Here is a 1,153,433-nt window from a genome sequence, read left to right as displayed (position 1 = left end):
CTGACTGTGTTTTGTGACGTCAGATGCACAGAACAAACCTAAACTCGGCAGCCAACATAAATGACGCGCACTTTAGTTCTTGTTTTACACTTGGTACAATGTTCAGGATAATTTCCAACCATGGTATAGCTGTTCGTCACATTTGGATATGACTACCATGATTGGGAGCTCAGTGAGTTCTTACACCTAATTCACAATTGTAATTATGTTCACCTTGGCACTTACTGCTTCAAACACTTGGCTGTTCATTAAGAAGACAAATACATTAGACAGTTCATGGAGCCTTGGCTCTCATAATGTTGTTAAATAACTATAATGTCTACTTGCGAAAGCATTGTGAGTACCAGTTGAGATACAGTTCATTTAGTAATACTCAAACTATATGAACTTCCTGTTCACAATGATCACTTTGTCTTTCATTATGCACTGTAATGGAGATCCCAAATGTCAGTCACTAAGCTCCACAATTTTCTGTTTTGGGAAATTTTTGCACAAAGGTCCCTGTGAGTTGTGTATCATGGGGAGAGAGTCAAATCTTCCATTCAAAATTAGTGAAAGGTATTCTAAAAACATTTTGGACTTGCCCACTGCCCCTCTACACCTTCCATCTGCTTCATGTATTTCCCCCTTCTCCCCCATCTTTGTCCATTTTCCCCTCCCTGTCGTTCTGCCCATCTCCTCTTCTAAAACTGGATTATATCACAGAACTTAGTGTGGAAATGAAATTTGAAATCTCAGCAATAAAGCTGTTGGTAAACAAAGTGCCCCTGATTGTTATAGGTCTGTACAGATCTCCTAGTAGTATTGTGGACAATTTCTCACAAAACATGGAAAAAATGATAGAAATTGTATGTAATAAGTATAAAAACATAGGTATTGTTATAGCTAGCGATTTTAATATAGATTCCATAAAGTACACTAAAGATTATGAAAATGTAAATGATATTCTGTGTAACTATAATTTGTCAGACAGGGTTAATGGGCCAACCAGACTAACTAAAGACTCCTCTAGCTGTATAGATCACTTTTACACCAACTTAGATAACTGCAGAGTTGACATAATAAACCTTCACCTCTCTGATTATCTTTGCCAGACAATGGAAATACTGAATATGTACGATTCACAAAGTACATATGAGACAATTGAAATAAGATATACAAATGAAAAATGATTAGAGAAGGTGGGGTTTGCACTACAGTATGAGACATGGAATGACATATATTGTGCAGAAAATGTTGCAGACAAATGGAATAACTTTTATAACACTTTCTTTTCCCATTTCAATGTAACATGTCCAGTTACTTTTAAAAAGAAATATACTCAAAGTAGTATAAGACTTCCTTCAGAAGTAAAATCGCTAAAGAAGAAAATGTTTATTACTTGGAAAATATATAAAGAGTTCCAGGACACATCAACTTGAGACAACTACCAAACATGTCGAAAAGCCTATAAACAAGCACTGATGTATACACAAAGGAAACTATACAGCAAAAAATTGCTACCTCAAATAGCATAAGAAAATCAGTATGGAACAGTGTAAATGAGAGAATCAGCAGAAAACCAAAGCCTAGTGTCAACAATATTCAACTAACGACTGATAATGTAAATATATATGATCAGCAATGTTTTTAATACCCACTTTATAAATTCAGGTAACGTGCGTGTGACCTCTGACACTGATGACTATAGAACTCCTTACCAGGTACAAAAATCAGTGTTTATGTATGAAACAGATACAACTGAAGTAGAGGGAATAATAAATAAAATGCAAAACAGATTCTCTTCAGGATGGGATGAAATTTCCTCCATTATATTAAAACGATGAAAACATTCACTCATACCTGTTCTGGTCCACCTCTTCAATGAAAGTTTGAATAAAGATGTGTTTCCATCTGAATTAAAATATACAATAGTCAAGCCATTGCACAAGAAAGGTAGTATCGACAAAGTTGAAAACTACCGACCATTAACTTAATTCCAATCCTAAGCAAAGTATTAGAAAAGATTTATTCACTACGGTTAGAAAACTTTCTTGTCAAAGAAAAAGTGCTACAAAAAACCCAACATGCTTTTAGGAAAGGCTATTCAACATCATCTGCCATATATGATGTAGTACATACGATACTTATGAAATTAGATGAAAAAGAAGGGGTGGCATGTTTGTTCCTAGATTTATCGCACGCATTTGACACAGTATCTCATGAGCTGCTACTTGATAAACTGGAAACTAATGGTATTAGAGGAATAGCCAAAAGTCTCATACAGTCATACCTACGAGATATATATCAGGCCACACAAGTCACACACAAAGTGGGCAATGTTATGAAGAAGTACACCTCCAGTCCAGCTATAGTAAAGTATGGTGTGCCCCAAGGGCCAGTTCTGGGTCCTTTATTGTTCATACTATATGTTAATGATCTGCCCACAGAACACAACAGCAAGATACTTAACTGTGTGGATGACATAACTGTTGTTAACTGGGGAACCAACGAGAATGATTTGGCCCAAAATTGTGCTGATGTCTTATTTGGATTGAAGAACTACTTCCAAAACAATCACTTAAGTTTAAATATCAATAAAACTAATCTAATGGAATTTCAAATACACCACAAGCAAGATGAAATGCAATGGAGTGTTGTGTCTGATGACGGTTCAGAAATAAAATTGAAAGATAAAACTTCCTTGCTTGGCATAATGTTGGATCAGCATCTCTCTTGGGAGCGCCACATCAATTTCTTATGACAAAAACTTAGCAAATCAATTTATGCAATGTGGACAATGTTACAATTTCTTAAATATGAGCAAATGAGTATAATCTACTATGCTTTAGTTTAGTGTATCCATACCTAAAAAAAATGGCTCTGAGCACTATGGGACTTAACTTCTAAGGTCATCAGTCCCCTAGAACTTAGAACTACTTAAACCTAACTAACCTAAGGACATCACACACATCCATGCCCAAGGCAGGATTCGAACCTGCGACCGTAGTGGTCGCGCGGTTCCAGACTGTAGCGCCTAGAGCCGCTCGACCACCCCGGCCGGTGTCCATACCTCACATATGGAATTGAAGTATGGGGATGTGCTGCTGCCAAACATGTAAATAGGGTGTTCATCCTTCAAAAAAAGGCAGTTAGGATCATGTGTAAGTTTAGATATAATGAGTCTTGCAAAGCAATTTTTAAAATTAAGAAACTAATAACACTCCCATCACTATATATTTATAAAACTGTTCAGCTGATGCTAAAATACAAGCAGTACAATTATCTAAATAGAGAAGTGCACATGTACAATACTAGGAGGGACAATTATTATCATCTGGAAAGAAATAATACAAAAAGTGCAGATAAGAGCCCCTATTACATGGGGATCAAATTTTACAACAAACTTCCAAAAAAATTAAAAAGCTTAAACGGAAGCTGCCTTGAAATTGCCTTGAAGGAGTTCCTCAGCAATAAGTGTTTTTATAGTATTAAGGAATTCCTCTCAGAGGAGTAGAATACTTCCATTTGTATAAAAAGTATTTACATGTACAAAAAAAAATAGCAACATAATTTTTTATCTGTTAGACCTATTGTATATAATTGTTTCCCACAATGTTATAAGGGGAAATGATCAATATGTAAACTATCCAAAACAAATCCTTGTATTTGTCCATGGAGAATAAAAGTAAATAAAACTGAAAAAAAATTAGTGTGGGCTAATGGAGACAGCATATTCTATTGGTGAAAATCATTTTTTTCTCACATTTATTGATGACTAGCTTTTTCCTTGCAACTTCACCCACATATGTACTCAACACATATGTTCATATGTATTTGAGACATATATTGAACATACCTCCTCCTTCCCCTCTCTTTGTCACTTTCCTCCAGCCCCTTCCCTGATTATATCTTCCACCTTCTTCCCTCTGACCATATCCACCTCCTCTCTTTGTTTCCATCTCCACCTCCCTCTTCTTCCTTTTCCATGTGCCCACTGCCCCTCTACACCTTCCATCTGCCTCATGTATTTCCCTCTTCTCCACCATCTTTGTCCATTTCCTCCTCGCTGCCATTCTGCCCATCCCCTCTTCTGTCCATGTCAACCTGCCCCAATGATGCCCATTGGCATATGTAGCCCCTGCTATACTGACAGTTCAATAAAGCAGGATGACACTTCTCTCATAACACATATATCATGCAGGGCTGGCTACATATCATGGGCTTGTAACTATCTTATTTACCCCTGACGTATAAGTCACTATGCAAACCAGGTTGATCAAGCAGGCCAATACTACTCCAACAGAACACACCTGTCTTGTGGAGCAGCCTACATGTTGAGGCCTGGAAAATGATTTACTGTCCCTTACATGTAGGCTGCCCTGAAAGGCAGGGTGATTTGACAGGCTGACACTGTTCCCACACAACATGCATGTTGTGCAAGGTAACCTACATGCCAGAGGCTGGGAAAAACACTTTTTTGTCAGGATCTCTGTTGCTAGTAGAGCTAGGATGTTATAAACTCCACAGCACTGATACTCATAAGGCCTGCTGTTTCTGTGGCAAATTTGGTTGAAATCTATCCAAGGATTTAGGAGGAGATTCTGGATGTAGCATGAGACAATTAAACATCTCAAAAATGATGCATCTTATGAAAAAAACGTTCGAGTTAAAAAGTTAATATTAATAAAGGGGAATCTGTCTGTGCTACAAATGGTCACCACCTCAAAACCTGCCTGTGTGAGTGGCATCAATTTCATATTTTTAAATAGGAACCCTCTACTTTTATTTTGTATTCAGATTCTATGCCAAAAAATATGTACAGTTTACTCAAACTATTATTTACCATTTGTGGTATCTGGCCTTGTAATTGATAAATAAAAAGTGTACCTGCTTTTGCAATAAAGAAGTGCCTTGTAAATCTTTGTGTTTTAAGTGTTGATATTTATGATCAAAATTTACTTTAGTGCTGCAAATTTGATTGCACAGTACAGTATGGTTAGCTGTTTCAGTGTTTGGTTAGAAACTGCATTTAGATTGCTCCAGGTACAATAACATGTATGTAATAGTTTTCTGTTCCCATAAGGATGCTTAATATCAGTGTGGCCCCTTGCCCCTCACCATTGGGGTACTTAATTTTGGTGAGTATCCATGGCAGGTGTGTCTGTCAATATCACTCCATGGACATTTTACTTTCTTACAGTGGTTGTGGTTTGTATTCTGCTGGTAGCCACACAGCAGGCAGCACAAAACTTATGGTGACCGGATGCAAACACACACTGAAAACAGTCACCCTGATGGCAGGGTTCAAGGGTGACCACCAAAATCAAGCATTCTGATGGTTTCAGGATTCGCTAAGATCAACCGCGAGGGGAACAGAATACTACATTACCATATAAGTAGCTTATTTTCCAGAAATGTCACTGTCTAGCCATATTCTTTGTACTGTACAATCACATTTACTACATTCAAGTGACATCTGAACATTAATATCAATCGTTAGAATACAAAACTTTATATTTAAACCATAAATGAAATGTAGAATCAAATGCATCCATTCTTAATTGTAAAAACAGGCACACCAGATATTCATCAATTACAGCATCATCTACCACGAATGGGAAACAATAGTTTGAATAAACCCTATGTATTTTTTTGGTGTAGAATCCAAACATGCAATAAAAAAGGGGTTCTCATTTGAAAATATAGAGCTGACCCTGCCCACATGAGGGGAGGGGAGAGGGGGGGGGGGGGGGGTCAGCAGGTAGCCAGTTGCAGCACAGACAAATGTCCCTTTTATTAATATAAACTTTTCACCTAGAATTTTTTTTAATGATGCAGGACTTTTGAGATATTTGTCTGTCTCAAGTTAAAACAAACACCCTATGTGTGACAGGCTTACAATGATACAAGTTTGCCTGTTTGTTGAAGGAACAGGCTGAGGTCACACAGATATTCAGAAACTTACAAAGTTATGGTGAAAAAGTGCACATGCAGAAGTATGAAGAAGTTGTGGTCTGACAATGGAAAGCAATATGCCAATGATGAACTAAAAACATACCTGAATTTTGAAGGTATCATCCACCAGCTACAGTATGATACAGTTCACAACAAAATGGTGTTGCTGAAAGAGCAAATCAAACATTCATTGAAAAAGCACATACCATGATGTTTGATGCCAACTTATCAACGGACTACCGGGCAGAAGCTGTTTCTACAGTTCCATACCTATCAAATTGTCCTTCATACACCATGCTTGAGGATGAAGAGCCACATGAGTTTTGTTATATAAGGAAGCCTTCTTTATCACACTTAATAATTTATGGGTGCAGTGCAATGGGTCACATTCCAAAACGACATTGTAAGCAGTTGGACAAGAAGTCACAGAAGCTGACATTTGTAGTATACTGCCAAGCAACAAAAAGTTATTGATTCATTGACAGGAAGACTTAACAGATAACTGTCAGCAGGGATGCAAATTTCCTGGATGATGAGAATTTTCTGAGTTCAAAGACAAAGGAACTTAAGATCACCAATGTCTCAAGATTGGAACAAGAAATAGTTCTTCAAGACATCAACACTTCACATATGGAAGAAGAAATTAAATCAGCAGAGAGTGATAAGACAGACTTTTATGGTTTTGAGAATAATCCAGAGGAAACTGAAGCTCAAGATGAACATGAAAATCAAAACACGGATTCTACAGGAGGTTACACCTCAAAGATCAAGTGGAGAACCAAACCAAAGAAATGGTCTGACAATTTTACTTAAGGAAGGACTTAAATGAAGACATGGTTGTCAAAGAGGCCTTGGAAGGGATGAATAATGATCTGTATTGAATGCTTTCTCAGAAATTTATTTTGAACTGTTAGCTTAGCAGCCCAATCAAATTATAAATCATTGCAAAAGCATATTTAGCAAATACAAATCATCATGCTGGATTCAGGGATTAGTGACCATGAGGTTGTTGTAACAAGGCTGAACACTGTAACATTTAAACCCACCAAAAATAAGTACAAAGTACAGCAACCTAAAAAACAATCACATAAAAAGTTTCTTAAGTCTTTCTAAGAGACAGCCTTCACTCCTTCCAATCTGAATATATAAGGATAGACCATATGTGGTTCAAGAGAAGTAGTATCAACTGCAATTGAGAGATGTATAGAAAATAAAGTAATAATAAATGTTACTGATTCCCTAATGCAAAATCCCCAAGGTTGGTGAAGTTTTAGTGGAACTCAAAAATTAGTTTGAACTTCAGTGCAAGATGCTTCTAATTCTTTCCATAATAAAACACGGTCTCAAAATATAACAGAAAACTGAGAGACATACTGGTTATATGTAAAGTATACCAATGGCAAGACGAAATCAATACCTTCACTACATGATACCGTAACAATGGTGGCATCAATGAAGGCAATGTCATTAAAGCAGAGTTTCTGAACACAGTTTTCTGAAACTCCTCCACCAAAGAAGACAAAGTAAATATTCCAGAATTCGAATCTAGAACAACTGTCAACGTAAATAACTTAGAAGTAGATATCCTCAGTGTAACAAAGCAGCTCAAATCACTTAATAAATGCAAGGCCTCCAGTCCAGATTGCATACCAGTCAGTTTCCTTTCAGTACACTGATACAATAGCTCTGTATTTAGCAATCATATACAACCACTCACTCATCAAAAGATGTGTACCTAAAGACTGGAAAGTTGCGCAAGTCACACCAATGCCAAAGAAAGGAAATATAAATAATTTGCTGAATTACAAACCCAAACTACTAACAAAGAGCTGCAGTAGCACTTTGGAATGTATACTATACTGTGTTTGAACATTATGAATTACTTCAGACAAAACAATTTATTGACAAATAGTCAGCACAGATTCAGAAAATAAAATTCTTGTGTAACACGAATAGCTCTTTATTCTCAAGAATTTATTCCACATTTGCATGGATTTGTGATTTCCTGTCACAAAGATCACAGGTCATAGAAACTGATGGAAAGTCACCAAGTAAGATAGAAGTAAAATCTGGTATTCCCCAAGGAAGTGCTATGGGCCCTCTGCTGTTCCTGTTCTACATAAATGATGTAGGAGAAAATCTGAGTGGCCCTATTAGACTGTTCTGTGCAGCCCTATTAGATTGTTTGCAGATGATGGTATTGTATACCATCCTGTAAAATCACCAGATGATCAAAATCAATTGTAAAATGATTTAGGCAAGGTATATGTGTGATGTAAAAAGAGGCAACAAACTCTAAATACACTTATGAATAACTTGAATTTGAATAATCACATAGGTAACATTGTCAGGAAAGCAAACCACATGATTTATTGGCAGAACATTTGGAAAGTGCAACAGTTCCGCTAAAGAGACTGCTTACACCACAGCTGTCTGCCCTTTCCTGGAATATTGCTGCAAGGTGTGGCATATGCATCAGATGGAAATGAAGGAGCACATCAAAAAAGTTCATAGAAGGACAGCTCATTTTGTATTATCATGAAATAGGGGAGAGAGAGCCACAGAAATGATAAGTGAATTGGGGTGGCAATCATTAAAACAAATGTGTTTTTCATTGTGTCAGGATCTTCTCATGAAATTTCCCACTTAAATAGGGAGAAATAATCATCATAATAAAATAAGAGAAATCAGAACTTGCACAGAAATATTTAAGCACTCATTTTTCCCATGTGCCATTCAAGAATGGAACAGTAGAAAAATAGTTTGAAGGTAGTTCAATGAACTCTCTACCAGACACTTAATTGCAAATTGCAGAGTAATCATGTAGATGTAGATGTAGAAACATATTTTGTGTTGCTATGCCATGTCTTAGGAGGGAAAAAAATTTTCTAAAAATCTTTTTATTAAAGTCCTCTTAAATAATGTAAGAACCAGTGGAACTGTCTTGTCCTGACTCTTGCCCATTACCTTTTAAGGACTTGACTTGTTCCCAATGTAATGATTTGAAACATCATATTTAGATCAGACAAGAGGCATAAACAATTATTATAGTAATTAACAACAATATTAGAAAAAAGACAGATTGCTACTCATCATAAAGATGACCTTTTAAGTTGCAGACAGGCACAACAAAGAGATTGTTACACATTATAGCTTTTGGCAAATGCCTCCTTCGGCAAAGAAAACACACACACCCATGCACACAAGCCAAAGCCAGCACACCTCATACACACACGACCACAACCATCCACCATTCTGAATGGAATTATAGCAGGTAGTATTTATTGTCACTTTTACATTTCCAAAGTGAAACGCCTTTGGAAACAGCATATAAAATATATGTTGATCAAATTTTTCTTACGCTCTTTGGCCACAATTTCTTAGGAAATTGTACGTATTGTGACTTTTTTTCCCAACAAGTAGAATGAAATGCCTGTGCTATCCTATTCTTTTCATTATTAGTTCATTACAATCTATGATGTATGACATTTGTTATAGAGTAGAGTGAGAATTACAATTTAGAGTACCACTATCACCTTCCAGTGTAGTCCACCTAAAGACAACAAACTATTTATGCAGCAGAAATGAGCAACAAGACGGTGTCCAGGCTGATGTCCTGTTCATTGACTTCTGTAAGGAATTTGATGCAGTACTGCACTGTCATTTAGTGAAAAAAATGAGAGCTTTCACAGTTCTGAACTAGATTTTTGAGTAGGTTCATGACTTCCTAACAGACAGACTCAACACATTCTTCTTAATGGAACAAAGTCAATAGATGTCAATACAACCAGCTGTCATCCACCACACCAACATAGAGGAGTTTTGTGGACTCTGATGAAAAGAGCTTACGCCATTGCTGACGAGGAACATTTGAAGAGAAGAACGTGATCATTTGAAGATTGTTTTTAAACACAATGGATATACAGAACAACAAAAATGCTGTGCTCTTCAGTTTGGTCCATCACGTGAGCCAACGGAGGATACTTTTGAAGCTGTTGCTTATTTACCCTTTGTGGGAAGTATATCATCCAAAATTTCAAGAATTTTAAGAAAATATAATATTAAAAGTGTTTTTACGCTGGTGGCCAAGACTAGAGACCTTCTTGGCTCAGTTAAAGATAATTTGGGCTTGAGGAGGCCCGGGCTTTATGAAATTCTGTGTCACTGTGGAAAGAAGTATATTGGTCAAACTATTTGAACTATTCAGGACCAGTGCGTGGAACATCATCGGCACACTCGGTTGTTCCAGCCTGAGAAGTTGGCAGTGGCGGAACATTGGCTTAACGAAGGACACAGGATGATCTATGACAAGACACAATTGATCTCTCCTGCTTCTCACTATTGGGAATGTGTTCTTAAAGAATTCATTGAAATTAGATTATCCAGTAATATTATTAACAGGGATAATGGTTTTCCTCTAAGTAAGATATGGAATCTGATTTTGTCCGGCATTAAACAACAATGGTCTTCTTTTCGATCATTGGATTCTTCCAACTAGTGCTGTTGCGATTTATTGTTTCTGCCGTCTTCTCCCACCGGAGCGCTGCATGTCTACTTGCCGCCAGGAGACACTGCCCATCATCTCATGCATGCGCAGTGCTCTGTTTGTGGTGTATAAAGGTTTCCGTCATTGTGGCTGGAATTCAGTTTCGGTGAGGCAGTGCACTAGCATTAACTCACCTGAAGATGGCGGCCAACTGGTCCACCGAAATATTGTGTCTGGATGATGACATGATCCAGCTGCAAACCTGTGAAGAATATCAATTTTGGGACTACTCCAAGGGTGTGTTATGGTGTCATTACTGTTTCCAGTATTTATGAAACTGATCTCGTGGATAATACTTCATGAGGTTGTTGACAATGACACTTTTGTCTATAAGAAGATTGCAATGCCAGAAGACTAGTGAAATGCAGAAAGAACCTCAAAGGATCAGCTATTGTGCAGAGACTGGTAATTGAAACTGTAATGTTACAGACTTTTTACTATGTGGTCCATGATTTTAATGTAGTAACTTATACAATGTCATGAACAGTGTAACTTTATGTATGTACTGTAAATACTTTATTATTATTATCTGACCTTGTAAAGACATGTAAAACCTTATCGCACTTAAAAATATATTATTTTTAAGTTAAAATTTTATCTCTGTAGAACCAACATGAAATTATTCCTGTTAAAACGGACATTTAATTATAAATTCCAATAAATTAAGGCAAGACATTCTGGATAGTAAAACAAAAGATGTTGACTTGTGTCCAGATAGACATGTAAGAGAATTACCACAAACTTTATGACATCAGAACAAACTCAAAGCTACCAATTTTATTAAATTAGTTGCCTGTTTGAAAGAAATGGCCAAAGACAGTATTGCAAAATCAGTGTGCAACAATATTATGAAAACAAAAGTTGCTACTCACCATATAATGGAGATGCTGAGTTGCAGATAGGCAGCCGGCCGCTGTGGCCAAGCGGTTCTAGGCACTTCATTCGAGAACCACACTGCTGCTACTGTCACAGGTTCGAATCCTGCCTCGGGCATGGATGTGTGTGATGTCCTTCGGTTAGTTAGGTTTACCTAGTTCTAAGTCTAGGGAACTGATGAACTCAGGTCTTAAGTCCCTTGGTGCTTAGAGCCATTTGAACCAGCAGAGAGGCACAACAAAAAGACTGTCACAAATAAGCTTTTGGCCAACAGAGCCTTTGTGAAAAATTGACAACAGACACACAAACACACTCAAGCAAACGCAACTCACACACACGACTGCAGTCTCTGGCAGCTGAAGCCACAGTATGTGGCTGGTAGTGCGAATGACGTATGCCTATATAAAAATGAGCTTAAAGAACCTGCTCAGATATTTAAGAGAATCATAACTAGGATTTTAAAAAATCAAAATGTTTTATAATAGGCTTAACTCAGAGGCATGATCTAATGGACTGATCATGTGTAAACAAGAAAATCCAGAAAGCCAACAGGATCCACCAAAAAATCTGTGGAGCTAACAATAATGCTTTTTTTCCCTTGATAAAACTGATTTGGAAAGAATATGCTTCACAAAGCTTGAAATGGACTTAAATGTGAAAAACAAATCCTATTTATGTAAATAACCTGGAGAGATAATGAAAACTTATCTTCGTAAACAGTGGTACAGAGCCAAAACCATTTGTTGTTGTTGTGGTCTTCAGTCCTGAGACTGGTTTGATGCAGCTCTCCATACTACTCTATCCTGTGCAAGCTTCTTCATCTCCCAAAACCATTATAGACAACAAAAGATCCAGATAGGAGAGGTTGCCCTCAAGAATGAAAGTAGCTGGTTACTGAAGATAAGCCTGTGCTCCTACCTGTAGATGTTGTAGAAACAGCAGTTGAAACTGGAACAACTTTGATAATATTGACAATGGAGAAGGCAGTATCATTATACTAAATAGCATCAGCAGCTACTGCAACAGCCAAAACAATAAGAAATGTGAAATCAGTAGCAGCAGAAGATTCAAGGTGCAATGAAGTGGGCAAAAGGGAAATAGTGTCCCCTTTTACATTGTTGATGACCCAGAAGAAACTGTAGTAATGGAAGCAGTAACTTTTCACACGTATAGATGAAATTGACAACTACAGCAGCAGAAGAACATGGATTTTTTTAGGAAGAAGGAATAAGAAGTGCCCAAGTTAATTATTTAACAGTGTCTCAGCAGACTGTTCAATCAATAAGGAACAATGTGCAGCAGTCAGAAACTGAACTGGGAGTTATTAGACAGCTTGATTCTCTGTACTACCCTACAATGCATGATGGTTCACATTCTTTATTTCTTCATTTGTTGTCCTCAGTGTCAAGGTACTGTGTCATGATACTGGCTGGAAAGTGGGTTGTAGAAGTACAACACTGCCTGCTTTAAATAATGTAGCCAACAGGTCCACAGTTGTGTTTCACAGTAGTTTACTTTCTCTGTTCACAACTCCCCAATAATACATTGTTATATTTGGCCAGTGCACTATTTTTTAACTTTCCATAGGCCTCATGAATAGTTTTTAGGCAAACCTCCACATATTGCTACAATAGTTTACTACTGAACATCTACAAGCAGTAAAAACCTAACCACAACGTTCACAGTTTTGAAGAATAGAAAGATATGTATGGAGCAGGCACTGTCATTGTTTTAACACACAGCCTAATTATGTAACACTTATTTCACAGTTAAGTTGAAGCATTGTTGTTGTTCTACCCAACACAGGTTTCTCGTCTGAAAATCCTCCGTGGACTGACTGCCTCTAGACCAAAAATTGGGCCCTTATATATCCTCACAATAATAGGTACTGAGACTACACATTGTTCAAAGTTAAATATACAGAAATTACAATTAAAACTTAGCTCATTTGATTAACTGAATACATCAAAAAATTGGTTCTTTTTAACAGTTTCTTCTACTACAAGAGCTAGGCTGAATTATTTGTTTAAATCATTTGGTGTCTCTGGAGCACAGTGCCCTATCTTTGTGACTTTTGTTTCATTGGATTGCTTTGTTTTAGTGTTCACTTTTTGGTGCATGACTTGTACTACTGGCATGTTTGTGATGTACCAGTGATTAATAAATGCGTATTTGATACATAGCATGTGTTATCTCCAACCGATCCTACTTGATAACCACAGTGGTGACCCCGACACCGTCATTGTCCCATTGTGAGTTATTTTTTGCTTGCTTTCATCATTTATGAACTTTGTGTGCCAACCCACCTTGTTTCTGCCACAATGGATCTACCAGTGTCTTTCGGTGCAAGTGTAACGGGCCTCATTAACTATGCTTGTAGCCTCGAGTGGACAAACTAATTCAGATGTGGTTAAAAGTGAACAATTATTTATGCCTGGCCATGATGGCGGCCACCTAACCTTACCTGGCACAATATGGGCACTGCCTAGAATGGCAGCACAACAACCACCACATCACAGACAGTGCATGCCACCTAATGACAACATGGATGACCTTCCAGTTAAAGACATTCTGATTTATCCTTCATCTATGTCACTACCTTTGGGATGGTTTGAGGTGCCAATGAAGTTCCAGAACAGTGAATCAAACATTTCTATGCCTGGGGTAGCACATTCTACTATGCATAGTGTCACAGCACCCCCCACCGACACCATCTCGGCAACGCCGGTCGCCTCGGCCGCACCAGCTTCCGCGCCCATTGCACCATGGTTGCATCACAACTGACTTCCACTCACTTTCATAATGGCACTGGCCATTCCACCCGTGCTGGTTACTGGGTCAGCCACCCCGTGGCTTCAACGTGACCGCCTCCCACCCGCTGTTGCAACGGCACTGGCCGTTACATCACAGGCTGTGTTCTTTGTCGGGCTTGAAGATTTGACACACCATGTTGACTTATACACCCACTCCCTCCGCACCATGTGCTGCATGTGGCCAATGCCCCATGCAGACCTCAGGTGATGCACCATTCATTTCTGATGTCAGAGGCATCCTGCTCTGCTCGCACCGACCTCTGTCTGCCAGTGCTACCTCAACATGTGTTACCTGGCAGGATTCCTAAGGTACCTGCTTTGCAAAAAGATAATCCAAAGACTCAGTTCACCTTAGTGGATCATCCACGGCATTTCAGATGACAATGCCTGTTTTGCCTGCCTGGTGAGCCACCTCCACGCTAATACAGACCTCATCAGTGACTTGCTTCTCTCACCACTTGCCCCGCAGAAATATCCCACGGCAAAAGCACTGCTCATCGAGCACCTTTCTTGCCCTCTGGTGGAGGCTGTCCACCACATTTTCACAATGAGCACCTCGACAACCACACCACTTTGCAGCTTTGGCGGCGCCTACGTGCATTAATTGACAATCAAGCATTACCCGATGCCACACTTTGGATGTTGTGGATGGTCAAGAAGCCTTCGGATCTGCAACTTTATTTATTTATTTATTTATTTATTGTTCTGTGGGACCAAATTAAGGAGAAGTCTCCATGGTCATGGAACGAGTCAATACATTAAATTATAACACGATATTAGAAACAGATAAAATGAAATATAAAAAAACATATTCAGATGACAAGTCGTAAGTTTAAATAAAGAAAATCAACAATGTAACACTGGAATTTGCTTAATTTTTTAGCTCTTCCCGGAGCTCCTCGACAGAATATAAGGAGTGAGCCATGAGGAAACTCTTCAGTTTAGACTTAAAGGAGTTTGAGCTACTGCTAAGATTTTTGAGTTCTTGTGGTAGCTTATTGAAAATGGATGCAGCAGAATACTGCACTCCTTTCTGCACAGGAGTCAAGGAAGTGCATTCCACATGCAGATTGGATTTCTACCTAGTATTGACTGAGTGAAAGCTGCTAACTCTTGGGAATAGGCTAATATTGCTAACAACAAATGACTTTAAAGAAAATATATACTGTGAGGGCAATGTCAGAATTCCCAGACTATTGCATAGGGGTCGACAAGAGGTTCCCGAACTTACTTCACATTTAGCTCGAACAGGCCGTTTTTGAGCCAAAAATACCTTTTTTGAATCAGAAGAATTACCCCAAACAATAATACCATATGACATAAGCGTATGAAAATATGCAAAGTAGACTACTTTTCGTGTTGAAGTGTCACTTATTTCAGATACTGTTCTAATGATAAATAAAGCAGCATTTAGTTTCTGAACAAGATCCTGGACTTGGGCTTTCCACAACAGCTTACTATCTATCTGAATGCCTAGGAACTAGAACTGTTCCATCTCGCTTATAATATGCCCATTCTGTATGATCAAAATATCGGTTCTTGTTGAATTGTGAGTTAGAAACTGTAAAAACTGAGTCTTACTGTGATTTAGCATCAAATTATTTTCCACAAGCCACGAACTTATTTCATGAATTACATTATTTGTTACTGTTTCAATATTACACACAAGATCCTTCACTATCAAGTTGGTGTCATCAGCAAACAGAAATATTTTTGAATCACCTGTAATACTAGAAGGCATATCATTTATATAAATAAGAAACAGCAGTGGCCCCAGCACCGACCCTTGGGGAATGCCCCACTGAACAGTGCCCCATTGGGACTGAACATCACTACCACTCTCAGTATTGTGGAGAATTACCTTCTGCTTTCTGTTCTTAAAGTAAGAGGTGAACCAATTGTAAGCTACTCCCCCTACTCCATAATGGTCCAACTTCTGCAGTAATATTTTGTGGTCAACACAGTCAAAAGCCTTCGTTAAATCAAAGAAAACACCTAGCGTTCGCAACCTTTTATTTAATCCATCCAAAACCTCACAGAGAAAAGAGAATATAGCATTTTCAGTTGTTAAACCATTTCTAAAACCAAACTGAACATTTGACAGCAAATTATGTGAATTTAAATGCTCCAGTAACCTTGTATATACAACCTTCTCGATAACTTTAGCAAACACTGATGGCATAGAAATAGGTCTATAATTGTCAATATTATCCTTGTCTCCATTTTTACAAAGTGGCTTCACTACCGAGTACTTTAATCGGTAAGGAAACCGACCACCCCTAAAGGAAAAGTTACAGATATGGCTAAGTACTGGGCTAACATACATAGAACAATACTTCAGTATTCTGCTAGATACCCCTTCATATCCATGAGAGTTCTTGGTGTTTAGTGATTTAATTATTAACTCAATCTCCCTCTTGTCAGTATCATGGAGGAACATTTCAGGTAACAGTCTCGGAACACTTGTTTCTAAGAGCGCTATATGATTCCCTGTTGGGACTAAGTTTCTATTTAGTCCACTTGCTATATTCAGAAAGTGATTATTAAATACTGTACATATAAGCGACTTATCAGTAACACGGACATTCCTACTACGCACTGATTCTATATCCTCGACCTGTCTCTGCAGACTAGCCACTTCCTTTACGACTGACCATATGGTTTTAATTTTATCCTGAGACTTAGCTATTCTATCTGCATACCACATACTTTTTGCCTTCCTAATAACATTTTTAAGCACCTTACAATATTGTTTGTAATGGGCTGCTGCATTTAGATTCTGACTGTTTCTAACGTTTTGATATAATTGCCACTTTGTTCAACAAGAAATTCTTATCCCTCTAGTCAGCCACTCAGGCTGCCTGTTTGTGCTAGTACCCTGTTTAGAATGTTCTAACGGAAAGCAACTTTCAAAGAGCACAAGAAAAGTCTTGAGAAAATCATTATATTTATCGTCTACTGTATCAGCGCTATAAACATCTTGCCACTCTCGTTCCTTGATAAGGTTTACAAAGGTCTCTACAGCAACTGGATCAGCTTTCCTAAACAGCTGATGACTATATTTAACATGTGTTGCAGCATAAAAATCTTTTAAAGTTAAAATTTGTGCATCATGATCTGAAAGGCCATTCACCTTTTTGCTAACAGAATGCCCTTCTAGTAATGAGGAATGAACAAAAATGTTGTCTATGGTTGTTCTACTGTTCCCTTGCACTCTCGTTGGAAAGAATACGGTTTGCATAAGATTATATGAATTAAGGAGGTCTACCAGCATCCTCTTCCTTGCACAATCACTTATACAATTAATATTGAAGTCACCACATATAACTAACTTTTTGTATTTCCTATAAAGTGAACCAAGAACCTCCTTTAGCTTTAGCAAAAATGAAACTTCCTGGCAGATTAAAACTGTGTGCCCGACCGAGACTCGAACCGAGTTCGAGTCTCGGTCGGGCACACAGTTTTAATCTGCCAGGAAGTTTCATATCAGCGCACACTCCGCTGCAGAGTAAAAGTCTCATTCTTTAGCAAAAATGTTGTGAAATCGGAGTCTGAAGATCTATAAATAACAACAGTTAGAAGTTTAGCTCCATTAAATTTAACCACACCTGCACAACATTCAAACACCTTTTCAGTGCAGTACTTTGAAACATCAATTGACTCAAATGGGATGCCGTTTTTCACATACATGGCTATTCCCCCACACCGCAAAGAGCTCCTCGAAAAGCTGCCAGCCAACCTGTATCCTGTCTCCTTATTTAAGAACTGTTCAGATATACCAATAATTTCAGAGTCAACATCTATAGGCAATTCACTAACTTTATCTCTAATACCTTGTATATTTTGATGAAATATACTAATTCCCTCATTACTCGGATACCTAAGCTTTGTCAAAAGTGGTTCCTTTGTTAGAGAGACCTCCCTTAAGGAGGAAGACCTATCAACTGACTTCAGCCTAAAAAAGGTGCAGCTCTAACACCCACTACTGCAGGAATTTTCCCATGAGTGATCCCACCAACCCCACCTATGCTGTCACCTATAAGCTTTGCTAACCTCCCCTTCCCATACCTGTTGAGGTGCAGGCCATGTCTAGTGACATCTACTGTCTCATGTTGCCAACCCACTAGAGGTTAGTTTATGCATGGCGGATCAGGCTAATGCTATCATTCTTCACCAACGCCACCTGTCATGAATGACAATTCCATCACCCTCAGTTGACTCACCTATCTTTGTGACTCTTGTTTCTTTGGACTGCTTTGTTCTAGTGTTCACTTTTCGATGCATGAGTTGTACTACTGCCATGTTTGTGATGTATCAGCGATTAATAAATGCGCATTCGATACTTAGTGTGTGTTATCTCAAACCGATCCTACATGATAAACACAAACAAATATAGTCACGCAAACAATACTTTCGACAAAACTGAAAATTACTTGGAAATTAATTAAGGGCTGTCTTTGTTAACATGTTTTTGAATAGAGCCAAATAGACCTTTAAGAATACTATTAGTTGTTCCTTTAAATGTTTATACTTAGTACAGAATTTATATTTGTTTATATGTCAACAATAAAATTTAATTTATGAAACAATTACTGATTTCACCCCCTAACAAAAGATACTAATGAGGCATAATTGCAATAAATTAGAAAATCAATTACATACATAAAACTAAGCACAAAATTAGATCTGGTGTTATATTCAGTAAAACTGAGGGTCAAACTTTCCCTTTCATGAAAATGCAGATTATATTCATGTATGCTAATGGTAATTAATTCAAAAATGAAAAAATGAATTTTAAGGAGGCAGATGGCAAAACAAGAGGGGAATTAAAAATATACCAGCTTCCTTCATCACAAATGGCACAAAGGAACTAAAATTGAGTACATACATAGTTTTACCTACTTATGAATCAGTATCTACTGTCTTGTTGTTGCTGTGGTCTTCAGTCCAAAGACTGGTTTGCTGCAGTTCTTCATGCTACTCTGTCCCATCCAAGCCTCTTCATCACTGAATAACTGCTGCAACCATCATAGTTCTGAATTTGCTTAATGCATTCACCTCTTGGTCTCTCTCTATAATTTTTACCCCCACATGCTTCCCTCCAATACTAAATTGGTGATCCCTTGACGCCTCAGAATCTGTCCTATCAAACAAGCCCTTCCTTGGGTCAAGTTGTACCACAGATTCCTTGTCTCCCCAAGTCTATTCAGTACTTCCTCATTAGTTATGTGGGTTACCTATCTAATCTTCAGCATTCTTCTGTAGCACTACATTTTGAAACCTTCTATTCTCTTTTTATGTAAACTGTGTATTGTACATGTGTCACTCATGAACATAGCTACACTCCAGAAAAATACCTTCAGGAAAGACTTCCCATCACTTAAATCTATATTTGATGTTAACAAATTCCTCTTCTTCAGAAATGCTTTTCTTGCCATTGCCAGCCTACATTTTATATCTTCTCTACTTCGACCATCATCAGTTATTTAGCAAAGCTAATCTGCTACTTTAAGTGCCTCATTTGCTAACCAGAGTCCCTCAGCATCACCCTACTGAATCTGACTACATTCCATTACACTCATTTTGCTTTTGTTGATGTTCATCTTATACCCTCCTTTCAAATGCTGTTCAACTGCTCTTTCAAGTCCTTTGCTGTCTCTTACAGAATTACAATGTCACAGGCAAACTACAGAATTTTTATTTCTTCTCGCTGATCTTAAATTTCTACTCCAATTTTTTCTTTGGTTTCCTTTACTGCTTGTTCAGTGTACATATTGAATAAGATCATGGATAGGCTACAACCCTGTCTCACTCCTTTTTCAAGCACTGCCTCCCTTTCATGCCACTCAACTCTCATGATTGCCATCTGGCTTCTGTACAAGTTGTATAAAATCTTTTGCTCCCAGTATTTTACTCCTGCTACCTTCAGAGAGTATTCTAGTCAACATTGTTGAAAGCTTTCTCTAAATCTACAAATTCTATAAATGTATGTTTGCCTTTTTTAATTTATCTTCTAAGACAAGTTATAGGGCTAGTATTGCTTTCCATGTTCCTACATTTCTCCAGAACCCAAACTGATCATCCCCAAGGTCATCTTCCATTCTTCCGTAAAGAATTCGTGTCAGTATTTTGCAACCATGAATTATTAAACTGATAAATAAGTAATTTTCACACCTGTCAACAACTGATTTCTTTGGAATTGGAATTACTACATGTCTGACGGCATTTCACCTGTTTCATACATCTTGCACACCAGATGGAAGACTGTTGTCATGGCTGGCTCTTCCAGGGCAATTATTAGTTCTGATGGAATATCGTCTGCTTCCAGAGCCTTGTTTTGACTTTAACTTTCAGAGCTTCATCAAATTCTTTTTGCAGTATCATATCTCCCCCCTCATCTTCATCTACATTCACTTCCCTTTCTATAATATTGCTTTCAAGTTCATCTCTCTTGTACAGACCCTCGACATACTCCTTTCAGCTTTTCCTTCTTTGCTTGGGACTGATTTACTGTCTGAGCTCTTGATATTCATACAGCTGCTTCTCTTTTCCCTGAAGGCCACATTAATTTTCTTGTAGATGTTATCTACCTTTCTCCTCATTATATATGCTTCTATGTCCTTATATTTGTCCTCTAGCCATTCCTGCTTAGTCATTTTGCACTTCCCGTCAGTCTCATTTTTTAGACATTTGTAGTCCCTTTTGCCTGCTTCATTTGCTACATTTTTAAATTTTCTCCTTCCATCAATTAAATTCAATACCTCTTGTGTTATCCTAGGATTTCTACTAGGCCTTGTCTTTTTACCTACTTGATCCTCTGCTGCCTTCACTATTTCATCTCTTAAAGCTACCCATTTCTCTTCTACAATATTTCTTTTCCCTGTTCTAGTCAACCATTGCCTAGTGATTGCTCTGAAGCTCTCAACAACATCTGGTTGTTTCTACTTATCCAGGTCCCATCTCCTTAATTAACTATCTTTTTCCAATTTCTTCACTTTTAATCTATAGTTAATAACCAATAAATTGTGGTCAGAGTTCACATTTGCCCCTGGAAATGTCTTACAATTTAAAATTTGGTTCCTAAATCTCTATCTATCCATTATGTAATCAATCTGAAACTTTACGGTACCTCCAGGTCTCTTCCACATATGATGATTCTTAAACAAATTGTTGAATTATGGCCTGTGCAAAATTCTGTCAAGTGGTTTCCTCTTTCATTTCTTTCCCCCAATCCATATTCACCTACTATTTTTCCATATCTTCCTCTTGCTACTATTAAATTCCAGTCACTCATCACAATTAAATTTTCATTTCCTTTAGCTGTCTGAATAATTTCTTTTATATCATTATACATTTCTTCAGTCTCTTCATCACCTGTGGAGCTAGTTGGCATGTAAACTCGTACTATTGAGGTAGGTGTAGGCTTTGCGTCTATCTTGGGTATGATAATGCACTCATTATGTAGTTCATAGCAGCTTACCCACATTCTTTTTTATTAAACCCACTCCTGCATTACCACTTTGTATTTATAAACCTGTATTCACCTGACCAGAAGTCCTGCTCCCCCTGCCACCAAACTTCAATAATTCCCACTATACCTAAATTCAGCCTGTCCATTTCCCTTTTTAAATTTTTAACCTGCCTGCCAAATTAAGAGGTCTAACATTTCATGCTCTGATCTGATGATGACATTCTTCTGAATAATCCCACCTGGAAATCTGAATGGGGGTTCTATTTTCCCTCCGGAATATATTACCAAACACAATGCTATCATCATTTAACCATACAATAAAGCTGCATGTCCTCAGGAAAAATTATGGCTGTAGTTTCCCTTTGCTTTCAGCCATTCTATAGCAGAACATTAAAGAGATGGGGAGGCTCATATATTTACATTAGGTGAGGACTTCAGTTCATACTTAGAAGCAATATGATATCTTTGGGGGAACAAGTACACCTTGAGTTATCAGTGGTAGTGTTAAAAGAGCAAGATACTACTAAGAAAACTTATTATGCTATCATTATATAGTTCTCCTAACAGTGATGTCAATATCATTTTCACAAAATTATTGCAAGTGCAAGACATGGTGCATACTCCTAAATGACCTATTCTTATATGTGGAGATTTAAATAGTAATATTCTCCTGAGATCCCATGTCCATTAAAATGAACATGTAGTTTTTTGGTTGTTATTTTGGAGGTATAAGTTTTTGATAAGCACAGTCCACTGTCCAAGAAAGCAGTGTGTTTGATGCTTGCATCTGTTGGAGCTTGGCCATACTAAATGAACAACTGAGCTTCTGTGTTAGTATCTCTGCTGATGGTCAACAGGGCAGGTGAATGTGTATGGTTCATTGGTATAGTGTCTCTGCTTTGCTTTAAGTGAAACTTGTAGGAATTTGGAAGAAAGCCGCCATGGACAGTTGCATAAGCTACTCATGGCCTGTAAGTGCAATGTGTTGAGATCTAGGTTATAGAAATATGTATGCAAAACCATTTTGGGATGAGCTAGCTGTGCTATGGGAAACCTGCACAATGCAGTGGTAATAGCTGGAGTAGGCAAAACAGACTCACCACATCAGGGCAAGAGCCGTGTCATGAGTTATTTGAAAGGTGCCAGATAATAGACCATCAAAAGTGGCATTACCATGATGCCAGGGCTTTGATAGACAATGAGACAACTGGGTGCCAGCAACTCCAGGAGTAAGAAATAGTGTGTTAGCAGTGAGTGTAAACTACTTTAATCAAGGGTGTATGGGGCATGTGCAGAGGCAGTGCTTCCCAGCCATGGAACAATAGGGGTGGTATGAACCATCAGCATATTATGGGAATAGCAAAAGTTGTTAGTCTGGGAGATAATAAGCTCTTGTTAAACTCAAGAAGGAACACCAAAACTTTCAGAAGGCATTCCCACTAAAACAAAATCAAGGAAATATGAATGCAGAGCCATATTGGGCCATAGTGGGTATAGTAGATGGGAAAAATAAGTTTTTGTTAGACATGGGACACATGTGTCTGTGACCTCGAGTGACTTAGTGGGTAGGAGGCAGTGAACTGCCCCTCTCCCCCACTCTACAATTTGTGTGGGGTGGGTAATAATGAACGTGGCCACTGGCATCAATATGGTGAATTTACAATTAGAGGCAACCAAGCTTATGTATAGAGTGGAGGTGGTGTCTCATGTGAGGGCTACAGCATGATCTTGGGGTTAGATTTTCTGCATCGGTACTGTGCCTTAATTGACCTCTGACAACTTGTCGTGGTATTTAATGGGAAGACATTATGGCTAGCAGAAGCTGCCATCAATGTTGATCTGTCACAAGCAGCATCTGTCATAGTAGGCAATCCAGTTAAACTGCAAGCAATGTCATTAAAGCTTCATTCAAATGACTGTGAGTTAAATGGCACCAGGAAGTCACTGTGGATGAATGGGGACCCTGACTTACTAGTTGGTATGTTGTGTACAGTGGAACTGCTGGAGGTTAGTGATGTATTGGACACAGTTTAATGAAATGAAGTATTGTACACGTACAGGAAAAGGATGGAGGTGAGGTAATATTCACCAATGTGGATAATTTTGGCACCAAGGAGGTTAAGCTGTTAAACAGGATTTCAGTAGCAGCATTAGAAATTCCAGAAGAGGAAGATTGATGCACAAAAGGTGTAAGCTATGAAATCATGCAGGATGCCACTAATACTGCATTGTATGAGAAGGTTAAGCATTTGAGGTGAACACAGAATGCATAGGTTGAAGAACTACTGTAAGAGTTTCAAGATTTGTTCTTTCCATTGGGGCTATTGCCTGTAACACCTGTGACACAACGCAGTATTCCTATAGGGAACAAAGCACTGGTGTACTGGAAACTGAACAGAATACCATGGTTCCTGCAGCCAATTTTAGAAGAATTTATCAATCAGCAGTTAGCCAACAGCATAATAGCAGAGAGTAGTGGCCCATGGGGGGCAACATTCATAATCGTACCAACAAAGTCTTCCAGATGGTTCAAGAAAGACTACTGTAATTGGAACTGTCAGATAATCACAAATGCTTACCCCACTCTAAACATCATAGAAACAGTTGACGATCTTGTGCAGTGCCAGGATTTCTCAATGACTGATTTGAAGAATGGCAGAACAGCGTTGGAGGTGATTCCACCCAACTGACCAAAGACTGCATTTTTGGTACCTTGGGGTCACTATCAGTACAGAAGGCTGCTATTTGCTTTGAAAAATGCACCAGCATTTGTTAGATGAAGTGTTGAAGGGATTAAAACCTCATCAGTGTTTAGTGTATTTGGATGACATAATTGTGTTTTCAAGAGATATGCAAGAATATAGGCAGTGGCTGAGAGAAGTATTCATGAAATTTCGGATTGTACATTTAACACTGAATATTGGAAAGTGTCAGTTTGGATTGGGAGAAGGGATTATTTAGTCACGTAATTAGTAAGGACATTGTGAGGACTGATCTGAAGTTAATACAGGCAGCACAAGATTTTCCAATACCAGGAACAAGCAAAGAATTACAATCTTTCCTGGGACTTGTGAATTATTATAGGAAGTTCATGAAAGGATCTGCAGATATCACATGATTTCTTACACAATTGCTGAGAAAGGGCATCAAATTTGTATGGTTGGAGGTGTGTCAGAAAGCATTTGATGAAGGAAGTATTTATGTTGAGTCAGTTACTGGTGTTCCCAGATCTTCAGAAGGAATTTATATTATCACGCAATGTGTTTTGAGCCAGGAGGCTAGTGGAGAAGAACAGCCCTATTGCTTTTGCATCGAAACAATTGAACAGAGCCATGTGAAATTATTTCACTATGGAGAGGAAGATGCTTAGTCTGGTGTACAGAATAAAGTACTTCCAGTATTACCTTTATGGGAGACAGTTTAAAGCATCGACCAATAATGCTGCTCTGAAGTGGTTACTAGGACTGAAGGACCAGTCCAGTAGACAGATGAGATGAGCATTATAGCTCATTGAATTTGAGTATGAAATAATCTACAAACTGGGGAAAAACATGGAAATGCAAATGCATTAAGCAGGAAGGTAGTGGCGATAGAGGAACTAGGTCATGACCTTGCTGAGGGACAAGCAGCACAGAGTACTGATCCAGAATGTAAACAGCAGCAGTTCAGCATGTGTCATGGTTGTTATGTAAGGGGACAAGAATGGGACCATGATTGATCATACTAGCAAAGCTAAGGGAAGAGGTGCTTAAAGAGATGCATGATCACTTTTTGTCTGCCCAGGGAGGATACAGAGCAAAAAAACTGGAGGGCATCAGAGAAGTACTGGTAAAAAGAAAGGAAAAGTGATGTCAATCAATATGTTTGGGATTGTGTTCATTGTGTGCAATGTGCAAATTTAAGTAAAAAATAAGCACTGACGCAGATGTTTCCAGAAGCTGTGGAACTATTTCAGTTTATTCGGATGGATGTGATAGGGTCGTTTTAACCCTGCAGTGCAATTGTCCACTACAGTGGATGATTCTTAATGTCACATCTTTGGCATTTTTAATCAGTCTTGAGGCTGTAACTGCACGCAAGGCACAGCACTCTGTAGGGAGTATCCACTAGAGCAGATTACGTGTATTTGCATCTTCAGGACTGATTAAAAACACCAAAGAAGCGATCATTAACAGCTGTCCACTGTAGTGGGCAACTGCACCACAGGGTTAACCAAATTCCAGCAGTAAATCAACTTGTGCTGACTGTAATAGACCATTTCTCTCATTACATCTAGTGGTGCCGATGCCAGACCAGCAGGCAGTTACAGTCACACAAATGTTGGCGAAAAGATGGATGCTGAAGTTCGGCATACCAGAGACAATAATAATTAAACAAGGGAAGGACATCATGTCAGACCTGATGAAGGAGCTGTGTTAGTTGTTGAGGGTGAAGAAATTAAGAACTAGTCCACTTCATCCTCAGTCAGTTGGAGGGATGAGGCAGGTACATCAAACAATCAGGAGGTTGCTCCCACCACAATGCCTGGGATATACATTTATCTTTTGTGGTGTGTGCGTATTATTCAAAAATACACACCAGTAGAGGGTTTTCACCATTTTAGGTAGTGTATGGTAAAGAAATGTCATTGCCATTCAGTATGGTTAAAGGGAGCAGGAATAGAGAGTGAGTCCAAGAATTCAAGATCTGTGAGAGAAGTTTGGAAGAGGATCCAAAAAGCAAACACCGAATCACTGAAGAGGCAAGAGGAGGCAGTGAAGTGCATGGAAGCTTTACCTCAATAGCAAGTGAGCCAATGGGTGATGTGGTCAAGTCCATATACTCCAAAATGGAAACAAAAGGTTTGTGACATGATACCACAGCCCATACCAAGTGATTGAGATCATGTCACAGAAGGGAGAGACAAGGAATGGGAGATTAGTTTCAGTAAAAAAGTAGGGAGCATATTTTGGTCTGTGAGGCCCTTGCTATTGTGGCACTTCTAAATTCCAAATTTTGAGATCCCTACAGTCTGCCCTAGCAGACAACTCTATCCACACAGTCACACTTGGACTTTCTTCAAAGAGCCCATGTGTGATAGGCAACTGCTGACACGAGTTCCTCCCCCCCCCCCCCCCCCCACAACCACCTCCACCACCACCACCACCACCACCACCACCACCACCACAAGCCAAAACAGATGCTTCTGCTGGATTTTCCCTAGCTATAGATGACACCATTCTCATGTGTGTGTATGTGTGCCGAGCGGTAGTAACAGTGGCTACACGAGTGCGTTATTTGCTACTCAATGAATGTGCAGTATTTTCTAATGAGGACCTGGGTGCTGTATGAAGACTTATAACTGCTGCAACCCGATGGCTTCCCAATGGCAGTGCATGGACATATTTTGCTGAGTCACCCTTGAATTGCATTTTTCAGATAACTTTCAGGCACCTCATTTACCAAACACAGTGGCATACCTGCTAGCACTGCTCGAATGTACAGCTGCCTATTTTAATCACAGACTTTGTCATTGTGCGTCCCTCCCTCCAATATCGGGGACAGTAAATTCTGCACGTAGTGATATAATTTTGCCATGCAAATTATTAACTGATTCTTGTCTATGCCTAACAACCATGTGCACCCTGCTTGCTCACTTTCTGGACTCACAGAATTTTGATTTCACCCTCCACATACATCAGCACCACCTGGTCATAGTACTCGCTTAGATCAAGACTGTGTTTCTTGCATTCTACACAGGTCAGAAGTTAAAACATGTGTCAATGGTTTGAATTTCTGTACCATGACTGGAGAAACTAAGAACTGTACCAACATGGATCTGAACTGTAATAAACAAACTGCTAAACAATTTTATAAGTATTTTTCAACAGCATGTAGTTTGTGGATAAATAAATAATCATGTGGCTGAAATTCTAACTTGTGTAGTATTCTAAAATATGTGTTCCATTCCACTGCACCCCCACCTACTCTCCCTTTTAAATTCAGTAGCAATGCACACTGTGCAGTGAGTACTGATAGCACAGAACTCATACCCACACTGGTGACCCGAATTCTCGAATTTTCCGTAGAGTGTGTCCTTCCATTAGAGTGCCCCTTGTATACCTCTGTGCCACACCGTGTCTGCATGAGCACCAAACATCCAATCCTTGTCTTCCCCCGTCCTCATATGTCCAGCTACACTTATTACCGAGATGCAGCATGTCATGGGGAATGGTCCCACAGACCAAACCTCTGGAACCTCATCCACAGTGGAGAGCATTCCCTCTAATCACAGTCATGCAAATATCCTTCCAATCCTCAATCACAGAGACCTGCCTTTAATCAGTCCCTCATGCAATTAGCCCAACTCATGAGCACTGCTGTGCCACTGGCACAGCCCCAGCACCATCCAGTCATCTGGGTATAACTTCCACCCACTTTGCCACTTTCAATGCTGTGACCCATGCCTATGGTCTGCTTCTGCTGAGGAAATCTTAATCAGATCTGGAATCATGAGTGACAGAATGAAATTCACCCTTATCATAGCACAGCTTGACCCAAGGTCATGGTGGTCATGACATTATCACCAACCCCCCACCCTCTGGCAGCTAAAATAACATGAAAAAGTGCCTAATCATGCTCTTAGGCTCATCAGAAATGCAGCACTCCTGGACCTTGTTTTCATTGAATAACTGACTTGAGACCCAACCAGCTCCTGCAGCACCTCCACACCTTAGCTGAACCCTGTGTCTTGCCGAACAAATTCCTCTTCCACAACTGGAGTTCTTGCATGCCTGCGGCCGTCTGTACTGCATTCACCAAGCAAGAACATACAGACACTGATGCAGCCACCATGATAGCAGATAGGGTGTTCCAATCCTCAACATACTGGCAGTTCTTCTTACTTGCCTCCCATCACACTGACCACCCCCCACCCCCCCCCCCCCCCCCCACCACCATGCAACAAGTCTCCCAGCTGCTCCAAAGCAAAGCCGAGGAGGATGCCACCACCTGTGCCTCAGGACATGCAATCCAATTTAGCGTACATCACAGTGCACTTGAGCAGTGAGTTGTCCAACTCAACTGCCACCCTTGCATGCTCACACCCTTCTGCCTCCAACTCTCCCCCCCCCCCCCCCTCCCCTTGTCACTACCCTTCGCAGCTGAGACCATTATCCAAATGGTTTGCGCAACTACCAGTGTGCACAGCTGCACAGGTGTGACAACCTCCACCCCTTCCCCAACCCATCTGGTGAGCAGGCAATGAGCTCTTGGCAGTGATGCAGCAAACTGCCAACCACAGTGCTCATGGCACCCAAACATGGTTGCTGCACCCAGTTGCTCTACAATTTGAGGCGTAGCTTCTCAACATCATCCCTTTTGAGATGGGAGATCTGTGAACAGAAGTGCAGTGTGAGTCACACGCAAGACAGGTGGCAGCAATTGGCTCCATTGTATGTAGTTCTACACCGTATGATAGAGACCTTATGGTCGCTGTGGGAGAAGCAGTTAAAATACTGTTAATTTTATTTATTTAATTTTGTAATTGTTTATTAATTGCTATTATCATTGTAATTAGTTATGAGAGTGAATGGTGATGTGAATGTGAAGTACTTTTTTATGCATAGTTTTTATACTATACATCACTGAAGTAATCAGTCACATGAAGAGTTTCAAGGCAGATGTTTGTATTAGTCATTCATACTGGGGACTTTATTATAAACTATTTAGTCAGTTTATGGTACTGGGGAAAAGAGAATATGATTTCAGAAAAATAGTTTTGTTTAAAGGGAATTAATTTTATATTTGTGGGTTTTCAAAATTTATTTATGTTAATTAGCTTTTCTGATTCAGAGACCAAATTTTGATTGGTTCTATATATCATGCAGGATTGAGTGGGCTTGGTGCTGCTTTCTGACTGGCTGCGATGTTGCTCTGCCAATCAGAAATTAGCGTATTTGTGTGTATTTTGGGAACTAGAACCTTCCTTGGCATGGAGAGATGAGTGGAGTCAGGGCTTGGATCTCATAGTGATCAGACGTATTGATATGTGCTCTAGCGAAAATTATTAATATTGTGATATTTCAGTACTAAAGTGTTTGTGCAGTGCTATAAAGAGTAGAAGACAATTGATTTAAAGCAAAGTGTAGAATTCAGAACATTTGGTGACATTTAAATAATTCATTACTATGTGGCGTGTTGCTTACTTGGGAACTTGAACATTTTATTCCGTGAAACGAATACCACCAATATTTGAGAGAGAGAGAGAGAGAGAGAATGAATGAGAGAGAGAGAGAGAGAGAGAGAGAAGAAGAAGAATAAGAAGAAGAAGAAAAGAAAAAAACAATCTGTTTTAAGCTGTCAGTTTAGGAGTACCATAAACTGGCTACAATCATGAATGAGGTGCGCATGTGAACTTTTCAGACTGTGTACAGTTTAGAGTAAGGCTTGGTAGCAATGTGTATGCAAGCTTATTGTAATAGAGTGAAATATTATGCAAACAAATACTTTCATTTAACTGTTTCCTTCCACTGCCAAAACAATTTTAGTCTGACTTGAAGATTATGGCATGTACAGCTGTTTTTTCTATAGCTTTTTCCGGCTGAGAAATGTAAGCTGGTATCCACAAGGAGGCATGTTTTTTTAAGAAGAAATTAGATTAGATTAAATTAGATTAATACTAGTTCCATGGATCATGAATACGATATTTCGTAATGATGTGGAACGAGTCAAATTTTCCAATACATTACATAATTAAGTTAATTTAACAACATAATTAAGTTAATATAACAACTTTTTATTTTATTTTATTTTTAAATTTTTATGATTTTTTGTTTTGTTTTTTTTTTCTTAATTTATATCTAAAAATTCCTCTATGAAGTAGAAGGAGTTGTCATTCACAAATTCTTTTAATTTCTTCTTAAATACTTTTTGGTTATCTGTCAGACTTTTGATACTATTTGGTAAGTGACCAAAGACTTTAGTGGCAGTATAATTCACCTCTTTCTGTGCCAAAGTTAGATTTAATCTTGAATAGTGAAGATCATCATTTCTCCTAGTATTGTAGTTATGCACACTGCTATTACTTTTGAATTGGGTTTGGTTGTTAATAACAAATTTCATAAGAGAGTATATATACTGAGAAGCTACTATAAATATCCCTAGATCCTTAAATAAATGTCTGCAGGATGATCTTGGGTGGACTCCAGCTATTATTCTGATTACACGCTTTTGTGCAATAAATACTTTATTCCTCAGTGATGAATTAACCCAAAATATGATGCCATATGCAAGCAATGAGTGAAAATAGGCATAGTAAGCTAATTTACTAAAATGTTTATCACCAAAATTTGCAATGACCCTTATTGCATAAGTAGCTGAACTCAAACGCTTCAGCAGATCATCAATGTGTTTCTTCCAATTTAATCTCTCATCAATGGACACACCTAAAAATTTTGAATATTCTACCTTAGCTATATGCTTCTGATTAAGGTCTATATTTATTAATGGCATCATACCATTTACTGTACAGAACTGTATGTACTGTGTCTTATCAAAATTCAGTGAGAGTCCGTTTACAAGGAACCACTCAATAATTTTCTGAAAGACATTATTGACAATTTCATCAGTTAATTCTTGTTTGTCAGGTGTGATTACTATACTTGTATCATCAGCAAAGAGAACTAACTTTGCCTGTTCACGAATATAGAATGGCAAGTCATTAATATATATTAAGAACAACAAAGGACCCAAACTGACCCTTGTGGAACCCCATTCTTGATAGTTCCCCAGTTTGAGGAATGTGCTGATCTTTGCATATTATGAGAAGTGCTTATTTCAACTTTCTGCACTCTTCCAGTTAGGTACGAATTAAACCATTTGTGCACTGTCCCACTCATGCCACAATACTTGAGCTTGTCTAGCAGAATTTCATGATTTACACAATCAAAAGCCTTTGAGAGATCACAAAAAATCCCAATGGGTGGTGTTTGGTTATTCAGATCATTCAAAATTTGATTGGTGAAAGCATATATGGCATTTTCTATTGAAAAACCTTTCTGGAAATCAAACTGACATTTTGTTAGTACTTCATTTTTACAGATATGTGAAGCTACTCTTGAATACATGACTTTCTCAAAAATTTTGGATAAAGCTGTTAGAAGGGACCACCAGGTGACTGGAACTTAAAAAATCATGTTGTGTGACAAAAAATGGTGCATCTCAGCTCAGGAAGTATAAAAAGCTGTAGAGAACAGAACCGTGGTTGAGAATAAACGTGAAAACAAACAGTGTCAAACAGTAATCGAAAGACAGGATAGAGCAGTGTGTGACAAAGTGAAACAGCAGAACACTGCAACGAGAATTCTAATACTATGGTGGGAAGAAGAAGGACATCACAGATATGACATAAGAACCATTGTGGAGTTAGCAGATGGAACGATGGATGCAGCAGCAGCCAATATTTCAACAACTGCATTGATCGGATTGGTGGTAGATGGCAATCAAGAATAGGATAGCTGGAGGCAGAGGATGGACCCACAGCTCCAGTGCGCTGAGACTATAGGTGACAAATGGAGATATGTTAAGTTTAGTTCATCTGTTGTTTGCTTGTGTCAAAATACTTTTTAAAATGGAAGGGGATGATAATTCTGTAGTTGTGTAGGAAGAGAATGGATTCAGTTTGATGAACATTCCAGTCAGACAAGCACTACAGGGCAGAGAAATGTGGGTGAATTAGAAATTAATGATGTTTCAGTTTCCAATTTATAACACTTATCTCCACTAGTAGGAGAGAAACAGGGACAATATGTTTCAACAGATGTATGTAGGGGAGAAAGTACCAGCTCTTTTAAAAATAGATTGAGTGATTTTAGTGAATCTGATTTATTTGACATGAGCCAGGGTGACATAAATGAACAGGAGGCAAGAGAGGCAATGCCAAACTTGATATGTTGCAAGTAAACCAAACTGTACAGAAAAGTGTAAAGATGTTAACAGCATTAATGCTTAGCATCAACAAAGCAAATATAAATTTAGCTAGCAAGCTTAAGCAGCAGTCTGGTACTTTGCTTAGCATCAATGAAGCAAATAAAAATGTAGCTAATGAAATTAATCAGCAGTCTGATACTATAACTGGTTTAGCTGGTGAGCTTTAAAAGTTCAAAGTTGAAATTGATACTAAGTTTAAAAAAACAGGCTGTTGCTCTAAAGGAAATGTGGTGAAATGAGTTGAAGGTTTTTGATGAAAAGGTAGAAGTTAAAGTTTCTTGAGTTGAGGAAAACTGTAAGAAATTCTCAGATAATCTAAGAAGGAATTAAGAGAGACTACACAAATGGTAGCTAATGAAAGCAAGCAAAGAGAGGGTGAGATTCAAGAAAATGTTCAGATAGTAGGGCACAAAGCAGCTAGAGTGCTAGGTATATGTGAAAGTGAGCATACAATTTTGATTAGTAAAATCAATGAAGAAATTGAAAATTGTTTAAAAGCTGTAAAGGTTGTGTCATGGAAGAAGTATAAACTAAAATGGGTCAATTGACTAGTCAGGTGGGGGCACTAGCAAATGAGTTTTGTGATCATAACAACAGACAAACTAAAGTAGAACATAACAACTCCACTTAAGTACATGCTAATGGATCGCAGTCTCCAGTATATGACAATACTGATGTCCAAAATGAACAACACAGGGGAGAGCAAGCAGGAGAGAGCATTAAAGATGTTGCCATTTGCAGGACAGGAATGCTAGTTTAAAATGGCTAGAAAATCCTTTTGTGATGTGTAATGAAGAAGTGACTAAATTAGAAAGTAATAATGTGGGTAGCACAAATGAGGCAAATAACATCAAAATATGTGTATTTAATGGTGGCTTGGTGATGTTTTGAATAGGAACAGGCAAACACTGCAGCAATGAGGACTTGATATGTGTGTGTACAGATAATGGCACAGGTGCAAATCAATAGGGAAATGTGTGCAATGTTACATACAGATGAGGAATCTTTCCATGAAGAAGGAGAGAGCACAGGTAGTAAATAATTGCAGAATTTAGATGAGAGAAATGTTGTGGATATGATAATGAGAATTTGTTTTTAGTATGGGCAGAGGTGCACATTGAGGATGACCATAGTGGGGGTCAGTTAAGTAATGGTTTGGAGAAGGTTCAGGAAGAGACAGGGGATGGGCCAAGGTGTTTTAATCTGTCATTATGGGATGGACTGCCTGCTACTACAAGGACAAATAGTGAAAATAATTTTTCAAATATCTATATAATCTCTAGCCATGGGGAAGGTTTTGAGAGAAGGGAGGTTGTACGCAATTTGCTAGATGAATCTAAGTATTGCAGAAAAATGTAATACATGGTTGAGTATAATGAATATGGCACTGAGGAAAGGGGAATTGATCCAGAAGAGTTTCTGATTGGAAGAGGTATTTACACTAACAGTAGAAGTAAAATGAGGTAGGGGGCCTCCTGACTTTGGTAGGCACACCACTTGGCGAGCGCTGCCTTCCATAGCTGGTTGTGTCCATTCTTATTTTCTAGTCCACTCTATCTTAACTCTTTCCTATCCAGATTCTCTTCCCACTGTGCTCACCAATTTTTGTTTTACTCTTTTCTATCTAGGGTCTATCACATTGTATGTGACCATAGCTTCTGTAAATGAGGTGATTCAGCAGTTCTACCCTTAAAACATCTGCCACGTTGTGCATTAACAAAAATTCTTGTAAATCAGAGCAAGAAATACTGTTGTAGCATATTTTATATGCTGGGGGTTCAATGTTCTGTATGAAAGTTGAATTGGAAGTAATAACATTGTGGTGTTCATTCTGGATGGTAAATTAGAGTCAACTTTGGAGTTTCTTACAATGAATGTGTGCTGTGGTGATTGGAGGCTAATGATGGGAAAAAGTAACAATATTGAAGGAAGCAAAGTGGAGTCTGCTTCAGTGAAAGTCTGTGGTTATTTAGTAAAGGCAGTATGGCCTGAAGCTGGTTTTTGTAGGTAGCAATGCCCAAAAAGGGGTACTTACTACAATCAAGAGTTGGAAGTTTGGAACGAACAGTCAGTGGTTCCTCTGTCACATGTTGTAGTTGAAATAATAAGACCCAAAAGGAAGCTAACTTTAATAATAGAGGTTCATGTGGAGGAAAAAGGTGTTAATGTTGTTGTGATACCTGGAGACATAAGAGATGAAGTATAGCAACATTCTGTTGCATGTGATATGAATGTAAGGGTTGAGTAGGCACATTTATTTTGTTAAACCATGTGAAAGTAAGATAGAGAGAGAATTGAACTCTAGTAATTGGATAGCCAAGGAAAAATAAATTCAGAAATGGGCCCTTGAACATAGTGAGTATTGTAATGCTGAAGGTATTTGGCAGATGAAAGAAGTTGGGGTAAATATCTCAGAGGGATTGCTCTCTTTGCAGTGCTAGGTAAATGACAATTACCAGCTACTTGAGTTATTGACAGTATTATTACAGTTTCTTTTCGTGTTGTCAGTCTTCCTGTTCTGTCATTTTAGACTTTGGTCACCCATCTTTAACTTTTTTCACTTCTGTAGTTGAGTTGAAGCAGCCAGGGTTATTATCATGGTTGGTTAGTTGGATGGTTTGGAGAAGGAGACCAGACAGCGTGGTCATCGGTCTCGTCGGACTAGGGAAGGATGGGGAAGGAAGTTGGCCGAGCCCTTTCAGAGGAACCATCCTGGCATTTGCCTGGAGTGATTTAGGGAAATCACGGAAAACCTAAATCAGGATGGCCGGACACGGGATTGAACCGTCGTCCTCCCAAATGCGAGTCCAGTGTCTATCCACTGCGCGTTATTATCATGTTTAAGGTATTGAACAGAGAGACATGTTTAATTGTGGAAGGAAGGGATAGTATAATTTGAAGTGCTTACAGGATGTAGTTGTGAAAATTATGTGATTAATGATGATTTAAGTTAATGTGGTGGTAGTGAGAGGTGTTACGCTGATTAAAATGGTTAGTGGACATATTAAGTGATTTCCAGCATGGTTTCAGAAGAGGTCAAAGTACCACATCAGCAGGAGTACAATTTGTCCATAATGTACTTGAAAAAATAAATGAAAAATCCCAAGTAGCAGGAGTATTCCTGGACCTCTCAAGGGCTTTTGACAGATTACATCATGACGTGCTCTTATCAAAAATTGCAAAGATTGGTGTCACTGCAAAACTCAGGCAATTGCTAGAAACATATTTAAAGCATAGACAACAGTGCACAGAGATTATGTACTCTAATGCAGAAATACTGGAGGGGACAAGGCCAAGTATAAGAAATATACTGTTTGGTGTTCCTCAGGGCTCTATTTTAGGTCCAGTCCTATTCGTATGCTATGTAAATGATTTCCCAAGTTTTCTTGACAATAAGCAATTGATCACCATTGAAAATTTTAATCAATCAATCATCAGTCAGTTCCTTTTATTTGACTGAAGACAACATTGCTGTTGCATAAAACATTGCCAAGTACAAGTTATTTCTTTGTGGACAACAGAATATAATGTTACATATAACTTACATAAATTTTAGTTTATACTTGTATAAGTTATTTCTTTGTGGGCAACAGAATACAATGTTACATATTAAACTTACAAAAATTTCAATTTACACTTTTATATTACCCAATTTATAATATACGTAATTTAGTTCACATTATAGTTAAATCATTTATAGTATTACATAAAAATTCCTGAGCATTACAAAAAGCCTTCGTTTTTAGTCATGATTCCATCACCATTTTAAATTTATTGTGTGGCAGTTCTTTAATACTGTGTGGTATTTTGTTCAGAAACACCTTGCCAATGTGTGTAAAATTGTTTTTGGTCTTGGATAGTCTAGTCCAGGGGACATGTATCAAGTTTCTGTTCCTGGTGTCATAAGTATGGACATTAGCCCTAGTATCATATATAAGCGCATTTTCTTTGGCATAGGAGAGTATGTACAAGCTGGGAACAGTAAGTATTTTGTATTTGGTGAAGTATTCTTTGCAGGAATTTGTTTTGTAAACCAAAAATGCAACTTACTACTTTCTTCTGGAAACCAAGTGGTCCAAACAGACAAAATACTGTGAGTAATGATATTCTACCAAAAACCTGCATAGACTGTAAGTTCTTGTGTTTATGGATAGATGATTGACTTTCATGGACGCAGCAAGCTGATTATGTCTGTAAAAAAAAAAAAAAATAACACCCAGTCTGTATGTATTAAGAACATTATCACCTTACCTTAATGCTGAAACCCCAAGGACTGTATATTATGGATCGTGTATCCTTTCTTGTTTTATGGAATAGTGTTTTGGGGTGGGACACGCCAAACTAATATAAAAAAGAGTTTTCATACTGCAGAAACGAGCCTTTAGGATCATAGCACAAGTAAAACCAAGAACTTCTTGCAAACCCCTATTCATTAGACAAAATATTGTCACAGTTTATGCCATGTATATACTAGAAACTACAATGCTAGTGAAAGAAGACACTAAGATCACAAAAAGAATCATGAATATTCACAAATATGAAACAAGGCATAGAAAAGATTTTCATATGGTTAACAGAAGATTAACTTTAAGAGCTAAAAGCCCCTATGTCAAAGGAGCTGTTTTGAATAACTTGTTACCAAATGAAGTTAAGATATTGACAGGAGATACTTTTAAAAAGTGAGTCAAACACTGGATTATCCAAAAATTCCCTTATAACTCGGATTTATCATGTAATAAGAAATAATGTAAACTAAAATAAATTGTAATTGTAAAAACTATATTTATAATCAGTCAAAAATGCACATGCATGTAAAATTATGTGTAAGGAGCAATAAATTGAATTGAATTGAGTACGTAAAATGTACTGAGGATGACATGTGAAGAAACATATTAATAAATAGGGACTAATGAGGAATAAGGTGTTTTGTTGCACCCAGAGGTGTGTGATAATTATGAAAAACCGATAATGACAGAGTAAGATGACATGTTGCAAGGACATGACATGTTGTTCTGATGGGAAATGGTTAACAAATTTTTGTCGTATGGAGAAATACGAGATGTGACTAATTCAAACAAACTAAGAAATATGATACAGTAGAGTTTTACTGGGAATACTCACTAGTTATTCTAATATGACTAAAATCAAGTGTGTGAGGGAAAGACTGAAAGAAAGTGATATGAAGAATTTTGTAAATAATTTCAAGATTCTGGATGTAATTCTTCCTGTATTGGGGCAAATAATTTTACTGTGAGGATTCTGAAAGGCACTGTAGGCTACCTGCAATACATCCAACTGAATATATAAACTGTGTAGACGAAGTAGTAACAAGTGGTATTATGTTGTAAAACTTGGTAAAAGAATGATTTGTGCTAGTTTTCTTTTTTTAAAAATAATTTCCAATCCTAGTTAAGTAAAATTTACTGAGTTAGTTAAGTAAATCTAGAAAATGCTTTCATTAGCAACCTGCTTTACTAAAGTCACAGTTTGATTCTCACTGAGAGGTAATAATTTTTCAAGTGCTTTATATTAGTACCACTTGAGTATACCAGATGAAGAATATTGTCTCTTAATTTACTTCTGATGAGGAAAATATTGAAAATAATTAAAAATGTTGTTACAAACCAGAGAAGGAAAGTTGCTACTCACCATATAGCGGAGGTGCTGAGTCGTGATAGGCACAACAAAACGATTCACCTTTGTTAGTCACTGTCCTCACCCATCTTGTCCCCTCCCTGTTCCCATACCAGCACCATCCAGCCATCATTTCACTGCCACACTCAGTCTTTTAATTTCTTTTTGTTTCTCTCCTTTCCGCTACTTACCCCCTCCCCCCTCCGCACCTTCTCTCCTGCCCTACGTCTAAACTGCAACACTTCACTGTCCACCGCTCCCACCATACTATCCCTCCCCCTCCCCACCCCAGCCTCCTCCTTCCCCCCACCCAGTCGCCACTCCCATCATGCACTGGTGCTGTTGCTCGCAGTGTGGTTTCAGTTCTCTGAGACTGCAGACGTGTGTGTGTGTGTGTGTGTGTGTGTGTGTGTGTGTGTGTGTGTGTGTGTGTGAATCTTTTGTTGTGCCTATCGCGACTCAGCATCTCTGCTATATGGTGAGTATCAACTTTCCTTCTCTGGTATTGTTACATTCCATCCTGGATTTCCCATTGTTTAAAAATGTTGTTAGTTATATAAATAAAAAGAAAAATTTTAAGAAAAATATTAATTACAATATTTATCTTCCAGAAAGTTGTCGTGTAAAGTTGTAGTCTTAGACGAAACTCTGTTTTCAGGGACTATGGACTTCTAATTAAATCCTGAAATATGTTGGAAGTGACGCTGAAGTGTCATGGACATCACACAAATAAGGTGCCGTAACAATGTGAGATACATAATTCATAATGTAGCATGACAATAGAGAAGTACCGACTATAAACTAGGATTAACCTACAAACAATACATGGATGCACTATAAAGCAAAAAGTGCAGGAAAAATTTAAAGACTGAATTTCATTATTTAACCAAAATACTGTAAACAATAGGACCTGTGGTCTAGGGGTAACGTCTTTGATTCATAATCAAAACGTCTTCAGTCCCGATTTCGATCCCCGCCACTGCCAAAACTTTGATAAATAATCAGCATTGGCGGCCGAAGACTTCCGGCATAAGAAGTCAGCCTCATTCTGCCAACGGCCTTGTCAAAGAGGGCGGACGAGCGGATAGAGGTTCAGGGCACTCTCTTGTCCTAGGGGTGGGAAATTGCCCCTAAAGGCGGAAGAATCAGCAATGATCAACGACATGAGGATGCAGAGGGCAATGGAAACCACTGCATTAAAGACACGTAACATGTATCCACAGGACATGTGGCCTATAATTGAAGAAGTATCATGATGATCTCTCCATTGGCAAAAGATTCCGGAATAGTCCCCCACTCAGATCTCTGGGAGGGGACTGCCAAGGGGGAGGTTACCATGAGAAAAAGATTGAATAATCAACGAAAGGATAACTTTCTACGAGTCGGGGCGTGGAATGTCAGAAGCTTGAACGTGGTACGGAAACGAGAAAATCTGAAAAGGGAAATGCAAAGGCTCGATCTAGATATAGTAGGGGTCAGTGAAGTGAAGTGGAAGGAAGACAAGGATTTCTGGTCAGATGAGTATCGGGTAATATCAACAGCAGCAGAAAATGGTATAACAGGTGTAGGATTCGTTATGAATAGGAAGGTAGGGCAGAGGGTGTGTTACTGTGAACAGTTCAGTGACCGGGTTGTTCTAATCAGAATCGACAGCAGACCAACACTGACAATGATAGTTCAGGTATACATGCCGATGTCGCAAGCTGAAGATGAACAGATAGAGAAAGTGTATGAGGATATTGAAAGGGTAATGCAGTATGTAAAGGGGGACGAAAATGTAATAGTCATGGGCGACTGGAATGCAGTTGTAGGGGAAGGAGTAGAAGAAAAGGTTACAGGAGAATATGGGCTTGGGACAAGGAATGAAAGAGGAGAAAGACTAATTGAGTTCTGTAACAAGTTTCAGCTAGTAATAGCGAATACCATGTTCAAGAATCACAAGAGGAGGAGGTATACTTGGAAAAGGCTGGGAGATACGGGAAGATTTCAATTAGATTACATCATGGTCAGACAGAGATTCTGAAATCAGATACTGGATTCTAAAGCGTACCCAGGAGCAGATATAGACTCAGATCACAATATAGTAGTGATGAAGAGTAGGCTGAAGTTCAAGACATTGGTCAGGAAGAATCAATACGCAAAGAAGTGGGATACAGAAGTACTAAGGAATGACGAGATATGTTTGAAGTTCTCTAACGCTATAGATACAGCAATAAGGAATAGCGCAGTAGGCAGTACAGTTGATGAGGAATGGACGTCTCTAAAAAGGGCCATCACAGAAGTTGGGAAGGAAAACATAGGTACAAAGAAGGTAGCTGCGAAGAAACCATGGGTAACAGAAGAAATACTTCGGGTGATTGATGAAAGGAGGAAGTACAAACATGTTCCGGGAAAATCAGGAATACAGAAATACAAGTCGCTGAGGAATGAAATAAATAGGAAGTGCAGGGAAGCTAAGACGAAATGGCTGCAGGAAAAATGTGAAGACATCGAAAAAGATGTCGGAAGGACATTAAGAGTGCAACGGGAATTCCACTGTTAAATGCAGAGGCGAGAGCAGATAGGTGGAAAGAATACATTGAAAGCCTCTATGAGGGTGAAGATTTATCTGATGTGATAGAAGAAGAAACAGGACTCGATTTAGAAGAGATAGGGGATCCAGTATTAGAATCGGAATTTAAAAGAGCTTTGGAGGACTTACGGTCAAATAAGGCAGAAGGGATAGATAACATTCCATCAGAATTTCTAAAATAATTGGAGGAAGTGGCAACAAAATGACTATTCACGTTGGTGTGTAGAATATATGAGTCTGGCGATATACCATCTGACATTCGGAAAGGCATCATCCACACAATTCCGAAGACAGCAAGAGCTGACAAGTGTGAGAATTATCGCACAATCAACTTAACAGCTCATGCATCGAAGCTGCTTACAAGAATAATATACAGAAGAATGGAAAAGAAAATTGAGAATGCGCTAGGTGACGATCAGTTTGGCTTTAGGAAAAGTAAAGGGACGAGAGAGGCAATTCTGACGTTATGGCTAATAATGGAAGCAAGGCTAAAGAAAAATCATGACACTTTCATAGGATTTGTCGACCTGGAAAAAGCGTTCGACAATATAAAATGGTGCAAGCTGTTCGAGATTCTGAAAAAAGTAGGGGTAAGCTATAGGGAGAGACGGGTCATATACAATATGTACGACAACCAAGAGGGAATAATAAGAGTGGACAATCAAGAACGAAGTGCTCATATTAAGAAGGGTGTAAGACAAGGCTGTAGCCTTTCGCCCCTACTCTTCAATCTGTACATCGAGGAAGCAATGATGGAAATAAAAGAAAGGTTCAGGAGTGGAATTAAAATACAAGGTGAAAGGATATCAATGATATGATTCGCTGATGACATTGCTATCCTGAGTGAAAGTGAAGAAGAATTAAATGGTCTGCTGAACGGAATGAACAGTCTAATGAGTACACAGTATGGTTTGAGAGTAAATCGGAGAAAGACGAAGGTAATAAGAAGTAGTAGAAATGAGAACAGTGAGAAACTTAACATCAGGATTGATGGTCACGAAGTCAATGAAGTTAAGGAATTCTGCTACCTAGGCTGTAAAATAACCAATGACGGACGGAGTAAGGAGGACATCAAAAGCAGACTCGCTATGGCAAAAAAGGCATTTCTGGCCAAGAGAAGTCTACTAATATCAAATACCGGCCTTAATTTGAGGAAGAAATTTCTGAGGATGTATGTCTGGAGTACAGCATTGTATGGTAGTGAAACATGGACTGTGGGAAAACCGGAACGGAAGACAATCGAAGCATTTGAGATGTGGTGCTCTAGACAAATGTTGAAAATTAGGTGGACTGATAAGGTAAGGAATGAGGAGGTTCTACGCAGAATTGGAGAGGAAAGAAATATGTGGAACACACTGATAAGGAGAAGGGACAGGATGATAGGACATCTGCTAAGACATGAGGGAATGACTTCCATGGTACTAGAGGGAGCTGTAGAGGGCAAAAACTGTAGAGGAAGACAGAGATTGGAATACATCAAGCAAATAATTGAGGACGTAGGTTGCAAGTGCTACTCTGAGATGAAGAGGTTAGCACAGGAAAGGAATTTGTGGCAGGCCACATCAAACCAGTCAGCAGACTGATGACCAAAAAAAAAAACTGTAACCAAGAACATAAGTTAATTTGTTGTTTTGAAAAAGAATTTGTACAAAAAAAACTAAGCTGATGTACTTGATGTTGATGTACCAAAAAAAAGCAACATAATTTTTTGTCTGTAGGCCTATTGTATATAATTGTTTCCTACAATGTTATAAGGGAAATGATCAATATGTAAGCTATCCAAAACAAATCCTTGTATTTGTCCATGGAGAATAAATAAATAAAGTAATATAATTTTGTAAACTCAAAGGTTATATTAGTTTTAGAACTACCAAGTCTGAAGTAACAGAAATGTAATTTACTATCTTTTGATTTTGGAATAGGCCCAATGTTTGAATTTAATTATCCAAAACTTTTACTTTCAAACTTTTTCAAAATTAAAGGACGTGTAAGGCATAGTGCCTCTACAGTGTCCCTATTGAGATGGGAGATCTGTGAACATGTGCACAGTGTGAATCAAGCACCAGCCATATGGCATCAGATGGCTCAAGTGTATGTAGTTTCTATGCAATATTATAGAGACCACTAGCTGACAGTCACTGTTTTAGAGGCAGTCAAAGTACTGTCAGTTTTATTTCCAATTTTGTTTGTTTGAATTTGTAATTGTTTATTAAGTACTACTATTATTATGTTCACTTATGAGAGTGAATATGAAATACTGTTTTATGTAAAGTTTTTATGCTATGCATTGAACTATATGGTCACATGAAGAGTGTTTGAGAATCACATGTATATTAGTCATCTGTACTGGGGGATTTACGTACCACAGACTTGGGATTGTCTACACTGAAGAAGTTTGATTATTTTGTATGTCACCCTTTGCTTGTGACACATCTGTGTACTTGACAAAAGTTAAGTACTGTAATTTTCTTTTTGTAAAAGAACTCATTAATATGATTTGTTTGAATGTTCGTCAAGTGGGCTGAGTATGCATGCTTCCTAGACTCTACAAATGGTTCAAATGGCTCTGAGCACTATGGGACTTAACTGCTGTGGTCATCAGTCCCCTAGAGCTTAGAACTACTTAAACCTAACTAACCTAAGGACATCACACACATCCATGCCCGAGGCATGATTCGAACCTGCGACTGTAGCGGTTGCGCAGTTCCAGACTGTAGCGCCTAGAACCGCTCGACCACTCCGGCAGGGGACACTACAGCTGGGGCTTGTATCTCAGAGTGATCAAACATACTGATATGCACTCTGCTGAAAATTATTAATAGTGTGATATTTCAGTGCTAAAATTTTTGAGAAGATCTGTAAAAAGTGGAAGAAAATTCAATTTAACGCACAGTGTATAGTGTGATATTTCACTATTAAAATTTTTGGGAAGATCTGTAAAAAGTGGAAGAGAATTCGATTTAATGCACAGTGTAAAATTTCAGAACATTTAGTGATATTTAAATCATTAATTACTATGTGGCATGTTGCTTATTTGTGAACTTGGACATTTTTTCTGTGAGACTGATACTTGCAACATTTTAGTGAGGAATTTTAAAAGAAACAATCCATTTGTAAACTTTAAGTGTAGGATTACCATAAACTGGCTATGGTTATGAATGAGATGTGCGTGTGAACTTTTCAGACTGTGTACAGTTTAGAATAAGGCTCAGTAGTGACATTTCATAGTTGTTATAACATTACAACAATTAGCACTATAATTGACTATAGTATGAAAGGTGGTGACTAGAAAAAAATTTAAAATCAAGTGCACATTACACTACAAAACAATACTTTAAGTCATAACTGTCTGAAACTGGTTGAACTTGAAAGATGTAGGTCTCTTTCCCATTTGCAAAACAGCAAAAGCTGAAGATGCACAGTAGTATAAATTTACTAATCAAGATGTTATGAAAAATGAATAGAGTCACCATTACATAGCTTAATTACTACTATAATCAAAATTAAGAGGATGGAAATTATATCAAATCATTGCCCCCCCCCCCTTTCTCTACTCAACTCTGAGCACTATTCTCATTCAATCAGAAAATTACATCCTCGCAAAATGCTACAAAATAGTTGACCTGTCAGAATATTCACATCAGCCTAGCACCACAGTTATTAGTTAATCAGCAAACTTATTGTTCTTTGTTCCAGCATTACCACTCCAAGCTCATAATTCCTCAGAACACTAATAGAAGTTTTCAGCTAACCTATAGATCCTATAATGCAGCATTATATGACTTGTATCTCACTAAAGTATTGCTCTTTCTGTTAAGATCTCATTCCCAGCTGTAGTGCCATGAACCACACAATATCAACAGTATCCAATGTTGCCTTACAGATACAACACATTTGTTTGTATACAGTTATCTTTTGCATTAATTATGTCTGTCAGCACCATTATTTCACTTACATTTCTTAGCTTGTTAACTAGTGGAGTGCATTCTCAAAAAATATCCCTACTGCAGAGACAGGCTCCCTAACCATTAATACCCTAACATTATTCATTACTTTATTATTTCATTATTGTTTCATTATCTAATAAATAAACAGCTGCTCAGCTTATTTACTGCAGAATTGATTCTACTGAAAAACACTCCAAGCTACAGATCCTTATGCCAAGGCAAACATAACCTTCATTACTGATCAGACAAAATTATCACTCATAGAAACTATTATCTCACTGTATTCCATCAAATTACTTTAAAAAAATGGTTTAAAATGGCTCTGAGCACTATGGGACTTAACATCTGAGGTCATCAGTCCCCTAGAACTTAGAACTAATTAAACCAAACTAACCTAAGGACATCACACACATCCATGCCCGAGGCAGGATTCGAATCTGCGGCCGTAGTAGTCGCGTGGTTCTGGACTGAAGCGCCTAGAACCACTTGGCCACAACGACCAGCATCAAATTACTTAATATTCTAGCCTGATATACATACAAACCCTGCTTATTCTTTCCACACACGTTACTCCAGGCAACTTTGTTTAGAGTTGTAATTCCTTAATGTTAGAAATGGCTGTACCACGACACACTTCTGTGGGTAGAAGTTACCTCAATATGCTGGACTGCTCTGAACACAATAACTTCTACTAGACCACAATTAATATTAAGACCTCATATTTAAGATGGTTTTTAATGCATATTGCCTCTGCTTCTGCATCAATGAGCTGATTACTCCAGATGTTAATTATCCTCCACATATGCTGACACCTTTCATTTTCTGTTTACCTTTCCTCATTGTTTGACAGAAATTCTTTAACCATGGTACCACTTTACTTTCTTCCATCCTCTTATGACTGCATTACTTATCATTAACACAACATAACATATACATACAACACTGGAGAAACTTTTTCTACAATATTTCTATACTAAAGGATTCAACTGCACCAAATCACATGAAAGTCAAAGACAGACTGTTCCTGATTCACTTATAAACTACAGATAGGACAGGAGAAGAGTTTGACTGCCTCAGAAAACATGAAAACTGAGACAGACAGCTGGGGTAAGCATTATCACCACATAATGAATCCAACACAGAATGTTGAACCCCCTACTTACTTGTAGGTCTTACTTCTGGTTCAATGCACACTCCATTCTCCAAACATAATCAAAAATTTCTTTATCTCATCATTTACTTTGATAGATTTTTCTTTGGTTTTGACAAGGACAAGGTCACCTATTCTGAAACTAGTCAGATTCACTCCTTTGTCATGCCTTCTCTTCCTTCCTGCTGCTTTCCTTCTTATCATCTCTTTAGCCAATCTGATCTTTTCATTCTGTGCTACTTCACTTACCTGAGGGAAGTCCACTTCTTCTCTGATGATGTTGCTGGGTCTCTCACTGAACATAAGCTCACATGGGGCATATCCTGTTGATTCATTCCATAAGTTGTTGATAACGTTTTCAAAATGCCTAATATGACCCACCCAAGCAGTGTATTTCTTACTACCTACAATAAGTCCTGCACTGTCTGTCAATCTCCTTCATAACCCTTTTACTCATTTTACCTTGTGGAAAATAGGTAGAAATCTTTGTGTGTTTGATGTTATGTATTGCCATACAGTGTTCAAACCTCTCTCAAACAAATTGTGGATCACCATCAGACAAAAGTGATTTCAGTACCCCTACACTGCAGAAGTAATCAAATGTCAGCTTCTCAATTATAGTACTAGTATTTTCCTTCTTAACTGGCTACAGTTTTCCATATTTTGAGAATGAGTCTAAGACAATGGAAGTATATTTACAACCTCCTGTGGTTTCAGGCAACTCTCCTAGAAAGTCAATTGCTATAAGCTCTTTAGGCTCACGAGGAAGGACAGAATGCATTAAGCCTTTTGATGGCACCCCAGCTGTCTTTACTCTCTGACATTTATCACACCTTTCTAGCCTCTGCTTAACCCTTCTCCACAAGTCATTAAATATTACTATCCCCTGTAGCTTAGCTACTATTTTACTGGTCCCATAATGACCATAACTCTCATGCAAGTAGTCAATAAATTTATCAACATGTTGGTCAGGAAAGCATACATTTCAGTCCTGATCATTCAAATTTTTCCTCCTAAACAACAACCCTTTATGTATAATACAATATTGTTTCACCTTTGGCATGTTGTCTGAATTGTAATACTGCTTAACCAACCTTAAATTTGGATCCTCATTCTGCTACCTTCTCATCTGCTTGCAAATCCTCCTAATAAGCTTATCATCCTTCACTCCCTGCAAATAAAACAACCTTACTTGTTCTTCATGGATTTCACTACTTTCAGTATCCTTCTTCCCTGCTGGCATCCTAGATAATGCATCAGCCACAATATTGTCTTTTCCTTTTTACATACCTTACCTCAAAATCAGATTGTTGCAAATACAAAGCGCACCTACTTAACCTGGTGCATTTCAGCCTGCACTTCTGAAGGTAACTCAAAGCCTTATGATCTGAATACACGATGGTCTTATGTCCAGGCAAATAGTAGTACTCAAACTTTTGAAATCCAAAAATAATTGCTAAAGCCTCTAATTCTGAAATGTAGAAGTTATTTTCATGTGGCTGTAATGTTCTCCTAGCAATAGTTTTGTGTTCACCCCACATCTCATTATGTACTAATTGGAAAATTTCTACCCCCAAGCCACAAAAACTTGTATCAGTACTCATACAGAAAGGCCGTGAAAAATTTGGATGTCTTAACATCTTACTATTTACTAATTCTTTTTTCAAACTCTGAAATGCCTCTTCACACTCCTCTGTCCAATTCCACACCACATTCTTTTTCAACAAATTACCAAGGTAAGGATGGTTAAATGACTGATCTGACATGAACTATCAGTAGAAGCCAAACAAGCCAAACATAGCTTTAAGATCCTTCTTGTTCTTTGGGGGTGGGAAATCCACAATAGCAGCAAGCCTTCCTTGTTAATCCTGTGGGCCAAAACTGAAATTTCCCTCATTACAAATTCAGAGTTACTTAATTTTACTTTAATGCCTCCTCTATGCATAGCTCTCAGTACTTCATTCATAATCTTACAGCTCTTGAACCATTCTGCACACACTACTAGGATATCATCTACATATACCATTATTTCATTGGTTAATATCTCACCTAGCACCTCGTCAATAGCTCTGTTAAACACACACAGAGAAGTTCAGACCAAATGGTACCACACAGAATTGGTAACATTTACCTTCATGTAAAAATGCTGTACATGGCCTAGATTCCTTGGCCAAACTGATATTCCAATAGCCACAAGTCACATCAAAAGAAATCAGAAATTTACATCCATGGAACTTTTGCAAAATTTCAGCTATGTTAGCTGGTCTGTCACTCTCCTGTATTACAATTGCATTCAACTTCCTGGCATCCAGAACCAACCTGACACCACCGTTCTTCTTCTTTACCACCACAAGTGGGTCATTATACCTGCTGGTTGACGTTTCAATAATCCCCCGTGAGCCCATGTTTTGAATTTCTTTCCTCATCACTCCCTTTTTTGAAAATGGAATAATATAAGGTTTCTTGAAAAATGGTTCAAATCTTTAAACTTTAATTTACATTCAAAAAATTTTACCAAACCTGGCCTGTCTGAACATGCCTTACATTTGCTCAGGAAAATACCTTTTAATTGGTCCCTTTGACTATTAGTAATACCTTCAATATTCTCAACTCTCTTTATGATCTCCAACCTCACTCCTCCTCCTCCTCTTCTTCCTCAGTAACCTGCTACGTGGTCAAAACTCTTAATGACAAATCTAATTCAGTTTCCATACACTTGTCCATATTTCCCAAAATGTTACTTTTTACCTACTTCCATTACACTTAAAACTAAACTTAGCACTAGCAAAATCAATATTTACACATTGTTTTCACAAGAAATTAGTCTCAAATATTACATCAATGCTAAGATTTTGAATTACCAAGAAATTGCACTCCAACAGCTGTCCTGCCAATTCCACAGTTAATAGTACCTCTTGTTTCACACTCTTTGAGAACTTACCAGTATCACCAATAATTTTATTCCTGAAACATGCGGTACTACTATACCCTCTGTATTCTTAATAGATTCAAAAAATGCCAGTGAAATACCATTCGCATCACTACCACTGTCCAGTAAACACTTAACATGCCTACCTTAGTGGCATCTCTGATACAAAGTGACAGTCCTTTGACTATGCTCTTTGGTTTTGTCTTCTTGTCTTTGAGTTCTAGCACTAAATTTGACAGCCACCTTTCTGTGTTTGCTCTATTAAGTGATGAAATAAATGTCATTTCGATCCTAAAAGTGTGTTATTACAGTTAAACACCACATAAAACCCACAGTGGTGACCCCGACATCAACATCGTGTATTTGGGATTTAGTTTGTGCTTATTTTCATTGTTAACGAACTTCATGTGCTGGTCCACATTGTCTTCAGAACAACGCATCTACCAGTGTTGTTTCGTGCTAGTGCCATGCACCCTTTTAACTGTGCTTGCGTATATACAAGGTTTCCTAGTGTACATCTGGTTAAAAGTGAATAATTACCTCTCCTCTTCCATACCAGTGGCCACTTAACCATTACTGGCCCAACATGGCCCCTGACAAATTCTACTATGCCTGCCACCCAGACAGTGCATGCCACTTAGCGACATTGTGAACTATAATCGTGTGAAGGACGTTGTGTTTCACCTGTCAGCAATGCAGTTGCATTCAGATTGGGTTGACGTGCTGATGAAGTTCAAGGACTATACTTCAAACGTTCATGCTCAGGTGGTTGCACATTCTTACATGCCTGACATCATTGTAACCCCCCCCCCTCCCCCACTATGCAAGCCATCTCGGCGACGCCAGTCACCTCGTCCGCGTCAGTTTCCGCAACCATCGCTCTGTGGTCACGTCAAGTTCACCTACTGCCTGCTCTCATAATGGCACCAGCTGTTTCTTCTGTGCTGGTTTCAGGATCAGTCAAACCTTGGCTGCATTGCAAGCGCTTTGCAACTGCCTTGCAACAGCACCGGCCGTTACACCCACGCCGCGCCTGCTTCTAGGCCTGCAGTTGGGAAACATTGTGCCACCGGTTGCAACGGCTCACTCCATATCATGTGCTGCTTGCGGCCACCCCCCTACACAGACCTCGGGCAACGCATCGTCCACTGCTACTGCACACCTGGCGTCGGGGGCTCCCTCAACTGCTGACAATGATCTTTGTCTGCCTGTGCTGCATCAACATGTGCTACCCAGTGGATTTCCTAAGCTGCCTGCATTTCAAAAAGACAACCTTAAGACTTGGTTTGCACTGGTGGACCATCTACTGGATATCCAGGGGATCTTGGATGATGATGCACATTTCGTCTGCCTGGTGAGCCACCTCCACGCCCATCCTGACCTAATCAGTGATCTGCTAATCTCACCACCCACCTCACCCAAGTATGTGATGGTAAAAACTTGACTTATCGAACGCCTTTCTTGCCCTCCAGAAGAGGCTATCCACCACATCATCCATGATGAGCACCTCAATGGCCACACACCTTCACAGCTTTGGTGGTGCTGTCATGCATGAATTACTGATCAAACTCTACTAGACACCACACTTTGGACTTTGTGGTTGGTCAAACTACTGTGGACCTAAAACCCCACCTGCTATCTCAAGTCACTGGCCCTCTTGAGGTTCACCTATGCATGGCCAATCATTCGTCACCAATACCGACTGTCACAGACAACATCCCCGTCGCCATCAGTTGCCAAGCCTGCGCCTTCAGTTCCACACTTTGCGCCGACAGAGAGACCTGTGCGCTCGCCTCAGCACCTTAGCTGCATGTCAGGAGCTGCCACCTAGCAGCCTACAGGAGGTACTGCCTGCAGCCCCCCAACAGCTGCCAACCTCACCCAAGCAGCAACCCAATTGGATTCCTGCCCCAATGCAGTCAGCTGCACTGTACTGGTTCCACACTACTTACGGGAATGCCGCATACAACTGTCGCGCGCCTTGTGCATTTCCCAACCAAGACCGGTGGCCACACTTAGGCACCACGTCCTGCCACGATTCTTCATGGTGCCTACTGCCCAATTCTGCACAACTTGCTCTGGCAGCGCGATGTCTCTATGTCACCAATTTGTCATCAGGCATTCGCTTTCTCATTGACACCAGCACCGACATCATCATTATCCCAGTCAAGCACATGGGCAACATGCTTTCTCCTGCTAACCTCGATTTTATGGCTGTGTTTTTGTACCTCTTCCATCATTTTCTCTATTTCAGCCAATTTTGAATCTACCTTTTTATTTACTTTTACCAGTTTTTCCTCTATCACTACTGCACACCTGGTTTCTACCTCCAATTCAAAATCATTTTTAATCTAATCTATTTGGTTCACAAGTTTAACCCTGTTTTCAACACAACATTTCCTGGCAGCTTTGACTTCATCTTTACACTGTTTTTCAGTAGCCTCCACCTTCCTACTCTTGTCATCACAAAGCTTTTTTCCCTCTTCCACGCTTTTGCTACTCATCAATGTTAATTTCTCATTAGTGTTATGTATTACTGCGTTTATCTTTTCATCACAATCTTTAGCTACTGCCTCAACCTTCTTATTTAATTCTGAAAGATTGGAGCAGACTACCTGAATCTTCTTTTTATTTTCTTTCTATCAGTTCACCCTTTAAACTAACCATGTCAGTTCTAATGCTGTCAGTTTTCTTTTCCTCTCTGCTAATGTCTTCTTTCATACTACTAATGTTATTTTCAATCCTACTAATGTCTTCTTTCATACTACTTTCCACACTATTCATGTCGTCTTCCGTACTCATATTACTCAAACTACTCATAATTTGCATTAACATTGCTTCCGATTTTCCATCTGCCATAAACTTTAGCCCTTGCTGATTTTCGCTACTATGTTCCTCCCCCTTAACTTTAACGATTTCATCCACTTCACTCTTTACAATAGGACTTTCTTCCCCATCTTTCAAAGTACATTCATGTCTGATTTATAACTACAACCGTCTACAGAACCATTCCCACTTAGGTCTTCTTGTTCACTTAAAAACTTAACCTCTACAGCTTTGTTCTTAGTCACACAGTCTTGTTTGTTAAAGTCACTCATTATGTATCACTTAATACAAAACAGCTTTTGCTATGAAATTACCTTTTTTCATTCACTCTTCTTTTGCTGCTCTCCTGTTGTGTTTGTCAAATTGGTCCAACATCTGCACGGCTGTGGCAAGTTGTAATTCTCTCGGCGAGGCGTCTTGTTTATCTTGGTCATCTGTGTCCACCTGTGTGCTGATTGGCTGCTCCCATACTCAGTGGCTGCTACCATAGAACCTTCTCGCTGATTGACTGCTGCACCTTCTTCCTTATGAAACCCCAGTGCTGAATGGCTGTACCATCTCTTCCAATTAAAACAGTACTGTAAACCACTCGAGTTCACACTTCACTGTGAAATTTCATGAGTCCTAGTTTATTGTGCCCACATACAATATTTCTCACACCGAGGCACCATATGTTGTTGTTCGCCTACTTTGTTTCCTCATTTTTTGTCCTCAGTGTTGACGTACTGGCTGAAAAACTAGAGGGTGTCTTCTGTAAATGATGTAGCTGACAGGTGCATTTCACAGTAGTTTACTTTCACAGTTTACAACCAAGATATAATACACAGTTATATGTGGCCAGTGCACTATTGTTTAACTTTCAATAAGCCTCATTAATAGGTTGCAGGTAAACATCCACATACTGCTACAATAGTTTCCTGTTGAACATCTATGAACAGTAAAAACCTAACCACAACAGTCACAGCTCTTGAAGAATAGATGGATGGAGCAGACACTGTCATTGTTTTTACACATGTCCTAACTGTGTAACACTTATTTCACAGTTAAGCACTGTTGTTGTTCTAGCCAACAAAGGTCTCTCGTCTGAAACTCAGTTGTGGGCTGACTGTCTCATGACCAAAAATCGGGCCCTTCTATATCCTCACAATAATAGGTACTGAAACTACACATTGTTCAAAGTTAAAAAATTTTACAGAAATTACAATTAAAATTAACTCATTAAATTAACTGAATACATTGAAAAATTGGTTCTTTTTAACATTTTCTTCTACTACAAGAGTTAAGCCAAATTATTTGTTTATATCATGAAATTAACAAATATGGTTATTTAAACAACACTTTTGACAAAACTGTTAATTACCTTGGAATTAATTAAGGGCTAGCTTTGCTAACATGTTTTTGAATAGAGCCAAGTAGATACTTTAAGATACTAGCATTTCATCTTCCAAATGTATACAATTATAATAGAATTTATATTTGTTTGTATGTCAATAACTGATTTCACCCTATAACAAAAGATTTACCTAGGAATAGTTGAAATAAATTAGAAAATCAATTACATAAATAAAACTAAGCACAAAATTAGATCTGGTGTTATGTACTTTAAAACTAAGGGCCAACCTTTCTCTTTTATGGAAATGCAGATAATATTCACGTATGTTAATGGTAATTAGTTAAAATTGAAAAAAACTAATTTAAGCAGGCAGATGGCAAAACAAGAGGGGAAGTAAAAATACCCCATCTTGCTTCGTCACAATGTGTCAATTATTAGAATTTCTACATGTAAACTGAAGGGGGATCACTGCCATCAGCTGCAGTCAGACATTAAGCGGAGTCAATGGCAATGAGCAAAAGTGTGTACTGGACTGCGATTTGAACCCAGGATCTCCTGCTTACTACGCAGGTGTGGTAATTACTGCACCATCCCGGACACAGCGTTATCGCAACTGCACGGACTATCTTGGTATGCCTCTCAGCTGATCCACACTCCCGTCGAGCACCACCACCTATTCGCAGTTCCTCTCCATTATACTCCTGTTCACTACTTAGAGATTCCCACAGGAGGTCAGACATATTTTTGCACTCACACTGAAGAAAGTGGATCCATTGCCCAGCCAGGCTTATCAATTATCTGAATGCATGGTGTCTTTCCCTTCGAAAGAATGGACACCATGCAGATCCCGCAGCTATATTTACATATAGTATTTCACAGCTGCAGGATCTGCATGGTGTCTGTTCTTTCAAAGGAACAGACACCATGCATTCACATATTTGAATTTCTGTCTGGAACTTAATTTTTTACCATGACTGGAGAAACTAAGAACTGTACAAACATGAATCTGAACTGTAATAAACAGACTGCTAAACAATTCTGTAAGTAGTTTGCAATAGCATGTAGTTTGTGAATAAATAATCATGTGGCTGAAATTCTAACTCTGTGTACTTTTCTGAAATATGCATTCCATCCCACTGCATTGCTGCTTACTTTACCTTTTAAATTTAGTGGCAATGCATGCTGAGCAGTGAGCATTGACAGCACAGAATGCATACCCACAGCATATTTCAAGGACAAAATCATCTAAACAAGAATCTGTGGAAGTATTAGTGTTGTCACCACACAAGGACAAACCATAAGAAAGAATATTGTTATTTTTTGAACAAAGACATTGAGAGAAAATCATATTCAGTTTCGAAATCATTAAAGAAGATCTTGTCACTCAAGAAAACAAGAAACAAGGCATAAATGATGACAATGCATTTATTGAATATGAATGTAACGAAGAAAAGATTTCATAATAAGCCAATGAGAAAGAAGATATGGTCATGGGTGTTGATAGTGCATGTACAGGATATATGTCTTATGAAGTGGACAAATTAACAAAAATGAAAGATTATGGAGTATGACAGTGTTGTGAAAGTTGCCAAACAAAGTGGATCAATGAAAATAGCAGCAACAGACAACTTAGTAGGTGATACCTGTGTTCTCAAAGATGTCATACATGTTAGTCAACTGAGTAGAAATCTGATGTCTGTGAATACTATCACTGAAAAAGATTGTTTAGTTGTCTTTACTAAACATTGTGTTCAAATCCATAAAGATAAAATTTTCATTTTAAATGGACACAAAATGGGAAATGGATTATACAAAGAACATTAAATTAGGAACGCATTCACTACTGATACAAGAAGAAAACCAAGAACGGCACGAGAAGCTAGGTTGTCTAGGCATAAGCTGTACTTCAAAGATCAAGAGTAGGTGTGAGAGGGTTTCTAATAGTTTATGCTCAGCAGAAAAATTGTGTGAAGCTTGTGTGAGAGTAAGCTAGCAAGAAGGTCATTTTCTAATGTGAGAGAAAGAGCAACAAGACCACATGAAGTAATACATGCTGATATATGTGGAGAGATAGAACCCCCAATATTTAATGGACACAAATACTACATGACAGTATTAGATGATTTCACTCACTTTTGTACAACTTATTTTTTAAGTCAGTGGCTGCAAGATTCATAAGAAAATATATGTTAGAAAGTGTACATCAGTTCAATCTGAAAGTGTCAAAAATGATATGCGATAAAGGTTGTGAATACACCAGCCATGTTAAGAATTGATGCAAAGGAAAATGAATTGTGTTAGATAATAATGTTTCTTATAGCTTCAACTAAAGCAGAGAAACTAAATCTGACAATAATGAACAAGGCAGGAGCTATGCTATTCAGTAACAAACTGAAGAAAGAGCAATGGGAAAGTCAGTGCTCTCAGCTCCATATTTGATCAATAGGTGCCCAATTATCAGTCAAAGTGGCACACTTGCAGAAAAGAGGTTTGGGAAAAGACCAGACCTGGCACGACTTCGAATTTTTGAATCAAGAGTTTTTGTCAAAAACCTAGGCTACTTGGAGAAACTAGATGAAAGAAGAAATCCATGCATTTTTGTTGGTTATGCTCCAAATGGCTACAGAATGATTGATGCAGAAAGAAGAAATATTGATGTTCCAAGAGACATTGAATTTGAATGGAGAGTGACAAACACAACTCTACAGAAAAATCTTGTTATTTGTGAACTAGCAAATGACACTAACAATCCAAAAATGAAATTCAAGATCAAGAAAATGAAGGAGAAGCATATCAAGAAGTAAAAGCATGTAATGAAGACACAAGCAACTACAGTCTTAGGGATAGAAGCAATTTGAAGAAATCTTTAAAATATGATGATTATTGAACTGCATTACTTACATATGAGGACTGTATTAATGGTCCAAACAAATAAAACTGGTTAAAAGCAATAGAAGAAACATCTTGAACAGAATGAAACATGCAAGTTGGTCAACCCAGAGGCGGCAAAAGGGAAAGAAATATTAACAAGCAAAGAGATCTTTAAAATCAAAGATGATGTTTGATATAAGGCCAGACAGGTTGTCAGAGGTTGTCAATGAGAAAAGAGTATAGATTATAAGGAATTATTCAGTCCATGAAATTACCATCCATCTGCACTCCAGCCCATTCCTGCTGCCCACATTCCCTCACTGTATTCTCTAAGATGACATTGAACAGAACACATGAGAGAGCAGCCTCTTGTCTGAGAGCTGTCTCGGTCTCAAATGTTTCTAATGTGGCTCATCAGAAACGCACTGCAGCCTTTGACATACCCATAAAAGTCTGCACCATTCTCATTTCCTTCTCAGTATTCTGAAGTCACGCAGTGCATTGTATAGGCTACTCCTATGGATGCTGTTGTATGCATGCTAAAAATTGACAAACAGGCTGTAGATGTCTTTATCATGTTCCCAGAGTTTTTCAGAGTTTGTCTTAGAGTGAAAATTCCCAATCAATTAAGTCAAAAGCCAGCTTGATATTCTGAATGTTGTTCTCTGTGAATTGTTGCAATTTTTTAGAACAACAATAGACAGCACCTTTTAGGTTATATTCAGCAAACTGACATCTTTGTAGTTACCACATTCTTTTTTGCTTCCATTCTTGTATATCAACCATATTATGGCCCATTTTCATTCTTATGGCGATGTATCTTTCTTCCTTATCAGCTGGATTAGTTTACATATCTCCAAGTGCAAGCTTTCCCCTCCCTCCTTGATTAATTCTCCTGTTATTCTCTCCTCGTCTGGGACTTCCCTGTTTCTGAGTTTTTGATTGCAATCTTCACATCTTATTCCATCCATCTCATTTGAGTCTCAGTGATTCAAGCATTCTGAGAAGTATTTTTCCATCTTTCTACAATTATTTCCCTGTCATTTACCAAGTTATTCATATCTCTAACGAAAAAGGTCAGGCTCTGAAGTCCACATTTCTGAAATTTGAAGTACTGGAAAAAATTCTTGAATTCATGTTATGGCTCTAAAAACCAGTTACCCATATTATCTTCTCTGCTCTCTGGGTTCACTTTGTCTCCCTTCTGATGCTGAAAATATGTTTCCTTTTCTGCTCATTCTGCCTGGCAGCCAGCCACTTCTCCCTCACCTTCCTTTACCTTGCTGTAGCTTTCTGGCATGTCTCATTAACCATTTTCTCTTCTTCATTCTTTTCTTTCATCCTATGCTATACTTAATACCATGGTCTTTATTTCTTTCCACTTTCCCTCCACCTTCTCTCTTGTTTCCAGGGCTTCTAGGACTTCAAAACGGTTTCTGGTTTCTATAGTGTACTGTTCTTGAGTTGCACTTTCCCAACGTTCAAAGCAGGTTCTAGAGTCTCCATCTCCATCTTATCCACACAGGTTAACATCAATTTTAGCTCTAACACTACAAGGAAGTGGCCCAATGTGCAGTTGGCTCCTCTGTACAACTTGACATCCACAACTGTATGGCACTAGTGCTAGTCCACCAAAATGTGATCTATCTGGTTGGCAGTTGATCCCTTGTGTATTCTCATGTGTTTGTAGAAGTGGAACCTACTCACATTTTGTATGAGATAGCTAGGTTGATCACTGTCTGCGAATTCTCATTGGTGGTGTTGCTCAAACTGTGCCTCTCATAGGGCACAAACATAGATAAGTGTGATGTCTGACATTTGATTTCTAAGTACAATGTAGGATATTCTTTTGTTAACAGTTTTAAATTATTTAACCAAATTTGCTACTTAATCATGTACCATAAAAGCCAGTGTCAAATTCATGCCTATCTACACATCCACCATAAAATAGTACGTACCCATCTTTTTTTGTGAGAACCCTTAACCAGCCATCTTGTCGCTTGTATTACTAGCAAGTCCAGTTTATATTGCTAAATTTCTGAGACCATAGTCTAGATAGTTCCTCACCTATATAGGCTTTGAACACTCCGGGATCCAAAATTAAAATTTCCAAATCATAGACCATTTTTCCTTTGCACTGTTCAGCTTCCATTGCATCCATTCATGTCCAAGGCTAGTTTCTGTTTTGTAATAAAATGCTTTTTAAGGGATTGAGGTGTTAGCCCAATGCCCAGCATCCCTCCTTTATCTGATCTGGGACCAGCAGTGACAATTGCAAGCCAACTGACCCCAGATGGATTAAAATTGTATAGTATTTTCTCCAAGGAGATAATGTGGATAGCAAAATAGAGGACTAAGATACATTTATTTAAAAAGACTGTCAAAGCATACCTTTTAAATATCACATACTACATAATTAATTACTACTTAGTGAACTCAGATGAGAAGATACTGACTTAATTTTTCAGGCAGCCAGGATGGAAGACACTGAGATGTAACAAAGACGTGGTAGCTTGGCTATAGTCCTAAAGTTGTTTGCAGGATAACATTAGGAACATGTGTACAAACACAACAAAAAAAAAAAAAAGTTTTGAAATTCAGATGTATAAAAGCCGCAACTTTTTGATCACACTTCTTATGTTGGGTTCAAATTAAATTTACAAACCTACATATGATTCATTTCCCTCATACTTCCCTATGCTAGCTCTAAAAGTTGTTCCTTTTCATTCTTATGCTTCTCAGGCTCCAATCAAACATACAAGAAATGAGTGCTCTCTCCAATCCCTGATGGAGTATAAACTGTACTGTTCTGTTTGTTTGTTTTGACTGTGTTTCTTCTACCCTACAGCTCTTCCTTTCATAAAAATCATCACTCAGTAGATCTAATGAAAATATGGGAAATCAATGGGATCAGGCAGATGATGGTCTGATCAAAAATGTAAAACACATGCTGGCTAAGAATAACTTTTATCTAAGAAGCTGCATCTTATCTTTACATATTTTGTTACAGGTGACAGAACGCTGAACATAGTAGTCACACTAGTGTGAGAAGTGTGATCCAAGGACTGTACTGAATAAATATTGGGTCACTATTAGACACAAAAGACTGTTGTTTGATGGTGGAATCTGATTCTATAAGCAGAATATATTTTAAATTTTCTTTATAATCAAACCATAACTTACAACATAGGAAAAGTATAAGCAAATTACTACTGGGTATAACATTGGATTACACTGGTTTAGGGGGCTAAAAATGGAGATTCCCTGTGACAGGAATTTTCTGTATAAAATGTCCTCCTCAAATTTTATGGAAGGACCACTGTTATTGTTCAAAGGATTTCACAGGCCTGTTTTTTTTTCCTTTCTTTTTTTGCTCAGTCTGACACAGGGGAGTCTTGACAGTGTATCTGACTGCTGTGCAGAGGACCCAAGTTCAATTCCTGCTACTGGCATGAATTTTTCCTTCTATGTGCACTGAGCTTTGTGATGCCAATTGAGGACTTACTCAAATGATAAGTAGTGGCTCCTTGGTCTGGGAAACTGACTGAGGCCAGGTGAGCAGTTTGTTGACCACATGCCCCTCCACACAACATTCAAATAATGGTATGACACCACGGCTGGTCAGCACTAAATGGCCCACCAGGACCAGTAAGTGGAGATGAAGTAAAGGAGGTGATATCTATGTTCTGCACACATAGGTGGTGGATGTCCAACAACCAGTCAGCATCCTGTTGCCTAAGGCAATGTTTTCTTTTTTCCTTGACAAAGGACTCTACTTCTCCCATGGTTGTTCAGTCACACAGATACAGTTAGCGAAAATTGAACTACTGCCCAGAGCATGCACATGGCCTATTGTCTAACAATTACTGTGTTGGTAGGTCATAACTAGCCTCCTTTTTTCTGTTGACTTGTAAGTTTTTATGGCTTGAATCCATAGCTGCATGGCATCTTGGAGCTTGATCAAGTACTCACAATCTGGCAGGAACAAGAAGCTGTTTTAAGCTGTCTGTATGCTGCGCTAATAACCATAATCAACTTCACTCCGATTGTCTATAATAAATTGTATGCACTCTGAATATGTTTGAAACTGTAATAACATAAACCATTTAATGTATTTTATAGACCAGGATTCTCATGTAAACATAATAATATATATATAGGCCATAATGATATTTGTAGTTAATAATTACAGTGAATGTACAATTAACTGTGAAGTTCACAACTGTAATATTAACAGTAAAAATAATTTTCATATACATTTTATGTTCCCATCTGGGAAATCAGCATACATTAAAAAATACAGCAAAAGTTTATATTACTAGAAGTTAACAGGATATTTCGACTTGTAACATCAACTCTAGCTAACAGTTTAATTGTGCCAGTATACATATAGCTGACAGCTTTCTCTGACATCATCACATCCACATAAATTTTTCACATGAATAAATAAATGAAAACAGAACTAAATGCTGTAAGAGTAAGGGCAATAACCTTATTTTGATGTTTCTGCTTATCTAGTAATGTGTACAAAAAATAATCGGAAAGTAAATCACATGAAAAATAAGGAAAGGAAGAAAGATCAAGATTTATTGCTGCATTATTAATAACATCATCGAAGATGCAGGATAAGCTCAGGTTGGAGAAGAAAATCAGCCACTTCCTTTCAAATGAACCATTCCAGAATTTTGTGTGGGCAATCTATAGCTGAATGGGTGAACAGGGATTTGAACCATCATGTACCAAATTGTGAGGCCAATGTTTTAACACAGAGCCACCTTCTTTGGTCTCTTAATTATCAGTATAAGTTAATTAGCCCTGGTCATAATTGGCTGTTTTTACATTTTACAGAAGTTGGCTGCATGGGCTGCTTCTACCTGGTAATACACAGTGTAACTGGTTCCAGATTGTTCTTCATCATGGAATTCATGGATATTGATGTGTGCACAAGAGTCACATTCGTATAGAACAACTGGCTCATTGCTGAACTACATGGGATACCTTATCTGAGTTACCACTCCCCAGTTCCACTTTACTGCTCTCGAGAAGCCTGTTATGTGATGTTCTGCCACCTTATTAAGTTTACCCAAATAAAATTTATCACTTTCAACTGCCTTTAACATTAACTCTCCTGAGACAAATAATTGTAAACAATAGGGTTGCCAGTCCCACTGCAAAATGTTGACTCCATGAGACAAGGTAATTTTACCAACTGTGATGCATCATGCCCTTCTGACTGCTAATTTCCAGAATAAACACACAATAATAAATCAAGTTAAGTGAACAACTCGTCCCTTCATTCTGCTATACTCAAATTTAACACAATCGGCTTGAATGCAGCGACAGCAGAAAACATGTGAAAACACTTTAAAGCAACTGTAGACTAAATACTAATGAAAACACATTAATACAAAGTGAGATAGAAGCTTTTCTATTGCTTTTAAATTCACAGTAACACTATTAGGGTAGTGCCTAGCAATCCCTATCTTAAAACAAGTAGTTGTTCAAACTTTGCTAGTCTCAGTAAAACCCTTAAGACACCTCTAGTCCTTCGAATGAACAGAATTACTTACTTCCACCAGTAAATAAACTACAGGAAGCTTCCCATGTCACATAACTAGTCCTACTTGTTACTGGATAAGCCTTGGTAGCTGCGCAATTTTGACGTCTCAGCTCCTGGAAGTGCTGCTGTAGGACTTATCCTTAAAATGAATAGCCAGGAGCTTCTTCTTTTTTTATTTTTTTAAAAAAAGTTCACGACTGGAAGTTTGCCAATGTGTTTAAGATCCTAGTGATGATTACCAAGTATGGACATACGCGGAGCTTAATAGTTCTTATCTCATTACAAAGTAAGAGGGCTCACACTACAGACGAAGTGATCAAAAGTTGCTTCACATGCTATTAATAGAAAAAGTCACAGAAACATTACTGTAGCCACAAATGATTCGAAACACCTATTTTGATGTCTATTGCTCAGAATTATAAAATGTGTTCTCTCAGGTTGGATCAAATGAATGGAGAGGTAATACAAATAGCTCCAAAGGCTAGACTAAAATAAAATAAAAAAATTAAAACGAGTATCATACAAAATGTTGTTGACATTTAACATCTGGCATCCCAAAACACTCCACTTCAGCAGGACCACAACCTACAAGGAACCTGGTGCCTGAGCACTACTACTGTGCGATGAGGGACTACCGGAGCAGCAAAACACCAGGTTAGTGATACAGAAACCAGAGAAGTACGGCAGAGTCGCTTCCTTCTTGCTACAATGCCACAGAGGGCATTGTAGAGAGACGAGGTGGTAGCTAGAAGGGAGGTTTTTGTCCTTACAGGGCTGAGGTATGAGTATGACGGTGGCTTCATGCCAGCATCCAGGAAGTGTGCCTTCTGCCCACATGTGGTCGTACGTGTTAAACAGAAAGTACTTGCCTGCTAGAGAAAGGTTCTGCAACATCTGAATGTGGATGGCGTCTGGCCCTGGGGTGGAGGATAGGGATAAGCTGAGAGCATGATCAAGCTCCCACCCAGTAAAGGCAGCAGTGTGGCACACACGATTCGGAGAAGAGAAGGGTATCGTCCAAGCCTCCTCTGCTCATTTCTGATGGAGGAAGGCAGTATGACAGTGAGAAGAGCTCAAAACTTCTGCAAAATGGCAGCCCAAGGTGTTGGAGATAGCAACAGGGTCCACGATGACATCGTCTGCTACTATCAGGCTCGAAATTTGGGAATGGATCTTGGTCCCAGAAAGCGGTCAGAAGTTGTCCCACACAACAGAGGAAATGGGTGGAACTGTTGAAAGAACTAGTGAATGAAATCCAGGTAGCTCATTTGGTATCCCAAAGAATGTGATGACACTTTGCATGCATTTGTTCATAATGAATGCAGTTTGCCAGTCTAGGGTGGTGGTTAAAAACATGGGGAGCACATCTCTGTGCTCGAACTGCTTTGCGGTATGCCTCAGTCCACCAAGGGACTGGGACATGACGTGATAAAGAGGAAGTGTGAGGAATGGAATGTTCTGCAGCATTAAGGATAATGTTTGTGAGCTATTCCACCTGGTCATCACAAATGGGGAAATCTTGTTCTTCAAAGGTCAGCAGGAAAGAGTAAAGCTAAGCTGCCAGTCAGCAATTGTAAGCTGCCAATTGGTCATGCATGTGAATAGGGTAGGAGTCAGAAAATGGATAGCATGTGGGAAGTGCTCACTCGAGTAGGTGTCAGGAAGAACAGACCACTCAAGACGATGGGCAAGCTAGGCATTGCAGATGGATAGGTCCAAATGAGAATAGGTGTGCGAGGAGTTGGAAAGGAAAGTGGGTGCTCCAGTGCTAAGGCAGAAGAGGTTAAGTTGGTTTGAGGAAGTCCAGCAGGGATACGACTTCCTCAAATCCTGCCCTGAAATGAGATCCATCCTTCATGAAATCCTCCCCACTCCACCAAGAGTGTCTTTCCGCCATTCACCTAACCTTCGTAACCTCTTAGTTCATCCCTATGAAATCCCCAAACCACCTTCCCTACCCTCTGGCTCCTACCCTTGTAACTGCCCCCGGTGTAAAACCTGTCCCATGCACCCTCCCACCACCACCTACTCCAGTCCTGTAACCCGGAAGGTGTACACGATCAAAGGCAGAGCCACATGTGAAAGCACCCACGTGATTTACCAACTGACCTGCCTACACTGTGACGCATTCTATGTGGGAATGACCAGCAACAAACTGTCCATTCGCATGAATGGACACAGGCAGACAGTGTTTGTTGGTAATGAGGATCACCCTGTGGCTAAACATGCCTTGGTGCACGGCCAGCACATCTTGGCACAGTGTTACACCATCTGGGTTATCTGGATACTTCCCACTAACACCAACCTATCCGAACTCCGGAGATGGGAATTTGCTCTTCAATATATCCTCTCTTCCCGTTATCCACCAGGCCTCAATCTCCGCTAATTTCAAGTTGCCGCCACTCATACCTCACCTGTCATTCGACAACATCTTTGCCTCTGCACTTCCGCCTCGATTGGCATCTCTGCCCAAACTCATTGCCTTTACAATTGTCTGCTTATGTCTGTGTATGTGCGGATGGATATGAGTGTGTGTGCGAGTGTATAACTGTCCTTTTTTCCCCCTAAGGTAAGTCTTTCCGCTCCCGGGATTGGAATGACTCCTTACCCTCTCCCTTAAAACCCACATCCTTTCGTCTTTCCCTCTCCTTCCCTCTTTCCTGATGAGGCAACAGTTTGTTGTGATATATATATATAATATTATATTATATTATATTAAAAACAGTTTAAACTTTGCATGTAATTCCTCTACTTCCTTTACACTGTAACTAAATGGAGTCCATTCATTGTGTAAGTGCACTACTAAAAACTTTTTATCTGCTTTCTCTTGTACGAATACTCTCCTAGCCTTCTTGGTGGATTTATGAGCTTTAGTAACAATTGTCACTACGATGAGATCATGGTCACTAATCTCAGTCCCTATACTCATGCTGTTGATAAGGCCAAACCTGCAACTTCCTGGCAGATTAAAACTGGGTGCTGAACTGAGACTCAAACTCAGGGCCTTTGCTTACACAGGAAAGTGCTCTACCGACTGAGCCACCCAATCACATCTCACGGTCCATCCTCACTGCTTTACTTCTAACAGTACCTCATGCTCTACCTTCCAAACTTCAGAGAAGTTCTCCTGTGGACTTACAAGACTAACATCTCTCAAAGACAGGAAATTGTGGAGACATGGTGCTATCCACACAATGGTTGATGCTTCCAGAATTTCATTCCAGTCATGACTGTTTGTAGCTACAAGATCTAAAATATTTCCATTGCCTGTGGGCTGCCTCATTACTTCTTAAAGGCAGTTTTCAGAAAACATGTTCAAAGGTACTTCACAAGAGGGTCTGTCCATACTACCACCAATGAATCCATAACCCTCCAAGTCTCTACTCAGTAGATTAAATCAAAGAATTGAAAATCCAGGATGGAATGTAACAATATTATGAAAAGTATAGATGCTGCTCATCATATGCTGAGTCGCAGATAAGACTGTCTCAAAATGAGCTTTTGGCCAACAAGCACTTTCTGGAAGAAAGACAACAAAAATGCACACAAACGCGCACGCGACCAGTCTCTGACAGCTGAAACCTGACTACGAGCAGCAGCACATGATGGGAGAGGCAACTAGATGAGGGTAATGAGGAGGTTGGGGTGGGGAGGGGGAGGGATAGCAGGGTAGGGGTGGAGTACACTGAAACACTGCTAGTGGGAGCATGTAGGGATGAGGCATAGAAAGGGTAGGGCAGTTTCGTGCAGTTGGGAGGTTAGATGGAGGGCAGGAGACAGAGTGGGGTAGCAAAAAAAAAAAAAAAAAGAAAAGAAAAGTTAAAAGACCGACTGTGTTGGTGGAATAGAGAGCTGTATAGTGCTGGTATGGGAATGGGGAAGGAGCTAAATGGGTAAGGACAATGAATAACGTAGGTTGAGGACAGGAGGGTTCGGGAACTTCGGATACATTGCAGGGAGGATTCTCACCTGTACAGTCCAGAAAAGCTGGCATTGGTGGGAAGGATCCAGATGGCACAGGCTGTGAAGCAGTCATTGAAGTGAAGAACATTGTGCTGGGTGGCATCCTCAGCTATAGGTGGTACAGTTGTTTCTTGGCCACAGTTGTCAGTGGCCATTCATGTGGACAGACAGCTTGTTGGTTGTCATGCCCACATAGAATGCAGCACAGTGGTTGCAGCTATGCTTGTAGATCACATGGCTGGTTTCACAGGAAGCCCTGCCTTTGATGGGACAGGTGATGTTTGTGACCAGACTGGAGTAGGTGGTGGTGGGACAATGTATGGGATGGTCTTGCATCTAGATCTATTACAGGAGTATGAACTATGAAGCAAGGGTTTGGGAGAAGGGTTTTTGTATGGATGGATGAGGATACTGTGCATGTTCAGTGGGTGGCGGAATATCAATGTTGGAGGGGTGGGAAGGATAGTAGGTAGGACATTTCTCATTTCAGGGCACGATGAGAGGTAGCTGAAACCCTGGCAGAGAACGTATTTTAGTTGCTGCAGTCCTGAGTGATACTGAGTCACGAGGGAAATGCTGCTCTGTGGACAGATGGTGGGACTTTGGGAGGTGGTGGGTGACTGGAAAGATAAGGCACAGGGGATCTGTTTTTGTCACGGCTGGGAGGGTAACTACAGTCTGTAAAGACTCCGTGAGACCTTCAGTATATTTCAAGACGGACCGCTCGTCACTGCAGATGCGACAGCCATTGGTGGCAAGGCTGTATGGAAGGAACTACTTGGTATGGAATGGATGGCAGCTTTCGAAGTGGAGGTATTGCTGGTGGTTGGTGGGTTTGATATGGATGGAGGTACTGATTTAGCCATCTTCGAGGTGGAGGACAACGTCGAGGAAGGTGGCTTGTTGGGTTGAGTACGACCAGGTGAAGCAAATGGGGGAGAAGGTGTTGAGGTTCTGGGAGAATGTGGACAGGGTGTCTTCACCCTTGATCCAGATTACAAAGATGTGAGACCAAGAAGTCCTTTCCATACAGCATAGCCACCCATGGCCATAGCATCTGCAGTGATGAGCAGTCTGTCTAGAAATATACTGAGGGTCTCACTGAGGCCTTCACAGACTGTAATTACCCTCCCAAACTTGTACATAAACACATCTTCTATGCCTTATCTTTCCAGTCACCCACCACCTCCCGAAGTCCCACCACTGAGCCACAGAAGAGTATTCCCCTCATGACTCAGTACCATCCAGGACTGCTGCAACCGAATTACATTCTCTGCCAGGGTTTCAGCTACCTCTTGTCATGCCCTGAAATGAGAAATGTTGTACCCACTATCCTTCCCACCCCTCCCACAGTGGTATCCTGCTGCCCACCCCTCGCCCATCCCTACACAAACACTGCTCCCAACCCCATGCCTCATGGCCCATATCCGCTATAGTAGACCTAGATGCAAGCCCTGTCCCATACATACCCCCCCCCCACCACCTACTCCAGTCCAGTAACAAACATCACCTATCCCATCAAAGGCAGGGCTACCTGTGAAACCAGTCATGTAATCACAAGCTGAGCTGCAACCACTGTGTTGCATTCTATGTGAGTGTGACAACCAACAAGCTGTATGTAAGCATGAAGGTCCACTGACAAACTGGTCAAGAGACAGCTGGACCACCCCATTGCTGCGCACACCGCCTGACAACGTTCTTCATTTCAATGACTGCTTCACAGCTTGTGCCATCTGGATTCTTCCCACGGACACAAGCTATTCTGAATTGGGGAACACTCCCTGCAGTACATCTTATGTCCCTGTAACCCTCCTGGCCTCAAACTATGTTAGTCATTCTCCTTACCCATCTAGCCCCTTCCCTGTTCCCATTCCAGCACTACTCAGCTGTCTATTCCGCCAGCACACTGTCTTTTTACTTCTCTCCTTTCCTGTTAACCCCCTCTCCCTCCCTCTGTCTAACCTTCCGACTTGCCTTACACTCTCTCCACCTCGTCCCTGCACACTCCCACTAGTAACACTTCACCGCCACTCACCCCTATCCTGCTATCCCTCCCCCTCCTTGCCTCAGTGTCCTCCTAACCCCTATCTGGTTGCCGCTCCCAGCATCTGCTGCTGCCCGTAGTCTGGCTTCAGCTGCCAGAGATGTGGTCATGTGTGTAGTGTATGAGTTGTGTTTGCATATTTGTATTGGTGTGTGTTTTGTTTTTTGTCTTTCTTCGACAAAGGCCTTGTTGGGCGAAAGCTCATTTTGTGGAATAACTTTTGTTGTGCCTATCAGCAACTCAGCATCTCCACTATATGCCAAGTAGATTAAAGTTGCATCCAATTAATATTGCAAGAGCTAGGTATATTCCACTACTTAATTCTCTCTGGAACAGTGATAACCTATGTTAACCACTTATTTTAAGACACCTGGTAGCTGAATTATGCAGCTGTTCTTGTTCTGAGTCACACAGTTAACTGAGGGAGTTCTTGCTCTATGGTATGCCATTGGATATTACGCATTTCACTTTCCTTTGTTGGTACTTTACAATTAGTTTGTTGGCTAGAAGCTGTTTTGCCCGGCTTAGTTGGTGTAAGTTTCGAAGATCAAATTTGGCATGTATATACTCCTTTTATTTTCAAGTAAGCAGCTTCATAGTTCATGACAATGAGCTTCAACACAATAGTTAGGTGAAACAAGTTTACTTACTTCATAATTTTGTTACTTTAATCTAGGTGTAGTGTTGCTACCCACTATACATCTGGGAAAAATTTTTCATCTAGTATGGGCAGGTGTCTTACTGATGAAATTTGATTACTCCTTTTCAAGGACCTTCCATCAATGTTGTTTCAGGACTCTGATAGTGACAATGGTTATGAACCCAACTGTGATAATAATATATTATGTTCATACGAAAATAGCAGTTATTTGGATGATAATTTACTGAAAAGTAATTGTCACTTGTGCAATAGTAAACAACCCGCCAAGGCTAAAAATCCACCAAACGTTATTTCCTTAGCCTCTGAATCAATTTCTCTGTCCATGCCTGGATGTTTTAGACCACCACTGGATATAGTAACAGCAACTGTGGCAATTTGTTCTTCACACATACAACCAAACACACCAGTTCATTCTGTCATCTTCACCTGACCTGCAAGTGTAACTATTGTTCAGAATGATGCTCCAATATGGAATCAGAATTTGAAAGTTGAAGCATTGCCTAATTTTGTGGAAAAATTGGTGCTACAGCTTCTTTGAGAGAGATGTCATATCTGTCATCACATAAAATATTTTGTGATTTTTTTAGTGATGAAATGGTGAAACATGTAACATTTCATGTCCATCTGTATATCACACAAAAAGGAAAGCCTTTCATCCCAACAACTGGAGGTGGGATAAGTTTTCTTAGATATCAATTTATTTAAGAGTGTCAAAAAATTAGTTACCAAGTTATTGAGATTATTGGTCTTCATCTCCAGATTTAAATGAATCATATATATGTGAATTGATGATCATAAAACAATTCAGTTTTCTCGAGTCATATCCACTCAAATGGCAATCTGATGATACATAAAAGATGACAGACCAATTTTGACAAGCTTAATAGAATAAAGTCACTTATTGAAATGTTGAATAAAAGGTTTGCAGAATGTTATCAGTCTCATCAAAAAGTAGCAACTGACAAGTCAATGGCAAAATTTAAAGGCAGAAGCTCAATAAAGCAGTAAATTAAGAACAAGTCTGTGAAAACAGACTAAAAAATATGGATGCTCTGTGATGAATCTGTATATAATTTGAAGTTCCAAATTTATACTGGGAAAGTGGCTAAAGATAGGCCAGAAATGGGACAGGGTGCACAGGTAGTGACAGATTTAAGAAAAGAACTTTACGGTAAAAAGCATATTGATTTCATGTTCAGTTTCTTCTTCGCATCTTATAACCTCTTTGTCCTACTAAAAGCCCAGAAAATGTTTGCAATTAGAAATGTAAACCCTACATGTAAATTGGTCCCAAAACTACAGGAAGATAAAAGGATGAAACAGGAGGACTTTGACAGCAGTCAGCAATCATGGTGTAGCATTTTGCAAGCGAGTTGACAAACGAACTGTGAACCTGATCTCCACTGTGGAGTATCCAATTGACACCACAAGTGAAGATAGGTAGGCAAAAGACAAATCCAGTATTACAGTGGCATGCCCTCATTAGAGACGGTGGTTACTGGTGAAACAACCCCTTTTCATTTTACTGCTGTTTTTCATCTCCAATTTAACCTGACAGTTACAGCCACTCAAAATAACCAGTTTCTGATACACCTCAGTTTTGGTTTTTTATTGCTATTATTTCCTGAAATAAACACAGACTTTGAACAAAGCCTGAAAAATTCTATGATGAAAGAGCAGGAGATCTCTAATGATATGGGGTTGCGACTGTGGCAGAAATCAGTCCCATTGTCTCCCTCAGAGATGGTGAAAGTGAAGGAGACAAGTGTGGCAATGGTGTGTGCAAAAGATCACAGTTGACGACTTCCCTGCTGAGTCACTTTTGGGTGGTCACAATTTTTCGCCCTGAACACGTACAAAACTAAGGATTCAGTTATCATCCAAAATTTATAGCATGTCAATAAAATTAGCATATTGGTACAGGGTGTTTATAAATTAGTTACACAGAAGTAATCTTTAATTGTGAAACAGGAAAATAACTTACAGAAATGTTTGGTACATCACTGAATGCAGTATATCTCCAAGTTATATTTGCAAATGTTCAATGTAGCTACCTTTTGCAACATGACAAATGTCCCATCTTTAATAATTTTCCTGTCAAAGCCATTGCAGCAAGTCTTGATGTATGGTAGCAACTGCTTGCATTATCCATTCTTGCAGCTTATCGTTTCCTGCAAGCGGAGGAACTGACACATTTGTCTTTAATGTAATCCCATACACTGAAGTCCCTTGGGATTAAATCAGATGATCGTGGTTGCCAGGATATTGTTGCAACTCATCCAGTCCAAGTTGGTATATTCCTACGAAGACACATGGTAACTTCACAATGATAATGCATTGGCATGTCATCTTACTGGAAAATAAATTCTGTGCCCATATCCTGTTGTAACTGAAGCATTACATAACTTTCAAGGATGTTCAGATATGATATGCCTGTTACAATTTAACTGCTGCATCAGTGACTGTTGGTCAACCCTGACTTGATGTCCTGTGTTGCACAGCCAATTCAGTGAAATAATTGTACCAACCAATAAGGGCTTGTCTTTGAGATGGTGGCTTACAATATTTAGTCCTGAATTGTCCCTGAAGTATAGTAGTGGATACAGACTCATGAAACCATAAACACAGTGCACGGTCTGCACTAATATACGACTGCACAATGACTGTAGGAACAGCTCTATCGTGAATGTCACCTAGAGGGAAGTCAGGTAGTAACATCATTAGGTGGGAATTAAACTTGAAGATATAATGCACTCAGTGCTGTATCAAACATTTCTGTAAGTTATTTATCCTTTTTACAATTAAAAATTAATTTGTAGAGCAAATGCATAAACCCCCTGTATATCAATCAAATTTACCTTCTCTTTCAAGGTACATAATGTACATTTTCTCCTTAAACGAAGTCTCAAGTTTATTAATCTTAAAGCAAAAGGAGCATTGTACCTACTTCACTGCTACCGCATCTCACGAAGTACGTCCAACTAGGGGTGGTGGCATTCAGCACTACAACTAATGTCTGCAGATGACAGCGAGAAACTATTGTACGCACCAGATCGAGGCAAGGCTTGCTAATTGCAAGTATATGCATGCCATCTAACAGGTCACGCCACACGCCAACAGGTGCAGTATGAACAATGGAAATTTTGCAAATGAGCAATACCTGTTTTTTTAAAAAAAACATTCATTTAAAAATGAAAAATTTTAGCACTGTTGTTATGACAAACTGGTGTGCCACTTCTTTTACCCAGTCATTTGCAAAAATATATACGCTCATTTGCTGCAACAACATCTTAACTCAAAAAAGACAAATTTTGAGTCAATAGTACAAGTGCAATGCCAGTCAACTGTACTTTCAATTGGCTATGACAGTATTGCTGAAAGGTAAGAGCACTTCCTATCTGTTTCTTTGCAAAGCATAATGCCTTATTTAAAGATATGACACTTGGCTAAACTTTGGAATGAGTTCTGTTTGTCTTATTTTACGTTATGACATTATTTCAGAAAAGAAATACTTTCACTGCAGTACTGTTTTGTTTCAATATGCTGTTACAAATAACAGGAATTCATTTTGTAACAATTGGTTTTAGAATCATGTGCTGTTTCAATACTCTTACACTAAGTTGTCATCAATAATACCATTTTACTTTGAATTATCTATATTTATGTCAGCATTGTTGTAATAACTTACCATAACTTAATATTTTATGACCATGAAATGGGCTTGGACAATTATTACACATCAGTGAGATAGTTTATTCGACAGTATAATTTTATTTCCAGTCACAGAATCATACAATCAGATAGTCGATGAACAAAATTGGTACTAATGGCTCACAAGAAACAAGTAGGAAATGTGGAGGAATGGCAGGTAAAATGTACCTCATCAGCTCTTTCTGCAGATCTGAATACCAATTCTGTATCTAGTGAAGAACTTTCAGAAGAAAGAGATATGTTGTTAATTACTTCTTTTTTTCTCCCCCACAAAAATATATCCCTCATCTTTTGATTTTGTAACAATGAGTTCTGCACTCTAATACCACATCTTTAATTTTCGAGGGATTATGTTGGCTGTTGCCACCAAGTCAGCTGCAAACATAGAGGTTAGGAGTAATTCTGCTGGAAGTTCATCTGTCAGAACGAGGTCCGATTTTTCCTCAAGTTCATGTTCATTTTCTGAAGATGAAGATGATGATGATGATGATGATGATGTTACTGAAGCCACATATGTGCCAACCAACGTTATCAGTGAGAGTGACAGTAACAGTAACAGTGCAGCTAATTCGAACAGAGAGAACTGTGTTTCTAACATCACTGAAATAGAAACTCCGATAATATTAATGAGTCCAGCAAAGAAAAGAATTAAGTTAAAAAAGAATGAGCACACCTAGATAAGGAATGTTAATAAGAAGTTAAGAAACAGCAGAAGGGCATGCAAAACGCACACCACAGGAAAAAAAAATCTGAAACGAGAGGAAAATGGAACCTCTGTGTATGGAAAAGTGTAAGTGGAAATGTTCTGTGATGTTTACAGAAGAGAAACAGATACAAATGTTTTACTTCCTATTGGTCATTGAGTGATGTACACAAACAACGACAGTATATTCACAATAATACGGAGCCCATTCAGCCAAAATATTGGTATGTGCATGTTGGTGGTACAAGGAAGCAAAGGAATGATGATATCACCTTCTGTTTCCATCTGAATGATCAGTAAGTCACAGTGCGCAAATAGTTTTTCAAGAACACATTAAGTACGAATGATCACCCCATTAGAACAGTACAGGAAAAATGAATGTTCTGAGAAAAACAAGGCAAACACAGGAAAGTTGAAGAAGATTTATAGGAGGGTGTTACTAACTTTATCGATAAAATTCCAAAAATCGAAAGTCACAATAATCTGGCCAACACCAGTAAACTTTTTATTGATGGAAGCAAAATGATTGCAGACATTCAGAGACTACAGAGCTGACTGCAAAGAAAAAATTATCCCATTTGTCAACTATGTAATGTTTTAACAGATATTGCAGAAAATTTTAACATTTCATTTTTATACCCCAAAGAAGACATATGAAATGTGCTGTGCCTATGATAATACTGAGGGGGATGAAAATGAGAAGAGAATATTATGATCAGCATGTATTGGAGAAAGAAATGTGCAGAACGGAAAAGTACAATAAGGAGGAATCGAATGCTGCTGTAGTGGCATATGACTAACAAGCAGTTATGCAAATTCCCAAGGGTGATGTCTCAGTTTTTCATTACAAGTCTAAATTAAATGTATTTAATTTTACAATTTACGATCTCAAGACTAATGAATGTGAATGGGTTGAATCCATAAGACACAGAGGAATTAATGAATTGGGCTCCTGCATTCTTGATTTTTGAATAGAAGAGCTGATTCACGCAATTGAGACTTCATTTTTTATTCTGATAATTGTGTGGGCCAGCAAAAAGATAAGTTCATGGTTGCTTTTTACCTCTATGCTATATCTCATCTCAACATAAAAAGCGTAACCCATAAATACCTTAACAAAGGCCACATGCAAAAAGAGGGAGATTCTGCGCACTAGTTAATTGACCACCAAGTGAAACAACAGCTGAAGGGCAGCCCAATGTACTTGCCAGAGTCATTCATTGCTGCTATCTGTGGTGCTAAAAAAACTGGGAAATTATCCAATGTTACGGAACTGCACTCTGAAGATTTTTTTGGATATTAAAGCTTTAGCGATTGAAATGGGGCCTCTGAATATGTCACAGGTGAAAATAGCGACAGAGTGGAAGGCGAATCACCAACTACACTTTTCTTCAAAAGTCATATGAGGATGAGAACTTCAATGTGATAAATATTATCACCAGAACGAAAAAGAGGGTGGACCATATTACACTGACATGAGGTTTTCATACAAAACCTCAAACAGCAACCAACAAGAATCAAGACCTGCTTGAATTAACCCAGAAAAACCACATCCCTAAATTTTATGCACCATTCTATGAGCAGCTATAAATTATATTTATGTGTTTCAATTAATTTTTGTACAATTTGTTTAAATAAATAAAGTATGCTATGAATGTGATAATTACTATTTTCAAATACTAACAAAGAGATAGAGGGGCTGGCCAGTACTTACCTCAGCTCAGTGCAGCCGATAGATACACATAAAACAGAACTGAAAATTTACATTCCTAGCTTTCGGAACTTTGTTCCTTCATCAGGGAGGAGAGAGGGGAAAAAAGTGAAGAAGGGAAAGTGGATTCAGTTACTCACAACCCAGGTTATGAAGCAGCAGGGAAAGGTAAACAGGGAGGGTAGCAAGGATGGAGGCATGGTTGTCAGAGGGAAGCCAAAGATATTCTACTGTAAGTACTGTGCCAGCTTCAAACCAAAGAGGATGCATACAGAAGTAAAGAGGTATATAGTACAAAGATAAACACAACTATGTAGGATGAAAAGATGCGTGAATGGCATGAACGGACACAGACGAACTGTCCGCCTAGGAGATGCCCAATACCCAGTAGCGGAGCATGCCCTCCAGCATAATTCTAGGGACCTAGGAACCTGCTACACCGTATGTGCCATTTGGCTTCTCCCACCCAACACCAGTCCCTCTGAACTGTGGAGATGGGAACTTGCACTCCAACACATCCTTTCATCCCGCCATCCCCCTGGACTGAACCTACGTTAAACAACCTCACTCCCGTTCACTCTTCAGTCTTCTCCTCTTTCCCTTTCCTCTTAGCCATTCACGCATCTTTTCATCCTACATAGTTGTGTTTATCTTTGTACTATATACCTCTTTACTTCTGTATGCATCCTCTTTGGTTTGAAGCTGGCACAGTACTTACAGTAGAATATCTTTGGCTTCCCTCTGACAACCATGCCTCCATCCTTGCTACCCTCCCTGTTTACCTTTCCCTGCTGCTTCATAACCTGGGTTGTGAGTAACTGAATCCACTTTCCCTTCTTCCCTTTTTTCCCCTCTCTCCTCCCTGATGAAGGAACAAAGTTCCGAAAGCTAGGAATGTAAATTTTCAGTTCTGTTTTATGTGTATCTATCGGCTGTACTGAGCTGAGGTAAGTACTGGCCAGCCCCTCTATCTCTTTGTTAGTATTTGTTTCACATCTTATATGAGATTTTCCATTAATCATTTAAATTACTATTTTCATCCCTTTTTCTTTTCAACATGTTTTTATTGACATTTGCGATAAAAACTAATACTGCCATAAGAGCAAATTTGTGTTAGACATTGGGTAATTACACTTTTTGTCATCAACAGTAACATCACAACTCCACTTACATAAAGCAAAAAAAAACTGATTTTAGCAGCAACAGTGTCATAAGTGAAAGTGAACAGTTTGAAAAAATTATGGATAATTGTGTAGTATATATCTCAGCTTGTAATTTCCATCCACATCATAACAAGATGTTACTTTAGATTGTAGCAATTTGTTGTTTCATATTATAATTTCAAAAAATTACATATGTTTCTAAACTTCAAAGGCGTATGCTGAAAAACCATGATTTTTCAAGTTATGACACTATTGTAGCAAATGAGCAATACGTTATTATGGAGATCAAACAAATGCCAAAAAATGCCAGATATTTAAAAATAAAATACTATCCTTAGTTCCTGTGTGTTGAGTGAGCATACAAGGAGCACGAATTGCGTTGACAATTCTGATTGCCTAAAAGGAGGCTGTGGCCATGATCGTAAAACTAAATGACTATTTGCAAAAGCAATTATCCACAGCAGTGGAGCAAGTCAGAAATGGAAGAGCGTATCATATTTTACAGACTATAAGACCCATTTTTTTCCTTTAAAAATTGCCTCCAAAATTAATGTAAAAATGTCCAATGTTTTAGTTTAAAACTGCCACCAGTCTTAAAAATGGCCACATATTCAATGCTACAGGAAACCTGTCTATCTGGCAACACTGGATTCAACTGGCAGCAGCAGTGCACCAATGTGTTGAACATAGTTTGCAGTAATTCACAAGTTGCTAAAATTGTCTCCCTCACACCCCACCATCATATACCCAGAACACTGTCTAGTCTATGCTGTGTCATTGCAGTCAATGGTGCCAGTGAACTTGAATTGAAATTGATTTGTGTTATCAGTAACAGTGTGGTTCATGGTGTGGGTTCCTGTAGTCATGTCCTAGTTCATGAACCACGGGCAACGTATGAGTGGCTAAGTAAGTGGTCCCGACAGTCGGGATACCAGTTACTTTGGAATAAGGCTGGGCATCTCGGACATATCCTGAGTCGTGGTCACCTTTGTGCTCATACGGCAAAGACTACCAAATCCACCGGTTAGTCCCTCACCCGTTAGGGGTAAAACCCAATGGGACTCGGGGCAAGTAAGGCTAGTAACCTGCTTCCCTGGTACTTTAAATATGATGCTGGCAACAATCAGAGCAAAATGCCTCGGACCTTTGGAGGTGACGGAGTCCCACCTCTAACTGACAAACCAGGGACTCCTAAGATATGACTTGGCAAACAAATGGTAATGAGATGGGGAGCTATTAATATCAATGGGGGCTACTCTGGGAAGAAGGTAGAGCTGGCAGAGGCTGCAAGTAAGATGGGGCTGGACGTTTTAGCTGTTAGTGACATTCGGGTAAGGGGTGAGAAAGAAGAGGTAGTGGGAGAATACAAGGTCTACCTGTCAGGAGTCAAAGCAGGAATAGCACAATGGGGTGTAGGGCTTTACATCAGGAAAGAAATGGAACCCAGCGTAGTTGCAATAAGGTATGTAAATGAACGACTGATGTGGATAGATCTGACAGTGTCTAGCAAGAAAATTAGGATTGTGTCAGTATATTCGCATTGTGAAGGGACAGATCAAGATAAGATGGATAGTTTTTATGAGGCACTCAGTGATGTAGTTGTTAGAGTAAAGGACAAGGACAATGTTCTGCTCATGGGTGATTTTAACGCCAGGATTGGAAATCGAACAGAAGGGTATGAAAAAGTTATGGGTAAATTTGGAGAGGATATGGAGGCCAACAGGAACGGGAAACAACTCTTGGATTTCTGTGCCAGTATGGGCTTAGTAATCACAAACTCCTTTTTTAAACATAAGAACATTCATCGTTATACTTGGGAAGGCAGGGGAACCAGATCTGTCATTGACTATATAATAACAGATCAGGAATTCAGGAAGGCTGTGAGGGACACACGTGTATTCACGGGATTCTTTGATGACACTGATCATTATTTAATCTGCAGTGAAATTGGGATTGTGAGGCCGAAAGTGCAGGAGGTCAGGTCCATATGTACGAGGATAAGAGTGGAGAAACTTCAGGATAAGGAAATCAGGCACAAGTACATAACAGCGATCTCAGAAAGGTACCAGTTAGTTGAGTGTAGTCAATTACAGTCATTGGAAAAGGAATGGACAAGGTACAGGGACACAGTACTAGAAGTGGCTAAAGAATGTCTTGGAACAGTAGTGTGTAAAAGTAGGATGAAGCAAACAGCTTGGTGGAATGATACAGTCAAGGCAGCCTGTAAAAGGAAAAAGAAGGCGTATCAAAAATGGTTACATACCAGAACCCAGGTAGACAGAGAAAGTTATGTTGAAGAAAGAAACAAAGCCAAACAGATAATTGCAGCATCCAAGAAGAAATCGTGGAAAGACTTTGGAAACAGGTTGGAGACTATGGGTTAAGCTGCTGGAAAACCATTCTGGAGTGTAATTAGCAGTCTTCGAAAGGGAGGTAAGAAGGAAATGACAAGTATTTTGGACAGGTCAGGAAAACTGCTGGTGAAACCTGTGGATGCCTTGGGCAGATAGAGGGAATATTTTGAAGAGTTGCTCAATGTAGGTGAAAATGCAATCAGTAATGTTTCAGATTTCGAGGTAGAATGGGATAGGAATGATGATGGAAATAGGATCACATTTGAGGAAGTGGAAAAAATGGTCAATAGATTGCAGTGCAATAAAGCGGCTGGGGTGGATGAAATTAAGTCGGAACTCATCAAATACAGTGGAATGTCAGGTCTTAAATGGCTACACAGGATAATTGAAATGGCCTGGGAGTCGGGACAGGTTCCATCAGACTGGACAAAAGCAGTAATCACACCAATCTTTAAACATGGAAACAGAAAAGATTGTAACAACTACAGAGGTATCTCTTTAATCAGTGTTGTGGGTAAAATCTTCTCAGGTATTGTTGAAAGGAAAGTGCGAGTATTAGTTGAGGACCAATTGGATGAAAATCAGTGTGGGTTTAGGCCTCTTAGAGGCTGTCAGGACCAGATCTTTAGCTTACGGCAAATAATGGAGAAGTGTTATGAGTGGAACAGGGAATTGTACCTATGCTTCATAGATCTAGAAAAGGCATATGACCGGGTTCCTAGGAGGGAGTTATTGTCTGTTCTACAAGATTATGGAATAGAAGGCAAACTTTTGCAAGCAATTAAAGGTCTTTACATGGATAGTCGGGCAGCAGTTAAGAGTTGACGGTAAATTGAGTTCATGGTTCAGAGTAGTTTCAGGGGTAAGACAAGGCTGCAACCTGTCTCCACTGTTGTTCATATTATTTATGGATCATATGTTGAAAACAATAGACTGGCTGGGTGAGATTAAGATATATGAACACAAAATAAGCAGTCTTGCATATGCGGATGACTTAGTTGTGATGGCAGATTCGACTGAAAGTTTGCAAAGTAATATTTCAGAGCTAGATCAGAAATGTAAGGACTATGGTATGAAGATTAGCATCTCCAAAACGAAAGTAATGTCAGTGGGAAAGAGATATAGACAGATTGAGTGCCAAATAGGAGGAACAAAGTTAGAACAGGTGGACAGTTTCAAGTACTTAGGATGCATATTCTCACAGGATGGCATCATAGTGAAAGAACTGGAAGCGAGGTGTAGCAAAGCTAATGCAGTGAGCGCTCAGCTACGATCTACTCTCTTCTGCAAGAAGGAAGTCAGTACCAAGACTAAGTTATCTGTGCACCGTTCAATCTTTCGACCAACTTTGTTGTATGGGAGCGAAAGCTGGGTGGATTCAGGTTACCTTATCAACAAGGTTGAGGTTATGGATATGAAAGTAGCTAGGATGATTGCAGGTACTAGTAGATGGGAACAATGGCAGGAGGGTGTCCACAATGAGGAAATCAAAGAAAAACTGGGAATGAACTCTATAGATGTAGCAGTCAGGGCGAACAGGCTTAAATGGTGGGGTCATGTTACACGCATGGGAGAAGCAAGGTTACCCAAGAGACTCATGGGTTCGGCAGTAGAGGGTAGGAGGAGTCGGAGCAGACCGAGGAGAAGGTACCTGGATTCGGTTAAGAATGATTTTGAAGTAATAGGTTTAACATCAGAAGAGGCACCAATGTTAGCACTGAATAGGGGATCATGGAGGAACTGTATAAGGGGGGCTATGCTCCAGACTGAACGCTGAAAGGCATAATCAGTCTTAGATGATGATGATGATGATGATGATGATGATGATGATGATGATGATGATGATGATGATGATGATGATCAGTATCAGTACAATACATAATTCAGTAGCTGGTTTTGTAATGGAAAAGATGAAAGGTATTCATATGATGAAGAGGACGATGATGATAATGATGATGAGGAGGAGGAGGAGGAGGAGGAGGTGGTGGTTGTTCAGATGATAATGTCCAGGGATTTTAAAGGTCAGTTCGGGTTTATAAACTAAGAAAGTTTTTTAGCTTGGCTTTGTGATTTTATAATAAAAATGGTGTTTTTTTTTAATTGCTTTAAAATTAATGTGTGTTTTGTAGTCCACAGCATCATAGTCTGTAAAATACAGTAATTCTTAGTTAACATATGTCATATGTGGATAAATAAATCAGATTGGAAGGTAGCACATATCAGCCAAAATAGGGTACATCTAGAAGCTGTGCAGTATGCAGCACACATGCTGTTCCTTTTAGAACATTGTGGATGTGTTCAACATGTAATGTGCCTCTTTGTCCAAGAAAAGGCAAAACTTGCTTTCAGATATTTCATTCTCAATAATGATGTACATGTCAGCTGGTTGGGTATATAATTTCCTGAGAAATCTGTTTCATTTTACCTCTGAAAAATCTGTCGACGAACAAAAAATTAACGAGTATTATGGGTCATGGTTAACAGAGGTAACCACAATTTATTGGCTGTAATTAAAAAAGTAAGCAAAATATTGTGAAATTGTATTAAAATAAAATGTTTTATTTGTTAAGAAGTTTCATAATTTTTTCTTAAAAAAAAAAAGAAAAAAACTGCTCCTACCCCTCAAAAAGTTAGAAACCCCTGTGACCTGGCCAGCTGAAAGCTACTGGGCATGTGAAGCTTAAGTCACATGGTCTGTGAGTAGTTTTGTTATCTTTGTTACTGTTAAAAACATTACTGACAAGCATTCTACTAACAGCAGTATTCGTAATCATGGAACAAAAGCCATAGGTATTTTAGATTATACAACTCTTATTGAATCCAGATAATGATAGATGTGGGAAACCCAGCAGTATCATGATAGGATCCAAAGAAATCCCTTCCGCAGGCGAGTATCAAAATCCTAGTGGTTAACTGCTGAAGCATTCGTAATGAAGTGCCAGAGATTGAAGCAATCCTGAAAAGCACTGAATTTTGCTTAATATTGAGCACAGAGAGCTGGTTAAAACCTAGTGTTTAAGTAGTGAGATCTCTGGAGAAAATTTAAGTTATATACCAGAACAAAGTGGAATCAAGTCGGGTGATGCTGAGGGAATTAGATTAGGAAATGAGACACTTAAAGTAGTAAAGGAGTTTTGCTATTTGCGGAGCAAAATAACTGATGATGGTTGAAGTAGAGAGGATATAAAATGTAGACTGGCAATGGCAAGGAAAGCGTTTCTGAAGAAGAGAAATTTGTTAACATCGAGTATAAATTTAAGTGCCAGGAAATCGTTTCTGAAAGTATGTGTATGGAGTGTAGCCATGCATGGAAGTGAAACATGGACGATAACTAGTTTGGACAAAAAGAGAATAGAAGCTTTCGAAATGTGGTGCTACAGAAGAATGCTGAAGATTAGATGGGTAGATCATATAACTAATGAGGAGGTATTGAATAGGATTGGGGAGAAGAGAAGTTTGTGGCACAACTTGACTAGAAGAAGGGATCGGTTGGTTGGACATGTTCTGAGGCATCAAGGAATCACCAGTTTGGTATTGGAGGGCAGCATGGAGGGAGACCAAGAGATGAATGCACTAAACAGATACAGAAGGATGTAGGTTGCAGCAGGTACTGGGAGATGAAGAAACTTGCACAGTATAGAGTAGCATGGAGAGCTGCACCAACCCAGTCTCAGGACTGAAGACGACAACGACAACAACAACCAGAACAATTGGGAAACAGGAAACGTATATGATGCATTTGTCACAGTAGATAAGAAACTCAAATCTACGGGACAGAAATTGAAGCCACATATGGGATTATATGGGCAAGACTACATCAAGATTCTCCTCCTGATGTAACGGAAAACTTTAGAGGAAACCTCAATTTATTTGTAGGTGAGTTCCCTAATCATACTACAAAGTTAGCCAGTGAAATGGGAAGATTTAAATAAGTAACTCATTCTTTAAGAAAATTTACTTTTTTAATTTAATGGTTATAAATATAAAGTACAAAGGCAGCCATTTACTATACAATAAGCGAAAAAATTATTTTTTGAATATAACACTCGCCAAATGTCCTCCATTGGAATCTATGCATTTCTGCAGCCAGGCCTGGAAGTTTCCCATGACACTTTGCAGCATATTGACTGGTATTCCTTCAATTTCATCCCGAATTCGTTGTTTTAGGGCTGGGATAGTTCTGGGTGGATTGTTCTGAAAAACTCTTGTTTTTAAGTAACCCCACAGAAAAAAGTGACAGGTTGTCAAATTTGGAGAGCGAGGAGGCGAAGGGATATCCACGTTTCGGGAAATGACGCCACCTGGAAACAAAGCATTCACAGCATCATGGCAACTCTTGCAGTGTGGCTTGTTGCCCCACCTTGTTGGAACATTGTGTGTTCATTCACTGGAAAACGGGCAAGTTCTGGCATAAGAAAGTTCTGAATCATTGCGACGTAACACACGGAGTTAACAGTCACAGCACTTCCATTGATATCCTCGAAGAAAAATGGGCCTATGATTCCTCTTGCCGACATTGCGAAACCAAACCGTCACTTTTTGAGCATGAAGAGGCATTTTGTGAAGTGCGCCAGGGTTTTCCTCTGACCAGTATCTAAGTTTTGTTTATTAACAAAACCAGAAAGGTGGAAATGTGCCTCATCGCTCATCCACAAGTGGTTTACTTGGTCAAAATTGTAATCATTTCTGATAGTCACTTGGTTTGAGAGATTGCACAATCTGTATTTTGTATGGGTGAATATGTAAATCTTGACGAAGAATCCTTCTCACCGAAGTGTTACTTATTCCAAGACGTAGAGCATGTTGTTTGGCAGATCGGCGTGGACTTCTGAGCATTGCCTGTTGAACAGCAGCGATGTTTTGAGGGGTTCGAGTGGTTTTTGCACTCCCACCTCATTTTTAAGACGTTGATCCAGTTTGTTCAAGGTTGTTTACCCATGAACTAATTGCGTTATCCAAAGGAACAAGCCTGTTGCGTGGTACGTTGAAAAGCACTTCGCATTTTCGCCAAACTCTCACCATTCATATAATACACTCTAACCGCGTAGCCGCAATGTTCACCTGTCCAACAATTCATCGCAACTAAATGGCGGGAGATGCAGGTAGAATGGAGCCGGCCACCATTACCCGCACCACTCACATTCCAGCTGTCAAGGCCATCTCCAATCTGCCCGTTTCACTGGCTAACCCTGTATAATCACTGGAAGAGACTTTAAATAACCCAAAAATCAACTGGAATGGTTTGTTAGTGATGGGCGTGATAAGACATCCTATGAAATGTTACTAAATGCCTTCTCTGAAAATTACCTAGAACAGATGATTCAGAACCCCACCCCGGATGGAAATATATTAGATCCAATGGGAACAAACAGACCTGACCTCTTTGAGGAAGTGCACATTGAAACAGGTATCAGTAACCATGAGACAGTTATAGCAACAATGAATACCGAAACAAAAGGGCAACTAAACAAGCAGAAAGATTTGTTATGTCCAGGAAACTAGACAGAGATACAGTAGTGTCATACCTCAAAGAAGAACTATAAACTTCTAGCTCAAGACAGGAGCACATAGAGGAACTATGGCTCAAGTTTAAAAGAATAGTTGACTATGCACTGGTTGACATCTACCCACCAGGACATTTCGTAAGGGGAGAGATCCTCAAAGGTAGACAGTCACCGTAAAGAAACACAAACTACTGCATAATACGTATAAAACAGAGCACAGGACTACACTAAGAGAGATGTTGAATGAAATGCATTTGGCAGTTAAGAAAGCAATGCATGAAGCCTTCAGTGTCTACCGTAGCAGAATGCTGTCATCAAATGACCTTTCACACAACCGCCAAAAGAAATCCAGATCACATGTATAGGGTGATAGTGGCAGCAAAGTTGGTGTCCAGTCATTTGTGGATGAGATGGGAACTGAAGCTGAAAGTATCAATGGAAAAGCTGAAATGCATAGATTTGTTTTCAAATGTTCCTTTACACAGGAAAACCCAGAAGTGTTGCCTCAATTTAATTCTTGTATCACTAAAAAGATAAGTGAAATACATATTAATGTAAAAAAGATATAATCATTAAAACTGAACAAAGCCCCCAGGCCTGATGGAATTCCTATCAGATTTTACACCCAATTCATGGCTGAGTTTGCCTCTCTGTTAACGATAATCTGTCGTAGATCCGACAAACAAAATTCTGCACACAGTAGCTGGAAGAAGGCACAGCTCACACCTGTCTACAAGCAGGAAAGCAGGGTGATCCACAAAACTACTGTCCAATATCCTTTACATCTAGCAGTCATAGAATCTCAGAACATATCCTGACTCATAAACATAATGATGTATTTCAAACAGAACAACCTCCTCCATGCCAACCAGTATGGATTTCAAAAAAACAGATCATGTGAAACCAAACTCTCACTCCTCTAACGTGACATCCTCAGATTCAGAAGTAAATTCTAAGCAACTAAGCCACATTACAAAACCAGTAGTAAATGGGCTATCTGACCACGACATGCAACACTTAACATTAAATTTTGAAAATTGTCGGGGTAAACCATCTATCAGAACTGAGTACAGAAGGCCAATAAAACAGTCAAAAACTGAGAAATTTAGGATTGCTCAAAGAAAATAATTGGTTGGATGTTTACAGCATTCAAGACACAAATGGAAAATACAAAACATCCATTAATAAAGTTAGCATCTTATCTAAAAATTGTTTTCCCCTGAAGGTAACTGAAATTAAGCAGAAGTCTAATAAGAAACCATGGATCACACAAGGGATAAAGATATCATGTGAGACAAAAAGTAAACTCGTATCTGATAGGGACACCTTTGATACTAGCATTATAGCTCATTACAAAAATTACTGCAAAATATTGAAGAAGGTTATCCAGAAATTTAGACATCTGCATTATGAGAAGAAGATAAATACATCCAGCAATAAAATAAAAACAATATGGGATATAGTTAAGTCAGAGACAGGTAGGACCAGAAATGAGGAAGAACAAATAGCTGTAAAAATAAATGAAACCCAGGTAACAAACGCATGTTGTGTTGCAAACCATTTAAAGAAGTATTTTGTCTCTGTTACTGATAGCATGGGGTTGTCAGGTTCGGTAAATAATGCAATGGAATATCTGAGACCAGTGCACACATGCAATCTCAGTAAAATGGGATTGACACGTACATCTACATCCATACTCCGCAAGCCACCTGACGGTGTGTGGCGGAGGGTACTTTGAGTACCTCTATCGTTTCTCCCTTCTATTCCAGTCTCGTATTGTTCATGGAAAGAAAGATTGTCGGTATGCCTCTGTGTGGGCTCTAATCTCTCCGACTTTATCCTCATGGTCTCTTTGCGAGATATACGTAGGAGGGAGCAATATACTGCTTGACTCCTCGGTGAAGGTATGTTCTCGAAACTTCAACAAAAGCCCGTACCAAGCTTCTGAGCGTCTCTCCTGCAGAGTCTTCCACTGGAGTTTACCTATCATCTCCGTAATGCTTTCGCGATTACTAAATGATCCTGTAACGAAGCGCGCTGCTCTCCGTTGGATCTTCTCTATCTCTTCTATCAACCCTATCTGGTATGGATCCCACACTAGTGAGCAATATTCAAGCAGTGGGCGAACAAGTGTACTGTAACCTACTTCCTTTGTTTTCGGACTGCATTTCCTTAGGATTTTTCCAATGAATCTCAGTTTGGCATCTGCTCTACCGAAGATCAACTTTATATGATAATTACATTTAAAAGCACTCCTAATGCCTACTCCCAGATAATTTATGGAATTAACTGCTACCAGTTGCTGACCTGCTACATTGTAGCTAAATGATAAAGGATCTTTCTTTCTATGTATTCGCAGCACATTACACTTGTCTACACTGAGATTCAATTGCCATTCCATGCACCATTCGTCAATTCGTTGCAGATCCTCCTGCAGTTCAGTACAAATTTCCACTGTTACAACCTCTCGATATACCACAGCATCATGCGCAAAAAGCCTCAGTGAACTTCCGATGTTATCCACAGGGTCATTTATGTATATTGCATAGCAACGGTCCTACGACACTCCTCTGCGGCACACCTGAAATCACTCTTACTTCGGAAGACTTCTCTCCACTGAGAATGACATGCTGCATTCTGTTATCTAGGAACTCTTCAATCCAATCACACAATTGGTCTGATAGTCGATATGCTCTTACTTTGTTCATTAAACGACTGTGGGGAAATATATCGAACGCCTTGCAGAAGTCAAGAAACAAGGCATCTACCTGCGAACCCGTGTCTATGGCCCTCTGAGTCTCGTGCACGAATAGCGCGAGCTGGGTTTCACACGATCGTCTTTTTTGAAATCCACGCTGATTCCTACAGAGTAGATTTCTAGTCTCCATAAAAGTCATTATACTTGAACATAATAAGTGTTCCAAAATTCTACAACTGTTCGACGTTAGAGATATAGGTCCATAGTTCTGCACATCTGTTCGACGCCCCTTCTTGAAAGCAAGGATGACCTGTGCCGTTTTCCAATCCTTTGGAATGCTACGCTCTGCTAGATACCTACGGTACACTGCTGCAAGAAGGGGGGCAAGTTCCTTCGCGTACTCTGTGTAATATCAAACTGGTATCCCATTAGGTCCAGCGGCCTTTCCGCTTTTGAGCGATTTTAATTGTTTCTCTATCCCTCTGTCATCTATTTTGATATCTACCATTTTTTTCATCTGTGCGAGAATCTAGAGAAGGAACTACAGTGCAGTCTTCCTCTGTGAAACAGATTTGGAAAAAGACATTTAGTATTTCAGCCTTTAGCCTGTCATACTCTGTTTCAGTACCATTTTGGTCACAGAGTGTATGGACATTTTGTTTTTATCCACCTACCGCTTTGACATAAGACTTCACTTCACGTAATTTCTGTTTTTCTGCAAGGCTTTGGCTATGCTTATGTTTGCTGTGAAGTTCCCTTTGCTTCTGCAGCAGTTTTCTAACTCTGTTGTTGTACCACGGTAGCTCTTTTCCATCTCTTATGATCTTGCTTGGTACATACTCATCTAATGCATATTGTATGATGGTTTTGAACTCTGTCCACTGATCCTCAACACTATCTGTACCTGAGACAAAACTTTTGTGTTGAGCCATCAAGTACTCTGAAATCTGCTTTTTGTCACTTTTGCTAAACAGAAAAATCATCCTACCTTTTTTAATATTTCTATTTACGGCTGAAATCATCGATGCAGTAACTGCTTTATGATCACTGATTCCCTGTTCCGTGTTAACTGTTTCTAATAGTTCGGGTCTGTTTGTCACCAGAAGGTCTAATATGTTATCACCACAAATCGGTTCTCTGTTTAACAGCTCAAGATAGTTTTCAGATAATACACTTACAAAAATTTCACTGGATTCTTTGTTCCTGCCACCCATTATAAATGTTTGAGCCTCCCAGTCTATATCTGGCAAATTAAAATCTCCACCCAGAACTATAACATGGTCGGGGAAATCTACTCTAAATATTTTCCAAATTTTCCTTCAGGTGCTCTGCCACAACAGCTGCTGAGCCAGGAGGCCTATAGAGACATCCAATTACCACGTTTGAGCCTGCTTTAACTGTGACTTTCACCCAAATTATTTCATATTTTGGATCTCCGTCAATTTCCTTCGATACTATTGCACTTTTTATCGCTATAAACACGCCTCCCCCTTCACTGTCCAGCCTGTCTCTGCGGTGTACATTCCAATCTGAATTTAGAATTTCATTAGTGTTTACATATGGTTTAAGCCAACTTTCTGTCCCTAGTATTGTGTGGGCATTGTGACCATTTATTAACACTTTCGCTGCGGCATCGGTGCAGGTGCGCAACTCTCCAGTGCGGCCCGGTAACGCTCTGAAAGAGCAGGTGCCGCTCGGAGCCGACGCTCCTAAGACACCTGAGTTACAGGCCGACGTCAAGACCTTGTAAGGTCTGTAGGATCATGCCCTATACTGACTTAATGATGACGCCTGCACTTAGATGTTTCCATTTACAGATCCTAGATCCCTCTTTTGTATTTTCGCTCAGCAATATGTTGACTGCGTTATCGTTCGTTTCGTCACCTACAAGTTGCAAAAAATCGTCTTTTACCAATAATCTGAAGAAATCCATAGGAGAATTGCCAGCAGGGTGAATTTGGAGAGCTTCTTCCTTCGTAAATGGGTAATACTGCATATTATGTCGTTCTTTATGCCAGGACTCACCTGGATTATCTCCGTGTGACAGGTCGGGCTCTTTTCCGTCGTCGATTTCCACACAATCGTCGTGATTCGTATCATCAGATTCGGAACTGTCACGAAACAGATTCGAAAGCTGTGCTTCCACGCTATCATCACTCTGCAATTCTTCTGCAGCCTCTAAACGACAATCTCCGTGGTGTGCCTCGTCCTCACTACACAGAAAATCACTGTCGTCTAGTACACTAAGTAACTATTCCTCTGTCAATTTGACACTTTTTCTGCTCCTTTTCACATTGGAAAGTCCAGGTGTTGGTTCACTATCCACCATTACCAACAATATACGTTCGATAACTGACCACACAAAAGTTTACACGCTTTGATGCTAGCTTAGACGCTGCAACTAGACAGAGTAATCCGACAGTGAGCGCGGACGCTTACAAGCGTCAGCCGCACTGGCTCGTGGCTTGTCGTGACGCTTATAAGAGTCAGCCGCAGCGAAAGTGTTAAAGAAAGCAGTTCTGGGAACTTTCTATAGATGCTCCTACAGTTTACTATTACCGCATTAATATTGTTATTTCCTGTTGCGTTTTGCCTACTACTACCTTGTCGTATCTTAGGAGGTGTCTTGTCGGACCTAGGGAGGGAATTCTCTAACCTAAAAAACCCACATATGCACTCCACACATACTCCACTACCCTTGTAGCCGCTTCCTGTGTGTAGTGCACGCCTGACCTATTCAGGGGGACCCTCCGTATCTCTACCCAATAGCGGAGGTTGGGAAATTCGCACCCCGGATCTCCGCAGAATCATCTGAGCCTCTGGTTTAGGCCTTCCACTCGGCTTCACACCAGAGGACCGCGATCGGTTCTGGGAACAATACTACAAACAGTTAGCTCATATTCCACCCCACAAGCGAGGCTTTCCGCCTTTACCAACTCCGCCAACCGCCTGTATGAACCGAGGATGACCTCTGAACCCAGACGGCAGGAGTCATTGGTGCCGACATGAGCAACAATTTGCTGTCGGGTGCACCCAGTGCTCTCTATCGCCGTCGGCAGGGACACCTCCACATCTCGGACAAGACCCCCTAGCAAGCAGACAGAGTGAACACTGGCCTTCTTCCCCGACCTTTCCGCTATCTCCCTAAGGGGCTCCATCACCCGCCTAACGTAGGAGCTCCCAATCACTAAAAAACTCCTACCCCCGTGTGCCTGCTCGGACCTTGCTGAAGGAGCGGCCACATGTCCACTCACACACTGAGCGGGCGATGCCAAACGGCCAGCCTCCACATTGACCCTCCACCTCGTGCGCCACGAACGCCGCTGAACCCGCCACTCCCCTTGGGCAGAGGATGGCCCACCCGCAGACAGAGTGAACACTGGTCTTCTTCCCCGACACCCGGGGTGTACCATGCGACGCACCAGACTCCCCACTGCCGCTACACTCTGAGGCAGCAGCCTGAAGACGGCTGACCGCGGCCATCAGCTGATTGCGAATAGTGGCCAGCTCCTCCTGCATCCGTACACAACAGTCACACACCCTATCCATCCTAAGAAATCAATTTACTGTAGAGAGTTAATCAACTTTTAACTAGACTGCTATTTCACTAAAGGCGGCTGATAGCTGACTAAACTGTGGTTACTAGACACTTCTCGTTGATAACAATGAAAATAAGCATTACCCACCTCTGGACTGTATTCAAAACAGACACTAGCAGTACTGGCACTACAGCTGACTAAAGGGACTCTCTCTGACTGTATTCAAAACAAACACAAAATCTATGGAACACTATTACTAGTAATCGAAAATTAAAGCTTATTAAAAGCAAAAACACATGGAAGAAGAAGTGACAAGTAAGAAAAACACAGTTAATACTTAAATTAATGTAGCTCGCTGCACAGCAGATGTGAAGCAGACGGCAGTTACTTCACCCAAAGAAATAGAATCCATCATAAAGTCCTTGAAATCAAAGCATTCTAGTGGTTATGATAACATATCAACAAAGTTAATAAAAGAGTGTCCATGTGAGCTTAGTCATATCTTAAGTTATTTGTGTAATCAATCACTTGTCACAGTAACATTCCTGGACTGGCTTAAATATGCTGAAGTTATACCTCTCCACAAGAAAGGGGACAAAGAAATGCCATCAAATTACCGACCAATCTCACTTTTGCTAGCTTTTTCAAAAATCTTTGATAAGGTTATGTTCAAGCATCTACTTAAGCACCTTAGTGAAAATAACATACTGTCAAAGTCACAGTTTGGGTTTCTTAAGGGTTCTGATATTGAGAAAGCTATTTACACTTACAGCAAAAATGTCCTTAATTCATTGGACAACAAATTAGAGGCAAGTGGCACATTCTGTGACCCGTCAAAGGCGTTTGACTGTGTGAATCACAGCATTCTTTTAAGTAAATTAAAATATTATGGCTTCAATGGTAGTGCTGCAAAGTGGTTTCAGTCATATCTTACTAATAGAAAACAAAGGGTGTCATTACATAACACTTCAACAGTAGGCAATCAGACATCATCTGACTGGGAAGAAATTACATGTGGTGTTCCTAAGGTTCCATACTGTTTCTTGTGCATATCAATGACCTGTCATCTTTACATTACCAGATGCCAAGTTTGTCTTATTTGCAGATGATACAAACATTGAAATAAATAGTAAATCAAATATAAATTTAGAAAGGGCAGCAAATCAAATTTTTACTGACATTAATAAGTAGTTCATAGCCAAGTGAAAAGACCCACTATATGTAGTTCAGAACTTCCAAGAGATTTCCTTCTGGTGTGTGTAAAATATGATGACATGGAAATAGGAGAAGTTGAGAGTGTAAAATTCTTAACATTACAACTTGATAATAAACTCAGTTGGGAGCAACATACTAACGAACTACTAAAGCTCCTAAACAAGTCTGTGTTTGCAATGCGAATGATGTCAGACATAGATGTAAATATAAAAAAAACTGGCATATTTTGCTTATTTTCACTCCATTATGTCCTGTGGTATCATATTTTGGGGTAACTCCACAAACAGAGAAAAAATTTTTAGAGTACAGAAGCGTATAATAAGAGTAATTAGTAGTGTAAATCCAAGAACATCATGTCAAAACCTATTCAAAGAATTGGGCATATTAACCACAGCTTCTCAGTATATTTTTTCCTTAATGAAGTTTGTTGTAAATAATACATCTCTTTTTCCAACTAACAGTATCAATACTAGGAATAAGAACAATATACATAAAGATTTAAGATCACTTACTCTTGCCCAGAAAGGAGTCCAGTATTCGGCAACGCATATTTTCAATAAGTTACCAGCAACCATTAAGAGTTTAGGTTCAGACAAGGTACAATTTAAACATAATTTAAAAGAATTTTTGGCTGTCAACTCCTTTTCCATCCATGAGTTTCTCAACAAGTGCAGTAGACCATTTTAATGAAAATTTATTATACTTTAATTTTTGACAATACTTGGTTGTAACAGCCAAGTAACTACCTACTGTGTGATTAGCAACTTGCTTTATATGTTCAAAACATAAAATTGTGCACTTCAAAAAATGAAAAAACCTTGTACCCTATGAATATAATATTAGTGAGTCACAGATGGAATCTGTAGTAATACAAATACTTGGGTGTAACACTTCAGAGAGACATTACCTATGCTCATTCGTGGGCAAAGCACATCTCAGACTTTAGTTTATTGGTAGAATACTAGGGAAATGCAATCATTCTATAAAGGAGGTTGCTTACAAATGATTCATATGATGCATCCTGGAATATCGCTCAGGTGTGGGGGACTCCTACAAAAGAAGATTAGTAGGGGATATTGAACCAATACAGAGAAGGGTGACACAAATGGTCACAGGTTTGGCTGATTCTTAGGAGAGTGTCATTGAGGTTTACCAGCACTGAACTGGCAGTGTCCGATTCCACCCCTCTGCTTGGACCCATGACGTCACAAATATGGAGCAAACGACCATACACCACAACTCCAATATGGCGCCTATGACGTCATCATGTAAACATAACACCACACACACACACACACACACACACACACACACGTTCCACAAAAAACCTAATGACACCAATGGGACAAGCATGGGAAATTGGGAGTTTTTGAGTGGGGACAAAGTAAATATAAACAAATAAACAAATTTAGACACACACCCCCATACCAAACCACACAAAACGACGGAAAAAAACGACGACAACACAAGACGCCCCAAATTCCACTCAACACAATATCCTCTAGAACTGGACACTTCCTTTGACCTATATAGCTCAACAGCAGCTCCCGATCCCACAAATTGGAATCGAACACTTCCCTTAACCTATATAGCTCAACAGCAGTACCGATACCGGACCTCGCACAGCGACAACCACAAATTGGAATCTAACACTTCCCTTGACCTGTATAGCTCAACAGCAACTCTCGATACGAAACACCCACAGCCACAACCACACACTGTAATGGAACACTTCCCTCGACCCCAACACACAACAAATACACTAACAACAAGAAAAATAAAAACTTACAACAACAAAGTTCCGGCGCTGCAACCTGGGTCGGCCACCACAACCACGCACGCTCAAATATATCACAAACCAACGAAAAAATACACAACCAAAAGAAAGACCCAACCCACCCACACCCCACACCCCCAACCCAACCTCCCCCCCTCACCCCAAAACAAAATACCCATAAACAAAAACCAAACACAAAATAAAAAAATTTCAATCACACACTACAACTCAACAAAATCTGCAACAAAATAGATCCTCCATAACTAAATCACAACCCCCCCCCCCCCCCACAAACAGTACCAACAACTACCCCCCCTCCCCCCGAGCTGCAGCCACTTACTCACCCACTCACTCACCAATCCACCCACCCTAACTAACCACCTTCAGCCTGTACATCTTACTAATAGCCCTTAAAAAAAAATAGCCCTCAGGGACGCTCTTCCGCCAACAGTACTCATCTAAATGTGAATGAAGGTTGGAAGAGCGCCTCTTCCTCCTCCCAAGAACTGACTTAACGGCCCCCCCACACCCCCTCTATAATATTCGTACAAGCCCCCGTCTCATAATTTTTAAACTCTAAACTATGGTTAACAACTAAACGATTGTACCCTCTCTCTCACCCAACCCCCTATAAGAAGAAAAAGCATCTGAATCTACAGTGGAACCCAGTTCTATGCACTCCTCAATTAACCCCACTAATTCTGCCTTAGAATACCCCCCTCCCCCCCCCAACCCTGAAGATACATTCCGAACACCCAGCCCTCCACACCCAGAGACCAACCACAGACTTACCCCTGCCATACTTCCTTTTCTCAAATTGCGACTCATCCACCTCCACCACAACCCCAGGCCCACCCAACTTACCCCTGTACTTAATAAACTCTGAACATACTCCACGACAAAACGAAAACCAGTCAAGCACACTCCTCCCACTCACACCAGTATCATGCGCGCAAAAACTACATGAGGATCTATAACAAAAGTAATACGTCATCAATATAATTTCGCGCATGCCCAACCTAGACTTCTCAAACCAGGAACTGCGACGTATCGAGCGCCACCAGCCATCCTGGTCCGAGACACCGAGCCTTTGGCCAATCTCATTTCATGCCCACAAACAGAGCACTTGACCACCTCTGCTACCAAACCAAACAACTGCAAAAATTTAATCAGCTCCAACAGAGTCGCACCCATCATTCCTTTCAAGCAAATACTATTGATTTTATCCTTCATATCCATACCCAACAAAAACAGCAACAAACTAATTTACTCCAATTAACACACGACATACAGCGAACAGCACTACAATAACTTCCACACAAAACCACTAAATCGTTAACTCACTGAAACCAATTCCGCTCGAAACACAGCCAAAACGCGAACCAGCCACCATAACCAGTAAGACCAAACCGAACTCATTACACCACACAACACGAAACCCTTAAACACACCACCAGAGGGCACCAAGAACGCAACACAATGACACCTACAAACACACCACACTCACAATCCAAACTCCACGCCGTCATGACTTCACACATCACAACAGCCTTACCTCAAGAGTCAAAGCTGACAGGTGGGATCGGACGCTTTGGTCGACCCGAAGGAAACTATCCCGAGAAAGTCTACTGTTGAAGTTTGAAGAACAAGCTTCAAACGATGAATCTGAATATACTACAACCCCCTACATATTGCTTCTACAGGGATTGTGAGGGTAAAATAAGTTACTGCATGCACGGACGCATTTAAACAATTGTTTTTCCCACATTCCAATGTGAATGGAACTATAATAACTAGCATAACGGGACATACCATTTCGTCTACACTTCACAGTTGTTTGCACAGTACAGATGTGGATGTAGAGACCAAACCCAAGTTATTTTTACAGGGGAAAAATGAACAAAAAATATGAAACACTATCTTCTCTCCGGAAAAAAATTGGACAATAAATTGCCTAAGGATATTAAAGGGAAAACTAAAAGATATATATGGCTGTTAAATTAATATATACTACACAGTAAAGGATTAATTGGAGATCACTATACAGGGATTGTTACAAAATTAACACACATTAATAAGAAACACCGCTGACAAGCTACAGCACACAATGAAAATACAACAGATTTTACACTAGTACATCATACCCACCATCCAGGATACATAAATATTAACCTCCTTCCATTTTCATGAGCTGAACTTCTTGTCTGCACAGAGAACGACACTCACTCAGTTCTCTTCAGTTAGCTGTACCATCATACATGTGATAGAGAAAGACAGAGAGAGGACTGGATTGTTTAGTCTGCTCAAACTCATCACAGAAATCTGTAGCTTAGCTTGAGGTCTAGGTTGCACTGGAAGTTGACAGTTTGGTTGTAACTGGTCTCAAACCACACAAAAATGATGTTTCACAACACATCTAATATTAACTTATTAAATTTTGAGAAAATCAGAAAACAAATTAAGTGCTTCATAACACATAACTCCTCACTTTTCTAAGTAGATCTTACTCCTAATATGTACCTTTTCAAAATTCCTCTTAACAATTTGAAATTGAAATAAATTAATGTGGAGAGGGTTCATGTCAATAGGAATATTTGATAATGAGGCTTCGATAAATGATGTAATGTTAATGATTGCTGTGATGTTCAGATTTTGGGGTGCACCTGTTTCAGTTTTGTGACAGTTGGCATAGCCAACAAATTGGGGAAGGAGGCCGTTGTGGAGACAGATTGATCGCAGGTCTAGGTTGCACTGGAAGTTGATAGTTTGGTTGTGACTGATGAAACCAACAGACATGAAACTGTGAAACCTGATTATGATGAAAAGCTGCTCCGCAGCTTAGTCAATTCGAAAATACCACCATTAGTAACAACATGGTTTATGATGTTTGGCATGTTTCCTACATCGCTGGCCAAACCTACTGATTCATATATCGAGCATTCCTCTTTAACCAGAAGTTCAGCTGTATCATGACACCACTAAACTTTTTTGCTTTATATGATAGCAGTTTACACAATACCAGACAAGGAAAGCCTTGTAGAAGAGTGGCATTATTTTAAAAAATCCAAACGAATGGGTATTCATACACAAACAAAAGAAACAAGTAGGCATTTTGGCCAAAAATCTAGTTGCCTTTTAAAGAGACATCAAGACCAAGAAAGAAAAGGGAAATGACTTCTTTCAGATCTCTAATGGTTCCATCTGTAGAAAAATCACCAGACTCTTATAGGACAGCATCCAATCCATTTCACTTCTATAAACAAAAACAAATGAGCTGTTTTCTATGGCCGAATATAATGTTGTCATTGAAACCTAGGGATACATCACACCCCACGCCAATGAATCACACTAGTGAGACAGACAATCAGAACAGTGTAAGACGATATGTGCAAGGAAACCTAAATGTAAGAGCCAAGCAAACTGACTGTCGTAATGTGCTCCTTGGAGCACAATCAAGAAATAAGATGCAAGAAAATCTGTCGTCTGGAATTCAAGTTACAAGGATATCATAATTAGTAACTTACAATATGAATTATGAAGATTAGATGGGTAGATCACATAACTAATGAGGAAGTATTGAATAGGATTGGGGAGAAGAGAAGTTTGTGGTACAACTTGACCAGAAGAAGGGATCGGTGGGTAGGACATGTTCTGAGGCATCAAGGGATCACCAATTTAGTATTGGAGGGCAGCGTGGAGGGTAAAAATCGTAGAGGGAGACCAAGAGATGAATACACTAAGCAGATTCAGAAGGATGTAGGTTGCAGTAGGTACTGGGAGATGAAAAAGCTTGCACAGGATAGAGTAGCATGGAGAGCTGCATCAAACCAGTCTCAGGACTGAAGACCACAACAGCAACAACAATATGAATTATAGCAAAATGTGTAACAGTGATGGAAGTTTCCTTTTTATCAAAACCTGTGAGCAGTACTCAAATCAGTAAGTTAGCAACCTCATTTAGAAAACTGAGGGGATGCAGACATGCAGGAAAAAGCAACCATGGATAAAAGGGAACAGGGAGAACTGGAATCTGACAGTCAAAAACACCTTCCAACACAATAACTGAAGTACATGTAGTGACCACAGTTAAACACTACCCTTTGAGATACAGATTTGCTGAAGCTGACCATGTTGGTCAATATAATACGAGTTCAAAAATGGAATCATCTTTTCTGTGAAACTAATACATATCATTAGAGAATCATGTAAAACTGTGCAATAATGGTTTGCTACTCACCTCTCTGCGTTCAGCTATCATGCACCTCCAAAACTCCCAGAACAATTCGTGTTACTTATAACAGCCTTTCAGAAAGCAACTAATACCTACTTTACATCATAATTCAGGTTCCACACTTCTATCTCTCACACACACACACACACACACACACACACGTCCAAACATAATTCTCGTTACATACTCTGTGTGTGTGTGTGTGTGTGTGTATATATATAATATATATATATATATATATATATATATATATATATATATATATGTTGGAGCTACTACTTACACTGTATTAATAAGTAAATGAACCTCTTAACACAACAAAAGACTACGAAAAGGTAGAACAGCAAGAGAGTGAAAAGGGGGAGGCAATATGGCACTGTTCTAGGCACTAGTGTCAGTACTTAAACCGTGGAGAGAAAAGAAGAGAACATATCTACTGCCAAGGCCAAATTTACAAAACACATGAATTTAAGGAAACACAGCTTTATTTGTTTCTTTATAAACAATGTAATGCACCAATCTCCAACAAACACACATTAGTTGCACTGGATCTCCACTTAGTCCATTCTCGTCTTCAGCTGCTTCACGGTGACTTTGTTTTTTTCAATGATGTACACAACTGCTCCCCATCCGGAAATTGCATCTCTGTCAACAGCATTCAACAGTGCTTGCGATATGGCTTCGAAGAGCTCATCCGGACCTAGGTCTGGTCGCCACAGAGCTTCACACATTCCATAGAGTTGTTCAGTACAAGTTCCGCCGACTACAAAATCTTCTGGGATATTTTGGCAACCTATGAGGTCCATGTTACAAACAAATGGCTCAAACGTTTTAGGATCTAAACCCGCAATTACGGGTTCGACAAAGAAAGGTCCAAATCTTTTCTCATAAAGTAAATTCGAAACCATTGCTGCAAATGTTTTAGGGTGGATATTCCTGTTTTCTTTCAGCTCGTAGAGGTTAAGGCGAAACTTCAGTTTCTGATGCACGGTTTGCGTGTCGGAAGCTAAACCTGGCAAAGCCATATATAAATGTGGTCCCATTTCAAATATCTTCTTGAAGTCGGTTGACACTGTCTGGGCTTGAATTCCAAATCTTTTATCAGATGCTATAGCTACACAGTCTTTACCTTTCATTGCGATAATCGCCCCACCGTTATAGGCAAGTACAGACATTTCGGCGGAACTGACTGTAATAAAGAACGACACAATTAATAAGACACTATACAATCAAAATACAACGTTATGTTACAAAAATGTCTCATTTACCGACCTCAAATGACACAAACAGGCTCCAACACGAGAAACAAACAACTTGTATATATTCACTTGCAATGCTGCAGTTTCATCCAGAGTGTATACTGTATACATATTCGATGTTGCAAAGATCATACGTAGCAGAGACTCCAGTTTGACAGCCATTAAATTGCAATGACGGATAATTTTTTTAAAATTAATTTCAAATTCCTCGCATCCATGTTGCGAATTTATCCCTCAGATGTACAACAGTTACGTAAATATACGTTCAGAACAATAATCAGTTTAGCTAACGACAGGAAATCTGCTCCGAAAATTCTCACTATATCCTCTGTTTCTTTTCGGGTGAAGAGAACTGAACACAGTTTATAATAACTTTATATTTACTGCAAGCAATTCAATCGCTAAACTTTCTAAATTTAAAATAAAAATACAATTGAATCATTGATAACAACAGCGATCACTGCTAATTCTTTCCTTTGTCCTTCAACACACATTAAAAAATCAGTCACTCTTTGTAGGTTTCGCAAACAATTAGTTTACTGGTAGATCACTATTTAGCTACTACATGACAAATTTAGTCTCACGTATCGTATCGGGCACACGAAGAAAGTCTGGGCTATAATATTTCCATCTCCGCTTTTCGACTCGATAATCAGTAGCTGGAGCATGGATAATTGCAATGGATAATCGTCGTTTGCGAAAACACAGATATAGTTCTGTGGTCCAGTGATATATTTTGTATGTGACGCGGACTTTTCAAGAACAGAGTCGCGCGTTTACTGCCTAGCTTGTTTCTGTGAGCGGCCGCTAGGTGGCAGCGCCTTCTCTCTGTTGCCATATAAAACTACTTTGTTTCGGCCACGAGAGTGTCAGTTTGAAATGGGAAAGTGCTGTAAGTAAAGAAAACGTATGTCCAGTGAAATATACGTGAGCATAAAATAACGCAAAGCGAAAGACTGACATAATGCAGGCATTCTGCAGTGCTGAAGCGTCTTAGACATGCAGGTAAAGCTTTCTTGCTGTTCTTTTTGAGTCACAGGTTTCCTCCGACAAGTAGCTTGCTCAGCTGTTGGCGTGGTTGTAAACAACGTGGTGTTTGAGGCTACTGTAAACAAACGTATAATGTTCCTTAGAGTTTTATATCAGTGCTGTACGTCTTGGAACTGTTAAATTAATCTCGTTTATTATTACCTAGTCTGTAATTACTGGTGTGTAGTCACAAGAAACAGCAAATTTTTTGCATGGCGCAAGGATTAGTTTTTGAATAAGTAAAATTTTTTCGCTACTTCCTTAAATATTGTTAAACAATATATTTGTGATAATGGTGCATATCTCTTTGCAGATAATGAAAACTTCGAGACGGACGAAAGAATTAAGAGAAGATTAATTTTCTATCTGCAAGAAGTGGAGTGAATTGTGTTTGTGAAGTGAATTTTATTGCCGACTCCGTTGTGTGTTTATACTGTAATTCTCACGTATCGTGAATGCAAAATGGCAGGAGAAATTGATACGAAGTTGTACGTAGTGGAATATTTAGGAAGCACTCAAATAGACAAACGATTTTCAAGACCTATGGTGCGATGGGTTATTGCAGAAATCAAGAAACGCGGTTTCTCCGAAAAGGTAAGGTACAGTTCTACTGGACAGGGAGGGAGCTTTTGATATTTTCTGTGGATTACATGTTATAACATGGAAAATTTTTACCATGTACTCAGTGGCAATCGGTTTTATTTTCTTAAATATGAAATGGATGTTTACTCGATGCGAACGCACATGTCGATGGAAGAAAAACACTGTCATATCATATAGCCCATCTTATATCTAAGCGTTTGCCGAAAATCCCGAAGATGGTTCTCGAATGTTTTTCTTTTTCTTAATAAAATTATTCTTGTCAAGGTTGAAAACCAAAAGCAACTGCCAGCAGTTTGTCGTCGCTTTGCAATGAAATTCTGTGATTAAGATACGGGAAAGGTGGCGCTACGGCACATCATCGTTTGTGTTAGCTAAGTGTTTCATGATTTTTTAAGGGTATGACATCACAGTCCGGAAATACGTGTACGAATTATCTAGAATTTTTTATTTTATTATTTCTTTCATAAACACAGAGCTACATATCAGTAATCACTGTTAACAATGTGTCCATGGTATCAAACTGGAGGACTTACGCGATGGAGCGAACACAAATCTACGGCTTGCTGCGATAATTTAGTTCTTTAATTGTTCGTTTGGCACACAAATGTTTAACTTGACATTGAATTCTTGCTCTAGCAATGGATAGCTCGATTTAGGTTTTGAATGATTTTCAATTTATGCCACACTGACGAAATTCCATTGGTCGCTAGTCACCATGCGTTTTTCTCGTAGTGTTGATGACATTTTTATTGATGTTGCCTTGTTTTTGGTAAACATGCGTTTGATCTTTTCTTTTTCGATGGGTATTAATGTCGGCAACGGACCGGTGCACAGTCAGCTGTAGCGCGGCGGCTGGAGCCGTTGTGACCCTGGGTTACGCAAGGTCGAACTCCCACAGTTGCTTGTTGAGCACCCAGAGGCGACAGGATTGGTTGGTATGTACAATGACGGCGAGCTTAAAGATCTCTCCGAAATCTGAGGTGGTTCCGTCGGCGTACTACGTGCGAGAAGTATATAACCCCGTCTCATTCATTCCGAATTTTTTACCGGAGCATCCCGTCATTGGCGCCGAAGTCTTGTTCTAGCAGCAACGATTAAAGATAGTAACAAAGGAAGAAATAGAGGCTGTTCGTCTCTAAAATTGAGAATCATTGTTCACAGAAGCGATGCATTGCTGTTTCTTAGTATTCCTCTTTTCTCCTATTGAAAGAATGTTATGTTCAAACTAACACGATTCCCATATGTTTCCAGGTCTCCTAATACTCCTTCGACCCACTGCCTTGTAGTTTCAAACTGTTTTTGGCATTCTATTTCCCATGCTCTTTATTTCCGTGGTTTTTGATTTTATCATCGGTACAATGATACTAATCTGTACAAGCTTTCCTGACTAAATTTTTTCTTACTAGGATAATGAATATCCTTTGATGCAAGGGATCTCTTCTCTATCTGGTTTTCGTTCTTTTTGGCATTAAGTTTTGCTTTCATAAAATAGGTAGTCGTACAGCCATAACCATAGTCTGTCATGCTTTTATTTTCAGATTTCATTTAGTTGTTTAGGTAATAGCTTGTAATCTACAAAGTTTGTTCTAGAATTGCATTACTTTATATCAGTGGATTGTCAGAGCAGATCTTACTCGGGCTATTTTTCGTTGTATACATGTAAGGTTGTAATGCAAAACAGTCTGGAAAGAAATGGCATTTAGTTGAAGTGTATAAAAACACTAAAATTAATAATGAAAACTTTGACACATTGTTCGTCCGTTCACTCGAAAGTATTCTTTGACATACTGATTGGAAGTTGTAGTAACTGTTGACGCATTCAGCTGTATTTGTTTTCTGTAATTTGACAGTGATGGTACGTAGCGGTAAAATGGTGTTATTAGTCAGTCTCTCTTATCTAGACATTTGCATGGCGACTAAACAAAAAATACTGTAAACAAAATTTATGCAAACATTTTGTTATTATGTGTCAGTTCCACGTTAAATAATGTGCACATCCTTAAAAAAAACTGATCCTGTCTAACATACGTGACCACTAGAGTTGGATACCAACGGACGCACGCATTCTCCAGCAAGAGAGTATTGCACTTGCTAAACTTAAGTTAGCGTATTCTCCCCGAATTATTGAATAAGCAATATATTGCGGATACGAAAATAGCTTGGTAAATGGTCGCTTGGTGCAGCGAGTCGAAATTGACCCTCAACATAAACAAATGCAACGTACAGCGCATAGATAGACAAAAAATCCTATTATTGTATTATACGACTGCAGATCAATTACTGAAAATCGTTACTTCGATAAAATATGAAGTAAGCGTATGGAGCGATTTAAAATGAAACGGCCACATAAAACTAATTGCAGGTAAGACAGACGCTACTGGGATTCATCGGAAGAAACTCACAGGAAATAGTCCAGGAAGTAATTACAAAAACCCTGGTCCGACCAGTACTTGAATATTGCTCGTCAGTGTGGGATCCATCCGAGGTAGGATTGAAGAAACTGAAAAGATCCAAAGAAGAGCAGCGCGTTTTGTTACGGTTTCGTTTAGTAAGCACGAAAACGTCACGGAGATAAGCAACTATTGTCTTCAGTGGTAGGCGCCGCAGGAGAGGCGTTCTGCACGACTGTTAAAAGTTCCGACAGGCTTCGTTTCCAGAAGAGTCAACATAAATATTTCTTCCTCCTTCGTATATCTCCCAAAAAGCACATGAAGATAAAATCAGAGAGATTAAAGCCCACACGAAGGCTTACCTGTAAGCTTTCTTCCCGCGAACCACACGCGATTGGAACAGGAAATGGGAAGTGACTTTGGTAGACCACACACCGGAGTATAGATATAGAGGGTACCATCAGTCTACATCTATACTCTGCAAATCGTCTGCGGAGGGCAGTTTCTGTGCCACTGATACCCCTTCGCGAGTAAATTACTGTCCACAAACCTCCGTGTGAGCTCAAATTTCCCAGTTGTGTCGTCTAGGTAAGTTTAAGAGATCTTCATGGGCAGAAGTAAGGCATTACCTGACTGTTCTTGGACTGTGTGCTTTCGGGATTTTAATAGTAAACATCACCGTGAGGCACAGTGCCTCTCTTGGAGGTTCTGGAATTTTGTTGAAAAAAAAAATAGAACACCAATTGAAATTATTATGGTCGCACAGACATGCCAGTAATTTCACCGTCGGAGTCAATATTAAGTTGTCATGTGGAAGAGACCGAACAAATTGACACAAACGAAACAAAGAAATCAGTTTTAATTTATTCGCAGACACAATCATAAAGGGCAGACCGTCGGTCAAGTTAGACAAGAATGGAGTACGAAAACTGACGCAGTATTCCTGAAAAAAGTCGCATTTACTCAAAACTCTACAGATAAATCACAGAATACTTTTTTAACTGTTGCAGGCAGTTGGCTCTTTGAACTACCGAAGTAACATGGTACTAGCCGTCTATAAACCAACGACCTTCGCGGAGGAAAAGAAAAAAAAAATTTCTTGGAGGCTACCAGGAACAACAAAACCTTCCCTCCAAGAACTTGCGATGGCACTGAAAGCGAAATGCACAATCGTAAAGCGCAAGCCGCAAGCGCGGCCGATTTCAAATTCATGGAATGTATTCGCAGCTGAGATTACGGAGAACCAGCAGCTGTATAATTGAATGCCAATGAAAATTTGTGCCGGTCAGGGATTAGAACCCGGATTTCCCGCTATAAGCAAGCGGTCGTCTTAACAGCTTTGGTTATCGGTGCGACTTACGGCTAGACCAAAAATTCCATATGTCGTCGTCCGTATCACAACCTGCATTCGTACTTTACGCATAGTCCCGTAGGAAGTCGCTGCCTGGCGTCGACATATAAATATGATACTGCAGGGCCTGTGTTCTTAACAACACACTGCATCCAACAACCAATACATATCATGTAGTTCATAACGGCTGTAGTCACCACAGGGCCTGCATGTCTGCATCTACATTTATACTCCGCAAGCCATCCAACGGTGTGTGGCGGAGGGCGCTTTACGTGCCACTGTCATTACCTCACTTTCATGTTCCAGTCGCGTATCGTTCGCGGGAAGAACGACTGCCGAAAAGCCTCCGTGCGCGCTCGAATCTCTCCAATTTTACATTCGTTATCTCCTCGGGAGGTGTAAGTAGGGAGAAGCAATATATTAGATACCTCATCCAGAAACGCACCCTCTCGAAACCTGGACAGCAAGCTACACCGCGATGCAGGGCGCCTCTCGTGCAGTGTCTGCCACTTGAGTTTGCTAAACATCTCCATAACGCTATCACGCTTACCAGAAAACCCTGTGACGAAACGCGCCGCTCTTCTTTGGATCTCCTCTGTCAACCCGACCTGGTACGGATCCCACACTGACGAGCAATACTCAAGTATAGGTCGAACGAGTCTTTTGTAAGCCACCTCCTTTGTTGATGGACTAAATTTTCTATAAAAGGAATGAAAGGGAAAGGAAAATTTGGGATTGCAGAATAAATATTCAGAAAGGGTTGTAACATGTACACGAGAACTTTGTATATAAAACTGGATACACAAGCTGTGACATGGTCGCGAATGGAATAGCGATCCGAAAATGTAGAATAAATTTCTTTTGTTTCATGCCTATGGTCACAATCTCCATCCCTCCTCGAATTTTGAATACAGCGTCTTTATTATGTACAGAATTCTCACACACCATAGATAACAATCAATTCTCCGGGATGTTTCTTGTGTTAGCCATGTGCCATGACACGTCTCAAACCAAAGGTGGAAATCGTAGAGTTCTGCCCCCTCTCTTCCCCCCCCCCCCCCCTCCGTTCCCCCTGGTTTGATTCCAGCAGAAGTTCAGAGGTTGGACCGCGAATGAATGAAAACGTGTCGCCTCGCCGGATGAATAACACTGGTAGAGTACAGGTACGTCGTCATGGTGACCGGCTGCTGGATACATGCACCGTGTAGCGGACGCAGGTCGGTGGGGGCAGCAAAGGATGGGCGAAAAGTCCCCATACCCTCTGTTATGGAATGCTAATTTACTGTATTTGTTTTAGCACTAGTGCTTACTTAAGTATTAAGCGTCCAATGTATTGGTATGCTCTCCATCATGCCGTAAACACTTTTCCGTACGCCTCCATGTTGTTCTTGAAATATTTTTGAGTATGTCCAGCGTTGCTACAGAAGAATGCTGAAGATTAGATGGGTAGATCACATAACTAATGAGGTATTGAATAGAATTGGGGAGAAGAGGAGTTTGTGGCACAACTTGAAAAGAAGGGACCGGTTGGTAGGAGATGTTCTGAGGCATCAAGGGATCACAAATTTAGCATTGGAGGGCAGCGTGGAGGGTAGAAATCGTAGGAGACCAAGAGATGAATACACTAAGCAGATTCAGAAGGATGTAGGCTGCAGTAGGTACTGGGAGATGAAGAAGCTTGCACAGGATAGAGTAGCATGGAGAGCTGCATCAAACCAGTCTCAGGACTGAAGACAACAACAACAACAACAACAACAACAACAACATGTCCAGCGTTGTAGTGCGAAATGTATGCTCAACAGCATTGCGCAGTTCTTCCTTCTGATAAACCACTATTTATCGACCGCCCTGAATTTAGTTCATTTAGGAGCTCGTGCACTGCAAGTAACGCAGCGCTCCGCCTTGCTGCAATCATACGCGTTCTGCTAGGCCCGTCTCCTCAAGCTGGGAACCACGTCTGTAACACGTCTAAATAATTTGCGTCATTCACAGTCCCTTGAAAAAAGTACGGTCGAAGATGATATGTCATCGCTGCCCATATTATTACGTGAGGCGGGTTCCTTTCTAGCTCCTCCGCGTAATAACGATTGTCTTGGCCCAAATGACAATATTTCTAGCGAGTGAGCTGCGGTTAATGGCACATTGATCTGAAAATACAACCTTGGCCCTTCAATGCGTTTTGAAACTAAGTTAGCAAAGCACGCCATGATGAAACGCGCACATTCTGGTCTGTCCCGCAACTCTTTAATGAACGTCGGTCGTAAAGGGCTGACCTTAAAATCTTTTTTTCATGTGATTTCGAACTATTGTTCTCTGTACACCCAGTTCCGAAGTACGTTTACGCGTCGACTTCATAGGAGACTGTTCAGTCGAAGCAGATATTCCGCCACACGTTTCTTCTCCCGGTCTTCAACACTGCCAAAAGCACGAAGCACGTCTCTCCCTAACGAGAAATGTCGTCTTTCCTGGAATACTCCCATAATCTCTCACTGTCTGCCCTGTACGTTGTCGTTCGTGCACCCTCACACTTAGCACTAAGCGCTTCTCAATACTGTAACTATGACCTGTCACATCGGCCGTGGCTGCGAAAATACGTAAACATGAATCCCATACGTAAACATGTATCCCAGCAATTGAGTGCAACAATTGCTAAGAAGTAACATAGCTGCAAACCTGCATAATAACATTTGATCTTAAACAGCGGTTCCAGGAGTACGGGCATTTCACGCTTACTCTGTACGATGTTATAGGGGACATAACACCTTTACTCCACAGGACCGGTGGTAATAATGGAAGTGACCCCTGACAGCTGCGGACTGCGAGAACAATATTATGGACAACCGGCATCCATTCGCGCTTGAAGTCTTCCTCGACGGCGGCGGCAATGACGACGGGGATGTGCGAAGTATCATTTAACAGAAAAAAATTTCTTCAAATTAAAACCTATGTTTAATACTAATACACTTCATTTGTCTAGGAATGCCCTCTTTGTTTGTGCTGTTCTGCTTTTTATGTCCTCCTTGCTTCGTCCGTTGTTGTTTTGCTTCCAAGACAGCAGAATTCCTTCAATTCGGCTACTTTGTGGTCCCCAATTAACATAAGCTTGTCGCTGATCTCCTTTGTGGCACTCCTCATTACTTTAGGCTCTCTAGGTTTCCGTACATCAATCGGGAAAAACGGAACGTATAGCAGCAAAATGCGTGAATACTTTGTGAAAAGTTGCGGCCATTTATAATGCGCTAAAAAACAGATATCAGTCTTGACCGCCATGTTTATTAATTTCATACTGCCTTACGCTCTTCGGCCTTGCGTCGTTCTCACATGCTTTACAAGAGAAATACATGAAAGAGTATCAGTGAAAAACATTCATGAACTACATGAAATGCATGTAGCAAAAAAAAATCGAACAAGAAAAGCAGCACACTGGACTCGCATTCGGGAGGACGACGGTTCAATCCCGCGTCCGGCCATCCTGATTTAGGTTTTCCGTGATTTCCATATTCGCTCCAGGCAAATGCTGGGATGGTTCCCTGTCCTTCCCTAATCCGATGAGACCGATGACCTCGCTGTTTGGTCTCTTCCCCCAAAAAACCAACCAACCAAGAAAAGTGGAACTCACACACACACACACACACACACACACACACACACACACACACACACACACACAGGACTGCAGCTTCTTTTCACCAGCCAGAAGTCTTTTTTTGTGCCTATCTGAGTCGCGTTGTTGCCTCTGGATCACGGGGTCCCGGGTTCGATTCTCGGCCGGTTTGAAGATTTCCTCTGCCCGGGGACTGGGTGTTTGTGTTGTCCTAATCATTTAATCATAATCATTCATTCATGAAAGTCTCTAAATTGGACTTTGTAGAGATTGGGACTTTGTACGGGCGCTGATGACCGCGCAGTTTAGCTCCCCACAAACCCATCATCTCCGCTATATAGTGAGTAGCAACTTTCCTTTCCGTAATATAGTTACAAAATATCTGCAAAACGTTCTTAGGTAGAACGGAACAGAATTTGTCAAACAAGGATACAAAGTATCTGGACTACGTTGCATGATGGCTTCTGAGTGCAAACTGACTCATTGTACATTCGAAGTATTAGGTGAAGAAGCCGCCACAACGCATGCTCTACAGAGTTTCTGAAAATTATGTGTTTTGAAAAACAGACGTACTGATACAACTCACTGATACAGTCTAGCAGATACGTCTGTTACATCATAGGATCGCTTTGCTGTCCGTCTGTTCGTTTGTCCCGACTTTTAAGCCTCTTTTTCTCAGGTATGGGTAGGCGAATTAAACTGAAATTTGTCTCATACTGTTGTCTACGGTCCTTTAGCGTTGTAAAACACATGAGCTTCTCAACTCCGTCAAAAGATCCGGGTATTTACGTCACATTTGTGATATTCACAAATTCAGTCATCCCGTTGACCTGGAATCGTGAAATTTGCAAGAAGCAAGGTGTCACAGTAAAAGTGAGGGGGGAAAAGTCCGATAATTGTTAAATTGTGATAATATCACATGAAAAATATATTTGTGCCATTATAATTTAAATTGCACTCGTCATTCGTCAGAAGCATAATAGGAAAACATCACTACATGAAAACATAAAAATATAAGTTGTCTTGTTTTAGTAAGCAAATAAAACATTCATTAAATCTTCCCTCTGCATATACATAAACTTATCTCCCCTGAACGCTCCTTTTAGTATATCCAGGCTAGTCTCAGGAAGTTTTGTAGAGATTTTGATCAGTCTTGAAATTCTTCGGACCGATATATTGCAAGTATCGAAAAGGCAGAAATCATAGAGATTCTCGAGCCCCGGGACGGATGAACTGTCTCTATCTGCATAATTCAGTTTGCACTGAACCATCAGCGCGCGGGTTCTGCTCGCGCTTAACCAATTTTATTTTTATTTTTATTTTTATTTTGTTCGCCCTTAATTTTGATCCCACTTCTTAACTTACATTTACAATGCAATAAATTTGCTCCACCTGAACTTTGCATTGCTGTCGGTCATTCCATAATCTACCATAACATCGGAATCTTGACCTCCACGTAACTTTTTGGGACTTCATTATTAAGGAGGTTGTGGTCACGGCCGGTTAATTATGATGACTGTTTCTGCCCGCATAAATCCGCAAGGCGTAGCTATCTCGTCAGTTGGTTCACTTACAAGGAAACTCAATACAGCTGCATCAGTGAATAACTCTGTTGAACGCCGCGGATTTCGTAGCTGAATGTTGCAAAATGCAACATTTTCGCGTTCATTGTTAGTATCTGTGGTCACAGACGGCTTACTGCAGACGGCGAAAATAAACGCCAGGCACTGCAGCTGTACTAGAACGACTTAACCGGAAGGAGCGCAGTCGAAATATATCTACAGGAAGTTGATTGCATGCGGCTTCACGCCATGACATCCCGCAAACTGCTCAATATGTAGGGAATGTAGCAAAAAACTTAATAGTATTGTGCGTTGTTAGCAAAGTTCCGCTTTCGCCTGTGACGACCATTTTGCTCTGCCGAGCGGATCGTATCAATGCGGTTTTCCTCTTGAGCAATTCTACCCGGGAGCTCACAAGTTCAGTCTTTGGTAAGGCTCATTTGAAAGTGTTAACTATTATGACAGGGAAAATATTAACTGTTAATGGCCCGTCCGACAGAAAGTGAGTGTCCGGGAGACGCAGGGATCAATCTTCCATGGGATGTATGTGCTACACTCCACATAATTGACGTCGTGAACATCCAACAAATGTTCAAAACAAACTACTAACTTGCACCATGAACGCTGAATGGAAAATGGAGCTCCACAATGATCACAAAGGTTCGTACCGCCAAGATGGAAGGCGAAATTCGTGGGAGTTATAAACGCAGGACGTTCACCTAGGTGTTGTTGTTGTGGTCTTCAGTCCTCAGACTGGTTTGATGCAGCTCTCCATGCTACTCTATCCTGTCCAAGCTTCATCTCCCAGTACCTACTGCAACCTACATCCTTCTGAATCTGCTTAGTGTATTCATCTCTTGGTCTCCCTCTACGATTTTTACCCTCCACGCTACCCTCTAATACTAAATTGGTGATCACTTGATGCCTCAGAACATGTCCTACCAACCGATCCCTTCTTCTGCTCAAGTTGTGCCACAAACTTCTCTTCTCCCCAATCCTATTCAATACTTCCTCATTAGTTTTGTGATCCACCCATCTAATCTTCAGCATTCTTCTGTAGCACCACATTTCGAAAGCTTCTATTCTCTTCCTGTCCAAACTATTTATCGTCCATGTTTCACTTCCATACGTGGCTACACTCCATACAAATACTTTCATAAATGACTTCCTGACAGTGAAATCTATACTCGATGTTAACAAATTTCTCTTCTTCACAAATGCTTTCCTTGCCATTGCCAGTCTACATTTTATATCCTCTCTACTTCGACCATCATCACTCCTAAAGACTGCATACGCCATCGTATTGGTTAAATGGTGCTGAAAACCGATGGATCATGATGGCAAGCAATCTAATACGAAACAGTTTATCGTGAAACTGGCTACCTTCAAGGCGCAGCTGTAGGTAGTGCGATATCTTTTGAAGGGACACAAAAAACATACATCCAGAGGCTGAATTTGTCGAGTGTTTCCATTAGATACGAACTTAAATGTCTCCCACTTTTCAGAAAGGATAGTTTGCTTTAAAGGAGAAGGATTTATTTTTTTTTATACGTACGCGTACCAGGAAATCGCTATCTTCGAGATAGCGATGAAGTGGGAATTTTCCGATACGACCATTTCACGAGTAAACCGTGAATATCAGGAATCCGGTAAAACATCAAATCTCAGACATCGCTGCGGCCGGAAAAACATCGTGCAAGAGCGGGACCGTCGAGAACTGAAGAAAATCGTTCAACGTGACAGAAGTGCAACTCTTCCGCAAACTGCTGCGCATTTCAGTGCTGGGCCATCGACAAGTGTCAGCGTGCGAACCATTCAACGAAAAATCATCGATATGGACTTTCAGAGCCGAAAGCCCACCGTGTACCCTTGATGACTGCACGACACAAAGCTTTGTCCTCGCCTGGGGCCGTCAGCACCGACATTGGACTGTTGATGACCGGAAACTTGTTACCTGGTCAGATGAATCTCGTTTCAAATTGTATTGATTGGATGGACGTGTACTGGTATGGAGACAACCTCATGAATCCATGGACCCTGCACGTCAGCAGGAGACTGTTCAAGCTGATGGAGGCTGTGTAATGGTGTGGGACATGTGCAGTTACTGTGATGGGGGGGGGGGGGGGGGGGGCTGGTACGTCTAAATACGACTCTGACAGGTGACGCGTACGTAAGCATCCTGTCTGATCACCTGCATCCATTCGTGTCCATTGTGCATTCCGACGGACTTGGGCAATTCCAGCAGGATAATGGGACATCCCATATGTCCAGAATTGCTGCAGAGTCTCTCCAGCAACACACTTCTGAGTTTAAGCACTTCCGCTGGGCACCAAACTCCAGAGACATAAACATTATTGAGCATATCCGGGATGCCTTGCGGCGTGCTGTTCAGAAAAGATTTTCACCACCTCGTACTCTTACGGATTTATGGACAGCCCTGCAGGATTCATGGTGTAAAATCCTTCCAGCACTACTTCAGACATTAGTCGAGCCCATGTGACGTCATGTTGCGGCACTTCTGCTTTCTTGCGGGGGGCCCTACACGATATTAGACAGGTGTTACAATTTCTTTGGCTTCTTCATTGTATTTAACAACATGGCCTTCTACAGGTGCGACGCTTCCACCAGGGGTGAAACTTGTAAACCCTGAAGATTGCGCTTTCACTATGAAATTACATATGGTTAAGTAAAAAACCGGAAGCCAATTGAAGTGCTTCTATTCATCAGATGTATATGTTGGTTAAATTCTCTGGCTGATGGCAAGTTTTCGAAATACAAAGTTTACGTACCATATAAAAAAAAGTAATAATAATACCGGGAATTAAATTAACGATCCATAAATGACGTAGGCCACATAGTTGCGATTTGGTTATAATAATAGTTATTCAGAAAGCAAACTAATAGCGAAAGTGGTCGTATTTAGAGTTACTGTTACACTCGAGCGCATATCCATTTGAGACAGTTCGATCATTCACAATCTCATCGCGAAATACAGGTTATCTACGCGGAAAGTTGATGTTCACACCAGGCGCGCGGCTGCTCACCCCTCAGAGACTAAGTCCCGCGATACCACACAACGCGAAAATTTCTAAGTTGTTTCACTTTCTAGCTGCGACCGACTGTCTGCTTTCGCGTCTCAATGCGAACTGTGCCCTTTGGTGTCTCCAGCCGAACTGTCCCTCTGCCCGTCTCCGGCCGCGTTTCCCGCGCGCCGAACATCCTCGCTCAAATGACTAGGGCAGTTCCCTTTCCTGAAGCCGTCCATCTGATTGGCTACAGCTTATTGTACATTATTTTACATTTTAACATATTTAAATAATCATAGCTTGACCACTTTCACGTTCTACATAAAGTAACAATAAAATCCATTGTCAAATTCTTTTACATAAAACCAATACAATTTCCTTCTTAACTTTGAATGTCGCGGCCAGTACCCTTGCTCCAATGTGCTTCCTGATAAATAAATAAAGAACAAAACTAACTTTATAACAAATATTCTATTACCTAATGGTTCAATAAGGTGTCACGCTGTCATCGTTCAGTGAGTTTTGTGTGGAGGAAATGACGATCTGATGCTTAACTGAAAATACTGGTAATTTAAATTTGCTATATCTTTTACACAAATAAAGTTACAGAGTTGATATTTACAACGTTTGTGATATTAATGATGCTTTTGTATATGAAATATCGATTGTCAAGATCGACCAAAGCGTTCTGATTTTAGCTTTCAGGTCTTTGTTACAAAAACTTGTTAATTTCACTTTAACAGTAAATCCTAAACTATTATAAATATATCAATATTCAAGTTTTATTGGGATCACCATGAAAATTTATGGAGGATGGCAGATTAAAATTACTGTGGCCTCATTCCCTGCATTACTACAGAATTAAATAGTTTCCATAAATGTTGCCTTTTATGGCCGATCTTAGGTCCGCCATATTCAACACTGCTACGTCTCCTTGGCCACAAACGGCTTCTTCTGGGTTTCCCTATGACGTGGGTTCTCGCCTGTCTCACTGGCACACTACAGGGCTCAGCCTCAATAGACAACAGACGCCTGTGAATTTCCTCATCTCGTGGCGAATCTGCGCCTTTTGTGGCACACGGTTCTCGACGACAGGGTTCGTTTCACGATTCCAGTAGACTGACTGTTTCGGCCATATATTTAAATGAGAGCGCAGTGTTCGTTAACTCACACAACACTACACACATGTTGATGACACTGTGAGAAGTTGATATGATGTACCGTAGTAACTGCAGCCAGAAATCGGCCAGATGGAGTATGCGGACCAAATGCACACATCTCCAGGACTAGCAACATTGTAAGTCGTAAATAAGGCCAAACGATAATTTAACATCACTAAATTTGTGCTACAAGTTCTTTCTAATCTGAAAAGCAATAGAAAAGTGACATAACATATTTGTAACCACTACGTAATACATTTGTGTATATAAAAACAAACATGTATTAGAGGTCACTGAAGATGCTTCATGGATGAAAGAAGCGAAGCGAGTATGGCAAAAAAACTTTTTCTTTTAGTATCAATGACGGAACGTATCTCCATGAACTCCTAATTCTTATTTTTTATTCGCTTCCTGAACTGTTAAGCGTCGACCGTCCACTTCCGGTCTGGAAAGAAGGAGAGGGGTAATAACTGAAGTTACGCTGTTAAGGCGATCCGGAGCCATGTCTGGACAGCTCACACGGTAAAACGTCGTCCATGAGAGTCAAGCGGCCCAGGTTAGACCATCGGAGCGCCATTGCTATTGCACAGGAGGGACTGTGGTGTACCCGAAAATAAGTAGAGGCCACGTTGTCAGTTCAAAACTGAAGTAGAAGATGCCCTGTGCAAAATGAACAACGGCATTAGTGGGAGAAAGAGGGCAAGACAGCCTTAAACTGTAGATACTGAATATGCAGAGAAGTAGAAAGTAGGGCTCGTATCAAAGCCAGTTCCGCAAAAGGTTGTTCATCAGGACAATGTTGGACATTGGCCAGTTAAGCCTGAAAGTCATCAGTTATCTGCCAGACGTGTAATGTTAATTTGTGTATCGAGAAGAAGAGAAATGTTTGCTGGAGTTCCATACAGAATAAAAACTGTGACGGTCAAAAGTTTCAAATTCTCAAATATTTTCATATGCCACGAAAGTGCGTCATTATTCACAAGCCAAAATTTGATTTGTATTTTTTAATGCCTGACGTTACAAATGTGTATTTGTGTATTATGTACCTCTTTATCCTTTATGTGTTTAATACAGGTTACACAATTCTAGAGATTGTAGAGGGGACTTACTAGATAAAGTTTCACATAGGAACCCATGTCCGGAAACTTCTTCCGACGACGCTAGGGGGCATCAAAGTTATAGGCGCCGGCGCCTGTAAATGTCTGTATATACAGGGTGACTCCGGGATGGAGTTATCGACTTCCTAAGGCGATGGAGAAGGATGAATGCGTCAATTTGAGGCAAGGGTTCCTGTACCGGAAACGAATGAGTCGAAAGTTGTAAGTGAAAACCCTATTGATAGTGGAATTCATGTACTTGTACTGTTGTTAGTAAGATTGTAGGGTAGGCACTTTCAGAGGTGGTAGTATTGACGAAAACAAGAAAAAATGTCTACTGAACATGGGCGCTATAATGCATACCATAAGAGTTACGGGCACTTGTTCAGTACATGGGATGAATTTTACGCTAGAGAAGTTGGAAAAACTGCTTATAGCTCCTCAGGTATGCGTTTTAGATTGCATGTTTACTGAACGTTTTCTGAAACTTGTCTACCTTACAGTCTTACCAACAATCGTACCAGTACAAGTATTCCATAGTTTATAGGCATCAAAACGATTTTCGCTTACAACCTTTGCCTCGTTCCTTTTCTGGTACCCTTACCTCAAATTGATACACTTATCCTTCTCTATCGTCCTAGAAAGTTTGTAACATAATTACGTAGTCGCCCTGTATATATACATACATTTCCAGACGCCGGCGCTTGTAACTTTGACGCTCTGTAGCGTCGGATGACATTTCCGTACATGGCATCCTAGTAAAACTTGATCTACTAAGTCCCCTCTGCAAACTATAGAAGTGTGTAACACCAATTGTGGAGCACCCTATATATAATATATGATACCATTAAGTAACACAAATATAGAATTTAGGATGTTTTGTCGTTTTTGCTTTGTAATTGTGGCCATAGAGGGGTAAATGAACTATGCTTCTATGTGTTTGAACTCGTGTGTAAATTGCCAGTTGAGTTAATTATCTGTAAATTGACTCATCACGAAGTAACATGCAAGTAAAGCACGGACCCCAGGAACTGAGGGTGTGAACTGTGGCACTGTCTGGCTGAAACAAAGCGTAACGTAGCCAGCCTCCAGATACAGTGACTGCAGGTTGCCACCGTCTGTATGTAGAGCTTACTGTTGCTAGATTACGAAAGAATGTGAAAATGATTAGCCTACTCGTGCAGCTAAGATTTTTCGTAGCGCATATGCGTGAATTCTTTGCATTGCGTGTTTATAAAGATTGAACATTTCTCAGTCGACCGAAACCAACGTTAAAGTTATTCCCCATCTGGTGTTACAGATGGTACAAACCACGGACATATATCTACAGTGTTCCATTTGTCTCCAGAGAACAACTCACGAGCAGCACAAATTCTACGCGGATGAATAATTATAACGTAGTGTAACACCGTGTGGGCACTAGCAACAGAGAGGAAAGACTGATAATTTAGGGTCGCAAACACTTCATAGTAGTCAAAGAATAGACAGCTTACACGTCGATGAGCCGTTCTGGTGTCGGCACTTCGGGTCGACAATTTTTGTTGCGTCTGTAACATTTATTGTGATCTGGAACTTGTTGTCCGGCCGCTTAATGTCGCACTTGGTTGATGCACTTTTCGGTGAGCGAATTCTGAGTGTCGGGTTAACTTGGACATCTAATACGGTGCGCACCAATAATTATTCTGTGCTGTAAAGTGTAAACCGTTTCCGCCTTAATCAAACGAGGATCATACTTGCTAGAAAAGAGGAAATTTCACCATAAGGCTGTCACGTTTTTAACCCGATGCACAATTTTATCCCGAGGCTTGTTGTTGACAAAACATGTTTAGGGGTGTGTAACCTACTCACTATATTTGTTTCTGTATGAAATTTAGCGAAACTTTACCTCCCGCTCGTTAAAGTCTGTGTGTTACCAAAACTATATACAGACAACTGTTGGCCAAGTTAAACTCATATGTTAAAGTTTGATTAAACAGTTTGTAATTTGACCTGTAACTGGTCTAAATACAACTTGTCTGTATGTTAAATGCGCAGTTGTAGCAAAACAATTATCTGGCCCTAATTAAAATTTCCACTTACCACGCGTCTTGACAACATTGTTGCAGATTTCTGGAAAACACAACAGCAGACAGCAAGCAAGCAGCGACTAAGCTAGGTTTATGTTTCTAAATAAAATTTCCAACTGTTGCATGCCACGTGTGGTAATGCGTAACGATAAACAGTGGGATTGGGAAATGATACTACAAGGCAACGATTTTAGAATGAAGTAATTATATATATTAAAATTCGCGTGCTCTTCACACATAACATAGGTCTGAACAGTTCTATGCTTAACAATGTTCAATGATTTAAATAGGGTACAATGATTTTTATAGAAATTTTCTGTTAACAAACAGCTTAATCAGTTAATATGTTACTGCATTACTCAAGGAAGTGTGACGGTCTTTCTCTCAGCTCTGTGCAAGTGAACAAAGTTAACTAGCTCCCAATAATCATTCCTACAAATGACGTGCGCAGTGCTGCAGTCTTACCTCACACTTCTTCTTTTCAAAAAGGAAATAACATTATTCAAAATTTATATTCTCTTCGCTTAGTAATATAAACATCATTCATCCTTGCTGTCCTTTACAATCAATCTTTCTTCATCTAACAGGTATAAACACAGCACTACTAAATAGGTCAATGATTAACAGCAACGTGACTCTCTCTCTCTCTCTCTCTCTCTCTCTCTCTCTCTCTCTCTCTATATATATATATATATATATATATATATATATATATATATATATATATATGACAAGCACGTCGATAACATTCAAAAATCAGAATGACATGTCCACCTTACAGATAGACATTTCTTCTAGATGAACTTATTCATGTATATAAGCCGTCAAGAAATACACATCGCCAACCAGGCTACTGAACTCGCAAAGCGTCCGTTCCTCTCTGCAGATTTATCCTTGGATGCTATCCCTTCAGACGTTCTCATTGGTCTAGCGTCATATCTTCTTGTTGTCTTCTCTGGTGTCGATCTAGAATACAGTAAAAAAGTTATATTAGTTAGCTGGGATTAATGATCTTCGTCTCTCAGCAAGCGTAGGTTGCACTCTCGAAAACACGTATGTCAGTCACACCGGGAAAACCTCTCGCATCACAGCATCCATTTTTCCTTTTTCTTTCAGGCATTTCTCTATATTTAGTAGGACTGAAATTCTGTCCTAGAATCCAAACCTGTAAATCGGATTCAGTGCCAGAAATGAAACTGTCACTGAACAAACAACAGACCGCTATGACTAGCCTTACGCGATCGGATAATTAAGTGACGAGGATGCCCAGACAAGAAAGTAATGGGAGAGTATTCTGTTACAGGACCGCCTTATGACCGAGGGGAGTAGCCCGGGCTCGGAACGAATCTTCGCGCCAGATTAAGAACGAGAGGTCCGGGAGATGTCCAGTTTATGCGTGTGCGTGGTTCGTAGGCGGTTTTCCACGGCCGTTTACGTGAATCCTGCGGTACACCTCGTAGACCGCTTGTCTTCGCGTAAGATCAGTGACGTTGTCATCTGGGCTTTCTGCAGCGACGATGGATTTACTTTATAAAAAAAAAATTAAAAAAATGAGGAAACGAGACCTACAGCATTTAGTCTGCGTAACCTTAAGTCGTGTAGTCTCTTCGGTGAGTCAAAATTCCTTGCCACGAATTGGTCTGTCTCTAAATAATTGAACACTTCTAGTAATCGGCGCTTTGTTTCAGGTTTCTGGTCGACACAAACAAATCACCTCTCATTTGATGCAAGCCACATTGTCGTCATATTTCTTTAAGGGGTGCTGGCCAACGGGACAAGTGGAGGCGTGCTGCAGTATCGGATGTCTGGCAAACTGTCAACGTAGCTTTCTGGCTGACCACTACTTTACGACTGAAATGATACGCAGAATCCTCCAACAGCGTCTACTTGAACTTGGGAAGGAATGTACGATTAGCACTTGTCAATAAAGGGCTCATAAGAAACGGATATGTGAAATTCGCACCCAGTTTTGCTGGAAGCTATCTGCTAAAGGGCAGAGCCTAACTGCGCCCCCGGGAGTTGTCATCCACCGGAAACCATCGCTGTGCTGCACAGCCTGCCCGCAATCGGGAAGTCCTAGTCCACTCAAGTGAATGACAGCTTGCCTAGTCACTGTTAGTGTCAGTCTAACTTCCCGAGTGTTCAGCTCGTTCGCCTTGTGCCTCTGTGTGCTTATACGTTAGATATGGAACTGTCAACATCTACCCACGGTAAACCATGTGCCCACTATAATGGTTATTCGTACATCGTAAAGAGAGCCGAAGCAGATGGGACTGTGATAAGACGCTGTTTGAAACAGAACAACGTATTGCCGAGGATTGCTTAAAACCAAAGACTGTATCGTGCTTAGTTCAAACGAGCATCAATGTGTGGAACCGGAATCAGGCGAAGAAGAGTTCACGAGAGGAAGAGACTTCGATTTCTAAAATACATACCGAAGAGTTAGGCGACTTGCACAATCGAGGGTATGATTTTGTTACCGAAATGCCAGAACAGCAAGCAATGAAGAGGATATGCACCGGGCCAAATCACACGGTAATCAGAAGGAGCCAGAAACACAAGAAGTTGATCTTCAAGCAGAGATACTAACTGTGAATGACGGCAGCAGTTTTTTCTTAAGTGATGACAGCGTGACAGCTTTGGAGATAGGATCGTAGTTTTTAGCGGAAAAGCAGGAAAAAGGCTTTAAAGACTAAACGAGACTTTTTATGGATGCGACCTTGAAATGCTGTACCAAACAGTTTTCACAAATATATGCTATTCATGCAGACTTCGGTAGTTCAAAGTACGAAACAACCATCTATCCGGTGTATTTTGCATCCTTGCCAAACAAAAGAAAAGAAACACATATCCATCTTTTCCGCGGTGTTTTGGATAATTTAACAGAATGGAAACCTAATGATGTCACCGTTGATTTCGAATCAGCTGTGATTTCTGCGCTAAAAGTTATGATCCAGTCGGTTCAGCTGCATGGCTTCCATTTCCATATGAAGAAATCTCTCTGGAGGAAAGTGCAAAACTTGGTACTTACTTGCGAATACAGAGAAAACGAAGTAGTAAGGCTGCAAATTAGCATGTGTGCTGCTCTGGCGTTCTTTCGACCTGGAGATGCCTGCGATGGTTCGCTCGTGATACATTCACAAGCACCCGATATCGCCAAGCTCTCTGTTTTTCGACTATTTTGTAGATAGATGGTTAGAAAATGACGAAAACCCGACCAGACTTTGGAACTGCTACAGATGGCGTCATCGTACCACCAACTGTGTATAAGGTTGGCGCAACAAAATTAATAATCTCGGAAAATCGAATCCTAAAATTAAAGACGTGATAGAGTGTATGAAGACAGAAGCAGAGAACTCTGCATGTGCATTAATGAGGTCAGAAATAAGTTTGGAAGGCAAACGAAAGAAAACAACTTATAGGAACCCTGATGAAAAACTGGAAAAAATAGTAGAAAAGTATGAAGAGAATGGTGAATCAGGGTTTGTTTGAAAGCAGTCTCTTACGTCCAAAAATTTGAATGAAGCCGTATGTTAGTGCTGAACGAGATATATGAAAAGAATGCACAAAATGTAAGTACTCACAGTACCTTACAAATTTAAAAATAAAATATAAAATTTAAAATATTAAATACAAAATAAAAAATATAAAAATTCAAAAAACCGATTTTAAACACGCCTAAATGACAGATTGCTCTTGCCATTTAACCAGTCCAAAGCCGGGATAAAGTGTGGTGGGAGGCTGTTTGTTGCGAATAGTTCATAGACACAACATTATCACTTTCTATAAGAAACTACGTTTCATGTATGGAGTACCATGATTGACTGTTCACATTTTTTTGTTTTCTCTCTGATGCAATCACAAAATTTTCTCATATGCCCTCTATCGGCCAACATCATCCACCTCCAGAAACAATCTAAAACATATATATAAAATTACAAACATATAATTTAAAAATCATATCTCCTCTACTTCTCAAAAGCATACTTTAAAATAAACATGAAATAAAGTATGGCCCATAACAACGGATGTGATATCATGTTGTTGTTGTTGTTGTTGTGGTCTTCAGTCCTGAGACTGGTTTGATGCAGCTCTCCATGCTACTCTATCCTGTGCAAGCTTTTTCATCTCCCAGTACCTACTGCAACCTACATCCTTCTGAATCTGCTTAGTGTATTCATCTCTTGGTCTCCCTCTACGATTTTTACCCTCCACGCTGCCCTCCAATACTAAATTGGTGATCCCTTGATGCCTCAGAACATGTCCTACCAACCGATCCCTTCTTCTGGTCAAGTTGTGCCACAAACTTCTCTTCTCCCCAATCCTATTCAATACTTCCTCATTAGTTATGTGATCTACCCATCTAATCTTCAGCATTCTTCTGTAGCACCATATTTCGAAAGCTTCTATTCTCTTCTTGTCCAAACTATTTATCGTCCATGTTTCACTTCCATACATGGCTACACTCCATACGAATACTTTCAGAAATGACTTCCTGACACTTAAATCTATACTCAATGTAAACAAATTTCTCTTCTTCAGAAACGCTTTCCTTGCCATTGCCAGCCTACATTTTATATCCCCTCTACTTCGACCATCATCAGTTATTTTGCTCCCCAAATAGCAAAACTCCTTTACTACTTTAAGTGCTTCATTTCCTAATCTAATTCCCTCAGCATCACCTGACTTAATTAGACTACATTCCATTATCCTTGTTTTGCTTTTGTTGATGTTCATCTTATATCCTCCTTTCAAGACACTGTCCATTCCATTCAACTGCTCTTCCAAGTCCTTTGCTGTCTCTGACAGAATTACAATGTCATCGGCGAACCTCAAAGTTTTTATTTCTTCTCCATGAATTTTAATACCTACTCCGAATTTTTCTTTTGTTTCCTTTACTGCTTGCTCAATATACAGATTGAACAACATCGGGGAGAGGCTACAACCCTGTCTTACTCCCTTCCCAACCACTGCTTCCCTTTCATGTCCCTCGACTCTTATAACTGCCATCTGGTTTCTGTACAAATTGTAAATAGCCTTTCGCTCCCTGTATTTTACCCCTGCCACCTTTAGAATTTGAAAGAGAGTATTCCAGTCAACATTGTCAAAAGCTTTCTCTAAGTCTACAAATGCTAGAAACGTAGGTTTGCATTTCCTTAATCTTTCTTCTAAGATAAGTCGTAAGGTCAGTATTGCCTCACGTGTTCCAGTGTTTCTACGGAATCCAAACTGATCTTCCCCGAGGTTGGCTTCTACTAGTTTTTCCATTCGTCTGTAAAGAATTCGTGTTAGTATTTTGCAGCTGTGACTTATTAAGCTGATAGTTCGGTAATTTTCACATCTGTCAACACCTGCCTTCTTTGGGATTGGAATTATTATATTCTTCTTGAAGTCTGAGGGTATTTCGCCTGTTCCATACATCTTGCTCACCAGATGGTAGAGTTTTGTCAGGACTGGCTCTCCCACGGCCGTCAGTAGTTCCAATGGAATATTGTCTACTCCGGGGGCCTTGTTTCGACTCAGGTCTTTCAGTGCTCTGTCAAACTCTTCACGCAGTATCATATCTCCCATTTCATCTTCATCTACATCCTCTTCCATTTTCATTATATTGTCCTCAAGTACATCGCCCTTGTATAGACCCTCTATATACTCCTTCCACCTTTCTGCTTTCCCTTCTTTGCTTAGAACTGGGTTTCCATCTGAGCTCTTGATATTCATACAAGTCGTTCTCTTATCTCCAAAGGTCTCTTTAATTTTCCTGTAGGCGGTATCTATCTTACCCCTAGTGAGATAGGCCTCTACATCCTTACATTTGTCCTCTAGCCATCCCTGCTTAGCCATTTTGCACTTCCTGTCGATCTCATTTTTGAGACGTTTGTATTCCCTTTTGCCTGTTTCACTTACTGCATTTTTATATTTTCTCCTTTCATCAATTAAATTCAATATTTCTTCTGTTACCCTAGGATTTCTACTAGCCCTCGTCTTTTTACCTACTTGATCCTCTGCTGCCTTCACTACTTCATCCCTCAAAGCTACCCATTCTTCTTCTACTGTATTTATTTCCCCCATTCCTGTCAATTGCTCCCTTATGCTCTCCCTGAATCTCTGTACAACCTCTGGTTCTTTTAGTTTATCCAGGTCCCATCTCCTTAAATTCCCACCTTTTTGCAGTTTCTTCAGTTTTAATCTACAGGTCATAACCAATAGATTGTGGTCAGAGTCCACATCTGCCCCTGGAAATGTCTTACAAATTAAAACCTGGTTCCTAAATCTCTGTCTTACCATTATATAATCTATCTGATACCTTTTAGTATCTCCAGGGTTCTTCCATGTATACAACCTTCTTTCATGATTCTTAAACGAAGTGTTAGTTATGATTATGTTGTGCTCTGTGCAAAATTCGACCAGGCGGCTTCCTCTTTCATTTCTGTCCCCCAATCCGTATTCACCTACTATGTTTCCTTCTCTCCCTTTTCCTACACTCGAATTCCAGTCACCCATGACTATTAAATTTTCGTCTCCCTTCACAATCTGAATAATTTCTTTTATTTCATCGTACATTTCTTCAATTTCTTCGTCATCTGCAGAGCTAGTTGGCATATAAACTTGTACTGCTGTAGTAGGCGTGGGCTTCGTATCTATCTTGGCCACAATAATGCGTTCACTATGCTGTTTGTAGTAGCTTACCCGCATTCCTATTTTCCTATTCATTATTAAACCTACTCCTGCATTACCCCTGTTTGATTTTGTGTTTATAACCCTGTAGTCACCTGACCAGAAGTCTTGTTCCTCCTGCCACCGAACTTCACTAATTCCCACTATATCTAACTTCAACCTATCCATTTCCCTTTTTAAATTTTCTAACCTACCTGCCCGATTAAGGGATCTGACATTCCACGCTCCGATCCGTAGAACGCCAGTTTTCTTTCTCCTGATAACGACATCCTCTTGAGTAGTCCCCGCCCGGAGATCCGAATGGGGGACTTATCTGTAATATAAATTACATAATATGCTTGTCGCATAATGTGCCAACATGAAGGTGCCCTGCACAAGGGCTTTGCGTATGTACCGCTAAGTGTGACGTGAGAAGCCGTGTACAGCTAATTTCACCTATATTCGTGCCTAAACCTGGACTTTTAGTTAGTGTGACAACGCTTCTTAGATGCATTACATGTACCATATGCTGATCCACGGCTGCGGACCATATTTTACTTTATTTTAAAGTATTCTTTGTGAAATAGAAGCGGTTATATCTTTAAATTCTGTGTTTGTAAATTGGTTTTTTATTTTCAATTGTAGTCTCTGAAGATACAGTACTAAGTAAAAATCATCCAGCAGAAAAAAATGATCACTTCTCATAAGAAGTAATGTGCCACTACGAATCTTTTCGATCATCACTAGTCCCCTTTCCTATACACCACGTAAAAGTACGTTTACACGGACTGTAAAAATTGGCTATTGCTGACAATATAGGCCAGCAGTGTTGTCTGGCAATATCACGGCCACACGAATTGCAGCCAAATGTACGGCAATATTTGCCGGCCACTGTTGCCCGGCAATGCTTGCGGCATAACATTTCCGGAACACATATGTTTACATGAGCCACGCCTTGGCAGCGTAATGAACAAGAGCAAGGACGTGGATGTGAGTGAAACTCTCCTATATTTTGCATGGGGGCTTAATTAAATAAAATTGATTGAAAATATATTTAGATTTTTTTGTTTTATGTCCGATTACGCAGTGTCTCGTAATCGGTTGGCCCTGACTAGTATTATTACGCTATCTGACTGCAACAAACAATGTAAGAAAATTTTCGTAAACACAGTTAATTAATTAAGTCCCCAGCAACTATAAAATCTACGAAACCAATAAGCACAAAAGTAACTGTTCTGTATGTGGGAGTGTGACTCAACGTCCACATCTGGCACGGTTCTTCTCCAACAAGACAAGAATTTTCAAATACCAACTATACTGACGTGACAAAAGAAATTTAGAAAACTATAATTACGCAAGAAAACCACAATTCACTCTAATACAAGAACACAAGCCAGATGCTTTGTTGACTGAACCTGTAGTGACGCATTATTTCAGATACACAAATAATAAAAGAACATTGTGGTTTTTACCTTCATATATATTGACGAAATGCACACAATAACATCTGCTATCTCTCCCATCAAATAACTGGATAAAACATTGAACAAACACTCCTTACTACAACATCTCGCTCCAACTTCACGACAACCACGAGCTCTGCCCACGCGCACACTGCTACGAGCTCTCGACAAACACTGATTGCTATGAGTTCTTAACACACATTGACCTCTACGAGCTCTCCACAAGCACATCTGCTATGAACTCTCGACAACCACTGACTCTACGAGCTAGCACTGCGCTACGAACTCTTAACAAGCACTGTCCTCTACGAGCTGTCGACAGGCACTGACTTCTACGAGTTCTTAACACACACTGTCCTCTACGAGCTCTCGACAGGCACTGACTTCTACGATCTCTTCACAAGCACTGTGGAGGCGGCTTAATAGTACTCTTTGGCGCAATCTCTGGCGCAGTGGCACAGTGTAGCCACCTTTCAATTTGCATTCTACAAGGAAAAAAATTAGCAAGAGCAAAAGAAATAGGGCATCATGGATGCGTTCTTTTTTTAAAGTAGGCGAACTGCTTCCGAAACTTTAGCTTGGTAACTGATACTGGGAACGGCCGGCCAGTGTGGCCGAGCGGTTCTAGGCGCTTCAGTCTGGAACCGCGCGACTGCTACGGTCGCAGGTTCGATTCCTGCCTCGGACATGGATGTGTGTGATGTCCTTAGGTTAGTTAGGTGTAATTAGTTCTAAGTTCTAGGCGACTGATGACCTCAGATGTTAAGTCCCATAGTACTCGGAGCCATTTGAACCAATTTTTGAACCTGATACTGGGAAGACGCCTTTTCTGGAATGCTGAATTATGATTTCGAATACATCATTTAAAAGTAATTCGTCCGAGAATTGCTAAAACCAATACTACTATTATCTGTTATGTACGGGTTGCAACCGTTCAGTTTTCGGCTAGTGGGGGTTGATGCAGAGGTCTGATACTCTTCTTTCAAGAGCTGAAAAAAATACATTTTTAAAAGTTTATACAAGAGCTGCTAGTCAGTCAGTGTTGGCTGACAAGTTTCGAGGCTTTACCTATTTTCAGATGCCACCTGTTACAGAGAATAAAATTTGTAAGGAGTCGATGCGTCGAATGTGAGTAATAAATGTATCCTATCAGTAATAGTATGGTTCATATGGTAACTACCTACGTATTTTGTATTTAGGATGTGTTTGATGTGGACAGTTCTATTTATGTCATAATACTTACATGTATCTCAGATCTGCGTTAAAATATGTCGCAATTGTAGTTACACCTTACTGTATTATGTTAACATATATTTGCCGTAATTGCCGTACCTTCATTACCCAGCATGATGTGAGTCACGTGTCAACGATATTTTATATACAATGAAGAAGTTCCTCAATGAACTCCAATCCACTCTGTGCGTCACGCTGGCTTACTTATCGTAAATATTATCGCAATTTTGACAGATATTGATGTCTTATATGATCTTTGATGTATTCAATTTGCTTCGCGACTGTATGAAGGTCAATGACTATATCCAGAGAGACAGTGCACAATCACGTCACAGTTGTACAATAAATATTTCATTTTCTTTCAGCACTGTTTAAAAGTAAACATATTGTTTAATTTGTATATCAATGAAATCTACATACAATAGTATTCCGCTGTTATAATTCTCACTGTATAAATTGCGATTGATACGCTGGTTAAGATACTCTTGAAGATTTATAGTCGCGTATTTGAAGATTAATACATGGTGGAGTGCCTTTCGTGTGCTGATTAGGTGCTATGGAAATTTTCTATGATTTTTCTGCTGCGCGATTCTGTTTGTCGATTTAACAGTTGTTCTGGGAGCTTAGTGGTGTGAATGTAGATTTGTACAGGTATTTCTTCTAGCATGTCCATCAATTGGCCTTTGAAGACGTCTGTAAAGTAGTGAAATTTCTCTCGAAATTTTCAATGGAGTGTGTATTATGCAGAAAATTGAAAGGTTATTTTTGCTTCTGTTTGTATGTCCTGTATATCTCGTTTTAAGGGGAACTGGAGTTCGGGTTGCATATCTACGCCTGTCTTTCATCGCGTGTTACTCTTGATCCGTAATGCGAAGGAAGTTGCGCATTTGTACCAACACTGAATGACATTAACTATAGCTGTGGAAGGAAAGCTACGTACTTACCCGTTATAGTCTAAGAAATACGACAGTCTGTATAATAGACGGTTCACTTTGGAGGAATTCGGTAGACATAGCGCAAATCATTGTGAAGATATATGTACCTAATGACCTGAAAATGTAGTTTCGAGAAAATGAGAAAAGATTGTTCTCAGTGTTTTCGACTCACCGTATGCCTCTTTCAGAACATTCCAGCAGCATTATTCTTGCTGGCCAGCTGCTTCTTCATCCCCTGTAGACTTTTTCAGGAGTCGTTTCCTTACTCTTGACGGTTAGTGCTGACTTTCGCAACCCTTTCAGCTTCAGTTACTTGCTTTGGCATTCAACACAGCTATCATATGATTTCCTGGTTCGATGCCTCAATTGTCCATTAGTTTTGTCTTGCTAATTACACCACCACTGAAACAGATGACAGCATCCATTATACCTGATTACCGTCAATCGAAGAAACACTGTTTTAGGTACTCTTTGCTGCACGCAGCTGTTAAGTCTCATTACGGTTTGGTGTATGGCCATGTAGACATTTGCTAAATAATTTTGTATCTGCAAGGTCACTGTGTATTGGCTTTATTGTTTCCATCACTGTGGCAGGCAAGAAATGTTTATGGTGATATTCCTTGCCTGTCGCATGAGCGTGGCTGGTACGCATACATTTGTTCAAAGAGCGTTTAAGACCAAATCAACAGCTGAAAAGTAGATCAAAAATACATTTTTCGAAACTGGAGAAATTTGCCTTTCAGAAGGTGGCAAAAATGTCATTTCACGTCCAGGTCCCCTTAAACGTCAGTTTGTCCAACGTAGGCTTTATTACATCCGTTCCATTCGATTTTTAACTGCCAGAATAGTTATATCGTCATGTTTTGGCTACTTCATAAATGATGTTGGTGCCGAGTGCGTTTCTGTCAAAATTGCGATAATTACTGCTATAAATAAGCCAGCGTAATCCAATGAGAACAAATTCTCCACTGTATATAAAATATCGTTGTCACGTGGACCACATCATGCTGCGTAATGAAAGTACCACTGAGAGAGAGAGAGAGAGAGAGAGAGAGAGAGAGAGAGAGAGAGAGAGAGAGAGAGAGCGCACATAATATTAACATAATACGGTACAATAAGGTGTAAATACAATTGTGACATCTTCGAACGCAGATTTGAGATACATTCAAGTTTGGTAATATAAACAGAACTGTCCACACCAAACATCCTAAATACAAAGTACGTAAATAGTTACCGTACGAACCATATCGTACATGATACCTTTATTTTCTACAATCAATGCATCCACCCGTAACAGATTTTGTTCTGTGTAACAAGTGGCTTGTGAAAATGGGTGAAGTCCGCAACTAATCAACCAACACTAAATAATTAATTAGTAACTTTGATGTAAATGTTTAAAAATGCCTATTGTTCCACATTTTTGAGCTGCCAGAAGCGACGCAGTGAAAAATTTTACATCTTTAAGGTTCATTTCTCTTCCATATGCTTCTTTGTACAAGTTATTTGCAATGCTTTGGTGGAAGAGCTCAAAGAATTTATTAAAGTATAGACCAGAGGTTACCACAGTTACAGAGCATGCAAAGAAATGTATACAACCATCGCAATAAAATAACAAGTTGGCAAATTGATGCCCATTTAAAACGCGTAATGAAGCTTCAAAAACGTTCAGGCGTCTTAATAACGGATGTAGAATAGAATTTCTGTTCAGCACTACAAATATAAAACGATAGCATTGTGAACGTCCTCTTTGAGAATTCACTCTTCTTATACATTACTTTCTGTTTCTTTCGCTCTTGTTGTTGATATTTTTATCACGTTCATTGATTTCTCGTTGGTTGTCTCGTTTACCCAATTCTATATATCTGTAGCTGCTTCTTTATTCTTGGAGCAGTGTTTCGTGTCATTCATTAGACGAACCTAATCGTCAAGAACAAAATAATGCTGTTTCACGTGACTTGACACAGCAGCACTGTCGGCTGAGGAAGAAGAATCGAGGCGGAAAGTGAAAGGGAGACACATACAGACAAGAACTGAGACGGATGTGGCGTGGGCTTTGCACCAATGTTGCTGGCAACACTATTGCGGCCACACATTGCCGTAAAATAAGGTCTTCGGCTCTCCTACCTACCGAGCTGCGATTCTACCTGCCGGGCGGAGATCGGACGCAGAGATTAAAGGACTTTTCCTCGACCTTTTCTGGGTGTGAATTTCAGGACACGTAAGAAACATGCCCGTATGTACTACACCGAGTGATGGCGGAAAAGTTGTGTACCGGAAAGAAAGGAGAGGGGCAGACCATAGCGGTGGGTGTGGCGCTCTCTTCGGGACCACGGAGGCGCGGGGCATTGTCTCCTCATTACAATAACCGCCTTAACCCTGCCCACCTTCCCTGTTGCTTGTGAAAGTCGCAACGCCTTGTTGGTAGGAAGCGAACAGTGTCACACCGTTGTACACTTCTCGTACTTGGGCTGTCTGCAGAAAACCCGGTTTGGTCAGAGCGTGGGCTCCCGTCTCCCCTGCCAGATACACACACGTACCCCTCCATCATGGTGCAACCATAAACTTTGAAGTGTACTGTGCTACCCACAGGAAACTGAAGAAACAACTTCAGCCTGCTCGTCGCCACAAAAGCGCAAACGAACTTCTCCGTGACAACACAAGGCCTCACACAAGTCTGCGACCCGAGACGAGCAGAGAAAACTTCATGGGAGTGTTGTTCTTCATCCAACCTACAGCCCGGATCTCGTACATTCCGACTTTCGTCCGTTCGGTCCAGTGATCGATGCACTTCGCAGGAAACAGTACGTGAATGATAGAGAGGTTATTGATGCAGCAGGCTGTTAGCTCGACGTCGACTAGTAGAGTGGTACTATGCGGTTATACAGGCCCTCCGAGTAAGGTGGCGTAAGGCCTCCCATTGAAGGGAGATTGCGTTGAAAAACAGGGTTTTGTAACCAAAAGAATCTGGAATAATATGGTGTACTGGAATCCTAAATAAAACCAACCTGCTTTCAGAAAAAAAATGTATTGCCTTATTTATTGAACGCCCCTGGCAACAAGAGGGAAAAGAAATTTGATAAGGTACATATAAAGAAAGGATTGACTTACAAAGTAACCTAAGACGGATATGTAGAAGGTTGAAGAGGTATCTATGGAGAAACAGATTTCACATCCAGGACGATCTGCTGGACAGCAACAGTAAGGAGGAGGTGACGGACCTCCACTATAACACAATAATGATTATTTTTCTCTGGTTTCTCTGCTCTCCCACTTTTTCCAACCTCTGCCATGTCAACATCTCGAAAACCTCCACGTTTCTGCACTTTTTTGCTCATTGTCCGCATTTCAATACGGTGTAAAAACCAGTAGCCCCATTACGAGGTTCGAATCCTGCCTCGGGCATGGATCTGTGTGATGTCCTTAGGTTAGATACGTTCAAGTAGTTAAAGTTCTAGGGGACTGATGACCTCAGATGTTAAGTCCCATAGTGCTCAGAGCCATTTGAACCCATTACGAGGATGGTTTGACAAGTCTGGTAACAGCAAGAAAATGTTTTTTTCGTAAACATTTCTCCTTATTTCTCGATATAGTCTCCTTTGAGGGATATACAATTGCTCCAGTGGTCCTACAGCCCCCTCATAAAAATATATTCTTCTTGACTGCAGCTGTCACTTCCTCATTTGATGAAAACTTTCCCAGCAAACGAAAGTTTCTAAGTTACGGAACAGGAAGAAGTCACTTGGGGCCAAGTTTGGTGAACAGAGTGGACGAGGAACCAATTCAAAGCACAATTCATGCTCTTTCGCCATTGTTATCGCTGGTACGTGCAACGGTGGATTATCGTGGTGAACGAGCATTTTTCGTGTGCCAATATTGGTCTTTTTTCAGCCAACGCTACTCTAAGACGATCCAACAATGAAGCATAATAGTCCAGTTATGCTTTTTTATAAGTAATCTGAGGATTATCCCAAAAAACAGTGGCCATCACCTTACCAGCTGACAAAATGGTGTTTGCCTCCTCCAGTGCAGCTGCACCAGCCTTTGTCAGTTGTTTTGCCTTTTTCACTCTCGTGTGTAATAATGGGTCCTTGTTTCATCACCAGTCACAAGTAGGCGCAAAACGTTTTGCGAATTACGATTAAACGTCGCCAGACGTGTTGAAATGTTGTGCCAGATGTACTTTTGGTCGACTGTGAGCAATCGTGGCATCCATAGCCGATTCTCCGTGCAGGATATTATGTATTCGCCCAGATGCCATGCCTACAGTCTCGGCAGTCTCAAAAAATTTTTGTTCAGCGGTGTTGGATTGCCATATCGTGGATTTCGTAGATTCTGTTCTTTGTTGTGACCTCAGTTGGACGGCCGGAGCCCGATTCGTCTTCGGTGCTGGTCCGACCACCTTTCAATTCATTAATCCAAAAGTAAATGGTCTCCAGCGATGGTGCAGAGTCCTCGTGAACTTCAACCATTTGCCTTGATTTGTGCGGCAGTTCAACCGCTCAAATGAAGATGTTAATTAACAGCATGAGACTCTGTTTTCAGTCGCAGTCGACACACTGACCAGTTCAGAAGGCTGTACATTGTTGAAGTTACTTACATGATCCTTGGAATAGCCAAGCTTACCAATCACGAAGGCGCAACACAAATGTTCAGTCTTTCATGTAAATTTACCAGACTTATCAAATCACCCTCGCATTTTCACAAAGAGTTTGCTACGATCTTTGGATTTACAGTTGTGGAAACACAGTAAGTGCGAAAGAACACACTCAGATATTAAATTTATTTTAGATGTTATTTGTTACTAATTACACGCTAAAGAAACACCTGATAGCTTGTCTTTCCAGGCAGGTCACCAAACTTAAAATGTTCAAATGGCTCTGAGCACTATGGGACTCAACATCTGAGGTCATCAGTCCCCTAGAACTTAGAACTACTTAAACCTAACTAACCTAAGGACATCACACACATCCATGCCCGAGGCAGGATTCGAACCTGCGACCGTAGCAGCGCGCGATTCCGGGCTGAAGCGCCTAGAACCGCTCGGCCACCGCGGCCGGCCAACCTTAAAATATTCGTTTCATATGGCACAGCGACTGTAACATTACTACCTCCTGTGGTAGTAAAACGGAGCATCAGCGTTAATTGACACTAAAATCATTGCTGGGAAATAGGCTGAAGACTCAATTACGACTCTCCTTAAGCATTAAATGACGGTGGACAGTACTTGTAGCTATACGAATGGGTGGTAGGTGCGCTAAGGAAGTTGTTTTGTGTATTGGAAGAGGTACACGAAAGGCCGAGGTAACGATTTAATGGAAAAAAAGGGATGGCTCACACTAGAAGAGGAGGAGTAGCAGAATGTAGCTGGAGGCTGTAATGAATGGTAATAGTTTAAGTTGGGTCTTTATCCAGCAGTGGATGCCGCATGGTTATTGTTGTTTAAGTGGTGTGAGGGTGATGACTGATATGGGGAAAAATCATGCTGGGACCACTTGCGGTAAAGACATCTAATCTACATCCATACTCCGCAAGCCACCTGACGGTCTGTGGCGGAGGGTACTTTGAGTACCTCTATCGGTTCTTCCTTCTATTCCAGTCTCTTATTGTTCGTGGAAGGAAAGATTGTCGGTATGCCTCTGTGTGGGCTCTAATATCTCTGATTTTAGCCTCATGGTCTCTTCGCGAGATAAACGTAGGAAGGAGCAATGTACTGCTTGACTCCTCGGTGAAGGTATATTTTCGAAACTTCAACGAAAGCCCGTACCGAGCTACTGAGCGTATCTCTTGCAGAGTGTTCCACTGGAGTTTATCTATCATCTCCGTAACGCTTTCGCGATTACTAAATGATCCTGTAATGAAGCGCGCTGCTCTCCGTTGAATCTTCTCTATCTCTTCTATCAACCCTATCTGGTACAGATCCCACACTGGTGAGCAGTATTCAAGCAGTGGGCGAACAAGTGTACTGTAACTTACTTCCTTTGTTTTCGGACTGCATTTCCTTAGGCTTCTTCCAATGAATCTGTCTGGCATCTGCTTTACCGACAATTAATTTTGTATGGTCATTCCATTTTAAATCACTCCTAATGCGTACTCCCAGATAATTTATGGAATTAACTACTTCCAGTTGCTGACCTGCTATATTGTAGCTGAATGATAAAGGATCTTTCTTTCTATGTATTCGCAGCACATTACATTTGTCTACATTGAGATTCAATTGCCATTCCCTGCACCATGCGTCAATTCGTTGCAGATCCTCCTGCATTTCAGTACAATTTTCCATTGTTACAACCTCTCGATATACTGCAGCATCATCCGCTAAAAGCCGCAGTGCACTTCCGATGTTATCCACAAGGTCATTTATGTATACTGTGAATAGCAACGGTCCTACGACACTCCCCTGCGGCACACCTGAAATCACTTTCACTTCGGAAGACTTCTCTCCATTGAGAATGACATATTGCGTTCTGTTGTCTAGGAACTCTTCAATCCAATCACACAATTGGTCTGGCAGTCCATATGCTCTTACTTTGTTCATTAAACGACTGTGAGGAAATATATCGAACGCCTTGCGGAAGTCAAGAAACACGGCATCTACCTGTGAACCCATGTCTATGGCCCTCTGAGTCTCGTGGACGAATAACGCAAGCTGGGTTTCACACGATCGTCTTTTTCGAAACCCATGCTGATTCCTATAGAGTAGATTTCTAATCTCCAGAAAGTCATTATACTCTAACATAATACGTGTTCCAAAATTCTACAACTGATGGACGTTCGTAGTAGTATGCCATACCGGTGCCGAGTCTGGAGTTCCACGCTGGCGCTACTAAGTTCTGATAAGGTAGATGAAAAAGGTATAGAAATAAGTAAAGCACTCTTACAACCAATGACGAAAACATGTTAGCAAAACTTGCACAGATTTAATTCCGGAATAATTAAGTTCACCAGTAAAGTTTCTGAAATAGAATAGTGTATCTGTACAAACTAACCAGCGTAATTAAATAGAAATTCTATCTACAAGTCCTTCTAAAACTAATATCCCTCCACTATACAGTTACTCAGAAACGTAAATCTTTAATTGCATTTTGGGAAAACCTAGTAACAATAGCTAGCAACATCTTTTATTATGGGACTGTAAAAGAAAGCTGATCGAAACAATTTTAGCCAGTCTGCGGTGAGTAGTGAAAGACTGAGATCTGTGTCCAGAAATAATGGGTAATGTACACATAATTTCAAAACTTAAGAAAACTTTTCCTCGTTGATCGCCTCCACAGAAAGTTTATCGTTTAGTACATTTTCGCTGTTCATGCAGTAAATCTGCAGCAACAAGCATGACGTTTTAATTTTACTTCTTTACTGCTAATTGTATTTGCAACACTTTTTGCAGACTGTATCCGGATATACTACTGCACGTACTTGGAAAATGATGCCCTTCGGATGACACCTAGTTGTGGAAATATGACGCTTTATACTGGAATACTCTCTTGGGAATTCTCAAGATACACTGAGCGAAATGCTATTTACAACTTCTATATTAGCCAGACGGTTGTTCTGAGAGCCTCTAGGGGCATGAAAGGGAAGCAGTGGTTGAGAAGCGAGTGAGATGGGGTTGTACAATGAGTAAGCAGTAAACAAAACAAAAGATAAATTTGGAGAAGGAATCAAACTTCATGGAGAAAAAACAAAAAACTTAGAGGTTTGCCAACATAGTAATTCTGTCAGAGACAGCAAAGAACTTGAAAAAGCAGTCGAATGGAGCAAGTAAGATGAACCCCATCAAAATCAAAACAGGGATAATGGAGTGTAGTCGAATTAAATCAGGCGGTGCTCATAAAATTACAGTAGGAAACGAGACACTTAAAAAATAGTAGATGGGTTTTATTATTTGTACAACAAAATAACTGATGGCGGAAGTAGAGAGGATATAAAATGTAGACTGGTAATGACAGAAACATTTGTGGAGAGAAATTTAACATAGAGTACAGATTTAAGTGATACGAAGTCTTTTCTGAAGATATAGGGTGGAGCAGAAAAAACGCATGTTTTTTGAACCGCTAGTACACAGCGACGAGAGGGGGTATTGACCTTGAATGAATGGAGGGGGTATTGACCTTGAATGAATGTTGGCCAACTGCCCATACAGTCCAGTTTCAGTCGCTATGGAGCGTTGGAGCGTAGACCATCATGTGTTCGTTGTCGAGCAGTACTTTAGAAACATTGATTCCGTAGTCACAGTGCAACGTCTTTTCCGTCAAAATTTTAGAGTTGGACGTCGAGGTGCAGTGCCTGTTCGAAATACTGTACTCTGATGGGTTGCAGTGTTCAGAAGTACTGGATCTGTGATGAAAAAGAATCCACCTGGTCTTCCCCATTCAGTACGTACTCCAGAAGATGTAGACCGAGTGTGAACGGCAGTTCTTGCTAGTCCGAAACGATCGCCTAGACGACAGGCTGTAGGGCTGGGTATGTCACGTTGTTCGCTTCACCGCATCTTACATGATGATCTTGAGTTTCACCCATACAAGATAATGATCGTCCAGCAGCTTAGTGAAGGGGATTTTGTGCAGCGCAGAGAGTTTTGTCGCATACTGGACGACAATTTTATGGAAGATGCAGATGCTACAGTCTTCACGAGTGGAATCACTTTTTCATGTAGACGGTAACGTCAGTGTTCAAAATTGTCGGTATTGGGCGCCGGAGAACCCACACGAATTACACCAAAGACCTCTCCACGATTTAAAGGTAACGGTGTGGTGCTGCATTTCAAAGATGGGGGATTGTTGGACCCTCTTTTTTAAAAGGAAGGAACTGAAGTTACTGTGACATCAGCACGTTACGTTAAAATGTTAAACAACTTTCTTCGTCCAGAACTTGAAAGGCGTCAAGTGAACATGAGAGCAGGACGATGCCACAGATCACACGGCGAGAGCATCCATGGAAGTGGTTCGACAGATGTTCCCAGGACATGCTATTTCGAGATATGGTGATGTTTACTGGCCCCCTCGCTCACCCGATTTGTCGATATGGGACTTCTTTTTGCCGGGATATTTAAAATCAAAAGTCTACATGAACAAGCTTCGCACAATCGATGACCTGAAGAATTCCACCGTCAGGAAATTGAAACTATGCCGAATGAAATGTTGGAGAGAGGGCCATGCGTAACTTTCGGGAGAGAGTCCATATTTGTATCCAGCAAGAAGGACGTTTTCTCCAAAACATTTTTCGAACCTAATTGTATGTATATTTCAAAACTGCATTAAAAAATCCATCACTCAGTGCTTGTTTTTATTATTTTTATCAAACCGTGTCCAAGTCATTCAATAGTGAAAATCATCCGTTTCCTCTGCTCCACCCTGTATTCGTCTGGACTGTAGCAATGTATGGATATGAAACATGGATGATGAACAGTTCAGACAAAAATAACAGAGAGAGTTTTGAAATGTGGTGCTACAGAAGAATGCTGAGGATTGGATGGGTAGATGAGGAGGTACTGAATAAAACTGGATCGAAAAACTTCTGGCGCAGCCTGACTATAAGAAGGGATCGGTTTGCAGGACACATCGTGAGACGTCAGGGGATCACCAATTTAATACTTCAGTGAAGTGTGGGGGTGTAAAAATCGTAGAGGGAGACGAAGAGATTAGTACAGTAAGCAGATTCAGAAGAACGTAGGTTGCAGTAATTATTCGGAGCCGGCCTAGTGGCCGAGCCGTTCTAGGCGCTACAGTCTGGAACCGCGCGACCGCTACGGTCGCAGATTCGGATCCGTTCTAAGTTCTAGGGGACTGATGACCTCAGAAGTTAAGTCCCATAGTGCTCAGAGCCATTTTCGAGTTATTCGGAGATGAAGAGGCTTGCACGGGATAGAGTAGTATGGAGAGAGAGAGAGAGCTCCATCAAACCAGCCATCGGACTGAAAATCACAACAGAAACATCAGATTGGTGCTCCATTGCACAACAACTTTTCATACTCAGTACTTACAATACAGGCATGAGACAAGCCAGTTTCAGTCTTAGTGCGTATATCACTATGTGGGGTTTCCCAGCTTGTCTCTCCACTTTCGTGCAGATATGTGCGTTCTCATTTTTAACAGACATACATATGGCCTCAGCAACAGGCTGTGTTAGGCAGTCGTTCTAATAAAACAGTTTTCTCCGGAAATGTTCAGTCTTATCACTCTTGCTGGCAGGTCTGTCGAGGGAATTTCGCAGGAAACAGCCGAGTGGACACATTTCTTGCCTCAAGCTGCAGTGCCGGTGAAATATCTTCAAGAGGACAAATTCAGACAGGCTACTACGACGAAATGGCCCGAGATAACGGGCTCCCATCCTGTCAGCGGAAATGTCAGATATAACAGGCGGCCTGTGTGTGTGCTCGCAGTTTCCCCGGTGACCTCTCGACAAGACAGTAGCAGTGGCCAGAAATCTGAATACGGGCTCCCTTATTCATCTACGACGAGGTTCATCCGTCGGTGCGTGATATTCTCTACTGTGCGTGCGTCAACTTCCAAAGATAAAGGTGTTCGAGGAAATAGAGATATGTAGCAAACAAAAGGCTTTATGAAATTGTCACATCCCGTTCACAGGTGCAGTTAATTTGTGGGTGGATTAGAGGAACTTCCGCGTGTTGATAACTAGCTATAACAAGTACTGATTTGACAAAATGATCTTACTGTGGGTGAAACCTTTACGACCTTAAATTTGAGCCACATCAAGTGCAGCTAACAAGGGGAGGCCGCCAATTGTGAAATTTAGATTCGATTCATACTGCGCATAATAAAAGCTCATTGCCAGAGGTGTAATGTGGCAAAGCACCAAGATGCACTTCTCAGCCGTTGTCGAGAAAATCGACAGTTAAAAGAAACTGTTGCAGTGAAATACTCTACGATTAATCGTTTTACACAGCGTCGTGGCGCAGCGGTAAGCGCTCTGGTTTGTAATCCGAAGGTCGCCGGGTCGAATCTCGCACCATGCAACTTTCTTTTTTTTTAGTATTTGTTTTTTCTAATTCAAATGTGTGTACACACACGCACGCGCACCGCACACATAAATTCCCGGCAATCAGTTGGAACAATTACGCATATAATAAGTTGCTGAACGTCGTTTGTCGTGGAAAAACTGGCGACTTCGAACATCATTATGTTTTCCGCAAACAAAGTTGTATTTCACAAATGTTATTAATTGTCTTCATAATGTTAACCACGTATAGTTAACGGAAGGCGTAGAAACGATATTCCGAAACGAATACATATAGCGTAAGTCAAACGTTCGAATTAGAATAGAGACCCACGAACACAAATTCGCTGTGGCAGGTATGAAATATAAACTCCGTTACTCGCTCGTTACACTTGAAGGACAGATGTTGAATGGGCCGAAACGAGCCGCCCCATAACAGCGTAGTTGCCTGCTAACTTCGAAAGAAGGTAGATGCGGTCCCTAGCGCAACTTATAACATCGTCGAAAATCAGTGCGGGCGGGACAGCTTTGGTACACCCTGTTACGGAAAAATGGAGGCGGTACAATTGGAGAGCGTTCCGCCTTCACCAACATGCATAAGCAATTCATTAATAGTGTGTGTATATATATATATATATATATATATATATATATATATATATATATATATATATATTTGAATTACAAAAAACTAATAATAAAAAAAATTGCATGGCGCGAGATTCGATCCGGCGACCTTCGGATTACACACCAGAGCGCTTACCGCTGCGCCACGACGCTGTGAAACGTTACTAATCGTAGAGAGTATTTCACCGCAACGGTTTCTTTTAACTGTCGATTTTCTCGACAACGGCTGAGAAGTGCATCTTGGTGCTTTGCCACATTACACCTCTGGCCATGAGCTTTTATTATGCGCAGTATGAATCGAATCTGAATTTCACAATTGGCGGCCTCCTCTTGTAAGTAATGAAACTTCCGAAATTTGCTCCGCATAGTTAAAAAATTGTATCCGAACAGTCTGGTTGAAAACGAGGCAGCGAGTGCACATCGGTGTTGTTCGCAGCTCCTGAAGACGATAACGACCTGGTCATCCCGGCATATCAACATCAGTTGTAGTTTATTAGTAAAGCGAATATACTCCTTAAATTAGTCCGCAATAAGGGCGACCATATGCGAATAAAATAACAGTACCAGTTCCATTTGTATTTTCGAGTACACAGATGCATACGACACACTTGGCCTTGGTGTCCGAAACCGATCGTTGTGATTGAAAAATAACAGTGCAGCTAGTGCTGCTGTCTTCTTCCAAGTAATTACTGCAGTTGCGGACCTTGTGCCACGGAGTTCCACAAGTTCGACAAGAAATCGTAACTTTCTAATGGGGCGGTTTGAAAAGTTCTCGGAATCACCACGTGAGGTCAGCGCTAGCGCAATGAGTTGTTCACGGACTGTTGCCTGTAAACACGTGCCACGTCAATGTTCTTGGAAGAGAGCTGTTGTTGTTCCCGCGTAGTGATTTGCGAAGATGGAAAAGAAATTCGAGCAGTGCTTAAGTACTTCGTAAAGAAAGATATGAAAGCAAAGGACATTAATGCCGATTCCCAGAATACGCTGGGGCACTGTGCTCCTTCATATTCAACTGTTGCCAAGTAATAAGCACTCCGTCTTCAGGCCACGAGTGGCGTACCGGGACCATCCGACCGCCGTGTCATCCTCAAAGGAGGATGCGGATAGGAGGGGCGTGAGGTCAGCACACCGCTCTCCCGGTCGTTATTATGGTATTCTTGACCGAAGCCGCTACTATTTGGTCGAGTAGCTCCTCAACTGGCATCTCGAGGCTGAGTGCACCTTGAAAAATGGCAACAGCGCATGGCGACATGGATGGTCACCCATCCAAGTGCCAACCACGCCCGACAGCGCTTAACTTCAGTGATCTCACGGCAACCGGTGCAGCAACTGCGGCAAGGCCGTTAGTGGACAAATGAATTTAAATTCGGTCGCGAGAGCTTAGATGAAGATCCGCGCAGTGGTCGGTTCAAGATGTGTCACTACTCCAGAAATCTAGTCGCAGGTGATGCTTCAGAAACGACCAGCTTTGCTAAAGAAGCGGCGATACTTTCTGCGTAACCTACCCATCATTGTGCACGACAATGCGCGGGCGCATACAGCGCAAGCTGTGGCTGCTCTCTACGGTCGATGGGACTGGGAAGCACTACACCATCCACCATACTCCTCAGGCTTAAGTCCTTCTGACTTTGATTTTATTCCGAAGATTAAAGAACCACTTCGTGGCATTCGCTTCAGAACTGTTCCAGAGATTCGACAGGCAGTAGACCGCTCCATTCGCACCATCAACAGAACAAGCTCTGCTAACGGTATACTACATCTTCCACATCGCTGGCAACGGGCTCTACACAACGCTGGTGACTACTTTGAAGGACAGTAACAGGTGCAAGCATGTAACTGTTTTGTATCGGGGCCGGCCGATGTGGCCGAGCGGTTTTAGGCTCTTCAGTCTGGAACCGCGTGACCGCTACGGTCGCAGGTCCGAATCCTGCCTCGGGCATGGATGTTCAAATGGCTCTGAGCACTATGGGACTTAACATCTTAGGTCATCAGTCCCCTAGAACTCAGAACTACTTAAAACCTAACTAACCTAAGGACATCACACATATCCATGCCCGAGGCAGGATTCGAACCTGCGACCGTAGCCGGGCATGGATGTGTGTGATGTCCTTACGTTAGTTAGGTTTAAGTAGTTCTGAGTTCTAGGGGACTGATGACCTCAAATGTTAAGTCCCATAGTGCTCAGAGCCATTTGAAACTTTTTTTTTGTATCGGTTGTGAATAAATAGTTGCCACTATTTAAGTTCCAACCTACGTATATTACTAGAGCAGACTTCTCTCTGGCCTACCACAGGGTGTGTAGTAGAAATGATTGCAACCCTGTCCAGTTTTTCTGACAAAGTGAGAGTATCATAACAAAATACATTTCACTTTACTGGTGATAGTCAAATTATACACAGATTTACAAATCATTTGATATACCGCAGAGGTCGATCCGGTTAATATTCAGGAGGTCGATTACATTAATCGTCAATTAAACCCCGTCAAACTAATTTTCCCCTGCAGTCGGATACCACCATAGGCTTGTCTAAACAGAGGATTGTGATTCCATGGGGGTTGGGGGGGGGGGGGGGGGGCGCAAGTCGTTTTCCGAGCCTTGATTTAAATTTCCTAACGATTTGCAATATAGCGAATAGACACAAGTGTTCGAGCCGTTGTTTTGAATTACAAACCACCTCTTCTTTTTGGCGGAGGGACACCAATCTGTCCCTGCCCTTTCGACGAGTTGCCTCCACTGCAAGAAACCCAACTTCGGAACCGTGAGACCATGTCTTGTAGGCCAGAACAAAATTTCACCGTCATTCAAATTGAGTTTCTGCGGGCTCGTGTTTCTGCCGGCGGACGCTTACTGGGTCGGCAACAAAACTGACTGAAGACGCCCTCTCGTCCTCAATTGTTTGCAACGGTGAGTTAGAGTAGGCCGTGGAGTTCAGCAGCGCAGAAGTTGCCGCCATTTGTACGTCCTTGAGCATGCTTACTGTTCTCAGTAGCAGCCATGGACCTTAAAAGTCCGGTTAGTACTGTTTTGCATCAAAGTTAACGCAACAGCGATTATTTGGGTGGTTAACCTCCAGAGATGCAACGGTTTGCTTTTCGATCGGTAGGCGTTACAAAGCTAACCACGGTTGTACTGCCCCTGCCTGGGCTTCAGTTTATTCTTTCTCGTGATTATTAATCATTGCAGTGTATGTTTCAGTGTGCTCATTCTATCTCTCTGATAAAGGGCTGGGCGATTTAACAGAATGCTCGTTTATATTTCAAGATGTTTTCTTTGTCAGGTGTTTGCGATTGCTATGTGTGTAGTATGCGATGGTTTAATCGCAGCAGGTTACCTCGCATTTCCATTTGTGTGGTTATAGAAATATATGCAAGATTTTAATAGATCTGTCCGATTTTGGTAAATATTTTTGGAATACAGTGATCAATAGATTATTATATTTTGACTAAAGTTCAGTCTTGATCACACCATTTATGTTTCAATGATATAGGTAACCAGTTTCGGTTATTTTTACATAACCATCATCAGAAGTTAACTTCATAGCAGCTGAGGAGAGCTCCGCCTACCATCCTAAGGGAGCCATGGGTCTGATGATGGTTATGTAAAAATAACCGAAACCGGTTACCTATATCATTGAAACATAAATGGTGTGGTCAAGACTGAACTTTAGTCAAAATATGAAGATCTGTCCGACTTCTGCTCTGTAGAATTCTCCTGTTGCCTCTCACAACCCTTGAATTAATAATCAAAAACCCTTGATTACTAATTAAAGGCGACGGCCAAAAAAGACAGAAGATAAACAGGTGAGATCAAACGTACCAGGTAACTGGGAATCTGAAGCCGAGCGGCCATTTTAATTTCTATCACCCGTATCGCCAGTCTAGTTCTGCCACAAGAGAACAGACGGATGCTGCATCTACAGTATCAACTTGAAAGATAGTTATCATTATTCGTAAAATTTAAATTAGTTGTCCTCACTTTGATAAATTATATATCTCGCAGTTAGCTGGTTATACGTTGGCTTCGTCGTCTTCTTCAGGGTGTGATTGTTGTTTCGAAGTTTTTCTTCCTTTTTTTAAAAAAGATATAAGAAGGAAATCGGGTCATTAACTGTTAAGTAATGAATTCTTTTACTTCAGCTTCTGTGTTATATGAACACTCAAACAACTGGTTCACAACAGTCATTCAACTTCCACGGAATATAGTTTCCCGAGCTGCGACATGGTCGCGAAAAAACAGCAACCCGAATATAGCATAAACTTCCTTTACTTTACGTCTATGGTCACAAATTTTTTGTCATCTGACTATCGGTTTCGGTCTGTAATGACCGTCTTCATATCTGTTTTATAAAAACATGTCCTAATGTAGTGGAGCATAGGTTTTTATAAAACAGATTTCAAGATGGTCATTATAGAACGAAACCGGTAGTCTGATGACAAAAAATTTGTGACCATAGACGTAAAGTAAAGGAAATTTTTATAGAAAATATCTGACTTTCCATCGTGTCTTCCCGCCAAGCTAGAGAGATGAGATTGCGGTTGTAGCCAAAGAATCTAGTCATATACGATGGCGGCAGTGAAAACATTTAAATTGACTTTACAAGTATTTTTTACGTACGGTGGTGGAAGTCAGTGTAAAGGCAGGGATGAAACGAAAGTAATATACATGTCTGAAGCACACATGAATCGAATTTCTTATGAAAGGAGTAGATACATAAGACATACTTCATAAACAATCATGGCGAAATTACATTGTTTCTTTCATAACACGACTAACAAAATGTGCTTAAATTTCCTGGGAGGAAATTGATGGTAAAGGCACTCTCTGTCCTGTTGTGTTATTGCGTTGTTAGTGCTTTCTCCAACATCTGTTTTTCTAATTACGTCAAACATTCTCTTCGTCATTGAGTTTGTTATGGTTTTTCTGCGAAATTGTCGCCTACTCTTCTAGTATTGCTCTTCTCAGCTTACACGAGGCCTCAAATTCCCTTCCATTGCGATAAACACGCCTTGCAAGTATTACCCAAAGGTTTTGCATGGAGCTCAAATTCAGGTTACGTGCAGGCCAGGGCAAGATATCGATATCTTTTATCTCCAAACACATTTTTCTGTTGTGTAGAAACCTGCACAGATGCATTATCTTCTTGAAACATTAGCCTTTCGTCCCCTAGCTCGTCATATATTCTACTCCATTCTTTCTCCAGCATCTCTGTATACACAGTAGAGCTCATTCTATAATTGACCCAAGCAATGCATGATTTACCTCTGTTGAAGAATGCTGTTCAAATCATAACGCTTGCACCGCCGAAATTTCTGCTCATTCTTACATGATGTTCTGTTCTCGGATCGTACCTATCATATTGAAATCCATCCGGACCACCTAAAGAAAACTTGCGCTCTCATCACCGAAGATCAATTTATCTCATTCTCAAGCCCATGACGTATGTTTTCAGCAAACTCCTGCCTAGCCTGTTTATGTTTGGGTTTTAGAGCAGGTTTCTGCAACCGTTTCTTGAATGCAAGATGTTTTCATTTGACAAAATTTGTCGTACACGTCTGGCAGTTACTGGCAACCGTGAATCTCCAACAAGCTGAGAAGAATAAGAGGTTGTGGCCCTTGTCTTGCGCAGAAGTGATCATTTCGATGCCTCGGACAGTTTTCAACCTCACCCGTATTTTCCGTTCTGTCCCTATCGTGCGCCCAGTCTGACGGAATTATCAATCACCGTCCTAGAACATATCGACTTCTGGGCGATTTGACGATTAGAGAATCCCATTCCCTTGTGCACGCCGAGTTTTACTTTTTCATCGCGTGACAGCTGTATTGCGCATGGCGTTATCACATTCGTGGTTTGTGTACAAAACATGCAGCGCGGCTAATGTTGTCTGTCTGTTAACGTGTTGTAAAGGCACGTACGCAAACACTAACGCGGCACATAGTCGACTGCCTTTATACGGAGTTCCATCTGAGTCGCTGATGTCTTGTTATACGCTGTAGTGCTGACGTCAAATGCGATGCTGTTTAACTGCACTGCTCGTTACACTGGATCTCATGCTATTGCATATACACTGTTGTGACGTCTCGTTTTCTCTTGGCTCGATGGTGATGGTTGTCCCAGTCGAGATAACGTCGATCACAACGCCAATGTGTAAATATTTAAAAACAAACTCCTCGCGCGGTTTGGTTATTTTCCAGATACTGTCTCTCAAAACTGATATCAACGTCTCGATGGAGCAGCACGCCGGAGTGTATGCGACGCCCGTGCTTGTAATAAAAGCAATGGTGTTAGATGCCTATCGATCTTCTCCACTTATAAATATAGCGACTGCACCACTTGATAACGGGATCACTCCCTAGATCTGAAACGATAACCAAAAGTCCTTTGGGTGTTCGTGACAGACTTTTCAGTTTACGCGAACTTGCTGACTGTAGTTCTTATGCCCGGTTTGAGAATGGGTATTCAAACGTTGAAAATATGTCATGAATCATCAATCAATCACCCAAACCGATGTCACATCATGATTTTTGCGAGGTTATCGAGTTGTTAATTATTATTCCGTCGTCAAGGCGTCGCTACGTCGCGTGTTCAACAACTACATGACGTAATTCCAGAGATAACATACCCTTGAGCAATGTTTAGAATGCGTCGTATTTCGGTGTAAACTTATTGCTGTTAGCAGTTAAATTGTCACTAAATCACTTTTCACTTTTATATTATCCGAAGAATCAGTTAATTCCACAAATACACTTTAAATGTCCATGAAATGATGTATGCGACATGAAGAATTAAAGTTGAATTAAAGTTTATTGTTCTTCGCAATTATTTGTCCCTACACTGAGCGCACACAGCGATTTTTCGTTCAGGGAATTGCGTCCGTTAGCGTCAGCAATTCTGTCTTTGACGATAGCTTCTGACAACACGGAACATTTGTAAGTTTTTCGTGATTGCGTTTATCTGTTGCCTACTCAAGTCTAATAATTGAGTGTATGTCGGCGATCAGTCTCTTTCTGTGTCCTGTGCTGTTCGTGACTATTAAGTATCACGAAGGCTAAGTCCCATCACAAATCAGCAATCACACAGAGTTATTTTTCTGTCACATATATCAACTATCGCGTTATCTGTCTAAACGGTAAGGATGATTTTGCTTCAGACTTCTGATTAATACTAGCAACCGTAAAACTTTTAAACTTCAGATCGGTTTTAAAACAATCTAGTAGCGCTTAACATGCATTGCAAGAGTAAAAGAGTGAAGTTAACATCTCCATTGCCGAGTTACATTGTAGTCACAGAGAACTTACAGCTCGATGCGGCTATAACTTTCTTCTAGGATAAATGTTATCTTTGGTCACTTTATGGTCTGGGCTTTAACTTTCGTAAATAATAATTTTCTGAATTCTTTGTTTAAAGTTTCTGTTCCGCATCATATGGTATTCTTTCATGCAGTCCTTTCTTTATGACAAGCATTAGTGTTTACATAACATTCTTGTTAATCAAACTGTCAACAGTGTAAATTTTGTTGTCAATATCTGTCAGCACTGTCAGGATGACTGGTTTTTCTATTTCTTTTTGCAACAAAAGGGGTTCTATAATTGGGGGGTGTTACACTATTCGCAACTGTTCCAACCGATATGGTTCAAATGGCTCTATGCACTATGGGACTTAACATCTGAGGTCATCAGTCCCCTAGAACTTAGTACTACTTAAACCTAACGAACCTAAGAACATCACACACACCCATACCCGAGGCAGCATTCCAACCTGCGACCGCAGCAGCAGCGCGGTTCCGGACTGAAGTGCCTAGAACCGCTCGGTCACAGGGGGCGGCCAACCGATATGCCCTCCCATCTTCATTATCCCGGTGCTAGCCGACGCATGAGTACGTCTGTCTTCAGTTTTCTTCGCAGGAGTGGTTTGTCCTCTGTTTTATGTCATTGAATTTTCCTCTGGAACCGTAGTCCCTCAGCGTAGGCGCTGGTTATGGACGCCTTGGTTAAAAAATGGTTCAAATGGCTCTGAGCACTATGGGACTTAACATCTATGGTCATCAGTCCCCTAGAACTTAGAACTACTTAAACCTAACTAACCTAAGGACATCACACAACACCCAGTCATCACGAGGCAGAGAAAATCCCTGACCCCGCCGGGAATCGAACCCGGGAACCCGGGCGTGGGAAGCGAGAACGCTACCGCACGACCACGAGCTGCGGACTGGACGCCTTGGCCTTGCCTCCATACGGCCAGGCCATTATCCCTACTTTCGTCTGGTCTGTTGTGCTGTTTTGTTCCCCCTTTTCCTGTGTCTTCCTCCCTCATGTTGTCCTCGTTGTGTCGTGATGATGATGCGGTTTGGGTGTCTAGACGGGTCGATGATAAGGCTAGTGCCCCACTCCCGGTAGATTTTCTGGGGGACCCGTGGTCTCCCCGTTTCCTTCCACCCCCTCCTGTTCTTTCCTCTTCCTGCTACCCTGACGTTCTGTTTGTTCGCCCATTATACCTCCCCCTTGACTGGAGTGTGGTGTTTGTGTTGTTCCTCCCTTAACTTCTGCCGTCTTACATCATAGGACCAATAACCTCACTGGTCCCCTCCCCCCTCCCCCTTACGAATCAATCAGCCAACCAATTATTCCAACCGACGGTGTTAATTTTCCTATAAACATCCATGAGTTTATGCTGGTTTCCGCTACTCTATATTTTAACAAAATTTTGTGAAAACGTCATTGTCAACAACTCTAACATGCACATAGTTATGTTTCCTGCTAATTAATCTCAAAATTACTCTGTTCATATTGAATGAAAGCAGTAGTTCATAAAGTACATATAGTTTACGCAGGCATGAATTTATACACAGTGGCTGTTGCTTATAAATGAAGTGATCGATATTCCCCGGAATCGAAAAGTTCATAATGTACATTAGGCTTGTTTGCATCGCATGCTACATGTGGTGTTGTGAAGCGAATTCATAAGTACATTGAAATCGGAGGTGGAATGTGTGAAAACAAATTTTGAAGTTAATCATGTGGTTAACACCTTCTGTGAGTATTTGTTTGGTTTACATACTAAAAGTTGTGTCTTTGTAACCGATGAGATTTGGGCACACGTTGGGTGGAATTTTTAATTCGCATGGCCCATATTGCCACCCGCATTTAGCGTCCTTCCTGAACCACCCTGCATGCGGTGCGATACAAAGACGAGCACTGCTTGAGAGACGTCTGTGTCTACGTGCAGTGAGTGTGAGCTGTCTGGCGTCCACGGTGGCCGCGCCTTCCAGCCCGCTTGCACAACAAGTGAAAGTCTCCTTACCGCACCGCAGCGCGGCGTGCAGCGGCGAACCGATTGGCCGGCAGTTGCACGCCAGCGCGACCCTGAGTGCGCGCCTGGGGACATGACCAGCATTGCCAACATCTCCGAGTGCATCCAAAGTGCAGAGATGTGCCCGAGTACGATTCGAACGGCGTCAGGAGTTTACTTCACAGCTCGACAAATCTCACGCTCTGCTCGAGCTTCTAACTGCCCCGCGAATGAGAAGACTTCTCTGGGTACACTCTTTAACAAAGAGTCTTCATATTAGTGACGTACTAAGGATTTTAATAACAAAAATAACGGTGAAACACTGACTATAACATCGACTAGAGTGTATGTCATACATTCTCATCAGTCCGCAGCTCGTGGTCTAGTGGCAAGCATTGCTACCTCTCGATCATGGGATTCCGGCTTCGATTCCCGGCCGGGTTGGGGATTTTTCTCTGCCCAAGGACAGAGTGTTTGTGTTTCCCTCATCATTCCATTATCATTCGTGAAGGGGGCTGGATTGGGAATTCGTACGGGCCCTGATGACCTCACAGTTGAGCGCCCCACAAACCAAAAAACATTGTCTGATCAAAAGTATTTGGACGCCTGTTAGCGGACATCAATATGGAATGTGTTGACCCTTCGCCTTTATATCGGCTTCAACTCTAATTGGGGGACACTTTCGGTGAGGTGTGTGAATGTCTGAGGACGAATCACACCCGTTCTTCTTAAAGAGCCGAAACCAGAGAAGGTAATCGTGCAGGACGGTGAGGTCTCGAGCTAAGTCGACATTCAAACTCATCTCAAAGGTGATTTCGTAGACTTTCCCGGCGTAATAACTTCTGATATTCTTCACGGGTTTGCTGCCGGATCATGTCGTCGTCCAGACACAGTGGACCAGCTGGCCGCCATCTTCAGATGAGTTAATGCTAGTGCACTGCCTCGCCGGAACTGAATTCCAGCCACAACGACGGAAGCCTATATACACCATGAACAGAGCACCGCGCATGCGTGAAATGATGGACAGCGCCTCCTGGCGGCAAGTAGACACGCAGCGCGCCGGTGGGAGAAGACGGCAGAAACGATAAATCGCAACAGCACTAGTTGGAAGAATCCAATGATCGAAAAAAGGACCGTGTTGTTTAATGTCGGACAAAATCGGATTCCATATCTTACTTCCCTTTATCCCTGTTAATAATGTTACTGCATAATCTAATTTCAATGGATTTTTAATAACACATATAGCGAGAAGCAGGAGAGATCAATTGTGTCTTGTCATACATCATCCTGTGTCCTTCGTTAAGGCAATGTTTTAAGAAAATATAATGGTTCAGATGGCTTTGAGCACTATGGAACTTAACATCCGAGGTCATCAGTCCCCTAGAACTTAGAACTACTTAAACCTAACTAACCTAAGGACATCACACACATCCATGCCCGAGGTAGGATTCGAACCTGCGACCGTAGCGGTCGTGCGGTTCCAGACTGAAGCGCCTAGAACCGCTCGGCCACACCAGCCGGCCGAAAATATTAAGTGTTTTTACGCCGGTGGTCAAGACTAGAGCCCTTCTTGGCTCAGTTGAAGATAATTTGGGCTTGAGGAGGCCCGGGGTTTATGAAATTCCGTGTCACTGTGGAAAGAAGTATATTGGTCAAACTATTCGAACTATTCAGGACCGATGCGTGGAACATCATCGGCACACTCGGTTGTTCCAGCCTGAGAAGTCGGCAGTGGCGGAACATTGCCTTAACGAAGGACACAGGATGATATATGACAAGACACAATTGATCTCTCCTGCTTCTCGCTATTGGGAATGTGTTCCTAAAAAATCAATTGAAATTAGATTATCCAGTAATTTTATTAACAGGGATAAAGGTTTTCCTCTAAGTAAGATATGGAATCCGACTTTGTCCGACATTAAACAACAACGGTCTTCTTTACGGTCATTGGATTCTTCCAGCTAGTGCTGTTGCGATTTATCGTTTCTGCCGTCTTCTCTCACCGGCACGCTGAGTGTCTACTTGCCGCCGGGAGGCGCTGCCCATCATCTCGCGCACGCGCGGTGCTCTGTTCGTGTTGTGTATAGGCTTCCGTCGTTGTGGCTGGAATTCAGTTCCGGCGAGGCAGTGCACTAGCATTAACTCACCTGAAGATGGCGGCCAGCTGATCCGCCGAAATATTGCCTGGACGACGACATGATCCGGCAGCAAACCCGTGGAGAATATCATCTCAAAGGTATTCCGTTGGGTTCAGGTTGACACACTGCACAGACCTGACCGTTTCAGTAATGTAGTTTTTTTTTTTTTTAATGCGTTGCCATGCTGATGGAAACAGTCATCATCTCCCCTGCAGTACACGATGCTGTAAATTGTGTTCACATCATTTCGAAGTTAGGGTTTTGTTAGGCGGTGTAAGGGTACCACACTCAAACCACGAACCCTACACGCTTCCCCCGGTACAGAACACCGTCTCCAGCGTACTTCACTGATGGCGCTGTGGCACCATGCATGATGGCAGTTCACGTTCGCCAAACTCAAACCCTTCCATCGCACTGTCACAGGGAACAGCGCGATTGGTCACTACAGTCCACTGGCGCCGCTCTTTGTTTTGTCCACACTGCCGCCCACTGTCATGACAACGGCCAGTAGAAGACGTCCCAGTCACGTGACGCGCGCAAGAGTGCTTTTTTTCTCTCTCTCTCTCGAACACAACAGATTTCGTTTAAGTCTGTGGCCCATGGGACTGTTCCACCTTTGCAACTGTTGTTCGCATTTTTCTATTTATTCATTTAGTCTTTCTGTTTCAAGCAACTTAGTCGATTTCAGCATCTTTGTGATGGACACGAGATGAAACGATTGGGATCACACAATCACGGAGTCCCCAACAGTTAAATATTGTAAGCTGAACAGGAATCTGTCCCAGAGGCAGCGATTTAGAGGCAGAGACACCATGCCACTAGACTACGAGCTTCCTCTAACGACGTAGTGTAGCGAGCTATTTTATTGCAGCAGGTACAAGTGTTGCTGTTAAATACAGGGTGTCCCACGTAAAACCGGTACGCTTCACGCCCGAGATTCAGGTAACAATGAACTAACTAAAAAGAAACAGGTAATAACAAATTTAAAAAAAAAAACATGTGGTTACCTGTTCATAAGAGATGCTGGAAGTGCTGGCCGTGGGCATGCGGGCATCGCTGATTCGTGTGATCTAAACAGCAAAACGCTGTAATTCTGCAAGTGTGATCTTCTTAATTTCTCTAGTAATGTGCCATTTAAGACAGTGCATTGTGCAAGGATTGTCAGCATACACTTCGCTTTTTAGTGTGTCCCTTAAGCAAAAACCACACGGTTTTTAAGTCCAGGGGGCCAGAGCCGTCTACTGGCAAGTCTGTCTTCAGAGAACGCGTTGATGATGTGGGCCATAATTTGGTTGGCTGTCTGAGCGGTTACTCCATCTTGTTGGAATACTGCATACACCTTCTCTTCATTTGTTAAAAAAATGGTTCAAATGGCTCTAAGCACTATGGGACTTGACAGCTGAGGTTCTCAGTCCCCTAGAACTTAAAACTACTTAAACCTAACTAAACTAAAGACATCACACACTTCCATGCTCGAGGCAGGATTCGAACCTGAGACTGTAGCAGCAGCGCGGTTCCAGACTGAAGCGCCTAGAACCGTTTAGCCACCGCGGCCCGGTGCATTTGTTAACTGTGTATGGAAATAGTCAAAGATCTCTAGACATCTGGCACTTTTTACAGTGCAAGTGAAAAATATGGTGGCAAATATACTCGTGCTGCATGACACGCACCGCACACGTATCTTCCGAGTGGTGAGCTCCTTAATGCAGAATATGTGGCTTTTCCTGCGACCATTATTTACACAACCTGAAAAATGAAGCCAAGCCTCATTTGACAGGAAGTAAAGTAAGGACTCCAAGTAACCATTAGCAGTTTATGTTATCAGTCAGTTACAATAATGAACTCTTCTTTTCCTCGTTCCCAGATTTCAACTCGTGCACGACACTCACACGATAGACATTTAATTTCATATTCTTTAGTACAGGATGACACGGTGTACGAGATACACCAACCTGCTGCAGTAACGTCCGTACAATCTTGGGAGGGCTTGTTCCAATGTCCGTGCGAATTCTGACCATAGTTTCACGGGTCTTCACCATCGGTCGCCTATTCCTCCTGCACGTTCTGAACGGATCCTACATCCCTCCATTTCTTGTACTGATCTTGAATAGTGTTGGTCGTGGGGAGTTTCTACCAGCATACTTCACTTGAATTACTTCTTTACATTCCTTCATAGAAACTGTAAGTAACATGCCACAATACCAGTTCGCTCGTCTAATGCAAACTGCGTCATTTCTGTAACAACTCAACAATAAGAGCTTCTCGCAGCAATTGACTCACGAGCTCACAGTTGCACGCAACTTTCCTATAAAATGCAGTGTAGCCAACTTTCGAGATCGTGTAGCCACTTCACAAGCAATTCCACTAGATGATTCACCGCTACGTGAGGCGTACCAGTTGTATGTGGGTCACCCTGTACTTCCTTTCAGATACTACCATCAGCTATTATCTAATGAAATAGTGTCGTGTGACCAGGCCATTCTTTTCCCATCATCTAGGATCCAACAGATGTGGTCAAGAGCCCAGGAGGGGCGCCACAAGCAATATCGTACTGTTAGCAAAGACACTCGCGTCGATTGTCTGCTGCTACAGACTATTAACGCCAAATTTCGCCGTACGTTCCACACTGATTTTTGCGGTTATTTCACGCATTGTTGCATGTCTGTTATCACTGATAACCCTACCAAACGCCGCGACTCTCGTCCGTTAAGTGAAGGCCGTCGATCACTGTGCTGTCCTTTGTGAGAGCCAGTGCCTGAAATTGGTATTCTCAGAGCCAGTGCCTGAAATTGGTATTCTCAGCACACTCTTGCAACTGTGCATCTCGGAATATGGAATTCCTTAATGATTCCCGACATGGAATGTCCCACGTTTGTAGCCCCGATTACCATTCCGCGTTCAAAGTCTGTTAATCCTCGTCATGCGGCCATAATCACGTCGGAAACCTTTCCACATGAATCACCTGAGTACAAATGACTGATTCGACAATGCACTGCCCTTCCATATCTTGTGCGCACGATACTGCCGCCATCTACATATGTGCGTATCGCTATCACAGGACTTCCCTCACCTCAGTGTAATCTTTTTCGCGCTCTGTTGGCCTTGTTACTTGGACAAGCCTACAGCCGGCACGTTACTACATCTGCATTACTACCAAGGCTTTCGTCTTTGTTCGGTTGGATCGGCTATTAAAATCAAACCGATAATCGCTTTTTATGCAGGACATGTACATTAAAGTAGAAACATAAGATGGTATACATACTCTGCACGTCTACATCAACCGACGTGTGAGCCAAATATAATAGGATTGAGATAGTAATGAGACGCTAGGGTTGGCGAAAGCGGAATCCTTTGGCGTCGTATTTCGCTCGGAGATCGTCACAATACTCAACAGATCTTATTTCCATACATGAGTGGGCCTGCTGCAGGTGACAGAGTCACGCACTTAACAGTAGTTTGCCAACCTCATATGCTATTCCTGCTTCAGCTCCAAATGGGACACACACACACACACACACACACACACTTAATTGCCCAGCTGTTGCGCAACCACCGTGGGATCCGTCATTAGCATCAACGTACTCGACCTCCACGTAAATTTGTCCTAATAGCAACAGACGCCTGTGGTGCTCCTTAAAGTCCTTTGTCTTCCGTGAGAACGGAAGTCTTCGTGCTTGTCTACTGGAGAGCCGTGTTTGTTGGCTGGTCTGAAGACAGAGATTTTCTCATGTGCAACGTTCTTCGCCTATTATTACGCACTGGGTTTTTCGTAAACACTGGTTATCTTCTTCATAAATACGAGGGGACTTCAAAAAAGTATGTTAGATATTATTCTGAAAGGCCAAGGGAATTTCACTAAATGATGTGCTACATTTCATTCTGACACAGATACATGACACTACTTTTCGACGTAGCAAACAACGGTCGAAACATTCTAAATCGCTCGACTAAAGGAATCGGGTGATTTGTCACAGTCATTCGAGAACCGCTGTGTGAACGCTGTTATCGTTGGAACATGTGTGACTGCTGCGAATCAGTTCCTCGGCTGCCTGGACATCATCGCCTGCGGTGGATGTCAATGGCCCTTCTTGCTTATCAGAGCTGTATGCAATTCAGACGTATCGCCCTGAAGAACCGTAATGTCCGGCTTATTTGAACTATGGAGTACGTTTCCATTTGCTTCGCTATTTCCCTCGCACACTATGATGTGTCTACAGCAGACACAAAACGTGTTCTCTCTCCTAACGACACGCCACTCCCCTTGCCCAATAGTCGTAGGCTGGGACGACATGTGCAACTCGCTATTTGAAGTTCCGTCCTACCCTGTATTACTCCGGCTGGCCGGGGTACCCGAGCGGTTCTAGGCGCTACGGTGTGGAACGGTGCGACCGCTACGGTCGCAGTTTCGAATTCTGCCTCTGGCATGGATGTGTGTGATGTCCTTAGGTTAGTTAGGTTCAATTAGTTCTAAGTTCTAGGGTACTGATGACCTTAGAAGTTGTCTCATAGTGCTCAGAGCCATTTGAACCATTTTTGTATTACTCCATTAGGCAATTACACTGAGGTGGGTGACGAGTCATGGGTTAGCGACACGGATATACACACATCCCGGTAGTATAGCCTACACAAGGCACAAAAGGGCAGTGCACTGGCGGTGCATCCATTTGCACAACTGGCGATTAATGTGGAAAGTTTCCTGACGTAATTATGGCCGCTCGACCGGAGTTAACAGACTTTAAATGCGGAATGGTAGTAGGAGCTAGGCGGGTGGGACATTCCATTCCGGAAATAGTTAACGAATTCAATATTCCTAGATCCGAAGCGTCAAGAGTGTGCCGAGAATACCAAATTTCAGGAAGTACCTCAGCCTGGGCAACGCAGTGGCGGATGGCCTTCTCTTACCGACCGAGAGCAGCGGCGTTTGCGTAAAGGTGTCAGTGGTAACAAACAAGCAACACTGTGTCTAATAGCCGGCCGAAGTGGCCGTGCGGTTAAAGGCGCTGCAGTCTGGAACCACAAGACCGCTAGGGTCGCAGGTTCGAATCCTGCCTCGGGCATGGATGTTTGTGATGTCCTTAGGTTAGGTAGGTTTAAGTAGTTCTAAGTTCTAGGGGACTAATGACCTCAGCAGTTGAGTCCCATAGTGCTCAGAGCCATTTGAACCAACTGTGTCTAATAACCGCATAAATCGATGTGGGACGTACGACGAACGCATCCGTGCGGCGAAATTTGGCGGCTTGCAGTGCCTCTCCTGGGCTCGTGACCATATCGGTTGGACCCTAGACGACTGGTAAAACGTGGCCTAGTCGGATAGTCCCGATTTCAGTGGGTAAGAGCTGTAGTGTGTGGCGCAGACCGAACGAAGCCATGGACCAAAGTTGTCATCACGGCATTGTGCAAGCTGGTGGTGGCTCCATAATGGTGTGGTCTGTATTTACATGGAATGAAGTGGGTCCTCTGGTCCAACTGGACCGATCATTGACTGATCTTTGAAGGCTGCTTCGGGACCATTTGCAGCCATTCACGGACTTAGTGTTCCCAAACAACAATGCAGTACTTACTGATGGCATGATTCCCATCAAACATTTATGGTACGTAATCGAGAGATCATTCGTGCAGAATATCCTACACCGCCAACACTTTCGCAATGTGGAGGCAGCATGGCTTAATATTTCTGCTGGTTACTTACGACGACTTGTTCAGCCCATGCCATGTCGAGTTGCAACACTTTGCCGGGAAAAAGGAGATCCGACTCGATATTAGGAGGTAGCCCGTGAGTTTTGTCACCCCAGTTATATCCTGGTCCTGTAGATTCTGCAGTACCGATTCAGCCAAACCCATGGCACTCTTCCTAAATCTGTAGTTCAGTACTGCAAACAAAAGTAAATCGGTTTCTCTACAGAACAATACGAGAAAACTTGAGAAATTATAGAAGAGATATTCCGTTAATTATTATTTTGTTTTTATTCTAATTTACTTCGGGTAGGCTGCCCACATCGTGGAAATGCTAGGTTCGTCGTAGGGAAGATAGAAGTAGTGTCATACTTTAACAGTGCGCATTTGAAGCACAACACTAACCGACCGTCGGCCGGAGTGGCCGAGCGCCTCTAGGCGCTACAGTCTGAGCACTATGGGACTCAACTTCTGAGGTCATCAGTCGCCTAGACTTAGAACTACTTAAACCTAACTAACCTAAGGACGTCACACACATCCATGCCCGAGGCAGGATTCGAACCTGCGACCGTAGCTGTCTCGCGGTTCCAGACTGTAGCGCCTAGAACCGCATGGCCACTCCGGCCGGCTAATTCATCATATTAAAATTCTAACAAGGGAAGAGGGAAACTCCACATCGCACCGCCTCCCCCTCTCCCTTAGAATTAGTGGTAATATGGCCCAGGGCATAGCCCGTAAAAAGCTGAACACAGATCAAGCCTGAAAACAGGAAGAAGAAGGTACATTGAACTATGAAAAAAAAAGCAAAATAGAATCAGTGAACGGTCCAAGCTCGACACCGAGGGAAGTGTAAGAGCCATGGTCACATGTTGAAGCGATCACGGTGTTGGACTGCAAAGTGGACGAGCCTTGTCTAAAACTCCCTCATACCATTTGTTTATTTCGCAAAATTATGAACTGTCTGTCCGGTCACTGAAATGTTTGTTCTCTTTCTGTAGTCCTGGCAGTTGTCATACTATACGTTGGTTATACCATATGGAGTCATGTGGTAAGAAAACATTACCGTCGCAAGTAAATAGGATGAGTAGTGAGAGCAGACGAGATACCACATAGACATCTCACAGAAATGAAAACGACAAATAAACGGGTGTTAACTACGTTACAACAAAGGAATTAGTCAGAACTTCTAAAACGGGACACAGCACTAGAAACGTAAGTTTTGATTGAGTACAGGAAAAACTGTGTGATTCCTAAACTGTTGCGTTCATTTGTTGCAGCTTATGTGACAAACTACTTTGTTTTCATCATTTCCTTGAGCGTGATCACCTAAACTGAGCGAGGACGCATATCTGACTCACTCACCAGACGTACAACTTAAGTGCGTCGGTAAGAGATTCCTATCGTATGACATACGTACCGTCACATCAGACGTGTTTTCCGGTAGAGGACCTGGTTGACTGCTCCCCTTGTCTTCAAACGTTTGCGCTTCCCATTCGAAAGTCACTTCCTCTCGGCTGCTTATGTCCCCTCCTAACACCTCGCTGTTGCAAACAGACGGTACACCACTATGCAGACACAAATTTGAATACAGCGAAAAAAAGAAAAGAAATTGCTACGAGGGAGGTTTGAACGCGGCACGCCTGCTTTGAATACCTACACCGTGACCACTTAACCAGGACGCTGTGGCTGTTCCAGACGGTTCTGTGTTGCACTTGTTGTGCTTGGACCGTTAACTATTTCTGTTTGTTTTTTCTCTACACTGTTCAGTAATATACGCGCAAACAAAGTTGACACTAGGCGCGGTGGATGATAGGAGCGACTGTAAATGGAAAATGCCTTTACAGTCGCTCCCATCAGCCACCGCGCCGATTGTCAACTTTGTTTGCGCGGATACCATACCACCTTCCTGTTATCATGCTTGATCTGTATTCAGGGCCCTCTTACCACTAAATCTGAGGAGGAGGGGGGCGGGGTGGAGGGGCGATGGGATTTTCCCTTGTAAGGTAGGCGATGTCGAAATGGTTGATTAAAATTGTGAGAGCGTTAGTCTGCTGGGCGACTCAAAGTGATGACTGAGGATTCTTTATTACTCTGTAGGAAAACGCATAACAATTTAAAAGAGGCTACATTTTAGCTGTAAGGTCGATACGCGAATTGTTTGAATCGAGAATCCGTGGTCTGGATGTCCTGTTTTCATGAAGTAACAGGATCTCGCGGATACACGGTTTAGGATCCAAACAGTGGATTTTTTTGCAGCATATCAGCAGGAACTGTCTTCCCTTGCCGAATTGTGCACTGCAAAAGTGCACACAATTCTTCGGCCTATAGACCCGGACGTCTTCACCGGTGTTGGCTTCGCATCATCGGCAAGTTGCAGATTGGTGTGGTGCCGGTATTCCTTCGGTCACACTTACGGAGTCGCAACCACGTACTGTCCGCAGTTACGATGCTGAACGTACTTCATACCTTCCAGAATTAAATGCTGACTTAAGGCAAGGTTTACTATCTTTGGCCCGAAGAAGCATGTTCCTTGAGAGTTTTTTCTCGCGGTGTGTTACAGATATCAATGTCAAATTTGGCCAAATGTTTATTGATATTTCCTCTACAAACTGGAATTTTTTCTACCGGAAATGTCGAAGATCAAAGGCGGAAATTTCGTCGGAACGAAACAAAATTTCGATGTAGACCTCCACGCGCGGTTAGTCACAGGTCAGCCGGTTCGTCTGAAATCAAAATTGAGTTGACGCTAGCGAAGTATATGATTCTTTCGGAGTTGTACCTCGTTTAAGTTATTTGGACCAAAGGAAACAAAATGGCGGGCATTGGGAAAAATAGGGTTTTTTCATCAATTTTTCAACTTCGTCGGCCAAGTAAAAATATTTATAGTTGGTGGATCGGAATAAGTGGTACAACTCGTAGACAATTTAGTTAGCTTCGTCGGAAACAAAGAATCATGCCAATCGGTTCAGTAGATTTAAAGTTACCATATCGCACGATAAAAAAAATAGCGTTTGAAGTTTTGACTACATATAAATGCAATATTATGCAATTTACCTTCAATTTGTTATTCCGGGTTCGTAAACTAGTCCTTCCAGCCTTTTTCGGCCGCTTGAATCCGGTAGTCGTCCGAATGCTTGGCGAACTGCGTCGAATAGAGTCCCAGGATGACGTCCATCGTTGTCATGGTCTTCAGAATTGCTGAAGACCCTTCGTTGAAGCTGCTCACTGCCAGGAAAGTCACAATCTCCACAGTCTTCGCACCAGAATGCAAATGCTTGGGGGCTAACTTCCAGACACACACGTGTTCAAACTTTCATTTGAATTTTATGTGTTTCCTCCCAAGCACCGGTACAATAACTCGTCCTCAGAAAGGAAAAAAAAAACTGTTGCGTGAAAAAGGCCGATTGTAGGAAGGTGCATTTTTTTGTTCAAGCGCGAATGACAAACATTTCCGTTCCGTATTCGGAAAAACCGTTTCAGGGGTGGATTCGACACGCTTTTATGGATCCAAAAATACAATTTAAAAAATCTATTTTTTGAACCAAAAGATAGTAAACCTCCCCTTAAGGTGAAATGTTGAGCTCCATGTTTCTGGATTAAACGGTTTGCTATCTGCCGACTAACCGACTTCCTGGTGTGAAGACGCTTTTGTAAAACCCAGTCTTGAGAGAATTCTGGCTGTGTTTGTATTGATCTACGGTCAACAAATTGTGAATGAATCACTGCAGCGGGCTTTTTCTACGCGAAAGGCGATTTCTGCGTCAACTGCCGTTACTTCAGCCCCAGAGCCGTCTTTTATCTTCAGAGATCTTTCCTGTTCAATTTGTTGAGCCATTGAAATCGTGTGGTCATATAGCTTGAAAAACCGCAAAATGGAGAGGGAAAGCAGACAAGGCGCTGCCTTCCACTCCAGTCGATTTTGGAAACGTGGAAAAACATAAGTGTGAAAATTCTCCCCTTTCAACACTGACATGAATGATACCAACTCGTGCTAAGCCGTATTTGGTCGCGTCTCCATAGCTTCCAACAGCTGAATGTTACTGAAACATGCACGGTGCATCTGACTGGATACTGCTGTAGCTTACCTTTCTGGAACATGCCACAGTAGATACAGCCATTGTCAAAATTTTGAGTTTTTTTCCGTCTGTCGTGGAACTTATTCCTCCTTGCTGGGCTTTCTCAACCAGCCAAAAGTCTGCTCTGCAAACCACTTGCCATCAAACGCGGGTACAGAGAGTATAAACTCGTAAATAGATTTCCAGTAAACAAAATTTGCCTCCTCCGAACTTTATTTTATTGAAGACCACCTGTTTCAGGAGATAAACCTTCCATCTCGAGGCATTTGACGATGGAAAATTATAACCACATGGCATACTATGGATTAGCATGTGGTGTCACTGCCAAGTAACATAGCTCGATGAAACTTGAACCATACATAGAAAGGGGTGCTACAGTATAATACACAAGGTAACTGAAAGAAATGCCCGATGAGACTAACAAAGAAGGCACTTTCTTTCGAAAGCAATAAACACAGTGAATTAACCGCGATTAATGATGGTCTTCTCAACATTACAAAAGACGGAACGTGATTCTTAATAGGATGTGTGCTCACAACGGGCGGCTCCCTTGCTGGACACAATGTTGGTGAGTTCTTGTGGCAGGACGTCCCATTCCTTCATCAGCTGGACGGTAGTTGCTGCATTTGGCTCTGCAGACATACGTCTCCCCAAAAGATCTGCGATTTAAGTCGGGGAAACGATCAAGTCATGGGCGAATGCACCTCTGAAAATACGCACTTGGGGAAGGAGTCCAGTGTTAGGATCACGTTGACTGGTGAATGTACCGTGTTCAAAGATTCGGAGGTCAACACACCCATGCAACAGTATACCTCTACCACACCACGACACCTGGACCACCGAAACGATCATGTTCGTCAAGGCTGGACGAAGTCTCACGGTGGGTGGTAGGAACACTTAATGCACTCTGGAACACCGTCGAGTATGATCTACTTGGTGTCTTCTGTTGTGGTACAGGAGAAGTATGATGCTGCATGGGCGTACTGACCTCCAAATCGTTGAACACCGAACACCCACACGTCAACGTTACATTGACACTGTACTCATTCGACTAGGGCGTCTTCTCAGGGATGCATTCGGCCACAAGAAAGTAGCAACATCAGAAGACTCGTACGTACTCCAGGAGGACCTGCAGAGGATTAATGCATGGTGCGACAGCTGGCAGCTTTCCCTAAACGTAGATAAATGAAATATAATGCGCATACATAGGGGCAGAAATCCATTCCAGTACGATTATGCCATAGGTGGTAAATCATTGGAAGCGGTAACGACCGTAAAATACTTAGAAGTTACTATCCGGAGCGATCTGAAGTGGAATGATCACATAAAACAAATAGTGGGAAAAGCAGGCGCCAGGTTGAGATTCATAGGAAGAATTCTAAGAAAATGTGACTCATCGACGAAAGAAGTAGCTTACAAAACGCTTGTTCGTCCGATTCTTGAGTATTGCTCATCAGTATGGGACCCTTACCAGGTTGGATTAATAGAAGAGATAGACATGATCCAGCGAAAAGCAGCGCGATTCGTCATGGGGACATTTAGTCAGCGCGAGAGCGTTACGGAGATGCTGAACAAGCTCCAGTGGCGGACACTTCAAGAAAGGCGTTACGTAATACGGAGAGGTTTATTATCGAAATTACGAGAGAGCACATTCCGGGAAGAGATGGGCAACATATTACTACCGCCCACATATATCTCGCGTAATGATCACAACGAAAAGATCCAAGAAATTAGAGCAAATACGGAGACTTACAAGCAGTCGTTCTTCCCACGCACAATTCGTGAATGGAACAGGGAAGGGGGGATCAGATAGTGGTACAATAAGTACCCTCCGCCACACACCGTAAGGTGGCTCGCGGAGTATAGATGTAGATGACTTAATTTTTATTGGTGACAATTCGCGACCGCATTGAACACCGCAGGTGGAGGACCTTTTCGGAATAAGAGGACATCTCTGCACATGGACTGGCCTGCTCGTTCCCCCGACTTGAATCGCATCGCGCATATGTGGGACGCGTTGGTGAGACGCATCGCAGCACGTCCACGTGCTCCAGTGAGCATCCAGCAGTTGTCAATCGTGCTGGTGGAGAGATGGAACGCTCTGCCACGAGAACTCCTCACCAACCTCGCGGCCACTCAGCAGAGCGTGCATTGCAGTCAGTGGCGATCACACACGGTATTAAGGACCACGGTCCGCGTTTTGTAATGCCCAGGGCATCATCATAAGTCGCTGTGAATTCAGTGTAATTGTCTTCAGTAAAAGTGTCATATCTGTTCGTCACTTTGCATTCTTGTTTCAGTTGCCTTCTTTACTGTTCTGTAGCAGTTGTTTCTGTGTGTGGTCCAAGTCTCATCGAGCTGTATTACTCGGCAGTAGCACAAGTTACTTTCGTGCTTAACTCTTGCACACTACTCAATATGCGCCATTACTGTTGCATTGGGTACTGCGCGTGTTATTGTTAGGAAACAGAATGGTTTAACTGCTGAAAAAGTTAAATTTATTAACAAGAAAATTAACAAGAGTATGGTAGCTGATCTGTCAGTTAAAAGAACGGAAGAAATTCAGTTTGTTATTGAGTCTCTCTAAAATACACGGATTCGATTGTGGACAATGTACACACCTTTGTTCTTACGAAAAAAAAGCGTGACACAGTACCATAATCTTTTCTGGTATCACTGGCCACCGTATGCCATGTTGCTGTGGTTTTCACTTGTAAAGTTCCTGAACGGGGAAGTTCAGTCTCCCAAAACGAGTAGCATTTAATAAACGAAAGTGTGATTACAAGTCACGGGTCACCACTGGATAAGTTAATCTGAAATTTACAGGATCATTTAAAAGAAAAGGACGTACTCTGCCTTCATAAATAACTACGCGAAGACGTAGTAATGCATACGCGTAATGTAATACTCTATAATCTTCCCCTTTTTAGTTCCTCTATATTCTTCCTTCTCTTATCCTCGTATACCTCTTCTCTTTCTTTTAACTTAGCTCTTGTTGTAGCTGTACTTCAAGTATGGCGGAAGCAAGATGAGTGGGGAGTGGCAATACTTGGCGATTTAAACTGACAGCTTTCTACTGTACATGCCGTAACTCAAAAGCCTCGGCGGACTATGTGTTGTATGTATGTTCATATTCGTACTGCTGCTTTAATCTTTATTGTTGTTGTTGTTGTTGTTGTTGTTGTGGTCTTCAGTCCTGAGACTGGTTTGATGCAGCTTTCCATGCTACCCTATCCCGTTCAAGTTTCATCATCTCCCAGTACCTACTCCAACCTGCATCCTTCTGAATCTGCTTATTGTATTCATCTCTTGGTCTCCATCTACGATTTTTACCCTCCACGCTGCCCTCCATGCTAAATTTGTGATCCCTTGATGCCTCAGAACATGTCCTACCAATCGGTCTGTTCTTCTCTTCAAGTTGTGCCACAAACTCCTCTTCTCCCCAATTCTATTCAATACCTCCTCATTAGTTATGTGATCTACCCTTATTATGTTACGAAATTGTAATAATTACCTTAATCAAGGTGCTGTCCAACCTCCTGATTAAGTCCGGCTTGACTCTTAGAATACCAATTGAACTGATAGCACAGCGCATATTGCAGTTTTCCCAACACACTGTGAAACGATTCACCTTACGAACACTGTACTGACAAACATAAATAATGTAATAAATGAAAACTACTGTATAGCTTATGCTCTACACGGCTAATTTATTGCATTAACAGGTTTTCGGCTTAAAAGGCCATCTTTCTGATCTAGCTCTGAAATATTACTTTGCAAACTTTCAATCTCATCTGTCATCACAACTAAGTCATCCGCATATGCAAGACTGCTTATTTTGTGTTCACATATCTTAATCTCACCCAGCCAGTCTATTGGTTTCAACATATGATCATAAGTAATATGAACAACAGTGGAGACAGGTTGCAACCTTGTCTTACGGGGGTAAGACAAGGTTGCAACCTGTCTCCACTGTTGTTCATATTATTTATGGATCATATATTGAAACCAATAGACTGGCTGGGTGAGATTAAGATATGTGAACACAAAATAAGCAGTCTTGCATATGCGGATGACTTAGTTGTGATGGCAGATTAGATTGAAAGTTCGCAAGCTAGATCAGAAATGTAAGGACTATGGTATGAAGATTAGCATCTCCAAAACGAAAGTAAGGTCAGTGGGAAAGAAATGTAAACGGATTGAGTGCCAAATAGGAGGAACGAAGTTAGAACAGGTGGACGGTTTCAAGTACTTAGGATGCATATTCTCACAGGACGGCAACATAGTGAAAGAACTGGAAGCGAGGTGTAGCAAAGCTAATGCAGTGAGCGCTCAGCTACGATCTACTCTCTTCTGCAAGAAGGAAGTCAGTACCAAGGCTAAGTTATCTGTGCACCGTTCAATCTTTCGACCAACTTTGTTGTATTGGAGCGAAAGCTGGGTGGATTCAGGTTACCTTATCAACAAGGTTGAGGTTACGGATATGAAAGTAGCTAGGATGATTGCAGGTACTAGTAGATGGGAACAATGGCAGGAGGGTGTCCACAATGAGGAAATCAAAGAAAAACTGGGAATGAACTCTATAGATGTAGCAGTCAGGGCGAACAGGCTTAGATGGTGGGGTCATGTTACACGCATGGGAGAAGCAAGGTTACCCAAGAGACTCATGGGTTCAGCAGCAGAGGGTAGGAGGAGTCGGGACAGACCAAGGATACGGTACCTAGATTCGGTTAAGAATGATTTTGAAGTAATAGGTTTAACATCAGAAGAGGCACCAATGTTAGCATTGAATAGGGGATCATGGAGGAATTTTATAAGGGGGCTATGCTCCAGACTGAACGCTGAAAGGCATAATCAGTCTTAGAAATAGCAATGTCTGTAAACAACACTGGAAAAGATGTTAGATATCTAGATTGAGGTGCGCACATACACAGTTTGGTTGTACTGCAAAGGTGAAAAGTTGAACAACAGATACAAACAGAGGAAGTAAAAGGGGAAAAACGTTTACACTACACTAAAAATGTGCCTATATAACAGTTTATATTAAATAAACAAGCCAAATAAAATAAAATTATTACTTGATGAGACAACTTCGAGAGGTATTAAAAACGGTGATAAAGAAACCATTAAATAAAAAGAATTGATAGTTAAGTACAGAATACAGGGTGAGTCAAAAAAGGCTTTACAAATTTGAAATGATATATAAATTTATTGAGAACTTACAGAACCAGCAGATGTAATTTTGTAGCCCCCAACCTCAAATTTCACATAAGTGTTAACTTGGTTCGATGTGACTACCATTTGTCATGTGGCAATCATTCCACTGCAATCAATTCTTCCCCACAGTCGTTGCACCAAATCGAGCGTAACTTGTGCAACGGCAGCGTAGTTTCCATTCTTCAGGTCGGCTAGATTGTCTGGTAGGGGAGGAACGTACACCTGGTCTTTGATGAAACCCTCAGAGAAAGAAATCCTGTGGTGTCGAGTCTGGGGAGCGAGGTGGCCATGCGACTGGCCCTTCATCGCCAGACCACAGGCCTGGGAAGCGATTATCCAGGAAACCTCTAACTCTGGTGAGGAAATGAGGTGGTTCACAGTCTTGCTGGTAGTAAACTATCCCCTCTCGGTCACATTCATCGATATGTGGAATCAAAACTTCTTCAAAAGAAATGGCTCCAAGCTCTACGGGACTTAACATCTGAGGACATCACACACACATCCATGCCCGAGGCAGGATTCGAACTTGAGACCGTAGTAGCAGCGCGGTTCAGGATTGAAGCGCCTAGAACCGCGGCTGGCCAAAAGTTTTTCAAGCGTATCCACATACACAATACGAGGACAAATATGTCCATGAAGAAGAAAGGGCCGCACACTTTCAGTTTGCAATGAACAACCCGTCTCAACAAAGTTCTTGTACCAAGAGTAAATTGTAGGCCTGCATGGTGGTTTTTTAGCGTATTCGGTGCCACACTTACGCCGAACAGTTGTTGCAGAGTTGGTTTCATGAAACCAAAACACACAGCGAGCACTGTGTGGACCAATTATAACTGTGTACTACGCTGGCGCTCATGGTGGCAGAATTCGGTACTGATAAACTATGTTGTTGTTGTTGTTGTGGTCTTCAGTCCTGAGACTGGTTTGATGCAGCTTTCCATGCTACCCTATCCCGTTCAAGTTTCTTCATCTCCCAGTACCTACTGCAACCTACATCCTTCTGAATCTGCTTAGTGTATTCATCTCTAGGTCTCCCTCTACGATTTTTACCCTCCACGCTACCATCCAATGCTAAATTTGTGATCCTTGATGCCTCAGAACATGTCCTACCAACCGGTCTCTTCTTCTCGTCAAGTTGTGCCACAAGCTCCTCTTCTCCCCAATTCTATTCAATACCTCCTCATTAGTTATGTGATCAACCCATCTAATCTTCAGCAGTCTTCTGTAGCACCACATTTCAAAAACTTTTATTCTCTTCCTGTCCAAACTATTTATCGTCCATGTTTCACTTCCATACATGGCTACACTACATCGAAATACTTCCAGAAACGACTCCCTGACACTTAAATCAATACTCGATGTTAACAAATTTCTCTTCTTCAGAAACGCTTTCTTTGCCATTGCCAGTCTACATTTTGTATCCTCTCTACTTCGACCATCATCAGTTATTTTGCTCCCCAAATAGCAAAGCTCCTGTACTACTTTAAGTGCCTCATTTCCTAATCTTATACCCTCAGCATCACCCGACTTAATTCAACTACATTCCGTTATCCTAGTTTTTCTTTTGTTGATGTTCATCTTGTATCCTTCTTTCAAGACACTGTCCATTCCGTTCAACTGCTCTTCCAAGCCCTTTGCTGTCTCTGACAGAATTACAATGTCATCGGCGAACCTCAAAAGTTTTTATTTCTTGTCCCTGGATTTTAATACCTACTCCGAACTTTTCTTTTGTTTCCTTTACTGCTTGCTCAATATACAGATTGAATAACATCGGGGATAGGCTACAACCCTGTCTCACTCCCTTTCCAACCACTGCTTCCCTTTCATACCCCTCGACTCTTATAACTGCCATCTGGTTTCTGTACAAATTGTAAATAGGCTTTCGCTCCCTGTATTTTACTCCTGCCACCTTCAGAATTTGAAAGAGAGTATTCCAATCAACATTGTCAAAAGCTTTCTCTAAGTCTACAAATGCTAGAAACGTAGGTTTGCCTTCCCTTAATCTTTCTTTTAAGATAAGTCGTAAGGTCAGTATTCCCCCCTGCGGGTCCGGGGATTAGAATAGGCCCGCGGTATTCCTGCCTGTCGTAAGAGGCGACTAAAAGGAGTCCCTCCCCCTCACGGGGGTAGTTAGCGCCTGCGTCCGGAGACGGACGGTTCCACGACCTATAATCGTGGTCTTTTTGGTTTTTCACTTCTCGTTTCTTCCTTCCTTTTGTTGGTTCCTTTCTTTGCTCTTCTCCACCTCACTGTCTTCCTTACTCTTTCCCTTGACTTCTCCTTGCCTTCTCATTGCCTTTTTCTCCTTGCCTTCTCATTGCCTTTTTCTCCTTGCCTTCTCATTGCCTTTTTCTCCTTGCCTTCTCATTGCCTTTTTCTCCTTGCCTTCTCATTGCCTTTTTCTCCTTGCCTTCTCATTGCCTTCTTCTCCTTGCCTTCTCTGGTCTCCGCCTCGGCGTTTGAGACAGTCTGTCCTCTTTCTCTCTCTCTCTCTCTCTTCTTTTTCCTCTTCTTCCTTCCTCCCTGTGCGTGCCTGAAGGCCGACCCACGCGTTCGCACGCGTAGCCGGTGACGGGGTAACGCGTAAGTCCCCGCCCTGGGTAGACATGTAAGGCACGCGCGTACCCCCTGGTAAAGGCCAGGCCCGGGGAGGGGTGATTGCCTGAGCTGATACCTTCTGACCATGCCGATTGGTCCCTCCGTCTGTTTCTCGGGAGGTGTGACCTGAGGTGTAAACATTCACCTAAGGCGGGAGTGCCCTCTGAGAGGGTCCCCACAAGGAAGGAGCGCGCCATCGGAGACGCTGGCAATCATGGGGGATTCCTCCGCAATGGATTCTACTCCATCGCTTTCGACTTCGACCCACAAACGGAAACGTGACCAGCCAACAGTGACAAAAGTACTACCGCCTGTCCCACAGTTCCTCGTAGTTTCTCGATCTGAGGACGGAAAGGATTTTTCCTCTGTCAACCCTTTCGTTATCCAGAAGGGCGTAGATGCCATAGCCGGATCTGTCAAATCTTGTACCAGGTTGCGTAACGGTACCTTATTACTAGAAACTGAGAGCGCCTTTCAGGCACAAAAACTGCTTCGGGCCACACTCCTGTACACGTTCCCTGTCCGGGTGGAGGCTCACCGAACTTTGAATTCGTCTCGTGGTGTAGTCTATAGTAGCTCTCTCGACGGATCGACTGACGAGGAGCTTCAATCTTTCCTCGCTGAGCAGGGCGTGACGGCTGTCCATCGGGTCATGAAAAAGGTCAACAATGACCTTGTACCGACCCGGACACTTTTCTTAACCTTCGATAGTGTTAAGCTGCCATCGCGCATCAAGGCGGGCTACGAGGTTATTTCTGTTCGCCCCTGTGTCCCGACACCTACGCGCTGCTACCAGTGTCAGCGTTTCAATCACACTCGACAGTCTTGCTCCAATGCGGCTAAATGTGTCACTTGTGGCAGGGATGCCCATGAGGGTGACTGTCCACCTCCGTCTCCTCGTTGTGTGAACTGTCAGGGTGACCATGCCGCATCCTCCCGCGACTGTCCTGTCTATAAGGAAGAACGCTGTATCCAGGAAATTCGAGTCAAAGAGAAAGTGTCCACCTCGGCTGCTCGCAAGCTATTGGCTAGTAGGAAGCCCACGCTGCTCCCAGCGGGGAAATACAGCACTGTCCTCGCCTCTCCTCGGACTACCCGGGAGGTAGCAACCCAGACATGCGATCTGACCTTCAGCACCACGGTCGTCCGTTCGGCCAGTGCTAAGATCGCGCGGTCGACGTCTCCTCTTCCTCCCATCACCCCACAGACACCAGCCACTTCCTCAGCTTCTGCTCAGTCGAAGACCCCGAAGTCAGATGCACGGGCCTTCAAGAAGGAACCATCCCGTGCAGACTTCCTCCGTCCCTCGACCTCCCAGCCTTCGACCGGTACTTCCACCAAACGTCCTTCTAAAAAGGCGCATAGGAAGCACAGTTCTCCTTCTCCGCCGCGGCGCCTTTCTTCTCCTGCGCCACCCAGCGGTTGCCGCCCCAGGCCGTCATCCGTTTCGCCTGGCCGCACCGCTGGTAGCCGAACATCTGGCCGTTCACCGGCGGAGGAAGCTCCCCCTCCCGGCCATCCTCCCGAGATGGCCGATGACCCTATAGACCCCATGGACGATGACTGTCCGCCTCCTGCTAGCGGCGGCAGTGCTCGCTCGAAGCCAGGCCCTAAGCGGCCTTCGAGGTGACCCCTTCTCTCATCTTCCTTTTCTTACGATGGCACTTATTAACTGGAATATTCGCAGCATTCGCTCCAACCGAGAGGACTTGAAGTTGCTGCTCCGCTTGCATCGTCCGCTCGTCGTAGCCCTCCAGGAAACGAAGCTACGCCCATGCGATCAAATTGCCTTGGCACACTACACCTCTGTGCGTTTTGACCTACCCCCTGTGGTAGGTATCCCGGCTCATGGAGGGGTTATGTTGCTGGTCCGGGATGATATTTACTACGATCCCATCACGTTGCACACCGGCCTGCAGGCAGTTGCCATCCGCATTACTCTCCCCACTTTTACGTTTTCCTTTTGTACCGTTTACGCTCCATCGTCATCTGCCGTTACCACGGCAGACATGACGCAACTTATTGCTCAGCTTCCTGCACCATTTTTGTTAACTGGAGACTTCAATGCCCACCATCCTCTTTGGGGCTCTCCAACATCCTGCCCGAGGGGCTCCTTGTTAGCAGACCTTTTCAACCAGCTCAATCTTGTCTGCCTCAATACTGGCGCCCCTACTTCTCTTTCGGACACATCTCATACCTATTCCCATTTAGACCTCTCTATATGTACTCCCCAACTTGCACGCCGGTTTGAGTGGTATGCACTTGCTGATACATATTCGAGCGACCACTTCCCGTGTGTTATCCATCTCCTGCAGCATACTCCCTCTCCGTGCTCCTCTCGTTGGACCATCTCCAAGGCAGACTGGGGGCTCTTCTCTTCCAGGGCGACCTTTCCGCATCAAACCTTCACAAGCTGCGATCGTCAGGTCGCACACCTCACGGAAGTCATTCTCGCTGCTGCTGAATATTCCATCCCTCACCCTACTTCTTCTCCACGTCGCGTACCGGTCCCCTGGTGGACCGCAGCATGTAGAGACGCTTTACGTGCTCGTCGACGTGCTTTACGCACCTTTAAACGCCACCCTACAGTGGCGAATTGTATTAATTATAAACGATTACGTGCTCAGTGTCGTCGTATTATTAAAGAAAGCAAGAAAGCCAGCTGGGCTGCTTTCACAAGCACCTTCAACAGTTCTACTCCTTCTTCTGTTGTCTGGGGTAGCCTGCGCCGGCTATCTGGCACTAAGGTCCACTCCCCAGTTTCTGGCTTGAAGGTCGCGAATGAAGTCCTTGTGGCCCCTGAGGCTGTCTCAAATGCCTTCGGCCGCTTTTTCGCCGAGGTTTCGAGCTCCGCTCATTACCACCCTGCCTTCCTCCCCCGCAAACAGGCAGAGGAGGCTAGGCCACCTGACTTCCGCTCCTCGAATTGTGAAAGTTATAATGCCCCATTCACCATGCGGGAACTCGAAGCCGCACTTGGCCGATCACGGTCCTCCGCTCCAGGGCCTGATTCTATTCGTATTCAGATGCTGAAGAACCTTTCTCCTGCGGGTAAAGGTTTTCTTCTTCGTACATACAATCGCATCTGGATTGAGGGACATGTTCCTGCATGCTGGCGCGAGTCTATTGTTGTCCCGATTCCTAAGCCGGGGAAGGACAAGCACTTGCCTTCCAGTTATCGACCTATCTCGCTTACCAGCTGTGTCTGTAAAGTGATGGAGCGAATGGTTAACTCTCGATTGGTTTGGCTGCTCGAGTCTCGACGCCTACTTACCAATGTACAATGTGGATTTCGAAGGCGCCGCTCTGCTGTTGACCATCTGGTTACCTTGTCGACCTTCATTATGAATAACTTCTTGCGGAAGCGCCCGACCGCGGCTGTGTTCTTTGATTTGGAGAAGGCTTACGACACCTGTTGGAGGGCGGGCATTCTCCGCACCATGCATACATGGGGCTTTCGCGGTCGCCTCCCTCTTTTTATTCGTTCCTTTTTAATGGATCGACAGTTTCGGGTACGTGTGGGTTCTGTCCTGTCCGACACCTTTCGCCAGGAGAATGGGGTGCCACAGGGCTCAGTTTTGAGCGTCGCTCTCTTCGCCATCGCGATCAATCCAATAATGGATTGCCTCCCAGCTGATGTATCAGGCTCCCTTTTCGTGGACGATTTTACCATCTATTGCAGCGCGCAGTGTCCACGTGTCCTGGAGCGCTGTCTTCAGCGTTCTCTTGACCGCCTTTACTCCTGGAGTGTCGCCACTGGCTTCCGTTTTTCTGCCGAGAAGACGGTCTGTATTAACTTCTGGCGCTACAAAGAGTTTCTCCCACCGTCCTTACGACTCGGTCCCGTTGCTCTCCCACTCGTGGAGACAATCAAATTTTTAGGCCTTACCTTTGACAGGAAACTTAGCTGGTCTCCACATGTGTCATATTTGGCCGCCCGTTGTACCCGTTCTTTAAATGTCCTCCGTGTTCTCAGTGGTATGTCGTGGGGAGCGGATCGAACCGTCCTACTTCGTCTATATCGGTCGATCGTCCGCTCCAAGCTGGATTATGGGAGCTTCGTATACTCCTCTGCACGGCCATCCATCTTACGCCGCCTCAACTCCATACAACATCGGGGTTTACGACTTGCGATCGGAGCATTTTATACCAGTCCCATAGAGAGTCTTCATGCTGACGCTGGCGAATTGCCACTCACCTACCGGCGCGATATACTGCTTTGTCGGTATGCCTGTCGGCTACTGTCAATGCCCGACCATCCGTCTTATCGTTCCTTTTTTGACGACTCTCTTGACCTTCAATACGGGTTGTATGTCTCTGCCTTGCTACCCCCTGGAGTTCGCTTTCGTCGCCTCCTTCAACACCTTCATTTTTCACTCCCTGCAACCTTTCGAGTGGGCGAGAGCCGCACGCCACCTTGGCTCCAGGCTCAGGTCCGCGTTCACCTCGACCTCAGCTCGCTCCCAAAAGAGGTCACGCCCGGTTCGGTCTACCACTCCCGTTTTTTGGAACTTCGTTCGAAGTTCAACAACATGACGTTCATTTATACAGATGGCTCTAAGACCAATGACGGGGTCGGGTGTTCCTTTATTGTCGGGGCACAAAATTTCCAATACCGGCTCCATGGCCATTGTTCGGTCTTCACAGCTGAGCTCTTTGCCCTCTACCAGGCTGTTCTTTACATCTGCCGCCACCGACATTCTGCTTATGTCATCTGCTCAGATTCCCTGAGCGCCATCGAGAGCCTCAGTGATCCGTACCCGGTTCACCCTTTCGTACACCGGATCCAACGCTCTCTTCAGCAGCTGGTGGACGTCGGTACGCCGGTTAGCTTTATGTGGGTTCCTGGCCATGTCGGTATCCCTGGGAACGAAGCTGCAGATGCCGCGGCCAAGGCTGCGGTCCTCCAGCCTCGGACAGCTTCTTGTTGTGTCCCTTCTTCCGATTTTAGCAGGGTCATTTGTCGGCGCGTTGTGTCGCTGTGGCATGCCGATTGGGCTGCACTTACCGACAACAAGCTTCGGGCCTTAAAACCTCTTCCCGTGGCTTGGACGTCCTCCTCACGCCCTTCTCGGCGGGAGGAGGTCGTTTTAGCAAGGTTAAGAATTGGACACTGCCGGTTCAGCCATCGCCATCTGCTGACGGCTGCGCCGGCGCCGTTCTGCCCATGTGGGCACTTGCTGACGGTTAGGCACATTTTAATGTCCTGTCCAGATCTTAACACACTGCGCCTCGATCTTAACCTGCCTAATACTTTAGATGCCATTTTAGCGGATGACCCACGAGCAGCTGCTCGTGTTCTTTGTTTTATCAATTTGACAAACCTCGCTAAGGACATTTGATGGTGTTTTTTAATCCTATGCCTGTCAGTCTGTCTTTTATTGTTTTCCCTTTTAGTTGTTGTCAACTTGTGCCTCGCGGTGCATTCTTAGAGTAGTCAGGGCGCTAATGACCATTGAAGTTGTGCGCCCGAAAACCACAAAAAAAAAAAAAAAAAAAAAAAAAAAAAAAAAAAAAAAAAACAAATAAAGGTCAGTATTGCCTCACGTGTTCCAACATTTCTACGGAATCCAAACTGATCTTCCCCGAGGTCTGCTTCTATCAGTTTTTCCATTCGTCTGTAAAGAATTCGCGTTAGTATTTTGCAGCTGTGGCTTATTAAACTGATTGTTCAGTAATTTTCACATCTGTCAACACCTGCCTTCTTTGGGATTGGAATTATTATATTCTTCTTGAAGTCTGAGGGTATTTCGCCTGTCTCATACATCTTGCTCACCAGATGGTAGAGTTTTGTCAGGACCGGCTCTCCCAAGGTTGTTAGTAGTTCTAATGGAATGTTGTCTACTCCCGGGGCCTTGTTTCGACTCAGGTCTTTCAGTGCTCTGTCGAACTCTTCACGCAGTATCATATCTCCCATTTCATCTTCGTCTACATCCTCTTCCATTTCCATAATATTGTCTTCAAGTACATCGCCCTTGTAAAGACCCTCTATATACTCCTTCCACCTTTCTGCTTTCCCTTCTTTGCTTAGAACTGGGTTTCCATCAAAGCTCTTAATATTCATACAAGTGATTCTCTTTTTTCCAAAGGTCTCTTTAATTTTCCTGTTGGCAGTAACTATCTTACCCCTAGTGAGATAAGCCTCTACATCCTTACATTTGTCCTCTAGCCATCCCTGCTTAGCCATTTTGCACTTCCTGTCGATATTATTTTTGAGACATTTGTATTCCTTTTTGTCTGCTTCATTTACTGCATTTTTATATTTTCTCCTTTCATCAATTAAATTCAATATTTCTTCTGTTACCCAAGGGTTTCTACTAGCCCTCGTCTTTTTACCTATTTGATCCTCTGCTGCCTTCACTATTTCATTCCTCAAAGCTACCCATTCTTCTTTTAATGTATTTCTTTCCCCCATTCCTGTCAATTGTTCCCTTATGCCCTCCCTGAAACTCTGTACAACCTCTGGTTCTTTCAGTTTATCCAGGTCCCATCTCCTTAAATTCCCACCTTTTTGCAGTTTCTTCAGTTTTAATCTACAGGTCATAACCAATAGATTGTGGTCAGAGTCCATATCTGCCCCTGGAAATGTCTTAGAATTTAAAACCTGGTTCCTAAATCTCTGTCTTACCATTATATAATCTATCTGATACCTTTTAGTATCTGCAGAGTTCTTCTATGTATACAACCTTCTTTCATGATTCTTGAACCAAGTTTTAGCTATGATTAAGTTATGCTCTGTGCAAAATTCTACCAGGCGGCTTCCTCTTTCATTTCTTAGCCCCAATCCATATGCACCTACTATGTTTCCTTCTCTCCCTTTTCCTGCTGACCAATTCCAGTCACCCATGACTATTAAATTTTCGTCTGCCTTCACTACCCGAATAATTTCTTTTATCTCATCATACATTTCATCAATTTCTTCGTCATCTGCAGAGCTAGTTGACTACTACGTGAATCAAATTTGAGGTTGTGTGCTACAAAAGATATCTACCGATTCTGTAAGTTATCTCAATAAATTTCTATATTATTAGTTTTTGAGAACACGTGTCTCTGTAGTACAGCGGTTTGTTTATTTAAAATTGAATACGAACTGTCACAACCGCAATAAATATATTTTTTGTATAAGGTTACATGTTTCGGTCCGTTATAGACCATCAGCAGACCCGCAACATGATGTAGATGGCGGCTGCGAACGGAGCAGGCGTTAAGTCTCCACGAACGCTAACTGCGGTTTATATTCAGTTTTAAATTCCTGTATCATTCCAAAGTTGTAAAGTGACTGTTGAATCATCTTGTATATGGAGTAAACGGGCAATCTCAATAAAATAAATCAATACAGAAAAATTGAGGCATAGGAACAGAGAGTTTTGCATTTCTTCACACGCTGTCTGTTATTTCTTATTCCCCCATTTTCCTGTATTCATTGTTTTATTTTATTGAGATTGCCTTTGTACTCCCTATATTCTGTAGTTACCACTGTTAATTCTTTTAGTTGGTTTCTTTATCATTTCCCGTGCTTAATACCTCTTGAAATTGTCCTTTTTTTTTAGTATAATGTTAATGTTTTTTCCTGTTTCCTCCCTTTATGTTTATCCGTTGTTCAACGATTTACCTTCTAATTTGCAGTATTACTACACCGTCGAAGATGTCATTTACTGTGTGTTTGTGCCTCAATCTAGGTATGTAACACCTTTCCCAATGTTGTTTACAAACATTGTAATATCTTAGGCAATAAAGACGGCCGTGTAGGCTGAAAACCGGTTCAAGCAACAATTAATGCTATAGAATACAAGTGATATGGTGCTTCTAGTTTATGTTGTTGTTCCGTCAAGAACCGAGGGAAGAATGAGTTAATGATAAATAATATAATTCACTCGGAGTGATTACATTTTTTTCCAACCAGTCACGGGGAGCGCAGAAGTTGTGTTTTTGTGCTGGGCCTCAGACTTGCGGAAAGCGAGCGTAGCCTCAGCTGGTGAAGGGCTGCTTTTACGTAATAGCCTAGTGCAAACGCAGCCGTGTTTAAGTAGGCTGGTCCAATATTTTCATACGACGTGCACGTTATGCGCGTCGCGGCACTTTCCCCACTTCGTTTTAGCGATAACGTCCCACCGCACCGTCAAAGCGTCCTCTGACGACGTGCAGGAACGCTAGACTGGCTTTTGTGACTGAGAGGGTGCTGCTTCAACCCCGCCAGCGAAATAGGCCACCGCTATGTTGAAGGGGCAGCGCCCACCCGTAGCACCGTACAATTTCGATGTGTCAAGTGAAAGTGGTTATTCTAATGCCATTTCGTCAAAGACATGATTGGAGACCGTTGCTGTTAAACGAAATAAACTGTTGATGGTGCATAGCAACCAGCCACAAATTGGTTTTAGTTTACTTTATTTAAAAATTACCGCTACCGGTTCGAATTCACATACTTCATCATCAGATGACTTTCACGCCTTCTTCAAAACAAATAATATATTGGTTTGTTGGTGAGCTGCCCTAGGATAAACAGTAATTCACAGTTGTCAACGTGTAATATATATATGGTCGCGCTACAGATTCGTTAGAATATAACTTACGTGAAATATCCATCCGGAGAATTCCCTTTAGCAGTTTTCTTCCAACGAAACATATTCACCAAGACGTTCGTATTTTCACCAACACTTACGTTGATTTGCGTTATAAAACACTGTCGTTTGGACATAAAACGAATTTGCAACGTGCACCACATGTTTTGGGCTCACAACATATTAAACAGCGTTCGCAACACAGAACACCAATATAGTAGAAGTGCAAAGACCACGTTATTATACGGAAACACAGAACGACACCAGCGCTACTTGTGGCCTTGCTGTGAACTTCAAAACGAAAAAATATGGCGCGAAAATCTCTTATTTTATTTCTAAATATGCGAATTAGATTACAATATTTTTCGTTTAATCTTTGAATGTGGGCCGCATAGTGCAGTAATAAAGGTTTTTGAGATCTTGCAAAGTTATATATAAAAGAAATCTCAATCAAAAAACAAACATTAACTACTCGTAGCTGCAGTTTACATTGTGAAAATTTTAGTAAATTACGTCACCTTTTGACTGTGAAATTTTTTTGAAAAAATCAATATTGCGATTTTGGCCGTGTGGCCATTATCATGTGGAAATAAACGAGCTTTAGCACATGTCAGACTAAACAATCATCTGACATTGCATGCATATATAAATGATTTTTACGTTTCCACATATCCTACAGCACATTATGTCCACTCGCATAATCGAAAGCGGAATAGTAGGTTACACAAATAAATAACTACACAGCTAATGGATTTACAAAAAAATCTGTTCTACAAACCAAGGATGTACTGTTCAGTCTACAAAATCCGATTTATTATTTTTTCTGTTGATTGTTATTTATGGATATTCAGTCATCTAAAATTGAACTTCTGCACAGTTCAAATAAATTTATGAAACACACAAAATACTACTTTACATCAACTGAAAAATAGGGAGCAGAGCAGGTAGACACTCCATGAATGTAGCCAAAATGTTTTTGCCAATGAGACATACGAAGAAAATGAACTGCAACACTACTTTTTTTTCTTTTTTTCCCCAACTTGGCTGTTATTTTGGCAACACCTATCATGTTTAAATAATGAAGGAAGACGCTGGTACAACATTTATTTTTAACATTTTTATTTATTTACGTCCTCTTTGAAAACTTTGTTTGATACACTACTGAAAATTAACACAAATTCCCCTTGACAGCACTTTATTCATTATACTTTTAGAATCCAATCATCACATCTAGAAAGTGTTAAGTTATATTCCTGCTGAATTACCAGTTTTTGTCATTGAACTTCTTTTTAAGTTGTTGCATACACAATTTCGTCTTGTTTGTAAAATTTTCTTTCACATACTTGTATATTATAAATGGAATACTTGTCTTCAGAAGTCTCTCTTCAATGTCATGTTTATTACAAATTGTTGTATGAGAGAACAAATGTTTTTTTTTTAAATTACCATGTAGTCTTGTTGTATGACCATTACTATTTAGATACTCATACAGATGATCATAGAGTGCCCTTAGGAAAATCATGACTCTTTCACTTGCATATTTCAAATGAGAATGCTTCTCATTATTCTCTTTAAATGGGGTAAACAAATGATTTTCAGTCACAACAGAGGAGTAGAGACTGGTATTACATGTTTCACAATCATCTGGTACATCTATGGCTTTTAGTACATAGCCGGCTACATAGGCTAAGGATCGTTGATCTTCTACAGACTCGATGATACCACCTGAGTAAGAATAAATTTGCTCAGGTGTATCAGTGTCACTCATCACACATTCACTTAAATGTTCACTCCTACCACTAGCTGCCAAAAAGTGACACAAACTGCTCAAGGGAGTGTAATCATCATTTTCACAGTTACTTACTCATGGCTTTGAAAGGCAAAGTCATATGATTGACAACACAAGTCTTCAGAGCTTGTACAAACTGAAAACAAGTTGGGTTTGTATTAGCAATACCATGTTGTCTTATACAACAAAAGAAATTTTCTAAAGCATCTTGATTGAACGCCTTTAAATTTAAGTACTTAAAGCCAACCACTTTCAAGGTCTTCCACGAGAAAATAATAGGCTGTAATGTAATCTGCCAACCTTTTATGAAGCTAAACATATTAGTCTTGTTTCTTCCCGTTTTTAAATCTCTTATTTGCCAGCTGCCTATTTCCCTCAATATGCTATACAACATCTCTAAATGTGGCGAATTTTCTGATAAAGCACACCTAAATTGTTTTCCATCCCTGGGATATTGCTCATTACTGTTGAGTGAATCAAAGAGATTATCTACCTTTTCCACAAACTCAGCTGTGTGTATAGCTTCAGATGGTAATGTGTGAGTAGAAACATATGTTTCAATTGCAGCTGCAACAGTATGGCTCATTTGTGCAGCAGCAACTTTTACCTTCATTTTGACATGGGAATCAGAAAAGTTAAAGTGTTGTGCTTTTAATTTGGGTAGAGTTTTGAATCGTTTTTTTTTTTTTTTTTTTTTTAAATCCAAAATGAACACTGTACTGATGTACTCAAACTTTGCTGCTTTGTGAGGTTCAAATTGAATTTTATTATCTATCAAAGCATTTCTAGTGTTTTTGAGCAGATGTGGTACATCATAAATGGTAACAATTGGTTGATTATTGACGACAAAGTGAAATATACTGGGCTTTAACAAATTTGCTTCACACAGTTGCTTAAGGGCCTTTTGGTTTGTTGCATTCTGGTCACATACAGTACAAACCACTTTGAACCCAGTATTCTGTAGTTCACTTATGATGTGAACAATGAGTGATTTCAAATGGGTGTAGTGGAAAGTGGTTGCGGTAAAGTAATATGCTAGAACTTGTTTCCAAGTTCTGTGAATGCCTTTCAGCATAAAAACCAATGCTTGACTAGCAGCTACAGGTGAACGTCCTAAATGACCCAAGTCCTGATACCCATAGGTTAGCTGTTTGTGTGCATCATAGTACATACCATCATCCAGAGACATTTCATCAAAAAGTAGAGCACAGTTCTTGACATTTTCATGCATATTACTTACTTCCCTTGCTAAAAAGTTTAATAAAGCTGGATTAAGTCCTGTATCAAATGGTATGTGGGAAAGCACTCCCTTGAGCAGCCTGACAGATGGAAGGAAGAAGTATGCGGCCAAATGCCTGTACAACCGGGGACTATGCTTATAAATAGATAAAGCAAATGCCTTATCTTGTATAGACCACCATACTGTTATGGGCTGCACATTGGCATTTCTTAACTGACTGTTAATAAAAGTTTGTCACATCATTCAACTCTTCTTCAATTAACTGAAATTTCCTATCATCATACAACTCTTTTAGAATTTTCAATTTATTCCTCTCATTCTGTAGCTGTTTTTTCAGTTTACACACTCTGGAAACTGTAATTCTATGCAGTTTATACATTTTGTGTTTTCTTGGAGTTAAATCACGTTTAGAAACGCCAGATCCCATTACACCTCGACTACTTTCAACATCATAAACAGGTGAGGATAAAAAGCTGTACTCACCATCATCTGTGCTCTGTAAAGGGGGACTGCTTCGTTGTATTACTGTAGATTTTGCATTGTGACCTGTCTCGTGCACACTTATATTTGCACCCGATGTGGTGTAACCGCCGCCGCCACCACCGCCACCACCACCACCACCACCACCACCACCACCACCACCAGTGTAACACAGATGGGTGGAGGGAGGGTGATACAACACCAATTCCATGTGCTTTGGTATAACAACAGGATTTAGCCTGTGTCTAGTAAAGTTCACAAAATCTGCTTCATAAAAATGATCCTCACACACTTAATAACTACAGTTGACACCTTCATCTATATTACAGATCAATTTCCACTTCTTTAAAGTCTCACTTTTTGATGCAGCTGGAAATTTATAGAAATGTCTATACTTGTGTTTGGAATTTGTTTTTACATGATAACTACTCCTGCATCCGGGAAACTCGCACGAGTATTTCCATTTCAATCTCAAACTGGATTCTTCTCATCCTGTATGATCCATCCTCATGTGTCTGAAATGTTATTCAAACCAAAAATTAGGAACGACAAAAAAAGATCAGGTATGGTTTACATTGATTAAAGTTAAAGAAAACTCAATGTGAAATTAATTTCACTATCAAAAATCATATTAGCTTATGTCTAAATGCAGCTATCCTGTACTGAAGTATTGATAACTGTTATCATGGCTTGTAATCTGATGTGGTATTGCTACAAAATAGTGGAAAAAACGAAACAAATTCTCATTTCTACTACGGATATGCATATCACTCTATATATAACTGCGTGAGTGTAGTTGCACTATATTCTATATTCAACACTACTTCGTTAAACAGTGCTATCAGGCAGTAGAAACACTGCTTGTTGTACCATTTCAGTATATTTCAGCATCTAGATACCATGGTACATACCAAATTCAACTTACATTATCAGTAACAGTTACAGCTGTAAATCTGTATTACATTGTGTTGAGCGTTAAAGTACGAGAAGATTTCTACTGCATTGGATATTGCCACAATAATACGTGTAAATGTCCAACTGCTTGAAGGACCTGCTTTGTGACTTCCAAACAAATGTCTTATTATGTGAGAACACAACCTTTGTCGATACAACAGCAACAAATACTTTTTACCTGGATAGACTGTTATGTACTGTACAGAATATTTACTGTCGAAAACGGGAAATAGAACACACTCGAGGCATTACGAATCAATTGTAACACGTCCAATATTTGGTATGTAGTAAACGGCACAAGAAATGGTACTTATGTCACTAAGAGTACTTCGTGGCAAAAAGGAAGATGAATCAAAGCCAGAACTATATTCCATTACAGGATTCGGAAAGTTGAATTCTAACTATGTCAAAAGCTGATAGCATGGGATTCTTTATGACATACAAGGAAATATGAACAGAAATAAGAAATATATTTACCCTTTAAGTAAACTGAGCAACGGAAATTGTATTTCTTTGCAGGAACAAATATACAAGAGTCCACAGAACGTAATGTGATGATACAGCCTCGTGTTCTATATGAAACAACAGTAAAAAAGTAAATACTGAATCATCACACCATCAAATATTACGAATGCATCCAAAAATTAAGCAGAATAATAGCAACATACTTACACTGAAATTTAAACGAAAAATCACGATCACGTTGCTACGATACCAAAACAATTACGGAAGACTACGTCATCCAATAGGAACACGAGACTGTAAATTGCTAAACTTGCAGCGCTCCAAGTGGCCTGGGACCAAACCAACGTCGTGTTACCGGAAATCCCTATATCCCTATATGAGTTCCCCCCCCCCCCCCCCCCCCCCGGTTTACAAAGTACAAGAGTGTCAAAGATACTGCGATAAAGATACGGAATTTTTGGGAAAGAAAGCGTAAATTGTCGTTAAATTCAAAAAGTATTCTACATTAAATGTAGGGCATTAAATACAGACAAATAGAATAAATAAATGGTATTGTGGGAATGAGAGCTTTACAAACCTATACAACGATAGACAAACACATGTAGACAAGAAAGTATGTGGAAAACTTATTTGCTGTTGGACATACTTTCTTGTCCACATTTGAGTCTCTGTCGTTGTGTAAAATAAGTTTGTAACGCTGTAATTCACAAAATCCCATTTGTCTATATCTACCCATATTTAATGCCCTACATCTAAAATGAAATATATTTTGTCTGTTTAACACAGCCGTAACTTATGTATCCTTCCCAAAAATGTCATATCTGTCTGTCGTAGCATCTTTGACACCCATGTACTTTGTAAACGCTCAATTTGTTTTCATATGTTGTGAACCAAAACATGTGGAGCACACTGGAAATTCGTTATATGACCAAACGAAAGTGTTTTATAATGGAGACAAACGTACGTGTTGGTGAAAATACGAACATCTTTGCGAATATGTTTCGTTGGAAGAAAACTGCAAAAACTAATGCTGCAGATGGACATTTCACGTAAGTTGCATTCTAGCACAAATCTCTGGCGCAACCATCTTCGTTACACGTTTATAACTCTGAACTATTGTTTATCCTAAGGCAACGTAACAGCACACCAATGTATTATTTGTTTTGATGAAAGTTTGAAAGTTGTTTGACGATCAATTCTGTGCATTCTAAACCGGTAACGCTACTTCCTCAATAAAGTAATTAATTTCTGGCTGCTTGCTGTACACCACCAAAAATTTATGGTGATTATTCTTCTTTCCTTCATCCTCTTCTTGGTCCTTTCTCTCTCGTCCATTTTTATCCCCATATTTCTGTCTCAGCACTCCAGTACTCCAAATGAGGCATATGTTGATAGGTGATGTAACCGACGCGGCTGGAATATATATGACCGTACAGAATGGGAAGAGTGCTGATGTTTTACGACTGTTAGCCTTTCTTACTTACCTGCAGCTTCAGCATAGACTGCTTCTTCCTCCGTAGCATCGTCATTGCAGCTACGATCAAATTTTACTTCCAGTATAGCGTCAGACACGCGGGAACTGAGTGGATGCTATAATACTAAATATTGTGACACGGTTCTAATAAAATTTTCTCTACATAATGAGTTCCATAATTCCTATTACAGGTTTCTGGCGGGTATAGAAGGGACTTGAAAGGGGAGAGTGTGACCTGTGGGTCACCGATTTTGATAAAGTGTTGCAACGACATTGTATATTCGAAAAGAGAGGGACGCATTTCGGATGTTTGCTAGACACTCGCTAATATTTGAAATAATAGACGTCAAAGTTGGTGAAGCAAAATCGTATTTTCAGTGTTACACATCGAAAGATTGTTTTTAGACTTTTTTTTAGTAATACAACATGGAGCCCAAAGTTAATAATGTTAGAGTTAACATTTTTATATAAAATGCATGTTTGACCATCAGCTGGGTTTACTCAAACCCAGATATCGACCGGTTTCATTGACAGACTGTCGTCACGGATTAGGGTTAAAACAGTTTAAGCCACATCAAATGTCATTACTTAAATAATGGGCACGTCTCGTGTGCTGAGCATGCCATGAATTTCAGTATACAACACAGCATTTTTAGAAGCAAACATACTATTTGATTATTTGAGTAATGACAAAAGTGATGCTGGCCGGGGTAGCCGAGCGGTTCTAGGCGCTACAGTCTGGAACCGCGCGACCGCTACGGTCGCAGGTTCGAATCCTTTATCGGGCATGGATGTGTGTGATGTCCTTGGGTTAGTTAGGTTTAAGTAGTTCTAAGTTGTAGGGGACTGATGACCTCAGAAGTTGAGTCCCATAGTGCTCAGAGCCATTTGAACCATTATTTTTTTTCTTTTTTGTTTTCGAGCTGTAGCTAGGGTACCTGCCAGTCAGTGTGTCCAGCAGAGCGACGTCGGCGGTCGAGGATCGAGGCATTAGCCAACCAAACTGCTAGGCCGTGTTCGACTCTTGGTCGTGACATTTTTCCATTCAATGTTTTTCCGGTGTATCTTATTATCGGAATGGTTTTCTTTGCCCTTTTTGAAGAAAAACATCGGGAGTCGTTATTAATAATCAAATAAGTATACTTTATAATGTAATGAGTTATTTTCATTGTGATACATGACGCGCTAAATAGGACTTACGTAGATGGTGCGCAACTGACCTAGACCGTGGAAGTGGAATCACCGAAAAGTACCTCTCATCGTGAACCGTGTGAAGTTTGCTTTTTCCGACAGGTAAAGAATTTCGTCGGATGATTTCAAAAACATAAGACGCCACAGCAGAGGTAAGAATTACAATAAAAGATGGATGCTATGAAAGGTCCTCAACCAATAGGCCACGCCTTCTTTCAAGATGTGCTTTTCTACGCTGGCTACGCACCCAAATTGATATCTGATAGATCTGTTTTTAGCAACGTGAATCAGGTGTTCTCCACTAAAAGTGTACCAGAAAACATATCAGCGCGTCAGGATTTCGTTTGTGTGTTGTGCATGGTACGAGAAATATCTACGTTTTGCCTGTTTCTATGATACGTTTCACCCAACGAATTGCCAGAACGCTCGTGTGTAGACGGTGAATCAGAATTACGCAGTAATATACTTTAGGTGAATTTTTGTACTATGTATCAGGATGAAAATAGCTTTCACTTATTTGATTATTAGTGACACCTCCAGATGTTTTACTTCAAAAAACGCAAAGAAAAGTATTCAGATTATCAGAATATTATCAGATACACCGAAAAAAACATCGAATGACAAATGCCAGCGGTTTGGTAGTCCAATGCCGTGACCGCTCGACCGCCGACCTGATGGATGCACTGAATTACGAATATCAAAGATACACCATGAAACCACAAAAATGTTAATGACCCCATATTATAATAAAAGATGTTAGTCTAAAAACAATCTGTCGATGTACACATTGCAAATATGATTTTCATTCGTCAACTTTGACTTTGGTTTTTTCAAAAACTAGAGTGTGTAGCAAAAATCCGACACAAGTGTGTGTCTTTATTTTCAGTACAGAACGTCCGCGCAGAACTTGATCAGAATCGGTGACCCACATGTCAGAAGGGGGGGGGGGGGGGGAAGGGACTTGTGCAATTCTTAGACAACGACCAATAAATCAAGTGCAACACCATCCGGATTGAAATAAAGTAACATGCATCAGCAACACAGTCCTATGCCTCGCGAATTACACTATGTGATCAAAAGTATTCGGACACCACCAAAACATACGTTTTTCAAATTAGGTTCATTGTTCTGCCACCTACTGCAAGGGCCTCCATATCAACGACCTCAGTAGTCATCAGACATCATGAGAGAGCAGAATGGAGCGCTCCGCGGAACACACGGACTTCGAACGTGGTGAGGTGATTGGGTGTCACTTGTGTCATACGTATGTACGCGAGATTTCCACACTCCTAAACATTCCTAGGTCCACCCTTTCCGATGTGATGCTGAAGTGGAAACGCGAAGGGCACGTACAGCACAAAAACGTACAGGCAGATCTAGTCTGTTGAGACCGCCGACAGTTGAAGAGGGTCGTAATGTATAATAGGCGCACATCCATCCAGACGCTAACAGAGGAATTCCAAACTCCATCGGGATCCAGTACAAGTACTATTACGGTTAGGCGGGAGGTGAGAAAACTTGGATTTCGTGGTCGAGCGGTTGCTCAGATGCCACACATCAGGCCACTAAATGCCAAACGGCGGTTCGCTTGGTGTAAGGAGCGTAAACATTGGACGATTGAACAGTGGAGAAACCTAGTGTGGAGTGACGAATCACGGTACACAATGTGGCGATCCGATGGCAGGGTGTGGGTATGGCGGATGCCCGGTGAACGTCTTCTGTCAGCGCGTGTAGTGCAAACAGTAAAATTCGGAAGCGACGGTGTTTGGTGTGGTCGTGTTTTTCATGGAGGGGGCTTGCACCCCTGTTGTTTCGCATGGCACGATCACATCACAGCACAGGTATACATTGATGTTTTAAGCACCTTGCTTCCCACTGTTGAAGAGCAGTTCGGGGATGGCAACTGCATCTTTCACCCGACCGAGCACCTGTTCATAATGCACGGTCTGTGGCGGAGTGGCTACATGACAATAACATCACTGTAATGTAATGGCCTGCACAGAGTACTGACCTGAGTCCTATAGAACACCATTGGGATGTTTTGGAACGCCGACTTCGTGCCAGGCCTCACCGACCGACATCGACACCTCTCCTCAGTGCAGCACTCCGTGAAGAATGGGCTGCCATTCCTCAAGAAACCATCAAGCACGTAACTGAACGTATGCCTGCGAGAGTGGAAGCTGTCATCGAGGCTATGGGTGGGCTAACACCATATTGAATTCGAGTATTACCGATGGAGGGCACCACGAACTTGGAAGTCATTTTCAGCCTGGTGTTACATTTCAGATGTGTTACGACCCGTGGCTCTACCCTTCATTCGATCCCTCCGAAACCCTACATTTCAGCAGGATAATGCACGACCGCATGTTGCAGGTCCTGTACGGGCCTTTCTGGATATAGAAACTATTAGACTGCTGCCCTGGCCAGCACATTCTCCAGATCTCTCACCAACTGAAAACGTCTGGTCAATGGTGGCCGAGCAACAATACGCCAGTCACTACTCTTGATGAACTGTGGTATCGCGTTGAAACTGTATGGGCAGCTGTACCCGTCATCCAAACTCTGTTTGACTCAATGCCCAGGCGTATCAAGGCCGTTATTACGGCCAGAGGTGGTTGTTCTGGGTACTGATTTCTAAGGATCTGTGCACCCAAATTGCTTGAAAATGTAATAATATGTCAGTTCTAGTATAATAATTTGTCCAATGAATACCCGTTTATCATCTGCATTTCTTCTTAGTGTAGCAATTTTAATGGCCAGTAGTGTATTATTATTATTATTATTATTATTATTATTATTATTATTATTATTATTATTTTGCACGCTCTGCAGTACCTGTACTGGCTTGAGAAATGTGGTCTGCTCAAAACTACATTTCAGTCCGCATATTCTACCTGTTCCACCCATCACCGGTGCATGAGTAGTGTCTTCTACACTGAGGTGACATGTCATGGGATAGTGATTCGCACGTTTGCAGATGGCGGTAGTATCGCGTACACATGGTATAAAAGGACACTGCATTGGCGGATCTGCCATTTGTACTCAGGTGCCCGGGTTCCGGGGATCGATTCCCGGCGGGGTCAGGGATTTTCTCTGCCTCGTGATGACTGGGTGTTGTGTGATGTCCTTAGGTTAGTTAGGTTTAAGTAGTTCTAAGTTCTAGGGGGCTGCTGACCATGGATGTTAAGTCCCATAGTGCTCAGAGCCATTTGAACCATTTTTTTACTCAGGTGATTAATGTGGAATGGTTTCTGACGTAATTATGACCGCTCGACGGGAATTAACAGACTTCCAACGCGGAACTGTAGTTCGAGCTAGATGCATGGGACATTCTGTTTCGGCAGTCGACAGGGGATTCAGTATTCCGAGATCCACAGTCTCAAGAGTGTGCCGAGAATGCAAAATTTCAAGCCTTACCTCTCACCACGGACGACGCAGCGTCGGACAACCTTCACTTAACGACCGAGAACAGCGGCGTTTGTGTAGATTTGCCAGTGCTAAAAGACAGCCGCGCGGGATTAGCCGAGCGGTCTAATGCGCTACAGTCATCGACTGTGCGGCTGGTCCCGGCGGAGGTTAGAGTCCTGCCTCGGGCATGGGTGTTTGTGTTTATGCTTAGGATAATTTAGGTTAAGTAGTGTGTAAGCTTAGGGACTGATGACCTTAGCAGTCAAGTCCCATAAGATTTCACACTTATTTGAACATTTTGCTAAAAGACGAGCAACAATGCGTGAAATAAACGCATAACTCGATGTGCGACGTATGAGGAGCGTACCCGTTAGGACAGAGCGGCGAAATTTTGCGTTAATGGACTATGGCAGAAGACTTCTGACGCGACTGCTTTTGATAACACCACGACACTGCAGTGGCTCTCCAGATCTCGTGGCCATATCAGTTGGACCCTAGACGGCTGGAAAACCGTGGCCAGGTCAGAATGAGTCCAGATTTCAGCTGGTAAGAGCTGATGGTAGGGTTACAGTGTGGCGCAGACCCCACGAAGCCATGGCCCTATGTTTTCAATAAGGCACTGTGCAATTTGGTTGTGTCTCCGTAATGGTGTGGGCTGTGTTTACATGGACTGGAGAATGGACTTGGTCCTCTGGCCCAAGTGAACCGATGATTGACATCAAATGGTTATATTCGGCTACTTGGAGACCATCTGCAGCTATTCAGGAACTTCATGATCCCAAATGAAGATGCGTCATTGCACTGGGCCACAGTTGTTGACGATTGGTTTGAAGAACGTTCTAGACAATTATAGTGATCACCCGACATGAATCCTGGCGCGTATTTGATATGTAAGCGAGTGGTCAGGTCGTGCAGAAAATCCTGCGCCTGCAATATTTTCGCAACTATCGACGGCTGTAGAGGCAGCACACCTTAATATTTCTGCAGGGGACTTCCAAAGACTGTGTGAGTCCATGGCACGTCGACCTGCTGCACTGCGACGGTCAAAACGAGATCCGACACGATATTAGGAGGTATCACATGACTTCTGTCACCCCAGTAAATTGCTCAGAGCCTACTCAATCAGCTCTCGATCTTCCCAGTAGAGGGTGGAATTTATCATATCTAGAGGATGCCTGTCCCAGAAAGATTATTTCACAAAGAGGACAATGTGGCCAGACGTGGTTCATTGCAGTGCTGCTAGTCAACAGTTTTATGGCGAGTCGATCATCAGATCACTGCTTTCAGAAAACGCGGTCAGCTTTGCCTTCAGCTGAGGCCGGCTCATTCGCGGCAGAGGCGCACACATTCGACACTCACTAGCGCTCCTTGAATTTGGTGGGTGCTGTACGAGGAAAACTTTCTTGTGACTCCGTGATAGTTTCACGACCAAGTTTCTGCAGTCCATTTGCGGCAGCAAGTCATTTGCCGGTTATAGCTGAAAGCGTGTTCCGTCACAAGTGTAATGAAAGTACGGTGCCGTTACTGAGGGAAACGTAATGACTAGCCCCAGAAGGCTCTTGGTGTGCAACTAAAGCATACATTACAGCCGAGATTATACGGTGCAGTTACAGAGCCGATACAATTAGCAGTTAGCTGCATAAGGACTGAGGTGCTGTTTGCGTCCATATTACTGCAAAGTAATCTGGTTTGCCTCGTAACCGAATCCTTTCTTAGAGGGCTTTCAGCAACGTTTCTTGGTTTTATACGTGGTGACGCAGGGAACAGCGTTTAAACCTATAGGTGCCTTCAGTCAACTTAGTTATTTAATCTACCAAAAATGATATCCTATAAATCACTCAATGTTTTTATTGTTGTTGTTATTTTTGCTGCTGTCTTCACTCCGATGACTGGTTTGATGCAGCTCTCCATGCAAGTGTATCCTATGCAAGGCTGTTCGTCTCTCAACAACTACTGCAACCTACATCCATGTCAACCTGCTTACTAAATTCAGGCCTCGCTCTGGCTCTCTAGTTCTTAGCAGAAGCCCCCCCCCCCCCCCCAACAAACACACACACACACACACACACACACACACACACACACACACACACACACACTTTTCCCGGCATCAATAAACTGAAAATTCCTTGATGTGTCAGGCTGTGTTCTCTGCAAAACGTAAAGGTTTTATTTCTTCTCCATGAACTCTAAATCCCTTCCCAAATTGCTCCTTCTTTCCTTTATTACTTCCTCAATGTACAAATTAAAATTGGGGTTAGGGTACAACTATGTCTCATCCCATTCTCTACTACTACTGCTAGTACTACTTCTACTTTTTGGCTTTCATGCCCTTCGACTCATATGTACAACCTGGTTTCTGTTGAAGCTGTGAATGGCCGGCCTTTCGCTTCCTTTATGTTGTCTTTCCCACGTTCAGAATTTCAAAGAATATATTCGAACACAGTCAAAAGCATTCGGGTTAGAAAATGAAATATATATCTCAAGAAGCTATTTTCAGTGAGAGATAGCGTCACCTTGAGCCTCCCAGGGGCCTTGGTCAGAAGAAGAGTCTAGCACTGGTCAGAAGAAGAGTCAAGCACCATCATACGTGTTTGCTGCGGTAACTTGGTCTGCCTGCCGTCATAGTCCTGAGCAAGATATGCAGGGCGATACAGGTGCCCCTACCGCTGTCGTTTTATGCAGCCTGCAGTGTTGAGGTGGCATTCATAAACCACGGGAGAGGTTTTCATACGCTCTCGCTCGCTACTGGCCAGCTGTTACTCCTATAAAAAAAATGAGCAGGACCCTTTCCTAGGAAATGTAAAGTAGTTAAATTCTGTGCTGGGATACGGTTTCTCTGGAGGCCACTGTTTCAGAGTTATCAAAAAAGTACCAAAGTTACCTTCAAACGCACCTCTACCCCACAGCCATGACTCATCAGTAAAGATTTCTAGTATATCCTTCGTGGCACTCCCTCCTGCGACTGTACAAAAACTTCCATCTACGTGAACTATCCCCGATATCCGACCGTTCTTGATCTCTACTGATTGCGCTACTGGGGCATCAGCATAATCAGCTACTTTGTTATTATTACTGTAAACGAGCCCGTGAGAGTGACGAACAGGAAACGACCTTTGTAAGCGCTACGCTAATAGTAATTACGTTGACAGTTCCATCCAGTCTTAACCCTTACAACCACAGGCCCTTCGCAGTCAGAAGGCCTGAGGAATACAACGATGTATTTATTTATTGTGTGCTATTAAAATTCGCAATATTGTTAGGTAAAATTTACACGGAAATCAAATTTACAGTTTGTAAGTGCTCGACTAAGTAGAAAGGCCAGTCAATAAACACCAAAAGAAGGTCGAATGTCGGAAATAATTCGTGCATCCACAAATTGTTTTACAGTTCTAGGAGGGAGTGCTACGAACAGCATTGTAGAAATCCTGACCAGTGGGGCTAAGTTAGTTTATGTTAGATTAAGCAGTGTGTAAGCCTAGGGACCGATGACCTCAGCAGTTTCGTCCCACAGGAACTTACGACCACCACCATATCCCAGTACAAAATTTCACTACATTAAATTTCCTACAGAAAAGATCCTGTTCATTTTTTCTGTAGTGTTTGACACGTAGCGGGCGAGAGAATGGGAAATTCCCACGCCTGCTTTATGAAGGCCAGCTATAACATTGCGGGTTGCATAAAACGACAGCGGTAGAGGCAACTAAATCATCCTGTGCATGAAGGCGAACAGAGTTAAAAAGTTTTTTTCTCAAAACACAAGTTCATTATTTCTAACACCTCGAAACCACACACACTCAATATGGAAGTGACAGTTCTTTCACACAAACCTGTCCATTACCAAAGATAGCTCTTTAGCTTTCCATTCATATCGATAAAAGGTTCCCTCTCCTAGATTCTCTGGCCTCGATGGCAAAGTTCAGTTGTAAATGTTCACGCTGTGCTCAACGTACGAATTTATGACCGTTACTTACCGAAAAGTCATATTATTCCAATAAAATATCTCTGTTCACAATAACTCGCGATGCTTCACACTTCTCAATATAATTTGCGTCAGCGTAAAGCTATGTCTTCACCGAAGTAAACATTTATCTATAATTCTCGCTGTCCTCGTTCCGCCGGCCGCGTTGGTCTAGCGGTTCTAGGCGCTCAGTCCGGAACCGCGCCACTGCTACGGTCGCAGGTTCGAATCCTGCCTCGGGCATGGATGTGTGTGATGTCCTTAGGTTAGTTAGGTTTACGTAGTTCTAAGTTCTAGGGGACTGATGGCCACAGATGTTAAGTCCCACAGTGCTCAGAGCCATTTGTCCTCGTTCCATTTCCCGCATGCCGGGCGTATAGTGTGAACACAAATTGCTAACCAACGCTTCCAATACGACTTCAAACTTCCACTGTTGTTCCATGAAACACTCTGATACCTAGTCCCATCGGTACAGCTGTATCTCGGGTAAAATCACTTTGGATTTCGGAGAAGTGTAGGAACACGCGAGGCAGTACTGACCCTATGACTCACTTTAGAGGATAAGTTAAGGAAATGTCAACCTGCATATATAGCATTTGTAGACTTAGAGAAATGTTTCGACAATGTTGACTGAATACTCTATTCGAAATTCTGAAGGTGTCAGAGGCCTATTCACAACTAGTACAGAACCCAGAAGGCAGTTATAAGAGCTGAGGGGCGTGAAAAGGAGGCAGGGGTTGGAAAGGGAGTGAGGTGGGGATGAAGCCTATTCCCGATATTATTCAGTATATAAATTGAACAAGCAATAGAGGAAACCAAAGAGAAATTTGAAAGAGGAATTACAGTTCAGGGAGAACAAATAAAATCGTTGAGGTTTTGTGATGACATAATAATTCTGTTAGCGACAGTAAAGGACTTGGAACAGCAGTTGAACGGAATGGACAGTGTCTTGAAATGAGGATACATGATTAATATCAATAAAAGCAAAAGAAGGATAATGGAAGGTAGTTGAATTAAATCAGTTGATACTAAGGAATCAGATTAGGAAAGGAGACACGTAACGTATTTAATGAGTTTTGCTGTTTCGGCGGCAAAATAACTGTAGTAGAGAGGATGTAAAATGGACTGGCAATGGCATGAAAAGCATTTCTGAGGAAGAGAAATTTGTTAACATCAAATTTAGTTTTAGCTGATAGGAAGTATTTTCTGAATGTATTTGTCTGGATTGTAGCCATGTATGGAAGTGAAACATGGACGATAAACAGTTTGAATAAAAAAGAGCATAGAAGCTTTCGAAATGTGGTGCTACAGAAGAATGCTGAAGGTTAGATAGGTACACCACGTAACTAATGAGGATGTACTGAATAGAACTGGAAGACCAAAAATTTGTGGCACAGTTTGACCAAAAGAAGGGATCGGTTGATATGACACATTCTGAGACATGTAGGGATCACCTGTTTAGTATGGGAGGGTAATGTATTGGAGGGAAGTGTGCTGGGTGAAAATAGTTGAGGGAGACCAACAGATCAATACAGTTAGCACTTTCAGAAAGATATAGGTTGCAGTAGTTACTCAGATATGAAGAGGCTCACACAGGATGGAGTAGTATCGAGAGCGACATCAAACCAGTCTTCGGTCTGAAGGCGACAACCACAACAACAACAACAACGAGCGCTAAAATGAGGTCTCTAGTTGTGAGGAATCAGAAGTTTACGAGCGTAGAAATCATCTTGTGCCAGAACAGTGATAATACTTGAATCGTGTTAACGTTCCAGTGTGCATAACTGCTGTAAAAATCAGGCTTGGCTTTACTTTGTGGTCGTATTGCTATAATATGACTCCTTGCAGCACACAAGTTACATAGACACCCCCGACCTGTGTAAAACATCGTACTGCAATACAAATGTTGCTTTCGTTAAAATCAGACGGGCACATTTCTTCAGGAACTAACAATTATTAACGTGTAGTAGTGCAGCATTTATCCCCTCCGTGTTATTTAGCGTTTAAAATATAACTGTAGGAGATTGTAATATTTTGTCACTGTAGCATGATGACGAGCACTATAAAAGACGAACTTACTTGAACAACTTAATATAGTGAGATCGCTGAATGACAAGACATATGAGCGTGCTTATATTATCTGTGAACTGCTAGTAATATTTGTACGATACAAGAAGAACTAAAAACCGAATGTTGCAGTAGTTGGTCAGATTTCGCACATACTGAATTTGTGCGTACGGTATTTTTCAGTGAATTATAACAAGGATTCAAATAAGACCTACAGAAATTCTTCGGAAGAGCTGAAGTAGTCAAGATAAGATGGCCTCATCTGGGCAAAGGTGAGTTTTTGAATTACGTGCGAAATGTAGTGTTGGACAACACAAATCTCCAAGAAATAAGGTTGTTACATTTGATGAAGATTTTACCACCGATGATCAGCAAAATTTACGCAGATTGTGAAAAGTACTATAGACTCTGGATTGTGCTGATGACGGAGGGTTGTATTCAACTGTTTCTCCAATGCTGATTACAGTAAGACAGTAACAGTGTTAGGGTTCGCATTTACTCCCAACAACCTATTCGTTAGCAGTGCACATGACACCCTAGGCTGCTGTAACAAATTGGAATTTACTCCTTGTGCGAAAATTGCTGATAATTCCGTGTTCAGCCTTCACACTTCTCACTCTGTAATCTTTAACAATATTTTGAGAGTTCTTAATCAATAAGCGATGTAACTGCAGAATGCTTGGCTTGTTTCTCGCCCAAGTGCGATGTCGTTGGTTCATCTCCTCTACAGCTAGTCGTAACTCACTTGTGACCGAATTTGGCAACATGAGATCTCAGTTCCTGTGACATCGCGCGAAACACTTTCAGTAATGTTCGCTTAAACCATTCCAGAGTGGCACGGTATGCTCAGATATGAGGAAAATCACCCGCCGCCACTATTCCGCTTAGGCTGCCGAGAAGGGCATCATCCATGCCTGCCGAAAATCCCGCTGAATCTCTGAACGACTCAGTAGTCTGCCGCACTGCAGTAGTTTAAGCTCGTGATAGGAGTCCCCGGACTGAAGTACTGATCGAATAATTATTCGTTTGACACCACATCCATCAGGGCTCCGAAAACATACATACACACATACTCACGAAGGTGCCTGCGTTTCCGACCTGTGCTTACGGGGCAAATTTCGCTCCATTTGATGTCCCACCCTTTGCTTAACTATTTTTAGTCAAAACTACGATAGCTACTTCATCGTATGTGGCAGAGGTTTCTACCCTATTATTATCCTCCACCCTCACCCCCTCCTTCCCCATGCCTTTCCTGTTCTATTCATGGACGTTGCTGGGAAGAAAGACTGTCGCTAAGCCTCCATATAAACATGAATTTCTCAGATATTCTCGTTGTTGTGGTTTCGGAGACGTATGTAGGAGGAAGTAATATGACGCTCAACTCTTCTTGGAACATATGCTCTCGCAATTTAAACTGTGAACCTCTGTGTTGTACAGTGCTCCTTCTTCTAGTGTCTTTGTTGGGTATTCGCTATCTCTTCCATTAATCGAAATTGGTAATGATCCCAGACTGGCGAGAAATAATAAAGATCTGATCTAAGTGTGTTGCAAGCTCCTAGGAGCAGCGGAAAGTGTTCTGCAACCAGCGAGCATAGGAGAACAGTGTGCATACAAAGACTGCCATACAGCAAGATAGAAGTAAACTAAAACTCGCTTATTACGAAACAAGACTGCGGTCGCAACAAAATAAAACGAAATTCCATACCTTTCTCCAACACACAACAAAAATAGTCTAACACCAATAAATTTCACGTACGCCTATAACTGAGTTCTGCGGAACGTCACCCAGGTTTGTTGGCTTATTTTTTAATTAAGCCAAATAAAATAAACAATGGCTGTTGCTGATGCTGTTTTACCACTTATCTTCGGGTACTGAAATGGAGAAAAATCTTCAATCGGTTTTAGACTTCGGTAATATAAGAAAGAGTTTTTTATTTCCACCTTTTCTTATTATTATGATCTAGTCTTGTACTTCATACTACAAAATTTTTAGGAAATTATTTGTCGTTGTTAGTGATTTCTTTGACCAGATTCTGTAGTTGATATAATTTTTTCCTGTAAACTCAATCCAAAAATTTAAGTAATAGTTGCAGGACCCCACTCACTTTCTGGACCCTGCTTACACCAGTGAATCTTCAAAAAGCATGTTGTTAATAAAAGTAAAAAATACGAAAATTCTGTTTATTTTCAATTTTTTTATGGGTATAAAATACTACTCCTCCTCCCGTTGGTTGTTCTTGTGATCGAAAGTCCAAAAACTAATGTGATGCAGGTCTCCGCGCTATTTATCCTGCGCAAGTCTTCTCCCTCTGCAATTTTTATCCCCGACCCGTCCTTCCAGTATTAAATTGGTAATCCCTTAATGTCTCGTAATGGGTTCTACCAGCCGATTCCTTCTTCTAGTCAGGTTGCGCCACAAATTTCTTTCCTCTCCAAATCTGTTCAGTCCCTGCTCATTAGTTACGTGATCTACCCATCTGATATTCAGCATAAGCTGTTTGCCTTCCATGACTCACTTCCATACATGGCTACACTCCAAACAAATAATTTCAGAAAATACTTCCTAACACTTAAGTCCATATTCAGTGTTAACAAATTTCTGTTGATCAGAAACACTTTCCCCGCGATTGCCAGTATATGTTTCACATCCTTCCTACTTCGGCCATCATCAGTTATTTTGCTGCCCAAATAGCAAAACCTGTGTACTACTTTAAGCGTTTCATTTCCTAATGTAATTCCCTAAGCATTACCTGCTTTAATTCGACTGCATTTCATTAACCTTATTTTGCTTTTATTGATGTTCATCTTATATCCTCCTTCGAAGACTCTGTCCATTCCGCTCAAGTGCTCTTCAGAGCCCTTTGCTGTCTCTGACCGAATTATAGTGTCGTCGGCAAACGTCAAAGTTTTTATTTCTTCTCCCTGGACTTCAATTGCTACTCCAGATTTTTCATTGATTTCGTTCACTGCTTGCTCAGTATACAGATTGAATAAAATCGGAGATGGGCTACAACCCTGTCTCTGCTTCCCTTTCACATCCTTGAACTCGTAGCTGCAGTATGGTTCCTGTATAAGTTGTGAATAGCCCTTCGCTCCCTGTAATGTACCCCTACTGGCTTTAGAATTTCAAAAAGAGTATTCCGGTCAACACTGTCAAAATCTTTTTCTAAATCCACTACATCTACATCTACATTTATACTCCGCAAGCCACCCAACGGTGTGTGGCGGAGGGCACTTCACGTGCCACTGTCATTACCTCTCTTTCCTGTTCCAGTCGCGTATGGTTCGCGGGAAGAGCGACTGTCTGAAAGCCTCCGTGCGCGCTCTAATGTCTCTAATTTAACATTCGTGATCTCCTCGGGAGGTATAAGTAGGGGGAAGCAATATATTCCATACCTTATCCAGAAACGCACCCTCTCGAAACCTGGCGAGCAAGCTACACCGCGATGCCGAGCGCCTCTCTTGCAGAGTCTGCCACTTGAGTTTGTTAAACATCTCTGTAACGCTATTACGCTTACCAAATAACCCTGTGACGAAACGCGCCGCTCTTCTATGGATCTTCTCTATCTCCTCCGTCAACCCTATCTGGTACGGATCCCACACTGATGAGCAATACTCAAGTATAGGTCGAACGAGTGTTTTGTAAGCCACCTCCTTTGTTGATGGACTACATTTTCTAAGGACTCTCCCAACGAATCTCAACCTGGTACGCGCCTTACCAACAATTAATTTTATATGATTATTCCACTTCAAATCGTTCCGCACGCATACTCCCAGATATTTTACAGAAGTAACTGCTACCAGTGTTTGTTCTACTATCATATAATCATACAATAAAGGATCCTTCTTTCTATGTATTCGCAATACATTACATTTGTCTATGTTTAGGGTCAGTTGCCACTCCCTGCACCAAGTGCCTTTCCGCTGCAGATCTTCCTGCATTTCGCTACAATTTTCTAATGCTGCAACTTCTCTGTATACTACAGCATCATCCGCGAAAAGCCGCATGGAACTTCCGACACTATCTACTAGGTCATTTATATATATTGTGAAAAGCAATGTCCCCATAACACTCCCCTGTGGCACGCCAGAGGTTACTTTAACGTCTGTAGACGTCTCTCCATTGAGAACAACATGCTGTGTTCTGTTTGCTAAAAACTCTTCAATCCAGCCACACAGCTGGTCTGATATTCCGTAGGCTCTTACTTTGTTTATCAGGCGACAGTGCGGAACTGTATCGAACGCCTTCCGGAACTCAAGAAAAATGGCATCTACCTGGGAGCCTGTATCTAATATTTTCTGGGTCTCATGAACAAATAAAGCGAGTTGGGTCTCACACGATCGCTGTTTCCGGAATCCGTGTTGATTCCTACATAGTAGATTCTGGGTTTCCAAAAACGAGATGATACTCGAGCAAAAAACGTGTTCTAAAATTCTACAACAGATCTACGTCAGAGATATAGGTCTATAGTTTTGCGCATCTGCTCGACGACCCTTCTTGAAGACTGGGACTACCTGTGCTCTTTTCCAATCATTTGGAACCTTCCGTTCCTCTAGAGACTTGCGGTACACGGCTGTTAGAAGGGGGGCAAGTTCTTTCGCGTAATCTGTGTAGAATCGAATTTGTATCCCGTCAGGTCCAGTGGACTTTCCTCTGTTGAGTGATTCCAGGTGCTTTTCTATTCCTTGGACACTTATTTCGATGTCAGCCGTTTTTTCGTTTGAGCGAGGATTTAGAGAAGGAACTGCAGTGCGGTCTTCCTCTGTGAAACAGCTTTGGAAAAAGGTGTTTAGTATTTCAGTTTTACGCGTGTCATCCTCTGTTTCAATGCCATCATCATCCCGGAGTGTCTGGATATGCTGTTTCGAGCCACTTACTGATTTAACGTAAGACCAGAACTTCCTAGGATTTTACGTCAAGTCGGTACATAGAATTTTACTTTCGAATTCACTGAACGCTTCACGCATACCCCCCCTTACGCTAACTTTGACATCGTTTAGCTTCTGTTTGTCTGAGAGGTTTTGGCTGCGTTTAAACTTGGAGTGAAGCTCTCTTTGCTTTCGCAGTACTTTCCTAACTTTGTTGTTGTACCACGGTGGGTTTTTCCCGTCCCTCACAGTTTTACTCGGCACGTACCTGTCCAAAACACATTTTACGATTGCCTTGGACTTTTTCCATAAAGACTCAACATTGTCAGTGTCGGAACAGAAATTTTCGTTTTGATCTGTTAGGTAGTCTGAAATCTGCCTTCTATTACTCTTGCTAAACAGATAAACCTTCCTCCCTTTTTTTTATATTCCTATTAACTTCCATATTCAGGGATGCTACAACGGCCTTATGATCACTGATTCCCTGTTCTGCGCTTACAGAGTCGAAAAGTTCGGGTCTGTTTGTTATCAGTAGGTCCAAGATGTTATCTCCACGAGTCGGTTCTCTGTTTAATTGCTCGAGGTAATTTTCGGATAGTGCACTCAGTATAATGTCACTCGATGCTCTGTCCCTACCACCCGTCGTAAACATCTGAGTGTCCCAGTCTATATCTGGTAAATTGAAACCTCCACCTAAGACTATAACATGCTGAGAAAATTTATGTGAAATGTATTCCAAACTTTCTCTCAGTTGTTCTGCCACTAATGCTGCTGAGTCGGGAGGTCGGTAAAAGGAGCCAATTATTAACCTAGCTCGGTTGTTGAGTGTAACCTCCACCCATAATAATTCACAGGAACTATCCACTTTTACTTCACTACAGGATAAACTACTACTAACAGCGACGAAAACGCCACCACCGGTTGCATGCAATCTATCCTATCTAAACACCGTCTGCACCTTTGTAAAAATTTCGGCAGAATTTATCTCGGCTTCAGCCAGCTTTATGTACCTATAACGATTTCAGCTTCGGTGCTTTCTATCAGCGCTTGAAGTTCCGGTACTTTACCAACGCAGCTTCGACAGTTTACAATTACAATACCGATTGCTGCTTGGTCCCCGCATGTCCTGACTTTGCCCCGCACCCGTTGAGGCTGTTGCCCTTTCTGTACTTGCCCAAGGCCATCTAACCTAAAAAACCGCCCAGCCCACGCCACACAACCCCTGCTACCCGTGTAGCCGCTTGCTGCGTGTAGTGGACTCCTGACCTATCCAGCGGAACCCGAAACCCCACCACCCTATGGCGCAAGTCGAGGAATCTGCAGCCCACACGGTCGCAGAACCGTCTCAGCCTCTGGTACAGAGCCGAGTGGAGGGTCTGAATCAAAGGTCCGCAGTCAATCCTGTCAACGATGCTGCAGATGGTGAGCTCTGCTTTCATCCCGCTAGCGAGACTGGCAGTCTTCACCATATCAGATAGCCGCCGGAAGCCAGAGAGGATTTCCTCCGATCCATAGCGACACACATCATTGGTGCCGAAATGAGCGACCACCTGCAGATGGGTGCACCCTGTACCCTTCATGGCATCCGGAAGGACCCTTTCCACATCTGGAATGACTCCCCCCGGTATGCACACGGAGTGCACATTGGTTTTCTTCCCCTCTCTTCCTGCCATATCCCTAAGGGGTCCCATTACGCGCCTGACGTTGGAGCTCCCAACTACCAGTAAGCCCACCCTCTGCGACCGCCCGGATCTTGCAGACTGAGTGGCAACCTCTGGAACAGGACAAGCAGCCATGTCAGGACGACGATCAGTATCAGCCTGAGACAGAGCCTGAAACTGGTTCGTCAGACAAACTGGAGAGGCCTTCCGTTCAGCCCTCCGGAATGTCTTTCGCCCCCTGCCACACCTTGAGACGACCTCCCACTAATGTTTGAAACATAGTTTTGTCTTTCCTTGAAGTATCTTCTCATTTAAGTCGTAGGATTAGTACTGCCTCGCGTGTGGCAACATTTCTTCCGAGATTGGCTTCTACCAGTTTTTCCATTCTGCTTATGTAAAGAATTGGTGCTAGTATTTTGCAATCATGACTTACTAAACTGATAGTTCAGTGATATTTACGCCTGTCAGCACCTGCTTTTGTGGAATAGGAATCAACTCTCATTGGTAGTACACGTTATTGGATAGGCGTGCTAAGATTAAAGTCCGATACTAGTGCTGTTGACGAGACGACAATACTGGCGGGTGGTTCAAAAAGAGCGCCGGTCTTGATATATCAAAGTAACAAGTTCATTTTTACAAAAAAACACAAACAAAATACATAAAGTTTATCCATCCTCCCGGTTTCATGTATGAAAAATATGAGGCATATGACCTCTCTACCGCGCTGGCGTGCAAGAATCTGTCCATGAAATTCACAATGACCGCACGACACGTTTCCACATTCGATTAGCTCACAACTCATCGAATTTCCTCCTCCAAATCATGGATGCTTCTGGGTGTACTGGCGTACAACACTGATTTAAGATGACCCCAGAGGAAAAAAGCACAAGGACTTAAGTCACATGACCTTGGTGACCATTGATTATCAGCTCTGCGCGAAATGAGGCGATCCGGGAATCGTTCATGGAGCAAACGAATTGTTTCGCGGGAAGTATGGCAGGTACTATCATGCCGCTGTAACCATAACTCTCAGATGTCGAGTCCATCCAAATGAGGCCACAAACTGCCTTATCGTCGTACCGTATCGGTTATCGTTTACTGTCACAGCTTGTCCTGCCTCATTAAAATAAAAAAAAAAAGCCGATGACGCCGTCCGGCCAAAATCCGCATCATACTGCAACTCCTTGTGGGTGCGTTTCCCTTCCTTGTCTCATGCAAGGTTTTTCTGACCCCCCACCCAGGTACGGCAGCTCTCCTCATTCACAAAGCGATTTAAGTGGAGATGTGGTTCATCACTGAAGATGATACCGTCCGTAAAGCTGTCGCCGTCTTGTCGTCCTCTGAGAACTCTGTCAAAAAACTATTGTCACTTCTGGTGATCAGTCTCTTAGAGCTGCTGCGCCAACTGAATTTAACAGGGGTAGTAGTGGAGATCATACCGGAGAATTTCCCGTACTGAAGAAAAACTTGAGGCGAATTGACGGGAACGGTGTCGAATTGATTTCCCTGGGCTAACAGCCACACTGTCACGAACCATCTTAATGTTCTGCTCACTCTGACCAGAACAACGACGCCAAGGGTTTTAAGTGTTCATTGTTGAGCTCGGCTCAAAGAAGTTTTTCTTTTCAGGGTTGGCACACCCAAGTGAACTGCTCCATGGTTAGGCCGGCATTACGCTATCAAATTTCTTTGTCAAAGTTGATATGTCAAATATTTTTGTCGAAGAAGTTTGATGGTGTAATAGGGCACTTTGTCAAATCTCGTCTGTCGCCAAATAAATTCGATCAAATCTAGGGCCCTGGTGTAGACTTGATCATAAAAGCCGCTGTTCACTGCAATGTGACATGTTACCACGTGGAGCTGCAGCGTCCTGTCATCTGTAGTGTGTTTATAAACATGGCCGGTAAATACAATTGGTGTGTACCGAAAACTAAAAAATTAATGGAGATGTATGAAGCTGATGAGGCGCTTTACAACGTGAGGCACCCTGAATACAGAAATAGATTAAGAAGATTGGAGACCTAACCCAACTCTCTCCTGTAGCAAGAAATCAGAGTGTTACAGTGGGCCTGTCTTCTGCAGATATATTTATTTATTTATTTAACCTGATCAGATTAGGGCCATCAGGCCCTCTCTTACATCAGACCAGTGTTCCACACATGCAGCATTTCACACATCAGAGTTACATCATGACCATAGTTTAAATGAGAAAATTAGCTTACTCTAGTGACAATATGAATAAAGAGTAGTGACTAAGACCTAATAAAGTAAATGCTGGCAGTATTTTTGCAACAGGTGCTATACATACAGATTATGATAAAAGCAATGAAATGAAATGAAATGTCTTGTGGCTAGGGCCTCCCGTCGGGTAGACCGTTCGCCTGGTGCAGGTCTTTCGAGTTGACGCCATTTCGGCGACCTGCGCGTCGATGGGGATGAAATGATGATGATTAGGACAACACAACACCCAGTCCCTGAGCGGAGAAAATCTCCGACTCAGCCGGGAATCGAACCCGGGACCTTAGGATTGACATTCCGTCGCGCTGACCATTCAGCTACCGGGGCCGGACATAAAAGCAATAATAATAACAGTAAAAAAAATCAAATAATAATGACAAACATGAGAAGGATTGGAAATAGTAATGAAGGTTTGTGCAGATGTACATAATATCTTGGTGTGTAAAGTAGATGCAGAAGGTGACTGAGCGATGCAATGGAACGGAGAGGATTTTATTATAATGGGAACGTGTGTTTCTGTCATGTTGTTCCGACATGAGCGTTAGGGACTAGGAGAGATATGAGGGACAGTGTACATTTATAAGGCAGTAGATGAGACAGAGTGTATGGAAATCTCTGCGTTTGTCTGCACGCAGCCAGGACAATTTTGCATATGCTGGTGAAATGTGATCAAAAAGTCGAACGTCACAGATATATCGGACGCAGGCATTCATGACCAGTTCTAGACGTCGGGAATTTTCCTGAGAGAGGCCTTGTAGGATAATATCGCTGTAGTCGATGATTGGGAGTATAAGCGTTTGTACTAATTTCTTTTTCAGATCGAAAGGGAAGAGTTTTTTATATTTTTGTAGGACTTGAAGGGATGCTGATGCTTTTTTGCACACTGCAATTACGTGCTCTGTCCAATTTAGATTTTCATCTATTATTACTCCCAAACTCTTTGCTGAGGGAGAGAAGTTAATATTTGTTCCATTTAGGATAAGAGGTGGTACGGATTCCCGATGTTTTGGGCTAATGAGCTTAGATTGACCAACAAGTACCGCTTGGGTTTTAGATGGGTTTAGTTTTAGACCTATGTCCTGTGCCCATTTTGACAGTGCATCTAGGTCAGTTGAAATTTTCAATAGCTTTCTTGAGATTGCTTGGTTTCGCACTTAGATACAACTGAAGGTCATCAGCATACATATGGTATTTGCAGTAGGTCAGAACCGATGACACATCATTGACATACAGAGAGAAGAGTATAGGACCTAATACTGAGCCTTGGGGAACGCCTGACGCTACCTGCCGCCATTGTGATTTTATGTTCCCTGACAGGACGCGTTGCTGACGAGACGTCATGTATGAACGAAACCATTGCACTGCACTTGGTGAGAAATGTAGACCGCTAAGTTTGGCCAGTAAGATGCCGAAGTCGACAGTATCAAATGCTTTGCTGAAATCTAAGAAGCAAATCATAGTAGCTTCTTGTCTGTCCATGGCAAGTTTCAGGTCATCTGTCACCTTTATCAGAGCGGATGTTGTGCTTCGATGTTTACGGAAACCTGATTGGTATTCGTCTAGTAGGTTGTTAGTAGTTAGGTAGTTGGTGAGCTGGTCATGAACTATATATTCTAAGGCCTTTGATAGTGCAGGAAGAAGGCAGATGGGGCGGTAGTCGGAGGGTGCTGTGGCGATGTCCTTTTTAGGAAGTGGCTTAATTTGTCCCAGTTTCCAGGCCTCAGGGAAAATACTTGTGATTAATGAATCGTTGAAAATGTCTGTTATAGAGGGCAGTAGTTGGTCAATAATAAGTTTTACCATCTGATAGTGATACCATCATGCCCAGTAGATGCTGATCTAATCCGCATTATCGCTTTCTTGACAGTACTGCAAGTGACGTGCTGTAGATAGAATTTTTATTCGCTACAGTCGTTCATCCCCATGAAGTAATCAATGATTCTGTTGTTTTTTTTTTAGTTCATCAGTCAGCCAAGGTGCAGGTTGCCTTTTTGCTTTTCTGGTCTTTATTGGAGCATTTTTCATATAATTCAGTAATTTTGTTACTGAAATCCTGGAGTTTGTCGTTTATGTCCATGAGGGGAGTAGAGGTCGTCCCCCAAACTACTTCTTGTGCCTCAGTTTCGAGTTCAGGCAAATTTATGCGTTTGAAGTCTCGGTATGTAGACAGCTTTTGTTTCTTCCTAGGACATTCTAGTGAATACGTCATGGAAGTGGTGTCATGGGCAGACATGCCAGGCGCAGATATTTGAGAGGGAGCGGATTATTCTGTTCGAAGATCTCGTTGCGAATATATCTATGAAAGTGTGACTGGTAGTTGTGTGATGAGTAGGTGCCAGCTGAAGTAGCGTCATATTTGAGGAAGAAAGCATCCTCTTAAATTTCCCAGTGGAAGGACTATTGCACAGAAAATTGATGTTAGTGTCACCTGCTATAATTACATGTTCATATGACGATTCGAGACTAGAGAGGGCAGTTTCGAAGCAGGAGAACCCACCTACTTTAGGAGGTTTGTAAAGGACACATATTAAGCACTTTCTGTTGATCTCTATGAACATATATTCCACTTGTTTATCTACATTGTTGTCGGATGTGTGCAGTACTGTAGGTGACAAATCGGAGCGTATGTACGCCCCTACTCCGCCCCTCGTCTGTTGCATCTGTCGTGCCTGGGAAAGATATAGCCATCTAGGTTTACGGAAGTTGTAGGAATACTTGGTTTGAGCCAAGTCTCTGACAAAAGTATTACGTGTATGTCAGCAGTTTGAAATATATATTTGAACTCGTCGAAGTGAGCTGGCAGAGACTGGACATATGCATGTGCAGTATGCAGCTTGGTGCGTTCGGGTGTTGATTGCCCGAGGAGGCTGCCGACCGATGTTTGCGGGTCGTGGTTGGCGGTGACAAGAGGGTCTGGCATGAGGAATGCGGAAGGTTTTGTAGAACCTGGCGACTTACGATCCACTCTATGACTTCTGTCAATGTCACTCAGTCACTTGCACGCCTAGCTTTTCTTGGACAAGGTTTATCACAAGTTCATCTGTGTTCTCTCTGCTGCTCTCTGGAATGCCGAACAGTTTGAGATTATTGCGTCTCTGATATTGTTCGAGCTCGTCCGTCTTCTCGATCAATTTCTGTTCGAGCAGTCGTGCTTTCTCCTCACTTGCTTTTAACGATGCGTCCAGAGCACGGATCTCGCTCGCATTCGCCTCCAGAGTTTTCTGGATTTTGTCCGTCACTGCTGCAGTGACAGCATCAGTGATGGTTTGAACAACGAGCCCGAGCGTCTCCTCGGCCTGCAGCGAGGCACTCACCTCAGCCTTCACGAGTGCGCCGATGTCAGCGATGCCGCCGCAGCTCCCGGTGTAGACTCCACGCCTGCGCTGTCGCCGGCCTGGCCGTTGGCTGCACTGCGCGTTGTTCGGCGATTTTCCATTTTAAGTGCGGTTCCGTGTAATTGGTGCTCAGTATGTGATGTAAAATACGACACTCGGCAGTAGATATACGGCTTTAGTATATGCAGACTAGCCTAACTGCTTAAAACACCTCCAGATTTCACGTAAACTTGCGAGCCAAGTTAACGCACGTCACTCACTCTCCGCCATGTAGCACTTCTTAAGTGAGTATTGTGCTTTGTGATACGACGAGACATTTCACTGAGCAAATACTGAAATGTATGCTCATCCATTCTTAAGTAATTTATGTACGACTTGACGTCCTCCACTACAAGCTCACGGAACTAATTTTGTTGAATGCTTTTATCGTCTCTTCGTAAAACTCACGGCTTCACCCAGTTACGTTTCCTTTTTTTTCCTCCGCTTCTATTTCACATGTGCATACATTGCAATTGTGGTACGTGGAACTGCTGCGGTTAATAACAAGTTGTTGTTGTCAGCCCCCTTGAACTTGGGCGAAAATTATGATGACAGTGTAATACCCCTTTTTAGCGCCACGTCAAAGATCTTTGTCAAATGAATTTGACGAATATTTCATCATATCTTTGACAAAGAAATTTGATAGTGTAATACCGGCCTTACACACTAATGCGCGCCAGCCGTGGTGGCCGAGTGGTTCCAGGCGCTACAGTCTGGAACCGCGCTACCGATACGGTCGCAGGTTCGAATCCTGCCTCGGGCATGGATGTATGTGATGTCCTTAGGTTAGTAAGGTTTAAGTAGTTCTAAGTTCTAGGCGACTGATGACCTCAGAGTTAAGTCCCATAGTGCTCAGCCATTTGAACCACTAATGCGAGAATTCAAACTGAGTCACCAATCGGAATGTTTCATCTACATCTACATGATTACTATGCAATTCACATTTAAGTGCTTGGCAGAGGGTTCATCGAACCACAATATCTCCCCACCATTCCACTCCCGAACAGCGCGCGGGAAAAACGAACACCTAAACCTTTCTGTTCGAGCTCTGATTTCTCTTATTGTATTTTTATGATCATTCCTACCTATGTAGGTTGGGCTCAACAAAATATTTTCGTATTCGGAAGAGAAATTTGGCGACTAAAATTTCGTAAATAGATCTCGCCGCGACGAAAAACTCATTGCTTTAATGACTTCCATCCCAACTCGCGTATCATATCTGCCACACTCTCTCCCCTATTACGTGGTAACACAAAACGAGCTGCCTTTTTTGCACCCTTTCGATGTCCTCCGTCAATCCCACCTGGTAAGGATCCCACACCGCGCAGCAATATTCTAACAAAGGACGAACGAATGTAGTGTAAGCTGTCTCTTTAGTGGACTTGTTGCATCTTCTAAGTGTCCTGCCAATGAAACGCAATCTTTGGCTCGCCTTCCCCACAATATTATCTATGTGGTCTTTCCAGCTGAAGTTGTTCGTAATTTTAACCCCCAGGTACTTAGTTGAATTGACAGTCTTGAGAATTGTACTATTTATCGAGTAATCAAATTCCAACGGATTTCTTTTGGAACTCATGTGGATCACCTCACACTTTTCGTTATTTAGCGTCGACTGCCAGCTGCCACAACATACAGCAATCTTTTTCTAAATCGCTTTGCAACTGATACTGGTGTTCGGATGACTTTACTAGACGGTAAATTACAGCATCATCTGCGAACAACCTAAGAGAACTGCTCAGATTGTCACCCAGGTCATTTATATAGATTAGGAACAGCAGAGGCCCCAGGTCGCTTCCCTGGGGAACACCTGATATCACTTCAGTTTTACTGGATGATTTGCCGTCTATTACTACGAACTGAAAATAACCGAACTATCAGTTTAATAACTCATGGCTGCAAAATACTAACGCGAATTCTTTACAGACGAATGGAAAAACTAGTAGAAGCCGACCTCGGGAAAGATCAGTTTGGATTCCGTAGAAATATTGGAACACGTGAGGCAATACTGACCCTACGACTTATCTTGGAAACTAGATTAAGGAAAGGCAAACCTACGTTTCTAGCATTTGTAGACTTAGAGAAAGCTTTTGACAATGTTGACTGGAATACCCTTTCACATTCTGAAGGTGGCAGGGGTAAAATGCAGGGAACGAAAGGCTATTTACAATTTGTACAGAAACCAGATGGCAGTTATAAGAACTGAGGGGCATGAAAGGGAAGCAGTGGTTGGGAAGGGAGTGAGTCAGGGTTGTAGTCTCTCGCCGATGTTATTCAATCTGTATATTGAGCAAGCAGTGAAGGAAACAAAAGAAAAATTCGGAGTAGGTATTAAAATCCATGGAGAAGAAATAAAAACCTTGAGGTTCGCCGATGACATTGTAATTCTGTCAGAGACAGCAAAGGACTTGGAAGAGCAGTTGAACGGAATGGACAGTGTCTTGGAAGGAGGATATAAGATGAACATCAACAAAAGCAAAACGAGGATAATGGAATGCAGTTGAATTAAGTCGCGAGATGCTGAGGGGATTAGATTAGGAAATGAGACACATAAAGTAGTAAAGGAGTTTTGCTATTTGGGGAGCAAAATATCTGATGATGGTCGAAGTAGAGAGGATATAAAATGTAGACTGGCAATGGCAAGGAAAGCGTTTCTGAAGAAGAGAAATTTGTTAACATCGAGTATTGATTTAAGTGTCAGGGAGTCATTTCTGAAAGTATTTGTATGGAGTGTTGCCATGTATGGAAGTGAAACATGGACGATAAATAGTTTGGACAAGAAGAGAATAGAAGCTTTCGAAATGTGGTGCTACAGAAGAATGCTGAAGATTAGATGGGTAGATCACGTAACTAATGAGGAGGTATTGAATAGGATTGGTGAGAAGAGAAGTTTGTGGCACAACTTGACTAGAAGAAGGGATCGGTTGGTAGGACATGTTCTGAGGCATCAAGGGATCACCAATTTAGCATTGGAGGGCAGCGTGGAGGGTAAAAATCGTAGAGATGAATACACCAAGCAGATTCAGAAGGATGTAGGTTGCAGTAGGTACTGGGAGATGAAGAAGGTTGCACAGGATAGAGTAGCATGGAGAGCTGCATCAAACCAGTCTCAGGACTGAAGACCACAACAACTACGAACTGCGACCTTCCTGACAGGAAATCACGAATCCAGTCTCACAACTGAGACGATACCCCAGAGCTTGATTAGAAGTCGCTTGTGAGGAACGGTGTCAAAAGCCTTCCGGAAATCCAGAAATACGGAATCAACCTAAGATCCCCTGTCGATAGAGGCCATTACTTCGTGCGAATAAAGAGCTAGCTGCGTTGCACAAGAACGATGTTTCCTGAAACCATGCTGATTACGTATCAATAGATCGTTCCCTTCGAGGTGATTCATAATGTTTGAATACAGTATATGCTCCAAAACCTTTCTGCAAACCGACGTCAATACATAACGAATCGAAAGAATGTCACCAACCGGCAAACAAAAGTTCACCAACCGTTTCAAAACCGGCGCTCTTTCTGAACCACCCTTAAGATTACACGACAGAAAAGAGAAAATCAGGTAGTGAAGGAAGCGGAAGTAAAAACAGACGAAAAGGAAGTTACTCAAAATGTGCGAGAAAAATCACGCGACTGTTGTATGGAGAACGTCACTAGTTGTGGTATCGGTCTTTTCAGAGTGTGTGTGTGTGTGTGTGTGTGTGTGTGTGTGAGCGCGCGCTCCGCCACTGTGCGACGCCGCCGCCGCCGCCGGCGCGCCGCCCCACGCCTGGGATACCGTAGCGCCAGGCCCGGGACGCTAACGGCGACCGCAAACAGGCGCGGCACGCGGCGTTAGCTGGCTGCCGCCACACCTCAGACCTTGGCCGTGTTTAGCGACGCTGCTGCAGCCGCTGGCCGCGACACGGCGGTCGCACGTGCCGCGCTCGTAATATAAACACCCAGCATAGCAGAAGCGCGGGGCAGAAGCGCTAGCCAACAGGTCGCCGCGCGACCTGGCACGTGTCCGTCTCTTGACGGATTTCCAACAGAGCGCGCTGCCAGACGGATGCTATCGCGACTATTGTTAAGCAGCCGCGCATCCAAGGTTCCGTACTGGGGAAACAAAATTTTTTTCTCTCCCTCCCTGCCTACCTCCCTCCACTACACATTCCTACGATTTTAATATTAGTAGCAATAAAAACACTGACTCAAAAAAAAATTGCAACGCCAGAAAATAATTAGTGTAGAGTAATGAAATTTCGGGAATACGTTTGTCTAGGTAACATTCACTACTGGCCATTAAAATTGCTACACCACGAAGATGACGTGCTACAGACGCGAAATTTAACCGACAGGAAGAAGATGCTGTGATATGCAAATGATTAGCTTTTCAGAGCATTCCCACAAGACTGGCGCCGGTGGCGACGCCTACAACGTGCTGACGTGAGGAAAGGTTCCAACCGATTTCTCATACACAAACAGCAGTTGACCGGCGTTGCTTGGTGAAACGTTGTTGTGAGGCCTCGTGTAAGGAGGAGAAATGCGTACCATCACGTTTCCTACTTTGATAAAGGTCGGATTGTAGCCTATCGCGATTGCGGTTTATCGTATCGCGACATTGCTGCTCGCGTTGGTCGAGATCCGATAACTGTTAGCAGAACATGGAATCGGTGGGTTCGGGAGGGTAATACGGAACGCCGTGCTGGATCCCGACAGCCTCGTACCACTAGCAGTCGAGATGACAGGCATCTTATCCGCATGGCTGTAACGGATCGTGCAGCGACGTCTCGATCCCTGAGTCAACAGATGGGGACGTTTGCAAGACAACAGCCATCTGCACGAACAGTTCGACGACGTTTCCAGCAGCATGGACTATCAGCTCGGAGACCATGGCTGCGGTTACCCGTGACGCTGCATCACAGACAGGAGTACCTGCGATGGTGTACCCAACGACGAACGTGGGTGCACTAATGGTAAAACGTCATTTTTTCGGATGAATCCAGGTTTTGTTTACAGCATCATGATGGTCGCATCCGCATTTGACGACATCGCTGTGAATGCATATTTGAAGCGTGTATTCGTCATCGCCGTACTGGCGTATCACCCAGCGTGATGGTGTGGGGTGCCATTGGTTACACGTCTCGGTCACCTCTTGTTCGCATTGACGGCACTTTGAACAGTGGACGTTACATTTCAGATGGGTTACGACCCGTGGCTCTACCCTTCATTCGATCCCTGCGTAGCCCTACATTTCAGCAGGATAATGGACGACTGCATGTTGCAGGTCCTGTACGGGTCTTTTTGGATACAGAAAATGTTCGATTGCTGTCCTGGCCAGCACATTCTCCAGATCTCTCACCAATTGAAGACGTCTGGTCAATGGTGGCCGAGCAACTGGCTCGTCACAATACGCCAATCACTACCCTTCATGAATTGTGGTATCGTGTTGAAGCTACATGGACTACTGTACCTGTACACGCCATCCAAGCTCTGTTTGACTCAATGCCCAGGCGTATCAAGCCCATTATTACGGCCAGAGGTGGTTGTTCTGGGTACTCATTTCTCAGACTCTATGCACCCAAATTGCTTGAAAACGTAATCACATGTCAGTTCTAGTATAATATATTTGTCCAATGAATACACGTTTATCATCTGCATTTCTTCTTGGTGTAGCAATTTTAATGACCAGTAGTGTATTTAAGTGATGAACATTCCAAGATCACAGCTTTAACCTAAGCACGACAAACCCACTGCAGTTGTCAACTGCTTGTACGTTAATAACCGCCAGAATACTGAATGCACGCAGGCAAACGTGTATTCATTGTGTAGTGCAGGTGCTGAATGTCAGTTTGTGGGATAGAGTTCTATGGTTGTTGCACTTCGTCGGTCAATGAACGGACTGTTAATGGTATTTGTGGATGACTCTGGAAATGTTGTCCGACAGTGTCCCATATGTGCTAGATCGGAGACAGATATGGTAGTCTAGCAGGCCAAGGCAATATTAGACACCCTTCAGCGCATGTTGAGTTACAACGGCGGAGCCGTGATCTATTTTCAAAGAATATTCTTAAGAATTTATTTAATTTACTAGCGATTCATCAAGAACATTAACACATTTAATCACACTATGTAAGCATGGAAGTAGTTGCCAGGGAGTAACTGATGAAATCGTAACCAAATTCCTTTTAACAAATGGGAATTTTACTCACTTTAATAGCGCCTAAAAGCATTTTTTAAAAGAAACAGATTAAAAATTATAATCAGAAAGCACCCTGTAAATATCAAAGTTACAATTTATTCAGAGGCAGAAAGAAACAAGTTTTGACTGTATGAGCTCTCGGGCAGAGAACCTTGCCGCTCCCTTTTGACACGGCCGTAGTTACGACCGGTCACAACAGTCTCTGAAACACTACACTGGTGCAAATCTGCAACACACCAGATTACTTTAAACTAAGAGTTTTAACAATTTACGCAAGCACACAAACTATGCACCCCCCCCCCCCCCGTAGGTGGGATGGAAACGGTACAAAACACTAACAATTAAAATATTAACTTTGCCAGCGATGGTGCAACTTTATTTTAACTTCTAAGAAAAGTCTTACGGTAAAACGGTGGCAACTTTACATGCTAAAATGGTCATTTAAACAAAATCCCATGAAATTCAATCTTATATAAAATTCTACACGGTTGGCCAAACAATAGTTCAGATGCTCTACAGTACACAGGTACCGCCTCTCCAGATCATAGGCAATAATATCAAAGTTTCCAAAGATCAAAATATATTTCAGGTATTAGGTCGTTACACTCCAAGCAATAAATTCGTTAAAATACCAAATCCGACAAACATGACAGAGGCAGCTACTAACGTATGGCAGATTGATAGGGAGATTACCAAACAACCCGAACCGGAGGTTGCTCTAACCCACCCCTACTCCACAAGGGAAAAACGGACCACCCAATTTACAAACAACCATCTTCCAGCGGGTGGGCAAGCGGAGAAGAATGGTGGGACGACCCCAAAGCAAAACGGCTGGTGACCTCACCAAGAAAACAAGTAGAATTTAACAAGAGTAAATCAAACAACATATCACCAATCACTAAACTTCTAATAAACTGCGATTTCTCTAGAGGACCTGGCGCAGCACCCCAAATCGCTCTCCCGAACCGTCCGCTGCCAGCCGCTTCAACGGACGCAGGAAGGCGCGCCGATCTCCCGTCTCACGGCGTTGCAGCTCGCACCGGCCAGACCGATGTCGTGGGTTGACTCCTGTTGCTCTTGTGTCGACCGCGAAGTCACTAACCCTCGCTATACGGCGCGGCCCACTGGACTCACGTGGCGGCCTCACATGCGCCGACGCTCAAGACGGACAAGTCATCTTGTGTCTCAGTGCGCGACCGACCAACCAATCGATCCAACCGCCAATGACCATTCCTCGAGCAGACTGGCGGCCTAACGCGCAGTCTCAGATGCAGGAACTAAGCTCCGACCGGGCGACCACTCGCTGTGTTCTCTTACTGGCGGAGTGGAAAGACTATCATTTTGCCGGCTTTAAAGGTTGATCCGAATGACAGACATACTAGCACTCCGAACAGCAGACGCACTAACTGCCTAACAAATGCGGACGAGGGACAGACTAGCAAGCTGGGGGACGAGAGACTGACAGACTGGCGAGCTCATAGCGTCCTTTAAATACACGTGAACAGGCAACCTTTCCAGTTTCCCACCAAAGGGAGACACCAAAGCTGCGATTGCCACAGCGGCGCCACCGCCAGAAACGGAGGGCGACTGCTTTCACACTACGCGCTGCGGCGCGCTCTTCAAAACAGAAATTTTTACCACGGGTCAGTGGACGAGCGTTATCTTGTTAGGAACCAACCCCCAACCCCCCTGGAATGCTGTTAACGAATGAGAGCTCAACAGGTCGAATCACCACACTGCCGTGCAAAGTTGCAGTCATGGTGCGTGGGATACTCAAGAGAGTGCTCTTTCCGTCATACGATATTGCATTCCAGACCATAACTTCAGGTGCAGGTCCAGTGTGTAAAGCGCGCCCACAGGTTCGTTTCACGCCCTCAATTGGCATCCTTCTAACCAACATACGGCCATCACTGACACTGAGGCAGAACCGGCTTTCATCACAAGATACAACGTACCTTCGCCCTGCCCTCCAATGAGCTCTCGCTTGACACCACAGATGTCGCACATGGCGGCGGCTTGGGGTCAGTGGAATACACGCTATAGGGCATCTAGCGCGCAGCAGTCCTTCATATTACGGATTTGTAACAGTTCATTCTCAGACTGTGGTGCCAACAACTGCTGCAGCTGCAGTACGATGCGGCAGAGCCGTACGCCGAACAGGATGGTCTTCCCTCTCGGTAGCGTCGCATGGCCGTCCGGAGCCCGGTCTTCCTGCGACCTTACTTTCTCGTGACCGCTGCTACCAGCGATCGTGTACAGTGGATGTTCCTGTCAAGTCTTCGTGCAGCATCGCAGAAGGAGCTTGCAGCTTCTCGTAGCGCTGTTACACGACCTCGTTCAAACTCAGTGAGCTCTTGATAATGGCGGCGTCGTTGTCTTAGACATTTTTCAGTAACATCAACTGACTACGTTCAGTCTCGAACGTAGCTAACGCTCACGACTTTCTTTTCCCTTTGTCATTTCATCTTTCCCCCCCCCCCCCCCCCCATATGGGTGGGAGATGGGTCGTTAGCTGATGCAAGTCGACGCTCTTCAGCCACACAGGAGTAAAAAAATTAAAACATATTATAAAATTGGGCACGGTGGTTGACAAAATGAACGTTTGAAATAATAAGAAGACGTAAATTCAGTTGCGTAATGTAAAATGTGAAAGGCGGTTTTGTTTACTAATTAAAATATTGACAATGATGAGGGACAGTTAACATAAGTCAAAAGTTAAAAGTCGGTGTGTTGAATCAATAAGGCATAATGAGTGAAGTGACGTAGGCCTAAACCGAGCGAGGTGGCGCAGTGGCTAGCACACTGGACTCACATTCGGGAGGACGACGGTTCAATCCCGCGTCCGGCCATCCTGATTTAGGTTTTCCGTGATTTCCCTAGATCGCTCCAGGCAAATGCCGGGATGGTTCCTTTGAAAGGACACAGCCGACTTCCTTCCCTAATCCGAAGAGACCGATGACCTCGCTGTCTGGTCTCCATCCGCAAACAACCCAACGTGGGCCTAATCTGCCAGGAAGAGGGATATCACGAGAACGTAGCAGTGCGTAAAAGGGTATTAGTGCCGGCCGGTGTGGCCTAGCGGTTCTAGGCGCTTCAGTCTGGAACCGCGCGACCGCTACGGTCGCAGGTTCGAATCCTGCCTCAGGCATGGATGTGTGTGATGTCCTTAGGTTAGTTAGGTTTAAGTAGTTCTAAGTTCTAGGGGACTCATGACCTCAGATGTTGAGTCCCATAGTGCTCAGAGCCATTTGAACCATTTTTGAAGGGTATTAGTGTCGGCGGGTGTTTGGAGGAGGAATTCGGGAGAGTGAAGAGGAATGCCATTCCAGACCAACCCTTAGGAAGTGCATGGAAAGGGAGGGGAGCCCTGACTGGGGGAAGTGGGGTGGATTTGTTTAGGTCTGGTAGGAAGGGACGGAGTTGGTGATCGGGTAGGGGAAGGCGATTACAGTTTCCTTGGGAGAAGATTTGGAGTAGCGTTTGGGGAATGTGGTGGTAGAGGCAGGCAGAGTACCAGGATCAGTGATCATTGAGCAGTGGGAGAACTAGGGGGTGAGTTGCGTCGAGTTTACTGTTAATTTAAGATATTCGGGGGTGGTAAGGATAGAAGAGGTGCGAGCGGAGCTTTATAAGTTGGTAGAGGATGCGGCTGGAGGTGCGTGACTTTAGAGGACCTGTCGGGCGTGATAAAAGGAGGGAGGAGCCGAAATCCGTGCCACATTTGCACAACAGAGGATGGGCCGGACCAGGGCTTTACAAATGTGGAGATCTGTGGAAGCGTTCAATCCTCGTGTTCGGTCTGTTGCTAGTTTTAGTCTATCGTGGGCTTCTGTTGAGCGGTCAGTATATGGGGCTTCCATGACAGTCGGCGATCAAGTGTTAGAGATATTTTAGCGCTCTAGTTAACTGGATAGGACGGTCTTAAGTTAGAGGGGTAGAAGTCGTGGGGACGGAAGCTGCGAGTGATTCGGCCAATAATTATTGCCTGCGATTTGGTAGGTAGGCAGTCTCAGGTTGCACCAGGAGGTGATCTGGGTGAGATGGAGCTGGATCGTTGGGATACGCTGACAACCTTCACAGCTTGTATTCAAAGTCAGCCTGACTGCATACTCATAGTGGCGCCACTAGCGCCAAATTTCAGTAGACGTAATCTTTTGGCTGTAGAAACACGCATACCAACTTTAGTTTACTCCGAACATCTTGTTCTTGCTATTCTGCTTTCTTTCCGTCGGTGTAGTTTCAATACCCGAGATACCGCCAAAGTTTTTTTTTTTTTCGGGAAGCACTTATCTGTTACGTGAGAAGTGTCAGAACTGTTATTCCCCTTCCAGACATTGCCAATTGTGTACCCTCGCGTCCATTGCAAGATCGCTGGAATTCAGCTAAAAAAGAACGGAGTTCACTGGCAGGAAACAGAGGGTGTTATTAGGAAAGAGACACATATCAAGCTATCAGGCATCATCCAACTGGGAACTTATTACATGTGGCGTCCCACAAGGTTCCATTTTAGTGCCCGTACCTTTTCTTGTGTATAACAATGACCTTTCATCAGTAACATTACCAGATGCCAAGTTCATTTTGTTTGCCGATGATACAAACATTGCAATAAATAGCAAATAAAGTGTAGTCTTAGAAAGATCAGGTAATAAAATATTTGTGGACATTAATCACTGGTTCCTAGCCAATTCTTTGTCACTAAACTTCGAAAAAACACAATACATGCAGCTCAGAACTTGCAAAGGGTGTCCCACGAATATATGCCTAACATATGATGACAAACAAATAGAAGAAGTGGACAGTGTTAAATTCTTGGGATTACAGCTTGATAATAAATTCAACTGGGAAAAGCACACCAGTGAACTGAACTGCTGAAGCGTCTTAACAAATCTCTATTTCCAATGCGAATTGTGTCAGACATAGGGGATATAAAAATGAAAAAGCTGGCATACTATGCTTACCTTCATTCCATAATGTCATATGGGATTATTTTTTGGGGTAATTCATCAAGCCAAGCTAAAATTTTCCGGGCACAAAAACGTGCAGTAAGAGTTACATGTGGAGTGAACTCAAGAACATCCTGCAGAAGCCTGTTTAGCGAACTAGGGATACTAACTACTGCTTCCCAGTATATTTATTCTTTAATGAAATTTGTCATTAAAAATATATCCCTTTTTTCAAACCAACACCTCGATTCATGGAATCAATACTGGAAATAAGAATAATCTTCACAAGGGTTTAAAGTCACTTAGTCTTGTACAAAAAGGTGTGCATTATTCAGGAACACACATTTTCAATAACTTGCAAGCACCCATAAAAAGCTTAACTTCTGCACCATTTCAGTGCAGTAATGTGTTAATTGTAAATAAGTATTACAGTAGTTGTATTACACGTTTATTACCTTATAAATAAATTTAAAAAAACTTTATTTTAAATTCAGTGCATTAGTATTTGTAAAATGATTCTTTCATATAGTATTCATTAAAAAATGACGATCATTCCACTTGGAACCTGTGGAATGGTACATTAGCTTATTTGTTTGAGTTCTAAATATTTGTCATGTATTATTGTTTTTCTGACGTGTTCTACATCCTGGAGGACCTCCTCACTACGGATCAATTGGAAAGAAAGTAAATCTACAGTGGGCTGAATCTCAAACAGAGTATTCTACCGCTAGATGTGCCTGCCGTTATGGTCTGGGCTTGTGGTTTCATGCAGCTCTAATTTTAGTCAATTCTGTCCATCTCTGCATAAGTACGCAAACCTACATCAACTTCAACCAGATTACTGCACTCATGCCTTGGTCTCCGTCGACTTCATTTACCTTCCACACTTATCTCTATAAGCAAAGCGACTGTTCCTTCTTAAACCTCAGGACTTCTCCAATGAACCGATTTCTTCTTATAGTCAAGTTTTGCCATACCTTTTTTCTTCCCAGTTTGTTGACCCCCAATTAGCAGTTACGTTTAACCATCTAATCTTGAGCTTTCTTCTGTATCACCATATTTGAAAACCTTCTAGTCCCTTCTTCTATGAACTGCTTACCGTCCAAGTTTCACTTCCATACATTGCTGCCCTCCAGAAAAATACCTTCACAAAAAGCTTTTGTAACACTTAGTTATATTAGATGTTAGAATACTGTTCGTTTTCAGAAGAGTTTTTCTTGTTATTGCCACTCTGCATTTTGTATCATCTGTGCTTCAGTCTTACTACCTAAATCGCAAAATTGTTCTACTACCTTGCGTTTGATTTCCTTATCTGATTCTACCAGCATCACATGGCTTCATTTCACTACAGTCCATTACCCTGATCTTCACCTTTTCTCTTTGCAAGACACTGTCAATTCCTTCAGTTCAAATTCTTTGATGCCACCCTCTGTCACACACAATTACGATGTCATCGGCAAACCTCAAAGTTTTAAGTCCTTCGCCCTGAACTTGAAATTATTTTCCAAATTCCTACTTATTTTCTTTTATTGCGTATACAGACCAAATGACTACGGGGTTAGGTTACACCAGTGTGGCCGAGCGGTTCTAGGCGCTACAGTCTGGAACCGCGCGACCGTTACGGTCGCAGGTTCGAATCCTGCCTCGGGCATGGATGTGTGTGATGTCCTTAGGTTAGTTAGGTTTAAGTAGTTCTAAGTTCTAGGGGACTTATGACCTCAGAAGTTAAGTCCCATAGTGCTCAGAGCCATTTGAACCATTTACACCAGTGTCTAACGCCCTACTCAACCTACTGCCTGCCTTTGATTTTCCTTCGCACTTAAGAGTGGAGTTTGCTTTCTGTACTAGTCGTAGATAACCTTTTGGTCTCTGTAATTTATCATTGTAACCTTCAGAATTGCACTGAGTGGTTTTCATTCAACGTTGTCTAAGGTATTCGGGCTGGAGAATGAAATTCACATCGCAGTTCGTTAGTTCCAGTGAGAGAGCTCCGCCCTATCTTCCTTCTCCTGGGAGTCGTGGTCACAACAGCGCGGTCTGGCGCCGCTGTGCGTGTGTGCGCCGCGTTAAGTCGCCGTAATCCTGGCGCGTTAATCTCGCCAACTTTTCGGAGCCCATCACGCTGCGAGCTGCAGCCCTAAATAAAGCGGACGGGCGCTCTCCGGCGCAGCCTGGTGTGAAATTGCGCTGTCCGCCGACAGGCGGCTCTGCGGGGCGCCCCTGGACGCTTATTGGCTGCCGGGGCCTCCACCGGCGGCGGACCTCATCAGGCGCGCCGCGTGGCGACCAAAACACACACACACACACACACACACACACACACACTACTTGTGCAGAGAGGTGACAGCGTGGAACCGCGTTTACGCAACTACTAGACACCACCACCACCACAACAACAACAAACAATCGGCGCCAGCTACTGCCTCTAGGATTCCAATCCGGACTTTCCAATACGGCTTCGATCAAATGTAATTACTAACGTGAGCGACAACGTGCTCCACTACGCACGTGTTAAATTAAACTCGGTGTTTCAGAAGATATGGTCAATAATTCACAAACTAAAAGTACAGGCCAAATGTAGCTAAAAGGCTACAATAAAAAATGGATCCGCAGATCAACCGTTGCCGAGGTATCGCATTAATTCGAGTTGGGAACCAACTGTAAACGCCGCTTTGAAACCGCGGTATTTACGTTGGTCGAGGTCTGGGTTCGACTATGTTAGTTTACGCATGCGCAGGTACTTCCTTTCCCCCTCCGTACACTGTGCCGTACCGGCCCCACAGTCAGTTACGAAGGTGGAGCAACATGGACAGAGGTTACACCAGTGAAGAGCACGCTGACATGCGCTTTATGTACGGTAAAGCGAATGGCGGTGCCTTTGAGGCTGCGCAATTGTATGAAGAAGCTATTCCTCTCTGCAGGCAGCCCGACAGGCTTACATTTAGCCGGTTACGTAGCGCCTTAGATAAACTGGGAGTTTCGCACACCATGTACGAAAAGGTCGATCGAGATCCATAACACCCGAGGTTGAGGAAAGGGTGTCACGCATAGTACACGAACGACCGAATACTTCAACGAGGAGGATGGCTACCCGAGGGCGTGTCCTGAGTCGTAGCTGTGTGTGGCGGATTTTACATCGGCAAGTACTCTAGCCATATCATCTCCAGCGAATGCAAGCCCTCAGCAATACAGAGTTACCTCCTAGAGAGAATTTCTGCCAATGGGTGGAACAACAGTGTATCCTGAATACCCTGTTTTTAACCAGTATTCTGTTCACGGATGGGGGTGGATTTACCCGTGACGGCATTTTTAATTACCATTGCTGTCACATTTGGACCAATATCAACCCTAATGCAACATCAGCGGCGTTATTCGTTGAGCGTCTGGGCACAACTGCCCCGAGACCGTATAATTGGACCACACTTCCTACCACAGAGACTAACAGGACAGCAGTACATGTGGTTTCTGCAGACTGTACGTCCAGATGTATATGATGATGTCCCACTGAACCAACGCCTGAACACCTGGTTCATGCATGACAGTGCTCCAGCTAATTGTCTAGAGCGCCGGCTTCTAACTCGGACGTATGGTCAACATTGGATAGGTAAAGGAGGGCCTGTTCCGTGGTCTCCAAGGTCTCCGAATTTAAATCCCAAGGGTTTCTGTGTGTGGGGTCATGTCAGAAACCTGGTCTACGCTACCGAGGTCAACTCACCTCAGCAATATTGCGGACTGAAACAGCCATCCAGCATTTACACAATTCTCCAGGACTGCCTGGGAGGATTCGCAAGGCACTTCAAAGACGAGTTCAGTGTTGCATTCAGACGCATTGTCAACATTTCGAACAACTAATTTAACGTGTAGAGATGTCATGTGTGCCTAGACACCGATGAACCGCAACAGATAATGATGATGATGATGATGATGATGTTTGGTTTGTGAGGCGCTCAACTGCGCGGTTATCACCACCCGCACAATCTCCCGACCTTTTATCAATCCAATCTCGCCACTTTCATGAGTGATGATTAAATGATAACGCAAATACCCAGTCATCTCGAGGCAGGTGAAAATCTCTGACCCCGCCGGGAATCGAACTCGGGACCCCGCGCTCGGAACCGCAACGGAAAATGTGTTGTCGAGATACAACGGTTGATTTGTGGACCCATGTTTATTAGAGCTATTTAGCTACTTTTGGCCTGTACTTTCCATGTGTGAATTACTGGCAATCACTTCAGAAATACCCAGTACAGTTAGTCTAGCTGATGGAAAATTAACCTATTACGTAGCCTGTACATTACTATGTGAATTTAAATTGAGATTTTATTACAGAAGATATCGCGGATCGCCATCCGAGTTGATGTACCACTTAATTACCCGGAATATTTCCTTGGGAAGAAAAAAAAAGCCGGCCGGTGTGGCTGTGCGGTTACAGGCGCTTCAGTCTGGAACCGCGTGACCGCTACGGGCGCAGGTTCGAATCCTGCCTCGGGCATGGATGTGTGTGATGTCCTTAGGTTAGTTAGGTTAGTTAGGTTTAATTAGTTCTAAGTTCTAGGCGACTGATGACCTCAGAAGTTAAGTCGCATAGTGCTCAGAGCCATTTGAACCATTTGAAGAAAAAAAATTTAGTGAATAGTCCTCAATTCAGGAAAAATTAATGAAATTTTGATTACGTTGACGATTTTTTTATATTCTGTAGGAGAATCGGCTTAAGAAATGCTCTTAAATATACTAACAAATCATACAAGTATGAACTAAGCTGGCCCGGAAGAGCCTCGATAGGGAATTTGCTACCTCTCTTCAGGAACCACACGTTTGTCTGGATTCTCAACAGATACCCCTCCGTTGTGGTTGCACCTACGGTACGGCTGTCTGTATCGCTGAGGCACGCAAGCCTCCCCACCAACGGCAAGTTCCATGGTTCATGGCGGGGAAGTTCAGCATAGGATAATCAATAAACAGAGCTGCGGGTTCGCGTCTCAATTCATCCAGATTTTTTTTTTAGTTTGCTCCTAATAGGTTGTGAGGCTTGCTTATTAACTTGTGCATTCTGTAATATTCGATGTTATGTAAATAAAAGTGCGCTCTCTCTAGGAGAGTGTTTCTTAGATTGGTTTTATCAGCAAGAGAGGTCACACTGTGTGCTGTAAGAAATTATGCTACTGAATAGAAACAGCGATTAAATAAGAATGGCCGGCCGCTGTGGCCGAGCGGCTGCTACGATCGCAGGTTCGATTCCTGCCTTACGTTAGTTAGGTTTACGTAGTTCGAAGTCTAGGGGACTGATGACCTCAGATGTTAAGTCCCATAGTGCTCAGAGCCATTTGAACAAAATAGGAATGACCTTAGGGTTTTACTAAAAAGTGAGAATGATGATTAATATTAATATTATGTGGAAGACTATTGTAAATTAATATCTACATCTACATGATTACTCTGCAATTCACATTTAAGTGCTTGGCAGAGTGTTCATCGAACCACAATCATACTATCTCTCTACCATTCCACTCCCGAACAGCGCGCGGGAAAAACGAACACCTAAACCATTCTATTCGAGCTCTGATTTCTCTTATTTTATTTTTATGATCATTCCTACCTATGTAGGTTGGGCTCAACAAAATATTTTTGCATTCGGAAGAGAAAGTTGGTGACTGAAATTTCGTAAATGGATCTCGCCGCGACGAAAAAATCTTTGCTTTAATGACTTCCATCCCAACTCTCGTATCATATCTGCCACACTCTCTCCCCTATTACGTGATAATACAAAATGGGCTGCCCTTTTTTGCACCCTTTCGATGTCCTTCGTCAATCCCACCTAGTAAGGATCCCACACCGCGCAGCAATATTCTAACAAAGGACGAACGAATGTAGTGTAAGCTGTCTCTTTAGTGGACTTGTTGCACCTTCTAAGTGTCCTGCCAATGAAACGCAACCTTTGGCTCGCCTTCCCCACAATATTATCTATGTGGTCTTTCCAACTGAAGTTGTTCGTAATTTTAACACCCAGGTATTTAGTTGAATTGACATCCTTGAGAATTGTCCTATTTATCGAGTAATCAAATTCCAACGGATTTCTTTTGGAACTTGTGTGGATCACCTCACACTTTTCGTTATTTAGCGTCAACTGCCACCTGCCACACCATACAGCAATCTTTTCTAAATCGCTTTGCAACTGATGCTGGTGTTCGGATGACCTTACTAGACGGTAAATTACAGCATCATCTGCGAACAATCTAAGAGAACTGCTCAGATTGTCACCCAGGTCATTTAGATAGATGAGGAACAGCAGAGGTCCCAGGACGCTTCCCTGGGGAACACCTGATATCTCTTCAATTTTACTCGATATCGCACTATTTGCAATGGAACTAATGTCCTTACTGACTGTACGTGGAACTGTCTTTATTAACTTACGCCATGGATTGTGAAGTTTTTGTTTATGCATGTCACTGACAGAACAGCGTGACTCGCTTACAGAAAAGAGAGGAAATGTGCGTTTTAACAGAGCTGACATAGGAGTTTTACGCCGGTCCATCTCATGAACTAATAGTGTGATTTACGAGCCAGATACAGCCGACAACTGCCGCTGGATCGTGATGCGATGTCGTTTACCACGTCGAGACTGGAGTATTTGGGAGGCGTGATAACCGCTGCTGCCCCCGACTGGTACGTGTAAGCAGTCATTGATGCAACGGCCATGATGTGAACCCTCTCCACTCCACGCAGAGCTCCGGAGAGATTACCCGAGCACATCGCCTTCGACGTGAACGAGAGCGCTCTTATAATTGCCTTTTCCGTCCGGGTCGTTTTTCCCGTCTTACAGGCTATGCCGCATGCACAACACGCATCGTTCCTGAGCGTTCTGCAGCACGGTGAAGTCGGCACCCCGAACGTCAGTGTTCACGTTCGAATTCACAGTCCGTGTGTCGACTGCTTTACTGTAAACACTATACAGTGCAGGCGCAAGGGGTAACCGGCCGCTTCCTTGCCTGCATGTTCGACATTTGATCTTGGCCTATGTTTCATTGTCTATTGCGAGCGTTCCCTTGAGCTTTCTTCATCTAATCTAAGCCGAAATCGAACTGCCGCTCCCTGAGCATGCCAGTCAAGAATCCTTGCATTTCGTTCCATGTATAGCTGGAAAACGGAGGCCACCAAATATGAGTATAACGTAAGAGAAAATACTGTACTATTCTGTGCCTACATGAATCTGTTGCGTCGCATCTACCAGATGTTTGGAGAAGGAAAGAAATTACTTGTTTCAAAACTCCTGTAAATGGTTCAAATGGCTCTGAGCACTATGGAACTGAACATCTATGGTCAATAGTCCCCTAGAACTTCGAACTACGTAAACCTAACTAACCTAAGGACAGCACACAACACCCAGTCATCACGAAAGTACTGTAAACAACGACGACAGATTTGGTGTATCATTTAAAAACTCTAGTGTGACCAGGATATTGACTGGCTGATAAGAAAATTCGTTCTTCTTGAAACGTCAAACCGCCATGCCATTAATAATTACTGTATCGATTTCGAACGGATAAGAAGAAAAGCCCAAAAGAAGTCTGCACCGTATTTTAAAATGAAGTATCTGCTGCCGTAAGCGGCGCAGCTACAGAGGTGCGTCGTACAGCGATAGCAAAGACCTTCCCGCCACTTGTGATCACATCTTTAGGGTCCCTGGCCATGTGGGTATCCCAGGTAATGAGCTCGCTGATCGTTTGGCTGGGGGAGCAGTCACTTACCCCCGTTTTCTGTAACCCCTCCTGCAGCAGATTTACGGCTTCACATCAAATCCCACTTCGCACAACCATGGGCCAACTCTTGGGAGGCTACCTCCCTGTCTAATAAACTTTGTGCGATTAAGGTGACACGAGGCCCGTGGCGTTCTTCCTTTCGCCTCTCCCGGAAGAACTCGACCACACTGTGTCGTCTCCGCATTGGCCATACCAGGTTGACCCATGGTTTTCTTTTGCGTGATGAGCCACCCCCACTATGTGGTTGTGGAGCCTTCCAGTCAGTAGCCCACATTTTGGTTGAATGCCCCCTTCTTTTGGCTCTGCGTGCTAAGTACAGACTCCCCCGCACTTTACCTTTGATGTTGGCTGACGATTCCCGGATGGTCGAACTTGTTCTCGGTTTCCTCCGGGAAAGTGGTTTTTATGCTCAGTTTTAAGGATTTTACTGTCTCTCTGGTGTTGGGGCAGGGGGGTGAGCGTTGGGGCATCTCCCACTGTTAGCCGTGTTTGGAGATTCCCGACTCCCCTCGCTGGCCGAGATCCTCTTTTCTTCCCCTTTTACTCTGTTTTTATCACTTTTTAGGATTGGTTAGTCTCCTTTCCCCATACGCACTTCTACATTCTAGCAGTTTCACGCTTATAAGTCGCAGGTGGTCTTGCCCCTACTGCTTCCGAGGTGGGAAATTTCCTGCATCAAGCATAGCGTTGGGTTCGCTCTCTTGCTGACTTACCTCATCTTGTTTTTACCATTGACGACATGACTGCACTTTTAAGGTTTTTTAGCCTTTTCCCTTTTATCGTTCTGACTTTCCTGAGACGTCACACTATCGGAATGTACCACATGTGAAACAAGGGACTGATGACCTTGCTGTTTAGTCCCTTTCTACCCCAATCAACCAACCAACCAACCAACCTGTGGTCACTCGTTGTCAGTCCGCACATCTTCCACCTGTTAAAACCTACCTGCCCTGTAGTCGTTCTAACGCTGCACACCAACTGACGGAGCAAGGTGACGCAGTGTTTAGCACACTAGACTCGCATTCGGGAGGACGACGGTTCAAACCCGCGTCCGGCCATCGTGACCCAGATTTTCCGTGATTTCGCTAAATAGCTTCAGGCAAATGCCGGGATGATTCCTTTGAAAGGGCACGGCCGACTTCCTTCCCGATCCTTCCATAATCCGATGGGACCGAAGACACCTCTGTTTAGTCACTTCAACAGATGTTGTTAACTTATCTTTGTGTTAACAAAAACAATTCAGGAAGAGTTTCTTACACGATCAAACAAGTAACGCGCCACTCTGGTACAAACGCATTTTATTTTCGAGGCCCTGCGTCTCCGATTAATTCGGCATATATTAGCAGCAATAGACACAAAGATAAAATAACGACGCGCCAGAATCACGGAGCCTTTACTGTAGCCGTTCATTCTTATGAATAATAATCTCCCCTTAAATGTACCTCGTTTCACTACTCCAGTCCGAGAAAGAAAACTGCTGCCACGTGGGGCTCTGTAAATTAAACGCTAGGATAGTCCTGAATCCGTATCGCACTAACACGCGCCATACTGTCCAAGACGATAAGAAATGACACCCACAATCGCGACCAAAAGGGCCATCGGCGACTGTTTAACACAACACTGAGAAACTTCACAGCAAGATAATAAGCACCATCCTGTTTACCATCAGGAAAGTGACAGATGACGCAATGACGCGACATCAACTTTGTTCATCTTAGTGACCAACATCTAAGGTAGTAGGTATGATCAGAATGAAAAATATAACTTTGAAACAGCAATTAGTCACTTCCTGCGCGACTGTTCATATTACGTCTCTGGAAACATTAAATAAACTACAAACATCTTAACTGCATCACTGAGATGGAATTGCGATCTGCAACAGGTCCGTCTTTAGTCAACACGCGTCGTGTTCTGCCTCCAGTAGTGGCTGGCAACTCCTCCTAACAACGTTTTCGTCTATTGTGACGTCACAATTTTCATATTACTCTGCTAAACAGTAATTACTACCGTGCCATCTGTCTAGTGATACTGTTTGAAATTGTTCTGCGTTCGTGTTATCTCCTGCAAAAGGAATTTTTCTGGATGGACTACTTTTACGTCTCCCACCCTTCGTCGATTGAGAAGAGTCAAACCGGTTGTTGCTAAGGGGCGTGTGCCCCGCTAAAATATGGACTTACTTTAGTTTTCTGCAGCAGTATGCGAGCGCCACAATCGTCCAAACGCTTCGCTCCGGCCCTGTCACGGATGAGTTGCATTTTCACCTGGCGCTCGCCAACCTGCACGCTACAGTGATCGGACGCGGTCGTAAGGCATTCCAGCGAATTCTGGTGCGTTCACTCAAAATTCAAACCTCTATTGATCCAAATTTTGGATTAATTTGGTGTTTGCAGCAAGCATTTCTAAATGAATGAGAGCACATAGTTAGAAGAAATTCCACCATAAATTCCTTTCCTAAACATTTTACTCTATTACGTAACGTGAGCGTTAGTAAATGATCGTGGTGTCAGTGAAATAACAGATGCCTCCCACATCTGGTGCTTGATTTTACATCTGCCTTACTCATAGATTCTCATCTGCAAATCAGTCCCATGAGTGTCAGTAGAAATAGACATGTTAGGTGTTCTTAATCTATACAGTCTATCCCACAGGGAATGGTCAAAATGCAGGGATATGACAGGAACGGTGATTGGAAGCAAGAAAGTCGAGTATATGGACTCTAAAATGCCTACCTTATCCGTCGCAATAGGAAGGCGAGGGGGAAGGGTACTTCAAAAATGGCTCTGAGCACTATGGGACTGGGGTCATCAGTCCTCTAGGGCTTCGAACTACTTAAACTTATCTAACCTAAGAACATCACACACATCCATGCCCGAGGCAGGATTCGAACCTGCGACCGTAGCGGTCGCGCGGTTCCAGACTGTAGCGCCTAGAACCGCTCGGCCACCCCGGCCGGCGAAGGGTACTTCATGCCCATATTTTGGAACTATGTGGTTATTTACTTTAATTTTAAAATTTTGAAAAATTTCTTTTTAGTGATTTGCTATAACAGATTTTGTAATCGTTTTAAATTCTTCAGTAAAACTTAATCCAAACTGGTAGAAGCCGACCTCGGAGAAGATCAGTTTGGATTTCGTAGAAATATTGGAACACGTGAGGCATTACTGACCTTACGACTTATCTTAGAAGAAAGATTAAGGAAAGGCAAACCTACGTTTCTAGTATTTGTAGACCTAGAGAAAGCTTTTGACAATGTTGACTGGAATACTCTCTTTCAAATTCTAAAGGTGGCAGGGGTAAAATACAGGGAGCGTTTGGCTGTTTACAATTTGTACAGAAACCAGATGGCAGTTGTAAGAGTCGAGGGGCATGAAAAGGAAACAGCGGTTGAGAAGGGAGTGAGACAGGGTTGTAGCCTGTCCCCGATGCTATTCAATCTGTATATTGAGCAAGCAGTAAAGGAAACAAAAGAAAAATTCGGAGTAGGTATTAAAATCCTTGGAGAAGAAATAAAAACCTTGAGGTTCGCCGATGACATTGTAATTCTGTCAGAGACAGCAAAGGACTTGGAAGAGCAGTTGAACGGAATGGACAGTGTCTTGAAAGGAGGATATAAGATAAACATCAACAAAAGCAAAACGAAGATAATGGAATGTGGTCGAATTAAATCGGGTGATGCTGCCGGAATTAGATTAGGAAATGAGACGCTTAAAGTAGTAAAGGAGTTCTGCTATCTGAGGAGCAAAATAACTGATGATGGTCGAAGTAGAGAGGATATAAAATGTAGACTGGCAATGGCAAGGAAAGCGTTTCTGAAGAAGAGAAATTTGTTAACATCGAGTATTGATTTAAGTGTCAGGGAGTCGTTTCTGAAAGTATTTGTATGGAGAGTAGCCATGTGCGGAAGTGAAACGCGAACGATAAATAGTTTAGACAAGAAGAGAATAGAAGCTTTCGAAATGTGGTGCTACAGTAGAATGCTGAAGATTAGATGGGTATATCACATAACTAATGAGGAGGTATTGAATAGAATTGGGGAGAAGAGAAGTTTGTGGCACAACTTGACTAGAAGAAGGGATCGGTTGGTAGGACATGTTCTGAGGCATCAAGGGATCACCAATTTAGTATTGAAGGGCAGCGTGGAGGGTAAAAGTCGTAGAGGGGGACCAACAGATGAATACACTAAGCAGATTCAGAAGGATGTAGGTTGCAGTAAGTACTGGGAAATGAAGAAGCTTGCACAGGATAGGGTAGCATGGAGAGCTGCATCTCTTCAGTAAAACTTAATCCAAATATTTATGTACTAGCACTGAATGTGACTTTTCACAACAAACGCTTCATTCATATTTTGGGTTCATGACGCTTCTTACACATTTGTATATCTTTAAAAAGTATGTTTTGATTAAAAGTCAACAAAAAGCAACGAAATTTATATTTCTTTAAACAATTTTTGCGGTGGTCATAAAGTACCCCGTCCCCTCAGCGTCCATATTACGGAAAATGCGTTGGTATTGATGCGATTGTGCTAAAGGATATTCTCATCTTCTAGACCCTACTTCCACATCAGTACCTATTTAAGAATATGTCGGTAATAAAAATTAAGAGCAGTTAACAATATTTGTTTATTTTTTGGTCGTGGGTATATACTACCCCCCTTCCCCACCTTACTCTCGTAGTAAACGTAACCGAAAATGCGTAGGTGTAGCTAGGGTTAAGATCTATGAGCACTTCTTCATCTTAGATAGTCTGAAAGAAATACCTGATACTGTAAGTTCTTTGCATCGTATATTTTGGGAAGAGGTAGTATGGACCAAACACAATCAAAACAACAAACGGGCACAACGGCGACACTGCGGAAAAGCGGAAGAAACACACAAGGCATATCACTTAGCAACATCAACTAAGCGAGCAGAAGCCGTCACGTCGTTGTAACAGCACAGCTTGATTTCGTACCATAGAACAAACGTTTCACAAGAACACCTGTCAGCCAGCTGACATGGCCTAGAAGCAACAAGCTGAATTCCTGAAAGCCATTCTCGCGAAATACAGCGCCGCTGAGGACGGCTGATTAGCCCAAAAAAGTAGGCCGCATTCGGTCAACGCCGGCCCGACATAACGTCACTGCCTCAAATTAGCAGTAATAAACACTCAGTCTTCCTGGCCTTTGTGTCAACCTTTGCGTTGCAGTAAAGCAGCTAAGGAGCCGAGCCTTTGATGTGCTGCCATCGTTCGCCTCCAAGACTGCTGCTACCTATCTCGTCTGCCAGATTCTGAGCTGCTGACGTCGCAGCCACTGACGAGAAGGCTTAAAAGAGTTCCACCCTTCTACTAACAGCTTGCAGAGCCGAACTGATATTGCCTGACGCACTCTACACCTGTCGCAGTATTTGGGAGGCGCGCTAATCGCTGCTGCTGTCACCTGTAAGCGGTCACAGACATCCCCGGCCAACCTTGGTTGAAGGCCTATGCTGTGGGCCATTTCCACACCTTGCAAAGCTGCTACGAGATTACCCAAGCGCATCCCCTTCGACGAGGGCGAGAGTGCTCGGGTAATTTGGAGTTTCCGTCTGGGTCGCCCCGCCTGTGTTATGGGCTGCAGCGTTCGACCTCCGAGGCCTGGTACCTGCCGAATGTCGGACATTTGCCACACTTGCCCCTTCGCCAGGTAGCTTGAGTATAGTCTGGCTGTAAACTCAGGAGCGAGCAGCGCTTTTGGTGGGGGGAGTGGCCTTTCCCGGAAGAACGCTGCCACCGGCCTACAGGGGCACCTAAAATCTGTTGCCCGTTATCTGTCTAGCAGTACAGATCGGCGTTCAGTCATATACGTCGTTTCTGTTCGTGGGATCTTAGCTGCCAGTGCCACTGAGTTAACTCTGCATACTTACTGATGTACTTCGATATCCGGGAGTGATGGATAATCGTCTAGCATTGCAAGAAAATGTGCAGAATACAACGAAGAGGAGGTATTTGGGGAGTAATGAGCTTTCGATCGTCTCTAGTGTTATTACAGGGTGTATTTAAGAGGCGACCCAAAAAGAACTGTTGGCTAATATTACCAGTTCCAATCAAAGGGCTGCAATTTATGCAAACGTCAGCCTCACCTAATAGGACGCATACGTAAGGAATGGAAAAATAAGCCGCATGGTTTACTGGAATCGCCACGAAGGAAAACCAATAGTTTTGGGAGGAAACCCATCGTTATAGACACTTTCAAAATCACGTAAATCCTTTGATGCTTATGGAACACTAAATCTCTATCTCGGTCACTATTCACCTGATTCTAAGACATATTGCGTAAAACATTTGCGCAATAGCTAATCTAAACACTGCTGAAATTTCCTGCGAAACATGTACGCCGATTTTGGACTTCTAAGCAAAAAGCTTGACATGCGAGGTGCGTTCACATACTAATTTTTATTTTTTGGTAAGAACTTTATTTGTTAATCTACAGCAATGTTATCCTCTTCAAAATATTCCCCATTACATACTATACACTTATGCTAGTGCTTTTTCCAATTCCCGAAACACTTTAGGAACTGTTTCTTCGAGATGGTATGTAGGCCTCTTAACTGTGCATTTTTAATCTCATCCATGCTTGTAAAACCGCTGTCCTTTAAGGTCTGCTTTGAAATGTTTATACCACTTGTCTGCCCTTGGTTTACTCATAACAGGCTCACCAAAAGCAATGTTTACCATTTCTACAAATTCATACACTTTATTCGATTCTTATAACAAAATTTAATACAAATTCTCTAATTTATTTTTACAGAAGACAAATAATCGTTGATGCTACGAAAACACATGTAACCTTTCTGACAGCTGACACCAGAGTAAATACCCAATATGCATAACATTGAACACACACTTTTGAGGCATGTTTACGAAGACAGTGATAAAAAAGTAGTGCAAATCGGACTGATACAACACACTAAATTATAAATTTCTGCTTACTTTTTAAACACTCTTTGTGTTTTGAAAGAATTGTTAAGTTTCAAAGAAAAGTTCTACCTTTTAGTAGAAACACAAAATAAGAACAAGCCTTAAATTCTACAGACTGATTGCATTATATGGGGTTCGTTTTACGAATAGCAATAGAGGAACATACATCCACATGAACAGGCATTTGGTTCTATGTTTGTAGTAGAATCCTGACTTCCGTTCTTATGTTATTATTTACTCTATAATGTTGCGTTTCGGAAGAAGATATCGTTTTTTGTATTCCTTATGGTCTTAATGCATTTGTCTAAAAATAAACGCAGCCGAGACGTATATGTACATGGCTTCGCCACAGATTTGAAACGCGCGCCGCGGCAGGGCCGGTACTACGTTGTGAAACAGCCCGTAGAAGCGCCCTGTGACGTAGTTGGGTTGGCAGAGTGGGGACTCGCTCGCTCGCTCGCTCGCTCGCTCCCTCTTCAGTTTACCGACAGACTAAAGCGATCCCTCAGGTAAGAGACGCCCTTCCTGGTACTACTTCTGTCCGCTTTCAAACCGCCGTCTCCACGTCTTACTCGATACAACAAGTACGCAAGGGACCTTATTCTTCGACATCTTGGCGAAATACAGAGCTTCTTTTCCGAAAACGAAATATTTATAACTTTTGGGAAAATAAATTCCGACGATTATGTCGGTATGTAATTAGTTTTTCCAAGTATAAATATAGATCCCTCCGTCTGTACGGTAGCTTCCTTTCACGCTTACTGATTGCGATAGAAACAGTCCATCGCCATGGGAGCAACAAGAAAGGAACGATGTAAAGAGAATGCGAATGTACGCTAATCATTTCTTTTTTATCACTGCATTTGTGCCTACTTTAATTACTACAACTGCATTCCCAAAAGACAACAAGGAAAGAAGAAATGGGTATGTGAATGTTCGAAAAGAAGAACGACATACTCCATATTAATTTACTCTCTAAAATCTGATATCCCTTGCGACGAGACATTAGTTAATACAGTGTAGCGGGACAATGTTCAAAACATGACTGAAAGTACGTTCATAAACAGAGATAAGAACATCTATGATTGACATGTCATCTAAATTCGACGTACAGTTTTAAAACGTTAGAAATAAGGAAATGAAGTAATACAGAATGCTATGCTTGTAACGTACGTTGTTGTTCTACATTGTCTAGCTCTGTTATTTACAGGGTCACAGAGAAAGCATACTAGGTTTGGGAGGGAAAAGGCGTAACTGTAATGATCTCCACAACAACAGAAACAAGAACCACAACTTAAGGAAAAATAATGTAATGTGTGTTCCAGCTGACAAGCGACATTGAAGCAGGTAGTTCCTGTGACTTAGTATGGGCAGAGTTCATATTAGACAACCGGAATAATAACTGCCTCCTTTTACCGACCCCTGGTCTCAGATGAAACAGTTGCTGAACATTTCAAAGAAAACTCGAGTCTCATCGCAAATAGGTACCCTACTCATACAATTATAGTTAGCAGTGACTTGAATCTACCTTCCGTATGTTGACAAAAATACATTTTGATACCCTATTGTAGATAGGAAACAACTTCCGTAATTGTTCTAAATGCTTTTTTAAAATTATTTTGGACAATTAGTTCACGAGGCCATTCAAATTGAAAATGATTACGGAAACACTCGTGACCTCTTAGCCAAAAATAATCCTGAGCATCACGACGGATACACGGATTAGTGAATACACAGTCGTAGCGAGGCTCAATTCCCTAACAGAGAAATTTAACAAAACTAAACGCGAAATATATCTGTTTACTAAAAGCAACTGAAAATTCGGTTGACGTCTTTCTAAGAGACAGTCTCCAATCCCTCCAAACTATGTAAGTCAAGACCATATGTGGCTTAAGTTCAAATAAATAGTATCAACAGCACTCGAGAGATTCGTACCAAATAAATTAATAACAGTCGGAACTGATTCCCCATGGTACACGAAACACGACAGAAGACTGCTGCAGGAGCACCGAAAAAGGCACGTATAATTTAGACGAGCGCAAAATCTCCAAAATTGGCGAAGTTTTACTACTGAGGCTCAAAATTTGATGCGGATTTCAATGCGAGATGCATTTAATAGTTTCCACAACGAAACTCTCTCTAGAAATGTTGCGGAAAATCCAAAGAGATTCTGGTTCTATGTTAAGTAAATCAGCGGAAAGGCTCAGTATGTACCTTTACTGCGCGACAGCGATGAGGAGGAGGAGGAGGAGGAGGAGGAGGAGGAGGAGGAGACAAGGGACCCAATCCTTCGGAGCAGGTAAAATCGCGCCAAATGTCCGCACACCACCTGCCCGTCACCGTGATCACGTGAGCCCGACGTCCAGGGTGACATCCGCCACAGTTCGCTGAGACAGCATAAGAACTGTCGAGGCCGCGTTGCTACACCGCCGCTACCCTGGGCGCCGATATAGAACAGAATATACGATTGTAGACTTAGGTGTAATAAATTCTTGTTCCGCTAATGTTACGTCGTTATCAGCCAGCGCACCGGCTTGTTTGCTCCACCGCACTCCACGTTCCGTCATCCGACAACAGCAGAAGTCTCAACCCAGGACACTACACGTCTTAGATTGTTACAGATGATGTAGTCGTTTAGCATCTGTTAGTCATCAAAGGATCAAAACTAATTACACCAGGGATATGCAAGGGGGCGAAAATGTTAATTGATCCTTAACAATAAAACACGTGAGGTCCTCCACAAGAATACTAAAAAAAATCTTTCTGCCGTTTTTATGTACTTTCATTATCCATACGTCCAAATGCTACATGGGCAGCACATAATCTATTCTCGACATCTTTTCCAGATGGGCAGTTCGATGACAGTATGCTTCCCAGGTAGAGGAAATGGTCCACTTGTTCCAAGGGTGTATCATATATGGATATGCTGAAATCTGGAACGGAGGAGCCAGGAGTTGGCTGCGCCATCACCTTTGTCTTTGGAATATTGATGGAGAGACCAAATCGTTCGTACGCCCTGCTGAAGGAATCAACTGACAGCTGCAACTCTGCAGGTGAATGAGCTGGAGAAGCATTGTCAGCATACTGCAGCTCTGTCACACGAGTGGTACTGGTGAACCTTTTTGAATGGAGTCTGGACTGATTAAGTAATCCTTCATCGAACCTGTACTTCAGTTCTATTCCTGCATTGTTTACGGATGTCTCGTAAAGCATAGCTTCCAGATACAATGCAAATACGCATCCTTGTTTAAGCCCTCTTGTTATTGGGAATTCACCAGTTGTTTCATTCTGGCGGAGGACCTGTCCAGTCATATCATCGTGGAGAGCTTCAATCAAGTCAACAAAATGTTCAGGGCAGCCGAAGCGTTTTAAGACCATCCACATGGCTACTCTGGGAACTGTATCAAAGGGCTTTTCTAGATCGCAGAAAACAAGTAGTAAAGGCTTTTGCTGTTCTCTGCATTTCTCCTATAGTTGTCGTGGACAGAAAATCATGTCAATTGTCTCTCGTGAAGGTCGAAACCCGCATTGAGACTCAGGTAGTACAGTCTCTGAAAGTGTCTGGAGGCGATTTAAAAGGATTCTTGAAAAAATTTTGACAGTGACAGAGAGTAGAGATATTCCCCGGTAGTTACCACAGACGCTTCTGTCGCCCTTCTTGAAGATGGTGACAATTGTGGCGTTCTTAAAGTCAGCTGCTACCTTGCGGGTTTCCCACGTTAATAGAATGAGTGAGAAGAGTCTAGTTTTTAGAGGCAAGCGTCTCTTCCTGAATAAAGACCTAACACTGTACACCAAACTGATGGTGTACAAAGCTGTAGTCATTTCCACCCTGCTATATGGTTGCGACACCTGGACATTTTATTGCTGTGATCTGAAGAAACTAGAACGCTTCAACCAACAGAAGCTAAGATATATCATGAACCTGAAATGAGATGACTTCACGTCCAACACGGCTGTTCTTGAGAACGAAAAATGTATAGCATGGAAGCTGTTATCATTGGGCATCAACTCAGATGGGTCGGACATGTCCAGCGGATGAAAAATGACAGACTTCCACGCCAAATGCTGTACAGTGAAGTGAGCACAGGTAAAAGGCCACGAGGCGCCCCTCTCAAACGTTATAAGGATCAGTACAAGAAAAATCTGAAAAACTTGAACATAGATCCGAGTAACTGGTCCACAATAGCAGAAGAACGAAGTCGCTGGCACTCAGTTACCTCAAATGCTCTTCAAAACTTTGAGCTGGAACGTCGAAGAATGGAGAATGACAAACGCCGGGGACGTAAACTCCTCCAGGCTCAGCCACGTCCTCCACCTTTCATCAGCTTTAATGTCTGTGGCCGCCTGTTCCACGGTAGGATTGGATTGCTAAGCTATCAACGACACTTCCACGCCTGAAACGTGACAAAGGAAATCTCAGGAGAGAAATGAAAACTCGGATACGAGTATCAGACGACGACGACGACGACGATCCATACGTCTACACTACTATTATAAGTGGAGAAGTAACTCTGTCTGTAACGCTTGCACGACTAAAATTCTGAACCGATTGTATTGAATTTGTTATGGAGATGGCTCCAACGCTGAGGAGAAAGAACATAGACTACTTTAGAAAGTGTGTGGAACAATATGTTTATTGAAGTGGTGGTAAGTTCCTGTGGGACAAAACTGCTGAGGTCATCGGTCCCTGGGCTTACACACTACTTAACCTAACGTAAACTAACTTACGCTAAGGACAACACACGCACACACCCATGCCCGTGGGAGGACTCGAACCTCCAACGGGGAGAGTCTCGCGAACCGTGACAGGACGTCTCAGACCTCGCGGCTACCCCGCGCGACATGTTTATTGACTTGATGAATACAACGCGAAATCATCATCATCATCAACATCATCATCAGCCAATTCAATCATTAGGTGATGTGGCCTCTTCGAGTCGTGGATTCAGGTAGGCTTTCAGCAGTCTTCTCCAAGTGGGACGGTCTTGGGCAGTTCTCTGCCAGGTGTTACCAGCGATCTTCTTGATGTATTTGTCCCATGTGTCTGGTGGTCTTCCTCTAGGCCTCCGGTGCTCTCTCGGACTCCACTCCAGTACTAGCGTCGTCCATCTGTTGTCTTTTCTTCTTGCGAGGTGGCCAGCCCACTGCCATTTCAAGGAACCTACTCTCTCTAAGATGTCATTAACCTTCGTCACAGACCGGATGTCATCTGCCCTTTTCCTGTCCTTTCTTGTACAGCCCAGCATTGATCTCTCCATGGCTCTCTGTGCTGTCGTAAGTTTCCCTTTTGTAAATGAGTTCAGTGTCCATGTCTCGCAGCCATACGCCATCACAGGAAGAATGCATTGATCAAATACTGCTTTCTTTAGATTTACTGGCATTTTTGATCTGAATGCTTTTGAATTCTTCCCAAATGCTTGCCAGCCAAGCTTGATGCGTCGATAGATTTCTGGCCTTATGTCTCCCTTCATATTTATAATCTGGCCAAGGTAGATATATTCACTGACCTCTTCTAGTAGACTGTCCTTGACTTTCACATCTCCAGCTGGGACCCATTTGTTGGATATTACTTTTGTTTTGGAAAGGTTCATGTTCAAGCCAACCAGCTGACATTCCGATGCAAGATCTGTAACTAAGTTTTGGAGCTCTGCGAAGTCTTTGGCCAGTAAGGCAATATCATCAGCAAATCTCAAGTTGGTAAGCCTTCTTCTATTAATTCTAATTCCCTTACCTTCCCAGCTCAGCTTTGACATAGCCATTTCCAATACAGCAGAGAACAGTTTTGGGGAGATGGGATCGCCTTGCTTGACACCCCTCATGATGCGGAATTCTTGAGTTGATTCGCCGATGTTAACATAAGCTGAAGAATTCTCGTAGATTTTCCTGAGCACTTCAATGTATGCTGCTCCCACTCCTTGCTCACTCAAAGCTTGGAGGACAGCTACATGGCTAACGGAGTCAAATGCCTTTTCAAAGTCAACAAAGGCAATGCAGAGAGGCAGTTGGTATTCATTCGCTCTGCTTATCACTTCACTAACGGTCAGAATGTGGCCAACGCGAAATATGGAACAATAATTACTCTTCGAAAAAGCTATATCCTGTTTGACTTTCGAAGTTTGTTATATTTGTGATAATGTTTATATTGTTTTATTTGGTATGTGCAACACGAATCAACGTAATGAGTAGAATGCTTATACAATCATCTACGTATTTAATCCGTACTTCCATACTAATTTCAGTCACAAGCAATTACATTATGGCCGCTGAGCGCCACATGTTTCATGTAGCTTCTAAGATGCATAATGACGCACGTTAGCTGTTGGTGGTCTTGTGCTGAGCGCTTTTGACCTTCGAACGTGGGATCCCAGGTTCAGTTTATGGCAGGGTGAAATTTTTTCAGCTCGCGCTTGGGTGTGTGTATTGTCTTCATCATAATTTTACCATCATCGAAGCGCAAGTTGCCGAAGTGGCGTAAAATAAAAAAACTTTCACCGAGCGCCTGAACTTCCCCTAGAGGGGTCGCCCGGTCACTTTACTGATTCGCGAGCGCAGCCGAGCGTAACGGCTACTCACTTATGAAACATAGCACCTATGCATTAATGGAACTTGGAACAAAAAAATTATTGCTGGCACTCGAAACCAGTTAGTTTCCTGGTCTGACACAATGCTGACGTGAAGCCGCCGCACGAATGTTATATTGAGGATACTCGGCCTAGTATTCAGTCGTGTGATCATTGCCACAACACGAGGATGGTAGGTTATAACTCAGGTAGTCTGTAATACTTACGTCTATCGGGATAAGAGGATTGTTTTACCTAATTTCCTTGTTCTTAGCACTTGCAAGTGGGATAATGATGTCGCGAAACTTGTTCATCTACATCTACGTTATTACTCTGCTATTCACAATAAAGTGCCTGGCAGAGGGTTCAGTGAACCACCTTCAAGCTGTCTCTCTACCGTTCCACTCTCTAAAGGCACGCGGGAAAAACGAGCACTTAAATTTTTCCGTGCGAGCCCTGATTTCTCTTATTTTATAGTGATGATCATTTCTCCCTGTGTAGGTGGGCGCCAAGAGAATGTTTTCGCAATCGGAGGAGAAAACCGGTGATTGAAATTTCAAGAGAAGAACCCGTCGCAACGAAAAACGCCTTTGTTTTAATGATTGCCACTCCAATTCACGTATCATGTCTGTGACACTGTCTCCCCTATTTCGCGATAATACAAAACGAGCTGCCCTTCTTTGTACTTTTTGGATGTCATCCGTCAGTCCCACCAGATGCGGATCCCACACCGCACAGCAGTACTCCAGAATAGGGCGGACAACCATAGTGTAAGCAGTCTCTTTGGTAGACCTGTTGCACCTTCTAAGTGTTCTGCCAATGAATCGCAGTCTCTGGTTTGCTCTGCCCACAACAGTATCTATGTGATCGTTCAAATGTAGGTTATTTGTAATTGTAATCCATAAGTATTTAGTTGAATTTACAGCTCTCATATTTGTGTGACTTATAGCGTAATCGAAATTTAGCTGATTTCTTTTAGTACTAATGTGAATAACTTCACACTTTTCCTTGCTCAGGGTCAATAGCCACTTTTCACTCCATACAGATATCTTATCTAAATCATTTTGCAAGTCGTTTTGATCATCTGATTACTTTACAAGACGGTAAATGACAGCACCATCTGCAAACAATTGTTGTGCCAATAATCACCCGATCGACAATTGGGCTGAATATCCTTAATATTACGTAGAACGCTCTTGGCAAGTTATTTATTTTCTAATTTGTCTCATTATTTTTTGCAGTGATGAAATGGGTAGCATAATTCTGTGGTCTCAGAATACTTCCTCCCTTTTGAATACATAAACGTTACGTACAAAAGACTTCGACTGTCCCCTGATTCGTCTGAAAAATGTGAGATTTCACATTTAGAATACTTTCCATTTCTACTTCTACATTTGGAAAGTGAGATAAATTAACATTTTGCACTAAATATGTGTAATAAGTTTGTTGCATGCCTTGTTCTCAATTGCGGCAAATTAATGTAATAACGAACATCCCTTTGTGTTTTACACAGCCTCCAAACCTGAAAAATGGTTTCATTGGTAGCTCCAAACAAGTAGAAGTACGTAGCTGCCCTGTTATTTCTCCTGGCAATCCCATCTGACTGTCTTTGTTCGCAACTTCGGTCGAGACATTTACGTGGTGATAGATTTTCTATCCTACTCAGTTCAGGAAACTAATTTGCCAAATGAAAATGCTTAACGCAGACAAATTTCAATCACAAAAAATCGTCTTGAGTGTTAGCTTAGCAGTGAGCAACAGTGAAGGCTTGGATGCATAGAGGCAAGAATTAAATTAAACTGTATCACCCGTTGTAATTCAACAGGTATTATCCATTTTGGACCATAGCGAACCGATAATAGTTACGCTTAGGCTTTATAGAATTATTTGGTAACTTACTCTGAAGTGTTCTAACAAACCGACTAAAATATTTCGATGACAAACTAAATTTAAAGTCGATACTACACCAGTTTCATCGATAATCATCTCAGGAGAACTCTTGTAGATATTAGTTGCTATGAGACAAACAGAACGTGGCAGGTTGACTTCTACTGTGGCGAGTCAGCACATTTCATTCCAGGCAGTGCATGCCTGGTATGTTGGCATCAAGTAATTTGTGGCTTGAATGCTACGTGTGTGGTATACCGGCATCTCGGAATTTGGCAGAGCGCTAACAGACGCGATAATTTCTATTTGGTATTATTGTCGCAAACCTAGCTGCTAAACCTCATGTGACGCACTTCGTTAAATGCTCGAAGGCCGCGATAAACTTTCAATACACGATATGGATAATGTTGATGACCTGCTATGGCCATCATTGTGAGAACGTAATAATTCCTGTACCAAACAGGGCAGTTGCTATCAGGTTTGAATACTATCGAACCATAAGTTTAGCGAGTCATGATTGTAAAATATTGACGCCAACTATTTACAGAAGAATGGCGAAAACTGGTTGAAGCCGATATCGGAAAAGATCAATCTGAGTTTCAGAGAAAAGTAGGAACGCGTGAGGTAATACTGACCTATTTCAAATCTTAGAAGACTGGTTGAAGAAAGACAAATCCAAGTTTGTAGAATTTGTAGATTTAGAGAAAGCTCTTGACAACGTTGACTGGACTACATTGTCAGAGGTTTTGAACGTAGGAGGGATACAGTGCAGGGAACGACAGGTTCTTTACAACTTGTACAAAAACCAGGCTGCAGCTACAAGTCCAAGGATATGAAAGGGACCCAGTAGTTTTCAAGTGAGTGAGATGAGATTGTAGCCAACCGTCCATGTTGTTCAATTCGTCATTTAGCACGGAAAAATCTGGCAAGGTAATTAAAGTTCAGGATGGAAAAAACGCAAGGTTTGCTGATGAGCTTGTAATTCTGTCAAAGACGGGAAAGTGCCTGAGAGAGCAGTTAAACGAAATGGATGGGTCTTGAAAAACAGGTTATGTGATGAACATCAACAAAGGTAAAACAAGGATAATGAAATGTAGTCAAATTAAATCAAGCGATGCTGAGGGAATTGGATTAGGAAGTGAGACACTAAAAGTAGTAGATGAGGTTTGCTATTTGATCAGCAAAACAACTGATTATGGCCGACGTAGAGACTACATAAAATGGAGACTTGTTACAGCAAGGAAAGCATTTCTGAATAAAAAATTTGTTACTATCTAATAAAAATTTTTGTATTAGGAAGTGTTTTCTGAACGTACTTGTCTGGACTATATCCTTGTATGCAAGTAAATCGTAGGCATAAGGAGGTCAGAAAAGAAGAGAAGAGAAGCTTCTGAAATGAGTTGCTACAGAAGAATGTTGTAGATGGGATGGGTAGATTATGGAACTGATTATCAGGTACTGAATGAATCTGGGAGAAAAAGAAATTTTTGCTACAAGTTGATTAAAAGAAGGATTGGGTGATAGGAAACATCCTGACGCATCAAGGGGTAGTTGCTATGGCAATGGAGGGAAGTGTGAGGAGGAGGGAATAAATATGTAGGAGACCTAGGGATGAATACACTAAGGATGTTCAAATGGATGTGTGTTGCAGTTATTGCAGTAGTTATTCGGAGACGAAGGGGCTTGCACAATATAGAGTGGCATGGAGAGCTGCATCCAACCAGTCCTAGAACTGAAGACCACGCAAATAAATAACTCCAGTCAGAGGGGTGTGTGAGTGCGTGTGTGTGTGTGGGGGGGGGGGGGGGGGGCGGCCGGCCGGCCGATGTGGCCGTGCGGTTCTAGGCGCTTCAGTCTGGAACCGCGTGACCGCTACGGTCGCAGGTTCGAATCCTGCCTCGGGCATGGATGTGTGTGATGTCCTTAGGTTAGCTAAGTTTAAGTAGTTCTAAGTTCTAGGGGACTGATGACCACAGATATTAAGTCCCATAGTGCTCAGAGCCATTTGAACCATTTTGTGTGCGTGTTTGTTTGTGTGTGTGTGTGTGTGTGTGTGTGTGTGTGTGTGTGTGTGTCTGGCACACAGTGAGTAGTAAGTTCCAGTGCTCTGTCATCGGCGTTGCTGTTTAGATTGCGGTGGGCCTGCATGTGACGCGCCGCTTCCCTTTGTCGTGTGGAGAGCTGATAAGCCGCGTATCGCTGTCTGCGGTTAGTCACACCTCCCTGGAGCGTCCTAGCTTCTCTTCAGATCCTGGTCTACTGGCCTTTGCTACAATGACAGTCATTTCTAGATAATTATGAGTGAAGCGAAACAGTTTTGCTGTACACACTTATCTTCATAAATCAATGCTCCGTAGGGATCACCATTTCGACACAGTTGCGATGCTTGAATATTATCATTGATTCTGTCAGCAGCCATCACAACTAGTCATTAACCTGTAATTTGCGCTGACGAAGGTCATTTTGTGCGGAATTCTCCATAGGAAAACCGATGCTAGACTTGGTTTTGAAGCCTCTCTTCCCTCCTTTTCTTAACGTATAATATTCGTGTCTTGTAATTGGTACTTACTCACTTTCCTCATTGCTTCCTAAGTGCTACGTCATAGTTATTAACGTGCCTCACTTGACACTTAACACATGTAAGAAAATATTGAAGCAGTCAGTTTAAACTACCGGAGCGAAACGTAGCGGATAAAACTACAGATACACCATAGGGATCTACACTGAAGTGCCGAAGAGACTGGTACAGGCATGCGTATTCAAATACAGAGATATGTAAACAGGCAGAATACGGCGCTGCGGTCGGCAACGTCTATATAAGACAACAAGTGCCTGGCGCAGTTGTTAGATCGGTTACTTCTGCTACGTGGTCGGAGCACGAGCGATGGGACACAGCATCTCCGAGATGCGAAGAAGTGGAGACTTTCCCGTACGACCATTTCATGAGGGTAGCGTGAATATCAGGACTCCGGTAAAACATCAAATGTCCGACATCGGTGCGGCCAGGAAAAGATTGTGCAGGAACGGGACCAGCGACGACTGAACAGAATTGTTCAACTTGACAGAAGTGCAACCCTTTAGCAAATTGCTGCAGATTTCAGTTCTGGACCATCAACAAGTGACAGCGTGCGAACCATTCAACGAAACATCATCGATATCGGCTTTCGGAGCTGAAGGCCCACTCGTGTACCCTTGATGACTGCACAACACAAAGCTTTACTCCTCGCCTGGCCCCGTCAACACCGGCATTGGACTGTTGATGACTGCAAACATATTGCCTGGTAGGACGAGTCTCGTTTTAAATTGTATCGAGTGGATGGACGTGTACAGGTATGGAGAAAACCTCCTGAATCCATGGACCCTGCACGTCAACAGGGTACTTTTCAAGCTGGTGGAGGTTCTGTAATGGTGTGGGGCGTGTACAGTTACTGTGATGGGGGGCCCTGGTACGCCTAGATACGACTCTGACAGGTGACGCATACATAAGTGATACTGAACCCCTCATAGTCTACACTATGTGATCAAAAGTATCCGGACACCTAGATGAAAATGACTTAAAAGCTCGTGGCGCCCTCCATCGATAATATTGGAATTCAGTATGGTGTTGGTCCACCCTTAGCCTTGATGACTGCTTCCACTCTCGCAGGCATATGTCCAATCAGGTGCTTGAAGGTTTCTTGGGGAATGGCAGCCCATTCTTCACGGAGTGATGTACTGAGGAGAGGTATCGATGTCGGTCGGTAAGGTCTGGCACGCAGTCGGCATTCCAAAACATTCCAAAGGTGTTCTGTTGGATTCGGGTAAGGACTCTGTCCAGGCCAGTCCATTACAGTGATATTTTTGTCGTGTAACCACTCCGCCAAAGGCCGTGCGTTGTGAACAGGTGCTCGATCGCGTTGAAAGATGCAATCGCCACCCCCGAATTGCTTTTCAACAGTGGGAAGAAAGAAGGTGCTTAAATCATCAATGTAGGCCTGTGCTGTGATAGTGCCACGCAAAACTACAAGGGGTGCAAGCCTCCTCCATGAAAAGCACAACACCGTAGCATCACTGACTCCGAATTTTATTGTTGGTGCTACACACACTGGCAGATGACGTTCACCGGCTATTCGCCACACTCACACCCTACCCTCGGATCGCCAGGTTGTGTAACGTGATTCGTCACTCCAGACAACGTTTTCCCACTGTTCAATCGTCCAATGTTTACGCTCCTTACACCAAGCGAGGCGTCGTTTGGCATTTACTGGCGTGATGTGTAGCTTATGAGCAGGCGCTCGACCATGGAATCAAAGTTTTCTCACCTCCCGCCTAACTGTCATAGTACTTGCAGTGTATCCTCATGCAGTTCGGAATTCCTATGTGATTGCCTAGATGGATGTCTGCTTATTACACATAGCTACCCTCTTCAACTGTCGGCAGTCTGTCAGTCAACAGACGAGGTCGGCCTGTACGCTTTTGTGCTGTACGTGCCCTGTCATGTTTCCACTTCACTATCACATCGGGAACAGTGGACCTAAGGACGTTAGAGAGTGTGAAAATTTCGTGTACAGACATAAGACACAAGATACACCCAATCACCTGATCACATTCAAAGTCCGCGAGTTCCGCAGAACGCCCCATTCTGCACTCTCACGACGTCTAATGACTACTCAGGTCGCTGATATGGAGTACCTGGCAGTAGGTGGCAGAACAATGCACCTAATATGAAAAACATATGTTTTTGTGAGTGTCTGGATACTTCTGATCATATAGTGTAGATATGACTGACAGGTGACACGTATGAAAGCATCCTGTCTGATCACCTGCATCCATTCACGTCCATTGTTCATTCCGACGAACTTGGGCAATTCCAGCAGGATAATGCGACATGCCACACGTCCAGAATTGCTACAGAGTTACTCCAGGAACACACTTCTGAGTTTAAACACTTCCGATGGCCACCAGACTCCCCAGACGTGAACATTATTGAGCATATCTGGGATGCCTTGCAACGTGCTGTTCAGAAGAGATCCCGATACCCTCGTACTCTTACGGATTTGCGGACAACCCTGCAGGATTTATGGTGTGAATTCCCTCCAGCACTACTTCAGACATAAGTTGAGTCCATGCGACTTCGTGTTGCGGCACTTCTCCGTTTCGTCGGGGCCCTAAGCGATATTAGGCAGGTGCACCAGTTTCTTTGGCTCTTCAGCGTACATAGGTCCTCTTTTGTTCATGTTATATACACATTATGCATCATATATCCCTGGAGCATAAATAACACTATCCTGTGTCGATCCAAGTATTTAGTAATGCCTACTTAATACATTACAGCATCTGAAATACATATAAAATTTTCTTGTCAGTGACTATAGCCCGCGTCACCTCCTACGGCGCTTCCGCGCATAGAGGCGAAGCGGAAAGGTAGCGTGGAGAGATAAGAGTTGCGCATGCGCGGTAGCAGAGAGCGGGCAAACAAAAGTCAAAGTTTCCGAACTGCATTGTGCGGACAATAATCAGGCTCGTTTGCCTACGGTAAATAGTATTATACTTTCAGATCTATGAGGGGAACAATAATTATTAAAACCAATTTCGTTCAGTCGTCATGCTCTACAGATTTACTCTGTGTGTCGTTGGGAGGCGAGAACAGCTAACACAACTTTTTGAAGACCTAAAGTACAAAACTGCTTGCAATAATTACCATTTATTGCGATTTGAACTGCATTATAAGTAAAAATTTGATACACAACAAAATTAACTTCAAGCACAAACCGAAATCATTATGTTTGCTTGACAACTGCTTCTGCTTAATAGAATTTTTAAAGGTAGGTGTTTGTGGGGGGGAGGGGGGCGGGCTGGGGAGGGGCGGGGGATGTGTTTGACGATAGTTACGTATAATCACAGCGTGTAAAAAAGGAATTAGTGGTAGAAAAGATTAATGTAAAAGACTATCGTAAAAATGGTCAGTAAGTTGTCATATTTTTCGTCGTTAACGGGCATTATGAGTGTAAACTAACACGTTCGATATTACAGTGACAGACTGCATTTATAATCCAATGAACAAGCAAACAATTAACCATCATATGCGAATAACTCCAGGGATTCTGGCCGATAACATCGAAAACAATCGATATCTCGACAAGTAACAGTTCTCTTATTTTAAGGTCTTATCCAATTTGTGTCTTGAAAATGACACCATGGTGGGAGAAGCTTAACTTCTCCTTAGGCATTATGTTGAGCATTATAGTCTGCGTAATTAAAAGGATACAAAGTCCTAATCAAAACGGCTAGGAAGTTGTCATTATTATGTACGCAACTGATATGTTGACAAACACATTTTTTAAACCACGAGTTCTTAAAACTAAGAAATATTATTACTTTGTTCCGAAGTCTACATCGTAATGCCATCGTCATTTCTATTTGAGTCTCTTTCCGAACAATCTGATTGATATAAACGTTGAACCTATCATCGTAAATTTACAATCATCACTTCTTTGTCAAATTCTTCTTTCTGAAGCTGTTCAGCATGCCACATAGACTGCGTCCACGCTACAGGTGGTATGTTGTCTGATACCTCATTGTGCATTGCCTCATGCACAAGTGATTCACTGCATGTTATCTTGAATGTTTTTTTTTTCTCCCACATAGCCTTAAAACACTTTGCCCAAATTAATTCCATGGGGTTACAATTGACAGTGACACGTGGGTAGATGCAAAACTGTGTGACCCCATTCACGTGCAAGGAAGTCAAGTTTGTACATTCTGTCACGTGACTTGTACAGTATAAATTAACGAGCTGCAGGAGATCGGCACGAGTCTGGTTTATACGGTACTTAATATTTTTATATTTGAGCTGGGGAAAAAAGATTCACTTTTCTGGTGTATGTACTTAATGTTTTCTCTATAGCGGTTGAATTATCATTGGCAATGACCGACTTCGAAGCAAGGTATGACAAGAATTGTGAATTACGTCACGAAACTGACAGCGTTCATTGGCAAATGGTAATCACTGCTGTTTTTCTTACACGTAATTACAAGTTTATTCTCAGAAATAAAACCAGAAGAAGAGTCAGCATGCAGAATAATTATCCGAGAACCTGTCCCTATGAGAACTTTAAAACCGCCATCACACATTTTCCAGCAGATTTTCTTGGAATGATTCTAATTGACCCATGTTTCATTAAATTAATACACTGTTGAACTACCTCCTCCTCTCGTATCCTGAATGTTTGCATGGGATTCAGTTCGTGCTGCACCTATGTTACTTCTGTGAACTAAAAACTCTCTTCTTAATATACCTGGAACCAACGTCTTTTAAAATTCTTTACCTTGGCGAAGCGCTTACTATTGAAGCCTGCATAACTGTAACTCGTTTTTGTTACGTCGGGGATTCATCATTCACATGGAGCACTTCAATACATCGTTGTTAAAACGATCTATTTGTGTTACAGGTTCCTTGCGATTTCGATGCTGTCCAGGCGACACGAAACCAACTGTTTCTATGGCACCTACACCTGTGACACTTTCGTTTACAATTCTCTTTACAGTTCTCTTTCCGACACCACATGGTTCTGGAGTCCGTTCTTGTGTTTTACAATGTCAACAGTAGGATACCTGTTTTTAAATTCACGTTTGAAAAAGTTGTAAATGAGGTAAATAATCCGCCTCGCCTACTTGTGAAACACTTCATATTTATTGCCGTCACCTGACTTTCCTTTAATCGCGCTTAGACATTTACAAGATATACATTCACAGCTATAGTGCTGCAAGACCAAAAAAAAATGATAGTTGAATGAATAATTCGGCTGTCGCGAAGTAAGGCAATGGTGCATCATGTAGGAGTGAGATTCTCGCTCTTTAGCTGTAACTCTCTGCCAGCCGCTCGGAAAGTCAGTGAACATTATTGGCTGCCAGTGGCTAGTGCAGGGGGATGCGCAGAACGACTAAAAATCGGCCCGCCTTCTTACATAACACGAACTTTAGTACTGTACAAAACCATATCATACGATTAGAAATAACGCGAAGGGTAAATGATTAAGTGAAACAAAACACTGAATTTTTTGCTGTTTATATTGATAGAAACCAGAACTGGAAGTCACGAGTTTCAGTTCATCTTAAACGCCAAAGCTCCGTGACTGTGCTATTACGGATAACAGCAGATTTTGGAGATGACAGTATGAAAAAGTGTACTGGCTTTTCGTGTTTTCATTCACCTATTGGGAGAGGGCGGGGGGAGATGCGAAAACGTCGTCGTCCAAAGTAAAAGTAAAAACTATTGAATCAATCATAGTCTTGTTACCACTTCGTACTCAGTACCTACTACCTACAGCGTACTAACCAGAAAGAGTACAGGTTGTATGAGATTTATACATGTTATGTTGCTGTCAGGCAGATAACGTGCAACTCCAAGTCAGTATTTTCTGTGTTACCATTTTCGAGGTTTATTGAGTGCCGGGTAACACGAGGAAAAACATCGCCAATTGAAGGTGTAGCTTTTAACATTCGGAGATTTGGCATTTTCAGTTGCAAGGAGAACAGCAGCGAACTGCGAAATAGTTCTGAGATTTCGTGACGAATGACTCTTGGTACACTTCATACCAGTTGCTAGCCATCGTACCTTCTGGCTCCTTTCAGACTAATAATGAACTGTGCGACGAGTTACCATTCGAATTTCGATTTGCGAATCTGCTTTTTAATACTTGGGGTAGCTGCCCTGTTATCCCCTCACTGTTATGCCTTTGACACGGACGAGGGACAGGTACTTCGGAGCACTAGATGTATTAAATTACTCTAGACTACAAACAAGTGTTCTGTCAGGTGTGAAACGGTTTTCACTTGTACCCCACTAATTTGATGGGCAGTAATCTACTGGGTCTGGTGACCGTGCCCTTCGATCATCTGCAGCGTTTAGCACCATTATTGTCATGCGGCAGCGACGATATTCTTGTGGAGGGATGCAGGTCGATATGTATGATACTGGAGTAATCCACTCCTCAACAGAGCCTAACGTTCCCTCCTCCCCCTGCCCCCCCCCCCCTTCCCACCCTAAGAACCGCAAGGATAAGTGCAGCGCGTAGTAGGCGTTCCTCTTTGATGACGGTCTCAATGACGTAGCAGCCAGTTAGATTGGGCTGACTACGCAGTTCGTTCACACTGCTTCATAGCCCACTCAGGGCGTGCCGCACTACTTCAAAGTTCCACCACCAGCTAAGAGAGCGCTAGTTGCGAAGGCATGGCCTGAAATTGCTCTTCCGGCCGCTGTGATACTGCCCTCTCTCGAAGAGTGGCGAACTGTTACCTCACATCTGGATTAGGATGATTGCAACTTAACCCCTTTCAGACCTGAATTTTTTCTGGAGGAAGGAAATTTTTTTCTTTATGTGGTAATGCTCTAGTGGATTTTTAACTATTTTTAGATGCAAGATTTATACAAAAATATGTATCCATTTTCAAAACATACTTTGTACCCTTGGCCTCATTTTATAGTTTAAAATAACTAATTGCGAAACATTCTCTATCGTAATAATCAGCAAAATGATCGTTCAATAATTACCATGCAAAACAACAGTAACGAAATTCAATTACACAGTGGAATATAGCGAACCAACCACGTCCGTATATTACGGCGGTCACGAGCTGCTGAGCACTGCTACATAGACCTACTGATATTTTCATAGTGATGCCCAACAGTTGGCAGCACTTGCGGATGACGAAAATGTTGAACATTTTCAAATGTGTACCTCGGGTTCCTATTGGCAAAAAATACTTCTATTGTAGTTGAGACACAGTAAAAGTTAATGTACGCAATTGTAGTCGAAGTGTCTGAAAGGGTTAATAAGCCTTTTGAGACTGTCAAAGACATTAGTATGTAAAGTAATCAGTATTACAGTTTGACATTGCCGTTTGTCAGCAACAGTATACAATTTGCAATCTTAGGAATTAAACAGCAAACCGGTTGCAAAGAACTCTGTGGTATAATTGACCTAGGTTTTGACACCTACTAAGGGTGTCTTCATCAGAATGAAATACTGAGGAATAGTAAAATTACGTTGCGAGAAAGCAATTGTCAGAATTGAGAACAGCTGTGCTCAACTTTAATATAAAATACACTCCTGGAAATTGAAATAAGAACACCGTGAATTCATTGTCCCAGGAGGGGGAAACTTTATTGACACATTCCTGGGGTCAGATACATCACATGATCACACTGACAGAACCACAGGCACATAGACACAGGCAACAGAGCATGCACAATGTCGGCACTAGTACAGTGTATATCCACATTTCGCAGCAATGCAGGCTGCTATTCTCCCATGGAGACGATCGTAGAGATGCTGGATGTAGTCCTGTGGAACGGCTTGCCATGCCATTTCCACCTGGCGCCTCAGTTGGACCAGCGTTCGTGCTGGACGTGCAGACCGCGTGAGACGACGCTTCATCCAGTCCCAAACATGCTCAATGGGGGACAGATCCGGATATCTTGCTGGCCAGGGTAGTTGACTTACACCTTCTGGAGCACGTTGGGTGGCACGGGATACATGCGGACGTGCATTGTCCTGTTGGAACAGCAAGTTCCCTTGCCGGTCTAGGAATGGTAGAACGATGGGTTCGATGACGGTTTGGATGTACCGTGCACTATTCAGTGTCCCCTCGACGATCACCAGTGGTGTACGGCCAGTGTAGGAGATCGCTCCCCACACCATGATGCCGGGTGTTGGCCCTGTGTGCCTCGGTCGTATGCAGTCCTGATTGTGGCGCTCACCTGCACGGCGCCAAACACGCATACGACCATCATTGGCACCAAGGCAGAAGCGACTCTCATCGCTGAAGACGACACGTCTCCATTCGTCCCTCCATTCACGCCTGTCGCGACACCACTGGAGGCGGGCTGCACGATGTTGGGGCGTGAGCGGAAGACGGCCTAACGGTGTGCGGGACCGTAGCCCAGCTTCATGGAGACGGTTGCGAATGGTCCTCGCCGATACCCCAGGAGCAACAGTGTCCCTAATTTGCTGGGAAGTGGCGGTGCGGTCCCCTACGGCACTGCGTAGGATCCTACGGTCTTGGCGTGCATCCGTGCGTCGCTGCGGTCCGGTCCCAGGTCGACGGGCACGTGCACCTTCCGCCGACCACTGGCGACAACATCGATGTACTGTGGAGACCTCACGCCCCACGTGTTGAGCAATTCGGCGGTACGTCCACCCGGCCTCCCGCATGCCCACTATACGCCCTCGCTCAAAGTCCGTCAGCTGCACATACGGTTCACGTCCACGCTGTCGCGGCATGCTACCAGTGTTAAAGACTGCGATGGAGCTCCGTATGCCACGGCAAACTGGCTGACACTGACGGCGGCGGTGCACAAATGCTGCGCAGCTAGCGCCATTCGACGGCCAACACCGCGGTTCCTGGTGTGTCCGCTGTGCCGTGCGTGTGATCATTGCTTGTACAGCCCTCTCGCAGTGTCCGGAGCAAGTATGGTGGGTCTGACACACCGGTGTCAATGTGTTCTTTTTTCCAGTTCCAGGAGTGTACGTTTCAGCCTTGTCGCGTATGCCTAGCTAGAGGTAACATCTGACTGCTGTTCCTAGCTAGGCATTCGTGACAAGGCTGAAACGTATTTTATTTTAGACTTGAGCATAGCTGTTCTCAATTCTGACCATTGCCTTCTCACAATGTAATTGTACTATTCAAAAATGGCTCTGAGCACAATGGGACTTAACCTCTAACGTCATCGGTCCCCTAGAACTTAGAACTACTTAAACCTAACTAACCTAAGGGCATCACACACATCCATGCCCGAGGCAGGATTCGAACCTGCGACGGTAGCGGTCGCACGGTTCCGTACTGTAGCGCCTAGAACCGCTCGGCCACTCCGGCCGGCAATTGTACTATTCCCCTAAATTTCATTCTGATGCACACACCTTTAGTAGGTGTCGAAACCTACGTCAATTGTATCAAACAGTTATTTGTAACCGACTGGCTGATAGTTCCAATGTTTTTAATCAATATTAACTATACGCTCTCCCGCCGGAGGTTCGAGTCCTCCCTCGGGCACATATATATATATATGTGTGTGTGTGTGTGTGTGTGTGTGTGTGTGTGTGTGTGTGTGTGTGGCTCTTAGCATAAGTTAGTTTCAGTTAGTTTAAGTAGTGTGTAAGTCTAGGGACCGATGACCTAAGCAGTTTGCTCCCTTAGGAATTCACACACATTTGATCATTTTTGAACTATAATTTATTAGTGATTTTTGTCTTTGTTGCGAGAGCGGACGAGAATTTCGGGCAGTGATGACGCTCGGTGTAATTGTATTGTCCATAAAATTTGCCTGTCATAATTGCTATTAATGCAAAAGTTTGTAATTTTCGTTGTTATTTGATTAGTCAAATTGAAGATACGCAATGCGTGTTTATTGAAAGTTGTGGTTTCAGAAACAAATCCTACTTTAACAAAGATGGCAAGTATAAGTTTTTATTCATAACCAGTTGTGGATAAATTAATTAGCTACCTTCAGAACTGTAATAAAGAGAAAATTGCATCCAAGAAAATAATATTGTATAAACTCTTCAGATAAAATAGTTGTATCACAAAGTACACACTACAGTTACTTCTTTGTTTAGTGTACATCACCAATTTGCGGTACACATCGTAATAAGTTTGTCGAAACTACATTGCTTGTTATACACGGTGAGTCAGAAAGAACACCCACTTTCGGTTGTCTGTTGTGACTGCGGGTGCGCCCAGCAGGTAGTCGCTGGCACGCTACCAGGATTGAAAGAGAGAGATAAATTCAGTTACGATGCGGAAGTGGAGTGTGCAAGACAGTGTGCATGTGGTAGAGCTTTACATTAAAACTGAGTCAGTAGCGCGATCCAACGAGCTCTCGCAGATTAAACCAACGTAGACATGTCCCGGATGGCTATACCATACTGCGTTGGGTAGTTACGTGGCGTAAGGAAGTGTCCGTCCATGATAACGTATCTCCTGGGCGTCCACGAAATGTGTAGACACGGGAAAACCTCGACCGTGTACAGGCATCAATTCACCCGATCTGACGCCAACAGATTTCTTCCTTTGGGGAGATTATAAGTCCAGAGTGTTCGGAAGTTGCCCTGCAAACCTCCAGACACTGACACCCAACGTCCGCAGAGAAGAAGCCGGCATTTCTGTTGCTATACTGGAGAACACTGTGCGCAGCAGCTTCATAGCGCATCTACAGGACTGCTCCGATACAGGCGCTGTTCATCTGAGTGATGTAATCTTTAAGAAGTGAGTGCTGTATACCACATGTAACTCCAAAGATCCACAAACACGCTTGCATTTGTAAAACGTGAAGTCCTGTTGTAACACCGAAAATGCAGGAAGCATGGCACCTGCTACCGATATATAAAATTTTGTTTGAATTGTATGTAAATATTTGTAATTTAAATGCTTTCTTTTAATAAGTAAGGACATTGCTTCACTGTATGTGTTCATTTAGGTGAACGTCTGTTGACGTTTCATGGTATTTATCTGTGTTTTACTGCGAAACTTATAAGCTCTGGGAAAAAAGCCAAAGGAATTGTTATTTGCATCGACTAGCAACGATAATAGCAGTGCTTGCGCATTGTAAAATCTTTGGGTAGGGAGTTGCGGAGAGAGCGAGAGACGGGTTCCAGCGCCTGTAGTGTGCGGAAGTGTGGTGTTAACGCTCTCGCAGTAGTGTACCATTTCGGCGGCATCATGTACGCGCGCCGGCCTGATGACTAGTAGCAGGAGGAAGGACAGTGGACGGGAGGAAGAGGCTGTATTAATTACGATTACCCGTTCCTGTAATTAGCCGTGCTCCACTAGATGCTACCGTCTTCAACAGCAGCAACAGTTCCAGCAACACAGATTCGTCGTCGGCTCCGAGTTTCGTCGCACGCACAGCACTGAAGTAAGACTGGTCATTGGTAGAAAGTATTAACGGCTAACCCAGCAACACAACTGAATGTGATTTGATTAATGAACTTTATCTAAATAATAATCAGTTAAATTCAGGGCGATTGTGTCCTCATTGCCCCCAGACATTGTTACCAAGCAGCGTCCTTGTTCCTTTTTTTCCTTAGATTCTCAAACTTTGGTTGCATATATCACTGGAAAAAATCCAAATCTAAAGAAAATGCACAAATTAAGAGTGCGGAAGTTTTATTTGTTTTACATATAACTTGGAGCACATGGCTGTTTGGTTTGGTACGTATTCTAGTATTTAATTCTGTTCAAGTCAGTAAAAAAGTCTCAGTTGTTCAGACAATAAAATGAAATCCAATTTGAAAATTAGGTAACTGCAAAGTAAAAAGTGCTTGCCTTTCTCTAAATTTCTTTGATGACGTTATGTTGAGGTCTCTGAAAGTCATTGTTCACGTAAAGAAGTTCTATACTAACATACCGTTTAAGTGGATATTTTCAAATCATTACTCGATTTCCTTTTTCAGAATTTAATGACAAACTTAACGTAAAAGTGACTTCTCAGTTTTCTTTATCATTACATACTCAAAATTAGTGTCAAAAAACGTGACAACCTTCAGTTGCAACGTCAGTGTTTAATAATAAATGTTTTTCTTTCCTATCATCTTGTATAGGAATTTGGATGTAAATCGCCCTAGTGGGCTGGCGACAGTAATTATTTCCTTTTCGTTCATTAGTGTAACTTTTGGATTCATGATCAGTGGTTCCCCTTTTCAGTCCAGTGTTGTTCGTGAGTGAATGCACAAAATAACTTCATTTTTCCAAATTGTAGCCCTCTTCGGTTTCATTACTTTTTTTATTTTTAGTAGACTTTTCTATCAGGAAGATAGGTTGTACACTCTCCCCCTACTTACCGGCATTACTTCTTCGAGAAAGATAGCCTTATCCAATTAGAAAAATTCCATTAGGTATACACTCGCTCCACAGTCATATTTTACATCGCATGCAGGATAGGCCGATTAGCAAGGGCGAGGTTACACTGTGTTAATAAAAATTTCGCAAACAGTTGGAAAGGGACGTTCTTTCCGGATCACCCTGTACTGCCCGATGGAACAACGATGAAACCAATCTAAAATACCTATTAATATCATGCTATATACGGTCAAGTCACACTAGAAGTAGAGGGTATATAAAGCGTGTGAGGGGGGGTCACGGAAAATTGTGCAGTTGTTGTCGTAATGCGGAAACAGAACGATTTATCTGACGTCCAAAAGGCCATGATCGGTGGCTTTCGAGCCAAGGATGGTAGCATTTCGGAAAGGCCTAATTTTGTAAACTGTTCGCGCGCCACTGTGGTTACTCTATACCGTGCATGGGAAAATGGCGCTTTCCAAAACCGGCGCCGAGGCAACTGTGGTGTGCGCCACGAAGCATGGATGAAAGGGGGTGAACGACAGCTGCAGAGATACGCGTGGGCGAATAGACGTGTAGCTACTGAGCAGCTGACCGCCAGGGGCTGCCAACGATGTCTCCTCAACGACTGTTCAGCGAACGTTGCTGCGTACTGGCCAAGTGGCGCCTGGTTCATGCTCCCATGTTGACTGCTGTTCAGCCGCGACGGCAGTTGGAATCTGCGCGCCAGTACCTTGACTGGACGTCCACTGAGTGACGACAGGTAGCCTTTTCAGATGAATAACATTTTATCCTCCATTGGACAGGTGATCATTGGCGTGTATGGCGTGAAACATCTGAAAGCAATAGATCAACACAACTAAGTACCTATCCTTGCGGACCATGTCCACCCCTAAATGCAGTTTGTTTTTCCTCGGCACTATGGCATTTGCCAGCAGGACAATGCAACATCTCACACAGCTCGTAGTGTTGGTGCGTGTTTTGAAGAGCACCATGGTGAGTCTAGTGCACTCCCTTGCACGCCAAATCCGGCAGGTTTAAACACGATCGAGAACCAGCTACACACGCCATGGATTCCCAACCTAGGAACCTGGCGCAGTTGCCCACGACAATCGACATGGCTCTGTATCCCTGTTGGTGCCTTCCAGAACCTCACTGACTCTCTTCGTGCACGTCTCGTTGCGGTCCGCACTGCAAAAGGTAGTTATTCAGGCTTATGACAAGTGGTTACATTAATGTGACAGAACAGCGGTGGTATAGTGCATGAAGACACCACAAAAGGACTAAAGTTGAGACTACAGTTTGTACTTAGGTCGGGATCGTTGCGTCCCATTTGTAATCAGAAAATTAAGCATTATCCACATGTACATTGTAAGACAATAAGTGATACGCTATGTTATTCTGAAGATGTAACACCAGAACAAGATCATAATGCTGGCTGTGTAAATCTATTACTAAGTAAGCTCCACATGCGAATGTAAACATTATAGGTTGCTCATGACACAAGGTATCTGTGAACAACGAAGTGCCTGCATCGTAGTAGGCAGAAGACTAACCAATGACCGACGTCCAAATGGCTCCAGCAGTCTCTTCTGAACGAAAGAATTACTCCAACGCGGAGAGATGTTTGGGAACCAAGTTTCCTGGAGGGCAATGCAGAAAGCAGGAGAAACGTGTAAGAGACGTCGTAGCTCAGCCTGGTGGCGAAAAAGTGGCTACTGAATGTTTGCTTCGTCGTATACGCAGTGGGAGGAATGTAGGGCGAAGACACAAGGAGAGAAATACTCTCTACAGAACTTAGTTCGCTCTACGACCGATGGAGGTTCGTTTATGGCCAAAAAGTCATTATCCTTTGTGGAACACTATAACGATATGTTTACGTAATGTGTATATATAAACATACAGTTATAAATGTCCCCGTTCGTAGTCGCTAATTATAACAATATGTTTACTTTTGTGCTGTAACATATAGCTATAATCAGCGGTGGAAATATATTTGCGAAGGCCGACCGTGTGCGGTTGTTTTTTGTTGGATCGTCTGATCAGTCGGAAGTTGCATTGCAGAGGAGAGTAAATGCCTATTCAAAATATAATTATTTTGGATAGCTCAACATGAATTTCCTAAGGGACCGTAGTTTATTATGCATTTACCAGTAGAATACGGCGCGGAGAAAATATTTCGCCGCATGCAACTTCCGTCCGATTTCGACGAAAGAATTCGTGGCTGTGAACTCTCTATTTGGCAGAAACGTAAAGAAAATTAAATAACTTCATGAAGGAGTGAGACATAGATTCTATACTAAATAAATAGTCCATACACCAGTTCCATTTAACTCTGAATTTATGGCAATTAATAGATCAACTTTCACTGCAATGAAGGATTTAACATGGATGCCGTTTTGACTGGCACTTCTCTTCTCGTAATGAAAATAATTCCTCTGACGTATTCACATACACGTCGCACAATAAATCTACTCCTATGCAGTATTGCACTTTTACTTTACACTAAAATAATATTATTTTTTACAATAATAATACGGCGGCAAGACATACGCGTCCGACACAAGTTACAAGAGACAAGAGAAGAAAAAAAATGTGTAACTGTTCATCGAGAATATCTCGTACATGAAAAGAATGTGTAAAAGTGTTCTTCTGTCCGTTTTTCGCTCCGCGGCTTTCAAAGTCAGTAACTCACTGCATCTCTGACGGCTCTTCGACAATAAACAAGTTACGTCACAGGTGGTTCACCTTTTACATTCTCGCAACATTATTTGCTAATTGTAGCTGTTGCCGAGCGACTGCTCGATTAGTGAATGATTTAAAATGATATGGCAATCACATAATGTTACAACAGCTAGAGGACTGGTTTGCGGAAGTAGCAGCGATTTCGAAAATTTAAGTGTTTCAGTTCTGAGGCGAATGCTTCGTTTAGGGTAATATTTTGACAGGCATGCTTCGAATCGTTTTAGTCTGACGCTATGCTGAGTTGGTAAGTTTCTCATATTTTTAATGTAAGTCCAATGTTTAAGTTTATCGATTATGGATATTCTAGAACCTGTGTCTGTCAGTTGAATGTAGGGCGGCGCGGTCTGAGGCCAGTTTGGTCCCATAGGCCCTTGCCACAAATTTCCAATTTTTCAGTTGAATGTAAATACATAAAACTGCAACTAGCCACTTTTTGAATAGTTATTTATTATTCCAGGAAACGGTTTTCGCACCTTTTGTGGTTCATCTTCAGATGGGTTTCTGGATGTTACATCACTATTTCTAGCATAATGCCGGGCCTGTGGCTAAAGGATGGAAGATGCTTTAATGTATCGCCATGACTATTGTTTATCTGTCGATACGGAATACAAGATTTAGTTCTATACTTACGGCGACAGGATGGCGGCATTTTTCGTTAGTGTCCATCTATCTGCCTCCATTTTGATGGTCAGTTGGGACATCACTTCACACACTTCTACACAGTCTGTATTTATTTACACTGCGACAGCGAAACTTTCCCAGCATCCAGCATGTGCTATACAACTGTTGCTTGTAACTTTCGCTGTGTAAATGAATACAGACTGTGTAGAAGTGTGTGAAGTGATGTACCAACTGGCCATCAAAATGGAAGCAGATACTAACGAAAAAAGCCGCACATCCTGTCGCAGGAAGTGTAGAACTAAATCTTGAATCCGTATCGACAGATAAACGATAGTCATGGCGATACATTAAAGCGTGTTCCATCTTCGTGGCACAGAAATGATAGAAATAGTGACCAAACATCCAGAAACTCATGTGAAGATGAACCTGAAAAGGTGTGGAAACCGGTTCATGGAATAATAAATAACGATTCAAAAAATTGGCAGGTTTCAGTTTTATGTATTTACAAGTCTAAGGTTTGTTTGGTCTCGCGGAAACCTCCCTGTCGTTGGTTGTCATCAGACACTTGGGACAGATTCTAGCGAGCGACTTCAGTACCTGTCCTTTGACAGAGCAGCTTCAGCAGCGACTTTCCCCATTAGTGCATGGAGGGTCAAGCGGTAAGCTATTCTGCAGCCCTGACGAAAAACTATGGTTCTCCGTCAGTCTCAAGATTATTATTTCATTCACTACGCGCTCCGACGGTGAAACAACCATCATGTGAGAAAGACATCTTTCCCACAACTGTTTTCAGTGGCAATAATTGACGGTTCTTGCAGTAGCTTGTAAGATGACTACGAAGCTTCGTTGCGTCTTGCACTGGTAGCACATAGGTTAAGTACCCATATCATACGTAGACGTGACGTAGCGAAAAGTTTAAGGTGCCTGCTGAATCTGACGTGGAGTATTACATATCCATTCCTCCGTACATCTACTGGCACAGTGATTTGGTTGTTGCAGAGAAAATTATACATTTCATAGACATCGTGACTCGATACACAAGGAGAGTCGCTTTTTTTTTTTTCCTCACGACTGTATTCACCTGCAGCTGTTCCATGTAGCTCGTTGTTTGTGCGTGTAATAATTTTCGCTGCCGTTTAGCGAGAACATGAAATGCGGTGTGACGCCACGTGACTCACTGTACGACTGACTGCGCCGTTGGTATTGTCCGCAGTGCAGCGCAGCTCGCAGGTCCCATGGCGGTCCCTCCCTCCGCCGCCTTGCCGCCGGATTGCTTTCACTCTGGCAGCAGACCCGCTTGCATGCCAGCCCCCTGGCATTTCATTGCTTCCTCCACTAAAGGTCGACGTTGTTCTCGACCGCTCGCCGCGAGCCTCCAAACCTCTAAATGGCTCTGAGCACTATGGGACTTAACTTCTGAGGTCATCTGTCCCCTAGACTTAGAACTACTTAAACCTAACTAACCTAAGGACAGCACACACATCCATGCCCGAGGTAGGATTCGAACCCGCGACCTCTAAACCTCTCGTCACACTTCAGCTGAATGCGTTGCGCAAGGTAGCGAGTCTGTCGTCTGCCTGTACTAACCAACGAGTGTGTGTCGTCCGCCCCGTAGTGGTCCACAGAGACCACTGTGTGCCTGTCAGAATTAGTAAATCTTTTATGACGTAATCCGTTTCAGAGCTCACCGTAGACACGCGGGGAATCTAACAAACAGTGGGCGGAGATGAAGAAGTACATTCCATCTTCCGAGAGTTCTGAAATCTTTCAACACTGTACCACATCGTCGACTGATAACCGACAACATGCAGATTTCACATTCCTAGATTTCCGAAAAGCGCTTGACACAGTACCTCGGTTCAGGCTGTTAACGGAGGTACGAGCATACAGAATAAGTTCACAGATATGTGAGTGGTCGAAGACTTCTTAGGTAACAGAACGCAGCACGTTGTCCTCGATGGCGACTGTTCATCATAGACCAATGGTAACTTCAGGGGTGTCCCAAGGAAGTATGATAGGACTCTTATTATTTTCTGCGAACGTGAATGATCTGGCGATCAGGGTGGGCAGTAATTTGTGGCTGTTTGCTGATGATGCTGTGGTGTACGGGACGATGTCGAAGTTAAGTAACTGTAGGAAGGTACAATATGACTTAGACAAAATTTCTAGTTGGTGTGATGAATGGCAGCTGGTTCTAAATGTAGCAAAAAGTAAGTTAATACGGATGAGAATAAAAAATGTTAGGGGCAGCGTTGGTAGAGTTCTGCTTGACACAGCCACGTCGTTTAAATACGTGGGTGTAACGTCGCAAAGCGACGAGCATGTGAGGATTGTGGTGCATCTACATCTACATCTACATCTACATGGCTACTCTGCATACCACACTTGAGTGCGTGGCAGAGGGTTCATCGAAACACCATCACATCAATTCTCCATTAATCCACTATCGAACAACGCGGAAAAAACGATCACCTATATCTTTCTGTGCGAACTCTAATTTCCCTTATTCTTTTATGATGCTCGTTTCTCCCCACGTACGTCGGCGTCAACAAAATATTTTGCGTTCGGAAAGTTGATGATGGAAGTCCCGTGAGAAGGCACCGCCGAAACGAAAAACGCGTCTCTTGTAATGATTCCCACCCCAGAACCTGTATCACATCCGTGGCACTCACTCCCCTATTTATCGGTAATACAGAAAGTGCAGCCGCTCTTTGAACCTTCTCGATGTACTCCGTTAATTTTTTCTGATAAGGATCCCACACCGCGCAGCATGACTGCAAAAGAGGACGGGAAAGCGTGGTGTAGGCAGTCTGTTCAGTAGACCTTTTTACATCTTCTAAGTGTTCTGTCAATAAAACTCAATCTTTGCTTCGCCTTCCCCACAATATTTTCTACGTGTTCTTGTCAATTTAATTTGTTTGTAATTGTAATTCCTAGGTATTTAGTTGAATTTACGGTCTTCAGATTTGATTGATTTATCGTGTAACCGAAGTTCAACGGGTTCCATTTAGCACTCATGTCGATGACCACACACTTTTCATTATTTAGGATCAGTTACCAATAGTCGCACCATGCAGGTACCTTACCTAAATAGTTTTGCAATTGGTTTTGATCTTCTGATGTTAGTAGACGATAAAGGACAGCAACATCTGGAAAAACTTAAGACGGCTGCTCGGATTGTCTCCTAAATCATTTATACAGATAAGGCACAGCAAGGGGCTGTAACACTACCTTGGAGAACGTCAGAAACCACTTCTGTTTTACTGATCTTTCGCCGACCGAGCGGTTGTATACGTTTGTTAAATATGGCGCTATTGCATCAGTATACTCTGGAAGGAACGTAATTGCCGTACAGTATGGACTGGAAGACTTGATTATATTAAATGGTTTAAGTTCCCTCACTACTCCGAGGATATCTACTTCTACGTTACTCACGTTGTCAGCTGTTCTTGATTCGAATTCTGGAATGTTTACTTCGTCTTCTTTGGTGTAGGAATTTCGGAAGGCTGTGTTTAGTAACTCTGCTTTGGCAGCACTGTCTTCGGTAGTATTTCGATTGCTATCACGCAGTTTTTTTCCTTTATTGCTGTTTTAACACCTTACATAAGGTGGGCTGGCAGCAGCATATTACGCTGCTCTTCGGCCTCAAGTTGTACCATGAAAATGCAAAGGAGACACGGATGATACAATACAAAGCGGTAGGCAAAAATACCGTAGACACAGAAACAAAGAACACGAAGCCGTTCACACTCGACGAAAAAACACTAAAAACTGGCGGCACGGCGCACAAACATTGACGACTTCGACGGCACAGGTGAACGTAGGAGCGTGACGGCGAAGAACACTAAACACAAACACGATGGCACACACACGAGAAACTGATGGCGATGATCTCCGGGCTACTACGCAGAGAAGGCACTGGTTGTGTCTTGCCGCTAACATACTTCACATACAACCAGAATCTCTTTGGATTATTTGCCAGGATTCGACTCGGACTAACCGCTCGAAATAATTTTCAGAGAATGATTTTAGCACAATTTCGGATGATGTTTTATGCGTACCTTCGGATTTAAACATGTATTTTCGGCAACATATCAAAGGTAATTTGACATCACCACAGTATAATTGTGAGTCGGTTATAATGCTTACAGTGCCGTCTATTGCCACATTTTGTAACTATTTTTCTTCTGCCATACGTTTTCCCCCTCCTACGGTAATATTCCGTTACAATTTAACGTCATTCTGACCTGTGGTGTTATTTCTACAGCGTTTTGAAAATTTAACTTTAATTATAATCACTCTGTAGTACACTTTCGCTGCAAGATAAACTACTTCTAACAGCAACGAACACTCCACCGCCAACTGTATTTAGCCTATCCCTTCGTTAAAATTTCGGTTTAAGTTATCTCCGGCTTTGGCCAGCTTTCAGTGCCTATAACGATTTGAGTATCAGTGTTTTCTATTAGCGCTTGTAGCTCTGGTACTTCCTCAGCACAGCGCCGACAATTTAGACGTGTTACACCAATGGTTTCTAGATCTACGTTCTTCCTGTGCTCGACCTGTACCTTTGAGACGGAAGCCCTTTTTGTGTTTCTCCAAGAACCTCTAGGCTTAAAAACAAGAAACAAAAAAGCCGCCCACTCCGAGCCACACAGTTCCCGCTACCCGTGCAGCCGCCTCCTGCGTGTAATGGACTCCTGACCTATTTAGCGGAACCCGAAACCCCACCATTCTACGGCTCAAGTCGAGAAATCTGCAGCCCACATGGTTGGAGAACCGTCTGAGCTTCTGATTCAGACCCTTCACTCTGCTCTGTACCGGCTGTCCACAATCGGTCCTGTCGACTATCCTTGTTAGGAAATCGTGAAACGTCACACATCTGTTACATCCCTGTTACTGCTGTTGCTCGGCTGGCGGTTGCTGCATTTAGGTAGGGAAGGCGAATGGTGGACTTCTGTTTTTTGGGAGAATTTTGGGGAAGCGTGCTTCATCTATAAAAGAGACCACATATAGGGCGCTAGTGCTACGTACTCTTGAGTACTGGTCGAGTGTTTGGGATCCGCATCAGGTCGGATTAAAGGAAGACATTCAAAGGTGGGCTGCTAGATTTGTTAATGGTGGGATCGAACAATACGCAAGTGTTATGGAGGTGATTTGGGAACTCACATGGGAATCGTTGGATAAAGGGCGTCGTTGTTTTCGCAAAACACTGTTCAGAAAATTTAGAGAACCGGTATTTGAGCCTGATTGCAGAACGATTCTACTACCGCCAACGCATATTTCGTGTAAGGAGCTGGAAGAAAAGAAACGAGAAATTAGGGCTCTTACAGAGGCTTATAGACAATGTTTTCTCCTCACTTTGTCTGCGAGAAGAGCAGGGAAATAATCGACTAGTAATGGTACAGGGTAGCCTCTGCCACACAGCGTATGTTGGCTTACGGAGTATGTATGTAGAATAGGACCTTATGAAGTGTATTCACACGTACTCGACTTATCCGATGGTTGTGTGACTAATGGAACTATGTACGTTGTACTGCACTGCGAATCGTCAACACAAACTAAAGTAGCATTGTACGTGCCCCAGCGAAGCGTAATCGGACATACGAGGGCTATCCAGAAAGTAAGTTCCGATCGTCCGCGAAATGGTCACTACTGTAAAAACAATTTTTTTTTCAACAGCTAGCCACAACTCCCAGCTAATTATCTGAATAATCGCCGCTCCGACTTAGACATTTGTCGTAGGGTTGTACCAATTTTCAATACCGTTGTCATAGAAGGCAGCTGCCAGTGCTTTCCGCTAATTCTCTACGCAAGTCTACAGCTCGTTGTATGTACCAAAATGTTGTCTTCATAGTCAGCGGTTCGTGCGACCAGAGATGAATCTCAGGGGGTCAGTTGCGGTCTGTATTGTGGGTGATCAAACACTTCCCACTGAAAACGCTGTAGGAGGATCTTCATTGCCCCTGCAGAGTGCAGCTGAGAACTGTCATGAAGACGGAACGGCGTGACAGTGGTGTTACGTGGGCTGCACAGCTTCAGGTTAAACTTCTCACCAGGCCCTCGTACTTGGCGGGACACACTATTTTTGAGGTACATTTAAGCGCTCACTGCGCGCTCAGAACTGAAAAGAGCGATGTGACGCGATCGACGGGCGTTCTACAGACACTGCCAAACATACACTCAGTCGCAAAAGTATTCGGACAGTAGGAAGTTTCACAATGAGTACTCGAGAAACACTGAATATGAAACCCAAACATATTTATTAGCAATATATATGCGTAACGACATTAATTACAAAAGAATTACTGTATTATTTCGTTTCCAAAACATGAATAACAGAAAAATTAACAACAAAAATGAAACATCCTGCACACCCTGCTGCTACAGAAGTATTCGGACACTGTCCAATAAATGTTCATAAGTTGTACGACGAAAATGTCAATACCTTGTGGGTCCACCTTTCATTTTCAATACCTCCTCCAATCTACTAGGCATACTTTCCACGAATTTCTTCGTGAAGTCTGGTCCTATATTTGCCCATTCTTGGCGCAGTTTCTCTTTCAAGGTCTCCTTCGTATAGATGTTGTTCGCGCGGAGGGTCCGTTCCAATTTATCCCACAAATGTTCGATTGGGCTAAGGTCTGGTGATAGGGGAGTGGGGTGCAATACTTTCGGGCAATTGAAGAGCAACCACATTTGTACAATATGCGCGGTATGCTTGGGATCTTTATCCTGATAAAAATGAAAGTTGTTCGCTCGTGCACTCTGCTTCAAATGTCCTCGCAGTATATTCAAATACGCTTCCTTGTTCATCGTATCATCAATGAACACTAAATCACCCACATCATTGCCGGACATGCATCCCCACACCATGATGCTCCCACCTCCAAACTTTATTGTTGGTTTGAGGTTCCTGGGATTCAGCTGTTCATTGGTATTTCGCCACACGTTTGCCTTTCCGTCGCTTTGCCATAATGTAAATTTACATTCGTCCTAAAATATCACCCGATTCAAATGGTTCAAATGGCTCTGAGCACTATGGGACTTAACATCTATAGTCATCAGTCCCCTAGAACTTAGAACTACTTAAACCTAACTAACCTAAGGACATCACACAACACCCAGTCATCACGAGGCAGAGAAAATTCCTGACCCCGCCGGGAATCAAACCCGGGAACCCGGGCGTGTATCACCCGATTCCACCAAGCCTGATCGTATTCGGCGTATTCCCTCGCAAACTGCATACGTTTCTTCTGGTTCACTGCATTTATGAATGGCTTTCGCCGTGCCACTCGACCATGGTACTGCGATCGTCGTAGTACTCTCCGCGCGGTTTCGGGATGAACTTTTATACCAAGGTCTCCCACCACCTCACTTGCAATTCGTGTGGCAGATATTTTCGGATTCTGTTGTATCTTTCGCACAATCACACGTTCATCTCTCTGTGGAAATGTCCGTGGCCGTCCTGTACTGCAACGGAATTCCAATCGGTCTTCTTTCTCGAACCGTTTAACAATGTCGTGAACTGTACTTTTTTTCTTGTTCACTATTGCGACAATTTCCCTTCAGGTTTTCCCTTTCGCATGATAATAAACGACAAGTTCCCTTTGCTAGAGCGTAGAACACTTCCCTCTGCGTCCCATCGTCGACCTGCACAGGCTCGCGATACGTGTTTACAAATCATCGCTATCGTCTCGCGGAAATGTCGCACACACTGCAGTCGCTTCACCCTCTGTGCGTCTCTGAATGAACTTTTCTCTCACGTTGTCCGCCTTTGTCCGAATACTTTTGTTGCACCTTCCCATGCCGTTTTCAGGAAATATTACGTAACGGACACATGTCCAACAACAATTCTTCGTATTTGATGCGTGTTTCACGTTGCGACATCGTACCCAGAGTCCCAAATACATTACAAAGTGCAATTTCTGTATTTGTTCATGCGGCAAACTGCAAAATTATGCGCCGTTACGTGCTGACTGAGTGTATATGTGCAAAGCTTCATCGGATTTTTACAGTGGTTTCCATTTCGCGACCGATCGGAACTTACTCTCTGGATAGCTCTCGTATATTGTTTATCGGATGTGGCTAACAGCATTACCGCATTGTTTGCTGACGTTGGTGTTCGAAAGTATCGTCTTTCGACGGCGGTGAGGAACTGGAGAAAGATTTGTATATAAGATTTCCACCTGACGAAATTTACAATATAATGCCCAGTCATTGTATTTCCAAGAAGGCTCACACTATTAATTAATTAGGAAGCCCCGAAATGGGTGGCAGAAGCTGTGTTATTGTAGGTAATCCGAGGATAAGGAACCAAAAGGAAGTACTCATTCAATAAGAAAAAGACCAAATTCACGGAATCAAGGAACAATGTGATGATCGAAACGTCGAACTTCGAACACTGAGGGGCAGGGAGAGAGATTTTCTCGTGGCGGTACTCGCCAGTGCAACGTGGAATATTACCTCGGCGAAGGCGCGGCGGCTGGGGTAGTCGGGATGCGGTCGCAACTGCGAGTCCACGTCGTAATTCGTCGTGCGTTGCGAGCTACGAGACTGTTTACCGTTGTACTCCACAGACCGGCAGCGGTCCTGCCGAATTTGAGGCCTCGTGCTCTCGGGTGAACTACAACAACATGGCGCCTAAGCTGTAGGTCCACGTGGTCCGGAGTCGGACTGTACTGACCGCGGAAGACACGTGTTGCCTGTAGATCAGTCACCAAATTGTGAGCGGCCGCTGGGGTTGGACGCTGGTTACAATCCCAGCGCTCAAAGACAACAGTCGACTGTCTTGGGGGGGGGGGGGAATATGATTAGATTTTTTACAGCCAACCTAACAGAGTTCATTTTCACAGCATTTAGGAATGCGAAGCAGCCCTGTTAGGTTGCCAGGGACTCACGCTTTCTAACTGCTGAAGGCATCTCTCTGATACACACTTGCGTGCGAGGCACTGTTCAATGTACCACAAACACTTTTTTTTCACGTCATCTTGGCGAATACTGCTAACTTACTAATGAAATGGAATAACGATCCGCAGACTTTATGGATAAAATCTCTCTCTGCCTAGATATATCATCATTATCCATGTATTAGGTGTCTTGTTCCTCGCACCACAAACAAAACCAGTAACAGAAATTAAACGCCCCTTAACGAATTCAAGTTCCTACGTTATTTATGGCCTCGAACGCTTCCTACGGTTTAATTATTTAATGAAGTCCACCATCTGTAAAGAGGATAGCTTTACAAGTAATGGGAAGGTCGGAGAAAGGGTTAAAGACTTTGAAAGAGGCCGTAAAACTCTACATTTGTGGTAGCAGACCCAGTAGCCAGACCGATGAAATCGTGTAACAAGTGGGCCAGCAACTACGATCTGATCGACGATTTACGTTTAGTGCTCTGGCACGCAGATCTCCTCGTGCTGGACTATTGACACTGTCTCGGGTATCGCAAATAGTGTGCAAAACGGAAGGAAAATTATTACCCTTCGATACAAAGACAAAAGAATGTCGAGCAGATCAACAAAGTAGACACTAGTTGTTTTTCCAATTTCCGACGAGACGCGGTTAGCCTAAACCGATACACGATCAAATTGTGGTGCTACCCAACTTCGCCAGTACCGAAAAACTTAGCCATCGTCCGACTTTAGTCGAATAGTGATGGTTACTGTTTCTTGGGATAAAAACGGCGTTCTCTCGTTTTACTCTATGGCACTTAGGTCAACAATTACACTCGGGCAATGGAGACGGGCCATTCTTACATTGTCACCCTCCACGAGCACTCGAGTCGGCACACCGCTGCCGTATCGAGGGCAAGATTCAACATAGCCGTTAGGAACCTTTCGACCAACCAACTCTTAATTTCCATCCCCGCACCCAGTGACTATTATTTCTCGTTGCACTTTAGGCAGTTCCTTTTTCTTTTGGTATTGACCAACAAGGATCACGAAACAAGTGCAATTACTCTTCTTTCTTTGCTGCTGTTTCCCATTTTTCCAGTCTCCTACATTTTCTCCTCATGTCGTCTTTTCCTTCCTTTTGTCCATATTGTTCCCGATTTCTTATTCCTTTTGCTCTGAAAGCCTTCCAAATTTATTATTTTTGTTTCTGTTATTTTCGAGACGATTTTTTTTCCCTAGCTCTTTGTTCATTTCTGTAATACATGCTGCTGGCTGTTTATTCCTCCAGAAATACATGAATATTTGTTTCGTTAGCCTGTTCTAATTCGTTCGGTACAGGTATCCAAAAAAGATTAATCTTCGCTTAGCTATTACTTCTTATATTTTTCTATATTTTTGTAGATCTCAAAAATGTGTGTGAAATCTTATGGGACTTAACTGCTAAGGTCATCAGCCCCTAAGCTTACACACTACTTAACCTAAATTATCCTAAGGACAAACACACACACCCATGCTCGCGGGAGGACTCGATCCTCTGTCGGGACCAGCCGCACAGTCCACGACTGCAGCGCCCAGACCGCTCGGATAATCCCGCGCGGTTTTGTAGATCTCCTCATTACTTCTCATTTTGAAAACATATGTAATTGGTACTGCACCCATTATTTTTCAAATAATCCGACTTTCAAGAACATCTATTCTGTCTAGTTCATGGTGCATCGTTAGGCATTCAAAGCATGCAAATATTCTGATCGTGTAGTCTTTTGCTTTTCTAGATATGCGTTTCTTGTTCTAATATTTTTTGTCAGACAATGTGCTGTTTCCATTTTGAGAACTCTTACATTTGTTGCAGTTTTTTCTAGTCCATTCTGTTGTAGAGTTTCTCAATGTTATTTAAATTTACTTACTCTATTTTACCTATATGTTTTTCTCTGAATTTTATTACATTTTTTATATTTGGCATGCATTTTGTTTGTTTTATTTGTTTCAGCCAGAATTTTAAGACCAGTTCTATGTGCTAGTTTTGCATGTGCTATATTTGAAAAACTGCTTTGTTCAGATTTTCTAAAAGTATTGAAAAATCGTCTGCAAAAGTTATGCAGTGTACCTTAATTCCATTTGTTTTCTTCCCTGAGTTGTTGGTTCAATTTTGTGATTTTTGTAGCGCCAAGTTCCAGATCCTTACAATTTTTCCTTGAACGCATTTAAACTGTAAAGATGATAACCATTCGCTTGTCTAACGCCTGTTGTTACTTCAGTTGTTTGACACAATTCTCCCATAAATTTAACTTTATACATCGCACTTGTTTGATTTTGACGAATCATGTTTCCGAATTTTGCTTCAACACCAAACCCTGTAATGATTTTATCTATTATTTCTATGTCTCTGAATCAGTTCATTTCTTGAAGTCGATAAATGATACTGTTATAGGTTTGCTAGTTAACTTCCTGTGGCATATTATTGATTTTAGAAATCTATTCTGTGCAGTATTTTCCCTTTCAAAAACCACCTTAACGTTCTCCTAGTTATTTGTCCTACAGTCGAGTCACAGTCCCCGTTTTCTGCTTTGTAGGTGTTGAAACGGACGAGTTAAAAAGAGAAAAAAAATCATTGTTGGTCAACCGTAAAATGTAAACATGTGTCCTCGCGGAATTTTATTTAGCTCTTTTTGAGCTCTAGAATCTGTTACTAAGTAACCTGATGTAGCTTTTAGGTATTACGTAGCGTATATCAAGGGACCGCGCTGTCGGAAAACATTATAATTTATCTGATGAAATCTAAACGGCTGAACGGGCTTTGATGGAACATAGCTTAAAACCATCCCAATTAAACCAGCTTCCAAATCAAAAAAGTGCATAAAAATTGGACCTGTCATTTGGGAGTTACGATGCCACGGACAGATACAAAGACACAGATAAATACGTTAAACTTAACCCCCCCCCCCTCTGTTAGCGTCGGGGGTTAAAGACACACGCGTCAGTGGATAGGGCAGCTGTCCAAGTTCGTAACTCACATTACAGGTGCTCAGTAGGGGCACCGTTTGTGACGAGACAAACATCAGTTCGTCATTGAAGTCACTGACACGAAACACCCGGGAAGGGGAGACAGTAATCTGTTCGCAGGGTAGCCTGTCGGCAGGCGCGAACGAATTGGATGCGGCGATACGCAGTGGATCATTTGCCTGCACTGCCGTAACGTGGCCCTAACTCTGGAGGTCTGTGTTACAGAAGCGCCTCGGCTGACGCGTGCTGGCTAACATACAAAGTGCCAATGGCCTCAAAAATTTCAGGCAGAGAACACTTCTGACGGTGACCTTGCACGGTTTGTTAGGTACTAGCTGGCGTTACGAAACTTCCTGGCAGATTGAAGCTGTGTACCGGACCGGGACACGAATGCGGAACCTTGCCTTTCGCACACGGTTTTGATCTGCCAGGAAGTACCATAACTACGTGCACACCGTGCAGAGTTAAAGGTATTATTGAAACTGACGTTGTTTTATAATACTATGAAGCCAAGTAGCGTCTAAAAGGAAACGCTGTCGAGTGCCATTGAAGGAAGAGCAGGGTTTGAGCGGCCTGTCGACGACGAGGTCATTAAAGAGAGAGAGAGAGAGAGAGAGAGAGAGAGAGAGAGAGAGAGAATTGCATTTGGCTAGAATGGAGAAGCAAATGGGCCGTGACCGCCACGGCATTCATCTCAGAAAAAGTTCGGAAAATACCGGCAGGAGGCCGTGAGTTGGATACACAACGGCGGTGTGAAATGTCTGCCGCTGATTTAAAAGGTTGCTGTGACCTGTAAGAGACGTTACACGATTATTGCACGATTTGTAATACATTTTGCGCTATATTGGTTGGCAAATCAGTGCTAAGAAACTGTTTTGTGCTGTCATACTTGCAGCTTTGATGATGATGATGATGATGATGTTTGGTTTGTGGGGCGCTCAATGACGCGGTTATCAGCGCTCGTACAAATTCGCAATCTTGTCACAGTCCAGTCTCGCAGTTTTCTCGGATTGTGATGAAATGATGCGGACAACACAAACACCCAGTCCGCCGCGGGAGAAAATCGCCGACCCGGCCGGGAATGGAACCCTGGACCTCGTGATTCAGAGGCAGCGTACCGTGTTGCCGTTTGCTCTGAGCAACTACTTAATTCGCATGTCACTGTGTTTTGAGGACAAGAAAATGTGAGCGTACAATAATTACTTTACTTTGCCGTCTTTGTAGTGGAAAAAAATGCTTTGTATGTAGACGTCCCGCCAGTCCACTATTTGTGTGTGTTTTCTTTTCGAATATATATTTGACTAACAAGTGAAATTTCAGTAAATGGAAAAATACCTTCTCTTGAGTAATGTAAAACTTGGCATACAATTTCTCAGGTAACGTGAAGTAGTCCCATACTCAGGTAATGAGCGCAAGGGAACAGCTGCAGAAAACCTTCACTGCCGTTCACGGCAAGATTCTAGTGTAGATCGTTTGCCGTTGCGCCCCTCCTACCTGTAATGAAGTGTCCAGTGTGTATGTCTGTCGTGTGGATCTCTGTGATGAGTGATTGCATCGTGTAGCGTTAGGTTTGTCTTGTCACGGATGAAGGGAAACCAGGTGCCGACTCATGGCGTACTCCTCTCGAATAACACCAAGAGGGCAGCCGATGATACCGTCCCACCCCGCCATCACCATCAACAGTGTCGCATGTCCTCACGTGGTGAGGCATGGATTTAATCCATGGCGTTGGCACAAGACTGGTGGTAAGTAACTTGGCGCTACCGCCTCTCTTCCCTTTGCCACCGGCCTAATACTGACAGTGAAATCTGCGAACTCGGTTACGTAGGCTGATCTTAAGTAACGTAGTAACGCAGATTTTTTAAAATAATATTTCGCAGCTTAAACTGTATGTCTAATATTAGGTCACAACATAATTTTCCTTGAATACGGAAGGACATACTGCAGCTCAGTACTTCATGCGATATCCCTTCTGTTTTATAGCAGTTTCAAGTCAGTTTCAATATTTTCGACGATTTTTGCTGTTTACTCAGGTCCCTATTTCTTTTCAGATCTTCCTTGGAACTGATTGTAGTTCTTTCGGCCCTTGTGTTGACTTCGTCCCATAAATTATCTACAGGATTCAGCTGTGTAGCCAGAGGCAGTGTCTCAAGGATTTTGGGGCAGTTACAAAGACGCCGTTCTCTCGAAAGACGCAATGCGTCCTTCGGATTATTATTTGGAAAACAAACTGAATGTACTCCTAAAACCTAACTTTTCTGCTCTCCCGTCGAAACTTTTCTTCACGATGTTGATATACATCTCTGTTTAACGTCCTGTCAATGAAAAAAATTTTCTTTGACAATAAATGATGAAACACACCCCATACGAAATCTCTCTTCACGCTGTGGTTTACAGTAGGTTGCTTATGTCCAACCTGCAACTCCTCAATTGCCTTTCGCCAGATCTTAGTCCTTCAGTCTGTCCAAAAGAAGTTGAATTTGGTCTTAACAGCAAATATAACATCATTCCACCACTCGGACCACACGCTAACCGGGTTCTTTACGAACTGGAACATTTTTCCTCGGCTCACTTTCCTTCATCTACAGTTTTTTTTTTTTGCCACTGTTACGTTGTATCCTCCTCCTCCTCCTCCTCCTCCTCCTCCTGCAATAACTCTTAGCACGGTTGATTCACATATTTGGTATAACTTCCTTTCGGCAGCTGGATTCCTGTTGTAGATTCCTGATCGATGGTTACTTTTAATCTTTCATATGGTTAATTCTCTCTAAGTTTGATTAAGCTTCTCCTCTTTCTGAGGATCAAATTCTATGCGTTCCTGTTCAGACTGTATTGTAATATTCCCAATTGTACTTTCAGATATACTTAGAAAAGTAGCAATATCTCCATGACTGCGATGCTTAGCACAGTAAAAGATGATTGGTTGTCACTGTTCGAATGCCGTTTTTGTTCAGATGCGTCCCATTGCTAAGCCCAAATTCAACTTCTTTTGGACAGTCAACGCGGCGGGAGCAAAAAATAACAAATAAGTGGCTGAAGCGCCAAAAAAAAAAAAAAAAAAAAAAAAAAAAACAACTAGTATAGGAATGCGTTTTCAAATACAGATATATGTAAACAGGCAGAATATGTCGCTGCGTTCGGCAACGCCTATATATAGGACAACACGTGTCTGGCGCAGTTAGATCGGTTACTGCTGCTACAATGGCAGGTTATCAACATTCAAGGGAGTTTGAACGTGGTATTATAGTCGGCGCACGAGCGATGGGACACAGCGTCTCCCAGGTAGCGATGAAGTGGGGGTTTTCCCGTACGACCATTTCACGAGTGTACCGTAAATACCAGGAAGCTGGTAAAACATCAAATCTCCGACGTCGCTGCGGCCGAAAAAAGATCGTGCAAGAATAGGACCAACGACGACTGAAGAGGATCGTTCAGCACGACAGATGTGCAACCCTTCCGCAAATTTCTACAGATTTCAATGCTGGGCCATCAACATGTGTCAGCGTACGAACCATTCAACGAAATACCATCAATATGGGCTTTCGGAGCTGAAGGCCCACTCGTGTACCCTTGCTGACAGCACAACACAAAGCTTTACGCCTCACCTGGGCCCGTTAACACTGACATTGGACTGTTGGTGACTGGAAATATGTTGCCTGGTCGGACGAGTGTCGTTTCAAATTGTATCGAGCGAATGGACGTGTAAGGGTATGGAGAAACCTCATGAATCCATGGAGCCTGCATGTCAGTAGGGTGCTGTTCAAGCTGGTGGAGGCTCCGTAATGGTGTAGGGCGTGTGCAATTGGAGTGATACAGGACCCGTCATACCTGTAGATAACGACTCTGACAAGTGATACGTACGTAAGCATCCTGTCTGATCACCTGCATCCATTCATGTCCATTGTGCATCCAGACGGACTTGGACAATTCCAGCAGGACAATGCGACATCCCAGACAGAATTGCTACAGAGTGGCTCCAGAAACACTCATCTCAGTTTAAACACTTCCGCTGGCCACCAAACAGCCCAGACATGAACATTATTGAGCATATCTGGGATGCCTTTCAACTTACTGTTCGGTAGTAATCTCCATAACTTCGTACTCTTACTGGTTTATGGACAGCTCTGCAGGATCGTGGTGTGAGTTCCTTCAGCACTTCCTCAGACATTAGTCGAGTCCACGCCACGTCGTGTTGCGACACTTCTGCGTTCTCGCGGGGACCATACACGCTATTAGACAGGTGTACCAGCTTCTTTGGCTCTTCAGCGCACAAGGGAACCAAAGTCGTGCACTTACGTTGCCGAATATTAAATGTTCATCGTTTTATGACCTCTAAAATTTATTTTCAAAAAAAATATTTATTTACATTATACAATGATTCAGAGGCATCGTTGTTTAAGAGCTGTTTCACTAGTGATACATTTTTGTCTGTTTTTGATACATAATAATTCAATGTACATCGAAAACTATGATAGACACTGCCTGACCAATGTCAGTCACAGCGATTCTTTAGAGAAATGCTCTGCCGGCCGTGTGGCCGAGCGGTTCTAGGCGCTTCAGTCTGGAACCGCGCAACCGCTACGGTCGCAGGTTTGAATCCTGCCTCGGGCATGGATGTGTGTGATGTCCTTAGGTTAGTTAGGTTTAAGTAGTTCTTAGTTCTAGGGGACTGATGACCTCCGCTGTTAAGTCCCATAGTGCGCAGAGCGATTTGATTTTTTTTTTCTCTTACTTTTGAATGTATTCCTCTTACAGATCAGCACACTTTGTTGAACTTTTTTCCAGTGGGTGGACGGCATCTGCTAAATGTTATCCCGGAGAGTCAGGAGCGAATACCCCCTGTTGTCAGGCACTGCGACTCTTCCAAGCCAGTTTCGGGAGACCGAGTGCTAATCCGTTCCTATTTCATCGTAGGCTTGCCGTCTGTTAGCCTTCCGCGCCTGTACTGAAACTAGCTATAGTAAAAGTTAGTTTTATTATTGCTTCGTTCGTGACGAAATATCGCCTTCAGCTGTTCTTGCAGTCACGCTGAATTTGGCGTATATTGATTAAGTAAAGGGATCAACGGCCGCGCCGGAACTTGGCCCTTGAAAGTGAGGGCGCAGACGCGTAATAAGCTCTCACCAGCTCTGGATGAGTTTCCTGCGGGTGGATCTCCGGTGGCAAAGCGAGCGAAGCGGCACGTGTTTCAGGTCATTAGCGCTAACAAGCTGAGTGCCTTCGCAAGCTCTCACCGAGGAGGCGTGGTTCACTGCCGTGAGCTGTCACCGGGCTGCGAACTCTCGCTTTAGCTTGGGGCCGTCGCGGAACCAGGGCGACGAGAAGCGTTAGTCTGAAGAAATACTCCGTACGTATCATAATCTAGACGTACTGCAAATCAGTCCCCCGCTGCAGTTTTTCTGCCGTATATGAAGGCTAACCTTAGGCACTTCTGTAGGGATTATGATACGGTTTTCACTAATACAGGGTGTTTGCGTAAGAGGGTGCAAAAATTTAACAGGACATACAGGATGCTCCACGAAACAGTTCGAGGCAGGAAAGCTGGGTCGGAGAAACCAGCTTAATGATATACTTGTAATAGGAATGAAATCACGTTACTGTGTACTTTTTTATTTATATTAGTTACGTTAACTGCAAATACCATCACTGACACGGTGAATGTACCATTTGTACTGTATCTTACAAAATGTGCTGAAACTGACGGCCATCAACCACAAGCATGACATCGGTGAACAAGATTCTGACGCACCCTGACAAATATGCCCGGTATGTTTCCAACTCGTCACAGGCAGCTACAAGACTGACAACTACTTCCATCTCGTCATACACAAGTGACTTCAGATATCCCCATAGTAAATAATCAAGGGCACCTGAGTCAGTTGACATCGCAGGGCATGGAATAGGGCCTGCCCTTACAATCCAGTGACCCGGAAGTACTGTATAGATAATACTTCATCGTATTGCACTGTAAGTCTCTGAATATCACTGAGTAATGAATGGCTCTGCCATTGATTTATAACACGTTCTATCGTGGGACGATGTAAACACGATACAATAGAGCCACCTCATGAACAAGTAAACAAAACCTGCATCATGACTTCCTCGTAATCAGGCTCGTCTTCCTTGTTCCCTCGCAGGAAATAAAGGATATACATGGAAGTAAACAGCACAGTTCTTGTAAACTTGTTCACATGTTAGTTGTAAACAAACCGGAAAACAGTATTCTAGACAAAGCGGTAGACAAGTTTACTTATATCTCCTTAAGCTGGCTTCTGTGACCCCTTCCCAACCTCAGATTGTTCTGTGGAGCATTCTCTCTCCTGTTACATTTTTGTACCCTCTTACGGAAAAACCCTGTATATACTGAATCAAGATGAAATTTACTGTATAGAATATAGTACCGCTGCACAAAGCAAGTCGTCCACCCGTACGAAGCCGAGACCAGTCGCTGATACAGTCAAAGAGAAAAAAAGAAGCACCACGAAGGAATTATCCGATTGGGACGGAAATCGGTAGGTGTGATGTGCACGTACAGACAAACAGTCATAGAAGTATTGCTTGATTTATTTAAGGAAACAGAGATACACAAATTGAGCAAGTCACTAAAGCGTTGGTTGACCTCTAGTTCTTAAGTAAGCAGTTATTCTGCTCGACATTCGCTGACAGAGTTATCGGATGTCCTCCTGGTGGATATCGTGCCAAATTCTGTCCAATTGGCGCTTTACATCGTCAAAATCTCGAGCTGGTCAGAGGGCCCTGCCCAAAATGTTAGAAACGTTTTCAGTTGGAGAGAGATCCGGCGATCTTGCTGGTCAAAGTAGGGATTGGCCAGCTCGAAGGCAAGCGTCTCCTGCCACGCCTACTTGATACCGACTCCAAACACTGGACTGCGGAACTGATCACACTGGCGCCTTCGGTGCGACGTCCGTTACAGATGCTATGCATTTTCCAGATAAAATCTCTTCCAACAGGTCCAGGTCTTCCACTCACCTTTATAGTGACCCTGTGTGATCGTCATTTTATTTCGCTCCTGTTGAAAAATCGTCATCCAGCATAACCGCACTGTGTTTCCAAATATGAAACAGGCTCGAGTGATTTGTTGAACAGACACTCAGTCTGTAAAATAATAGCATAGCTACCATTCGGAAATGAGATGCAGAGTCGTGTGCCTTGCGCAGATCCAGGAAGACAGAGTCTAAAAAGTACACTGCTTATACTCTGTGAAGGTACACCAAGCATCGTCCAGTTTTGAATTCAGTATGTGCTCTAACGTGTTACAAACGGATGTAAGTCAGCCATATTCTTTTGTTATTCTGTACATCCTTTCATATAACTCTTTCTCATTTTTCAGTCTCTTCTTGCATCCTTTTCTATTTGCTCGGGCAAGTTTTTCGATATAGATATTCTAGATAAACAGGAGTTATGAAAGGGGCTAATTGCACAGCATATTGAATGTGGACTGTAATAGGAATTTCGCCTGGCTCGGACATCTTGTTCACTGTCAGGAAGGTGTCGTCAAACAGATGCACAGAACTGTAGGCCTATTATCTCTGACGTCGGTCAGTTTCAGAATTTTGGAACTCGTTTATGGTCGCGTATTCTGGCATTTCTGGAGGTCAAAAATCTCCTCTGTCAGAACGAACATGGGTTCCGAAAACAGCGATGGTGTGAAACCCAGCTCGCTCTGTTTGTCCACGAAAGCCTGAAAGTATCAGATGCATGCGTCCAGGTAGATCGTGTGTTGCTGGATTTCCTGAAGTCATTCGATACAGTTCCCACTGCCGTCTAATGAACAAAAGCGAGCGCAGCGAATATCAACCCATCTGTTTGACTGGACCGAAAAATTCCTATCAAACAGGACACATCATCTCATTCTGAACGGAGAGAAGTCTTCAGACATAAAAAACATTGCTCGTCAAGTATGAGAAAGGACAGATAGGGCAAATACAGAAGATCCAAAGAAGAACGGCGCGTTTCATTAGAGTTGCATTTAGTAAGCACGAAAGCGTCTCAGAGACGATCAACCAACTCCAGTGGCAGATGCTGCAAGAGAGGCATTCTGCATCGCGGCGTGGTTTAGTGTTAAAGTTATGAGGAAATACTTTTCTAGAAGAGTCAACAAACATATTGCTTCTTCCTGCGGATGTCTCGCGAAAAGACCGTGGAGATAAAGTTTGGTATAAAAAGTACGCTCGGCTACAAACGGCAAGGTGCCAAGTAGAGTATAGAGGGCGATTTTTACCACCGGGTACAAACTGCAGGGATTGACTAGTAAGAGGATACGGAACAAATATGGTCTAATGAACTTACGTCCGGAAATGCACGGTTTCCATGCTAGAGACCATTTATTCACCCATACATTGTTACATGGACTGCGCTCTAATACGCGCTGGATCACGCAGCCACAGTTACAGTATGTGTTGATAATGGTTTCCATGTGCCCCAACGCATGCCTGTACGCGCCGTAGCATGTCCAGTCTCACACGTTCCCATCGGCCAGGCTGCATCCGGAGAGGATCAAAGGCGGCATGAATGCGCTGCTCCAGCGTCTCCACCCCTGGAATGGGCTCTGTATACACGATACTTTTGAGATGGTTCCATAACCAGAAATCGCACTGGTTGAGATCCACTGAACGAGCAGGCCATTAACTGGACCCCTTCGTCCGATTCTTCGACCAGGAAAGACACAACTGAGATCGGTCCGGACGCTAATGGCGAAGTGGGCTGGAGAACCATCGTGTAGCAGTCAGATAACCCTTCGAATCATCAATGGCGCTTCTTCCAGAAGGGGAGTCAGTCATGGCAAGAATCGCCGATATTTCCGGCCTCTTAGACGACGTGGAATGGTCCCAAAAACGGTCGCCACCTATCCCGGCCCACACATTCCGACTGCACCGATGCTGACGATCCGCTGTCACCATACAGTGGGGGGTTCTGCATACTATCCCTCAGATGGTTTATGAAAGTTGGAGATACCACACTGCGTAAAGGTGGCTCCATCTGTGAACTGGATGGTTGACACCAATCACGGAATCGCGGTTGCCTATTGGAGAAACCAGTGACGGAACTGTTCCCGATATGCAAAGTCTGTCGCTACTAAGCCCTGCACACGCTGCAAGCGATAAGAGTAGTGACAATTGTAATGGAGTATGTTCCAGACGGTCGTCTGGCTTATCCTGTACTGGCGAGCCAACTGCATGGTACCGACACGGCGGTCGCCTTCCACAGTATTAATCGCATTTTTCTCCAAGTCCTTGTGTCCGAACATTTCGGGTACGTCCTTCATGTTTTCCTTCTTCCTGAAACGACCCTGTCTCAGACAAATGGCGAAACACTGCTGCAAAAATTGAATGCTGTTGTTGTTGTTGTCGGCGGGGATAGGTCCCTGATACAACCTCGCTGCCCGCCGCGCGTTGCCATTTGCCTTTCTGTAAGAAAACAGCAAGTCGGCAAGCTCTCGATTCGAATGCGGAACCATTGTGTACAACGCTGTATCACATACACTAGAAGGTGAGTCAGCAAGAGAAGTGAATCGGACACATCATCAGCAGAGGGCGCTAGGGCATGACGTATGAGTAACAGTACCACCCTCTAGGAGGAAACCTTGCATAGCGTAACTGGCTGCATGGTACACCAATAATAGACCGCAGTCTTGAAATTGGTTCAAATGGGTCTGAGCACTATGGGACTTAACATCTGTGGTCATCAGTTCCCTAGAACTTAGAACTACTTAAACCTAACTAACCTAAGGACATCACACACATCCATGCCCGAGGCAGGATTCGAACTTGCGACCGTAGCAGTCGCGCGGTTCCAGACTGAAGCGCCTAGAACCGCTCAGCCACACCGGCCGGCGACCGCAGTCTATGTAATGAAGTATGACTGAATAAATGGTCTCTAACATGGAAACCATGGATTTCCGGACATAAGACCTCTTTGTTTCGTATCCTCTTATCGATCAGTCCTTACAGTTCGTACGCGGTGGAAGAAAATCACACTGTAGATGTAGAAACAGATGTAGATGCACTTGCCTTCAGTATAGCGTGTCTCTGGTAACAAGTTACGGGAGACGTCAACACAAAGTGTAGCACAATACATCTCCTTCTGCTCCATACTAGTGGATCAGTCGTGTAATTCGTCCTTTCGAAAGTACTTGCTTAGCTCTGTTGCTGAGAACGATTCTGCCAAGTGGGTCGGTTTAAGCATGCCCGTTCGGTGTTACCGTTGAGGAGATAGGGAGGGGGGGAGTGAGTGAGGTGGGGAGGAGACGAGGTCACAGCGCCATTGCACAACGTGGTCCGCGCTCTGGAATCCCGCGGCCGCAGGTACGGAGATGTGCCAAGCAAGGCGAGGCCGTTACAGAACTGCTCGCAAAAGTCGCCACAGCAAAACTCGAGAGAACAAACGCTACCCAAAAACCAGAATTATGTACAAGGATTTTATGTCTCAATGAAGGTTTACATAATCTCCGAAGACCGCCAACATACCGTAACTCCTACTGCCAGGATAAAAAAAAAAAATGGTCTGCACATAGCGTTCTGTTTTCCGACAAAAAAAATCACCGGATCAGAGCAATTAGCAAAAAACTGCATTCGTGATACTTCTGAGACGCATACTAATGGCTCCAAAGCAACAGGTATTGGCAGAGTGGGTTGCTCATTCTTGTGTCCCAGCATAGGTTACAAGAAATTGATTTCGCTTCGAAGTGAAACTTCTAATTTTTTTCAAAGCCCCAGCTACACTTACAGCTTTTTAATGACTTGTAGAACCTCGCATTAAGAAAAATTGACTTTAACGGGCTGTAGAACCTTACTCAAGGATAAAGAGCAACTGGCCCCTATCATGAAAACTATTGGACTGGTGCTGCACATAATGAAAGTCACCAAGAAAATCGAAAATCTCTGGGCGTAAGTAAAATTTGTTAATGAAGGGACATGTTAATAATGAAATAGTCGATAACTTGGTGGAGACCGCCGACCAAAACGACACATTTAAGTAGGTCTTATTACCCCCATCAGATTTGAAGGCACCAGTGGTAAGACGAATATCGTTGATCGATACGCAGTATAGGAAATATTATGAACAAATACAGCCAAACATTGCCTCAAAGCCCTGGTTCCACGCAATTAAGGCGAATAAAGAGTATAAAAGTTCCATAATTCACATGAGACTTAACCGTTGATCATTCCCCAGCTGTCTTCGCCGAATACACATTCGAGATAATCCCTCTTTTAAATGTCATGGAGCAACAGTAGGAGGTACCAATCACATCTTTTTCTAATGTAAATTGTATGCAAACCAGCAAATTGATTCCATACAACAGTTGATCACATCTCATCAACCACTTAAAACGATCAGTTGGCCGAGTTGCAGGTTGCCTATACAGCGGCTTGCAGGGGTAACAGCAGTCTGATTCTGAAGTATTTAGTGTAATTACTGCACGCGTTAAAAATTTAAAATGCTGTCATAATCTGCTCATTAAGAGATAAAAATCTGGTGTTACAAACACAATGAACCAAAAGCTGTGAGGACGGGGCGAGAGTCGTGCTTGGGTAGCTCAGATGGTAGAGCACTTGCCTGCGAAAGGCAATGGTCCCGAGTTCGAGTCTCGGCCCGGCACTCAGTTTTAATCTGCCAGGAAGTTTCATATCAGCGCAAACTCCGCTGCAGAGTGAACATCTCATTCTACAATGAACCAAGTATTAAAGTTGTGAACTATGTACACAGTATGTTTCGAGGTAGTGTAGCTCCTGAGGTACAAAATTAACCTAACAATATTTGTCCAGTGTTTGTAAATGAGAGCACTTAGCGACTTTCAACAGATTTTACATGTAGTTTAAAATCTTTTCGAAATTTTTCATCGCTGACACATCCCATAAAATAACGAAAGCAAAAATATTTATCGCTTACCAAACATTCATTTTCCATGTTGTAAAACTTCAGCATCAGGAACAGCGCTGTAATTTATTACTTCTTTACTACTAATTCTGTTCTCAACACTTGTGCAGACATTATTGCGTATGCCACTCAATGCACCATTAAAAATATATCGTTGCATGACTCCTAGTTCATGAAAAGTAATGTGATAAACGCTGAGATTCGTGAAAAACTAGTTTTTCTTAAAGCGATTTCTCACTTTCAGCATTTGCCAAAAACGTCTTAAATAGATATATAAAGTCGTTAAAAAATTTTAGGCTTACTACTTTCGGTTTTGGCTTTTTCGTTAGTCCGTGGGTGGGTAACATGAAATTAATAAAAGCGACTTAATTAGGAATTTACGTCTAATATTTAACACGTTGACTCGTTCGTAATCAGACGTTTAGAGCTGTTTTATGCACTGGAGGCAGCGGTTCTAAAGGATCGGTGTTGATGAGGTTACTGGTTAACAACTATTGTAGCAGCTTTTCCTCATCAAAATAATATATTAATTTCAAAACTAATGAACTTTTGATGTAACTGTAACCTCACCTCGTAAAACCCTAGATAATTCCTAAAATACTGAGAGATGGCTGTATAATAAATCACAACACATCCCTCAGCGAAGCACGCTGCAGTAGAGCTGACAGGGATTTTGGAGACGATGCGCTGTACTCAGAGAAGCTGGCGATGTTTAGCAAGCAGTCCGACTCGTAGGGTACATCACTAGTAGTCGTGCCGTTATCCCAACTGATAACTCTTGTACACCTGCAACGGTACCTCGTTACGTCACGATTCGATGTTTTAGCAGGAAGTACTTCTGGTACCACTATTAATGCCCTCCATCCTCCTTCCATTCGTGCGAAGCATAACTTCATAAGAGCTCCGTGTCAACTATAATCTCTCTGATCTTGCCGCCGAACTACTTCCGCGAGGTCTACAGGGGACGGAGCAATGTGTTGCCCGACTCTAACTTGAACATACGCCACTGAAATTTTACTAGTAACCTGTTCAGTGATACACGCCTCTCTTTTAGCGTCAGCTCTCGCGCGTACTTAACGAACCCGCGGCAAATCGCGGCCCTCTTCAGTGGATCTTCTCTGCCAGTCTTACCTGCTAAGCGCCAAGGCTGACGAGCGATAATCAAGAACCGGTCGAATGAGAATTTTGTAAGCTACCATTTTAATGGCTGCGTTACACTTCCTTACCATTCTTTCAATGAGTCTCAGCGCGAAATCTGTTACGGTGTGGTCTTTCGACTGTAGGTCACCCCTAACGATTACGCAAACGTGTTTTACTGTTGCTAGTACTCCAAGTACAAAATGTGAACAGTACCGAACTCTAAGCCAAATATCACATGCATCAAAAGTTCTCATAAAAATATTTCTGAAGAGAATTAAAAAGAAGATGGAAGATATGTTTAGTGATGATCAGTTTGGCTTCAGAAGAGGATTGAGAACAAGAGAGACGATTCTGGCACTGAGACTCGTTATCGAAAAGCAATTGCCTTTGTAGACATGGAAAAGGCCTTTGATAACGTTATCTGGCAAGAGATGTTCAGAGTGCTGAGGAAAAGTGGAATAAAGTACAAAGACATCCGTGTGGTACTCAGCTTCTATAAGAATGAGGTGGCAGTGATTAGGAACTGTCACCATGAACAAGAAGCAAATATTAGAAAAGGGGTAAGGCAAGGATGTGCTCTCTCTCTCTCTCTCTCTCTCTCTCTCTCTCTCTCTCTCTCTCTCTCTCTCTCTTTCCTCTTATATTCAATGCTTACATGGAGGAAGTTATAGACCAAGTTCGAGAAACTACTGAGGTGGGGATCAAAATTAATGGGCAGAAGATAGACATGCTACGTTATCCAGTTGATATTGCTATAGTCACGGAGATAGATCTAGCCGAAGTCCTCAGAACAATGGAAAAACTTCTGTGCAATCAGTATGAAATGAGAATAAACAAAAAAAGACTAAAGTGATGGTATGCTGTACAGGAGCAGACTATGAACATGGAAGAGGAGTTGGAAGTGGTAGAAGAATTTCCTTACCTGGGAAGCAAAATCACAAGAGATGGTAGAAGACGGAAAGAAATTGCGACCAGAATACAAAAGGGCAAAATTGCATTTAATCGGAGAAGGAAATTAGTCACCATCAACAACATCAGTCTGAAAATAAGGAAACGTATCATGAAAGGTTTCGTTTGGAGTGTGGCCCTATACGGATGTGAAACTTGGACAATTGGAAGAGAAGAGAGAAGACGGCTAGAGGCCCTGGAGATGTGGTGCTATAGAAGGGTGATGAAGATCAGCTGGAGAGACAAAGTAACAAATGAAGAGGTGCTTAGAAGGGTACAGGAAACCAGATCTCTGTGGAGGCACATCCAAACAAGAAGAGACAAACTTTTAGGGCACATCTTACGACAGAATGACGTTGGATGTAAGACATACGTGGAAATGAGGAGGAAGGCAGACAGCAGAGAGGAATGGCGCTCTGCTGCAAACCAGCCTCAGGGTTGAACACTAAAAGAAGGAAGAAGAATATTCCAAGTGATGACAATAGAGTGACTGGACTATAAGAGTTCTTATCGCCTATTTATTCAGAGGGCATTCCATTTATTCATTGAGTCTTCGAACTTGTAAACTTCAGATGGATGCATGATTGCGTAGATTAAAAAAAAAAAAATCTGTGTCATTGCCAGCAGTGAAACCAAGAAAGAACTCGGTCTGTGTGCAGATACTCGATCACGAGTGTAAGAAATTTTCACTTTTGTATGTCAGCAATTTGAACTTTATAGTTTTCGAAAGATAAAATTACCATTATAAAAGGCATAGAGGTATAGAATGTTTGGAAGAACGCAGGACAACTGAAAAAGGGGGAAGAGGATAGGTCAGCTGTTGTGGAAGATGCATGCAGTCGAGAGACAATCAGATTACGTTTGGTAAAGATTCACGTCTCCGGCTGCCACAGGCGAATACACACTGATGGAAAAAAAAATCGCAAAGCGGAAAGTAATTACTGCAGAGTAATCAAATTTCGAGAATACATTTGTCTAAGTAACATATTTTAGTGATCAAGATTGCAAGAGCACAGGTTAATGTAAGCGCTAGATAAGCCATTGCAAATGTGCAATGCTGGTGCATTAATAACCTGTGTGACTGCCAGAATGTTCAGTGAAAGCATGCAGGTGTGCAAAGAATGTGTTGCACAGGTACATGATGTCAGGTTGTGGGATGGAGTTCCACGCCTGTCGCAGTTGGTCAGTACAGGTACGGTTAATGGTGTTTGTGGGTGACGCTGGAGTTGTCAAATGGTTCAAATGGCTCTGAGCACGATGGGACTTAACATCTGAGGTCATCAGTCCCCTAGATCTTAGAACTACTTAAACCTAACTAACCTAAGGACATCACACACATCCATGCCCGAGGCAGGATTCGAACCTGCGACCGTAGCGGTCGCGCTGTTCCAGACTGAAGTGCCTAGAACCGCTCGGCCACACCGGCCGGCTGGAGTTGTCGTCCGATGATGTCCCATATACAGGGTGATTCAAAAAGAATACCACAACTTTAAAAATGTGTATTTAATGAAAGAAACATAATATAACCTTCTGTTATACATCATTACAAAGAGTATTTAAAAAGGTTTTTTTTTTCACTCAAAAACAAGTTCAGAGATGTTCAATATGGCCCCCTCCAGACACACGAGCAATATCAAACCGATACTCCAACTCGTTCCACACTCTCTGTATCATATCAGGCGTAACAGTTTGGATAGCTGCTGTTATTTCTCGTTTCAAATCATCAATGGTGGCTGGGAGAGGTGGCCGAAACACCATATCCTTAACATACCCCCATAAGAAAAAATCGCAGGGGGTAAGATCAGGGCTTCTTGGAGGCCAGTGATGAAGTGCTTTTGTCACGGACTGTCTGGCCGCCGATCCATCGCCTCGGGTAGTTGACGTTCAGGTAGTTACGGACAGATAAGTGCCAATGTGGTGGCGCTCCATCCTGCTGAAATATGAATTGTTGTGCTTCTTGTTCGAGCTGAGGGAACAGCTAATTCTCTAACATCTCCAGATACTGTAGTCCAGTTACAGTAGCACCTTCGAAGAAAAAGGGACCAAAAACTGTATTGGCTGAAATGGCGAACAAATGTACAACTAAATGAAACTTTATAGCTCCCCTAATTCGCCGACAGATAGTGCTTAGCTCTGCGTTTTGTCGTTGCAGAGTTTTAAATTCCTAAAGTTGTGGTATTCTTTTTGAATCACCCTGTATACTCGACTGCAGACAGAGCGGCTGATCCACCAGGCCAAGACAACATGTCGACACACTGCGGAGCATGTGGGTTGCGTCATCCGTATGTGGGCGAGAGTTATCCTGTTGGAAAACGACCCCTGGAATGCTGTCGATGAATGGCGGCACAGCAAGTCGAATCAACAGACTGACGTACAAATTTGCAGTCAGGGTGCTTGGAGTAACCGCGAGGGTGCTCCTGCTGTCGTACGAAATCGCACCCTAGACCTTACCTGCAGGTGTAGGTCCAGTGTCTCTAGCACGGGCACAGGGTGGTTGCAGGCTCTCAGCTGGCCGCCTCGTAACCAACACGAGGCCATCTCTGGCAGCGAGGCAGAACCAGCTTTCATGAGAAAGCTCAATAGACCTCCACCCTGTCCTCCAGTGAGCTCTCGCTTGACACCACTGAAGTTGCAAGTGGCCATAGCTTGGGGTCAGTGGAACGGACGCTACAGATGCGGTGTGATACGCCAGAGCCATACGCTGAACACGGTGGTCCTCCCCCTCGGTAGTGCCACGTGGCAGTCCGGAGTCCGGTCTTTCTGCGACCGTACATTCTCGCCACCACCGGTGCCAGCAGTCATGCACAGTGCAGTATCGCGGAAGGTACACCCACGTTCTCATAGCCCCGTTACATGACCCCTTTCAAACTCAGTGAGGTGTTAATAATGTGTTTGTCGCCGTAAAGGTACTCTTGACTAACATCAACTCGTCACGTCCAATCTCACAGGTAACTAACGCTTGCGACCGTCACAGCGTGTATTTAAAGCAAATCTGATTTGCATCCTCATAGTGCCGATACTAGCGCCGCTCTTACGCGACTGACACAAAATTTGAATAGACATCTTTCAGATGTAGAAACATCCCTACGAACTTCTTTCGCTTATGTCTCACAACTCCTCCTTGGAACAGCGTTTTTTTGTTGCGTCTGTGTATATGCTTCACGATAGCGATCAGTCGCACGACAATCGCGAGGAGAAGGATGTGAATGAGCCTAAATGGTAGCAGGATTCCTATGCTGAAAATGATGTGTTCCAGTTTTCCATAGTGGTGCGATAGCAATAGCAGATAGCAACAAGTGGCAATGGCCGATATTACGCTAGAAGATTTTTTGAAAACGTGTGACGTAACGCCTCTGCGCCAGAGCAGGCGGGAAAGACCTTTCTGTGCAGTCAGTAGCCAGCCAGGTGTGAACTGAGCGTGCATAGGAGTTCGAAGACGGCTTGAAGATGTTCTCCAAAGGTGGGGACGAAACGTTGGATTTCTCCAAAAAAATTCATTCAACTGTGGCATAATAACCCGAAATTTTTCCGGCCGTGAAAGTTTACACGTTTCAGATACCTCCAGTGTGCTGTAATACCTACCGAGCGTAAGGCGTTAATTTTTCAAAATTATTTTTTCGCTATAACATGAGATGATTGTCACCTTTATTGATTTTGATACCGTTGATATCAGTACTAAATTAATGGATTTTCACCATATGCGTTTAATGCTATTAGCATAAAGCATTGACGGTGGTAGCATTTCGTCGAAACTGTTGAAGTAGTTTAGTGTCAATAAAACGAAAAACTTTTTTGATAAAAGATTAGTGTTCTAGTAGATGCATAAACATCATCAGAACGCTCAAACTGAAGGAAGGACAGCAGTCTGTTGCGAAATCCGTATTTGATTCCAGACCTAGATTTCGACTATAGCATAGTCGTCATCGGTGCATTGCGAAAGAGTCAAATAGGTCCCTTAGTCTGAGAGCATAAAGTATGAAAAATGACACTAGCTATGTAAAAGCTAGTGTCATTTTGTCGTAAGTTATAGTCTAAATCTAGATCTGCAATAAATAACGAATTTTGCTACTGAATACTGTCCTTCCGTCAATTTTATGAAAATGAGGCAGATGGGAAAAAAACTGCTCACTATTTGAAAAGTAATCACCTTAACTTTTAATACATTTATCTCATTGTGAGAAAAGACGGTCAGTGTCTACATGGAAAAATGTTTGCACTTGCCTACGAAACTATAATCGCACCCAGGCAAGCAAATCGACGGCTACGAATGTCTTTATCCAGGGCTTCAAAAATATGGAAATCGCATGCAGATGTATCGGGACTGTATGGCTGGTGTGTGAGGGTTTCGCACTGAAACTTCTGCTGCATTCTGCCCGCCCACATGTCGCCAAGGTTGTCCAGCGTGCGCTACATGCAGTCCCAGTGAAACGAAATGAAAGAAGGATCGTATGGCATTGATGGCTGGAAGTCCCCAGGTCAGGAAATTTGGCCGCCGGGTTGCAAGTCTTATTAGTTGACGCCATACTGGGCGATTTGCGTGTCAATGATGATGATGATGATGATGATGATGATGATGATGAAATAATGAAGAGGACAACGTAACACAGAGTTCCCGAGCGGAGAAAATCTCCGACACTGCCGGGAATCGAAGCCCGGCCCGTTGCATGGTAGTCAGATCCGCTGACTACTCAGCTAAAGCGGCGGAAAGTCCTGACTTTCTTCTCATATTTTTGGAGGCCTGAAGAAAGACACTCGTGACCATCATTTTTCTTCGGGCGAAGAGGTGCATGGCTGGTTTAATACATTTTTATTGGTTAGTTAATCAAAAATATTTTTATTTATTATTATAAATAAATATTCTTCGTGTGTGCTTTTAACTTAATTATTGGTTTAGTTACTGGTTTTAGTTGGTTTAGCTTAGTTCCTTATTTCCTTTTATCTTTAATTTCCTGAAAACCGGGAAAATATGAATGTTTCTTTTTAAGTACCACAGGACAGCAAGAGATGTATTCCGCAGCGGCGATCTCGCGGAAATTCCTTGCCGTTATCTGCTTCATCTGAAATCTCTAAAACCTTTACTCGCTGCGCAGATCGTTCGGCACAACTGTGTGCTGTGTTGTTTGATGAGTCGAGATGATAGGTCCAACAATTTAGCAAGTTGAAGTGTATTAATTCGGAGATAATTTCTCGACGAATTCTGACCGTGGCAAATGTAGGTTCGCACTATCGTCCCAAACTTCACCTCCGAGTGATCTACATCTCGTAATACGTGCACCGTGATAATTAACTAACTTCGATATGGAGATATACTCACCTTGAATACTTAATGTTAGTAATTGGTTTTTATTTTGTGCATAAAACTATTTGGACATTTATTAATACCGTAATGGCGTCTCACAACAATACAATCTCTCTCCTTGTCTCTCACGTCCGATCTCTCCATTTTCTTCACAAAGAATCCATAAAACAAAATCTTTGGTTCCGTAACACTCAAGAGATGCGTTCGCAGTACGGAACGTCCGATTCTCGCTATGATGGCACCACACAAATAAAGATTGTTGGACTGTTTCATTGGAATATTTTTCTACTACACTCCTGGAAATTGAAATAAGAACACCGTGAATTCATTGTCCCAGGAAGGGGAAACTTTATTGACACATTCCTGGGGTCAGATACATCACATGATCACACTGACAGAACCACAGGCACATAGACACAGGCAACAGAGCATGCACAATGTCGGCACTAGTACAGTGTATATCCACCTTTCGCAGCAATGCAGGCTGCTATTCTCCCATGGAGACGATCGTAGAGATGCTGGATGTAGTCCTGTGGAACGGCTTGCCATGCCATTTCCACCTGGCGCCTCAGTTGGACCAGCGTTCGTGCTGGACGTGCAGACCGCGAGAGACGACGCTTCATCCAGTCCCAAACATGCTCAATGGGGGACAGATCCGGAGATCTTGCTGGCCAGGGTAGTTGACTTACACCTTCTAGAGCACGTTGGGTGGCACGGGATACATGCGGACGTGCATTGTCCTGTTGGAACAGCAAGTTCCCTTGCCGGTCTAGGAATGGTAGAACGATGGGTTCGATGACGGTTTGGATGTACCGTGCACTATTCAGTGCCCCCTCGACGATCACCAGTGGTGTACGGCCAGTGTAGGAGATCGCTCCCCACACCATGATGCCGGGTGTTGGCCCTGTGTGCCTCGGTCGTATGCAGTCCTGATTGTGGCGCTCACCTGCACGGCGCCAAACACGCATACGACCATCATTGGCACCAAGGCAGAAGCGACTCTCATCGCTGAAGACGACACGTCTCCATTCGTCCCTCCATTCACGCCTGTCGCGACACCACTGGAGGCGGGCTGCACGATGTTGGGGCGTGAGCGGAAGACGGCCTAACGGTGTGCGGGACCGTAGCCCAGCTTCATGGAGACGGTTGCGGATGGTCCTCGCCGATACCCCAGGAGCAACAGTGTCCCTAATTTGCTGGGAAGTGGCGGTGCGGTCCCCTACGGCACTGCGTAGGATCCTACGGTCTTGGCGTGCATCCGTGCGTCGCTGCGGTCCGGTCCCAGGTCGACGGGCACGTGCACCTTCCGCCGACCACTGGCGACAGCATCGATGTACTGTGGAAACCTCACGCCCCACGTGTTGAGCAATTCGGCGGTACGTCCACCCGGCCTCCCGCATGCCCACTGTACGCCCTCGCTCAAAGTCCGTTAACTGCACGTACGGTTCACGTCCACGCTGTCGCGGCATGCTACCAGTGTTGAAGACTGCGATGGAGCTCCGTATACCACGGCAAACTGGCTGACACTGACGGCGGCGGTGCACAAATGCTGCGCAGCTAGCGCCATTCGACGGCCAACACCGCGGTTCCTGGTGTGTCCGCTGTGGCGTGCGTGTGATCATTGCTTGTACAGCCCTCTCGCAGTGTCCGGAGCAGGTATGGTGGGTCTGACACACCGGTGTCAATGTGTTCTTTTTTCCATTTCCGGGAGTGTATATTTTCCACAGAAGAACTTATTACTGTGGCGCTTTAAACAGATACAGATTTACCCAGTGAGAATTATTAGAAACTGGAGACGTATGAACCGCTGACCTCAAGGTGCAACAAAGAAATCATAAACAGCCGTGAGGACGGGTCGTGAGTCGTGCCTGGGTAGCTCAGAGCACTTGCCCGCGAAAGGCAAAGGTCCTGAGTTAGAGACACGGTCCGGCATACAGTTTTAATCTGCCAGGAAGTTTCATATCAGGGCACACTCCGCTGCAGAGTGAAAATCTCATTCTTGAAAGAAATCATATTTGCAAGGAACTGACTGCATGGTTAGTTAACTAGAATTCCACATTGCTCTTGCTATTTCTCCTTTTTCTATTCTATGAAACCTCTGTTAGCGCTATTATTAATGCTGATCATAATGATATTTACGCTTTTTTTTCAGGTACGTCTCGAGAAAATCTGGATTAATGTGAAATTTGGGAGTTCGGAATGGACGAAGTTTCGCTCTGTCGGCGGCTATCTTGTGTAAGTATGATTAAAATTCTCTGGATGCGGCACTCTCCTGCGAAATTTATTGGTCGTAACTTCAACCTCTACTCGCGCCTTTACCATTGGTCGTTTCGAGGTTTCTGGTATATGGAACAGAACGAGGTACTGTCTGCGCGCCAATCTGCTGGACTAATCTCTACCGCTCACTACTATCAAAGACGATTTCCTGCGTAAAGCATCCAGAGTAAGGCTAGTTAAAAAATGGTTGCAGAACTAACGGTCGACGGTTTTTTTGTGATAGAAGCAGCCACATTCTCAGGAGAGAACTTTCCATGATACCAACCAGTCGTCTTTGAATTTTGTTTCTTTTAAATACAACACATCTTTCCTCCTTGTATGTTTTGAAATATGGAAGCCACTGTGAATATCACGAAAACTACGTGGTAAGTCGGCCCTAAATAGTACGTGCTGTGTTACGGACCTGAAAGTAATCTTAAATGAAAACACTTTCATTCTAAGAAATCCGCCCAAACGGTCTTCAGATCCCATCTAAATAATGATTTTAAAGGACCATCGGCTTTTTCTGAATCAAAATTAGTGAAAGCTCTTTCCTGCTTAAAGGTTATTTTTCTCAGACTTCTTGGCCTTTCCACAGGTACGATGATAAAAAAGTTTACGTAATTTCGTCGTAATTGCGTTGTGAAATTGCTGTTTCAGGCAAGACTTGGGTCGTTCTACAGCCAGAGAGAACTGACGAAGACGTTTTCGTGTTCACAAAAAACCCGACAAATTAGCTTAGCGTGTTAAAAATCATAGATTTAGCACACATGTTTTCACCATACTGTTTCAAATGGCCTTGGTATAGAGAAATAATTCTATTGCATGCTGCTTCCGGTAATACGCCACCAATCTCGTTCGTCGTCTCGTCACATAAGCTGAACGGCAGTGGAATGAGTCTCGCGTGGTTTTATAGAGCAGTGCTGGAAACCTTAAAATAACCGGTCGGCCGGGGTGGCCGAGCGGTTCTAGGCGCTTCAGTCTGGAACTGCGCGACCGCTACGGTCGCAGGTTCGAATCCTGCCTCGGGCATGGATGTGTGTGATGTCCTTAGGTTAGTCAGGTTTGAGTAGTTCGAAGTTCTTGGGGACTAATGACCTCAGAAGTTAAGTCCCATAGTGCTCAGAGCGATTTGAACCATTTGATAAAAGTCTAATGTTTGTTTGGTCTAGAGGGTGATCTCCCTGTCGTTGGTTGTCATCAGACACTTGGGACAGATCGTAGCGAGCGACGTTAGCACCTGTCCTTCGACAGAGCCGCTTCAGCTGCGACTTTCCCCATTAGTGCATGGTGGGTCAAGCGGTAAGCTATTTCGCAGCCCTGACGTGTGTTACATACGAAAAATTTTGGTTCTCAGTCAGTCTCAAGATTATAATTTCATTCACTACACGCTCCGACGGTGAAACAACCTCATGTGAGAGACATCTTTTCCACACCCGTTTTCAGCGGCAATAAGTGACTGTTCTTGCAGTAGCTTGTGAGATGACTACGAAGCTTCGTTACGTCTTGCACTGGTAGCACGTAACTTAAGTACACATATCATCTGTAGACGTGACGTAGCGAAAAGTTTAAAGTGCCTGCTGAATATGACGTGGAGTATCACATATCCTTTCCACTGTGCATCTACTAACACAATGATTTGGTTGTGTTGCAGAGAAAATTATACATTTCGTAGATGTCGTGACTCGGCACACAAGGAGAGTCCTTTCTTTTACCTTACGACTGTATTCACCTGCGGCTCAGGCTGGTAACTCTGTGTTTGTGCGTGTAATAATCTCCGCTACCGTTTAGCGAGAACATGAAATGCGGCGTGACGCCACGTGATTCACTGTGCGACTGACTGCGCCGTTGGTATTGTCCGCAGCGCGGCTCGCTGGTCTCACGGCGGCCCCTCACGGAAAAAAAAAATCGCATTGGAGTTGTGCGACATAAACGAAAGTTGGAAACGTGTTCCGACACGTCACGGGTGATGTCTCTTCGGACTTCGCGTCAGTCGGCTAGAGTGGCGCTAGTAGCATCACTATGAAGATTAGCGTCAAATACAACTGTCATGAGCGTTAGTTACATTTCAGACTGGACGTGGTAAGTTGTTGATAGCCGCGGACTTTATGGCGATATAGACGCTATTATCAACACATCTTTGCGTATGAATGAGGTAGTGTAACAGGGCTATGAGAACGTGGGTGTGTCTTCTGCAATACTGCAGAAAGACTTGGCAGGGATGTAGCCACTGTGCACGATTGCTTACAGCGGTAGTGATGCGCATTACTGTCGCGAGAAGACCGGGCTCCAAGCGGCCACGTGGCACTGCCGAGAGGGAACACACTCATGTTGCGTATGGTTCTGGCGCATCGTACTCCATCTGCAGCAGCAATTCGAGCTGCAGTTGGCACCACAGTGACAGAACGAATTGCTAGAAATCGATTACTTCAAGGATGGCTATGAGCGAGACGCCCTGTTGCGTGCATTCCACTGACTCCAAACCACCACCATTTGCGACTTCAGTGGTGTCAAGCGAGAGCTCATTGGAGGAGAGGATGAGGGTCTGTTGTGTTTTCTGAAGCAAGCTGTTTGTGCCCCGGTGTCAGTGATGGCCGTGTGTTGGTTAGGAGGCCAGTTGGTGGCCTGCAACGAACCTGTCCGCCTGCTAGACACACCGGATCTACACCCACAGTTATGCTTCGAGGTACGATTTCGTATGACAGTAGGAGCACTCTCGTGGTTATCCAGCGCATCCTGACTGCAAATTTGTACGTCAGTTTGGTGATTCTCCCTTTTACGGTGCTATTCATGAACAGCATTCCAGGGGATGTTTTCCAATGGGATAACACTCGCCAACATACCGATGTTGTAACCCAACATGCTCTGCAGAGTGTCGCCTGGTTGCCTTGGCCTGCTCGATCACCAGATCTGTCTCCAGTCGAGCACATATGGGACATCAACGGACGACAACTCCAGCGTCACCCACAAACGCCATTAACCGTCCTTGTATAGACGGACCAAGTGCAACCAACACACATGGAACTCCATCCCTGTACAACACACTGCGGTTCATGAACGTACCAGCATTTCACATTTGCAATGATTTATCTCGCGCATACAGTAACCTGTTATCTTGAAATGTTAGTCACTTGAATACGTTACCCAGAGGAATGCATTCCCGAAATTTCAGTACTCTACAGTAATTATTTTTTGGTGTTGCAATTTTTTTTCCGTCTGTGTAGATAGAGTAATAAAAAAAAAATGGTTCAGATGGCTCTGAGCACTATGGGACTTAACATCTGTGGTCATCAGTCCCCTAGAACTTAGAACTACTTAAACCTAACTAATTTAAGGACATCACACACATCCATGCCCGAGGCAGGATTCGAACCTGCGACCGTAGCGGTCACGCGGTTCCAGACTGAAGCGCCTAGAACCGCACGGCCACACCGGCCCGCGGAGTAATACAGCGAATTACTCTGGAATACAATATGTAGGCACTCTGTGGTATTTAGTCTTACGACGGGTGGAGCCATTTACAAAATTTCTACCGGAGAAATGGCTCATAAACAGACGAACCGACCCTTGCAATGTTGCTTATATGTGAAAATTCTGAATTGCATCGTGGTTCGGAGTGACATTTGACTACATTTCCTCCTGTGTGGAGGAAATGTAGTCAAGAGTAGTTCAAGAGTGGGAAGATGACGAGTCTATAGCACCTCTGCAGCACCATGGTTAGTGGAGCACTGTGTTATTGATGTAAAACCAGAATTCTGAGGACAGATTTATCTTACTATAATGTTTGTGGTGTCGTCGGAAGGGCAGTACTGCTTTGCGCGCACGTGATGTGGAGTGCTAGAATAACAACAAACCCAACGGCTGTATTTGAATCCAACATCGTTTCTTTTTAACACCAAATGGTGTCATCTTGAGGCTCCAACTGTAAACTGCCACCCACAACCCTTTTCAGGCGCACTGAACAGAATCGTGTGCAGCGGGGCCAAATTAACTGGATTCCGTGCGTGGCAATAACAAGCCCAGCATGGTCAGACGAAAAACCTGTAAATCTGGCTAGTACTTGGGAGCATCGGCGACGTACGCCATTTCTGTTTTGATTGCCAGTTGTTATTACCATGTACTGTATCGGGCTCATTTGGTCTCGCTGCATGTGGCTCTGTCCATTGCACATTTGGTGTGGAAACTGGTGACATGTGTTAAAAAGAATGAACGACGTTGGATTCAAATACACCTCTTAGTTTTATTATCATTATTAAAGTCATTTGTGTCCGGTTGCTGATGTGGAGCAGATGTTATTACCGAAGAGTTGGTGAACCACGTTTTGCCACTCTTCAGGAAGAGCTGTGTGCGGCAGTGCAACAGTCGAAGGCGGTGTGGCCTGACAAGCGAATCTTGCAGTCAGTTATAGTTCGCTACCTCTTACAATGACCAGTTTCAAGATGACGTAGCTTCTGAAAAATGACAAATTTGTAAATCTGATTGGTTATTCTATTAGGAACACAACGAATGTAGGTTGTGGACAGTTGGGAATGTGGGTCTCACGGGGAGCGTGCCCTGCAGTCGAGCTATCCTCTCTGCCCTTGGTGGCTCAGATGGATAGAGCGTCTGCCATCTAAGCAGGAGATCCTGGGTTCGAGTCCTGGTCGGGGAAAACATATTCAGCTGTCCCCGTTGATGTACCGGGTGATCAAAGAGTCAGTATAAACTTGAAAACTGAATAAATCACTGAATAATGTAGATAGAGAGGTACAAATTGACACACTTGCATGGAATGACATGGGGTTTTATTAGAACAAAAAAAAAAAAAATACATAAGTTCAAAAAATGTCCGACAGATGGCGCTTCATCTGATCAGAATAGCAGTAATTAGTATAACAAAGTAAGACAAAGCAAAGATGATTTTCTTTACAGGAAATGCTCAATATGTCCACCATCATTCCGCAACAATAGCTGTAGTCGAGGAATAATGTTGTGAAAAGCACTGTAAAGCATGTCCGGAGTTATGGTGAGGCATTGGCTTCGGATGTTGTCTTTCAGCATCCCTAGAGATGTCGGTTGATCACGATCCACTTGCGACTTCAGGTAACCCCAAAGCCAATAATCGCACGGACTGAGCTCTGGGGACCTGGGAGGCCAAGATGACGAAGGTGGCGGCTGAGTACACGATCATCATCAAACGACATGTGCAAGAGATCTTTCACGCGTCTAGCAATATGGGGTGGAGCGCGTGGTTCTAATAAAACCCCATGTCATTCCAAGCATGTGTGTCAAATTTTACCTCTCTATCTACATTATTTCGTGGTTTATTAAGTTTTCAGATTTATACTTACTTTTTGATCACCCGGTATATCAACAATACCTGTCGGCACTAAGGGTTTCGATATAATTATCATTTTATATGCAGGCGTCTCCACAACGGTATTTGAGGAGGCTGAAGCTCGTGGTCTATCCTGCTTGTGTGCTTTCGAGGGCTCCGTGTGAACGCATCTCGCATACGCTCGACATTTTTATCAAACGTGAGTGTCCAGCCAGTGCTCTTTGCTTTGCACATGCAAATCATAAATCACCTTGTGCAAAAGCGGCTTGTTGCTGAATCGATGGCGGAATGCACGTCGCACTTGAGCGCTAAGTCTTCGCGCAAATTCCAACGCACAAAACGATTTCTCTTTTGATGTAGTCGCTATTTTTCTACTAACAAGCAGCGCAGCTGTGTCAAAACGTTGGACCTTCCTCTATCCAGTGACATGGCAATGTGTTTCTGTCTTACATAAGTTGTCTGTAATGAACAACTGACATCTGTTGTTTCTTTTTGAATCACAAGGTACAGCGCATCAGCGCTACACCTGTGCGATAGTCTCACTAAATTCAATTCTGCATAGTCTATGCGTTTTCATTCACATCGGTTTGCAAAATGGTTCACTACTGGTCCATTCTAAAGTATTAGAGCTGGTTCTCTGAAGAGGCCTTTTGTCTTCAGCCTTTTTCTTTTCCAAAAGTCTGTTGGATTACAGTGACCTTTACACTAAACCTGACCACGCAGCGTCTTATAGATTTGCGTTTGTCAAGTGTCTTTAGACTTGGCGGCCGAAAATGCAACAGGTGTTAAAACAAGGAGTAGCGAATGCAGACTTAGTGACGTCAGAGGTGTTCAGATGCTAGTTGAATAAGACGTTTACCACCTACCACGGTAGTTATAATTGTACGAGGTACGGGAGGCTTCTCGTCCACAGGTGCTGTGCCAATTACTCTCGTCAGCGCCTCCGCTTCTGGACCCACGGGATCGCTAACTGGCCTAACTAGCGAGACGGCGAGGATCTAGCAGGCCACTACTTTCGGCTGTCATATCACACGCTACCATTACGACGACCTGGTCGCAGTGAGCTGTTTATTTCTATGGGCGAGGGTAACGAGTAATTTATGAACTGACACAGGGGTACGGAACTTTCAAAATGTGTGAAACGTCATCTAACGGCGAGGAAACTGCCCGCGAATGTTCCGAGGCAGTGGTGGCCGGTGGTAATGTGTTAATGTGCTACAGAACATTGTAAATATCGCACTAGAATTATGCCTTTTCTCTTCGAATGCGAGGCGGAAATCGCACTGAAATTACGCCAATCCTCTTCGAATGCGTGCTGGTATGCAGAAAAAAAAAAAAAACACGAAAACGTATTTTGTAGCGCTCTTTCTGCAACAGCTAGAAACAAGTGTCGGCGGGTGAAATGAAGGTCAGCCGTGCTACGATCAGCTCGGGGAATGGACGCAGCTTTCTGTTTTCGACTGAGCATGCTCTGATGTGACGTCATCGATGCAGGCACTGAGAGTGCTACGTCGCTCACAGCATCAGGTTAGTATTTCTCGTTGAAAATTACTGTATTCTCCAAACAATTTCTGAAAATGATACGCTAAAGAGTCCCTTTTCCAATAGGTCTTTTGAGGAGAAAGTGAGAGTTGCAGAGCTATGTTGACCTACTGCAAGTTTAAATCCGAAAAGGTGAGCATGTGGCAGTGGACACTCTGAATTGGCTCAAACGGTGCGAGTAGAAGGATATTCCGTCTGAGTGTGCCACAGGAAAAGGTAAAACGTTCTCTAAAGATTTACGAATAGTGTGTGAAGGATTTCCTAGCAATACTTAACGTAGAGGCGCAATGGTGCAAGTGCAGCGACTGGCAGTTCGTCGGTTTGGGTTCGATTCTTGCTACACTCATATTCAGAAGAAAAAAAAAAAAACAGAACTCCTTGAACGACTAGAGAGGACGTTCGTATTGACAGGAAACGTACGTCACAGTTGTACAGAAATCATTAGCATTTGAACCATGCCGACCCACGGGTGCTATGTTCTGTTTGCTAGGAATTCTGCTGTCCTGTCACACAACTCAGCTAATCTGCCGTACGGTCCTGTTTCGTTCATTAGGTGACAGTGCGGAAGTGCATCGAACGCCTTCCCGAAGTCAAGCAACATGTCGTGGATCTAGACGCCGGTCTCTACTACCTTCTCGGTCCCGTGAACAAAGCAAGCGGGCTGGGCTACACACGTTGTTACCTGTGGAATGCGTGTTGATTCCTACAGAGAAGATTTTTCTGTGTCCAGGAAGGTCATGATACGCAAGCATGAATCGCCATCGAGCAAGGTGGTGCACTGGTTAGCACACTGGACTCGCATTCGGAAGGAGGACGGATGAAACCCGCGCCCGGCCTCCCTGATTTAGGTTTTCCTTGATTTCCCTAAATCGCTTCAGGCAAATGCTGGGATGGTTCCCTAATCCGATGGGACGGATGACCCCCCACTGGATCAACCAACCAACCAACCAGCCATGAATCGCCTTCTAATATTCTACATTAGTCTAAAGTCAACGCTATGGGTCTACTGCTGTGGGCGTCTGTAGGACGGTCATTGTTGAAAACGGGGATGAGGTGCGCGTTTTTCCACTCAGTAGCAACTCTTGGATCGTAGAGCATATTGATTCTACAATCACAGACATATCCCATCAGGTGCAGTGGCCGTTCCTCTGTTGAGGGATTTGGGTTGTGTGTCTCTTCAGCGGCCACTTGCTTCAACGACAAGTTGAAAAAGAAGTGAGAAGGAGAGATAAGGTGATAGGATACGTGTACGATAAAACCTCTCCCTCAAAAACGTTTCTCTCCTTCATACCTCGTGTGTTTTACCACAGATGACGTGTCGGTGATCTCATTTATACTAAGACCGCAGTACACGCGAAGTGCCCATTTGCTTCCACCGCCCTGAGTGGAATGCATAAGTTCTAATAAATGTTGACCAACCTGCAGTCTTCTACAGTTGATGTCCCATGCGCAGAAACCAACACATAGGTCGTGAATCCGTAATCTTGAAGCTGTAAGAAACGCTTGACGAGGAACTCTTATTTTAGGAATAATGAAATTTCCAATCAGTTTGTTTATGCGTGATGGCACTCGCTTTTTACTAGCAGAAGACAACAGAGTGCACAAATGATTCCTATTTTTCAGCAAATTAGTGAACTGCATATTTCCGTAATTAGTATTTGGAAGTTTGTGGTAAGTTCCTACGTGACCAAATTGCTAAGGTCATCGGTCCCTAGGCTTACACACTACTTAAACTAACTTACGCTAAGGGCGACACACACACAGACACACACACACACACACACACACACACACACACACCCATGCCCCGAAGGGAGGACTCGAACCTCCAACGGAAGGGGGGGGGGGGGGGCAACCGCGCGAACGGTGGCAAGCCGCCTTAGACCGCACGGGTACCCCGCGCGGCCGTAATTAGTATCACACTGTTGTCAACTATATGTCCAAATAACCATACATTGCAAATAAAGTATTAACTAATAATGACCGCTGCAGACAACATGTCTGTTCTCCGATACTGCCGAAACAGCTCTATTCACGAACTAGACATTGAAAATTAAGTCTTAACTGATGCCGTTGCGGGCAACAGGTCCGTACTCCGAGACTGCCGAACCAGCTATATTACAGCCGAACCTCTTCGCCCGCCGTTCAGTTTAGGCTCGATCCGAAGATCTCTGCCTTTTCGTTTCGCAGTTGTTTATTATTCTGCTGGTTACTAATGCTTGTGAAGTAATGGAATGACAGCACGCTATTGAGAGATACTTTAAACATGACATGCAAGTAATATGCTGATTAGTTTGTCTAATATTAATGACAGATTACCATTTTGGCGCTCAGCTTCCGAACGCAGCAGCCAAGGACCGTAATTCAGGCAGTCTTTCTCAGGATATCTGTACCGAACAAACCATCTGTCATCGGCACCTCACACCACATTGCGTCATCTTGCCACAGCTGCCTTCTCAACTGCTCCAAAAAGAGCTTCTTGTAGCCGAATATGATGGCTGCAAAGCCAGAATTATCACACTTCGATGTGTGTCCGTGCGACGTATGGAATGAGTTGATCCATTACGGTCTTCCTCAGTGGCGCTGTATTCGTCAAACATTGTTCCTTGCGGCTACTGTTTCAATGCAAGCAAGTTTTGGAATACGTGTCGTTGCTTGTTAGAGGAGACAGTGTCGCAGAACTCTCACGGCAGTTATGCGGGGCGGATGCGATTTAAATGCGAGACATTCTGCGGCCGCTTGCCCCGCATTCCAGCCAGATTGGGGGGGTCGTGACGGACAGGACGAGGTGGGATTCCAGCCGTCTACCCGCAACCCACGCAGGCGCCCGCCGAACCTGTTTGCTGCGGAGCAGACGGCAAGGCGCGCCGTGGCGTTGTGCAACGCCCACTACCGAGACTGAAAGTGCCCCCCCCCCCCCCTCCCCGCCCCGCCAACGCGGCAACGACACGGCGGGAGGAGGAGGAGGAGGAGGAGGAGGAGGCGTGTGGCGGGGAACCCCTCTCCGCCGTCCTCGCTATAAGCCCGTTCCAAGCGTCACCTGTCCTACACCTCACGCAGATAGCGTACACACACAATTTTCCTCAAATTTGCAACCTCGCTGTCCAGTAGATACCACGAAGCGTATTCTAAAAGCAACAGTCATTCCTTATATATATATACAGGATATTGGCATCTGTTCTTTCGGACATTTCCGAAAGAACAGATACCATCAGTAACCATGCATCTCGTTAGAATGACTTTACTATGAAATTACAACCCTTAGCTGCTTACAGACGTTGACATACGTCAACGGGGACAGATGAAAATGTGTGCCCCGACCGGAACTCGAACCCGGGATCTCCTGCTGACATGGCGGACGCTCTATCCATCTTTTTTCTTCGTTGATCCATTCGCTCAGTTTTTTTATTACAGAAGGTAGCGAACCCTATAACCGAGCACGCTGAGCTACCGTACCAGCAGCCATCTGAGCCACCGAGGACACAGAGGATAGTGCCACTGCAGGGATTTATCTCTGGCACGCCTCCAGCGAGACTCACATTCTCAACGTATTGTCCCGCACTACATTCGTAGTGCCCCCGCCCGTTATACTCATTACTCGCGGCGCGTTGCCGATTCCCGTATATATATATATATATATATATATATATATATATATATATATATATATATATATATATATATATAATCTTACGGGAATCGGCAACGCGCCGCGAGTAATGAGTATAATGGGCGGCGGCACTACGAATGTAGTGCGGGACAATACGTTGAGAATGTGAGTCTCGCTGGAGGCGTGCCAGAGATAAATCCCTGCAGTGGCACTATCCTCTGTGTCCTCGGTGGCTCAGATGGATAGAGCATCTGCCATGTAAGCAGGAGATCCCGGGTTCGAGTCCCGGTCGGGGCACACATTTTCATCTGTCCCCGTTGACATACGTCAACGTCTGTAAGCAGCTAAGGGTTGTAATTTCATAGTAAAGCCATTCCTTATGCTTTCTTTCTTGTTAGTTATCTTTCTTCTGACTGGTTAGATTAGATTAGATTAGATTAGTACTTGGTCCATGGACCGTGAATACGACACTTCGTAATTATGTGGAACGTGTCACGTTAATAAAAGGTGTCTATGCAAGATATTACATTACACAAAATATTACATGACACTGAATATTTTTAATTTTTTTGTGGGGTTGGGGAAATTACCCGCTTATTATATCCAGAAATTCATCTAATGAGTAGAAGGAGTTGCCATTAAGAAATTCTTTTAATTTCCTTTTAAATGCTATATGGCTATCTGTCAGACTTTTGAAGCTATTAGGTAAGTGACCAAAGACTTTCGTGGCAGCATAATTTACCCCTTTCTGAGCCAAAATTAGATTTAACCTTGAGTAGTGAAGATCATCCTTTCTCCTAGTGTTGTAGCCATGTACACTGCTATTACTTTTGAATTCGTTCGGATTGTTAATAACAAATTTCATAAGTGAATATATATATATTGTGAGGCTACAGTGAAGATCTCTAGCTCTTTAAATAAGTGTCTGCAGGATGATCTTGGATGAGCTCCAGCAGTTATTCTGATTACACGCTTTTGTGCAATGAACACTCTTTTACTCAATGATGAGTTGCCCCAGTTTATGATGCCATACGAAAGTAGAGAATGGAAATAGGCGTGGTAAGCTAATTTACTGAGATGTGTATCGCCAATATTTGCAATGACCCTAATAGCATAAATAGCTGAACTCAAACGTTTCAGCAGATCTTCATTGTGGTTTTTCTTGTTCAACCCCTCATCAATGCATACACCTAGAAATTTTGAATATTCTACCTTAGTTACCGATTTCTGATCGAAGTCTATATTTATTAATGGTGTCATTCCATTTACAGTGTGGAACTGTATGTACTGTGTTTTTTCAAAGTTTAATGAGAGCCCATTTGCAGAGAACCACTTAATGATTTTCTGAAAAACATCGTTTACAATTTCACCAGTTAATTCTTGTCTGTTGGGTGTGATAGCTACACTTGTATCATCGGCAAAAAGTACCTGCTTTGCATCTTCGTGAATATAGAATGGCAAGTCATTAATATATATTAAGATCAGAAGAGGACCCAAGACCGATCCTTGCTGCACCCCATTCTTCATTGTTCCCCAGTTTGAGAAATCACCAGTTTTTTGCATATTATGTGAACTGCTTATTTCAACTTCGTGCACTCTTCCAGTTAGGTATGATTTAAACTATTTGAGCGCAGCCCCATTCATACCACAGTACTTGAGCGTATCTGGAAGTATTCCACAATTTACACAGTCAAAAGCCTTTGAGAGGTCACAAAAAATCCCAATGGGTGACTTACGGTTACTCAGAGCATTTAAAATTTCATTAGTGAAAGTATATACAGCATTTTCCGTTGAAAAACCTTTCCGTAAACCAAACTGACATTTTGTTAAAACTTTATTTTTACAAAGGTGTGAAGCTACTCTACAATACATTACTTTTTCAAGAATTTTGGATAAGGCGGTCAGAAGAGAGATTGGGCGGTAGTTGTTGACATCAGACGTATCCCCCTTTTTTATGCAGTGGTTTAACAATGTCATACTTCAGTCTATCTGGGAAAATACCCTGCTTCAGAGAGCTATTACATATGTGGCTAAGAATCCCACTTATCTCTTGGGAACAAGCTGGAAATGCCGTCAATTCCACGTGAGATTTTATTCTTGAGAGAGTTTATTATCTTCTTAATTCCAGAAGGAGAGATGGGTGGAATTTAAGTTGTACCAAATTGTGTGGATAAGGCCTCTTCCATTAACTGCCTTGCTTCTTCTAATGAACATTTAGATCCTATTTTCTCTACAACATTTAAAAAATGATTATTCAAAATGTTTTCGACTTCCAGCTTGTTGTTTGTCAAGTTTCCATTCGTTTTGATGGTAATGCCGTTATCCTATATTCTTGATTGCCCTGTCTCCATTGTAATAATATTCCAAATTGTTTTGATTTTGTTATCAGAGGTATTAATCTCGGACATGATGGACATGCTTCTAGTTTGATGCGGCCCTCCACAAATTCCTCTCCTCTGCCAACCTGTTCATCTCAGAGTAGCACTTGCAACCTACGTCCTCAATTATCTGCTGGATGTATTCCAATCTCTGTCTTCCTCTGAAGTTTTTGCCCTCTATAGCTCCCTCTAGTACCACGGAAGTCGTTCCCTGGTGTCTTAGCAGATGTCCTATCATTCTGACCCTTTCCCATGTCATAGTTTTCAACATATTCCTCTCCGATTATGCGCAGAACCTCTTCATTCTTCACCTTATCAGTCCACCTAATTTTCAACATTCGTCTGTAGCACCACTTCTCAAATACTTCGATTCTCTTCTGTTCCGGTTTTCCCACGGTCCATGTTTCGCTACCATATAATGCTGTGCTCCAAACGTACATTCTCAGAAATTTTTTCCTCAAATTAAGGCTTGTGTTTAGTATTAGTCGACTTATCTTGGCCAGGAATGCCCATTTTTTGGCAGTGCTAGTCTGCTTTTGACGTCCTCCTTGCTCCGTCCGTTATTGATTATTTTGCTACCTAGGTATTTGAAGTACTTAACTTCATATACTTCGTCACCGTCAGTCCTGATGTTGCTTCCCGCTGTTCTCAATTCTACTGCTTCTCATTACTTTCGTCTTTCTTAGATTTACCCTCAATCCTTATTCTTATTTATCTTAAAAAGCCCCGTAGCGACGTAGATGTCGCTGAGATAAGTAATTTAATACAAAACACACGAGACTGGAAATGTCGCGAGTCACCCCAAAAGCGGATGACAGATTTAGAACTTGTGAGGAGACGTCCAAAATACGGAGGGTATTTTCGAGCGCGTACATTTAGGAAGTTTTTACTCATTTACGTGTCACGCAGTACTGTAGGTTTTTGTTCTGCTGTACTTTCCAGTAAACCAGCGGAGACCGCGAGACCAGTGGATAAAATAGAATTCATACCTCTGTGTCAACACACAACCGTCTAACGCAGTAAAAATAAAACTGCCTGCCAGGCGCAACACTCGAAGCCTGAGCAGCGCGCGCTGAAGTTGCGCACCTACCGATACGCTCGGAGCCACACCGACGTGAGTACTTGGGTTGGGTTGAGAAGATCAGCTGCGACGTACTGATAGGCTCTACCGCTACACGTGCGGCGCGGTACGTCACCTGGAGACGTCACATGTCCAACACTGATCATCCGCTTTTGATCTATTTCCCGACATTTGCGGCCCTATGTGTCATACATTAAATTATTTGTCTCAGCGTCATCTACGTCGCTTCAGAAGTTCTTAACAAATAATAACTGTCACCCTGTATTTACAAGCTGGCAGCTCAGAACAATCTGCTCAACTGAAGCGTCATCTATTGATTGTTTACAGAGTCGCAGAAGTCGCCGTTTTAATTCAGTAATGCAGTGATTGGATGAACTCACGTACTGTAATTTTATGCTTGTTTGCAAGCGGATCTACAGCTGTCTGAATTCGTCAGGAGGTGTGGCTATGTCGTGAGACAACGGTAATGAGTGACGGAAAGGTCAGACAGCCGGCGCTGGGGCTTAAAAAGTGCAATATGGAGAGCGAAGAGGCTGTCCCAGTCTCCAGACTGGTGAAATCTTGCTAAAAGTGCACCACTAAATTCCTCGTATTAAGAATCAGCATCTATAATCATACAATCCTCATTCATCGTAGCCTCTCTCCTCTATTCCTTGCTTGTCACGTACGATGGGGGTCTAGTTTAGACTTGCAAAAAAATGGTGCAAATGGCTCTGAGCACTATGGGACTTAACATCTGAGGTCATCTGCCCCCTAGTCTTAGAACTACTTAAACGTAACTAACCTAAGGATATCAGACACAACCACGCCCGAGGCAGGATTCGAACCTGCAACCGTAGCAGCAGCGCGGTTCCGAACTGAAGCGCCTAGAACCGCTCGGTCACAGCTGCCGGCGTTTAGGCATGTTCAGCGCACGTACGTCACGCATTCTCCGACAGCCAATGAGCGTTCAGTAGTGTTCTGGGCGCTTCGCAGTGAATGCCGTAGCTAGTGAGAGCATTAAACGTGATCGTAGCGAGTTGTTTACTGCATTTTTGTACGTAGCGCAACTGTCGCTTGGAATCGTCAACAATGCAATCCTCGTCCGTGCCTCGGCATGCGCGAACCGACATCGTTGGTGGATCGGACTATAGCAGGCTGACAAATGCGTCCGCTTCTATGAGGCATTTCCCAATATTGTTCGTGTTTTGTTTGCCGCTGCAGTAAGCAGGTGCTGCCAGCAACTGGGACGCCATTGTTCACGAGCAACACACTCTGGTCCCCATTCATTGCCGACCGGCCGTCAATGGCGTCATTTGTGCGCAGTATGGCGTCAGCACACTGCTTCCAGACCCTAGAGGGGCTACCCCTCCCTCAAGTACGCCCTCGACCAACATCACGAGGCTTAATCCACGCCGCTACAGTCAGCGCACCAAGGCTGCGCTCACTGTGGCTCCCATATCGGTGGATTCCGCCGCCGACCGACATCGGCCGGAGACAGCCAATCTCTTCAAATCACTACGCCGACACGTGCGCGGTCGACACTATAGCCGATCTTATCTCCCGAACTTACTGTCTTCGGACGAGACTCGGTGAAATTCAAATCAATTCGTTTTCTTTGGTGAAATCTGCCGACCTTCTCGCACATGAAATATGGTGCATAAGAAACTGATAAGTTTGGTCCAAGAAATAGTGAGTTTTGATTTTGTAGCTTCCAGAGGATGAAACCATTATAGTTTGGAATCTATGGACTGAAATGGCAGGTTTATTCAAAACCTCAAATAGACAAAAATTTTATTGGAAATTTTAGGCATAGATTGTGACCTCAAAAAAGAATTTGTTCAAGTGAAGAGGGCGGCGTGTCTTATATCCTTATAGCTACTACTCTACGGGATCTTTTTTGTGGCAGGTTGTCATTAATCGTTTACACATTATTACTGCTTACTGGCGTTTTATGCCAGTAGGGTAGTGATTCTGTTAATATGAAGTGGTTGGCAAACGTGCTGTTCGGTATGTATTTCCACTTTTAAGTGCTTTAGGTTTTCAGAATATCTCATGCTGCGCTTCATGTTTGTCTTTAACTCGTGTGCTAAATGACAGTCATTGAAGGGTAATTGGCGTACGTCTGCACAACTTTAAATAAATACAGCGAAACATTGTGTTTATAACTTGCTTTTCAAGGTCACCACGAATTATCTCGAGTAATTACAGAACGTTTCTTCCGTTTTCTCATATATTCGTAAAACTTGTGTGGTTATTCCTATAACTGACTACAGAGTGAATAGTACTCGCCACGTTCTTTACGAGAGAGGAAAGCTCATTCTCGGGCATTCAACGTCTCCTTAATAACAGAAGGCGCAATGCAGCACTCGTATCCAAGCTATCGAAGCACAGAGGTGTCCTCGTACCCACCCCACCCTATGAGGTTAAAAGTTGACCTACTTCATGCGAAGAATAGATTCCAGCCTAACCTAACGTAGCCTCCTTGACGCTGCCAAAAACTGACGAACAGATCTGACACACTTGACCACGCTGTCGGCCGATGTTATCGGGCGACCTCTGGCGACGGTGTCTGACGACCGTTGTCGTTGCCACTGTGAACACAGCATAAGGCATAATAGCTCGAAGTACCGCGCACTGAACCCGGTTCCTGGGAGCGGCAGTGAAACGTACTGACCGGTCAGCTGTAGAGGCAGACCGTACCATCCCCTTTCAAAATGTCTTGACGTGTTTCGATACTTCAAGAGAAGAATTACAAACGCAGATAGTAACAATAAAAGTAACGACATTCTGGATATAATGTCAGATGCAGCCGGTGAACATGCAAAGTACGGGAAGGCGCCAGGAAATGGTGTTTCAGTGGAAATTGTTAAAGCTCAGGGAAACTTTGTAGCAAATAACGTGCAAAATCATTCACAGAATGTTTGTAACTCCTCAGAATTTGAGAACGCTGCAGTTTTTCTTCGTATCGAGAAATGGAACAGGAAAGACATACAAGAATTGTAAACTTATCCGTAATATACAAGATGTTAACTAAAATTGTCGTTAAATGCACAGAAGAAAACCCGCTTGGTTTTAAGTACACAAAACAACAACCTGGCTTTAGAAACAGATATAAGACAATGATCACTTCAAAGTGGTGAACAGAAGTATACACCGGTTTAGCCACGTTAATGTGACCAGTGCCTAAATTCGACGTCAAAATGCACTAATCACTATCGAGCGAGGTGGCGCAGTGATTAGCAGACTGAACTCGCATTCGGGAGGACGGCTGTTGAAACGCGCGTCCGGCCACCCCGATTTAGCTTTTCCGTGTTCCCTAAATCGTGCAAATTCCGGGATGGCTCCTTTGAAAAGGCATGGCCGACTTCCTCCCTCATCCTTCCGTAATCCGACAGAACTGATGACCTCGCTGTTTGGTCCCCTCCCTCAAATCAACGAGCCAATAATCACTCAAGAGACGATAAATGGCAGCACTAACAGTGGAGAGCATGCAAAGCGTGTTGGGGGTGGGGGGAGGGGGGGGGGGAGAGGAAAAGTGCAAAGAGTGCAGTCGTTCTCGTATTGCGGAAACGGAGCGATTTCTCTGACGTCCAAAAGGGCACGATCATAGGCTTTTGGGTCAATGGTAGAAGCATATTCGAAAGGGCTAAGTTTGTTAACAGTTCGCATGCTGCTGTGGTAACAGTGTACCGTGCATGGCGAAATGCCGGCGTCCAAAACCGCCGCCGAGGGTTCTGTGGTGGACCAGGGTTGGACGACGGCTGCGGACATGTTTTGTGTACGGGTGAGTAGACATGCGACTGTTCACCAACTGACGGCCCAGATGAACCAAGGGCTACGAACAGCGTCGTTTTAACTACAGTTGAGCGAATGTTGCTTCATATTGGCCTCTGCAGCAGGCGCCTGCTTCGTGCACCCGTGATAACTGTTATTCGTCGGCGATGAAGGCTGGAGTTTGTACACCAATACCGCAAATGGACGCCATCTAGGTGGCATTTTCCGATAAATCGTGTTCTGTGCTGCGTCGGACGGATTGTTGTTGGCGTGCACGGCGTGAAATGTCTCAAAGAAAACGCCCTGGGAAAACGCTATAGTCTGGGGCATGTTTGCGAGGTATAACCTGGATGATCTCATCATTCCGGAAGACACAGCGGATCAACACTAGTGTGTATCTATCCTTGGGGACCAAGTCCATACCTGCATCCAACTCGTTTTTTCTCGACACGATAGCATCTACGACCAGGACAATGCAATGTTTAACGAAGCGCGCAGTTGTACGTACGTGTTCGAAGAGCACCGGGAAGAGTTTACCGTCCTCGCCTGGCCACTGACTTCCTAGTTTTAATCCCAATCCAGAATGAGTGACATAACCTTGATCGGGCGCTACGCGCTATGGGTCCTCAGCGGAGAAATCCACCGCAGCTATCGACGGGCGGCCGCTGTGGCCAATCGGTTCTAGGCGCTTCAGTCCGGAACCGCACTGCTGCTACGGTCGCAGGTTCGAATCCTGCATCGGGCAAGGATATGTGTGATGTCCTTATGTTAGTTACGTTTAAGTAGTTCTAAGTCTAAGAGACTGATGACCTCAGATGTTACGTCCCATAGTGCTCAGAGCCATTTGAAGCAAACAAGGGAGCAGTTATTAGATGAATGAGGCAATATGCTGTTGCACTCCAGTGGAAGGGTTTGGGTTTGTCAACTGTGTGAGTAGCGTTACCTGCCATCATGTGTAGTGCCGAGAGTGAACTAACTAGAGGGAGGAGTTGTTACGATATCAAAAACTGTGTGAAGTCTTATAGGACTTAACTGCTAAGGTCATAAGTCCCTAAGCCTACACAGTACTTAACCTAAATTATCCTAAGAACAAACACACCCCCATGCCCGAGGGAGGACTCGAACCTCCGCCGGGACCAGCCGCACAGTCCACGACTGCAGCGCCCTAGACCGTACGGCTAAGCCCGCGCGGCATGTATATAAGGGGTGCTTTTCGTGATTAGGGTGCGGTCCCCTTATTGCACCTAAGAAAACGCTAAATGCGGAAGGATGTTCATATTGTGCAACGTTGTGTACTGTAGAGGAACTATTCGGAGACGGTGATTGTTTCTACCAGCATGACAATGCACCATGTCATAAAGCAGCATCTGTGAGGCCATGGTCTGTGTACAGTAACATTACTGAGATGGACAGGCCTGCCCGGAGTGCCGACTGAGCGGATGAGTTAGAACGTGCACTTAGTTATAGACAGCAGCGGTCATCATCACTACCTTCTCTGACTTCGGCTCTAGAGGAAGAATGAATTGTCTTACCTCCGCATACATTGAGACACCGCATTGAAAACGTGTCCAGCAGAATCCAAGCCGTCTTAAAAGCGTAGGGTGGGCACACCCTATATTAATATCAGGACAGTGTATGTATGGCGTAAGCAAGTGTTAAAATACGACTGAAAGCGTGGAGCGCGCAGCCGTAGCCTGCGGTAAGTGCCCTCGCCTCGGCGTGGCACCGTCTTGGTGACGCCACGCGGTCTGCCTGTCGAGTGTGTGGGGCTCTGTATCCCGTCGACAAGTGCGCTGGTCGTCGACCCGTCGGAGACACTGGGGTATACGCCACCTGCTGCCGCTGCTCCCCTTCAGTAGGCTGGCAGGCGCTTGCAGGGCTGTCGCAGTTCTGGCAACCGCCCAGAGAAAACAGCGCGACTGGCAGGCAGTCGCCCGCGACGGCTCTCCTGCCGTGGGACCGGCGACGAGTCCCCTGGCTCTGCTACTGCGATAAGCTGCGCTCCACGTAGTTATCACGTCGTGTCATCCCGGCGTGAGTGCCGACTACTGCGGCAAGCGTGCATCACACAACAGCACTTTAGTCATTGTTTTCATAGGCTTAGATTAGATACGTAACGAGGTGAGTAACGTGGCTACCAGGGATTTTCCCGTGGCTCACATTTCGTGCTTCTCATAGCGACAGTCGGTTCATAGTGCACTGAGACTTACGATCATGGTGTCTCAGTCTATTCCAACCAAGCCCTGTAGACGATCATAGCCATAGATTTGAGAAAAATAGTTGAATACAGGGTGTATAAAAACATGTCAGAAACTTTGGGGCTTTGTTCTTGAGATCAAAACGTGACAAAAACTTCATACGGGCATGGGTCCGAAAAACCTTCGTTAGGGACACATGAAAGGATTTATTATTCAAGCCACAGAAATAATACATTTACCAAACACATATACATTTCCAAAAATTGCTCGAATTGGCCAGGTCTTGCTCCGATGTATACGCTATGCGTCCTTGCGTCCTTTCCATGTATTGCTCTTCGTTGTAAAAAAATCCTCGTGTGTTCCTTATTAGATCAAATGAATCTTCGATACGCTTCTTCACAACTAGGACATTGGGTAAAGGAGGTGAATACGCCAGTGATTTTAAATTCTCTCAAAGGAGACAATCCATTGCATTCAAATCTGGTGATCCAACAGGACATGTAGTGGATTCTCTTCGGCTAATCCGCCAAATCGGAAACTGGTTGTCGAGGTACGGGCGAAATGTCGATGTAAACTGAAGTGGTGCACCATTGTGTATCAACTGCAAGGTGGCGTCCTATCTGGGCTACGCAAGGCCCACATTATCCGCCAATTTGCATTCATATTACTGAATTCAGGATTGCTATGACAGACAGCACATTTCGGAGATCAAGTTAAGCGTTCCGCACGCTTTATTACACTACTGGCCATTAAAATTGCTACACCACGAAGATGACGTGCTACAGACGCGACATTTAACCGACAGGAAGATGATGCTATGATATGCAAATGATCAGTTTTTCAGAGCATTCACACAAGGCTGGTGCCGGTGGCGACATCTAAAACGTGCTGACATGAGGAGTTTCCAACCGATTTCTCATACACAAACAGCAGTTGACCGGCCTTGCCTGGTGAAACTTTGTTGTGATGCCTCGTGTAAGGAGGAGAAATGCGTACCATCACGTTTCCGACTTCGATAAAGGACGGATTGTAGCCTATCGCGACTGCGGTTTGTCGTATCGCGACATTGCTGCTCGCGTTGGTCGAGATCTAATGACTGTTTGCAGAATATGGAATCGGTGGGTGCAGGAGGGTAATACGGAACCCCGTGCTGGATCTCAACGGCCTCGTATCACTAGCAGTCGAGATGACAGGCATCTTATCCGCATGGCTGTAACGGATCGTGCAGCCACGTCTCGATCCCTGAGTCAACAGATGGGGACGTTTGCAAGACAACAACCATCTGCACGTAGCAGTTCGACGACGTTTGCAGCAGCATTGACTATCAGCTCGGGGACCATGGCTGCGGTTACCCTTGACGCTCCATCACAGACAAGAGCGCCTGCAGTTGTGTACTCAGCGACGAACCTGGGTGCACGAACGGCAAAACGTCATTTTTTCGGATGAATCCAGGTTCTGTTTACAGCATCATGATGGTTGCATCCGTGTTTGGCGACATCGCAGTGAACGCGCATTGGAAGCGTGTATTCGTCATCGCCATACTGGCGTATCACCCGGCGTGACGGTATGAGGTGCCATTGTTTACACGTCTCGGTCACCTCTTGTTCGCACTGACGGCACTTTGAACAGTGGACGTTACATTTCAGATGTGTTACGACCCGTGGCTCTACCCTTCATTCGATCCCTGCGAAACCCTACATTTCAGCAGGATAATGCACGACCGCATGTTGCAGGTCCTGTACGGGCCTTTCTGGATACAGAAAATGTTCGACAGCTGTCCTGTCCAGCACATTGTCCAGATCTCTCACCAATTGAAAACGTCTGCTCAAAGGTGAACGAGCAACTAGCTCGTCACAATACGCCTTGATGAACTGTGGTATCGCGTTGAAGCTGCGTGACCAGCTGTACCTGTCCACGCCATCTTAGCTCTGTTTGACTTAATGCCCAGGCATATCAAGGCCGTTATTACGGCCAGAGGTGGTTGTTCTGGATACTGATTTCTCGGGATCTATGCACCCAAACTGCGTGAAAATGTAATCACATGTCAGTTCCAGTAAAATATATTTGTCCAATGAATACCCGTTTATCATCTGCATTTCTTCTTGGTGTGGCAATTTTAATGGCCATTTCGCTTCGTCTCTTTTCTATTTGTTTTGTTTTATTATTATTATTCGCGTAACAATTAATGTATGAGATAAAATATGTTACTACGAAAAGAGACCCGAAATAACTTTTAGTGATGCTGTGCTATGCCTTTCTTTGGATCATTAATTTTCAACAAAACAAAATATATTATGTTCCTATTGTTCTGGATCTGGCTTTCTATTAAAAGAACATTTTTTCGTTACTGTAACTCGCCATAAAGTTCAACATATCTTCCTTACTTTATAGTTATTGAAAAGGTTAATGAAAATTACTTCGTTATCAATACTGATGTTACAGTACGCAATGATTGTTCAACATCATAATTTTGCAGTGGATTTTTGTTAACAGTAAAACAACAATAAGTACCACGACCTACATGAGACTATTATCGGAGAAAAAAAGATGTTTTTACTATAAGGTTGCCAGACCAGAACTACGCACAGCAAGATTTCTTTTATGTTATGAAAGCAAATTATCTTTTTGCACTGTTAGTAATATATCAGCAGCCCGCATCAACCTGTAAAACACATCATAAAATCTGCTGCTCTGCTCTGCAACTCCAAAAGCTGAAAGAAATAATTTTACTTCACTATTACCGGCCCGCTTCTTTTCGGTATGATAGATTTCATTTAATGCAATTTGAATGCGCCGCGGCAACGACTCGTTCGTTCGTAGCGCAGCTCTGCACCACGAATAATATTTAAATAACTGAAAATGTCTTAAAAGGATGGGATAAAATACCAGGCAAGCTTATTACAAATCATAATGCAAGGTTTCACTAAGTAACTCTATTCAAAACATTTAAACAATTTGATTAATTACACACCTTTCCAAAACCTTACTCAATGGCGTCCCTCTTACTAACTTGACAAAAGAATGCTACGCTAGCGTACAATATAACGTCACAGGCTATCCTACTCACGTAACTCCAAGAAGACGACAGAGAAATTAATGTTCGTTCTGTATTATTTATACTAGTCACATATTATCATTTTTGTTTGATATTTATCGTCTGTGGCGGTTTCAGTACTCGCCGACACAGATATTATCTAAAATAAATAATTAAAAAGAAGTACATAATTTTATACAAGAACAAAACATGATACACAATGTTTTCTCTTTATTACATAATATGCCTTTTGCTAAGAGACGTTACAGCCAGTAGTGTATAACTATCCTAGGTCTAGTATAATGCACAATGAACACAAGCTGCAGTGCAGTAAAAACCACGTACTATGAAGAACTTTTCCGTGCCAGCGTTCTGTGCCGGAAACCACTGCAAGTGGGCTCAGTGCTGAGCAGTCGCGGGGGAGGCTTTGTACTAGCCACACAGAGGGCCTTCCAAGTCGGCATCCTGTGCAGAAGCGTCCCTTTGATCTCACCCTAGACCGGGCGCCCGTACCAGACAATGGCGGCGTCGTCGCCGGAGCAGCAGAGGGACCTTCCCTGAATTTTGAAAAGGGCGGTGTCGTGCTCGGGCGAGTGACCTCACGCTATGGGCGCCACCCAAAAGCAACGCTAACTGGACAGCCGCTGGACGCCCAGAAAGCGAGCGGCAGTGGCGGTGATTGTTACTACTGGACGGACCCTGGCGCAGAGCGCGAAGTCCGTCTGATGGTTACAGAAATTAAGAACTCGCGATTTGGTTTCGAAGAGAAGCGGTCGCTTTTGCTCGCTGCGTGCGACGGACTTATAGTGAAGTCCTGTATTTCGTCCGGCAGCACATACACTAGTTTTGCACATACGCGATTGCCTGGGGCAGTCACAGCTACATCAAAAAGCTGTTCCACACGAAGAGGGCGCCACCTGCTGTGGTTTCGACGTTGCAGGGCAAGTAACGGTAGCCGTACTCAAATCGCTCTTGCCGGGATAGGCACAGGAGGGCTAGTTATGGGCCCTATGGGTTCAAAGTGTAGCTTTCGTCTGCATGTCAATAACCTTCGAGTTGACAGGTAAATGAACTAGAAGCTCGTGCGCTATGTCAGTGATAGGAGAGGTACCAATCCGTATTGAAAACTGAAAACAATAGTACTTTTGTGTCAGTTGTCTATTTTATTTACGCACAGTTTGCCATAACTAATCAGGAGGTATCACCCCGTCATGCATATAAAATGGCTCTGAGCATTATGGAACTGAGGTCATCAGGCCCCTAGAACTTAGAACTACTTAAGCCTAACTGTCCTAAGGACATCACACACATCCATGCGCGAGGCAGGATTCGAACCTGCGACAGTACCGGTCGCGCGGTTCCAGAATTAAGCGCCTAGAACCGCTCGGTCACAACGGCCGGCGTCATGCATATAAAACCGTAGAAGTAATAAAAATTTCATTCAATCACCACAATATGTCTGGCGTCCAGGAAAAAATTATCTGCAGTCCTCTCAACCCAGTCATTCTTTTGGGGGTTTATTTTTTGTCTTCCTATAAAACTGATTCTTATTATATGTGCGGTGTACGCCCTCACCTGGCATGAGTCTTTAACAGCGGCAAGGGAATAAAAGTCAGATATTGCTTGTAGGAGTCATGCCAGCGGGATTCTTTGTAGAATTGAGAGTTAGCATAATGCACGATCTGCATACCGCCTCACTGTGAGATATACCCGGAGGACGCCTCCCACAATCAGATGCGTTGCATGACGCCTAGAGGTGCAGAATCAAGTAAATGTGGCACCTCCTGTCTGAAAAACTGGTGCGTTTGTCCAGTAAGACGCTGCAGAAATAAGTGGCGCCCAATGGGATGCTGATGGATGATTCCATCCTAAACGTCGAGACTGAAGCTCTGTTAACATCTGTCTTGTTGCACATCAAGACGGTTTTCATAAGCCCAGACGTGATTGTTGTTATAATTGAAGATCCCATCACGTGAAAATCGAGCCTCGTCAGTCAGTCAGTAAGGTATGTGGTAAGAAAGGCAGGAACACAGGATGCTGCTCTAACATGAGTCGACGCAATGTTATTCTTGGCTGAAAGTCTGCCTCTTTAATCCTTGCATCCGTTTAATATGGTACAGGTACAGAAGATTTTGACGCAGAACGTGCCACGAAGTCATAACATTAACGCCTTCTCCTCTAGCAGTCCTCCTTGTACTATTTGAGAACGTTTCATCCACAGTACGAAGAACCCGTTCTTCAAGCTCGGACTACAGTACATCGCTTGGTCTCACTCCATCTGCAACTGTCTTCTCAAACGACCCCGACTCTCGCAAATGTTAGCAGAATCGTACAAACTTCCTGCACAAGTTGACTGCCTCTTGAGGTGACGTTCAGCATGAGGCTGAAGTGCAACGTCTGCGTTCCCATCTGCTAGGCCGCACGTGAACTGTGTATCCGTCGTTTCAGATGTTGCGTTCATCGTTACGACGTGTTGTGATGGAAACAAACGACAAATCACGCAAAACAAAACAATCACTATGACCAACCGTAAGCAAGAAAGTGAATTTTAGGCAAGTTACAGATCCTGGAGTCACTAGAAGTTTCGGGCCGTGTTGATATGAACTTCCTGTAATATTATACGGTCAAGATTAAAGCTCATGGCACGTTTTCATTCACCATGTAAGTCAGGCGCTGCGAGGTCTCCAGTGACAGATGTGACCGAGACACCTGTTGATATTTCATAACGAACAAATGCCTTCCTGCCGCAATAAGCACGTCTACAGTGATGAAATTTCCGTACGCCTTGCCCGTCTCCGATCTCCACAAACGATTCTCTGCAAACTGTAGTGCCGGAAGAAACTAACTTTGTTTCTCCCCATTTCATTTGTTGCACTTTCCTGGTGCTCGTTCGAGATGTGGTGCCGCAGGACTTGCGGACTCTACGTCCTGTTGTTCGCGAGACAATGTCGTTGTTACAGGATAGTGCGGTGATGTCCGTGACTGCTAAACAACGAATGTCATCATTCGACTGTGGCGAGAGGTCTTGGACCGCAGCCAGTGCGATTGCCGGGTATTTTAGGGATTGTTTTTCATACCTATTGACATAAACTCGTTGGCATTCCTAAACCGAAGTAGAAACAGATGAGGAACTGTTTGGTAGTGTGTTGGCTGGTTGTCTCATTGTACAACATGCAACAGGAATAGTTGATTGGGGTTAGCTTGGGGGGGAGGTTACCAAACAGCGAGGTATCGGTCCCATCGGATTAGGGAAGGATGGGAAAGGAAGTCGGCCGTGCCCTTTCAAAGGAACCGTCCCGCCATTTGGCTGAAGCGATGTAGGGAAATCACAGAAAATCTGAATCGGGATGGCTGGAAGCGGGTTTGAACCGTCATCCTCACGAATGCGAGTCCAGTGTGCTAGCCAATGCGCCACCTCGCTCGGTCAGGAGTAGTTCAGAGAGAATTCATCATTCTGAAGAAATGCCATCATGCGTAGTACGAAAAAATGACATTAATTTCTGATTAAGTGCCAGACCTCAAAGTACTCAGCTTGACCCTCTCTTCCACATCTATAATTAGACTCTTAAAAGTTTGCGGCAAAGTCTTTTATGGAGATTTGAGAGGAGCGGAGATTACAATAAACTTTCAAGTTTACTTAATTTGTCATGGTGAGATGGCTCCAGTTCTTATTGTCTGGGGGTATGATTCTTGAAGCTGAAAATCTAACATCCAGGTCCTCACGGGTCATTTGAACTAAATTAATTTGAAGATTGTTGTTGCAGAAATGTATATTATATGTACGTAAATATATTTTCCACTGACTTTCTTTCATTTTAGTATATCATACATTACTTTGATTTTTCACAATAACAAAGCCGAAATTACATTGTTCGCAGCTATTAGAGAAAAATACGTCCGATCACATCAGACGCAAGCTTACGCCTCTCTCACTTTGCGGGAATAACAATTTTGCGAATGTTTTACAGTTTTTCTTAACAAATGAATTTCCAGTAGTTTTCGTTACATTATTAATTTAGATTGTTATTTCATAAGTAAATCCGGAAATAATCATAGTAAACAGTACAGGATAGCGTAATTAATAATAAAAATTTTAAGTGTCCAAGTAATTCGTAATTTCAAATGTTTCAAAAAAAATTAACTGTACATTCAGAACTAGTACATATCGATTATAACCTTGAAACTAAAATATTTTTTAAAGTAATTCCTTTTCATAAATTTTAGCTTGAAATATAACATACTGTGTATAAAATTATTAGGAAGTTTTCAGAAAAGCAACTGATAATACTGACCTGTCCAAAATTTGAAAAATAATAGTGGTATAGACAAATACTGTTGAGGAAAAGTATGCTAGAGGAGGATGTCCCGTTGCATAGCGCTGTGAACTACTTCTTCAGTGCCGCGGGGGATTAGCCGAGCGGTCTATGGCGCTGCAGTCGTGGACTGTGCGGCTGGTCCCGGCGGTGGTTCGAGTCCTCCCTCGGGCATGGGTGTGTGTGTTTGTCCTTAGGATAATTTAGGTTAAGTAGTGTGTAATCTTAGAGGCTGATGACCTTAGCAGTTAAGTCCTATAAGTTTTTACACACCTTTGAACATTGTTTTACTTCTTCAGTCAATAATTCAAGCTTCTGAAACTGACAAATGTGCAGTCGCAGTGTTATTTCCCTGCACTTAAAGACTGTTCTCGAATGTTTCTACAGCTAATTACTCAATAAACTTTTAGGAGTTACTTTTTACAGCGGAAGAAAGACACGGAGGAGAAATTGTTGCCCTTTATCCTGGTTTGCTGTTCAGAGGCGAGTTAAATGCGCTTGACACACGTGCCTTTCACTGGCGACACTATTACGGTCAGTTCGTACCGCTTCTAATTTTAGGTTTCTAAGGAATACTTAGTCCGCAGTCAACATGGGATTCTGTGTTGTAAAATCAGATTTTCTCAGAAAAATAGATAATGTTACGGCTTCCTGTAATAATTTCGAATACTCCAGTGACTTTTGTGACAAAATGAAAGAATATTAATTCACTGAGAATTGGTTTTTCGCCCGAGTAGCCGAGCGCCCTAAAACACACTGTTCCGGGACCTGACGAGGGGTGAGGCGCGTCTGCACCCGGAGCGAATCCGTCTGGCGGATTAACTACGAGGGTCGACATGCCAGCCAGCCTGGAAGTGGTTTTTAGGCGGTTTCCCACATCCCACTATGTGAATACTGTGCTGACACGTCCCATCTCGGTTACACGCTGCACAAACATTTGGGAAACCTTGTGACATTTCCGCATGGGATGAAACTAGACGCGGACGTATGGGGCTCACAAATACCGTCCTTGGGGAAAGGGAGGGAGGGGGGGGGGGTAAATGGTGGCGTCAAGAAGAGGGTCCGGACATCAAATACAACTAAGAGTGCCAAATCCGAGATAACATGCTGCCGACACCCTGGAGACGCAGGACAAGGCCGCGAAGACAGAGACGGAGAGCTGCTTTATCAGAACAGCGGATTTGTCAACATAACTGTTTGCACTGTGAGTTAGTGAGTTTGCTCGAACTTACTATCTTGTTTTGGTTTTTTTGCAAACAGCACCGCATTACGTTAGACTTGACACCTTTCGTGTATCTCGTATTTGCAGAGGTCGGTTTTCGCACTGCTGATGTGTTGATACTCAAACTTTATAGTACCTGGAAAGATGCTCCATAGTGCGCACCTTCCCTAGGCTGCAAATTTGTAGAAACTCAACGCCGTGTTGTTTATCTGGGCCTCGTGTAACCACTGAACTTCGTGTTTGATGGAACATAATGTGAAATGAGTCACCAGCTGCGTATTCTCCTAAATAAGAGTGTTGGAGCGGAGGAGTAAGAGAAGGGCGGGAAAGCTACCGTTCTGTATCGCCTGAGCCTATGACGTTCCGCGATTAAGGAACAGTGTGTGGGAACTGGGGTCGCCTGGGACACGATCAGGGTATGACCCACCATCCCCTCAGCCCCATCGTGTAATCTACAAACTAATAAATTTGTTTGACGCTTACTTTTGGTATTCCTTCATTTTTGTTTGTGTGTATGACCATCGACATTAAGAAGCAATTACGGAAATACGGTTCCGCACCTTCGATTGCTAGATACGTGTAAGTTTATACCGTTGAAAGAAACACATTGGCAAATCATCAGGGTTGCCCCTCCCGAACAACCCACGCATCTCACTAAATGCAACTGCAGACCATCTACATCAAGATCTCGCTGTCTGAATAACCAATGTACTTCCATGATATTCTTTACTGACGGCTGTTTAATTCTTCACCCTTGTATATGTTCTTTTCTTTAATAGTCGGCCATGGTTTGTGTTCTTCTGGTTTATTTTGTTTGTCTAATATTATTTATGAACGTTTAGGTAGGCGAAGACTCTTAATTAATAAGTAAAAATGCACATGTGAGCTTCAATTGACGCCACTGCTTAATTGTTGTTGGCACTATTTCTGAATACGGAGACGAGGTTTCCTTCTTTATTCCCTGTCTTCTGTTGTATTGTTTTGTTGAAGGTGGTAGTTTTCCACATTATCTTCAACCTCCTACAAACCTCAGAGCTGGTCTGGTTTCTCGATAGCTATTTGTGTCATATTTATATCACTTTTTTTCATACAGCTGATATACTAATGATTTATGTATTCGCAGTAGGATTCTGTTTCATGAATAGCTGTAGTCATAGGTGTCAGTTGAGGTTGGTATTGAACTGGCACCTGTCAACTTGATGCTAGTGTTGGTAAATAACGCGTCTTTAAGATCTGCACTGATCATATGGTGATACGCAATTTCTTTCCACATTGTACGCCTATGCTGTTTTAGCGATCGCTCGCTCTACACCGTACTTTGTGTACTGTGCCGCTAACCTGATTTCACTCCATAGTGTATCTGGATTGTTCTTTCGGTGGTATAAATAGCCTCTTCTCACATTTCTTTTTTTGGTGTTAGGAAGAGCATATTTTGATGAAAAAAAATGCTTGCATAGATTACGAGAGGGACCCAAAAAAAGGAAAAAAAAGGGGGATAACATTGCCGTGGGCGGAGCTTGTGTAATAACGCATTTCTCGCATTAGGCGTGTATAGTGCCGGTTCAGTGCCGCCTTTGTTTTCGACCTCGCTTGTTCTGTTCATCCGCAGTGATAGTTTCTGATAGCGTTTTTTTTTTGTCCTTGTTTCGTTTTTTATGGTGGCAAGTTTAACTGGACAACGTGCAGCTATGAAATTTTTTTTTCTAATCGGTAAAAATGCTGCTGAGACTGTTTTAATGTTGAAAAAGGCTTACAAAGATGACGCTATGGGAAAAACTCGAGTGTAAGAGTAGTTTTCTCGATTTAAAAATGTCGACATGTCGATTGATGACGAACCTCGTTCTGGACGTCCATCAGCTGTCCGAATCGACAAAAATTTTGAAAAAATTGGAGAACTTGTGCTCACATATGGTCGACAGACAATTGATCAACTGTCAGAGATTAGTGGGTTATTTTTGAGCTCGGATGAGTTGCTGCCAAGTTTGTTCCTCAGGTTCTGACTGACAATCAAAATGAACGTCGAGTCGACACATGTCGTGCTTTGAAACAACAGCTTGAAACTGATAGAGATTGTCTGTCAAAGGTCATTACTGGTGATGAGTCATTGTGCTATGTTTAGGACCCCTAACTAAGCCAACAGTTAAACCTATGAAAGACGTCATCGTCATCCCGTCCAAAACAAAAAAAAGGTCAAGTCAAATCAAACACAAAGACAATACTGATTTGCTTTTTTGATGCCAAGGGCGTAGTTCATTCAGAGTTTGTTCCCCCAGGTCAAACCGTCAATCAAACCTCTTATTTGGAAGTTTTAAGAAGATTGCGCAACACCGTCGTCAAAAAAGACCAGATTTGTGCCAGAGAGCAGACTGGCTGGTTATTCCACCACGACAACGCACCTGCACACACAGCCATCTCTGTTAGACAGCTTAACAGCTTTTGGCTAAAAATGGCGTGGTTCCGCTGCCCTATGCACCTTGCTCGCTGGACGTGGATCTGTCCGACTTTTTGTTATTTCCACGCATGAAAAGAGACATGAAAGGACGCCGATTTAACAACATTGATGTAGTCGAGAAAAAAACGAGAGACGAGCTCTCAGTCATTTCTAAAGTTGACTACAAAAAGTTTTTCGAACCGTGGAGGCACCCGCGCGACAAATGTACTAGTTGTAATGGAAGTATTTTGAAGGATATAGGGTTGTGTTGTAAACAGTTTGAAAATATGTAGCTTTTAAAAAATAATTCCACGTTTCTTGGGTACTCCCTCCTATAGTGAGGAACGAATTTTCCTTTTTTCTAAACTGCTCATCTTCGAACTGAAATATCATTAGTAGAAACCATCTAAGACACGACGTCCGTGGGTTTTGGAGTGACGTCTCGTATCACACCTACATTTGCAGCACAGTTGGTACGATTATCATCCTTGGGTTTGAGTAGCACTAAAAGTAGCCGTGTTTGGAGGAAAGATAACACGACTGTTTTCTGGCTGTTTCTGAAAAACAATTCTCGGTTCACTTGAGAAACATGGGCATAAGAATAAACTTTCAGAAGAAGCCATGCTACAAGAAGACTATCAGTGAGGTTGCTGCTGGCAGCTTAGTCGACGGAAATCGTACGATATCTAGTAGTACAGGATAATTTATGATCCCTGATAACTTTATCCAGCAGACCACACTGTATTAAGTCGGTTTACGAAAGCAGGAGTGACATGTGCCGTTAACGTCGCTAATACGTTGTGTGCAATTGAATATCAAATAATATTATTTATATTGTTGACGTCTTGGACGCATTAAACAGTGTTACCTGTTATCTAAAGTTGGTACCGGCCAGAAAGGAGTCGATTTGTATCGATTCACGAAGCTAAGTTACTTCTCGGTTAATGCGAATTTATTGACCGTGATCGTGCGAGTAACAACAAATTTTTGTTAAGGCGAGCGTTTCCGAGGAGAATTACCGTTTAGGGGGCAGAAGTGTACACCGGGTTATGCTAAAGGGCAGCTCATTCCGCTTCGTCTCCGCTCTGCGCATTTCAATTCGGAATAATGAATGTAAAACAGCGCAATTACAACTGCACACGTAAAGCACGAAACGAAAAGGCGTACCACAAAACTCGAATACTCAAGATAAAACTCTATAAAATAATTAACACGTTCGCCAGTCGAAATGGACGATATCTGCTGCCTACCTAAACGGTAATGAAAACACCAGTGATCATGTATCTGTTTACGGCACGTGTGGCAACAGAAGGTACACACACACACACACACACACACACACACACACACACACACACACATTCTCAACAACCCAACACAGTACAAAGTAATAATGAGGAAACGTTAGTATTCACTTTCAGTCGTTAATAAAATCACAATTAAGAAATTGAAATTAGTAAGTTACACACGTCACTGAAAAATGGTCGTTCAAAATGTTCACATGTGTGTGAAATCTTATCGGACTTAACTGCTAAGGTCTCCGGTCCCTAAGCTTACACACTACTTAACCTAAATTATCCTAAGGACACCACACACACACACACACACACACACACACACACACGCCCGAGGGAGGACTCGAACCTCCGCCGGGACCAGCCGCCCCAGACCGCTCGGCTAAACCCGCGCGGCAGAATGGTTGACTCGTAAAATTTGTTGTAATAACCACGTAACCGGACAGAAACTTTTACTTACATGCACATAGCTAAACACGTAGGAATAGCCGGTCGCTGTGGCCGAGCGCTTCTAGGCGCTTCAGTCCGGAACGGTGCGACTGCTACGGTCGCAGGTTCGAATCCTGCCTCGCGCATGGATGTATGTGATGTCCTTAGGTTAGTTAGGTTTACGTAGTTCTAAGTTCTAGGGGACTGATGACCTCAGATGTTAAGTCCCATGGTGCTCAGAGCCATTTTGAACGTAGGAATATTATAAGTAATTTGAAAACCACTCCAATGAATAAACAACAATTGAACTTCAACGCATTTGCAACACCGAAATATAAACGAATCACACACACACACACACACACACACACACACACACACACACACACACACAAGAACACTTCGAAAATTACCATAAATTGAAATATGCAAATTTAATGCGATGTTTTATATCAGTTTTAATTATCCAGTAATACTTTGATTATAGTTAATTTAGTTTAGCTTACTTCTCATTTACATTTCGAGAATTAACTTTGCCTGTTATTATTATTATTACTATTTTAAGTATTATTGTTATTGTTGAATGGTACTGAACAGACCAGTTAACTTACTGAATCGTCTTTGATAATGACCCTCAGTTAGACTTTCAACAAGGGAATAACCGGCATTTTTAATCTTTCTTACTAACGTTCTTTTAGTCTTAAGCGATAACAGTCGGATATTTAGTAGCACGAAACGATTAGATCGCTGTGTAGGTGACACGGACGTAGAATAAAAAATAGATTTGGGATTCGAAGGTTTTACATTTAGTGCTGAAATAAATTTCATATAAAGTCACTGGGTAACGCGTCGCAATATTTCAAAACGTGAACGGAAAATAAAATGATCTTACACTTCGTCGTAGATGTTGAGACGACGTTTTCGGCCGTCGTCCACAACGCTTCTGTTTCTCCATATATAGCGGGCACATTTTGATTCGCATTGGCCAGTTGTGTGGCAGAATGTTGATGTTACCAGAGCCTCGTGCATCTACCCAGATCTGTCATGCCCCTGTGGCCAGATTTTTCACTATACACGCAACTCCAGCGTCCAGTCACACTCTGCCTTAATGATGTTACAGAAATGATTTACACAGGTGTACAGTATTTCCATAGTGTACCAAAGACATAGTCCACTTTCAGTTAACACATTAGATTTTTAGATTTGCAGAAAAAATAATCAAATAATATTTACAGTATACTAGTTCGGTAAAAATTTTAGGTAGCACATGTGTGTTGTTGTATCACAAAGTCAATCGTCTCGCAGTCTCCTTAGATTATACAGGGTGTACCATTTATCTTGACCACCCTAAATAACTGTTTGTCCAGATGCAAATTACAAAATGTTTCGAGCAAATGTTCTTTAGCCGTCAGGGGACATCAATCAGCACGATAGCCTTCGTTGTAGCTTTGTTTTTTACAAAGATATGAACAGCGGTATGACTTTTTTAAATGGCACCTTGTATTTTTTATTCGGTACTTTATTTCCTCTCCTAAAGATCTATTCAAAAATGTATCACAGTGTACCATTCACTGAAACAGAACAACAACATTGAGCCCGGGATCACGAACTCGTCCACTTGCTGGAGTTGTCAGAAAACAAATGAAAACCAAGTAAAGGCGTAACACAAAATTGACTTTCACTCTCCTGTACCATTGCCCAGGAGTAGAACATTCAAAGTGGTGACCCTGGACACCGATACACTGGTGCACTCGTTGAATGAAAGAATTATTTACTGCTTCCAATGTTGCACACTGAAGAGAATTACAAGCAAGCACGATACGTTTCTGCATGTCATCTGGAGTTGTTGGAATATCGCGATAGACAACGTCTTTGGTGCATCACCAAAGAAAAAGGTGCAGAGGATTTAAATCAGGAGACCTAGTAACTGTTTCTCCTCGATCAATCCATCTGGCAGGATACCTTCGGTTCAGTACACAACGTGCACGTAAGGCTATATGTGCTGGACATCCATCGTGTTCATACCACATAAGCATTCTGGTTCTTAGCGGCACTTCATCCAGAAGAGGAGGAAGAATTCGTCTGAGGAAGTTGGCATACGCTGTGCCGTTTAGATTACCATTGATGAAATAATGGCCAGTAATTGTAGTACCAAGCATCCCACACCAGACGTTAACTCTCCATTGACGCTGATGTTCCACCTGTCTAAGCCATCGTGGGTTGTCGCTGGACCAATAATGGATGTTCCTTGTATTTACCTGTCCTTCATTTGAGAAGGAACATCCATCGATAAATAGAACATCGGAGAAGAAGTTCGGGTTGGCGAAGATTTGCTGCTTTGCCCACTGACAGAACTGTACACGATTCTGGAAATCATTCCCGTGCAGTTCTTGATTTAGGTATACATGGTAAGGATGGGACCGGTGACGTGTAAGATACGATGTACACTGGTTTTAGGAATGCCAATCTCGTGTTCAAGCTGTCGTTTGCCCACGTGTGGATTCATAGCAACGAAAGCGAGAACAGTAACTTCGGCAGCTGCGCGAGTGCTACGACGATTGTGTTGTCGTGGGTTGAAACTTCCCGTTTCCTGAAGCGTCGCAACAAGACGAGAAAACATCCGTCGGGAAGGTGGGTTCTTGTCAGGATATCGCTCTCTGTACAGTTCCGTTGCCTGCGTAGCATTTCGCCTACCTTCAACAACCATAGAAGAAACGTTATGTCGATGCAGTTTGTAGGAAGGACAGCCTTTACTGTATGTCTACTCTACACAACAGTATTTAAAAGGACTAAACTACTGTACTAAATGTACCCGTACGTAAGAAAACAGTATTGCAATTACTGTTCTGCTAACTTACATTCCCCATAGATTATTAGCATTTCTACCTTCTCTTCGTTGGTGTACATTCTACTCACACAACTCTTCAACTGACGATGGTTGACAGAATGACGGGCTGTGCATTCTACTTATGTTTCCATTTGTCCTCTGTCAACGTCAGCACGTGGATGTGTTCCATCACCCTTAGTGCATGCACTAAGCGCTGGGAGCATCATCGTCGTTGTTGTATTACGTAATTAATAACGTTGTGTTTCAGTGAATGGTACACTGTGATACATTTTTGAATAGGTCTTTAGGAGAGGAAATGAAGTACCGAATAAAAAATACAGGGTGCCATTAAAAAAGTCATATCGCTGTTCATATCTTTGTAAAAAAAAAAAAACTATAACGAAGGAAATCATGATGATTGATGACCCCCTGACGACCAAAGAACATTTGCTTGAACAATTTTGTAATTTGCATCTGGACAAACAGTTATTTAGGGTGGTCAAGATAAATGGGACACCATGTATAGTAAGTACTCACGGAATATTTATATTGGAAGTGCTTTTCCTTAATTTTTCGATTACTTTAATAAAAAAACCATCTGGTTGCAGATGACAGGCCAGTCATTTGTTGAAGCTTGTACACAACCTTACCGGCTAACTATTGAAATAAGAAACAAAAATATCGGAACACACAAGTAAAAATTTTGGTTCTAATGTTTCAGTCGTCACTGCATCGTAAAAGTAAGGACCTAGTGATGATCGGTGCTCGTGCTGAAACGTGTACGGGGTGAAATAAACTTAGAACAACTTGTGTTTTGAAGAAGCTGATGGAACAGAGTCATATAAAGCAAATATAATGGCTGAATTTTTGTAAGTTCTTTAAACCCGTCTGCATAACGTAGTTGCAAGGAAGCACATTGCCCAGTACAGCAAGAAGTGTGGAAACTGATTGCGTTTGCTCTGGACTGGGTCGCTTCCATTTTCCTCACTACCCAGCAGCGTTTTGGCATCACGGCACACTTTCAAATAGGCGTAGTAAATGCGAAGGCATGTCTCACTTTACTTTCCGATTGGTGCGTACGGCGCGCCGGAAAATAATTTTGTAAGCAGGCGTTTCTTTGAGGGCATGTGGACTTCACACATCAGAAATCATAAATACTAGACTAAACGCCCTAGCGGAATGTCTGTCAACGACTAGAAGTGAACAGCTAAGCTGCTCTGCCGTAGGCAGCATGTTACGAGCACTGCACTTGGAAGGCAGACCAGCTAGAATACCAGATAAAACTGCCGTTGCGCGGAACCGAGGTATACTGAATTATAAAAATGTATTTAAGATAGAAAAAGTTACACCAAGTAAAAAGAGGCACTATATTTATGGAAGGCAACTACTTACTGTGATAAGAATTTATTTTGTTAATACTGCGTTTTAGCTTTTTTGAGAACAAAAGTCACAGTTAAGTAACATGTACACTCCCAGAAACTTTAATTTCATGTTGAGTGGTAATAAATATAAAGCACAATTTAGTCCTGTTTGGAAGCGTGCAGAAATTTGTAGATCTTCACTAATTTCCCGGTACTTTCTCTTCTAAACTGAACTCTAAGACAGAATAAAAAAAAAAAAACAACGGACCACAAAGGAATTACCTGACTCGGACGGAAATCGGTAGTTGTGAAGTACATGTACAGACAAACAAATGATCACAATTTCAGAACAATTGGATAATTCATTCAAGATAAAAAAGAAATTAAATAATGTATGTTTGCAATGGTTGCAGTGCAAGAAATGAAGCTTTTTCCCAAAAGCAACAAATTCTGTTGGTAAGTTTCCTTTCTTTGTATTTTTCAGCTCCATTATCTTCAACCATTTGTTTGAATGGATCTGCGTTATGATTGTATCAGAAAACATAGTGACTGGACAATAATCAGACTCGGCAATCCTAAAAGATGTAATACGTGCAATCCACTTTGACTGCATCTCCATGAGCCAGTTTTCTGCACTTGTTTATTGTTCAGCAGTTAATGTTCTCTCTCTCTCTCTCTCTCTCTCTCTCTCTCTATCTATCTATCTTGAGTGTAACATATTAGCAAGATACTGAAAGGTTTATAGTGCCTGTTCCTTTCGTTTTTTTTGTTTTTGTTTTTTTTTCATTCTTGTCGGGTTCCATATCACGACTTTTTAAAATTTTGGTTTCTTAAGTAGCATGTGTAAATTGTGACATTCATTTGCGGACATTTTGTTTGTAGAAACTATGCTGTATGTTGCCACTTTCATGTTTATTATTAAGATCAGGCACTGCCAGTACAGCCTCAGTAGGCCAAGCTTGAAAATGAACCTGTAAGGTTCTAGTCGCCTAATATAAATACTGCAACTGTTGACAGAATCGTTAGTAAAAGCTTCATCTCAGCTACTCTCTTTCAGCACAAAAAAGCGCGAATATGTGCGAATGCCAAAATTTTTGGTGAGGAAGGCGAAATCAGGAGTGACGCAGCAGGTCTCCACTTCTGTGTGAGAGTCTTTTAAAGAGGAATATATTCGTCTTTTTTGCTCTCAGACAGGACCAGTTTTCCGCTGGTTCCCCTCTTTTTCCCTGCTGCAGCAGAGTGTGGTGCTTATATAAAACATATTTTGCAGGTCAGTTAAGTTAACAGTTCATTTATATACTTCAACATATCTATATACTTTGACACACACAAACAACAAATGAGTAGGCATAATATAAGGTTACACACACAATCGTTTGCTCTACATTTTTTTCTGGATACTTTACCCATCAATCGCTGTTCATCACAAATATATAGCTTAAGATTTGATCTAAAGAGAACATCTACATCTACAAAGATACTGCGCTAATCACACTTAAGTGCCTGGCAGAGGGTTCATCGAACCATCTTCGCAGTAATTCTCTATTATTCCAATACCGAACAGTGCGCAGAAAAAACGAAACCTATATCTTCGCGAGCTCTGATTTCCTTTATTCTTTTATGATGATAGTTTCTCCTTATGTAGGTCGGCGTCAACGAAATATTTTTCACATTTGGAGGAGAAAGTTGGTGATTGAAATTTAGTGAGAAGAATCCGCCGCAACGAAAAAGTCTTTGTTTCAATGATGTCCATCACAAATACTGTATCATGCCATTGACAATCTCCCTACCGTAGTTCGCGATAATACAAAACGCGCTGCTATTCTTCGAACGTTTTAGACGTACTCCGTTAATCCTGTCTGTTGAGTGTCCCTCACCGCGCAGCAGTATTCCCAAAGAGGATGGACAAGCGTAGCGTAGGCAGTCTCTTCAGTAGATCTGTTACATTTTCTGAGTGTTCTGCCAATAAAACGAAGTCTTTAGTTCGCGTTCCCCACGACATTTTCTGTCTGTTCTTTCCAATTTAAGTTATTCGTTATTGTAATTCCTAGGTATTTAGTTGAATTTACGGCCTTTAGACTTCACAGATTTATCGTGTAACCGAAGTTTAACAGATTACTTTTTGCACTCATGTGGATGACCTCACCCTTTTCATTTTTAGTCAATTGCCGATTTTCGCACCATGCAGATATGTTTTCTAAATCGTTTTGCAATTTGTAGAAGTGTTGTTAGAAATATTTTACTGAATTTGCCATCTTCGGAGTTTTACATAATTTTTGGCAGCTACTTTAAGTTCTTTTCAGCCCATTCTTTGTCGCTGCATTACTACTTTGGGTATACTTCTATAGATGTGAAGTCACGGTTGTACAGAGACGGCGCGTTTTAAAGTCGGTGGTGAAAAATGGCCAGTAAAGACATAGTTTGGTGATCTCACGTACCTTGCGAAGACCCCAGAACCTTTGCCACGTGTTCACTAAGTTCAATCAAACTAGATTTACGCCTCAGACCGGATATTACGTGCGTAAACTTTAAACCTCTGGATCTCGGCAACGGATGACGATAACGAAAAAAGTTTGGACTTCCTCCGAGAAGAAAATCTTAAGAACGTATAGTAACAATTTCGATGATTTGTCATGGATAGGAACAATAGAAGTGGAATAGAAGTGGCCATGCCCACAATTGGTACTTTTCGCACCCAAAAATATGGTTTTTCGGGGTTTCCTCAGGAAAAGCCCGTGAACAAATGCTGGTTTCATAAGCCGCCTAAGGCAAAACGAGCCAACCGATTTACACAATTTGCCATAGCTGGAGGAAGGGTGTAATGTTTAAATCTTGACCCTGTACTGTAGCATAGCTACAATACGGGGTGACCTGTACTGTAGCATAGCCGCAATACAGGGTGAAAAGTATTTAAACCGACAACCTCTGGGAGGTTGTAGGGGACATTAAAACAAATATTTTTCCCTAAAGTAATTTTTTCCTATGAGGAGTATTTAAACCGGTAGATGAAGATTTCTCTGGCGGCAAATTACTTAAAACAACAAATACTTTTCCATTTTTTTATGACCAAGAGACAAAAAAAATGGTTGGCTCTGAGCACTATGGGACTCAACTGCTGAGGTCATTAGTCCCCTAGAACTTAGAACTAGTTAAACCTAACTAACCTAAGGACATCACAAACATCCATGCCCGAGGCAGGATTCGAACCTGCGACCGTAGCGGTCTTGCGGTTCCAGACTGCAGCGCCTTTAACCGCACGGCCACTTCGGCCGGCACCAAGAGACAACAACTAGGTAGCAGATACGGCCCAATTAAACAGTCCCCAACAACACCGACCCACACATTAACGAAGAACCGCACTTGATGAGCGCTAGTAACTGTAGCATGTGGGTTATCCTCATGTTGACGACTCCATCACCCCCGAACGTTGCTTCATCGGTAAACAACACAGAGGATGGAAATGTAGGATGCATTTCACACTGTTCCAGGTACCACTGCGAAAACTGTGCTCTGGGTGGATAATCAACTGGTTCCAGGTTGTGGACACGCTGTAAGTGAAATGAATGTAACAATTGCCCGCGAAGGACAGTTCTTACATTCGTTCTGATTCGTCCCCATGTTACGTGCAATTGCGCGACTGCTGATTGAAGGATCCCGCTCCACATGCTGCAAGACAGCTTCCTCTACTTGCAGCGTTCTTACCATGCGACGGCGTCCCTATCCAGGTAATCTGCTAAATGACCCGGTCTCACGCAGACGTTGGTACACCGCACAAAAGGTCGTATGATGCGGGATACGGCGATTAGGATATTGTTGTTGATAAACCCGCTGTGCAGCTCGTCCGTTGCGGTGCGCTTCGTAGTACACGAACCATATCAGTGTACTCACTCCAGGTGTATCCATTAGTAAACAGAGACAATGCACTACTGCACTGGTGGACAGCAGTTGCCTACAACTGAAGAGCGTAATACGCCCTCTAACAACTGAAGATCGTAATACGGCCTCTAACAACTGAAGAGCATAATACGGCCTCCACCGGTTTAAATAATCCTCATAGGAAAAAATGGCATTAGGGAAAAATATTTGTTTTGATGTCCCCTACAACCTCCTAGAGTTTGTCGGTTTAAATACTTTTCGCCCTGTATTTTCTAGACAAAGATCTATCTAAAACTCATGACCGCTTGTCTGTGATCATTAGATATCCCTCCTGATAAACCGTGTTTTGCGCCCGGCTTTTTGGATCATAGTGGTAAGGTGCATTGTCATGCAGGGACGGATTACACTGAGGATGACATTACAGTTAAGTTGTGTAGTAACGCATAGCACACCGTAATTGTTTTCGCTGCAGTTACTAAATTGCGCTAGGGAGACGCTGGGAAAGGTCACGTCCGAATTTTTCCGTCATCTGTGAGAAAGAACCACCTAGTTTTAAAGAATAACAATAACAGCACAGAAGCAGAAAATTACGCTAGAAACGCTGGTTGGACGGCCGCCCATGAGCGATTCGGTATCTGAATGTGTCGCGACTCTGGTGCGGACCGGTATTCACACGCGCAAACGTAACTTTCGTTTTCCCGGCTGTGGAACAAAAGCGGTGGTGACCTTGACAGGACACACAGCGTGTCCCGGAAGTGGGCGGTCACCTTGCCGTATCGCCGAGGCCGCACTCTGCTCTAGATTGTGTCGGAACGCGGGTGCATTCCACGCTGTGTGTCGCGGAAAACGCGTCGTTTCGCGTACGTCGCGTCGCGCGGGCGAAGAACTCATCCGTAACTGCCTCGTACGCCGAAAAACATTTGATGGTGAAGGTGTCCTACAGTCTGAACATCACATGCATATCAACTGTCGTACAAACACTGACTTCAAAACCAAATGGAAGCTTGTATTCTCAAACTTTCGTGCGGTGCGGGCCCTGATCAACACAACTTCCTTCACGTAAAACATGTCGTATAATGAAATATTTGATACACTTTGTGACGACCACACTAACGAAAAAGGGCGAGGGAATCTTGTTAAAGGCAGCAGGACATCGCGCACAGTATTCAGCTTCGAGAAAATAACAGTATCCTCTACGTCTTGTGAGGTCTGACTGTGTGTGTGTGTGTGTGGGGGGGGGGGGGGCGTTCTGGTGTACTTCGCATACCTTTGGCGGAAAACTTCATCACTTTTAACGCAGTTTTATTTCTTCTGCGGCAGTCGGAATGTATAGGATGGTTACAATTACACTTTCCCCATGAAAGGTGTGTGGCCATAGGACAGTGAAACTTTGTGGAGACGTTTTTATGGCCATTCGGAAGAAAAATAACGAATAAATCATTGAAAGAAGCACATTTTAATTTAATTTCGACATGAGAGGGCAACATTTGTTAATTGCGTACCATGTTAACGTTCCGAGTTTCAAATTTTGCTCATTGGGACGATCATCTGCATCGACGACATCGTGGAAGCATACTAGAGATTGCCCGATTGCTGCCAGAAACATCTCACGCGGGATGTTGGCTACCCGCCTCACTACGCCCATCTTCAGCCTCCAAAGTGTGCTAGTGTCCCAGTGACAAAACCTGTCCTTCAGGTTACCCCACAGCCAGAAATCACACGGGCTCAAATCTGATGGACTTAGTAGTCACGCAGTTTCGAAAGATTGCCCAATGATTTGGTTTTGCCCAGTGATTTGGTTTTGTCCAAATGTGTTACGGAGTAATTGAGTGAGCTCACGAGCAATGTCAGGCGAAGGTCCTTAGTACAACAGTTGAGTCCAAAGCACGTCTTTCCCGTGGAGCGGAGATCACGTGTTAGTGAAGCGGATCACAGTAACGTGTGCCGTTCACGCTGCGTGTCCTTGGGCCTCCGCGTCCAAATTCTCCCTACGTCGCCTTAACCGTACCGACGCTACTAACACCGCAAATCCTGAAGCCCGTAGTCTGAACATCATTCCTATAAAGTTGGATAACGAAAGGCGAACAGTTTTTCGTCGAAACTGGCTCAAGTTTAATTATAACCACCCAGTAAACTAAGCTGGCAGCTAGTTACGGATGCTCCGTTCTCCAGTTGTAGCAGCTAAATTTATTAAAAGAGTAAGACGTCTGTGTTCATCACTGGTAAACCTGTTAAATCGCGCGATTTTACACGTGTGTGTGTGTGTGTGTGTGTGTGTGTGTGTGTGTGTGTGTGTGTGTGTGCGCGCGTGCGTGCGTGCGCGCTGTGTAGTGTCGTATCATGTTTGTGTTGGAGGAGATGGAGGATGATGGTGATGGTGATGGTGGTGATGATGAGAGGAGGCAGAAGGCGAAATCCGGTGCGGCCACGCAGACCAGTCTTCACGAAAATCACAAAAATGGCCACCGAGCATAACGTTTCCATCCGATTGGACGGAAACGGTTTAATTTCGGCCGGAAAGGCATTCTGGTGCCTCCCAGAGAAACAAGTCGGCACCGGGGATTAAAATAGAACACCTGTATTAAATCCAGTTGTAATAAATTTCAGTGAGTAGAAGATAAATGGCTCTCAAAAGCATTTACTAAACATCTAACTTCGTGTCTCATTTGTACACGAACTCGATAGACCAGCAATACGTTTGAATGGTATTTCCGCCATTTGAGTGTACAAACTTCTTTATTTTACATTACTGTTATGGTTTCAACCTTAAGACATTATCTACATCTACATCTACATCATACTCCGCAAGCCACCTAATGGTGTGTGGCGGAGGGTACTTTCGGTACCACTATTTGATCCCTCCAACCCTGTTCGAAGAAAGATTGACGGTAAACCTCTGTATTGGCTCTAATTTCTAGAATTTTCCTCTCGTGGTCAATACGCGAGATGCATGCAGGAGGGAAGGAACATGTTGTCTGACTCCTCCTGAAAAGTGCTGTTCCGAAATTTCAATAGTAAATCTCTTCGTGATACACAACGCCTCTATTGTAACGTCTGCCAGTGGAGTTCTTTTACCATCTCCATAACGCTCTCTCGCCAGCTAAACGATCCCGTGACGAAACGCGCCGCTCTTCGTTGGATCTTCTCTATCTCTTCTATCAGTCCTACCTGATAGGGATCCCAGATAAATGAACAATACTCAAGAATCGGGCGAACAAGCGCCTTATAAGCCACTTATTTCGTGGATGAGTTACATTTTCTTAAGATTCTTCCGATGAATCTGAGTCTGGTGTCTGCTTTTCCCACTATCTGTTTTATATAGTCATTCCCTTTAAGGTCGATCTGGATAGTTACGCCTAGATATTTTATAGCAGACACTGTCTCCAGCTGTTTGTCAACAATATTGAAGCTGTACAGTAGTAGATTTCTTTTCCTATGTATGCGCAATATGTTACTTTTTTTTACGTTCAACTGCCAGAGCCTGCACCAATCATCAATTCTTTCGGGTCGTTCCGCAAATTCTTACTATCTTCTGGCGTTGTTTTTTTGGTACAGATAACTGCATCTGCGAATACCCTTAAAGGGCATCCAACGCTTTCTACTAGATCATTTATATATATATTGTAAACAGCAACGGTCCTATCACACTTCCCTGTGGATTCCCCATATTACCCTTGTATCTGTCGATTTTGTTCCGCTAAGAGCGACGTGTTGAGTTCTATCTGCAAGAAAGTCTTGACTCCAATCGCAGGTCTGCTGCGATACTCCGAAGCTCTTATTTTTTTCATTAAATGGCAATGCGGGAAGGTGTCAAATGTCGTACCGAAGTCAAGTAACACGGCGTCAACTCGAGCGCCGTGGATATCATGGAGGAAAAGAGCAAGCCGAGTTTCTCAGGATCTCTGTTTGCGGAATCCATGTTGATCTTTATGCTGGTGATGTTCATTTTCCAAGAACTTCATAATTCTTGAGCATAAAACATGTTCCATAATTCTTCAACAGATTGACGTCAACGATGTAGGTCTATAATTGTGTAAATCTGTCTTACGGCCTTTCTTAAAAACTGGAATGACCTGCGCTTTTTCCAGTCGTTAGGTACCTTTCGTTGCTCAAGTGACCTACGATAAATTATTGCTAGAAGGAGAGCAAATTCTTTCGCATAATCTTTATAGAATCTTATACGTATCTCATCTGGCCCTGAAGCCTTTAGACTAGTAACTGATTGTAGCTGCTTTTCAGTTGTGCGAGCGGTTATCTCAGTATCTGCCATTTCGACGTTCGTACGACGATTGAAAGGACGGACAGTGTTACGATCTTCCGCGGTGAAACAACTTCGGGAGACCGAATTCTGTATTTCTGCCTTCTGTCTGTTATGTTCTGTTTCGGTGCCGGTGTGGTCGCTGAGAGAATGAATAGGTGATCTCGTAGGGTTTTTACTCAGCTCGGTTGACAACGTCTTACTCTCAAAATAATTGAACGCTACTCTCATTGCTCTCCTTACGCTCATTTTCGCTTCGTTCAGTTTGTGTCCGTCGACTAGGTTTTTACTGCTCTTGAATCTGAGATGAAGTGCTCTTTGTTTACGTAGCGCTTTTGTAACACGGCTATTAAACCGTGGTGGATCTTTCCAATCCCTGAAGACCTAAAAAAGTACAAAAATGCTCGATGTAATTAGACTGTAAGTGAAATCAACGTGAAGATGTGTTCAAGAGGGGACCCATTGTGTAGATAAATACAAAATCACGGAAATCTGTGGCAGACAGGTAGTAAACATGTTTTCCAGTCATTAAAACAATTGAGCTACAGAATGAAAAAATGGTTCAAATGGCTCTGAGCACTATGGGACTTAACATCCGTGGTCATCAGTCCCCTAGAACTTAGAACTACTGAAACGTAACTAACCTAAGGACATCACACACATCCATGCCCGAGGCAGGATTCGAACCTGCGACCGTAGCAGTCGCGCGGTTCCGGACTCAGCGTCTAGAACCGCTAGACCACCGCGGTCGGCTGGGCCGACATCGTAGGTGACAATCTCATTGGGCCATATCTTCTACCTGGCTTCCTGAATGGTCACCTGTACTTGAGGTTCGTGCAGAAAGTTCTGTCTGAGTTGGAGGAGGTACCTTTGGCTGTACGTGAGAGGATGTGGCTACAACATGACGCTGCACTGCCTCACTTCAGCGTGGGTGTCTGCAACCATCTGAGTGCTGCATTTCCTGGTCGCAGGAATGGAAGAGGAGGTGCTGTTCCATGGTGTGCGAGGTCACCTGACCTGAACCCCCTTGATTATTTGCGATGGGGATATCTAAAGTCACTGGTTTACGAGGCCGTGGTGGATATGGAGAGGGAATTATTTGCCAGGATTGTAATTGCCTGTGATGTGATTCGAAACACTCCAGGGATATTTGTCAGGGCGCGTCAGAATCTTGTTCGCCGATGTCACGCTTGCATTGACGTTGATGGCCGTCATTTTGAGCACATTTTGTAAGATACAGTACCAATGGTACGTTCATTGTTTCAGTGATGGCATTTGCAGTTACTTGTAACTAATGTAAATAAAAAAGTACACAGTAATGTGATTTTATTCCCATTATCTGCATAAGCTGGCTTCTCCGACCCCAGGTTCCCTACCTCAAATGGTTCAGTGGAGCATCCTCTATGGCTCGTTAAATTTTTGCACGCTCTGACGGAAATACCCTGTAAATATAAGTAGCATATTTTCAGACCATGTCCTTTTTTCAGAGAAGGTTTTCTTGCTATCACGAGTGTTCTTCGCCTTTGTCACCATCGGTTATTTCGAGAAGCGCACCTTACCAAAGCGGGAAAACGGTTTGGTGTAGATGATGTCTCGATTTGGTAAGGCTAGCATTGACAAATGTCGATGATGAGACCATTGGTCGGTATTCATCTGCCATTGACGCCGATGCGGTATCTGGATGTGCGGATGAAGGCGAAGCAGACGCAATACGCTCAAGAGCTCTTTTCCCTTAACAAAGGCCCACAGTGTGAGCTGTATTAAAATCGGAACCGCCGAAGCTCGCAAATCCGGAGAGAGCGTTGTGGCGATCGAAGAGGAGAGGGGAGAGAGAGAGAGAGAGAGAGAGAGAGAGAGAGAGAGAGAGAGAGAGAGCGTTTATAAGACTGCGGTGGACGGCTGAGTCACGGAGGATGGTGCGGGCCGTGACTCAGGCTCAAAACAGCCGGCGTGCCTTCCGCGACCGCCGCTGGACAGAAGAGGACGGAAATGAGCTCCGTGTACTGGGCTCTACACCCGCCAGTGCGTCCTGTGACGTCATGTCCGAATTCGCCGTCTCCGCGTACCCGTCGACCCGACTCGTGAATCTCTGCAGCAGCCGAGTCGTCACGTCACCTGAGTCTGATGTCGGGTACAGTTGGTAGACGTGACGTGTCAACAAGGAGAGCGAGTACACGATGTCTCAAGCACAACTGCGGACTCGCGGCGTTCCCGCCACATACGCAACTATTCTGAAAGAAATTTCCGCCATTAAGTCGTATACAGTATTACTATTCGTTTGTTTCACACAATCATGTTTTCGGCTTTATATCCATTCTAAACTGCAACTTGAAATGTCACAAAATGTCCGTCACGCTTAAATGACAGAAGCAAGCTGTATACCAGTGTAACGACTGACAGATGCGAAATGAACATTATTCTGTTCATACATATCTATGTATAAAATCAGATTCACGGGAGAAATTTCTGAGTCGTTTGATGCAAAGACTGGTATTGGACGTGGAGATGCACTCAAACCATTACTGTTTAACTGTGTTTTGGAGGAAGTAATTACAGAATGGCGAGAGCAAAAGTAGAGTCAAAATATAGATCAGTCGATCAGGTTAGGTAGAAGTAATATTAGAGTAGATTGCAGATGATCTGGCAATTCTAACTTGGGATGTTACCACAGCTCAAAAGAAATTGAAATTCTTAAAGTAGTTGCAGAAAAGTAGGACTACAAATATCATTCGAAAAAACGGAATATATGACGTGCAACAGACAAGCACCAAGTTTTTGAACACGAAATATGGAAAAATTAAAAGGGTTTCTCAGTTCAAATATTTGGTGGAAATCTTACAAGAAAACGGTCTGGAAATTGCAGCAACGAAGATCGCTGTAAAAAAATGGCAACTGCATTCAGATTAACACAAAATATTTATGATAAGAAAAAAATGTTCAAATGTGTGTGAAATCTTATGAGACTTAACAGCTAAGGTCATCAGTCCCTAAGCTTACACACTACTTAACCTAAATTATCGTAAGGACAAACACACACCCATGCCCGAGGGAGGACTCGAACCTCCGCCGGGACCAGCCGCACAGCCCATGACTGCAGCGCCCAAGACCGCTCGGCTAATCCCGCGCGGCTTGTGATAAGAATATCTCTTTCTAAATTCAGTAAAATTAGGCATTACAGCACTGTAATCAAACTTGAATGTCTTTATGGAGCAGAAACTTTAATTTTAAATAGAAAGAGGGGTAATGATGAAATTCAAAAGAAAGAAAGATTATTAGGAAAATATTGGGTCCCAAAATTACTGATGGGGGAAGTTACAGGCTGAGAAACATTAAGGAAATACACTAATACACAGACATACATGGTGGCATGACAAAACGAAGACTTAAATTTTATAGGCACATTAAAAGAATGGCACCCACTAGGTTGACAAAACAAATAGTAGAATTCTACGGAAACAGAAAAAAATGGTTCAAATGGCTCTGAGCGCTATGGGACTCAATTTCTGAGGTCATTAGTCCCCTAGAACTTAGAACTACACTCCTGGAAATTGAAATAAGAACACCGTGAATTCATTGTCCCAGGAAGGGGAAACTTTATTGACACATTCCTGGGGTCAGATACATCACATGATCACACTGACAGAACCACAGGCACATAGACACAGGCAACAGAGCATGCACAATGTCGGCACTAGTACAGTGTATATCCACCTTTCGCAGCAATGCAGGCTGCTATTCTCCTATGGAGACGATCGTAGAGATGCTGGATGTAGTCCTGTGGAACGGCTTGCCATGTCATTTCCACCTGGCGCCCCAGTTGGACCAGCGTTCGTGCTGGACGTGCAGACCGCGTGAGACGACGCTTCATCCAGTCCCAAACATGCTCAATGGGGGACAGATCCGGAGATCTTGCTGGCCAGGGTAGTTGACTTACACCTTCTAGAGCACGTTGGGTGGCACGGGATACATGCGGGCGTGCATTGTCCTGTTGGAACAGCAAGTTCCCTTGCCGGTCTAGGAATGGTAGAACGATGGGTTCGATGACGGTTTGGATGTACCGTGCACTATTCAGTGTCCCATCAACGATCACCAGTGGTGTACGGCCAGTGTAGAAGATCGCTCCCCACACCATGATGCCGGGTGTTGGCCCTGTGTGCCTCGGTCGTATGCAGTCCTGATTGTGGCGCTCACCTGCACGGCGCCAAACACGCATACGACCATCATTAGCACCAAGGCAGAAGCGACTCTCATCGCTGAAGACGACACGTCTCCATTCGTCCCTCCATTCACGCCTGTCGCGACACCACTGGAGGCGGGCTGCACGATGTTGGGGCGTGAGCGGAAGACGGCCTAACGGTGTGCGGGACCGTAGCCCAGCTTCATGGAGACGGTTGCGAATGGTCCTCCCCGATACCCCAGGAGCGACAGTGTCCCTAATTTGCTGGGAAGTGGCGGTGCGGTCCCCTACGGCACTGCGTAGGATCCTACGGTCTTGGCGTGCATCCGTGCGTCGCTGCGGTCCGGTCCCAGGTCGACGGGTACGTGCACCTTCCGCCGACCACTGGCGACAACATCGATGTACTGTGGAGACCTCACGCCCCACGTGTTGAGCAATTCGGCGGTACGTCCACCCGGCCTCCCGCATGCCCACTATACGCCCTCGCTCAAAGTCCGTCAACTGCACATACGGTTCACGTCCACGCTGTCGCGGCATGCTACCAGTGTTAAAGACTGCGATGGAGCTCCGTATGCCACGGCAAACTGGCTGACACTGACGGCGGCGGTGCATAAATACTGCGCAGCTGGCGCCATTCGACGGCCAACACCGCGGTTCCTGGTGTGTCCGCTGTGCCGTGCGTGTGATCATTGCTTGTACAGCCCTCTCGCAGTGTCCGGAGCAAGTATGGTGGGTCTGACACACCGGTGTCAATGTGTTCTTTTTTCCATTTCCAGGAGTGTAGTTAAACCTACCTAACCTAAGGACATCACACACATCCATGCCCGAGGCAGGATTCGAACCTGCGACCGTAGCGGTCGCCCGGTTCCAGACTGTAGCGCCTAGAACCGCACGGCCACTCCGGCCGGCCGGAAACAGAAGTAAGGCCAAAATTGTGGCAATTAAACGGATGGCTGCGAGTACGGAGGATCTTAAAATAGCCTGTATAGCTCAGGCAGACCTTACAGATAGAAAATGATTTAGAGAAAAGAAATTTGATTGGAAAATTGGTCAGAGGGTAATTAGAAAACGGACTGGAAGACTGTGGTCTGATGAAAGACTTCATTCTGAAAGGATGAAACAAAGTGGGACACAAAGGAAGGCCAACAATCAAAAGGGACAATGATTCTATCTCGCTTGTTCCATTGGGCCCATACGTGAATAATAATAAATACCTTTATATCGATAAAACTTTCCCGAAGACTGCTGTAAATTTATTTGAATATTTAATAACGTATTCACTGAATTCTGACATTTACGTTGACACATACACACTTTTGGGGCGTTAGCGAATCTGTGACGACGGTACCAGAAAACATGACGTTAGGTTGAAGAGCAATCTGTAAATGGTGATTGTTAAAATAAATTTCGGAAATGAATGATAAGCGACGCAATTCGCTGTTAGTCCATAAACGGAAATTTCCATCACCAAATGAATACAGAAATACAACACTGACATTGCTCTTCTGTGCCCAGTTTTAGTCTGACGCAGATGCTCTCCCATGGTGGAAGTGGAATAAACAACAGTACAATCAGATTGTATTGCATTGGACGAAATTTGTATGTATTTCGTCTGAAGCGTGGACTTCAGCATGAGACTGCACGCTATTGCGGTTGTACGCTTTTCCGTCTTAGGCCCTCCACAGTCTCACGAAACACAGCTTCGTTAAAGGCTATCTGATCCCGACAGTCGGTCATTTCTCCTTGTCAGCAGCAAGATCGGCTACTCGTCTTCCGTCCTAACAATAGGCTTTAGGCCTTGTACACACTTATACACGAAGTCGAGCGATTTTGGTTTCTAGAACAGTGTGTATAGACAATCGAGCGATTTTGTGTAAAACAACTGAAGGACATTTCTTGTCTATAGACACAATTTTGGAAAAAAAAAAAATCACTCCGCGACCGCTACGGTCGCAGGTTCGAATCCTGCCTCGGGCATGGATGTGTGTGATGTCCTTAGGTTAGTTAGGTTTAAGTAGTTCTAAGTTATAGGGGACTGATGACATTGGTTGTCAAGTCCCATAGTGCTCAGAGCCATTTTTTTGGAAAAAAAATCACAGAACTTTTGACTCCCATTTGAAGTGGGAGACATGAGACAATTCTTAGACAACGTTGCTTGACTTTTCGCAGCATAGACGTGTTCGTGGACATGGTCTCAGTTATTCTCTTTGCGACACACGCAAAGCTTCATCGGTTTTTTTATTAGTTTTCATTTTCTTTTCGTTAAACATCACTTATCAAGATGCAAGATGTGGGCATCGGAGAAAAAGAGGCAGGTTATCGAAGGCCTGCCCAAAAAATACTGAGTACCAGTGAGCGATGTTGAAAAAAACATTTTGTCTTTTACTTTCAGAGTCGAAAGTATATTATATCCGAAATGAGGCCCCTCCACAAACAGTTGATGTTTCCACCAGGGTCACCTCTTTCGATTTCTTTCACTATCGTTGCACAAGCTGCGATACCAAGGTCAGCCATAATTATTAAACATCGAGGAAGAAGGAATTAAAGTGCGTACATTACACAAAGTATGTAGACTACCTATGTACATTGTCTAGCTACAGGTTTAGAGACAACCCTTCTACAATGGCCATAGGCAATTGCTCGATTTTCAATACAAGAACTCCTGCACTCTCTAGTAAGAGGGAACGGGTCGACGAGTATGAAGCGTCATACTCGCCGAACTACAGCGGGCACGAAGTATGCAACCCGCGGCATGAGAGCCGTACTCGGCCCGTTTGTGACCTCAACCGCACGTTCGCCAGCTGGGCCTGGCTCTGCCAGCGACTGAGCGGCCGCTGTGCACCGCCGTTCACGTGGACCGGAAGTGGTGCACGAGCACCGCACTGACGAACGCTCAGAACGCGTGTAGCCTCAGCCTAAGCGATTAACGAGTCACCACGGGAGGCCATCTGGAAACGTATCCTCAATCGGCTATCCGAGCTGCCATTGCGTTGCGCTGTAACCCCACGCGGATCAGCGTCCGGAACCCAAGCGTTCGTGGCGATGTGTCGTACGCGATTAACACTACGGTGAAAAAGTCATGGAATACCTCCTTTTGCCCGGCATACGACAGCAACTAGTCGTGCCATAGAGTCAACAAGTCATTGGATTCCCCTGCAGAAGTATTAAGCCATGCTGCCGCTACAGCCGTCCGTAATTGCGAAAGTGTTGCCGGTGCCATTCGAACAAATGATTTACTCACATAGATCGCCCAACATGAATCCCACCGAACATCTATGGGGCATAATCGAGAGGTCAGATCGTGCACAAAATCTTGCACCGGCAACACTTTCGCAATTGTGGACGGGTGTAGAGGCAGCATGACTTCCTAATATTTCTGCAGGGAACTTCCAAAGGCTTGTCGAGTCTGTGTGACATCGAGTTGCTCCTCTTCGCAGGGCAAAATGTGATCCGATATTAGGAGGCATCACATGATTTTAGGCACCTCAATGTATTTATTTGTTTGTGTTTCAGTTTTACAAGGATACTGTACGTGTCATTGTATTTTGTTTTGATAACCAAAAAACACGCAATTCGCTCATAAAGGTATTCACGTGCTTACAGTTCTAGTTTGAGAAGGATGGGCCGGCCGGGGTGGCCAAGCGGTTAAAGGCGCTACAGTCTGGAACCGCGTGACCGCTACGGTCGCAGGTTCGAATCCTGCCTCGGGCATGGATGTGTGTGATGTCCTTAGGTTAGTTAGGTTTAAGTAGTTCTAAGTTCTAGGGGACTGATGACCTCAGATGTTAAGTCCCATAGTGCTCAGAGCCATTTATTTATTTATTTTTTGGCGTCGTGCCGGTCAACGACTTAGTCGTTCATGTTAACATGTGGTACTTACTCCTGACAAATAATATGAAATTAAGTAAGACGATTCTGATGCAAATATTCGATGAGTAATAGAGGAATGCCATTTAAAACTTTTGTTACACTTATGCATCACAAATAATTTAAACGAGTTGTGCAAAAGAGTAATAAAGTGAACACGTAGGCAATTACGGTAAAAAAGCAAAAAAATTCAGAATGAAATCACACTTTGACATTAAATCAGACTTCACATTTAGCGTCTCATGAAAGAACATCTACAAGTTTCGCTTATAACGCAAGAGAATAATTTCACTTATATTACTACGTGTTTTGTTTTCTTGTATGCGTTCGACCTGCAATGTCCTCCGTCAAGGATCCCTGGGTTTGTCTACATAACTCCTTTGCCGTAAGTTACGTCGGTATCAGCAGATGGACAACAGAAAAGATTGGGTGAAAGGTCAAATGTGTCCTAAGTCAATGGCTGTGTTGTTCATATTCGCGTCGAAAATCGCGGATGCAACCTCGACGCGGCAGGGAAGAGGGAAAACCGAACAGGTGTAAAAAGAGTTACCTTCGGTGCAGCTCGTTAAGCGAAGGGGCAGGGAGAAGCGGAAATTAATGCCTGGTTGGGAATTCACTGTGACTAGTACGCAAGCCGCCGTAACGGCCGCTGCGTTGAGCCGACGCAATATCCGGCAGACATTAGCCGAAGCTGGCCTCTTTAATCGAATATCTAATTATGGCGAGTAATACAACATAACGGCGGTAAGCAGATTACGAAAATTAATTACTCGGGCCTATTACCGTTATCGTGCGTTCATTAGGAAATTGTTGTGGCTGTATACACTCGGCAGACAGTGCGTTTCACGCAGAAAATACCTTAGCCGGCAATGAGTTTTCGAACAGAGGCTTTAGTGCACTAACGGAAACAAAATCGCAACAAAAAATAATTGATGTAGAGTAATGAAATTCCGCGAAAACATTTGTGTAGGTAACGTATTTAAGAAATTAATATTGTAAGCGCGACATCAGCCATTGCAGATGTGAAATGCTGCTACATTAATAGCCGGTGTAAGCATCAGAATGTTGAATACAGGCGTGCAAACGTGCATAGTGTGCTGTACAGGTGCTGGATGTCAGTTTCTCGGATGGACTTTCATGCTCGTTGCACTTGGTTGGTCAATACGGAGACGTTTAATGTTGTTTGTGGATGACGCTGGAGTTGACGTCCGATGGAACTGATGTTGCGTATGTGGTGGACTGGAAACAGACCTGGTGATCGAACAGGTCAAGGCGACATGTCGACACTCTGCAGAGTACGTTGAGCTACAAAAGCGGTATGCGGCCGAGCGTTATCCTGCTGGAAAACACCCCACTACTATGCTGTTCATGCAGCAACACAGATCGAATCCCCGGAATGACGCACAGATTTTCAGTCAAATGGCTGTGAGCAGTATGCGACTTAACTTCTGAGGTCATCAGTCGCTTAGAACTTAGAACTACTTAAACCTAAGTAAGCTAAGGACATTACACATATCCATGCCCGAGGCAGGATTCGAACCTGCGACCGTAGCGGTCGCTCGGCTCCAGACTGTAGCGCCTAGAACCGCACGGCCACTCCAGCCGGCCTTTTCAGTCAGGGTGCATGGCATAACCAGGAGAGTGCTCGTGTTGTCATACGAAATCGTACCTCTGACTGTAACCTCAGGTGTAGTTCCAATGTGTCTAACACGTAGACAGCTTGTTTGCAGGCCCTCAATTGGCCTGCGTCTAACCGACGCACGGCCGTCACTGGCAACGAGGCAGAACCAACTTTCAACAGAAAACACAAGACACCTCCACCTTGCCCTCCAATGAGCTCTCGCTTGACACCACTGAAGTCGCAAATTGCAGTGGAATGCACGCTACAGGGCGTCTGGCTCGGAGCTGTCCATGAAGTAACCGATCTGGAATAGTTCTTTATGTTACTGCGGTGCCAACTGCTGCTCAGATTGCTGCTGCAGATGCATTACGATGCACCAGAGCCATGCGCCGAACACGATGGTCTTTCCTCTCGATAGATCCACGTGGCCGTCCAGAAACCGGTCTTCTTGCGATCGTACTTTCTCGTAGCCGCCACTGCCAGCAATCATGTACAATTGCTACATTCCTGCCAAATCTTTCTGCAATATTGCAGGACAAACATCCAAGTTGCCGTAGCCCTATTACACGTTTAAACTCAATGAGGTGTTGATAATGGCGTCTGTGTCGCCGTAAAGGCGTTCTTGAGTAACGTCAACTCACCACGTATACTCTCGAAGGTAACTAATGCTCACGACCGTTACAGCGCGTATTTAATGCAAACTTGATTTGCATGGGACTGGCGCGAAATTGGAATAGACATCGTCTTTCAGATGCAGAAACATGCAGACCAACTTTCATGTATGTCGTACACCTCTTTCTTGGCGCTGCGATTTTTTCCGTCCGTGTTTTAAAGCACTTGCCGATAAGATGTCCACGGTAACTATAATTAAGCTCTGTTTACTTTATTCCAGGGTAGGCGGGTTTTTGAAAGTGGCGTGTGTTGCATAAAACCTATGGGTAGGGGCAGCTCAGTCACCTTGTGCAATACGACTTTAATTTTGTGTTGCGGCATTCAAATAATGTACATGGTTGTATGGGCAATGGCCGACCGCTGTGGCCGAGCGGTTCTTGTCGCTTCAGTCTGAAACCGCGCGACCGCTTCGGTCGCAGGTTCGAATCCTGCCTCGAGCAGGGATGTGTGTGATGTCCTTAGGTTAGTTAGGTTTAAGTAGTTCTAAGTTCTAGGGGACTGTTGACCTCAGATGTTAAGTCCCATAGTGCTCAGAGCCATTTGAACCATTTTTATGGGCAATTGCCCGAATCCATTAGGAATAAAATGAACAAGTGAAAAGGCAGATCATACTGCAGATAGCGAAACAGCCTATGTTATATCTGCAATCCCAGCTTCATAAAAACCATTACATTATCGTAATCTATAACCTTTACACTATGTCGAGACGCAGTGTATCAGTATTGCCTTCTTTCACATGACCACACACTATAGTTAAGAAATGGCCGACATCTTCGTGCTGCAAACCAGTGTGAAGGGCATGGATAAGGATACTTTCTATTCAACCTAATATTTTCTTCCATTAGCGTGTGAATTACAGAAAGAGTGACTGTTGAAATACCTGGGGAAGCGCTGTTATACGGGGTGTCCAGAAAGCCTCTCCGCAATGTCGTATGACTGTTAGCAGCGCGTGCCGTATGATTGTTCGCCTGCCTGGGTTCCTTCCCTTCAACTGGACTCCTTCAACATTCAAAAAGTCCTGCCGCAGTGCCGTATGGTTGTTAGCTGGCTATTTTCAACAAGATGGTGCAACCGCGCATACAGCTCGCGTTTCAATTTCACTGCTTGCTGATGTTTTTGGCGATCGTATAATTTCACAGGAACTTTGGCCTTCACGATCGCCTGTCCTAACACCGCCTGACTTTTTCTTCTGGGGTGCAGCGAAAGCAACTGTGTATAAAAACCGTCCAAAATCCATCGATGAATTGAAAACTGCAATATCCACTTTCACTGCTTCTGTTACAGAAGAAATGTTACAGCTTGTGTTTGGAAACATGATTAGACGAATTGAATTGTGTATTCAACAACAGGGGGGACACTTTCAACATTTAATGTAAGAATTTGTAAGTAAAAATGAATATTCAGTAAATTAATAACTTGTATTTCACTGAGTTTCATTTCGGTATATTCACTGCGGCATACGACACGCGCGGCTAACAATCATACGGCACTGCGGAGAGACTTTTTAAACACCCCGTATTAGTCGATGTTGTCTTCGCTGTCCATACGGGAATGATAAGTAGGGGTTTTACTATATTCTTATATTAGTCCCTCCTAGTGGTTCAATAAATTTTTTAAGTAGGCTTCTGCGGGATACTTGGCATCTATCTCGAGCCTCAACCAGTTCAGGTTCAGATTCTTTCAGCGTCTTCGAGGCATTCTGCCGTCGGTCAAACCTGTGACCATAGGTGCTGCCCTTCTCTCTATATGTTCTATAACCAGACACTTGAGCAATATTGGTTTGGCCGTGATATCATGCTGAAGAAGTGGATGCTTCGTGTGTGACCGAATTCTACGAATTCGATTGCAGCACGCTTTTCTATGCGCCGACAGTGTTACGTTACACACTGCTGTGTTTGACGCTACAGTTGTCGGGTACCCTAGCGGCAGAGGGCTGCGAATATGTTGACGTGAAGAACAAAGATGTAGAATATTAATAACATTTGTTTTAATAATAAAGCTTATAAATTCGGAGGCATTACTTTTCAGCACGTTCTCGTAGTTAGCAAGTAGGCCATAATTGCTAACTGTAGTTGCTCACTGATTGTCATGGAATTCGTTTTTGTATGGTTTCAAGCTTTTAAACATCGTAGTTGAGTATCTGCTTTAAGTTGGAAGTAGCTGTCAAGACTAAGGTTACGTTGGGAGATACCACGTTGTTGGCGAATGCTTTATTTCGAATTCACAGCAAATACTAACTACTAAATAAAGAAAAAATATTGAGAGAGAGAGAGAGAATCCAGTCTCTATAGGGAAGCATTGTAGAGACGTTCACAGGGGTTAGGTAAACTAAAGCATCAAGCAATAAATTTGATTTCTGAGAAGACGGTGCGAAGGGGGTTTCTCCATATACGAGTGGGCAGACGTATGTATCGGTTTAGGCGCCAGGGCGAGTGTGTTTTTAAACGCGATTTCTGTTGCAACGCTGCCTCTGAGTACAAAATTCTTTGATTTCCTCGCATAGTTTAACGAGCAGCCAATCAGATGGGCGCTACAAGTGAACACTTGATACATTACGCCGGCAAAGCCAGTCACGCAGCAGTGTTACGGAATGGCAATACGTATTCCGTGGCTCTGAAGTTTGCAGTCTGGCAACTGTAGCATTACGGTTGGTACTGAAGCACGAGCCAAAGACGCTGCACGGTGGTGGCAGAGTAACAGCGTACGGGATTCTCTGTTAGTTTTGCACTATACGAGTAGGTCCAAACCAGTGATTTGTTTTCATTTTAATATTATTTATTTGTTTATTTTGTTTTTCGTAAATGGTGCGCTTCGTGCAGTGGTAGCGAAGAGTTTAATGTGCGCTACTTGCGAGAGGGTTTTTCATGTCTGACCATCAGAGCATCAATTACTGTACGCTGCCGCGTCACAACCACAGTGAAGTCCAAATCCGAAGGCAGGGTCGTCAGTGAAGAAGAACACTTTTAGAACTGAAAGCACGTTTATTTCTGACAGCACGTTACTGAGACCCGCAGCGATGCTAAGCACTACGCTATACCGAATGCGCCACAGCTGACGGATTATTCGCCGTGCGAAGGCAAGCGTCAGTCCTCCGCGGGAGGTCTGTAACGACTGCACAGATGGTGAGGTATGGAAGTCTCGCAATCAGTTTGCGTACGTAGAGTTGCCCACAACCTTTTGGTGCCGGACCATTTACGCATTAGGTGACCCAAAAGTTGCGTCAGATGCACGAAACACAGAAATTTCCATACTATTTACTTGTAGTGGCTTCAGTCCCGTTCCGCGTTTATCAGTGGACAGTACAGAGACCGGCATGGGGGAAGTGCGCGCTAGCATGTTCCTCCATGCGACTTTTGTGGTTCTATGAGTGACATATGGACATAGTAATTCCAGTTAAATCTCAACAAAGTACAGGCTGGACCGCAGTCTGTCAACTAATGTGGGCAACTGGGAGGGAATATCCTTTCACTATCGAATTACTCCGTCACAATTATATGTGCTGAAGTCAGAGTATTTGGGAGTAACTGTGTGCAGAGATATGACATGGAACGATGAGACTAGTTACAGCTAAAGCAAGTGGCTGGCTACTGTTCACTTGTTGGATACTAGGAAACTATAGTTCGCGTGCAAATGAGTGCATAGAAATGAGTTGTTTTGCCCATACTTGAATGTTGCTCGGGGGACGAATGTCGAACAAATGGCTCATATGGAGCGTATACAAAGAAAGAGGTCCGCGAACGGTCGCAGGCTTGTGCTACTCGCTAGCGTCTGTAGCAGGTACGTTTAAAAAAAATCTTAATTGCCAGACATTCGAAGAAAAAACTGGGTACGCTTTATGAGGGCTAGGTGAGAAAACTCCTAGAGTCATCTCTCAGGGCAGAAGACACAAATATTCTTCGGCTATAAAGATTTTACAATACCAGGCAGAAAAAAATTAAGGATTTAATTGACACTGAAAGGGCAAAAAATTGCAACGATCGACAGATGGGATTCATTGCTCAGTAGATCAAGAAGCACTTCGTGCTAAATTTGAGGGCATGCACCGCGTGAAGAAATTGTCTGTATGAATAGTAAAATATCTGAAATTGCACACATTGTTGTGCTGTCAATTGCAACAGTTTTCGACAGAAGTGCGCGAAGGATATGGAGAGTTTATGTAGTACTAAAAAGTACGTTGATTAAGTCAAGGGGCACGTCCAGAATGATTCTTCGGTTTAAAACTCGCAACTGTAGAATGTATGAAGGAAAAAGGAGTACGGGAACGAAAATTAGAACATCCGGAATGCGTTGCAGACCTCGCATTTTAAGTGGACGTGAAGGCACACTGCCCACAGTTTGTATCATATTGAGAAGTGAGAGCCGGCTGCTGTGGCCGAGTGGTTCTAGGCGCTTCAGTCCGGAACCGCGCTGCTGCTACGGTCGCAGGTTCGAATCCAGCCTCGGGCATGGATGTGTGTGATGTCCTTAGGTTAGTTAGGTTTAAGTAGTTCTAAGTTCTAGGGGACTGATGACCTCAGATGTTAAGTTCCATGGTGCTTAGAGCCATTTGAACCATATTTTGGGAAGTGAGAAACAATTTCTCTCGGATTTGATGGGTATGCATGTGAAAAGAAAATTGCGTTATGGAAGGGACACGTTCTGTCAAATATAGTCCACTTCCCGAAGGTCACTGCCGTTAAAGAGAACGGGAGGTTCTAAGAATTCATTGTGGCCTTGAATGAATTACAATGATAGTTTCGTGAACGCTTTAAGGGCACTGGCAGCGCTAATCTGTTCCCGAGACCGTTTGCTGTTTCAGGTGAAAGTGCCCCCATTGCATGTGCTTGTGCAGGTGTAAGTGATTAATTAGCAAGGTAATTCCCGTTGTAATGACAAACCCCTCTACGTTAAATGTGTCAGTTTTCATTACTTGCCTCACATGGAGTTTACATGTCTCCATAACGAGGATGCAAAAGTGCTACAATATTTTGATCGACATATTTGTGCGATTACCGCTTTTCGATTATGAAATTAAATAACTCAAGAGTATGTGGCAAAATGAGTGCGGAAATCTGTGAAATTGTCTACGTCGATCCGTATGCCGACTGTCTGCACTAGATAAAACTTGTACGAGATGGTACCCCACAAGAAAAAGCCGGAATAACATTGCCGTGGGCTGAGTTTGCATAGCACGCATTTCTGCCGCTGGGTGTGTATCGCACAACTCACTGCCAGTTCAATGCCGCCTTTGATGTCGATCCGGCTTGTTCTGTTCATCTGCAGTAACTGTTTTTGCTAGCGCTGTTTTGTTCTTGTTTCGTTTTTTATTGGTGGCTAGTTTGAATGAGCAACGTGCAGCTGTGAAATTTTGTTCTCTAATCGGTAAAAATGATGCTGAAACTGTTTTAATATTGGAAACAGCTCACCAAAGTGACGCTGTGGTAACAACTCAAGTACCCGAGTGATATGCTCGATTTGTTCAAATGCGTGTGAAGTCCTAAGGGACCAAACTGCTGAGGTCATCGGTCTCTAGACTTACACACTACTTAAAATAACTTATGCTAAGAACACCACACACCACACACACACACACACACACACACACACACACACACACACACACACCCATGCCCGAGGGAGGACTCGAACCTCCGGCGGGAGGGGCCGCAAAATCAGTGACATGGCGCATCTACCCACGCGGCCACTCCGCGCGGCTATGCTCGATTTAAAAATGTCGACATGTCGTTTGGTGACGAATCGACGAAAATGTTGAAAAAATTTGAGCGTTTGTGCTCACAGAGCGTCGACAGACAACTGATCTACTATCAGAGATTAGTGAGTTATCTTGGAGCTCGGTTCAGCGAATTTTAACGGAAGATTTGGAATGGAAAGCATTGCTGCCAGATCTGTTCCTCGGGTTCTGACTGACAATCAAAAGGAACGTCGAGCTGAATCATCTCTTGCTTTGTGACAAGAGCTTGAAACTGATCCAGATATTCTGTCAAAGGTCATTTACTGGTTATGAGTCATGGTGCTATCTTTACGACGCTGAAACAAGGCAACAGTCAAGCCAACCGAAGCCATCATCGTCACTCCGTCCAAAAAGATGCCGTCAAGTCAAATCAAACATCCAAAGACTGGTTATTTCCTTTTTTGATGTCAAGGGCGTAGTTCAAAGTCTGTTTCCCCCATGTCAGACCGTCCATCAAATCTTTTACTTGCAAGTTTTAAGAAGATTGCCCAACAGTGTTCGTCAAAAGAGACCCGATTTGTGGCTGACAGGAGACTGGTTCTTCCACTACGACAACGCACCTGCAGCACACAGCCATCTGTGTTAGGCAGTTTTTGGCTGAAAATGGCGTGGTTCCGCTGTCCGACGCACCTTACCCACCTGAACTTGCTCCGTGCGACTTTTTCTTAATTTCACGCATGAAAAGGGCATCAAAGGACACCGATTTGACAACAGTGAAGAAGTCAAGAAAAATAAGTGATAGGAGCTGTAAGCCATTTATAAAACTGACTACAAAAAATCTTTCGATCAGTGGAAGCAGAGGTGGGGCAAATGAATTAGTTGTAAGTAAAGGAGAGTATTTTGAAGGGATAAGGTTCTTCTGTAAAAAAAGTTTGAAAATATATAGCGTTTGAAAAATAATTCCAGTTTTTTGGATTCCCCCTCGTATGTCTTTAGCGCGCGAAAAATAATTAAACAATATTGAAAATTTGTTTTGTTTCAGATCTGCGTTGTTGAGGAATGTGAAACATAAAACAGAGTAGTATGCATCGCGTCCGCAGTTTCGCCTCTTTCGCCTCCTCGCGCTCAGACAGTTGTGTGGGAGTGGGCTGACCGCTGTGGCACTGGCGCCAGGGCGCGGTCCGCGAGCCGCCGACTTCGCCGCCCCTGCTGTAGATGCTGGTAGCAGCGGTGCTCGATGTGAAGCCTCCTAGCCTTAGGTAGCTCCCCTGATGAGAGAGGGACGCTGCTGATGCGATGTCTCGCTCTGTAATTCCGGATGCGGCGTGGCTTCCCCGTTGACGCTACGCAGAGCCTCCAGCTAGCCAAACTGCCAGACCCACGATGATCGTTGAAGGAACGGCACGTCACGACAGGCTACATTGGCGCGTTCTTCGTGTCGCGTTATAGCGTGGCCTGCATCCGGCACCGCCCGCCGCTATTGGAGAACAGGTGGGCCTGATTAGCACACAAGGCGAAGGCGAAGGCGACGGCTGCTGCACTAAGGCGCCGCTCTCTGCAGCGCACACACTCACACATAACAGCTCCAGGGGCACCTTCAGGCGTGACCGCCATGCGCGATGCCAGACACCTGCCGACGGTCTCTTTCCCTCCCTAACTCCCCTCCCTCCCACCCCTCCCTCCTTCTGCGAAATCCGTGGCCATTGTTGAGCCCGGCGCTGCCCTGCAGACTTACTAATAGAGGCTTTAGGCCTTCCTCAACGCGGCAGAACTATACGCACACAAGTGTAGAACAATCTTCCCACTCGCGATGGAGGTACGAGTGAAGTTCAGTCACTAATGCAACACGTTTTCTTTCTCGGCCACTTTCGGTTCGGAATTTGTTGTGAAATTTCGTGGAATATTACCGCTTCAGCCCCTGTAGTTTCATACATTTCCGATAGCTGGCGGCGATACAAGTAGCCTTGAAAATGGCGTTTGTAACGGAGGTGCATTCCAAGCAGAGATCTGTCATTGCCTTTCTTTTGGCGGAAAACCAGAGCATCGCAGATATTCATAGCCGCTTCCAGAACACCTGCAGAGCTGACGGTGAACAAAAGCTTGTTGAGTCGTTGGGCGAGGCGTCTGCATCATCGCAACAAGGTCGCGCAAACCTGTCCGATCTCCCGCGTGCAGACCTGCCGCTCTCAGCTGTGTCTCCCGCAATGTTGGAACGTGCGGACACTCTCATTTGACTTTTTGTACGTCTGGAATGTGAGGTCTCAGGGACTACGACCGTTCATTTACGTAAGGAAATGAAATACGTACAGCCGTCCTTGTGATGGTGTACTGGAGCACCGAAGCTGGTAGCCATACAATGAATGACATCATAAAGAGGTGATGCAAACAAACTTCTCCTCCCATGACAACTCAAGCCCTCAAACAAATCTACTCACGCGATAGGAACACACACTACTCCATTGGACTCTTCCTCGCCCACTTAGCAGCCATGGACTCACATCTTACGATTTCTGTCTGTTCGGCCCAATGAAGAATGCACTCCGTGTACGTGGATGATGGGGAGGTTATTGATGCAGCAAGACGCTAGCTCCGACGTCAATCAGTGGGGTGGTACCGTGCGATCATACAGGTTGTCCCAATAAGGTTTCGTAAGGCCGTGGCATTGAGATTATGTTGAAAAATACACTACTCGCCATTCAAATTGCTACACCACGAAGATAACGTGCTACAGACGCGAAACTTAACCGACAGGAAGAAGATGCTGTGATATGCAAATGATTAGCTTTTCAGAGCATTCACGCAAGGTTGGCGCCGGTGGCGACACCTACAACGTGTTGACACGAGGAAAGTTTCCATCCGATTTCTCATACACAAACAGCAGTTGACCGGGATTGCTTGGTGAAACGTTGTTGTGATGCCTCCTGTAAGAAGGAGAAATGCGTACCATCACGTTTCCGACTTTAATAAAAGTCGGATTGTAGCCTATCGCGATTGCGGTTTATCGTATCGCGATATTGTTGCTCGCGTTGGTCGAGATCCAATGAGTGTTAGCTGAATATGGAATCGGTGGGTTCAAGAGGGTAATAAGGAACGTCATGCTGGATCCCAGCGGCCTCGTATCACTAGCAGTCAAGATGACAGGCATCTTATCCGCATGGCTGTAACGAATCGTGCAGCCACGTCTCGATCCCTGAGTCAACAGATGGGGACGTTTGCAAGACAACAACCATCTGCACGAACAGTTCGACGACGTTTGCAGCAGCATGGAGTATCAGCTCGGAGATCATTGCTGCAGTTACCCTTGACGCTGCATCACAGACAGGAGCGCCTGCGATGGTGTACTCAACGTCGAACCTGGGTGCACGAACGGCAAAACGTCATCACAGACAGGAGCGCCTGCGATGGTGTACTCAACGTCGAACCTGGGTGCACGAACGGCAAAACGTCATTTTTTCGGATGAATCCAGGTTCTGTTTACAAAATCATGATAGTCGCATCCGTGTTTGGCGACATCGCGGCGAACACACATTGGAAGCGTGTATTCGTCATCGCCATACTGACGTATCACCCGGCGTGATGGTATGGGGTGCCATTGGTTACACGTCTCGGTCATTGACGGCGCTTTGAACAGTGGACGTTATATTTCTGATGTGTTACGACCCGTGGCTCTACCCTTCATTCGATCCCTGCGAAACACTACATTTCAGCGGGATAATGCACGACCGCATGTTGCAGGTCCTGTATTGGCCTTTCTGGATACAGAAAATGTTCGACTGCTGCCCTGGCCTGCACATTCTCCAGATCTCTCACCAATTGAAAACGTCTGGTCAATGGTGGACGAGCAACTGGCTCGTCACAATACGCCAGTCACTACTCTTGATGAACTGTGGCATCGTGTTGAAGCTGCATGGGCAGCTGTACCCGTACACGCCATCCAAGCTCTGTTTCGCTCAATGGCCAGGCGTATCAAGGCCGTTATTACGGCCAGAGGTGGTTGTTCTGGGTGCTGATTTCTCAGGATCTATGCACCCAAATTGCTCGAAAATATAATCACATGTCAGTTCTAGCATAATATATTTGTCCAATGAATACCCGTTTATCATCTCCATTTCTTCTTGGTGTAGCAATTTTAATGTCCAGTAGTGTAGGATTCTGTAGCCAAAAGAGTGAGGAAGAATATGGTGTTTTGCAATCCCGAACAATACTGACCTGCTTTCAGAAAACAGTCTTGCACTGTTCATTGAGCACCCATCGTAGCTTACAAAACACTCGTTCGACCTCTGCTTCCATACTTGTGGTCAATCTGGGATCCGTAGCAGATATGATCGGCAGAAGAAATGGAGAAGATCGAAACAAGAATAGCGCGTTTCCTTAGAGGTTCATTTAGTAAGCGCGAAAGTATCGCTCAGATTCTGAGCCAACTCCAGTGGCAGACGTTGGAAGAAAAGTGTTATGCTTCACGATATACTTCTCTGCTAAAATTTCGACAGTATAGGTTCCTAGAAGAATCAACCAATATATTGCTTCCTATATATCTCTCGAAAGGACGATGAAGGTAAAGTCTGAGATACTTGAGTCACAGGCAGGCTTCACTTCGTTGGTGGTGGTGGTGGTGGTGGTGTGTGAGTTGCCGCCGTTTTGTCGTACGTGTGTCGTCGTCCACCATTTTGGAAGCAGTCATTTGTAGACTGTCAGTTACGGTTGTAATGTTTCACAGCAGAGCACTAGTGCCGATTTCAGTAACGGCAATTATGCAAATATGCTGTTTGCACCGCGGCCAACTGGCGTTACGATTTCATAGATTCCAAAGCAGTAAGCTTTGTCACGCTGGCCCTCTTTACGGCCGGTCGCGGTGGTCTAGCGGTTCTAGGCGCTCAGTCCGGAGCCGCGCGACTGCTACGGTCGCAGGTTCGAATCCTGCCTCGGGCATGGATGTGTGTGATGTCCTTAGGTTAGTTAGGTTTAAGTAGTTCTAAGTTCTAGGGGACTGATGACCTCAGATGTTAAGTCCCATAGTGCTCAGAGCCCTCTTTACGTATCGTTATGTGATTCCTGACAGCTGACAACTTCTTTTCGTGATTTTTCACTTCCCTGAAGTCGTCACAGCTTTTACGACTATCAGTCTCTCTAGAGATTGGAAGAATTATAGCTGTTTCTCAGATGCTTCTCAATGTCTTTCCACCTATTTCTCTTCTCCTAAGCGAGACGACAGCTCGCCTCATAATCCAGTATTGTGCATTAGGTACGTTCCATTCTATGTGACAAGACTAGCTCTCAGTGTATTTTGCCTTCAGTATATTTCATTAATTTCCGGTTCACTGTCTTTACTGATCTATAGTTTTTCCCCTCTCCCTTTCCTTAATGAATTTATAAATACAGGCAATAGGAACACTTGCTGTAGCGGACGAAGTTTGATGTCCGCTCAGTCCAGGCAACAGAAAGTTCACAGGGTTCTTATCTGCTGATGGGGATACAATGACAGGCAAGAAATCGTATTTCCATCCAAGCAATCGGTTAGCCGAGCTGTCTAACGCATTGCTTTCCGGGCGGGAAGCCATGCCGGTCCCCGACACGAATTCGCCCGGCGGTTTAGTGTCGAGGTCCGGTGTGCCGGGCAGTCTGTGGATGGTTTATAAGGCGGTTTTCCATCTGCCTCGGCGAATGCAGGCTGGTTCCCCTAATTCCGCCTCAGTTATACTATGTCGGCGATTGCTGCGCAAGCAGTTTCTCCACGTACGCGTACACCATAATTACTCTACCACGCAAACATTGGGGTTACCCTCGTCTGGGTTGAGACGTTCCCGGGGGAGGAGGGGCGGGGGGGGGGGGGGGACACTGGGGGCGAACCGCACAGTAACCCTGGGTTCGGTGTGGCGGCTGTGGGGTGAGTGGACTGCTGAAGCCTGTTGTGGGGTTGTGTACCACTGAGGGCTACGGCGGGGACGAAGCCTCTCCGTCGTTTCTAGGTCTCCAGTTCCATACAATACAATACAAAAGCGCCAGTATGAGCTACAGCATATTTAAAAACTATTTGAAGGCAAGAGGCCCATTGTGTGTCGCCTGAAGCGCTATGTTCACAGTGGTTTATCAGGTGCGTTCCTCTATTTGACGTTGAGTTATAAGAGAGGTAAAGTTAGTGAGTATACGAGGTGAAGAAAAATTCGTGCACTAGGACTTCACAGAGCGGTTCCTTAAATACTGGCAATACAAAAATGTCTCTCACAAAATTTCGTCCTGCACATATTTCGGGAAGTAAATGGACGTCAAAGATTAGCAGTCTGGCAATACTGTAATCACATGTACGGTAACTATCTCCGTCAACAGTTAGGGAAGTGCTGTGCAGTTGGTGCGGTGGAAAGCCTGATAGCCTTTTGGTTAGAATGCAGGAGGTCGAGGGTTCGATTCTGGGTCGAGGATTATTTGTTTTTATTTGCTAAAAGTACTCTGCATGGGACGCTATCTGGAGTCTTAATCGTCAGCCAGAGAGTACAGTGGGTCTTCTACAAAATATGGAGGTATAATCGTTGTCATTGCTCCGCTTTTACAGAAGCCTTTTGCACTTCGTGTATGCGAATTGTTTCGCGCCAGTGCGTCTTTTAGATTCCACACTTGTTTCCTGTGTAGCCTCCCCCAATGGCCCCATCGAAATTATTTGCAAAGCACGTTGCGAGCGCTACTGGTGACGTAAGACCATAATGAAATGTAGTGGACCTGAACGTGACAAAGAATAAGAGTTCGTATTAATCGATGGGACCACTGCGTGAGGGCACACACAAAACAAGTTTGGAATCTAGTAGATGCAGTTGTGCGAAACAATTCGTTTTCACGACGTGCAAAAGCTTTATTTGAAAGCTGACAAGTGAAAGCGATTGTATTTCCATTTCCGTGTTCATATGACGTAACTGCAAATGTTTTGTAGAAACCCACTGTAATTGCCGTATGACGATTAAGACGCCAGGTACCGTACCACGCAGACTACTTTTAGCAAATAAATCAAATGAGCCTCTAACCAGAATCGAACCTTCGGCCTCCTGCATGCTAACCCAAAACGTTATCCACTACTCAGCACTGTGGCTGTAATGTGACAGAGATAGTTACTGTACACGTGATTACAGTGTTGCCAGATCGCACATGTTTAACGTCCATTTACTGCCCGAAATATGCGCAGGACGAAATTTTGTGAGAGACATGTTTGTATTGCTAGTATGTAAGGAATCGCGCTGCGAAGTCAGAGCGCACAGAATTTTTCTTCACTCTGTATGTCTTACCTCTAATACATATATACAGTTGGCCACGTTATTTCAGGAAAAAGTTTCTCTTGAAGTGATCATGTGGTTTTGTCATGTAGGCAGCGTGTGTGTGTTCCACTTTTTAGCCACTTACTTTAATCTGAAACCAAACCTTTATATTTCTATGTCTTATATGTTTCTACGGGGTACTTTCTTTTCTCCTGGTGAGAAAGTGTGCTGAAGTCACTAAAATATGGCGTCTTTTTCTACTTTGTCTTAGACGTCTCAGCAGTGAACAGTTTCATTATATAAAACTGTTACAACGGATGGCAGTGGGGCCAAGTGTCTTTTTACCTTTACCTTTACCTTTACCCTTACCCTTACCCCTACACTTGCTCTTGCAAGCCAGCTTTCACTTGGATGAAGGGTAAAGAGAGGGAAGAGAGATATTCTCACCAAACCTAACCCGTAGCTAGTGCAGTTACTGACCGTGTACGTCTACAAGCGATAGGAGAATGTCTTCCAGTAAAAGCACAAGGAAGTTTGCTTCCCTTGGAAAAATTCCCTCACGTTAATTTTTGAGTAAAGAAATCACGTTGACGCATGCAACTGCTTAGTCTCTTTTTGTTACGAATTCCATTCTTTTTATTATTAAAATGATTCCACGGGATAGGCCTCACAGAAAACGTTTGTGAAATGATAGATATTCTTACAAATTACTAATTATGACTCACTCACTACACATTCGATGAAAAGCCCACAACGTTTTACATAAATATAGGATGCATAAATTAATTAGGCCCAACAAAGGCTAATGACAGTCGCGTTGTAAACAGTGAAATTCGCGTCCTTCAGGGAATCGAGGACCACCTGGTCGCATAGCGGCTTTACTACTCGGTGTCACTGGAAGTCAGACACCTTATGCAGATGACGTAATGTTTGGTACGTCACAAGCTTCCAGAACTGTGTAGCTGAATTAAAATCGAAAACCGAAAATGGTTCGCATGACCTACGTCACGACCATTGTATTAGAGAGTGCATACAACCAAGTATCTCAGTATGCTAAATTAAGTACGACTAAATGTTGTTTGCTTCGGATAGTTCAACAATAAACTCCGTTGCTAATAACGGAGAAAATTTCTGTCGCAGCAGCTGGAATACCACGTACTAGGCACGCACTTTCTTCCAGACGGGAACATCAATTTCCTGTCTCTGTTTACTGTCTGGGAATCCCGGACGGGTTAAACGAGAAGCAGACGTAATATAAATAGCCCGACCAGTCTCGCTTTTCATCTTCTATTTGCTCTCTGACCCTAATACCGAGACAGTCGACGAGCGGAAATGAACCTCTAGTCTAATGTCTCACAACTGTAGGCCAGCTTCCAATGATCTGGATCGCCATCGCGTGCGATGGCTGGCATCCCTTAAAAATTTGTGTAACGTCAAACTAATTATCTCCTGTATACGTGAAAAATAATTGGGGGAACTCCCTCAAGCAGCGTTATTTAATGAAACGCGTGAACAAGCTCTACCATTCCCCTCCGTTCTGATGAGAAGTAGCTGAGCAAACCAACTGTATTGCAGCCGACTCATTTACAATTTAGTGTTCACAAAGCGTAAGGAGTTTGGTGGAGCCTAGATAATCTACTGAAAATAGATGGAAGTGTCCAGAATATGGCATAAATAAGAAATGAAACAAAATATCTATTTGTTACTCTTCAAGCTTTCCCGGCGGATATGTCGTAAATAGTCTTCGCGGGTTTGACGCCAGATGACGTTTTGAAAATTCCACATTATTTCCTCGGAGCAACTGTTAGACATCTTCGGCAAGCTGAACCTTGCTGTCTGCGAGGTACGACTGACGGTAACCGCGCGTCCACGCCGCTGTATATAGAACACGAGCGAGAAGAATGCGCAGGCGCGGAAATCACGCGTGCGCAATGATTTGTAGACACACGGCGCCATGCTCAAACGCCCTCTGCCGGAAATCGCAGGGCGGCTCTCCTGCGCGTGCGCTGTACGCTGTGTGTACTAACAGTGCGGCCAGACGTCACTCGCTGAGAAACCGTACTGGACCAATGTTACGACGGGTCTGTTAACGAAAGATCTTGATTTTCCCTCCGTGATTTAATGGCAGTCAATGCAGGGTTCCAGGCTGTGCTCAGTTGAAATCCCGCATCACTGTTGATGACATTATCGGCTGTGCGGATATGTACTGCTTCCTTAATGACGCAATCCCAGAAAGATAATGCCGGGGATGAAGCTTCCGTCTTTTCATAAATCATGCGAGGTCCTGTATTCAGTGTTCTGCATTTTCTGACTTTTCTGGCTGGCGTAGGCGTGTACAAGGTATGACGCTGATGTTCATAGCAGCTTGTACTTTGGTTGTGGCCTATATATGCCGCTCCACACTGACAAGGAATCCTATACACAGCACGTTTCCCCAGACCAAGATCATCCTTAACCGGCCCCAGGAGGTACCTCAGTTTTGTAGATGGACGGGAAACACAATTAATGCGTTATCTTCCGAGTACTCTTCCGATTCTTGACTACACGGCAGCAAACTATGGCAAGAAGGCCAAAGTGGTAGGTCTCTTCGTATCTTCATTCTGCTCCATGGGCTGAACACGCTTTTGCCTGAATGTGTGACATTTTCTGTCTCTCACGATAATCGTTTTGTCGGAACACTGTCTTAGTGTCGTATCTCCTTTCGGGATCAAATACCACACACGCTCTATGAACTAACGTAGGTAATGTACTACGGCAATGTGCCGAGTGATGGCAGCTAGTCGCCTGCAGTTATAGATCTATAAGCGTTGACTTGCGGTAGACGCTGTGTCCCAAGGTTCCATATGCTTTTACCTTCGCACCAAAACATCAAGAAAAGGTTCAACCACCTGAAGACATCGGACAGTTGCTCCGGTGAATGCAACAGATGATAATTAGGTGGCGAAATGTTTAGGCGTCAATTATGTATAGCATGGTCTCCACGCTATTTGTACTGTCGTAAGTATTAAAAATTTGCAAGCACAAATTTTGACGTGTGTCTGTATGAGGGTTAGTAATCTGCATGGGGCTATGAGAAATTATTTTATACTTTTTAGTGCCATTTGAAAACGTATTATATTAAAAACTTGTTTTTGTTTAAGTAATTCTTTTAGCAAACTGCCTATTAGCTTCTGTCTCGGGTTCTTCGGCCGACGTTAATGTTCGGCCGAAGAACCCGAGACAGAAGCCAATAGGCAATTTGTCAACAAGTGGCACGAAAGCCTTAACAATTTTGTAATTCTTCTAGCCCTAGTGGCGTGAGACCAAGTCTACAGAAAGGGCGGTGCGCATCGCTCAGAGGCTGACGCTGGCGGATTTCGCGGCAAGGCACCGGGCGGTGGTGGCCAGAGTTCGGCGGGCGGACTGGCCGTTTTAGGCCGGCTGTGTCTCCGTGTCGGCGCACGTCCTCTTCCGGGAACACGCGGGGCCGACCGCCACTCAGTTCTCACACAGCTAAGAGCTTCCGAGAAGACTGCAGCCCAATCTGGAGCCGTCCCCAACGATCTCTCTCGCTGCTCGTAGCCGGTCATTGTTCCAACGACTCTTCTGCTTTTTCTCTGTGTGTACACGCACGGAAAATTCGGAACACCAAGATGTCCATTAAAGTTTTGCGACCGTATCGCGTAAGAGTGGCGCTAGTACAGTTAGTATGAGGATGCAAATCAGGTGTGCTTTAAGTACGTGCTGTAACGGTCGTCGCCGGCCGCGGTGGCCGAGCGGTTCGAGGTGCTTCAGTCCGGAACCGCGCGACTGCTACGGTCACAGGTTCGGATCCTGGCTCTGGCATGGATGTGTGTGGTGTCCTTAGGTTAGTTAGGTTTAAGTAGTTCTAAGTTCTAGGGGACTGATGACCTCAGATGTTAAGTTCTATAGTGCTCAGAGCCATTTGAACCTTTTTTTAACGGTCGTCAGCTTTAGTTACCTTTGAGACAGGGCGTGGGAAGGTGATGTTAGTGAAGAATGCGGCAAAGACACCATTATCAACGCCCCACTGAATTTAAACGGGGTCGTGTAACAGGGCTACGAAAGGTGGAAGTTCATTCTGCGATGCTGCACAAAGACTCGACAAGTATGTAGCCACTGTACATGATTGCTGGCAGTGGTCATAAGAATGTACCGTTGGAAGAAGTCCGGGCGCCGGACGGCGACGTGGCACTACCGAGAGGAAAGGCCATCGTGTTCGGCGTATGGCTCTGGCGCCTCGTACTGTTCTGTAGCAGCAATGTGAGCAGCAGTTGGCACCACACTGACAGAAAGAAGTGTTACAAAAAGATTAGTTCAAGGACAGCTCCGAGGCAGACGCCCTATAGCGTGCATTCCTGTGACCCCAAACAACCGTCATTTACGGCTTAATGGGTGCAAAGCTAGAGCTCATTGGAGAGTACGGTTTTGTTTGTGTTTTCTGATGAAAGCTGGTTGTGCCTCTGTGCCAGCGATGGCCCAGTTGAGGGCCTGCTAGATACGCTGTCTGTGTGCTAGACACACTGAACCTACACCTGGAGTTTTTCTCTTGGATGCGATTTAGTATGACAGCAGGAGCACTCTCGTGGTTATCCCACGCACCCTGACTGAAAAATTTGTACGTCAGCCTCGCGATTCGACCTGTTGTGCTGCTATTTGCGAACAGCATTCTACACCGTTTTCCAACAGGATAACGCTCGCCCACATACTGTGTTGCAGCATAACATGCTTTACAGAGTGTCGACATGTTGCATTGGTCTGCTCGCTCAGCAGACCTGTCTCCAGTCGAGTACATATGGGTCAGCACCGGACGACTACTCCAGCGTCATCCACAAACAACATTAAATGTCCCAGTATTGGCCAAGTGCGACAGGCATGGAACACCATGCTACAAAGTGGCATGCAGCACCCGCACAGCACAATGCACGTACGCCTGCATGCCTGCATTCAACATTCTGGCTGTTACATCGGTCATTAATGTACCAGATTTCGCATGTGCATTGGCTTACCTTGCACTAAAATTAACCTGCGATCTTGCAATGTCTATCACTTAAATATGTTATATAGACAAATGTATTCCCGAATTTTCATTACTCTACATTAATTTTTTTTGTATGTACGAAGGTATTTCGGAAAGTAAAGATACACCGTACGCCAGAGGAACAGAAGAGTTTTGCCGAGCAAGTCGGCAACACTGGTGTTAACCTTGAACCGTTAGCTTTCTCCTCGCGGTCGTTCGGCAGTTAAACGTTGCTTCTGGTTGGAGTTGGTCGTGTTTAAAATGGCAGCGCCGATTCAGAATCCCGCCAAATGCCAAGTGCGCTCCGTCATACGTTTTCTTCATGCAAAAGGTCAGCGACCAGCGGATATTCACAAAGAAATTGTTTCTGTTTATAGGAACATTATGAATCGACAAAATGTAACGACATGGTGTCGTCATTTCTCTGAAGGTAGGACCGATGTTCATGACGAACAAAGAACAGGTCGGCCATCTGTGACCTCTGATGCCATTCTTCGGAGAACGGAGGACGCAATTCATGCGAATAGACGTCTCACATTGAAAGAATTGCTTCAGATCATACCGGACGTGCCAATGACAACTCTTTATGACGTTGTGACTGTCAAGTTAGGGTACAGGAAATTGTATGTGCGCTGGGTTCCAAAACTGTTAACGGAAGAACACAAAAAGAAAAGGATGGGCTTTGCACTCGACTTCGTCACACGCTATGCTGAAGCAGGTGATGAGTTCCTTGATCACATTGTGACAGGTGACGAGACGTGGGTTTATCACCAAGCACCTGAATCCAAGCAACAATCAATGCAATGGCGCCATTCGAATTCACCGAAAGCCAAGAAATTCAAAACGTCAATTTCAGCGAAGAAAATCATGGCTTCTGTTTTTTAGGACAGACAAGGCTTTCTTCTGTTGGAACTTATGCCTCCTGGAACGACAATTAATGCTGCTGCATATTGCCAGGCTTTGAAACATCTTCGAAGGGCAATTCAAAATAAACGCAGGGGAGTGCTGACAAGTGGAGTCCGCTTGCTTCATGACAACGCTCGACCTCTCACAGCGCTCGTAACCAAAGCACTACTCAAACAATTCAAATGGGACATATTGGACCATCCGCCATACAGCCCTGACCTTGCGCCCACCGACTTCCATGTCTTCCGTTACCTGGAGTCACATCTTGGTGGAAAATCATTCCGCGACGATGAAGAGATCAAATATGAAGTTGAAATGTGGTTCCGACAACAGGCGGTAACCTTCTATGACTGTGGGATACTGAAGCTTGTGCACCGGCTTAACAAATGTTTGGATAACGGGGGTGATTATGTCGAAAAATAACGAATAATCCAGTTAATAAGATGTAACTGACGTTTTCAAAATAAATGTTCTATTTAAGGACTGCGAGCCATTGTATCTTTACTTTTTGAAACGCCCTCGTAGTTTCCACAGTGCCACGTCCCCGCAGCGCCACCAACCGCCATCGATCTGGAATTCGGCGGTGTTCATAGTGTTTCGGCTTATCAGTGTAGGTCGCTGGTTTGGCAGCCTCACAGTCAAGAGCATCTCGAGGCTCCCAGGGAATTGGGGTTGCTGACTGGCTAACGTTTGTGACGTTCCAGAGTGTGGTTACCCAGGAACCTATGAGTACGTTTTTCTTAAACTGCTTATTATGAAGTAATGAGCGGCACCCAATCAGCAACCAGTTCTCAGCCAGCTGCTAGAGGCACGCCACGCTTACATGACCGCTGGTTGCCAACCCGGCAGTGACCACTGGTGAAACTCTTTAAAAGTCTAGTCGGCCGCCGCTCCCGCGTCCTCAGTTGGGTGACGGTCGGTTAGCCACAGCCTGCGATGATTCAACCGGTGGCGGCGGCGCGTCACGCTTTCGGCATCTCCCAGCTCGCCGTGCCGGCAGCACCCACTTCCTCTGTCTATAAACACACACACTCACAGACGCGCACACGAACTCGCGCAAGCTACCTGCAATCATGTAGTCAGTTATCGTATCGCACACTGAGGTGACAAAAGCCGTGAGACAGCGATACACGCAAGCACAGATGGCGACAGTGTCACGTACACGACGTATAAAAGGGCAGTTCATTGGCTGAGTTGTCGTTTGTACTCAGGTGATTCATATCAGACGTTTGGGACGTGATTATGGTCGCACGGCGGAAATTAACAGACTCTGAACGCGGAGAATATCAAATTTCAGGTATTGGCTGTCACCATTGACAACACAGTGGTCGAGGGCCTTCACTTAACTACCGAGAGCAGCGGTGTTTGCGTGCAGTTGGCCGTGTTAAGAGACAAGCAATATTGCTTGATATAACCACAGAAATCAGTGTGGCACAGGCGACGAACGTATCCCTTACGACAGTGCGGCGAAGTTTGACGTTAATGCCCTATGGCAGCAGACGACAGAAGCGAATGTCTTTGCTTACAGCAAGACGTCGCCTGCAGCGCCTCTCCTGGGCTTGTGCCCATACCCGTTGGACCCTGGACGACTGGAAAACCGTGACCTTGTCAGACGATTCCCGGTCTCGGTTGGTAAGAGCTGAAGCTAGGGTTAAAATGTGGCCTAGACCCCACGAAGCCACAGATCCAAGTTGTCAACAAGGCATTGTGCAAGCTAATGGTGGCTCCATAATGATTTGTCGTGTGTTTACATGGATGTACTGGGTCATCAGGATGTTAGACTACTTGGAGAACAGGATGAGATTTTCACTCTGCAGCGGAGTGTGCGCTGATATGAAACTTCCTGGCAGATTAAAACTATTTGCCGGACCGAGACTCGAACTCGGGACCTTTGCCTTTCGCGGTCAAGTGCTCTACCAACTGAGCTACTCAAGCACGACTCACGCCCCGTCCTCACAGCTTTGGTAGAGCACTTGCCCGCGAAAGGCAAAGGTCCCGAGTTCGAGTCTCGGTCCGGCACAGTTTTAATCTGCCAGGAAGTTTCTTACTTGGAGAACGTTTACAACCATTTATGGACGTCATATTCCCAAACAATGACGGATTTTTTGTGGATGACAATGCGCCGTGTCACCGGGCCACAATTGTTCGCGACTGCTTTGAAGCATTTTCTAGAGAATTCGAGCACAGATCTCTCAGATCGCCCAACATGAAGCCCATGGAACGTTTATGGGACATCATCGACAGATTAGTTCATGCATTAACTCCTGCACCGGCTACACTTTCGTAATTATGGACGGCTATAGAGGGAGCATGGCTCAGTATTTCTGCAGGTGACTTCGAATGACTTGTTGACTCTATGCCAAGTTGAGTTGATGCACTACGGTGGGTAAAAGGAGATCCGACGCGATCCACATCTACAAGGATACTCTGAAAATCACATTTAAGTGCCTGGCAGAGGGTTCATCGAATCACCTTCACAATTCTCTATTATCCCTTTAGTGACCAAATTATTTCCAGAAGTTGTAGACTTTTTATGAGCACTTTATTGGGCTAAGAAACCATTCATAAAATCATAGTTTAAATCTTGAAAGTGCGAGTTACTCTGGAACTTAGAGAAGCATGGTGCTACACACAAAGGTACACAACAGTTGCTACACATTTTTGTTCTCTTTTCTTTGTTCTTGGTGCTACATTGACGGCATCTTCTATTTGTTGTACCTTTTGTAGGGAAACTAGTTCCAACTTTCTCCAGACAAACTTCATCTGGTACTCCAGAAACGCCTCTTTTTGGTGTCTGAAAATGAACGGGCCTTCCTCTTCGATTGTCTTCTAAATCTTCTGGTAAAGCATACAAAATTCTGAAAACCTTATCTGGCGTCAGTCTACACATTCTAAACGATAAGAAACAAACAATAACTACAATGCCGATTGCACAGCCATATGCATTGCACCTCACACAAGTTCAGTGGGAAAAATATTTCCCACTAACTTACCTTGTATTATTTACATAATTTTCAGTCAAATCAAGCAAATATACACGAATACTATCTCCCTCGTAAATATAAAAGTAGATAAATACAACCCAGGCCATTTCACACGCAAAAGGAAAGCACACTGTTCAAAACACGCTGTAGCGGTCGAGACTGCGCTTCTGCATTGATTGACTAACAAGGTAGAAGTACAACCGCTTTCGCACACCCGTTGACAATCTACATGTATTGAGTATACTCTAATAGAGATGACAGCACAAGTTAGAAGTGGGAAAACGGGGTACCACTGAACTTACAGCGAAAACAAATAAGTGGGAACTATAGTTACCACTGGTCACTAAAGGGTTATTCCAATCTCGCAAAGCGCGCGGAAAGAACGAACACCTATATATTTCTGTACGAGCTCTGATTTCCCTTATTTTATCTTCGTGGTCGTTTCTACCGATGTAGGTCGGTGTCAGCAAAATATTTTCGCATTCGGAGGAGAAAGTTGGTGATTGGAATTCCGTGAGAAGATTCCGTCGCAACGAAAAACGCCTTTCTCTTAATGATGTCCAGCATAAATCCTGTATCATTTCTGTGACACTCTCTCCCATATTTCGCGATAATACAAAACGTGTTGCCTTTCTTTGAACTTTTCCGATGTACTCCGTCAGTCCTATCTGGTATTCTAAAAGAGGACAGACAAGCTTAGTGTAAGCAGTCTCTTTAGTAGGTCTGTTACATTTTCTAAGTGTGCTGCCAATAAAACGCAGTATTTGGTTAGCCTTCCCCACAACATGTTCTGTGTTGTTCGTAATTGTAATTCCCAGGTATTTAGTTGAATTTACGGTCTTTAGATTTGACTGATTTATCGTGTAGCCGAAGTTTAACGGTTTCCTTATAGTACTCATGTGGATGACCTCACACTTTTCTTTATTTAGGGTCAACTGCCAATTTTCGCACCATTCAGACATCTTTCCTAAATCGTTTTGCAATTTGTTTTCATCTTCTGATGACTTTATTAGCCGATAAACGACAGCGTCATCTGCGAACAACCTAAGACGGCTGCTCAGATTGTCTCCCAAATCGTTTATATGGATAAGGAACAGCGAAGGGCCTATAACACTACCTTTGGGAAACGCCAGAAATCACTTTTGTTTTACTCTGACTTTCCGTCGATTAGTACGAACTGTGACCTCTGTGACAGGTAGTCACAAATCCAGTCACATAACTCAGACGATATTCCATAATCACGCAATTTCACTGTAAGCCGCTTGTGTGGTATAGTGTCAAAAGCGTTCTAGAAATCCAGAAATACGGAATCGATCTGAAATCCCTTGTGCATAGCACTCAACACTTCATGCGAATAAAGAACGATGTTTTCTAAACCGAAGTTGACTGTGTGTCAATAGACCGTTTTCTTCGAAGTAATTCATAATGTCCGAACACAATATATGTTCCAGAATCCTGCTGCATATCGACGGTAATGATATGGGCCTGTAATTACTACCTTTCTTGAATATTGGTCTGACCGGTGCAACTTTCCAGTCTTTGGGAACGGATCTTTCGTCGAGCGAACGGTTGTATGTGAGTGCTAAGTATGGGACTAATGCATCAGCATACTCCAAAAGGAACCTAATTGCTGTACAGTCTGGACCAGAAGACTTGCTTTTATTAAGTGATTCAAGTTGCTTCATTACTCAGAGGATATGTTTACATCTACGTTACTCATGTTGGCAGCTGCTCTTGATTCGAATTCTGGAATATTTACTTCGTCTTCTTTTGTGGAGGCATTTCGGAAGTCTGTGTTTAGTAACTCTTCTTTGACAGCACTGTCTCCGATAGTATCTCCGATATTAGTAGGTATCCCCTGACTTTCGTCATCTCAGTGTTTAACTAGTTGGAGACGGCGGACATTAGAGCGGTGTGCCCATACATTACGTTTACATCCGACACGAACTGTGTTTAGATGTTTTTGTCTAGCCATACGGCAAATCGATTCTCGGCGGGTTAGTATGTCATCACGAATGATGTCTTTAGACGAGCTGCTCCGATTTATTCAGAGCTTTAATGTGCAGTTGCCATTACCCTTGTAATTTTTTTAAGAATTAGAGAGTAGATTGCCCTTGTGGGTGTCATTGAAGTCGTAGAGACTCCTTCCCAAAATATTATCCGAGTCATGCGCGGTACTGTTTCATTACACACGCCTAAAACACACTCGTTGTGGGGAGGAAAATGTTCCAAATCATCCGTTGTACGCCCTTGTTGTTCTCAAAGAACTTGAAGATTTGCAGGGTTTAGAATCATTCCGCTCGAGTGCACACAGTTAGCTAATATTTTGTCACTAGCCACTCACCATCATCAGCAGCCTTTTCCTCTAAAGTTGGGCTGGTTATAGCAGACCACAAATTAGCAATCTTCTCAGGATACAGATGTGCTGCCAAACAATTCGATAGTAGAAAATGTCATAATTTATGTCTTCCTCTCCCACGTATTCTCACGGTGATCCAACGACATCTGTCTTCTTTCCATCTAGTTAAAATAAAATTTGCATTTCTCCCGTTAGATGAAGGAAATGAATAACTTCGATATTGCAGTGTTTGTGACCAAACAGTAGCCGTATTGGAAATCGGTTTACGGGAAACTAAATTGGGAAGGTAGTATTTTTTTTTTCAAAATATTAGAAACTGTGACCGTCTTCCTAGCGCCCCATCCAAGTCAGTGTCTTGACCATTAGTCGTACTATTCAGTTTATCTATGGTTGGCCGATAGTCTCTATCCATTTATTCAGAAAGAGTCACTAACCTAATATAATACTTTATTTGAAAAGCGTGAACTCTACAACCCAGTAGCTAAAGTTCACACTTGCAACTTGTCTATTGTTAGAACACAAATTCCACTATAGCTTCGAGAATTCTCAATTGATTTTTATCCACGATTACTTTGCTGTTCGTCTCTTTTTGAACATAGACCATCAAATTGATGACATTTAGCCTTAAATAGCATACACGCCCTATTGTCACTCTCAGTTATTTCGTTCACCGGTGGTTTTATTGGCAGCTATCGGTTTGGGCAATGCACGACCTAATTTGTTGGCCTGCCTTGTTGTGATGACAAAAGGGTCCGTTATCGACCATCGCTTTAGAGCCCGTACATTTGACACTGAGTTAATCCTCAAACACTTTTTAATAACTAGGTAACTTAGCGAAAATAAATGGAAACAACTAACATAATGAATAGATCCCATAGGATGACTGATGATGACGAAACCAGACATTTACATTCTGAATCAAATAACTGAAGTCCATACGAATGAGAGTGGTGGTCTCACATAAACTCCAACTCACTGACAGCACCAGGATCGAGATATCGATGGTTAAATCGAAATAAGCTTTGTTTTGAGCGCCATCTTGATTATGCTAATGCCGTGTTTTAAGCATCCTTTGCAAATTTGTCAGCGCTGGTTAACAATTTGCAGGAAGCCGTAGCAATGAAGGTAACTGAACACACCACAAGGAGACAGTCATTTGATATGAACGAGGTGCTTGGTCATTGAAAAAGTTTTTGTGTGAACAGCAGATCGACGGTCGAAGTCAATATTCCATCACATTATGTTACCCTTCTGCCGGCCGCTGTGGCCGAGCGGTTCTAGCCGCTTCAGTCCGGAACCGCGCTGCTGCTAGGGTCGCAGGTTCGAATCCTCCGTCGGGCTTGGATGTGTGTGATGCCCTTAGGTTAGTTAGGTTTAAGTAATTCTAAGTTCAAAAATGGTTCAAATGGCTCTGAGCACTATGGGACTTAACTTCTGAGGTCATCAGTCCCCTAGAACTTAGACCTACTTAAACTTAACTAACCTAAGGACATCACATACATCCATGCCCGAGACAGGATTCGAACCTGCGACCGTAGCGGTCGCGCAGTTGCAGACCGTAGCGCCTAGAACCAGTCGGCCACTTCGGCCGGCTAGTTGTAAGTCTAGGGGAGTGATGACCTCAGAGGTTAAGTCCGATAGTGCTTAGAGCCATTTATGCTACCCTTTCTCTTTTTATACACAATGACCGCATACCATGTACATATGGCAACACTGTACATGAGAACTTTTTAATATCTATGTCTACTTTTGTTAAATGTTTTTGTATTGCCATCGTAGCTGACGATGGGGTTTACACCTCAAAACATGTTCCTTCATTAATTTTAATGTCAACAAATTTTATAACTGGTAGCGGTCTCTAAAAGACCTCTTCACGCAAGAGCATTCCCAGCGAAAGGCAAGGTCTCAGGATCGAGTACACAGTTTTAGTCTGCCAGGAAGTTTCAAAACAGCGGAAACTCCGCTGCAGGTGGCAAAGTGAAAGAACCATTCCAGAAAAACATTTTTATATCTCAGTCGTGCATTTTCGAGGGGTTGGTCGTATTTTGGGTGCTGTTTGGTGTTTATTTATTCTAGTTTGATGAGGTTTGTTCTTTAATTACTGTGGCCATCCACGTTCGCACATATGGTGGGCTGCAAAATATTTATCGAGTAGATGAGAATGGTAAAAGCTCGCGGCCCGCCCCTCCCCCTGAGGTGATGGCTTACGGGGAGCCACTCGGGCCCGGCGCGTCCTCATTAGCATGCTGCGGCCTGCTCAACAGGCGAGCGCCTCCGTTCAGAGCGTCGGGAGCCACGGAAGCCGCCATGCAGTGCACCGACCGATCTTCGGAATGCAGGTCCATACGGCTGCAGGCGCTCGCTGTCTATCCGAAATCGTCATGCCTGCCTACTTGCCTGCAACCTCCGCTACCGGCGACGTTCACGTCTGATACCCTGTGTACCGACACTGGTCGTGAATGTGGACTGAGATCACCGATATGTGAGTGGCTCGAAGACCTTACAACGCTACCGCGAAATGTATAATGCCAAATATGACCTCAAAATGCAGTAAGCGTTACCCTCTGGGAGGAATTGTGCTGTTTGACCGTGCTTTAACCTGACGGACAGAGGGAATCGAACCTAAATTTCGTAAGGGTGGCAATTAGTAGAAAGCAGAAAGGCTAATTTAGAACAGGGGCGGGCAGGAATCCTGCACGTGTGCGGTGCACTTGCTCGTGTGCAGTTAACAGGTGTTCTGCGTGCACACAGTGGCAAGCTGACCACCCGCTTCTCTCCCCTACCCTCCATACCGTCTCGCCGCTCCTTCGTCTGTAATGCGTTTTGTTTCCTAGCTTGCTTTATTGAATGAAGGTATAAGGTTAGTAGGAGTGCTTCAAAGAAATCATGGTCTGAAAGAGTACCTATTACCTACGATACGTTTTATTTAATTATCACAGTTGGGGTTTACAATACGTTTAATGTCTGGAACAAAATTTCTACATACAGACAAACGCAAATGGTTACGTAAATTTGCATCACTGATGTTTGCTCTATTCTTATTAAGCTTTGGAAATAAATTCAAGTTCAAGTTAAGTTTCAAATAGGATCAAATTTAAGTGCCTCATTACGACACTTGTAAAGCAAGTGATTTCAACTAACCACATTTATATTCATTAGTACTAAAACTTTGGCACTTTCAAATTACAGCAGTTCATAGCAAATTAAAACTTTCCATCGGTTAAATACTATGTGCCTCTCTTTTTATGTGTGAAACAAATGATTTAACTAGCAACTTTCATATGCTTTAAAACTGATCTTAGGCGCATTTAAATAGAAACAAATTAGCATTTCTTCATAATTAAGATACTCGGTTTTTAGCACTATTAGGATAGGACCCTACTTCGTATCATGAAGAGGGCAGTTCAAAGTTTAAACACGTATTTTGCAACAGTTCAATTACTATTGCAATAAACACACACAAGCACACTGGTTCATTCTAGTATACATATCTGTTCTCCAAAGTTGTTGAGGCAGTTGCGCAATAGTGGTGGCAAGCACTTGGCAGCTATTTGGTCTCAACCCTGGCGGTTTAATACTCTATTTCAATTCTTCCTGGCGGCGAGTTAATCATTTTTAGAGCCATTCTAAATACCAGAGCACCATTTTACAGCCGGAACCACATCCGAGGCCATTCCATCATAGATTTGGATTCAGAATGCCTCACTTGGCACCTGCGGTGTTGACAATGCGACTGCTGGCCACTGACTGGCTAACGCCCTTCCTCTCTTGCCTACCAGATAGAGCGCCACTTCCACCTTTAATTGCGCGCAAAGCCCCTTCCATGTGGAGGGGGTTCCCTACGTCTTTTAAGTTACATCATATGATTTCTCTAAGTATGAACCAGTTTTCTACATACAATTTTGTTTTTTGCAAACATAAATATTTTATAAAATTCCTTTATTTAAGCACACTATTAAGTTAAGCAAATCATATATTACAAATTTACCTTTCCCTCCAACAATTCAGAGATCTGAACTCATACAGAATAAACACTTCATAATAAATTTACACTGTACCAATTACTCACAGTCCATAATGGTGATACAACTTCTTAAGTAGTAGAAACCAGAACGTTGTCCTCAACGGCGAGTGTTCATCAGAGACAAGGGTACAGTCAGGAGCGCCCCAGGGAAGTATGGTAGGACCGCTTTTGTTCTCCATATACATAATGATTTTGTGGACAGTGTGGGCGGTAATCTGCGGTTGTTTACTGATGACGCTGTCGTTTGCGGTAAGGTGTGGAAGTTGAGTGACTGTAGGAAGATAGAAGACGACTTAGACAAAATTTCTAGTTGGTGTCATCAATGGCAGCTAGCTCTAGATGTAGAAAAATGTAAGTAGATGCGGATGGCTAGGAACAACAGAACTGCAATGTTCGGATACAATATTAGTAGTGTCCTGCCTGACACAGTAAAGTCGTTTAAATAAAATGGAACGATCGTGTAAGGATTGTACTGGGGAAGGCGAATGTTCGACTTCAGTTTATTGGGAGAATTTTAGGAAGGTATGGTTCACATTTAAAGAAGACCCTCGTATAGAACGCTGGTGCGACCTATTCTTGAGTACTGCTCGAGTGTATGGGACTCGTACCATGTCTTATTGAAGGGAGACATCGAAGCAATTCAGAAGTGGGCTGCAACTTACCGGTAGCTTTGAACAACACGTAAGTGTTGCGGAGATGCTTTGGCAACTCATATGGAAATCCCTGGAGGGAAGGCGATGTTCTTTTCGAGAAACAGTATTGAGTAAATTTAGAGAACCGGCATTTGAAGCTAAACGTCGAAATGATTCTGCTGCCGGCAACATACATCGCGCGTAAGGACCACGAAGTTACGTAACATTAGGGCTCATATGGAGGCATATAGCTTGTTGCTTTTTTTTTTTTTCTTTCTTTCTTTCCTCGCTTTATTTGTGAGCAGAACAGGGAGGGAATGACTAGCAGTGGTACACGGTACCCTCTGCCATGCACCGTACGTCGGCTTGCAGAGTATCTGTCTAGCTGTAGCTGCAGAGTAGATGTAGATGTTAAACTGGACGAAGCGAACGACGTCCCCTCCCTCCTCCCACCTAGTTCCCCCTCCAATATCTAACCACGCACAGTCACTTGATTCAGCTACAGTATATTCAGGGCTTCCGCTGAGTTGTGACCCGCCAAGGCGGCAGTGCATGTTAAAGCGCCAGCTTCCGGGGCTCTGGGGCCCTGGCGACATTTCGCATCCGCCCGGTGGACTAAAGACGAGGGCCGGTGTGCCGGCGGTTTTTTACGCCACACTAGGTCAATACCGGCCTTGTACCCACGTTCCATCTCAGATATACTCCATGAGAAAATTCAGAAAACCTTCTCACGCTTGCACATAGAGCATACGCTAGACGCAGACATATGGTTTACAGCGACTCCGTTCCGTGGTGTGTGTGTGTGTGTGTGTGTGTGTGTGTGTGTGTGTGTGTGTGACGCTAAAGCAATTTATTTGTGAATGATCACAGGTTTTTATATTCGTCGGCGCCAGAGCCTCATTCCTCTGTCTGGCTATCTACAGGGTGTCCCTGCTATCTTGTCCACCCAAAATATCTCTGGAACAATAACAGCTATTGGAAAACGACTTTCACCGGTATCAATGTAGGGCTGGGGCCCATAAATGTACATATTTGCAAACATTCTAAAACGAAAGCATATGTGTTTTTTAACACAAACTTTTTAAATGGACCTATATTTTTTCTTCAGCAATCCATAGCATGACAAAGCACATACACAATAGCGTTGATTGCATCGCAATATTCCCATTACATCCCGAGATATTAAAACGCGAAGTTGACGCTTGAAACACCCGACATGCGCTGCTAGCGCACGTCCTGAGGCTCAGGCGTGAACCCCATGCTGCCCGTAATCGCGATGTGATTGACATGCGTAATCACACTTCCATACTTATCAAGAGGTCCGAAACGAATAATACGGTCTGCTGCCATCCTGCATTAACCTCGTACATTCCAGCAGGTATTTATCCCATTGGCTAGGGGTGATGCGGTTCTGTAACATATCTGTGTACCGCGACGTTAGTCACAAAGTTAACTTCGCTTATCGTTAATCCGTTACTAAAAAGGTAATGCAGTTCAACGTTAAAACTTTACTTTACTGTAGATCTAGCGCAAGTGACAGTTAATCATTCACTCGTAATAGTAAAATTCATGTTGATGGTTTTAGTGAAACGAGCAAATGGACTAAAAGTTTTACCGTTGTTTAGGTAAAAATGTTTTGATTTGGGAGGTTCAGGTAGGACAGAGAAGATGAATGTAAACATGTTTAGCCAATTAGTTTTATTATGATATAATTATCAATGTTATGTTTATCTAATGCGTTAAATGACAATTTGTTGCAAACAAATGTTTCTTAACATCACTGGGTAAAATAGCCCTTTGTAGAAACTTCCACTGTGATACCAGCACTACATACTAAACATAGCGTTCACATCTCATGCTCAAAGTGATGCCCATTGGCTTGCGTACATACGGTCACTCTGCGGATGAAGGATGCCCTACTTCGGCTACTGTTTCCTCTTTGATGGCTGTACAAGCATCAATAATGCTTTGCTTCATGCCCTCTGAAGTTGTTGGTTCATGTTGCTAAACAGCATCCTTCACTGCTCCCCAAAGAAAATAATCCAGTGGTGTAAGGTCCGGAGATCGGGCAGGCCACCTAACTGGGCCACCTCGTCCAATCCACCTACCAGGGAACTTACGGTTCAGAAGTCATCGTGCTCGTAAGGCGTTATGTGCAAGGCATCCGTCATGCTGATACCACATGACCATTCTCCGGTTCAGAGATACGGTGTCCAAGAGAACAGGAAGATTATGTCCTATAAATCTGGAGTATTGTCTGCCATTTTGGATGCCATTTATAAAGAAAGGTCCGATAATGGTATCTCCAATAATCCCACACCAAACATTAACTTTCCACGGACGTTGATGCTCTACCTGACGGAGCCATTTTGGATTGTCTGCGGACCAATAATGCATATTCCTCATATTGACAATTCCTTTGTTGGAGAATGATGCCTCGTCGGTAAAGAGAACATCTGCAAAAAAATTTGAATTAGTCAGAAGTTTTTGCTGAGCCCACCGACAAAATGTTACCCTATTGCGAAAGTCATTTCCATGAAGATCCTGGTGTAAATGAACATGGTAAGGTTGAAATTTATGACTTCAAGAATACGCTGTGCACTTGATTTCAACGCAGCAACTTCACGTTCAATTTGACGTGTGCTGATTTGAGGATTCACAGCTATGGTAGCGAGCACAGCATCTTCAGCACGTTCATCTGTGCGTGTTGTAGGACGATGTCGAGGTCTTTGATTTAAGCTTCCCGTTTCACGTAGACGAGATGTGAGACGACCAAACATCCGGCGCGAAGGCGATGGCTTGTCAGGGAATCGTCTTCTGTACAGTCGTTCTGCCTGAACAGCATTTCGTCCACCTACAACAGGGTACAGTACAGGTATGTAGAGTAGGGTAGAAAACAGACATATTAACTTAATAATCATAATGATCGCTAACAGTACTATCAACAAACAAGCAATCTCATTACGTATTTCCCGCCAACGTACATCTCCATAGATCAGCAGCATTTCTACCATATCTTCATGTGTGTACATTATACTGTACAGTATAAGTTCCACAACACAACGTTTATTCACAATGTGTACTACCTCCATGCCGTCACTAGATTACTCTGATGTACGACTATACTGGCAAGCGGTGTACTGCACGCCAAAGCAACAACAAATGGGATGCTCGGAGGGTGGCGGAGTACAGGAGTTTGCATGGGTCGCAAATCATAAACAAGGCGAAGTGGTAACTGTGGCAGTAGTGGGAACTACGTTGGACACTTGACTAGGTAGAGCCAGGCCCTGCGCGACAGGCACAATGGGTCATATAACGCATCAGATAAACCTTATTTTGGGTGTGCAGGATAAATAAGACAACCTGACGGGTGTACACCGATCAGTACTGATTCATATTGTGTACGTAGATACGTAAAACGTGCAAGAGGGAAACCATTATGTGCTTACGAGAGTTGATGGCAGCAGACCGTATTATTCATTTCGGACCTCTTGATAAGTATGGAGGTGTGATTTCACATGTCAATCACATCACGATTACGGGCAGCGTGGGGTTCACGCCTGAGCCTCAGGACGTGCGCTAGCAGCGCATGTCGGGTGTTTCAAGCGTCAAATTCGCGTCTTAATATCTCGGGATGTAATGGGAATATTGCGATGCAATCAACGCTATTGTGTATGTGCTTTGTCATGCTATGGATTGCTGAAGAAAAAATATAGGAGGTCCATTTAAAAAAACATAAGTTTGTGTTAAAAAGCACATAAGCTTTCGTTTTAGAATGTTTCCAAATATGTACATTCATGGGCCCCAGCCCTACATTGATACCGGTGAAAGTCGTTTTCCAATAGCTGTTATTGTTCCAGAGATATTTTGGGTGGACAAGATAGCTGGGACACCCTGTATATCCCACAAACCCCATTAAGTCGTGTGGCGGAGGGCACTTTGAGAGGCATACTCGGAGTACCGGGTGATCAAAAAGTCAGTATAAATTTGAAAACTGAATAAATCACGGAATAATGTAGATAGAGAGGTACAAATTGACACACATGCTTGGAATGACATGGGGTTTTATTAGAACCGAAAAAATACAAAAGTTAAAAAATATCAGACAGATGGCGCTGCATCTGATCAGAATAGCAATAATTAGCATAGCAAAGTAAGACAAAGCAAAGATGATGTTCTTTACAGGATATGCTCAATGTGTCCACCAATCATTCCTCAATTTTCGAGGAATAATGTTGTGAACAGCACTGTAAAGCATGTCCGGAGTTATGGTGAGGCATTGGCGTCGGATGTTGTCTTTCCGCATCCATAGAGATGTCGGTCGATCACGATACACTTGCGACTTCAGGTAACCCCAAAGCCAATAATCGCACAGACTGAGGTCTGGGGACCTGGGAGGCCAAGCAATACGAAGTGTCGGCTGAGCACACGATCATCACCAAACGACGCGCGCAAGAGATCTTTCACGCTTCTAGCAATGTGGGGTGGAGCGCCATCCTGCATAAATATCGTACGTTCCCGCAGTTGTTTATCAGCCAGGCTGGGTTCAAAAAATGGTTCAAATGGCTCTGAGCACTATGGGACTTAACTTCTGAGGTCATCAGTCTCCTAGGACTTAGAATTACTTAAAGCTAACTAACCTAAGGACATCTCCTAGAGCTTATAATTACTTAAACCTAACTAACCTAAGGACATCACACACATCCATGCCCGAGGCAGGATTCGAACCTGCGACCGTAGCGGTCGCGCAGTTCCAGACTGGAGCGCCTAGAACCGGTCGGCAGACAGGCTGGGGATGATGCGATTCTGTAACATATCGGTAGCAGTTACAAAACCAGAATCATGCATTTCCTCGAAGAAAATAGGCCCGATAACGGTAGATGTGGTAAATCCAACCCATACCGTGACTTTCTCGTCGTGCAATGGAGTTTCCATGACAGTTCTAGGATTATCGGTAGCCCAAATTCTGCAATTGTAGGCGTTGACAGACCCTCTGACTATGAAATGAGCTTCGTCGGTTCACAACACGTTACTCAACCAATCGTCATCTTCCGCCGTCTTTTGAAACGTCCACACCTCAAATGCCCTCCGCTTCACTAAATCGTCAGGCAACAGTTCATGGTGCCGATGGATTTTGTACGGATAGCATCGGAGGGTACACCTCAGTGCCAACCAAACAGTAGTGTATGGAATGCCGGTGCGACGTGCGACTGCACGAGCACTGACTTCCCCGTGCATAGACGAACCCGCTACAGTCCCCATTTCTTCCTTACGCCTTGTGCTCGGTCGGCCACTAAGGGGTCTATCGTCTAAACAACCCGTGGCTTCGAACTTCGAAATCATTCTCGCCACAGCTGCATTTGTCAACGGACCTTTACCGTTCAAATCCCCTTCCTATGGCGATAGGATCGTAACACTGAACTAGCACATTCCCCATTCTGATAATACAGCTTCACTAAAAGCGCCTTTTCAGGTAACGTCAACATGCTGCGACTGGTGGCGCATCTGATTCTCTCTCACATTACAGCTCCTTTTATACACGATTGTCATGCGCAGTCACTGACGTTTTGCTGTCCAGCGCCATCTGTCGGACATTTTGTGAACTTTTTTTTGTCTAATAAAACCTCATGTCATTCCAAGCATGTGTGTCAATTTTTACCTCTCTATCTACATTATTCTGTGGTTTATTAAGTTTTCAAATTTATACTGACTTTTTGATCTCCCGGTGCATGCGGTATGCAGTTCATGCAATATGCTAACTCGGAATTCTACAAAGAATCCCCCTGACATTACTCCTGTACTGAATATCTGACATTTCATCCCTTGCTCCTGTTGAAGAACTGTGCCAGGTGAGAACGCACCCCACACACATAATAAGAATCAATTTAATAAAAACACAAAAATAATCACCCGAAAGAATGACCGGGTTGAGAGGACTCGCGGGTTCTTTTTAACTGATAGCCAGAAATACTGTGCGAATGAACTAAATTTTTATTACTACTAGTGAAACTTCCTGGCAGATTAAAACTGTGTGCCCGACGGAGACTCGAACTCGGGACCTTTGCCTTTCGCGGGCAAGTGCTCTACCATCTGAGCTACCGAAGCACGACTCACGCCCGGTACTCACAGCTTTACTTATGACAGTACCTCGTCTCCTACCTTCCAAACTTTACAGAAGCTCTCCTGCGAACCTTGCAGAACTAGCACTCCTGAAAGAGAGGATATTGCGGAGACATGGCTTAGCCACAGCCTGGGGGATGTTTCCAGAATGAGATTTTCACTCTGCAGCGGAGTGTGCGCTGATATGAAACTTCCTGGCAGATTAAAACTGTGTGCCCGACCGAGACTCGAACTCGGGACCTTTGCCTTTCGCGGGCAGGTGCTCTACCATCTGAGCTACCGAAGCACGACTCACGCCCGGTACTCACAGCTTTACTTCTGCCAGTACCTCGTCTCCTACCTTCCAAACTAGAGCACTTCGACGACGTTTGCAGCAGCATAGACTATCAGCTTGGAGACAATGGCTTCATTCGATCCCTGCGAAACCCTACATTTCAGCAGGATAATGAACGACCGCACGTTGCAGGTCCTGTTGGGCCTTTCCGGATACAGAAAATGGTCGACTGCTGCCCTGGCCTGCACATTCTCCAGATCTCTCACCAATTGAAAACGTCTGGTCAGTGGTGGCCGAGCAACTGGCTCGTCACAATACGCCAGTCACTACTCTTGATGAACTGTGGTATCGTGTTGCAGCTGCATGGGCAGCTGTACCCGTATATGCCATCCAAGCTGTGTTTGACTCAATGCCCAGGCGTATCAAGGCCGTCATTACGGCCAGAGGTGGTTGTTCTGGGTACTGATTTCTCAGGATCTATGCACCCAAATTGCGTGAAAATGTAATCACATGTCAGTTTAGAGTATAATATATTTGTCCAATGAACACGCGTTTATCATCTGCATTTCTTCTTGGTGTAGCAATTGTAATGGCCAGTAGTGTATATTGTAATCCTTGACGGCACTATCTAACTCCCTTGACGTACTCCCGAAATTACTTTTCGACCTATCATTTCATCCCGTTAAAGAAAGGCCAATATTTTAAAATGTGGGTGATAACTGTACTCTAATGAAACAAAATTATTCGCAGCCGTTTGTCCTAATAAGGTGTGCGGTATAAGAGGATTCAGCGATTTGCGATAATCCGTGAAAGTTTATCCTAACTTCTGGCAAAACCTCACGGCGGACCCGAAGCTATGGCACTGTCATTGAAACTGAGTAGCTGCGTCGATGACTTGTTCACTTGGAAACGTGGTTCTGACCAGTTGTTGTTGGATTTGTATAGTGAGCGCTTCATACATGATTAAATATTCAGACGCCCGTTTAATTTTGTTCCTTGTAATGGCAAGATGTATCGTTAGTGCAGATCCAGTTAGCCCTGTCGAGGACGTGATGACGGTGCAGTGCGTCACCGAAACCAGTCTCGTTGAATAAAGAAATTGTCAAAACACGCGGATGAAGATGGTTCTATCAGTTCTCACATATTGCAGCTCTGTCTTCATCTCCTAGTCACCATGGACGAGTGTTGCGTATATCACTAAGGAAGCAGTGGAGTCGTGTCCAGCCATCATCGTGCAAGCTGATGCTGAGTGTTTCTTGTGACTGTCATGGCGTTGGGCTTTGAGATTGTGTCTGCAAGTGACAAATCGTCACAGGAGCATATAGTACCTCCGAAATCTCCTGACTAGCTTACGGGAAGCAGCTGATGTGTACGCCACTGGAGGGCACAAGTAAACAGTCTAGCTACAGGGAACGAACGAAAATTCATTGACCACAATTTCCACAAAAATGTTCTCCCCGATGAAATAAAAGAAAGGGTGGTTCCTCAATAACTCAAACGAAACTGATGCTAGTCCTCGAGTAAGTGAAACAAAATAAATGATGGTTCATAAATAATGGAGCCACTTACACTTCCAGAATCGGAAACTAAGTAATTTCTATGATACTTGAAAGTGAGCAACACAATCTTAAAGTCTTAAGCGCCTTACACAAAAATCAGCGAATTAAGTTTCTGTAGTCACTTGCTCTTTAATGAGCACAGTCTTCAAGTGCTAATAACTTTAGGTTGAAACTGAAAAATAAGTTTCTCACTGTAGGTTTAATAACCAAATTCCAAATACAAGCTTCATTGTAGAGGAATAAAGACTAAACTACTCTTACGGTGTACTTTGGTGAAGGAGTATTGAGCCAACAGTTATGAAATATTTAAGTCACAGGGTAGAAACTTCCAGTGTGACACTATTTTGTCGCCTAGGAGAACAACACTAGAATTATACCAAGTGTCAACGAGCATGTCGCTGATCGCTTGGAGTTCCAGCTGAGGAGGCAGCGTGCTGTCCAGAAGTCGATGGCCCAGTCCTTGAAGATCTTCCTCTTTCTGGCTGCGACAGAACTGCTCCTCGCAGCTCGTGTGCCGGTCTAATTAGCTGTCTTGTGGACAGGTATGTGGCCGGCCTATTTTTGGCACGTGACATGGTGGATGCGTGAAGAGGCGCCGTTTGCCGACGACCTCTATCACCGTGCACGCTGCCTGGTGACCTTGCCGGAGTGTTCCTGTCGCCCTCTGCTGATCTGGCCGTGGAATTCTGGTGTTGCGAAATCCAATGTCGTCTGCACTGTAGGGGTTGAGCTCGTTGCAACCCGCACGACAAATAAGTTGTGCGTGGTGCTGTCGGCGCCTGATATCTAGGGTGACACGGCACCTGTTAACGACGAGTGTGTTTACGTTTCACAACAGCGCACCAGGTCATTCTGCACACGCAGTATTCACAAGTTGTGCTGTTTTGGGTTACAAAATTTAGTTTCACCCTGCGGTATTCCCGTGGTATGGCACATACTGATACCTCCTCCTTCCCTGGATGAAGAAACAATTACGTGGAAGTTATTTACGGAAATAGTGTGGTATTATTTTCGGGGTGGGACGTTTCCCGAACTGCCAAAATGCAAAGTTACACAACCGGGGCCTCTGGAAAGTCATCCACCGTCGGGAACAACGCTTCGCACTAACTCTTTGAGTACCAGTAGTTTCTGCCGCAAACCAGGATTTAAAAAAAAAATTTTAGCGCTCTAGGGCCTTTCGCATGAAACCGCCGATGCTATTGCAAGACAGAGGTATCTAGAGGTACGTATCTAGTGCACTGTAGCAGCGTTCAAAGCAATAGCTGCCACTTGACTGTAGGAGGTTCTGACATGTTTACACATGTCATATTTAGGTAATTATTGACATTGAAAGTAATTACATCTAAAGTTATTGTAACATAAAATTTTGTTTGTATTATGAGTGGTTTCGAAATGAGACCACTGGCGCAGTATGTACTTTTGATACGTATTTATTAAATTTTAGGCCCATTTTGATTGTTTTTTAGGACTATAATTTATGTTAGGCGTGGAAGTTTCGAGATGTGAAGTGGTTCCAAAGTGAAACTACCTCCGTAGAACAACTGATTGTTTACTTTTTTTCGAATCTTTCTTGTATTCTTTGCTTACTAGATGATAAAGATCAATTTTATGAAAACTTCTATAGTAATTTTTTTCCTTTATATTAGTAGACTCAAAGGTTTACAGGGTAGATATTCAGAATAACACTGTCATCAGCCTTCACGGTCGCAACATGGCTTTTCAGAGTGGTAGCTGAAGGTTTATGAGTACCCGAAGTTATTTTTACACACCGGAAATTCCATATGTGAACAAAATGAACGCACTGCAATTTGCAAGATCGCGCATCTCATGAAATACATTTCGACTTCCGCATGTACCATTTTACACGTTGGATCTTACTACTCAAACTGTTTGCCCCAAGACCAGTCACCACGTTGATTGCCAGCAATTAAGCACCACGTACATAGCACGTGGCCCCTACGTCCCACAGCTGTGCCTGCTACTCGACGGCCGTTTGCGTTCTGAGTGTAGCAGAGTGCGCGCTATTCAAACAGGCTGCTAACAGCGGCCTGTATACGCTGCATGTGTAATTACAAAATTACCATCTACATACTACGCGAAACTGTGCAGTCGGCCACTGGAGAACTGTCTTCTCCAGCTCGCTCGCTGTCTGTCTGTCTGTCTGTCTGTCTGTGTGTGTGTGTGTGTGTGTGTGTGTGTGTGTGTGTGTGTGTGTGTGTGTGTCGCGCAGTACAGTTTTTCTCTCGATAACTTTTAGTTAATCCTGCTGCCTAATAGACCTGAATCTTATAATAAGAAGCTATGGGACATGTCGCAGCTAGGACAATCCCTATAACTGTTGCAGGTAAGGTTACTCAATGGAATCAGAGTAATATAAAGAGTAACTTCGCACACACTAACATACAGCACTGTTAATTTGCACAACGACGCCAGTTACGACGCTGCAGGTATCACATTACTTCAAACAGCCTTGTGGACATGAAGTGACAAAAAATGTAGTATATTCATTCACGCAGTCGTGACAGCAAAATTACTCGGCAGCTACCCGGACACACAAGTCACAAGACGTAACGTTAATCACCATATTGAAACACTGCAAAGCAGTCGCTATTGTGCCTTTCATTTAGTTTGGAATGACCCGATCGATGTAATGTCACACAAATCAATGTTAGATACCTTGCCAGACTTGCATTATCTAACAGATTAGTCCCTTGTGCGCAGATGAATTTCTTTTCTTCGAACAGTTACTGGTGATTGTCGTTGCTCGGGACAGCTGCTTATTGCACCGAGTAAAAAAAATTACAGGAAATGTGTCTGGAGTTTTTAACTCAGTAGCCAGATGCACTGCTCAGTGCGCGCTCACACACACGCGCGCGCGCACACACAAACTAAATACCATTCATCTTACATGATAAAAAAAATGAAAGTGTTCCAAGAAAAGTCTTTCATTCTACAGTTTAGTTGGGTGCTAAATTTGGTGATAATGAGGGGAAGGGGCAACAGACGGCAGGGGGGGGGGGGGGCGGAGGTCAGGGTACTAGCTAATGTCTGATTGTGCTGGCGGGTAATGAAAGATAGGGAACCACCATTTTAAATTCATTGCCATCTCTAAGTATTTACCGCCGGTCTTAGACCGTTAATAATAAAATTAACACAGCTTCTTCGCGTGATTATTTTCGGAAGCAAAGTCTGTGGCTGGCGCGCCGGATCCTGATAACTGCTGCGTGCTGCGGTCACTGCTTGTCTAAGCTAGCAATATTCACCTCCAGGACAGCTTGACGTGAAAGTGAGTGGTACATGAGGCGGTTACGCTCGTAATAATTATCACTGTGCCCGCTATTGAGGACGCTTGCCTGCAGTAAGCTGACCTGGGCGGGTCGTAACGTGGCACAGTTTTCTCAAATGTTGCAGCGAACACTGGCTGCCGAACACGACGACGTCAGTCCAGACAGCTGTGTATGCACCTCACCAGCTGCTGTAGCGAATTTTGTGCTCTCTTAGTCTTGTATGCAAATGCATAGCTTAAGTTAGTGTGATACAGTCTTACGCGCCGAGGATAATGTGACGATGGCACTCAAGTTCTGAGTTTACTGCTAGACCGTGTACAGTCTTACTTTCCGATTGCTTTTCTTGGCAAGTGTCTCCTAAAGGTCAACCGCTTTAGACAGAGAACTTGTTACGAATCATTTAAGTCTCGCGCGACATGCCGTTCCCGGCAATAAGTTATTTTATCGGCTCTCGATATGTTGCCGAAAGTGGAACTACGTCTGCCGTCGTAGAGGCCGCTACTTTAAGGACTCACAGCTGAACCTGGAGTAATAAATCACTGGCGCAACAGATGTGTAAAGTCCCTTCATTCTCCATTACAACTTCATGTTTTAAAGCTTGATGATCACTGTTGTGTTATCGCGTGTCGAACTTAGAACTTTAGTAATACTCCATGTGCAGCAGAACCGGCGCATTCGGTCGTACTTTTTATTAATATCTGCTATCCCCTTCATACAAACTTCTTATTGTGGTCTTCATTCCAAAGACTGGTTTCAAGCAGTTCTCCTCGCTAGTCATTCCTGTGCAAGTCTCTTCACTTCTACATAATATTGTCACCTACATCCAGTTCAACCTACTCAATGCGTTCAAGTCTAGGTCTCCTTCTACAGTTTACCCCCCCATCCCCAACAAGTTGTAAGTAGGCTGTTTAGGTTCTTATATTGGTAACGCCACGTAGCGCTCTGTATGAAAATCACTGGCTGTGCTGTGTGCAGTCTGTGGTCTGTGGCTAGTTTGCATTGTTGTCTGCCATTGTAGTGTTGGGCAGCTGGATGTTTACAGCGCGTAGCGTTGTGCAGTTGGAGGTGAGCCGCCAGCAGTGGTGGATGTGGGGAGAGAGATGGCGGAGTTTTGAAATTTGTAAGACTGGATGTCATGAACTGCTATATATATTATGACTATTAAGGTAAATACATCATTTGTTCTCTATCAACATCTTTCATTTGCTAACTATGCCTATCAGTAGTTAGTGCCTTCAGTTGTTTGAATCTTTTATTTAGCTGGCAGTAGTGGCGCTCGCTGTATTGCAGTAGTGCGAATAACGAAGATTTTTGGTGAGGTAAGTGGTTTGTGAAAGGTATAGGTTAATGTTAGTCAGGGCCATTCTTTTGTAGGGATTATTGAAAGTCAGATTGCGTTGCGCTAAAAATATTGTATGTCAGTTTAAGGACAGTCATGTATAATTGATCAAAGGGGACGTTTCATAAAGTTACCCTCTACTGCCAAACTGACAATTCTTTGAGGCTTCAGAATGTGCCCTGTCAACCGATCTCTTTTGCTTATCAAATTGTCACGAATTTCTTTTCTCGTTGACTTGATTGAGCACCTCTCGAGTGATCTTCAAATCTACCCACCGAATCTCAAGCATTCTTCTGTAGCATCATAATTAAAAAGCATGTGTTCTCTTCTTGTGTGAAGTGTTTATCGTTCTGATTTTACTCTCATACAAGTCTGCTCTCCAGACTAATAATACCTCCAGAGAAGACTTCCTAACTCTTTTATTTATGTGCGATCTTATATTTTCAGTCTACATTTAAATTCAAACGTGAGTACTTGGGTTGGGACAATCCACGAATCATTTCTACGAGCATTCTTCCCATAAATGGTAAAGTCTCCTTCCAGGCTACTTACGGTACTTAAACAAGCAAGGGAAAAACTAAAACCTCATTACTCACTTCACATTTGATCTAGAACCGATACGCAGACACAGTTTAAAATTCCTGTCTCTACTTAACCCACATTTATGTTTAAACTTCCTGAAGTACAAAGGTAAATGTTCCTGTAAACATCCCTTCGTAAGCTACTGTTTGCCACCTTCCTCTAAATCACTTAAAGCCAACATGAATTTAGAAAAAATCGATCTTGTGAAACACAACTAGCTCTTTACTCGCAAGGAGTGTTGAGTGCTATCGACAAAGGATTTCAAATGGAGTCCATATTCCTGGATTTTCGGGAGGCTTTTGACGCTGCGGCTTGTAGTAAACTGCGTGCTTATGGAATATCGTCTCAGTTGCGTGACTGGATCGTGATTTCCTGTCGGAGAGGTCACTCACTGTTCGTAGTAGTTGACGGAAAGTCATCGAGTAAAACAGAAGTGATTTCTGGCGTTCCCCAAGCTAGTGTTAATTGGCCCTTTCCTGTTCCGTATCTGTATAAACGATTTGGGAGATTATCTGAGCATCCGTCTTAGGTTGTTTTCTGGGAAGGCCAACCAAAGACTGCGTTTTATTAGCAGGACACTTAGAAATTGTAACAGGTCTACTAAAGAGACTGCCTACACTAAGCTTGTCCGTCCTCTTTTAGAATACTGCTGCGCGGTGTGGGATCCTTACCAGATAGGATTGACGGAGTACATCAAGAAAGTTTAAAGAAGGGCAGCACGTTTTGTACTGTCGCAAAATATGGGAGAGAGTGTCACTGAAATGGTACAGGATTTGGGCTGGACGTCATTAAAAGAGAGGCGTTTTTCGTTGCGGAGGAATCTTCTCACGAAATTTCAATCGCCAAATTTCTCCTCCGATTGCGAAAATATTTTGTTGATGTCGACCTACATAGGGAGAAACGATCGCCATGATAAACTAAGGGACATCAGAGATCGTATGGAAAGATATAGATGTTCGTTCTTTCTGCGCGCTGTATGAGATAGGAATAATAGAGAATTGTGAAGCAAGTTCGATGAACCCTGTGCCAGGCACTTAAATGTGATTTGCAGAGTCTCCAAGTAGATGTAGATATAGAAGTTGTTTGTAGCTAGCTACGTTTTGTAATTAAATCTAAGTATGTCCGTAAAATGTAGGTGAATCATTATCAAATAAACCAGGAGGTTCGGGTTAAGTACTATAGTCAGCTCAGTTACAGCTCGTCAGCACCTCCTCAATCTCCTCCAGCTTTTATTCGCAAACACCAAACTGATAAACGTTCTTAAATAACTTCTCACAAGTTGTACCGCGACTGTGTTCCTGAGTCTAGCATTTTTTCTGAAATTGCTGTACAACAGCACGGCAATGGTTTGGTATGCCTCCACCAGAAATTTACTGATGGTTGTGCTTGCTAAAATTTAATCGGAGCCCGTTGTCGTTCGACGGGCTAGGTTTTCAATGTTATGTCTGTGCACATGTTGGCGCAGCCCTGTCCTTACACTTCAGCCAAATGACGGACGGAACAGGTTGCTCTAAATCCCTGTCCTTAATCTGTCCAGCGTGAAATCACACTGCTACGTGCTGTCATGGACACGAGGTCGATTGCTCGTGTGATCTTTCATTTTCTAGCAGCGGTTCAAAAATGGTTCAAATGGCTCTGAGCACTATGGGACTTAACAGCTCAGGTCATCAGTCCCCCAGAACTTAGAACTACTTAAAGCTAACTGCGCGAGGCAGGATTCGAACCTGCGACCACAGCGGTCGCGTGGTTCCAGACTGAAGCACTAGCAGAGGCAACCTCGGCGTAAAGAAACAGGGCAGTAGAGGGTATCCGAAAGAGGACTTGAGCAGCGGAGTTGGCTGATGAAGTCGATTCTGACAAGGGTCAGTGTGACTTTTTACCTTATACTTCACAGCACCCACACTTTCGCCGGTCATGTGACCATAATCTTGACGAAGTCACAGTAAACCGAGTATCGACGCTAGACTTTGTGGCACAGTCCGAAGTTTGAACTATGAAATACTGGATAAACGTGTCGCAGAGTTACTGCCGCCTTCGTAGAACCGCTCTGCTACCAGCAAGTTTTCGTCTCGAAATTTCTCTTCTCCACACCGCGCATTATGAATGGCGGCTAATACTCGCACGCACCATGTTTATTCACGAACTGCCGTCTGTTTGTCTGACTTAAGAAAAACAAGTCGTCCTCTGAATCGTCGTTTCTGCGTCTCGCTGTCGGCGGGGGTGACTGGAAGCTGCTAATGGCATTTTGCAGAATACGTACATGATTGCCGGTTGATTGGCGTGTCGTAAGAACGATCACCTTACAGCGTCGGGTGATGACGAGTTGACTGCGAACGTCACGCCACAGTTACACCTCATTACGATATCGGATACATGCCACTGGGTGTGTAGAGGGAAATCGCATATCTAGAGGGCCGACTTGTTAACCCTTAGCACTCGATCGGCGGAGCAGTCTCGGCCATCTAAATATCGAAAAAGACTAGCGTGTCGCAAACTTCAATTAGCTGCGGCTCGAATGTCGGGACTCAAGACCGTATTTCTTGTGCTGAAGTGTTCTGACATCTGTTGCAAAGCGATGTAACAACAAGGAAACGAATTTGTCGAACGCATACCGCTATTGTTTCGTTTTCGTGTTTCTAGTTCACTCCGAGGGACGAAGGAGGTGTTCGGAAATATAATAACAAAAATGACTAATTTACGCGATAATCCTAAAGCAATATTGGAGGTACTGGATGAAAGCATTATTGATAAAGAGTGGTTTGAGCAATGACTGCATTAATTAATAGTTCACGAAACAGCGAGCGTGACGCTGAAAATACAGAATTTGATAGAGATGAACACCCAGAGTCTACAGGTGGAGGTGTAGTAGTAGTAGTAGTAATGACCAGTAATGTGCATCTTACAGCTTCATCGGCAAACTAAAAATTACCTGGCGTAAGATGCTTTTCTGACTGTTGGAGGTAGCAGTGGTCAGTAGGTTAATTTTGTACAATCTGGATCCTGCTTCCGACGAGAAACGCAAGCTGTTCCGCAAGAGATACAGAGTTGCACTTCTGAAAGCTCTGTTTGGAAATGTACGGAACACAAACGGAGGAAGAGGGTAAGACCATCTACTTTCAATGACGTGGAGAGACTATCCAAGTAGCCACACTTCATTTACTCTGAAAAAAAGTCTAACAGTAAGGACTGTGCTGTAACAGGAAGGTAAAATCTAGAAGGGAAACTGTTTCCTACTGTAACACATTTCCAGAAAGCCAGGACTCCATCCGGGTGAATGCTTCCGAAAGTAGGACATATTGAAGAAATGCAGTGCTTAAGTTTCAAAGAACATGAAATCATTATTATCCTCGTGTCACAAACACAAATAAAACACAGTTTATACAATTATTGACAGATCGAAACACTTTATTAAATCTTTGACCAAAACTTTCCCACTTCCAATGCATTACCCGGTGCCTGGTGAAGGGCACCTTCTGTCAAGGCGGCTGGACACAGTCGACATTGAAGCATACGTCGGACTGTCCTTTCTTCCCCGCAGTCACACTGCGTTTTGTTCTCTTCGGTGTATCCCCGTAGGCTGCCCACTGCTGACCTCAGCCTATTCTAGGACTTCCAGATTGGTCGGTTCTCATCATGAGTAGAGGATAAAGGTTCTAAAAATCTTTTACAACGAGGAGGGTGGGATGTCTCAGCCCTCCAAAGTTGCAGACTGGCTTCTTCGTCACTGGTTGTTAGTTTCTCCGATGTTCAGAAGAAATTTTTTCCTTGATTTTAGTCGTTGTGGTTAGGGTTGTTGCGTTTTTTACCTGCTGCAGTTTCGCTCTCTCCATGTTCGCTGCTATTTCTCTTCGAATACGAGGTGGTGCAGTTCCTGCAAGGTGGTAGAGCCATTCGACTGGAGCTGACTTCAAGCAGCCTGTTATAATTCTCCATCTGTCGTTTAGGGCATTATCCATCTGTTTTCATGTGTTGACTTATACTAAACAGGACGCGCATACTCTGCAGCAGAGTAGCGTAATTCCATTGCAGAAGTTCGGATGGTTTCAGCTTGACTGCCCCACTGTGATCCGGCCAGTTTTCTCAGTAGGTTGTTCCTGGTCGATTTTTTTAAAATATGGTTTTAGGGCGCAAAACTGCTACGATCATGAGCGCCCATTCTGTGGCTTAGGGAAGGGTAAAAAACGGAATGTTAAATCAGCAGTAATTAGAGCGAAACTCAAGAAGGAGGGAAGCTAAAAGCGGAAGGGAATCCTAGAAAACTACTACTGAAGGGTGGGAGGATTGTTTCCCCAAAAAAGAGCTTCAAATGACCGATGTCATCCCACTGACACTGATAAACTGAATGACGCGATCGGCTGAGCGCGTGTCATCTGTTAAAAGGGAAGCTATATCAGGGGAAAACTGCAAACGGGCGTGTAGGAGATTAAAATAGGGGCACTGAAGTAAAAGGTATATCACCGTTCAAGGTTGAGAGCAGTGGGGACGAGACTTTCGATTTGAAATTCATGCAATGTTTCTTGAACGTTAGAGATCTGTCAAGTGATATTCGTAGGTATTTTGGAGTATCACGGTGTTCCATTTTAACCCCTGACCATTCTATCTTTAACTTGCGGATGGTTTTCCTATTTCTCAAATGGGAAGAACACATTTGTGTCTCTGGTAGTTTTGGTTTAGGCTGGTTTATTGTGTAGTATTTTGACAGATCTGTAAGAGCGTTCTTTAGGGCGATTTGTATTGAATCGAAGTTCGTGCATTGGGTTGCCATAGCGAAAGCATCTGCATACAAGAAACTCCTACAGTTAGGGACAATGGGTTGGCCGTTATGAGGTAGACTATTTTTCTATTGCCTCCATCGGCTACGCTGTCCTTGGAGGTTAGAGAAGAATCTTTGGTTCTGCGGAAGATTGGCAATGAGCCTGGTGATGCTGAAATCCTTGGTTAGGTTGTGGACCTTGTTTAACAGTAACTGGTGGTTGGCGATGTGGTACGCTGCTGTCAAGTCCACAAATACCGCTCCTGTGACCTTACGGGTTTCAAAACCATCTTCTATGAACTATGTAAGACTGAGTTACTGTCCTGTGCAGCTTTTACCAGGGCGGAATCCAGCTTGTCGAGGTAGAATAAGGGGACTAATAACATGTGAGAGACGGTTTAAAATCATTGTCTCTAGCAGTCTGTGACCTTGGCACAGCAGTGCGATTGGTCTAAAATTCATTGGACTGTTTCCTTCTTCACCAGGTTCCAGTATGGCAATTACTCGGCTCTTCCGCCACATCTTTGGAATTTGGCGTCTATCAGTACATCTATTGGAGAGTTGGAGAAACAATTCCTTTGTTGCTAATCGAAAGTATGTAATTTGCTCAGTTCGTACATCTTCCAAGCCAACTGACTTACTAGTTTTGCTCTGTTTAATAGTCTTTTGTAATTCATCCGTTGTGAATGGGAGTGAAAAGTTATTCTCCTCTTGCTCAGTTCTTCGTACTTTTTTTTTTTTTATTTATGGCTGGGCTTCCCATTTAGCAGTAGCAGGTGAGCTATTTGCTTGGCGGTGATGTTTTGATGTGTAGTGATCTTAGATGGATCGTCGCAAACACTGCTGGTATGCAGATACTACATACCTTAGTCTATACTCACTGTCTGGAGTAATACACTCCTGGAAATGGAAAAAAGAACACATTGACACCGGTGTGTCAGACCCACCATACTTGCTCCGGACACTGCGAGAGGGCTGTACAAGCAATGATCACACCCACGGCACAGCGGACACACCAGGAACCGCGGTGTTGGCCGTCGAATGGCGCTAGCTGCGCAGCATTTGTGCACCGCCGCCGTCAGTGTCAGCCAGTTTGCCGTGGCATACGGAGCTCCATCGCAGTCTTTAACACTGGTAGCATGCCGCGACAGCGTGGACGTGAACCGTATGTGCAGTTGACGGACTTTGAGCGAGGGCGTATATTGGGCATGCGGGAGGCCGGGTGGGCGTACCGCCGAATTGCTCAACACGTGGGGCGTGAGGTCTCCACAGTACATCGATGTTGTCGCCAGTGGTCGGCGGAAGGTGCACGTGCCCGTCGACCTGGGACCGGACCGCAGCGACGCACGGATGCACGCCAAGACCGTAGGATCCTACGCAGTGCCGTAGGGGACCGCACCGCCACTTCCCAGCAAATTAGGGACACTGTTGCTCCTGGGGTATCGGCGAGGACCATTGGCAACCGTCTCCATGAAGCTGGGCTACGGTCCCGCACACCGTTAGGCCGTCTTCCACTCACGCCCCAACATCGTGCAGCCCGCCTCCAGTGGTGTCGCGACAGGCGTGAATGGAGGGACGAATGGAGACGTGTCGTCTTCAGCGATGAGAGTCGCTTCTGCCTTGGTGCCAATGATGGTCGTATGCGTGTTTGGCGCCGTGCAGGTGAGCGCCACAATCAGGACTGCATACGACCGAGGCACACAGGGCCAACACCCGGCATCATGGTGTGGGGAGCGATCTCCTACACTGGCCGTACACCACTGGTGATCGTCGAGGGGACACTGAATAGTGCACGGTACATCCAAACCGTCATCGAACCCATCGTCCTACCATTCCTAGACCGGCAAGGGAACTTGCTGTTCCTACAGGACAATGCACGTCCGCATGTATCCCGTGCCACCCAACGTGCTCTAGAAGGTGTAAGTCAACTACCCTGGCCAGCAAGATCTCCGGATCTGTCCCCCATTGAGCATGTTTGGGACTGGATGAAGCGTCGTCTCACGCGGTCTGCACGTCCAGCACGAACGCTGGTCCAACTGAGGCGCCAGGTGGAAATGGCATGGCAAGCCGTTCCACAGGACTACATCCAGCATCTCTACGATCGTCTCCATGGGAGAATAGCAGCCTGCATTGCTGCGAAAGGTGGATATACACTGTACTAGTGCCGACATTGTGCATGCTCTGTTGCCTGTGTCTATGTGCCTGTGGTTCTGTCAGTGTGATCATGTGATGTATCTGACCCCAGGAATGTGTCAATAAAGTTTCCCCTTCCTGGGACAATGAATTCACGGTGTTCTTATTTCAATTTCCAGGAGTGTATTAATTACGGGATAATGCACTCCTAACAGTGTTACTGCTTCGGTGCAGGTGTTCAGTGGACGACACAGAAAAACGATACCAGTCTTAGATTCATAATTGTAGGACGACTGATACCATTCCAGATAACATTTCACGCGTGGGGTGGAGACGAGAAGGGAGTGATATGCAAAAGTAATAGTAGCCTGGCAGAGTCGGATAACGGGCTGTTTGGGTTGTAATTGTGGAGTGTTTAGGCAGCGGGCAGAGAGACCACGGAGCTCGCGGAAAGTAGCTCCGCTTATCTCGGCGAGGCGTGTCGGCTCGAGGCCACACCAGGACAGGACAGGCGGGCAGAGCGCCCCGCTTCAGCCATAACGCGCCGCCGCCGCCGCCGCCGCCGCCGCCGCCGTCTGGTAAGACCGCCTGGCACGAAACCTCCGTGTGGGGAAACTTGTTTACGGCACCTCTCCCTTTACTGCGGCGACTGCCTATCCGGCAGTTCCTTATCTCCTCGCAAGACCTTTGCGGCCGACGGAGACATGTAGGGGAAGTCGGCTAATCGGGCGCAGTTACCTTTTCTGCAGTTTCTATACCGTTTCAGGTGCACAGAGAAAGCTCGTTATTTTTCTTAAATGCACACACACCGCCATTTGACTGTTTCATTGTTTAAGTACAACCCAGGTTTCGGCCTTTTACGTCACGTATTTGCTAAAAGGAAAAATTGCATATAGTAAGACCACGTAAAATTTCAAAAGATGTGAAATATCTTAAGTAGTGAAAGTAAATTGGTATACAGGGTTGTCCATTGATAGTGACCGGGCCAAATATCTCACGAAATAAGCATCAAACGAAAAGAACAAAACTCGTCTAGCTTGAAGGGGGAAACCAGATGGCGCTATGGTTGGCCCGCTAGATGGCGCTACAATAGGTCAAACGGATATCAACTGGTTTTTTTTTTATAGGAACCCTTCATTTTTATTACATATTCGTGTAGTACGTAAATAAATATGAATGTTTTAGTTGGACCACTTTTTTCGCTTTGTGATAGATGGCGCTGTAACAGTCACAAAAGTATAAGTATGTGGTATCACGTAACAGTGCGGACGGTATTTGCTTCGTAATACATTATCCGTGTTAAAATGGACCGTTTACCAATTGCGGAATAGGTCGCTATCGTGTTGATGTATGGCTATTGTGATCAAAATGCCCAACGGGCGTGTGCTACGTATGCTGCTCGGTATCCTGGACGACATCATCCGAGTGTCCGGACCGTTCGCCGGATAGCTAGGTTATTTAAGGGAACAGGAAGTGTTCAGCCACATGTGAAACGTCAACCACGACCTGCAACAAATGATTATGCCCAAGTAGGTGTTTTAGCTGCTGCCGCGGCTAATCCGCACATCAGTAGCAGAATCGGGAATCTCAAAAACGTCGGTGTTGAGAATGCTACATCAACATCGATTGCACCCGCACCCGTACCATATTTCTATGCACCAGTAATTGCATGGCAACGACTTTGAATGTTGTGTACAGTTCTGTCACTGGGCACAAGAGAAATTGCGGCACGATGACAGACTTTTTGTACGCGTTCTATTTAGGGACGAAGCGTCATTCATCAACAGCGGTAACGTAAACCGGCATAATATGCACTATTGGGCAACGGAAAATCCACGATGGCTGCGACAAGTGGCACATTAGCGACCTTGGCGGGTTAATGTATGATGCGGCATTATGGGAAGAAGGATAATTTGCCCCCATTTTATCGATGGCAATCTAAATGGTGCAATGTATGCTGATTTCCTACGGAATGTTCTACAGATGTTAGTACAAGATGTTTCACTGCATGACAGAATGGCGGTGTACTTCCAACATGATGGATGTCCGGCACATAGCTCGCCTGCGGTTGGAGCGGTATTGAATAGCATATTTCATGACAGGTGGATGGGCCGTCGAAGCACCATACCATGGCCCACACGTTCACCGGATCTGACGTCCCCGGATTTCGTTCTCTGCGGAAAGTTGAAGGATATTTGCCATCGTGATCCACCGACAACACCTGACAACATGCGTCAGCGCATCGTCAATGCATGTGCGAACATTACGGAAGGTGAACTTCTCGCTGTTGAGAGGAATGTCGTTACCCGTATTGCCAAATGCAGTGAAGTTGACGGGCGTCATTTTGAGCATTTATTGCATTAATGTGGTATTTACAGGTAATCACGCTGTAAGAGCAGTGTTCTCAGAAATGATAAGTTCACAAAGGTACATGTATCACATTGGAACAACCCAAATAAAATGTTCAAACGTACCCACGTTCTGTATTTTAATTCGAAAAACCTACATGTTACCCACTGTTAGTCTAAAATTGTGAGCCATATGTTGTGACTATTACAGCGCCAACTACCACAAACCGAAAAAAGTGGTCCAACTAAAACATTCGTATTTCTTTACGTACTACACGAATATGTAATAAAAAATGGATTTCCTATTTAAAAAAATGCAGTTGATATCCGTTTGACCTATGGCAGCGCCATCTAGCGGGCCAACCATAGCGCCATCTTGTTTCCCCCTTCAAGTTAGACAAGTTTCGTTCTTTGTAGTTTTCTCGCTTGATGCTTATTTCGTGAAATATTTGGTCCGGTCACGATCAATGGACCACCCTGTATAATTACAAAATATCTACTGACATGTTATGTCTTTAACAAATAATGCAGTAGATGTATCAAGTTGCCAAGCTCAAAGCTGGCCATAAATTAAGAAAAATATAGACTTCTCACGAAATACTAGATGTAAAATCACCATTTTGCAACAAATCTGTATATAATAGTGGAAGCACGTCGTACTTAGTAAATGCATGCTTACGTTGGTAAATAAAAGATGAGCTCATGTCCTTAAAACATAATTATAGTGAAATCAAAGAGGATGAGTAATGGAACAGCTGAATACTAAACTGACAGTGTGTCATAGATATGACTATTTATGTTAAATATCTTCAGACTATATATAATTATCTTTGGGGTAGTGTGGTCTGAAGATATTTAACATTAATAATCATATATCTATGAGACATTGTCATTTTAGTATTCAGCTGTTCTGTTACTCATTCTCTTTAATTTCACTATCAGTACGTTTAAAGGACATGGGCTCATCTTTTAATTACCAACGGTAGCCCGCTTTTACTAAATATGACGTGGTCTCACGACTATTTACAGATCTGTCACAAAATGGTGATTTTTACATCTGGTATTTCGTGTGGAGCCAATATTTTTCTTAGTTTATGGCCAACTTCGAGCTTGCCAACATGTTAAGTTTCTTGCAATGTATCTTAAAGACATAAAATGTAAGTATATATTCCGTAATTATACACCAGTTTACATTAATTTTTTAAGACCTTTTTCATCTTTTGAAATTTTACGTGATCTTACTGTGTGCAATCTTTGCTTTTAGCAGATACTTGAAAATGCCATAGAAGCACGAAATCTGGGTTCCACTTAAACAAACAATAAAATAGTCAAATGGCGGTGTGTTCATTTAACAAAATTGTATGTCTGTTGCTCAGCAACATCAAAATCTCGTTATCTCCGTGCGCTTATAAAAAGTAAACATTCCAAGTAATGTTAGCCCGAAGAACCAAAACCAAATCTGTTTGGCATGTCTTGACTTATGCCAAACAGGAAAGGCATACTCTGGAGCGGAGTAGCATAATGCCATCGTCGAAGTTTGTTCGAAATTCATGCAGTGTTTACTGAACGTCAGAGGTACGTAAAGTGTTATTCCAAGGCATTTTGGTGTGTGTGTCAGTGTTCCGATTTAACCCTGACCATTCTGTCTTTAACGAGTGGGTTAAGCTGGTTTACTCTGTAGTATTTTGACAGATCTTCAAGAGCAATCTTTAGGGTGCTTTGTATTGAATCGATGTTTGTGTTTGGGTTGCCAGAGGGAGATCATCATACAAGAAACTACTTCATTTGGGAACTATGGTTCAAATGGCTCTGAGAACTATGGGACTTAACTTCTGAGGTCATCAGTCACCTAGAACTTAGAACTACTTAAACCTAACTAACCTAAGGACATCACACACATCCGTGCCTGAGGCAGAATTCGAACCTGCGACCGTAGCGGTCGCGCGGTTCCAGACTGTAGCGCCTAGAACTGCTCGGTCACAACAGCCGGCTGGCAAATATGGTTTTGCTCATTAGTATACTGGACAGAAATGCAGCCAATTCTCTTCCCAGGGGAAGGCCATTGCGATCGAGAAAATCAGTCGGGCATATCCTGTGTGTCAAGAAATGACAGCTGATCCTTTCACTTCAGAAACATCAATATACAAGCCCCCTAGTAGGTTTACAGCTAATTGTAGAGATTTTGGCGGCAGCCTGCGCGTCGGACAGAGATTAGCAAGTCATTGTGCTGCTAGTCGCCGACTATCAGCGCCGAATGACAAAGAATATTGTAAAGTTTTCATGACATCTAGAGGTTACAGTGCGATTGGTGCGCAATACACCGATCCTCCCTTGTGGTCACACGGGGTAGACCTGAACTGGACGAGCGCGCCTACGCTCAAGTTCCCGTACGTTTTCACAGCATGCCTCTGTCACTTCGGAGTGCCCCACAGATCTGGACACTGTGCAATTCGACCAACCGGGCAATTGGAGACCCGCAATGAGGTTCGTTTTAGACTTTTTTTCTCAGGCGCTGATAACGCTGTCTCGGCATCCCCGCGTCTTTCGCGGTGACCGCTCAACACCTGAAGCTGTTACAGCCCCTCGTATAACCTACCAGACGTGGTAACAACACTAAATACGAACAACACTAATCAGCTGTGATGGCCGTTCTAGCTGTCAAAGAGAACTGAAAATTTAATATACCCGCTGATGTGTTACACTGACAACCGACGTCATCTTCCGGACGCTTCACTTTTTTTGTCTTATACCAAGAAAATTAGGCTGTTTTCCCCCCAAACGGGAATGTCAGCGCGAAACCTTGAGATTCTCCCGGAAGAATGAAGTCGGTCGCCTCGAAGTGTGGCCTCTAGCTAGATTCACATCCTCAGAAGCTGTCTCGCCTCCACAGGTACTGCGGAATGTCTCAGTGCGCGTTATCTTGTCTTCGAGCGACCGTACGACGACTGTCCATTAGCCAGCGGTCGGGGAGCCCGAGGGATAGATGGCTATCTGGCAGTAGCGGGCGGCCGGAATGCTGGCCGGGGGATCGCCGTGGGGATTCGCTGGGGACACTGCAGCAGGTAGAAATCGCAACTGGTGTGTTTATTATCGCCGTTCTCACTCATCGCCGTAGTGAGGGGTGAGCAGAAAAGTACTGTAGCAGTTAAAGAAGTTCAACCATCCACTTGCTGAATGTATTTGGTGCCACGAAGTAGCCGCTATGAGGGGTATCCGTCCAACGTGTTGATCCTTCATTCTAAGTTTATAAAAATATACAGGGTGAAAAGTATTTAAACCGACAAACTCTGGGAGGTTGTAGGGGACATCAAAACAAATATTTTTCCCTAATGTCATTTTTTACTATGAGGATTATTCAACCCGTTGGAGGCCGTATTACGCTCTTCAGTTGCTGAAGACGGTATTACGATCTTCAGTTGTAGGCAACTGCTGTCCACCAGTATGGTAGTGCATTGTGTCTGTTTACTAATGGAGCGATACACCTGGAGTGCGTACACTGATACGGTTGGTGCGTACTACGCAGCGCACCACAACGGACGAGTTGCACAGCGGGTTTATCAACAAAAATATCCTAACGCCGCATCCCGGATCGTACGACCTTTGCTGCTGTTTACCAAAGTCTGCGTGAGACCGGGTCATTTAGCAGATTATCTGGACAGGGACGCCGTCGCTGCAATTTGAGGAAGCTGTCTTGCCGTATGTGGAGTGGGATCCTTCAATCAGCACTCGTGCTATTGTACGTAACATGGGGTCGAATCAGACGAATGTAAGAACAGTCCTTCGAGAGAAGTTATTACGTCCATTTCACTAACAGCGTGTCCACAACCTGGAACCAGTTGATTATCCACCCAGAGCACAGTTTTCGCATTGGTACCTGGAACAGTGTGAAATGCATTCTACATTTCCATCCTCTGTGTTTTTTACCGATGAAGCAATGTTCGGGCGTGATGGAGTCTTCAACATGCACAATTCGCATGTTTGTAGTGAGGATAACCCACATGCCATAGTTACTAGCGCTCATCAAGTGCGGTTCTTCGTTAATGTGTTGGTCGGTGTTGTTAGGGACTGTTTAACTGGGCCGTATTTGCTACCTAGGCCATTAAATGGCAGGCACTATTACAATTTTCTCGCCAGAGCATTGCCAGAATTACTGGAAGACGTGCCGCTCCCTACAAGAAAACACATGTGGTTCCAACATGACGGGGCGCCGGCACATTTCAGTCGTCGTGCGCGTCGATTCCCGGACCGACGGTTCCTAGAAACGTGGATTGGCAGAGGTGGTCCTGTACCATGCTCTACTCGATCCCCAGATATGTCCCCTCTGGACTGTTTTGTGTGGTGAGAGATGCGCAACCTTGTTTATGGCAATGGAGGCATTTTTGAAAATCTACTGTAATTGAAATTGGGTTGTGTTAATGTGTTGTCTCTTGGTCATAAGAAAATGGAAAAGTATTTGTTGGTTTAATTAATTTGCCGCCAGAGAAATCTTCCTCTACCAGTTTAAATATTCCTCATAGGAAAAAATGACATTGGGGGAAAAATATTTGTTTTGATGTCCGATACATCCCAGAGTTTGTCGGTTTAAATACTTTTCACCCTGTATGTATGTTTACGTCTTGATTCATGTATACCGCTAGGTCTAGAAAGACTGAAGGAACTTCACTAATCCTTGGTAAACCTTCGATTTGTTACGTGATTGTCACCATTTGATACTTCTAGCACCTGTCGGAAAAATTGAAGTTTTTTAAATTCCTTAACATGCCGTAGTTAAATTCCAGTGGTGACAGCACAGTGTTCATGTATGGGCACGAATAGTTATATAATGCGAAAACAATTATTATAACGACAGCAGCATGCCAAGCAATTTTTATAAATATTTTACGGAGCTTGTAATATCGACTAATCGTTATTTATGTTACCTTCAGATGTACTTATTGCACTCATCTGAAACACTAATTTTCAGATATACATATTTCAATCGTAATTTGTATTAAAAAACTTGTAATTTTAAAGATTGCCATTTTGTATGCACACTGAGATGTCAGAGAATAGGGATATGCACGTACATAGATGGTGGTAGTATCGCATAGGCAAGACATAAAAGGGCAGTGCGTTGGCGGAGTTGTCATCTGTACTCAGGTGATTCATGCAAGAAGATTTGCGACGTGATTATGGCTGTACGACGGGAATCAATAGACTCCAAACGCGGAAAAGCAGTTGGAGCTAGACACATGGGATATTCCATTTCGGAAATCGTTAGGGAATTCAATATTCCGAGATCCACAATGTCAAGAGTGTGCCGAGAATACCCCTAATCACGGACAACTCAGTGGTCGACGGCCTTCACATAACGACCGAGAGCAGCGACGTTTGCATCGATTTCTTAGTGCTTAAAGATAAGCAACACTGCGTGAAATAACAGCAAATCAATTTGGGGCGTACGACGAACGTATCAATTAGGACAGTGCGACGAAACGTGGCGTTAATGGGCTCTGGCAGCATACAATCGACGCGAGAGTGTCTTCGCTACGGGCACAACATCGCCTGCAGCGCTTCTCCTGGGCTCATGACTATATGGGTTGGACCTTAGACGACTGGAAAACTGCGGCCTGCTCAAATGGGTCCCAAATCCAGTTGGTAAGGGCTTGTCGTAATATTCAAGTGTGGCGCGAACACCCAAAACCGCTGATTCAAGTTGTCAGCAAGGCACTGTGCCGTATGGTGGTCCCTCCATTATTGTGTGGGCTGTGTTTACTTGCAATGAACCGATCTTTTACTGTAGATGGTTATGTTCAGCTCTCTGTATACCATCTGCGGCCATTCATGGACTTCATGTTCCCAAACAACGATGGAATTTTATACGGATGAAAGTGCGCCATGTCGTTGGGCTACAATTGTTTGCTACTCGTGTGAAGGGCATTCTCGACAATTAGAGCGAATGGTTTCGCCACCCAGATCGCCCCATCGAACATTTATGGGACACAATCGAGAGGTCACTTAGTGCACAAAATCCTGCACTGGCAACACTTCCTCAAGTATGGACGCCTATAGAGGCAGCATGCAAAATTTGGAAATTTGTGGTAAGTTCCCATGGGACCAAACTGCTGAGATCATCGGTTCCTAGGCTCACACACTACTTAATCTAACTTCCACTAACGACAACACGCACGCACGCGTGCACACACACACACACACACACACACACACACACACCCGAGAGAGAACTTGAACCTCCGCGCTGCAGGCTGCAGGGGACTTAGAGCGACTTGTTAAGTCCACGCCACGTCGCAGCAGTACGCCAGATAAAAAGTGATCCGACACGATATTAGGAAGTGTCCAATCACTTTTGTCACCTCAGTGTGTGTGACCTCAGAAATGAAGGCACCGTATTCCCACTACCCACTGCCTTCACCTCACAGGTAGCACTTCCTCTCTGGAAACGCTTTGGCCGATACGGCAGTTGACGCCCTGCTTAGGACTTCGTTATGTAAGTGATTTTTTTTTATAACGCTATCTTGTCGATGGTAATGAAGAGCGCTCCCAAAACAGCCGGGAGATGTACTGAATGATCAGACAATGACTCGCAACATAACTCCGTTTCCGGTGCATGAATCGGTGTACACACTGCAGTGGAGGTGAACAAGAGATAAAACGGTCGTCCTGGCGGCTTTGCTTGGCCGTGAGCACTGTAATTGTCGTCACTGTAATTAAGTCATATAAGCTGCTCTCAAACATAATGTGCAGCCCGCCAGCATTTTCACAAACAGTTGTATATTTGAACCATTCAGTGTTGCGAAATGTAAGTGCGGGATGCTAAGTACAGCTCGAGGTAAACGTTAATCGAGAATCTGCTAAATCAGCAGCGAAATAAACACGTAGTAACTATGGTAACTATCCGTCCTACTGTACTTTACAGTATCGGTTGATGTTTTTGCTTTACCACGGGTGTCGCGTTTACTCTGATATTTCCATCAGGTTAGTGATTGTTGCGTTTTCTTTGCACGAGCTGTAGTTTCGAAGCTCCGAGCCCGTGGGCAGAGCGAAAGCGGCGTCCTAGCAGTGATTTCGTCATTTTAATCTCTTTTGTGACTGGCTGGGAATTGTTGGTGCAGTTTTTTGCTGCTTTGAATCGTCAGAATGGGTTTTGAAGGGTATTCCTCATACTGAAAGTCAGCGAAGGAGCACAGATTGTGTGTGTGTCGCTGCAGAGCTCTCCTGTCAATGGAAATAAAACGGACGGTTTTATTTCACTGTCCTGACTGTATTACATGCATTTAGTGGGAAAAACATTAACCATCTCCCCGAACACGGGACGTGTTGTTTTAGTCCGTCCGCTAAACAAACAAAAATTGTAAAAGCAAAGCCTGTAGCATAAAAACATGGTTTTTTTTCAGTCAGACATGTTTAGTGGTATACCTGTAACCTCCACATCCCTTCCGAAATCGCCCTGTTCTTTAAAGAATCGAACTTCCATATACAAGACGTCAAATCTCTTGTACTGCGTGTCGTACAATGATATAATTTTGCAGGTACATTCAGTGGTATATGTGGATACTTTCTAAAATATAATGCGAATAGATTTAATAATAAAGAATCAATAAATTAATACGTCTTACTTGATGCTAAGGCTTCACTCTACGAGCAGCGAAAATGTAGTAAGTGATAAACTATTTTTGTGGGAATGTCAGCCAGAAAAAGTTCGTAAAGGTTTGAAATGATGTGTAAAGCTTTTTTCGCAAGTCGCTAAGTGATCGCATTTTCAGATTCTGGAGGAATATAGTCTGGATAATTGGCGCGCGATGAGTTTTCCTGTCTCAAGACATGTACACGGTTTCTAACTTAAATAGACTTGCTGCGTTAAATCTTTAACGTAAGGTTACACCTCATATTGAGTAGATTATGACAGTATTTTGAATTTTTAGTGTGGTCAGTAATTATATGAAATACTGAAAATCTAATTTTTATTGCCCTTGAAGCTGTTAGACAGGCAACCAACAACTGGGTTGCAGTACCGTTTTGGCGCCTGAGTATCATTTGCATATGAAAATTAAAAGGTGTCTTCATTTTGTAATTTATCGTCTGGCGGCCTTTCAAATTTGTCGTAACACCCTTTCCCAGTCTGTCGAGTGTGATACATTTACGTCTCTAAACTTGTGACTCACCTTGATATCATTAGTTTTTGTTGTTATTGACATGAGTGCAGAGATATATTTCAAAAAAATGGTTCAAATGGTTCTGAGCAGTATGGAACGTAACTGCTGTGGTCATCAGTCCCCTAGAACTTAGAACTACTTAAACCTAACCAACCTAAGGACATCACACACATCCATGCCCGAGGCAGGATTCGAACCTGCGACCGTAGCGGTCGCGCGGTTCCAGACTGTAGCGCCTAGAACCACTCGGCCACTTCGGCCGGCTGATTTCATCCGTTTTTTTTTTTTTTTAATACCTACATAGCTACTAGACCGAACATCCACTTGCAACTGCTTTTAATTTCAAACTCGGCGAGACCGCGGAGTGGTGAGTCGCTGGATTCTGGAAGACGAGGTTTCAAATCCCTGTCCAGGCATTCAGATAAAGGATTTCCCCCGCTCTCCCGAACTCGTATAAGGTGAACGCCAAGATGTTCCTTCGAAAGGACGCTGCCGATTTCCTTCTGTAGCGTTGCCCATTCAGCGCACGTGCTGCGTCTCTAGTGACATCGTCATCGACCTGACGTTACACCCTGATCTTGTTTCCTCCTCTCTCTCAACAGTTCTTACCGCCGACAGTTTCCTCCGTTACCAAAGTAAGTGTTCGTGAGAGATCGCGAATGTTTCACGTCAGCCAATTTATTCTTTTGTTGGAATTACGCGATATTTTTCTCTTCTTTCCGATTCAGTACCTCTTCAGTAGCTATCAGGTCTACCCAGCTAACCTTCAGCTGTCTGCCACCGCATTTCAAAAATGCATATTCATTCTCTTCTTTTCAGTGCTGTTAATCGTTCATTTCGCTTTCACAAAAACTCCTGAGCAAGCAAGTAGCTTTAAAAGTAACTTGCTGAAACTTAAATTTTAGATTCTAACATACTTCACTTTCTTGAGAATTTGTTCTTGAAGCTGTGACTCTGTATTTTGTGTCTTCTCTGGTACATCTATTTTGTATCTTCTCTGATACATCGATTTTGTGCCTTCTCTGGTACATCTATTTTGTTTTTGAAAGCCGGCCGTTGTGCCCGAGCGGTTGTAGCCGCTTCAGTCCGGAACCGCGCTGCTGCTGCTGCTATGGTCGCAGGTTCGAGTCCTGCCTCGGGTATGGATATGTGTGATGTCCTTAGGTTAGTTCGGTTTGAGTAGTTCTAAGTCTAGGGGACGGATTACCTCAGATGTTAAGTCCCATAGTGCTTAGAGCCATTTGAACCATTTGTTTTTGAAGTAACAAAACTTATCTACTGCTTTCTGCGGCCTACACAGTCCAGGCACCTGAATGCGACCATCAGATATGTTCGGCGTCAACGTGCGCTAACCACTCATAGACGCCATCTGGCAGCATGAGCAGTGGAGGATTTACATAGCATATGGCCAGGACACGTGCCGTAAGCGTTAACGGGGCGGTTTATTGGAAGTCCAAAAGAGGATGGTCATTGGTATTCGGACCAAACTTCGAAGCATTCCTGTAACGGCTAAGTTTTCAAACTGTCTGCGTGCCGCCGTGGTTAAAGTGTGTCGTGCTTGGCCAAATAGCATTACCCAAACCCGATGGCGAGGCAACTGAGGTGCACCACGGACGAACGGCGGGTGAGGACATATGCAGAATACAGGGTGTTACAAAAAGTTACGGCCAAACTTTCAGGAAACATTCCTCACATACAAATAAAGAAAAGATTTTATGTGGACATGTGCCCGGTAACACTTAATTTTCCATGTTAGAGCTCATTTTAGTTTCGTCAGTATGTACTGTACTTCCTCGATTCACCACCAGTTAGCCCAATTGAAGGAAGGTAGTGTAGACTTCGGTGCTTGTGTTGACATACGTCTCATTGCTCTACAGTACTAGCATCAAGCACATCAGTACGCAGCACCAACAGGTTAGTGTTCATCACGAACGTTGTTTTGCAGTCAGTGCAATGTTTACAAATGCGGAGTTAGCAGATGCCCATTTTATGTATGGATTAGCACGGGGCAATAGCCGTGGCGCGCTAAGTTTTTATCGAGACAGATTTCCAGAACGAAGGTGTCCCGACAGGAAGACGTTCGAAGCATTTGATCGGCGTCTTAGGGAGCACGGAACATTCCAGCCTATGACTCGCGACTCGGGAAGACCTAGAACGACGAGGACACCTGCAATGGACGAGGCAATTCTTCGTGCAGTTGACGATAACCCTAATGTCAGCGCCAGAGAAGTTGCTGCTGTACAAGGTAACGTTGACCACGTCACTGTATGGAGAGTGTTGTTTCCGTATCGTGTACAACGTGTGCAGGCACTATCAGCAGCTGATTGGCCTCCACGGGTACACTTCTGCGAATGGTTCATCCAACAGTGTGTCAATCCTCATTTCAGTGCAAATGTTCTGTTTACGGATGAGGCTTCATTCCAACGTGATCAAAGTGTAAATTTTCACAATCAACATGTGTGGGCTGACGAGAATCCGCACGCAATTGTGCAATCACGTCATCAACACAGATTTTCTGCGAACGTTTGGGGAGGCATTGTTGGTGATGTCTTGATTGGGCCCCATGTTCTTCCACCTACGCTCAATGGAGCACGTTATCATGATTTCATACGGGATACTCTACCTGTGCTGCTAGAACATGTGCCTTTACAAGTACGACACAACATGTGGTTCATGCACCATGAAGCTCCTGCACATTTCAGTCGAAGTGTTCGTACGCTTCTCAACAACAGATTCGGTGACCGATGGATTGGTAGAGGCGGACCAATTCCATGGCCTCCACGCTCTCCTGACCTCAACCCTCTTGACTTTCATTTATGGGGGCATTTGAAAGCTCTTGTCTACGCCACCCCGGTACCAAATGTAGAGACTCTTCGTGCTCGTATTGTGGACGGCTGTGATACAATACGCCATTCTCCAGGGCTGCATCAGCGTACCAGGGATTCCATGCGACGGAGGGTGTATGCTTGTATCCTCGCTAACGGAGGATATTTTGAACATTTCCTGTAACAAAGTGTTTGAAGTCACGCTGGTATGTTCTGTTGCTGTGTGTTTCCATTCCATGATTAATGTTATTTGAAGAGAAGTATGAGCTCTAACATGGAAAGTAAGCGTTTCCGGACACACGTCCACATAACATATTTTCTTTCTTTGTGTGTGAGGAATGTTTCCTGAAAGTTTCGCCGTACCATTTTGTAACACCCTGTATATCGTGACCCGATAATGAGATTTTTAAAAATATCTGTCTTCAACGCAGCAGACACGTAATCGTAGTAACGCTTTTGAAGCCATTTTGACTATTTTTCGACCGTGACGGCCTCAAGGAATATTAAAGGTTTCTTAAATTACAGCTACCAGTTTGCGACTGGTAGCGATAATTTAAAAAACTTTTACATATCTAGTAACTCTTTACACGTCAAACTCTTACCCTTTTTTCCCTGGTATCCTGCGTTACTTGGTTTTTCATTAATTTCTCTCATTTGCCTTGAGTTTCAACGATCCGGATATGCTCAGTTTCTTGTTTCCAGTTGTTTTCCCCCCACCCCTGTTCGTTTTGGTGCTTCCTCACGTGCCCTCTGCAGATTTACTCTTTGCTCTCAGGCGCAGTAACCAGAGCGGCGGTTAAGAAATGCCTAGAAGAGTAAACATGGGCTCGATTGTTTTTAGTACACTAAACATAATTTTCGAAAGTAAGTTTCCAGCATGTGTGGAAACGGATGTTTTGAATCAGTTTCAGTTTCTATTAGGAGTGTCCACTTATGGCAGTGAGACATGGACTTTTAACGCGAAAACCGTCCAAAACCGGGTAGCCCGGCGAACTGTGGAGAAACACGCGCTGGAGATTGCTGGCAGAGAGAGGAAAATCGAAGAAAAGCGTCAGATAACCGAATAGAGTGGATGACATGATTATGACCTTAATTGGCCAAGGAAGTTCTTTGTTGGAATCTAAGAGATGAAAACACGACAGGTAACTACCTAAAAGATGATACGGAAATGACGTTACAAAGCACACAAGATCAGCATGGATGCCTGTAGCTGAACGCCGTAACCCGTGGATAGGTTTACAATAGAGAAGCCCTTCACATGTAGCAGTTTGTGTTGTGTGGGTAATGAGAGCTGTTCTTGCGACCAGGGCAAATGGAAAAATGTTACGTCGAGTAATATGTCTTATGGTGCGTCTTGTTTACCTACTGTGGAGGTTGTACTCTACAAGAGAAAGTAAGTTACGAAGGCGCCCTAGAGTACATTAACCCAACTGGTTCCGAAATGCGTCTGCAGTCCTTCAATGCGCAACTCCCTGCTGCGGAGTTCTGTTCCAAACCTCAGCACATCAGTTTCGCAGTTTTTAATTGTTTCGGTTTATTGTGTCTACCACGGCATTCATTGGATCATTTGGCGTCAAGTATCCATCTCTTGCCCTGAAACTTCTTAAATGTCAACGTAAGTGTTCTGAAGATCTTCTGGCTGTATGCCCATATCCTCTAAACCTCCTTGGACATTAATGTATTAGTATATTGTTGTTTTCGGTTTCGGGTGAGAGATGTTGAATTTTTATTTCTTTCGTTTGAAATTAGTCATTCTTCCTCCGCGGCCATAAAATCGATCTCGGAGTTTGCGCATTTTATCCGTAATTTTTTCTGTTGTAGAACATATTTCATTTTTATTGTGTAGATTTCGATTGTATCATTTGGGATCTTTCTGTCGTTTAGTTTTAATTCCGCTAGTAAACATCTCCCAGAACGATGATACAGGGTTGGGGTTGGTTTGGGGAAGGAGGCCATACAGCGAGGTCATCGGTCTCATTGGATTAGAGGAGGACGGGGAAGGAAGTCGGCCGTGCCCTTTGAAAGGAACCATCCCGGCATTTGCCACATAACATACTTTGTTTCTTTGTGTGTGAGGAATGTTTCCTGAAAGTTTGGCCGTACCTGTTTGTAACACCATGTATACTGGCCAACATATGCGCAACCGTTGAGCAACTGAGAGCCCAGGTGAACCGAGGTGCTGTCAACATTGTCTAGTCGACTACTGTTCCGCGAACGTTGTTGCGTACGGGCCTCCGCGGCAGGGGCTTGGTCCATACACACGTGCTGACTGCCGTTCATCGACGACGATGGCTGGAATTTGCACGCCGGTACCTCGCCTGGACGTCCTCTGAGTGGCGACAGGTGTCATTTTCAGATCACAGATGGCCGCTGGCGTATACGGCGTGAAACGTCTCAAAGCTAGTATCAATCCTCGAAAGGGTACAGGCCGGAAGAGGGAGCATTATGAGGTGGGGGATGTTTTCGTGGCGTTCCGTGGGTTATTTCGTCATTCTGGAAGGTACAGTGGGTCAGCACACGTTTGAATCTATCCTTTGGGCCATGACCACCACTATACGCATTTAGTTTTCCCTCGGCACGATGGCATCTAACAGCAGGACAATGCAACATGTTACACTGGTCGCAGTGTACGTGCATTATTCGAAGAGCACCGTACTCCCCCTCGCCACCAACCTCCTCATATTTTAAACCCAGTCGAGAATCTGTGGGACAATCTCGATCAGACTGTTGTAGCCATGGATCCTAGAACAACTGGCCATGGCACTAAAATCGGTATGGCTCCACACCCCTTCCGGTGCCTTCCAGAACTTCTAACACTCTTGCTGCTCGCGTCTCCCATCGGTCCAATGTTATTCCGTCTTTTGACAGGGGGTCACATTAATTTGACTGGACAATTTATTTTACTGAAACTTCCTCGCAGATTAAAACTGTGTGCCGGACCGAGACTCGAAATCGGGACCTTTGCCTTTCGCGAGCAGGTTCTCTACCAACTGAGCTACCCAAGCACGAGCCATGCCCCGTCCTCACAGCTTTAATTCCGACAGTACCTCGTCTCCTACCTTCCAGACTTCCTTTCTTCCAGGAGAGCTAGTTCTGCAATGTTCGCAGGAGAGCTTCTGTAAAGTTTGGAAGGTAGGAGACGAGGTACTGGCAGAAGTAAAGCTGTGAAGACGGGACGTGAGTCGTGCTTGGATAGCTCAGTAGGTAGAGCACTTGTCCGCGAAAGGCAAAGGTCCCGAGTTCGAGTGTCGGTCCGGCACACAGTTTTAATCTGCCAGGAAGTTTCATATCAGCGCACACTCCGCTGCAGAGTGAAAATCTTATTCTGGAATTTATTTCCTGATGTAAGTTTCTAATCCCACGTGACTTAACTACTCACCCTTTCCAAGACTCTATCCTTACCGATCAAGCGATCGCCTGCGGTAGAATTACAAAGTCTGTTTAGTATACACTAACAAACGTACAACCTACAAGGGTTTGTCTGCTGCTGCTACTCACCTGTACTCGGCAACAGCTAAATGGTTCAAATGGCTCTGACAAGGAAACCTCCCCATCGCACCCCTCCTCAGATTTAGTTATAAGTTGGCACAGTGGATAGGCCTTGAAAAACTGGACACCGATCAATCGAGAAAACAGGAAGAACTTGTGTGGAACTATGAAAAAAATAAGCAAAATATACAAACTGAGTGATCTATGTGCAAGATAGGCAAAATCAAGGATAGTGTGAGCTCAGGAGCGCCGTGATCCCGTGGTTAGCGTGAGCAGCTGCCGAACGAGAGGTCCTTGGTTCAAGTCTTCCCTCAAGTGAAAAGTTTAATTTTTATTTTCAGATAATTATTATCTGTCCGTCCGTCCGTCTGATGCGAGGGAACTGGGCCGTAATATCCCCCCTGCGGGTCCGGGGTAAGAATAGGCCGGAGGTATTCATGCCTGTCGTAAGGGCGACTAAAAGGAGCTTCAACCGTTTCGGCCTTCCATGTAATGGTCCCCCTTGGGGTTTGACCTCCATTTTTCAAAATTCTACAGAAGTACGAGCCTTTTGGGGAAGGACGCCTTACGTGGTGTATCACTGGTCCTCAGTGCACTAAGACCTTGGCACTCAGCATTGTAACGGCGTTGTAACCACACCCACTATTCCTCAAATTGGGCCTAAACGCCTGATCGGTTGCACAAGTTACGCCCATAGTGCGTCCCCATCTGCACCTACGATCATGATGGACTTCCCATGGCACCCGAAATCCAGCACGGTAGCCAGCCCGTTGTAGTGGGGTCGTCATGTACCCTCTAGGTTGTAGCCCCCTGACAACACAGGGATCGTACTGCTGATACCTGAGCTGCACCCTCCCCACGTCGGCCAAGGAGTAGATGCCCGTCTCCTTGGGGCATCAGGACTCCAGGCAACGGTCATCCTGCCAGGTGGCCCTTGCTGAGGCTGGGTGGCGCCCGTGGGGAGAGCCCCTGGTCGGAGTGGATGGTATCGGGGCGGATGAAACGTCAGCACGTATCAGGTCGCTCTGCGGCCGAGTCTTTCAAAAGGAAAGGTACTGTCTCTAGTTCTGGTTCTCCTGCCCTTTCCCCCTTGGCCACTCCATGGGAGGAGGGACAGGCCCGCCGGCTTGAGGCGAATTACTTCCCCCACTATTTAGTCTGTTCTTGGACCGATGGGGGGACGTTCGCCACCTCCAAGCCCATGTTCTTTGTCCAGCACATCAAGGACATCTTCGGGGAAATCGAGGCTCTCAGTAAAATGCGTTCGGGGTTCGTTCTTATAAAGACCGCCTCCGCCACACAGTCGGCGGCGCTCAAGGCGTGCGACCGACTAGGGGACATCCCAGTGTCTATTGTCCCGCATCTGGCACTGAATAGGACGCAGGGAGTTACTTTTCATTGGGACCTCCTGCCACTATCTGATGAGGAGCTCAGGGCCAACCTGGAGCGCCGAGGCGTGCATTTCGTCCAGCGAGTCCAGCGTGGCCCCAAAGACCCTTCACATCGACACCGGGGCCTTTACCCTCGTCTTCGAGGGGGACGTTCTCCCGGAGAAGGTAAAGGTGATGTGCTACCGGTGCGATGTGCGACCTTACGTCCCGCCTCCTATGCGCTGTTTTCGGTGTTTGCGCTTTGGGCACATGTCGTCACGGTGTGAGGCTGAGCCCCTTCGTGGCGATTGTGGACGTCCTCTTCGTGAGGAACATACATGCACCCCACCACCTCGGTGCGTTAATTGTCCTGGCATCCACTCGCCTAGATATTTAGACTGCCCCGTATCAGAAGGAGAAGAATATTCAAGAACTCAAAACTTTGGATCGTCTCTCTTATTCTGAGGCCAGGAAGAAGTATGACAGCCTCCATTACAACTTCGTTTGCCTCAGTCGTGTCCACTCCTTCCACAGTATCCTCACCCCTATGCTGTCCCCCCTCCACCTCCTCCCCCCATCCGGGGTCTATGCCTCCGCCTCCCAAATCCCTCCCTTCCAAATCCTCATCCCCCGCGGCCCCCGCCCCCTCTGCTCCAGAGGCCACCCTTCCTCCTCCTCCCCCCCCCCCCCCCCCCGCCGCCTGAGAAGCGATCCTCTTCTCAGGCGTCCATCGGGGAAACGTTCCGGACCCCAGCTTCCGAGGTCCGGCGTTCCAAATCGGACCCCGCACGTGAGGACCTCGTTCGGGTCCAGCCCACCATCCCTGTGCCTCCTCGGACTTCCAAGAAGGCCTCCAAGAAGAAGTCTCTATCCCCCTCTCCACCCCAGCGCGTCTCGTCCGTGAGTCGCTGCTCCTGGCCGTCCCCAGTTTCGCCAGGACGCTCTGCTGCCAGGCGCTCAGCTGGCCTCTCGTCGGCAAATGATGCTGCCCCTCCTACGCAACCCGGGACAGCGGCCGCATCTGGCGACGACTCGATGGAACAGGATCCGCCTCCCGCTGGTTGTAGCGTTGTTCCCCCGAAACCTGGCCCTCCGCGGCTGTCGACGTGACCAGCTCTTCCCACGTCTCGTTCCCCCCTTTTTTTTGACTAGCGATGGCCTTGTTTCATTGGAACATAAGAGGTATGCGATCTAATCTGGAGGAATTACAACTGCTCCTCCGCCTGCACTGTCCACTCGTCCTTGGTCTCCAGGAAACCAAGTTGCGCCCAACTGACCGTATTGCCTTTACCCACTATACCTCGGAGCAGTATGACCTCACCCCTGTGGACGGTATTCCAGCTCATGGTGGGGTCATGTTGCTCGTTCGGGACGATGTCTATTACCATCCCATCCCATTGACCACCCCACTCCAAGCAATAGCTGTCCGCATTACTCTTTCTGCTTTTACGTTTTCAGTTTGTACCATCTACACTCCATCGTCATCCGCAGTTAGTCGGGCTGACATGATGCACCTGATTGTTCAGCTTCCTCCGCCGTTTTTATTGTTTGCCGACTTCAATGCCCATCATCCCCTTTGGGGCTCTCCTGCATCCTGTCGAAGAGGCTCACTCTTGGCGGATGTCTTCAACCATCTCAATCTTGTCTGCCTCAATACTGGCGCCCCGACTTTCACTCGGACTCTACTTATACCTACTCCCACTTGGACCTTTCGATCTGTTCTACCACTCTTGCCCGTCGGTTCGAGTGGTATGTCCTTTCTGACACCTATTCGAGCGACCACTTCCCCTGTACCGTTCGTCTCCTGCACCACACCCCATCCCCACGTCCTTCGAGCTGGAACATACCGAAAGCTGACTGGGGACTTCACTCCTCCCTGGCGACCTTTCCGGATCACGATTTTCTCAGTTGTGACAGTCAGGTCGAATACCTCACGGCTGTTATCGTCAATGCTGCCGAACGTTCCATTCCTCATACTACCTCTTCTTCACGTCGCGTTTCCGTCCCCTGGTGGAATGAGGCTTGTAGAGACGCTATCCGTGCTAGACGACGTGCTTTACGCACCTTTCGCCGCCATCCTACGTTGGCGAATTGTATTGGATACAAACGACTCCGAGCGCAATGCCATAGATTCATCAAAGACAGCAAAAAAGCTTGTTGGGCCTCTTTCACCTGCTCCTTTAACAGTTTTACTCCCTCTTCTGTCGTTTGGGGTAGCCTGCGCCGGCTATCGGGCATTAAGGCCCACTCCTCGGTACCTGGCCTGACCTCAGGTAATGAGGTCCTTGTTGATCCTGTGGCTGCCTCCAACGCCTTCGGCAGCTTTTTCGCGGAGGTTTCAAGCTCCGCCCATTACCACCCTGCCTTCCTTCCCAGGAAAGAGGCAGACGAGGCTCGGCGACCTTCCTTCCACTCGCTGAATCTGGAAACTTATAATGGCCCCTTTACTATGCGGGAACTCGAACATGCGCTTGCGCTGTCCCGGTCCTCTGCTCGGGGGCCAGATGCCATTCACGTTCAGATGCTGGCACACCTTTCTCCGGCGGGCAAAAGCTTCCTTCTTCGTACCTACAATCGCGTCTGGACCGAAGGTCAGGTCCCCATGCGTTGGCGTGACGCCGTCGTTGTTCCTATACCCAAACCCGGGAAGGATAGACACCTTCCTTCTAGTTACCGCCCCATTTCTCTTACAAGCTGTGTCTGTAAGGTGATGGAGCGCATGGTTAATGCTCGGTTAGTCTGGATTCTTGAATCTCGACGGCTACTTACCAATGTCCAATGCGGCTTTCGTCGCCGCCGCTCCGCTGTTGACCACCTTGTGACCTTGTCGACATTCATCATGAACAACTTTTTGTGAAGGCACCAAACGGTAGCCGTGTTCTTCGATTTGGAGAAGGCTTATGATACCTGTTGGAGAGGAGGTATCCTCCGCACTATGCACAGGTGGGGCCTACACGGTCGCCTGCCCCTTTTTATTGATTCCTTTTTAACGGATCGAAAGTTTAGGGTACGTGTGGGTTCCGTATTGTCCGACGTCTTCCTCCAGGAGAACGGAGTGCCTCAGGGCTCCGTCTTGAGCGTAGCCCTTTTTGCCACCACGATCAATCCAATTATGGATTGCATTCCACCTAATGTCTCAGGCTCTCTCTTTGTCGATGACTTCGCGATCTACTGCAGCGCCCAGAGAACATGCCTCCTGGAGCGCTGCCTTCAGCGTTGTCTAGACAGCCTCTACTCATGGAGCGAGGCAAATATCTTCCGGTTCTCTGAAGAGAAGACGGTTTGTATCAACTTCTGGCGATATAAAGCGTTCCTTCCGCCATCCTTACATCTCGGTCCCATTGTTCTCCCATTCGTGGAAACAACTAAGTTTCTAGGACTCACATTGGACAGGAAACTTTGTTGGTCTCCGCACATCTTTTATTTGGCGGCCCATTGTACACGTTCCCTTAATGTCCTCAGAGTTCTTAGTGGTTTATCTTGGGGAGCGGATCGCACTGTCCTGCTTCGCTTGTATCGGTCCATAGTCCGATCGAAGCTGGATTATGGGAGCTTCGTCTACTCGTCTGCTCGGCCATCCCTCTTAAGCCGTCTCAACTCCATCCACCATCGGGGGTTACGTCTTGCGACCGGAGCCTTCTACACTAGTCCCGTCGAGAGTCTTTATGCTGAAGCTGCCGAATTACCATTGACCTACCAGGGCGACATACTGCTGTGTCAGTATGCCTGCCGGCTGTTGTCAATGCCCGACCACCCCTCTTATCAGTCCTTCTTCGCCGATTCTCTCGACCGTCAGTACGGGTTGTATGTGTCTGCCCTGCTGTCACCTGGAGTCCGCTTCCGTCGCCTGCTTCGACAATTGGATTTTGCCCTCCCTACCACCTTCAGAGGGGGGTGAGAGCCCGACACCACCTTGTCTCCAGGCTCATATTTATCTCGACCTCAGCTCGCTCCCGAAGGAGGGTACTCCGGCTGCAGTGTATTGCTCACGGTTTGTCGAACTTCGTGTTCGACTTGCCGGTCACACCTTTATTTACACCGATGGCTCCAAAACTGACGATGGTGTCGGCTGTGCCTTTGTCGTCGGGGCCGTCACCTTTAAATACCGGCTCCTCGACCAATGTTCCAGCTTTACAGCCGAGCTTTTTGCTCTCCATCAGGCCGTTCAGTATGCCCGCCGCCACCGCCATTCATCGTATGTACTCTGCTCTGATTCACTCAGTGCTCTTCAGAGTCTTGGAGCTCCCTATCCGGTCCATCCCTTGGTGCAACGGATCCAGCAGTCCCTCCATTCTTTCGCTGATAATGGTTCTCCTGTCAGCTTTCTGTGGGTTCCCGGACATGTAGGAGTGCCTGGGAATGAGGCTGCTGATGCTGCAGCCAAGGCTGCAGTCCTCCTGCCTCGGCCAGCCTCCCATTGTGTCCCGTCATCTGACGTTCGTGGGGTTGTTTGTAGGAGGCTTGTGTCGTTGTGGTGGGATGATTGGTCATCCCTTCAGGGAAACAAGCTCCGGGCAGTAAAACCGCTCCCAACTGCTTGGACAACCTCCTCCCGACCATCTCGGCGAGAAGAGGTCCTTCTGACCAGGTTGCGGATTGGGCATTGCCGGTTTAGCCACCGCTACCTGCTCTCCGGTGACCCAGCCCCGCAGTGCCCTTGTGGTCAAGCATTAACAGTGCGCCATGTTTTATTGTCGTGTCCCCGTTTTAGTCAATCTCGTGTTGTCCTGTCCCTGCCATCTACTTTACCGGATATTTTAGCTGATGACGTTCGAGCAGCTGCTCGTGTTCTGCGTTTTATAACTTTGACTGGCTTGTCCAAAGATATCTAACTCTTTTACTTATTTTATCTGCATCTTGGTAAGGACTTTCTGGTGTCCCCCCCCCCCCTCCCCTTGAGTTTTACTAGATTCTATGTGCTCTAACATGACTGGGCGCTAATGACCACAGTAGTAGAGCACCCTTAAACCCCAACCAAAAAAAAAAAAAAAAAAAAATGGGCCGTAGTATGGGGACGCTACACCTAAACAAACATCGAAACACACGACGTCAGTCGACTACAGCGCACGGAAGAGAGAGTATTCCTGCTAAAGAGGCTCCCTGGCTAGCAGTTGACTGTTCGCTACTTTGGACGAGAGTGCATTAAATACGTGAGATGTGTGCCGTGGGCAATATGAATCCAGCAAATATAGCTCGCGACTTCAATAACAAGGTCAATGAATTTTTTCCGAACTGTAAGGAGTCGGAAAGTTTCTTAAGGGATCGAAAGTTTGTCGAACATTTGTATGATTATTTCCTACATTTGTTGATAAACAGTACGTGTGGTGATGATTGTCTGAAAATAAAAAATTAAACTATTCACGCGAGGGAAGACTTGAACCAAGGACTTCTCGTTTCGCAGCTGCTAACGCTAACACGCGACCACAGCGCTTCTGAGTTCAGACTATCCTTGATGTTGCCTATCTTCCACATGGACTACTCAGTTTGTATATTTTGCTTATTTTTTTCATAGTTCCACACGACTTCTTCCTGTTTTCTCGATTGATCTGTGTTCAGTTTTTCAAGGGCTATCCACTGTGCCAACTTATAACTAAATCTGAGGGGGGGTGCGGTGGGGAGGTTCCCTTGTGAGCACTATGGGACTTAACATCTATGGTCAGTCCCCTAGAACTTAGGACCAGTTAAACCTAACTAACCTAAGGACATCACACAACACCCAGTCATCACGAGGCAGAGAAAATCCCAGACCCCGCCGGGAATCGAACCCGGGAACCCGGGCGTGGGAAGCGAGAACGCAACCGCACGACCACGAGCTGCGGACTCGACAACAGCAAAATAATCGCTGTCGCCCAGTATCTATAACGGGAAACTAATGAGGAGGAAGGTAAATATTTGCAACTTGGCGTGCTGCAGAGCTAACAAAGGGAGGCAACGACGTTGGAATCACGGATTTACTTCAAACTTTGTACACCTTTAGTAGGCCGTTAAAGCAACATAATGTGAAAGGAGTAAGGCGCACTACTCTGGCAATTCCGAAAAAATCGGAAGAGAAGTTTTACATGCCTTTTATGTAAATTGTGTATCTGTGGAAAGGTACCTCTTGTAAGAATTCGTGGTGGTCGTATGGTTATAGCGTTCGCGCATGGCAAGACGGTCGCGGACGAGGTTCGAATCCCGCTAGTACTCGTTTTTAAATCTATAGTTTTTTCATGACTGGTCTCATTACTTAATTTATATTACATTTGAAAGGTAATATAATGAAAAAACACATGTATTTGCACTGATGTTTCAATTTGTTTTCCATGTGTGTATGTCAACTAACATCCTCCGACGTGTGATGTCGGGAGCTCATCGGACAAGTAATTCTACGTTACTCTTTTGGTGTGGCACGCTGTGACTTATTATATTACTGATTGTGAATAACGTCATTCGCATCACTTTTTATCGAGCTTTGACTTGGGGTTTCCCATCCTGTCCTCGTCCTTGAAAATTTAAGTAGTGAATAGCGAAATAACATACAAAATTCACAGCTTCGTGAAAATGCATGTGTTTTAACGCTAACCACATGACCACGACGAATTCTTACGGGACTGACCTTTCCACAGATACATGATTTACATAAGACACGTAAAACTTCTCTTGCGATTCTCGGAATTGCCAGAGGGTGCACCTTACAACTTGAAAATTATGTTGTTTTAATGGCCTACTAAAGGTGTACAAAGTACGAAGTCAAGTAAGGGAAACTGCAGTACTCAGGTTAGCGCGTATGTTCCGCTGAGAAGTTGGCGTAATCGTTTCACAACACGTTACGTATTCAGAACGGAGTGTCTGCGGCTGCATTGGCAGTGTTAGCTGTTGACCACGGTAACACTCGTGGGTGTGACGTCACGTGAGTTGTTTGTTGCGTAAAGTGTCGTGCCGGCGGCAGGTCTGCACGGGCAACGCTCTCCGCCCCCATGACGACTCGCCCAGTCCCACGCACGCAACCACATGATCCTGCATAGGCGGCAGGTGCACACGTCTTCCGTCTGTTGTTTTGTATAAATGTACGCTGTTTTGCTGGTGTGTTATTTTTGTACGAGAGGTACTTTATCGCATACTGCCCTTGAGAAATCCTCGCTCTGAGCTCTACGCTCATGCGTAATTGTGTGTGTGTGTGTGTGTGTGTGTGTGTGTGTGTGTGTGTGTGTGAGAGAGAGGGAGGGAGAGAGAGAGAGAGAGAGAGAGAGAGAGAGAGCGCACATGTTGAACAAATTTACAGGTGTACTACTACAGTCGTAACAATATATTGCTAAATAATTTTTTCAGTGCTTGAGTTCATTGTTGCTGCATTAAATTCCTCTAAAGAAGTTGTCTGTACGACGCTGTTTTTTGATTTGAGACAGACATTGGTGGTTATTTAACTTCACCCCTTTGGCGCTATAAGCTTGCATTATTCAGCATGTTATAGTCCACACCCCCCCATGAACCATGGACCTTGCCGTTGGTGGGGAGGCTTGCGTGCCCCAGCGATACAGATAGCCGTACCGTAGGTGCAACCACAACGGAGGGGTATCTGTTGAGAGGCCAGACAAACGTGTGGTTCCTGAAGAGGGGCAGCAGCCTTTTCAGTAGTTGCAAGGGCAACAGTCTGGATGATTGACTGATCTGGCCTTGTAACAATAACCAAAACGGCCTTGCTGTGCTGGTACTGCGAACGGCTGAAAGCAAGGGGAAACTACAGCCGTAATTTTTCCCGAGGGCATGCAGCTTTACTGTATGATTACATGATGATGGCGTCCTCTTGGGTAAAATATTCCGGAGGTAAAATAGTCCCCCATTCGGATCTCCGGGCGGGGACTACTCAAGAGGATGTCGTTATCAGGAGAAAGAAAACTGGCGTTCTACGGATCGGAGCGTGGAATGTCAGATCCCTTAATCGGGCAGGTAGGTTAGAAAATTTAAAAAGGGAAATGGATAGGTTGAAGTTAGATATAGTGGGAATTAGTGAAGTTCGGTGGCAGGGGGAACAAGACTTCTGGTCAGGTGACTACAGGGTTATAAACACAAAATCAAATAGGGGTAATGCAGGAGTAGGTTTAATAATGAATAGGAAAATAGGAATGCGGGTAAGCTACTACAAACAGCATAGTGAACGCATTATTGTGGCCAAGATAGATACGAAGCCCACACCTACTACAGTAGTACAAGTTTTTATGCCAACTGGCTCTGCAGATGACGAAGAAATTGAAGAAATGTATGATGAAATAAAAGAAATTATTCAGATTGTGAAGGGAGACGAAAATTTAATAGTCATGGGTGACTGGAATTCGAGTGTAGGAAAAGGGAGAGAAGGAAACATAGTAGGTGAATATGGATTGGGGGACAGAAATGAAAGAGGAAGCCGCCTTGTAGAATTTTGCACAGAGCACAACATAATCATAACTAACACTTGGTTTAAGAATCATGAAAGAAGGTTGTATACATGGAAGAACCCTGGAGATACTAAAAGTTATCAGATAGATTATATAATGGTAAGACAGAGATTTAGGAACCAGGTTTTAAATTGTAAGACATTTCCAGGGGCAGATGTGGACTTTGACCACAATCTATTGGTTATGACCTGTAGATTAAAACTGAAGAAACTGCAAAAAGGTGGGAATTTAAGGAGATGGGACCTGGATAAACTAAAAGAACCAGAGGTTGTACAGAGATTCAGGGAGAGCATAAGGGAGCAATTGACAGGAATGGGGGAAATAAATACAGTAGAAGAAGAATGGGTAGCTTTGAGGGATGAAGTAGTGAAGGCAGCAGAGGATCAAGTAGGTAAAAAGACGAGGGCTAGTAGAAATCCTTGGGTAACAGAAGAAATACTGAATTTAATTGATGAAAGGAGAAAATATAAAAATGCAGTAAGTGAAGCAGGCAAAAAGGAATACAAACGTCTCAAAAATGAGATCGCCAGGAAGTGCAAAATGGCTAAGCAGGGATGGCTAGAGGACAAATGTAAGGATGTAGAGGCCTATCTCACTAGGGGTAAGATAGATACCGCCTACAGGAAAATTAGAGAGACCTTTGGAGATAAGAGAACGACTTGTATGAATATCAAGAGCTCAGATGGAAACCCAGTTCTAAGCAAAGAAGGGAAAGCAGAAAGATGGAAGGAGTATATAGAGGGTCTATACAAGGGCGATGTACTTGAGGACAATATTATGGAAATGGAAGAGGATGTAGATGAAGATGAAGATGAAATGGGAGATATGATACTGCGTGAAGAGTTTGACAGAGCACTGAAAGACCTGAGTCGAAACAAGGCCCCGGGAGTAGACAATATTCCATTGGAACTACTGACGGCCGTGGGAGAGCCAGTCCTGACAAAACTCTACCATCTGGTGAGCAAGATGTATGAAACAGGCAAAATACCCTCAGACTTCAAGAAGAATATAATAATTCCAATCCCAAAGAAAGCAGGTGTTGACAGATGTGAAAATTACCGAACTATCAGCTTAATAAGTCTCAGCTGCAAAATACTAACACGAATTCTGTACAGACGAATGGAAAAACTAGTAGAAGCCAACCTCGGGGAAGATCAGTTTGGATTCCGTAGAAACACTGGAACACGTGAGGCAATACTGACCTTACGATTTATCTTAGAAGAAAGATTAAGGAAAGGCAAACCTACGTTTCTAGCGTTTGTAGACTTAGAGAAAGCTTTTGACAACGTTAACTGGAATACTCTCTTTCAAATTCTGAAGGTGGCAGGGGTAAAATACAGGGAGCGAAAGGCTATTTACAATTTGTACAGAAACCAGATGGCAGTTAGAAGAGTCGAGGGGCATGAACGGGAAGCACTGGTTGGGAAAGGAGTGAGACAGGTTTGTAGCCTCTCCCCGATGTTATTCAATCTGTATATTGAGCAAGTAGTAAAGGAAACAAAAGAAAAATTCGGAGTAGGTATTAAAATTCATGGAGAAGAAGTAAAAACTTTGAGGTTTGCCGATGACATTGTAATTCTGTCAGAGACAGCAAAGGACTTGGAAGAGCAGTTGAACGGAACGGACAGTGTCTTGAAAGGAGGATATAAGTTGAACATCAACAAAAGCAAAACAAGGATAATGGAATGTAGTCTAATTAAGTTGGATGATGCTGAGGGAATTAGATTAGGAAATGAGACACTTAAAGTAGTAAAGGACTTTTGCTATTTGGGGATCAAAATAACTGATGATGGTCGAAGTAGAGAGGATATAAAATGTAGGCTGGCAATGGCAAGGAAATCGTTTCTGAAGAAGAGAAATTTGTTAACATCCAGTATTGATTTAAGTGTCAGGAAGTCGTTTCTGAAAGTATTCGTATGGAGTGTAGCCATGTATGGAAGTGAAACATGGACAATAAATAGTTTGGACAAGAAGAGAATAGAAGCTTTCGAAATGTGGTGCTACAGAAGAATGCTGAAGATTAGATGGGTAGATCACATAACTAATGAGGAAGTATTGAATAGGATTGGGGAGAAGAGAAGTTTGTGGCACAACTTGACCAGAAGAAGGGATCGGTTGGTAGGACATGTTCTGAGGCATCAAGGGATCACCAATTTAGTATTGGAGGGCAGCGTGGAGGGTAAAAATCGTAGAGGGAGACCAAGAGATGAATACACTAAGCAGATTCAGAAGGATGTAGGTTGCAGTAGGTACTGGGAGATGAAAAAGCTTGCACAGGATAGAGTAGCATGGAGAGCTGCATCAAACCAGTCTCAGGACTGAAGACCATAACAACAACAACATAGTCCACACAGTATTGTGAAATAGACCAAAATTTAATGGCTGATGACGTCCCATATTTCCGTAGAATGGCGTAATAACGTAAAATCAGAGCTATGCAGTTCTACATCTAGAGCGAAAAGGTGGATCTAATTCGCGAGATTAGTCACTGTAATAGCACACGCAGCACAGTAAATGAAAACCGATATGATGAACATCTGCGAGATTGCGAACGGATTTTCATTTGCTAGGGAAAATACATCATGCATGTAGAGAATGCAGGTATACCACAGCACTCATGTCAATCTGTTGCCCTCTCTTTTACGGTCAGTAACTGAAGCAGTAACATATTTTTCATACTCCCTCTGCTACTGTTTCTCAGAATCGTGCGCAACAGAGAAGAGGGATGCTTTTCTTCTAATTACCCACACTCAAATACACTGATCATCTTTTTAATACTTGCTATTGTACTAAATCGGCCGGTTTCATTGCTAGCAACTTGTAAGCGGCTTCAGGCCAAGTTGAATATATTTCCCAAAATCGAAGGAATACGCAAAAATAGGTCACCACGAAGATGGTATATGCTGTTTTATCTACACAGTGTGGCTTTACCTGTGCTTGGAATCGATTAAAATATCTAAAGATCCTTTCCATATAGCATAAGTTCAGCACAAATGCAACTTGTAGATTTCTTCAGTGTAATGTGATGACTTCGATGGGTGCAGTCGATTCCAGGCATTTAAAAGTGTCTCAACTTAAAGGAATTTTCGTGGTGATTCAAAAACTGCTTTTGTGCTCTAGCATCCGCTGAATTAATGTTACTTTTCAGAAGAGTCATTTAATTGAATTTAAATATAGCTCAATTGCTCCCTTCGTTCATATGCCGTAGAATTTTCGTATTGGCCACCTGAATGGGTCATTCACAAGACCTAATATCCTGCTATGGTCTCTCTTTCTTATCGCTCCTCTGTTCGTGGCAGAAAAATGTGACGTGATACATTAAAGTGGTTTGAAGATTCGAAGTATCGATTTCTTATAGAAACCCTAAAATACAATTTCGGAAAGATTGTATTCTATCAATGGAATCCGCACTATTGTACTGTTGTCATAAATAAGCCTTTTGTGAAAAAATGGAATTAAGTTCATGTAGAATCTTATCGTTTGGTTCAAAGCTTTTGTTGGTAAGTGTTGCGATCGACTTTCGCTTCGATAATCGATTTTGGAAATTATTACAACATGTAATGCACATTCTCTAAGAAATGGAAGCTTTCAATTTGCTCAACCTAGAATATTCTAATGAGTTTCTCTTCGGAACGCCCTTACCAAAGTTTAATCGATGCGATTAGGCCATCGGACCCAGCGCTCACGCCTTACCCTAATAATACGGTACCAACCAACTTCGAATGATGGGCATTGTTTAAAAGGGTACGGCATTGTATAGCAATTGGGAAGCTGACAGCGGCCGGGAGAGCGGTGTTGTGTCCGCACCCCAATGACACCACTGGCAGAGGGTGACACGGCGACCGGTCGGTACCGAATGGCCCGTCAGGAGCTGGAAATGTACAGGATTCGGAATATTTCGATTTATACTATAGAAACTACACTCTGTCATGGCTGAGATACACTGTTGCTTCCATCTTTAGAAGAGATAGTATAAGATTTTTCACTTGAGGACTGTGTAACACCTACAGCGCCTCTCGGTGTTGAAAAAACAAAAATAGCTCCCAAATTAGCTCCCATGTCCTTAAAATTTCAATTCACAAAATGACCCAAGTCCCTCCACAAGTAGTAATTACGAAAAATAAATAAAAAACAAATAGAGGGAAATATCTAGTATAGAAAGCAAAAGAAAAGAGAAGGAAAATTTAATTATAAATTTTAGAAATGTGGGAATGGGGAAAAACAGTAGAAAATATTAAAATATTAGTTAGTCCAATACGTAAGAAAGTCAGTATTATAGTCATAGAACGTAGGTCTGGGACACCAAAGATAATGTTTATTAAAGTATAAATAGCTATACGTTGTAATTACGATAGTCCAGTCTCTAGTCTGTTCTAGTTGGGAAATTATTTAGGACGTACAGCATTAGAGAACAACAATTGGGACTTTATTAAACGGGGATCAAGAACAGATCGTGACGAGATTGTTTTTGAGGATTGTCAATTAAAGACTTTAATTTGGACATTTATCAGATTAGATAAACGGGAAGGTGCATAGTAATCTCTTTGGCTTTAATGTCAATTCGTGTGAATATTTAAACGCTTCACTGAATTGAGAATTTTAACCGGATTCGGACTTAATTGTGATAGTGGGAAACTTCAACTTCACGCGACTAGTGATCAAAGTTAATGACAGTTTGCGGATATTAAATAGAAATAACTTATTTATCGAAAGTGACAGGATATTATCTAACATCTCTGATGCTAGCGGGACTCTTACTTAGACATCTAATTAATGAACTTCTTTGAATGAGATCGTATGAGTGAACCTATTCATTAATAATTCTTGTCAATAAACTGACGTTGTTAATTTAAAACATAATACAAGTCTTGAACATTAACTTAGATTAATAAACGTTATGATTACGTGATTTATGCCAAGAACAAACTAGTGATTCGTAACTAAAACAATTGAACGAAAGGTTAAAGTATCGTCGTCTGTAAATGGCTCTGAGCAGTATGCGACTTAACTTCTGAGGTCGTCAGTCGCCTAGAACTTACAACTAATTAAACCTAACTAACCTAAAGACATCACACACATCCATGCCCGAGGCAGGATTCGAACCTGCGACCGGAGCGGTCGCTCGGCTCCAGACTCGTCTGTAAACATTGGTAGTAAAGCTACTAAAGATTTTTTCTCTCAGAGTTGGGAAGACTATACGTGTAGTGACCCACGTTTAACATTGGGTTTTAAAAGTAATCAAACTGATACTTAGTCGGGACAATATTAAATAAAAGTTAAACCCTTCAATGACAGTCAATGTGTAAAAAATAAAATCAAACTTTCACCTATTAGACGAAAAAGCGAAAACAGAAAAAGGGCTGCTACAACTGGCAGAGGTACTATGACAGTTTCACGTGCGTCTGGCGATGTATTAAACTTATAATGCTTCCCGAGCTTTCTTCGATGGCGGGGACGTTCCACGTACGCAGCAGGTGTGTGGTTGGAGAATTACTGTGGCGTGTGAGCTCCCATATGTCGCCATGCGGGATACGCGATAGGGCGGCGGACAGAATGTCCTCCCACTGCGAGATAAGCCGCGTGTGCGCGGCGCCTCTTTGTCTGCGAAGCAGTTGATAGACGCTCGCTTCTCTGTTTAGCTGTAAGCTCTTAAACGAGCACTGGCGCAAGGCTATCTCCCCTAGCCCACACCGCACGGAACAGACGGTCTGCCACTGGAACAAACGACTGGACAATGCCACATCTTCGACGGCGTGCTGGTTAGTAATGACTCGGAATTTTTTATGTGAAAACTCGTAAAAGTTTCAAACTAAAACAAACGCCATTAACATAGTAGATCTTTATTCTTCATGTCTACATATTTGCAGCCTGGGAACGAAGTTTTTCGCGACGGCACTTACATGTAAAACATTCTCGGTATTCTTGCCGCGTCAGTTCTGGATAAAATCTCGAGCTGTCTTAAACGGGACCCAACTTTGACGTACAACAGAAAAACCATGAAGTTATTGAAGAATTCCGGGCTGCCAGACGATGTTACAAAAAATCTCAGAGTCCGAGCTCCTAGACCGCCCAGGTTGTACGGACTACCGAACCACAAGGATAATGTTACCATAAGACCTATTGTCAGTGCAATTGGTTCTCCTACTTATAAGCTGGCCAAATACCTAACAAAGTTGATTACTCCTATAGTCGGCCGGTGTGAACAGCACATCAAAAACTCCCAGATGTTCATTGAGAAAATCAAACAGATTAGAGTTGGTCCAAATGACATTTCAGTCAGCCTGGATGTGGTATCGCTGTTCACGAAAGTTCCTGTGTAGGACACTTTGAAGATGCTGGTGGATCATTTTCCTCCTGAAACTATAAAGTTGTCCCGGCTTGTGATGACGACCATCTACATCTTGTATGGTAACAAATTTTATGAAATGACGGACGGTATGGTGATGGGCTCTCCGTTGTCTCCATCACTGGCTAACTTTTTTATGGAGAATTTTGAAGAACGTGCATTAAATTCGGCTCCCCACCGTCTATCCTTATTTTATCGTTACGTTGACGATACATTTATGATCTGGCGACACGGCGCAGAAGCTCTCGAACAATTCGTGGAACACATGAACAGCATACATTCGAACATCCAGTTCACTGTCGAGATGGAGAAGGAAGGGAGACTGCCTTTCTTAGACGTATTAATACAACGACAGGCGGACGGGCAGTCTTGGCCACTCTGTGTACCGTAAGCTGACGCACACCGATTTATACCTGAATGCACATAGTTTCCATCATCCTGCTCAGAAGAGAGCCGTTTTCAACACGTTGGTATATTGAGCAAAAACTGTTTGTGACGAGGACCACTTAAGGTCCGAGATTAACCATTTGAAGTATGTGTTCCGAAAGAATGGCTATGATACACGCGATATAAAGGCAGTGTTCTCCAAAAAAAGGAAATGTGAAAATGCTGCACACTCACAGGATGAAACACCGATTGCGGTTCTTCCTTTTTGTGGCGCGATTTCCAGCAAAATAGGAAGAGTCCTGCGTAGATAGACGAGGTATAATACCGACTTTTCGTCCTCCTAACAAAATTAAGGAGATGATGCGCCCTGTTGAGGACAATCTCGGCCTCAGGGTCCCTGGAGTTTATTATAAACACTATGAATGTGGAAGCAATTATATAGGTCAGACGATTCGTACAGTTTTCGACCGCTCTGCGTAACACCAACGCCATATTAAAAATAGAGAACTGGAGAAATCGGCAATTACTGAGAACAGCCTCACGAACAAACGTAAAATATTGTTCGATGTAACTAAAATTCTGTCCCATGCCTCCACGTACTGGGAGTCTGTTATTAATGAGGCTGTTGAAACAAGAATGAGCCAAAAGAACTTTAACGGGGATAGCTGATACTATCTGAGCTGTGCGTGGAAACGAGCGCTTGATGCAGAGAAGCAGCAGAGACGTTCCTTCCAAGTTTTACGTTCCAACAGAAGCGGTGGCGCCACCGGCGCACACAGTGACATCGTTTGCGACAGCAGTACTTAATCGCCGACCAATCATAAGCCGACCAATCAGAAGCTGTCCGCGGCCTATAAAAAGGCTACCACAGCAGCAGTGAAGACAGTCAGCTCCTGACGATGACGATGGAGGTAATCGTCGAAAGCTCCAGATTTTATCCAGAACTAACGCGGCAAGAATACCGAGAATGTTTTACATATATTTGCAGCCGCCTGCCGCCAGAGGGCTCCCAACTGTAGTGGGTAACATGGCGGTGTGTGTCGGAACTATGTCGGTGCGTGAGAAACAGCGTGTTGTAATCGACTTTCGAATTCGAAGAGTTCGTCCACATATGGAACAACCTCCCCTTCTGAATGACCACGGACAGTTGAGTGCTATTGACAAGTGATTTCAAATTGATTCCGTGATTCTGGATTTCCAGAAGGCTTTTGACACTGTAACACGTAAGCGACTTGCAGTGAAATTGCTTGCTTATAGAATATCGTCTTAATCACTTGACTCGATTCGTGATTTCGTGTCAGAGAGATCACAGTTTGTGGTAACTGACGGAAAGTCATCGAGTAAAACAAAAGTGATTTCTGGTATTCCTCAAGGTAGTGTTAGGGTCCATCTGCCATTCCTTATCTACATAAACGATTTAGGAGACAATACAGCATCCGTCTTAGGTTGTTCGCAGATGTCGCTATCGTTTATCTAGAAGTAAAGTCATGAGAAGATCATAACAAATCACAAACCTATTTAGAAAAGATTTCTGTATGGTGCAAAAATTGGCAATTGACCCTAAATAACCGGCCGCGGTGGCCGAGCAGTTGTAGGGGCTTCAGTCCGGAACCGCGCGACTGCTATGGTCGCAGGTTCGAATCCTGCCTCGGGCATGGATGTGTGTGATGTCCTTAGGTTAGTTAGGTTTAAGTAGTTTTAAGTTCTAGGGGACCGGTGACCTCAAATGTTAAGTCCCATAGTGCTCAGAGCCATTTGAACTATTTTTGACCCTAAATAACTAAAAGTGCGGTCATCCACATAAGTGCTAAACGTAATCCGTTAAACTTCGGGTACACGATAAAGCACTCAAATCTAAAGGCTGTAAATTCAACTAAATACCTAGGAATTACGAACAACTTAAATGGGAAAGAACACCCAGAAAATGTTTCTGGGGAAGGCTAACCGAAAACTGTGTTTTACTGGCAGGACACGCAGAACATGTAACACATCTACTAAAGAGACGGCCTACACTATGCTTGTCCGTCCCCTTTTAGAATACTGCTGCGCGGTGTGGGATCCTTACCAGATAGGATTGACGGAGTACATCGAGAAAGTTCAAGGAAGGGCAGCACGTTTTGTATTATCGCGAATTAGGGGTGAGAGTGTCGCTGAACTGATGCAGGATGACGGGTGGACGTCAGTAAAACACAGGCGTTTTTCGTTGCGGCGGAATCATCTTACGAAATTTCAATCACTAAATTTCTCCTGCGAATGCGAAAATATTTTGTTGACGCCGACTTACATAGGGAGAAACGCTTACCATAGTAAAAACAAGGGGAATCAGAGCTCACAGTGAAAGATATAGGTGTTCGTTTTTTCCGCGCGCTGTACGAGATTGGAATAATAGGGAATTATTGTGAAGGTGATTCGATGAACCATTTGGCGGACACTTAAATATGATTTGCAGAGTATCCATGTGGGTGTAAGTGTAGACCACACACGAGCGCTGCGACGATTCAAAACCTTGGGTGACCGTCGTCAATCATCCTCCACACCGTCCCGACTTGGCCCCATCAGATTTTCGTCTGTTTCCAAAACGTGATGCATACTTTTGAGGACTTCACTTTGGCAGTGATGAAGGAGTGCAACCACACGTGAGGCTGTGGTTCCGTCAGTAAAGTCATTCTACAGTAGTGCTATTAACAAACCGTCCTCTCGCTGGGAGAAACGTATTCGTCGCCTGGGCGACTATGTTGGAAAATAAATATGTGGACGTGAAGAATAAAAATGTAGAACGTTTGTTTTATTTTAAAAAACCTTAAAAGCTTCGACAAAAAAGCTCGGAGGCATTACTTTTCAGCACGTACTTCTACATTTGTATATCGTAAGCCATCGTACGGAGTGAATCATGTATCAGTCTAGTCTAATCACTCTCTCTCTCTCTCTCTCTCTCTCTCTCTCTCTCTCTCTCTCTCTCTCTCACCGTCCATTTTCCGCCCATCCCACTCCCTCCCTCCCCCCCCCCCAAAAAAAGAAAGAAAAATCCGTTCGCCGGTGGTGTACCCTCTGCCTGACTCTGGGCTTCTGCTTGTAGCGTCCTCTTCGTTACGAGAAATATACGAATGTTGGATGAAGTAGTATGTTTCTGGCCTCGAAACGTATTTTTCGGAATTTTCAGTGTTTCTCTTTTGTACTGTCTTCCTCTGCAGATTACATGCTGACTAAACACACCTGTAACTATCGTGAAGTTCGTATTTGAATCTATTCTCTATTTTCCGTTAATTCAACTCTGTACGAACAGTACTGGTGTTTTTTTGCGAACGAGGGTGTTGAAAGCGACCTCTTTCGCGCCTCAATTACTCTTTCCTTACAAGTCTTCCGAAACGTCGTAGACTACTCGGCCTTCGCCAAGGTTACATTTACGCGGGCTTTCCGCCCTACTTCATTTCGGACTGTAACTGCTAGGTACTTGAAGGTTGTGACTGATCAAGGATCACGTAGTCGAACGATTTTAGACTTTTTACGTGAGTGCGAATGCATCACGTCTGCCTGCTCAGCTGAGTGGTAACTTGTGCCCCTGCCATGCAGCGGGCCCGGCTTCGATTCCCGGCCGGGTTGGAGATTTTCTTCTCTCGTGGACTGGCTGTCGTGCCGCCCTCATCATGATATCGTCATCACCGACACGTAAGACGCCGCATGTGCCGTCACCTGAAATAAGACTTGCTAATTGGCCGCCGAACATCCCCGGATCGGACCTCCCGGCCACCAACGCCACACGATCATTTCATTGTTACATGCATTACGTTAGATTTGTGTTTGTTGTAGGTCAGGCACTGATTATCTGCAAGATTCTAACGAAGTGCCCTCCTTGTATGCAACTGTGTCGTCGGCGAGGAGGCTCACATTGGTACCGATGTTATCCGCCAAGTCATTTATATACAGGAGGTTTCTAAATTTATATTTCAGGCTTTTAGCGGTTGTAGAGAGGACTTGCAATTAAGAGACAAGATTTTGATCACGAACCCCGTGCCCGGAAATTTATCGTTTGGATGACAATTAATTTCGGAGGTGGGACCAGTTTTTGATCTCCCGCTTCACGGTACGCACGCAAAGTGAGAAGAGGGCGCTGCTGTCAGTCCCTGTTGTGATGTCACGTACCGTTTTCGATATTGCAGTGCATGCGTGTCTCTATTTCCAGCTCCTTGCTAGCGCCGGCCGGTGTGGCCGAGCGGTTCTAGGCACTTCAGTCTGGAACCGCGAGACCGCTACGGTCGCAGGTTCGAATCCTGCCTCGGGCATGGAAGTGTGTGATGTCCTTAGGTTAGTTAGGTTTAAGTAGTTCTAAGTTCTAGGGGACTGATGACCTCAGATTTTAAGTCCCATAGTGCTCTGAGCCATTTGAACCATCCTTGCGAGCGGTCGCCTTACCATTAGGCTATCCGAACACGTTTCACGGCCAGACCGAAACTACCATATTAACAGTCCATGTGTCTACAACCTTACCTACGTTCCCGTACAGGGGACGCATTTCTTCTGTTCCGCTCCACGGGAATATAAAAGGTGACTGTTATTGAACTATACGAAAAAAAACGTAAATTAGCCGCAAACTACGGCGTGTACGTACTTTATTCAGCATGTAAACGTCACAACAGATATTCGGATTTAGGTTATGACACGTTCGAAATGCGTGCCATCATTGGTGATGATGTGGCGCAGACGAATAGCGAAATTCTGCATGACCCGCTGAAATGTCGGAGCATCGATGCTGTCGATGACCTTTTCAGGAGCTGTTTTCAGCTCAGAAATGGTTTTGGGATTATTGCTGCACACCTTGTCCTTAATACACTACCACAAAAAAGGAGTCGCATGTGTTCACATCCGGCCAATCGAGGCCCATGCCAGTGGCCTCTGGGTACCCCAGAGCCAGAATGCGGCCCCCAAGGTGCTCCTCCAGGACATCAAACGCTCTCCTGCTTCGACGGGATCAAGCTCCGTTTTGCATGACCACACCTTGTCGAAATCAGGGTAACTTTGGATATTGGGGATGGAATAATCTTCCAAAACCTTCACGTACCGTTCGGTAGTCACCTTGCCATCGAGGAACATCGCATCGATTATTCCGTGAGTAGACATCGTACACCACACAGTCACCCGTTGAGAGTGAAGAGACTTTTCGATTGCGAAGTGTGGATTCTCAGGCCCCAAAATGCGCCAATTTTGCTTATTGATGAACCCACCCAAATCGCTAAACCAAATGCGGATGCACATATTAATTCCCATCATGCCCCGCGGCTAACCGTGCAGTTTGAACGGCCTAACGCAAACCGTTCAGCATTTATGACGATTTTATTTCATACAGTTCAATAATTGTCTCCCTGTACATAATGTACGTACGAGTGCAAGTCACTGAGTCGTGGACGACGGCCTATGGAAGTTCGGGCCTGCCCCTGAAGCGTGCTGGGGTAGCCAGAGCTGTTAATGCGACCGCTCGCAACAAGCTGGCAATCGGGGTTCGAGTCCCGGTACGGCACAAATTTTCAGTGTCGTCTTTACATTATAATACTGATGCTGTGCATAATCGCAACTGCGTACCGTTTTCGTCCGCCTACAAAAGTGGCTGAGAGAGAGTGGTACGTTCATACCTAGAAGGGTTGACTGTGATACTCCAAAGACGCGCTCCACTCGCGACTTTGAAGAGGATGTTCTTCGTCACGTAGCAGACAACTCGAGGACGAGTACTCAAAACGTTGCCCTTGCCGTGGGCTCCTGTGCAGCTCATTGTCTGCGCCTTGTGCGCACAGTGAAGCGCAAGATTGGAAAATTATCCTGTCTTAAAAGTTATTTTACACCCAAACGGATTTCTTACCAAAACTTTATCTGCTAAGTCCCCTCTACAGTCTCTGAAAACCTGTAACAGGAACTGTGTAACACAACGTATACTGTTAACAGCAAGGCCGTGTCACACCAACTTGATGTCGCACGCTGCCTCCAGGTTACGGTTCAAATGGCTCTGAGCACTATGGGACTTAACATATGAGGTCATCAGTCCCCTAGAACTTAGAACTGCAGCACTTAAACCTAGCTAACCTAAGGACATCACACACATCCATGCCCGGGGCAGGATTCGAATCTGCGATCGTAGCGGTCGCGCGGTTCCGGACTGTAGCGCCAGAACCGCTCGGCCACTCTGGCCGGCCCCGGTTATGGGATATATATTGAATTATGTCTGCTAGGAATTTTTCAATCTAATCGCACATGTGTTGTGATATTCCGTCTGAAATTATTATGTTTGCCAGGCGTTAGTGTCGTACAGTATTTTTGAATATCATGAGACACGGAAACAACATAACTTCCTGTACGAATGCGTACTCTCCCAGCGACAGCCATTACTGAAATATTCGCAGGTTTCAAGCCGCGTTAAGTAGTTAACTGTCCATGAGCTCAGGGCAGAGACAGAGTGTAGCTGAGTTCGGCACGGATTCCTGTGACGCGGCGGTCGCACCACGATTGGATTGTTTGGATTGTTTTGGGGGAGGAGACCAGACAACGAGGTCATCGGTCTCATCGGATTATGGAAGGATGGAGAAGGAAGTCGGCCGTGCCCTTTGAAAGGAACCATCCAGGCATTTGCCTGGAGCGATTTAGGGAAATCACTCGCACCACGAAAACATTACCGTATGTGGTGAGGGACTAGGCACCGGTGACGTCACTGGAGGTGGCTCGGCTATATAAGCACGGCAGCAGCGATCAATCTAGAGTCAGCCGCATGAAAATGGCAGAGGTGGTGTCTGAAGCTCGTGAGCAGTTAACCACTTGGCGCTGCTTGAAACCCGAGAATATTTTAACAACATAACTTAAGTTATGTGGTACCTCCTGGATTTCACCGACGAACGCAGTAAGCCAGATACTTACAGAAATAAAGTTCATTCCATTCTAAGATTCGTTCCATCTTGAGGAACGCAATTAATGCTCTATAATTGTAAAAATCAGCTAGCTGCTAGAGATATGAACGTTCTTGCAAATCAGTTACTCCCAATTGATTTTTATTCATTTTGTTCGGTGAAGATGTTATAAAGAAATGGTAATGGAATATCAAATTACGCCAAGCGATTCTCAGGACATCTTAGGCAATCAGACACTTAAGTAGTAGATGAAGTATGCCTCTGGGGAATCAAAATAACTCACAATGACCGAAGTATAAAGGACATAAAATTGAGGCTGGCCGGAGCAAGAACATTTCTGAGAAAGAGGAATTTGTTAACATTGAATACGAGTGTAAGTGTTTTTCGAAGGTGTTTGTCTGCAGCGTAGTATTGTACGGAACTGAAACGTGGATGATAATAGGTTCAGACGATAAGGGAATAGAAGCTTTCGAAATGTGGCACTACAGAAGAAACTCATAATAGTGGTGGTGGTGGTGGTGGTGGTAGTGGTGGCAGTAGTAGTAGTAGTAGTAGTAGTAGTAGTAGTAGTAATGGAAGAAGAAGAAATTGGCAATATTTGTGATGATGTGGTATATAAGAATAACAATTACTAAGCTGACAGATAAAATACCGAATGAAGAAGTTCTAAGAAAGAATAACTCTGGATAGATATCTCTGGCAGGTCTTTACCAGAAGTGTGGAAGCAGTGGTAGAGAGAGGAAAAAAATTGTAGTGGTTGAACGTAGCTAGAATATGTAAAAAAGATAACCAAGGGAGTTAGATACAGTAGACAGGCTTTTGAACAGAGAATCATATCGCAGATAGAAAATGATGACGAACCATCTCAAGAAGAGTGTTAATTTTAAATAAACGTCCGGCTATAAATGGCTTCTGTGCGTTTGTTTTGCAATAGTGTGTGTCAGAAATTTAATAATTTTAATTGAACGTACTGTGTATTCTTAGCAAAAGATTGTAAATAGTTCACAAGAAATCACCCATGTTTACCCTTTTCCACATCATTTTATTTTAGAGCACGTAAATTTCTGATTCCAAACCCCGTTTTCTCGTATAGTAGGATCTGGCTAGGAGACAGTTGATACCAGTTCTCCGAAAAGGCTCCGGGGCAGATATGACCCTTGGGTAGCAGGAGACACTGTCCCACATCTAGAGAAAATCCAGAAGAGGACGCAGATCTGGACCGCCTTATATCAGACGCACGTAATGTGTTGCACAGCAAAAATAAACTGAGGGAAAACGTAGCGCGAATGCCAACAAACACAAGAACCCTAATGATTCGGTACAATATCTGCGTTAACAGTGTAATAGCACGTTATTTGCTAGAAGCGGACACAAATCATTGACGTTCCGGAACATGAAATTTATACATATACAAAAAATGTATACTTTATAGTTGACATTAAGCAGCATTTTTATACACTATAAGACATGTATAACATCTTCGAAACAGTAGCAGTAGTGAATGGACTTGGTCTTCGAAATAAAGGTCTTATCAATTAAAATGTGTTAAAACTTATTGTTGTGTGAAAAAAAAATTAAGATTTAATTCCTTTCTTCAAGCAATCAAGCATCCCCTCTACCCAGATTCGGTTTATTATAGTGTTTGAAATTTAAGTTACTATTGCTGGTTTTCTTTGGTTAGAGCAAAGTCTGATCAATTGACTGTACAGAGGTGGGCGCGCTATCGGGGCGCATTCTTGCTACTGTTAACACAGAGAAAGGTCGTGAGGTGGGAGCCTTGACAGAAACCGGTTATGACAGCCGTTCAGTGAATATAAAAGTCGCTGGAAAAAGCCCAGCTGCTGCCGCGTCTCCAATTTCAGAGAGAGATGTTGCTAAAGATGAAAGATTACCTTTAAAATGATTTTAAAAATATTAACAATAAAATAACAAAAGAAAAACAGTTAACAATAAAAAATATTAACAATTTCATTAAGGAATGGGAAAATAAGTAAAAACAAAAATGGCTGGAATCATACTCATTTCAGAGAAGAAAAAATTACATTAAGATCTCCTGTTTAGCTTTCGCAGTCGATTTAGTTATAGCAGCGGACAGCGAAATCAGGGCAATCATTCACAGACGATTCCTGAAAGAATGCGCTGCAATACCTGTCCTACAAATCTCTCTTAAGGAAACTGAGTTCATCTGTGCAAAATTTAACATCCAGATATAAAACACGAAACACGGGCAAATCAAGAGAGTCAGACATTTGAAATGTCTCGGAGCAATCATAGAACCAATGGGACTAGGAAAAGAAGCACAGTGTGTTCGATTACGAGAGAACGCATGATATCTAAAGAAAAAGTACATGTCCAAATAAACAACCATGAATCTGTGTGCTCGAGCGAAATGTAAATAGTCAACTGAAAAGGCGATCTAGAAAACGTCAAGCAACACGAAGGAAGAACAAAGCTTTGGCCCAGAAAAAAGGGCAGATGTAGACTAAAATTCCGTAAAGCAACAGATATTGTCAAACCTGGCAGCAGACACTAGAAAAGGAAGATCGAAATCTTATGGACATGTTCAAAGGTTTCCAACAAGATTGACATACTTCGGCAAATTAAATAAATATGCCATGGAGCCAACAAGTTAAAAACGACCTCGAGAAAGCCCAGGTACTACGCCATCCTTTAGATACCACTAACTCGTGGGGGATATACTGTATGAACAGACTGCAATACATAGGTGGAAGCCAAAGTCGGACAATGTACCTCACTGTCGTAATAATACAATAAATTGCACTGACGAGACCTTGCTTACACTCAACGACGTAATCTGTGTGACTTGAAATAATCATCTATACTAACACGACGACGTCACCTAAGATTTGACATTCAGCTTTTCATGCTATAAATCACACTACACCTCGCTTGAACATCACTATGTACAAAAAGATGAGCACAATAACATCCTATAATGAAGCTTACTGTGTGGGCTCTGACAACCCAGGTAAACACTTTCTCAACAACGTAGGTACCTGAAACTATAGCTTTCGTATGTAACCGGTAATGAAAATGAAATGATCGTATGGCATTGTTGGCCTGGTTGTCCCAGTCGGGTTCGGCCTCCAAGTGCAAGTCTTATTTCAGCCGGCGCCATATTGGGCGACCTGCGGCCGAGGATGAGGATGAAATGATGGTGACGACAACAGAATACCCAGTCCCCGATCGGGGAAAAATCTCCAACCCGGTCGGGAATCGAACCCGGGCCTAGGGCGTGGGAGGTAAGCGCGTTACCATCCAGCTAAGCCGGCGGACTACGTAACTGGTGAATACGTCATTTAGATCCCTTACCTCTTGTAGTTTACTGCTCTTTTAAACCTTCAACGAATAATCGTATATTCGCTCAATCAGTGCAACGTTATAAGTTTTTACGTGAATTGGAGAATACATTCACAAGGCAAAGATATAATGTAATGTTGTTTATCTTTCGTTGTCAATCAACGATAACCTCTATAAGTAGAGCGTTGCTACAACAACGTCCTTGACTCTATTGAAATTTTATCGTAACAAACTATTTCGTTAATCCCAATCTTTCAGAATTAAATGGAATAACATTTCATTCACAATTAATCACTTTGCAATAAAGTGTAAACTTGGTTTCCCTGTCTGAATAAAGATTAATTATCTTTCTTTTCGTTGAAAGTTATTAACTGAAAAATATTATACCTTCTCTTCAGGATTTTAATTTCTTTGAACTTTGCTTTTACCAATATGCCAGTCTTTTATTTTATTGACCTTTGGATCCAGTTTAATACGAAAAGATATGTTAGAGGTATTAATCTACGTTGAAATAAACTTTTGAATATTTTTCTTGTAATAATTTAGGGATAGAGGACAAGTCAGATATTGACTTTTTCAGTTTAAAACAATTCTTTATTTACTGCCATTAATTCGTGTACAGCTGCAAGTAAGCGTTTTACTTTACAAGTGCTGGTTCTCTATTCAAAACCCCACTAAGCGGAAACGTAGTAAAAGCGCCACTTTTCAACTATATGAACATTAAATAATCAAACAAAGCTAAACCACTTCAGGCGTTGACTTCCACGACCCACTAACATTTAAACCTCAAAACACAGTAGTCGATGATCTCTTTTAAAGAGAATTTGCGTGTTCTCTAATAAATGGTTCTCGATTTGTCGTTTAGGGACAAGGGGAAACCCTCATTGAATGCTGTGTTTTGAGCTTTAAATATTAGTGGGTCGCGGAAGTCAACGCCTGAAGTAGTTTAGCTTTGTTTGATTATTTAAAGTTCATATAGTTGAAAAGTGGCGCTTTTATTAAGTTTCCGCTTAGTGGGGTTTTGAATAGAGAACCACCACTCGTGAAGTAAAACGCTGATTTGCACCTTTACACGAATTAGTGGCAGGAAGTAAAGAATTAATTGTTTTAAACTGAAAAATTCAATATCCGACTTGTCCTCTATCCCTAAATTATTACAAGAAAATATTCAAAAGTTCATTTCAACGCGGACTAATATCTCTAACATATCTTTTCGTATCAAACTGTATCCAATGGTCAATAAAATAAAAGACCGGTATATTGGTAAAAGCAAAGTTCAAAGAAATTAAAATTCAGCTAGCAGTCTCGATAAACTTCAGATTGTTTCTCCATGAATAACTATTGAGTAGGACGACCGTTCTCTTCAATATAGACTACATATTCTGTACATCCAACGAGATTTCAGAAGTTTACTATATTATGACGCTCCCGCCGAAGTAACATAATAATCCGAACCAATTATCGCTAAGTCACGATTCCTCAGTGCTTGCGTACATCTGTACAACCACAATAATGGAATGCAACGCTACTATTGCACACAGAGGGAGGTGGCGCAGGGGCTAGCACACTGGACTCGCATTCTAGAGGACGACGGTTCAATCTCGCGTCCAGCCATTCTTATTTAGGTTTTCCGTGATTTCCCGAAATCGCTCCAGGGAAATGCCGGGGTGGTTCCTTTGAAGCCGACTTTCTTCCCCATCCTTCCCTAATCCGATGAGACCGATGACCTCGTTGTCTGGTCTCCTCCGCCAAGCAACCCAACCCAACCCCTTACTGCGCACTTTAATCCTCATCCACAGAATAAACAAAAGACTTCGCGTGAACACGTCTGTTCACATACACGTTCCAACGGAAATCTTCCAAAAATATTGAAACACGGTTCGCCTACAAACGCGTGGCTATTAAGCAACGCAACGCACCATTAATCACAAATAGGGGAAACTAATCTCACACTCCAATAAATCGGAGCTTTTCTTATACCTGGAGAGCCTAAACTCTACCGAAATCGACGAAATAATCATTTCCTACACAAGCCGATAATCTTCTCAAAATATCTTTCTAAAGGACTTAGAACTACTTTGAACACATTTGATTTCTGTCCCCGTCGCAGACTCTAAGAAAACTTTACAAACCTCTTAACAAACTCTTCATTAATTTATAGCATTTAAAGTCGATAGTAAGTCGAGGCGATATTAACAATTGAAGCGCTTTGTCGAGCTGAGTGCGTTTGGCGCATTACAAGCTCACAGAGACAAAACGGCCACATGGTAGATCGGGAAACAACGAATCTAAAAACACTCCGTGATTCATAAGGGTCCATACGCAAATAATAATAATAATAATAATAATAATAACCCCCGTGGAGGCCCGGGAAAAGAATAGGACTCCGGTATGTTCTGCCAGTCGTAAAAGGCGACGAAAAGAACAAACCACTAATAGGGCTAACCCTCCTTTTAGTGTGATTAGTTGGTTCAGGACAGAACTAAAGAAGCCTCGGACAAGCGCCGTCATCGTCGGGGACGATGCTTGAACCCTATGCCCGCCCACAATGGTAACGACACTGCTAGCCAACTGGAAAATGATTTAAATCCAAATAGAGGTGTTTTGCAGGATATGCTTCCTGCAACCACCCTAGAAGGAAAACAAGGACAGAGGATGAGATGGTCAGATGAAGTTAATCGACACCTCATGTTCTGTTATTACCAAGCAACAAACCTAGGAACCAACACAACTGGATACAGATCACAAGTATACACAACATTTAATACCAGATACCCAGAATTAAAATTTTTAACAGAACAACGACTAGCTGATCAGATCCGTGTAATAATCAAAACTAACAGAATACCCCAGTCAGAATTAGAACACATCAAACAACAAGTACAACAAATATTGGAACAAAATAATGTGCAATCAGAAGAAGAAGAAGAAGAAAATACAGTAATGGACTCAAACATCCCAGAGCAAACAAACAAAGAACAACACGCATCAATTAAACAATCAGAGGAAAACGAAATCTTAAGACAGCCACCAGAACAAGCACAAATAGAACATGAAGTGACACACATGTTAGATATAGAAGAAAAATTTCAGCTGACATATATAGAATACAAAGACACAAATACAGACATTAGACCATTCTTGCATAGACCACCAAATAACCCACAAGTCGAAACAACAATAACAACTATCAACACAATCATACACAACAAAATAAATGAAAATACAACTATGGAAGAGTTACAACTACTGATTTATATAGGAGCACTCACTTCACTAAATATACACACTAGGCAGAGATCAGAACCAACCAAGACACAGAAGAAACCCACAAAACCAGCATGGCAACACAGGCTACAGATCAGAATAGAAAAACTGAGAAAAGACACCGGACAGCTAACACAATTTACAAGAAATGAAATAGCAGACAAAAAACGAAAAAGGTTAGGTAAAATCTCACAACAAGAAGCGATAGAGCAGTTAGATGAAAACAAGTAGAAATTACAAGCACTGGCCAAACGACTTAGGAGATACAAAAAAAGTGAAAATAGAAGGAAACAAAACCAAACCTTCAACACAAACCAAAAGAAATTTTACCAGGCAATAGATAACACACACATTAAAATAGACAACCCACCAAACATAATAGACATGGAACACTTCTGGAGCAACATATGGTCAAACCCGGTACAACATAACTGGCATGCACGGTGGATACAAGCAGAAACAGACTCATACAAGATGATACCACAAATGTCTGAAGTGATAATATTGTAACATGAAGTCACCCGAGCAATTAATTCTACTCACAATTGGCGACATTTCACAATAACGCGCCAAAATAAGGGATGCATATAGTACCTCCATTGGCTTCCTTAGCTTCCCACAGTCATAGCTACCGGGCTGAATAAAAGGGGTGATGATCATGCTGAAATGTGCCACGAGAGTCGTAATATCACTTCACGATTTCTGTTTGGGTGGTGTGTCCAAGGGCTGTAGATAAAATATCGATATATCGACATTTTTCAAAAAATATCTGTTTAAATCGGCAATAAATTTTCCCCTGTTACACCGATATCAAATGGGCAATATCCAGTGCCGATATTTTATCGTGTTATATTTTTTTTCGCAATTTTCGCTAAATATTAGAAGTTGTTCTTTTCAAACTGTAGAAGGACGTAATTTTAGTTTCACTATCAAGGAGTCTTACTACTTTTTAAGTTCATCGTGTTCAATCTTTCTCTTTGACTGTGTGAAGCAAGCATGTGTGGCGCAAAAGAACTAGTCCGATTGCACTAAGGGGGGTGCCTTTGTGAACCGAATAACGAAGTTACCGATGTGAAGAAACAGCACGCCACTTGCATTAAAAAACAATTTTTAACACGACTAGTGTGCTATTCCATCTTATCCATATTCTTCAAAAACAGTTGCTGAAAACGATGAACAAAAATCTGAACGACAAGGCTGGCCGCAGCGTTGAGCGGAGACGCAATCGGCGCTTTGCGCTACCAACAGGAAGTGCAACGTTTAGCTCCACAGCGCAGTTTTGACACTAGAGCTGCTAGGTTGCTGGTGGTGGCACAAATGAAAAAACAGGGAAGTCCACATGAAGTGTTCCGGACAAATCCGATATGTTACGAAACCGAACGATGGAACCATCGGACACCTTTCATTGTGCCACTTAATATGCAGTTATCATTGTTAGCAAAGTGGTTGTCGCCATGCGTAAACGTGCTTCGCTTTCCTTTCTATTCTTACTATAAGGGGGATAGGCTGGTTGATTTACAGAATATCTAATGCTAAATCAGTACGTTTATACAGCTCTAAAACCGGCACTATGTTTAGAGTTCAAATGGCTGTAAGCATCATGGGACTTAACATCTGAGGTCATCAGTCCCCTAGACTAAGAACTACTTAAACCGAACTAACCTAAGGACATCACACACGTCCATGCCCGAGGTAGGATTCGAACCTGCGACCGTAGCAGAAGTGGTTCCAGACTGAAGCGCCTAGAACTGCGGCTGGCATATTTAGAATGTGTGGCCGATAATTTTATAGGTAGATACGTCGATGTATCTTACGTCGATATATCGATACTTCCTTTAAATATATCGTGACCTAATAATGGTATTTTTTTAAAAATATCTGTCTCCAACGCCGCAGACACGTAATCCTAGTGACGCTTTAGAAGCCATTTTGACAATTTTTAGACCGTGACTTCCTCAAGGAATATTAAAGGTTTCTTAAATTACCGCTACCAGTTTGTGAACGGTAGCGGTAATTTAAAAAACGTTTACGTATCTAGTAACTCTTTACACGTCAGACTCTTATCCTTCTCTGCCTCGTGATGACTGGGTGTTGTGTGCTGTCCTTAGGTTTGTTAGGTTTAAGTAGTTCTAAGTTCTAGGGGACTGATGACCATAGATGTTAAGTCCCATAATGCTCAGAGCCATTTGAACCATTTTTTGACTCTTATCCTTTTTTCCCTGGTGTCCAGCGTTACTTGGTTTTTCATTAATTTCTCTCAATTGCCTTGAGTTTCAACGATCTGGATATGCTCAGTTTCTTGTTTCCACTTGTTTTCCCCCCACCCCGATTCGTTTTGGTGCTTCCTCACGTGCCCTCTGCAGATTTACTCATTTCTCTCAGGCGCAGTAACCAGAGCGGCGGTTAAGAAATGCCTAGAAGAGTAAACATGGGCTCGATTGTTTTTAGTACACTAAACATGATTTTCGAAAGTAAGTTTCCAGCATGTGTGGAAACGGATGTTTTGAATCAGTTTCAGTTTCTATTGGGAGTTGAGACATGGACTTTTATCGCGAAAACCGTCCAAAACCGGGTAGCTCGACGAACTGTGGAGAAACACGCGCTGGAGATTCTGGCAGAGAGAGGAAAATCGAAGAAAAGCGTCAGATAACCGAATAGAGTGGATGACATGATTATGACCTTAATTAGCCAAGGAAGTTCTTTGTTGGAATCTAAGAGATGAAAAAATGACAGATGACTACCTAATGGATGATACAGAAATGACGTTACAAATCACACAAGAGGAGAATAGATTTCGATTGTATCATTTGGGATCTTTCTGTCGTTTAGTTTTAATTCCGCTAGTAAACATCTCCCGGAACGAGGATACAGTCGGATGCATATTGACATGTTTTGACAGAATTGTAATAATCGATTTTAATATTCATCGAAAACTCTCAACTGCGCTTGTTTCGTGCCGTTTCGAAAGCAGTTTATTTATATTTTTTTCTGGCAGTTTCTATCAAGGCATTAGTGCCTAGACGCTAGGCTTCAATCTGTTCGTACAAACATGTAAAGATACTCGAATGCTTTGTGTTTCGTATGTGGTCTTTGGGGCTCTAGCGTCATTCACAGTTGAAATTGTATTAGTTTCTTTCTCCAGAAGATATTTGCGTGCCGCGTTGTTCTGCTACTATCTTTCAATACACTAATTTGTTCTGTTGCTGTTTCCAATTATGTCTCATTAACAGTGGCATCCTCTGAAAAACTTAAACGGTGTATTTCCACAACATTCTTCTTACACCTAAACCTCCAGATGTCAGACATTCAGATCGATACCAAAAGTTGTATGTCGAGAGAATATCAACCAAATGTCGGTTTAGTTCGTGCTGTCTGCTGTCGTCCAGTAGAACACGCATAAATGGTGATTAAAAGTAACAACAGAACTACGGAGCAAAGAAAAAGTGGTTCTGTGAGTAACTGTTTTGTACATCTTGCGTGGGTGAGTTGGTAGAGAGAGTGAGGTGGTCGTATCAGAGGTTCCGCGTTCGAACCCAGTGATGACAAGTCTTTTTTCAACTGTCTGCGCGTGAGACTGTTACGTGGGACAACATTTTTCTGACATGTAACAGGACTTTTCGCAGTTTGTAACAATGTTCTTTTAGCAGTCTGCTTTCGCTTCGTTAGTTGAAAGTAGTAAACCTATAGAGTACATATATATAGGTAGGTGTGTTGTTCTCTCGGACAAGTGCTACAGAACGGGCACCACTCGTAATTAAGCAGCTAGTGCATTTGTAGTTTCACAGAATAAACGTAAATGATCGGAACAGTAGAATAAAGAAACAGTTGCATCTCACGTGCCGAAGTATTAACAATCTAGTGTTCTTCGTGATCTGCATGTAGAAGATAACCTACCACAAGACAAAATCACAATTCACATAATTCCAGCAAACATAAGCTCCATTTGTCAACCACTATTAATAATAATAATAATAATAATAATAATAATAATAATAATAAACAAAAAATAAACAAAAATAATAATAATAAACAAAAGAAAACAGGAGAAAAAATTGAAAAATACATCCAACTGGCTGAGGAAGTCAAAGATATGTGGCATCAGGATAAAGTTGACATCATACCAATTATACTATCAACTACAGGAGTCATACCACACAATATCCACCAGTACATCAATGCAATACAGCTACATCCAAACATATATATACAGCTACAGAAATCCGTAATTATTGATACATGTTCAATTACCCGAAAGTTCCTAAATGCAATATAATACATACCGTACAGTTAAAAGTAAGTGACGCTTGATCAAGGTCCGCGTCACTCCATCTTTAACCGGACTTTACGTGTGAGAAAGTGAAGATAACAATTATAATAATAATAATAATAATAATAATAATAATATTTCCGCACGTGTGATGCAGTTGTTTCTTTATTTTTCTATTCCGATTGTATATTCTGTGAAGCAACAAATGTACTCTTTAGATTTACTGATTTTAAAGAAACTAAGCTAAAGTAGACTGGCAACATAACATTGCTGTTGACTCCAAACCGCCCTTTTATATGGCATAAACGTGTTGACCCACATAACACATTCACGCACAGTACAGTAAAAACATTATTGTCATCGGGGTATGAACTAAGGACCCTTGATGAAACGCTCTAACGTGTTACCAACTTCCACATGGAAACCATACGTATTCGTTACGCACAGTAATGCTTTTCCTGTGCTCCGTACTTCTGGTGTTACTCTTAATTAACGTTTACGCATGTTCTACTGGATGACAGCACATACTGCGAACTAAATCGCAGTTTTGGTTGATGCTCTGCCGATATACAGCGTTTGGTTCCGATGTGAACGTGCGACACCTGAATGTTTGGTTATCAGTCACAATCCTTTAAGGCTGAAACAGGGTCCGGAGTTTTGATTTCTTGCACAGTTCTTTTTTATTATTATTTTTTCATTTCTCTACATTGCCATTAATCTTATCGGAGAGGCTTTTTTTGAAGTTATTTTGTCGAAAACTGACATTCTGAGCCCGTGGCTGTGTACAAAACACATCTTGATTATTGCAGAGAAGATAAAAGGATCGTTTAAAATCATTGTGAGGCACAATTAAATAGACATTTTCTCACATCATGTTTTGATTGTAGGGCGCTACCACCCCAAGGAAATTTATTCTTCTGTGGGAATAAAAAGTGAAAGCTAACGTAAAGTAACAAAAATGGGTCTGATGATGAAACCGGTAACGTCGCTATTTATATAGGTAATTAAACAGCATTTTAAAAAGTGGCTGGTCGCTGTTAATATTCGGGCAAGCAAAGTTGACACTCGGCACGGTGGTTGATGGGAACGGCTGTAAGGTCGGTATTACACTATCAAATTTCTTTGTCAAAGATTTGATCAAAGATGTGATCAAATATTCCGTCAAATATATTTGACAAAGATCTTTGACGTAGCGCTAGAAGGGGTATTACACTGTCATCAAATTTTTCGTCAAAGTTTAATATGGCTGACAACAACTTATTAACCGCAGCAGTTGCATGTTCCGCAATTGCATTGTGTACACACGCGGAAAAGAAGTGGGGGAAAAAAAGGAACCATATATACGAGGTTGACAGTCTTAAATTCCTGGGATGACAACTTGATAATAAATTCAGTTGGGAGGAGCACAGCACAGAACTGCAGAAACGCCTTAACAAATCTGTATTCGCAATTCGAGTGTTAGCAGACATAGGCAACATAAAAATGAAAAAGCTTGCATACTTTGCCTACTTTCATTCCATAATGTCATATGGTATAATATTTTGGGGTAAATCTTCAAATCAAACAAAATTTTTCAGAGTCCATAAGCGTGTAATACGTATTATTTGTGGAGTAAATTCACGGCCGTCCTGCAGAAACCTCTTCAAAGAACTGGCTATACTAACCACCGTCTCTCAGTATATTTACTCCTTAATGAAATTTGTCCTAAATAATATATCTCTTTTTCCAACAAACAGCTCAGTTCATACATACAATACCAGGAACAAAAATGATCTGCACAAGGACTTAAAAGCACTTACTTTAGTTCAAAAAGGGGTCCACTAATCAGGTACACTCATCTTCAATAATTTGCCAGCAAACATAAGAAATTTAGTTACAAATAAAGATCAGTTTAAAAGGAGCCTGAAAGACTTACTAGTGGCCAACTCCTCCTCCTCCATTGACGAAATTTTTAATAGAAACAAATGATGTATTGTATTTATTCATACTATTAGTATTGTTATTTCAGCTTAAAAAAATTGACATGTTCCACATCCACGAGGATCTCCTCTGCACGGATGTATGGAACGAAAACCTAATCTAATCTGGGTGAAGCCGTCGGTTTTACGACGACACGATAAAAGCATTCATCAAAACTTGTTAGGTGAGCTTACAGTGGAAGACGTCAAGTCGTACATCAATTACTTAAGAATGAATGAGCATACATTTCTGTATGTGCTTAGTGAAGTGTATCCTCATATCACAAAGCACAATATTCACTTAAGAACTGCTACATCTTCAGAATACAGGCTCACTGTAACACTCCGATTCTTTGCTACAGGAGAGGGTTATGTTAGGTTAGGTCAGGTCAGGTCTCCAATCTTCTTAATCAATTTTTGTATTCAGGGTGCCTCGCGTTGTAAAGCGCCTCATCAGCTTCATACATCTCTGTTAATTTTGTAGTTGTCAGCACACACCAATTGTATTTACCGGCAATGTTTATAAAAACACTACAGACGACAGAACGCTGCAGCGATGCTAGCGTTCCATGTGGTAACATGCCACATTGCAGTGAACAGAAGACAAGCGATTTCTTTGATCAAATCTACAGAGAGGCCCTAGATTTGATCAAATATTGGACGACATTTGACAAAGTTCCTGTTACACCATCAAATATCTTTGACAAAGATATTTGACAAAGAAATTTGATAGTGTAATACCGGCCTAAGTGGGTCGCTCCCATCAGCCACTGTGCTGACAAGGGAACCTCCCCATCGCACCCCCCTCAGATTTAGTTATAAGTTGGCACAATGGATAGGGCTTGAAAAACTAAACACAGATCAATCGAGAAAACAGGAAGAAGTTGTGTGGAACTATGAAAAAAATAAGCAAAATATACAAACTGAGTAGTCCATGCGTAACATAGGCAACATCAAGGTTGGTGTGAGCCCAGGAGCGCCGTGGTCCCATGGTTAGCGTGAGCAGCTGCGGAGCAAGAGGTCCTTGGTTCAAGTCATCCCTCGAGTGAAAAGTTTACCTTCTTTATTTTCGCAAAGTTATGATCTGTCCGTTCGTTCGTTGACGTCTCTGTTCACTGTAATAAGTTTAGTGTCTGTGTTTTGCGACCGGACCGCAAAACCGTGCTATTAGTAGATGAAAGGACGTGCCCCTGCAATGGGAACCTGAAAACGTTTGATCGCAAGGTCATAGGTCAACCAATTCCTCCACAGGAAAACACGTCTGATATATTCTATACGATACTGGTGACGGCATGCGCGTCACATGACAGGAATATGTTGTCGACCCACCTAACTAGTACACTTGGAGAATGGGTAAACAGATTCTTCTACTTCGCCCGATTTAGGTTTTCTTCTGGATGTGATAATCACTCCCAAAAAAGTGATGAAAACATAAGAGTTTGTCACATAAACTGCAACAAATGAATACAACAGTTTCAGAGTCGCACAGTTTTCCCTGTGCTCTGTCAATACATATGTTTTTAACGTTTTCAAATTTTTCCGTGTGTAGACCGTCAAATCCTGCATATGTCCAAGCAAATCTGAACATGTCCTGGAATTCTGGAGAGCGAAGTTGATTATGTGAGAGTGCCTGAACTTTGATATTTGTCTGAAAATAAAAAATTAAACTTTTCACTCGAGGGAAGACTTAAACCAAGGACCTCTCGCTCCGCAGCTGCTCACGCTAACCACGGGTCCACGGCGCTCCTGAGCTCACACTTACCTTGATGTTGCATATCTTGCACATGGACTATTGAGTTTGTATATTTTGCTTATTTTTTTTAATAGTTCCACACAACTTCTTCCTGTTTTCTCGATTGATCTGTGTTCAGTTTTTCAAGGCCTATCCACAGTGCCAACTTATAACTAAATCTGAGTGGGGTGCGATAGGGACGCCGGCCGGTGGGGCCGAGCGGTTCTAGACGCTTCAGTCTGGAACCGCGCGACCGCTACGGTCGCAGGTTCGAATCCTGCCTCGGGCATGGATGTGTGTGATGTCCTTAGGTTAGGTTTAAGTAGTTCTAAGTCTAGGGGACTGATGACCTCAGATGTTAAGTCCCGTAGTGCCCAGAGCCATTTGAACCATTTTGCGATGGGGAGGTTCCCTTGTGAGTATCAACTATGCGGGTGTGCTATCTTCTCTGAAAGAGCAACATGCATTCTTTTTTTTTAAGCTTTCACGTTACTTTTGCGGCCCAAGCACTTCTAGAAGTCGACCATCAGTGAGACTTCGGGTCGCTGGCCACAGAGAACGAGCGGAAGTACCTCCGGGAGTGCAGATGGCGAGATAAAAAGGCCCAGTCTGGGTTAGCGTAGCCGGACGTCACGGCCCAGTTCCGCCAGCTGACGGACAAAGCGGTCCCAGCGGGAGGCCGGCGTGCCTGCAGTAGCAGCAGCTGTAGTTGGCAGCGCCGCCGCCCGATGTCGCCGCCGTCTCCTTGTGGGGTACTCCCTGCAGAGTAGTGGCTTAGACGCTGTCAGCTGTGCGGCACCCGCGGTCAGCTGTTGAGCCGCCGCTGGCACCTTGCCCGCAACTCCGTGGTCGTGTCTGAAAACTGAGCTGCTTCCTCCTGCCCACTAACGGAGTTATCAGCGAGCCAGAACAAAACGTAACTTACAGTACCTTGGCGATGTTACGGACAGTAAATGAACCAACCAAACAGGAATACAAACGTCTCAAAAATGATATCGACAGGCAGTGCAAAATGGCTAAGCAGGGATGGCTAGAAGACAAATGTAAGGATATAGAGGCTTATCTCACTAGGGGTTAGACAGCTACTGCCTATAGGAAAATTAAAGAGACCTTTGGAGAAAGGAGAACCACTTACATGAACATCAAGAGATTTGATGGAAACCCAGTTCTAAGCAAATAAGGGAAAGCAGAAAGGCGGAAGGAGTATATAGATGGTCTATACAAGGGCGATGTACTTGAGGACAATATTATGTAAATGGAAGAGGATGTAGATGAAGATGAAATGGGAGATGTGATATTGCGTGAAGAGTTTGACAGAGCACTGAAAGACCTAAGTCGAAACAAGGCCCCGGGAGTAGACAACACTCCATTAGAACTACTGACAGCCTTGGGAGAGCCAGTCCTGACAAAACTCTACTATCTGGTGAGCAAGATGTATGAGACAGGCGAAATACCCTCCGACTTCAAGAAGAATATAATAATTCCAATCCCAAAGAAAGCAGGTGTTGACAGATGTGAAAATTACCGAACTATCAGTTTCATAAGTCACAGCTGCAAAATACTAACGCGAAGTCTTTACAGACGAATGGAAAAACTGATAGAAGCCGTCCTCGGGGAAGATCAGTTTGGATTCCGTAGAATTGTTGGAACACGTGAGGCAATACTTACCCTACGACTTATCTTAGAAGAAAGATTAAGGAAAGGCAAACCTACGTTTCTAGCATTTGTAGGCTTAGAGATAGCTTTAGAAAATGTTGACTGGAATACTCTCCTTCAAATTCTAAAGGTGGCAGGGATAAAATACAGGGAACGAAAGGCTATTTACAATTTGTACAGAAACCAGATGGCAGTTATAAGAGTCGAGGGACATGAAAGGGAAGCAGTGGTTGGGAAGGGAGTGAGACAGAGTTGTGGCGTATCCCCGATGTTATTCAATCTGTATATTGAGCAAGCAATAAAGGAAACAAAAGGAAAAATTCGGAGTAGGTATTAAAATCCATGGAGAAGAAATTAAAACTTTGAGGTTCACCGATGACATTGTAATTCTGTCAGAGACAGCAAAGGACTTGGAAAAGCAGTTGAACGGAATGGACAGTGTCTTGAAAAGAGGGTATAAGATGAACATCAACAAAAGCAAAACGAGGATAATGGAATGTAGTCGAATTAAGTCGGGTGATGCTGAGGGAATTAGATTAGGAAATGAGACGCTTAAAGTAGTAAAGGAGTTTTCTTATTTGGGGAGCAAAATAACTGATGATGGTCAAAGTAGAGAGGATATAAAATGTAGACAGGCAATGGCAAGGAAAGCATTTCTGAAGAAGAGAAATTTGTTAACATCGAGTTAAATGTCAGGAAGTCGTTTCTGAAAGTATTTGTGTGGAGTGTAGCCATGTATGGAAGTGAAACATGGACGATAAATAGTTTAGACAAGAAGAGAATAGAAGCTTTCGAAATGTGGTGCTACAGAAGAATGCTGAAGATTAGATGGGTAAATCACATAACTAATGAGGAGGTATTGAATAGAATTGGGGAGAAGAAGAGCTTGTGGCACAACTTGACCAGAAGAAGGGATCGTTTGGTGGGACATGTTCTGAGACATCGAGGGATCACCAATTTAGTATTGGAGGGCAGCGTGGAGGGTAAAAATCGTAGAGGGAGACCAAGAGATGAATACACTAAGCAGATTCAGACGGATGTAGGCCAGTTGGTACTGGGAGATGAAGAAGCTTGCACAGGATAGAGTAGCATGGAGAGCTGCATCAAACCAGTCTCAGGACTGAAGACCACAACAACAACAACAACAACAACATATGAGGATATTGAACGGGTAACTCAGAACGTAAAGCGAAATGGAAATCTAGTAGTCTGTAGGGTTTGGAATGTGGTTGCAGGGAGAGTAGTAGAAGAAAGGGTTACGAGAGAATATGGGCTTGGTGATGGCAATGAGAGAGAAGAAAGACTAATTCAGTTCTGCAATAAATTTCAGCTAGTAATACGTAATACTCTGTTCAAGAATCACAGGATGAGGAGGAAGTATACTTTGAAAAGGTTGGGAGATAAGGGAAGATTTCAGTGAGATTGCATCGTGCTCAGACAGTGATTCCGAAGTCACACACTTGATTGTAAGATGTAACCAGGAACAGGTATATACTCAGATCACTATTTAGTAATGAAGAAAGTGGACTGACGTTTAAGAGGATTGTCTAGAAGAATCATCGTGGAAGGAAGTGGGATACTCACGTTCTGAGGAATGAAGAGAGACGTTTCAAGGTCGCTAAGGATGTGGATACTGACACAAGGAATAGCAGAGTAGGCAGTTCAGTTGGGGTGAAGAGGACATCTCTAATACGGACAGTCAGAGATGGTGGGCAGACAGACATAGGTACAAAGAAGGTAACTTCGAAGAAACCATGGGTAACAGAAGAAATACTTCAGTTGATCGATCAAAGAAGGAAGTACAAAAATGCTCAGGGAAATTCAGGAATACAGAAACGCAAGTCGCCGAGGAATGAAATAAATAGGAAGTGCAGGGAAGCTAAGAGGAAATAGCTGCGTGAAAAAATGTGAATAAATCGAAAAAGAAGTGGTTGTAGGAAGGACTAACTCCCCAAATAGACAATTCGAAACAACCTCTGGTGAAATTAAAGGCACGATAGGTAACATTAAGTGTGCAATGAGAATTCCACTGTTAAATACAGAGGAGAGAGCGGATAGGTAGAAAGAGTACATCGAAGGTCTCTATGAGGAGGATAACTTGTCTGATGACGTGATAGAACAAGAAACAGGAGTCTGTACAGAGGAGGTAGGGGATAGGGGATCCAGTATTAGAATCGGAATTTAAGAGAGCCTTGGAGGACTTGAGATTCAATAAGGCAGAAGTTATAGATAAAATTCTGTGAGAATTTCGTAAGTCATAGAATGTATGAGTTTGGCGATATACCATCTGACTTTTGATAGACATCATACGCACAGTTCCGAAGATTGCACGAGCGGTAAAGGCAGCAGAGAGGCAATTCTGACATTGCAGTTGATAGTGGAAGCAAGACTGATGAAAAATCGAGACATTTTCATAGGGTTTGTCGACCTGGAAAAAGCGTTAGACAGTGTCAAATGGTGCAAGACGTTCGAAATTCTGAGAAAAATAGGGGTAAGCTATAGAGAAAGACGGGTAATATACAAAATGTACGAGAACCAAGAGGGAACAATAATAGTGGAAGATAATGAACGAAGTGCTCGAATTAAAAAAAAAAATAACGCTACTGTTCAGTCTATACATCGAAGAAACAATTATGGAAACATAAGAAATGTTCAAGAGTGCAGTTAAAATTCAAGGTGAAAGGATATCAGTGATAAGATTGACTGGTGACATTACTATCCTCAGGAAACTGGAGGATCAAACAGGATCTACTGAATGGAATGAACAGTCTAATGAGAACAGATTATGGATTTAAAGTAAATCGAAGAAAGACGAAAGTAAAGAGAAGTAGCAGAAATCAGAACAGCGAGAAACTTAATATCAGGATTGATGGTCACGAAGTAGATGGAGTTTAGGCCAAAATATAATTCTTAATGGACGGAGCAGGGAGGATATAAAAAAGACTATCGTGGGCAGAAAGGGCATTCCTGGCCAAGAGAAGTCTTCTAGTATCAAACATTAATTTGAGGAAGAAATTTCTGAGAATGTAAGGGAGGGGAGGATGATGGAGGGGAGGGGTGGGGGAGGGAGGGGGAGAGGAAGAGGAATCCGAGAGATAGAGAATGAAAGAAATATGGACACAAAGCAATGCAAATGCCTACCTCTATGTACTTTCTGTAGTCCTAACCAGCTTATTCGCAAATAATAATAATAATAACGATAACAGCACTATGGCAGTTCGTAAAGGTTCGCTCACTTCTACGTGACTAAGCCCGGCCTGTGTGACCGAGCGGTTCTAGGCGCTTCAGTCTGTACCCGCGCGACCGCTACGGTCGCAGGTTCGAATCCTGCCTCGGGCATGGATGTGTTTGATGTCCTTAGGTTAGTGCTCAGAGCCATTTGAATCATTTTTACTTGAGTAACACTACACGCAGACAGGTGAGGTGCAGACATTCCGTCGCTGGCGGTAACGGGTTGGCAATAGAAAGGGCATCTGGCCTCGTACTGAAGTTTGAGTGCATGAACGGCGAAAATGTAGTCAGCGATAAACTTTGTCTTTCGTCATTTTATGGGAGCATTCAGTGGGAAATCGTTTCGTAAAGGTCTGAAATAATGTGTAAAGTTCGTTGAAGTCTCTTAACTGCTCTCATTCTCAAATACTGGTTGAATGCACTCTCGGTATGTTCGCGCCGTCAGTTTTGTTGCCTCAAGTGCAAGGCACGCAGTTTCTAATTGTTGTATTTGTATTATTGCGTTAAAGTCTTAAGGTAAAATTATACCTTTTCATGAGCACATTATATCAGCATTTTAAAATTTTAAAATTCGTCAGTAATTTGGCTACATATTAAAAAGAGAAAATTTGTTGCCCCTACACTGCACCTGGTAGCGGGTTCTGGGACAGCGTTTTAGTAGTACAGATAAGAGCTCTCCTTAAAAAAAATCGTGGCGGATGCCACTTATGAAGATAACTTGGGCTCACATAATTTCGCAGGCACATGGAGCGGCGAATGTTACAGTGGTGTTTAAGTAAGAAGTGGCCAACATTACTGACTGGCAAACCCGGGGAGTGAGCGTCACATCGGGATACTGTTTGTGATTCTGACCGCCCCGAGGGAAATTCATGTGCTTGGAAAACTACCGCTGCCGCTCCCGTAAGTAATACAAATCGTAGTTGCTTTATTTCAGGGTTGGTCAACAATCCGGTTCGCCAGCCGTGCCTTGAAGCGTGTGCTATGGTGCTCACAGGGGAAACTTCCCCTCAGATTTAGTGGTAAGAAGGTCCAGGGGCCCGTCAAAAACTGAACACAGATCAAGCATGTAAACAGGAAAAAGGTGTACTGAACTGTGGATAAAGAAGCGAAATAGAAACAGCTCAAGTTGTGCAACATCGACCGAGATACAGTAACAACGACCTGTTGCATTGCGAAGGGAGAGATCCATGTCCAAACCTCCCAAGAAAATTATGAACTGCCGTCCGTTTATTGACGTGTCTGTTTGCTGTATTCAGGTTTGTGTCTGTGTCGTGGTGTAACGTTCTTTTAAAACAGAGAGGTGTAAGAAAGGGATCTCCAGTCGTACGTACCTCCTATTAGTTCCATAAAGTGTCACATGTTACGTTACTTGCGTTCTGTTTTGGAAGTTTTGTTTCCTGAATTCCTTTGTTGTTAACACAATTCACAACCGTTTATTTGTTGCTTTCATTTCTGTGAGAGGTATAAACGGCATCTCGCCTGCTCCCACTATTCATCGCATTTACTTGCGACGGTAATATAGTTTTACCGCCATGACGTACTCTTATAAACAATGTATAGTATGGCAATTCCAAAGATTACGGGAGAACAGACACGTCAGTGACCGAATGGACAGTTCATAATTCGTGAAAAATAAGGGGGCGCTAGAGGAGTTTGAACACGCATCTCCCACTTGGCAGTCTTAACACGGTAACCATATAACCAGGACGCCGTGGTTCTTGCTGTTCGCTCGATGCTGCACATCCTGACCATGGACCATTCAATGTTTGTATTTTGCTTCTTTTTTTTTTCGCAGTTCACTACACCTTCTTCCTGTTTGTTTCCTTCCTTGATCTGTGTTCAGTTTTGGGCAGGCTGTCCACAGGGCCATCTTACCACTAAATCTGAGGGGGTGAGGTGGGGAACTTCCCTTGTCAGTGAGACGGCAAATTCTCCACCACCACGCCACATGTAGCAGGATGAGGGGTAAACAGCGAACGCGCCATATTTGTATGGAATTGCAGTCGTAGTGCATACGGCTTGGTATCATATTTCTCAACAACAGAGATGACAAACAAAGAAAATTTTCAGTATTACTTAATTATTTTCGGCATGCTGAACACACAATATAATCTTTATGTGGTGCAAACTGTTGGCATACTAACAGACGGGGGCAATTTCACAGATTTTTGTACTTACATTCGCACGTAATCGTGACTTTCATAATCGAAAAAAAAGCCTGTCACACACATTCTGATCGACATATTTTATAACGTTTGCAGACTCATTATGGAGACGGGAAAACTTTCTCTGAGGCAAACAGTGTAGGCGTTCTGGGCAGTTTTAACGTAAAAGGATTTGTCTTTAAAAAGGGAAATTATTAGCTGATCATTCAGTTATATCTGCACAAGTACAGGGGCGTATCCTACTCAAACGGCGGACGATTTCGAAAACACTTAAACATATAAGATCGTCAATGTCTTAAAAAACATTTAGTTAACTACCCTTGTAATTCTTTCAAGGTCACGATGAATCCTTCAGACTTCGCGTTTTCTCTAACGTCTGATAAATTAGAGAATTGGACTGTGTTTGTCCTCAGGATTTGTTCCTTCTACACTGCAATTTTCTTTTTAAATGCACCCTTATAAAGTCAGAAATTAACTTGTTTCTCACCTTACAAAGTCTTACTACGAGCAGCGTGCACCAAGTCCATATAAAATGCGAGTGTGCACTCCGAACCGGATGCTCTAATTTTCGTTTCTGCATTTTATTTCCTTCTTAAATTCAACAATAGCGGGCCTTAACATCGAAAATCGTAGCATGCATGCCCCTTGACTTAACCAACGTACTTCGCAGTAATATATAAAGTGTTCATGCTCTTGGATCACTTCCGTCGAAAACAGTTGCAAGAGACAATGGGGTAATGCGTGCGACTTCAGAAATCTAGTGAAATTTCTTCGCGAGCACCATGCCTGTAAATTCAGCACAAAGAGCTTCTTCATGTATAGAGCAATGAACCGCTTCTGTGGATCGTTGAAATTTTTTACTCTTTCATTGTCAAATAAGTCTTCTGATACTTCCTCCATGGTGTTGTAATGCCGTTTCGTGGCAAATTTGCAGTACACGTTGGTTATGAAGCTGCATAATGCACTGAAAAGCCACAGAAACTGGTACACCAGCCTAGTATCGTGTAGGGCCCCTGCGAGAACGCAGAACTGCCGCAGCACGACGTGGCATGGCCTTAGCTAATGTCTGAAGTAGTGCTGGAGGGAGTGGACACCATGAATCCTGCAGGGCTGTCCATAAACCCGTAAGAGTACGAGGGGCTCGGGATCTCCTGTGAACAGCACATTGTATGGCATCCCAGATATGCTCAATAATGCTCATGTGCCGGGAGTTTGAGGCCAGCGGAAATATTTAAACTCGGAAGAGCATTCCTGGAAACACTCTGTAGTAATTCTGGAAGTGTGGCGTGTCGCATTGTGCTGCTGGACATGAATGGATGCAGGTGATCAGACAGGATGCCTACGTACGTGTCACCTGTCAGAGTCGTATCTAGACGTATCAGGGGTCTTATCTTATTCCAACTGCACACGCCCCACACCATTACAGAGCCTCCAGCAGCTTGAACAGTCCACTGCTGTCATGCAGGGTCCATGGATTCATGAGGTTGCCTTCATACCCGTACACGTCCATCCGCTCGATACAATTTGAGACGAGACTCGTCCGACCAAGCAACATGTTTCCAGTCATCAACAATACAAGGTCGATCATGACGGACTGAGGCGGGGCGTAAAGCTTTGTGTCGTGCAGTCCTCAAGGGTACACGAATGGGCGCTCGGTTCCGAAAGCCCATATGGATGATGTTTCGTTGAATGGTTCGCACGCTGACACTTGTTGGTCTCCCAGCATTGAAATCTGCAGCAGTTTGCGGAAGGGTTGCACTTCTGTTACGTTGTACGATTCTCTTCAGTCGTCGTTGGTCCCGTTCTTGCAGGATCTTTTTTGGGCCGCAGCGATATCGGAGATCTGATGTTTTACCGGATTCCTTATATTCACGGTACACTCGTGAAATGGTCGTACGGGAAAATCCCCACTTCATTGCTACCTCGGAGATGCTGTGTCCTCTTGCGCCGACTGCTAACACCACGTTCAAACTCAGTTAAATGTTGATAACCTGCCACTGTAGCAGCAGTAACCGATCTAACAACTGCGCCAGACACTTGCCTTACACAGGGTGAAAAGTATTTAAACCGACAAATTCTGGGAGGTTGCAGGGGATATCAAAACAAATTTTTTTCCCTAGTGTCATTTTTTTCCTACGAGGATTATTTAAACCGGTGTAGGGCGTATTACGCTCTTCAGTTGCAGGCAACTGTTGTCCACGAATGTAGTAGTGCATTGTCTCTGTTTACTAATGAAGCGATACACCTGGAGTGAGTACACTGATATGGTTGGTGCGTAATGCGTAGCGCACTACATCGGACGAGCAGCACAGCACGTTTATCAACATCAATATCCTAATCGCCGTATCCTGCATCAAACGACGTTTGATGCTGTGTACCAACATCTGCGTGAGACCGGGTCATTTAGCAGATTACTTGGACAGAGGCGCCGTCGCACGGTAAGAACGCTGCAATTTGAGGAAGCTGTCTTGCAGCATGTGGAGCGGGATCCTTCAGTCAGCAGTCGTGCAATTGCACGTAACATGGGGACGAATCAGACGAATGTAAGAACAGTCCTTCGAGAGCAATTGTTACATCCATTTCACTTACAGCGTGTCCATAACCTGGAACCAGTTGATTATACCCCAGAGCACAGTTTTCGCAGTGGTACCTGGAACAGTGTGAAATGCATCTTGCATTTCCATCCTCTGTGTTGTTTACCGATGAAGCAACATTCGGGCGTGATGGAGTCTTCAACATGCACAATTCGCGTGTTTAGAGTGGGGATAACCCACATGTCATAGTTGCTAGCCGTCATCAAGTGCGGTTCTTCGTTAATGTGTGGGTCGGTGTTGTTGGGGACTGTTAAATTGGACGGTATCTGTTACCTAGGTCATTAAATGGCAGGCACTATTACAATTTTCTCGCCAGAGCATTGACAGAATTGCTGGAAGACGGCACATTTCAGTCGTTGTGTGCATCGATTCCTGGACCGACGGTTCCCAGAAACGTAGATTGGCAGTGGTGGTCCTGTACCATGGCCTGCTCGATCCCCATATATGCCCCCTCTGGGCTATTTTGTGTGGGGAGAGATTCGCAACCTTGTTTACGCAACTCCTGTTGCATCAGAAGAGGATCTGGTTGCCCGGATAGTAGCAGCAGCAGGAGCAATTCAGGATACTCCTGGGGTTTCTGCCCGTGTGACAGAACATGATCCGATGGTGTAGCCTCTGTTTACGTGTCAATGGAGGCATTTTTGAAAATCTACTGTAATTGAAATTGGGTTGTGCTAATGTGTTGTCTCTTGATCATAAAAAAATGGAAAAGTGTTTGTTGTTTTAATTAATTTGCCGCCAGAAAAAAACTTTCTCTACCGGTTTAAATACTCCTCATAGGAAAAGATGACATTAGGGAAGAATATTTGTTTTGTTGTCCCCTAAAACCTCCCAGAGTTTGTCGGATTGAATACTTTTCACCTTGTATAGACGTTGCCGACCGAGGCGCCGTATTCCGCCTGTTTACATATCTCTGTTTTTAAATGCACAAGCCTATACCAGTTTCTTTGGCGCTTCAATGTAGATGTGAGTGCTCATCCAGTATTTTGTCGCTAATATTCATTTTTAAAGATTCATAGTGATAGACAGCTAGACTGCCTCTCCTTGTGCGAACAGCCTCTGGACCTATGAACATCCATTATAACAAGAACACACAGTGAGGGGTTAAGAGCGCTGACACCACGACTCTTGCTTACGCCGGCCGAAAAATCCCGCGCCGCACCACTAAAAGAAAATGTGCTGTAGCAGGGGACTTCCGGAAAGGCACGCCGAACCACGGCCCGTCCGCGACCAACACTCCATGTTCGCCTGCTCTTTAGCACGCCGTGACCGGCCCTGCTTTATGCCATCCATAATGAACACTAAAGTGGATAAGTACCCTCATCGTAACAAATCTGACACGAAAAATCAACGTTAAGTGTTCTAAGTTCTCCGTAAAATTCACGTCGTTAGCTGGAGCTCGCCTCCTAACGTGCACATAACTGTAAGGCAGGCTCCACCCGCCTCCCCCCTCAAGATTTCTGTCTCTTTGATGTACGAGCTGCTGTTGTTCATTTGATACGCCTTTCAACGAAAGCTTTATTCAGGTACGCCGCGGAGAAAATGAAGAGAAATGGCTTCGTAAATTTTCGCACTGAAATGAGAAAGTGCAATCATAAAAGCACCACGAGAACTCGGCGACGCAGTAGGTGTTGGTGGGTTTGCAAATGGTGGTGGCGCGTTGGTATGCTTCCTCTTTATAGCAGCCTGTACTACCACTCCAATCTAAGGATAAAAGACTTTTAATGTATCTCAGTTAAAAGCCATGTGACCATGAGTAGAGTCTCTACTGATAAAATTATACGATGGGTAGTCAGAATAAGAGCTTCGACGAAGTTTGTCCACTGATTAGAGTTCGACACGCGAAGCACGTGAATGACATGGCAGTTTTTCGAGGCAATACTGGAAGACGATTCCAAGTTGATGTCAGTCGAAACTTGACAAATCTTGGGCAAGAAGTAAATCGTTGGCTATAAGGTAAAAGTAAAGTTCCGCGTTCTGGCCCTAGACAGGCCAATGGGGCACGACCGACCGCCATGTCGTCCTCTGCCGATGGCGTCACTCGATGCAGTACGGAGGGGCGTGTGGTCAGTACACCACTCTCTTCGTCGTCGTCAGGTTTTTTGACCTTGGAACCGTTACTGATCGGTCGAGCACCTCCTCATTTTTTCTTATCAGGCTGAGGGCAGCTCAGTACCGGGAACCGAACCGAGGTCATTCGCATGGCTCCCAACCGCGCAGACCGCTCGGCTACTTTTTTTTGTTTTTTGTTATTTTTATCTCCTGCTCAGATGGCGGAAGCTCTATCCGTCTGAGCCTTTTTTTTTCTTCCTTTGAGAAGACTTTAAGCACCAGCAGGTGGAGGCAAAGAGGGCAAGGGCCGAAGAACCGAGGCCTGGCCATAGTGCCTCTCCCATACTCGTCACTGAGTAGCTCCGTTATTCCCATGTATTCCCATAAACGCCTCTAACCGTAGAACAGAACTGAAGTAGCGACTGGGGTAAAGTAAAAAACAGATTACCACTTCCAATAGCGTGAGTTCCTTGTAGGTCATAACTCATATCAGGCAAAAAAGTGACGGAAAAATCCATAAGAAACGTTCATTCAAAAACATTTTCACTATTTAAGTTTTTATGCACTGGAGACATATGATGTCTGTAAGGAAGCCATATATTTTTCAACAAATGAAAGAAATTTCGGAGCCAGAGGGGTTTTGCCAAATTAGAACAGTTCTCATTTTAGAACTAACATAAAAAAGATTCCAGGAATAATAAAGACGAAAGAATAAGTGTTCTGCTTCGAACAAATAAAATTGTCCTCCTCTTTGTAGCTCACATAAAGCAAAGGATAAAAAAATGTGAAACCATGCCTTATATTTGTTATTCTTCTTCAACTTAAACTGTTCGTCTGCAATATAAAACATGCACTCTTCTGAGTTCGAAGTTTTGTTTGTTAATACGTAAAACACAAACTGCAGAAGACACGAATAACTCTTATTCTTAGCGGATGGATAACATTTCCATTCGGGTTGCAAAGCTTCAGTTACCGGTGTATGGCTTTCTGTGGTTCTGTTGATAAGTGCTAATTTCTTCCTCGTCTAGTTCCAAATTCTGATTTCCACATAAGAACAAGTGCACTACAGTTTCTACAGAGCTGACATTTGTCGCAGTATGGAGGTGGTCGCAGTTTGATTTTCCATAAGCGTTCCGCTGTGGATATGGTTTCGTTTACTACGTCATACCGTACGGCACTTACTCTAGTTGGTAGAATTTTATTGTTGATATTTTTCCAAATGTTCATCCAGCTTTTAGCAGGATATTTTACCTGAAATAGGTTGTGAAGAGGTTTTCTGGTGATATAGTCACAGACAGTTCTAGGTTTGTGCTGGTGGAAGTTTTATATAGCTCCAATCGGCACAGTACTTTCGGACGTAATCTGAGCTGACATCTATATGTACTACATCAACAGGAACGTTCCTGCCCTGTGGATCTAACGAGACGAATAGAAGCTTCGTTATGCCTGTCTTCGCTACAGTCTGGAACCGAGCGACCGCTACGGTCGCAGGTTCGGATCATGCCTCGGGCATGGATCTTTGTGATGTCCTTAGGTTAGTTAGGTTTAATTAGTTCTAAGTTCTAGGCGACTGATGACCTCAGAAGTTAAGTCGCATAGTGCTAAGAGCCATTTTTTTATGCCTGTCTTAGTGGAATGTATCAGTTTAAAAGCACGAGTTAGAAACAGTGCGTCCCATCTACACTCCTGGAAATTGAAATAACAACACCGTGAATTCATTGTCCCAGGAAGGGGAAACTTTATTGACACATTCCTGGGGTCAGATACATCACATGATCACACTGACAGAACCACAGGCACATAGACACAGGCAACAGAGCATGCACAATGTCGGCAATAGTACAGTGTACATCCACCTTTCGCAGCAATGCAGGCTGCTATTCTCCCATGGAGACGATCGTAGAGATGCTGGATGTAGTCCTGTGGAACGGCTTGCCATGCCATTTCCACCTGACGTCTCAGTTGGACCAGCGTTCGTGCTGGACGTGCAGACCGCGTGAGACGGCGCTTCATCCAGTCCCAAACATGCTCAATGGGGGACAGATCCGGAGATCTTGCTGGCCAGGGTAGTTGACTTGCACCTTCTAGAGCACGTTGGGTGGCACGCGATACATGCGGACGTGCATTGTCCTGTTGGAACAGCAAGTTCCCTTGCCGGTCTAGGAATGGTAGAAAGATGGGTTCGACGACGGTTTGGATGTACCGTGCACTATTCAGTGTCCCCTCGACGATCACCAGTGGTGTACGGCCAGTGTAGGAGATCGCTCCCCGCACCATGATGCCGGGTGTTGGCCCTGTGTGCCTCGGTCGTATGCAGTCCTGATTGTGGCGCTCACCTGCACGGGTGTTGGCCCTGAGTGCCTCGGTCGTATGCAGTCCTGATTGTGGCGCTCACCTGCACGGCGCCAAACACGCATACGACCATCATTGGCACCAAGGCAGAAGCGACTCTCATCGCTGAAGACGACACGTCTCCATTCGTCCCTCCATTCACGCCTGTCGCGACACCACTGGAGGCGGGCTGCACGATGTTGGGGCGTGAGCGGAAGACGGCCTAACGGTGTGCGGGACCGTAGCCCAGCTTCATGGAGACGGTTGCGAATGGTCCTCGCCGATACCCCAGGAGCAACAGTGTCCCTAATTTGCTGGGAAGTGGCGGTGCGGTCCCCTACGGCACTGCGTAGGATCCTACGGTCTTGGCGTGCATCCGTGCGTCGCTGCGGTCCGGTCCCAGGTCGACGGGCACGTGCACCTTCCGCCGACCACTGGCGACAACATCGATGTACTGTGGAGACCTCACGCCCCACGTGTTGAGCAATTCGGCGGTACGCCCACCCGGCCTCCCGCATGCCCACTATACGCCCTCGCTCAAAGTCCGTCAACTGCACATACGGTTCACGTCCACGCTGTCGCGGCATGCTACCAGTGTTAAAGACTGCGATGGAGCTCCGTATGCCACGGCAAACTGGCTGACACTGACGGCGGCGGTGCACAAATGCTGCGCAGCTAGCGCCATTCGACGGCCAACACCGCGGTTCCTGGTGTGTCCGCTGTGCCGTGCGTGTGATCATTGCTTGTACAGCCCTCTCGCAGTGTCCGGAGCAAGTATGGTGGGTCTGACACACCGGTGTCAATGTGTTCTTTTTTCCATTTCCAGGAGTGTATATTTAACGTCTTTAATTCCAAGTCCCCGTTATGCCCCTAAAAAGCCACCGTGTGGAAGGATACTTTGAAGATATTTTGTTTCCACACATAGCAACACGCTACAGCTAATATTTTTTTGTGCGGTGACCTGCGGTATCGGTAAGACTGCTGCGACGTGATATATTTTGCTAAGTATGTCTGTATTTATAAACTGAACTTTGTGGAATCGGTCTAACGATCGCATTTTATGGTCCTTCAGCAATCCTCTGATGACATTAAGTTTTCGCTCCCAATTGTTCATAGCCATGAGCTTGGGATTCGCCCTTAACCACAATCCGAGTTGGAGTTTCTCTTCAGTTACATCCAACCAGCGCGCACCTACTGTAAGAACCGAGCCGGCCGGCGTGGCCGAGAGGTTCTAGGCGCTTCAGTCTGGAACCATGCGACCGCTACGGTCGCAGGTTCGAATCCTGCCTCGGGCATGGATGTGTGTGATGTCCTTAGGTTAGTTAGGTTTAAGTAGTTCTAAGTTCTAGGGGACTGATTTCCTCAGAAGTTAAGTCCCGTAGTGTTCAGAGCCATTTGAACCAATTTTTTTGTGACATACATATACTGACTGAAGCGACGAATGAATATTTGTACCAAGGTCATGATACGAACATGGGTCTACATCTACAGCCATAGTCCGCAAGCCCTCGCACGGCGAGTGGCGGAGGTTACCCTTTACCACAACTAGTCGTTTCCTTCCCTGTTCCACTCGCAGATAGAGCGAGGGAAAAACGACTGTCTGTATGATTCCGTATGAGCGCTAATTCCTCGTATTTTATGTTCTTGGTCCCTTCGCGAAATGTATGTTGACAGGAGTAGAATTGTTCTGCAGTCAGCTTCAAATTCTCAGTAGTGTTCTTCGAAACGACTATCTTCTTACCTCCAGAGATTCCCGCTTGAACTCCCGAAGCGTATCCGTGACACGTGCATGCAGATCGAACTTGCCGGTAACAAACGTAGCAGCTCGCCTGTGAATTGCTTCGATGTCTCCTTTCAATCCGATCTGGTGCGCATCCCAAACACTCGAGTAGTACTCAAGAATAGGTCGCACTAGCATGCTATATGCGGTCTCCTTTGCAGATGAACCACATTTACCTAACAGTCTCACAATAAACTGAAGTCGACCATTCGCCTTCCCAATTACGATCCTCACATGCTGGTTCCTCCTCCTATCACTTCGCAACGATCCGGGCAGATATTTATTAAACGACGTGACTGCGTCAAGCAGGAGTCTACTAAAGCTGTATCCGAACCTTACGGATTTGCTTTCCCTACTCATCCGCATTAACTTACATTTTTCTACATTAAGAGCCAGCTGGCATTTATCGCACCAACTAGGAATTTTGTCTAGGTCATCTTGTATCAGCCTACACTCACCTATCTTCAACATCTTCCCGGACACCGCAGAATCATCAGCGAACAACCACAGACTGCTGCCCACCCTCTATGCCACATCATTTATGTATGTACGAAATAACACTCTGGTGCTCTCCTAATGTTACCCCCGACTCCGATGAACACTCGACGTCGAGAACAACATACTGGCTTCTACTGCTTAAGAAGTCTTCAAGACAGTCACACATCTGGGAGCCTATTCCGTATGCACGTACCTTGGTTAAGTCTGTCTTGGGGTACTGAATCGATTGCTTTTCCGAAATCTAGAAATCTGGAATCTTTCGCAGTATATCCTGTGAGAAAAAAGCAATCTGGGTTCCGCACGAGCGATGCCTGCAGCTCACTAAGAAGATGCGGCAACCACCGCTCCACTCCGGCCTTGGTAAAAATTTCCATTCGTCGGTTTAGTATGCAATAAACAGAATTGCCGAACAGGACTTTGTTGTGAATATTGTTTGGTTTAGTGACGAAGCCCACTTTCATTTGGATGGGTTCGTCAATAAGCAAAGTTGGCGCATTTGGGGGAGGACTGAGAACCCGCATTTCGCGATGGAGAAGTCTCTTCACCCTCAACGGGTGACTATGTGGTGTGCAGTGTCCAGTCACGGAATAATCGGTGCGATATTCCTTTATGGCATGGTAACTATCGAACGGTACATCAAGGTTTTGGAAGACGATTTCATACCCATTATCCAAACTGCCCCTGATTTCGACAAGATGTGGTTCATGCAAGACAGAGCTCGGCTCCACCGAAGCAGGAGAGTGTTTGATGTCCTGCAGGAGAACTTTCGGGACCGCGTTCTGGCTCTGGGGTACGCACAGGCCACTGGCATGGGCCTCGATTGGCCACCATATTCGCCGGATCTGAACACATGTGACTCCTTTTTGTGGGGCTATATTAAAGACAAGGTGTACAGCAATAACCCGAAAACCATTGCTGAGCTGGAAACAGCCATTCAGGAGGTCATCGACAGCATCGATGTTCCGACACATCAGCGGGTCATGCAGAATTTAGCTATCCGTCTACGCCACACCATCGCCAATGATGGCAGGCATATGAAACTTGTCATAACCTAAATCCTAATGTCTGTAGTGTCATATTTACATGATGAAGAAAATGTGTGCACACCGTAGTCTATAACTAACTTACATTTTTTTCATATAGTTCAATAATTGTCACCTTGTATGTAAGCGTAGAAATTGTTAAAATTATTTATTGATCCTAGTTTGCCCCTCTCTCCGTTTCTTTTAATAAACACAAGTCTAAAAAATGGTTCAAATGCCTCTGAGCACTATGGGACTCAACTTCTCAGGTCATCAGTCCCCTAGAACTTAGAACTACTTAAACCTAACAAACCTAAGGACATCACACACATCCATGCCCGAGGCAGGATTCGAACCTGCAACCGTAGCAGTCGCGCGGTTGCGGACAGAGCGCCTAGAACCGCTCGGCCACCGCGACGGGCAAAACGCAAGTCTTATCGCCTGTGTCGCTTTACTGGCTTTGTTACCACACAGACCCAATTCTCACAAAGTTTCGGACAACCAGTGTAGACGAGTTATCATCGTTCGCGTACGTATAATCCATATGACACAACCCGGTGGTCTGGGGTTCTCAACACAGTGCGAAGTGGACCACCGCGCGCTCGGCTGGAGGCCTTCCCGCCGCCCCGCCAATACAGGTGACCAGAGGTGGGTGGTGTGTCTGGCGAGGTGTTGGGTTACCATAGCCCTATAGCGGGCAGGTGGCGGGTGGTGACCGCCACAGGTCGGGTTGCCGGCCGGGGTCAACGAACTAGGCCACAAGACGCCTGTCTTGTGACAGCCAGAGCGAGAGCACCAGCAGCAGCGAGTACTGTTTGTATAAAGCGTTTATTTTGCATTTTGTTTACGACCTTCCACTAAGGAAGGGATTCTATTTGTGTTTATCTGCTCTGCATAGTAACTAACAGTTCTTGATAAAACTTTACGTAGTTTTCGTGTTAGATTTCTTAGTGTTTTCTTGATCGTTTAGAACAGAAAGCGCCCTAAAACCGTCTTTTGTTTGTTTCGCGGCCGTTAGCCACTAGTCACTTGAATCAGCAGTTGTCTTGTGACAGCCAGAGCGAGAGCACCAGCAGCAGCGAGTACTGTTTGTATAAAGCGTTTTTGTACTTATTTGCTGCGCTTAGCTTTTAAATAGTTTTTCTGGGAAAACCTAGCGTAGTTTTCGCGTCTCGTATTTCAGTGAGTGTTTCTTGATTATCAGAGTAGCTCATCAGAAGATTATCTTGGGAATTTGTCACCGTATAGAGTAGGGTAAACATAGTCATGTGTAGGGACTGTGGTTGTTGTGAGCGGACGCAAGGAGAATTGGCCACTCTTCGGGGGCAGGTGGAGGCTTTGTCTGTTAGGCTCATCGAGCTCGAGGCGCAGGCGTCGGCTCGTAGTGGCGTTGGGGCAACTGTGGTGAGACCTATGCCTACTTCGGTGGCCTTGGAATCACATGGAACCCCTGATGTCGCTGCGTCTTCCGGCAGTGAGCATCTTACCGGTCAGCCATCACTCCAGGGTGAATGGCGGACAGTGGTGGGCTCGCGCGTGCCTGGCCGAAAGGCAAAGGTGGGATCTGGCCGCGTGGCAGCTGCCTTACCCCTTTCCAACAGGTACGGGGTGCTTCCTAGTGGTGATGACATCGTTTCCGAGCCACCACAGGATGCCTCGCCTGTTGGGCCAGTGGCCGATTCTCCGGCAAGGTCCCGACAGTCACAGAGGGCGGGCCTATTAGTTATAGGGAGCTCCAACGTTAGGCGGGTTATGGAGCCCCTCAGGAAAATAGCGGGTAGGTCGGGGAAGAATGCCAGTGTGCACTCGGTGTGCTTGCCGGGGGGTCTCGTCCGTAATGTGGAGGAGGCCCTTCCGGCAGCTATTGAACGCACTGGGTGTGACCGGCTGCAGATAGTAGCACATGTCGGAACGAATGACGCCTGCCGCTTGGGTTCTGAGGCCATCCTTGGTTCCTTCCGGCGGCTGGCTGATTTGGTGAAGACAACCAGCATCGCACGTGGAGTGCAAGCTGAGCTTAATATCTGCAGCATAGTGCCCAGAGTCGATCGCGGTCCTCTGGTTTGGAGCCGTGTGGAGGGTCTAAACCAGAGGCTCAGACGACTCTGCGACTATAATGGTTGCAAATTCATCGACCTCCGTTATTGGGTGGAGAACTGTAGGGCCCCCCTAGACAGGTCAGGCGTGCACTACACACCGGAAGCAGCTACTAGGGTAGCAGAGTACGTGTGGCGTGCACACGGGGGTTTTTTAGGTTAGAGGGACCCCCCCTTGGGCGAAACGATAAAATACCTGACGGCTTACCAGAGAGGACATTATCATCGTTGATAAAGAACGTCCGTCCTCAGAGACCAAAAACAGGAAAAGTTAACGTAATATTGGTAAACTGCAGGAGTATCCAGGGCAAGGTTCCTGAATTAGTATCTCTTATTGAAGGAAATAGTGCGCATATAGTATTAGGAACGGAAAGTTGGTTAAAACCGGAAGTGAACAGTAACGAAATCCTAGACACAGAATGGAATATATACCGCAAGGATAGGATAAACGCCAATGGTGGAGGAGTATTTATAGCAGTAAAGAATTCAATAATATCCAGTGAAGTTATTAGCGAATGCGAATGTGAAATAATCTGGGTTAAGTTAAGTATCAAAGGTGGGTCAGATATGATAGTCGGATGCTTCTATAGACCACCTGCATCAGCAACCGTAGTAGTTGAGCGCCTCAGAGAGAACCTGCAGAACGTCGTGAAGAAGTTTCGTGATCATACTATTGTAATAGGGGGAGACTTCAATCTACCAGGTATAGAATGGGATAGTCACACAATCAGAACTGGAGCCAGGGACAGAGACTCTTGTGACATTATCCTGACTGCCTTGTCCGAGAATTACTTCGAGCAGATAGTTAGAGAACCAACTCGTGAAGCTAACGTTTTAGACCTCATAGCAACAAATAGACCGGAACTTTTCGACTCCGTGAATGTAGAAGAGGGTATCAGTGATCATAAGTCAGTGGTTGCATCAATGACTACAAGTGTAATAAGAAATGCCAAGAAAGGAAGGAAAATATATTTGCTTAACAAGAGTGATAGGGCACAAATCGCAGAATATCTGAGTGACCACCATCAAACGTTCATTTCTGAGGAAGAGGATGTGGAACAAAAATGGAAAAAATTCAGAAACATCGTCCAGTACGCCTTAGATAAGTTCGTACCGACTAAGGTCCAAAGCGAGGGGAAAGATCCACCGTGGTATAACAATCATGTACGAAAGGTACTACGGAAACAAAGAAAGCTTCATCATAGGTTTAAGAGTAGTCGACTCATAGCTGATAAGGAAAAGCTGAACGAAGCGAAAAAGAGCGTAAAGAGAGCAATGAGAGAAGCATTCAACGAATTCGAACATAAAACATTGGCAAACAATCTAAACAAGAACCCTAAAAAGTTTTGGTCATATGTAAAATCGGTAAGCGGATCTAAATCCCCTATTCAGTCACTCGTTGACCACGATGGCACCGAAACAGAGGACGACCGAAGAAAGGCAGAAATACTGAATTCAGTGTTCCGAAACTGTTTCACTGCGGAAAATCGTAACACGGTCCCTGACTTCAGCCGTCGCACGGACGCCAAAATGGAAAATATTGAAATAAACGATATCGGAATTGAAAAACAACTGCTATCACTTAGTAGCGGAAAAGCATCCGGACCAGACGAGATACCCTTAAGATTCTACAGTGATTATGCTAAAGAACTTGCCCCCTTTCTATCAGCAATTTATCGTAGATCGCTGGAAGAACGTAAAGTACCTAGCGACTGGAAGAAAGCGCAGGTCGTTCCCATTTTCAAGAAGGGTCATAAATCAGATGCGAATAATTATAGGCCTATTTCGCTTACGTCAATCTGTTGTAGAATAATGGAACATGTTTTGTGTTCTCGTATTATGACGTTCTTAGATAATACAAATCTCCTTCATCATAACCAACATGGATTCCGCAAACAGAGATCATGTGAAACTCAGCTCGCCCTATTTGCCCAAGAAATTCACAGTGCCGTAGACACTGGCGAGCAGATTGATGCCGTATTCCTGGACTTCAGGAAGGCATTTGATACGGTTCCGCACTTACGTTTAGTGAAAAAAATACGAGCTTACGGAATATCGGACCAGGTTTGTGATTGGATTCAGGATTTCCTAGAAGAAAGAACACAACATGTCATTCTTAACGGTTCAAAATCTGCAGATGTTGAGGTAATTTCGGGAGTACCGCAGGGAAGCGTGATAGGACCTTTATTGTTTACAATATACATAAATGACTTAGTTGACAACATCGGTAGCTCCGTGAGGCTATTTGCAGATGACACGGTTGTCTACAAGAAAGTAGCAACATCAGAAGACTCGTACGTACTCCAGGAGGACCTGCAGAGGATTAATGCATGGTGCGACAGCTGGCAGCTTTCCCTAAACGTAGATAAATGTAATATAATGCGCATACATAGGGGCAGAAATCCATTCCAGTACGATTATGCCATAGGTGGTAAATCATTGGAAGCGGTAACGACCGTAAAATACTTAGGAGTTACTATCCGGAGCGATCTGAAGTGGAATGATCACATAAAACAAATAGTGGGAAAAGCAGGCGCCAGGTTGAGATTCATAGGAAGAATTCTAAGAAAATGTGACTCATCGACGAAAGAAGTAGCTTACAAAACGCTTGTTCGTCCGATTCTTGAGTATTGCTCATCAGTATGGGACCCTTACCAGGTTGGATTAATAGAAGAGATAGACATGATCCAGCGAAAAGCAGCGCGATTCGTCATGGGGACATTTAGTCAGCGCGAGAGCGTTACGGAGATGCTGAACAAGCTCCAGTGGCGGACACTTCAAGAAAGGCGTTACGCAATACGGAGAGGTTTATTATCGAAATTACGAGAGAGCACATTCCGGGAAGAGATGGGCAACATATTACTACCGCCCACATATATCTCGCGTAATGATCACAACGAAAAGATCCGAGAAATTAGAGCAAATACGGAGACTTACAAGCAGTCGTTCTTCCCACGCACAATTCGTGAATGGAACAGGGAAGGGGGGATCAGATAGTGGTACAATAAGTACCCTCCGCCACACACCGTAAGGTGGCTCGCGGAGTATAGATGTAGATGTACCTTCCCACTCGTCACTCTGACCATTTAGTCCCTGAAGTCTCACACGGGCATTTCGCCGTTTGGTGACAGCCATAACTAAAATTAAGAAACCTGACTTTTCATGAAATACGATCTAATTTGTATGGAACTTGTCTGGCCACGCAGAAGGACCTTCATCTACATGGATGCTCTGCAAATCACCTTTAAGTGCATGGCAGAGGGTTCATCGAACCACCTGCACAACAATTGTCTTTTATTCCCATCTCGAACACGGAAAAAATGAATACCTATATCTTTCCCTGCGTGCTCTGATTTACCTTATTTTATTATTATGATTATTTCTCCCTTTGTAGTTCGGCATCAACGAAATATTTTCGCATTCACAGGAGAAAACTTAAGCTTGAAATTTTGTGAGAGGATTGCTTCGCAGCGAAAAGCGGCTTTCTCTTAATGATGTCCACCCAAAACCCTGTATCAGTTCAATGACACTCTCTCCCCTGCTTCCCGATAATGCAAAACGTGCTGCCATTATTAGACTTTCTCGATGTACTCTCACACACCTATGTGGTAAGGGTCCCACATTGCTCAGCAGTACTCCAAAAGAGGACGGACAGTCGTAGTGTAGCCGGTCTCTTTAGTAGATCTTTTACATTTTCTAAGTGTACTGCCAATAAAATGCAGTCTTCGGTTTGCCTTCCCCATAACATTTTTGTGTGTGTTCTTTTCAATTGTAATTCCTAGGAATTTGGTTAAAATTACGGCCTTTAGATTTCACTGATTTGTCGTGTAACCAAAGTTAACGGATTCCTTTTAGCACTCATGTGGATGACCTCACACTTTTCGTTATTTAGGGTCACTTCCCAATTTTTTCACCATACAGATATCTTTTCTATACCGTTTTGCAATTTGTTTTGATCTTGTGATGAGTTTATTAGTCGATAAACGACAGCGTCATCTCCAAACAACCGTAGATGGCTGCTCAGATTGTCTCCCAAATCGTTTATATAGATAAGGAACAGCAAAGGGCCTATAGAACTACCTTTGAAAACGCCAGAAATCACTTCTATTTTACTCGACGATTTTGTCAGTTACTACGAACTGTGATCTCTCTTACAGGAAATCACGAATCCAGTCTGATAACAGAGACGATATTCCCTAAGCAAGCAGTTCGATTAGAAGCCACTTGTGAGGTACATTGTCTCTAAATTGCTTCGCCTCAAAATATTTTCTTAGTAAACGAAGACAAGTTCTATCATTTTACACTCAACAGGAGCATGAAGTAGGTAAATAATGCTCGCTAAGGCAATATATTGTGACATTGCACACTTTCTGTTTCCACTACATAACAAATTTAAACTGAAGCTCAGGATGGCTGTTTTGAAAAACAGATTGGTGGTTGACCAAATAGTGAACAAGACGAATATCTACATTACGTTCTTCCGAGTAGGCCACCAACAGTATTCTTTGCTGTATGAGAGTAACTATAACGAGCAGTAACACTTTTTCAAAAAGTGAGCTGAAACGTGTCAATATTAGATACGCAGAAAGCCCTACGCCGCGCAGGTCAGTACGATTTTGTCGAATGTGGGTTATGATATCGAAAAGAAGTGTATGACGTAAGTCTGGATAAGACTCAGATACGCTCGACATTTTCATCAAAGGTGCGTGCCCGACCAGTTCTCTTCCCTTTGCATATGCAACCAAGTCCCAAGAACACCGTAAGCCAGTCATCAATCCGCTTGTACATAGGCTGCGGCTTGCGGAATCGACGGCCGAACAGACGTTGCACTTGAACAGTGGATTGACTTCGCGCAGATTCCACCACACACACTGATTTCTCTTCTGGTGTACTCAGCATGTTGCTGCACACAACAGCGCAGCTGTGTCAGAACTTTGAGTCTTCCTGTATCCAGTGACACTCGCAGTGTGTTTCTGTCTTTTATAGTTTGTAATAAACAAAGGTTGGAAAGGGAGTGAGACAGGGTTGTCGCCTATCCCCGATGTTACTCAATCTGCATATTGAGCAAGCAGTAAAGGAAACAAAAGGAAAGTTCGGAGTAGGTATTAAAATCCATGGAGAAGAAATAAAAACTTTGAGGTTCGCCGATGACATTGTAATTCAGTCAGAGACAGCAAAGGACTTGGAAGAGCAGTTGAACGGAATGGACAGTGCCTTGACAGGAGGATATAAGATGAACATTAACAAAAGCAAAAAGAGGATAATGGAATGCAGTAGAAGTAAATCGGGTGATGCTGAGGGAATTAGATTAGGAAATGAGACACTTAAAGTAGTAGATGTGTTTTGCTATTTGGGGAGGAAAATAACTGATAATGGTCGAAGTAGAGAGGATATAAAATGTAGGCTGGCAATGGAAAGGAAAGCTTTACTAAAGAAGAGAAATTTGTTAACATGGAGTGTAGATTTAAGTGTCAGGAAGTCGTTTCTGAAAGTATTTGTATGGAGTGTAGCCATGTATGGAAGTGAAACATGGACGATAAATAGTTTGGACAGGAAGAGAATAGAAGCTTTCGAAATGTGGTGCTATAGAAGAAAGCTGAAGATTAGATGGGTAGATCACGTAAGTGATTAGGAGGTATTGAATAGAATTGGGGAGAAGAGGAGCTTGTGGCACAACTTGACTAGAAGAAGGGACCGGTTGGTAGGACATGTTCTGAGGCATCAAGGGATCACCAATGTAGTACTGGAGGGCAGCGTGGAGGGTAAAAATCGTAGAGGGAGACCAAGAGATGAATACACTAAGCAGATTCAGAAGGATGTAGGCTGCAGTAGGTACTGGGAGATAGAGGCTTGCACAGGATTGAGTAGCATGGAGAGCTGCATCAAACCAGTCTCAGGACTGAAGACCACAACAACAACAACAAATAAACAATCTAAATGGGTTCTTTCTTTTTGAATCTTTCGGTGTACATTCCCTGTGTTTCTCGCTTATTACGTAGTGTTTTTTCCCAGCGGGTGTCTTGGTGTATGTGGAAACTCGGTTACAGACCCTCACGGCGCAGGTGATGGGCGTGCTGCGCGTTTCCGCTGCCGGCTGTTGGCTACGGCCCAGCACCGTGTCCAGCCGCAGCTCTGCCAGTGTGTGTGTGTGTGTGTGTGCGTGCGTGCGTGCGCTGCCCGCTGCTCCCTGTAGCCGTGAATCCAGCGGGGCCGCCTACCTCTGCCCGTCTGATCGATCACATCCGACACTCCGCGGGCGCGTCGTTTCCACCTGGCAGCCTACCCTCAGGGGTAGGGAGAGACATCTGCGATCCGCCCCACATCCGTGCCACTTCCACCTTCCTGCGTCCTTCGGGGTGAAAGAGACATTTCCCTATAGTTGCCAGGCGTCGTCTGACGAGGACGTTCCTTCGAAATTCTGACACTGCCCCATCTTTGGTCAGCAGAAGAAAACTAGCTGTATGAATGCAGAACGTAAATCCTCGTCTTTCCGCCTCCGATTTCGTTAAAGGCGACTGCACTAAACTGTAGATCCACATGTCTAACGTAAATTTAGAACGAGAACTACATATTCTTTCAAGAAACAGTTCTCAGCTGCTGAGAGACGTTCTCTGAGATGATAATGATGATGATAATAATAATAATAATAATAATAATAATAATAACTACAGAAATCTGTAATTATTGATACATGTTCAATTACCCGAAAGTTCCTAAATGCAATACAACATATACCGTACAGTTAAAAGGAAGTCACGCTTGATCAAGGTCCGCCTCACTTTCCATTTTTAACCAGACATAACGTCTGAGAAAGGAAAGAAATAATAATTCTGTATGGGTCTACGGGGTGGTGTAAGTCTTTCAGTTGCACACTACTGCTTTGACCCACAGAAATAGGTGCTATAACTTAAGGAGAGTTAAGTACTGCCACCTTGGTACAATCATGTGTGATGATTTCATAACATCAATTGAAGGAAATGACATTTCCCCTAAAAGACACGGGGAAGGAGACAGAACAAATTGGGTCCCGGTTACTTACCTGTCTACAAGGTGAAACTATTAGCCCTCCCCCTTGCCTTCCGAATCAAAAAACGAATGGCATTTTACGTGGCCTTCCGAAAATTTTCCACATAACATAAGGGGCATTTAAATGAAACCCGATCACTAGTGTAAAGTAACGGTACCGTTTTTATAAGCCGGCCGCGGTGGCCGAGCGGTTCTAGGCGCTCAGTCCGGAACCGCGAGGCTGCTACGATCGCAGGTTCGAATCCTGCCTCGGGCTTGGATGTGTGTGATGTCCTTAGGTTAGTTAGGTTTAAGTAGTTCTGAGTTCTAGGCGACTGATGACCTCAGATGTCAAGTCGCATAGTGCTCAGAGCCATTTGAACCATTTTAGCCATTTATTAACTCCAAAATGTAATTATACACAGTACACATACTCAAAAATAGTCCCCAAAACTGTTACATATTTCTCTCATTGCGACATTAGCCGGTCGATTCCATCCTTGAAGAAGCAAATAGGCTGCTGTCGGATCCAGGCCAGGATCCAGTCACACACTTCGTCGTCCGTTGCGAATCGATGTCCGCGAACAGCTTGTTTTAGAGTTCCAAACACGTGAAAGTCAGACGGTGATTCTGCGGTCGTCCATGACTAAACCATACTCTTCCGCAACAACTTCCGGTGTGATGACACAATGAGCCTGTTCAGGACGAGCATCATCTTCCACTGACCCGCGCCCCTCAAGGAATCGTTTGGGCCATTCCATAACACTTGAACGACTCAGACTGTACTCACCATACAAAGCCGTCATCCGTTGATACATTTCACGACCTCCACCTCCCTCGCCGGCAAAAATCGAATCACTCCTCGTTGTTCCTGCTTACTCGCCTGCATGTTCGGTAGTAGACGATAACTTGTGTGACCACCTTCCCTTCGGCGTGAAACCACACTGCCGTTAAGCAACATCAAACGGTGCGCACGCTTCAGTCTCTGTAAACATAGATGGCACCGCCATACCCGCAGTTGCGTGGCGCCACCTCAACGTGTAAGGCAAAGGTAGACGCATTGACCAGGTTCATTTGAATGAACCTCACACATAAAAATCTGTTATCAGTGGTTTGAACCTCAATTGATATAGCCCAATGGCCTCACTTATTCCTACCGCGAGTGGTGGTGTAGATTTGATGTATGATACAAATTAATCAGAGGCCAGATATGATAAAAACTGAAACCAAGCAAATATTACCTGGGCATCATCATCATAATGTGTCGCCTGATGGTCCAGGATGGGATGCGTGTTCGCAGGAATTGCCGTTTCTCCGAAAATCCAATTGGCGATTTCTCGTTCCTGAAATACATGCAAGCTGTGAAGCGCCATATCTCCCTAATTTCGTCAGAGTTGTGCTGAGAGAATTACGAAGTGAGATGCTGACTGCAGTAGATACGTTTTCGTATTTCTGCTGCTAAACACCTGACGACACAGAAATAAAGAAGAAATAGAGTATAGGCTGTCAATAACAAGAAATGCTTCTATCAAAATATGTTAACATCGAATGTAAATTTAAGTGTTAGGAACTTTTTCTTTGAATGAAAACAGAAATGGTGGAAAACAGAATGTTAAAAATAATTAATTAGTGACCAATATAGAAAAGATCAATCGGTACCCGAGAAAGACGTCGACAGATAAAGTGCAAAATAACCAAAGAAAACACAGGCACTGAACAAGAGGACGTAACAGACAAATATCTGACACTTCAAGAATGAAAAAGTAGGAGTCTTTTCTGAACGTATTTCTGTGAAATGTAACTCAAATAAAAGGTGGACGATAAACAGTTCAGCAAGACGAGAGTACAAGCTTTTGAAATGTGGTGCTTTGAAATAGTGCTGACGGTTGGGTGGGTAGATAAGACAACTGAAGAATAGCTATTGAACCGATAAGGGGAGAAAAGAGCATTACCCTACAACTTTGCTAAAAGAATGGATAAGTATGGGACACATGTTCAGACTGGATAAGTATGGGACACATGTTCAGACATCATGGACTTGTCAGTTTCGTCATGGAAGGATATGAAGGGTGCGCAAAACTTGTGGATCAGACTTGACTGCAGTACGGTGTAACAGTAATCCAGAAATCAAGACGCTTGCTCCGGTTAGAGCACAGTGGAGTCTTGCACGAAACCGGTTTTCGGATTGAAGGTTGCAACACACACAACCTTAGCGTTCCTATAAACGAATTAGGTTCAGTTGTAAATGAACCAGTCCGTCAGGCAGTACGAAATCCGTTATGTATTATTGTTGTTGTGGTCTTCAGTCTGAAGACTGGCGTGAATCAGCTCTCCATGCTACTCTGTCCTGTGCAAGCCTCCACCTCTAAATAATTACTGCAACCTACATCCTTTTCACTCTGCTTACTCTATTCCCCTCCTAGTCTCCCTCTACGATTTTTACCACTCCCCCCTCCTCCACTTCGATGCACTACCTACTAAACTGGTGATCTCTTGATGTCTCAGTATGTGAATTACGAACTAATCCCTTCTTTCAGTCAAGTTGTCCCACAAATTTCTTTTTTTCCCCGTTTCTATCCAGTACCTCCTCATTAGTAACGCAATCCACCATTCTAATCTGGAGCAACCTTCTGTAAGCCATTTCAAAAGCTTATGTTATCTTCTTACCTGAACAGTTTATCGTCCAAAACAAATGTTCAAATGTGTGTTAATTCCTAAAGGACCAAACTGCTGAAGTCATCGGTTCCTAGACATACACACTACTTAAACTACCTTTCGCTAAGAACAACAAACACACACACACACACGCTCGAGGGAGGATTCGAACCTCCGGCGGGAGGGGCCGCGCAATTAGTGACATGGCGCCTCTAACCGCACAGCCACCCCGCGCGGCTTTTATCGTCCACGTTTCACTCCCGTACAAGGCTACACTCCAGAGAAATACCTTCAGAAAACAGTTAGTAACCATTTATACTCGATGTTAACAAATTTCTCTTTCTTCGAAGCCCATTTTTGCTATTGCGAGTCTGCATTTTATATCCTCTCCAATTCGGCTATCGTCAGTTGTTTTCTGCACGAATAACAGTAGTTATCTACTACTATTAGTGACTCGTTTCGTAGTTTGATTCCGTCAGCACTGTCTAATACAATTCGACTACATTCTATAACTTTTTCTTCTGATGATGTCGACCTTGCACCTCTTTTCAAGAAACCACCCTTTCCGATCAACTGCTCTCGCAAGCCCTGTGCCTTCTGTGACATAATTAAAATGTGACTGGCAAACCTCAAGCTTTTTCTTTCTTTTCCCTGAAATGTAATTCCCTTCCCAAATTTCTCCTTGGTTTCATTCACAGCCTGCCCACTGTACAGACTGAATAACTCCGGAGATAGGCTGCGACTCCGTCTCAGTCCCTTCTGAGCCCTTGCTTCCCTTTCATGTCTTCGCAGTCTTAAAACTGTAGTGTGGTTGTTGTACATAACTTTTCGCTCCATGTATTTTACCCCTGCTACCTCCACAATTCCGAAGACTGTTTTCCAGTATTCGCGACATATACCGCTTATCCTTTTACTGGGATAGAATACGCTAATTTATGAAGTGTATTAAGTAGAGTAAAACTTTTGCTGAAGGCTATTTCCTTCCACTGGCATCAAACTCAAGTGTAGGCACAAGTGACGCAAGATGAATTTCTTTTGTACGTTATTCTATTAATAGCAGAAAGAATAAATTTGAAAAGAATGGAAAACAGGGCTAATTTTCTGCCTCACAGAAAAAGGAGAGTAGTAATGATACTGCTTAGAAGAATTTAGATTTGGCCATCGCTTAAGAATTGTCTCTCGACAGTTAACGACATGCACCATGAATTCCATCACTGTCATTAAACCAGAATGTCTTTACATATGACAAATACTGTCTTTGATCAGGAGATCAAGGAAGTAAAAATCGAGAAAAACAAAGTAAGAGAGAAATAACGGAAATACATTGACGAATAGTTTACACTGAGGTGTGCGTAAGAAATGAATTATTCATTACGACATTAGAAATCGACCAAGCGGTCTAAGGGGCTCCAGTCATGGACTGTGCGGCTGGTCCCGGCAGAGGTTCGAGTCCTCCCTCGGGCATGGGTGTGTGTGTGTTTGTGTTTGTCCTTAGGATAATTTAGGTTAAGTAGTGTGTAAGCTTAGGGACTGATGACCTTAGCAGTTAAGTCCCATAAGATTAAAAAAAAATAGAAATCGAAATTTAAAATTTCATGGCAATATCAAGAGAGTGGTAGAAGGAAGAATTAACAAATAAATACGTAAATGTGATGAAGGTGGAAATAAGGTGAAAAAGGTGGGGACACGAGCGCGCGCGCGCGCGCGCGCGCACACACACACACACACACACACACACACACACACACACACACACACACACACACACACACACGAGATGCCTTGGAGAGAGAGGAGGAAGTGAGGGGGGCGGTGATATAAAACAGGCAAGTATCACATTAGAAGACAAGACGACAATGAAAATTTAGTTTCTACATGTTAATGGGTCCGGATTGGCGAGGAAGGGAAAGCAGTAGGCGCCTGTTGAGGTGGTGAAGTTAAACATTTTATGATAGACATGATGTTTTATTTTAGTAAAAAGTGCTTGAAGGCAGGCCTAGAGAAGCTGCCGAAACTGAATGGGCTGCTGTCCAAGAGAGCAGGAGAGGAGAGCGTCTAACTGGGTCGGAAGCTGCCAGCAGAAGAGAGCGGACGGCGTGTCCGTTCCCGGCGGCTGGCCGTCGCTCCACCCCCACGTGACCACCTCCAAACCTCCCTATTGGACAGCCGAACTGTAGACGCGTTGTTCGGTAGCGTTACCTCGTCAGCAACACGTGAGTTTAGCTGCTGATGGTTCAACACTTGAGGTTCGAAGTGGTTCTGTCCGGTATAATGCAACGTGACTTGCGAGCTGAAACTAGCCGCCAGGCAGAAGGCACTGGTGACCATCAATTGAAATATAAAAAAATCAAATTTAGAATACTACATCCATTCAGTAACGGCCCCCACTGTACATACACTTCAGGAATGGTAAGCCCGAGGAGGAGTGGAGAGAACTGATTCGAAAAGGGACTAACTGATACCAAGAAATCGAAGGTGGAGGGGGGATAAAGGAGAGAAAGTAATGGTATCAGCTGCAGAATCGGCGGCGACGAGTGAAAATGTGTGCTGGACCGGGACTCGAACCTGGGATCTCCTGCTTACTAGGGAGGTGCGGTAACCACTGCGCCATCCCAGCGCCACCTATCCACATTCTATGTCCGTGTCCCCCCATACTTCCTAATTTTACATTCCCGTGGAGGTCGAACGTAAATGTGCATCTTCACTGAAGATTGTGGATTCATTGCCCTTCGAGAACAAATCGATAATATGAATGCGTCGTTTCTGTTCTTTCGGACATGACTGAAAGAAAGACACCCTGCATTTTTATAGTGACATCAAGATACTGGAAAAATTGGCGGGCGTAGGTAGGTCTTAACGTACTTAGAGACGTTACAATGGCTAAGACATTGCGGCGGCGCGGTTCTTTCCGTCCCTTTACGACGGACCTGCACCTACCTGTGAACATTGTCTCAGCAGATCATCAGTAGGAAAGCCGAGTGAAACGTACTGTACTTCGACGTGAACCAGGCTGCAATTAAAGTCACTAATTTAAGTTTCGGGAGAAACACGAAATGAAAGGTTGGAAATTTTGTCCTCAATTAATATAATCTGAAACTTAGGTGAACAAGTATCACTGCCAAGCCCGTGCTAGTCTTAACACAGTCACTCACTATCCCTTTCACTCACGTTAGCAGGTTTATGGTGTTGCATTTCCCGAAAACGTAATAGCTGCAAAAATACTGATTGTTTTTGATTGATAATGCTCGCCAAATATTAAGTCTGTCGGTACCAAATGCAGTCGCAGTTTTTAGCCACCGACCTGCTCAATACGCCACGCGGAATATTTCTTTTCCCGTCACAAAATTCACTTAAAAATTCCGAAATTTCTACACACACATCAGAATAATTATGCCGTCACTTTCCAACACTTTTGAATGTAAAACACTGCTAGATCCGGCAACTTATCATTCCCATCGGAACTACTACTGCACACGTCCGATCTCTTTCATGGCTAGGCTCCGATTCCTCTCTAGAATACTCTTAAGTTTTCTCTACCAGCAGAGAAAGGCGCGCGAAGAATACTGCTTTACCATTGGTCAGTTTACTCAACAGCCAATAGCAAAACAACATTCTCCCGCGCCAGTCCGCGCTTTTCATCCATAACCAAACCCAAAATAGTAAACCTCAAGACTGCACTTTTTACCGACGTAATTACCTAATATGCTGACGTTTTCTTATGCGTAAAGTTATTTACTATTGTTATTTATACCTGAATTAACTTTCTCTTTACCATAAACTTACTTTACAAATCTATTCTACAAAAATCCCCTTTGTTCATATCCATACTTCTTCAAAATGTTCCCACACTAAATCCTACTACATAACTCGTTAAACAATTATCTTCATATTAACCTTAAAACACACTCACGCATCATTTATACTGCTAAAACACATTTATAACATTTTACATACACAAAAAGACATAATAACACTGTATGAAAATACTAGAACAGTTTATGAAAAACATTCTATTACTTCAGTGCACTCTAGTGGGCACAATCGAAACTAAAATCACAGTCCCCCTATCCAATACTGTCCTCTATCGGCTGATACATAAACTACGTGCGCGTCCAGTGTCGCGTTACCATCTGCCACTATCCAGCTCCAAGACACATCTCCCACTTAACCGCCTCCAAGGCAGGATCGTTATACGGCGCTACGCCTCAACATCCAACCAATAAATTGTATGCAGACTGGAAAAATCATACTAAATTGTCCAGAGCTACTTGGAGTCTTTATTACAACGCAGTCTTTTGCAGTAAGATGTGACGTCCCTCCTGCAGTAATATGTGACGTCCCTCTGACTGTTTAAAATGTAATTTTCCTGTTAATTCCTGCCAGGATGCAGTAGTAAGACTAAATCACTGAAACTTTGCTATTCGCACAGTGTTTCTCGAGTAGCGCACCAGTTAGCTGGTGGCTGTGCGCACGGCAGCGTTTCAAAGACGGAGTGCAGGCGGCCGTTTTTGCGGAGCGACCTCATCCAACTTTGAAAGCGCAGGTCGGGGCCAGCCCCCAGCCCGTGCTGTCGATGGTCCGCTTCGCTCTGCTGCTGCTGCTGCTGCTTCCGTTAGCCGGTGTTTATGGCCCCACTACCGCCGGCGGTTCCCCCAGGGATCCGCAGCTCTCGGGCCATTTACCGAGGAACCTCCCGCCATCGATTATTTACGGGGACCAATCTCGCAGCCGCGGGCAGATCTACGCTTCGCTTCGCTTCACTTCACTTCACCGCACCCGCAGGGCGCAGCGGAAGAAGTAACGCTTTCCGTTTCATTCTCTCTCTCTCCCTCCCTCCCTCCCTCCCTCCCTCCCTCCCTCCCTCCCTCCCTCCCCCCCCCTCCCTCCCTCCCTCCCCCCCCCCTACGCCCTCGACTTCTATATGCACGTTAAAGTTTCCTGAACACGAAGCACGAAGCAGCGTGTCCAGGCAAAGACGTCTAGCAGGTGGAACCCTTCTGCAGAGTCGGTATAGTGGTCGTTGAAGAGGTGTAATATACACACCAAAAACGTTTTGCATCACCCGGTTCCTAGAACACCTGAAGATAGACTTTGTGGATATTGTATCACAGACACAGTCCCTTTGACGTTTCAGAGATGTCACTAAACCCGCCCAAAGATGTAAACACCCATGCATGAGCAGTGCCTATTAGACAGAGAGGGTCCGACAGCCGATCAGTTCCAGTCATTCCACCAGGAAGGAGGTACACGGATCGTGTTGTCTGTGGTTCAACCGTACCTACACTGTCAATACCGCGGTTCTATCACGTCCGCATTCTTTCTCTGTGCCAGGAAGGGCTCTCACCAAGGGAAGTGTCCAGGCGTGTCGGAGTGAACCAAAGCGTTGTTGTTCGGACATGGAGGAGATACAGAGAGACAGGAACTGTCGATGACATACCTCGCTCAGGTCGCCCAAGGGCTACTACTGCAGTGGATGACGGCTACCTACGGATTATGGCGCGGAGGAAACCTGACAGCAACGCCACCATGTTCAGTAATGCTTCTCGTGTAGCCACAGGACGTCGTGCTACGACTCAAACTTTGCGCAACAGGTTGCGTGATGTACAACTTCACTCCCTACATCTATGGCGAGGTCCATCTTCATACCCACGACACCATACAGCCCGGTACAGATGGGCCCAACAACGTGCAGAATGCACCGCTCAGGATTGGCATGACGTTCTCTTCACCGATGAGTGTCTATGCCTTCAACCAGACAATTGTCGGAATCGTGTTTGGAGGCAACCCGGTCAGGCCTAACGCCTTAGACACACTGTCCAACGAGTGCAGCAAGGTGGAGGTTCCCTGCTGTTTTGGGGTGGCATTATGTGGGGCCGACGCACGCCGCTGGTGGTCATGAAAGACGCCGTAACGGCTGTACGATACGTCAATGCCATCCTCCGACCGATAGTGCAACCATATCGGCAGCATATTGGCGAGACATTCGTTCTCATGGACGACAATTCGCGCCCCCCATCGTGCACATCTTGTGAGTGACTTCCTTCAGGATAACGACATTGCTTGACTAGAGTGGCCAGCATTTTCTCCAGACAAACCCTATCGAACATGCCTGGGATACATTGGAAATGGCTGTTTATGGACGAAGTGACCCACCAACAACTCTGAGCGATCTACGCCGAATCACCGTTGAGGAATGGGACAATCTGGACCAACAGTGCCTTGATGAACTTGTGGATAGTATGCCACGACGATAACAGGCATGCATCAATGCAAGAAGACGGGCTACTGGATATTAGAGGTACCGGTGTGTACAGCAATCTCGACCACCACCTCTGAAGATCTCGCTGTATGGTGGTACAACATGCAATGTGTGGTTTTCATAAGCAATAAAAAGGGCAGAAATGAAGTTTGTGTTGATCTCTTTCCAATTTTCTGTACAGGTTCCGAAACTCTGGGAACCGAGGTGATGCAAAACTTTTTGTGTAGTCTGTACTGTGCCCACTTCCAGCTAGCCAACAGCCAAGCACGCCACCTAGCAAGCTTATGGCGAAACGTTCTCCTTGTGTGACGGGCTGAAGTCAACCTAGTAGCTTCGGACCCAGATGGGAGTCTACCCGATCTTATTGTTAACGTCCTTTCAATCCACCTTATGGGCAGAGAGTTAACGATCATAGTTGTTGTGATATTACAAAACTAACAAGTACACCTACCCAAGAGGCACAGTTCGATTTTGATTAACTTTGAATATTATGTACTGTAGAAATAATTAAGAGACACACATCCTTTTACTTGTGCCTGTATGACTGTTAGTTAGGTGAAACATCCGCTTGAAAAAAACTGAGTTTAATATTTCTAAATGAATACCGTTTAAACGCTAACAGACATAAAAGAAACTTCACATAAAAGTTCTATCGTGTTTAATGTACTTTACAACAGTGCGTCATTTTTGTCAAAAATACTCATTTTTTCCTTAAAGCGTTTATTGACGATTCTGTCAACAGTTCCAGTATTTATATTAGGCGACCAGTTTCGAACCTCTCAGGTTGATTTTCAAGCCTAGCCTACTGAGGCTGCACTGGCGGTGTATTACATTAATAATAAACATCAAAATGGAGTTCAAATGGCTCTGAGTACTATGGGAATTAACATCTGTCATCAGTCCCCTAGAACTTAGAACTACTTAAACCTAATTAACCTAAGGACAACACACACATACATGCCCGAGGCAGGCTTCGAACCTGCGGCCGTAGCAGTCGCGTGGTTCCAGAATGAAGCGCCTAGAACCGCTCGGCCACCGAGGCCGGCGCATAGTGGAGTCAAACTTTGATTTTGACTTGGTAAGAAGCACGGTTGGATTGTGGTATTGGTTCTGCAAACATTTATAAAGCATGCGTTGCCACTTTGATGTGTATTATTAAGATCAGGCACTGTTAGTGCAGCCTCAGCAGGCCAGGCTTGGAAATGAACTTGTTAGGGTCGAAACTAGTCGTCTAATATAAATACTGAACCTGTTGACAGAATCGTTAATAAAAGCTTAAAGGAATTAAATGAAATTGCTGGTTCCCCGTCAACAAAATGTTGAAACTGAAGAATTCATTTTTCCAAAATCACATCCCATACCGCAAAAATTCCGCACTTCGTTACTGTACAGATTTACAACGATGTTACAACGATAATGTACAAACAATTTCAAATATATAATTAATTCTGAAAAGAATACAACTTGAAAACGAAACAATACACAAAGCGTAAAAAGAATATACAAATGCAACACAACATATTATATATATAATGAATTTGGTATTGAAGATGATACACGTTTTGCTATTAGTCAAATGTCTCAATCAAAAACAAAACGTATGAGAAAATGACTTTAAAAGTGACCTTTTTGACAAATATGAGAGAATCATTGTAACGTACATTAAAAACCACAGTAGTTTTATTTGAAATTTTTCGTTAATATCTGTCATCGTTTTAACGGTATTCATTCGGAAATATTAAAATCAGCTTTATTTTTTTCTTTAAGGGAGTGTTTCACCCCCTCAACGGCCGTATGGGCACGTATAAAAAAATAATTCTCTAATTTTCTCTACTACAATATATTCAAAGCCGATGAAAATGTGTGTCCCCTTGGTAGATTTACTTGGAAGTAACCCACTGCACCAAGTTCTAATAGCTTGCATTGAAAAATAGGTTCAAATGGTTCAAGTGGCTCTGAGCACTATGCGACTTCTGAGGTCATCAGGCGCCTAGAACTTAGAACTAATTAACCCTAACTAACCTAAGGACATCACACATATCCATGCGCGAGGCAGGATTCGAACCTGCGACCGTAGAGGTCGCTCGGCTCCAGACTACTAGCGCCTAGAACCACACGGCCACTCCGGCCGGCTGAAAAATAGGAATCGCTATAATTTTGGTGCAAGTTAGGTCATAAACTGCTATATACGAAATGTGTGCTGAATTTTTCTTTTCAGCTGGGAGTATATATACATCTATATAAAATATTCAGAAAAAGATTGTGTGTAACACGTTCACTTTAGGTTGCACGTGAACCATACATACCACGAGAATGACTTACACGACATCCACCGTATCTCACACATGGTCCGAAATATCAAAATGAGATTCTGAGACATGATAGCACCCCTTAGGAGAGTATCGAGCCATAGAATTAGTACGCGAAATTTTCGTATCTGAATTGCTGTGAGTTTCCAGGTGTGTAAGTGAAGAAATTACGTGTTTATTTTTATACTTTTTCTTAGACTATTGATCCATCTTGCCGTCAGTTGCTAGCTTGTCGCAATTCAGCTGCGTTAGAATGGTAGTACATGAATCTTTGTAGACTCTGCTGTGTTTTGGCAAAAAGAAATAAATTTTAACATGCCAAGAGGCGAATTGTAGGTGTTACTCAGAACTGGACACAGACGACACTTTTGTGGGGGGAGAAAAAAGTATACGAATTTGGGAGGAGGGGGGGGGGGTGGAATCGCCACTACTGTTGCAGATTCAGCAGAATCTCGTAACCCACTTTTTAATTTTCAGCAGTTGGGATTAAAACTGCCAAACGAGTTTCGTGCTATTAGTCAAATGTCTCAGTGAAAAACGAAACAGTAAGAGGAAAGGACTGTAAAAGTGACCTTTTTGACAAATATCGTCAGAGAAGTACGAAAAAATTTGCAACTGCGTTCCGTCATTTTCCGTTTTTCAGCGTGTGTGTTACCACACAGTGACTGTGCGTCTGCCCTCTAGACAGCAGCCTCATACCGTACAAGATCGCTGAGCCAGTGATGTTTAATAAAAGAGATGATCTGGGCGAGTTTAATGGAAGCCAGTAAATTATATTTGTTGCTATGGAAACTAAGTGCGCTCTTTTGTGTGTGCTTCGACCTTTGAACTTTTGCTCTGGCATGCCTTTGTGGAGGTAATCGGCCGGGGCTACTCGGAACAGATAGAGGCGGTGTGCTGACAGTTAACGGTGTACGTTTTATTTCATTTATATATATATATATATATATATATATATATATATATATTTATTTATTTATTTATTTTTCATCCAAGCATCATCTCACAATGATATAGGAATTGTCCGTGGTGATAAAAAATCATACAGATATACACAGAAAACATAATTACACTATGTAAATGTAGGACAGATGGTCGGCCGGGGCCTTGATGAAGGAACGATCCCCGAATTTGCCTGAAGTTTTTTAGAAAAACCTCGGAAAAATCAAATCGGGATTGTCGGTCAGAGTGAACATCATCCTCCCGAATATGAGGTAGGTATGTTATAGCTGTGGCGTCTCATTCAGTTGGTGTCTACTTCACAATATTTTTTGGGTTACACAAAATTTGCTTTAAATAACTTATAACATAAAACATAGTTCTACTGTTCATCGCCGGACACACTAAGGACACCTTTTGATGAAATGGCTCTGAGCACTATAGGACTTAACTTCTGAGGCCATCTGTCCGCTAGAACGTAGAACTACTTAAACCTAACTAACCTAAGGACATCAAACACATCCATGCCCGAGGCAGGATTCGAACCTGCGACCGTTACGTCTCGCTGCCCTTCCCTGTGTCCACCTGAGAAACTGAGTCAGTAGCAACCCCTTGGTTAGTGAGCCGATGAATTCAGAAGACGGAAAAGACATTAGTGTCATCCAGTACAGATCGTGTCACGTGATTTTCTTCTAAAGCCGTACAGTGTGATCATGTTTTGTAATGTGACAGGATGGTGTGGTTATCCTCTTTCATTATTAGCCATTACTCTGTCCCCAAAGCAATCTTTAATCGTGTAATATGCATTACTTATGAAGAGTGTATTTGTTGCCTTTTTGAACACATGTGTTTTGTAGTCTTTCTTTTTTTTGCCGTTATTATACAATTAATTTCCCAGATAAGTTATTCTGTTTTCAGATTTTTGTTTTTTTTTCTTGGTAAGCGTAAGTCCAAACTGGTTCTTGTTCCTTGATTGTGAGTAGAACTATTAACGAAATACTTAGTAATGTTTTCCCTTATATGCACCACACATTCGTAGATATAACCACTTGGTGCAGTAAGAATGTCGAGCTTTTTAAATACCCTTTACAATGAGCCCGACCACTGCTTCTAATTGTTATTCTTGTGGCTCATTTGCTGCAATTTAAAAACTGTGACTATTTTTTCTGTGGACGACATAATCGTCTTGAGATATTCATCAATCCTATTGATATTTAAGACAATTCTCACTTATTGTCCGGTATCAATTGCATATTTTTAATTAGATTACATGTTTCGGTCCCTTTGGATCATCTTCAGTTCTAAGCAGTTACGACAGCAACCCGTCTGTCTATTCAGAAGCACACAGCAGAGTACTTACAAGATGGTCCAGACGGATGGAAACGCGTAATCCAACTAAAAATTTGTAACTGAGATTGAACAATAAACGGGAGCCGCGCAGGGTAGCCGCGTGGTCTAGGGCGTCCGTCACGGTTCGCGCGGCTCCCCCCCGTCGGAGGTTCGAGTCCTCCCTCGGGCACGGGTGAGTGTGTCGTCCTTAGGGTAAGTTAGCTTAAGTTAGATTAAGTAGTGTGTAAGCTTGAGGAACCATGACCTCAGCAGTTTGGTCTCATAAGATCTTTGTTGTTGCTGTTGTTGTTGTGGTCTTCAGTCCTGAGACTGGTTTGATGCAGCTCTCCAGACTACTCTATCCTGTGCAAGCTTCTTCATCTCCCAGTACCTACTGCAACCTACATCCTTCTGGATCTGTTCAGTGTATTCATCTCTTGGTCTCCCCCTACGATTTTTACCCTCCACACTGCCCTCCAATGCTAAATTTGTGATCCCTTGATGCCTCAGAACATGTCCTACCAACCGGTCCATTCTTCTTGTCAAGTTGTACCAGAAACTCCTCTTCTCCACCACACATTAAAGGGAGAGAGAGAGAGAGAGAGAGAGAGAGAGAGAGAGAGAGACTTATCTTACATTGTGATCACAATTTAAGCCTTCCGTCCCCAGTTCAATAATCTCATTTCAGGATCTTTCTGGATGAAGTCGGATGCTATTGGGTCAATAATTGGTTTTGGAACTATGACACGTTTACCCTTGTGTCACAAGTCCAACCTAGGCTGGCGACTGTTACATGAACTGGTTTTAGTTTTGTAGCAGTGCAGAAAACTCTGAACGGTGACTGTCGGTAAGCGTTTTCCAGTTCACCTTGCCAGCGGTACGTCGTGTCATTTGTTTAGCGCGTCCAGAGCGCGTGGATTGGGCGCGGCCGCCTGCGAGACTGCCTGCGATTCCACTGAAGATCCGACACGCAGACGAACGATCGTTCCGTATTGCCCTTAGGTTTTTATTGTTCAGAAAGTAGACACATTCGTAGAATTTCATGCAGGACGCAAACTGGTCTTAGTTTTCAAGGCGAAACATGCTTCAGCCATCAGTGATCCAGTATTTTATTGCATCTCTGAAACACAAACTGTTTTGCGATAACAGTGCCGATTGAAAAATTAGATCAAAACATTTTGTTGTGCGTGTTGTAATTTTTATGCTTTTTTTAAAATATTACTGCTTAGTTTTTTTTGAATCTGCAGAACAATAACCAAACGATGAAGTGATCTGTCATCTGCCGTCTGCTGTTACCGAGCGGCTCTAGGCGCTTCAGCCCGGAACATCGCGGCTGCTACGGTCGCAGGTTCGAATTCTGCCTCGGGCACAGATGTGTGTGATGTCCTTAGGTTAGTTAGGTTTAAGTAGTTCTAAGTGTAGGGGACTCATGACCTCAGATGTTAAGTCCCATAGTGCTTAGAGCTATTTGAATCTGTCATTTGCAACAACACGATGATTTGAGAAGCTAGTCAGAAGACTGAGGAAAGGTCCTTCGTCTGCAACTCGTCGCTAAACAGTTTTACTTAAGTATTTACGGGTTCTTCCGGTGTTTGAATTGCCGTGTACGTTTGCCTGACACGAACACGTCATCAGAAACGCAATGCACGCGTCAATTTATTCGCAGCAGTCTAAGTTCGTTATGCAGAATAATACAAAATCAGATCTCCAGTTCTACGTTCAGTTGCTGCCAGTACTGGACTTTTTTTTTTTCCGATCACCACGCGCTGATCGATCCGATGAACCGCGATACGGGATCGACGTGTTGTTATTCTTTTTGTGGCTGCCAGAGGACAAACAGCGGTAGACATCCATCGGAGAATAAAAAATGTCTGTCGGAAGCCACCGTTGTGGGATGGTGCGCCAAATTCCGTGCTGGCACTGACTCGACACGTGACACCGGTCAATCTGGGACTCATTGAACGGTACTGCGCAACGCTGGAGAATTCACGCCGTGCAATTGAGACGAAGTGTTCGGGAAAAGTGCAATAAGGGTTGATGTTGCTTCATGATAACGCACATCCCCATATCGTAAATGCCATAAAGCAGAAGTTAACGCCAACTCGGGTGGGACACATTCGAGCACCCGCCCTATAGTCCTGATCTCTCCCCATGCGGTTATCACGCGTTCAGCCCCTCAAAGAAGGGCGTTGAAGGGCCGACAATTCCTGTAGGACGAGAATGAGCGGCAGGCGAGTATGTACTTCCTCACGCAGCGTGACACGGTGTTTAATTAAAGGTGTAACTTCAACCTGGTGCGTCTGCGGGAAGATTGCCACAGTGTCCACGGCGATTTTGCCTGATTGTGGTACCGATTCCGGAATGTTTATTATATTTTAATTTATTTATTTGTTTAAGAACTTTTGTTTAAGGATATTCTCTGCTTCTTATTTATTTTTGGTATTTTTATGGTTTCCAGTGGTTTTATTTAGGTTTTAGCTTGAGTCTTTTAAAAGCTAAAGAATGTAAGTCTTTGGTTTTAAATACCACAGCACTCCGTCTTCAGACCAGGAGTGGCCTACCGGGACCATCCGACCGCCGTGTCATCCTCAAGGAGGATGCGGCTAGGAGGGGCGTGGGGTCAGCAGACCGCTCTCCCGGTCGGGATGATGGTATTCTTGACCGAAGCCGCTGCTATTCGGTCGAGTAGCTCCTCATTTGGCATCACGAGACTGAGTGCACCCAGAAAAATGGCAACAGCGCATGGCGGGCTGGATGGTCACCCATCCAAGCGCCGACCACTCCCGACAGCGCTTAACTTCGGTGATCTCACGGGAACCGGTGTATCCACTGCGGCAAGGCCGTTGCCCAAATACCACAGGAGAGCTAGATATATTTCCCGCAGCGTCCATCTCGCTGATACTCCTCGTCGTAACTGCTCCACCTGAAATCTGTAAAATGTTTATTTCGCTACGAAGATCACTCAGCCCAACTAGGTGCTACGTTGTATGATACGTATGGATTGATGTGGCTAACTTTTTTATCAACGAAAAGTTTATCGCTTCTGAGATATTCTCTCGAAGAATATTGGCCGTGGAAAGATGCAGGCTCGCAGTATCGTTCCACACTGCACCTCCGATCGATCTACGTCACATGATATCTGAAGAATGTTTGTCAAATCTTTTATAAATTGATAAGTAAACACCTTGAATACGTATTTTTTTCTTGAATTTGTTTATTGTGCCATAGACCAACTAAACACTCACAATGCAGCTTATTAGCGTTCTTATAACAATAGCAAAATTTCTCCAACATAAAACACGTCCGATCTCTGTTATCGCTTCAGAGTCCTCAGATATACTATCTTTGGTTACTTATTCCATAGGGATGCGTCCGTACTACGGATCGTCCAAATTCTCGCAGGCAGTTTATACCACATGTAATAATTCCCCGCACCTTATTCAAAGTTTTCACCATTTACAATCCATTACAACTGTACGGCGTTGGAACAGAAACTTTTAGGTCGTCCCATTAATTTCTGTACATTGTTTTCCCATAGAATCATGGTGCAAGTAATTAGTGAACCAAGGTTCGCAGAAAAGAACAACTTTCCTCCTTTTCAAATTATCTATAGGAGTACTCAAAACATAACAGAATGAAAGCCATTCATTAATCTAGACAGTGAGGTCTCCAGTTTAAGACATTTAAGATTGTGATGGCCCTTATACTAAATACGCTCATGTTCAGAACAAGCGGAACACCGTGAATGAGTAGAGACAGGACTTTCATATCCACAGGACATGTACATTAGTATATTCTGCAGAAACTATTAGCATTTCAGTCACTTCGGTTCAGCATGTGTCATGTTGCCTAGTAGGCCCCGATAAGTTGTTCCATGCGTGATGGCATCGACGAGTATAAGGCGCCAATGGCGTCCTGTGGCATAGCCATCCAGGCTGCATTCACCTGGTTCCAAAGTTCATCTATGGTGGTTAGCACTGGGTCACAGCTCTGCACCAGTCGCTTCAGCGTATGCCACACATTTTCGTTTGACGACAAGTCTGATGATCTGGCGGGCCGGGGCAAAAGGCTGACACCCTGTGACACCAAGAAGGCACGTGTTCGTGCAGCAACATGTCGTCGTGCATTGTCTTGCTGAAAAATGGCGTCTGGGGTGTTGTGCAGAAAGAGTATGGTCACGGATCGCAGGATGTCATTTACGTAGGTCACACTGGTCGTCGTGCCCTGTTGTGTCTCATGTTCGAGTATATTACTACAGTTTGCGGTGTTGTACTGAATTGTATATATTCTTGTCAAAAGGCTCGGATAGTCAGTATGCCTTGAGCCATCTGAAACGTTCTCAAATATTTTTCTAGTTATAAAGAATGTAGCAACCAGTAGTGGAAACATAATTTATTTATCTTGTTGCAAATCGATTTCGACTGATATCAGTCATCATCGGTGCTAAAATAAATACAAGAGACAGGGCATAAACACAACTACTTTAAGAAACGAAAAAATTGACAATAAAACATAGTTACATCAATTACAACATATACAGATGTTTGAAATACAAAGTCATAACATACCGTTTTTTTCTAACCGATACATGTCCGCGACTGACTGGTTGCTACATTCTTTATGATTTTATATTCCACGGTCGCTGCACAGAAAGGGAACCTTATGGAACCCAATATTCAAAAAATTTTCTAGTTCTCAATTAGTAAGGTGTCTGGTATCATCTACGGAAAGGACGAAACTTGTATCTTTCGAAACTGCAAATAGAATAACATTTATTAACACTCAAAAAATAAAAAGATGCACCACGAAGGAATTCTGCGAATTGGCCACAAATTGATATTTGTGCATGTATCGACGGAAATTGCAAAATTGTAAACTTTGGTGGCTGATGGACGAATATTTGACTTTGCAGCGCTTTTTCACTATGCAGCCGGAGACATGCTGATAAAAGGGCATAAAGTCTTTGCGAATTTCGTTCCGTGTAAACAGTTGGACAGTAACTATGGCTCGCAGAGAGGCGCGTGAACAGTTTACGCAGATTTCAGGGTCTGAGAGAGGACGTGTAGTTGGGCTCGAAGAAGCCGGTTGGAGTAATCGGCGAATCGCTCGACATTTGAATGGAGCGATGCGACTATTCGGCAGTGTTGGCAGGAATGGCTGAACCATGGCCGAACACAGCGTCAAGAAGGAAACAGGCGACCTAGGGAGACGACAAGACATCAGGACCGAGCAATTGGAAGAGAGGCACTCAGAGCCCCAGGTTCATCATTATCATATATACGCAACGACCGTTACCAGAACACCCACAGAAAGGGTTCAGCACTTGCGATGCCCCTTGCGCCAACCACCGTTGACTTCTGTATACCAGCAAGACCGTTTGCAGTCGCGTCGGGCACAACCGGCCTGGAATTTCATTGACTGGAGTAGAATTCTCTTCAGTGATGAGTCCCGACGAACAGCGAAGACATGTCCGGAGACGTCCCAGTCAGCGGTGGAATAGCCAACCCGACTGTCACCCGCCATACCCGCTTGACAGCCGGAAGTAACGGTCTGGGGTGCCATCCCCCGTCGGAGGTTAGAGTCCCCCCTCGGGCATATATATATATACGGGGTTATTACAAATGATTGACGCGATTTCACAGATCTACAATAACTTTATTATTTGAGATATTTTCACAATGCTTTGCACACACATACAAAAACTCAAAAAGTTTTTTTAGGCATTCACAAATGTTCGATATGTGCCCCTTTAGTGATTCGGCAGACATCAAGCCGATAATCAAGTTCCTCCCACACTCGGCTCAGCATGTCCCCATCAATGAGTTTGAAAGCATCGTTGATGCGAGCTCGCAGTTCTGGCACGTTTCTTGGTAGAGGAGGTTTAAACACTGAATCTTTCACATAACCCCACAGAAAGAAATCGCATGGGGTTAAGTCGGGAGAGCGTGGAGGCCATGACATGAATTGCTGATCATGATCTCCACCACGACCGATCCATCGGTTTTCCAATCTCCTGTTTAAGAAATGCCGAACATCATGATGGAAGTGCGGTGGAGCACCATCCTGTTGAAAGATGAAGTCGGCGCTGTCGGTCTCCAGTTGTGGCATGAGCCAATTTTCCAGCATGTCCAGATACACGTGTCCTGTAAAGTTGTTTTTTTTTTTTCAGAAGAGAAAAGGGGCCGTAAACTTTAAACCGTGAGATTGCACAAAATACGTTAACTTTTGGTGAATTGCAAATTTGCTGCAAGAATGCGTGAGGATTCTCTACCGCCCAGATTCGCACATTGTGTCTGTTCACTTCACCATTAAGAAAAAATGTTGCTTCATCACTGAAAACAAGTTCGCACTGAACGCATCCTCTTCCATGAGCTGTTGCAACCGCGCCGAAAATTCGAAGCGTTTGACTTTGTCATCGGGTGTCAGGGCTTGTAGCAATTGTAAACGGTAAGGCTTCTGCTTTAGCCTTTTCCGTAAGATTTTCCAAACCGTCGGCTGTGGTACGTTTAGCTCCCTGCTTGCTTTATTCGTCGACTTCCGCGGGCTACGCGTGAAACTTGCCCGCACGCGTTCAACCGTTTCTTCGCTCACTGCAGGCCGACCCGTTGATTTCCCCTTACAGAGGCATCCAGAAGCTTTAAACTGCGCATACCATCGCCGAATGGAGTTAGCAGTTGGTGGATCTTTGTTGAACTTCGTCCTGAAGTGTCGTTGCACTGTTATGACTGACTGATGTGAGTGCATTTCAAGCACGACATACGCTTTCTCGGCTCCTGTCGCCATTTTGTCTCACTGCGCTCTCAAGCGCTCTGGCAGCAGAAACCTGAAGTGAGGCTTCAGCCGAACAAAACTTTGAGTTTTTCTACGTATCTGTAGTGTGTCGTGACCATATGTCAATGAATGGAGCTACAGTGAATTTATGAAATCGCTTCAATCATTTGTAATAGCTCTGTATATATATATATATATATATATATATATATATATATATATATATATATATATATATATTATATATTGTGTGTGTGTGTGTTTTGTCCCTACCGAAAGTTAGTTGAAGTTAAATTAAGTAGTGTGTAAGCCTAGGGACTCATGACCTCAGCCGTTTGGTCCCATAGCAACTTACCACAAATTTCCAACTTCGGGCGCCATTTAATTTCATCGCAGGACTCCTGTCGTTGTCATCCGTGGTACCTTCACACCACAGCGGTACGTCGATGATATTCTAGGCCCCGATTTGTTGCCCTTCCCGGCAAGCTATCCTGAGCTTACATTTCAGCAAGATACTGCCCGCTCGCACACAGCGAGAGGGTCCATTGCCTGCCCTAGTGCTACAAAGCTCTACTTTGTCCAGCCAGGTCACCGGATCTCTCGCCAATTGAGGATGCTTGGAGCATGACGGGGAGGACCCTCCAACCAAGTCCGGATTTTCACAATGTGACGCACCAGATGTACAGAATATGGCACGATATCCCTCATGGCGACACCCAACAACTCTACCAATCAATGTCAAGCCGATTCAAAGCTTGCTTAAGGGCCAGACATGGACCAACACGTTACTGACTTGCTCAATTTTCAAGCTTTTTCTCTTTCAAAACTCCTGCAATTTTTGTGAAATTATAATCTTTTGCTTGTCTCTACGTACACATCACATCTACTGATTTCCGTCCCATTTGGAAATTTCTTCGTGCGTCTTCTTTTTTTTCTGTCTTAGAGTGTATATCCGAAGCAACAGAAGAACGAAAATAGAAGCTCTGTGGAACACCATGTCTGATTGCATCATATACAAACAGCCTATTCTTGCGTGATCTACATGGAACTGAAACTCTGTTTTCCGCCCCCGTTGGAATGACTATGTCAACAATTAACTAAGAAACAGCAGCGTGATACAAACCCTCTGCTACTCAAAAAAATGGCTCAAATAGCTCCGAGCACTATGGGACTTATCTTCTGAGGTCATCAGTTCTGTAGAACGTAGAACTACTTAAACGTAACTAACCTAAGGATATCACACACATCCATGCCCGAGGCAGGATTCGAACCTACGACCGTAGCGGTCGCGCGGTTCCAGACTGTAGCGCCTACAACCGCTCGGCCACTCCGGCCGGCCCTCTGCTACTCCCTCGGTCCCAGGCGTTCTCCTCGCTACACATGTTTTGCACGTGTAGGTGAGTCAGCGTGCTTTGTTACTAGGAGTGGTGAAATATTAGTGACAAAAAGTGGGCGCCGTGGCGTGGCGGGAGAATTTTGCACACAGGACGAGGCCAGCATACGCGACGTCTGTCACTCTGTGGGATGTATACCGGGTGTGTCGGAAATAGTGGACAACACCCAGAGATCGAATTGCACGTGTAAAAAAAAAAAAAAAAAGCCATTTGTTTCGTAGATGATTTACATTTCCATAATAACGAGTCGGGGTGTGAAATTTCAGAAGCTTAAACGTAGTAGGGAAATCCTGAAAAGGGAAACGCAATGGCTCTATATATAGTAAAGTGAAATGGAAAGAAGACAAGGATTTCTGGTCAGAGGAGTATTAGGTGATATCAAAAACAGCAGAAAAAGGTACAATGGGAGTAGAATTCGATACGAATAGGGAGGTAGGGCAGAGATTGTGTTACTACGAACATTTCAGTGATAGGGTTGTTTTTACCAGAATCCACAGCAAACTAACACCGATAACGCAAGCTGAATATGAAGATATAGAGAGACAATATGAGGATATTGAAAGGGTAATACAGTACATAAAAGGACATGAAAATCTAATAGTCATGGGTGGCTGGAATGCAGTTTACGGGAAGGACTTAAAAGAGAATAACGGCTTCGGACAATGGATGAGAGAGGAGAAAGACTGATTGAGTTCTGTAATAAATTTTAGCTAGTAATAGCGAATATTCTATCAAGAATCACAAGAGGAGGAGGTATATTTCGATTTCAGATAGATTACGTAGCTGTCAGACAGAGATACCGAAATCATATACTGGACTGTAAGGCATACCCAGGTGCAAATGTAGAGTCACATCACAATTTGGTAGTGATGAAGAGTAGGCTGAAGTTTGAGATTAATCTGAAAGAATCAGTACGCAAAGAATAGGGATACGAAAGTACTAAGGAATGACGAGATACGCATGAAGGTTTCTAAGGCTATAGATAAGGAACAGCCCAGTAGGCAGTAAAGGTGAAGAGGAATGTACATCTCTAAAAAGGGCAATCACAGAACATGGAAAGAAAGACATTGGTACAAAGAAGGCAATTCCGTAGAAACCATGAGAGAAAAAATACTTCAGCTGATCCATGAAAGAAGTACAAAAATGTTGAGGGAAATTCAGGAATACAGAAATACAAGTCGCTGAGGAATGAAATAAATAGGAGGCGCAGGGAAGCTAAAGCGAAATGGCTCCATGAAAAATGTGAAGAAATCGAAAAAGAAATGATTATAGGAAGGACTGACTCAGCTTTCAGGAAAGTCAAAACAACCTTCGGTGAAATTAAAAGCAAGGTGGTAACATCAAGAGCGCAACGGGGAAAGCCACTGTTAAGTGCAGAGGAGAGATCGTGTAGGTGGAAAGAGTAAATTGAAGCGCTGTATGAGGAGGAAGATTAGTCTGATGTGATAGAAGAGGAAAAAGGAGTCGGTTTAGAACAGATAGGGGATCCAGCATTAGAATCAGAATTTAAGAGAGCTTTGGAGGACTTAAACTCGAATAAGGCTAAAGGGATAGATAACATTCCATAAGAATTTCTAAAATCATGGGAGTGGGGTGGGGGGGGGGGGGGGGGAGCGGCAACAAACGACAAATGACTATTCACGTTGGTGTGTAGAATGTACGAGTCTGGCGACATCCCAACTGACTTTCGGAAAAATATCGCCCACACAATCCCGAAGACTGAAACAGTTGGCAAGTGCGAGAATTATCGCACAATCAGCTTAACAGCTCATGCATCCTCAAATTGCTGACAAGAATAATATACAGAAGAATGGAATAGATAATTGAGGATGTGTTATATGACTATCAGTTTGGCTTCAGGAAAGGAAAAGGCATAAGAGAGTGAATTCTGACGTTGCGGTTGATAATAGAAGCAAGACTATAGAAAAATCAAGACACGTTCATAGGATTTGTCGACCTGGTACAAGCGTTCGACAATGTAAAACGGTGCAAGATGTTAGACACCCTGGGAAAAATAGGGGTAAGCTATAGGGAGAGACGGGTAATATAAAATATGTACAAAAGCCAACAGGAAATAATAAGAGTGTACGACCAAGAACGAAGTGCTCGGATTAAAAAGGGTACTATTCAGTCTGTACATCAAAGAAGTAATGATGGAAATGAAAGGAAGGTTCAGGAGTGGAATTAAAATTCAAGGTGAATAGATATCAAAGATTCGATTCGCTGATGACGTTGCTATCCTCGGTGAAAGTAAAAAGAATTACATGATCTGTTGAATGGAATGAACAGTCTAATGAGTACAGAATATGGACTGGAGTAAATCGAAGAATGACGAAAGTAATGAGAAGCAGGAGAAATGAGAAGAGCGAGGAACTTAACATTACGATTGATGGTCACGAAGTAGATAAATTTAAGGAATTCTGCTACCTAGGCAGTAAAACAACCAATGACGGACGGAGCAAGGAGCACATCAAAAGCAGACTCGCTATGGCAAAAAAGGCATTTCTGGCCAAGAGAAGTCTACTAATATCAAATACCGGCCTTAATTTGAGGAAGAAATTTCTGAGGATGTATGTCTGGAGTACAGCATTGTATGGTAGTGAAACATGGACTGTGGGAAAACCGGAACAGACGACAATCGAAGCATTTGAGATGTGGTGCTATAGACGAATGTTGAAAATTAGGTGGACTGATAAGGTAAGGAGTGAGGAAGTACTACGCAGAATCGGAGAGGAAAGGAATATGTGGAAAACACTGATAAGGAGAAGGGACAGGATGATAGGACATCTGCTAAGACATGAGGGAATGACTTCCATGGTACTAGAAGGAGCTGTAGAGGGCAAAAACTGTAGAGGAAGATAGGGATTGGAATACGTCAAGCAAATAATTGAAGACGTAGGTTGCAAGAGCTACTCTGAGATGAAGAGGGTAGCACAGGAAAGGAATTCGTGGCGGGCCGCATCAAACCAGTCAGTAGACTGATGACCAAAAAAAAGAAATCCAATACTGTCCTCTATCGGCTGATACATAAACTACGTGCGCGTTCAGTCTCGCGTCACCATCTGCCACTCTCCAGCTCTGAGACACATCTCCCACTTAAACGCCTCCAAGGGAGGATCGTTATACGGCGCTACGCCTCAACATCCAACCAATAAATTGTATGCAGATTGGAAAAATCAGACTAAATTGTCCAGAGCTACTTGGAGTCTTTGTTACAACGCAGTCTTTTGCAGTAAGATGTGACGTCCCTCCTGCAGTAATATGTGACGTCCCTCCGACTGTTTAAAATGTAATTTTCGTGTTAACTCCTGCCAGGATGCAGTAGTAAGACTAAATCACTGAAACTTTGCTATTCGCACAGTGTTTCTCGAGTAGCGCACCAGTTAGCTGGTGGCTGTGTGCACGGCAGCGTTTTAAAGACGGAGTGCAGGCGGCCGTTTTTGCGGAGTGACCTCATCCAATATAAATATAATGTTTTAATTTCTACTTCCTTGTCACATGATTTTAATCACTGTATGAACCTTTTCATTTCTTTCACTTTTCTTTAAATCATTCTTTTTTCACTTGGAATTTTTGTGAATGTGAATGTAGTTATATTTATGTATATTTATGTATATGTTCAGTTATTTGAAAATTCCGATTTATTCGTTAAAAATCAAAATATGAAATAATCTATTTATATTGACTGTGCATTGATGTAAAAAACGTATTTTTCGTTACAAGAAGTGCAAGTTTGTTTTTTCAAGATAATCTCCATACAGACATTTAAAACAGAGCCTAAATTCCTGTTGCACTGTGGATAGAATAAATAAATAAAAATTTAAACGAAAGATTATAAGTAAAACGAAATTCGAGCAAAATGAAGAATAGATATAATAAATAGAGCCTGGTCGAAAAAGTAGGCTCATAAGACAAAAGAAATTAAAGCGAAATTAATACATAAAATTAAATCAAGACATGTGAACAAAGATTTCAGTTGGAAAAAGTATCACACAAAGAAAAATTAGAGCAGATGAAGACGTTGACATACTTGTTCTCAGTCCAGAGACTGGTTTGATGAAGCTCTCCATGCTACTCTATCTTGTGCAAGCCTCTTCAGCTCCGGGTAATTACTGTACCCTACATCCTTCTGAATCTGCTCAGTGTACTCATCTCTTGGTCTCCCTCTACGATTTTTACCCTCCACGCTGCCCTCCAATACTAAATTTTCCCCCTGCGGGTTCGGGGGTTAGAATAGGCCCGCGGTATTCCTGCCTGTCGTAAGAGGCGACTAAAAGGAGTCTCCAACGTTTCGGCCTTATGTGATGGTCCCCTCTCGGGTTTGACCTCCATCTATCTAAATTATTCCGAAGAGCGAGCCAATTGGGGAAGGGCACCTTACATGGTGCACTGTATCCTTCGTGCAATTAGACCTATAGCCGTCTTTCTCGTCGTTGCAATGGTGTCCCGCTCGTTTTCGATCTCTTGGGCGATTACCACGCTGCACTCTGCAGTGTTTCTTTTAACTGTGACGACGACCTTGGCCATTTTTGCACCTAAGATCCAGCACGGTAGCCAGTCCGTTGTGGTGGGGTCGCCATGTACCCTCTTGGTTGTAGCCCCCTGACAACACAGGGCTCGCTCTACTGATGCCTGCGCCGTTCACTCCCCACGTATGCCAAGGAGTAGATGCCCATCTCCCTGGGGCATCAGGACTCCCGGCAATGGCCATCCTGCCAGGTGGCCTTTGCTGTGGCTGGGTGGCGCCCGTGGGGAGGGCCCTTGGTCGGAGTAGGTGGCATCAGGGCGGATGACCCGCAATGAAGCGTGGTACATCCTCTGTCGCTGGCGGCCAGCCGTCAGCAGTCTCTAAGCGTTCGAGAGCCCATTTTAAAGGTAACGTTTATGACCCCAAATCGTTCCCCTCCCTCGCCACACCATGGGAGGAACGGCAGGCATTGCGTGACACTGAGACGTATTCGCCCAGATATCTTGTCTGTACCAGAGCTGATGGGAAATCTTTTCTGTCCGTGAAGCCTCAGTTCTTTGTAGAGCATTTAGAGGACAAGTTCGGTGAGGTGGAGGGCTTGTCCAAAATGCGGTCAGGATCGGTGTTGATAAAAACGGCATCCTCTGCCCAGTCACGGAGGTTGCTCAATTGTGACAAGTTGGGGGATGTTTCCGTTAGCATCACGCCGCATAAGAGTCTGAACATGGTCCAGGGTATTATATTCCACCGGGATCTTCTTCTGCAGTCCGACGATGAATTACGCGCCAACCTCGAACGACGAGGTGTTCACTTCGTCCGGCGCGTCCATCGGGGTCCGAGGGATAATCAGGTCGCCACCGGTGCCTTCATCTTGGCCTTTGAGGGTGATGTCTTACCCGAAAAGGTTAAGGTGATGGTTTACCGTTGTGATGTGAAACCATATATCCCTCCTCCGATGCGGTGTTTTAAATGCTGGAAGTTCGGGCACATGTCATCTCGCTGTACTTCCAGCATGACGTGTCGGGATTGCGGACGTCCTTCGCATCCCGATACTCCATGTGCCCCGCCTCCTATCTGTGTTAACTGCGGAGAACACCATTCCCCCTGCTCGCCGGACTGTAGGATATTGCAAAAAGAACGGAAGATAATGGAATATAAGACCTTGGACCGGCTGACCTACCCCGAGGCTAGACGGAAATATGAGAGGCTCCATCCTGTGGCAATGCCGTCCACCTACGCCGCTGCTGCAACGACGGTTCTCCCGTCATCACGAATCGGCTCTAAGATCGGTCAGCATCCACCGGCCCCCTTGCTTGTGGGGGGCACTTCACACCCTGTTGCTCCTGCTCCATCTTCTTCAGGAGCAACACCCTCCCAACCTTCGGGGACATCAGCTCCCCCTTCCCAGCCGGAGAAACGTAAGACTTCTTCGGCTGCTCTCGCCAGGAAGGGATCCCTTGGGGACCTCCCTTCGCAAGTTCCGACCAGTGGAAAAGCGGACGCCCGCAAGTGGTTGAAACAACCGCCAGTCCCTGGTCGTCGGGCCTCGCGGTCGTCGTCTGTCCCTGAGACTGACCCAGTGAAGCCCATGCAGCCTGAAGCGCCGAAGGCACAGCGTGACAAGCACAAAAAGAAGAAAGTCCCCAAGACCAACTGTGATGCGGTGGCACCGATCCCGCCGCTTCCTACAAGCTCTGCCTCTGAGGACGAGGTGGAGATTCTGGCGTCCGCTGAGGCCCTCGCTCTTGCCGGTCCCGCAGACGCAATGGATGGCATTTGCACGGATGCTCCATCGGAGGCAGCAGGTGACCCAGTGGCGTAATCTGCCTTCCCAGTCCCGTCACCCCTTTCCCAGCCATGGACAACACCATCCTCCAGTGGAACTGCAGCGGATTCTTCCACCATCTAGCTGAGCTCCGCCACCTTATCAGCCTTCACCCTTTCTTCTGCATTGCTCTCCAGGAAACTTGGTTTCCAGCAATGCGAACCCCCGCCCTCCGTGGCTATCGGGGTTATTATAAGAACCGAGCAGCTTATGAAAGGGTGTCTGGTGGCGTCTGCATATATGTCCTTCACACTCTGCACAGCGAGTCTGTCCCTCTCCAGACGCCTTTAGAGGCTGTCGCTGTACGCGTGTGGACGCCACAGGCTGTTACCGTCTGCAGTCTTTACATTCCACCGGATGGTGATGTCTCGCAGCATATCCTGGCTGCACTGGTCGCCCAATTGCCGCCACCTTTCTTGCTATTGGGCGACTTCAACGCTCATAACCCTCTGTGGGGTGGGTCAGTGGCAACAGGTCGAGGCGCCATCGTTGAGCATTTATTGTCGCAGCTCGATCTCTCGCTGTTAAATGATGGTGCCTTCACACACTTCAGTGTGGCGCATGGCACCTACTCCGCCATTGACCTTTCAATCTGTAGCCATAGCCTCTTACCGTCTGTCCAATGGAGTGTGCATGACGACCTGTGTGGTAGTCACCATTTTCCGATCATTTTGTCACTACCACAGCGCCACTCTTCTGGGCGCCCTAGCAGATGGGCTATGAATAAGGCTGACTGGGACTTGTTCTCCTCCACTGCCGCTTTTGAGCCTCTCTCTACCGATGACATTGATGCGGTGGTTCAATCGGTCACCACCGGCATCGTTACTGCCGCCGAATCTGCCATTCCCCATTCCTGTGGGTCCCCTCGGCGGAAGGCTGTGCCTTGGTGGTCGCCTGAGATCGCTGAAGCGATTAAAGATCGCCGGCGGGCGCTCCAGCGTCACAAGCGACACCCCTCCCTCGACCACCTTATCGCCTTCAAACGGCTGCGTGCGCGGGCCCGCCTCCTTATCCGCCAAGGCAAGAAGGAGTGCTGGGAGCGGTATGTGTCCACCATTGGCCTCCATGTCACTCCCTCGCAGGTCTGGGCCAAGATTCGACGCGTCTACGGCTATCGGCCACCTGCCAGCGTCCCTGCGCTCTCACTGAATGGAGCAGTTTGTACTGACTCCGACGTCATTGCCAATCGCTTAGCAGAGCATTTTGCTATGAGTTCCGCTTCTGCGAATTACCCCCAGGCCTTCCGCTCCATTAAAGCGCGGATGGAACGTCGGAGCCTTTCGTTTCGCACCAACCACCCAGAATCTTACAATGCTCCATTTAGTGAGTGGGAATTTCGCAGTGCCCTCGCTGCTTGCCCTGATACCGCCCCTGGGCCAGATGGCATCCACTGTCAGATGCTGAAACACCTTTCAGTGGACTGCCAGCGGCGCCTTCTCGATCTTTACAACCGTCTTTGGGTCGAGGGGGAGTTTCCGTCGCAATGGCGGGAAGGCATTGTCATCCCCGTTTTGAAACCTGGAAAGAACCCTCTGGAGGTGGACAGCTACCGTCCCATTAGCCTCACCAACGTTCTTTGCAAGTTGCTTGAACGGATGGTGAGCCGGCGCTTGCATTGGGTACTGGAGTCTCGGGGCCTTCTGGCTCCATCTCAGGGTGGGTTCCGTAAAGGCCGCTCCGCCGCCGACAATCTGGTGAGCCTGGAGTCGGCCATCCGTACTGCCTTTTCCCGCCGTCAGCACCTGGTCGCTGTCTTTTTCGACATGCGGAAGGCGTACGATACGACGTGGCGTCATCACATTCTTTCTACGCTTCATGGATGGGGTCTTCGGGGTCCTCTGCCGATTTTTATCCGCAATTTTCTGTCGTGTCGTACCTTCCGCGTGCAAGTCGCGGCCTCGTATAGTTCCTCCCACGTCCAGGAGAACGGTGTGCCACAGGGCTCTGTTTTAAGTGTCTGTCTGTTTTTAATAGCCATTAACGGGCTTGCTGCGGCCGTGGGAAATTCTGTCTCCGCTTCCCTGTATGCTGACGACTTCTGCCTTTATTACAGCTCTACTGGCATTGCAGCTGTTGAACGTCAGCTACAGGGCGCTATCCGTAAGGCGCAGTCTTGGGCTGTAGCGCATGGGTTTCAGTTTTCGGCAGCCAAGACCTGCGTTATGCATTTCTGCCGGTGCCGAACAGTCCATCCTGAGCCGCGGCTTTATCTTGCCGACGAACTCCTTGCTGTGGTGGAGACCCACAGATTTTTGGGGGTGGTTTTCGATGCCCGGTTGACTTGGCTGCCTCATATCCGGCAGCTGAAACAGACGTGTTGGCGGCATCTAAACGCTCTGAGATGCTTGAGCAACACCCACTGGGGCGCCGACCGCTCTACACTGTTGCGGCTCTACCAGGCGTTAATCCAGTCCCGTCTGGATTATGGGAGCCTGGCTTATGGCTCAGCATCCCCATCTGCGTTACGGGTGCTGGACCCGATTCTCCACAGCGGGATACGCCTTGCCACTGGTGCTTTCCGCACCAGCCCTGTGGACAGCGTACTAGTGGAGGCAGGTGTACCTCCACTGCGGTTCCGACGCCAACGTTTGCTGGCCGCTTATGCTGCCCATGTTCTAAGCTCGCCCGGGCATCCAAACTATCGTCTCCTGTTCCCGCGGTCGGTCGTCCGTATGCCAGAACGTCGGCCCCGGTCTGGTCGTACAATAGCGGTCCGCGTCAAGGAGCTTCTCTCTGGGCTCCAGGGTTTCACTGTTCCACCTCCTTTCCGGGCTACTTTGCATACACCCCCATGGTGTGTTCGTCGCCCTAGCCTTCGGCTCGACTTGGCACAGGGCCCTAAGGACTCAGTCCCTCAAGAGGCCTTCCGCCGCCGCTTTTATTCCATCCTGGCCACGTATCAGGGCTCTGGTGTTGTTTACACTGACGGTTCGATGGTTGCTGGTCGTGTCGGATATGCGCTCACTCTAGGGGACCTTTCCGAACAACGTTCCTTGCCGGATGGCTGCAGCGTTTACACTGCTGAACTGGTCGCAATCTTTCGTGCCCTAGAGTATATCCGCTCCTGCTCAGGTGAGTCCTTCGTTATCTGTAGCGATTCCCTGAGCGGTTTACGAGCTCTCGACCAGTGTTTCCCTCGTTCTCGTTTGGTGATGGCTATCCACGAGTCTCTGCATACTCTCGCCTGTTGCGGCCGCTCTGTGGTCTTTGTGTGGACCCCCGGTCATGTCGGTATCCCGGGTAACGAACATGTTGACCGCCTGGCGAAAGAGGCCACCAGTAAGCCATCTCTGGACGTTGGCCTCCCAGAGACTGATTTGCGGGCAGTCTTCCGCCGCAAAATCTTGGCGCTATGGGACGATGAATGGCGCGAACTGCCAATGCGCAATAAACTCCGTGCTGTCAAGGAGACGACGGCTGTGTGGCGGTCATCCCTGCGAGCCACTCGCAGGGACTCAGTAGTTCTTTGCCGGCTCCGCATTGGCCACTCCCGGCTGACACACAGTTATTTACTGCGCCGGGAGGACCCTCCTCTATGTCGCTGTGGGGCAGCTTTGACTGTGGCCCACATTTTGCTGGCCTGCCCCCTTTTAGCAGTGGTCAGCCAGACATTTGCGCTGCCTGCTACGCTCCCTGCCCATTTAACAGACGACTCCACTATGGCTGACTTAGTTTTACGTTTTATTCGGGCAGGGGGATTTTATCATTTACTCTGAGTGTTTCTGTTGTATTTTATTGTTTTGTGTTGATTCTGGCCTTTGGCCTATGGTTTTACACTGATTTTTTAATGTGTTTCTAAGTGGCTGGCCTTTCCTTTTTTATGTCTATGGTCGGCCAACCACCGTCACACTCTGTGTGGTTTTAGTTTGTTTTGTCTTGTCTTTGTCTCAGTATCCCTTGTTCTGTATCGTCTGTGATATCTTCTGTTCCTTGTTTTTATTCTCTGTGGGTGTTCTTTGTCTTTGGAAAAAGGGACCGATGACCATGGCAGTCTGGTCCCTTTAATCCCCCAAACCCACCACCACCAATACTAAATTGGTGATCCCTTGATGCCTCAGAACGTGTCCTGCCAACCGATCCCTTCTTCTGGTCAAGTTGCGCCACAAAATCCTCTTCTCCCCAATTCTATTCAATACCTCCTCATTAGTCACGTGATCTACCCATCTAATTTTCAACATTTTTCTGTAGCACCACGTTTCGATGGATCTGTTCTCTTCCTGTCTAAACTATTTATCGTCCATGTTTCACTTCCACACGTGGCTACACTCCATACAAATACTTTCAGAAAATACTTCCTAACACTTGAATCCATATTCGATGTTAACAAATTTCTCTTGTTCAGAAACGCTTCTCCTGCCATAGCCAGTCTACATTTTACATCCTCTACTTTGGCCATCATCAGTTATTTTACTGCCCAAATAGCAAAACTCATCTACTACTTTACGTGTCTCATTTTCTAATGTAATTGCCTCAGCATCACCTGGTTTAATTCGACTACATTCCATTATCCTCGTTTTGCTTTTGTTGATGTTCATCTTATATCCTCCTTTCAAGATACTGGCCATTCCGTTCAACTGCTCTTCCACATCCTTTGCTGTCTCTGACAGAATTACAATGTCATCGGCAAACCTAAAAGTTTTAATTTCTTCTCCATGGAGTTTAATTCCTACTCCAAATTTTTCTTTTGTTTTTCCTTTACTACTTGCTCAATATACAGACTGTATAACATCAGGTATAGGCTACAACCCTGTCGCACACCCTTCTTAACCACTGCTTCCCTCTCACGACCCTCGACTGCGGCCTCTGTACAAATTGTAAATAGCCTTTCGCTCCCTGTATTTTACACCTACCACTTTCAGAATTTGAGAGAGTATTCCAGTCAATTTCTTTTATCGCATCATACATTTCATCAATTCTCTTCTTCATCTGCCGCTCTAGTTGTCATATGAACTTATACTATGGTGGTAGGCGTGGGCTTCGTGTCTATGTTGGCTACAATAATGCGTTCAATGTAATATTTTTTAAAATTATATGGTAAAGGAATAAAAACAAAAAAATTACGTTTAAACCAAGTAATTGAATAAAAATGATGATCAAAGTCATTTCGATAAAGATTTAAAACTTTAAAAAAATTTATTCCACCTGACGAGATGTGCACCCACACACTCCTGCATGGGAAGTCCTGGTGTTTACCTTTTTCAGTGCACTTTCACCAGCCTTTGTCAATTGTTTTGACTGACATTTTGACTCTAATGATAGATCCAGGTTTCATCAACAGTCGCAAATCGGCGAAAAAAGGTCTTGCGGATCGCGATTAAACATCGCCAGATATTGTATTCGAATACGCTGGATGCGCTTTCGGTCGATTATGAGTAATTGCGGCACCCACCTCGCACACAATTTCTTCATAGCCAATTTGCCATGCAGGATATTACACATCGGTCGGTTGAGATGCCTGCAGCATCAGCAATATCACGAGTCTTGCATGAGGATGTCACGTATTTTGTCAGTTGTCTTCTCCGTTGTGACATAAATTGAATGGTGGGGCGCGCTCTGTCTTCGGTGTTTGTTCGACCACAAGTGGTTCAAGTGGCTCTGAGCACTATGCGACTTAACTTCTGAGGTCATCAGTCGCCTAGAACTTAGAACTAATTAAACCTAACTAACCTAAGGACATCACACACATCCATGCCCGAGGCAGGATTTGAACCTGCGACCGTAGCGGTCGCTCGGCTCCAGACTGTAGCGCCCAGAACCGCACGGCCACTCCGGCCGGCTTGTTCGACCACATTAAGATTTATTAATCAAAAAGTAAATGGTCTTGACTGTTGGTTCAGAGTCCTCTTTGAACTTCAACCAATTCTGTTTTGATTTGTGCGGCAGTCAACCTTTCAAATGAAGAGGTTTAATAACAGCACAGTACTAGGTTTTCTCCATTTTCAGTAGCAGTTGACGCAGTGACCAATCCAGACAGCTGTCAACAATGATCTATACACTCTGAAGTGCTGACAGTCTTTATGCGATCCTTAGAATAATCAACCACTCCAACTATGAAGGTGCATCAAATATATTTCACACTCTCATGGAAATATACCGGAGTTACCAAAACAGCGTGTTATGTATGTATGTAGTTTTCACATCTCCTCGTAAACCACTGTCGATATCAGTCACATTTTATATGCATACTATTTATTGAAATCACTCCACGCCATAGCTATGACGGTAGCACTTGTACAGCAACCGTAACCGAACTTTGTAGAAAAAACTGTCGTGGATACACCCAGATATGTTTATTCAATCTTCACTTGTGACGCTTTTGGTCTGTTCTAGGCATCATAATATAATCGAATAAAACTCTTGCTAATCGTGACTAAGGCTTCGAACGTAATTAAAAGTCCTGTAGAATCAGGAGATGACAGCCACATAGTTACAGTCGATTTCTTCATTACATCAACGATATAATTTTCCCTACTAGTATCCTAGGCGTAAAATGTGATTAAAAGTCCCAAAAAACTGACAGGAAACAGCCAGATGGCCACTGTCAATGCCGCTATGCATCACCCATGAGGAAACTGCTCCATGAACATAAATATGGTGCTCAAAAAGCTGCAAAAAAAAAAAAAAAACATATTTGTGTTCATGGGGCCGTTTCTTCATTGCTGATGCAAAGGGGCATTGGCAGTGGCTATCTGGCAGTTTTCTGCCAGTTCTTTGGGACTTTTAATGACGTTTGATGTCTCTGATATGAGTAGGAACAATTTTATTGGTGATATAATGAAGCATCAACTTGGCTGTCACCTACCGATTCTGTAGGACGTTTAATTACGTTCGACGCCTCAGTCACGATTAGCAAGAGTTCTACTCGACTGTCTTATGCTGCCTAGAACAGGTGATATGTGTCACATGTGAAGATTAAATGAATCTATCTTGCACAACAAAGACTGTTTTTTCTGTATCTAAAGTACTATTTATTGTGTGGAGAGAAGTACTGGTGGGTGGGGGTTGTTCAGTACTGTGTAGTTCTCGTAGGCTGGGGGTGAGAAATGTTTGGTAACTCCCGACATCTACGCTGCCCTGCACATCTGGCATGTTGTGCAGGTATCATGTGTTCCAGGGTATATATATCATTATGCGCGCGACCGAGGAGAAAGAGGGGGGAGCATGAGATTGATAGCGAGAGGGGGAACGATATGATCAGAGAGAAGAGGAGCAGGGGGGAGGTGTAGTGGGCAGGTGGTAGATGGAAGGGGAGGTGACAGGTGGAAAAGGAACAGGATTTGAGGAGGTGGGTGGTAGAAGAGAGGGTGTTTGGCAGAAGAGGAGGCAGGTTGATGTAGGAAGGGGGTATGGGGAGAAAGGTGGATGTGAGATTGGGTGCAAGGAGTCAACGGGAAGAGGAACAGGTTGTGAGGGGACAGGTGGAAGTGGTACAGGGTATGAAATTCAGACAAGTAGTACGTATGCAGTATACGGGACGTATGTGTACTCGAGCAAAGCCTCGGGTAATAGTCTGGTATAGGAATATACGATACGGCCTGACGGAGTGTGTGTTGTTGCAGGTGTGCGTGGGCGTGCAGGACGGGCTGCTGGTGGCGTACTGCCTGTCGGGCCCGGTGCCCGAGGCGCCGCTGCTGGCGCAGCCCCCCGCGGCCGCCGGCTCCTGCTCCCAGGCCTACGGCCCGCGGCTGTGCCTGGCGCCCGGCGACTACGGCTCCTTCCTGTACGTCGTCCGAGACCCCGCCTCGCCGCACCTGCTCACCTGCCACCTCTACCGCGCCGCCGACCCCAGCGACGTGAGTACACCAACCACTCTCTCACTAGCAGAGCCTTCACATCGACCCACTGTGGAACGGAGTGGCATCGTCAAATAGTACCACGTTCGCGGTGCTCCCCGGGGCTGAGTGGTCAGCACGTCTGACTGCCCTGCAGTGGGGGTCAAAGGGCGAACTGAGCAGGACCCAGGAGACAACAGCTGTTTCTTCTCAATTCCCCTCCGTGCCCTCCTAGAAAAATAAAAAAGGACTGTACTCTGAAAAACACAGAGCACTGCATGCTGAGAGTTACTCAGTCCCTGCAGTTGCTTCATGGCTGAAGGCGAATAAGATTGTCACAAATCTGCATACGAACTTTAAAAAAATTTCCCACAAATTCAAGTACGAAAATTTAGGAAACGAAAACAATTGCAGTGAGTGTAAATGGTAAAGTAAAAAATTCAGTCTGTAGCAAATACCAGGACAGGTAACAGATATCTGATGAAAAAGCAGTCGGTCTTGGAAATGTCTTTTAACCATGAGCTGTTTTATTTAATCTATGTATCATCTACCGGTTTTGGCTATACAACCCTATCGCTGGATGTAGGGTAAAACAGATCAGGTGAAAAGTATTTAAACCGACAAACTCTGGGAGGTTGTAGGGAACATCAAAACAAATATTTTCCCTAGTGTCATTTTTTCCTACGAGGAATATTTAAACCAGTAGAGGAAGATTTCTCGGGCGGCAAAGTAATTAAACCAACAAAAACTTTTCCTTTTTTTATGACCAAGAAACAACACATTAACACAACCCAATTTCAGTTACAGTACATTTTCAAAAATGCGTCCATTGACACGTAAAGGAAGGTTACACCATCGGATCTTGTTCTGTCTGACATGGGCAAAAACCCCAGGAGTATCCTGAATTGTTCTTTCTGCTGCTACTATCCGGGCAACCAGATCCCCATCTGATGCAACAGGAGTTGCGTAAACAGGGTTGCGCATCTCTTCTCACACAAAAAGTCCAGAGGGGACATATCTGGGGATCGAGCAGGCCATGGTACTGGACCACCTCTACCAATCGACAGTGCACTACTACACTGGTGGACAGCAGTTGCCTACAACTGAAGAGCGTAATACGCCCTCTAACAACTGAAGATCGTAATACGGCCTCTAACAACTGAAGAGCATAATACGGCCTCCACCGGTTTAAATAATCCTCATAGGAAAAAATGACATTAGAGAAAAATATTTGTTTTGATGTCCCCTACAACCTCCCTGAGTTTGTCGGTTTAAATATTTTTCACCCTTTGTGTATATAGACTGAAGCGGCGAGTGAAAACTTGTACCAAGGCCGGGAATTGAAGCCGGGTCTCCTGCTTATTAGGCAGGTGCGATAGCCACTAAGCCACCTTCGCACAATGCTTGACACGACTGCACGGATTACCGTGGCACGCCTCCCTCCTCGATCCAAATTCCCACTGCCGTCCTACTCTACTTTAAATTCCCTCTTGCACACGAACAGAAGAGCCGAGGCTCTCCACGTTCTGGAATAGCACCTCATTATAGGGCGTTCTTTCTGTTCGGGTGTAAGGGGGAATTTAAAGTAGACTGGGACGGCAGTGGAAATTTGGATCGAAGAGGGAGGTGTGCCAGGGTGCAGCTGAGTGAACCACAAGGTGGCTTAGCGGACAACGCAGCTGCCTAGTAAGCAGCAAACCAGGGTTCAATTTCCGGCCTTGGTACAAATTTTCGCTCGCCGCTTCAATCGATATAGCTACATAAAACCATATCTTTTTTCAGATCAGTAAAGTCTCTGAAATTATGTCATTTCAGTTACAAACATATCCCATTTTCCTTTTGAGCTGATGCAACATAAAGACTGTCATAGTGAAACTAGCCAAACAACTGTCGTAACCCGTCCTTGAAATTCTAACCTGATCAAAACATAAGAAGTCAGTCTTGGTTCCAGGGATATTAATTATTTATTTACCAGTTACGACTTTCGCCTGATTCAGGCATCTCATATTGGCCGAAATTAAATGGTGATAGATAGCTGCGCCACTGAGCATATGTAACACCCCAACAAATAATTGCTCTCGTCAGATACTTGGAAACATTGCGCGGTATCCTTCTTGAGGCATGCGGTGTAGCCCAGTGAATGCAAAGTAGGATCAGGCCCACAGGTGTAGTCGCTCGTATCAGGTCTATGCACCTAAACCTCAGACACATTTGTATGATGACAGTTCTCTTTAGGCCTGATCGTCTTTTGCATTCACTGAACTACGTCCCATGCCGCAAGGAGGACACCGTGCAATGTTTCCAAATATTTGACAAGGACAGCTATTTGCCGGGACGTTCTGTAGGATCGGTACCCCACTAGCTAACACCATGTAATAATCAGCCAATATCAGGATGTCTGAATCAGGCGAAATGCATCATTGGTAAATGAATAGCTACTACACCGCTGTAACCAAGACTTGTGGTTTGTTTCCTCATGGGGTATTACTATCTGCTATACCGTACCTAATGTGTGTACGAAAACGTTTTATAACAGACATCTATTTTGGTAGCCGTTTCTCGCAATTTTTCAAAGCCAATAGACAGACGGAAGAATTTAGTGGAGTAAAATAAATTAAATTGACTATTAGAAATAGAATTTGCGAAGAAATTAAGGAAAACAAAATACACATCGGATTTCAGAAGCTGATATCAAAAGCGGCTATATTGGAGGGAGTGATGGACTATTCGACAAAATAGGAAAGCTGTAACATAAACCGCACTGATGAGATTCTTAAGTTCGCTAACTGAAGTTACTTTGCTAGACGAAGTGAGTGCTAAAAATACAAGCAAACGCGACTTGTACAAGAAATGTTACACGATGTACCGACTTACCTGTCTAAACGGCACCAGCGTGTTGTTCGGGTGTTGGAGAATAGCTTCCACGTAAACTGTCCCTCTATAAACCCAAAAGGACAGAGTCAGGAAACTATCGGGTTCGATTCCCGGCGGGGTCAGGGATTTTCTCTGCCTCGTGATGACTGGGTGTTGTGTGGTGTCCTTAGGTTAGTTAGGTTTAAGTAGTTCTAAGTTCTAGGGGACTGATGACCATAGATGTTAAGTCCCATAGTGCTCAGAGCCATTTGAACCATTTTGAAGAGTCAGGAAACTATATTGACGAATGACTGAACAACTTGTGTAGTCGCATAGCTGGAGTTACCAAATATTGCTGACGGATGATGATGTTGATCCAATTGCATTTATAGCTCGTTGCTATAGAAGTGACTGGTTTCAGGTCTTGCCTATACGATGCATGTAACTTGAAAACTTTACTGCACTTCAGTCTAGTTTTGATGCTTCGTGATTTTTGATTTCTTTCAAACAATTTTTTTGTGTAGACCAGCAATTCATAACTTTCAACCTATGCTTGGCGCTTGAACATCAGTATGTCTGTTGAAATACACAATCAACCGTGACAAGTAACTTTTACTAACGTCAACAACAGGCATCCGAAGCATTACACATCCATCATTAGGTGCAGTTATTTGAACTAAGAAACCAGAGACACTTTTGGCAGCGTATGGGGCTGCCTTATAGTGTTAGCAGTTTGTTTTTTATGAATTGGCCACCGTTCAAATGGCTCTGAGCACTATGCGACTTAACTTCTGAGGTCATCAGTTGCCTAGAACTTTGAACTAATTAAACCTAATTAACCTAAGGACATCACACACAACCATACCCGAGGCAGGATTCGAACCTGCGACCGTAGCTGTCACTCGGCTTCAGACTGTAGCGCCTAGAACCACACGGCCACTCCGGCCGGCTTGACCACCGTCTTTTATAAACTGGCACAAGCAAAGATTGTGCGGTGCAGAGTGACATGAAAGGGGATTGGACCTTGTGATACCATTCGACACTGAGGCAGCTGTGCTTCTATGATCGCGCGAATTCTGACAAATTTCTGTGGAAGTGGCGAAGAATATAGCTGCTGGAGCTGTGTGCGTGCTAGAGGTTACTCCATATCGCTTTTTTGTACGACTTGTAGTCATGCTGTGTGAAATCGGCAACAGCTGCTTCAAGAAAGCAGTGTGTAAAAGAATGATACTAATCATTTGCTATAATTTTGTTTTGATTACACGCGCGACGGTTTTCAGAACTTTTGTTACCCACTACTCTTTGGCTCGACTAGTTAGAAGCGAATGATTTCGGGATAGACGTACTGAAGGCTCTAAGTTGTATATGCATGAATATTTGTCACTGGAGTTCGCTTTTGCACTCTGTTAAGCTCATTGATCCAATATCTGACGTGGAAAAACCCTACACTATTTTCATAGTGCTTGCACAGGATATAAGAAGCCTTAAATACAGTTAGATACGTTTTCCAGTAAGCTGGTTTCTACGCCAGATTAATACTTGTAGACAATCAAGCTTAAGGGTTCGTTTTTTCTACCTGGCTCATTACAAACACACGCTGTCGTTTTATGCAACCCGCAGTGTTATTCCTGGCCTTCATAAACAACGTGCGAGATTACCTTATTCTTTCGCTCGCTACTTGCAAACTATTAGTTATACAGAAAAAATATTGAGCTGGATGTTTTCACAGGAAATTCATTGTTATTAAAGTTTGTGCTAGGATACATTTCTCTAGAGACCGCAAATTTCGAGTTATTCAACAAGAACGTGCAAGAGTGATCTTCGAAGCCACTTCCAGTCTCACACTCGGCTTCCACAGATCAGGATTTCTAGTATGATTTTCTTTGCACTCCCTCCTACCACTGTACGAATATTTGCGACTGCACGAATTATTTCCCACATTAGATCTTTCTTTGGCCTTCATGGACTGGTGTTTCTACGCCACCAGATTAGTCGAGCACTTACAAATTGTGAAACTGCCGTCTGTGTAAATTTTGCCTAACAATTTTGTGAATTTGAACAGCATAAAATAAACAATTACAGCGCTCTATTCGTCGGATCTTCTGACCACGAAACTACTGTGCCTGTAAGCGTTACGTTTGGATCAAATTGTCAGAGTTACTAGTTTCAGTTCAACGTTTACAAAAGTCGTTTTTCTTTCACGGCCCTAACGGGCACTTTTAAATTAATAACGCTAACGGAATATTCGAGCCGCGCGGGATTAGCCGAGCGGTCTAGGGCGCCGCAGTCATGGACTGTGCGGAGGTTCGAGTCCTCCCTAGGGCATGGGCATGGGTGCGTGTGTTTGTCCTTAGAATAATTTAGGTTAAGTAGTCTGTAAGCTTAGGAACTGATGACCTTAGCAGTTAAGTCCCATAGGATTTGACACACATTTTTTGGAATATTCGACTATGCTAGTGGCGTAGTAGCCCAATCAATAGAGACCAAGAAGGTCGAATATCGGGAATAGTTCCTGTAGCCGGAAATATTTTTACAGTGGTAGTATGGAGTGCAGACTAGAGTGGAGACTAGAAGTCCTCACTGGTGAGCAATGAGTGTCGGGTGGAGGTACGTTTGAAGGTTACTACTGTACGCTTTTTTCTGAATAACTCGTAAACTGTTGCGTCCAACGTATCCCAGTCTGTCATTTAACTACAGTGTGAGTCACTAACTGTTGCCACCAAGAATAACTCCGAAAGTATGATAGGAGCTGAAAAGTTTGTGGGACAAAAGTTTCATGGGACAACGGGGGCCATAATATGACGTTTTCTGGTGCTAGGTGGAGGTCGCTTCAGAGATATGGAAATCAACTTAGTTTTTTTAAATGGGATGCTATAGTTTGGTTCTTATTTTCTGATGGCGCGTATCGAGACGAATCCAGTGATGTGTAACAGTTTGGTCTTTGAAGGTCAACTAAGGTCTTAAATGTGGCATGAACGTTCATTTACAGAAGGTGTTGGAAGTGATGACCATTGGTATCAATGCAGTGGTGCAATCTTTTTACGCATTGAGTGTTATTCCTTATCGCATCAGCACTTACCGAAGCACATGCTCTAACAATTCTCTCTCGTATATCTTCAGGTGTACTTGGAACATCTTTGTAAACAATGTCTTTTACGAATCCCCACAAGAAAAAATCTAGAGGCATCAAGTTTGCCGAATGAGCCGACCACGACACATCTCCTCCGCGTCCAGTCCAACGATTTGGGAGTTGTCTCTGCAACTCATTTCTAGCCATCAGCGAAAAATATGCCGGACACTTATCGTGTTGATACTACAGTCTGTTCCTTGTTCCTAAAGGAACAGACCTAATGTTTCTTGCAGGAATATGGTGTACATCCTACCATTAAGATTTCCTTCGACGAAATAGGGGCCTGTAATTCTGTCTTCCAGAATCCCACACCATACATTTACCGACCACGGTTTTTGATGTGCAATGTGCCGCAGGCAGCATGGATTTTCAGTTGCCCAAAATGCATGTTATGCAAATTGACATTTCCATGATTCGTGAATGTAGCCACGTCAGTAAATAATTTCAAATTAATAAATGTGTCAGTCTTGTGAATCTGAAGTTGAGCCCATCGGCAGAATTCAGTGCGACGCATGCAATCCGTATCAGTTAATTGTTGGTGGAGACTGATATGGTAAGGATGATATTTATGGCGATGCAGAACATGAACAACACTACTCTGGCGCATGCCAGATTCCCTAGCGATTTGATACGAACTAACAGAAGCATCTCGAACCACAGTGGCAGTACCAGTTTCTGTTTCCTCGTTAGTAACTTTCCTTTGGCGGATATGTTTCCGATGCTTTAAAGATCCAGTTGTTCTCCATTTATCGTACACATATTTAACTGTACGACGTGTAAGGTGAGTACTTTGACGATATCTTTCACCGTATAAGTCTCTAGCTCTCACTGAATTTCGTTGGCATTCTGCGTAAATGAGAAGCATATCGACTTGTTATTCGAAGGAATACATCATTCATTTGATTCGACGATACTAGTTTTAACGTTCCTATTAGTGTTATATTGCGAAACAAGCGAACTGTGTTTACGTGTCAATGACACGTTAGATTGATACTCCGTATTCGGCGAATATTTACTATTTGCACGATGTACGAGAGAAAATTGTCAGAGCTTGTGCTTCGGTAAGTGCCGAAGTGATAAGGAATACCACTCAATGCATGATAAGAATATTGCAGCACTGCATTGATACTAATGGTCATCACTTCGAACACCTTCTGTAAATGGACGTTCATTCCATCTTTTTGACCTTCGTTCACGTGTTACACATCATTGGATTCGTCTCGATAGCCGCTATCAGAAAATAAGTACCGAACTATAGCATCCCATTTAATAAAACAGTTGACCTTCATATATCTGACGCGACCCCATCTAGCAACAAAAAAGGTCATATTATGACCCCCTTTGTCCCATGCAGCATTTGTTCCACAAACTTTCAAGCTACTATGATACTTTCGGAGTTATTGTAGGTGGCAATAGTTAGTGACTCACCCTGTATATTAAATTTGCTACAAAATGGTCCTGCTCATTTTTTCTGAATGGCTGATAGTTTGCGCGTAGCGAGCGAGAGAATACGAAAATCTCGCATGTGGTTGATGAAGACCAGCTATAACATTGCAGGTTGCATAAATCGACAGCGGTAAGGCCTGCTGAATCGTCCTGTATAATCTACTCGTATACGGCATAACTACGAGAGCGAGATAAACAGGGGACTAATACGTCATCGCTAACTGTATTCTTTCGATTATAGGAAGCAAATGATGGAAACATGATTGTGTGTGTTTGACTGTGTCATGAAAGAAGCAAAAGTACACGTGCTTTTGGAGAAGATGATGTACCACTGACTTAGTTTTTAGAGATAATGTTTCTGCTGTCAAGACCCTTCTGAGTGGCCTTCTTGTCTCCAAATGTCTTTCTGGGGACAGTGTGCAGCGAGCAGGTGTTGCTGAAAAGACCGACAATCGGAAAGCAGTAAGTTAATCTACCAGAAACTCTTGACCTAAACTTCTCTGTGTTCTTTTTCCCCTCCCCTCGTCTTCGTTTGTTTCGCGCCACGACCTGTTTTGATGGCTGATTGGTAGGACATGGCAATCAGAGACGGAAGTTTTTTCTGACCACCAGGGGTAGTTCGCTAACTACTTCGCAGCGGACTTCTTGCAGCCTGAACCTGCTTGCCCAGTTCTCTCTCTCTCTCTCTCTCTCTCTCTCTCTCTCTCACACACACACACACACACACACACACACACACACACCGGGCTGTCGGTGACGTAACTTTGCTACACTGTAGCCCCTAGTGCTTCGGCTTCGCTGCGCGACGTAATTGCAGCTGCCTGTTATAACACTGTTAAGTCCGTCTGCGCATGCACGTACCGTGAAACGGCGCAACCGTCAGGTTACAGAGGTCACCCGTACTTGCGCTTCCTCATGCTGATGCGAGGAATGTGAACGTAGGACGAGGTCCTTCTACGTGTCCTCGCCCATATCATGGGAGATGACTGACAAATAAATATAGCTTTATCAATTAAAAAGTTCATGTGCATGAAAGTGTCCTTCAGAATGACTTCTTTTTTCTCGCGTATGGCGTATTCTTTTTTTGTAGAACACCTACCATCAGACCACGGTTACGTTTCGTTCGGCATGTGTAGCGTACCGTGGGGCGCCACGTCAGACAGGAGATTAGGCTTTCGCGAACGGTGGTCGAAGCGGGCGAGGTATGTTAAACCTTAATCTTCAAAAATGGTTCAAATGGCTCTGAGCACTATGGGACTTAACACCCATTGTCATCAGTCCCCTAGAACTTAGAACTACTTAAACCTAACTAACCTAAGGACAGCACACAACACCCAGCCATCACGAGGCAGAGAAAATCCCTGACCCCGCCGGGAATCGAACCCGGGCGTGGGAAGCGAGAACGCTACCGCACGACCACGAGATGCGGGCCTTAATCTTCCTTCCGTAAAAAAAAAATAGTAGCAGTGTCAGGCACCAGATGAAAGTTACTAGCCGGCCGCGGTGGCCGAGTGGTTCTAGGCGCTACAGTCTGGAACCGCGCGACTGCTACGGTCGCAGGTTCGAATTCTGCCTCGGGCATGGATGTGTGTGATGTCCTTGGGTTGGTTAGGTTTAAGTAGTTCTTAGTCTAGGGGACTGATGACCTCAGATGTTAGGTCCCATAGTGCTCAGAGCCATTTTGAAAGTTACTAATTCTCATTGCTTCCAATAACGCTTGTTCGGCTCGTGAACAGATAATTCAATTGTCTGTTAAACTGGTCACCCAGAACACTGTGACCACATACTTTTTTTTTCACAAGAGGTGGAGCCCCTCCACGCCCTCACCAGCATGATGGCCAACTCAAAAGGTCTACTGCCATCTCTGCATATGGGTTAGTTTTCACTAAAGTGAGTGTCGCACGATGTCGGTACTGCGTACGTCTGTTTAACCATTAATACGCGCTGATTTGGAGATAGGTTGGGTCGAAAGTCGAACGAAGGGTAGCGGTTTGAAGGGCAGAGGAAGAAAAAGTGCCAAGGCAAGAGCCAAAGGAAAAAAATCTCTGCGGTAGTTAGGTCGGGTAGTAAGAGCAGTAGCGGATGTCTTGCTGCCTGCGACAGGTCATGCAAGGGTAGGTTTTGTTAGTAGTGGGTATCATGCATGTCGATACCTTTGACGTTGTACGGTGCTGTTACTCAGCGGCTGCCGCTGGGTGCCGGTGTTGATCTCTCAGTCAGTGTCAGCAAACGTGTAACAGGTTCATCATCGTTTTGTGTCCGATAGGTCACAGATGCACAGTGTAGGGTGATGTTGGCGATTTGTTTGGGTGTCAGTGGGCGAGCTCGTTGGTTTCTCTGCTGTAGCCTGTTGGTCGGCTTTAATAGCAGCTGGTATAGCCAGTCAACGTTGCTGACATGCAGGGACTTGCCTACGTTTGTGGCTTGTTGGTGTATGTCAGCTTGCCATAGGTGGCTATGCCATAGCTAGTAGTGTCTTTGGCCGCTTGTGCTTTCACCTGTGGTTGTGATCATAGTTACCCAGAGTAAGGATGAAAGGATTGTTCGAGTGTCTCGAGTTCCTATATAGTCGTGTGGCGTGTTTGTTGAATACTTCCTTGACAGTTTCAAGGCGGTGTTCATTGTGAAGATCCACGGTGCGTGTGTAGCGTGGAGCGTTGCAAATGATGCGTAGCACTTTGTTCTGTATGATCTGCAGGCGGCGCAGGCGTGTAGGAGCTGCATATCCCCAGATGGGAGCTGCGTACGTCATCAGAGGTCTAATCAGTGTCATGTATATGGACGTCGAAACCATCCTCTTCAGTGTGCTTTCCCTGTTGACCATTGGGTAGAGTTGTTTGAGCCTCGCGCGCGATCTGTTGGCAACGTATTCTATGTAAGTTTCCGGTCCAGCCAGACTCCGAGATATCTGACTTTCTCTCGGAAATGTATTGGGCCTGCATGTAGAGTTATCTGTCTGATGTGTTGATGTTTGCGCAGTAGTTTCGGTCTGCGTGTAAACAGAACTGCTTCGCACTTGTCGACGTTTACTTTAATACGCCATCTTCCAACTAAGGCTCGGCATTTCTGAGTGCCGTCTGTATTCGTGAATTAATGTTCGACGGCTTCCAATCTTGCACAAGGGTGGCTGTGTCATCCGCGTAGATGGTTAACGTCGTGTTTTGTGTTGCTGGTAAGTCGTTAATGTACAGGTTGAACAAGATGGGCCCTAGGATGCTTCCTTGGGGTACTGCAGCTTGGATACCGTGTTGTGTTGATTGTTTGCCCTCCACGTCAGTGCATGACCACCAACTGTCGATATAAACTCGTCCAGGCGATAGCAGCGTCACGTGGCGAGCAATGATTGCTAGTCAGACACTTGCTCGGTGCATATAGTATCAGTGAGTGCGCTGTCCGTTTGTAAAATGTGGAAGACGCGCGATCTATCTGAGTTTGACCGAGGGCAGATTGTGCTGGCCCGGAGACTCACCACTAGCATTTCGGAAACTGCACGTCTTGTCTGGTGTTTGAGGAGTGCTGTGGTAAGTGTCTTCAAGACGTGGGGAAACCAAGGTGGAACCACATCCAGACGCCGTGGAGGTGGGCGGCCACCCGTCATTACCCACACTGCGGAGACTGACAAAACAGGACAGGCGGCGATCTGTGGCGGAAGTAACATCGAACTTTAGTGCTGGGCAGAGCACAAGTTTGTCTGAACACACAGTGCACCGAACACTCCTAACGATGGGCGTCCACAGCCGACGACCCTTGAATGTGCCAATTTTAACACCACCACATGGGCAACTACGACCAAAATCGGCTCGTGACCATCGATCGGCACTGGAAGTTGGTACTGCTACGTGGAGTTCACGTGCAAACCGGTGACAAGTGAAACAATAACAAGTATAGAGGTCTTGCAAGATACATACAACTAATTTATTACTGATCAACAGTTTAACCCAAAGGGCACGGCATTTACCAAAAATTTTCTACGAGTGTCTCTTATTCACAAGACAGAAAAAATACATTACACAGTACCTTTCTAATTGAATTAGGTGCAAACAAAAACTTCTTATAACTTCTGTACTAACTGTAAGCACAATAATAATAAAAGGTAAAATCAGTTTCATTTAACAAAGGGCACTTGAATAATAAAGGTGAAATAAGTTTCTTTTAAATAGGTCACCTGGGTAAGCGCAAGAGGACAGTTCACATAATTTCCAATTTCCGCTACCCATCAAGTACTTCTCTTTGGATTGGATTGTTTGGGGGAAGAGACCAAACAGCGAGGTCATCGGTCTCATCGGATTAAGGAAGGACGGAGAAGGAAGTCGGCCGTGCCCTTTCAAAGGAACCATCCCGGCATTTGCCTGGAGCGATTTAGGGAAATCACGGAAAACGTAAATCAGGATGGCCGGACGCGGGATTGAACCGTCATCCCCCCGAATGCAAGTCCAGTGTAGGTAGTTCTCTTCAACATGTACATAAGTTCAACTCCCGCTGCACGTAAGGTATAATTCAGAACACTAGTCTCCTTCCTTTATGGTTTTGAAGGTAAATATATGAGCAGTATAGCAAACGGAACAGATGCCTTGGCGTCCCAATGCAGAGGAAGCTTAACTTAATGCAAGATCCCCACTCACTGCAACCCGAAGAACTCTGTGGCCGCCGTATCGGTTGCCATTTTGCCCGCGGCCAAAAGAACCTCCCGTTCCCTCTGGTACTGGTCGGCCAAGGCGTCGTACTCCGGACATCGATTTAGACATGGACTAGGTGCCCGCTGCAGTGCTGCAACAGAAAAGCAGAAACACACAGCCACAACCAAAAGAAACAATGTTAACAGCCCCAGAATATAGTAACATAAAATTCTGCAAAGATAGATCACATCAAGACAAATGCAAATTAAAAATGGTTAAAAGAATTAACTGTAGACCTCAAATTTCAAAATATGTAAAATTGCCTCAGCACAAACAGACTAGTTTTAAAAGGACAACGATAAGACACAGCATAATATTATTACTCCCTTACGTTGCAGTTCCAATGCAATATTGGCACTCATAAGAAAAGGTAGAAGCTAGTGATAACACGGGTAGGCCCAAGTGCAAAACTAGAAAGCTTGAATGTCTACTTCTTCAATAGACAGCTGCGTGGTACATAGTTTAACTCCACTAGCCGAAATGAATAACACATTGCTCAGCGTCCTGTGTAGAAGACCATGGCCCAGTCACGCCTCAGGAACTTGCAATAACAGGCCCGCTTCCGCACTCCGAGCCATTGTGTACTTATTTGCTTTTTATTATTTATTTTTATTTTATTATTTAGCGTGATTTGAGTAGGGCAGTCAGATCCAGCCAACTCCACGCAAACACAAGTTTCACTCTCTGAGCAGCGACACGTACCGGCCGTTCCGAAGCCAAAACACAGTCTCCCGCCAGCCCACCAGCACCACCACCGGCCAACGCGGTAAAGATAAGCAACGCCATAGGGAAACAATCGATCGGGGTGAATCGAACTGAGAAAGCGACTGGCGCCAGCGCCTCCCCACGTATCAGGCACAGTTGCAGTGTGTTGCACGGTTTGATGAATCCCGATACGTTCATCATCATGCCGATGGGAAGGCGCGAATCCGTCATCTTCCAGGGTGTTAGCTCCTCGCGGGAAGGAGACAAGCTGGTGGCGGCTCCATTCTGCTCTGGGGACATTCACATGGGCACCCGTAGGTCCATTGGAGCTCGTGCAAGGTCAAAGAATATCGTACACCGGTTGCAGACCACGTACACCCCTTCATAACGATCACGTTTCCCGAAGGCATTGGGATTTGACAGCAAGATAATGCACCGTGTCATAAGGCCAGGAGTGGCCGTGCGGTTCTAGGCGCTACAGTCTGGAACCGCGCGACCGCTACGGTCGCAGGTTCGAATCCTGCCTCGGGCATGGATGTGTGTGATGTCCTTAGGTCATTTAGGTTTAATTAGTTCTAAGTTCTAGGCGATTGATGACATCAGCAGTTAAGTCGCATAGTGCTCAGAGCCATTTGAACCAAAAGGCCAGGAGTGTGACGGAGTGGTTCGAGGAACACAGTGGCGAGTTGCAGTTGATATGTTGGCCCTGCAACTCGTCAGATCTGAACCTGATCGAACACATTTGGCATGTGATTGACTGTGACGTCAGAGCTCATCGCCCCCTCCCCGGAATTTACGGGAGTTAGGTGAGTCGTGTGTGCAGATGTGGTGCCACCTCCCTCCGGCGACCTGTCAAGGCCTCACTGCTTCCATGCCACGACGCCTTGTCGCTGTTATCTCTGCCAAATGTGGACTTATCGGCTGTTATGTAGGTGGTCATAATGTTCTGGCTAATCAGTGTAGGTACCGGTTAAAGCGAGAATGTAGTCTATCTCCAGGCACTATAGTTTGAACAAAAGTGACACAAGTGTAAGATTTTTAAACATTTTATGTTATGTACTTATTTGCTGTTTATTATTTATTTTTATTTGTTTATTTAGCGTAATTTGATTAGGGCAATCAGTCTCTCTTTTACATCGGACCGGGGTTTCACACACACACACACACACACACACACACACACACACACACACAGTACATTTTTTACATCATAGTTACGTGGAAAATAGCGATTTTAATATGACAACTAGTATTTAAATCATTTGAGTGTTTCAAGTGGCAATGTGAGTAAATTGTACTGACTGTCAACTATTACAGTTAATACTGGCAGTACTTGTACTGCTGCTGCCGCTAATAGTGATAATAGTAATACATAATACTAATAATGATAATGATGGTAATAATGATAGTGGAAAATATGAAAAGAATTTATAGGTGTACAAAATAGATGTTTCTTGGTATAGCGAGTGCTGGAGAAAGGAAATTTTAGGATACTGCACCAGGTGAGAATATTGGGCAATGCGGAAGATCTGGGTGGAAAGAAGGATGTACAAGGACAAAGAGTGCGTACGGGGATAATAGTAGTCATTAATGTTACTTTAGTAGATATGTCATTAAGCGAAGCTGGAAGTGTTGTTCAATTCTGTAATATAATGCTGGAGGTTATTCCAGAGTCAGACTCCTGCTACTGAGAGACACTTCTAGAAAGTGGCTGAATGATGGAGAGGGACAGATAGGTTTTTGCTCTGGTGGGAACGGGTGTTTCTGCTATGTTGTTCAGACAAAAGCGTTAAGAACGAGGAGAGATATGAGGGACAGTATACGTTGATAAGACAGTAGAGGAGACAACTGGAGATCATGAGCGTATTTGAAGTAGGACAAAATTGATGACGTATCATTCACGCACAACGAGAAAGAGTGTGAGATACCGAATGTTGGGGACGCCTGATAGTACCTGTCTCCATTGTGGCTTTATGTTGCAATTGACTTGCACAAGTGATCGAGAACTATATGTGTTTTGCAGACAATTACTTTCGGGATGGTAAGGAGTTAAAGGCCTCCCAGTTGGGAGCAGCTTCGCAGTTGTGCATGTGAAGCTCATTAAGTAGACTCTGCCTCCCAACCACGAGATGAAACCCGCTTTTTAACCGGACTTACTTACGTACTTACTTTCTACCTCCAATGATAAGCAGCATATCTGGCAACAAGTTTCCTCTGGCGAATTCGATCAGCTGTCAGGTTTTCAGCTTCCTCCCACTATGTCCGCGCATTAAAGTTCTTTTGCAAAACTTAGTTCCCAGCTGTTACGAGCTCCTCCTCTGCTTCAGCAGCCGTTGGTTTTCACAACAGTGCTGATTTCGAGGTTCTTCCGTCTTTCATGCACAGAATGCGCCCCTCCAACTCCAGTCTTCTTTCAGCAACGGTTCTGTGTATGCTACGTAGATCACTTCCTCTCATCGCTTCACCATTTGAAACGTCCGCCCCCGGTAGCTGAGTGCTCAGCGCGACAGAATGTCAATCCTAAAGGCCCGGGTTCGATTCCCGGCTGGGTCGGAGATTTTCTCCACTAAGGGACTGCGTGTTGTGTTGTCCTAATCATCATCATTTCATCCCCATCGACGCGCAGGTCGCCGAAGTGGCGTCAAATCGAAAGTCCTGCACCCGGCGAACGTTCTACCTGACGGGAGGCCCTAGCCACAAATCATTTACATTTATCATTTGAAACGCTGTCGTGACAAATGATCTTCAAAATTCGCCTCAAGCGAAGTTGGTTGAAAAATATGGAGACTGTGTGCTAGTTTTACTATCTTCTTCCAGGTCTCACGGGCGCATATAACATCAGTAGGATGACAGAGGAGTACAGCCAAAGCTGTGTGGACACACTTACTGAGTCTAATGGCTAGATGTGTCGCATTCTTCGGAAGGCATCAGAACCATTCCTAATTCTCCTGCTGCTTGTGCCTGCATCTACACCCCTATTATTACAGATAACGCCGTCGAGATACGGAAATCGGTCACCAGCTTGTAGTATCTGCAGTTGCATTAAAATTTGAGTAGGTACATGCCACTTTTAATGCGCATTATTTTTCTCTTATCACAAATTATTTTGAGCCCTACACAAGTGGTGGCCATTTTACACAGCATGACTCTTATCAATGTTTAAAAAAAATCCCAGAAGCAATTTAGATGACACTGAGACAAGTAATTTAATGTACGACACAATGGGGCCGCAAATGCCGAGAAATAACCAAGAAGTTATACAACCGCTCGCTCACCGATAGATCTGTACCTACAGATTGGAAAATTGCGCAGGTCGCACCAGTGTTTAAGAAGGGTAGTAGGAGTAATCCATCGAACTACAGACCTATATCATTGACGTCGGTTTGCAGTAGGGTTTTGGAGCATATACTGTATTCAAACATTACGAATCACCTCGAAGGGAACGATCTATTGATACGTAATCAGCATGGTTTCAGAAAACATCGTTCTTGTGCAACGCAGCTAGCTCTTTATTCGCACGAAGTAATGGCCGCTATCGACAGGGGATCTCAAGTTGATTCCGTATTTCTAGATTTCCGGGAAGCTTTTGACATCGTTCCTCACAAGCGGCTTCTAATCAAGCTGCGGGCCTATGGGGTATCGTCTCAGTTGTGCGACTGAATTCGTGATTTCCTGTCAGGAAGGTCGCAGTTCGTAGTAATAGACGGCATATCATCGAGTAAAACTGAAGTGATATCAGGTGTTCCGCAGGGAAGCGTCCTGGGACCTCTGCTGTTCCTGATCTACGATATATGGTCTATATGGTCTATATAAATGACCTGAGTGAAAATCTGAGCAGTTCTCTTAGGTTGTTCGCAGATGATGCTGTAATTTACCGTCTAGTAAGGTCATCCGAAGACCAGTATCAGTTGCAAAGCGATTTAGAAAAGATTGCTGTATGGTGTGGCAGGTGGCAGTTGACGCTAAATAACGAAAAGTGTGAGGTGATCCACATGAGTTCCAAAAGAAATCCGTTGGAATTCGATTACTCGATAAATAGTACAATTCTCAAGGCAGTCAATTCAACTAAGTACTTGGGTGTTAAAATCACGAACAACTTCAGTTGGAAAGACCACATAGATAATATTTTGGGGAAGGCGAGCCAAAGCTTGCGTTTCATTGGCAGGACACTTAGAAGATCCAACAAGTCCACTAAAGAGACAGCTTACACTACACTCGTTCGTCCTCTGTCAGAATATTGCTGCGCGGTGTGGGATCCTTACCAGGTGGAATTGACGGAGGATATCGAAAGGGTGCAAAAAAGGGCAGCTCGTTTTGTGTTATCACGTAATAGGGGAGAGAGTGTGGCAGATATGATACGCGAGTTGGGATGGAAGTCATTAAAGCAAAGACGTTCTTCGTCGCGGCGAGATCTATTTACGAAATTTCAGTCACCATCTTTCTCCCGAATGCGAAAACATTTTGTTGAGCCCAACCTACATAGGTAGGAATGATCATCAATAAGAGAAATCAGAGCTCGAACAGAAAGGTTTAGGTGTTCGTTTTTCCCGCGTGCTGTTCGGGAGTGGAATGGTAGAGAGATAGTATGATTGTGGTTCGATGAACCCTCTGCCAAGCACTTAAATGTGAATTGCAGAGTAATCATGTAGATGTAGATGTAGAAGTGGATGACAGATGTTGAACAATTGACGTCACCAGATGACATGTCTCCACACATGTGCAGCGGTTGGGCCTTGCCGATTTTGCCCCCTCCAGTAGTCGGCAGTGCTACATAGCGCTCTGGCAGGCTACGCTTTATTTTCCAACACCTTTTGTTAATGTTACCTGTTGTAGACATCGAAGTTACAAAATTATTGTCCTCGCTGTAACAAAGCAAAAACTGTTGTTATTTTGTGTTTCTTTCCTATGACCCTTCTTTTTTTTTATAGGCGTTGTTTAGTAAAAGAAAGTAGGTCATTTACTGGTAACGATGCAGTTAGAAAGCTTATACTTATTGACTTGTGACACAATACAGTAGGTTTTTGTTGTACTGTACTCTGCAGTTATTCAACAGAGACTGTGAGACCGGTAAATGAAATACTCATTCGTACCGTATTATAAACATATGATTGTCTAACGCAGTATAAAACAAAATGTGCTGGTGAAAGCTGGCGCCAGCACACCATGCAGCAAATAGGCTGTGAGACGATAGATAGAGGCCAACAACAGACTCGCAAGAAACGCGCCACCTACGCCCTTCGGTCGCCAGTATTTAGTATCGCCGCCGTGGAGCGGAGGGCGAGTCTGTTCGAGTCTGTCGCAGTCTGTCAAACCGAGCAAGTTACAGTGACGTTAGTCGTGGCCCAGAGAGAATCGCAGTAGCAGTTAGCTCTGCCGCCAACTCACGCGGCACATAACAACCATAATTGTGAACATAGCGGACTTTGTACTTCACCAGCAGTGAGGCTAACGTGGACTATACAGAAGAGCTTGTACAACAACGAATACCTTGATTTAAGTAAACTTTCCATTCTTACGAATAAAGAACCCAGTTAATGAATGCGTGCAGTTTGGTTATAGAAAGAGGATACCTGCCACCAAACAACATCCTTTCCTTGCTTCCCATGGTACAGCTCTACAGAGACAACGAGACGACATAAAACAAAATACTGCCTGCCGCGAGACTCGAACTCTGATCTCCCACAAGCTAAAGTGGCGGACGTAGCCAGAGCAGTACCGACTTGGATTGGGATCATCAGCTGCGACAGACTGAAATGCTCCACCGCTGCCCGTGTGGCGAGGTGGGTCACCTGGTGACGTCACATGTTCAGCATTTGTCATCCACCTTCTTGGGTACTTGCCGACGTTTACGACCCATGTGTCTTAAATCATTTGTTTCAGCGACGTCTACGTCGTTTCGCGGGTTTTTAAACGTTAATAAGAATCGCCCTGCATGTTTCGTAGTCTTTAGTTGTAAACTTTTTGGCCTTCCTGCTAGAAGAACGATGTCGTCAGGAATATCCAGGTCCATGTGAGTAGACTGCTCATACCAACTTATGCTCATATTGGACTTGTCCGTAGTTTTCCTCATTATAAAAACTATACCTAATATGAAAAGGAATGTTGGCAAAAATTTTCTGCCGCCTGTCAGAACACTAAATAAAGGGGATCTGACGTCAGACTCTCTGGCTAGCGCTTGCTAACGAAAGATCAGTAGTGTAGCAGACACAGTTCTCTTACATGGTGCCTCAGTAGGAGAACATCTTTTTTCCCCCTGGGTAAAGTAGTTGGGTGTGTACTCAGCGTGAACCTGTCGGGTGTCGCCGCGTCGCGTTCCCAGCAGCAGCAGAAGTAGATAAGATCAGAGCAGAAGACAGCCGCCGCCAACTCCCTGACCTTGGTCCAGGCGCGGCGGGTCGCCAGGGTCAATTAGGCGCGCAGTGGCAGCCGCTGCGACACTGGCGAGGGACGGACGGCCGGCTGGCTGGTAATAACCAGCGCCTCGCCACGTGGGCGCGAGAGCCGCCGTGAGAGGTGTTGGCCCCTGGCACCATCCGTGCCCCCAGCATCCACGTGTACCGGGGTACAGGCCCCACTGGTACACTTCTAGTACGGCAGTGGGCTACAGTCAGACCCCAGCCGTCCTTAGTTTGTTTCCGCCTAGGAACTTGGATTTATTGAGCAGTACGCTACACCTTAGTCTGTGAACACCTTGCCAAATGGCGTTATGTGGGCAGTGAATATGAATCTCTCTCTAAGTTGGACCCTCTTGTTTATTGGAATAATTGTTTTAATACCAGCTAACTGCTAGCCACGGTTGTGCTCACTTATCAGTAGTTCTTATCAATGAAATTCGTCAGCAGCTATCTAATTGAGATTTTACTTCCAGTTTCGGCTTTCGATTATGCCATTTCAGGCCCCATATGCATACCTCAAAAATTTAACGATATTCTCATACAGTGCCCTGTATTCCTGGATGACTTAAATTCGAAACTGTATCCATAATGCTTCATTTGAAGACTTCATTACAACTGGCAGTTACAGTCAAGTCTTCGAATGAAGAACATGCGAGATGGTTTTGAATGTATGCTGTCAATTCAACTAAGTACCTGGGTGTTAAAATTACGAACAACTTCAGTTGGAAAGACCACATAGATAATATTGTGGGGAAGGCGAGCCAAAGCTTGCGTTTCATTGGCAGGACACTTAGAAGATGCAACAAGTCCACTAAAGAGACAGCTTACACTACACTCGTTCGTCCTCTGTTAGAATATTGCTGCGCGGTGTGGGATCCTTACCAGGTGGGATTGACGGGGGACATCGAAAGGGTGCAAAAAAGGGCAGCTCGTTTTGTATTATCACGTAATAGGGGAGAGAGTCTGGCAGATATGATACGCGAGTTGGGATGGAAGTCATTAAAGCAAAGACTTTTTTGTCACGGCGAGATCTGTTTACGAAATTTCAGTCACCAACTTTCTCTTCCGAATGCGAAAATATTTTGTTGAGCCCAACCTATATAAGTAGGAATGATCATCAGAATAAAATAAGAGAAATCAGAGCTCGAACAGAAAGGTTTAGGTGTTCGTTTCTCCCGCGCACTGTTCGGGAGTGGAATGGTAGAGAGATAGTATGATTGTGGTTCGATGAACCCTCTGCCAAGCACTTAAATGTGAATTGTAGAGTAATCATGTAGATGTATGGCACCGTATGACAATACCGTTTTATTTTTGAGATACGCATATGGGGCCTGAAGATGGCGTAGTGGAATGCCGAGGATAGTTGTAAAAATAAAATAACATCTCCATTACATGGCTGTCGGAAAAATTTCATTGATAATTGCTTGACCAGCCATGTCCTATGTCCAAGATGGATCAATAAACTATCAGTAGTTTCGCTCCGGTGAGAACTGGCGAGTAGGTAAGCTGCTGTACGTGCAGTAGCGTGTCTGCTGCCCTCACGTGTCTGCCCTGCGGGCTAAGCCTCGCTCGTGACGTGCAGTCCGCTCTCCCACCTCTCAAGCTGTCCCGACGCACCGACTCTTCAACATGCGTAGCGTCGCTGCCCAGCAATGCATACAGAGGGGCGTGGGCGGGAGCGCATATCTATGCGTCACGGTACTGAGGCAGCTGTGCGTTAACCTAGTCCATCTTTGTAGTTGTGTAGTGAGTGCAGCGGGCTGCTAACCAAAGGGGCCTGGCTTCGATTCCTGGCTAAAGTAGAGATTCCGCTTGGGGTCTGGGTGTCGTGTAGCCCTTACGTTCGTGTCGTCATAATTGATATTACACTACTCAGCTGTACGGGCACGTCCTAAAAGCCAGTGTAAAAAAATGCGTTATACTATGCATGTAGAAAAGCATTTTCACAAATACGATAAAGATCAAAAGTCAAAGAGTAAATATTTTCTCTAATTCCGTAATATTCTTCAAATCAAAAAGCTTCGTGTACTGCAAACTTTGTAAAGTAGCCTCTGATCTTGCCCACGGTTGAAGCTATCTCCATGCCAAATTGAAGTCGGTTCAGCAGGTTAGTCGTGAAAACGTAACAGGCATAGTTACTTCCGCATTTATAATACTAGTGTCTATAAAACTTTAATTACGGTATCTTTTATTCTGCTATCACACTTTGATGAAAGAAAGCCTATACGTTGCCTCGACCTATACTCAGTTTACCTGAGAAAACCCGAATAAAATTCGGCCAGTAGTTTTGGAGAAGCGTATTCAAATAAACAGAGAGAAACGACAGTTTTACAAAATTATTATTGGTACAGACAGATAAGAGAGAGAAGAAAGACAGAAAAGAAAGACAGGAAGAAGAAAGACAAACGTACAAAAAACGTTTTTGTCTATATTAAAGAAATTATACCCTCTGAAATTATGAAGTTTTCCGGAGTAAAACATGGCTTAGTGAAAAATTTTCTACAGGTTGTATATATATCGAAACGAGACGACTGGTGTAAGAGTCGAAGGATCTCGAAGCAACACGGGGTTGCGGCCTCTCCTTCATACTGTTAAATATGTATACTGACAAATTCGTAAAAGGAAACGAATGAGAAATTTTGGAAAAGACTTAAAGTCCAAAGAGAAGAAATAAAAACGTTGAGAGTTGCTGATAATAGACGAGAAACGAACTCCCTTAACAAGTCGGTATAACATAACGAACCGCTTTTTAAATTGTGAAGAGTAAGATAGAATGGGGTAATGCATATCAGTTAGCTCTTTAACTGCGAGAAATAGCATTAGAGAAATCTTTTGATTTAGTCTGTACAAAATCTGTATTAACCTCTCCCAGGAAACAACGTATGTCTGTATACCATCAGTTAACAATATCTGTGTGAACGCTACAGCTTTAGTTGGACTTCGTCAAGACAGACATTCAGAATTGAAAGAGGGGTCAGGCAAACACAATGCGCATTACCAAACTTAATCTGTCCGCCCCGATAGCTGAGCGGTCAGCGTGACGGATTGCCGTCCTACGGGCCCGGGTTCGATTCCCGGCTGGGTAGGGGATTTTCTCCGCTCAGGGACTGGGTGTTGTGCTGTCTTCATCATCATTTCATCCCCATCCGGCGCGCAGGTCGCCCAATGTAGCGATGAATGTAATAAAACCTGCACCAAGGCGGCCGGACCTGCTCCGCTAGGGGCCTCCCGGCCAATGACGCCAAACGCCCATTTTCATTTACCAAACTTATTCTAAAGCCCCGTACACACATGTAGTGACAACGAGTTGTAAGACGACAGTTTTCTCGTGTCCGCGACAGTCGCGACACAAAATTCGAAGCCTCGTGTTCCTTACCACAACGGGGAACATGCGACAATGTTGCACGACTCATTGTAGTACATTTTGCCGAGACAGTTTATACCTGGCTTTGGGATGTCACATTTCCAGACAACAAAAAAGAAGCAAAACGGAGGATGCTGCGCAGCATTTCGCCAACGAAATGTCGTACACGATGTCCAAAAAATTACCGCAATTTAAAATCGCAATTCAGAAGAGCACACAAGAACCTGTGCGAGTAAAAATAAGTTCTTCTCCAAAGAATTCAAATTGGTTTCGTTACCACTCATTACAGTTTTTACTACAAGGCAGAGTACCCAGGGAAAGTCGGCAACAAAGAATAATTCAGAATGCCGCTGCTACTGAAAAGGAGATGAAGATTTTATCATGAGGTAAACCGTAAACTGCATCAAGGACTCAAAAGAGGCAGTCCGTGGTACAGATGAATTTACTGTACGGAAGACATCTCGCGAATAAATTAAGAACCCACAACGAAAGTTCTTTACTCCAGCGAGAAATTGATTATGTTTACCTAAAATTAGAAACGGGATATTATGGAAGGCTGGCGAATTGATATGTGCAGAGTACCACACCACTTCAGGTAATAATTTCTCCAATCCCGTCCTCTCCATCAACATTCTACAGCGCAAATAGCAGTCGCTCATTCCATATTGATTCTTCCGGTCTTTATAAATCGGATGTGCAATTTGCCATTATTTCACAGAAATTTACCACCTTCCACATGGCATCCACGTCGCTAGCGACAAATAATTAGCTTTAGAATGTATCCATGAATTCAGTACATGATATCTGCATAGATAAGTCTGTATTTATCATAGACAGTATACTTCAGTGGTAGTTAAACTGGTCCCAACCGTCTAATAGTTGGCGTTCCAGCTTTCATGGTAGGCAACAGGCGGTAGGGATTTTAAAAACATTTTCGTTAGGTTTTCATAAAATTTTGAGTAAAGTCTTTGGTAAGTAATTATTATTATTATGTGGTTCAGCTTACTGTAACTTTGCTTTATAAATTTTATAATGTGGAGGTACTTACTTGCTTTATACGAGAGCTGATCCGTAAGTAATTCAGCACCTTGCTTTCTGTCGACCGATTTCGTTTGAAAAAATGCGGGATGTGGAATATTCCCACTTCGGCCCCTATGCTTTCATGAAGTGCCTTTAGGTGGCGGCGCTATCCCTAGCCGCCAAAATGGCGCCTGTAATGGAAGTGCGTTCCAGGCATAGATCTGACATTGAGTTTATTTTGGCGGAAAACCAGAACATCGCAGATATTCGTAGGCGCTAGCAGCTTGTCTACGGAGACCTGGCAGTCAGCAAAAGCACGCTGAGTCGGTGGATGAGGCGTCTGTCATTATTGGAACAAGGTGGCGCGAAACTTGTCAAATTCCCACATGCCGACTGGCGGCACAAAGCTATAATTTCTTCAGTGTAGGAACGTGCGGACACTCTCATTAGAGGTGATCATCCGATGAAAATCACACAACTCGCATCTTAACTGGATGTCTCTGTTGGCAGTCCTGACACAATCGTCCACCAGTTCAGGTGCTGAAAGGTGTGTGCCCAGTTGTTACCTCACTGCCTGACAGGAGAACGTAAAGATCAACGAAGGACCATCTGTGCAGAGTTGCTTGCGCGTTACGAGGCTGATCGTGACAATATATTGTTGCACATCGCCACTGGCTATGAAACATGGGTTCATCATTTCGAACCAATCCATTGAGTGGCGTCATACCACTTCCCCTCCGAAGAAAAAGTTCAAAGCCGCAACCTTAGGTGGCAAAGTCACGGCGACCGACTTCTGAGACTTTAAAGATGTTATTCTCTCTGATGTCCTCCCCCATGCTGTAACGATCAACTCGGAATTGTATTGTACTATCCTCAGGAAACTGAAGAAATGACTTCAAAGTGTTCATCGCCACAACAATGCAAACTAATTTCTCCAGAGCATCTCGCAAAACTTCGCTGAACTGTTCTTCCTCATCCACTATACGACTCGGATCTCGCATCTTCTGACTTCCATCAGTTTGGCCCAACGAAGGATGCACAGCAGACGGCAGTACGTGGATGATTGGGAGGTTAGTGATGCAGCAGAACGTTCAAAAAATGGTTCAAATGGCTCTGAGCACTATGGGACTCAACTGCTGAGGTCATTAGTCCCCTAGAACTTAGAACTAATTAAACCTAGCTAACCTAAGGACATCACAAACATCCATGCCCGAGGCAGGATTCGAACCTGCGACCGTAGGGGTCTTGCGGTTCCAGACTGCAGCGCCTTTAACCGCACGGCCACTTCGGCCGGCGCAGCAGAACGTTGACTGCGACGTCGACCTGTAGGATGGTAGTATGCGGCTGTACAAGCCCTTCCAGTAAGGTGCTGTAAGGCCGTCACACTGAACGGATATTATGTTGAAAAACAGTCTTTGGGTCAAAAAGAGTAGGGAATAATATGGTGTATTGTGGCATCCTGAGTAAAATCAACCTGCTTTCAGGAAAAAAGTCTTGTATAACTGATCATAGAATGAAGGCTTTCACGACCGGATGACACAGCTGCTGGTAAACCTTTCGGGATGTTAGGTGGTGGTCCAAGAAACTCTTCCGTTCCTGGCGTTTCGTCCAGGACTGCGCTGGACATCTACAGAGCCGCTCCTCCGCTATCTTTCTTGGATGTTTTCGTTATGAGACGATCCGATGGAAGTTTGGGAGATAAAGTTTTTCGGAAAGTAACATATATCGACAGATATTTGCATTAAAACTCCAATCACCATCCACAACAAAAGTATATGTGTCGCTCTCGGATGTCCGACCAGTCAGTCGGCAAGACTCAGCGGAGGAGCTCCTCTGATCATGTCCAGCGCAGTCCTGGACGAAACGTCTGGAACGGAAGACCTTCTTGGACCACAACGTAACATCTTGTATTACTTATTCAACGCTCGCCATATATCACCATTACTACGGAAGCGATGGGCGAGTAGAAAAATGTCACTACCATCAGAGATGCAAAAGTTGTCGGTAAGTAAAAAAAGATTGAGTACCCTTGGTATAGATAGATTTAGAGTTGTTAATATGACCGCTTGCATGACAGTTCAAAATTACTCGCACGTATGAAACGCGCAGTGTGATCCTCTCGCTTTTTTTTCTGACAGCAAGAAGAATAAACTGCTCCTCCTGTTTGTTGTTATCGTACGCCATTTAAGCATAGCTGAATATATGACTTAATGACTGAATGAATGATCGTGTGCCATTGATGGTAGGCAGGCCCCATTCGGCGAAGTTCGGCCGCCGAGTTGCAAGTCTTATTCAGTCGACGCCACATTGGGCGCGTGGGTGCCGGTGGTGGTGGTGGTGGTGGTGGTGGTGGTGATGATGATGATAACACAACACCCAGTCGAAGAGCAGAGAAAATCTCCAACCTGGCCGGGAATCGAAGCCGGACCCGCTGCATAGTAGGCAGCCACGTTACCACTCAGCTTTTATTTATTTATCTATTTTTTTTCTTTCTGATCTCATTTTGTTCGTTAATGTTTGTTGCATTTGTCCGGAGCGGACGTCCCCTGACACCTGTTAAAGTTCATCGTTGATTCGTTCACTCAGTTTTTCTTTTTTTTTTATTATTACAGAGGGCAGCTAACCCTCTGATCAAACACGCTGACCGACCGTGCCGGCTGTAACCTGGCGGACACTTGATAAATGATTAAGAGGAAACAAACAGTTCTTTCGGGGGATTAGGAATAAGACTTAACCTACTTAACGTAGGGTCATCCGTTTGCTTTTAGCGGGTCAGTAATCCGCCGGGACAGTGGCGTGAAGTATTTCCCAGCGCGCGGAGCGAAGGTCCTCTGGACCATTTGTCACAATTGTAAAACAAAAGCCGACCGGCAAGTGCGGTCGTCCTCGCCACTGACGCTGCCCTGGCCTCGCCCGGCTGTCGGCTGTCTAGCTTCCCTGCCCCGCCCCGCTCGCTGTAAACACGTCCTCACCACGGCCGCATACCTTGACCCACCGATGGCGGCGGCGCTCCGTTAATGCGCCAGCGTAGTGTCTCAAGCGGAGGAAGCGGACGTAGAAACGTGCTTCTGAGGCCCGCAGCAGAGGCGGCGTGGACTTTGTGAAGCACGCTTCCCAATGAGGCACCACTGTCCGAGCCGAATGGTTGGTTGGTTGGAAGATTTGGTGAAGGGGACCAAACAGCGGGTCATCGGATCCATCGGAAAATGGAAGGCTGGGGAAGTAAGTCGGCCGTGCCCTTTTCAAAGGAACCATCCCAGCATTTGCGTGAAGCCATTTAGGAAATCACGGGAAACCTAAATCAGGATGGCCGGACGCGGCTTTGAACCGTCGCCCACCCGAATGTGAGTCCAGTGTGCTAGCCACTGTCATCTCGCTCGATCGCATAGGTTTTCCTTTATATGCGCCTGCCTACTAGGGATGGGAAAAAACGACTGGTTAAAACCGACACCGGTATTTTAGTTCTGAATAACCGCTATTTCTTTCGGCATCTGTTTGCTCTTGGCTATGTTTTGTTGTAGGCTTCAGTCCAAAGACTGATCTGATGCAGCTCTCCACGCTAATCTGTCCTGTGCAAACCTCTTCATCTCCGAGTAACTACTGCAACCCACATCCATCTGAATCTGCTTTCTGTGTTCATCTCTTGGTCTACCTCTACAATGTTTATCCTCCACGCTGCCCTCCAATGCTAATTGGTGATTCCTTGATGTCTCAGAATGAGTCCTGCCAACTGATCCCTTCGTCTAGTCAGGTTGTGCCACAAATTCCTCTTCTCCCCAGTTCTATTCAGTACCTCCTCATTAGTTACCTGATCTATCCATATGATATTCAACATTCTTCTGTAGCACCAGCATTATTGAAAGTGGTGGCGTTGCTGTCAGGGTTCCTCCAAGCCATAATCCGTAGGTAGCGGTCATCCACTGCAGCAGTAGCCCTTGGGCGGCCTGAGCGAGGCATGTCATACACAGTTCCTGTCTCTCTGTATCTCCTCCATGTCCTAACAACATCGCTTTGGTTCACTCCGAGACGCCTGGACACTACTTCCCTTGTTGAGAGCCCTTCCTGGCACAAAGTAAAAAAGCGGACGCGATCGAACCGCGGTATTGACCGTCTAGCTAGGCAAAGTTGAACTACTGACAACGCGAGCCGTATACCTCCTTCCTGGTGGAATGACTGGAACTGATCGACTGTTGGACCCTCCCCCCCCCCCCCCCCCCCGTTTAATAGGCCCTGCTCATGCATGGTTGTTTACATCTTTGGGCGGGTTTAGTGACATCTGTGAACAGTCAAAGAGATCTGTGTCTGTGATACAATATCCATAGTCAATGTCTGTTTTCAGGAGTTCTGGGAACGGGGGTGATGCAAAACTTTTTTCGATGTGTGTATGTGCCGCGGCGATAAAATATGAAACAGTGTTGTGAAAATATGTTGAAGTGTGCAATGAAAGCCAATACAGTGCGTCCACAACGTATACTCTGTATAAAGAATAGCAGATGACAATGTTTACTTTGGATAAATTCATCAAATTCTGTGGCGTAATAAACGCATAAAGCGCCGCCAGTGGGAAAATTGACTATCTTTCTTTTGCCTCGCTGTACAAGATGGAAGCTGTTGTGTAATAGCACCTCTGACGCTTACCGCTTGTAAAATGAAAATGTATGTGTTGTGTTACTTTATGCTTAATTTCAGAATATAATTCAACAGTTAAAATATTAATCTACTTTGTTCCTCTCTGAAAAGTTGCTCTCCTTGAATTATTAAGTAAATACGTAAAGAGGTTTCTAACGGCCGTAAGCCATTGAGATGATAGCTGAATCGCGTCCATAACCCGCTAACAGCTTTATATTTATGTAATAATTTGCGAACTTCACCATTCTTCTTGAATAATATTACAGGAATAAAAATCAGTAGAATATTTAGTCTTTTAATGGCACCGCAAAACACGAGTGCTCAGATTTTTTTATCGTAATAAATTATTCTGAGTTGATCGATTTCGCTTCGCAAAATCTGATAACAGTGAATGTTTTATTGAAGAATTAACTCGAAGGCAAATGGTGAACTGGTAACCAAAGTCGAGTTTTTTTTCATTCTGAGTGCTCTAATAATAACAATTACTTCATTACAATAATTTTTCGTTACGTGAGTGTTTGTATTGGCAATCCCTCCCGATAGTGTACGTTGTATGTCGGGCAAACCTAAACGATTTTATACTATTGACCTCATATACACGAAGCTTTAGCAGATATATTGGTTCGCAAGATTAATTTTAACAATATTTCAAAAGCTTTTGCTCACGTAATGTCAAATCATTAACAGTGACAAAGACAAGGTAATTTTCTGTTTTGTTGTTGTTGGTTTCATTGTTTTCACTCGCCGAGCAGCTGCAGCGCGCGTGTGTAAATTACTGCAGGCAATTCCGGTTGCATAACAACCGACCAGGTAAGATCAGTACAACCATTTATTCTTAAACGTTAAACATAAAATAAATTCGAATAAAAATACACACTAAGAGAGGAAAGGTCACTACATTAAGGATCATTCCATGGTCTCGTTGCGGCGGGTGTTCGGTTTTCATTTGACTCAGTGGTAACTGGAGGAATTGTACCGACAAATGGCGTTGGAAACTCAGTAGGAGAATTCCGTAATTGAACCTGCGGCAAACACGCTGCTTCCTCTGCAGCGCAGAGTGAGGAAGAGGGCGGCGACATTCGCCGCGGTCTGGGGGCACGTGAGCCTGCTTCCGCGTGCTGGGGATTCAGGGCTGCACGGATGCCACGATAAATTGATCACTGACGTCATTCGCGCCGCGTTCGGCGGCTGATTTAGACGATAGCGTGTCGCGCGCGCCTACCACGAGAAGCGGTGTTACAGCGGGGAAGTCGCTCGTCTGATAGGAGCCTCAGCAGGCGCGCGCACGGCGCGACAACCAAGCGAGGTGAGGGAGTCGTTTAACGCACAGGACTATTTTTTGTTTCTTTATTTCGGCTTTAGGTTACAACGACCATACAGCCAAGAAGGGTTATAAAGTGCCAAAGAACCATAATCGCAAAAAGGCAGAATAGCACAAAATTACGAAGTTAGCATACAAACAAACTCTTAAAGTGAAATAAAAGCGCTCTTAGACAAACACCAGACAGCCGGCGGCAGCATTGACAAGGCCAGTAGAGCGGAATTACAAAAAGCACTTTACAGCAACATTATAACAAACATCCATATGCTTTTATAGTAGAAGACAAAACATCAAAGGGCAAACACGGTGCATCATACAGTAAGTACAACAACAGCTGAAGAACAAAATTGCAAATAACATCGTATAACAAACTACATATACATCTACATCCATACTCCGCAGGAAGGGTACTTTGAGTACCTCTCTCGGTTCTCCCTTCTATTCCAGTCTCGTATTGTTCTGTCATCTATTTCGCGCGGTTCCAGACTGTAGTGCCTAGAACCGCTCGGCCACTCCGGCCGGCGAGGAGGAGGAGATAAGTGTTCCGTCGACAACGAGGTCATTAGAGATGGAGCACATACTCGCATTAGGGAAGGATGGGGAGGGAAATGGGCCGTGTTCTTTCACAGGAACCATCCCTGCATTTGGTTGAAGCGATTTAGGGAAATCACGGAAAACGTAAATCAGAATGGCCGGACGCGGGTTCGAACCGTCGTCCTCCCGAATGCGAGTGCAGTGTGCTAACCACTGCGCCACGTCGCTCGGTCAGTAATTGCAGTGAAGTCACACAAAATTCAGCGTGTCGACCATACAAAGCGTCACGACCATCGGGTAGCAACAGATTAATTATGCCGCCAGGTATCCAGCGGTGTAGGCGGGATAATGGTCGTTATTCAAAATTTTTTGCACGCTGGGTTCCGAAAACGTTGACCGACCAAAATAAAGAGGGCAAGGAAAACAAGAACTGCATCCAGTCCGTTGCAGCGCTTCGGTGTTAAGGGGTGGGGGTCGGAGGGGGGGGGGGGGGGCTGGCGAAAATTGTATCTAGAGATGTGAGTTGCGCTAGTGGTTGAAATAAGAGAACCATGATTTTTACCGCACAGCTTTACAAGGAGTGAACAAAAGTGTCGAAACACCGGAAGCACAACACATCACCAGGCCTGATACGTTATAGAAAAACCGTTGACATTACAAAATTCTTCCAGTCGTCTCGTTATGAAGTAGAAAAAGTCGCGCATGGTTCTCAATGGAAACCAAACAGTGTTTGTTCCCCAGTGGTCATTCTGCACAGCTCGTATCGTCCAGAACTGGTTGTATGAGCAGGAGGATGAACTGGCGCGTCTCTCCAGGCGAACACAGTCACCAGATCTGGCTAATACTGAGCCTTCATGGTCTACTCTGGAGAGAAGGCTGCATGATCGATATCCACGTCGATCATCGTTCCCTGAAATTGCCACTATTTGGCAGAGCACGGAGTGGTAAAACACCACGTCCTGTACTAGTCCACGGCGGCGCTCGGGTCACAGCACGAACTAATAATACCTGAAGATGGCGTAAAAGAGCCCGAAACCGGTCGTGTTCTAAATAAAAGAACCTTACAACTGTAGCGATATTTTTAACCTATGGTTACATTACGTAGCCAGGGGTCACACATTACAAATATCAGGCTGTGTATAACGGCGCCACCCCACAGAAAGTTGAGTAAGTTGGTTGCGCACATTTAACGTAAACTCTCCGGAGGTGCATTCTAAGATTAAGCAGCAAGAAATAGTACTTGTTGTTGAGCGAGTCAAATTCCTATCTATATGTTCTTTTATTGAAGGTATCTCGTGAAGCCCAATGTAAAGCTATGTTATGCAAAAAAACACTAATATCATTAAACTATGGGAAATATCCACCGCTTTTTCAGCCGCTCACACGTAGAAGTGTAAAAAGCATACCTGTCTATTAAAATAATTTTAGAAAGATACAATAAAATTACATATGAAGATAGTAACTGTTCCCGAAAGAACAGATAACACTGATGACCGTGCAGATTCTCCAGGATAAATGATAATTAATTGAAACCCTCAGCTGCCGACTGTGGTTGTTGACATACCCTGATGGAGACAGCTGAAAATGTGTGCCCCGACCGGGACTCGAGCCCGGGATCTCCTGCTGAGCTGAGGGTTTCAATTAATAATCATTTATTCTAGAGAAGATGCACAGTCATCAATGGTGTCTGTTCTTTTGAGAACAGTTATTATCTTCATATATAGTTAAATGGCTACCCGGCCATGGACCTTCGTCTGTGCGAATGCGCACAGGTTGCCCGAACTCTTACGGGAATCGTCAACTTAACTGGGCGCGAGTAACGAGTGGATGGGTAAAGTATCTATTAGGGACACTACGTATGTAGATTGTGGACAGTTGGGAATGTGGGTCTCACGGGAAGCGTGCAAGGGATAAGTCCCTGCAGTCGCGCTATTCATCTGTGTCTTCGGTGGCTCAGATAGATAGCCGGCACGGTAGCTCAGCGTGTTCGGTCAGAAGGTTAGCTACCCTCTGTAATAAAAAAAATAAAAAATAACTGAGTGAACGGATCAACGAACTACCTGAACGGATGTCATGAGACGTCCGCGCCGAACATATACAGCGAACAAAGTAGAGCAAAATGAGATCAACAAAGAGTTAAAAAAAAAGATGGATAGAGCGTCTGCCATGTAAGCAGGAGATCCCGGGATCGAGTCCCGGTCGGGACACACATTTTCAGCTGTCCCCATCAAGGTATGTCAACAACACCTGTCGGCAGCTGAGGGTTTCAATTAATTATCATTTATAATAAAATTACAAATTAAAATTGTAATTGCCACTTTCATGTCTGAAAAGCGTGTTTAATCTACGTTAATATAGATAAGCTTTAGTGCCATTAATAACTTGTTATGTATGTGACGTGAAATAACGCCTGGAAAAGTGGCAGTTATAATTTTAATTTTTAATTTTACTATGCGTTTTTAAAATTAATTTAATAATCAGGTGTAAATTTTAGACTTGTCTGTGAATGCGCGGAATAATAGTGGTCCATGGATTGAAAGCACGCTCTGCTACCAGAATGCAACAGGCAGCATGGGTGTGTACCAAATTAGAGAACACACAGTCAGGTCGTACAGGAAGCGGTGCAGAAAACCATTGAACATCATTTGTAAAATAAGTACCTCCTCCAAAATTATATCAACCAACAAGAAGTTAATTACTACTTGTGCTTAAAAACTGACAAATGATTACTTTCAGAAAACATGATTCTCTTCTGTTTGAACGGAAAAATACTAAAGATCAGCTTAAAGAAAAAATTGTTTAACTCCAAATACCGGACGTTAAATAATTTAGATACGCTTCACAATTTTAAAGGGGTTACAAAAGATAAAACACATTAAATATTAATGAATTACAATTGACCAACTCGACTTCAGATCACCACATAAGACCGCTGGCGCCACAGTAGGCCCCAGGTGCAGACCTCGGGCACCAGCTGACAGCAAGGCAAGAGAGACTAAATTAACTGCAGCCATATGTGCAGCAAATATATTCGTAAACAGTAAAAGAGTAAAACAAAACTAAAAGTTGTGGCTCAGCTCTGAAATATATCACCTAGAATTGGTATACACACAGAAGTAACCAAGACTAAAAGGTTATTTATATTTTAAATGTACAATAAGTATTTGAGTATCATACAAAATATTTATAATACAAAATATTCTTATTCCATTAAAGAGTAAAGAGGGAAATATTCTACTAACTACAAGAACCAAGTCACTGCTATTGATTAAATTGGATCCCCTTTCTTATGTTCAATACAGTGGCAAGATGAGATCTAAACCTAAAATTGAGAACAGAACGCAAGGCCTTTAAAAAAATCAAGATCATAAGAAAACAACAGTTTAAACTTTTACTTAAAGTTGTGAATCCAAAATTTTAAAAAAAGCACTATATAAACAGATAGACCATACGGGAGGGAGCTGAGCAAATGCCAGCTGTCCCTCCAAATAATCATGAATTAAATGTGTAATGCGGGAACACTGCACAACTGAAGTTGAAAACCAAGCGGAAGGCAAGCGCCAAGCTGCTTCGAACCGCAGACGATTTAGACGACTTTGTGGCGAACATTACATATGAAGCTCACCCATAAACAGAAAGAAGCGGGACCGGAAACTAAAAAAGGCTTTGACTCGGTTGCCCTGCAAAATCCTACAACGAAGGCTTTCCAAGCGACTAGGGCAGCGCGGGGCATGATTCGTAGGTCTCGCCGAATCGCGCCGACTTCTGCACGAGGAACTCCAAAAACGCGTGAAGTAGCGCAGCCAGCGCAGGAGTACCCCGCCTAGCGCCAATAACCTCACCGCCACCTACGGTAAACACCGGCTCACGAAGCACGCGGCGGAAAATCCTTGCATCGGTTAAATAATTCCCAACTGCTCTGCAGGAAACCTTACGCTCCGTCGGACACAACTACCGACCTCTGCTAGCTTCGACCACCTCCTTCTCACTCGCTCCACTCCTGCCTTCCTACCAAAGAGAGAGAGCTCGACCCAGCAGCACGCTTCAGCACACTTTATTGATACTAGCGCTTTTTTTATTACATTGCTTTACATTTGGCTTCATGGGGTACCTTCAACAAAAGCGCATATCGAAAGGACTTCGACTCACTCAGCTATAAATGGTATGTCTTGCTGTTTAATCTTAGAATGCACCTAACCAGGGAGTTTACCTTAATCTTTAACTCTTAACGTGAGGTCCGACACATCCACATCTCATTTAGTTTAGCTAGTATACCGACAAAGTTGGCAACACTGCCTGCCGCCTAGCAATCCGCTCTCACATCTGTTTATTACCGGTCACCAGTTTTCCATTCTTGTGGTGCTCATTGTGGTTAGCGTTTTACAGTTATTTAGTGGTTGGGAAGTTCCTAGACCCCCACATCAACCCTTTCGTTACAAAATAGCGCCGAACAAGTAGGTGTAGAGTCGCATACTAATGCTTAAAATGGCAAGGGAGGATTTTGTTTGGGTAATTGGAATCGGCTTGGTGCTAGACTAGCTAAAGAAGAGGGCAATACTGAATTGCTTATGCAGAGAAATTTGTCAAAGGGCAGCAAACGTGAGTGGATCAACATATGCTGTTAATGACAAACCAGCACAAGAAGTAATTCCAGCTACAAAAAGGAGGTGCATCACCTGGCCTGTAAGTAAGGGTGTATAAACTCAATTTACTGGTCGTCAGTGTGTAAAACATATGTGCATGATACATTTCCTTACAGCCTGTGATCAGTGTCTAAATGATAATTGTAATGAGTCATCAGAAGAAGACTGTTCAATCAATGAATATTCAGTTTATATTATGAAAACATAACTGTAAGTATTATCTTTTATCTAATGTAATAAAATGTATTATTTCTTCAAATAAGCATTAAATGATTCAATTTCACAGTTCATATGGTTGCCTCTACATTAATTTGTATTAAATAACCCAGTTATTAATATTGTATGTAGCAACATTAACATATCATGGGGATCCGCTGGACCCCACGTTGCCACTTGTGTAAAGTAACGCCTCTTTAAGAAACGGAGGTTAACTGTACACAATCAGCTTACTCCAGTATACTGAAAAAAAAGTCGCGGTTGTGAAGTTTTGTTGAAAAATAACACGTTTCGCCGTGGTTAGACATCTTCAGATTATGTAAAACTGTGAAATGGACTTCATTGCGCCGGCTACTAAATTTCTACGTCAACCACACACATATATAAAACAACTGTTACAGCAATAGGAGCAGTAAACGAAAATAATCTTGCAATGGTAACTGTTTTATTTTCAATATAACGCACAAAAACCATTGTGTGTATCAATCAGCATAACGACGGAGTGGACTGAATGGTACAACTTAGTCCAGTTAGTGTGTGACGAGGGCGGTGTACACAGCCCGATACTTGTAACGTGTGGCCACAGTCTACTTAATAAAAGTTACATGTTGTGTAGCAGAATCTGTGAATTTATCTTATTGTTTGGTGGTGTAACACATTGTAGTTCCACAGTTCTGAAGACGCTCGCGTTGGTCGAATGACTCACGTAAATTAAAGAAAAAGTTACATCCGACTTGGGGGGCGGCTGTAAAATTTTAGCTGCATCTACATCTACATACATTCTCCACAATCCACCATACGGTGCGTGGCGGAGGGTACCTCGTACCACAACTAACATTTACTCTCCCTGTTCCACTCCCAAACAGAACGAGGGAAAAATGACTGCCTATATGCCTCTGTACGAGCCCTAATCTCTCTTATCTTATCTTTGTGGTCTTTCCACGAAATGTAAGTTAGCGGCAGAGTACTGCACTCAGCCTCAAATGCTGGTTCTCTAAATTTCCTCAGTAGCGATTCACAAAAAGAACGCCTCCTTTCCTCTAGAGACTCCCACCCGAGTTCCTGAAGCATTTCCGTAACACTCGCATGATGATCAAACCTACCAGTAACAAATCTAGCAGCCCGACTCTGAATTGCTTCTATGTCCTCCCTCAATCCGAAATGATAGGGATCCCAAACGCTCGAGCAGTACTCAAGAATAGGTCGTATTAGTGTTTTACAGGCGATCTCTTTACAGATGAACCACGACTATCCACCTTCTCCGCAACTGCCATTACATGCTTGTCCCACTTCATATCGCTCTGAAATGTTACGTCCAAATATTTAATCGACGCGACTGTGTCAAGCGCTGCACTATTAATGGCGTTTTCAAACATTACGGTATTCTTTTTTTTCTATTCATCTGCATTAATTTACATTTATCTATATTTAGAGTTAGCTGCCATTCTTTACACCAATCACAAATCCTGTCCAAGTCATCTTGTATCCTCCTACAGTCACTCAACAACGACACCTTCCCGTACACCACAGCATCATTAGCAAACAGCCTCACATTGCTATCCACCCTATCCAAAAGATCATTTATGTAGATAGAAGACAACAGCGGACCTACCACACTTACCTGGGGCGCTCCAGATGAAAGCCTCACCTCCGATGAAGACTCACCATCGAGGACAACGTACTGGGTTCTATTACTTAAGAAGTCTTCGAGCCACTCACATACTTGGGAAGCAATCCCGTATGCTCGTACCTTAGTTAGGAGTCTGCAGTGGGGCACCGAGTCAAACGCTTTCCGGAAGTCGAGGAATAGGGCATCCGTGTGATACCCTTCATCCATGGTTCGCAAGATATCATGTAAAAAGGGCGAGTTGCGTTTCGCAGTAGCGATGCTTTCTAAAGCCGTGCTGATGCATGGCCAGCAACTTCTGTCTCAAGGAAATTCATTATATTCAAACTGAGAAAATGTTCGAGAATCCAGCAACAAACCGATGTTAAGGATATTGGTCTGTAATTTTGAGGATCCGTCCTTCTACCCTTCTTATATACAGGCGTCACCTGCGCTTTTTTCCAGTCGCTCGGGACTTTACGTTGGGCAAGAGATTCGCGATAAATGCAAGCTAAGTAAGGAGCCAGTGCAGTAGAGTACTCTCTGTAAAACCGAATTGGAATCCCATCAGGACCTGGCGATTTATTTATTTTCAGTCCATTCAGCTGCTTCACAATCCGAGGGATGTCTATCACTATGTCCTCCATACGGGAATCTGTACGAGACTCAAACGGCGGTACGTTTATACGATCCTCCTGCGTGAAAGATTTCTCAAATACTGTTGTTGTTGTTGTTGTTGTGGTCTTCAGTCCTGAGACTGGTTTGATGCAGCTCTCCATGCTATTCTATCCTGTGCAAGCTTTTTCATCTCCCAGTACCTACTGCAACTTACATCCTTCTGAATCTGCTTAGTGTATTCATCTCTTGGTCTCCCTCTACGATTTTTACCCTCCACGCTGCCCTCCAGTACTACATTGGTGATCCCTTGATGCCTCAGAACATGTCCTACCAACCGATCCCTTCTTCTGGTCAAGTTGTGCCACAAACTTCTCTTCTCCCCAACCCTATTCAATACTTCCTCATTAGTTATGTGATTTACCCATCTAATCTTCAGCATTCTTCTGTAGCACCACATTTCGAAAGCTTCTATTCTCTTCTTGTCCAAACTATTTATCGTCCATGTTTCACTTCCATACATGGCTACACTCCATACGAATTCTTTCAGAAATGACCTCCTGACACTTAAATCAATACTGGATGTTAACAAATTTCTCTTCTTCAGAAACGCTTTCCTTGCCATTGCCAGCCTACATTTTATATCCTCTCTACTTCGACCATCATCAGTTATTTTGCTCCCCAAATAGCAAAACTCCTTTACTACTTTAAGTGTCTCATTTCCTAATCTAATTCCCTCAGCATCACCCGACTTAATTCGACTACATTCCATTATCCTTGTTTTGCTTTTGTTGATGTTCATCTTATATCCTCCTTTCAAGACACTGTCCATTCCATTCAACTGCTCTTCCAAGTCCTTTGCTGTCTCTGACAGAATTACAATGTCATCGGCGAACCTCAAAGTTTTTATTTCTTCTCCATGAATTTTAATACCTACTCCGAATTTTTCTTTTGTTTCCTTTACTGCTTGCTCAATATACAGATTGAACAACATCGGGGAGAGGCTACAACCCTGTCTTACTCCCTTCCCAACCACTGCTTCCCTCTGATGTCCCTCGATTCTTATAACTGCCATCTGGTTTCTGTACAAATTGTAAATAGCCTTTCGCTCCCTGTATTTTACCCCTGCCACCTTTAGAATTTGAAAGAGAGTATTCCAGTCAACATTGTCAAAAGCTTTCTCTAAGTCTACAAATGCTAGAAACGTAGGTTTGCCTTTCCTTAATCTTTCTTCTAAGATAAGTCGTAAGGTCAGTATTGCCTCACGTGTTCCAGTGTTTCTACGGAATCCAAACTGATCTTCCCCGAGGTTGGCTTCTACTAGTTTTTCCATTCGTCTGTAAAGAATTCGTGTTAGTATTTTGCAGCTGTGACTTATTAAACTGATAGTTCGGTAATTTTCACATCTGTCAACACCTGCTTTCTTTGGGATTGGAATTATTATATTCTTCTTTAAGTCTGAGGGTATTTCGCCTGTTTCATACATCTTGCTACCAGATGGTAGAGTTTTGTCAGGACTGGCTCTCCCACGGCCGTCAGTAGTTCCAATGGAATATTGTCTACTCCGGGGGCCTTGTTTCGACTCAGGTCTTTCAGTGCTCTGTCAAACTCTTCACGCAGTATCGTATCTCCCATTTCATCTTCATCTACATCCTGTTCCATTTCCATAATATTGTCCTCAAGTACATCGCCCTTGTATAGACCCTCTATATGCTCCTTCCACCTTTCTGCTTTCCCTTCTTTGCTTGGAAGTGGGTTTCCATCTGAGCTCTTGATATTCATACAAGTCGTTCTCTTATCTCCAAAGGTCTCTTTAATTTTCCTGTAGGCGGTATCTATCTTACCCCTAGTGAGATAGGCCTCTACATCCTTACATTTGTCCTCTAGCCATCCCTGCTTAGCCATTTTGCACATCCTGTCGATCTCATTTTTGAGACGTTTGTATTCCTTTTTGCCTGCTTCACTTACTGCATTTTTATATTTTCTCCTTTCATCAATTAAATTCAATAAAATCAATATTCTCAGATACTAAATTTAAAATTTCAGCTTTCGTTTTGCTGTCTGCCGTTGCCAGGCCAGACTGTTCAGTGAGTGACTGATGGAAGCCTTCGCTGCTTCAAATTGTTAACAAAAGTGCTGTTGCACTGCGTGGCTCCTTGCAGTGAGTTCGGCGCCCACAGTGGTCGCTGCGCTCACGTCTTCTGAGTTGAGTCGCGCCGCGCGCCTGCCGTGCCTCCAGCTGACCGGCCGCACTTGATCCCAGTCCGCGTCCCGCGCTCCCATTTGGCTCCATTTAGCGAGGGCGCGCCTGATTGACGTCAGTGGGTACGCGGTGGTCAGTGGCAGTCAGAGACTGCGGCGCGTGCAGGCGGCAGGCGGCAGGCGCAGCGGGTGTCCAGCTAGCGAGCGCGCCCCCCAGCCATGTCTTCCGGGACCCCCCTGTGTGGCCTGCTCTACTCCAGGCCCGTGGTCGCCGGGCGCAACCGGAAGCTGGCGGCGCGCGCCGACCTCGTCTGGGTGAGTGCCCGCCCCGGTAACAGTGTTACCCTCTCCCTGCTGGGGACTCCAACTTGCCAAGCGCGTCACTCACTGCCGGCGTACGGTGGGGGGACACTTTTCCTGCTTACCTGCTGCGCGTGTGCACAGTACACGGGAAGGAAAGATGTCGCTACACCTATATACGTTGTGCGGCTACAAAATAACGAGATTGATGCTGTCACAGAGTGAGTACGCGTGCGCCAAAGATGAATCGACCAGTAGCTGTGAAGCGTGAAGCCTTCTGATTCGAAGGCGGCGTCTCTGGCGTTCGTAGAAAAATCGCTGTGGCCGTGGCCTTCGTTTATGTAACAGTTGTTGCTATGTTTCGGGGAAAAATGATAAGTGTAATAGTAGAGCAACGAATTGTCGTGAAGTTTCACATGAAACCTGAAAAAAAAAAAAACTGCTACTGAAACCTATCTTTTACGAAGTGAATCGCGAAGACTTCATCACATACGCGAGTTATTGAGTGGTTCAAGCGTTTCCAAGATGGCCGACAAGATGTTGAAGATGGCCCGCGCCCATGACGCCCTTCAATATCAAAAACGGATGAAAATATCGAAAAAGTACGAACTTCAGCATGCTGGAGTAGTCTTGGATCAGCAACTTCTGTTAATCAGCAGCCGGCCGGGGTGGCCGAGCAGTTCTAGGCACTACAGTCTGGAGCCGCCCGACCGCTACGGTCGCAGGTTCGAATCCTGCCTCGGGCATGGATGTGTGTGTTGTCCTTAGGTTACTTAGGTTTAAGTAGTTCTAAGTTCTAGGGGACTGATGACCTCAGATGTCCCACAGTGCTCAGAGCCATTTGAACCATTTTTTTGTTAATCAGCAGAACGAAAAACCGGGCCAAAGTTACAATTTTCTTTTTAATTCTTCATTCACTCGATGTCTAGTTTCTGGCTGAGTCCCATTTTCAAATCGTCGCAACATAGTCGAAAGTGGCATTTCCGAAGATGTCAAAAATGTGCAATAAACAGTTACACTGCATACAGGTAACTGTGTCAACTGTAGACGTTGTAACTGTTTATTGCACATTTTTGACATCTTCGGAAATGCCACTTTCGACTATGTTGCGATGATCTGAAAATGGGTTTCGGTCCTAAACTAATCGTATAGTGAACAAAGAGTTTTAAAAAAATTGCAACTTTGGACTGATTTTTCGTTCTACTGATGGAAACAGTAGGTAATCTGATTCGATATGACCATCGGTTGAGTGTTTGATCGATTACTGCAACTGTAGGAATTGACAAAGAGTGCTAAGGAAAATTGTACATAACCAGTTTAACTTGAGAATGTGTGTGGTACTATTGCCGAAAATTCTCATGATGGAACAAAAAGTAGCTTGTGAAAATTTTGGTACTGACACTTTGAATACTATTGAAAACGATCCTAATTTCTTGGAAAGAGTGGTAGCATGTGACGATTCCTAGTTTTTCAATTACGATCCAGAAACTAAGCACCATTTCATGCACTGGAAAGGCCCAACTTCACCGAGAGCGAAAACATCTCGAATGAGCAAATTAAGATTTAAAGTGATGATGACTGCTTTTTCCGTTATGTACCTTCACTGGATTCCTGCTGATCAAAATATTAATCAACATTACTACCTTATAAGTCTTCCTCCGCCCCGTGACAAAATAAGAAAAAAAGCCCCGAATTTTGGAAGAGCAAATCGTGGGTTCCGCATCAAGACAACCCATCGACTCTTTCTGCATTGTCTATTTCCAGTGAAGTACAGCATCGCAGTTTAGAACACACATCTTATTCGCCTCATCTATCACCCTGTGACTTTTACCTATTCCCCAAGTTCAAATATGCATTAAAAGGAACAAAATTCCCGGTCGTTGAAGCAGTGAAATACAAAGCGGCACGCATCACACTGTTTTGTTTGTAACAATAGATGGGTGGCGGGGAAGGGGGGGGGGGGAGTGAATTGGAGGCGACAATAACTAGATACGTGTGCTTTTGAAATAAAATGTTTCACAAAAACGCCTCTTATAAGTCTGAATTACTGTCACTTAACTGTGGGTGCCATTATGCGAAGTGTGTGTCGAAGAAACCTGTATGTTTCTTCACTAGTGTTGGCCCCGGGATCTGGAAACACCCAGAGTAGGATTTTCACGACGCGCAGCGCCTTTCGTCCACATCTGCATGACTATTCTGCGGATGACACTTCATTGTTTTGTCGAAGAGTCATAGAACCACTTGTAGACTATTTCTCGACCGTTCGACTCTGGAAGGGCACGTGGGAAGAACGAAGACCTAAGTCTTTTCGTGCTTGCTGTGATTTCTTTTATTTTATTATGACGATCCTTTCTCCCTTTGTAGGAGGGAATCAACAAAAAGAATTTGCATTCGTTGGTGACAGTTGTTTTAAATTTCGTGAAAAGATCTCGCCGCTACGAGAAACGCCTTTGATTTAATGCTATACCATTTCGCTTATTATGTCTGTGACACACTCTATCCTATTTCGTGATAATACGAAACGAACTGCTCTTCTTTGAAAACTCCTTGCCATCACCATCGATTTTAAAGCGCTGCAACAGACTGGATGCTATTGCTTTCCATGCCACCTTTATTCTGGTCGGTCAACGTTTTCGATATTCGGCGTGCAGAAATCTTGGAATAGCTCAGTTTTCAGTAACAGCCATCACCCTACCTTCACCGACGATAACTGGCGACACAATTCATATTTCGTCACGGATGGTTTCATTGACAGCCAATAAATAGAACGTAGAATTCGGTTCGCCTTCCCCAAAATTTTCTGTGCGATGATTCCAATTTAAGATGTTCGTCATTGTAACCCCCAAAGTATTTATTTGAATCGACAACCTTTAAATTTGTGTGATTTATCGTGTAACCGAAATTTGATAGTATTTTTTTAGTACTTACGTGGACGATTTTACACTTTTCATTCTAAAGTTTCCCTCTCAAGTTCCCGGAGCATTTCCGTGATGCTTTCGCAATGCCTCATCAAGCCGGGGACGAATCTTGCAGCTGTTCTTCGCATCTCTACCTCTTCTGTTAACACAACTTAATGTGGGTCGCAGACCGACCAACAACACTCATGGACTGGCCGAACAAGCGGTTTGTATATGACTTGTTTAGTGGGTGAGCTACACTTCCTTCTGGTATCTCCATCTCACCATAACAAGAGTTACGTAGGGTTTCACCTTAAATCACTGCTTACTGAAAATCCTAGACTAACATACTAATTTTAGTTATTGATCGCCATGGGCCGAGTCGACCAGTTGCGGATGATTTTCGCTTATTCAAATGTATTAGATTTATTTTTGTTGAGGATCAGCTGTCGGCTACGTCATTTGTACTTCGTAACTGTTGCGTAGCAACTTGTACTCAGGATATAAATGTGTCGTCTGCGAAGAACCTCAGAGACCTTAAAACGTTGTGTGCCAGGTAAACCGTAGCAGTGCTGTATTATACCAACATTTACTCCTCTGATCAGCGCACTGGCTTTGCTATTGTAGTGTTGGGCAGTTGGATGTGAACAGCGCGTAACGTTGCGCAGGTGGAGGTGAGCCGCCAGCAGTGGTGGATGTGGGGAGAGAGATGGCAGAATTTTGAGAGCGGACGATATGGACGTGTGTCATCAGAAAGAGTAAATTTGTAATACTGGATATCATGAACATATGATGACTTTTGAACATTATTAAGGTAAATACATTGTTTGTTCTCTATCAAAATCTTTCATTTGCTAAGTATGCCTATCAGTAGTTAGTGCCTTCAGTAGTTACAATCTTTTATTTAGCTGGCAGTATTGGCGCTCGCTGTATTGCAGTAGTTCCAGTAACGAAGATTTTTGTGAGGCAAGTGATTCATGAAAGGTATAGGTTATTGTTAGTCAGGGCCATTCTTTTGTAGGGAGTATTGAAAGTCAGATTGCGTTGCACTAAAAAAGTATTGCGTGTCAGTGTTGATCAGAATAAGTAAAGAGAGAAATGTCTGAGTACGTTCAGGTTTGCTCAGCTGTTTGAAAATCAAATAACGCAGAAGTTTACCAGCACAGTCATTTATAATTTTCAAAAGGGGGTGTTTCAATCCTTGTCCATCATCGCGGGAGACTGTAACATCGTCACGGAATCAGACTGTATATTTTCTGCTGGTCGTTTGTATGGGCGAATAACGGCAACTGTCGCTAGCTCCTAGCTGATATATGCTGGGTTTCTGCTGTTGAAAATAGCGCATGCCAGGGTACGCGAAAATTCCTAGACGCCACATTAATAACACTTCACTGACTGCTGTATTTGTGGAGTATAATTTGTAGGAGCAGAGAGGTGCAGAAGCCTCTGGTGCAGCATTTAAAACGACCAGCAAGTAGGCCTGGCGTATCGAGTTACCCGGACACGCTGTGGCGCTGGGAATGTCGTCTGGTCGGCGATGTCTTAACCTGCACCAACCTGTGTCCTTCCGAGACAGGTTTTTCGTGTGGGGCGACGCGGCTTCTCCCACGTATCGTATCGCAGCGCTCATCAGACTGGCTGGCGCGGCGCCTGCAGGGAACAGGTTGTGCTGGACGCGAGGTGGGGGAGTGTCCGTCCGCGCCACTTCCCGCTGCTGTGGCCCAGAGACGCAGTTCTGCTGCGGCGCCCTCCAGGCGCTCTAGCTGGTCACCACACTGCGCGGCTGGGGTACTCCTGGTCGCCGAGCGTGTGACTTTCTCCTGCCTGCAGAGTCTTGCTCTTTATACCGTCCGCCATATCTACTCCTACGTGGCAGAGGGTACTTAGGTATCACATACTAATATTGCTTCCATTTCCAATCACGTATGGAGCGCGGGAATAAAGACGGCTTAAATACCTCTTCAATTTTGCCTTCATGATATGCGGGGGGAACAAAGAATGTTTCTACATTTTGCAATTAATAGTGGTTGTTGAAATTTTGTATGTAGATTTTCAAGGGATAATTTGTCGTTATCCTTAAGAGTTCACAAATAAAGGCTTTTCAAGATTTCTGTAACGCTCCTCTGTGGCTCAAACTTGTCACCATTTGTGCCGCCTTTCTTTGTATATGTTTAATATCCCCTGTTCGTCATAACTAGTGAACTACCGAGTTTTAAAAGAATCGAACTCCCAAGTACAAAGCAGCTTCATACGACTGATTACATTATGAGTGAGTCAGTGCCTTAAATATTTGACGTTAAGCATGTAAGACAGAAAAAGTTTAAAAAAGGTCTGGCATTATGTGTAAATTATATTACAAGTCAGTAAGTGCTCTCAGTTTCAAATAATGGATGAATATATTCTGAGAAATTTGCACAGCTGTGACATACACTGACTCAAGCCATAGACATACATCTAACTGGAGTTCTTGTCTTACTGTATTAAACCTTTAACGTAGGATTATCCATCTCTGTCCATCATCTCCTCCTAAACCACTGGACTGATTTCAACCAAATTTTTTGCACATACTGCTTGCCACATTCCTTATTTGAGAATCAGTATTGAGGGGGGTAGAGGTAACCTGCTATCTTCCATAGGAGAAGGGATAAGGGCAAAGAAAGTGTTTTGTACCCCTGACAAGTAGGCTGCCTTGTGTGATAACATGCTGTGCAGCTAGTATCAGTATGTCTTGCAGGGGCTACAATTGTGGATGGACACAGCTGAACAGAGACAACTGGGGCGAAGGGGGGGGGGGGCAGGAGATGGATAGTGAGTGAGGGGCCAGGATGACGTGGACAGAGAAAAGGGGGAGGAGGAGATGGACAGAGTGGGGGAGGAGATTATGAACTGTATGAACTGAGAGAGGGAGAGGAGGGGATGAAGAGAGAGGGGGGAGAGGACGAGATGGACAGAGTGGGAAGGGGGAGAGGCACAGAGAGAGTGAGGAGAGGGAGATCCACACAGTGTGCAGGACACAGAGAAGGGAGTGGAGGAAATGAACAGAGAGAAGGGAAAGGGGGTGTAGCGAGAGGGGGAAGAGAATGAGATGTACTGAGAGAGAGGGGACGTGGAGATACACACAGTTTGGAGAAGAACATAAGAGAAGGAGGTGGAAGAAATGAACAGAGAGAGGGGAGGAGATAGGATATGGGCAGAGGGGGAGGGAGGCGATAATGGCAAAGGCAGGGGAGAGGAGAAGATCGACAAATAGAAGTGGGAGAATGAGATGAACGAAAGAACGTTGTGAGGCAGGAGAAAGAGAGGGGGGAGGGAGAAGGAGATGGGCGCAATATACATGGTGTCCATAATTAAAGTTCCAGTTTCAAAATACTGTAGAAAGAAAACCATTGGTCAGAATGACGTCAAATTTGAACAGCGTATTATGACGCTGGGGGAAACGTCGTAGAATAAAAAGAATTAGTGTAAGTTTTACCAATATGTGGCACTGTTAACGTCTTAATGTAAATGTGGTCGACTACAAATGACAGGAGAATCTCAACACGATGGCTGTGGTTAGAGTTACACAGTACACCATGAGTACTCGCCAATGTGCATGATTACACAAGCTGAGCAGTCAAAGTATGTGGCACTGTTTGTCAGGTAATCTATCCGCTACAGGAAAGTGGTTCCACATCTGTCGGGAAAAATTGGTTTTTAATTGTCCTGGGGCTAAAAACCGCATATAAAGCAAAATGGGACCGGTTTCTAACTTTCGTGAGACTGCCGCAATACACGTTCAATCCGCTGTCCACAGTTTTCTGCCGCAAGTTGAAATCAACAAAAAGCTCGTTCGACAACAGATCGGAGTTTCGCGGGGGTCACGTTCAGAATGCGGTGCGCAAAGCGTGCCTTGAATTCAGCTACGTTCGTAACTGGCACACTAAACACATCATCTTTCACACAGCCCCACAGCCAGAAATCAGGCGGATTAAGATCAGGTGATCCGGACGGCGAGGCTGTAGAGAACTGACGGCTGATAATTGTAGCATTTCGGAAATTCCTCTGCAGCAGCCGCTTAACTGCCTGTGTAATGTGTGGGTCAGAGCCATGATGCATAAAAATGATCCTACCCACACATACAGGCTGTTGAAGTATCGGAATGACGCTGGTCCGCAAAAGACACTCATAGGGTGACGGTACAGGTAACAAGATCCGCAGGACTCACCTCCCCGGAAATATACGGCCCTACGACAAACGATGCCACCAACCGGCACCACACACGCACCTCTGCAGAATGAAGTAATACCGGTTGATGTGCGTACGTGCGTGTCCATATTCTGCAGTTCTGCGTGTTGAAATGTCCGTGGTGATAAAATTAGCCTTCTTCTGTCCACAGAATGTTCCATGGCCATTGATTGTTCACTTCCATGAGAGCAAGAAATTGCAGAACAAATGTTTGTCTTTCTGGCAGGTCAGCAGGTAACAACTCCTGATCATGGATGATCTTATATAGATAGCAATGCAGGGTGTTTCTTGGGATTTTATGCACCATGCTCACAGGTATGTCCAACGTTCAGGCAATTTCCCGTGCACCGCTTGTTTGCAGACCATCGCTACAGCGCTGTGGCCACGTCTTGAGCTGACGCCGTATCAACTGCTTTCGTTCCTCTGCTACACTGTACTTCAGAAGAACCTGTCTTTTCACATTTTGTAATTATTTTCTCCAGACTCTTAGCAGACATCGAACCAATGCCTTTTTTCATACCCTTGAGTATCCGGAACTTCTGCAGGGCTCCTGGCGCAAAGAAAAGAGCTTTACCTTCGTATAGACAGTCGTGTTGAGTGTCTCGGACGTTAACTGTCTTAGATTGTTTGCAGATGACGCTGTCATTTACCGTTTCGTAAAGTCATCAGATGACCAAAACGAATTGCATAATGATTTAGATAAGATATCTGTATGCTGCGAAAAGTGGCAATTGACCCTGAATAATGAGAAGTGTGAAGTTGTTCGCATGAGTACTAAAAGAAATCCGGTAAATTTCGATTATGTGGCAAGTCATACAAATCTGAAGGCTGTAAATTCAACTAAATACTTAGGGATTACAATTACAATAACATAAACTGGAACGATCACATAGATAATATTGTGGGTGGAGCAAACCAAAGACTGCGATTCATTGGCAGAACACTTAGAAGGTGCAACAGATCTACTAAAGAGACTGCTTACACCACGCTTGTCCGCTCTGTACTGGAGTATTGCTGTGCCGTGTGGGACCCGCATCATGTGGGACTGTCGGATGACATCGTAAAAGTACAAAGAAGGGCAGCTCGTTTTGTATTATCGCGAAACAGGGGAAGTAGTGCCACAGACATGATACGTGAATTGGAGTGGCAATCATTAAAACAAAGGGATCTTCTCGTGAAATTTCAATCACCAGTTTTCTCCTCCGATTGCGAAAACATTCTGTTGGGTCACATCTTTATAGGGAGAAATGATCACTACGATAAAATAAGAGAAATCAGTGCTCCTACAGAAAAATTTGAGTGCTCGTTTTTCACGCGCGCCGTTCGAGAGAGGAACGGTAGAGACACAACTTGAAGGTGGTTCATTGAACCCTCCGCCAGGCACTTTATCGTGAATAGCAGAGTAATCACGTAGATGAGGAACAGCCCTGTGCCGCGCGTCTGTTATTGTGCACATTCTTATGCTTACAGCGCCATCTGTTGGTCAGTTTTTTTGAGTGCTTTCCGACGTTTCCCCCTGCGTCAATAATATGCTGTTCAAATTTGACCTCGTTCTGAGCAGTGGTTCTCTTTCTGCGGCGTTTTCAAACTGGAACTTCATTATAGACACCCTGTATGTGTCAAACAGGTACGCGGGCAAAGCCATGGGGAAAGGCTAGTAAGTACATAATGACACCATTTTAAATTTTCAAATTCGTTCAGTAATATTCCGGCTGGGACCTCATTACATTGGTGATGAACCCCGCTGACCAAGGAGGACGTGTCTGAAGACGCCATGGCCAGCGGTGGGACATCAACTGATTGTCGCCCGAGAATCAGAAGTGACGGTCTGGGGTGCCATTGTTGTTTACAGCAGCACCCCTTTAGTTGTCATATGCAGCACTCTTGCAGCAGAGTGGTACGTGGACGACACTCTACGCCCCGTTTTCTTGCACATCCTGGGGTTAGATATCAGCAAGATAATGCCCGCCTGCACACTGAGGGAGTTTCCACTGCCTGTCTTCTTGCTTGCCAATCCTACCTTGGCCAGCAAGGTCACTGGATCTCGTCCCAATTGAGAACACGTGGAGCATTATGCGCAGGGCCCTCCAGCCAGCTAGAGAATTTGACGATCCAAGGCGCCAATTGGACAGAATTTGGCGCCGTATTTCTCAGCCGCACATCCAACAACTGTGTCAATCAATGTCAAGCCGAATAACAGAAGTTGACCAACGCGTTACTGACTTCCTCAATATGTGAAACTCTTTATCTTGGACAAATCATCCAATCTTTCTGAAACAGTAATAATTTGTTTTTGTGTTCATGGACATGTCATCCACCGATTTTCTGTTCGGATAATTTTTTTTCTTAGAATGCATACGAATGCGTATGAATGGTTTTTAACTGTCGATCACTATTTACAGGGTTATTCACAAATATCTGCAAAAAATGGTTCAAATGGCTCTAAGCACTATGGGACTTAACATCTGAGGTCATCAGTCCCCTAGACTTAGAACTACTTAAACCTAACTAACCTAAGGACATCACATACATCCATGCCAGAGGCAGGATTCAAATACCTGCAGATTTCAGAACACGACTGTTGAAAAAATACCAAGACGTGCAGTAAACGGACACTCATCATTGGATAGAGCATGTCACTATATTTGTAACTCACATTATAGGTGCTTCATGTTGGCGCTGTTTGTGAACCGGCAATCGTGAATCCGTGCGTGCAATTCGTTGACACGAACTGCCCCGTACGACTCGATAGCAGCCCACTTCGCATATTTCTGGCGTTCGCCGAGGTAGTGTTATAGGCCGTCTGCTGTTCCTTACTTAATATCAACGATTTAGGAGCAGTTGTTTCCAAATGATGCTATCGTTTATCGTCTAGAAAACTCATAAGAAGATCAAAAAAATGGTACGAAAATTGTCAATTGACCGTAAATAATGAAAAGTGTGAGGTCATCCACGTGAGTGCTAAAAGGAACCCGTTAAACTTCGGTTACACGATATATCAGACTCTGAAGGCCGTAAATTCACCTAAATACCTAGTAATTACAATTACGAACAAGTTAATTTGGAAATAACACACAGGAAATGTTGTGGAAAAGGCAAGACAAAGACTGCGTTTTAGTGATAGAACATTTAAAAATGTAACAGATGTACTGAAGAGACTGCAATCACTACGCTTGTCCGTCCTCTTTTGGAATGCTGTTGCGCGGTCTGGGATCCTTACCAGATAGGGTTAACGGAGTACATCGAGAAAGTCCGAAGAAGAGAAGCATGTTTTGTATTATCGCGAAATAGGGGAGACAGAGTGTCACTGACATCATACAGGGTTCGTGGTGGACTTCATTAAAACAAAGGCGTTTTTCGTTGGCGGCGGGATCTTCTCACGAAATTTCAATCACCAACTTTCTCCTCCGAATGCGAAAATACTTTGTTGACGCCGACCTACATAGGGAGAAACGATCATCGTAATAAAATAATGGAAATCAGAGTTCGCACGGAAAGGCGTAGGTGTTCGATTCTTTGGTACGCGCTGTTAGGAGATTGCTGTAATAGAGAATTATTGTGAAGGTGGTTCGATGAAGACTCTGCCAATCACTTAGGTGTGATTTGCAGAGTAGATCTAGACGTAGTCTGAAATTGTGTGGGTTTGTTCACTTACCCTTCTCATCCACAGTAGTCACCGAGTGAGGTGGCGCAGTGGTTAGCACACTGGACTCGCATTCGGGAAGAAGACGGTTCAATTCCGCGTCCGGCCATCCTGATTTAGGTTTTCCGTCATTTCCCTAAATCGCTTCAGGCAATTGCAGGGGTGGTTCCTTTGATAGGGCACGGCTGACTTCCCTTTCCCATCCTTACCTAATGCTATGAGACCGATGACCTCGCTGTTTGGTCTCTTCCACCAAATCAACCAACCACCTTTTTTTTACCAGTGGCTTGGGGCGTTGCACTGACTGAGAGATTCGTGTTAAATGCAAGCTGAATAATAATCAGTGCAGAGCTAGTGAGCTTCGTCTCTAGACATTTTAAAACTTTGTTTGCATTATGAGATCCATTACTTCCCCGTCCCCAGCTAAGGCCGGCGCCTGAGGCTGCAGATGCTGCCCACTTGGTCGCCTCCAGACGAACGAGCTGGGGTCCCCCGTAGCGGTGGGGCGCTGGTTTCCCGCGTGTGTGAGCACCCACTGGTGCCTGATAAAAGCTAATTGGTTCCGGAACTGGCGCGGCATAATTGCGTCCCAGCGCTTTCATCGTCGCCCTTAATAAGCGGTGTGTGAACAATTTCATCTGAAAATTCATCACCGGCTTCCTTCCGCACGCCCTGTTAATGGCTGCTGCATACATAAACAAACGTTACCGCTCCCATCATGTAATTCCGTGCGGTCATTTCAACGCGTTTTGGGAAGCGTAGCGGCGTGAATAATGGATAACCCGGAATCAGAATTAAAATAAAAAACTGTGTGTGTGTGTGTTTTGTGTGTGTGTGTGTGTGTGTGTGTGTGTGTGTGTGCGCGCGCGCTCGAAACGACCTCGTCAAGTTGTCTGTAAAATGTGAGATGTTTGGAGCACAGTAAAAGTACGTGGTTACCTTTAGCAAACATGTTCACTTACCAGTGGTTAGCAGTATAGCTGTCAAACGGCAGGTAATGATATATTTTTCTCAATGACATGTATCACTAAACAGCTAAGAAGATGCACAGTACTAGTGACAGGTTGCCTACCTTACAGCTTGCTAGGACAACAAAGATTTGATTTTCAGAATTTCATATAACCGAAACTTCCTGGCAGATTAAAACTGTGATCGGGACCGGGACTCAATCGTGGGACCTTTGCCTTTCGCGGGAAAGTGCTCTACCAACTGAGCTATCCGAACACTTCTCACGAAACCACCGCACAGCTTTACTTCCGCCAGTACTCATCTCCCACCTACCAAATATAATTATCGATCGACTTTAAAATTAAAATTACTCTCTTAATTTACTTATTAAGAGTTATAATCTGGCGTTAAAGGCTTGACACAGTACGTCAGGTGTTGGAGTCAGAAACTGTGTGTATCATTGAAGCATCGTAACTCGCTACGCCGAAATTACCAAAGCTAAGTTCATCCAATATTTCAGAGTGAGAGCACTTAGTGACTCGCAAAAAACTTAACACATAATTTCAAGCAGCTCAGAAACTTTCTCTCGCTGGAATCCCCCAGAAAATAATGCAAAAGTTTATCAGGTGCTACTTTTTCGCTGTTCATGAACTAAAACATCAGCATCAGATATGACTTTTTTTTTCTTTCTCTATGGTACTCAATATGACGTTTTAATTTATTACTTCTTTACTAATAACTCTACTCGCAACACTTTTTTTTTCAGGCAGTATCCACGTATACTACTGAATGTTCGTGCAAAATTATACAGGGCGCAACTAAATTCTCTTTACAGGCGTTGAAAACTTGTAGTGGGCACCAAGACGGTTAAGTGCGAGAATCAGGACAAGGATCGAGATTAAAGTAAGGAAAACAAGTGAAAGGGTGGCCCAACTTCATGCGTCATTTACCATTCCCAAACAAATATATTTTATTAATAACAGTTCTATCATTAGCCAACGAACAGTTACCAAACTAACAGTTACCAATATCCTTGCCAGATTCATACAAATAATTAACGTTTCTCAGTTAATATCACAATGCATAGGAAAATTTGCATTATACATATAATTATAAATGGTTCTTGAAGAATATGTCAACTGTGCGATACAATAGTGGCCCGATTACAGACATTTGATTAAATAAACCTGAGGCGGTGACCTGTCCGCGCGACCAGCGTCACAACTGTGGGCTAATAACACAACAGGACATGAATATAAGTTCAACAAATGTTAAATAAAAGACATTAAAATGCAACATCTTCACAGCAACAGTGAGCTCCAGGCCTATTCCAAGGCATTAAGTTAGACACAAGTACATATATTGTTGTTATCCGAAGTCTGTTAGCCACCTCATGACTAGGAGGTACACATCACGTTAAATTTTCCTTTTACTAACAATACGAGAGAGCGTAAGGCAATTGACCACACTTTGGTCTCTTAATAAAAATATTCTGCTCCCACATAGAAAAGATACGACAAAAGTGGACAAACGCTACCCATATGAAAAAACCGAAGCAAACTGTAATACTTAACTGATTAGCCACAAGACTGTTACACATACACACATCAAAAAAAAGTTTTGCACCATCTCGGTTCCGAGAGTTCGGGAACCTGTACAGAAAATTGGAATAGAGATAAACATAAACATCATTTCCGCCCTTTTATTGCTCATGAAAACCACACATTGCATGCTGTACAACCATACAGCGAGACCTACAGAGATGGTGGTATAGATTGCTGTACACACCAGTACCTACAATACCCAGTAGCACGTCCTCTTGCATTGATGCATGGCTGTATTCGACGTGGCATACTATCCACAAGTTCATCAAGGAACTGTTGGTCCACAGTGTCCCACTCCTCAACGGCGATTCGGCGTAGATCCCTCAGTGATTGCTGGGTCACGTCGTCCATAAACAGCCCTTTTCGATCTATCCCAGGCATTTTCGATAGGGTTCATGTCTGGTGAACATGCTGGCCACTATAGTCGAGCGATGTCGTTATCCTGAAGGAAGTCGTTCACAGGATGTGCACGATGGGGGCGCGAATTGTCGTTAGTGAAGACGAATGCCTCGCCAATATGCTGCCGATATGGTTGCACTATCGGTCAGAGGATGGCATTCAGGTATCGCACAGCCGTTACGCCGCGTTCCATGACCACCAGCAGCGTACGTCGGCCCCAAATTATGCCACCCCGAGACAGCAGGGAATCTACACCTTGCTGCCCTCACTGGACAGTGTGACTTAAGGCTTCAGCCTGACCGGGTTGCCTCCAAACACGTCTCCGACGACTGTCTGATTGAAGGCATATACGACACTCATCGGTAAAGAGAACGTGATGTCAATCCTGAGCGGTCCGTTTGGCATTGTGTTGGGCTCATCTGTACCGCGCTACATGGTGTCGTCGTTGCAAAGATGGTCCTTGCCATGGACGTCGGGAGTGAAGCTGCGCATAGTTCAGCCTATTGCGCACAGTTTGAGTCGTAACACGACGTCCTGTGGCTGCACGAAAAGCGTTATTGAACGTGGTGGCGTTGCTGTCAGGGTTACTCCGAGCCATAATCCGTAGGCAGCGGTCATCCACTGCAGTAGTAGCCCTTGGGCGGCCTGAGCGAGGCATTTAATCGACAGTTCCCGTCTCTCTGTATCTCCTCCATGTCCGAACAACATCGCTTTGTTTCACACCGAGACGCCTGGACACTTCCCTTGTTGAGAACCGTTCGTGGCACAAAGTGACAATGCGGACCGATCGAACCGCGGTATTGACCGTCTAGGCATGGTTGAACTACAGACAATACGAGCCGTGTACCTCCTTCCTGGTGTAATGACTGGAACTGATCGGCTGTCGGACCGCTCCGTCTAATAGGCGCTGCTCATTCATGGTTGTTTACATCTTTAGACGGGTTTAGTGACATCCCTGAACAGTCAAAGGGACTGTGACTGTTATACAACATCCACAGTCAATGTCTATCTTCAGGAGCTCTGGGAACCGGGGTGATGCAAAACTTTTTTTGATGTGTGTGTATGAAGTTAAGTACTTAAGTAAACTACCGAGCACCTAAAACACTATTAAAATGATGATGATAATTAAACCCTAATTTTTTTAAAAAAAATAAATCAAGAAACTCTGTGCTCAGTTTGCCCAAAGGCTTTCATCACATGCATGCAAGGACCTTGCAATAATAGAAACACTGAGTAAATTACTTCCCCAGAAACACTGAAGCCAAATCCTAACAAAAGAAAGGCAACTAACTAGTAAACCTCAGGCTGGAACGGGAGATTCGCAGAAGCGCATGTGACCTGCCAGCACCTAGGCTTCGTGTGATGACGGGAAAGCTGTCGGAGCAGAAGGTTCAAATGGTTTAAATGCCTCTGAGCACTATGGGACTTAACTGCTGAGGTCATCAGTCCCCTGTAACTTAGAACTACTTAAACCTAACTAACCTAAGGACATTACACACATCCATGCCCGAGGCAGGATTCGAACCTGCGGCCGTAGCGGTCGCGCGGTTCCAGACTGTAGCGCCTAGAACCGCTCGGCCAGACCGACCGGCGGAGCAGAATGAAACTGCGTCCCTGCCGCGGGGCAGCGAACAGCAACGTGTCAACCGCTGCCGATACAACGCTGTCAACGTACACCACACAACATACAGCAAACAAATTTGATAGAAATTAACATATACAGCAATACTTAAACTGGCAACTAAAGATTATTTTCAAGGAAACCAACTATGAAAACTTCAGTATAATAGCTGCCCGCTCGTAAACATTGCAAGTTAACCTTCCTGGCGATAACAATAAAAAATGTCGAAAGTCATTTAAAAGAATAATCACATAATCAAACAAGGTTAAGGAAGTCAAGGCATACCTTTACTGGCGCCTCTTAGGAACGAACAGACACTGTAATTAGGATACGCAAAGAATAGCAAATGACCGGTTAAAACGTATACCGATAACCGGAAGGGCTCCTCAACACGGAGTAAGAGAGTGTGCAAATACGAGACGCACACACACATGACCCACACGTGCGTCCCTTTAGACTGAGCGCGCATAACTTTAGTTGCAGGCCAAATCCAATAACTCGCCCCAGGAAGGGCCATAAAGTTTACAAAAAACAGAAATTACAATTAGTAGTATCAAATACTCGAAGATAACAAACAACGATTTCAAGTACCGGATTAACATTGCAAAAATACTAGCTTGGCGCTTACAGAAACCTCAAAATTGACACTCCCAGCCCTAAAGGGGGCCACCGAAAGGCATGAAGGAGCCGGACACCTGGCCAGCTCACAGCGGGGCAGAATTAAATCTTTAAGTACAGCAGTTACTGCACAGTCTTCATACATAATTCCACATAAACGCCAAAGAGGCCAGCAGCTTCAGGACTCGATGTAGGCACCGGATAATACTGCTCTCCTGCTCGTAGCTGCTAACAAGTTGTTCAGTACATATCAGCGTGTTTAGGACACCAGAATTGACTGACGCACTTTGTAACCAGGTTACACGCAACGAGAGCCGCTCCTTGCCCGCTCTTCAATATTGCAGGAAAACGCGGGCCTGCATAGAGCCAACGGTCAACGGTTTGAACTCGCTACAATCGCCAGGACGCCGAGTTCTCGGGCAAACCCGTCCAGCTCCGTGTCCCACACACCACCCACTACAACATAACCCCAGAGCGAACACATACCCAGGAAAAAAGCGATACGGCGGGGGCCAGAATCGATGGAACGCACGCACAAGTAGCACCATTAGGATACCGTGCACGCCCTCGCCGAAGCCGCCATGGCACGAAGTGTAGCATAGGAAACGTGCCGTTTCCGCGCGAGAGGCAAGATACCGCAACACACGCTTACGTCTCCCGCATTTTCGGCGCAAGTGACTAGGATATTACGTACGTCATTGACCGATCACCTGATGTCCCATTCCACTGCATGGAACATATCGTTCCAGCGCGATGGCACGTTTCCCGCATGTGTGGATAGATCTTGGTGGCGCGATTGCTTCGCCTGCACGTTTCCCCGACCTCAACCCGGTAGACTACAAGCTGTGGGGCCACATGAAGTCCTTGATCTACGAGACCCCTTTGGCACCAGAGGAAGACGTACTGGCAGTGGCGGATGCTAGAGGACCAGGGAGTGGTTATCGTGTGCACTGGGACGTGTTGCGGTGGCATCGCATCTGTACTGACGTTGGTGGTCCTCATATCGAACCCTACTTGTAAGTGGACCCAGACGACAAGCAGCAGGAGTCAGAGAGCAACGTGTGTTGTGGTGTTTTGGGTATAGCAGGAAAACGGAACGTTTCCGGACATGAGTTCTTACGCAGGACTTAGCCGTCTTGGTCCCTCAAAGTCTGTAAAAGGAATTGAGCTGTACCCGGTATCTTCGTACGAAACATAGTTTAGTAGATATGTCATAAAGATTGATGTGCGTCAAAAAGTAGCTTTTCTTAAAACGTAGTGCAAATTACGTAGGATAAACCCATCCGGTGTTTGATAATGATAACACTTAACGGACTTCCACAAGGCTCATTTGTAATGTAATTAGACATTTGAAACTGTTTTATACACTGAAGAACGAAAGAAACTGGTACACCTACCTAATATCGTGTAGGGCCCCCTTGAGCATGCAGAAGTGCCGCAACACGACGTGAAATGGACTCGACTAATGTCTGAAGTAGTGCTGGACGGAACAGACACCATGAATACTGTAGGGCTGTCCATAAATCCGTAAGAGTAGGAGGGGGTGGAGATCTCTTCTGAACATATCCCAGAGATGCTCAATAATGTTCATGTCTAGGCGGTTTCCAGAATGAGATTTTCACTCTGCAGCGGAGTGTGCGCTGATACGAAACTTCCTGGCAGATTAAAACTGTGTGCCGGACCGAGACTCGAACTCGGGACCTTTGTCTTTCGCGGGCAAGTGCTCTGCCAACTGAGCTACCCAAGTACGACTCACGCCCCGTCCTCACAGCTTTACTCCGGCCAGTACTCATCTCCTACCTTCCAACTTTCTGGAGTGCTAATTCTGCGACGTTTGCAGGAGAGCTTCTGTAAAGTTTGGAAGGTAGGAGACGAGATACTGGCAGAAGTAAAGCTGTGAGGACGGGGCGTGAGTCGTGCTTGGGTAGCTCACTGGGTAGAGCACTTGCCCGCGAAAGGCAAAGGTCCCGAGTTCGAGTCTCGGTCTGTCACACAGTTTTAATCCGTCAGGAAGTTTCTAAGCAGTTTCGTTGCCACCGGAAATGTTTAAAATCTGAATAGTGTTCCTGGAGCCACTCTGTAGAAATTCTGGACGTGTCGGATGTCGCATTGTATTGCTAGAATTGCCAAAGTCCGTCGGAATGTACAACAGACATGAATGGATGCACGTGATCAGACAGGTTGCTCACGTACGTGTCACCTACCAGAGCCGTATCAAGACGTATCACAGGTCCCGTATCACTCGTAACTCCACACGCCCTACACCATTACAGTGCCTCCACCAGCTTGAACAGTCCCCTACTGACATGCAGGGTTCACGGTTTCATGAAGCTGTCTCCATACTCGTACACGTCCATCCGCTCGATACAATCTGAAACGAGATTCGTCCAACCAGGCAACATGTTTCCAATCATCAACAGTCCAACGTCGGTGTTGACGGGCCCAGGCGAGGGGTAAAGCTTTGTGTCGTACAGACATCAAGGGTACGCGAGTGAGCCTTCGGCCCCGAAAGCCCACATCGATGATGTTTCGTTTTGAATGGTTCACACGCTGACATCAGTTTGTGGCCGAGCATTGAAATCGGTACCAATTTGCGGAAGGGTTGCACTTATGTCACGATGAACGATTCTCTTCAGTCGTCGATGGTCACGTTCTTGCAGGATATTTTTCCGGCCGCAGCGATGTCAGCGGTTTGATGTTTTACCGGATTCCTGATATTCACGTACACTCGTGAAATGGTCGTCGCTACGTGGGAGATGCTGTCCCCATCGCTCGAGCGCCAACTGTAACACCAAGTTCAAGCTCACATCTTGATAACTTGCCACTGCAGCAGCGGTAACTGATCCAGCAACTGCGTCAGACACTTGCACTTTTTGTCTTATATAGGCGTTGCCGACCGCAAACTGTTCTGCCTGTTTACGTATCTCTGTATCGACCTTCATCAAAGTCGGAAACGTGATGGTACGCATTTCTCCTCCTTACACGAGGCATCACAACAACGTTTCACCAGGCAACGCCAGTCAACTGCTGTTTGCGTATGAGAAACCGGTTGGAAACTTTCCTTATGTCAGCACGCTGTAGGTGTCGCCACCGGCGCCAACCTTGTCTGAATGCTCTGAAAAGCTAATCATTTGCATATCACAGCATCTTCTTCCTGTCGGTTAAATTTCGCGTCTGTAGCACTTCATCTTCGTGGTGTAGCAATTTTAATGGCCAGTAGTGTATTATACACACAATGTTATATTTCAAGCTAAAATTTATGAAAAGGAATTAGTTTAAAAAATATTTTATCTTCGATGATATAATTGATATGTACTAGTTCTGAATATACAGTTAAAATTATTTTTTTAAGAAACATCTGAAATTACGAACTATTTGCACACTTAAAATTTCTATTATTAATTGCGCAATCCTGTACTGTTTACTATGTTTATTTACGGATTCATTTATGAAATAATAATCGAAATTAATAATGTAACGAAAACTAGTAGGAAGTCATTTGTTTAGAAAAATTGTATACCCTTTGGAATATTGTTATTTTCGCAGAATGAGAGAGTCGTAAGCTTGCCTCTGATATGATCGGACGTATTTGTGTATAATAGGTGCGAACAATGTAATTTCGGTTTTTTTACTCTAAAAATTCAAAATACTGTATCATATACTAAGATGTGAGAAAATCTGTGGAAAATATATTTACGTAAAAAATTCGGCAACAACAATGTTACAATTTATTTAGTTCAAACCAACCGTGAGGGCCTAATGTTAGATTTTTAGCTTCAAAAATCAGACCCCTAGGCAAGAAGAAATCTAGCCATCTCAACATGAAAAGCTAAGTGAACTTTAAAGTTTATTGTAATCTTCGCTGCTCTCAAATCTTCATAAAAGACTGCTTATTAATTTCTTGAACTGTCTTTGTTTAACGTGCAATGTGGACAACAGATTGAAGAAGGGAGGGGGGGGGAGAACTACAACATGTGTTGATGACTAACGTATGCTGAAGGAGGGAAGTTAGAAAAGCCTGTCAGTTCTTCGTATCTGCTTGCCATCGCAGCCGAAGTAGAGGCCGGCGAGAGGCAGACATGTAGTGTGTTCATTTGATCAAGTTTTCCTTCTCTTTATCCGTAGGATGGCAACAGCACATAACAGGGCTGACTAAAACAGCGACGTGTGCTTTTTTAAAATGTTTTTGTACTGCCGTAGTAGCCCGAAGAGGAGGTTTATACCTCGAAACACATTGCTTTATTAAATAATTCAAGTAAGTGAACAAATTTTCTGACTGGTAGCGGCCTCTGAGAAACCTTTTCCCGTGTTTATGCGGCTGCTGCTCAGCGATGAGTGAACTCTTGAACTCGGCCGTGACAGACCGTGTCCCGCGATAGATGCGCAGTCGTCTACTGCGCACGCCACCCTGCTGGCCCTTGTCTGGCGCTTATGCTGTGCGATAGGAGGCCCGGGGAGCACCCTATTTAATAATTATACCGCAAAACTATCGAACCAAAAACTCCCACCCGTAGGTGGAAGAGAACAGAGGTCACATCCGTCAACAAGAAGGGTAGCAGAAGTGATGGACATAACTAACGTCCAGTACCCTAGACTTACATTTTTTGTAGAACCTTGAAACCTATTCTGAGCTCAGAATGTAGTGATGTGTCTCAAATGGAATGACCTCATCCATGCCAACCAGCCGGGATTTCGAAAACATCGTCATGTGAAACCCAACTTTCGTTTTTCCTCACATGACATCCTGTAAATCGTGTATAAAGAAAGTCAGGTAGATGGAGTATTTCCGGACTTCGAAAAAGTGTTTGACTCAGTATCACATGACGCTTATTATCGGAAGTACGATCGTATGGGGTATAAAGCGAAATTTGTGACTGGATTGAGGCTTTCGTACTTCGAGACGCAGCAAGTTATATTGGCTCGAGAGTCATCGACAGACGTAAAAGCAACGTGTGTTGTGTTCCAGGAAAGTGTTTTGGGACCCTAGCTGTTCATACTGTCTATTAATGAACTTGCAGACAATACAGATAACAACCTGAGACTATCGCAGATGATGCAGCTGTTTAGAACGCATTACTGTCGGAAAAAAGCTGCACAAATATTCAGCATGACCTTGATACGATTTAAAAGTCGTGCAAAGCCTGGCGAATTACTTTAACTGTTGAGAAATGTGAAATTGTGCACGTCACAAAATGAGAAAAAAAACATATTTTCCTACGACTACAGTTTCAACTCGTGCAAAATACATTGGTGTAAGAATCTGTAGGGCTGTGAAAATGGAACAGTCTAATAGGCTCAGGTGGAGAGTAAGCATTCGTTTTATTGCGAGGATACTAGGAAAATGTAATCACACTTCAGACGAGATTGCTTTCGAACCATACCTGCGAGTCATGTTAGACCTTTGCTAACGAGTATGGGAGTTGTACCATATACAGCTAGCAGGTGTTATTGTTGAGAGTCACAGGGATGATGATATACCTCAGCTGGCAGACTCAGTAATATAGATGCGAACTATTGGGTGAAAACCGGTATAGGTAGTTTCGAGAACCAGCTTTAAGTGACGAATCTAAGAATGTATTTCAAGTCCCTACGTATCGTTTCCGTCACAAGCACAAAAACAGGATTTGGCTAATTACAGAAGGCGCAGAGGCGTTTAAACAGTCATTCTTTCCGCGTTCCGTACATAATTGGAACGGAAAGAAGCCCTAATAACTGGTGCAGGTGCTAGGCCAACTGCTTAGCCGCGAATTTTCTGCCCAATATTTTCGTATGTTGTACATCAAATTGTGTTATCCTTTCAGGTCTTCTTTCATCGGTTCAGTTTTTGCTTTAGTTGGAGTTTCGTACAATTCCACAACCCACAGAGTTTCAGCCTGCGTTTTATCGTATCCAAATACACTCCTGGAAATGGAAAAAAGGACACATTGACACCGGTGTGTCAGACCCACCATACTTGCTCCGGACACTGCGAGAGGGCTGTACAAGCAATGATCACACGCACGGCACAGCGGACACACCAGGAACCGCGGTGTTGGCCGTCGAATGGCGCTAGTTGCGCAGCATATGTGCACCGCCGCCGTCAGTGTCAGACAGTTTGCCATGGCATACGGAGCTCCATCGCAGTCTTTAACACTGGTAGCATGCCGCGACAGCGTGGACGTGAACCGTATGTGCAGTTGACGGACTTTGAGCGAGGGCGTATAGTGGGCATGCGGGAGGCCGGGTGGACGTACCGCCGAATTGCTCAACACGTGGGGCGTGAGGTCTCCACAGTACATCGATGTTGTCGCCAGTGGTCGGCGGAAGGTGCACGTGCCCGTCGACCTGGGACCGGACCGCAGCGACGCACGGATGCACGCCACGACCGTAGGATCCTACGCAGTGCCGTAGGGGACCGCACCGCCACTTCCCAGCAAATTAGGGACACTGTTGCTGCTGGGGTATCGGCGAGGACCATTCGCAACCGTCTCTATCAAGCTGGGCTACGGTCCCGCACACCGTTAGGCCGTCTTCCGCTCACGCCCCAACATCGTGCAGCCCGCCTCCAGTGGTGTCGCGACAGGCGTGAATGGAGGGACGAATGGAGACGTGTCGTCTTCAGCGATGAGAGTCGCTTCTGCCTTGGTGCCAATGATGGTCGTATGCGTGTTTGGCGCCGTGCAGGTGAGCGCCACAATCAGGACTGCATACGACCGTGGCACACAGTGCCAACACCCGGCATCATGGTGTGGGGAGCGATCTGCTACACTAACCGTACACCACTGGTGATCGTCGAGGGGACACTGAATAGTGCACGGTACATCCAAACCGTCATCGAACCCATCGTTCTACCATTCCTAGACCGGCAAGGGAACTTGCTGTTCCAACAGGACAATGCACATCCGCATGTATCCCGTGCCACCCAACGTGCTCTAGAAGGTGTAAGTCAACTACCCTGGCCAGCAAGATCTCCGGATCTGTCCCCCATTGAGCATGTTTGGGACTGGATGAAGCGTCGTCTCACGCGGTCTGCACGTCCAGCACGAACGCTGGTCCAACTGAGGCGCCAGGTGGAAATGGCATGGCAAGCCGTTCCACAGGACTACATCCAGCATCTCTACGATCGTCTCCATGGGAGAATAGCAGCCTGCATTGCTGCGAAAGGTGGATATACACTGTACTAGTGCCGACATTGTGCATGCTCTGTTGCCTGTGTCTATGTGCCTGTGGTTCTGTCAGTGTGATCATGTGATGTATCTGACCCCAGGAATGTGTCAATAAAGTTTCCCCTTCCTGGGACAATGAATTCACGGTGTTCTTATTTCAATTTCCGGGAGTGTACATGTTGGTATTACCCTGTTCAATTTCTTCATTTGCTCTGAGTCTGTACGTTCCTTCTTCAGTATAATTTGGTCCAAAAACTTTCCTGACTACCTTTTCACCTCTCTTTTGAATTCTCTCTCTCTCTCTCTCTCTCTCTCTCTCTCTCTCTCTCTCTCTCTCCCTCACACACACACACACACACACACACACACACACACACGCGCGCGCGCGCTCTCGTTCTTACTGTTCTCAAATGATTTTTCGAAGCCTACTTTTTCTGCTGTGTCTATAAGAATTTCTATTTCTTTTTGTGCTGTTTGAATACCCTGACACAGAATCGCCTGGTCGTCAGCAAAACGTAAGCGGTCTGTCCCAATATTAGTTACTGGTCCGTCAATTTTTAGCTCTGGTTTTAGTTTCGAGTACTCGAAAAGAACATTTTCTAAGATACAGTTGAAAAGTAATGGAGGGAATCCATCACCTTGTCCTACTCCTATTTAAATTTCAAATTGTAGCGATATTTCTCCCTCGAATTTTCTACCATTTCGTGTTTCACTAATAATTGTAGTGGTTTTGGGGGTCCAGGCCTCGTTTTTTTCTGAATTTGGAAGAGACACTTACGATCCAGTGAATTATACACCTTCTGAAAATCTACAAAGGTACAAACCACTTTCATTACACAATTTTTTTTATGCATGAGAACCAGTTTTAGTACTAAAATTTGTTCTGCTCATGATCTGTTAGGTGTGACATTTTTTTTATGCTCCACAATTTTAGATTGAAGTTGTTGTCCTAATCGGTCAAGTAGATAGTATTTTGTGTGGTGCGAGACGAAGAAAAATTCTTCTATAATTATTAACATCCTCCTGTCTCCCTTTCTATGCAGTGGATGTATCCATGCAGTTTTTCGGTCATTCAGAATTTTCCGCAGTTTGTCAACTCCTTTGCTTGATTAGAGTAATTTATTTTAAGATTTTTCTTTGGGCCTGCTGATTTCGGAAATATTGCAATAATTCCGTCTTCGCAATATGCTTTTTTTTTTTAATCTTTGAATTTCTCTAGCAATTTACTCTTCATTAGGTGCTTCTGAATCTGGATTGCATTTTAGGGTATTTTCTGGTGGAAACCGTTCCGTGGGCACAGCGCAATTTAATAGTTTTGCAAATATTTGCAGATTTCTCTGCAATTTTCTTGGTTGTTATCTGTCAGCTGTTGATTCTCCTTCCTAACTCAGAGATGAGCATTGTACCCATTTAGATTTGTTGAGGTGTTATAAAAACTCCTGGTGTTGCTTTTTTGGAAGTCTTTTTCAATTTCGTTTGAATTCAGGTCATCACCTGAATTTTAAAGAAGAAAGGGTACTATTATTTTTCATTCGACTTCCACACTAGGGTCTTTGTTAATCCTTTCTTGTTGTTGGTGTAGAGTTGACGGCAATCACTTTACGCCTGCATTTTACAGCCCCCTGGAAAATGAGTTTATGCGGGAGCAGAGTGAGACAGGATTTTATGACGATGTCTTGGTGTCACTGGGAAAGAGAGGAGCGCGTAGCACAATGGCGAAGATTTATCTGTGTCCTTTTTTTCTTCAGAACAGTCGGTCTGACCGATCTTACGCGCAACAAGCGTTAGATTCCTCCCATCCCATCCCGCCCCCCTCCCCCCCCCCCCCCCCGCCCTCCGCTCTCCGCCCTCCGCCAAGCGGTTTCAGCCTTCCCATCCGGCCGTGGTCAAGCGTCGGTGTTATGACTACGTGGGATTGACAGTTGTGAAAAGTGCTTACGTTTCCAGAGCTTCTTAAAATATTGTGACTTGGCCTACGAAGTTTACTATTTTTTCGTAAACTGGTATCAGCTGTCATGACGATAGGAGAATATAACACGGGCTTAGAAGCGCATACACCGGCCGCCCAGAGAGTTCTGTGACTGATTGTAGTCCTGGCGCAGTCATTTGTGAGCAGGCGGTGTTAAGTAGTGGACGTGCGACCTTAGTGTGTCAACTTCTCTGTGTCGCAAATCCCACTGGAGTAAAAAACTCTAAATAAAATGTCAATACAGTCTCCAGTATGTTTTGAAGAGGAGGAAAGTGTGTGCAAAGTTTTCCCAGCACACTTTGACTCCCTAACAAAAACAACAGTGCGAGGACGATTTGATCCAAATGCAAAACGCCATCAATTCTTTTTCTGGAAAAAATCATCTCTGCTGAAGAGACTTAGTGTTGTCAACACACGAAGCTACCACAAAATGGGAGAGTGCAGAAAGTCACAAGAAAGGTCTACGCTTTGGCAACATAACCGACATTCAAGTCAACTTGCTTAACTTTTCCCTGTTTTATATTAATCTAGTCTCGAAACTTTTTGGACTGACGGTATATTCGCTTGAATGGCAATTATGTGTAATATTATAGTAAGGTTCAAGCTTAAAATGATATCTTAATTAATGAAAATAAATTTTTCTGCCATGTTTCTAAAAGTAATCGGAAGGACATAATTTTGATACTACCTACGTGGGAATGCATCCAAAAATCACTCATCAAAACTCATCCAGGACTCTCAGTCCTCCTTATATATTCCTTATTTTTATTATCCTCTGCAACTCACATTCACTTAGCAATTTTCTCGCAGTTCCTCATATGTTTGCTCATTCTGTTCTTCTCCGCCCTCTTTTTAATCTTTCACATTTCGCTTTTATTACTACTACTACTACTACTACTACTACTACTGTTGTTTTTTCTTCTCTCATTCGCGACCTCCTCATTCCCTACTTCCGCATCTTCCTGTTCTTCGTGCCTCTTCCTCCTCTTCTCCATATGAAAGTGTCTTTTGTTTTCCTTATTTATCCACTACTTCCCTCGTTGCACTTTAATGCCCCTCCACCCAGCTATGCCTCCGCCCACCTACTGCAATACGGGTAAAGTACTTTTAAGAGCAACAACCGAATCCAAAATAAATGTAAGATATTACGCAGGAACACAACCTTCGAAAATTCTTATTACAACTGTCGCCGTGCAGTTTACTGACAACTGAACTCTGTAGAAGGACCAGACTGAAATCATTGTTTGAGGATGTTGTGCTTTGTCACAGAGTTACGTACTTCTCATTCAAATTTTTCCACTCGTTTGTTTCTTCATGCTGTAACTTCTTGCAGCCAATATGCTCTCACTTTTTGTCGGTTGCAATGTGACTGAGCTACAGTGAAAGTGTATATTTATTATTATTGTTAGAATTTTGCAACAAGTAATTTTGAGTGGTCGAAACCGTCCCCTGAATGCAGAGTGCAGTAGCCGTTATACCGTACACGAATAGAGATTGGTTCGGAACTAGCAGTCAGTAGTATGCCGTAGCCTTCTGGTGTGCTTAACGAGGAAGTCTGCGCTGTTGTTTGTGTGCCCGCCTGTGACGCAAATGCGTAGAAAAACAAGCCAGCGCTCGCCACGCGGTGCAACCAGCTTGCATCACAGCAGTCTGAACTTCTGCAGAAGCTGAAGATGCCAGGTGCATAAGCGAGCTGTGTTTACGACGGAACTTGTGTGTCTGTACGAACAAGAATATCTCGTGTCATAAATCACAAGATTTGTTGGTCCGTTTGGATGTGAATGTGCTAGCCGTAGGGTCACGAGTTCGTAACCTGCGGTCGCTGATATGTTTATCCAAGTTCGTGTTGTCTAGCTTAGAGGTCTAAGAGCACGGATGAATAACGATGATAATTTCGTGTATAATGATAATTTCATTAGTTTAACGGCCTGTTACAAGTAATTTAATTGGACTTCACTTCGGCGACTTGTATGTCGATAACCTATCCGTGAAATCCTCCCGAATAAAGGGGACTTACAATTTAACCCTTTACATGCTATTGGGACTTACGTATCCCACGATAGGTTAGCAGAGGACCAGAAGGAATTTGCTACATACTATTAGTATGCATCACTGTTACAGTGGTAAAAAGAAGGCTGCTTAATGGTCTTCAAAATTCGTATAGTTTCAGCCTGTTGTGCTGTATTAAAGTTTCATTATTAAGAGTCTGCACTGCTCCGCCCGTATTATCGCATCGAATTAGCTGGCGCCTGCAGGTAGGCAACCGAATGAACAGATCTGCAAAACGGGCTGCAGTCTCGACTTCCAGGGCAGCTCGCGTCAGTGAATTGCGTGCACTCATTGACTGTCTCGTTACGTACGGTGCCCCCACTCAGCACCTGTAATTTGAATTAAAAACTTGGAGGTATGATCTATTCACTGATGTGTGTCTACTTTCTGTATGCCTTGTAGTTTTTGCACACTCGTCGTCTGAAACGCCACAAGTACCCTGTCTCTGTCACACCTCCCCGCGCTGGAAAGCGAAACGGCGAGAAATATTTTTTTCATATTGTTTCGTACTGAATACAACATTAATTAAAGTAGCCGTACATTGACGTCTTGCACTCCGAAAAAGTTGGTAGTGAATGGGTTAACGTGGAATCCGAACCAGCCGGCCGGGAGTGGCCGTGCGGTTCTAGGCGCTGCAGTCTGGAACCTGGCGACCGCTAAGGTTGCAGGTTCGAATCCTGCCTCGGGCATGGATGTGTGTGATGTCCTTAGGTTAGTTAGGTTTAATTAGTTCTAAGTTCTAGGCGACTGATGACCTCAGAAGTTTAGTCGCATAGTGCTCAGAGCCATTTGAACCATTTGAACCAAATCCGAACCACCTGTTGTTTATGGCGACTCTTCACACGAATGAGAGATGAAGGCTAGGTGAAAGACAATCCAAGAAATTCCGTGGCCCACCCAGGATTCGATCCCTTGACCTATCTGTTTTTAGATAGGGATGGGAAAACCTACCTGTTAAAACTGATAGCTGTATTGTGGTTCGGAATAACCGGTATTTTTCGGAAGTTGTTTGGTCTCTGTTATAACACGTGTTTTTTTACTAATAACCGGATAAAAAGCGAAAATAATTAGCAATAGCAGCAGAAATAAAATTTTTGGATTTAAATAAACGTTTTTTTTTTTAGAAAACGAGTAATTTTTATTCGTAAAATTTCTGTTGGCTTCAAGTTTTCCGTTGTACAGCATTGCTGAGACAACACTGTACCTGTTAGCATGCGGCGCGGCCTATTGGAAGGTATGCGTGTAAATGCATTATGCGAGACTTGTCCCATATGGTCTGTATGGTGGTTTCACGCTAACATCTTTGGGCATTAGTTGTATTACAGAGTGGCACCATTGCAAGGGAAGTATTTTTCGAACTGCGGTATCAGTGAAGAGGAGGAGCCACAACAAACTTGCGACATCATATAAAGAGAGAACTTGTAACTTAACAATTTAGTAGTAGTTTACAATAAAAAACTGAAAGTAGCTGATCTGTTGTTGCCGGCCGCGGTGACCGAGCGGTTCTAGGCGCTCCAGTCCGGAACCGCGCTGCTGATACGGTTGCAGGTTCGAATCCTGCCTCGGGCATGGCTGTGTGTGATGTCCTTAGGTTTAAGTAGTTCTAAGTCAGGGCGCTGATGACCTCAGATGTTAAGGCCCATAGTGCTCAGAGCCATTTTGATCTGTTGTTCGTGTCCATGTAATATGCCTTTATGTGCTTGTAGACCTTGAAAACGGATTAATTAACACGACAAAAAGAGTTCTTCAACGTCAGTTTTCATCCTTTAGCACTGAGTATGCCACATCGTGTTGCGGCACTTCTGCGTGTGCTCGCGGGGGCCCTACGCGTTATTGTTCAGGTGTACCAGTTTCCTTGAGTCTTCACCGTATTTTGGCTATAAGAACCGCAGCCGGTGTGTGGCCTCGGCAGTCTGTGTCCTCCATCTTGGTCGGTCCATGTGTTCTCCACAGCTGGCCCCATTGTCGTCCGTGTCTTCTCTGATCCTGTCAGTTCAGCTTATCCTTGGTCTTCCCATCGGTCTGTTGGGTTTGACATCTTCTTCCGCCATAAAACTGTAATTTAATAATCGATTATATACAAAATCGCCTAGATGATATCCTGCATCGTGCTGTATAATAGTACTGTCGATCATTTTGACATACACTCTCCATCTGGTTTTTCGTGTACTTCAGCCGGACTGTCTCCAGGACACTTCTGTTGGCAAACCGTTGCCCGCAGACCACCAGGGTTACGGTCAGAATTCTGTTTGGTTGGTTGCTTGCTTGCTTGCTTGGTTGGTTGGTTGATTCGGGGGAGCAGACAAAACAGCGAGGTCATCGGTCCCATAGGATTAAGGAAATATGGTGAAGGAGTCAGCCGTCCGCTTCCAGAGGAACCATCCCGCCAATTGCCTGAAGCCTTTTGGGGAAATCACGGAAAACCTAAATCATGATGGCCAGACGCGGGTTTGAACCGTCGTCCTCCCGAATGCGAGTCCAGTGTGCTAGCCACTGCTCCACCTCGCTCGATCCTGAATCAGAACGTGATTAAATGTCGCATACTGCGCATACATAAACTTGCTATGTGGCACTGCCACATAAAATTAATTTTAAGAAAACCTGATGTCAGGCCGAGAGACTTTGGAACCTCCCTAAGGAGATGCAACTCAGCCGTGAAGGAAGTGGCTTGTAAGATACTAGTTCGACCGATTCTCGAATAGCTACTGGTGCCCAGTTAGCGGCACTGACCACTTAGAATAAGGTACGAAGAGAAGTTTCAAGGGAGTACGACGCGACAAATTTTTGGAAATACAGCTGCATCTCTACTGACGAACTTTACAAGAGCAGCGCTGAGCACCACGGAGAGGTGTGCTGTTAAAATCTCGCGTGCGGGCGTTGCAGGAAGAGTCGGGCTACTTACTATCCCTCCGTACCACGTACATTTCAGTAATGTAGACAACGGAAATCGGAGCTGGTATGGAGGCTTACCTACTTTCTTTCTTCCGAAACGCTTACGTAATTCGTTTAGATCAAGCGTGGACACACAGTCGTACCAGCAGAGAGAATCACGAGGTTGTAACAGGAAAAGAAATACTTCTTCGCGACGGGTAAGAACGACTATTTCATTTTACGAATTCCTGAAGAAAACTGGCTGACCCGAGAGGTCTAAGCGGCGAATGTTAGGTCGCTTCCGGTCTCAGCCGTGTTAGTGCACACAGGGAAAAGGACTGGCGGAGGACCAGCCTTCTCGAGGCGAGGTTTGACGTAATCTTCGACAGGCGGTCGCGCCTAATAATGTACTCAACGTGTCATCATCTGTCCTTTAAGCGAGGAACACACACACACACACACACACACACACACACACACACCACCACCACCACCACCACCACCACCACCACCACCAGCCGGTGTGGCCGTGCGGTTCTAGGCGCTTCAGTCTGGAACCGCGTGACCGCTACGGTGGCAGTTCCGAATCCTGCCTCGGGCATGGATGTGTGTGATCTCTTTAGCTTAGTTAGGTTTAAGTAGTTCTAAGTTCTAGGGGACTGATGACCACAGATGTTAAGTCCCATAGTGCTCAGAGCCATTTGAACCAAGCCACACACACACACACACACCTGCACGTCATTCCATAAACTCTCCAGTTAGTTTGAAGTTTGTCGAGCCTCTAAATAAATATTGCCGTTTCTGCGTAGGACAAGCACTGACTGAAGGAGGAGTTGTGCCACATAAACGAAAGTTCGTAGGTGTGTTTCTACATCTGAAAGGTGATAGCTATTAAAATTTCGCGCCGGTGCCATAATGAGGATGCAAATCGTGTATGCTTTAAATACACGGTGTAACGGTCGTTAGTGTTGGTTACCTTTGAGGCTGGACGTGGTGAGTTGATGTTGGTCATGCCTTTAAGACGACAAAGACGCCCATTATCAACGCCTCACTGAATCTGGAGGAGTAAGGCTGCGAGAAGCTGGAAGTCCCTTTTGCGATATTGCACAAAGACTTGACAGGAATGTAACCGCTGTACGTGATTGCTGGCAGCGGTGATCACGAGGATGTACGATCGCAAAAAGACCGGGCTCCGGCGGTCATGTGGCACTACCTAGAAGGGAGACCATTGTGTTCGGCGTATGGCTCTGGCACATTGTGTTGCACTTCCAGCAGCAATCTGAGCAGCAGTTGGCGTCGCAGTGACACAGTGAACTGTTACAAATCGGTTATTTGAAGGACAGCTCCGAGCTACACGCCTGGTAGTGCGCATTCCACTGACCCCAAACCACCGCCATTTGCGACTTGAGTGGTGTCAAGCAGGAGTTCATTGGACGGTATCGTGAAGGTCTGTTGTGTTTCCTGATGAAAGCCGGGTCGCTGTCACTTACGGCCGTGTAATGATTAGGAGGCCAGTTGACGACCTCCAACCAACCTGGGCCAACACCTGGAGTTATGGTCTGGTGCGCGATTTCTTATCACAGCTGGAGCACTCTCGTGCTTGTCACACACACCCCGACTGCAAATTTGTGTGTCAGTCTGGTGATAAGACCTGTTGTGCTGCCATTCATGAACAGCATTCCAGACAGTGTCCGCCCCGATAGTTGAGTGGTCAGCGTGACGGATTGCCGCGTTTGATTCCCGGCTAGGTAGGGATTTTCTCCGCTCAGGGACTGAGTGTTGTGCTGTCTTCACCATCATTTCATCCCCATCCGGCGCGCAGGTCGCCCAATGTGGCGTCGAATGTGATAAGACCTGCACCAAGGCGGCCGGACCTGCCCCGCAAGGGGCCTCCCGGCCAATGACGCCAAACGCTCGTTTCCATTTCCATTCCAGGCAGTGTTTCCCAACAGGATAACGCTCGTCGACATACCACTGTTGTAAGCCAGCGTGCTCCACATAGTGGCGACGTAGTCTTGGCCTTCTCGATCACCAGATCTGTCTCCATTGGAGCACATATGGAACATCATCGAACGACAACTCCAGCATCACCTACAAGCAGCATTAACCATCACTTTATTGACCGACCAAGTGGAACAGGCTTGTAACTCCACCACACAAAGTGACTTCCGGCAACTGTACTACACAATGGATGCACGCTTGTTTGCTTGTATTCAATATTCTGGCGGTTACACCGGTTATTAGTGCATCATCGTTCCACGTTTGCAATGGTTTATCTCGCGCTTACATTAACCTGTGATTTTGCATTGTTAATCTCTTAAATATGTTGCCTACAGTAATGTATTCCCGAAATGTCATTGGTCTATGAGACGCCCTGCAAAATCCGCAGGACAGGACAAGTAGTAGGAATTGTGGAAGGGGGCCAGAATGAGCGGCTGTCAGTTACACTCCAAACATAACACTTTATTTAGTTGTCCAATTTTTACAGCGCAAGTTCTAAGCTTGACTATCGATAGAAAATGTCTTTAATTCTAAAACGGCTGAAGGCCCATGAATTAAATACAACTACTATAATTATTTATTTATTTTTGAGACAGAAGGCTCTAGGCTTTAACCTTAAATAGCATTTAACGACAAGTGATGTAAGACTTGACTACTGACATAGATAAAGTTTTTAAAAGCGGCTGAAGGCCCATAAATTTAAAACAACATAACTACAATAACCTTTCACTAGGCAGAAGGCCCAGGCTTTATGACCAATAAGAAACCTTGCTCCAAACGGCTGAAGGCTTTTGTTTTAAAAAAAAAACTGAACCAATTTTCCAAGGCAGAAGGCCCAAAGCTTTTAACTTTAAATAGTATTTAAGCCCAGATGATGTAAGACTTGATAAGTAAGAATCCAAAATTTTAAAGCGGCTGAAGGCCCATCATTTTAAGAACAACACAACTACAATAAATTTTCAACAGGCAGAAGGTCCACAGCTTTATCGTGAAAGAAAATAATATTTGATAAATAAGAACCTTAAAACGTAAAACAGCTGAAGGCCGATTCTTTTTAAAAACAATACAATAAATTTTCATCAGGCACAAGGCCCAAGCTTTATCTTCAGACAACGTAAGACCTGCCCAATTTAGAAAAACTTACTTTTATAATGGCTGAAGGCCTTTGTTTCAAAAACACAATTACAAGCATACAAATTCCAACCATCGTCTACGAACCTTTTAAAATACACAATTAAACGCTAATAAGGAGGCAGTATAGGCAACGGCACTCAGAAGTTCCCAGGAGGCTCGGTCTGCCTTTGAAATCTTAACGTTCGCTTAGGTGAGACAAGAAGTCGGCCCAACTATACTCGATCCGCCAGCAGCACAACCAAGAGACAGTCAGGGACGCACCAACAAGACGACTTGCTTACCACCGACCAGTATACGAAAATTCCAAAGCCTAAACGTTACAGACATAGCCGCCCACTACCAAAATACATTAAGCTGTCAAAAACTACACACCATGTTGGACAGCGACAACAAGTGAGGAAAGGACACTGCCTGAATTTACGTCAGCGACCACGGCAAGTAACCTGGACACTAACGACCACAAGGCAGAAAATTCCGCTGGTGTACTTGAGTTTCAAACCGACAAATACACTCCGACACTACATAGAGACCGCCAGCGGGCCCGGCCGACTGCGCCGCGTGGAGACTTACTTGCTGATCCGCTCCAACCGAGCGACTGACTGGATACCGCCAAGCCGGAACTACACTCCTGGAAATTGAAATAAGGACACCGTGAATTCATTGTCCCAGGAAGGGGAAACTTTATTGACACATTCCTGGGGTCAGATACATCACATGATCACACTGACAGAACCACAGGCACATAGACACAGGCAACAGAGCATGCACAATGTCGGCACTAGTACAGTGTATATCCACCTTTCGCAGCAATGCAGGCTGCTATTCTCCCATGGAGACGATCGTAGAGATGCTGGATGTAGTCCTGTGGAACGGCTTGCCATGCCATTTCCACCTGGCGCCTCAGTTGGACCAGCGTTCGTGCTGGACGTGCAGACCGCGTGAGACGACGCTTCATCCAGTCCCAAACAGGCTCAATGGGGGACAGATCCGGAGATCTTGCTGGCCAGGGTAGTTGACTTACACCTTCTAGAGCACGTTGGGTGGCACGGGATACATGCGGACGTGCATTGTCCTGTTGGAACAGCAAGTTCCCTTGCCGGTCTAGGAATGGTAGAACGATGGGTTCGATGACGGTTTGGATGTACCGTGCACTATTCAGTGTCCCCTCGACGATCACCAGTGGTGTACGGCCAGTGTAGGAGATCGCTCCCCACACCATGATGCCGGGTGTTGGCCCTGTGTGCCTCGGTCGTATGCAGTCCTGATTGTGGCGCTCACCTGCACGGCGCCAAACACGCATACGACCATCATTGGCACCAAGGCAGAAGCGACTCTCATCGCTGAAGACGACACGTCTCCATTCGTCCCTCCATTCACGCCTGTCGCGACACCACTGGAGGCGGGCTGCACGATGTTGGGGCGTGAGCGGAAGACGGCCTAACGGTGTGCGGGACCGTAGCCCAGCTTCATGGAGACGGTTGCGAATGGTCCTCGCCGATACCCCAGGAGCAACAGTGTCCCTAATTTGCTGGGAAGTGGCGGTGCGGTCCCCTACGGCACTGCGTAGGATCCTACGGTCTTGGCGTGCATCCGTGCGTCGCTGCGGTCCGGTCCCAGGTCGACGGGCACGTGCACCTTCCGCCGACCACTGGCGACAACATCGATGTACTGTGGAGACCTCACGCCCCACGTGTTGAGCAATTCGGCGGTACGTCCACCCGGCCTCCCGCATGCCCACTATACGCCCTCGCTCAAAGTCCGTCAACTGCACATACGGTTCACTTCCACGCTGTCGCGGCATGCTACCAGTGTTAAAGACTGCGATGGAGCTCCGTATGCCACGGCAAACTGGCTGACACTGACGGCGGCGGTGCACAAATGCTGCGCAGCTAGCGCCATTCGACGGCCAACACCGCGGTTCCTGGTGTGTCCGCTGTGCCGTGCGTGTGATCATTGCTTGTAGAGCCCTCTCGCAGTGTCCGGAGCAAGTATGGTGGGTCTGACACACCGGTGTCAATGTGTTCTTTTTTCCATTTCCAGGAGTGTATAAGCACAATACCAAAGATGGTATACGGTGCAAATATATACACACCGCTGCTGCCACACGTAGAAAGGGGAGGAACCACGGCATAACCGTGGGAAAGCAATCGCAGAATAACAGACATGTTTTAAAGCAACGCATAAGCCAGGGTCAGCACAGCTCAGTCTACAGTAATTATTTTTTGGTGTTGCGAAGTTTTTCCTGTCAGTGCAGTTTTTAAAATTTTAGAATGCATTCTGGAGCACAGCGCTCAGTATAAAAAAAATCCGATAAAAACAGCCTCCCTCGCGTTTTCAGATTTTTTATTTGTTAGCAACCGGTTTCGGCCCTTTCCTCAGACCATCTTCAGGCTTTTGACCGCCATCATGGCTGCTGGTGGTGGCAGACGGAGCGAGATCCGTAGAAGTAAGGTTTTCACTGCTGTCGGTCAAAAGCCTGAATATGGTCTGACGAAAAGGGCCGAATCCGGTTGGTAACAAATTAGAAATCTGAAAACGTGATCAGCACTGTTTATCTGATTTTCATTGTAGTTTCTGAATCTAACGGAATCAGAGCTCGGAAATGCTGATTGTGAGAGGAACTGGCGGCCAGTCAAAGCTGGGGCGTACTTGACTGGCGCAACAAGTAGGTACTGCCCGCGAAAGCCACGCGTCTGTGTAGAGTCCCGGTAAGCCATGCACCTGGGTTCTTGTCCCGGCGGAGTGCAAGTGTTCAGTATTCAGCGCGGCTTATACTCTGCTAAAGAGCGAACACACACACACACACACACACACACACACACACACACACACACTTGTAGATACAGTAGTTTCCAATCTGTTTGTAGTTGTAATGAAATCTCGTACTACGCAACCAGTAGCATAAAAAAATATAATTTCAATAGAAGGTTATACGTATAGCATTATTTGCGGGTGTTGATAATACGGTGCATACCGCAAAACGCCGTGGTCATGTGGTTCATGCTGTCTTTACAATATTAGTATAAAGAAGCAAAACAACAAGTGCACTCGTAAATGTTATCATTGGTATTGCTAGTTTCCATAACTCATGTCGTAAATTGTATGAGGGAAAGTTTTATTACATGAAATGACAAGGGACTTAAGTAAAGCAGTAGAATAGGTGCCCACTTAAAATTTCCTCGTTCTGTTTAGAAGTTAAAATATTTAATAATGCGTCCGGTTGTTTTGTAAGTATCTCAAAATCACCAGATGATGTCCTGTGTATCATTACTATTTATACGATCGTCCCAGGAATTTCCAGCTACGCAGCACAAGCTTGAAAATTCTCATCAGTGCAACATCTGAGATTCGATGTATTTATATTTGCTTTTCTGCTGCTACATCTACATCGCTTACCTGTAATTCACAAACAAATGCCTTCACACTGATTCTTTACCGTTCAACTCTCCAACAGCGCCCGGGAAAAACGAACACTTAAACGTTTCCGTGCGAGCTCTGATTTCTTGTATTTAATTACAATGATTGTTTCTCCCTATGTAGGCGGGTGCCAACAAAGTATTTTCGCATTCGGAGGAGAACGTTGGAGACTGAAATTTCGTGAAAAAATCTCTCCGCACCGAAAACCGCCTTTGTTTTAATAATTGCCACCCTCTTCGCGTATCTTATCCGTGACACTTTCTCCATTACTTCGCGATGGCACAAAACGAGCTGCCCATGTTAATACAAGCAGTAACCCCGGCTACTGCTTTACGTTTCGGAGTGGTTCGTCATTCCTGAATAACTACAAATCGTAACTAACAGTTATTACCCCACGTCGTCATAACGTAACGAAGAAAAAAACTACGCAGCCATATTGTTACTTTTTTCTATAAAATGAATTTTAAACATCAGCTGTTAATTTGTCCCATTAGTCATCTATCGGTTTCGGTTATTAACCATCATCCAGGATGTAGGGTACAACAGACCAGTAAAAAAATCCCATATTCCTTGGAAGCTGAACAATATCGACATTATCCAGTGAAATTGTACAAATACCTGACATAAATTCAGCTTAGAATACTGTCAATCGTATCTCATGTCATATAGACAGACGTTATATGATGATTTTCTGTAAGGTCTGTCAGAACCGTGCTGCTGCTGCGGTCGCAGGTTCGAATCCTGCCTCGGGCATGGATGTGTGTAATGTCCTTAGGTTAGTTAGGTTTAAGTAGTTCTAAGGGACTGATGACCTCAGATGTTAAGTACCATAGTGCTTAGAGCCTCCTTTTTCTTCTTTTTTTTCTTTTTTTTGTAATGTCACAAATGGTGTTAGGTGTTTGTACAATTTCAGTGGATAATTTATATTTTGTTCAGCTTCAAAGGAATATGGGATACTTTTAACTGATCTGTTGTGCCCTGCAACGTGCATGAAGGTTAGTAACCGAAAACGGTGGATGACTAATGGGACAAATGAACAGCTGATGGGTAAAATGCATTTTATAAAATACTTTACGTCTCTTGAACCTCACCTTATGGAAACGTTACATATTGCCACTTATTGCCCATCAGTCGCTTGGGATTTGCCCCGGCACGTGGGAGCTGCGGCCAGGTCCTTCACGCTTAGTGTCACATTGAAGACTGTACGCGTGGTACCGTCGGTTGCGTCGTTGAAGTGCACAGTGAGTTTACCGGCTACGTTGTACTCTTAACGTTGTCGGTTCTAGGATGTGTGTTCGGTTCCTTGGGGAACATCGTTGTCGATACCACTTGCGCAGTTGTCGATACCAGTAGCCGCTGCTACGCTAGACGAGTCCAGGCGTGTGGGTTGGGTTGGGCCGCGACGCGGTCTCTCTGCGCCGACGAGTGACGTAGGTGGAGTTGAGGGGGCGGGGGCAGCGGCTGCGATTGGACGGTACCAGACGGGCAAGGTGTTGGAGGGGGGGCGGGGGGCGTCTGGCACCTGAGCTCGGCGGCGCCGCACCTCCACATTCCAGTGGCGAGCAGTGATTAATTGCCACGGCGTGGTGTATTTCGCGTGCCAGACTCGCTAAACAAATTTCCTCCACGTTGCAACGTGGAAGAACAAAGTGCTGCGTTGTTGCTGGTCAACTTTCCTAGAGATCTTCCTCATCAGAATAGAAATCGACATTTATCATGCAATCTTGCATATATGGCCCTTCCAGTCGTCTCCATATACACTGCCGGAAGAAAGCAATAGTCCACTTGGAAAGACTGTGATTTTCGTCCGATGACGGGATATGTCACCGTGGGGTTAGTAGATGTACTGCTAATGGTTTCAGCGTCGTCCGCCAGCAGATAGCGTATGGTAGTGGCATAGCTACCAGAGCGCTATCTGCGTTAGAGGGTGCTCACAGACAGAGGGCCCATTGTTGTGCAAATGTGTGAAGCAAGCGAGTAACCATACCACTGACATGCACTTGTTCCTTCCTACATCCAACTGAGCGAGTTTCAGAGGGATCATATTGCGGCCTTTCGAGTGGCGGGATGGCCCTTTCGGAGAATTGCGATGCAAGTAGGACGTGCCGCGTCAGTAGTGCAACGATGGTATCAGTGTCAAGTGCACATTCTCACACGCGTAGACGAGGTTCTGGACGTTCACGCAACACAGATGCCCGCCAGAACCGTCGTACTGTATGGGTTCAAATGGTTCTGAGCACTATGGAACTTAACATCTGTGGTCATCAGTCCCCTAGAACTTAGAACTACTTAATCCTAACTAATCTAAGGACATCACACACATCCATGCCCGAGGCAGGATTCGAACCTGCGACCGTAGCAGTCGCGCGGTTCCGGACCGCGCGCCTAGAACCGCTAGACCACCGCGGCCGGCTACTGTAAGGGAAGCAGTGGCAAATAGTTTGGCTGCCACAGCGTAGAACAGTTGCGAACTGGTTATTAGCAGTGGGAATACGAAAATGGTTCAAATGGCTCTGAGCACTATGGGACTTAACATCTGAGGTCATCAGTCCACTAGAACTTATAACTAGTTAAACCTAACTAACCTAAGGACATCACACACATCCATGCTCAAGGCAGGATTCGAACCTGTGACCGTAGCGGTCGCGCGGTTCCAGACTGAAGCGCCTAGAACCGCTCGGCCACACCGGCCGGCAGTGGGAATACGGCCATGTACACTTGACTCCCTTTTATCACTCAAGCCACAGCAGCGAAGTGCACGGTTCGCGCTACGGTCGCAGGTTCGAATCCTGCCTCGGGCATGGACGTGTGTTATGTCCTTAGGTTAGTTAGGTTTAAGTAGTTCTAAGTTCTAGGGGACTGATGACCACAGATGTTAAGTCCCATAGTGCTCAGAGCCATTTGAACCATTTTTTGCACGGTTCGACTGGTGAGATTAGTGGATCATCTGAAAAATGGAATGGAGCGCTGTGGACTTCAGTGATGAAAGCAGATTCTGCCTGTACGCAAGTGATGGTTGTTCGTGTGTACGACGTGCACCTGGTGAGCGCTGTGTCCCAGACTGGCCCCACCTCAGGCCTCACGGCGTGCGGCGCTATAAGCTACAACTCTCGTTCGCTTTTGGTGTTTCTGGAGAGGACGCTAACCAGGGCTCAGTGCGTGCAGAATGCTGTTAGACCTGTTCTTTTTCAACAGAAAGGTGATGTTTTGTTGTAACAAAATAATGCTCGCCGACACACTGCCCGTGAAACTCAAGGCACTCTGCAAGACGTTCAACACGTTCCCTGGTCAGCACAAAGGCCAGACTTGTCTCCAATTTAGCATGTGTGGGATATGATTGGAAGAGACCTCGACAACCTACTACTCTTACAGAACTACGTGAACAGTATCTACTTATTCCACTTAACATCACTTCATCTCCAGCTCCAAACACAGCGTGTGTGAATATTGTTGAATCATCAGCAATTTGTTGTCTAGCATCATCACAGCACAGTACCGTAAACTGTGTCTGCCATGCTTAATGTTAGTCGTAATCCCTGTTTTTAATTTCGGGCTCACATCGTGTGACGAGACGAGTGGTATGTACACTAATTCAAAATATGTATCGCAGCACCAAGAAAGAGTTGTGCGAGAAAAACTAAAGTTTGTAGGTGTGTTTTTACATCTGAAAGATAATGTCAAATCGGATTTCGTGCCAGTACCGTAGGAGTGGCCCTAGTAACGCCACTATGAGGGTGCAAATCAAGTTTGCTGTAAATACACACTGCAACGGTTGGGAGAGTTTTGTAGCCGTCGAGATTATACGTGGTGTGTTGGTGTTCGTCAAGAATACTTTTAAGGCGACAAAGTCGCCATTATCTATGCCTCATTGAGTGAACGAGGTCGTGTGATAGGGCTGCGAAAAGCTGGATGTTCCTCCTGCAATACTGCACAAAGACTTGGGAGGAATGTAGGCACTGTACATGACTGCTGGCAGCGGTGGTCACGGGAAGATCTGGTTGCGAGAAGACCGGGCCCTGGACGGCCACATAGCACTGCCGAGAGGGAAGACCATCGTGTTCGGCGTATGGCTCTGACGCATCGCACCGCATCTGCTGCAGCAATTTGAGTAGCAGTTGGTACCCCAGTGACACAGCTACCTGTTACAAATCGGCCACTTCAAGAACAGCTCCGAACCGGACCACCTCTAGTGTGAATTCCACTGACCCCAAACCACCTCCATTTGCGACTTCAGTGGTCTCAAGCGGAAGTTCAGTGGAGGGCAGGATGGAGGTCTGGTGTGTTTCCTGATGAAAGCTGGTTCTATCTCCGTGTCAGTGATGGCTGTTATTGGTTATGAGGAGGCCAGTTGAGGACCTACATCCAACCTGAATCAGATTTTCACTCTGCAGTGGAGTGTGCGCTGATATGAATCTTCCTGGCAGATTAAAACTGTGCCCGACCGAGACTCGAACTCGGGACCTTTGCCTTTCGCGGGCAAGTGCTCTATCAACTGAGCTACCGAAGCACGACTCACGCCCGGTACTCACAGCTTTACTTCTGCCAGTACCTCGTCTCCTACCTTCCAAACTTTACAGAAGCTCTCCTGCGAACCTTGCAGAACTAGCACTCCTGAAAGAAAGGATATTGCGGAGACATGGCTTGGCCACAGCCTGGGGGATGTTTCCAGAAGTAATGCTGTGTGTACCGGGCGTGAGTCGTGCTTCGGTAGCTCAGTTGGTAGAGCACTTGCCCGCGAAAGGCAAAGGTCCCGAGTTCGAGTCTCGGTCGGGCACACAGTTTTAATCTGCCAGGAAGTTTTACATCCAACCTGTCTACATGCTAGTCACACTGGACTTGCTCTTGGATTTATGGTCTGGGGTACGATTTCGTATAATAATAATAGGAACACTATCACGTTTATCCCACTCTCCCGGACTGCAAGCCGGCCGGGGTGGCCGAGCGGTTCTAGGCGCTACAGTCTGGAACCGCACAACCGCTACGGTCGCAGGTTCGAATCCTGCCTCGGGCATGGATGTGTGTGATGTCCTTAGGATAGTTAAGTTTAAGTAGTTCTAAGTCTAGGGGACTGATGACCTCAGATCTTAAGTCCTACAGTGGTCAGAGCCATTTGAACCAACCGGACTGCAAATTTGTACGTCAGGCTGATGATTCGACATATTGTGCTGCCATTCATGAACAGCATTCTAGGGGGCGTTTTCCAACAGGATAACGCTCGCCCACATACCGCTGTTGTAACCCAACATGCGCTGCAGTGTGTCGACATGTTGACTTGGCCTGCTCGATCACCAGATCTTTCAATCGAGCACATATGGGATATCATCGGACAACTCCAGCGTCATCCATTAACCGTCCCTTACTGACCGACCAAATGCAACAGGCCTGGAAGCCCATCCCACAAACTGACTCCCGGCACCTATACGATGTAATGCAAGCAGATTTGCGTGCTTGCATTCAACATTCTGGCGATTACTTTGTTATTAATACGTCAGTATTTCACGTTTGCAATGGCTCATCTCGCGCTTACATTAACCTGTGATCTTGCAATGTTAATCACAGAAATATGTTACCAAGAGAGATTTATTCCCGAAATTTGATTACTCTACATTAATTATCTTTTGGTGTTGCGATTCTTTTGCCATCAGTGTACGTGAGCGTATATTTTGTAATAATTTCGACGACGAAATTTTATTCAGACGTATTTGATGCTTACCGACCTTTTTTCGCCTTGCACTTGAAAATGGCTTTATTGCCATAATCGCTATATTGAAAGAAATATTTTTCTTCGATACATACCGGCTGTTTCTCCCAACAGTCGTCAGGAGCTTTTTAGGTAGTGTTTCGATAAATTTTTCCAATTTCGTTTTTGCACCTGAAATCAGCCCAAACAAATACTGCCGCTCTCGCAGGTCATGCGACTCCGATTGTGGATGGGAATCGCCAGTTTGTTTGCCGTTACAAACAAAATGATTTTTAAAGCGGAATTTTACTTGCCCATTCGATAGAGGGGTCCCATATTAGTCTAGTGCGATGTTCGTTTTATCGGTGTGTATTAACAGTGACAGTAAAACACGAAGAATAGCCAGTACTGCAGTAGCGACTGAGCCGCGCTGCTTCTGCGTAGCTGTGGCAGGCAGTGGGAGCCAGGGAGGCGGTGTCACTGCTGCAGTACTGGCTATTCTTCGTGTTTTACTGTCCCTGTCAATACACACCACACCAATAAAGCGTACATCGCACTAGACTACTCTGGGACCTCTCTATCGAATGGGCATGTAAAAATCATTGTATTTGCAAACAGGCGATTGACGTCCACATAGGGGGCTGTATGAAAGACGTCATGAGCAGTATTTGAGCTGACTCCAGCTATACTATGAAAAAACGAAATAGCAAAAATTGTCGAAACAGCAGAGAAAAGGCCCGTGACGTCTCTTAACTGAGTGAGACCCTGTGTATCAAGTCACTTTGTATGTTTGGGCTACTCACAGGGACTGCTGTGGGGATCTTACGCGGTTTTCACTTACAGCTAGACTCATTCACGAGGAATTTTTATGGGCACAGGAGATAAGCTTAAGCCCGCCCAACTTGAGCTGCCGCTACCGGGAGACTGACACAAGTTACCGCGGACTTCCAATGCTGTTGTGTACAATCTTCAGCTGATAAGAACAGGATTTTTAGTATAAAGTTAATGGTTATGGAGCGGGAAGAGGTCTGACAGTAAATGTAGCTCCTGCCGGAATGGCGCTCCAGTCGGGCAGACCAGGTGGTGCAGTAGCTCGCATCTGCCATGATTGCCCAAAGATGTCACTCCAGACGTCTATCAAATATGGGACAGACAACACTCGTGGCTCCTGAGAACTTTACTGGTGTGCGCTGCTTAAATTTTTGAAGTCATATGAAGGTGACGATATACAGTTAATTAATGTTTTTCTCTGAATTTTGATCATAACTCTACGCAACGGCCAAAAAACAAAATTGCCGCCAAAGCAGAAAAGTTATCCAGCCATAGATATTTGGTAGTACTCTTGCGAAGCTGGAGCACGGCGCTAATGGACAATAAAACCTTACAGTCAATGGCGACAGTCATTGCATTAAAAAAAATCTGTTTTGATAATTTGCTGTGGAAAAATACTTACACGAATCAATTGCAGCAGAAGAGAACCTGACCTCGGGGGAAGATCAGTTTGTAACCCGGAGAAATGTTGGAACATGCAAGGTAGTAGTGACCGTATGACTCGTCCTAGAAGATAGCGTCCAGAAGTGCAAATTACGGTTCTGGCGCTACAGTCTGGAACCGCGCGACCGCTACGGTCGCAGGTTCGAATCCTGCCTCGGGCATGGATGTGTGTGTTGTCCTTAGGTTAGTTAGGTTTAAGTAGTTCTAAGTTCTAGGGGACTTATGACCTGAGCAGTTGAGTCCCATAGTGCTCAGAGCTTTTTTTTTTTGCAAATCTACGTTTGTAGCGTTTGTAAACATAAAGTGAGTTTTTGACAGTGTTAGCTGCAATACATCATTTGAAATTCTGACGATAGCAGGGATAAAATACTGGAAACGAAAGGTTATAATACAATTTATACAGAAAGCAAACTGCAGTTATAAAAGAGTCAAAAGACATGAGAGGGGCGCAGTAGTTGAGAGGCAAGTGAGATCGGTTGAATCAGGGCATATTATTCAGCGAACTGTGAAGGAAATCAGAACGGAAGTGTACGGTTTTGAAAAGAGGTTCCGAGATGGACATTAACAAAAGTAAAACGGGGGTAATGGAGTGCAGTCGAATTAAGTCAAGCGATGTTGGAAAAAAATTGATCAGAAAATGAGACGCTGAAGGTAGTAGATGAGTTTTGCTTAGTGCACAGCAAAATAACTGACGGTGGGTGAAGCGAAGTGGATACAGAATACAAACTAGCGACAGCAAGAAAGCGTGTCTCCGAGAGAGAAAACCTTTATCACTGAATATCAAATTAAGTGTAAGAAAATCTTTTATGAACTCATTTGTCTGGACTGTAGCTTGGTACAGTAGTGAAACATGGGCGATAAGCAATTCAGACAAGAATAGAAATTTTTGAAATGTGATTCCAGTGAACAATGCTGAAGATTAGGTGGTTTGATCAGGGGGCCTCAAGGAACAGCGAATTTGCTAGTGGAGGGAAGTGCAGTGGGTAAAATCTTCAGAGAGAGAGACCATGGCTTACATTCAATAAGCAGGCGGAAGTAGGTTGCGCCGCGCGGAGTGGCCGCGCGGTATGGGGCTCGATATCACGGATTGCGCTGCCGCTCCCGCCGGAGACTTGAGTCCTCCCTCGGGCATGGGTGTGTCCGTTTTGTTCTTAGCATAAGTTAGTTTAAGTAGTGTGTAAGTCTAGGGACCGATGACATCAGCAGCTTGGTCCCATAGGAAATCACACACATTTGAACAGATACAGGTTGCAACACTTATACAGAGATATACAGACTTGCACAGGACAGACTGAAGAAGAAGAAGAAGAAGAAGAAGACGACAACGACGACATGTGCCCGACCCATCTCCATGTGAGCTTCACAACAGTCATTATCACGTCCTCAACTCCTGTCTTCCGTCTTGTACACTTGTTTGTTTTACTGTATCTTTTTGGCTGGTTTCAAAACCTTCAGTTCAAGCACATGGTGAATTTACTTCTGAATACAGCATTCAGTTTCCGAAACGATATCCAGTCCATGCTTAGCGTATTGTTTGGTGCTTTAATTGCCCATTTATATGCTGGTTTCATTTCTCTTGCCGGCCGCGGTGGTCTCGCGCAGTCCGGAACCGCGCGACTGCTACGGTCGCAGGTTCGAATCCTGCCTCGGGCATGGATGTGTGTGATGTCCTTAGGTTAGTTAGGTTTAAGTAGTAATAAGTTCTAGGGGACTGATGACCGCAGCTGTTAAGTCCCATAGTGCTCATAGCCATTTGAACCATTTTTTTCATTTCTCTTACGTTCACAAATTCATCAACTGCTTCTATAATTTCATTATTAATTTTTCCTACTTTCCGATCAGCATACTCATTCTCCATTAGTTTGGCGTTACTATGACTATTCTTCAGGTCTACTGTCACAATTTCTCTGTTCAGTTTCTTCATCCTTCGCTGAAATTGTTCTGAATACGAAGCAAACTAAACATCGTCACCTGCAAGTAGAAGGTGGTTGAGATAAGATTTATTTATGCACATTCCTTTTCCACACCAGCTTAATGATCTGAAAACCTCATCTATGGCTCTAAAATTCAGTTTTCGTGAAATACTCTCGGCCATAATCGGTTATTTAGCTTCCAAACTCATTGACTAATTTTAGTATTTCATTTCCCGATTTTATTCCGTCAGCATCACCAGACCTAACTCGACCACACTCCATAACTCACGTTTTGCTTTTGTTGATGTTCACCTTGTTACCAGTTTTCAAAAATACTGTGCATTCCATTCAGCTGCTCTGCAACTCCTTCGCCATCTACGACAGAAGGACACTGGCAGATTTTAAAATATTTAATTATTCTTCTTTCTTTTAATTACTTTCCCCAATTGTTCGGTTTCCTTTACTACTTTGTCTAGGTGCAGATTGAATAATACGGGGGCTAGCTACAGCCACCGCCTCCCTGTCATGTCCTTCGACCCTTGTAACTGCAGTTTTTTTTTCTGTAGTAGTTGTAAATTAAATATCCTTTCGCTCCCTGTTTAGTATCTTTGCTATCTGCAGAATTTTGAAGCGGACACTAATCCGCATCGACAAATACTTCCTCAGTAATGCGAGCTGTCATGATTCCTTTTTGTAGGTCCTATGTGCTTGCGGTACCCTGTTGCACTCCCCCCAGCTGTCGTACTTCAAATACCACTGCTCGGCGTTTTGAATTACCGGCAATAAATGTCATGAGTGCCGTCTATTTCTGGAAGCCACACAACACTGTGCCATCGTGTCTGGCGAGACACTCAACATTGCCTTCCGTACGCGAGTACTGGCCTTTCTAACGAGAGCTTTTTAATGTCTACGCAAATCGTTATTTTCCTGCGTGGCACTGACGTAATCCTGACGAGGGTCATCGTCAGTAGCAACTCCTAACAGGAATACCAACTGTTTCATGTTATAACAGATAAAAAGCAAGCACGTAAACAAACAAACAAAAACAATCAACCACCGATTCCTGATGTTTCCGTAGCCAAGCACCCAGATTCCTGACTCTGTCACGTGGAATACGGGTATCTGAGATACGCATACGGTTGTTTATTTGGTTGACTGTTCTCGGTCATAGTGCATAAAGTTGGCTGGACTCTGTCTTTCAAAGCTCCATAAGTTTTCTGCGCGTGAGCATTTCCTCGCGCCTAGCAGTCATCTGGACAGTGGTTAAAACAATCTCCTTACCATACTTTCCCAGCACACGTCCCTGGTGAATTTATTTTGCATGAAAGTTCTTAAACAAGCGACGCATTTTTCCATGATCTGCACCCTTACAAAGAAAGTTTGTGCAGTGGAAAGCGCAGTTTACGCAGTGGTATATTCCCGTCATGCATTTCTCCATGGCTCGCTAGTAAACATTTTTTTCCCCCCTACTGGTTTTCACATTAATAGTCAATTTGCCACCGCCGTAAGTCAAAACTCGCAGTATCAAAAAATGGTTCAAATGGCTCTGGACACTATGGGACTTAACATCTGAGGTCATCCCCTAGAACTTAGAACTACTTAAACCTAACTAACCTAAGGACATCACACACATCCCTGCCGGAGGCAGGATTCGAACCTGTGACCGTAGCGGTCGTGCGGTTCCAGACTGAAGCGCCTAGAACCGCTCGGCCACAGCGACCGGCCTAGCAGTATCTACTCATTGTAAATGTACCTTTCCTGACACGTCGGAAGTACAGTTTCGAAAGCTGTATTTAATCTACCGAATCTTTTCAATATGTTAGTTATCAATTGTTTAGGTCACATTAAACTGATTTTCAAGTCGCCAGATCTCGTTTCACACTTGCTCTATAAATTTCCTCCATTTATTGTTGAAGTTCATCTGTGATAGAGGCAAATAGCACTAAATCATCCCAAAAACGAAAATAGTTCATATATGTTCCAATATCATGATTACTGCTTCGTTTTCCCAGAGTAAGGATCCTAAATCTGTCTCTGTATTGCACAGGCACAGAACAGTTTGAGTGATAAGGAATGTCCTTGTCCCGATCTATTTGAGTTCCGGATTTTCCACCATCTTAGTTGAGGTATGGTATGAGTTCTAGCACTGACGTATACGTTATTTATTTCACTGAATATCTTGAACTAGTATCTTGTTTCTCGACGGCTGTTTGTTAGTGCAGATTTACTTGAAACTGGCTCAAAAGTTTTCTAAAAACGTCTTAAAGGGGTAATTCATGTTCATTGTCCTTCATATAATTTCTCGTCCCCCTCTGAGGGACAACGGCCTTGCTGCAGTGGATACACCGGTTCCTGTCAGATCACCAAAGTTAAGCAGTGTCTTGTCTGGCCAGCACTTAGATTGGTGACCATCCGGGCCTCCATGTGCCGTTGCCATTTTTCGATGTGCACTTAACCTCGTTGCCAATTGAGGAGCTACTCGACCTAATAGCAGCGGTTCCGGTCAAAGAAAACCATCATAACGACAGAGAGAGCGGTGTGCTGACCATACGCCCCTCCTATCCGCATCCACAGCTGAAGATGACACGGAGGTCGGATGGTGCCGATGGGCCATTTGTGACCTGAAGACGGACTGCTGTTTTCGGAGGGAGAAGGAAAGCGACAAAAGGATCAGGGAACAGAATGGAGTGGTAGACATAATTTTGCCCGTAGTGGGAATGAAATGCAGATGCCAGTCGAATGGAGGAGTCGGTGGAGCGAAGAAGTTTGTTGCTGGATCCTGGAACATAGTAAACGACCGCGACGACCAGCTGAAGCTCGTGATTGCTTAAAGCTAGGGAATGTAATGTTGTTGATGTTATTGATGGTGATGGTGATGATGATGATGATGATGATGATGATGGTGATGATGGTGTGGTTCAAATGTTTCAAACGGCTCTGAGCACTGGGTGGCCTAACATCTGAGGTCATCAGTCCCCTAGAACTTAGAACTACTGAAACCTAACTAACCTAAGGACATCACACACATCCATGCCCGAGGCAGTATTCGAACCTGCGACCCTAGCGGTCGTGAGTTTCCAGACTGCAGCGCGTAGAATAGCTCGGCCACTGCGGCCGGCGATGATGATGATGATGATGATGATGATGATGATGATGATGATGAATGGCGCTGACACAGCATCAGTTCCGTAACGCACATAAAGTTGTAATAAGCGAACGATGCATCATGTAAAAGACTTGACAAGTAAGCAATGCATAACCCGCATTTTCCAGCCCCCCCCCCCCCCCCCTCTCTCTCTCTCTCTCTCTCTCTCTCTCTAACAGGTCGTTGACGCGAGCGTCATCTGAAAACCCCTCTCTCTCTCTCTCTCTCTCTCTCTCTCTCTCTCTCTCTCTCTCTAACAGGTCGTTGACGCGAGCGTCATCTGATTTTCAGATGCGCACTGTACTGCGGGTATCGTTTACGAGAGTGCGGGTTTATGAATAATTCAAAACGCCTGTCTCGTAATTTCGTCGGCAACGGTGGGGAAATATAACTGCTCAAGCCTCCAGTCTGGATCTTACAGACTCCACATTTGAATTATAAAAATCAAGCTGTTGCCCAGACTTTCAACCCGGTGGTCACTGTCCTCGTAGGCAGGACGCAGGGTGGGAAGGGGAAATCTCAAATAAAATTTTATGAGGTGGCAAAAACAAGAATAGTTGTCTGTGGTTTAGTCTTGACTCTAAACTATTTGAAAAAAACCATAGTAATTGCTAATGCCACTAATTTATTAGATGTGGTTGTTGAAGTTGGTGTGGATTAGATCATAATAAGTAGCCATTTCAGGTTCACTGATCAGCCATTTGAGATTCACTGGTCAATAAATATCTTTCATAGGTTTTTTCCATCCATTACGGTCTTCAGTGCTTATTCCCGCATGCTTTCCAACGTGATGTACTCACTTCACACTTGGTTGTCGTCTCTTTCTTTCCATCTGTCTGTTGATGCATCAGGTTAGCTCCTTGTTCCAAATATTATCCATTCGCCTGACTTGGTGTCGCGCTCGCCTCAGTTTCTTTTTTCATCCTGTTCTTCCGTACTCCTACGTTTAGACGCTTGTGCCTTTTTTGTCCTCTCTTTTCATTGCCACCTCGTTCTGGGTCTTTCTACGTCCTTTCTTCCTCGTGGCTGATAAAGCACGACCTGACAAGAGATTCTTTCTACACTCACCCTTTGCAGGTCCTTTTCTTATAATGTTTTATTTTCTTCCATCTTTTCATTAATACTGCAAATAACTAGCCGATTATTAATGTCCTCGTTTCTTATGTGGTCTTCCCTGGCTTCCTTATATATACAGGGTGCTGTAAAATTCCCGTTACAAACTTCTAGGACTTGTAGACGGGCCTGAGTAGAATTGGAACCCATGTCCGAAAACCTGCCGTTTCCGTGCTGCAGCCATTTGAAAACATGTTGGTAACGTGACCACTTTTACAACTACTTTATTGGGCGTGACCTAGTATATCACTAGTTTTATAATTCCACTGATTAATAACCAAAGAAACAAAAAGATTCTCTTCAGCGTAACGCAGTACAACCTCTTCCAGCTCGGGTGTGCGGCGTTTTCTTGAAGCGCCACAGTCACGACTGCTCACTGTGAAGGCACACTTTCTCAAAGCCGTTGCGTATTTGTGGCGAAAAAGGTTTGCGATGCAATCGGACGTTGTGGAGAAAGATCTTGACAGAGGGGGCGAGCAGCTTTTCCATTACCGAGAGCTTCGCCGTACAGAAGGATCATGTCGGTGTATTCCGCAAATGTGTACTCGACCATGTTGCTCTAACACTCACGGTCAAGTGAATGACGCTCCAACCAGATCAGAGGGGTAGAATACGATAGACATCAAACGACATCAGCCGATCCGACGTCGGCAGTCCCGCACCATGACTGCCCTGTTGCATACCACCTAGCAAGCATGTTTTCAAACTAATGTAGCACGAAAACTGTACGTTTCCGGACAACGGTTCCAATTCAGAATATTGTGTACTCAATCTCTCTTCAAGTGTCAGAAGTTTGTAAAGGGAATTTTACAGCACCCTGTATATACAAGTTGTTAAAAAAAGGTACGGCCAAACTTTCAGCAAACATTCCTCACACACAAATAAAGAAAAGATGTTATGTGGACATGTGTCTGGCAACGTTTACTTTCCATGTTAGAGCTCATTTTAGTTTCGTCAGTATGTACTGTACTTCCTCGACTCACCGCCAGTTGGCCAATTGAAGGAAGGTAATGTTGACTTCGGTGCTTGTGCTGACATGCGACTCATTCCTCTACAGTACTAGCATCAAGCACATCAGTACGTAGCATCAACAGGTTAGTGTTCATCACGAACGTGGTTTTGCAGTCAGTGCAATGTTTACAAATGCGGAGTTGGCAGATGCCCATTTGATGTATGGATTGGCACGGGGAAATAGCCGTGGCGCGGTACGTTTGCATCGAGACAGATTTCCAGAACGAAGGTGTCCCGACAGGAAGACGTTCGAAGCAATTGATCGGCGTCTTAGGGAGCACGGAACATTCCAGCCTATGACTCGCGACTGGGGAAGACCTAGAACGACGAGGACACCTGCAGTGGACGAGGCAATTCTTCGTGCAGTTGACGATAACAATAATGTCAGCGTCAGAGAAGTTGCTGCTGTTAAGGTAACGTTGACCACGTCGCTGTATGGAGAGTGCTACGGGAGAACCAGTTGATTCCGTGCCATGTACAGCGTGTGCAGGCACTATCAGCAGCTGATTGGCCTCCACGGTTACACTTCTCCGAATGGTTCATCCAACAATGTGTCAATCCTCATTTCAGTGCAAATGTTCTCTTTACGGATGAGGCTTCATTTCAACTTGATCAAATTGTAAATTTTCACAGTCGACATGTGTGGGCTGACGAGAATCCGCACGCAATTGTGTAATCACGTCATCAACACAGATTTTCTGTGTACGTTTGGGCTGGCATTGTTGGTGATGTCTTGATTGGGCCCCATGTTCTTCCACCTACGCTCAATGGAGCACGCTATCATGATTTCATACGGGATGGTCTACCTGTGCTGCTAGAACATGTGCCTTTACAAATACGACACAACATGTGGTTCATGGACAATGGAGCTCCTGCACATTTCAGTCAAAGTGTTTGTACGCTTCTCAACAACAGATTCGGTGACCGATGGATTGGTAGAGGCGGACCAATTCCATGGCCTCCACGCCCTCTTGACCTCAACCCTCTTGACTTTCATTTATGGGGGCATTTGAAAGCTCTTGTCTACGCAACCCCGGTACCAAATGTAGAGACTCTTCGTGCTCGTATTGTGGACGGCTGTGATACATACGCCATTCTCCAGGGCTGCATCAGCGCATCAGGTATTCCATGCGACGGAGGGTGGATGCATGTATCCTCGCTAACGGAAGACATTTTGAACATTTCCTATAACAAAGTGTTTGAAGTCACCCTGGTACGTTCTGTTGCTGTGTGTTTCCATTCCATGATTAATGTGATTTGAAGAGAAGTAATAAAATGAGCTCTAACATGGAAAAAGCGTTTCGAGACACATGTCCACATAACATATTTTCTTTCTTTGTGTGTGAGGAATGTTTCCTGAAAGTTTGGCCGTACCTTTTGGTAACACGCTGCATATATCCCGAACACACTTCCATTCAGCAATAAAGGTGTAGCCATTATTTTGTGAGATTTTAATTTTGTGTCCTTCCGTATTTTGTTTTGGTGTGTTTTGCTTATCTTTTCAAATGGTTCAAATGGCTCTGAGCACTGTGGGACTTAACTTCTGAAGTCATCAGTCCCCTAGAACTTAGAACTACTTAAACCTAACTAACCTAAGGATATCACACACATCCATGCCCGAGGCAGGATTCGAACCTGCGACCGTAGCGGTCGCGCGGTTCCAGACTGTAGCGCCTAGAACCGCTCGGCCACACCGGCCGGCTTGCTTATCTGTTCGTATATTAATTGATATTTATTAATCTTATTTTCTGCGTTCTTGTCGATATCATACTTAATATCACGTTGTGAAAATGTAAAGCTAAAGACCCGCTGAAGTGAGGTATTATCTGTTTTTCTTTTTGATCGGATGGGGTAATTCCCATGATGAATCATGATTTTAGTTCTATTTATTGATACATTAAGCTTATATTTTCTTTTTCCTAATTTATACACTCTGTTTTTGTAGGACCATCTGCGTACGAAACGATATTAACACATTTATTTCTTGTTTCTATGACCCTAATACCCATATTTACTTCCTGTCTGCAGATATTAATCAAATCATTTCTGCAGGGCGTCCTTGGAGGAATGGTTAGTGTTCATGAAATGATAGAAATCATTAATCGAAGCTAAAAAAATCTAGTAAATACGGGCTCCAAATTCCATACATTAAGAGCTATGAGCACTTGTCCATCTTCGCTGCCATGAAACACACCTCTTCCACGAGAAAAAAAGTGGTCATAGCCTTTAAGGTATGCACTTTAGAGCCCATGTTTGATAGGCAGTTTTCTTCTTGTTTTTGTCCATACTATCTTCTCCTAAAATATGGAAAGCACAGAGCTTGCAGTAGAAGCGATTTCCTTCACCGTATCAAGGATGAAGCAGTGTTCACAACTCTTAAAGGTGCGTGTTTTAGAGCCCATTTTCACCGTAACAGACCTTTTTGCTCCGAATGATCGGTCCTGCCATATCCCGGATATTGACCATTCCTGTAGACACGTTAAATAAGATTAGTGACAGACCACAATCTTTTTTAACCCCCTTATTGATAGTGATTTCTTCAGTTTAATTAGTGTCAACTTCTATTATTTTTTGTTCTTGTATAAGCTTTTTATCGCTTCAATAAGATGTACAGGACGTACAGCTTTAGTCATTATATACCACCGTTTCCTTCTGCTCATACTTTCAAAAGATGAAAATCGTGTGTGTCTCTGTATTGGTTTCTCGTCGTTTCTCTAAAATTCTTATTGTGGTAAAAGTTTAATCATTTCATTAACAGCCTTTCCAGACTTCACTTTGTCCATCTAATAGCACAGTCTCTGTTACAGTTTTTATACGGCTATAAATTATTTCTGTAAATACTATATACGCCGACTTTCGGAGACAAAGTATTCTATAGTTTTCACAGTCGTTTCTTTGGGTTTTAAAAAAGACTGGTATCACGTCTGAAATTTTCCAAATGTTCAGTGTATTCCACCAGTGAACACATTCATTTTTCTTCCATTACGATCATAATTACGGGTTCCAGTAGAGTATTTTTCCTGGTCCTTTTGTGTTTATTTCCCTTTCTTTCCTAATAATTCCCATCTTGCGTTGCACACTGGGTAACCTTTAGTTTTTTAGACTGATGGCCAACTTCGTTTTGAAAGTTCTATTTAGCTTACCAAGATCACTCCAGGTCATTTCTACATTATTTATTTCCTGTGCTGTCTAACCAGTCTCAGTAGGCAGAAGGTATTATTAGTAATACATTCTATTAGTATCTGTTTTCAAGAAAATCGAAAACATAACCCCTAGGTTTCAGCACGATTTTAGGCGAAAGAAAGTGTTTTCAGACTTGAGCCAAAGCACTATTTCTGGGACTGTGCGATAGCAGAGGTGAAATTTGGTGCAGTGGTTGGTGGTGAATGCCCCTTATTATCTGTAAATGGCTTAAGGTTATCAGTCCTATGCACCCCAACTCGCAGATGTGAAAGTAGGTTTCCCCGTAAGCTAGTAATGAAATCAGAAGCAACGAAGCGTTAGTATTGATGTGCCCTGTGTTACATACCAGCCGTGACACATATAACAGTGACATTAATTCCACCAGTACAAACTTTTTGTATCGTCACTCTCGATGTGCAAGATTCTGAGCGCATCCTCTGGTTAATTACAGCGCTCGTGCCATACCGTAGAGACCCCTGAAGTGGCGTTCATACAAATAGTTGGACGATCATTAATACAATACCAGGAGCGTGGTTGAAGGCTTGTAAAAATGCTGCAAATGAATTTGAATTGTTCGTTTTGTTCATGATGGAGTACCATTGCTCTGTAGCGGAAACTCGGCATGGAAATGAAATGCTTGTCTGTAACAGACCAGGGCAGTCTCTAGATACTATCCTGCACCCGACAGAACATCAATGCTTCCGACAGAGATTCCACCTATTGTGGATGTTCGCGTCCGCGCTAGTGCCAGCCGGTTGTGTTTGTTTTATTATTAGACGCAGACGGCGCTGCGTACGACACTGATATACGAAAGAGCTGAAATTTCAAACCTAGATAAATTTTATCTTTGTCGGTCGCGCTGTGCGGGACCGTATTTTGCGCAACAAATCAACTACACTGCAACTGTGATCTGATGCGTGTTATGTTTCTACTGCTCCATGTGATATAGGCGCTTAGTCGTTTTAGAACGTTTATATCCTACGGGCTCGGGTATTATGTCACCTATCCTTAATGTACGTGGACGTAAAAGCGTGGAAATAAGCTTCAAATAGCTGTCGAAAGAATGATGTAACTATTTTCAGTAGTTGGTGCCCCACAGCCTGCAGACATTTATCGAACCCATGTTGGACCAATGGCAGCTGCTCTAAAAATCATTACTGCTACTAATTTCGATTGTTTCTGGCCACCATTAGGCACTTGGTTACAAACGTAAACAGGCGTTCGTAAAAATACAACGATCAAAACTTGTACACCTTACAGTATCTTATAAAGAACTTAAAAGACGTAAACAATTATTGTGTACGGATGGACGTTTACATTATGTTCCAATTCGTTCTGCCTCCTGCCAAAAACTAGAACTCGACTACTGAACTCAATGTATTACAATTTAAACATTGTTCAGACTATCCATAAAGTTATACACTGCGTCCAACCTTTCAAGAGTTGAAAAATGTCACATTCGAACCACGACTGACACCTCACAAACAACTGTACTTCGATTTAATTATAAGTCAGAGACCTTATGTGTCAATACCGCTATCAATCGAAGGTACTAAAGTGTCACACTAGCGTAAGTTCTCTGTTTGTAAAGACGCATATTTTACAAGTATAGATTAGGAATATAATTATATTACCCTTCTCACTTGTGATCAAATTAATTGTTGTGTTAATATCTGCGCATAGTTCCTGTCAACAAAACCTAACACCACGTAGTACGTCATGAATGGAAAGTTCATGTGTGCTCTTACGTTGTTCTGTATGAAATAACCGTTGGTCTCTTCATTAGCTGTAGGTTCTAAGCACAAAAAATTGCAGTACATGCTTCATGTACTGATCAGAAGTAATGATCCGCTCGTAAAACGTCGGTCCAGTTATTCGTGTTAGACTAACTGCACACCACGCCCTGTTTTCACATCGTGCAGAAGCTATTGATGAGCCTTATGAGGCGGCTATTGTTTTACTAGTTCATCTACGGCGATAAATTCAGTCATGTCTCATCAGAAAAAAGAGCATTTCAGGACTGGCATCTCCATCATGCGCAGACTGCAGTAGCGACGTTGAAGAGCCATGTCTCAATTAGCCAGTCGATGAACGGCTGTTATCTTATGAATTTTCATTTTCTTACTTTGTTAACAGCTCCTTAATGGGGTCTGCTGAGAGCATTTGCTCTGACGGGAAAAAAAATCGCAACATCGAAACATAGTTAATGTGGAGTAACGAAATTTCGGGAATACGTTTGTCTAGGGAACATATTTAAGTAATTTAGATTGGAAGATCACAGCATGATGTAAGCGCGAGGTAAGCTATTGCAAACGTGACCGCCAGATTATTCAGTTGTTCTCGTGACAGATGTCAGTTTGTGGGATGGAGTGCTTTACTTGTTGCACTTGGTCCAGCAGTACAGGGGCGGTTAATGATGTATGAGAATCTACATCAACATCAACATGGATACTCTGCAAATCACATTCAAGTGCCTAGCAGAGAGTTCATCGAACCACTTTCACAATTCTCTATTATTCCAATCTCGTATAGCGCGCGGAAAGAACAAACACCTTTATCTTTCCGTACGAGCTCTGATTTCCCTTATTTTATCATGGTGATCCTTTCTCCCTATGTAGGTCGGTGTCAACGAAATATTTACACATTCGGAGGGGAAAGTTGGCGATTGGAATTTCGTGAGAAGATTCCTTCGTAACGAACAACGCCTTTCTTTTAATGTTGTCCAGCCCAAATCCTGTATCATTTCAGCGACACTCTCTCCCATATTTCGCGATAATACAAAACGTGCTGCCCTCCTTTGAACTTTTTCGATATACACCGTCAGTCCTATCTGGTAAGGATCCCACACTGCGCAGCAGTATTCTAAAAGAGGACGGACAAGCGTGGTGTAGGCAGTCTCCTTAGTAAATATGTTACGTTTTCTAAGTGTCTTACCAGTAAAACGCAGTCTTTGGTTAGCCTTCCGCACAACATTTTCTGTGTATTCCTTCTAATTTAAGTTGTTTATAATTGTAATATTTAGTTGAATTTACGGCTTTTAGATTAGACTGATTTATCGTGTAACCGAAGAGTAATGGATTCCTTTTAGGACTCCTGTGGATAACCTCACACTTTTCGTTATTTAGAGTCAATTGCCACTTTTCGCACCATTCAGATATTTTTTCTAAATCGTTTTGCACTTTGTTTTGATCTTCTGATGACTTTATTTGTCGATAAACGACAGCGTCATCTGCAAACAACCGAGGACGGCTGCACAGATTGTCTCCCAAATCGTTTATATAGATAAGGAACAGCAAAGGGTCTATAACACTACCTTGGGGAACGCCTAAAATCACTTCTGTTTTACTCGATGACTTTCCGTCAACTACTACGAACTGTGACCTCTCTGACAGGAAATCGCAAATCCAGTCACATAGCTGAGACGATATTCCATAAGCACGCAATTTCACTACAAGCCGCTTGTGTGGTACATTGTCAAAAGCTTTCCGGAAATCGAGAAATACGGAATCGATCTGAAATACCTTGTAAATAGCACTCGACACTTCATGCGAATAAAGAGCTAGTTGTGTTTCACAAGAACGATGTTTCCTAAACCCATGTTGACTGTGTGTCAATAGACCGTTTGCTTCGAGGTAATTCATAATGTTCGAACACAATATATGTTCCAGAATCCTGCTGCATATCGACGTTAATGATATGGGTCTGTAATTAAGTGGATTACTGCCACGACCTTTCTTCAATATTGGTGTGACCTGTGCAACTTTCCAGTCTTGGGCACCGATCTTTCGTCGAGCGAGCGGTTGTATATGATTGTTAAGTATGGAGCTAATGCATCAGCATACTCTGAAAGGATCTTAATTGCTATACAGTCTGGACCAGAAGACTTGCTTCACAACTCCCAGTACATTTACTTCTACGTTACTCATGTTGCTGTTCTTGATTCGAATTCTGGTATATTTACTTAGTTTTCCTTTGTGAAGGCATTTCGGAAGGCTGTCTTTAGTAACTTTGCTTTGGCAGCACTTTCATCGATAGTATCTCCATTCCTATCGCGAAGAGAAGGCATTGATTGTTTCTTGCCGCTAACGTACTTCACATACGACCAGAATTTCTTTGGATTTTCTGCCAGGTTTCGAGACAAAGTTTCGTTGTGGAAATTATTATAAGCATCTCGCATTGAAGTCCGCGCTAAATTTCGAGCTTCTGTAAAAGATCGCCAATCTTGGGAATTTTGCGTTAGTTTAAATTTAGCATGTTTGCTTCGTTGTTTTTGCAACAGTGTTCTGACCCGTTTTGTGTACCAAGGAGGAACAGCTCCGTCGTTTGTTAATTTATTTGGTATAAATCTCTCAATTGCCGCCGATATTTTTTCTTTGAATTCAAGCGACATCTGGGCTACACTTATATTATTAATTTCGAAAGAATGGAGATTGTCTCTCAGGAAGGCGTCAAGTGAATTTCTTTCTTTTTTTAATAGGTATATTTTTCGTTTATTTTTGGAGGATTTGGGGTTACAATATTCATTCTGGCTACGACAACCCTGTGTTCACTAATCCCTGTATCAGTTTTGATGCTCGTTATTAACTCAGCATTATTTGTTGCAAAGAGGTCAAGTCTGTTTTCACAACCGTTTACTATTCGCTGATGAACCAGTTGCTCGAAATAATTTTCAGAGAATGCGTTTAGCACAATTTCGGATGATGTTTTATGCGTGCCTCCGGAATTAAACATGTATTTTCGTCAACATATCGAGGGTAAATTAAAGTCGCCACCAACTATAATCGTAAGAGTCGGGTACGTGTTTGAGATCAAACTCAAGTTTTCCTTGAACCTTTCAGCAACTGGTCATCTGAATTGGAAGGTCGGTAAAATGATCCAATTCTTATTTTATTCCGGTTGCCAGCAATGACCTCTGTCCATAGTAATTCACGAGAACTATCTACTATAATTTCGCGACAAATAAACTGCTTCTAACAGCAACAAACACGCCACCGCCAAGCGTGTTTAGCCTATGCTATCGGAACACCGTTAGGTTCTTCGCAAAAATTTCGGCTGAGCTTATATCCGGCTTTAGCCAGCTTTCAGTGCCTATAACGATTTGGGCATCAATGCTTTCTATTAGCGCTTGGAGCTCTGGTACTTTCCCAACACAGCTACGACAATTTACAACTGTTATACTGATGGTTCCTGTATCTATGTTCTTCCTGTGTTCGGCCTGCTCCCTTTGTGACTGAAGCCCTTCTTGTGTTTTCGCGAGACCCTCTAACCTAAAAAACCGCCCAGTCCACGCCACACATCCCCTGGTACCCGTGTAGCCGCCTCCTACGTGTAGTCGACACCTGACCTATTCAGCGGAACCCGAAACCCAACCACCCTTTAACGCAAGTCGAAGATTCTGCAGCCTACACGGTCGCAGAACCGTCTGAGCCTCTGACTCTGACCCTCCAGTCGGCTCTGTACCAGAGGTCTGCAATCGGTCCTGCTGCGAATGGCCAGCTCTGCTTTCATCTTGCAAGCAAGACTGGCAGCCTTTACCACTTCTATTAGCCGCTCGAAACCAGAGAGAATCTCTTCTGATCCAAAGTGACACACATCGTTGGCACCGTCGTGAGGAACCACCTGCAGTTGGCTGCACTCTGTGCTCTTCATGGCATCAGGGAGGACCCGTTCCACATTTGGAATGTCCCCACCCGGTATGCAGACGGAGTGTACATTGGTTTTCTTTCCCTTCTTGGCAGCCATGCCCCTAAGAGGCCTCATAACGCACCTAACGTTGGAGCACCCAATTACCAATAATCCCACCCTCTGTGATTGTTCGGATCTTGCAGACTGAGAGATTTCCTCTGAAAAAGGACAGGCGACAGCATCTGTCTCAGCGACAGTGTCAGCCACAGACAGCACCTGGAACCTGTTTGTCAGACAAACCGGAGAGGTCTTTCGCCACCTGCTACGCCCCAGGGCGACCTCCCACTAGACCACAGGTAAGGGGTCAACCTCAGTCCGAGCAGTAACTATGCTGGCCACCGGTAAGGACCGATCGGAGGACTCGGAGGTGCTGGACGTCCGTTGGATCCTCACGGCCGGCCCACAACAGTGGTGCCCATCCATTGCAGCCTCAAGCTGTGCAACCGAAGCCATCACAGCCTGAAGCCGACAGGGAAGTGTCACCAACTCGGCTCGCATCCGCACACAACAGTCGCAGTCTCTATCCACACTAAAGACCGTGGAAAACTTAACTATGCAGATAAACGGACTATCGGCGCGTGCTGAGCAGACCCTGACGAAAACGCAGGAACAGTGTCTAATAAATTAGATTAATACGCAGAGATTCAAAAACCTAACTACCGAAGCCCTCAGGTAAACTAAATAATTCGCGTCTGATTAGGAACTTGTAATATATGACAAAATCGGTTTACTTTCCGACGCAAACGAAAACGCGAGAACTGTGGCTACTGGATATTAAATAAATACGCAGAAACTCTAGAAACTAAACTATTTTACACAGAGTACGCGAAGGAACTTGCCCCCCTTCTTGCAGCGGTGTACCGTAGGTCTCTAGAAGAGCGTAGCGTTCCAAAGGATTGGAAAAGGGCACAGGTCATCCCCGTTTTCAAGAAGGGACGTCGAGCAGATGTGCAGAACTATAGACCTATATCTCTAACATCGATCAGTTGTAGAATTTTGGAACACGTATTATGTTCGAGTGTAATGACTTTTCTGGAGACTAGAAATCTACCCTGTAGGAATCAGCATGGGTTTCGAAAAAGATGGTCGTGTGAAACCCAGCTCGCGCTATTCGTCCACGAGACTCAGAGGGCCATAGACACGGGTTCACAGGTAGATGCCGTGTTTCTTGACTTCCGCAAGGCGTTCGATACTGTTCCCCACAGTCGTTTAATGAAGAAAGTAAGAGCATATGGACTATCAGACCAATTGTGTGATTGGATTGAAGAGTTCCTAGATAACAGAACGCAGCATGTCATTCTCAATGGAGAGAAGTCTTCCGAAGTAAGAGTGATTTCAGGTGTGCCGCAGGGCAGTGTCATAGGACCGTTGCTATTCACAATATACATAAATGACCTTGTGGATGACATCGGAAGTTCACTGAGGCTTTTTGCAGATGATGCTGTGGTGTATCGAGAGGTTGTAGCGATGGAGGATTGTGCTGAAATGCAGAAGGATCTGCAGCGAATTGACGCAAAGTGCAGGGAATGGCAATTGAATCTCAATGTACACAAGTGTAATGTTCTGCGAATACATAGAAAGAAAGATCCCTTACCATTTAGCTACAAAATAACAGGTCAGCAACTGGAAGCAGTTAATTCCATAAATTATCTGGGAGTACGCAATAGGAGTGATTTAAAATGGAATGATCATATAAAGTTGATCGTCGGTAAAGCAGATGCCAGACTGAGATTCATTGGAAGAATCCTAAGGAAATGCAATCCGAAAACAAAGGAAGAAGGTTACAGTACGCTTGATCGCCCACTGCTTGAATACTGCTCAGCAGTGTGGGATCCGTACCAGATAGGGTTGATGGAGGAGATAGAGCGGAACCAACGGAGAGCAGCGCGCTTCGTTACAGGATCATTTAGTAACCGCGAAAGCATTAGGGAGATGACAGATAAACTCCAGTGGAAGACTCTGCAGGAGAGACGCTCAGTAGCTCGGTATGGGCTTTTGTTAAAGTTTCGGGAACATACCTTCACCGTAGAGTCAAGCAGTATATTGCTCCCTCCTACGTATATCTCGCGAAGAGACCATGAGGATAAAATCAGAGAGATTAGAGCCCACACAGAAGCATACCGACGATCCTTCTTTCCACGAACAGTACGAGACTGGAATAGAAGGGAGAACCGTTAGACGTACTCAGGGTACCCTCCGCCACACACCGTCCGGTGGCTTGCGGAGTATGGATGTAGATGTAGATTAAAGCACACAGATGATATTATAAAATTCGCTCTTGGTTAGGAACTCATAAAAGTCAGAAAATCGGTGACCTCCCTGTTGCTGCTTGTATCTCGGCCGGCTACTGCTGCCCGACTGCGAATTACGCTGGAGTTGTGATGATGTCCCATATGTGCTCGACGGGAGACAGATTTGGTGATCGAGAAGGCCAAGGGAACATGTCGGCTCTCTGGAGAGCATGCTGCGTTACAAAAACAGTATATGGGCAAGCATTATCCTTATAGGAAACACCGTCTGGAATGCTGTTCATGACTGGCAGCACATCAGATCGAATAACCAGATTGACGTGCAGATTAGCAGTAAGGGTCCGTGGGATAACCACGAAAGTGCTCCTACTGTCATAAGAAATCGTCCTCCAGACCGTAACACCAGGTGTAGGTCCAGTTTGTCCAGCACGAAGACAGATCGGTTGCAGGCCCTCGACTGGCCTGCTTCTAACTTACACGGCCATTACTGGCACCGAGTCGGCTTTTATCAGAAAACACAACAGATCTCCACCCTGGCCTCCAATGAGCTCTCCCTTGAGACCACAGAAGTCTCAAATGGCCGTTGTTTGGCGCCACTGGAATGCACGTTAGAGGGCGCATGGCTCGGAGCTGTCCTTGAAGTAACCTGTTTCTAACAGTTCGTTCTGTCGCTATGGTACCAGCTGCTGCTCAAATTGCTGCTGCAGATGCAGTACGATGCGCCGGAGCCATACGCCGAACACGATGGTCTTCCCTCTCGGCAGTGCTACGTGGCCATCCGAAGCCCGATCGTCTTGCGACCGTACATTCCCGTGACCACAACTGCCTGGAGTCATGTACAGTAGCTACATTCCTGCCAAGTCTTTCTGCAGTATCGCAGAAGGAACATCCAACTTATCGTAGCCATATTACACGACCTGGTTTAAAGTCAGTGCGGTGGATATTTGTGGCCTTCAAGGCGTTCTTCACCAGCATCATCTCAGCGGAGATAACCAACGATCACGACTGTTACAGCGTGTATTTGAAGCGAACCTGATTTAGTGCTACTAATGCCACTGTTACGCGACTGGCGCAAATTTTGAATAGACATCAACTTTCAGATGTAGAAACACGCCGCCGCGCGGGATTAGCCGAGCGGTCTAGGCGCAGCACCCATGGACTGTGCGGCTGGTCCCAGCGGATGTTCGAGTCTTCCCTCGGGCATGGGTGTGTGTGTTTGTCCTTAGGATAATTTAGGTTAAGTAGTGTGTAAGCTTAGGGACTGATGACCTTAGCAGTTAAGTCTCATAAGATTTCACACACTTTTTTTTTTTTTTAGAAACACGCCTGGCAACTTTCGTTTATGTCGCCCAACTCCTTGTTGGAGTTGCCATCAGTTTTTTCGTCAGTTTATGTTATATCATTTTATCTAGCCTGTCCTTAAGTATAGTATTTGAGAACTTCCATTTTATCTAGCCTGTCCTTAAGTATAGTATTTGACAACTTCCAGAAAGAGATTTTCACTCTGCAGCGGAGTGTGCGCTGATATGAAACTTCCTGACAAAAAAATGGTTCAAATGGCTCTGAGCACTATGGGACTTAACATCTGAGGTCATCAGTCCCCTAGAACTTAGAACTACTTAAACCTAAGTAACCTAATTACATCACACACATCCATGCCCGAGGCAGGATTCGAACCTGCGACCGTAGCGGTCGCGCGGTTCCACACTGAAGCGCCTACAACCGCTCGGCAACTCCGGCCGGCAAACTTCCTGACAGATTAAAACTGTGTGCTGGACCGAGACTCGAACTCGGGACTTTGCGTTTCGCGGGCAAGTGCTCTACCAACAGAGCTACCCAAGTACGACTCACGGCTTCAAATCTGCCAGTACGTCGTCTTATACCTTCCAAACTTCACAGAAGCTCTTCTGCAAACCTTGCAGAACTAGCACTCCTGGAAGAAAGGATATTGCGGAGACATGGCTTAGCCACAGCCTAGGGGATGTTTGCAGGATAAGATTTTCACTCTGCAGCGGAGTATGCGCTGGTATGGAACTTCCTGACAGATTAAAACTGTGTACCAGACCGAGCTTCGAACTCGGGACTTTGCCAGACGAGGTACTGGTAGTATTGAAGTTCTGAGGACGGGTCGTGAGTCTTGCTTGGATAGCTCAGTTCGTAGAGCACTTGCCCGCGAAAGGCAAAGTCCCGAGTTCGAGTCTCGGTCTGGCACAGTTTTAATCTGTCAGAAAGTTTCATTTGACAACTTGTTCACCCCGGATACAAAACGGGCCCGGTAGCGTGGTTCTGTCTCCGCGAGGGCGAGACACTTGGGGGATCGCAGACAGCTGCGTGTCGGGCGGTGGTGGTCGCTTTAAGGCAGGCAGGCTCGCCTGGTGTATTAGTGGGGGAAGCCAGGCAGCGGCGCCGATCGCTGGGCTTCGGCGCCTCCCGCCCGGCCGCCGCGACGCCACATGTGCGCGTCGCAGTGGCGGCTGTGGCGACGAAGGCTGCAGCCGCTAGCAGGTAGTCGGTAGGAGTCAGCCGCAGCATGGCTGTCCACACACAGCCTCCCGTCACGTTGGGGGGCCGGGTGGTGCGCTTCCGTATCCCGCAGGAGCCTCGCCGCCTCCGGAAGTGTGTCTCGGTGAGTGGCTGCCTGCCTCTGCCGTCTTATTCCCTCCCCTGACGTCCCCTCTCACGTGACGTCACGTCACGTCACGTCACTCGTGTTCCCTACATCCTGCGGAGGGGGTTGTCTGGGATACGGAACACGGTAGTGGATGTACGAGGGTCACTCCAAAAGTTTTCATTCTGCATGTGTGAAAGTTTTACAGTGTGCAGATACATCCTTCCCACTTGTTTTCAAACTTAGTTCAAACTGTCCCCGTGAGTGGCGTCGTCACAACATGTCTTCAAGATGGCTGCTACACTTGACGTTCGTCAGAAGGAACGTGCTGTCATAGAATTCCTGTGCTGTGAAAACGAGACAGTGTGAAACATCCATAAGAGGTTGAAAAAGGTGTACGGAGATGCTGCTGTCGATCGCAGTACAGCCAGTCGGTGGGCAAGCAGGTTACGTGATGAAAGCTGGCACGGCAATATTGAGGATTGTCCTCGTAGCAGCAGCAGGCCTCGTACTGCACACACTCCAGACAATTTGCAGGGAGGTAACGAATTGGTGACTGCTGACAGACGCATCACAGTGAACGAATTGTCACGCTACGTTGGGGTAGGGGAAGGAAGTGTTTGCAGAATGCTGAAAGTGGAAAAAATTGATGCAGTGAACTTTTGGAACAGTACGAGAATGGTGGAGATGAATTTCTTGGAAGAACTGTGATAGGTGATGAAACATGGCTCCATCATTTTTCACCACAGACGAAGAGGCAATCAATGGAGTGGCATCATGCAAATTCACCCAAGGGAAAAAAAAATTCAAAACCACACCTTCTGCTGGAAAAGTTTTGGCTACGGTGTTTCTCGATTCCGAAGGACTCTTGCTTGTGGACATCATGCCAAGTGGAACCACCATAAATTCTGATGCATATGTGACGACACTGAAGAAACTTCGAGCTCGACTGAGTCGTGTTCGACCACATCGGCAAAAGCAGGATGTTTTGCTGTTGCACGACAATGCACGGCCACATGTCAGTCAAAAAACCATGGAAGCGATCACAAAACTCGGATGGACAGCACTGAAACACGCGCCTTACGTCCTAACCTGGCTCCATGCGACTATCATCTCTTTGGGAAAATGAAAGACTCTCTTCGTGGAACAACGTTTGAAGAAGATGAGTCCCTTGTGCACGCTGCCAAACAGTGGCTCCAACAGGTTTGTCCAGAATTTTACCGTGCGGTTGTACAGACGCTGGTTCCAAGATGGCGTAAGGCAGTAGAGAGGGATGGAAATTATGTGGAGAAATGAAAATATTGTTCCTAAAGGACGTATCTACACACTGTAAAACTTTCAAACATGTAGAATAAAAGATGGATTTTAAAAAATATAGTGTGCATTTCTTTTGGAGTGACCTTCGTACATGTAACTTAAGTGTAGTATGATGGAAACAACAGGGCTGTCAGCCCTTTAGCTTACCTGCAAATTCTGAGGAAAAAAAGGGGGGGGGGGGAGGCCATCGCAGGTACCACCAGAATTACGGTAATGGTAGGTACAAGACGTTTGCAATTCAATCCATATCAGCATTTCCATCTTCTACCGATCAGAATCGCAGTTGTAGTATCACTGCCGCCAGCGTAGTTTCTTGTAACATAAAGAAGAAAGAGCACATGTGTTGTGGTACAAGCTCATCAGCAATAGTTCTCTTGCAGTCAAGATCGGTAATCTTGCAGTTACAGACTTCTGTCTCAGTGCTCTGATCGCTGTGCATTCTCGTGGCGTGAGACGATTGCACCGGCTCTGCGATCGAACTGCAAACGCCAAACTGGAGTGTGAGTCAGTGGAGTGAGAGTGAATCAGTGATGCCCTCCGGCCGGTGGCGGCGGCGTCAGTACTTGCTGTCGAGATGGCGTTGGCGGCGTGTTGCTTGTCGGTGTGTCTCTGGACCCTCTGGTGGTAGGCGCGCTTGACCCAGCGCCTACTATCGACTCGTGTGCTGGAGACAGCTTACGCCAGCACAGTGGTGAAAAATGTTCATCACCACAACTGCAGAAAAGTAACAGAATTTCCTTGTATTTCCACAAATTAATTTCTTTGTACATCGCGAAGTCTCTCGTAGTTGCAACTGAAGTAGGTGTAAGATAACAGACCAGTGCGTGTGTCGGATTGGCCAGTTAAAAGAATGCGACTCTCGATGATTGAAGTAGAGCATTGCCGACAGTGTTGAGAACGGAACGGACCAGTGAGACACTAGAATCGTGTGGCACGAGTTTCAAATTCAAAATATTCAACTTATCGTAACTTTACATAAATGAAATATTTTTTGGACCGCATTGATATTTGCTTTTGGCGGTATGCGACTAGTGGGCGGCGTGTTGGAGGTAGGACTGTTAATATTTTTAAAAATATCGTGAATCCGATACATCGATATTTAAAAAAATATCATTACTGGATCTCGATACACAGAAAAAGCGTCGATATATCGATGGAGAAAGATAACGACGTTGCTGCTTATAAAAATATCGACTGCAAATCGTAAAGATATAGCTGTATATTTAAGTATTGATTTATTATTAGATATTCTGCACATCAGCAAGCTAGCAGCCTGCCTATCCTCCTTACAGCAAGAACTTAAACGAAAACAATGCACTTTCGCGCTTGGCGATAACCACTTTGTTGACAAAGGTAATTGTGTGTGAGTGGCACAATAAAAGGTGTCCAATTGGTCCATCGTTCAGTTTCGTCCGGAAGACCTCATGCCGCCTTCCCTGTTTTCATTTCTGTCGACGCCAGCGACCTAACAATTGTAGTGGTGAAGCTAAACGCCACAATTTGTGTTCGCATCACCAAACGCCGATTACGTCAGCGTTTCCCTCGCACGTCTCCGCCCAACGCAAAGACAATTTCGGCATTCAGATTTTGTTCATAATTTTCAGCAACTGTTTTCAAATAATGTCGATGTGAAGAAATAGCAGACTACTTGCGTTAAAAATAATTTTTTAACGAAACTGGTGTGTTATTTCTCCACATCGGAAATCTTATTTCATTCACACCGACACTTCCCAGAGAAATCGGACTACTTCTTTTGCGCCAGGCATACTAGCCTCACACAGTCAGAGAGAAAGATTAGACGTGTTGAAAGCTCAAAAAGTAGTAAGACTCCTTCACACAGTGAAAGTAAAACAATTTTCTACTACAATTTCAAAAGAACAACTTCAGATACGTACCCAAAATTGTGAAAAAATATAATATAATATAAAATAAAAGTATCGTCACGCGAGATTGCCATTTTGATAACGACGTATTGGGTTACAAAATATCGCCGATATATACCGATATTTTCGGAAAGGTATCGATATTCTATGAACAGCCCTAGTTGGAGACTCCTGGCTTACAACGTAACATTGCGTTGTAGAGCATGTCGAATCGTACAACTTGATATAGCACCCTTACAGTCCATGAAGTCGGGGAAACTACCACAAATTGGTCTACAAAAACCATACAAGCTGCAGCGCATGCGCGGTCTGCGCGTTATTCAGTTTTCCCGCTCTCTGTACGCAAATTGTTGGTCCTAGAGAAAAACTGAATATGATCTCTTTCGTAAGAAATTAATGTAGTTTCATTCTGTACTGGAATACATTTCCGAATTAGCCCGCAGCTTTCAAGTTATTGCTTGCAAGAAGATTTCGACAAAATTTCTAGTTGTTGGCAGCTAGCTCTAAATGTAGAAAAATGTAAGTTAATGCGAATGGATGGGAAACGGAAACCCCCAATGTTCCGATACGGCATTAGTTGTGTCCTGCTTGACAAAGTCACGTCGTTTATATATCTGGCCGTAACGTTGCTAAACGATGTGAAATGCGACGAGAATGTGAGGGTTGCAATAGGAAAGGCGAATGGTCGACTTCGGCTTATTGGAAGTATTATAAGGAAGTGTGTTTCATCTGTAAAGGAGACCGCATATAGGACGCTGGTGTGACCTATTCTTTAGTACTGTTCCAGTGTTTGGTATCTGTACCAGTTCCGATTAGAAAAAGACGTCGAAGGAATTCAGAGGTGAGCTGCTAGATTCGTTACCGGTAGGTTCGAAAAACACGCGAGTATTACGGAGATGCATCGGAAACTCAAACGGGAATCATTTTTAGGGAAGGCGACGTTCTTTTCGAGGAACAGTGTTGAGAACGTTTAGAGAACCGGCATTTGAGGCTGACTGCAGAACGATTCTGCTGCCGCCAACGTACATATCGCATAAGGACCACGAAGATGAGGTACGAGAAATTAGTACTCCTACGGAGGCGTATAGACTTGTTCTATGTGCATGTCGAACAAGAAAGGAAATGACTAGTAGTGATGCAGGGTACCCCTCCCCACTCACCATACAGTGGTTTGCAAATGAATGTAGATGTGCATGTAGATACAGATACAAATTTAAGAAAAACGTACGGAAGTGGCCTGCAAAGGCAACCCCACCATGACACTTGCCCCCATCGGTCAGGATTTTTAGCATTTCCTCCTACACTGCAAAAAATATTTGCGACTGCACGTATTATTCGCGATATTAGACCTTCTGGTCTCCGTTCACTTGGCTATGACGCCACCATCTTAGTCGTTTGTTTAATTAACATTATCAATTTAAACTTTCCCGTGGGGGTATTGAGAGAAAAGACTTTTGCAAGTGTTACGCATACATTAATTGCCTTGACAAATCGATCTCATTTTAAGCGTCACCAGCACAGCACTTTCGTAGTAATAAGGCCAGAGAAACAAACAGATTTTCCTGTTAATTTTATGTTGTTAAAATTCACAAAATAGTGAGGTAAAATTTACGCAAACGTCAGTTTTACATTTTGTAAGTGAACGACTAAGCCCATGGTGTCATAAAAGCTCAGAAAATTTAAGACAAAATAAGATAACCCTTTTTACTTGTTTTATTACATTTTAAATCTATTTTTGTTGCTGGTATTCTGTAAGAATTAGTAGACTGTATTTCGAAATGATAGAGACCATGAGTCAGTCGTCGTTTCTTTTCTAGCTTTATTAAAGCAGATCCACATTTCGGCTAGCAAGGAGCCATTATCAGTGCAGCATTTCAATGTTTCTATTACTGCCCTAGCACACCTACACCTGTTGTTCGGGCTCCTGTCACAGTCCATTGAAGTCGTGAATGAACGGTGGTCGACACTATCAACGAAACGGTCTGCCGTTGAGGGAAATGTGTTTCTCACCAGGGTGACTAGGCCCCTACGTTGAGAAATAAATACGTAGACATGAAGAATGAAGATGTAGAATGTTAATGTCGCTTGTTTTAGCAATAAAGCTTGAAGAGTGTCCACACAGAGAATTCGGAGGCACTGCTTTTCAACACGACCACGTATTTTCATCGTCATCTGTGAGTAACTTGTTATCAGCGAATAAACAAGTGTGTGTTTGTGTGTGGTATGGTGTTTTCAAACCAGTGTAAACTAAAAATGTCCGCGTTCTGAAGAGATCGTTTTGGTCTGTATTTTTTTTATTTTGTTTGTATTTTTCAATAGAAGTATGATATTCCTCACGTATCCTCTTTCTTCCATCACGTTCAAGCTAAGTGTTTCATCCATTCTGCCAAACGGCTGAACATAGTCCATAGGTGCTATGTTGGTTTGTGTTAGTACACTCTTTCATATGAACAGAATGTCCTTTCTAAAACCAAATGTTGCATCAACAAGGTGTCCATTATAAAACAACTAATAGAGCGAAGAACAGAGTGCAGTAGTGAAACCCTCATAGTTCTTGCGTTATTAGAAACGAAAAATTGATTTTGTCAATTATGTACGAGCAAAAATATTTATTTGCAGAACGGATGAGTAGATTTCAGTGCGACGCGACGGATTGTTTTAATGACAATACATGCAAGCTGTCGATCATAATTTTCATGACGCGGTGCTCGACGAAACACGTGTCATCTGCCGTTAATGGAATAGATCCAGACAACGTGACGTAACAAAAAAATAGTTCAAATGGCTCTCAGAACTATGGAACTTCACTGCTGAGGTCATCACTCCCCTAGAACTTAGAACTACTTAAACCTATCATCCATGCCCGAGGCAGGATTCGAACCTGCGACCGTAGCGGTCGCGCGGCTGCAGCCTGATGTGGCGTAACAGGCAGTGGCTTTATGCACCGCACGTTTCAGACATAACTGTCGGTGCGAAGCTGTGACTTTAAGTTATTGTTCTTCAGGACACCTTCTGGCAGTTCCCGACATGCAAGACAACAGTAAAAGTTTTGAGCGCGTGCAGCCGTGCTAATCATCCGTTGCAGCTACGAAAGGGAGCACGCAGACGCACTGAGGCACCGACGGGGACGATGGATATTTGCAGGCAGCGGATGCTGCCGAACCAGTGTTAGAACGTGGTCGTGCTCAGTGCCGGCAACATTATGGTAGTGCGAGCAGATTGTAGGTGGGGAGATATTACCAGTAACGTCACGTCTGCCGAGAAGCTGTCTTACCGAGGGAGAAGTAAGGGATAACGGAATATCCCTAGCGAGCGTAGACGGCATTGCGGTAGGGAATGCGTATAGCGCATTTTGTGCGACTATGTGTCACTTCCCTACCCCCATGAACCATGGACCTTGCCGTTGGTGGGGAGGCTTGCGTGCCTCAGCGATACAGATGGCCGTACCGTAGGTGCAACCACAACGGAGGGGTATCTGTTGAGAGGCCAGACAAACTTGTGGTTCCTGAAGAGGGGCAGCAGCCTTTTCAGTAGTTGCAGGGGCAACAGTCTGGATGATTGACTGATCTGGCCTTGCAACACTAACCAAAACGGCCTTGCTGTGCTGGTACTGCGAACGGCTGAAAGCAAGGGGAAACTACAGCCGTAAGTTTTCCCGAGGGCATGCAGCTTTACTGTATGGTTAAATGATGATGGCGTCCTCTTGGGTAAAATATTCCGGAGGTAAAATAGTCCCCCATTCGGATCTCCGGGCGGGGACTACTCAGGAGGACGTCGTTATCAGGAGAAAGAAAACTGCCGTTCTACGGATCGGAGCGTGGAACGTCAGATCCCTTAATCGGGCAGGTAGGTTAGAAAATTTAAAAAGGGAAATGGATAGGTTGAAGTTAGATATAGTGGGAATTTGTGAATTTCGGTGGCAGGAGCAACAAGACTTTTGGTCAGGTGAATACAGGGTTATAAATACAAAATCAAATAGGGGTAATGCAGGAGTAGGTTTAATAATGAATAAAAAATAGGAGTGCGGGTAAGTTATTATCAACAGCATAGTGAACGCATTATTGTGGCCAAGATAGACACGAAGCCCATGCCTACTACAGTAGTACAAGTTTATATGCCAACTAGCTCTGCAGATGATGAAGAAATTGATGAAATGTATGATGAGATAAAAGAAATTATTCAGGTAGTGAAGAGGGACGAAAATTTAATAGTCATGGGTGACTGGAATTCGAGAGTAGGAAAAGGGAGAGAAGGAAACATAGTGGGTGAATATGGATTGGGGGAGAGAAATGAAAGAGGAAGCCGTATGCTAGAATTTTGCACAGAGCATAACTTAATCATCTTGGTTCAAGAATCATAAAAGAAGGTTGTATACATGGAAGAATCCTGGAGATACTAGAAGGTATCAGATAGATTATTTAATGGTAAGACAGAGATTTAGGAACCAGGTTTTAAACTGTAAGACATTTCCAGGGGCAGATATGGACTCTGACCACAATCTATTGGTTATGAACTGTAGATTAAAACTGAAGAAAATGCAAAAAGGTGGGAATTTAAGGAGATGGGACCTGGGTAAACTGACTAAACCAGAGGTTGTACAGAGTTTCAGGGAGAGCATAAGGGAACAATTGACAGGAATGGGGGAAAGATATACAGTAGAAGATGAAGAATGGGTAGCTCTGAGGGATGAAGTAGTGAAGGCAACAGAGGATCAAGTGGGTAAAAATACAAGGGCTAGTAGAAAACCTTGGGTAACAGAAGAAATATTGAATTTAATTGATGAAAGAAGAAAATATAAAAACGCACTAAATGAAGCAGGCAAAAGGGAATACAAACGTCTCAAAAATGAGATTGACAGGAAGTGCAAAATGGCTAAGCAGGGATGGCTAGAGGACAAATGTAAGGATGTAGAGGCTTATCTCACTAGGGGTAATATAGATACTGCCTACATGACAATTAAAGAGACCTTTGGAGAAAAGAGAGCCACTTGTATGAATATCAAGAGCTCAGATGGAAACCCATTTCTAAGCAAAGAAGGGAAAGCAGAAAGGTGGAAGGAGTATATAGAGGGTCTATACAAGGGCGATGTACTTGAGGACAATATTATGGAAATGGAAGAGGATGTAGATGAAGATGAAATGGGAGATACGATACTGCGTGAAGAGTTTGACAGAGCACTGAAAGACCTGAGTCGAAACAAGGCCCCGGGAGTAGACAACATTCCATTAGAACTACTGACAGCCTTGGGAGAGCCAGTCCTGACAAAACTCTACCATCTGGTGGGCAAGATGTATGAGACAGGCGAAATACCCTCACACTTTAAGAAGAATATAATAATTCCAATCCCAAAGAATGCAGATGTTGACAGATGTGAAAATTACCGAACTATCAGTTTAATAAGTCACAGCTGCAAAATACTAACGCGAATTCTTTACAGACGAAAGGAAAAATTGGTAGAAGCCGACCTCGGCGAAGATCAGTTTGGATTCGCAGAAATGTTGGAACACGTGAGGCAATACTAACCCTACGACTTACCTTAGAAAATAGATTAATGAAAGGCAAACGTACATTTCTAGCATTTGTAGACTTAGAGAAAGCTTTTGACAATGTTGACTGGAATATTCTCAAATTCTGAAGGTGGCAGGAGTAAAATACAGGGAGCGAAAGGCTATTTACAATTTGTACAGAAACCAGATAGCAGTTATGAGTCGGGGGAGATGAAAGGGAAGGGAGTGAGCCAGGGTTGTAGCCTGTCCCAGATGTTATTCAATCTGTATATTGAGCAAGCAGTGAAGGAAACAAAAGAAAAATTCGGAGTAGGTATTAAAGTCCATGGAGAGGAAATAAAAACGTTGAGGTTCGCCGATGACATTGTAATTCTGTCAGAGACAGCAAAGGACTTGGAAGAGCAATTGAACGGAATGGACAGTGTCTTGAAAGGAGGATATAAGATGAACATCAACAAAAGCAAAACGAGGATAATGGAATGTAGTCGAATTAAGTCGGGTGATGCTGCGAGAATTAGATTAGGAAGTGAGACACTTAAAGTAGTAAGGGGGTATTGCTATTTGCGGAGCAAAATAACTGATGATGGTCGAAGTAGAGGGGATATAAAATGTAGACTGGCAATGGTAATGAAAGCGTTTCTGAAGAAGAGAATTTGTTAACATCGAATATAGATTTAAGTGTCAGGAAGTCGTTTCCGAAAGTATTTGTATGGAGCGTAGCCATGCATGGAAGTGAAACATGGACGATAACTACACTCCTGGAAATTGAAATAAGAACACCGTGAATTCATTGTCCCAGGAAGGGGAAACTTTATTGACACATTCCTGGGGTCAGATACATCACATGATCACACTGACAGAACCACAGGCACATAGACACAGGCAACAGAGCATGCACAATGTCGGCACTAGTACAGTGTATATCCACCTTTCGCAGCAATGCAGGCTGCTATTCTCCCATGGAGACGATCGTAGAGATGCTGGATGTAGTCCTGTGGAACGGCTTGCCATGCCATTTCCACCTGGCGCCTCAGTTGGACCAGCGTTCGTGCTGGACGTGCAGACCGCGTGAGACGGCGCTTCATCCAGTCCCAAACATGCTCAATGGGGGACAGATCCGGAGATCTTGCTGGCCAGGGTAGTTGACTTACACCTTCTAGAGCACGTTGGGTGGCACGGGATACATGCGGACGTGCATTGTCCTGTTGGAACAGCAAGTTCCCTTGCCGGTCTAGGAATGGTAGAACGATGGGTTCGATGACGGTTTGGATGTACCGTGCACTATTCAGTGTCCCCTCGACGATCACCAGTGGTGTACGGCCAGTGTAGGAGATCGCTCCCCACACCATGATGCCGGGTGTTGGCCCTATGTGCCTCGGTTGTATGCAGTCCTGATTGTGGCGCTCACCTGCACGGCGCCAAACACGCATACGACCATCATTGGCACCAAGGCAGAAGCGACTCTCATCGCTGAAGACGACACGTCTCCATTCGTCCCTCCATTCACGCCTGTCGCGACACCACTGGAGGCGGGCTGCACGATGTTGGGGCGTGAGCGGAAGACGGCCTAACGGTGTGCGGGACCGTAGCCCAGCTTCATGGAGACGGTTGCGAATGGTCCTCGCCGATACCCCAGGAGCAACAGTGTCCCTAATTTGCTGGGAAGTGGCGGTGCGGTCCCCTACGGCACTGCGTAGGATCCTACGGTCTTGGCGTGCATCCGTGCGTCGCTGCGGTCCGGTCCCAGGTCGACGGGCACGTGCACCTTCCGCCGACCACTGGCGACAACATCGATGTACTGTGGAGACCTCACGCCCCACGTGTTGAGCAATTCGGCGGTACGTCCACCCGGCCTCCCGCATGCCCACTATACGCCCTCGCTCAAAGTCCGTCAACTGCACATACGGTTCACGCCCACGCTGTCGCGGCATGCTACCAGTGTTAAAGACTGCGATGGAGCTCGGTATGCCACGGCAAACTGGCTGACACTGACGGCGGCGGTGCACAAATGCTGCGCAGCTAGCGCCATTCGACGGCCAACACCGCGGTTCCTGGTGTGTCCGCTGTGCCGTGCGTGTGATCATTGCTTGTACAGCCCTCTCGCAGTGTCCGGAGCAAGTATGGTGGGTCTGACACACCAGTGTCAATGTGTTCTTTTTTCCATTTCCAGGAGAGTAGTTTGGACAAGAAGAGAATAGAAGCTTTCGAAATGTGGTGCTACAGAAGAATGTAGAAAAGTAGATGGGTAGATCATATAAGTAATGAGGAGGTATTGAATAGAATTGGGGAGGAGTTAGTGGCACAACTTGACTAGAAGAAGGGATCGGTTGGTAGGACATGTTCTGAGGCATCAGGGGATCACCAATTTAGTATTGGAGGGCAGCGTGGAGGGTAAAAATCGTAGACGGAGACCAAGAGATGAATACACTAAGCAGATTCAGAATGATGTAGTCTGCAGCAGGTACTGGGAGATGAAGAAGCTTGCACAGGATAGAGTAGCATGGAGAGCTGCATCAAAGCAGTCTCAGGACTGAAGACAACAACAACAACAACAACAACAACAATGCGTCACTTCATTGATTTTTGGGATAAAAGGAGCGTGCGTGTGTTGCGAGACCGTGTGACGAGGCCCACGAGGAAGACGGGCCGGGGCGCGTACGTCACGAAGGCAGGCCTGAACTCGCTCGCTCACTGAGCTCAGCAGACGAAATGCGTTTCTAGGTCTGTTAAATCGCAGCTGCGCGTGTACTTACTAACGAGAAATATATCTTCTCCTGTAATCTGCTGCTATGAAGTCTTACTGATTAACAGAACTACAACAAAAGAATGGTTCAAATGGCTCTGAGCACTATGAGACTTAACTTCTGGGGTCATCAGTCCCCTAGAACTTAGAACTACTTAAAGCTAACTAACATAAGGACATCACACACGTCCATGCCGAAGGCAGGATTCGAACCTGCGACCGTAGTGGTCGGCGGTTCCAGACTTTAGCGCCTAGAACCGCTCGGCCATCCCGGCCGGCTAGAACAAAATATAATTTCGACCAATAATCGATGTAAATGGTATAATGGCTTTTTTACGGCATTCACTCTCTTCTGCTTAACAGTCCTCATTTCACACAAGAAGTGGTGCCTTATGCAACTAATAATCATTTTGGCACGATTTTAATTTTATTGTACCCCGGTATAGCCGTAACAAATTATAAATAGGCCTATGGACTCCAGATCGTTGTAGGACTAACAACAGTAAGACTCCTTAATAGCGGATTCCAGTAGGAGATGCAATTCTCGTTTGTACGTTACCAGTTAACAGGGGTAGAAACGTAGTTTGTCTGCTGGAGTGAGCGAGCGAGCGCGCAGGCTATCTTCATGACGTACGCGCCGCCGCCTGTCTTTCTCGTAGGCCTCGATGCATGATGTATGACGTATTGTAGGAATCTGGGCGAATAGGTTTTTAGGAAATCTTAACAGTTCTCTCGATCAGTTCCGATATGGTTTTCGATATACAGATTGTGACCTCTCGTGTTACTCTGTGCTAACCTGATATGCTGCCACACGGAGATAATAACAAGTGGAAATCTCCTGAGTATCGACAGGGCATTATGTGGAGGCGGCTAGCACGTGACGAGGAACGCTACCTGCGATGAGCTGAAACGTACACTTTGCAGAAGCTAATGGAAAGAATGGCGGAGGATCGTAATATGATACACACTCTACGTGATGAGTTTCGCTCTCGCACACAACGCTGTCTTACATTAATTTTGTGTGTGTGTGTGTGTGTGTGTGTGTGTGTGTGAGAGAGAGAGAGAGAGAGATGTGTAGGGAGAGGCGAGCACTGCATATTATGAAAGTCCCAATTATTTTCTCCTCAGTGTTATATGTAAACTGGAAGACTTTTGTTTCTGTTTTATTTGCTTTTCACCGAGTTGAATTGCGTCCTTATACATAAGAATTACATTCTTTGTTTATACTCGTATTTGGAATGGAAATTTGTGGTAAGTTCCTATGGGACCAAACTGCTGCGGTCATCGGTCCCTAGTCTTACACACTACGTAATCTAAGTGAAACTAACTTACGCTGAGGAGAAAAAAAAGACACACACACACATACCCGAGGGAGAACTCGAACCTCCGGCGGCGGATGCCGCGCGAACCGTGGTAAAGCGCCCAAGACCGCGTGGTTCCCCGGCGCGGCCCTCGTATTTCTGAAGGTTGATTTAACACACATACACAACAACCGGCTGTTACCCGCGGCTCTGCTCGCATGTCAGTAGTTGTATTGTGATGAGCGACGCTGAGTAAGCAAGCTATTTTACGTCCAGAGACGTCAGCTGCCCTCACGTGTGTGGCTGTTCGAGTAAGCATAGTTCGTAATGTAATGTGATGGACGGTATCATCCTGTTGAGCTATTACACCCGTCCGCCCCAACATTGCCAATCGGACGGAAGCTACGTTTCAGTAATTTGCTTGGGAAACACTGCAACATCCCCTGTAAGCCGAGACCTTTCACCGTATGATTGTCTAATTTTTTGGCGACCTAAAGAAAGATATGCGTGGATGTCGATTTCAGTCGGACGAGGAAGTCCAAGAGCGGGTGATTTCGTGCATCCGTCAGCGGCCGACCGCGTTCTACGAAACACAAATTGTTGATGACGTCTCCCAGTGGGTTAAATGTCTAAACACGTCTGGTGATTACTTTCGAATGGAGCCAGACCACGGTCGCCTTGTGGCGAGTATCCCGTTTTCATTTCGCTGTCCCTTGCGCGTTTGGTTCGACCCGCTCAAACTCGCGAACAAGTCATAATACAAAGATAGAACTCGTTCTTTTCCGATTGCTCTCACGTCAAGAGGTTTGTGGTCGCCCCATTGGGTTTCCTTATGAGAAACAGGTCACTGACTTCGTAATTAAGATTATTTAGGGACTCTTCCGTTACATCTTGGCATAGTAATTCCATATTTAAGGTCGAATAAACAGTGCACTATTTTTGTTATATTGGTATTTGTTTATTTCTAACTAGTTTTGAGCTTACTGGGCCATCTTCAGGAAAAAACTGACTGGCGTCTGCTAGGCACATTAGTTATTAGGCAACTAACAATTATATGCAAAAATACAATGCAATTCCACAAAATTTTGTGCACCAAACTTGTTTTTTAGCCCTGAAATTTCGCTTTACGCGATGGATAATATTAAGCACAATAAACAGTGAATCTACGCAGTGCTGCAGTATTAGAGATTACATATATGATTATAATGCTTATTATACTAAAGTTTGTGAGGTCTTGACAGTGGTTGACAAAACTGTCAATCTGAGCGCTCTTCATTTATGTTACGCAACGAAGTTGTTTTACATTGTAAATCACAGTTCACGCATTGCTCAATATTAAACGCAGTACATGATTAAATTGCACAATATTACAGTGTTACAAGTTACATTGTTATAATGCTAGAGTCTGTGAGGTAAGTAAGGTAAGGAACATGAAATACTATTGCATTTTAATTTTGTATATCAGTATGTGTCATTGTGAGTCTCTGGGTATGTGGTTGGTTGATTCCATCAAATTAGGCTTAAAAGTAGGGATATGCTCCTGTAACTGGTCATTTATATTAAGCTATTTTTACTTTTATGACCAGTCACGTAACCACGTATAGCGTCGTCTAAATCAACAGCTTCCTGTGCCGAGCAGCAAATAACGATATGCTATTGCCTTGAAACAGATCAGAAGCCGGCCGAAGTGGCCGTGCGGTTAAAGGCGCTGCAGTCTGGAACCGCAGGACCGCTACGGTCGCAGGTTCGAATCCTGCCTCGGGCATGGATGTTTGTGATGTCCTTAGGTTAGTTAGGTTTAACTCGTTCTAAGTTCTAGGGGACTAATGACCTCAGCAGTTGAGTCCCATAGTGCTCAGAGCCATTTGAATTTTTGAACAGATCAGAATCATAAACATATCTAATAGCCACATCTTTAACAAATTAATTTATTTTGGTAATTCGCCTATCCGTATAGCATCGTTCCCTAGAATTTTGTTCTACGATGATTTTTCACCTTCCTTTCTGTCTCGAACATTTCGTTGCTCATCTATATAACAGCGTTTCTGTTTGTATTCACAGTTGCAGCAGTGCTTTCGATGATTTTATTGACTGACATTCCCGCATCTCTATTAACATTTTTTTTTATTTGTGGAAATACACAAGTAACATGCAAAACCCTTTTTCTCCATTTACCTTGTACAGGAGGCCCCTGACTAAGATCGGCGCTGAACATTGCTACTCCCAACATTTGACGAACTTGCTTCTACTTATTATTCATTATTACACAACAAACAACATACGAGGGGCCATCCAAAAAGCAGTGCAACACTTTTTTTCTGAAAGCTGGTTGTCTTATTCAGGATTGCAATACAGCGTATTATATTCCACTCTCTTGGCTACAAAACCCTATTTTTCAACTTAATCTCCGTTTTGTGCGACGCCGTCCTATTGGGAGGGCCTGTATGCCCGCATGGTACCACTCGACTTGTGGGGCGGCGGGTGGAATTATGTCAATTTTATGTTGGTTCTATAAATGTTAGGTTTGTAGAATGTTAAACCAGTTCCTATTATTTAGAATGTTATTTATGCTGTCTTTCGCCGTTCTCAACACTGGCTCTCTAACTACAATATTGGCAATCAGAAAGTGATTAGCAAAACGTGAACCCTGTAATTAGAATTCCTAGTGCCCACTTCATCTGAGAATACACTTATAGTTACAGCTTATAGCTCTGATGAATTAGGAGATTTTCTGGGATTTATAATCAAAAACGGGCGTGAAAAAACGTTCTGTATTCTGAAAGTCACAGATGAAAACAAAAGAATCCACACAATCTAACTAACAGAGCAGTTCAGAGTCTAATGCGCTGATGCAACTATAAATGTCCAAATTAAATTTTTAAATGAATGCTCGCCATAATTTGATGATTAGGTTCATCAAACGCCACGCTAAACAGTGATAGTGTTTGTCCCGCGGCGGCACGTGAAAATACGACATACGCAAACTGAAGATAGATAATTAAAGTCAACCCAGAATTAACACTTCACTCGAAATTGATTTCATGGTTACACTTGTCTCGAGTAACTTAATACGGCATCCGAGGCTGTTTGTAGCAATGATACCAACGTGACGCGACTCCCGACACAGATAGCGTGCTATTCAGCGTCTGGAGAGAACTGGGACCTTCCTTCATCTCGCAGCGTTCTTATATATAAAGCCGCGGTGCGGACGGCTAAGGGAACGCCTGATCAAATCGGCTCTCCCGACTAGCCGCTGGGCTAGTAATGCACCACATTAAGTTACCGAATAAATCATAGCTTCTCTTGCTGATGGCCGAAGAAACTCTCAATTTAAATGTGCATTCAGCACACAGGTAAGTAATCATAATAAAAGTTTGACGTGGCTAAGTTAAATATTTTGGGCGAGAGAATTAATTTAATTACCCTGCACGCAGTAGACAAGCTCTGAACTGGCCTTTTGGAGATACGCTATCGCTATAGTTTTATAGGTATTCAAATGAAACTTCTAAAATCCTTATGGTTATAGCGGATCTCCATTCTACTTAAATATAAACATCCTAGCCTTATTTATTAGCCTACTTAATCTATCTTGCTTCCTTAATTTTTAAGAAAAAAACCAGAAAATCATGAATTTCAACTAAAATCTTAATTTTTGAGATCCAGAAGACTGTTTCTATTAAATATTTATGAAAAAGGAATCTAATTATAAATTTTGAAGTCTCTAGCTCTTTTCTGTTGCGCCAATGATTTTTACAGAAAAACGTCAAAATTTCGAAAATGGCTAAAGTTATCGAACTGATATTCAACACATATTAATTTAGTACTACTCCTGACATACTAGAAACATTTTAGGTTATTTACTTGATTTTTAAAGTATTGCGCAACATTTATGACGTCAGAGCTAGTTACAGCGGACTGGCTGGCACACAATGGAAAGACTGATGTGAATTTACTATGGCGTGAGTAGGCTGCTTCCCTACAGAGTGGCAGACTTTGGAGACAACGTCTTGCTGTATGGATAATCTCCCCATCATTCGCTTGATTTCCCTAGATCGCTCCAGGCAAATGCCGGGGAGATCCGTCGATCACCTCGAATGAGAGTGCCTCCGCACGTTCCAACATTGCAGGAGTCACAGTTGCGTGTGACCGGACAGCACGCGGGCGATCGGATAGATTTGTGCGACCTTGTTGCGATGATGACAGACGCCTCGCCCAACGACTCACCGTGTTTTTGTTCACTTCCAGGTCTCCATAATCATTCTGCAAGAACCTATGAATATCTGCGACGCTCTGTTTTTCCGCCAAAAGAAACGTATTGCCAGCTTTACTGCTTGGAACCAATCTCAGTTACAGTTGCCGTTTTGAAAGCTGCGTATTACGCTGGCACGTATCGGAATTTCATGAAATTAAGAGAGACTGAAGCGGGAATATCCCACGATGACCCACAACAAATTGCGCATTTTTCTCGTTGCATTACTTATTGAACGCCGCTCATACTAACTCGTGCAACTGTGAGAAATGAAAACAGATAAAACGACAGTTTGCTTCGGATACAGAGGAGTAATCTGGCTGAAGCCACATTATAGTCCAGGGAGGAAATTCTGTAGCCGAGCTGGTAAAAGTTCGGGAACCGGGGGTGGCTGCTGCTGCAGGTTTCCTAAGATTAGGCGGAAGGTTACCCAAACCTCACCTTTCTGCTTCCTGCTTAACTGTCCCTACTACAGGAATTCTGGGAAGAGTATAGACAGACTTATATTGTGTCGGCGCAGGAGCAGACTGCCTTAACGTCGATGCCCGAAAACTGACCTGTCGTCACCCTTAAATGCGGAGTCGACGCGGAGCGGGTGACGTTCTCCGTGCTACGCGACTTTGTGTTTACCGGCGCAGAAGAGCAGCTAATTAGGCGCGCGGCCCCGGCGGTAAACAGCCGCACGTCCTGCCGGTAAACACCGCCTTCCTCCGCGAGCTCCCGATACACCCCCCTCCCCCCCCCCCCCCCCCCCCCGCCCCCGGCCCCTCAACCCCCGTCACGACCGGCGACCATGCCCACCGCGCCGAGGCTGAACAGGAACGCAGCTGCGGCTCTTCAAAATTTCATGCCCGCCAACTTGCCTCTCAGTTTTTGGTTGCTCCTGGAACTGCGGGACAAGTTCCAATAAAGTTTTTAGTTAGAATGCAGCGCTACTGCCGTGCGCTTCTTGTAATTCACGGGGAATAGTTTACCTGCTCGCTGCAGTACGGAAATTCGTACAGAGTCAAGCTCAGCGATATCAGATATTCTCCTTCTGGCCTTCCTGCCCTTTTCTCCACTGCAGCCATTAAAGCAGTTCAACCTGCCGCAACGGAGACAGAAAGAGTACTTACCGTGCACTGAAGCACGGTGGTTAAAACAGGCCAACTTGGAGTTTCCGCAACCTTGGTGGGCTTCACGCGACCCGTTTAGCCTGCTGCGCCTGACAACGGGTTGTGCTGTCCGTCCGCCTTAACGTCAGAATAGCTACGCACATGTCTGCGCAGGTAGTTTCACGCAGCTCATTCATCATAACGGTGGAAGCAGCAAAATGAACAAACCAAATTTAAGGACATTGAGGACAAATTGACAATTGGAGAATGTACAGGGTGATTTTTTTCCACCGTGTACAAACCCTGGGGATTGATCGATGATAGGATACGGAACAAAAAGGTCTAATGAACTTAGGTCCATAAATGCATGGTTTCCATGCTAGAGACCATTTATGCAGTCACACGTTGTTATAGACGCTGTGTTGTACTATGCGCTGTGCCACGCAGCCACAGTTACAGTACGCATGGTTTCCTCCTAGAGGGTGGTACTGTTCCTCATACGTCATGCCCTAGCGCCCTCCCCTGCCACAGTAATTGGTGATGGGTCCGATTCACACCTCTTGCTGACTCACCTAGTAGTGGATGTGATACAGCGTTGCACACGAAGGTTACGCATTCGAATCGAGAGCTCGCCGACATGATGTTTACTTACGGAAAGGCAAATGTCAACGGGCGGCGCTCAGCAAGATCGTTTCAGGACCCCTAATCCTCCGGCATTTCAGGGTCCCTAATCCCTCCGGCAACAACCACAGCATTCAATTTTTGCAATAGTGTTTCGCCGTTTGTCTGAGACAGGGTCGTTTCAGGAAGCAGGAAATCATGAAGGACGTACCCGAAATGTTCCGGCATCAGAGATGGAGGAAAATGTGATTAAGGGCCTCCGGAAAGGCTCAAAATCATGAAAAGTTCAATTTCTACTTTCTTGCGTTTTCTGAATCTGCAGACTATTACCTTTTAATAGATATATAATTTATTCAATTCCGAAGACTGCAACTATTTTTAATTTTTTTTTGAAATGTGTTCTACATGGGCGTGACCCACTGTGGCGCTGTTAAACTGCTGTCAAATGGTGTTATTATTAACGTCCGTGTTCATCAGGTACATTTTAGTGATGTGACATAAAGTATGTGTTGTGGCTAACCTGTGATGGTTCAATATATATCGCTGGTGTGATTGTCGATTGTTTCATGTTTATTTACTCTGTCGTTATCTCGAAAATATTCGTAATTAATTCTGTTTCTTGAGTCTCTGTTTTGTTGAAGTATAATAATGAGTAAAAGTAAAGTTATTAGAAATCCTCTGAAGGCTTTTAAGAAAAGGAGAAATGTTGGAAAGCCAAAGGTATGTGTTATTACTGTAAACAATAAAGACGATAACCAAGTGAGTGAACCTAACCTCTCAAGTACACCTGCCCATAGCAGTCAGAGTGGGAAAGAAAATACTTCACAGAAGAAGCTTGGTTCAATGAGTGAAAACTATGAATGTTTTATGGGCGAATCGGATGTGAATGAAATATTTGATATGTCGGTTCTCAAAGGAATTTTTTCAAACTGTGTAAGATGTATTTATTGTAGTGAAGTTGGTCTGGAACTCTCCATAATAAAGCACGTAGGACTTGCTAGTGAAATACAACTGAAATGTGATAAGTGTTCATACATGACCACCCTTTGGAACAGTGTTGCAGTAACTGCAACTGAAGAAAATGGTAGCAAAATCTACGAACACAACAACGAGCGATGCTTGCTTTAGACAAGGAACGCCTTCGGCCTGCAGACAGGGCTGTAAAGAGTCTAGAAATACAAGCAAGAGTAAACAGGAGGAGGAACAAGAGGAAGCTGGAGGAGGAGTTTGTAGAGGATGAAGATAATCCATCCTATGGACCTGGAATGCACTAAAAAGTTAATCCAATCTTTGTCGCTCGATTCCCAAAACTTTTATTTTCTCATACTAATTACATGTTTTCTAAGGATCTTCCAAACATATTTGTTTCAAACTTTCAGTAAATGTTACACAGTACCTTCTGCATAATTTAACACAGCCTTTTTCCAAAAAAACTGTATATTTTCGAATATATAAATAAAAAATTGCAAAAAAATGTTGTGAATTTTCATTACAATTGAAAAAAATCATCTTTAATAACTGAACTAAAATTTTGTAAAATCCCTGTGTTAAGTTGTAGCCCATATTCCAATAAATAATCTGTAAAAACTTCAACTTCCTACCTCAAATACTTTGTGAGGAAAGATGTAATTTATAAGCGTTATTTTAACATTGCAAGTGTAGGGCGTTCCGGAGCCCCTTAACACTGTGAAGGATAATCCAGACGATCGTGTGGAAAATTCTCCAAGACAACTGTTACTACCCTTATCACTTAGAGCGTGCGCAGAGCTCACTAGAGAAAGACTTTCCACATCAGGAGCTGTTTTGTCAGTGGTCTTTTCACCAGGCAACCACGATTCCGGGATTTGTGTCATCCATCCTATTCACAGATGGGGCCACCTTCACGGTGAGTGGTATTTCTACTTTCATAACAGTCATCTGTGGGATAGTATGCATGGTCCCCATGATACGGTTACAGCGAATTATCAGCATGGGTGCAGCCGGAATGTGTGGGCCGGGATAATAGGCGACCTATTTTGAGACCAGTCCTTCCTTCAGTGTCTCCTAACAGGCCGGAACTATCAACGTTTCTTGCGGGTGACTTTGGTTCCGCTGCTGGGAGAGGTGCCTTTGACGATTCGAAGGGTTATGTGGCTGCTACATGATGGTTCTCCAGCCCTCTTCGCCTTCATGTCTGGACGCATCTCAGTCGTGTCTTCCGTGGTCGATGGATCGGACAAGGGGGTCCAGCTGCATGGCCTGCTCGTTCACCGGATCTCAACCCGTGCGATTTCTGGTTTAAGGTCAGCTCAGAAGTATCGTGTATGCAGAGCCCATTCCAGACGTGGAGACGCTGGAGCAGGGTGTTCGTGTTGCCTTTGACGCTGTTCGGATGCAACCTGGTCAATGTGAATGTGTGAGACAGAACACGCTACGGCGCGTACACGCGTGCGTTGAGGCACATGGAAAGCATTTTCAACACATACTGTAACGGTGGCTGCCTGGTAGAAGCGTATTAGATTGCGGTCTCTGTAACAATGTATGACTGAATAAATGGTCTCTAGCATGGAAACCATGCATTACTGGATCGAAGTTCGTTAGACCTTCTTTGCTCCGTATCTTCTCATCGATCAATCCCCAGGGTTTGAACACTGTGGAAAAAATCACTGACGCGCCGTGCTAAACCCGCTGGACAGGACAGGTAGTTGGAATTGTGGAACGGGGCCAAAATGAGCGGTTGTCAGTTACGCTCGAACACATACAACTACAGTACAAATTCTTGAACTTAGTTATCGGCTGAATACGCCACACTATCTTATGCCTTAAGGGCACAACCACTTTAATTAAAAAAAGGCTGAAAGCAATTAGCTCAAAATTCAGACACCAAAAAGAATATTTAGAGGGCAGAAGGCCTCACGTTAAGTAAGTTCTACAATTTGGCTGAAAGCCCAAAATCTAACACTTGAAAAGCAACAACCTTAATTTAAAGACAGCTGAAGGCCCATGATTTAAGACTCAAGGTAAAATTAAATAAAAAAACACAAGGCTGAAGGCCTTATCTTCAATTAGGCTGAAGGCCCCAAACAGTATGATGCTCGAAAGACAAAGATCCTTAATTTAAGAACGGCTGAAGACCCCATGACTTAATACTCAAGGTAAAATAAATTTAAACAACAAAGCCTTATCTTAATTTAGGCTGAAGGCCCCAAACAATCTAATACTTGAAAGGCAAGGAATTTTAATTTTAAAGTGGCTGAAGGCCCGCTAAAAAGCAATTTAACTTTAATTCAAAACCATCGGCTATGAGCCATACAAATACACACAACAGAAAATAAGAAAAGGCAGTGCAGCTAAGGACGCTCAGAAGTTTCGAGGGTCGGCCAGCACTTGAAATACGAACGATCACTTAGGTGAGACAGGCAGTCGGCCCAACCATTCTCGATCCGACGAAAACTTAACCAAAAGACAGTGAACGGACCCACCGACAAGGTAACTTGTGCTCCACTCGACAAGCACACAACTGGGAGTTCAATGCAAACGTAAAAGGCGTGGGCGCTGACAACCAGGTATACATTAAGATGTTGAACTACACCCCGTGCTGGACAGCGACAACACGATGAGGAAACCACACTGCCTGAAATTTACGTCAACGGCCAGGGCAGGCAACCGGAACGTTAACGGCCACAAGGCAGAAAATTCCGCTGGTGCACTTCAATTGCAAATAACCAAATACAGTTAGACTCCACCAGACAGGGGCTAAACCTTCGCCAACTCGAGCATACACGTTGTTGTTCGTGGGAATGCCCAAATAGCCAACAACGAGAACCAAACGGCACAATGTGGACAGTCTTGACTTGCTGGTAAATTAAATCCAAACTCAACTTTCGTGTCCAGGGTCGGTGAGCCACGGACCTTGTAGCAATGGGAACAGCTCCCACACACTCCGACACTGCGCAGGGACCGCCAGCGGGCCCAGCCAAACCACGCCCTGCGGAGATTGCCTCGCTGCTCCACGCCAACCGACCGATTCCCACACATCAGCACGGAGACAGCATTACAAGAACTGAGCAGTCGAATTCACAAGCTACACACTGTTTCACGAACACTTGCACGAAGGACTAGACAATGCTAACGGTAGCGACTGTGCATATAAAATTAATTGTTGGTAAGGCGGGTACCAGGTTGAGATTCATTGGGAGAGTCCTTAGAAAATGTAGTCCATCAACAAAGGAGGTGGCTTACATAACACTCGTTCGACCTATACTTGAGTATTGCTCATCAGTGTGGGATCCGTACCAGATCGGGTTGACGGAGGAGATAGAGAAGATCCAAAGAAGAGCGGCGCGTTTCGTCACAGGGTTATTCGGTAACTGTGATAGCGTTACGGAGATGTTTAACAAACTCAAGTGGCAGACTCTGCAAGAGAGGCGCTCTGCATCGCGGTGTAGCTTGCTCGCCAGGTTTCGAGAGGGTGCGTTTCTGGATGAGGTATCGAATATATTGCTTCCCCCTACTTATACCTCCCGAGGAGATCACGAATGTAAAATTAGAGAGATTAGAGCGCGCACGGAGGCTTTCAGACAGTCGTTCTTCCCGCGACTGGAACAGAAAAGGGAGGTAAAGACAGTGGCACGTAAAGTGCCCTCCGCCACACACCGTTGGGTGGCTTGCGGAGTATAAATGTAGATGTAGATGTAGAATCACGAGTCGGCACACGCAGGCAACCCATAAGCGATCGCCGGCCAACTTACACGGCGTCCAACAAGACGACCGACCGACGACCAACCAAGGTGGTCCGCACTTCAGTGATATGTACCGGCCGGCAACCGCCGGGCGAGTCATGGCTGTCCGGACCTCACCGCAGCCGCGCCCCGACTGAACTTCTGCCGCGTCCTCAGTCAAATACTGACAGGTCCGAACTGCACTGCTACCGCCTCCCAACTCACTGGCAGATCTGAACTAACTCTGAACACACGACAACCGGGAAGTAATAGCAGTCAGCAAAGATAAGACGCCAGGGCTTATAACGATAAGCGCGCCGCTGCTGCCGCTCATGGGCAGGCAATGCGGCAACTCGGTGACACCAGTAATTGAAATTAACATAACGAGGTGGTAGTACAGTAAAAACAGGACAGTAAAAACAGGATGTCAAGTGAGGTATGGCACGAACACGAGCCTCGCACGGCTCACTCACCCTGTACAGCATTCGCGGAACATAGCCTAAGTCAGCAGGGGAAAAGTTTTCTTGTGTTTATGAGGCAGTTTCAAATAAATCGATAGATGTCTCGAATGCTAATTACGTAAAAGTTACTGGACATTCATTCGGGAACCTCGAGTATGTTACGTATTTGACTACCAGGTTCCTGACTCCAATGATATTTTGCAAGAGGACTGAGGCTTAGTGACTGGCAAGTGTGTGATAACGTGTGTTGAGGACTTGAGTGGTTCGAGGTACACAGAGGCGAGTTCCAATTGATGTGCTGGCCCCCCCATCTCGCCAGATGTGAACCCGATCGAACACATCTATTGGTTCAAATGGCTCTGAGCACTATGGGACTTCACATATGAGCTCATCACTCCCCTAGAACTTAGAACTACTTAAACCTAACTAACCTAAGGACATCACACACATCCAGGCCCGAGGCAGGATTCGAACCTGCGACCGTAACGGTCGCGCGGTTTCAGATTGAAGCGCCTAGAACCTCTCGGCCACTCCGGCCGGCGGTGAAGTTATTTAACTAGTCCTGATGCTAGAACTATTGTTCCAGTTGGTTCTGTTGATGGTGAAGATCTATGATATACTAACAAGGACAAGTCGCCAGCTGTGCGATAGACTTTCCGAAACCATTCATACGGTAAGGTAGGTTAAGGTCCCAGGTGTCACACCTTGCAACCATCCATCCCGGTGGGCCCTCATTTATGAGGAATTGACGATATAAAAAATTCAGAACTTCACGTGCTGTTCTACAGATTATATATGTACAGATTATATATGTACAGATTATATATTATGTACAGATTATTTATATATATATATGGTATCGCTGGCCGGAATGCCACACTGGGCGACTTGCACGCCGGAGATGCGGATGAAATGATGATGAGGACAATACAACACCCAGTCCACGCGCGGAGAAAATCTCCATCCCGGCTGGGAATCGAACCCGGGTCCACTTGCATGGGAAGCAAGCACGGTCACACCCAGTTAAGCAGGCGGGCTACAGAATCATAAATGGTGTGCTACACAGACTAGTTGTGTTGTGTAAAGCAGAGGGTTGTAGGATCGAATCTTATCAGATACTTCGAAATTTTTAATTTTTTATATTTGTCAAAATGAATTTGGTGATTATTTCCATTTAATTAATTGGTTTAAAGATATTTTTTGTTTCTCTTCTTTTGTCACATCATTTTAATCACTGCATTAATTTTTCCAGTTGCTCTCATTTTTTCTTCCTATCATTTTTTCCCTTAGATTCTTTGTTCATGTTATTCTAATAATTTTTATATATTAACTTCGATTTAACATCTTGTTTTATCGTCCTATTGTTTCGTCCTTGCACTCGTTGCTTCTATTCCTCATTTTGCTTGCATTTAGTTTTACTTATAATCCCTTCTTTCATTTAAACCTTCATCTGCATTACTTTGTCCGTAGCGCAACAAGAGTTTGTTTTAAATGTTTGTATGACGATTCCCACCCAGGGCACACGGTTCGAACCCACTAGGCTCCGCACATTAGGTCTGTACGTTAACCGTTACGCTGCACAGTCTGTCTCTGTAGCACTGTTTTACAGCTGTAGATCATCATGTGAAATTCCGAAATTTTTATTTCATCGATTACTGGAAAAGAAGGGCCCACCAGGATGGATGGCTGGAGGGTATGATACCTCAGGACTTAATGTACACCACTGTATAAACGGCTGCAAAAGGTCAATTGCCGGCCGCGGTGGTCTAGCGGTTCTAGGCGCGCAGTCCGGAACCGCGTGACTGCTACGGTCGCAGGTTCGAATCCTGCCTCGGGCATGGATGTGTGTGATGTCCTTAGGTTAGTTAGGTTTAAGTAGTTCTAAGTTCTAGGGGACTGATGACCACAGATGTTAAGTCCCATAGTGCTCAGAGCCATTTGAACCATTTTTTTGAAAAAGTCAATTCCACCGCTGAGGGTCTCTTCCCTGCAAATTTATCACTCTTTACTAGAATACAGAGGTATTACAAGGGAAACCACGACGTTGGGATCACGGATTTACTTCAAACTTTGTTTACCTTTGTTCGGCGATTAAAACAACACAGTGTGCAAGCAGTAAGCGCTGCTCTGCCATTCGTTTATTGTGTATCTGGTGTACCTGCGAGAAGGTGCCGGCCGTAAGACGGTAGCGTGGTCCACTGGTATGCCGACGTGGTAGCTCAGCGTGGTCGGTCAGAGGGTTAGATGGCCTCTGAAATAGAAACAAAACAAAAAACAATAAAAAAGACTGAGTTATTCGCTCAACGATGAACTTGAACAAGCGTCATGGGACGTCCGTTCCGAACACATAAAATGAACGAAAACGAACAAAATGAGATCACAAAAAAAGTGGCTAGTTCTCGCGCTTAGCAAGAGTATCGTGGACGGGGCGGCGGTTCGAACCTCATTGCCTCTTAATTTTGTAATCTATATTTTTTCAATCACTGGTCACTTTATTTAAGTTATATGGCATTTGAGAGGTAATACAGAGGGAAAAGAAACACGTGCATTTTCATGAAGAAGTAGTGAATTTCATATGTTATTTGACTGTTTATTGTTTTTGATTAAAATTTTCAAGGACGAGGGACAGGCTTGGAAAGGCCAAGTCAAACCTCGACAAATAATGATGCGAATAGCGTTATTCACATTCAGAAAATATAATGTCTCGCAATGTGTCAGGCCACAAAAGTAATGTGCAATTAGACTTCTCGTCGGATGTGCTCTCGACATGGTATTTGTCATACACACATGGGAAACATAAATTGAAACGGCATCTACTACATCGAATGAATGCAGTTTTTCCGCATTTTCAAGGAACGTTCGGAGTTTCTAAGGGAAAACACACTTCATTGACATTCTGAAAAAATTTATCTTTCTTTCGATGGTTTGGGTGCAAAAGATGTCTGACCAGTGATGAAGAAAAAAAAAACATAGATTAAGAGTTAAGTCTGAGCGGAAGTCGAACCGCCGCCTCTTACAAGTTCGTTTAACGAAGCTCGAACGCTAACCACTTCAGCACAATGATCTCCAACGTCCGGTACTGAGCACAGAAACATGAGCCATGTAATAGACGCGTGAAGATTCTCTCGCGATTTTCTCGGAACTGCCGGAGTAATGCACCTTGCTACTTGCAGATCGTGGTGTCTTGATCGCCTACAAAAGGTGTACAAAGTGTGAAGTAAATCTGTGATACCAACGTCATGGGCCCACCTTGTTAGAACTGAGAGGTCAAGAGCTTGATTTAGTGCGACTACTGATCTAGAATTAATACTAATAATATTTTCCCAGTAATTAATAGTGAAATTAAGTTTACTGCTATTGAGGATCCTGTTTTTGCTAATGACGTTTACAGTATTATTGATACCTTCCCGTCTCCTCTATATCTCTCTTGTTAATGATAACCTTCTACAGTAACCTATGTAACCTTTCCTTAGGATTTCTATCTCTTGCTTAATAATAACAAATGAAATCTTCCCTTTGAAATTTATTCTCTTTCTCAATCTTCGCATACAAATTTAATTGCTGCTTTTTAAAAGTGATTTTCGGAGAATTTCGACGAAACACAGAATGTGTCGTCGTGTGGCCCTCAAAAACTGTTCCTTACCTTTTTTACTGTTACTGGATTGCCATCTGATTGCTACATCGAACTGCGACATGAATATACTTACTCTGTTTTACTATACTCTATTAGCTGCTGGTGGGCTTTCATAATAAGTGGCTGTATTTATTACCAAAGCTGACGTTATTCTTTACTAGCAAAGCTGACGTTATTCTTTAATTAATTTGACTGAAGTTACGTAATTCGTAGTTACACTTTTTCTTGACAACAATAAAATTTTTGCAAAGTTTTATGTTGATGGTTTTTGGGATGGATTATAACCATTCATGCAATATTGCTGGCAAAAATTAATTATATTCTGAAAATGATTCTTCAAATATTTAGTGTTGGTAATGAAATAATTTTACAAACGTTCAAATGGGTCTTACAACTAGCATTGCGCAAACATACCTTCAGCTGTCTTGAGTTTCTAAAAAAAAAAAAATAAATAAAAAAAAAATAAAAAAAAAATTTCGATAATATTAGTTCCTCTTACGATAATAGTTAGTGATGTCTCTGTACATCCGTTTACAATCTCTTGTAAATCCTAGCTAGTGGCTGGCAGGCACACCGCTCCACTCAACCTCTCGCTTCAGACCTGCTACCGGCTCGCTTCACTTCTCGCTTACTACTGACTTCCTACGAACGCTAAAGTGCGGTCTCTTCTGCCAACAATGCTTTCTGGTGCAGACAATCCCAGCTACCATTACAAAATGTATCAATGCGCGGTCTTTTCCGCTCTTTTCTTAAAATGTATCCATACGCGGTCTCTCCCGCCCTTTTTAAAATTATATCAATTTGCGGTCTTTCTTGTCAACAATACTTTGGTACAGACATTCCCTGCTACCCAATTATTTCCAACATGACAATTATTAATTATTCCTATTTAATCCTATTAATAAAATATAAACATCTTTCATAAATTGTGATTTGACAATAGACAATAGAAATATACACGTCTTACATTATTCTCATATTGTCACTCGCTAAACGATATTTGGAATAACCATATTGCGAAAAAGAAAACTGATAGTGAAAGGTTTAAAAGCATCAACCCAGTGAACGTTAGGAGGTGGCGAACTGGGCGTGTCGCAGAGCTGCGAGCCTGCAGCGATACGGTGGCTGTGGCAGTAGGGGGCGTGCGGCGACGGCGACAGTGGCGGAAAGAAACGCCAGGCAGTCAGGAACGTGGCGGACGCTGCGTCGCGAAGGATCAGCGGTGCAGGCCAGGCGCGGGAACGGACCGAAAGGTCGCCAGGGAGGGGACCGTGCAGCGGCCGGCGACGACAGGACAGGCCGGGGGATTTATGCAGGCGCGCGGCCCACAAACACTGGTGTGTGTGTGTGTGTGTGTGTGTGTGAGAGAGAGAGAGAGAGAGAGAGAGAGAGAGAGAGAGAGAGAGAGTGGTAAACACAGCTAGGAGGCGACGCGGGCGCTGGCCGCTAGCCACGAGTAACCAGCACATGCGTGTCTCAAATTCCGGTCAAGTACTCTCGCTTCCCCCATCTTCTTACGGTGCGTTATATCTACGTGGTGTCTGAAACTATGGTAGGGAGGCTCTCGTGACTTTTTGAGAGCTGTCAGCCGCGCGAATGTATGTCTGCAAACCTTGTCATCAGCAACGCTGGAAACCTGGAAGTTGGTGAGTTTGTATGTACGAGGGTCACTCCAAAAGAAATGCACACTATTTTTGTAAAAATACAGTTTTCATTCTGTATGTGTGAAAGTTTTACAGTGTGTAGATACATCCTTCCCGCTTGTTTTCAAACTTACGAGGAGACGGCACGACCCTGGGGTCCGGGATTTGTCCGAAATTTTGTGTGGTCAAAGAGGACCCCTAACACCTTACGTGGTTAAAATATTAGGACGCACTACCCGGAAAATACCGAGAAAAGTTGATCCAAAGTTTCTTAGGTGCATTATGAGTATAAAATGTTAGTCCATTGCCGAGCCGCCGTCTGGCCTACACGGTTAGCAGTTGGTCCCTTACGCCAGAGGTCTCGGGTTCGATTCCTCCTCTCGCACTTTTTTCTTTCTTCTGTTGCTTGCAAAATTGCAGCGCATCGTTACAGGAGAATCGTGAAATTAATTCCCAGGAAGACTGTGTAAAAATTCATTCTATAATTCACCATCAGTTATCGTCACCAATATTCCGAGACATGATTCAATATGCCTGGTTTGGCTCAAAATTATCAGAAACTCAAAACATTTTCGTAAATGTTAATGGGGCATATTTTTGTACATATTTATTGCAAATGCCCTGTGATTGTAAAAAATCCGCTTTTATATGTAGCGCAAGATGTCGCAATAATTATTGCTTTGTTTGTTTTTACGATAATTACCACTGCGTTTCTTGTTTATAATTATTATATGTATAAAAATTGAATGTTTCCCAATCGAATTTGTTATTCTGATTAAAAACCCAATGATTCTCCTTATATACTTCACAATGAAAGATGGAAAACACACTGCCACGAATTGTGTTGTTGGACAAAAAGAAAATAATTTTTATTCAATAATGTAACTAATTTGTTAAAGATAATGTAGGTTTGCGAAACTTTCTGAATAATTGGTGGACTAACAAAAGAAAAAGAAACCGAAGAAGAAAAGTGCCAGAGGAGAAATTGAACCCGAGACCTCTGGCGTAAGAGTCCGAGCCTTAAACATCTAGGCCAGGCGGCGGCTCGGCAATGGACTAACATTTTATACTCATAAGGCACCTAAGAAACTTTGGACCGATTTTTCCCGGGATTTTCCGGGTAGTCCGTCCTAATATTTTAACCATGTGAGGTATTAGGGGTCCTCTTTGACCACACAAAATTTCGGACAAATCCCCGACCCCACGCTCGTGCCGTCTCCTTGTTAGTGCAACATGTTCCCGTGACTGGCGCCGTCACAGCATGTCTTCAAGATGGCTGCTACAGTTGACGTTCGTCAGAAGCAACGTGCTGTCATAGAATTCCCGTGCTGTGAAAACGAGACAGTGAGAAACATCCATAAGAGGTTGAAAAGCTGTATGGAGATGCTGCTGTCGATTATAGTACAATTAGTCGGTGGGCAAGCAGGTTACGTGATGAAAGCGGGCACGGCAATATTGAGGATTGTCCTCGCAGCAGCAGCAGGCCTCGTACTGCACACACTCCAGACAATTTACAGGGAGGTAACGAATTGGTGACTGCTGACAGACGCATCGCAGTGAATGAATTGTCACGCTACGTTGGGGTAGGGGAAGGAAGTGTTTGCAGAATGCTGTAAGTGTTGGCGTTAAAAAGGGTTTGTGCCAGGTGGGTTCCCAGGATGTTAACAGTGGCTCACAAAGAAACAAAAAAAACGGTATGCAGCGAACTTTGGAACAGTACGAGAATGGTGGAGATGAGTTTCTTGGAAGAATTGTGTTAGGTGATGAAACATGGCTCCATCACTTTTCACCAGATACGAAGAGGCAGTCAATGAAGTGCCATCATGCAAATTCACCCAAGAAAAAAAAAATTCAAAACCACACCTTCTAATGGAAAAGTTATGGCTACGGTGTTTTTCGATTCCGAAGGACTCTTGCTTGTGGACATCGTGCCAAGTGGAACCACCATAAATTCTGATGCGTATGTGACAACACTGAAGAAACTTCAAGCTCGACTGAGTCGTGTTCGACCACATCGGCAAAAGCAGGATGTTTTGCTGTTACACGACAATGCACGGCCACATGTCAGTCAAAAAACCATGGAAGCGATCACAAAACTCGGATGGCCAGCACTGAAACACACGCCTTACGGTCCTGACCTGGCTACATGCGACTATCATCTCTTTGGGAAACTGAAAGACTCTCTTCGTGGAACAACGTTTGAAGGTGATGACTCCCTTGTGCACGCTGCCAAACAGTGGCTCCAACAGGTTTGTCCAGAATTTTACCGTGCGGTTGTACAGGCGCTGGTTCCAAGATGGCGTAAGGCAGTAGAGAGGGATGGAAATTATGTGGAGAAATGAAAATATTGTTCCTAAAGGATGTATGTACACACTGTAAAACTTTCAAACATGTAGAATAAAAGATGGATTTAAAAAAAAGATAGTGTGCATTTCTTTTGGAGTGACCCTCGTAGCTTCTAACGCATAACTAAACAGTGCGTTAATTAACTGTAATTCTTTTGTCTTATCCTGTAATTTTATTCTCGCTGCCTTTATCAAAATGCAGCTGGCTTAAGCCGTCCGCATACAGGTCCAGTTAGTTAACGTTGACGCTGCTCTCTACGAGTTTTGTGGCATCACTTCGAGCTATTCGGGCCCAACGGGGTATACGGACCCTGTAAAGACCTTGTGACGTCACACTAGTGGGCATGTGCGCCACACTTTGCGAACACACGGCTCACAAGGGAACCTCCCCATTGCACCCCCTTCAGATTTAGTTATAAGTTGGCACAGTGGATAGGCCTTGAAAAACTGAACACAGATCAATCGAGAAAACAGGAAGAAGTTGTATGGAACTATGAAAAAATAAGCAAAATATACAAACTGAGTAGTCCATGTGCAAGATATACAACATCAAGTTTCGAGGGTGTGAAGGAGCGCCGTGGTCCCGTGGTTAGCGTGAGTAACTGCGGAACGAGAGGTCCTTGGTTCAAGTCTACCCTCGAGTGAAAATTTTAATTCTTCATTTTTAGTTTATGTGACAAACTCTTTTGTTTTCATCACTTTTTGGGAGTGATTATCACAACCACAAGAAAACCTAAATCGAGCAAGGTAGAAGAATCTTTTTACCCATTCGCCAAGTGTACAAGTTAGGTGGGACGACAACATATTCCTGTCATGTGACGCACATGCCGTCACCAGTGTCGTATAGAATGTGTCAGTCGTGCTTTCCTGTGGAGGAATCGGTTGACATATGACCTTGCGATCAAATGATTTCGATTCCCATTGGAGAGGCACGTCCTTTCGTCTACTAATCGCACGGTCGCACGCTTATGCGGTGCGGTCGCAAAGCACAGACACTAAACTTATTACAGAGAACAGAGACGTCAATGAACGAACGGACAGATCATAACTTTGCGGAAATAAATAAAGTAAAATTTTCACTCGAGAGAAGACTTGAACCAAGGACCTCTCGTTCCGCAGCTGCTCACGCTAACCACGGGACCACGGCGCTCCCTCCCACACGTGAAACTTGATGTTGCCTATCTTGCACATGGACTACTCAGTTTGTATATTTTGCTTATTTTTTCATAGTTCCATACAACTTCTTCCTGTTTTCTCGATTGATCTGTGTTCAGTTTTTCAAGGCCTATCCACTGTGCCAACTTGTAACTAAATCTGAAGGGGGTGCAATGGGGAGGTTCCCTTGTCAGTGTAGGGCCGACGGGAAATCAATACTTACTTGAAAAGATACGCACTAAAGATCTTAATTTTGTCGCCTGCTGTCGAGGACTTGCGTGATTTAAATATGCAGTCAAGAATTATTAAACTCGTCTGAAATAGTTACTTGCTCCCCGACGGAGACGGCTGTTAGCGCCCGTAAGACCTACAGTATCACGTGCTGTGACGTACAAACGCCGCGGCCTGCCTTTATCGTTGGCCCTGCTGCTGTTTCAAGTTGAGGAGCCATTTCCTCACATGAATCGCACTATAAGTTCCGCGAAATTTCGGGGGACGTGGCAAGTAAAGTATAACCAGTAGGAAGGATGAATGTTCCTTACGCCACAACCAGAAAGATTGAGGCCCGCAAAAAGCAAGACGCCGTCTTCTATTTTTCGTGCTCAGTAGAAACTCATATTCGGAGGATTTTGTGTTGGTTCAAATGGCTCTGAGCACTATGGGACTCAACTGCTGAGGTCATTAGTCCCCTAGAACTTATAACTAGTTAAACCTAACTAACCTAAGGACATCACACACATCCATGCCCGAGGCAGGATTCGAACCTGCGACCGTTCCAGATTGCGCGGTTCGAGACTGTAGCGTCTAGAACCAACCGCTCGGCCACCTCGGCCGGCTTAGAATTTGTTAGAACTGAATGTAAATTAATAATATTTCGGCGATTAAAGCCTATAAAAGACTATAATACTAACTTTTAAGCCACTTTCCTTCAAGCTACAGCCTAATAGTGCGTAGAGGCATCATGTTAGGAAACAGGGGTAACGTTGGCTGAGAATTCGAGTCCTGCTGAATCTATTATCTTTCTTTCATTTTTTTCACCTTCGCACTTCCTAAAAGTTTGTGGGATTTTCTTATGAGATTGATAGAAATAATTTCTGTATACTTGATGTTCCGTAAATATTAGAAATTTCTGTATCAGAAGTGAGTTTGTTCGATTCTGTCAACTTTTACAAACTGATGTCCTTACCGGTTCGACATGTATCTTTCCTTTTTATCTTGTTACGAGTTCACAGACATTGAAGTTTTTATTTATGTGTGCCACAGACAGAACAACATGGCTGACACATGGACAAGGCAGGAAATGCGCGTTTTGGTAGAGATAGCGTAGGAAACTTAAACGCGTCCATTGTCGTGAAAATTGCTGTATTGTCTGAGAGCGAAATAAAGCCGACAAGTGTCGCTGGGGAGCGCTGAGAGCGCATAATCACGTTAACCAGCTCGCCCCGTGTGCCGTCGGTGCTATCTCTCTCGTGACGTTGTATATCCAGTCTGGATACACGTCGACATTAGCTGTCTCCACATGTGTGCAGTACCGATGGCTTTGGGTTACCGTTGTCAGTAGTACCCCAACGCATTTTTTAACGCGTGCCACCGCTCGGTGTCTGTTATCATGCTCTCGTTCAACGCTGCACCACTGCTGCTCTGCCTGGCCAATAGTAACATCTCTTACTTTCAACTGCTTGGGGTACAGGTGACCTGCGTTATAACGATCAGACATTGAAAGTCACTAAATACGGCGCCGAACCTCTGCTTTTCTGTTATCCACTTATATGCACAAGAATCAATCATTCAGATTGCACATTAACTACAAGTAACTGTATTACACGCCACTTGACGCAAGAGGGGCATTCGACAGCGAATTTATAGCGGTCTCTGTTTAAAATTTGTCGTCATTGTTTTCTGCCAGGCAGGCAACGTTCGGATGCATGCGAATACTTTCTGTACTAGCATATTTAGTAGTTTAGACACTCGCTGGTAGTACGAGGAATAATACGCGAAGTTAATGTTGTACAACACTAATAGAAGCTTCCAGAATACAGCGCCATTTGTCATTTCCAGGTAAAGGAAAGAGGGCGAACAGCGGAAGAGTTTCTTGGGTTTCCATGACACAACAATTCTGGGTAAACTTACTACTTCTCAGTATCTGTTGCATGTTCTCCCTTATTTCAAAATGATAAGTGATAACGTCTGTGTTTGTGGCAGGGCAGGTTAAGAGTTTCCTTTGCGAAGATCATAGCTGCTTCTTTCAAGGTCGGTGGCGGGGGGAGGGGGGGGGGGAGGGGGGCAGAGAAGCAGGTTGCGAACCCCGCCCCCCATCCCCCACCCCCGCCCATGCTCGTAAGTTTGCGATTAAATTATTTCATGGTGATTATTAACACTGTACGCACCTTTGTAATTATCATAGTGAAGCACACTGTGATCTTTTACATACAGAGTGCTGAAATAATGCTTCGCCCTGTCATACAATAACTGATCAAAAGTGCCCGGACACTTATTAGTGGACTTAATATAGCATGTGTCCACCTTCGTCTTTATGACGTCTTAAACTCTGCTCGGGACACTTTGAATTAGGAGTCTGTATGTCTGTGGAAGAATGGCAGTCCATTGTTCCTCAAGAGCCGAAACCACAGAAGATAGTGATTTTGGACGCTGGGGTCTAGAGCAAGGTCGACGTTCTGACTCATCCCAAAGGTGTCCCATTCAAAAGACATTTAGCCGGTCGGTGTGGCCGAGCGCTTCCAGGCCCTTCAATCTGGAACCGCGCGACCGCTACGGTCGCAGGTTCGAATCCTGCCTCGGGCATGACTGTGTGTGTGATGTCCTTAGGTTAGTCAGGTTTAAGTAGTTCTAAGTTCTAGGGGACTGATGACCTCAGATATTAAGTCCCATAGTGCTCAGAGCCATTCGAACCATTTTTTTGAAAAGACATTTTGATGGTGCTGAGCCACAGCCATGCAATATTCTTTTAAAAGAGTAAGCTGCCATGTGAGTTTGTATTACTACATTTATCTCCTGCACTATGTAGACGTCTGCTTTTTATGCCATTATGAAATACAGTGGTAAAAGTTGTTAGATAATTATTATGTCATATCTGTTAAGGCAGTCTGTACCCGGTGACGCCTAATGGTTGAGGATGACACGGCGGTTGTCGGTGTTGTCGGGCGTTTAAGGCCTTTTCGGACGTTGTTTGTTTGTTTGTTTGTTTGTTTGTTTGCTAAGGCAATCCAAAACACCTGCTTTGGACTGCCTTAGCAGGTATAATAATAGTCTTACAACTTTTGGCATTGTACTTTATTGTGACGTAAAAGCCGAAATCTAGATTGTACATAAGATAAATATAGTAATACACAGTCAAACGGTCGTTTACTCTTAAAAAAAGTGTCCCATTGAGTTTTAGGTTTAGATTCTGTGTAGACCAGTCCATTTCAGGAATGTTGTCGTGCATAAACAACTGCCTCACGGAATACTGCTTTATGACAGGGTGCATTGTCGTGCTGATACAGTCATCGTCTCGCAGCTGCCATCTACCGCACACAGTACACAATAGTCTGAATGTGTTGATATGCTTCAGAATTTAGAGTTCTTTAAGCGCAGTAAGACAGCCACACCCTAAACTCGAGCCGGCCGAAGTGGCCGTGCGGTTAAAGGCACTGCAGTCTGGAACCGCAGGACCGCTACGGTCGCAGGTTCGAATCCTGCCTCGGGCATGGATGTTTGTGATGTCCTTAGGTTAGTTAGGTTTAACTAGTTCTAAGTTCTAGGGGACTAATGACCTCAGCAGTTGAGTCCCATAGTGCTCAGAGCCATTTGAACCTAAACTCGAAAATTAACCCATGCCGTAACAGCACCTCATCTGTTACTGTTGGCGCTACAAATGACGACAGGTAAACCTTCCGTCGGACTCCTACATGGTACAGCGTGACTCGTCACTCCTACTTACTCATTTCCAGTCTTCCACTGCACAGTGGCATCGCTCTTTACTCCACCCCCAGCGTCGCTTAGTACTGCAGCTACAGAAGTGCGTGGCTTTTGAGCAGCTCCTCGGCCATTGTATCCTCATTCTTCTTAACCCCCTATGCGCAGCCATTGTGCTAGCTGGACTCCTGGCAGCGCTCACGACACACAAGTGATTCCATCCGCTGACTTGATGCGATTTTTTTTTTCAGCCATCCTCTGCCATTCTCGACAGTACGTGAGTTCTGGTTGGTCTTGATCTAGATGCGGTCGTTTCTTCCTGTTTCCACTTCACATCACCAACCGTCGACTTGTGCATCTCCACAAGGCTTTAAATGTCCCTGAATGATTTGTTACTTACGCGAAATCCAGTGGCTAGTTCACGTCCTGAGTCATGGAGCTCTTCCGACGGACCTATTCTGCGATTACTGCTTCTCTACTGGCAATACCATACTTCCCGCCTCCTTTTATACTACTGGGTCCGCCTGCCGTGACAGCTAGTGGTCAGTTCCCCAGTACAAAGGGGTGTCTGAATGATTCTGATCGGATAGTGAATATCTTGACTGAAGTGACGTGCTTTTAAAATAGAGGTAAGAGTTCGAAAATGAACAGTTTGTACGAAACTAGTCTCCAATAAATGTGAGCAAGTAGGATAACGAAGCCACGCGGAGTGGCCGCGCGGTTAGAGGCGCCATGTCACTAATCGTGTGGCCCCTCCCGCCGGAGGTTCGAGTCCTGCCTTGGGCATGGGTGTGAGTGTTGTCCTGAGCATTAAGTTAGTTTACGCAGTGTGTAAGTCCAGGGACCGATGACCTCAGCTGTTTGGTCCCTTAGGAATTCACAGACATTTTTTAGGACAAGGAAAACGAACAGTGAAGTTAATACTACACTCCTGGAAATGGAAAAAAGAACACATTGACACCGGTGTGTCAGACCCACCATACTTGCTCCGGACACTGCGAGAGGGCTGTACAAGCAATGATCACACGCACGGCACAGCGGACACACCAGGAACCGCGGTGTTGGCCGTCGAATGGCGCTAGCTGCGCAGCATATGTGCACCGCCGCCGTCAGTGTCAGCCAGTTTGACGTGGCATACGGAGCTCCATCGCAGTCTTTAACACTGGTAGCATGCCGCGACAGCGTGGACGTGAACCGTATGTGCAGTTGACGGACTTTGAGCGAGGGCGTATAGTGGGCATGCGGGAGGCCGGGTGGACGTACCGCCGAATTGCTCAACACGTGGGGCGTGAGGTCTCCACAGTACATCGATGTTGTCGCCAGTGGTCGGCGGAAGGTGCACGTGCCCGTCGACCTGGGACCGGACCGCAGCGACGCACGGATGCACGCCAAGTCCGTAGGATCCTACGCAGTGCCGTAGGGGACCGCACCGCCACTTCCCAGCAAATTAGGGACACTGTTGCCCCTGGGGTATCGGCGAGGACCATTCGCAACCGTCTCCATGAAGCTGGCCGTCTTCCGCTCACGCCCCAACATCGTGCAGCCCGCCTCCAGTGGTGTCGCGACAGGCGTGAATGGAGGGACGAATGGAGACGTGTCGTCTTCAGCGATGAGAGTCGCTTCTGCCTTGGTGCCAATGATGGTCGTATGCGTGTTTGGCGCCGTGCAGGTGAGCGCCACAATCAGGACTGCATACGACCGAGGCACACAGGGCCTACACCCGGCATCATGGTGTGGGGAGCGATCTCCTACACTGGCCGTACACCACTGGTGATCGTCGAGGGGACACTGAATAGTGCACGGTACATCCAAACCGTCATCGAACCCATCGTTCTACCATTCCGAGACCGGCAAGGGAACTTGCTGTTCCAACAGGACAATGCACGTCCGCATGTATCCCGTGCCACCCAACGTGCTCTAGAAGGTGTAAGTCAACTACCCTGGCCAGCAAGATCTCCGGATCTGTCCCCCATTGAGCATGTTTGGGACTGGATGAAGCGTCGTCTCACGCGGTCTGCACGTCCAGCACGAACGCTGGTCCAACTGAGGCGCCAGGTGGAAATGGCATGGCAAGTCGTTCCACAGGACTACATCCAGCATCTCTACGATCGTCTCCATGGGAGAATAGCAGCCTGCATTGCTGCGAAAGGTGGATATACACTGTACTAGTGCCGACATTGTGCTTGCTCTGTTGCCTGTGTCTATGTGCCTGTGGTTCTGTCAGTGTGATCATGTGATGTATCTGACCCCAGGAATGTGTCAATAAAGTTTCCCCTTCCTGGGACAATGAATTCACGGTGTTCTTATTTCAATTTCCAGGAGTGTATGTAGTGGCTGCTCTTTGAACCAGCTTCATGTACGAATTTCATAGAACAGCTTTTTTTTTTCTTTTCTGTCCGCGGTCCCGTTGTCGTGCAGTGATTGTGTAACCACAATTGGCCGTGAAATTTCAGAGGATGGCGGCAATCGGCGCGTCGTCCTTGCGTTGTGAAGCCAGCGTGCAAAGCGCCGGAAGCGTTTCGCAACCTTTCCCACGGCATCGTCAGCAGGCTGCAACTGCGGCTCGTTTCGTGGAGAGGGCTGACTTTCTGCATCTGACATTCGAATGAGCGGTTTTTTAGTGAAACAAAACTCACTTTGTTTTAAGATGCTGCACTGTTAGCTGAGTGCTCTTTATCCAACGTTTTCCCACGGACAACATTCCAATCATGAGGTGTGAAGTGGAGGGTGTGCAATATCTATCTACTGCTGCTACAATAGCGACACAGGAGTTAAAAAGGTTTCTTAAAAAACTAAAGAGCCAAAGAGACTGGTACACCTCCGTAATATAATGTAGGACCCCCGCGAGCACGCATAAGTGCCACTACACGACGTGGATTCGACTATAGTTCGAAGTTATGCTGGGGGCAATTGACACCATGAATCGTGCAGCGTTGTCCATAAATCCGTAAGAGCACGAGGGGGTGGAGATCTCTTCTGTACAGCACGTTCCAAGGCATCCCAGATTTGCTCAATACTGTTCGTGTCTGGGAAGTTTGGTGGCCAGCGGAAGTGTTTAAACTTACAATAATGTTCCTGGAGCCACTTCGTAGCAATTCTGTACGTGTGGGGTGTCGCGTTGTCCTGTTGGAATTCCCCAAGTCGTGGGAATGCACAGTGGACATGAATGGAGGCAGGTGATCAGAGAGGATGTTTACGTACGTTTCAGTGTCAGAGTCGTATCTAGAAGTATCGGGGATCCCATATCACCCCAACTGCATCCGCTCCACACCGTTACAGAGCCTCCACCAGCTTGAATAGTCCCGTGCTGACATACGGGGTCCATGGATTCATGACGTTTTCTCCATACCCGTACGCGTCCATCCTCTCGATACAATTTGAAACGAGACTCGTCCGAGCAGGCAACATGTTTCCAGTCATCAACAGTCCAATGTCGGTGTTGACGGGCGCAGGCGAGGCGTAATGCATTGTGTCGTGCAGTCATGAACGGTACACGGGTGGGCCTTTGACTCCGAAAGCCCATATCGATGATGTTTCCTTAAATGGTTCGCAGGCTGACACTTGTTGATGGCCCAGCATTGAAATCCGCAGCAATTCGCGGATGTGTTGCACTTCTCTCACGATGAACGGTTCTGTTCAGTCGTCGTTGGTCCCGTTCTTGTAGGATCTTTCTCGTGCCGCAGCGATGTCGGAGATTTGATGTTTCGCCGGATTCCTGATATTCACGGTACACTCGTGAAATGGTCGTACGGGAAAATCCCCACTTCGTCGCTACCTCGGAGATGCTGTGTCTCATCGATCGTGCACCGAAAATAACACCACGTTCAGACTCACTTAATTCTTGATAACCTGCCACTGTAGCAACAGTAACCTATCTAATAACTGCACCAGACACTTGTTGTCTTATGTAGGCGTTTCTGATGGCAGCGCCGTGTTCTGTCTGTTTACATATCTCTGTATTTGAACACGCATGCTTATACGAGTTTCTGTGGCGCTTTAGTGTAATTCATCCACGAAAGACGGAGCTTATATTTACTCGTTCGAACTGCTCTCGTCAGTGAGGGATCCTTACCAGGTAAGATTAATAGAGAAGATAGGAGCGAGGTTTCGCAGTGGTTAGCACTCTGGATTCGCATTCGGGAGGACGACGGTTGAAACCCTCGTCCGGCCATCCAGATTTAGCTTTTCGTGATTTTCCTAAATCGCTCCAGGTAAATTTTCCTTTGAAAGGACACGGCTGATTTCCTTCCTCATCCTTGACGCAATCGGCTCCGTCTCTACTGACCTCGACATCCTCACATTAAAGCCAGTCTTGAGGACATAGATGAGATCCAAAAAAGAGCGGTGCGTTTCTTGATGGGTTCGTTTAGGAAGCCCGAGAGCATCATTGAATTGTTCATGGAACTTCTCTTATTTTTGTTGTAAAGGCTGTAATAAGTGTCATATTATGGAGAAGTTTAGGTTCAAAAAGGAGCAAGAGATGTTATAGATTGTCTGAGGGCGATTGGAGAAAGAATGACAGAAGTTAATAAAAAAGTGTATATTTGTTTTATCGACTGGGAGAATGCATTTGATAGAATCAACTGGACTCTATTGCAGAAGCATTAAGACGGAGCTTAAGTATCACGGAGAGATGTGTAATTGAAATTCCGAGAGCATGCGTTCCACGAGGAGTCAGGCAACGCACTACTTTCCCATAAGTACATCTCGCAAATTATCAAAAAAATTAGAGCAGATACAGAGGCTCTTTCTTGCGATGCACCATTCGGAAGTTTCATGAGAATGGGGAAAATTGTTAACAGAAGTACTCTCCACCATAGGCAGTGAGACGGCTTGCAGAGTATAGAAGTAGACAGAGGATGGAGTTGTATCTGGATAACAAGGCAGGCAGTGATGAGACTCAGTCCTGTGCTACATCGCTACCCAGAAAGTTGTATTGGATGAGGAGGGTACCGACCATGTGAAATTACTACCACTTAACGAGAAGTGCGAAATAATTCGCAACATTAAAAAAAATTCTGTCTCGATCACAAAGTACTTTTATTAATATATGACCGGCTGCAGTGCGTTATACGCTATCATGCGATATAAAATGCTTGGCTACGACAGTGTTACTAAAATACTCTGCGATCATGAACAGAAAAGATATAGATAAATAACAGTATTGCGGCCGCTACAACACGGTAATAATTCCGACAATGATTATTACACACGTCATAGGCATCCTGATTTTGCAGCATTTAGCACTGTCACCTTCGTTTGTCAAACATCTAGCAGGACGGTAATACGCCTGCAACGTCCTGTTAAGAATGGCCCTAGGCGGGTTGAGTTTGCTGCACTTGAGGAGGGTCTTACGTAAGACGTGTCCGATTTGACACCATGGATGTTATACTACGAAATGGAGCGAGATTATGTGCTACTGGATCAGCATTCGGGGAAGACAGGTGTTCAAACCCCTTTTCGGCGTAAATCGTTAAATGCTAATGCCGGGATGATTCCTCTTTGAAAACTACGCTGCCGATTTTCTTCCTTCAAGGAGAGATAAGACGCTGCAAAGCGCCTTCGACAGCTGCCTGTGACCTGAGGGCACTTGCTAAGTGCAGCAACATTGTGAGGTCGAGCGTTATCTTGCTGGAGCCTTGAGAGGCTTCGAATGGTAGAACAGCAGACTTCTGTGGTACAACGTTGCTCTGAACTGTAAAGATGAGTGGAAAGAAGAGATAATCGCTCCCCCTCCCTAGTCAGTCGCCTTCACCATAACGCGCCAACACCATTACATTAGGTCTCACAGCGAGGTGTTGTCTGACTGCGGTGCTTGATTCTTTGTGTGTCTGAGGGTGTGACTACGGACGATCGGCAGCGGCTAGTGCCCGAGTCGCGGTAAGCGGGTTTGCCCTGCTATGGTTTCTCCTGTGTGCCGGACCTCGTAACACTGGCCAGGCGCTAAACAACATGATTTCAGTCCTAACCCCTTGCATAGTCTTGTTGAGGCTGTAACGTGGTGATAGAGGCAATATGAGACAGGTGCCGTAAGAGTCAGTGGACTTCAGTCGGATTCATTCCAAGGAAGTCAGCGGGGTCCTCAGGTAAAGTTAAGGAAAATTTTTAGAGGAATTGTGTTCTGTTATTAATTTAAAACGCAGGTCGGAGTGGCCGAGCGATTCTGGGCGCTACAGTCTGGTGGAACCGCGCGACCGCTACGGTCGCAGGTTCGAATCCTTCCTCGGGCATGGATGTGTGTGATGTCCTTACGTTAGTTAGGTTTAAATATTTCTAAGTTCTAGGGGACTGATGACCTCGGAAGTTGAATCCCATAGTGCTCAGAGCCATTGGAACCATTTTAATTTAAAACGATCTATACGTCATATATATAATTTCGTAGGGAACTGCGATAATGTCAGCGACCTTGCAAAAAATAAACTAAAACACACGGAAGGATGTATTTAATGATGTAATTACACAAACATTATATGCCATGAGGTATGTGTTTTATGTAAATTGAAGGTGGAGGGGGGGAGGACGGAAAGGAAACGGATGGAACTATTGATATCTGCTGCGTCGGGACTTTATGCGGAATCAGCGGTGGGGATTCAAAATCTCTGCCGGACTAGGATTCGAACCCAGGATCTCCTGCTTATGAGGCAGTTGCATCAACCACTGCGCCACCCAGACACAGTCTTAATCGCAAATGTGCGGACTATCTCGGCACGCACCCTGGACGATTCACATCCCCATCTAGCACCAGCTATCCACAAAAGCTATCCATATCCTCTATGCTCGCTAGTTTTAAGTTGCTGCTGGAGGTCTAACGTAAATGTGCATCCTCACTGAAGGTTGTGGATTGATTGCCCATCGGGGCGTATCAGTTATATGAGTGTGTCGTATGTGTTCTTTAGGATACGTCCCGAAGAACGAGCGCCACCCATTCTTATAAACAATGCCTTTACCAGTGTTGATGGCATTTACTTGTCTTCCTAATGATGCAAAATATTGGAAGGATGATTTTTTTTTATTTTGGCGTGCACAAATTGATTAGTTTTTGTACCAATTCTGAGATATTTGTTGTATCTGGTGCCAGTGAATTATTTTTCATTGCTAGTTGAGGTTGTTGTTGAAGAGCCTGTTCACAACACTTTTTTTGACCTTCTTCTCGGCGAACATGTTACAAAAACAAAGTGTGATTGTGGTTTGTTGTCTCTCCCAGCCCAGGCGGTGTTCATTTGTTCACCAGACAGTTCGGCGCCAAATTTGAATTTTGTTTGCATTTTATCTGTGTGTGTGTGTGTGTGTGTGTGTGTGTGTGTGTGTGTGTAGACTTTATCTGTTTGTGCTGTTTTTATTTGTAAAGTTCCTGTAATGTGTTACATCGACGGATCTCGAAGGCGACTGAGCGTCATTAGTGTGTAGAAAGATTCCCCGTCGACTGTCGTGAAACATATCGTGTGATGGCCTCGTGCTCCTAAAACTACGCATCTTCTTTGTTATCATGTGCGTGTCACTGTTACTTTCGGCGAGAAAAATGTTTAGACAGCAACACGCCGTAGTCGGTGGTAATATCACCGCAATGTTCAATACCTTTAAATCATGTAATTTGTTGGATGTGAGGTCCGCCAGTTATGCAAAACACCGTTTCTTCTCAGTACCCAAACATGTTTCGGCACCACTGTGCCATCATCAGTGGGTTTTCGTTTTTATTTATTCTGTAATGTGAACATTTTTGTTAAATGATTATAAAATTATGTGCATCTTTAGTTCAAACAATAGATCGGTTCTTTTTGTAAATACCTTTGCATTTGGTGTGCATAAATTTTATGGATCACTTGTGTGTTAATTACTACAGGTAGCTTGTCATCTGTAACCAAACGATGTTGATGAGAAAGTTTTTTGCTGGGAGTTAACCTATCTTCTAGAATGTAATTTAGTTTGTCGCGATGTTTTCGCACCTATATTCGTTTTAACTTACGTTTTCGTGTGGCAAGCACTTCCATTCTCCGCATTATGCTGAGGTGTTGTGATGCACACGTAACTATAACAAGTATTTTCCACAAATGACATAGTAAAACACTTTTGACTTCACCGAAACAAAGTGTGATTGTGGTTTGTTGTCTCTCCCAGCCCAGGCAGTGTTCATTTGTTCACCAGACAGTTCGGCGCCAAATTTGAATTTTGTTTGCATTTTATCTGTGTGTGTGTGTGTGTGTGTGTGTGTGTGTGTGTGTGTGTAGACTTTATCTGTTTGTGCTGTTTTTATTTGCAAAGTTCCTGTAATGTGTTACAAATAAAAACAGCACAAACAGTTAGAAGTCTACACACACACACACACACACACACACACACACACGAAAAATAGATACACTAAAATCTGCAAAGACGCACCATTTACACACAAAAGGAATATCATATAAAAGCCAATACACACAGCTAAGAAGTGATGGCCGATAACTACGATCACTTGGAAAATGTCCAGTTGGACCCTTGTTGGCCGCGACTGTAGACAAAATCCTGGTGTTGCTTTTATACACTACCGATACCCTATTGGTATACTGACTTGAGTGGAGCCGTGTATTGGCTTATATCTGTGTTTGGCTGGCGGATGTCCACTAGGGAACTATTTGCGTGACGTAAGGTGGATGCGTAAAGTAGTCTTGCCTTGTACGCCCTTTGTTGGAAGTATCCCGTACTCGGTTGCGCCTGAGTCCTAGGCAGCTCGGCGCTCTTGTATGTATGGCGGTGGTCCATATTTTCTGGAGGACAAAGCAACCACGACACTGAAGGTGAAGAGGATATTTCGCCTCTTAAATAGGAGTAGTGACAATCTTCAGAATGAAATTTTGACTCTGCAGCGGAGTGTGCGCTGATACGAAACTCCCTGGCAGATTAAGACTGTGTGCTGGATCGAGACTCGAACTCGGGATCTTTGTGTTTCGCGGGCAAGTGCTCAAGCACGACTCACGATCCTCCCTCCCAGGCTTAAATCTGCCAGTACCTCGTCTCCAACCTTTCAAACTTCAGCGAAGCTCGCCTGCGAACCATGCAGAACTAGCACTCCTGGAAGAAATGATATTGCGGAGACATGGCTTAGCTACAGTCTGGGGAATGTTTCCAGAATGAAATTTTCACTCTGCAGCGGAGTGTGCGCTGATATGAAACTTCCTGGCAGATTAAAATTGTGGGCCGCACCGAGACTCGAACTCGAGACCTCCCAAAGCGTTTCCTTCGTCCGGTAATGAGTAGCGTTGTTGTGACATATAACTTCTGCATTTGTGTATTATTGAGATTCCAGCGAGTCGAATTTTTTTTCTTCAAAATAGTATTTAAAATTTTCACGTATTAAAATCACATAAAAGAAAATAATTATTTTGTAAATAATTATATACCTACAACGTATTCACTTCTCCGGTAATCTCTGAGGCATTATCCATTAAACTATTTCGTTGATGACACTTTCACAGAATGCACATTAAGGTTTTGTTATGTATGGTTTTATGTCAAAATACTGTCATAAGCTTTACATATTGGAATCTTGAGAAAACTCGCATATGTAATCCTGTATTTTGGATGATGAGTTATTTCCTATTGTTCATCCCCTAAGTATGGCAGATATTGTAGGTTGTTTAGGAATCGGAGTTCATTTGAGAGCTATGGCCGTTTTGCGAACTCTTCCATCTTTCAGAATGTCTGTTGGTATGCCAGGTGCCAGCTAATCGAATTTCTGTCTGGAATCATACAACGAAGGTTTTACTACCGTATATCTCACTTGCTGGTGAATCTTAAAGTTGTGTGGCCGTGGTCCATCAAACTTTTCCGTTCCTAACGTTCGTCCAGAGCTACGCTGGACATCTCCAGAGGTGCACCTGTGTCTTGACAGCAGGCGCCTCTGAAGATGTCCAGCGTAGCTCTGGACGACAGCTATACTTCGTTCATCACAACAATAAACCTGTTTTAAGCAAACACGTACACGATGAATGGTCAGCAGCAGTAGCACGCTTACACTGGTAGTGCTACGCTCTTTGGAGATATTCTAATGTGTTAACAACCATCAGCGTTTTTCTTAATCATACTTTGGTCGCGTAGTTTTCACTTCAAAATTGGTGTACAGTGTTGTGTTGTGTTATGGTTGTCGCGCTGTTAATACGTACAGTGAAAATGGCTATCACAGCTTCCCGCTTCGTAGTAAAACGCGCGAGCAGAACACCGTTAAAAATGTTTAGAAACAAGTTCTCGTTTTTTTGCAAGATTACAGACAAAATCGGCTTTGAAGTTTTTTCAGAAGTAGTATTTACTAACTGTAAGGCGTTATTTGCTATGAACCGGGTGGCGCACTCGGTAGTGTTGAAGCCTGATAATCGAGTATATTGTGGGGTGGTACGCTGGTTCGAATCTCGTTGTGGGCAATTTTTTCGTCCATTTTGAGCACCGCCATCATTTAAATATGAAATTCATCAAATACAAGCTAATTATCATATACTTAATGATCATTTGTAATGAAAAATGCGCGTCTTCGTGTTTCCAGTTACATATCATACGCAAAATTCCAGTTTTGCTTGCAAATACGTTCTTAATTATCGATATTTTATAAAACAGTGTTAAAGATTGCTACGTTAAGAAAGCATTACACAGATTTTGTGGAGAAAAATGAAAAATCAGATACGGTTTATTTGGATATGCCCATTGTTTTGTACTACAGATGTGGTTTCACATGAGCCAGAGTGATAAGCGTCCTAGAAATATGGAAAAACAATTTTCACGGCATAGAGTACACTGTACAAATGCAACATTTTCTATAGTTGCCAGCGTACCACTTTAATCTGAACCCAATAAAATTAATGTGGAGCCAAGTTAAGGTATTAGTTCGAAGAACTAACAAAACATTTAAGCTGTCAGGCTATTGGAACTACTGCACGAAGCCTTGTCGTAGATCCCTGCCGAAATGCTGATCAACCCATCGCCGGCCGCGGTGGTCTAGCGGTTCTAGGCGCTCAGTCCGGAACCGCGCGATTGCTACGGTCGCAGGTTCGAATCCTGCCTCGGGCATGGATGTGTGTGATGTCCTTAGGTTAGTTAGGTTTACGTAGTTCCAAGTTCTAGGGGACTGATGACCACAGCTGTTAAGTCCCATCGTGCTCAGAGCCATTTGAACCGTCAACCCATCACAACAGAAGAGGAGAAAATGTGGTTTTTAGGGTGGCTTCGATGATTCTGTGTTGATCACCTCGTTATCAAGATTGCAGATGACAGTTACTGAAATGTATTCCTCGGACTTTGATATGGAAGTATTTCAGACATTACCAGACGAATGACGTATATCTTCAGTGGCTTCAATATTTAACTACCTGGTGTAATCCCTGCAGTACGCTTTTACGTCACACGTAAAGGCTTGAGGGGGGTAGGACGTAAACGGGCCGACTTGGAGCAGGAGAGGCGCCACAGGACATTTTGATTACCACTGTGTACAGTTTTACAAATAAATTCATAAAACTTTAACAGCACGACCAGGAAGGATTCAGGATTCGTACTCATAGCAGTGGAAGCTCAAAAACGTAACAAAACGCATTTTTTTTACATGTGAAATTTCATCATTTTTTCACTTACTGCTGGCTGCACTTGTTGCTATAGGTTCTTCGATGACTTTTGCACAGCTTACAAACCATAGTTACATGTGTATGAAATTCTAGAAGTTATTTAATTTATGAAAAAATGAATGAACTGTTACATTTTAAACTTCATGTTTAGAAAAAACTCGAGTTTTATAGTTAATTATCTCAATTTTTCCATAGTTTTTTAATATATTTGGAAAATTCTAGAGTTTCATACTGTTTGTCTGCTATGAAAAATTCATCGAAGAATCTCTCTTACTTAGGAAGAAAAGTGTATCTGTAGCAACAAATGCAGCCAGTAATAAGTGGAAAAAATGATGAAATTTCGCGTGTAAAAATAGGTATTTTGCTACGTTTTTGAACTTCCACTGCAATGAGTGTGAGTCCTCAATCCTTCCTGGTCATGGTGACAAAGTTTTATGACTTTATTTGTAAAAGTATAGACAGTAGAAATTAAAATGTCCCGTGGTGACTCTCCTGCTCCAAGTCGGCTCTATTGACGTCCTACCCCCCTTAAGATTGGAACTTTAATCACTCGAGAAAATGTTATGTTTCCCGTCTGGTCACGTAAGAAGCATCGTGCCGAGTGAAGCTGTTGTCCCGTATCGTTGCTCAGTCGATGTACCCGTAACGCACAACATGAAACGTACGCTTATTGTAATTGACTGTCCTCGAGACTGCTTAGCTTCCTCGCCACGTGAAACGAAATCCAATGAGATTCCACCAAACGCGGAAGAATGCATACTGTAAAGTTTACATCAAGTTTATTCTTACGATGAACGCAGTATTGTTGTTGTTGTTGTGGTCCTCAGTCCTGAGACTGGTTTGATGGAGCTCTCCATGCTGATCTATCCTGTGCAAGCTCCTTCATCTCCCAGTACCTACTGCAACCTACATCCTTCTGAATCTGCTTATTGTATTCATCTCTTGGTCTCCCTTCACGATTTTTACCCTCCACGCTGCCCTCAATACTAAATTTGTGATCCCTTGATGCCTCAGAATATGCCCTACCAACCGATCCCATCTTCTAGTCAAGTTGTGCCACAAATTTCTCTTCTCTCCAATTCTATTCAATACCTCCTCATTAGTTATGCGATCTATCCATCTAATCTTCAGCATTCTTCCGTAGCACCACATTTCGAAAGCTTCTATTCTCTTCTTGTCTAAACTATTTATCGTCCATGTTTCACTTCCATACATGGCTACACTCCATACAAATACTTTCAGAAACGACTTCCTGACATTTAACTCGATGTTAACAAATTTCGCTTCTTCAGAAATGCTTTCCTTGCCATTGCCAGTCTACATTTTATGTCCTCTGTACTTCGACCATCATCAGTTATTTTGCTCCCCAAATAGCAAAACTCCTTTACTACTTGAAGTGTCTCATTTCCTAATCTAATTCCCTCAGCATCACCCGACTTAATTCGACTACATTCCATTATCCTCGTTTTGCTTTTGTTACTGTTAACCTCACATCTTCCTGTCAAGGCACTGTCCATTCCGTTCAACTGCTCTTCCAAGTCCTTTGCTGTCTCTGACAGAATTACAATGTCATCGCCGAACCTCAAAGTTTTTATTTCTTCTCCATGGATTTTAATACCTACTCCGAATTTTTCTTTTGTTTCCTTTACTGCCTCCTCAATATACAGATTGAATAACATCGGGGATAGGCTACAACTCTGACTCACTCCTTTCCCAACCACTGCTTCCCTTTCATGCCCCTCGACTCTTATAACTGCCATCTGGTTTCTGTACAAATTGTAAATAGCCTTTCGCTCCCTGTATTTTACCCCTGTCACCTTCAGAATTTGAAAGAGAGTATTCCACTTAACATTGTAAAAAGCTTTCTCTAAGTCTACAAATGCTAGAAACGTAGGTTTGCCTTCCCTTAATCTAGCTTCTAAGATAAGTCGTAGGGTCAGTATTGCCTCACGTGTTGCAACATTTCTACGGAATCCAAACTGATTTTCCCCGAGGTCGGCTACTAGTAGTTTTTCCATTCGTCTGTAAAGAATTCGCGTTAGTATTTTGCAGCTGGGGCTTATTAAACTGATTATTCGGTAATTTTCACATCTGTCAACACCTGCTTTCTTTGGGATTGGGATTATTATATTCTTCTAGAAGTCTGATGAAATTTCGCCTGTCTCATACATCTTGCTCACCAGATGGTAGAGTTTTGTCAGGACTGGCTCTCCCAAGGCTGTCAGTAGTTCTAATGGAACGTTGTCTACTCCCGGGGACTTGTTTCGACTCAGGCCTTTCAGTGGTGTGTCAAACTCTTCACGCAGGATCATATCTCCGAACGCAATATAGGAATGGAAATTTATTTATCTCGAATGCCGTATGCTCGCTATACAGCCTATATTGCAGGTACCTGAAGTGTGTATGGCTGCAAGCCGCCGGCCGAAGTGGCCGTGCGGTTAAAGGCGCTGCAGTCTGGAGCCGCAAGACCGCTACGGTCGCAGTTTCGAGTCCTGCCTCGGGCATGGATGTTTGTGATGTCCTTAGGTTAGTTAGGTTTAACTAGTTCTAAGTTCTAGGGGACTAATGACCTCAGCAGTTGAGTCCCATAGTGCTCAGAGCCATTTGAACCAGCCAGCTGCAAGCCGTCAACACTTGTCGTTCCCCCCCCCCCCCCCTCCCACACCACGCTCCCAATGCAGTCTGTCCCACACAAATGCAGACTGCACTGCTATATTGCAAGACGGAGTAGGCAGCGGCGCTCCTCGGCGAGCTTGGCTACGCACTTCTAGCGCGGAGCCAGTGAACGGACGCCAGCCGGAGATTAATGGTCGTGTGTGCGGCGTGAGGCCGGCCCTCGCTTTGGGCGTCGGCCGCTGTATTTAATTAGCGAGGCACGCCACCCGCGGGACGCGGCACACATTTTCGTCCGACGAGCCGACACCGCTCTGCCCTGGTCTTTGTTGGCGTTTTTTCGCCTCTGCGGATGCGCCGTAATGAAGGCCCCCTTCTTTTTTTGCGCACAACACACGGCTAAGCGTCGCAATTCTGTAACATGTGTGTGGCTGTCTAGTAAGAAGTGTTTTTTAGATTTCCGTAACTCTATTCTTCCAGTAATACTCGTGCATATAATCCCACGTACTAGAGCTACCTTTTAAAAGTTTTAATAGAACAATAAAAAACAATGTTTCCTTACAAATTTACTGTTTCTCAAAACATCTGGCTTTCAAATACAGATCCTTGAGTACGTATTCGATACAGTTCTCAAAACTTCATTCCCACTTTGATGCTGGTACCTCAAAAACAAGGTTTTGAAAATATTCAACAGCTTCTTGAAGCGATCAGAATCGCTCTCAATTCTTGTTTGACTATTTTGTTTATTTTTATTTTGCGTGGGTGTGTCAGTCCTCTGACTGGTTAAATGAACCCGCTACGAATACCTCTTAATCTCAGAAGGGCACTCACACCCAGTGTCCTCAGTTATTTGTTTGGGTATGTGTTCCAGTCTCTGTCTTCGTCTACAGTTTTTTTCTCTCCAGCTCCACCAAAATACCGTGGAAATTATTGTTTCATATTTCCAGTTGGCGTGACTACACAATTAGATGACAAACTTCAGAAACGAGGACTGTCCTCTTTTCTGTGGTAGTCAGGGGTATCGCCCAATTTGAGGGCTGTTTTGGCAGTTTGTCATATTCATCTCGACATATGCTGGTCTTCAGTCAAATCTAGTTTACCGAAATGACTCAGATAATGTATTAGTTGCTGTAAACAGAAGTTTTGTTCAAAAATAAAAGCTGTGAACGTAAATATGATGCCATAAATGAGTTAACACCTTCAGATCTTAATTTTGGAAAGAAAAAAAATAGTGTTTCGATTGGCTTTACAGTTACGAAACACTTATTCAAGATTATTTCCTGTTTCTCCACTTTGAAGGTTGTTAATCAGTGGCGTTCTTTGCTAGTCATTTTTATATCCAATACGGTTTCTTCAGTGAATCGTTTTTCTGTTTCAATTTTTTTAATTTTCAGAGCTAACCTAGAATTACAGGTGTATGAATAAAAATCCTTTTGTAAATGTGTTCTAGCTTAATTTTTGGAGTCGTTGCAAGCGCTGCACATAATCATATGTGGCTTTAATTTCAGAGAAGTACGGCAGAAAGGTGACGTAGGTACTCACATTAACAACATCAAAAAAATGTACTTCACATACAGTTAGTAAATTCGCTTACCTTTTAGTTATTATAGTAATCTTTCTTTAAAAAGCATATAGCATGAAATGGATTCATATATTGTGAATATGTATTAGCGTCAGCTACTTGAGAAAAAGGAAAATTTGTGCCAGATCGGGACTTGAACCTGGATTTCCCGCTTGTCATGAGCGGTCGCCTTGACATCTTCTGCTATATCAAACATTCAAGACGTAGCAAGATTTCGTACCATCCGTCAAATTAAATTACTTTCTTTGGATTTCTTAGTCACAGAATCACTTACATACATAACAAAGCCGAACGTCCCTCCTCTTGGGTAACTTACTGTGGAGTGCTATGATACAGTATGTGCCAGACTTTTAGAGCCAAAAATATTCAAACGGCAGCAGAAAAAAAAGTGTGTGAATTCATAAGGGACCAAACTGCTGAGGACATCGGTCCCTGGACTTACACACTACTTGAACAAACTTAAACTAACTTACGCTACGAACAAAACAAACAAACACACACACATACACACACACACATATATATATATATATATATATATATATATATATATATATATATATATATATATATATATATATATGCATGCCCTAGTGAGGACTCGAACCTCCGGCGGGAGGGGCCGCGCAATCCGTGACAGGGCAAGGCAGCAGAGAATGCTACAATGAATTCTTTTGATATTAGCGACTAATGCTTATTAACTAGCTATATGTTGCATGAATATTCTGAAATGTCGCAGCCATTTAATTAACGATTGTATTTAGAAGAAGCTGCGAGCAATTTGGAGGGAGTCTTCAGTTAATAAACTTGCCGTCGAAAACAAGACTCTCATACCCAGTTTGCACTGCGCCCCAGTCTATACAGCTCTCCTATTGTGTGCCGAGTCTGAGCCACAAAGAGTGGCGTAGTTAAAAGCCGCCGGCCGTACCTGGAACCCACCGTATCGCGGTGGGGTGCAGCAGTTGCCGCAGGCGCAGCAAGTAGCAGTTCTAAACGTTATGAATACTCCAAGCAGGCAAAGGAAAGCATATGAAGTTACAGTAGAAGATGTATGTTTAAAAGTTTTATCTTTTATCTTATTGAGATGAAGTCCAGCCAGCAGAGCGCCTGCGAGTAAGTCCCGCTCAAGGTCACGCGCAAAGGGTGCATACGTGAATCAATATTTTTGTTTAAAACATGGGAGGGGTAGGGAAGGAGATAAGGAACATGGCAGAGATAATTATATTATTGTCTGTAATACAACATACAATGTGTCAGTTTGGGAGGATTCGGTCCTGTTACCTGCTTACCTACCTGGTTTCTGGAGGATTCGGCGCTGCGCCCGTTGCGTAGAACCACGGTTCGTCGGACGGTACGCCTGTGGTTTGTTGTTCACGCACTGGGATCTGTTGTCGAAGGAGACGTGTTGGAAACTTTATAGCGCCCGAACTTATTCGCTCTCCTTTCCCTGTCTCCAAAGCGTTCGCGTCGGCAGGTGCACACCGTTCTACTCACAAGGGAAACTCCCCTTCCTCCCTCCCCCCCCCCCCACCCTCCCCCCCTCAGATTTAGTCGTACGAAGGCCAAGTCGACAGCTAGTCGAAAACTGAGCACAGATCAGGCATGAAAACAGAAGGAAGGTGTACTTAACTGTGAAAAAAAAGCCAAGTAGTGACAGTGAACGGTGCAAGCTGAAGATGTTCAGCATCGGGCATACTTAGGCAGCTACGGCGTCGTAGTTGCGCGGTCACAGTGTTGTACTGCGGAGGAGCATCGTCTTCAAATCTCGCCCGTGCCCCAATATTTTTTTTTCACAAAATTATGAACTTTCCCTCCGGTCGTTGACGTGTGTTTTCTCCTTCTATGGTCTTGGAAATTGTCATATATTTGTCATACTATATGTAGTGTTGGCAGAAGAGCCAACACTGTTTCTAGAGGAGGCCGAAATGCACGCGTTTAATTACACGCTGACTGGCGTGAGGTCTGGAACAGGACAATATCTTGAGAATTGCAAACAAAGTACGTAGATGAAGTAATACTTAACTTTAATCCACAATTGTAGGACATCTCTCTTGATGATACATGCTTCACATAATAAATATCAATGGAATACGGCGCCTTGCTAGGTCGTAGCAAATGTAGCTGAAGGCTATGCTAACTATCGTCTCGGCAAATGAGAGCGTATCGGTCAGTGCAGCTTCGCTAGCAAAGTCGGCTGTACAACTGGGACGAGTGCTAGTACGTCTCTCTAGACCTGCCGTGTGGTGGCGCTCGGTCTGCTATCACTGACAGTGGCGACACGCGGGTCCGACGTATACTAATGGACCGCGGCCGATTTAAAGGCTACCACCTAGCAAGTGTGGTGTCTGGCGGTGACACCACACTATATGTTGTTTATAGAATACGTCATGTGGTAAGAATATATTACCGTCGCAAGTCAGTGTGATGAATAGTGAGAGCAGGCGAGATGCCGCATCGATCTTTAACAGAAATGAAAACAGCAAATAAGCGGGTGTGAACAGTATTACATCAAAGGAATTCAAAGGTCAAAACTTCCAAAACGGAACACAGGAGTCGTAACATGTGGCACTAGTGTAGAACAAATAGGAGGTACGTACGTCTGGAGGTCCCTTTCTTGTATCTGGCTGTTCCGACGGACTTTACACCACGACGCAGACATAAACCTGAATACAGCGAACAGCCACGTCAATAACCGCACGGACTGTTCATAATTTTGTGAAAAAAGATTGAAGGCGAATCTCCCCGTTCGCAGTGCAACACCTGTACCACATAACCACGACGCCGTTGTTACCTAAGTATGCGCGATACTGCACTTCTTGAGCTTGGACGGTTCACTGTTTCTATTGTGCTTCTTCTTTCACAGTTCATTACTCCGTCTTCCTCTTTTCGTGCATGATGTGTCCTCAGTTAAAGACGGGCTGCCCACTGGGCCATCTTACGACTAAATCTGAGGGGGATGCGATGGGGAGTTTACTTGTTAGTGGGCCACATTCCCTTTGGTCCCACACAGTAGTAGCTATTGCGTGACGGGCGTTAGCTCCGGGATGCCTAGTTTTATGTTCACGCCGCAAGCCTGCCTCCGAGGATATTAACAGCTCTCTGCTACCTCACGACTGTGCCGTCTGATAAATTTACATTTCACGACGCGTCAAGTCTCCGACTGTTATTGCGCTGTGAGAGGGCCGGAGGCAGAATTTATAGGGAGGCCGGTTTAACCCTCAGCTGGAACAGTGCGATATTTTAGTATTTCTGGTGTCGTTGTGGGTGCCGGACTCCGTACATTTACTGCTACGCGGTTTTCTTCACTTTCTTTGTTGCTATTAATCGAACTCGACAAGTTAAAAGCTACGTTTTCATACACAGCGTGAACATGAATAAAACCGGTAAACTGCAAGGCCGGATTCCTGACTGGAAATGGAAGAGAAGAGGTTCTTATGAACATGCGTCAGGAAATGCATCGTTGCCGCGGTAGACGCCGGAGACGAATGGAGGGTCCTCTGACAACGTGCCGTGTCTTCCTTGTGTGTTGCAGACTGTGTGATTGACGCAGCGTACTGTAAGCAGCTGAATGGTCCGATATTCGTGTCGGGAACAAACCGAGATGGTGTCTGTGTACGACCAAGTAGACGGAAACGGTCGAGAGGCATCACGACTATATCACAATCTTTAATCTAAAATAAACGATTGACGTTTCCCGTGAGGATCCTCTGAGTGATGTGCAGAAGTTTTAAGTTATCGCCGGCCGCGGTGGTCTCGCGGTTCTAGGCGCTCAGTCCGGAACCGCGCGACTGCTACGGTCACAGGTTTGAATCCTGCCTCGGGCATGGATGTGTTTGATGTCCTTAGGTTAGTTAGGTTTAAGTAATTCTAAGTTCTAGGGGACTGATGACGTCAGCAGTTAAGTCCCATAGTGCTCAGAGCCATTTGTACCATTTTTAAAGTTACCTTGTATTTTTATGCTGAGATCCATTAGCAATTTGTCGTGTGTGTGCTATGTACAATAAACTGAAAAAACATTCCAGTAGGATTATCAATTGCATGAGGCACTGCATGTAGTATGAAACAAGAACTCGACAGAAGAGACTGAAAACTAAAAACATGCAGTTATATCGTTTGTGTTGAGTCTACATGATGAGTCGCGTAAGACGTAACCCCCCCCCTCGTCCCCATTATTGCGAGGGCGATTGCACGTATCGACAAGCGGTGTTCGGCGAATCATAGCGGACTATGGGGCACATACGTTGGTACATGCACAATAATCACAACGTTTATATTGACCGAGATAATGAGGCAAGTACATGTTTTTTAAATGGGACGCTATACTTTTTTTACCATCATTCGAACGCTCTGGAAAAGACGCGTATAGTGATGTAACGAATGTTGCTATTGTGATTCAAACTTCGCTTAAAAGGCGCTGGGAAATATTGTACGATTGAAGGTCGAGGCGGTCGGAAGCGGTTGCAGACTGTAATCACGCCTCGCGCGATCCGCAGGCCGAGTTGCCGTGCTCTATGCAGCACGCACCGCCTACGCTACGTAGGTACATCCTCATCCGCCCTCTTTTAAGCAAAGTTTGAATCACAATAGCAACATGCGTTGCATCACTATACGCGTCTTTTCCAGAGCGCTCGGACGATGGTAAAAAAAAGTACAGCGTCCCATTTAAAAAACATGTACTCGCCTTATTATGTCGGTCAATGTAAACGTTGTGATTATTGTGCATGTACCCCGGAATAAAGGGGTTGTTACCTCTTACGCGACTCCCCCGGTATACCTTAAGTTACGCTATACTCGCAAACTTGTGTTCCACTGCAGCACCAAAATCAGCAAGAATCCGAAATAGCGGAATCTAGTAGAAGACGCATTCCTCGTTTGTACGTACACAGCAGATTATCAGTCAAAAGATTTAGAAACGTCATTCGTCTGCTGAGCTGAGCCAGTGGGCCCTGGTCACGTGACAGTCAGCTCGTGACGTATGCGCCGGGGCCTGCCCTTTTCGTTGGCCACGAGCCGACTGCTGTGACGTGACAAGACCGTTGCAGAGCCCGTATTTCTAGTGAGGCTGCGAAGACCACCGAGTCGCGCCGTTCTTTGTTACAGAGCTTGTACAGCAGGAGGGTTTGCGCTCTTCGCTTTACTTACAAGGGAACCTCCCCATCGCACCCCCCTCAGATTTAGTTATAAGTTGGCACAGTGGATAGGCCTTGAAAAACTGAACATAGATCAATCGAGAAAACAGGAAGAAGTTGTGTGGAACTATGAAAAAAATTAGCAAAATATACAAACTTAGTAGTCCATGCGCAAGATAAGCAACTTCAAGGACAGTGTGAGCATAGGAGCGCCGTGGTCCCGTGGTTAGCGTGAGCAGCTCCCGAACGAAAGGTCCTTGGTTCAAGTCTTCCCTCTAGTGAAAAATTTACTTCTTTTTTTTTTTCGCAAAGTTATGATCTGTCCGTTCGTTCATTGACGTCTCTGTTCACTGTAATAAGTTTAGTGTCTGTGTTTTGCGACAGCACCGCAAAACCTTATGATTAGTAGACGAAAGGACGTGCCTCTCCAATGGGAACCGATAACATTAGATCGCAAGGTCGTAGGTCAACCGACTCCTCCACAGGAAAACACTTCTGATACATTCTATACGACACTGGTGACGACATGTGCGTCACATAATTGTCTGAAAATAAAAAATTAAAATATTCACTCAAAGGAAGACTTGATCCAAGGACCTTTCGTTCCGCAGCTGCTCACGCTAACCACGAGACCACGGCGCTACTGAGCTCCTGTTGTCCTTGATGTTGCATATGTTGCACATGGACTACTCAGTTTGTATATTTTGCCTATTTTTTTCATAGTTCCACACAACTTCTTCCTGTTTTCTCGATTGATCTCTGTTCAGTTTTTCAAGGCCTATCCACTGTGCCAACTTATAACTAAATCTGAGGGGGGTGCGATGGGGAGGTTCCCTTGTTAGCACTAACCGTAACGCCCGCAGCTTTGTCTCACGTGAGTCCTCTCCCTGCCGTAGACACACGCCGGTGCGACCTCGATATCTGTGCCAGCGGTCGGATGACGTCACGAACCGATCGTTCTGCGGTCACGTGTAACGAGCTCGGCTCGGAAATCGACTGTCGCCTTCTTTATAAGATCTGAGAATTTCTCCACCATTATCAGGTGGAAAGTTAGACAGGAAAACATGGTTGCGACCATGGCCTAATGCCCATATTATATCTACGATCGACAAGGGCATCTCTATTAGTAAATTGACTATCCCGAAACCCGTTATCCGTAGCAGGCTGCCTAACTACATCAGACAGCAACAAAAATTTGATCTTCAATGTTTCTTGTAAATACTGACAGAATTTAAAATATTTAAATACTGTCATCTACTGAAAATCAAGTTACCTCTCATCACGAATGTGGAATGCACTCGACTACTGTGATATGGCATTCAAAATGATGGAGCTCTGCAACCGCACAGATTTTGTTTTGTTTTTCTTTAACCGAATTTTGTTGTTGTTGTTGACAAAGTGCAACATCTTTGATTTCAGCCTTTATTAAAAGCAAATTCAAATTTCGGCTAGTGCCTAGCCATTATCAGTGCGCTGTTTCATAGTTTCGTTAGATGTCGTAGTATGTCAGTCCTTTGAATACCGTGGAGTCTTGAATGAACTGTGACAGAAGCCCGAACAACAGGGGACTAACATACTAGGACATGTATTGAAACTGTGAAATAGTGCATTGATAATGGCGAGGCACTAGCGGACATCTAGGTTTGCTTTAATAAAGCCTGAAAGGAAAGAACGAGCGGTTGCTGTTCTCCGTCATTTTGAAAGACCGTCATCTACTGATTAAGAGGTATAATCTCGTATCAAAAGTTTTGCACAATAAGACGAGTGTCACAGTTCGAAGCTGTGTCTTTGTCTCGAAACAGCGTAACTAATGGCGCGGAAATACCCTGACTTTATTCGTCTATTATTTGCGAATGAGAGCACTTTGCGACATGCAACAAACTTTGCACACAATTTCAAACCTTTACGATACTATTTCCTGTTGACAACCCCCAAAAAAGATGAAAGAAAAGAGCTACTCGCTACTACATTTTCCCTGTTCATGAAGTAAAACTTATTACCGTCTAATTTGTTGCTTCTTTGTTACCCACTATAATCGCGTACAGAGTACGTATACTACTGAATGCACCAGCAAAATTATACCACTGTTCCACACATAAACATTGAGATGCGTGAAAAACTCGGTTTTGCTTAAAATAGAGCGGAAATTACCTAGTTTATATTCATCCAGTGTCTCATAATGAGGCCTCTTAGCGACTTGCAACAAACTTTAAGCATAATTTTAAACCTTTCCTAAACTTTATCTCCGCTTACATGCTTAACATCAAGTATTTAAAACAGACGTTTGAAGCTGTTTTACACATGCACGTCCGATACTTTAAATAATAGATGGTTCACTGCTATTGTTGTTCTAATGCACTGGACTAGCTTCGCGCCCCCCTGCTTCGCTTGCGTAGACTGTATGGCCCGCACAGATTTTGTTTTGTTTTTCTTTAACCGAATTTTGTTGTTGTTGTTGACAAAGTGCAACATCTTACAGACTTTTCACTCTAACTACGCCGTTGAATACTGGTCTTTTCCGAATGTACTTCCAGGCAAAAGTGATTTTGGGAGCTCGATTCGGAACTCTTCGTTACTCCTACCTTTTGAGTTCTTGTGATGTTATTTCCAGAGATATTTTCATGCCATAACACACATATCCTTAGAAGCCAAAAATCGATTTTCATAGATTTAGCTTTAAAAATGTTTTCATAATGAAAAAAATTTCATCCTTTATTCCACCTCCTTAGGTTTCGACTTTCCAAAAACACTGAAACTCTTTTTTTGTTACATTTCTAACTCAGAAGTCAAATACCCGTTATCATAGACTAGCTTTAAAAAGGCTTACTAGTACTTTACTAAAGATTTACTTTAAAAAATTCTTTCACTCACTATTTTATACCGTTACTGACCGAATTGCCAAAAATGCTATAACACGTATTTTTTTATTTCTGACCGAGAAACCAAATACAAATTTTCGTAGTTCTAGCTTCAAAATTACTTTGACAGCGACTTATTTCCAGAACACCTTTCTTCACCAACTTTACTGCCTGAGGGATGGAATTTCGAATAATCCCATAGTAAACGATGCCTACACTACAAGATAAACTCGGTCTCCATATTTTTGAAGTTTCTAACCTCAACTGTTTGGCCTAGTTTATGGCGAGGCAGTTCTGTTATATAGGGTGTAAATTTTAAGTTGACAAACCAAAATAACTCCAAAAATAAGCTTCACACGAAAAAATGTGTAGAATCCAATGTGTTTCAACGAATCAAAATTTACGGCTGGGGTGGCGGGTTAATTATTTTCGAGGGGGACACCAGCTGGTGCTAAAATTAACCCGCCACCCCAGCCGTAAAGTTTGATTCGTTGAAACTAAAACTCTCCCTCTTTCCCCATAGGGCGGGGTTTGAGAGAGAGAAATTGGAGTTTTTCAAATGTTGACCCAAATATTTGGCTGAACATTTGTAAAACTCTAATTCCTCTCTCTCAAACCCGAAGTAAATAAGTATGTTTTATTTACCCATAACCATTTTCCACGGAAAAATGATAACACGGATTTTCTTGAATTACAGCGCCAACTACCAAGAATCAAAACAAATGTTTAAGACAAAATGTAAGTAGTTTTTTATGTATAATCTGATTCTACAATAAAAATGGGGGTTCCCATTTGAAATTTTAGAGTTGCCTCCCGTCCCACCCACAGGGGGCTCGAGTGGCGGGCTAATTTTAGCACCAACAGATGTCCCCCTCGAAAATAATCAACCTTGGATTCTACACATTTTTTAAGCTTATTTTCCAAGTTATTCTGGTTTTCAACTTAAAATTTACACCTTGTATACAGGGTGTTACAAAAAGGTACGGCCAAACATTCAGGAAACTTTCCTCACATACAAATAAAGAAAAGATGTTATGTGGATATATTTCCGGAAATGTTTCCGGAAACTCTTAATTTCCATGTTAGAGCTCATTTTAGTTTAGTCAGTATGTACTGTACTTCCTCGATTCACCGCCAGTTGGCCCAATTGAAGGAAGGTAATGTTGACTTCGGTGCTTGTGTTGACATGCGACTCATTGCACTACAGTACTAGCATCAAGCACATCAGTACGTAGCATCAACAGGTTAGTGTTCATCACGAACGTGGTTTTGCAGTCAGTGCAATGTTTACAAATGCGGAGTTGGCAGATGCCCATTTGATGTATGGATTAGCACGGGGCAATAGCCGTGGCGCGGTACGTTTGTATCGAGACAGATTTCCAGAACGAAGGTGTCCCGACAGGAAGACGTTCGAAGCAATTGATCAGTGTCTTAGGGAGTACGGAACATTCCAGCCTATGACTCGCGAGTGGGGAAGACCTAGAACGACGAGGACACCTGCAATGGACGAGGCAATTATTCGTGCAGTTGACGATAACCCTAATGTCAGCGTCAGAGAAGTTGCTGCTGCCAAGGTAACGTTGACCACGTCACTGTATGGAGAGTGCTACGGGAGAACCACTTGTTTCCGTACCATGCACAGCGTGTGCAGGCACTATCAGCAGCTGATTGGCCTCCACGGGTACACTTCTGCGAATGGTTCGTCCAACAATGTGTCAATCCTCATTTCAGTGCAGATGTTCTCTTTACGGATGAGGCTTCATTCCAACGTGATCAAATTGTAAATTTTCACAATCAACATGTGTGGGCTGACGAGAATCCGCACGTAATTGTGCAATCACGTCATCAACACAGATTTTCTGTGGACGTTTGGGCAGGCATTGTTGGTGATGTCTTGATTGGGCGCCATGTTCTTCCACCTACGCTCAATGGAGCACGTTATCGTGATTTCATACGGGATACTTTACCTGTGCTGCTAGAATATGTGCCTTTACAAGTACGACACAACATGTGGTTCATGCACGATGGAGCTCCTGCACATTTCAGTCGAAGTGTTCGTACTCTTCTCAACAACAGATTCGGTGACCGATGGATTGGTAGAGGCTGACCAATTCCATGGCCTCCACGCTCTCCTGACCTCAACCCTGTTGACTTTCATTTATGGGGGCATTTGAAAGCTCTCGTCTACGCCACCCCGGTACCAAATGTAGAGACTCTTCGTGCTCGTATTGTGGACGGCTGTGATAACATTACGCCATTCTCCAGGGTTGCATCAGCGCGTCAGGTATTCCATGCGACGGAGTGTGGGATGCATGTATCCTCGCTAACGGAGGACATTTTGAACATTTCCTCTAACAAAGTGTTTGAAGTCACGCTGGTACGTTCTGTTGCTGTGTGTTTCCACCCATGATTAATGTGATTTGAAGAGAAGTAATAAAATGAGCTCTAACATGGAAAGTAAACGTTTCCGGACACATGTCCACATAACATATTTTCTTTCTTCGTGTGTGAGGAATGTTTCCTGAAAGTTTGGCCGTACCTTTTTGTAATACCCTGTATAGAGATGAACAGTATCGACTGAGGAAGATTCGCTGCAGATGTTAATAATGTGTAAGGTCGTAAGCAGAGAACCTGGCTTGAAGATGTGTCGATTGTGTAGTAAACGGTGGCTCCCAGGCGCAGCCGGTAGCGCAAGTGGCAGCTGGCGACTTACAGAAGGCAGAGCGGGCGAGGACAGGAAGCCGGGAGTAGTGCGTGAGTCAGCAGAGAGGAGTGCGTGAGCTCGTGCGTGGGTGCGTCCCCAGGGCAGGCGCCCATTGTTCTGGAGAGTGAGTGGGCCCTCCTGGGCCCTCCCGCCCTTCCTGCGTTTCCTCTGTCACTCCTCTCCTCTCGCCTTCCCTTCGCGTGCTGCAGACGCTTCGCCATTTCTCCCCCCGTTCGCTACAACCACTCGCTGGCTTTCCGAGACACACAGCGGCCCGGCGACCTGGGTGAGTCCACTCTGGCAGTGTCGCTGATCCCTCCGGCTGAGAGAGAGAGAGAGAGAGAGAGAGAGAGAGAGGCGAGGCCTGGGCTGATGGCCTCTGTCACATCTTCTGACAACGAGCGCGAGGCCGCAAGCGGCAGAAAGTTTCCCACTGTCTCTCAAAGGATTCCACAAGGAGGTGGGTTGCGAAAAATCCTGGAGAACAGATCGAGGAGTATCGTACCTTCCGTTGCTGCCGCAATGTGGTGATGGGTTCTGGAGATACGACCACCTCGCTGGGCGTCATTTTGGAAGTGTGCTGTACCACATCCATTTTGGAAAACTAACTAATACAGCGATGGTTTTCGTATCAAGCTGCACGTTGTTAAGCTGGGTAACGGTGATAAGCTAATTTACGCTGATGATAATTAGTTTAGCCAGGCTGCACTTGAATGAGACAGTACGAATCAGGACCAAATTGAAGGATTGGGTTCGTCGGCTACAGGACTGTACTTAGAGTTAATTGGGAACGTTTCATTTGCACAAAACGTATCAGTTTTGGACGACACTAGACTGATAGCAATTACTCTTTACAAAACTTATTCTCAAACAATATCGTTATATCGGACCCCGTCATGGTACATTCATTTTGTCTCAAATATTAAGACCTTTCGTTCTAATTTTCTACCTGTCTCGCCGACTAGAGAAAGGCGGAAATTCTGTATCAGTTGTAAGTAGGCTGTTTAAGTTTTTATGTTGGTAACGCCACGTAGCGCTCTGTGACTGTGCTGTGCTGTGCTGTGCTGTGTGCAATCTGTGGCTGGTCGGCATTGCTGGAATATTCGCCATTGTAGTGTTGGGCAGTTGGATGTGAACAGCGCGTAGCGTTGCGCAATTGGAGGTGAGCCGCCAGCAGTGGTGGATGTGGGGAGAGAGATGGCGGAGTTTTGAGAGGTTACTATAAGCGGACGATCTGGACGTGTGTCCGCCAGAAAAAGGAAATTTGTAAAGATGGATGTCATGAATTGATAGAAATATATAAGTGATGACTTTTGAACACTATTAAGGAAAATACGTTGTTTGTCCTCTATCAAAATCTTTCATTTGCTAACTATGCCTATCAGTAGTTAGTGCCTTCAGTAGTTAGAATCTTTTATTTAGCTGGCTGTGTTGGCGCTCGCTGTATTGCAGTAGTTCGAGTAACGAAGATTTTTGTGAGGTAAGTGATTTGTGAAAGCTACAGGTTATCGTTAGTCAGGGCCATTGTTTTGTAGGGAGTATTGAAAGTCAGATTGCGTTGCACTAAAAATATTGTGTGTCAGTTTAGTGTTGATCAGAATAAGTAGAGAGAGAAATGTCTGAGTACGTTGAGTTTTGCTCAGCTGTTTGAAAATCAAATAACGTAAGAGGTTTATCAGCACAGTCATTTATAATTTTCCAAAGGGGACGTTTCACAGTATTGCCTCTGTACAGAAGGAATTTTAGGGCAGTTTAATGTTGATGCAACGCATTTGAAATCGTCATTGGTGGTCACCGAAATGGATGTGACCATCAGAGAGGCTCATTGGTTTGAAGGAAGTCGCCGGGAAACGAGGGATACTTTCGTGGGACATAGTTGGCGCTTAGAACCTAACACATCTGGAGATATCTGTCAGGACTCTCTGGTAAGACAGACATAGCTTTCTCTAGGAATGGTCGTTTAAGGTGGCTGACAGTCTATTTTCTTGCTGGTGAAATAGTACGCAGCAGGGTCATTGAGAGTCATTTTTGTATTGGTGTAGCGTCCGCGTAGTGTGTGTCAATCGCAGACAATCTCGTGGTAGCCGTCATGTTGGCGGAAATCTGGCTCTAAAGCATGACACATTGACAGAAGCAGTCAGTCTTTGAAAATCGAATATTCGCGAGACATCACGTGATTCACGCGGTCCGAGTACTGCCAATCGCTATCTCCGTAACACGGCAAGACGCTACGGCCTTGGGGGACTGATGACCTTAGCTGTTTAATCCCCCTTAAACATCCCAACAACCACCACCACCACCACCACGCTACGGCCTATATAGTGTGAGTAACACGCCAGCGTACCCCACTGTTTCTCCTTATTGCTAGCATTTCCCTCTCTATCGCTCATTTGAACCCCATAATGTCTTCATTGACATCGTTTCTGATTTTTATTTTTAACTGCTACTTGATCACATGGGAAACCTGATGTCGAATACTAATGCTCTCTTTCCTCGAGATTTAAGTGCTTAATATTCGTTTTACTCATCGTATGTAAATCTTAAATGAGCCAAATTAGAATTCCTTCCATTGTTTGTAGCACGGCCCTTCCTGTTCGCATACATCCCTGTTGGCCCCAGTTACCCGATATTCATACTGGCAGTTTCATTCACACCTGTAAGTACGTTCCAGTCGGATACTGCCAGGGCCACCCGGACGCCATCTTTGGGTTCCACTTGCTTGAGGAAGTGGAGAGCAGACGGTGTGTACCACCACAACACTACGAGGTGGGAGAGAAAAGCAATGAGACACACAGCACTGCGATCGATCTGGCAGCGCTGTGTTGTTCTGCTTGTGTAGACCGGTGTTTTCGTCCCTTCCAGATGCTCAGTACGAGTTTCAGCTGCGTACAGCCATCACGTGATTTTTGAGAGCCCCACCAGTGTCTCCTTGTTGTGTGTTACGAAAATGGAACAACCCAAATTTGGAGCAACGTTATGTAATCAAGTTTTGTGTTAAACTTGGAAAATCCGTGAGTGTGATCTTTGAAAAGTTGAAACAGGCCTAAGGGGAACGTTCTGTGTGAACCATGGAGGTAAAAATAAGAGGAGTTGTCATGACGTCACAAACTTGAAGCCAACCCAAGTGAAGATCCGCCATGTTACCTACCCCAAAACATTCGCTTCTGGTGGTCTGATTCCGTGTAGTTGTGAAGTGTTTTGATAAAAAATGACGGCTTGCGTCGCTTACGGGTGTACTAATCGTTCTGATTGTAGTCTAAAGTTTAAACAAATCACATTTCATTCGTAAGTGGACTTATTTAAGCGCTATTTTCTTATATATACTTGAAATTCTGATGCACTGTAAAGTTTTACAGTATGGTTTTATTTCTGTGATTTGACTTTAGATTTCGTATCAGTCCAACACGAAGAGCTCTCTGGAGGTGAGCAATACACTTGGTTTTCAGCGTTTGGTTATTCCCAAGTAACTCAAAAGTCCTGGCAAGAAATATGCTGGAAATGGGGACTAATGTTTTAAAATGCAATAATTTAATATAAAAGTAATGTAACTACATGTAGTTAGTTAAATCTTCAGTATAATGTGTGGAACACCTGTTACATAGGTTAAATTATAAGTGCTTAAAGGGTTACATATTTGTTAAAGCAAAGTTCCCTATCTAAGTCCAGGCTATTTAGATCATTACATTAATCACTGTGTTATCGTGTTTCCCTGTACATTGCTGTTATTTGCCACACTGAATGACACTTGGTAGGTACCATTTATGAACAAAGCAGATGTGTAAACTACAATGGGCCTGACAATCTTAAATTCCGTTCTTTTCCTTCGTAATTTAACGAATCTTTCACTTTGTTGGCATGACAGCTGTCTTGTTTATATCATCCGTGCATACATGTATGGGACACCAAAGGAAATAAGGTAAGTTTCTTGCAAACTTGAACATTTAAAATTAATGCAACGAATACAAATCGGTGCCTCTAAACTATCAATCATTGCTTTTGGAGTTCTGGCTTTATCAATTATCGACACAAACACAATGAAAGTGAACAGACATGGATTAAGAAAGCATGCTTTTCTTAGCACATACTTCTCATCTCGGTTATTCGAAGTGTATAAACAAAAAGGAATTAGAGTACTGAGGCCAGAAGCGTCATATTTTCGTGTCGTATTACTGTATCGAATACGCATTTAAGACCAGAAAAACGTTTGAAGTTGCGTTCCTTATGCTGTGTTGTTCACTAAAACAGTGTAACATTTACTATATAAAATAAAGATCGCGTGCACAAGACAGAAATAACGAACAAGAAGCAACTGTAAACACTCGTCTGCTAATGTTTTGGGGGATCCAAGATGGCGGCAGGCTCCGCCCACTGGCTTCGAAACAACTTACAGCGTAAGTCTGTAGCGCGCCATCTCCTCTTATTCTACCTCCATGGTGTGAACAGTACAATTTTTCCTCTGGCAGAAATCAGTTTTGCAACACCGAGAACACGATGAAGGTGGACGTCGCTCAGGGAGTCCTTCAAATTCAGAAACCGACGAAAACCCCCAACGTGTGCGTGCTCTTGTGAGACCAGCCCGTCAGAATAAACTCTCAGCCCAGTGTTTTACAAAGATGTCCTTGAAAGGCTCAGGAAAAAGTTAATCAAGTGATAGCGGACATCGCAGACAAGTGGATGCTGCATCATGACAACGCCCCATGTCACACGCTCACTTCCATGACGAAATTTTTGATCTCAAAAGGCATTCCTGTTGTTTCATAGCCCCGCCACCTGCCCCCCCCCCCCCCCCCCCCCGTTCACGTAATGTGAGTCTTTGCAACTTTGTCTGGCGAACATTCAAAAGGAAGTGACCGACATGTTAAACGCCTCAACAGCTGAAGCATTTCAGCGCTGCTACCGATTCTTGGAACAATGATTCTGCCCGTGTGTAGCTACAGAAAGAAACTACTTGGAAGGGGACAATATTGTTGTTTGAAAAAAATAACGATTTTGTTAAATAAAAAATAAGTCTCATTAGTTTTCTCAGACGCCTTGTGTACTTAGAGGCAGATATAAATTACATGTCCAATGTACATGGTCGATTTCTCAACTGTTAATTCTTTGCGAGTGACAGAATACCGACAGGTGGACATTTAGTGGGTTGTTTTAGTTCATAGTATAGCCAGACATCGTCGCTGATTGGGCAGTGTCCATACTGTACCCTAGAGAAGACCAGCCTCCGCAAGTGGCGGCACTTATATAGGGTGTACATCCAGCTGCTATGCTGAACTGGAATAGACGGCCAACAGCAATGAATAACTGGGGAGCATGAATTTCGCAAACGAACTGTTTAGTGGAAGCTCTCAGCAGATTTTGAAGTAGCTCAGATGAAGTCCAGGAATGTCTCTCTCTTCTAGAGCCCAGCGGTTCTAGGCGCTTCAGTCCGGAACCGCGCGTATGCTACGGTCGCAGGTTCGAATCCTGCCTCGGGCATGGGTGTGTGTGATGTCCTTAGGTTAATTAGGTTTAAATAGTTCCAAGTTCTAGGTGACTGATGACCTCAGATGTTAAGTCCCATAGTGCTCAGAGCCATTTGAACCATTTTTCTCTTCTATAGTCCTGCATAATTTTCTCTGAGCATGACCTTACATCTGATTGGCTGCCTCTGATCGTTAGTCTCGCCAAGCGAGTCATTAATTAGCAACTTTCGTTGCTGTTGCACAAAGCAGTTTTTTCTCTTGTTCTGAAAAAGATTTGGACAAAGATGCACCTTTCTGACAGCGGTTGCTTGTAAACTGGAGTAATGTCCAAACTCCCTGACATCTCCAAAACTCACGTCCTGTCGAGTCACCACTTCGTCAGTTCCCTTCCATTGTGCTTGCCCTATAGACGAAAGCACACTCAGCGTGCCTGTCCGGTCCATCCCTGCTACAGATACGTTACAGTATCAACACAGTGGTTCAAAAATGGTTCAAATGGCTCTAAGCACTAGGGCACTTAACATATGAGGTCATCAGTCCCCAAGACTTAGAACTACTTAAACCTGATTAACCTAAGGACATCACACACATCCATGCCCGAGGCAGGATTCGAACCTGCGACCGTAGCAGCAGCGCAGTTCCGGACTGAAGCGCCTATAACCGCTTGGCCACAGCGGCCGGCTTCAACACAGTTGCTTGTGGAACTGAGCCATACCTGTGAGTGAGTAGTGGTGTTCTGGTGATTTCGGTTTGTGCTGGTGTGGACGGTACAGAGGGCAGGCTGGGTGTGCGTCTCCTCTTCATGAACCGCTTAGTAATTAGTTTTTCACAGTAATTCTACGTATATAATGGAAATATCTGTATTCTACAGTGTTAAGATTTGTGTACAGTGTCATGTTTGTCAAAGAGTAAGCACACACACTCCTGGCGTGTTTCGTGTTTCGTATTTCAGTATATATAATTATTCACGTTCATTCTGTTTCATGCTCTTCTGTTTGTCTTTACGATTACCACTGCGACTACTGCCTTTGTTCTGATGAATGTAATTGTCTGTTTCTAATTAAAATACTAACGATTGAAAACATTGTGTCAACCTTCTTTGCGTCATTTCCCATCCTCTACCATTCCGAAACATTACAGTTAAATGTGGAATTGTACTAATGGAACCTAGTTTGTTTTGCGTAGCGCCATTAACTTATTTTCTTTCTTTTTTGTCATTACTTCTATTTACCGTTCAAAAGAACCTGCACTTACTTCATTTGGTTTCGAAGTCTGATACTCATTGGGTTACGTGGTATAAACTATACAGTAGACATATTTGAAATACAGCCATGGGATCCGAAGCTACTCATGAATTATGGCTTGAGCAGAAATCTGTTTTTTTTGTTTTTTTTCCTTAAGAAAGAAAATTATGGGTACCAGACGTGAGTAAAAAGGAAAATATTACATCAGACTTTATTAATAATCCAACGCAGAACTCAGAATATTATTTAAGTTAGATAACTCTCTCTCCCAATCGCGACGAATTTATAGCTGATCCTTTTGAAATATTGCTGCAAACACATAAAAAAGATTTCATGATCTCGTTGGTGTGAGATGGATTCAAATAATAGTATAGAGTAGTCATACGTGTCTCAACACGGCCTATGCCTATACACTCCTGGAAATTGAAATAAGAACACCGTGAATTCATATATATATATATATATATATATATATATATATATATATATATATATACACTCCTGGAAATTGAAATAAGAACACCGTGAATTCATTGTCCCAGGAAGGGGAAACTTTATTGACACATTCCTGGGGTCAGATACATCACATGATCACACTGACAGAACCACAGGTACATAGACACAGGCAACAGAGCATGCACAATGTCGGCACTAGTACAGTGTATATCCACCTCTCGCAGCAATGCAGGCTGCTATTCTCCCATGGAGACGATCGTAGAGATGCTGGATGTAGTCCTGTGGAACGGTTTGCCATGCCATTTCCACCTGGCGCCTCAGTTGGACCAGCGTTCGTGCTGGACGTGCAGACCGCGTGAGACGACGCTTCATCCAGTCCCAAACATGCTCAATGGGGGACAGATCCAGAGATCTTGCTGGCCGGGGTAGTTGACTTACACCTTCTAGAGCACGTTGGGTGGCACGGGATACATGCGGACGTGCATTGTCCTGTTGGAACAGCAAGTTCCCTTGCCGGTCTAGGAATGGTAGAACGATGGGTTCGATGACGGTTTGGATGTACCGTGCACTATTCAGTGTCCCCTCGACGATCACCAGTGGTGTACGGCCAGTGTAGGAGATCGCTCCCCACACCATGATGCCGGGTGTTGGCCCTGTGTGCCTCGGTCGTATGCAGTCCTGATTGTGGCGCTCACCTGCACGGCGCCAAACACGCATACGCCATCATTGGCACCAAGGCAGAAGCGACTCTCATCGCTGAAGACGACACGTCTCCATTCGTCCCTCCATTCACGCCTGTCGCGACACCACTGGAGGCGGGCTGCACGATGTTGGGGCGTGAGCGGAAGACGGCCTAACGGTGTGCGGGACCGTAGCCCAGCTTCATGGAGACTGTTGCGAATGGTCCTCGCCGATACCCCAGGAGCAACAGTGTCCCTAATTTGCTGGGAAGTGGCGGTGCGGTCCCCTACGGCACTGCGTAGGATCCTACGGTCTTGGCTTGCATCCGTGCGTCCCTGCGGTCCGGTCCCAGGTCGACGGGCACGTGCACCTTCCGCTGACCACTGGCGACAACATCGATGTACTGTGGAGACCTCACGCCCCACGTGTTGAGCAATTCGGCGGTATGTCCACCCGGCCTCCCGCATGCCCACTATACGCCCTCGCTCAAAGTCCGTCAACTGCACATACGGTTCACGTCCACGCTGTCGCGGCATGCTACCAGTTTTAAAGACTGCGATGGAGCTCCGTATGCCACGGGAACCTGGCTGACACTGACGGCGGCGGTGCACAAATGCTGCGCAGCTAGCGCCCTTCGACGGCCAACACCGCGGTTCCTGGTGTGTCCGCTGTGCCGTGCGTGTGATCATTGCTTGTACAGCCCTCTCGCAGTGTCCGGAGCAAGTATGGTGGGTCTGACACACCGGTGTCAATGTGTTCTTTTTTCCATTTCCAGGAGTGTATATACGAGGACAGTTCAATAAGTAATGCAACACATTTTTTTTCTGAAACAGGGGTTGTTTTATTCAGCATTGAAATACACCAGGTTATTCCCCAATCTTTTAGCTACACAACATTATTTTTCAACGTAATCTCCATTCAATGCTACGGCCTTACGCCACCCTGAAATGAGGGCCTGTATGCTTGCACGGTACCATTCCACTGGTCGATGTCGGACCCAACGTCGTACTGCATCAATAACTTCTTCATCATCCGCGTAGTGCCTCCCACGGATTGCGTCCTTCATTGGGCCAAACATATGGAAATCCGACGGTGCCAGATCGGGGCTGTAGGGTGCATGAGGAAGAACAGTCCACTGAAGTTTTGTGAGCTCCTCTCGGGTGCGAAGACTTGTGTGAGGTCTTGTGTTGTCATGAAGAAGAAGTTCGTTCAGATTTTTGTGCCTACGAACACGCTGAAGTCGTTTCTTCAATTTCTGAAGAGTAGCACAATACACTTCAGAGTTGATCGTTTGACCACGGGGAAGGACATCGAACAGAATAACCCCTTCAGCGTCCCAGAAGACTGTAACCATGACTTTACCGGCTGAGGGTATGGCTTTAAACTTTTTCTTGGTAGGGGAGTGGGTGTGGCGCCACTCCATTGATTGCCGTTTTGTTTCAGGTTCGAAGTGATGAACCCATGTTTCATCGCCTGTAACAATCTTTGACAAGAAATTGTCACCCTCAGCCACATGACGAGCAAGCAATTCCGCACAGATGGTTCTCCTTTGCTCTTTATGGTGTTCGGTTAGACAACGAGGGACCCGGCGGGAACAAACCTTTGAATATCCCAACTGGTGAACAGTTGTGACAGCACTACCAACAGAGATGTCAAGTTGAGCACTGAGTTGTTTGATGGTGATCTGTCGATCATCTCGAACGAGTGTGTTCGCACGCTCCGCCATTGCAGGAGTCACAGCTGTGCACGGCCGGCCCGCACGTGGGAGATCAGACAGTCTTGCTTGACCTTGCGGCGATGATGACACACGCTTTGCCCAACGACTCACCGTGCTTTTGTCCACTGCCAGATTACCGTAGACATTCTGCAAGCGCCTATGAATATCTGAGATGCCCTGGTTTTCCGCCAAAAGAAACTCGATCACTGCCCGTTGTTTGCAACGCATATCCGTTACAGACGCCATTTTAACAGCTCCGTACAGCGCTGCCACCTGTCGGAAGTCAATGAAAATATACGAGACGAAGCGGGAATGTTTGAAAATATTCCACAAGAAATTTCCGGTTTTTTCAACCAAAATTGGCCGAGAAAAAAGATGTGTTGCGTTGCTTATTGAACTGCCCTCGTGTATATATATATGAGAGAGGGAGAGGGTTGGGTTGTGGTTGTGTTGGGGGTGGAGACCAAACTGCGAGGTCATCGGTCTCGTCGGATTAGGGAAGGAAGTCGGCCGTGCCCTTTTCAAAGGAACCATCCCGGCATTTGCCTGAAGACATTTAGGGAAATCACGGAAAACCTAAATTAGGATGGCCGGGATTGAACCGTCGTCCTTCCGAATGCGAGTCCAGTGTGCTAACCACTGCGCCACCTCGCTCGGTAGAGAGAGAGAGAGAGAGAGAGAGAGAGAGAGAGAGAGAGAGACTGACTGACTGACTGAGTGATGTAGTGGTTACCAGTGTCGAGATTACTCGCATTTTGAAGCCACACACCTTGTTGTTAACCATAAAATAGCCGAAAAGGCACGAATAACTTCGTATATGAAAGTGAAGCTGTGAGCAACAAACAGTTTCGTTGATAAGAAAGCCTATGTGTCTCCTGTTTCACCTGAACGATTAATTATGTCGTTCAAGTGCAACAGTAGACACACAGGCTTTCTTATCAACGAAACTGTTTGTTGCTCATAGCTGCACTTTCCTTCTATGACGCTATTCGTGTCTTTTAGCACCGTCTTGTATAGCTGTTTACAGTTAACAACGAGGTGTGTAGTTCGAGAATGGGCGAGTCAGCGAAAAACTAATAACCACTGCATCAATAAACTGTATATTTATGCAACTGAAACGGAAAAATAATCATATTTTCCTCAGTACTACACATTTGCGGACCTATCATCCGATCAGTATGCCTCAAATAAGTGCAGTTGTAGACTTTCAGAAAACCTCGTTTATGATGAATGAAAATAAGTAACGTAATGGCGATAATGTGAGTCCAAAGAGAGTCATCACGTAAGCAGACTGTTTTACCGAGCAAGTAACAGAGCGGCGAGGAAATGGTGTGCCTCCACATCACTGTCGGCAGTACTCGGTATTTTTTTTTTCTGTCTATAAAGAAGACTCATAGTAGTTCGCTTTTAACAACGACGCAGTCAAAATTATCTGGAGATGAACGGAATCGTCAAAAAAATACGGGAGGCGAATAAGGACGGAAACTTTAAAAGGTAATGCGGGAACCGGATGCTCTATTTTCCCCGCCGTTGTTCGTCCAAAGTCCTTTGCGACGACAGAGGCGGGCGTAATGGCAAAAAATTTCCGTAGCAGAGCAGAAAGACCGACGAGGCGGTATCTGGTGGGTATCTGAGGGAGAACGGAGAGCCGGCGCTCTGCGTCTGAGGAAAGAAAGCCCGGAGGCTGCCGGAAGCTGCAGCCAATTTCCGGCGCCGTCGCCGTAGCCGTCCTCGGCTCCTCCTCTCTGCCTCCCGGCCTCCGCGCGGCGAGATCGCGTCGGGGAGGCGGAAGGCAGGCGGAATGTGACGCGACGCCGCACAGCAGCACTGGCAATAATCTGCTCCCACTGGCTTCCGGATGCCGATCCGTCTTTCCCTCAACATTCTGTTGGAATTTTCAGTATTACCCTTACGAGGCAAAGTACTGAAAAGTGCTGTGCACCTGTTCGGTAGTCAAAGTCGAAATGTTTACTGTCAAAATCTTGGAAGCCATTACTAGTGTTACTTAAACATCGATAGTTGACTCGTCTGATATTATCGATAGTATTTAAGAGTACTTTCGATGTAATGAATAACTATCGATTGTCTTGGGCAGGTATTTCATTAAAATAGAAAAATACGAGATATGTAAATTTTGTTTTATAAAAAGTAAGGTATTTAAGTTCTTGTCCTTTGTTGTTTAAAATACAACACTAAAAGATACACGTAAAGTTGTTCTGATTTACGAAGGTGAGTCAAACGAAAACCTTAAAATTGTAACAACAAATCGAAATTTCGTGCCGTTATCCTGTAAGTTGGTAAGCGCGCTACAAGCAGCGTGGCAGCATGGTGCAGATGCACACATACCGTCGCAGTATCAGCATAAAGATGGCCGCGCCACTTGCGACTTGCACCAGGGAAGAACAGCGTTCTGTTATTCGGTTTTTGCGTAGTGAAAGTGTGAAACCTACTGAAATTCATCGACGAATGGAGGTTCAGTACGGTGATGCAAGTTTGTCACGGCAGTGGTGGATTAGTAGTGGTGGATTGTTTGGGGGAAGAGACCAAACAGCGAGGTCATCGGATTAAGGAAGGACGGGGAAGGAAGTCGGCCGTGCCCTTTCAAAGGAACCATCCCGGCATTTGCGTGGAGCGATTTAGGGAAATAACGGAAAACCTAAATCAGGACGGCCGGACGCGGGATTGAACCGTCGTCCTCCCTAATGCGAGTCCAGTGTGCTAACCACTGGAGTAGGAAGTTCGCAAATGGTGTGACTTCAGTGGAAGATGCTCCTCGTCCAGGTCACGCACAACGAGTTCTCACTCCACAGAACATGGCAGCAATTGAAGCCATAGTGAAGGAAAACCGCCGAGTGACACTGAAAGACATTGCAGCATGTTTACAGATTAGTCATTGGTCAGCACAGCACACTGTGCATGATGTGCTCCAGTTTCACAAAGTGTATGCAAGATGGGTGCCACGGCAGCTGACTCATGAAATGAGAGAACTACGTGTTGATGCTTGTGAAGAACTTTTTCGGGGCTTTGAACGAGAAGATAATGGCTTCCTTGCAAGAATATTTACTGGGGACGAAACTTGGGTTCACTTCCACCAACCGGAAACGAAGAGAGCGAGCAAGGAATGGCGCCATTCCTCATCATCAAGTGATTTGTATATGTTTGGACCACTCGAAGACGCAGTGGGAGGAAAGAAGATCCGTTCTGATGAAGAGGTACGCCACGCGGTGCATGAGTGGTTGCGCGGACTACCAAAAGAATTTTTTTCTGAATGAATTTATGTATTTTGTAAGCGCTGGAGAACTTGCATTCAGTGTGAGGGAGATTATGTTGAAAAGTGATACAGCTTTGTACCACCTCTGCACAATAAATAATATTTTAAAAAATATTTAAGGTTTTCATCTGACTCACCTTCGTAGTTTGTTGCGTTTAAGTACTTATTCATACTGCCTTGCAGAAAACCCTCTCTCCAGGAACTGAAGTCGCTAGGCACCACAAAAATTTAGTGGCCATTACACGCTACATACTATTGGATTTTCCACAATATTGTAATATACAAGTGTGCTTGTCTATTACAAGTTTTTCAAAATATTGATTTAATTCAATCATCAAATCACTGACTGGTGTAACGACATCGACGTTCGCTGTTGCTAATTGGGCAAAAAACAGTAAATCATCCGCTTTCAAACTGTTAGACGTATATCAGTACACGTACTAGCACTGCTCACGGATACTCCTGTTTCAGATATTATTCTTGTAGTTGATGCGATGGTAGCTGCGTACTCTTTCTGAAGTACTTGTGCAGCGTTCTCTGCCTCTTGAAATGTCGTGAAGCAAGTTTTTTTTAACCTAGGATCTAATAATGTCACAAGCATATTAACAGTCAGTGCGTTAAATAGTTTCACTCTTTCATTAACTTGTGTAATCAAGGAATCCAGAACACTTCGTCCTTCATTAGTTGTTAAGGTACTTTACAAGTCTGAAAACTTTTGCAGTAATACCTTGTTTGAGAGGTATAATTAAGGAAGCAGTTACATATGACTCCCCGAGATTGTTGTTGTTGCTGCTTCAAAAGGTTCAAGAAGATCTGATATCTCTTGTATAGCTAAGTAATTTTCTGCTGTGAGGGTAGGCAGTGCTTTTGAACTTTCATTGATCGCAATGTCCAGCTCACTTCGTTCTCTCCAAAATTCATTTGAGCATGTGGCATGACCTGTTCCGTCGAGTCGGCACCTCTTGTATCAGTCTCAGTTCTTTTCTCAAAAATGGTTCAAATGGCTCTGAGCACTATGGGACTCAACTTCTGAGGTCATCAGTCCCCTAGAACTTAGAACTGCTTAAACCTAACTAACCTAAGGACATCACACACATCCATGCCCGAGGCAGGATTCGAACTTGCGACCGTAGCGAGTTCTTTTCTAGTTTGCTTTTGTTTGAACATTGCGCAGTTCGTCACTGGCTAGTATAGAGCTGTGAAGGAAAGTCACAATAGCCTTTGTTTTCAATAAAATTTTGGAAAATGTTTGTGCTTCGAAAGAGTCTTGTACTGTTAAGTAGGCAGCTTTTTCGTAACTGCAGCGTTATCTGTAACCACTACTACTGTCGTATCACGGATATTGCATTGTAGTAAGATTTGATTGATGATCTGAAAAAAGTAATGTTAAAGTAACCTGCCAGTATGTCCGAAATTTTGCATAATATTGTCAAAAAATTTCTGTTTTTCTACGTCTTTTTATCAGAAAAATTACTTTCGTATATAAAACAATAATTGTCATAAAAATTTGTTCAGTGTATTACTTGTCGATATTTCGTTGAGTTTCAGCGTCTTAGAAGCATTGCGAAAGCAGGAAGAGCAAGAAGAAGAAGAAGAAGAAAAAAAAGGTAACCATAAGGAATAGGGATGCGAGAGGGGAAGTGTTTACTGTTCTGCCACGCAATGCTGCTACCTTAGACATGCGTGCTTGCTGATCAACTGCAGCAGATACGGTGCAAACTGCACATGGGAATAACAAGATTGAAACTGCGTTGAAGAGATCAAGGGTGGCTTCTTCACTGTCTCAGTTGCGTTGACAGTACAAAGCAAAAGGGCCCCCACTCCACTGCAGTGCTACAGCTCCTACATCGCTGAGATCGGCGGCACCTATGATCTTAGTGCAGTCGACATGAAGTGTGTAGCGTCTAGACGTTTTGTTGGGTGTTTGACCTTTCGTCGGGGGAAGCACACGGAGCGCTATGAAGAGCACAGTATGGTATTAATGAAGGATAACGAAAGGTGCGGTGAGAGACAGCAGTGCTGGCACCTTCACCCACCATACTGATGCATTCCTATAATATACCAGCGCCGCTTAATCTTTGCTCTTGGCAGAACCTGATAGCGTTTCGTCTTCTTCACTGCAGTGGCGATGCAGCAGTTTCCGTTACACAATAGCTGAGAGTTTTCTATTCCGATTCGTTAGTAAGGCCTATATTTGCAACTTACTACGATTAGTCTTTTTTGGCAAATATATTCATTTACACTGACGCTGTTTTACAAGCACCGAAAGTTGTAATTCTGTTCAGATCCGCTAACACAGTGGAAACACTTCCGCATAAATCGCCACAAAATCAAGTTGTATATATACTCGGAAGACAGCAACATAGTAATCGTAATGCCACCGCCAGCTAATTTTTCTGTGCTGTATTAATTTTGGTTCAGACGGTGTCGGGGTTCACGTTCGTTTCTCTCTCGTTAGCCTGCTATCGCACAAACTCTCAAGTGAAAACTATGGGCGCGGAGGTAACAATGTTTTGAGAAAGCGCATTATAGACACATTTATGTTCAAATGTGTTGTTTATTTGTAGAAATGAAGAAGAAAATATATTAAGCCTGTTGTAACGCAATTATTCAATGATTTGTTACGGTTGGTAGTGTCCGTAAACAGAACACAAACATCAACACGGTTGGTGAAGGGAGTGGGAGCGGGGAGGGAAGGGGTGAAACTGCCAAGAAATACCTTGCGAGTTACGCCGACTTGACTTACACCGACATGTACCGATCACAAGAACGAAACGAAACTCAGCATGGCATTGACGAGTTAAAGAAACATTTAAAAAAATGTTAGTTACATTTACGTAGATTGTGCGTTGTGATGACCTGCAGTTTTTGTCACTTGCAATATGGGTAAAAATAATTTTTCGTCTATTATGAAGTGGCAACTTCAAAAATGGTTCAAATGGCTCTGAGCACTGTGGGACTTAACTTCTGAGGTCATCAGTCCCCTAGGACTTAGAACTACTTAAACCTAACTAATCTAAGGACATCACACACAGCCATGCGCGAGGCAGGATTCGAACCTGCGACCGTAGTGGTCGCGCGGTTCCAGCCTGCAGCGCCTAGAACCGCTCGGCCACTTCGGCTGGCAAAGTGGCAAGTCTGTGGCAGTATGCGTTCATTCACGTTGCTTTTCCACATGTCCGTTGCAACACAAAAAAATTACATTTTTTGAGGGCTTCCTCTGATTTATTTTTTCTCTCTTCCTATAGTTTTGAGATCAATAAACATTTAAGAGTGGCATTACCTGGCAATTAATATTTGCTGTCAAAGGCACAAACAATTTTTTTCAAACGTTGATGGTCGGAAATTCTGTACGGGTGCAAATCGGTAGCAATAATTTGTGCATAAAGAGAACCAAGTTCTTTTTTTACTTTCGAACAGGCATCGTACAACTGATTTCTGTTAGAATAATGTTTTAGAGAGATTCTCTATTCTTTTAGTTGCACCTCTTGCCTTGATCTAGCTCACAAGTTGATCCCTCACCTTTCACTTCTGTTCCTAATTCGTGGTTCCTAGTTTTTCACCGTGCTTTCTTCTTAGTGGTCTCTTAAATTAGTCCTATTCCCTGACCATATTTACAGTCTCTAATGCAAATGGCACACTTTACAGACTATTATCCCAGACTTACTAGAAAACAAAAAATCCACACTGATGATTCATCTTTACGGTTCATTTTCAGAACAATAAGAAGAAACTATTTACGCACCTCTTAGATAAACAAAGTAATGTTGGAATCGTGGAAGCGCGTGATTTCCTCATCCAGCAGAGACTATCGGTGGCGTACGACAGGTGCTGATCGCTTCATGTCGGCACCACTCGGAACATTTTTTCACTACTGTGCTCTTTGTCTCACTGCTGCCAACGACAGTGTTCAACAGTTGTGGTACTGTAGTTGCGTGATCAAGAATATCCTTGTTTACATTTTTAGACACATTCTTATATAGGAAAACAGCGATCTGTGATTATTATAAATAAACTACAAGCAGTCGTGATCGCTTAACTTTTTTAAATATGGTGACCAGTTTCGATCTTTTTGTCAGACCATCTTCAGACCATGATTGTCTGCCGGAAGCGGTGGCGCATGGCAAACCCTCTTGTTTGTGGCTGGTGGTGTACTGCAGTACCACCAGCCACAAACATGAGGGTGACGAATATTTTTGTCCGTACACTAATAATTTGACCGTTCAGTAACTCGTCTCCGTCACATTTTCGGCCGGTTAACTCAAAGGTGTTAAGCACTGTTCACTTTTTTAATGAGATTGGCCGCTAGCGTTCAAGCGATTGCTTTTTTCCCTCCTCGTCCTCCTCCTCCTCCTCCTCCTGCTGCCATTGTCTTCTTATTTTTCGTATTCGTCTTCGATTGAAAGCCGACCCGACAACATCAGATGGCGCTCGCTGGTAACGTGGCTCACTAAATAGCTATAGAGCATAGAAAGAGGCTGCGTTTAGATGCGCGTTTGAGTTGTAATGTCGTTAACACGGGAGTCCAGGAAATTTCCTCGACCTGGTGCTTAACCACAGTGGCACGCCTCGTGTGTTAATTACGTTCGTGCTGCGGAGGGCCAGAAAGATGGGTCGTTTTCTGCGTACCGCGGCTGCCTACCTAGCTGCTCGCTCGCTCACTTAAGTTACGCTGCGCACTCGGGTTACGCTGCCTAATTACTTGACACCGTCACGCGCCCTCCCCTCCCCTCTTCATGACCCTGCAGTACGTGACCCGGAAAGTAATGCAGACGAGACTCAGACATAACGAACTCTATGTTAGTAAGGCAGGCAGTGCGCATCAAGTAAGGACCGCCTGCATGTGGAGAGAAACGTGTTACAATACGCCTACTGGTCACGCTTTTTCTCCTTACGTTGCACCCTACTTTGGGGTACGTTAAACAAACTTTTAACGTTCTGTGCCTATTACGCCAGTATTGTTTCATTCTTTCTGATCTTGCTTTCCTTTCGTCTTCAGAGATTTGGATTGTTCATTTGGTTTTCGTGTTGACTTGAAATTAATCTCTCTCTCTCTCTCTCTCTCTCTCTCTCTCTCTCTCTCTCTGCAGCTTTTTTATATGTTTGCGGTTTTATTTATCTGGTAAAAGGCAGGACGCCCCTGCTCTATTTTTTACTGTTTCCTTTTATCGTGTCGATACATAAGGCAATTTTGATATCGAGTGTGAACAACATTTAAGCAATTTATAGCTCTTTGTGTGGCTTCTGCTCTCACGAAAGCATGAAGTACAGGTTAAGGTGCCTGCGCTGTCGACGTCGATAGGGGCTTGGACGCTCCTCCCTCCCCCCTCCCCCCCAAAAAAAAACTGCTTACCACGTGGAGGTCTGTGTGAGGACGGTGCTTGCTTACTTGCTCGTTTGCTCCGCGCAACCCCTCTCGCAGTCATCTAATTTAAAGTTAAAATACTATAACGTCTACTTTGTACTCAGAATTGTAAAATACAGAGTGATTGGAATAGAAACCATATGTTCAATTGTTTATTACAGAGAAAGTACGAAAGATAGACACATTGCGCATGTCACTAGATAGAGGCAGGCTGAAAGTTTTATGTTCTCACAGACACTACACAGTACACTGAACACGAATACGACGAGTCGCACGAAAAACATCGAAACGGCAGTCCGTTTCATCTTACACATGAATCAACAGCTTCCTGTCTATTGAATCGACAACTTCAACAGTTCGATTTCTCAGGTCTTGAAGAGCAGCTGCCAAATGTGTGACAAAGACTCTGTCCTTTATGTACTCCCCACAAAAAAAAATTGCAGGCTGCGAGGGCTGGTGAACTGGAAGGCCAAAGACAACAAATTCTTGCTGTCCGTCTCTTGCCATTCAACTTCGCGGGATGGTGTTGCTGAGATAACGGGCGAAGTCATGCGTAAAAATGAAATCATTGGAATCTTCGCGAAGTTGGGGAAACAACCAATTTTTGAAGATTGTCTATATATGACATTCTTGTCACAGTTTACTCCTCAAAAAAGAAAGGTCCATAAACTTCGTGAACAGGAATGACACAGAACACTTCCTGTTTACGATAATGATGGAATCTTAAGGAATGAATTAAAATTTGTACCATGGCCGGGACTTGAACCCGAGTCTCCTGCTTAGTTGGCAGGAGTGATAACCAGTACACCAACGCAGCACTGTGCTTAACATTGGTACACTGACTGCAAGTCAAGTGCCTTCCCCAACACAAACTTCAGTTCATATCTTCAGCTTATTTTCCCCTTCTTAGATCGTCACTGTTACCGAAGCTTTCCTGCACTGGAGTAGCACCCCAATGTTGGATGTAATGGGGAAATCCTGTACTTCAGGTGTACATTTATAGATCTGAAAATTAAATTTCCCTTGAGACATTTGAGTCACATCTTTATCTTCCATAATGCCTCGAGGAAAATTTAATTATAAGATCGATAGATCCTACACCAGAGGTATAGGATTTCCCCATTACGTCGAACACTAGGGTGTCATTCCAATGCCGGAGAGCCACGGCAATAGCGACGACCTAAGAAGGGGAAAATAATCTGAAGAAATGAACCGAAATTTGTGTTGCGGAGGGCACTGGACGTAGGCAGTCCGTGTAGCAATGTTAAGCATAGTGTTGCATTGGTGTACTTGTTAGCATTCCTGCCAACTAAGCAAGGAGACCCGGGTTCAGATCCCGGCCCTGGTACAAATTTTAATTCATTCCATGAGATCTATAGAACTTTCAGTTTAAGTGACTCTCTTTCATGGTCGGCGACGACGCTAGGATTTGGTGACCCCAAAACTCTTACCTACGGTGGTTTACTTTACCCAACAGATGTAACGTCGATTCTTCCAGTAAGATGAGTCGTTCGGAAAATGTGTCCGCTGTCATATCCTCTACAACTGACATGCAAAATTCGTACCTTCTGTTGTGGTCACCGGGACGCAATTGTTGCAGCTTTTAAGGCTTCGTATGCAAGCGGTCCTTTCAAAATACGTGAGACCGTTGTTTGAGGGAACTGAAGTTCCTGGCCCGCCTGTGTTCTGCACTTCCGAGGACTCCGTGTGAACGCACGTCGGATACTCTTGGCATTTTCATCAGATGTACGTGGCCGACCAGTGCTCTTTCCTTTGCGTATTCAACCAACTTCCCAGAATTTTTAAAGCCAGTCGTGAATCTGCTCGTGCATAGGCGGCTTCTTGCTGAATCGACGGCGGCATCCACGTTGCACTTGAACAACGGATTGACTTCTCGCAAGTTCTAACACACAGAATCGTTTCTCTTGTGGTTTAGTCGCCTTGTTCCTACAAAGATACAACAGCGCAGCTGTGTCAAAACTTTGAACCTCCCTCTGTCCAGTGACGTGCCCAGTCCGTTTCCATCTTGTATGTCTGTAGTAAACAAGCGATATCACCGTACGAGACTAAACACTGCTGGGACCCTGCCCTGAATGCATTCAGTGCACGCTACTACCTTGCGAATTAACGTCGAGCCAATGCCATCCGTCCCGCAAATGTTGACAGCTTAACCTGCGGTTTGTCTATTGCCTGGAGTGACCCTCCAGCTGACAACAAGAGTCATCTGCTGTCGTTCCCGTTGGTTACTGTTGTGCGGGCGGACACTGGACGCTGGTTACCAGGTTACGGACTGCTGAAGCCACGTCCTGTCGATACGGACGTCGGCAAACCCGGCCGGCAGGCAGGCGGCATTTCGCCGGTGCGCGAAATTTCCCGCGGGGCGCATCCGCACAGAAAATTACCCGCGCCGCACTAAATTCTGAGCGTACACGGCGCTGTATGAGTGGCCACCACTGCGCCCTCCCCTCCTCCAGAGATGGAGCGTCCGCTGTCCCTCAGGCCGCGCGTCGTGCTGCCGCCACTTGCCGCAAGCTGGACAACAGGAGGCCCTCAGCGTGCGGTTAACAGAGGTCGAGTTTTACTCGGGATGTCACCCGTCACCCGTAAGCCTTAAGCGACACGCCGAATGTCCCGACTTTGTTCAAATGTGTGTGAATCCCTAAGGGACCAGACTGCTGAGGTCAACGGTCCCTGGACTCTCACACTACGTAAGCTAACTTATGCTAAGAACAAAACACACACACACACACACACACACACACACACACACACACACACACACACACACCGAGGCAGGACTCGAACCTCCGGCGGGAGGTTCAAATGGCTCTGAGCACTATAGGTCTTAACTCCTGAGGTCATCGGTCCCCTAGAACTTAGAACTACTTAAACCTTACTAACCTAAGGACATCACACAGATCCATGCCCGAGGCAGGATTCGAACCTGCGACCGTAGCGGTCGCTTGGCTCCAGACTGTAGCGCCCAGAACCGCTCGGCCACAGCGGCAGGGGCCGCGCAATCCGTGACATGGTACCTAAAAAGCACGCGGTCAGTCCGCGCGGGCTCCCGACTTTTGGGGACTGCCAACAGTTGGAAGTACACTGCGTATTCACTTCTAGAGTGGTTGAGTGCACGGAAGTTACAAAATGACTTTCTGAGCTGATCGATGGTACTAACCAAGAGCCGGCCGTGGTGGCCGAGCGGTTCTAGGCGCTACAATCTGGAACCGCGCGACCGCTACGGTCGCAGGTTCGAATCCTGCCTCGGGCATGGATGTGTGTGATGTCCTTAGGTTAGCTAGGTTTAAGTAGTTCTAAGTTCTAGGGGACTGATGATCTCAGAAGTTAAGTTCGATAGCGCTCAGAGCCATTTGAACTAACCAAGAGAGTTAGAATACGATACAACCCGGAGGTCGTGATCCAGGCAATAATTATAGGCCGAACCACCCGCAGCTTCCGTCCTATCCAGTAAACTAACGCACTCAAATATCTCAGGCTAACACATGACCGACGACTAACAGTGAAGCCCCATTTACTAACCAGTCAACAGATAGCCCACAGCAGACTAAATTACTAAAACTACTAACCAGGCGAACATGGGGGACTGAACCCTCCACACATTTAAAGCCTTGATCTGTCCCTCCTCTACTATGCAAATGTGGCATGTACTTCAGCTCCTCACTCCTTTCATCATGCCCTACAGGTCCTCTAACACCATGCACTGCGCCTAGCTCAAGTCTAAAACTTGGCTATAGCATAGATGCTCTAAATTCTGACCACTCCTTTTTAGCAATGTAATTTTACGGCTTATCAAAATTTCATTCTGATGAAGACACCCCAGTAGGTGTCGAAACCTAGGTCAATGTACCTACCAGTTATGTGCAATCGGTTAGCTGTATAATCCTGTGTTGAGACGTGTCACTGAACTGTGTACCGCGTATAGTCGATGAACAGCTGCGAGACGACTATTTGCGTCAGCATGACATTCCAGGCCATCATAAGCCGCATCTGTGAAGCAATAGTATGTGGACAGTAACATTCCTCAAACAGACTGGCCGGCTTAGAGTCCCGACCTGAGCCCAATGGAACACTTTCTGGATGAGTTAAAACGTTACTTCGCTCCAGACCCCAGCGTTCAGCATCATTACCTTCTCCGGTTTTGGCTCTTGAGGAAGAATAGAGTGCCATTCCGCTTATTCAGACATACTGAAAGTGTTCCCAGCAGACCACAAGCCGATATAAAAGGCGAAGGGTGAACACATCCCATATTTAATGACCACTGACAGAGGCCAGAGATTTTTGATCCGATAGCGCTTGCGCCTGTTCACAAACTGCAGTCCAAGTGTGCGACACTTGTAACCTAGCAAGCTGTTACTCGTCTTGCGCTGAAACCGTAGCTTGCCGTGGAACTGGGAGGAAGGCAGATGTTTGATTCTCACGCAGGCACCGCTGGCGCTGCTGGCTAGTGGGCCGAGCGACCGATGTACTTGCTTAACGCTGCGTGCAGTTACTCGTACCTTCTATGAGTCTGAAGTAGTACTATTAAATATTAATCGATCTTTTTCGTTCCTAGTATATCAAATTCTATGGATAACACATCCATACTGTTACAATTTCAAATCAATAACTTCAGTGCCGGCCGGAGTGGCCGAGCGGTTCTAGGCGCTACAGTCTGGAACCGCGCGACCGCTACGGTCGCAGGTTCGAATCCTGCCTCGGGCATGGATGTGTGTGATGTCCTTAGGTTAGTTAGGTTTAAGTAGTTCTAAGTTCTAGGAGACTGATGACCTCAGAAGTTAAGTCCCATAGTGCTCAGAACCATTTGAACTTCGCTGTTTGGTCCCCTCCCTCAAATCAACCAACGAACCAACCAGCCAGCCTTCATAGATCTGTCCTCTAAGGTTCTTCCCGCATTATTTGTGAAAAGTATGAAACAGTATTAACATAGGAAGCAGTACATACATACATAGAGAGAGAGAGAGAGAGAGAGAGAGAGAGAGAGAGAATAGCGATATCGAGAGGTGAGCACCGTAATGATTGAGCAAGCTCGTGTAGTAAGTGTGACTGACAGGTGCGGCACATTGCATAGAGTAGGCTGTTGTAAAGGTACCCTCTTTTGTTGCGTGGTTCCGCGAAGATGTTGCGTGTGTGTCTGCTGGCGTGGCACACACTTCGCTGCGTCAGCGACGCGCATATATTTGCGAGAGCAGATGGGCGGCGGAGTCCCGTTGCCGGGGACCTGAAATACTTTTAAGAGCTGAGCTGAGCTGAGGAGAGCTGTTGCTGGTGATTTACGCAGAGGCGCCCTTCTGCGCGGAAGATGGCGGGCGACCTTTGGAGCCATTCCCAAAGCAGCCGGTGGTGCTGCGTGGCGCTCCTCCAAGGCGCTTCCTTCCTTTGTCCTGTCCCAGCCGAGGCGCGTGCGCGCGCGCGCGCGCGCGCACACTCACACACACACACACACACACACACACACACAGCCGGCTGTTTCCTCTCCTCATCTCGGCACAACTGCCCAAACCTGCCTACTATACTCAAGCCCTGGTCTCTCTCTGCAACTCCTAAACCCCTCCACTCTTCCCTCCATCACCGAACCGGCATTTCCTTGACGCCTGAGTATTTGTAACCTCCCCACAAAATATAAAATAAATGATATTAGTATGATTCTAATTTAGTGTAACCTCCCCACAGAATTTTTAAATAAATAATATGAATATGATTCTAATTTAGTGTAACCTCAAGACAAAATTCTTCCCCACAAAATTCGTTCCCATTTAATGTAAGCTCAAAACAGAAAAATTCCTAAACCTCTCAACAGTAAAAATTATAATTATGTCGTTCACATTCAGTGTAACGTCCCAACAAAAAAATAAATTCAGTAACCTGGTAATAAAACAATGTAACTAACCTCTCAATTAAATTGTCGCTCACTTATGACTTTTCAATAATTCACTGTGAATTTAACCTGGTAAATTTTGGACGACAGCAGTGCTGCGTCATGGCCCTGAAAGATCATTCTGAATAAAAAAGGGAAAAATTCTTACCTCAATGAAGTCGCCGGATATATCTGCTCTTACAATAAATCTTTCCGGCACAGCTCCGTGCAATGCTGGCCGACCTATCTGTCATTTATGAAAGGAAGCAACTGATTTTTCTATTGCAATAATCGGGGTGATCATGGATGGGAGAAATTAGTAAATTCTTTAAATTGAAATGAATGGTTGTTAAAAGTTACTTTTTATGAGGAAGATTATTATTACGAGAGTTTTAAAACATTTACATGCGACTTGAGATAACATTACTACATATGCGCGAGGCTGCTTTTTACCTTATACAATAATACTCAGGCTCCGGCATCGCTGCACCGCGACCGGGCCAGCCAACACGATACACCAGACCAACCCAGAGCAGACTCCAGACTAGCAACAACTTACTGCTACAGCTACACAGTTCCTACTGCAGTCAACACTGCTCTCTGGTCAGAGATTCTCTTATACCTTGCCTATTGCAGGCAGCGCATGAGCAATACATCGAAATTACATCTGCACGGACCTCTTACAACGTGTCCTGGTAATCTATCCGCTCATTTAGTCAAGTTCTTCCATTAATTTCTTTTTCTCCCAATTCCATTCAACATGTTCTTTCTACCTACTCATTAGTTACTCGATCTAATCTTCAGCATTCCTCCGTATCACCACATTTCAAAACCATCTGTTTTCTTTTCGTCTGTTTATCGTCCGTGTTTCACTTCTGTGCAGGACCTCCAGAAAAAAACACTAACAAATTAAAATTCGATATTAACGAAATTTTCTTTTTCGGTAACGCTTTTCTTGATTGCTAGTCTACGTTTTATATCCTCTCTACTTCGACCATCATCAGTTATTTCGATGACCAAACATCAAAACCCATCGACTGCTTTTAGCGTCTAACTTCCTAATGTAATTCCCTCTGCATCACTTGATTTAATGCAACTACTTCCCATTCAGGTCCCCTGGCGTCTCTCAATTTTTTTTTCCATTCTACCTTTCCAAATTTCTCCTTGGTTTACTTCACAGCTTGTTCAGTGTACAGATTGAATAACATCTGGGAGAGGTAACAACGGTGTTTCACTCCATTCCAAACTACTGCTTCACTTTCATGTCTGTCGAGTGTTACAACCGCAGTCGGGTTTCTGTACAGTTTACGAATAACCTTTAGCCGACTGTACTATATCGTTGCCAACATAATAATTTCGAAGAGTGTCGTGCAGCCAACACTGTCGGAAGCTCTCTCTCGGTGTACAAGTGCTATGAACATAGGTTAGCTATCTCCTAAGATACGTTATAAGGTAAGTATTACCTTGCTCGTGTCTGCATTTCTCCGGAACCTAGTCCGCCCCTGGTAGCTGAGTGGTCAGTGCGACGGAATGTCATACCTAACGGCCCGGGTTCGATTCCCGGCTTGGTCGGAGATTTTCTCCACTCAGAGACTGGGTGTTGTGTTGTCCTTATCATCGTCATTTCATCCCCATCGACACGCAAGTCGCCGAAGTGGCGTCAACTCGAAAGACTTGCACCAGGCGAACGGTCTACCCGACGGGAGGCCCTAGCCACACGGCATTTCCACTTCCGGAACCTAAACTGACTTTTCCGTATGTTGGCCTCAACCACTTTATCCATTTTTTTTTGTAAATAATTATTGTCAATATTTTGCAACCATGAGTTATTAAACTGACAGTACGATAGTAATGTTCAGACCTGTCAGCGCCAGACTATTTTGGAACTGCAATTATTACGTTCTTGTCTAAGTCTGAGGCTATTTGGACAAGCATGGTGTCATTCTGTCGGGCTCTTAAAACTACAACATCCTTGCTTTTTAACCCGGGGAAGCTATCCAGTAGCCTATTTGATGTCACAAGCATGTGTAGGCTGACTAGAAGCGGACATGTCAATGAAATAACTTACGCTCTTACGAAGAAAGCCATTAACGATGGCAAAGACCACAAGTAAGTACCGTCCAAACACTTTATTTTTTCAGTTTATTGACCTTAGGGCCTCGCCCATTCGTCCATCTCAATATCAATGTCAATTATGACGATAAGAGTGTTAAGACAACACAAGAGCCAATCCCCGAGCGGAGAAAACCCCCGAACCGGTCAGGAATCGAACCCGGGCGCATCCGCTTTGCAATCCGCCGCGCTGACACCGCAGCTCCCGAGACTGACCTCCAGACACTTCCTCCACAGGCCAAAGCAACTCGTTAGAAATATTTACTATCGAAAACAGTCTTGACCAGTAGTGGTCGAAACCGGTCACCGTAATAAATAAATTGTGATCAAGACTGTTTTTGATAGTAAATATTTGTAACATTTCGATCACTGTTCGCTCCCACAATGTATTCAAAACTAATTAACTCGTTAGAAAATTTGCGGACAAAGAGTAGAGAGCCCGGCAGGCGACAAGACGAAGACAGTACGCTATGTTAACGCCAGTGATAGCAAACAAAACGCGGACGGGAATTCTCAGTCGTTACGCACTGCTTCATTTTCAGTCACGATAGATTCCAATACCACTTGCATCCTGTCGGCATCATACCACGTTCTCTGTACGACTGCCTTGAAGTCTGGGACCTAAATAACATTTTCTTCGTGTGTGTGTGTGTGTGTGTGTGTGTGTGTGTGTGTGTGTGTGTGTGTGTGTGTGTGTCCTTCCTGCGCGCGCGCAGGAAGGACCTGTTAAAGCACTTACTAAGAAACTTTAGCCGTCTGAAACCTCATTGACAAATCTCGGTACCTGTGCTGTTAGCTTCAAACAGTTGAAGCAAAAGTAGATGTATGAGACGTTCATGAAATACGAAATAATGATTTTAATGTTCGAATCCGTAGCCACATTTTTTGTGGCCGTACTATCATTGTTTAGCTAAATATTACTTATCATCTTAGTATACTTGACGTCTATTATGCGTGTAGGTGGATGAATAGAATCACCGGAAACCCAATAAAGAAACTTACAAAATTAAATCAGTAATTAATTCCTCCCATACGACTGGCTGGTTACGGAAATTTCCGTTACGAAATGAGCGGAAATGTTTCTGAGTTAAAAAATACGAGTTCGTTTTGTAACTTACCGTTTTTGACCGGCATCACTAATCATTTGAATAATTTAAATACCAGGCTTCAAGGCAAAAATCAGTTGATTACTCAATTTGATTGCCAGTGAAGCCCAAGTGAAATCGCCGTGCGGTTGAAGGCGCTGCAGTCTGGAACCGCAAGACCGCTACGGTCGCAGGTTCGAATCCTGCCTCGGGCATGGATGTTTGTGATGTCCTTAGATTAGTAGGTTTAAGTAGTTCTAAGTTCTAGGGGATTGATGACCTCGGAAGTTAAGTCCCATAGTGCTCAGAGCCATTTGAACCATGTGAACCCAAGTGAAATCGACCAATCACGTCCATTTTCCTAATTGCAAGAAAGTGTCAAAAAATTTAAACGCCAGCTTTAAAATTGCGTACGTTGGAAAAGTTCATAGCTTGATATTAGCCTTCAAGTCTCGTTTCACTGATTTTCAGAAATTAAAGCCACTGCTAGATTTATTTAGCAACTCTTTCGCCATTTTGCCTGAGAAAGCACCAGAAGTGGTTCTGCTGGAACTGGCCGAGAAGCAAAACGGGCAGATACTGCGAATTACGTGCGATGAATTAAAACGTGTTGAATTGCTGTCATTCTGTCGGTAGAAACAATTACAAGCTATTGGTAGGTAATGCATTAACATGGGGTAGCCTCCTTTGCTAAACTCATATATGTGATCTGATTTTGTCCGTTATACGCGGTTTTCTTGAAAGCCTAGGTCTATCAAAACAACGGGTTTGCATATAAATATCTTTCTGCTACCTGTCACGATCTTCTTTTATTTATGTTTTACACGACGCGTTTCGGGAAATAATTCCCATTTTCATATGTGTGTTTCTTTGTATTCTGTAATTTTTCCGTAATGTTTTCGATGTGTGAGGTTCTACTTCGGCTTTTTTGCTTTACTGCAAAATTACATAATGTATTGCAGTAAAATCAACAAAACAAAACAAAGCGGAGCCTCACACATCGAGAATATTACGAAAAAGTGGCATAATTCAAAGAAATACACACTTGAAAATGGAAAATTTTCCCGAAACGCGTCGTGTAAAACATAAATAAAAGAAAATCGTGATTGGTAGCAGAAAGTTATTTATAAACAAAGTCGTTACGTATCTGACAGAACGTTTTCGTTACTGAACGTTAGCCGGCTGAGGTGGCCGAGCGGTTCTAGGCGCTACAGTCTGGAACCGCGCGACCGCTACGGTCGCAGGTTCGAATCCTGCCTCGGGCATGGATGTGTGTGATGTCCTTAGGTTAGTTAGGTTTAAGTAGTTCTAAGTTCTAGGGGACTGATGACGTCAGAAGTTAAGTCCCATAGTGCTCAGAGCCATTTGAACCATTTGAACTGAACGTTAGCAAATCGTAAAATAGGAAACGCTTGGCGAATGACAATTTAGAGTTACTTTTGCGCGTGTCTTCCCCAGCAATTGAGCCAAACTTCAAAGACCTTGTGAAATCAATTGCGTGTCATCCTTAGAAGTGAAATTTTGTAAATAACATTCCTCGAAAAGTACGGTGTTGCATTTATACAATTGATATTTGTGAAACAAACGGTGTGAACTGATTACATAGGGTGTCACAGGAGCAATAGTCAGCATTCGGGGATATGACAGGAACGATCATTCGAAGTAAAGAAAATTTAGTGAACATCGCCTTTAAATGTAAATTTTAAGAGCTATGAACACTTCTTCATTTTCACTTCTGTGAAACACATCTCTCCTAATGAAGCTCTGAAGGCATGTATTTTAGAGCCGATCCTGACATACGTGTGAATATTGACCATTCCTACTGGGGCACCCTGTTGATATGGATTTTCTTCGTGATCCTTACGTTGCCGCGTAATGAGGGGTTTGTGTAGATCGTGATACTAGCAAGCCTGTACACCCCCCGGTTTTAGAGCACCATGAATACTCGGCACAGCAAATCCTTCAGCTGAGAATAACCACATGTGCAACTTGCGGTTAGATTGCTGAAAGTCTTTTTAATATTACGTAAAGTGAACCGTCACAACTGGCCCCCTCGTATTATTGGGACGCCTCCAGAGCTACGCACAGTAGCCAGAAGCTGCCGTTCCTCTGCAGCTATGCGACACCTCCCGCATAGGTGGCCCGCTGCCACCGCAGACGGCGGCGAAGCCCCAGACGCGTGCATTATTTACATTCCGGAGCCGTCTCCAGGGGCGCCACGTGCGAGAAGAGCTGGCCGCGTCCGCTGCATGGGAATTGCCTATGCAGCGCCCTCGCTGCACTGGAACCAGAAGTTGGGCAGAGCAGACGCCCACCAACCACTGTGTGGCGCTGGAAGGTGACGCGTGTCGCACGGAGCCGGGAGGGGTGTGCGTGCGTATAGGCAGCGCGTCACCGCGACTCACATCTGGAACGGCAAACACTAAATGCCGCCGTGCAGCCTGCCAGGGTGGAGAAAGAAAGGACAGTAACACTTGGCCAAAAGTAGTGAGCAGCCTAGGTAAGTTTGCGTGTTGTGAAAAAATAAGAAAATTAAATAAACAGAAACAATTTGATCTAGGTTGTTGTTGTTGTTGTTGTTGTTGTTCTTGTGGTCTTCAGTCCTGAGACTGGTTTGATGCAGCTCTCCGTGCTACTCTATCCTGTGCAAGCTTCTTCATCTCCCAGTACTTACTGCAACCTACATCCTTCTGAATCTGCTTAGTGTATTCATCTCTTGGTCTCCCTCTACGATTTTTACCCTCCACCCTGCCCTCCAATGCTAAATTTGTGATCCCTTGATGCCTCATGTCCTACCAACCGGTTCTTTCTTCTAGTCAAGTTGTGCCATAAACTCCTCTTCTCCCCAATTCTATTCAATACCTCCTCATTAGTTATGTGATCTACCCATCTAATCTTCAGCATTCTTCTGTAGCACCACATTTCGAAAACTTCTATTCTCTTCTTGTCTAAACTATTTATCGTCCACGTTTTACTTCCATACATGGCCACACTCCATTCAAATACTTTCAGAAACGACTTCCTGACACTTAAATCTATACTCGATGTTAACAAATTTCTCTTCAGAAACGCTTATCTAGTACGTTGCAGTTTGGTTTGCAGAAGAGATGTCGACAGAAAGGCCATTCACACATTTATTCACCAAATATTGTATTACTTTAAAATGTTGCCCATTGGTATTTTTGAGTTCTGCAAAAGGGTTTGATCGTTTTGATCTTGATAATCTTTTAGGAATGGTGAGCTGTTATCTATTTGGCGAGTTTATAAACTGGTTCGAATCATGCAAACCTTAATGGAAAACAGTATAGACAGCGCTGGTTGGACAGATAATTTCAGTGAATTATACGAAATCTTAGCGTTCCCACGCGGTTTGGTTTGTTTTTCACTGACATTCCTTACATGAGTAAGTGACCTCCCACTTAACATACATCAATCAGAGCTAGTGCTTTTTCTAATAATTTCAGGGTATGCAGCCGGGTCCCGTCGACATTCTGCCACGATACTTCGGCCCAGAGACGTCCGGCCATCATCAGGTGAGTACACAACTACTGATGGCCGGACGTCTCTGGGCCGAAATATCGTGGCAGAATGTCGACGGGATCCGGCTGCATACCCGGAAATTATTAGAAGAAGAAATACGCCGGGAAAATTTCAGAAGTCACAGAGCTAGTGCTCTTCTCAAATGACACAAGTTTTGTAGTTAATTCTGTCAGAAAGACCGCTACGGAAGATATAGCTAACAATGTTTTTCAAAGAATTGTTGGGTTGTCCTCACATAATAGATTCTCCCTTAATTAAAAGGAAAACACGGTACATCAAGTTCTGTACAAAAAATGGTGTAACACCAACAGTTAGTGTAGCACATAAACAGGAATCTGTAGATATTCCAAATACTGATTGAAAAGTCAACTGCAAGGAAAAGGTTACTGAGTTCTTCAAACAACTACTTGTTCTTCATATAGTTGGAAATATTAAAAACAACAAATCAACTTTTAGACGTATTTGACAATTTGCACTCAGCAGTGTCTAAAGGCATAATTTTCTGATGTCCTAATTTTTTAAAAGACCTTTAATAATCGTAAAACAACTCCGGACATCATGGCCACACACGTGAATACTTTCATGACGTAACTCGTGGCTTAGAAAAAAATTAGTTGCTCAAAACCGAACAGTGAGGATAAAATGTAGCGTCCGCCGACAATTGGCTTGTGCTAGTTGGATCTACAAGGAGTTACGTATTTAACCGCTCCTTCACCGTGTGTATATTGGCTGTTGAAATTATTCATAAATATTCCATCACAGTTTGAGAAGAATAGTCACGTCCACACCTGAAAGACTAGGAAAAATTAGCTTTACAACCCCTTACTAAAGCAGTCTGTCGCTCAGAAGTGATTTCAAAATATGCAGCCACAAATAAATTTGGTTGTTTTACCCAATAATAATGTAATACGTTTGCAGGTAACAAATTTTGAATCTAGCCTAAACTCTTTAACATGTGGACTACTACTTCTGTCATGTAGACGACTTTTTGATTGAAAACTAGTGGCATGTTTAGCTAAAAATGTATTTAAGTGTTTCACTAGTTATATGTGTGAGATTAAAGACTAAGATGTTGATTGTTAATACATTTAAGGCAGCGTCCTATTTAGTAACTTGTAAGTCAACAGCGTACAACAATACTCCCAAACTAAACCTGCATACGTGACCTGCAAACTGACTAGTTCCACATCATTTCTGTAAATCGCACGCAAATTAAGTGCAGATTACGTAAAAGAAGTGAATTGCCGGTATAAGACCGCAAAGCTTGTGTGACTTCACTCTGGGGAATCCCTCGGTACTGTCCATCTGTTGACTAGGAAGCTTGTATTATTTTCTGTACTTCAGTGATAGCATTGACAGCATGCCTCGCGTATTGTGATCTACGTAATACAAACTTGCAGATTTGTAGATAACAGTTTGAGCGCTTCACATAATGAAACTGTTTTCGATGATGTACTTTTTATTGAGCGCACTTCGAGCCCTTCATATATATAGTTATCTATTCAGTATTCCATGGAGCTCATGGAGATAATTTACACTAGTTACATTTGCCACTTAAAAATTATCCGTTTAATTGTGGCAATCTGCAACCACAGACAGACTAATAAAACTACACGCAAGTGGAGCATTTGCAATCAGCGGAATTAAAGGATTGTGTGTGCCAGCTGCAGGAATGTAATTAGAGCGTACAACCATTGGTTTTATCTCAGTATGAATTAATCATTCACACCGCAATTTTTGTGTGTGTGTGTGTGTGTGTGTGTGTGTGTGTGTGTGTGTATTCATGACGAAATCCTGTAGCAGCTTTTTTCCAGAAGTTAAAAGTGGGCAACAGTTCCTCACTGCCGGAGTACGTAGAAACCTACAGTCTCCTTTTTGTCTGCAAACTTCACACTGCTCGTTGTACTACAGTTGATGGCCACTTCTGGTTCTTTGTACCGGCTGTCCAATTATTTGCAGACAGTTTTTGCTGCTCTTGAGCGACGCAGTCTGCCAACACTTCAACTGACAGAAATTTGCGGAAAACTGTTCCTCTAAAAGGACTGCTGAGCTATGTTTGCTTTGCCGATGTCTCGTTTACAATCTGCTAGACTCCATGTCCCACTGCATCATAATGTTTATGGTCGTTAATCGGAGCTCAGGTTCCATTATGCACTATCGCCGACCACGCAGACTTAATAATCACCCATGAGCCCTCCTGCAACTACAGTGGCGCTCAGTGTACCTCGTGGGCTGTTCTGTTTGTCGTGGTACTTTGTTTCTAGATTACAGTATGTCAGATCTATAGACGCGCCATAGTTTGAATTTTCTTTATGAGCGGCTATGAAAATATGAGTTTTGTCCTTTGGTGATGGAGAATGGAAATTTTTCCAAAAGAAATGCTTGAAGTTGATATCCTAAAGAATTATCATGATCAGCAGCAGCTTGCAGCCATACTTCATACGAAGTTGCTCATTGTGTGTCATATCCAAAGTATGCTGATACTGCCTAGCAAAGACACTGCAGTCTCAGTAATGACACTGACGCGTCAGACTTGCGTGTGGCGACAGTAATCGTACAAACGGGCGCCGTTAACAAGAATAGGCCACCTTCTGAACCTCAGAGACTTCCACTATGACCAAGCGGTTCGGTTCCAGTGGTGTATCACACATCCTAAACGCACCCACGCTATTTCTGCATAGAATTTTGAATATACCAATAGCGAGACGGGACACCACATTTCTCAATACCTACAACCACTGTCGATGGTCCATCGTGACTGCATTCACTTCTCTAGAACAGTCCCTGCTGGGTCCTTGTACCACCCCCAGTAACTTAGAGACAAGCGTTCCTGCCGATTAGCTCCGTGTGTAACAGCATTTAGGGAGGTCGCTGAACTGCCTGTCCGATGGGTTACAACCTTAACTAAATGCTTTTGGCTTACAACCAAAAAATCTCTCCAAAAAGAAAACAGTTAACGAGAGATGCAATTAAGCGGCATTTCCCAAACATGACTCCTACATGGCTCTCTATGAGACGGTTCAAGACCTCTTGAATCAGTCGGTTTCTGCGGAGTCTTGAAGACTCATGGTGACGGCTGATTAGGTCCAGTCTGTCTGCCCAAACCATACCAGTTACCCGGGATAGGATTCAGATTCGTAGTCTTCACTGGCCAGCCCAACAGGTGCATAATCTGCAAGCTGTGAGAGGTTCACGCACCTCAACCACTCGATGAAGACAGGCGTGATGGTTCATGTGGACGACGCCTGGACTGAATGCGCTTGTCAAAGGCAGTACGTATGATTGCAGCACTTCAGCCCTGCTCCTCTGTGCGATACGAGGATTCCTTCAGTTACCAAATTAGATACAGCGCTCCATACGTTCATCCATCATGACTCCTTCCTGCACCAGGAACGCCAAGAGGTTTAAATCCCACCCACATCATGTCTTTAGTGGTGTCCTCAAGTAGCTAAAGGCAAATTTTGGTATGGTTCCTTAGGGAAGTATACAACCGATTTCCTTTCCTGTGTGCACCGTTTCTGATAACTTCGCCGTCAACGGTACTCCAGTAGTACGGGAACAGCTGTCCCCCACGGTACGTCTGCTAAGCGCAGGTTGAGGGCCACACACGCAGTTATGTTTGTGGGGACATCGGCGTTGGACACTCGAAGCATGGAGAAATTGTGTCTGGATTGATGAGTCGCATTTCATGTTGACACAAGAGAGAAAAAAAAAGATTCTTCAGTTGTGTGGCCATATTGTCCATAGTTGCAACGACAGGAAAAAATGCCCTCAGGAACTGTAAAGCAACCACAAAAATGCGTGATTCTTTTTCCATCTGAAGCGTTTCGATTTATTGAGGTAAAGCATCATCAGCGGTCTTTAAGTAAGTAAGCGCTGCCTGGTGGAAGGGTTTTCGTTAAGTTGAGTCGACTGTAGGTGTGTCTCAGTAGCAAAGAATAGACGTATTAAGAATTCATGCATGATGCGCCACTTTTTCCCGGATCCCAGCCTTTTCTGCAGTTATTCTCTTGTAGTATAAATGTAGATGTAGAACTAAGTGTCGTCCAATGATATATTTGAGAAGGTACACTCAGCGGCATATGTGGATGCTGTATGAGAAATATGGTAGCGAATAGAGTTCGTAGCAAAGTAGAAATAAATTTAAACGTCAAGCATGATGCGGCAGTTTTTCTCATATTTCATGGTTTATGATGTCAGTCTCCTGACCTATGGTGGGCAGGTGGTTCTTACCCCCGTGTCGACTGTTGCCTGACAGTAAGGGTTATGTGCATTATGTGCAACCAGTTTGGCTGAAATGGATCCAGTGGTTTAGGAGCAGATACGGAGCGCACACACACATACATGCATCTATTTTTATAATGTGTATGGATGTCTGACCATATTACCTAAATGTTTGAGTTCGTGCTGTTGTTGGCCTGCCGACCGGTGTGGCCGTGCGGTTCTAGGCGCTTCAGTCTGTAACCGCGTGACTGCTACGGTCTCAGGTTCGAATCCTGCCTCGGGCATGGATGTGTGTGATGTCCTTAGGTTAGTTAGGTTTAACTAGTTCTAAGTTGTAGGCGACTGATGACCTCAGAAGTTAAGTCGCATAGTGCTCAGAGCCATTCTGTTGTTGGCCTGCCAGCTTCACGTGAGCGCGTGCATGTTGCTTCTATAGTCAGTCCCTTTCTGTTCACCAGATTATTGAGTCGCTTTTCCAAAATAAGCCACATGCTTTTATGCTATTAAGCCACATTTAAACTGTACATTTACTCAATAGTAACTCCACTTCTTTATACTGCAGCCGTCAATCCGCGAAAGTCGTCAGCTCTTTTGCTAGCTGTCTAGACAGACTTACCATCGATTTTTCTACGCCTATGCGCACAGTTATCAATTTTACTTTCGCCATGCACAGCGTGTCCGGGCGTAAGCTAAAGCTGGGAAGAATGCACTTCTCAGAAAATCTTCTTGTCAAGTCCGCTGAACTTTTCGGCTCGATCAAAACTTCGTAAAGCCAAGATGACATAAAAATTTCTTTATTCACAACAACCGGTTTCGACACTCTTTGCTGTGATCTTCAGGTTTGGACCTGAAGACTATCTCCTTTCATCCAGATGTCTTCCACAGCGGATGACCGTAGGCTTAATATCTGCCCTATTGTTCAGTAGGTGACTATGCTTCATACGTTCAGTTCAAGAAAGTATAACCATAGGGTATAGGTTCCCAGGAATATGAGTATCTCGAAGATTTCATGCGTAACAGAATCCAATATGTTGCCCTCGACGGCGAGTGTTCATCAGAGACAAGGGTATCGTCAGAAGTGCTTCAGGGAAGTGTGATAGGACTGCTCTTATTTTCTATATACATAAATGATCAGGCGGGCATGGTGAGCTCCAGTCGGCGGATGTTTGCTGATGATGCTGCGCTGTAAGGGAAGATTTCGTCGTTGAGTGACTGTAAGAGGAAACATGATGAGTTAGACAAAATTTGTAGGTGGTGTGATGAATAGCAGCTAGCTCTATACCTAGAAATGTGTAAGTTAATGCGGGCGAGTACGAAAAACAAACCTGTGATGTTCCAGTGCAGCATTACTTGTGTGCTGTTTGACAGAGTCACGTTGATTGAATATCTAGGTGTAACATTGCAAAGCAATATGGAATGGGATGACCATGTAAGGATTTTAGTGCGGAAGGCGAATGGTCGACTTCGGTTTATTGGGAGAATGTTGGAAAAGTGTGGTTCACCTGTAAAGGAGGCCGCATATAGGACACTGGTGCGACCCACTCTTGGCTACTGTTCGATTGCTTGGGATCCGCACCAGGTCGGAGTGAAGGAAGACATTGAAACTGTTCAGATGCGGGCTGCTAGATTTGTTATCGGTAGGTTTGAACAACACGCAAGTATTACCGTGATACTTCGGGAACTCAAATGGTAATCGCTGGAGGGAGAGCGTCGTTGTTTTTGAGAAACACTATTGAGAAAATTTACAAAACCAGCATTTGAGGCTTACTGCAGAATGATACTACTGCCACCAACGTACATCTCTCGTAAGGACCATGAAGATAAGATCAGAGAAATTGGGGTAGTCCGGAGGCATACACACAGTCGTTTTTCCCTCCCTCTATTTGCGCGTGGAATAGGAAAGGAAACGAGTAGTAGGGGTACAGAGTACCCTCCGCCACGCACCATGTAGTGGCTTGCAATTACATATGTAGAGGTAGAATAATGATAAGTTAGAGCTCAGAATCTCGTCTATACGGTGTAGTGGTTAGCAAGTAGCGTGGGGGCGTCCACGTTCGATATCTGATGACCACCTCAGCTTTTAATATGACGGGAATTTGTTTTATCTAAGTTAAACAGTGAAACTGAAACCCAAATTGAATGGCTTGCATCATGTTTCTATTAACACTAAGATAAAATTACGCGGTTACTGACGCATGTATTCACGGACATCCTGAACGTGCAACAGCTGTCTCGTAGCTTGACTCAGGTTGTTCATTTAGGCATTTTAGTGTCGGTGTGGGGGATGGGGGGGGGGGGGGGGAGGCGGAGGGGCGTTACGTAATGCTTCATTGAGAATCCCTGCCGACTAGGAATTACCAGTCACTTGGAGAGCTGCGACTAAACGCGGTTGTGCCTTTTATTATTAGAGTTAGCGAAAGAAAGGCCGTTCTCGGTGTTTTATAGCGTTGTTTTGCCAGCCGGTTACATTAAGAAAGTTTCCGCCCCAGACGCACGCATATAGCTGGCAACAGTATATGCGACCTTGCGCGTGGCACTGAACGCTGTAAAAGAGGATCAAGATCGCGACATTGCTGGCGAGGGTAAGCAGTGCGTGCCAGGACTGGCGCCAGACGTAAGCCCGTAAAAGTGAGTCCGCGAGGTGCGGATATTAAATGGGGGGCCCTGTCTGCCGGCTGGGGTAATACGGAGGGCGGCGCCTTCTGCAACTCCGCGCCGTCCTCTCTGGTAGATGTGCCACAACGCTAATGTTAAACTGATACTCTGTTATCGTAGCCGTGGGACGTGATTAGTTGAAGATGAACACTACGCTACTAAATATTAACAGAATTGCGAGTTCATGCAATGGAAAATAGAGGGTTTCCATGAAATGCCCCTGTTGTTGTCGATGTTGTGATTCTCAGTCCAAACACTGCTCTGATGCGCCTTTCCATGCAGACACATCCTGTGCAAGCCTCTTCATCTTTGCATAACTACTATACCCTACTTCTGTTTAAACATACCTAACCCATCATGCATAGGTTACTATATAACCCAGGGTAACAGTTATTGAACTGTATGGAATAGAATCGTTATAAAAGGGCCCGAGTTCGAGTCTCAGTCCGGCACACACTTTTAATCTGCCAGGAAGTTTCATATCAGCGCACACTCCGCTGCAGAGTGAAAATCTCATTCTGAAACATCCCCCAGGCTGTGGCTAAGCCATGTCTCCGCAATATCCTTTCTTCCAGCAGTGCTAGTTCTGCAAGGTTCGCAGAAGAGCTTCTGTGAAGTTTGGAAGGTAGGAGACGAGGTACTGGCAGAATTGAAGGTGTGAGGACGGGTTGTGAGCCGTGCTCGGGTAGCTCACATGGTAGAGCACTTGCCCGCGAAAGGCACAGGTCCCGAGTTCGAGTCTCGGTTCGTCACACACTTTTAATCTGCCAGGAAGTTTCAAGGAAGTTTCATATCAGCGGACACTCCGCTGCAGAGTGAAAATCTCATTCTGAAAAATCGTTATAGCTTCTGAACAATTTGCGCTAGGACGTTCAAAATGTACCGTTGGCCGCGGAGCGTGATGGGAATTAGTATGCGCATGCATATGCACATACTCACTTTAATTTGGATGGGTTCGTCAAAAAGCTAAATTGGCGCATTTGGGCGACTGAGAATCCGCCTTTCGCGATCGAGATCTCGTCACCCTCAACGGGTGACCCTATGTGGTGCGGAATGCCCAGTCACAGGATACTCAGTGCCAAATTCCGTGACAGCACGGTGACTACCGAACTGTACATGAAGGTTTTGGAAGATGATTGCATCCCCATTATCCAAAGTGACCCTGATTTCGACAAGACGTGGTTCATGCAAGACGGAGCCTGACCCCAAGCAGGAGAGTGTTTGATGTCCTAGAGGAGCACTTTGGGGACCGCATTCTGGCTCTGGAGTACTCACAGGCCACTGGCTTAGGCTTCGATTGGCCGCCATCTGAACACATGCGACTCCTTTTTGTGCGGCTGTATTAAAGACAAGAGTGATAACCCCAAAACCTCTGCTGAACTGAAAACAGCCTTTCAGGAGGTCATCGACAGCATCGATGTTCCTACACTTCAGCGGGTCACGCAGAATTTCGCTGTTGGTCTGCGCCCCATCACCGCCAGTGATGGCAGGCATATCGAACATGTCATAACCTAAATCCGAATATCTGTAGTGATATTCACATGTTGAATAAAGTGTGTGCACGCCGTAGTTTGTAGCTAATTTACGTTTCTTTTTAACATAGTTCAATAATTGTCACCGTGTAGCACCTACAGTAGTCCAGACATTGCTTCAATACCCGCTTCGAGACAGAAAAAAGAATTAATTGACAGCACGACACAGCAGTAAGTACAAGGGTTACTATAGTGCTGTACACAGTATTATTATTATTATTATTATTATTATTATTATTATTATTATTATTATTAACCGACCGAGGTGGCACAGTGGTTTGGGCAGTGGATCGCATTCGGGAGGACTACCATCCTGATTTATGTTTTCCGTGATTTCCCTAAATCACTCCAGGTAAATGCCGAGATGGTTCCTTCGAAACGGCACGCTCGAGTTCCTTCCGCATCCTTCCCTAATCCGACTGGACAGATGACCTCGCTGCCTGTTCCACTCCCCCAAATCAACGAATTATTATTATTATTATTTCTTTTCTTTCTCAGACGTTATGTCTGGTTAAAAATGGAAAGTGACGCGGACCTTGATCAAGCGTGACTTCTTTTTAACTGCACGGTATATGTTACATTGCATTTAGGAACTTTCGGGTAATTGAACATGTATCAATAATTACAGATTTCTATAGTTGTATATATACGTTTGGATGTAGCTGTATTGCGTTGATGTACTGGTGGATATTGTGTGGTATGACTCCTGTAGTTGATCGTATAATTAGTATAATGTCAACTTTATCCTGATGCCACATTTCCTTGACTTCCTCAGCCAGTTGGATGTATTTTTCAATTTTTTCTCCTGTTTTCTTCTGTATATTTGTTGTATTGGGTATGGATATTTCGATTAGTTGTGTTAATTTCTTCTTTTTATTGGTGAGTATGATGTCAAGTTTGTTATGTGGTGTTGTTTTATCTGTTATAATGGTTCTGTTCCAGTATAATTTGTATTCATCATTCTCCAGTACATTTTGTGGTACATTATGGCAAGTTGTTGATGTATTATTTTTGCTACATTGTCATGTCTTCTGGGGTATTCTGTATTTGCTAGTAATTGTACATCCGCTTGTGATGTGATCTACTGTTTCTATTTGTTGTTTCCAAAGTCTGCATTTATCTGTTGTGGTATTATGATCTTTAATAATAAGCTTGCTGTAATATCTGGTGTTTATTGTTTGATCCAGTATTGCAATCATGAGTCCTTCCGTCTCACTGTATATATTGCCTTTTCTTAGCCATGTGTTGGATGCGTCTTGATCGATGTGTGGCTGTGTTAGATGATACGGGTGCTTGACATGTAGTGTTTTCTTTTTACAATTTACTTTCTTTGTATCTGTTGATGTTATGTGATCTAAAGGGTTGTAGAAGTGGTTATGAAATTGCATTGGTGTAGCCGATGTATTTATATGAGTGACTACAACAACAACAACTACTACTACTACTACTACTACTACCACTACTGCTATTACTATTAATGGCTGTGGTCAGACACAAAGCATTAACAGCATGAAGTCTTCCAATTTCTACCAGTTCAGAAATAAGGAATGCAGCAATCAAGTGACTTACGAACAGTAAGTATAGTGCACACATTTTAACTTGGTCGATCTTAAATGTGGTTGCAGTGCACAGGTCCAGCAAGTGCTGCAATGGAGAGGAGAGATGCAGGGGCAGTATGTTTTGTGACAAGGGTCCACACTCACTGTGGATAGTTGACGTTCTTATCTGAGGAGGAGTTGTGAGTAGCTCTCACCACGGATACCTTCGTTATTAATTCTAAGACACAAAAACACACACACACACACACACACACACACACACTAAATATCATTCATCTTTCATTAAAAATAAGGGTTCCAAGAAAAGTATTTCATTCCACAGTTCAGTTGGGGGAGAACAGGGAGGACAGGGGTACTAGCTAATGTCTAATTGCACTCAGAGGTAATGGTCTAAGAAACATTGGGAACTATTGATATCTGGTGTAGACAGAGAAAACTTCGCGAAAGCAAGAGCACCGCAGAAGGTCACGTCACAAACATTTCGGACCAGCTCTGATGTCAAATGCGTCCCCGTGCCAGTATCCGAGATATCAAGGAGCCGTTACAACAGTTGTCTCGGGAGACAATGGAACGTCTTTATGGCGCTGTTCGCAACCCGAATTAGTGCGTGAGCCCACTGCACGCATCCATGCCGACGTCATATGGATAGGGTTTTAAATTTGATTTGATTTTGTAATCACTGCGATGACCTCACATATCCTCCCGACCAGTAAAGTTTCACTTCGTTCGCTGCTCGCCATCTGCTCGCTTTACCTTTTCATCCAGGCAGTGTAGATTCGTAGGAGGCTGAAGAATATTTGAACTTTCTGCTCTCAAAGGTGGTCATTGATTTTTTCCTTCTTTTTTCAGTGAATCGTCTCTCGAAATGTTTTGTTTCTTGGTTCGAGTGTTCGCCGTTCGAGATTTGTCAGCATTTCTGTTAGACGGTTCCACCGAACAGACAAGCCTATACCGTGCTCCGTGCTCCTCTTAGGCCGACGCGATACGGGTCGCGCATACTTCAGCAGTATTTAGGAAAGGGCAGTACAAGTGACTTGCACGTTATTTCTTTCGTAAACGAATTGCAGTTTCCCAGTATTATTTCAATGAATGGTGCTTTTTGCTTATCTACAACTGGGCCTATGTGGTCGTTCCACTTCATAATGCTACACAGTGTTACTCCCAAATATCTTTCGCCTCTGCTAACCTCGTAATTAACGGGATATTTAAGGTTCCAGGCTTCCAACCTTACCTCCACGTTGCTCCCGATGTTTTATAAAGCCATGTACCGACCTTCCGTCACGTAGTCGTCTGGATCTTTTCCTATCGCTTGAAATGGCGGGAAGACATTCGTAGGTCCTGCTTCTTGGAAACCATTGGATCTTTCAAAGTAGCACGTGAATTAAAAACAACAGAGACTGGCCCAGAAGGAAGAGCAGTCCGAACAGGACAACATTCCAGACTTCTGAGCTGTCAAAAGTGCTTCAGTGTCTGGTTGCGTTTCCTTCCATCTTGTTTTTGCCTTTTATTAATATTCCGTAACTTTGGCTTTAAGATAACAACCTTTCTTCCATCAAACGTAAAAGTTATGGTGGTAGCTATCAGACTTGGTGAGATGTTAAAAATAAATTCCTTCTTACTGGCGCTATAATCGTTTACAGTAATACCAAACCAGAAAATTAAAAACCATTAAAAAGCAAAGATCGCACAAAACTTTTCTTTTTATCTTGACAGCCGGTTTCAGCAGTCTTGGGTGTCATCTTCAGGTCTGTAAGAAAACGCAGTACGTGGAATATGTCTCATTTGATATAAAAATTTTGGTTGGTGTTATAAAAAAATCTTTTATATCAAATCACACTTATTTCATCTTACAGACCTGAAGATGACGGCTATGACTGTTGAAAGCGGTGGTCTAGAATTTAAAAAAAAAGTGCGATCTTGGCTTTTGAATGATTTTTATCAATTAAAACAGGTCGCCGTTACTCTCATAATGAGCAAATTCAATCAGACCTAAAGGTATCAGAATAATTATCTCATGGGTGTCACTGTCCAGTTGTTTGCGTGTATGGTGCCACCCTGCTGGGTACCCAGGCTAGGCAGAGGGCCAACATAATTTCTACTGCTTGTAAGTTCCGAGAGCGCCGCAAAACCTCACATTTTAGCGTCTCTCTGAGTCAGCACTCAAGGATAGCCCTGCTGTCCCACCCTCGCCACTACACGCTGTAATTACTGTGAAAGAAACTTAATGAAAGGGTGCCCTGGGAAGCAAGTGGCTAACCACTAAATAATAATAAAGTTGAAACTACAATGAACGACCACTGTAATTTAGAGGCACTTGTGTCCTCTCTGAATCTGAGTTACACATTAGCGAGATACTAATAATTACAAGTCATGTCTGACACGAGAATTTTGTGAGAACACGCGAAGACGTTGATACACTATATGGTGGACGTCTTCCCTTGGGCGCCTTTGATATGTCTCTCAGTAATGTTTTTCATAGAATTTGTAGTGAAGCTGGTACTCAGTAACGAAATAAACTATACACACGTTAAGTGGTTGATGGGAGAATGTAATTTATTGCGCAAGATATTTGAATTTTGAAGGTATAAATCTGGAGAATAGTACAGAGTAACTGCACCGCACACGGGTGGTTAAACAAAAGCCTGTAAAAGAAACTGTTGCTCGCCTGAAGATTATAAAACTGGATAAAGAATCGGGACGTAATACTTGTACCACGCCAGCTGTCGGCCATCAGCATGATCTAAAAATTAAGACACACCAGAAATTCCCGCAAACGCACAGCAAGACGACAGTATCACTTACCCCTGTTGATGTAGCAGCATTTTGAGTTTAGAACGCGAACCTGTCGTCTGTGTCACACACAGATAAAAGTCACTTTGTACACTAGGCGCTTTTTCCGTGCAATCTGTGCGAGATAAAAACCTGTTTCCACTCTAATATTCTTTCGGACTCCTGGAAAAGAGTCCAAAAAGCGGTAGTTCGAGACCTGTTCAGTAAAGAATGATTTTTTTTTTTTTTTTGCCAGCACACCTTTACTCATCCGCGTAACTTTGAAAGTCTTTCTCAAAATAGTCTACGTTGTACGCGATGCACTCGTCCCAGCGTTTCTGCCAGCCTGCAGAGATTTTCTGGAAACCACTTTTTGTAAGGTGCTTCAGAATCGCCATCCAGGCTTCACTTCTGCGTCTGCTGATGGAAAATGCCTTCCCCAGAGGTGTTTCTTCAGATCAGGAAACAGAAAAAGTCACATGAGGCTCAATCTAGACTATGCAGAGGGTGAGGGGTGGACTTCAGATTGGTTTTTGCGAGATATTCAGTAACATCATTTGCAGTGCGCGGCTGTGCATTATCGTGGTGCAACACCCAGCCTGTTTGGCGGATAATGTTGTCTTTTCCGCCAGATATCGGATTCCGAAGTTTTCAGGACATCCCTGTAGTACTGTCCAGATATTGATGTGGGTGCAAGTACGACTTAGTGATAAATCATTCCATGAAAACGAAAAAGTCAGATGACCATAGCTTTCCCAGCAGAAACGACGACTCTCTTTTTTTTTTTTTTTTTTTTTTTTTGGAGGTTGGTCATGAAGGTTATTTCCACATTGAGCTTCGCAATTTGCTCTCCCCTCAGGATCAAAGTGATGTAGCCATTTTTAATGAGCAGTGATTGCCCTTGAAAGAAAGTCCGGATCTCCCTGTATCGTCCACTTCAGTTGAATGCAGACTTGCACGCGAATGTCCTTTTGTTCGGGAATTAGCACTCTTGGAACTCACCGCGCACAAACATGTCCCATGTGTAAAAATTCACTGTCTATAATGTGTGGATGACTCCCAGTGAAATATTCAGTATTTAATGAAGTGTTCGCATGGCTATTTGTCAATTCTATCACACAGTGACAGGTGCGGTGTTCAGGTTTTTTTTTTTTTTCGTACGAGCAGTAGGGTGTAGCGCCGGGTCCAGCTTCCTTCGAAACTGATTGTCTCCTCTCTCCAAACAGTTTAAACCATCTACGAGTTGTGGCGTAAGGAAGAATGGCTCTCCAGAGGCCTCCTGTAACAGTGTTTTTGCCTCAGCTGAATATCTGAGGAGACGGAAGCAGAATTTCAAAGCCGAATGTTTGTCATTGCGTGTCACCTCGATTGCTGTCCGCCCCCGGTAGCTGAGTGGTCAGCGCGACAGAATGTCAACCCTAAGGGCCCGGGTTCCGGCTGGGTCGGAGATTTTCTCCGCTCAAGGACTGGGTGTTGTGTTGTCCCAATCATCATCATTTCATCCCCATCGACGCGCAAGACGCCGAAGTGGCGTCAAATCGAAAGACTTGCACCCGACGAGCTGTCTATCCGACGGGAGGCCCTAGTCACACGACATTTATTTTATTTTACCTCGATTGCTGGGGTAGCCCATACTGAATATGTCTCAGCTTACTCGCCTCTCACACATGAACCTAACTGAATGTCATAGGTTTAAATTTTATTGCGAGGAATTATAAGAGTAAAAAAATCCTGACCATTCTTTATTGAATAGCCCTTCGGAAAGTACTGTATTTCAACGCGCCTTCAGATACGCGACCTGCCTGTGAGGAGATCAAGATACGACTCGGCAGTGAAGAGCGCGCCAATGCCTTAAGCCGTCGGCACACGGACCGTGCGTCCGAGCGTTGAGCGTGCTGAGTTTCTGACGTCATAGCGTGGAATAGCACGCTCGGGAGTCTTTCCGAACGTGCAGAGCAATATCTGGCATGTCAGATATTCTGAGCGTGCGTCTGAGCGTTGGCCAATGAGGTGGCACAACGCCACCTACGTCACAAGCGCGCCGTCTCCCTTTAGTACAGAGTTGTGAGGCGCCATATTGGCATTCATTTCAAGCCTATATGTATATTTTCCGTTTCTGAGCACCAGCAAATCGAGAATGACTGGAAAACCCGTTATTAACTGTGTGATTCCTTCCAATAAAATAATGAGAAACATCATATGCGTGGCGAAAGAATTACTGTAACTTGCGTATTATGAGAGTGGGCTGTTTGAAGGCAGCGACACACTGAACATCCACCCAAAACGCAATGTTATTGGTACAATTTGTTACAATTAAGTTTCAATTAGTAACATATCTACGATTAAGGTTTTCAGCAAGAGGTAATGGAATATAATTAGATACAAAGTGTCTGATGTTGGTTTAGCGTAATGAGTAGCGTCACTGTCCTCTTCAGAGTTGTTAATTTGTACCGCACTGTTTGTAATGGAACTTTTATAAGTCTGTGTCCTTATTGATTGGACATGGTACTTTCCTTTTCGTGGACGATGGTGGAAATGTGCGTTTTAATAGAGCTAACGTGGGAATTTTACGCGCGCCCGTTGAGTAAACAGTGTGATTTACGAACTATAAACATCCCTCAACTGCCGCTGGGGTGCATTGCGATCGCGTATACCACACTGGGGCCCACGTACCGTATGCACAAGTCGCATCGTTCCTGAGCGTTAAGCAGCACGTTGAACTTGGCACGCTCAACGTTAACGTTCGACAGCACGGTCCGTGTGCCGACGGCTTTAGCAGGCACCCGGTAGCACTCTACGTATCGATGGTAAGCAATGAAAACCACGTAACTCCATTTTGTTAAATTTTGCAGTTGAAGCAATAACGGTTTCTTAAAAAATAATGTAAAGCGATACAGATAGTTGCTACGTGTGTAACTGAATAGTGGGAGCTTAGCTATTGACAGATTCGAGAAATCCATGCACTTCCAAATCTCTCTTTGATTATGGAGTTACTGGTTACTGGAATTAAGAGTTTTCACTGACAAATGGAGTTACGAGGTTTTCATTGCCTACCATCGGTATGGGTACTCATCATAGGTAGCGCTAGACATTCTCAGTTACGCAAACTGATAGTGTAATATACATATAATTGAGGAAATCATCTCATTAGGTTTTACCCTCCATTTCCTGCTTTAGTTCGTTAGTTCGTTAGTAAGTTTGTTATTAAAATAAATAGTTAGAGCCTGAGGGGTTAATAAACTCCTCGGACTATTTTCTGACTTCAGCAGGCTGGCCGGTGTGGCCGAGCGGTTCTAGGCGCTTCAGTCTGGAACCGCGCGACCGCTACGGTCACAGGTTCGACTCCTGCCTCGGGCATGGATGTGTGTGATGTCCTTAGGTTAGTTAGGTTTAAGTAATTCTAAGTCTAGGGGAGTGATGATCTCAGAAGTTAGGTCCCATAGTGCTCAGAGCCATTTGAACCAAGTGCAGCATTCGTCGCCATGCGCAGAGGCGTCGTGCCATCCACCCCGTCCACGGAGGTGAAAATGGATTCCAACCTCCTTGATGGTATAGATTCTTACCAATCCTAAACTAACCTCCTCGGTCCCACCAAACACGGACGGAGATCGGACGCACTGCGACCATCTTGTCGACCGATGCTATCGGGCGACTCCTGGCGACGTTGTCGGTGCCGCTGTGAACTCAGCCTAAGATTGCCTTCGCAGAGGACACACGCATCTGGCTTCCAGCCGCTGCAACTACCGAAGCTTTGCCGCCCATAACGACTCATCGCCTTCTGTAAGTCAATTCCTGTGCGCTCTCGTATTTGAATACGGAAATCTAAGGCAGAAACTGAGTTACGACAGTAAATAGTTTCATCACGTCATCTTTTGATAAAAAAAAAGTGACTGTTTACATGGGAAAACGTAACATTTTTGTCACACAGAAATAATTACATTAACTAAAATAGGGGATAGTGAAATTTATTTTATGTGGAGATACATTTAACAGCTGATGAGGAATGTGAAGACTTCACGGTTTGCATATAGTACTTGTAACGAAAATTTAAGAAAGGGGAAAATGGAAATCGAGTCCGATCATTTAATACTAGGCTGACATTCTGTGTCATGGGTTTGTCTCCCCATAACAGTTTTTGTTTAACCCATATTTAGTTAATTAAATTATTTCTGTGTGACAAAAATGTAATGTTTTCCGTTGTAAACACACTGTTATTTTTGTATCATCTGTAGAAAAAATATCTGTGTAAGTCGCGCATCATCTTTTTATCTGTATTTGTGACATTCAGTTGTCACCTGTAGATGGCCTCAGAAGCCGAAAGCCGGTTCGTTACCAAATAAATATAATTTTGCCGAACACTAGGAAGCGCTTACCTTTGTAATATTATTGTCATGTCCTGCCAAGCACCGAAGGAAACCTTTTCTTTAAGTTTAGGTGAAGCCGTTATGGTTTTTATTTTAAACAGGAGTAATTTTTTGTGACTTCAATATTAAAATCAAAAAGGGAGGGAGACGTTTATACAGTAGTAGGTAACGCAGTTGCCACGCTACGATCGTCCTCATAAGAGTATTCTGTAGTTTGTTTTGGTTTGTTTTAGGGCGCAAAAACAACTAAGGTCATAAGCGCCCATCTCATAACCTTAGTACACTAATACAAGAGAGAAATTAAAAGCGACTACACGTTAAGCGCAATCGATGGAATGAAAGACAGCTAAGAACAAAGGTCTACAAAATACGACGTGGAGACAGCGGAGGTCCCAAGCTAAGGATTAAATGTCCTGCGCCATATTGCTACGATGGATAAAAAGTAAAACGCGGTAGACAGCCCGCTTGTCGTTCGCTAAAGCGACCGTAACTCAGACGGCAAACGTACACTAGAACGTAAGTGGTTAAAAAAAAAAAAAAGAAGATTGTCACGAAATGGCGAACCGTCAAAGGCTGATGACAATGAGCACAAAGTGGTTGGGGATCACCGCCTAATAAATGACGATGGCTAAAATGACACTTCCCAAGCCTACTACCGAGCGAGGTGGCGCAGTGGCTAGCACACTGGACTCGCATTCGGGAGGACGACGGTTCAATCCCGCGTCCGGCCATCCTGATTTAGGTTTTCCGTGATTTCCCTAAATCACTCCAGGCAAATGCCGGGATGATTCCTCTGAAAGGGCACGGCCGACTTCCTTCCCCATCCTTCCCTAATCCGATGAGATCGATGACCTCGCTGTCCGGTCTCCTTCCCGAAACAACCAACCAACCAACCCAAGCCTACTTGTCGGTTAGAATGAAGAGCTGGGGTCTCGCCAGAACGAATGCATAGTTGTCGAAGTTGATCAAGTTAAAAAAAAAAAATTATGTGTTATGGAGTTACCGTTCTGACGTTGCATATGTAGAAACACAGCAGAAAAGGTTGAATAAAATACAGCAAAATCGACATGCCAGTTTTACCCAAAAGTCACAAGGATACACGGCAGTGACTGTAACAGAGTTAATTAAAGCTGTACATAGAGAATTGGTAACTGGCGGTTGAGTATGTGACTCGGAATTAGCCTATTTCTCGAGCTGACATTAAACCATTTCCTTTTCGCAGCGTACTTCATGCGTCCGGTTGCTGCCTATCGTACGTTAGCAGGAGCGGAACCATAACCCGAAGGACTCCAGGGAACAATACGTCACAGGGAAACAATAGGAGGCAGACCAAAGGCGGCGTGGGCAGAGCTTGAATGAATGGGGGATCTCTGTCCGAGGCACCAGATCGGCGTTTCTGGGCGTTCATAAAGAGGGCGCCAGGCAACTGCAGTTTCTAATTTTCTCGCCGCGGCGGCTGGACGGCTGGAGGAAAATGTTCGTACAGCGGCGAGATTGCAGTCCCGTTGCAAATCCGGTGACCCGACAGCGAGACAAAAGTTATTCTCTTTTGTTCTTTCTTATTTTCGCATTTCCATTTTATCGCAAGATGATGAGATTGTTGGTTAGGCGGAGGAGGGGGGTCAGGAGCGTAGAAATTGTAAAGACGCTGTTTCGTAGCGGTCACCAGCGGTGTCACGTGAGTTACAGCGTACTCGCACGCGGCCGTGATTTCCTTAAAACTAAAATACAGGGACGATACCAGTGTGGTGGCCGGCAGGTGCACGTAGAACATATACACTCCTGGAAATTGAAATAAGAACACCGTGAATTCATTGTCCCAGGAAGGGGAAACTTTATTGACACATTCCTGGGGTCAGATACATCACATGATCACACTGACAGAACCACAGGCACATAGACACAGGCAACAGAGCATGCACAATGTCGGCACTAGTACAGTGTATATCCACCTTTCGCAGCAATGCAGGCTGCTATTCTCCCATGGAGACGATCGTAGAGATGCTGGGTGTAGTCCTGTGGAACGGCTTGCCATGCCATTTCCACCTGGCGCCTCAGCTGGACCAGCGTTCGTGCTGGACGTGCAGACCGCGTGTGACGACGCTTCATCCAGTCCCAAACATGCTCAATGGGGGACAGATCCGGAGATCTTGCTGGCCAGGGTAGTTGACTTACACCTTCTAGGGCACGTTGGGTGGCACGGGATACATGCGGACGTGCATTGTCCTGTTGGAACAGCAAGTTCCCTTGCCGGTCTAGGAATGGTAGAACGATGGGTTCGATGACGGTTTGGATGTACCGTGCACTATTCAGTGTCCCCTCGACGATCACCAGTGGTGTACGGCCAGTGTAGGAGATCGGTCCCCGCACCATGATGCCGGGTGTTGGCCCTGTGTGCCTCGGTCGTATGCAGTCCTGATTGTGGCGCTCCCCTGCACGGCGCCAAACACGCATACGACCATCATTGGCACCAAGGCAGAAGCGACTCTCATCGCTGAAGACGACACGTCTCCATTCGTCCCTCCATTCACGCCTGTCGCGACACCACTGGAGGCGGGCTGCACGATGTTGGGGCGTGAGCGGAAGACGGCCTAACGTTGTGTGGGACCGTAGCCCAGCTTCATGGAGACTGTTGCGAATGGTCCTCGCCGATACCCCAGGAGCAACAGTGTCCCTAATTTGCTGGGAAGTGGCGGTGCGGTCCCCTACGGCACTGCGTAGGATCCTACGGTCTTGGCGTGCATCCGTGCGTCGCTGCGGTCCGGTCCCAGGTCGACGGGCACGTGCACCTTCCGTCGACCACTGGCGACAACATCGATGTACTGTGGAGGCCTCACGCCCCACGTGTTGAGCAATTCGGCGGTATGTCCACCCGGCCTCCCGCATGCCCACTATACGCCCTCGCTCAAAGTCCGTCAACTGCACATACGGTTCACGTCCACGCTGTAGCGGCATGCTACCAGTGTTAAAGACTGCGATGGAGCTCCGTATGCCACGGCAAACTGGCTGGCACTGACGGCGGCGGTGCACAAATGCTGCGCAGCTAGCGCCATTCGATGGCCAACACCGCGGTTCCTGGTGTGTCCGCTGTGCCGTGCGTGTGATCATTGTTTATACAGCCCTCTCGCAGTGTCCGGAGCAAGTATGGTGGGTCTGACACACCGGTGTCAATGTGTTCTTTTTTCAATTTCCAGGAGTGTATTTCCTCTGGGGGTTGGTCAGTTCGATTTGTAGTGGTGGAAGAAAGTAGCATTCGTTCAGCACTGGAAATAATAAATTGACAGCTTACAGTTCTCGATAAGCACTGAATCTTTGGCGGTAAATTTATTTACAGTGCTTATATCGCGTCCCGCTCCATTTTGAATGCCTAATCCCACAAAGATGCTTCTACGAGGAAATCAGAGGTGAGCACTACATGCTACTGCCCACTTTTTTTTGCGATGAAGTGGTATTACGCAGTGTGATGTACCGCAGAATATTGTTCCTTATGCCTTTAGCCAATAAAAACAATCTCCTTACTGCGAGATTGTTTGTGAGAAATGGTGCAATAGTTGTTCAATATGTTTTCTTTGAGAAACTCTGTAAGTTGTTTCATCAGTTCATCATTACTATTATCATCATCATCATCGGCGGCAGCAGCCGCCGCCTTACCACACCCATTGGTGGATCAAGGCCTTCTCTGGACCTTTCTATGGGTTATGGTCATCGTCTTTACACACCAACGCTGTTGGCTGCATGTTTTCTGAATTCATCTGTCGACCTTTCATGTCAGTTAGTTAGCAACATGTGCCATAGATGATTTGAATGATTTTTTTTATCGATACATAAATGTGGTTCTGCATTATCCATAGCCAACGGTGCTTATGTGCGACACTATTTCGTAAATATTAATATGATCTGTCTCTCTGTCGTCCATGTAACTCTTAGTGTAAGACGGAAGGTGTACTTTGAAATTGTGTGTCGTTAGTACTGTAAGATCCTTTGTATTTACTCTCTTTGACTGTTAATTATAATTTCCCCTTTATAACGGTACTTTGCGGGCAGGCGTGTCAGTTAGCATCATATTAATTAAAATCGGGGATAAATAGACTTTATTTTGCAAGAATTAAAAAGGGGAAAGTAATATGAACTTCAATAACTGCACAGTATTATTAAGAAGCAATATAATAAAAAGTAATAAAAAGCAAAGTAGCAAAGACCAAGCGGGACAGAAAGATATATAGGCGCGTTTGTCTTTTAATACATATAAAAGAACATGTAACACATTATTGTTCTCTCTACCTTCAGTTATCGCGATCGGGCTAGTCGATGAAAAAGTGGTACGCGACTGCGAAATTCGTTAAGGAGATTAATTAAAGACTCTTCAAGCACGTTTAAAATAAATTTCATGTGGCGAAGTGATCAGAGACGTTTATTGTCGGGTGAAGTGAAAATGATCCTGACAACATAATTCGAACTTTGTGTTAGCTGGGAAAAATACTCTTGGGAAACTATTATGGTTGTGGAACCCACGAAAGTTGTACGCAACGGAAAGCTAAAGTTTACGTAACTCTGCATTTTATGAAATGGTGAAACGCGTGTGCGCGGAACATTAAGAGAATCTTATCCTTGGATGGTTGCGGGGGTAACTGAAACAAACAACGCGCCAGCATAAAAATAGCTCGCTTATTAATTAACGGGGACCTAAAATACTAAAAACAGTGCATACACCGTTAAATTGAACCCTGCGTGTGAAAGACAATCACATCGAACATTTCGAGAGCGAAGAATATACATTTAAGTGCCGAATTGAGAGCCTGGGTCGTGTCGATATTTGGACATTATACGACACGCGATTCAGAACACGATATCGACCATTCTAATACTGAAAAGGAGGATAGGATCATCACCTCCAATCCCCATTCATATTTCATATTTAGTTAGTGAAAAGAAAAGTGTAATAAACAAACTACATTTCAATTTTATCCAAGATTTTGGCTTCATTACGTAGTCTTCACTACATGATAAACAATATCTGTGGAAGTTGTATACAACGATCGTCGTCATATATAGCCAACCAATATTGTGGGACACAAAAAATGTAAATGCGTGAAATTGTTCTTACAGCGGATGTATAATGTGTGAGTGCGACGAACTATATTGAGAAACTGAACCTCCATTACGTACTTGCATGTTTATCTGCGAAAATGGTCCTTGTCGGTACATCAGCATAGAGTTCGAATAGAATCGCTGGAACATTGCAAACCATTCAGATTAATCGAACATCTAAATACGCATAATGCTGGTATCACAAGGATGTGTTCTTTCTCCTCACCCCCGTGGCAGTAATTGAATTAAGAGTCAGCCGGGAATAACATTTAAATCAATTGATGAGCAATGAGCTAGCGTCACGAATTTTCAAACGTCCACTGCCATGTATGAAGGCGAGTGACACCACGAGTGCTAAGGTCGATCGAGGGGTGTCGTCGTGATCGTATTGAATGACATTGAGCGGTCACACCTTGCGCACTTGTATACATGTCAATACGATAAAGAGCTGTGTGTAGGTGTATTTTGAAGCTGCACGTCACGAGGTAAGCCTTCTTGTTGTTGTTGTTGGTCATATGAGGCATAACAATAATCTCTTATTGCGATAGTTCTCACAGCCGTAGCCACCATGTGCACTTTATATTTCAGATTTTGCACTTGGAAGAGCGCGTTGTGCTCTGTTACACTTGGCACGCGATTTGTGTCTGACGTGACGAGCACGATGCATCCGTATCTCCATACGTACTTGGTATGTTTACGCAAACAGCACATCCAGTGTAAATGTACGGGTTTTATGTTCTAACGTTCTTTTCATTGCGATGTGTTGTTATATTTCCAGAGGCACTTGAAAGTGAGTCATGGCCGGCGCAAGTAGTGTTGAATGAAGTACAATTTAAAGTATAACTCGGTGGAATGATGTCTCTTATCAGATTTATCCAGACTGTGATGCCCATCCGGAAGTAAATGACAACTGGACTCAAGTCGTGTTCGACAAATGGTTGTTCATTGATCAACAATGTGTAGAGACTTGTTGTGGAACGACCAAAGTGGAAAAGTTGTGGGTAAAGCAACTAGCAGGCTGCCATTCATTGGCAAGTTGACGGGGAAACTGAAATTTGTCTGCAAACGATATTAGACTCAGGAGACTTAAACGAATATTGAACAAGTGTATAGGGACCCATGTAGAGTCTGACAGGAGACAGAGAGTACGAAAGAAGGGCGGTGCGAGTTGTCACACGTCCGCTCGACTGGCGAGAGAGTGAAACGGAAATGCTCAAACATTGTAAGTAGCTGGCTTTCGAAGCAGACACCGTATATTACGTAAGCAACTGCACGGAAAAGTTCGAGAACCCGCCTTTTTAAGGTAGAAGCTAGGAATATTCTTCACCGCACTACATAAATGTCTGGTAGAGATCATGCAGATAATATTAGGCAAATAAAATCACGCACAGAGGGGTGTGATCCGCCAGTCTCTCCACACTTTATGTATGCAAGAAATGGTAAGAAATCTAAACATTTATAAAAATCACTGAAAACAACACTAGCTGGCGATGCTTTTTTTTTTTTTTTTTTAATTGGCCAGTTTCGACCTAGTCTTAAACCACTTAACAAAAGCAAGTCTTCCGGTCCAGAGTGTATACCAGCTAGGTTCCTTTCAGAGTATGCTGATACACTAACTACACCGTTACCAAAAGACTGGAAAGTTCCACAGGTCACACAAACATTCAAAAAAGGCAGTAGAAGTAGTCCATTAAATTGCAGGCCCATATCATTAACGTCGATATGCAGCAGTATTCTGGAACATATATTATTTTCGAACATTATTAATTACCTGGATTTAAAAAATACCGTTCTTACGATTTTCAACTAGCTGTTTACTCACACGAAGTATTGTGTGCGATCGACAAAGAATTTAAAATGGATTCCGTATTTCTAGATTTCCAGAAGGCTTTTGACACCGTATGGAATGTCGTCACAGTTATGCGACTGGATCTGTGATGCTCTGTCAGAGGGGTCACAGTTCGTAGTAACTGACGGAAAGTCATCGAGTAAAACAGAAGTGATTCCTGGTGATCCAAAGGTAGCGTTATAGGCCCTCTGCTGTTCCTTATCTATACAAACGATTTAGGAGACTATCAGAGCAGCCGTCTTAGATCGTGTGCAGATGATGCTGTCCTTTATCGTCTATTAAAGTCCTCAGAAGATCAAAACAAATTCCAAAACGGTTTGGAAAAGATGCGAAAATTGGCAATTGATCCTAAATAATGAAAAGCGTGACGTCATCCACATGAGTGCTAAAAGGAATCCGTTAAACTCCGATTACACGATAAATCAAAAGCTAAAGGCCGTAAATTCAATTAGATATCTAGTAATTACAGTTACGAACAACTTATATTGGAAAGAACATACAGATAATGTTGTCGGTAAAGCGGACCAAAGACTGCGATGTATTGGCAGAACACATTAGAGCCGACCGCGATGGTCGAGCGGTTCTAGGCGCTTCAGTCTGGAACCGCGCGACTGCTACGGTCGCAGGTTCGAATCCTGCCTCGGGCACGGATGTGTGTGATGTCCTTAGGTTAGTTGGCCTTAAGCAGTTCTAAGTTCTAGGGGACTGATGACCTCAGATGTTAAGTCCCATAGTGCTCAGAGCCATTTGATCCATTTGTTAACATTATTAACAATAAGTGGCCCTTTGACGTGTGAGATCAAAAAGACGACAGTCCACAGTCGACAAAACAGACTGCATTCTTGTTACTGACTGCTCATCAATGTTTAATTTCTGTAGTAAGCAAGAAACTCACTCACGACGTGTGACGTATCAATTCTACTATCAGAAAGAGTTAATTTTATGAAAATTCTACAGGTGTTGCGTCGTCTTATTGAGTGTTTATATGTGCGTTTTGTATTCAGTACCGGCACCGAAGTAAAGATAAGTTGCGGGAAACACAGTAGGGAAATGAGATACAGGATCAACGATACAGTTATATACAGGGTGGTCCATTGATCGTGACCGGGCTAAATATCTCGCGAAATAAGCGTCAAACGAAAAAACTACAAAGAATGAAACTTGTCTAGCTTGAAGGGGGAAACCAGATGGCGCTATGGTTGGCCTGTAAGATGGCGCTGCCATAGGACAAACGGATATCAACTGCGTTTTTTTGAATAGGAACCCCCATTTTCTATTACATATTCGTGTAGTACGTAAAGAAATATGAATGTTTTAATTGGACCATTTTTTCGCTTTGTGATAGATGGCGCTTTAATAGACACAAACGTATGGCTCACAATTTTAGACGAACAGTTGGTAACAAGTAGGCTTTTTTAATTAAAATACAGAACGTAGGTACGTTTGAACATTTTATTTCGGTTGTTCCAATGTGATACATGTACCTTTGTGAACTTATCATTTCTGAGAACACATGCTGTTACAGCGTGATTACCTGTAAATACCACATTAATGCAATAAATGCTCAAAATGGTGTCCGTCAACCTCAATGCATTTGGCAGTACGTGTAACGACATTCCTCTCAACAGCGAGTAGTTCGCCTTCCGTAATGTTCGCACATGCATTGACAATGCGCTGACGCATGTTGTCAGGCGTTGTCGGTGGATCACGATAGCAAATATCCTTCAACTTACCCACTGAAAGAAATCCGGGGACGTCAGATCCGGTGAACGTGCGGGCCATGGTATGGTACTTCGACGACCAACCCCATCAAAAATATGCTATTCAATACCGATTCAACCGCACGCGAGCTATGTGCCGGACATCCATCATGTTGGAAGTCCATCGCCATTGTGTCATACAGTGAAAAATCTTGTAGCAACATCGGTAGACCATTACGTAGGAAATCAGCATACATTGCACCATTTAGATTGCCATCGATAAAATGGGGGCCAATTATCCTTCCTCCCATAATGCCTCACCATACATTAACCCCCCAAGGTCGCTGATGTTCCACTTGTCGCAGCCATCGTGGATCTTCCGTTGCCCATTAGTGAATATTATGCCGGTTTATGTTACCGCTGTTGGTGAATGACGCTTCGTCGCTAAATAGAACGCGTGCAAAAAATCTGTCATAGTCCCGTAATTTCTCTTGTGCCCAGTGGCAGAACTGTACACGACGTTCAAAGTCGTCGCCATGCAATTTCTGGTGCATAGAAATATGGTACGGGTGCAGTCGATGTTGATTCAACATTCTCAACACCAACGTTTTTGAGATTCCCGATTCTCGCGCAATTTGTCTGCTACTGATGTGCGTATTAGCCGCGACAGCAACTAAAACACTTACTTGGGCATCATCATTTGTTGCAGGTCGTGGTTGACGTTTCACGTGTGGCTGAACACTTCCTGATTCCTTAAATAACGTAACTATCCGGCGAACGGTCCGGACACTTGGATGATGTCGTCCAGGATACCGAGCAGCATACATAGCACACGCCCGTTGGGCATTTTGATCACATAAACACGATATCGACCTTTTCGGCAATTGGTAAACGGTCCATTTTAACACGGGTAATGTATCACGAAGCAAATAGCGTTCGCACTGGCGGAATGTTACGTGATACCACGTAGTTATACGTTTGTGACTATTACAGCGCCACCTGGTTTCCCCCTTCAAGGTAGACGAGTTATGTTCTTTGTAGTTTTTTCGTTTGATGCTTATTTCGTGAGATATTTGGCCCGGTCACTATCAATGGACCACCCTGTATAGTAACTAACACGACGGTGGCGAACTTACAGCATATATTATCGTGATGGAGCTTTTCTGTGTTAACGATATTGGTAAATGCACGCATCTACCGGAAAGCATAGTAGTGTATGACTCTCGGAAAACAAAGAAATCGAACAACAGGGTTTGATTTTTACGTGTCACTGGCAGCTGAGATTCTTTGAGTTTCAGAATTGTTCCTCATTATAATAAATCTACCCGTCCACATTCTATGATTTAGACTCTGGTGACTGTTTAATCACATAGTGATATAGGAGATTCGTTATCAGTTGCTACGGTTCGTCGTAATCTGTATGTTGTGATTGCTGTTGCGGTTGCACACGGTGCGGCTAAAGCCGCCAAGTTGTTCTCACGCCCTGTTGCTTTCAGCGCACACACACACACACACACACACACACACACACACACACACACACACACACAGTAAGGGCACCGCTGCGGAGGCGAAGTTTGACGTGCCATCGACGTCCGTATTAATAGTGCCGGGGCGGCTGGCCGCGACTTCTTAGCACACCGAGAATAGCGCGCCGACTTCGCAACGCTGCAGCTGCTGGATTTCCGTTGTGCTCCACAGGGCGCGGCCTTCCCATTGTGCGGGACTAAACGAAGACGTCTGAAGGACTGGGATAGCCACAGAATAACGTTTCTGCTGGCTTGAAGATCACATAAATTACATTGCCGGCAAATAAATCGCAACACCAAGAAGGAGCTGTGCGACATAAACGAAAGTTGGTAGTCGTGTATCTACCGCTGAAAGATGTCTGGTTTCGCTCCATTCGCATAAGAGCGACGCTATTAGCGTACTGTGAGGATGCAAATCAGGTTTACTTTGAGTACACGCTGTAACGGTCCGTGAGCGTCAGTTACCTTCAAGAGCGGACGTCGTGGGTTGATGTTAGTCAAGAATGCCTTTAAGGTGAAAAAGACGTCGTTATCAGCACCTCACTAAGTTTGAACGAGGTCGTGTAGTAGGGCTACGAGAAGCTGGATGTTCCTTCTGCGATACTGCAGGATGACTTGGTAGTTATGTAGCCGCTGTAAGTGGTTGCTGGCGGCAGTGGTCACAGGAATATACCGTCGCAAGAAGAGCGGGCTCCGGACGGTCACCTGGCACTACCGAGAAGGAAGACCATCGTGTAGGGCAGGGCTTCCCAACGTGTGGTCCGCGGACCCCTCAGGGGTCCGCCGGCCCTTTGTAGGGGCTCGGCTGCCATCTTTCACCAAATCGTCTAAAATAATGAGTAAAATTATTGAATAAAAATGTGAAAATCAAATTCATCATTTTTTTTCTTGTGAAAAACATGCGTACTCTTACTTCAGGTCGTATCCCCAAGCAGCCTTTGCGGTTCCTAAGTGAGAACGCATACACAGTTTAGTGCCGGAGAATGCGGCTTCTCTGATCGACTGCTTCATTCTGCCGGCGCTGAAGCCCTTTACGCATGCGCTCGCTGGCACGTATGCGGCCCCAGGCATCAGTAAATGTTAAACTTGCTTTGTCAGTGCACTACGTACTTCATAAGTCGATTTTTGACCAGTTCATTACTTCTAACATGGATCGGTGGCTGAAGTCAGGATCATTGAAGAAGGGTGCAGATTCTCCATCGCCTTCACAGCAAGGGAAGTTTCCAGTTGAAATGAATGAGGAGGGAGGACGACCAAAGGAAGACTTTACATACATTTGAACATTTTTCTTCGGATTTCACGAAAAACCACACACACACACACACACACACACACACACACACACACACACACACACACACACACACGACTGTTACGAAATATACATGCTCCTTACACAACAGTAGCCGAAGTGAACAGACCATAAGCGGTAGCTGTCAACATCGAACAGTTTGGACGTGACGTTGATTGCTCTTGGAGGAAGACAGCTCCATCGTGTGAAATTTCAATTAGCAAGTAATTTTAATCAGACTATAGTGTGTTGAACAAAGGGAGTAAATCCACTAGTAAGTGTCTGGATACAGAAGGAATTCAAATTGGATCGTTAATTTCAAGTTGTTTTCATTCATCTCTAAACCAAAGACTATTGTACTTCGGGGGGGGGGGGGGGGATGCCGAGGGGGGGGGATGCCGAGGGGGGGGGGGGAGTCCTTGGGAGCATGGCACTTGCATTAAGAAGCTTTCAGTTCCCAAGGGTTTCGCACTGAAATTTTAAGTTACTGTGCTCTTGACTGACTAGGGATCCGCCATGGATTTTCTACTGAAGAAGGGGTCCGCCAGCTAAAAATGTTGGGAATCCCTGGTGTACGATATATGGCTTTGGCGCATCGTACTGCACCTGCAGCAGCAATGTGAGCAGCAGTTGGAACCACAGTGGCACAACGAACTGCTACAGATCGGTTGTTTCAAGGACAACTCCGAGCCAGATACCTTCTAGCGTGCATTGCACTGACCCCAAATCACCGCCATTTGCGACTTCAGTGGTGTCACGCGAGAGCTCACTGCGGAGCTAGGTGGACGTCCGTTGTGTTTTCTGATGAAAGCTGGTTATGCCTCGGAGCCGGTGGTAGCCGTGTGCTGATTACATGGACAGCTGCCAACATGAGTAACGTAGAAGTAGATATCCTCGGAGTAGTGAAGCAACTCAGATCACTTAATAAAAGCATGTCTTCTGGTCCAGACTGTATACCAGTTAGTACCTTTCGGAGTATGCTGATGCATTTGCTCTATACTTGGCAATCATATACACTCCTGGAAATTGAAATAAGAACACCGTGAATTCATTGTCCCAGGAAGGGGAAACTTTATTGACACATTCCTTGGGTCAGATACATCACATGATCACACTGACAGAACCACAGGCACATAGACACAGGCAACAGAGCATGCACAATGTCGGCACTAGTACAGTGTATATCCACCTTTCGCAGCAATGCAGGCTGCTATTCTCCCATGGAGACGATCGTAGAGATGCTGGATGTAGTCCTGTGGAACGGCTTGCCATGCCATTTCCACCTGGCGCCTCAGTTGGACCAGCGTTCGTGCTGGACGTGCAGACCGCGTGAGACGACGCTTCATCCAGTCCCAAACATGCTCAATGGGGGACAGATCCGGAGATCTTGCTGGCCAGGGTAGTTGACTTACACCTTCTAGAGCACGTTGGGTGGCACGGGATACATGCGGACGTGCATTGTCCTGTTGGAACAGCAAGTTCCCTTGCCGGTCTAGGAATGGTAGAACGATGGGTTCGATGACGGTTTGGATGTACCGTGCACTATTCAGTGTCCCCTCGACGATCACCAGTGGTGTACGGCCAGTGTAGGAGATCGCTCCCCACACCATGATGCCGGGTGTTGGCCCTGTGTGCCTCGGTCGTATGCAGTCCTGATTGTGGCGCTCACCTGCACGGCGCCAAACACGCATACGACCATCATTGGCACCAAGGCAGAAGCGACTCTCATCGCTGAAGACGACACGTCTCCATTCGTCCCTCCATTCACGCCTGTCGCGACACCACTGGAGGCGGGCTGCACGATGTTGGGGCGTGAGCGGAAGACGGCCTAACGGTGTGCGGGACCGTAGCCCAGCTTCACGGAGACGGTTGCGAATGGTCCTCGCCGATACCCCAGGAGCAACAGTGCCCTAATTTGCTGGGAAGTGGCGGTGCAGTCCCCTACGGCACTGCGTTGGATCCTACGGTCTTGGCGTGCATCCGTGCGTCGCTGCGGTCCGGTCCCAGGTCGACGGGCACTTGCACCTTCCACCGACCACTGGCGACAACATCGATGTACTGTGGAGACCTCACGCCCCACGTGTTGAGCAATTCGGCGGTACGCCCACCCGGCCTCCCGCATGCCCACTATACGCCCTCACTCAAATTCCGTCAACTGCACATACGGTTCACGTCCACGCTGTCGCGGCATGCTACCAGTGTTAAAGACTGCGATGGAGCTCCGTATGCCACGGCAAACTGGCTGACACTGACGGTGGCGGTGCACAAATGCTGCGCAGCTAGCGCCATTCGACGGCCAACACCGCGGTTCCTGGTGTGTCCGCTGTGCCGTGCGTGTGATCATTGCTTGTACAGCCCTCTCGCAGTGTCCGGAGCAAGTATGGTGGGTCTGACACACCGGTGTCAATGTGTTCTTTTTTCCATTTCCAGGAGTGTATATTGTGTTCTAACATTATGAATTACCTCGAAGAACACTGTCTGTTGACACACAGTCGCCGGCCGGAGTGCCCAGGCGGTTCTAGGCGCTTCAGCCTGGTACCGCGCGACCGCTATGGTCGCAGGTTCGAATCCTGCCTCGGGCATGGATGTGTGTGATGTCCTTAGGTTGGTTAGGTTTAAGTAGTTCTAAGTTCTAGTGGGCTGATGACCTTAGCTCTTAAGTCCCATAGTGCTCAGAGCCATTTGAACCATTTGACACACAGTCAACATGGGTTTAGAAAACATCGTTCCTGTGAAACAGAACTAGCTCTTCATTCACATGAAGTTCTGAGTGCTATTGACAAGGGATTTCAGATCGATTCCGTATTCCTGGATTTCCGGAAGGCTTTTGACACTGTACCACATAAGCGGCTCGTAGTAAAATTGCGTGCTTATGGAATATCGTCTCAGTTATGTGACTGTATTTGCGATTTCCTGTCAGAGAGGTCACAGTTCGCAGTAATTGACGGAAAGTCATCGAGTAAAACAGAAGTTATTTCAGGCGTTCCCCAAGGTAGTGTTATAGGCGCTTTGCTGTTCCTCATCTATATAAATGATTTGGGAAACAATCTGAGCAGCCCTCTTCTGTTGTTTGCAGATGACGCTGTCGTTTATCGACTAATAGTCATCAGAAGATCAAAACAAATTGCAAAACGATTTAGAAAAGATATCTGAATGGTGCAAATATTGGCAGTTCACCCTAAATAATGAAAAGTGTGAAGTCATCCACATGAGTGCTAAAAGGAACTCAAACTTCGGTTACACGATAAATCAGTCTAATCTAAAAGCCGTAAATTCAACTAAATACCTAGGTATTATAATTACGAAAACTTAAATTGGGAAAAACACATAGAAAATGTTGTGGGGAAGGCTAACCAAAGGCTGCGTTTTATTGGCAGGACACTTAGAAAATGTAAGACCTACTAAGGAGACTGCCTACACTACGCTTGTCCGTCCTCTTTGAGAATACTGCTGCGCGGTTTGGGATCCTTACCAGATAGGACTGACGGAGAACATCGAAAAAGTTCAAAGAAAGGCAGCACGTTTTGTATTATCGCGGAAATATGGGAGAGAGTGTCACAGAAATGATACCGGATTTGGGCTGGAAATCGTTAAAAGAAAGGCGTTTTTCGTTGCGACGGAATGTTCTCACGAAATTCCAATCACCAACTTTCTCCTCCGAATGCGAAAATATTTTGTTGACAGCGACCTACATAGGGCGGAACGATCACCACGATAAAATAAGGGAAATCAGAGCTCGTACGGAAAGATATAGATGTTCATTCTTTCCGCACACTATACGAGAGTGCAATAATAGAGAATTGTGAAGATGGTTCGATGAACCCTCTGCCAGGCAGTTAAATGTGATTTGCAGAGTATCCATGTAGATGTAGATGTAGATGGAGGCCAGTTGAGGGCCTGCAATCAGCCCGTCTGTGTGCTAGTCACATCGGACCTTCACCCGGATCTACGGTCTGGAGTCGATTTGGTACAAGAGCAGGACCACACTCGTGGTTGTCCCACGTGCCCTGACTGCAAATTTGTACGCCAGTCTGGTGATTCCACCTGTTGCGCTGCCGTTCGTGAACATCATTTCAGGGCGTGTTTTCCAACGGGAAAACGGTCACGAACATACCGCCGTTCTAATCCAACATGCTCTACAGAGTATCGACATGTTGTTGGTTGGTTGGTTGGTTTTGGGGAAGGAGACCAGACAGCGCGGTCATCGGTCTCATCGGATTAGGGAAGGATGGGGAAGGAAGTCGTCCGTGCCCTTTCAGAGGAACCATCCCGGCATTTGCCTGGAGCGATTTAGGGAAATCACGGAAAACCTAAATCAGGATGGCCGGACGCGGGATTGAACCGTCGTCCTCCCGAATGCGAGTCCACGACATGTTGTCTCGGCCTGTTGGATCACCAGGTCTCTCTGCAATCGATCACATCTGGACCATCATCGGGCGACAACTGAAGCGCCATGCACAACCAGCATTAATCGTCTCCCTGTACTGACCGACCAAGAGCAACAGGCGTGAACTCCATCCCACAAACTGATGCCCGGCACCTGTTCAGTACAATGCATGCACGTTTGCATGCTCGCATTCGACATTCTGGCGGTTACACCGGTTATTAATGTACCAGTACAGCACATTTGCAATATCTTATCTTACGCTTACATTAACCTGTGATCTTGCAGTGTTAATTAGTTAAATACGTTACCTAGACAAATGTATTCCCGAAAATTCATTACTCTAAGTTTATTATTTTTTTGGACTTAAAATTTGTTTTTCCGTCATTATATTTTCGGAATGACAACTTCCTTCACCTGCATCTACGTGACTACTCTGAATTTGATACCTAAGTACTTGCCAGAGCACTCATAGAACAACTTTAACACATTTTCTCGACCGTTCCGCTCTCGAATAACACGTGGAAAAAATGAACACCTAAATATTTCCGTGCGAGCTCTGATTTCGCTTATTTTTCTGCCATCATCATTTCTCCAAATGGAAATACTCGTATGGCATTGTTGGCCGGGAGGCCCCATTCGGGGAGTTCGACCGCCGTATTGCAAGTCCTTTTTAGGTGGCGCCACATCGGCGGTTTGCGAGTCAATGATGAAGGACACACAACACCCAGTCCTCTGCCGGGACCACTCAGCTACCGAGGGCGGACACGTTCTGGTGACTGCTTATTATAAGCTTTCTCGCAGCTTTGATGGTATTTTCACAGAAACAAAAATTGGGATAGAAAACAAAATATTTTGGCTTTCGTAGGAGACAATTAGTGACGGACATTTCTCGAATAGATCTCGCCGCAACGAAAAACGCCTTTGTTTTAATCATTACTATCCGTAACTCCCCCATCTTTAGTTTTAATACAGAACGGACTGAGTTCATTGAATTTTTCTGACGTCCTCCTCCATTCCTGTCGGGTAAGGATCGCATACGGCGCAACAATACTCCAGAAGAGGGCGGACAAACTAAATGTAGCTAGTCTCTTTATTAGATTAGTTGCATCCACACAAAATGGTTCAAATGGCTCTGAGCACTATGGGACTCAACTGCTGAGGTCATTAGTCCCCTAGAACTTAGAACTAGTTAAACCTAACTAACCTAAGGACATCACAAACATCCATGCCCGAGGCAGGATTCGAACCTGCGACCGTAGCGGTCTTGTGGTTCCAGACTGAAGCGCCTTTAACTGCACGGCCACTTCGGCCGGCATGCATCCACACAGATTATGCCAATAATGCAACCTTTGATTCGTCTTCCCCCACATATTCTAAGTGGTTGTTCCTGTTTAAGTTGTTGGTAAATGTAGTCCATAGGTATTTAGTTAAATCGACAACCTTTAAATTTCTGTGATTTATCGTGTACCCGAAATTTCATGAATGTTTTAAGTGCTCATGTGGAGGGCTTTACAGTTACGTCAAGCACCACTTTTCGCGCCATACAAATATCGTGCCTAAATCATTCTTCAATTCGTTTTAATTTTTAACAGAGTGTAAACGACATCATCATCTGTACACAGTCTAAGACGGCTGTTCAGATCGCCTGCTAAATGATTTCTGTAGATTGGGAACAACAGAGGGCCTACAGCACCTCCTTACGGAACGCTAGGTATCAGTTCTGTATTACTCGATGACTGCCCGTCACTTACTACAAACTGAGACCTTTGTCAGAAAATCACTTATTCAGTCGCACAACTGAGACTACACTCCATAGGCACGCCATCTGACTAGAATTCGATTGTGAGGAATGGTATCAACAGCCTTCTGAAAATCTACAAATGTGGAATCAATGTCACATCTGCTGTCGATTGCACTGATTACATCGCATGGATGAGAGCTAGATGTGTTTCATAAGAGGGATATTTTCTGAATCCGTGCTGACTGAAACGAGGTGGCAGAAGTCATGGGACACCTCCTAATATGGTAACGGACCTCATTTACCCAGCGTAGTGCAGCAACTCGACGTCGCGTGGACTCGACAAGTCGTTGGATGTCCACTGCAGAAACACTGAGCCGTGCTGCCCCTATAGTCGTCAATAACTGGGAAAGTGTTGCCGGTGCAGGATTTTGTGCCCTCTTGATTATGTGATGAATTTTCAACTGCCTCGAGATGACTGGGTGTTCGTGTTGTCCACATTATTTCATCATCATTCATGAAAGAGGCGAGATTGGGCTGAGCAAAGGTTGGGAATTTGTGCGGGTGCCGATAACCGCGCAGTTGAGCGCCCCAGAAACCAAACATCTTATGTTCCATAAATGTTGTATGGCATTCATGTCGGGCTATCTGGGTGGTCAAACCATTCGCTTGAGTCCCCCAGAATGTTCTTCAAACCAGTGGCGAACAATTGTGGCCGGATAACATGGCGCATTGTCATCCATGAAAATTGCATCGTTGTTTGGGAACGTGAGGTCCATGAGTAGCTGTAAATGCTCTCCAAGTAGCTGATCATGAGCATTTTCAGGCAGTGATCGGTTCAGTTGGACCAGAGGACCCTGTGCACACCGTTATGGAGCCTGCACAGTGCCTTGTTGACAACTTGGGTCGAAGGCTTCGTGGGGCCTGCGCAACACTCGCACCCTATCATCAGCTCTTAGCAGCTGAAATCGGGACTGATACGTCCAGCCCACGGTTTTCCAACTATGTAGCATCCAACCGATGCGCTCTCGAGCGTAGGAGAGGCGCTGCAGGCGATGTCGTGCAGTTAGCAAAGGCACTCGTGTGGGTTGCCTGCTGCCATAGCCCATTAACACTACGATTCGCCGCACTCTCCTAACGGATACCTCCGTCGTACGTCCCACATTGATTTCTGCTTGTCTGTTAGCTCCGAAAACTCTACGCCAACGCCGCTGCTTTCGGTCGTTAAGTGAAACCCGTCGGCCGCTGCGCTGTCCGTGGTGAGCCGATCGCTGTGGCCGAGCGGTTATAGGCGCTTCAGTCCGGAGCCGCGCGACTGCTACGGTCGCAGATTCGAATCCTGCCTCGGGCATGGATGTGTGTGATGTCCATCGGTTACTTAGGTTTAAGTAGTTCTAAGTTCTAGTGGACTGATGACCTCAGATGTTAAGTCCCATAGTGCTTAGAGCCATTTGAACCATTCCGTCCGTGGTGAGATGTAATCCTTGAAATTTGGTGTTCTTGGCACACTGTGGATCTAGGAATACTGAATTCCCTAATGATTTCCGAAATGGAAAGCCGCATGGGACTAGCTCCAACTAGCATTCCGCGCTCAAAGTGTGTGAATGCCCGTCATGCGACCATAACCGAGTCCGAAACGTTTTCACGTGAATCACCTGAGTATAAATGACAGTTTCGCTAACGTAAATTGCCTTTTCATGCCTTGTGCACATAAATGAGCCAGTATGTGCGGTTGTCTTTGAAGTATTTCAGTCACCCCGTTGACTAGCGTAATAAGGTCCTCCGCTGACATTACAGGTGTGTCATACACCATTCTCTATACTACCCCACAGAAAAAAAGTCGAGAGGTGTCACATCTGGCGACCGTGCTGGCCATGGAACAGGTCCACCCCTTCCAGTCCATCGGCTTGGATATGCAACGTCGAGGTGATTCCGCACATCGACGTCAAAGTGTGCTGGAGCTCCGTCGTGTTGCAGCCACATGTCCATCCGATTATTTAGTACCACTACATCCAGTGGGGTAGGCAAAACATCTCTTATAAACATGAGGTAGATCGGCCCTGTTAGTGTGTTTAGCAGTAGATATGGTCCAATGACGCAGTCGCCAATTATCTCGGCCCAGATGTTAATACCAACCCTGTGTTGATGGTTTTGAATCACTCGCGCACGCGGATTTCCGTCCGCCCAAACATGCGTGTTGCGTCCGGCCGGAGTAGCCGAGCGGTTCTAGGCGCTTCATTCTGGAACTGCGCAGCCGCTTCGGTCGCAGGTTCGAATCCCGCCTCGGGCATGGATGTGTGTGATGTCCTTAGGTTAGTTAGGTTTAAGTAGTTCTAAGTCTAGGGGACTGATGACCTCAGATGTTAAGTCCTATAGTGCTCAGAGGCGTTTGAACCAACCGTGCGTGTTGCGCAGGTTTCATATGCGATCTATCGTAAAGTGCATTTATTCGTGAATTTCACCGAGATCGGGAATTGTGGCTGGAGTATGCATTGTTGTAAATACCACTACTCAAACTGTAGCCGTCATGGATAATCCTCCTCCCCTAATGCCTGGACTTTCTGCGGACATGCACAACACTCCACGTGGCACTTTCACCCGTGTGCAGTGCCTCTGCCACATGGTGAGTCCTAGTGGCTGCGTCTTCTTTGAACACTGCAGCACTCCTCCTCCAACTGCAGTGTTCGAATTGAACGTGAACGACCCCCATCACGTGTCGGCACCTACCAGAGGACGGACAGTAGCAAGTAGCAAATGACCTTGTGGATGAGATCGGAAGTTCACGGAGGCTTTTTGCGGATGATGCTGTAGTACATCGAGAGGTTGTAACAATGGAAAATTGTACTGAAATGCAGGAGGATCTGCAGCGAATTGACGCATGCTGCAGGGAATCGCAATTGAATCTCAATGTAGACAAGTGTAATGTGCTGCGAATACATAGAAAGAATTATCCTTTATCATTTAGCTACAGTATAGCAGGTCAGCAACTGGAAGCAGTTAATTCCATAAATTATCTGGGAGTAGGCATTAGGAGTGATCTAAAATGGAATGACCATATAAAATTAATCGTCTGTGAAGCAGATGCCAGACTGAGATTCATTCGAAGAATCCCAAGGAAATGCAGTCCGAAAACAAATGAAGTAAGTTACAGTACGCTTGTTCGCCCACTGCTTGAATACTGGTCACTGGTGTGGGATCCTTACCAGATAGGGTTGATAGAAGAGGTAGAGAAGATCCAACGGAGAGCAGCGCCCTTCGTTGCAGGATCATTTAGTACTAGCGAAAGCGTTACGGAGATGGTAGACAAACTCCAGTGGAAGACTCTGCAAGAGAGGCGCTCAGTAGCTCGGTAAGGGCTTTTGTTGAAATTTCGAGAAAATACCCTCACCGAGGAGTCGAGCAGTATATTGCTCCCTCCTACGTATATCTCGCGAAGGGACCGTGTGGATAAAATCAGAGAGATTAGAGCCGACACAGAGGCATACCGACAGTCTTTCTTTCCACGAACAATACGAGACTGGAATAGAAGGGAGAACCGATAGAGGTACTCAAGGTACCCTGCGCCACACACCGTCAGGTGGCTAGCGGAGTATGGATGTAGATGTAGAGTAGATGTACCAAGCACAGAGTGCTACTGTTGTACTGTACAATGGACACAGCTCAGGAAGAAGGTACCTATGTGCAACCGTCCCGCCGCGCGGGATTAGCCGAGCGGCGTAGGGCGCTGCAGTCATGGACTGTGCGGCTGGTCCCGGCGGAGGTTCGAGTCCTTCCTCGGGCATCGGTGTGTGTGTTTGTGCTTAGGATAATTTAGGTTAAGTAGTGTGTAAGCTTAGGGACTGATGACCTTAGCAGTTAAGTCCCATAAGATTTCACACACTTTTGCAACCTTCCGGTTTCTCTCCGGTTTCTCTCCGGTTTCTCTCCGGTTTCTCTCCGGTTTCTCTCCGGTTTCTCTCCGGTTTCTCTCTGGTGTCTCTCGATGGCCGCGAACATGGAATGATGTGGGGTACATCTGTTGAGAAAGCGTTCCCAATACAATCTTGCATCAGCTCTTCCAATTTAATACGCCTCCGTATGCAAGCACCACGTCGGTCATTTACATAGCTGTGTACTGGTACATGTGGCACGTCTGTCAAGATCGTTACTGCAGTAGCAGACAACGCAAGGTCCGCAGTCGAATGCGCACAAGGCCTGTGTGGAGGAATGTAGCTCATGCGCAGGAATGCTATTACGTTCAGGTCGTCCATCCGCAGTACACCGATTGCTAAAGAGTTGCATAACTTTCGTATCCGTACACCAAAAAAAATCAGAACAAAGCGTCACACTCGTTCGTTCTCAGACTTCGATGCTCTCCAGCGCCCAAGCTGTGCGTTTCTGGATATAGGTTCGTTGTTGAAAACAAATCAGTTTGCTTCCCGCACAGCATACTAAGGATATACTTTTTTGGGAGGGGGTGGGGGATGAATGCGGTCCTGTCCAAAAAATTGCGGAACTCTGTCCACCAAAGTTTTCTACACTTACGTTTTGCTTGTTGTGCATCGTGTCCGAAATACTCTCCTGCACAACTGATACACCCCTCCCAACGGCTTTTTCACTTCAGGAAGAGGTCTTGGTACACATCTTGCTGGATCGCGTGAAGCGCCGTCTGCGAATTTTCTTTTTATCTCGTCTATCGTTGCAAATGTTCGTCCTTTCAAAGGGGTTTTCAACTTTCTGAATGAAACAAAGCCCGCAGGGACCAGGTCTGGAGAGAACGGAGGATGAAGCAGGAGAGTGATTTCGTTTTCTGTGCAATAGTCACGCACCAACAGGGAAGAAAGAACTGGTGCGTTATCGTGGTGCAGGAGCTACGGATTGTCTCGCCACATTTCTGTCCGGTTACTTCTCACACTTTCTCGTAGGCGTCGCAACACTTCTCGATAGTGCCATCGATTAACAGTTTCTCCCTGTGGCACGAATTCATGATGAACTACTCGTTCAAAGTAAAAGAAAATAATTAGCATAGCTTCGACATTTGACCTGAGCTGATGAGCTTTCTCGGTCACGGAGAACCTTTACCGACACATTGTGAATATTTAATCTTGGTCACATCATCGCAACCGTAGACCCACGCCTCATCACCAGTTACGACTCTCTTAAGGAACATCTCGTTCTCATTTGCGCGATCCAAAATCTCTTCACGCATTTCGAGGCGAAGGACTTTCTGGTCTGGACTGACGAGCCGTGGGACGAACTTGGCGGCAACACGATGCATTCCACGATGCTGTGTCAGAATTTCATGGCATGATCCAACTGAAATGTTTTATTCTTCTTCAATCTCTCGGACAATCAGTTTTCCATTGGCAGGCACAGTTTTGTTGACGTTCCTGACATGAGGGTTGTCGGTAGACTTCAAAGGGCGTCCTGAACGAGGGTCGTCATTAATTACGTTCGGGCAATTTTAGACCGTATGTACGATTCGTAGCACTCGTCACCGTAGGCTCCCTGCATCATTCGTTGTGTCTCTGTAAAGGATTTCTTGAGTTTCATGAAGAATATAATGCAGACGCGTTGCTCGTCTAACTCTGCCATCTCGAAATTCGCAAACTGTGCGACACAACGTTCTAGTAAATACAGCACTCGCACATTTACACTACTGGCCATTAAAATTGCTACACCACAAAGATGACGTGCTACAGAAGCGAAAGTTAACCGACAGGAAGAAGATGCGGTGATGTGCAAATGATAACCTTTTCAGGGCATTCACACAAGGTTGGCGCCGGTGGCGACACCTACAACGTGCTGACACGACGAAAGTTTCCAACCGATTTCTCATACACAAACAGCAGTTGACCGGCGATGTCTGGTGAAACGATGTTGTGATGCCTCGTGTAAGGAGGAGAAATGAGTACCATCACGTTTCCGACTTTGATAAAGGTCGGATTGTAGCCTATCGCGATTGCGGTTTATCGTATCGCGACATCGCTGCCTGCGTTGGTCGAGATCCAATGACTGTTAGCAGAATATGGAATTGGTGGATTCAGGAGGGTAATACGGAACGCCGTACTGCATCCCAACGGCCTCGTATGACTAGAAGTCGAGATGACAGGCATCTTATCCGCATGGCAGTAACGGATCGTGCAGCCACGTCTCGATCCCTGAATCAACAGATGGAGACGTTTGCAAGACGACAACCATCTGCACGAACAGTTCGACGACGTTTGCAGCAGCATGGACTATCAGCTCGGGGACCACGGCTGCGGTTACCCTGCGGTTACGCTCTATCACAGGCAGGAGCGCCTGCGATGGTGTACTCAACGACGAACCTGGAAGCACGAATGGCAAAATGTCATTTTTTTTTTGGATGAATCCAGGTTCTGTTTACAGCATCATGATGGTCGCATCCGTGTTTGGCGACATCGCTGTGAACGCACATTGGAAGCGTGTATTCGTCTTCGCCATACTGGCGTATCACCCGGCGTGATGGTATGGGGTGCCATTGGTTACACGTCTCGGTCACCTCTTGTTCGCATTGACGGCACTTTGAACAGTGGACGTTACATTTCAGATGTGTAACGACCCTTCATTCGATCCCTGCGAAACCCTACATTTCAGCAGTATAATGCACGACCGCATGTTGCAGGTACTGTACGGGCCTTTCTGAATACAGAAAATGTTCGACTGCCTCCCTGGCCAGCACATCCTCCAGATCTCTCACCAATTGAAAACGTCTGGTCAATGGTGGCCGAGCAATTGGTTCGTCACAATACGCCAGTCACTACTCTTGATGAACTGTGGTATCGTGTTGAAGCTGCAAGGGCAGCCATCCAAGCGCTGTTTGACTCAATGCTCAGGCGTATCAAGGCCGTTATTACGGCCAGAGGTGGTTGTTCTGGGTACTGATTTCTCAGGATCGATGCACCCAAATTGCGTGAAAATGTAATCACATGTCAGTTCTAGTATAATATATTTGTCCAATGAATACACATTTATCATCTGCATTTCTTCTTGGTATAGCAATTTTAATGGCCATTAGTGTAACAAAGGCGTGTGGAGGGATGCCAACCGCATTTCGCTTCAACACACCATTGGCGCGAAATTGCGAATCTTCCGGATTTTTTTGAACAGACCTCGTAGGGAACACAGTGTGTCCCGCCTAATGGTCGCAGAAGGAGACTTGCTGAGGAGACAGAAGCGGGCACAAAGAACGCCTGGCCGCTGGCCTCTGCCGCTTGCTCGCTACCTGCCTGCTGGCCGCCGGTCGGTCCCAGGAGCCAAGTTCTTTTTCCGAGGTGGCGTTGAACCGGCGGCTGCGTTACGCAAAGAGCCGGCAGGTCCCACGTAACGGCCAGTTGACCCCGATTACTCGCTCTCGTGGCAAATCGCCTTCTCGGGGCAGGGGAGGGGAGAAGAGCTCAGAAAATACGGCCTTGTCGCTGGTGTGTGTAGGGGGTACGACGACCACACCGGAACTTCCGCGAGGAACCCAAACTAAACCACTTTTTTCTTAGGACTAGGTGGCAGCCCTTAAGAGCATCTCTTGAAGGGAAACACACATTTTGCAGTCAGTCACTAAAATTGGTGTTGTATCACGGAGCTTCAGTTGACAGTCGTAAGCGCCCTTCTCAGAAATGAAATGACGTGAGGAGTTCTGTTGCTGTGTCCCAAGTACGCCGGTTATTCCCAAAACTTCCAGCGGCGTAGCGTTGATCGAGCACTATAACCACGATTGTGACCCGAAAAGATGACCAAAGTGTAGCAAACCCGGCAAGTACGTGCTTTAGTAATTACTTAACGGCGTGCTAAAGTTGCTTTACCAGTTTAAAGTGCAGAAACGGACACAAATTTCGCAGCTAAGTTTATGTGACAAGTTTGTATCATTTGAAGTACAGTCAGAAAGCTATGCTGTTATTGTGGTATTCAGTCAAAAGATGCATCTCTCCATGCTACTCTACCCTGTTCAAGCTTCTTCATCTCCCAGTACTTACTGCAACCTACACCCTTGTGAATCTGCTTACTGTATTCATCTCTTGGCCTCCCTCTACGGTTTTTACCCTGCATGATTCCCTTCAGTACTGAATTGGTGATCCCTTGATACCTCAGAACGTATCCTACCAACTGATCCCTTCTTCTAGCCAGGTTGTGCCATAAATTTCTCTTCTCCCCAGTTCTATTCAGTACGTCCTCATTAGTTGTGTGATCTACCTATCTTATCTTCAGCATTCTTCTGTAGCACCACATCTCGAAAGCTTCTACTCTTTTCTTGTCTAAACTGTTTATCTTCCATATTTCATATCCATACGTGGCTACACTTCATACAAATACTTTCAGAAGGGACTTTCTGACATTTAAGTCTATACTCGTTGTTAACAAATTTCTATTCTTCAGAAACGCTTTTCTCAACATTGCCGGTCTACGTATTGTATCCTCTCTACTTCGACCATCATCAGTTATTTTGCTCCCCAAATAGCAAAACTCCTTTACTGCTTTAAGTGTCTGATTTCCTAATCTAATTCCCTCAGCATCACCTTATTTAATTCGAGTACATTACATTATCCCGGTTTTGCTTTTGTTGATGTTCATCTTATAACCTCCTTTCAAGATACTGGTCATTCCGTTCAACTGCTCTTCCAAGTCATCGGCTGCAAACCCCAAGGTTTTTATTTCTTCTCCCTGGATTTTAATTTCTTCTCCAAATTTTTCTTTGGTTTCCTTTGCTGCTTGCTCAATGTACAGATTGAATAAACCCGGTGATAGGCTACAATCCTGTGTCAGTCTCTTCTCAACCATTGCTTCCTTTTTGTGCCCCACGACTCTTATAACTGCCCTCTAGTTTCTCCACAAACTGTTATCAGTTTTTTTCTCCCTGTATTTTACCCCTGCCACCTTTAGAATTTGAAGGAGAGTATTGCTGTCAACGTTGTCAAAAGCTTTCTCTAAGCCTACAAATGCTATAAACGTAGGTTTGCCTTTGCTTAACCTATCTTCTACGAGAAGTCTTAGGGTCAGTATTGTCTCGCGTTTTGCTTTATTTCTCTGGAATCCAAACTCATTTTTTCCTAGGTGGGCTTCTACGAGTTTTTCCGTTCGTCTGTAAGGAATTCGTGTTAGTATTTTGCAGCCGTGACTTATTAAACAGATAGTTCGGCAATTTTCACACCTTTCAGCCCCTGCTTTCTTTGGAACTGGAATTATTATAATCTTCTTGAAGTCTGAGGGTATTTCGCCTGTCAATACATCTTGCTCACCAGATGGAAGAGTTTTGTTATGGCTGGCTCTCCCACGGCTATCAGTAGCTTTAATGGAATGTTGTCCACTCATGGGGTCTTTCACAGCTTTGTCAAATTCTTCAGGCAGTATCATTTCTCCCTTCTCATCTCCATCTACGCCTCTTCCATTTCCAGAAGGCTATACTTTTCCATAAATTGAGAATCGTGCTTGCCATCTAATAGCCCCCTCTCTCCAGTAACATAAATGTGTCATGAGACTATTAACCGACGTCATTCTTCGTTAAGTGCTTGTATATACACCGTGGCTGTCATATACAGGGTGACTGAGAAACAAAGAACAGATTTCAGTTGTTTATTACACAAAAGCTGTGAAAAATAGAAACACATTGCGCATGTCACTGGATGGAGGAAGGTTCAAAGTTATATGTTCGCAGAGACGCTATACCATACACTCAACGTGAGCAACCTGCGTTGCTCGTGAAACATCGAAACGGTAGCCCATTTGATTCCACGCACGAATGTCCGTGTTTATTGAATCGACAGCTTCAACAATTAGATTTCTCAGCTTATTCAGAGTACCTGCCATATTAGGAACAAAGCCTCGACCTCCACAGAAAGAAATATTAAGGTGTTAGGTCTGGTGGCCTAGGAAGCCAAAAGCAATGAACACGAACTTGTTGTCCACGTCTTTCAGTCCGACGCAGTGAGTTGGTGGTGTTAAGATAACGGCTCTTCTCAAGGTGAAAGCGAGGCGAGCAGTAGTCATGCATAAAAATTAAATCATTGGAATCGTCGTGCAGTTGAAGAAACAACCAATTTTGCAAAATTTCTGTCACTGTTTCCTGCGCAAAAAGGAAAGATCTGTAAACATTGTGAACAGAAACGGCACAAAACACATTCAGTTTCAGGGAGCGTCTTCCATGTTGGACGACGATGACGCTCGGATTTTGTGACCCCCAAATTCTTAAATTATGGCGGTCCACTTTACCCGACAGATGAAACGTCGATTCTTCCATAAACATGAATCGTTCGGAATAAAAGTGCCCTCCACCATATCCTGGGTAATTAAAATGCAAAATTCGTACCAGCTACAATGGTTGCCGGGACGCGATTGCTGCAGTAACAGCAACTTGTAGGGCTTCACATGCAGGCAGTCGCTTGAGAACCACCACACCGCTGATTGAGGGCGCTGAAGTTCCTGGCCTGTCCGTCCTGTGGACTCCAGAGGCCTCCGTGAGAACGCCTCTCGGATGCGCTGGACATTTTCATCAGGCACTTGTGGCCGATCAGCGCTCTTCTCTCTGCATATGCGACCTACTTCCAAGAATTTTGTACAGTATGTCAGTCATAAATCTGCTTGTGCAGAGGCGAGTTCTTGCTGAATCGGTGGCGCAATACACTTTGCGGTTGAACAATTGATTGACTTCGCGCAAACTGTAACACACAAAATACACTATTGGCCATTAACATTGCTACACCAAGAAGAAATGCAGATGATAAACGGGTATTTATTGGACAAATATATTATACGCGAACTGACATGTGATTACATTTTCACGCAGTTTGGGTGCATAGATCCTGAGAAATCAGTACCCAGAACAACTACCTCTGGCCGCAATAACGGCCTTGATACGCCTGGGGATTTAGTCAAACAGATCTTGGATGGCGTGTACAGGTACAGCTGCCCATGCAGCTTCAGCACGATACCACAGTTCATCAAGAGTAGTGACCGGCGTATTGTGACGAACCAGTTGCTCGGCCACCATTGACCAGACATTTTCAGTTGGTGAGAGATCTGAAGAATGTGCTGGCCAGGGCAGCAGTCGAAAATTTTCTGTACCCAGAAAGGCCGTACAGGACCTGCAACATGCGGTCGTGCATTATCCTGCTGAAATGTAGGGTTTCACAGGGATCGAATGAAGGGTAGAGCCACGAGTCGTAACACATCTGAAATGTTACGTCCACTGTTCAAAGTGCCGTCAATGCGAACAAGAGGTGACCGAGACGTGTAACCAGTGGCACCCCATACCATCACGCCGGATAGTATGGCGATGAAGAATACACGCTTCCAATGTGCGTTCACCGCGATGTCGCCAAACACGGATGCGACCATCATGATGCTGTAAACAGAACCTGGATTCATCCGAAAAAATGACGTTTTGCCATTCGTACACCCAGTTCGTCGTTGAGTACGCCATCGCAGCCGGCCGAAGTGGCCGAGCGGTTCTAGGCGCTTCAGTCTGGAACCGCGCGACCGCTACGGTCGCAGGTTCGAATCCTGCTTCGGGCATGGATGTGTGAGATGTCCATAGGTTAGTTAGGTTTAAGTAGTTCTAAATTCTAGGGGACTGATGACCTCAGAAGTTAAGTCCCATAGTCCTCAGAGCCATTTGAACCATTTTTGAACAGCATCGCAGACGCTCCTGTCTGTAATGCAGCGTCAAGGGTAACCGCAGCCCTTGTCTCCGAGCTGATAGTCCATGCTGCTGCAAACGTCGTCGAACTGCTCGTGCAGATGGTTGTCGTCTTGCAAACGTCCCTATCTGTTGAATCAGGGATCGAGACGTGGCTGCACGATCCGTTACAGCCATGCGGATAAGATGTCTGTCATCTCGACTGCTGCTGATACGATGGCGTTGGGATACAGCACAGCGTTCCGTATTACCCTCCTGAACCCACCGATTCCATATTCTGCTAACAGTCATTGGATCTCGACCAACGCGAGCAGCAATGTTGCGATACGATAAACTACAATCGCGATAAGCTACAATCCGACCTTTATCAAAGTCGGAAATGTGATGGTACGCATTTCTCCTCCTTACACGAGGCATAACAACAACGTTTCACCAGGCAACGCCGGTCAACTGCTGTTTGCGTATGAGAAATCGGTTGGAAACTTTCCTCACGTCAGCACGTTGTAGGTGTCACCACCGGCGCCAACCTTGTGAGAATGCTCTGAAAAGCTAATCATTTGCACATCACCGCATCTTCTTCCTGTCGGTTAAATTTCGCGTCTGTAGCACGTTATCTTCGTGGTGTAGCAGTTTTAATGACAAGTAGTGTAATTTGTCTTGTGGCGTAGTCGCGATGATGCTAGAAACACGTGCAGCTGTGTCAAAACTTTGAAAGTTCCTCTATTCAGTGACATGCCCAATCCGTTTCTATGTTGCATAGTTTGTCTGTAATTAACAACTGAAGTATTTTCTTTCCTTTTTTGAATCATCCGGTATGCACTGACTGGCCAAACCGTTACGACCACTGCCCACCGTGAGAATGAATGCCACAAATGGAGACTTGTACTGACATAAACGACTTCGGCAGAAGGCAGATTGTTACGTACCCGCGCATAGAGAACTAGCATGCCGGAAACGGCGAAACTGGTCGGCTGTTCGCATACTGCTCCCGCGAGCATTCGCGGAAAGGGGTTGAAAGTCTCATGAGAGAGTAGCGATGTCGTAGGCTTACCCGCTCTGTAAAACGGGCAGACGGCGATCTGTTGGAGGTCTGTCGGCAGAGTGCAGCACTGTTGTAGGCTCAGAAGTGATTCGCAGTACAGCGTTCAGTGCTCACTGTTGAAAATGGAGTTCCGCAGCGGGCGACGCCTACTTATTCTCATGTTGGCGCAGCGACATTTTTAATTACAATCGCAGTGGCCGCAGGATCATCTAGACAAGACTGCAGATCGATGGAAACGTGTCGCCTGGGTGGGATGAATCACGTTTCTCCTAATGGCAGCTCGATATGCGGCCATCCAGGCGAATGGCTGCTCAAAACACATACGGCGTCAAGGACGCAGGTCGCTGGGGGAAGTTTTATGGTGTGGCGGACATTCGCCTGGGCTGTTGGAGTGCATGTACGACGGTTGCCCAGAAAGTAATGCACCGCATTTTTTTTTCTCAGCCGAAAACAACACAGCGAACGCGGAACGTTACGTATGTTTTATTTTAAGTCTCCTGAGTGAGCGCGCCAAGTTTCCGTCGCTTTCGACAGATAGCGTAGCTGCTGGACAGTTTCAAAATGGCGTCTGTAGGTGATGTACGTTACAAGCAACATGCCGTCATTGAATTTGTCACTGCAGAGAGAGAAATTATAGGGAATATTCACAAGCGCTTGTACATAGCCTATGCAGCATCTGCTGTCGATAGAAGTACAGTTAGTCGATGGGCACGGAGGATGAGGTCATCAGAAGGCGGTTCGGCAAAGATCCACGATTTGCAGCTGTCGGGGACGTCATGCACGGCTATCATACCTGACCTAGCCCCCTCGGGCTTCCACATGTTCGACCATTACAGGGTGCTATTCGTGGAAGAAATTTTGAGAACGATGTGGTGGTGATTCGCACAGTGAAGCACTGGCTCCACCGCCAGGACAAGAATTCGTACCGACGGGGCATACACGCCCTTTTTCACGCTGGAGGAAGGCCATAGAACGGGAGGGAGATTACGTGGAAAAAATAGGGTATGTAGATAAAACACCATTATTTCGTGTGTATAATTCTCATTATGTTCAATGAAGAATTGTTGAAGAAAAAAAATGCGGTGCATTATTTTCTGGGCAACCCTCGTACTTCCAAATGGTGTCCTCCCAGCTCTTTAGTACCGCGTCGTCCGACAAAAAGTGACAAAAAGCAGATTTCAGAGTACTTGATGGCTCAACAGAAAAGTTTTGTCCCAAGTACAGATACTGTTGAGGATCAGTGGACAAAGTTCAAAACCATCGTACAATATGCATTAGATAAGTATGTGCCAAGCAAGATCGTAAGAGATGGAAAAGAGCCACCGTGGTACAACAGCCGAGTTAGAAAACTGCTGTAGAAGCAAAGGGAACATGACAGCAAACATAAACATAGCCAAAGCCTTGCAGACAAACAAAAATTACGCGAAGCGAAATGTAGTGTAAGGAGGGCTATACGAGAGGCGTTCAATGAATTCGAAAGTAAAGTTCTATGTACTGACTTGGCAGGAAATCCTAAGAAATTTTGGTCTTATGTCAAAGCGGTAGGTGGATCAAAACAAAATGTCCAGACACTCTGTGACCAAAATGGTACTGAAACAGATGATGACAGACTAAAGGCCGAAATACTAAATGTCTTTTTCCAAATCTGTTTCACACAGGAAGACTGCACTGTAGTTCCTTCTCTAAATTGTCGCACAGATGACAAAATGGTAGATATCGAAATAGACGACAGGGGGATAGAGAAACAATTAAAATCGCTCAAAAGAGGAAAGACCGCTGGACCTGATGGGATACCAGTTAGATTTTACACAGAGTACGCGAAGGAACTTGCCCCCATTCTTGCAGCCGGCCTAAGTGGCCGTGCGGTTAAAGGCGCTGCAGTCTGGAACCGCAAGACCGCTACGGTCGCAGGTTCGAATCCTGCCTCGGGCATGGATGTTTGTGATGTCCTTAGGTTAGTTAGGTTTAACTAGTTCTAAGTTCTAGGGGACTAATGACCTCAGCAGTTGAGTCCCATAGTGCTCAGAGCCATTTGAACCATTTGAACCCATTCTTGCAGCGGTGTACCGTAGGTCTCTAGAAGAGCGTAGCGTTCCAAAGGATTGGAAAAGGGCACAGGTCATCCCCGTTTTCAAGAAGGGACGTCGAATAGATGTGCAGAACTATAGACCTATATCTCTAACATCGATCAGTTGTAGAATTTTCAACACGTATTATGTTCGAGTATAATGACTTTTCTGGAGACTAGAAATCTACTCTGTAGGAATCAGCATGGGTTTCGAAAAAGACGATCCCGTGAAACCCAGCTCTCGCTATTCGTCCACGAGACTCAGAGGGCCATAGACACGGGTTCCCAGGTAGATGCCGTGTTTCTTGCCTTCCGCAAGGCGTTCGGTACAGTTCCCCACAGTCGTTTTATGAAGAAAGTAAGTGCATATGGACTATCAGACCAATTGTGTGATTGGATTGAAGAGTTCCTAGATAATAGAACGCAGCATGTCAATCTCAATGGAGAGAAGTCTTCCGAAGTAAGAGTGATTTCACGTGTGCCGCAGGGGAGTGTCGTAGGGCCGTTGGTATTCACAATATACATAAATGACCTTGTGGATAACGTCGGAAGTTCACTGAGGCTTTTTCCGGATGATGCTGTAGTATATCGAGAGGTTGTAACAATGGAAAATTGTATCGAAATGCAGGAGGATCTGCATCGAATTGACGCATGGTGCAGGGAATGGCAATTGAATCTCAATGTAGACAAGTGTAATGTGCTGCGAATACATAGAAAGAAAGATCCTTTATCATTTAGCTACAGTATAGCAGGTCATGAACTGGAAGTAGTTAATTCCATAAAGTATCTGGGACTAGGCATTAGGAGCGATTTAAAATGGAATGATTATTTAAAGTTGATCGTCGGTAATGCAGATGCCAGACTGAGATTCATTGGAAGAATCCCAAGGAAATGCAATCCGAAAACAAAGGAAGTAGGTTACAGTACACTTGTTCTCCCACTGCTTGAATATTGCTCACCAGTGTGGGATCCGTACCAGACAGGGTTGATAGAAGAGATAGAGAAGATTCAACGGAGAGCAGTGCGATTCGTTACAGGATCATTTAGTAATCGCGAAAGCGTTAGGGAGATGATAGATAAACCCCAGTGGAAGACTCTGCAGGAGAGACGCTCAGTAGCTCGGTACGGGCTTTTGTTGAAGTTTGGAGAACATACCTTCACCGAGGAGTCCAGCAGTATATTGCTCCCTCCTACGTATATCTCGCGAAGAGAGAATAAAATCAGAGAGATTAGAGCCCACACAGAGGCATATCCACAATCTTTCTTTCCACGAACAATACGAGACTGGAATAGAAGGGAGAACCGATAGAGTTACTTCAAGGTACCCTACGCCACACACCGTCAGGTGGCTTGCGGAGTGTAGATGTAGACATACTTTGATCACGTTCAAGGCTGCGTCCAACGGCTTACGTATATTTGACCGCATCGAGGCAGTACGCGGTAGACCCCCTAGGAGTCCAGGATCGCTTTTATCAGACCTCGACAAGGTCTTCCCCTTGCATGGTGGGCAAAATACACACTTGCGGAGTATTATGTCTGCTTTCGTCGATGCATTGCCGACGCACTTGATAATCACCGTTGAAGTAGGTCTCTGACTTTCCCCTGGAAGTTGTGGCCTTAACACCTTTGGCTTTATGCTGCGCTGGATCTGGTGGTGGTTGTCGCCATTCTTGCGTAAAATTGTATGTAGGTGCCGCAACGCCGCTGCTAAACTGTCTTGGTCGGAGATTTAGCGAGCGCTGTGTAGCAGTGTAATGAGAACGCTTTCTCATTGTGAGGTGGCATGATGGCTGGAGTCATTTAAGTACTGATCTGCATGCGTCGGTACACGCTGTGTCCTGGTGTGTCATCCGGTCTCCGCTTAAGTGACACGTCCAGGAACGAAAGTCGGTTTTCTTCTATCACCACTGGGAATCAGATGTTTTGATACACTGATTTCAGTTTATTCAAAATACCTTGTAATAGTTTGGTGCATAAGTTCGTACCGTTTTTGTTTTGCGTGTTGGTGTTCCGCTTGCTATGGGTTTCTTTACCAAATGGTTCAAATGGCTCTGAGCACTATGGGCCTTAACATCTATGGTCATCAGTCCCCTAGAACTTAGAACTACTTAAACCTAACTAACCTAAGGACACCACACAACACCCAGGCATCACGAGGCAGAGAAAATCCCTGACCCCGCCGGGAATCGAACCCGGGCGTGGGAAGCGAGAACGCTACCGCACGACCACGAGATGGGGGCGTTTGTTTATCGATTGTCATTTTTTATCTGTAATTCACTTGAATTTAATTTGATGAAAGGAGAAAATATAAAAAGGCCTTCGAACCACCATCCCACAATTACTCAGTGTAGTAAACACCTCTTTCCTGCTGTGAGCGTCCGAACATAAAAACAACTGTAGCTACCTCCATACTCCCACTAGTTCCTTCATAATTCTTGGCACAATTTGTTTCATGACTTTCACATGTTTCGTTGTCAACTGATTTACACTGATGGCGGTATTTAGTTAGCAATTCGATGTCTAAAATTTTACCTGTGTCTACACTAATGGCAGTTGCAACTGCATTTTTAGATGTGTGGCCTCTGTTCTGTCATGTACCATCAACTACCACAGATAAATCTGTCATGTCATTTAATTCTACTGCTTCTTTAGCAGCGGCTTTCATAGAAGCAACAGCAACAGATGTGACACATTCACCAATTACTTCTGTGTACTTACTTGATCTGGTTGGTGGGTTTGACTAGTTCAGTGTCACACACAATACTTGAGCTGCAGTCAGTCCTTTACCTGTGCACCGCATTGCATACAAGAATCCAACATTGCTCTCAAATAAGTCATCCTTGCAGTTTTGAGAAGTCCAAAATGACGTAGAGAGGCTGCAAACTTTGCACAGAACAAAAAGTTTGTTAGCTAGTCCAGTACTTGCAGATGTCTGGCCACCACAAACCTTACATGATACAGTATCTTGTAAAACTTCTCATAACACGCACGTATCTAATAAAACATAACCTAAACTATTTACATGATCTCCTTTGTCAATAAATAAATCCTCATGGTTTCCAAGTTTCCTCCTCGAAGCACTAGTAGGCGTGGCCTTTTCGTCTGTCAGTGAAACATCTATTTCAGGATCAGCACTGGATTCAGATCCAGTCGTATACTGAATTCCATGGAAACGTCGCTTCATAAAAGAACTTTTTCTTTTCGTCATGTTGAAAAGAGGTATAAGAACGTGTAATAGTACACCAAACCACTATGTATATAGTTAGGCAAAGTAAATCCACAAGATGCTTGTGCAATACTGCCATTTCTGTTTACACAGTGCATCCAACCTCTTCACACGAATTCAAGGAATAAGTAGCGTAAAACCGCAGCCTTGTAGATTGAATAGTTCCAGAGATAGTGAGTCTATGCAGAAATACCGGATTTTTTTTACACTTGCACTATTAACTTTGAAACGATAAAAAGTACACTCCCAATTGGAATTAATCGACAAATGACGCATCAGATTGTTCAGGAGAGATCAAATATTAGTAAGAGATAATAATCAGATAATCTCACTTTTTAACCGATTTCACCGTATGTACTCCCTTTAACTCCACACGCCCTACACCATTACTACAAAGTGTGACCTCTCTGACGGGAAATCACGAATCCAGTCACATAACTGAGGCGATATTCCATAAGCACGCAATTTCACTACGAGCCGCTTATGTGGCACGGTGTCAAAAGCCTTCCAGAAATCCAGAAATACGGAATCGATCTGAAATCCCTTGTCAGTAGCATTCAACACTTCATATGAATAATGACCTATTTGTGTTTCACAGGAACGATGCTTTCTAAACCCATGTTGACTGTGTGTCAATAGACGTTTTCTTCGAGGTAAGTCATAATGTTAGAACACAATATATGTTCTAAAATCCTGCTGCATATCTACGTTAACGATATGGGCCTGTAATTTAGTGGATTACTCGTACTCGATGATGTTTCGTTGAATGGTTCGCACACTGACACTTGGTGGTGGTCCAGCATTGAAATCTGCAGCAATCTGCGGAAGAGTTGCACTTCCCTCACGTTGATTCTCTTCAGTCGTTGTTGGTCCCGTTCTTACAGGATCTTTTTCTGGTCGCAGCGATGTCGTAGATTTGGTGTTTTACCGGATTCCTGATATTCACGGTACACTTGTGAAATGGTCGAATGAGAAACCCGTCACTTCATCGCTACCTCGGAGATGCTGTGTCCCATCGCTTGTTCACCGACTCTAACATCACGCTCAGACTCAACTAAATCTTGATAACCTGCCTTTGTAGCAGCAGTAACCGATCTAATAAGTGCGCCAGACACTTGTTGTCTTATACAGGCATTGCCGATCGCAGTGCCATATTCTGCCTGTTTACATATATCTATATTTGAATGCGCATACCTATACCAGGTTCTTTGGTGCTTCAGTGTAACAGCAGTAACAGGGGTGAGGTTAGGCGACGCTCTCTGGCCAGCCGCGCCGTGGCGCTGCGGGATGGAGCGGCGTGGAGCGGCCGGTCTTGTTTGGCAGGCGGCCTGCACACGGTGCCAGGGTGGGGCTCTCAACACCGGCCAGACTGCGCGGCGACGCAACAGCTGCGCACTTGTACCCTCCCTCCAACACCCCCCACCCCCATCCGCCACCCACTACCCCACTCCCATACCCCCCCCCCCCTCAATCGTGCTGTGATTCCGCGCCCGGACTCGTCACTTCTCCGAGAAAGACCGCTCCAGATACTACGGCTTCCGTCTGCTACAGCTGCGCTCGTTTCAGCGCTAGGGCCGGGAAAAACTGACATGTTAAAACGATAATGGTGTTTCAGTTCTGAATAAGTGATATTATCTATCATTTTTGTCTCGATAATAACAGTTTCTTTGTTTTTGTATTAATAAGCATAAAAATACCGAAATATCAATTAGACAAAACATCAGTGCTAAAATGTTTCGTTTTTGAATAAACCTTTTTTAAAAAAGGAAGTACTTTTAATTTGTGAAATTTGCATTGGTTTGAGATATTGTGTTGTTATAGAAAACGGAAAAAGCGATCACTGCTACTGTAATACGAATGCCAACAGAAACGAGAAACAAACACATGGCGTAAAAATACAATAACGTCCCTGTTGCCACATGTCGTGGCTTAAGGTACGCACGTTCACGCAGTGTGTAAGAATCGCTCCAACCTGGTCTGTTCGGCATCCGTTGTATTGCAGAATTGTACCAACCGTCGTCTGGAAATAGTCTTACGAAGAGACGGAGCAATGGAGTACAATGTTTGATATGCTTTAAAAGAGTGAAGACTTATCTGCCTCTTCTGTGAAATAATACAAGAGACTGCCACGCCAGGAGAACAAAGTGGGTGGCCGTTACGAAACATCAGTCCAGCTGCCAAAGTGACATCGCCTCTTACTAAGTTTTCTCTTCTTCCTCAGGATAACCACTGCATTTATGAAAAGACTATGTAACATCAGTAAGACATTACTGTAAAATTGTTTTTGTAATGCCATTTAGCCTGAAGATGAGGTATTCCCTCGAAACATGTCGTTAAATAAATAAGTAATACAATAGTTAAGCTGTGCGACTGGTAGCGGTAATTTAAAAAACCTTGAGACCGTCACTGTCGAAAAATAGTCAAAATGGCTTCAAATTCTAGATGTTTTGTGATATACACTATGTGATCCAAAGTATCCGGGCACCCCCAAAAACATACGTTTTTCATATTAGGCGCATTGTGCCGACACTTACTGCCAGGTACTCCATATCAGCGACCTCAGTAGTCATTAGACATCGTGAGAGAGCGGAATGGGGCACTCCGCGGAACTCGCGCACTACGAACGTGGTCAGGTGACTGGATGTCACATGTGTCACACGTCTGTGCGCGAGATTTCCACGCTCCTAAACATCCCTAAATCCACTGTTTCCGATGTGACAGTGAAGTGGAAATGTGAAGGGACACGCAGGGCACAAAACCGTACAGGCCGACCTCGTCTGTTGACTGACAGACGCCGCCGACAGTTGAAGAGGGTTCTAATGTGTAATAGGCAGACACCTATCCAGACCATCGCACAGGAATTCCAAACTGCATCAGGATCCACTGCAAATACTGTTAACAGTTAGGCGGGAGGTGAGAAAACTTGGATTTCATGGTCGAGTGGCTGCTCATAAGCCACATGTCACGCCGGTAAATGATAAACGGCGACTCGCCTTGCTTGGTGTAAGGAGCGTAAACATTAGACGATTGAACAGTGGAAAACCGTCGTGTGGAGTGACGAATCACGGTACACAGTGTGGCGATCCGATGGCAGGGTGTGGGTATGGTGAATTCCCGGTGGACGTCATGTGCCAGCGTGTGTAGTGCCAACAGTAAAATTCGGAGGCGGTGGTGTTATGGTGTGGTCGTGTTTTCATGGAGGGGGCTTGCTTTCATGGAGGGGGCTTGCAACCCTTGTTGTTTTGCGTGGCACTATCACAGCACAGGCCTACGTTGATGTTTTAAGCACCTTCTTGCTACCCACTGTTGAAGAGCAATTCGGGGATGGCGACTGCATCTTTCCTCACTATCGAGCACCTCTTTATAATGCACGGTGTGTGGCGGAGTGGTTACACGACAATAACATCTATGTAATGGACTAGCCTGGACAGAGTCCTCACCTGAATCCTATAGAACACTTTTAGGTTGTTTTGGAACGCCGACTTGGTGCCAGGCCTCAGCGACCGACATAGATACCTCTCCTCAGTGCAGCACTCCGTGAAGAATGGGCTGCCATTCTTCAATAAACCTTCCAGCACCTGACTGAACGTATGCCTGTGAGAATGGAAGCTGTCATCAAGGCTAAGGGTGGGCCAACACCATACTGAATTCCAGCATTACCGATGGAGGGCGCCACGAACTTGTAAGTCATTTTCAGCCAGGTGCCCGGATACATTTAATTACATATTGTACCATAATAATGTGGAGTAGGTTCTGGGAAAAGAAATTTAAGGAGGGTGCACCAGCTAAGAAAAGTAGGAAATATGAAAGCCCTGGTTGGAAAGAAGGATCTACGGGGCTACGGGGACAATGGTAATCGTTATTGTTGCTTTAGTAGATATGTCATCTCTCCTTAAGCTAGAGATGTTACTCAGTTCTTTAACATCACGTGAGAGGCTGTTCCACAGTCGGGTTCCTGCTACTGGAAGGCTTTGAGAAAATGGCTGAACGAGGAGTGGGACAGAAAGGATTTTTCTCTGATGGGAGAGGGTATTTCGGCCTTGTTGTTCAGACAAAAGCATTAAGGTCGAGGAGAGATATGGGGCACATTGTACGTTGATAACACAGCAGAGAAGACAGATGGTATGGAAATATCTGCACTTGTCCGCACGCAGCCAGAATACCTGTGCAAATGATGGTGAAATATGATTAAAGAATTCAACATCACAGATGTAATGAACACAAGCATTCATAACTAGTTCCACGCGCTGTCAGCTTTCCTGAGAAAGGATTTGCAGGAAAACATCGCTGTAATCAATGACTGGAAGTATATTTGTCTTTTCAGGTCAAGAAAAAAATGGTTCAAATGGCTCTGAGCACTATGGGACTTAACATCTGTGGTCATCAGTCCCCTAGAACTTAGAACTACTTAAACCTAACTAACCTAAGGACATCACACACATCCATGCCCGAGGCAGGATTCGAACCTGCGACCGTAGCAGTCGCACGATTCCGGACTGAGCGCCTAGAACCGCTAGACCACCGCGGCCGGCTTCAGGTCAAGAGGAAGGAGTTTTTATATTTTTGTAGGGAATGGAGAGTCGCTGATGCCTTCTTGCACACTGCAGTTGCGTGCTCAATCCAATTTAGATTTTCATCAATTCTTACTTCTTAGACTGTTTGCTGAAGGAGAGGTGGTCATACTTGTCCCATGTAGGGTAAGAAACGGTAGGATTTCCCTAATTCAGGCTGATGAGCCTAGAATGACCAATCAGTACCACCGAGCGAGGTGGCGCAGTGGTTAGCACACTGGACTCGCATTCGGAAGGACGACGGTTCAATCCCGCGTCCGGCCATCCTGATTTAGGTTTTCCGTGATTTCCCTATATCACCTCAGGCAAATGCCGGGATGGTTCCTTTGAAAGGGCACGGCCGATTTCCTTCCTCATCCTTCCCTAACCCGAGCTTATGCTCCGTCTCTAATGACCTCGTTGTCGATGGGACGTTAAACACTAATCTCCTCCTCCTCCTCCTCCACCCAGTACCGCTTAGGTACCTCCGTTTAAACCTCTCAAAAGTCCGTGTCGTTCAATGAACACCATGGTCGAGCTACCTACTCGGCTGTTGCCTGCTGAGAGACGTCGCACACAGTAGACGCAACACTGGCTCAAAATACCTTGTATGACTCAGCCTGAAATCCACGCGGACGGGAAAGCGCTTTCGGATTCTCTCAGTCGCCCGTACTTAGAGAAATAACTTGATTGATCACAACGGATCATCGACCACTGACTTCAGAAATATGCTAAGGAAATATCATCTTCAACCCGGAGGCCACACAACTTGCACACTCAACGGGAGCTGCCAGGTGACTCATCAATTTCACGAGCTCTCAAACGGTCCGCGAAGCTCTGATCTAATTAAGCTTAGGAACAGAATTTAGGCACTTTGTATTGATACTGATACCGAAGCTACCTTGAAGGATCGCATCTATTCTTACGTCCTGTGCTACATCCCAGCGCCACAGTTGTAGAAGGGAGAGACTGGCCCGTGGAGATCTTTTAGCGCGAAGGAGTGAGTCAGTTGTGCCTTAAGCCGCCGGCACTTGGACCGTGCTTTTAAACGTCAACGTTTAGCCTGCCGAGACCAACGCGCAGCTGAACGCTCAGAAACGGTGGACTTCGTGCATACGGTACGTGGGCTCCAACGTGCTATACACGATCGCAACTTGCTCCAGCGGCAGTTGTCAGCTCTATCTGGGCCGTAAATCACACTGTTTACGAAGTGGACGGGCGTAAAATTCCTATATTAGCTCTATTAAAACTTACTTTCCTGTCTTGTCCGTATGCTAGTCAGGCTGTTCGCTCTGTAGTATACATAAATAAATAATTGTATGTCGGTGAACATGTTAAAAGGCAGAAATGAGAGTGCCATTTCCTATCAATGAGGACATCGGCTTAGAAGATTTCCATTAAAAATACCGCGATACAAATTTACAATCTTTCTCCACGTGAGATAGAAATTGTTTCATCATTCTCACTGTTTATTAAAACCTTAAGGTCATTGTTACTTGAGCACTGTTCCTAATAAGTAGCAGAATCTCTACAACTTGTAAATTACAAAACTTAAGGGGGAAAAAAGCAGGCAAACTATCTTATTGCAAGTAGTGCATGATGTCCTGTGGATTAAGCCGATCGAACAAACTCCTCAAAAAGTGTGCACTTGTATTTACATGACGTCGAGTATTATTGTGTATATACTTACATTAAACTAATAAAAAATATGTTGTTGTTGTTCTGGTCTTCAGTCCTGAGACTGGTTTGATGCAGCTCTCCATGCTACTCTATCCTGCGCAAGCTTCTTCATCTCCCAGTACCTACTGCAGTCTACATCCTTCTGAATCCGCTTAGTGTACAATGAATGTGCTGGAACGAGAAGCACCAACATGTCACATTTTTCTTTACGAATTTGTATCGCTAGCCACTGCAGTAAACCGACCACTATGACTGTACACAGCAGGTTACCAACTCCTGAAAGCTTTAATCTTAGCTATGTTACTAATTTAATGAAATTAAAAAAAAATAATTAATAGTTACCTTTTTTAAAAAATGTAACCTTTTTGATTTTATTTTTCTTTCCTTCTGTACGTACGAACTTTGTTGTAGGACCTCTTATTTACGTGTGGTAATAAAAATTCATTTACACAGAATTAAGTACGTTTAAAATTATGTGAATTCATATTAACTGATTAAGAATATTTAGTTGAGAATTAAATCCTTTATATAACTCGGCCTCGGCACACATTTTCTAAATGCAGTGGTTTTTTTTTAAATATTTACTGAATTCCTTCCCGGCGTTAGCTATGGAACACAAGACTGTCTCTATTAGCAGAAAATGGTTAAATATTGCCAAGCCGACGTTTAATTATCATCGATAAAACACACTTCACTATACATTTAAGTTATTTGAAAGAACCAAAATTGTTAAATTCCAACGTTAACTATCCGCCTATGAATGCACAAATGTGAAACTAGTAAATAACTCTGTCAGTCTCAGGATCGCTGTAAAAGAAAAAACATTTTCTTAATTCACTGCTAATTTTTATCTGCTCCCGATTTACGGGTTTGGTTAATTTTTCCTTAGCGGAACAACTTTTTAAATGTGCCGCCGCTGCAAATCGTTCGGTCGCGGCACAGCCCAGCAACACCGCTAAAAACGCTGAAAATTCCTTAAAGAAATATTATAGATGACATGGGCAAGCTAATTTACATTAATAATACACACTTTTGATAAATTATAATGTATTTAGACCACAACAATAATTCAACTTACATTAGTTTGTAATTTCTCCTCTAATGGCGGCTAAATCTAGATACAGACAGAAGAAGTCTACCCGTTCATAAAATGCTATGTCACAGCTTGCTCTCACTTTCAGCTCTACCGGGAGACGACAAAGAATACACACTACGTGGTGGTTTTTATATTACTGCTGACCATTAACATCTCTTTGTAATCTTACAACATTATTTTCCTCTGTGGCTGAATTTTACATTTTTGTTATCGCAGATATTGACACATTTCGCAATTACATTATGAGTATAAAAATATTACAATCATAAATACATCGAGAATATTACTACAGAAAATATTACAATAAAAACGAATGTCTTTTACACAAAATTAAATAATATTTTTTGTCAAATAATTACAGTATATACAAATTGCTTCATAGCAGCGTATATGGTACAATTAAATTTTTGTTTATTAATAGTGTGAGTTTGCCAGGGAACGTCACACTAACTGAAACTGAATTGTGACAAACTCTACCAAGAACAATGCGATTTTAATAGATCCTCAATGCGCAGTTACCTTCAAACGGCACACTCTCCTAATACGCAAGTTACAATAATTTTTTAACCACGAATATGACTTTTCTCGTCATTTTATTACAACGAATCATAAATTAACGATGGGTTTTCGAGACATGCTCAATTTTCTGGTGCTGGTGCTCAATGTGGCGTCTCGCGACTCTACTGAAGCGAGATCTGTTATCTCGTTGGTCAACGTTCAAACGCACGTTCCGGATATCTGACGTGCTAGGTGTTGCTCTGTACGTTCGGAAAGACTCAGCAACGTGCTATGCCATGGTGTGACGTGAGGAACTCAGCACGCCCAACGTTCGAATGCACGGTCCGTGTGCCGACGACTTTAGCAACCCTGCAGGGCAGGTCGCGGGAGCTCGTGCTCCACGCATCGCGCGTAAAATGGTGGAATATTGTAGCAGAGTCGGAGCATGCTCAGAGGGAGATCCCGAGTGCCTGCGCTACTCGCGATTGCACATAAAGTGGAAGATTTTACTGATCCTAGTACCAGAGGTGAAACACGACTAGAAACGCGCATGTTTATGAGCAAAGTTAGAATTCCGAAGCTCAGAATTATATTTATTATCTGGCATAATTGTTACGTAATGAAACAATCGTACAGTCGTACAGTCATGAACCGCCAATGGAAGACTCATACAGGCACGTCATAAATGATTGATTGAAATTGTAGTGCGAATGCAGTCTCAACCAGTAGGGACGTGTTACTTGAATTTAAAGTGGAATAAAGTAGTGGTAGCGTACAGTAGGGTCCACTGATTAAGATCTGTTCGTTACTAATACAATATTTTGGAAAGGAACAGAATCCATAGAACATTTTTATTTTTTATTTATTTATTTGTCAAAGACATGCTGCCTGTTACTATATAATAGGATTTGACATGTTATGTCATACAAGTTGTTTTATTACTAGTACATTTTTTGTTGGACAAGTGTACGAAAGGATAAAACAAAAGATAGTGAATAAATATTATATATACATATAAGTACAAATGCATGTACACTATTTTGTTTAGATGTATTGGTAACTTAGATAATGGTGATAAATGAGATACATAATAGGTTGTGGTTGTATTTTAAATTAAAATTAGAAGTGTATTTAATGGTAGAAACAAGAGATGGCAATTTGTCTTAGTTATGATGTATGGTTCCACTGGTTGCATATGTTGTCTTGACAGTGGTAATACTTAATTTAATACGGTGATTAGTTAGGTTGTAATGTGTTTCCGAACTTACGGTAACACTTGAGATGGGGAGTTGATTTAAAATGTCGTAGTCAGCCGGCCGGAGTGGCCGAGCGGTTCTAGGCGCTGCAGTCTGGAACCGCGCGACCGCTACGGTCGCAGGTTCGAATCCTGCCTCGGGCATGGATGTGTGTGATGTCCTTAGATTAGTAGGTTTAAGTAGTTCTAAGTTCTAGGAGGCTGATGACCTCAGCAGTTAAGTCCCGTAGTGCTCAGAGCCATTTGTCATAGTCAGCTGCATCAGGTGCGAGGGCTCGGTAAAACTTCGAGCAGTCACACTTGATGCAGCGAAAGAAGAAGAAACGTCACATCTTCAGATAGTGTTACATGCTACGAAATAGTATAACAAACAGCTACATAGAGAGTTACATTTTCAGACTGACTCAGTTTAGTGTTGCAGAACCGCCACTTACTTTTGCTGTATTTGTATGTTTATCTCGTCTTCACTCCCTGTGTGTGGTATAGCATCCGATTCCATATCTGTGCTTGCGTCTGTGTCGTTTACCGTGTACTGTTGATCTGTTCGATGTGGAGCCTGCCTTATTCTAGCGTATCGTCTCTCCTGTTTGTATGCCGCATTAGTGCTCGCGATACTTCGTCTCCGACTTTGTTTATAGAGTTCAAGTCATCCTAACTCGGTCTTGTGTGTCCTAGGGCGTCGCAAATGAGCACTGGGTGATCAGGTGTGCCCTCGCCACAGGTACAAGTGTGAATCTGTTTTAGGCCAAATCTGTGGAGATGTACAGGATACGGACCATGACCCGTGAGAAAGTGCACAATGCCGCGTGTTGGATTTATGTACTTGAGATCCATACAACAGCGAATAAATTGGGCATGCGTCGTAGGTTCACGGTCAGAACATTATCGGCGTATGTACGTTGGGAGTAACTTCGCCCTCTATGACTGGCTACATATTAATGTCCGATGCCTAACTTTCCCAAATGGATTACAGCAAGTATTAATCTCCTATATTCATGGAAAGAAAACAATAAAATAGTGCCGGCCGCGATGGCCGAGCGGTTCTAGGCGCTTCAGTCTGGAACCGCGCGACTGCTACGGTCGCAGGATCGAATCCTGCCTCGGGCATGGATGTATGTGATGTCCTTAGGTTAGTTAGGTTTAAGTAGTTCTAAGTTCTAGGGGACTGATGTCCTCAAATGTTAAGTCCTATAGTGCTCAGAGCCATTTGAACCAATAAAATAGTACGGTAGGAGGCTTACGACTTCCATTAGCCCTGAGAGAACATCTCTAGAAGGTGTTCCATCTTATCGGCACCCTCAGAAGTTTCTTCGTACCAGGTTGTGGAGAACATCAGCCGTCTAGGGGAAAATTACTCGCCGTAGAAATCAGTGTAGTTGGTCTCGACCACAACCCATTTAGGAGTAGTACGGAAAGCTGACCGATCATCTGCAGGCTGGAGAAATCCTCCCGACGCCAGACAGCGGAAACCCCTTCTGGCGTACAGAACAGCCACAAAACAAGCGGATAAACTCGACCAAGAAATACGTTGGACGATCTAATGAAGATGTCGGCTGCATTGAAGATCGCGATATTGACATTCTGCTTCGAACAGTACCCTTTTTTGGTACCATCAGTACGCAACAGTCACATTTAGTCCCGTATGGTTTGAAACTTTCAAGTTTTTAACACTTCTGAAGGTCCCATGAAGGTCCGCTTAATTCTTCGGATTTTATTTTGTTAATACGCAAGTGACGTCATTCATTGGTAACTCTTGAGGCTGATAATCCGCCGTGTTTATGACATCATTGGTCTGTCGGCGCGGCATCGCGTTGTACACTAACCCCGGCCGTACTTACGGTAGCGGGAGCCCCCGCGATCACCTAGGCGGGAGCGCGCGCCTTCTAGAAAGGCGAGAGTGCCCCCGCCGGGCAGCGATCACGCGCCCCCCGCATGCTGGCGGTCACCTTGCTGTATTTCGGACGCCGCCCGTCAGTCGAGCAGCCATGCACGGCCCGCCTGCCTGCCAGAACGCGGCGCTCGAACAGAGGAGGCAATCGTTTCGCGGAAGTTCTGCAGTGTTGACCACTTCCTCGCTCCCTCTACTTGCTGTCCAGCCCTCACCGCAGAGCAAAAAGTTTTCCATGGTGCCGACCCATAGTCATCCAACATTTTTTGAATGAATTCACCTCTATTGGACCGCATATTTCTGTATATTTCCTGTGTAGTATTTAGATCTTGGCTTTCACGCCATTACCAAGTACGTAAAAATTAAGGCCCCTAGAATCAAGGTCTTGACGCAGCAGTAAAATCACTCTCTTAAAATAACGGGCTATGTTAGTAACTACATCCCGACATGTAGCTACTAACATGGTCTGTTATTTTAAGAGAGTGATTTTTCTGGTGTGTCAAGCCCTTGATTCTAGAGGCCTTAGTTTTTACTTATGGACGTATAGACAGTTGTCGATATGTGTCATGGGGAGGCAGCTTTAGTGACTGACTGCTAATGTGAAGTTTCTTTGTCCTTCTGAGGAAGGCAGATTTCAATCCGTCGAAACCGTGGTAAAGGTTATTTGAAAACCACCGTTTATTGCATCTGGTTGGTTGGCTGCCTGCCTGCCTGTTACGCCTGCTGTTCCGTAACCGGTGCTGTACTGTAGCCGTGTTCAAAAATATATCGAGACCGTTTTTATTTCAAGTTTGAAGTCAAATAACGAACGACAAAACAAATTAACAATTTTCTAATTTTTACCTTTACTAGTACAGTGAAACCTTACTTCTCGCCAGATTTCGTTGTGCCATGCGAACGGGATGTACCCTCTAGGTTTTGATTAGTGAGTTGGCGAGTGTCAAACTATGCGACGTAAATGATCGTATCTTTTGACTGAATTGACTGAAAAGCTTAACGTTTTTACACTACCAACGGATCAAAGACCTTAGTATGAGATAAATTTGAATTTAATACATCTACCTGATCCTGAGAAAAAATGGTTTTGACAGTCGCACAAACAGACAACAAAGTGATCTTATAAAAGTGCAGTTTTTACCGATTGTGGTAAGGAACCGCAAAACGGATACATAATATTATAGTTTTAGATTTTATTGTCTTGGAACCAACACTGCCCACGTCCAGGTTGTTTGGGTTAGCCGTGTGTAGATCCTCTATAGTCTAGGTTTCTGGACGCAGCTCTTGTTGCAAGAGGTGGCTGGTAGTCTTCAGCTGTCCTCAGTTACCCCCACGTGTGTTCTTTGGGCCTTGCAGCTTCAGAGCGCATCCATTGACAGACGTCCGTCGAGACACGTCCAGGTCGTCCACTTCTCGATGTGGCCCGGAGGCAGTTGTTCTGTGGGATTGTGGAGCATCAGGGAAGCTCTGTGTGGCCCACAAAAGGCTTTTCCTACGTTTAAGCCGCACGGAGTGGTCGCGCGGTTTGAGGCGTCATGTCGTGGATTGCGCTGCCGCCCCCGCCAGAAGTTCCAATCCTCCCTCAGGGCCGGCCGGAGTAGCCGAGCGGTTCTAGGCGCTACAGTCTGGAGCCGCGCGACCGCTACGGTAGCAGGTTCGAGTCCTGCCTCGGACGTGGATGGATGTGTGTGATGTCCTTAGGTTAGTTAGGTTTAAGAAGTTCTAGGGGTCTGATGACCTCAGCAGTTAAGTCCCATAGTGCTCAGAGCCTTTTGAACCATTTGAACATCCCTCAGTAATGGGTGTGTGTGGTGTTCTTAGCATAAGTTAGTTTAAGTAGTGTGTAAAAGTAGGGACCGGTGATCTCAAAAATTTCGTCCCTTAGGAATTCACACACCTTTGAACCTACGTTTATGCAATTAGGTGAACTGGTAGGTTGCCATATAGATGGTTTATCGCTGAGGTTAATGCCTTTGTTTCTTCTTTCTGGCAGTCAGTTTCCGTCTGATGTCTGGTGGTCCAAGAAAGTGCAACTCGTCCTTCGTTATTGGCCTGAGGCATCCTGTTAAAAAACACGACACAATTCTCTAGGGGGTATGTTATCTGCTTGGCGTGACATGACTTTTATGCCATTCCGGGCACGCACACTTTTCTACTGAATGTCACAGGCCGAGGGTTATAGTTCTTATCTCCGAGGACTGTGCATCCAATGAAGTTGCTACCAGTCTGTGGATGATATTGTTTCCGTTGCAGCTTTCTGTTTAGTGTCCACACAGTGTTTTCTGTAGGTGAGTGTTCCGTCGAAGGTGACGTCTGGATATTTTGGGGTCGCGCAGTGTTCCAGTGGAGCGCCCTCCCAGGTCAGCTGAAGGGTCCTCGTGGCCTGTCTGTTCTGTATGTGGCACACACGTGTTAGAGTTTTGGCACGATTAGGTGTGACGTGATTGTCCTCGTAATACGTAGGAAGTTGCTCCAAGGGTCGTGATAGGTAGTTCTGCACGACGATGAAGGAGCGGCATTTATTGAGGGAGGAGTTGGTCGTTACAAGATTGGGTCTTCCTCAGCTTTACGTCATAGTTACGCCAAACATCTAAGATCGTTATACAGAAAATATTCTTGAGACATTGTGAAGCCATAGAGGAACCGGTCGAGGACGTGTTTCGAAATTTATAGTTTTAACATAGCAATATACCTAAATTTATAATTTCTGTAACCTTAAGATTCCGGTGATCTTGGGTGAACGAAATAAAAATTTTTCCCATGCCGGGAATCGAACCCGGGCCTGCTGGGTGAAAGCCAGCTATCCTAGCCACTAGACCACATGGGAGACGGCAGTGAGATAGCTACTGCTATGAAGGTCCGCTACGTATACCAAATGAGGTGAGTCACATAAGCAGTTAACTTCAAATTATATTCAGTGTCGTACCAGAAACGGAAATTCTGTTTTCACCCAGATGAGATGCTGTTTTTAGTTTTCACTAACTTCTAATATTTGTTACAGAGATACTGCTATCAACTTGTTTTGTAAAATAAGAGTATCGTAATTTCTGCTGCTAGTATCTTGTTTCCGGATCAGACCGATTTAACGAAAGCTGGAGTTGGTGACGTCACGCGGAACTGTCGCGTCTTGCTGGCGGGAAGCGACAGCTTGATGACGTCATCAACTGAGTCTAGCGGCACACGCCAAATGCTCACTACACAGAATAGATAGGTTTTTGTGCCCCTTTTGTATCGGTATTGCGGCGATGAAATATTCCTTTTCCTCCTCATCCAACGCGACATTTCCCCTTGCTAGCAGCCGGCTTGGGTGGCCAAGCGGTTCTAGGCGCTACAGTCTGGAACCGCGCGACCGCTACGGTCGCAGGTTCGAATCCTGCTTCGGGCATGGGTGTGTGTGATGTCCTTAGGTTAGTTAGGTTTAAGTAGTTCTAAGTTCTAGGGGACTGATGACCACAGATGTTAAGTCCCATAGTGCTCAGAGCCATTTGACCCATTTTTTTTGTAGGTGAGCATAGTGGATGTGTGTTTAGTGCAGTGTTATGTTTAATTGTAACGGTTGCTTATACTCAGAGGTCCAATGTGTGCTGAAATTACCGTATGACAAAAATTCAAATGGCTCTGAGCACTATGGGGCTTAACATCTGAGGTCATCAGTCCCTAGAACTTAGAACTACTTAAACCTAACTAACCTAAGGACATCACACACTTCCATCCCATAGGCAGGATTCAAACCTGCGACCGTAGCGGTGGCGCGGTTCCAGACTGAAGCGCCTAGAACCGCTCGGCCACCCCGGCCGGCTATCGTATGACAGTGAAACTTGGTTGATATGCTAAGGTGTTAATGCGGAACCGACTTAAGCCGGAAAAAAATAGTTCCAGTTTTGGCCACGAGGTCCAAACGCGGCACTGTGAACGCAAGAAAGACTTCTTTATGTAGTGTATTAGGAACGGGATGTAGGCAGAAAAGGTCAAACAAGTGAGAAAAGCATAATACTGATTTTACACAGTTTCGTTAATATGAGCGCCGGGGATGTCGGCAAGATGCTGCATCTACAAAACGATGTGATCAACAGTTGCTCGCAGCAGTTCCGGTGGAACTTGAACAACGAGTTGCTGTGTACTGGTCTTCACGTCAGGTAAAGACCGAACTTGTCAGTTTGATATCCGCAGAGCCAAAAGCGACAAGGATTCAGGTCAGGTGCTCTTGCAGGCTGGAGATTAAACGTTCGTGGAAGGCTGATCATCTCTCACTGGACGACCGACGTGAGGTGTTGACCCATCTTGGATGAAAAAAGTGGTTTGCACTCTTCCGAAGCAGTAATCATATGCTGTAGGAGATTATCTCGATAACGTGCTGGTGTGACGGCACAGATGACAAGCGCTCTGGGTGCATTCTCTTCAAAGAAGAACCGACCGAGAATAAAGGTGCTTGTGAATCCACAACACACAGCCATATACAGCCAGCGCAGTGGCTCTTCGTGCACAACACGCAGTTTAACAGTACCTGAAATTCCGCAGTTCTGTTTTGTTCACTGCACCATGTACCGTAAAATGTGCCTCGACAGTCCGTAGAATACTACCTGGCCACATGTCGACCCGTGTCAGAAACCGAAGAGCAGATTCAGAACATTGATACGGGTCATGAGGTTTCAGTTGTTGTCTGGGTATCAGCGTGATACAGATGCAAATATTTCCGTACTGTTGACCATGGGACGGACGATTTTCGTGACACTACAGAGCACCAACACCACTTGAGACGCGTGCTACACGGTCAGTTACAGAAGCAGCAACCTCGTCGATAAGTTGCACCAGGATAGGACGGCTTCGCTTTCCAGATGACACACCAAGCTCATCCGTTTTTCGAATTTCATTATCATCAACTTCAAACCATTTAGTGACATCAGGTGTCTCCTCAGAACATTCAGTCGGTGATACTGTCTCAGTGGAGCACTGTAGATGCTGCGTTCACATCAAACAGTTTCAGCAACAGCTCACTCTCTCTCTCTTCTCGATAGCCGTACTGTTGACTCACGCTATGGTTTGTCAGATGATAGCGCGGATGTTATATCATTGTCATACAGACAGTGTACAGCGCCAGCTTTGCACCTGGTGGCCAGAACTGAAATTGAGTTTTTGCAGCGTAAATCGGTTCCGCATTACTGCATTAGCATACCTACCAAGTTTTGGTGCGATACGATGATGATAGAGGGGAGAGGGTGAAAACTGCTGCCGGCAAATAGCGTACTCCTCTCAAATAACAATGGTTCAGCCAGAGTTGAGGTCCCCATCGGACGAATGCATCACCATCAACAGTACCAGATGGTCTCGTTTCATAAGACACCGCTTAGAGATTTGGAGTTTAATCCAGCACATTGGTGCAAAGACTGGCATCAAGAACTCCACCGGCCGGCCGCGGTGGCCGTGCGGTTCTGGCGCTGCAGTCCGGAACCGCGGGACTGCTACGGTCGCAGGTTCGAATCCTGCCTCGGGCATGGCTGTGTGTGATGTCCTTAGGTTAGTTAGGTTTAAGTAGTTCTAAGTTCTAGGGGACTTATGACCTAAGATGTTGAGTCCCATAGTGCTCAGAGCCATTTGAACCAAGAACTCCACCCCGTGTTACAACCTTGCCACTGAAGTACTAGAAAACTAAAGTAAAGCAAACTTCCTATGAACAGGCTATGAAGGTTCAACGGTACCAATCGGCCGCCGTGCCATCCTCAGCCCACAGGCGTCAGTGGATGCGGAGATGGGGGAGGGGGGCATGTGGTCAGCACATCGCTTTCCCGGCCGTACGAGAGGCGTTTGAAAAGTCAGTGCAAAAATAAAACCTACTTACGTGTTTGGGGTAAAACTTTTTTATTTTTCGACATAGTCTCCTTTTAGACTTATCCACTTCGTCCAACACTGTTCACATTTGTTGATCCCTTCCAAATATTAGGAATTGTCCAAGTCTGTAATATACCTATTAGTTGCTGCAATCACCTCCTCGTTTGAATAAAATCTTTGACCCGCCAGCCATTTCTTCAAATTGGGGAACAAATAGTAGTCCGAGGGAGCCAAGTCTGGAGAATAGGGGGGATGTGAAACGAGTTGGAATCCTGTTTCCATTAATTTTGCGGCCACAATTGCTGAGGTGTGTGCTGGTGCGCTGTCGTGATGGAAAAGGACTTTTTTGCGGTCCAATTGCCGGCATCCAGTAACGATGAATAATATGCACCTGTAATAGTTTTACCCTTTTCCAGATAGTAGATGAGGATTATCCCTTGCGAATCCCAAAAGATAGTCGCCATAACCTTTCCGGCCGAAGGACTGGTCTTCGCCTTTTTTGGTGCAGATTCTCCCTTGGTAACCCATTGTTTGTTCAAATCTTCAAATGTGTGTGAAATCTTATGGGACTTAACTGCTAAAGTCATCAGTCCCTAAGCTTACACACTACATAACCTAAATTATCCTAAGGACAAATACACACACCCATGCCCGAGGGAGGACTCGGACCTCTACCGGAACTAACCGCACAGTCCATGACTGTAGCGCCTCAGACCGCTCGGCTAATCCCGCGCGGCTAACCCATTTTTTAGTTTGTTGTTTAGTCTCAGGAGTACAGTAATGTATCCATGTTTCATCCACAGTGACGAAACGACGCTTAAAGTCCTGCGGATTCTTCCTGAACAGCTGCAAACCACCCTTTGCAACACTTCACACGATTCCGTTTTTGGTCAAGCGTGAGCAATCGCGGAACCCATCTTGCGGATAGCTTTCTCATGTCCAAATGTTTATGCAAAATATTATGTACCCGTTCATTCTAGATGCCCACAGCACTAGCAATTTCACGCACCTTAACTCTTCTGTCATCCATCACCATATCATGGATTTTATCAATGATTTCTGGAGTCGTAACCTCCACAGGGCGTCCAGAACGTTCAGCATCACTTGTGCCCATATGGCCACTCCGAAAAGTTCGAAACCACTTATAAACTGTTCTAATCGAACGTGCAGAGTCGCCATAATGTTTATCAAGCTTCTCTTTAGTCTCCCTTCATAAAGTAATGTTTAATCACCACACGAAATTCTTCTTCGTCCATTTTTTGACAATCACTCGACTTCCTTGATTCACACGAATGCCAAACAGAAAGAAATAGACCAATATGGCTGAAACTTGGTGTGCATTCTTTCCAAAGATGCTACCAACTAAACATGACCTTGATACGTGACGGTTCTAACAACCCTGCCACAACAAAGGTCATAAATTAATTATGATTGTAGTGTTGCTCACGCTTCTAAATATGGCATTTTCAGGCAACAACAAAGTTATATTATGTGGCAGGTATAATTAGAGCACAGTTAATAAAGTCATCTCGTGAAATAATGGATAAACTAGGCACTCATCTTTTCGTGTTTCCCACGCTGGTCTCGTTGTGAACTCATGGCTCAATCGTCGAAAATCTAGGCAGTGATGATTCCAAGCTCGGATGCAAAGAGGCCTAGGTGTTATTCTGCGATATTCGAAAGTTTTATAGATGTGTTTCATAAACCATTCTTGAAGATTAAACTTCTGCAAGTTAGGACAATGGTGATGTAAAAAAATAATCAGCACTCCGAAATTAAGTTACACTTCTTTTTTATTACTTTTGTTGCACCAACACTTCACAATATAAAACATACTTGAAAATATCTTCCTCAGTTTTAAAGTTAACATTTCATAAACTGACTGCAATTTGCGTCTTTTCAACATGACGACCAAGACTTGACTCTGTAATAACCGCTTACGCGCCCAAAAATGAGAGTTACAAGTACATCAGAGATCATAGTGACAAAAGAAAGAATTCACATAAGAATAATGTCATTGCAATATAAACATATCGATGTATCAAAGTACCTCTACATTAATGAAATCAAATCTGAATGTTGTCTCAGAAACATGTTAACTACTTTACAGAAACACAGTAGAATATTGCTGGTATCGAGAGGGTGAGGTGAGGTGCCGTAATGGTTACGTAATTTAAGTACCATTACACGGTGGAGCCATTTCTCGTACTTTGCACGGACTTTTCAAACGCCCCTCGTTTGTCAATTTAGGAGCCGGTGATAAACTGGAAGTCAAAATTTGATCCACCACCAGGATTTGAACTCGCTTACCTGCCTTTTTTTGAAAAGGATGGAAGGGTAAACAAACAATCTTTATTCGTACAATTGTGCTGTCCTAGGAATAAGAAAAGTATCGAGACAGCAAAAACAATTTGGAAACCATAAAATCAACGTAAAGGCCGCCCTCTTCTTTTTTTAAACATGAATAAAGTAAATGACAATCCTAGTCACGGGCGGGAGTGAAAATGAAGTTATCATCTGCATCACAATCCCTGCAGCACACGGTGTCGCATCGTAAGTCTGGCAGAAAGCCATATAATCTTGACCATTTCTGCCTTTGTGGGCGGCATGTATTTCTCCTGCGTCGACCATTCGAAGGACCATTATCTGAGGCGGTCTCGGTGTTTACCATCGTTGTGTGTGTGTGTGTGTGTGTGTGTGTGTGTGTGTGTGTGTGTGTGTGTGTTTTGTTATTGTTATTTTTTGTGTTGGTTTTTTTTTCCACTTTAACATAATCCAGTCATAACTGGCGCCAACAGGTAGGGGCCAGTTTTCTTCTCTGTGTGCTATATACCAATATAATTGAATCGCGCAGTACTGTCTCTAGTCGTTCTGCTGCAGGAGTCTTCTCAGTTTTGGGACACCCCAGCTGTCGGGCGGATTGTGGAAAACACTTCCTAAAAAATTGGAAAAGTAAGTCCTGTATTTCGTATGACTCCGTATGAGCTCGTGTTGTTCTTGTAAATACATCCAATAATCCATCACGGACTTAATATCGTACGAATAACAATATTTCGTCGCATGTCCAGCGATCCAATTGACCACATACGTCTTTTGTTTGGGAAAAAAGGTCTTGTCCGGTAAAAAAAGTACATCTGATGTGATTTCTGTGCAGTTAGTGCGCCGAAGGAAGGCCAGTATTCGACGCGTCAGCATCCAGACGTCCCTCGCTGCGCCACACACTAAACCATGTTCTTCCGTGGCTAACAGTCCACAGTTGGTGCAAAGAGGAGAATCGACCATATGAATTGTATGTAATCGACTCCTGGTCACAAGTTTACGGTTTATAAGAATATACCACATCGATCTCGCTGCTGTTGACAGTAATGGAGTATGCACTGCACACCAAATGTGGTTCCACGTTCTCGACGGGTATTTGAATTTCATTATGTTGCAGCCATGGTGATCCATCAAGCACCTATAGATCTCTCGAGTCGTGGGTATCCTCGTCGAAGGTACTTTCAGACGAACATAACTGTAATCAACAAGAAATGAGGCAATGTGTGCAAGAGAAGGCGAAATATTGCCCACCGCAATAGGGGGTTCGTACGAAGGCGGAACAAGTACTTCTATCAGAGCTGACGTTATGGTATGCTTTCGTTGTTGCCAATTTCGTATCATCGCTCGCATGTAAAGCGCCAGAGCTTTGTGTGGCACGTTTGTGAGGTTGAGGCCACCGTTCCGGAACTGTAGCGTTAACGTGTCATATTTGATCTTAAATAACATCTCAGCCCGGCTACGGAGCCCGGGGGGTGGGGGGGGAGGGGGTGTCCCTGGCTGCGGGAACACCGGCCGTGCCGTGCCGTGCCGTGCCGTGCCGTGCCGTGCGGTGGCGTGGCCAGCCCTGGGCACGCAGCGGCCGCGTGGACACCGCCGGCCGGCCGGCGCGTCCTCTAGTCCGCCCTGCCGGCGCTAAAATTAGGCCCGCCTTCCTCCTGCCTCAGCTGGCAGCCCATCTGCGTCACCCCCTGACGCCGCGCCGCTTCCACAAAACCAGAGGCCGCGTCGCCCGCCCGCCAGTAGCCACCCGCCGTCTCGGGGGGAGCTGACAGCACCGCGGCCACTGTGCGCCTAGTGGCACCGCCAGAGGCGCTGACCCAGTGAGCTCTCTCCGTCATCGGTCCGCGTTCGCCGCGCCACGTTCGCGTTCGCGATAACGTTCACGTTCAGATCCGAGTGACGCGTGGGGCACGCCCAGCACGCGGCGGCCATGATCACGGTGCCCATCGGCAAGTCCAGCCCGTACCACAGCCCCAGCCAGAGCGACGCGAGCAGCCTCAACCTGCGCAGGGGGGCCACAGGTGAGTGAGCGGTGGCGGCGCGCACCGCCCGACCTTACCCTACCCTACCCTGACCCCTCACGCCCCAGCGGGGCCAACGAGATATACGGGCCCTGAAACGAAGTTGTGACGTCACACTAGTAGTCCTGTCCACCATGCTCCAGCAATGCTCGGTTCCATGCACAGCCCACAGGGAATCCATATTTAACTGAAAAAATGACAACTAATGGTCTTCATTTTCTACATCTACATATATACTCCGCTAGCCACAAAGCGGTGTGTGACGGAGGGCACAATTCGCGCCAAACTCATATTTCCCCCCCCCCCCCCCCCCCCCTCTGTTCCACTTGCGGATCGCCTCAGTACGAGCTCTTATTTCCCTTACGTGGTGTGCGTACTGCAAGACCTTCGGTACACACACCATCAGATTATTTGACTTGTCGCTCTAACGAAGTAGGTGAGTGTCAGCAATATGTCTCGTGGTGTTATCATGGCGTGTTTATCTTCCACCGTTAGGTCAGACGGTAGAAATGCCACTTGCACGCTTAGAGTAGCTGATTGACGGTGACCGACTTTAAACAGAACTAGATTAATTTTCACACACATTTATTAAAATAATAACAAGCATAAAAATTACTTAACTTGGCTCTGGATCCTATTTACAATTAACAATCTGAAGTTCCTTTGGTATTGGTATGTTAATCTTATTCTCACATAGATCTTTGATACTTGACAAAAGTGTCTATACATTTATCTTCATGGCTATGTACAGGAATATGGTAATCTTATTAGGTGCAGACTGAAACTTGACTGTAGACTTGTACAGACAAATGTAGAGCTAGTACAGACTGGTACAGACAAATGTAGACTGACTAATCGGAGGTCTGTACACTCGTTATAATACTTCACGCGTTCATGTATCACTGCGCGAGTGTGATCCGTGAGGAGAAAAGGTTCTACGTTACCACCATCTCATTGGCTGCGTTACATATTAATACCCGGATCGGCGGAAGCAGAATTTGGTCCGTCTCTATGGCAGCGCCATCTCGTAGTGCGGAGATGGACGAGCACTGCGCCTGCATTGTTGTGCTCAGCGGGACACGCTCTAGTGGGAAAGTTGTGTACGCACTGACTACGCAACACCTTATCTTTGAATGATGATCATTACGCGATTTGAAAGTTGGTGGTAATAATATATGCCCTACATCCTCGGAGAAGATTGGATTTCGGAATGTAGAGAGCAGCCCCTTCTGTTTAGTGCGTCGTCTATCTGCAAGTGTGTCCCACTTCAAACTTTCTATGAGATTTGTAACGCTTTCGCGATGGCTAAATGTACCAGTCACGAATCTTGCCGCTCTTCTTTGGACTTTCTCAATCTCTTGAATCAGACCCAACTGGTAAGGGTCCGATACAGACGAACAATACTCTAAGACTGGACGAACTAACGTATTGTAAGCTCTGGACGAACTAACGTATTGTAAGCTATTTCCCTGGACGAACTAACGTATTGTAAGCTATTTCCTGCATCGCTTCAGGATTCTACCAATAAACCGCACTCTAGAGTTCGCCTTACCCGTTACCAGTGTAATCTGATCATTCCATTTGAGATCATTTCGAATAGTCACACCCAGATACTTGACTGATGTTACCGCCTCCAAGGACTGATCATTTATTTTGTACTCTTACAGTAATGGGGATTTTCGCTTTGTTATACGCAGTAGATTACACTTACTAATATCGAGAGATAACTGCCAGTCATTACACCACGCATTTATTTTCTGCAAATCCTCACTGATTTGTTCACAAATTTCGTGTGATACTACGTTCCTGTAGACTACAGAATCATCGGCAAACAGTCTAAGGCCACTGTCAATAGCATCAACCAGATCGTTTATGTAAATCGTAAAAAGCAGAGGACCTATTACGCTGCCCTGGGGCACACCTGAAGTTACTCTTGTTTCTGTTGAAGTTACCCCGTTGAGGACGATATACTGGTCCGTGTCTGTTAGAAAATTTTCTACCCAACCGCATATGTCATTGGATAGACATTAAGCGCGCACTTTTTGTAGCAAGCGACAGTGCGGAACTGAGTCTAACGCCTTTCGAAAGTCGAGAAATATGGCATCAACCTGGGAGCCGGTATCTAGAGCCTGTTGTATATCATGCACAAAGAGGGCCAGCTGTGTCTCGCATGACCACTGTTTCCTAAATCCGTGATGGTTTCTGCAGATGAGCTTCTCAGAGTCTAGAAAGGTCATTATGTCTGAATACAAAATATGTTCAATGATTCAACAACAAATCGATGTCAGTGAAATTGGCCAGTAATTATGTGCATCCGATTTTTTACCCTTTTTATAGATTGCTATGACCTGGGCCTTCTTCCTTTCCCGTGGAACTTTCCGCCGTTCCAATGGTCTCTGATAGATGACGGATAAGAATATTTGTAGCATAGTCAACATAAAATCTTACGGGGATACGGTCTGGGCCAGATGCCTTTCTGGCGTCTAAGGATCTTAACTGTTTTACAATCCCAGATACACTAAACACTATGTCAGCCATCCTTTCGTTTGTTCGACCATTGAAAGGGGGAATGGTGCTGCAGTCCTCTATCACAAACGAGTTTTTGAAAGCTAGGTTTAGAATTTCGGCCTTGTGTTTATCATCATCAGTTACATTACCCGTACTGTCAGCAAGAGTAGGTATTGAATTATTTGTAGCGTTAATTTTGTTGTTTGCTATCGAGAACATGCATGCATTCAATCGCGCAGTCAGGAATTATTAAATTCGTCTGAATTAGTTGCTCGCTCGCCGCCGGAGACGGCCGCAGGCATTCCTGTAAGATCTGCAATGTCACGAGCTGTGACGTACAAGCCACAGCGTGTCTTTCTCGTGGGCCTCGCTACCGAGCCACGTACAGCCAACGACCTGCCTGTCGCAGCTGTCATTCAAAAAGGCCCCAGCAGTGCGTTGTGCTCGAATGTGAGCATATCGGACTTCGTGTCAACATGCGGAACCATTATTAGTCTTTGGACCTTGCACATCTGCCAACTTTGAAGTCCTGCCAGTTTTTCTCGAGTTCACTGCCCACTGCTTTCCTTCTCCTCTCCAACTAAGGCGCTCGTCATCTTTCTACATCTACTCCCCTCCCCTCCCCTCCCCTCCCCTCGCCCCGTCCCGCCAAGACGAAGGTACTTCACTCCTCTTTCGTAGTTCATTCGAGAATTTTGCCTCCGAAAATTTACTTTCGGAAATACTAGACTTCCAGGGGCTGGGGTGGTAGGGGGAGGCGGGGTTGCAGAGAGACTGACATAGCAGCACATCTCTGTAACACCTGAAGGAATTTCCACCAAAATTGGCAGCCGTATCACTGGAAAAATTTGCTTTGGCAGTAATAGAGCCCTAGAACGCATATGGCCTTATGGTGTAAAAAGGCGTAACATCAAAGCATAACTCTGGAACGCCTTCAGAAATTTCAACCAAATGTGGTATATACGTTACTCATTTTATACAGTATATAAATGTCGTAGTAAGCTGTCCCTACTACCGGTAGGGACAGGAGTGACGATAGGATGGGATGATATGTAGAAACGCCCGAATACGACCTGTTAGTAATTAATTTCCTGCAATTAGGTGACTTCCAATACGATGAAAGTATCAAGCGCGACGTCTCTCTTATTTGCGCTGTCCAGTGCGTCAGCACACCGTGGGAATGGGCACTGCATCGTGTTTCGGGGTCAAATATCGTAACACACGTCCAGATACCACAGAGTCGCATGGTGTAACACAGCGGGGAATCATAGAGTTACCAGCGGTAGTCCTTTATCTCGAAACGACGATCAGTTAATGGCATCATCAGAATTCAGATGAAACTGGAGAGCGAAATTCGCTGTAGGTACGAATGAAAAACATCTGTGAAACATATATATATATAATCATATGCGTGCGCAGACGAAGCTGCGTGCAAAAAGTTGATTATAAATTATTAAAGCTCACATTAAAATGTAAAATACCTTACATTTATGACTTACAAACATTAGATTTCTGGATGGAAAAAAATTCGCGACGCATTCCATAGGTGTGTGGCACACATTGTAACGTAGCCATGTACCTGTTGGGAAATCCGGATGCATGTTGATGAAAAGGGGGGATGTAACATCGCAACATTCGACGGGAGAGAAAGTGTGTCTAAATAGGTTCAGCATTGAAGTACGAGTGGAAACGCTACAGAAATTCGTTGGAACATGACACAGAGCTACTGAAAAGGCACGCTGGTTGAACTAAGACCAACCGAGCCGCGTTACCACCACTCATGATTTAAAAAGAATTCTGGTGTCCATGTGTTTTGCTTAGTGCCGTACGTTATTTAGTGCGAGAACATACATACAAACGAATGATTTTTTGGCGAGCTTTCTGAGCAGTATAAAGCAAATCGTATTTGTGGACAGTATTGTATCGCATGTTCGTGGTAATACACAGCTCAGCATAGTGGAACAGAAGATGTAATGAAAACTATTGTACCATTTTTTAAAAGCTGTAGAATTACGATTTATGTATTCATGAATCTTTGGAAAACAAAAACAATTTTATGTTGAAGATATATTATTTGTAATGGAACACTATTTTCCACACACAGCCCTGAGCAAGTGCCATTCCCGTATGTGCTATATCCGTATAATGTGTTAGAGTAGGTGTGCCATATGGGTAAACACCTCGTCGTGTTTATTATGCTAAATGTTGGTGATTGGGGGGGGGGGGGGGGGAGGAGAGTAATACGTTGCCCGTCTCTTCTTCGAACGTACCCTCTCGGAATTGCAATAGTAAATCTTCCCCTGATACATAGCGCCTCCCAGCTATTAAAGGATCTCGTGGCGAAACGCGCCGCTCTTTGTCGGATCTTACGTATATCTTTCTATTAATCATATCCAGTAAGGGTTCCAGACTGATGAACACTACTGAAGAGTCGCTCCTTCGGGAGTTTCGCAACCCACTGCTTTCGTGGATGAATTACATTTATGTACTTCGCAACATCCTTTCAGTGAATCTGCTTTTCCTTCCCTTCCTTTCATCGTCTTCCCACCACTTCGGCACTTTCATAACTTCACGCAATACGTTTCAGTTTGGCAGTGAAACTGACTGAGAAAGATCTCAGACGACGTCCCAGAAATCTCGGTCTTGAAACTCTCTCTTCAAAATTATAAAATTCCACATCCTGCTCAGCTCAGCCCACGGTCAGATAGTGGTTAGCACACTGGACTCGCATTCGGGAGGACGACGGTTCAATCCCGTCTCCAGCCATCCTGATTTAGGTTTTCCGTGGTTCCCCTAAATCATTTCAGGCAAATGCCGTGATGGTTCCTTTGAAAGGGCACGGCCGATTTCCATCCCCATCCTTCTCTAACCCGAGCTTGCGCTCCGTCTCTAATGACCTCGTTGTCGACGGGACGTTAAAGAAACACTAACGTAACCACGTTCAGGATCATGCTCAAAGACTTAATGCTGCCATTTTTACTATTCGAAGTAAATAACTGATAGCTCAACACGAAGAGTGGTCTAGTTTGATTGTTTTCATTTCCTCATGACGTATGGTATTATATTTTGGGGTAAGTCTTCCCATACTAAAAGTATATTTTTGTCTCAGAAGAGGGTGGTTCGCGCAGTAAGTGGTGTAAGAACGCGAGCCTGTTGTCGACCCCTCTTCACTAGTCTGGGTATTCTGACATTGGTCTCTCAATATACATATTCTTTACTGTCATTTCTCGTTAACAACATCAGCTTATCCCCAAGAATTAGCAGCTTTCACTCGGTTAATACTCGGCAGAAATCTAATCTGCATTTGGATCGCACTCCCTTAACCCTGTACAGAAAGGTGTGCGGTATGCTGCTGCATCCATTTTTAGTAAGCTACCACTCAAATTCAAAGATCTTAGAAGTAATCCACGCGCTTTCAAATAGAAACTGAAGAGATTCCTCATGGGTCGCTCCTTCTATTCTGCCGAGGAGTTCCTTGAAAAATTAAGCTGATTCCTATGTTATATTGTTGATTGCGTTTACTGAAACTTATGGCATGTCTTTTTCGGGTTCATAAACATTTCATTTTATCTGTTACTACTTCTATGTTGTAATTTCATGTACTGACGCGCTCCATGACCTTGGAGATTTGCTCCTCAATTTTATCCTGCAGAACTAGACGCGTAAAATAAAATATACATAAAAGCTAGAAATTCCCACTTGGGACGTCACTGCCTTACAGTCAGGCTCTCTTAATATTTGGCTGATTTTTTCTTACAGTGGCATTCTTACAGGTGCATTGCTGTATGTGACGAGTAACTTACTCGCTGTCAGTTTCTTGAGGCGATGGAAATTGCGACCTTTTTCTTTTTAAAAAGGGACAAAACGAAGTTGTTAGGCGATAAGTCAAACGACTACAGGCAATGAGACGTTTAATTTGATATTTTTCTCTGTAATAAACGGTGACGCGCTGTCTCTCAGATGGCAGTAAGTCCTTCCTCCTGATTTCATCGATGACTTCCGGCAAACAAATTGCAGTGTACCGTTCAGCATTAACTGTTCCTCAATCCTCTAAAATCTACAGCAACGGTCGCGATATGTTGAGTGTAACCTAAGAAACAAGCGATTATTTTCATGCGAGCGTCATTCGAACGAACCACTTTGATTGGTTTCCGGCCTCTAGGAAGGCGGAAACAGTTGACTGCTGAGTTTCGAGGATGCTACGAACATATCCAACCTTCATCTCCTGTTACGTTGTCGAATACAGACTTTGCGTTTCCTTGCGGTCAGAATTGTTGAGCGTGTCCTTACACCAAATGACACGAAACTGCTTTTTAACTTCAATCGTATTGTCAGGAATGCATCGAGAACATGTCTTTTTCACAGCTGAATGTCATTCCACAATCGAATGCATTTCAGTCTTCCAAATGCCTAGGGATACTCTCTGTCTCACGGTGACACACTTCCTCTTCAGTCATGTCGCAGCACATACCCGATTTTTTGGAACAAAAGGCGTTCTTCACGAAAGTCATCGCTGACAGAATCACTACCAATACGAACTTCTGCAGACCATTTGTGAACAGCGTTTCTGAAGGCGATTGATTACGAAGGTTGAACGAAAATGGTAAACAAATTATCCAGTGAAAATATTCATTTAAATTTCCTATTTTTCACAACACTACGGGTGTGAAACGTGGACATTATTGAAACAAGAGAGATTACTAGAAGACCTGGACATACAGTGCTACAGAAGGGTGACAAACATCAGCTTGGGTGTCCAGAGTTACCAGCGAAGAGGTGCTCAGGAAGACTACAGGAAACCAGATCCCTGTGGAGCACATTCAGACAAGAAGACATAAATTCGTAAGAAACTGTTAGACAAAAAAATATGATTGGAGCAATAGCAGAAGCAGATGATGACGGGAAACATTCGCCGGGGACGACCAAGGATGTCGATCATGAGGCGGATTATGATTGATGTGCGATGCATTCCTGACAGGAAATGAAAATGAAGGCAAACAGAAGAGGGAGAATGGCGTTCTGCTGCAAACCAGTACTAACGAGAGAGCGAGTTTCTTAGACATTAACTGAAAAAGAATAATCAGACAATTTCTGAACTGAAATTTTCTTAACAATAAAAATGACAAACTTTAATAGACTGATAATGTCATATCTCAACAGTCGCCATCTGATCGTCATCTGTACAGTCTTAAAAGGCGACACGTTTATCATATTTCGAAAGTAGGTAAATAACTTTTGAATACACAACTCTTCGAAAAGTTTAGAAAATGATAAGGCTTATGTAACAGAATCAAATCTCCGCTTATTTGCTCATCATTAAAAGTCTGACTCTGCATCAAAAATTAAAAATAAATACCTCTAGAATTAAGGTAATTGTTTCTAAAACAAAAAAACCTTGGTCCACTACTAACGGAATACCTATAGAATATCTTGACTGAAGGCGTTGTTGTTGTTGTTGTTGTTGTTGTGGTTGTGGTCTTCAGTCCAGAGACTGGTTTGATGCAGCTCTCCATGCTACTCTATCCTGTGCAAGCTGCTTCATCTCCCAGTACGTACTACAGCCTACATCCTTCTGAATCTGCTTAGTGTATTCATCTCTTGGTCTCCCTCTACGATTTTTACCCTCCACACTGCCCTCCAATACTAAACTCGTGATCCCTTAATGCCTCAGAACATGTCCTACCAACCGATCCCTTCTTGTAGTCAAGTTGTGCCACAAACTCCTCTTCTCCCCAATTATATTCAATACCTCCTCATCAGTTATGTGATCTACCCATCTAATCTTCAGCATTCTTCTGTAGCACCACATCTCGAAAGCTTCTATTCTCTTCTTGTCCATACTATTTATCGTCCATGTTTCACTTCCATACATGGCTACACTCCATACAAACACTTTCAGAAACGACTTCCTGACACTTAAATCAGTACTCGATGTTAACAAATTTCTCTTCTTCAGTCTTCGACCATCAACAGTTAATTTGCTCCCCAAATAGCAAAACTCATTTACTACTTTAAGTGTCTCATTTCCTAATCTAATTCCCTCAGCATCACCCGAAAGGCTATTTACAATTTGCAATTTGTACAAAAACCAGATGGCAGTTGTAAGAGTCGAGGGACATGAAAGGGAAGCAGTGGTTGGGAAGGGAGTGAGACAGAGTTGTAGCCTCTCCCCGATGCTATTCAATCTGTATATTGAGCAAGCAGTAAAGGAAACAAAAGAAAAGTTCGGAGTAGGTATTAAAATCCACGGAGAAGAAATAAAAACTTAGAGGTTCGCCGAATACATTGTAATTCTGCCAGAGACAGCAAAGGAATTGGAAGAAAAGTTGAACGGAGTGGACAGTGTCTTGAAAGGAGGATATAAAATAGACATCAACTGAAGTCGTAAGCTAAGTAAAAAAAAATTCTAACGTAGAAAAGAAAACTAATAACACGCAGTGACGTTGAAACTGAGAAAGTAATTTAATACCACCATTTAAGTTCTCCCGTCTACTCGGAGAGAGTGATACATGCGAAGTCCAAATTGTAAACAAACACTGCTGCCATCTAGTCGAAACTTACAATCACAGTTGGGTAAAGACAACAAATTTCGGAAATGGTGGTGTAGTTCTAGAAAATGTGGCACGCATAAATTTAAGAATTATATATACCACAAAGCAGTTAGATTCAGGTAAATGTTTATGAAGCAGCTGGATTCTTGCGTAATGGAAAAGACTCACTTGTCCAACGCTAGCTTTTGTTCAAAACTTCTAACCACGTAAAAGTTCAGAATTACTTAACTACAGTAGTTTATACCTCTTAAACAATCACCATGCAGCGTGAAGTCTGTGCTTTTGTCTTGAGTGCTCTAAATTACATGTTAATCGGCCATATTTTCAGTTCCCTTGATGCGCGAAAGGTAGCACTAATCGTTGGGAAGAATATTAATAGCACATGACACAGAGAACCACTTTTCATTCATCGTTCCTGAAATGCTAATAACTTGAAGATACTACTTCAGTGTCGTGGCACTTAAAGAACACTATAAACAGAAGATACTTCGTCTGGATGCACATCGTCGAACGCATTTGATCCTCAGTTTACGTGTATGACTCCCGACGCACTACTGCCGTGTGCAGCGCTTCTTGGTACTCTTTCGAAACCTCTGCTTGAATTGTGGACAAATATCGATAGCTACATTGTTTTCAAACTCTGTCGCAAAGTAAATCCAGCGTTACAAATATGAAACACAGTTTAAATGAAAAGAACATTCTGTAATAGAGATGCATACTTATTGAGAAATAGACAAAACATTTTGGTAATACAAGGATAGTCGTTCAGCATCGAGCGAAGTGTTAGACGACTATAAACGTACAAAAACTGGAGATTTCCGTTGCATTCCGACTTAATACTAATACAAAAAAAAAACATTTTAGGCTAGTCGTGTCGTGACAGTTGCAAACAAACCATGAGAGAGCAAGATGCTGGAGATGGTCTCAGAAACAGTGGTGTCAGAGGAGAATTGCCAGATTATAGCAGTAGAATAAGAAAGAATTAGTCAATAAATGAACGCGAACTAGTTGGTGTAACTTGCTCCGTAGAAGAGCCAAAGAAACTGGTACACCTGCATAATATCGTGTAGGGCCCCCGCGAGCACGCAAAAGTGCCGCAGCACGATGTGCTATGGACTCGACTAATGTGTTGGAGGGAACTGACACCATGAATCCTGCAGGGCCGTCCATAAATCCGTAAGAGTAAGACGGGGTGGAGATATCTTCTGAACAGCACGTTGCAACGCATCCCAGATATGCCCAATAATGTTTATGTCTGCGGAATTTGGTGGCCATCGGAATTGTTTAAACTCAGAAGAGTGTTCCTGGAGCCACTCTGTAGCAACTCTGGAGGTGTGGGGTGTCGCACTGTCGTGCTGGAATTGCCTATGTCCGTCAGAATGCACAATGGACATGAATGGATGCATGTGATCAGACAGGATTCTTAGGTACGTGTCACCTGTCAGAGTCGTATCTAGACGTATCAGGGGTCCCATATCACTGAAACTGCACACGCCCCACACCATTACAGAGCCTGTACCAGTTTGAACAGTCCTCTGCTGACACGAAGGGTCCATGGATTCATGAGGTTGTCTCCATACCCGTGTATTGTGTGTTTTGGACCGGGGACCTAAAAGCGAAGGAGAGACTTCACCCCGCCGTATCCCTCAGTGGTTCACAACCCCAGAACAGGCCGCAGCAGTCCAACCACTTCACCGCCGCCCCACACCGAACCCAGGGTTATTGTGCGATTTGTCCTCCAGTGGACACCCCCCCCCCCCGCCCCCCTCCCCACGTGAACGTCTCATGCCAGACGAGTGTAGCCCCAATGTATGCGTGGTAGAGTAATTATGGTGTACGCGTACGTGGAGACAGTGTGAATGCAGCAATCGCCGACATAGTGCAACTGTGACGGAATAAGGGGAACCAGCTCGCATTCGCCGAAGCAGATGGAAAACAGCCTTAAAAACCATCCACAGGTTGGCCGGCACACTGGACCTCGACATTAATCCACCAGGCGTATTCGTGCCGGGGACCGGCACGCCTTCCCGCTCGGGAAGCAGCGTGTTAGACCGCGCGGCTAGCCGGGCAGGCTCTCCATACCCGTACCCAACCAGACAACATGTTTCCAGTCACCAACAGTCCAATGTCGGTGTTGACGGGACCCAGTCGAGGCGTGAAGCTTAGTGTCGTGCAGTCATCGAGGGTACACGAGTGGGCCTTTGGCTCCGAAAGCCCACATCGATGATGTTTCGATGAATGGTTCGCATGCTGACGCTTTTTGATCGACCAGCATTGAAATCTGCAGCAATTAGCGGAAATGTTGCACTTCTGTCACGTTGGATTCTGTTGAGTCGTCGTTGGTCCCGTTCTCGCAGGATCTTTTTCCGGCCGCAGCGATGTCGTAGATTTGATGTTTTACCGGATTCCTGATATTCACGGTACACTCGTGAAATGGTCGTACGGGAAAATCCACACTTCATCCTTACCTCGGAGATGCTGCGTCCCATCACTCGTGTGCCGACTATAACACCACGTTGAAACTCACTTAAATCTTGATAACCCGCAATTGTAGCAGCAGTAACCGATCTACCAACTGCGCGAGACACTTGTCTTATATAGGTGTTGCCGACCGCAGCGCCGTATTCTGCCTGTTTACATATCTCTGTATTTGAATATGCACGCCTATACCAGTTTCTGTAGCGCTTCAGTGTATTTTATCTAGACCTTTTTCAAAGTAGCCGTGGTGGTCTAGCGGGTCTTCTTCCCTAAAGGTCCCAGGTCCAGTACCGGGTGGGGGCGCGGGGAATTTCCGTCGTGGCAGTCTCTCCACGATCGCTCCAGGTCCACTCAGCCAGCTGTCGAAATGACTACCGGGCAGGTTTTCCTGGATAAAAGGGGATGGTGCGAGGAACCCACCAACTTTCCCCCTGCTAGTGCCGCGCCAGTCAGAAGTCATGCGCTCTAGCTGCAATTAGGTTAATAGTCGGTCACTGACCTTACCCTCCACATGTTTCGAAGGACTGTAGGCGAAAGCAAGCAAGCAAGTGCATCGAAGCCATTTCTGCATCCAGGGACAGCACGAATTGTGACATCGTGTGTTCCCACGGGAGTGTATAGCCTACGCGGTAAGTCTGAGACGTAACAGGTGTCAGGACGATCAAATTCGCTAATCGCTTTCTTTGTTTCGCGCGTGCACCTCTGGTCCAGCATCCGTTTTCCCAGAAGCGTGCTAGCTGAAGGTCGGCGTCGCTAGCCTCTTGGCACGGCGTCACGGTTCGCTTCAGTTTATTTCTGGCTGGCAGGAGAGTAACTGTGCTGTTTGTGCCGACGTCGAAAACAGCAGAGTATCCCGGCCACTATTTGGCCTTGGCGAAACACGTCCGCGGAATAGCCGGCCGGTACCTCCACACACACACAGTGCGACCACGAGTCGGGAAATGCGGATGGACGCGCCTGCATGGTTGACACCTTTAGCCGTACACCGACACCGGCGCGTGAAGTTAGACGGGAATTTCTTTGTGTTCCGGATGGTACGGACACGGGAATGGAAAATTCGACGGGCGCTAAAAGACGTCAAAGGAAAGGAAAAGGATAAAATATAAGTTGTTTCCTAAAGCACAACTTAATAAAGAGGAATACACAAAGACACACAGCTGTCTGTACAACGTGAGCTACAACTCTCAAAAATACGCCAACAGTTTTTTTTTTTTTTTTTTTTTTTTTTGAGATGCTAGCCGACAAACTGATGCCATTGTTATCCTGTGTGAAAGTGAAAAAGAATTACATGATTTTTCTCAATGGGATGGACAGTGTAATGAGCACAGAAGATGGATTGAGAGAAAATCGAAGAAAGACCAAAGTAATGAGAAGCAGCAGAAACAAGAATAGCGAGAAACTTAACATCAGGATTGATGGTCGCGAAGTAGATGAAGTTGAGGAATTCTGCTACGTAGGTAGCAAAATAACACATGACGTACGGAGCAAGGAGGACATCAGAAGCAGACTAGCACTGGCAAAAAGGACATTCCTGGCCAAGAGAAGTCTACTAGTATCAAACATAGGCCTTAATTTGAGGAAGAAATTTCTGAGAATGTACGTTTGGAGTACAGCATTGTATGGTAGTGAAACATGGACTGTGGGAAAACCGGAACAGAAGAGAATCGAAGCATTTGAGATGTGGTGCTATAGACGAATGTTGAAAATTAGGTGGACTGATAAGGTAAGGAATGAGGAGGTTCTACGCAGAATCGGAGAGGATAGGAACATGTGGAAAACACTGACAAGGGCAAGGGACAGGATGATAGGACATCTGTTAAGCCATCAGGGAATAACTTCCATGGTACTAGAGGGAGCTGTAGAGGGTAAAAACTGTAGAGGAAGACAGAGATTGGAATACCTCCAGCAGATAACTGAGGACGTAGGTTGCAAGTACTACTCTGAGATGAAGAGGTTGGCACACGAGAGGAATTCGTGGCGGGCCGCATCAAACCAGTCAGAAGACTGATGACTCGAAAGAGAGAGAAAGAGACAGAGAGACGGACAAACTTGTCACTACCCGGGTATTCATTTTGCCATGTTTGTATTAGAAACGGAAAACACAAAATCAACTGTGTTTGTTGTGAAGTTGTAAGCTCTCCAATATATTCGTTTCTGTATGGAATTAGGCCCAACTTAACCTCGCACTGTATAAAATCTAAATATTAGCAAGACTGTCTCCACAACCCAACTTAAACTCGTATGCTAACCTGATACTAAACAGAACCTAATTTGAACTGAACTGTAACTGCTATCCCTCCGTCTTGATAACGCAGCAGCAAACAGCAAGCGGCTAAGCTAGATTTTTATTCCTAATAAAATTTCCAAACTGTACTCAAACTGTTCCACGGTAGACCTTCGTGGTACAATGTGGTAAAGCGTAATGATAAACAGTGGGACGAAGAGAGTAACTATTCCTATGAAATGATATTCCAAGACAACGATTTTAGAATGTGTTAATCAAACTGTTTAATAATTAATATATTAATGCGTGACTCAGGGAAGTGGGGTGGTCTTTATTTCAACTCTGAGCAAGTTAGCTACCTGACGATAATCATACCGACAAACTAGCTGCGCAGTGCTGCAGTCTTACCTCAAACCTCTTCTCTTCAAAAAATAACATTATTCAAAATGTGTATTCTCTTCACTTTTTTACATATAAATCTTATTCCTCGTTGCTGTCCTTTACAGTCATGCTCTCTTCATCTAACAGATACAGTCTCAAGTCAACACAGCACTACTGAATACGTCCATCACCTGCCACACTCCAACTAATAATGTATCAGACTGCGCAGAGGCAAAGACTGTGCTACAACAAGACCAAAGATCGTTTAACAGTATCGTAACTTTCTCTCTCTCTCTCCCTGACGTGGACACCGATAACATACAAAAACTAGAATGACCTGACCACCTTACAAAGTATCAAACAAATGTAATTTTCATGTATTCGTGAAAACACCTTTGAAATCACGAAACAGGCGCACTTAACAATTACAGTATCCATATGATGCGGGGCAGTTTCTTTATGCTGTGCGCAGCAGCTTCGCTTGTCTATAACGCATTTTGTTAACTTCTCTGTCACGGCCCCTCATCATAGCTACATAGACGGCTATCATTTTCGCTTACAGCCGTTTCCGCTTCGCAGTTGAAAGCTGTTAAAAGCGCTGCCAGGGATTTCCCTAAGAAGACTCGACAGCAGGAGTGTCTTAGTAGTGAAGAATAAATGTATTAAAATTTCATACATGATGCAGAATTTTTTCACGTGTCCGAGTGTTTATGACGTCATGTCTCGTGAACTGAGAGTCGTACGTTGATATATTCGTGTAGGTACATTCAGAGGCACATGCGGATACTGTCAATGAAATATGTTGCGAATAGAGTCAATAGTAAAGAATTAATAAATGTAAACATCATGATGACTCGCCAGTGTTTTACGTGTCACATTGTTTATGTAGTCATATCTAATGAACTATGATAGTTAGGTGCTTTTTACCCCATAGGTATTGTTGCGTGACAATAGGGGATATGTGTGCTAAGTTTGGTTGAAATTGGTCCAATAGTTTAGGAGGTGGAACACACACACTCACTGTTGTATACGAATGATATATATGGATGGATTCCGAAATAGCGTGCTACAGGAAGGACTCAGATTTCACTGTCCACCGTAGGACGTTCTTCTCTGTACTTGTACCGCAACCGCCTTCACAGCTGCTTAATTTTATCCTTCGCCATTAATGTTGGAGTCGTAACTCATTTGCATTCGTAGCTTATGAATAAAGAAATTATCTGACTTGAGCTTCAGCATGTGATTTTTTTTACTTTTTTGTTGGCTGATTGATTGGTTATTTTGTTTCGAAGCAAAAGTAAAGTTCCAGGAAATGAGCGCCGCTCATTCGAATGTTCTTATTTTAGCGATAGCTTCTGGCACAAGTAAACACATACACAGACTGCAGACAATTCGGCACAGCGCCGAGACAATGTCCCAGTGTATGCAGGACGTGTGCCACTTCTGTTCACTAAAAGCGTCCCAAATCTCCCCCGGTGTCTGTCGTAGAAGAGCCACACACTCTGCGCATCCTTTTCTAAAAAAGCCTCCAAAACTTTTTCGCGAACAATGCGCACATTTGAGAGAATTTTCATTACTCTCTCCCCTTCTGTGAGCTCTATGCTGAGCGCTAGAGAAAGTCCAGTGTCGCGACCTCTCTATAGAGAGACGATAGTTCGCGGGTGGAAACCCCTGTGCAGCAGAACTTGGCTGTCTCTCGTACACAATAGTGCAACCGGGTTCTCGTTTTCAGTCTGGTCACAGACATAGCGAAGCAGCACACACACACCCACACACACACACACACACACACACACACACACACACACACACACACACACACACCTTTCGCACAACGGGCTTGGCTAATGCGACAGTGACCTCTTTGGATCTCGCACCTGGCAGTATTATTAGAAGCAAGACTTAACACTTTTTTTTCTTTTTTTATCTACAACACTAATTTTATAAGAATATTGAGAAAAATAGGCGATAACGTCTTTCGTTGTATACAGCATTTGAAACTTCGCCTCTGTCAATTCCCCACATTACGCTAACTGATATTACAAAATTCTTCGTTCCGTTTCGTACACGTTTAATGGTCCGACCAACTCCGATCAGAAATCTCCGTTCTTGACAGCCGCAGGTCACAAGATTCCTTAAGTAATGGTACTCGTTGGACTATGTGACCGACCTCAAAGTGATGTTCGTAATATCGAGGATGATAATCAGCCGTTTGAAATCTAATGTTTGACAAAGGCCTTTTGCATTAAGGTCTCCGACCATACTCTTCCACGCATCTTTAATGCTCCCACATCTTTTCTAATGTTGTCTGCACATCTTCCCTTAGGTCATTGCTATTTCTTCTTCCTTGGAATCACTTGCTTTTTGCTACGTTCCAGGAGCTCGCAATGCCGTCGATCATTAATATCACTTCTTCGTTCCAGAGTGCTAAACACAAAATTTCATTAAAATGTTTATCCCATCACTCTTCACTCATTTGCAAACCTGAGAAGCTTCATACACCCCGCAAGCAACTTCACGATGCATAGTTGTGAGTGACTACCTATATTATTCATTCCCTGTCCTGTTCCGTTCATGTGTGGAGCTAGGGAGAACTACCCCGCCTGTCCCTGTGTGCGTGCCCTAATCTCTCTGTCGTTATTGTTATGCCCCTACCAGCAATATAGGCGTTATCGTGCAGACAGTAGAACTGTAGCATACAGTTCCTCGAATGCTGCTACAAAAATTTACTGGGTAGAATATCGCGATACCTACATCGTCGTCTTTTTCCCTGCGATCCCCATTTACGTTCCTTTAGTATCTCTGCTACACTTTCGTTTCACCCATGCCGACCTGTTGCAATTCTAGTAGCACGACCCTGAATTCGTTCATCGTCTGGCGCCAGGCCAACTTCACAACCGACCCAAATATTGGAGTAGTACTCTGCAAAGTGTCGCGCTCGCATCTTGTGTGCTGTCTCCTTATCAGATGCACGGCACTCTCCCATAACAGTCTCAACAAGTCTAATCTTCAGTTCTCTCTTCCTGCTACTTCCATTCAATTTCATTTCATATTGCTTGCTAGGACTACCTCCCGACGTTTATGAGAGTCGACGAACTCTGGAAGGTCACCAGTGCTAAAGCTGTAAACGGATACTATCGTGTTCTTTCTCTCGTTCATAGAGAAAAAGAAATTTTTTTTTTTTTTGGGTTGAGCCTGTGGTGAATGTGCATAGTAGTAGTACAGGGTGAGACGAATAAAAGTAGACCGGAAGAGTGGACACGATTGGACGTGAATTTGTGGCAGCATTAACGGAGGAGGAAAAGACATACAATTACTTCCAACAGGATGGAGCAACTGCCCATACAGCCAGTCGAACTTTGGAGGACATTTACACAATCTTCACGCCTGGCAGAGTTGTTAGAAGAGGCCGTATGGTCGCAGTCTCAGCTAGTCACCTAGGTCACCTGATCTGTCAGTGTGCGATTACTTTGTGTGGGGAGTCCTCAACTGTAAGGTGTATCGCAACAACCCTCACAGTCTTCAAGAACTGCAGCAGAACACTTGGGACGAGACTGCAGAAATTCCAGCAGTCTTCGATCCGCCTTCAGCAACTTGCTGACCAGGGCCCAAAAGTGCCAAGAGATGAATGGTGGTCACTTTCAACATCTGCTTTATTTCGCTGTAAGAAGTACTTCTGATCACGATTTCAGAAAACTGCCTCTGGCAACTATTTAGACGACCCACACGCATTGGAAATTTTTCAGACCTTGTAGCTACAAACAGGTCTGACCTTAACGACAGTATCAGTATAGACACTGATTACTGATTGTGATGTAATCATAGCGATGATTGTTACCAAAGTTAATACACTCGTCAAGAAGGCCAGGAGGGTGTTCGTGCAAGGTAAAGCAGATAAGCAGTTGTTAGCGACCCGGTTAGCTCCAGTATGACAGCCGTAGAGGGATTAGAGGCACAGCTTAAACTGAGTATAAATAGCGCTCTGGAGATCCGTGTGCCACGTAAGTGGATTAAGTATGAAAAGGAGCATCCGTGGTTTAATAATCAAATTCGGAAAATACTAAAGAAACAGATATTGTTGCACTTACGGTTCATCTACTTCTACATCTACATCATACTCCGCAAGCCTACTCATGGTGTGTGGCGGAGAGTACTTTCGGTACCACTATCTGATTCCTCCAACCCTGTTCCACTCGTCAATAGTGCGTGGCAAGAATGATTGTCGGTAAGCCTCTGTATTGGCTCTAATTTCTCCAATTTTCTCCTCGTGGTCAATACGCGAGTGTATGTGGGGGGGAGGGGGGAGGGAAGTAATATGTTGTCCAACTCCTCTTGAAAAGTGCTGTCCAGAAATTTCAATAGTAAATCTCTCCGTGATGCACAGAGCCTCTCTTGTAACGTCTGCCAGAGGAGTTTGTCGAGCATCTCCGTAACGCTCTCTCGCCAGCTAAACGATCCCTTGACGAAATGCGCTGCTCTTCGTTGGATCTTCTCTATCTCCTCTATCAGTCCTAGCGCCTTAGAAGCCACTTCTTTCGTGGATGAATTACATTTCCTTAAGACCCGCCCGATGAATCTGAGTCTGGTGTCTGCTTTTCCCACGATCTGTTTTATATGCACGATGTTGACAGGCAAAAGTTAGTAGAAATTCGTGCCTGTCCGTAAGAAGATCAGTGCGGAACCGTACTTCAACTTTCACCGCCGCATCTTAGCGACAGATCTTGCCGAGAACCCGAGAAAATTCTGGTAAATCGTAAAATCACTAAGCGGGTCGAAGGCTTCTGTGCAGTCACTGGTCGACCAGTCTGCGGTGGCAGAAGAAGACGGCAAAAGGAAAAGTCAAGTTTTAAATTTCACTTTTCAGAAATCTTTCACAGAGCAGAACCGTGCAAACATACAGTCGTTTGACTGTAGTACTGACTCTCCCATGCAAGACATAGAAATTGGTATCCGTGGCGAAGAGCAGCGACTGAAAAAGTTGAAAACAAATAAGTCGCCAGTTCTAGATGGTATCCCAATTCTGTTTTAGAGAGAGTACTCTAAGGCACTGGCCCCTTACTTAGATTAAATTTATCGCGAATCTCTCGCTCAGCCCCAAGTGCAAAGCGACTGCAAAAAAGCGCAGGCGACTCCTGTATATAGGAAGGGTAAAAGAACGGTACCACACAATTACAGACCAATATCCTTAACATCTGTTTGCTCCTGAACTACTGAACACATTCTGAGTTCGCATATAATTAATTTTCCTTTAGAAAGCATCACTCGTGCGAAACTCAGCTCTCCCTTTTCTCACGTGATATACTGAGGAGGCAACAGGCGAAGTCTATACTCCTATATTTCCGAAAAACATTTGACGCGGTGCTCCACTGCAGACTGTCAATGAATTTATGAGCATACGGGATAGGTTCACAGATATCTGAATGGCTCAAAGATTTGTTAATTAATAGAACACAGTGTTCATCACAGACAAGGGGTCGTCAGGAGTGCCCCTGGGAACTGTGATGGGGCAGCTATTATTTTCTGTATACATAAATGTCTTGGGGGAAAGGTTGGGCAGCAATCTGTTTGCTGATGATGCTGTGGCGTACGGTAAGGTGTCGAAGTTGAGTGACTATAGGAGGATAAAAGATAACTTGGACAAAATTTCTTGTTGGTGCGACGAATAGCAGCTTGCTCTAAATGTAGAAAAATGTAAGTTAATGCGGAGGAGTAGGAAAAACAATCGTGTAACATTTGGGTACAGTATTACTAGGGTGTAGCTTGATACAATCATATGGATTTAATATCTGGGCCTGACATTAAAAAGCGATATGAAATGGAGTAAGTACATCAGGTTGGTAATAGGGAAGGCGAATGCTCGACTTGGTTTTACTGGGAGAATTTTTGGAAAGTGTAGCTCATCCATAAAGGAGGCGGCGCATACAACGCTAGTGCGACCCGTTTTCGAGTACAGTTAGTGTTTGGGATCCCGACCAGGGCGGATTAAAGTAAAACATCGAAGCAATTCAGAGGCATTCTGCTAGATTTGTTACTGGTGTGTTCAGTTGGCACGCAAATATTACGGAGATGCTTTCTGACTTCAAATGGGAATCGGTGGAGTGAAGGTGACGTTCTTTTCGCAAGGTGCTGTTGCAGAAATTTAGAGAACCGGCATTTGAGGCCGATTGGAGAACAATTTTGCTAAATTTCGTGTAAGATTAGATAAGATGCGAGAAGCAAGAGCCGTAGCGAGGCTTTCAGATCGTCGTTTTTCCTCGCTCTACTTGCTAGTGGAACAGGGAAGGAAGTGACTAGCAGTGGCAGAGGGTACCCTCCCCGAAGCACCGCGCGATGGTTTGTGGAGTGTGTATGTACGTGTACACGTAGACGTTGATGTAGATTCCCACCTGGGTGGCCAGAAAGGGTTGCTGGATAATAAATCTAAATATTTCGGTAGCGAGTACTTCCCAGTCGCTACCTATTTTAACTAGCCGACGATGCAGCGTGTATTGCGTCCAACGTGTCATTAAATAATTGTATTGCAAAAACGACTGCACACAACATTTCAGCAATTGTCAACTCCACACATCATTCCTGATTTCGTGGATGTAAACTTATTAGGCACAGTGTTGTTTCCTGAATAACGTTGTCTGTCACGAGACAGCGATCAGTACCTATTGGTGCCATTCGATTTGTTCTTCAGCTATTCCCATGAGTCATCTCGCAAAAATTCTGCTTCGACTGTGCGGAGTATAGAATCGAATTTAGTTCTTAGGAGGTGTGATAACCCATATTCCGATATATGCGCTCTACATCTTGATCGGTGTCCCACGGCACCGTCTTTTCATTGCGCGTAGGACTCAACTGTTTTTCGTAGCACGGCTAATCACACCTAGAGTAATCTCACTGCAGATGTCCGGTATCATACGAGTTGTGTGCTTTAACCTGGAAGATTTATGATAGCAGCTGTCTGCAGTTATGTTACTGTGTATCTGCGGTTAGTTTAACAATGAAAAAATGTATATAATCAAAATGTCAGCTAAAGTCTAAAGTGGCCGCCGTAATAGCATCTTATACAGCCATGGTGCCTGTTCTTTCGGGCATGAATATTCGAAAAACAAAAAAAAACGGACACCGTACATTTATAAAATACGTGCCTGAAGGCATATCGGTCTCTGAGTACTGATACACAATAATGTCCGACCTCTAGTGGGAATACAGTAGGGCTGTAAGCGAAGAGGAATACTGGACAGGGGACGTTCATTTGTAGTGTGCAGCATATTCTGCAGATTTGGGTCGGACGGGTAATGTGCTCAGACGGTCGGCGACCGCTCGCGTAATGCAGGAAATCCGGGTTCGATCCCCGGCTCGGCACGAATTTTCATCTGTCGGCACCGAGTTACTTTAACGTTCCAACGCAAGAAAAGCCGGAAATATCTTTCGTTAAATAATAGTATCTGTCATTCACGTTTCCTAATTTCAGTGCGATCTGTCAAAGTGCCAAATATTCCTCGCCCAGGACACCGACCGTTATGTTGCTGAAGATAAGGTGTTTAGTCTCGAAACGCGTCGTACAATATTAATAAACTGTGTTTTGAATTTGCGCAATATAAAAATTTCCAAATACGGTATATTTATTCTGTTCAAATGCATACTCTTTGTAAACTCGTAAATATTGTATTTCTGCCATTTAAACTACAAACCACTTCTATAAAAATGAAATTGCAAATTGGTCTTTATTGAAACACGTAGTGAATTTACAGAATGTATCGTGTTGTTAGCTAAACGGTGGCAGTGATTTATTGACCAGTTCCATTACAAGGCGAGAGTGCCAAGAAGGAATAAACCATCTGGCAACACGTTGGCATCGCGCTGGCTATCCGACTGGAAAGTCGCACCACAGTCCGCATGAGGCCAGCGTGGCGCTCCGAGTTTAACGCAGCAGTTTAGTAGCAGTGCTATTCATCTGCGTATCATTTTTACAATGATACTGCACATGTCATAGTATTAGCGTTTAAGATGAAAAACAAATTTCATACGTGCAGACATTTACTTACAGATCTAGTTTGACAAGGACCGTTCCACTCTTGAATAGCATACGGGAAAAATGAACACTTAAGTCTTTCCGTGCGAGCTCTGATTTCTCTTATTTTACTATGATGACCTTTTCCCTCGCTTGTAGGTGGGCGCCAACAAATTATTCTCACAGTCTAAGGAGAAAGTTAGTGATTGAAATCTCACGAGAAGGTCCTGTCGCAGCGAAAAACGCCTTTGTTTTAACGACTGCCGCCCTAATGCACGTATCTTGCCGGTGGGATTGTGTCCCCTGTTTCGCTATGATACAAAACAAGTTGCCCTTTTTCGATGTCACCCGTCAGTCCCATCTGATGCGGATCCCACACCGCACAGCAGTACTCCAGAATAGGACGGACAAGCGTGGCGTAAACAGTCTCTTTAGTAGACCTGTTGCACCTTCTAAGTGCTCTGCCAGTGAATCACAGTCTATGGTTTGCTCTACCCACAACATTGTGTGTGGTATAGTTTCAATTTAAATTATTCGTAAATGTAATCCCTAAGTATTTAGTTGCACTGACAGTCTTTAGATTTGTGTGATTTATCGGTTGACAAAAATTTATCGGATGCCTTTGCGTACTCATGAGGATGCCTTCACACTTTTCATTATTAAGAATAAATAAATGATCTAAGAGGGCTGCTCAGATCAGGAACACCCAAGGCACTGTAACACGTCCTTGGCGAACCCCAGACATTGTTCCTGTTTTACTCGTTCACTTTCTACGCACTGTGACGTTCCCAACAGGAAATCACGAATCCAGTCACACAACTGAGACGATACTCCACAGGCACGCAGTTTAATTCGAAGTCGTTTCTGACGAACGGTGTCAAAATATGCAATCAATTTGACGTCTCTGTTAATAGCACTGATTACTTCGTGAGAATAAAGAGCTAATTGTTTGCAACAAGAACGGTATTATCTGCATTCTTGGGTACTGGTGTGACTTGTGCAGCTTTCCAGTCTTTGGGTACGGGTCTTTCTACCTGCGAGCGGTTGTATATGATTGCTAACTATGGTGCTATTTTATCTTCAGCATACTCTGAAACGAACTTGAATTGTATACAATCTGGACCGGAGACGTTGCGTTTATTAAGTGTTTTAAGGTGCCTCAGTACACCGAAGATGTCTCCTAAGTTACTCATGTTGGCAGTTGTTCTTCATTCGAATTCTGGAATATTTACTTCGTCTTCTTTTGCGACTAGGAACCACCCAGGCATTTGCCTGAAGTGATTTAGGGAAGCGACGGAACACCTAAATCAGGGTGCCCGGATGGCCAAAGTACACTACTGGCCATTAAAATCGCTACACCACGAAGGTGACTTGCTACAGATGCGAAATTTAACCGACAGGAAGAAGATGCTGTGATATGCAAAGGATTAGCTTTTCAGAGCATTCAATAAAGATTGGCGCCGGTGGCGACACCTACAACGTGCTGACATGAGGAAAGTCTCCAACCGATTTCTCATACACAGAGTTGACCGGTGTTGCCTGGTGAAACGTTGTGATGCCTCGTTTAAGGAGGAGAAACGCGTACCACCACGTTTCCGACTTTGATAAAGCTCGGATTGTAGCCTATCGCGATTGCGGTTTATCGTATCGCGACATTGCTGCTCGCATTGGTCGAGATCCAATGACTGTTAGCAGAATATGGAATCGGTGGGTTCAGGAGGGTAATACGGAACGTCGTGCTGGATCGCAACGGCCTCGTACCACTAGCAGTCGAGATGACAGCCCTGTTATCCGCATGGCTGTAACGGATCGTGCAGCCACGTTTCGATCTCTGAGTCAACAGATGGGGACGTTTGCAGGACAACCACCATCTGCACGAAGAGTTCGACGTCGTTTGCAGCAGCATGGACTATCAGCTCGGAGACCATGGCTGCGGTTACCCTTGACGCTGCATCACAGACAGGAGCGCCTGCGATGGTGTACTCAACGACGAACCTGGGTGCACGAATGGCAAAACGTCATTTTTTCGGATGAATCCAGGCTCTCTTTACGGCATCATGATGGTTGCATCCGTGTTTGGCGACATCCCGGTGAACGCACATTGGAAGCGTGTATTCGTCATCGCCATACTGGCGTATCACCCGGCGTGATGGTATGGGGTGCCATTGCTTACACGTCTCGGTCACCTCTTGTTCGCATTGACGGCACTTTGAACAGTGGACGCTACATTTCAGATGTGCTACGACCAGTGGCTCTGCCCTTCATTCGATCCCTGCGAAACCTTACATTTCAGCAGGATAATGCACGACCGCATGTTGCGGGTCCTGTACTGGCCTTTGTGGATACAGAAAATGTTCGACTGCTGCCCTGGCCAGCACATTCTCCAGATCTCTCACCAATTGAAAACGTCTGGTCAATGGTGGCCGAGCAACTGGCTCGTCACAATACGCCAGTCACTACTCTTGATGAACTGTGGTATCGTGTTGAAGCTGCATGGGCAGCTGTACCTGTGCACGCCATCTAAGCTCTGTTTGAATTAATGCCCAGGCGTATCAAGGCCGTTATTACGGCCAGAGGTGATTGTTCTGGGTTTTGATTTCTCTGTATCTATGCACCCAAACTGCGTGAAAATGTAGTCACATGTCAGTTCTAGTATAATATATTTGTCCAATGAATACCCGTTTATCATCTGCATTTCTTCTTGGTGTAGCAATTTTAATGGACAGTAGTGTACTTTCAGTTTTAAACGGAGCTGTTGCTCAGCAACTGCATACTAGTTTCAACACATGATTATACAACCAACCGATTGCAGATAAGTGTCAGGTACAATGAGCTAGTTTTAGTTCACGTTTGACTTGAGCATAGCTCCTCTAAATTCCGACCGTTGCTTTTTAGCAACGTAATTTTGCGATTTATGTAAATTTCACTCTGATGAAGACGCCCTTATCAGGTGTCGAAACTTATAGTCACTAATCAAACAGTTGTTTGCAACTAGTTGGCTGTATAATCCTATTTTGTTCCCAGAAGGAGCTAAAATATGAGTTTCCACTCAGAAGCAGTATTTTGCATACACTCAATCAAAGTAGACCGTAGTCCCGAAGTGAAACTGTCTGTTTCAGTGGACGCACGCCGTGGCAGCTCGGCTAGGTAGGCGCTGTCGTCTTCGCCTCAGGTGCCACGTCCCTTCCTTCTGCGGCCCTCCCGGTTAGACTTTGACCAGGACAGGGGGACACTTGGCACCCACACTAGCTGGTCGCCACACGCCCGCCCCGGATTCCGCCTCTCGCCTACTAATTATAGCCGTAGTTGTAGTTTTCGCGGGCCGGTCCCTCCGCCGCTGTGGCCAGTCGCACAGCCGGCGGCCTTCGGCGACACACCTGTACGCCAGCGGTCTGGCACCCGCTGCAGGAAGCGAGGCGCGCTTCTCTGTAAGTCGAACCAACTGGCAGTAGTCGTAGCAGCGAGGGCAATTAGCTGCACGGGGTCGTCCACCTCACACACGCAGCCGACACTAACAGCAGATCCCATGTCCTTAGCCAGCCCCGAGTAAAGGACAGCGAGAATTATTTCACTGTCGGTGAAATCCTCTCACTTTATCAGCCGAGTGGCAGCGTCGTCTTGAGGCAACGTTTCAACCACTTTCCTAACGCTTATCTTCACGGAAAGTTCGCCTGGTGATAACTGGTTTCATCTACATCTACAGCAAACTCCGCAAGCCACCTAATGCTTTGTGACGGAGGGTACTGTTTGTATGACTGACTGAGCCCTCCAACCATGTTCCGCTCGCGCGAATAGCGCCTGAGAAGAATGATTGTCGGTAAGCCAATGTATTGCTCTAATTTCTCGAATTTTCTCCCCATGGTCATTACGCAAGGGGGAAGTAATATGTTGCCAGACTCTTCCCGGAAAGTGCTCTCTCGAAAATTCAATAGTAACTCTCTCCGCGATGCACAACGCCTCTCTTGTAACGTCTGCCAGAGGAGCTTGTCGAGCATCTTCGTAACGCTGCCCGAATTCACTGGAAACATCTAATGCAAATTATTAAGAAACCTATGAAATGAATGAGCAAAATCCACGATAATCTGAATACCTAGCGGACAAATGATCCGCCAGACCTTAGCCATGTAACACTTGAAGCCAATGTACCGGGTGATCAAAAAGTCAGTATAAATTTGAAAACTGAATAAATCACGGAATAATGTAGATAGAGGGGTACAAATTGACAAACATGCTTGGAATTACATGGGGTTTTATTAGAACCAAAAAAATACAAAATTTCAAAAAATGTCCGACAGATGCCGCTTCATCTGATCAGAATAGCAATAATTAGCATCACAAAGTAAGACAAAGCAAAGATGATGTTCTTTACAGGAAATGCTCAATATTCATTCCTCAACAATAGCTGTAGTCGAAGAATAATGTTGTGAACAGCACTGTAAAGCATGTCCGTAGTTATGGTGAGGCATTGGCGTCGGATGTTGTCTTTCAGCATCCCTAGAGATGTCGGTCGATCACGATACACTTGCGACTTCAGGTAACCCCAAAGCCAATAATCGCACGGACTGAGGTCTGAAGACGTGGGAGGCCAAGCATGACGAAAGTGGCGGCTGAGCACACGGTCATCACCAAACGACGCGCGCAAGAGATCTATCACGCGTCTAGCAATATGGGGTGGAGCGCCATCCTGCATAAACATCGTACGTTCCAGCAGGTGTTTATCAGCCAGGCTGGAGATGATGCGATTCTGTAACATATCGACGTACTTCTCACCCGTCACGGTAGCAGTTACAAAATCAGAATCACGCATTTCCTCGAAGAAAAAAGGCCCGATAACGGTAGATGTGATAAATCCAACCCATACCGTGACTTTCTCGTCGTGCAATGGAGTTTCCACGACAGTTCTAGGACTTTCGGTAGCCCAAATTCTGCAGTTGTGGGCGTTGACGCCTGCCGGAGTGGCCGAGCGGTTCTAGGCGCTACAGTCTGGAACCGCGCGACCGCTACGATCGCAGGTTCGAATCCTGCCTCGGGCATGGATGTGTGTGATGTCCTTAGGTTAGTTAGGTTTAAGTAGTTCTAAGTTCTAGGGGACTGATGACCTGAGCAGTTAAGTCCCATAGTGCTCAGAACCATTTGAACCATTTGGGCGTTGACAGACCCTCTGAGTGTGAAATGAGCTTCGTCGGTCCACAACAAGTTACTCAACCAGTCGTCATCTTCCGCCATCTTTTGAAACGCCCACATCGCAAATGCCCTCCGCTTCACTAAATCGCCAGGTAACAGTTCATGATGCCGATGGATTTTGTACGGATAGCATCGGAGGGTACGCCTAAGTGCCAACCAAACAGTAGGGTATGGAATGCCTGTGCGACGTGCGACTGCACGAGCGCTGACTTCCCCGTGTATAGACGAACCCGCTACAGTCTCCATTTCTTCCTGAGCTGTCTCAGCAGCATTATGCCTTGTGCTCGATCGGTCACTACAGGGTCTATCGTCTAAACAACCCGTGTCTTCGAACTTCGAAATCATTCTTGCCACAGCTGCATTTGTCAACGGACCTTTACCCGTTCGAATCCCCTTCCTATGGTGATACGATCGTAACGCTGAACTAGCACTTTCCCTATTCTGATAATACAGCTTCACTAAAAGCGCCTTTTCAGGTAACGTCAACATGCTGCGACTGCTGGCGCATCTGATTCTCTCTTTTTTTTTCTTTATTGTGATTTCATTCCCCTGCCCCATATGGGCAGGGGAGTGATTCTCTCTCTCATTACAGCTCCCTTTATACACGATTGCCATGCGCAATCACTGACGTTTTGCTGTCCAGCGCCATCTGTCGGACATTTTGTGAACTTTGCTTTTTTTTTTGTTCTAATAAAACCCCATATCATTCCAAACATGTGTGTCAATTTTTACCTCTCTATCTACATTATTCCGTGGTTTATTAAGTTTTCAAATTTATACTGACTGTTTGATAAAAGAAAATGGTTCACGTGGCTCTGAGCACTATGGGACTTAACTGCTGAGGTCATCAGTCCCCTAGAACTTGGAACTACTTAAACCTAACTAACCTAAGGACATCACACACATCCATGCCCGAGGCAGGATTCGAACCTGCGACCGTAGCGGTCACGCGATTCCAGACTGTAGCGCCTAGAACCGCTCGACCACACCGGCCGGCACTTTTTGATCACCCGGTATGTTGCCAGACTCTTCCTAGAAATTGCTCTCTCGAAATTTCAATAGTAACTTTCTCCGCGATGCACAACGCCTCTCTTGTAACGTCTGCCAGAGGAGCTTATGGGGCATCTTCGTAACGCTTTCATGACGACTAAACGGTCCCGTCTCGAAACGTGCCGCTCTTCACTGGATCTTCTCTATCAGTTTTGTCTGGTAGAGATCGGAGATAGAAGAAACATACCCAAGCGCCTTATAGTCTCTTCCTTCGTGGATTAGATACATTTCCCTAAGATTGTTCACATGAATCTGAGTCTGGCGTATGCTTTTCCCACTGCCCGTTGTATGTGGTCATTCCACTCAGCGTCGCATCGAATAGTTATTCCTTGATATTTTACGGCATATAGTGTTTACTCCCAGATATTTTACGGCAGATACTGTTTCCAGCGATTCGTCATCAATAGTGTAGCTATACAGTAGTGGATTTCTTTTCCTGTGTATCCGCAATATGTTGCATTTATTTACGTTCATGGTCAACTCCTGGCGCCTGTACCATTCATCAATTCTCTGGAGGTCATTCTGCAAATCGTTACCATCGTCTGACGTTACTGCCTTGTTACAGACAACAGCATCATCTGCGTACAGCCTTAGAGAGCATCCGACGCTTTCTACTAGATCATTTACATATACTGTAAACAGTAATGGTCCTACTGCATTTGCTTGAGGTACAACGGAAATTACCTTTACATCTGTGGGTTTTGTTACGTTAAGAGTGACGTGTTGAGTTCTGTCTGCAAGGAAGTCTTGAATCCAGTCGCAAATCTACTCAGATACTCCATAAGCTCGTATTTTTTCAGTAAACGGCAGTGCGGGAGGGTGTCAAATGCTTTCTTGAAGTCAAAGAACACGGCATCAACCTGAGCGCCATTTCCTAAGGCACTGTGATTCTCATGGAGGAACAGAGCGAGCTGAGTTTCGCAGGATCTCTGTTTGCGGAATCTTTGTTGATTTTTATAGAGGAGATTTTCATTCTCAAAAATCGTCATAATTCTTGAGCATAGGACATGTTCCACAACTCTGAAACAGATTTACGTCAACGATATAGGTCTATAATTGCGTCCATGTGTCCTAAGGCCCTTCTTAAAAACGGGAATGACTTGCGCTTTCTTCCAGTCAGTAGGTACCTTTCGTTGCTCAAGCGATCTACGATAAATTATTGCTAGAAGGGGAGCAAGTTCTTTCGCACAATCTTTGTAGAATCTTATAGGTATCTCATCTGGTCCAGACGCCTTTCCACTACTAAGCTACTGTAGATGTTTTTCTGTTCCGCGATCTGTTATCTCAGTATCTGGCATTTTGACGTTCGTATGACCATTGAAAGGAGGGACCGTGTTACGTACTTTGCGGTGAAACGATTTTGGAAGACCGAATCCGATATTTCGGCCCCCTCTCTTTTTCCGGTTCGGTGCTTAGAGACAAACTGGCATCTGCTGTTAACCAGAAAGTTTCAGCAGTGAAATTTGCCGTGAAAGACTGTATTCTCATGTTGTTGTGGTCTTTAGTCCGAAGATTGGTTTGATGACCATAACGAGAAAATCAGACAATTTTGTAAGCGTAGGCTTCCGCGGCCGTTGTCTTCTTCAATAAAATTCTTCAGGGTATCAGACCGCATAGTCATAATTTAAAATGCGCCAACGTTTCGGCCAGCGTTGCAGCTAGCCTTCATCAGGGCCTTACGTTAACTGCTAAATGAACACACTTGATTCCTTAAATAACTGCACGAGAAAACCGTGTCGTTACTTGATTGGCTGTAAAGGGAGGAGGAGGAGGGGTGAAAGGTATGCTTATTGGTGTTTCCTTTATTATCTGTCATTGGCTGAAATAGCTGTTTTCTATTGGTCTTTATATTAATCCACCCCATTGGAGGAGACGGACGAATAGCGAACAGGTGATGGCTGTGACGTCACACTGTTTCCATGCTGTCCAGAAGCCGGCTGCGGCGTCCCATTGCTCTGTGCGCTCGCGACCACTGCGGCTCTCCGCGTGTCTGCATGGGCCGCCACGGCTCTGCCGCCGCTCCGTAGCCCTGCTATTGCAGGCAGCCAAGACCTCGGAAGCTTGTACCCGTCCTCTCTATTCATGTTGGCGGGTCTTTTGGCTATTTCTATCGCCTCTCTAATCTTTCTTTTGAAAGTGAGAGGCTGTTTCGCCAGGACGCGGGCTTCTTGAAAAAATATTGGTTTCCCGCACTTGTCTCGGTGTTCCGCCACTGCTGACTTAGTGTGTTGTTTCAGGCGGATATATCTTTCATGTTCCGAGAGCCTTGTGCTAATCGGACGTCCCGTCTCACCTATGTAGACTAATCCACACGCACAACCAATTTCATACACGCCAGCTGTGTGTAGTTTGTCAACTGCGTCCTTGGTAGAACCGAGCATGTCTGATATTTTGTTTCTGCTTCGGAAAATTGGTTTGATGTCGGCTTTTCGTAGAATTTTGCCAATACGTTCGGTGACCCCTTGTACATATGGTAACACAGCAATGCTCTGTGCCTCCTTCTCCTCTTCCCTATTAATCTTCTCCCTTGTCGACATGGTGCTGTCTATCATCTGCTTCCCATAGCCATTAGTTCCGAAGATGGACCTGAGGCGTTCAAGTTCTGTCTTCAGATGTTCTTCGTCGCTTATCCTGTACGCTCTCTTCGTTAGCGTGTGCAGGGCGGACTTCTTCTGCGTGGGGTGATGGTGGGAGGAGGCGTGAAGGTACCTGTCCGTATTGGTTGGTTTCCTGTACACTTTGTGGCCAAGTTTACCATCAGGTTTTCGATAAACTTCCACGTCGAGAAAAGGCAGCACCCCATTCTTCTCTGTTTCCATTGTAAACTGAATTTTCCTATGCTGTTGGTTAAGGTGCTTGTGGAAGTTCTGTAACTCCTCTTCTCCGTGGGGCCAGATGACGAAAGTATCATCGACATAGCGAAGCCAACAATTTGGGCGTAATGGTGCGGACTGGAGGGCTGTTTCCTCAAATGCCTCCATGAAAATTTCTGCTGCGATAGGCGATAGGGGTGAGCCCATAGCTACACCGTCAGTTTGTTCATAAAATTGACCTCTCCACTTGAAATAGGTGGTCGTCAGACAGTGGCGCACAAGCTCACATATATCAGGTGCCACGCGTTCTTCTAGGATGTTCACAGTATCTGACACTGGGAACATCCTAGAAGAACGCGTGGCACCTGATATATGTGAGCTTGTGCGCCACTGTCTGACGACCACCTATTTCAAGTGGAGAGGTCAATTTTATGAACAAACTGACGGTGTAGCTATGGGCTCACCCCTATCGCCTATCGCAGCAGAAATTTTCATGGAGGCATTTGAGGAAACAGCCCTCCAGTCCGCACCATTACGCCCAAATTGTTGGCTTCGCTATGTCGATGATACTTTCGTCATCTGGCCCCACGGAGAAGAGGAGTTACAGAACTTCCACAAGCACCTTAACCAACAGCATAGGAAAATTCAGTTTACAATGGAAACAGAGAAGAATGGGGTGCTGCCTTTTCTCGACGTGGAAGTTTATCGAAAACCTGATGGTAAACTTGGCCACAAAGTGTACAGGAAACCAACCAATACGGACAGGTACCTTCACGCCTCCTCCCACCATCACCCCACGCAGAAGAAGTCCGCCCTGCACACGCTAACGAAGAGAGCGTACAGGATAAGCGACGAAGAACATCTGAAGACAGAACTTGAACGCCTCAGGTCCATCTTCGGAACTAATGGCTATGGGAAGCAGATGATAGACAGCACCATGTCGACAAGGGAGAAGATTAATAGGGAAGAGGAGAAGGAGGCACAGAGCATTGCTGTGTTACCATATGTACAAGGGGTCACCGAACGTATTGGCAAAATTCTACGAAAAGCCGACATCAAACCAATTTTCCGAAGCAGAAACAAAATATCAGACATGCTCGGTTCTACCAAGGACGCAGTTGACAAACTACACACAGCTGGCGTGTATGAAATTGGTTGTGCGTGTGGATTAGTCTACATAGGTGAGACGGGACGTCCGATTAGCACAAGGCTCTCGGAACATGAAAGATATATCCGCCTGAAACAACACACTAAGTCAGCAGTGGCGGAACACCGAGACAAGTGCGGGAAACCAATATTTTTTCAAGAAGCCCGCGTCCTGGCGAAACAGCCTCTCACTTTCAAAAGAAAGATTAGAGAGGCGATAGAAATAGCCAAAAGACCCGCCAACATGAATAGAGAGGACGGGTACAAGCTTCCGAGGTCTTGGCTGCCTGCAATAGCAGGGCTACGGAGCGGCGGCAGAGCCGTGGCGGCCCATGCAGACACGCGGAGAGCCGCAGTGGTCGCGAGCGCACAGAGCAATGGGACGCCGCAGCCGGCTTCTGGACAGCATGGAAACAGTGTGACGTCACAGCCATCACCTGTTCGCTATTCGTCCGTCTCCTCCAATGGGGTGGATTAATATAAAGACCAATAGAAAACAGCTATTTCAGCCAATGACAGATAATAAAGGAAACACCAATAAGCATACCTTTCACCCCTCCTCCTCCTCCCTTTACAGCCAATCAAGTAACGACACGGTTTTCTCGTGCAGTTATTTAAGGAATCAAGTGTGTTCATTTAGCAGTTAACGTAAGGCCCTGATGAAGGCTAGCTGCAACGCTGGCCGAAACGTTGGCGCATTTTAAATTATGACTATGCGGTCTGATACCCTGAAGAATTTTATTGAAGCAGACAATTTTATCTAGTACCGAGTTTCACAGACATTCTTGCCACTCTCGCAATACGCGTTTGGAACAGGGGAGTGGGGAGAAGACAGTGGTACCAAAAAGTACCCTCAGCCACATACCGTAAAATGGGTGCACAGTACGAAAGTAGATACAGCGCTCCTAGCCGGTCTGTCGTGTGCAATTCTGTTCATCTCTGCATAACTCTTACAACCTACATCCACCGGAACCTCGTCTCCGTAATCAAGCCTGTGCCTTCACACATCGCTCCATTACACGATACTGGGAAATTTAAAATTCCCTCCAAGTGTTTTCGGCATTTTGTGACAACGTAATCTCAGCGCCTCCAAATTCGTCATGTTGATGCGTGGCGTGTTTATAACATGTATTATTCTCATCTCGTTTACGTGCCTCCCTGTTTTGTGGAGTACATAAAACTTCTTTTTTGAACGTCCTTTTCTTTCACTCCGCTTCTCTCTCGCCAACATATTGTTGCAGCATATTTACCATCTTATCATACGTCCTGTTGGTCTAATTCTATCATCAGACTTAATTGTTTTTTCTTTCCTTTGCTATTCTTCGCACATCTTCATCTTGGTTACTTCCTATTCGTGATACCGTGCATCGCCATTTGTGTACACATCTGTGGAATTCAAGTGGGTGGACGTAATCTGCCTGGATGGAGTACAGTTCGTGCAGATTGATTTGCTTGTGAGAAGTCTGCCTTTAAAGCGTTTAAATTGTATCCCTTTTTTCCATGTTTTAACTATTTCCAACATTAGTTTTCCAAGTACAATTTGTAGGCGTTCGAGACATTTGCGGGGGACGACTGTAGGTTATGAGAGACAGTGGCAGATTAAAACTGTGCCTCGGGCAGCGACTTCAGTCGCGGCCACGTCTGTCGTGGTAAGCCAGGTTAGTGGTCCAGCCCCGTCCCACTGGCTGTCTCGAATGTCCTCCGTAGTACTCTCATTACCTCCGGTACTACTACTTCCGCAAGACGTGTAGGAAAATCTTCTGCTACTCTGTATAGCACGAGAGACGTGGTTGAAAGATGCGAGGCAGTGGGTGAGGATGTGAAGTGTTGCGTGGATCGTCCACCCGACAATGGCGTAGTAGTCCCACGTTAGAAATCTGTTTCATGTTGGATGTGTTTCTAACCAGGTTTTGAAATACAAGTCCACGCATATTGCGTGGTCCCACGATGGTTTTCACTCGTACCCTTCGCTACTATGGATATTGACAGGAATACAATTACTATGGAGGAGTCTCTCAGACCGTCTTTTTATTTTTACGTACAAAACCACTGTTTTGGTGAAAACATATTTTCATATCTTCCTGTTGTTCGTTATACTTGTTGGGAACATCCTTTATGGAAATTTGCATTTTTTAACAATGCAGAATTTAAAACACTTTGAAAACTAAAACACAGCAAAATTTGCAGTTTATTTTTATTTTTTGCCTTACTAAAATAACAGTACATAGTTACCTCTCTACTCACTCACAGATTATCATCAGGAAGATAGTATTACAGATTCGCAACGTAACTGTATGGAAAATCACATTTCAGTTATGACAAATTGGGTTTGGAATCAGTTTTGATTTTACTACCCATCTGAGGCCCTGAATCAAATTTTGCTTGCTTTCAGCCTGCATGCATTTCACGCAGACCGTCCTACAATTCTCGGATCAAATTGGAACACCACACTGTTGACATGGATATCTTTTTTCCCATTTCAAACAAGGATAACAAAAGGCTGAGGTTTTTCGTTTTTCAAAACATTATTTCCGTATTTGAGGCTCATATCTCCAAAACAGCAAGTTTCCTCCGAGATTTTTCAGAATCTGTTGCAGTCCAGGCAGCTGCAAAAGCAATGTTGTGTTATCCTGTTCTTACGTTAGCGGTTTCTCTTTTCTCGACTGAAAACGTCTTTCTGTTCTTACCGACGAAGTACGTTTCATTATTTCATCACCTGTCACATCTTCATTAGATTCAATTTCCTTCTCCAGGTTAGCATCGTGATCATTAAATGCTCGAAATCAGGGTCATTAACACTGTCATCAAAGTCTTCATTTGATAATTCACTGAGGCGTTCTTGAACACCCACATCCGTCTCGCATTAGAAAAAGTTGCTTAGAAGGTCTATCTTTTCTGGCACGTGTAGCTTGCCACCCAATAGGAAGGTAGTTAGAAGAGTCTACTTCACCCCATAAGGGTGTGTGCAATATCACGAGACAAAAACCTGCAGCGGACTGAGAGACTATCCATACTAGTTAAGGGTTAAGATAATATATTGGTATAAAGTGTTAATTTCAACAATGTGTCGAATTTGTGGCGCTGGCTCACCGTCTTAAAACATATAGTCGTATAGCAAACCGTACGCAATGCATCTGTTGTACCGTTATTCAGAAGTTAAAGTACTGAATAATATTGCAAATCTGTATCACGCGCATAATCCGCAGCGTACTCTCACTTAATTAAAAACTGCTGCTTGTTCAGTTCATTCTGGTATCAACGGTGATAAAAATGTTCCTACTGACATACTGAAGTTGCATTGCTTCACAGAAGGTAAATTTCCTTTTTCCTCTCCCAAAGACATTCTATGAGTCATTGAGATGACGTTGAACGTTTTTTATTCAAGTCTTTGAGCACAATACCAATTTTTTTGTCGATGACCGGTTTCAGTCAGTAATGACCATCCTCAGATCTTTTCTACACCATGTCCTAAAGTGATAAGGCCGTAATGGCATCGTCAAAACATATAAATATACTCAGCACAGCATCGTCACATAGATTTAAAATATGGTGTAGAATTGGCCACATCGTCACAAATGCGAAACGGAGAGTAGTGAAAGATTAAACATTATTTCGTTCCTGCCATAAGCTGTGCTTAATCATGAACAAAACAACAAATTTCGACAAAAACAATTCTTTCTTTTTTCAGACAAGTTACCCATATTATTATTATTATTATTATTGTTGTTGTTGTTATTGTCTTCAGTCCTGAGACTGGTTTGATGCAGCTCTCCATGCTACTCTATCCTGTGCAAGCTTCTTCATCTCCCAGTAACTACTGCAACCTACATCCTTCTGAATCTGCTTAGTGTATTCATCTCTTGGTCTCCCTTTACGATTTTTACCCTCCACGCTGCCCTCCAATACTAAATTGGTGATCCATTGATGCCTCAGAACATGTCCTACCAACCGATCCCTCCTTCTAGTCAAGTTGTGCCACAAATTCCTCTTCTCCCCAATTCTATTCAATACCTCCTCATCAGTTATGTGATCTACCCATCTAACCTTCAGCATTCTTCTGTAGCACCACATTTCAAAAGCTTCTATTCTCTTCTTGTCCAAACTATTTATCGTCCATGTTTCACTTCCATACATGGCTACACTCCATACAAATACTTTCAGAAACGACTTCCTGACACGTAAATCTATACTCGATGTTAACAAATTTCTCTTCTTCAGAAACGCTTTCCTTGGCATTGCTAGTCTACATTCTATATCCTCTCTACTACGACGATCATCAGTTATTTTGCTCCCCAAATAGCAGAACTTCTTTACTACTTTAAGTGTCTCATTTACTAATCTAATTCCCCCATCATCACCTGATTTAATTCGACTACATTCCATTATCCTCGTTTTGCTTTTGTTGATGTTCATCTTATATTCTCCTTTCAAGACACTATCCATTCCGTTCAACTGCTCTTCCAAGTCCTTTGCTGTCTCTGACAGAATTACAATGTCATCGGCGAACCTCAAGGTTTTTATTTCTTCTCCATGGATTTTAATACCTACTCCGAATTTTTCTTTTGTTTCCTTCACTGCTTGCTCAATATAAAGATTGAATAACATCGGGGAAAGGCTACAACCCTGTCTCACTCCCTTCCCAACCACTGCTTCCCTTTCATGTCCCTCGACTCTTATAACTGCCATCTGGTTTATGTACAAATAGTAAATAGCCTTTCGCTCCCTGTATTTTACCCCTGCCACCTTCAGAATTTGAAAGAGTATTCCAGTCAACATTGTCAAAAGCTTTCTCTAAGTCTACAAATGCTAGAAACGTAGGTTTGCCTTTCCATAATCTAGCTTCTAAGATAAGTCGTAGGGTCACTATTGCCTCACGTGTTCCAACATTTCTACGGAATCCAAACTGATCTTCCCCGAGGTCGGTTTCTACTAGTTTTCCCATTCGTTATTCTTACTGTCGTTATTGACAGCGGCTGAAGTTGTGTAAATATGTCGATTAGCGTAACTGCTATACAGCGGATGCTATTAATTTCACACTCTCGTATTTATCAGAATTTAAAAATCTGTGGACACCCAGAACGTATACTCACGAGCCGACACTGGTTAAAAGTCTGACTGTTGACGCCAGCTTGGGCGCGATAGTTGCCGGCACTGAATCTGTGTAGCTATAGGTGGCCAGGCTGCATCCATCAGCGGCAAGACAGAGCCGTCCTTGGCCGAGGTCACCCACGATCGGCCTATAGCAGCGCCGCCATTTTCTTAAAGCGCTATAAAAGGTTTTATTCACAGAAGTATCGCCAATGCTCGCGGATTCGTACAGGAAATTCATTAACTTTGTTAATAAGCTCCGCCATTTGTCTAGAGCGGACAGACAGATCGTGTCTGTCGTTGAGGTGCGCACATGTCAGATTGTCGGACACTGGAGGTGATTATTTCTCTGGCTAGAAACTGCTGCGCAATCGGCGCGTTTGACGTCAGCATTGGGGTGTTTGTCGACGCAACTGGAATGGCTGGAGGTTACGCCAACAAACTCTGGAGAGCAACCGTCCGCTGTAACGGCGCGGTGATCGCATCTCCGGTTGTTCCTTTTTCTTTCATTTGTTTATGTGCAGATAAAGCTCAATATTAATATTTTTAACAATGATTTGAGATTAGTTTACAGTACTGTATTTCACGGTACTGAACAGAGACTGGGGAGTGGGGGATGTAACTGCAGATTATAGTATTTATGCAATCCGATCACAGGTGGGACACCAAATTTCATAAGCACACGTTACTACCTCGTATGAAATAAAGGACTGCATATACACTGAAGTGTAGTGTCGGTAGCTGGACCGACACTGTGAAGTGGATTGCTGAAAAAGAAAGCTTGACTAACGCGGTAGCCGATAGTGCACGTTCGGCAATAAGCATACGGGCGTGAAGTCTGGAACATGAGAACTTATTAATGAATAAGACGAAAAGTATGTAGATGCTTTTTACTTAACTTTTCTTTATTCCTTGGAATACATCTCTCTTGAATACTGGTAAGCTATAGGCACTGATACAAATGGCTCCTTGCTAGTTCGTTGCCATTAACTTCTGATGGCTATTCTGTCTCTCGGCTAATGAGAGAGAAAGGCTTCGTACAACTGGGCGATAGTTAGGTTCGCGTACAACTGGTCGGTAGCTAGGCTCTCGTACAACTGGGCGGTCGAGTCCACTCTCGTATCACGAGACCTGCCTTGGTGGTGGCGCTAGGTCTGCGATCACAGTGGCGACACGCGGGTCCGACATGTACTACATGGACCGCGGCCGATTTAAACTACCACCTAGCAAGTGTGGTGTCTGGCGGTGACACCACATTCCTCCCCCGCAAATCGGCGAACGGTCGTGTAATAAGGCTTCCGCCCGCCGTGGGGAGGACCACATGTTGACGTATGCGATGAGGTGGGGAGCCTAACAACAGGCGAGGCTGTGCCACCCGCACCCGGCCATCCGGTCCGAGGGGAGCTAGGAAACGCCTGCAAAACTAGTCCAGGGTGCACGTCAACATGCGGTGTATGCGCCCGTGAGAAGACATGAGGGACCGAAGGGTCTACTTCCATGGCGTCGGGGTAGCCGACGCGCGATGACGTCACGTGGTCCGGAGCGGGCGGGAGTTCCATGGCGGCGGACAGCTGGTCACGGGAAGCGATCGGCGGCGCGTGACCTTGGGAGGCGCTTGGCGGCTGCAACGAAGCGTCGAATGCGGTCGGCGGCGGCGGCGGCTGCTGCTGCTGCTGCTGCGGCGGCGGCGGCGCGTCGCCATGGGGCAAAATGGAAGGCATCGTCGGTAACACCTGGGGATGAGGCGAGCCAGTAGATGGGTCCCCAGGGCGCTGACCGGACGGCACCGTCGCTGAAAGCAGACGGGGAGCGGCAGAACCCGAGCGACGACAGAGGCGCAGCTGATTGAGATGCCGACGCACCTCACCAGAGGCCCCCAAAACCAAATACATCGCGCGGCCGAGGCAGCGAAGAATGCGCCCTGCGAGCCAACGCCGTGAACCTCGATAGTTGCGATAAAATACAACGTCGCCTGGAGCAAAAGCAGGAGTCTGCCGCTGCGCAGGAACCTGATGCGGCGGATGCAGCAAAGACATCAAGGTGCGATGAGGACGACCGTGGAGCAACTCAGCCGGGGAGCGACCATCTCGGGGCTGAGAGCGATACGAAGACAAAAAGAGCAACAATGCGTCCTCCCGAGAATGCGACTCTTTCAATTTCAACATCTGTGACTTGAAAGTCCGGACCAATCGTTCAGCGGCACCGTTGGACTGAGGCGAAAACGGCGCGGAAGTCAGATGTTGAATACCATTGGCTTGGCAGAATGACTGAAATTCCGCGGACATGAATTGTGGGCCATTGTCGGAAACAATAGTCTGCGGAAGACCTTCAATGCAAAAGATAGCAGACAACGCTTGGATGGTGGCGGAGGACGTCGTGGAAGACATCCGGACAACAAAAGGAAAATTACTGAAGGCGTCGACCAGAACCAACCATCGAGCATTCCAGAATGGACCAGCAAAATCAATGTGCAAGCGTTGCCAAGGGGAAGTGGCTTTCGGCCACGCAAAGACTTTCCGCGGCGGTGCGGACTGTTGTTCGGCACACGCCGGGCACGAAGAACACATATTCGTAATCGCAGCATCGATCCCGAACCAAGTACAGTGCTGACGAGCAAGTTGTTTCGTCCGCACTATACCCCAATGTCCTTGGTGAAGAAGCCGTAAAACAGAGGACTGTAATGAACGTGGGACCACGACTCTGGACTGATCATTATCAGAACGCAACAACAAAACACCACGTCGAACAAAAAGTCTGTCCTTGTGAGCAAAAATCGGCGAACCAACGGATCCTCGATCCGAGACTTTGACAAAGGCCATTGCGTAGCAACAAAACGTAAAACAGTAGCAAGGACAGGGTCAGCAGCTGTGGCTGTAGCGACACGACGAAAATCAATCGGAAACGATTCGACCACTTCATCGGTTTCCGAATCAATGAACATGCAAGCAAGTTCGGAAGAATCGAATGCTTTATCCTCAGCAACAGGTAAACGGGACAACGCATCGGCGTTTCCGTGCTTAGCAGTGGACCGATACAAGATATCGTAGCGGTACTGCGAGAGGAAAATCGACCAGCGAATGAATTTCTGCGCTGTACGTGGAGGTACAGGCTTGGTCGGATGAAAAAGCGATGTCAAAGGTTTGTGGTCTGTCATGATGGTAAAGTGACGACCATACAAGAAATCATGGAACTTAGTAACACCAAACACGAGAGCCAAAGCTTCTTTCTCTATCTGTGAATAATTTCTTTGCGCAGACGAGAGCAATTTGGACGCAAAGGCAATAGGGCGATCATGGGAGCCAACTTTGTGCGCAAGCACAGCACCGATCCCGAAATCTGATGCATCTACCATCAACAAAAGGGGTTTCTGGGGATCGAAAGGCGTAAGGCAAGTATTAGAAAGCAACGCCGATTTCAACTGGCGAAAGGCGCGTTCACATTCCGTCGTCCAGACGAACGGAACACCTTTACGGCGTAAGCGATGAAGCGGAGCTGAAATGGAAGAGGCATTGCGCACATATTTATGGTAATAATTAATTTTACCCAACACACTCTGTAGCTGTTTCACATTTTGAGGGGACGGCAAGTCCTGTATGGCACGGAGGTGCTCTGGACTCGGATGTATGCCTTGGGCATTAATGACATGTCCCAGGTATGGTAAGTCACGAGCAAAAAACACACATTTGTCCTTCCTCAAGCGAAGACCATTTTGCCGCAAGACCTGAAATAATGTTCGTAAGTTCGCAAGATGATCTTCTTCTGTCTGTCCGGAGATCACTATATCGTCCAGATAGTTTGCTGCAGTAGGGACCGACGCACAAATAGTTTGTAAATATTGCTGAAACAAGGCAGGGGCGGATGCACACCCGAATGGCAGTCTTTTGAAGCGGTACAATCCAAGATGCGTGTTAACCACCAATACGCGCTGGGATTCGTCGTCCACCGGTATTTGCAAGTACGCATCGGCTAGGTCCAACTTTGAAAAATATTTTCCCGGGCACAGTTTAGCAAAAAGATCTTCCGGGCGGGGCAAAGGAAAAGTAGCAGTCACTAGCTGTGGATTCACTGTGGCCTTGAAGTCCACGCAAAGTCTCAATTTTCCGGAAGGTTTTGGCAAAATGACTAAGGGTGAGGCCCAGAGAGAAGCTTGCACACGTTCAATTACACCCTGCGATTCGAGATCGTGTAACGTTCTTGCGACCTCATCACGCAATGCGTGGGGAACATTGCGCGCCCTGAAAAATTTCGGTTGCGCGTTTACCTTCAGTTCTAAATGTGCCTCATAGTTTTTAGCGCAACCTAAGCCCGGTGCAAAAATGTCTGCAAATTCGTCACACAGCCGAGAAACACTGTCTGTAGGCACAGTCTGATTCACTGATAGGACCTGATTTACAATAGACATGTTAAACAACTTAAATAAATCTAGACCAAATAAGTTCACTGCAGAAGAAGAACGAAGAACGTAAAATGACACAAGTTTTGTTTGTCCCTTGTATGTTGCAAGAAGGCTGCACTGTCCTAACACAGGAATGTTCTGTCCGGAATATGTAGTTAGCTTAACATTTGCGGCACGCAACGGAGGTGCGCCCAGTTGTTTGTACGTGTCGTGATTGAACAATGAAACTGCAGCTCCGGTATCGAGCTGGAATGGTATCACTTTGCCTTCAAAGTCTAAGTCCACAAAAAGTTTATTGTCCTGCTGACGACAAGAGCGACCGTTTTGTGCAATGGGAACAGACACTGGTACAGAATCACTTGCTAATTGACGTGACTTCCGGCGACGTCGACGCACAGTTTTTGTGGGACGATCACAGTCACTGTTAGAGAAAGTGTCACTGGACGAAGTGGAATTAACGACATGAATGTCCATAGGCGAAGGTCCACGAGCCTGAGTGTCCTGGGTTCGATTCCGGCGCGAAGCAAAGGGCCTGGAATGATTGTGATTGTCTGATCGGAGCTTTTTCTGGCAAACACTTTGAACATGTCCTTTCGTATTGCAGAAAAAGCAAATAGCGTGGCGTGACGGGCAATGTTCACGCGAATGTCTAGTAGCACACCGCGGGCATGATTTCACTACATTTGTGGGCTGGCGCGGCACACCTGGCTTAGCACGCGGCGGTCGCTGTGCGTCCGTGCGCGAGGCCCGGGTACCGGGCCGCGCCGCGCGTCCAGCGGGCCGGTTAATGTTACACACGGCTGGCGAAGTTTCAAAAGATTCCTGAGCACAGTCCAGTGTGTCCTGTCTATCCAATATGTCTATCACTTGTTGAAGGGAGGGATTAACTAGTTTCAAAATTTGCTCCCGTATGCGAACATCAGAAACGTTCTGTGCAATTGCATCACGCACCATGGTATCTGAATAAGAAAGACCACAGTCACATTCAAAGGCACAGTCCCTAGTAAGTCCTTGCAATGTTGCTACCCACTCCCTATTAGTTTGACCGGCCGTACGTTTTGTACGAAAGAACGTATACCGTTTTGCAACCACATTCACTGTTTCTTTGAAATAGGCATCTAAGGCAGACAAAATTTCCTCGTATGACAAAGTTGCTACGTCGCGGCGGGGAAACAATTTCACTATCACACGGTATGTGGACACACCGACACAAGAAAGCAAAAACGGCTGCCGCTCATTACCTTGAATTCTGTAGGCAGCCAGGTGAAATGCAAACTGACGAGACCACTCTTGCCAGGTCTCATCGGCTGCCACGTATGGTCGAAAGGGAGGTGCAACAGCGTTCAGTGGCAGCGGTAGCGAAGAAGCGGCGGCGGCCGCATCGGGTTGAATGGTACGTTGACCCTGGACGAGCTGTCCCAGGGCATCCAGTAACGCCTGCGTCTGCTGATTCTGCAAGCGATAAAATTCGGACAGTACATCTGGAGAATGTGGCGAAGCCATGACACAATTAAAGGTAAGCAATCAGAAAACTTTAAAAAACGGCACCAATGAAGCAAACAAACGAAGTACTACAAACTCTTTTACTCGTCGCCATATGTAGTGTCGGTAGCTGGACCGACACTGTGAAGTGGATTGCTGAAAAAGAAAGCTTGACTAACGCGGTAGCCGATAGTGCACGTTCGGCAATAAGCATACGGGCGTGAAGTCTGGAACATGAGAACTTATTAATGAATAAGACGAAAAGTATGTAGATGCTTTTTACTTAACTTTTCTTTATTCCTTGGAATACATCTCTCTTGAATACTGGTAAGCTATAGGCACTGATACAAATGGCTCCTTGCTAGTTCGTTGCCATTAACTTCTGATGGCTATTCTGTCTCTCGGCTAATGAGAGAGAAAGGCTTCGTACAACTGGGCGATAGTTAGGTTCGCGTACAACTGGTCGGTAGCTAGGCTCTCGTACAACTGGGCGGTCGAGTCCACTCTCGTATCACGAGACCTGCCTTGGTGGTGGCGCTAGGTCTGCGATCACAGTGGCGACACGCGGGTCCGACATGTACTACATGGACCGCGGCCGATTTAAACTACCACCTAGCAAGTGTGGTGTCTGGCGGTGACACCACATGAAGCATCGAAGAAACTGGTCTAGACATGCTTGTTCAAGTACAGAAATATCTAAACAGGCGGAATACGGCGCTCCGGTCGGCAACGCCTATATAAGACAACAAGTGTCTGGCATAATTGTTAGATCGCTTACTGCTGTTACAATGGCAGGTTATCATGATATGAGTGAGTTTGAACATGGTGTTATAGCCGGCGCACGAGCGATGGGACACAGCATCTCCGAGGTAGCGATGAAGTGGGGATTTTCCTGTACGACCATTTCACGAGTGTACCGTGAATATCAAGAAACCGCTAAAACATCAAATCTCCGACATCGCTGCGGCACGAGAAAGATTCTGCAAGAATGGGACCAACGACGACTGAACCGAACAGTTCATCGTGAGAGAAGTGCGACGCATCCGCAAATTGCTGCGGATTTCAATGCTGGGCCATCAACAAGTGTCAGCGTGCGAACCATTCAAGGAAATATCATCGATATATGCTTTCGGAGTCAAAGGCCCACACGTGTACCGTTCATGACTGCACGACACAATGCATTACGCCTCGCCTGCGCCCGTCAACACCGACATTGGACTGTTGATGACTGGAGACATGTTGTCTGGTCGTACAAGTCTCGTTTCAAACTGTATCGAGCGGATGTACATGTACGGGTGTGGAGACAGCTTCATGAATCCATGGATCTTGCTTGTCAGCAGCGGACTGTTCAAGCTGAAGGAGGGTCTGTAATGGTGTGGGGCGTGTGCAGTTGGAGTAATATGAGACCCCTGGTACGTGTAGATACGACTCTGACAGGTGTCACGTACATAAGCACCCTATCTGATCACCTACGTCCATTCATGTCCATTGTGCATTCCGGCATTCCGACGGACTTGGTCAATTCCAGCAGGACAATGCGACACCCCACACGTCCAGTATTGCTGAAGGAACACTCTCCTGAGTTTACACATTTCCGCTGATAACCAAACTCCTCAAGCATGAATATTATTGAGCATTTCTGGGATGCCTTGCAACATGCTGTTCAGAAGAGATCTCCACCCCTTCGTATCTCACGGATTTATGGACAGCCCTGCAGGATTCATGGTGTTCGTTCCCTCCAGCACCACTTCAGACGTTATTCGAGTCCATGCCACGTCGTGTTGGGCCAGTTCTGCGTGCTCGCGGGGTCCCTATACGATATTAGGCAGGCGAACCAGTTTCTTTGGGTCTTCAGTGTATCTGAGTATCTTCATGAGAGAATAAAAGAGAAGGACTTGTTGGAAAGGGTACCTTCAATTTCACAATGTTGTGCAGTCCTGTGTAAGTGGGAAGGTTTAAAACAATGGTTATTAGGCATTCATACGAGGGTAGTTAACAGCTTGTTGCTCGCTTGAAATTTTCGAAGCTGGGGAAGCTTCTAGGTGCTTGTTGGGTTGCTGCGTCATGTATGACAAATCCGCTTTGGAAAATTAGCGTGATGGCTGTGCGCACGGAGGTGGCCTAATGGTGGTCCTTGGTTTCGAACCCGGCAGCGAGTAGGCAAAAAAATAAAAAAATAAAAAAATTTTCAGAGTGTACATTAAAGCAAATATTTTTATCTTTTCGGATTCTGAACCATTAATGAACGTTTCGTAGCTAATCTTTGGAACTTATTCGGCCCGTAGACTCGCGACGCTGCAGCAGCTCAGAGTACGACGAGCGCTTGATGCATTATGGTGATCGTACTGAGAGGTAGATAGAATTAAATGTGGCAGACGGAAGTTCGACGCCCGTTAGGGCGGGTATTGCCGCGACTGGCACTCGCACCCTACCGGGTGGGTTTGTGTAGCGGCGGTGGCCGCCAGTGAAATTGCAGAGTGGCTCCACTACGCTGCCGGGTGTGGCGACTGCCCGGGGAATCCCCCGGCCCCCAGCGTCCTGTCGCGGTCGCCAGAATCTGCCGCCACGCTTTCGTGCATCCGGCTTTACTGCCATGGAGTGCCGTCTCTTTTATTACTGCCGGGGCGGCTCCTGAAGCACTGCCCTGCGCTGTGTAGCGGAATGCCGTGCCATTTGCAAGATGGCGGCGTCATTCTGCGTGAATAAAATTCCGCTCACCACCCTCCGTCCCATTTCGTCAAAGCGTTCTTGCAAGGAGGCTTCACGAACTGCTCAGACCTCTCCTATTTTCTTCTTTCTTCTAGGATTTGAAGGTCAGTGCCCTAACATCAGTTTCCTACAGACACACACTGGGGCAATGTTTGAACTATATGAAAAAAACGCAAAATAGTTACGAACTACGCTGTGCACACACTTTATTCAACATATAAACGTCACTACGGACATTCGGATTTAGGTTATGACATGTTCGATATGCCTGCCATCATTGACGATGATGTGGCGCAGACGAATAGCGCAATTCTGCATGACCCGCTGAAGTGTCGGAACATCGATCCTGTCGATCACCTTCAGAATGGCTGTTCCCAGCTCAGCAGTGGTTTTGGGGTTATTGCTGTACACCTTGTCTTTAATATAGCCCCACAAAAAGGAGTCGCATGTGTTCAGATCCGGAGAATTTAACGGCCAGTCGAGGCCCATGCCAGTGACCTCTGGGTATCCCAAAGTCAGAATGCGCTCCCCAAAGTGCTTCTCCAGGACTTCAAACACTATTCTGCTTCGATGGGGTCGAGCTCCGACTTGCATGATTCACATCTTGTCAAAATCAGGGTCAGTTTGGACAATGTGGATGAAATCGTCTTCCAAAACCTTCACATACCGTTCGGTAGTCTTCGTGCCATCAAGGAATATCGCACCGATTATTCCGTGACTGCGCACTGCACACCACACAGTCACCCATTGAGGGTGAACAGACTTTTCAATCGGGAAATGAGGATTCTCATTACCACAAGTGAGCTGTAACGTGACATTTTCACGTGCAAATGGCCGACTAGAACAATGCACGTGCGCTTGCGCATACTAATTCCCATCACGACTCGTGACCAACCGTGCGGTTTGAACGTCCTAAAGCAAACCGTTCAGAAGTTATGACGATTTTATTTCATCTAGTTAAATAATTGTCTGCCTGTATTTACTTATTTACTGCTTGCGTAGCATGACTAATTACGGCATTAAGGCCTTCTCCTACGTCTGACCAGGGACAACACGTACCAAACACATTACAAAATCTTTTCAACCATAATTATAATATTGTTGTTGTTGTTGATGATGATGATGATGATGATGATGATGATGATGATAATAATAATAAAGAGCATTTAGAATGGTATGAAACCATGTTTAGTATTATTAAAAGCGGATTGGATGAAGGAAGAGGAGAAGATTGAAATGACAATAAAAGTGGCTGTGTTAGGAAAGAACAAAATATTCACAAAGAACTCTGTCGATACGGTGTAGGAATAAGTTCTGGCGGAGGGGGACTGACGAGAGTGAGCTGTACGGATTTAGGAGAGGCCGCTACTGTGATAGAAGGTGGTCCGTTTGCTGTCTTTTGAAGTTTGGAAGGTATTTAGTTTCTCTGATATTTTGAGGAAGATTGTTCCAAAGTTGGGTTCCTGATACGAAAATTATTTAGGAAACATGACAGTGCTAGGTCATGGTACAGAGGGAATTTTACTTTGTTGAGAACGAGTGTTTCTGTTGTGCTGTACAGATAGTAGTGTAAGAGTTGAAACAAATAAGAAGGGCCGGCCGGGGTGGCCGAGCGGTTCTAGGCGCTACAGGCTGGAACCGCACGACCGCTACGATCGCAGGCTCGAATCCTGCCTCGAGCATGGATGTGTGTGATGCTCTTAGGTTAGTTAGGTTTAAGTAGTTCTAGGGGACTGATGACCTCAGAAGTTAAGTCCCATAGTGCTCAGAGCCATTTGAACCATTTTGGAATAAGAGGGAGTGCAGTGACTGAGATGACCATCAAACATAGAGTACGATTGTCTCTACACTCATCGGCACGTAGCCTTGGTAATTGTTAGTAGGATGCTACAATATTATCGAAAAAGCGTACGTCACAAATGTATCTTCCACAAGCATTAGTTGCCAGTTTCAGTGTGTGTTAAGTTTCACAGGAAAGTTCTTGGATAATGGCATCACCATAGCGAAGTATGGGAGCATTAGCGTCTCTAAGAGCTTCTTTTTCAGCTCGAAAAGAAAAACTTTTTTATATTTCTGTAGTGACTGAAGTAACGCTGACACCCTCTTATAGAGAGCAGTTGTGTTTTCAGTCCGCTCTAAACGATGGTCGAGAATCATCCCCAAGTTCCTTGCAGAACAAGAAAAGGTTATTTCTGTTTAGGATTAATGACGGAAGAGATTCTGTGAACTGAAGGTTAATAATTCCTTTGCGAGCGAATGAGATTGCTTGCGAGTTACATGGGTTAAGTTTGAAACCTAACGTCTGCTTCCAATCTTGTATTGCAAGTAAATCGACGATTACATGCTGGATGGCAGTGTGTAGGTTTCTTGGACTTGCACTTACGTTAGATATAACTGAATGTTGTCAGCCTATAGGTGATATCTGCAGCAGGAGGAAATAGTTGGCACATAATTAATATTTGATGAGAAGCGTAATGGGCCCGGTACTGTTGATTGTGGAAACCCAGATCCTACATCCCTCCATTATAGCCTTTCTGTTCCAACTATAACACACTGTTGGCGAGATGTAAGGTATGAGTGGTATCACTGTACAAAACTTGAAGAAAAATGTTTACCTCTAAGTTTAGCAAGTAGACTGTCAAACTCGACAGTGTCGAAAACTTGGCTGAAATCCAAAGAGCGTATAATAGTCGCATGTTGTTTATCCACAGCTTGTTGACTGTATATAGGAACAGTCGTCGTGCTGCGATTTTGCCGGAAACCGGACTAGTATTCATCTGAAAGGTTATCCGATGTCAAATAATTAGTAAGCTGTTCGTGAAGTATGTATTCTGTTTCGCGACCACGTATTTAGGTATGTCCGGTACCTACGGAATTTGTGAGGAATGCTCCTTAAATTGTGTTCACAAAGTGTTACCATATTATACCTACCAGTCTGTTATCCATATGTTTTATTGGTTTCAGTTTTCACCTTGCGCTTGCAAATGGCTCTACAGCCGAAGCGACGATCGTGAAATAAACAATAAGAAGCTTGCAGTCCAATGGCGGCAATGATTTCATTTAAAAAATAGTCGGATAATGTTTTTTCTCTGTAAAAATGTACTTAATATAATCATTATAATAATTCCGTGTGGTTTGGACGCTTGCAAGTCTTTCAATTGGACGGCATTTCGGCGATTTGCGTGTCCCTGACCTACCCCAGTTATCCAACTGGTGAGGGGGACCCGCAGTGTAACTTGGAATCCAAGCCACGGATGGATCGCTCCTGGCGTCTTTAACATAGTAGGCCAGACTAACACGTCGGGTGCGGAGTCGATGTTACTGGGCTTTCCGCTGAGGCGGCAGTCCCGCTTGTCAGCGTGTTCGAGTGAAATGGTTCAAATGGCTCTGAGCACTATGGGACTTAACTTCTGAGGTCATCAGTCCCCTAGAACTTAGAACTACTTACCTAACTAACCTAAGGAAATGACACATCCATAACCGAGGCAGGATTCGAACCTGCGACCGTAGCGGTCGCGCGGTTCCAGACTGTAGCGCCTAGAACCGCTCGGCCACTCCGGCCGACCGAGTGAAATGGAATACGTGACAACTAGAAGGGGTGTCTGTCGAAAACCAAATCTCGTTACTGAATATTATCGGAGAAACTGCTATTCACCTTTCAGATGAGATGAGTGCATAGAGCAGTCCACTGAGAAAGACAATAAAATGGTGTCGGAAGTTAGTTTTCGATCTCTTTTTAACACCGCTGTTGTGAATGCGTTATACCCTGATGAGCCAGAACATTATGGCCACCTGCGTAATAGCCTGTTTGTCCGTCTGTGAACGAAATACATAACTGATTTTGCATATCAGGGATCCGACAGCTTGTTGGTAGATTTGTGGAGGTATGTGGCATTAGATCTCTACGCGCAGGTCGTGTAATTCGCGTAAATAATTGGGTGCTGATTTGCGTACGCAGTGATGGCGTCCGATAACGACCCAGATGGATTCCATAGGATTTACATCAGGGGAATTTGGCTGCCGAGACATCAACGTGAGTTCACTATAACGCTCCTCAAACCATTGTAGCACGTTTCTGGCTCCGAGATTCTGACAATTATACATCTGAAAGATGACATCGCCGTCGGGGAAGACATCGAACGTGAAGGTGGTGGTTCGCAGCTGTTAATGTGTCTTCGATTACTACCACTGGTCACATGCAAGCGCAGGAGAACGTCTCCCAGGCATAATATTGCTCCCAACAGCCTGCGTTCGAGGTGCGTTGCACGTTTCGAGCCTCCGTTCACCTCGATGTTGGCGTTTGCCGACTGCCGACCTAGTGTAGCAAGAGTGAGATTCACACGAAGAACCGACACGTTTCCATTCATCGACGGTCGAATCGCGGTGGTCTCGTGCCCACTGCAGTAGTAATTGACGATCTCGTTGGATCAATATGTGAAGACGTAGCAGTGGTCTGCTGCGGCGCTCCATGTTCAACAACGTAACATGAAAGGTGTGCTCCGAAGCTTTTGTGCGTGCACCAGCATTGTGCTCTTTCGGCAGAGATGCCACAGATCACCATACTTTCTTCCTTACAGAACAGACAAGCCTCCGAACCCCACGTTCTGTGAAGAGTCGTGGACGTCCAGTTATTTAGCGCCTAGTGGTAGTTTCACTGTCCGTCTACCTCTTTTCGTAGACGCCGACGACAGTATCACGTGAACATCCGACCAGGTTCGATGTTTTCGAAGTACTCGTGTACAAGCTCTGCGTGATAATGATCTTCCCTCTGTCGAAGTTGCTTATTTCAATATATATCCGCATTTGCACCCCATATCTTCGCTTGGGTGATCCCCTGGTCAGTGTCTGCTCCACTTCCACACCTTTGCTACTGCGTCACGTGCCCGCAATGTCACCTGGTGGCATCCAACGTCGCGGTGGGCAGAGGTCATAATGTTTTGGTTGTTCAGTGTATGTATTGCAAGACCTGACGTGATGGAAAGCGTCAATCACGATACTTCGGAAACAGTTGACAGATGCGCTCACACGGCATTTACGTGAAGAGACTCCAGTCAGTATCGATACAGGAAGAAACAAACACTCCTTGGACAAAAAGTAAGGAAAGGTGCATAAAGTGAATATATATTGTTCTGGTTGTTACAAGGCAAGCACAAAAGCATCCGGGCACAATGCAGCGAGAAAATTAACTAAACAGGCGGTTACCTTTTGTAATACATGCTAATCTAAAGCCTTCTTTGTAATGAATAGTCGAATAAAAATTACGACATACGTTTTCTAAATTTGTCACTGATGTTTTCATGCACTGATACCGTCAGTAAAAAAAGTACACTGCAGGCCCAGGACACACGCTGCCCAAACCAACAGGCCGCTGCCAGTACCACAGCGCTGGCGGCACGCTTAAACAGTGGATGGCAGACTGAATATTTCCGTGGTCCGACCGAGATTTGCTGCCGCGACCTCTCGGTTTACATGAACGCGATTTACCGCTAGACCGGCAGACCAGACACTAAAATTATACTACAATAATACACATCGTGAATAATAAACAGTTACGGTCTATTGTAGTTTCTGGGTAGTACACCTGTATGTATCCGAGCAATAAATAAATAATATTTTCTTTGACATGGTCAATTAGGGTGGGGGGAGACATGTGACCTATTGATTTAAAAGATGTGTTGATAAAAATCCTATTTCAAGATCGCAAATTTCCTTTACTGATTACCAGTTTCGGCTCCATTACCGAGCCATTTCCAGATCAGTTTAAAATGTTGTTCAATGTCTAACACTCGATACACGCCTATGTATTTTTTCGAGCTAAGTCGCCCTAGTTCAATAAAATTCTAAACTGGAAATCGTAGTTGGTTATGTAAACTGACAACGTTAATCACTAATAAAATATTTTACAGTGCCCATTTTGCCACACATGCTTACAAACGATCGACACGTATGTGTGGGAAAACGGGCACTGTAAAATATTTGACTAGCGATTAACGTTGTCAATTTACATAATGATCTAAGATTTCCTCTTTAGGATTTCATTGAACTAGGGCGACTTACATTAAAAAAAGAATATGACAATCTGCAATGAGTGTCACGCAGTGAATAACGTTTTAGACTGATTTGAAGATATATCAGTATGAGCCTAAACCGGCAATCAGTACAGAAAACTAGCAACCTTGACGCAGAATTTTTACACACACGTGAATTAAATAAATGTTCAGTATTGTGGTGTACGTCTATAAATATACTCTGGAAGCAACCATAAAGTCTGTGGCTTTGAGTACTTCATTCACGTATCGAGCGGGGGAAAAATGACTGTCAGTATACCTCTGTACACACGCTAATAACTCTTGCCATGATCGCTACGCCACGTATACGATGACGTCAGATTGCTAGGCTGCCCTAAGCGTACGTCGTAACAGTATCAAATAAATATTCACCACCGTTTCGTTTTCCAACACGGGAGGATGTGACGTACGTGTCCGAGTGGTAATTTGACGTGGGACCTATACGTCCCAGTGCTACTGAAATGAATGATCGTTCTTTATTTCCATTTATGATGTATATTTTCAGGAAAGCACTTGTATGGTATTTACGATTACAAATATGTGAAATTCGGTAATTATTCCAAATGACGAGCTGTTCATCACTGCATGCAAATTGGAGTGTCTCATGTGACAGTCACATCGATCTTTGTGTCTGTGATAAGGTATCAATCAATTTTTTTTGCAAAGATATTTGACACATTTTAAAAGAAGCGAATGTGTAAAAATCGCTTAAATTGGTGCACACAGTGGGGATGAAACGAACAAAACAACTCATGCACTCCCTCCCACCTCACTCGCATTCACTCTCCCGATTTCTCTCTCTCTCCTTGTCTCACGCATAAGACAACGGGGAAAGGGTGAAGGGTGATATGGCAGGTTTTAAAAGACAAGTTAAACAGAAACGAATTTGACACATGATACACAGCAATAACACGCAGAAAATCCCACTGATTCTCTGCTAACCTATCGTGGGACACACACACTGATCAGGCAGAAATTATGACCAACTGCATAACAGCCAGTGTGTCCACCTCTGGCACGGATAATGGTGGCGCCGCCGTATGGTGGCATGGAAGCAGTGAGGCCTTGGTAGGTCACTGGGGAATTTGGCACCAAATCCGCACACACAAGTCGGCTCATTCCCATAAATTCCGGGGGGGGGGGGGGGGGGCGGTGAGCTCTGATGCCACTTTCACTCACACGCCCGATGTGTTCAATTGGGTTCATATGTGGCCTTGTGACATGGCGCATTATCTTGTTGAAAAGTACCACTGCCATCGGGAAACATGGTGTTCATTAAGAGCTGTACGTGGTCTGCTCCTTGGCCGTCATTGTGCCTTGCACGAGCTCCACTGCGCCCATAGATGTCCACGTGAACGTCCCCCAGAGCGTAATGGAGCGGCCGCCAGCTGGTCTCCGTCTCGCAGTACAAGTGTCAGGCAACTGTTACCCTGGAAGACGACGGATTCGCGCCCTCCCATCGGCATCATAGAGAAGGTATCGTGATTCTTCAGGCTATGCAACGGTCTGCCACTGCGCCAACGTCCAGTGACAATACTCAGATGCCCATTTCAGTCGTAGTTGTCTCTGTCGTGGTGTTACATCTACATCTACATTTCTACTCCGCAAGCCACCCAACGGTGTGTGGCAGAGGGCACTTTACGTGCCACTGTCATTACCTCCCTTTCCAGTTCCAGTCGCGTATGGTTCGCGGCAAGAACGACTGCAGGAAAGCCTCCGTGCGTGCTCCAAATCTCTAAGTTTACATTCGTGATCTCCTCGGGAGGTATAAGTAGGGGGAAGCAATATATTCGATACCTAATCCAGAAACGCACCCTCTCGAAACCTGGACAGTAAGCTACACCGCGATGCAGAGCGCCTCTCTTGCAGAGTCTGCCACTTAAGTTTGCTAAACATCTGCGTAACGCTATCACGCTCACCAAATAACCCTGTGACGAAACGCGCCGCTCTTCTTTGGATCATCTCTATCTCCTCTGTCAACCCGACCTGGTACGGATCCCACACTGATGAGCAATACTCAAGTATAGGTCGAACGAGTGTTTTTTAAGCCACCTCCTTTGTTGATGAACTACATTTTCTAAGGACTCTCCCAATGAATCTCAACCTGGCACCCGCCTTACCAACTATTAATTTTATATGATCATTCCACTTCAAATCGTTCCGTACGCATACTCACAAATATTTTACAGAGGTAACTGCTACCAGTGTTTGTTCCGCTACCATATAATCGTACAATAAAGGATCCTTCTTTCTATGTATTCGCAATACATTACATTTGTCTATGTTAAGGGTCAGTTGCCACTCCCTGCACCAAGTGCCTATCCGCTGCAGATCTTCCCGCATTTAGCTGCAATTTTCTGATGCTGCAACTTCTCTGTATACTACAGCATCACCCGCGTAAAGCCGCATGGAACTTCCGACACTATCTACTAGGTCATTTATATATATTGTGAAAAGCAATGGTCCCATAACACTCCCCTGTGGCAAGCCAGAGGTTACTTTAACGTCTGTAGACGTCTCTCCATTGAGAACAACATGTTGTGTTCTGTTTGCTAAAAACTGTTGAAACCAGCCACACAGCTGGTCTGATATTCCGTAGGCTCTTAGTTTGTTTATCAGGCGACAGTGAGGAACTGTATCGAAAGCCTACCGGAAGTCAAGGAAAATAGCATCTACCTGGGAACCTGTATCTAACATTTTCTGGGTCTCATGAACAAATAAAGCGAGTGGGGTCTCACATGATCGCTGTTTCCGGAATCCATGTTGATTCCTACAGAGTAGATTCTGGGTTTCCAGAAATGACATGATACGCGAGCAAAAAACATGTTCTAAAATTCTACAACAGACCGATGTCAGAAATATAGGCCTGTAGTTTTGCGCATCTGCTCGACCACCCTTCTTGAAAAATGGCACATGCATGGGTCGTCGACTGCGGAGCCCCATCGTTAGGAGTGTTTTGTGCTCTGTGCTTCCATTCACACTTGTACTCCGTCTAATGATAGTTGCGGCACAGTTCGCCGACTGTCCTATTTTAACAGTCTGCCCTGCCTACGACGACCGACATCTGTGGGGGTGGCCACCCAACCCCACGACCTCTGGGCGTGGCTTCACCTTGGTTTCGCCATGTGTTGAAGACACTCACCGCAGCACTTCCTGAACACCCGAAAAGTCGTGCATTTTCGGAAATGCTCAAGCCCAGCTTCTGGGCCATCACAGTCTAAAAAAGTCATTTTATGGTTTTGTGGGCGAGTGTTGCAGGTGATGGGTAAACAGAGGCGGAGCCATTAACTTCATGGCAGCGCCTACTGGAGAGGTCTGATTGAAGCGAAAAAGCCGCAGTTGCTTACTTGCAGACTAGAAGTGTTTGTCTCTGGTGCGACTTTGGACATACGAGCCTCCCACCCAGTACCCTGTGTTCGCTCCAGTGGGGATTTCCGCAGAAGTCGCCAGGAACTAGTCTGAAGGTAGGGTATTGAGTGTGAGCTGCGTACGTTGTCGGCTCCACTGGCCGGATGCCACCTAGAAAGAAATCTATAGTAGTCGAGTAGAAACTTAATTACTGGAAGTAAACGATAATGAATCGTGTCCTACGGCGGTAATAGTTAATGTAGAGGTGCTCGTTAAAAAGAAAGAGATCCTAGCAGGAGGCTCCACCCACGGATGGAGGTGGGCGGTGTGTTTTCGCCGCACCTTGTTTACGGCACTGTGCCGTTTATAGATGGCCTCAGGCCGCGATGTGCGTGTTGTGTGCTCGGCGCCAACACGTGCGCTCTCTCTCTCTCTCTCTCTCTCTCTCTCTCCTCTCCTCTCTCTCTCTCTCTCCCCACTGCTGGGGCGCTAAAGGAAGGAGGGCTTATGCGAGGTTTAGGTGCGACAAGCATTGTCGTAGGATAAGAAGCGACTACTACTAGCACGATAATTTTTCTCGGGCGAGATCGAGAACGTCAGCAGATAACGGTTCACGTTTCGATACTCCTCTGTCGTAAAGAAGATAAGTAATTCGGTAGTACCGATATACAAACAATCAACGAAAGTACTGTACATTCAATTATTAGCCACTGACAGAGAACACGAAGTTTTTCGTGTCAGTCGCAGAGGTACAGCAATCTAGCTATACGGAAGGTACTGTGAGGGAACACTGATAAGCGGTTTGAGACTGTGCTTCACGAAACAACGCAATTGAAAGTGGCCAATGAGAAGTGAGCACTCTGTAGACTGAGATTTCACTGGAAAGGGAGGAAGAAAACGGCCAGGTCGTCAGACGCGGACCGCAAGTTGGGATTATGGAAGGAAATCGGCCGCGCCGTCTTCGGAGAAACCATCCCGGCATTCGCCTTAAGCGATTAACAGAAATCACGGAAAAGCTAAATTTGGATGTCCGACCGGGCAATCGAACCTCCGTCCTTCCAACTGCGCATGCTAACCACTGCCTTAGCCACCTCGCCCTAAAAGATCTACTTGCTGTCGGTCTGTAGATTCCGAGTTCAGTTGCATTTTGTGGCTAGGAACAAATTTAGTTTCGCCCAGTTGGTTAACGTGAAGTCAAATGTAGTAAATTTGGTGCTATTATCGTAAAGCCCAGACAGACAAGTACAACGATGTTTCACTCTCCAAAGACCAGTAAGTAGTTCCAGAAAAATTACAGTAACTATAATTCAGAATTTCTCTGTCCATTCCATTCAGCACCTTTTCCAAGTCCTTTGCTGTCCCTGACAGAGCCGGCCTGTGTGGCCGTACGGTTCTAGGCGCTTCAGTCTGGAACCGCCTGACCGCTACGGTCGCAGGTTCGAATCCTGCCTCGGGCATGGATGTGTGTGATGTCCTTACGTTATTTAGGTTTAAGTAGTTCTAAGTTCTATGGGACTGATGACCACAGATGTTAAGTCCCATAGTGCTCAGAGCCATTTGAACCAATTTCAAATGGCTCTAAGCCACCTATAAACATCCCCCGCCCAGTAGATCTCTCACAGCCTTCTATATATTCTGCCCATGGTCCCTAGTATTTTTCTCAAAACTACGAAAGTTCCTCTCTGGATGGTAGCGCTAAACAGATATGGAACACAGATTAAAACTGCATGTTACTTTAGTACAGGTGGGGACAAATAGCGGCCCATGGGCCGCATGCGGGGCGCTAATGATTTTTTTGCAGTCCGCCAAGACAGTCAGAATTTTTATGTAAAAAATGTATATGTTTTCTGAAATGTAGAGTTAGCTAATGCATGCAATCATTTTAAAATGTGCGACCCTCCGCTAACTTACGCTTCCACAAAATGGTCCCTGATCCAGAACTATTGCTCACCCCTGCTTTAGTGGAACCTGTGTGTCCCAGCGACCATGAAAGGACGAACTGTGAATTGTAATCGCGTAGGGAAAAAAAGAGGAAGAAAGGTCAGAGTAGAAATGAAGTAAAGTCGAAATGCAGAGCTCAGAGATGAGGGGGGAACAGCGACGGGGAAACGATGGCAGTGGTGACCGCTTGTAGGGTTTCTGAGTGCTTGTTTGAACGCACCCAGCGCTTGGCTCGCCTTGGAGGTGCGCCTTCTGCGACAAGGACAGGCAGCCCGCCGCTCTTGAGAGATGTGTTGGGCGGCCTAACAACCAAGGCCTTGCTGCGAGTCCAAACACTTGGAGAACACAAACACGGCAGCTTTAGCCGCCTGCACTGTGTAAGCTTCCTGCACTTGTCTAGCGAGGACGCGTTCTCGTTTCGGCTCGTTTGCGGGCCTTCCTGTTATCTGCTGCCAGCCCATACTTTTATTCTGACGCGTTCGCCTAACAGTTTATTGGACTAAAGCTCGACCAGGCGAACTGGCTGACGGGCATCGATGCAGTAGCACGATAAAAAATCTCAACAGCCATAAGCAAAAAACGACGACCTTTAAACAATTCGATTCTAACTCCTCCGTTATTTTGCTTTGTCGAAATATAATTAATAATCCGGGAAATCTTACACATCACCTCTGCCAATATCTTTGCGTGATGTGTTCTACTTACTCTAATAAACAACAGATAAAATTAAATTGCTCTTCAAATGGAGATTGTTATAAATATTAAAGTTTCCAATTAACTTGCAGTATCGCTCGATGTATTTTGATGTTTTTGTTGGTCCCTACTTGCAGGATGATTTCCAAGTGCTAATTTACAATGTGGATGTGATCATTTAAAGAACTTACTGCAGACATATTTTTCTTTCATACACCTCTTTTATATTATATTCCTTACAACTTCTTGACACAACATAATCACAACTTTCCAACTAGTTCCATCATGCCTCCCCATCCATACACGACTCGACGCAGCGTAAAGTGCCTCCCTTCCAACCGTGCCAGACCGAAAAAGAACGAAAAATGTATTAATAGCAAAGAGAATAGAACAATGACATAGCAGCTACTTTACGACAGTGTAGTCATCTTGGAAAATCGAGTTTTCTGCTGGTAGTTCGCATCGTATTTGTACGACATTTCGATCGCATAATACAACATCGTGTAAACACGACGCGGATTACCAGCAGAAAACATAATTTTCCAAGATGACAACGCCTCGCCGGGAAAACCTCAAGACCTACACCAAATTAATATCATTCATGTGTTTTTCTAGTAAACACATATAAACATTCTATTTACGTCGTTTAAACTACAAACTACTTGCACAAAAATGAAAATGCAAATTGATTCTTATTGGATCGCATAGTGAATTTATGTGATGTATCGCGTTCTTTACTAAATGATGATACTGTGTTACTGATAAATTCGATTACAGGACTTATGCTAGAGGAAGTTAATAACCAAATGAATTCTACAGGAAGTTAATATCCAAATGAATGATTTAGGTAACACACTGTATTTTCAGATGTAATCACGACAAATTAAAACGAAGGGGACTTGGACGGGGTTTGTAGCCAAAAACTGGATAGTAGACAGACTGAGGGAGTTCTGTTCTGGATTGCAAGAGCTGGGAAGAACAAGACGACGACCTAGTGAAACCTGAAAGCGACCTGGATGTGCGTTAATAATACCACTGGGAGGGGAAATCTACCCAGTAGTGTTTTGTAAGTACCTGTTAGTGATGTCAGTTGGAAACGTCTGTGTGGAGAGGAAGAAGCTATTAAAAACAAAAAAATTGGCCAAGTGCGAGAACGACTCCCGCACTAACCGTATCAGAATCTCGATAGTATTTCCTCAGACTATCCCGGACAACCAAAAAAAGCGAGCGAGGGACTTTAAATTATATATGTAGAGAGAGAAGATTTAATGATACATTTTAACAGTGTAATAAAAAATAGGTAGCTACTTACCGTAAAGATGACATGCTAAGTTGCATACAGACACAGTTAAAAGACACTTACACAGAAGCTCTCGGCTACAGTCTCCGTCGGAAAAAGAGAAACACGCACCATTCATTCACGCGAGCAAGCACGCCTCACGCACACATGACCGCCAACCCCGGCAGCTCGGGCCATGTGTGCGTGAGGCGTGCTTGCTCGCGTGAATGAATGGTGCGTGTTTCTCTTTTACCGGCGGAGACTGTAGCCGAGAGCTTCTGTGTAAGTGTCTTTTAATTGTGCCTGTCTGCAACTTAGCGTGCTAACTTAACGTTAACTAGCAATCTTACAGTGTTGATATTCCTGCCTGGAGTTTCAATAGTTTGATGATACATTTTTTCTTCAACGTAGGATTATACAACAAATCGGTTGCAGATAACTGTTTGGTACATCGACCTAGGTTTCGACACGTACTAAGGGTTTCTTCATGAGAACGAAGTTTCCATAAACCGTAAAATTACAGGGCGAAAACAAAAGTCGGAATTTAAGAGCTTTTGACTATGTAATTATACGGTTTATCGAAATTTCATAGTGATGAAGACACCCTTGTTAGGTGCCGAAGCCTAGCTCAGTGTACCTGACAATTATTTGCAACCGGTTGGCTGTATAATCCTATGCTGAAACTGTTATACGGTTGCTGATTAACGGCAATGTTTAAAAGTGTTATATTTTTATTTACTTACTACAGCTTGACTACAGTTTACAGCTTGTGTTTGCATGCAGTAATGTTCGTCTGTTATGTAATGTATGATCAAATGGCAGAAGATATTTTTATGGGATATAATCACAAAATTAACAAGTTTCACATTTTTTACCTTTTGTGAAACCGTGCTTCTTACCGAATTTCACGGTTCTAGGCCAAGGGGAAGTACCCTATAGGTTTTGATGTGTGCGTTTACGAGTATCAAAATTATGTGACGTAATTGACGGAATCTTTAGATTGCAGTAGCTTAGAATCCTGAAGTTTTTACACCGCCAAGGGGCTATAGACTTCAGTATGTAACATAAATTTGGATTTGATACGCCGACCTATTCCAGAGAAAAGGGGGTCTTAAAAGACTGAAATATTTCTTCGTATGATGTAATTACAAATTAACAATTTTAGGATTTTTTATTTGTACTGTTTATTTTATCTTGCTTCCTGCCAAATATCTTGATTCTAGGTCAACGGGAAGCACCCTGTAGCTTTTGTTGGGTGAGTTTCCATGCATCAAAATATGTGACACAAATGGCCGTATCTTTTTTTTTTTTTTTTAACAGCATTAGAAGCTTAAAATTTTTACGCCTCCAAGGGTTCTTAACAGTGACAGACGGTCGGATGAACAGCAAAGCGTTGCTACACTGGAGCCAAAGAAGCTGGTACACCTGCCTAATATCGTGTAGGGCCCCCACGAGCGCGCAGAAGTGCCGCAACACGACGTGGCATGGCCTCGACTACTGTCTGAAGTAGTGCTGGAGGGAACTGATACCATGAATCCTGCAGGGCTGTCCATAAATCCGTAAGAATACGAGGGGTTGGAGATCTTATCTGAACAGCCCGTTGCAAGTCATCCCAGATATGCTCAATAGTGCTCATTTCTGGGCAGTTGGAGCCACTCTGTAGCAATTCTGGACGTGTAGGGTTTCGCATTTTCCTGCTACAATTGCTCAAGTCCGTCGGAATGCGCAATGCACGTCAATGAGTGCAGGTGATCAGACAGGATGCTTACGTACGTGTCACCTGTCAGACTCGTATCTAGACGTATCAGGTGTGCCGTATAACACCAACTGCACACGCCCCACACCATTAGAGCGCCTCCACTAGCTTCTACATCTACATCCATACTCCGCAAGCCACCTGACGGTGTGTGGCGGAGGGCTTTCGTTATGAGCTTCGGTTTCCCGACTTTCTTGTGTTTAGTGCGTTTGGCTTCTCTTAACTCTTAGCCACCGCTTGCCGAAATTTCCACACTGTCATCTGTCGATCTGCAGAGCTCGATGAAGACATCGCGGCCGTTCCTGAGCTCTTCGAACGGCCGAATCTGTAGTTGTTTCCAGATCTCTCCCACACAACGGCCTTCCAGAAGCTTCGATTACAGGAGTACGCCACTACTCCCAGCCACTTGTCAGTGTGGACGGCACTCTTGGTGCTTCGACATCTTCTGGTAAGGGTAAAAAGAACGAAGTAAGGGGAGTAGGTAAAACTACTCAATTTGTTCTTATTCATGGACCTACTTTATTTTGTGGTGCGAAGTTAAATTTTTCTTTAATGAAAGTTTCTTCTTCTTCCAGTTTGGGTAACGGATGGATAACAGTTGCTTTCGTTGCTTGTAACAATGCAGGGAGAGCCGGTTTGGAAACCTTTGAAACTCGTGAAATCTTGGCTTACCGTACTATACCTGTTTCTGAGATTATTATTGCTAGTGAGGGTTCGTACCTTCTTCCGCACGGGAGTTTGTCTTTGAACAGTCCCATGCTGACATGGTTCAAAAATGGCTCTGAGCACTATGAGACTTAACATCTGTGGTCATCAGTCCCCTATAACTTAGAACTACTTAAACCTAACTAAACTAAGGACATCACACACATCCATGCCCGAGGCAGGATTCGAACCTGCGACTGTAGCGGTCTCGCGGTTCCAGACTGTAGCGCCTAGAACCGCTCGGCCACCCCGGCCGGCGCTATATACGAGTTTCTTTGGCGTTTTGTGTATGAGAGTTCCGTCTTTACAGACTGAGCCACAGAATCCTAAAAACACGCCAGGGAAAGAAAAACAGATAATTTGCCCAAAAATCTGGGAGAAACAGGTCGGTTAGTTAGAAATTGTCTAAATTGTTCATTGCAGAAAATGTTTAGTTCTCCCCCCTCCCTCCTATTTTGTGACGCTTGCGGAAATACATCTGTTGTGTTGGCAGAAGAGCCAACACCGTGTTACGAGTGGGGGCCGAAATGCACGCGTTTTAGCTCAAGCAGGCTAGCGTGAGAAGGGAAGAACTATACCGACGTGAGGTCTGGAACATGACAAGGAATGAGAATTCAGAAAGCGGACGTAATTAGTTTGATACTTAACTTTAATCCATTAATGATGAACGTGAACGTCGCTCTTGACTGTACATGATTCACAATTTTATCTGTTCAGAATACATTCAGTAACTCAATATGGCGCCTTGCTAGGTCGTAGCAAATGACGTAGCTGAAGGCTATGCTAAACTGTCGTCTCTGCAAATGGGAGCGTATGTAGACAGTGAACCATCGCTAGCAAAGTTGGCTGTCCAACTGGGGCGAGTGCTAGGGAGTCTCTCTAGACTAGATCTGCCGTGTGGCGGTGCTCGGTCTGCAATCACTGCTAGTGGCGACACGCGGGTCCGACGTATACTAACGGAGCGCGGCCGATTTAAAGGGTACCACTTAGCAAGTGTGGTGTCTGGCGGTGACACCACATCATTGCGGACGGTATGGTACGGGCCGTACGTGAGAATGTTCCTACGAGCTGTTCTGCTTAGGCACTGGCAGGAAGGAACCCACGTGGCATTGAGGGGGGTGGAGCCGTGTAGCAGATAATTGGAAGCGGTCGCCGCTGCTGCAACACTGCGCATAATGCGTGGTGGGAGATGCTAAGTGAGGGGCTGAACACGGCACATTTGCCGAGTTTGGTGTCGGACTATCGCTGCCGCTACTGCTGCTGCCGTTAGCGGCAGCAGTGTTCGGGCTTCCTGGCGCCTCTCACGTGCTTATGTAAACGCGGCGCCTGTGTAATAGCGGCGCTGGAGCCCGCTTACTGCTGCCGGTATCCCGCACCCCGCTAAACGCTCGCCACCCGTCATCTCGTCAGACCACCACCACCACCACCACCACCACCACCACCACCACCACCACCACCACCTAGAGAGAAGGCCGCGGCGCGCTCTTGTGACGTCACGCAAAGTGGGCCAGGGTTGGCATGCCGCTGCGCTGAAAGAATCGAGACGCACGGCCTGCAAATCTTTGTCAAACGGTTTTACAGAATCTCTTCCGTAAAGAATAATTGATTTCTGAAATACTTTTAGCTGTATATGGCAGCTTCATGATGAAGTGCCAATCATTTCGATAATGGTCATAACTATTGTGGTATTTTACATATGAGTATCAAATTTGAGAACGTCACCATCAAAAATAGGGGTCGCTATGAATTTGTGTTTGATGCATATTATGCATTCTATTGCTGAGTATGAAATACAAATGAGGTTTTGAAATTTTCGTAAAACTTTGGAACAATATCTGCTTCCAATATTAAAAAAATTGAGCATCTGCAGCAAGTTCACTTCCGATCGCAACGCGCGGGAATGAAATACGTAACGCCTCTCATATCTCGTAAACCGCCGCAGATAACGAAACGAGATTTTGGCAAATGATACTACGCAAAGAGGAGAGTACTTTGCCGTATGGTTAAAATACGTAACTTTATCTATCGTGATATAAAAAAATGGTTCAAATGACTCTGAGCACTATGGGACTCAACTGCTGAGGTCATTAGTCCCCTAGAACTTAGAACTAGTTAAACCTAACTAACCTAAGGACATCACAAACATCCATGCCCGAGGCAGGACTCGAACCTGCGACCGTAGCGGTCTGGCGGTTCCAGACGGCAGCGCCTTTAACCGCACGGCCGCTTCAGCCGGCTATCTTGATATAGCAGAAGCTATAGTTTATAATTCTTTTCTACCGGTAATGTAATTGCTTAAGACTTATCAATAGCCAGTGAAAACGTACGAGTGCGGGATGTAAATAACATTGCGATATACATGGTAAAACAGGGTACATTTGTGAAAAATGCACTGTGATTAACTATATTTTTTCTGGACCAGACGACTATTACTTACACTCACTTGAAAAATTCTGCACTAATACTGTGTATAATATTAAATTCCTCTGCCTTCAGTATCCACAAATTTATATTTCGTTTTCAAAATCAAAATAAAGCCATTTGAAGACGAATACTATTTACTGCGAACTTCTGCTCACAATTTTAGTCAAATGTATCCAAAATTCAAGATATTCCACTAGAAAAAATAATAATTGTACTGGGCATATAGTTTTCACATATCTTCGTGTGCTCAGTGGGTTGGAAATTGTCCCGATGAATCGCTGAAAGCCATTTCCGACGCATATTCGCATCTTTCGGAAAGGAAAGCAACATTAGTTTCGGTCCAGTTCCGCAATTACCACGACACCTTGGCACACAACATTTGTAAAACATGATCACAGTGCCGGCCGGAGTGGCCGATTGGTTCTAGGCGCTACAGTCTGGAACCGCGCGACCGCTACGGCCGCAGGTTCGAATCCTGCCTCGGGCATGGATATGTGTGATGTCCTTAGGTTAGTTAGGTTTAAGTAGTTCTAAGTTCTAGGGGACTGATGACCTCAGAAGTCCCATAGTGCTCAGACCCATTTGAACCATGTTCACAGTAGCTTCAATGCACGTAAACACTGTAATCGCTAGTTCTAAGAACGAATGTAGCACTCGGTCCAATAAACGTATAGATAAACGAACGCTTCGAAACACAACATGGTGGTCCCCTCGGAGTGACGTCACGACCTGCTATGAATTTCGCGCGGCGGCCTTGTCTGTTAGTGGTAGTGGTCAGACCCTCGTCTGCGGGTTGTTTCACCTATATAAACTTTATATACCTGTTTAACCTCATTGGTTTCGCCTCGCCTCAGAGCGGCACGAACTGCCACCGAGAATACAGGGAGCTCGTGACGCAGCGCGCGACAGCGCAGCCACCGGTACGACCAACGTGATCTTTTTGTGTCACCCTGCAGCTACAGGTACTTAGTCACTCCGCGTTGTTGTTGGTGGATATCGCTAAAATAACCAGTTTTCCGTTATACCATATTTTTCATCACCTATTTAATCTGACTGTTAAAACCGCTCGAAATAACCTGTTTCGAAAATAACCGATTTTCGGTTTTTTACTGCTACTATTTCCAGAAATCAAGGTAGAATTGTGATTGATAAATTCTAAGACTCCCGCAGACGTTTGTATAGCACGTTTCAACATACGTAGACTCAAAATATCAAATGAAATAGGCAGATAAAAGAAAACTTGATTGTTCGGCGATTCGCTGCTTTTCTCGAAAAGTAATGAGGGACTGAAAACTAGTAAAATCACCAGTATTCTCCTGCTGAACCTAATTTTTTGAAACTCTGCTCAAAAATTATCTCCTAATTGTTGATCATACCACTATTTCGGCATTACGAGTAGTGAGTGCTAAAGAGTGAAAAGTAAGGTTGGATTATTCTTATTTTTCGTAGTAAGGCTACAAGCAGATTAAGGCGTGCTATGTAGACGCAGCAGCAGACCGACTACTTTTCATTGTGAACTATGAATGAAGTGTTAAATTTTTATGATTTTTTTGCTGCTGTCATGGTTTCCTTTCACTTTTATTATTTCAGAAATGGCAGACAGTAAGCTTATGTGTGAAATTCGTGACGTAATTATTTCGAATTAAAAACTCGGTTTGTAGTCAGGTACATATATTTACTTCATAACCAGCTGTCAGTCAGTCTTGCTCATCGTCTAATGGGCCTCGCCACATTGTACATTATTGTTGTCTCAGCAGTGCTGTACCGATCCTTATGCCAAGCGTTTGTTGTCGCTTCTATCGCGGTTGTTATTCAAATGGCACCGATCCTTTTTCCCATTTTCTGTAACACCGCATTATCTCTGAGCAAATGGGAAAATTACTTTTTTAAAAAAGTTTTATTTAAAAGCCACAAATTTTAGCGCCTTTCTTGGCGAATTGATTACCGGTTCTTTTACCAGTTACTAGCAAAATTTTTTTTTAAAAAAAAGCTGAAACTTCCTGGCAGATTAAAACTGTGTGCCGGACCGAGACTCGAATTCGGGACCTTGCTAGTTCTGCAAGGTTCGCAGCAGAGATTCTGCAAAGTTTGGAAGGTAGGAGACGAGATACTTGCAGAAGTAAAACTGTTAGGACGGGGCATGAGTCGTGCTTGGGTAGCTCAGTTGTTAGAGCACTTCCCCGCGAAAGGCAAAGGTCCCGAGTTCGAGTTTCGATCCGGCACACAGTTTTAATCTGCCATGAAGTTTCATATCAGCTCACACTCCGATGCAGAGCGAAAATCTCATTCTGAAAAAAAAAGCTGTTGTTCAGAGACCATAAAAATACGGAAAAATGCCAGTTATTCAGGAGTAAAATACCGGTATCGGCATTGACCAGTCTGTTTTTTCCATCCCTACTCCGTGTTTGATATTTCTAGGTTATTATGCAGTGTAATATGAATAATGATTTCGGTCTGCGTTTTTTGCCGAGTTAATGCTATCATTTTTCTGTCCGCGATATTTCGACAAGTTTCCTATTTCCATCTTCGTCAGGTGAGGAGCGTAGATTTCGTTGCTTGCTGTTTTAACGCCAACCAAAATGTGAAGGGCACACAAGTGGCACCGCCTTAGCTACTGTTACCAGATGGCGTAACAAATAAAACACTCAGCAGAAATTCATATACAACAGGAAGGCTACGCCAAAACTTAAACATAGTTTTATAAGCAAGGAAAATGTCTTAAGACAATGGCCTCACCAGAAACCGATTTAATAGGCACCTATTTCTAGAGAGAGAGAGAGAGAGAGACAGAGAGGGGGGGGGGGAGGCATAGGTGTGTTTCCTGGTGAGATATACGCAAAATGAGCGCTGGATTCCATACGTTACGTCTTCCCTGTCCATGTTAAACTGGCCGCCGTTGCAATCTCGACTGTGTACTTCATTGCACTTCACTAGAAGTTTGGCGCCTGCATCACAGCGGTGGTATCCAGTATACCTGCTGCGATGGGTGATACTCTAGGACCCTGAAAACCGACTGTACGATTTCCGAGAAGTTTAACATTATGCCCAAACAATCAGCAGTACAAAAGCTTCCACCGTTAGGTGCCTCCAGTTGTGTCTTTCAGTTGTCAGGATACCACGTGGCGGCATTGTGAGTTTGTCGGTGTGAACACTGTTGCTGATTTCATTACCGTTCTACCGTCTCTACGAATTTCAAAATGATTGTCTAGAACGACCAAAATATCTGCATTAAGTTTCGTGTTAAGCTTCGCAAAACTGCAGCTGAAACCAAATGCACGCTAAGGCAGGATTTTGCTGAGCAAGCTTTGAGCTAAGCTAGAACAGTTGAGTATAAGCTGTTCAAAGATGACCGCGAGTCTTTGGAGGATGAAAACTACTCTAGTCGGCCGTCATATTGCGCAATTCCGGAAACGATCGCGAAAGCGCGTGGAGTGGTCAACAAGGACAAAAGGCAGACAGGACAGTCCACGATGTTTGCGAAATCGTTGGAATTTCACACGGGATATGTCTTCCCATTACAGCAGATGAACTGAACACGAGACGAGTTGCAGCAAAGTTCGTTCCTCATTTTCTGAACACCGGCCAACTGACCATCGGGTTCTCACGTGCGCTGAACTGCAAATAATAGTTAGAGAGCATCCAGATTTCTGGTCCAGGATCATAACTGCCAGTTACTCACGGGTATGTTGTTACGAGCCTTAAGCGAAACAACAATCTGCGCAATGGAAGGCACCACCCTCTCCGTAGCAAAAAATAAAATAAAAAATAAAAATAAAATAAAAAAATAACGTGTGAAGTTAGAAGCAACATAAGCTCGATGCTGGGTAGAAGCTGCCTATTCGCTGTTGCTTACCATTCATCTGCCAGAGTAGCACAGCCACCACTCCACAACCATCTTCATTTCGAACTGTCCAATGATGTTGTTGTATAATGACTTCTGTTGTCACGCGACAACCGAAGTAGGACAGTATGTATCCGGAAGATCATCCCCAGATTCCAGCATTATGTTAGGCTCGAGGAGGATCGCCGAAAAAAGTTACGAAACGTTGGTTTCTGTAGCTGATTTTGGTTTTAAAATGACTTGCCCTAATGCCCTAAAAGGTATTATTGAACCCGTAGAATTGGCAATCGAAACAACAGGGAAGTAGAAAACCAGGGTACGTCCACATAATGTTTTTATTGATAGCGCCTCATATGTTTCAATCCATTCGCGCTGCTCCCAATCGCACACTCGTGCCTTTCCTTAAATGTTCTTGGCCACTCTGAGATTATAGCGAGTTTCCTATGCGATAATCGTGCCCTGGCGATTGGCACCACAGCGGCGGAAGAAACTAAGCTAATGGCTCTAGAATGAAATTTTCACTCTACAGCGGAGTGTGCGCTGATATGAAACTTCCTGGCAGATTAAAACTGTGTGCCGGACCTTTGCCTTTCGCTGCCAAGTGCTCTACCGACTGAGCTACCCGAGCACGACTCATGCCCCGTCTTCACAGCTTTAATTCCGCCAGTACCTTGTCTCCTACCTTCCAAACTTCACAGAAGCTCTCCTGCAAACCTAAGCTAATGGTGCCCGTTGCAAGAACAAAGCAGAGCACAACAGGTGGCGAACGAAGTGGGCTGTGCCCACGCGGGCCGTGGCCAGGACGTCTGCGAAGGCCGGCCGCCTGCTGTGGCGGGGATCGAACCGGCGAACTAACAGAGGCCGTCGCGGCTGCAACTCCCTCCTGCGGAAAAGTTCTCACTATTTCAGCAGAGTTTATACCGGCTCAAGTGACCACAACAATTCCAACAGTACAGCTAGAGACAGTACGTACAGAATAGTGTATTACGTCACTTCCAGTGGCAAACGGAAGCTAGGAAAGTTCGAGAATAGCTTCGCGTCGATACCGCTACCAGTAGATATGAAACGCTAGTTCTGATTAAACGAGTTTATTGGCTGTGGCTGTGTCCGTCTAACCTGTATAGAATCAACATCAGTGCAGCGCCATGTTGTGGCTGTCGGTTCTCGGTCGGAGATCTAAGTCATCTGTTTGTTGTTCCCTTGCAGCGTGCGAGGCATTTCAGTTTGCAACATTTGAGTTCACCACACGTCCAGTTCCCACGGAGCATTACTTCACTTTTCAGTGACAACAATGCCCAAGTTCCTACAGCAATCATTCAGTTCATACCGAAAAGCAGTTTTACTATTTGAAATTGAGAGATAATTTAATTTATTGGTGGTTCATGGGTTTATTGTGAAGAATCGATCTTAAAAAAATTTGATGTGACTCATTTTAAACAGAAGAACGATAATTACAATGTGCAGCTTTCGTAAGTGAAATAAGATGAATGTAAGGTTTTATGGGCCAAATGTAAAATAACATGAAAAAAGGTAGTTTTCCGACTGTTATGATTTGGTCCGCCACAATTCCTTCTCTTGTTCCAATATATTCATTTCATAACAGCACTTACACACTTAGCTCCTCCATTATTTGTTCCACGCGTTTCAATATATTTATATGCAAGCACTTTTTGCTTATTACGGTACAATTTAGGACAACAGGCGTTACTTCGTTGTTAGTTTTCAGCATCCTTCTGTGGCACGGCATGTCAGATGCTTCGAGTGTGTTCTTTTCTGGTTTTTCCAACCCAAGATTAATTTGCGTAAGATACTGGGTTCCAGACGTATATTTTCAGGAATTTCTGTCTCAAATTAATTTCTGTCTTTGATGATTGCAGCCTTCTTTGCGCGAAGAATACTCTCTTTGCGTGCGCTAGCTTGTCTTTTATGTCCGTACTTTGTCCGAGTTAATTTGCTTCCAACAGAGCAAAATTATTTCACTTCCTTTAGCACGTGGACTCCAGTCTTGATGCTGACTTTGTAGCAAATCTCATTTCTGCTCCTCCTGAATGCTTTTTCTTTTACCTTCAATTAAATTCTCCTTCCAGCAGTTTGTTTACTCCAATCAACAGGTGCTGTAATCCTTCCACGCTTTCACGGGGGATAGCAGTGTCCTCAGCGGAAGCTATAATTTACTCCCTTTCTGCCTGATTGTTAATGCCATTTCTCTATATCGACGAATCAATAAAGGAATTAAAAGAATGATTCAGGAATAGGCCAAGGGCTGTTGTAACAGCGTTAAGGTTGACGATGCATGTAAATGATGTGGTGGATATCTTTGGTAGGTTTTGTGAGCATGATCTCGATAATGGTACTGCATATAGGAAAGTTTCAACGCTACAAAACTACACTGAAATTCAGCACGAGCTGCGCAGGATCTGCGATTTGTGCAAGTTGACCCTGAACGTAAATAAATTTAGCGTGTAGACCGTAAATAGGTGGGAAGGACCATTACTGTTAGCTCACACAGTTGGCGATAACCCACAGCAAACACTAACACCCGTGAAGTGCCTAGGAGCAACCATCCGCAGCGACCTTAAGTCGAACGGCCACGTAAAAGTAGCTGTAGGAAGAGCAGATAGCAGTCTTACGTTACGAGAACACTAAGGAACTTTAATTCAGTCACGGAAGAGGTACCTTACAAAACTCTGCTTCGCCCCATTCTTGACCATTGGTTATGATTCTGGGACCCTTACAAGTGGGGATTAATTGGAGACAATGAGAAGACCAGATGGAGAGCGGCGTGTTTCGCCACGAAAGTCATTAGCAAGTGCGGGAACTTTAGGAAGATGTTCATTAAGCTCCAGTGGCAGACGGTACAAGAGAAGCGTTGTGCATTACGGAGTGATCTTCACTGCCGAAGTTACGCTGTAAGAAATACTGCAACCAGCCACAAGTTTGTTTTAAATAATTTTATTGCACCGGTACTAGTTTCGGGCCTGAGCCTATCGTCAAGCGGTAGCGTTCACTTCTTTGCGAGTTTTACCTTTGTGTCCTAAAATATCACAAAGTTTTTGTGATTACACAGTTTTACATTTATATTTGCTCTATACATTGTACTTACTTCATGAAAAGCTTTTCTTTACGTGTTACAAGCCAGAGGTTTGATTTTCTTTTGCGATCTTAAACACAAGATCGCAAATACGTTTGTTAACATCGGCTGCTGATTTGGTGTGCCAAAGAACGTGGTACGGGTACACATACCGTACACTTCTTTAGTTACTGCATAGATAGTGCTTCGTAGTTCAGATTATTTTATACAATTATATATTTAATTATTTAGGTTTGAAAGATGCTGGTATGGCTAATGAATTTTCTCTCTGTCAGTTAATTATTACATCTATCATTTCAAGTTATAGGAGCTCTATTAAATTTCGGAGGTAGATTTGGTTTTTTAATTCTAGTTGATCATTCAGTATGCAGTTAGGCTTACTGTGAATGTGGTTGTATATTTCTAATTCCTCCAAGAAATTCATCTGAATTCCTTTTTCGGTAAATAATATCTCTTAAGTTTTCTTCCATGTTTATCTTGGTGCCGGCCGCGGTGGCCGTGCGGTTCTGGGCGCTTCAGTCCGGAACCGCGTGACTGCTATGGTCGGAGGTTCGAATCCTGCCTCGGGCATGGATGTGTGTGATGTGCTTAGGTTAGTTAGGTTTAAGTAGTTCTAAGTTCTAGGGGACTGATGACCTAAGATGTTAAGTTCCATAGTGCTTAGAGCCATTTTTTTTATCTTGGTGTTACCGTTTTGAGCCTGTGAGTAGCGAAAGATTATTTACAGGGCAGCAGTTATTGAGCTATATGAAAAAAAAGTAAAATTATTTACTAACTACGGCGTGCACACACTTAATTCAGGATGTAAACGTCACTACTGATATTTGGATTTAGGTGATGACACGTTCGATATGCCTGCCATTTATTAGCAAAATTCTGCATGACTCACTGAAATATCGGAACATCGATGCTGTCGATGACCTCCTGAATGGCTGCTTTCAGATCAGCAATGGTTTTGAGGTCACTGCTGTACATTTCGTCTCTAGTATACCCCCACAAAAAGGAGTCACACGTGTTCAGGTGCGGAGTATAAGGCGCTCAATCGAGGCCCATGCCAGCGGCCTGTGGGTAACCCACAGCCAGAATGCGGTCGCCGAAGTGCTCCTCCAGGACGCCAGACACTTTCCTTCATCGATGGGGTCGAGCTCCGTCTTGGGATGAACCACATCTTGTCGAAATCATGGTAACTTTGGGCAATGGGGATAAAATAATCTTCCAAAACCTTCACGTACCGTTCGCTAGTCACCGTACCATCAAGGAATATTGCACCGATTATTCCGTGAGCGGACATTGCACAGTACACAGTCACCCGTTGGGGGTGAAGAGATTCTCGATCGCAGTATGCGGATTACCAGACCCCCAAATGCGCCAGTTTTGCTTCATGACGAACCCATCCAAATGAATGTGGACTTCGTCTCTAAACCAAACCATACAGCGCTTACTAATTGCTTGCACCAACCGTGCAATTTGAACATCCTAACGCAAACGGTCCAGAAGTTACGACGACTTTATTTCATATGGTGCAGTATGTATCGCCCTGTATTTAGACTGTTGAGACTGAGAGCTTCCTTCAGCACACATCTTCCGAAATAACCACGACAAGGAAACCAAAGAAATCGGAGGTCTCACAGAGATTTATCGACACTAGTTATTCTCACGCCATTCGCGACTGGAACACGGAAGAGGGAAAAGGACCGTGGTATTTCTATGACCTCCGACACACACACACACACACACACACACACACACACACACACACACACACACACACACACATACACTATGTGATCAAAAGTATCCGAACACCCCCAAGAAACATGCGTTTTTCATATTAGGTGCATTTTGCTGCCACTTACTGCCGGGTATTCCATACCAGCGACCTCAGTAGTCACTAGACATCGTGAGAGAGCAAAAGGGGGCGCTCTGCGGAACTCACGGACTTCGAACGTGGTCAGGTGATTGGGTGTCACTTGGGTCATACGTCTGTACGCGAGATTTCCACACTCCTAAACATCCATGGGTCCAGTGTTTCCGATGCGATAGTGAAGTGGATACAAAAGCGCACAGGCCGACCTCGTCTGTTGACTGACAGAGACCGCCGACTGTTGAAGAGGGTCTTAATGTATAATAGGCAGACATCTATCCAGACCATCACACAGGAATTCCATACTACATCAGGATCCACTGCAAGTACTATGACAGCTAGACGGGAGGTAAAAATACTTGTATTTCATGATCGAGCAGCTGCTCATAAGCCACATATCACGCCAGTAAGTGCCAAACGGCGCCTCGCATGGTGTAAGGAGCGTAAAAATTGGACTATTGAACCGCGGAAAAACGTGTGGAGTGACGAATTACGGTACACACTGTGGCAATCCGATGGCAGGGTGAGGGTATAGCGAATGCCCGGTGAATGTCATCTGCCATCGTGTGTAGCGCCGTCAGTAAAATTCGAAGGCTGTGGTATGGTGTGGTCGTGTGTTTCAGGGAGGGAGGCTTGCAGCCCTTGTTTTGCGTGGCACTATGACAGTACAGGCATACATTGATGTTTTAAGCACCTTCTTGATTCCCACTGTTGAAGAGCAATTCGGGGATGGCGATTGCATCTTTCAACACGATCGAGCACCTGTTCATAATGCGCGGCCTGTCTCGGAGTGTTTACTCGATAACAACATCCCCGTAATGGAATGGCCTGCACAGAGTCTTGCCCTGAACCCTATAGAACACCTTTGGAATGTATTGGAACGCCGACTTGGTGCCAGGCCTCACCGACCGACATCGATACCTCTCCTCAGTGCAGCAGTCCGTGAAGAATGGGCTGCCATTCTTCAATAAACCTTCCAGCACCTGATTGGGAGAGTCCTTAGAAAATGTAGTCCATCAACAAAGGAGGTGACTTACAGAACACTCGTTCGACCTATACTTGAGTATTGCTCATCAGTGTAGGATCCGTACCAGGTCGGGTTGACAGAGGAGATCCAAAGAAGAGCGGCGCGTTTCGTCACAGGATTATTTGGTAAGCGTGATAGCGTTATGGAGATGTTTAGCAAACTCAAGTGGCAGACTCTGCGAGAGAGGCGCCCTGCATCGCGGTGTAGCTTGCTGTTCGGGTTTCGAGAGGGGGTGCGTTTCTGGATAAGGTGTCGAATATATTGCTTACCCCTACTTATACCTTCCGAGGAGATCTGGGCGCTGATGACCACGCTGTTTAGCGCCCGAAAACCACACACACACACACACACACACACACACACACACACACACACACACACACACACACACACGAATGTAAAAATTGCCGAGTCCCGCGAACCATACGCGACTGAAGCAGGAAAGGGAGTTAATGATAGTGGTTCGTTAAGGGCCCTCTGCATCAAACCGTTGGGTGGTTTGCGGAGTCTAAATGTAGAAGTAGATGAACGTATGCCTGCGAGAGTGGAAGCTGTCATCAAGGGTGGCCCAACACCATATTCAATTCTAGCATTTCCGATGGAGGGCGCCACGAACTTGTAAGTCATTGAGAGCCAGGTGTCCGGATACTTTTGATCTCATAGTGTACACCGTAAGGCGAGTTACAGCGTCTCGATGTAGGTGAGAGAAAACAAATTCTCTCTTCAGTCTGACAGCTGCGAACCTTTACGTGAGCTACTCTTGAGAAAGTGCTACTACCGGTACTGCTACCGCTGCTATTGAAGATGATACCGCTGCCTCCGCATCCCATGGTCACTTTTCCTTTCGTCCGGACTCGAAGGTCGGAGGCGCGGCCTAAGGCTTCCACAAACAAACACCACCGCAACGCAGTAACCACACGGTAGGCGTTTGCAAACACTGCCATGTCCCGTCGCGTGTACGTAGAGCTGCCAGAGACAAACACCTCTCTCTCCGCTGGCACGCTCACGTATACACATATTAGCCTAGTCGGAGGCCTTGACGTGCGGATGTTGGATGCCAGAGGTCGTTAACAGCGCCTGAAATTGCACGCTCCGCTGCTGTGCCGAGTTACGGACAAGCGATGCGTGACAGCCCCCGCCCCCTCGTCCCATCCCTCCCTCCCTCCCTCCCTCCCCCCCCCCCCCCCGTAATGCCCATCCAACCGGTTACACGAACGCTATGCGAATGAAAAACAATTGGAAATTCGTGGTATGTTCTATGGGGCCAAACTGCTGAGGTCATCGGTCCCTAAACTTGCACACTACTTAATCTAACTTTAACTTAAGGTGGGTAGGATGTCAAACGGGCCGACTTGGAGCAGGAGAGGCACCACAGGACATTTTAATTTCCACTGTCTATACTTTTACAAATAAATTCATAAAACTTTGTCAGGATCACCAGGAAGGATTCAGGATTCACACTCATTGCAGTGGAAGTTCGAAAACATAACAAAATAATTTTTTTTTACGTGTGAAATTTCATCATTTTTTCACTTACTAATGGCTGCATTTGTTGCTATAGGTACACTTTTCTTCATAAGTTAGAGAGATTCTTCGATGAATTTTGCACAGCATACATACCATTCTCACAGGTGTATGAAACTCTAGAATTTATTTAATTTATGAAAAAACGAATGAACTGTTATATTTTAAACTTCATGTTTAGGAAAAACACAAATTTTATAGTTCAAAAATGTTCAAATGTGTGTGAAATCTTATGGGACTGAACTGCTAAGGTCATCAGTCCGTAAGCTTACACACTACTCAACCTAAACTATTCTAAGGACAAACACACCCACCCATGCCCGAAGGAGGACTCGAACCTCCGCCGGGACCAGCCGCACAGTCCATGACTGCAGCGCCAATTTTATATAGTTAATTACCTCAATTTTTACCACAGTTTTTAATAGATTTCGAAAATTCTAGAGTTTCATACACCTTTAAGTATGGTTTGTATGCCGTACACAATTCATCGAAGAATCTCTCTTACTTATGAAGAAAAGTGTACCTATAGCAACAAATACTGCCATTAGTAAGTGAAAAAATGAAGTTTCACATGTAAAAAAAAATTATTTCGTTATGTTTTCGAACTTCCACTGCTATGAGTGTGAATTCTGAATCCTTCCTGGTCATGCTGACAAAATTTTATGAATTTTTTTGCAAAAGTATAGACATTGGAAATTAAAATGTCCTGTGGTGCCTCTCCTGCTCCAAGTCGGTCCGTTTGACGCCCTACCCCCCCTTAATGCTAGGGCAAACACACACCCATGCCCCCCCCCCCCCCCCATACCCAAGGGAGGACTCGAACCTCCGACGGGCGGGAGCCGCGCGAACCGTGGCAAGGCGCCCTAGCCTGCACGGCTACCCCGCGTGGCCTATGCGAATGATACGAAAAGTGTTTAGGTAGAAATGTTTTTTTAATTCAGTAAATACTGCAACCTACCTCGTTAAGTGTCCATGCTTCGGCTTTCCCTCTACAATTTTTACTCCCTACACGTCATTTCATTGCCAAATTTACGATTCCTTGATGGCTCAGGATGGCTCCTATCAAACGATCGCTTCTTTTAGCCATAGTCAAATTGTGCCATGAATTTCTTTTTCCTCAGTTCGCTTTGGTACCCCCTCATCTAGACATTTTAATCTGTAGTCCCCGCCGTGTTTTTCTGTCTCTATGTGAAAGCTAACCTCAGGAACTACTGTAGAGATTTTGGTACTACTAGACAGACTTATTCACATGGAAGATTAAAGTGGAATAGGCAGGGATAAAAATACGCATTTTTATTGTACGCCGGCCACGGTGGCCGAGCGGTTCTAGGCACTTCAGTCCGGAACCGCGCGGCTGCTACGTCGCAGGTTCGAATCCTGCCTCGGGCATGGACGTGTGTGATGTCCTTAGGTTAGTTAGGTTTAAGTAGTTCTAAGTTCTAGGGGACTGATGACCTCACATGTTGAGTCCCATAGTGCTGAGAGCCATTTGAACCATTTTTTTATTGTACTAAGTATAATAAAAAAGGCTTGCACCAATATTGTATCAGTTATGCATGCAACACCTAGTTTCACATCTTGGCAACATTGTGTAAAAGTTTCATTGCTCCATCCATTTATTCTTAGAGGTATAATATGTTTTCCTAAAAAATAATTTTCCCTACTCTTACCCCATTCTACTGCAGCAGTGAAAAGAAGGGAAACACCGGAAAAATAATGCTATCAGAGCACAAAAATGCAAAAAAAGTTCCTTTTATTTAAAAGACTGGCTGAAAATTGAGGTGCCATCTGCCTCATTCTACCTTCCTCAGCACCTTGAAAAAATGTTCCCAAAAATTATTGCCTGCAAATATATTCGCGCTTTTTTGTGCTGAGAGAGAAGAAGCGAGTGGTAGTGGCCAAGAGACGGAGAAGTAGTAAATACCGGAAGGTAGTAGGCAGTGGTTGTGTTATAGAAAGGAGGAGACAATGGCAGTGTGAGGGAAAAAGAGGGACACAGAGAGAGTGGAATATAGTTGACAGTGACAAAACAGTGTTAGGGAAAGAGTGGAGGAGACTATGCCAGGGGGTGGGGTATGGGGGCGGGAGAGGAATAAAGAGAGAGAGGAAGTGGAAGTAAGTGAGAGACTGTGATAATGAGAGATAGTGACAATGAGAAGAGAGAGCAGCAGTAGGGAAGAAGGAATGAAATAGTAGCAGTGAGAGAGAGAGAGAGAGAGAGAGAGAGAGAGAGACACTGAGACGAGACAGCAGTAGTAGGACAGAACGAATGGGACTGGGACTGGGACTGTGACACAGGAGACAGTGAGAGAGGAACACAAAGAGATTGACAATCAACTTGATTGAGTGAGTGGGTGAGAAAGGGTAACTGGGAGAGGATGAGTATGAGCGACATACAGTGATGGACTAGTGGGTTTGAGTGAGGGGAGTTTGTGAGCGTTTGAGGTGAGCTGCATGTTAAAAAAAAAAAGATGCACATATGTTCGCATGCCAAAATTTTTGGAAAATTTTTAAAGGTGCTGAGGAAGGTAGTATGGCAGTTGGAACTTCACTTTTCAGTCAAAATCGGAACATATTCGTAAATTTAGCGGTCCGATAGGAGCATTTTTCCGCTGGTTACCATTTATTTTGGTTGTTACTGCAGTCGAACTAGTCTCTGTGAAAGTAAAGTATTCAGGTGTTCATTATCCCCACGTGCTATTAGCAAGCGAAACGGTAGAGAGGGAGTCTGAAGGTGATTCTCTGAAGCCTCTGCCAAACATTTTAGTATGAATTGCAGAACAGACTTGTATAAAAAAAATGAAAGAAAAGCCTTTTTCAAAAGAAACTGATGTACAGAGTGATTTTTACCTATCTACCGAAAATCAAACAGTGTACATAACATGCAGAGAGAAATCTAAAACGTATACAGGATTTTTGTTATACAAACTATTATTTACAGATCTGCCAATACCGTTCTGTAGTTCACAAACGGTAAGTGGGAAGAGCATGAGCCTGACTCATACATGCAATGATCATATGACAAACACTTCGTGGAGCCGCGAAACGAAGGACCCCGCTCACAAATTGCACGAAAAATTGCGGTAGTGACCCAAGCCAAAGGCGGTCATAATTTTGGAAACGCCATACTGCTTTCCGGCTTGGCTGGCAGGCTACTTTGCACATGGCGTCGAGTGACTGTGGCATACCTGTCATTTTGCAGGGGTTTCACGTATGCCACTCCGGAAGAAGATGGAATGGCGAGCCTACAGCAGAGCTGTGCTGTGGAAAAATCATCTGCTGCGCTTTGACGGTACGAACCAGGATGTCTGCCAAGCCGCCTGTTTCTACCGCTGGCGGTTCCCAAGGACGTTCCTATAAACAAACGAACAAAACCTGTCGCGTTAGTGACTGATCCACTGCACAAACGAAGAAACTGAGAACGGAATTTTCGTCTGCAAGTTACGTAGAGGGTCATTTCTCTCGCCAATGTTTCGGCAAACTTGTTACACTTCGACATCTAGTGATTAACAGGTTCGTGAAAGCTGCTACAAAAGCAGCATCCTCAGCGTTTTTGTGGCTAGCTCTTCACGTGAAAAACAAGAGCCTAATGACAAGAACACCGGAACTATGACACGCTATCTGATCGATAATGAAGGCCTAGAAAAGCCTCGCCAATAGGTAATTCAGATTTCAATCAAACAAGAACCCACTGACAATGCAGCGTCTGTTTCCGTCGAAAAGTAGAAGATTTTGTGCTCTGCATAAACAGGTGAAACCCAATGACGGAATAGCAGTTCACTGGATGGAAAACGAGAACATCTCCAGGGAACGGACGAAATGAAGAGAGGGTGGGCGTCCCTCGATCATGCACGTTTCCATCCCAAATGTCTACAGCGCAAACATCTAGAAACACGGGAGCAACCATTTGGTTTTGATACGTCACAACGCCATTGCACACAGACTACTACTGGTTAAAAGTAAGCCGCTAAGAATGATGCGTTCTATGCTATGACGCACAACTTTTCCGTCCCACGTTGCACTTTCCAACACACATCACTTCCCTCACCAGGAAATGAAACGAGAAGCTCAGCTCTTCGCTATACTCGAGGATATTATGTAAAATACAAAACATCAGCATCAGAAAATCAGTTGAGGAAGCAGCTGTTATTATTATTTTTTCGCGTTTACTTGTGTGTGATTTGGTGGTGTTGCAAGTTCATATGCGGATGTATTCAGTTTATTTTAAAAGATAAGCTATATTGACAAACAAGTACACAGGATCTGGAAAAGACGAAATTAACAAACTTTCAAGACACTTTCCCAACACATAGAAGATTAAAATATGTTAGCAGGACATTGATTCCGGAAATGGTTTAGTTCTGTGTGAGACCGGTTTTCAACAGCTCTTTATGGTGCATGAACTGTCAATATGTCCTCTGTTAGTATTGATACATCACCACCATCCATCGCACTGAATCCCGGATGTACAGATGGTTAGAAGCCGATAGGTATTGACACTGAACTGATGATGACTGAAACAGTTCGACCTGCTTGTAAGTAATGCAATAACGTGATTCGAATGTCAACATCATCTTCACTGGAGTGGAACACAAAACACTGCCGGTGTTAACTGACAATCGCACTTGTAATCAGATGAAACCGAAAGAGCGCTTCCCAAATGCCACGTAAGAAAATGTTTCATGTGGCATGCTGGTACGCTGTGTACCTGTTCATTCCACATTATTAATGTGCCATGAAGAGTTATAGAAAGTGAATCTTAGTGTGGTAATAAACCGTTTGCGGACCCTTGCCCATACAACATATTTTCTTTTTCTTGTGGAAGGAAGTCGTGAAAGATTTGCGTGCCCTTTTGTTAAACCCTATATGGATACTGCCACAAATAGTCTGTGACCTAAATTACGTTAAAGTGATAAAAGTACGCTAACTTCCAAAAAGCGTCCTCAAAACATGTTAAGCGATCACTGACGTAAGCAGTGAGCTTAAAACACCCTCTAGGTGATCATATGGTGCGAAAGTTGACCCATGTTTCTTGTGGGAGGTCTTTGTACAGCAGTTATCATCATCATATGTGGTAGGACTTTTATGGTCTAAAATTAAAAATATGACGTGTTATTTATATTAACTGAAGTTAAAATTAAACTTTTCCATCCAACAATTTGTGGGACACCTCGGGCATCCTCTGCCGTTATGTCTGCAGTTGAGGACTGCATTTGCAATTCTTGTTTTCGGCCCGCGGGTAGCACTTTGCAGCTATTTTTCGTGGTAATGATGTACGGACTACAATACTGCGCCTAGTTCAAGTTGGGTCTCCTCTTTTTTTCTCCAACCTTCTATGTGTAGCCTTCTGTTTGTTGCAGTAACCACATATCATTAGCTGGTATAATGCTCTCGTTCATTTTATGTAAATTCCATGCCTCGCTGCCGTAGTAAAAAGCACAAGTGTTGCCAAGGTTTCGCATAGGCGGGTGCGAGTCTGTTGTGTACAGGATTTCATTACTGTTCCTATTGACTTAACAACTTTTTTCTGGTACATTTACATCGTTCAGATTTGATATTTTAAAACTATTTGATTACATTCCCTTTTTCTACTATTTTGTTATATGCATACAAATCTTGCGCGGTATCGGGCCTCGATGAAATGCTTCTATTCTGGTTTTGTCATTCCACATTGTACAAGAAATATGTAGATTTTGAACGGACTCTGAAACCTTTGTCGAGTGTACTGCTTGGTAAACACCGCGATTTCACAATATCCACATACGAAAGAGCTGGAAGTAAAATGTGAAGTGTAAAATGGCGCCGGCCGCGGTGGTCTCGCGGTTCTAGGCGCGCAGTCCGGAACCGCGAGACTGCTACGGTCGCAGGTTCGAATCCTGCCTCGGGCATGGATGTGTGTGATGTCCTTAGGTTAGTTAGGTTTAAGTAGTTCTAAGTTCTAGGGGACTGATGACCACAGCTGTTAAGTCCCATAGTGCTCAGAGCCATTTGAACCATTTTTTGTAAAATGGCCGGGTAATGCAAAAAGAGAGAATAGATATCAGTGGTTCCTCAGGGACCAAGTTTAAAAGATAGAACCACATTACGCATGTCACTGGATAGCAGCATGGCGGCTAAACCACAAGGGAAATCGTTTTCTGTGTTGAAATCCATTGTTCAAGTGCAATGTGCATTCGACCGCCGGTTCAGCAAGAAGCCACCTCTGCTGAAGCAGATTTATGACCGGCATACAGAATTCTTGGAAGTTGGTCGCATGTGGAAAGGGAAGAGCACTGGTCGGCCACGCACGTCTGACGAAAACGTCGAGCGTATCGAAGATGCGTTCACAGGGAGCCTTGGGAAGCCCACAAGACGGGGCAGGCCAGAAACTTGAACTTCGTCAGACGATGGTGCGGCGTTTTCTGAAATGTCGCCTGCATATGAAGTCTTTCAAGTTTCTGTTATTGCGGTAATTGCGTCCCGGTGACCATAACAGAAGGCACGAATTTTGCACTTCAGTGCTCCAGGATATGGCAGGGGACACTTTCTCCGAATGACTCATCTTTTCGGACGAATCGACTTTTCATATATTGGGTAAAGTAAACCGCCATAATGTAAGAATTTGGGAGCGTAAAATCCTCGATTGGTCGTCAAAAGTGAAAGAGACTCTCGAAACTGAATGTGTTTTGTGCCGTTTCCATTCACAAAGTTTATGGATGTTTCTTTTTTGCGGAGGAAACTGTGGCAGGAATGTCATACCTGGACATTTTGCAAAATTGGTTGTTTCCTAAACTTCTCTAAGATTCCAGTGATTTCATTTTTATGCGTGACGGCGCCCCGCCTCACTTTCACCTTTAGGTGCAGCATTATCTTAACAACGCCATCCAACAACACGATCCGCAGCTCGTGGTCTAGTGGATAGCGTTGCTACCTCTGGATCATGGGGACCCGGGTTCGATTCCCTTCAGGGTTGGGGATTTTCTCTGCCCGGGGACTTCGTGTTTGTGTTGTCCTCACCATTCCATCCTCATTCGTGAAAGTAGCTAGATTGGGACTGTGTACAGAGTGGGACTGTGTACAGAGTGGGACTGTGTACAGAGTGGGACTGTGTACAGAGTGGGACTGTGTACAGAGTGGGACTGTGTACAGAGTGGGACTGTGTACAGAGTGGGACTGTGTACAGAGTGGGACTGTGTACAGAGCGGGACTGTGTACAGAGCGGGACTGTGTACAGAGCGGGACTGTGTACAGAGCGGGGCTGTGTACAGAGCGGGGCTGTGTACAGAGCGGGGCTGTGTACAGAGCGGGACTGTGTACAGAGCGGGACTGTGTACAGAGCGGGGCTGTGTACAGAGCGGGGCTGTGTACAGAGCGGGGCTGTGTACAGAGCGGGACTGTGTACAGAGCGGGACTGTGTACAGAGCGGGACTGTGTACGGGCGCTAATGACCGCGCAGTTGAGCACCCCATAAAACCAAACAATCATTATCCCACAACACTGGATTGGAAGAGGTGGACAATAAGATCATGTTCCTGCCGGGTCACCAGACCTCACACCCTACTATTTTTTGGAAGGGGTTACATAAGAGACGGGGTCTTTGCCCTATCTATGGCACCGCGGGAAGTGGCGCAGTGGTTAGCACACCGGACTCGCATTCGGGAGGACGATGGTTCAAACCCGCGGCCGGCCATCCTGAGTTAGGTTTTGCGTGATTTCTCTAAATCGCTTCAGGCAAATGCCGAGATGATGATTCCTCCGAAAGGGCACGGCCGACTTCCTTCCCCACCCTTTCCTAATCCGATGGGACCTATGACCTCGCTGTTTGGTCCTCTGCCCCGAACCAACCAACCAACCTACCTACCTACTCTGCAAGAACTGAGAAATAAAATTGCTGAAGCTGTTGATCCAATGAACAAGGACCTCATGATGCGTGCGTGAAATCTGTTCTTTCTGTTTGAATCGCCGTTTGCATGGAGCACGTTTAATGGATGCATTTAGCGATATTAGATCGATTGCTGAGCGAGAGTCTGAGGCAGTGACAGGTAGTCATTAGCTACGCAGCGCACTGTGGTTGCGCACGTAGCCGCAAATAAAACCAAGCCGAGGTCCTGACGCGTTCTGCGTCCCTCACCTTGAGCAGATGTGACATTCAACCCAACCCCACTCTCTGACTGCCGGTACAACGGCCTTGCGCGCAGCCAGCAGGTGTTTGTGCTCGATAATGCTACGGCTGCTTCCCCTCCAACTCCACCTCATCACCCCCTCCCCCCCCCCCCACCACCACCCTCCTCTCCCGTTTCACCACCGATTTATTCTTCTCCTCGTTGTTTCTTTTTGAGACAATCGCCTGGCGACATTTTTACATTGTTTTATCTTTTTCAAAAAAAAAACTAACGTTTTCCTGAAACTGAAATTATATGTAAAATAACAGTGATTCAGTAGGTACTGTCTTATTGGTCCGTTGCGTACCTCTGACCTTTTAACTGGCTTACAAGCACACTTTACTGGTGTCTACAGTTTAACGTTGACGTCAAATCACAAACCAACTTGGCATTTCCTTTTCGCCTTCCATATCGCTGGCATGGGTAAAAGACGCAATAAATGACAGAAACGATGCTAGCACCGACTGTGGTTTTAACCGCAGACCTTTATTCTGGCACCCGGCCACTGTGCTGCCGAGCCACATAATCGTTTCATAGCACTGGACTGTTACTCGTAACGTTCAGGTACAAGAATCCACCGCTTCCGAGCTTTGTTACTAGCTAGAAATTGCCCATCAAATATGCAAGTTACAAATACGTTAAATACCATCCTGAGAAAACCGTTGCCCTCCTACTATCAGCTGAAAGTATACAATTTAAAAATAAAAACTTATTTCGTAGAGCCGGCCGGGGTGGCCGAGCGGTTCTAGGCGCTACAGTCTGGAACCGCGCGACCGCTACGGGTTCGAATCTTGCCTCGGGCATGGATGTGTGTGATGTCCTTAGGTTAGTTAGGTTTAAGTAGTTCTAAGTTCTAGGAGACTGATGACCTCAGAAGTTAAGTCCCATAGTGCTCAGAGCCATTTGAACCATTTGAAGAAAAGAGAATCGTTGCCTTCGAGATTTGGCATTACACAAATACGTTTAAAATAAAGTGGAGTGGTAGGATGGGAAACTGATTTCCAGCGCTGTAGAAGCAATAGACAGAATCGAGGAGATCCTCCTCACATTAGCGAGGAAAGGAACGTGTGGGAACACAAAGCAAAAAAAGAATCACGATGATAGGACATGTGTTAAGACTGCCATAAATAACTTCCATTGCTCTCTACGAAGCTGTAGAGAGAAAAATATGTAGGAAAGACAGAGAGTAGAATGTATACCCTCAAATTACTGAAGATGTTCAGTGTAAGTGCTATTGTGAGATGAAGAGATTGGGGATAGGAGAGAAAATTGTAGCGGACCACTTTTGATACGTAACAGCTCATTTTTCTTAAGATTTCGAAGCTAATTTGGATTGCGTGATTAAGTGTTTTGTCATTAGGCAGGATCCACATCATTCACATCGCCTTTTGAGCTCTGTGACGTAATTTTCAACAACTTCATGTCAAACTACTCACCAATATTACTTCCATCCACTGGTAGAGACATGTAGACTACGCTCAGTTCCTTTATCTCCAATTAGGACTTTTCATTTACGAACAATCGAGTAACAGAAGGGCTACCAAATGCACTGTAATTACAATGTTTGAAACCTGTGACAACCCTGTTTATCATACTGTCAACTTACTATGTAACAGGGCAACGTAACGACATCTAATTATCTCGTATTTATTATAATTTATGAAACGAAACCAGATTAACACTGTAACAAAGTGTTTATGTGGGCTGCTGTATTATATATTCTGTTCACACTAAAAAGACTTGTAATTGTCTTTGTATCTTATTCCATGCATTTCAATTGCAATCATCGGATGATAACGTTTTTGCTATCATCAACAATTTCTGTAGTTGTAATCAGCGAATTTACTGTACGCAACAATACATCAATTGTTGTTGTTGTCTTCAGTCCAGAGACTGGTTTGATGCAACTCTCCTTGCTACTCTATTTTGTGCAAGCTTCTTCACCTCCGACTAACCACTGCAACTTACATCCTTCTGAATCTGCTTAGTGTATTCGTCTCTTGGTTTTTGTACCCTCCAGGCCTTACTCCAGCACTAAATTGGTAATCCCTTGATGTCTCAGAGCGTGTTCTACCAACCGATACCTTCTTCAGTCAAGTTGTGCCACACATTCCTCTTCTCCCCAATTCTGTTCGGTACCTCCTCATTAGCTACACGTTCTACCGACCTAATCTTCAGCATTCTTCTGTAGCGCCAAATTTCAAAAGCTTCTATTCTCTTCTTATCTACACTGTTTATCGTCCATATTTCACTTCCAGACATGGCTACACTCCATACAAATACTTTCAGAAAAGGCTTCTTTTACACACAAAAATCTGTACTTGATGTTAACAAATTTCTCTTCTTCAGAAACGCTTTCCGTGCCGTAGTTAGTCTATGTTTTATATTATCTTTACTTCGACCATCATCATTTATTTTGCTCCCCAAATAGCAAAACTCATTCATTACTTTAAGCGTCTCATTTCCTGGTCTAATTCCCTCAGCATCGCCTGATTTAATTCGACTACATTCCTTTATCCTCGTTTTGCTTTTGTCGATGTTCATCTTATATCCTCCTTTCAAGACACTGTCCATTCAGTTCAGCTGCTCTTCCAGGTCCTTTGCTGTCTCTGACAGAATTACAATGTCATCGGCGAACCTCAAGGTTTTTATTTCTTCTCCACGGATTTTAATTCCTACTCCGAATTTTTCTTTTGTTTCCTTTACTGCTTGCTTAATATACAGATTGAATAACATCGGGGATAGGCTAGAACCCTGTCTCACTTCCTTCTCAACCACTGCTTTCCTTCCATGCCCCCCGACTCTTATAACTGCCATCTGGTTTCTGTACAAATTGTAAATAGCCTTTCGCTCCCTGTATTAAACCCCTGCTACCTTCAGAATTTGAAAGAGAGTATTCCCATCAACATTATCAAAAGGTGTCTCTAAATCCACAAATGCTAGAAACGTAGGTTTGTCTTTCCTTAATCTATCTTGTAAGATAAGTCGTAGGGTCAGTATTGCCCCGCGTGTTCCAACATTTCTACGGAATCCAAACTGATCTTCCCCGAGGTCGGTTTCTACCAGTTTTTTCATTCGTAACAGATATGAAAATTACCGAACTATCAGTTTCATAGGTCACGGCTGCAAAATACTAACACATCAGTTGTTAGGAAGAGTATAAAATGGCTCTAAGCACTATGAGACTTAACATCTGAGGGCATCAGTCCCCTAGACGTAAAACTACTTAAACCTAACTAACCTAAGGACGTTACACACATCCATGCTGGAGGCAGGCTTCGAACCTGCGACCGTAACAGCAACGCGGTTCCGGACTAAAGCGCTCGGTCACAGCTGCCGGCCAAGAGTATAAAAGGCCCGCGAGAAATCGTGTGCAAGGGCCAGTACGATGTAAGTTCTTGAGCAGCACTGTGTGACGTAGTAATCTGTACACCTGAAACACTGACTTTTCACGTCTTTTGACGTGTATTCTCTGGCCCGTCTTCAGCTAAGAAACATAGGAGTCAACTCCGGCGAAGCATCGACGGAAAAATAAGGTCTGGTCAACGTGTATTATTTTTAACCAACTGAGTTACAACGACCCAACTTGAAGAACATTTATCTCTGCTACTATTGACAAAATTAATATTTCGTAAAGACGTTTACTTGGAATTGTTTTCTTTTGGTAACATTTATCCCCCGCAAGACGGTTACACTGCATTTTTGAAAGCAGTCAGAAGAGTTATGACCCAGAAAAAAGGAGAAACATGGAACAAAGGCACGTTCCCTGTCTGTCCCTGCACACAGTTCTTCCAAGTCTCCGCTGGTACCAACAGGAAAGAGTTATGCCGTCTGTGGCACTTCGGCGCTACTGTCCGTTTCCCTTGCTCTCTTATTCGCTGCAATACAGCTGTGCACGAAAGAAGGAAAATTGCTTCCAGACACAGAGATGAAATTTAAAGATTCTGGCAGGAGTGGAGATGGCCAGGTTAGCGACGAGACACAGACCCCTACCGTACGCTGGCAGCGATAGCGAACCTCTTGCGCCAGGCGTCTCTACAGGGCAGTGGTGATGGCGACGCGGAGAGACGGGCCGTCCTGCTGGGACGATGAAGCTCCGTCTGTTTACCGCCGGCCGCCAGCTATCCAGCTATCCTTGGCCTCTCGAAATAGTGGACCAGCCAGCAGGCAGCAAGCGGCGGGCACTAGACCGCTCCCATCTCTCCAGTCTGCGTGTGGGCAGGCAGGCAGATTGCTAGCCTAGCCTTCCACGGCATTTCTCCGTGCTCTCTGTAACAACTGCAGTGCGTTGACACGAATTGTGTGCAACAGCCACTAGTAAGTTTCTGCAAAAATAAGTGAAGGAAAACTTTTGTTGGTAGAAATCGTTTCATTGTTTCTCACAACATTTGCCAATAAAATTAATACCATTTGCATGGTTTTGCAAGAGTATGACAGGTTCTTGAGGTGGAGGAAATCTCTGCTGTCCACACATTTTTGTCTGACATAAGGGAGCAAAAACTAATCTTTAAGCGGAAAATCGAGGGAGCATGGGCAGCAAGACACCAGTTCCATGTTTCTCTCCGGCAAATGATAAATTTGTTATTTATTAATAAATGTGGCTCTGAGCACTGTGGGAGTTAACTTCTGAGGTCATCAGTCTCCTAGAACTTAGAACTACTTAAACCTAACTAACCTAAGGACACCACACACATCCATGCCCGAGGCAGGATTCGAACCTGCAACCGTATTAATAAATGTTTCTGTCAGAATTGCAAATAATGTTTTTATTAGTGACCACTTTCGCATTGTTTCGTTCATTCTCAAACTGTTATGTGGATTATGTACAGTTACCTATTATAAATGCAGATATTTTATAAAAGATGACATGAGAATAATTAGAATCAACAATAAAAAGCACCTTCTGACCATGCAAGAAAATTACCACATACATGAAACCAAAGCAGAGGAGAAAATCTTGTTGAATGACCAAGTACACATGCCAAGCAATTCATTATTTACACTGATAGATAAAATAATAGAATAATGTTCGCAAAAAGGATAAATATAATAATACTGTTCAATGTAATAATAATAGAACCCAACATCTTTACACTCACTCATCCATGACCCCTCCCCAGAATATTAAAACGAAAAGTCAAAACAGCTGTCACCAAAGTCTTCAGCCACTCGCTAACAGCTAGTACAACCGCCCCCCCCCCCTCAAAAGAAAATCTTCTCTATCCCCCCCCCCCCCTCTCTCTCTCTCTCTCTCTCTCTCTCTCTCTCTCTCTCTCTCTCTCTCTCTCTCTCTCATACTCACACACACGGTATAAACATCATAAACAGAAGTTAGTAACGAACATATACTTCGTTAGGGTGGCAACACGTAGGTAAACATACCAAAGACAATGAAACACATAATGAAGTCGCAATATTTACGCTGTGAAAAGAAGTGTACGACGAAATAGTTGTATCGAATGACAGAAGAACGATAGTCCACCACAAAAAAAGAGTGAGAAACATGGTGAACAGTGTGTGGATGGCGAAAACACAAAGATGTGAATATAGAACAGTGATAAAAGTGGTGGTGCGGCCTCAGGGCAGATGTGAGGGAGCGCAGATCAGCAAATCGTAAGTAATTACATTTTTATAAAAAATCGCGAAGTGAACTGTTTGATAATCTATAACAAAACTGTATCATTATAGATCCCACTGATGATGCCTTAGAAAAGAAGGCGAAACGCGTATGGGATAAATAAAATAACCAGCAGTGGGAAAAGGTAGTTTGATTTGCAAAACAAGTAAAAGATTATAGTATCGCTGTAATGTGTACATTTCTCTTGAAAATGTTGTACTTCATGTTTTGTTAGTAACATTCTACTTTCTTATGTAGGTAATGGTTTGACATGAACGTAAATATTCGAAACTAATAAAAAAATATTATTTGAAACTCAGACGGAAACATTAGTTAATCAATTACAAATGTATTCTCATACCAATTCACTGTTAGAATTAAGTAAATGATGGGATTGTTTGACGTACTCTGTGACAACTGATATTATCATGATGATGAATGATGAGAAGTTTTCGGTAGTTTTTCCTGATTTCACCCATGAATTATGGAAACAAATTGTTGCGTATCATTCAACGTTAACTGTTCTTAAATTCTGTACGGCGATGGCTATGTCACGTTCAGTGTAACCAAAGAAAGAAGGGAACTGCTTCGCAAACGAACAGCATTTGTTTCTTTAGTTGCAACACCCAAGCAGTTGACTGTTGCTTACTTTCTCGTTCGTTCAAATACATCCAAATTTCGTCTCCTGCTACGATGTTGTATACACGATTTGCATTTCCTCGACAGAATTTTTTGAACATTCCCTTGGACAGTTTGACCCAAGGACAAAAACAAGCTCATCTCAGTTAGTGTGAAATCCATCGGGAACAATATATATTTTTTTAAGCTAAGCGTTCAAGCAGAAGTGATTCGCTCGTTATTTTATCAAAAATTGTCTTTAGATTTCAGGTGAGCAAAGCCTTTCCTAAAAGAACGAAGTGACACGTACACTCTACGAAAAATCCGCATCGAGGTGACTACGGTATGACTGAACAACCATCTATATACATACCTCGCATGTCACCACACGGTGCATGGCGGAGGGTACCTTGACCACTACTGCTCATTCCTCTTCTTGTTCGATTGGCAAACGGAGCGAGGGAAAAACGACTGTCTGTTTGCTTCAGTAAGAACTCTGATCTATCTCGTTTTCACGGTCCTTAACAGTGAGGTGCGTCGGTGGCGCTAGAATAGTTGTGCAATTAGCCGCAAATCACGGTTTCCAGAACTTACTCGATAGTGTTTCGCGAAAAGAACTTTGTCTTTCCTCCAGGGATTCCCATTTGAGTTCAAGATGCGTTTCTTAATACTCGCGTATTGATAGAACCCACCGATCACAAATCTAGCAGCACGCCTCTGAATTGCTTCGATGTGTTACTTCATTACTACCTGTTGCGGATTTCAAACACTCTAGCAGTGCTATATGTTGTCTCTTTTAGAGATGAGCCACACTTCACTAAAATTCTCTGAATAAACCGAAGTCGAGCATTCGCCTTCCCTACACTGCCGTCACGCTGCTCGGTCCATTTCGTATCGCCAGATATTTAACCGAAGTGACTGTGTCAGGCAGCATACTACCAGTGTTGCAGTCCAACATTTGCTACTACTTTCCTATATCTACAACAGGCCGTCACTCATCAGACCAAATACAAATTCTGCCCTCTTACGGTCATTCAAAGACGACACTTTCGCACCCACCAGAGCGTGATCAGCAAACAGTCGTAGACTGATGCTCACCCTGTCCGCCAGATCGTTTATGTATACGTATACAGAGAACAAGAACGGTCCTGTCACACTTCCCTGGGGCACTCCTGATGATATGAACACTTTATGTTCAGGCGTACGTACTGGGACCTATTACTTAAGGAGTCTTCGAGCTAATCACATATCTGTGAACCTATTCCGCACTGGGGCACTGTGTCAAACGCACTCGGAAATCTAGTAATATGCAATCTGTCTGTCGGACCCTCATCCATGGTTCGCAGTATATTGTACGAGAAAACGATAAGTTGGACTTTCGCACGAGCGATGCTTTCTAAAACCGTGCCGATTCGTGGGCATAAACTTTTGTTTCAATGAAATTTATTATATTCGTACTCAGGATACGCCCAAGAATTGTGCAGTAAACCGATGTTAAGGAGATTGGTCTGTAATTGTGCCGGTCAGTTCCCTTACCTTTTGGTATACACAGGAGTCTCCTGCGCTATTTGCCATTCGCTTAGGACTATTCTCCGGACGAGAGATTCGCTATAAATGCAAGCTAAGCAAGCGGCCAGTGCCGTAGAAACTGAACTGGAATTCCATCCTTCCGGATGCGATTTTCACCTCTAAAGCGCTACTCCGCTCTGAATTAGGAGCACGGCGTGTTCGCCTTGTTAATGAGAGTTTGTTCCAGCCGCCTCCTTGAGCGTGTGCGGGATACGTAGCTCGTAAACTGCGAAACGACTCCGATACTACGCAGAAAACACCATCTCTTGGCTCCTGCCGTTCCGCCCCCACCTTTAATAAACACGTCGCGTCAGCATCTCGACGCGCGGCGCATGCGGCCTCTTCCATCGCAAACACGACACTAACTTCGTACAGATTTTGGCCACCGTACAAGATGCCTATCCAACAAACGTTGTTTATTTCGGGGCGAACATGCAACGGGCGTAGCTTCGGAAAATCCCATATGGTACGGAAGGCGTATATTCTTGACTTAACCTGCGACAATCATTGCGTTAGCTTTCACCTGCTTCCATATCTACGCTTCGGAGGCTACCTAACGCTCTGAACGGCGGACGGAACACGCGGTTGTCTTTTCTCTTCCTGAATCTGTGCTGATTCATTCAGAAGAACTTGCTATCGTCGAGTTACGTCATAATTTTCGAGGTTACAATAAGCAAACGGACGTCCTGTTAATCCAGGTTTTGTGCCTTTTGTAAACAAAAGTGACCTGCTCTCTTTTCCACTCCATTGCCTTTAAAACAGATTAAGTGAACACAAAATTACAGGTCCATATCCTTAACATCGGTTTGCTGCAGGATTCTTGACCATATTCTGAGTTGGAATGTAATAAATTGTCTTGAGAGGGGAAAGCTCATGTCCACGAATCAGCACGGTTTTAGAAAGCGTCGCTCTTGCGAAACTCAAGTTATCGTTTTTTCGTACAATATACTGCGAACCATGGATGAGGGGCCGACAGACAGATTGCATATTACTAGTTTTCCGAGTCCGTTTGACACAGTGACCCAGTGCAAAATGTTTACGAAGGTTCGAGCTCGAAGACTTCTCCAGTAATAGAACCTAGTATGTTGTCCTCGATGGCGAGTGTTCATGGCTATCGTCAGGATTGCCCAAAGGAAGCGCGATAGGGCCTTTGTCGGCGTCTACACACATAAACGATTTGGCGGACAGGGTGGGCAGCAATCTGCGGTTGTTTGCCGATGATGCGGTGGTGCACGGTAAGGTGTCGAGGTTGAGTAACTGTAGCAGGATACAGGATGACTCAGACAATATTTCTAGTCGATGTGACGAATGGCAGCTAGCTCTAAATGTGGAAAAGTGTGAGTTAATGCTAATGAGTAGGAAGAACAAACCTGTAATGTTAGAATACAGCGAGAGTGGTATGCTGCTTGGCACACACACGTCGATTTAATATCCGCGCGTAATGTGGCTGAGCGATGTGAAACGGAACGGGCGTGTGAGGACTGTGGCAGGGAAGGCGAATGCCAGAGCTCGGTTTATTGTAAGAATTTTGGGAAAGTGTGATTCATATGTAAAGGAGACTGCTTGTAGCAGCCTACTGCGATCTGTTCATGAGTACTGCTCGATTGTTTGGGATCAGCACCAGGTCGAATTCGAGGAAGGCGACGAAGCAGTACAGAGTAGCGGTGCCAGATTTGTTAACGGTAGGTTCGAACAATTCGCAAGTATTACGGATTACGGAGATGTTTTGTAATATCGAACAGGAATCTCTGGGGGAGAAAGGTGACGTTCTTTTCGGGGAACATTACTGACAGAATATAGAGAAACTGCAATTGCAGCTGACTGCAGAACGACTCTACTGCCGCAACTTACATTTCGCGTAAGAAGCACGAAGATAAGATACGAGAAATTAGTGTTCATAAGGAGGCATTTAGACTGTCATTTTTTGCGACTGGAACATGAAAGGAAAAGACTGGTGTTGGTAGAGAGTACCCTCCGCCACGCACCGTGCGATTGCTTATGGAGTACGCTCCTATATGTACACTACTGGCCATTAAAATTACTACACCACGAAGATGACGTGATACGGACACGAAATTTAACCGACAGGAAGAAAATGCTGTGATATGTAAAGATTAGATTTTCAGAGCGTTCACAAAAGTTTGGCGCCGGTGGCGACACCTACAACGTGCTGACATGAGGAAAGTTTCCAACCGATTTCTCATACACAAACACCAGTTGACCGGCGTTGCCTGGTGAAACTTTGTTGTGACGCCTCGTCTAAGGAGGAGAAATGCGTACCATCACGTTTCCGATTTTGATAAAGGTCGGATTGTAGCCTATCGCGTTTGCGGTTTATCGTATCGCGATATTGCTGCTCGCGTTGGTCGAGATCCAATCACTGTTAGCAGAATATGGAATAGGTGGATTCAGGAGGGTAATACGGAACGCCGTACTGGATCCCAACGGCCTCGTATCATAGCAGTCGAGATGAGAGACATCTTATCCGCATGGCTGTCACGGATCCTGCAGCCACGTCTCGATCCCTGAGTCAACAGATGGGGACGTTTGCAAGACGACAACCATCTGCAAGAGCAGTTCGACGACGTTTGCAGCAGCATGGACTATCAGCTCGGAGACCATGGCTGCGGTTACCCTTGACGCTGCATCACTGACAGGAACGCCTGCGATGGTGTATTCAACGCCGAACCTGGGTGCACGAATGACAAAACATCATTTTTTCGGATGAATCCAGGTTCTGTTTACAATATCATGATGGTCGCATCCGTGTTTGGCGACATCGCGGTGAACGCACATTGGAAGCGTGTATTCGTTATCGCCATACTGGCGTATCACCTGGCGTGATGGTATGCGGTGCCATTGGTTACACGTCTCGGTCACCTCTTGTTCGTATTGACGGCCCTTTGAACAGTGGACGTTACATTTCAGATGTATTATGACCCGTGGCTCTACCCTTCATTCGATCCCTGCGAAACCCTACATCTGAGCAGGATAATGCACGACCGCATGTTGCAGGTACTGTTCGGGCCTTTCTGGATACAGAACATGTTAGACTGCTGCCCTGGCCAGCACATTCTCCAGATCTGTCACCAACTGAAAAAGTCTGGTCAATGGTGGCCGAGCAACTGGCTCGTCACAATACACCAGTCACTACTCTTCATGAACTGTGGTATCGTGTTGAAGCTGCATGGGCAGCTGTACTTGTACACGCCATCGAAGCTCTGTTTGACTCAATGCCCATGCGTATCAAGGCCGTTATTACGGCCAGAGGTTGTTGTTCTGGGTACTGATTTCTCAGGATCTATGCACCCAAACTGCGTGAAAATGTAATCACATGTCAGTTCTACTATAATGTATTTGTCCAATGAATACCCGTTCATCTACATTTCTCCTTGGTGTAACAATTTTAATGGTCAGTAGTGTAGATATAGAAGAATGCAACTTCAGTTTTTCGTCATTCTGCGTACTGTTCTCGCTCTTCAGTATCGAGGAACCGTTTACGATAAGTGTGACTTGGGCTCATTAAATGTACCGCAGCTGGTGCCACGCTCAGAACACTATCGCTGACACGGGTAGGGGACGCTGAGAGGCCGCTGACCCGTGGCTCTGCTGACAGCGTCCGCTTCCTACTACTCCTGCTGCTGCTGCTGCTGCTGCTGTTTGTTTACGCGTCAGCCGGCGATTTGGCTGCTTTTCCCTTCGTCAAGTCGAGGTCGCCGCTCGCTTCCGGGTCCGCCACGTTGAGGCGTGCGTCGTTGGGTCACAGCGTGTCGTATCTGGGAGCAAGTATGCAGCGTGTCCGCCTCGGTTGCTGCATGGTCAGCGCGCCGGATTGCTAACTGGAGGGGGAGCAGAGCTGACAGGAAAGGCATCCGTTCACCCTCCACCACCACCACCACCACCACCATCATCATCATCATCATCAAATAGGCGATCGAGGACCCTGTAGATCATGCGTCGACCTCACAATGCTCCTCCACAGATGGCGATCTGGTGCACTTTGGATCCAATTGTCACGGACTCCTAAGTGTAGCTCATCCTTCCATCCCTTTATGGGTCTTCAGATTGGACGGCTACCATCAAGTCTTCCCATAAGCACGGCTTTTGCCCGAGAGATGTCTGGTCTCATGAGGGACATGAAAGGGAAGCAGTGGTTGGGAAGGGAGTGAGACAGGGTTGCAGCCTCTCCCCGATGTTATTCAATCTGTGTATTCAGCAAGTAGTAAAGGAAAAAAAAAAAGAAAAATGCGGAGTAGGAATTAAAATCCATGGAGAAAAAATAAAAATTTTGAGGTTCGCCGATGACATTCTAATTCTGTCAGAGACAGCAAAGGACCTGGAGGATCAGCTGAACGGAATGAATAGTGTCTTGAAAGGAGGATATAAGATGAACATCAATAAAAACAAAACGAGGATAATGGAATGTAGTCGAATTAAGTCGGGTGATGCTGAGGGAATTAGATTAGAAAATGAGACACTTAAAGTAGTAAAGGATATTGCTATTTGGGGAGCAAAATAACTGATGATGGTCGAAGTAGAGAGGATATAAAATGTACACTGGTAATGGCAAGGAAAGCGTTTCTGAAGAAGACATTCGTTAACATCGAGTATAGATTTAAGTGTCAGGAAGTCGTTTCTGAAAGTATTTGTATGGAGTGTAGCCATGTATGGAAGTGAAACGTGGACGATAAATAGTTTGGACAAGAAGAGAATAGAAGCTTTTGAAATGTGGTGCTACAGAAGAATGCTGAAGATTAGATGGGTAGACCACATAACTAATGAGGAGGTATTGAATAGGATTGGGGAGAAGAGAAGTTTGTGGCACAACTTGACCAGAAGAAGGGATCGGTTGGTAGGACATGTTCTGAGGCATCAAGGGATCACCAATTTAGTGTTGGAGGGCAGCGTAGAGGGTAAAAATCGTAGAGGGAGACCAAGAGATGAATACACTAAGCAGATTCAGAAGGATGTGAGTTGCAGTAGGTACTGGGAGATGAAGAAGCTTGCACAGGATAGAGTAGCATGGAGAGCTGCATCAAACCAGTCTCAGGGCTGAAGACCACAACAACAATATATCTCGTCTCCTAGCAATGTGACCTACCAAGCTTATTCTCCGCGCTTTCAGTTTTTGAACGACGTTCGGTTGCCTCATTAGCTCATACAATTCTTGATTGTTTTCTACGTCTCCACGAGCTCCCTTCTTGGGCAGACCCAAAGATCTTTCCGCCACTAACATTGCCAATTCCGGAGAAAAATGCCGACCCCGTGCAAAAAAGGGATAAAGGCCAGAAAAAAAAGGACGGATATGAGGCCGTTTGTCCCGAGGAGACTGGTGACCTTCGCATAGGATTAGATTGTAAAAGTCAATGTCTTGGTATCGTAATTTTTATTAAAACTGATAACCGGTTTCGCCTTTGCAGCCATATCAGACCTAAAAATTAAGCAGCTGCACGTGGGCGTATACTCAATACATCAACCAACTGGCTTTCTCTGATTTTTCCTGTCACGATAACTTTGTGAAATATCCCGAAATAACCAGCGACCAGTTGCATAAAATACATTTAACTACGTAACAGGTTTCAGGCACGTAGTGCCCTTCTTCAGGAGGTTATACCTATCGCAAAAAATTGCGAGTGTCACCAACAAAATGCGTGCAGCATATTGCTGTGGTCATGTCGGATTAACGCTGAGGGCCGGTGTGCTGGCCAGCCTGGATGTGGTTTTTAGGCGGTTTTCCACATCCCGCTAGGTGAATACCGGGCTGGTCCCCACGTTCCGCCTCAGTTACACGGCTCGCAGACATCTGAACACATTCGCACTATTCCATGGATTACACTCGACGCAGACAGTTGTGGTGCACTAGTTCCGTCCCGGGGGTACGGGGTGGCGGCAGGAAGGGCATCTGGCTATCCCTTAAACATTAACATGCCAAATGCGTTTAACGATGGCTGACCCTGCGTAACTGCGGGACGAGGTTCAAGCGATAGATAGCTCGACAAATTCATGTAAAAAAATTTCCGACGTGATTATGGCCGCACGACGGGAATTAACAGACGATGAAAGTGAAATGGTAGTTGGAGCGGGAGTCGTGGGACACTCCCTTTCTTAAATCGTCAGGGAAATCAATACTCCGAGATCCACAGTGTCAAGGGTGTGCCGAGAATACCAAATTCCAGACGTTATCTCTCATCACGAACAACGCAGTGGTCGGCGGCCTTTACTTAACCACCGAGAGCAGCGGCGTTTGGGTATACTTGTCAGCAACAACATACAAGCAACACTGCGTGAAATAATCGTAGAAATCAGTGTGGGACGTAGGAGGAACGTATCCAGTTAGATGAATCCCGATTTCAGTCGATAAGAGCTGGTGGTAGAGTTAGTGTGGCGTAGATCACATGCCACCGTGAACCCAAGTTGTCAACAAGGTACTGTCTAAGCTGATTGTTGCTCCATAAAGGTGTGGGCTGTGTTTACATGAAAGGGACGTGGCCCTGTGGTCCAACTGAACCGATCATTTACAGGAAACGGTTACTACCGCTTCTTGGAGACTGTTTGCAGCCGTTCATGGACTTTATGTACCCAAATAATGATGGACAGTGCGCCATACCGTCGGTTCAGGCCGGCCGGAGTGGCCGAGCGGTTCTAGGCGCTACAGTCTGGAACTGCACGACTGCTACGGTCGCAGGTTCGAATCCTTCCTCCGGCATGGATGTGTGTGATGTCCTTAGGTTAGTTAGGTTTACGTAGTTCTAAGTTCTAGGTGACTGATGACCTCAGCAGTTAAGTCCCATAGTGCTCAGAGCCATTTGAGCCATCGGTTCAGAGGTGTTAGCGGTTGTTATGAGGAACATTCTGGACAGCTCGAGCGAATGATTTGGCCACCCAGATCGCCCGACATGAATCCTATCGAACATTTGTGGGATACAATCGGGAGGTCGGTTCGTGCACAACATCCTGGACCGGCAACACTTTCGCAGATATGGACGCTATATAGGTAGCGTGGCTCAGTACTTCTGTAGGGGTTGATGGAAATCGCCCGGCAGAAGGAGGTTCTACACGATCTTAGAAGGTATCCTACAACTTTTGTCACCTCGGTGTGTCTCGAAACCTACTTTCATTCTCAAGGGAGCTTCGGTGTCTGTGATGAACGGGCGACATTTTTCAGAGATTTTCCCACCGTCAGGAGGCGATGGTCGGCCACTATTGCTAGTTGTAGCCACGTGTCGACACTCGTGCTGGAACGACCGTCCTCAACTCAAGGGTTTATTACACGATGAGTGTGCGGCTAAAATGTAACACAGTATCATTACGGCACTTCTGTGGACTAACAATATATTTACACAGGAGGTGGTTATGACACGGTGTTTATGTCCATAAAACCTGTTGCAAGTAAAAGAGCTGAAGATTACATTCCTTATTAGCTGAGCCATCCGGTTAGCGCAATCCAGGCCAGCGGCAGCCAGAGGCGACAAGTGAGCAGTAAAATGGGAGTGCCCATTGGGCAACGCGTGTTTATGGGCGACTGCTAGAAGCAAGCGTACAAAAGTCGACCTCTGCACGGCCACCGTGCGCGCTTAGTTGGCGGTGAGTGAATAGCTGTGCCCAAATCTAAACCGTCAGTACTCGTCTTGAAAGTATGGCTTTCTAGCCCGTGTCCTCTGACTCATCGCTGTACGTGTTTACGTACAGCAGTTGCGATCCGATACCTCTAGAACGCTAGCTGTACTCTAAAGTTTTAAAATCAGCGTCGGACTCTTGGTCACAAACTGTTCTTATAACACTGCTTGCTAGAGTCGGTGTTGATCTCTAAAGCGAGTGTTTCCCAGCAGACTCGTTTTTCCCTCAACCTAGAGAGAGGGAGAGAGAGACTACAACATAAGCAACGCCGCCAGCAAGCGGCACTAAAATTTCCACACACTCGTGGATGACACGGGAACAGAGCCTGTTGCAAAACAAAATTAGAAATGCTTAACTCAGTTTCCTATCGTTCAGTTACAAAAGAAAACCCACGAATACTGCCCAAAGTAGTTCTCACAGCACTGCTAAGATGGGTGATGTACAATCTAAGACAAAAGAAGAAGAAGAAGACGACGCACCACTAAGGAATTATCCGAATGGGATGGAAGTCGGTAGTTGATGTACATGCACAAAGAAACGATTTCACTTCCAGAAGCCGGCCGGTGTGGCCGAGCGGTTCTAGGCGCTTCAGTATGGAACCGCGCGACCACTACGGTCGCAGGCTCGAATCCCGCCTCGGGCATGGTTCAAAAAAATGGTTCAAATGGCTCTGAGCACTATGGGACTCAACTGCTGAGGTCATAAGTCCCCTAGAAGTTAGAACTACTTAAACCGAACTAACCTAAGGACATCACACACATCCATGCCCGAGGCAGGATTCGAATCTGCGACCGTAGCGGTCGCGCGGTTCCAGACTGTAGCGCCTAGAACCGCTCGGCCACTCCGGCCGGCCCTGCCTCGGGCATGAATGTGTGTGATGTCCTTAGGTTAGTTAAGTTTAAGTAGTTCTAAGTTCTAGGGGACTGATGACCTCAGGTGTTAAGTCCCATAGTGCTCAGAGCCTTTTTTCACTTCCAGAAAACTGGATAATTTATTCAAGAGAAAGAACTTCACAAATTGAGCAAGTGAGTAATGCGTTGGTACACCTCTGGCCCTTATGCAAGGTATTACTCGGCTTCACGTTGATTGATAGATTGTTGGATGTCCTTCTGAGGGATATCGTGCCAAATTCTGTCCAATTGGCGCGTTACGTGGTCAAAATCCCGAACTGGTTGGGGGGCCCTGCCCATAATGCTCCATGCGTGCTCAATTTTGGGAGATACCTGGTGACCTTGCTGGCAAGGTAGTGTTTGGGAAGAACTAAGACAAACGGTAGAAATTCTCACTTTGTCCGGGCGGGCATTATGTTGCTGAAGTGTAATCCCAGGATAGCTTGCCATGAAGGGCAACAAAACGGGACGTAGAATATCGCCGAAGTACCGCCGTGCTACAAGGGTGCCGCAGAGGACAACCAAAGGGGTCCTGCTAGGAAAACAAATGGCGCCCCAGACCATCACCCCTAGTTGTCAGGTAGTATTGGGGGGGGGGGGGGAGACAGTGAGGTTGGTTTCCCACTGCTGTCCTGGGCATCTCCAGACACGCCTTCGCTGGTCATCAGGGCCCACTTTGAAGCGGTACTCACCACTGAAGACAATTCTATTCCAGTCAGTGAAACTCCAGGCTCCGAGTTTGGCACGATATCCCTGAGTAGGACTTCCACAAATGTGTCAATCAGTGCCAAGCCGAGTAACTGCTTGCATGAGGGCTAAAGGTGGACCAACGAGTTATTGAATTGTTAAGTTTCTGAAGCACTTCATCTTGAATATATCGCCCAATTTTTTCCTGAAATCGTAATCACTTTTTTGTCCGTACATGTTCGTAGCACCTACTAATTTCCGCCCCATTCGATAATTTGTCTTCGAGTGCATTATTGTCGTGTCGGAAGTACAAATAGTTGTCATCAGTTTATACATTAGTAGACCAGAAACTGGCCACGTCGAGTGCATTGTGTTTCGTCCTCTCCACTCTTTCATGGTGATTGAGGCTGGAGATGAAGAACACTATAGTAGATGCTTGTTAGTCTGCACGGCATAACACGTGCAAAAAACCGATCCCACAGGAAGGCCCCAATTCTGTCGATTGATCTTGCATCTCGTGGTACTGGAGTGTAATCTGCTGAGGGCCTGTCATCTTGTCCACTTGTCTCAATGCCCAGGGGGAGCTCTTACTTCTGAACCATCCACTTCTCCAAACGTTGACATTTACACCGCACTCGCTGTGGTGTTCCTGTAATAGCTTCAGTAGTTGCCAAGAAACTCTTTCTTTATTTCAGCCGAGGATGTGCCTGATGGCCATGTAAAGGGTGGCCATTCATCGTCATAGTATTTACTCGTATCTAGCAGCTATCTCGCGTCAATTTCAGGAGAAGCTGTGCGAGCAAGAAAGTGGGGTTTCTCTATAACGTAGGTCGTAAACAACCCGTGATACTGTGACAGGTCTCATTAAGTGCCACACCTTCTTCTGGGTCAATAATCAAATGGAGGCTATTGATTGTTGTATCTTCCCTGTCAAGGACACACGCCACACTTGATATTAGATTGTTGTATTACATTATTGGCATTAGATTATCGGCATTAGATATGCAGCAGTACATAAAAGTAGCATCCGAGCAGGAGTACAGGTCTTAAATCGTTTTGCAAGGTCTCCACCCTCGCGCGGCTTTGCTGGCAGGATCATCTTTTCTATAGTCTTTCTTTCTCTACTACATCTGCATCGTATAGTACGTGGCGGAGGATACCCTGTACCACTAGCAGTCATATCACAGCCATTTCTTCGTAAAGAATCGATCGTCTTCCTTTCCCTTCCTAAGGAATAGCCTTAGTTAGAAGAGGTTAAAGTTAAATTCATTTCATTGAGTAATATTAATGTTGCAGAGCAGTATGGCGGAGGTCGTGTGATTATCTGATGCAGTTCGGCGGTTACTTACGTACTATTAACAAAGGAAAGTATACAATTGCAAAATATTGATAAATTCCGCCTGTTTTTGCCCCTCAATGGCACGTCATTACACTGTAATAATAAGCAACAAATAAATGAAATAGAATAAAAATGTGGTCTTCATAAATGCCTGTGTTGTTCGCTTAATGCCGATTGCTTTACTAGCAGAACCACATTCTTATAGCAATGACGAGCCTGTTTCGCAGCGAACTGAACTGCTTATCTAGAAACAGCAGAATGCTGCGAAATACCTCACTTTTCTCGTTGTTAGGGTATTTGCACATCTCTCGTGCGCTCATCAAGGAAGATTCAAATTCTTAAGAATAAAATTTGAAGCAGGAAAAGTAAAGTCTGATGTTTCTTTATTTTTATGGTAAGGGGTATTGAGACGCATTGCACATATCTGACAGTATGTGTCCGGAGATATCTAATACGGAATGACCAGGCAAAAATAGCTGCAGAAAGGAGAGGTGCCTCTCTATGAAAATCATTGCGAGAATCCTAAGGAAATGTAATACTCTCCATGAAACAAGAGGCTTTCGAAATACTAACTTCAACTTGCTCTGAGCACTATTGGACTTAACATCTGAGGTCATCAGTCCCCTAGAACTTAGAACTACTTAAACCTAACCAACCTAAGGACATCACACACATCCATGCCCGAGGCAGGATTCGAACCTGCGACCGTAGCGGTCGCGCGGTTCCAGACTGAAGCGCCTAGAACCGCTTGTTCGAAATACTAGTTCTGCCGATTGTTTATTACTGCTCGTTAATCTGGGATCCTTACCCTGTAAGATTAACGCAGGAGGTACCGCAGATAAAAAGAAGAGCAGGAGTTCGTTTAGTATTCGCGAGAGCGTTACCGAGACATTCATAAAGCTCCATTGGCAGACGCTGCAAGAGAGGAATTGTGCATCACGGATAAGCTTACAGTTAAAATTCCGATAGCGTACGTTCCAACAAAACTCCGCCAACATATTATTTCTTCACATGTACATCCCGGAAAAGATCATGACGATAAACTCAGCACAGTTTTCGCCAGTGGAACAGGGCATGGAGTGAACGACAGTAACGCTACAAGTACAGACCGACACACACACACACACACACACACACACACACACACACACACACACACCCCCTAAAAAAGGTGACTAGCGTACTATAGAGGTCCGCGCGAACTTAGTCTGTCAGCTTTCTTGGCAATGCTGTGTCTTGGTGCCGGGCGGTTTACATCGGCTGCCAGGAGCGCCGGTCCGTCGCATTGTTTGCGCTCGTTAAGTCTGTTTATCGAGAGGCCTTCCATTAACGGCAGGCCGTTGGCGTTCGGACTTTCGTGGAAAAGAACTGCCGCTTCGTGCGAAGGAGACTTAGCTGTCTTGTTGTGGCTACTGTGAAACGAAGCGAGGTGGCGCAGTGGTTAGCACACAGGACTCACATTCGGGAGGACTACGGTTCAAATCCGCGTCCGGCCATCCCGATTTAGGTTTTCTGTGATTTCCCTACATGGCTTCAGGGAAATGACGGGATGGTTCCTTTGAAAGGGCACAGCCGACTTCCTTCACCACCCTTCCATAATCCGATGGGACCGATGACCTCGCTGTTTGGTCCCCTTCCCCAAATCAACTAACCAATCAGCTACGGTGAATTTCTCGGGCAGCAGAGACCCTCTCACTTTCGCTTCTACATGCTGGACACGTTAGCGTGGCAAATTAAAATACTTGCAGACGTGGCAAAATAAAAATACATGTAGATGACGTAATGGGAGTCTTCTAATGACGTAGTAGTCAAAGGCGTATTTAGCGGAAGGTAGCATCGTTCCGTCAACGAATCTGTCATTAGATGCACTGACCCGGGAGAAGGGAGTTTGTTGTTGTGAACATCGCATCCTTAACCTGAGGTGATTAAGAAAAACAGAAAAAAACCTCAATTTCTGGACAGCGGTTTGTGGCCGCCTTAACTTTTATCGTATCATGGATGTAGTCTGCCTTTTTGCTTAGATTCGGAGCACATAAAACCCTAGCTTTCGTCGGATGATAGTCTGTACTAATCTCGATTAATGGAATGCCCAATGAGACCGATAGAATTACGTGTCCATGCTGAATTTGTGGGACTTCAAGGGGATAGCCATAAATCATTATTTGTTAAGTACACTCAAGGAGCATTGAAATTCAGTTCTAAAGCTCTCACTGATAATGTATTTATCTGTTGTCGTGGTTGTTGTTGTATTCAGTCCGAAGACTGCTTTGATGCAGCTGTGCATGCTGCTCCATCTTGTGCAAGCCTCCTCACCTCGAATGCAACCTACATCCTTCTGAATCCGCTTACTGTAATCATCTCTTGGTCACTCTCTATGATTTTTACACCCCCCCCCCCCCACTCTTCCCTCCAACAGTAAGTTATTAATCCCCTGATGTCTCAATATGTGTCCCATCAACCGATTCCTTCTTTTAGTCATGTTACGCTACAAATTACTTTTTTCCTCCTATTCGATTTAGTTACGTGATCTACCCATCCAATTTTCAGCATTATTCTGTATCACCACATTTTAAAAGATTCTATTCTCTTCTTGCCTGAAATGCGTAGTGTTCCCGCTTCACTTCTTTACAAGGCTACACTCCACACAATTACCTCCAGAAAAAATTCCTAACACTTTTACTTTTGTATTCGGGTTTAACAAATTTCGCTTTTCAGAAACGTAGGTAACTTTTCCTCCCGGTGTTTTACACCTGGTTCAGTCAGAGTTTCAAAGAGTGTATTCCAGTGAACACTGTGTGAAGAGCTTTATCTAAGTCTACGAAAGTTATCAATTTAGATTTGCCTTTCTTCAGTCTGTCTTCTAAGATAAGTCGTAGGGGCAGTATGGCCGTGCGTTTTTGTACATTTGTCACGAACCCAAACTGACATTCCGCGACGTCGGCTTCTACCAGCTTTCCCATTCTCCTATATGTAATTCCTGCCAATATATTAAATTAACCGAAAATCTTTTAAAACAAATGTTTTTGCGGAAGGAGAGGCACACAGCAGTCAGTTGCAATGCCATTAGCTTGTCTGCCTACACACCTGTGAGAACGTATGGTGATATGAATTGCCGTGAGTCTGTTGAACTGTAAAGAAAAGGCACTGAAGATTGCTATTTATAGCCGAAATCTGGATTTGCGAGAATAATAAAAACTAATGGCATTGCGGCCGACTGCTGGGTGCCTCTCCTTCCTTATAGTCTGCGGTCGCTGCGCATGACTGTTCCTGATGGAATCAAAGTTGGTTAAGTGTTTTTACGTGCTGACTGCTGTATCTCAGGACCGGCATGTGGGTTTTCAGGTTAGTCCAGGTACTACTGCGCGGTACGCTAATGTCCCCACTCCCCTTTTCCTCCCCTTTCCGAACGTATCCCGGGGATGGAAATTTGCTCCAGCGCCACGACTGGAGGAGCCGGCTGTGCGTCAACGACCTCGCCATGTACCGAGGCGCGCAGTGTGACGTCACCTGTACACTGTGACGTCAGCAGTACGTCTGCGCCATTCTCTGTTCGCTGCGGGAGGGTCGGAGACGTGTGCTGACTTCAGTATCGTTACAGTCTGCATCTGTTCTTCCTCAGTTGCAACTACAACACTGTTTATATTGTTGTTATGGTCTTCAGTCCCGAGACTGGTTTGATGCAGCTGTCCATGCTACTCTATCCTGTGCAAGCTTCTTCATCTCCCAGTACCTACTGCAACCTACATCCTTCTGAATCTGCTTAGTGTATTCATCTCTTGGTCTCCCTCTACGATTTTTAGCCTCTACGCTGCCATCCAATACTAAATTGGTGATCCCTTGATGCCTCAGAACATGTCCTACCAACCGATCCCTTCTTCTGGTCAAGTTGTGCCACAAACTTCTCTTCTCCCCAATCCTATTCAATACTTCCTCATTAGTTATGTGATCTACCCATCTAATCTTCAGCATTCTTCTGTAGTACGACATTTCAAAAGCTTCTATTCTCTTCTTGTCCAAACTATTTATCGTCCATGTTTCACTTCCATACATCGCTACACTCCATACAAATACTTTCAGAAATGACTTCCTGACACTTAAATCTATACTCGATGTAAACAAATTCCTCTCCTTCAGAAACGCTTTCCTTGCCATTGCCAGTCTACATTTTATATCCTCTCTACTTCACCATCATCAGTTATTTTGCTCCTCAAATAGCAAAACTCCTTTCCTACTTTAAGTGTCTCATTTCCTAATCTAATTCCCTCAGCATCACCCGACTTAATTCGACTACATTCCATTATCCTCGTTTTGCTTTTGTTGATGTTCATCTTATATCCTCCTCTCGAGACACTGTCCATTCCGTTCAACTGCTCTTCCAAGTCCTTTGCTGTCTCTGACAGAATTACAATGCCATCGGCGAACCTTAAAGTTTTTATTTCTTCTCCATGGATTTTAATACCTACTCCGAATTTTTCTTTTGTTTCCTTTACTGCTTGCTCAATATACAGATTGAATAACATCGGGGAGAGGCTACAACCCTGTCTCACTCCTTTCCCAACCACTGCTTCCCTTTCATACCCCTCGACCCTTATAACTGCCATCTGGTTTCTGTACAAATTGTAAATAGCCTTTCGCTCCCTGTATTTTACCCCTGCCACCTTTAGAATTTGAAAGAGAGTATTCCAGACAACATTTTCAAAAGCTTTCTCTAAGTCTACAAATGCTAGAAACGTAGGTTTGCCTTTCCTTAATCTTTCTTCTAAGATAAGTCGTAAGGTCAGTATTGCCTCACGTGTTCCAGTATTTCTACGGAATCCAAACTGATCTTCCCCGAGGTCGGCTTCTACTAGTTTTTCCATTCGTCTGTAAAGAATTCGTGTTAGTATTTTGCAGCTGTGGCTTATTAAACTGATAGTTCGGTAATTTTCACATCTGTCAACACCTGCTTTCTTTGGGATTGGATTGTTTATATAGCGGATACGAATAACTACTACTCATCTTCTGCAATTCAATTTTTGTCATGGTTTTCAGCCACACATGTTTCATCTGATTATCTCGGGCATATTGAGAGGTCTACAGACAAAGAAAAGACATAATTTACGAACCTCCAGCATGAGGCAGGAAAAATGGGTCAGTATCTTACTCTTATTAAAACTATTATTTGTAATTCTGTAGAAGTTTCGGTGAAAAATATCCTTTATTTACGGGGACTAGTTTCGGACACCGAGCGAGGTAGCGCAGTGACTAGCACACTGGACTCGCATTCGAGAGGACGACGGTTCAATCCCGCGTCCGGCCATTCTGACTTAGGTTTTCCATGATTTCTCGAAATCGCTCCAAGCAAATGCCGGGATGGTTCCTCTGAAAGGGCACGGCCGACTTCCTTCCCCGTCCTTCCCTAATCCGATGAGACCGATGACCTCGCTGTCTGGTCTCCTTCCCCAAACAACCCAACCCAACTAGTTTCGGACACAACGTCCATTATCAAACCGTCGCCTTTGCATGAAGTATAGACACGCAATACAACCAGTACGCTTGCAAATAGGCGCAATCAGCAATCATGAGTAACATATACAAACTCATCTACTGTGTACTGTCAGTGCCTCTTGCGAGCAGCACTTGTTACTCATTATTGCCGATTGTGGCTATTTGCAAAGTTACTGGTTGTATCACATGTCAGTACTTACGATGAAGGCGATGGTTTGATAATGGACGTCATGTCCGGAACTAGTCACCGCAAACAAAGGATTTTTCTCACCGCATCTTCCACTTATTACAAATTATGGATTTAAAGAGAGAACTGTTTGCTAAACTATATTTTTTCTTGGACGCGTAGCTTTCCTTGGTAGCGTTGTTAGATTGCATTAATATTAACGTTATCTAAAAGTTCAGCCTGGTGATTTAGTACTCATTTTTATGTCTAATATGATTTGCTTGTGTGTTCGTTGGCCCTTGGGTAAGCGCTCATAGCCTCAGGCTACTTTGTAGAGTTCTTAATCAAAAACGTGTCTTAACCTTGCTGATCACTGTACAAAACTGAAAGGTTGTGACGCGCAGTGGACTGAGGTTTGCTCACACAAGAGCCAATGGACACACACCTAACCATAGGAGACATAAAACTGAGTGCTAAATCACAATCGTGTATATTGCAGGTAATGTCGATTATTAGGTACCGGTAACCTAACAGGGCTGCCGTGAAACCCTACGTATCTATAGTCTCTCTCATTTCTTTGTAAAGCACTGAAGGTGAAGGTGGCCGATACAGTAAGTTAAAAAGTGTTTTTTTTTAAAAGAAAACGACAGAAGTTCAGTTTAAAAACACGAAAATTTCTAAAGTACAAAATAATCCGCATTCATTCTTTATATATAGGAGGGTAAAAGTAACGAAATTTTTTCCTCCAGACATTTTTATTCAAGATAAGCACAGAAAACTTATTTTACAATATAGTTAGATATCTTTCCTATTTTTCTACGTAATCGCTTTCCAAATCAAAAGTTTCTTGCGTCTTTCAGCTCGTTGCCATTTCCATACCTCCGTCCCCCATAAAATCCTTCAACATGGGAAAAAGATTGTAATCAATCGGAGCCAAGTTCGGGGTATAGACAGAACACCCACAAACTTCACTCTTTAACGTCAACGCAGGAGTATACGGGCGAGGCGTCATCGTGAAGAAGCAATTTGCTGCAGGACAGCCGTCCACGCCGTTTGTTTTGAACGGCGCAGGCTCCGACAGCGGCTTGCATAATGCATTTCTGGTCTCTCCTCTGATAGGCGTGAAGTCGGTGAATAGGAGGCGCTTTCGATATCAAAACACTGTGCCCACAACCTTTTTGGCGTTCAGAATTTACGTGGCCTTTTCTGTTTTGTTGGGGATCGTAAATGGGTAGGAACTCACCTGGCACACACTTTCCTATAACCCAAATCACCACTAACAATTTCGTAAATAACTAATCGTGAAACTTTAGGAAAGCACGACCTTAGTCCATAAATAGAGAAACATCTATTCTATTCAGTGTTTTCCTCAGTCCTTTTTTTAGTTCGTCAGTCACAACTGAATGTCGGTCGCATCGTTCTTTGTCACGAATTCGCCATTATAACATGATGCACCATTTCTGAATTGAAACTTCACTCATCACATTTCAGTAAACTTAGTTTATTTTTTTAAAGATTTATTGATGCCCTCAGCTGTCATTCTCTTTATTTCATGTACGATTATACAATTTAGGCCTTAGGCCATTTTCAAGTATTTTAGGGATGATTTTTTTTTCTAGTAAATTGTGTCATGTACGCCGTTGCTCCTATGACACCATGTTATGCTCATAAAATAAATCAGAGATGGTCATGCTATTTTAGACGCATGTTACTTTCGAGCACTTGTTGCAGCGACGTACATGACATAATTTACTAGTAAAAATCATCCATAAAATACTTGAAAATCTCCTAAGGCCGAAATTGTACAATCGTACGTGAAAGGAAGATAATGGCGGCTGAAGGCATCAAGAAGTCTTTCAAAAAATTCATCGCAGCTGCGGACCCTATCGCACTGAAAACTTTATATATCTGTAAATTTCGATTTGTCGTATTTTTCTTAAACTACATAAATAATCAGTAAAGAACTCTTCCCGCTTGCTTTTCACATCATACTGTCGCCAGCGATTAGGAAGGTTGTAACCTCCCCCTTACTAATCGTCCTATCCTACTTGCGATATAAAATATGACAGTGGATCGCGTGTATGCCTAATGGACTTTTACTAACCGGATAAGGCTATCTTTCCCGAAGAAATAATACCGATAAGCAGAAAAGCGTACAACAGACCCTTCTGATGGAAAAGTCTACTAAAATTAAAAGTAATTAAACCGAACAGGGCTATAATTCGGAAAAATGAAAGCTTTTGTGCGTTCACTCACGAACAACACTGGACAAAAAAAGGGGTACCACTGATCATGAATCCAAAAGTTACACTAATGAACGAAAAGGAAATAATTAAGTCACCAGCCAACTAGAGCAATTTACATCCAAAATCCTGTACAAGATGATGGGAAAGAAAAACATGTATTATTAGACACTGACGTGGCAACTGAAGGTTGTCACGTTATTTGAGACTAATTTTAAGTGATGGCAACTGAAGGTTGTCACGTTATTTGACACTAATTTTAAGTGAGTATGTAATGATAAAGAAAACTCAGAAGTCACTCTTACGTCATGTTTGTCATAAATTTTGAAAAAAAATCGAGTACTTATTTGAAAATAAGCAATTAAACTGTATGATTACTTAAATAAATTTTATCAATCAAATCACATTCAGTTGTGCTGCTGGGTTAGCCGTTAATACTTTCTACCAATGAAAAGTCTTATTTCAACGCTGTGCATACGACGAAACTCTGAGCCGACGACGAATCTGTGTTGCTGAAACTGCTGCTGTAGTTGAAGACGGTAGCATCTTGTGGAGCACGGCTAATTACAGGAACGAGCAATCGTAATTAATACAGCCTCTTCCGCCCGTCCACTGTCCTTACTCCTGCTGCTAGGCATCTGGCCGGAGCGCGTACATGATGCCACCGAAATGGTACTCTCTACTGCGAGAGCGTTAACACCACACTTCCGCACACTACAAGCGCTGGAACCCGTCTCCCTTGCTCCGCGCAACAACTCCCTACCCAGAGATTTTACAATGCACAAGCACTGCTATTATTGTTGCTAGTCGATGCAAATAACAATTTCTTTGGCTTTTTCCCAGAGCTTATAAGTTTCACAGCAAGACACAGATAAATACAATGAAATTTCAACAGACTTGCACCTAAATTTACACATACAGTGAAGCAATGTCCTTACTTATTAAAAGAAAAGATTTAAATTACAAATATTTACATACAATTCAGCAAAAAAATTGTACATGTTACAAGGTCCATGATAACAGCAGCGGTCGCGTGGGGAGAATTGCGTGGATCGTTAGACCAAAACGTTCTTTACTTTTCGAATGACTTAACTTCGCGTGGCAGCAAATCGATGACTCGCCCATCCCATATACATTGAATTTGCTTTTTGAGTATGGATGTAAATGTAGATGCGATGCAGTTTGGCCTAAAAGGTTTATGTTTGAATTTACACTGAAGCTCCAAAGAAACTGGTACAGTCATGCGTATTTCAAATACAGAGAAACGTAAACGCCAGAATACGTCGCTGCGGTCCGCAACGCCTATTTAAGACAACAAGTGTCTAGCGCAGTTGTTAGGTCGGTTACTGCAGCCACAATAGCACGTTATCAAGATTTAAGTTAGTTTGAACCTGGTGTTATAGTCGGCGCTAGAGCGATGGGACACAGCATCTCTGAGGTGACGATGCAGTGGAGATTTTTCCGTGCGACCATTTCACGAGTGTACCGTGAATATCAGGAATCCGGTAAAACATCAAATCTCCGACATCGCTGCGGCCCGAAAAATATCCTGCAAGAGCGGGACCAACGATGACTGAAGAGAATCGTTCAACGTACAGATGTGCAACCCTTCCCCAAATTGCCGCAGATTTCAATGCTGGACCATCAACAAGTGTCAGCATGCAACGGAACGTCACCGATATGGGCTTTCGGAGCCGAAGGCCCACTCGTGTATCCTTGATGACTGGACGTCACAAAGCTTTATGCCTCGCCTGGGCCCATCAATTCTGATATTGGACTTTTGATGACTGGAAACATGTTGCCTGGCCGGACGAGTCTCGTTTCAAGTTGTATCGAGAGGATGGACATGTACCATGAAGCCATGGATCTTGCATGTCAGCGGGGGACTGTTCGAGGTGGTGGAGGCTCTGTAATGGTGTGGAACGTGTGCAGTTGGAGTGATATGGGACACTTGATACGTCTAGATACGACACTGACTGACGACACGTACATAAGCATCCTGTCTCATCACCTACATCCGTTCATGCGCATTGTGCATTCCGACAGACTTGAAAAATTCCAGCAGGAGAATGTGACACCCCACACGTCCAGAATTGCTAGAGATTGGCTCCAGGAACACTCTTCTGAGTTTAAACACTCCCCAGACATGAACATTGTTGAGTATATCTGGAATGCCTTGCAAGGTATTGTTCAGAAGATACCTGCACCCCCTCGTACTATTACAGATTTATGGACCGCGCTGCAGGATTCATGGTGTCAGTTCTCTTCAGCACTATTTCACATTAGTAGAGTCCATGCCACGTCGTGTTGCGGCACTTCTGCGTGCTCGCGGGGGCCCTACACGATATTAGACAAGTGTACCAGTTTCTTTAGTTCTTCGGTGTATATCCTCCTGCTACCACATAACCAAAAACTAGAGGAAACGTAATATCCTCAGACTGTGGCGCCTTCTTCGATACGAGGTATGAGAGCCGGGGGAGCAGGCGTCCCAGCTGAACGGCGCCAGTGTTGCGAGGTAGGGTTTTTTGCACGCGCTGTCACTGTGACATTGCGGCGGAAGGTGACCTCTGAAATTACGTCACGTCACGCACTTCCCCTGACAGGCAACGCGCTAGTGGCAACTGTGAGAAAATAACCATCTCCCTCTCTGTGTGCGTATTTTCCGCTTTCCATGGTAGTCATCATAAAATAATAAGAGTAGTCTCTAGAGCAGCGCTGATCAACTCCCATTGTCGTGTGAACTTGACATAGGGCACTGAGAGAGATCTGTGACGGCAGAGTAAAGTGCCTAGCTCCTTGAAGAGGTGCCTACATGATGTACGTGGGTGAACACACATTATTCGTACTGTTCGCGTTTCTAAGTGATGAGTTACCCCAGAATATTATTCCGTACGGCATTATTGAGTGGGAATATGCGAAATATATCAGGAGGTTGCCGGCCGGTGTGGCCGCGCGGTTCTCGGCCCTTCAGTCTCGAAGCGCGCGACCGCTACGGTCGCAGGTTCGAATCCTGCCTCGGGCATGGATGTGTATGATGTCCTTAGGTTAGTTAGGTTTAAGTAGTTCTAAGTTCTAGGGGACTGATGACCTCAGCTGTTAAGTCCCATAGTGCTCAGAGCCATTTGAACCATTTTATCACGAGGTTGATACGATTGTTCCCAAGACTAGCAACTACACCAAGGGCAAAAGCAGCTGAACTTAACTGTTTGAGAAGCTCAGTAATATCCTTCTTCCAGTTAAAGTTTTCATCAATATGTACACCAAAAATTTGGCGCATTCTACCCTACTTGCTGTCTCCTGTTCATGTGCTACATCAGTTGTTGGTATGACTGTTGTACAGGACTCAATTTAGTGTTTTTTTTTCCAAAATTTGGGCCGAGTCCATTTTCAGAGAACCACTTAATAATTTTTTTTTTTTGGAAAATTTCATTTAACTAACTCTTCTGTTGCTTTCTCTCTAGTGGGATTTATTGTAACACTAGTATCGTCTGGAAAAACTATGAACATCAAAAATGGATAAATCTCCGTGCTGAAAGTTTTTTCGCACCCTGTTCAACGACGTCAGAGTTACCGTTCGTTCAGTATCTCACTGACTCAAAACAAAAAAAATTAACGACGATGGATTAAATGCTCGCCGACTTTTGTTCAGTCACTTGCTCAAAACCTTGTCAGTATCTTGAAAGGCTTATGAAATACTAAGGATGCTCTCCGTTATGAGAAAATTTCGTATGTGAGCCGCACGTGTGTCTCCTAAGTGATTTAATAGTTGCGCGTCCTAGAAATTTGCTAGTGGGGAAATAATGTAGCTCCTGCCTCCGTTGCTACGGATTGTTCAGTCTTACATTACTGTTAAGGTTCAATAGAAGGTGCTTGGTCGGTGTCAGCTGTTAAAATAATTTCTCAGTGACACTATTCCCAAGCGATAAACGATTTTTTCTCATACGTTACTTACGTTACACTTTCTTATACTTCGGTGCATCTTCCAGTCAAATAGTCAGCAGAGTTGTTTCCACGCTGTTGGAAAGTATCGTCGTTTAGTCGATCGGAAAGGAATGCGGAATGACTTGGGCAGAATTTGTGTTTCGTGCAAGAAATGTGAGATAATGCAATGCAGTGCCCGTCCACAACTAACAAGAGGCGATTTTCTTATAGAAAAAGCTCGAAAAAAAATCTGCCTCTGCAATTAGAAGATTCCCGAGCGTTGTTATTTGTAAAACATTTTTTACTTCTTGACAGTCGTTGGTAGCTGAGTTTCGCAGGTGTGAGCTTACTGGATCGATTCCCAGTAGCAGCCACTTCTTTTTATTTTTATTCAAATCTAACATTTATTATCAAATGTAATATATGATTTAGTAAAAAATGGTTGTTCCTATCCAGACTCGAACCTGCGACCTCAAGATTACAATACTTCTATCTTTGAAATATATTTTTTACGCAAATGAATCTTTATTCACACGAATGTCCAATAATTACATGATTTTAGAAAATAGACTACACTACAATAACAGCTTCAGTGTTATCTAACTTCTGGACAGCTATATCCACATGTCAGTTACTTTTACAAAACTTGCATTCTTTTCTTTGTACGTTTTGGTCTTAGCCAAATGTTTTGTGTTTAACTGGGCTCAGAAATCTTCTGACGTTCTAAGGCGATTTTTTAGAGTTTTTTTAGTATGTGTCCTACCGCTTTCTGAAACTGATGTCCTTCAAGTCCTGTAAGTCTGTAAGGCCCTTTGTAAGTGGAGCAGCCCAATAGTATGTGGGTACAATATTAGTGACGAACATAATGAACATGTTACAGCGTTGAAATATTAACGAATAATAGCATGCAACGAAATAAAACGAAACGAAACGAAATAAACACGTTCTGTCTGTAATAATTAAGACGAACAGGTGACGTATATTTGTTAAGGCTGTAGAAAAGTCAACACGGATTTAAAAAACATCGTTATTGTGAAACACTACTAGCTCTTTGCTCACGTGAAGTGTTGAGTCCTATTGACTAGGGATTTCAAATGGATTCCGTATTTCTGGATTTTGGAAGGCTTTTGACACTGTACTACACAAGCTGCTTGTAGTGAAATTGCGTGCTTATGGAATATCGTCTCAGTTATGTGACTGGATTCGTGATTTCCTGTCAGAGAGGTCACAGTTCGTAGTAACTGAGGGAAAGTCATGAAGTAAAACAGATGTTATTTTCTGGCGCTACCCGAGTTAATATTATACGCCCTTTGCTGTTCCTTATCTATATAAATGAGTTAGTAGACAATATGAGCAGCCACCTTACGTTGTTTGTAGGTGACGCTCTCGTTTATCAACTAGGAAAGTCATCAGAAGATCAAAACAAATTGCAAAGCGATTTAGTAACGATATCTGTATGGTGAGAAAATTGGCAGTTGATCCTAAATAATGAAAAGTGTCAGGTCATCCACACGAGTGCTAAAAGGAACTCGTTAAACTTCGGTTACACGATAAATCAGTCTAATCTAAAAGCCGTAAATTCAACTTGGCGAACCGAGCGAGGTGGCGCAGTGGTTCGACACTGGACTCGCATTCGGGAGTACGACGGTTCAATCCCGCGTCCGGCCATACTGATTTAGGTTTTCCGTGATTTCCCTAAATCGCTCCAGGCAAATGCCGGGATGGTTCCTTTGAAAGGGCACGGCCGCCTTCCTTCCCCATCCTTCCCTAATCCGATGAGACCGATGACCTCGCTGTCTGGTCTCCTTCCCCAAACAACCCCAACACATGGCGATCAGTGCCTTCATGGAATAATGTTTGCGGTTGCATGCAGAACTATGATTGTATTCAAACGTGAACCTCTTCTTCGGAAGCAAATCGGCATCCCAGAAAGTCTTTCATCAGGGCTCCAAAGATATGTAAATCGCGTGGGCAGAGATTCGGACTATATGAAGGATGTTTAAGGGCTTCCCAGCGAAACTTCTACAGCGTAGTCGAAATAACCTTGGCAAGATATGCTCGCCTGGATACAGCCATGGTTCCGTAGGCAACAGCAAATATTTTTCTAAGGAGGCATTGACCTATGGAATGGTTGATATCGAATTTCAACATGTTCCAATATACGTGCCTCCCTCTGTAGAGGAATACAAGGGCGACTAAAATTCTCTATGTACTTTCCTGCACTTTTGTTGTTTGTGTAAATTCGCGGTAGTGCTCTTTACATGTTCTGCAAGGCAAAGAAGGCTCATTTCAGCAAACGGAGACGTTCCCTCGATTAGGCTCCAGAAAAGCATTGCCTCCCGACAGGAACAAACTTTACTCGTCCTAGAATGACACAGCCAAGAACGGTGCAGTGCGTCTGCTGCGCCGTGTGTTTGTCAGCGCACGCCAACTTGTAGCACGTTGCTGGAGGCGCTGTCTGAGATAATGGAGAACACCTGCGCTGCACATGGTATGCGGCTGACAGGCGAGGGTACCACTGGAGGACACACACACACACACACACACACACACACACACGAAGGCCGGGCTATTCGCCGGTGTACTGCACCTGACCACAGACTGACGCCTTGGTTACTGTCAAACACAGAAACAACACGGTTCTCCAGGCAGCTTACTTTATCTCCTGTCTAGGCACGTCATGTGCATTCTTTCAGTTGTGACACACCAAGGATCCGTGTCTTGTCAAAATGCAACGTCATTTCTACAGGTACAGTGCCTCACACAACTGTCGTTTCGATAGAATGACACATTCGGTCAACACAGTGCAAGAACAGTCTTTTGATTTAGCCAAATGAGTTGACACGGACGCCAGAGTTGTTTGTGGTTGCCCTTTCGCTGTTTATAGTCGGCCTACTTGCAGTACATCATTCATGTACAACGCTGTCGACATAAAATGCGGATCTAAGCCAGCAACTAAACGTAATTTCTTTATCTGCTGGCTTCCGCGTTTTCATTTTTAAAAAGTTAGTTCGGTGATGACACTAGGAAACACTGATTGGAGTAAAGCCCTTATTCAGATTTGTCTGACAGCAGCATTGCCGTTGTACTCACCGAAATCATGGTTATGGGCCAGGTACCGTCATGTAGTACTTCAGAGGTTCACAGGTTCAGTTTTCTTTCAATAAGAGAAAAATACTTTGTTTCCCCACATCAAACAAAATACATGAAATATGTCATTGAGACAAGGCATCACAATTAATAAACGTATATAGACCGACAAAATTATTAGTCTGATGAATATTAAATGCTAATGAAAGCGACGCGCCCTAAAGTCGTAACATCATCTCCTTTCGAATACTGCTGTCACCTGACTGCGAGACACTCTATTGCCCTATCGCCTTACTGACGTAGTCAGCTCCTGCCTGCCACAAATAGCATGACACCACAGAGCTCTTTCTGTCTATCGCTAAGGCTCATATTATACTATCCAAGTCCTTCGACAAGTATTTTGTGATACGTACGACCACACTCAAACATTTGTAAACGATATGATAAAAAAACCTCAGTACACTATCAAAGATTTTATAAAATATGTTTGACAAAGCTATTTCCCAGTGTAATAACTAAGGTAGCCAAAACATCACCCTCCCCTGCCCCTTTTTCTGAGCAATACCGCACTAAATCAGCTCGTTATATTACTGCACTTATGTTTCTGACTCAAATGCCTTCTTTCCTCCTGCCTCTGCTGCTGTCTCATCCTATGACAATGCGATTGTCTTATATACAGCACTAGAGCGTACTAATGCCATACAGTTTCTCTTAGAGCATCATTAGATGTTTGAGCTATCAGTCATTAATCATCTCGGAAGCTCATACCACGTAAACAAAACTATTGGCCATAATTTCTAAAATATACCATCACATTAGTGTGTAAAGACATGATAATAACTGCGATGAGTTACCTCCAACATAGAACACTCGTGGTTGCGAAGTCCTCTTTATTTAGAAATAACGCGTCTCGCCGTGGTTAGGCATCACCAGATAATCTAAAAAGAAAAAGGAGGCTAGTTAAATGACTATCCTAAAAACATTATAAGGCATCGTTCTGAGCTGCACCAATAATTTGATTAAAACCATAAACGAAATTCATGTAAAACTGTCAAGTTCATTGTGTTGGCTACGAAAGTGCTATTCAACCACATACATATAAAACTATCTTGATGTAAATCCGGCTGTCAGAATAACTAAAAGGGACAGTGAGAACCCAAACGGAAAAAAATTTCGGAAATCAAACCAGAGCTACAACAGAAACTAGCTCTGACATTGCAATGACTGTGATAATTCTAGTCTTATTACATTCCTGTTTTCTATTCTCCACTACAATCATGTCCACTTCTGTCACCAGATACAACAACAACAAGAAGCGTGACTGCAACTGGCTGCACCAACACTACAATCATTCCAATCAGCCCCAGTACAACAACTAGTAATGCAGCAGCAGCACCACCACCACCACCACCACCACCAACACCGCTTCCACCACCCCCCAACTGTGAATGTAACTACAAGCACTACCATCACGACCACCACCACCACCACCACCACTGAAATGAGCTCACACCTCCACCATTTTAACCAGCCCCCATTACCATAACTGCTATTTGCAAGCACCACCACCACCACCACCATTGTCACCACAACTGTCACTGCAACCACCATTTCCGCAACAACTGCCACTGCAACAATAATCACCATAATTGCCATAGTGAGAATCACCACCACTACTGCCATCACCATCATTGCAACGAGCACATCCACAATCGTCATCACGACTATTATTGCAACCAGAACTAAAACAGACTGCAGTATGAATGCAGTGAACACTAGAGACCACCATGATCAGCGAGATTACCACAGCTGCCACCATCACCAACACAGTCTCCATAACTAATACTGTCATGACAATTAACACGATCTCCGCCGCCATGACGACGACGACGACGACCACCACCACCACCACCACCACCACATCACGAACAACAACGGCATTACTTCGAACGTGAGCACAGGAACGAGTAATTGTAAGACTGCGATCAAGATCAAGGTTACGGCCGCGCTGTCCCGTTGCCGGAGCATCGAGACTTGGTGAGCTTACCGGCGCTCTGGCAGACACCGGCCGTAGAGCCGCAGCCGGCGGGTGTTAAGTAGGTCGGGCCCCGGCTTCCGCCACTGCCCCCCACGCGGCCCTGGCCACGCCCGCCGCGGCCTTGCAGGCGTCGCCGTCGCACTGTGTTTGCTGCTATCAGGCTGCGCTCCGCCTGATGGCCAGCTAGCGGCAGCAGCAGCCAGTCTGCCGCAGACGCCGCGCCGCGATGGACACGTCCCGCGCCACGCACTACTCCAGGAGGGGCTCCTACGTAAGCCGCTCTCTGCGTCCGGGGCTGCGCGCGCCGCCTGCAACCAGTGCCTCAGCTGTCTGCTTCTGTGTTCTTGTGGAGTGTGTGAAACCCAGCACCGGATTACTACCTACTCCGGCCGAGCTCTGCGTCCCCCACTGTCAACACCAGTAACCTGTCGTGCTCTCACTGCCAAGAAGCTGCAGCTACCTCTACACCCCGCAAGCAGAGTCTCAGTGTTTGGTGGAGGGTACTTCTGCTACCATTATGTCACTCCCTCCTGCCTCCCTCATTTGCCTTTTCCATTTGCGTAAGGAGTGATTGTCGGTAAATCTGCGTTAGGACCTCTGTTTCTCTCGTTGTGGTCATCTCGCAGAACATACCTGCGAGGAAGCAATATCTTGCCGGATTCTTCCCTGAAGGCGCACTCTCCGAATTTCAGTAGTAACCCTAAACGTGGTGAACACCTCCTATCAAAGTCTGCCACGGAGTTCGTGCAGCATCCCCGTAACGCTCTCATGCTGACTAAACGATGCCGCGACTTAAAGCGCCCTTCTTCCTTGGATCTTTCTTCTCTTCTACAGGGTCTACATCTACACGGATACTCTGCAAATCACACTTAAGTGCCTGGAAGAGGGTTCGTTGAACCACCATCACAATAATTCTCTATTATTCCACTCTCGAAGAACGCGTGGAAAAAACGAACACCTGTATCTTTCCAGAATGAGATTTTCACTCTGCAGCGGAGTGTGCGCTGATATGAAACTTCCTGGAAGATTAAAACTGTGTGCCGGGCCGAGACTCGAACTCAAGACCTTTGCCTTTCGCGGGCAAGTGCTTTACCAATTGAGCTACCCAAGCACGACTCACGCCCCGTCCTCACAGCTTTACTTCTGCCCGCGAAAGGCAAAGGTCCCGAGTTCGAGTCTCGGCCCGGCACACAATTTTAATCTGGCAGGAAGTTTCACCTGTATCTTTCCTTGCGAAGTCTGATTTCCCCGTATTTTATTTTGATGATCGTTTCTCCCTGTGCAGGTCGGCGTCAGCAAAATATCTTCGCATTCAGAGAAGAACGTTAGTGATTGAAATTCTGTGAGAAGATTCCGCCGCAACGAAAGACGCCTTTGTTTTAATGGTGTCCATTCGAAATCCTTTAACATGTCCGTGACACTATCTGCCCTGTTTCACGACAACACAAAACTTGCTGCTCTTCGTTGAACTTTTTCGGTGTAGTCCGTTAATCCTATGTATCACATAGGTGCAATCGTCCAATGTTTACGCTCCTTACACCAAACGAGCCGTCGTTTGGCATTTACCGGCGTGATGTGTGGCTTATGACCAGCCGCTCGACCATGAAACGCAAGTTTTCTCACCTCCCGGCTAACTGTCACAGTACTTGCAGTGGATCCTGATGCAGTTTGATATTCCTGTGCGATGGTCTGGATAGATGCCTGCCTATTACACATTATCACCCTCTTCAACTGTCAGTCAACAGACCAGGACGGCCTGTACGCTTTTGTGCTGTACGCGTCCCTTCACGCTTCCACTTCACTATCACATCGGAAACAGTGGAACAAGGGGTGTTCAGGAGTGTTGAAATCTCGCGTACAGACGTATGACACCAGTGGCAGCCCATCACGTGACCACTTTCGAACTCCGTGAGTTCCGCGGAGCGCCCCATTCTGCTCTCTCACTATCTCTAATGACTACTGAGGTCGCTGATATGGAGTACCTGCCAGCAGGTGGCAGCACAATGCACCTAATACGAAAAACGTATGTTTTTGGGGGTGTCCGGATACTTTTGATCACATATTATTATTTTATACTCGCAGATTCACTCATCAAAACCTATAGGGTACTTCTTGTTGATCTAGAATCATGAAGTGTGGCAGGAAGCAAGACTTCACGGCACAATTAAGTGAAAATAATCCGAAAGTTATCTTGGAATTAATCTAGAAAATCTTAGAATTCCCGGAACCAGTATCTTGCCAGTATTGATACCGATAACAGGCAAAAATCGCCTAGATTCTCGATTCCCAGGATGGAAAAAACTATGTGTATCCTTAATTAAAGCTTTACGGAACATTCGGTACGCAAGTCTTACTTGCAGTTACCTGATTTTTTTAAAATATTATTTCTCATCTGCCTCATTTTCATTCGAATGCCCTTACCCAGTCTGGTAATGGTGCCGGCCTCATTAGCAGTACTCAGTAATCTGTCGAACAAGTGTTTTGTAGGCCACTTATTTCGCCGTTGATTGAGCTTCTTGCATTGAATCTCAGTGTCGCATCTGCTTTCCCTACAGGTAGTTTTCTGTATTCATTTCACTTTTGTTTACTCCAGACGGTTACTCCAATCTATTTTGCGGTGGTAACTGTTTATAGTCAGTAGTGTAATCTAACGCAGGACATTGGCACACCCTTTATGGAGTCCTCTTCCTAGAGTATGGTTCCTCCACCTAAGACCGAATCGCACACACCACACTCGGTAGCTACCATGTCTATGGAAGCGGGTTTGTGTGTATTAGGTATTTAAGCAGAAGTCTGCTTAGCTACTGCAGGAAATAAATAGTTATTACTTCTCTGGCTTAACTACTCGGAACGCCTGTCCACGACAGTTAATCGTAGTCGGCGCCACTGCTTACGGAGGTAGTTTTCCGCCCATTAGTGACATGCGTCAAGGCTCTCAAAAGTGCGGGCCACTAGCTGTTCGTTTTCTGCGTCCGCATTAGAGGGTAGCCTCCACTACATCACGTGCTGTGGTGTCTACCAAAAACATTCGTGTATGGAACTCGGCAAAAATTATTCCTCTAGTATCTCTGCGAAATTTTGAACTTAAATACCGCACAGAACATGTAGTACCATGTCACATACACTCTTCCAAGCATTTCACATTGATTTACAGGATATGTATGTAGATGTAGATTTGGATGTACAATAAGCTCTCCTCCACCTCATGTCCGTCGTCCACCTCTTGGTGCTTCTCTTATTCGATTGTGTTTATGCTCAGTTATCGTAGATTACATAGCAGCCCTCTCCACTCTGGTCTGCGTATCTATTCCGGTATCATTTATAACTGGTTCCCTACCTGTACCACCTCGCTAACACTCGCCAACTGGTATTGACTGGTTCATTCCGGACGTGTGCTTTTTTTATTTTCTTCTTTCTGCGCTCGTGACAATCTTTGGTAGTCAATTTGTGGCTGCTAAAATTACCTGTTTCTGTAGCCGCAAAGAACACAAATTGTCGCCAGTAATGTTAGGATAAAAGTGCAAGGTATTCTGTCACCTTCAAGCATCTTCCTATTTAGTAACAGAATAAGCTGAGAATCGTAACAGAGTAGCCTGAAAACACAGCAGTTAGTATGTGGCTAAGACTCGTTATCTGGCAAAACTTCGAAATATAGAAAAGTCTTGATCGCACAGTTCTTTATTAAGCGTTACGCGTTTCAAAATATCATCGCTTAGTAAAGAATTGTGCGATCTATATTTCTGTATTTCAAAGTTGTGCTAAGTCTGAATGGTCGCCTGCCTGTACTATGGAAATATTTCTATATCAAATAAGACTTCTTAGTCGCAAAAATGTAGCTATCAGTCTGTTGAAATATCGTTGGGCTTGCCGCTTTTCCACCATAATAAATCCCGTGTGACATGATTTGCGTGTCCCTAACCTGCCCTAGTGATGCTACCGGACAAAGGGGTCGTAGAGGTTAACGTGTAATATGAACCACGTGTCGTTCGAGACGACTCCTATCATCATTGAGAGGTGTAGGCAAGTTTAAAAGCGGACTGAAATATTCCGAGGTCCGACCAGGATTCGATCCCGCCACTTTTCTGTTGCCAGACCCAACTTTCGGCCATAATGGAACAATGTATGGCGTGAAGCTTAGTTCCATCTGACGATTACATTTACTGCCAAAATAACTGATCCACGACTTCCACAGATGGTTTCAGATTTTCACAGCGTCTTTACGAATACGCAGGGATATAAGCAGGGAATAGCTTCCTGGTACTGGAAGGAACTGTAGCCGGCAAAAACTGTAGAGGAAGTCAAAGACTGGAATGTATCCATCAAACAATTGAGGACGTAGGTAGCAAGTGTTACTCTGAGATGAAGAGATTGGCAGAGGAGAGGTATTGGTGGCGGACCACATGAAACCAGTCAGAGTACTGATGATTCAAAACAAATTATATATATACCTCTCCTCTGCCAATCTCTTCATCTCAGAGTAACACTTGCTACCTACGTCCTCAATTGTTTGATGGATACATTCCAGTCTTTGACTTCCTCTACAGTTTTTACCCTCTACAGTTCCTTCCAGTACCAGGGAAGTTATTCCCTGCTTAACTTACGTTCTACCATCCTGTCCCGTCTTCCTGTCAGTGTTTTCCCTGTTTTCCTTCCCTCTCCGATTCTGCTGAGAATCACCTCATAGCATACCTCATCAGTCCGCCTCTGTTTACAGTTTCTAATTGGAAGAAGCAAAAAAAAAAAAAAAAATGGTTCAATTGGTTCTGAGCACTATGGGACTTAACATCTGAGGTCATCAGTCCCCTAGAACTTAGAACTACTTAAACCTAACTAACCTAAGGACATCACACACACCCATGCCCGAGGCAGGATTCGAACCTGCGATCGTAGCAGTCTCGCGGTTCCGGACTGAAGCGCCTAGAACCGCTCGGCCACCACGGCCGGCTTGGAAGAATCAATTAACCAAAAACGATCCGTGTTTCTGGCAGCTCATTCAGGCACCACACTGCCTGTTAGTATTGTCGTCAGTATGTGCCAGCTAGAATCTTTTTGCTGCTGAAGTAGAACGATGGGTACATAGCGTATGTTACTGCAGGGGTCTGTCGAAACTGGAAAATCACACAAGTAACTTTGTACCATAATAAGTACATTACGGTCGCGCAAAACCTACCTACCGATCTTCTTTATATGCTGACCGACTAATGGTGGTCACTAAGTCTGCCGTGTCACTCTGCAAGCTGTGTTCGGCAGCAAAACACAAGCGGATGACGTGTGCGGTGGCCCTGACTGCTTTCCTTCGGCCAGATGCCGGGCCAGGCCTTGAGCGTGTTGTGGGAGAACGCTGCCCCGATGCAGCACCTGATAATTCTCAGCCGCGCCATTCACGATCCCGCATGTACTCTACGGCGAGAGAGCGTGTGCTGCACAGTAACTTTTGCCACTGGCAGAAGTAAAGCTGTGAGGACGGGGCGTGAGTCGTGCTTGGGTAGCTCAGTTGGTAGAGCACTCGCCCGCGAAAGGCAAAGGTCCCGAGTTCGAGTCTCGGTCCGGCACACAGTTTTAATCTGCCAGGAAGTTTCATATCAGCGCACACTCCGCTGCAGAGTGAAAATCTCATTCTGGAAACTTTTGCTTTGGCTGTGATACTCAACCTATAACAAAAATTTGGTGTCATTTCACATTCAACTTGTTGCCCCCCCCCCCCATCTCTCTCTCTCTCTCTCTCTCTCTCTCTCTCTCTCTCTCTCTCTGTGTGTGTGTGTGTGTGTGTGTGTGTGTGTGTGTGTGTGTGTGTGTTTTTGTGTTTTTGTGTTTTTGTGTTTGTGTGTTTATGTTTGTGTGTTTATGTTTGTGTGTGTGTGTGTGTGTTTGTGTTTTTTTTTTGTTTGTGTGTGTGTTGTTTGTGTGTGTGTTGTTTGTGTTTTTGTGTGTGTGTTTATGTTTGTGTGTGTGTGTGTGTGTGTGTGTGTGTGTGTGTGTGTGTGACTGTAGCTATTACTTATATAATCCGATAGTTTAAAATGTGTGCCTAATAATTGACATGTGCTGTAGCACCGGAGTGATAGTGTTGTCTCTACACTGACGTGACTAAAGTCGTGAGATAGCTCCTAGCATCATGTCGGGCCTCCTTTAGCCCGGCCTAGTGCAGCAACTTGACATGGCATGGACTCAAAAGTCGTTGAGGGCTGCAGAAATAAAGAGCCATGCTGCCTCTACAGTCGTCAGTAATTGCGAAAGTGTTGCCGAATGCAGGATTTTGTGCACGAACTGGCCTCTCGATTATGTCCCATAAGTGTTGGATGGGCGGGTAAGTCACATTACGTCCATGAGTGGCTGCAGATGGTCTCCATATAGCCGAACATTTCAAGTCATTGATCGGTTCAGCTGGATCAGAGCAACCAGTCCATTCCGTGGAAAACCAGCCCACACTATTATGGAGCCACCACCAGTTTGCTCTGTGCCTTGTTGACAACATGGGTCCATGGATTCGTGGGGTCTGCGCCACATTCCAACCGTACCATTAGCCCCTAGCAACTGAAACTGGGACTCATCTGTCCAGGCCACGGTTTCCCAGTCATCTAGAGTCCAACCGATGTGGTCACGAGCCCAGGAGAGGCATTGCAGGCGATGTCGTGTGCTGTTAGCAAAGGCACTCGCGTCTGTGGTCTGCTGCCATAGCCCATTAACACGAAATTTCGGCGCACTGTCGCAGCGCATACGTTCGTCGTACGTCCCACTTTGATTTCTGCGGTTATTTTTAGCATTGTTGCTTGTATTTTGACACTGACGACTCTACTCACACGCCACTGCTTTCGGTCGTCGGCCACTGCGTTGTCCGTTGTGAGAAGTAATGCCTGAAACTGACTGACTCTTGACACTGTGGATCTCGGAATATTGAATTCCCTAACGATTGCCGAAAAGGAATGTTCCATGCATTGTCTCCAACTACCATTTCGCGTTCAGAGCCTGTTAATTCCCCTGCTGCGCCCATATCCACGCCGGGAACCTTTTCACATGAATCACTTGAGTACAAATAACAGCTTCGCCAATGCACTGGCCTTTAATACCGTACGTACGTGATACTACCGCCATATGTTATGTGCATATCATTATTCCATGACTGTCGCCTCGGTGTAAATTTAAATTTATTCTGGGTATGCGGAGGAGTTGCGCTTAGATATTGATTAGATGTTGATATGGACAGTTGAATCGCAGATGCAGAGAACGGGGTGTATTGAAGATCTCGATACTACTGTCCAGTTTTGAGCAGTGACTTATCACAGCAACTAGATACATGTTCTTTGAAAAGTGAATTTTGTGGTGATTGAATTATCTGTAGCAGAGTCTACGTGAGGTTGGAAAGTGACCGTGCGACTGTGACTTGGAAAGTGACCGTGCGACTGTGACTTGTCAAATCCGACGACTGTGTCACAAAACAAGCTTTGTCTTTTTTAATGGAGATTCGGGTAACAGACCGAAATGTAGCATAAAAAGGTTAATTTGGAAGGTGATGGATAGCGTATTGCGTATTTATATGTTTCTGTTTCCGATTAGAAGCTCTTTTTTTCTGCTGTGGTGCTAATAGCAAAAACGCCCCCGCGCCCGGTATTCGCCAAAGGGTGGGTGGGTGGGTGGGAGGAGGGGGAGGAAGCTAACACAGGATTGAATATAATGCCGTAGTCCCCATACTGTTTGATAGTGTCACTTGAAGAAACTGAAGGACTGTATACGTACTTTACAGAAAGTAAGAAAATATGTCCCGTAGCCACGTGATGAAGAATGTATGTTACTCTTCTAATTATCGTTCGAGGTTCTTTATTTGCTCTTCTGTATTAAGATGAAGAGTTGCCTTCTCTGCATACAGACCTTACTGGCTAGAGCACGTGTACAAGCTGTTAATCACACTGTATAGACGCGGTAAGGCTTATGTGCGAAGAACCAGCGTGAAACGCAAGTCATTGACTGTGACGTGTGAAGTGAAATATGTCTTCGCACCATCTCTCTACAGGTCTGGAGGAGGTGTAGGGAATAGGAGAGGGGCAAACGTCGTGTTATTCGGCAGCTGAATTGGCATCTGTTCGTCCTTCATGCTTTCTACGGAACGTAGTTTAATTAGAAAACTGTGTAAACAGTACCGCTGCTATGTGGATGATCGGCTAAAAATGGCGGAACAGTCAGCTCTTGCTCTGCATTTTATAGAAGCAGCACTTATTTACTTGTTAATCGATATGCTGTATTGCAAGAAAAGCGGAGGAACCCCACACAGAATTCCCCAACTTTCTGCCAAAACACGATAAATCGTGCTTAAAGTTCTTATGCGAACAGCACTTGTCTTAATGCTGCATTTATTTCCGCAAAATAAATTCATGTAGTCCAATAACTCAAGCCTGAAGAACTCCTGCAGGGTGGGGGAGGGGGGGGGGAGGAGGAGGAGGAGGAGGAGGAGGAGGAGGACGAGTTGAACACTTTTTTTTTACAGTGCCGAAGGATACGCTCGCAACTTTCGAGGTTTCTCCCCTCTGTCTTGTTCTCGCCTAATAGATGCTACTGTCGTTTCTGAAACATCGCTAACCTCTCTCTGTCAACCGCAACACAGCTTTTCGAGCGTCTGGCGGATATACTACTGGCCATTAAAATTGCTACACCAAGAAGAAATGCAGATGATAAACGGGTATTCATTGGACAAAGATATTATACTAGAACTGACATGTGATTACATTTTCACGCAATTTGGGTGCATAGATCCTCAGAAATCAGTACCCAGAACAACCACCTCTGGCCGTAATAACGGCCTTGATACGCCTGGGCATTGAGTCAGACAGAGCTTGGATGGCGTGTACAGGTACAGCTGCCCATGCAGCTTCAACACGATACCACAGCTCATCAAGAGTAGTGACTGGCGTATTGTGACGAGCCAGTTGCTCGGCCGCCATTGACCACACGTTTTCAGTTGGTGAGAGATCTGGAGAATGTGCTGGCCAGAGCAGCAGTCGAATATTTTCTGTATTCAGAAAGGCCCGTACAGAACCTGCAGTATGCGGTCGTGCATTATCCTGCTGAAATGTAGGGTTTCGCTGGGATCGAATGAAGGGTAGAGCCCCACGGGTCGTAACACATCTGAAATGTAACGTCCAAGAGGTGACCGAGAGGTGTAACCAATGGAACCCCCATACCATCACGTCGGGTGATACGCCAGTATGGCGATGACGAATACACGCTTCCAATGTGCGTTCGCCGCGATGTCGCCAAATACGGATGCGACCATCATGATGCTGTAAACAGAACCTGGATTCATCCGAAAAAATGACGTTTTGCCATTCGTGCACCCAGGTTCGTCGTTGAGTACACCATCGCAGGCGCTCCTGTCTGTGATGCAGCGTCAAGGGTAACCGCAGCCGTGGTCTCCGAGCTGATAGTCCATGCTGCTGCCAACGACGTCGAACTCTTCTTGCAGATGGTTGTTGTCTTGCAAACGTCCCCATCTGGTGACTCAGGGGTCGAGACGTGGCTGCACGATCCGTTACAGCCAAGCGGATAAGATGCCTGTCATCTCGACTGCTAGTGATACGAGGCCATTGGAATCCAGCGCGGCGTTCCGTATTACCCTCCTGAACCCACCTATTCCATATTCTGCTAACAGTCATTGGATCTCGACCAACGCGAGCAGCAATGTCGCTATACGATAAACCGCAATCGCGATAGGCTACAATCCGACCTTTATCAAAGTCGGAAACGTGATGGTACGCATTTCTCCTCCTCACACGAAGCATCACACCAACGTTTCACCAGGCAACGCTGGTCAACTGCTGTTTGTGTATGAGAAATCGACTGAAAACTTTTCTCATGTCAGCACGTTGTAGGTATCGCCAATGGCGCCAACCTTGTGTGAATGCTCTGAAAAGCTAACCATTTGCATATCACAGCATCTTCTTCCTGCCGGTTAAATTTCGCGTCTGTAGCACGTCATCTTCGTGGTGTAGCAATTTTAATGGCCAGTAGTGTAAATTGACGCGTATAGTAGCGATAAATCAATCTTTACTGCAGGACCAAAGGTCCGCACGTATTACACTGCGTTCACAGCGGCACCGACAACGGTCGTCAGACACCGTCGCGAGAGGTCGCCCGAAAACGTCGGCCGACAGCGGGACATAGTGCATCCGATCTTCTTCGTCAGTTTTTGGCAGGGTCAAGGAGGTTAGGTTAGGTTAGGTTAGAATCTATTCCACGCATGAAGTAGGTTATATTTTAACCACTTAGGGTGGGGTGGATACCACGATGCCTCTCTGCTTGGATACGAGTTCTGCATAGCGGCTTCTGCTATTAAGAGGCGCTGAATGCATGTGAATGAGTTTTCCTGTCTGGTAAAGAACATGGCGAGTAGTATACACTCTGTCCTCAGTTATCGGAATGACCAAACAAGTTTTACGAATGTACAGGGTGTTACAAAAAGGTACGGCCAAACTTTCAGGAAACATTCCTCACACACAAAGAAAGAAAATATGTTATGTGGACATGTGTCCGGAAACGCTTACTTTCCATGTTAAGAGCTCATTTTATTACTTCTCTTTAAATCACATTAATCATGGAACGGAAACACACAGCCACAGAACGTACCAGCGTGATTTCAAACACTTTGTTACAGGAAATGTTCAAAATGTCCTCCTTTAGCGAGGATACATGCGTCCACCCTCCGTCGCATGGAATCCCTGATGCGCCGATGCAGCCCTGCAGAATGGCGTATTGTATCACAGCCGTCCACAATACGAGCACGAAGAGTCTCTACATTTGGTACCGGAGTTGCGTAGGCAAGAGCTTTCAAATGCCCCCATAAATGAAAGTCAAGAAGGTTGAGGTCAGGAGAGCGTGGCGGAATTGATCCGCCTCTACCAATCCATCGGTCACCGAATCTGTTGTTGAGAAGCGTAGGAACACTTCGATTGAAATGTGCAGGAGCTCCATCGTGCATGAACCACATGTTGTGTCGTACTTGTAAAGGCACATGTTCTAGCAGCACAGGTAGAGTATCCCGTATGAAATCATGATAACGTGCTCCATTGAGCGTAGGTGGAAGAACATGGGGCCCAATCTAGACATCACCAACAATGCCTGCCCAAACGTTCACAGAAAATCTGTGTTGATGACGTGATTGCACAATTGCGTGCGGATTCTCGTCAGCCCACACATGTTGCTTGTGAAGATTTACAGTTTGGTCACGTTGAAATGAAGCCTCGTCCGTAAAGAGAACATTTGCCCTGAAATGAGGATTGACACATTGTTGGATGAACCATTCGCAGAAGTGTACCCGTGGAGGCCAATCAGCTGCTGGTAGTGCCTGCACACGCTGTACATGGTACGAAAACAACTGGTTCTCCCGTAGCACTCTCCATAAAGTGGCGTGGTCAACGTTACCTTGTACAGCAGCAACTTCTCTGACGCTGACATTAGGGTTATCGTCAACTGCACGAAGAATTGCCTCGTCCATTGCAGGTGTCCTCGTCGTTCTAGGTCTTCCCTAGTCTCGAGTCATAGGCTGGAATGTTCCGTGCTCCCTAAGACGCCGATCAATTGCTTCGAACGTCTTCCTGTCGGGACACCTTCGTTCTGGAAATTTGTCTCGATACAAACATACCGCGCCATGGCTATTGCCCCGTGCTAATCCATACATGAAATGGGCATCTGCCAACTCCGCATTTGTAAACATTGCACTGACTGCAAAACCACGTTCGTGATGAACACTAACCTGTTGATGCTACGTGCTGATGTGCTTGATGCTAGTACTGTAGAGCAATGTCAACACAAGCACCGAAGTCAACATTACCTTCTTTCAATTGGGCCAACTGGCGGTGAATCGAGGAAGTACAGTACATACTGACGAAACTAAAATGAGCTCTAACATGGAAATTAAGCGTTTCCGGACACATGTCCACATAACATCTTTTCTTTATTTGTGTGAGGGGACTGTTTCCTGAAAGTTTGGCGGTACGTTTTTGTAACACCTTGTATGAGGTGACGGGAGAAACATTCTGTTACATACTCGAGATAATCCGTGGTGACTGTGAAAAGCAAGTTATAAACACACTGTTTCGCTGTGTTTAACGTTGTGCACATGTACGTCAGTTAAATTCAATGACTGTCATTTAGCACACGAGTGAATGACAAGCGAAAGTGTAGCATAAGGTGCTCTGAAAACTTACAGCTCTTAAAAGTGGAAATACATACCGTTCGCCACATTTGCAAACCACTTCATATTAACAGCATCACTACCCTAATGGCATAGAACGCCAGTAAGCAGTAATAGTAATTTGTAGACAATTAATGACAACATACCACAAAAAAGATCCACTACAGTAGATGTAAGCATATAAGATACGCCATCCTTTTCATTTGAACAAACTGCCGGCTGAAGTGGCCGAGCGGTTCTAGGCGCTACAGTCTGGAACCGTGAGATCTCTACGGTCGCAGGTTCGAATCCTGCCTCGGGCATGGATGTGCGTGCTGTCCTTAGGTTAGTTAGGTTTAAGTAGTTCTAAGTTCGAGGGACTGATGACCTCAGAAGTTAAGTCCCATACTGCTCAGAGCCATTTGAACCATTTTTTTGAACAAATTATTTTCTGAGGTTATAATCTTTGCCTGAAATGTCCAATAAAGATTTCGCCTATTTGAGGTTTCGAATAAACCTGCGATTTCAGGCCACAGATTCCGAATTACAACCCGATTATGATATTTTGATGCTCAGGATGCTACAAATTCACTCTTTCTTGGGCTAAACTTATCAGATTCTCACGCGCCATATTTCGTGTGCGAGAACGTCGCTCGATTTGACCGAAGAAAACAAACTGTTTTGAATTTCACCGATTGTCGTCAGAAGTCTGTACATTCGGGAGATAATATCGGCTACAGTGTTCGCACGTAATGGAGTACTGATTTGAAACGTTCAGTCGTCTCTGGCCGATGTCGGTCGTCGGCGGAATCCACCGATATCGGATCCTCTGTGAGCGCAGCCTGAGAGTTGTTCGGAATAGTAACGGCCACGTTCGCTGTGCGTAACGTGCATGCTCGTGGCGGGTCCTAATGAATTGTGTGGTGGCGCGGGTTGTTTGGCTGTGAAAGCTACACAAGTAGCGGCGCCTGGCGTGTGTCACGTTGTTATTCCTGAGCTGCTCGTCACTGGGGCGACTGAAATACGAGGACACAACGGGATTCCGCACTTGCGAAAGACTACAAGTGGTCAGTATAGAAACAGTCAGATATTTCAAGGACGACACGAATTCGAATTCAGTGAAAGGAAAATATAGTTCCTCTACCCCTAAATTGATATTCTGCAAAACACTGTGAAGTGCGTGGCAGATGATACATCTCATAGTACTATATGTGATGGTTCCGTCCCTTTCCATTCGAATATGCAGCTTGGAAGAAAAACTGTTTAAACGCTTCTGCGCGCTCGTTAATTCAACTAATCTTGTCCTCGCGATACGTAAGGGATTCTAGTATATTCCTAGGTTCTTCACGTAATTCTGGTCCTGAAAACCTTGTGAGTAGGCATTCACGCGATACTTAGACGTCTATCTTCACGAGTGTTTCGTAAGCAACCTCTCTTGTAGACTGACTGAATTTTTCTCAGTATCCTGCCTGTGACCCGAAGTCGGCACCTACTTTACATATGAACCTATGTGATCATTCAGTTTCACGTTCCAAGAGATTGTTACGTCCATTTCTGTTTCTATGACTTGTATGATTCCAGCTGTGACTCAGTGACGTTGTGATCATAGCACACACTACGTTTTTTACCTTTGCTACGAGGACAATTATACTTTCCTGGACATTTAAGAAAGTTACCAGCCCGTGCACCATTTTGAAATCTTTTCTCTATCTGACTATTAAACTTCATCATGTAGAAACAGTCTGACCTTACTATCCTAATATTCTCTGCAAGGTCATTAATGTATAGGCGCCCTAACCCGAAGTAACGACGCAAGAAAAGAATTAAATCTGAAATCAGATCTCGGCAAATAAGTCACGATGGCTACAACGTGCACAAAGGAAGGAGCAGCGAAGGGAACCTACAGCGATACATAGACCCAGCTGAAAAACGAGGCATAGGCTGACGATGTAAATGATTGTGTGAGCCACGAAGCCCAACGGGCTGGAAAACTAATCTTTCATCTAAGTCGATTATCCTGATACAGCGAGATACACATTCAAGTCACATAAATGTGATTACCGCCTGAGTTCGATGTCAACGTGCAATAAGCACTCATAAACGCCAGGTGGCAGCACTAGCGGTGGTAGGTTTATATATGAGGGTCGTTCAATAAGTAATGTCCCACATTTTTTTCTCGGAAAGTATCTATTCTTAAGAGTCAGAATCTGGTGACAATATACATCACCATATCTTCCCCATGTCTTGTTTTTCTGTGTGGTCCCTATCACGTTCCATGGCCATACGCCAGCGTTGTGGAAGAGCGTGTATTCCCTTCTGGTAAAAGCTCGTGTCCTGTAGGCGTAGCTATGTTTTCACTGCATGACTGACACTGTCGTCATCTTCAAAGTGTGTTCCCCATAGAGACTCTCTAAGCGGCCCAAAGAGATGGGAGTGCGAGGGTGCCAGGTCTGGACTTGGAGGTTGGATGAGGCATTCGTGGAACCTATCGTGAGACCTCTTTCAGTATCCGGGAGTCTCGATCATTTCAGACGCACTTCCAATGCTTACCGACAAGTGTAGAGCCAATTGTCGAATTTTGATGCGCCGGTCTGCAGGAATAATGGCGTCCGCACGATTCAGCACGTCTGGAGCGGTGGCTGTGACAGGACGTCCCGAGCGTGGCTGATCATGGAGCTCTGTTTCTGCATTTCCTAAGGCTGTAAATTTCTTCATCCGTCGCTCAACTGTACTCCTATCAACTGCAGCATCGCCATACACTGTACACACAAACGTTTGTGGATGTTCACCACGGTTTCTTTTTCAAGAATTCAATAACAGCACGCTGCTTGTAACGTGAGTCGTGTGTAGACGCCATTTTGACGCTGTACTACGGCTCTACCATCGGCCAGAACGGTTCGGAACTTCATCGGCGCAGAGAAAAAACATCAAAGATGTATGTAAATGGCTTTTTTTTTAAAGAAATGTGGGGCATTACTTATTGAACGATCCTAGTATAAGGCCTGTCGGAGAGGACGCGGAAAACAATGCAGAATTCGGCAGACTGCTCGCGCTATCTACAAGAAGTTCCGGTCAGTCCCACAATCGGCTCGTCCTGGAACTGGGCCACGAACAACACCGCAGCCCGGAAAGACGTCGGCCGTACCTGCTGCGAGAGTGATTTCCTCCGCAGCTGCCAAAGAACAATTCACCTCCACATCTCCAAAGGCCAGTCTTGCTGCGAGAGTAATTTTCTCCACAACAGCCTGAGGACATCACCTGGGGCCAATCCAGCATATCACCTCATCATAACACAACATCGGAAGGTTCAGCGGGCATAACATTCCAATGCATAACCTTCTAACATTCTGCGTGGTGTCTGTCTGTTCTAAGTCGTATCTCCCTACCACTTTCGCGCAACGACGCTCTGAGCGTGTTTTTTAGGGAATTGACTAGTTTGAACCTGGGACCTGTTGCTGGTAAGGAGACGTCAGACCACACATGACGTGTAGAGTTCAGAAGAGTTCAGTGAGACTAGCGATGATGTAATCAAATACTTAATGATTTCAGCGTCAGCTCCACTGCAATCCCTGTAAAAGAATCTCAATACTAACTAAATTTAGTGGAAGGGGTTCAAGGCTTTCCTATTTTTAGTTAGCTCGTAAAATAACGTCGAAAAAGCAGTTAAGTTTACCATTGGAAATTTTATTATACTCACAAAACATTGTTTATAAATTGCACTATTGATAAAAGGAAATATTTTAATACAGGATGATAAAAACCAACTGCGTTCAACAAAAATGTGAACGAATATTCCCTGAATGGGTTTCCAAGTTCTACAATGGATCGAAGGATGACCTATGCCATATCACATCTATAATCTACATTTAAGTTAAGTTTCATAAAAGAGAAAACTATCAAAATGGTCTACTGTGACCCCCAACTATCTTTAATTACTTATCTAAAAAAGGCATTTCTGGCCAAGAGAAGTCTACTAATATCAAATACCGGCCTTAATTTGAGGAAGAAATTTCCGAGGATGTACGTCTGGAGTACAGCATTGTATGGTAGTGAAACATGGACTGTGGGAAAACCGGAACAGAAGAGAATCGAAGCATTTGAGATGTGGTGTTACAGACGAATGTTGAAAATTAGGTGGACTGATAAGGTAAGGAATGAGGAGGTTCTACGCAGAATCGGAGAGGAAAGGAATATGTGGAAAACGCTGATAAGGAGAAGGGACAGGATGATAGGACATCTGCTAAGACATGAGGGAATGACTTCCATGGTACTAGAAGGAGCTGCCGAGGGCAAAAACTGTAGAGGAAGACAGAGATTGGAATACGTCAAGCAAATAATTGAGGACGTAGGTTGCAAGTGCTACTCTGAGATGAAGAGGTTAGCACAGGAAAGGAATTCGTGGCGGGCCGCATCAAACCAGTCAGTAGACTGATGACCAAAAAAAAAACTTGTCGTAAATTACAGTGACTGATGTGGCTTCTCAATAATTAGATAACAGAGAAATCATCGCGAGATTTTAACTTACGTAGCAAATGTGAATGCCATGAGCTTTAATTGACGATCGACACTAGTATTACGCAAAACGGGGGTGTAACAGATGAGACTTCTGCAGTTCTGAGTGAAGCCTTATGCGCTCAAAAATGCGGCATCGCGTGCGTTCATTACCTTGTCGGTGCTTAGGCAGCGTCAGGGGGCTGCGGGCGGCACAGCTCCACGCACCTCGCCGTCTCGGAAGCAACTCTCTCCTAACTTCTCCTTACTACAATTTACCGAAGTTGGTTTAAAAAAAGCTATCTGGCTGTGTTTACAACTGACCAATCAGGGTCTCAATGTTAACCTTAAGCTCTGCCTACAAAAACTCTGTCTATCCAAAGAGAAACGTTATACTTTTCGTGGTGGGGCAATGTTTTTAACGTTTGCAACATAACAGAGACGCGAAAAAGTCTCACGCTAAAACTTGCAGCTGGTGTGGCCCTTTTAGTGTTATCGTAAAATCTATACTGTTCTTCTAGAGGGCTCTATCTTTTAACATGGGCTGAAGGGCTCTATCTTTTAACATGGGCTGGGGGTGATTTTGGTGGTCGGCTGGCGACGTGGGTGTCCGTCCCTTATCGTAGGGCCTCCTAGTCTACACGATTCTGCTCTCGGCTTCTGTTCTCGTTTCTCCCCTCAGAACTGCGTCTGTTTCACGGTGGGAAGGTATGACATGCATTTAGGCGTTCTTGTGTTAGTCTGTGGTATTCCATTTGCTCACTCGTTGATCGTATTACTTTGATTAATTTAATGTCAGGATTTATTTGGAGCTATGTGACATACTGCCGGATTTGCTATCATGTCAGGGTTTTCATGGAAGGTGTTGGATTTGCCTGACACAACCTGCGCACATCCCTGGCAAGAACTGCTCGCCAGATAAGGGACTAACGCGGGAAACGGTGATGGTCGCAGTCGTAATGTGGAAACGAAGCGATTTATCTGACGTCCAAAAGGGCATGATCATTATCTTTCGGGCCAACACTGGAAGCATTTCCGAAACGGCTAAATTCGCGTGCCGCCGTTGTTAAAATATACTGTGCATGGCAAAATGGCTATATTCAAAACCGTCGCTTAGGCAACTGAGGGTGCTCCACGGGCAGTAGTTGAAAGCGGTGAACGACTGCTGCGGAGGTGTGTACGGGCCAATAGGCGTCCTGCTGTTGAGGCAAGAGACCAGCAACAGTGTCTCCTCAACGACCGTTCAGCGAACGTTGTTGCGAATGGGACTCCGCAGTGGGCGCCTGGTTCATGCGCCCACGCTGACTGCTGTTCGTCGGCGATGGAGGCTGGAGTTTGCACGCCAGTACCGCAACATCCACTGGGTGGTGACAGTTGGCCTTTCCAGACAGATCACGTTTTATGCTCCATCGAACAGATGTTCGTTGGCGTGAACGGCGTCAAAGTCTGAGAACAAACAGCAACAACTGTCGGATGGGTCCAGGTCGGAGGAGGGAGCATTATGATCTGGGGAATGTTTTCGTGGCTTTCCCCGGATGACCTTCTAATTCTGGAAGGCATAGTTCAAAAAATGGTTCAAATGGCTCTAAGCACTATGGGACTTAACATCTGAGGTCATCAGTTCCCTAGACTTAGAACTACTTAGATGTAATTAACCAAAGGACATCACACACATCCATGCCCGAGGCAGGATTCGAACCTGCGACCGTAGCAGCCGCGTGGTTCCTGATTGAAGCGCCTAGAACCGCTCGACCAGAAGGCGCAGTGAATCAACACAAGTATACATCTACCCTTGGGGAACATATTCAGGCTTTCGACAGGTGGACACATTAATGTAACTGGACTGTGTATAAGAAGTGCCTGTTACGACCACAGTAAGGCATGATCGAGCAGCTGCTGTAGGCATTCAGTTTCGGAAATTGGGAAAAGATATTGTTTTCGTGTCGACTCTTTCTTTTGCTGGCGTGTCTTTCAGCATTCTTGTCCAAATAAATAAAAAATAATTTTGAGGTCAATACATGAAGATGGTGCATATTTACGGTTTACAATCTGTAACATAGCACCACGCATCAGTGATGGAAACAGTAATGTCAGATTAGGAAAAATAGCGTCCTTTGTTTCAGGATATGTTGATCCACATATATAACTTCATACAAATACTCTCAACATTTTCGTCTTAGCAAATAAATTTCAGTCTATTGTCAAATTAAACTCCACATTATAAATCCATCCTGGCCTGTGCCGCTAACCCATGTATTTATTTCAATCAGGTCATAAGTTTTCATTATTATAGCGTTCTCCACATTTAACTTCACTACTGTAAAATAGTGTAGTATGTTCTGTCGCATTGACAAATTATCATTAAACTTTCACCTTTAAAAAAAGTATTTTCTGTTACGAAGTAGTATTAATATTGATTAAAATTCTAATGTGGTGTATTTGATTAATTTTTTTGGAATATCGTTAATAATTCCGTCGGGCTTCCGTAGTCACCCACATTTTCTTAATTAAGTAAAATACACGGTATTTTGGTGGAAAAAGTGCGATGTGACCACTGGTGGAAGATTACCGCATTCCAGTGTTTTGCGGTCTTGGAATGGCTAAAATATTAATTCCTAGGAGATAATGTCATGTTCTTAATCATGTACACTTACCTAGCAATTATGTTTTCACCAGCTTGTCAAGGTGCGCAACTGCTTGTGACACGAAAAGCGAGATTGTGTACAGCAATTACAAAAAATGGCTCTGAGCACTATGCGACTTCACTTCTGAGGTCATCAGTCGCGTGGAACTTAGAACTAATTAAACCTAACTAACCTAAGGACATCACACACATCCATGCCCGAGGCAGGATTCGAACCTGCGACCGTAGCGGTTAGAACCGCACGGCCACTACGGCCGGCAGATCAATTACAAACCAACCATGTACGCTGGCTGTAAGGTTAGTGTCACACAGTTCGATTTTTCTGATTTAGTAAATATATCAACATTAATGCGTCTCTTTGTGCAGAAAAAAATATCAGATACGCTAGACGTGAATTCAGTAAAGGAAATGAAGAACTTCGCCCTCAGTCCAATGCTTCTTGTTCTTCCTTCATCCCCTCCCCCGTCTGGATGTTGTATCCCACACATACGTGGGGAGGAGAGGGGGGGGGGGGGGCGAAGCAACATGCCGTAAAAGATTGTTGTAAAAGGCAAGCTGCGATCTTAAAAGTATACACGGAGCGAGCTACCGATTGTGGAAGACGAAATCCGGCAGCCAGAACTGCATCTCCAGGATCAATATTGGGGTTTCTACATGACCAGCAAGAAGCGGTAGTGAGAGATCAGTTTATAAGGGAAATCGCATTTGGGAGCTCGTGATACCGTAGAGAGTGCTGCAACGCTCACAAGGGGAGGCCGCCAATTGTGAAATTCAGATTCGATTCATACTGCGCATAATAAAAGCTCATGGCCAGAGGTGTAATGTGGCAAAGCACCAAGATGCACTTCTCAGTCGTTGTCGAGAAAATCGACAGTTAAAAGAAACCGTTGCGGTGAAATACCCTCTACGATTAACTGTTTCCCACAGCGTCGTGGCGCGCAATTTTTTTAATTATTAGTTTTTTTGTAATTCAAATATATATATATATATATATATATATATATATATATATATATATATATATACTATTAATGAATTGCTTATGCATGTTGGTGAAGGCTGATCGCTCTCCAATTGTACCGCCTCCATTTTTCCGTTTTTATAACAAGGTGTACCAAAGCTCTCCCGTCCGCACTGATTTTCGACTATGTTATAAGTTGCGCTAGGGACCGCATCTACCTTCTTTCGAAGTTAGCAGGGAACTATGCTGTTATGCGGCGGCTCGTTTCGGCCCATTCAACATCTGTTCATCAAGTGTAACGAGCGAGTAACGGAGTTTATATTTCATACCTGCCACAGCGAATTTGTGTTCGTGGGGTCTCTATTCTAATTCGAGCGTTTGACTTACGCTATACGTATTCGTTTCGGAATATCGTTTCTACGTCTTCCGTTAACTATACGTGGTTAACATTATGAAGACAATTAATAACATTTGTGAAATACAACTTTGTTTGCGGAAAACATAATGATGTTCGAAGTCGCCAGTTTTTCCCACGACAAACGACTTTCAACAACTTATTATATGCGTAATTGTTGCAACTGATTGCCGGGAATTATATATATATATATATATATATATATATATATATATATATATATATATATTTGAATTACAAAAAACAAATACTAAAAAAAAAAGTGGCATGGTGGGAGATTCGATCCGGTGACCTTCGGATTACAAACCCCAGCGCTTACCGCTGCGCCACGACGCTGTAGAAAACTATTAATCGTAGAGAGTATTTCACCGCAACGGTTTCTTTTAACTGTCGATTTTCTCGACAACGGCTGAGAAGTGCATCTTGGTGCTTTGCCACATTACACCTCTGGCCATGAGCTTTTATTATGCGCAGTATGAATCGAATCTGAATTTCACAATTGGCGGCCTCCCCTTGTCAGTGTTTGACCGGTCACGGCTCGCCTGTTGACGGGGGGACCGAGCAGCTCGTGTCCGGCCCCATACGACTCGGCTCGGTCACAGACTCGCCCCATGTCTGATGTCCGGATTCCGGACACGCGGATAACCGAGCATGACCGGTCACCGCTGACGTGTCACCTCGCTTCGCCCCGGCTCGCTGCACTGTACTTCACTGTACAAATCCAACGCCTCTCTCTCTCTCTCTCTCTCTCTCTCTCTCTTTTAATACAAAAGTAACATTTCCAAGAACGGGTACGTGACACAGCTAAATTCATAAAGCACCTGGAAAGTAAAATGATATTTCAATACAATCGCGGATAGAAGACGAGTCTCATTTCCAAACAAAAAAGATATTTTTCCTTTCATTTATAGGAAACATTAAATAAGTGCTTTCCCTGTAATCTAGAAGACAACCATCTTCATAAAGAAAGCATACAAAGAACATTAAACATTTACAGACGTAACTTGTCATACGTTCAATTGTTTGCAACATAAACAAAATTATAGTTATTGTTGATCAGCAGGAAATCACTAACGCGTTCCGGATTTAACTGGCTGCGGCAATTTGTTAGTAACATGCCGGCTTTACTAAAGCACCTTTCACTAGGTGCGCTTGTTGCTGGGATACATAAAATACGTCTTGCAACTGCAGCCAAACCTGGCAGATCTGTTTCATGTCTGCTCCACCACTTTAAGATGTCATCATCATCTCCGGGGTGCATTAAAATGTACAGATCTACTTCATCTGCTGCGGATGATCTGTTGTTCCTCCATTCCTTGAAACGAGCTCTCTTTCTGGGTGGTAATGACACGGTACTTGAAGGATCTATGATAATAAACAAAAGAGACAAGTAATACAGAACTGATATGGAAATCATCGAAACATTCCCGTAAGAGACCGATGACCTCGCTGATTGGTCTCTCCCCCCAAACAACCCGACCCCCGTTCCCATAAAAACGAGATGTTTTACGTTAATGAAATATTATACGAGTCACAACATTCCCGTTTCTCTATAATACACATTCCACTAACTATGCAAAAACGATTATGTTAATGATTGAATGTTGTACCTGCGTACGTAGCACACATTTGTCGCACATTGTTAAGAATTTCCTGCTTTTCAATTATTTCAAGCATATTAAGATAACGGAAGGACGGCCAAAGAAACGATCTTTGTGAGGTTTCTTGCAACTGTGTTTCTTTAAATGAGTGGTTCCCGACTGGAAAAACAATAAAGTGGAGCAGTTTATGCACGATACGTACACAGTAGACGCAATGTTTTCATCTACAACAAACAGAAATGTACTCCATACTTGGCTTCTTAGACCTTCCCGTTTCTTTAATGTGTAAACATTGGTTTCAATCTTACGTCTTACTACACTGGCTTCCTCGCGCTGCATGATTACAGAGAGACACACCACAAATAAGAAGCCCGTACTGGCTGCAGTGTCACACGGATAGTAACACGTGTAATGTGTTTGAAGTTACGTGCTACGTATTCGGTCACGGCTTCTATGCTCGGTCACAAGAACTAGTGCGGGTAGCCTATCCAGTTAGGGTGTGCTCGCCCCTTCTCGTATTTTGTGCTCGCTTACTCGGTCATGCAGGACTCTAATACCGTAGTAAGCGAGTGTGTGGACGCCAGGCGCAGCGGATAGAGTTTGGCCGACTTCTGGCTGCGCAGCAGCGCTCCAGTGCGGTGATGAAGGCGTGCTTTGTAAACGGATACACGTGTTGGGTGTTTGGCGAGTCGCGCGCGTAAAGCGGTCAGTAACCAGCGCATCTCAGCCCGTCATGGAGGCCTTCCTCGTCTCCAGATCTGTTGTGAGTATACTCCAGCTAGGCGGGACAACCACTTCCAGGGTCAAAGCTTGTTTATTTGAACACTCCAAAAATTGATATTTTGCTCCTTAGAGCAGACTGCGAACTTCACGAATGTGTTACAGTTCTGTTGGTGCTCTACAGGCCTGTTTAACTCGGTTGCCACTTGACAGCGAGCGGGCTGGCGTTCACTCGCCAACAATACGTCAACAATGCCGGAAAAGATAGATTGCTGCTTACCGTCATGTTGCAGACAGGCACGATTAAAAGACCCTCACTTAGCTTTCGGCCACAGCCTTCGTCAGCGAAGAGCACACACACACACACACACACACACACACACACACACACACACACACACTAACGATGTACACACGCTTCATACACAGCACTAACCGAACACTGCTGGATCCTGTCGCACAGGCGCTATTCAGCGTTACATATACAGGGCTATTACAAATGATTGAAGCGATTTCATAAATTCACTGTAGCTCCATTCATTGACATATGGTCACGACACACTACAGATACGTAGAAAAACTCATAAAGTTTTGTTCGGCTGAAGCCGCACTTCAGGTTTCTGCCGCCAGAGCGCTCGAGAGCACAGTGAGACAAAATGACGACAGGAGCCGAGAAAGCGTATGTCGTGCTTGAAATGTACTCACATCGGTCAGTCATAACAGTGCAACGACACTTCAGGACGAAGTTCAACAAAGATCCACCAACTGCTAACTCCATTCGGCGATGGTATGCTCAGTTTAAAGCTTCTGGATGCCTCTGTAAGGGGAAATCAACGGGTCGGCCTGCAGTGAGCGAAGAAACGGTTGAACGCGTGCGGGCAAGTTTCACGCGAAGCCCGCGGAAGTCGACGAATAAAGCAAGCAGGGAGCTGAACGTACCACAGCCGACGGTTTGGAAAATCTTACGGAAAAGGCTAAAGCAGAAGCCTTACCGTTTACAATTGCTACAAGCCCTGACACCCGATGACAAAGTCAAACGCTTTGAATTTTCGGCGCGGTTGCAACAGCTCATGGAAGAGGATGCGTTCAGTGCGAAACTTGTTTTCAGTGATGAAGCAACATTTTTTCTTAATGGTGAAGTGAACAGACACAATGTGCGAATCTGGGCGGTAGGGAATCCTCACGCATTCGTGCAGCAAATTTGCAATTCACCAAAAGTTAACGTGTTTTGTGCAATCTCACGGTTTAAAGTTTACGGCCCCTTTTTCTTCTGCGAAAAAAACGTTACAGGACACGTGTATCTGGACATGCTGGAAAATTGGCTCATGCCACAACTGTAGACCGACAGCGCCGACTTCATCTTTCAACAGGATGGTGCTCCACCGCACTTCCATCATGATGTTCGGCATTTCTTAAACAGGAGATTGGAAAACCGATGGATCGGTCGTGGTGGAGATCATGATCAGCAATTCATGTCATGGCCTCCACGCTCTCCCGACTTAACCCCATGCGATTTCTTTCTGTGGGGTTAGGTGAAATATTCAGTATTTAAACCTCCTCTACCAAGAAACGTGCCAGAACTGCGAGCTCGCATCAACGATGCTTTCGAACTCATTGATGGGGACATGCTGCGCCGAGTGTGGGAGGAACTTGATTATCGGCTTGATGTCTGCCGAATCACTAAAGGGGCACATATCGAACATTTGTGAATGCCTAAAAAAACTTTTTGAGTTTTTGTGTGTGTGTGTGTGTGTGTGTGTGCGCGCAAAGCATTGTGAAAATATCTCAAATAATAAAGTTATTGTAGAGCTGTGAAATCGCTTCAATCATTTGTAATAACCCTGTACAAAATCATAGAGATCGGACTACATTAGATAAGCTTCGCACGACATTGCGTGAAGCCGAATTTTTGAAGGCAGCAATTAATCGTTGCGACTGGGGCACTAGAGTCCTAAATGTAGCGCTCTTCCGCAGAGTAATGGCGCGCCGCAGTGATTAACGTATTTGACTGATGTGTAGATGGTCGTAAGTTCGAATCTCGTCCAAAGCAGCGAATGTATTTTAAATTTCTGAATCTAAAGATTTTGACTATCATTTTATTCAATTAACTGAGTTAAATGTAATTTTTATTTCTAATCATTTGTCGCATCATTTTCAAAATCGTATGGACTTCTTTATTTGCTCTTATTTTTCTTCCTATAATTCTTTTTTCGTTCGCCTATAATCTGCAACCAAACGCCAACCAGGAATGCTCATCTGTTGGTAACGCTGCAGCTCGTGTAGCAAGCGTGAGGATAGTTTCAGGTAACCAATGACAGCGAGAAATTCCAGTTTGCTTTTAGCGATAAAACTGAAATTTTGCTGTCTCTGCTTTGCGCGTTGAGGTTGCGTTAACCGCCGTGAACAAAGCGATCGTGATTTTAGTTCTGCTGGCAAATTGTTGATCGCCGTGTTCTCGCATGCATTGCGCACCACGATGTTGTGGTTGGGTTAGGACATGAGCTTAAATTCAGGGCTACAGAACGCGTCGTCAGCGGCAGTTCAGTCACTGGTCTCTTAAAATCAGCTGTCGACAGAGCACCTCCCATTTGAAGTCCATCATACCTCGTATCTGCCGCTTCCAACATTGCTTCGCGTTACACATTAATAGCATTTGTGAAGTGACCCGCCATGTTTGTGTGTGTCGCCGATAACCGAGCGGCAGCGGTTGTGGCAACACTGTAGAGGCAACTGAAGTCGCCAACTATCAAGTTAATTTTAATCAAAATGGTTCTGAGCACTATCGGACTTAACTGCTGAGGTCATCAGTCCCCCAGAACTTAGAACTACTTAAACCTAACTAACCTAAGGACATCAAACACATCCGTGCCCGAGGCAGGATTCGAACCTGCGACCGTAGCGGTCGCGCGGATCCAGACTGAAGCGCCTAGAACCGCTCGGCCACGTCGGCCAGCTAATTTTAATCGAACTAACAGTCAGAACCGTGAATAAAAATCAGATAACTGCGCTCTCCATTTACAATGACAAACCCCGTAGGTGGTTGCCGCGAAGTTAAAGCACTATAGACGTCACTTCCTTTCTTCATGGTGTTGAATTCTATTTCTACGAACGTTGGGGGCGTCTCGACGTGCTAATCTATGTGACACTACTAAGAACCTAAAGATGCTGCTTTAAAGCAGCGAAACACATCGTTAGTAATCATCAATGAAAAGCTGTCTGCGGTTTAATTCAACTTCAGTTATCTTTAACCTCATTTCGGCTTGAAACCTACGAGTGCCGGCGACAGATAAAGCATTCTCAGCTCTGCGAAGCAGTTTTCTGTTACGCCTATATCAAAAACAACAGATTTGCTTCTTCTGTTGTTTACGACAGTGGCATACTGACTTTGCGACACACTAACGACACAGTTTTGAAATTTTTGAGCGGCAGTTTTCCTTTTCTTTCAGTTTCCACAAATGTGGACAATTTACCTTACGATCTTTGTCAAGAAGATGTACTATGAATTTTGCTTTGGTCAACAATAAACCATATTATCACTGATACTGCGTTAATGCTGTTACTATGTACAGATTTAGAATAACGTTTCGTCATATTACTACTTTAACTATTCAGTAAAAGGTTAAGCAACAGATAGGACGCAGAACATACCATACACAATTTTGGCGCCGTCGTGTAAGCGCAGACGACCAGACAATTCGTGCAAGCGAGCTTCAGCTCGGGAATAATATTACAGAGACGCTGCAGCAGACTGACTTTCTACGAGTTATCTACTGGAACAAGAAATTGAGTCGTGTAAAAGTGGCTAAAAATTAATGTAAAAGGTAATCATGCCAATGGTCTGCGTGATGCCTTTGCGATTGCAGACTAACTGACGCTTCCCGTATCACAGCGAGAGATCGCAATCGTAATCCATGGAACATGTGCTTAAACCAACTACCTAAGACTAAAAACTGAGACACATGTAATCACAACACACGAGAACTCTGGCACGTCCGCAGCTCGTGGTCGTGCGGTAGCGTTCTCGCTTCCCACGCCCGGGTTCGATTCCCGGCGGGGTCAGGGATTTTCTCTGCCTCGTGATGGCTGGGTGTTGTGTGCTGTCCTTAGGTTAGTTAGGTTTAACTAGTTCTAAGTTCTAGGGGACTGATGACCATAGATGTTAAGTCCCATAGTGCTCAGATCCAACTCTGGCACACGCATCGCTGTACAGAAAATACAGTCTCTCGAAATAATGATGGGTATGGAATAGAGCTGTCGCCATAGACTATTAAATCTCTTACGGGTAGAACACTGAATTAGACATTTGTCTGGTGTGTGTAAACACAGATACCTAGCAATCAGTATCTCATACAATCAACTGTTAATTGATAACTGCTGCCACAGAGGCTGACACGGTCACAAATGTTGCGATCATTAATGGCGCATCCGCTATAGCGTTATTGCTGAAGACATATTGGCCCTCAGCACGTCAGCGTAAAGTGATGGTTAGAAAGAAACGGGTGATGTTATCGGACGGGCTTCCCTTTCTAGTAACAGTGATGAACGCATACAAATTTTTGGAAGTTAAACCATCCAACAGATATGCTTAATGTTTTCATAACATACCAGTGAAAATGGATTTTTCGAGTAGAAATTTGCACACCTCTTTAAAGAACAAAGACATGCTTCTCAAAACATACATGGAACCATATTTCACCACGATAACAGCCCACCTGTCGAAGATGCAATCGACTACACAAATGCGCGATGTAGTTATTTGGCAGGTGATATAAAAGTATCCCCCTTCTTCTTTCTAGCGTCATCCCATATCGTCGCAAGATCAGCATGTATGTCTAGATTTGGCAGTGTTAGTCGTACAGGGTGGTGGGATGTCATTCCTTCAGCCACCCCTTCCCCACGGGGACGGAATTTTGTGTGCCCCATCAGTATGCGTCTATAGTCCGATCCACAGACATGGCGGTTCGCGCATGTCGAGGCACGGAGGGGATTGTATTGTTGACGATTCCAAGCGACAGTTGCGGTACGCGCATGCGCTTGCTTTCCGCAGATTATGTCTATCGACTTTTTAGGCAGAATTTATCGCTTATCATCACAATCAACGATGACTGCTCTCAACAAATGGAATCGAAATTCACTAAACAACTCGCTCTGATCACGTTTAATGCTCGCATTAGCTACGGCATTCACAGCCACAGAACAAGAAAAGAGAAGCGCAACTCCCGTGTTAGAAGAGGGAAACACTGACCGACAGCAGCGCCTCTAGTGGTATGAAGATGAACTAAAAAATGATAAACATTGCGGGTTGCAACCCTTCTAGCTTATGTAGGCTGTTTTTTTTTCCCCCCTTTTAATTTTCTTATCTCAGTTTTCTGGGCGTGCTATGTAATTATTTTGGCTAGCATCATAATAAAATAACTGAAACATGGCTATAGCACATTGCAATACAGCAGTGACAAACCTATTGTTCAGGAATATTACTAGTCCAATTTAGCTGCAACAATTTTATTTAGCTTCAGCTTTTAACACTACAAGCTTGTTTCGACTTACTGTCAGTTTCAATTGTTGCGTCTAGTTTTTATGACGCACAAAACATCCTGGAGCTTTTATATGTTGATAGAAATCAGTATAATTGTGGCAGTTTGCAAGTCTGTTTTTGACGTTTGCGTCTGACAGTCGCTGCTCCTATGATGATGTTTTCTTGAGCAGGAACTGTCAGGCGTTTATATTGATCAACATATAAGAGCTCCAGGATGTTTTGTGCGTCACAAAAACAAGTCACAACACTTGAAACTGACAGTAAGTCGAAACAAGCTTGTAGTGTAAATAACTGTCACAGGCTAAATAAAAATTGTTGCAGCTAAACTGGACCACAAATATTCCGGAATAATGTCATACTTTGACATCTTACAAGCTGTGCGGTCAATGAAGAAAAAAAACCTATTATTAAGAGAATAATCGGCAGTTAAAGAGGTTCAACTAAGAAATCTTTATCACAGTGTTAATTAATGAAGAATTTTAAATTTGTTACAGCTATGTTTCAGTACTGTAATTTCTGAGTAATTGCCCAGGAAACTTGCACTACTGACCATTAATTTCTTAAAAAATGTCCCTACATCTTACCACTGTAAATTCTTCAACATAAAAAAGAAGACATAAATATTAAGTACCAAAAATAGGAAAGGTGGAGGAAAACAGTGAAATGAAAACAAAACTCACTTTTTATTTCTCAAGCACAAGACAAAAATTTCACTATGAACAACAGTTTCCCCTGATTCACTAGTGATATTAGAAATTTCACATGGAACACCTGCCACATGTTTCGGAAACACATCCCTGTTTAGCCTATGCCTAGTTTTATTCATAGAATCTTCCTCGAAAAAATTATCTTCACAAACAAAATAAGTAGCACAGTTCACATCAGGTGACAGTTTACAAATACTTTTCCACTTCAGAAGCAATCCTTGAAGTTTTTTTGGAAACCTGTAGAAATGCTTGTTGCTAAGTTTCTCCGTTCAACCGACGTAATATCCAGATGAACAGCCAGGGAATGTACAGGAGTATCACAACGTCAATTTGTTGTATTGAATATTCTGAAACAACATAGAATTCCTCATTAAATAAAACTACCACTGATATATCAAAGTTATTTAATTAAGCAAACGGAAATCACACAGCTCCATTCACGACAGAAGAGAAGACTTTTCATTTATAGGCTACGAGATTATTTACTGAAAATTAAATGGCTAACCTTAGGATTAATTGCGGACACTTTTTCAGCAGGAGATCTCTTCAATTCCACCGTGAACTTTATGAAATTTAAAGTAAAAAACCTGTTTATAATGAAAATCAGTACTATGTAAATATGAAACATATGCAACGACGACTGTAATTGTTGACTCTAGAACAGAGCAAGAATATCAACAACCGCCATTGGATAGCTCTCATTGGTCAATTCCAGCTTCGTTTGCCCACTAGCGCCTCTAGTGGTCTGGAAGGAACTACCTGGCTTGTTGCCTCTTCTCCCATACAGCTTTCACCCCCGTGTTCACAACAGAGTGCGCAGAACACTACTGGACGCTCATTGGCTGTCAATATACGTGACATAGGTGCGCAGGACAAGCCTAAACTCGACCGCCATTGTTCGTGACTGCTACTATAGTGTTATGCCGTGCGAGAATGTTTTCGAAATGTTTGTGACTTGTGTAGCTGAAGCAGGACTTGGGTAACGGCGTGGTATTCGCTTAGAGGGATGTGGCGAAACCGCCTAAGACCACGTCCAGGCTGGCCGTCATTAATCCATCCAGTGGATTCGTCCCGGAGTCAGCACACCTCCCCGAATCCCAGAAGTGGCGTGCTGATGCGCGACGCTATCCAGGCGGAAGGTGACCTAAAAAGTGTCTTGCAGAAATCTGTTACCAGTGAACTGTGAGCCCATTTCAAAACAGTATGCGAAGTAATGACTCAAAAACACAAGAACAGCACTTCAGAGTTCTTGGGTTTAAATGGAAGTGGTCTTATCGCAGCTCAGGGTGGTGTCACAAAATTTTTTGGTCGTCATACAGTTACATTTTGTATGGCTTGCTGACTGCTCAGGTTGCGCATTGCGTATCCAAATTTATAGATCTAATCCGTAGTTGACGAGCTTCCGTCCCATATCTTAACAAAGAAACTTGCCTGACGCAATGCCTTACGAGTGCTGAATAGCTAAGCGGTTCCTCTCCCTCATTAAACTGTTCGCGCTCCTGTAATTGACCAAGCTGTCATAATGGATGCTCACATCTACTAAGCGCTGTTGTGTTCAAACGAACCTTCAAGCTAATGACGGCACGGCTATTAGTTTTTTGTTGTAGTTGAGATAGTCTGCAACTCAGTAGTTTGTTTGCTCCACCATTAGCCCTGCGCGACTTTCTTGTTTTCATTATGATTGCTTCACGGTGTTGCAGTTATATACATTTTTCCCTCGTGATCCACTTAGCAACTACTGTGGAATTCTATCTTAGCAGATTCCCCTTCGTGGCCTAATTTTTTCTGCGTATTAGCTCCAGATTTGGCTGAAGTATTCGAGACGCAGCGTGGGCCTGAAATCTCGCTCTGTCACGCACGGTTCTCGCGATACCTTATGTGATACGATAAGACTTAAAAGCAACCACCATCGGTGGAGCGCGTACGAACGTAGTTCAGCATCTCAACTAGTTCACACTCCTACAACTGCGATAGAACACTGATATGATTATCGTATCGCCTGGCGCAAAACGGTGTCCTTTATTTCGGTATCTCTTGCTATATTAGCAAGATAACTCTTCTCTCAAATTCTATTTGTCTTAGGTTTAGAATTCTTCTTGTACTTCTTTAGTTGCAGTGCTACTAAATGCCTCACTAAATCAGATGCAGTTACCTTTTTTTAGAATGATTTTCTCGTACCGTTGTTAAGCATGTGTTACATAAGAAACACCAGAGCAACTGTTCCCATGTGTGCAGTCTATCGCTGTCCCACTTTGCATTGCTTCCTGGAAGGTCTCGCCTTAATGTCCCTCCTAGCCAACCAACCAGCAACCACGACATAGCTGACATACGAGGGTGGTTTGATAACTATAGTAAAAGAGCAAGAAAAAAATATTTGTTTCGTTAACAATTCACCTTACTTCTCGATATAAACTTCTTCGAGGGTTATGCAATTGATCCAGAGATCCTCCAGCTTTTTCATCCCATCGCAAAAATAGGTTCTGTCGAACTCTCCAAAATACTCTTTGACTGAGACGATCTCTTCCTCATCCAATGAAAATTCCTTTCCAGCAAGCGAAAGTTTAAAGTTAGTGAACAGGAAGAAGTCGCTTGAGTCGTCAGTCTGCGAATAGCGTGGATGAGGAACCAATTCGAAGCCCAGCCCATGCACTTTCACCGTTGTTATCACTGATGTGTGGGGTGGTTCATTATCCTCGTGAAAGAGCACTTCCTTGTGTACCAACCTTGGTATTTTTTCCAGGCAGCGCAAGTTTCAAACGATCCAACAATCATAACAGAATCCAGTTATGGATCCCAAAAAAACAGTGGTCATCATCTTACCAGCGGACAAAATGATTTTGCCGTCTTGGGTGCACTTTTACCAGCCTTTGTCCATTGTTTTGACTGTCGTTTTGACTCTGTGGCTCCTATTTGCCTGAGGTCTTTGGCGTGTCAGACTTCTGCGGAAAAATATTCATTGGAAGTCCATTATAATTCTCCTTCAAATGTCGCGAATAGCGAGTGGCCAGGAAACGATTGTCGCTTCTGCCCTGTGGGGTTAGCCGTGGCTTGTTTATGTGAAATCACATAAGATTTTCGGGTATTATCACCTTTCCCTCGTACGAAGTAGTTGTCGAAATTTACCCGAAGTTAAAAATAAAGTGAAAGCTAGCTTCCATAAGATAATGCTGTCAACATTTTAGACATATATATTCCAGAAAGAGAAACAGAAAAATAAAATTGTTACTGCCTTTCGTCTCAAAAGGCAAGCGTCTGACGAAAGTAGTCTATTTATTCGATGCTTACATTGAACTCTTAAGTAAGTACGTTACTAGCGTTAGCGCTATGTGGGTACTAACAAACAAGGAATTTAATGTGAATTCCATTCCAGTGTTTAAAACATATGGATAAACCAAATTTAGAAATGGCGCATTCTTATTTTATTTATTTTTTTAGTTAGTGTCGTTGTAACACAAATTATACTTCCCATTTTCTCAACTCTTACGACTAGAGCAACGAACTATTGAAACTAAACAGTAATCGTGATTGGTCCTGTTTTACTGTGAACCTCAAGCATCCAACTGAATATCAGAATGTATTGTTTCGTTTTATTTTTAGGAAGAGCGAATCTATAAACAACACTGGATTAGGGAAAGACCTAAAATGAAGTGCGTTACCCAAGGCAGGGACCGGCAACCTTCTAATATGCACGGGCGTTATAATAGAACTCGAACCCCTGACCTCTAATTTATGAGATAATTACACTGCCCCGAGCCTACAGTGACCCCCTTGTCAGGCTTTCAAACAAGTGACAAGTCGAACCAATACCCAACTTCAGTGTCGGGGAAAAAACCCATAAAAGAAGAATGTTCTGTGGTTTTACAACACAAGGTTATTTAAGGTAGAAAATGCGATTTTATTTATTGATTTATTTTCCTGCAGTGCACTTTTCTGCCATTACATACACTGTAAATGTTCACTGTTTGTAGGTTTGGTGTATTAGTATAGAAGTAGTAGTAATAGTTTTATTCATCCGTAGATCACTTTTACAAGGATACTGGAAATATCATGGTATTCAAATTTAAGAAGAACGAAAAGTAATATAATTCATGCATACAGGCATTTACTTACTTACAGACCTAGTTTGACAAGAATGGGACAGATAGCCGGCCGTGGCCTTACAGTAGAACCATCTTGGCGTCTGCATAAAGTAATTTGGGAAACGACGTAAAACCTAAATCAGGATGGCCGAGTGAAGGCTGGAGCCTACACCCTCCTGAATACAAAGCCAATCTACTTAAAACAGTGCTGATGTTTATTTTCCAAAGTTGTAAGCGACGAGATGATATTTTTGAGATACGTACACATTGTGCGACTTCAGATTTTTTCCCAATCAACTGTAGTCTCAGAGATTTTTATTTGACACAAAACGATGTACGGCAAATGATTTGCAAAGTATGGCTCTAAAATTCTATACTACATGAATTTCACTGCAGTATTCACAGGCAGAAGGTAGTACTGATGTGAGAGTTGTAGGAGTAATGATTTAGTGGTGACTTAAAATATTATAGGTATTCGTGAACAGTTCACTGCTGGTACTTGTAATTCTTTATTTGGGGGCCAAATTTATACCCTTACGTTAAAATAAACTTTACGATATTTGATAATCGTTGAACATATGTAAAATGCCATGATTAAAAGGGATTCAGATTGACTCTATCACTTGTCTATAACTTCGAATCAAAAATACGTTTTTCATACGACGAATGGAAGCGCGAGTCGAGCGAAGCAGGTGGAAATTGATAAGTTGTCACTTCTGTAAAACTGGAGCTGCTATCAGGGATTGAGGTCAGTGGCTACGGTGGCTACAAACCACTCTATCGCCTTAAGATCTTTGGACAACAACATAAAAACATGTCGGAGCTAGATGTCAGGTATTCGTCTTCGGCGTATAGTTCTCTGCGCAAACTGCGTTGAAGACAATGGAATCTTGGAAAGAAGTTGGTGTGTAACAAGTGAATCATCCCTTATTTAATGCAGAATTAATAATTTGCGGCGTCTTCTTGATTTCCAAAATAGAGGATCCCCACAACATTTGGGAACTCTGATGCTGCTTCACAACTGGTGTATAGGTAAAGGATTCTAAGGGGGCAAGTTTGCATCGAACCCCATTTATTCGGAGGAGAGCAACCCAGACTTGTACGCGTGCAATCTGTAATGCTATTCAATAATTTCAGTTAATTCAGAAGTCGCGGCGAACTTTTAGTCACACGGATTATTGGGAGAATAGTTTCGGAATAATGTTAAGCATGGCACTTCAAAGAAATGTGCTGCCTTTAATTATTGTGTTACGGGCAACTAAACAACTAATAGCTGTGTACATGTAATCACTATTACAAAATGAAAGTGTTAACTCAATTAATACCAATAATAAGCGTCAGGCGTTAGCTTCATAATAAACCAAAAAGGATTCCGGTGATCGCCGAGAGGTCGGTCAGCGCTTGATAGTTAAAGTATGTGAGATTCTTGTGAGGAAGTAGACACTACATAAATTACCTCTTCCGAGGAGGAAGATCGTCTTTTGATATTAGGCTAAGAACAAAGTTTGCTTCCCATAGACAGCTGGAAAAATTTCGCTGCAAAAATCAGTCAGTAAGATTTCGTATTTAAATGAGCATAGACGACTGGATGGATAAGGAATGAAGTAAACACAAACACCGAATAGTGAATTTGGTGAACTATACACAGTTTTAAAAATATAACATATGTCGCAGGTAATTGCGTGTCTCTCCCATAAATGTCTTTCATCTCATTAAAAATTCCTGTCATATATGAACTAAAGAGTAAAAGGAACCATGAAAATATTTACCTGTATCCATAGTCACATCTAGCTCAGCTATCAGCCTTAAAATTATTTTTAACCTATTTTCATGATACAATGTAATGTAAAATCTTATCCTTGACAGTGGCACAAATACTGAAACTGAAGCAGTGAAATGAAAACAGCAGCAAACAAAATAACATATAACGCACTTTTTAAAAAAGTGCTTTTAAAACATCGTAAGTTTGGAGAGAGCACTTGCTACCAAAAATTCAGAAATATTTTTAATCGGCAATCTATTCTATACTTTTCCAACATCACATTACTAGGCAGCTAATGCCTGTCTACAACAAATGTGCAAAGAATGGAATGGAAATGTTATGGGTGTTTTGAGAAGAATAGCGCGGCATTTGTGTGCTAGTTAGTTGTTATGGAGAAGTCATGGGCATACAGTTTCAAAACAAAAATGAGATACCAGATTAGTAGCCGAAAGCTTGGCACCATGAACCAAAAAGACAGTCGTTTCCATCTGGCAGAAAGGTTATTGACTGTTTTCTGGGATAGGAAATGGATTCTTTTTATTTATTTGTTGTTAAGGTTGAAACAATAACTGGTGAGTTCCAAATGAGTATTTGAACAAACCTGATAAAACTATCCAAGATGAGAAGCTATTATTTAGAAAGAACAAAAATATATTTTCACAGGACAACACACATGACTTCAATGAGGTGTGTTTCAGTAACAGTGACAGAACTAATGGACTCTTCATATGAATCATTGGAGTATCCATCAGTTCAGCAAAACTAGCACCCTCTGGCTTACATCTGTCCCAACATCAAGCTGCAGAAAAAGTGTCAATACAAATAATGTGGTTGTGGCACCTGTAGAAAGGTATTTTGTAACCCTCCCAAAACCACACTGAGAGATACAATCTTTTTAGTGAAAGAAAAAAATGCCAAGTGCGGAGAGTTAAAAAAAGTGGAAATACTATGGAAAATGATTGTATTTTTAGATTAAAAAATCTCTCGCTTCTAGTTGAGATATTTTCACCTTGCTATTTCACATTTTATGTCTAAACATGTGACCTGTTGCAGTGTAATGATAGCAGAGCTTTACACATTTCAGTTTTCATACATAATGTGTTTTCAGACATTGGAGATGAGCTTGCCACATTGTTACAGGTGGTGGAGCTCTTCAATGCCATGAGGGAGCAGAGCAAGGACCCGGCAGTGCTTGCTGGTGCCAAGGAGCGCTCCCTCAGCAGTGCGGCCGCCCTTGGCCCAGACATCTCTCCCAGTACGTCACACTACTTTGAGGTGAGTTGCTCCTGTGTTTCTGTCTATGAAAACCTTACCTAAACTTTCACTGACTCCCTCCAAACCCGCCATACGCCATTGCATTAGAGTCTTGCTACCATATCGTAAATTGGTGGCCACATTAAGAAACTACAACACAAGGGTAAAACTAAACTCAGAATGGGGGACATAAAATTTGGAAATCTCATAATTCTAAGTGATGGTCCACTGCTTTTAGTAACCTATGTAGGTTACCTTCCCAAAACTTTACAATACTGCCAGTGTCTTGGACAACAGTATTGTTTTCCTCAAAGTAAAAACTGGATTAAATTTGATATGAAAGAGCTCGTGTTATCTGGTGATTCTGACATGACACACAGATACGTCCCCCCCCCCACCCACCCACCCCTCTCCACCCCCACCCCCTGCACACACACATTTATCAGAACTAATAGTTTCTTCCTGCGGGATGAGACAGGTTTAGGTTGAGGGAGATTAAAAAGGACTTTGGCATGCAGGACCTTTCCTCAGGCGATCACTTTCTCCTGCTAGTTCCAAAAATTTGGATAGTCAGTTGGCTGTACTAAACATTGCACCTTGTGGAGATAAGTACCAGGGGCAGCAATTTAATATGAACAATAGTAACTGGGTGGTATGAAAAACAGATATTAATAGTCGTACACTGAACTAGACACCAGATGAACTAATCAAAAAGCTCAGCATGTTTTGAATTTAGGAGTATTTCTCATTGTATTGACTTGACTTGAAGGCGGGGTGCAGGCTTTTTTTGCTTATTTCCATTTGTTCTGTGGATTTTTGTTTTCCGGAGTTTTGTAATTAAAATAAATGCATGATTATTATTCCACATATTTGCTGAAGATGAAGATCAACACAAATCTGCACTCTCACTTTCCAGTAATACGATTATTCTAAGTAGGCCACTATACATACAGTATGTACATAATTGTTGTTCTTTGATAGTTATAAGTGTAGTCATGTAAATTTTGAGCAAACTGAGGAATGAACAGTGAATTTTTAGGTTAATAGTTTTTGTGATACTTTTATGTTCATTTATACGCTTTGTTAGTGCAGATGGCATGTTCAGTGTAATGATATTTAATTTTTTCAGTTTGAATGCATCTCTGTAACTACAGTGCCCTTTCTTGGTGGGATTTACAGAATGTGACAATTGAAAGCAGTCACTGGAACAGTGATCTGTCCAGCTGCTTTTTGATCATGATGACAGCAAAGTGGCAGGTGATCAAATGCAGGGTGAAATGCTTCTGTGTTTTGAAGTTGGCTCACCCACAAATATCATAACACAGTTTGTACTTTTGATTGACACATGGGCAAGGAAATGGTAGATAACAACATGGAAGTGAAAAGCAACTGAAGACACTTGATAGAACAAACATTGATGGACGTGAGAGGGTACCTTCCATATTCTGTATTGGAATGCAGAAGTAATCATCCTCCTTGTGGCAACAGTCTTTTGTAGGCCACTGGGACAGCAGTGTTCCGTGTAATTGATGAAAGGCACTGGTAATTTGTCTTTAAGCAGCATCACAGAACTATGGGCCTCTGTCACTGAGTTTAATTTTTTGTAGTATTGTGGAACATATACTTCATATTTACATGTTTTTTGTTTGGAGATTATTGAATATCACTCTTACGAATCAAATGATTTAAGTAAGCTCTGAAGATGTGAAAACAGACTTGCTCTCGTTTCATTCATGAGATTTAAAATGCTTTTCATTCATGAGATTTAAAATGCTGTACATAACAAAGCCGGGTTAATGGGATACTTAATGAAATCTGTAAAGCCTTTGATATAGCCCTCAACCCAAGTAAGCAAACTATGTTAATTTTATTTTGATGTTTGGTTTTATTAACAAATGTATAATTGTTCAACAGTAATTGTCGTGGTACTTTTGAAGAGCTTCTGTAATGCATTTGCTTCTCAAGTAAGACTCATTACTTACGACCAGCTACATCTGCTTCTAAATACATTGGCGCAAATATTTTACTACTCATCACTTGATACAGTAAATTACACGATTTGCATCTTGTGGGTCTTTAGGTGTTTAGGTGTATGGGCATTAGACCTTGATCTAAGCAAGAAACAGGCTGTAGAGAACATCCCAAAGCCCATATAACTAAATCTCAGGTTCTAAATACCACCCTTAATTATTGAGCAAAAAATAACATTGAAAAACTGTGTAAAGTACTCCTCAGTGGTATTTGCTACTAATGCATAAATACACTTTCAAATAATTTGTATTTTACACAACTGCAGTACCTGTATACTTCAGAGTGGGGATAGGAATTCTGATAGACAGGTTTTAACAAACTGCTGGCATATATAAAGCAATAAATTAGGAATCTGATTTAAAAAAAAAATGAGAACACACTTTATTAGCCACTCCTACGAATTGTCTGATAAACAGCAGTCTTCAGTCATTGAATCTAGCCAAGTTCATGTAAATGACAGTGTTTAAAATCAAACATTTTGTTTTAAAGTCTCACAGTGTGTATAAAGATTTTTCTTTGATAAGTGCTGATGTAGTGTAAATACAGATGTGAAAATTACCGAACTATCAGCTTAATAAGTCACAGCTGCAAAATACTAACACAAATTTTTTACAGACGAATGGAAAAACTAGTAGAAGCCAACCTCGGGGAAGATCAGTTGGGATTCCGTAGAAACACTGGAACACGTGAGGCAATACTGACCTTACGACTTATCTTAGAAGAAAGATTAAGGAAAGGCAAACCTACGTTTCTAGCATTTGTAGACTTAGAGAAAGCTTTTGACAATGTTGACTGGAATACTCTCTTTCCAATTCTAAAGGTGGCAGGGGTAAAATACAGGGAGCGAAAGGCTATTTACAATTTGTACAGAAACCAGATGGCAGTTATAAGAGTCGAGGGACATGAAAGGGAAGGGAGTAAGACAGGGTTGTACCCTCTCCCCGATGTTGTTCAATCTGTATATTGAGCAAGCAGTAAAGGAAACAAAAGAAAAATTCGGAGTAGGTATTAAAATTCATGGAGAAGAAATAAAAACTTTGAGGTTCGCCGATGACATTGTAATTCTGTCAGAGACAGCAAAGGACTTGGAAGAGCAGTTGAATGGAATGGACAGTGTCTTGAAAGGAGGATATAAGATGAACATCAACAAAAGCAAAACAAGGATAATGGAATGTAGTCTAATTAAGTCGGGTGATGCTGAGGGAATTAGATTAGGAAATGAGGCACTTAAAGTAGTAAAGGAGTTTTGCTATTTGGGGAGCAAAATAACTGATGATGGTCGAAGTAGAGAGGATATCAAATGTAGGCTGGCAATGGCAAGGAAAGCGTTTCTGAAGAAGAGAAATTTGTTAACATCCAGTATTGATTTAAGTGTCAGGAAGTCATTTCTGAAAGTATTTGTATGGAGTGTAGCCATGTATGGAAGTGAAACATGGACGATAAATAGTTTGGACAAGAAGAGAATAGAAGCTTTCGAAATGTGGTGCTACAGAAGAATGCTGAAGATTAGATGGGTAGATCACATAACTAATGAGGAAGTATTGAATAGGATTGGGGAGAAGAGAAGTTTGTGGCACAACTTGACCAGAAGAAGGGATCGGTTGGTAGGACATGTTCTGAGGCATCAAGGGATCACCAATTTAGTATTGGAGGGCAGCGTGGAGGGTAAAAATCGTAGAGGGAGACCAAGAGATGAATACACTAAGCAGATTCAGAAGGATGTAGGTTGCAGTAGGTACTGGGAGATGAAAAAGCTTGCACAGGATAGAGTAGCATGGAGAGCTGCATCAAACCAGTCTCAGGACTGAAGACCACAACAACAACAGTGTAAATACATTGCCTGACCAAAAAAAAAACTGAAGCACCTAATAGAGGAGCAGAGAATGAAATGAAACTTCTCAACTTGAGAGGATACGTGATGTTATTTCAGTGATAAGAAAATAGTCAAGTTTGCAAAGAGCTTTGTTATATGAGCCCATTTATCAGTATGATATTGCACCCCTGTGCCCTGGTTGCGTGCACTGATACAGTTGTATTTTCCTTGATGCACGCTGATCCCCACTGTTGTAACTGGTCCTCATTATCCTGGATACTGGTGCAGGGTGGAGTTAACATCCAAACTGGTACCACAAGTTCTACAGGAGACCGATCTGGGGATCTTACTGGCTATGGGAGTACATTATCATCAATTGGAATGTTCCATGTGTGGACGAGCTTTGTCATGGTGAAAAATGGCATCACAATACTGTCGCATGAGAGGTAACACACGAAGACACAGGCTGCATGTGATGTACCATTGTGCCATCAAAGTCACTTCAGTCACTAGCAGCCGTGACCCAAAGTCGTACTGGATGGCTCCCTACACCATGGTGCCAGGTGTAATACACTGTGTGTCTTCAAAACATTGGAAGAATGGAACCTCTCCCCAAGCTGCCCACCATACTCACTGAGAATGGCCATCCAGGATAGTACAGAACTGTTTTCTAAAAGCTCTTTGTTAAATGTATGTCTTGAGTTATTCCTCATCTGCAGAGGTTGTCCTTGATTAGAGCTACAGAATATAATGGATGGACAAATTAATGAGTGAGTGAATGAAAGAGCGGTGTTAGTATTAATCATACCAAAAACATTGTAATAAAAGTTATATTGATTTTACATTGGTTGTAAGAATCCCTGCAAGGTGCTACGTAGTGGAGTGTAAGAAACAGGCAGCATAGTTATTTAATTCATTCTTAGTCCCATAGTGACCCTATGACTTACCAGAAGACAGATTCAGAAAAGAGAAATGTACCTACAATTACAACAGAAACACACTTTTGTTGTTATTTACAGGAAAGCACCCTTCAAACATCTGATGCTATATATAAGCGCTGGTAGATAGGCACAATAAAAAAAACACACAAACAGACACACAAAATCTCAAGCCCCCGCAACCCATGGCCGCCTCGTCAGGAAAGAGGGAAAGATGAAAGGATGTGGGGTTTAAGGGAGAGGGTAAGGAGTCATTCCAATCCCGGGAGCGGAAAGACTTACCTTAGGGGGCAAAAAAGGACAGGTATACACTCGCACACATCCTTTCATCTTTCCCTCTCCTTCCCTCTTTCCTGTTGAGGCGGCCATGGGTTGCGGGGGCTTGAGATTTTGTATGTATGTGTGTGTGTGTGTGTGTGTGTGTGTGTGTGTGTGTGTGTGTGTGTGTGTTTTTTTATTGTGCCTATCTACCAGCGCTTGCCCGTTTGGTAAGTCATGGAATCTTTGTTTTTAATATATTTTTCCCATGTGGAATGTTTCTATTTTATTTATATCATTAATTTGAACCCAACAATTACGTTTGTTATTGTCACTGTTGCATTTCGAAATCTTTTCTGTCATCTTACTTTCTCTTTTTGTTTGTACAAGTAGTTTCACTTTGTATTCATCTTCCCTTTTTCCGTAATCTACCATACATTTTATCCTGCCTAAATATATTCAATAATACGTAATTTACTTTCAAACAATAACCTAAAAATTTTTAACGCTTTCAACATTACCGCTGCTATAAAATCCACTGTTCCCAGTTTACAAACATTTCGTGTAAACTCGTGAATACTATTGCACAGCTTCAGTTCCTTCCACCCATTAAACAACCATTTCAGCTATTTCCAACAACTTTAGTTTTATTTCCATTCCCGTTTTTTCCCACATAACCGATCATTTTTTAGCAGCTTCCCACAGGTTTTTAGGGATATGTGTGTGTGTGCGAGTGTATACCTGTCCTTTTTTCCCCCTAAGGTAAGTCTTTCCGCTCCCGGGATTGGAATGACTCCTTACCCTCTCCCTTAAAACCCACATCATTTCATCTTTCCCTCTCCTTCCCTCTTTCCTGGCAAGGCGGCCGTGGGTTGCGGGGGCTTGATATTTTGTGTGTGTGTGTTTGTGTGTTTTTTTATTGTGCATATCTACCAGCGCTTTCCCGTTTGGTAAGTCATGGAATCTTTTTTTTTTAATATATTTTTCCCATGTGGAATGTTTCTTTCCATTTTATTAGCTTCCTAGATATAGGTGGTACTGGGGAAATGAAATACCCAGGGCGGACCAAAAACCAATAAACTCAGTGGTGTCTGTTCAGCATCTGGCGGCCAGTGGCCAGCGTCTGTTCCTCTAGTTGAGGCGGCTGCACAAAATCTTCTCGAACTCAAAAATTGAGTCGTATACCTGTGGTCTCAACAGAGATCACCACAAAAACTAAAATTCAACTTGAACGCATGATGGAAAAGACGACCACAGAGTCACTACCCCAAGCACCAGTCGATAGACTGGATTCACCTGATCATCGGATTCTGGGGGATCAGGGACACCATGCGGAGAAGAATTTGAGCTTCTCAAAAACTCCTCACACTCTCAAAGCGAAACGTAAAAATTGTTTTGGTACAATTAATGTGAACACCCTCACTAAAACAGGCAAATTAAAGCAACTTACCAACGCAATGGGAAAATGTAACCTGAAAATCACTGCACTGCAAGAGACAAGATTCACAAATGAAGGACACTTTAACACAGAGAATTACAGGATCTACAAGGGCAAACCTGCCATAAAAGTAAGAGACAAACTACCACTTTTCGGAACAGGATTCGCCGTACACACTTCCGTACTCGACTCAGTTATTGACTTCACGTCTCCCAATGAAAGAGTCTCCCTGTTATCAGTAAAATCAGCTAATAAAGCACACACTCTGATCAATGTGCACGCCCCCACAAATCACCACAATAAAATCTACCCTGAAACAGTGGACAATTTCTGGGAAACACTAGAAGAAACAACAAATAAAGTACCAAGGCACCATGTGAAAATCTTAGTAGGCGATTTTAACGCACAATTAGGAAAGGAAAAAAGAATTCAGAGATACCAATGGACCCCACACCAAACACAAACGTACCAACAAGAATGGTGAAAAACTAATCGACTTCTGCAGAAACTTTGAACTTAAAATAATGAGTACCCAGTTTCAAAAACCTGCACATAAATTAACCACATGGAGATCACCCAGTCTTAGACAGGGTGAATACCAAATAGACCATGTCGCAATATCCAAAGAAAACATAAAAGAAATTCAAAACATCAGAACCCGCAAAGGTGTCTTTGAATCAGATCATCATCTTCTCCAAATAAAAACAAAATTTCAACCCAACAGAATGCTAAAAAGGCCACCCAAAAGTACCAAACCAGATCCAGAATATCTGCAACTCAACAAAGAAAAAATCATCAAGCAAATTAATCAGGAAAAATCAACAGACTGGAAGAAACTAACAGAGAAAATTCAGGAAGCCCTCAAAATAGGACAACCCCCTCGCAACAGGAAACATCGCTGGTGGAATGCAACCTGTGATGAGGAAGTCGACAACCGAATAACTGCATGGAAAAAATTTAGCAGTCACAAAACTGAAGAAAACTGAGAGAACTTTCTTAAAACTCAAAAACAGACCTCAAAAATAATTAGAAAAGAAAAACGGGGATATGACAACAACAGACTCTTTGAAATCCAGCAGGATTTCATCAAAAATAATACAAGAAATTTTTATAAGACTTTCAGAGAAAACTTACAGGGATACCAAGCACCTAGCTTGTGCTTCAAGAAACCCGATGGCTCTTTGGAAACCAACACGAAAAATAACTGCAAAATCTTAGCCCAATATTTCAGTTCCCTCCTCAACTGCGAACCACCCCAAGAAAAACTTGTCTTCTCTTCTCCAGTATTCACACACCCAGACTCACATGCCACGGATCTTGAAGAAATTATGGAGATAGTCAAGCAGTTGAAAAATAACAAAGCACCAGGAGAAGATGGGATCATTGCTGAGTTCTGGAAACTAAACGATCCTATACTTATGCAGAAATTACACCATATAATGTCAGACATATGGATAACGGAGCAGATACCAGAGGACTGGAAATGCGCTCTAATTCACCCGCTACACAAAAAGGGCGACAAGACAGACATGAACAATTACAGAGGAATTTCCCTGCTCCCAGTCGCTTACAAAATCCTTTCCAAAGCGCTTTTAAACAGGATAGAATCCCAAGCCGATACACTAATTGGTGAATACCAGGCCGGATTCATGTGCGGAACAGATCTGGTGCTTAAAGACAATATTACAAATGAGGAAATGCAGAAACACAGTAGTTACATTCATCGACTTCAGGAAAGCATATGATTCAGTGGACCGTGGAACCCTGTTTAAAATCATGGAAGAATTTGGGATCGACCGAAAGACACGAAAAATCACAGAACAGACACTTACAGGAACAACGGCCAAAGTGAAATTCATGGGCGAAGTATCAGAACCCTTCGAAATCAAATCTGGAGTCCGACAGGGGGACGGACTATCCCCAATCCTTTTCAATATTGTTCTAGAAAAGATAATCAGGGAATGGGAACCTCACGTAAAGGGTATCCAAATTGGTATCAAGAAAGAGACCGAATTAAAGTCAAGTGCCTTGCTTTCGCTGACGATATTGCAATTATCGTCAATAACAGAACAGAAGCGATTCACGCAGTGGAAAAACTACATGAAATTTCACAAAAAACTGGACTACAGATATATTATGAAAAAACTCAATATATGGAAAGGCAGCCAGAAAATAAATCCCCTTTAACAACAAAATATGGTAAAATTGCACAAGTCTGCCATTTTAAATACCTCGGTGAAACTATACGGTCCTCAGGATTAAACCGAATTGCCAATGAACAAAGAATTACCAAGCTCCAGAAGGCCTACAAGCAAACATGGACGCTTTACAACAAGAAGTGCATTTCGACAGACGCAAAATTAAGGCACTATACAACAGTGATTCTTCCAGAAGCAATCTATGCAGCTGAAACAATGGTGATTGATGGTCATTCAAAAATTAAGGAAATAGAAAAGCAGGAAAGAAAAATTCTCAGGAAGATTTACAGTCCAATCAACAAAAATGGCATTTGGATCAAGAGACCACAAAACGAACTCTATAGAAAGATCAACATAGTAAGAGATGAAATCAGAAAGTGCCAAGCCAAATTTTATACACACATCTACAGAATGGAAGACTCCAGAACAGCAAAGAAATTATTCAATATTATAACAAGGAGTAAATGTGGCACAGAATGGCTGAAAGAAGTCCAGAGGGATCTACAGCAGATCAACATAAAAACTCTCGAAGATCGCACCGAGTGCGAGTGTAAAGTTTGGGGAAAGAACATCGCGTCAGCCTGGTAAAAAATGGACAGAGGAACGGAAGAAGGAGCATTCTGAGAGGATGAGGTGGTTTTGGGAAGCAAAGAAGAAAAACATCCGAAGATGAAATTATGAATCAAGTTCAATCGCTCTCCTAAAGGGGAACAATCGTTATAATAATAATAATAATAATAATAATAATAATAATATCTTGAAAAGGGATTATAAGATGAATACTGACAAAAGTAAAATAGGAGTGATGCAGTGTAGCCAAAATAAATCAGGCGATAGTAAGGGGAATTAGATTAGGAAATGAGACTAAAAGTAGTAAATGAGTCTTGCTATGTGGGAAGCAAAATAACTGGTGATGACCAAAGTGAAGAGGATAGAAAATGTTTAATGACAATAGCAGGAAATTCATTTTTGAAGAAGAGAAACAGGTGGACGGACAGTTTGTGTAGATAACACAGGCTCATTGCCTAATCAATGTAGTGTATTAGAAGAAATTTGTTAATATTAAATATGCATTTAAATATTAACAAGTATTTTCTGAAAGTATCTGAAGTCTAGCCTTATATGCAAGTGAAATGTTGACAGTAAGCAATACAGACAAGAGGAGAAAAGAAATGTTTGAAATGTGGTGCTAAATAAGAATTCTGATGGCTAGATGGGCATATATACGATAACTGATGAGGAAGTATGGGTACTGAGTCAAATTGGGGAAAAAGAGCTTTGTGGCACAACTTGACACATCCTGAGGTATCAAGAGAGACTTAGTTGGGTAATGGAATGAGGTGTGGGATTCAACAGTTGTAGAAGAAAAATGAAGTTTGAGAGAGAGAGAGAGAGAGAGAGAGAGAGAGAGAGAGAGAGAGAGAGAGAGAGAGAGAGAGATGCTGAATGAAACGTGTTTGGCTGTCAAGAGAGCAATGCAGGATGCCTTCAATGACTACCGTAGCAGAATATTGTCAGATGAGCTTTCACAACACCTGAAGAAATTCTGGTCATATGTAAAGGTTGTTGGTGGCACAAAAGTTAGTGTCCAGTCCCTAGTGAATGAGACAGGGACTGAAATTGAAGGTACCAAAGTAAAAGCTGAAATTCTTAAATCTATTTGCAGATGTTTCTTTACAAAGGAAAACCCAGGAGAATTGCCCCAATTTACTCCTTGTACCACTGAAAAGATGAATGAAATAAGTTTGTGTCAGTGGTGTTGAGAAACAGCTAAATCATTAAAACTGAATAAAGTTCTAGGGTCTGATGGAATCCCTGTCAGATTCTGTACTGAATTTGTGGCCGAGTTAGCCCATCTTCCGACTATAACCCATTATAGATCCCTCAAACGAAAAAACATGGCCAGTTCTTGGAAAAAACCACAGGTCACACCAATCTACAAGAAGGGTAGTAGAAATGACCCAGAAAACTACCATCCTATATGCTTGACATCAGTTTGTTGTAGAATCTTAGAATATATTCCGAGCTCAAACATCATGAGGTATCTTGAACAGAATGACCTCCTCAGTGTCATCCAGCATGCATTCCAAAAACCTCGATCTTGTGAAACCCAGCTCGTACTATTCTCACATGGCATACTGATAGCTTTGGATCAAGGCAGTTGGGTAGATGGAGTATTTCTTGATTTCCAAAAAGTGTTTGACTCAGTACCACACCTATGCTTATTGTCAAATTTTCGATCATGTGGGGTATCAAGTAAGCTTTGTGACTGGATTGAGGACTTTTTGGAAGGGAGGACGCAGCATGTTATCTTGGATAGAGAGTTACTGTCAGATGTAGAAGTAACTTTGGGTGTACCCCAGAGAAGTATATTGGACCCTTGCTGTTCATGTTGTATACTTATGTCCTTGCAGACAATATTAATAGCAACATCTGGCTTTTTGCAGATCATGCAGTTATCTATAATGAAGTACTATCTGAAGGAAGCTGCATAAATGTTCAGTCAGACTGTGATAAGATTTCAAAGTGTTACAAAGATTGGCAACTTGCTTTAAATGTTAAGAAATGTAAAATTGTGCGCTTCACAAAATGAAAAACTGTAGTATCCTGTGACTATAATATCAGTGAGTCACTTTTGGAATCTGCCAACTCATACAAATACCTGGGTGTAACAGTTAGTAAGGATATGAAATGGAATGATCACATAGACTCAATTGTGGGTAAAGCAGGTGTTATACTTCAGTTTATCTGTAGAACACTGAGGGAGTGCAGTCAGTCTGCAAAGGAGATTGCTTACAAATAACTCGTGCCACCCATCCTAGAATTAGAATATTGCTCAGGTATGTGAGATACATACCAAATAGGATGAACGGGGGACATTGAATGTACAAGAGAAGGGCAGCACGAGTGGTCACAGATTTGTTTAACCATTGGAATAGTGTCACAGATATACTGAGGAAACTGAACTGGAAGGCTCTTGGAGATAGTTTACATCTATCTTAAGAAAGTCTATTAACAAAATTTCGAGAACTGGCTTTAAATGATGGCTCTAGGAATATATTACAATCCCCTATGTATCCCTCACATAGGGATCATGAGGATAAGATTAGAATAATTACTGCATACACAGAGGCATTCAAACAGTTATTCTTCCTGTGTTCCATATGTGAATGGAACAGGAAGAACCCCTGATAACTGGTACAATAGAACATAGCCTCTTCCATGTATCTCATGATCGTCTGCAGGGTATGGAGGTAGATGTACATATCTGAGGTAAGAAATTTGCACAGCATGGAGAGATACATCAAACCAGTCTTTGGACGGAAGAGCAGAACAAAAAATCTCTTCTAAATCCCCCTCCCCATCCCAAGTTTCAGCTTTTGATTGTTAGTTAACTCATTAGTTCTGTGGCAGATCATTAATGCATGTTAAAAACACTGTAGTTTCATTACCATATAGAACAATTATTGGAAAACATCCTGTTATAGTGTTACTAAAATCTTCAGGAAAATTGTTTTTTTTACTTAGGTGATGCCCTTATTTTATGCTTTGCAGGTCTTCTATATCGGAAAAATCAAAGTGACACACAAGAGGGTTCCTGATACATTTATTGATGATGCACTTCAGAAGTTCAGAGCACATGAAGCCGAAAAAGAAAGACTAAAGGCACAGAAAACTTCTGGGAACAATATTAACAATTCATGTGGCAGCAACAGTAACAATAAGACTGAGAGTAGCAGTACTCTAAACAATGTCAATGCAAATAATAATATGTGCAGTAATAGTATTGCGGACAGCACCACAATAAGTAACAATGGCAATTGTGTTGCTACCTGTGATGGAAGTGCAGTTACTGTAGCAAACAGTAATTCAAATCCGTCTGTGAAAACATGTAAAAACAACAACGTGATTGAACAGAATGAATGTAATCCAGAGGCGATTAAAAGAAATGCGCAGGAAGAAGCCAATTTCCAGGTAACTCGAGCATATCATAAAAGTTATGTCTTATTTTTGTTACAGAATTGTTTTGTATTATAAATCTGTTGATTGCTGTGTTGTCATTGGAAAAAAGGGAGCCATGAGTCTTTGGATTTTTTAGCAAATTCGCTATAATTCCTTGAAACTTCAGATCTGCATCTATTATTATAATTTACTTGTATTAGATTCTGCTGTAAACCCCCATTCATTGAATGATGATTAATAATGTTCATTGACTGATGATTAAAATGATCACAATCCAACTAAAATATTAATTTCGGATAAAAGAAGGGGGTTATTAGATTGAAAAATCTACTTTTTTAACCTGTGGAAGAAAAAAAAAGATTACTTTTTTTATCATCTCTTGCTTTTTACACATGCAGTTGCAAGCTGAAGGTAGACAGTAAATGTTTTCACCCATAGTACTGTGATTAATATTTATTTTTCTAACAGTATCAATTGTTAAATTTTGTCTTTTATAGTTCATTTCTGGCTCTTTGTCAGAAAATAGAATGAGATGTATTGTTAATTAGGGCAACTAAATGTTCTTTTCCTTGTGTCTTTGTCGTGTATCAGTACAAGGTCATATTGGTTATGAGCAGATATGGCATGGTTAATGTAAGGGGTGGCCATATGCCCTTCCTGTTGCTGTCGTATTAACCCTAGGATGGTATGTGTGTACCTTAACTGTCTGCATATTCTAAGTAGTGTTGTTCAAGTGAAAGTGATGAAAGTTACACCAGCCCAGTATTCATGTAGCGGGATGTGAGAAACCACCTAAAAACCACATTCAGGCTGGCAAATACACTGACCCTTTTCGTTAATCCAGTAGACACATTCGATCCACAGCTGGCTCACCTCGCCATTCTGGAAGCTGTGCTTTAACATGTACGACTATCTGGGTGGGTAATTGGGGCAAATACATCTAAAACAATAAAATGTAATGAGGAATATGAAAGTCATATTTCACAGTTACAATGTGACTGTGGCTCCAAACAAGGTAAAAATAACAAGGAATAATTTACCTCATCTACTGGTGACAAATATGTTGTGATAATTGTAAAATTCAGAATATACCTGAGTTACAGAATCCAGATGTTTCTCATCTTGCGAGGTAGACGAATATTTCATGTTACCAAATGTTTATGGGAATGCAGTAATGTTACACTGTTTACCTATGTACATCTTGATGATTCTCTATTGAACATATTTGATTTTATGTGTTGCATTTTGGGTTACTGCACAGCGCGGAAGTTTATTACGTGTGCATATTTTTGATGTCGTTGATGCTGAAACTGAGGGCATGTGACAGTGCAGTTAAGGAATACAGTTGCCATAAAGTCTTCAGTCCATTAAAGACTTGTGGTTAATATTATACTCTGCCTTCATTTCTCTACAGATATACTGTATCAAAGTGTTGTTATGAGAAAATCTGCCCCAGTTCTCCTTCAAGCCATCTGCAGACTGATAATGAAGGTGGTCTCTGAGTTTAAAGCTTCAAACTGTTGACCTAAGGTTACGTAGATGCAAGACTATTGCTGAATGTATAATGATTACTGTGGCTAACTAATATGTTTTACATTGTTATATAGTCTTCTGTGAGATAAATACAATGTACTAAACTTTTTATCTGAGAACAAATTCACTCTTCAGGATAAATCTAGCTCAGCGGAGTCTCTCATAACACGTAGCATGTCTGATGTAAATGCTGCATCAGAAATTGTGTCAAAAAGATGCGATGAAGCTGTTCGTTCAGAGTCTGGATGTGTGACACCATCTTTAGAAAATCCTGTTGCTCCAGTAAAGCAGTTGTGAGTAGTCTAGAAGAATATATTTTAGGTTACATGTTTATGGCTAAATTTATATAGAAAACTGTATTGTGGAGTATTTCTATGTTCCATTTCATATCCATGTGACTGCTTTGCAAGAATTGTGTGACTATTGTATTTTCATATTTTAAAGATTGTGTAAAACATTTAAATGGAACTGATTCCCAAAGTCATAAAAATTCTTCTTTTCATTAGGCCTCCACTGGAACCTATGCGTGCCAGAGCTGCCTCTGCTGGAAGTGCTCGTGATTTTCGGAAGGGTGATAGTGCGGTATGCTGTTTTTTTTTTTTTTTATGCAGTTTAAGATAACAGTGCAATGTTTCCAAACCATTTGTCATAATTTGCAGTGCAGAGGGGCCAGACTGCTTTCATTTTGGTCTAAAAACACTAGCTTGTATTAACAGATGAAAATAATGATAAATCAGAAAGCTATGCTAAATGTGATTAAACGTAGCTGGAGTACAGAATACATGATGAACTATTATAAAAACTGAAAAACCCAGTTCCTTACACGGCAACGTGTTTATGTTCAATCTTGGAACAGGTTTGAAACTTGCTAAATGGATATCAGTTAGGTGTAACAGCAGTATAGCAACATATGAAGTTCATGATTATGTGCTCCATGGGAATTACACCACTTCCTTTTTGTAAAGGTGTTCTCAGCACAGCAAGGATCTAGGATGTATAATTGAGACTCCCAAGATCTATCCAAACAAGTTCCATAGTATCCATATTAAATTATTGAGATTTCCACACTTTCATTAACTCACACACAGTATTCAGCTGCTATTCTGTGTGCTGTATTGTTTGCTGTTGAGATATTCATAGACAATACGAGCCCTATGCAGCCAGGCATTGCCATAATACAAGGTGAAATCCTCATCTTTCATGTTGGCTTATGACTGTGCATAATCATCAGAGACGTTGTCTCTCTGCGCTCCCATTCAATGCATGTCATGAGCCACAGCACAAGCTTCTTTATGTTCTCCTCAAAGAACTCTACTACCAACTTGTTTCCCACTTCAGAGCCTTTTCCTGCAATGTGCCCATTGGTTGAAAATTTAATTCCTGTCATGAATGCTATCAGGGAGGTGAGAAGATGATGATCTGAAGGTGCCAAGTCAGGGGAATATGGGGGGGGAGGGCATTCGGAACATTCCAACCAAATGAGCCCAAGAGCATCTTGGTGGCTAAGGCTGTGGGAGGGTGGGCATTTTCGTGAAGCGGACACACTCCTCTCATCACCATTCACCTCTCGTCATTTTGAATGCTCATTTTGAGTTGTTTAGAGTCTCACAATGTCATTGTGCATTGATGATCTCCCCCTAAGGCAGAAATTTGACCAAAATGATGCATTTTCAGTCCCAAAACAATGAGGCAATGATTTTTTTGCCCAAAATTGTTGTTTTGAATTTTTTGGCAGATGGGGAAAAATGCCACTGTGATGACTGTCTTTTTGTCTCAGGCGAGCAATGAGTCACCCGAATTTCATCTCCGGTGACAGTAGAGCTCAGAAAATCTTCACCTTCCAATTCAAGTCACTCCGTCCTCCCCAAAAAACAAAACAATACAGCCTGTTATGGCCACAGTACACTTACTTTCTGAACATGCCTCATATTTGTATTCATCCAGAAATGTTATCCCAAACACAGAAAGTCTCTTGTTGTAAGGAAGCACTTTAATGAATGACATCAGATCCCATCTTTTGGTTAATTTAAAAGATGTCCGTTATTATTTTAAACGGTCAGTGCTAGACTTCCTCGCGCAGAGAGAGTTTTATGCGTTGATCAGCAATGTGGTGTATATGTTGGTCGGTCCACTGCAAACGTTTCTTCCCAAGACTACTGTCTCTCTCATAAACAACTCCTTTGTGAAACCTTTTACACACTAAACTGTATGATGTTATCCTCCTTGCAACTTCAGCAAGAGCAGGCCAGTGTTGGGATGAGTTTGCAGTGTTGTTCCTTTGAATGTGTAGTACCAGTTGTCGGTCATCCAGCTTAAGTATGAATGTTGAAACCACCTCGTTACTTCCATGTCAGTTTGACCTTCAATCTTGGAATGGCCCTCCAATGTATTTAGTCAGTTAATAATTTGCCTTATTGCCTCCAGGTGAGTTGGCTATCCAAAGCTCCAGCAGCTAAATGCTCTCTGACACAATGTTGCCAGTGTAAATTGACAGCTGTGCAGAACGATTTAAGTTTCATGTCAGTGTCTCTAAGTCTACAGAGTTGTGGCTGTTTCTGTGATTTTTCTCCAATTTATGGAAACCAAGGAGTGTGTAGCAGATTGTCTATCGTGGAAGTTTCAAGATTACCAAAAATAATTTTTAACTCGAAACAGAAAGAAATGATTAAATTCATTATAAACAAGAAGACACACTTGTGATTAGCGTCTTGAATGGATTTATCAATCCATAAGCTGTTCGGAATTCTGAAGTAAGTTGTTATGGGTCAATTAGTATTAACACCCATTGTCTACAAGCAAATAACACACTGCACATCATTTAGGCTTTAGATTGTGAATCAGTAGTTGACACTGTTGTAATAGATTTCACGGTAGCATTTGATGCTATACCTATGTTAAGTAAACTGTAAATTAAAAATTAAGTCTTGAATACGAGCATTTCGTACTGAATGAACCCGAAGAGCCGTAACAGGAAATAGATACTTGGACAAGTATTATGAAGTGTCTGATAGTGTATACGGGAACGTTACCCTTCCTCCTAGGTATTAATGATTTGCCACCATCTTCTGATTACTGTGTGAAGATTTTATCATATTTAATGATTCATGGAGAATTTTTCTGTAGCTGTGACAAGTTGACATGTGAGTAAGATCCCAACACATTGCACCTATGAGTTCTAGCTATTTATGTGACATTTAAACAAAACAAAACAAAAATCAATTTATGCAATTCCAGGGGAAAAGAAGACTGGTCATACAGAGATTTTACTCCATGTTTGGTTAAAATGTTCCCTACATTGAATCGTGCAAAGATCTGGGCATTACAGTAGTGAGAAACCTGTTTCGGTCTCAATAGGATATTTGAAATTGCCGGGAAATTTGAACTGCCTGAATTATAGTCTTTTTATATTTAATGATAATGTTTTGTTGGGATGACATGAAGAATAAATAAACTCTTCATTATTATATCTTTGATTTAAGTGTGTTGTTTTGATCCATAATTTATGATCATAAGATGAAGTTAGGTTTGATCACAAACTCAGAATTAGAGTTTTACCCCAAAGAACGGATATAGGAAAGCTTTCCTTCATGAAATTACAGTTAATGAGAAGAGTAAATTTTTGTGCTGGTGCCAACTATGATTTATAATTTAAAAATAAAAAAACCTTGTTTTCTCATCCTTTCTTTGTATTGATTAAACAGTGGAAAGTCCAGGTCAGAATATCTACAATATTATCAAAAGGATAGCTTGCTACTCACTGCAAAGATGACATATTGAGTTGCAGACAGGCACAGCAAAAAAGACTATTACACATTGAGCTTTTGGCCAAAACCTCCTTCAGAAAAGAAAACATACTCACACACATCACAAGCAGGCACTCCTCATGCACACTTGACCGCTATCTCTGGCCGCTGCTGCTTTCGTTCAATGCGAGATTAGTATTGTGGCTGCGTTTGTCGAGGATAGTGGCCGTGTGTGTGTGTGTGTGTGTGTGTGTGTGTGTGTGTGTGTGTGTGTGTGTGTCTGAGACATCACCACATTTGTACATTTTGACTGATGTGAAGGTAATCCTATTTTATCCAGAAACATGTGGCATATTTAGCTGAACACAAATAAGTCATTTATATTTGCAGTTGACCCTCAAAACACTTGGTATTCAGTCGAAATGCTAGAGAAGTAAATTTAAAAGCTAGCACTACCTTAAAGCTCATAGCGGATTCAAATTTAGGTAGATGGAAGACAGCATTAATAAATTTCGACTTAATTTTTTTATTATTTGTGTACTGTCAGTCCATTTTATCTTGCCATCAGAAAGCAGCTAATAATGTTCATGTACTGTGTATTATTGGTTGTAGGTGTCATCAGATAATCGCACAATGTTGTTCCTGGTTGGTCGTGTTGATCTGAGACTTATCAGTCCTGATCGCAAGCAGACCTTGCTGCACAAGCATTTAAAGGATGTTGCTAGTTGTATACAGGTGAGTACTCCTGAAACAGGACTTACGTCATAAATAAATTCTCTTCCAATGTAAAATACTTTTATAAATTGGCATAGTAAGTATAGCTGCAATTCACAAGCCTTTTTTTGTTTCACTAGACACGTTTCTTGATAGTTTCTTACAAATATCACATTCTCTTTTCTACAGGGTATTTCAAATCCAGAGCATTTTGGATTCATTTGTCGTGAGGCAAATGTAGAAGGCTTTATAGCATATGTTTTCAAGTGTGAATCAGCTTCTGTTGCTGATGATGTTGTTGGTGGTAAGAATAATTATAGATCATATTTTGTCAGAATAGTATTTCGGATACTGTAGTCCTCTTCAGATTGTCTGTCAAGGTTTATGTTTCCCTCAGCTTCTATGACTAAAACATTTCTGAGTCCATCTACCATCAGTTTAAGGAAAAACTTTTGCTATGATCTCTGTTTCATTCTTTTGTTTCTTTCATATTTTTTCCTCTTGTAGCTTAGAAGATAATTTTGCAAATGTAGTAATTTTATGACTAAAAGCCATACATGGCACTTGTGTTTTAGTATTTTTAACAGTTCAGTTTTTGTAATTTGCAAAATGTTAGTTATTTGGATAAATCTGTAACATTTCAAAAGCACAAGTAACAAACAATATTGTTCCAGAATTACAGTAATTTTTTTAAATGTCTTAAGTCTTTCCTAAAAATATACAGCCATGAAACAATACTCTAAGAAATATCTAGGAAAACATCTAATGAAGATTTCCAACCTGTTACAGCTATAACGCAAGCTTTTGTTGCGACATCTGAAGCTCAGAGGCGAGAAAGGATGCCTGTGTTCTCATGTGATCACTGTCCTATGGTCTGGTATAGTAGGCTGTGTGCTGAAATAGAAGGTGACTTATATGCATATGTCTATTTTTTACGTATTTTGTGGACTTCATGTAAATGTTAAGCAGTAAATGGAATGAATAATGGCACCAGCTCACTGTACAGAGAAGACATCATGCAATCAGTAATGGCATAAATAGGAAGCTGAGCATTACAGTTCTGCTATCAAACTCCCAACTGCATGTATTGGTACACGTGCTCTAAAAATCACATTTTCAGAATCTTGGCTACAATGTTAAACTTCTTGTTTGAGTGCCTATCAACCATCCAAATAATACTCTGTATGGTCAACAGTTTTCTTTGCTCGTTTCATCAGTTGTATTCCTCCTATGACTTTTCACTACCTAATGGACTTTAAAAGGAAGTAGATAAATTGCAGGTACCGGTTATAAAGTAGGAAAGCAGCACCTTCGAACTAACAGCTTTTACGTTAAAATGTTTTATTTTGTGTTCCCCTAGCACAAATATATATGTACAGTTGACTTAGGAAACTTCATAGTACACTAAAGGTAAACAAAATGGCTATGTAATCAAAAACTGGAAACTAGTTTCAGGAATGTAGGTACTTCACATAGTTGCTACCTGAAATTAATTTGAAATTCATTCATTTAACGCATTGTATCCCACTGTTCAAAAAACATTTGTTTTGAAGAGGTCTGAGGGCATTAGACCTTTTCTGTGCAGGGTTGGGTCATGGCAGTATAGTAAAGTTGCAGGATCAGGCCATTGCCAGCTTAATCAAACATCATTGACAGGCAAAATATTCTATAGACACTCATTTGACTACACTGATAGTGTCTCCGTGGAGGTGGCAGCCATGGCCCCTCACAGTACGTGGCGAGGACGGCGCATAGCTGTGGTGATCTGACACCTAACATGTGGTGACATTAGCACCCAGCAATGCTGACTCCAGTAGCATACGCAGCAGTGTGTGGTCCAGTTAGCAGGACATGGCCGCTTGTGGACTGGGTCAGCAGCACGGAAGACTGCCAAGGTTACTTGCAGGGGAAGTCAGCCCTCAGTGGGGGAACTTGGCCTAGAAATTGACATGTGGCACCTAGGTGCCTACATCAGCATGGAAGGGGGGCTGCTGTACTGCCTGGGCCTTGTTACACTGCTAGAGTGGGCCAAGAGGCAGCTTGGCAGTCAAGAAGTACCAATCCCAAGGGGGATGGATTGCCTAAATTTGTAGAGACCGTGCTCAGTCATCCGCCACGGCATCTCTCATCCCTGTAGGTGCTGCAAGACTGCTGATCCCTGGCTCAAATTGATGATTATTTATACCCATTCCCTGCTCACTTATGCCGACAGGCTGTGTCCATCCACAATTGGTACGACAAATTGGTGGACAGGGTAGGGATGGCAGTTATCACTGAAACGACTGGTTTTCAGTTATATCGCTTTTTGTCAGTGCCAGTTTAATCTGAGTGTTAAAACTGCCCAAAGTAACAAGTTTTGTAAATAACTGATTTTTGGTGTTTATTCCTATTATTTCCTGTAATAAATGTGGAAAGTAAACAAAGATGGAAAAATTCAGATTCCTCAGTTTCAAAATACGTTAGAATCAAAATACTGAATCAACTAGGCATATAAAAGAAAACTTAGTCCACCCACCATTTGCTGCTTTTCACTAAAAGTGAAGTGGTTGAATAATACAAAAATCACCAGTATTCTCCTGTTGATTCTAATTTACTCTGGTCAGAAATCATATTGTAATTGAGGATCATACTAGTATTTGGGCATTAAGAATAATCAGTGCTAAAGGTTGAAAACAGAGTTTGAAGAGCTCTATTCTTTATGTTAATTTATTATTTTCAAGGGCTACAAGTAGATAAAGTCATGTTACATAAAGACATTTTTTATTGTAAACTATGAATGAATTGTTAAGTTATAAGTTTTCTCCTTATTATATGGTGTTGCAAGTTTGTTGTAGTTCCTCCCATTCTTAATCTTTTAAAGGAAATGGACCACTGTACTTCATTTGTACCACACACAGTAAAATACTTCCAGAGTAAGAATGGTGCTATATTGTAATACAATTAATGCCTCGCAATGACAGCATGAAACTACCATGGAGATCAGACAGGGGAAGTCTCCCACACTATGTGTATGTGTGTACAATAGACCATGCCACATGGTAACAGGTCCATTATTGTCTTAGCAGTGTTGTACCAATTCTTAGGCCATGTGTCCGTGTTTATTTCTTCTGGCATTGTTATTAAAATTGCAATGATTGCTTTTCCCATGTTCTATAACAACATAATATTTAAAAGCAAAGGAAATTTTACAAAAAAAAAATGACTCATTTTTTAAAATGGTTTATTTAGAAACCAAAAATTTTACCACTGCTGGTATGGCTAAATGATATTTGGTTTTATTATCCTGTTATTAGTAAACAATAAAAAGCACTTGTTGTAACTATTCATAACTAAAATACCAATACTGGTTTTAACTGCTGGATTTTCCTCATCCCTAGGCCTGTGAGTGTGGAAACAGCTTGCCTCAATCTTCAAGAGTTCCATTTTACCACCAAGGTTGCAGTATTGCATTGCTTGGCCCAGTCCACCTCCTGCTGCCTAAGCAGCCCTAATATCTAGGCATAATGTTGCACAACGGCATGATGTGGAAGAAGCATATAGGGTCAGTTTTAGCGAAAGTGGATGGTCGACAACAGTTTATTAGGGGAGTTCTCCTGTAAAGGAGACCATGTACAGATCAATTGGAAGACACTGATGCAGTTAAGAGGCATACTGCTAGATTTGTTACTGGTCAGTTCCATCAGTTTGAGTGTGTTACAGAATTCTCTACAAGTTTAGATTAGAGTCCTTGGAGCGAAGATGATGATCTTTCTGTAACGCACTTCACAGAAATTTGGAGATCAGGATTTCTGACAGACTGCAGAATGAATCTGCTGCTTCAGAGTTCATATAAGGCCAAAAAGACAAAATGACGAAGGTGATAGTTCATGCAAGTGCACAGAGAGAATCATTTTTCTCTCACTCCATTTGCAAGTGGAACAGGAGAAGGAATGACTGACAACAAGCTGCCCTGCACAGTAGGCAAGTTGAATGGGAGTAGTATTGGCCTGCTTTGCGGGGCGGTCCATGCATAAGAGGCAAGAAACAGTTTTCCACCCCCTGACGTAAGCTGCCCAATGCGGTACGTGTATTGTGTTCAGGTAGTATTGGCCTGCTTCATTGATGAGTTTTGCAGGACACCCTATATGTGTGAATGGGCACGGCTGGGGGGGGGGGGGGTAGTTTGAGATATATAGTGGAGGGATGGAGGGAGAGGGGCCAAGAGAAGAGGAACAGAGGGGAGGGGGCAGGAGGAGTGGGACAGAGGGAGGGGGAATAGAGAGAGGAGGAGGAGGAGGAAATAGATAGGGAGAGGGGAGAAGGGACGAGGGACAGGGAGAGGGGAGAAGGGACGAGGGACAGGGGAGGAGAGACAGGAAGAGGGACAGAAGAGAGGGAGGAGGAGATAAACAGTGAGAGAGGGAGGAGGAGATGAATAGAGAGAAGGGGGAAGATATGGACAGAGAGGGAGGAGGATGTGATTGACAAAAGATGGCAGAGAAGATGGCCAAAAAGAGGGCAAGGAGGTTACAGGAGGATAGAGGTGGGAGGATGAGGGGACAGAGAGATGGGGTAGGAAGAGATGAACACAGGAAGAGGGGGAATGTGTGCAGTATACATGTGGAACACACACGCAAGTGAAGCCATGAGCAGAAAGTGACATTCAGTTCCTGGAGAAACATTGCAACTGTGCATCACCAGGAGCTAAGATACTGAAATGATGAAGGATATCTCTAACTTTCCAGACTAAGATATAAACTATACCAAGGTCATCGAAGTAATGGAACTGCAGTATGCAGATCATATGACATTACCTGCCATTATTGTCTCATAACACAAGATTTCAAGTCGTTGAGTTAATGTACAGTTGATTCATCAAAAGACAAAAATTGGTTTATAATTTTTTTTGTACTATCGTGAATATAATCTACTGTACTGGATATGTAATTAATGTGCAGTTAACTTTTTTCTTCAAAAGTAACAAACTTTTAAAATTAACAATCCTAAGTATTTGTACTCTCTTGCTCAGATTTTCAGTTTGTCCTTCATGAATTCTACTGAATAGTAACATTTCTGCAGTAGTTTCCCGTATAAGATTTTTTTGGTGTTTCTAAATTTATACTGAAGAATTATCGTACTTTCACTTTGTTATAAATTTTTCATACCCATATTCTGTGGAGTTTGAGCATAAAGTTTTAAACGGTGGGTGGGCAGCACAAAATTATTTTGATTTCTGGTGTTGTAGTCATGCTGAAAATGATTTGCTACAAATAAATCACGGTTACTATGTACAAAGATAGTCAGCTCATAAATTTATATTGAGGAAACACTTGATATATTTAGATTTTTTAGGAGTAGGCCACATGATTGTCTTCACTCTACATTGTGCATATTTCTAATGATGGTTTTCTCAAGTTTTAATATTTGACACATATGGTTGGAGTTACCCCAAAATACAATTCTGTATCTTATTACTGATTCAAAGTAGCTGTGATATACTACTTTTCATATGTACCTACTGGTAGCATTGTACAATATCCTCATTACGTATGCTAGGATATTAAATTTTTTTGCAAGGTATACGAGAGCCCCATGATAGATATTTATCCAGTTGCATTCCTAAAAATTTCACTTAGCTTCCTGGTGAGCAGCAGTCTATACTTTTTGTAATACTGTTATTATTCCATTCTGGATTTTCTATTGTTTCAATTTGGACTAAACATTAACATGCAAGAAAACCAAAAATTATTGTGCAAACCACACCAAGCACAATCCTCCCAGCACACATGTGGCTAGGGCCTCCCATCATGTAGACTGGTCACCTGGTGCAAATCATTTTATTGATGCAACTCTGGTGGCGTGTTGGTGATGATAATATGATGGTGAAGACAACACAATACCCAGCCCCCGAATGGAGAAAATCTATGACCCAGCTGGGAATCGAACCTAGGCCCCTTGCATGGCATTCTGCAGCACTGACCACTTTGCTGTGGAGGCAAACAGAATACATCCACACTTCAAACAAAGCAGTAGATCTGGGAGTCCCTTTTCTAAGGACAGTGCCAGCACATATGATGAGGATATACAGGGTTTTACAAAAAGGTACGGCCAAACTTTCAGGAAACATTCCTCACACACAAAGAAAGAAAATATGTTATGTGTACACGTGTCCGGAAATGCTTAATTTCCATGTTAGAGCTCATTTTAATTTCGTCAGTATGTTCTTACACCTATGCTCAATGGAGCACATTATCATGATTTCATATGGGATACTCTACCTGTGCTGCTAGAACATGTGCCTTTACAAGTATGACACAACATGTGGTTCATGCACGATGGAGCACCTGCACATTTCAGTGGAAGTGTTCGTACGCTTCTCAGCAACAGATTAGGTGACCGATGGATTGATAGAGGCGGACCAATTCCATGGCCTCCACGCTCTCCTGACCTCAACCCTCTTGACTTTCATTCATGGGGGCATTTGAAAGCTCTTGTCTACGCAACCCCGGTACCAAATGTAGAGACTCTTCCTGCTCATATTGTGGACGGCTGTGATACAATACGCCATTCTCCAGGGCTGCATCAGCGCATCAGGGATTCCATGTGACGGAGGGTGGATGCATGTATCCTCACTAACGGAGGACATTTTGAACATTTCCTGTAACAAAGTGTTTGAAGTCACGCTGGTACGTTCTGTTGCTGTGTGTTTCCATTCCATGATTAATGTGGTTTCTAGAGAAGTAATAAAATGAGCTCTTAACATGGAAAGTAAGCATTTCCGGACACATGTCCACATAACATATTTTCTTTTTTTGTGTGTGACGAATGTTTCCTGAAAGTCTGGCCATACCTTTTTGTAACACCCTGTATACAGCTCATAAAGACTTGGAGACCACCCCCTGAATAGGAGAATTATTGAGTCATTGACAGGCACACACAAAATAGAATGAATGCTTACAGTGATCTTAAATTTGTAAAGTAAATTTCCTTTGTGAAGTACTGTTCCTGAACTTTGAATTCTGTAACGGAATAATTGTCCTTTTTTTCTCTTTGTGCTTCATATGTAATGAGATGCTAATGCTCACTTTATATTTTCTTGAAAAACTCCAGGGCAGAATGAGAAACGGACACAGACAACAATTCTTCGAAGGTTAGAAGGCTTGCCTGAAGCTGAACAGGAAAGTATCCTTACAAAATTTGGTGGTGCTGAAACACAAGGCTTACAAGAACAGAATGAGTTCCTGATGATGTTGCTCCGTGCCCACTGTGAGAGCAAGCAGGCCAGACATGTTCACGATACAGCTGAAAACAGGTACAATCCTGGTTAATCATTTTATTCTGAAACATTTAAAAAACACAGTAAAGATCTTTCAGAACTTCATCTTTGAAATTCAAGCGGTTGATCAAATATATGAAGCAGATGAATCAATGTAGAGGCAAATGTGTTGGAGAAATATGATACTAAGAGAAATTGGAATAGAATGATGTCATGCTTGGGTAGTAGAATAATAATTTCTGGAGGTAATATTGGGATGTGGGTGATTTTGACCTTCCTCTTATATATATTATCACATCCTTCCCTCATCTTACTCTGATTGTTTTTCATGCACAGGTATTAACAATGCTGTTAACTTAAATTTAATATACTCCGATATGAAGCAACATGAGAAATCACTTAACAGCTAATAGATATTCTTGATAGAAGCTAAACAGATGCTGTTATAACATATTTCCGGGCAAATACAACTGTTTTGGAAGATTTTTTTTTATTTTGGGGGGGGGGGGGGGGGGGGGACTAAACAGTTAGATGAGAGTTTAGTGGTATGAAGAATACAGTCCAGGAGAGATGATAATTATGAGGAGGAGGAGGAGGAGGTGGTAACACTCATAATCACAACCCATCTTCTTCAAGATATCTTTAAACTAGAGTAGGTTGAATGCCAGAATGATTCCTTTGCAAAGCATGTGACAAATTTCCTTCCACAACCTAGTCCAGAATAAGCTTCAGCACTCTCTGTATCAATGTTGTCACTGACAGGCTGTTAAACCATAATCATCATTTCTTCTCATATTCCCTGTTCCACGTAGTACCTCTTTTTCCCACTTGTTTGGCACCTGCTGTCCCAACTCTTGCATTGTCATGAAGATACTAGGTAAATCATTCTAGTATTGTGAAATGTAGCTCCATTTTTATTGTTCTTCTACATGTAGATACATTTTTTTTTCTTTTGAATCTAGAAACTGAAATAACCTTTACTACAATGACATAGGTAGGATGACACTACTTACTCAGTGACGGCAAATGGTTTTTCATTATAGTCAGCATTTTTTGCTAATGTGTTAAGATTTGTCTTTGAATTACTTGCTATCTTATTATTTCAGTTGTACAAACAAAGTTAAAAAAAATACCATGTTGTTTGTGGACACCTTTTTTATTTCAGTTTTGGATTGGTCTCTGATATTAGCCTCTTCCAAATTTCATTTTCTGCCAACCCCTTCATTCTTCAGTTATAATTGTGGCTAGTACCATCACCAGACTATAGATACATGTTAATGCACAGTAGAAAAGGAATGTTGTGGAAATGTGATTTGAGCAGAAGAAGAAAGGAACCATTCTTGTTTGATATAAGCATTTGCGGTAAGCTTTACCAATTTATTTATAATCTGATAATTTTTTGTGTTTTTTATGTTTCAGACATGAATTTTTGAATCAGTACTTAGGTGGCAGCACTATCTTTATGAAAGCAAAAAGGTCACTAACAAATTCATTTGACCAGCTACTGAAAAGGAAAGGATCCCGTGATGACTTGGGACCCATGTTGAAGGAAATGAGTCTTCCAAGCAATGCCACATTGTGGAAGGTACATGAAGAGTAATTCATAAGTGATTTTAGAACATAAGTAATTTAGGAGTAAAGGAGGCAATTCACTAAATGGTAAAAATGTTGAGTCGCCGACAGGCACACAAACCACAATGAAAACTTTGCTATCTTTCAGAAGAAGCCATTAATGAGCTTGAATCTTGGCAGTTTTAGTCCACTGCATATGCTTGCATTCTACATGCAAGACTTTCCTTCTCCTGTTATCTGTCTTACATTTCCATAGTGTACGCCTACATCCCTAGCTCTTGCCATAGAAGTCATTAAACTCTCAGTAAGTAACCTCAGGTTTTGAAAGCTCTAGATTAATCATCTTCAGATGTTTTGGAGTTGTGACTCTGTTGTCCAATCTTTAATCAGCTTTCATTTAATTTTAAAGTGATACGCTGTTTCATTTCTAACTGTTTTGTTCAGAAATTATGAAGAAAATGCAGTGTACGAGTGCTGTATATCATAATTCATGCTTCATTATTAAAAACAAACTTAGCGAGACTGTAATTAAAATTCTATTGGTTCGGTGGTTCTCAAGTAAAGTAGAAGCCCATTTATTACTTTTGTGTTATGCAGCAATCTATTTACAGAATGTTATCAGCTGGTTTTACTATTTATTTACAGGAAAGTATATCAAACACAAGTTCCAGGGCTTCTCCAACCAGTGAACAAGCAGAACCAGTTCCGGACTCTCCTAATGCATCCTCTCAGAGAATGCGTCATGCAGCATCTGGTTCCAACTCTGATCTACATTGTGCTGGTATACACCAGAAGGACAGCCCAATGAAAAACATGTTAGTTAATACTTAACCTATAGAGGATTGGTACATGGCACACAGAAACACGTAATAGGAAACAGTTAACACTAGCTTTGAGCCCTTGCTATTTTTCTAGTAGGAGTAAAACACGCACACACACACACACACACACACACACACACACACACACACACACACACACACAATCACTGTAGCAGTGACACTAATAATAGTTAAAATTGCACATGTACTGATAATGCAGCAGAACCATGGAGTAAACTAATAGCTTGTTTTGGTTTCCCTGTTTTTATTCCACTCATCCCATTCTCTCCATTCTCTCATTCACCGCAACACAAAATGCAACATTTTTTGTGTGTGTCTCTTGTGAACGTGTCCAAAAGAACAGACACCATTTTTCATCAAGCAGTCACTATGATTTAAGACACAAAGGGTTGGCAGACATTGGCTGTGAGTGGGTGTGGATTAAATCAGTGGGGAAGGTCAAAAATGCATGCCCATCCTGGATTCAAATTTGGGCTTCCTGCTTGATAGGCAGATGCACTGACCACTGCGCCATCAGGGCACAGAGGTCATCGCAGCTGCGTGGACTACCCTAGCATGCCCTCCATCAGACCCACGTTGTCAACCTATCCACACACTATGACGGTAGTCCCCCTTGTGTATTATCATCTTTACTTGTGGCATTTTGCCAATTTCTGTAAGAGTTTGAGCCTGGTATGACACACGTTTTCAACCTTCCCCAATGATTAAATCAGTGCCTACTGACAGCCATTGTCTGTTATTCCTTTGTGTCTTAACACTTTGTGTGTTCGAAAACTTTTAAGAGTTTAAATTTATGTTTCTGAATTTGTTACGAGTATAACTTTTGTTGTCATATGGTCGAACACTACCTAGCTGTTACTGATGATAAAACAATTCAAAAGGAAAATGGAATGATGCAATGTGTCATGGATGTATGTCAAGAGTACATAAAATGTGCAGTCAGTACAAAATGATAGAAAAGACTGTTCCACTTGTCCCATTGGGCATGAGTGCCCTTCAGCTCACTTGAAGGCAGATGCAGGTTGTATAGGCTACGTGTCAGGTGGTCCTGTAGCACTGCCTTTGCACCTTGTCATGTTACTTGAGCAAGCCGTTTGGCTACTCCTGCCCGCATTTGGTTGAAGCATATGGCATCATAGACAGTGGCTTGGCTGCCTGACTGCATGCATGTGACCGGTTTACCTGCACCTGTCCACATCTGCCTGTGGGTGCCCAATTGGCCATGGGCAGACACTCGAGCTGAAACAGCCTGCAATAGAAAGTGTCAAATGCTGCTGAAAAAGGCACAATAAAGGCCAATTTACATGGGCTGTCACGTCACATCAAGTCATATCACATCACATCGCATTACATCAAAACATTTCCCAATGCATTTCAAATGGCGGCACCCACAATGGCCCTCACATCGTGTCACGTCACAGCACTGTCAAGGCTTCTCAGGAACAAATTTTTGGTACATGACATTATTGTCTGTTGATCATATGACCCGTAAGCTCATTTCTTCCTGATAAACAGCTGTGATTTCATCCTCAGTACTATGTTTTGTTGTGTTTTGTTAGGTCATGGTTTTTGTGGTTGATATCAGTTGTTGTTCTATGTCTTTGATTCATTCTTTGTTATTCCTTTATTTGTTATTTTTTCTTATTTGTTAATATTGAAAAGAGTTGAGGAAGCTATGCAAGTTGAATTGAATTGAATTGATGTGACATGATGGACAGTGTGAATACATTTTTGGTGTGATGTTGCCATGACGTGATGGTGCTGTGACAGCCAGTGTAAACTGGCCTTTATAAGGCCCATTAATCCAGCATCCCATGGAAGCAGTACAGTTTTCAGTTTTCATAATTACAGTTTCAGCATTGATTTTCTACTATATTTTCTTTCCTTAATTTTGTTCCTTTCACCTCTAGATAGCTTGATGTTCAAAACATGTAGAGAACTCAGTAGTTTTATTTTCATCTCAGTCTGTACTGTGTTTATTCTTACATCTTATCATCCTGTATTGAATCCATATGTGTCAAATACATACAGTTAAGGTCAGTTAGTAATTGCTGTAAATATATCTACACAATGCTAATTCTGTTATCTATAACTGGAAATAAACAGAATTTTATGCTTGTATAATATTTGTTATCCTCAGCCATTCAGTTTCCAAAAGAATCTCTCTTTCTCTTTGTGTGGGTTACACTTAATTCCTAACTTTCATGCCACACATCTCTTCATCCACTTACTAATCTAATACTAAAAATCTCCCCTCACATTTTCCATTTTAGAGTCACTTTGTACCTGGAAGTGAATTCGCAAAACACTAAATGATGAATATTAAATAAATGGTAAATTTTGAATGTAGTGATAAAGATTAAAACACTAAATGACAGACTTGTCAGTTGTAATAACGACACTATAACGATCATGAAAACTGATCATAAAACCTGTTCTTTCATTTGATGAACAAAATTGTAGCAATAACGGAAGGCTAGGATTTTGTCAACTCTGCTTCAATTTCCATCTTTCTCACTTTCCTTATACTTGTGGTAGAGTAGTGAAAGCCTGGCCAGACAGAACCATGGTTGAAAAAGATCAGTATGTGACTTACTATGTATTAGTAGTGTCCATAAGTAAAGCTAAGGCTGAAAAACAATCAGTTTTGCATAAATATTTAGCTTTGAAAAATATTTGTAGCTTTTGGACTCTGTGCGATCTGACTAAAGTATATCTCAAATAGGGTAAGGAAGTATCCAAATAATTTAACCAAGGAGATGCAAAGTCTGTATACAATCTAAACAGAAAATGAAATTGCATGTACACTATCTTATTGAAAGCATCCGGACATCTATTAGTAGACATTAATATGAAATTTGTCCATCGTTCACCGTTAAGGTGGCTTGAACTGTGCTGGGGACCCTCTCAGTGATATGTCTGAATGTCTGTGGAGCTCATTTTTCCCCAAGAGAAGGTAGTGATACTGGATGCTGGGGCCTGGAGAGAAGTTGACTTTCCGACTCTTTCCAAAGGTGTCCTCTTGGGTTCAGGTTGAACTCTGGGTAGGCCATCCCATTTCAGGAATATTACTGTCCATAAGCCATTGTCTCACATATGTCTTGTGCTAATCGGTCAACCATTGTCTCCAAACTTTTTCTCTACTGAGCACAGTACAAAATTTTGAAAAATATGTTCATATCCTTTCACATTTAGTATTTTTGTAAGTGCAATAACTGTTAAAAACGCTCCCAAACCATAACACCACCACCTGCATACGCCAGTGTCAGTACTGATGGTAGATAATACAGTAGTTACATGTGCAGTGAACATGGTCTGAAAATATATTATGGAAGTTATTGGTTGACTGATGGTCAAAGATGAAGAGCATAGGTTGTAATTCGATCTCCTTATCTGCCACACATTTCACACTGGACATGCAGTTCAGTAGATCTTGATGATAGACTTCACTGAACAAATTCTAATTATACCCAGCATTGTTTTATTTGATAGTGGCTTAATGCCAAATCCTTGATAGTAATATATAATTAAGAAGTTTGTACAGACAAATGATAGAAATATCATTCAGTCATTATTACATGACTGTGGCCCAAAAATATGAAAATATTATTGACAGCTTTAGAAGGGTTTAAATGTCCCTGATGGATGTGTTACTCAAATTACGACCAATGACTATTCCATTTTCAAAGTCAGAGTGTTCTCCTGACCCAACCTATTCTGCTTTTACTGCATCTCCACTGAAAAAACAATACTCTCCATCCTCTTTTTATACTGGTGGTACTTCCTCTCATGACATCTAGTGGTCAATTCTGCATTACATAGTGATTTACAGATACTTCTGATCAGTTAGTGCTGCTGTATGAGACTGAAACTAAGCAACAGTCAATCACTTGGGCATTTCAGGATGAACTGAAACCAGTAGAAGTTGTTTGTTTGTAAAACACATTGAAGAAACTGATCAGTCATTTCGTTGGCCACGCTGAACGTATTGCGACAGCTGACGTAAAGAATTGAATAACGATTTATGCTGAATGGTGTGCGGGAATCAGAAAAATCACATTCTTCATCTTGACAATGGCAGGTGTCATGTAGTATGCGAAACAAGTATTTGACAGTTAAAAACATCAGATTAACACCTTATTAACCATACTCACTCAATTTATTGGATAACGACTTCCTGCAGTTCTCCAAAGTCGAACAAATGATGCACAGACAGCGATTTCCATAATCTCGGGATGCTTTTGAGTCCTACCAATACCTTGTGTCTTGGGTATCAACAGCAAAATGGAAAAGAAAATCCAGAATTAGTTCAAACATATGCAAAAATATACAAATTTAAAAGTCGATTACTTTTAAGAAACAATAGGACAAATTGTACCAGAAATAGTTTTTCTTTCATTATTTTTGCAAAATCTTAAATGGTACTATTCAAATTGAGTGGGTTAACAATGTTAAATATGTTGGGCAATTGCATCCATTTAGTATGTATTTCGGTCTCTAACTGCAGACTTTCACTTAAAATGTTTCTGCGTTATCTGACATGAAAGATGATGATCACAATAACTGAATGAAATAATAAATAGCGATATTGCAGAGATTAATCAGTGACAGTAAGTGTTAATCATATTACAGATTTTTGAAAGTGGGAAGTTCACCCATTTCTCCGGGCAAAGACACTACAGGCAGCTCCCGGCAGTCAGGCTCATGGCGCCAGTCGATATTCGACAGTGTCACACCGAAGAAAATCAGACCTGGTAAGGACCAGTTTTCTTGCCTCCGTGTAGATAATGTACACTGCAGGTGGCTATTTACACTATTTGTTACTTTTGCAGATGGGAGCCCAGTTGTACTCGATGGGCCGCAGAAACTGACAAAACGTGACCGTGCTGAACTGAGGGCACTTTGGCGTAAAGCTATAAATCAGCAGCTGCTGCTCATCCGCATGGAAAGAGAGAACGCTCGTCTCAGGGGTGAGTGTTGATAGGAGAGAAACACATTGTGAGTAAGCACTTTGTTGTATGTGTTTCAAAAGATTGTACCTGTTTTTGTCATCATAAGTTCAGTGTGTGGCTTGACACTTTATTTAGAAGAATAACTGAACACAAGGTAATGTCAGATTTATAAAGTAGTCATGCAGTTTAGGCCTCCTATTAACAGTTGTCTGACATTAATTATAGTCACCAGAAAAGATTGTTTTATCAGTATGTGTAACTGGTATTGCTGGAAAATGAAGATACCAAAGCAGCTGAACTCTACTGTTCTCTTTATAATCTTTCACCAACTGGCCTTTCATGTAAAATCTCTCTTTACAAGTTCCATAGTTATCTTTTAACTCTTAGATGACTCTTTGTGCCATCTGTGGTGTAGTTACTAATGCAATCGTTACTAAACTTCGTGTAAGCAAAATGAACTCGTGTTTGTATTTTGTCAACATGGATTATTCAGATGATGTATGTAGTTTTTGTTATCTGTTCATTTGGACCTGCCTCTCACTTACAGTGTCATGACCAAGGGAACAAAAATAGTCCTTATAAGGCTCAGATTAAAATGTTGCTCGAAAATTTTTATCTGATTATATCTGAGTTTGAGGGCTGTAATGAATATAGACTAGCTGTGAGTTGGTGACAAAGTCGTGCTACTAGGAACATAAATGTTAGTGGTATCTTAGCACAGAATTTTGGCTTTGGCTTTGGAAGCAGATTATTATGATAGTGTACCATTTGTGTAACAAAAACACAAACAAACATATGAAGCAGAGAGGAATTTTTTTGGTGAGGTTTAGGGGGATAAATAAACTGGCAAACCTGAATTTGAAGGATGGATTGGAAGTAGCTCCAGTTGTGAGGATATTGTTCTGTCTACAAGAAAACCCAGATAATAAGAGACACAAAACTTTGTTACACATAGAATAACTTGCTACAGAATGGCTATGGTACTAGTATGATAAACATAGTCCAAATGTCAACCTATAACTGTGAGTGATGTTGACCGGACCTGACTTTGTAGGCCGTCAGCTGGCCAGTAGAGTGCAAGGTGGAGGCACTGCGCATGCATCCAAGAATGGAGGCCTCTGCCGGTGCTAGCATCGTCAGACTTCTGTGGTGCACCTTACAATTGTGCACCTGGATTGTGAGTGTGGAATTTCAATGTGTCACTCCCAATAAGGGGGAGAGTAGTTTCACATAAGAAAGATGGGTTATTGAAAGAGCAAATGTAGAGTGGTACAGTGGCATATAATTATGTGGCCAGTTAGACCAGTTCTGATATTAGATACAAATCTTTTCAAACGCACATATATTACAATATATTTGTTATAGTGGTGCTTGATATATATCATATGTGAATCAATGTTCTCAATCTTATTAAATAATGAAAACGTGCACCCAAATTGCTGCAAATAATCTTAACTTTGGACCCATGTGTCTCGGATATGGATAAAGATATCAGTACAATTTTCAAGTTTTTTTGAGATTGGAATCTTAAGAATGTGTCAGAAAAAATTTAGCCATTTGCTGTGTATAGCTGTCGTGTAATCCATTGCTCAATTTTGGTATCAGAAGACCATTTTTTGGGGTGTTTTTCAGTTTGCTGCGGTTATTTAGTATTTAGATTTTACCTTGCACCAGAATTTGTATGCGTATTTTAAATGTACACGTAAGTCAACTTTGAACCTGTGCATCTTGTAAACTGATAAAGGTATAAATAAAATTTTCAAGTTTGTTCGAGATCAGGATCGTAGGAATATAGCATAAAAATTTGCTGTTTATAGCTGCCTTGTAATCCTTGGCTCAGTTTTGGTAAGAAAAGAATGGTAAAAAATCATTTTTGTACGCGTGTGTGTGTGTGTGTGTGTGTGTGTGTGTGTGTGTGTGTGTGTGTGATATAGTTACTTTGACCCTGCACTGTAGGTTAGTGACAGTCCTTATGTTGGGTTACAAATGGCCCTTACCTCGAGAGTTACCCAAAACACATGACCTTGCTTTTCTATCACCAATAAAACCTGAGGTTTTTGTGTGAAGTATTTTCATACCAATGTCCACAAAATTCCTGCCACATTTCACAAAGGTAACATATTTTGTTAAAAAGCTTCAGATTGTTGTTTATTTGATGGTTTCTATGTTAGTGTTTGTATATATTGATTGACAGTCACAGTATGTGGAATTTATTTTTGAAAATTGTATATGCTAATTATATTAATTCTTGAAACTTCTTACAGCTCGTCAGGAGGAGGCAACTGTAAAACGCTTGAAACTGGAGTATGATGAGATTGGTTCTTGCGTTCGTGAGCTTGTAGAAGTGTGGGACTTACTTCTGAGCCGGGAATCAGCAGTTTCAACCCGTTGTGACAGACAGATGCTACTTCAAGCGATTAAACAGGGTAAAATAACTAGACTTGTCTATTAAACTTTATTGTATTGGAAATTTTGTAAACAATGAAATAATATTTAACAATGGAAAATCTAGGATGGAATAATGATAATATTATGAAAAGGATAGAGTGCTATTCAACATACAGTGGAGATGTTGAGTCGCAGACAGGCACAACGAAAAGACTACTAAATGCATAAGCTGTTGGCCAGAAGGCCTTCTTCTAAAGTAAACCACACACACACACAGTGGTCGTGCCTGCGAGATCTGTGTGTGTGTGTGTGTGTGTGTGTGTTTCAGAAGAAAACCTTCCGGCTGAAGAGTTACTTGTTTAGTAGTCTTTACATTCTGCCTGTCTGCGACTCAGCATCTCTGCAATGTGGTGAGTAGCAATCCATGATTTTCATAATATTGTCATGAAATAATATTCGTGCAGTGAGCATCAGTAAGATATCTTTGTTTCAGGTGTACCAAGGACTAAGAGAGGGGAAGTGTGGCAATTCCTTGCTGATCAGTATTGCTTGAACCACGCTCCTCCTGACATATCGAAATTCCCAAACTACAATGTACCATATGAAGGCCTGCTCAAGCAGCTTACTGCTCACCAGCATGTAATTCTCATTGACCTAGGTGAGTTATCAGCGGATAGTCTCAGCCTATATAGTTATTAGTATGGGACTCTGTACCACGGTGTACCCCCAATATTTGGGATGCTGCTGCTGATTTAACATACCCTTACCTTAAACATCAAAGTTACTTTTATACGACTGATGACCTCAGAAGTTAAGTCACATAGTGCTCAGAGCCATTTTTTACTTTTATACATGGTTTTATTTCAGCATGGACCAACAGTGCTATGAAATGATGTGTGTGGGGAGGGGGGGGGGGGGGGCAGTAGCTGCACTGATGAACTTGCTGCTAATGAGGTGGGTTATAAATAGAAACTCTTGGATAAAACCAAAGAAAACAGCAGACAAATCAGGGGTTGCTTTATGTATGTTTCACCACCAGCCCCACTTCATTTCCAAAAACAACTATCACTTGCTCTAATCCATCTTACGTATTTCACTTGTTGGTTCTATTAAATAAATTTATGTACAGTATTTGTCTGAGACTGTCTGCAACTTAAGAAGGAAATTAACATTTTGATTTGGTATACTGTTCATGCTATACACTTAATGAGCCGGCCGCGGTGGTCTCGTGGTTCTAGGCGCGCAGTCCAGAACCGCGCGACTGCTACGGTCGCAGGTTCGAATCCTGCCTCGGGCATGGATGTGTGTGATGTCCTTAGGTTAGTTAGGTTTAAGTAGTTCTAAGTTCAAGGGGACTGATGACCACAGCTGTTAAGTACCATAGTGCTCAGAGCCATTTTTGAACACTTAATGAAGATGCTCTCTATGACCTAGAGTGAGAGAGAGAGAGAGAGATATTTTCATTTGAAATTAATTTAAAATAGTTATCTTAAACAGGCAGATTTGCGTAAGGTAATTCCTAGGCTGTTATAGTCAAACAACAAAACAATTTACAGTATTCCCTTACACAAGCAATCAAGTTATGTGATACTGTGTGTAATATTTACACGGAACTCCACAGAAATTTATCTGTTCAGAGGGCAAAAATTGTAAAATTCCTATTTTTGTATAACAGGGTCAGTGCATACGACATGTTATGTCCGACTGACACACACACACACACACACACACACACACACACACACACACACACACACACATATATATATATATATATATATATATTAGAGGGAAACATTCCACGTAGGAAAAATATATCTAAAAACAAAGATGATGTGACTTACCGAACGAAAGTGCTGGCAGGTCGATAGACACACAAACAAACACAAACATACACACAAAATTCTAGCTTTCACAACAAACGGTTGCTTCGTCAGGAAAGAGGGAAGGAGAGTGAAAGACGAAAGGAAGTGGATTTTAAGGGAGAGGGTAAGGAGTCATTCCAATCCCGGGAGCGGAAAGACTTACCTTAAGGGGAAGAAAGGACGGGTATACACTCGCGCGCGCACACACACACATATCCATCCACACATACACAGACACAAGCAGACATTTGTAAAGGCAAAGAGTTTGGGCAGAGATGTCAGTCGAGGCGGAAGTACAGAGGCAAAGATGTTGTTGAATGACAGGTGAGGTATGAGCGGCAGCAACTTGAAATTAGTGGAGATTGAGGCCTGGTGGGTAACGAGAAGAGAGGATATACTGAAGGGCAAGTTCCCATCTCCGGAGTTCTGACGGGTTGGTGTTAATGGAAAGTATCCAGATAACCCGGACGGTGTAACACTGTGCCAAGACGTGCTGGCTGTGCACCAAGGCATGTTCAGCCACAGGGTGACCCTCATTACCAACAAACACTGTCTGCCTGTGTCCATTCATGCGAATGGACAGTTTGTTGCTGGTCATTCCCACATAGAAAGCTTCACAGTGTAGGCAGGTCAGTTGGTAAATCACGTGGGTGCTTCCACACGTGGCTGTGCCTTTGATCTTGTACACCTTCCGGGTTACAGGACTGGAGTAGGTGGTGGTGGGAGGGTGCATGGGACAGGTTTTACATCGGGGGCGGTTACAAGGGTAGGAGCCATAGGGTAGGGAAGGTGGTTTGGGGATTTCATAGGAATGAACTAAGAGGTTACTAAGGTTAGGTGGACGGCGGAAAGACACTCTTGGTGGAGTGGGGAGGATTTCATGAAGAATGGATCAAGAATGGATCTCATTTCAGGGCAGGATTTGAGGAAGTCGTATCCCTGCTGGAGAGCCACATTCAGAGTCTGATCCAGTCCCGGAAAGTATCCTGTCACAAGTGGGGCACTTTTGAGGTTCTTCTGTGGGAGGTTCTGGGTTTGAGGAGATGAGGAAGTGGCTCTGGTTATTTGCTTCTGTACCGGGTCGGGAGGGTAGTTGCGGGATGCGAAAGCTGTTTTCAGGTTGTTGGTGTAATGGTTCAGGGATTCCGGACTGGAGCAGATTCGTTTGCCACGAAGACCTAGGCTGTAGGGAAGGGACTGTTTGATGTGGAATGGGTGGCAGCTGTCACAATGGAGGTAGTGTTACTTGTTGGTGGGTTTGATGTGGACAGACGTGTGAAGCTGGCCATTGGACAGGTGGAGGTCAACGTCGAGGAAAGTGGCATGGGATTTGCAGTAGGACCAGGTGAATCTGATGGAACCAAAGGAGTTGAGGTTGGAGAGGAAATTCTGGAGTTCTTCTTCACTGTGAGTCCAGATCATGAAAATGTCATCAATAAATCTGTACCAAACTTTGGGTTGGCAGGCCTGGGTAACCAAGGAGGCTTTCTCTAAGCGACCCATGACTACCGTATTTACTCGAATCTAATCCACACCTGAAAAATGGGACTCGAAATAAAGGAAAAAAAAATTCCCGAATCTAAGCCGCACCTGAAATTTGAGACTCGAGATTCAAGGGGAGAGAAAAGTTTTAGGCCGCACCTCCAAATCGAAACAAAGTTGGTCCATTGTAGTATGAGACACAATTTAGGTCGAATAAAAGACGATACAGCTACAGTAGTTTGGTTCGAGTCGTAAGCTTAGCAGTTAAGCTTTACCAGGTAGCCATTGCTATGCGTCAGGCGCTCCGTCCGTATTTATACGGGTACCCTTCCTTTTTCACGTGCTTCGTCTGGTTTGAATTGATTGCTTATTTTGGTTTGATCTGATAAGTGCCGTTTTCTTTGTTATAGGTGTTTACGTTACTCTAAGCTGAAAATGCATTACTGTACTGTGTCATGCATTGTTTGTCGCATTTTGATAGTGCGTGTTTACGGCCTGTCGCCGCTCGCGGCATGACTTGCTTTTGTGCCCGCTACCGCCGCTTAAAAAAAAAGAGGAATCGTCTCATTAGCGAAACAATGGCAAGAGACTGCTATTTGTTGTTACTTACACTGCTGCTGCTTTCTTTGATAATGATCAACAAGAACCAAATAATAGACTGCGTATGATAGAACATGTTCTGAACGAGTGTTTAGCGAAAATTTTTCTCTGTTTGAAAATCTTTGCGGTCGCTTCTTTAGTACATCAAATTCTGCACAGAAATTAGTCATCTTACATTTAAAATCTAGTCAGTTGCCGTGCTTCATTTCTGACTGTATCACTATTAGGCATAAGAATAATACGAATATAAACATGACACGATACGTATATTCTTCCGCATTTGCTGTTGTCTCACTCTAGTTTCGTAGTTTATTAGGCAGACAGGATTTAAATGATAGCAGCAAACACGAAAGAATACATGACAAAATGTTTATATTCATATTATTCTTATGGTGAAGAGAATACTGCATGTGATTCACGTTTCATCAGGTTCCTATTAGCAACCATCTAACCATCTCTTCTCACAGGTAGTAATAAAACTCGGAACGTAGAGTTGGCCATATTGGCAAACATCCCTAACAGTCTTGCCAGTCGGATTTTCGTAGTACATTGAAATTCTGCTACATTCTAAGATGAACAATACGGAATTTGCATTTACTTCGTTGGATAATGTATGAAAATGCGGTGCTCGAAACTCGGGGTGGAGAAAACAAAAGCTCGTCTTCTACCTTTTTTAAAATTTATTTACTGATGCAGAAGTTTTGGCGCCAGTATTTATCTTTGTGCCCACAAAGCATACTTGTGTAGCGCTACATATATTCGATGGCAGAAGTTAGTTGTGGCGGCACCTATCAACATTTTTCAGAACTTCCGCTTGCTTTGCACTCGATTCTAAGCTGCAGGCGGTTTTTTGGATTACAAAAACCGGAAAAAAAGTGCGGCTTAGATTCGAGTAAATACGGTAGGTTGGCGTACGAGGGGGCCATCCTGGTACCCATGGCTGTTCCCTTTAATTGTTGGTATGTCTGGCCTTCAAAAGTGAAGAAGTTGTGGGTCAGATGAAGCTGGCTAAGGTAATGAGGAAAGAGGTTTTAGGTAGGGTGGCAGGTGATCGGCGTGAAAGGAAGTGCTCCATCGCAGCGAGGCCCTGGACGTGCGGAATATTTGTGTATAAGGAAGTGCCATCAATGGTTACAAGGATGGTTTCCAGGGGTAACAGACTGGGTAAGGATTCCAGGCGTTCGAGAAAGCGGTTGGTGTCTTTGATGAAGGATGGGAGACTGCATGTAATGGGTTGAAGGTGTTGATCTACGTAGGCAGAGATACGTTCTGTGGGGGCTTGGTAACCAGCTACAATGGGACGGCCGGGATGATTGGGTTTGTGAATTTTAGGAAGGAGCTTCAAGGAATCCTCAGAACCTTAGGCCCCCTACAAAACCTTTCACCTGACTCCATCAACCTCCTGACCCCACCAACACCCCGCACCCATACCTTCTACCTTCTTCCTACATCCGCTACGTCCCGGGAGCGGAAAGATTTACCTTAGGGGGAAAAAAGGACAGGTATACACTCACTCGCGCGCCCACACACACACACACACACACACACACACACACACACACACACACAATGTCCATCCGCACATACACAGACACAAGCAGACATTTGTAAAGGCAAAGAGTTTGGGCAGAGATGTCAGTCGAGGCGGAAGTACAGAGGCAAAGATGTTGTTGAATGACAGGTGAGGTATGAGCGGCAGCAACTTGAAATTAGTGGAGATTGAGGCCTGGTGGGTAACGAGAAGAGAGGATATACTGAAGGGCAAGTTCCCATCTCCGGAGTTCTGACGGGTTGGTGTTAATGGAAAGTATCCAGATAACCCGGACGGTGTAACGCTGTGCCAAGATGTGCTGGCCGTGCACCAAGGCATGTTTAGCCACAGGGTGATCCTCATTACCAACAAACACTGTCTGCGTGTGTCCATTCATGCGAATGGACAGTTTGTTGCTGGTCATTCCCACATAGAAAGCTTCACAGTGTAGGCAGGTCAGTTGGTAAATCACGTGGGTGCTTTCACACGTGGCTCTGTCTTTGATCGTGTACACCTTCCGGGTTACAGGACTGGAGTAGGTGGTGGTGGGAGGGTGCATTGGACAGGTTTTACACCGGGGGCAGTTACAAGGGTAGGAGCCATAACCGAGAGGTTCAAGTCCTCCCTCGGACATGGGTGTGTGTATTGTTCTTATCATAAATTAGTTTAAGTAGTGTGTAAGTGGAGGGACTGATGACCTAAGCGGTTTGGTTCCTTAGGAATTCAAACACATTTAAACATTTGTTGCATACACGACAATGATTTGCAAAGAAGAGGTATAGGTGCAGAATGTAGCACCTGTCACCTTTTGTGTACCGTATTTACTCAAATCTAAGCCGCACTCGAATCTAAGCCACACCTGAAAAATGAGACTCGAAATCAAGGAAAAAAAATTTTCACGAATGTAAGCCGCACCTGAAATTTGAGACTCGAAATTCAAGGGGAGAGAAAAGTTTTAGGCAGCACCTCCAAATCGAAACAATGTTGGTCCATTGTAATATGAGGCACAATTTAGGTCGAATGAATGACGATACAGCTACAGTAGTTTGGTTCGAGTCGTACGCTTAGCAGTTAAGCTATACAGGGTAGCCATTGCTATGCGACAGGCACTCCGTCCGTATTTATACGGGTACCCTTCCTTTTTCACGTGCTTCATCTGGTTTGAATTGATTGCTTATTTTTCTTTGATATGATAAGTGCTGTTCTCTTTGTTATAGGTGTTTACGTCACTCTAAGCTAAAAATGTATTACTATACTGTGTCATGCATTGTTTGTTGCTTCTGTGTTTACGGCCTGTCGCCGCTCGTGGCATGGCTTGCTTTTGTGCACGCTACCACCGTTTTTTTTATTATTATTAAAAAAAAAAAAGACAGAGAGAGACAGAGAGAGAGGAATCGTCTCATTAGCAAAACAATGCCAAGAGATTTGTTGTTACTTATACTGCTGCTTTCTTTGATAATGATCAACAAGAACCAAATAACAGAATGCGTATGATTGAAGATGTTCCGAATGAGAGTTTAGCGAAAATTTTTCTCAGTTTGAAAATCTTTGCAGACGCCTCTTTAGTACATTACATTCTGCACAGAAATTAAAGTCATCTTAGATTTAAAAGTCTAGTCAATTGCCGTGCTTCATTTCTGACTGTATCACTATTAGGCACAGGAATAATACGAATATAAACATGACATGATATGTATATTCTTCCGCGTTTGCTGTTGTCTCACTCTAGTTTCGTAGTTTATTAGGCAGACAGGTTTTAAATGAGATAGCAGCAAACATGAAAGAATACATGGTAAAATGTTTATATTCGTATTATTCTTATGGCGAAGAGAATATTGCATGTGATTCACAATTCATAAAAGTTCCTATTGACAACCATCTCTTCTCACAGGTAAGAAAAAATTCAGAACATAGAGTTGGCCATATTGACAAACATCCCATCCCAAACAGTCTTGCCAGTCGGATTTTCGTAGTACATTGAAATGCTGCTAAATTTGAAGATGAACAATACTTAATTTGTATTTACTTCGTTGAATAATGTATGAAAACGCAGTGGTCGAAACTCGGGGCGGAGAAAAAAAGGTCGTCTTCCACTTTTTTTTACTGACGCCAAGGTTTTGGCGCCAGTATTTATCTTTGTGCCTGCAAAGCATGCCTGTGTAGCACTACATATATTCGACGGCAGAAGTTAATTGTGGCGGCACCTACCAACATTTTTCAGAACTTCCGCTTACTTTGCACTCGATTCTAAGCCGCAAGCGATTTTTTGGATTACAAAAACCAGAAAAAAAGTGCGGCTTAGATTTGAGTAAATACAGTATACTTTTAAGTCTGTTGATAAGTGATAGTCTTTTGTATCTTTATGTCATTGTAATTTCATTTTGGAAGTAATTTTGCTTGCATACAACTTACATACATATGCATGTGTTTAATATGTATCTGTTGGGCTTTAGTAACAACTGTAAACTTAGTGTAAAGCTCAGATCTTGGTGAGAATCTGAAAATATCTCATTGAAGTTATGGAAGCAATGAGATTTTTAAAAAAAGGGAAACATAGAATAAAGAAGTCATGAAAATTTTGAGACTAGTATGCAGTTTTCTCGTCCATAAATTGCAAAAGTTTGTTATTATTTATCATTTGTCTTTGCATTCACATAGAGAACTAATTGCATTTCAGGACGAACGTTTCCTAGTCATCCATTCTTCTCAAGGCCTCTAGGACCTGGACAGTTGTCACTCTTTAACCTATTGAAGGCCTATTCTCTCCTTGATCCAGAAGTTGGTTACTGTCAGGGCCTTAGCTTTGTAGCTGGTGTTCTCCTATTGCATGTGAGTATCTCATATAAAAGTTTGTGTGTAAGATGCATTTGCTTTCATAGCACTTAAAGTGTTCCATAATGTTTGTTCAGTAGTTAGTTAATGAAATACTTAGCTCAGTAACTCATCAGATTCATAATCAGAAATTTAGATAATGGGAAAATATTTAAGAATGAGTAGGCTTAACTGATTAAATGAGGGACAAGTCAGCTTCTTGGCAACTGAAGATTATACGGACATAAACAGAAGACGCAATTACTTAACAAAGGTACATAGACATTCGGCTAAAGGGGTTGTATTGGTGAAGAAATTAAAAGACGAGAAAATGAAAATGAGATAATGGAACAAAAAACTACTAAAGAGAGGATGAGAGTTCCAGGCAATTAATAATGGAAAATGGTGAAGTTAACAAAACTATTTGTAAATCGTTTTAAAAGGATGTAAGAAAACAAAACAAAAATTTGGTAATAGAAATAATTGCCAACAACAGGCGTATGAAGAAATCAAAGCAGAGCTTACATTAGGTAACTGTCACTTTCATTGCATTAGATGGCACAGTAAACAGCAATTAAAATTTATCACATTTCCAATGTTTCTTTAATGTTTGTATGGTTTAAGAGAGTAATGTGGATTGGAGAGTGATAATAATCAGCATGAAATTTTGGAAGCAGTGCTAGCCTCTAATGTGCATAAAGCCCTTCAAATTATGAAGAAAGTAAAGCCATCAGGAGAGGATGGTAAGTCAATAGAAATATTTAAATCTAGGGGAAAATATGGTGCAAAAGAAACTTGCAAAATTATTTTCAGAAGGTCTTGTGACAATTTCTTGAAACTGGGGCAGTACTACAATTGTTCTACAAGCAACACATGAAAAGCTACAGATCTGTCAACTTCTTTTCCTTCATTAAAGGGGATTTGCTATAAGTATCATCAACTACATAGAATCTTCATTTGCTTTTAATAAAACAAAGTCCAAGTTGGCTTTATAAGTGGATATAACACAGTGGATCATTTGCAAGTGGTGAATGAAATTTCAGTTCTAAGTAAGGAGTATGAATTACCACTTTGATGGGAATTCACTGAGTCTGAGAAAGAATTTGACCCAATTTCAACAAAATCTCTCATGATAGCTCTTGAGATACATGGCATTGATTCGACCTCCATTAGTTTACTGAAGAATATACGAGTTAACACTGCAGCTTCCCTTACAAGGCATTTGGATAATGGGAGACTCGTAATTGAAAGAACAGCCAGACAAGAACATTCAGTATCACTAAAACTAATCTCAGCAGACCTACAGCAAATCTTCGGTGCCCTAAACAGGAAGAAGGAGGAATTATATCCAAGGAAAATTCAGTCAAGGAAACAGTAAGACAGAACTCTGTCTTTACTTACCTTCTGGAGGTGAAGTGTTTAGTACTGCCAGGAGGCACGTTTAACAGTAAAAGTGATGATACAGTCATAGCTTTTGGAACAGTTAATTCCTTCCTTGAGTAGGGAGGGAGGGATAGGCTCAGAAGATCAAAAAAGAAGGGCAGGTCACTGAGACCCCAGGAATCCTGCTATAGTGAGAGGACAAGATAAAGGCAGAGGTGAAAGGGACTTCCGGCATCTCAGTGACCTGCCCTTCCTTTTTAATCTTTCCAACCTATCCATCCCTCCTTCATGAGGAAGAAACTAACAGTTCTGAAAGCTAGGATTATGTCACCACTTCTACTTTTATTTGTATCTTGTCGACAGTATTGGCAAGCAGAAAGCAAGAATTGCATGTTAATGGAATATTACAAATGAATTGGGTCACTATAGAATTCCACAGAAAGTGTGATGACTGAACAGGACTTAAGTTCTCAGTGGCCTGATCTCTGTAAGATGGAAAATTTTTATTTTCTGTTATGTCATTCTTCACACTTAATAGTGCTGAAACAGTAAGACTACATTCTTCAGAGTAAGTACTTACTTTACAATAATGCACCATGCTAACCGGGTTAAACACAGTCATACAATGAATTCCATTATGGCAAGTAGCACAAACAATTGTAGAACTGGTGCAAAGTGGAAACTTGCATCTAAACTCTAATTATTTTTATACAGCATGATTCTGTTTCTTTTCGTAACTGTTGCCTTAAGAATATCACTAGCAAATACATTTGTCTTTTCCTCTGTTGCAGATGTCAGAAGAGTGTGCTTTCTTGATGTTGCGACACTTGATGCTCCAGCGTGGCATGCGTCGCCAGTATGTTCCCGACATGGGTGCTCTGCAAGTGCAACTCTATCAGATATCACGCCTTCTGCGTGACACATTACCTGATCTGTATGCACATTTTGACACACACGATATAGCACCAACACTCTATGCGGCGCCGTGGGTCCTAACATTGTTTGCTTCGCAGTTTCCTCTGGGCTTTGTGGTCAGAATCTTTGGTAAGCAAGTAGCTTCAGAACTGAAATATGTCTGACTACCTTTATAAAAAATAGGAACAAGGCTGATTAGATGTAAGAGGAAGGCCTCGTGGCCATAATCTCGCCAGGAGAGGTCTATGTATACAAAAATGATAGTGATGTGGAAAGGCGATAGATTCATGCTCACCACATAGAGAAGACTTTGAGTCGCAGACAGGCACAATGAAAAAGACTGCCAAATTTAAGCTTTCAGAAAAAGTCCTTCTAACAAAGTGGAAAACAGACACGTACTCAAACAAGCACTACTCATACACACACACATGGCCATTGTGACTGTGTCTGATACGAATGAGAAAGTCCAGCCTGGACTTCCCATTGAAAGCAGTAGACATTAATGACATGTGAGCATAATTGTACAGTGCTTGGAAAAAATTCAACCAAGACTTGCTAGGTGTATGACTGATTATCTGAAAAAAATGCTATGGGGTTAGGACATCCCTTAGCTTTCTTAGGGTTAGGGGGAGGCATAGGGGATGAAACAGGTTGGCATGTAGGCGTAATCCTAGAACACATGGAGGAATTTCAACCAACTTGGAATTAATATGACTTAATATCTAGGAAAAAAAATACTAGTGTGATGGAAGGGGGCTGGGACATCCGTAGCACTGCTAGGAGTGGATAGGAGGAGGAGTGGGGGCAGGGGATCGTGACAAGTACAAATAATTGAAAATAACTATTATTAGTGTCAAAGCCATAGTTTTTGGTGTCACTAAGCTGAATGGCGGCAGTTGCAACATAATTTCATCCTTAGGGGTTGGTAAGTGTGGATGTGGGAAGTATGTTACATGTCAAGTATAAGTGTGGAATGCGTGAAACAAGTTCAACAAAACTTGATACACACATGTATCACTTACCTCCTGCAAAAACTCTGGTAGTAAGATATGGCTAGCATCCTTAGGCATGGGACTGGGGATGGGGAAGGAAAGGTGGTGATACCGAAAATGATTGTTATTAGCATTGTATCCAAATGGTTTTCAAGTCATTAGCTGACTGATGACATTTCAGCCTTACTGGTTGGATAGAGTTGTGAACAGGGTGAGATAAGATTAGATACTCCATTTGTTCTCTATCTCAGAAGGTGAATTGCTAGCAGCCAAAGCCAAAGATTCAGGTTGTATACATGGCACAGCGTACAGATTTAATATCTGTAAGTATGAGATGAAAGAGCAAATTTACATATTCAATAACTGATGCTACACACTATGTGGGAACTTGGCAAGGGGATTCCCCAGATCTGATCAGCAGCAGACGGGAGACTTTGTGCTGTAGAGATTTACAGATGTTTGTTGCCAACTGTGCAGCATACCATTATCTGATGTTGACTGCGTTGTTGTCTGCTTTGTCGCTAAGCTGTGCTGTCACTGTCTGTGTTTTGTTGCACTATTTTCATTGTGATGTTTTCGGAAATGAGTGATGGTGTGGTGGGTGGCCCATCAAAGGGGTTACCTTCTGCTCCAGTTTGGAAAAGAAAGCCAGTTATTAGAATCTCGTGAAAGCTCAAAACACAAGTTTGTGGTGCCTGCACTGTGCTACGTACTTACAATATGTGGAGGCAGAGCTTGTTATCTGCCACACACCACCTCTCCCTCTCTTCCTGAAGTAAATAATACCCGCTTTCCCTGCACCCCCCCCCCGACCCCCCCCCCCTCAACACACACCCCTCCCCCCTCAACACCCCCCCCCTTCCCTTGCCAGCAAGATGCCAATGCCAAGCTATAGTTTGGAAGTAGTACTATATTTCTTCTTTTTTTTACCTAAATGTCTATGCTGGAATAAATTAGACTTACTGACAGCTATTTAACATAATAGAGGTAGTTAATGACCTGCATATGAGTGAAATGGTGATGTTGGTTGGACAAATTGATGAGTACACACTGGCAACCTGACATCTAATGAGCTGATTACTTGCTAGCGTGAATGGTGCTCTGAGCAGCTCAAGAGTAGCTTGTTAGCTGCTCAATGCAAACTGCCCCCTGGCAGACACAGAGATGCTTAGGCTCGGTATGGTAGCCACTAGCTTGCAGGCCTACATGCACTCACAGATCTAGTGTGATCCAGGGTGGCACAGTACTGGATGGAAGAAGAAAATGTCACTACACAAACAATGAGAAGCATTCTAGCTGACAAGTCCTTCTTCCCGTGAGGACTCTGAATTGGAATTAAAAATTGTACATCATTACATTAGTTTCAGTATCTTGGTAGGTAAAAAATTACAAACATTAACCACAGAGTAAAGTACTTAGCCCTTTGCAGACTATCATGTGGCAAAAAAAGTTTCAGTGCTCTGTGGTAAAACAGCTAAGTGGAACACTCTGTACATTATAGTCCCATACATGCTCCGCTCAACAAAAGTAAGACATCAAACAGTGGAAAGTCCAGTTTGGAATACCAACAATATTATGAAAATGATAGACCGGTACCCACTGTAAAGACATGTTCAGTTGCAGACAGACACAATGAAAAGGCTGTACACATTGAGTTTTGGTCACAGCCCTTTTCAGAAAAGAAAACACACACACATTCAAACAAGCAAGCACATCTCATGCACACCTCATGCACACATCACTGTTATTTCTGGCCGCTGCCAGTGGCGTTCTGGTCAGAGCAGCCAGAGATAGCGATCATGTGCAAGAGGTGTGCTTGTTTGTGTGAATGTGTGTGTGTTTTCTTTTCTGAAGAAGGTTTTGGCTGAAAGCTCAACATGTAACAATCTTTTTGTTGTACTTGTCTGCAACTGAGTGTGTCATATTTTTCATGTGTAGCTATCTATGCTTTTCAGAATAAACCATCACACAAAAATTTAAACAGTAGTGTAAGCATAAGATAATAATTTTAAACTAACCTGTTTTGTGCCAAAACTTTTGGCTGATAATGCTTTTCCTGCTCTGAAAAGCTTCTTGCTCTTTTTGTGCAGTAAATGTTCGGAATCAGAGGGCAACATCCTTGCAAAGTTATTGTGTTGCTTGACAACACTTGAGGGGTGTCATCCTGACATCAATACTCTATCAATTTGCTGTTTATTAGAGCCTCATAAGCTACAAATGTCATTTTTCATCCTTCTTTTCCCCCCAAAATTTGACATCATCACTCCACCACTCATCATCATCATAGCCAAATAGTTTTCCTGTTTTTCAGAAGTTCTTACACTCTATGTGGCCCACAAAATGCTCAGACTTGTATCACAATGACAGTTTTTTTCCCAAATGATTTTGAGTCACCCTGTTCATGAGTTGGTATGTTCCTTAACATTGCTTAAGAATAAATATTTGTATTTTTAATGAGTCAGATGCTCTTCTTATAACAAAGAATTTTCAGTCTTGTCAGTCATTGTTTCATAGTTAAATGTGTGACATTATTGGAAGCAAATCATTGTTCTAGCAATTTCCAAAAGAACCTTTCTTATGCTTTTACTAAACACCAAAAAGATACAAATCTTATTGGTTCATCTAAAATTTGTAATTTCGTGTCTTCTGTGAATAGTCAATTGTGGCACATAACTACTCGGATCTGGTGGTATGGAAAACTGCTACTGGACTCATATTTTCTTCTGCTCAAGTGTGTGGTTGGTTTGTTACCTGAGGCTGTAGCACAGCTTTGCCATATCTGTTACTCCTGAAATAACATTAACCCCAGCAACTAGGGACTGACTATAGCTGACATTTTCAAGCAATGTCTTAGAATTCCTTTGCAGGTTACATGAAGTCCCGGTTAATCGTATTCAAGATACTAAAACTAAACTAAACTCCGTCCGAACAAGCCTTTGAAGGCCCAACTATACCAACTGGCCGCCATGTCATACTCAGCCCACAGGCATCACTGGATGCGGATATGGAGGGGCATGTGGTCAACACACCGCTCTCCCAGCCGTATGTCAGTTTACAAGACCAGAGCCGCTACTTCTCAATCAAGTAGCTCCTCAGTTTGCCTCACAGTGGCTGAGTGCACCTCGCTTGCCAACAGCGCTTGGCAGACCGGATGGTCACCCATCCAAGTGCTAGCCCAGCCCAACAGCACTTCACTTCGGTGATCTGACGGGAACCGGTGTTACCATTGCGGCAAGGCCATTAGCATTTATTCGAGATACAGTGTATTTTATAAGGGAACCATACAGAGCGGTCCTCCCTGAATGTCTTCATATAGGATCTGAACATCCAGCACCTGGACACCAGTTTCCTAAAGTAGTACAATGCATTTCTCAAAATAACTTAAAAATTGGCCTTCGAAGATGAAAAGATTTCTAAATGCTGTTAAGTACCAAACATTTGTAGGTTAGCGAATTTGTTGGTAGCTCAGTGAATAGTGTAATTGGGTTATAATCGTAAGGTCACTGATCTGAATCTCACTATCATGGTATGATTTTTATTTTTTTTATTCTTTATTTATTAACAAACAAAAATGTTAATTATCAAATAAGGAACAATAGTTTTTAATAGAAACATCTTTTTTAATTTTGATTGTTGGTCATCTGAAAATAAATTAAAATTATACTGATATGTGAAATGCCCTTTCATTAACCGAAAAAAAATTTATTTACATCAAGTATTTGCTTTTTCTATTTAATGTTTTCTGCTTCTGTACAAATTTTTAATATACAGCAATAAAAAAATAAAAGATTTTATTATGATTCCATATTTGTTAATTAACATTTCCATTTCTTAATAAATATGGAATTTTACAAAAGCATGCTACTTGTGAGATTTGACTCACAAACATTCTGATTACAGTCCAGTTAAACTACACACTGAGCTACCAATGAATTTGTTGACAGTCTACATATGCTTTATACTTAAAAGCACTGGAAAATCTCCTAATCTTCAAGGGCAGTTTCTTAAGGTTCTTTTGAGAACTGAGTTATGCTATTTTAGGAAATTGACCTCCGAGCATTGACCAAATGTTATAAGTATGAAGAAAATCAAAAAGGGCAGAGCAGTGCATGAGATCCATGTGTAAGATAAGGTTGTTTATTCTGACAGCTGCTACTTACAGTGTTTCTTTTTGCAGATTTGCTGTTCTTTGAAAGCACAGATGTTGTGGTTCGTGTTGCTGTTGCTCTCTTAAATGAACACAGGGAAGGCCTATTAGCTTGTGATAATTTTGAAGAAATAATGGACTACCTAAAAGGAAAGGTGCCTTCTATTGACAAAGGTACTCTTGATCGCATCATGAAGCAGGTGAGATTTCTTGCAGTTTCTAAATCAGTATCTCCTTATATCAAATTTATGTAGCATATTAGGTTCATATCTGTATTGTGGCACGTATTTTCTGCACCACCTCAGTATAGTGGCAGTCACCACAGTCTTAAAATTGGTATAGGTGCTGAAAAAGAAAGACACTCTAATCACAGTGGAAGAAGCGACTGATTATCTTTTTTGTCTACTGCAAACTTTTTAGATGTAATTCACTTTGGGACACCATGAATAGAGATGACAACCACTAACATTGTTGTGTATAATAGTAGTTCAGAAAAATTGTGATCGTGGATTATGTGTTGCTTTGGTATGTTGTCTCAATATTTTTATAAATCATTTTTATAAGATTAAAATGTATGTTTGATTGCTGATATTATGTACTCATAAAACATTCTTTATAGAAATAGTATTATATCACAGATTAAAACTGAACATCAACTTGAATCGAAACTCATTTTTACACCAGACTTGCGTGGTAAAATAGTGTGATGCAAAGTAAACAAAGTAACTTTTACAATTAAGTAGAAAAGTGAAATAAATATATGACCTAAGCAGAGTGTTAACGTGTTATAAGCAACAAATTTACTGTAAATCGATTGTGAGGTACTAGTGTCGCTTATGTGTGATTCTAAATTACTGTTGCAGGTTTTCACAAGTGATGTTTCAAAACAACTTCATGATTATGAGGTAGAGTACCATGTACTGAAGGAGGAGATGGCATCACCTCGTGTAGACATGGAAACTGTACATAGACTTGAGGCGGAAAATAGGAATTTAATAGAACAACTGGAGGCAAGTATCTCATATTTCATCCCGTTTCTCAACATCCCTCAATTGTCATCAGACATGCCAAAATAGTAACCTCTTTTGTACTCTTAGATTCATTTGAATGTTTCTGGGACTATTTCTTCTCATCCTGATATTTGACAGATAAGCTAATTTAGTCATGAGCATAAGCCCAATGAAAAAGTATGTCAAATTGAACCATACTGATGTACAAACTGATCCCTGGCTGTGGTGTGAGATATGTGCCTGCTTTGCCTCATTTGCTGCATTGTCCGCTGCTCACCCCACAGCATTCGCTTAGTGCTTCCAGTGCACTTAATACTTTCCATATTCTCTTCTATTTCTGAGCTTTGGACAGGTACTAGGAGAATTAGGAGGATTAATTTATAATGTTTACATTCATATGTGGAGTTTTATTTTGTAAATATATAAATACATTTGCAGCTATCATAAGCTTATATGCTATTATAATATGAACACAAACCAGATTACTTACTGCCCCTTTTTGGTACAAAAAAAAGAGTTCTATTGAATTCTTTACAATACAACTTCGTCTGAAATACCAACTGTTTGTTTTAAAGCTAAGAATAAAGTTTTTTGTGAGTCCGGCCAATAGCACCAACATAAAAGATGATAAAGTCCACCACAGTAAACAAGACATGAATATCATAACCTGTACTGAAGTAGGGTGCTATAGGCATTTCAAAGTGCAAACTTTCGCTTGATTGTGATCTGCACATTAAAATTTCACAAGGCATGAGTAAGAATTGTATTGCACTAGAAAAATATTGAGAGCAATTTTACCAAGAAAACCTGTTTCTTCATGCTTAGATGAATGTTCTGGGCATTTTCATTGTTCATGTCGATGACTTAACTATTACTGATAATCCTATTTAGGACTATTTCACACATTTAATTCCATTTCTTAAAATTGCACGATTTTTTTCATGCAGTAATCAGATATTTAATTCCTGGTTTATTGCATAATTATGTACTTCATATATGTGTCAGTATAGTTTGGGATAATTTATATAGAAAGCAGAGCAAGCATTTTTCTGGCACATAAAAGAAACAATTGATCACTAAATTAACATTGTTAGCACTCCTGGTATAAGAAACTAGTCACAGAAATGATGACAGTATTACAAAACACTGTCACTCAGGTGACAACTTAATCACATTACATCACATGTCAGAGGAGCAACTACTGAATAACACTGTACACACTCCATCACTTGAGTGGCCAGTGCACTCATTGACATATCCTATCAAAAAGGCTCCCACTAATGCACTACACAGTCTGTCGATCGGGTGACCACTGAAACCACAGCATATCCCGCCGCACAAACAGCAACTGCTGACATTCGATTGGTTGACACATAACAAATCAGCGTGTTCTATCCTGTGTCTGTGTGAGTATGCGTTATACGCAAATCTAGTGAAGTTACAGCAGTTGGGACACATCTGAAGCCTCTGCTCCATAATTCTGCTGGTCTCCATTAAATTGGGCACACAGTGGGATGAAAGTACTGTTGATATAAACTGCACACAAAACTCGCACCCTCTATTGTTGGGATCCAGTTTTATAGTTCAGTGGCGGACAGCACATCCGTCTGCTAGCAGCGCAGTACAGTGGCCAGTGCTGTAAGCTCGCAGCTTGACTAACTGTGCTGACAGTGCCACCTTCCAGCCTGTGCTGTTGGTTAATAACTTGGCTAGGTGGTCATAGTACAGTGGCTGGCTGAACTGTGCAATCGCTTGTTGCTGTCACTACAGTAATAAGGAAGTTACACTTTTGAAAACATCAAGTTCATGTAGTACTTTGCAAAATGTTCCAAAATAATTTTCAGAAAGCTACATGTATTAGATTGATCAGAACCACTTATGCATTATAGAATTGTATTAACTGTATTACAAAAGAAGAGGTACGTTTTGGTAATTATATGAAAAAATAGAGATAAATTCGAATGTGAACAGAGGGATTAATACTGTTGCAAATTTACTGCGCATATATTCATATATGATGACAGGTTAAATAATTTGGAAAGAAAGAATAGATAAAGGGAGCAATTAAAAGGTTACATATTTGCAACATAAGGAGAAGATAGATTGCTACTTAGGGGTAAAGATAACACATTACATTGCATACAGGAACAACTGTGTGCAACTTAATGTGTCATCTTCACAGTAAACAGCAAGCTATCTTTTCCTTATATTGTAACAATATTATGAAAAGGATAGGTGTTACTCACCATATAGCAGAGATGGTGATTCACAGACAGGCACAACCAAAAGATTGTCAGAAAATGAGCTTTCAGCCAACAGGGTGTTCATCAGAGATAGAACAAACACACACACACACAAGCTAGTGGCTCTGAAAGCTTGCCTAATTATAATCTTTCATATCTGTATTCTGCCGCCACTTGGTAAGTAGATTTCTTTATCTATCCAGTTACCTTATTTTGTCAAAAATTGATTCTTTTCATAATATTGTTGCATTCCTCCTGGATTTTCCATTGTTGAACTTTTTGGGGTTTCCATTGTTTGATAAAGCATATTTGTGTATTCTTACCTAAAGAACAAGAAGCAAACGTCGAGCATTAAATATTAATACAATTGCTTGTTTTAATATGTATTTTCTCTTCTCCATTGTTCATACCACAATCATCTAGGTTGTTTTGTAAAAGATACAAATCTTTTATATCAAATTTCTTGTTTAGATTGCTACAAGTGCTACCCACAGACAGCAACAAACCATCAACAAGCTGGAAGCGCAAGTTCGAAGCTTGGAAGTGAGCATTACAACTATGGGAAATTTCATCTCAGAGCTGGTAGACACAAGAAAGGATATAGAAATTCCAGGAGAAGTACGGCGCTTAATTCAGCAAGTCGCAGTTGTAGAGAGACGCAAGTCTACAACACAGAAACCAAAGATTGAAGCGCTTAAAACTCCAGCACCAAGTGTCATTGAGACACCAGCCACAGAAGTTCAGAGGTCGAGTTCTGCTGCCGACGAGCTGAGTTCACAGCATCATGGACATACTCCCTATCCCCTGAAGTCTGCACTTAGTTCCCCAAATCTTTCTGCCCGTCTCACTGGAGTGTCATCACTTTTCAGCAATACTCACAATAATAATAAACAGCAGAAACCGAATGCTGTTGCTACCTCCAGTGGCCCTACAAAGGCTTATTCCCAAACATCAGACACCCGTCACATGGGGCAAAAGATGGCTAAGCCAAATGGTATTGTAAAGACAGAGAGACAAAATGCTCCAGAGACAATTAAAACATTATCTGACACATCTACATTGAAATCTGAATCCCCTCTGGCATCCAAGCCAAAGCCCCTTCGGCCGTCTCAGAGTTCCTATGAGTTGACAACTCCAATTGTGAAGCTTGTTGATGACAGTGGTGACAGTGGAAATGTGACTCCAACATCTCCCTCCACCCAAGTTCATCCGCTTGACAGCTGCCTGGGTGTAAACTTTTCCTTTAGTGGGACAACCAAATTGAAAACAATAAGACCACTCCGTGCAAATCTACAGCGGAATCCAAGTTCAGAGAGCCTAAAAATTAATCCTGGAACAGACGGACTGGACATAGTCAATTTGAGACCGAAGGAACAACAGCCCCTTGTTGTTGGTGTCAATCCACAGAGTAATGGTGTTCTCACGAGGTAACCTGAGCTGTGCTAATGTAATATTGTTTAAATATAATGTAATATTGTTTAAATAGCACTGAAAAATAGTTCATTTATTTGATTTTCAGTTTTAGCTCCAGCTGAAATGTTAGTATCAAATCCCTGAATCTCAGAATACCTAATCTGATGAGTCATGTGGTATTTGCAGTCTGCCCAACAAAATCGGGGCATTTCATATTGGTAGTGTTTGCATAATGTATGTTCACTATTTACTGATTTATTTCAGTATAAAATCAACAGTAAGTGTATTTCAAACTGAAAATGGAATTGAGTGTCTGCTGAGGCAGATAGTTGGTTTATTCAGTGACTCACTAATGCGTTTTTTATTATTTGTTCTATTTCTTGTTTCTGGTGCAAATAGATTATGTCTATAATGTAAATGATGTGTCAAAACACCGACTTGCTAGAAGTATTAACCTATGTCCATTCACTCAAGCTTTAACCTTGAAGTTCACCTGCAGTGTTCCTCCTCTTCCATCTCCTAATGTTACAGAAATCCATCGATCTTCCAAACTGAATGTATTTACCTAATTGTCTTCCTTATCAAAATGTAGCCACATTCCAGAAACATTGATGAAACTGAATGAATATGTGAGTTCTAAGCATCTAAGAGGACAGGCCGCACAAATTATCATAAAATAAATCATATTTTTGCATGTATATGTTCCCCATTATAATTTTGAGAATTTGGGATTTGAAATTCTGTTCAGCTCTAGTTTTCATACAATTGTATTGGCAGTTTTACTTTTCTAACATTTCCTTCCCACCAAGCATATCAATTTCTGCCCTGCAAGATGTGAAAAATGACCAAGGCTAGTAAAAACCATGTGATAAATGTTTTGAATCTTGCCAGTATTGAAACAATACACATCAGTGATGGAATTCAGCTACTGAAACACATGAATTCTCTAAAGTTTAGTAGTAACATCCAGTTTAACATTTTTACTTCTGACACCATGACTGAGAAGTCCTGTGGCTTTTGTGAAACTGGTTTATAGGATTGTATTATGATTTATTTAACATTTTCAGATTCAGAATATTTATTTTTGTAGCCAAAATATTGATATTATAGTGATAGTGAAATGTATGACAGTTTTTTCAGATGCCAGTATTTTTCATGGCTTTAGAAAGGTTATAAAATGCAGGTCAAACCTGAGATGTATTTTTTTCCAATATTTGTATTTCAGACTATATTTTTCATTGTAAAAACTCTTCTTTAGCAAAAACAGTTATCCAGAAGTAACTAAGATATAACTTTAATCTTGTTGTCATTATTTTTTGAAATTTTAAGTGAGAAAAGGAAAGATCTCTGTTACAAATTGTTTCTGACACGTATACAGTATCGTTAGTATGTAAATATTCTATTGTCAAACCTTGTACTTAACAGTTCTGTTAACTGTAAAGTATGTACATGTATATATATTTGTGTGTGTGTGTGTGTGTGTTTGAGACAATGGCTTCAGATGTACAAGACAGTAAGGAAAGTATGAAAATGTGTGTGATGTGGGGAATACTTGGTGTGAGCAAATTCATTTTGCTGTGTGTACTATGGCACCAAATAGTCATTATGTCTTAGTTGAAACTGTGATTCATTACTGTTGTTAGATTGTAAGATATATTAATAGCAGTATTCAGAGAGAATGATGACATGTTGTTGTTTGCGTGTTACCAGTAACTCAGTGTAGTATGTGAAACACATATCTATACTATGTATGATATTTACTTAATAAAATTTTTATTTCAGTTTTCAGGTAGTGCTGTTTCTTTCATTTATTGGCTGATTTTAAGCAGTCATAGTTCACAGAATCCTACAACAGATATTTGATTATTAAATATCATTCAGAATTATGAATAAAGGCCAACAAGATTTCTAAGTAGATTCGTGGCTCTCCTCTGCTGTGGTACAGGATGACAAAATGTCCTTTGCCAATAACCAATACTAAAGCTTTTGTTAGTTACAAAAGCTGTGCAGGGATAGAAAGAAAAAATAGCCACACATAATACCCATTGGTGGCAACAAAAAAGTGTGTATTGGTTACCAAGGGGCATCAGAAATGCTGACACACACACACACACACACACACACACACACACTCTCTCTCTCTCTCTCTCTCTCTCTCTCTCTCTCTCTCTCTCTCTCTCTCTCTCCCCCCCCCCCTCCCTCCCTCCCAGCCCCACCTTTTTTTTGACAGGTTTGGTGTGCCTGCCAAGAATTCCTCTCCTGTGACAACCTCTTCATCTCAGACTAGCACTCGCAACTTATATCCTCAATTACTTGTTGTATTTACTGAAGTATCTATCTTTGTCTTCAGTTTTTATTCTCTACAGCTGCCTCTCTAGTACCAAAGAAATTATTCCCTGCTGTCTTAACGCATGTTCTAACATCTTGTGCTTTCATCTTGTCACTGTCTTCCATATGTTCCTTTCTTTGTTGATTCTGTGAAGAATCTCCTCATTCTTTACTTATTAACCTTCTGTAGCATCACATCTCAAATGCTTCAATCTCTTCTGTTCTGGATGTCCCACAGTCCATGATTCATTACCATACAATGCTGTGCCCCAAAGGTACATTCTCAGAAGTTTCTTCCTCAAATTTGGCCATGTTTCATACTAGTAGACTTCGCTTGGCCAGGAATGCCATTTTTGCCTGTGCTAGTCTGTTTTTTTATCGCCTTACTTCATCTGTCATGGCTTATTTTGCTTCAAAGTTGACAGAATTCCTTTACTGTGTCTACTTCATAATCATCAATTTTGCTAAGTTTCTCATTATTCTCATTTCTGCTATTTCTCATTACTTTCATCTTTCTGTGGTTTACTTTAAGTCCATATTCTTAGTTATTAGACTTTTCATTCCGTTCAGCAGATACTGTAATTCTTCTTCACTTCCAATGAGGATACCAATGTCATTAGTGAATCTTATCATTGGTATCCTTTCACCCTGAATTTTAATACCACTCCTGAACCTTTCTTTTATTTCTATCATTGTTCCTTCGACATAGGTAGGAATGAAAGACTGCATTCCTGTCATACACTCTTTTTAAAAAAAAATCCGAGCACTTCATTCTTGGTCATCCAATCTTATTATTCCATCTTGGTGCTTGGAAGTATTGTACATTACCCATCTTTTGCTATAGCTTACTCCTATTTTTCTCAGAATGTCAAACATCTTGTACCATTCTACAATGCCAAATGCTTTTTCCAGATCGACACGTCCTATGAATATGTCTTGATTCTTCTTCAGTCTTGCTTCTGTAATCAAATGCAACATCAGGACTGCCTCTCTGCTGCCTTTACCTTTCCTGAAGCCAAACTGATTGTCATCTAACAGATCCTCAATTTTCATTCCCATTCTTCTGTATATTATTCTTGTCAGCAACTTAGATGGACGAGCCATTAAGCTGATCATATGGTAGTTCTCACACTTATCAGCTCTTGCTGTCTTTGGAGTGTGTCAATAATGTTTTCCAGAAAGTCTGATAGTATGTTGCCAGTCTTATAGAGTCTACACACCTACTTGAATAGTTGTTTGATTGCCTCTCACCCACAATGATTTTAGAAGTTCTGATCGAATATTATCTATCCCTTCTGCCTTATTTGATCTTAGGTCTTCCAAAGAGCTTTTAAATTCTGACTCTAATACTGGATCCCCTATCTCTTCCACATAGACTCCAGTTTCCTCTTCTCCTAAGTCATCAGACAATTCCTCCCTCTCATAGATGCCTTCAAAGTACTCGTTCCACTTATCCACTCTGAAATATGGTCACTACTTTTTATTTACTTAAATTTGACATATTTCGTGACATCACCTTTTCCGTAAAATGTTTACAAGGCGATATTTGTCTTGGCTTCAGTTGTCTAGTGGAAGTATGATTCCACAATGCAGTTTTGTCGGTTGCAGAAATGACCTGGTTCAATGTGTTCACCTCATTTTTGGTGCTTCAAATACCATTTTTTCGAATGTGGTTTCTTCTTAAAGTTTATATAAAAAAAATAGTAACATAATTCTTTTTTTTTTTTTTTTTCACTTCCAAATTATTTATAACGGCGACCTGCACATTGTTCTACCGTCAACACCATGGACACCAAGAGTTCACTGCCGACTGAGTACAGTCAAAGACGACTCCAGCGTCAAAGACATTTTACACAACACACAAGCTTCCACTGGTAATCAGTCTCTTTGATATTCTTCGTCACAATTACTAATAGTAATCAATATGCTTTCACTCTCAAAAATATAAGTAAATTAACATATAATAAGGCAAATTATAATAAAAAATTCTGACAAAAAATATAAGAAAACATTTACAATTTGGTATCGACAAATCCGGTAAAAAATAACACATCTCCCAGATCCATTGCAACTCTCTCCTCTGTATTTAACATTGGAATTTCTATTGCTCTTGTAATGTTACCTTTCTTGTTTTTAATTGCACTAAAGATTGTCTTGACTTTTCTATATGCTGGGCTAGTCCTTCCAGCAGTCATTTCTTTTTCTAATTCTTCACAGTTTTCCTGCAGTCATTTCACCTTGGCTTCCCTGCACTTTCTATTTATTTTATTTCTCAGCAATTTATATGGCTGTATTTCTGTCTTTACATGAAGATTTTTGTACTTCCTTCTATCACTGATCAGTTGAAGCATATTTTCTGTGACCCAAGGTTTCTTCATAGCTACTTTCCTTGTATGTATATTTCTCTGGCCAGCATCTCTGATAGCCTGTTTTAGAGATGTCCACTTGGCTTCAACTGAACTAGCTACTCTGGTATTCCTTATCACTCTATCCACATCCTTAGTGAACTTGAAACTTGTCTCATCATCCCTCAGTATGTCAGTACATCACTTCCATGTTGAGTCTTCCAGATGATTCTCTTAAACTTTAGCCAGATTTTCATCATTACTAAATTGTTATCTGAGTCTATATCTGATCCTGAGTACACTTTATAATCCAGTACCTGAATTTGGAATCTCTGTCTGATCGTGATGTACTCTAGCTGTAATCATACAATGTCTCTGGGCCTTTTTCACATATACCTCCATTTTTGTTCTTAAATAGAGCATCCACTATTACTAGATGAAATTTATTAGAACTCAATTATTCTTTCTCATCACCGAGCAAGGTGGCGCAGTGGCTAGCACACTGGACTCGCATTCGGGAGGACGGCGGTTCAATCCCGCGTCTGGCCATCCTGATTTAGGTTTTCCGTGATTTCCCTAAATTGCTCCAGGCAAATACTGGGATGGTTCCTTTGAAAGGGCACGACCGACTTCCTTCCCTAATCCGATGAGACTGATGACCTCGCTGTTTGGTCTCTTCCCCCAAACAACCCAACCCAACCCTCCTTCCTCACTCCTGCTACCAAGCCCCCATTCTCCTGTAACCCTTTCTTCTACTCCTTTCCCTACTAACACATTCCAAACCCCCATGATTATCAGATTTTCATCTCCCTTTATGTGCTGAATTACCTGTTCAATATCCTCATATAATGGGTGTATCGAAAAGGACTTTCCAACTTTGAAAACTCATATTGATTTATTCATTTGATTTATAGACATGGCTTTGGTGTCATTTTACAGCAGCATTCATTTTTTTTTTTTCCCCTATACCTAAACAGGCTGCATGTGATGTCTATTGGTTATGTGGCACACATCCCATCTGAAGTCGATTTCGTGCTAAACTTCCTGCAGCAGGTCAGATGTGAACTCTTCAATATCTCTTAGCTCTGGTAGAGAAGCTAGTAAGGGTGGAAGAAACACAGTATCCTTGATGAATCCCCAAAAGAAAAGGTTAGGGGGTGTCAGGGCCAGTGAACATGGTGGCATGCAATTGGCATACCACTAACATAGAAAAAAGAGTGTTAGGAAATGCCAGACATGGAAAAGTTATTTGGTAGTGCACCATGTTGCATAATATGTATGGTGCACTTTTGGTCATCATCAATCAAGCGGATTAAAAAGTTTGCCATAGTGCACTATTCTGTTAAGTTCTCTCTTAAATAGAGAAAGGTCCATAAACTTTGCTCCTGCTCAGTGCACAAAACACATTTTGGCTATAGTGTTCATGTTCCAAAGTTCTTATGAGCGATCCTATCAGTGTCTTTTAGTTCCTGCACAATTGTAAACTTGTAGGATTGAGATGCGACTGTTTTCTTAACACATGCCAGTTATATGTGGGATACCCAGCTCTTGAGAAGCATGCCGGGTTGATATTGTAGGACTCTTCACAAAGCTTTGTCTCAAATGCTTTACAATGTTGTCAAGTGCACAGGGATGACTGGAGAATTTGCTATGTCATGTCCAATATCTAGAGGCACCTGTTTGTGGTGAAAATTTTTGCCAGATTTCGTCATTTTTAAAAAGTTATTTCGGTATATTTTTCGCTAGTTTTTTTTCCATTTCGTCAATTTCGTTAAATTTTATTTCCACTTTTCAGCAGTAAAAGGTACAGGAAATACATTTATGGCACATTTGCAGTGAAAAATCTTTTATTTTACATAAATTGAAAAAGCATAAAAACTATAAATCATGAAAGTTTGGAAAACATTTATCCTGTCCTAGTCTATGTACACAACACACAAGTCAGTCCGAGAAAGACAAGGATACCATGACTTTCATATTACTGGGAGTCAGAGCTGTTCTCCTGTCAGACATTATGTTGCAGTATCTAGAAAATGATATCTCACTATCAACATTACTGACTGGGATCCACAAAGCCTCCGCAACAGCTTTACACAAATCTGGTATGTATTTGTTCATCCATTCTCTCAGCTTCGGATAATCAACTTTTTCCATCGGAATGTTAGCCTCAATGAAAGCTCGAGTAGTCGATAAAATGAATTAATCTTTATCATTTTTCGCTCGTTTTGCCCCTGCAGTGACTTCCGTGAGCGTAGCTTATCTTTTTATACCAGTAGTTGTTAGCGCCTTCTCCTTGTTCTTCTTATGGGAAGAACTGTTATTAATGTGTTTCAGGCACATGTCCTTCCTCTGCCACTCAATATGCACATTGCAGTATTTGCACATAAGTATCTTCCTAGCCGGCCGTTGTGGCCGTGCGGTTCTAGGCGCTTCAGTCTGGAACCGCGCGACTGCTATGGTCGCAGGTTCGAATCCTGCCTCGGGCATGGATGTGTGTGATGTCCTTAGGTTAGTTAGGTTTAAGTAGTTCTAAGTTCTAGGGGACTGATGACCTCAGATGTTAAGTCCAATAGTGCTCAGAGACAGCCAGTACCTTCCTACTTTTGTCGAAAACATAAAATCCTTCGGACGAAAATTCCTTTTCTCGGACGAAAACTGTCACTACCATATTAATCATCTGTAGCATGACAACACAACACAAAATACCACACTCAATGCACCAGCGATCCACAACATTTTCCAACACGCAATACTGAATACACCGCCAGAACATTGTAGAATGTCTTTGGAGTACTCTATATATTATACATATCGAAATGGTGTACAATCGATATCCAGACTGTATTACCATAACTCCAATCGAATTTCCGCAGTTAAGTTCAAATGACGAGATTTTGCAAAGTTTTGTCAATTATTTCGCGATTTGGCTTAAAAGTAAATAGTTTCGCGTTTTCAGCAAAATGTGTAAAATTTCGTGAAAATTTCACTATTTCGCACTTTGCGAAAAACAGGTGCCTCTACCAATATCCAATTTCAATAAAACACTAATGCCACTCATAAATAGTTGGCTTACGCAGAGGATCTTTACCATACTCTGTACAAAAATTAAGTTTCACACTTGGTGTTGACTTCGACTCTTCAAACCAAAACACATGGCAAGCACACTCGGGACTGATAAAAGCAGCCATCTTCGCTGCAACTGCCACTAGCACTTGTACCAGCATACCACATGATTCAAAACTTGCTCAGTTTTCCTTCAAAATGACACCAAGACTAAGTCTGTAGGTCATAAGAATAAGTTTGAAAAAATTTCAAAGTTGTAAAGTCCTTTGTGGAACACTCTGTACTTCCTCTATCACTTCATCTCCTGCTTGTGACTGCAGCATGTATATCGGAACTATTGTTGTCAGCATTGAGTTGCTGTCAGTTCTGATAAGAATAAACCTGTCACCAAAGTGTTCGTAACAACTCACTCTCTGCCCTACCTACCTATTCATAATGAATCCTATTATACCATTTTCAGCTGCCGTCAACATTATCCTATATTCCTCGGACCAGAAATCCATGACTTTTTTCCGTTTTGCTCCACTGACTCCCACTACATATAGATTGAGTCTCTACATTTTCCTTTCCAGATTTCCTAGCTGCCCTATCATGTTCCAGCTTCTGACATTCCACTTCCCGACTCGTAGAATGTTACCCTATTATTCATTATTGCATTGCATCTTTTTCTCATAAATACCTCCCTTCTGGCATTCCCCTGCTGGAGATCCAAATGGGGGACTAGTCCAGAATCTTAGCAGAATGAGGGCAACTTCTTATACCGGAAGTCTTCGGCCACCATTTTTGATAATTTTTATTCAAAATTTAAGAAATGGTTAGGTCCTAACCCAAGATCTTGGATACTGATTATTAGTCAAGACACTACCCCCCATATGCCATATTATTAGTAAGAAAAGGTAAACAAATGGATATTGTTAGTTGTATGGGTAGAATACAAAGGACAAATGTCAAAATACAAGGCAAGTTCTCAACAATCTTCAGACTATTTCTTATGTATACAGCCATGCATATGCCATATGGTCTGTAACACATGAACTGTCTTTTTACAGTTAAAAGTTCCTTAATTCATGAGATATAGACCCTTAATTAGATCTCAGTATTTAATCTCAAACACTGTCTTTCATAATCATAAATGTGATACTTACCTGGCAGATCACAAACGGAAGATTTCATTCACATTCCTTAATAATACTAGTTTTGGGTATAGGTATGTAACTTAGTAAATGAGGCAGAGCAAGCAGTCAAATGTAGTTGATTGATGAGTAACACACACACACACACACACACACACACACGCGCGCGACTGCAGCAAAACTGACATATGATAGTCCCAAACCTAGTGTGACTTTTTGACCTATTGCATGTGTGTTTGTACTAGATACCCACCAATCAATGTCTCCATTCTGAAATATTGTGCTATGGTGGGATAGAATTTGTTATAACATGGGAGGAGGCAAAAAGGTAAAATGCTATTGTAACCAAAGCAGAGCAATATTTATTTTATTGGCTACTCGTGACTTTCAGTATACAACGAGCAATAATTTTATTCAATTTCAGTTATGATTTGATAAACATATAGTTTATCATTAATTAGCTTAATGACATGCAGGGGTAAGCCAATTCTGCCTTGCATTTTGTTATTACATCTTGTTGATTACTTTTATACACATCACCCGTGTAAGTGCCTCTATTGTAAAAAGTCTGCAGCTCGTGGTCTCACAGTCGCGTTCTCGATTCCCGAGCAAGGGGTCCTGGTTTCGATTCCCAGTGGGGTCAGGGATTTTCACCTGTCTTGAGATGACTGGTTGTTTCTGTTGTCCTCATCATTTCATCATCATTCATGAAATTGGTGAGATTGGACTGAGCAAAGGTTGGGGATGTGTATGGATGCTGATAACCGTGAGCAGCCCACAATCCAATCCATCATCATCAATTGTAAAAGACACTTATAATATTGTGGGATCAGTTTCTATATACTCTTATATTTTCAAAAAAATCTATTTTAAAAAAAAATCCATCTCCTTCCTCACTTTCACTTTCTATATGTTACACAAGTGTAACCACCTCAGATGTCACATTATGGCTTATCACTGCATTTCCAATGAAAGAATTTCTGTGCTGGTTCATCAGCACCTCTAACACATCGCCCAGAGCCTGACTTCCTTTATCAAATACACCAACCACTTGCTCTATCCCCCCATCAACAGTTCCTAATTGATTGCCACCAGCTCCCTGCATGTAATGTTGATTCCATCTCAATATACACCAATGTTACTCCACCCTACAACCCTGCCACCACAAAACGCTGTGTTTTCCTAGATACCAAAACAAACCTACATCACCAGGCCTCCTTTTTTAAGCACTGGACTTGTCTAATGGTCATTGAATATATCACACTATAAATGAATTGTCAAAATGAAAACAACAAAAGTGTTTAAAGCAGTAACAATAATTATTATAATAATAAATATTCATCATAAAAATTTACTTCACTTTCCAAAGCTTAATAATGGGTAAGAGCTGGTGGTCTGTCACCTTTGCCCTACTACTACAAGTGACAATCACCCTGACAATTGCCTGGAATTATTTGGAAAACCCATGTTAGGACAGAATAAATAAACAAGGTTCTGTACAGTTTACATTGACAATCTCATAACCAAGTAGTTGTTTTGTCACTAATTCTTAGCTTGTGAAATGGAGAGCTACATGTAGTTCTTGATGTAATACTACATAGTGCTTTGATGTTCATTTTTGGGCTAAAAATATTTTTTTGCCTTCAATAGTTTCTTCAGCATATTGCCCTCAATGTCAAGAAATGACCTGTAGATAATATTCCAACTGGAAGGTTAGTGACATTTAGTAGCCATTAAAATGTGCCTCTCATGAGATCTTCTCCATTTCCCACTTTCATTCCTAGAAACCTGAGGCTTCTGCTTCACTAACTGTGCAACTGTTGCAGGGGAGCTTTATGTCAGCATGGAGAAACTGGATGTACAGTGTTTTACTGCAATCAGAAATTGTCCTATTAATTGTGAAACAAGCTGCTTCACTCCAGAAAATGATTTGCTGTATCATTCAGTTAGTGGCTTGAATCTATAATACACATGAAAAGCTGTATCCTCATCCACAACTATTTCTTCCTTGAAGGTATGATAAATATACTGAACTGTACTAAAGTGGAGGAACTCTACTTGGTCTGGTATCAATCCTAGAGTAAATAAATCCTTTTTTCTGTTTTGCGATTTACTTTAGGACAACAGTTACCTAGCAAATACCAAAATTGCTTAACATACTGTGTTTTTCAGGCAGTAATGTACATTTTGCTGAGAAATTTTACTGTTACACGAGAATGTGATACTTAGTTTTTTAGTGCCGCTTATTTTAAAAAAGTCAACACTGTCAATAAATTTTTGCTGGAGTATTAACCCATACTGAAAAATTATCAAGGCTCCTGATTGTAAAAATGTGTTTGATTTTATTTAATAAGCAACAATTATGAAATTATATTAATTTCGGCATGCCATTGTTTTTATAAAAAATAACAATGAGTACGTCCTAATTCCACTCCAGAAAAGTAGGACATGGTTGATTCTTATGTAAAAAGACATGAGTTCTTGATAAATACAAGAAAATCAATATTAATCACGTTATGTTATTGACTATAATTACATGACTGCAAACTGTAGGAAATAAGTGTGTGGGTTGCAGACACACTTAGATGACATATTGTAGCACACTGGTTGATTTGCACAATTATATACAGAGAGATGATGAAAACTCCCATCCAGCTAGGCGTAGAGTGGTGTTCTTGTCACAAGTAACCTTCTGTACCACCTGAAACATCCTGGTGTGTCACTCACTATTTTGGTCATTTGGAGATGATAACTGTTTACACACCACAATTGGACCAAAACTATTTATTCTATAGAAAGTTGTTGTTCACCCAAATGAATACAAGCACCACTTTGCTTAGCTCAGGAATTTCCGTCTCATCTTCTAACGGTATCATCTTTGAGTTCAGCTGCTACTCTCAACAACTACTTTCCAACTGCTGAACATAAAATTATTTATACACACTTATGCCTTCTCCTCATCTGATGATATTCTTATCTACTCGGCACACAGCCTGTTTTTATGCTTTCTATAAATATGTCATTTCCTTTGGCATGCCGGATTAACAACCACTCACCATGCTGACCTCCACTCAACTACTACACAACTGAAAGACCACTGTAAAGCAAAGATACCGTACGTACATCCCCCCTTCCACTAAATCTTCTTTCAATATTAGCAAGACAATTTGGAAATCAGCAGGAGAAAAAAAGAATTACAGATACAGAGTGTTCCAGGAAGAATTGTGAGTATTCAGGGATGTAACAGAAACAGTAATTCAAAGCACACTAGTCTGGTAAACAAGGACTGTAAAATGGCTACCTTATTTTGCAAAGAGCTTGCAGTAAAAGAGATTCATTTCACAGTATCAGAGATGGGTGCTCATAGCTCTTACGCATCTTAGAGCCTGTGTGTACAAAACGTTTTTGGTTTGAATAATCATTCTTGTCATATCCCTGAATATTTACCATACGCCACTATCTGAACTTCATGAAACTATGGGAGCTGAAGCAGAAATATTCCACGATGCCCCAGGAACAAATTCTGCATTTTGCTAACTGAAACTGACCAAAGAAAAAATGTATTACATTACTTATTGAATGCCCCTCATAGTTTGCCCAAGTTTTACAGGAATTGTGGCAGATTATATGGTCTTGACAAAAACAGAAATCAGTGATTTCTCATTGACTCAAACTCTGGAATAAGCACCATCCCAAAGACAGCAGCTCAGTTCATATCTTGAATTCTCTCCTACAGCTCCAGACAGCAAGTGATACCCACTGTATGGTACTACCAATTGCAACAGTCGATTTGGGTCCACACATCCCGTTTACTGGGATATTCACTGTGGCTGACATCCACAAGGCACTGTTGGGCACAGACTTTTTACTTGATTTACACATGTGCCCAGATTAGACAAACAGCAAACCTCATCAGAGCAATAATGGAGATGCAGTGCTTGGCATTGTCGGCAGACCAGTTTTGCCTGTATCTGCCAACTATAGAGATTCCTGCTGCTCATCGACCAAAGAGTTGTGGGATGCTTACCATTCTGTAAATACACAGCTGATCATTATGCAACAGATGTATGCAAGAATGAAGGCGGAACCTTCAAATTTAGTGGATGAAAACCTGGTTCCGCACAAAACTTCATTGGAGAAGAGCAGCAGAAAGAAAAGGTCAGGCATCGGCTGTCATGGCTGTAGATTAGCATGACATCTAGCACCGAATTACCTTTGTTTTCAAACTCCCAACTTGAAGTACTTTTGCAAGATATGGACAAACTACAGAGTATGACAAGCAATTTTAATAGCTTTTCCAGGAAAATAAGAGGTTTATTTATCTGGAAGAGTGAATAAGATCTTGTTTACATTGGATGGTGTGGACACAGTGGGCAGAGAGGATGTAAAACAGATACACAGGGATGCAGTTTGAAAAATTCACAAATGGAAGACAGTTTTATGTGCCTAGACTGGCATATGAGGATTACAATATTGGTCTCGATTCCTTGTAGACCCATTCTTCCTGGCATAGGAAACCAATTAATAATTGGCGAGCATTAGGTGATGAATGTAGTGGACTATGGCAGTAGGACATAGACAGTGTGGAATATGGAGGTTCCAGTTGGTCCAGGGAGTGCACATGGACATCAAAGTAGTTAAGCTGACTGCTTGCGATAAGTGGGAAATCTGGATTCAAGTCCTGGCCTGGCACAAATTTTCACACGTCACCAATAGATAGTAAACCCATACCTATTACAGCTAATGTCAAAGAATTCACAGCCAGTGAATAAATTTCAAATTATTTTCTACCACTGTAGACTGTCTGCTCTTTAAAATCTGTAAGTCAATTCACATGTGTGCTGATCGGTTGGGATCATCAATGACCATCACAAAGGAAAGGGGTCTTGCAGTCTCCCTTCTGCTCACAACCACGCATTTCGAGAGGTAACTTTAGAGCAAATACAGGTCAGCGATTGAGATATTATTGAATCACCACCTCCCCCCCCCCCCCCCCCCCCCCCCCCCGCCCCAGTGATACCAGTGCTCCGTCATGTGCTTCCCATCTTCCTACAACACATGGCTTTAGGGACAACACAGTCCACAGAATCAATACCCAGCAAGGACGACGTCTTTCATAAAGCTCAACATCTAGTGCCAGCCAAGTTACACATACTTAAAGCAGATATCAAATATTTGTTTAATTCTGGTATTGTGTGACCATCGGTGGACTTCTCTCATCCTCCTGGTACCTGAACAGCATGGCACATACAAAATGTATGGGTATTACAGTTCAATGAACCCTCAAATGGTACCTGGCATGACCAATTCCCAATATTCAAGATTTCACCTCTCATTACCTAGCACCTCAATATTTAGTGTTATTGACTGAAATGGCATACCTATGGATTCCAATGGTCCCAGACAATATTTCTAAAACTGCCATTATCACTTCTCTCAAACTATATGAATTCCTGTACATGCCATTTGTGTTAAAATATCGCCACCCAAACTTGACAGTGCTTTACTGATAGAGCCCTCAGTAAACTCCATTTCTGCTCTCCTGATTGTTTTCTTCTTTGCTTGAACAGCACAAAGAGCACCTGTGCCTGTTCTTCAATGTGCTTGAATCAGCTGGAAAACTTGTAAACAATGACAAATGTCAGCTACATAGACAGGAGGTTACTATTGTAGACTACTTGGTGATGTCGAATTTGCCTCATCGAGGAACATAAAGACTCTGGTAAACAGACGCCATGACCAACAACGTTTCATGAACTGTGGAGATGGATGGGAACTATAAACTTTTATGGGTGTCATATTCTATAGGCAGTGAAGATCTCGGCACCACTGATTAATGCATTAGATAGTAAGAGGGTCATGATAAACAACCCCTGCAGTGGATCTTGGAGGTGCAACCTACATTTGGTGCAATCAAAGATTGCCTCCACAGTGCTGTTACCTTCATGCACTCATTACATTCAGTGCATTGGTCCATAATAGTGGGTGTCAGTGAAATTGCAATTGGTACAATCATACAACAGAGGATAGAAAGCCAACAACAATCAGTTTGATTCTTTTCTCAGAAACTCACAGAGTCGCAGTAGAAGCGATCGGTCTACAATAAAGAGTTGTTGGATCTATGTGAAGCCAGGAAGCCTTTATGTGAGGACACTGAGGGACACTATCTAACAAAGTTTACTGTACAATGGCCACTGGTGCGCACAATAAGCAACCCCAGTAATAGCTGCACTCCTTGCCTTTTCTGTCATCTACACTACATTGGGCAGTTCACAACAGACATTTGCCGTGTTAATGATGCCAACAGTGTAGATTCTGATTTTCTGTCTTGCATTCACACATTGAGTGTCACGATAGATCTTTAGCAGAATGGTGGAGCCACAGATGACAGCACTCTTAAAGGACAGCAACCCTAGGTTGACTATGGAGCAAGTACCCATTCCTGGCATGGACATGCATGTATGTTGTCATACTTTATAACACAGGGTACATCCTCTGTCCCTCAAAATTTTCATAGAAAAAATTTTGCTGACTTACATCACTTGTCGCACCCTGCTATCAGACTGACCACAAAGGTAGTCACAGATGGGTTTGTGTGGCCCATACGTGAAATCCAATTGCAAGAATTGGATATGTATGTGCATCAGCTGCCACGGGAACAAGGTCGGCAATCACACATTCCGCAGCATGGCAAAAATGCAATACCTAAAGGAAGATCACACCACGTACACCTAAATCTAGTAGGACCACTGACTGAATCAATTAATTTCTGTTACATATTATAGGTATGGTATCAGCCACAGAGTGACCTGCTGGGTAGAAGCATTGATTTATCAGTACACACATAACAAACAATGGAGCACCACTGCCAAACAAACTATCATTCAGTAAGACAAAAGTTATAGAACATTTAGCTGGACAACATGATGTTTTTAGTAGATTGCAATGTGTGATGGACAGTAAGAATCACACAGTTTGTTATGTGAAAAATGGGAGATTATGTTCCTCCTCCCACACAGGTGGGCAACCACATGGAAAATCTGCACCAATATAGCGTGGCATAAATCTTTGATCTTACTGAGTTCACTTATGAAACCAATTAAGCTACCTGAATGCAAAACTGTATTTATGCTTCTACTAAGGATTTTTGTGCGAATTTTGATCACCAAGACAATGCGCCATATCCATTTCATTGTACTTCTGTGCCGGAACCTATACAGATGAATCTGTTTCTTCCACCAAATGAAGCCCACAAACTGGTTTACACAAGAAGAATCCATATTTTTTTCCTGCACCACACACAACCAACATTGTCCCAATTGGTAACACCCTCAAATCTCTCAACCTAGTACCACACAGACACAATTTTCATGATATTTCTGCACCATGGCCGTTATTTCAGTCTGATTATCCACAGACTTGGTTTGCTATCACATAGACTATTCTGACTACTTGTGACATTGTCGATGAGATGTAAAAGTTTTCTGCCTTGCTATGCAATACTAGTGACTATACATCTCTTATCAGTGGTGTGATCCATACTCCTCTAATCACACTCAAATCTGAAACAGCAAAGGTGAACCTACTGCACTGGTTGTCCAAATTGCTGTATCAACAAGTACGGCAGGTGATTTATTTTGAGAAACTAGAGAGCAGAGCACCTTCCCAGTTCTGGAGGCGCATGCAAGAAATGGGGGTACATTCTTATGCCCGACAATGCATTGTGGGCTACATTGTCACTTAAATTGCCTTCCAAAACACAAGATTCCTTGATGTCAAGTGGGAGCAAAATGCTAGAGACCAAACCGTGAATTGCTGATCAAAATTTTGCACTCCTGAATCATCGTTACTACAAAGGGACCAACAGCAATTTACAATGACAGTAGCTATTATGCACCCCATTACAAGGACTGGCAACCGAAGTGAGATGAATATGTCCAGAGGGACAAGGTGTTGCAACAGCAGTCTCACAGGAATCCTAGCGATCAGCTGTGCACGGTATACTGGCCCCCCCGCCAACCTGACTGACAGTTACAATTAAAACTGACAGAAGACATCCTGGTTGTGGTTCCATTCACATTTCAGAGCAAACACTCACTAATGTTTTACACTTTGCATGTACCCAAACACTAGTCATGACCACCAGTAGGTGTCACAGATCATTGCTGGATTAAAGAATGACACCATTTTAAGCATGTGAGCCAAACCAGTTTGCCTCAATTATGTGTTTCTTGACAAAAATACAAATCAGTAATTTCTCGTTGACCGGGGCTCTGAAGTAAGCATCATCCCAAGGGCAGCAGCTCAGTCGCATATTTCAGGTTCCCTTCTAAAGCTCCAGACAGCAAATGACACCTGAATTAGAGTGTATGACACCATAAATTGCACAGTCAATTTGGGTCTGCTCTCCACATTTACTTCAACATTCACCTTGGCCAACATCAATGAGCCGCTGTTCGGTGCAGGTTTATTATGACACATCCATCTGTGCCTGGATTAGATAAACAGCAGACTTCACCAAAGCAACAGTGGATGTGCAGTGCTTTGCATTGTCCTTTGCCTGTGTCTCACAACTAGAGAGATTCCCGCACCTCATCATCCAAAGAGCTGTGAGACACTTGCAATTCTCTAAGGACACGGCTGGTCACAACAAAACAGACGTGTGCAAGAAAGAACGTGGAACGTTCAGTTTTAGTTTTACACAAGACTTCATTGGACAAGAGCATCAAGTTAGAAAAGGTCAGCATTGGCTGTCCTGGTTGAAGATTAGCATAACATTCAGCACCAAATTAGCTTCACTTTCAGACCTCCCAACTTGAACCACTTTTGCAATATGTGAACAAACTACAGAGTAAGATGCACAATTTTAGTGGCTCTTCCAGGGAGGATAAAGAATTTATTTACCTGGACAAAATGTTAACAGTCTTGTTGTGGCTGGATGGTGTGGACATGGGGCAGAGAGAACATAAAACAGATATCAGGGACGTGGCATCAAACACAATCAGTGACCGTGAGGGAAAAAAGGGATCCTCGACACCTTCCTTCTCATTCCAACTGGGGACTTTGGGAGGTAACATCAGAGCAAATACAGGTCAACGAGAGTAACTGTATTGAATCACCACTTTCCCCCGAATTACCAGTTGCTCTGTCCTGTGCTTACAACATGTGGCTTTAGGTACAACACTCTCCACAGAATCAGTACCTAGCCAGGACCCCACCTATCATAAAGCTCAACATTTAGTGTCAGCTAAGTTACACATTCATAAACAACTATTGAAGATTTGTTAAATTCCTGTATTGTGTGACAATTGGTGGGCTTCCCCCATCCTCCTGATATCTAAAAAAGCATGGAACATATAGAATGTGTGGGTATTATTGTGCAATGAGCTCTCGAACTGTGCCTGACATATTCAGGTCCCAATATTCATTACCTGGCACGTAAATATTCAGTGTTACTGACTGTAAAGATGTCAGTGGTCCCAGATGATATTTCAAAAACTGCCATTATCAATCCTTTCAAACTATTCAAATTCCTGCACATGCCATTTGTGTCCAAAAACGCCACCCACTCTTGACAGTGCTTCACTGATAGGGCCCTCAGTAAACTCCGTTTCTGCTTTCCTGGTGGTTTTCTTTTCTTTGCTTGAACAGCATTCTGCTACACCAACAAAAATCTTCAGGAATCGGACACTTCCCTTGGACAATATAGGTCAACTATAGGTGACCATACCAAAACACCAATACCCACAACTAAAAGTACGAAAATTGGAATCGACATTTCCCTTGACCTACATAGGTCAACCTCAGATGACGATACTAAAACATCAACACACACAACTATTGAAATGGGAATCAGTCATTTCCGATGACCTATATAGGTCCACCACAGCTACTGATGCCAAAAAACCAACACCTACAACTGCGAAAAATAAAACCACAATCCCAAAAGTCCACAAATCAATCATCCCTACATAAATTAAATTACATTTAATACTTCATAAATACACAAAACATCACAGCTAGAAGAAAAAAAAATTAATTACCACCAGCAAATTCCGGCACTGCAACCTAGATCGACAGCCCCCCCCCCCCCCCCCCACACACACACACACACAAAAACCAACTCATAAACACCGTGCCGTAATGACATTCACACACCACAACACCTTTACGTCGAAGCAGACGGGTGGAATCAGACGCTTCCATTGACCCCTCCTTCTACTCTGTAGATGAATATCCTAACAGAGACTGATAGACCAGCTTAGGTAAAAATTCTGCTATATTTCAGTTTTGACAGCACTTGGTTGCAACAGTCAAGATCGCGTATTCTGTGTACGATAAATTTATTAAAAGTACGTAACTGTATTTTATTCTGACAGTGTATCAACTCTGTAAATATTAGCAGTTACTGTGATATATTCACATATTTTGACAATCTCCTGACAAGTGATGAGGATAATAATTATTATATTCCAATGTATTATGTTATACTTTCTGACATGTTATTTGTCATTAGCGATGGCCAGCGGCTATTTCCGAAGAAGTACGTAAATATTTGTTCGCTCCAGTAACTATCGTCTCTGTAATATCACCGGGGTCTAAGACTGGAGTCACTGTATCAGGAACACAGACACACAGTTATTCCGTTACCAACTTCCAGGTTACTTGTAATGGTAGTCCGATAACTGCCAGAGAGCGAGAACTGTGAGCCAATAACGATAACTGCCAGAGGAAAATACCGATCTCTGACAGTTATTTCCATAGTCGCTCGAATTCCTTATGGTACCTCTCTTTATACAACCCGTCCAAGCTAAATTGACATATGAGGCGGTGGCTTAAGGGAACCACCGTACTTGTTAATGCCTGTACTGCAGCTCCTATCAGCCACCGCTCGGACATTAACTTTATTTAATTGTTTGTGCTAAAAGTAACGAAGGCGCACGATATAGTACACCGTTCTTATTAACAGATGGCGCGCTGTCTCACAGTTATTCCCAAGGCCTATAGAACGCCTTCCAAATAGTCTACCCTCTCCTTAGTTCCTAGCCAGATCTCCAATGAGTTGACGGGAAAGCGTAGTACGATCTTTGGTCAACAGATGGCGCGAGGCACTGTTGACATTAGACAGTTATTGAAATAACTGCCTGTATCAGATGAACGGTTATCGCAGTAACCGTTACTTTTCAGTAACCGGTTATTACTATCAGTTACGTTATTTTTTGCCACCTCTATGTCAAGGCAAGATGGCGTCAAGTGAACGTATTTCGTGTGGTCATGTCACAGTCTAACATAAGTCACGACACTTCGCCTCGATTTTGTTGCCTACAGCGCCAGCAGCGCCCCAAGCGGCTGGTAGGTTGAACTGTGAGTTCGGCGCGATCGTGAAAGCGATTAGTGATTGAGTATTTTGATTTATACAATGGTTTATACCATCGGGAGCGTTTGTAGCGCAATAAATTGCAGCAACAACAGGAAGAAGACACCACAGCTGTCTCTTTTTAGGTTTCCTAAGGATCCTGAGACGTATATACCATCATGTTACTAAACTGTATCGTCAGGATTCACTTGCAAACTGTATGTGTATAAATGATGAATGTATCGTTTTAGGAGCAGAAAATGGCTTGTTAATAGCAGACGAGAAGACCTTATGAAGAAAGACCCAGTTTACCCGCATAATAATATTAGGTTTTGTCCGCTACATTTCGAAGAAAACCAGAACCATGAACGCAGACAATAACAAACTCGTGTGGAATGCAGTACCCACACTGTTTGACATCCTAAATAAGCCACCTCAACTGATGATGAAGAGGAAACTGCCACAAAGATTCGACAGTCAATCAAAAGCTGTAAAACAGTCGTATGACACAGAAGCAGCCAGTTCAGCTCTCCATGTATCAGTGCCAAATTCGTGCGAATCGCACCACAGACGTGCTTTGATGATAAAGTGGTTAGATTAAGTGCAGCTGGTCATGTCTTACAAAAGCGTGTGAAGTGTCAGAATGTGCACATCGAGCGAAACTATTACGGGGCAAGGAAAGTGCCAACAGACAGATTGTTTGAAAATTATTCAAATATTTGGTTTTTCGTGGAATGTAATGTAATCAGCTCATTATAATGTTTTCAGCATATTTCTGCCACTATTTGGCAGTTGCTTTACCCACTTTGAATAATATAAAGATTAAGGTCGTACTTGTGGTAACAGGCAACAGTGACACACACAGTAGGCCTACAGAACGATAAACGAGCTGTCGATCGCTTTTGCATGTAGAGGTACATGTCTGTGCTTCTTACATGTGAATCTGTGTGTTTATATTCTTTTGATATCAACGTGGTAAGCTGCAATTCTGTCCAATGTCACAAGTGTTTCTTCACGAATGTGTTGTAGCTTGCCACTCTATTCATGGTTTTTGTCCATACTTGCGCTTATTTTAGAATCATTAATAGAAACATATATGCATTCCGATACTAAACAAACTCTTGGAGGCAAGAAAATAACTCGAATAATTCGGAAATTACGTAGGAAATGGATGTAAACAAACATTATGCTTACAACGCGTCTGACGTTCACCTTACCTGCCGCTTGGAGCGCTAGTGTCACTCCATCTGTCAAACGGCAACAACTTTTACAGCAGTGAGTGTCGCGACTGTTATGTTAGACTGTGGTCATGTCTCAGTTTCTTTAAAAAGTGATAGTGAGGTTTATAAAATTTGCGTCAAGAAGGTCAAAAGAGGTATCCTGTGTGTCGACTGCAAGTACTGGTACCACGATAAATGTGTAAAAGTCAATTTGAAATATATAAAAGACGAACATGTCTGAACATGCCGACAATGCTTCGTAAGTGCCGCGGAAAACGAAATAACGAACACGCTAAAGCCAAAAGAAAAAATAATAAGCGTGTTAACAGATGATTTAGTGTCAATCAATACAACATATCAAGAACTTACGGGGAAAAAATGGCTCTGAGCACTATGGGACTCGACTGCTGTGGTCATCAGTCCCCTAGAACTTAGTACTACTTAAACCTAACTAACCTAAGCACATTACACACACCCATGCCCGAGGCAGGATTCGAACCTGTGACCGTAGCAGCAGCGCGGCTCCGGACTGGAGCGCCTAGAATCGCATGGCTACCGCGGCCGGCACTTATGGGGAAATATGAAGAGCTGGAAACGAAATATAAAGCAGTGGATCGGAATTATCACCTAACTCAAGACAACGCCGTTGTTAATTGTCATTCCGCGCAAAAAAATGTGGCGTGTGCCGAAAAAAAAAAACAAGCATCATTCCGCGCAAAAAATGTAGCATGTGCCGAAAAAAAAACAAACAAGCAAGAGCTACATGTAAGTACAGCCCCAGTGATATCATCATCAAACAAATTCTCAGCACTAGTAGCGGATTGTGGTAACACAACAGACATAAACGAACCAGAAAGTAATCACAGAACTCCCGCTAAAGAACCAAAAAAGAACTTGCCAACCTTAAGATGCACCAGAGGGCGCCTTCTGTATGCCAACAGTCGTGGAAAAGATCTTTCCAAACGTTTTCACGAATGTATGCGTTCGCGAAAATCAAGCCTGGTGCAATGTTAAATGCAGTAGTGGGGAATATTACAACAGAAACAAGTCAACGGAACAAAGACGCTCACGTTGTGATTATTGGCGGCGGCAACTGCGTATACAAAAACGAAAGCAAGACAGCCCTTCGATGTTTCCGTAACAGATTACCAAAACTATTTCAAACGAACATTGTCATCACAAACGTGCCAGTGCGACATGATTTATCACTGTGGTCGCGTGTAAACAAAGAGATTCGACATTACAGATCCGACCTAAAGAAACTGTGTGATAAATTTAGCCATGTACATTTGATAGACTTAAGTAAGATGAGTCGTGATGAACACAGAAAACACGGATTCCACTTAAACAGGAAAGGGAAGGTCAAGCTAGTTTCCCACATAAGCAAACCGTGCGAGAAAGACATTTTGTTGAGTAAGCTCCAATTGCTCTGGGCTACAACCACGAAACTTTTTTAGAATAAAGAACCATAATAACAGTTTTCAGGGAGTATTTCGGATATGACTGAGTCCCGTTCAAGCAAAGAAAAGCTAGGCTGTGAAATAAGTGATCAGTCATTGCAGGACAGTTCTAAAAAACCAGTGTATGCAAAATGTGGGAAAAATCAAACAATTTTGATTCGTGCAAGATGGTAAAAAAACAAGAAGGGATAACGCCCTTAAAGTTAATGCACTTAGATGTGCAATATATCAGAAACAAACTAGACATAGTACAAATATTCATTGAGGAACACTTGCCACATGTACTAGTAAAAATGGAACATGGGCTAAAATGCAGTGAAATAATATACACTCCTGGAAATGGAAAAAAGAACACATTGACACCGGTGTGTCAGACCCACCATACCTGCTCCGGACACTGCGAGAGGGCTGTACAAGCAATGATCACACCCACGGCACAGCGGACACACCAGGAACCGCGGTGTTGGCCGTCGAATGGCGCTAGCTGCGCAGCATTTGTGCACCGCCACCGTCAGTGTCAGCCAGTTTGCCGTGGCATACGGAGCTCCATCGCAGTCTTTAACACTGGTAGCATGCCGCGACAGCGTGGACGTGAACCGTATGTGCAGTTGACGGACTTTGAGCGAGGGCATATAGTGGGCATGCGGGAGGCCGGGTGGACGTACCGCCGAATTGTTCAACACGTGGGGCGTGAGGTCTCCACAGTACATCGATGTTGTCGCCAGTGGTCGGCGGAAGGTGCACGTGCCCGTCGACCTGGGACCGGACCGCAGCGACGCACGGATGCACGCCAAGACCGTAGGATCCTACGCAGTGCCGTAGGGGACCGCACCGCCACTTCCCAGCAAATTAGGGACACTGTTGCTCCTGGGGTATCGGCGAGGACCATTCGCAACCGTCTCCATGAAGCTGGGCTACGGTCCCGCACACCATTAGGCCGTCTTCCGCTCACGCCCCAACATCGTGCAGCCCGCCTCCAGTGGTGTCGCGACAGGCGTGAATGGAGGGACGAATGGAGACGTGTCGTCTTCAGCGATGAGAGCCGCTTCTGCCTTGGTGCCAATGATGGTCGTATGCGTGTTTGGCGCCGTGCAGGTGAGCGCCACAATCAGGACTGCATACGACCGAGGCACACAGGGCCAACACCCGGCATCATGGTGTGGGGAGCGATCTCCTACACTGGCCGTACACCACTGGTGATCGTCGAGGGGACACTGAATAGCACACGGTACATCCAAACCGTCATCAAACCCATCGTTCTACCATTCCTAGACCGGCAAGGGAACTTGCTGTTCCAACAGGACGATGCACGTCCGCGTGTATCCCGTGACACCCAACGTGCTCTAGAAGGTGTAAGTCAACTACCCTGACCAGCAAGATCTCCGGGTCTGTCCACCATTGAGCATGTTTGGGACTGGATGAAGCGTCGTCTCACGCGGTCTGCACGTCCAGCACGAACACTGGTCCAACTGAGGCGCCAGGTGGGAATGGCATGGCAAGCCGTTCCACAGGACTACATCCAGCATCTCTACGATCGTCTCCATGGGAGAATAGCAGCCTGCATTGCTGCGAAAGGTGGATATACACTGTACTAGTGCCGACATTGTGCATGCTCTTTTGCTTGTGTCTATGTGCCTGTGGTTCTGTCAGTGTGATCATGCGATGTATCTGACCCCAGGAATGTGTCAATAAAGTTTCCCCTTCCTGGGACAATGAATTCACGGTGTTCTTATTTCAATTTCCAGGAGTGTAGATTAGAAGGTAACATATGGGTACTAGCAAATAGTTATTGTAGGCAAAACCGTAAAGGTGGTGGTGTGGCAGTTCATGTTAATAAGGACATAGAAGCTAAAAAAAATTTCCTTTCTTGAACACCATACCGAAGAAGGATCAATTGAAATGACATTTATTGTACTCCACAGTAATGATCTTAAGTTACCAAAGCATAAAGTGATTGGAGTATACAGGCCACCAAATGCTGATGTAATGCTGTTTATGGATAAACTTAGTAGTGTTGTTGGTCAGGCTGGTTCTAATGACCTTACTATATTAGGTGTCTTTAATATAGATGCAAACTCAAATAGTATAGTAAACTTGAAACTCAGTGGTGTACTGAGCTCATACAATCTTGTAAATATAGGGAACTCTGGCACCAGAGTAACGGACACATGTTCCATTATAATAGATTATGCTATAATCAACAAAGATGTTATAGATAAGGTAAATTACAGTAACTTAGATTTTCTTTATTCTGACCACTTCTGTCAGGTGATAGAATACATAAATTCAGTTGTGTCTAAAATAACAAAAATTGTACTACAGAAACGAATGCAGAATACCTGAAATATTAATGCTCTTAAAGACAAACTAGTGAATGAGAAATGGGATTCTGTGTACCAGATAAAAGTATCGGATGAGAAATGGAATGAATTCTACTCACCTCTACTGCATCATTATGTATATAGTTGTCCAGTCAGAGAAATCGAAATCCAGAAGGTAGTTAAACACTGTCAAATTGGAAGTAACTCTAGATTAAAACTCCCACCAAATCTGATTAGGCTCAGGCAGCAAGTACATGATCTAAACCAGCTTTATAAAGCTACTGCTACGCAGGTTTTCAAGGAAAAATACAATAGGGCCAAGCAAACTTTTAAAACTGAAATTGTTAACCTATGGAAGCAGATTAACAGCAAAACAATATAACAGTCTGACAACATAAGCAAAGCATCTTGGAAGGTGATTGGCAAATCCCAAAAAGATCCCAACAAGATGAACATGGCACATATCTGCATAAGACATGATGATAACATAAAAAAACCCAGATACTACATGTAATATTTTTAATAACTACTACATTTCTGGTGAACAATCAACCCATCCTATAGATTCACACGTAGAGAGCCAGTGCAATCTCACCGAGTGTACTGAATTTGAATTTGTGGAAGTGAATGAGCAGGAGGTTCGCAGAGCAGTATACATGCTAAAGAAAAAATGTTCGTCTGGATGGGATGGTGTATCCAGTGCTATTACTAAAGTGTGCTTAAAAGAAATCTCTAAATCTCTTACTCACCTGATTAATTGCAGCATTAGAGAAAACATGTATCCAATGGTTCTAAAAATGAGGGTAGTGAAACCATTGTATAAGAAGGAAAGTAAGGAAGATGTCTCCAACTATAGACCAATATCATTAATTCCCACTTTTAGTAAGATATTCGAAAGCATTATCCTTTCTGAGCCATTTCACAAAACATAAACTGCTTGTAGAATCGCAGCATGGCTTCAGAAAAGAGCTAAGTACAGCCACAGCAGTTACATAGTTCATCCATGAAGTTTACTGTCTGTTTGACCAGAAGTTGCAGACTGCAGGTATATTTTTGAACCTGACAAGAGCATTTGATACAGTAAACTATAGGGTACTTCTTAAAAATCAAGGTCTTGTACTATTGGGGATCAAGCCATGAATCTTCTAACCACATACCCGCTGAATTGTAAGCAAAGCACTAAATTGTCAAACAAACTAGATAATAAAATCATGAACTCCCAGTCCACCAGTGAAACTGTATTACAAGGTGTACCACAGGGCTCAGTCCTTGGACCCTTTCTCTTCCTTATATATATTAACGACATTGCACAACCCATTAACTCCCATATTGTAAGCCATGCAGATGACATGTCAGTCTCATTCTATGGAAGTGAATCTAATGAGCTAGAGTCTCTTGCTACTAGTGGTGTAACAGAAGTAACAAAATACTTCAATGATCAGGGATTCAAGGTGAATGTCACCAGATTTCAACTACTGACATTTAAAACAGGCAGTTCTCACCACAACAATACGAATAGTGTGTGTAATATCTCTGCAACAGAAAATGGTAACTATAAATTCCTGGATGTGTATGTTGATGAAAATTTGCAGTGGACATACCACATTAATTTCGTATGCAGAAAAGTCAGTAGTGTCATATATCTCCTCAGCCAGCTTGCAAAGATAGTGTTTGTGCAGCACAAATATCTAATAATATATTCTCTGTACATCTTCAAAATACTTGTATTTTTTATAAGTCAACCAATAGAAGCTATCAAGGGCAGTGATGTATATGATCACAACATTAGAACAAAGTGTAACTATTTCCGTAACAGAACAACATTAAAAATGATTGATAGAAGTCCATTTATCAGTGGTTTGATTTGGTATAACAAGCTACCAAATGCTCTAAGAACGTGCACGGGAAATGTTTTAAAACAAAATTAAAATCTTTTCTAATAGAAAAATGTTTATATTCTTTCAACGAATTTTAAGATAGTGATTGTAACATGAGGCATTAGCATATCAGTTGTAATGTGATAAATGTAAAAAAATAGACATAAGAAGCAACAGCTACAGAATATAGTGTATTTTATAAGTGTAAATATAACCATAGTATTAAGTCTGACATCTGCAAAAGCCATCATTAAGATGGCTCCACACAAAGAAAATGTAAATAAATAAATAAAAATAAAAAAAGCATGAAGAGCACTTGTGCATGATCTTCAATAGGCTTGAGTCAATTGGAATAGCTATAAACAATGACAAATGTCAGCTACACAGACAGGAGGTTACTATTTTAGCCTACTTGGTGATGCTGAATGCGCCTCACTGAGGAACATTAAGACTTTGTCAGACAGATGCCATGACCAACAACATTTCGTAAACTGTGGAGATAGATAGGAATGATAAACTCTTATTGCTGTCATATTCTACAGGCAGTGAAGATCCCAGCACCATTGATTAATACTGTAAACAGTAAGACGGTCATGAGAAACAGCCCCTGCAGTGGACCTTGGAGATGCAACCTGCATTTCATACAATGAAAGGTTGCCTCCATAGCACTGTTACCTTGGTGCACTCATTACATTCAGTGCATTAGTGCATAATAGCAGATGACAGTGAAATTGCAATTGGTGCAATCATGCAACAAAGGAGAGAAAAGTTTGATTCTTTTCTCAGAAACTCAGAGAGTCACAGCAGAAGCACTCAGCCTACGATCAAGCCGGGAAACATTTCTGTGAGGACACTGAGGGACACCCACCAACAATGTTTACTGATCACTTGCCACTTGTGCACGCAACAAGCAACCCAGTAAGAATTGAACTCGTTGCAGTTTATGCCATGTAGACTACAGTGGGCAATTCACAACAGATATTTGCCGTGTTAAGGTTGCCAATAGTGTAGGCACTGATTTTCTGTCTTGCATTCACACACTGATAGCCACAACAGAACTTAAACGGAATGGTGGAGGCACAAATAACAGGACTCTAGAAGGACAGCACCACTGGGTTGACTGTCGAGTAAGTACCAGTTCCTGGGACAGACATGCTCCTATGGTGCAATACTTCACAACACAGTTGACAGCTCGTGGTCTAGTGGCTAGCGTTGCTGCCTCTAGATCACAGGGTCCCGAGTTTGATTCCCAGCCAGGTTGGGGATTTTCTCCACCCAGAGACTGGGTATTTGTATTTGCTCATCATTTCATTGTCATTCAGGAAAGTGGCGAGACTGGACTGTGAAAAGATTGGGAATTTGTATGGGTGCTGATAACCATGAAGTTGAGTGCCCCAAAAACCAAATATCATCATCATTCACAACATAGGGTACATCCTCTGCCCCTCAAAATTTTCACAGAAGAATTTCTGATAACTTACATAATTTGTTGCAACCTGCTGTCTGACCGACATTCAAGTTGGTCATGGAGCAGTTCATGTGGCCCATCATAAAATCTGACTGCAACAATTGGACACACACATCCATTAGCTGCCAGCATAGCAATGTCAGCCATCACGCTTTCCCACAGTTTGGCAAATATGCAATACCTATAGAAAGATTGCAGCACTTACACCTGGATCTAGTGGGACTACTGCCTGAATGAAACCGTTCCTGTTCATACTATACATATGATCAGCCATAAATAGAATGACCTGCTTGGTATAAACGTACAACCCTCCTCAGACTCACAGTGTGCATCATGTGTTTGTGCCCTAGGAGTCACAGAATTGTGGGCATATCATGCTTCATGACAACACTATCCATGCAGCCCCAACAACTGCCTTACTCCGGACCTTACAGAATTCTGCAGCAAAACATTGCTGTAGCTACAGCAAAATATTGCTGAATACCAAGCCCTCCACAATTTCAATTCACTGGTTGAAACCGGCATGGGTGCTTCAAGACTGAGAGACGGTGGAAGGACTCGCCATTTCACAAGAGGATTCTCAACACAAAAGGTGATCAGGAAAGAATCTTCAAGGAAGAACGAAGAATTACAAATAAAATTCTTGACCATTAAGGTCAGAAATCATACCCACACCCACATATACTTCGAGACATTTATTTAGTATGCTTACAATCAGAAATAACAGCTCTTTAAAAAATAAAATAAACATCTAACTCTCAAAATCAGTCACTCTTCCAAGGAATAAACAATGCACTTCACTGGCTGGTCTCTTGTTCCCACAGTGTAAACAAAATGGACAACCGATAGAGACTGAAATCCGGGAAATCAATGGAGATATTATAAAACCTGTCAACAGACATTAGAAAACCAGGATTTAAATTTTGAAGACATATTCAGACTCCCAATAACAAGGCTTACACACCAGATTATGGCGCACATTGGAAAAGTAAAGAATATACCTTGGATCAAACAAAGGAACTTAAGAAAGCCCTGACAGTAATCTGTTCAGTCAAAAGATAAACCTTTGGTTAGAATGAGATTCCAAAAAAATTGGGAACTAAGGTAGCTGAAAAAAAGAAAAATAGGCAACGTAGAGAAAATGAGAGACATATAGAAGAGTGAGAAAAGGAGTCTACATGCACAGTGTGGTCCACATGCAAGTAATAATAAAATAGACTTCTTAAGTAACAGAACCCAATATTTTGTCCTCGATGGCATGTGCTCATGAGAGAGAAGGCTATTGTCAGGAGTACCCAAGAGAAGTGTGACACGACCACTGTCATTTTCTATATACATAAATATTATCTGGCTGACAGAGTGAGTAGCAATCTGCAGATGTTTGCTGATGATGCTGTTGTGTATGGGAAAGTGTCAGCATTGAGTAACTGTAGGAACATGCAATGACGTAAACAAAATTTATAGTTGCTGTGATGAATGGCAACTAACTCTAAATCTAGAAAAATTTAAGTTAATGCAGATGGAAAACAAACCCATAATGTTTGAATACAGCAGTCGTAGTGTGTTGCTTGACACAGTCTTGTTGACTAAATACCTAGGCGTTACATTGCAGAGCTATGTGAAATGGAATGAGCACATAAGGATTGTAGTAGGGAAGGCAAAAAGTCGACTTTGGTTTATTGGGAGGATTCTAGGAAAGTATGGTTCATCCGTAAAGGAGACCACATATGGGACACTAGTTCGACTCATTGCTGAGTACTGTTTGAGTGTATGGGATCTGCACCACATCCTATTAAAGGAAGACACTGAAGCAGTTTAGAGGTAAGTTGCTAGATTTTATACTGGTAGGTTCGAACAACATGCAGATATTATGGAGATGCTTTGGGAACTAAAACAGTGGTTGAGGGTCCAGCATAGCCAGCAGTTGCATCTCTGTGTTGCGGACTCCCAACAGCACATTAAGTGGAGGTGCTCCCATGGTGCCTAGCCCATGGAGTGGAGCAGTGGGGCCGGCCGGGGTGGCCGAGCGGTTCTAGGCACTACAGTCTGGAACCGCGCGACTGCTACGTTCGCAGGTTCTAATCCTGCCTCGAGCATGGATGTGTGTGATTTCCTTAGGTTAGTTAGGTTTAAGTAGTTCTAAGTTCTAGGGGACTGACAACCTCAGCAGTTAAGTCCCATAGTGCTCAGAGCCATTTGAACCATTTTTTGGAGCAGTGGTTGCAGGTGAGCTCTCTAGCAGTGTCTGCTATGGTTGCAATCACAGCTGTTCAGCGCCATTCTAACTGCACAGCTGTTTCTGATGGCAAGAGGTGACACACCCCTTAGCATTCATGGTGAATGTTCACCAACGGAGTATTTCTCACAGTGTCACTAGTGCCTATCTAGTTCACCAGCCAAAGGTACACACTCATGCAGGTACCTGAGGTGAAACATGAAGAATGCGAATGTATCTTGGGGTGCAGCACAGGGCAGAGAAGGTGCAGCAGTATCCAGGGCTGTTGACGATGGAGGATCTCCCCTGGGATTCTGCCATTCAGTGGGGTGGACCTGCAGGTGCTGAGAAACAAAGGTAATGCCAAGTCTGTGTACAGTGCCAAGCATTTTTTAAATTGCATTCAAAGGTGTACACAACGGCTCTGCCTCACCTTTGGCTGTGGGTGAAATGGTGAGGATGTGAGGTGGGTAATATCATTGGGGGTGCAGAATTTATGAAACAAAGCTGAAGTGAACTGTTGACCTTTATTGGAGACAATCGTCCAGGGCAACCCTTGAATCATGAAGACCTGGTTGAGAGCTCACACAGTAGCTTCTATCATGGTGACACATGTGCACATGGTACAAGGTTAATTTGACAGTGTGTTGACCAACATCAAGCACATGGAATTATGGAAGGAGCCTGCAAAGTCAATGTGGATGCAGTCCCACTGCTGACTTAGTGTGGGCTATGGAGCGAAAGTTCGTGTGGTACCGCCTGCTGCTCAGTGCACTGTTTGTACTCACAGATGATCTTTTTAATTGCCAAATCAGTACCAGGTCAGGCATAGGCAAGCAAGGATGCAAGACCACAGGACCAGAGAGATGACAATGTGGGGGGTCATTCAAATCAGTGCTAAGGAGGAGAGTGCCGTCAGCTACTACCAGCCAGTGACAGGGGACAGAATAGTTATGGGGCACACCAGACTCCTTGGTGTGGAGTCACTCAGGCCAAGCTCTGCATACAGACAGAACCACATGCTGGAGCATGGGATCCTGCAAGATGGCCTGCACTATGAAATGGGCCATAACCTGAAGTCTATCCATGGAATTTCTGAACTGCATACATGATGGTTAAAGTTCCCTTTTGTATCTAAGAACAGTTGCATCGAGTGCTTGCCAACATCTTGGATCCATACACGATAGGGTACTCAGAGATGTCAGCATTTCTGTGAGCCAGAACATCCAAAATCCTGTCTTGGGAAGCATCCTAGTCTAAAGGTACCAAGCAAATGTTCTGTCACATTCGTGTGGCCAAAAGGAAATGAACATTTTTTATGTAATTTGCTCAACAGACGAATGATACCCGCAGCACTAGGGAAAAATTTCGAATAATAACTGATATCGTCCGAAAACGGTTGGTATTCCTCCAAATTTTTGCAGTTTACGTAGGTTGTCAATAGCTGCTACGTGGTGCACCATATGTCTGACCCTATCTTCCAAAATAAATTTGCACACGTATTTGATTTCTGTCTGAAAATATTTTGATTTCTGCAGAATGAACTTAAGGCCCATCTGTTGCAGTTTGGTGAACTGAACCCAAAGGTTTGTGGGATATTCCTATGAGCAGAAACATGTGACAGTAATCTCATCAAGGTAATTTGCACATCATGGAATATCTTGCAATAACTGCCCCAAAAATTTCTTGAAAATGGTGGGAGTGCCCGCAATGTCGAACGGCAGGCACGCATAATAGTGCAACCCAAGGGGAGTGTTGATAACCATAATCTGTTGAGAAGCAGAGTCCAGCCGAATCTTCAGATATGCCTCCGCCAAATCCGCTTTCAAAGAACTTTCACTGCCAGCCAGCTTCATAAGTACTTCTACAAGGCAGGCAGTAGTGTAGAAAACAGCTATCAATTGGGAATTAATGGTGGACTTAAAATCTTCACACAAATGAAGTGCATCCAAAGGCCTGCAGATAACAATTAGAGGCATAGCCCACTTACTGGAGGGAACAGTTCAATGATAAAAAGGGTGTGCAACTTGCAAGTTCCTGCTTGACAGACAGTCATAGAGCAAAGGGAATAGGCCGAGCATGACAGACTTCAGTAGCAGCCATTGGTTTAAGTGTGTCACAAACCTCATAATATTTTGTTGCACTCAATCCGGGTGAAAACAAAGACCTGAACTTGTAGCAGAGGTCATCAGATGCCTGGAAGGAGACTGAATCGGATACTATATGGACAGCACCCTGAGTTTGAAACCCAAAAACTGTAAATGCATCAAGACTAAATATGGTTTCAGACATTACACTGTAACGACCACAACGTAGCTGCCATAACGACATGCTGATACTCAACGTCGATCATGAGCTGCCCCCATCAGGAACCAACTGATTGCCATGACCAAACAATGGTTAGTGGGGGAAAGAAAAGTCCGAATCAAGCGATGAAGCATTCAAGATTCACAAGTGACACAGAGGCTCCAGTATCGACCAGGAAATGGAATAGCTGTTGTCAAATTTGCAGCATAATATAGATTGTGCTGGGAATGCTGAGGTCCTGGTTGTGCACTGGTGTAACCATATGAACCTCCATAAAATCTAAGTCCACACCTATGAACTGGCTACATGGGCAGCGTGGGAAGCGACTGTGGGTGTGCACATGGAAGCAATCGGGACACAAGGGAAAACTGCATCAGCAAGGGCCATGGTCTGACAGCAAACAGTGTGAATAAAATTAACATGAAGAATATGTCAGTGAATGATGCCATTGCTGTGGAATCAAACGCACTACCACTATGCCCATTAAGTCCTCAAAGTATTCAGTCCCAACCTGTGAGACTTTGAATGCCTGAGTGATCACCAGGACATCCTCGACTGTGGCATCTTCTCAGTGGTGGCGTGTCCAGTTAGGACCATGTAGAGGCACAGCGTGTGTGTTTGTGTTTGTTTGTGTGTGTGTGTGTGTGTGTGTGTGTGTATGTGTATGTGTGTGTGTGTGTGTGTGTGTGTGTGTGTGTGTGTGTTTTCTGTGTGTATTTGTAATCTAGCTCGAAAAAGGATTTCTCTGAAAGCTAGCAAGCTCTTTTCTTTTCTTTGGGTGTCTGTCGATGACTCAGCACTTCTGCTTTTCAGTGAGTCAGCTCCTTTAATCCAAAAATATTTACATTCTAACAGAACTCCCCTGCCAAATTTGTGGCAAGAATCTTATTCTAGCCTTCAGAAGTTCCTTATAATCACTTCTTTGTATTAAAGTAAGAAAGTGACATTGTAGTAACACAACATACTCCAAAAGTATTGTAACTGATAGTATGGACTTGCTGTGATCGATATAACTGAACAATCAATATTGTAAAGGTACTGTGATTTCAATATAATGATAATAAGTATTTGCATTAATCACTGAGTGTAAGTATTACAATGAAGTGGAACAGAAAATTCATTTGTGCTTTCAGAGATTTAAAGCTACTGTTGAACTAATTGAAATCCCTTGCAAATACGATAATGGTCTTAATGCCAATTCACTCTAGATGTTAATGGAATCGATGGAATGGTGGGTTACATCACTGCCAAATAGTGTAGCTAAAAATGATTTTTTTGTCTGGCACAATCACACTTATTTCATATGTAATGACCTATTTTGCCTAATCAGACATCCTCAGATCATAAAACATCCTGAGATCATTGATTCCTACCACAATGGAAACCACAACTGTCAGTTGTAGTGGTGGGATTGAACAGTGGTATGTATTTTATGATCTGAAGATGGCTGATGATGGCCATGGTCGTATCGTCGAAAACGTAAAAAAGAATGAGTCTTTACGTATTCATTGTAAAAAAAAACGTATCATGGCTCTACTTGGAAAATGTTACTGCTGCGAAAATAAACTAAAAAACCCAAACGAAATCATTACAGGATGAAAATCGATTGTAGGAACTGTGGCAAATGAAGTTCAGTGACATCCATGTGTAAACACTGCGACGACTTTCGTCTAGTTTTAATTACAAAAGAAACAGTGAAATCGATGAACTTGAAAGGACTGTAGCTTTATTGGGGAAACAGCTGCAAAATCTTGGTTGTAAATAAAACTCAACAAACAGAGCATCGACTGAACCCCAAAGAAACATCGGTTACCAGTGAATCACTGTGCAATATAAAAGTAAGTGCATCAAATAGCTATAATGACAAAAGTGATTCTACAAACAATGTCACTCAGAACATATGAGTCCAGAAAATAGTTACAACAGCAGCCGTGCATTGTAAATTTTTTGCTTGTGTTGCACAAATTAACAACAAAATGTGATTAAAAATCAGTCGACTGGCCTCAAGTGTGCAAATAAGAACGAAAAGTCTTAATTTTTGTCGATAATCATAGACGTCAGATAGCATAAAAGGTGGCAGAGACACAAAATAGCATAAGCGTCCAGGTCTTTGTCAAGCCAGGAGCAGGCGTTGAAAAAAGTGACGAAAACAGTGGTGAAATCGTGTGAAAACCTTGGCCCAAAAGACTGTATCGTATTTTGTGCAGGTGCAAATGATGTTGCCAAAGATAAGGGTAGCGAACTCATCACAGTTCTCGAAAGTGTGCTACTGTTTGCCTGCGATAAGCTGACGAGTGGCGCTGTGGGTGTCGGGAACGGCCGTGACCCCGCATTATGGATGCCTGCGGCAGAGGGACGGTGAAAGGAAGGCAGCGTTGGTTGCTTGCAACAGTACCACAACCCGTGTTTTGCGCGTAACAGGAAATCACAGGCGGCACTCGCGGAGGTATTGCCGTTCAAGTGGCGCTTATGTCGAATCGGAAATCAAGTAATTTGTTGACATATTCATGCTCGAGAGTTTAACTTATAAGCTATGTATTATTTATCGGTCGAAAACAATAAAGAATGTATGTACGACTTACGACCCTATGAATAGAAAGTAAAAAACTGATTTTTGTAATGTGCTTGAACAATGCGTTTACTAAACGCAGACAGCAGTAATGTTTGCAAAGTGTTATTAACTACACCTAAAAGAACTGTCAAAATGATGTTCACTAAAGATCATTGTCATTTGTGTTTGTTTCAAGATCATCATCATCATTATTGCTTGAAGGCATTGTACTGATGATCACTTAATCGATGGCCATTTCCATTACAGCATCTGGTGTCCAGCAGATGTACATTCCTGCATTAAACTTGCCAGTTCTGTGCAGTAACTGAAAGGAAAGCAGCATTGAGAAGATTCCGCAGTCTTTCGTTTGACATGTCACCAGCGATATTGCTCTCTGAAATTGTGTTTTAGTTTGACCTACGCCAATTCTGTCGGATTTAGATCGCAGTTGTAAGGCGGTAAACACTCTACTTTGTGGCCTCTACGCTCCGCGATTTTATCCACGACGTACACTTTCACGTCTGGTTTATTTTCCTTCATTTTAGATAACTGTTCAACCTTCCTCACTGGATCCAGTTTATTCGCCTGACTCGCAATCACCCTAAAATCTTAATCCTGAAATCGTATTTATTAGGCATTATGTCGAACTTCCTGCTGTGGTATGAGACATTATCTGTGCCATCACAAAACTGGGTGGAATATTATGAACGACCATATCTGCAGTTCCCCCCCTCTCCCCCCCCCCCCCGCCCCCACCATCTATGCCCACTAGTTTCTTTAAATTCAAGTAGTGTGCAAGTTAGCGGAAACAGCTTCTTGCATGAACCTTTCTGAGAAATTAAAACTGTGTGCTAGATGGGGTTCCCTGGTTCGAATCTCGGCCTGGCACACAGTTTTAATCTGTAAGAAAGTTTGAAAGTAACACAGGCTCCGTTGTCGGGTGAAAATTCGTTCTAATTTCTTACAGCTTGCTGCAAGTGCTTGCCGAATTTATCTTCTCGTGGAAGTTCTTCTCAAACGTACAGAAGTTATTTATGTTCGGTACTGTTGCGAAAATATCATCTTCGAAAAGGAGACTGACCGAAGGATAGACGGGCCGAAACAAAGTTACTGTTGGAACCTATAAACACACGTAATTGGCACGATCAGTCAAGGAACGGTGTAATGAGTTTAGCAATCAATTTCTTTCACCAGAAGGCAAAGTAGGGCGGCACTACAGACGTCTTTAAATTTTAGCTGTGTTTTTTAAATGTTAGTGTAAACATAAATGCATTACATTTTTGATAAAATTAGTAAACACTGCTTGCAAAAATCGAAAAGTAATAAAAAGGCAGTCTCTTGGCGAGATACAACGCCACCTTTTTGTTTCCTGTTATCGGGTACTTCATTATACAATAGACAAGAGATGTTAGAAATTTATATACAACATCTTCAAAGTTTTTAATCTAAGTGATGTCCTCCAATTTTAGTTAATTGAATAGTGTTTTTTTTGGTAACACCATTTGTACTGCTCTATTTTTTATTGTTTTGGTTTTTGTGTGTTTTCAAGATTTTTATTTGTTAAAAATAATGCAACAACAGTGGCCACTGCTCTGATTTTTAAGAATAACTGCACTTGTGTTTCAAGTACTTGTAGCGAGTTCCTGAAAGAAACTTGCCCCAGTGACTTGAAGAAGTAAACCTGAGTAAATTTTTGTTCTAATGTAAACACCTCAGAAGCACTTACAGAAGTTATCTGCAAGTTAACGTAAGCCTTTTGTAATATTTCGCATCTACGGGCAGCTTCACGTTGTCAGCGCTTGGAGACTAATGAATATATTTCAAGAAGTGCCGATTTCCTCCGCTTTTGGCAGCACTAGCGAAATCGTCATGTTATCGTGGCCAAACGGTAAATCAGCCACACCGATACGACCTACCTTTTTGGTCATGTGTAAATAAATTAATAGAAAGAGCAAACAAAGAGACAGATGACGTACGCAAAAAATTTCTATATGTGAACTTATAAATGTAAGCACATTAGACAGAGCTATGCGTACCAGCCATGGCCTTCATTTAAATCACAGTTTGAAACAATTTTTGGTTGAAGAAATCTGTCGCTTAGTAAACTTGAGTATAGAGGCATAGTACAGAAGCAGTTCAAAGTACACTGGACCAATGGGTCATAAAGAAAAATGCAATGTCTAATAAAAAAAAGCGAAAGACATTTTTAGGGAAGTAGACTGTATAAAAAAAGGTTTAACTGCAGATACACACTAAAGATTGTACAGTGGAATGTACACTCATTAACAAATAAAGTTGATGAAATAAATATACTCCTCAACAGTAAATGGAAAGATGTTTCAGTTTTATGTTTTTGTGAGCATTGGGTAAAAAATGAGTACATTCATTATTTAAAAATATTGCATGTTAACCTTGCAAACTGCTTTTGCAGAATGGAATCAAAACATGTGGGAACTTGTATATACATAAAAGAAAATGTTCATCATAAGAGTATAGCCTCTGTATGTAAACCAGGTTGTGAAAGAGACTTTGATATCTCAGCTGTTCAGTTAATTTCTGAAGAAAACTATTATTTTATGTGTGTGTAGGTCTCCTGTTGGCAATTTAAGTGTTTTTTCCCCAAAAACCTGAAACTTGCTCTAGGACAATTCAAGACAAAAAATGGTTCAAATGGCTCTGAGCACTATGGGACTTAACTTCTGAGGTCATCAGTCTCCTAGAACTTAGAACTACTTAAACCTAACTAACCTAAGGACGTAACACACATCCATGCCCGAGGCAGAATTCAAATCTGTGACTGTAGCGGTCGCGCAGTTCCAGACTGTAGCGCCTAGAACCGCTCAGCCACCCAAGCCAGCTAAAATTCAAGACAACTGGGGAAACAGTGGTACTGTGTGGAGATTTCAATACTGATTTACTGAGCCATAGCCATCACAGAGAAAAGTTATTAAATATTATAAAAGCCTACAATCTATATCTGACTGTTAGCTTGCCAACACATGCAACAAAAACTAGAGTTGCTCTCCTAGATCAGGTATGTGCAAACATGGACAAATGTACATCAGAAAACCTTGATACTGGCTACAGTGAATCACATTTAGACCAGTGTACAAAAAGCAATTATAGTCAATAAAAAAACTCAACTCTTCCAGTATCTAAATGGCTCTGAGCACTATGGGACTTAACATCTATTGTCATCAGTTTCTTCCAGTATCTAATCAGCAAACAATCTTGTAGAGAAGTATATGATACCCCTATTACAATGAAAAGGTGGAACATTTTTGAACAGTCTCAAGCATAACTTTGACATAGCTTTTCCACAAAGGAAAGTGATTTCCAGAAGCATAGACACATTCAAAAACTGGATTACATTGGGCATCAGAGTAAAAGGAATTGGGAACTTTTTCTGCACTCAAAAACTGACAGCAGTCTACAATGTCTTAGTTATTTTTAAAAATGCAAGTTAGTTTTGAAATGTGTCATAAAGGCGGCAGAGATTAAGGAAAATGACCAATACATTATGATATCATCCAATAAAACTAAGTCCATGTGGAAAGCTGTGCAGGATCATACGGGGGAGAAGACAACACACAAAAATAGTGTGATACTGCATGATGGCAAGAATGTCACTGATCCTAGGGGAGATAGTAAAGAAAAAATTTGGATATCCACCTAATACAATATTGAAAGAACTTCCATCTATTGAAATAAATAATACATCCATGTTCCTCAGTCAAATAGTCCCAGTTGAACTCCTAAATACCATTAATTCACTGAAGAGTAATTATTTAGCTGGTATTGATGATATTCCAGATTATACTATAAAAATAACAGCAGGACAGATCGTCTCTCTTTTATTAGACATATGCAATAAATCCTTATCATGTGGTGTTCCCAAAGCAACTGAAAATGGCAAAAGCAAAACCGCTATTTACAAAAGGTGATCAGCAATGTATGGGTAACTATAGGCCTGTGTTGCCACTGCCATGGTTTTCGAAAATTACTAAAAAAGTTTTCCTTTCAGAAGTAGAAGGGATTAAATCAGATTTGGAATATCGCTCTCATGTAACTGAAATTAAGTACATGGAAGGAACTGAACACTACACTTTTCAGAACAATGTACATTAAGTCATGGTGTTCCACAGGGCTCTATTATAGGTCCCTTTCTTTTTTGGAATACATCAATGATTTCGCATTACACGTTAGAGATTCAGAACAAGAACTGTTTGCAGATGACACCAGTCTATTGACTTAAGAAAATAAAGAAGAAAATCTTACTGCATCTGCAAAAGATATTAAGAAAGATGTGTCAGATGGTTTACCAGAAATGGGCTAATAGTAAATCCCCCAAAAACTCACTCATGAATTTCCACACAGATCAAAATAAAAATGCAACACTAGCAGTAGTATATATAGATAACCAAAACATTAGTGCTGTCACTGAAACTAAATTTCTTGGGATTCATATCTAGGAAACTCTTAAATGCAGCTCTCATATCACATTCCTAAATTCAAAACTAGCAAAAATGAGCTATCTAGTAAGAATTCTTTGCAATAGTACAGACATGGTTAGGACTGTATACTTTGCTTGTGCACATTCAATACTGAAAGTATGGTACCATTTTCTGAGGGAACATACACCAGGCCATAACAGTTTCAGGAAACAAAAGGCTATTGTAAGAATAATGACACAAGCAAACAGCAGAAAATCAAACAAACCTTTCTTTAAAGATCTTTAAAAAAAAGTATACTGAGAAGAGAAAACTTTTTTCCTCAAAACAAAAGTGTCCATGATTGCAGTATGGGTCAGACAGTGACATACATGTTAATCATTGTAACACCACATTATGCCAAAAAGGTGTATATCATACATGAACAAAACCATACAACATATTACCAAGACACATAAAATCTCTTCCTAAACTACAAAACTTAAAAAATGTGTGACAGCCTAACTATTGCAGAACTGCTACTATTCAATCCTACAGTATCTCATGCATAAAAAATGAAATTCGGACCTTTAACTGTAGAAAAAACAGTATTTAATCAAATTTGTAATCATTAACTGTAGAGATCCAATTTGTTATAAAAATTTTAATGATGTTTGTAAAACCAATAGCTAAAAAGATTTCTGTCCAATATCCTGTTTACTATATACATACTGAAGAAGAAATTTATATGGACAAAATAAATAAATGATGTTAATTAATTAATTAATGTGATTGTGGTGGACAGAAATTATTTTAAAAATAATCAACAACTGTGTCTCTTCACATCTACTGAAATGTCTCTCTTTCGAAAATTGTGGTATATTTGCACTAGATAAAACGTCAACACTAAGGACACTTTAGTTTATTGCTGTACCAAACGATGAAAGTGAGCTGGTGGGAAACCATCTGTGATGCGTCACACTTAAGGGACTAGCAATGATAAATTTTGTTAATCGCCAAATCATATTTAATGGGTGTTCTTGATAAAGTGTGTATGGTAAACAGTCGAGAAGTGGAACAATAGTAAAAGTATCATCAAAATATCGTCAAAAAAACTGACTTTTCACTGTCAATAAAAGGTTATTTAATGACAATTGGTTCGTCAGTTTATGTTTTCATTTGCAGGCACAATGTAGGCTTTAAGTGTACATCTGCATCTATATTCTGGGAAGCACTGAGAGGTGCAAGGTAGAGGATATTTCCCGTTGAATCCGTCATTTGGACTTCTTCCTGTACCATTAACGTATGTGTGGGAATAGTGATTGTTTAAACGCCTCATATTGCACCGTAATTAGTATAATCTTGTGTTCATGATCCCTGTGGGAGCGATACATAGTGGGTTGCAGCATATTTCTAGAGTCATCACTTAATAATGGTTCTTAGATCTTACTAAGCAAGCTACCACAGGATAATTTGCTCCTATCTGACAGCATTTGCCAGTTCAGTTCTTGCAGCATCTCTGTGACATTCTCCCACTGGCCAAACGAACCTGTATACTTCTAGATATGCTCAAGTACTGTGGTATCAATGGGACCGTGCTCAAATGGTTTAAATCGTACCTAACTGGAAGAGTGCAGAAAGTTGAAATAAGCAGTTCACATAACATGCAACAAACTGGTGATTTCTCAAACTGGGGAACAATCAAGAAAGGGGTGCCGCAAGGTTCGGTCTTGGGTCCTCTGCTGTTCTTAATTTATATTAATGTCTTGTCATTCTGTATTCATGAAGATGCAAAGGTGGTACTTTTTGCCGATGATACAAGTATAGCTATCACACCCAATAGACAAGAATTAACTGGTGAAATTGTAAACGATGTTTTTCAGAAAATCATTAAGTGGTTCTCTGCAAATGGGCTCTCATTAAACTTTGACAAAACACAGTACATACAGTTCCACACAGTAAATGGAAGGACACAATTAATACATATAGACTTCGATCAGAAATCGGTAGCTAAGGTAGAATATTCAAAATTTCTAGGTGTATACATTGATGAGGGGTTGAACTGAAAAAACACACTGAGGATCTGCTGAAACGTCTGAGTTCTACTAATGCTATTAGGGTCATTGCAAATTTTGGCGATATACATCTCAGTGAATTAGCTTACCACGCCTATTTTCATTCTCTGCTTTTGTATGGCATCTTATTCTGGGGTAACTCATCATTGAGTAAAAGAGTGTTAATTGCACAAAAGTGTGTAATCAGAATAATTGCTGGAGCTCATCCAAGATCATCCTGCAGACACTTATTTACAAAGCTAGAGATCTTCACTGTAGCCTCACAACATATATACTCACTTACGAAATTTGTTATTAACAATCCAAATGAATTCAAAAGTAATAGCAGTGTACATGGCTACAACACTAGGAGACACGATGATCTTCACTACTCAAGGTTAAATCTAACTTTGGCTCAGAAGGGGGTAAATTATACTGCCACAAAAGTCTTTGGTCACTTACCTAATGGCATCAAAAGTCTGACAGATAGCCATATAGCATTTAAAAGAAAATTAAAAGAATTTATTAAATGCAACTCCTTCTACTCATTAGATGAATTTTTGGATTTAGTAAGGGGATAATTTCCCCAACCCCCACAAAAAAATAGAAAATAAAATAAAATAAAATAAAAAATATTAAGTGTCATGTAATATTTTGTGTAATGTAATATCTTGCATAGACACCTTTTATTAACCTGATACGTTCCACATCATTATGAAGTGTTGTATTCATGATCTATGGAACAAGTACTAATCTAATCTAATCTGTATCTGTTTTTTCTGGCCTTCATTGTATACCACTAGCAGCTGGTCAGAGGGATCAGGGGAGGCTACACGTCCTCACTTTTCTGTAGTAGAAGTGGTAGTAGTGGAAGCAATAATCATTTCTACAAAAAACCTTTATGCACCTTTGTCAACTAGTGCGAAAGACGTTAGCTTGTTTTATGTCATCTAGACCGTCAACACAAGAGAACAACTCAAATTGCGAAACCTTAACCCTAACCTATGGCAGAGAGGCGCAAAGCATATGATGAGGAGGCCACACACAGGCCAGGCACCCATAAACGCTCGATTGCTATGGTAACCATGATGTCATTACTAGGAACAGAAGAGGGGGTACACGCTGTCGTAGCTCTGTTGCCCTGTGCTTCCATGGTAAGGGAGCCTGGTGGCTGTGGTACTGCCTCTTTAGGGTTCTCTTGCACTAACTGTCCCATGTGCAATGAATATGGTTGAAGCCTGGACTTCTACCAGTACTTATGTAACGGTTTTGGGTGAGAGCATCATCAGTTCCTTGCAGGAACTTCCGTTTTGAAGTAGATGTGAAACTGAACGACATTAAACGTTGAAAAAAGGGCGTTCAATACCGGCGCTACACCTTCTTCAGAAATATAAGTTCAAAACACTTGCATTCTAAATTTCGTGGTCTGAGCAGAACAAGTAGTTATGTACTTAACCTACAAAAGAAAAACTATTCTGCTGGCCATGTTTGCTCTTAAACAGAAGAAAAATTGCATGGTCCACTGAGGGTTTCAACGATCTGAAGCATTTGTTTAGTGTTTTAGCCAGTGGTGTAGCTAGCATAGGACTAAACAGGGCAGTGCCCCGGGGCGCCCACGCTCAAGGGGCCCCTCGACCCTCACGAAAGATGTTCGAAAATTCATATAATATTTAGCTGAATCAAGAATTTTCGGCTTTTAATTTTTTGGACACTGACCAACAACCCTTGAGCGGCAGGAACTGCAATCACAAATTTCTTCCACCTCCAGAACATAAACATAACAGGGTGTATTGCTTGTCCACTAAGATGTGCATCCTACTGCCGTGACGTCGTTGGTTGGAGTCGGATGTGCCATGGCTGTCAGTCTTGGCGAACTATCAGTGAGTGGCGCTGAATTACTAGCAGTGTGTTGGACAACATGATGTGTGACCACATTTGAATATGAAGTATCTACAACACATTATTGTAGAACACTGTAGCTGCCACGGATCATTTCTAACGTCAAAAACAATAGGTATTTCTCGCAAAATTGCACGCCCTGCAATGCACCGACCTTTCCTCCATGCGTCTGCCAAGGCCTTGCACTGCACAGTCCCAGAATTCTCTGCGGCAGTGAGGGCCACGTCGTAGAGAACAAGCAATAAAGGACTATTCACACTATCCGTGGTGCCACTGTTACGTGACAGCACCATCACGTCAAGATGTATTCACACTGTCCAACATGGTACGGCACATCAAGTCAATTCAAGTTACGTGATCTCAATTCGCTTGGCTTTCCTCGAAGGTTTTTTTTTTGTGGGACTTGTGATCTTCACAAGATGCTTTTCAACTGTCTTTATGGATGAAGAGCACATACAGAACACGGTTGCATATATATATATATATATATATATATATATATATATATATATATATATATGTATGTATATGTATGTATATATATATATATATATATATATATATATCTGGATGCTGTGGTCCACACTTGTACGAAAATGACATTTATTGGAATGAAATGGTTTGCAGCTTGCACGGATAGCTTGTACATTAGAGAAGGAAAACAGAAGTGCAAAACAATTTCACACACTATACAAGTGGTTTAAGGAAGCGGAATCTGCATTTTATATTTTAGGAAGTCGAAGCACCTATTTTTTAATCTGTTATGTCAAATCACTCCCAAAATTACTAAAATGAAAACAGTATTACGAGCTGTCATCGCATCCCGTGAAAAAGTGCAAATTTCTGTGTAATAATCATGTCTCCTTCAATACCTTTCCCTTCAAGATGTATAGCTTTCCTTTCCATCTTGTATTTGGCTTTTAATAGTATACGTGCATTATTTGTACTGAGGTTAGCTACTGAAACCACATAAGTAGTGACCACTTATGCTTGGAAAACTGTTTGACATGCAGTCCAGAGAGCCACTTAACAATAAATAAGCCTGCCACTAACACCTATTCAGACAAACAACTTTAACACGTATCTTGACGTAAACTTCACAAAAAAGCATTTTGCCACTATTGCCTGAAAGTTTCAGTCCATTTCTTTATGAGACAATACAAATGCCTGACAACACACCAATAAATTCCACTTATTAATCAGGTAATACCCACAGTACATTTTGCATTTCGTGTTGCAGCCATATTGATATCCATTACATTGTAAAATATTAAATACAGTAATGGTATAAATAAAAATCCAGTTTATAAATGTAGTAAAGGACAAGTAATTTGGTATCATCATGTCGTAAAATTCAGACTGCTGCCTCACTGCTTCAATTAATCCTTCGTCATTTACTATAAATTTTAACAAAGGAAGCAATGAAACGAAACAATTTATCACAGGTAACGAAAAACATAGAACTGATCTCAACCACGAAAAATACGTTGAAACTAAATACGGAGATCTGATCATGGCCATGTATCATGAGGAAGTGAGCTGTGGAGTCACATTACCAACACTGGATGGATGACGTGAGCTGTCAAAACTTCCTTCTCGAGAAACCTCGACAGTGCCATAATGTGTCGCGATGGGACAGCTAGTGTGGATGCCGCCATTTGAAGTGCATTGCAGCATGGTAATCCAACTATTTGTGTAGGGAATTTCCCTAAGCGAATGATCCTTAATCATAGATCCTGATAAAGGGTTGTAACCAATTGCACTCTGAACTTCATAGCAGAAGAGGAGAAAATGTGGATCTTGGTCTTGGATGGTTTTGCGGATTATGTCAGTGATCAGCTCATCATGAGTGTAGCAAATAATAGTTTCAGTTGTGACCTGTATGGCTGTATCCATTGGATTGAGACAGCGGGGGAATTAAAATATTTCCGGATGAGTTAATGATGGTGAGTACTGCCTTCAGTGGCTTCATTTTCTTCACCAGCTCTTTTTTTGAAATGACATATGCTTTCCACCTGGCTGTTGAAGTGCGTATTTACGATGTTTTACCATATTTTAATTCATTGTCTTAAAATCAATTAGCATTTGCTGTTTCGTTGTTTCTCTGTTGGTTGTCGTTTCTACAAATTATCTGCAGGTGTTCACATAACTATGAGTTACTGGGGTACTGGCGACATTACAGCATAATTTATCATCATTTTACTTGAGTGTATTCTAGAGGGTGTGCTTTAAGCTCCACGTAAACGAGTGGCCAATGAGGTAACAGCAAATGCGTAAGTATACATAGCGCAATGTTTACATCACTTTTATTCTTATCAACGTATAAAGTCAGTGCAGTGCAGTGAGTACTTGATTCGAGCACATATGGAACCAATCCTTAGGACAGTTTGTTTAGTCTGCAAAGTTTTTGTTGAATTGAACGAAAATAATGGACAGAAGAAAAACACTCGATGGTGCGTTTAAGCGAAAACGAAGTCAGGGAAAAGAAGAAAGTAAAGAAAAATTGACCAAAACTGACAAAACTTTTACTCAGCCTTTTGTAAGTACTTCCAGCCCAAGCATTACTGTTGATTGTGACTCAGATAATATGGTATCTGTTGAGAAGCCTGTTGAAGACGATCTGACAATAACTGCAGTTAAAATTACTGCCGGCCACGACGAAGCCACCGATCACGTCGACGACATCTGCATGGCATACCAAAAAGGGAAAGGGCTGCCGGCCTATACACTCTTAGAAAAGGTAAATAAAACTTCCTATGACTGAAACTACACAAAGAAGACACTGAGTCATAAAGATAAACGTCTAATTCTTGATATGGGACTGTTACAGCTTTCAGGACAATTCCCTAACAATCCCCATGAGAACAACAGGTGGTTTTCAACCTCTTACTATGTTTCACTTTCTAAGTAAGGACCAGTTAATCGTTTTCGCCTTTGTTATTCCAAAATTCTAGATGCTGCCTAAGGTCAACCTTGCTGATTGTTTGCTTCACAAAGGAATAATGTATGGTGTATGAGTAATTGGGACTGGAAGCACTTATCAGAAAGAGTGGCCATATGTAAGTATGCGCTTTGTACAAACTTAGGAAAATGAATGACACCATCAACAAGGAAGCTGAAAATGAAATTTGTAAAGAAATGTCATTTTGTAAAATGGTTCTTACAAGGGTATTCAGCATCATACTTACTCTAACAAAAAGTTCATTGGCTTTCAGAGGACACAAAGAGAACTTAAGTCAGGATGAAGGATACCATTGCAATTTTCTGTCTGTTGTAGAGTTTGTCGCCTGATATTATCACATTTTGTGGGAAGTTTTGCATATGTGCAAAGGTAATCATTTTCATTTCTAAAAATTTTAAGCATTTTTGTTTTTAAGACCTACAAGGTACCTGAGTCCAACAATTCAGAATGAAATGATTGAGTGCTTAGTGAACAAACTTGAAAATAAGCTGCTAGAACAAATTAGAGCATCATCGTTTTTCGCCATCATAATGGACACTACACAGGATATATCGAAGATAGATTAACTAGGCATTGTTCTGAAATATCTAGTAGTAATCAGATTGAAAAATGGACAACCTATTGATACAGAAATAAAAGAATTATTTCTAGGCTTTTGAGCAGTCATCAAACATGGCACACCAGATTTAGTCAAGCAGGTGGCTAAATTTTTTTTTGGCAAAAATATTGATTAAAAAAAGTGTGTGGGTGAAGGTTATGATGCGGCCTCTGTGATGAGTGGTGTTTATAATGGTGCACACAAACAGATTAAAAATATTGGAAGTGCAGATTTTTTCACAATAATACAAGACTTATATAATTTCTTTGTGAACAGCATTCAGCGTTGGGATCTACTGTCGAGATACACTGGCAAATCAGAAACCACTCTAAAGAAATTAAATCAGACTAGATGATCTAGTTGAGTTAATATGATATCTGCAAAAAATTTCGTTTTTTTTTTTTATAATCAAGACAGTAGCAGGCACACTACCGAAGAGTTCCAATAAAGATGAGGACAGTGAAGCACAAACTATTAAAACAACAACGCTAAATTTCGATTTCGTACTCCTTTGTGAATTCATGCACCAAATATTGAATGACATCAATTATGCATCAAAAGTTTTACAAAAGGGCGATGTCGATTTGGATGAGGCAAGAAGAGCTTTATTAGATGTTAAAACAAAATTGATAATTTATACAAATGATTTCGAATCATTCAAGTGCAAAGCCAATGCAACTGCAAAAAAATATAACATGGATCCCAATTTTCACGAAAATGGGGAAAGAAAGTTAAAAAATATTTTGATGAATTAGCTTCTGACCACCGATTTCGAAACAAGGAAGAAATATTTAAAGATACTATTTTCAAAAAAGTGCTAGACACAATAATAGCTCATTTAAATACACATTTTACTGGCATGAGTGCAGTCTGTCAAACATGTGATTTCCTAACCCCATTAATTTTGCTCACTGTAGATGAAACAACTTTTTTACAAAAATTCTAAAGTAAATATTTTGATACAACAGGCCCTAATTTTTCACTTCAATTTACTAATACTTACCACCTTGTTCTACCTAAACTGACTCCAACATGGAGTGTTCACCAGTTATGTAATGAAATTATAAATAAATATACAGTGCTATAATGCGACATTACGGATGTCTTTACAGCAATTTTATTATTTTATACAATACCTGTCACTTCTGCAACAGCCTCAACATTTGGCACTCATAGCAAACGAAAACAAGACCGCATCGAGTCTAGAGTTAATGGTACTTATTGATGATTTTGCAAAAACTAAAGCTGGAAAAAACCGTAAAATAAACTGTTAAAATAAACTTCGTCTTATTGACTGTCTATATCATTATCATCCACTACAGCCACGAAAACATGGCTCCTGCCTCCGACGCTTACCGACTGTTACCGATCGGAAATCGTATCTCTAAACGAAAACAGGCTGATGGAACCGCGCAATGAGGTCACAGGGCATTAGTTTACCTAGGGTGAGTGGCCTGCACTGACAACAGCCCGTCTCCCTGCACCCCTGTGCAACCTTGGACGCACAAGTCCTGATTTGACTGTTCCCAACATGCTTCACGGCAAGGGGGCATGTTTTCCCGGTTCATGAATACTTCTTCATTGTTTATTTTCTACTAGCTTCTGCCTGGGACTTCATTCTCCTAGTACACAGCTGAGTATGGACAAGCTAACGTACGTAGTGCAGGTGGAACACATATACGTCTGAAGTCATTTCACGCATATGCGGCGTCCGTGAACACGGCACCGGTACATGGTTATCGTGAGGCCAATCATATGTAGCACAACACGCGTGTGTGGGACTATGTCTAAAATATGCTTACCCAAAGTTCGTGTATCCTGAGCCATGCAACGGTTGGCCACGTACGGATGAAACACAGTTTCGAGCCATTATAATACGTTATACTTTCATGGCCATGAATAGGATACAGATGTAAAGGATTAAGTAACGAACATATTTGAATTGTAAATGTTATGTCATATTTCAGCAGACGTGTGTAGTTCAGAGGAGGGTACTACGCACGAACAGGACACAGGCATTAAATTACATCATACTGGATGTTTTTACAATGATTTTGAACTAGCATCTCGATATTTGGTGTGAAATTACTGGTTATTAGGCTTGCTGCACCAGTCAGATGAACATCAGCAAGACTACTCCTAAGCTTCGATTTTGTCAGTTTCATTATGGAGAAAACACTCTCGCACAAGTGTATTGTTCCAAAAGAACTATACACACGAGCAGCTATTTTAAATAACAATGGAAACTGTCCACGTGGGAAATATTTGTAGAAGCTTTCCATGGTTTCTGCAGTGCGCACCTTCTCCTTCAGTACACGATTGCATTGTAAGTCAATGAGTTCCAACTGAATTTGAGAAGGCACATTTTCAACGTTAACTGCAAAAGTTGTCGCAGAAAGGTTGACATCGCATTCCAGTCGATTTAAGTCCTAAAATCTAGTATCAAAAATGCCTTCGAGAGACTGCAGCACCGTTACAAACCCATCAAAATGTTCTTAGAGCATCTCCTGTTCCAAATAGTTTTCACTAACAATTAGTGCAACACTCGGGAAGTGTGCACACGATGTTTTTGACAGTTACTTTGAACACAAAAGCGGTTTTCTCTTGAAAAGCAAAATAGTGTCAAACACTTAGCAGGAGAGCTTCTGTAAAGTTTGGAAGGTAGGAGACGAGGTACTGGCAGAAGTGAAGCTGTGAGGACGGGGCGTGAGTCGTGCTTGGGCAGCTCAGATGGTAGAGCACTTGCCCACGAAAGGCAAAGGTCCCGAGTTCGAGTCTCGGTCCGGCACGCAGTTTTAATCTGCCAGAAAGTTTCACTTCGCTAATTACCTTATTTCTACCTTGCAAAGCTACATTCAAGCTATTCAGATGCTTAGTTACGTCAGTTAAAAACGCAAGGTCTAAAATCCACCGTGGGTCGTCCAATTCTTTCACCGGTTTTCCTTTCGCATCCATGAATAATGTTATATCTTTACGTAAATTTAAAAAAATCGTTCTAAAACACCTCGACTCGACCAGCGTACTTCACAAAAATTTGGAACATCGCCGTATTCACACTCGAGACTTGCCAGGAACGATTTGAAATGTCTTGTCCCAAATCGTGCGCTCTGAGAATGTTAATTGTTTTTATAACCACGTCCATGACGGCAACTACTTTGGCACATTTTGCTAGCAAATTAACACGGTGAAGAACGCCGACGGCTTTCAACTTTTTTCGTATCAACGACACCTGACTTATGACCAATCATTGCAGGAGCCCCATTTGTTGTAATCGATGAAAGTTCTTCCCAACATAGCTCGTATTTCTCTATTATATGTTATACGCATGATAATATATCGTCGGCCGTTGTTATGTAACGCATTGGCATTAAATCGAGGAGTTCCTCAGTCACATTAAACTGATAATCATTTTTAAACTTTTTCTAAATAGAAACGAAGATCTGGAAGCACACTAGAAGGAAATTGGCCATTTTCAGGGATTTTCAACAGCCATACAGAACGAACAGATTGAATGTATAAACAAGGAGATTTGCAAACATATACATTCAAGTTTGTATAGAATCTCATTTTACGCCTACATTATGGAAGAAGGAATAGACGTTTCAGCCAAGTCACAATGCTTTATTGTTGTGAAAGTAGTGGATGCCAAATGCGATGTTCACGAACATTTTTCCCTGTTTTCGTGATTTTAGCCAAGCTAGGACTACTACTGCTGCTCTATTCTGTACGCTGAGTGGCGTGTCTCGAAATTATGATATGAAGAAAACACTAGTGGCCCAAACCTATGATAGTGCTTCCATTCTGGCAGGAGAATTAAATGGCCTAAAAGCTAAGATCCGTGAAACTGGACCCCCAAGCTGTTTTTACTATTTTGTACATGGTTTATATTTAGTTTTGCAGTAGAGCTGTTGTTGTATAAAACCATTAGCGATCTTTTTCTTCACACTTCAGGGCATTATTCATGCTTTCTCCCATCAGTACTACAAATGCACAGGAATTCACGACAGTATTGTTGGTAACGGTGTGACGAGATGGAACTGTAACGCCAGAATAATATCTGCCATTCACGAAAACCGTCTGGGGCTAATTGAGGTTTTAAATGAAATAATTGCAGACTCTAGTGCAACGACTTCAAGAGAAGCTTGTGGTTTCAGATACACTCCTAGACTTTGACTTTCTTCTCTCTCTCTGTTTTTCAAAGCAATTTTAAATACTGAACTGCTTTTCAATATTCTTCAGAGAAAAACTAATAATTCGCAGTTTTCCAACAGTGCTGTCTCAGAATGCATAGTGTACACGAAAAAGAAGTGAAGATAAATTTATTATCTTTTGACAAATTCGCAAGCTAAAGCTTCAAGAATACGGCTGAAATGACAGATGAATAAACTGTCAATCCATTGACGGCAAAATACAAAGAGGTATACTTTTAGGTACTGGATAATATTGTAACACAAATGGAAACAAGGTTTTCGCATTGTTATAAACTGCTCTTCCTTAAATCAGGCGATACTGCTCAGTTCGCCAGTTATGCTCCGCATTTCCCTGTAGACGTTGTGGATTCATTATTACAAATCCATTCAGACACTCAACCTGCATGTAGAAATGGAGACTGTATTTTCTTGTCACCATAAAGAAACATTCCACTCCGTCCGATTGGGAGACGTTATCCAAAAAATGACTGATAATGAAATTGACCAAATTCTTCCAGAAGCTTTCACACTATTTTGTTTAATTGCTACCATTCCTGCAACAAGTGCTTCAGTCGAAAGGAGTTTTACATGCCTTAAACGAATAAAAACGTATTTGAGGAACAGTATGACCTAGGATAGCATTATCGGCTCTAGCTTGCCTCAACTGAAAAACCAATACTGTGAATACTTGAAAGCTGGTATGACAAAGTCGTCGAAAGATTTAAGAACAAGAATGATCGAGTTTACTTTGTTTTACAAGTAACAACGCCCAATCTACCAGCTTGTTTGCTAATAAAAGTGAGTGTCGTCAACATTATTATTATTATTATTATTGTTATAGGTAGTAGTAGTAGTACATATACATCTACATCTACATTTATACTCCGCAAGCCACCCAACGTTGTGTGGCGAAGGGCACTTTCCTGTTCCAGTCGCGTATGGTTCGCGGGAAGAACGACTGCCGGAAAGCCTCCGTGCGCGCTCGAATCTCTCTAATTTTACATTCGTGATCTCCTCGGGAGGTATAAGTAGGGGGAAGCAATACATTCGATACCCCATCCAGAAACGCACCCTCTCGAAACTTGGACAGCAATCTACACCGAATGCAGAGCGCCTCTCTTGCAGAGCCTGCCACTTGAGTTTGCTAAACATCTCCGTAACGCTGTCACGCTTACCAAATAACAGAGGAGTATAGGTCGAACGAATGTTTTGTAAGCCACCTCCTTTGTTGATGGACTACATTTTCTAAGGACTCTCCCAATGAATCTCAACCTGGCACCCACCTTACCAACAATTACTTTTATATGAGCATTCCACTTCAAATCGTTCCGTACACATACTCCCAGATATTTTACAGAAGTAACTGCTACCAGTGTTCGTTCCGCTATCACATAATCATACAATAAAGGATCCTTCTTTCTATGTATTCGCAATACATTACATTTGTCTATGTTAAGGGTCAGTTGCCACTCCCTGCACCAAGTGCCGATCTACTGCAGATCTTCCTGCATTTCACTGCAATTTTCAAATGCTGCCACTTCTCTGTATACTACAGCATCTTCTGCGAAAAGCCGCATGGAACTTCCGACACTATCTACTAGGTCATTTATATAAATTGTGAAAAGCAATGGTCCCATAACACTCCCCTGTGGCACGCCAGAAGTTACTTTAACGTCTGTAGACGTCTCTCCATTGATAACAACATGCTGTGTTCTGTTTGCTAAAAACTCTTCAATCCAGCCACACAGCTGGTCTGATATTCCGTAGGCTCTTACTTTGTTTATCAGGCGACAGTGCGGAACTGTATCGAATGCGTTCTAGAAGTCATGGAAAATGGCATCTACCTGGGAACCAGTATCTAATATTTTCTGGGTCTCATGAACAAATAAAGCGAGTTGGGTCTCACACGATCGCTGTTTCCGGAATCCACGTTGATTCCTACAGAGTAGACTCTCGGTTTCCAGAAATGACATGATACGCGAGCAAAAAACATGTTCTAAAATTCTGCAACGGATGGATGTCAGAGATATAGGCCTATAGTTTTGCGCATCTGCTCGACGACCCTTCTTGAAAATTGGGACTACCTGTGCTCTTTTCCAATCATTTGGAACCTTCCGTTCCTCTAGAGACTTGAGGTACACGGCTGTTAGAAGGGGGGCAAGTTCTTTCACGTACTCTGTGTAGAATCGAATTGGTATCCCGTCAGGTCCAGTGGACTTTCCTCTGTTGAGTGATTTCAGTTACTTTTCTATTCCTTGGACACTTATTTCGATGTCAGCCATTTTTTCGTTCGTGCGAGGATTTAGAGAAGGAACTGCAGTGCTGTCTTCCTCTGTTAAACAGCTTTGGAGAAAGGTGTTTAGTATTTCAGCTTTACGCATGTCATCCTCTGTTTCAATGCCATCACCATCCCAGAGTGTCTGGATATGCTGTTTCGATCCACTTACTGATTTAACGTAAGACCAGAACTTCCTAGTGGTAGTCGTCGTCGTCGTCGCCGTCATTCTAGCAGAAGTAGTGGATGTGGTCATTAGGAATGCCAGGTATGCATACAGTAAAAGAGAAGCAAAGAGGATTTTCCAATATGTTTACTGGCCTGCAGAATTTAGGCACATGATCCACCACTGTTGCATATGTTCTGTATGCTCAATTTGGCTTACTTGGTGTGTATCCCACATACTTGAACAATATTCCATGATAAGTTGAACGAGTGTTTCGTAAGCAAACTTCGTTGTAGATTAACTGTTTTTCCCTAGCATTCTGCCAATGAACCAAAGCCTGCCACCTGCTTGATGTATGACTAAGCATTTGTGCTCATTCCATTTCATATCCCTACAAACGATTACATACAGATATTTACATGAGTTGAACGATTCCAACAACGACTGACATTGTTGTCATAGGATACTGGCACTATGTTTTTTGTTTTGTTTTGTAAAGTGGACAGTTTCACATTTTTGAATATTTACAGAAAGTTGCCAATCTCTGCATCGCTCTGAAGTCTTGTCACGATTCCGTTGAATATCTGTAAGCTTTTTTTCAGACAGTAATTCATTATATATAACTACATTACCTGTAAAAAGTCGACAGTTACTATTAACGTCGACTGAAAGGTCATTAATACACAATATGAACGTCAGGGGTCCCAACACACTTCCCTGGGGCACACTTTAAGGTACTTCTACATCAGCTGATGACTTTCCATCCAAGACAGCATAATTTGTCTGCCTTGCCAAGATACTGAAAATCCCATCACAAATTTCAGTTGATACACCATGCGATCGTTCTTTCGATAATAAGCAAAGTGTAGAAGTGAGCCACATACCTTTTGGAAATCAAGAAATACTACATCTACCAGACCACTTCAGGATGTCATGTGAGGAAAGTGTGAGTTAGATTTCACACGATCAATGTTTTTGGAATCCATGCTGGTTGGCAAGGAGGTGGTCATTCTGTTCGAGACACCACATTTCGTTAGAGCTATGAATATGTTCTACGATTTCACAACAAATTGATGGCAAGTATATTGGACAACAGTCTTACAGATTACTTCTGCTATCACTCTTGTAGGCAGGTGCGATCTGTGCTTTCTTCCAGCTACTGGGAACAGGTTTTTGTTTGATGAATCTACAATAGATTATCATTAAAAGAGAAGGAACTCAGCCACAAATTCGGTATAGAATTTGTTAGGAATCTCATTGGGCACTTGAGCATTATTCAAGTTTACAGATTTCAGCTGTTTCTCAACAGCACTGATACTAATGAGTGTACTAATTACCTTTACAATGACTTTTCTTTGTAAGTGACCTTTGGAAAACTAAGGTCTGGCTTTCTGCTTTTGATTTCCTACTCTCAAATTCAGTTCCTGTCTCGTGCCTGAGCGTCTACACATCACTTTGGTACCGCCAAAAGCCTGTACATATTGCTATAATTTCTTCGGATTTTGTAAGAGATCCTTTGATAATAATCCACTTCACTAGTCACTGAATACGTCGCGCATTGCCATCTTGAAGCCCAAATGCGTTTATTTCAGCGTCTCTCTCTCTCTCTCTCTCTAAAGCCTTTGTTTTGCATGCAGTTCCTGTATGTGCTCATCTGTAGAGCTAAATGTTAAAAGAATTATTCTCTTTTTCAAAATTGTAAGTCCTTGCCATCAAAAGTTGTGAAACAATAAAATGATCTCTAACTGCTATTGCTCATTTATAATTAACTGCAGAATCATTCAATGTTAGGTTACCACCTTCTAGAGAGTCTCCTCTTCCATGATATTAAAGGCATTTGGGATCGATTTCCGTGTCAGCCCTGATATTGGCAATAAGATATCTGACTTCTCTCTACCCTCATTGAAATGAAAACATAGTGCACTGTTGTGAAGGTCGTTGTGAATCATGGTGGAATAAAAGATTAAGCCCTAATATTTGACCTTCAAGACGAAAGTATGCAGTGGAAACGTATGGGATTCAATACTACCATACAGTGACAAACAATTGTATTGGGATTTATTACACGTTTAGTGCCTCTCTCAGATGCTCTAGAGTTGGGTGCTTTCAGGGATTTCAAATTGAAGATAATTTCCATCGAAAACAGTTATTTATTATATAAAATTTCAGTTACACATACAAGAAACGACCTTGACATGGGGGATAAATCTTAGGTTACTATAGTTCCTAATACACAGGAAATGACATTTATTAAGTTAATTAAACGGTACTTGGTCATGAAATTATCATCGTGCATTTGGGGTTCATTCTATTCAAGATAAATAGCGCCCTTGTAACGTTACGCATATGTGAGTGCGCTTGAATTGCTCTCAGGTAAGGTGAATTTTGTGTAGAGCTGAACGCTGGCGGATGCAAGGGTCAGTGCACGCCGCGGGAGGTCTTGCTTCTGGCTATACTCCGTACTTCAAGAGAAGAGCTCTGACAGCTGACACCGCAGTTGCCAGTATTCTACACCGATGTGCAGGGAGCCAGTGGTGGGGGGGAAGTGGAGCGACAGACCTACCTGTCTCAACCTTTGGCCCGCAGTAAAATTTGGCTCCTTCAGAACCTAACAATGCCACGTCATTCATCGCAGCATTCCTGTAGGGGCAGCATTCTACTGACCGATGTGTTCCTTGATGCAATGTTTTTTTACGTGCGTTACCAGTGTTTGTCACCTTACACAAACACACACATAAATATTTTCTTTAATGATGTTGCAGCCATTTAACTGCAACAATTTTTATTTTATTGTTGTATGATTCAGATTTCACTGTATTTCATAGCAGTCTAATATCTTTTGACATACAAATATGTTACTGTACTTGAAAATGGCCTATGGCTGAACTCTGGATCCTATAACAATAGAACAAAAATTATTACTATCAAACGGCTGTAACATGACTATGGTTCCAACCACAATAAAAATTACGCACAATCATTTTCAACATTAACAAGGTAAAACAAATTGCACAAATGTCACGTGTGAAATATCAAATAAGGACGTTACCTCTATTTTTCGTGTGGGAGAACGGAAACCCCAAGATCATCGTCATCTAATTGTTCTTCTCTCGTCATGACCACATAGTCTTCGGTATCTTCGCTGCTGCTGTCCTCATCGTCTGATAAAGAAATTACAATATTATGAACGAATTTTTCTCTTACACCTTCTTCTGTGTTTGACCTTGTAATCTATTTCCACACATGGTTCACGACGTTCTTCCAATTTTCTGGCGTTATTCGTTACCAGCCTCTCTGTTTCTCGCAACGTAAAGGTTCTGTTTCACTCCACAACATCTGATTTCTTTTGAGCCCAGATAAGTTCAGTTGTGTTGTAATGGCAGTGGTACGGCGGAAGACGTATAGCTTTGTGGCCGAGGTTCTATGCTATTGTATCAATCACATCATGCGTTTTCTGAGGCTTGTATCGTTTCAATAATTCCAGAAGTTCTGCTTTCCTCATAATCTGTTCAAAGCCTATTTTATTATCTTTAAATTAGCTGACTATTTCGTTTCTCCTTGCAGCAGCCTTTGGTGCCTTATTTAATTGAACAGAATGCTACGGCGCAATGTCCGTTACGAAAACAGTACCAGAACTGACGTTTGGTAGCAAACGAGTAACGAACCAGTCTTTGAATGTATCTGCATTCATCTCCTCGTGATGGTCGACAGTTATTTTTTACTGAAACATCCTCATAGCACCGGGCACAAAACCGTTCATAGAGCCAGCATGAACTATAATTAGTCGCCCTACCTTACCAGTGGGCACACTCATAGTTCCGTGGCATGTGTCGTCTGTCCATGCGACAGAACGTGCATGACGCACGTTGACCCATGTTTTGTCAATCCATATTACATTTTCTGGATTCGCTGCTAGCAACTCGTGCAGGAAACGACATCTCCATGCTACAATGTCTCTGCCTTCCATTAATATCTTTCGTCCTGAGAACTTTTTCCAACGGGAGCCAATTTTTTTCAAAACAATGGAGAGACTTGTCGTTCTGCCTATGAACAAACCACTGTCCGACAGTGATGTCATTAACTTTCTAAGTCTCGGATACTCCTTCCTGCTGTGGTACTCGTATATATGTTGCCCGATATCACTTACTTCAAAGTTGTCTGTTTCAGTCACATGACTCGATCTCTTCCTTGACTTTCCAGGCGTCACAATAACAGGGCTTGCAGCTGAACTGGCAGCCTCTTTATCACTTGTGACTCTTTTCACCGTCGCTGTAGAGATGTTCAATGCTTCTGCCACTCTGTCAACCACTTTACTCACTCACTGATATCAAACGCCCACGATTGTCCCTTTCCCTTTCAAGGTAAACGTACAATCTTTATATATGAGGGTTGGAATTTAAATAGTGGCAACTAATTATTCACAACCGATACAAAAGAGTTACATGTTTGCACCTGTTACTGTCCTTCAGAGTAGTCACCAGCTTCGTGTAGAACCCGTTGCCAGGCGTGTTATATCATTAGTAGAGTCTGCTCTGTTGATGCCGGCCGCGGTGGTCTTGCGGTTCTGGCGCTGCAGTCCGGCACCGCGGTACTGCTACGGTCGCAGGTTCGAATCCTGCCTCGGGCATGGGTGTGTGTGATGTCCTTAGGTTAGTTAGGTTTAAGTAGTTCTAAGTTCTAGGGGACTTATGACCTAAGATGTTGAGTCCCATAGTGCTCAGAGCCATTTGAACCATTTGCTCTGTTGATGGTGCGAATGGAGCGGTCTAAAGTTATGGTGATTCTCGTGTACAACTGTGATGGTGTTATCCAAACGCATTATGTTCCTCCACAGCAGACCGTCAATGCACAGTATTACTGTTCGTTTTTGGAGCATCACCTGCGACCAGCTTTGTGAAAGAAGCGGCGACACGTTCTGCGCAACCCACCTAGCATTTTGCACGACAATGCGCGGGCACATACATTGCAAGTTGTGGCGTCTCTGTTCGGTCGATGGGAATTGGAAGTACTGTACCATCCACCGTACTCCCCCGGACTTGTCCTTGTGACTTTGATTTGATTCTGCGGATGAAGGAACCACTTCGTGGCATTCGCTTCAGAACTGTTCTAGAGATTCGACAGTCACTAGACCGCTCCATTCGCACAATCAACAGACTAGGTTCTGCACAATGCTGGTGACTACTTTGAAGGACAGAAACAGGTGCAAACATGTAACTCTTTTGTATCGGTTGTGAATAACTAGTTGCCAATATTTAAGTTCCAACTCTCGTAAATTTGCGTGCTTGGGATTTCAGCGTAGCTCCTTTCCCAGGCAGCCAATTTCCACTTATACACACTTTTCCACTTATACACATGGCAAGAAACTCACAGGCATAGCAGAATGCACATGTATACACATGTATACATGTATACGTAGCATGTGCCGCAACTGACAGAAAGCAGCAGTAACCCAGCACTATAGCAACACTGGGGCGTTGCCATGGTAACGTAAACAAAAGCTCATGATCTGATTCGTCGTTGTGGATGTGCGAAGCACGTGCGCCAAAGCCGCATCAACTGTCAAGAGCTCTTCTCTCGCCGTATGTAGTATAGATGACCGGTATGAGTGTGTCTAGGAACAAAGACTGGCTGTGTCGCTGGAAATATGGGAAATCCCGAAGCTGGGAATTTGGACGGATTTTACTCGCATGGCCTTTGTGGAGGAGATGCTTCAAGAAATAGCGCGGTGTTAGAGAATCTTAAAGATGGCTAAGTTACAGCTCTTTGATATTCGACAGTAACTCACAGTCAAATATTAGTGCAAATCTGAATAAATTAGCGATCTCAGAAAAATGAGGCACATTCAATGACACAACAACATGTCAATATCTTTAAAACAACAGAAGTTAATATTTCACAGTAAATCAACATTTAATCAATTAACCTCTGAATTAACAACTTTTAGTTGCTTTAAGTGATTTCAACAAACGACATCTCACATGATAGCATTGCACAACAGCTATCATCCCTGAAAGCTACGTTTGTGTATCTATTTTATTTATTGATTTGAGGTCTTTTATATCTCTTTCGTTACGCAAATATTTGTCAGAACATCATATTCTCCACATTTACATAGCAAATGAACATGGCATCAGTACCTCATACACTGTCATACATGTGCTTTTATTTAATGAATGTTTTATTACTTTGCCAGTAACTTTATTTAAATGTTCACTGAAAGTGCTATTAAAAAACTGTGCTGTGTGATCAGTCGCGTGTATTAGTGGAGCGGACACCACAATTGAGCAGAGTGCCAGAAGATGCTTCTACCAAGCAGGCATAAGTAATTGTTTAAGCACTTTTTAGCGACAACCTGTTGTTATTTACTGTAACCACACTTCCGCAAGAATGCTGGCTTATTTATTAATGATCAAACCTGAGTGCAACTGGGTATTTGTGATATTTCTTTATTTAAATGTTATTGTAACATATTAGTTTAGTTCAGGAAGTGGTCAGCTTGAATCAAATAATGTTGCAGAGCTTAAAGACGAAGCATCTTTGGTGGGGATAGCCTTCAGCCAATGGAAAAGTAGATAGTAGCAGAAAACTTCTGGAGTCAAGTGGAGACTGGGACTTTTCAAGTGAAGAACTCAAAGGAGCCATTCTAGACACTTTTACATTCGTTCTCGAATAAGGCAGACCTGCCTGTGATGTAGTGCTTTATTCGGTCGTGCAGGTGATGGATTGTGGGCGATGAACAGCCGCTAGAGACTTTGAGTTGCTGTCGAGTTCTTGTAGAAGGCAGACCTGCCTACAGTAACATGCATGATTCGGTCGAATGAGTGATTGATTCTGGGTGGTGAATGGTTGCTACCATAGTTTAACTTTTGAGGGGACTTAATATTTTGAGAGGGTAGAATGTGCTTCAGAACAGGACTGTAACCACTTCCACTTGCACTGCAGAACTGAGAATAGGCAGAGCATGAGATAGTATTCTGTGCATCGTGCGTGTTAATTTGTAAATCATCATCTTGAACTCTGATCTGTTTTGAGTTCGTGGGTATTTCGTGTATTGTGATTATGAAATAGACTTAATTTTCATGTATCTTTGATGACTATTTAGTTTGGAGGTTTCGCTGTCATTCTCTTAACATACTCAACATAACTTTACTGCATTTGATGAAAGTATTTTCTGGCTGTATTTTATCTGAATATTATAGGACTATTTTTCATTTGTTTGAGATGCACTTTCCTGAATAATCATTATTCAGTATAATTCATCTACATCAATCATTGATGTTAGAATAGAACACTCGCTATTAAAGTATTCATTTAACTTTTATTTTATATTTCTGTGTATTTTATTAATTCTAATTCTAACCAATGCAAAGATTATTTTACTGCAGGATCACAGCTACAGGTGATTATTTGCAGCAAATTAGCTGCGCGGAATGAAAGGAGATGTGTGGTTCGATCCTGTGACTACATCGAGCTGTTCTTTTACACAGTCACACATGAAGGGCTTATTTCAATAGTGGTGCAAGTCCATTTTTGTTCATTCTGAGATAAAGAGTCCTAAAGTTAAAAGAGCGCTGAAAAATCTGCAGTTGAGATACCAGAAATATTCAAGCATATAACTGCAGATTTTACAGCGCTCTTTTTGTTCATTCTGAGATACAGAGTCCTAAAGTTAAAAGAGCGCTGAAAAATCTGCAGTTGAGATACCAGAAATATTCAAGTATATAACTGCAGTTTTTTCAGCGCTCTTTTAACTTTAGGACTCTGTATCTCAGTATAGACAAAATTTGGCTTGTACCACTATTGAAATAAGCCCTTCATATAGCCCAAGTACCTAAACTACGAGTAACTGGAGGTAAAGACACAACTGGTTTGCTCATAAGGACTGCAGTGCAGGAGGGTTCAAATGGCTCTGAGCACTATGGGACTTAACATCTGAGGTCATCAGTCCCCTAGAACTCAGAACTACTTAAACCTAACTAACCTAAGGAGATCACACACATCCATGCCCAAGGCAGGATTCGAACCTGCGACCGTAGCAGTCGCGCGGTTCCGGACTGAAGCGCCTAGAACTGCTTGGCCACCGCGGCCGGCAGTGCAGGAGGGCAACCACTCAGCATTAACCATTATGTACCGTCGCACTTGGGATTTTCTCGTCTGGGATGTGAGTCTAATCCCTTTGCAATTGCAATTGTATAAGGGGTGTTCAAAAAGAAACGAGCTGGAGACATAATTATAGAAACCAGTACCTGTGTGTTAGAAGTATTGACCCTGGCTGTTGAGACATTTGTCGCACTGTGACACAAGGCGGTGAAGAGCTGTCTCCTAAAATTCCCAGGGCTGCGATGTTAACCAGTTCTGCATGTACAGCTGGACGTCTTCGTCCGAAGTGAATCGTTTGCCCCTCACAGCTTTTTTAAGGGGACCAAAAATGGCGAATCACAGGGAGAGAGGTCCGGAGTGTACAGAGGATAGCCGAGAACCTTCCATTTGAATTTCTGCAGGAGTGCCGTGACTGTGTTGGTCGTATGAGGCTTTGCATTGTCACAGAGCAGAATGACCCCATGGGTGAGGTTGCCTGGTCGTTTTGATTTGACCACTTGTCGAATGATGGTCAAGGTTAGTGAGTAATGCTGGGCATTCACTGTTGTCCCATGCTACAGGAAGTGAATCAGATGGATGCCATCTTGGTCAAAGAATAACGTCAGCATAACCTTTCGTGCACTCGTGTGGACGACAATGTCTAGCTTTATGTGCGGAAATGGTTAACATTGCAGCCCCTGGAAGTTTATGAGACAGCCATTCACTGCATTGTGTCACAGTAGGACAAAGTCTCAACAGCCAGGGTCAATACTTCTAACATACAGATACTGGTTTCTGTAATTATGCCTCAGGCTCGTTTCTTTTGAACGTCCCTTACGGTTCTAACATGTAACAATATCCTGTGATCCAGCTGCCAAATCTATTGTATGATAGGCAGTTTGCATGGGGGCTCTGAGTATAAGATTTTGCAGCAGTTGCATGCCTGAGAATTGGTAGCAGAAGCCAGATGTGGGGAAGTTCGCCACGGAACTTCAAGAAAGAAGAAGGCTATGCAGAGGCATGTGGAGTTCGAGACTGCTGCTCCCAGTAGCAGCGGAGACCTCGACAGTGGCACAGCAGCATTGGCGGCCACTGCAACATGGACCACCAGCGGCAACATAGAATTCATCAGCATCGACACTTAAACAGAAGCAGCCAGCATAACCAACAAGTTAAGTGTTTGCACTGATAGTGTTAAAATATGTGAACGTGCAAGATCATTGCAGTGATGGAACTTCCAACAATTAAGCATTCACTCAACATGTGTGGTTCATATAACGTGAGTCAGCCAGTTAGTCATAAATCTGAACTTGGTGGTGTTGATAGAGACAATATTAATAGGGCAGATAATCCAAAATCAGCGAACGATATGTTATTGCAAATGATTTAGAGGCATGATTAAAGTAAATTCTGACAAATTTGAACTCTAAAATGGGGTACTGGGAACAGAGATAGATTCGATGAAAGCAGAGATAGGCTCAGTAGAGACAAGTGAAGCAGAAACAGTAGAAGCTGAGGTGAGGAAAATTGAATCTAATGTATAGTGGATGATTGATTCAAAATTAAAAGTTATAAGGACAGATGAAGACAAAATTTCTGAGGAGGTTAGCCTGCTTAACAACATAGTGGACACAGTGGGAAAAATTTACAGGGTTAGGCTGGAAAAGACATTAAGAGCTGGCTGGCGAGGTAAAGAATTGTGTGGTGAGGAAAAACGCACTTGGGTAAGTGACCAATGAGTCTGTTAACTGTTTGTCTGATATAATGGTAGATCGTAAAAACGGGGCGGTGAAAAATAGACAACAGTTGGAAGCAGAGATTAATAATGAAGTTTTGCAGCGAGAACAGCAGATTAAAGATGTACGGGCAGAATGAAATGCTTTAGCACCGAATCAGGCTACTAATGTTATGGGTGTTCCGTGGAGTAATTCAGGAATGGCGAAGTGTTTTGGAGATGATGGGAAATACCACGCATTTGATTTTATTGCTTCATGTAGAGATAGTTTTGTGAGAGATGTGTGGCAAGAGAAGAAAATTTATTGAGTGCTTCATTTAGTATCTACGAAGTGTTTGAGAATTGTTTCCTTAACAAATTCTCGAGTGAAGTGAAGCAAACGCGACTCCAGAATGAATTCCTGACTGGACCAAGTTTTAAACATGGAAGTAGGTAGATGCAGGATTTTTGTGCCCATGAGCTCGCTAAGTTGACGCTGACAAATCGTCCACTTGGAGTGCTGACTGAAATCATGACGCAAAACATAACTTTAATGCATTTGATAAGGATATTTTCTGTCTGTATTTTATTTGAATATTGCAGTACCACTTCCTGTTTATTTAGACGTCCTTTCTTGAATAAAAATTATTCTGCATGATTCTCTGTCATCTACATCAAAAAGAAAAGAACACTCACTATTAAGCTATTCATTTAATTTTTATTTTATATTTCTGCGTATCTTATAAATTCGCAATTATATCCAATGCATAGACTATTTGACTGCAGCATCACAGCTACAAGTCAATATTTACAGTGACTTAGCTGCAGAGTATGAAAGCAGACTTGTGTGGTTCAATCCTATGACTACATCGAGCTATTCTTTTAAACAGCGCTGTGCATAGCCCAGTATTTAAAGAATGAGTACCCATTGACGAGTTTTTAGATTTTCTTGAGAATATAGAACAGGCTTTGAAATTCAAGCCTCATAGTGGGAATAATAGACAGGGAAATGGGTACCAGAATGGGTACAATAGCAATATCCATAATAATTATAATGATCATAATAGAAATAATTATCACTATAATAATAATTTTCAAAGGCAAAATGAAAACAGTAGCTTTCATAATGGAACTTAAAACTGGGAAGTAAGATTTTAGGGGCAGGAGCCACATGAAATGCAACACCGCGGTATAAAATCTGGAAACTAGAGATCGCCGCACCTCAAGTCCTGAGGTGCCGAAATAAACCGGCGTTGAAAAGGACACATTATTTTAAAAATTCAGTGGGCGTCGAAAATTCGGCAAATAATCCACAAATATTGGAGATGGAGGTTTCGAGAAATAAAAATAGAATGGGGAATAATTTTAAACAGCGCAGTCATAAAGAGTGCCCAAGATATATTGTAAAATGTGTTGAGAGATATGGTAATGATGAAATGGGATTGGAGAATTTATTTGGTGAAAGGGAAGTGAATGATTGAATGAGTGTTTGTTGAAAGGTTCTGTGATCAAAACAGAGGGAGAAGTGGATCTGAATTTGTGGCTCTTGATGAAACTATGAGTTATGATTAGATGTGGAAGGAAGAATGTGAAAGTAATGTTTTAGGTAGTGGATCAGATTGCGAAGTGTTGGAAAAATCTGAGATGGGAGTAAATGTGGAGGCAGTTCCGAATTTGAATGAATTCACATGTACTGTGAAATCTGATGTAGTGTGATGCAGTAACGACAATTTGAATTGTGTATCGTAGGAAGTTACTACAATGCATTGACGGATGTAATGGATGTTTTATGTACTGAAACTTATGAGTTATCAGCATTAGTGGATTTAATTATGATAAAGTTTGTAGTGATTTGGTAGTATTAAATGGGGATTTGTGTAAGGGAGATGAAGTTTTTTGTTGTGTGGCTAATTGAAAGAATGTAGCAGCTACTGATATTGTTAGTTTGGAGAAAGAAGACTGTATATTTGATGCTTACGAGGATTATGAAACAATGGATTTTGAGGATGATTAAAAATCCTACAGATGAGCTGAAGGTAGATCAGGAGACTCTAGGAATGGGTAACGAGACTGAGAGTTGTTCTGAAATTATAATCTGTGCCATAAATATGGAGGAAAAAAGCAGGGATGCTGTAAATGATATTTTGAGGCAACATTGTTTAGATAGAGATGAAATTAAAAATGTGCAGTCTGTAAGTGAAATAAACGATGTTGATGAATAAAAGAAATGTACATTTCTCGAATATAGAAATGGTGTGCCAGCAGCAGTCACAAACTGTATCAGTAAAAGTAAGAATCTGTTGGTGAACAAAGAAAAGGCCTCAAATTTGAAAAATTCAAAAAATGTAGAAAAGTGAAATTCAAAAGATACAGTAGCGAGAAGTGTGGTATAGGAGGCAATGGTGGCAAAGTTACGCCTTGTGAATGAGGAGTTGGGTGTGTATAAATGTATGTGTATAATTTCAAGTGTAATATGTAAGAATTTTGGGAGGTTATCTCTAGTCTGTGTAAGGGGTAATTTGGTATATTTCACATGTAAGTAATCAAGTACGGAGGCTCAACATAGTGAAAGGAGAGTGTCGACATTGGCCGCATGACTCTTGGCCCGCGGACGTCGACAGAATGTAATTATTTCATTATTTGTGAAAGAGAGGAATGAACTGTACCATACACAATAGTTGCAGTGAAATTTCATGTAGTTAATTAAATATGGTATTTCAAATGTTTTGGGTAACTTTACCGCATCGAATAAGGATATTTTCTATCTGTATTTTATCTGAATATTGTAGAACCATTTCCCATTTATTTGAGATGCTCTTTCTTGAATAAACATTATTCAATATAAATCTCCTTTGTCTACATCAACTGCAGACGTTAGAAAAGAGCACTTGCTGTTAAATTATTCATTTGTCTTTTATTTTATATTTCTGTGCATTTTTATTAATTCGCAATTCTACCCAATGCATGGACTATTTGACTGCAGGATCACGGTTACAGGTTATTATTTGCAGCGAATTAGCTGTGGGACATGAAAGCAAACTTGTGTGACTCGACCCTATGACTACATAGAGCTGTTCTTTACAGATCCGTGTATAGCCCCAGTACCTAAAGTATGAGTAACCTGATGTAAAGAGACAGCTAGTTTGCTCATATGGACTGCTGTTTAGAAGAGCAACCACTCAACAGTAACCGCTAGGTGCCATCACATTCTGCAGTTAGGTTGTAGGCTTTGAATGAATAAAAGAAACAGGACTAATTCATGGAAGCAAAGATCGTTAAATCCAGTAAAATTCATTACAAGAGCCTGATCATATTGACATGTGTATTCGTTATGCTCTTAGAATCGAGTTCTCTCTGGTGAAATGGGTTATTGACCATAGATAACAGGATGTCACCACATGATGTCCAGTACCACACAAGGAATGGGACATGATGCTACAAAAGAGTGTGCTCTGAGAAATAAAACTGACAGCCTGTGTTTGAATAGTAATAGTAAAGGCAGTGGGAAGAAGAAATAATAAACAGAACTCAAGATTACAATGAAACATATGTGGGGCCATCATTCACGAAAGACACCAAGTCCGCTCCATTACCAGAACTGGGCTATTCTTAAGAATTTCGCCCAATCAATATCCTGCTAAGCTAACAGCATTAGCTAATTAAGGCAATATGGAGAATGTGAAACTTATCAGCTGATAGCACGTATGATGACATGGATAGATACTACGGAAAAAAAATTATGAGGACAAGATCTTCAGTTGCACATGAATCTTTTGATATCCACATGCTGATATTATTGAAAAAGCGTAAGTGAACAGTAATTGAGCATGAAAGTACTGATACTTTCAAATCCATCAATACCCTCACACACACAATGCTACCTGACTTATAGTAGCAATGGAGCGTCACCAACTTGGCCTCATATTTTCAGGAGAAAACAGTACATTTGCAAGTTATCAGCCCCAGCAATTGTAATGTGCAAAAATTTGGGCTGTAATTCTGATAGGATGCAGTTATGACTTTCTGAATGTGCAGCTTTTAAACTTTTGTGTGTAACGATTTTTTGTCACTTGATTTGCCCCACTGCAGCTGGCCATTGCCCAAGTGCCAAATTCTGCACAGCAGAGTGAGTAAGAGGCTTGTGAAATATTATTTTGACATTGGTAATGTGTTTTGTCCATTGTGTCAAAGTACACAGTTCCTAATCTGTAGGTGGTGCCCACGAACGTTTTTGTGTTGCGATTCACAAACACAGTGTAAATAAATGAAATGAATTAGTGTGTCTTTATTAATGTCGCTATTGTATGTTATTTTCTTTGGATTTTAAGACTGGCACTGTTAAAGTGAATTACATTTGTAGGAGATGCATTATTTTTCAATGTAACTGTCACGAGTAAATTACTGTAAATCGAAGATCATAAACTCCATTTCATAATAATAATTATTTATTTACTGATGTTAATTAATTTTAATTTTGAAAGTTATATGTATAGCTGCAGAATATCGATACGAGGATATTGTTAAAATTAGTGCTTCATATGTGATGGTACACACTGGTACACTGTACCAGTACCTCTGACAAAAAAATATTAGAACATTAGATCTTGAGATGTGGTACAGTAGAACGATTGCCTGTAGTTGAAGCAATGTAAAACAAACGTTGTATCCACACTTTAAAAATACACTGAAAAGTGTTAAAATAACGTTTTAAGAAATTTAAGAAAATTTCACGATCACCCTGTGGAAAGTCAAAGTACCAAAACCACTTCTTTTTACAAAACAATCGCTGGTTAAAATATTATTGAATGTATGTGTACATGAGGTTGACATATTATGTATCCATATTACCTACTATTTTTCATGTAGAATAACATGACTGTTCTCAAGTGAGATTTCATAAGACACTGGGGAGAAGTGTCCAGCCAACCCTCTTCTTCCCTCGCCTTCAATACCCCACGAATAGAAGATCTTCACTATACAGTACTTCATTCTTGAGGATTACGCAGCTGCTGTGGGGCAGCGTGAGTGAAAGCAATCAGTGTGCACAAAGTTTGAAAGCTGTACATTAAGGAGCTCATAACTGCTTCCTATCACAATTGCGGTCCAAATTTCCGCATGGAATCGATTTCTGTGGCTGATATCTTCTAAGTGTGCTTTTTATCTACTTAAAATATGAGGCCGATTTTGGAATGATTCCTTGTAAGACAATGTTCCACGGGAACAACCATATCTAGATGTCAGACTCTGCAGGAAGAATGTCCCTGGAAACCACCTTACACTCGTCGTTGATGGTGGCACCTCGCTATTTTTACAGTGGGTGGAGATGGAATTGTTCACCTAGCCAGTCAAATGACATAGAAAAACTGGGAAGCTCACAATTTGTGACACAGTGTTTTAATGGACAAAGAGAAACACTGGAAACAATCAGGAATCACTAAATATTATTTTAATGGACATCTCTGGAACTCAAACTGAGAGGAAAGGTGCGTAAATTGGAAGTTGGGTAAGATTGCGCAATTGAAGTTTAATTAGTGATATACTAAAGTATACTTCGCAAAATACAATTATATTTTATCTGACATTTCATATGATTTTTGCCTTTTACGAGGGGCGTGTAATAAGTAAGATAACCGTTTTTTTTCTCAGCCAATGTCGGTTGAAAAATGCGGAATTTTACTGTGGGACTTAGAGTACAATTGTCACTTCAGTTCCTATAGTTTCATGAAATTCCGTTTGGTGGCGGTGCCATACATAGCCTTCAAAATAGCGTCTGTAACAGAGGTGCATTTCAAGTGGAGAGCTGCCACTGAGTTTCTTTTGCAGGTCAAACTCCTGTCCAACATTGCTTTCATAATTTGGTAAAATTTTGACATACCTCCTGGCACTTATACGTTGTAAATTACAGTAATTAACTTATTCTCAAAATATAATTATTATTTCTCTATTTCCCAATACTTCAGACAATAACTTTCTGTTGCCACTTCTATTCCTATATTACAAATATATATGGGATGGTCAGAAACATTCTGAAAAGATTGTAAGGGTGCTGCAGAGGAGGTTGTACTGAGAAATAATTGTTAAGGAAAAAAAGATACATTGCACTGTTTCCGAGTTGTTTGGCATTAAAGTTAGCCAATCAGGTCACTGCATTTGCAAATTCAAACTCTTGAACATTAAAAAATGTGATAATGCACAGAGGTCTCTTGATACATGAGTTATCACCTGTTGAAATTATCGTTACCAGTTAAAATATGCCTTTTTTGGAAATGTAAATTAAGCTAGATGAGCAAAAGCTACTTTTGTTCGGCTTGAAGAAACCAAATGAAGTACAAGTATAGTGACGCTGCCTTTGGCAGGCTCTTTGAATTTGCACACATGACAAACTGATTGGCTAATGTCAATGATTAATGTCTCGGAAAGAGCACAACTTATCTAATTTTTTAACAATTTTTCGAAATACAAGGTCCCCTGCAACACCCTTAGAAGTTGTGCAGACTCTTTCTGACCTCCTCGTCTGTATAGGGTGATTCTTATTAACGTTTAACGCCCCTCCCTCCAAAGCGACGTAGATGGTGCTGAGACAAATAATTTAATATAAGGCACATGGAGCCACAAATGTCTGGAAATATCCCAAGACTGGACGAGAAATGTCGAAGATATGACGTCATCAGATGTCGTACCTTCCCACAAGTGCAGTGGTTGGGCTTGGGTGCAAACTGATGACTGAGCGATAATATAGGCTCTACTTGCATTCGAGTAAACGGCCTCAATTTCGAACACCTGTTACAAATGTAATGTTTTGTAAATGTAAAAGTTACAAAATAATTGTCTTCTCTGTAACCAAGTGAAAACTGTTCTTATTTTGTGTTTATTTCCTTTTGTCCGCTCTTTTGTTTGTCTGCAGAGGTTATTTAGTAAAGAAAACGTAGGTCATTTAGTGGTAATGATGTAATTCCTTGTGACACAATATGGTAGGTTTTTGGTGTACTAGACTTTGCAATAAACTAGCGGAACCAACAACAGTGGTAAATAATAAATGTTGAATGAGATTTTCACTCTGCAGCGGATTGTGCTCTGATATGAAACTTCTTGGCATATTAAAACAGTGCGTCGGACCGAGACTCGAACTTGAGACCTCTGCCTTTTGTGGGCAAGTGCTCTACTGACTGAGCTACCCAAGCAGGACACATGGGCTGTGTTAGTTCTGCAAGGTTTGCAGAAGACCTTCTTTGAAGTTTGGGAGATAGGAGACAAGGTACTGGCGGAATAAAAGCTGTGAGTGGGTGTTGTGTGTCGTGCTTGGGTAGCTCAGTCTCTTGAGCCGTTGCCTGCGGAAGGCAAACGTCCCGAGTTCGAGTCTCTCTCCAACACATAGTTTTAATCTTCCAGGAAGATTTTAGTAACAAATCTTACTCATTGAAGACACAATATCATTCAATGCAATAAAACAAATATTGCCTGTGAGATGCAAAACTTGGACCCTGAGATCCTCACACTACAGCCATGGACATGGACCCAGAGCCACAACAATGTGAATACTTGACTTGAGTTGGAATGATCAGGTTCGACAGAGCAGTGGGCTCAACCGCTGCACATGCAGCAAGGTAGCGCATTTGATGGCGTCACACATTCAACATTTGTCATCCACTCCGGGGGTATTTCCTGACATTTGTCTTAGCAGTATCTACATCATTCCAGAGGTTTTTAAAAATTAGTAAGAATGCCCTGTATATGTTACAATAGGTACATCACTTTTACTGAAATTAAACAAATGGTTCACCTATCAATCTGACTCACCATGCTCATTAACATCAATTGAGTTCGTGGTAACACCTAGTGAGTTGATTTACTAGAGACCTCCTGTCACAGCAGCCAGCCTCATCGACCAGTCGCACTCCAAGAAAGCGGCGTGTTGACGATTGATCATCTTGTGTAATCATTTTCTCTGGCCAATTATTGTAAGACCTGAATCATTCTTCGCCTTCAGATATCTGGTCTCTCTTGTGGAAGATTTTTGAACCACAAAAATACCAAATTTGTTGTGGAACCTTTGCAGTGTGTCACAAAAAAGCAAAATAATGAAATAAAAAGTGAAAGTACAGACAATTATGGAATCAGCTAATATAAAAAGAGCGAGTGTGGCGAAAATATATTTTTTATTGTCATTCGGCCATTATAGCAATAGACAATGTCAGTCATATAATACAATATATCTGTTAATTCAAAGAAAACAAGAGGCATGTCATTAACACTACGAAATTATATTACATTTGAAATAATCATTTATGTCATAGAAGGGGTGAGCAACTAGCCACTCGTATAGTTTTTGTTTGAATGCTTCTTCAGGTAGTTCTTGTACATATTGTGGAAGCTTATTAAATAATTTGTGCCCCATCAGTTCATAGCTGTTAAGTGACTTTGACAGTCTGTGGTAAGGAGTATAAATGCATCTGCTTCTCCTCGTGTTGTAGAAATGTATATTTTCTCTATATTTTGCTTCTGGTAACTTCTTTTTTGTGTGGAGTAAAACATAGTAAATATATAGGTTTATTACACTCATGATTTTTTGTTCACAGAACAATGGTTTGCAGTGTGTTTTATATGAGAACCTTGTAATTATCCTAATGGTTTTCTTTTGTAGTATTAGGATGTCACACACTGAACTCGAGTTCCCCCGTAAAATAATATCATATGTTAGGATGCTTTGGAAAAATACAAAATACGATGTCTAACATAATTTTGAGGTACACAGCCCATAAGTTGCCATAGTAAATACATCGGTCTAAACAATTTACCACTAATATACTGTACGTGTTGACCCCAGGATAATTTATCATCACTCCTAAAAACTTAACACAAGTAAGATCATCTTGTCTTTTAGACTAAAAACCATCTGCTGCATTTTGTTATCATTCAGCAGAAAGCCAGCTGCTTTAAACCAATAGGATTTTTGAGCCATTGTCTCTGCAACACAAGCTTTGAGGCTACTGCAATCATTACTACAATGAAGGAAAGTTGTATCATCTGCATATAGTACTGTCATGGACTCGATGAATAATGGCAGATCATTAATCATTATTAGGAACATAAAAGGCCCCAGTACAGATCCCTGTGGTACACCTATTTTAACCAATTCAGTACTGGACTTTTCTTTACCTACACAAACGGCTCACTTGCGATCCTGTAGGAAAAATTTTAATAGTTTAAGGCTGTCACCTCGAATGCTGTAGTACGCCATTTTTTCTAGGAGTATATATGCTCTACACAGTCAAAAGCCTTACTTAGATCACAAAAGGTGACTTGAGCAAATCCTTTATCTTCAAACAGTTGATGTATGTGTTCAACTACTGAGTCTAAACCATACTGTGATTCTCTAATTGTTCCTGCATTTTCATAGTACGCAGACAACTGTTGGTATGTTGCACATTAAAACACTTTAGATGTTAGCAGACGACGACACCGTCTGCTCCGCCAACGTCAAAACTTTCTTCCTAAGAAATTTTGATGGTGATGCCCTGTATGATTCCATAACATTGACGGCCTATGTGAATGCCATTGTTTGAAATTCATTGTGAAATGTTTTAATATTCCATTCTGTCAAGTATTAATGGACCATAACTCTTGTTGTAAATTTATAATACGGGTTTCACACAAGCAACTAAGGTGGCGTCACAGCTTGTGCCATCGTGAGCTGCCGTTCAAACAGGACACAACAAATTCTATGTAGTTGCACGGCTTTCAATATGGCGTCAGTGGAAATCATATGGGTGTTATGAATGTTATAGCAGAAGTTATGGCATTAAAACTTTGACAAGAGTTAAACGCAAGGAAGATGATACCCAAATGTTGGATCCGAAAAAGGATTTCGCGCAGGAATAAATCAGGGCCCACAAACACATTTATAAAAGAAATAACACTCGAGACGAAAATGCTGTCAGCTATGCCAAAGTAACCAACAGCTGTCAGGTGAATACCATCTGCAGGCACGCCACTCTTCCAAGATTTTGGAATTCGTTGGTATAAGCATTTCGAACAACTAATTTTTAGTTTAACAGCTGCCACATCACTCTCAGGAGCTATTTCCTATTTGTAATCCACAATTTATATAGGTCTTGGTCTCACTGATCACGAAGCGTATGCGACTCGCTTTTTAGGTTGCACGTATAAAGTTTATTTATTTATTCATCAAAAATTTAGGATACATCATTGGTTTGCAAGTATCGTGTACACACACAAACACTGATGCAGATAATCATAATTTTTTTTTAGTTCTACAAATTGCGAAAGTGTACCTGCCGACTATTGATTTCAGTTCTTTTACTAATAAAAAGAAAACACAGTGAAATCGAATAAAGTACAGCAACAATTACTCCACGTTGTCTGCGAGAGAATGCTCGTGCTTCGAAATACTGCCACAGTGGGGCAATCAATGGTGGAAGGAAAGCGGCGTAACAAAGTACAACCAAGCTGAACTTTTTGTGACATGACAAAAGTTGCGTCTCTAAACCTGCGCAGTAGTAACTGGGAGTTCACACATGCAAATACGTTACAACTGCAGTATGCCACTAGCAGTGCCAACACTTTGGTTGCGTGTGTGAACCCGGCTTTACACGATATGACTGTACTTGTGCTAGGTCATAAGTAAATTAGAAAAATAAAATAGAAGTATGTACAAGAAATACAATGCACGAATCATTAGAATTCGGTATTGCTTTCCTTAGCGGGTGGAAGGCTCTCGAAACGTCAATGTTGGTTGCACTGTAAAACATAACACAACACAGTCACTGTTTGAAATGTAAAGATTTATCTGGAGGTGTTGATAATTTAGTGAAGTGTTCTGCATATGTAGTGGTTGGATGTGGAATAAATGTTTAATTATTGGTATTGTTAAAATATTGTGATTACCCTTAGATAAAGGCAGCAGAACTCACGGGAACTATGAAAAATGCAACGCTTCACATGTAATCATCTAGGTGGGTTCGAAATTTGCCATCGAAGGAAAAATGGCACATCAGTGATTATGAGTTGTAATTATGTCGTGTGTTGCATGCTTTTAAATGTTTTCCAGACGCAGCTGTTTTTCAAAGGAACGTGTTGGAATGATTCTTTTCCTGTCAGTGTCAGCGAACTCTATTTGCCTGAAACGTACCAACTAGGTCTAATTTTTCAGTCAGCAAATGTAATGATCGTGATAATAGGAGCATGTAGGCTAACTGTAAATCAATATATTTAGTATTAAACACAGTTCAATATTTTTAAGGGTACAGTTTTTTCTGACCTACGCAATATACGTTTTAAAAATTAACACCTCACACCCATTGTCATTCATTTCGTGTTAAAGAACATAGCCCACACATCCTCAGAGAAAGAAACCACTGTAACGATCGCCGCAGAGACATTCGTTATTTATTACTTGATACTGTCCTTGTGTTTACACAGGATAGAGTACCATGAAGAGCTGCATCAAACCACTCTCCTCACTGAAAACAACAACCACCATCCTCGTAAATTGATTACATACAAAATTAGTGTTGTCAGTGTTAGTGGGATGTTGTGCTCAGGAAAGCGAAAGCAGTTCTGGATGTCACAAAAATCTGGGTCTCTGATATTGTGACATAATGGTCACAGAGTTTCCTAAATCCTTTTTAAAAAATGTCACAAAAATCTGTGTCTGTGATATTGTGGCATAATGGTCACAGAGTTTTTTTTAATCCTTTTTAAAGCTCGTATTTAGTGGCGTTGTGTAATGTATGATAACTTTTTCTGTTGTTGTATTTGCTGATGGACAGGAAAGGAAATATGACAGGTGGTGGTGATTACACTGTGAGATGCTAACTTATGTTAGGCGAGGTGCTGATGCCTCTCATTTGGCTCTTTCAAAGTAAGCTAGATCATTTTTTTATTCTGTTTAAGAATTCTAGTTTGGAAATTGCATTGTGTGATATGATGATACCCAGATAATTGAAGCTTTTCACAAATTCAACCTTCTTCCCCTCCAGTATGGTGTGACAAGGTGTGGGTATCCTGCTCATCTTCATTGCCACTGTCTTTTTCCTACTTTATGGATCTGTCCATGTACAGCCAGTCAGTGATCCCAGATTTTGATCATTTTTGCACACTTATAGTAACAGTTGTTTGCATGAAAAATCCCAGTTTAAATTTTTTTTGGTCCTTTCACTATTGAGCTAATAATTTTTAAAACTTCCAAAATTATGCAAATTTTGTTACAATTCAAAAACTTAAAATTACCATATCTCAAAAACTGTGTGAGTTAAAGACATAAAAGTTGTACCATTTTATTTAGTTTCTTATAAGCTTTAAAATTTTGTGCTAATTCACGATATTCATAACAATGCTGAATTTTCCCTATTCGTATATTTTTTGTTAATGTGTATGTGTGCCAAATTTCATGATGGTGTTCCAGTGAAAGCATATTAAAATAAACTTTATTTTGCTAGTAAGTGCAACACCCTATGCAAAAGCTGTAGCACTTTGGGCTTGTTCATAAGCTGGAATATATCTCTAAAACCATATAATGCTGTCAAGTCATTATCTTTTATTTAGTACCAATCAGTTTATTACATTATTAGAATTATAGACTTAAACTTAAATTCACATGTGGCTTTCCCATGTTAACTGTGAAGATAACATACACAATAGCAGCTTATGCTTGAAACAGACTATGAATAATGTACGCAATTATTCCTTCATTTTACAGATACATTAATATTAATCAATATAATTAGTTATACAAAGGTATAGCTGTTATTGTTTAACAATGTGTTATCATAGCACCGTGCAGAGAGAAATTTTTTACTCCTTTTCCAGTATAAAGAAAGAAAAAGCTGGCCAACGATGGTGTGTAAATAAAGATTTACTTATCCTTTTTCTTGAACTGAATGGACAGTGTCTTGAAAGGAGAATATAAGATGAACATCAACAAAAGCAAAACGAGGATAATGGAATGTAGTCGAATAAAGTCGGGTGATGCTGAGGGAATTAGATTAGGAAATGATACACTTAAAGTAGTAAAGGAGTTTTGCTATTTGGGGAGCAAAATAACTGATGATGGTCAAAATAGAGAGGCTATAAAATGTAGACTGGCAATGGCAAGGAAAGCGTTTCTGAAGAAGAGAAATTTGTTAACATCGAGTATAGGTTTAAGTGTCAGGAAGTTGTTTTGGAAAGTATTTTGTATGGAGTGTAGCCATGTATGGAAGTGAAACATGGACGATAAATAGTTTGGACAAGAAGAGAATAGAAGCTTTTGAAATGTGATGCTACAGAAGAATGCTGAAGATTAGATGGGTAGATCACATAACTAATGAGGAGGTATTGAATAGAATTGGGGAGAAGAGGAGTTTGTGGCACAACTTGACAAGAACAGGCCGGTTGGTAGGACATGTTCTGAGGCATCAAGGGATCACAAATTTAGCATTGTAGGCAGCGTGGAGGGTAAAAATCATAGAGGGAGACCAAGAGATGAATACACTAAGCAGATTCAGAAGGATGTAGGTTGCAGTAAGTACTGGGAGATGAAGCAGCTTGCACAGGATAGAGTAGCATGGAGAGCTGCAGCAAACCAGCCTCAGGACTGAAGACAACAACAACAACATATCCTTTTTCATCTTTAGATAGCACAGAAGCCAGCCACCATTTGTTGTCATAGGTGCAAGCAACAAGTCTTGTAATCTGTTCAAAAGGATATGCAGCATCTGGATGTACTTGCATTTTATGAACATCAGAATCCTTACAATCAGAAACAATTTGTGATTTGCCTTTGACTTTACTCATTAGAATAAATACATGATACTTACGTGTCCCTGTGACTGTTGTTGCTGTATGAAAATATTTTGCCAATCTCCTTTTTTTTATACTGCATGCTTGTCGTTTGTCACACGAAGTGACCGATGGCATATATGCTTGATCGCACTCAAACAACTGGAATGAAGTTAACCATGTTGTGCTTCAATAACTGACTAACATTAGTGTTAAGAAAACCACTTTGGCTATTATTTTACTTGCATGTATTAGGCCACTGGCTTCATTCTATATGAACATCCTCAGGTGACAGAGTGGCACAAATGTGCCAGTGTCATGATTTAAAATGCTTGATTTCCCAGTAAAACATTGAACCACTCATGTCAGAATATGACAGGTACAATATTCCATTTCACTGGCTGCACTTGGTACTTACATCGTATTCCAGCACGTGCCTTTCCAGATTTTATTGGGTGATTAAGCATTTTAAGTCATGACACCAGCATTTTTCTGTTGCTTTGTCCCCTGAGTGCATATGCTTGATGGGTAATACATGCACAGAGGTGACTAATTCACACCAGTGCTTTGCTAATTTTATCACCTCATTTCTGCTGAACACACACACACACACACACACACACACACACACACACACACACACACACACACACACACAGAGTTCTATAAATATGAGCTACCACCATTGTAAATTAAAAGTTATATTAAATGGAAAATGTGCACTATCCCTTATATTATGTATGTTAATTGTTATATGGCATAGTTCAGTACAATTTTTAAATGATACAGAAAAGTGTGTTAATTAGTGTTCAGTAATTTCATTTTAACAATAGTTCAATGGAGCCAGCTTACAAACCAAGTGCAGTTGAGATGCAGTTGACAATACAAATAGCAGTAAAATAAAATTGTTTTCTGTATGTTCCCAGTGGAATAATATCATGAAATTCGGCATACACATTAACAGATTGTGTATGACTAACACACATCTTTTTCAAAAGAAAAAAACTCTTATTTTGAATTTTTCAAAATTTAAAAATGTTTTGGTTTGATAAAATTTAGCATTTCAGTAAATTTGGTCAAACAGCGCATATCTTTAAAACATTTGATAAACTGAATAAAATGGTATAAATTTCAGGACTGTACATCAAATACTTTTTGAGGTTTCAGAACTTGGTAAAAATCCCACTATTTCAGGAACTTTAAAAATTAGTAGCACAGAAATGAAGTGCCCAAAATGTTTTTAATGTTGATTTTTATCTTAGTTTGATAGGTAGAATAAAATGACAAAAAAATTGGAAAATTCTAAACCATCCGTGCTCAAATTTATTTTTTATTGGTGAATTTCACATGGAATGACCTTTATTCTTTGTGTGTTACCTACTGGTACATATCGAAAGAATTGAATATATAAAACTGCAGCCATAGTTTACATTTTATGCAATAGTACAAAGACAAAGCTCTTATAAATTTTGCCCCTTGTGACATGGATATCAACTGACACTTAAACTTGTACTCAAAGCAGCTGTGAGGTGGGTATGCTGGCTAAAGATGACAGTTTCCCTTCTTCCCCTGAAATATTGATTTTGGTAACGGATGATCTTTAGCATACATGGTTAGGGTCGAAGATGGCAGTTTGGGTGTGTGTTGGTGAAACCAACAAAGTTTTATGTGAAATGAAGGCTGTGCTAAGAATTTGGTCAGTAGAATAGTCTGATGTCCACATTTGTGTCATATTTAGCATCTGCTTCATTTCAAAAATGAAAACTGCAAGGTAGGCTCCTAAAAGTTGTATTACTCAATAATAATAATAATAATAATAATAATAAAAGAAAAGCCATTGAGAATTTTGCTGCACATTATGCATGTGAAATGTATGTATGAAAATGGCAAGAGAGGGGGGGACTGTGTAACTCTTACCAAATATGGGCACAATGTACCCATATCTTAGCAAGTGTCGACTAAGATTCTGGAATACACTCCTGGAAATTGAAATAAGAACACTGTGAGTTCATTGTCCCAGGAAGGGGAAACTTTATTGACACATTCCTGGGGTCAGATACATCACATGATCACACTAACAGAACCACAGGCACATAGACACAGGCAACAGAGCATGCACAATGTCGGCACTAGTACAGTGTACATCCACCTTTCGCAGCAATGCAGGCTGCTATTCTCCCATGGAGACGATCGTAGAGATGCTGGATGTAGTCCTGTGGAACGGCTTGCCATGCCATTTCCACCTGGCGCCTCAGTTGGACCATTGTTCGTGCTGGACGTGCAGACCGCGTGAGACGACGCTTCATCCAGTCCCAAACATGCTCAATGGGGGACAGATCCGGAGATCTTGCTGGCCGGGGTAGTTGACTTACACCTTCTAGAGCACGTTGGGTGGCACGGGATACATGCGGACGTGCATTGTCCTGTTGGAACAGCAAGTTCCCTTGCCGGTCTAGGAATGGTAGAACGATGGGTTCGATGACGGTTTGGATGTACCGTGCACTATTCAGTGTCCCCTCGACGATCACCAGTGGTGTACGGCCAGTGTAGGAGATCGCTTCCCACACCATGATGCCGGGTGTTGGCCCTGTGTGCCTCGGTCGTATGCAGTCCTGATTGTGGCGCTCACCTGCACGGCGCCAAACACGCATACGACCATCATTGGCACCAAGGCAGAAGCGACTCTCATCGCTGAAGACGACACGTCTCCATTCGTCCCTCCATTCACGCCTGTTGCGACACCACTGGAGGCGGGCTGCATGATGTTGGGGCGTGAGCGGAAGACGGCCTAACGGTGTGCGGGACCGTAGCCCAGCTTCATGGAGACGGTTGCGAATGGTCCTCGCCGATACCCCAGGAGCAACAGTGTCCCTAATTTGCTGGGAAGTGGCGGTGCGGTCCCCTACGGCACTGCGTAGGATCCTACGGTCTTGGCGTGCATCCGTGCGTCGCTGCGGTCCGGTCCCAGGTCGACAGGCACGTGCACCTTCCGCCGACCACTGGCGACAACATCGATGTACTGTGGAGACCTCACGCCCCACGTGTTGAGCAATTCGGCGGTACGTCCACCCGGCCTCCCGCATGCCCACTATACGCCCTCGCTCAAAGTCCGTCAACTGCACATACGGTTCACGTCCACACTGCACGCTGTCGCGGCATGCTACCAGTGTTAAAGACTGCGATGGAGCTCCGTATGCCACGGCAAACTGGCTGACACTGACGGCGGCGGTGCACAAATGCTGCGCAGCTAGCGCCATTCGACGGCCAACACCGCGGTTCCTGGTGTGTCCGCTGTGCCGTGCATGTGATCATTGCTTTTACAGCCCTCTCGCAGTGTCCGGAGCAAGTATGGTGGGTCTGACACACCGGTGTCAATGTGTTCTTTTTTCCATTTCCAGGAGTGTATTTACATCTATACTCTGCATACCACTGTGAAGTAATGGCAGAGGTTATTTCTCGTTGTACCAGTCTTTTAAGGCTTCTTCCCATTCCGCTCGTGTATGAAGTGCGGGCAGAATGATTGCTTCTGTGCACACTGTATCTGTTCTGATCTTGTCTTTTGCAATCCCTATGGGAATAATATATAGTATGTTGTAGTATATTCCTCGAGTCATAACTTAATACTGGTTCTTAAAGCTTACTAAATAGACTGCTTTCATGGGCTAGCTTACAGCTGTCTTCAAGAATTTGCCAGTTAAGTTCATTCAGCATATCTCTGTCACTCTCTTTTGGGTCAAACAAATGTGTAACCTTTCATGCTGAGATTTGTTTTTCATTCAGTATTTACTGTTAATCTTATTTTGTACTGGTCTCGCATACTTAGACAATGTTGTAGAATGAGTTGCATGAGTGTTTTGTAAGGAATTTTTTTGTAGACTGATTGTATTTCCCTAGTATTCTGCTAATGAACAGAAGTATGTCACGTGCTTTACTTATATTTGAGCCTATATTATCATTTTATTTCATATCCCAACAGCTGTTAACCCAGGTATTTGTATGAATGGGTTGATTCCAATTGTGAACTATTGATATTTTAGGCATAGGCTGTTCTGTTTTTGTGTTTAGTGAAATGCATGATTTTACATTCCTTTGCCTGCATGTTTAAAACAATTTCCCGATCTTGGCACAACTTTGAAATCTTATCAAGACTTGGTTTGATATTTGTGTAATTTTTTTTCCCAGGCAGCAGTTCATTATAGATCATCTGCAAAAAGTCTGAGACCCCAATACTGGTGCTTATAAGATGATTAATATACAACATGAAGAGCAGTAGTCCTGAACACTCCCCTAGGGCACATCTGAAGTTAGTTTTTTGTATGCAGACAACTCTCCAGAGTTAAATGTTTAGAGTTTCTTATTCAAATAAAACACAACTGCCACTTTATCTAGTTTACTGACCACTTAAATCTTTCTACTTGCTTAGTTTCCATTTCTACCGTGGTTGTCATTGTTGCTATTACCCCCATTGTCACTGATACCAGATTAGACATGGATATCTTCAAAGAGGTCAGTTGTATTTGTTGCCATTAGATGGAATTTATTTCCACCAGGAGTGGGCTACTGGAACTATCTATTGCAAGCAGAAGAGAAGACACTTCTTTCTCAGGATGTCTTGTCGCTCCCACCATTTACAAAGCTGTAATTATTGCAATTGGTTGTTGGAAGATTAAAGTGTGCTCCATTGATAACAGTGTGATTGGAGAACATTGTATAGAGACCTGAGGTTTTTACTGAAGTTTCAAGTTAAAACTAGGTGTGAATCTAGTGGTTAATAGGAAGAGCCATACTAAGTTTGTGTCCACCCTTGATATTGCCCGATTAATTTTGCAACTTGCTTCAGTTTTGACAGTTTCGAGGTTCTTGCCCACTTTGACAAATACAACACCTCAATTTCCCATTGGCCTGTTTTTCGACACACAGTTAAATTTGATCCAAAATCTCAGTGCTCTCATCTCCACACTTTAGCCAGCTTTCTGCACCTAGCACCTTGTGAGCTTCATAGCTTTTTAGCAGCATTCCAAACAACGGCATTTGTTGCAAATGCCCTGGTAGTTGATCACTAGATAGTACAGGGAACAAAACTGATAGTTAACAAAATCAGAAACGCAGAACTGCTTTTTATTTTAAAATTTTTCTTGACAAATGAAAATCCAGGAGTGAGTACATTTCTTTAGATCTCACACTAATACTTTAGAGTCTCATACAACTATCATTTTCTGGACTGCGTGGAGAACAAGTCTAATAATAATAATAATAAATCCCTGATACATTTACACAAGGAATAACTTATCTGAAACCTAAAGATCAAGCAGACACAGAAAACCCAGCAAAATATCACCCCATAACATGCCTACCAGCAACATGCAAAATATTAACTTCAGTCATTACACAGAAATTAATGACATATACAACACACAACAAAATTATAAATGAAGAACAAAAAGGCTGCTGCAAAGGAGCACGAGGATGTAAAGAGCAACTGATAATAGATGTAGAAGTGAGATATCAAGCTAAAACTAAACAAAGGTCGCTACACTGCGCATACATTGATTACCAAAAAGCTTTTGATAGTGTACCCCACTCATGGTTACTACAAATTGCAAATATACAAAGTAGATCCTAAATTGATACAGTTCCTAATGAAAAATTGGAAAACCACACTTAATATCCAAACAAATTCAAGTAATATCACATCACAGCCAATACAGGTTAAGTGTGGAATATACCAAGGAGACTCATTAAGTCCTTTCTGGTTCAGGCTTGCTCTGAACCCACTATCCAACATGCTAAATAATACAAATTATGGATATAATATTACTGGAACATACCAACACAAAATCACACATTTGCTACACATGGATGATCTAAAACTACTGGCAGCAACAAATCAACAACTCAACCAATTACTAAAGATAACAGAAGTATTCAGCAATGATATAAATATGGCATTTGGAACAGACAAATGTAAAAAAAATAGCTTACACAGCCACACATCGATCAAGATGCATCCAACACATGACTAAGAAAAGGCAATGTATACAGTGAGATAGAAGGATTCATGATTGCAGTATAGGATCAAACAATAAACACCAGATATTACAGCAAGCTTATTATTAAAGATCCCAATACCACAACAGATAAATACAGACTTTGCAAACAACAAATAGAAACAGTAGGTCACATCACAAGTGGATGTTCAATTCTAGCAAATACAGAATACACCAGAAGACATGATAATATAGCAAAAATAATACATCAATAACTTGCTATACAACACAAACTAATAAAACAACACGTTCTCACATACAAGTATGCACCACAAAATGTACTGGAGAATGATGAATACAGATTATACTGGAACAGAACCGTTATAACAGATAAAACAACACTACATAACAAACCTGACATCATACTCACAAAAAAAAGAAGAAATTAACACAACTAATCGAAATATCCACACCCAATATAACAAATATACAGAAGATAACAGAAGAAAAAATTGAAAAATACATCCAACTGGCTGAGGAAGTCAAGGACGTGTGGCATCAGGATAAAGTTGACATTATACCAATTATACTATCAACTACAGGAGTCATACCACACAATATCCACCAGTACATTAACGCAATACAGCTACATCCAAACGTATATATACAACTACAGAAATCTGTAATTTTTGATACATGTTCAATTACCCAAACGTTCCTAAATGCAATGTAACATATACTGTACAGTTAAAAGGAAGTCACGCTTGATCCAGGTCCACGTCACTTTCCATTTTTAACCAGACATAATGTCTGAGAAAGGAAAGAAATAATAATAATAATAATAATAATTTGTGTTAACTCCACGCACATAGAAAGTTACCTGAGTAGCAAACTGTGATGTGTAGTGCACACCTGATCCAGATAGGGAGACCCTAGAGTTCTCAGTCCTTTGGTGGAAGCCTAGACTGTTACAGCTTTGTTTGCCATTGAATCTTTTCTTGTTTGGTCCTTCTACATGGCTCAGAAGCTGGGGTCACAGTTTTGAGGATATTCCTGCAGATTGTGAACTTCATTAAGGTTATGCAGCAAGGCTTGCCAGTCTGACCTCCACTGTCAGATGCTGGAAATATCAAAGTATGACCTCAAAGCCCACATGACAGGCATAATTCTCTCCAACATGTGTCAGACCCATCAAGCTTCACAACTCTCTTGTATGCATGGGCCCCCTGTTCAATGCAGTACTTCTTCCTGCAGGTCCAGGGGTTAGAATAGGCTCGAGGTATTCCTGACTGTCGTAAGAGATGACTAAAAGGAGTCTTACACATTTCGGCCTTTATGTGATAGTCCCCCGTAGGGTTTGCCCTCCATTTTTCAAAATTTTCCCGAAGAACGAGCCAGTTGGGGAGGGGCGCCTTACATGGTGCATAGTCTCCATCATGTGCTGAGACCCCTTGCATCCTTAGTCGACATGGATCTGCACGTCTGCTAGTTCTCCAGCTGTTGAGCGAGGTCACCCTCCTGGGTTCATTTTCCTCCATCCTCTGTGCAGTATCGCATTTCGCGCTGTTGACAATAATGAACTTCTTAGCACGTTTGCACCTGATATCAAGCACGATAGCCAGTTTGTTGTGGTGGGGCCGCCATGTACCCTGTTGGTTGTAGTCCCTTGACAAACTCCCCACATATGCGAAGGAGTAGATGCCCGTCACCCTGGGGATTGGTACTCCCGGCAATGGCCATCCTGCCAGTGCCAGGTGGCCTTCGCTGTGGCTGGGTGGCGCCGTGGGGAGGGCCACTGGTTGGAGTGGGTCGCATCACGGCAGATGACACGGCATGGAGCGTAGTACATCATCTCTTGCTGGTGGCCAAGCACCAGCAGTTTCTAAGTGGTCAAGTTCTAACTTCAGTGCTAAGGAATACAACCCAAAATCACTGCCCCCCCCCTCTCCCCTCGCCTGGCCACACCATGGGAGGAACGCCAGGCTAAGTATGGCAGCGAAGCTTATTCGTCCTGGTACCTCATATGTACAAGAGTTGATGAGGAATCTTTCTTGTCAATGAAACCTTAGTTTTTTTGTGAAGCATTTAGAGAACAAGTTTGGAGAGGTAGAGGGCTTGTCCAAAATGCGGTCAGGGCCTGTCTTGATCAAAACAGCATCCTCTGCCCAATCACGGGCACTACTTGCCTGTGGTAAGCTGGGGGATGTTTCTGTTTCCATCAGAGCTTAAATATTGTCCAGGGTATCATAATTTCACAGGACCTTCTTTTGCAGTCTGACGATGAGCTGCGCGCCAATTTAGAGTGATGAGGTGTCCATTTTGTCCGGCGCGTCCACCGGGGTCCAAGGGATAACCAGGTTGCCACTGGTGCCTTCATCTTGGCCTTCGAGGGTGACATTACCCGAGAAGGTCAAGGTGATGATCTACCGTTGTGACGTAAAGCCATATATCCCTTCCCCGATCCGCTCGTTAAGTGCTGGAAGTTTGCCCATATGTCTTCCTGTTGTACTTCCAGTGTCACCTGTCGAGATTGTGGATGTCCTTCACATCCCAATACTCCCTGTGCCCCACCTCCCATCTGTGTCATCTGCAGAGAGCGCCATTCGCCTTGCTTACCAGACTGCAGGATTTATCAGAAAGAAAAAAAATATGGAATACAAGACCCTGGACCGACTGACCTACACTGAGGCTAAGAGAAAATATGAGAGGCTACATCATGTGCATATGACATCTACCTTCGCCGCCGCTATGACAACGGTTCTTCCATCTTCTGTTCTGCCACGTACAGTTGGCCCTCAGAGTTGTCAGGCTCCACCTGCCACCTTGATGGTGAGGGCCACTTCCCTCCCTGTTGCTTCTGCACAACAGACTTCAGGAGCAACCCCCCCCCCCCCCCCCCCCCCCCCAACCATTGGGGTCGTCGATCCCCACTTCTCAGCCGGAGTAGTGTAAGTCTTCTTCAGATCCTCTCGCCAGGAAGGGATTCCTTGAGTCACTCCCTTCCCAGGTTCCTACCAGTGGCAGAGCTGACACCCACCAATGGCTGAAGCAACCACAGGTAGCTAGTCGTAGGGCTTCACCGTCCTCAGTCCATGAGACTGACTCAGTGAAGCCCTCCCAGCTGAACAAACCTAAGGAGCAGCAAGAGAAACCTAAAAAGAAAGACCCCAAGAACCAAGGCGCTGCGGTGGCACCCACAGCACCACTACCTACAAGCTCTGTGTCTGAGGATGAGGTGGAGATTCTGGTGTCCACTGAGGACCTAGATCTCGCTGGGCCCTCAGACACAATGGATGTCGATCGCACAGGTACTAATCTGGTGGCAGCAGGTGACCCTGAGGCATAGACTGCCTCATTGAATTTTCACCTATTTTCAGCATTGCCCTCCAGGAAACCTGGTTCCCGGCAATGTGGACCCCTGCCCTTCATGGCTATAAAGGGATATTACAGGAACTGTAGCGACTAAAATAGTGTCAGGTGCATCTAAGTATGTAGTGAATCTATGCCGCTTCAAACCCCTTTTGAATCTGTGGCTGTCAGGATAAGGACAACGCAGGAAATGACTGTCTGCAATGTATATCTTCCTCCAGATGGTGCAGTATCCCTGAACGCATTGGCTGCACTGATTGATCAACTCCCTAAATCTTTCCTACTTTTGGGAGATTTTAATGCACATAACCCCTTGTGAGGTGGCACCGTGCTTACTGGCCGAAGTAGGGAGGTCGAAAATTTACTGTCACAACTCGATATCTGCCTCTTAAATACAGGTGCCCCCCTCCCCCCCCTCCCCACATTTCAGTTTGGCACATATTTGGCCATTGATCTCTCGGTTTGTAGCCCTGGCCTTCTCCCACTGATTGATCAACTCCCTAAGACAGTTCCTTGGTGGTCACCGAGGCAATTAAAGAGCGTTGGTGAGCTCTACAGCGACAGCCTTCCCTAGAGCACCTAATGGGCTCACTGGAGAGGACATGACGACCTGTGCGGTAGTGACCACTTCCCAATCTTCCTGTCACTCCCCTGGCATGCCCACGGACGACTACCCAGGTGGGCTTTAAAAAGACGGACTGGGAAGCCTGATCCTCTGCTGTCACCGCTGAATCTCCCCCACATGGTGCCATCTGTGTTGTCGTTGAGCAGATCACTACAATGATCGTTTCTGTGACGGAATTCTTTAGGGTGCCCCTGTGAAAGACAGTTCCTTGGTGGTCGCCGGAAGTCGCTGAGGCAATTAAAAAGCGTTGGTGAGCTCTACAGCGACAGCCTTCCCTAGAGCACCTAATAGCCTTTAAGCGGCTCTGTGCCTGCGTACACCAGCTTATAAAACGATGGAAACAGGAGTGTTGGGAGAGGTTGATCATTGCGTGCCATATGTCACCTACCCATGTCTGGACGAAAATCAGACGTCTTTTTGGGTACCACACCCCAACAGGTGTCCCTGGCATTAACATCAATGGCATGTTATCTACCAATGCAAACGCATTTGCCGAGCTTTTTGCTGAGCACTGTGCTCGAGTCTCTGCATCGGAGAACTACCCCCCAGCCTTTTGCATCCTCAAACGGTGGATGGAAATGAAAGTCCTCTCATTCACTACATGCTACAGTGAACCCTATAACACCCCATTTACAGAGTGGGAGCTCCTGAGCGCCCTTGCACATTGCCCCAACACAGCTCCTGGGCCGGATCGGATCCACAGTCAGATGATTAAACATCTCTTGTCTGACTACAAGTGACATCTCCTCTTCATCTTCAACCAGAACTGGTCTGCGGTTTCTGGTGCTCAAACCCAGTCAAAACCCACTTGATGTGGATAGCTACCGGCCCATCAATCTCACCAACTTTCTTTGTAAGCAGCTGGAATGTATGATGTGTCGGCGGTTGGGTTTGGTTCTGGAGTCATGTGGCCTACTCGTTCCGTGTCAGGGTGGCTTCCGCCTGGGTCGCTCTACCACAGATAATCTTATGTCCCTCGAGTCTGCCATCCAAACTGCCTTTTTCAGACACCAACATTTGGTTGCCGTCTTTTTTTACTTGTGTAAAGAACACAATACGATCTGTCAACATCGTATACTTGCCATATTGTATGAGTGGGGTCTCCGGGGCCCACTCCTGATTTTTATCAAAAACTTCCTGTTGCTCCGTACTTTCTGTGTCCAAGTTGGTGCCTCTCATAGTTCCCCCAATATTCAGGAGAATGGCATTCCGCAGGGCTCTGTATTGAGTCTCTCTCTATTTTTTGTGGCTATTAACAGTCTAGCAGGAGCTGTAGGGCTGTTGGTCTCGCCTTCTCTGTATGCTGAGGACTTCTGCATTTCGTAATTCTCCTCCAGTACGAGTGTTGCTGAGTGGCACCTACTGGGAGCCATTCACAAGGCGCAGTCATGGACTCTAGCTCACAGCTTCCAGTTTTCAGCGGCGAAGTTGTGTGTCATGCATTTTTGTCGGTGTCACACTGTTCATCCAGAACCAGAACTGTACCTTAATGACGATCCTGTCACTGTGGTGGAGACATATCAATTCTTAGGACTGGTTTTCGACACTGGATTGACTTGGATGCCTCACCTTTGTCAGCTTAAGCAGAAGTGCTGGCAGCCCATCAATGATCTCCGTTGCCTGAGCAACACCAATTGGGGTGCAGATCGCTGAATGCTGCTGCAGCTCTAGAGAGCCCTTGTCCTATCCCGAATTGACTATGGGAGTGTAGTTTATGGTTCTGCAGCACCTTCTTATTGCATTTACTCGACCCTGTGCACCACTGTGGGGTTCGATTAGTGACAGGAGCTTTTAGGACGAGTCCGGTGACCAGTGTACTGGTGGAGGGTGTTGTCCCTCCACTGCAGATCAGACGTGTGCAACTGCTCGCCAGTTACACAGCACACGCTCATAGTTCCCCTGAGCATCCAAATTACAGTCTCCTTTTCCTGCCCGCAGCAGTCCATCTGCCACATCGGCAGCCCAGATAGGGGCTAACGATTGCGGTTCGCATGTGGTCCCTTCTCTCCGAACTGGAGTCCTTTCCTTTACCACCTCTACTTGCGGTCTGTTCACGTATGCCTCCATGGTGTATGCCTCGGCCACAGCTTTGTCTGGACCTTTTGCATGGCCCTAAGAACTCTGTTAACCCCGCTGCTCTCCGCTGTCACTTCCTCTCGATTCTTGACGTGTTTCGGGGCTCTGAAGTGGTTTACACTGACAGCTCAATGGCTGATGGTCATGTAGGCTTTTCTCATATGTTCATGGAGGACATATTGAGCAGCACTCCTTGCCAGTTGGCTGCAGTGTTTTCACTGCGGAGATGGCAGCCGTATCTCGTGCTCTTGAGTACATCCGTTTATGCCCTGGCGAGTCATTTCCCCTGTGTACTGACTCCTTGAGCAGCCTAGAAGCTATCGACCAGTGCTACCCTCGCCACCCTCTGGTAGCGTCCATTCAGGAGTCCATCTATGCCCTGGAACAGTCCTGCCATTCTGTGGTGTTTGTGTGAACCCCAGGACACGTCGGAATCCTCGGCAACAAACTTGCCGACAGGCTGGCCAAACAGGCGATGCGGAAACAGCTTTTGGAGATAGGCATCTCCAAAACTGACCTGCATTCGGTCTTACACCACAGGGTTTTCCGTCTTTGGGAGACGGAATGGCATAATAGCACGCACAACAAACTGCGTGTCATCAAGGGGACTAGGAATGTGTGGAAGTCTTCCATGCAGTCCTCTCACAGGGAATCAGTTGTCCTCTGCCGGCTCCGCATTGGCCATACGTGGCTAACGCATGGTTACCTTCTCCATCGCGAGGGCCCACCTCAGTGTCGCTGTGGCTCACAAATGATGGTCGTCCACCTCTTGCTGGACTTCCCACTTCTAGCCGCTCTGCGGTGGACTTTTAACTTTCCCAGCATCCTACCTTTGGTGTTGGGCGACAATGCCTCAACAGCAGCTTTTGTTTTACATTTTACTCATGAGGGTGGGTTTTATCATTTGGTCTAAGTTTTAGCGCATGTCCTTTCTCCTCTTTGTGTCCTGCCCCCTAGTGCTTTTAGGGAGGAGGTTTTAGTGTGTTGCAGAGTGGCTGGCTTCTCCTTTTTATTCAGCCAGCCATGGTAATCTGCTCTCTTGTTTTGATCTTTTCTACATGTTTCTTTCTTCCCTCTCTGGTTTTCTCGTCCGATTTTGCCCATTTTAGTGTTTGTTGCCCTTCTGCCATACTTGTGGTTTTCTCTTTTCTTCCAGCTGTGTTTTGTGTGTCTCGATTATTTTACTACACCCTTGTGGAATTATTTTAATCGGAATGAGGGACCGATGACCTAGCAGTTTGGTCCCTCCCCCCCTCTTTTAAACCAACCAACTTTTCTTACACTTGATCTCTATTGATTTTGTTTGTGTATTATTTCAGTTTTAGCTAATGTGTGGGTCCCACACTCAGGTTTGATCTCCTTTTCAATAAATGGGCCATGTGGTGAAGGTCACCCAATAACCACAATGGTAGCCAGCCCGTGTGGTGTGTTGTCAGGTACCCATTACAAAAGTAGTAGTCCCGGTAACTATACTGGGAACTCATGATTGATATCTGACTTTTTACTTCCTTGCTCATGCTGCCCATTTAGGATCACTCCGGGCAGTAACCATAAAACCAGGTGGCCATGGCTCTGTCTTAGAGACACACTTAGGGAGAATAATTTTTCTGTATGTGGCATCAGAAATCTACAGACCAGTAACTGTACATCGGCCAGTGGGTGAAGGAGTCATGCACTGCAAGCCTCACCTCTTTAGCTCCTACCCCTGCAGCAGATAAGCCCTTGCAAGGTTCCTTACTGTCCAAGTAGTTAAAGAGCTAAAGAGAAAAAGCAGAAATATCAGGACATGATAAAATCTCACAAATTTAAAGCCTGTCAATTTGACTAAGTTCCTAGAAAGTACAATTATGACCAACTTAAGTTGTAATGGTCACATAGATAATGTTGTGGCGAAGGCAAGCCAAACAATGTGTTTTATTAGCAGAGCAGTTAGAAAACTCAATGGGTCTGCTAAAGAGATGTTATACAACACTTGTTCTTCTTCCACAAGAGTGTTATTTTGCAGTTTGGGATCTTTACCAGATAGAATTGGCAGAGGACATTTGAAAAGTTCAAAGGAGGACAGCCCATTTTGTATTATTGTGACCTAGGGGGGAGAGTGTCACGGATATGGTAAGCTAGTTGGGATGCCAATCATTAAAACAAAGTTGTTTTCATTGTGATGAGATATTTTCACGAAATTTCAGTCACCAGCTTTCTTCTCTGTATTTGTTAATACTTTATTGCTGCCAGTCTACATAGGGAGAAACAATCATCATAATAAAAATCGGAGCTTGTGCAGGAAGACCTAAATTTTAATTTTAACCATGCGCTGATAGAGATCGGGACAGTAGAAAAATTGTCTGAAGGTGGTACAAAGAATCCTCTGCCAGGCATGTAAGTGTGAACTGCAGAATAGTCATTTAGCTGTGAATGTAGAAGGCTGTTAGATTGACCTCTGAGACACCAAATCCCTCGCACATTTGGAACCTATATGTATGTTTGTCAACGTTGTTCCATACCTGTAGTGACAGACAGTGATCCTGGAAAGTGACCTGTCCTCTTGGCTGCTTCATACCTAACCAGGACACTTGTAACATACAAGTCAATGGAACTGCAAAAAATATTATTGTCACCTGCCAGAACTGCAACAAATAATCTCCTCGAGTTCTGTGGTCAGTGTTGCTCTCCAAGAAATGCATTTTACTGATGATTATCATCCAGTCCTTTGAGGTTACTGTGCATTGTGTCAGAAATGTGGTGGCCCTGAGGGAGCATCTGGAGGGGCATGTGTTGGTTCGCACAGATTTTGTTAGTGAGTGGAATCCCCTCTGTACCACAATGGAAGTAATAGCAATAAGAGTGTGAACGATCCCAGCAGTCAGTTTGCAACCTTCATTTACTTCCTGGCATAGCACTGACATACTTTAGAGATCATCATTTGAATCCAACAACACTCTGCCTCACCTGCCTCCCTCCCTTTCTCCTACTTTGGTACTTCACTGCACCGCCACCCTCCTGTGGGAAAGTACCATTTTGTCCGGTAGGGGCCTTCTTTTTTGCCTGTTTCTTTTTTATCTTGATCTCTGTCGCCTCAGCGATGGTACACCTACTCACTTCAGTGCTACACATGACACTATTTCAGCTATTAACCTTAGGATTCGTGGTCACTATATGTCAGTTTTTGTGGTAGTGATCACTTTCTGGTGATCCTGTAATTCCTTGTCACTGTGCGATGGATCAGTTGGCATTTTGGGCTCTCCTGAGGACCAGTTGGCAGTTGTGTACCTTTGCCATTGTCTTGGTCCCTCCTCTCTCACATTGCACCAATGATAAATTTGATAAATTTTCATATCACTAATAGGTGGTACTTCTATATCTAATACAGCTGATGTCAAAGAATTCACATTAATTCAATAAATTCCAACCAATGACTTCATGGAGACTTCTCATTGTGATCCCTTGTGCCACTGAAACTGCTGTCCCTCTTTACGGACTCCCTACATCAACAGTTGGTACCGCGGTGGCCCAAAGATATTGCAACAGCTATTCAGAACCATCAAAGACCCCACGACATCTCAAGTGAAATCCTTCACACACCACCATCATCACTTTTAAGCAGCTCCGTGCAAAGGCTTGCAGCTGTCAGGGGCTCGGCATTCATTTGCCGGGTACAGGCTTGGCCACCCTGCGGTTCCTGAACTGGGGACTGGTAAGCACTGCCAGTCCTCTGTCATCGTAAGCTCTGGGCATGCTTCAGCTACTGCTGTGCGGCGCTGCAGTGGAACATTGTGTTTCTCAGGGAATGGGGATCTAGGCTTGACTGCCCAGATTGCGAGGACGGAATAAACCTCTATAAAAAAATCCTCAACATCAAGGTGTGCTGCGCACTGATGGGATGCATGGCTGTTGAGGTGAAACAGTCATTAATGGGCAACATCTGGGGAACCTGCCACACCTCAGTTGTATAATGCTTACTAGGGCACATGGGGCTCTGTCTGAGTGGACCCTTTTCCTAGCTGCTCATGGGACCAAAATGGATCCTCTGAAATTTTCTTTGCCCCCTCCCAGTGGAAAGGGTGGGCCACTGGAAGGTGCCGACACCCAGTCTAACAAGAGGGCTCATGTAGCCAGTCGTCCTGATTCAGTCACTAGTAACAGAATGCATGCTGTTTTGCAGAATGTGTTTCTTATAGCTAAAAGAAAAGAGGGGAGTTTTGAAAAAGTTTTGCCATTTTACATACAGAAAAGGTTAGAAGGCATTGCTGGCACCTTAAAATCTGTTAAGTACTTGCGCAATGGGACCCTGTTGGTTGAAACATCTCTCTCCCAACGAGTCAAGAACCTTCAGCAAGCCCAATGCCTCAGAGTATGCGATAGAAACTGAATTGCAAAACACCTTGAACTACAGCAAAGGTGTTATGACTTGCTGGGATTTAGTTGACTACTGAAAATAACCGAAAGCCGAATGGCCCAGGAAGGCATTGTCGACATGCAACACTTTATGAAACGGGTAGATGGCGATCTCGTAAAGTCAGACTCTTTTATCGTGAGGATAAAAGAGTCTGACTACCAGAGCATTTGAAGGTAGGTTTCCTACGTCTCAGTGTACGACCTTATTACCCAAATCCAGTGCAGTTTTTTAAATGCCAGCACTTTGGACACACTACTCTGGGCTGTAAAGGAGAAGCCATTTTTGGGAAACATGGTAAAGCCACCAATGAGGGAGTTGGTTGCTCCTCTGCTCCAAAGTATGTCAACTGCTCTGGGGAGCAGAAGATCCAGGAGATCGAAACGACAAAGCACATCCCGTATGGTGAAGCCAAGAAGCTGTACAAATCCATGTACCCACCCACATTTGCTGCATCCTTTTCTTCCATTCTGAAACAGCCAGTCCTAAAAACAGATGCTGCTACACAAACGGAGGTTGCTACTATCAGCCTTAGCACCTGCGTTTGTCAATGCACATGTGCTGCTGCAGTTCCTTTGACCCCCCCCCCCCCCCCCCCCTCCCCAGACGTCAGGCAAGGCCGTGGTTGTTGACATTGTGGACCTTCCTGGCCCTCCACTGCCCAGCACGGCTACACCCCATACCACTTCTGAGGTAGTGGCTCCCAAAGCTGTCTCAGACCAAAAAATCAAAATTGAAGTCGAAGAATCACCTGCTGAAGGAGACAGGCAGTACACAGTCCGCATGATGTCGATGTCATTCTATCTGACGTCTCTCTCGAATCTTCTTCAGAGGCGATAGAGGTTGGTGTCGGACTGGAGCAATCATCTCATCCCAGAACTGAGGCTCCACCCATTGTGGGCTCCCTCCCTGGCATAAAGTCAGGATGAAAGTACTACCACCCTGATAGATGGCTCCCAGTATACAGTGGAACATAAATGGATTTAGGACACATATGAAGGAACTGAAACTCCTAACACAGCAGCATCACCCGTGCTTATGTTTAGAGGAAACACATTTAAATGTATCTGATGCTTCTGTATTAACGGGCTGTACACTATATCGCAATGATGACATGACTGGGGAAAGGGCCAAAGGAGGGGTTGCATGTTCGTCAATAATAGGCACCACTCCTCTGCTCTCCCCCTGATACTAACCTGCACACAGTTGCAGTTGAAATTCATGCACATCAGAGACTTACAGTTTGGTCTCTTTACTTACCTCCACTTAATGCAGTACACTCTGAGGCTCTCACAGATCTCATGGAACAACTCCTCCGGCCATTTCTCCTCTTGGGAGACTTCAATCCCCATCATGTCCTGTGGGGCTCAACCTCTACTCGCCCTCAGGGTCGAGTCTTGGAGAGCCTCCTTACATCTTGAGAGCTGTGCATCTACACTAGTATTCAGACTCATGTCTGTGTTGCTACTGGGTCATTTTCAGCCATTGACCTATCTTTGCTCTCCAATCATCACTGCCTCTTTTCACTGCGAGTTCATTGATGACCTCCATTCCAGTGACCACTTCCCCATCTGCATTCACCTACTGGATGGTGTGTTGTTGGAACAGAAGCCACCACCATGGAGTGCCTTAGCCACAGGTCTTGTAGAGCAGACAGGGCACATCTCCTCCAGTTTTATCTCGTTTTTGTGGGTTCGCTGCTGGACTACAGGTGTACGGTGTATGGGTCAGCGAGGCCCACTTATTTGCAGATAATTGATGCTGTCCAAAATGAGAGGATTCGGCTGGCCACAGGTGCTTATCAGACCAGTTCCATACCCAGTCTCTGTGCTGAGGCAGGGGAACTGCCATTTACCATCCGGCACCAGCTCCTCATGGTGAGACAAGTGTGTAAGTTCCTTGCAGCTCCAACTTCACCCGCACACCATGCTGTTGTTCGTCCACATCTGGAGCGCCTTCCACAAGCCACAATGCCATTTGGGGTCCATGTACAGTGTGTGCTGGAGTCACTCGGTGTGGTGCCAGTCCAACCTCAAATCCAGGGTTTTGACTGTCTGCAGCCCTGGTTACTGAAAAGGCCCAGAGTGATTTTAGATTTGGTGCAGTACTGGAGAGAGAGCACTTCTGCTTTTGTTTTTAATACAGTATTTTCTGCCGTTTTATCTGAGTACTGCAACCATGTAGCTGTTTTTACGGATGGGTCTAACCAGGGTGACTCCGTTGGTTGCTCTGTTGTTTTCCCGGATCGTGTCCTGAAGTCAGACTGCCTCCTGAATTTACAGTCTTCAACGCAGAATTATATGCAATCTTGCGGGCACTGGAGCAGATGAGAAATTCTCCCAGTGTTAGATTTCTCGTCTGTTCAGATTCTTTGTATGCCCTTTACTCTCTTCAACATTTGTACCCAGCAGATAAAGTAATCCAGAATATCCAGGATTCCCTCCTCCAACTAAAGCAACTGGGGAAGGAGCTGTCTTTCTGCTGGGTAACAGGGCACGTGGGAATTGCGGGGAACGAAAGGGCAGATCAAGCAGCCAGGAAGGCGTGTCGTGATCGTCAGGTCTTTTGGTGTGCTGTACCCCTGCATGCTCTCACCTCACTTTTGAGGAATAAAGTCCTGTGTCAGTGGGAAGACAAGTGGCCAGAAGTGGCAGACAACAAGCATCGTGTCGTCAAGCCCACAACTCGGCCATGGAGTACTTCCTTCCAGCCATGTCGATGGGACGAGGTCCTTCTTACTTGTCTTCACTAGGTCACAGCCCTATGACACATGGATTTTTACTCCAGCCAGAGGACTTTCCAATGTGTGATGTTGTGGCGTGCAGATACGGTGCGCCCATTTTATTGGACTGGATTTTATTCGCAGGCGGATCTGTAGTTTATTTTATGTAATGTGGTTCGTGTTTTAAAGTATTGTGAATTGTCCAACATTTCTAACAAGATTTTGGGGAGATGTTTTTAATGTGTCAACAGGCTGGCTAGCTCACCCAAGTTTTTTGTAAGTGGTCAGCCAGTCACATTTCCCTGTGCTTTTCTTTTACCTCTTCTGTGTTTTATTTTCCCTCTATTTTAATTTCTTGATTAACTATCTTCCCTCCTCATTGGTCTTAGTGCACTTGAGACAGAGTAACTGTGTGGTCATTTCGAGTGCATGCATGTATGACAGTTTTAGTCCTTCTCTACAGTAATTTGTTTTAATAAGTGTCAGGGCGCCGATAACCTCGCCGCTGGGTGCCCATAAGATCCCAAAACGCGCGCGCGTGCACACACACACACACACACACACACACACACACACGTGCTGCAGCTGACAATGGAATAATGCGTATGAATTCAGAAATTTTACTATTAGTACAACCATTTTCTTCACCTACTCCAAGCCTGCGAATTTGGCACAGGTTTACATTCATTCTGCATGGTTCTATAATGTCCTTTCGTAGCAAATAAGCAGTACCCATCACTTAGACGAATTGCTCTCGTACCTCCCTTCTGACACTCCCATTCATTTTGAATGACTGTGACGATAGATTGCTAAGCTGCCTCTTTTTGTGCAAACAGCCATTCGACCTGTGAACACTCTTTGTACCACGAAGAAATAGCAGAGGTTGAATAGTGCTGACAGCACAATTCTGACAAACTTGGAGAGCTGTGCCATCTGAAAAATTTCGCAGTGCAGTGCTACCTGAAATTTAGTGCTGTTCTCGGTACTTATGAGAAACATGCAGGGTCTTGGCCCGCCCGCAACCCGCCCCTGCTGCACTTGTGGCCGGCCCTGGACTAATGATTACTATCGAGCTGTATGTTGATAACTTTCACATTTTTTTATAGCTTTCAATCTGTATTTGTTGTACCGTGGTTCGTATTGACCCAAAACTCCAGGGTACCCAGAGCATAGATGTTTTTGTGCAGTCCCTTCCGCTTCTTGGGGCTCCTCTTTGATAAAATTCTGACATAGCTGCGTACATTTGTCTATGTAAAACTAGCTGCATGCAAAAGCTAAATCTCTCTGCTTCCTTGCACACACCTCTTCAGATGTGAATTGCACTACTTTATCTAATATTTGCTGGGCCCTTATTTCATCCCGACTGGACCATCATTGCCAGTTTTATTGTTCAGTGGCACCTTTGTCTTCGAAATTATTGTACACGGTACGTCAAGGAGTAAACTGGTGACTGGCTCCTTCCAGACTAGTCCTGTAAACAGTCTCCTTACCTCTTCATTCCTGATGATACTAACTCCTTCTCATTTGTGCAGTTGCCACACAATAATTTCTGTATCATATGACTTACTGATAGCTTTTTTCATACAGGGATGTTGACCCTCATGCTTTTTTCATACAGGTGTGTTGACCCTTTGATGCTCCCTCTCAGTACCCCCTTAAAATAAGCTCCCCATGTATCGTTATGCACTTCTCTTTGTTTAGTATACCATCCATGAATTAGAATTATCTACTCCAAGGATCAAAGGGGGCAATCACCTGCACGAACTTTTATCCTTTGTTCTTCTCAGTTCTCCAGAAGTATCAGGAAGCTCCTGTCATTTACACTGATGATTCTAAAATTGTGCATAGTATAGGATATTCCCGTACATCACGTGCTGATCAGAAACAATATTTTTTGCTAGGAACATACAGTGTTTTTTCTGCAGAGCTGATAGCCATTGATAGAACCTTATGTTGTATTACACAGATCTCTCTCAACTGTGTTTTAATTCGTAATGACACAGTGAGCAATGTCTACGCTATAGATCAATGTTACTCTTGTCGCCATGTGATATTTGCTACTCGTGATCTTCTTCTGACCTTAGTGGTACTATCTGCTGAGTTGTCTTTCTTTGGGTTCCAAGTTGTGAGTATCCTAGCGAATGTACTGACAAATGACTACAGCAGTGATTAATCACACAGTATTCACTTTAACGATCTCAGGGGCAGGTTAAAGGATGCAAATAAGACCTGTTCACTGAAGAAATTAAACAGCACCTGTGGGTTACTGCTGTCTTAAATAAACTCTGCGCCATCAAAGAGTCTAGGGCTGCAATGGACTCCTTCCATTCCTCCCAGAAGGTATTCACCATTCTTTGTTACCTCCACATTGGTCATACCTGGTTATCTACAGTTTTATTGTATATAATGAACCACCTTCACATTGTGATTGGGAAGCATTGCAGACAGTAGCTCAGGTCATGATGGAATGCCCCTCCTCCTGGCTCTCCACACCAAGCATAGTCTTTTGGATTCTTTCCTTACAGTGTTGGTTTACAAAGTAAGGACAGTTGAGTGGGACCTTTGTTTACTCCAAGAAATTGACTTCTACTCTCAAATCTAGCATTTAAACAGCTGTTGGAACTTCTGCCAACTGTCCTTTACTCTGTTTTACTTACTTTTGATGCAGTTAACCCCCTTTTTTTGGCATCTGGTTTCTATTCCCATGTTTAACACTTTGAATATAATGGATCGGGGGTGAGAAAGTTGTGGAAGGGATGCCCTCCACCACATTCTGAGCCCCAGGGGACACTCGACTGTGCACACTCTCTTATTGACATGGTTATTTGTCTCACCTTTGCTCTCTGACCTTCAAACTGACCTGACTATTGTACTTTCACCTCCCTTTACATTATTCGTCATATCCAGTGTCAATATTGCTTTCAGTGCCTTGTTTTACCTCTCCTGAATACTGCCACAATTCGATAAAGTTTCTGGTTCATGTCACTAACTCCAGAAGGACAACACCTTGCTTGAAAGATGGACTGATGACATTGCTGTTTAGTCCCAACCGACCACCCATCTACCCACTCACCCACCCAGTATGTATCACAATCTGTTGTTAATTGCACGTTGTGCCCTTAGATGCTGCTGGAGCAGCCTCTTCAACATGTTGAATGAGGCCTCTGGCATACGGACAGATAGTACAGCATAATCCTTCCTATCACCTGCTGCAATTGCCTTAAGTGGTACCTTTATTCCCCATACATTTGAACAACTGACAGTCAACTGACCTTAACCTTTCTGTGCCACAGGACATAGCAGGTGTACCATCAAGTGAAGTGTGTTTCACTGGCTCAGTTTCATTGTAAGACATCTTCTCATACTTGTTAGGTGGTTGGGTGTAATATCATGAGTTCTCCATGAGCCTTGTACAATCGAGACCTATGAAGAACTCATTTTGTCTGCCCTGCCTCCCAGTGACACACCACTCACTGTCAAATGGATGTGTGTTGATAGATCCTGTACTTCTTGCATAGGAGACAGTATCCATAGCAGAGGGCAGTTCATGAGGTAACTTTGCTGTGGGACAAAGCAAGTTTATCGTCAAATGAAATGTTACGTTGGCTCAGATTCAGTGGAAGACAACATCTCATACCTGTATTTTTTTTTAACAAGAAACAAATAACTTTCAGCTAAGCTTGCTGTTTATCTTTTAATTTCTCCATCTATTATGCAACAAGGGAGTGTATATGGGGACCACTCAGTTGTATGCCTTCACTTTGTCATTGAAGCAGCATGAAATGTAGCTTGAGAAGTAGCCAATTTCTGCTCTCATTTTATGGAAAGAGCAGATTTGTCTGTTGCAAAAGATAAATTGTAAATTGTTACAGTGTGAGGTGTGTTGAAGTCTCTTTAATTCAGTGAAGGAATGAGTATACAATGACATTTGTGTATTCACACAATATTTCATGATCTACACCGTAATGCATGAAAACTACTTATTATGAGGATGTAGGGTAGCATGAAGCAAGGGGGCAGTTATTTGTTATGAATAACTATCTTCATAGAAATTTATCAAAAAACAAAGATGATGTGACTTACCAAACGAAAGCGCTGGCAGGTTGAAAGACACACAAACATACACACAAAATTCAAGCTTTCGCAACAAACTGTTGCCTCATCAGGAAAGAGGGAAGGAGAGGGAAAGACGAAAGGATGTGGGTTTTAAGGGAGAGGGTAAGGAGTCATTCCAATCTCGGGAGCAGAAAGACTTACCTTAGGGGGAAAAAAGGACGGGTATACACTCGCGCGCGCGCGCACACACACACACACACACACACACACACACACATCCATCCACACATATACAGACACAAGCAGTGTGTGGATGGATATGTGTGTGTGTGTGTGTGTGTGTGTGTGTGTGTGTGTGTGTGTGTGTGTGTATGTGTGTGTGTGTGTGCGTGTGTGTGTGCGCGCGCGAGTGTATACCCGTCCTTTTTTCCCCCTAAGGTAAGTCTTTCCGCTTGCGGGATTGGACTGACTCCTTACCCTCTCCCTTAAAACCCACATCCTTTCGTCTTTCCCTCTCCTTCCCTCTTTCCTGATGAGGCAACAGTTTGTTGCGAAAGCTTGAATTTTGTGTGTATGTTTGTGTGTCTTTCGACCTGCCAGCGCTTTCGTTTGGTAAGCCACATCATCTTTGTTTTTTGATAAATTTTTCCCACGTGGATTGTTTCCCTCTATTATATTAATATCTTAATAGAAAGATAAAAAAGAACACAGAATTGGCTTCACAATTAAATACAGAGGTGCATTCTGCGTGTTGTGACCTGCTAAGAAAAACAAATGTCTGTTTCTACAAAGTTATCATCATACTTATATGTTTACTATAATATAATCGACTGTTCTTGATGAGAAATAATTTATGAAAAAACAAGTCATACATTTTAGGAGTAAAATACCCATTTTTAAGTGTTCAGTTAAATCAGCTATTTGGCATATCTGTCATGTGCTGCGGGAGCTTCTTGGAATGAACAGTGCACTTTGCTCTGTTTGTGAATTCTTGACAGAGTACACTTACCACTGTAGTCACAAAGTTAACGGCAGTGTGAAACCACTTCTTCTCCTAAGACAATATTTGGTATATATAATATTGGAAGCTCATTTGCAGACTGACAGTGTGTAATAAGACTACCGAGCCCTCCCGATCTCTGGTATTATTAGTAAAAATTTAGCTTCTTGCTACACTTGGTATATTTCAATGATGATGAGAGTGATTAAGTAATAATGATGTTTTTTCAGGTTACTGTACTGAACTATAACCTTCATTAGTTTCATACCTGCTTGTGAGACTTGCTGCAAAATGTCAGAGCCGAAATTGGAAGAGGAACTGGAAACTGACTGGAGAGATAAGCCAGACAGTGGAAACAAGAAACATACACTTGATTCTGATGAAGATGATGATGACATTGAAGAAAGTACTTATGATGTCATGGCAGAAGATGATATTGAAGGTTGAGTATACATAGTTTTACGTATCTCTATAGCTTGCTTGTTTAGTTGCTTACTTTTAAATGTTGTATGGTATGTAGTTTTTTTGGGTATAAAACTAATTTCAATAGAAAGGGGAGGGGCACACTGTTGTTTTATTTTTCCGCTTCTTTAAAAAACCTTACATAAAACATTATTTAAATAACACCCTAAGTCAGTATGAAAATTGATACTTAAATGAACTGAACCTTTCTGACTACTATAACTTATTAAATGTTACTTTACTGATGTGTTTAACAGAACAAAATGCTGTGATGATGTCTTAGAAGTATCTTTCAATAAAAGCTAAGTGTTTCATACCCTTAAAGTTTGTAGATGATGTCAAATGTCGGCTCTAAAAGTGCACTTAAAAATGAAATTTTGGTTGCAGCAAATTCACTATTTGTAAAGGATGCTGCAGTCTTCCTTGAAGTCATATTTCGTTGACTGATGTGTTACACGGTTTATAAATCACTACCTGAGCATATAATTTCAAATAATACTGTGGTCTGTGAATGTAATACTGTGTGCAGGTCAGGAAGAAGGAACAGCAACATTTGATGGAGATGTACGCATTACACCTTTCAACATGAAAGAAGAGTTAGAAGAGGGACATTTTGATACACAAGGAAATTATCACTGGAAGAAGGAGGGAAAGGTGATTCGTGATAGCTGGTTGGATAATATTGACTGGGTCAAGGTATTGTGATGAAGTTGTTAATAATAATTGAAATCTCTTAAATTTTTCTGCCAAGAATTTTCTTACTGTTTTGTTCTAATTATTTAAATTAGTGTGACGTGTAGTGCAGCTCTTCTTGCACTGCAGTGTTGTTTTGAAAGAGAAAAAGCTGTACCAAACTTACCACGTATTGCTCTTTCTTTTGCAATGTGTATGTGTTTTTATGTTTTTTTATTTATTTATGGCCAGGAAGGGCATTATAAAATTTCTTAATTAGCTTTGTGGTTATAATAATGAAGAGTATGAATGTTGACTGTTATGACCAATTTCGGAAAAATACTTTTTATGTTTTCCAAAACCAGAACACTAGACTTGCATTTGTGAGGATGAGAGTCAGTTTCTGCGATTTCCCTAAGTCACTTTGGGCGAGTACTGGGGATAGTGCATTTGAAAGGGCACACCTGATTTCCTTCCCCATATTTGAAACAATCCGAACCTGTGCTCCATCTCTAATGACCTCATTGTTGATGGGATGTTGAACCCTGATTTTTCTTTTTATTTACAAAACATGTTTTAGCACTGGTGTAGCATCACCAGTGGTATTTCTGTTATTAGGTCCGGTAATTCATGGTAAAACTTTCAGCTTTTGTGAGTTTACATTTATATGTCATTGGCATGATTCTCTAAACTGTTATGGCATTATTTGGAACATTGAACATTTACTAGGTTATTAATGTACACATAGGTGCAGCAATCACCTGCAGACAAGATTATATTTTTATTGTGGGTTCTTTACAGAAAGTGTTCCTAAAAAAAGGGTAGTTTTTACTTCCATAGCTAAAGATGCATGTGCCTTACTATTATCTATGTTGCAACTGTGGTGACATTTGTATTTCGCCGCAAAGCAACAACCAGAGAAGTAAGAGTAGTGTGTTATGGTGTCAAGGAACTTGTACTTTTGGTGAAGAGCTTTTGTTGTTCATTCCTTGCTTGTTTAGTTGTTACTATGCGTTAAAGAAAGTACCATACTAGATTATCTCATTCTGGTTATTCTGACTAATTGTGACAACCAAAGTGGTGACCCAGACATGATTTGTCGTAAACGAATATTTCTTTTTTTTTTTATGTTCTGTAGTTGCACACATACAAGTTGAATAGGCTAATTGCCATATTTAGCAACTGTAATAAAAGACTTCTATTACAGTTGCTAAAAAACGGCACAATTGACCTATTCAACCTATATATTTTTTCTCCAAGAGAATGAATGAATGATGCATTGCACAAACAACTGCAATAATAGTCAAAGTGGAACTTATTCGTCAAGCTGAAAGTTCGATGAATCATCTGGGGCATGTCAAGCTTCTGCCATTGTGGACCGACTGCCCAACAACTGGGTTTATGCATGTTGAGCATCTCTTCCGACAACATGGCGTACTTACAAACAAAAATAAGTGCATCATCATGATGAGACATTTAGAAGGCACCGTGATAGAGGAAATAGATGATGTCCTATTGCAGCATTGACACATAGCATCAAAGGAGGCACTCATGCAATGATATACGTTGTTGCCGGAACTCAGACTACAGAAGCCTTTAACGATGAACCAGTGAGCAACCGATCTCCGTTTCAAGTGATGTGGGCCTTACATGCATTTGCAGGGCCAGATTTGTTACCTGAACAGTCATTGCGCATGCTTCGGCTATGCAAGTTGACTGTGAACATTCACACAACAATAGTCACATATCAAAGTTTGTTGCTATGAGAGCTAGCGGAGAAGGCAGATGTCATAGTGAATAGCCTGATGGAAGTTTCCCCATCCGCCACTATCAGAAACAAAAGTAATAATGATCGAGGAAGAGGCACAGAATTGACACAAGCCATCAGCAAGTCATGCGGACAGCATACAGAGGAGCCGATGCAAAAACAAAGAGTAGAACAGTTGGAGGAACAAATGGCACTCATGAATCTAAAATTATTGGAATAGCAGTACAAGGTACAATGCCATTATGAGCACACACTCGAGAAGCGGACCGTGCACAAGAAAGATGAGCAACGCACATCCGAGATGGCTATGGGTCAATATTGTTGGTATCAAAGGCATTTTGGGGAAGTCTCAGATTACTGTACTACAAACTGCAGTTCCCCAAACGCCATGGGCGTATGTTAAATGATGCCAATGTCAGACACCAGCAGCTTGGGCGTCCACAGAAGAAGGTGCAGAGACTGTTGACAAATGCAGCATTGACGCAGGGGTAAATCACAGACATTATTTGTAAACGACCACATTTCCAGCAAGAATTTTTTGGTGGATTCTGGTTCTGATGTGGATGTCTGTCTAAAAGTACTAAATGTCAGGCCTATCATATTGACGCAATATGGACACACAACAGTAAATGAGACGGCCATCAAAACCTGTGGAGAATAGAGATAGACACTGGACTTCAGCTTTTCATTCAAGCCCACGTGGACATTCTTTGTTGCAAATCTCACTGACCCCATACTTTGTCACATTTTGACCTGTTGCCAGATCTAGTCAACAGGTGGTTAATTATGAGTACATTGAATCGCAGTTCAGATCCAGCAAACATGTTGACACAATATGATGTCTGACGGATTGAAGGCTTTTTGCATACTGCAGCATATGCGGATGAGCACTTTGATGGAATAATACAAGAATTCCCATCACTCGCCTGCAAATTCACTACCAAGAGGGGATTCAGACAGTCAGCAAGGCACTACATCCGCATGATGCCAGACCAGCCCATTGCAGATAGTCCAAGGAGACATCCACCAGACAAATTAACGGTGGCACAGGCCGGGTTTGAAGAGCTCCGAAAGCAGATAGAAAGTAGGTAGATCAGACAGGCCTTGAATATCTCCCTTATACATGATGGGAAAGAAAGATGGAGCATGACGATTGTGCAGATACTATAGAGCACTCAGTATGTGGACAATACCTGGTTCTTGCCTGGTGCAAAACATAACAGACTTTAACAGTGCTGTCGCCCAAGATCAGTTGTTTAGCGTAGTTGACTGTACAAAGGCTGATTTACAAATTCTGATATCAGCTGGTGATATACAAAAAATCGAAGTAAAAAACATTTCAACCTTGTTCAGTACAGATTTTTCCCTTTTGGGTTGAGAAACGCTGCACAAACATGGCAGCATTTTATACACAAAGTATTAAAGGGACTGCCATTTTTCTACTGTTACGTGGATGATATTTTCACATTTGCGTCAACAGCTAAAGAACATGCGTTCCCTTTGTGGCAGCTTTTTCAGCCTCTGCAAGAATTTGGCAAAATAGTTAATCCTGATAAGTGTGTATTCAGAAATGAGAAGTGCACTTCCTAGGGTACGTCATCTCTTCAGCCGGATGGCACTGCTGGCGGTATGGGTCAAGGCAGTAAAGAATATGCCCCTACCGACAACTTATAAGGATTTACATCGATTTTTAGGGATGGTAAAATTCTATTGATGACACGTTCTGGGGCTGGCAAGATAGCAGAAACTGTTTACCATGTTGCTTGCAGGCAAACACATGGCTGGCATTGGAAAGTATCTTGCTTGCTGGCAAGTGAAGTTTCTCACAATCGAGCATTGTATGGCGCAAGTGGCACAATTGGCTCATCCGCGAATTAACACTCCATTGGCCATCATGGTTCATGGTGTGGGTTCCTGTAGTCATGTTCTAGTTCATGAACTACGGGCAACGTATGAGTGGCCAAGTAAGTGGTCCTGACAGTCGGGATACCAGTTACTTTGGAATAAGGCTGGGCATCTCGGACATATTCTGAGTAGTGGTCACCTTTGTGCTCATACGGCTAAGACTACCAAATCCACCGGTTAGTCCCTCAACCATTAGGGGTAAAACCCAATGGGACTCGGGGCAAGTAAGGCTAGCAACCTGCTTCCCTGGTACTTTAAATATGATGCTGGCAACAATCAGAGCAAAATGCCTCGGACCTTTGGAGGTGACGGAGTCCCACCTCTAACTGACAAACCAAGGACTCCTAAGATACGACTTGGCAAACAAATGGTAATGAGATGGGGAGCTATTAATATCAATGGGGGCTACTCTGGGAAGAAGGTAGAGCTGGCAGAGGCTGCAAGTTAGATGGGGCTGGACGTTTTAGCTGTTAGTGACATTCGGGTAAGGGGTGAGAAAGAAGAGGAAGTGGGAGAATACAAGGTCTACCTGTCAGGAGTCAAAGCAGGAATAGCACAATGAGGTGTAGGGCTTTACATCAGGAAAGAAATGGAACCCAGCGTAGTTGCAATAAGGTATGTAAACGAACGACTGATGTGGATAGATTTGACAGTGTCTAGCAAGAAAATTAGGATTGTGTCAGTATATTCGCATTATGAAGGGGCAGATCAAGGTAAGATGGATAGTTTTTATGAGGCACTCAGTGATGTAGTTCTTAGAGTAAAGGACAAGGACAGTGTTCTGCTCATGGGTGATTTTAATGCCAGGATTGGAAATCGAACAGAAGGGTTTGAAAAGGTTATGGGTAAATTTGGAGAGGATATGGAGGCAAACAGGAACGGGAAACAACTCTTGGATTTCTGTGCCAGTATGGGCTTAGTAATCACAGACTCCTTTTTTAAACATAAGAACATTCACCGGTATACTTGGGAAGGCAGGGGAACCAGCTCTGTCATTGACTATATAATAACAGATCAGGAATTCAGGAAGGCTGTGAGGGACACACGTGTATTCAGGGGATTCTTTGATGACACTGATCATTATTTAATCTGCAGTGAAATTGGGATTGTGAGGCCGAAAGTGCAGGAGGTCAGGTCCATATGTAGGAGGATAAGAGTGGAGAAACTTCAGGATAAGGAAATCAGGTACAAGTACATAACAGCGATCTCAGAAAGGTACCAGTTAGTTGAATGTAGTCAATTACAGTCATTGGAAAAGGAATGGACAAGGTACAGGGACACAGTACTAGAAGTGGCTAAAGAATGTCTTGGAACAGTAGTGTGTAAAAGTAGGATGAAGCAAACAGCTTGGTGGAATGACACAGTCAAGGCAGCCTGTAAAAGGAAAAAGAAGGCGTATCAAAAATGGCTACATACTAGAAGTCAGGTAGACAGAGAAAGTTATGTTGAAGAAAGAAACAAAACCAAACAGATAATTGTAGCATCCAAGAAGAAATCTTGGGAAGACTTTGGAAACAGGTTGGAGACTATGGGTCAAGCTGCTGGAAAACCATTCTGGAATGTAATTAGCAGTCTTCAAAGGGAAGTAAGAAGGAAATGACAAGTATTTTGGACAGGTCAGGAAAACTGCTGGTGAATCCTGTGGGTGCCTTGGGCAGATGGAGGGAATATTTTGAAGAGTTGCTCAATGTAGGTGAAAATACGATCAGTAACGTTTCAGATTTCGAGGTAGAATGGGATAGGAATGATGATGGAAATAGGATCACATTTGAGGAAGTTGAGAAAATGGTCAATAGATTGCAGTGTTATAAAGCAGCTGGGGTGGATGAAATTAAGATGAAACTCATCAAATACAGTAGAATGTCAGGTCTTAAATGGCTACACAGGATAATTGAAATGGCCTGGGAGTCGGGAGAGGTTCCATCAGACTGGACAAAAACAGTAATCACACCAATCTTTAAACATGGAAACAGAAAAGATTGTAACAACTACAGAGGTATCTCTTTAATCAGCGTTGTGGGTAAAATCTTCTCAGGTATTGTTGAAAGGAAAGTGCGAGTATTAGTTGAGGACCAATTGGATGAAAATCAGTGTGGGTTTAGGCCTCTTAGAGGTTGTCAGGACCAGATCTTTAGCTTACGGCAAATAATGGAGAAGTGTTATGAGTGGAACAGGGAATTGTATCTATGCTTTATATATCTAGAAAAGGCATATGACCGGGTTCCTAGGAGGAAGTTATTGTCTGTTCTACGAGATTATGGAATAGGAGGCAAACTTTTGCAAGCAATTAAAGGTCTTTACATGGATAGTCTGGCAGCAGTTAGTTGACGGTAAATTGAGTTCATGGTTCAGAGTAGTTTCAGGGGTAAGACATGGCTGCAACCTGTCTCCACTGTTGTTCATATTATTTATGGATCATATGTTGAAAACAATAGACTGGCTGGGTGAGATTAAGATATGTGAACACAAAATAAGCAGTCTTGCATATGCGGATGACTTAGTTGTGATGGCAGATTCGGTTGAAAGTTTGCAAAGTAATATTTCAGAGCTAGATCAGAAATGTAAGGACTATGGTATGAAGATTAGCATCTCCAAAATGAAAGTAATGTCAATGGGAAAGAAATATAAACGGATTGAGTGCCAAATAGGAGGAACAAAGTTAGAACAGGTGGACGGTTTCAAGTACTTAGGATGCATATTCTCACAGGACGGCAACATAGTGAAAGAACTGGAAGCGAGGTGTAGCAAAGCTAATGCAGTGAGTGCTCAGCTACAATCTACTCTCTTCTGCAAGAAGGAAGTTAGTACCAAGACTAAGTTATCTGTGCATCGTTCAATCTTTCGACCAACTTTGTAGTATGGGAGCGAAAGCTGGGTGGATTCAGGTTACCTTATCAACAAAGTTGAGGTTACGGATATGAAAGTAGCTAGGATGATTGCAGGTACTAGTAGATGGGAACAATGGCAGGAGGGTGTCCACAATGAGGAAATCAAAGAAAAACTGGGAATGAACTCTATAGATGTAGCAGTCAGGGCGAACAGGCTTAGATGGTGGGGTCATGTTACACGCATGGGAGAAGCAAGGTTACCCAAGAGACTCATGGGTTCAGCAGTAGAGGGTAGGAGGAGTCAGGGCAGACCAAGGAGAAGGTACCTGGATTCGGTTAAGAATGATTTTGAAGTAATAGGTTTAACATCAGAAGAGGCACCAATGTTAGCACTGAATAGGGGATCATGGAGGAATTTTATAAGGGGGCTATGCTCCAGACTGAACGCTGAAAGGCATAATCAGTCTTAAATGATGATGATGATAATGATGATGATGATGATGATGATGATGATGTTGGCCATCATGGTGGATGCAAGTCAAAGTATCATAGGAGCTGTGTTGCAGCAAAAGATGGAATGCAGGTGGCAAACACTCGCCTTTTATTCACATAGCCTCACGCTGCAACAAAAAGAATGGATTGCCATTGATCGGAAATTGGCAATCTACACGCCCATTAAACACTTTCAACCATCAGTAGAAAGCAGACATTTTACGATCTCCGCAGTTTACAAACTATTAATGTCCTTCTTCCAACATGCCACAGGTCATGACTCACCACAACAGTTCAGACAAGCAGAGTATATAGCACAATATACGAGGGCTGTTTTTTTCAACCTCCAATCGTCCATCCAAACAAGTGTAAGAAGTAGGGAGGGGCCGTACCTGCACGTCATGCGATTGCACTGCTCCCCTACCACAACCTCTGCCGTTTTCAGCTGCAGTGTGTCAGTCGTAGCCGAGCTACGTCCGTGTAAACATGGCCGTTACCCTCGATGCTCCCACCAAATGTGAGTTACGAAGTGTAATCCGTTTTCTGCAAGCAGAAGGATGTAGTGCTGCGGAAACCCATTGCAGAATGAGCAACATGCATGGTAACAGCGTTATGAGTGATGGTAGTGTTCGGGAATGGTGTCGAAAATTTAGAGGACGACGAACAGACGTCCATGATGAAGGTGGGCAAGGTCGCAAATGTCGCCACTGTAGGCCTCGTTGAGCATGTTGATCAGGTGGTGAGATGCAAACGAAGGTTTACAATTAGCGAACTGTTTGATGAATTTCCAGACATTTCAAGGTCTGCTTTGTACACAACTGTGACTCAAGACCTAGGCTGTCGGAAATTATGTGCATTTGGATCCCAAAAATGCTGAGTACCGACCACAAAACGCAAAGGATGACGTCAGCATTATTGTTTCTCACACGTTACGCCAATGAGGGAAACGTTTTTTTGAAGTCGATTGTTACTGGCGATGAAACGTGGGTCCTCTATGACAATCCTGAAACAAAGGAACTATCAAAGCAGTGGATGCACACAGCTTCCTCGAGCAAGACAAAAAAGTTTAAACATTCACTGACGAAAAGAAAAACAATGGCCCCTGTGTTTTGGGACCATAAAGGAGTGCTGCTGGTGGACTTTATGGAGCAAGCTATGACGATAACCAAGGAAGTTTATTGTGAAACTTTACGTCGTCTCCGCAGAGCCATTCAAAACAAACACAGAGGAATGCTTTCATCTGGCGTTGTTTTGATCCATGACAACACCCTACCAGACAGTGCCAACATGACAAAAGACCTCCTCAAAAAGTTTAAATGGGAAGTTTTTGAACATCCACCGTACAGCCCGGACCTAGCACCAAGTGATTATCACCTGTTCCGCGAACTGAAGTCATGGTTAGGTGGGCAGCGCTTCGCTATTAACAAAGAACTTCAGGACGCTGTCAAGACTTACCTGTCCTCACTGGCGGCAACATTCTTTGAGGAAGGCAGCGAAAAGCTTGTGTCACGGTATGACAAATGCCTCAATCGTTTTGGCGATTACGTAGAAAAATAAGTTAAGACTTTACTGTACTTTTGGTAATCAAATTATTATTTTCTGTACATTTTTCTTTTGTTTACAGCCAATCAGAGGTTAAAAAAAAAAAAAAAAAAAAAAAACCAGCCCTCGTACAACCGATTGGCACCTTTCCAGCAAGGATTGTAGTGGATTGTCTATCTTGGATTTGTGCTAGTCTACAAGCAGTACCTCGGGTGGAGAGCAGCGAGATAATACAGTTCTAAATGACTTGTGCACCAGGGAACTTACATCTACAGAAGGACTGGAGAATTTGAGCATGCTCATGGCTCGAGTGCTGTCGCAGCAAAGTTTGTTGACAAGCTTTTACACCAATTACGCTGTTACCAACACCATTGATCAGATTTTTCCACATGCACATGGCTATTGTTATCTGATTAGTCATAGGTCAGGTCTTGATATGCCAGAGGCTACTTCTGTACCAGACATCTCAGGGGAGACACTGGGGAAGGCATTAGTGACTGGACGGTTTTGAGATTTGGTATTTCTCACTCAGTTACAACGGATCATGGACATCAGTTTGAATCATACGTTTTTGCAGAAATGCTACAGCTATGTGATTGCAACCATCTGCGCACTACTAGCTGTCACCCGGAGAGTAATGGGATGGTGGAAAGTCTGCACTGATGTTTTCTTCATCTACATGTTGGAGGCACTACCGCTGGTATTGCTGGTTGTGCACATACAATCAGTGGTTATTTACAGTGCTCGGCAGCTCAAATTGTCCACGGGGAGCAGTTGAGAATGTTGGGGAAGCTCATAAGTCTGCCAACAGTTCAGACCTCAACACCAGAATTAACAAATGGCAGCTCAGCACATACAGGAGATGTTTGCGTGCAAACGCACCAGTCGGACATGGATAAAGATGGATTTTCATTCCCAAGGATATACATACTGCATCGCACACCAATCTCTGAGATGATACAGTTTGCCTGCCATTACACCAACCATATACTGGGACTACAAGGTACTTTCGAGGGACACAAACACTTCAAATTGACCAGGACAGTCGACACGACAAGTCTCTGTAGACCAATTGAAGCTGTCGTATCTAGCATGGAGGAACTGCCACAACACCGATTCATCAATTCTACACTGACACAAGACAATCCGACAGCACCGAGTGATGCAGAGGGTTTCGCATTGACTCCAGAAGTGTTACCATGCCAGAACCTCTTTGGGCTGTTGTTACGAGGGTTGGACACCAAATCAAGCACCAGTACCCCAACATCATTCCTGGGGCACTGGGCTTTGGAAAATGGGGGGGGGGGGGGGGGGGGGGTCAGCTGGTGTGGCGACATTGCTACTTCACCACAAAGTAGCTATCAAAAAAGTAATGGTAGTACATTACAGTGTCAAGGAACTTGTATATTTGATGAACAGCTTTTGTTGTTTATTCCTTGGTTTTTTCAGTTGTTACTGGTTGCGTAAATACAGTAGCTTACTAGATTATCCCATTTCTCGTTATTCTGGCTAATTGTAATTGGAAGACAGTAATCACCAAACTTTTTTAAATTGTTTACTGCTCTTCTTACAGAACTGGCTTTTTGTTCCTTTGAACAAATCTTTTACACAAACACAAGTATTTTTTGCCTTCTGTTTCATTCTGTTTTCTTAGTGCTGCACGCAGTTTCAAGGTGTATATGCCGAGGGATAACTGGGAAATCTGGGGAAAACCTGGGAATTTTTTAGTATTCTGGGAACTTTTGTATTGTTTTAGTTTTCAGTTAATTTTTTGTAGTTTTGACTGGTAAGAACACACACTCTTAACAAAAAATTTTACTTTAGCCCACTACAAATGAGAAAATAACACCAAAATAAAACTTAAGTTGCAAAGAGGATGCACCATTTGTAACAACAAAATACAGTGCACAAACAAGTGTCTGCCGACAACAAAATGTGTCAAAGGCATTAGGACGAAGACTATGCAGCCACTTTGAAAACTTTCGGGCCCAGAAGACCAACCATTTATGCCATTATTTAAAGTTTTATTGCCACATTTGTGTTTGATAAACTGAGGTGACAAAAGTCATGGGATACCTCCTAATATCGTATTGGATTCCCTTTTGCCTGGCATAGTGCAGCAGCTCGATGTGTCGTGGACTCAACAAGTTGTTGCAAGTGCCATGCAGAAATATTGAGCTATGTTGCCTCTGTAGCCGTCCATAAATGTGAAAGTGTTGCCAGTGCAGGAACCGACCTCTCGATTATGTCCCATAAATGATCGATGGGATTCATGTCAGGTCATCTGAGTGGCCACATCATTTGCTCGAACTGTCCAGAATGTTCTTCAAACCATTCACGAACAGTTGTGGCCTGGTGACATGATATCAGGAAACGTAGCTGCAAATGGTTCCAAGTAGCCAAACACAACCATTTCCTGTCAATGATTGGATCACTTGGACCAGTGGCCTCAATCCATACCATGTAAACACAGCCCACGCCATTATGGAACCAGCACCAGCTTGCACAGTGCATTGGTGACGAATTGGATCCATGGCTTTGTGGGCATCTGTGCCACACTCGAACCCTGCTGTCAGCTCTCACCAATGGAAATCAGGACTCATCTGACCATATCACAGCTTTCCAGTCTTCTAGGGTCCCTACCGACATGGTCATGAGCCCGGGAGAGGTGCTGCAGACAATGTTGTGCTGATAGCAAAGCCACTTGCATCGGTTGTATGCTGCCATAGCCCATTAGCACTGAATTTCGCCACACTATCCTAACTGAAATGTTTGTCGTATGTCCCACATTGATTTCTGTAGTTATTTCATGCAGTGTTACTTGTCTGTTAGCACTGACAATTCTACACAAATGCCATTGCTCTCAGTCGTTAAGTGAAGGCCTTTGGCTACTACATTGCCCATTGTGAGAGGCAATCCCTGAAATTCGGTGTCCTCGGTGCACTCTTGACTCTGTGGATCTCGGAACATTGAGTTCTGTAAAGATTTCCGAAATGGAATGTCCCATGTGTCCAGCTCCAAGTACCATTCTCTGTTCAAAGCCTGTTGGTTCCCATCATGTGGCCATAATCACTTTGGAAACTTTTTCACATCAATTACCTGAGTAAAAATGACAGCTTGCCGGCATTTTGGTCCGACTGCCAGAGATGGCGGGCATGTGTGCATGAGGTATGCATGCTTGTGTGAATGTGTGTGTGTGTGTGTGTGTGTGTGTGTGTGTGTGTGTGTTTGTGTTTTCTCTTTTTCTGATCAAGGGTGTGACACCGAAAGCTAATGTGTAAGTGTCTTTTGATCATACCTGTCTGCAGCTTAATATGTCATCTCTACAGTAAGTAGCAGCCTATCTTTTTCCTTCATTGTTACTAAGATTTAAAGTTTTACTAATGAGAGTTTATTGGCTTCTGGAAGTAATTAAATGTTATTCTCCATGTACTAAAATAATTTAATGGATTTGGTGAGCAGCAATTTGCGTCTGTTTGCTGACTGTGCTGTAGTGTACAGGAAAGTGTTAGTGTTGAGTTACTGTAGGGAGATTGTTCATGTAATGTTGGAATACATTATTAGTGACGTGCTGCTTGGTAGTCATTTCTATTAAATATCTAGGTGTAACATTCAAAGTAACATGAAATGGACACAGCTTTTATATGCCCCATTGATCAACAACACTAGATGAACTAAGAAACGAAGTTACAGTTGTGGTGAACTAGGTGACACAGGACATCTTGCATTTTTGTGGAATATATTCAGCTATCTTGTGATTATTAACTGTGCAGTTCTTGGAGAATGCATTTAAAATATGTAAACTTTCATGTGAATAGTCAAATTTAAGTAATGTCATTCTTATACACTATGTGATCAAAAGTATTCGGACACATGGCTGAAAATGACTTAAAAGTTCGTGGCGCCCTCCATCGGTAATGCTGGAATTCAATATGGTGTTGGTCCACCCTTCACCTTGATGACAGCTTCCACTCTCACAGGCAAACATTCAATCAGTTGCTGGAAGGTTTCTTGGGAAGTGGCAGCCCATTCTTTACAGAGTGCTGCACTGAGGAGTGGTATCGATGTCAGTTGGTGAGGTCTGGCATGAAGTCGGCATTCCAAAACATCCCAAAGGTGTTCTATAGGATTCAGGTCAGGACTCTGTGCAGGTCAGTCCATTACAGGGATGTTGTTGTCATGTAACTACTCGCCACAGGCCGTGCGTTATGATCAGATGCTCGGTCGTGTTGAAAGATGCAGTTGCCATCCCCGAATTGCTCTTCAACAGGGAAACAAGAGGGTGCTTAAAACATCAATGTAGGCCTGTGCTGTGATAGTGCCACAAAAAATAACAAGGGTTGCAAGCCCCCTCCATGAAAACCACGACCACACCACAACACTACCGCCTCCAAATTTTACTGTTGGCACTACACGCACTGGCAGATGACGTTCACTGGGCACTCGCCATACCCACATGTTGCCATCGGATCGCCACATCGTGCACCGTGATTCGTTACTCCACACAGTGTTTTTGCACTGTTCAATTGTCCAATGTTTATGCTCCTTACACAAAACGAGGCATTGTTTGGCATTTACCAGCCTGATGTGTGGCTTATGAGCAACCGCTCGACCATGAAATTCAAGTTTTCTCACCTCCCGCCTCACTGTCATAGTACTTGAAATGTATCCTGATGCAGTTTGGAATTGCTGTGTGATGGTCTGGATAGATATCTGCCTATTACACATTACGACCCTCTTCAACTGTCAAAGGTCTCTATTAGTCAACAGACACGGTCGGCCTGTACACTTTCATGCTGTACGTGTTCCTTCACGTCTCCACTTCACTATCACATTGGAAACGGTGGGCCTAGGGATGTTCGGGAGTGCAGAAATCTTGTGTACAGACATATGACATGAGTGACACCCAATCACCTGACCAAGTCCGAAGTCCTTGAGTTCTGCAGAGTGCCCCATTCTGCTCTCTCATGATGTATAATGACTACTGAGGTCACTGATATGGAGTACCTGGCAGTAGGTGGCATCACAATGCAGCCAATATGAAAAACATATGTTTTTGGGGGTGTCCAGATACTTTTGATCACATAGTGTATTAATGTTTGTAAAAAGATGAAGTATTTTGAATCACCTAGTAGATATTAAGTTTTTATTTTTGTTTCATCATCATTTTCTAATGCAGTTGTAGTGTGGCTAATGAAGTCTATCATTCCTTAGTTCGACATATTGTTGTATATGTACATAGTGTTAGCCATTCGCAATGCTTCTTTAGTCAGTTCACTACATTCTAGCCTAATTTCTCCTTCATTTCCCTTTGTGGGTGCTTCTTACAAGATGCAAAACATGAATTGCGTATCTCTTTTGACTGTGTAACCTACTCGATCTGCCTTCTTGCATTGTACTTGAATTTGACATGTTCCTTTCTTTCATATCAAATGAATTAAAACATATTAATATGCTATGATCGGAAATAATGATAGTCCAAACCTAACCAGCAATGTATCACATGTAAACTGTCTGTATCAGAAAGCTGTAGTTTTAACTGGGCAGGGGTGTATGGATCTAGTGTGCAGCAGACCTAGCATCTTGGTTTTGCATCTTTGAAGTCCCACTGCAGCATCCACACCTTTCAGACTTACCTGATTGTATCTACAGAACAGCTAACAACACACACACCAGCGTAACTTCTGAAAATTAATGCGCTACAAAAATAATTATCTGGGGAAGTTGTTACACCTGTAAATCACAGATATTTCTGGTAAAAGCTTAATATATTTTGGAGGCCCACTGTACTCCATTTTTAGATATACTTTCATTACAGCAATACAGATGCTTCAATCAGAATTCACTGTGTTGTTGCGAATGTAACTGTTGACTCTCGACTCAACACTACTGACATTCGAAAGAAAGTTACATGCACGAGAATGCACAGTCCGAGTCTCCCATAGTTCTACTATGCTTTGACTCCTATGCCTGCCACATGGGTGTTGTTACTACACTGCCAGGATAGTTTAGTAGATGCTGCCACTTTATCAATGTTTAAGTCTGCAACTTTGGCAGTGCTCAGAAATTCTTATCATCATTAGTGGCCTATACTTCCTAACAGAAGGTTCAAGTAGCATCACACAGGCATTTTCTTTGGCGACTCAGAAGTCCAGTGGGAGAGTCCACATGTAGCCAAGATGTGGTGGGACAAGTGTATACCACGCTAAAAGAGTGGTTCATCAGAGGCACCTGTCTACATGCTCAATTCCCGGCTAATTTATTGAAATGGGCTCTGCCGTGGAACTTGCTGACATCCTTGATGAGTTTCTTCCGTCTGCTGTGTTCTTTGGCAAGCTCCACCCATTTTCACAGCCAATGTTAAATGTGTTCATATTGCACTTGATGCAGTCTTTAAAGTGCAAAGCAGATCATCTCTTGACACGTGCTATATCACTACGTAGTGTGCGTCGGGGAAGATGGGAGTGGTCCATATGATATAAGTGTCCTAGCCACCACATGTGACGTTCCTTGAGTGTGGTGGTGATACACAGTAGATTTGCAGCATGCAGGACAATATCATTTATCACATGGTCCCTCCGTGTTATGCCTGGAATGTTTTGTAAGCACTGTAGATGGAAGGTGTTGAACTTCTGCTCTTGCTTGTCATACAGTGTCCTGGTTTCAGCACGAGACTGCTAAGCATATGTCCTATAGTTGAGCATTTTTTATGGTCACCATAAGGTGTTTGGTGTCCCATACTCTTGTGTGGAGCTTTTTGAAAGTTTTCACTGCTTTGCACGTGTTTGCATTTATTTCATAGTCTGGAGAAAGATCTTCAGACACCGAGGTAGCAGAATTGGTCAACTTCATTCAACAAGGAGCCTTTTAATCTTATGGCAGGCATATTGTGTATTCTTGCACCGTAATCACTGGCTTCTTTATAGTCACAAACATGGGAAAGAGCTTGCATGCAGCAGCAGATTTGTCCCTAAGCCTTGGAAGGTTGTCTTGAATATGCACTATGAATGCTGCATTGTCAGTGGATAAGGTTACTTATAAATAAGTCCTCATGATAGCGCTTGGATCTGAGCAACGAGATGCTGTCAAGTTCACCATCAGACCTGGTATGTAGATGGATGCCCAGGTTTGTTTCGCTGAAAGCAACTTAGAGGAGTAATGGGAAGAATGTGCCAAACAAGGTAGGGGTGAGTGCACAGCCTTGACGAACCCCTCTTTGCATAAGAAAAGGATGTGATACGCTACCTCCAATATTACAGCACCCTCCATATTGTTGTGAAAAGCCCTGATTATCTCCAAGAGTTTTGGAGGACACCCTGCCTTCACTAGTAAAGATGCAGTCCCTCCCTACTGCCTGTGTCAAATCCCTTATTTAGCTCGATAAAAGCAATGAACAGTGGGACCTTATGTTTGTGGCATTTTTCCTGAATTTGCCAGTGTGTGAAGACCATACCAGTAGTAGATTGGTGTGGCTCAAAACCCACATTGAAAATCTGGGTACACATGCTTGGCAAGCTCCTCCATTCTGCCCAGCATCACATGGTCAACTGCTTTTCCAAATGATTTTGAGCAGTGAAATTCCATGGTAGCGATTGCAATCACCATGATTGCCTTTATCTTTGTATAGAGGAGAGTCCTCTTGGGTAAAATAGTCCTCCATTCAGATCTCCGGGCGGGGACTGCTCAAGAGGATGTCGTTATCAGGAGAAAGAAAACTGGCGTTCTACGGATCGGAGCGTGAAATGTCAGATCCCTTAATCGGGCAGGTAGGTTAGAAAATTTAAAAAGGGAAATGGATAGGTTAAAGTTAGATATTGTGTGAATTAGTGAAGTTCGGCAGCAGGAGGAACAAGACTTTGGGCAGGTGAATACAGGTTTATAAATACAAACTCAAATAGGGGTAATGCAGGAGTAGGTTTAATAATGAATAAAAAAAATAGGAATGCGGGTAAGCTACTACAAACAGCATAATGAACGCATTATTGTGGCCAAGATAGACACGAAGCCCACGCCTACTACAGTAGTACAAGTTTATATGCCAACTAGCTCTGCAGATGACGAAGAAATTGATGAAATGTATGATGAGATAAAAGAAATTATTCAGGTAGTGAAGGGAGACGAAAATTTAATACTCATGGGTGACTGGAATTCGAGAGTAGGAAAAGGGAGAGAAGGAAACATAGTAGGTGAATATGGATTGGGGGAAAGAAATGAAAGAGGAAGCCGCCTGGTAGAATTTTGCACAGAGCACAACTTAATCATAGCTAACAATTGGTTCTAGAATCATAAAAGAAGGTTTCAGGGAGAGCATAAGGGAACAAATGGCAGGAATGGGGGAAAGAAATACAGTAGAAGAAGAATGGGTAGCTTTGAGGGATGAAGTAGTGAAGGCAGCAGAGAATCAAGTAGGTAAAAAGACGAGGGCTAGTAGAAATCCTTGGGTAACAGAAGAAATATTGAATTTAATTGATGAAAGGAGAAAATATAAAAATGCTGTAAATGAAGCAGGCAAAAAGGAATACCAACATCTCAAAAATGAGATTGACAGGAAGTGCAAAATGGGGAAAATTAAAGAGACCTTTGGAGAAAGGAGAACCACTTGTATGAGATGGAAACCCAGTTCTAAGCAAAGAAGGGAAAGGAGAAAGATGGAAGGAGTATATAGAGGGTCTATACAAGGGCGATGTACTTGAGGACAATATTATGGAAATGGAAGAGGATGTAGATGAAGATGAAGATGAAATGGGAGATATGATACTGCGTGAAGAGTTTGACAGAGCACTGAAAGACCTGAGTCGAAACAAGGCCCCGGGAGTAGACAACACTCCATTAGAACTATTGACGGCCTTGGGAGAGCCAGTCCTGACAAAACTCTACCATCTGGTGAGCAAGATGTATGAGACAGGCGAAATACCCTCAGACTTCAAGAAGAATATAATAATTCCAATCCCAAAGAAAGCAGGTGTTGACAGATGTGAAAATTACCGAACTATCAGTTTAATAAGTCACAGCTGCAAAATACTAACGCGAATTCTTTATAGATGAATGGAAAAACTAGTAGAAGCTGATCTCAGTGAAGATCAGTTTGGATTCCGTAGAAATATTGGAACATGTGAGGCAGTACTGACCTTACGACTTACCTTAGAAGAAAGATTAAGGAAAGGTAAACCTACGTTTCTAGCATTTGTAGACTTAGAGAAAGCTTTTGACAATGTTGACTGGAATACTCTCTTTCAAATTCTAAAGGTGGCAGGGGTAAAATACAGGGAGCGAAAGGCTATATACAATTTGTACAGAAACCATTTCTTTGGAAAGTCTGGCTATGTTTGCTTTGTATGTTGTTGTTTTTAACGTCAGGCAGGATTCCAGGTTCTTGTCAATAAGGTGGTTTGTCAGTTTACTTTTTATGATGTTCATGATTGAAAATGATTGTTCACATGAGTTTGTGTAGCTGAAATGTGACAGAACAGCAAATGCTAGTTTTTTTAACAGATGGAATGAGTCTATAGCACTTTTTCAGGTGTTAAAAATTGCCATGTCTTCCTCCTCTAGGTCTGTCAGAGCAGACCATTTGTACCGTGAACTAATATTACATTTTTGTCTCTCTAACTGTGCCAAATCAGCATTAAGACACTCAGATTTGGAGCTCAATTATTCCTTGCTTTTTAGCTCTAGCAGTTGCATTTCAAAAGTGCCAATTTCAGTATCAATGGGAGCACTAAGTGGATTTTTAACAAAGGCTAATGACCCTTTGTTTTTGCTGAACTCCTGAAACCTCTGCAGGAAAGTCTCTCTCATGTTTAAGTCATTTTCTTGCCGATATTTCAGAATACTTGGGAAATGAATTAACGTTCCTCTCTCCAAATCTTGTGCCAGAGAGACAATTTATTTTCAAATTAAGTTATGTCTTCTAACTCTGAAAAGACTGTTTTTTCATTCCCTTGTAGTTTACGATTCAGCTCATTTAGATGAGCTGTAATGTCTTATCATAAAACAGAATTTTTGGATCCAATGCGCTTGTGTTAATACAGGATAGTCAATTCCCTTTTCTAGGAGAATATTTTAAGTTCTGATAATAGGAAGTGAAACGCTAAAATGTATCCTCTTGTAAACCAGCATACCTTCCATTATTGTGTTGACCATCTGAATGAGTAGGTCCATAACACTCCCAATTTCTTCTGGGAATGTCTGGGCACAAACCACTTATTGACAAATGATGCAATGATAAACTAATATCTCGTGGCTTATTCCTTCCTTGAAAAGAGAAGCAAATCATTTTCTCACTCCCGTATACTTTTTGACCCGCCTGTTGCAATTGAAACAATGTTATCGAAGTTCAAGCATACAATGACACTATTTGCAGTATCCTCACCACATGTTTGACCTTTGAGTAGCAGCAATCCTAAAAGCTATTATTTAGGATCCACAGGTGAAATAAACTACACATAACATGACATTTTTCCTTGTTCTTACAATTATGGAACAACTCTTTGGATGCACTTAAAAAACAACTTTTTATGTATTCACTGCCTGTGTATGGTTTTCCTCTCTTACCAATCTCTTGACTTATAACAAAGTTGCAAGATTAGTATTCTTGGAAAATTGTGCTCAGTTATTAAATATCGAACTTGATTTTTCTTTATTCATTTGAAGTTCCTGAACAGCTTTTTCTTATATCACTAGCGGAATATTTACTCCCAAACTACACATGTTTGGTTGTTAAGTGCCTCTCCAAATTTGATTCTTCTTACGTGCCAGTTTTTCTTAACAAATGAGACAGGTTGGAAGACCATTTGAGTTTTGTATGATGATTACCTATCCAACCGCTATCCAAGCCCGACAGAGCTTAAGTTTGGTGGTCTGAGGGTAACCGGTGCTACCACTGCGGCAAGGCTGGCGGCTCATCTCTGCCTTAATGACTTGTATCATCTCTGCCAATACTGCTCCACTCTGCGACAATGATAGAGACTGTTCACTTTTGTCACACATGAATTGAGATCGATCAGGTGAATTAACACTTCAATATGTCATGATCCACTACTCTGATCATATTGCAGTTTTCACCACAATTACTCTAATTAACTACTCTGTACAGCTAGACATGCTTATACTTGCTCAGTTCTTTCCTTAATTATTTTAATTTATCCAATTGTGGACAAAGTCTACCATGAGCGTGGCTAGTGGATGGACATACCTCTGCCACACATCAACTGCGTTACACAAAGAATTCAGAATCTATTTGTGCTGTGCCACTTTGCTCCGTAAAGCAATACATTTACATCTACATCCGTACTCTGCAAAACCCTGTGAAGTATATGGCAGAGGGTACTTTCAGTTGTCCCAGTAATTAGAGCTTTTTCCCCGCTCCATTCATGTGTTTAGTGCAGAAAGAATTATTGCTTAAACTCCTATAGGCATGTTGTAATTAATCTAATCTTACTTTCAGAATCCATATGGGAGCGATACATTGAGGGATATAGTGCATTCTTTGACTCATCACTTAATACTGGTCCTGATTAGGCTTTCATGGGATAGTTTGTACCTACGTTCAACCATTTACCATTTCAGTTATTTGAGTGTCTCTGTGACGCTCTCCCATTTGTCAAATAAACCTGTGACCATTTGTATTGAGAATTCCCCCTCCCACTCCCCCACTATTTTCACTATTTTACGGTGGCTTACATGAGGATTTTGTAAGCAGTCTTCTTTGTATACTAACTGCATTTCTGTAGTATTCTACCAATGAATTAAAGTCTTCCACATTCTTTACATATGGCAGAGCCTATGTGATCATTCCATTGTAGGCATAGAAAACTATATTTTTTCATTTACTGCTGCTGTTATTGAATAAATTACTTAGCATTCAAATTATTTTCGTTGTTAAGATAATAAGTACAAAACAGTCAGTTTCAAATAACCGAAAATTGGCTTCATTGTTAAATGAACTTACTTTTTCACATTGGCAAGCAGTATCTGACACATACAACTTGTAATTCTAAAATTAGTTTATTATTATTATTATTATTATTATTATTCACAAATGGGTGAGGTACAATCAGTCAGTGTTGCTTTGGTGGTTGGCTTTCCTTTGTGTCCAATTTTGTTTCATCCTTTCAGAATGAAGTATCTTTCATCAGACCAAGGTGTTCCAGTCCGTTTTCTAATTTCCCACTTACCAAGTTTCCGATCACATATCTTTTGTCTGAATGTTTTTCTGTCTTTAATGTCTGCCTGAGTTACACTGGCTACTTAACAATCCTCCTTAATTACAGGAATCCATTTAATTGGCTCAGTTTTGGCCTTTCTTCTGTTTTCATAGAATTCTACTATTTGTTTTGTCAACCTAGTGGGTGCCATTTGTTTAATGCGCCCGTAAAATTTAAGTCTTCGTTGTCTCATGTCACCTTGTATATCTGTGTATTCTTCTGTTTCCTTATTACTTTTCAGCCTATAAGTTTCTCCACCAGTAATTTTTGGCCCTTATATTTTCCTAATAATCTTTCTTTCTTTCTTTCTTTTGAATTTCTTCAATATCCCACTTTCTATTTAAAATTAAAGTTTACACTCCATAAAGACATCCAGGTTTGAATACGGTGCTGTAATGCCCAAGTTTATTGAATTTAGAAAGTTAATTTTGTATTATAAATATCTTGTGTTAATCTTAACGCAGTTGCCATTTTTTGACAGCGAACTTTGTTTGCAGCTTTTTCCAGACCGTTTTCTTGTACGATTTCTCCCAAGTATTTAAATTGAGAAACCCTTTTCATTTTTCCATATTACATGTTCAAAAACATTGGTGCTTGTTTGTTTCATGTCATATATTCCGTTTCTTTTTAATGAAATTTGTAGCCGTACTTTTTCTGTAACTTCTTTAAGAATTTCAATTTGATTTTGAGCTGTGGTAATATCACTAGTTAAAATTGCCAGATTATCTGTTAAGGTGAGGCTGTCTACTCTAATATCACTTCTAACTAACTTGATTGATTGAACTATATTTTGACTCGACTTTTGCTCTCACCATTCTGTAATTGCCTTTTCCAAAACACAGTTAAACAGCAATGGGGAGTGTCCCTCTCTCTGTCTAACACCATTCTTTATATCAAATGGTTGAGAAATTTCCCCCATGAATTTAACTTCAGAGTTAGTTTTGGTTAACGTTTCCTTAATCAGTGTTATAGTTTTAATATCTAGTTCTTGTTCCTCTAAAATTTGGAGAAGAGATTAATGATCAACTAAGTCATAGGCTCTTCTAAAATCCACAAATGTATGTACAGTATTGTTACCAGAAGTCCTTTGGCACCTAAGGATTAGTTTTAAAATAAGAATTTGTTCTGAACAGTATCCGTTTGGTCTAAAGCCTGCTTGGTATTCACCAGTTTTAGGTTCTAACTGTGCTTGGGTTCGATCAAGTAAACATTGTGAGAATTTTGTATGTGATTGGGAGAGAGAAATTCCTTGGTAATTATTAACATCGGTTCTATCCCCTTTTCTTATGCAATGGATTAATTAGGCTAGTTTTCCAGTCCTCATGTATTTTCTCAGTTTGCCAGATATGTCCTGTTAGTTGAGTGATCTCTATTATAGCGTTAGGACCAGCTGATTTTAGTAGTTCTGCAATTATGCCATTTTCTCCAGATACTTTATTGTTTTAAGTCTCTTAATTTGTTTAGTCATTTCAGTTTCATCAGGTTCTTTAGAGTTAGGTTGGTGTTATTAGTTTGCTGTGCTCGGAATTTATTCACTGGTTCTGGACAGTTTAACAGTTTTTCAAAAAATTTAAAACAATTAATTAATTAATTAAGTAATTAATACTAAAATCAAATTGGGCATTCCAGTCTGAGCTGCCGAAATTGGCAGTCTTGTTTGCATGAGATTTGCTTGCTTGTGTGTATGACTGGTGTGTGTTTCTCTTTTGCCGATGAAGGCTGTGGCAAAAAGCGTTATGTAAATGTCTTTCAATTGTACCTGTCTGCAACTTAACGTGTCTTCTTCACAGTAAGTAGCAGTCTGTCTTTCCCTACGTTGTTGAGATTCCTGTCTGGAGTTTCCATTATTTAAAATCAACATAACTTTTATAAAGTGATTTTTCATCGCCATACAGTGTATAATAACCATCGTTTTACCAACTTTGTGTTTTGTCCCTATAGCCGACATATTCGTCCTGAGAGAATCAGCAGGTGTATTCAGATTTAAAATAATTCTCATTTTTTTCAGGTTCAGTTGCACATTTTAATTACATGTTTACAATTTAATTAAAATGAGCAACTAGACTGAAACATAAATTATATGTTTTCTTTTTTTTCTATCAGAATAAATATTCCCCTTTGTCTTAGTTTTGATAATCATCCTACTTGCAGATAAAAGAGGCAGACAAGCCTGCAGAAGCAGAGCCTGAGAGTGACAGTGATGTATCCAGTGTAGCATTTGATCAGATTCCGGTTTATCGGAAAATGCTAGAGTATATGAAACCTGGAGAGACAGTTGCCAAGTCACTGAGAAGATTGGGTAAGTGAAGCTCCGAAACATAGGTTTGTAAGAATGAAGACAAGTCTATTTAAATGTAATTTGTATTATTCTGGAGTTTATGTTATGAGGTAGTATAACTTAGCCAATTAACGTGAACTTCAAAGAAGTCTAGATCAAAACCATGAACTGTTTAGTGTGTTGGTATATTTTACCGATTTCTTGTGCACATTAGCAACAGTTAAGAATAGCAGTTTGTTTGCTTAATGTAAGAAAACATTTTTTTTAACATAATACGCAAGAAATATAAGCTTTTTACCATATTTGTGTGTTTGTGCAGTGTTAAGTATTGTGATGACCCATTGAATTTTGAAATAGTTATTTTATGTACAGAATTTTTAAGGTAAGGTCTAATCAAACAATGGAAAATCCAGGATGGAATGTAACAATATTACAAAAGGGATATTTGCTACTCACCATGTAGTGGAGAGGCTGAGACTCAGATAGGCACAACAAAGTGTCAGAAAGTGAGCTTTCTCCCAACTAGGTCTTTGTCGAAAATAAACAGTACACACACACACACACACACACACACACACACACACACACACACACACACACACGCAAACACAAACACACATGACCACAGTCTCTGGCTGTTGAAGCCAGACTGTGAGCAGCAGTGCATGATAGGAATAGGAGAGGCAACAGGGTGATGGAGTAAAGAGGAAGCTGTGGTGGGGGTGGGGTGGGGAGAGAGAGGGGGAGAGAGAGAGAGAGAGAGAGAGAGAGAGAGAGAGAGAGAGAGAGAGAGAGAGAGAGAGAGAGGGGGGGGGGGGGAGGGGGGGGACAGTAAAGTGCTGTTTGTGGGAGCATACAGGTGGGGAGAGGAAGGGCAGCTAGGTGCACTTGGGATGGTTGGGAGGTTAGGCAGAGGGCGGGGGGTTAGCAGAAAAGGACAGAAGTAAAAAGACTGGGGGTGCATTGGGTGACTTTGTAGTGCTGGAAAGGGAACAAGGAAGGGGCTAGACGGGTAAAGACAACGACTAATGAAGGTTGGGGCCAGGAGGGTTACAGGAACATAGGATATATATATTGCAGGGAGACTTCCCACCTGTGCAATTCAGAAAACCTGGTGTTGGTTGGAAGGATCAAAATGACATGGAAATGAAGAAAGTTGTGTTGGGCAGCATGCTTAGCCACATGGTGGTCCAGTTGTTCCTTGGCCACAGTCTGTCAGAGGCCATTCTTGTGGACAGACAGCTTGTTGGTTGTCATGCCCCCATAAAATGCAACACATTGGTTGGAGATTAGGCTATAGATCATATAACTGGTTCCACAGGTGCCTTGCCTTCGATGGTATAGTTGATTGTGACTGGACTGTTGTAGATGGTGGTGGTGGGAGGTGTATGGGATAGATCTTGCATCCAGGTCTATTACAGGGATATGAGCTCTGCTGCAAGGGGTTGGGACCAGGAGTTGTGTAGAGATGGGCAAGGATATTGTGTCGGTCTGATGGGCAGCAAATATCATTGTGGGAGGGGTGGGAAAGGTAGAGGGTATGATGCTCTTCATATGAGGGCTCAACGAGAGGGTGTTGAAACCCCGACGGAGAATGTGATTCAGTTGCTCCGGTTGTCGGTGGGAATGAGTCATGAGGGGAATGCTCCTCTATGGCTGGACAGTGGTAATTTGGCAGGTGGTGGGTGGCAGGAGAGATAAGGCATGGGAGATCTGTTTTTGTACAAGGTTGGGAGGGTTATTACAGCCTGTGAAGGCCTCACTGATGCCCTTGGTATGTTTTGAGAGGAACTGCTTGTCACTGCAGGTGCGACAGCCACAAGTGGATAGGCTGTATGGAAGAGACTTCTTGGTACGGAATGGGTGGCAGGTGTCAAAGTGGATGCATTGCTGGGGGTTGGTAGGTTTGATATGGACAGAGATACTGATTTGACCATCTTTGAGGTGGAGTTCAATATCGAGGATGGTGGCTTGTTTGGTTGAGTAGGACTAAGTGAATGGGGGAATGTGGATTGGATGTTCTCACCCTCAATCCAGATCATGAAGATGTCATTAATGAATCTGAATCAGGTTATGGGTTTGGAGTTGTGGGTGTTTAGGAAGGATTCCTCCAGACGGCCCAGGAATAAATTGGCATAGGATGGTGCAATACGAGTGCCCATAGATGTACCCCGGATTTGTTGATAGGTAATGCCTTCAAAGGAGAGGTAATTGTGGGTGAGAATATAGTTGGTAACGGTGATTAGGGAGGAGATTGTTGGTTTGGAATCCACCGGGTGTTTGAAAGGCAGTGTTCAATAGCAGTAAGGCGATGAGTATTAGGGATGTCAGGGTAAAGAGAGGTGCCATCAATAGTGACAAGCGGAGCATCCTGTGTTAAAGGAACAGGAACTGTGGAGAATCAGTTGAGAAAATGGTTTAAGGTAGATTGCGGCTCATAGGCTGAAGGTGTTGGTCTACAAGAGCAGAGATTCTCTCTTGGAGGTACAGTAACCAGCCACAAATGGGGTGTCCTGGGTGGTTGGGTTTAAGGACTTTAGGAAGCATGTAGAAGGCAGCAGTGCAGGCAGTGGTTGGAGTGAGGAGAGAGATGGTCTCCGGGGAGAGGTTTTGGGATGGGCGTAAGGATTTGAGGAGAGACTGGAGATCCTGCTTGACCTCTGTAATGGGGTCAGTGTGGCAGGGGTTGTAGGTGGATGAATCTGACAGCTGGTGGAGTCCTACTGCCAGGTAAGCCTTGTGGTTCAAAACAGCAGTTGTGGAGTTTTGTCAGAAGATAATTAAAAGGTCGGGATCAGTTTAAGTGGTGGATTGCATTTATTTCTGTGAATATAAGGCTAGTTTGCATGTTGAGGGATTTGGGGAATGATGCTGAGACTGAGGCTGAGGCAAGGTTCGGGGTTAAGAAATTCTGGAAAGTTAACAAGGGGAGATTTGTGGACAGTGGGAGTGGATCACGGTTGGATGAAGGAGTGAACTGAGTCAGGCATGGGTCAACACTGGTCTTTGGTTGAGTCTGATCGGTAGGGTCGGTGGTGAAAAAGTGTTTCCACTTTTGGGACCGGGAGAAGGAGAGAAGGCCTTTAATAAGTCCTGCATGATGGAATTTGGAAGTGGGGCAAAAAGAGGACTTTGGAAAGGAGTGACACATCTACTAAGGTCGACATGTTACGGTAGTTTGTATCAAATTGTGTGTTCACCAAACGGGGGAGATATGATGTTCATTTTCTGAAACTGCTGCCTTCAACAGAATGGTCTCCTGTGATTCAGTAGGCTTTCTACATAGTGGATGAAGAAAGAAAAGACTTGTAAAGGGCAAGAGTCAATCTGTACGAACATTATGATACATATTCAGTGTTATTTTTGGTTAAGTGTTGACAGTAGCATGTGAATTAATGTGGTAAGGCAGTAAAAGCAGCTATGGACCATCCAGTGGGATTTCACTCACTCTGTCCACTCAGTATTTTAAAATGTGATTTATAATAGGTTCCTGCAGTAACAGCTGTAGGTAGAGAGTTTGCAATGATTGTCAAGTTGACATCTTGGTTCAGGATATGTATGGTCTCATGTATTTACTTTTGCTACCGTGTCACTTCTTACTGAGGAGAGCAACCAGCTATCTGTTAAGGCTGGATAGGTTAATGTGTGTTTGTGATTTACACTAGCTTCTATATTTTGTGTTTGAGGTGGGTCACACACTATTACATATTTGCTCGCAGCTGTCTCTGAAAATGAAACTGATTTCGCAAGTGACCATGTGCGGGAAACAAACTGGAGTCAGACTAGTTTATCAATTTAAATAATGATTTGAATGACTGCGATACATGAAGATCAAATGATAATAGAGTCATGCAAAATGATGGCCCCTATCAGTGCAGATGACACTGTATTCTGGTTGTATGTAAAGGCTGTTGGTGGCACCAAAGTTAATATCCAGTCCCAAGCTAATCAGACAGGAACTGCAATTGAGAGTAGGAAAGCAGAAGGTGAAATGTTAATTTTGTTTTCAAATGTTTTTTTTACAAAGGAAAACACAGGGGAATTGTCCCAGTTTAATACTCCTGCCACTGCAAAGATGAGTGAAATAACTATTACTGTCAGTGGTGTTGAGAAAAAGCTGAAATCATTAAAATTGAACATAGCTCCAGGGCCCAGTGGAATCCCTGTCAGATTCTATACTTAATTTGCAGCTGAGTTAGCCCTTCTTCTGACTATAATCTTTCATAGATCCCTCGAACAAAAAATTGTGCCCATTTCTTGGATGAAAGCACAAGTCACACCCATCTACAAGAAGATAGTAGAAGTGATCCATAAACCTAATGTCCAATATCCTTGACATTGATTTGTTGTAGAATCTTACAACATATTCTGATCTCAAACATAATGAGGTATCTCGAACAGAATGACCTCCTCCATAACAACCAGCTTGGATTCTGTAAGTATTGATCATGTGGAACCCAACTCTCACTTTTCTCACATACTGAAAGCTTTTGATCAAGGCAGTCAGGTAGATGCAGTATTTCTTATTTCTGAAAAGTATTTGACTCATTACCACACCTACGCATATTGTCGAAACTACGATCATACGGGATATGAAATGAAATTTGTGTCTGGATTGAGAACTTTTTGGTAGGAAGGAGACAGCATGTTATCTGGGACAGAGTGTCATTGTCAGACATAGAAGTAACTTTGGGTGTGCCCCTTGGAAGTGCGTTAGGACCCTTGCTGTTCATGTTATTTATTGATGACCTTGCGTATAATATTCGTAATAGCATCAAACTTTTTTCAGATGGTGCAGTTATAGATAATGAACCACTATCTGAAAGAGACTGCATAAATTTTCAGTCACATCCTGATAATATTTCAAAGAGGTGCAAAGATTGGCAGTGTGCTGTAAATGTGTAGAAATTGTGCACTTCACAAAACGAAAAAACATAGTATCCTATGACTATAATATCAGTGAGTCACATGAATACTTGGATGTACCATTTGGTAGGGATTTGAAAGGGAATGATCACATAGGCTCAGCTGTGGATGAATCGTGTGGTAGACTTCGGTTTGTTAGTAGAATACGCGGGAAGTGCGATCAGCCTCCAAAGGAGATTGCTTACAAATTGCTCCGGTGACCCATTCTAGATTATAGCTCAACTGTGTGGAACCCCTACCAGATAGGACTAGCAGGAGATATTGAACACGTACAGATAAGGGGAGCATGAATGGTCACAGATTTACTTGATCTGTGAGTGTGTGTCACAGAGATGCCGGAGAAACTGAAGTGGCCGACTCTTGAAGGTAGATGTAAACTATCTTGAGAAGGTCTACTAACAAAGTTTCAAGAACCAGCTTTAAATGATGACTCGAGGAATATACTGCAACTGGGTACATTGGGACATACCCTCTGCCATGCACTTCACGGTGGTTTGCTGAGTTTAGATATAGATGTAGGAGAGGAGCCAGTGCCAGTGGAGCGGTTTCAGTTGTGAATGGTCTCGTGTGATGGTTCAGGTGCAGTTGAGACAGCTGACATGTATCTCACGTATGTTGTAAACTATAGCTAGCCAGCGTGCAAAAGGCTGTATTAAAGATTACATCAGCATGACAAGTAGTTTGAAAACTATAAAATTTCAAAATAGCAACATCATGCAGAGTAACAGAGCTGCTGTGAAGCCTGGGTATTGATTTCTGTCACAGCCTCTTGACATAAAAAAGACAATAATTCAGACAAACTGCAGTACTGCATTATGCATGCATCTGAAGTGAACAGTAATAGCTCAAATAATTACCATGAAAAATTTCCATTAGTCATCTCTTCATGCTTATCTGCTGTTTTACTCCCCGACTTGAACATTAAAAGCACTTTTGGAACAAAATGAGATTTTCCTTTTGTAGAAGAATCATTAACTTATTTTCGAGATACAAATAAATTTATTGTATTCTGCACAACTATACATTTACATGATATTTGATTTTTACCTACAGTGAGTAGCTATCCTTTTAAAAGTGCCGCTTTTTTTCCTTTCCTTGATCCATATGACCACTTGTTGTGTGTAATATGTGAATCCTGAATATGTCTTTGCAGGGGTGAATTAATGAAGTTTTGTGGGTGGGGGCAGTTGCTTAGAAGAGAAAGAAGACCCAGGGGTGCTCCCCTTGAACGTCTATGAAAAAAACTACTGTTTTAAGCTGTTTTGATACTTTAAAATATAACATTTGCAAAAATGTGTTTTATTGTAGAGAAAAAAAGTTTTAAATTTCTTGAAATGTGTAGCATTTACAACCCAGTTGAGTAATTTCTTTTATATAATTGTTAACACACAGCAAACTCTTTAGATATGCTCCTGAATTCTGGGCAAGCAGTCTAACAATAGTAGCAATGACAACATTAGGGGCAAACCTGATAGCGTCCTTAGAGAAATGCGAAGCATGTGCTGCTGTGGCAGATCGGGAAGCCTTGCTGGTATTTGGCACTCACAATTTGAACAGGAAGGGGAGCACAAGTCACTGGTACATTCTCTCGGGCACACAAAGTAATGTGGCTTGGGGAGTACCGAATTGAATGACTAAATCCACTGACCAAGACCATTTGATTTTTAATTTAGCTTCAACTCTTGGGTGGATGGGGAAGGGGGCGATCACCCCCTCCACCACCACTACCCGCCCCTCTTTAATCCGCACTTGTATCTTTCATTGACATTTATAATGGACCTGCCCTCATTACAGTAATTTCCACATAATTCAGAAAGTAAATATGTTTATTTCATATATTGAATGAACATTTAAACCTAAACATCCCATGAAATTTCTTGTAGAATGTAAATGCTTTTGGATTAAAGAATGTCACTCACTGAAAAGTAGAAGTGTTGAGTTGTCAATGGGCATGCACAAAAGAAAGGAAACTCGCTTGTTTTTAGAATTACCCTTTAATGAGCTAGAGTAAACCCCCACCCTCTCCCTCCCCGTCCACTCCACTCTCCACTCCTGGCTTGATTAACAGTACCATTGTTATTTTTTGGCACTCTGACTAATTGTGGTGGGGGTAGTGTCGGGTGGGGTAGGTAGAGGGAGACGGAAGAGTAGGCAGGGAGAGGGGCTGGGAGCAAGTGACTAGTGGCTCGGAAGGAGGCAGCAGGTTTGCTAGTATAAAAACTGTTTACTGCTGTGTGTTTCTGTGTGCCACATGTCAGTCAGCTATAGGTAAATGGTTGCCTTTACTTCATTTTACTTATTATTCCACCCAGAAATTTCCATTGTTGTTACACACTTTTTGATGGGAATTTTACACTCTTGTCTAGCTCTTCGAACATAAATTTTTTTGACACTACACACAATCTACCAGGCATGATACATAGCTCTTCCTGCACCTACGGTGTGTGGAGACCGCACATCATGCTGTGTAGAACAGAGATAACAATAAGAATGCTGAAAGTATGTGGGCTGACAGCGGCATTGCCAATTGAGGCAGCCACAACACAGGCAAAGTGTGCAGCTCGCAGACAACATGCAGCTGAGACAGCCACTGTGTTAGAACACAGGAACTGTCTCTCCCAGTGGCCAGTATAAGAACTTGTTTCTCCCCAAGTTCCATGTTATATTTTGTGGCCTCTCATCAACATAAAAATGTGTGAATATCTATTAATTTTTGAAAATGTAGTATAACTGGATAAATAAAAATATCTTCTCACCAAGCCGTGGCACATACAAGTTAAAGGAATGTGCAAGCTTTTGGTGCCACTGGCTCCTTTTTCTGGGATGGGGGTTGAAGGGAAGGAAGAGGGATGAATTAAAATGACTGGTGGGGTTTAGGAAATGTGGAGAGTTTGGAAAAGTTACCCAAAAACTTAGGCTAGGGGAAACTTATTGGATGGGATGAGAAGGAAACTGTACTGAATGCCTTCTAGTGTCAACCTGTGTGTCAGTATTTACTGTCTTCTTGGTCATGTGGACAAGCCGAGCAAACCAAATTTCACTTGATCCATGTTGTTTCTTACAGAGGATATTTTTGCTCTCTAGAAATATAATAATACATTATCATGAAATGTGTTCAAGAAAATACAGCAGACTGATCAGTGATTTCAGGTTTGTGTGTATGTTCGGTGATGCTCCTTGCAAATGGGAATGACCTATGCATTTTTCCAATCACTGGGAATGGTTTGTTCCTCCAGACATAAAGGTACATTGCTGCTGGAAGAGGAGCAAGTTCTTTCACATATTCTTTGTAGGGTCATATAGGTTTCCTGTAGTGCTCTATCACTAGTAATGTTGGGACTGAGATAGGTATCGCAAAGGTCCCCCTACTAGCCATTAAAACCATCAGCAAGTTTCTATGTGCATGTGGTTCTGATGAGGCATTGGCAGCATCAGCACTAATTTGTGTATACTTATCATATTTATAAATAAAAAATTATAAACATAATATTGTGGGATACATTCAGCATTAGCCAGAGTATACATTGTTTTTGGGAAACTTCTGCTGTATTAGTAGCAGGTGTGGTGATTGTATTGCTCACGGATGTGCTTGAAACTAAATCCACATACATACTGTGCAAACCTCTGTGAAGTTCGTGGCAGTGGGTACTTGGCATTGTACTACACTTTAGGGTCTTCTGTTCCAGTCAGATATGGAGCATGGGAAGAGTGACTGCTAAAATGCCATTCTGCATGCTGCTATTAATCTAATCTTGTCTTCATGGTCCCTGCGAGAGTAATGCACAGGGTGATGAAGGATATCGCTAAATTCTTTGTTTAATTTGGGTTCTTATAGCTCTGTAAGTAGGTTTTTATGAGATAATTGATGACTATCTGAGAGTGTATGCCATTTCAGGTTTTTCAGTATTTCTGTACACTCACCTCCGATAAAACAAAACTTGTGACCATTAATGCTGCCCTTCTTTGGGCAGTTGTTTTTCTGTGAAGCATCGTCGTTGCAACACATCGATCCTGTAATCCTCTGGGCGTAAATCTAAATCTCCATTAGCCCCCTAGCCCCATCTCTGCACCCCTACCTCAAGTCTCTAACTTCACCCATCCTGCACCCACACCCTTCTTCAGTTCTGTCTGCCCTTCCTGCCGCTTCTCCGTGGCACTATGCACTTCACGAGCTCAGCTGTGCAGTGCCGGCACAGCAGTCCTGTCCCATGCACCTGCTGCTTCTCCGTCCCACACTCCTGTCCCATTAACTTACTGCCTCTCCCTCTCACACATCAGCCGCCCTTTACTGACCATCTCTTGTGCTCCCTCTCTCCTTTCCCCCTTTTCCCACCCCACCTTACACGACCTCTCGCCATAGTCTAGCTAAGCTGCAGAGTCTAGTCAGACGACTCAGCTCCTCTGTTACTCTGTGAGTTGTTACCTTTATGTCTTTAATTATTTGTTTTGATACTATATCTGAATGAGTTGTTCATCTATCATATATTATTATTGTTACCAGCTGCCATCTGTTTAGATATGAGTGAAACCACTGATTGCAGATTTCTCTTATACCATAAGCATCCTGTTTGCATATTGGAACTGTCTTGTAGGTTTTGATTGGCTAAGGGACTGTGCCAGGGTTCTTAACACATCTGGTTATATTACATAGTGGTTTTACTGTTTCATCGTGAAGCTGTTTTGTTATGTATCTGGGTAAACCATTAAGGCCAACGTGGAGTAATTTTTTGTGTTCCTAATAATTAGCCATTCCCAAATAATTGGATAGTAGAAAAAGTAATTTGAAAAATCTTATGCGTGTTGTAGAGAGAGATTTTGTCTGTTGAGAGCAACCAACTGAAAGACTGCTAACTATACTTCAAAAATATTTATTAAATATGACGTGAACAGGTTTGATGTGCATTATTTGTTGACCGTTATATTGGAGAGATTCTGGTGTTTTCTGTTTGACATTGGTTTGCGAAGTTTTTGTGGCAGTAACGTACATGCTTCACAATTGTTATTTGAATTATCTATACAGGCTTTATTTGGTAGATGTTTTGCCTTAGATATTAATTTATGGAGGACCTTTTTGTACTGTTTAAAATACATGCAGAAAGCAGGACCCTCTGCAGTAACACTTTGTTTAGAATGACCTACTAGTCTTATGTGATATTCTTATATCCTTCCTGATTCAGCCATTACAAGTTATCTTGCCTGAATGTTGTACCTTGACTCATTTTGCAGTGAAGGTAGTATGGAAATGATGTCACTTCATTTCAAGGAATAGTAAAATTTACTGATCATCATTTTCCTTCATGACAATATCCCAGAACTTAGACTGAAGTACATTTTTAAACGTGTTGCTACTGATAGAGCCTTGGATTTGCATTTTTGAGATGGAAGCAGATGGTGACTTGCCATTTGTTGTCCTAAACAAACCCATAAAAGAATACCCTGGTCAGTGTGATAATTGAAACATTTCAGGGCATTTATAAAAGAAAGGTTCTGACTCCAGGTAAACTGCATCTGTACAAGTGCTTGAATTGCATGTTATCCTCACTGAATTCTTCACCACGTTTTCCATAGTGATGGAGAAGAGATTTATGACATTACACATTGTGCATGAAATATTTGCAGAATTTATATTAAAATCACCACACAGTATGATCTCCCTACCTTTGTACACTCCTGGAAATTGAAATAAGAACACCGTGAATTCATTGTCCCAGGAAGGGGAAACTTTATTGACACATTCCTGGGGTCAGATACATCACATGATCACACTGACAGAACCACAGGCACATAGACACAGGCAACAGAGCATGCACAATGTCGCCACTAGTACAGTGTATATCCACCTTTCGCAGCAATGCAGGCTGCTATTCTCCCATGGAGACGATCGTAGAGATGCTGAATGTAGTCCTGTGGAACGGCTTGCCATGCCATTTCCACCTGGCACCTCAGTTGGACCAGCGTTCGTGCTGGACGTGCAGACCGCGTGAGACGACGCTTCATCCAGTCCCAAACATGCTCAATGGGGGACAGATCCGGAGATCTTGCTGGCCAGGGTAGTTGACTTACACCTTCTAGAGCACGTTGGGTGGCACGGGATACATGCGGACGTGCATTGTCCTGTTGGAACAGCAAGTTCCCTTGCCGGTCTAGGAATGGTAGAACGATGGGTTCGATGACGGTTTGGATGTACCGTGCACTATTCAGTGTCCCCTCGACGATCACCAGTGGTGTACGGCCAGTGTAGGAGATCGCTCCCCACACCATGATGCCGGGTGTTGGCCCTGTGTGCCTCGGTCGTATGCAGTCCTGATTGTGGCGCTCACCTGCACGGCGCCAAACACGCATACGACCATCATTGGCACCAAGGCAGAAGCGACTCTCATCGCTGAAGACGACACGTCTCCATTCGTCCCTCCAATCACGCCTGTCGCGACACCACTGGAGGCGGGCTGCACGATGATGGGGCGTGAGCGGAAGACGGCCTAACGGTGTGCGGGACCGTAGCCCAGCTTCATGGAGACGGTTGCGAATGGTCCTCGCCGATACCCCAGGAGCAACAGTGTCCCTAATTTGCTGGGAAGTGGCGGTGCGGTCCCCTACGGCACTGCGTAGGATCCTACGGTCTTGGCGTGCACTCGTGCATCGTTGCGGTCCGGTCCCAGGTCGACGGGCACGTGCACCTTCCGCCGACCACTGGCGACAACATCGATGTACTGTGGAGACCTCACGCCCCACGTGTTGAGCAATTCGGCGGTACGTCCACCCTGCCTCCCGCATGCCCACCATACGCCCTCGCTCAAAGTCCGTCAACTGCACATACGGTTCGCGTCCACGCTGTCGCGGCATGCTACCAGTGTTAAAGACTGCGATGGAGCTCCGTATGTCACGGCAAACTGGCTGACACTGACGGTGGCGGTGCACAAATGCTGCGCAGCTAGCGCCATTCGACGGCCAACACCGCGGTTCCTGGTGTGTCCGCTGTGCCGTGCGTGTGATCATTGCTTGTACAGCCCTCTCGCAGTGTCCGGAGCAAGTATGGTGGGTCTGACACAATGTGTTCTTTTTTCCATTTCCAGGAGTGTATTTGTAAAAATCATTACACTCTCTAGCCCATTTGGAAACTGGTATATGTTGACATCAGTCATGCAGTACATACAGGCAGTTAGTACATTGGGCTGCTTGATCTCAAAGCACAATATTAAGTGTTTATCAATATGTAAGTGGCCAGTTTTCTTGCATGTGCTGAATTCTGTGCCCTCCTAGATAACTTTTATGAAACAACGTCCCTACTCCTCCTATTAGAGCTTTAAAAACTGCCTCCAACTGCATAATTTGAAAATTTAATGAACAATACGTTTTCAGTTGGGAGTCAGTACTGAGAGAAACAAATAACATCAATCTTGAAACTAGTGGCTGACAAGTAGGCTTCAGCTTCCAATTGCTTGTTATGTATTGACTGTATATTCTGATAACATGTAATGAAAGCTGAGTCAGACATCCGGAAACGTTAGTTTAGGTTATTTAAATTGTAAGTTTCTTTTTGAGACAGGTTGGTGCTTTCATTTTGGTTTGACATTCTAAGCACACTAGTACTCACTTCGTTTAATGTGAGTTGCTGTTTACTACATTGTTATTTACATTTGTCCTCGTAATATTATCAGCTCTCTCTCTTGTTACAGACAGCAGTTTTTTACCTCATATGTAGATTTGTATGTCTGTATTTTGTTCATGAGGCTTCTGTCATTGTTGGGTCTGTTTCTGCAGGAATTCATGTGCTTTAATAGTTTCCCATTGGAGGACCACCTAGCATAAGTACAGACTTGCTTTTAGTTTCATTTTCTTGGAATATTTTCTGTAGAACCTGATTTATGTCTGAGGAAAGCCCCCTATTTTGATGCTGATATAGGTGCATGTCATGTTTAGTGAAATGACTTCTTCATGGCAGAGTTAAACACGTACACTGTTTCTGGTACATCTAGTCATCAGATTAGAAATGTTTCATGCATTATTAAAACCAAACAATTTTACCTTTTTTTGCAGTTGCATTTTAATGTCAGTCTTCTTTGTAAAATACTTTGCACTTATTACCACTTTTAGCTTCAATTTTATCACAACCTTTTTCAGGTACAACATTATCTGGCACCAATTTTGAAATCATTATCTAAACTTGAGTGTTTTATTTTTGCAGACAGTAGCATAATTTTGAAGTTACTCACAGTTTAGTATGCCCATACTTTAGTGTCGTAGGGGACAGTGTACCCAAGATCTTTTAATATCAGCCCCCCCTCTCACTTTTCTTTTATTGATTTTTAATTTGTGCATTTAGTTTGAAAGAAATGGTGACTACTAACTTATTTTCAAAATATTTAATGTTATATAAAATGTGTTGTGTTTTGCTTTACAGGAGGCAATAAGACAATGTCGGCATCTGAGCGGTGGCGCCGGAAAAAAGCAGGTCTGCAGGATGATTCTGGCAACAGTCAGCATGTGACAGATCTCACAGCAATGGCGAATCAACTGTTGTCAGAGACAGGCAACATGGATATCTACCAAGAGAGCTATGAGCACATAACCTCCATTGTAAGGATAAATGTTGTCTCCTTTATGTAATAAAATGGCTTTATTTGCCTCTCTCAGTTTACTAAGATGCTTCAGTATATCAAATCTTATAGCATACTTTTTTAAAATATATTGCTGGGGTTTAGTGCGTTAGGAAATACTGAGTCTGTAGAGGGTAATGTATGTAAAATTTGTCTTTGTGCTAAAACCAACATTCATACTGCAACATTTGAGTCACTCCTTTGCTTTAGAAACTGAGATTGCAATACGTGTAATGAAAATGACTGAAGTACTCTTTTTACCAGACACTAGCTTTTCAAACATATTCATGATGGTCACTATCTTAAGTGTTGAAATGGTTGCCAAGTTGTTGTATCCCACACGTAAACACTTGCATCCACAGATATTTGTGCTCAAGTCAGTTCTAGTGAGAAACTTGTGCAAGCAGTAATACAGCTTGTACTAAATCAGTGCCCTTATTCTCAGCATATAATGAATGCAGAAAGTGATGATAAACTGATTGAAATCAATGAGGATTATGTGACACTGAAATAAAGGAAATACTGAGACATGTCAGTAAATATCAAATGAAAATCCTGTGGTCTTGACAGAATGAAGCTGAAGAATCACTTCTGAAGTGTTTGACCTTATTAGGGATATCTGTACAGCTGAAAAATAGTTCTCCAATAGCACAGCTTCTGTAATGTTGTTAGATGCAGTTCCCTGCCGGGGTGATAAGACAGTCAGGCCAAATGCAAATACAGCTTTCAATGATGGGGTGGGACTTACTCTGGTGTTTAACATGTAAGGCTTTACTGATGAAGGGCCACAAAGTATCTGTGTATATGTTAGATGATTAGGATGAAGCAATTGAAATTACATCAGATTACATCATCCTATACTAAACTTAAATTTGTGAGATAATGGACAGTGGGAAAAATAGTTTTGTGAGAAAACAGACTGAAACACAAGCGCTATAAACATTATTAACAAGTTCTTAATTGGCTGCTTTCCTATTTAGTGATGTCAGATAGAATGTAAAATGGAAATTCATCAACACTTCTTTTCTGGGGAACTTGTAACACTTCGGATCTGTCCATCATATTTTGACACTATGACCCCAGGATGCCAAGTGAAGTCTACACTACAAAATATGATTAATATCTGTGTTTGAAGTGTGATAATCCTGTCCTTTGCTGATTCACTATTATTGCCAAGCACATCTTGTGCTAATTGAGTTCAACACTGTTTTTTTTTTCTGTTCTAATCTTAGTGTTGCAATATAACATACTAAATTCATGAACTGGTTTAGTTTCTGAATTAAGATCAAAATTTATCTTCAGTCAGTGACATTTATACAGTTGGCCTTTATGCTTCTTTTTCTTCATTTAGGTCACAATTAATTTCCTCCCCATCCTTATCCTTCTCTACTGAGAGTCATGTATTGAACAGATCAGCCACGAAAGCCTGAAGAGTCACTTTCTTTATTGACTCTACACGACAGCTAGAGTCATCAGTACTCCTTTTGTTCCAGCACTTGTAGTGATGAACTCCAGTGTAGTGCATGCATGTTGATGCAATGACATTATCAGTTGCTACAAATTTTGACTGCTCAGCAATACCTGACACTGAAAGGAAGGTGTGGAGACTGAAAGCTGCACAGATTCTGCAGCATACTTCTGATACTGCATGACTAGATGATTCTCAAGCACTTGTTGCCTCGAATCTGTAGGTCTCTTCCACAATTCATAGTTGCTTCTTTTTCTTTTATCTTCTTTCCCTAGACATCCTAGAAAGTGAATGTGTATGGCTGATATTATGGAGCCCTGTCTGAAAAATTCATTTGAATTTTTTTTTGGTTCAGTGGTACAATGGCACAAAATTCTTATGTTGTGGGAGTAGTAAGAGCTTGTGACATGAAATGAGTATTAATAATTTATTGATATTATTATTCATAGTTTGGATGTAAATGTTACATCCACAGCAATTTAATGTATGGCAGTTAAAACAGTATGTTTCAATAATTTATTCATCTTTTTAAATGGTATAGAATCTACCTAATTTTTGGTTTATTTTTGCATCTGGAGAATTCTACATTTTATTTCACAGTTCATAATCACCTTAGGATCAGAAAAATGGTGAAATATTACAGAAAGATTAGTGAGAACACTGAATTTGTGTTGTATTGTAAATCTGCTGATACATTTTCTTTGTGCCTTCCCATCCATACAGAAATTTGCGTACAGGCAGTAAAACGTTCACAATGTCTTATGACAAACACAATACATAGATATCAATATAATGGAAGGAAACATTCCACGTGGGAAAAATTATATATAAAAACAAAGATGAGGTGACTTACCGAACAAAAGCGCTGGCAGGTCGATAGACACACAAACAACCTGTCCCATGCACCCTCCCACCACCACCTACTCCAGTCCTGTAACCCGGAAGGTGTACACGATCAGAGGCAGAGCCACGTGTGAAAGCACCCACGTGATTTACCAACTGACCTGCCTACACTGTGATGCATTCTATGTGGGAATGACCAGCAACAAACTGTCCATTCGCATGAATGGACACAGGCAGACAGTGTTTGTTGGTAATGAGGATCACCCTGTGGCTAAACATGCCTTGGTGCACAGCCAGCACATCTTGGCACAGTGTTACACCGTCCGGGTTATCTGGATACTTCCCACCAACACCAACCTATCCGAACTCCGGAGATGGGAACTTGCCCTTCAGTATATCCTCTCTTCTCGTCATCCGCCAGGCCTCAATCTCCGCTAATTTCAAGTTGCCGCCACTCATACCTCACCTGTCTTTCAACAACTTCTTTGCCTCCACACTTCTGCCTCGACTGACATCTCTGCCCAAACTCTTTGTCTTTAAATATGTCTGCTTGTGTCTGTATGTGTGGATGGATATGTGTGTGTGTGCGAGTGTATACCTGTCCTTTTTTCCCCCTAAGGTAAGTCTTTCCGCTCCCGGGATTGGAATGACTCCTTACCCTCTCCCTTAAAACCCACTTCCTTTCGTCTTCCCCTCTCCTTCCCTCTTTCCTGATGAGGCAACAGTTTGTTGCGAAAGCTTGAATTTTGTGTTTGTGTTTGTTTGTGTGTCTATCGACCTGCCAGCGCTTTTGTTCGGTAAGTCACCTCATCTTTGTTTTTATATACAATACATAGATATTATGACTGTGTATCAGACCATGGTGTCATTATGCTTCAGCTTACATTAAGTTTAGTGAATATCACGTTCCTACTAAACCCAATTCTTTCATTATAAATATAGTTATTAAATTTAAAAAAAAATGAAAAATTGTATCCTCACTATCAGTAGCACTACTATTGTGTTATATAAAATCTTTCTGCTATTAACTATTAATTAAAAGAAAATTCAATAAAAATGCAGATCTTCACACACAGGCATAATATTGAACATGAGGGAGTCACCTCAATGCTTGAAAATGGATATAAAATTTGAAAAAAAGGTGTAGTAATCTTTCCGTCTTTTGAATCTATATTTACACAGTTGTAGACTTTCATCACTATTTGTTATGAGCTAAATAAAGTGAAATGTATCTACTCAGCCAAAATTTTTTACTCTTGGTCAGGTTGAAGCAGCAGATATGAAAGCAAAGGCTGAGGAATCTGCCAAGAAGTCAGCTGCACGGGCATATGATGATGCACTGGACATGTATGCTGATGATTTTGATGAGAAAGAGAAAGCAAGACTTGGCGAAAAGAAGCAGAAACATGATGATGGAAGTGAAACTGGAGAACCTGCATCCAAAAGACAAAAGACTCAAGATTCTCAGGAAGGATCAAATGCAAACAGTAGCTCATCTTCTGGTGCTATTTCAGGTAAAACAGTCTAAAAATTGTTAAGGAGGGAATGTTCAAGCTTGATTATAGTTTGACATGAACCAACACTGAGTGAAACAATTTCTCTTCTCTGTTAGTCAGAGGCACCCCATCACCACCCACCCTCCCATCAAAAAATCCTCACAGCTAGAAATATTTTACAAATATTAAACCTGCTCAAAATCACTGGCAGCCTTTTCACAGTGTTTATAAAGTTTACTTTATGTATGCTGTGTGAAGTTTAATTGCTACATTTATTGATTATGAGATAAAACATTGGGAAGAGTAGCCTACAGTGAGACTACGACAAATATAAAAGAGAAATACTGTTGATTTGCAGCAGTGATAGAGCACCCAGACTGTACTTGGAAAAGGAGAGAGAAAGAATTAGAGGAGAAACCCACTTAGGTCACGTGGACAATAGCACGATAGTATGAGAATGTTATAAAACAGGCTGATTTTATGTGAAAGAAAAATTGTATATAAAAAGGAAAAAAAATACTTTTGTGAACTGTAAAAGAACAACACAGCCAGTACTTAGCTTTAGGAGACAAAATTCCAAATACTGCCATTAGACACACATAAAAGTACAGAAAAATGATATATAGCTTTTGGAACTGATAGTTTCTTCTACTGATAGGAAAAGGGGATAGGTTTGGAGAAGTTGTATAGTTGCGATAGATCGCTTACACCTCTGGTTGAGAGGAACTTCCCCTTAGTAATGAAGAGGGAAGCACATATGAAGGGGAAAGCATGAGGGAGAGAGAAGTCCAGAGATGATACGACAGGGTGAGAAATAAAGAAAAATTAAGAAGGTCCATGAACCATGGACCTTGCCATTGGTGGGGAGGCTTGCGTGCCTCAACGATACAGATAGCCGTACCGTAGGTGCAACCACAACGGAGGGGTATCTGTTGAGAGGCCAGACAAATGCGTGGTTCCGAAGAGGGGCAGCAGCCTTTGCAGTAGTTGCAGGGGCAACAGTCTCGATGATTGACTGATCTGGCCTCGTAACGCTAACCAAAACGGCCTTGCTGTGCTGGTACTGTGAATAGTTGAAAGCAAGGGGAAACTACAGCCGTAATTTTTCCCGAGGGCATGCAGCTTTACTGTATGGTTAATGACTATGGCTTCCTCTTGGGTAAAATATTCTGGAGGTAAAATAGTCCCCCATTTGGATCTCCGGGCGGGGACTACTCAAGAGGACGTCATTACCAGGAGAAAGAAAACTGGTGTTCTACGGATCGGAGCGTGGAATGCAGATCCCTTAATCGGGCAGGTGGGTTAGAAAATTTAAAAAGGTAAATGGATAGGTTAAAGTTAGATATAATGGGAATTAGTGAAGTTCGGTGGCAGGAGGAACAAGACCTTTGGTCATGCGAATACAGGGTTATAAATACAAAGTCAAATAGGGGTAATGCAGGAGTAGGTTTAATAATGAATAAAAAAAATAGGAATGCGGGTAAGCTACTACAAACAGCATAGTGAACGCATTGTTGTGGCCAAGATAGACACGAAGCCCACGCCTACTACAGTAGTACAAGTTTATATGCCAACTAGCTGTGCAGATGACGAAGAAATTGAAGAAATGTATGATGAGATAAAAGAAATTATTCAGGTAGTGAAGGGAGACAAAAATTTAATACTCATGGGTGACTGGAATTCGAGAGTAGGAAAAGGGAGAGAAGGAAACATAGTAGGTGAATATGGATTGGGGGAAAGAAATGAAAGAGGAAGCCGCCTGGTAGAATTTTGCACAGAGCACAACTTAATCATAGCTAACAATTGGTTCTAGAATCATAAAAGAAGGTTGTATACATGGAAGAAGCCTGGAGATACTGACAGATTTCAGATAGATTATATAATGGTAAGACAGAGATTTAGGAACCAGGTTTTAAATTGTAAGACATTTCCAGGGGCAGATGTGGACTCTGACCAAAATCTATTGGTTATGAACTGTAGATTAAAACTGAAGAAACTGCAAAAAGGTGGGAATTTAAGGAGATGGGACCTGGATAAACTGACTGAACCAGAGGTTGTACAGAGTTTCAGGGAGAGCGTAAGGGAACAAATGGCAGGAATGGGGGAAAGAAATACAGTAGAAGAAGAATGGGTAGCTTTTTGGGATGAAGTAGTGAAGGCAGCAGAGAATCAAGTAGGTAAAAAGACGAGGGCTAGTAGAAATCCTTGGGTAACAGGAGAAATATTGAATTTAATTGAAAGGAGAAAATATAAAAATGCTGTAAATGAAGCAGGCAAAAAGGAATACCAACGTCTCAAAAATGAGATTGACAGGAAGTGCAAAATGGCTAAGCAGGGATGGCTAGAGGATAAATGTAAGGATGTAGAGGCTTATCTCACTAGTGGTAAGATAGATACTGCCTACAGGAAATTAAAGAGACCTTTGGAGAAAGGAGAACCACTTCTATGAGATGGAAACCCAGTTCTAAGCAAAGAAGGGAAAGCAGAAAGATGGAAGGAGTATATAGAGGGTCTATACAAGGGCGATGTACTTGAGGACAATATTATGGAAATGGAAGAGGATGTAGATGAAGATGAAGATGAAATGGGAGATATGATACTGCGTGAAGAGTTTGACAGAGCACTGAAAGACTTGAGTCGAAACAAGGCCCCAGGAGTAGACAACACTCCATTAGAACTATTGACGGCCTTGGGAGAGCCAGTCCTGACAAAACTCTACCATCTGGTGAGTAAGATGTATGAGACAGGTGAAATACCCTCAGATTTCAAGAAGAATATAAGAATTCCAATCCCAAAGAAAGCAGGTGTTGACAGATGTGAAAATTACCGAACTATCAGTTTAATAAGCCACAGCTGCAACATACTAACGCGAATTCTTTATAGATGAATGGAAAAACTAGTAGAAGCCGACCCAGGGGAAGATCAGTTTGGATTCCATAGAAATATTGGAACACGTGAGGCAATACTGACCCTACGACTTATCTTAGAAGCTAGATTAAGGAAAGGCAAACCTACGTTTCTAGCATTTGTAGACTTAGAGAAAGCTTTTGACAATGTTGACTGGAATACCCTCTTTCAAATTTGAAGGTGGCAGGGGTAAAATATAGGGAGAGAGAGGCTATTTACAATTTGTATAGAAACCAAATGGCAGTTATAAGAGTTGAGGGGCATGAGAGGGAAGCAGTGGTTGGGAAGGGAGTGAGGGAGGGTTGTAGCCTCTCCCCGATGTTGTTCAATCTGTACATTGAGCAAGCAGTGAAGTAAACAAAAGAAAAATTCGGAGTAGGTATTAAAATTCATGGAGAAGAAATAAAAACGTTGAGGTTCGCCAATGATATTGTAATTCTGTCAGAGACAGCAAAGGACTTGGAAGAGCAGTTGAACGGAATGGACAGTGTCTTGAAAGGAGGGTATAAGATGAACATCAGCAAAAGCAAAACGAGGATAATGGAATGTAGTCGAATTAAATCGGGTGATACTGAGGGAATTAGATTAGGAAATGAGACACTTAAAGTAGTAAAGGAGTTTTGCTATTTGGGGAGCAAAATAACTGATGATGGTTGAAGTAGGGAGGATAAAAAATATAGACTGGCAATGGCAAGGAAAGCGTTTCTGAAGAAGAGAAATATTGTTAACATTGAGTGTAGATTTAAGTGTCAGGAAGTCGCTTCTGAAAGCATTTGTATGGAGTGTAGCCATGTATGGAAGTGAAACATGGACGATAAATAGTTTGGACAGGAAGAGAATAGAAGCTTTCGAAATGTGGTGCTACAGAAGAATGCTGAAGATTAGATGGGTAGAACACACAACTAATGAGGAGTTATTGAATAGAATTGGGGAGAAGAGAAGTTTGTGGCACAACTTGACTAGAAGAAGGGATTGGTTGGTAGGACATGCTCTGAGGTATCAAGGGATCACCAATTTAGTATTGGAGGGCAGCGTGGAGGGTAAAAATCGTAGAGGGAGACCAAGAGATGAATACACCAAGCAGATTCAGAAGGATGTAGGGTGCAGTAGTTACTGGGAGATGAAGAAGATTGCACAGGATAGAGTAGCATGGAGAGCTGCATCAAACCAGTCTCAGGACTGAAGACCACAACAACAACAACAACAAGAGTGAGATAAAGGATAACTGGAGTGATTTATGCAATTGAGAATTGTGAGGAGAGCAGAAAAGCAGATTTTTTTCCTTATTTTTTTTTTTAATTTTTTATTTATTTATTTTTTTTTTTTTGGGGGGGGGGGGGGGGTGCCTTGGAGACAGAGAGGAAAGTGATAAAGACAAAAAGTTGTAGAATAAACAAAGTTTTTTTCCCTGTTGGTAGGTCCCATATTAGTGTTGGTGTGTCACAGCTCTGTGGGAAAGTCTCTCTCTGTACAGTGTACTTTAGAGACTGAAGATGAAGTTTTATGGGGAGACAAGATCTTAATAGGCACAGATTTCACTCTTTCATTTTGATATAAATATTAACAGGTGGAGATTGTGACCCATGAGATAGTGAATTGTGCCATTCTTGGGTTTTGTCTGATTACATTTTTACAAGAAGGCAAGAAACACTGCTCTGGCTGGAGAAATCTTTTTATTTAAATCAAGACCAGTTTCACACCAGTTTAGGTGCGTCCTCAGGTAATCTAAACAGGGATAAGAAAGGAAGTATTTTACAATCTCTCTTTTTATACTAGCTAAGTAAATATTGTTAAATGGAGTAACATAGTCCTGTGCAATAGGTACTTACATGAACTGTGTCAATAACATTATTTTACACTGTCCTGAAGCCTCTCCCCAACTCTCTGTGAGGTTAGTGTTGTTTAATTCTCAGATGCTTTATGATGTAGTGTACTCTATAACCTCGCTGTTATTCTTCCACCCACCAGATCTCAGTTGTTTATTAATCATTATCAGACTTAAGACTTCACATCGGTTGATGTGGCACACTGGGGCCACTATATTGTGTCATGGTATTGTACCAATATGTCTAAAATGTTAATCCCAGGCATTGGCAGTAATGTGAATCCCAGGCATTGGCAGTAGTACTTTTACTGGGGTACTTTCAGAACTTCTGATAAGCCCTGGGAGCATACCTTTTCACTAACTGTAAGGTAATCTGGTGCTACTTAGTTATGTGCGCAAATACTGACCATGATAACATTCAGGTGTCCCAGCTACCTGCAGTAGCCTTGTGCACATTTTTGCTGCTATTCTGTGCTCCAATCTTTGTTAGTTCTGAAAGGTTAAGTTATTGTATAACAACCTAGTAGGATTGTCACATTCTTGTTGTGTGGTAATGTCCTCTTAAGCATTAGATGTGTAGTTTCATGAGCAGCAGTTTTTTAGGTTATTACATATGCACCACTGCTAATTTTGAGCAAGGTATAACAATGGTTAAGATAGTAATGTTATGTTTGTGAGAGTGTAGCTCGAATCCTCATCCAGTGAGAGAGATTTAAGTTTCCTTGGTTTCACTAAATATGTGATTTCAACTCTTCTTCCTGTCCATTTAAGTTATATTCCCTCTCCAGTTGTCTTGTCATTGGTGGGACTTCTACCCCAATATTCCTCCCATTCTTTAATCAAGCCCTGGAGGCTGTATATTGTCTGCTTGTGGCACCACCACCTTTCTACATAGGTATTTTACCTATGTGGCAGGGGTTGGGACTGGTCATGGCTTAGGGAAGGACTGGGATATCATGTAGGTTGGGTGGGCAGTGGAATACCACTTTAGGAAGGGCAGGAAGGATTGTGAGTAGACTGTCCCTCATAACTGAGCATGATGGTATTCGAAATGCTGGCAAAGAACATTGTTCATTTGTTCCAGTACAGGATGATATTGTGTGATGCGAGATTAGTGGTGTATTAGGCTATGGAATGGAAAATCATTTGCGGACTAGGTTTGGGGGATAGTGCTTTTCTGCAATGCTCCTAGTGAGACTATGACCGTACTGGGCCAGGGAATTCTTGAATTGTCATCACTGCAGATGCGTTGTCCGCAGAATGGCAATATTATAAGGGACGATAGCTGCCAAAACGCATATCTGTTAATGGTTAGTGGGCTTCATATGGAAAGAAGTATGGATGGAACAAAGCATAAAACATTACATTGTTGCTCTTTTTGCAAGGTGTATACTTTAAACTTTTAAAATACTTATTTATGGCAGTTCCTGTGCTTTCAATGTTGCAAGCTTTTTTATTTATTTTCCTCGTATTTTTTATTGACCAATTTGAGGCCAGAAAGGAATAGTGTTGAATCATTCTATTTTAATTACCATGAAGCACTTCAGGCAACGTGGGCAGAGATGGCCCACATCCCTCTTGTTCAACTGAGTCAGTGCTGTGATAGTGTTGACAGCACGAGGATGTGAAAATTGAAAGCTGCTGGAATTTCTTTAATTGTCTTATGATTGAGTCTTTGTTTTGTGCTGTTTGATCCCCCTGACTTCGCCAACACTTTTGAAATATGCATTTTAATTATTGGTCAATTGAAAACTAGAATACAACAGTGCAGACACCAGTTTCCAACAGCTTCATGTACTCTGTGCTGAAACTTCCTTGATTTCAGAGTATAAAGTGTGTCTTAAGTAGTTCCTCTCTCATAATGAAGGTATAATGCAGCAGAATGGATTGAAATTGAGACGTAAAATGTTATGTCAGTTGTCTTTTACATTCTTCGTACTTTTTCTGTATTGTTCTGTATCAGTGTGTTCCGGGTCTCTACTCTCAGGGCTAAAAATGAACAACTTTCCATTACTGCATATGCATTGACAATTAGAAAAAAAAATTAAGTGGAAGAAGTGCAAAAAATTATAATTCAAGTGAGGACTGATCACAATTGTAACAAGTCACAGTAATGAAGTAATGTGTTGCAAATTTGTCCAAAACTATGCCACTGTTTAAACTTTTCCCCCGTTTTTATGTAATCAGGTGACAGTAGTGGGTTTTATTTTTACAAATGCTGATTTCATCTGTGACCTACAGAAATATTCTATTCATTGTTGCAACATAAGAAGCCCTGTAACACAAAATTTCATGCATTGTCAAGACAGTGAATGCACATCTATCTTACAGGACTTCTTATACTGCAATACTGATCTGAAGATGGCATTAGATCCTTGATGTCAGTTTGTTGTACAATAGTAGAACATACTCTGAGAGCTCAAACATAGTGAGGTATCTTGTGACTTCTCTCTGCCAACAAGCTTAGCCCGTGAAAACATCGATCACTCAAAACTCAACTTACACTTCTGTCACGACACACTGAGAGCTTTGGATAAGTCAGGTAGCTACAGTATTTCTTGATTTCCAAAAAGTGTTTGACTCAGTACATCCAAACTTATTGTCAGAAGTATGATCATATGGTGTATCAAATTAAATTTATGACTATATCTAAAAACAAAGATGATGTGACTTACCAAAAGAAAGCGCTGGCATGTCTATAGACACATAAACAAACACAAACATACACACAAAATTCAAGCTTTCGCAACCAACGGTTGCTTCATCGGGAAAGAGGGAAGGAGAGGGAAAGATGAAAGGATGTGGGTTTTAAGGGAGACTGGATTGAAGATTTTTTGATAGGGAGGGCGCAGCATGTTACATTGGGTGGGGAGTCGTCATCAGTTGTAAAAGTAACTTTGAGTGTGCTCCAGGGAAGAGTGTTAGGTCCCTTGCTGTTCATGTTATATATTAATGATGTTGTGGACTATATTACTAGTAACTTTCAGACTTTTTGCAGATGATGACAGTTATCTGTAATGAAGTACTGTCTGAAAGAAGCTGCATAAATGTTCAGTCAGATCTTGATAACATTTCAGAGGGGTGCAAAGATTGGCAGTTTGCTTTAAACATTCATAAACGTAAAATTGTGCATTTAACAAAACAAAAATATGCAAAAATATCCTATGACTTTAGTATCAATAGACACAGTTGGAATCAGCCAACTCGTACGAATACCTGGGTGTAGCACTTTGTAGGAAAATAAAATGGAATGATCACATAGACTCAGTTGTGAATAAAACGGGTGGTAGACTTTCAGTTTATTGGTAGAATACTGCAAGGAAGGAATGAACATTGAGTTTAATGTCCCGTCAACATCGAGGTCATTAGAGATGAAGCACTTGCTCAGATTGTGTCAAGAAAGGGGAAGGAAATCGGCCGTGCCCTTTGAAAGGAACCATCCCAACATTTGCCTGGAGGGATTTAGGGAAATCACAGAAAACCTAAATCTGGAAGGCCAGGCAAAGGTTTGAACCATAGTCCTCCCAAATCCGAGTCTCATACGCTAACCACTGTGCCACCTCACTCTGTACAGTACTGGTACTATACTGGAGAAGTGCAATCAACCTACAAAGGAAATTGCTTACAATCACTTGTGCAACCCATTCTAGAATATTGCTTAAGTGTGTGGAACCTGTACCAAATAGGACTAACAGGGGATATTGAACATATACAGATAATGGCAGCACAAATGGTTACTGGTTTGTTTGGCCTGTGAGAGAGTGTCACAGAGATGCTGAAGAAACTGAAGTGGCAAACTGTTGAAGGTAGATGTAAACTATCCCAAGAAAGCCTACTAAAAGAGTTTCAAGAACCAGCTTTAAACAGTGACTCTAGGAATGTACTACAACCCTCTACGTAACACTCACCTACAGATTGTGAGGACAAAATTAGATTAATTACAAAACACACAGGCATTTAAACAATTATTCTTCCCACACTCCATATGTGAATGAAATGGGAAGAAACCCTAATAACTGGTACAGTGGACTGTACCACTGTACATTGGACTGTACCACTGCCATGGCTAAGTAAAATCCAATAAAGCCTCACTACAGGTTTAATAAATGACCTAATATGCAGAATACAAAATGTGAATCAGTTCTGTAAGTAACATTGTGTTTTCATGTTTACATGAGAATGACTAAAATGTAAGTGGTGATAATTTTTATTTGTTTATTTACTAATCATTGTCACAATTGATAAGTTCGGTTTTTCCTTAAATACTTCGACATGCTCTACACACTTTTACCAGGAAGTCAGAAGCTTGAACATTCCTTGTTCACAAAAAGTGTGGGGTACGTCCTCAACCAGTTGTGCACACATTCCTTGATGTCTTCATTGTTTACAAATCGTTTCCCTCCAAGTGATTCTTTAATGGATACAAACAGAAAATAGTCAGGCGGAACTGTAGGGAGGGTGTTAAGGGTTTCTTAGTGGATGCCCTCCGCATTCCCCTTGTCAAATTTGTGGTGTGGGGCTTAGTATTGTCATGGAGAAGGGTGACATCTGCACGTACCTCAACTTTTGTTTCTGTCAGTGGCATTTTCTGACATAAACAACTGGTGGTAGTAAGCTGCATTCACCAATGTCATTCATGAAGAGAATCGATGAGTTACACAGTAGTAAAAGAAATGCAGCCAGAAGATCTTTATTGGGTACCACTCTTTACTTGTCTTTTTGGGTTCTGGTGCATAATGATGGTCCCGTGTGTCATCATGTGACAGTACACTTCAAAAAATCCTCCCCTTCTTGCCGTAACCAATTCAGAAGTCTCACAGATCTCCAACTTGACCTGATTTACTGTTCTGTTAACAAATTTGGAACTCATTGAGCTCTGATTTTTCTAAAGCCAAGCTGTTCACTGTTAATGATCTGAGCACTCCCAGTGCTGATACCCACTTTTGCTGTGATTTCTTCAACAGTGTACCAGCGATCACTTTCAGTAAGCTATCAAACAGCACAGATGTTGTCATGTGTGATACTTGATCCTAGATGGTGAGTCTGACTTCATTTTCTATAATTGCCCTTAAATTGTCTGGCTTAAATAAACACAAAGTTGGGGGACAGTGCGCAGCACCCTCAAACTATGCCTTCAAAAGAGTGAATATCTCTGAGGGTTTAACCCGTCATAGGTTTAAAATTTTGTGGTAATACATTGTGAAACGTGTGTTGGTTCAGCTTCTTTATTTCTTCGTTGAAATAGAATTTGAGTTACGAAACAGTTACCAATTTCACCCTATAACAAAAGATACTATGTAGGAATAGACAAAATAAATTAGAAAATCAATTACGTACATAAAACTAAGCACAAAATTAGATCTTGTGTTATATTCTTTAAAACTGAGGGTCGACCTTTCTCTTTTTAAAAAATGCAGATTATACTCACATATGTTAATGGTAATTAATTAAAAAATGAATTTTAAGGAGGCAGATGGCATAACAAGAGGAGAAGTAAAAATATCCCAGCTTGCTTTGTCACAGACAGAGGTATCTCTTGTTCACTCATGGCTGTACTAAGCCCAGCACATGGCTGTACTGAGGCCAGAATAGAGTGCAGCAGCAAACCGAGCCTCTTTCCCATTTCTGACCTTCAGCCCTCCACTCCACCACCCTTCTCGGAACTGCTTGTACAATACATTGGAGCAATTGCTGTTTATATTTGAGTCATCTTCATATATCGGTTCTCAAGAAGACTCTGTGACCTAGAATTATGAATTCTATATAGGCCCTTTAGTGCTTCTACTATGTATTGTTGACTGTCATTACAAAGGGAGAGATAAGTCAAGTGCCTAAATTTTTTTTTTAGTAGTTGTAGGAGAGAAATTCAATGCCACTATAACAACCAGCTAGCAATGTGCTGTAAGGTTAGGAGACAATATTTGTTACAAAGTAGGATGGAAGTAAGGGGGTTGGACAAAAATATGGTAACACCAAAAACATGACAAACTGCAATGCCTAATATGGTTTAGGAAAAGCACCCATCTCAGAATGGATAAATACTGGTCTTGTTTGGTTTTCAAGGGCATCTTGTACCATTCTTCCTGCAAAATAGTGGCAAGTTCAGGTAACGACAATAGAGGCAGATAGCGATCACGCACCCTCTCTGCAAAGTAGACCACAAAGATTCGATGATATTGAGATCTGGTGACTGTGGGGTCAGGGGAGATGTGTCAATAATTGATCCTTGTACTCACATGAAAGTCCTGGACAATGTGAGCTGCGTGAACAGGAGCCCTGTCGCCTTGGAACACAGCATCACCCCTGCACAACAAACATTGTATCGAGGAATGGACCTCGTCAGCCAAAATAGTCACATAATCCTTGGCAGTAATGTGACCTTGCAGAGCAATTAGGGGGCCCCATGGAAAACCACAATATGGCTGCCTAAATCATCACTGAACCCTGCCATGTTCCACTCTTGGGACAAAAACGCAGCCAGAAGTTTGAATTAGTGTGAAACAAGACCCATTTGCCCACATGAATTTCTTCCATTGCTCCATAGTCCATGTTTTGTGGCTTCAGCACCCCGTTTTCTTGTTACGGGTATTTGTATCATCATGTATGGTTTTGGACTGACAGTGTTCATGAGTGTGACATTCAGTTCTGCAGTGACTGTTGCAGATGTTATCCTCGTATTTTTCATCTGAACCCTCTTCAGCGACTGTCCATCACGTTCTCTCATCACACTTTGGTCTGTGTTGTGACTTTCCCTGTATGCGGTATAAATCTGTGGTACATTGCCTCTCAAAACACCAGATACATTGACTGCCTCAGCCACAGAAGCACCCTCCATACGAGCACCAACAACCTGCTCACATTCATCTTAACTTAGCTCCAACATAATGCACTCACAATACACAGAACAGTGTTCTGCCCATGACCGATTCTTGCAATGTATTGAGGATATTGCACACGTCCCATTCATTGTCAAATGCAGCAGCGCAACCTGCAGGCTTGGTTAGTATCTGCATCTATGTTCAGGCATGTATTTCTTATGTTTCCATATTTTTGTCTCAATGCTGGCTGTGTGTGTGTGTGTGTGTGTGTGTGTGTGTGTGTGTGTGTGTTTTTTTTCCTTTTTCCATAAATTATCTTTTAACTCTGACATTACTGTAAAAAACAGGCAGGAGAGTTGAAACAAGTTAATCTTTTGATGATTTATTTTCCTCCACCATTGTGTATCGCAAGCCAGTAACATTTTACTAAGGATACTGGTATCTTCTGAGTACCAGTAAGGAAAGAGACTGGAGCAGGATTAGGTAAGTGTGATTTTGGATGCTTGGAGAATGTATGAAGAAAAATGCATCAGTTGTGCTAGTAGTTATAGAGTGAGTAGCTGTGGTTCTTGGAATGCCCAGGTGTTTAGGCTGTTTACTACTAATTACTGTGTAAGATCTGGCTTTGATAGGGATAATGTGGAATCCTTTATTGGAATTACATTTCAGTCATAATCCATTGCGGTGGGGAATTTCATTTTGGGGGCATTTCCACCTCAACCACTTTGTAACTACTTTTAATAGTTACTACAGTTCTTCAGTGCATCTCCATTTTCAGAAGAGAAGTCCATGTGGTTGGCACAGCAGATACAGCTGATAACTGATGCTGGAGAGCTACATCTTCATTTATATATTTCTTTTACTTTCTGTTCAGTGATGGCGTCACCACTAATGTGAAATACACTCAAGAAATGAAATGATTTTTCAGGTGGTGAACTGATGTGGGAGTACAAATTGGAAGAGAATGCCACAGAGATCAATGGCCCTCACACCACATCTCAGATGCTGCAGTGGATTAAAAGTGGGCATTTTAAAGGTGACGTGTGGGTGCGCAAGTGTGGCCAGGATGGACAATTTTACACTTCGAGGCGGGTGGACTTTGAACTGTATCTGTAATAGTTCCTTGTATAACACAGTACAGAATTTTATTAGTTCAAACACTGTTACATAATCAGTCAAGAAGTTCATTGCATAGGCTTTAATGTATTACTACATTTAGTAAACAGCAGTGGGTTTTTAATTACTGTATACTTATTTTTTCGTTTCTGAAACACTGAGTAAAGTACTGTGAAGACGACAAATTCAGGTTACACTGAATTTTTTGCGATCATGAAACAGATTGATATTGTTTCATAAAACTATGTAATATTTTTGGAAAACTTTTGTTTTCTGTTGAGTTAATGTAATTATTGTATATAGGGAGACTATATATAATTTGATTCTGTAATGTAAAAATATCCTGTATGCATTTTACTGTGGGACAAGAAAAACCCTCGGTCTTGTGATTGATAATTGTAGGACTGATTCGATTGCATATTTACAAATTGTACATTAAGCTACATTACAGCTGATTTTTGTCTTCTAAGTATAAGTTTTGCAACAGTCAGAGAAATTAATTAAAATTGTTGTGCTGCTTAATGTAATCTGTAGGGTATGATTTGAAATTCTGAGACACTGAAATGTACGATAGTAACAGAAAATTGAATGATTGCAGTTATCTTACTATAATTAGAAACCATTTAATAGGTAGCTGTACATTGTTACTCAATTACATGTTTTATTGTGCATTGCGCCTGCCTTTCTAATGTCATGTTTCTGATGTGGTAATGTTATTTCCTTTACTGCCATATCCATGCTGTGATGACTGTGATATTATGCACGACACTATGTAGTGTGACACAATTGTTGATGATACAAGCAGATTCTATCATATTTGTATGGGACTTATTCTTCAAAAACTAATTAAATGAATTAAGATCTAGAAACATTCCTGCTTGTGACCTGCCTCTACTCCTTGCTTTTCAGAAAATATTTTAGGCACTTATTGTGTACAATACACTTCATTCACTTATGAAATAAACAGGCATTTGCTAATGTTGGATGGGAATTATTTCCTTTTGTCAATAAGAGTACCAAGTTGGTGGGTAGATACAACTCAGATTTCTTTGAAACTATGTTAGTTTTTCAGTTTGTTAACTTGATAAAGCAAGAATTGCAAATGTGCTCAGCATTTTTTAAAACATCATGTATGCAGAACAACAGAGAAAAAGTAACAAACAGCAAGAAATTTATGCCACATTTGAAGGATTTTATATTTGTACCAATATTAATGCTTCAAACCACAAAGTGATATTTTGTGAAGAATTTGTGTAGTCCTACCAAGTGACACACTACCCTAGCTTTCAGAAATGTTGGTTCCTTCCTTGGCAAGGAGAGAGGGATGTGTTGGGGAGTGTTGAAAAGGGAGGCCACATCACCCAAATCGTAGGATGAGGAAGACTCATCTCTACATGGAATGTATGTGCAGTTGCAGATATTGACGAGTCTGTGCTGGACTGAAACTTGAACCTGGGTTTCCCACTTATCGCAAGTGGTCACCTTACCATTGGCTATCCAAGCACAACTCACAGCCATATCTAAACTTCCATATGCCATCATCCATGTGTCTACGACCTGCACTTGTACATTCATTATGTATATTCCTGTATGGAGGAGACATTTTAATCGAAAGTTACTTGCCCATTATTGATGAATAAATATGATACTGTAGTGCCTGTGTGGTTCAGGAGTGCAATACAAAGTTCCTTCGGATATGCATGCATGTCTGAAGGAACTTTGCATTGTACTTCTGAACCACACAGGCACTACAATTTCGTATTTGTTCATCAATAATGGGCAAGTGACTTTCAATTAAAATGTGTCCCCCCTACAGGAATATACATAATGAATGTACGAGTGCAGGTCGTAGACACATGGGTGAGGCGTATGGAAGTTTGGGTCTGACCATGAGTCATGCTCGGATAGCCAAATGGTAAGGTGACTGCTCATGGGTAACTGGAAAATACGGATTCAAGTCCCAGTCCAGCACAGATTTTCATTGTCGTCATTCCATTATACCACTAATGTTTTGTCAATATTTGCAGCTGTGAATACATCTCAAGTGTTTCTTAATGGCTATAGTAACTGCAGTGCCTGTTCCTTCAGTCTGAAGGAACTTCGCATCCTACTTCTGAACACAGGCGCTGCAATATTGTAAGGGTCCTTTCATCCTGGACACTGGATGACATGCCTTTCCTTTTCAACTTGTCATTGTTTAACAATGCCAGAATTTGAAATCATCAACATATTTGGTTGATCAAAATTGCTGTGCTGTAGCCATAGTAGGATATAATGTTGGTGCACTTTATAATTTTCGAATCAGTGATTCAGGACCTGAAAATGTAGTATCTGTTTTTGGTGAAATAACGAGGGTGGTTTGAAAAGTTTTTAATACAGAATAGAAATAAAGTAATTACACCACTGAAACTTTTTTTTATTTTTCAGTGTAGTCTCCTTGTAGATCAATGCACTTGATCCGATGTTCCAGTACCTTGATCCCATCTTGAAAATGAGTTTCCTCCAGGCCTGCAAAATAGTTGTAAACTCCGGCTATCAATTCTTCGTTTGAAGTGAATCTTTGTCCACCAAGAAAAATTTTCAGTCTTGGGAAGAGATGGAAGTCTGATGGAGCCATATCAGGTGAATAAAGCAGGTGTGGC

General features: G+C 43.3%; 3 protein-coding genes, 2 non-coding genes and 1 pseudogene across 9 annotated transcripts; 3 read left to right on the top strand and 3 right to left on the bottom strand.

The window, feature by feature from the left end:
- Positions 1 to 97,174: 97,174 nt before the first annotated feature.
- On the bottom strand, positions 97,175 to 98,137 carry LOC124711747 (proteasome subunit beta type-3). The gene is made up of 2 exons (XM_047241959.1): positions 97,980 to 98,137; positions 97,175 to 97,896 (listed from the first exon to the last, which is right to left on the bottom strand). Exon 2 carries the CDS (start codon positions 97,880 to 97,882, stop codon positions 97,265 to 97,267), a length of 618 nt encoding a protein of 205 aa, XP_047097915.1. The 5' UTR covers positions 97,883 to 97,896; positions 97,980 to 98,137; the 3' UTR covers positions 97,175 to 97,264.
- Positions 98,138 to 301,011: 202,874 nt separating this feature from the next.
- On the top strand, positions 301,012 to 301,085 carry Trnat-ugu. Its single transcript has one exon. It is a non-coding gene; the product is annotated as a tRNA-Thr (tRNA).
- A 210,236-nt stretch (positions 301,086 to 511,321) lies between these two features.
- On the top strand, positions 511,322 to 996,415 carry LOC124711241 (TBC1 domain family member 4). 5 transcript variants are annotated; one of them, XM_047241206.1, is made up of 20 exons: positions 511,322 to 511,398; positions 938,484 to 938,618; positions 950,829 to 951,248; positions 952,905 to 953,062; positions 953,276 to 953,351; positions 957,125 to 957,247; positions 957,416 to 957,530; positions 958,016 to 958,132; positions 964,316 to 964,517; positions 965,901 to 966,066; positions 966,699 to 966,868; positions 971,528 to 971,649; positions 971,728 to 971,865; positions 974,112 to 974,273; positions 974,729 to 974,893; positions 982,391 to 982,542; positions 984,699 to 984,951; positions 989,992 to 990,161; positions 990,825 to 990,971; positions 993,686 to 996,415. In XM_047241206.1, exons 2-20 carry the CDS (start codon positions 938,505 to 938,507, stop codon positions 994,643 to 994,645), a joined length of 3,930 nt encoding a protein of 1,309 aa, XP_047097162.1. In that variant the 5' UTR covers positions 511,322 to 511,398; positions 938,484 to 938,504; the 3' UTR covers positions 994,646 to 996,415. The 5 variants fall into 5 exon arrangements, with proteins under 5 accessions (XP_047097162.1, XP_047097157.1, XP_047097159.1 ...); XM_047241201.1 differs by lacking the exon at positions 511,322 to 511,398 and adding an exon at positions 550,946 to 551,047; XM_047241203.1 differs by lacking the exon at positions 511,322 to 511,398 and adding an exon at positions 615,566 to 615,671.
- On the bottom strand, positions 775,861 to 775,932 carry Trnae-uuc. Its single transcript has one exon. It is a non-coding gene; the product is annotated as a tRNA-Glu (tRNA).
- On the bottom strand, positions 988,942 to 989,059 carry LOC124712721 (annotated as a pseudogene).
- A 72,985-nt stretch (positions 996,416 to 1,069,400) lies between the features above and the next one.
- On the top strand, positions 1,069,401 to 1,153,177 carry LOC124711294 (CD2 antigen cytoplasmic tail-binding protein 2 homolog). Its single transcript, XM_047241298.1, has 7 exons — positions 1,069,401 to 1,069,611; positions 1,096,873 to 1,097,084; positions 1,097,634 to 1,097,800; positions 1,120,669 to 1,120,816; positions 1,134,123 to 1,134,298; positions 1,137,894 to 1,138,143; positions 1,150,604 to 1,153,177. Exons 2-7 carry the CDS (start codon positions 1,096,934 to 1,096,936, stop codon positions 1,150,789 to 1,150,791), a joined length of 1,080 nt encoding a protein of 359 aa, XP_047097254.1. The 5' UTR covers positions 1,069,401 to 1,069,611; positions 1,096,873 to 1,096,933; the 3' UTR covers positions 1,150,792 to 1,153,177.
- The last annotated feature ends 256 nt before the right edge of the window (positions 1,153,178 to 1,153,433 follow it).

Source organism: Schistocerca piceifrons, chromosome 8 (assembly GCF_021461385.2).
Source record: "Schistocerca piceifrons isolate TAMUIC-IGC-003096 chromosome 8, iqSchPice1.1, whole genome shotgun sequence".
NCBI classification, from domain to species: Eukaryota; Metazoa; Arthropoda; class Insecta; order Orthoptera; family Acrididae; genus Schistocerca; species Schistocerca piceifrons.
The sequence above is the reverse complement of the archived record's forward strand: the minus strand, read 5'-3'. Positions and strand labels throughout refer to the sequence as shown.

Coding starts and splice junctions, on each gene's coding strand:
- LOC124711747 (XM_047241959.1), bottom strand. CDS start 97,882: ATGTCTGTACTTGCCTATAACGGTGGGGCGATTATCGCAATGAAAGGT.
- LOC124711241 (XM_047241201.1), top strand. CDS start 550,952: ATGTCTTCCGGGACCCCCCTGTGTGGCCTGCTCTACTCCAGGCCCGTG. Junction 957,248..957,415: donor ATGTTGCTAGTTGTATACAG/GTGAGTACTCCT, acceptor TCTTTTCTACAG/GGTATTTCAAATCCAGAGCA. Junction 990,972..993,685: donor ATTTAATAGAACAACTGGAG/GCAAGTATCTCA, acceptor TTTCTTGTTTAG/ATTGCTACAAGTGCTACCCA.
- LOC124711294 (XM_047241298.1), top strand. CDS start 1,096,934: ATGTCAGAGCCGAAATTGGAAGAGGAACTGGAAACTGACTGGAGAGAT. Junction 1,097,085..1,097,633: donor GGCAGAAGATGATATTGAAG/GTTGAGTATACA, acceptor TACTGTGTGCAG/GTCAGGAAGAAGGAACAGCA. Junction 1,134,299..1,137,893: donor ATGAGCACATAACCTCCATT/GTAAGGATAAAT, acceptor ACTCTTGGTCAG/GTTGAAGCAGCAGATATGAA.